The sequence below is a fragment of the Muntiacus reevesi genome, chromosome 3 (assembly GCF_963930625.1).
Source record: "Muntiacus reevesi chromosome 3, mMunRee1.1, whole genome shotgun sequence".
In the NCBI taxonomy this organism is placed as follows: Eukaryota; Metazoa; Chordata; class Mammalia; order Artiodactyla; family Cervidae; genus Muntiacus; species Muntiacus reevesi.
In genome coordinates this window covers 190,093,923-191,247,355 of record NC_089251.1, presented here as the reverse complement: position 1 = coordinate 191,247,355, position 1,153,433 = coordinate 190,093,923, and the positions used below count along the sequence as shown (strand labels likewise).

Sequence of the window (1,153,433 nt, the reverse complement as noted above, 5' to 3'; positions counted from 1 at the left end):
TCCTTTCTCTACTTCCTTTCTTTAAAAAAAATTCTGTATTTACTTTTGGTTACAGTGGGTCTGCATCGCTGCTTGGGCTTTTCTCTAGCTGCAGAGAAAGGGGCTGCTCTCTCGTGTTGCTGTGTGGGCTGCTCGTTGCAGTGGCCTGTCTTGTGGAGCACGGGCTTCAGGACTTGTGGCACATGGGCTTAGTTGCTCTGCAGCATGTGGGATCTTCCCAGACCAGGGATCGAACCTGTGTCCCTCGCATTGGCAGGCAGATTCTTATCCACTGTACCACCAGGGAAGTCCTTATTTTTACTTCCTTTAATTACCACTCCCCCCCCCCCACCCCCACCGCCCCACCACAACAGGCGCAAACCACCACGACTGCAGGGTTTAGTGAATGAAGTCTTAGTGTATAAATTGTACTTTCTGTTTGTGAGAACGGTTGTTCTCAGTTGTTATGCTATTTGGTCTTTAATTCATATACTCAACAATCTTTCATTTTTTTCTATTTCTTTAGACTTTGTTTTTATTTTCACAGCATTTGAAGCCATTCCCAGCATAGACTTTATTTTTGCTAAATTATCTCTGATGATCCACAATGTGGATTCCCTTATGCTTCTTGCTTGGGAGACACATGTTTTCCTTTATTTCTTTTGGAACACTTGATTTTGAGATTTTCTACAATACTTAAAGTTTTTCCTTTACAGGCTCTACCTACAGGTTTTTGAACCTGGATGCTTAGCCATCTTTGAAATGTTAAAAGAGTATCTTTTCGATGCTGTTCTCTCAGATCATCCCACCTTCGCCTTCTCCCATAGAGTCCAAAAGGCTGTTCTATATACTGTGTCTCTTTTTCTGTCTTGCATATAGGGTTATTGTTACCATCTTTCTAAATTCCATATATATGCATTAGTATACTGTATTGGTGTTTATCTTTCTGACTTACTTCACTCTGTATAATGGGCTCCAGTTTTATCCATCTCATTAGAACTGATTCAAATGTCTTCTTTTTAATGGCTGAGTAATATTCCATTGTGTATTATCAAGTGTGAAACAGATCGCCAGTCCAGGTTGGATGCATGAGACAAGTGCTCAGGCCTGGTGCACTGGGAAGACCCAGAGGAATGGGATGGAGAGGGAGCTGGGAGGGGGGAGCGGGATGGGGAACACATGTAAATCCATGGCTGATTCATGTCAATGGATGGCAAAAACCGCTACAATATTGTAAAGTAATTAGCCTCCAGCTAATAAAAATAAATGGAAAAAAAAAGAGTATTTTTTAATGTGGAGAAGTTCTTGATTCAAAAGAACAGAAAGTCAGAACCGTGCAGGGTAGCACATACTGTTGACTGAGGCGGCCGACACATGTCCCAGCTGTTAGCATGGTGCGTTTGCTGTTCGTCAGATGGCTTGTTCAGCCAGTACAGTAGTCTGCCTTTACTTAGGGTTTTTGAAAATATTTATGAATGATTCATAAGCAAACAAAATTTATTTATTTATTTGGCTGCTTCCAGGGTTCATGAGGCATGTGGGCTCTTCACTGTGGCACGTGGGCGTCTCTCTTTGCCGTGTGTGGGCTCTAGAGCGTACAGGCTCAGTAGTTGCAACATGAGGGTTTAGTAGCATAAAACCTATTTTATGTCCAAATTTTTCCCTAATATATCAGTCATGTTGGAACAAATTCCTGTTTTAAAATAAGCGCTGTCGCGGAACTGATGTAACATAGGAATGAAATGTTATATCTGTCATTACATTAAATGTTAATTGACTGAAATCTTCCTTTATGAAAAAAGAGATCATCAAATTGAAGTAAAAAAAGCACAGCCATGTACTAACATTATAGGAAACACATTATAGCAAATATATGAGCAGAGAGAAACAAGGTAAATTTAAATAAAATATAGCAGGAATAGCATTAATTATGTTAGAGACATTGCAATTCAAAGATAATGACTAGCCAGGATAAAGAGTGATTATATAATAACAAAATTTCTGTTATGAAGGAGATATACTGGTTATAAACTTCTGTGTACCAAGCATATAACTCAATATATAAGCTAAAATCTATTGGAAAATTAAATCTATTAGAATTTATATTTACAATGAAACTTTAGTATACCATTGGGAGAAGGCAATGGCACCTCACTCCAGTACTCTTGCCTGGAAAATCCCATGGATGGAGGAGCCTGGTGGGCTGCAGTCCATGGGGTCGCTAAGAGTTGGACACGACTGAGCGACTTTGCGTTCACTTTTCACTTTCATGCATTGGAGAAGGAAATGGCAACCACTCCAGTGTTCTTGCCTGGAGAATCCCAGGGACGGGAGCCTGGTGGGCTGCCGTCTATGGGGTGGCACAGAGTTGGACACGACTGATGTGACTTAGCAGCATCAGTAGTAGCAGTTAGTATACCATTTTCAATTTTGATTTGGTAGGGGAGAAAGTTGTTTTGAAAAAAACAATGTATGTATATGTACATATACACACAGAAATATACGTGTAAATGATCATAAGTGTTAACATTTTTATATTCCTTAGGTAGAGAAAATATTCTAGATCAATTTGAAATTTTAACATATATGTTAAAAAATGAATTCAATATTAGAAAAAGAATCTTACAATTAATCAAATAATTAATACACTATGATAAAGATTTTATTTTAGGAATGGATGATGATTCATTATCAGGAAATCTGCCACCAGAATTTAATACATGATTTATTATAAAACAAACTTAAAGAGAATAAATTTATGGATTTTTAACAAAACTTTTTAAACAAGCCAGAAAAGACTACATTAAGATTTAAAAGTTTATTTACCAAAAACACAGATGGAGTCTATTTCTTTTCTAAATAATGAAATACTAAATATCTCTAAAAAAAAGTCATTGAGGGTACATTTCTAATTGAAAAATTGGACAAAGGACATGAATAGGCAATTCATAGGACAGCAGATCTTAAAGGTCAAAAAAGAAAAATGAAATGATCAGACTCACTAAAGTCAGGGAAATGCAAACTAAATTAACAATAAGATGTCATTATAGCCTGATTATATCAGCCAAAATAAAAGAGACTGAAATCTTCCTACTGCTTGCAGTGATATAAAGAAAACTGTATTTTCAAAACTTGCTAGTAGATATATAAATTACTGATTTTTGGGAGTTAGGACAGTTATTATAATAAAAAAGGAAAACTTTTTTTACCCTTTGATCTATCAATCCCATTCTGGGTATTTAAACCAGAGAGGTAAAGTATGAATATATAAGGATGTTTAATTAAGCAAAAAACAATTGGGAGGAAAATGAATATCCATTATAATGGTTGAACTATGCTAGCTGCATATAATGCAGTTATAAAAATGTATTACAGTTATATCAAGATATTTTGCAGAATTTTCATGAGGTAGTTTTGGGTGAATAGGAAAAGCAGAAAAATGTATATACTATACTTTTTTGTTTTCCTTTCTCTTGCTTGGTTTTAGCAGAGTGGAAAGCATGGATGCTAGGAGAGAAACTGGGAAATTTTATTGAGTACCTTCTCTTTTAGACAAGAGTTAGCATTTCACTGTTGGAAGCTCGCAAATCTGTCAAGGAGGTATTATTAGCTCCATCCTACAGATGGAGGTATGGAGATTCGAAAAGTTTAAATAATTTGTTCAAGGTAAAAAAAGACCCACTTAGTTGCAAAGCTAAGATATGCACTGCAAAGTTCTGCTCCCCAAACTTTTGATTACAGTTTCAATAAAGTCAGAGGAGAGTTAAATTATGTGCCCTTTGGAAGTTGTATGCATAGGCATGTACTTGGGGAGCGTTTGGAAAGATAATTCTCTTGAAGTTTCTTCTTATATCTTAAAAAATTTTGTGTGAACTTTTATTTCACTCCTTACATGTTAATTAGAATATAAGAACTGGAGGTTTAAAACTTACAAAAATTTAAATACAAAGAAGAATATTAAAAGCAACAAATAACATACAAGGGGATACCCTTAAAGTTATCAGCTGATTATTCAGTAGAGATTCTGCAGGCTGGAAGGGCGTGGCATGATTAAAGTGATGAAAGTGAAAAGCTTACAACCAAGAATACGCTACTCAGCAAGGCTCTCATTCAGATTTGATAGAGAAATCAAAAGCTTTATAGACAAGCAAGTGCTAAGAGAATCTGGTACCACCAAGTCAGCTTTATAGTAAATATTGAAGGAACTTCTCTTAGGCATAATTAGGAAGCTCATAATACCAGGAATTGGAGTGGTGGCAAACTTGTGGTGTGTGTGCCTAGTAACCAGATACATGCATCCACTGTATTTCTTTATGACATTATTTCAAATGAATTTTTTATATATCACATGTCAAATTATGTAGTTTTATCACATATATATTTCATTTTTAGTGACACATGCCAGCTTTATATTATAATATCCTCACATTAATAGAGAAGATATTTCTTCCTTAAAAAATGAAAATAAAAGAAGAAAGCAACTGAGAATTTTGAGATTCAGTCTTGTCCAAGGTCACATGTGTGCGTGTGTGCTAAGTTGCTTCAGGTATGTCGGGCTCTCTGTGACCCTGTGAACTGTAACTACCAGTGTCCTCTGTCCGTGGACAGAGCTTCCTCTCTAGGCAAGAGTACTGGGGTGAATTGCCATGCCCTCCTCCAGGGCATCTTCCTGTTCCAGGGGTTGAACCTGCATCTCTTGCATCTCCTGCTTTGGCAGGAGGGTTCTTTACCACTTGCGCCGCCTGAGAAGCCCTGTCCAAGGTCACATAAGTCCACCCAGGACTTATGAAGCAGTCACAGATGTGCTCTTTGGTGCTCTCCACTCTGATTTCAAAGTAGAGGCTCTTTTTCACTTTCCCTGTTTTAATTTTAGAGTTCTGGCAGAATGGAAGAAGCAAAAAGAAAATGCTTCATTGCTTTATCTGGTATACAGTTTATCTTGTGAGGATTTATGGTGGTAGTACTTGAGAACAGCAGTATAGTGCCTGCATAGCAATTCTTGGAGCATCTCTACTGTCATATGTCATCCCATTTTCTTGTTTGCCACATTGTAAATCAGCTTTGCAAATAGCCACTCATGAAGGGAAGTAACACTTTACACTGGATAGTATAGTACTCTCCAGTTTTGAATGTGGTTTAGTAAGCTGTACCTGCTAAATATATTGCATTTTTATCATTGTCATCTCCAAACCACAATATTAACTCTCATATGGTGATCAAAGTAACAGTCTCAAAACTCTTTGAGCGAGCAAGTGATGCTATTGTGGTACCTACCACTGTGTTAAATAGGATGGATATAGGTAATTAATAATTTTTAGGATATCTAAATAGGTAGAAAACCTTCACCCGAGTTGGGAAATATAAATAAATAAAAGTGATGTAATGTGGTGAGATGCAGCAGAAAAGTATCCTTGGCAGAAAGAAGAACAAGTACAGAACACAAACTGGGAGCTCTTTCAGGAGAAGCTTTGAGCTGATCCAAACGAGTGTGAAGTGTGAATGCCTAGGGCAAGGCTCTGCAGAAAGCAGTGACTGCGTATGTGTTTATGGTTTTCAAAGCTGGAAGTAGCTTGTGCCCATGGCTGTGACATCTTCTGGTAGGTGAGGAGCCGCATGAGTCAGGAGGGAGCGTTGGATCAGCGCGCAGCGTCCCAGTTCTGGCGAACAAGCTGGTCAGGGCTGTTGCAGGCTCCTGGGAAGCTGCAGTCAGCCTCATCGAGGTCCTGGGGAGGGACTGAGCAGGCAGATCGATCTGTAGGCGGACCTACTTGACTCTTGGCTCAGAGTCAAGTAGGTCAGGCAGGGTTGGGCAGAGGCAGGCATGACAAGAGCTCCAAGAACTTGTGCCTCTTGAGAGGGGACGCCTGACCCCTAAGATCTTTCTGACTAAGGACTGCCCTATTTTTCTTTGCCTTTCCTACTTTCCTATGAAGTGGTATTCTCAAGTCTAAAATTTTTAAATAATTGGGAAAAGCCCTGTTCCCTGGAAGTAATATCATAATCTTTGGTCCCCCAGGAAAATTCTTTGTGTCCTGAATTAGAACATGTTATTGATCTTTGCCCTCAGTGTGGTAAAATCATTCACCAAGGTAAAATCATTCCTTGGTGCTAGGAAAGGTGGAGTGGAGTTTGTGTTAATGAAAGGGGGATCTTGAAGCCAAGGATGCATCTGTACTTAAGCAGTAAAACAAACCCTAACCTGAGAGATCTGTAAACTCTGCTGCATCCCTTCCTTTGCCCTTGACTTTGTCAGCTCCTTTATTTAAAAAAGATAATGTGGGGCAAACTGATAAGATAGGTTCCCCTGAGTATATCCATCCTCTCTTCAACCTGACTATGGTTGACAGTTTATGTAACACTAACTCTGAATAGGTGGAACTGAAAGTTGTCAAATTAATAGTTTTTGCAGAATTTGTTGCATATGCAAAACCAGTCAGGCTCAGGTTTTTAAACAGTGGACATTGATTTACAGTTTCTGATGCTTTAAATACCATCCTGGTATGGCTGAATCCTACCTTGGCATAGAAGTGTGATAGTGTGAGTGCTGGGCCATTTTTAATGCATAGTAATGAAGTGTCTCTCACAAGATAACTTATATTATTATCCTTTAGGATAGCCATGAGATTTTTTTAAAAACTATTTTTCTTTTCTCTCCTGTCAACTCTAATGGAAAGGACTGTTAGTTAATTTTCATATTTAGCTTAGTTTCTGGACAACTCCATCAAAACTTTGGCATTTGGAATAGGCCCAAAAGCTCCTATAAGGCCAGTCACTGACCAAAAGATCTCTTTCTTAAATTTACAAAATGGACAATAAGCTTATGATAATTATTACTCCAAGAAATTGCACAACCTGAAAATATATATGGATTTAAAGACATATACTTAAAATATTAAAAAAATCATTTAGCTATATCTGAGGAATATCACTGCCACTTGAAAATATTTCTCAAACATCTTCATGTTTCAGGTGTGAAACCTTTGGTCAGTGGACAGCTACTAGACAATTTCTGAGCAGAGAAGTAAGGAAGACTAAGAGGAGTTAAAAGAGATCCTTCTCTCACTTCTTCATAAGATATCTTCATTATCCTACATATTTTTTCCTTATGATGCTTGTTAAGAATTATCTGTATTTAAGTGAGTATTGCTTGGTTCCTCATATAGGGTATAAAATCTTACATTGGGCAGGAACCTTGCTTGTCTTCCTCGTCTTGACTCCTCCATGCACTGTGCATGAGACACAGAGCCTGTGCAAGGTGAGAACTTAATACCTTTTTTGTGAAAGAATAAGTGAATGGAAGAATAAATAATTCAAGTGGATAATTAGAGAGTTAGACCATGAAGGAAATAAGTCAAGGATACCACCAAAGGTTAGCAGAGTTGATCTTGAATGATACACTAAAGGTTCTATGCTCTGTGCTCTGATTTATAGCATATTGGGTACCAGTGGCCTGAATGTCCAGGTGTTGGCCGCGGCCAGGGAGCATTGTGAGACCTTGGAGATGACTCTTCTCTGATTGTGTTGGTGGCAGTAAAGCTGTTGTCTTATCCTGGCTTCTGATTACCCACTGTGTATACAGTAATTGTGTAACAGGCCAGGTGAGCTGTAAACAAAAGCTGTTTTCAGTTCTTCAGCTCCCTGTGCGATTCTTTAGCTTCAGATGATAAACAACTTTGGCAGGCAGGCAAACAGTTTAAACATATTTTCACAGTGGTCATGAATACATCATTATTGTGATTCCCCAAATTTCATGGTAGCTGTTAATTGTATGTTCAATTGGAACAAATCAGAGCTGACCTGTCTAACTATTAGGTTTGTTGCATAATAATTAATACACATAATAATAAAGACATTAATGGATCATTTTAGCTAATAATAGCAAGTTTATCTTCCTTAAATGGGCTACTTTTTTCCGAAAATGATTTGCAATACAATTTATTCAGGCAAGTTTGCAGTCACCAAATTTCCTTATGTTCTGTCTACGAGAAGCAATTTGTCTCCTTTTCTTAATAGGCTTATAAATTTGAGTTTTAAAGCCAATTAAAGAGAAAATCACCAAATGAACTAAACCTAATTTATTTGACTAACTGGCTAGCTTTTACTTTTTCAGAATTAAAAAATATGGAATTTTATGTCTTATTTTATCTTTAATGACTTTCACTGAGTACTTTAGACTTCAGTTTCTGTGTTACATAATATGTATAATGTGATTAGTCATTTAGTGATTATTCTCTTAATATTAAGTATTACATTATAAGCTAAAGGATTGTAAATATGAATTATTCAAAACAAATCTGTTAAGGTATTTGTTTACTGTTTCTTGTTTACCAGAACATTAAAAAAGTTTCAGTGGTTTCAGAAAACACTTATTAAATAGTAGGTTAGATATTGGGGATATAGGGATGAAAAATGTAATCTTTGTTCTCAAGAAGCTCACTGTGTAGAAGGCAATATAGATAAAGAAAGTAAGCATTTCATTCTAGTGTGATGAGTAATATAATAGGAATTCACACAATATTTAAAGATGAGAGCAGAGAGAGGCATTTTTTTTAATACTAGAAATAATTTATTTTGTTGTCAAAGATGTTCTAAAGGCAGTTCTACTTGATGGGTTTCTTGAAGAAAAGAAGGTACTAGCCAGAAGGAAATATGTGTGTATGTGTGTGTGCCTATAGGATGAGTGTTTCAAATAGAGAAAATATCATGTGCAAAATTACTAAGACATAAAATAGCCTTTTATCATCTGTAGCTCTGTGCAGTATTATGTTTAGTGATCATTGATGAGAAGCTGGGGGAGATCAACAGGAGCCAGATCATCAAGAGCCTTATAAAATATGCTAAACAAATGGCTCTTTATTCTAAAGATATTATGGACCCACTAAAGAATCTTCTGCAATATAGTTTCTTCCTTTCTTTCTTTTTAAAATACATGCTCTTTTTCAATATTCATAGAAATAATGTGGCTTTGTTTACAAGTTCTTAAGTTCAACATAAAAATTATTACTCTCCAATAAGATTTTCCAAATTACTTTATCAGTAATATGATTTGTTTGACTAAAGAAGAGTCTCTTCTTTCACCCTGCTCCTTCCCTAACATTTATATAGGCTTTTGGTTGCTCAGTTAAGAATAACAGCTTTGGATCAGTATGAAATGGGGATAGAAAAGTTTCACAATAAACTTGGGAGACTTGTTAAGAGGCTGTTGGGGATTGCAAGTAAGAGGTGACGAGTGTCTGAGCCAAAGTAGCAGTGGTGGGAACTGGGAGAATGGGGTTGGAGAAAGAGCTATTAAGGAGGTTAGATCATTAGGACAGAATGAAAAGTTAAATAGTGGATAGAAATGATAGAATGGTTAAAGTTCAGTGCTCAGTTTCTGGCTCATCCTAATAGTTAGGTAATGATCCACATCAGAGGGTTTTGACAGAATGTGTATGTAATGGGAAAATGGTGAGTTCAGTTGGGGATCTATTGCTTTAGAGATGAATGTTGTATAATAAACATATGGATATATGAGTTGGAGCTTAGGATGGAGATCTGAGAGACAAATATAGATTTGAAACTCATTGCTGAACAGATGGTAGTTGAAATCACAAGATTGGTTAAGATGTTTCATGACAAAGGGTTAATAGGAATCAGAAGTGTATAAATGAGGAAAATTTGGGGAAAAACTGTATTTACAGGGAAAAGGAGGATGATGAAACTTAAGGGAAGCTAAGAAAGAGTACCATAGAAGAATAAATCCAAGATAGAAGAATCTTGGAAGATGATGGAGGAAATAATTTCAAAGTAGAAGAAATAGTCACCATGTCAAAAGTGGCTGAGAGGTCAAGTAAGATCTACAAGTGTCCATTCAGCTGAAAAGTTGAAAAGTCAAGGGTGGTTGTTGTCTTGTTTGTGAAAATTCAGGTGACATTTTAAGGATTTTTCTTAAGCAAAAGGATTTCTCTTGGAAGGATAAAAACAAATCAAATCAATCAAAACCCACTCTGATACCATGAAAGTGATGACTTAGTTTTCTAAATGTTACAGACTCTTTGGTCATTTGGTTTAAAAAAAAAAAAAGGAGATGAGTTGTATTTGCTGCTTTGACATCCTTAATAATTCAGGAGAATTGTTGATTTTAGTAAATCTATATAATCAAAATGACAAAAGCCTCTCAGATTCTGTTTCTTTTCATGGTATTAGTTTGTCTTTCTTTTATTAATTTAAATAGTAATTCTGAATGTTATTTTCTAGACTAGCATTAATGGTTCTAAATTCATAATGTAGGTATAACGTGAAATTTTTTCTAGCTGTACTGAGAAATAATCGACGTATAACATTGTGTAAGTTTAAGATGTACAGCATGATAATTCATCTCACATAGTTACCTTTGTGTGTGTGTGTGATGAGAAGTTTTAAGATACTCTCTGAGGAACTTTCAAGAGTATAATATGTCATTATTAACTATGGTCACCATGCCGTACATTAGATCACCAGAACTTACTCACTGATAACTGGGAGTTTTTATCCTTTGTCTGTCTTCACTGTCACCTTTATTTACCCTACCCTCCTCAATGCTGGCAGCCACCAGTTTTTGTTTTGTTTTTTTAAGATTCCACAGGGAAGTGACCTCATACAATATTTGTCTTTCTCTGACTTCTAGAACTAAGCATAATGCCCATAGGTTCCGTCTGTGTTGTTGCAAATAGTGGGATTTTTCCTTTGACTGATTAATATTCACTTTGTATAAGTTGAGCCTTGGACAAACCAGGGGTTGAGGATGCTGACTCTTCAGGCACTTGGCACGGTGTGTCCCTAGCGCTGCATCTGTCAATTCAACCAGTTGTGGGTCGTGTAGTACTGTAGTATGTATTTATTGGGAAAAATGTGCATATTCATGGACCTGCACAGTTGAAGCCTGTATTGTTCAAGGGTCAACTGTAAATATTGCATTTTCTTTATCCATTCTTCCATCCATAGTTACTTAGGTTGTTTCCTTGACTATTGTAAATAATGCTTCAGTGAATATAGGAACACATATATCTCTTGGAGATAGTGGTTTCATTGTGTCTGGATACACCCAGAAGTGAAATTGCTGGATGATATGGTAGTTCTATTTTTAATTTTTTTTCTTTTTTTTTTCTATTTTTAATTTTTTGAGGCAACTGTATACCATTTTCCACAGTGGCTATACCAATTTACATTCCCATCAAAGGGGACAAGGATTTCTTTTTCCCTATGTCCTCACCAGTATTTATCTTCTATCTTTTTAATAATAGCCATTCTAAAAGATCATTATGTGTCTGTGTATATATATATATATATATATATATATATATATATAGTGTAAAATTTAACATTGACATTGGAAGAATTTAAGACAGTATTTAATAGCTTTTTTTCTTTGTTTTTTAATCCGTAGAATCTCTCAAGAAGAGAGACTTCCCCAGGTTAATAAGTAAAGTAAAAGCACCAAGGAAAATTTATGCCCCAAGCTGGATTGCTTTCTAGCTGATTCAGATTTTCCAGTTTAACCCTTAAATATGGGAAACACTGTGTATGAAGTTTTACTTGGTGACAATGAAGACTGGAGAGAGGAGAGAATACAAATACTTAATTGTATTACTTAACAGTACTATTGTAAACAGCAGGTCAGTTTCTATTTCAAAGAGAGTGATAAAAGCTCAATATAGCCTTGGGCAGTACAGGAGAGCCGAGAAAGTACTGAACTGGATGCCAAAGATGAAATGTTATGAGAGAGAACAGGTGAAAAATGGCAGCAGGAATAACATTTTGGGCCTAGGGAAGGCTAGAATATTTCTTTTTATTTTATTTCTCATTTTGCCTCTTCTAATTATGTTTCATTTAAATATCTCTCATGACATTTGAAATCAATGTCAAAAAGAGCATTGGTATACAGTTTATAATACGAATCTCAGTAAATATTAAAGAATATGGTTAATAATTTTTCCAAGTAGATAATTGATAAGAAATATTTTCCAGGAGGCTGGCTAAACTTCAGGTCCCCCAGGTATTGGGGAGAGCGCCTGAGGCCTGCTCAGGAGATGGTCACACTGCAGCCCACGTGTGTTTCACACTTGGTGACACACGTGGAAACTCACAGGACGAAGCAGTGCCACCAAGGCTGGCATGTTTCCAGAAGACCATTCACTCCCTGAAACAGGAGTGTGCGAAGTGTGTTTTCCCAGATATACAGGACCTGCAATATAGGTAGTTAAGAATTTCAGAGGTGTTAAATTGATTATTTCATTCAAAGTCAATGCAAATGTTTTTCAATAAATAGAAAATATCTGCAATTAAAAGAAAAGTTCCATAAAATAATACTTCCTAAGTCAAGGTCTCCTTCGTGAATATGTGGTTGTGTTACATCCACAGTTGTTCACAGCAAGGGACAAAGACAAGACTGATGAAGAGAATTCTATTCTCTTAATAAATTTAGCAGAGCTGGTTGGAACTCTTGGCCTTCAGAACATGCACAGAGCTGTCATGTCCTCTAATCCAGTTTGTGAGAAGAGGTCCTGACGGTAGTGTGATTCCTTTTTCATTCTTGCATTCCCTATCAGTGCTAACTCTGAGTCATTATTTTGACTTTTTAAAGTATGTCTTCATTTCTTAAGAACTAGAAAATAAAGAAAAACTGGAAGAATAAAATATAAATTGGTCTTGTGAGTTCCTTGGTAGCTCAGTTGGTGAAGAATCCGCCTACAATGCAGGAGACCCAGGTTTGATCCCTGGGTGGGGAAGATCCTCTGGAAAAGGAAATGGCAACCCACTCCAGTATTCTTGCCTGGAAAATCCATGGACAGGGGAACCTGGCAGGCTACAGTCCATGGTGTCTCAGAGTCGGACCCAACTTAGGGACTAAACTGCTACCCCTACTCAGGGCTTCCCAGGTGACGCTAGTGGTAAAGAACCCATCTGCCAGTGCAGGAGACATAAGAGATGTGGGTTGGATCCCTGGGTTGGGAAAATCCCCCGGAGAAGGGCATGGCAAGCCATTCCAGTATTCTTGGCTGGAGAATGCCATGGACAGAGGAGCTTGGTGGGCAGGAGTTTATAGGGCTGCACAGAGTCAGACACGGCTGAAGCAATTTAGCATGCACACAATTGACTAACTTCTCAGGTGGTCTCCTTGCCTCACTGCTGCCTTCACTCTTTTGTAATTTATCTGTCAGAATAATGCTACCTTTTTTTGAGCTGTGTGTCACTTTTCCAAAATCTTAAATTTGCTCTGAAGTCAAATATACTGAAGGTGGAATCACATATTGTTGTTGTTGTTCAGCTACTAAGTTGCGTCAAACTCTGTGACCCCATGGACTACAGCATGCCAGGCTCCCCTGTCCTTCACTATCTCCCGGAGTCAGCTCAAGTTAATGTCCATTAAGCCAGTGATGCTGTCTAATCATTTCATCCCCTGCCACCCTCTTCTCCTCTTGCCCTCAATCTTTCCCAGCCTCAGGGTCTCTTCCAGTGAGTCGGCTCTTCGTATCACGTGGCCAAAGTGTCAGAGCTTCAGCTTCAGCATCGGTCCTTCCAGTGAATATTCAGGGTTGATCTCCTCTAGGATTGACTGATTTGATCTCCTTGCTATCCAAAGAAGTCTCAAGAGCCTTCTCCAGCACAATTCAAAAGCATCAGTTCTTCCATACTCAGCCTTCTTTATTATGGTCCACCTCTCACATCTGTACGTGACTACTAGAAAAATCACAGCTTTGACTATACGGACCTTTGTCGGGAAAGGGATACCTCTGCTTTTTAATATGCTGTCTAGGTTTGTCATAGCTTTCCTCCCAAGAAGGAAGCGTCTTTATTTCTGCAGTGCCTGCAGTCACCATCCAAAGTGATTTTGGCACCCGAGAAAATAAAATGTCTCTGTTTTCACTTTTTCCCCATCTATTTGCCATGGAGTGATGGGACTGGATGCCATCATCTTAGTTTTTGAATATTGAGTTTTAAGTCAGCTTTTTCACTCTCCTCTTTCACCCTGATCAAGAGGCTCATTAGTTCCTCTTCGTTTTCTGCCGTTAGAGTAGTATCATCTGCATATCTGAGATTATTGATATTTCTTCTGGCAATCTCAATTCCAGCTTGTGGTACGTCCAGTCTGGCATTTCTCATGATGTACTCTGCATGGAAGTTAAATAAGCAAAGTGACAATATACAGTCTGATGTACTCCCTTCCCAATTTGGAACTAGTTGATTGTTCCAAGTCTGCTTCTAACTTGTTTCTTAACTTGTTTACAGGTTTCTCGGGAGCTAGGTAAGGTGGTCTGGCATTCTCATCTCTTTAAGAATTTTCCACAGTTTGTTGTAATTCACACAGTCAAAATCTTTAGAATAGTCAGTGAAGCAGAAGTAGATGTTTTCTGGAATTCCTTTGAAGTATTTTGACCCTCAAATTCCCTGATTTTATGTGCTTCTAAAGATATGGAGAAACTTGGGATTTGTGTCATAGCTCTTTGGAAATAAGAAATATGAATGAAAAAGTTTCAAAATAAATTAGAGGGTAAACTAGATAGTTAAAAAACTGTTAAATATGTAATAGGGAGAGAGAAAGAGAGAAATCAGAAAGTTTGAGTTTGTGCATTTGGTTGTCCTTCATGTTATATTATCTTCATGCTAATTATTCTTTGTGCATATCTAGAAGTTCTTCTTAAATTGTACATAAGAATACTTTTTGAGTTCTGTTAGTTGCTTACCACATAGTCATAAAGCTATTTCTAATTACTTTCAGGACTGCTAAAAATGGAGTTCTAAGCAAATCTCGGTATATTCTCTTGTGATAGCTGGACCAGTCAGGATTTTTGTGAGATTAATATTCAGCATAAGAAAATTTGGCTCTTCTTGCTTGAATAGCAAATTTAGCCAAGGTCCAGTTTAGAAAATTCCAAAACAAACCATTGATGCACAGAGAAGATCCTGGAACAACAAAATAAAGCGATCCATTTGAACAGCAGACCAGCTCAGTGATTGTGCCTGGAGTTCACAGTCCAACAAACAACTAGTGAGGTTGTATCACAGAGTCAAAATCAGCAATAAAGACTACGCCAAGGTCAGGTATGACAGTGGTCATAAGAAGCATAAATGATGGCACCAAAGTTTGAGGGCCGATTGGCCAGAAACATGTGAGTAGGGGACTTAAGTACAATAAGTTGCTACATATGGTATATTACTTCAATCCCCCTTCCTTCTTCCCTCCATCCCTTCCTTCCCTCCTTTTTCCTTAACTTCTTCTCTCCCTTTCTTTTACAAAAACCATCTCTACTATGATAAGCACTTATAGTGATGAATAGGATGTGGTTTTTTTTTTTTTTTGCCTCAAGAAAGTTCTCAGACCATGAGTGTTGGGATCATAGGTTAATATTTGTCTTTACTTAATTTATCTTGGGGCTTCCCTGGTGGCTCAGTGGTAGAGAATCCACCTGCCAATGCAGGAGACGTGGATTCGGTCCCTGGTCTGGGAAGATCCCCTGGAGAAGGAAATGACAACCCACTCCAGGACTCTTGCCTGGAGAACCCCATGGAGCCTGGCGTGATACAATCCATGGTATCTCAAAGAGTTGGACAGAACCTAGCAACTGAACAACAACAACAGAGACTCTATCTTGAGCACTCACCATTTGCAGTATTTCAGTTGTCACAAACTAAAACGTGAATCTGACGCTGAACTCTCAAGCTGTAGAGAATTATGTCCTAATGGGAAGAAACCCCACTCCTGACCTCAGAACTGAATTGACTATTCTAATCGATGTTATGTGTGTAGCTCATGGTGTTATACAGTAAAATTCGCTTGGAATGGTGGTGCTAAGAGACTTGGATACTAGCCATATATAGACTTAGTAATAAAGCAAGAGAAATTCATGATGAACCTTTAAGGGAGAGGGCATGATTTTTCTTGTAGTACAGCTGAATCATTGCTATTATTAAGAAACATTAGGGTGGAATTTTATAGAATTACACAAAGCATATTGAACTATTATAATAGTATGAAGTATGATACTGTACTCATACTTTGAGAGAATATATGCTTAGGCTTAAAATATATTGTATTTCAAGTTGAACTTCATGACAGCTGAATAAGGGATATGATACTGGTTTTAATGAGCTAATTCCTTCCCAATTTTAAGAGTGACAAAAGGTCAGCCCTTTGAGATTGCATAGCACACACTTGTAAGAAACCTTTATAAATCAGCCCTATGTTCAAGTGCAAGGCAACTATAATACAACTCTATGCACTAAACCAAAAGTTCCTTTCGAAATAGAGGAGAAAGAAGCAAATACTCACAGTAACAGTATGCTGAGTGCCTTATGGAATAGAAAAATAACATTGGTAATTTCTTATTGGCAAGGTTTGGATAAAGTAGAAATTTATTCATTGAAGGATACCAACCGCATAGAACATTTCTTATTTGGATGTGAACATACATGCCATCTGTTCAGTTCTGGGTATCAGGTCAGTTTACCTTATCTCCAAATTTCAGAAAATGTCAACTACACACAGCATGGCCCTCTGTGTGCGATGGGTTTCCCAGGTGGCTCAGACGGTACAATATCTGCCTGCAATGTGGGAGACCGCAGTTCTATCCCTGAATTGGGAAGATCCCCTGGAGAAGGGAACAGCAACCTCTTGCCTAGAGAATCCCATGGACAGAGGAGCCTGGAGGGCTACAGTCCATGGGATCCCGAAGAGTTGGACAAGACTGGGCGACTGAGAATTTCACTTTCACACACGGCATGGCACTAATGGATGTGGTTTAGAGAGGGGTTGCCTGAACTTTGGAACATTTCTGAATGTTCAGTGCAGAGAGATGAGAAATCGCATGTGCCCCACCTCAAACTATTACAGAACCCGGGTATGTAGGTACTTGGTGTTGTTGGGTGATCAGAACTTGGGCTCTACCCTCAAGTGTTAAAGGAGATTCAGAGATATTTTTTCAAATTTTAAACTTTTTATTTCATATTGGAGTGGAGCTGATTAACAATGTTATGGTAATTTCAGGTGAACGGTGAAGGGCCTCAGCCAGACATATGCATGTATCCATTCTCCCCTCAACCCCTCTCCCATCCAGGCTGGCATGTAACATTGAGTAGAGTTTCTTGTAAGGATATTTTTCTAACAAAATTCTAGTTAAAGGGGGATGACAATAAGAATATAAATATAAATATACTATTTTTTGAATGGCAAGTTATTAAAAATTAGTGAGCATTAATTAGTACTTTATGTCAGGGACTATACTAAATCATTGATATATATGGTTTTACTTGCTGTGTGTCAGGAGTCATAAAAGTGTTATTTTCTTGATGTAGCATTTCTACATCTAGGTTCTTGTACAATAGTAATAATCAATGATCTGTATAAAGAATTATGCACTAAGATATTTGTTGAAACATTTTTTAAAAGATAGCATAGAATCGAAAACAAATGTCCAACAATGAGGAGTACTTAGGTGAAGTTACGTGATAATGTATTATGCACTCATTGGAATAATGTTTGCAAAGAATACTCATAAAATTGGAAAATGATCTTCATGCAATATTAAGGGAAAAACCAAAATAAGAGGCAAAATAATATATATATATATAACTTTAATATTACAATAATTGTGTATTTTTATAAAAAGGAATTGCAGCAAAAAATTAATTATGGTTTTATCTGGGTGATGGGAATTATGAATAATTTTTATGTCTTTTAAAATGCGTATCTGCACTTTTCAGATTTTCCACGTGCTTACATTAAGTTTATAATTAGAAAAACAAGCTTAGAAAAGTTTCTGACCAATATAATTCCTGGTTTCTCTACAGGAAGATTCCTTTCATCTCGTTCCCTCCCCAGCTACCTTGTCAGTGGGATCTCCTACTCATTACAATTCCTTGGACTAACTTTTGGATCTCCGGGTATTTTCTTCTGACCTTTGAGTGCTTAGCTTTTCTCTCTTTTAAGAAACTACTTGCCATAGCAGGCTGTTGATTATGGCACCTCCCTTGAATGAAAGGATCTTCAGCTTGAAATGTTAAACTATACCATTCTACCTTTATTCACTGACCTGCTGGCAGGCTTCATGCCTTATTGAAGGTTCTCTGTTAGAACTTCTAGGGCATATATTGAATGTCTCAAAAAATACTTGAAATTTGGGAATGTTAGTGGGGACTATTTTACCGTCCACAGAGACTTGGCCATCCTTTTCTACACACCTGCTTGCCTAGTTTGAAGATTACTGGTAAGACAAGAATGTTTTCCTGAAAGTCTTTGGGATTCCTGGGTAAAACTAAGGAACTTTGGTATTAAAAGTCAGTGGCTGTCATAGACCTTAGAGCATTATGGGGAATAAAGAAATAAGTGATAAAAAGGAATACAGAGAGAGTTAAAGGTAACCTTTAATATAATAACTATTTTATTAAACATTATTTTTCAGAAAATAGATAAATATAGAGAAGACATTTGACAGAGGTAAAGAAATCAGTCTGACATAGTTTAGGGACATGTGCCCCATCTTGGAACAAATATTCAAGGTTTATAAGGAAAATTAAAAGAACAATATAGGTTGATATTTTATAAGTGAAGATTGAGATACTTGATATTAAGTCTTTAACAAGATAAATTGTGAATATTTCTTCCAATGATCCAAAGAAGTAAAATTACTTATGGCCCAGGCCCTCTGTGGCAGATATCATTGAAAAGTGTGAAATCCTAATCTCTCAGACTTATAGATGTTACTTTGGAAAGAAAAGTCTTTGCAGATGTGACTAAATTAAGGATAGTGAGAGAAGGAGATTACTTTGGTTTGTCCTCTGGGCTCTAAATACTATCACAAGTGTTCTTATAAGACAGAGACAGAGGGAGACTCCCCCTCAACTTGAAGTGGAAGAGAGGTAAGGTGACTGTGGAGGCAGAGATTGGAGTGATGTGTACACAACCCAAGAAAACGCTTGGAGCCGCAGTAGGTGGAAAAAGCAAGGAAGGGTACTCTCCTAGAACTTTCCAAGGGAATAAAGCTCTGCTGACACTTTGAGTTTGAACTTCTGGCCTTCAGAACTGGAAGAGAGTAAATTCCTATTGTTTTAGTCCACTGAATTTGTGGTAATTTCTTATTGCACAAGGGATTCCCTTGTGGCTGAGTTGGTAAAGAATCCGCCTGCAATGTGGAAGTCCTGGGTTCAGTCCCTGGGGTGGGAAGATCCCCGGGAGAAGGGAAAGGCTACCCACTCCGGAATTCTGGCCTAGAGAATTCCCTGGGCTATACAGTCCATAGATCACAAAGGGTCAGACACGACTGAGCAACTTTCACTTCACTTCACTTCGTTTCACTTGCTGCGACCCAAAAAATGAACGGTGGTGTAGGTTTAGTCACCAAGTCGTGTCCGACTCTTGTGACCCTGTGGACTGTAGCCCACCAGGCTCCTCTGTCCATGGATTTTCCAGGCAAGAAAATCCTGGAGTGGGTTGCCATTTCCATCTCCAGGAGACCTCAACTCAGGGATTGATCTCTGTCTTCTGCGTTGCAATTGGATTCTCTTTTTATCACTGAGCTGTCAGGGAAGCCCAAGAAATGAATACATTAACTAAAATAACTCATACCTTGGAGAACGTCCTCTTTGCAATTTGTTGGGGAGAAATGTGATTCTAAATGTGCTTTTAATATTGTGAAAGGTAGAATTTGAAAAGCAGGTGGGCAGTGTGGGAGTTGTCTAGCAGTACAGTGGCAGCAATCACATTTGTTGTAAGAGAACTGGAGTGTGAAACGAGGGGAGAATGAGGGAAAAGGTCTCTTTTCTGAGTGCCCCAGTCTCCCTTTTAGTTGAAGTTTTAAATCTAACCATTTAGATGGGATGAAGTTGTTTTAGTTATAATACTGGATGAGAATACTCATCCAGTACTGGGTGGTAACAGATACTCTGCATTTTAAAAAATCCAAGTCCTGGATTATCCTTCAAAAATTGCATGATGTAACCAGGATCTTTGCTATAGTTTATCAGTAAGCAAAGCAATAGAAGGAAAAATGCCCAAGTCATTTTTTCTGGACCTGAAGAACAGTTCCTTTCGGCTTAAATTACTGGTTAAAAGAAAAAAAGCAAAAACAACTGCTGCTTCAAAACTCAAATAGATCCAATCCAAAGCATTCTTTCCTCAGAATGACCTTGTGGATGCCAGACCTAGTAAATTTACATTTGACAGACAAAGGTTTTTCATGTCACACAAAGGCAACATTATAATCTAGCTGTCAAGCTTTAGCTCCATTGATGCACAGAGATGTGGGACAGATGAAGATAATTCAGGGAATCCAGCTGTAGCCCCAGTCTCAGGGAACGTTCCTTCAGTTAGTTGAAATCCCAAACGCTTATCACAAAAGCAAGAGAAATTTGATAACGACCTGGCAGTGGCAGCCAGACTTACTCTTGCTAGAACAAGAGAGTGATAGTCAGAGATTGACATACCCTTAAAGCCATCAAAAGAGAAATGCAAAGGTTTTCTTTTCAGAGTTCAAGTCACACTGAGTTTACTCAGATAGTGTGAGAGGCCCAGTCAAGTCACTTGTTAGAGTATGTAAAATAAAGTTGGGAAAGAAAGGAAAAAATTGAAGAGAACGGGTATTTAGTTACTGGGAGGACCAATGAAGCCAGTCTCCCCTGCATGTAAAGGAGAAAGAGAGGAGGATGCTCTGCTGGGTATTTAAAATGTGTGTACGAGGATTATTTCTAGAAGACATCTAGCGGATATTTGCCAAAGATAATGGAGTTAATTCTTTTATGTCAGTTATCGCAAAATATTGGATTAAAAAAATCTGTAGTAATGTTTGTTTACAAAAGTACTACATATTATTTAAAAAGGAAAGCAAACAAGAGCTGTAATAAAGGCAGACATTCCCATGGATGTCGTTTCCTCAGCCACAGCTAAAAGTTAACTTGTACGAAAACGTAGAATATAGATCTGGTAAATTTGTTAGATGTCATTGAGTTCAGTTGCCTTACTTTACAGCGGAGGGAAATGAGGCACAAACAAAGCTATGAGTTGATGTTTGCATGGCTAATATTAATAATTAGAGAAAAGTCTCGGTTTGCTCTCACATCATCACCTATAGATGATTTCATTCATCTAATTTTTCTGTTAAACTACTAGGGAGACACATCCTAGATCTTCTTAGTTTGCTATTAGGTTGATTCAAACAAAGTAAGGAAGGAAATTTTAAAAAATGGCTGAAGACAGCTAAAGAGAGGAAATTATATAGAGAAGGCAGCATATGACTAAATTATCAGTCTCAATAAATTGAAGAGGGCTGCATTCTTGTTTTTAAACTTGAGGTAAAAAACATGATAACAATATAGTATTTATCATCTCTGGAACTTTGTTTAATACAGGAGTATATATTTTTGGGTCTTTCTCTAGGAAATCAACCTCCAGTTTCTAAATCATTTTAGCCAATTTCTACATCCCCCTAATCTAGCCTTTGTAGCATCCCTAGATCTGCTTATTTTATGGCAAATAATATAAAAGAGTTTTTGAATTTTCTCTGAGATATCTGAAATTTCCCTGAATGCTAAGGTTTTTCCTCTGAAAGAATCATTATGAAAGCCTCTTCATTTGTATATCTTATAAAAAACATATTTAATCTTTAACCTTCTTTAAGAAGTTTCTTTTCAGAAAAGCCCAGTAAATTGACCAAAATAATTTAGCGTATTCTTAACCAGTAAGTACTAACCACCATTTCTTAAAGATCTCCATTTCCCCCATGATTTTGTGCTATTTTAGTCTTTCAGATAGTGAATAGGAGGAACAGGGAAATGGTCAACACACATTTTTTTCCTCCCTTTTAGCACCTAGTACAGTTATCAGTGTGTGTAAGATACGTGTATGATATACGTGTACACAAGAATATGTTCTTGTATATCAATATAGAAGAATATGTATATTCAAATTCTCTACATGTGTTTATATATGTATATCACATTGATAAATATGGTATTCACAATTTTTTGAATAGGAAAAGAGCTTGGAATTTGAGCCCCATAAATTTGGTATCAAATTTTGGCTTTTTCAGTTGCTGGCTGTGTGATGTTGGGCACGTTAACTTCAGAACCTTGCTTTCCTTGTATATATAAAAGGAAGATAATACTGACTATCTTAAAGTGTTATCACTGGGATTAAATAAGATAAAGAAATATAGGGTCTGGTACAATGCCTGGCATCTAGTAGGTATCAACAAATGGCAACTATTATCATTTTCACATAAATAACATTATGTTGTAAGAGGATTAAACAGTATTGCCTAAAAATAATCAACTCTTGTCTTTTCTGTACCAATTTCTGTCCTTTAGAAAATGCTGCTTCTTTGGAGATCATTTATAGATTGTGGCTTAATTCAGTCTGTCTTAAATTTACATTTCTCCTTTGCTCCACCTCTGACAGCCAGAGCTTCTCTGCTGTTACCACTTTCTGGCTCTTGTCCTGTTCACACATTGTTTCAGATTGGATTGTAACATGTTCTAGAACCATTTCAGGTATCCTACCCTCTGTGCAATTGCCTTAGAATCCACTTCTTTCACAACTGGTTGTCACTTGTTACACGTTTATCAGTTTACCATTTTGGTAAGCGTTGTTCTTAGTTGACTGTAGATTTGGTTGTCATGCTTCCAGAGTGCCTGAAGTTCAGAACTTTTTACTGGACACTTTCTCTTGTCACTTAATGCTAAGAGGAACATGTCAACAGTGAAACTTATCTAGGAGCTGAATATGATATTACTGATAGATTTAGGTGTCACATTATATAGTAGACAGTACTGTTGCTTGATAGAATGTTGTTTGACTTTGTGCCAGAAGCGCGTTGGGTTCACTGTAGCTGTCTAGCTCTTTGAATGTCAGTATGTCATTTGCTAGCATGCTAAAAATGTAGCAAGAGGCCAGGATTATTTTTAGTTGGAAAAGTTTTATTTAGTTCTTATAGGCTAAATAGATATTTAATGAATAACTTCTTTAATTTAGCCTTGTTCTTAACACACGAAAAAGGAATAAATATCCAGTGATTTGAGTGATGAGTTCTTTGTAACAATGAAATATTTAAATGCTCTTTACCAGCAGCATTAATCAACCATTATGTTTCTTTTGACAACCACAAGTATTTTCTATTAAGTGAGAGTAATCTTTTTTAAGCTAAACATAACAATCACAAACAGAGCTTTCAATTTGAACTTTTAATACTTAGAAGTGAGCCTTTGTTCAGATTAACTGCTGCATGCAAAAGAATCTCCTCTGAATCATCATTAGTTTTATGATTAATTTTGAAGCAAAACCCCCAATTTTAGTCACTGACATGAAATATTTCTTGGAGCAGGAAACTGGAATTTGTTTTCCTTGAGCACTTACTCATTCATCATTTGATGCCCTCTGGTACTAAATGCCATATTTTCAATGATCTAAAATGTATAATTTACAAAATATTTCAATTCTATTGTTATATTAAATGTGATATATTATATTGTATGTATAGTAGTATGAGCTCACCTCTAATAAATTTACTGAGATTAACTTAAATCTGGGTGAGAGATTTGCCTTGAAGGATTATCCTTCCTAGAGAGTAAGAATCAAAAAGATGGTTCATTCTTTTGACTAAAACTTTGTGTTCACAGTTATGCAGTGAACTACTTTTCCTCCTTTTCCTATCAAAAAATGCATAACTGCAAAAAAAAATTTACTATAAAAATTTTTTATAGTAAATGAGGATAACAATAGCCCTTCTAGTTCCCATACAAGTAGCCCTTCAGCTAGACTATTGTGTAGCAAAATCCTCTGATCTATGACTTCATCAGAACCGATATCATAATTTAAAAAAATATTTCTCAATTACTTTTTGGCCATCTCAAACTTGTGGTATTTTCCTGGATTGGAAGGTTTAAAAAGCAGAAACCTCTCTGATTATTCAATAGGAAGGGTTTTGACACAACAATTACTGGCAGAACCATAGTTATGGCAGGTAAGTGAGGGTAGTGAAGCCAAGTCTATGGCCAGTAGACCTAGAGAGGATTTGCAAGAGTTCGTCTGATCTCTGTGAATCTTAAGAACCTCTAAGCAATGGCTACTAGTGTTCCTGTTGCTTGAAGCACCCCAAGTGGGTGATGTTGAAGCCCTCATCATAGAATCTCATGCCTACCTATGCATATTTCTATAAGGGCTGCCAGTAAATAACACTTTTTTTCTTTACTATCTTCTGCATGTAATGCTTGTTTGCCCTTTGCAGACTAACTTGGATCCATCCAGTTAAAGGAGGTCTGGGAAATGGAGTTTCAAGTTCTTCTTCTTTAAGCAGTTAAAAGTTAAAATGATGTCTTAGTTGGGCTGCTATTGCAAAAATACCTTAGACTTGGTGACTTAAAATACTTATTTCTCACAGTTTTGGAGGCTGGGAAGTCCAGGAGGTGCCGGCAGATCCAGTGTCTGATGAGGGAGCTCTTCCTGGTTTTCAGATGGCCATCTGCATACTCTGTCCCCACATGGCAATGAGAGCGATCTCATGTCTCTTACTCTTTTTTATAAGGACTTTAGCCCCATGAGGGCAGGCCCTCATGACCTAATCTGACCCTGATTATTTCCCAAAGGACCCATCTCCAGACACCATCACATCGCTGATTAGGGCTTCAACACACAGATTTAAGGTGCACGTACTCAGTCCAGAGCAAGTGGGAATAGGAGTGATGCCAGGTTGAACACAGTCTGGCATAGTTTACACTTTGTCAACTCAAAGTCTACATATGCCTTTCTACTCATATTTTAATTTCAAAAGCAGCAACAATTCAACTTCATGCTTCTACATAATAATATAACTCTGCTTTATATAACCACATATACATCTGGCCTCATATAGCTCACCCTTTCTCCAAAAAGGTAATTCCTTTTGGGGGAAATAATTCCATGAATCACTATCTGTAGGTGATATACACCCCTTTTCTAACTGAATTTATTTCTCTTTTGATAGCTTATAACTTGTAGACTAAACTGTAAGGTTAATCTTTACTAATACACTTTATATTAAATAGAAGAAAATGTTGGTAAACAAACTGATATATGCAAATATGTATACCATAAATCACAAAAGGAAATGGGCTTAGCTTCTACCTGCCTCATTTTAGCAAGTAAATAAGAGGGCATAGTCAGTGTTTATAATTTCCTTCACTTACTATCTTTTCCATTTGCCCTCAGTTAGCACCTTAGCTGGTTATGGTTCTTTACCTGATGGGGTGATGTATAACTTCATTTTTATGTGTACATATGTGTACTAATTAAGATACAATCCAGAAAATCCCCGGAATCTTCTCTGCCTTACTAATGTGGCAGTAACTCTCAGGATCCATTACTCCGGTTAGTGTAGTAAGCCCTTCTTTGCCTGTTGGCTTTGTGACATGAAGAGTTCAAGGTTTAAACTTTAAGCTCAGTGGAATCATGGTTCGGCCTACTAGGGCAGGTGTTTATTCTTCAGGAATTAAGTTCGCTAAACCTGTAAAGCTAAAAGATGGGACATGGGAAGACAGCTTTCATGACTGGGAGAGGGAGCACTCCCACTCCCAGTTTTAGTTCCTTCATCAGTGTCTTCTGGGTCTAGCGCAGTGCTGTTTGCTGATTAAAAACATACACAAAATATTGTAAGATAGCATCTAGCTGAACAGGGTATTATTACTTGTCCTTAATAGGGTATTCCACTTGTGTCAGGCGAGGAAATGTGATGTGGCATATCATAAAACCAATAAATTCCATGGGTGTGAAGCTTTTCCTCATTTTTTGCTGGGATATGTTTTCTTTGACCAAAAGCAGTTTTGTGGCTATCGCGGTTGAGAGTCAGGAATTTCATTAACCTGTGAGTCCTGGTGCTTACAGAATAGTGCAGACAGGGAAGGTACAGCCATATCTATTGTGTTTATTCTCATGACATGTTGCTTCCTCCTCTATGATGGGGTGGTCATCCTGGCTAGCTAATCTCCTTGGGTACAGTGCCACAAAAGAGGATTAACATCAGATTCAGCTGATGGTATGTTAGGTATTTAGCAATAATAACAGTCAGAATTATTCTTGTTGAAGGGAAGACTGTGCTTTTTAACCCATGCATAGCCTCTATCATTGATGCCTTGAGTATTTTGTTCACAAGCCTGTTGGTCCAGTGGGGAGTGGCTGGGGAGAGGGTGGCTCATATCCACAGAAAGTGTTCTTTTCTCCCCTTTATTACTGGGGACATTCTTTGCAGTTGATGCCTGTTTGTGAGCATTTATTTGGGCACAAATAATTTAAAACTCTTACTCATTCCCTTACCAGTTCTTATTCAGATCTTATAATAAATGCTTTTTTTCAAAATCCTAGCAACAGGTAACCTATTATTCCTTTTTCATGGTGTAAGCCAACCATTTCTTTTAAGAAGAAGTAAACAATTGAATACATTAACTAACTTACACGAATGTATTAATTTCTGGATAATTTGATGTATAATTTGATTAATTTTGGAAATGGTGTATATATTGTAACCTCTATAAAACCACAAATATAGAACATTTCCTTCACCCCAAAAGTATTCTTGTGACTCTTTGCAGTCAAAACTTCCACTTAACCTCCCTTCCAAACAAGCACTGTAATTTGCCTGATTAGTTTGGGCTCTTCTAGAATTTCATTTAAGTAGAATCAAGCAGTATGTAGTCTTTCATGTCTGACTTCATTTAACTAATGTATTTTTTCTTTTTTTAATTGAAGTACAGTTGACATGAAATATTATATTAGTTTCAGGTATAAAATACAGTGATCTGACATTTATAATTTTTCTGTAATTTTTCTGAGATCTGTTAATGTTGCTGCATATTTCAATGGTTCATTCTTCTTCATAGTATTCATTGTGTGAATGTACCAGAATTTGTTTACCCATAACCAATTTGTTTACCCATCACCTGGGTCAAGATGGATATTCATGGGATTTTAGATTTGGCCCAAACTTAAAATTGAAAAGTAATGGAGCCACTTGAATAGATAAGGTGCAATCAGGATACTGTAGAATGGGCATCTTGGTTCACTGTATCTCAGTAACCTTCAGAGAGAGATGAACAGATGAAGTTAGTACTCAGCAGGAAGCAGTGGGGAAGAGAAAGTTTCCAGGTTTTTGATGTCTTCCACTTTTCTTGTCCCAGTGTTTCTCTAAAATCAGCCTACATTCCTGTCCTTAGGCAAATGAAATATATCTATATCCTTATAATAAATTCCTTTTTTGTCTTGTTTAATCAGGCTAAATTTAGTTTATAATACGTATAAGTCTGCAGTTCCAGCTCGTAACATATTCAACTTTTTTTTGTAATGTTTTGGTACAGACTATCAGATATGTTGTCCAACACCTACCCTAAACTGAATAAACTGTATACCATCTCCTGGGCAGCAGATGGAGGTAGTTTGCAGAAGAAGGATGCTAAAGTCAAGTCAGAGGCTGGTAACGCAGATTTATATCAAATTCTGTTTCCTTTCTTTTTTTTTTTTTATTAGTTGGAGGCTAATTACTTTACAATATTGTAGTGGTTTTTGTCATACATTGACATGAATCAGCCATGGATTTACATGTGTTCCCCATCCTGAACCCCCCTCCCACCTCCCTCCCCATCCCATCCCTCTGGGTCCTCCCAGTGCACCAGGCCTGAGCACTTGTGTCGTGCATCCTACCTGGGCTGGTGATCTGTTTCACCCTAGATAATATACATGTTTCAATGCTATTCTCTCAGATCATCCCAACCTCGTCTTCTCCCACAGAGTTCAAAAGTCTGTTCTGTACTTCTGTGTCTCTTTTTCTGTTTTGCATATAGGGTTATCATTACCATCTTTCTAAATTCCATATATATGTGTTAGTATGCTGTAATGTTCTTTATCTTTCTGGCTTACTTCACTCTGTATAATGGGCTCCAGTTTCGTCCATCTCATTAGAACTGATTCCAATGTATTCTTTTTAATGGCTGAGTAATATTCCATGGTGTATATGTACCACAGCTTTCTTATCCATTCGTCTGCTGATGGGCATCTAGGTTGCTTCCATGTCCTATTATAAACGGTGCTGCGATGAACATTGGGGTGCACGTGTCTCTTTCAGATCTGGTTTCCTTGGTGTGCATGCCCAGGAGTGGGATTGCTGGGTCATATGGCAGTTCTTCTGGGAAGCTGATCTCTGGCTGCGACCCTCCCGGCAGATGTCAGCCATCCAGAATCTCAGGAAGTCTTTGGTTAGAAGCTGGGTGCCTGTTTGCAGTTTGGTAGGGGTGTCGTCTCTGGGGCCGAGTTTGCCCCTTTCCCCTCCCCCCTGCCTCCTGCCTCCAGCGGGGAATGGGCCGGTCCGCCGCAGGCTAGCTCTTCTCTGGAATTCGCTCAGTCCTTTGTTCTGAGAATGGGCGGGTAGTGCCTAAATTTAGGGCTTTTCCCAGGTTAATTCTCTATCTCTTGCTATCCCACAGTTTAAGCTGCTATCTCACGTTGGCTCCCTCTGATTGCCCTCAGGGCATTCAGGCCTGGTCCTTACCCTAAGCAATGCTGCCCGCTCCTCTCTGTTCAGCCCCCACTTGCTGGTGGTGGGTGCGAGCGACTGGGTTACTTTTCTGCTGTGAGTTGCTTTTAAGCATGTAATCTGTGGGTTTTATTTATTTTTCCTCCCAGTTAGGTTGCCCTCCGAGATTCGAAAACTTCCCCCAGACCCGCTGGTGAGAGGGTTTCCAAGTGTTTGGAAACTTTCTCTATTATGACTCCCTTCCCGGGATGGATCTCTGTCCCTAACTCTTTTGTCTCTCTTTTTATCTTTTATATTTCGTCCTACCTCCTTTCAAAGACAATGGGCTGCTTTTCTGGGTGTCTGATGTCCTCTGCCAGCGATCAGAGGAGTTTTGTTTTGTGGAGTTTGCTCAGTGTTCAAATGATCTTTTGATGAGTTTGTAGGGAAGACAGTGGTCTCCCCGTCCTATTCCTCCACCATCTTAGCTCCCTCTCTCAAATTCCGTTTCTAAGATTAGACTTCATCTGGATTTAAAAAAATTCTTTGTGGGAAGTTTAAGTACCAGTATCCAGAGCTGGAGATGGGGCACATGCAGGATAGCAGGTAATAGGAGAAGGCCAGCAGAAATATTAGGACAGTGAGGTAATCCATGCAGAATTAATCTAAAATGAACCTCAAGGAAAAGGAGTTATTCATTAATTTTTTCACTGGACAGCTATAGCAGCAGAAGGCACTGGACACCTAGCAGAAACCAAGGTAGAGACCACCCTTTCCATATGGAACTTATATTCTTTGGGGAGGGAAGAAAAAACATTAAATAATTACACATTTACTTCATTATTACTATGAGTGCTATTCAAGAGAACCATTAAGAGAAGGGACTTGACCAAGTTGGGATACGTGAACTGATTCTTTAAGGAGCTGAAATAAACTGTTTCTGCATACATTTTCTAAGCCAGATGTTAAACTGGCAGACTTGTTCCAATAGGCCCATGGAATGAAGAAAAATCAGTTTATAATTACTTGTAATAAAAAAGTGGATAAATGTAAAAGTGCATGGGTTTAAATTTCCAAGTTCTTTTTTTATGCCTTTGACATTAATTTTCTTCCTGAAATAAGTGTTAGTCTTGCGACTTAAAATGCAGAGAATAATACGCATTGTCTAGCTTTGTCAGCGGGATGCAGTGAATGCAAAGAATTATCCTACCTAAGAAATCTACTGCTGTAAGTGGAAAGGCTTTAACTATCAAATCAACTTTACATTGGTTATATATATTTCCTTATTCTGTGTCAATGAGACTTATTTTCTTTCTTTTACCCAACTCACATTGCTCAGACCTTTCTCCAAACCTTCAGTCACTGGGAGGAGAAAGAAGGTAGGAAAATTTACTAGATTTTAGCATGAATTTTGTGCCAGATTGTGTAGGAGGTGCTTGGCCATTTCTGGCTGTTTCCTTTGTCCTTGAAAACCTATTCTTTTGCAGATCAGTCTAATCATATCTAATTCTCTAATAGAACAGACCTTTTTCACCAAGCCTATGGACACATTTGGTGTTTGTATATAGGCTTCAGAGGGTCAATGAAAGCTTAGACTTGTATTTCAGAGTCAGGGTTGGGCAAAAGAAGTGAGTCCATGATATTTACAAGCTTTAATTTACCAGCTTTAAGAGAAAACAATGAGTCAAAATTGTTAAGTAACTGATCAAAAATCCTGCTTTGTCCCTGACACCTAGTCCACATTGATCTCACTTTGGAAGTAGTCTTGAAAGACTTAACGTACTTAAATATAAACTGATTCACAAGCTACTTACTGGTTTGAGAAATGATGGCTCACCTTCCAGATCAGATAGACGATTTCAGGATGCATTATTCTTTTTTTTCTGGATCTTCGTCCCAGCATGCAGACTCTTCGTGGTGCCCAGGCTTCTCTAGCTGCAGTACGTGGCTTCTCTTTTTTGGACCGTAGCCTCATTAGTTTCCCTGTGGCGTGTGTGATCTCAGTTCCCTGACCAGGAATCAAACCTGCGTCCCCTGCATTGCAAGCAGAGAAGTCCTGACATAGTTCTTTTATGCCTCTTGTATCTCCTTTTCATTTCAAGCTCAAGGGTTTAACCTTAAATGTTAGTTAAAAGATTTTTTTCATGAATAACATATATTGTTGACTTCTTAAAATTATAAAAAATAAAATTTCCTGGTGAGAATTCATTTATCATCACATACTTCTACATTTGTATAGTTTAAAAGTGGATATGATTATTGTTGACAGAAATTTTTAATTTTTAAAAATAATCATAAAATATGTTTAGCTTAATGAACAATTCATTTACAGTGTGTTGACTTTGTTGTTATCTAATATCACTGTGTTATTTTGAAAAGGGATCTTATAAACATCAGTCTTTTCCTATTATGCCTAAGTTTAAAAAATGTTATGGCTAATAAATAACATTTAAATACCACTCAGTATGTGGTAAGCAGAAAAATTACCTCCCCCCACATGACAGTCACCTGCTAATCCTCAAATCTATGAATAAATTGTTGGCATAATTATTTCATGGCACGAGGGAAAGAGGTTGCAAATAGAATCAAGGCTGCAAATCAGCTGAGTTTAGAATAAGGAAATTATCCTGTATTTTCAGGATAGGTACAAAGTAACCATAAAGACCCTTAAATATGGAAGAGGAAAGCAGAAGGATTAGAGTCAGAGTGATTTGATGTGAGAAACTCGCCAGACTATTCCTGGCTCTGAAAGTGAAAGAGGGCCATGGGCCAAGGAATGCAGGCAGCCTTCAGAAGCTGGCAAAGCTAGAAAACAGATTCTCCCCTAAAGCCTCAGATGTAATGCAGCCTTGCTGACACCTAGATTTCAGTCTACTGAGATCCATTTCAAACTCCTGACCTCCAGAACTCTAAGATAATAAATCAGCATGACTTAAGTCACTAAATTTGTGGTAATTTGTTACAGTGATTGATAACAGTAAGCTTAATATACACTATCAGGTAGAAATAATAGCATTGGATTACATTATTTTTCACATACTGTGCACAAACTAATTGGTTAAATACTCTATATTATTCTTTTTTTTTAGTTCTCACACAACCTTATGAGTTAGACTTTTTTAGTAGAAGGCTAAGGGCAGTTTTGAATCAAGCTCTGTCTTACTCCAGAGCCTATAATCATAACCACTGTGCTATAGTCTCCTCTTTTATAAATCATTGAATGAATAATTGAGATATGCAACCCTAAGCTAGGTACACATGGAACATAAATGAAGTGCTCAGGAAATGCTTATGAACAATTCATATTAAAATTATAAATTGCATTTTCTATTAGAACCTAATTCTTAATTTTCTGAAGGGCAGCATTTTGGTCAATAGAAATATTCAGGAGGCTGGAGTTATTCTACCTCCCTAAATAGATGTATCAGTGGCTGGAGCAACTTAGAGCTTGGCTTTTTATATTTTAGCTGTTTATTACATCTATCTTTTGAGAGCTACTCAAGCCTTTGAGAGTTCATTTCTTAGAATTATGAGAATGAGAAGATATATGAACCTCCTAGCATACCCTGGTGAATTATCTTAATCTGGTGTTTCCCTCAAGGTGTTCCAAACAGACATTTTTTTATAGGATGAGAAAGTGAAAGCATACTGAACCTAAGGACAAGTTATAGATTCCCTAAAGAAAGGTAAGTATCATATGAAACAGGTGATACATTTTTTCTTCAACTTTCCAAACTTGCTTTTATCCATTTGCTTGAAATGTTTTCTTTCTTGCTGTATAAGTACATTAAGTATAGTGCCTGATTATCCCTATGGTATTTGCTTTCCATTAACTTTCTGTTGACTTTTGGTTATGTGTATACAGTACTACACCATCATAAACTGCACATAGCAGACTTAAAGAAGTTCTAAACTATGTTTTATCTTGGCTACAGAGCACGACAACATGAATATTATCTGTGACCTCTTAAAAATTGCGACAAACAGGGTCAAGTCTAACCAAGTGGTAATGTATATAAATTATAGTGGATAGAAATTTGGCTTCTGGGGATGAAGGATGTTCAAGTAGAAAGGACAGATTAGAATGGATAAAGATAAGTTTTTGAAAATATAGCATTACAGAAAGTGAAGCAAAGCATAAATCATTATGAAAAGAAAGGGAGGAATGTTAAGGAAGAAATATAGCTGCTGAGATGATGCCCAAAGGGGGATGCAGTTTTTGAGACAAGTGAAATTTTAGCAGTTATTTTAACAATATTATTAGAATAACCTCTCACACTTTAAAAGCATTCAAACTTTTTATTGTTTTGCTTTAGAATCTCAAGCACAGTAACAATACTTTGAAATCATAGAGGCTTGGATATATATTGGGTAAACTAATTTCTTTATTAGTCTCCATTATGTCATTTGTAAAATGGAGGTAATAAATATTAATGCACACAGTCATTGGATGACTCTTCCACTAGTAAAGAAACTAGTAAAGTATTTGTACAGCTTTCATATTTTTTGCATAATATAAATAACCCAGTTTGTTATTGTGCAGTTGCCAAGTTGTGTCCACCTCTTTGCTACCGCATGAGCTGCAACACACCAGGCTTCCCTGTGCTTTACTGTCTCCTGGAGTTTGCTCAAACGTGTGTCCATTGAGTCGATGAATAACCCAATACTGGGTCCGTATTTGTATTAAATCTGGTTGAAATGAAAAAGTAAATGTAACAGAAAAGATTAGCTACAAATCAAATGGGTTGAAATAATCAAGTAAAAAGCACTTATGCTTTAACTTCTTTCCATTAGTTAAGAAGTTTTGATTGACGTCCCCAGGGCTGATTACATGTTCATCTCTGTTAATAGGCATTAATAGGACAGAAGAAATAAAGAAGCTAAGGAGATGGATGGCAAAGATAGGATTTTTTTTTTTTTAAGCAGTTGGGTTGTGGAAGTGATCTCAAATTAAAAGATTGTAGTGAGATTCGTTCATATTATTATCTGAGCTGAAACTGAAATTGAGGGTTTTATTCCCTTCCTGTATCAAACTAGTAACAATTTATTCTCTTGAATTTTGAGATTGTATTCCACTTTCAAATGGTATTTTTAGACTGGAACCAAGTTAAATTTCTTGTAAGAAAAATTTTATCACATTTCCAAAAAAATGTTTACATAAAAGACCTGTATGGCATGAACAGCATTTAAGCAATATTTATCTAGATGAACACAATGTTTCCCCTAAAACTTCTTTCTTATGAGAAGAAGGGAATAAAGAAAGGTATATTTTGGAGGAAAGATAAACTGCCTGTTATATTTTAGCTTTATGCCTTCTTTTTATGTATCACTGTACAAATAAGAATTTTCTAATTATCTTTCACTAGTTCATTACTGGAAACATTGTTTTTTTCTTTGTACCATATTTTGTTAAAGTGTTCAAGATTCTAAAGCAAGGAGCTTACTTACAGAATCTTATATTTTGATTTTGGCTTTTGTTTTTTTCTTTCCATCAGAAAGTTCTTACAAATATATCGAGTGCAGGAAATAACATTCTGACATTTTTCTCCGTTGTTCTTGCTAAGCTGGGGTGAATGGGTTACTGGAATATAGTGACAAATGACTTTTTCTTGCAGAATGACTTCTTTGACCATTAACTAATTTGTAATTTGTAAATTTTCATAGCCCAACTACAAACTTCAGCCAAATTAAGCATTCCTTCCACAGTTATAAAAAGAAAGGAAAAAGAGTGCCTCCTGAGAGCCTATTTCTCTGTTCTCACCCTCTCCCAGAAATACTCTCCCGGTTGGGTGTCTGGGTAAATTAAGTAGCTGTGGTGTAGGCTCCTTCTGGAATGGTCCAGCCTGGCAGGTTGCCATCTTGGAAGAGAGTGGATGCACCAGCACCTATGGTAGTCCTGTTATGTAATCAAGGTTTAGATCTTTTAAAAGGAACTCCCTTTGATAATGCAGCCTCTCCTGATGACTGATTACATCAGAGAAGGCCATGGAGGAATTGGGGTGAATTTTGTGTCACTGAGAAATTTTAAGTTGGAAGATGAAAGAGAAAAGCAGAGAAGATTCAGAAAGAACAGGGAGAAAGTTAATTGCATCATCAATGTTCAGTAAATACTTGCAGTGTAAACAAGTGTTTACTGAAAAAGTTTCAAAAGTTAGACTCCATTTTCTTTTATGGTGAAAAGGAAATGACGCAGAGACTTGGTGTCAGAAGGATGTCCTGGCTGTTGGCCCAGAGGGCAGCACCGTTCATTACCGTAGCAGGTCTGCTCAGAACCATTTCAGGCAAGGACGTCTGATTCATCACACATCAAGAACAGACCAGTGCCAAGCAGTGAGCCCATGTTGAAACACAGTGAAAACACACGTAAAACACACGTCTTCAAGTACACAGGACATGTGTATAAAATTAGACTTCTCAAGGCGACGTCTGATCAGAATATTCACTGTTGAAACCTCTGGAAAGCGTAAGCACACCCTTAATTGTTTTTCCTCTTCTATCTGACACTGCAGACATCATTTAAAAAGTGGCTACATTTCCGAGCTAAGGATGTTCCTTCAGATACTCAGTTTTCAACTCTCCACCTGAATTTCTTTTTCAAACTGCTTCCTTTCCTCTACTTCTACTGTTTCCATGATATGCCTTTTTTCTTTTTTTTGTGCTAGATTTTTTTTTGATCACTTTATTTTTTTAACTGAAGAATAATTGCTTTACGGAATTTTGTGGTTTTCTGTCGTACATCAACAAGAATCACCCTTAGGTGCACCCATGTCCCCTCTCTCCTGAACCTCCCTCTCATCTCCCTCCCCACCCCACCCTTCTAAATTGTCACAGAGCTCCTGTTTGAGTTCCCTGAGTCATAAAGCAAATTCTCATTGGCTTTCTGTTTCACATATGGTATTGTAAATTTCCATGTTACTCTCTCCATACGTCTTACCCACTCCCTCTTCTCCTGTCCCCGTTTCTATAGGTCTGTTCTCTATGTCTGTTTCTCCATTCCTGCTCTGAAAACAAATTAATCACAGCCATCTTTCTAAATTCCATAAATATGCATCAGTATATAATATTTATATTTCTGTTTCTGACTTACTTCACTCTGTATAATAGGCTCTAGGTTCATCCACCTCATTAGAACTGACTCAAATGTGTTCCTTTTTATGACTGAGTGGTATTCCATTGTATACATCTACCACAGCTTCTTTATCCATTCCTCTGTCAATGGACATCTAGGTTGCTTCTATGTTATAGGTCTTGTAAATAGTGCTGGAGTGAATATTGGGGTACATGTATCTTTATCAGTTTTGGTTGTCTTAGGGTATGTGCCTAGTCGTGGGATTGCTGGGTCATATGGTTGTTTTATTCCTCATTTTTAAAGGAATCTTCATACCATCTTCCATAGTGGCTGTATCAATTTACATTCCCACCAGCAATACAAGAGTTTCCTTTTCTCCAAACCCTTTCCAGCATTTATTGTTTGTAGACTTTGATGATATCCATTCTGACTGGTGTGAGGTGGTATCTCGTTGTAGTTTTGATTTGTATTTCTCTAATAATGAGCAATATTGAGCATCTTTTCATGTGTTTGTTAGCCATCTGTATGTCTTCCTTGGAGAAATGTTTGTTTAGGTCTTTTTCCCACTTCTAGATTGGGCTGTTTTGCTTTTCTGGTATTTAGTGATATGACCTGCTTGTATATTTTGGACATTAATTCTTTGTCAGTTGTTTCCTTTGCTATTTTTTTCTCCTATTCTGAGAGTTATCTTTTTGCCTTGTTTGTAGTTTCCTTTGCTGTGCAAAAGCTTTTAAGTTTAATCAGGTCCCACTTGTTTATTTGTGTTTTTATTTCCATTACTCTAGGAGGTGGGTCATAGAGGATCTTGCTTTGATTTATGTCATCAGGTGTTCCGCCTGTTTTTCTCTAAGAGTTTTATAGTTTCTGGTCTTACATGTATGTCTGTAATCCATTTTGAGTTTATCTTTGTGTATGGTGTTAGGAAGTGCTCTAATTTCATTCTTTTGCACATAGCTGTCCAATTTCCCCAGCACCACTTACTGAAGAGGCTGTCTTTTCACCGTTGTATATTCTTGCCTCCTTTGTCAAGAATAAGGTACCCATAGGTCCGTGGGTTTATTTCTGGGGTTTCTATCTTGTTCCATTGGCCTATATTTCTGTTTTTGTGCCAGTGCCATACTGTCTTGATGACTGGAACTTTGTAGTATTGTTTAAAGTCAGGAAGGTTGATTCCCCCAGCTCCATTCTTCTTTCTCAAGGCTGCTTTTATGCCTCTTTTCTAATTCTTCCCTTTTGCTTGTGCTAAGTGGCTTCAGTCATGTCCAACTCTTTGTGACCCCAGGGATTGTAGCCCATCAGGCCTCTCTGTCCATGGGGATTCTCCAATCAAGAATACTGGAGTGGGTTGCCATGCCCTTCTCCAAGGGATCTTCTGATCCAGGGATCCATCCTGTTTCCTTAATCCCTTTAATTGACAGTTTACTCAGATGTCTGACTTGACATTCTTTTTACCTTTTCCCTGAAGTTTTTCCTCTCAAATGACTTATTTTTTTTTCAAAAACTGCAGTTCAATCCCCATATCCATCTTGGACCCTCTGGATACCATATCCTAGTGTGGTATGGGAAATTTAAGAACTTCCTTGACTTGGACAAGAGAGTGAGTTATGTAGTATGATATTTAATGGCATCTGACAAGGAGAATCTGATGCACCCATCTGCACAATAGGGATATTTGTACTTGAATTGGGCAGGTCACATCTTTGGGCCATCATTTTATTCCTAAACAATACCTAGATGAACACTCCAATATTTGTCTCTGAGACACTTCATTTTCTAGAATTACATTCCTAATTATCCTCACTTATGATGGCCCATCTTTTGATATATTAATACTTTGAATAAGAGAAGAAGAAGAGTTAGTCATTCAGTCATGTCCAACTCTTTGAGACCCCATGTACTGTAGCCTGCCAGGCTCCTCTGTCCATGGAATTCTCCAGGCAAGAATACTGAAGTGGGTTGCCATTTATTTCTCCAGGGGACCTTTTCCACCCAGGTGTCAAACCTGGGTCTCTTATGTCTCTTGCATTGCAGGCGGATTCTTTACCATCTGAGCCACCAGGGGAGTGGTATATTGAACAAGATGACTATCAAAACTGGCCAACTTTGGAGTTACTGTCCTTTTGGTTTCCTTTGTCCTTTGAATCAGTTATGTATTGGCTTATAGTTAGGTGGCATTTTTTCTTTTATTTTTAATTTCTGGATGAGACACCTCCCTATATCATTGCCCATATATGGGCCCATCATTTGCCTATATATCATCCACAATATTTATGTTACATACTGGTAATTGAATTGTTTTCCATATATAGAAAACACTTTCATTTGCTAAACAAATGATTGAGATTCTACTGTATGACAAACACTGAAATCATACATTAATGGATTCATTTATTTATTAATTTCTTTAAGGAAAACTGTATTCATTGAGCATATATACTACTGTATATATATTGGGAACTATGTCCAAAGCTCAGTATTCCACAGTGAACAAGTTGGACACGGTGTCTACCCTCAAAGTATTTACATAACAATTGGGAAGTCAAATGAATAGTAATCACAGTATTGCTCATTAGAAATAATGTAGAGGAAGTAATACGGTCTTATGGGAGCACTGATGCATATAGTAGCTTTTTATATTATAAAATTAAGGGGCAATATAATTTGAACAAAGCTTACAAAGTAGCCCGAGCAGATGAAGTAGGAAATTAAAATGTTAGCTAATAGTAAATAAAATAAATAATTTAAATCATCTGATGACAATTGCTGGGCTGGAAATTTTTACCAAGTTCTTTTGAATAAAAGGAGAGGAAAAACCCTTATTCTCAGTTTGTTTTCTAGGAAAATCAAAAATCCAACAGCAATCTGAGAAACAGAAAATTAGTTGGGAATAAGGCTAAAAATTATTTTTTAATATTGTTAAGTAAAAGTTAAAATTAACAGAAATTTGGCAGAAAGATGAATATAAAAATTATAGGGGAAAAAGGAAGTCTGGATCTTAATGAAACAGTTTTAAAGGGTTAGAAATCCACTTATTTTAGAAAACCATACAAAAGTCTAGAAACTTAGAATGTCTAGATCCCTAAAGAAATAAGGATACCATCATACAGATTTTATGGAGCATTTTATTTTTACCATAGTTGATAGTGAACATTATTTTTTTTCCTCAGAGTCTACAATATAACAACTAGTAAAATAGCAAGGACAACAGGTAAAATTGGATAAAACGCTCCATCTTCTAGCAGTCCAGGATTTTACCCTGTAATTTGTCTTTAAGTTTTTTTCTTAGCCTGTTCCTGAATGTCTTGTATAACAACTGGTTTGTAGGTATTCCCATGATTGAGTAGTTTGACTGTCAGTGAAACTGCCTGGGAAGCCGTATAGAGAGTCTGTTTTCCTGACTTCAGGCCCAGTAGCATTCAAACTAACCTAAAACATTTCTCTTAAAAATCTTCTGTGAAGGAGAGGCCATAACCTTTCCTTTGTAAGCTCTTGTAGAAAGCATCTGATTGGCAGGCTATTTTTAGATACATTTTCAAAGATTATGATTTTTCTAAGTCTCTCTTATATTGCTAGCATAGGATGTTAACAGCCCATGTTATTATCATGTCATTCTAGTGTTTTAACTAATAGACCCCGGGAGAAAGAGAATTAGTTTATTCTTTTGAACTGTTGTCTATATTTTCTTTCTTAATTTTATCTAAAGTATAGGCTTGTATACCCAGATCTGTATATTCTGCATAGCACTCCTTTTGGCTTTAGACGAAGCTTAGAAAAAATAAGGAGAATATTTTGAATGATAGTAGAATGAAAGTTGGATGAAAACTATGGGCTGAGTGAGAAAGGGTTTAAGTAGGAGTTTAATGGGTCTTTATCTTCAGAGAAGGCTTCTTACAGAGGCAGACTAGGGTCTTCTTTAGAGACAGTGTGAACTGGGAACCTTAGTTCAGGCTGGCATAAGACACTGAACAAAGCTGTAATTATTTTTTAAATTGACATATTGTGTTTTCTACTGTCCTTAGGATATTGACATTTTATTTTAAAATACTACTACTGAATGTACTTGCTACTGAATATCTATTTCTCTTGCTTACCTAGAACCCATTACCTTTCTAACTTTTTTTTTCACCCTTTGGACAACTCTCCCGCTTCCTGTTTTAGGGCTTATATTTTGAAAGAGATAACCACCTACCTAGATCCTTAAATAGTTGTGATCCAGGCCTAAACAGTGACTTTAGTTCCTGTGCCTATGGAGCTTAAACTTTGAGGGGTGAAGTGAGAACCATAGTTAGCAGAGCAATCCTAGAGTTGAACTTCTGAAAAGAAGGAGCTCTTTCTACTGTGGTTCTGAAAGTAGAAAGTGTAGCCTGGAGCTGCTAGGAGCTGTTTTGTTACTCCCTGGGATAAGCTTGATTAAATGAAGTCCATGCAAAGAAAAGCAGACCTGGGAGAACAGAGCAACTACTTATTGATATAGTTTGAGCCTCTGGATCTAGCATCTATTGAATGTTCAGTTTCTTAAGCCTATAGATTACTTACCCCTTTCTTTCCCACAAGCCAGCAGGACTTGCCTTTTTCTGTTACTCATAACTAAAGCAGTCCTAGGTAATGTGTTTTACTTCCATACCCATAGAGGAGCTTGGGTGCCTCTGTATTTCAAATGGCGAGTATCCTACCCAGAATCTACTTCCTTTTGTCTTTACCACCTGAGAAGAGGGCAGTGAAGGCAGGCATGAGTGGCCAGCCAGTCAGCCTGGCACACTACACAAACGGCTACCATGAGTCATTTCTCATTTTCTGATAGCATAATAATAAATATTTCCCTCCTTTGTTAGGGAACAAGGTGGACTTATCATAAACTAGAATTTCTTCTTTGGTGAATAGCAGTGAAAAACTGATGTTATTAAAGAGAGATCACTAATAACATCCTTTAGTAGAGCCCAGAAGGTTGCAAAAAGAAAGGAACAAAATGACACTTCTACTTTTTAGGCTGCCTAATTGGAATGCTAGTGTAGAAATTGCCGCCTTTTTACCTTCTTCTTTCCATGTAGCAGGGCTAATGTTGCAGGGCTGTTGGATGCTAATCACTCATTCTTGCTAAACTAAGAGGTGAATAAGAGAAAGATAGCCCCACTGGAAAGTCATGGTCTGTGATATTCAAAGTTGAGTCCTCTCCGTGGAGGGGAATCTTTTTATGAGATCCTGGGATATTATAATACTATTCTGGTAGTTTAAGGAAAAAGAAATAGATTCATAACTCTAGACATTAATTATATTAGATGATACATACTATTTGTAATACTAGGACAGAGAATATCTTATTTTCCTTATTAATTTTCAAGTTGTTGCATCATGTTTCTCTTCTCAGGATTTAGCGTGAAAGCCTTTTCTGTGTTGGCAAATAAAATGTCAAGGTGAGAAGACTCTTAAGTCATTTGACAATAGGAAAATTGTTGAGTTTTAACTTGGTAACAGATTTAATTTTATTATTTTTAGAAAGCTTAAAAATATATATATCACGTGAACTGCACAAATCACAAGTGAAAAGCTTGATGAATTCCTATGACGTGAACATGTTGGTGTAACAACCACCCAAATCAAGAAACACAGCATGACTGGTACCCCAGACTCCTTTGTTCAGTCACTACGCACCTTCTTTCTCACCAAAGGTAGCTGCCGTCCTGACTTTCACACATCCTGATTATAGATTAGTTGCTGGCAGAGATTTAAAACAACAGAATGGCCTCCTGAAATGCGAGAGAAGTTCCATAGATGGATTTAAACCTAAAACTGCATGGATATTTTTTTATAACAGTACCTGTGTTTCCTGCCATCCACACGGGAACCCACCCATACCTACTCTACATATCCTCTGGAGCATTTTCATATTAAATTTTCAGTCTTGCAGTTGGATGATGCAAGAGATTTTGTCATGAAAGCTAACAACATTGTGTAAAGTTGTCTCTGGGGAGTCTGGTCAAGTAAGCACTTGCAGCAGCCATTGAGAGAAAGGGCTAGGGTGGAGGTATTCTTTTCCTTTCCTCTTCCCTCTTGCCTCACTCATAACTTCTATGGATTCCTCTTTTAACAAAAGAAAAAGGGGAAAGAAATAAGTCTTTTAAAGGGTTTTATTCTTAAACTCTGCTTAATCTCTTCTAATTTTGACTTTAAGGGATATAGGTCTCCGTTGACACTCTCTCCTTGCCTTCTGAGGCTCAGATATGGGCACTGGTATGGGTGTGCATTGGAAGGACTGATGCTGAAGCTGAAACTCCAGTACTTTGGCCCCCTCGTGCGAAGAGTTGACTCATTGGAAAAGACCCTGATGCTGGGAGGGATTGGGGGCAGGAGGAGAAGGGGAGACAGAGGATGAGATGGCTGGATGGCATCACCTACTCGATGGGCATGAGTTTGAGTAAACTCCGGGAGTTTGTGATGGACAGGGAGGCCTGGCGTGCTGCGATTCATGGGGTCTCAAAGAGTCGGACACGACTGAGCGACTGAACTGAACTGAACTGAAGCAGATTAAGATATGGTTCAGGAGCACTGGCCAGTGGGTGCTCTGTACGGATGGGCTAAGTGAAGAGAAGTGACTTGCTTTGGAAAAATAATGGCCATTCCAATGTACTGCTGGGTTTCAGAATCTGATATTCTGTATCCAGATAAACTGATCTCTTGGTCATTTGCCAAAGAGAATACTGAATGTTTAACAGAGCCTACTATTATATATGCAGTTGTGCCCTTTCCAAACTAATAGATGTTACTCATCATGCTGGGATAGCAGAGAAATTTGATTTTTAGAAGTACAGAAAAATGATTTGGCCTAAAACTAGAGATGCTGGATTATATTCATAGCATGAAGTATGAGTATACTCATATAGTCATAGCATTAAGCAAATTTAGAATTTTTAAAATGTGCATTGAAGAGTATTTTACTCTTTTCAATGAAAAATAATCTCATGAACACAGACAGTGAAAAGCTATGGATTTTGCAATTTTTGGAGCAGTTACTTCAACTGCTATTTAGGTGATATTTATTGTTTCTTGGTCTTTTGGCTAAAATCAAGTATAGTATCTTCTCTTGTCAGTTTAACAAAAGGGGTATTATGTGGCATAAGCCCTCAAAATATTTTTATGTAGTAGTGCCATGGTCTATTATGTAGAAGAGCTCATTTAAAGATATCCATGCATCATATTAAATTAGCTTCTTATAATCTTATATATTGCAAGTATTTCTTCTTCCAATAAGTAATTACTGAGAAATAATGAGAACTATTGAGAGAGTGATTTTAAGAGTTTAACAAAGAAAGTCTCTACCCTTAGAAACTTGTGGTTTTCTTGAAGATAGGAATTCTGAGTCTGCGTGTTTTAGCTTAGTGTCATCCTTAGCTGAAATGGCGTGTGGAAAACAACAAACAACAGGAAGGAGCAGAGTGTATTTGAGGGAGTAGACAAGTCAGTCCAGTTGCGTGCTGTGTGTGTGTGTGTTTATGCATCTGGTGTAAAATAAAGTAGGAGTCATTAACATTGGATATTTTGTGGATAGTCTTGCATAGTAACAGACAATTCTGTGCAATGAATGTTGAATGAATGAATGAAAAAGAATCTTGAATACCTAATAGAAGATTTGAATCTTCTTCCTGTAGGTCCCAAGAAGAGATCATGAGTGTAAATTGTTTCCCATTCTATGATCAGAAATGCTAGAGTTATTTTGATATAGCAAAGTTGAAAGTTCTTGGATGAGAACTAAAACAACTTTTTGGCCTTAAAGAGAAAATCCTACTCGATATTGTACATATTTAAGTTTATGTGAAGTTGCTCACAGGTAGTGGAAAAATGAAAGTGAAAGTCGCTCAGTCATGTGAAACTGTTTGCAACTATACAGTCCATGGAATTCTCCAGGCCAGAGTATTGGTGTGGGTAGCCTTTCCCTTCTCCAGGGGATCTTTCCAACCCAGGGATCCAACCCAGGTCTCCCTCACTGCAGGCAGATTCTTTACCAGCTGAGCCACAAGGGAAGTCCAAGAACACTGGAGTGGGTAGCCTATCCCTTCTCCAGCAGATCTTCCCGACCGGGAATTGAAAAGGGGTCTCCTGCATTGCAGGCGAATTCTTTACCAACTGAGCTATCAGGGAAGCCCAGGCAGTGGAAGGAGTTAGTCAAATAAATGATAAAAAAACTTCAAAACATCTTGTACTTGGAAATAAACTTGGTAGTTCGGTATCCTATATACTGTAACCAATCCATCTTTCCCAAAGCCTAATAGCACTTTTTTTTTCTGTAACATTAAAGACTTCAAATTATACCAGCAAATGTTGTGACAACATTAACTTTCACTAGAGTGATAAACCCAAAATTCCATTTAAAAATATAAATGCAAATGCATACACCAAAATAATATATAGCTATGTATATTTAAATGCTATACATACACATGTATTAACTAGATTTTTAAAAATTCCATGAGGTGAAATTTTGAAAACTTAAAAATTACATCATTAGAGTTTTTTTCTTTTTTAAAAATTCAATTTACTTAAACTAAAAAAAATTTCAAAAATAGGTCACCCATTTCTTCTATCCCCAACAATCTGAGTTTCTGATAGGAATCCAGATTTTAAAAGTATTTCCTTGAAGTCAAATCTATGACTCTTAAAATATAAACCAATTTATTTTATTGAGTTTCTTTTTATTTTTATTTTACCTCTAGTAATGAGTTCTAACGGAATGATCCACTTGGTTGTGCTCATGGCATAGCTGATGTCAGCATACTCCTCACCTCCTGTAGATGACATATCTTGCTATCCAGTCCTGTCACTACATTTTTCTCATCAGCACTGGTACCAAACGTGAGATGGTCAATGTGAGTGATTTGTTTTCCAGTCATCATCACCTGCATAATTTAGTTACCCCCTAGATGTGATCTTTGTAAATACTGTAGGGGGCTACAGAGTAGTCAGATGCCGTATTGGGAAACATTCACTCGTCTTACTCAAGAACCTAATACAAGGGAATTTAGATATGTTTTGTGGCCAGCATGACATTTTGCTCACAAGTTTCCAACATAATTTAAAACTTAAAATAAGTGAGAAAAATAGAGCTTTCAGAATATTTTCAGCTTATTTTCAGTCATCACATGAAAGAGTCTAGTCATCATTTCATTTGGCATCTTTGGATTATTTGAATGGATTATGTCCCAGATGGGTATTAGCATATTGGTAGGGCATGGTCAAAATTTTTTTTTTTAAAAAAGCAACAGCTACTGGATTGGCTTGAACTGTTTCCTCAAAATGGCAGATTAGTTTTATGAGCGGTGTTTTTAATACAGCTTCACAGCAAAGCAGATTTGTGTAATTTGACCACCTGCTATAAACATCAATTTTAATCAATCACATATATCTTTGCCAATATAGTATATCAGTGGTAAAATGTTTGAAGATTTTGAAATAAATTTCATGATAAAATTAAGCAGCCATCTGGAATTATAATACAGTTTTTCTCTAAATGATATGCAAGGAATAAATTTGCAATGTTGTATGTAGAGAATATATACATGTAAGTGCATATCTATTTTGTCCTTGTTTATAATGCTGTTTGTGAGGACATTTTATTGTGAATAATATAGAAAATTTGCCTACTTAACGAGGCCTGTAAAGCTCCATGAACCGAAAGATGCTTGAGCTCTGCTGATCCAGCCTGTGTGCTTAGATAATGATCCATCTGCTCTGCCCAGGGTCTCAGTGATTATGATCCAATCTTCATAGCTTTTCAGTCACTGTAAAATTATTGCAAAACGCAGAATCTGCTTTCTGCTATTTATTTCAAGTGATGTTGCTTTAATTATGTACCCCCATCCAAATATAATTTATGGGAAATGTATGTATTTACCCTGCACATACAAGTTAGATTTGCCCACCCCCAGTTCGCTACAGTAGAAACTTCCTAAATTATTCAGGAAAGACATATTAAAAGAATTTGTGTAAAGATTATATTACTGTCTGGATCTGTAAAACCAAAAATATTGAATATTTAAATCAGTAGTAATTTTTCTGGAACACTTCAGTCCACTTTTTTCAGGGACATGGCTTATTTTGCATTTTCTTACCCTAGTCTTTTTTTATCTTAGTACTCCTTTTATTACTCAATTTAAAGTGTCACTTGTGGAATTTTTCCCTGGAATAACAAGTATTTCTTACACTAAGAACATATTTTATTAGTTTTATAGCTTTTCTTGCTTTTTATTCAAAATCATAGATTTTTAAAAAAGACTGAATTCAAAATTAAAAATGTAAAATCTAAGCAAAAGTATATTTAAAAAGAGACTTCAGATTGTCAATGAAAGACTCATTATTAACACTTAAACTTTTAAAAAGTCATTAGAGATGACATGTTATACTTTTAAATTCTGTGACATTACTGTCAATACATGGAATTTGAAAGCCCTTCTTTATAGAGATTAACATTGAACATGTAAAAACACCAAGGCATATAGTTGCTCTTGTGCTTTTTTTCATTTTGTTTAAAAATAAATTATTTTATATATTTGAAGAATAGCCATAGGTTATCACCTCATATAAAGAGAAGTGAAAGTTTTTATTACTTGTTCATTTAACAAAACACATGTAAAGGACTGAATACTTAACTACATAATCTAATGTAAAAACCCGGTAAGATAACTTAGGCTGACTCCAGATGCCAAATTGTTGTCAGTATACCATAATACCTCTCATGTAAGTAAATATTCATGGCCTAACTTCACACATGATATAATAATTATGAATAAATATCTGTTTGGAAAATAGAGGAGAAAGCAACCTCCTCTTCCTTCAATAGTAGGTAGTGATTTCACAGAGGAAATAACATTTATAGTGGGCATTGACAAATGCATAAGACTTTGTGAGATATGTAAATGGTATGAAAGAGTATAGTGAATTAAGAGAAGGCTGAGTGAGTGAGGCCCATAGAGTTGGGTAACAGAACAAGGTGGTAGAGAAGCAGGATAAAGGACTAGAACCTCTCTAAGGTCAAATTATTAAAAATATTTTTGGATTGATAAAGAATTATTCTGTAGGCATGGAGAGCACCATTTTAAAGCACAGGATTGACATTAATGGGTAGGTTTTGATAAAAAAAAAAAAAATTAAGAAGCGACTCTTGTGGAGGTAGTATTATACCAAACAGGAACAGATGCAGTGGAGCCAATTATGCAGAAATTATAGTGATACATGTTGCTAGAGAGGTCCATCAGACTGACAAATTAACCCCATTGTAGCCCTCAAAACTATTTTTTTAAACAATAGTATCTGTTTCGTTTATCAATATTTTTCAGTTATCCAAGAGTACAAGGTACTGATTTGTCTTTTGTCTCCTTTACTTGACTCTCCTCCAAAAACAGATATAATGTAAATTGTTAGGTAAATGTCTAATAGAGTTCTGGCTAATGAGAAGTAGAAAGTATATGAATAAGGAACATAACAAAAGATAATTCTTGTATAGTTGAAAATTGATAAGATGTCATGGGTTTTAAAAAGTAGAAACTCTTGCTGTGAAAATGATTATTGTTATTGCCATATATGTTAAAAAAAATTCTACTCTCTTTTTTATGCCGTTCAAAATCCCTGCTGTAATGGGTCATGAGATGGGATTCATCTGCCTGTGATTGTTTGTCCATATCAAGTAGTATTTCATGGCTTTGACTTGATTTGACAAGTCAGGTCAATCAAAACAAGCCTCTACATTTTATCTAGTGTAATTATGCTATCAACAATTAGATGTTTTATAATAGTAAAACATACTAATTGTTTGCTTGAAGTTTAGTGTCCTTAGCTGCCCCTCTAGCATATAAAATGTTGTTCACTTTAGCAAATATGTAAAGAAATAGATTAAATTTTGAGCAAAGCAATTTATTTCCTTACTTAGTGCAAGACTAGTACTAATGATTCTTCTAACAATTGTCATAAAGATGATTCATATTTTTCTTTGTGGCTTTATAAATGTACCATCTAGCATAAGATAGAAGATTCTACTTTAATTGCTAACATTTATCTTTTTGCGTCTCATTTTCCCCCTGGAATAACATTTTTAGAAATGATAAAAAATAATTCCTTACTTAAAAGATTGGGCTTTAAAAATGGAATCCAAGGTTATTAGATAAAGTCTTATGGGTGGGTCTGCGGGTACATATATTATCCTAGTTTATATTATCTTGGTCTGTTATGCCCTAGTTATAATTAAATAGTTAATTGTTATAATTCTCTTTTGGAAACTAAAGTTTAGATTAAAAAATGTAAAGGCACAAGAAATTTGCTTTAAAATTATGAGAGCTGGACCATAAATAAGGCTGAGTACCTGAAGGACTGATGCTGAAGCTGAAGCTCCAATACTTTGGCCACCTGACGTGAAGAGCTGACTGATTCATTAGAAAAGACCCTGATGCTGGGAAAGATTGAAGGCAGGAGGAGAAGGGGACCACAGAGGATTAGGTGGTTGGATGGCATCAGTGGACTCAATGGACATGAGTTTGAGCAAGCTCCGGGAGATGGTGATGGACAGGGAAGCCTGAAGTGCTGCAGTCCATGGGGTCGCAAAGAACTGGACATGACTGAGTGACTGAATACCCACCTTAGGGCTTCCCAGGTGGCGCTAGGTGGTAAAGAGCCCAGCTGCCAATGAAGGAGACATGAGAGAGATGGGTTCAGTCCCTGGGTTGGGAAGATCCTCTAGAGGAGGACATGGCAACCCGCTCCAGTATTCTTGTCTGAAGATTTCCACGGACAGAGGAGCCTGGTGCGCTACAGTCCATGTGGTTTCAGAGTCAGACACTACTGAAGCAACTTAGTGAAACAGTACCTTAAATAAGTAATTCTTGGGATTTGCCATTTCTTGCCCTCAGCCTACTCCCACTTCCATTATCACTTCTTCCTCCTAACTTCTTTTCTTTCCACAAATGTATATGGAGAGCTCACTGAGTGAGTATAGAGTGCGTTAGTGTAATGACAAAAATGTTGCCATACAAACAAATGCAGATATTTCTTAGATTAAAAGTTCAGTTCAGTTCAGTTGCTCAGTCGTGTCCAACTATATGTGACCCCATGGACTGCAGCACACCAGGCCTTCCTGTCCATCACCAACTCCCGGAGTTTACTCAAACTCATGTCCATTGAGTCAGTGATGCCATCCAACCATCTCATCCTCTGTTGTCCCCTTCTCCTCCCCCTTTCAATCTTTCCCAACATCAGGGTCTTTTCAAATGAGTCAGTTCTTTGCATCAGGTGGTCAAAGTATTAGAGTTTCAGCTTTAACATCAGTCCTTCCAATGAATATTCAGGACTGATTTCCTTTAGGATGGACTGGTTGGATCTCCTCGTTGTCCAAGGGACTCTCAAGAGTCTTCTCCAACACCACAGTTCAAAAGCATCAGTTCTTCGGTGCTTAGCTTTCTTTATAGTCCAGTTCTCACATCCATACATGACTACTGGAAAAACCTAGCTTTGACTAGATGGACCTTTGTTGACAAAGTAATATCTCTGCTTTTTAATATGCTGTCTAGGTTAAAAGTACTGTTATGATTAGTCTCAAGCAATATTTGAAGGAGGAAAGAGCCACACTTTTTGAAGGGATGATATCACGAGTGAGCAGTGACTATATCAGGGAAAAATTGGCTCTTTAGGATCAAGTCCAAAAGTCCAGTTATGTAGAAGAAGTCTATTGCCACTGTCCTCTAGTAGGCACGAGGTCATGGTCTGCCTAGCAGGGGGAGGTTCTGTTAGATGAAGAATCAGGTAAGGAAATTGCAAACAAATTACAGCTTCACAAGGTCATTTAGCAGAACCTGATGAGGGAAAGGTGCATGGTGCAGAAAAAGCAAGGACTGAAGGAGGAAGAGAAAGCAAATCCTTTGTTTTCATTGGTTAGCATTGGACCATGGTGGAGATGGGTGAAAAGAGTGGGCTCTTGTCAAGAGTATTCATTTAAATTGATTGGTCAGCTGTTTGTTTTTTTTTTTCCTCCTTTTTTCTCAAGGAAGGAATATGGCAAGTGTAGAATAAAAATGTTTGTATAAGGAGAATATTTCAGAGAACGTAATGATTAAGAGCATGCACTTTGAAGTCAGGCTGGTTGGATTCAAATTATGTGGCTTTGGGCAAATTATTTAACCTCTTTGTGCCTTATCTTTAAAATGACAAAAACAACAGTGCACACCTCATAGAACTGTAATAAGGATTAATTGAAATGATACTTGTAAAGTTTTAAGATAATAACTGGCCGAATTAAGTAGTTGTTAAGATATATTTTATTATGTTATTTTATGAAATTAAAATAAGTATATTAAATCTAATAAAGGCTGTGTGCATGAGTAGCTCATAACAAGTTATAAGTACTACCATGTTAGAGGAAAAAAGCCAAATATGAAGTAATTAGGGTTTGAACTAGAAGTGTGACCTATGGTATGTAAAGGAAGAAGTAGACCTAGAATTTGTTTCCTCTGTTTATAAGAACAATTCATTTGGATTGTTTACAAGATGGAACAATCTCATTTTGGATTATTTACAAGAACAATCCATTTCTTGCCCATACATTCCAAATTAGCCTGGATGTATTGTGAGCTTAGTCATGTAAGTATTAAAAACAACCTAAGATTTCAAATTCTTACTTGAAGAGACAAGAGCTGTTGAGACTCCCAAATCTACTTCTGAGTTAGCAAAATTTGGATCAAAATCCTGTCTCCGTGGGACTTAATTTTGTCTTCAGGTTTAGAAACTTCAGGGCTTCTGATAAAAATATCATACCACACAGTCTACATGGGTCTGCAGACTGAACAAACATGCCAAACACAAAGGCTGAAAGGATTTTAGAGCTGGTTAAGAGGCTGTTTATTATACCAGTCTTGTGCATTAATGAATAGCTGGTTTTTGTGATTTGCATGCTTTTTGTTTTTGTGGGTAGCACTGGGACTTTCTGACATTTGAAAGTCTCGTTCCATCTTTGAATTCATGTTATATCCACTTGGAGAGTCCTAAAAATGTGAAGATATTTTGCAGAAGCTGGCGAACAATGAGAATTAAGGCATGATTACTTGTACTTTTGAAAGGTTGACTCATATTTTCACTTATTCTAGAGGGAGAGTTTTATTGGATGAAAATAATGTGAATTTCTCTCTGTGTCACTTTGTTCTGTCTGTGGAGAGCAAAAGATTATTCTTTACAGTATGTTTTCTAATAATTTGTCCAAACTAATTTTGCATTCCAGAGTCATATATTGCTCTTGGGTGTTTTCCCTCCACATTTCCCCCTGGTGGATTATTTATACTTTTAACAAAATGATGAATGGTACTTTGTATATTCGAAATGTGTTTATTTCCTCTGGAGAATCTGAGTGAAACAAGTACATTCTTGCAGAAGAATCCTAATATGGTTACCTGTTCCTTTGAAATTGACTTTATCTTTGATTGTAAAAATTCTCTGTAAATTGAATGCTGTATATTAAAAAGCTACAGTATTTCATATTTTTAATAGGGATAAGATTGTAGAAACAAGTTATAATAGAGAAGGGATTTCAGTTTCTTCTAGAGAAGAGTATTTCATAACAGAAAATAACTCCTTTTAGAGATTTGAAAGTATATTTTCTCTGCATGTTTCTATGAAACTTTTAAAGACATGTAATTAGTTTTCTCTTTCCTGGAGATACTTTCTCTCCCTCTAACTCTCTTCTCTGTCCTCTATCACATTTTTGCACTTTGGCACTTAAACATTTGAATACACTTTTGACTTAAGGGAGGTATCCAATTGTTTTCACAGTATATTATGCATTATAAAATATATTATGAAATGTATATATGATGGTTGATTTTAGAATAGAAAGTATAAGGCAAAGTGAATGTATGGGGCAACAAAGGCACAGAATTCTATGGAAAATTGCTTTTTTTCCTTCCTATATAATCAAAGTGTGATAAAAATTATATTTAGATTATTGGAATTTCTCAAATTGGAATGTTATTAAATAATTTTGGAAATTCTTTAAACCTGTAGTTATGAGCACATGCATAAACAATTTTGCAATAGGCAGCTTGAGTAGAAAATTTATACAATCTTAGTTGTCATTAATTTTATTACAATTGTTTATAAAATGGACTGCAATAAAACAAAGATTTTTAAATTTAAAAAAATTTTTAGCTGTAATTAAGACACTGTGGAACTTATATAAGAATATATACACATTTACACCTTCATGGACCACAGCCTTGTCATGGTAAAGGGGGTCACATAACTCAATGAAGCTGTGAGCCATGCCACGCAGGGCCGCCTAAGACAGACGGGTCATAGTGAAGAGTTGTGACAAAAATGTGGTGTGCTGGAGGAGGGGATGGCAAACCAATCCAATATTCTTGCCTCAAGAACCCCATGAACAATATGAAAAGGCAAAAAGATATGAAACGGGAAGATGAGCCCACAGGTCAGAAGGTGTCCAATATGCTCCTGGGGAGGAGCAGAGGGCAGTTATTCACTAGCTCCAGAAAGAATGAAGCCACTGGGCCCAAGTGCAAATGATGCTCAGTCGTAGATGTGTCTGGTGATGAAAGTAAAGTCAGATGCCGTAGAAAACAATATTGCATTGTTATTCAGCCTTCCAGTCGTGTCTGACTATTTGCAGTCTCATGAATGGCAGCATACCAGGCTTCCTGGTCCTTCACTGTCTCCTGGAGTTTACTCAAACACATGTCTGTTGAGTTGGTGATACCATCCTACCATCTTGCCCCCTTCTCCTTCTGCCCTGAATCTTTCCCAGCATCAAGATCTTTTCCAGTGAGTTGGCTGTTCACATCAGGGAGCCAAAGTATTGGAGCTTCAGTTTCAGTATCAGTCCTTCCAATGAATATTCAGGGCTGATTTCCTTTAGAATTGACTGGTTTTATCCCCTTGCTTTCTGAGGGATTTTCAAGAGTCTTCTCCAGCACCACAGTTCGAAAGCATCAGTTTTTCAGCTCTCAGCCTTCTTTATGGTGCAGCTCTCACCTCTATACATGATTAGTGGAAAAGCCCATAACTTTGACTAGTTGGACTTTTGTTGGCAAAGTGGTGTCTCTGCTTTTTAATATGCCGTCTAGGTTTGTCATAGCTTTTCTTCCAAGGAGCAATCGTCTTTTAATTTCACGTCTTCAGTCACAACAGTGATTTTGGAGCCCAAGCAAATAGTCTGTCACTGTTTGCGTTTCTCCCCCATCTATTTGCCATGGTGTGATGGGATCAGATGCCATGATCTTAGTCTTTTGAAAGTGGTAAAAATATTGTGTAGGAAATTTGAGTGTTAGGTCTGTGAATCAAGGTAAATTCTACATATTCAAGCAGGAGATGGCAAGAGTGAACATCGACATCTTAGAAATCAGTGGACTAAAGTGGATAGGAATGGGAGAATTTAATTCAGATGACCATTATATCTACTACTGTGGGCAAAAATCCCTTACAAGAGTTGGAGTAGCCCTTATAGCCAACAAAAGTCTGAAATACAGTACTTGAGTGCAGTCTCAAAAATGACAGAATGATCTTGGTTTGTTTCTAAGGCAAACCATTCAGTATCTCAGTAATACAAGTCTATGCCCCAACCATGGATGCTGAAGAGGCTGAAGTTGACCGGTTCTATGAGAACCTACAAGACTTTCTATAACTAACACCAAAAAAAAAAAAAAAAAAGTCCTTTTCATCACAAGGGATTGGAATGTAAAAGTAGGAAGTCAAGAGATGCCTGGAGTAACAGGCAACTTTAGCCTTGGAGTACAAAACGAAGCAGGGCAAAGGCTAACAGAGTTCTGTCAGGAGAACACACTGATCATAGCAAACACCTTCTTCCAGCAACACAAGAGACGACTCTACACATGGACATCACCAGACAGTCATTACTGAAATCAGATTGATTACATTCTTTGTAGCCAAGATGGAGAAGCTCTATACAATCAGCAAAAACAAGACGTAGAACTGACTGTGGCTCAGATCATGAGCTCCTTAGTGCAAAATTCAGGTTTAAATTTAAGAAAGTAGGGAAAACCACTAGGTTACCCAGGTATGACCTAAATCAAATCCCTATGATTATACGGTGGTGGTGATAAATAGATTCAAGAGATTAGATCTGGCAGACAGAGTGCCTAAGGAACTATGGATGAAGATTTATAACACTGTAGAGGAAGCAGTGACCAAAACTATCCCAAAGAAAAAGAAATGCAGAAAGGCAAAGTGGTTGTCTGGGGAGGCTTTACAAATAGTTGAGAAGAGAAGCAAAAGGCAAAGGAGAAAGGGAAAGACATACCCAACTGAGAGCAGAGTTCCAGAGAAGAGCAAGGAGAGATAAGAAGACTTTCTTCAAAGAATGGTGTGATGAAACAGAGAAAAAATAGAATGGGGAAGACTAGAGATCTCTACAAGAAAATTGGAGATATGAAGAGAACATTTCATGCAAAGATGGGCATGATAAAGGACAAAAACGATAAGGACCTAACAGAAGCAGAAGAGATTTAGATTAAGTGGCAAGAACGCACAGAAGAACTGTACAAAAATGGTCTCAATGACCCGAAAAACCAGGATGGTGTGATCACTCATCTAGAGCCAGACATCTTGGAGTGTGAAGTCAAGTGGGCCTTAGGAAGCATTACTACAAACAAAGCTAGTGGAGGTGATGGAATTCCAGCTGACCTATTACAAATTCTGAAAAATGATGTAGTTAAAGTGCTGCACTCAATATGGTAGCAAATTTGGAAAACTCAGCAGTGACCACAGGATGGGAAAAGGTCAGTTTTCATTTCAGTCCCAAAGAAGGGCAATGCCGAAGAATGTTCAAACTAGTATACAATTGTGCTCATTTCACATCCTAGCAAGGTTATGCTCAAAATCCTTCAAACTAGGCTTCAACAGTACATGAACTGAGAACTTGCAGATGTACAAGCTGGGTTTTGAAAAGACAGAGATCAAATTGCCAACATTCGTGTATCACAGAGAAAGCATCACAGAAAAACATCTACTGTTTCATTAACTACGCTAAAGCCTTTGACTGTGTGGATTATAGCAAACTGGGAAATTTTTAAAGGGATGGGAATGCCATACCATCTCACCTGGCTCCTGAGAAACCTGTGTGTGGGTTGAGAAGCAACAGTTAGAACCGAACATGGAACAATGGACTGGTTCAGAATTGAGAAAGGAATACGTTAAGGCTGTATATGTCACTCTACTTATTTATCTTCTGCAGAGTAAATCATGCAGAATGCCAGGCTGCATGAATTACCAGTTGGAATTAAGATTTCCAGGAGAAATATCAATAACCTCAGATGTGCAGATGGCACTCTAATGGCAGAAACTAAAGAGGAACTGAAGAGTCTCTTGATGAGGGAGAAAGAGAGTAAAAATCCTGGCTTAAACTCAACATTCAAAAAGCTAAGACCATCACATCCGGTCCCATTGTTTCATAGCAAATAGAAGGAGAAAAAGTGGAAGCAGTGGCATATTTTCTTTTCTTGGGCTCTAAAATCACCATGGATGGTGACTGCAGTCAGGAAATTAAAAGACACTTGCTCCTTGGAGGGAAAGCTATGATGAACCTAGACATGGGAATAAAAAGCAGAGACGTCACTTTGCTGACAAAGGTCCATCAGGTCCAAGCTATGGTTTTTCTAGTCATCATGTATGGATGTGAGAGTTGGACCATAAAGAAGACTCAGCACCAAAAAATTGATGCTTTTGATTTGTGGTACTGGAGTAGACTCTTGAGAGTCCCTTGGACAACAAGGAGATCAAACCAGTCAACCCTACAGGAATTCAATCCTGAATATTCATTGAAAGGACTGATGCTGAAGCTGAAGCTCCAATACTTTGGCCACCTGATGTGAAGATCTGACTCACTGGAAAAGATCCTGATGCTGGGAATGACTGAAGGTAAAAGGAGAAGGAGTGGTAGAGGATGAGATGGTTAGATAGCGTTACCAACTCAATGGACATGAATCTGAGCAAACTCTGGGAGACAGTGAAGGACAAGGGACCCTGGCTTACTGTAGTCCATGAGATCACAGAGATCACATGACTTATTGATTGAACAACAACAACAAATACACATTTATAACATGGTTTATAGTCTTCAAGGAACTTCCCAGGTAGCTCAGTGGTAAAGAATCTGCCTGCCAATTCAGGATATACTGGAGATATGGGTTTGATCCCTGGGTTGGGAAGATCCCCTAGAATAAAAGAAATGGCAACCTGCTCCAGTATTTTTTGCCTGTAAAATTCCGTGGACAGAAGAGCCCATTGGTTTGCTGTCCATTGGGTCATGGAGAGTTGGACATGACTTAGTCACTGAACACACACACACATTCTCTTCAGGTTTTTATAACTTGGTTGGAGAGAAAAATATTGATACCTAAAGATATAAGCTAGCTTGTGAGTGGCGCAGGACCGCCAAAAGCATTTTTGATTCCTTAGGAGAGTATTGTGTGGATGTATATATTCATAGTTCTCTGAAGAAAGTATTTGTACATTCTATTAGTTTCTCCTCAAACTCTTAAAACCATAATTACTTTCATTGTTGGGGACTTGTTGGAATAATCAGGGATGGTGTCTTAGAGGAAGTAAGATAAACTTAGCACCTAAAATTTGTGTAAGATGTCTGTGGGTGGGGACACATGTATAAAAGGAGAGCATTCTATGAGAGATCAAAAGTACAAGTGATGATACAAGGCAGGAAAATGTAAAGTAAATTTATTCAGAAATGATAAGTAGGCAGCCACATTGAATTAGAGCTGAATTAAGTTAAGCCAAATTATAGAAGACTTTCGATTCCAACTAAGATACTATTGGTAGAGTGGGATCTTCAAATACTTTTGTAATTTAAAGTTGATTGTGGTGTATAAAACAGACTGGGAAGTGAAAATAGATGAAGTTAGTTTTAGTTTTTTTGCATATATTAGTTTATGTAAAATTTAATATGAACAAGAACAAGAAGAAGTTAGGATGATAGAAAATAAGAACAGACCTGGAAAGGTCTTTTAAGCTGTATGTGCGTGGATATAGGAGCTATAAATACATTCATTCACCCCAGCAGGAATGACTGAGTGCCTTGGAATGAGCCAGGCACTGTTCCAGGAATTTGAAACACATCCGTGAAAAAAGCAGTGTTACCGCTGCTGAGATGTTTACATTTTAGGGGATGATACAAAAATTCTAAGTGAATGGGACAGTTATGGCACCCAAACCTGCTAGTTGTGAAAGGGGAAATGTTACAAATCAGTGGAGGTATTTCTAAATTTTTGTGCTAAAATAGTACACAAGAAATTTGCTCCTTGGAATTTGAAAGAGACAATATTATATGTCATTACTATTCTATTTGAACTAAAGAATAAAGTAACTGAAGAATATTTAAATTAAACATTTCAGAACCATCTTATACTTTGCTGAAAGTTCTACAACGAGCTGACAGAAATGGAAAAAGAAAAGAAAAAAAAAAAAGAAGGAAAAAGAATTGGAAAAATCTGAAGTACTTTGGATAGCTGGAGAGAAGCATTGAATTGACTTCATATTAAACATACTATAAAACAAAAAATCTTCAACATATGGCAGTTTACATTCCTGTTTGTAATAGTGAGATTTAAGTCTGAGAGTGCATTTCCCTTGAGAGTATTTCTGTCAGTGAGACTGGCTACTTACAGTCTAAGAAAGGATTGACAGTAAGCTACACAATTCACACAGGACCTCAGCACTATAATGATAGTAGAAAATTTCCTTGGTTGTTTTATTTTTTTTTCCCATTTATTTTTATTAGTTGGAGGCTAACTACTTTACATTATTGTAGTGTTTTTGCGATACATTGACATGAATCAGCCATGGATTTATGTGAAATTCAAAATTTTAATTTTGCGAGTATTTAATAAGTACTTTCTATGTTCAAGGTACTGCAAAAGGCAATCTGAGTTTTAAAAAAAAGAATAAAATAGAGAATTTGTCTTCAAGACATTTGCCACCTAAATAGGGAAATGAGCATGTTAAAAGTTCAAACAAACCATAACAAAATTATAGCAAAACATGATTAAAGGCGCTTACAAAAAGGATGTCTAATTCTGCTTGAGGTTATCTGGCAAGCTATGCCTGAAGAGTGAATCTCAAGATGTCTCAAAGTTTGACCGAATGAGAAAGGATATTTTTCTGTCATAGGAGACTTTACAGGCAATTGCACTGAAGAGGTGTAAAGATGAGCATGCTAAAGAAATTGAAAACTGAATGGTAGACTCTTGGTGGAGTTGTCAGAAGGCATGACATGACCCTGGACTGTGGCAAAGGCTGGCTGCTGAAAGGCCTTGCCCACCAGCACATATTTGAGCATCCTGAAGTTGAGTCCTCTGAACCTGATAATGTGAGAAGAAATAGTGCTGTCATTATAATCCCTAAATATGCATTTATGTCAAGTAATGACACAAATATGTGAAGTGAAGTAGGATGGTGTAGTCTAATGTATAGCAAGTGGTCGTTTTTACAGGGTGAACCTAGATTCTCTGGGGTGAAGGAGAATCAGACCATAAAAAGATAGGGTAGGTTTAATGAACTTCTGAAAGGCAATCTTCATCTAGTCAGACCACAGAAGAGAGTCACAAAAAGAATAATCCTAATTTATTAATTTAGCTAATAAATATTAACTGCCTATAATATAACACTGTGGGAGGTGACAGACTTGGTCTTGAGGAGTTTGTGTTTCCACAAACATCATGATCTTTGAGTCTGAAGAACTAAAGTAATAGAACCTGATGAATGATGTTGTGGTTACTTCCTGCTGCTTAGCTATCTTGAGTGAATTGTATTGGTGATCTTCAAAGATTATGAAGGTTAATGGACAATTGCATTTCTTAATGTGTCTGTAAGTGCTGCTTTTGTGAACTGAATGTTAGCCTATTTATAAGACACACCACAAAGTGGTCTAGTGGAAACTCTTTAAATTGTTGCTACAAACCTGGGGTTGTGAAAAATAAAACAAGTAAGGCATCTTAAGCATGCAATAAAAGTAAAAGAAAAAGAAATGCATGAGCAGAACAAAGAGATAGCATTAGAAACCATGACAGATAGTGTCGGTTGGGGGCCTACATGCAAACATTCACTGATTTTGTTCATGTTCTGCCCAGGGGTGTTGAGTATCAAGAGAATTTGGCTTCCTCCCCAACTCCAAGGGTGAAGCTTGATTAGTCCAAGCCAATTATGGTAATTCCATACCCTGCCAAGTGATTCATTCTGGCCAGGGCATGTGACAGAATTTTGGCAAGTGATATGTAAAGGGAAATCAGTTGGACAGCTTTAGGGACACTTTTAGCCATTCCTATTTAGGGATGTGAAGAAGAAAATATGTCCTCTGTTCATTCTGGCTTTGGAATATTGTGTGAGGATGCAATGTTTGAAGCTACTGCAGCCATCACCCTATCAGAGGAGACAAGCTTAAGGACATATGTCTACATTCAGATGATGGCTGTAGGGAAGAGATGGAAAGAACCTGAGTTGTTCACTATATAATGAACTGACAAGATTAACCAACCAACCATTCCTACCCTGCCATATCTATGAACTCTCTATATGACATAACAAATGTCTTTACTGAAGCCAGTTTTGTTTTAGTGACTTTTCGCTTTCTTGCAGCCAAAAGCATTGCTGGGACAGAAAAACTTTTCCTCTTCCCTCTTAGAGTCAAAGTTTGAGGGTCTGCAAATTAAATTAACAAAAGACAGATCAATGGGAGAAAGACATGTATTTCTTTATTGATGTTAATATTTTATGTGTATGCAGCCCACATAGATGAAAAAAGGAAAGCATAAAGAGAAAGTTAGGTTCAGGGCATATATACCATTTTAACAAAGGAAAAGGGAGTTTGGACTACTTGGGGCAGTAAATTATGGGAAGATGACTAGAAAGTGTATAGTAGATAAGGGTTATTGAGTGTGGTTTGTTCTGCAAATAATTGTTTTCCTCTTTGTGGAGAGGGGAACACAGTTACAAATGGAAATTTATGCTTTGTTTTAGGAAAAGGGGGGAAGTGCAGAGAGTTCTCCTTATATATGCTGCTTCTCTATTACCTTCAGCTCAAAATAGTTCTTATGCCAAATGGCATATGTTGAAGTGGCATATTCTATTCCCCTTTGACATTCTACATGATATAGCAATATTTCATGTTATGACTGAATGTTGTGTTCCTCCAATATTCATGGGTTGAAACCCTACCCCCTAAATGATGTTTTAGGAGGTAGGGATTTGGGGAGATCTTTAGGAGTTGATGAGGTCATGAGGGTGGAGCTATCATGAGTGGAATTAGTTCCTTTATAAGAGTTGAAGGAGAGCTTGCTTTCCGGCTCTGTTCTCTGCTATGTGATGATACAAGAAGTTAACAATGTAAAACCAAGGAGGGGCCTCTCTGCAGAGCCTGTCATGCTGGCACCCTCATCTTGGACTTCCCATCTCCATAACTGTAAGAAATAAAGTTTTGTTTATAAGCCACTTAACTTATGGTCTCTTGTTATAGTGGCCTGAGCTAACTAAGACACCCATTCTTATGTTCCCAGAGTCTTTTGTTCAAGCTGATGTGTTCTCTAGAGGCTAAAGCACATTGGAAAGGGTTTGTTTTTGTGTTAGATGTATTTATAAATTATAATTTTTATGTCTATATAAAAACCAAATCTTAAGCATCATTAAGGCAAAACTGGAGATGATACATGTGTTGAGAAATAAAAAAAAAACAAAATTAAAATGATTTGCAAAAATTCTGCAGGCAGGTTTTCAACTGAGGCTTTCATAGTTTACAATTAAGACACTTTTCTTATTTTGGGGATTACTAAGAGCGAAAACAGAAAGACCAAAAGCAAGTGGTTAAGAACTGGAAATCGATCAGGCAGATAGCTATTTTTCAGGTATGAAAATAATTGCAATTCTGTAGGAAACTTAAGGAAATGGTTGACCTCTCTCCCGTTCTCTCTTGTGCTCACACATGTCTGACTCTTTGCAACCCCCATAGGCAGTAGCCTGCCAGGCTCCTTCTGTCCATGGAATTTTCCAGGCAAGAATACTGGAGTAGGTTGCCATTTCCTACTCCAGGGGATCTTTCCAACCTAGGGATCATACACACCCATGTCTCCTGCATCTCCTGCATTGGCAGGCTGATTCTTTACTACTGTGCCACCTGGGATGACCTTTAGCTGTCCGTTACAAAGGCATATAGGTGAAACAAAAATTAATCCTTAAATAAAGGTTAAGAGTAAGGAGGTTCATAGATTTGAATCATTATGATCAATAAATTGTCTCTGTGTCACTGTGGAAATCATTTGTGTAGGGATCTGAATGACATTTATTAATAAGAACCTCTTGGTTATATGAAGTTGAATTTCATTGAAACTAGGCTCTTATTTTGTGAAATATCTGACTTAGCATTTTTTCTTTAGGAAGATATCATTTTAATTAGTGTTTTTGAAGGTTGAGTGGATAGTTTCATCGTTTAAAAGTAGTGACTTTTTTTTCACAGACTTCAGCTCTATGTCATATATTACTGACCTTTAAAATGTCTCTGAATTATGGCTGTTTTCCTTTCTTAAATTGGGAGAACTTTATTCCTGATTGAGACACAAGAACTGAAAATGTCACTTCTCCCTTTAGGTGTGAGATATGCATAAAATCTTTTAGAAATGTTTAGTTTTCTAGTTTGGTGAAGTGCAGTTTCTAATTGTACAGAATGTTAGGTCAGTATTTTTTTTTTTTTTTAACCATTGGCATTTCTCACATTCGAGGGTAAGGGCTTGATGCTCATGTAAAAACAAGAAACAGAACCCACAAAAATTCACCACCTGTTTCAGGGAATTTGGTCCCCAACTGAGAACAGTTACTGGCGGTATTAACATATTAGCAAGAAATGTCAGAATTCAAATGGCCAGACTGAGTGTTCAGTTTTTACCTGTTCTCTGATACTGGCTTAAGAAGGTTGTCTTTTAAAGGAAAATGGTGATATTACATGGATTGTCAGGCAGCCATTCGTGGTTCCTATAATATGTGTCATGGCTCTGGACCAAGAAAGAATTATTTACTCACTTGGAAAATGTTGTATGTCCTGAAATTCATCAAGGGCTTACTGCATGGGCGGCTTGTCTCTAAGAAATGATCATGGCACTTGAAAAAATCATACTAGCAAACTTCCTAGACTGCATGGAGAAAAATTAAATTTTCTCAACCACTTATTGGATACCACAGCAGGACAGAGATCTGTACTAGGTCTTGATGGTCATAGATAATTAAGAATCCACAGTCTAGCTGAAGGAAATGCAGAGATAACCAAGTGTAACAGAGAGCTGCAAGTGATATAGTTGAAGTACAATTAAATGAAGGGACAAAGATTAGGTACCACTTAATGAAAAGAAAATCATCCATCCATTCCTGCAATAAGAATCTATTGAACATCTCGAATGTGTCAGGGACCATGATTTGTGTGAGACTTATGATGATGAACAAAAAGAGACTTATGGAGCTTATTCTTGGAATAAGATACTAATTAAAATATCTCACTAATGTTTAATGACAAATTAAGTTAAATATGTGTTGAAATGTACACCTCAGTGTGGGGTAGGGTAAATATAGGACAGAGATTTTACCATTTTTTCTCAATGAGCTGGGATTGTGAGGTATGTTTTACACTTAGATTTAGCTGTGTGATCTTTTGATACTTTGTTTTCCTCATCTTCAAAACCAGTAGAAGTTATATTTGTCTTATCTCACAGAACAAATCCCCACTTTGCCAACAAAGGTCTGTCTAGTCAAAGCTATGGTTATTCCAGTGGTTATGTATGGATGTGAGAGTTGGACTATAAAGAAAGCTGAGCACTGAAGAATTGATGCTTTTGAACTGTGGTGTTGGAGAAGACTCTTGAGAGTCCCTTGGACAGCTAGGGGATCAAACCAGTCAGTCCTAAAGGAAATCAGTCCTGAATATTCATTGGAAGGACTGATGCTGAAGCTGAAGCTCCAATACTTTGGCCACCTGATATGAAAAACTGACTGATTGGAAAAGACCCTGATGCTGGGAAAGATTGAAGGTGGGAGGAGAAGGGGGCAACAGAGGATGAGATGGTTGGATGGCATCACTAACTTGATGGACATGAGTTTGATTCAAGAGTTTGATTCACCTCCAAGATCAAAGATTTGGACATGACTGAGTGACTGAACTGAACTGAACAGAAGAAATCAATATAAATGAAATGGTATTTATTCCGTACCTACAGATCACTCTCTTCAGGTCAAAAGTCATTGTATTATAAACATCTAAATTGGTTCCTTAATATGTGTATATATTTTTTGTTAGCAGTAGCACATCTCCTGAGAAGCAACACTTAGAGTCTATGGATATAAGGGTAATTTTGCACTGACATCTGTCAGTCCATTTATCACTAAGGAAGATCTGGTGAATTAATTTCTTTTCTGGTTATCTGCTTTCTCCTCTGCTGCTCCTTTTTTCTTTACCAGACTGCGATTTTGGATAGTTTAAAGATACCTTCCAAGACAGAGAAGGGTTCACTACAAAGGAGACTATAAGCAGGGTGAAACGACAGCCCTCAGATTGGGAGAAAATAATAGCAAATGAAGAAACAGACAAAGGATTAATCTCAAAAATATACAAGCAACTCCTGAAGCTCAATTCCAGAGGAATAGATGACCCAATCAAAAAATGGGCCAAGGAGTTGGCAGACATTTCTCCAGAGAGGACATGCAGATGGCTGGCAGGCACATGAAGGGATGCTCAACATCGCTCATTATCAGAGAAATGCAGATCGAGACCACAATGAGGTACCATTACACGCCGGTCAGGATGGCTGCTATCCAAAAGTCTACAAGCAATAAATGCTGGAGAGGGTGTGGAGAAAAGGGAACCCTCTTACACTGTTGGTGGGAATGCAAACTAGTACAGCCACTATGGAAAACAGTGTGGAGATTTCTTGGAAAACTGGAAGTAGAACTGCCATATGACCCAGCAATACCACTTCTGGGCATGCACACCAAAAAACCAGATCTGAAAGAGACACGTGCACCCCAGTGTTCATTGCAGCGCTGTTTATGGTGGCCAGGACATGGCGGCAACCTAGATGTCCATCGGCAGATGGATGGATAGGGAAGCTGTGGTACATATACACCATGCAATGTTGCTCAGCCGTTAAAAAGAATTCATTTGAATCGGTTCTGATGAGATGGATGAAACTGGAGCCCATTATACAGAGTGAAGTAAGCCAGAAAGATAAAGAACATTACAACATACTAACGCATATATATGGAATTTAGAAAGATGGTAACGATAACCCTATATGCAAAACAAAAAAAGAGACACAGAAGTACAGAACAGACTTTTGAACTCTGTGGGAGAAGGTGAGGGTGGGATGTTTCGAGAGAACAGCATGTATATTATCTATGGTGAAACAGATCAACAGCCCAGGTGGGATGCATGAGACAAGTGCTCGGGCCTGGTGCACTCGGAGGACCCAGAGGAATCGGGTGGAGAGGGAGGTGGGAGGGGGGATCGGGATGGGGAATACGTGTAACTCTATGGCTGATTCATATCAATGTATGACAAACCCACTGAAATGTTGTGAAGTAATTAGCCTCCAACTAATAAAAAAAAATAAAATAAAAAAAATTAAAAAAAAAGAAAATGATCAGATACAAAAAAAAAGAAAGAATATGATCAGATACATATATATGCATAACTGAATCACTTTGCTATATACCTGAAACTAACACAACATTGTTAATCATTTATACTTCAACATAAAATAAAGAATTTTTAATAGTTAAAAAAAAAGAAAGAAAATTAAGTACATAAATGTAACATTAAGTTCTGTGCAGATTCCAACATATAAAACATCATTGGACATAATAATGCTTTTGTAATCTTCTGTAGAACAGCACTTTGAATTCATGAACATTTCGTCAGACATTTAATGACAGTTCATTCTGTGCCAGGCACTCTTTGTAAGGTGGGGGAGCTCTGCCTGGGGACTGGGGATGAGAACATGAAAATGAATACAAATGCAAACATTCACAAAAAAGGCACTTTGAATCCTTTTCAATTCCTTGTAATCTGACTCTATTTCTATTTAAGTATGAAAAAACTTTTAAAATCTTTTTGGGAGGTGGGGGCAAGTTTTCTGTTATCAAATAAGTCAGATTATTTTCTCCTTTGTACTTGCAACAGTCTTCTTCCGTAGTTGATTTCCTTGTACTCCACATGGTTTCCTGATGGTTTCCCGTCTGAGATAACCTGTCTCTTTTCTGTTGTCATGAGCATTTTTTCTTTCAGGGAAAATTGAAAGTAGCATAGGATAAACCATAATTTTTTTCTTTCTCTTTTCTGCACTACTTAAAAAACAAAAAACAAAAAACTTCAGTCCGTGATTCTCTTTTTCTTTTGAATACCTTTCCCCCTTTCTTCTCTTTTGTTTTGTCATAGTTAACAGTACCAGTTTTTACTGAAGTTTTTCTAAAATGACTTTCGAAGGGGTCCTATTATATTTATAAAAGTTTCTCTTCATTCCTCTCATCATACATCTTCCATATGACTTTAATATGACCTCTGCTCAAACAACTAGAATTAATATCATCATTATTTCTGCATAGACTACACAGCATGAAAAAGACTCTGTCCTTGTACTTTGTCATCTAAAAATATTTACATATATTGCAGTTCATGTTTTAAGTGTTCAGTAACTGTAGATGGAGCCTTACCTCAACCATGTTGCGTATTTACTCAAATTCTTTCTTATTTGGGTAGAGAATCTTTCTGGTGGCTTCTTTCAGGTGTGGAGGCATTGGAAGGCTAAATATTCACATGTCAGCAGAGAAAAAAACGAGTGTTGACTTTTGGATTTCAGAGGAGGACATTTTATTTTTAGTGAAAAGTGAGTGTGCCAATTAGGATTTAAATGTGTTGATTTATTTTCACAAATACATATATAGAAGAAAGCTCAAAGATGAAAACTTCTGTGAAAATGACCATATGATAAATCTTAGCACCAATTACAAGATGTAAGGCAACCAAATATTAAAGGGAAAAAATAAAAAAAAGAAAGCTGAATTTAGCACTATTGGAAATTCTGCACTAGGAATGGGAAATACTAAATGAAGAGGGAATAACTTTAACTATTCCATCTCCAAACTCACTATTTGAAAGTATTTCTATTCTAGTATTATATATATTGCTAGTCTTGATAAAATGACACCAATGTACAGTTTTTACTTCAACTTTATCAATGCTATCATTATCACCATCAGCTTCATTAACATCGGTGATAGTGAAAAATGGTTCAGTCATGTCCGACTCTGCAATCCCATGGACTCTATAGTCCATGGAATTCTCTGGGCCAGAATACTGGAGTGAGTAGCCTTTCCCTTCTCTAGGGGATCTTCCCAACCCAGGGATCCAGCCCAGGTCTCCCACATTGCAGGCGGATTCTTTTCCAGCTGAGCCACAAGGGAAGCCCAAGAATACTGGAGTGGGTAGCCTATCCCTTCTTTGGTGGATCTTCCCCACCTAGGAATCAAACCAGGGTCTCCTGCATTGCAGGTGGATTCTTTACCAACTGAGTTATCCTGGAAGCCCGATATTACTGAGGTTTTTCTAAAACTACTTTAGAATGAGTCCTATTATATTTGTAAAAGTTTCTCTTCATTCCTCTCATCATACATCTTCCATGTGACTTTAATTATTAACATTATCATCATTATAATGGAACACTTATTCTGTAGAAAGTAAGATGCTCTATGTTTGTGCTAAAACAGAGGTTAGACAACAACTGTGATCATAGAGACAATGAGTATACATAGCATTGAAAGAGTGCTAATCAAAATCATTATACTTATTTGAAGAGTTTCCAGAATTTGCCCTAATTGATTGTGATTTTTCTCCTTTATGCTATTATATATAATTCCTCTTTCATAATTTGATTAACCTTGGATTTTAATCTGTCTGGTTGATATCAAGAAAACCTATCATTTTAAACACAATTCCTCCACTTAACAGAGCTAATCTGGTATGGACTGTATTTGATTCACTAGAAAATATAATGAATCCTTAAAATTATTGATACCTGTTTGTGTTAATCAGTATAATTAATGCTTTATGGAAGAAATAATGGCAAATCTCATAATTTTAACAGGAAGTCTGATAGGAATTTGTGTAGTGATTTTTCCTGGATTGTTCATCTCTGAACAATGATTTACACCTGTAGACACATTCAGATCTTTAGCTCTGATAGATTCCATCACACATGTCTCAGATATTGGAGAAAGAGTGAACTATCAGAGGGGATCTTCTAAGAATATATCACTTCTTTCTGTATTCCATTGGCCTGAAGTTAGTCATATGGTTTTACTTTATAATAAAGGAGATTGGTAAATACAGCCTTCTTCTGTGCACCCCTTGCATGCCCCTGCAAAAAAATAGAATGGGGGTTTGGTGAGGTGAGTGCAGAGCAGTGTGTCTGTCACACTGTGGAAAGGTCAAGTAGAAATGACAGTTATTGTTTAGTCGCTAAGTCATGTCCAACTCTTTTGCAACCCCTTGGATTAGCCTGCTAGGTTTCTCTGTCCACGGGGTTTCCCAGGCAAGAATACTGGAGTGGGTTGCCATTTCCTTCTACAGGGGATCTTCCTAACTCAGGAATCAAACCCACGTCTCCTGCATTGGCAGATGGATCCTTTGCTACTGAGCCACCAGGGAAGTCCCCCAGAAAAGACAGTAGTCATTTGGAAATTAAGAAGTTTAGAGACAGAACTGAATTATAAATAAAACTTTGAAAACAATGAAAATTACATAGAGTTGATAAGTTAGGTATTAGATAATGAAAGCCAATACTCAAAGAAAAGAATATAGCAGATGATTTTAAAAGTATTTAAAGAATGCTTTTAAAAATGAGGGACAAAGAGGGAACAATGTTGTGTCATGGATTTTTAATTGCCTCCTAATGTCCATTTCTTCTTCTTTTACAACAAAATTCTGATTTTCTCACCAGCTAAAAGAGTGTTTCCTGTCTTATTGTTGGGTTTGATCATGTGAACGACTTCTTTCCATTCATGTAAGTGGAAATTTGTGTGGGATTTATGCAGTCTTCTTTAAAAAGAGGAAATATGCTCTTTGTCTTCCTCTCCTTTTTTCAAACCATGATTGACCTTTAGAATGGGAAGCACGAGTCTCTGAAATTTCTTGACTGCCTACCCCAAAATTATTTTATATGAGAGAGAATTATACTATGGTTTTGCTCAAGACATTAGTAATTTTTGTTTTCTGTCTTATGCAGCTGTTCAAATCCTAAATAGTATATGAAGGGATACCCACATTTAGCACAAATAACTCCAGAGCCCACTGAACCTAGATTTGATACTTTGTATTTCTCATTCTTTCCAGATGCTTTCATGATAGCAAAAACACCAAAAAAAAAAAAAAAAAATCAATAAAATTTGTAACCTCTGACTTTTTGTCATTCTCAAGCTACTCAAAATTATAATCTATTTTAGCAAGAAAAAAAGGCTAGAGCTTTTGGTTATTTTCCGTTCTGTAAAGCAAGTAACCTCTTTGTCTTTCTAAATGTTTAAGGAAACAATATTTTAGAAATAACCATGCAAGGAAACAGAAAGTACTCCAATTTTAGGTCTTTTATATCTATATGAAATATATAGATACTGTGGAAGGTGAAGTAGAAAGAGTATGTAATCATAAAGAAATTTTAATTGATTTTGACTTTTTTTCCTATAAGCTGATATATATATTTTCATCTTGGGAATTTTAGTGGGCACTGGAATCAGTGTCCAATAAGTAACATGGTTTTGCAAAGGATGAATTATGTTAAGATTGATAGCTTCCTGTCGAATTACAAACTTTCAGAATAGAATACAGTAGATTTAATATGTAGCTTGTGGAATTTAATAAACCATTAAAAGTATCTGAAGAAATATATGAAAAATTAATTTTAATTGGCCCTGTGTCATTGTGGCTGAGAAATGAGTGGCATTGAATGAATTGAAAGCTGTCTGATGATAAATACATGGTGAGATTGATGGCATTGCATTAATTTTTGGCAGAGCTATCCAGAAATAAGTCTGTGCTGTGATATTCTCTTTTTCTTTCTTCTCTCTCTCTCTCTTTTCTGTCTATCTCAACTCTTTCTCACTGTATTTTTATTAGTCTTCTGAAAGGGTCATATTATATAGTATTCTAGCCAATGAATAAATAAGTATATGTTATATATTAGACTGTTGTACTCCCTAAGAATTTAAAATTTTTATTTATTTATTCTCATTGGAGGATAATTACTTTACAATACTGTGATGGCCTCGGGTGTATATCGACATGAATTGGCCACAGACGTACATGTGTTCCCTCCCTCCTGAACCCCACTCTCACCCTCCTCCCCACCCCGTCACTCCAGGCTGTCTAAGAGCACCAGCTTTGGGTTCCCTGTGTTGTACATCAGGCTTCCCACGGGCTGTCTGTTTTATATACGGTAGTGCATATGTTTCAATGCTCTTCTCTCACATCATCTCACCCTCTACTTCTCCCACTGTGTCCAAAAGTCTTTTCTTTATGTCTGTGTCTTCTTAGCTGCCCTGCATGTAGGATTGTTGGTATTATCTTTCTAGATTCCATATATATGTGCTAATATATGATACTTATCTTTCTCTTTCTGACTTACTTCACTCTGTATAAAAGGCTCTAGGTCATCCACCTCACTTAATGCACTCAAATGTGTTCCTTTTTGTAGCTGGGTAATATTCCATTGTGTATATGTGCCACAACTTCCTTATCCATCCATCTGCTGATGGACATCCAGGTCTCTTCCATGTCCTGGCTGTTGTAAGTAGTGCTGCAGTGAACACTGGGATGCATGTGTCTTTTTCAGTTCTGGTTTCCTCAGGGTACATGCCCAGCAGTGCAATTGCTGGGTCATATGGTAGTTTTATTCCTAGTTTTCTAAGGGATTTCCACTCTTCTCTGTAGTAGTTGTATCAGTTTGCATTTCTACCAACAGTGTAAGAGGGTTCCCTTTTTCTCACACCCTCTCAGCATTTATTGTTTGTAGACTTTTTGATGATGGTCATCCTGATCTGTGTGGTATGAGGTGATACTTCATTGTAGTTTTGATTTGTGTTTTTCTAACAATGAGCCATGGTGATCATCTTTTCATGTACTTATTAGCCATCTATATGTATTCTTGGGATAAATGTCTGTTTATGTCTTTTCCCATTTTTTAATTGGGTTATTTGTTTTTCTGATATTGAGCTACATAAGTTGCTTGTATATTTTGGAGATTAATTCTTTGTCAGTTGTTTTGTTTGTTATTATTTTCCCCCATTCTGGAGGTTGTCTTTTCACCTTGCTTATAGTTTCCTTCATTTTGCTAAAACTTTTAAGTTTAAGTAATTCCCATTTATTTATTTTTGTTTTTATTTGCATCACTCTAAGAGGTGGCGCATAGAAGATCTTGCTGTGATTTATGTCAGAAAGTGTTCTGCCTATGTTTTTTCCTAAGTTTTATAGTTTCTGACCTACACAGTTTTTTTAAAGACCTATGTTTAGATCTTTAATCCATTTTGAGTTTATTTTTGTGTATAGTGTTAAGAAATGTTCTAATTTCATTCTTTTACATGTAGTTGACCAGTTTTCCCAACCCATACCACTTGTTGAAGAGACTGTCTTTTCTCCATTGTACATTTTTGTTTTCTTTGTCAAAGATAAAGTGTCCATAGTTGTGTGGATTTATCTCTGAGCTTTCTGTCTTGTTCCATTGGTCTATATTTCTGTTTTTGTACCAGTGCCATACTGTCTTGATGACTGTAGCTTTGTAATATAGTTTGAAGTCAGGAAGGATGATTCTTCCAATTCCATATTTCTTTCCCAAGATTGCTTTGGCTCTTTGGGGTCTTTAGTGTTTCCATACAAATTGTAAAATTGTTTGTTTTAGTTCTGTGAAAAATACCATTGGTTGTTAATAGGGACTGCATTGAATCTATAGATTGATTTAGGTAGTATAGCCTTTTTCACCACATTGACTCTTCCAATCCAAGAACATGGTATATCTCTCCATCTGTTTGTGTTGTCTTTGATTTCTTTCATCAGTATTTCAGTTTTCTGCATACAAGTCTTTTGTCTCTTTAGGTAAATTTATTCTTAAGTATTTTATTCATTTTGTTGCAATGGTGAATGGGATTGATTCCTTAATTTCTCTCTCTGATTTTTCATTATTAGTGTACATAGTAATGTAAGGTATTTCTGTGTATCAGTTTTATATCCTACAACTTTATTGTATTCATTGATTAGCTTTAGTAATTTTCTGGTGGCATCTTTAGGGTTTTCTATGTAGAGAATCATGTCACCTGCAAACAGTGAGCATTTTACTTCTTTTCCAATTTCGATTCCTTTGATTTCTATATCTTCTCTAATTTGTGTGGCTAGGACTTCCAAAACTATGTTGAATAATAGTGGTAAGAGTGGTAAGCATTCCTGATTTTAGAGGAAATGCTTTCAGTTTTTCACCATTGAGGATAATGTTTTCTGTGGGTTTATCATATATGGCCTTTATTACACTGAAATATGTTCCTTCTATGCCTACTTTATGGAAAGTTTTTAGTGTAAATGAGTGTTGAATTTTGTCAAAGGCTTTCTTTGCATCTATTAAAATGATCATATGGTTTTTATCTTTCAATTTGTTAATATGCTGTATCACATCAATTGATTTGTGTATATTGAAGAATCTTTGGATTGCTGGGATAAAACTGGCATGATCATAATATATAACCTTTTTAATATGTTGCTAGATTCTGTTTGCTAGAATTTTGTTGAGGATTTTTGCATTTATAGTCATCAGTGATATTGGCCTTTAATTTTCTTTTTTTGTGGCATCTTAACCTGGTTTTAATATCAGGGTGATGCTGGTCACATAGAATGGGTTTGGGAATTTTCCTTCCTCTGCACATTTCTGGAAGAGTTTGAACAGGATAACTGTTAGTTCTTTAAACTTTTGGTGGAATTCACCTCTGAAGCTATCTGCCCCCGGGCTCTTGTTGTTGGAAGATTTTTTTTTTTAATTTTAATTTTTAAAATCAAAAACATTTTGTATTGCGGTATAGCAGATTAGCAATGTTGTGATAGTTTCAGGTGAGCAGTGAAGGGACTCAGCCATACATATGCATATATCCATTCTCCCACAAACCCCCTTCCCATCCAGGCTGGCACATAAAATTGAGCAGAGTTCCATGTGCTATACCAGAGGTCTTTGTTGTTTATCCACTTTAAATATAGCAGTATAGCAGTGTGACATGACCTTCCCCAAATCCCTAACTATCCCTTCCCTCTGGCAACCGTAAGTTTGTTTTCTAAGTCTGTGAGTTTATTTCTATTTTGTTAGTAAGTTCATTTGTATCATTTCTTTTTAGATTCCACATATAAGGCGTATAATAGATATTTTCCTCCTTCTCTGTCTGACTTAATTCACTCAGTATGACACTCTCTAGCCCATCCATGTTGCTCCAAATGACATTATTTCATTATTTTTAATGGCTAAGTATTATTCCATTGTATATATGTACCAATCTTTTCTATCTATTCCTTGGGATAGAGGCATGGATAAATAAAATGGATAAAAACAATAGAAATGTTTTAATTTATAAAAATTAGTATATAAATCCATATGTTATAGGCATACTGTGAGAATTAAATATGATACATGTAAAAATGATTAACAGGTACATCTTACAGAGTAGCATGTAGTCAGTGAAGATATTCTTTCGGTCTTTTTTCTTATATTCATCCATCTTTCCATGGCTCCCTTTTTGCCTTCATTTCTTCAAAATAATGTTTGTCCTTTAATAAAGACAACCATAACCTAATCTAATGTTTAACTTTAATATACCTCTTAAGTCATATTTTGCCAATTTTTTATTCAATCACTGGAGGCTCAATAACTTCTGTAAGAAAACAAAGGAGCAAATGAAATATTTATGACTGTATTTTTAAAAATTTATTTATTTTAACTGGAGGCTAATTACTTTACAATATTGTGATTGTTTTTGTCATACATTCACCTGAATCAGCCATTGGTGTACATGTGTTCCCCATCCTGAACCCCCTCCCGCCTCCCTCCCCATCCCATCCCTCAGGGTCATCCCAGTGCACCAGCCCTGAGCACCTGTCTCATGCATCAAACCTGAACTGGCGATCTGTTTCATATATGGTAATATACATGTTTCAATGCTATTCTCTCAAATCATCACACCCTCGCCTTCTCCCGCAGAGTCCAAAAGTCTGTTCTTTACATCTGTGTCTCTCTCGCTGTCTGACTGTATTTTTATACTCACATATTCCATTTGAATTTAGGAGGAATGTTAGCATTGACTGCTTTCTCTTTCCTCTCAGGGGCATTTTCTTATTCTTTTGATTTCTCTCACCCACACATTCTGATTAATGTCATGGTGACAGGCATGTAGATACCAAAAAATGTATACACAGTAAGAAAAATGCTGTTTCAGGGCAACATTTTCAGTGGCTATTTTTTCAGGGATTAAATATCTCTGTCCTGCCGGAGTTCCAGACTTCCATGATATGAGTTGAGTCATTCTACTAGTGAAGACGTAATAGCACTGACAGTGATTGCTCCTAAAACCTGTCCTTTCTGCTGCTGTAGAAACTCCTAGTCCTTCTCTATCACGTTCCTTCTTCCCCCTCACTTCCTTTACTCCAAGCGGGCGACCTTTATTTGCAATGTTAAGCACTGACAAGTTTCCTCTCACCATCCACTCTCTTGGCTTCCTTCCTTTCTTAAATGCTTCCTGCATTGCAATCCTAAACTATTAAGCAGCTAATGGATACAACTGTAAAACTGATAAGTGTTTGTATTTTCTTAAGAAGTGAAATTATCAGTTGACCTATTCTGTAGAAATTAATCCTGCTCAGCAGAAGATAAGGTGTGATTGTAGAAAGTGGGTGTTTAGTGAGAAGTTGCTACTTAAGTGACCACGTTGGAAAAGAAGCACAAAAATGGTCAACAGTGTCAAGGAAAAGATCAATTTATATTGAGTGGGCAGATATAGATGTCATTTTGAATACCTGTATTATGAGTAACTGGTGCACATACAAAGACACATCCATACTCTATGGAATGAAGAGGACAAGCAGTTTGTTTCTGTAAATCTGTGAACATATCCTATAATTTATGTGAAACTGCAAATTCACAAACACAAAATTGACAGAAATATGCAAAACTTTCCAACAGTTTATTTCCAAGTATATTATAAAATATGACAACATAGTAAATTTCATGTCATTTATCTCCCAAGGGACGTGCTAGGTTTGTAAATCCTGGAATATGATCAGACTATGTTTTGAACTGTATTATCTGTTTGAGCTAGAATTTTTAAAAGACTACATATTTTCTTGAAGAAACTGTTCATCCAATTACTAATAGTGATGCTGAAGGAATGGAAATGTTATTTCTGGAAATCACTTACCACTTTTTAAAGTTTTATGGTTCAAACTGGAACACTGAAAATTGAAGTTTGATTTAATATTTAGTGGAAGAGGAGAGTTTATTATTTATATCTCTGATATTAAAAGTTACTTGAGATTTCTGTTACCAAACTTCATAAAATATATTTTGTAAAAGTCATTCTTAAATCACATTTTTAAAGTAAAAAATGATGTACTGAAAAGAGTTACATATTTAACACTGTACCTGACCTAAATAAGTTGGAGAAAGTTCTTAAACAATTTTGTATCATTTTCCCATCAATAAAGAGAGAGATAATAATACTTAATTATTTATTGCATAGGAGTCTTACTGTAATTAATGTCTTAAAGCACTTTGAAGATGAAAACAATTTTATAGGCCTCATTATTAAAAGTAAATTTTTATGGTAAATATCAGCCAATGAAAACCACACATTTGGTCTCCTCAATTTCTTTTTAAATGCTTAATATGGATCCCTATGTTAATTAGGAATCTTAAAAAAGAAACAACGCTTATAAAAAGCATCTGAAATTCTGCATTAAATTTTGATGTTTGAAATCATGGATAGTTAGTTTTTGTAAATTTTGTTTTTCTCATGGTCATAAGCCTCTTTCATACCCTAGAAAGTGAGTAAATACTGCTCCTAACTCCTTATTATGAAAAGAAATTTGCCATGTTAGACCCTCAAAGATTCACCTTTCTCTAAAGCCCTTTACTTAATTGCAAAGAGAAACTGACTATCTGATGCAACTCTGCATATAGAAAAAACAAAACCATTCATTTAAAAATATTTATTGAATGTATACTACAAAAGATAAATTGTATTGAAAAATTTAGAAATGTTCTCATTCTCATAGCAATTGCATTTAATAGAAGAGTTCAGGCAAACCAATTCAAGGTGGAAAGTGATAGGGTCTCTGGATGAGATTAAAAGTCATTATTACAATGGCTGAGGAAAGGGAGATACACAGTTTCAGGAAATATAAAATTTCTGTAAAGGTGGCATCTTAGAAGTGGCCTTATTGGGGAAAAAAAGGGAGGAGTGGTATTGTAAAACAGTGGTTCTCAGTGAGGGGCAGTCCTGCTTTCCTGCCCCCCCCCCCCCCCCCCCCAGCCCGGGGGGACGTGTAGGAATATCTGGAGGCATGTTTGATTTTTGGTTGTTACAACTTGGGAAGTGCTACTGACACCTAGTGGGATGCTGCTAGACATCCTACAGTGTACGGGACAGTCCCCTCCAAAATAATAATAGCAATCAGATCTTATTGTGAAGAATCAGGTTTGAGAAATTCTGTTCTTGAAAAGAACACAAGGTTATCAAAGTCACCACATGGAAAAAATACAGGGTACCTGGAATTAGTGTGACAAGAGTAGAGAAATAGAGGTAGGTGATAATGAGATTATTGGGCTTCTCCAGTGGTTCAGTTGATAAAGAATCTGCCAGCAATTCTGGGTTCAATCCCTGGTAGGGAAGATGCCCTGGAGAAGGAATTAGCAACCCAGTCCAGTACTCTTGCCTGGAGAATTCCATAGACAAAGGAGTTGGGCAGGATACAGTCCCTGGGATCTCAAAGAGTTGGACACGACTGAGCGATTAGCTTTCATTTTAGTTTCAATATTGAAATAGTTACTAATACGATAATAATTTTGTATGGTGATGGTTAGTAGACTTACTGTGATGATCATTTCATAATGTATTTGATTGTCAAATTACTATGTTGTACACCTGAAACTAACATAATATTGTATATCCACTGTACTTGAGTTAAATAAATTTAAAAAGAAAGTATTAGGCAAGCCTTGAGTATTAGGTTAAACTACAGAGTTGATTCATTCTTTACATTCACTTACTCATTCAATAAGTATATCTCAGGCAGTGGGGACAGAAAGATAAAAAAGTTTCTGCTCTCAAGTTTACAGGATAGCTGGAGAGAGTCAGTTATACTAATCATTGTATGTCTACTGAATCTTTGCATTTGATTTCTGTGAGACACCAATTCTGTTGTCTTTAAAATTTGTTCAGTTAAAAATAAAGTTTTGAAAAGAGTATACACTATATTCTTCCCATGCTTAGGATCTGACTTAATTTTTGCCAGCATACCTTTTCTTTGCTTTTGTTTAATTATTAGCAACCTGTGATATGTTGGAGAATATGCATTGTTGACCCTTCCAGATTCACTCTCCATTCTTCTTCACACTGCTCCATGGGTCCAGGATGCTCATGTTGATGGTACCATGCTTGAGAGCCCCTGTGTTTGCTTTCAGTTACATTTGGCCCATCTGGGACACATGTACTTTCAGAAGGTGAGAATGAGAGGAGAAAGTATTTAGGATGTTTATTCCTTTTCCAGGCAACCCGGTCACCACAGGTTAGCTGCTCCCTCAACTGAAGCCCCCAGCTCCTTTCAGATGGGCTTTCTCATAACCTTCTCTGAGTTCCTACAACTGCTCCCTTTCATAACCCTTTCATACCTGAGTCTGTTGCAAGCCTTTTGATTCTGCACTCTCTTTATGAGCCTATCTACACTTAATAAAAGTCCTTTGTAAGCTTTCCTCATATTACCCATCTAGGAGCTCATTTTTATTTATGAAACACATGACTTGGGTAATGGTCATTTGGTAGCTGCTGATGAAAAGACTTCCGCAAAGGAAAGAGTCCAGAAAAGCTTGGGAGTCCAAACTTTTGAGCCCAAAAGAATCTATTAAAGAATTTGCCTATTAACTTATTTACTATTTTGTTGATTTTTAAGCGTGTCATACCTCAAAGGTTCAGTTGTTTCACCATTTTGATATTATTTATGTGAACTAAAGAGCCTTTTGATGAGGTGGAAGGGGAGAGTGAAAAAGCTGATTGAAGCTCAACAATAAAAAAACTAAATTCATATCATCTGGTCCCATCATTTCATGGCAAATAGAAGGGGAAAAAGTGGAAGCAGTGACAGATTTTATTTTCTTGGACTCCAAAATCACCCTGGATGGTGAGTGCAGACATGAAATTAAAAGATGCTTGCTCCTTAGAAGGAAAGCTATGACCAACCTTGACAGTGTATTAAAAAGCAGGGACATTACTTTGCCAACAGAGGTCTGTATAGTCAAAGCTATAGTATTTCCAGGAGTCGTGTACAGATGTGAGAGTTGGATCATAAAGAAGACTGAGTGCCAAAGAATTGATGCTTTTGCACTGTGGTGTTGGAGAAGACTCTTGAGAGTTCCTTGGACTGCAAGGAGATCAAACTAGTCAATCCTAAAGGAACTCAATTCTGAATATTCATTAGAAGGATTGATACTGAAGCTGAAGCTCCTGTGCTTTGGTCACCTGATGCAAAGAGCTGACTCATTAGAAAAGACCCTGATGCTGGGAAAGATTGAAGGCAGGAGGAGAAGGGGACAGCAGAGGACAAGATGGTTGGATGGCATCACTGACTCAGTGGATAGGAGTTTGAGCAAACTCTGGGAGGTGATGAAGGACAGGGAAGCCTGGCGTGTTGCGGTCCATGGGATCACAGAGAGTTGGACACTACTGAGTAAATGACAACAACAACAACATCAAGTTTTTCTTTATTTTCTAATTGTCAAGATATGAAGACATACTTTAAGAGGTCAAAATAATATCTCAGAGTTAGCATTGACAGGGAATGCAAGAATGAAAAAGGAATTCTGTTAGTATAAATGATAATGCTTGGAAGCTTATTGGATATGATAGTGTGGAAGGCCAATGTGAGATATGCAGAGAAAGATGATAATGAAAGTTTGGAACATGATGCAAATAAACAAAATTCCACACCCCTGTTCCTTTATAGCTCTCATGCCTATCTCATGAATATTGAGATTAGAGTTTTTTTTGAGATGAAGATAAACAGAGACAGTTTAATTGGAAAAGTAACTGCTTGTGTCAGTTAACTGGAGAAAAAGTGATTCTTTTTACAGAGAATTTGAACTTCAAAGTCAGACCCTGGATAGAGTGAAGCAGGGAGTCTATCTCTTTCATTTGGTCTTTAAAGTATCTCTCCATTAAGAAGGATCTGTGGTGCATTTTGTGTACCACGTGGAGAGAAACCAGAGACCACAAGCAGACTTTGGTAAAATCTCAGCTTTGTCCTAGGTCCTACTTGGATAAAACAGGTCTACACTCCAGAGGAGGGGAAGAATGTATCTGATGCAAACCAGTTTAACTTGTATAAAGATACTCTTTGTATTTTCTTTTTTTGTTTAGTTAATTTGTACTTACTGGGCAACATACTTGCCAGTGGTTCTAAAAATATACAAATGATAAGATATGGCCCTTTCCTTCAAGGATTTTTAAAATAATCTTCTGTGAACTTTCCAACTATGTCTGAACTGTGCTGTGGGGAACCAAGGAATGTTCATCTATCCAACCTGATATAAAAAGAAAAAAAAAAAAAGATATTCCTTGGCTAGCATGGTGATTACAGCAACAATCTATAAGGAAAACCAAAAACCAATGTGCATCTCAGAACCGAATATGGTTAATGTGATCCAGTGATTCCCTCCCATCAGGAGATACTCTTATGTGGGCCAAACTAGGAAGGTGTTTATTATTTCTGCCATTCGCATTTCCTTTAAATTCATATTGAGATTGTCCCTCTGAGGGATTATAATGGGTTGTATGACAAAGTTACGGTCAGGCTAATGTCTATTTAAGTTACAGAATTGAAAAAAAATAACATTTTTAGCCCAAAATACACATTTCTGATTCTTGAAATGTCTGTTATTCACTTTGTTTTATTTTGAAAGTGAAAAGTATCAGAAAATTCTCATAGTGCCTAGTATCTGATGCACTCAGAGAAGTATTTGAAAAATTGATATTGTATAACATCTTTTGTGAAGATATAAATTTTATCATCAAGCCTTTTCTTTTTCAATTGCTGTTCCAACTGTTCTTTCCGTCAATTCAATAGCATCACCAAACACATTCCCTTTCCCCAGTATGTTACGTGTCTAATATTTTAACAACTTTATTGAAGGATAATTTAAATATAAAAATTCACTCATTTAAAGTATACAGTTCAGTGAAGCTTAGTAAATTTATATAATTATGCAAATCATCACCACAGTCTGGCTTTATAGGATTTAGTCACTAAAAACTTTCCTTGTACTTCTTTGCAGTTGACCCCTGTTCCCACTCTAGTCCCTGAAAAATCATCAATACTTTTTCTATCTCTATAATGTTGCCCTTTGTTCCTTTAGTTGCTGAGCAGTATTTCATGTTTGAATATATCATATTTTGTTTTTCCATTCACCAGTTTATGGACATATGGATTGTTTCTAGTTTTTAGCTATTGTGAATTATTCTAAGTAAGGGAATACAAATAATATTTATCTGCCTACAAGTATCTGTGTAAATATGTTTTCATTTCTCTTGGGTAGATACATAAGACTGGAATTTCTAGGTTATGTGATAAGTATACATTTTACTTTTTAACAAACTAAAAAACTACCTGTTTTCCAAAGTAGCTGTATCATTATATGTTGCTACCAGAAATGTAAGAAGATGTCCGTTTCACCACATTTTACCAAAACCTGAGATTGTCAGCTCTTTTCATTATAGCCACTCTAGTAGATATATAGTGGTATCACATTGTGGTTAAGTATCTGTTTTACTAATGGCTGCTTATTGAAGATCTTTTTGGGGGAGGTTAATTAGGTATTTGCATATCCTTTTATATAAAGACTTGTTATTGGATTGTAAGAATTCTTTTTATATTTTGGACACAGTACTTTTATCAGATATAACTTGCATATCTTTTCTCTGAGCCTGTATCTTGTCTTTTCATTTTCTTTCTGGTATCTCTTAAAGCCATGGATATATAACCATATGTATCCATACACATGTGCATACGTAGAGATTTTACTTTGTCTTTTGGTTTTATTAAATGAAATCTAACTCTGCATAACTTTTAGTACTTTGATTTTCTCACTCAACATTACCTCATGGAAATTTTTCTGTTTGCTCTAACGCGTTACTTGTAATGACTGCTCACTATTCCTTGGTGTTTATTTCCCCATTGATGAGTGTTCAGTTTGTTTCTACTTTCCCTGCATAGCAACAACCAACCACACCCATGTCCGTAACTATGTATTCTAAGTACTGGTGCCTTTCTTTCTTTTTTTTAATTGATTGATTTCTTCTTATTTTGGTTGCACTGTGTTCTTTGCTGCACGTGGGCTGTCTCTGGCTGTGGCGAGCAGGGCTGCTCTTCGTTGTGGTGTATGGGCTTATCGTGGTGGTTTCTTTTGTTGCGGAGCGCAGGCTCTAGGCACGAGGGCTTCAATAGCTGGGGTACAGAGGCTCAGTAGTGGCTTTGCTGCTCCAGGGCATGTGGAATCTTCCATGCAGGGATCAAACCTGTGTCCTCTGCATTGGCGGGAAGATTCTTATCCACTACCACCCAGGAAGTCCATGGTGCCTTTATATCTATAGTTTGAAGCCCAGTAATATGATATTTGGCTCAAAGGCTTTGTTTACATTTTATTTTGATAATTGTTGCTGGATTGCTTTCTGAAATAGATGTGATAATTCACTTTTCTAACAAAGGTCCGGGCATCTTTTCTTCCATATCCACAAGAGTCAGAGAGATATCCCTTTAAATAAGTGTGCCAGTGAGGAAGGTAAATTGTAACTGAGCATGTGCATTTCTATGATGACTAGCACATTTCGGCATTTTCTTAGGGCTTCGCTGGTGGCTCAGCAGTAAAGAATCCACCTGTAATGTGGAAGACTGTCCACAACGCAGGAGATAGAGGTTCAGTCCCTGAGTTGGGACAATCCCCTGGAGAAGGAAATGGCAACCCTCTCCAATATTCCTGCCTAGAGAATTCCATGGACAAAGGAGCCTGGCAAGCTACAGTCCATGGGGTTGCCAAGAGTCAGACACGACGGAGCAACTACGTATACATACTATAATTATAGTTGTTTGAACCTGTTCATCTATTAACTCCCATTTAAACTTTCATACATTTTTTTCCACAGTGATGAGTCATCACTGTGGAAAAGGATAAGGCTTCCCAGGTAGCACAGTGCTAAAGAATCTGCCTGCCAATGCAGGAGGATGCAAGAGATGCGAGTTTGATCCCTGGTTCGGGAAGATACTGTGGAGGAGGGCATGGCAACCCACTCCAGTATTCTTGCCTGGGAAATTCCATGGACAAAGGAGCCTGGTGGACCACAGTCCATGGGTCGCAGAGTTGGACACAACTGAAGCGAGTGCGCACACACAAGTCATCACTTCATAGGTTGCTTGCTGATTGCAAAAGGGAAAATATACCTTTAGTATGAAAAGATCTGCCTGTTACCACCCCAACCAAGTAGACAGTCTTAGTATTTGCTAAAATGGGATGATCTGACAATTTTTGTTCTCTGCTATGTAATATAACATATATAAATCATTGCCAATAAAGTGATTTTGCTTATTTATTATTTTTATTTTATTTTTTTTTATTAGTTGGAGGCTAATTACTTCACAACATTTCAGTGGGTTTTGTCATACATTGACATGAATTACCCATAGAGTTACATGTATTCCCCATCCCAATCCCCCCTGCCACCTCCCTCTCCACCCGATTCCTCTGGGTCTTCCCAGTGCACCAGGCCCGAGCTGTGAAACTAACACACACTGCAAATTAACTAGACTTCAGCCAAAAAAAGGGTTTAAAGAACAGTTGATAACCAAATATTAATGCAAAATATATATTTTTCTTTTTTCTCAATAAATTCTCACAAATTATTTTTTATTGAAAAAAAAAAAGTGATTTTGCCAAGAAAATGTCACATAGCCAGCCTCCCCAGCTGGATCTTCCTTGACTTTCATGGTGGAAGCTTTGTTTATGTAGAGACTACATATTTTATCTCATATACCTGACTGATAATAGAGGTAAAACAGGCCATGTGTTGTAGAGTATCTAATTTCTCCCTGGTTTTTTCCTTTGTTAATATTATTTATATTTGGAGAGAAAAGTTTGATGAGAGAAACAGTAGTATTAGCATATGTTACAATCCAGCTGCAATGTTTTTTCTGCAAAGATAATTCTGCTTTTGAAATATATTGCTTTAGGTGTGATCTGTTGTATCTATATGTCATTAATGGTATTCAAAAGTTTCTACATCTGACCATTTACTTGGACAAATGCAAAGAACAATGAGCACTGATTTCTAAGGACCTATTAAGTAGTCATTTAAATAACAAATTAGCTTAATCTTAGTTTACAGTAATTAAATTTTGGAAAAATTTATTTGCACATCAAAATGACATTTCTTAGCATAAATATCCTTATTTTCAGAGGCTTATGAGGATGCAATAGATATGATTCTGTTTAATATACATAACTGTGAATAGACTTAATGTTGAAAACTTTAAACACTTCCTTTTACAATTGGGATTTTTGTTTTCACTCTTCATTATGAGATAACTTTGAGATAGATATGTGTGAGAGTTGTAGCAAAATAGAATGCTAGAATGGGAAGGAAAAGTTGATAAAAGTATAACTGATTCAGAGATTTTTCTTGAACAAATGAAACCAAAGATTTTTTCCCCCAGCAACACAAAGTAATTGCTTTTCTTTTTTATTTTCTTGGAGACACATGTAGACTAAAATGTAATAAATACTGTACTTGTGTGTTTACTTACCAAAATGGTCTCCTCAGAAATAGTAATGATACCCTTTCATTGACATCATCCAAGTGATAATATACTTTTGTTTCTGTCATTGGAGTAATAATAACCTTTCAACCACATCACTGCACAGTACTTCTTTCTTATATTGAACATAATGCATAAAAATAAAAAAGGCTATATTATTTCTTAAGGAAAAGGGTTGTTATTTAAATAAATTCACAGACGTCTGAAAACTACAGTTCCTTGTTAATGTGTACTTAGAATTTCTACAGATCCTTGTAACTTTTTACAAAAATTTAATTTTCATATTCCATAAATTGTCACATTATACTTAACTCTACAGATCTCTGCTAGTTCATGTCTCAGAAATGTAGCTTCAAGTCAGTTCCAGTTGCTTATATCACAATAATTAAAAGTTTGATTTTTTTTGCCAAATACTTCTCAGACTGTTTCAAAGCCTAATTTGCTTAAAATATTGTTGATAGATAAACTGTAAGTTATTAAAGGGCAGATATGTCCAAAATAATGTTGATAAGTGATTTTTAATATAACTTAATAAGAGTTGACACTACTCAGAGTGAAAATTTTAACTTTTTCTTGCAAATTACTGTAGTCACTTAAATTAACTCACAGTTTTAATATAAAGCATTGATATGTATTTAATAGAGTCTGCTATGAATTGCTTCCTATCAAAATAATTGTGTACAGTGTGAAAAAAATTTGTGACATTAGTCTCCTTTAGTTAGCATTTAAGAACAAAGAGAATAGAAGTCCACTGTGTTTTTGTTTATTAAGTTTCCTTTACTTCATCATAAATTGTAAAATTGTGATTTTTGCTGGATGAAGGAAATCCAAACAGCATCACTCTATGTAATAAGAACAGTGAATGATATATTGAGTATTTAAAATAAAGAACTAATCGTAATAGTAGTAAACTAATCATGCAGACATGAATTCTGGAAAGTAGGGTAGGGGAATTTCATAACAATTATAAAATTTTATATCCTTTTAATATGTGTTTATTAAATAAATGTCTGTTTCTGGTCTTGTTCCATTTCCCAAACTACTTTATCAGAGATAACATTGGATAGTGTTGGTTTGAAGTCACACTTACCAATGCATGGCAGAAATGTTATTTATTTCTACTACTACAAGTAATCTCTAAGTTAAAGCCTAAATTGTCTATTGAACTTTATTGAAATGAGAGATGCCTAGTTAAAGCTTTTGTTAAAAAAAAAAAAATTCTTGTTTATCTAGCTGAGCAACTAAACAACTTCAGGACTCAATTTAAGTTGTTCTAAACATTATTTTTTGGTTTTCTTATTGGAAGTGGAGGGATTGTTCACCAAATTGGTAGTAATAAGAGTGAGGGATGACCCTGTTATTTAGTGTGTTTTCACTAGCCAGATCCCTTTCTCTGAATATTAAGTGATGTGTTATTCTCAACCATTATTGTTCTAATAATTTTTTTGTTACCAGTCTTACTGACATATAACTCACATACCTTATAGTTCACCCACTTGAAGTATACAATTCAGTGGTTTTTAATCTAGTCACAGAGTTATGCAACCATCAGCAGAATTAACTTTAGTACATTTTCATGATCCCCCAAAGAAACCCCATAGCTGTTTACAGTCACTCTGCGATTCCTCCCAACCAGCCTCCTACCACCCTCACTCTAGCTGTTGTTTGGTCACCAAGTCACGTCCGTCTCTTTGCATCCCCACGGACTGTAGTAGCCTGCCAGTCTCCTCTGTACATGGAATTTCCCAGGCAATAGTACTGTAGTGGGTTGCCATTCCCTTCTCCATGGGATCTTCTTGAGCCAGGGATTGAACCACGGCTTCTGAGTTGGCAGTCAAATTCTTTACCAATGAGCCACAAGGAAAGCCCCCCTAACCCTTGGCAACAGCTAATTTAACTTCTGTCTTTATATAGATTTCCCTTTTCTGGACATTTCGTGTAATTGGAATTATTGAATATGTCTTTTTTCATGACTAGTGTCTTTCACTCAGCATTATGTTTTCAAGGCTTATCCATGGTGTGTAGCATGCATCAGTATGTCATAGCATTTTAGGCCAAATAGTACTCTATTATATGGAATCTCTCGTTCTATTTGTCCATTCATTGAAGGACACTTGGGTTGTTTCTATTCTTTGGCTATTGCAATGTTGTTATGAACATTCCTGTACAAACTTTGAAGTGGATATGTATTCCAGTTCTCTTGTGTATATGCTTAGCAGTGGAATTGTTGGGTCATATTGTGATTCTGTGGATAGCCATTGGAGGAATTGCTGTATTGTGCCATTTTACATTCCTGCCAATGGCACATGAAGTTCTGATTTCTATACATCCTTGCCAGCATCTGTCTTATTTGTCTTTTTGATCATAGTCATCCTACTGAGAACAAAGTGATATCTCATTGTGATTTTGATTTTGATTTTTCTGATAATTTTGAATGTCTTTTCAGGGACTTGCCATTTGTATATCTTCTACAAAAAATGTATATTCAGATCCTTTGTTCATTTTAACAATTGTTATTTGTCTTTTATTACTATTATGAATTGTTTATATATTATTAGTTTTGTGTGGTTTACTAAAGATGAAAACCTTAATGTATGTGTGTATAATAAATTCGGATTAACAAAACATGAAATCAATCAAATATAATTTTTGGTCAGTCTAACATAGGGAAATTAATTTGATTTATTTTTCTTTTAATTTTTCTGAAGTCTATTTGACTACCAAACTGTGGATTTTAAGAAACTACTCAGGACATAGCTTATAAAATAATAGGATATATTGATTGGAAGTTAAGTTTAGAGAAATAAATTATTTATTGTGAGAGTTCAGAAAGAGTTCTGTTTTTAGAAAGATGTAATATGAAGAAAAAATTTTTCATTATAACCAGTGTTTTCATTATAATGCATTTATTTTTTTAAGTGTTTAAAAGCTTTTGACATTTGAACAGTCATTTTTCCTTGTTTCAAATTTTTTCATAATCCTTCCTTCATACATATTATTACTTTTAGGTTATAAATTATACCTTAAAGAACATAAATGTTTTTATATTTCAGTAAAAGCAATCATCTCCACTTCCCACTGCCTTATCTTCAGTTGAACAAATGAGGGAAAGAGTGAAAATCATTTTTGGTCCCTTGATGTTGGTGGTCTGGCCCACTGCCAAATATAGTGTGTCAGAGATATAAACCTAGGTTACATGGAAGAACATTTAAGAACAATCAAGGTTTGGCGAGGAGAACAGCTGCTACTAAAATGTCAAAGTATTAAGTATTTCTGTATATGTAATTGAAGGAAATGGAGAAGACAGCAGAGTGTTCAGGATGAGGCCCAGGTTCACTGTAAGAAATTTGAAAGAAGGTGTTAATGATCCTTCCTTTAAATCTCTTTCTTTGGGCCTGGGATGTTTTATGAAAGTCTCCTTATGTATACTGCATAGAAAAAATGTGTAGCTTAGCACATACATGACTTCTTTTTAATGACAGAAAGAAATGATGAGAATATAACTGAAAATTATCTTTCCAATTTGCAAACTCATTGGGCAATATTAATTTTTCTTAAGGTTCCTGGGCTTCCTTAGTGGCTCAAAGGGTAAAGAATCTACCTGCAATGTGGGAGACCAGGGTTCGATCCCTGGGTCATGAAGCTCCTCTGGAGAAGGAAATGGCAACTTGCACCAATATTCTTGCCTGGAAAATTCCATGGACCGAGGAGCCTGGTGGGCCCCAGTCCATGGGGTCACAGAGATTGGACACGGCTGAGTGTCTGACACTTTCACTTTCACTTTAATGCATTTTGATCAGACAGTAAGCCTTCACCATAAAATAAAAGTGAATGGACTAGAAAACTGAACAGACTAAACTTCATTATAAATTTGAATGTTTAAATATATACAGGGAGTTTAAACTTCAAATATAATTCTTATTTTAAGTGATCTTTGAAATAAAGCAGTGTATGAATGATGGTATAACTTTAAGATAAAATAAGTTTACATATATACAAATTTATCAATATATATAAATGTTTTAAAGTACATATAGTTCTCTCAAATAGATGAAATTTTAAATATCAACTTATTACTACTAGCAAGAATGTGCAGAATGTAAGTCACAATTCAAGACCTGGGCACAGTGATAAGACTGCTATCTCATTTGAGTAAGCTCCTCGTATCAGGTGTAAGCAACATCATCTTCTGAGATTCTCATTCTTATGTCTAGCCTTTATTTTAGCTCATAGATGTGCCACTGGAATTTTTCCATTTAACAGCCAAGCCCTGTGGCAGGATAATAAGTTCAATAATGTGATTGTAGAGAAGAGCTTGTTTTTGTCCAGGAGAGATGGAAATTGTCCCTACGAAAGAAAAAGAAAGTAAAGTGAAACGTTAAGAGAAATAGCACTTTAAGGGCGAGAATTTTGTTGATAGATATGCTTTCCTTCAGTGCTAGTTTTGCAAGTAAGTGCTTTATTTTGTGATCTTGGTAAATCATGGCTGCTTAGCTATGAGTTTAAAGCTGTTCAATTACCAACAATCCATCCCCTAAAACATATGCATGAAAAGATGTAAAATAAAGCAATAAAGAAAATTTCCTGTTTAAAATTTAATGCTGATATGATTAAAAACATATATCAACAGCTTAAAGGCAATCAGACTTCATAATCTAGGAGTAAGCTTGTTATAAAAGAAACAAGCTTCATTGTCATTTCTGGATGCCGGATTAATTTATTATCATTTTCCAAAAAGCTGAAAATGGTGAGAGTGATTCCTTTATTTGAATTGAGAACTACATCTGGGTCAGAGTTAATAGCCATCTGAAAGGAAAGTATCATTTGAGAAGGCTTGGGGGTATGCCTGAAGCTTTTTACTTTTATGTCATTTGCTAATAAGCTAGTTATCTGGAAGCTCTTAAATTAGAATATTTGATTTTTCTGAGATTAAAAAGTATTGGACTCATAGTTAATATTTTGTACATAAGGCTTCCATTACATTCTGCAACCTTTAAAAATCCAATGTTTGGGCATTTTTTTTTTTTTTCCTTCTTCCTGCCTTTGTTCTTCCCTCCCTCTCCCGATTCTTCTCTTCCCATGCATCCTTCCCTCCCTTCCTTCTTCTTACTTTAGGAAATGTTTCTTTATTTGTTGTAGTTACATAAGTTATTATAAGAATTGAATTAAGATAATGTTCAGAGCTTATGTTTTACAGACATTCAAACTTTAGAACTATGCCTGGTTTAAAGAACTTCATACTTACTATTTGTGCTGCGTAAGCTTGCTGGTTTATACCAGTATATGTGCTACTTAACTCATATGTGTTATTTGATATTATATATGTTATATATATTTATATATTTGTTATATATGTGTTTATATATGTGTTATTTAACTTATATGGAGAGTACATCATGAGAAACACTGGGCTGAAAGAAGCACGAGCTGGAATCAAGATTGCTGGGAGAAATATCAATCACCTCAGATATGCAGATGACACCACCCTTATGGCAGAAAGTGAAGAGGAACTAAAAAGCCTCTTGATGAAAGTGAAAGAGGAGAGTGAAAAAGTTGGCTTAGAGCTTAACATTCAGAAAACTAAGATCATGGCATCTGGTCCCATCACCTCATGGGAAATAGATGGGGAGACAGTGGAAACAGTGTCAGACTTTATTTTTTGGGCTCCAAAATCACTGCAGATGGTGACTGCAGCCATGAAATTAAAAGACACTTGCTCCTTGGAAGGAAAGTTATGACCAACCTAGACAGCATATTAAAAAGCAGAGACATTACTTTGCCAACAAAGGTCCGTCTGGTCAAAGCTGTGGTTTTTCCAGTGGTCATGTATGGATGTGAGAGTTGGACCATGAAGAAAGCTGAGCGCCGAAAAATTGATGCTTTTGAACTGTGGTGTAGGAGAAAACTCTTGAAAGTCCCTTGGACTGTGAAGAGATCTAACCAGTCCATCCTAAATGAGATGAGTCCTGGGTGTTCACTGGAAGGACTGATGCTGAAGCTGAAACTCCAGTTCTTTGGCCACCTGATGCGAAGAGCTGACTCATTGGAAAAGACCCTGATGCTGGGAGGGCTTGGGGGCAGGAGGAGAGGGGACGACAGAGGGTGAGATGGCTGGATGGCATCACCGACTCGATGGGCATGAGTTTGAGTAAACTCCGGGAGTTGGTGATGGACAGGGAGGCCTGGTGTGCTGCGATTCATGGGGTCGCAAAGAGTCGGACACGACTGAGCGACTGAACTGAACTGATGTGCTAAATTTTCAAAAGCCAATATCCATAGACTAACTAGTTTTACTGTTAACTATTTTCCCCTCCTGCCTTTACTGGGAAAATAAGTAAAGGGCAGGAAAATGTGGGAATGTTAGTGAACCACTTAGGAACAAACTAAACTTGAGGAAAAAATAGAAACGAAATAAATGTTATGACCAATATGGAACTTAGTGTGTATTTGACAAGTGTTACACATTTTTTAGACTATAATTTTTTATATTTGGTTTCCCTTTATTCATTTCCGTCCTCTTTTATTCTTTTCTCCTCTCCTTTATCATTACTTTATTTCTTTTCTCTCCTTTCTTTTTCCCACCAATTTTTTTTTCTTCCACAAATAAGGAACGTTTCCACTCTGAGCAGATCTTTAGAATGCCAATGTCCTTACATTTAGTTTTACGAGTGCAAGGTGTGTGTGTTTGTGTGTGTGGTGTGTCTGTGTGTTTTAGAAGTTTTTATTGTAAGAAAATTTAAAACAGAAATTTGAATATATTATCTTTCTCTTTTGCCTAACATTTTATACAAATTCTACATAGCTTCAGAAATAAACTACAGTAAACAGTTCAGAATTTCTGTGGCAAAGTCTTTCCTTAAAATTTCTTACTTACTAGAAAAGCCTATATTGACTTATTTTAACTTGAAATACAGCCACAAGTGTATCTTCCCATGGTGCTTTTTTCTCAGTGTTCCAGCTATGGAACTGCAAGTATGAAAACATTATGACCAATTTCTTCAACTGCTTATTAAACAGTCTTATGTTAAAAATTAACTTCTTTAGCACAGGCAATCAATGACTAATGAGATTTAAAATTTTTCATGTTTAATATCATTGTTCACAAATTTTGGAGGTAATTTTCCCACTGCAGCAACATTAAGGGAGTAGGATTTGGTCCAAGAACAATCTCCAAACTTGATTTATTTATCTCATAATGAAGCTGAAGTATAGAAATCTATAGTACAACTTCAATGCGTTGTTGTTTTGTTTGCAGGGAAAAAAAATGGGTTTAAGCACTCTTGAGTTTTTGATTTACCAGGGTTTTGCTTGGCCTGTGTAATCTGATTCTTATCCCTAGTTGCACAACTCTATAGGAGAGAAAAACACAAGAAATTTTTCAGCTCTTGCTCACTGCAATTTCATCCCAATTTTAACTGTGCCTGTACCACTGCCTTTTTTTAAATTTATCTCTTAATGTCTGTCTAACAAAATATTCAAAAGAATAACTGCTGTGGGTTTTTTGTTCTTTCCCTTTATCTTTCCAATTTCATAGTCTCTTCTCCCTCAAGTTCCATTCTTCGTCTTCATCAAATTATTATTCTTCCTGTTTATTTGGAAAGATTCAGGGCACTTTCCCTCTTTCTCTGTTGGTCAGTTTGTGATTCCTTTCAATTTAAGAGAAAGAGATGATTATACTATAAAGCCAAACTGTCTCTTTGTCCTTGACCCAGTTCTTTCAATTTCATAAGCAGTATTATTCTTACAGATACTCTTTTCCGACTAGAATCACACAGCCTTTCTAACATTCATAGTTGTTCCCACATCCCTCTCTAGCTACAGTCCTCTTTCCTTCTTTTCCTTCACTGCTGACTATCTTACAGGAACATCTTCAGTGTTCCTTTCAGGTCTATTCACATGACTTAAATTCATGTAATTGTCTTTTTCTTGTCTCTCATTCTGTTGGGATCACCATCTCAAGAGCGACTCATTGTCAACTCCAATAGCCATGTATTCACTCTCAATCTACTTAAATCTTTAATGCATTTCGCTCTTTGAAAAACTGCACTTCCCTGACTTCTGGGAAAGTGTATTACGTTGCTCTGCAATTCTCAAGCTCTTCTTCTCTTCTTATCCCATAAGTGCTCAATCTTTTTAAAATATTTCTTTTCACTCCTCTATATTGTAATAACATTAATATTGTTATATTAATACTTGTGCTCTCTGTTAAACAGTACACCTCAAAAATCTTATCTCCCCCAGAACTACAACTCTCTTTTCTCTGAAAAATTATTTTAAAAAAATGGCTTCCCAGTTTTAAAGGCTTTTTGTTTGTATGGTTATATTTAATTTTCAATATGAACTTGTGAGGTAGATATTATTATACTCATTTAATAGACTCCTGAATTTTTTAGTTTCCAACTATCTGGCCACTTTACAAAAGTCAACTGGACATGCATTGTGCTTAGGCATTCAATATAGTGCAGTAACATATTTAGGATTAAATTTATAATCTTTTCCTGTACCATCCAGTGTCTTCTCCCAAATTTCCTATTGGGGTTAATAATACAACTACTAGCCAAGTCTTTTAGTTCAAAATCTTGAGTTAAGTTCAATTTTAAAAAGATGGTAACGATAACCTTATATGCAGGACAGAAAAAGAGACACAGATGTATAGAATGGATTTTTGGACTCTGTGGGAGAAGGCGAGGGTGGGATGATCTGAGAGAATAGCATTGAAACATGTATATTATCAAGTGTGAAACAGATCACCAGTCCAGGTTGGATGCATGAGACAAGTACTTGGGGCTGGTGCACTGGGAAGACCCAGAGGGATGGGATGGGGAGGGAGATGAGAGGGGGATCAGGATGGGGAACACATGTACACCCATGGCTGATTCATGTCAATGTCATGAATGGCAATGTCATGAATGTCATGTCAAGGCAAAAACCACTACAATATTCTAAAGTAATTAGCCTCCAACTAATAAAAATAAATGAAAAAAAATAGAAAAAAAACAATTGAGACTTTTAGCCAGATTAACCTGGATTATCATCTCTTAGTAGCTACAATGGTCTATGTCTTCCCACAGCACTTCTGATATCAAATGTGTGGGTTTTGCACACTAAGAAATTCTTCAGTTCTTTGTGGACACCAACTGGCTTGCCTACAATATAGTTCAATTCTGACACAAAGTACCGTGAGCCACAGGTTAAGGACTCAGCCCTACAACACTGCCCGCATTTCAGACACCAGTCACATGTAGAGGACCCCCAAGTTATCTGCACTCTTGTCCAGTTTGGCTGTAAGTCCAGGGTTACCATGACCTCCTCCTTATGTTGCTACAGTGACCCACAGAACTCAGGGAAAATTTTCACTTACTATTACCAATTTATCATAAAAAATATTAATATAAAGGATACAAATGAACAGCCAGATGAAGAGGCATATGCAAAATGGTCTGGAAGGGTACTGAGCATAGGAGCTTCTGTCTCCATGGAGTTTGGTGAGTCTTACCTTTCCAACACAAGGATGCATTCACCGATCTGGAAGCTCTCCAAATACTTTCCTTTAAGGTTTTCATGAAGATTCCCATTATGTGTGTAGGAGTGATTGATAAATCATTGACCACTGGTGATTATTATCTTGCCCTCCAGACCCCCAACCCTCCTTAGTGGGAGATTAGAGTGTGAGATTGAAAGTCCCAACCCTCTGATCAGATGGTTTATTCCTCTGGCAACCATCACCAATCCTAAAGCTATCTAAGGGCCTATAAAGAATTGCTTTCTCAGATATGGCCTAAAGGGACTTCCTTTGAATAAAAAAGGACACTCTTCATCCCTATCACTGAGAAAGTTTCAGGATTTTTGGAACTCTGTGCCAGGAATTGGGGATGAAGACCAAATTTATGTTTCTTATTGTATCATGATATCACAGTTGTCTTCTTCATTACTTGTCATTACTTCATTACTTCTTCATTACATGTCAACTCATTCTTCAAAAGTGCACAGAAACGCCCTCTCACTTGCTTCCAAAGTTCTTAGGAACCTCTCACAAGTCTTTGTTCCCGTGGCACTCTTTTAGCGCCATCCTGACGCTGATGGATACTGTGCTTTTCAGAGCCCAGAGTCTTGAGTCAGACAAACCTGGACTTGGACGCTCATGCTGTCACTTTGTTACCTGGTCTGAGCTCACACTGCTTGCTTCACGGCAGGCCAGTTATTGAGAGATGAGTTGTTAAAGGCAAGGAATAATGCCTTCTTTTGGAAAGCCAGCTAACCAAGAAGATGATGGGCTTATGCCCCAAAGAACCATCTTGCCTGAGTTAAAATTCAGACTCCTTTTATATTAGAAGTGGAGGAAATAAAGTTAAACACTCTGTGGTTCCCATCAATCTCTCAAGGGGGTGTGTTAATTTCTTTCTCCCTGCAGTCATTCATAGGTGGACCTGGTCAGGATGTTCTCAGTGAACTAAACAAAGGTATTTTAACTTAATGCTCATTACTTGGGGAGCCAGTAATAACAGCCAGAGATGGGCTGTTATGTATAATTTAAGCTTATAAGAAGCATCCATTTAGTTACTAATTTGTAACAGAATACAAAAGCTTCTTCCCTATTACAACTTACAAGCTGGATGACTTGTTGTAAGCAACTTAACATTTCTGAAGCTTCATTTTTCCATAGTGGTAAACAATGTTAATAATGCCTAGTTTGTGGGATACTTAAAAAGATGAAATGAGATAATAATGCACATAGCTGGAACATAAAAAATACTCAAAAGATTACTAGTTTACTCACCTCCTAAAGCATAACATGAAAACATGCAGAGCCTGGGATTTGAAAATTTGGTTCCCAGTGTTGTGTCCCTTTGGCTTGGCAGTGCTGTTTCCTAGTCATAACATTTAAAGTCAGCACTTTTACTATCTTCCGTGTACATGGGATGGATTATAATTCAAATGAGTATTTGATGGGAAATTTTTCTGTGAAGATGTTCATAAAACTGTAAGATTTGGGATCAAATGTAAATAATGATTAAAATCAAGCACTTGAACAAAGGAGTCATATTTTGTGCATCTTTGCATGAACAAGCATGAATTACATAAACAAACATGAATAACAGTTTCTTATATATGAAAAGCCTGTGGTGTGGATTGAGTTTACTTTGGTATTTCTTCTGTAAGTCAAAGCCGTTCTCCTAATTAGGTCACAGTCTCCTTTGTGACTAACTTTAAGGGTCACCGTCTTGGACACCTTGCCTCCAGGTTTTAGCACTTTCATTACAATGATGTAAATAATCCTGTTTGAACGCGCCTATGACCACACCATTCCCTTTTTCAAGAACATTCAATGGCTTGCTTTTTCCTAGCACAACAAAGCTAACCTTCTCCCTTGAATTTTAAAATCCTCCATCTGTTCCTACTCTTCCTAGGCAATATTATTTTCCATTATTCCTTAACAAGCTTCCACCGCTTTACTGAGACAGGTATATTTTTTGTCTCTAGTAAACTAGGCCCTGAAGATACAAATTTGCATAAAATATTCAGTAGCATGTTCCTTCGTTTCTTCTCACCTTCTATGCTTTTACACATGCTGTTTAAGTCTTCTGGAATGCCTTCTTGTCTCCCATCTCCTTACATAAATCTACAGAAATTCTATGACCCAGCAAATGTTTTTTATTCCCCTATCAGTTTTTCCTTTTTTTCTCATTAATCCTCCCCTCTCTTAATGTCATCACATAATCTTTTAAAATAGATGATTGGTCACATAGTATAAGATTCAGAAGGTACATGGGGCTTACAGAGTGTTTGTTCCTTAGCAGCTTCCCATCTCCCTCCTCCCACAGATGTTCCATATGTAAACATATATATATATGTATGTATATGTACATATATGCATATATATGTCCTCCCGTCATCCCTTACCCCTGCCTTTTACTGCAAATAATGAAGCGAGTGATGAAGCTGTTCTCAAGAGGTCATGTTCGAGAGGAAGCCTTAATGAAGTAACGAGCATAACTAGTGAAGATCCAGGGAAAGAAAATCCCAGACAAAGTAAACACCAATTGCAAGGTCACGTGCAGCATGTGGCAACAAGCTTGCTGCGCTCCGGGAAAAGCAAACTGGCCAGTGTAGACGTGTTGGGAGAGTGAGGATGCCATCACAGCCGATGAGGGTGGTGCGGGATGGGGCCAAATAAAGTGATGTAAAACACAGGAAGACATTTGCAATTTATTCAAAACTTGATGGACATCTATGGTAGGATTTTGAGCAGAGCATGCCATAAACTGCTTATATTTAAAGATGAGCCTTATAGATATTCCATTGAAATCTGACAATAGGCAAGTATAGAACAGCAGGGAAAATATTATTATTTGGATATCTCAGCAAAAAAGGAAGCTATAAAAACACTTTCTTAAATGTGTCTTGACATTGCAAATCAACTGAAATTATAAATTACTTAGAAATTAATGACATGACTACATATTAATACCTAAAGGTGGAGAAGGCAATGGCGACCCACTCCAGTACTTTTGCCTGGAAAATCCCATGGACGGAGGAGCCTGGTAGGCTGTAGTCTATGGGGTTGCTGAGTCTGACATGACTGAGCAACTTCACTTTCACTTTTCACTTTCATGCATTGGGGAAGGAAATGGCAACCCACTCCAGTGTTCTTGCCTGGAGAATCCCAGGGACGGGGGAGCCTGGTGGGCTGCCGTCTATGGGGTCGCACAGGTCGCATCGCACATGACTGACGTGACTTAGCAGCAGCAGCAGCAGCAGCAATACATAGAGGATATGGGTAGACAATACTGGGGAGAAATTTATAACAGTAAAAGCATCTATTTAAATTGTTGAAAGTAAACAAACTAAAAATTTAGCTAAACAAAGGTAGAATTAAGAAAGTAACAAAATAATTTAAGGATGAAGAAAACTGTAAGTGGGAATTTACTTAATATTGAGTAGAAATCAGTAAGGACCTACTCTGCGGCACAGTGGTCAATTCTTAGTGGCTCTATCTATGGTATGTGATCCTCTTCCAGGAGCCATCATTCATTAAGTTGAAGAATTCACCCAAGATGGGCCAATTATGATTTTCTCCCTAAAATTTTGATATTAAAAATTGTGAGAAACGGAGCCCCAGAGTAGTCAGAGCCTAGAAAAGTGGTCTGCATCTGAGGTCCTCTGTTCTGCACATGTGCAGACTCTCCAAAAGTTACCTGGACTCATAGGTAGATTAAAGGAAGCAATTTCCACAACTTTATCATCTGTACAGACTCTAATTATACTTTTCTCATTTTAATTTTCTCCTTTACAAAAAAAGGCATACATCTCACTTAGACTTCTTGAATATTGCAATGGTAAATTGCACCAGTATGTATGAAGCACCAGGATATCAAAGAAGGAGCATTTGAAATACTGATGTCACTGTTGAAGAAGTGAAGGCATAATGAAAGGTAACAAATCCTCTTACAAGTCAGGAGATTTCTTATCATAGAACTGAATAAATTTAAGAACTTAAAAGGATTTTCACTGATTAATCATTAAAAACAATTTTAAAAGAAATAACACTAAGTAATTTTTGTCCTGTGACTGATAATGTGTTAAAAGAATCTAAAACATTGCTATATCAAAACTCCTTTTAGAACCAATTATTACTCTATATGGACAGATTTTCTTAGCACTTATATCTGTGAAAATGAAAACAGGAATAATATGAATTTTGAGCTCTATCTCATTTAGACAGTATTAATATTTGCCAGTAAGTATATGAATTAATAAGAAAAAATAAAACCAGGAAATCTTTAGTCCCATTCATTTCACTAAGAAATGCATTTTTAAAGTTTACACTTTATGATTAATAATTGTTAAAATTTGTGAACTTGCTAAATTATAGCAATTATAGTAATTACTAATAATTATATAATAATAATTTGACCCAAAAGAAAAAAAATAATTTAACACTTGGAAACTTATAATCAAAGGAAATTGTACATTAAATTAACATGCATTGTTTTCTTGAAGAAAAATCTCAAAAGATAATAAATAAAAGATGCTCAGGATAAAAATATGTATCACCCTGGTATAAAATGTTATGGGATCAAGTGAAACATAAAAAGGAAACAAGGAATGATGGAAAATTTTTACTTATTAAAGTTTTTTGAGAATGTTTTGTGGTGAGTGTCAAATCATTATGGTGTTTAGAGTCTACTGAATATATTTTAATGAGTTTAAATGAATATATTAAAATGTGTTTATTTTAGTCATATTTATAACATACAGAAAGTTATCTTTTTGTAACTACTTAAATTTGTAATATAAAATTTTAATTTTTGTATTATAAATATTATATATACAATTTAATTTTATAATACAAAAATGATTTTTATGGAGATACATAAGCAAAATGTTTTATGACTTGTTTCAAAGAGAAGACTCACTCCTGAAACTTGTGCTGCAGGGATCTGGTGAGAATTTCTTCATTTCACAAACCTAAGTTCAATTTGCAACAGAAAGAACCTAACAACTGCCAGATTTTTATGGTTTACACATTAAGAACATAGGTTTTGAGTTTGAATCCTTGATTGGCCACTTGCTCTCTGTATGATGTTGGAGAAGTAACATTGACTTATTCTTCAATTACTTCATCTGAGAAGTGAAGAAAAAAATATAGTACCTATCTCAAGAGTTATAAGAATTATGTTAATACAGTGATTTGAATTTATTAAGAATCTGAAATATTAGTTATTGTTGATATAATGAAGATTTGGATTCTGATTAAAGATACAGGAGGGAATATGAGAATATTTTAAACAGGTATTTGGTAAAATAACTGTGAAAAACTGGATTAATTGAATTTATCTCTAAGGAAATATAAATTGCTGAATTCTAATCATGTAAAGTAGGAAACCTGAACAGAGCAAGAGTTAATAGAAAAATCTGGCACCTGTAAAAGTAATAGGATTAGATGATTTTATTGACAAATTTTTCTAACTTATGAAAGATTTTTAGGTAGTTTAAAACCGCTTCCAAAAACAGGACAAAGTGAAAATCCCAATGTTTATAGTAGCATTATACTGTTAGTATATATAAATATGCCACTTATGCTGAGAATTGCAACCTATAGGATGTTCTTAGATAGGAAAACTCAGCATGGAATAATACCAATTGTCCTTGAATTAACCTATAAATAGAGTGTAATTCAAATGAAAATTTCAATAAAATCATGATTCTAAATTTTATCTTAGTTAAATTAATCAGTGTGTGAAAAAAAATGGGCATATTCATATATACTTGGTGGGAGTGTTATTTGCTACAATATTTTGGGGGCTTACATGACATTACATATCTAGATGAGGAAGGTGCATATTGTTGATCTAGCAATGAGGTGGATGTTGATTGATGAAGATGTTAGTAAGGGAAGAAAGAAAGTTGAAAAACTATGTTTAATATGATTTCATTTCACTGAAAATCCATATTTATACATTTAAATATATTGACTGTATAGAGGAAAACTCAAATGTATTTAAATGTATGAATATGGATTTTACCTGTCTCCTTAACAACTTGTATGCAGGTCAAGAAGAAGCAGTTAGAACTGGACATGGAACAGCTGGGAAAGGAATGTGACAAGGCTGTTTATTCCTCTGCTTATTTAACTTACATGCAGAGTACATCATGAGAAATGCAGGATGAATGAATCACAAGCTGGAATCAAAATTGCCAGGAGAAATATCAACAACCTCAGAGATGATACCACTCTAATGACAGAAGTGAAGAGGAACTAAGGAGCCTCTTGATGAAGGTGAAAGAGGAGAGAGAAAAATCTGGCTTAAAATTCAACATTACTACTTAGCTTTCAAATGCATTTGGGTTTGGAAGTGTGTATGTGTGCTTGAATAAGACCTTATTTTGTGCTTTTATTTGGCAAGGAAAGACTGTCTTCTCAACTTTTCTTTGGACCTGCTCTGCTTCCTGGTGGGATTTGTATATAAAAGAAAGGAAAATGTGTGCATAAACTCTTTTCTGAGATTCTATGCATTTTGAGAGCTGAATTTCACAGAAACCATTTCAGTGTCTTATTAAATTAGTCACTGGAAGAAATTGATGCAGCTTTTACAAGAAATGAAAGTTCCCAGACAGTGCTGAAGCTCTACAAGAATGAGCAGGTAAATGAGTCATACAAAATGAAATTATGTATGCACTTTTTAAGGGTTACCTTCTTACTAAGTAAATGAGAAGTTTTTATAAGAAATATTGCTTATAACTGAAAGTCCTTGGTTGTGGGACTATAATGACAACATTGTACCATAAGGAATGCTGAGCGCCGAAGAATTAATGCTTTTGAATTGTGGTACTGAGGAAGACTCTTGAGACCTTTGACCTGCAAGGAGATCAAGAGTGTCACTCCTAAAGGAAGTCAACCCTGAATATTCATTGGAAGGACTGAAGCTAAAGCTGAAGATACTTTGGCCACCAGGAGAAGTTGTGGCCAAAGCTGACTCGTTGGAAAAGACCCTGACGCTGGGAAAGATTGAAGGCTGGAGGAGAAGAGGGCCACAGAGGACGAGATGGTTCGATAGCATCACCGTCTCAGTGGACATGAGTTTGAGCAAACTCTGGGAGACAGTGAAGGTCAGGAAAGCCTGGCGTGCTGAAGTCCATCAGATCACAGAGTCAGACATGACCTAGCGACTGAACAACAGCAATGGAGAGCTCAAGACTATTTTCTGGCACAGTTTTCAATGTTGTTTATTGCAGGTAGACTCTGCTCTGAAGAGCCAGGTGAAAAGCTCTTGCATCTCTTTCCATCTCCCCTGCCCCACCTCCTATTTTTTTTTTTTCCTTTATGTGCTGTAAGCATAATTCCCTAGGGGCCCTCTGCTTTCCGTTACTCTTCCCTTTAAATTGACGTTTATATGAGTTTGAGCAAACTCCAGGAGATAATGAAGGACAGGGAAGCCTGGCATGCTGCAGTCCATAGGGTCGCAAAGAATTGGACATGACTTAGCAACTGAATAACAACATAAACTTGAGATCACCTGTTTGCCTGAATTCTTTTTACAAAATATGGAAAAATGCAGATTAAGAAAGGGTATTTTATTTTCTTCCAAATGTTTGAAATCAAAAACATTAAAGGAATAAAACAAATCTTTTAGTACGGAATCATCTTAGGGAGTAAAATATTGTTTTTTTGTTAATACAAATATAGTCTTTCAAAGCATTCTTTTAATTTAGCACATGCTATCTAAATAACTTATAGTTACAAGTTAGATAATAAATGTTTATTAAGAACCATTTATGTGAAGCATAAAGGTATTTTTTTCTTGATAAAGATGAAGGGGATCTGCAAGTAAAATCAGAGGCTATAGGAGAAAAATAAAAAGGAAAATGCACTTTGAACAAAATTTGGGGACTCCAGGAGGATTTGGATTTTTAATGACTAGTAGAAACTGTTTGCTGATAGAGCTTGCATTTGTAAAGCTCAAGGTCCCAGCTGTGAGGCTATCCCCAAGCCAAAGATTTTATTTTCGGGGGCTCATTAGAGCAAAGCAAGAAAGTGAGTCCATATCCAAGAACCAAATATATTGCAAAAGTGATGGGTGATGGGTCAGCAATCATTGTTAAGAGCAGAAGTTCTTTCTACTATCCTTTTAAATTCTACCTCCCATACTAAATCAGTTACTTCATCACCACTTTCAGTGTCCTTCGTATTCCTTATTTCCCACATCATTCTGTACTGTTCCTTGTTGAGTCCATACGAGTGAGAGGAGGCAGCAGTGATTTGTTTGTTCTCAACACAAACTTTGCCTAGTCGACTCTTAGGTCTTTTGGGCACCTGAAGCTAAAAAAATAAAAAGCATTAAATGTCTAATTTTTGTTTAGCTCTGCTGGTGTCAAGTTAGCTCCAGTCAAGAATCTTTGTAAATAATGGCAATAAAACTTAGTAGGAAAGAACTGCAGGAGTTTCCTACATACTGTATTCTTTTTCTTCAGGAAGAACTCCCCTCTACATGTAAGGTTTTCCTGTCCCAGCATGTCTTCTTTTTCCGAGAGCCTCTCCTGTTGACGTGACATTGAGTTCAAAGAACACAGTAAGTCACTTTTGTCCTCCCATTTCGTCACAAGTGACAGGTGTTTAAGCTGAACTGTTTTCCTTTCCCTGAAGGATTAGTAACTTTGAGTTTGTTGAAGGTGAGTCTTGATATGCAAAAACTAGTGAGGAAGAAATTTTCTCAAGACTTCATTACTAAATACTTCACACAAGTCTAATGTTGTGGCTTATATATAATTTGTCATCTACAGTCCAATGTGGAGTTAATGTTTAGGGTTATTTTTTTCCTTGGCTAATTTTCTCTTTGTTTATTCAGGCAAATTTTGTGCCTTTTTATTTTATTCTTCTTTAATTTGTACATTTGCTGTGAATGAAAGGAAGTTTATGTAGGAGACATTGTGTTGTGGTTCCAAAGATTTTCTTTAAGCATTTTAGTAGTATCTTAAATAATAATGATTTTTGTGTCAATAGCCAAAAAAGGCATGTAAATTGGGTATTTTGACTATTTTTATAACGCATGCTACTGAATTCTTCCCATGTTTTGGAACTATGTAGTTTTACATGAGTTTGGTTTCTGAAGGCCAACACTAGGGGTCACCCTTCCTTATTTTAAAGTTTTAGTCGTTGCCCAGATCCCACTGACAGAACATTAATCTCAGAAGGAAGCAAACAATTTTGTAAAGAAAAGCAAAAGACTTTTGGCACAAAGTGTTAGTAATTTTATTTCTTGTCCTTACCCTGTTGTAAAGATCAAATTTGTAACAGTTTTATGAATGAGGGAATGTTGTTGAGCTTTTTTGTGCAAAAACCATTTTGAGAATAAAAATCAACTCAGGTGGTTAGAGAAGGGTTTTTAAGAAGTAAACATTTTAGGGTATAATATATAGGGTGTTACTTAAAACCACTAAATTTTAAAAGGAGGTTTTCACTTAATAATTTACTTATAGATATGATAATGATGTTGCTTAATAAAATAGTATAAATATCTTTCTAATATGAAATGAGAGGGGTTAGGTAATTAATGATTATGCATATCATAACTATGGGTTTTTAAAAATTATCTAAGAACAAAATTGTAGATAAAGGATATGCTGAACTGTATCATGTTTTTCAGTCTCTAGTGTGTGTCTGTGTGTGTATCTGTTTGAAAGAATATTTCTATTTATCCTAATGCAAAGAAGTTGCAGAGTAGCAATCATTAACTCAAGATTTATTCCACAGTTCAACTTTGAAGATAGGGTTTACAGATTTATTAGGAAGCATGTTTCTCTCTGGGATATTTCAAAGACGATGTGGCACTAAAAGAGATACTTAGAATGCCAAAGAGTGCTCTTCTTCCAAGAATTCTGTTCAACAGTCTTTTTTTTTTTTCTTTCCTTTAGAAACTCTTACTTTTGGTCTCTTCATTTTTCCTTGTTTTGAATGGTTTTCTAGATAATAAAGACAGCACTACAATATTGTAAAGTAATTAGCCTCCAACTAATAAAAATAAATGAAAAAAAAAAGACAACTTTTTTAGTTAAAAATGCTTATCATGTGCGAGACATTAAGTCTTCATAACATCTTCATTTTGTGGATGAAGAAACCGAGGCATGGTGGTTTATACAGAGTACCAGAGGCCTGCTCTGAACAGAGGCTACCTGCCTGCAGGAATCCTGCTCCTAAGCCCTAGGCTGTGCTGAGTTTGCCAGCTGACTACACAATTGTGCACCAGTTACACAGTGTACATGGAGAAACACCCAAAGAGACATTCATACATTCCGTGACAAATGTATAATTATCTGTCCGTCTGAAGAGAGGGATGCAGTTTCAATGGAGCGATTCTAATCGTGGTCTTTTTGGACGATAGTGGGATTAGTAGGACAGCTATTTGGGAACACTGAGGATCACACAAGACCCTAAATTTTCCATACAAAGGGAGCCATTTTAACTTGGAAGGAAGAGTGTCATTCAGGTGATTAGCAGGGCCAGCAGTTTCCATGGCGATAACTAGGTGATTCACTCCTGTTGTTTGTTCATAGTGATGTTCCAGTGTGCTGAACGGGAAGACAGGAATGGTTAAACGGCTATTCAATTGCACTTAATTTGTTCCTTAGCTATTTCTTCCTGCATGTAGGTTTTCCTAAGTCCAGAGGAAGAACAAGTTTCTCCTTTCTCGGTGCTCCTACCGCAATTTGTATAATATATGTTTTACTACAATTTTCTCGTTTCCTCATAATTATGTCTTTAGTTTCCTCTTCTATACCTCATCTGCAAATTCACTGAAGCCGAGACAATGTCTTATTCTTTGCAGCATGCCCAATATGTATCACATTGTCAGACATACTAGAAACTAAAAAAAAAAAAAAAAAAAGGTTGGGAAGAAATGAACTCTCAATTTTGAAAGGATTCTGTCATAGTTTTCAAAATGAGGCTATCATATTTCTCAACACTAATAAGACAGAGGTTGGGACTGGGCTGTAGGAGGATGCTTCACTAGGCTGACACAGTGTGGAAGTGAAAGTGAAGTCGCTCAGTCGTGTCCAAGTCTTTGCAACCCCATGCACTGTAGCCTGCCAGGCTTCTCCGTCCATGGGATCTTCCAGGCAAGAACACTGGAATGGGTTACCATTTCCTTCTGCAGGAGATCTTCCTGACCCAGGGATCAAACCCAGGTCTCCTGCATTGTAGGCAGACACTTTACCGTCTGAGCCACCAGGGAAGTCCAGGAAGACCACCCAGAAGACGCAGATGTACACCTCTACAAAAATACAGGTGATCAGCGGGGAGAAGGGGAGAGAGCACAAGACCAAACTGTATTTCCAGAAAGGGAAGGAAAGTTCCAGAGCCAGACCAAGGTAGCTGTTCTGAGTCAATTCCTAGATGGCAATCTGTATAGTATACTTGAAAGGTTAAAATAATCTTTTGCAAAATTGAGTTAGATATATGAAATTAAATTTTCCTTACTTTATCTTCAGAGTTGACTGAAAACTCAATTTGGGGGCTAAGCAAACTTTCCCTTGCCACCGGGAAGCCCACTGAGGCATCTCTGTCTGCATCCCCACAGTCTGTTAACGTTTGCTCTGTGCCAGCCAGGATGTGAAATCTACCCGCCTCCCGTGTTCACCACAGCATTTTCACTCGCACGCAGTATTTTTTGAATATAGAAACTCTAAGGCTGATGAGACCAGAGGGAGCATTCACGCGCCCACCATTATGTTGACTTCTGTGTGTCCTTAGGCTTCCTCTTTCCTGTCTTCTCTGGGTGAATCCTTCTTCCTCTCTCCTGTGGTCTTGGACCTAGCCAGTGGAGAGAAAAGGAGAAACGGGCAGGAAAGTTCTTGACTGATGTTTTCATGAGCGCATTGAGCTCTGTGGGACTTGCTGTTGTTTAAAACTACGTGTTTCTCTTCAGGCTTTTCTGCAGTTTCCTCACAGACTCCTCTCCTTCCAGCTCACACTGCTGAGAGTCTCACACCAGTGGTTTGAGGAAAAGCTTCTTATCTCGCCTTCATATTTAGACATGCATCACTCTCTCTAAATGGTTTCTTCAAAGGCCTTGTCTTTGGTTCTGACATGAAGATAACTGAACCCCCGATTCCTTTTGCTTGGGGAGAAGCTAAGCACAACAATGGTCCAACAATTCTCTACCAGATTTCCCCAGCCGTTTTGTGTACTCGATGTGAGTGGGAGGTAAAGACCCACAAAATCAGTTCCTCTCACCATTGCTGCAAATCTCATTGGTGATCTTGTAGCTGACTTTGATATGTGGTCTCAGGGCTCTGAGCTTCCCAGGGGGCACTAGTAGTAAAGAACCTGCCTGCCAGTGAAGGAGACATGAGAGACAGGAGTCAATCCCTGGGCCGGGAACATCCCCTGGGGAGGGCATGGCAATCCACTCCAGTATTCTTGCCCGGAAAATCCCATGCACAGAGGAGCCTGGCAGGCTACAGTCCATGGGGTCACAAAGAGTCCGACACGACTGAGCATGCATGCATACGTGCATACATGCTCAGAATGTATAAAAATTCATATATAAAATGTTTTCTCTGGAGGCGAAATTGTGACAGACTGTACTTTCTTAGTGAATTCTAAGAATTCACTAAGAATGTGTGAATGTGAATTCTAAAGCGGCATTTATTTGTAAAAATTGAAATTTTAAAAATATATAACCTTCAGTTCAGTTCAGCTCATTTGCTCAGTCATCTCCAACTCTTTGTGACCCCATGGACTACAGCACGCCAGGCTTCCCTGTCCATCACAAACTCCCAGAGCTTACTCAAACTCATGTCCATCAGGTCAGTGATGCCATCCAACCATCTCATCCTTTGTCGTCCCCTTCTCTTCCCACCTTCAATCTTTCCCAGCATCAAGGTCTTTTCCAATGAGTAAGTTCTTCTCATCAAGTGGCCAAAGTATTGGAGTTTCAGCTTCAGCATCAGTCCTTCCAATGAATATTCAGGACTCATTTCCTTTAGGGTTGACCGATTTGATCTCCTTTCAGGCCAAGGGACTCTCAAGAGTCTTCTCCAACACCACAGTTCAAAAGCATCAATTCTGCAGTGCTCAGCTTTCTTTATAGTCCGACTCTCACATCCGTACATGACCACTGGAAAAATCATAGCTTTGACTAGATGGACCTTTGTTGGAAAAGTAATGTCTCTGCTTTTTAATATACTGTCTAGATTAGTCATAGCTTTTCTTCCAAGGAGCAAGTGTCTTTTAATTTCATGGCTGCAGTCACCATCTGCAGTGAATTTGGAGCCCAAAAGTTAAAGTCTCTCAGTTTCCATTGTTTTCACACCTATTTGCTGTGAAGTGGTAGGACCAGATGCCATGATCTTAGTTTTCGGAATGTTGAGCTTTAAGCCACCTTTTTCACTCTCCTCTGTCACTTTCATCAAGAGGCTCTTTAGTTCTCCTTCACTTTCTGCCTTAGAGTGATGTCATCTGCATATCTGAGGTTATTGATATTTCTCCCAGCAGTCTGATTCCACTTTGTGCTTCCTCCAACCTGGCATTTCTCATGATGTACTCTGCTTATAAGTTAAATAAGCAGGGTGACAATATACAGCCTTGACATACTCCTTTCCTGATTTGGAACCAGTCTGTTGTTCTGTGTCTAGTTCCAATGATTGCTTCTTGACCTGCATACAGATATCTCAAGAGGCAGGTTAGGTGGTCTGATATTCCCATCTGTTGAAGAATTTTCCACAGTTTGTTGTGATCCACACAGTCAAAGGGTTTGGTATAGTCAATAAGGCAGGAGTAGATGTTTTTCTGGAACTCTCTTGCCTTTTCTGTGATCCAAGGGATGTTGGCAATTTGATCTCTGGTTCTTCTGCCTTTTCTAAATCCAGCTTGAATATCTGGAAGTTCATGGTTCATGTACTGTTGAAGCCTGGCTTGGATGATTTTGAGCATTACTTTACTAGTGTGTGAGATGAGTGCAATTATGTGGTAGTATGAACATCCTTTGGCATTGCCTTTCTTTGGGACTGGAATGAAAACTGACCTTTTCCAGTCCTGTGACCACTGCTGAGTTTTCCAAATTTACTGGCATATTGAGTGCAGCACTTTCACAGCATCATCTTTTAGGGTTTGAAATAGCTCAACTGGAATTCCGTCACCTCCACTAGCTTTCTTCATAGTGATCCTTCCTAAGGCCCATTTGACTTCACATTACAGGATGTCTGGCTCTAGGTGAAACCTTACTAGTAATCAAAGAAGATCAAATTAAATGAACACAATACCATTATTGCCTTTCAAATTAGTTTAAGAAAAAGAGAAAATAACAGTGTTGGCAAACTTGTGGAGAAATAGACACTGTAATATGCAACTATTCTAGCAATACCATTTTTTCCAGAGGGCAGTATTTTGTCTGGGTCAGCTGTGATAGGCAGGCAACCTTGTGATTTTAGGCAACACTGCCCCCTTGAGGTTATCATTATTTGGTCATACAGATTTTCCTGCCTCCAGGGAACTGAGAAGTAGAAGCTCAGCTGCAGGTCTACGCCTAGGGTCCGTCCGTGCATGGGGCCTGCTTGACTATCCACTAACACAGAAATATATCCATCCCCAATCCTGCCCTTGTTAACTGGCAAAATGGCCAGGGATGTGAAAGGAAAGAGCCTTTCCTTTTTAACCTTCCTGTGAAAAAATTAGGGTCCCGTTGCTTATGGAAGAGCAAGGTCTTGAATAGGGGAGAGCTTTTTCATTGGCTGATAAGTAAAAGAAGCATCAGAATTCAGAAATCCAGAAAAATGAAGGACCACTGAACCCTGGCTATGGAAAAGAGCAGGAAGACTGCAGGGTCAGAGGGCAGCCACCAGGGGTGCCCTGACTGTGGGGATCACAACAAACTGCGGGAAATTCTTAAAGAGATGGAGATACCGGATCACCTTACCTATCTTCTGAGGGTCAAGAAGCAACAGTTAGAACCAGACATGGAACAATGGACTGGTTTAAAATTGGGGAAGAAGTATGATAGGGCTGCATATTACCACCCCGCTTGTTTAATTACTATGATGAGTACACCATACGAAATACTGGGTTGTATGAATCACAAGCTGGAATCAAGATTGCTGGGAGAAATATCAACAACCTCAGATATGTAGATGATAGCCACTCTAATGGCAGAAAGTGAAGAGGAACTAAAGAGCCTCTTTATCAGGGTGAAAGAGGAAAGTGAAAAAGCTGGCTTAAAACTCAACATTCAAAACACTAAGATCATGGCATCCAGTCCCATCATTTCATGGTTAATAGATGGGGAAAAAGTAAAGACAGTGACAGATTTTATTTTCTTGGGTTCCAAAATAATTATGGATGGTGACTACAGTCACAAAATTAAAATACACTTGCTTTTTGGAAGCAAAGCTATGACAAACCTAGACAGTATTTTAAAAACCAGAGACATCACTTTGTTGATAAAGGTCTCTATGGTCAAAGCTATGGTTTTTCCATTATAAGAGTTGGACAATACAGAAGGCTGAGTGCTGATGAATTGATGCTTTTGAACTTTGGTGCTGGAGATGACTCTTGAGAGTCCCTTGGACGGCAAGGAGATCAAACCAGTCCATCCTAAAGGAAATCAGTTCTGAATATTCATTGGAAGGATGGATGCTGGAGCTGAAGCTCCAATACTTTGGTCACCTGATGCAAAGAGCTGACTCATTGGAAAAGACTCATGCTGTGAAACATTGAAAGCAGAAGAATGGAGCGACAGAAGATGAGACGGTTGAAGGGCATCACTGACTCAATGGATATGAGTTTGAGCAAGCTCCAGAAGATGGTGAAGGACAGGGAAGCCTGACGTGCTGCAGTCCTTGGGGTTACAGAGTCAAGACACGACTGAACAAAGCCAGGGGCACTACAGAACTGTGATACCTCCCTCTATTCCTCTACCCCATCAATTAAAGGAGCAATAATTTTGAGGGTAAAGTGGAAAAACACCAAATGCCCTCATAATTTGTTTTAAGTAAGTAAGTGTTAGTCGCTCAGTTGTGCCCGACTCTCTGTGACCCCATGGACTGCAGCCCACCAGGCTTCTCTGTCCATGAGATTTTCCAGGCAAGGATACTGGAGTGGGTTGCCATTTCCTTCTCCAGAGGATCTTCCCGACCCAGAGGTCAAACCTGGGTCTCCTGCATTGCAGGCAGATTCTTTACCAACTGAGCTACAAGGGAATTCCATAATTTGTTTTATCACACTGCAATAGACATATTTGTATTTACTTTGAGGGAGCCAGTGAAAAAGATCCAAATATCAAAGACCTGTGTATCTATTCAGCTAAAAATTTCACTTCTAGTAATTTATCCTAACGAAAATTACATGGCGCCACCACAGATTTTATGTCCAAGAGTGGTTACTACAAATAGTAGATATAATCTCTGTTCAATAATAAGGAATTCCTGAATTATGTTTGTCATATAATTGCGTAATGACTAGCCCTAAGAATTGTTTTGAAGACTACTTTCTGTCAAGGGAAATATTGTAATATTTTCATTAAGTTAAAAGTGCAAAACAACACACATCCAATTTCCTAAAAACCTAAAAAGCATGTATATATTCATGTGATTGAAAGGATATATATAGCAAAATATTAACAGTCGTTAATCCTGGATAGGTGGGATTTTTTTTGTGATTGATATTTTCTTTTTTATACTTCTGTACATTTCCAATTTAAAAATAATATTATTTTTATAACTATAAAATATTCAAGAATGTATTTCCTCTTGAATTGTAGGTACCAAATTCTTTCTTTTATGCCACTGTTCTTATAATACTTTTTTATTGGCTTAATTCTAAGAGTCAGCGAGTTTAGATAGCCTAATATATGTCTTTAAAATTGTCCTCTTAAAATGACTGCTATTGGATTAAGTGGGTGACACTGGAATTGGGTGGCTTTCTTTTTCTTTCTCTCTTTTTTCTTTTTTTTGTTTTTTGCTCTAGATGAAGGGGCCAGAAGGTTAAGAAAAATGAGTAAAATGATCTGATCTACATTATTCAAAAAAATGATTGTTCTCATAATTTAGTCACAAGGAACAATAACATCTGTCATATGATTTTAAAAATTAATTTTTTTAAACTAAGGAAACTGATATGGTGTAGTTTGGGAAATATCTTCCTCTATAAATAGAGCTACTGTCACTAATTATCCCATTGACTCTTTGAGAAGTAAATGAAACTGATTCATGGAAAACACCTGGCTCATAGTAAATACTCTGTTACCTATCATCTTCTTCAACAGCAAGAAACAATAATATAATAGATATGATATTTTATATTCTACATGATGTTACAATATGTGTACTATATAGTGTTTTTTCCCTTGATTTCAGCACTGAACACTGGTCGCATATGCAGAGAGTTTTATTTATGTACTTAGCATACCTCCATGTGGTTGTTTGGATACCCATGAATAATATGTCCACTATTCAATTATTATTATTTCCCATCTTTCTGAGGAAAAACTCTTAAATCTTAAACAGTCAGATAAAATCTGTTACCAAAATGTATATGGATATGATGCTATTGAATCCTATTTGGCTCTTCATATGACTTCATTTGAATCTAGAGTCAAAGGATAATGCTATTATTTTGGCAGAAATTCTAAGATCTGTTGTTTTTGTTCTTTTATAAGCTTCCTTCTTGACCTGTCTAACTTTGCTCAAATTTATCAACTGACTAAACAAAGTAGAAAGCAATTCTGAACGCTTCTGCATTGTACTCAGATGCACACAGTGAATAGCAGTGGTGGACAGGTGAGTCACCATTATTAAGGCAGCAATGAACAAATGCAAAAGACACAGACAGCTATTTCACATTCACAATAAAGGTTTTTCATACCCACACTGATACTAAGGAAATTCAGAGAGGGGTTGAACTCTAACTGTTAATAATTTTTCATTATTTCAACATTGCTGTATTTCTAAATAAATGCCATGGTAAGATTCCTAGCAACTCCTTTATAATATTTTACTTCGTAGAAATTAATGGAATATAAAAAAGATCTTTAAAGACATTGGGTTTTTCTTTTTGTCTTTTTGGATAAGTGAATTGAGATTCAGTATCTTAGTTTGGAGGATGATTTTTTACATTTATTTTTTGCAACTCCTCTTCATAAGTGAAAACTATTGATTGGGCAAGTCAGACATTGCAATAGTACAAATGTGCAAAGTTAAGTGGATTTATTAAAATGTGAGCCACATACTCCTATATAATTACTAATCTAATAAACCACAGGTCAAAACACCTAATTTTAATGAAATAAATGACTAATTCTGAACATTTTGTTATGGTAATTATAATAACCCAATTTTCTGTGTATGAGTTATTAACAATAATTATTAAATGGTCTTTTGCTATTGTTATGTTCGTGGGGCCAGATATAAAAAGTAAGCATTATTGAAAGTGTAAAAAATAGCAGGCTCGATTTAAATTTGTTTTCACCCATGGTTTCTAATCTTGCAACTTTTAAACATCAAAAACAGGGAAATCTGGTCCTGGCTTGTGAGCTTCAAGCTTACTGAACTATTCAAGCAGGGTTAGTCCCTATATTGAAGCCATGTATTGAAACTTGCTTACTGGATTTTTAATGCACATTTAGACTGCTAAGTGGCACTGCTATAATTATTTCTAGAAATTTCACTTATTAAACTTCTAATTTATTTCAGACTCTGTTTTATAAAATTTAATGTGAACTTTTACTGGAAACTTAAAAAAATAAAAAGTAACAAATTGATCTCAGTTGTAGACCTATTTGCTTGACTTACATTTTTAAAAGAATAGTTATTATGGTTGAGACCTTGGATTATATATTCTCTTGTGGCTCAGCTGGTAAAGAATCCACCTGCAGTGTGGGACACCTGGATTTGATCCCTGAATTGGGAAGATCCCCTGGAGAAGGGAAAGGCTACCCACTCCAGTATTCTGGCCTGGGGAATCCCATGCACTATATAATCCATGGGGTTGCAAGGAGTCGACGGAATGACTTTCACTTTCAGACCTTGGATTGTAGAAATCAGTGGTAGCTGTGCCTGCTGCTTCTCTTTCTCCTCCTTTTGTGTGGTTTCTCCTCCTTTTGTGTGGTGATAAAAGGACTTCCCTGGTGGCTCAGATGGTAAAGAATCCACCTGCAGTGTAGGAGAGGCAGATTTGATCCCTAATTTGGGAAGATCCCCTGAAGAAGGAAATGGCAACCCACTCCAGTATTCTTGCCTGGGAAATCCCATGGACAGAGGAGCCTGGCAGGCTACAATCCATGGGGTCTCAAAAAAGTCAGACACAATTTAGCAACTAAACAGCAAGATAATTATTTAATGGGTCAAATGATAAATCTTTGTAAATGTATTCTGGATGCACAACTAACTTATAATGTTACACGTAGCAGAATCTTTCTTGTTTCCTCTATTGTTTTATAGTCTCTATTGTTTCCATTCTTCATCAGGGAAGTCATATTGATTTCAGCTATAGAAAGAACGCTAAAAACTGCCACAAACTCCCCTACAAGGCAATTTAATCTCAACAACCAGCTAGCTGAATGGATATCATTCAGGGGAAAAGACACCACCATACAAATTCAAGAGCATTCAAACCCAATTTATTTTTAATCTCTCCCCCGTTGACAATAGGCAAATTTCAGTACTGGGTACTAAAACCTGTAAAGCAAAAGAGAATGATTTTCATGGCTTTTGAAAAGAGTCACTGGAGTCACTTTGCCAGTTGTTGTTTCTTTTTATCTTGAATTGGCTTATTGTTTCAGGCAATGTCCCTCACTCAGAGGTTTTCTTTTGCATATTCTGTTGAAGAGTTTGAAGCATGTTTCCTTGGAAACTTGGGCTATCTGGAACAGTTTTTTACACAAGCAATGTTTTCATCAGAGATAATGTTTCCAAAGGAAGAGGAATATTAATAGTTTGCCCCAGATAAAGCATGAATTAAAACTACAATATTTTTATGCTCTTTCATGATGATTGTCAAAACTTGATTACTTTCATCAACAACATAAAATAATTAAACTTTTCAAAGAATGTATCAGGTTACATGTTCTATATGTTGTATAACAGTGTCCCTCAATTCAAGGCCGGTAGGTAGAAAGCTGACTGAAATAGTTGTTTTAAGTTTAATATAATAGAAAAAAAATTATAGATATGTATTTCAACATTCCAGTTTAATTGTAAAAGCCGGTTTGTATTTATTTACCAACCTGCTGATGGAGATCCAAAGCTTTTACTCTAATGGACTGGCTGAGAGAAGTTTTACTTCTCCCTTCTTATATGAACAGATCTATAATGCACTCTAATTTCTGATTTTGGTTTCCTTAAACTTAGAATGAGAATCCACGCCCTTGCAAAAAAAATTGAGTGCAAATTCCTTCTAGATTTGTCTCTTATCAACTTTTAACAGTTTTCTCATCTATGCTTCATACAACAGAGAATATGTTAGTGACTCACAATTATGAAGTCTTTCACAGCATTTAACTTAGTTTACATAGCAAGCCCATCATCAGACACATCTCATCACTTTGCATAAAATTTAATTTAATTACATAATTGTAGTAACAAGTTCAACTGGCATAAACAGTTAAGGAATTCAATTGGTAAGCATACAATTCTTCTAGTGGAAGGATATCTACTTAAAAAAATATTCACTGACTCGGAGAAGAAAGCTTATTTCTGTCCCCTTAAGTTCTGTAACTGGGCCTGAAAATTAAACAGATATAGATTAGCAGGAAAAAAAAAAACCAATATATACTTCATTTAATATTTTTACATGTACATGAGACTTTTTAAAAGAAAAATGAAGATTCAAACAAGCCATTAGGTCTAAAAATGTATCTTTTAAAATCTCTTAAAATAAAGAATAATAAATTGTGGGGATAGGACAAGACAAAGGGTTTAGGGCTAGGGTCAAGTAGGACAGTGGTGCAGTGATTAAAATGGAAGTAAAGGTTATTTTAGCAGATTTGTTTGGGCAGATCCATTTTGCTATTGATTCCTTGTCTCTGATGTGATAAGAATATTCTTCTCTCCCTGGTACAGGAAACACATCTTCTCATGGGTGATTTTATGACCTTCTTTTAGGTAGAAAGGGGGAGGTTAGAGACCCCTTCCTTGTATCTGCTGTTTCCCAAGTGCTTTCAGCTCAAAATAATCAATGTGTTAAGGTGGTATGTTCTGCACTCCTTCAGTATTTTAGTGTACCAGTAACTTTTGTTACTTAGTGTAACAAAGCCTGGTACACTATGCTTTGTTCTGGTGGTATGAGAGTGAATGAAACAGATGAGAATTCCTGCCAGTGTGAAAAGGTAGATTAGAAAATAAGTAAATGAATACTTACTAGTAAATAACTCTAACTTCTCTACACATCAGGGATGTTCTCTACTTGAACTCTTCCCCACATTCACAGCACATGTATGGTCCTTTCTCTGTCCCTGACATTCAAGTTAGAAGCTATTACTACAGACCTTCCCACATTCAGTGCATTCAGAGGATTTTTCACTAGTGTTGATTCTCAGAGGGTGGAAAAGATATGTGATCTGGCTATCTATGTGACCAGCATTTTCACCGACCCGGCCTTGTCATCCACCCACAATGGAGCAAGGTATGCATTCTGGCTGAAGATTTTCTCTAGCATGAGCTCTTCGAGCAGAAGTGTAAGGGCACTTGGATAATAGTTAGCAGTGTTCAGGATGCAGTGGACATTCGTCAGTATCTTTATAGTAGAAGTGGAGAGAATAGCTTACTCTGTTGAGTCAGTCAAATAGACTGAATATTCATATATATTTGTTATTACATCATGATTTGCGGCCATAACAATACAGTTAGGTATGTTTTTTTTTTCTGATTAGCATGATAAAAATGTTTTCTTCTGGAAAATACAAACACTTCTCTTTTTATAGTATTTTGATATGTCTGTTCAGTTCAGTTGTGTCTGACTCTTTGTGACCCCATGGACCACAGCATGCCAGGCTTCCCTGTCCATCACCAACTCTCGGAACTTGCTCAAACTCATGTCCATTGAGTTGGTGATGCCATCCAACCATCTCATCCTCTGCCATCCCCTTTTCCTCCGGCCTTCAGTCTTTCCCAGCATCAGGATCTTTTCCAATGAGTCAGTTCTTCATATCAGATGGCCAAAGTATTGGAGTTTTAGCTTCAATATCAGTCCTTCCAATGAATATTCAGGACTGATTTCCTTTAGGATGAACTGGTTGGATCTCCTTGCAGTCCAAAGGACTCTCTAGAGTTCTCCAACACCACAGTTCAAAAGTATCAATTCTTCAGCACTCAGCTTTCTTTATAGTTCAACTCTCACATCCATACATGACTACTGGAAAAACCATCACTTTGATTAGATGGACCTTTGTTGGCAAAGTAATGTCTCTGCTTTTTAATATGCTATCTAGGTTGGTCATAGCTTTTCTTCCAAAGAGAAAGCATCTTTTAATTTCATGGCTGCAATCACCAACTGCAGTGATTTTGGAGCCAAGTAAATAAGTCTATCACCGTTTCCATTGTTTCCCCAGTCATATTGATATGTCAGTAATTTGTTATTACTTTATCTAAAAAGCAATATTTGAATGATGAGAAATATGCTTATTAATAACTATTTTTGTTAGTAACACAAACTAACATTCCAAACCTTTTTCTTTTTCTTTTCAATGACTTTCTTCTTAAGTCTATTCGGTTCTTTTCTCTTATACCATATTATATTATGTTAGTATTTCAGCAGTATCATAAGGAAATTTATGTCAGAGGAAAGAGAAGACTACAGTTCTTTTTAAGTAAATATGCTAAATATATACAATGTGATAATGTGTCCATTAGAACACTCCTACTGTGTTAGTAAACAAAACCTTATTTTTTTCAACTTTGCCTCCTTCTTATTTCTTTACCAAAACAAACTCAATTGTAATTCTCTTTTTGTTGCTATTGTGATTTCTCATGGAACAGTTCTACACAAAGCAGAATCACTTGTATATATGGGAATTAAGGGATGAAATAAGTTTGGAATCCAAAAGAAACAGCTATCCACCTCCTGTGTGATGTTTTTTGATTTTTTGGGTGGAGGATGATAGATAATATAGAACAGTTTTAAATTTTCTTCTTTTTTGGAAATTAGTTTTGATAGTGTTTCCCTGTTGAAGCTGAAAGTTTTATTCATTCATTAATGAAGTGTTTACTATAAACACTAAGTGACAAGAATGATTTTAGGCATTTGAAATGTATCAGTGAATAAAACAGCCAAGGTTACTGCCCTTTCAGAGCTCACACTCTAGCAGGGAAGAAAAATGCCCAATGGAAAGGAAGCAGAGGTGGGTAGGCAGGTTGGGACTGTTATATGCATGGAGTTAGGGTAAGCTCCATTGGGAAGGTGCTCTTGGCAAAAACCTGAAAGAGAAAGAGAGTGTGTTTTGTTGATATGGTGACGAGAGGAACCTGAAGAATCTCTGAAAAGACGGTGCCTGTGGTGATGGAGATAGCAGCAGGGGCCAGGAGGTAAGAGTGGCTGAATGACCGAAGTAAATATTAGAAAGAGAAGTGAAAGCAGTAGAATCATATGATCTCAAGGCTCACTCTGGTTTCTGTGCTGAGAGTAAAGTATGTTTGACCAAAGGACAAAGTGGAAAAACTAGTTAGGAGGCTGTTAAAACAGACAAGAAATGATAGTGATCCAGACTCTAGAATTTGCATGATAGGATTCTGGATAAATTTTGAAGACAGAGCTTTAAACACACTGTGTTTTTCAAAAAAGTACTCTGCTTATTTTCATGGGCTGGAAATACATATTGGAAAGATTCTATTATTGCTTTGTAACATTTCTAGACATATTTCATTACTTTCCTTTACCATGAAAAAATTCTGAAAGCTTTTCTTCCTGTAGTTACACACAAAACCATCATGTTTTTAGTGGGAGTGATGGATGATTGCAGATACATTTCACAGATGGTCCATCAATTCGTTTTTAAAGTGAGCTTGCCTATGTCATGTCATTTCTCAGTGCCCTGAACATAAACATACCTACTAACTATAGAAATACTGTAATTCATTCTAAATTTTAAATTTATTTTCAAATAGGCACCATAATTTAGAAAAATGTTATACGTATATATATGTCACACATATATTTTGTCTTATAAAATTGGCCTTCTTCAACTGGTAATTACTTTATTTCTTTTCTTTTATAGCCAACTTATTTGAAATGAAGAGACTGACAGTCTGAAATGTTTGCAGATGAATCTCACATATTATTCCTTTTATCTAAATGCCAGTTCTGGTCAGAAATTGAAAATCAAATTAAGTATCACCAACCTATTTAACATTGTTGTCAAAATCATTCAGCTTCACATATAGCTGCTCTCTAGATCTTTGACTCCCAATTATAAGAAGGTATCTAATATTTTCTTTTTCAGTCTTTTACCCTAATCTCTATTATAACAGCTTATTTTCTTTCCAAATAATTTAAGATTGTGTCATAAGTAGTTTATTGCCTTCTACTGACATGATATATTGAAAATTTTTAGATTGTAAGAAGTGATATGTAATGAAAAAGACAGATGGAAATGATTAAAATGAATACAGAATAGAGAGTGAATGCACCATGGCAGTAAAATCCAGTCATCATCCTGGATAGAAATTTGAATGTTCTGAACATCTTTTATGTTAGGTTGAGTCTGGGCCTTACTGACGGTTGAAAAGTATGTGTTGAAAGTTTCAAATTGTCTTACATATGAGTACTGATAAAGTCACTTCTTCTGGCAAAACTATTCTTTTTATTGGAATTGAGGCAGTTATCTCAGCTCTTTCTGGACAACATGGCCTTAAAATGATGAAAAATGAAAAAAAAAACCTCACAAAAATATTCTACATTTTCAATTTGATTCCATGCATTTAGGTGTTCTTCATGTTTTATTTATATCAATTTCAGTGGTAAAATACCACTCACAAATTTCTTTCTCCGATCAGATCATTCCCTTGAATATCTGACTCTATATATACCTGCTTAACATTAAAAAATAAATAAATAAAATTAATGAATCCCAAAATGAATCCCCAAACTGGCTCCCTCTCCACTACCATGTTCTTTCCAAATTTCATAAAAGTCATCCGCATCTTGATTGGTATCACTAAATATTTCCAATTGTTCTGGCCCCAAAATTTTAATTCATTCCTGAATACTCTCTTTTTTCCTTATCCCACATTCTATCATCCAGAAATCTTTTTTGCAGTAAATTCAAAGTATACATAGCATCTAACTGCTACTGTTTGTCACGACAGGGAGACAATTTCACTAGACTTCTTCCTACCTCTTGTCTTGTTTCTTTAAAATTTATTCCCATTATAGGAACTGAGTGATCCATTAAAACACAATTTTCATGTCACTTCTTTGCTGAAAAACTGCATTGATTACCCATTTTAATGAATGGAAAACTCAAAGTTCATACAATGACATGTAAGTTCCTACATGGTGTGGTCTACTGTTAGCTCTCTTACACAAGAATGGTGTTCGAGATCCACCAGGGAAGGAGGCACTAGTAAACACACTGTATCTTAGCTGAAAACATTGAGGGCCTCACCTTAGCACTCAATAAACATCAGAGGAGTCTCAACATATCTGTAATCAGACTCTACTTGTCTTAGTCGCTGATTTGATTAAGATGGTAGCTACTCCATTCAACTCTATTTTCTAGACTGAGAGAACTTTAAAAAATACAAAACTCTTTAGAGGACATCAGTATTATCTGGAGTTACATTTTTTTAACACAAAATTTGTGCCATTTCATTAACACTGGGCACATTATGAGATAGAATCATAGGATCAGAATTAAAGAGAAAAGAATAAACAAAAGAAGCAAATTCACAGGTAATCTAGTAACCAGAGTTAGCAGATATGAATATTAACATAACTGTAATTAATATGTTCAAGGAAAATTTGTAAAAAGATTAAAAGTTAGAGAATGTTACTAAAGAATCTTTATTTTAGGCCAAAAGTAGGAATCCTTTGAAAGATTAGAAGCAACAGAAGACTGGATTCAATGGAAAATATCTAGTTTGAATCTGTGAAAGAGAAAGAACATCAGAGACACATGGAAATGTGTATATTATCCGAGTTCTAGAAGGAGAGAGAAAATGTGGCAGAGGCAATATTTGAATAAATAATGGCCAAGAATTACTAAAATTGATGAAAGATGCAGTAGAATGACTAGACGTGTGTGTGCTTCTGTGCTTGAAAACGTCTAGCAGAATATATTCAGAAAAATCATACCTGGGTTTATCATAGCAAAACTTTGGGAACCAAAGTCAAATAGAAAACTTTAACAAAAGGAAAAAAAAGATGCTTCATCTTCATTACCTGACAGCTACTTATTCAGTGGAAAGATAGAAATCAGAAATCAATAGAAGGATATCTTAAAAAATATTAGAGGAAAAATATGCCTACATTAATTTTATATCAAACAAAATATCCTCCAAAAATGTAGGCAAAATAATTATATTTTCAGACAAAAAAAGTGAGTAGTCAGCACTAGCAGATCTGAATGAACAGAAATATTTAGGGAATTCTTCAGGCAGGGTGACTTCCCTGGTGGCTTAGACGGTAAAAGCATCTGCCTACAATGCAGGAGACCCGGGTTCTATCCCTGGGTTGGGAAGATCCCCTCGAGAAGGAAATGGTAACCCACTCCAGTACTCTTGCCTGGAAAATGCCATTGACACAGGAGCCTGGTAGTCCATGGGGTTGCAAAGAGTCAGGCACGACTGAGCGACTTCACTTTCTTTCTTTTTTTTCAGGCAGAAGTGTAGTAATTTCATATAAAAATTTGGAAATTCAGGAGGTCAAATGAATATGTGAGTGAGTCCAAACTTAGATTATTCATAAAAACAACACTAATAAGTAATGACTTATGGTGCTTTAAGATATGTGAAGATTTAAAGTACATAAAAATACAAAATATGGTGCTTGCTTCGGCAGCACGTATACTAAAATTGGAACGATACAGAGAAGATTAGCATGGCCCCTGCGCAAGGATGACATGCAAATTTGTGAAGCGTTCCGTATTTTTAAGTAATTAGCCTCCAACTAATAAAAATAAATGGAAAAAAATACAAAATATGGAGGGGATAATAACTAATTTTAAGGGCTGATAACCAATCTTAAGGGAGATCAACCCTGAATATTCACTGAAAGAACTGATGCTAAAGTTGAAGCTCCAGTATTTTGGTCATCTGATGCCAACAGATGACTCATTGGAAAAGTCCCTGATGCTGGGAAGGATTGAGGGCAGAAGAAGAGGAGGGCATCAGAGGATGAGATGGCTGGATGGCATCACCGATGCAATGAACATGAACTTGGGCAAACTCTGGGAGATGATAAGGGCCAGGGAGGCCTGACATGCTGCAGTCCATGGGGTTGCAAAGAGTCAGACATGACTGGGCGACTGAATAACAGCAATAATAACCAATTATTAACATTCCAACTTTTCTAAGCTCTTTTCCAAGAGCTAAAAGCTGGCTAAATTTCAACCTGTTGATGTTTATAGTTTTACCAGATGTTTTGCCATGGATAATATAGTTATCCATGTTTTCCATTTCTAATATCAGTTTCCTTACTATTGCCTAATCACTAAGCTGATGCTACATTGCAAGTTATCTGGTAAATGAAGTATCCCATGTCAAATTACTTATGTCTTCATTAATTAAAATAATACCAAATGTTATGAGATTAACGAACAGCACAAAACAAAATTTTGGTTTAGGTGACTGAAGATTGTATTTTGCCAAGTAACACCCAGTACAACTATTTTTTGATAATTTGCCTCATTTTAAGTAGTTCAGGATTCTTGTGTTTCCACCATCCTTAGGACCCCACAGCCCTCTGCATTTAGTTGGTAAATAAAAAAAGACAGTGTAAACAAAGCGGGGGTGTTTCTCAGTCTGAGGTGACGTCACTTTGACTCACATTACATCAGTGTTGTTGCCTAATGGTGGCAGTTAAGGTTGGATAGGTAGGCTTCCAAGAAACTCTCATATCAGTGAAGAGAGGCCAGATTTTTTTTTTTTTTTTTTTTTTTTTTTTGGTACTGTTAATCAGTACTGTCACAGAAGCCTTTCTGAATGAATAAACTCAGTTCAGTTCAGTTCAGTCACTCAGTTGTATCCAACTCTTTGGGACCCCGTGGACTGCACCTCACCAGGCTTCCCTGTCCATCACCAACTCCCAGAGCTTGCTCCAACTCATGTCCACTGAGTCAGTGATGACATCCAGCCATCTCATCCTCTGTTGTCCCCTTCTCCTCCTGCCTTCAATCTTTCCCAGAATCAAGGTCTTTTCCAAAGAGTCAGTTCTTCACATCAGGTGGTCAAAGTATTGGAGTTTCAGCTTCAGCATCAGTCCTTCCAGTGAATATTCAGGACTGATTTTATTTAGGATGGACTGGTTGGATCTCTTTGCAGTCCAAGGGACTCTCAAAGATCTTGTCTTCTCCAACACCACAGATCAAAAGCATCAATTCTTCAGCATTCAGCTTTCTTTATAGTTCAACTCTCACATCCATACATGACCACTGGAAAAGCCATAGCTTTGACTAGATGGATCTTTGTTGGCAAAGTAATGTCTCTGCTTTTTAGTACGCTGTCTAGGTTGGTCATAGCTTTTCTTCCAAGGAACAAGCATCTTTTAATTTCATGAATTAATTTATTTAGTTAATGAAATTTAGTTTCATAAATAAACTGAATGGTTTTAAATTCATAAACAAAGCTTATGTCTCACCAGAATAACTATCAGTTCAGTTCAGTTGCTCAGTCATGTCCAACTCTTTGCGACCCCATGAACCACAGCACTCCAGGCCTCCCTGTCCATCACCAACTTCCAGAGCCCACCCAAACCCACATCCGTTGAATCGGTGATACCATCCAACCATCTCATCCTCTATTGTCCCCTTCTCCTCCTACCCTCAATCTTTCCCAACATCAGGGTCTTTTCAGATGAGTCAGCTCTTCACATCAGGTGGTCAAAGTATTGGAGTTTCAGCTTCAACATCTGTCCTTCCAATGAACACCCAGGACTGATCTCCTTTAGGATGGCCTGGTTGGATCTCCTTGCAGTCCAAGGAACTCTCAAAGATCTTGTCTTCTCCAACACCACAGTTCAAAAGCATCAATTCTTCAGCACTCAGCTTTCTTTATAGTCCAACTCTCACATCCTTACATGACTACTGGAAAAACCATAGCCTTGACTAGGCGGACCTTTGTTGACAAAGTAACGTCTCTGCTTTTTAATATGCTATGTAGGTTGGTCATAGCTTTCTTTCTAAGAAGTAAGCGTCTTTTAATTTCATGGTTGCAATCACCATCTGCAGTGATTTTGGAGCCCCCAAAATTAAAGTCAGCACTGTTTCCACTGTTTCCCCATTGATTTGCCATGAAGTGACGGGACGGGATGCCATGATCCTAGTTTTCTGAATTTTGAGTTTTCAGCCAACTTTTTCACTCTCCCCTTTTACTTTCATCAAGAGGCTCTTTAGTTCTTCTTCACTTTCTGCCATAAGGGTGGTGTCATCTGCATATCTGAGGTTACTGATATTTCTCCCGGCAATCTTGATGCCAGCTTGTGCTTCCCAAGAAAAAGAAATGCAAAAAATCAAAATGGCTGTCTGAGGAGGCCTTACAAATAGCTGTGAAAAGAAGAGAAATGAAAAGTAAAGGAGAAAAGGAAAGATATATCCATTTGAATACAGATTTCCAAAGAATAACAAGGAGAGATAAGAAGGCCTTCCTCAGCAATCAATGCAAAGAAATAGAGGAAAATAATAGAATGGGAAAAACTAAAGATATCTCGAGAAAATTAGAGATACCAAGGGAACATTTCATGCAAAGATGGGCTCAATAAAGAACAGAAATGGTATGGACCTAACAAGCAGAAGATATTAAGAGGAGGTGGCACAAATACATCAAAAAACTATACAAAAAATATCTTCACAACCCAGATAATCATGATGGTGTGATCACTCACACTCACTTAGAGCCAGACATCCTGGAATATGAAGTCAGGTGGGCCTTAGGAAGCATCACTATGAACAAAGCTAGTAGATGTAATGGAGTTCCAGTTGAGCTATTTCAAATCTTGAAAGATGATGCTGTGAAAGTGCTGCACTCAAAAGTCAGCAAGTTTGGAAAACTCAGCAGTGGCCACAGGACAGGAAAAGGTCAGTTTTCATTCCAATCCCAAAGAAAGGCAATGCCAAAGAATGCTCAAACTACTGTACAGTTGCACTCATCTCACACACTAGTAAAGTAATGTTCAAAATTCTCCAAGCCAGGCTTCAGCAATACATGAACTGTGAACTTCCAGATGTTCAAGCTGGTTTTAGAGAAGGCAGAGGAACCAGAGATCAAACTGCCAATATCCACTGGATCATTGAAAAAGCAAGATTCCAGAAAAACATCTATTTCTGCTTTATTGACTATGCCAAAGCCTTCAACCGTTGTGGATCACAATAAACTGTGGAAAATTCTGAAAGAGATGGGAATACCAGACCACCTGACCTGCCTCTTGAGAAACCTGTATGGAGGTCAGGAAGCAACAGTTAGAACTGGACATGGAATAACAGACTGGTTCCAAATAGGAAAAGGAGTGCATCAAGTCTGTATATTGTCACCCTGCTTATTTAACCTAAATGCAGAGTACATCATGAGAAACACTGGGCTGGAGGAAGCACAAGTTGGAATCAAGATTGCTGGGAGATTAACTTTATACCCACATTCAAATTTAATTAGACTTGATGAGGTATCCATTGTGTAAAAACTTTCAATTAAATTACTTGTCTAGGATAGTGTATCATTAAGTGATATGCAAAAGTTGAAAACATTCTTGCAAGCACTCTATTATGTGATACATATGTTAAAAAATACATTTTACTTGAGAGTTACTTGTTAATTGTAACCTGTTTACAGTAACTTTAGTTGCATTAGTTAAAGACACTAAAAATAAAAAGGGTGTTGATGAGAGTATTTTATATGTGAATCTTGTATAAATCTTCATTTAATTCTTCCTGCGATAGCTATAAAGTCCTAAAGTCATACAAGCTTTCAAGATTTAGATTAGCCTTTCAAAACTAGCTCCTCTCAACATGGGAGAGTATAAAGCAAATAGAAATGTGCATAATTAAAGATATTGTGCTGATGTGTTTGATTTCTCAAAATTACTCATACTTTAATAGTGGAAAAAATGAACGATAATTATGGTCTTCTCATTTGTGACCTCAGCCCATACCTCCAGAGAAGATAGATGACTTACTTTGACAGTATAAATTCAAACTCACAGGCTGTTTGCATATATTTGATACACACTGCAGTATTAAGTCCAATGAATTGAAGAACATATTTTGTGAGATGCAGTAACAACATAATATGTAAAAATATGTCTTATGATATTAAATCTAAATTAAATTTCTGCTCTTTATTATTTATGCCAATCATTTAACATGGATGCATTACTTTTTAGATTTTAATTTACAAATAACAACATTTAAAACAATTACTTTCATCCATGGATAATATATTTATTTGCATATCCGAATCAAATGAGATGGCTCTTTAGAAACTGCTCTATCTTATATACTGAGCTTATACCTCCTGTTAGTTTGCAGATCCCATTTAGGTTTAATGAAATCTGCTCACTGGTTATCCACTTTCAATATCCTTTTTAAATTAGTCCTGAAATATTGTGTGTATAAAGCACCGAGTTCTTTCACTGTAGTTGAGCTCCTGTTCAAAAGGCACCTTCCACTATGACACAATAAAGACACTATTAAAAAGTTTTAAACATCATATTAAATGCTAATTAGATCTGATCAAATACACATTAAATTTTTATTGTAGTTCATTTTGTCCTTGATTTATTATTGAGTAAGGTAGTTGCATTTTTTAAAAACTTGGTGGCATTCATCTGGTAGCAAATGAATTGATTTCAACTTCATGATAATCATTGACTGCAGCCAACCTGTTGATTTTTGTCTTGTATGATATAGTTTTTTTGTTGTTGTTTCACGCTGTGTTTTTTTTTACAATTTTTATTGAAGTATATTTGATTTACAATATTGTAATCTATATTCTTTTTCACATTCTTTTCCATTATGGTGTAGTTCAAGAAGTTGAATATAATTCCTTAAGTTACATAGTAGGACCTTGTTGTTTATCTGTTTCATATACAGTGTATATCATATGTCTCCTGATCCCAAACTCGTAATTTATCCTTTGCCCACCACCTTTTCTGGTTTGGGAAGTGTAAGTTTGTTTTCTTTGTCTGTGAGTCTGTTTATGTTTCATATATAAGTTCATTTGTGTAAGTGATAACACATGGTATTTGTTTTTTTCTTTCTGACTTACTTTACTTAATATGATCATCTCTAGGTCCACAATGGAGGTTTTAGACAAAGTAGATACAGACCTACCTGTGAGGAATTTATTTTGCCTTTGGGGCCAATACTGGAAAAATTAATATGTATGTTTCATTGCTAAAACCAGGGAAATTGTGGTCTTCTGGGAATATTATAAATTACTTGAGGGCAACAACTATGTCTTAGACATGGAGCCAAGTAGTTTTATAGCCTGCAGCTCTACTGAGGGAAGAGGGGGAGGGAGCAGGGAGCCGGAGACAGACTCTCTTACTCACCAGGACTGGAGAGATGGATGAGAAAGGCCTCGTGCGTGGCAGGCCGCCTCTCGCCAAATCAGTCTCCTTCAGGAGCAGAGAATATCCCTCTATTTGTTTTAATTTCTCTCCAAAGACTCTTGTAGTTTTCAGTGTATGGGACAGGTATATCTTATACTGTAAATTTCTTTCCAAATATTTTGTGTTTTAATGCTTAAACTATATTTTTCTTTTTCTTTTTAACTTTTTATTTTGAAGTATAGTCGATTAACAGCGTTGTGATAGTTTCAGGTGAATAGTGGGAGGGACTCCGTCGTATGTATACATGTATGCGTTCTCCCCCAAACACCTCTCTGCTCTAACCTACCACAGAAAATCAAGGAGAGCTCCACGTGCTATACTATAGGTCCTTGATGGTTATCCATGCTAAACATAGCAGTTTAAAAGGTATTTTTTAAAGATTCCTTTCACAGTAGTTTCTTGCTAATACAGAGAAAACAAATTTTTAAAAAAATACTGACTTTGTATCCTATGACCTTGCTGAACTCATTTATTCATTCTAGTCATTTGTTTTTATAAATTATTTAAGTCTACATACAATGATACAATCTGTGGATAAACACAGCTTTATCTCCTGCTTTCATATTGTTATTATTTTTTTCAAAAAAAATGCCTTTTTCTTGCCTTATCGTCCCTCTGAAGACTGCAGTGAAATTTTGGGTAAAAGTGTTGAGAGTGGGCATCTTTGTCTTTTCCTTATATATATGAAGTGGAAGCATTTGATGTTTTACTTAAGTACTTATAGATTTATTGTAGGTGTCCTTAATTTGTTGATATCTTCTATTTCTAGTAGGCATGGATCTCTATCATGAGTGTTAAGTTTTGTCAAATATTTTTTTCTGCATCTACTGAAGTGATTATGTGACTTATTTTGTTAATATTGTGGATTACACTGACAGATGTTCTGATATTAAACCAACTTTGCATTTCTGTGTTAAACTTCATTCAGTCAAGATATATTGTTTTTATATATTCCTAGATTAGGTTTACTTATATTTTAAGGGTTTTTGCATCTATATTCATGATAGATATTGTTCTGCAATTTTTTTCTGTTAATGCCTTTGTCGGGTATGACTCTAAGGATTTATTTTCAGAGAGACTCTGGAAACCTTGCTCCTCAGAAGGCATAGCACTGCACTCCGTTTTATTCTCTTCTCCTGTTGCCACTGTTCACCAATATTCAGGGAGTTTGGGGAGAAATTGTCAGGCACATTGATTTGTTTTTTACATCTGGGGCTCTTCCAGATTTTAATCCTCTCTGCCAGTGTGAAAGTTTAAAAAGCTAGGCTGGTTTCTCCTCATTTCTGCAAACCCTTTCCATGAAAAGCCCATTAACTGCCTGCTTGTACCCAGAAAAGACAAGTGCCCCAGGCATGGACGCTGTCTTGACTCACTGCTTTTCTGTGCATGATTTATTTCTTGCTGGATTTAGCTTCTAAAGTTCCCATGAATCCATCACCCTTTGATATTCCCATAGAATCTCCATAGAATTTGTTATTTGTCATTGTTTCTTGTGGCTACCATGAGAAATATGTATTTTTGCATTTTTCTATATTCTACTCAGAAGCAGAAACTCTTTCCACTGTCTTGTTCCTTCTGTTCTTAGATATACAGAATCATCCCTATTGTCTGTGTTTGCTGTCAGACCAGTTTTTTCCCCTTACTGAACCTTTTACCTGCATGGGTACAAAGTATAGTTCTGTCTAAGATCTTGTCTCTTACTTCTATCTGGACCTTAAAATGCAAGCCGTTAGTTTATGAAAATCAATAGATGTTTCATGAAGAATCATCCTGGAGTTTTAGCATGTTCTGCAAGATGTCGGTGCTTTCGCTTTTCTTTCTTCTTTCATTCATTCTTTCAGCAACAACTGGGAATTTCCTCGTCCTCAAATGAGATAAAATATGCTTATAAAAGCTTGTTTTCTATATTTTACCTAGCATTTCTAGGTGCTCTGTGGTTGGACAATAACTAGGGTGTCATATGACAGGAAACATAAGCCACTTCTTAGGCCTCAAACAATCTGGAAATACTTTTTTCTTCCTCTGAGATCTTACCAGTACTTTTCAGTTCTCTGTTTATATATCTATAACATGTTCTCTGATGTTACTAATTTGCATGCTTGTTCTTGCTGTACTACAAGAGTGTAAGTTCACTAAAGAAAAGATTTTTTTTACATTCTTTATATCATGGTGCATGCTTGGTGCAATTCAATGTACAAGCTATACATTCAATGGAGGAGTTGATGTTTGAAGAGTGTAATGATGTGGATGAATTTTGAAAAAGAAAAAGCAAAAACATTTCTGTGAGCAAGCTAAATTTTGCAGATCCCCCCCTTTATTTGTAGCTGCAAATAAGAATAAATCCAATGGCAAGAGGACAATGGAGAGTGATCCTTCACTCAAACTACCCAAAGTTGTGTCGCCTTCATACTGTGTGTTCTCAACTTACTAAACAATAGCAACAATGACAATAATGATGGTGATGGTGATAATAATCATCATCATCCAGTTAAATTTGAATTTTAAATAAACAAGGAATTATTTTAAAACAAAAGTATAATCCATATTGTAACATTTCCTCAAATTTACCTAGAGGTTTTGCATTGTATCTGGTAACCCTGTTCACATTACAACTAGGATGAATGCCCAGATCCCCACTGTTGAAGATTTTCCAAGTTTAGCTTCATTGCATTATATCCTATACCCAAGACTTTCTCTCTGAATTCCACTTCTCTCATGAGGATAATTTCCTCAGCATTCTTCTTCCTGTTTTCAAGATGACAGTTAGCAAATTGACAAAACTAGCTGTGTTGTGTGTGAATAATAATGGGTTAATTCTCCACTTTTCAATTCACATAATGTGCACAAGATAATAGTGGTCTTTTGACATGAGTGTCATAATACAAGATAAGTGATTCTATTAATGGAAATTTCAAACCAGAAACAAACATATTTCTAAGAAACAAGAAAGGAGTTTGTTGTCTTCAAAACAGCCCATTAATTGGCTGCTGATGCCAACTGTGTTGCAAGGAACTCTTCCAGCTTTTTAGGATCATCAGCTTATAGACTTCATGATTATTTAACTATAATTGGTGGTCTTAACTATGACTGAACATCTGTTTTGGTGTTGTTACTTAAAGAGCCTTTGATGAGGGTGAAAGAGGAGAGTGAAAAAGCTGGCTTAAAATTCAACATTCATAAAACAAAAATCTTGGCATCTAGTCCCATCACTTCATAGCAAATAGATGGAGAAAAAGTGGAAACAGTGACAGATTTTATTTTTTGGGGCCCCAAAAGCACTGCAGACAGTGACTGCAGCCATGAAATTAAAAGACACTTGCCTCTTGGAAGAACAGCTATGGTAGACCTAGACAGTGTGTTGAGAAGCAGAGATATCACTTTGCTGACAAAAGTCCATATAGTCAAAGCTATGGTTTTTCCAGTAGTCTTGTATGGGTGTGAGAGTTTGGGCCATACAGAAGGCTGAGCACCAAAGAATTGATGCTTTTGAATTGTGGTGCTGGAAAAGACTCTTGAGAGTCCCTGGGAGAGCAAGGAGATCAAACCAATCAGTCCTAAAGGAGATCAACCCTGAATATTCATTGGAAGGAGTGATGCTGAAGCTCCAATACTTTGGCCACCTGACACGAAGAGCTGACTCATTGGAAAAGACCCTGATGCTGGGAAAGATTGAGGGCAAGGGGAGAAGGAGGTGACAGGGGATGAGACGGTTGTTGGCATCACCGACTCAATCGACGTGAGTTTGAGCAAACTCAGGGAGACAGTGAAAGACAGAGAAGCCTTGCATCTTGCAGGCCATGAGATTTCAGAGTCGGACACAACCTACCGACTGAACAGCAAAAACTTAAAAATACTTTAAAGAATGATTTTTGAATTTGAAAAATTTCAAATGATCACTTACAGACTTGGTTTCTAAAAAAATTGGTGAAAAGTCGTAAAAATATAAAAAACAGATATTAAATTTAGCACAAAATTACTCACATCACCAGTACTTTTCCTCTTCAGATCACATATACTTATTGAATATCACAACTTTCCCATTATTAAATTAAGCAGAAAATCAGGAAATAAAATACAATGTAGAAAAAAAATAAGTAAATAAAAGACAATGTAATTGGAATTAAAAAGGAGTTAATTGCTACCTAAGGTATTCATTTAATCAGAAAAATTTTTACATTTAGAACTAATGGAAACTTTTAAATTTATAAATTTAGATTTAAGGTTGATTCTTCCAGAGAATATTGTTAGTAGAAGATAGAAAAAGGAACTATGAAATGATTTCAAATAAAATAAGAAAATTTTTTTTTAGTATTTTAAGTATGTATTTTGTTTCTATGGAATAATAAGAGAGTTTAAATTATAGCAGAACAATGTTTACATTGAATATAAGGAAATACTTGTACTTGGAGTGTGTAAACCAGGAAGATAGCTACCAACTTTGGACAATTTTTAAAGGTACCCTTATAATCATCCCTCTAGGATAAGTATCTTGATAATTTTATACATTCTAAAGACTTACCTGTGGTTTATTTCTGTATAACAAATGAGATTTTAGAGTTGAAAAGAATTATTTCCCCGTGGTCCTCAACCATTTTTCTCGCTACTCAACACACATGATGGAAACAGCCAGCTCCTACACATACCAGCTGGAAAGGGTGGAAGTTCAGCATCTTGATGAGGAACTGAGAAGCTACAGAAGGACATGGATAGTTTGATAAAAATCCTACAAACAATTCTGATATCCTTTCCCTTCGTTTAAAAACGTGTATCTAGTACATTATTTAACATGGCAACTGAGAGTCAGTTTTGTTCAACACCATCCAGAAGACTAGGTGAGGACTTCGAACCCGGATCTCCCATTCTTTTTAATACTTTGTGTTTTACTACATTCCTCTTAAACTCATCTTAGTAATGATTTATCAGTTTAATTCACAAATGCACATGGATTCTTTGACACTTATTTTTTTGTTTTAAACTGATTTCCCTTAAATACTGTAAAGCAGAGGTTCTGTCAGAGAAATATTCATACATGAATTGCCCGAGTTAGTTTGATGCTTCCTGATGAACTAAAAGCTATCAACACAATTTTACCAGTATTTAAGCAGATTTTGTCTTATTATTTTAGGCTTTAGAACATACTGTTAGAATCTTTAATCTAGGATAAAAAATGTCAGAGCTCTTGCCCTAGTGACTAATTTTGATTAACACATCCACACCAATCTGGTTTGCATTTCCATACTGTGGTTTCACTAATTTCATAAATTCATACAGTACTACAACTAGGAGATTAAAATTAGAGGACAGCAGACAGTGATGGTGAATATTCCTTTTCTGGTTCTAGGGAGAAGTGGATGAAAAGAGGCATCATTACACAGTTGGGATCTGTCAGCCCCTGCTTAAGTTACCTGGTTCTTGGGTGACTCTTCAGGAGCATAAATTCAGAAACAGACTAGTCAGATCAAAATAATTCATTGTGTTTTATTCACATACTCACTGTATAAATTCATTCATGTCCTTCAACTTAATGTTTGAACTTTGAAAGATACTCTTATTTTCTGTTGCATCTTGGACTTTCTTTTTAAATACATAGCTGGATTATATTCTTTTAGTAAAGATTCATTCATTTATTTTAAAAGTTCATTAAGTGGCTACTATGTTTCAGACCTTATCCTAGGTCTGATAAGTGCCTTATTGTGGGCACAGAGCAATCAATAAAATAAAGTCTTTGCTCTCATGGAATTTATAATCTTGGATCTTACAGTTTTATAGTTTGCTTGGTTAAGTTTTTGTGTATATATATACATGTTTCTACATACATACTTATACACATGTCTACATACACATGCATGCGTATATATGTGTGCATGTATGTGTGTTTGGCGATGCATGCTAATATGAGAAATAAAGAAAGGGACAGAAAAATTCACAGGGGTGCTGTTTTAGCTAGTCAGAAAATGCCTTTCTGATGTAGTAACACTTCAGTTACAGGCACAGGTTAAGTGGAAGAATGAGACAGGGCAATATCTGAGGAAAGAACAATTCAGGCCAAGGGAGGCGCTTGCTTTGCATGTTTGTGGAATTGCATAGAATGATGAAGCTGTAACACTGTCAGGAGACAGGTCATGAAGGGCTTTGTGGGCCTTAATAAGGACTTTGGAATTTTTTCTCTATAAAATGGACACACACTGGAGGGTTTGAGTTGAGGAAGGGGATAATCTGGTGTGTGTGTGTTTTTAAAAACATGCTATGTGTGTGGTGTAAAAATAGACTATAGTGGAACTAATGTAGAAGCAGATACAGTGGGAGCTATTCGAATAAAACAGGTGAGAAGTGGTGATTTTTGGATTGATGCCGGATCTGTAGAGGGGTGAGATTCTCACTTCATTTCGAAAGTAGAACCATAAGACTTTGCTGATGTTTGGGTGTGGTATGTGAGAAGAAGAAAAGCTAAGATGACTCCATGATTTGGGGAAAATAGACATTGCTATTTTTATGGAGAGGGAAGAATAATATTAAATATATAGTGATTTCCAAAGTCTTTCCTAGGACTGTAACAGTTCTCACAAGATATAAGTAAAAATTCCTCAAAAAGACTGAATTGGTCCAGTACCTCTTCATGTTACTTTGTGAGGATTTTTCACACTTGCTAATGAAATCTCAGGTTGGCAGCAGAGATAAAAATGATTGGTGGAGCTATTAGGGAAATATTCACAGAGGCTAACAACTATCTTGCTTGACAGACAGAAACAATGACTACTTAAGTGGCTCTAGGGACTGGGAGTGGCCTACAAAATCCACTAGCATAAAGAAATGTCAATCTTACTATAGAGCCTCTGACTTCACCATCTGTTTGCTGGTAAGAAAGAAATAGAGAAGTTTTCCTGCCATGGTTGGATTTTAAATCAGTACTAAATGTTTAAATGCTAAACATGAACTAGATTTCATTCTCCTTCATAATTAGCAGGAAAACATTTGTCTTTTTTTTTTTTTTTTTGGATCATGAGAGTAGAAAGGAAAACTCTTAGACTATTTAGTCTATTGATACTTTGAAAGTATGATTAGAAAAAAGATACTTAGTAGAAAATTTTTAAGTAGTATATAAAAATAAACCTTCAAATTTGTATAATGGACCAATTTTTTCTTGATATATGCTTTTTGATATTTATGTCTACATTTCATAAAATCCAGGATAACTTATTGCTAGAGGAAACTATTTTTAAGAAAAAGGTGACAGTTTTAAAGTACAATAAAAATATGCATCAGAATGCAAACATCTCTGATAATGACACATATTTTGTATATTATTTTTAATATACTGCATTCTGGGATTCTGTAAGAAAGTAAGAACAAAAACAAAACTTGCCCGGTTACAAAAAGTGGGAATGTTTCCAGATTTTTTTAAATCTTTATTTTATTTTTTATTTACTTTTTTGGCTGTATCATGTGGTTTGTGGGATCTTAGTTCCCCACGGCTATAGTCTCTTCTAGAAACTCTAGGTGAAATTCATTTCTTGGCCTTTTCTACCTACTTGCAATTCATGATCCATCTTCACAATTCCATCTTCAAAACTAACAATGGGGGCTGAGTCCTTCTTGTATCCCATCATGCTGACCTCTCCTTCCCTTTCTCTCTTCCATTTTTAAGGAACCTTGGGATTACATTGGACTCGCTGGAATAATTCAGGATAATCATCTCAATATCCTTAACTTAATCATACTTGAAAAATCTTTTGCCATCTTAGGTATCATATGCATAAGTTCTTGGGATTATAATGTAGAAAACACTGGTGGGCTGCTACTTGCCTACCCCACCCCTCAAGTACCCTTATTGCCAGTGGACTCATAACTGGTTATTACTCAGCATCCTTTAGAGTGCCAGGTGCAAAGTCTGAGCAGGGAAGAGATAGCTCATTTACCAAAAAATTGCAAAAATTTTCCCATGTATGTTGCAGATGCTTGAGGAACAGATGTGGGAGTGTCTTTTAAGAGTATTAGACCAAGGAGGACTGAATGTAACACTCAGTTCAGTTCTGTTCAGTTGCTCAGTCGTGTCCGACTCTTTGTGACCCCATGAACTGCAGCACATCAGGCCTCCCTGCCCATCACCAACTCCTGGAGTTTACCCAAACTCATGTCCATTGAGTCAGTGATGCCATCCAACCATGGACTGAATCAGTTTTTGAAATGAGTAAATTTATTAGATATTCTAGATTTTATATATTAACTTGAACAGCTGGAAGTAGCTTTAATTGTTGTTGATTGAAACTTAGACTGAAAGAGCTTGGTATCTGGAACTTCATTGGCATAATGTAAAGGAAAGAATCTAAAAGTCTGAGGAGGTATGAGTGTTGAAATATTTATCATGTATGATCTGTGCATTACCTCATCATATATTCTAAAGAGACCCAAAAGATTCTGATTTAACTAAGGCATCAGCCACCAGTGTCCTTAGAAAGTCTAGTAGTGACTATCTTCTAGTCACTCATTACTGATGACCACAGGAGATGCTGCCAGTGAGATGTATTAGGGGTGATGGGATCCAGAATGGCAGGAGCTAAGTGTCAGTGCTTAAATAGGTTAAGAGACAGCATAAGTACATTTACAGTAATGGGCAGCAGGAATGAGATGGTAATTTGAATGTTTTAACCAATAGGAATCTTTGGAGAAGGCTGTTTTTAAAGAATGATATATATGGAAAATGTGTTTAACTCATTATTAATGGAATCAACAAATGGTAAAGCTGATTTAAAAAAACCTATAAGGTAGATAGAATTATTTATAGCCATGGAAAGAAAGAATGCTAGATTAAGATTTATAAATTACATATAAGAATATAGGACATGTAAGTTTTTCTATGGCATGAAAATAATTTGCCTCTCTACAGGACAAAATTTATCTGCATTGCTATAGAAACAGAATCGTCTGCTTCACTGTCTGTCAGTTTTATACTCACCAACACCTGTCCTTACAGAATTGCAAAATACTATAATCAAATGTACATGCCCCTAGGGGTTAGGTAATCCTTATTAGACAAACCTGTTACAAAAGGATCTAGCAGGACATTGAAAGGACATGCAATCATACATTTGCCTGTTTCCAAGTTTGGAGTTTTTTTTCTTGTCAATCCCTCCTTTTAAACACAAATTCTCTTCTCCCTTGGCCAGAGGCAATCACTGATACTTCCTGTCATTGTAATAAGATTTGTCCTGCATAGAATCATACACAATGTATTCTTTGTGTCTGAATCTTTTGTTAGTATGAAATTATCTAGCTAAATATTTTTTAGTATCTATCAGTGGTTCATTGTTTTGTTGAGATGTATTTGCATTATATGGATATACCAAAATTTGTTTATGTGTTTATCTACTGGTGAACTTTTTGTATTCTTCCTGTTTTTAACTATTTTGAATGACATTGCTAAGAATCTTCACAAACAAGTTTTTATGTGAACATATGATATTTCAATTTCAACTGGGTAAATAGCTATGAATGGAATTAATAAGTTGAATGTAATGTGTATAGGGAGGCCTGGCGTGCTGCAGCCCATGGGGTTGCAAAGAGTCGGACATGGTTGAGTGACTGAACTGAACTGAAAGTGTACACCTTTATAAAAATGTTGCCACAAAGCTTTGAACTGGTGAAATTATTTTACATCCTTATTTCCAAATTCAGACTTTAATTCAAGAAAGTAGGGGAAACCAATAGGCCATTCAGGTAAGACCTAAATCATATTCCTTATGACTATTCAGTGGAAATGAGAAATAGATTTAAGGGACTAAATCTGATAGACAGAGAGCCTGATGAACTATGGACAGAGGTTCGTGACATCGTACAGGAAACAGGGATCAAGACCATCCCCATGGAAAAGAAATGCAAAAAGGCAAAATGGTTGTCTGAGGAGGCCTTACAAATAGCTGTGAAAAGAAGAGAAGTGAAAAGCAAAGGAGAAAAGGAAAGATATTCCCACTTGAATGCAGAGTTCCAAAGAATAGCCAGGAGATATAAGAAAGCCTTCCTCAGCGATCAATGCAAAGAAATAGAGGAAAACAACAGAATGGGAAAGACTAGAGATTGCTTCAAGAAAATTAGGGATACCAAGGGAACATTTCACACAAAGATGGGTTTGATAAAGGATAGAAATGCTATGGACCTAACAGAAGCAGAAGATATTAAGAAGAGGTGACAAGAATACACAGAAGAACTGTACAAAAAATATCTTCATGACCCAGATAATCAGAATGGTGTGATCACTCACCCAGAGCCAGACATCCTGGAATGTGAAGTCAAGTGGGCCTTAGAAAGCATCACTATGAACAAAGCTAGTGGAAGTGATGGAATTCCCGTCGAGCTATTTCAAATCCTGAAAGATGATGCTGTGAAAGTGCTGCACTCAATACGCCAGCAAATTCGGAAAACTCAGCAGTGGCCACAGGACTGGAAAAGTGAGTTTTCATTCCAATCCCTAAGAAAGGCAATGCCAAAGAATGCTCAAACTACCACACAATTGCACTCATCTCACATGCTAGTTAAGTAATGCTCAAAATTCTTCAAATCAGGCTTCAGCATTACGTGAATCATGAACTTCCAGATGTTCAAGCTGGTTTTAGAAAAGGCAGAGGAACTAGAGATCAAACTGCCAGTATCCGCTGGATCATTGAAAAAGCAAGAGAGTTTCTATTTCTGCTTTATTGACTACCAATAAGTACTACTTTATTGACTGCCAAAGTCTTCGACTGTGTGGATCACAATAAACTGTGGAAAATTCTGAAAGAGATGGGAATACCAGACCACCTGACCTGCCTCTTGAGAAACCTGTAGGTCAAGAAGCAACAGTTGGAACTGGACATGGAACAACACACTGGTTCCAAATAGGAAAAGGAGTGCATCAAGGCTGTATATTGTCACCCTGCCTATTTAACTTAAATGCAGAGTACATCATGAGAGATACTGGGCTGGAAGAAGTACAAGTTGGAATCAAGATTGCTGGGAGAAATATCAATAACCTCAGATATGCAGATGACACCAATCTTATGGCAGAAAGTGAAGAGGAACTAAAAAGCCTCTTGATGAAAGTGAAAGATGACAGTGAAAAAGTTGGCTTAAAGTTTAACATTCAGAAAACTAAAGTCATGGCATCTGGTCCCATCACCTCATGGGAAATAGGTGGGCAGACAGTGGAAACAGTGTCAGACTTTATTTTTTTGGGCTCCAAAATCACTGCAGATGGTGAGTGCAGCCATGAAATTAAAAGATGCTTACATCTTGGAAGGAAAGTTATGACCAACCTAGATAACATATTAAAAAGCAGAGACATTACTTTGCCAACAAAGGTCTGTCTGGTCAAGGCATTGGTTTTTCCAGTGGTCATGTATGGATGTGAAAGTTGGACTGTGAAGAAAGCTGAGCGCCGAAAAATTGATGCCAACCAGTCCATCCTAAGGAAGATCAGTCCTGGGTGTTCACTGGAAAGACTGATGCTGAAGCTGCAACTCCAGTACTTTGGCCACCTCATGCGAAGAGGAGACTCGTTGGAAACGACCTTGATGCTGGGAGGGGTTGGGGGCAGGAGGAGAAGGGGATGACAGAGGATGAGATGGCTGGATGGCATCACTGACTTGATGGGCATGAGTTTGGGTGAACGCTGGGAGTTGGTGATGGGCCTGGCGTGCTGCAATTCATGGGGTTGCAAAAAGTCGGACATGACTGAGCGACTGAACTGAACTGAAGTAAACTGGTAGGTTCCTTTGTTGTGCAAAAGCTTTTAAGTTTAATTAGGTCCTATTTGTTTATTTTTGCTTTTATTTCCGTTACACTGGAAGTTGGGTCATAGAAGATCTTGCTGTAATTTATGTCAGAGAGTGTTTTGCCTATGTTTCCTCTAGGAGTTTTATAGTTTCTGGTCTTACATTTAGATCTTCAATCCATTTTGAGTTTATTTTTGTGTATGGTGTTAGAAAGTTTTCTAGTTCATTCGTCTATGAATGAATGACCACCTGGTTGACCAGTTTTCCCAGCAGCACTTATTAAAGAGATTGTCTTTTCTCCTTGTATATTCTTGCCTCCTTTATCAAAGATAAGGTGTCCATAGGCATGTGGATTTATCTCTGGGCTTTCTATTTTGTTCCGTTGATCTATATTTCTGTCTTTCTGCCAGTACCATACTGTATTGATGACTGTAGCTTTGTAGTATAGTCTGAAATCAAGCAGGTTGATTCCTTCAGCTCCATTCTTCTTTCTCAACATTGCTTTGGCTATTCAAGGTTTTTTGTATTTCCATACAAATTGTGAAATTATTTGTTCTAGTTCCCTGAAAAATACCTTTGGTAGCTTGATAGGGATTGTATTGAGTCTATAGATTGCTTTGGATAGTATAAACATTTTCACTATATTGATTCTTCCAATTCATGAATATAGTATATTTTTCATATATTTGTGTGATCTTTGATTTCTTTCTTCAGTGTTTTATAGTTTTCTATATATAGGTCTTTTGTTTCTTTAGGTAGATTTATTCCTAATCTTTTATTCTTTTATTCTTTTTGTTGCAATGGTGAATGGTATTGTTTCCTTGATTTCTCTTTCTGTTTTCCCATTGTTAGTGTATAGGAATGCAAGGGATTTCTCTGTGTTAATTTTATATCATGCAACTTTAGTATATTCATTGATTAGCTCTAGTAATTTTTTGGTGGAGTCTTTAGGGTTTTCTATGTAGAGAATCATGTCATCTGCAAACAGTGAGAGATTTGTTTCTTCTTTTCCAATCTGGATTGCTTTTATTTCTTTTTCTTCTTTGATTGCTGTGGCTAAAACTTTCAAAACTATGTTAAATAGCAGTGGTGAGAGTGGGCACCCTTGTCTTGTTCCTGACTTTAAGCGAAATGCTTTCAATTTTTCACCATTGAAGATAATGTTTGCTGTGGGTTTCTCATATATAGATTTTATTATGTTGAGATATGTTCCTTCTATGCCTGCTTTCTGGAGGGTTTTGTTTTTTTTTTTTTAATCATAAATGGATGTTGGATTTTGTCAAAGGCTTTCTCTGCATCTATTGAGATAATCATATTGGTTTTATCTGTCAATTTGTTAATGTGGTGTATTACATTGGTTGATTTGCAGATATTAAATAATCCTTGCATTCCTGGGATAAAGCCCACTTGGTCATGATATAGGATCTTTTTAATATGTTGTTGGATTCTGTTTGCTAGAATTTTGTTAAGGATTTTTGCATCTATGTTTATCAGTGACATTTGCCTGTAGTTTTCTTTTTATGTGGCATCTTTGTCTGGTTTTGGTATTATGGTGATGGTGGCCTCATAGAATGAGTTTGGAAGTTTGCCTTCTGCAATTTTCTGGAAGAGTTTGAGTAAGATAGGTGTTAGCTCTTCTCTAAATTTTTGGTAGAATTCAGCTGTGAAGCTGTCTGGTCCTGGGCTTTTATTTACTGGAAGATTTCTGGTTACAGTTTTGATTTCTGTGCTTATAATGGGTCTGTTAAGTTTTCTATTTCTTCCTGGTTCGGAAAGTTGTACTTTTCTAAGAATTTGTCCATTTTTTCCAAGTTGTCCATTTTATTGGCATATAGTTGCTGATAGTAGTCTTTTATGATCCTTTGTATTTCTGTGTTGTCTGTTGTGATCTCTCCATTTCATTTCTAATTTTGTTGATTTAATTCTTCCTTTTTTTCCTTGATGAGTCTGGCTAATGATTTGTCAATTTTATTTATCTTCTCAAAAAACTAGTTTTAGCTTTATTGATTTTTGCTATGGTCTCCTTTGTTTCTTTTTCATTTATTTCTGTCCTAATTTTTATGTTTTCTTTCCTTCTACTAACCCTGGGATTCTTCATTTCTTCCTTTTCTAGTCGCTTTAGGTGTAGTGTTAGGTTACTTATTTGATTTCTGTCTTGTTTCTTGAGGTAAACTTGTATTGCTATGAACCTTCCCCTTAGCACTACTTTTACTGAGTCCCATAGGTTTTGGGTTGTTGTATTTTCATTTTCATTCGTTTCTATGCATATTTTGATTTCTTTTTTTGATTTCTTCTGTGAGTTGTTGGTTATTCAGAAATGTGTTGTTTAGCCTCCATATGTTGGAATTTTTAATAGTTTTTCTCCTGTGGTTGACATCTAATCTTACCGCACTGTGATCAGAAAAGATGCTTGGAATGATTTCTATTTTTTTGAATTTATCAAGGCTAGATTTTTGGCCCAAGAATGTGATCTATCCTGGAGAAGTTTCCGTGTGCACTTGAGAAAAAGGTGAAATTGATTGTTTTGGGGTGAAATGTCCTATAGATATCAATTAGGTCTAACTGGTTCGTTGTATCATTTAAAGTTTGTGTTTCCTTGCTAATTTTCTGTTTAGTTGATCTATGCATAGGTGTGAGTGGGGTATTAAAGTCTCCCATTATTATTGTGTTATTGTTAATTTCCCCTTTCATACTTGTTAGCATTTGTCTTACATATTGCGGTGCTTCTATGTTGGGTGCATATATATTTATAATTGTTATATCTTCTTCTTGGATTGATCCTTTGATCATTATGTAGTGTCCTTCTTTGTCTCTTTTCACAGCCTTTATTTGAAAGTCTATTTTATCTGATATGAGTATTGTGACTCCTGCTCTCTTTTGGTCTCCATTTGTGTGAAATATTTTTTTCCATCCCTCCACTTTCAGTCTGTATGTGTCCCTTCTTTTGAGGTGGGTCTTTTGTAGGCAGCATATAAAGGGGTCTTGTTTTTGTCCATTCAACCAGTCTTTGTCTTTTGGTTGGGGCATTCAACCCACTTACATTTTGGTAATTATTGATAAGTATGATCCCATTGCCATTTACTTTGTTGTTTTGGGTTTGAGTTTATACAACCTTTCTGTGTTTCCTGTCTAAAGAAGATCCTTTAGCATTTGTTGGAGAACTGGTTTGGTGCTGCTGAATTCTCTCAGCTTTTGCTTGTCCCTAAAGCTTTTGACTTCTCCTTCATATTTGAATGAGGTCTTTGCTGGCTGCAGTAATCTGGGTTGTAGGTTTTTCTCCTTCATCACTTTAAGTATTTTCAGCCATTCCCTTCTGGCCTGAAGAGTTTCTATTGAAAGATGAGCTGTTATCCTTATGGGAATCCCCTCGTGTGTTATTTGTTGTTTTTCCCTTGCTGCTTTTAATATTTATTCTTTGTGTTTGATCTTTGTTAATTTGATTAATATGTGTCTTGGGGTGTTTGGCCTTGGGTTTATCCTGTTTGGGACTCTCTGGGTTTCTTGGACTTGGGTGGCTATTTCCTTCCCCATTTTAGGCAAGTCTTCATCTATTATCTCCTCAAGTATTTTCACATGGCCTTTCTTTTTGTCTTCTTCTTCTGAGACTCCTATGATTTGAATGTTGGGGCATTTGACATTGTCCCAGAGGTCCCTGAGGTTGTCCTCATTTCTTCTAATTCTTTTTTCCTCTCTGCTTCACTTATTTCCACCATTCTATCTTCCACCTCACTTATCCTGTCTTCTGCCTCTGTTATTCTACTGTTGATTCCTTCCAGAGTGGGATTGATCTAAGTTATTGCATTATTCATTATTTATTGACTCTTTTTAATTTTTTCTAGGTCCTTATTAAACATTTCTTTCATCTTCTCAATCCTTGTCTTCAGAGTGTTTAGCTTCATTTATTTTAAAGATTTTGGATCATTTTTATTATCATTATTCTGAATTCTTTTTCAGGTAGATTCCCTATCTCCTCCTCTTTTGTTTGGTTTGATGGGCATTTATCTTGTTCGTTTACCTGCTGAATGTTTTTCTGCCTTTTCAGCTTGTTTAGATTGCTGTATTTGGGGTGACCTTTCTGTAGGCTGGAAGTTTGTGGTTTGTCTTTATTGTGGAGGTTCCTCCCTGTGGGTGGGGTTGGACAAGTGACTTGTCAAGGTTTCCTGGTTAGGGAAGCTTGCATCGGTGTTCTGGTGGGTGGAGCTAGATCTCTTCTCTCTGGAGTGCAATGAAGTGTTCAGTAGTGAGTTTTGAGGTGTCTGTGGGCTTGGTGTGACTTTGAGCTGCCTGTATATTAATGCTCAGGGCTGTGGTTTCAGTGTAGGTATGGAGACTTTTGGATGAGCTCTTGTCGATTAATGTTCCTTGGAATCAGGAGTTTTCTGGTGGTCTCAAATTTTGGATTTAAGCCTCCTGCCTCTCATTTTCAGTCTTATTCTTACAGTAACCTCAAGACTTCTCCATCCATACTGAACCAATGATAAAACATCTAGGTTAATGGAGAAAAGATTCTCCACAGTGAGGGACACCCACAGAGGTTCATAGAGTTACATGGAGAAGAGAAGAGGGAGGAGGGAGATAGAGGTGACCAGGAGGAGAGGAGGGGGAGTCAAAAGAGAGAGACAGATCTAGGCAGCAATTAGTTCCCTAAGTGTTCTCCACAGCCCTGAACAACCAGAGAGATTCACAGAGTTAAGTTTGCCCCCGCTCACGGCGTGTGTGCTTTCCCATCTACACTGCTCAGGGTCCAGGTTGCTCTGCAGGAGAACTCTCGAAAGTGGGCCCTGGGTTGCGTGCACTTCCCAGGTCTAAGCTGCTCAGATTCAGGTTCTCGAGTACTCCACAAAGGCACAGACTCGGTTGGGCCTGCGTTTTGTGCCCGTCCCAGGTCTGAGCAGCTCAGGAGACCAGGTGCTTGGCGCGCGCACTCTCCCCAGGTGGGACCATGCGTCCTATCACCTCCCCGTCCCAGCCGCTCGGTTTCCTGGGTGCGCAGCAGGAGCACCGTCTCAGGTGTGCTGTGTGTCTCCTCTGGGGAACTGATCTCTGGCTGTGACCCTCCTGGTGGTTGTCAACTGTCCAGGACCCCAGGAAGACTTGGTTAGTAACTGGGAGCCTGCTCGCAGTTTGGTAGAGGATGCCATCTCTGGGTCCAAGATTGCCCCTCGCTGGCTCTGGCTGCTGCCCGCCTGCCTCTCTGCCTCTGGTAAGGGATGGGCCAGTCCACAGCCCGCTAGCTCTCCTCTGGTATTCGCTCACTCCTTTGTTCTGTGAGCGGCCCGGCAGTGCCTTAGGTTAGAGCTTTTTGCAGGAAAGTTCTCTCTCTCTCTCTCTTTATTTTTTCTCTCTGGCTATCCCACAGTTTGGGTTGCTGTCTCACATTAGCTCCCTCAGATTGCCCTCAGGGCATTCAGGCCTGGTCCTTACCCTGAGCGATGCAACCCGCGCCTCCCTGTTCAGCCCCCGCTTGCTGATGGCAGACGTGAGCGTCTGGGCTACTTCTCCGCTGGGAGTTGTGGTTAGGCGTGTAATCTGTGGGTTTTATTTATTTATTTTTTCCTCCCAGTTATGTTGCCCTCTGAGATTCCAAAACTCCCCACAGACCCGACGGTGAGAGGGTCTTCTGGTGTTTGGAAACTTCTCCTCCTTCACAACTCCCTCCCCAGACAGGTCTCCATCCCTAACTCTTTCGCCTCTCTCTCTCTCTTTTTTTTTTTTTCTTTTGCCTCTCTTTTTATATTTTGTCTTACTTCCTTTTGAAGACAATGGGATGCCTTTCTGGTGCCTGGTGTCCTCCACCAACATTCAGAAGTTGTTTTGTGGAATTTGCTCAGTATTCAGATGATCTTTCGATGAGTTTCTTGGGGAGAAAGTGGTCTTCCCATCCTATTCCTCCGCCATCATAGAAATCAGTGAATCTTAAAGGAAATCAGTCATGAATATTCATTGGAAGGACTGATGCTGAAGTTGAAGCTCCAATACTTGGGTCACCTGATGTGAAGAACTGGCTCATTGGAAAAGACACTGATACTGGGAAAGAGTGAAGGTTGGAAGGGGATGACAGAGGATGAGATGGTTGGATGGCTCATTAACTTGATGGACATGAGTTTGAACAAGCTCCAGGAGTTGGTGATGGATAGGGAAGTCTGGCATGCTGCAGTCCATGGGATTGAAAAACAGTCAGATATGACTGAGCAACTGAACCGAACTGAGATGTTTTTCTGGAAATCTCTTGCTTTTTCTATGATCCAACGGATGTTTGCAATTTGTTCTCTGGTTTCTCTGCCTTTTCTAAATCCACCTTGAACCTCCGGAAGTTCTTGGTTCACATACTATTGAAGCTTCACTTGCAAAATTTTGAACATGATTTTGCTAGCGTGTGAGATAAGTGCAGTTGTGTGGTAGTTTGAACATTCTTTGAAGGAAATGGCAACCCACTCCGGTATTCTTGCCTGGAAAATCCCATGGACAGCGGAGCCTGGTGGGCTACAGTCCATGGGGTCACAAAGGGTTGGACATGACTGAGCGACTAACACACTCTTTGGGATTGGAATGAAAGCTGACCTTTTCCAGGCCTGTGACCACTGCTGAGTTTTCTAATTTTGCTGGCATATTTGTGCAGTGCTTCCCTCGTGGCTCAGCTGGTAAAGAATCTGCCTCCAATGTGGGAGACCTGGGTTTGATCCCTGGGTTGGGAAGATCCCCTGGAGAAGGGAAAGGCTACCCACTGCTGTATTCTGGCCTGGAGAATTCCCTGAACTGTATAGTCCATGGGGTCGCAAAGAGTCAGACACGACTGAGCAACTCTCACTTTCACTTCACTTTTACCGTATCATCTTTTAGGATTTGAAATAGCTCAGCTGGAATTCCATCACCTCCACTAGCTTTCTTCATAGTGATGCTTCCTGTGGCCCACTTGACTTTGCACTCCGGGATGTCTGATCAGTAATCACACTGAACATTTTTCACGTAGTAGTTGGTCATGAGTATGTCTTTTAAGATAGTTAATTAAGTCCTTTGCCTGTTTTGGTGGGGAGGTGCTTTTGTCTTCTAAATATTTAGTTATAAAAGTTCTTTATGTGTTGATCTTAGAATTGAGTTTTCAGGTATATATATTGAGGACATTTTTTCTCAGTCTCTGGATTGTTTTTTTTCTGTTTTCTTAAATGTGTCATTTATAGAGCAGAAGTTTTGAATTTTAATGAAATCCAAAATGCTGATTTTTCTAAGATGAATGATGCTCCCCCCCATCTTTGCCTAATCCAGAATCACAAACATTTTGTCCTATGCTTTTTAATAGTTGTCTTATATTTTTAGGTCTAATGGTTATATGTATAATCCTCTTTGAGCTAAATTTTTTGTGTGCTCTAGGTTTATGTTTTTCCATATTTATATCTAGTTGTTGTAACACCATTTGTTAAAAAATTTACATTTTTTTCCCCATTAAAATACCTTTGTCTGTTTAGAGATCAGGCATGGATCAAAGGAACAAAATAGACCTACACATGTATGGTTAATTGATTTTTGTCTTGATTTCTTCAGCTTGATTATATGTCTTGAAGTCAAGTAATGCATGTTCTTCAACTTTGTTCTTTTTAGAAACTATTCGTGGTCTTTTGTATTTCTATATAATTTTAGAATTAACTTACTAATTATTGCAAAACGCCTGCTTGTTTGTTGAAATTGTATTAAAACTTTATTTCATTTATGTAGGATTATCTCAACAGTTTGAAATCTGCAGAAACATCATCTTATATTTCCATTTCTTTAGATGTTTTAAAACTTTGTCCAACAGTGTTTCAAAGTCTTTAATATATAAAATAGTCACATACTCAGCCAAAGAATTAAATGTATCGCTGTGTATACTTCTGAAGCTCTTTTTCTGTATAGCTCTCTCATCTATAGACTATTACTTTGTAATTTCCAACCACCTCAATCCAGCTTTTCACTCTTTAACTCAGTGAAATCAATGTGTTTTCTTTGAAATCTTCCCCATGAACTTAGATGTGGACTGTGTTTTCAGACAGAAATCCAGGGCAATGTAAGTCTTACTGATTTGTTTCCTATCTCTCAATTGTTTAGTGTATTTTTGTCCAGTTTTCTCACTGGTGAAAGAGCTAGTTGTTTGTTACTCTACCTTGGTCTGAAGTAGAACTCCTAAAAATCATTGTATGTTATGAAATAAGAAAATGATTTAATTTAATTCTGATTAGTGAGTTCTCAATGCGTTGTTTAAAATTTTTTATTCATTCATTTGAACTTCATTTGAAGTATCAACTTTATCATAAATTATTTCTTAATTATACTTCTATCTCTATCTGGCTGTGCTATTATCTGTCATTCATATGTTTGTTTATACTTAAAAATGTGTCTAATAGTTTAATAATAGGAAGTTTAAAATATATTTTAGTATAGTACAGTACCTTCTAATGATCTTTCATTTCCTGTAATTGATTATGTGTGACATGCTATGCTGAAAATAGAAATATAAATTTTTGTATATTTGTCATTAATCCATAGAATTTTTTTCTTTTATTAAAAATCTAATTTAACTTTATTTTCTGGAGAAGGAAATGGCAACTCACTCCAGTATTCTTGCCTGAGGAATCCCATGGACAGAGGAACCTGGTGGGCTAGAGTCGCTGGGCTTGCAGGGCCAGGCATGCCTGAGTGAGCATGAGCACATGAGCCTTATTCTGGTAGATTATGTGTTATTCTGAATCTAGTTGTTTAACATATCTTATGAAGGACAGGAAGGATCAGTCTGAAGAGACGGCCCCTTGTTAAAGCAGTTTCACTTTCTGCATGCTGTGTTGTAGATGGGTGGTTGGACTCTGTCTGAGATGTTAGTTAAAAAAACTTTTACATATTCAAAGTAATGTTAATAATTTAAACTTATAAGTGTTAAATGTAATCTAAGGATTTAAGATGAGCAGTCTACATAAGGAGTTGAGAATTTGATTTGTTCAGTCTTATAGCAATAAAAGTATACTTTTGAAGACTGAAAGATACTGAACTGAACTAAGTAAACAAAATTCCAATAGAGTATGAACTTTTGAAAATGAATATATAGAGATATGAGAAATTCTCATATGAAAGCTACAGTTGAAATTAAGTTTTCAGAAAGAAACATAAATATTAAAAACCTTATGTCAATGTAGAAGATGTAAAAGAAAAAACTTGTTCATTTGACTCAAGAAGGCTTTAACTTTGATCATTCATTAATTTATTCAATCTACAAATATTTATTAAGCTTAGTTAGCATCTACAGTATAATGTATTGCTATTTGAGAGAATAATGTGATATAAGAGTTTGACTTCAGTGAAGTCACATGTTCATAAAGATCAATTTAATTTTTATACAGATATTAAAAGTGATAAAATATATATATTCTGTTAATGAATATATGATTTATTTTATAACATTAATGAAAACCATGCTAATATTAGGAATTATGTTAGCCTCATATCAGTATTTTCCAGCTTTAAAAATATTGTTTGGTTTTAGTTGCATATTTTATACCAACAAACAACCTAGCAGTCTTAACAAATGAAAAAAATTGTCACAAATGTTGCCACAATTTTGATCAATGAGAAAGAAGATCTATAGTTTGTCACTCTGAATTTGCTTTATTCCCTTGGGTTTCCCTTCAACATGAGAAAACAAAAACTTTACTGAGTTCAGTGATTGAGAGAAAGCATTTCCTGGAGGAGCAAGAGATCATGAAAAGGAAACTAAAGATAGTTAAACACAAGATTGTATTCTGAAACTATGCCTCTTGCGTGTATACCTCAAGAGTTCAAAATAGTGTTATTATTTTTTATACATTTTTATTGCAGTATGATTGACATATAGTATTATAGGTTTCAGGTGTACAATATCGTGATTCACAGATTATATTCCATTTTTAGCTATAAAATATTGGCTATATATCCTGTGCTATACAATATATCTTTGTAGCTTATTTATTTTATACACAGTAGTTTACAAGTATATTTTATTACATCAAAATTAGTTATCTGGGTATTCACGACTACAATGCAGTCTGGGAGGTGTACACCTCAGCTTTCTATTTAGTGCTTAATAATAGACTATAAAAGATGTCATTGACAAAATTTAGGAATAAGTGATATTTCATGGGAAGATCTATAGAATATTTAGGACTAAGAATTAATCTTATCTTTGACTTCCCTGGTGGCTCAGAGGTTAAAGCATCTGCCTATAATGCAGGAGGCCCAGGTTTGATCCCTGGTTTGGGAAGATCCCCTGGAGAAGGAAATGGCACCCCACTCCAGTACTCTTGCCTGGAAAATCCCATGGACGGAGGAGCATGGTAGGCTGCAGTCCATGGGGTCACAAAGAGTCAGACACAACTGGGCAACTTCACTTTCACTTTTTCTATTTTTAATAATAGGATAAATTCCCATAAGGAAACAAGAAAAAGAAAAGAAAAATGAAAAGGATTATGACTAAGAGATAATGTAATAGTTAAAAATATACAGAGATGAAATGTTAACCTCACAACAATCAACAAAATACAAATTAAAAGCCTGGGATACTGTCAAACTGATACTGTTGCTCACATGACCCCTTTATGGCCCCTTTACCTTTATCTTGTCCTAATCATTCACTTCCCTCTTTATGTTCATATTATCTGTGTTTCCTCCTCAGTTGAAATGAGACTTGGGTGTGCCATTCCAGAACCCTGAGAATGCAGAAGCACTGTGCCGAGGTTCTCCACTGCACTCCTTAAAGGTAACTATGAGAAATTCTGATTAATTCTCTGTGACAAATTCTAATTGAGGATTGCATGCAACAGAGATCACATTTACAAATTTACACTTCCATCCAGGTCTTCACTACAGTACATTTTATGCTTTTCATGAACTCATAAGCGTTGGCAGAAAAAACCAAGTAGGTATCTGTCCCACTGTCCTAAATTAGACAGTCACTAAGAGCTTGCTACACTGGGTATAAAAGTTTAAATTAATCTCACATTTCAATGTGTCACTCTGAAGGAACTTGACTCTCTCCATCTCTCTCCCAAAGCCCAGCATTGTTACCTTTGTCTTCTGGGATACAGATGTTACCCTTCCCTATGTTCTTTCTGGTGATGATAGAACTCATTCCAGTCCCACTGATCTTGGAACACTCTCTTTGATCAAATCACATAATCTTTGTCTCTGAAACAAACAAGTGAATAAACAATTAGACCTCCAATGGTAGCTTCCTGGAATTTTACCTCTTATTAGTTTCCATGTCACCTGACATAGGTATTCCTCGTGTGAAAGACATTGTAAAGGCCCAGTGCTGGTGCATGTATAAAATTTCTCCACCTTCAAATTTTAGCAATTTAATAGATAGGAATTGACTCTAGAGGGATAATGATTCTGATTTTTATGGAATGAGTGTTTATACCTTGAGCAGCATGTCCTAAAGCAAAACCATAGAATATCCTGTGAAATGATTTATGAAAATACAAAGATGGTCTAATACATGCAGAATAATAAATATAAACTATTTCTCATCTTATAGATTCAATAAATTTAAACGCAATGATTTCTCTCATATGTTCTAATGAAGAAATCTACTTGTCAGTCATTCCCAAATTTATTTGAAAGATGGCTTAGTGCATTGGTTATGAGCTCAACGTCTGCAGTTAGACAACTCAAGAGCATATTCTGACCCTGCCATTTGCCAGCTATGTGTACCAATAATTGGACCAATTATTTGATCTCTTTGTTTATCAGTTTCATCATCTACAAGGTGGTATTAATAATAATAATAACTGCTTTATAAGTTTCTTGTAAAGATTGAATGGGTTAATATATCTCAAGTGCTTTGAATTGTGTTGATATAAGTGCTCCCAAGAGGTCTATTTTTATGATTTAACTTTGGTGTCCTTTTAAAAAATGTAGCACATACTAGTAGCTTGTTGTTAACAACCCACTTATCATTCACTGCCTAATTCACAAATGCTGGTCATGTGTGAGCTGTTGTCTTAATATGGTTTACTCTAACAAAATACTGCAGACTGAATGGCTTAAACAAAAAACATTTACTTCTCACAGTTACAAATCATGGAACTGGCAGATCCCTCAGCGAGGGCCCAGTTACTGGCTTGTAGATGGCTATATTCTTCTTGTATTTTTACATGGTGCAGAGCAAAGAGTGAGGAAGCAAGATCTCAGTTCTCTTTTTATAAGAGCACTAACTGCATTCCTGAGGGCTTGACTCTCATGAACTAAATACTCTTCAAAGGTGTATCTCTTAACACTATCACATTAGGGATTAGAATTTCAACACAGGAACTTTATGGAAGACACAAACAAATATTCATGGCAAAATATATCAGGTCTATATTTTTATTTAAGAGGCACCCATAGGGTAAACTTTGGTTTGTCTGACTCGAAAGCCTTTGCCAGCAATGGATGGGCTTAACAGTCTTATTCTATTTATTGAAAATACTTGAGACATTGAACATGACCATCTACTACCAGGATTTCAATTGCAGAGGAATCTATTATGTTCTTGGAACATTTAAGTATGCTGTCTAAACGGTTTTTCTGTGGCTGATTGCATTAAGGGTAAGTTTCTGACCAAAGGATGAATGATCAGTTGCCTGATGAGTTCTGCCAAACAGGGATAATAGGTCATTAAATTAACAATTCCAGACTTTCCCTTATGACATTTGAATATCAGGCATACTGAGAGAGTCTTTCAGTTCACTTCAGTCGCTCAGTCGTGTCTGACTCTTTGTGACCCCATGGACTGCAGCACGCCAGGCCTCCCTGTCCATCACCAACTCCCAGAGTCTACCCAAACCCATTTCACTGAGTCGGTGATGCCATCCAGCCATCTCATCCTCTCTCTTCCCCTTCTCCTCCTGTCCCCAACCCCTCCCAGCATCAGGGTCTTTTCCAATGAGTCAGTTCTTTGCATGAGGTGGCCACAGTTTTGGAGTTTCAGCTTCAGCATCAGTCCTTCCCATGAACACCCAGGACTGATCTCCTTCAGGATGAACTTGGTTGGATCTTCTTGCAGTCCAAGTGACTCTCAAGAATCTTCTCCAACACCATAGTTTAAAAGCATCAGTTCTTCGGTGCTCAGCTTTCTTCACAGTCCAACTCTCACATCCATGCATGACCACTGGAAGAACCATAGCCTTGACTAGATGAAATTTTGTTTGCAAAGTAATTTGTCTGCTTTTTAATATGCTATCTAGGTTGGTCATAATTTTCCTTCCAAGGAGCAAGCGTCTTTTAATTTCATGGTTGCAGTCACCATCTGCAGTGATTTTGGATCCCCCCAAAAATAAAGTCTGACACTGTTTCCACTGTTTCCCCATCTATTTCCCATGAAGTGATGGGACCAGATGCCATGATCTTAGTTTTCTGAATGTTAAACTTTAAGCCAACTTTTTCACTCTCCTCTTTCACTTTCATCAAGAGGCTCTTTAGTTCCTCTTCACTTTCTGCCATAAGGGTGGTGTTATCTGCATATCTGAGGTTATTGATATTTCTCCCGGCAATCTTGATTCCAGCTTGTGCTTCCTCCAGTCCAGTGTTTCTCATGATGTACTCTGCATATAAGTTAAATAAGCAGGGTGACAGTATACAGAGAGTCTTTAATCTCATGAATACTGGATGGAGAGCCAGAATGCTGCTGACTCATAATAATGGTTAAGTCTTAGGCTCAAAATACTCACTTCTGATAAAACCATACGAGCCAAGTTTGCTGATAATTTTCTACCAGAACTATTAATACTGTATTTAATGTCTGGGAGATCTGGCTTGTTGCTGTTCACATTTTCCCTTTTTCCCATGTATCCTTTTGGTACAGGAAAATTTTTACTAGCTAAGATGGTATAAAGATGATGCTGACACTTTTCTCTAATGCTACTTACCACAAATATCAGTCCATATCTGTGAAGTATCTTCCTTTCCTAATTAGAAAAAGAGGGGAGTTTTAGTTAGGTTACAGACAGATGTCTTAAGAGCAAGAGGCTAGAGAAACTGGTTATTTAACATTTGAGCCCATTATCCTTTAAAAGAGAGTTAAACTCAACAACAGGGATTTTAAAGAGATTTAATTTCCTTCATTCCTTGAAGAACCTTGTGGTATTCAGACAAGAGATGATAACTGAATTTGACGGAACTATTTGTGTAGATACTGTGCCCCCAGGGGCCCTGGAGAGCAGGGTTTATTCTCATAGGCATTCCTACATCGTCATTGCATACAGCATCTTTCTAGTCCTTTAGAGTCCAACAGTGTGGGGCATTGGAGTTTTCATGCCTAGAAGCAGGAACTCTTTTCCAAGAACTTCTGCAATCAGGGAGTGTGAACTTACATAAACCCAAAAGGAGAGCTAAAGATGAGTATAAATGTGACATGGTGACTGCAGCTGACAGACTGGTTTTTAAGCACAATCAAAACATTTCTTTGAGCACTTCCAGAAAGAAAATCTTGGAGAAGAAGTTGAGGGGGGCTTATTTCCTGCTTAGGCAGGTAGGAGAGAGGTTGATGACTCATAATTAAATCTCTCTCCATTAAAAAATTCACAGTCTGTTAAGTCTCAGTAATACTGCTTATAATGAAAATAAATCCCTATCAACTGAAATATCATCATATCCTAAAATACTTCTTCCAATTTGAAAAAGCTTACCTATCACAATTGTATGGTGTACTTACTACCTACAAGAAGTGAGTACCGATAGCAGATTTTAGAGGTTTTTTCCTACTAAATTAAGGTCAGAGAAGACTGACTTATTTTGCTACTTTTATTTTTTTGCCATTTCAACCATAAAGGGATGCTATCAAAGAAATAAGCCACAAACTGAGAATCACATGGTAGAATTTCTTAGTAATAAATAGTTGAATTAATTTGTGCAATTTAACAAATTGTTAACAATTCTGCTTAAAAGTATATGTATTTCTTTTTATTCAACTTTTCACTTATTTCACTGTAAGTTGTGAAAATAATACAGATGGGGTCCATGTAGTCATCCTCCAGCTTCTGTCAGTAGTGGCATCTTACAAAGTACATTCTCCAAACCAGGATATAGGTATTGGCAAATGAGAGTTAACTAGACCAAGTCATCAAACACTGCCAATCCCCAAAACTCAAGATGAAATAGATAATCTGAATTCTTTGGTAAATATTAGAAAAATCGATCTTTTATTTGAAAGCTTCTGCAAAACACACTCCCCAGTGGTTTCTCTGGAGTATTCCACGAAATATTTAAAGAATAATTAAGATCAGTTTTACATAATTTCTTCCAGAAAACAAAAGAGAAGGAAACACTTACCAATACTTTGTTTTTGAGACTGGCATGACCCTACTACCAAAGCCAGATGCAGACTGTACAAAAAAGTGAACTACTTCCTCATGAACATAGGCACAAAAATCCTCAACAAAATAATAGCAAATACAGCAGTGTATTTAAAAAGCTATACCTAATGACCAAGTGGATTTTATTCCAACTATGCAAGGCTAGTTCTGCACTTGAAAATCCATTAACGTGTTTGTATGCTAAAAACTATAGAACTATGACAAAAGAAATATAGAAGATTTAAGTAACTCTAGAGGGAAGCAATGTCCATGGATGAGAAAGCTCAGCATAATAAAGATGTCAATTCTTCACAAACTGATATATAAATTAAACATAATTCTTATCAAATTGTCAAGAAGATCTTTTTTGTAGACTTAGATAGCTATATATATATATAATTTAAAGAATAATTAATATCAGTTTTACATAATTTCTTCCAGAAAACAAAAGGGATGGAAATACTTACCAATACTTTGTTTTTGAGGCTGGAATGACCCCAGGTAGATAGATAGATAGATAGCTGGCTGGCTGTTGGTGCAAACGGGACATAAATGTGAGGAAATTTACTAAGCTTAAAGGCCACAAACTTTTGGAGGGGAAGACTTATATACCAAGGGATACCTGTTTTCAACATAAAGGAATCACAGACCTGCCTAGTGGTGGTGGTGGTTTAACTGCTAAGCCGTGTCCAACTCTTGCGGCCCCAGGGACTGGAGCCCACCACGTTCCTTTGTCCTTGGGATTCTCCAGGCAGGAGTACTGGAGCGTGCTGCCATTTCCTTCTACAGGTGATCTTCCGACCCAGGGATGGAAACTGCGTCTCTCGCATCTCCTGCATTGGTAGGCAGGGTCCTTACCAGGTACGCCCCCAGGGAAGCCTACGAACAGGCCTTTCCTCCCCAAAGGACAGCAGAGTCTTACAAGGAGAGTCCTGGCACGACTCACCCGGTAGTATTTGCTGTCTGCGGCACAAAATGTTAGACAAATGTATTTTAAAGTAGATGTGGAAAGGGAAAGGAATAGAATAGAATAGTCCAAGCAGTTTTGAATAAAGAATAAAGCTAGAGGAATCACACTACGTAATTTTAATACACTGCAATATATATATTTTTATATGTCTCTACTTTTTAATTGGATTTCCCAGGTGACTCAGTGGTAAAGAATCCTCCTGCAAATGCAGGAGATGTGGGTTCAGTCCCTGGGTTGGGGAGATCCCCTGGAGTAGAAAATGGCAACCTGCTCCAGTATCCTTGCCTGGAAAACTCCATGGACAGAGGAGCCTTGCCGTCTGCAGTCCATGGGGTCTTGAAGAGTAGGACATGACTGAACACAGCACAACAACTTTTTAATTAATTAATTTTTTTCCAGTTTTATTGAGTTTTAATGGACATACAGTATTGTATAAACTTAAGGTAGATAACATAGTGATTTAACTTACATATGTCATGAAATGACTGTCACAATAAGCTTAGTGAATATCCATTATCTCATAGAGAAACCAAATTTAAAGACAAACAAAAAACTGTGTAATAAGAACTCAGGATTTATTATCTTAACAACTTTCACATACAACTTACAGAAATGTTAATTATATTTATCGCATCGTACATTACGTCCTTAGTACTTATTCATGTACCTGGCAGTTTGTAGTACTTTTTGACTGCCTTCATCCAACTCCCTATCACATCCCTGGCCTCCGGTAACCACAACTCTGATCTTCTCCCCAGTTTCTGAGTTTGTTTGAATGTTGGAAGTATAACTGACCTATAACACTTTGTTAGTTCTTTTTTGAACAACATAGAGAAGGGAATGGCTACCTACTCCAGTATTCTTGCCTGAAGAGTCCCATAAACAGAGTAGCCTGATGGGCTACAGTCCATGGTGTTGCAAGGAGTTGGATATGACTGAACGATCAATATTAACACTTTGAACAGCACAGTGATTTTTCCCATACATTTCAAAATGATCACCATGGTAAGTCTAGTTATGATATGTGACCAAAAATATTATTTAGTTACTGTGTTCTCCACACTGTACATTTCATACCTGTGACTTATCTATTTTTCAACTGGAAGTTTGTATCTCTTAATCTCTGTCTCCTATTTCTTCTCTTCCCCCAACCCCTCTTTGTAACCACCTGTTTGTTCTCTGTATCTATAACTCTGTTTTTGTTTTATTGGGTTTGTTCATTTGTTTGGTTTTTCTAAGATTCCACATGTAGGTGAAAACATACAGTATTTGTCTTTCTCTAACATGATTCTTAGCATAATACCCTCTAGGTCATCCATTTGCTTCACATGGCAAGATTTCACTCCTTTTTGTGGCTGAGTACTGATGCTGAAGCTGAAACTCCAATACTTTGGCCACCTCATACGAAGAGTTGACTCATTGGAAAAGACCCTGATGCTGGGAAGGATTGGGGGCAGGAGGAGAAGGGGACGACAGAGGATGAGATGGGTGGATGGCATCAGAGTTTGAGTAAACTCTGGGAGTTGGTGATGGACAGGGAGGCCTGGCGTGCTGCGATTCATGGGGTCGCAAAGAATCAGACGTGACTCAGTGACTGAACTGAACTGAATATTCCAGTATATGTGTGTGTGTTTGTGTGTGTGTGTGTGTGTAAGCACATCTTGTTTATTTATTCATCTATTGATGAGTACTTGGGTTGCTCCCATACTTTGGTTATTGTAAATAATGCTGCTATGAACATAGGGGTGCATACATCTTTCTAATTAGTGTTTTTGTTTACTCTGGATAAATACCCCAGAGTGTAATGGTTGCATCATATGATATTTGAATCTTTTTAATTTTTTGAGTAATCTCCATACTGTTTTCCATAGTGCCTGCAACAACTTACATTCCCACCAATAGTGCATGTTAGTCCTCTTTTCACCACATCCTGGCTAACATGTATTATTTGTGGTCCTTTGGATAATAGCCATTCTGACAGTTGTGAGATGATATCTCATTGTGGTTTTGATTTGCATTTCCCGGATGATTAATGACTTTTAGCATCTTTCTACATGCCTATTGTTTATCTGTATGTGTTCTTTGGAAAAATTTCTATTCAGATCCTCTGCCCATTTTTAAATCAGTTTGGTTGCTTTTTTCACACTGAATTATATGAACTCTTTGTATATTTTGGATATTAACTTTTTGTCAGTTATATTTTTTGCAAATATCTTCTCCTGTTCAGTACATGGTATTTTTTTTTTTTTTTTTGGTGATAGTTTCCTTCACTATGCAAAAAGCAGGTTTTCTGTTTAATGTAGTCCTGTTTATTTTTGCTTTTATATCTCTTGCCTGAGGTGACATATTAAAAAATGTTACTAAGACCAGTGTCAAAGAGAGTATGGCCTATGTTTTATTCTAGAAGTTTTATGCGTTCACGTCTTCCATGTGTCTTTAATCCATTTTGGATTTATTTTTGTGTATGGTGTGAGAGAGTAGTCCAGTTGCATTCTTTTGTGTATGACTGTTCAATTTTCCCCATACTATTGTAAAGCTTGTCTTTTCCCCATTGTATTTTCTTGCCTCTTTAGTCATAAATTAATTGCCTGTGTAAGTGTAGGCTCATTTCTGTGCCCTATTCTGTTCCACTGGTCTGTGTGTCTGTTTTCGTGCTAGTACCATACTGCTTTTATTAATGTAGTCTAGTTTGAAATCAGATAACATGATACCTCAAGCTTTATTCTTCTTTCTCAAAGTCGTTTTGACTATATTAAGGGTCTTTTGTGTTTTCATACAAATTTCAGAATTATTTTTTTCTAGTTCTGTGAAAAATGCCCTTGGTATTTTGATAGGGATTGCACTGAATACACAGATTGCCTTGGAATGTATGGTCATTTTAACAATATTTAGTTCTTCTAGTACGTGAACATGGTATGTCTTTCCATTTGTATTATCTTTAATTTCCTTCATCAGTGTCTTAAATTTTTCTGACTCTAGGTCTTTTACTTCCTTAAGCAGGTTTATTTGTAAGTATTTTATTTTTTTTGATGTGATGGTGAATGGGATGTTTCCTTAATTTCTTTTTCTGATAGTTCATTGTTATTATACAGAAATGCAATAGATTTCTACATATTTATTTGTATCCTTCAGTTTTGCCAAATTCATTGATAAGCTCTAGTAATTTTTTGAAAGTTTTTTTTTTCTGTGTATAGTATCATGTCATCTGCAAATTAACCATTGTACTTCTTTCTTTCCAGTTAAGATTCCTTTTATTCATTTTTCCAGTCTGATTGTTCTGACTTGGACTTCCAATACTATGTTCAAAAATGCTAAGAGTGTGGGCATCCTTGTCTTGTTTCTGATCTTAGAGGAAATGCTTTCAGGTTTTCACCGTTGAATATGTTAGCTATGGACTTATCAGATATAGCCTTTATTGTGTTGAAGTACATTCCCTCTATACCCACTTTGTTGAGAGGTTGTTGTGTTTTGTTTTTTTTTTTTTTTTAACCAAAAAATGGATGCTGAATTGGGTCAAAAGCTTTTTCTTTATCTGTTGAGGTGACCATAGGATTTTTATTCTTCAGTGTGTAAATGAGGTATATAACACTGATTGATTTCCAGGTATTAAACCGTCCTTGCCTCTCTGGATAAATTCCACTTGATCATGATGTATGATCTCTCGGTATCTTTTTATATTCTACTTAACATTTTCAATTTTTCTAGCTTTTGAATGTATAAAAATAATTATAACAATGAACATGTTTTCATGTTCTGTCTGCTCATCCTAACATCTGTTCCAACTGTGGGTCTCTGGGTCAGTTACAGTTGATTGATTGATTTTTCTCTTATTATAATTGTCTGCTTCTTTAGGGGTGCTTACTGATTGTTTTTTAATCAAATGACAAGAAATAAAAATTTTACTTCTTTGGTGCTATACACTTTTGTATTTCTAGAAATATTCTTGATCTTTATTCTCAATGCAAATAAGTTGTTAATACTTGGAAATAGTTTGATTTGTTCTGGTCCTGTTTTTAAAATTTGATTTTCAGGTCAAGTGCACCATTTAATTTAAGCCTAATTTTACTCCATTACTGACCCTTCTGAATACACAGTGCACCTTGAAATATGAAGTTTTTCTAGTCAAAATCTGGCTGGTGAGAGCAAGCACTGTTTCTGGTTTTGGGTGAGCACGAGATAACTTTTCCCTTTATTTACTCACATTAATGCACCAGAGAATGCTTGTCTACATCCTAGAGGGGAACCCTCCATATTTCTCTGGAGTTCAGACGCTGTGAAGCTGTATTTTAAGTGGTACTCTTTCCTTTGACTCTTGTTACCTCGCTTTTTCTGGATTTGCAGCTCTGTTTTCTCTGCCCAGAGACTTTGTTAGTTTCTTCCATTGTGACCACCCCACTGCAGTATAATGCAGGAAATTGTTTTAAGGCCGTAAGCTTGGATAGTTCAGTTCAGTTCAGTCCAGTCACTCAGGTCTGATAACAGCAGCTCTAACTCAGCTCTTTGGACTCCGTATCTCAGGAATCACTGTCCTTTGTGCAAGATGTTGGAAATGTTGTTTCATGTATTCCTTTCCATTCTTTAGTTGCTTCAAGTAGGAAGGTAAATTCAGTCCCTGCTACACTTTCTTGGTCAGAGGGAGTAGCACCATTCTATTTTACCTAGACATCTTTAATGTTTTCTATATCTCTCCCTGCCTTTACTTTCACTCTCTTCTAATAAATTCCTTTTGCTGTAGCCAAAATAATTCTTCTAAAACACATAGTTGATTAAGAACTTGACTAAAACACTTCATGAATTCTCATAGCATTTAGCATGAAAAATATAATCTAGTAAAAGCTTAATATTATTTACAGGCCTTGTGTCTAAATCTGGCCCAAATCATTTCAATCCAGTATCTTCCATTTCTTCTTCTTATACTCTATATTGCAGCCACACTTTACCCAGAGTTCTTCACATGTGTGAGATAGTCTTGCGTCTTTAGATGTTCACACCTCCTTATACCCTTCTCCTAGCTATACTCTGGTCATCCTCTATTTCTTCATTTGAAGTACACTTCCTCCAGGTTTAACTCAAGTACCTAGCACCTAACAGGCACATAATAAATATTTCCTTCAGCACGTTGTTTTTTGAATTTGCTGTGGGGAGGATATGTTGAAACTAGAGATTAATCCTGTATGTCTGTGATATTTTGGTTTTCAAATTAAATGAATTCTAAAAAAAGTTAAGTTACTAATATTTATATTCTCAAGATCTTTCCATTTCTACTGAATGGTTATGAGTTTGGCTGTTTTCAACACTTGAGTTTGCAGTGGAGTTTATCCACCTGCTCCTTTCTCATCTTTCCTACTAAGGTGTCTGACCTTTAACAAGGACTTTCTGATTAGTGCCCTGTTTCACCCAGTTCTAGGTTGGCATAATAATTGAATTTTATTCCAGGAAAGGCTCTTCCATTTCTCCCTCAGGCCAGCTGGCATCTTCTTAAAATCCTTTGCAATTTTCGTGGCCTATCTCGTTCCAGTTTCTTCTCGCCTTGGCTTTTTCTCATAACACACCAGATTCTCTAATGAGGCAAAGGCTATTTGTCTTGACTGCTGGTGGGCAGAATTCCTAATTTTATTACAAACCATCAAGCAGAAATTATTTGACTAGAAAGAAAAGATGGCATTTAAAATTGTAAAACAATAAAGGGTGAAAATAAAGGGAAAATTTTGTTTCTCTACTTTAGATAAAGATCTTCCAGATAATATTCTCATAAAAATATATTGTTAATTATTGTCATATAGTCTGGAATGTGTTTCAAGGTCTTTTTTCATGTAAGGGATTTTAAAGTGTGTGTACAATAATATTTTTTGGAAAATATTTTTCCCTTTTAATTTTCGGACCTTCTTGAATATAGACTGGGTTAGTATTTGAATCACATTTCATTTGTTATAAAATATTTATTAACTAGAGCTATGTGCAGAGCACTGTGCTTGATCTTGGGGGCACATAAGGATCAACAACAGACGTGTCGTCTCTGCCCTTATGTACCTATATGTGAATAGATCACTGGAAGGCGAATTATTGATTCAGAGATGAACTACAAAGTTTTAGAGCATCTGTAAAGCTCAACTATACTACATACCTATGATGTTTTCTGTACTTTGTAGAAACTTATGTATTAACTAACATTTGTTTTCCTTTGTATCCTAGTGTTTCTAAGCCTGTATTCCAGAAGCATAGACTTGGACTAATATTTGTCTTTACTTTAACATTCTCTCTCTTCATTAGCTCTTGCATATCTTATTTGTTAGTTTGTTTTTTATATTAGTTTAGTTTAAGAGAAGCAGTGTTACTAGTACCAATTAACCTAACAGTCAGTTCAGGAAATAAAATATCTAATGATGTGATTTTTACTATTTGTGCTCCCAACCTGAGTCTCACCACCTTCTAGTTGCTGTTATCTTGGATCATATATGGATATTCTGTTGCTTTTGAAGCTATGTCTTAGTCATTGCTAATATATAAGGAAGGCTGAGCACCAAAGATTTGATGCTTTTGAACTATGGTGTCGGAGAAGACTTTTGACAGTCCCTTGGACTGCTAGGAGATCCAACCAGTCCATCCTAAAGGAAATCAGTCCTGAATATTCATTGGAAGGACTGATGCTGAAGCTGAAACTCCAGTACTTTGGCCACCGATGTAAAGAACTGACTCATTTGTAAAGACCCTGATGCTGGGAAAGATTGAAGGCAGGAAGAAAAGGGGATGACAGAAGGTGAGATGGTTGGATGGCATCACTGACTCGATGGACATGAGTTTGAGCAAGCTCTGGGAGTTGGTGATGGACAGGGAAGCCTGGTGTCCTGGTGCCTGAAGTTCACAGGATCACAAAGATTCAGACATGACTGAGTGACTGAACTGAATTGGAGACATATTCAACAGGTGGATTGTTTTGTTTTCATCTTTTAGTTTTATAAAAATAAGTTATGCCACATTTTAACTTCTTGAACTTATTTTTCCCACTTATATTTACATTGTTTATGTTCATTAGTGTTGTTGCATGTAACATTTATACATTACTTGACATCATTGTGTTTTGTGAATATACAATAATTTAGTCATCCATTTGGTTGTTTACAAATTTTTGCTTTTACAAACACTGCATGCTAAGTCACTTCAGTCATGTCCAACTCTTTGTGACCCTATGGACTGTAGCCCTCCAGGCTTCTCTGTCCATGACATTCTCCAGGCAAGAATACTGACTTGAATTGCCATGCCCTTGTCCAGGGTATTTTCCTGACCCAGAGATCAAACCCTTGTCTCAGGCATATTCCGTATTGGCAGGTGGGTTCTTTACCAGTAGGACACCTGGGAAGCCCCTATTACAAGCAAGGACATGGCCACCCACTCCAACATTCTTGCCTGGAGAATCCCACAGACAGAGGAGCCTGGTGTGCTGTGGTCCATAGGGTCACAGAGAGTTGGACACAACTGAAGCAATTTAGCGCGCATGCACACACTGATGTAAATATTCTATATGTTGCTTAGTTTACCTTTGCAGAGTATCTTTTTAATATACAGTTACCTGAATTAACCACAAATCTCTTAGAAATTATCAGGAGAAATAGAAATGCTTTAGGCTATATTTTTCTATTATGTAAATTTACATATCCTAGACAAATTCTTTTCATTCTGATATCCATACATGTAGAAATGCAATATAATACATTTGCAGAAAGTTAATTTTTCAGAAATCTCAAACTTGCTGTCTAACCTGCAAGTGTTTTTCTTTATTGTGTTTTGTCTTTATTTTCAAAAGTAAATACAGTGCTCTTTTGCTTGTTTTTTTTTTTTAAAGGTAAAACCTCTGTTATATCTCACTTGGTGTATCAGTTGATGTGAACAAAACATCCATTTCTAAGACAGGACATTCTTGTGTTCAGCTAAAAAAAAAATGTAGATAAGAGTTGTGACTAGATTTGACAAATTGAAAAACCTAGAAAGCATTGTCCAAACAGTTTCTCATATGACAGAACACAGAAACCTGAACAAGCAGACTATAGTGAATGAATCCGCCGATACTGCTCAGTGTTGATATTATCCGACATTATTTTCCATGGCCTCTCTTACAAACTTGAGATAATCTTTTTGTCCTAAGCTTTCTTATTCAAGTCATTTATCTTGTGTTTCTTTTTCAAAAAACAAAACTTACACTAAACCTTCATTCCCCGACCCCAACTGCCAGATAGGACAATGGCTGGTGCTCTCTGAAAGTACCAAACAGAGGACTCACAGTTGCTTCTTTTACTCTGGCTTTATGCTCTGGAATTTTTAAGATTGCGTTTGTAACTCGTTATTTGACCACAAGGGTGCACTAAGAAGCCCTCATAAACACAAGAATCAGCTGTTTAATTTGCTGTAACTCATTTATCCAGAGCAGTAAAATGTTTCTGTTGGATTCAAGTGAAAGTGTTCCTACTCAAAGAACCTTCCTACAGTACTAGAGATTCTGTGCATAGGAGCAAAAAATGAATTCCCCTTCCAAATAAAATACTACAGACAAGAATTTATTTATAAGAAATAATTATTAAGTTTTACAAATTGTTTAGTAGATTGTTTCAGGCATGAAAGTGAATTTATTCTGTTTTTTTTTTTTTAAATTTCTTTGACACGTAAAAATAGTTTTACTCTCTAAAATGAATTTTAAATTATTTTGGAGAAATAGTGATGGAGTTTTAGCATATATTCTAATTATGAACTATAAAACTTTAATACATTTTGTTAGCTTATATCAATTTTTCTTCATTACTTATATTAAGTAAAACTGTATATTGGGTTTTTATGATTCTTACATAAATCAAGAAACACTTTATATGCCACTTATACCAACTTGAATTGTTGGAAATGAGTTTTGTCTCATTTCACAAAACAAAGAAAAGATCCACACTGACTATAGTGCTTCAAACCTATTTGTGTCTCTATTTCCCCTGGTGGCTCAGAGGTAAAGAATCTGCCTGCAATGTGGGAGACCTGGGTTTGATCCCTGGGTTGGGAAGACCCCGTGGAGTAGGAAATGGCTACCCACTTCAGTATTCTTGCCTGGAGAATTCCATGGCTAGAGGAGACTGCAAGTCCATAATCCACTGGATTGCAAAGAGTTGGACACGACTGAGCGACTAACATTCTCATTAGAAATATGAGACTTCCCATGTGACACTAGTGAGAAGCTCCCCTGGAGGAGGGCATGGCAACTCCTCCAGTATTCTTGCCTGGAGAATCCCATGGACAGAAGAGCCTGGTGGGCTACAGTCCACAGGATCACAAAGAATTGGACATGACTAAAGCGACTCAGCACACACGCATGCCTTAGAAATATATCACATCACTTCTCATCTTATTGACAAAAAGTGACAATCATTTTGCCTTCAGATGAAGCTTTGCAGTTGTTGACATGTAGATCTGCCACATCCTTTACTCTCCAGTGAGCATTTATTAACTACCTGTTGCAATAACATAGCAGGTACTGAGATAGATCTGGAGTAATTAAGGTTAATTGATTCCCAAGGTTGACAATATCAGATACAAAGGCTCCTTTAAGACATTCATTGTCTATTAGGGTAGCAGAGGAGATGGAGTTATTAAAAAGGTGTGTGAGAAAGCTTTCTTCAGTATTCATTGGAAAGTTTATATTAGCTACAATCAAGATGAATTTTTTTTTGAAAGGGACATTATCTTATGTTTTAGAGTGGGTAGTAGAAGAAGTACTGGGCTGGGAGGCAGAAGTTCTGGGTTTTAGTCTCAGCTGAGTCAATTATATTTGGGGAACTTCAAAAGATCCTGTTTCCTTATTTGTAAAATACAAGAGTTAGAGTAAATGATCTTTCGATTAAGTTTTAAATTGCTATAATTCTGCTTATGTGGTTGTATAATTAAAAGATTTATTCAATGAAGATGCAAAAGAAACTGGATTGCAATCTGAACATTCTGTAGTAATAGGACAATAAATATATTGTGGGCTCTTGATTTTGAATATAAAGACATTATTCTTTGTACAGTTTAGTTCAGCATTCGGCATCTTGCCAATGTGATAGGCACAAAACTACCCCTTACATACAAAATAATCCTTTGAATACCATAACATTCCAATCCACTGCCATTAGTCACTGTAAATTTCTTGGTAGGCTAATTAGCTTGGTGAAGAAAAAATATGTAATATCATTTCAGGAAATTATATTTCATAATGAAGGTTCAATACTGTGGTGGTTATCGAGGACTTCCTTATTTTCTTGTCTATGAAAGAGAAAGTGTTAGTCGCTCAGTCATGTCTGGCTCTTTGCTACCCCATGGACTGCAGCCCACCAAGCTCCTCTGTCCATGGAATTTTCCAGGCCGGAATACTGTAGTGGGAATCCATTCCCTCCTCTAGGGGATCTTCCTGACCCAGGGATTGAAGCCAGACAGATTCTTTTCCATCTGAGCCACCAGGGAAGCCCAATTTACTTCAAAAATGTTTATTATGGAAAATGTCAAACATAGATAATGAGAGTGATATAAGAAATTCCCACATATTCATCATACAGTTTTAACAATTATCAATCTACAGCCAGTCTTCATTACGCTATGCTGTCTGCTCCTGATTAGTTTCAGGGAAATTCCAGTATTGCATTATGTCATCCATAAATACAGTGGCAAAGCAATCTAAATCATTTAAACCAAGATCAGGCTGTTTCCCGTTGTTTCACTTGTTTGTATTGGATCTTCCTCCTTTCATATGACCATCAGTGTAAGTTGAGGGAGGAGCCCTAGTGCAAGAATGGTGGGGGATGCAGGATTTGGGATGCCTTCTCTAGTGTCTCATTCATGTGCTTTAGGTTTGTTGGAGTTAGATCCCAGATGCACCACTTCCATGCTACTATGATGGCTGCTGGGTCTGTCTGACTTGCTGATGGAGTGGACCTCATACGAATAGAGCAGAGCTCATGATAGGAGCTTCCTTAGATGCCTGCTTGGTGTTCTATTGTCAAGTGATTCATCTTTACCAGGGCTCAATAGTCCACCAGGAACTGTTTTTCAAAAAGTATATAATTCTTCACTGTAGATGGCCTGACTTTGTTCCATCGTCCCAGCTTCCTGCATTGAGATTCACCTGCTGGGACTTTCCATAAACCCGTCACTAGCTATCACTGAGACTTCTACTTTAATATAAGGTCTACTGATTTGTATAGCCTAAGCAGTAGGCTCCTTACACGATGCCTGAACCCATCTCACATCTTCCATCTGCTCCAGCTCTAGTCAAAGTTAGCAACATGTCATGGTACCCAGTATATGAACCATATCAGTATTCCTCAGTGAGAAATGTGTTGCCTCAATTTGTTTTCTATCCTGGGGAGGCAGAAATTTTCCTCTACTATTCTAGGTTCCTCTGGCTGGTCTAAGAATTAAATTGGCATAATATAAATTAATAGGAAAAAAACAAACAAAATTTAATAACAGGTATACATAGTAGAGACCAGGAAAACTGAGTAACTCATCAAAAAGGATGAAATCCTCATCTCAAGGGCCATTCTTAATTGAAGACAAAAGATGTTGGCGGTAGTGGTTTGGGGCTACAGAGGAGAGAAGACACTCCTATGGAGATGGGAAAGCAGATATTGCTGGGCCATGCAGAGACAAGAGGACTCTAGACCCTGCTGAGTTTCCCCCTTGACACTGTGAATATTCATGAATTTAGTATATTTGTTTCATAGGGTAACAAACTGCCACAAATTTGTTTCTACTGTAACACATTACCACAAACTTAGTGGTTTAAAGCAGTAAAATTTTATTGTCTCACCATTCTGGAGGCTAGAAGTCCAAACTCAAATTGTGAGCAGGGCCTAATCCCCTCCAGAGACTTCTACAGAAGATTTCATTCTTTGCCTTTTCAAGCTTGTGGTGGTGGTTAGCATTCCTTGGCATCACATCAATGTTGCATCACAACTTGCTGTATCACACCAATGTCTGGATCTATGGCCATGTTACTTCCTGGCTCTTCTGTATATTCTCCTCTGTCTGTCTCTATATATTCTCCTCTGTCTGTGTAGGGCACAGTTGGATAATCCAAGATGACCTCATCTCAAGATCCTCAATTACATCTGCAAAGATTCTTTTTCTCAGTAGGGTAACACTTAACAGGCTCCAGGGATTTGACATGGAAATCTTCTGGATTCCATTTTTTCACTAAAAAATTTTTTTTATTATGAAATGTGATCCATCACCCAATCATCAACAGTTTGCTCAGCTTGCTCCATCTACCCTCCAATTATTTTATACTAAAGTATTTCAATCCAAATCCCAGAATTCATGTCATTTCAACCTCTAAATACGTCAATGTGCATCGCCATAAAGGGGAGGCATTTTCTTACATAACCACAGTGCCATTATCACATCTTACATAATTATAATTTTTATTATGATCTAATTCCCTGATGTCTCAGAATCTGCTTGCAGTGCAGGAGACTGGGTTTGATCTCTGGGTTGGGAAGATCCCCTGGAGGAGGGCATGGCAACCCTCTCCAGTACTCTTGCCTGGAGAATCCCCATGGACAGAGGAGCCTGGCGGGCTGCAGTCCATGGGGTGACTAAGGATTGGACACGCTGAGCGACTAAGCACAGCACAGCAGTACCCTGTTCACAGGACTTCCCTGGTAGCTCAGCTGGTACAGAATCCACCTGCAGTGCAGGAGACCCTGGTTCGATCCCTGGGCCAGGAAGTTCCTCTGGAGAAGGGATAGGCTACCCACTGCAGGATTCTTTTGCTTCCCTGGTGGCTCAGATGGTAAAGAATCTGCCTGCAATGTGCAAGACCTGGGTTTGATCCCTGGGTTGGGAACATCCCCTGGAGAAGGTCATGGCAACCAACTCCAGTATCCTTGCCTGGAGAATTCCCATGGACAGCGGGGCCTGGCAGGCTACAATCCATGGGGTCGCAAAGACTCGGACACAACTGAGTGATGAAGCACACACATGCATCCTTTTCATATTCAAATGTTCCCAAATTAAAAAAAATATCTCTTTGCAGTTGAGTTTGAATTCGGATCCAAGCAAGGAATACTCACTATGTTTGGTTATTATGTTTTTTAGATTATTTCTAATGTGGAAATCCCATGGACAGAGGAGTCTGGTGGGCTACAGTCCATGAGGTCACAAAAGAGTCGGACACAGCTTTGTGACTAAACAACAATGTCGAATGGTTCTCCTATAGTTTTTCAGGCTGCTAACTTGTTGAAAAACCCGAGTCAAGTGTCCTGAGGAATTCTGGATTTGTTACGTTTCTTCCTGTGGTATCATGTAATTTGCTTCTCTATCTGCAGTACTACCTTTAGACTGGAATTTATATGCAGAAGCTTAGAGTTAGGTTCAAATTATTTTGAGGTGCCATCTGTTGGACTACCTCATTTAGTATCAGTTTTTACTCCCTAATTCAGTATAAAATAATTATAATGTATCTATACTTTTAGAGGATATAGTTATTGTGACTATACTATTTTCTTTATAACCATCATTTAGTTTTAGTTCTTCAGATAAATATATCCTTAAAACTTCTTCCAAAACATCTTGCTGATGGCTCCCAATTTACTTAGGTTGCCTGAAACTTTTATTTTAATTGATTCCTTCAGAATGCTCATGGAAGAAATTCTCTGGGTTCTTGATGCTCCTAATAGTTGGATGTTTTTCAGCTTGTATATATAGTATACTTGTATGTATGTGTGGCAATTTGCCTGAATATAAAAATTACTGGCTTACATTCCCTTTCATCGTGTTTTTCAAATTGGTTTCTTCAGTTATCTTCTTGCGTAAAGTACTGTTGTCAGAAAGTCTAACAGCTATCTAGTTTTCTCTGCCTTTTAGATATCTTGATGTTTTTGCCTAAATGTTCAAACTACCACCACCCACCTCAGTTTTTCCATTTTCTTAAAAATTCCTTTGTTTTCCCAATTGTGACTGAATAGATCCTGTTCTGGGTCATTTATCCAAATATACAATGTGCCTTGCAATATGTACTTTCAACCTTTCTTTCTTTTCAAAAAGTGTTTTGAATTGTGGTTTTAGTATTCTGTTTTATTGCCATAGTTTTCATATGTTGAATCTTGCCGACCTTCCAGTGATCTTTATCATTTTCTTTTGAATTCCCTTTTATTTCTATTTTATTTTGCCGTTTAAACATTAACTCCTTTATATGTTTTCTTTCTCGTTTTAAACCATTATTCATGCTGGGGTGTGTGTGTGTCCCTTCTATTTTAGTCATCATTTTTGGAGTGATTTTTTTCTTTTATTTAGAATTCTTTCTAAGTTTTTTCAGCAATCTATCAAATTGCATTTTCTGCTATTCACCACATTTATGAGTTTGTGTAATTCTTAATTAAACTATTAATATATAATTTGTAACAATTTCTTAACTTCTCTGGACTAATTATTATTGATCAGGTAACTTTTGTGGGACACTCTTGTGCACCTTCATTGTCTGTGGAGACATAAACTTTTTCCTTAATTTAAGTTTTGCTACAATAATTTCATTTACGATTTGACTGCAGTTCTTTTCATTGTGAATGCTTGAGGTTAGTTTTCTTAGGAGAGAGAAGTGGGTAAGATTGTACTTCCTAGCTTCACGGTTCTAGACCTCCTTCTGTGAGTGTAGTGGAGTGCTGGAAAAATGTCTTCCCATTCTCTTGAGATTTTACGTCGTTTTCCCCTCTCCGAGGTGAGATGACCTTTTTCTTTCTTTGCCTCTGCCCTATTTTCTGTTCTACTCTCTAGCAGATTTTGGAAGGAGCTTTGATTGTTTTGTTTCTTTTTTAGGGTTCAGAGGATTTGGGCTACTCCAATACCATAATGATCTTACCATGTTTTCCTACATTGTACACCCAAACTGCAACCTGTCAAATCCTTTCCCAAATCAGTTGATGTCCTCATATTTCCTTCCCAAGCTTTTCAGAACTTGACAATTTGTGGGTTCTCTGGGCCTTATGACTCTAAAAAACCCTGTGCTTTTCCTCTGCTTCCTCCTGCATGATCGCTGGAGGAGACTATTTGGGTCTTGTTCTCAGGGTATCATCACTTAGTAGCATTTTAAGCTTTGTGGGGATAACTTGCTACTTAGTATTGATGTAGAGATTTCCTTCAGTGTTTGATTTTGCAACTCTGAGTGTTTTATCTGCTCTTATGGGAACATTAACAAAGATTCAAAAATGACATATATAAGTTTGCTAAAATGTCCTAACAAAGTGCTACAGACTGGGTGGCTTACACAACGGAATGTGTTCTCTTATAGTTCTAGAGGCTAAAAACCCTAGAAATGAGTTCCATGGCCTAGAAAGGAGAGAATGTGCATGGCAGTTCAAATGTCCTGAGGAGGTTTAGGAATTACAGTAGACCTCAAGAAGTAATTGGGAAGTTATTGGGTCAGGATAATGTGAACAACTTTTGGTGACCTTGAAATTCAGGTGGGGGATCTAGACTACCTTAGAAAAAATAATGGAAACTTGATCAAGGTTTTGAGGCATATTGTGTATTAAAACAAATTTAAAGAGATTAGTCTATCTGCAATATGCTTGATGGACCCAAAACAAAATTAAAATTACTAGATTAATTTACAGTTTACAAAATATGTTTATATCATTTTCTCAGTGCCAGTGGAGGATAGGAAATAAAGGCTTATTTAGATGTGATAATTTCCCAGAAGACTTGCACAACTGTTATCTCATTTACTCCCTGCAAAAACACTTTGATACAGGCGTTAATGTTCATATATTACAAATGATAAACTTAAGACCAGAGAGTTGAAGTAACTTCTTCAAAAACATATATTTCATGAGTTGTTAATGTTAAGATTTGAATCTAAGTTTTTCTGCTTTCAGAGATCATGTTCTTAATACCATAACGCTCAGCCTCACAGAAACTTACTCCTAATATTTTAGAGGTATTATAAAGTGTGTACTAGAGACTCCACAGTGAGAATAGAGAGGCAGGGATAGGCATGAGATTTGGGAAGGGGGATGAGTTATTGAATGAACATGTATTTTATGAGGTAAAGGATTACATGCAGCTCATTCTTGCATCTCTTGTACTCAACATAATGTGGCAGCATATTAGTCTCATGAAAAATTTTTGTGGGAATACAAAACCTCATTCTTGGTATCATGGCAGTCAAAATAGCATTTTGCAATTTTGTGTTTCCTCCAAATGGGGAAAAGTTAATCATGTAGAATTAATCATTTACAGATTTAATTGTCCTATACATTAAAGGGAAACATTTCTTTGGTCATTTTTCTTGAGCTTGTGGTCAACTATGTCCTGTGTATTCTGGGTCTGAGGTAAGTCTATTTAACAGTTGAAAGTACCAATAGAAAATTGAGGGAAGGAAAAGGGGTCCCGTAGTCCAGTTAAGTGTCTCTTTGGGGGGAACAGAATTTAGCTTAATAGCAGCTCTTTTCACCTTCACCTTCTCCCAAGGCTGATTTCTAGTCTTTTGTGTCTCTACTTGCAGAATGATTTTTGGACCTCTCTTAACTACACCAAATTATGGTTACTGTGTTGTCTGTACAAAACAGGGAAAGAAAACTGGAGATGCTAATGAAAATAAAAACATGGACAGACTGAGGAGTTTCTTGCATATAATATTTTAAGTTATGCTTTGTATAATTTTAAGTCAAACTGTTATGTTTAAATTATGGAATTATATTGAAAAATAAGGTATTTTTATTTGAACCTCACTAATAGTTTTGAATCTTATTTTTAGAAATGCTTTTTGCTTATATTATAAAATTTAAAAGTTCATGAAATCAAACTTTAAACACTAAATTTGAATGAATTTATTATTATAATAAATAAAAATTAATATTTAGAAATCATGAAAGGGCTTGCACTATGGAAAAATTTTTTTAACCAATAGAACACTGATTAGAGTTCGCATTGCTGTAAGTGAGTAATGTTTATCAGACATTTCCTCCCGTTGATAACTGTTGTAACTCTGGATTTTAAAACAAGTGTTTAATGCTATTAAGACCAAGATAACTTTGGACCTAGATAGCATGCTCAATAAAAGCATTTATGAAGATCACAATGACTCTGACTGTAGGTCTCTTCCAGAAGAACTCCATGGCATTTCTCTTGGTTAGTCTGGCTTCTAATTTGAGACACAGAGTTACAGTTCTATGACTTTAACATTTCAAAAAAGAAAAAAGTCAAGAAATCATATTACAAAGAAATTCTATAAAAATTTGTGAAATCAACCTTTCTTTTGGCATGGCATTTATAGAATTCTGTCTATGTGATGGCTGAAACTAGTCTCTTCTAGTCTTATGACTTATCTTAAATGAAAATAAAAATTAGTCTATTTACTGATTTGCTAACATAGAAGACAAACTCCCTGGGCTCATTTCCCAGACCAACAACTGACTTACTTGTATAAAAAGTGCACAATTTTATTTGCAGCCCAGCTTCTCCCCATTTAAAATAGCAAACAACTATTTTCTCCATGATTCTTTAATATGGTTTTTGAGAGGATTGACATCCCTGAAATATTTTAAAATAAAAAATTAGGAAAGTGTTCAGGTTACATTGCAGAAATAAAAGCACCAGCATTACTTGGCTCGGTAAAGGAGAGGATATGAAATTATATTTATGTCAGGTAAAGGAGTACTTATTTGATATTCAAAGTAAATAAATGAAGTGAAGTTGCTTCAAAGTTAAAATGAAATTTAAAACTAGTGTGCAATGAAAACAACCATATGATAGTGACAAGTCAGATTGATTTGCCCAAGTTTTACTGGTGAAAATTACAAATGGAATCTGGAATGCAAATTATTACTTCAAATTGTTACCTCGTCTAATAATGGGAGAACTTAACCAGGACAGCTGCATTTTGACTGGTACAAGATGGTTCTAATACTAAATGTTTGATAGTTTGGATTAAATACTGTAGGAGCAATTGTGAGAAACTAGAATGTATAGTGAGATGTCTAAACAACGAGAGGATGCTCTTCTGAGAAGGAGATAAAGACTCATTATTGAGACCTTGGAAAGTAAAGAGGGTTTGAAGTTTCAATATGAATTTTTTTAACTTATGTTCATTAATTTTCTGGATATATATTTCTTCTCATAGTATTTTCATGTAGCTTCATAAAAGTTTTAATATTTGATAGAGCTGATTTTTATCAACCTGTACCCATTTTTCTTTTAAAAAATTCCATAGATATTGGGACAGTGTACAATAATGGAAATAATTTAATACTAGAGGGAAAATTACATCCAGACAAATCAATGGATATAAAGTCCATGAAAAGAATTTTCTTTTAATGATAAGTGTGGTTGGGAATGATTAATGATTAGTGATGGGAAAAGGGTGTCAATAAAGTTAAACATCTTGATAATTATTTGAAAAAAAAAAATCTGGAATTTCTCTTTTACTCCTTGCCCAAAATAGTTTAAATTAGCAAAAAATTTAAAGATTAAACTGTAAAGGTTTACAAGATAGATGAAATAAGTGTGTGGTTGAAAAGGACTTGCATAGAAGACCACAAAACTTAAAAGCCATAAATGAAAAATATTAAAAAATTTGAAAATACTGCATGAATATTTAAACATCTGTGTGTCATAATTCAAAGTTAAAAGACAAATAAAGTTGTGGGAAAATTGCAAAAAAAGAAAGTAAAAGAGATATTAGAGAGACAGTGCTTATTTTTAGTTAAGGAATTATGTCATAATCATGTACTGGAATATAAAAAATATTGAACATATATTGCAATATAAATTTAATAAATTGATGGGAAAGAATACAAAATGACATCAGTTGTGTTGTTCCAGAAAAATAATGTCCTGCAATCTATGTTTGAACAATACATTTGGCCCCGACCTGTATGAGAGAAAAGATGATGAGCAGAAGCTACTATCCTCCCCACAGAACATTTTTGACTTGGGAGCTGAAGTGACAGCTTAAATTACAGAAAACTGGTGGAGACAGAACTGGCTAAATACAAGTTACTTTTTTCTTTCAAAAGTTGAGTGTATAAGAAACAAAAGTTTCCAAAGCTTAAAGATCCAAACCTTAAAGAGAGGTAAACAGTAACTGTTGACTTACAGTGAAAAGTAAAAAAGATACAGAATGAACATGTGTTAGGATTACTGAGATTCTTTGTTCTCTCTCAGCCATTTCCCAGTTTCCAGAGAAAGAGGACAGATGTGTTAGATAGTGGGCAAAACAATGCAAAAGTGAAAAGCAAATGCCAACTACTCCCCTCTGGACAAAAGTTCAATGTGTTTATGAAGAACACTTGAGAAGGAGGGCAGAATTGAAGTTAATCAATCAATAAAAAATTAAGAAATCATTTATCAAAAGGTTTATGATCTATACAATCCTTGAAGATTTCCAGAGGAAATGTATGCTTTTCACATATCTTTGATATGTGAAAAGTTCAATTTATGAAACGTGATTCCACCAACATTGACTGATGGTGATGCTCGCCTGAGTGTTGAATAGCAAAACTGTGTGCTGGGTGCTTTGCTAGGCACCAGAGACGCCTAGGTAACAGTCCTGGTCCTTGCTATTAAACTGCTTATAATATAATGAGAAAGAGACCTGGAAACAAAAAAGTACATTGCCATGTAGTTTGAAGAGGTGTGCTTGGTATTTACATGAAGTATTGATGAAAAAGCTCTAATGTCTCAAATTCTCAGAATGGAGGCTCAATTTGTAAGAGCAGAGAGACCTTACCTGTTTTGTTTGACACTACATTTCCAGTTCCTGGAATAAACGTTGGTGTAAACAAGTACTCAGAATTTTTTTAAAAAATTAAAAAAACTAAATCTGCCTTGGGGAGTTAGCTTAAAATTTGTGATAGAGGTAATGATTCTTTAGAGATGACAGATAAACAACATAGCAATATCCCCAATGGTACAGAAGCAGCTTGATTGTCTTGATGGTCAACAGTCAGTAGTGGCTTCCAACCTTGTAGGAGGAGATGAAGTCTCTTCAGTTTGAAGAGCCTGGAATGGTAGACAGCAGTCATCACATTAGATAGATCAGAGTGTGGAGGAATTGGTACAGACATTTACTGAGATAATGGAAGATGATAATGAAGATGGAGAAAAATGGAAATAGTAAATGAAAAACAAATTTCCTTCCTGAAGAAAATAAGTTTCAACATTTCAGACAGGGTCTGAATGGTACCTCAATTATGGCAGAGAGAGTTCTGAGGCTTGGAGGTGCCAGGAGAGTTTTGAAGGAAGAACATGTGGAGGCAGGCCAGGGTAAACTACTCCTAGGGCTTGGACAACTCTGTATTGCAGTTTATAAGTTATTTATTGTTCAGGAATTCTCTTCTACTATCACTTAGTCTTTAGGGAGGGTCATGTCCAAAATTACAACCTGGTCTTGGTTGATTGTGCACCATTAAGACAACACTTAGGGATGCCATCAGGGATGTCTGGAGGATAATATAATAAAACCATTGATACCCAATATGGTTGTAGTTTAATAAGACAATTAGCACATTGTTTGGGCATAGAAATCATGCATAAATATTGGTTGTCTTTGTCTCCTCTGCCCTATATCACAGACTACCTCCATCATCACAAGTATTTTTTTGTCTCTCACTGTTTTGTACCAGTGAACCTCTCATTTAGTGTTTGATCTTTTTCTTTTTTGTAGACAATGTTTATTTCTCTTTTCCCTGTGTCCTAAAATGTTTACCCACATTCTCTCCAGGAACCATGTTAATCAACTCCATTAGAAATTTGAGGATTGTCTCTATTAGGATACCTAACATCAAGCTAACCCTCAGTCAGGGCAGATATATGTTTAGTTCCAGTGACTGGAATTATTTTCCCTTTAGTTTTGCAGCATCATGGCCAACATTTAAGCCCCATCACAGACCCTACCTAGTCCATGAAGATAATCCCAGCTCTACTGAGTTTATTTGGATTCAGTCTACTATTTCCTTCAGATGAGTACCACTCATTCAGTTCAGTTCAGTCGTGTCCGACTCTTTGTGAACCTATGAACCGCAGCATGCCAGGCTCCCTGTCCATCACCAACTGCCAGAGTCTACTCAAACCTATGTCCATAGAGTCGGTGATGCCATCCAGCCATCCCATCCTCTGTCGTCCCCTTCTCCTCTTGCCCTCAATCTTTCCCAACATCAGGGTCTTTTCAAATGAGTCAGCTCTTCGCATCAGGTGGCCAAAGTATTGGAGATTCAGCTTCAACATCAGTCCTACCAATGAACACCCAGGACTGATCTCCTTGAGGGTGGACTGGTTGGATCTCCTTGCAGTCCAAGGGACTCTCAAGAGTCTGCTCCAACACCACAGATCAAAAGCATCAATTCTTTGGTGCTCAGCTTTCTTTAGTCCAACTCTCACATTCACACATGACTACTGGAAAAAACATATCCTTGACTAGATGGACCTTTGTGGACAAAGTAATGTCTCTGCTTTTTAATATGCTGTCTAGGTTGGTCATAACTTTCCGTCCAAGGAGTAAGTATCTTTTAATTTCATGGCTGCAATCACCATCTGCAGTGAGTTTGGAGCCCAAAAAATAAAGTCAGTCACTGTTTCCACTGTTTCCCCATCTATTTGCCATGAAGTGACAAGATTGGATGCCATGATCTTAGTTTTCTGAATGTTGAGCTTTACACCAACTTTTTCACTCTCCTCCTTCACTTTCATCAAGAGGCTCTTTAGTTCTTCACTTTCTGCCATAAGGGTGGTGTCATCTACATATCTGAGGTTATTGATATTTCTCCCAGCAATCTTGATTCCAGCTTGTGCTTCATCTAGCCCAACATTTCTCATGATATACTCTGCATATAAGTTAAATAAGCAGGGTGACAATATACAGCCTTGACGTACTCCTTTTCCTATTTGGAACCAGTCTGTTGTTCCATGTCCAGTTCTAACTGTTGCTTCCTGACCTGCATACAGGTTTCTCAAGAGGCAGGTCAGATGGTCTGGTATTTCCATCTCTTTCAGAATTTTCCACAGTTTATTGTGATCTACACAGTCAAAGGCTTTGGCATAATCAATAAAGCAGAAATAGATGTTTTTCTGAAATTCTCTTTTTCGATGATCCAGGGGATGTTGGCAATTTGATCTCTGGTTCCTCTGCCTTCTCTAAAACCAGCTTGAACATCTGGAACTTCACAGTTCATGTATTGCTGAAGCCTGGCTTGGAGAATTTTGAGCATTACTTTACTAGCTTGTGAGATGAGTTCAAGTGTGTGGTAGTTTGAGCATTCTTTGGCATTGCCTTTCTTTGGGATTGGAATGAAAACTGACCTTTTCCAGTCCTGTGGCCACTGCTGCATTTTCCAAATTTGCTGGTATATTGAGCGCAGCACTTTCACAGCATCATCTTTTAGGATTTGAAATAGGTCAACTGGAATTCCATCACCTCACTAGCTTTGTTCATAGTGATGCTTCCTAAGGCCCACTTTGTTCATAGTGATGCTTGCTAAAGCCCATCCTGGACTTCACATTCCAGGATGTCTGACTCTAGGTGAGTGTGAGTGATCACACCATCATGATTATCTGGGTCATGAAGTGCCAGGAGCCAACACACGAGACCCTACCCATGACAAGGCCATGAGGGAGAAAACCTGATGAGCAAGGCAGATCAGGTTTTCAGGGGTTTCAAAAAGGCCAGTTCACAAGATCCCACCCATGACAAGGTCACGAGGAGAAAGCCTGACAGGCAAGGCAGATCAGGTTTTCAGGGATTTCGAAAAGCTGCCCCCGGCGCTCACCTTAAAGATGATATCTGTCTTTCTGATGCCTGCCTCAATAGACTACTCCCTAATTTCTGTGACACAGGCAGAAGGCCTTCCCTGATCTCTTTCCAAATAAGAATCAATTTAGAGCTTTAATCAATAAGTTTCCTGGGTGGTGGTATTTTATGAGATTATCCAGGGTGAAAGGAGTGTTTTAATTTAAACTCCTTTGCTGGTAGTTTGTTAGCCAAATGCATTTATGCCTTTGGTACTAATATGCATGATTGCTTATAATATCCTAATCATAAAATTGCATAAAGAACCTGATTATATAAAAGCCCTAATAGACATAGAGCATTTTTGAGGGGTGAAGGAATCCTATTAGAAAACATAAGAAAAATTATTCTATAGGTGGTTATTGGGTTGACATTTGCTTGCTGTGTTTTGCTTGCTGTGTTTTTGCTTTTAATGTGCTAAGGTTGTGTTATAGAAACCATTGTTAATATAGTTAAAGATCTAGAGAAATAAGAACTTAGCCCTAGTGTGGTAACAATGAAATGGTTGTTAATTGTCAGCCAGGAGTGCTAGGCAGAAGCTTCCTCACCGAAGCCGCAGAGTCAGTGTGGGTAAACTTCTTAGATAAACACAACTGACAACTTCTGCAGAAGGATTAATTTTTTTATTAACAAGGTTATACTTCTACTCTGTATTGTTGCCCTATGAGACTGCTACCTTTCAGTTAAGGTCACCATAGAAACAGAAAATAGGTTTACATTCACCTGACTTGCATAAAATGTTAATAGGCCCCAAGGCCAGAAGATAATGTACAAGACCCTCATAAACAAAGAAGTACGCAGAAAACACCCTGGTTTCGTGAAGAAGAAGCTGATGTAATGTTAAACTATCTTCCCCTTAGAAATGTACTAATTTAGGGTATAAAAGCCACGGTAAAAAATAAAGCATTGCCAGACTCTGCCAGCTGCACCCCCCGTCTGGTCACTCTCTCTGTCTCTCTTTCTCTCTCTCTCTCTCCCTCGCAGACTTGGCCCTATCAAGGCTGGTCTCACGTGTCTTCTCTCTCTCGCCGACGCTGTCCATCCTGAGGGTACCCCCTGGATCCTGCTGAGGCTGGACCCCGGCAATGAAGATCTTTTTTGTACAGTTCATCTGTGTATTCTTGCCACCTCTTCTTAATATCTTTTGCTTCTGTTAGGTCCATAGCATTTCTGTCCTTTATTGAGCTCATCTTTGCATGCAATGTTCCCTTGATATCTCTAATTTTCTTGAAGAGATCTCTAGTCTTTCCCATTCTATTGTTTTCCTCTATTTCTTTGCCTTGATCACTGAGGAAGGCTTTGTTGTCTCTCATTGCTATTCTTTGGAACTCTGTATTCAAATAGATGTATCTTTCCTTTTCTCCTTTTCTTTTCGCTTCCCTTCTTTTCACAGCTATTTGTAAGACCTCCTCAGACAGCCATTTTGCTTTTTCGCATTTCTTTTTCTTGGGTATGGTCTTGATCCCTGTCTCCTGTACAATGTCATGAAGCTCTGTGCATAGTTCACCAGGCACTCTGTCTATCAGATCTAGTCCCTTAAATCTATTTCTCTTTCCCACTGTATAGTCATAAGGGATTTGATTTAGGTCATACCTGAATGGTCTAGTGGTTTTCCCCACTTTCTTCAACTGAAGTCTGAATTTGGCAATAAAAAGTTCATAATCTGAGCGACAGTCAGCTCCTGGTCTTGTTTTTGCTGACTGTATAGATTTCTCCATCTTTGGCTGCAAAGAATATAATCAGTCTCATTTTGGCACCACTTAGAAGACCTTAATGATTTTTTGTATCTTACCTACAGCATCACAGATTGTAAGCTCCTTGCTGGTCAAGCCTTGTTGTGTATTTGAATCCCATATAGTGCAAGCTCCAAGGTGGGAACACAGCAGATGTTCTTTAAGTGCCTGTGCTTACTGACTTAAAAAGAGGCTTAATATGACTGGAGGAAGGATTCTTGAGTCTCTGGGCAATACAAACTGGAATCTTTCCTAATAGGGAATGGTTAGCAGATTATCCAGTGTCAGGAAGCACCTCTTCCACTCCTCTGTCCTGTCAGACATCCTTATGACCTTCCTTTTGTCATTCTACTATTTTCCTTCTGCCATCAAGGATTTGCTCAGCTCTGCATCTCTGGGATCTTTATGATTATAAAATGACATGAGGTAAGCATGGAAAAAATTTGTTGCATATCACTGAATAAGAGATATTGCACATCACAAAGTAAGGTGATATGGCAATCCCCTAATCACTGGAATGTTCTGGGTACATTATTAGACACAACAAAAATGGAAGAGTTACACCATGCACACATGACTTTACAAATTTATTCTCAGAATTGGTGAAGCAATAACCATGAATAGCTGTTGTGTTTTGCTCTGTTATATATAAATGAAACAACTAAGTATAGACATCTTCAGTGTCTCTGGGTTTGTCAACTGGTTATCAGATACCCATGGATTTTGCTGTTAAATAAATACAAGATGGAATAGTGTTTGGGTGAACATTTCTTCTTATGCTCTACAAAGATAAAAAAAAAATAACACGGGGACAGTTATGAAAAAGATCAATATTGCACAAAAAATCAGTATAGTAAATTTAAACTATATAAAATTGTTATCCTTCTCAATATTCTTATTACAGAACTTTCTGAACAATAAATTTCCAAGTTATTCTAAATAGCAAATGAGAATCATGTATACAGTTCATTGGCAATTTGATTAACTGAATTATGGTAGTATTTTCCTAATGAGTAACTGAGAAAATTAGGAAAGGCAAGATCATGTATTTTCTGCATTTGTTCTTCAGACAGAGTTGTATTTTTACTTCTACTGATCATAAGAGAAGTTTTCTCCCTGAGTTGTGACAGGGAACGAGAGACAGATTCTGTTTTTTTTTTTTTTTTTTTTTCCTTTAAGAATATCTGTGATTGTTATTCCCAAGAGAAGTTGCCTTAGGGTCCTCTTCTCCAGTTATAAGCTTTCTCAAAGATGAAAAAACAGTCTCTCAAAAACCATGGAGAGCTGTGAGTAAATGAAGCCTTTCCCATGGGCATTGCCACTGAGCTTAAGGTCTAATGTCTCAGCTGTGCTACCTCAGTACCTTTCAACTGATTCTTATCTTGAAATGGAAGAGGGTTAGAAATTAATACTAGAAAAACTGCTTGGAAATACTTGGTGAGATCAATTTAAGAGTGACCAATGTGCAGTTATACGCTTCCTAAGTGCTATTTAAAGTTGATTAAATATAATAAAGTGAAGCAGAACTCTAAAAGGACAAGTACTGAATATGATTGGCATATATTTTTTTCAGCTTTAAAATATTTATTTATTTATTTGGCTGCATTAAGTCTTTGAAGGCTTCCCTGGTGGCTCAGATGGTAAAGTCTGCCTGCAATGTGGGAGACCTGGGTTCAGTCCCTGGGTTGGGAAGACTCCTTGGAGGATGGCATGGCAACCCTCCAGGCAGTATTGCTGCCTAGAGAATCCCCATGGACAGAGGAGCCTGGCGGGCTTCAGTCCATGGGGTTTGCAAGAGTCAGACATGACTGAGCAGCTAAGCACATAAGGTCTTAGTTGTGGCCTGTGGAAACTTTTTTGTGGCATGTGGAGTCTTTTGTTGAGGCACCAGGGGCTGTCTGGTTGTGCTGCTCAGCCTTAGTTGCTCTGGGGCATGTGGCTCCCCAGCCAGGGATCTAACCCACATCCCCTGCTTTGCACGGTGGATTCCAAAGCACTGGACCAGCAGGGGTGTCCCTGTAGTGCTGGTTTTGATTGTTGGTTTTAATGACAAACATGATGATGTGAAGTTTTGCTGTTGTTTAAGTTGCTAAGTCGTGTCCAACTTTTTGCAACTCTGTGACCTATAACCCATCAGGATTCTCTGTCCATGGGAGTTCCCAGGCAAGAATACTGGAGTGGGCTGCCATTTTCTTCTTCAGGGAATCGTCCAGACCCAGGGGATTGAACCCACATCTCCTGCATTGGCAGGTGGGTTCTTCACCAGTGGGCCACCAGGGAAACACAGATGTGAAGTTTACGTCTAGACTCTTTTGTGTAGCACTTGCTACACTTACCTCTTCAATAGTGTGGATTGATCCTTCTTGTTAATGTACAATCACATCATCTTTCCAATAGCTGTTCAGTTCGTTCAGTCGCTCAGTCGTGTCCAACTCTTCACGACACCATGAACCACAGCACACCAGCCCTCTCTGTCCATCACCAACTCCTGGAGTCTACTCAAACTCATCTCCCTTGAGTCGGTGATGCCATCCAACTATCTCATCCTCTGTCATTCCCTTCTCCTCCTGCTCTCAATCTTTCTCAGCATCAGGGTCTTTTCAAATGAGTCAGCTCTTCGCATCAAGTGGTCAAAGTACTGGAGTTTCAGCTTCAACATCAGTCCTTCCAATGAACACCCAGGACTGATCTCCTTTAGGATGGACTGGTTGGATCTCCTTGCAGTCCAAGGGACTCTCAAGAGTCTTCTCCAACACCACAGTTCAAAAGCATCAATTCTTCAGCGCTCAGCTTTCTTTATAGTCCAACTCTCACATCCATACATGTCTACTGGAAAAACCATAGCCTTGAGGAGATGGACCTTTGTGGACAAAGTAATGTCTCTGCTTTTTAATATGCTGTCTTGGTTGGTCATGACTTTCCTTCCAAGGAGTAAGCATCTTTTAATTTCATGGCTGCAGTCACCAACCACAGTGATTTTGGAGTCCAAAAAAATAAAGTCAACCACTGTTTCCCCATCTATTTGCCATGAAGTGACAGAACTGGATGCCATGATCTTAGTTTTCTGAATGTTGAGCTTTAAGCCAACTTTTTGACCCTCCTCTTTAACTTTCATCAAGAGCTCTTTAGTTCTTCACTTTCTGCCATAAGGGTGGTGTCATCTGCATATCTGAAGTTATTGATATTTCTCCTGGCAATAGCTGACTTCCTGCTATGGATTCATAGAGGCCAGCAAAGAGACTTTTTGAAAGAAGGATCACATCCTGTGAGAAATACATTAGTGCTGACAATTTGTTGTTACTTTCTTTGCATTTCTTCGTCTGTCCTCAGAAATTGGATACCGGCCTCCAGGATAAGCTAAGTCTAGAGCAAGAGTAACAGAGATATCAGTCTGTAAGTCCTCACGTAACACTATCACAGAGGCCCTGGCACTCTGCTGGTTCATTTACTTATGTTTTCAGTTTCCCATTCTCTGAGAGCCCTTGTAATCTTTTACTGTGGTGATTGTTTCTGCTACCATTGAAAAGCTCCTGCAGGACTATTACAAGGAGTTACTAGATCTCCTCGCCCAGTCTTTTTCTTATAGCTTCCTCTTCTTTTCATAAGTGTCAGATTTTCATTATTGTCATCTCAAGTCTTTCTCTGCAAGATTCCACTTCATCCAGCTTTGTCTTTTATAGGTATTATAGTTCAGCAAAGCCCTTTACAGAGATGACTTCCCAGGGCACTCAATTGACAGAATATTTTAACTGGTTTGTTTAATGCTTAGAAAATTCACCATGATTTATAATCTAATTTCCCTTTTACACTCTTAAGTTCCCCATGAAGCAGAGCTTAAGATAAGAACTTATGTCCAACTAGCTTATTTTGCTAAATCATTCTAGGGAATAAGGATGGGGCAATGGACAAAGTGAAACAGATAATCCAAGGATAGTTAAGATGATCACTGTAAGCTACCAGGTCCCATTGAAAGAGGAGGCTGTAGAATTGTCTCCTGAAGGAATGGAAAAGGGGGTAACTTTGAACAGCCCCAGTCTCTCACTAGTCAAGGAGTGCCCTTTGGGGGTGTTAACTCTCTTATGCTGTCAGGTTTGCATGTGTCTCAGAATGGCTGAATGGATTCTTACTGACAACTGGGGGACAGCAGAGTATCATCCTTGTAATAGTACATGAGAGAGGTGAGGACCAGCTGAAGTAAAATGCAAGAGTGAACCTCTGCACCACTGGTGGCTGCAACCACAGCTACAGTAAAAAGGTGGGTCTAGTGGATGTGAGGTGTGGAAGGAGGTACCCTAGGTATCCTCTCTAAGAACTTAATTTCCTATCAACTTAGATCCAATTTCTTTCATCTTAAGGGCTTCTGGCAGTTTTTCAATTTTAGGCATCAATTTATTAAGGAAATTCTAAAATCCACAAAATTAAAGTTGGTAATGTGATAGAACCCCATGGATCCAGCTTTAAAAACCACCAATTTACTGCTACTCCTATTTCATCAATACTTTCTTTTTTTTTCTTTGTGTCTTTTAAAGCAATGCCAAGGTAACATATAATTTTCATCCACCATAGTTTCAGTATATATATATGAGATAAGAATTTTTAAACCTGATCACAATATCATTGTTATACTTGGCAAAATAAACTCAATCTAATACCCTGTCCATGTTCATTTTTACCTAACAGCTTCCAAATGCATTCTATAATTGGTGTATTTGAATTACAATCTTAACTTTATATTCGTTTCAATGTCCCTTAAGCTTAAAAAAATCTATTATATTTGTTTTTTTAAATTAAAAACAGAAGTAACTGAATCATGTACCCTGTGGAATTCCCCACATTTTGCATTTGACTGATGATAACTTCATAGTATTGTATACTATTCCTCCACACCAGAGTTTTTGATCTGTGGGTCCCACCCAGATCCATAGAATTCAAGGATTCTGTGACATGGCTTAAGAAAAAAGATGTCTTTATATTCCCTGATGTTTAACAGAATTTAGCATTTCATTCACATTGAATATAAGTATCAAGTCACAAAAGTATTACCTCTACTGTATAGATTTTTATTTCTACTTGTCATAAATAGAAATTTTAATGTTCATATTACATTGCAGTTGTTAAAGGGACCTTGGCACATTATTCTCCTTCATCATTACTTTAAAATTTTACTGTAGTTACCAAATACTCCACTAGACTCCCAAGTAATCACAGTCTTCTTGTTCACAAGCCTGGCTGGTTAACTAAGGGTCAAACCTGGGGCTAGTAATTACTCAGTGATAACAGTGACCTTGACAAGCCACGTGAAAATTCTCAATTTTCACTTTATGTTACAAAAATACAGTACCCTTTTGTAACATAAATGAGTAAAAATGCTATAATTTAAGAGCAAACAAGTTTAAAACATTTTACCATTTGGTAAAATGGTAATATGATATTTGGTAATGGTAATGGTAATGGTAAATATGATATTTGCCATTTAATGTAATTTATTATGACTATAAGCAGATTATACAGTGGATTTTCACTGGCTCTAAGTTCTGTGAGTAAGAGATTTTTCTTTTTCTGCTCCTTTTAAACATTAGATTATGAAATGAAAACTGGAGCCCATTATACAGAGTGAAGTAAGCCAGAAAGATAAACACCAATACAGTATACTAACGCATATATATGGAATTTAGAAAGATGGTAACAATAACCCTATATGCAAGACAGAAAAAGAGACACAGATGTATAGAACAGACTTTTAGACTCTATGGGAGAAGACGAGGGATCTCGTCTTCTCGTCTCTCTCGATCTGAGAGAACAGCATCGAAATATGTATTTTATCAAGTGTGAAACAGATCGCCAGTCCAGGTTGGATGCATGAGACAAGTGCTCGGGGCTGGTGCACTGGGATGACCCAGAGGGATGGGGTGGGGAGGGAGGTGGGAGGGGGGATCAGGATGGGGAACACATGTAAATCCATGGCTTATTCATGTCAATGTATGGCAAAAACCACTACAATATTGTAAAGTAATTAGCCTCCAACTAATAAAAATAAATGGAAAAAAAATTCTCAGTCTGAAAAGTTAATAGTGAAATTTAATTACAAGGAGGTTGTTTACATATGTGAAAGATTCTTAGAAGTGTTCGTGTGGAAGTGGATTTAATGTATTTCTTTTGACAAATCTAAGTTAGTTAAAAATCATTGCTCCTAACTTCTGCCATTTGGAGACAAAGAAAATAAAGAATATTGAAAAAAAGAAAACCTTTGTTACAGGTAATTCCTTTTTACTATTATATTTGAAGATTTATAAATGTTCTTTATTTATTGAAAACCATTCATCAAATTATAGGTGACATGAAAGTTAGGGACTCATTTTTAAAATTAATTAATTTATTTTAATTGGAGGATAATTGCCTTACAATATTGTGATAGTTGTTTAAGTCCCTCCTTTCATGTAATTAAGTGAGTAATACTGGATGAACTAGGACTACTACTAATGTTGACAAATGCTGCTAACGGTTCACTGTATAAGGGTGATGTATTTTGTGTATTTTTTGAAAGACCATCATAAATATTTTAAATATTACTTCAAACTTAGATGTTTAAGAACTTATAATTTATTAATATATTGTCAATATTTAATATTAATGAGTAGTTACAAGATTTGGAATTCACATAATTAATAAAACACTTCCCATTTTAATAAACATCAGTTGCTATTAAATAATATCTAGAAGAAATAATTCAATTTGTCTATGAGATAAGGAATGCTTTCTCCCCACACACATTTTCAAAATCATCCATTTATTGTTGAGACATTTGGATTTATGTGATGACAAGCAGTGGTTTTCAAACTTTCAGTTCAGTTCAGTTCAGTCGCTCAGTCGTGTCCGACTGTTTGCGACCCCATGAATCGCAGAACACCAGGCCTCCCTGTCCATCACCAACTCCCGGTTTTACTCAAACTCATGCCCGTCGAGTCGGTGATGCCATCCAGCCATCTCATCCTCTGTGGTCGTCTTCTCCTCCTGCCCCCAATCCCTTCAGGGTCTTTTCCAATGAGTCGACTCTTCGTGTCAGGTGGCCAAAATATTGCAGTTTCAGTTTCAGCATCAGTCCTTCCAATGAACACCCAGGACTGATCTCCTTTAGGATGGACTGGTTGGATCTCCTTGCAGTCCAAGGGACTCTCAAGAGTCTTTTCAAACACCACAGTTCAAAAGCATCAATTCTTCGGTGCTCAGCTTTCTTTATAGTCCAACTCTCACATCCATACATGACTACTGAAAAAACCATAGCCTTGGTTTTTTAGACAGACCTTTGTTGGCAAAGTAATGTCTCTGCTTTTTATTATGCTATCTAGGTTGGTCACAACTTTCCTTCCAAGGAGTAAGCATCTTTTAATTTCATGGCTGCACTCACCATCTGCAGTGATTTTGGAGACCAAAAAAATAAAGTCTGACACTGTTTCCACTGTCTCCCCATCTATTTCCCATGAGGTGATGGGACCAGATGCCATGATCTTAGTTTTCTGAGTGTTAAGCTTTAAGCCAACTTTAGTCTGTATCAAAATCACTTGAAGGCTTTTAAAACTCAGATCGCAGGGTCCCAGGAGTTTCTGATTCAGTAAATTTAGAGTTAGATTCAGGATTATGCCTTTGTAAGAAGTTCTTAGGTGACATTGAAGCTGATGGCCCAGGGACCACACTTTAAGAAATACTTCTCTGAACTATAATATGAATTTATTCAGTTATCAATTCAACCATTCTATAAAAATTTGAGTACGTACTATATGGTAAAATCTGGGAATAAAAAGTAGAGAAGCTACATTTTCTTTACTGGAAGGAATTATCCTGAGTGTCCCTGGCTTACTTTATGTTGGAAAGGAGTTGTCAGTGTTTAAATTCTACTTGCAGTTTCATGTATCCACATGGTTTTTGCTTCACTTAAATTTTTTTCATAGGGAATGAAATGGTATTTTCTTCAACAACTTATGATAATTGATTTAAGATAAAATTTGATGGATCAACCTAAAGCCACCTCAGTAAATCTGAAAAGTCAGTCAGCCTTTAAGAGAATATCATAGTAGACTAAGACACTAAATTCCTGAGGGCTGCCATAACCAAATATCAGAGCTTTAACACCAGAAAATTGTTTCTCACGGTGCTGGAGGCTAGAAGTCCAAGATTAAGGAGTTGCTGAGGTTGGTTGTTCTATGGGACCTCTCTTCTTGGCTTGCAGATGACCTTCCTGTCACTGTCTTCACATGGCCTCTTCTCGGTACCTGGGCATTCCTGGTATTTTTCGCTTCTTATAAAGATCATGTTGGATAAGGGTATCACCCTGTCAGCCTCATTTAATGAAACCATTTTTTTTTCAATGCCTGTCACATAATATGGTTGCATTCTGAGGTACTAGGGATTGGGAATTCAAAGTATGAATTTTAAGTGGACATATTTCATTTCATAAAAGATGCTCACAGTTGTTACAAGAAAACATACCTTTGATGATACAACTTTAAAATTGTATCTAAGACATTATCTTTTGTTTTCTCCACAATCAGCCCCTCTATAATGAAATATTAAGAGGCTATATTTCCAGGACTATGGTAGAGGCAAAAGGAATAAAGAAAGCTTATTTTGTCTTCAATTTCAAAAGTTGTTTTTACATGTTATGTTGTAAATTTGTCTTTTTGCAAATTGTGATGCCTAGTCTTTAAGAAACAATATTTTGGCTGAGGATGAGTTTCCTAGAAGAACTCAAAATGTCCATTTACTCTATAATGAAATTGAACTACTGTATAATTCAAACAGAAACTATCTAATTCTAATTTTCATTAAATGTAATTCAGGTTTTCTTCATGCAAGTGGTAAAATAAGGATAGTTTTAATCACAGAAGCAAATGTTTTATTTCTTGATCTTTAGTTGAAACTTCCATCCATTCTTCAACAAACATTTACTGGACTTTGTGCTCAGGTATATTCTAAGAGCTTAAAACATAGTGTTGAATAAGGACAGATATGGACCTCAATGGATCTGTGGTCTAGGAGGCAATTGAAAAGTTAAAAGTCCAACAGCAGAAGGAAATCAAGCTATCCGTAGCAATATTTGAGGAGAACTGTTTTGGTAACCAAATGGTTGTATCAGGAAACAATTTCACCCCAAATGATTAAAAATGAGGTTCATCTAAAAAGTTCTACTTAGCCAGGTGTGGGCAAGGTTGAAGAAGCAAACAAGTTATATTAAGATTATCAGAGCCTAGCCATTACCATCCCTAGATCTGAAGGGTGCAAGTAAGGAATTCCTGGTACTGGAGCCCAGCTGGAAGAGAAATCGCGAAGGAAGGGACAGGGAGGTATTGATGTGGGGGCAAGGGGGAGAGAAAGCTACTGACAGAAACAGGGCCCAAAGCAAGGAGGTAAAGAAGTGGTTAGAATAAAATATCTTAATTTGTCTCCTGCTCTCTATTTTGATGGTGCTTTCCTTTGTCCAAATGCTATAAGAAGTCAAACAGTGAGGGAACTTGAGTGATGTAGTCTGCTGGGTTTAGCAGAGAAAGAGAAGAAAAGATAGGAAGAGGAGAGGTCCGCGGAAAATAGCAAATCACAATCACAGAGGCTTCAGAAGACCTAAGATTATGGTTAGAAGAGCCATTCTGACACATTATCTATAAGCAAGAATATTTGTATGTCAAGCACTGTTGTTATGAAATAGAGTTTATATTTTGCATTTGAAATCAAATTATGGAGAAGACTAAGTGACATATACAAAGAATCAGAGAACTATAAAGAATAGTGAACAATCATGAGCTAAGGAATTTATCGAAAGTGGAGGCTCAGGCAGAGAGAAAGATCACTGGGTGTCACACACTTACATTTTATCAAAAATCAATTTTTATCAATTGGCCAGTTCATTTAATGGGGGCCTAATTATTTTTTCTAAGCTTGTATTCAGTCATGTTAATTCCATAGCCAATGTATGATATTTTTTTCAATCCATGCAGCAGATATGCCCTATTGAAATATCTTTCCTTGAGAATGCTCTGAAGGTTAGGTCTTGGCATTATCCCCAGGATGACAAAGTCTTTCTATCTTTGGAAATAGTTGTACAATTTCAGAAAATGCTAAGGTGACTGGGTGGTACTTGGATTCAACATAATTGGATAGTATTTTTAGGACACTATGTGAGCATGAAATGTATTAAGTGATAAGGTAGATGAATCTGTGAATATTGATAGAATGATAGGAAATCACCAAGTGTTTATGAACACAAAACTGCAAAAAGTATAAATAGTTTCAAAAATATTTTAATCATTTATGAAATCGCATCATTTATCAAAATAATTGGAACACTTATAAGTAATAAATCTACTATCTGATCACTTTATTCCCATCTCTGCATAGATTTCTGGCTTTCTGTAATGCAGTATATTATGATTAACAAGAAAATTCATCCCTTAAATAGTTTCTAAAATCTCATCCCTTCAGATGAATATCTCTAATTTCTGTGTGAACATACAGACCTTGTAACTCTTTTTTCCTTGTATATCATTTGTACAAAATGCATCTATACTGAATATAATTATCTTAAAAAATTTTTAGATTTAATTCTATTCTTTAATTGCCTATCATGTGTCTCTTATATATTTGTAGTAATTAAAAAATTATTTTATTTTTTCTTTATATATATAATTGAAGTATAGTTGACATAATTCTTCAGGTATAAGGCAAAATGATTCAATTATACATATACACATATATTATTTTTGAGATTATCTTCCATTATAGGTCGTTACAAGATATTGACTGTAGTTCACTGTGCTATATAGTAAACCTTTGTTGCTTGTTGAGTATCTATTTTTTTAAATTAGAAATCAGGCATTCTATTCATACTAGTCAAACAAGTGGAATAAAAATGTCATAAAATTTTTAGTTAGGCATAAATTCATAAGTTTTCTAAAATATATATATTATACATGGTGTTTATAATGTTGTTGTTCAGTCATTCAGTGGTGTTTGACTCTTTATGACCCCATGAACCACAGCACACCGGGCTTCCTGTCCTTCACCATCTCCCAGAGCTTGCTCAAACTCATGTCCATTAAGTCGGAGATGCCATCCAACCATCTCATCCTCTGTTGTTCCCCTCTCCTCCTGCCTTCAATCTTTCCCTGCATCAGGGTCTTTTCTAATGAGTCAGCTCTTTGCATCAGGTGGCCAAAGTGTTGGAGCTTCAGCTTCAGCACAGTCCTTCCAATGAATATTTGGGATTGATTTCCTTTAGGATTGACTGGTTTGATCTCCTTGCTGTTCAATGGACTCTCAAGAGTGTCCTCCAACACCACAGTTCAAAAGCATCAATTCTCTGGTGCTCAGCCTTCTTTATGGTCCAGCTCTCACATCCGTACATGACCACTGGAATAACCATAGCTTTGACTACATAGACCTTTATTGGCAACGTCTCTGCTTTTTAACACACTATCTGGGTTTGTCATAGCTTTTCTTCCAAGGAGCAAGCATCTTTTAATTTCATGGCTGCAGTCACCATCTGCAGTGATTTTGGAGCCCAAGGAAATAAAGTCTCTCACTGTTTCCATTGTTACCCATCTATTTGCCATGAAGTGATGGGACCAGATGACATGATCTTTGTTTTTTGAATGCTGAGTTTTAAGCCAGCTTTTTCACTCTCTTCTTTTGCTTTCATCAAGAGGCTCTTTAGTTTGTCTTCACTTTCTGCTGTAAAGGTGGTCTATGTATCTCAGGTTATTGATATTTCTCCTGGGAGTCTTGATCCCAGCTTGTGCTTCATCCAGCCTGGTGTTTCACATCATGTACTCTGCATATAAGTTAAATATATGTATTTATATATATATGTATACAAAAACTTTTCTACTCTGCTTGATAAAGGCTATAGAAAGAACATTAGAAAAAAATGAAGAAATGGAGAAGGTGGAAAACATAAACTCAATGAAATGGAAACACTGAATGTGAAATAGAAAAAGTGAAACAACCTAGATAAAAGTAAAAGATCATTGTCCAGTCATTTTTAAACATGGCTGCTCATTAGAAACATGTCCAGACCTTTGGGGGAAAAAACAATACTTTAGCATTTGTATTTTTCAAAAAACTGCAAGATAATTCTGATTTGTATCTGGATTTTAAAAAGTGATTATAGGTTTTCCCTGTAAATGGTAGTTTTGGTGATATAGAATTATACTATTTTTCTGTTGACCAGTCATGATGCAGTGGGATTAAGTGAGGAAAAATTGCATAATAACAATAGTGAAAGATGTTTATCAGTTATCACAATCCATACACAGGCAAAAATAAATGATAATTACAGTTGCAAGCCATAATGGGAATATGATTAACCTACAATATAAAATAATTACATAAAATCTGGGGAGTCAAGTAGAGAAAGTGGAAGTGCATACTTCCACTTTTTTCCTCCACCCAGCCAGTCTGTGTCTTTTGGCTGGTACATTTAATCCATTTACATTTAAGGTAATTGTTAATATGTATGATCATATTACCATTTTATTGTTTGGGGTTTATTTTCTGTAGTTCTTTCCTTGTGTTTGCTGCCTAGAGAAGTTCCTCTAGCATTTGTTGTAAAGCTGGTTTGGTGGTGCTGAATTCTCTTTACTTTTGCTTGTCCGGAAAGTTTTTTATTTCTCCATCAAACTGAATGAGAGTCTTTCTGGGTAGAGTATTTTTGGTTGTAAGTTCTTCCTTTCATCACTTTAAATATATCATGCCAGTCCCTTCTGACTTGTAGGGTTTCTGTTGAGAAATCAGCTGATAGCCTGATAGGAGTTCTTTTTCATGTTATGTGGTGTTTTCCCTTGTTACTTTTTATATTTTATCTTTGTCTTTAATTTTTGTCAGTTTTATTACTATGTGTCTTGGTGTGTTCCTCCTTGGGTTTATCTTGCCTAGGACTTTATGTGCTTTCTAGACTTGGTTGACTATTTCCTTTACCATATTAGGGAAGTTTTCAGATATTATGTCTTCAAATATTTTTCAGATCCTTTCTCTCTTTCTTCTCCTCTGGGACCCCTATAATGCGAATGTTGGTGCATTTAATGTCTGCTGTCCCAGAGGTCTCTTAGGCTCTCTTCATTTTTTTTTTTTTCATTCCTTTTTCTATATCCTGTTCTGTGGCAGTGATTTCCAGTATTCTGTCCTGTAGGTCATTTATCTATTCTGTTCTTCTGCCTCAGTTATTCTGCTACGGATTCTTTCTAGTGTACTATTTATCTCTGTTTATCCTTTAGTTCTTCTAGGTCTTTGGTAAACATTTCTTGGATCGTCTCCATTGTTTTCCCAAGAATCTGGATCATCTTCACTAATTCTGAATTCTTTTTCTGGATGGTTGCCTATCTCAACTTCATTTAGTTGTCACTCTGGAGTTTTATCTTGTCCATTCATGTGAGATATAACTTTCTGATTTTTCATCCTGATGAACTTTCTGTAATGTGGTTTTTGCTCTAGCCACTGTGGGATTGTGGTTCTTCTTGCTTCTTCTGTCTGTCTGCTGATGGAGAAGGCTAAGAGGCTTGTGTAAGCTTCCTGATAGGAGGGACTGGTGGTGGGGAAAAATCGGGTCTTGCTCTAGTGGGCAGGGCCTTGCTCAGTAAAGCTCTAATCCATCTGTCTGCTGATGAGTGGGGTTATGTTCCCGTCCTGCTAGTTGTTTGATCTGAGAGCATCCATCCCTGGGGCTTATTGGGCTCTATGATGGGGTTAATGGCAAACTCCAGGAGTGCTATGTCAAGGGGGCCCCTCCGGGAGTGCTTCTGCCAGTGCATCCATCCCACTGGTGAGCCCCTGCCAACCCACGCCTCCACAGGTGACTTTCCAACACTGGCAGGGAGCATTGGTTCAGTCTGCTGTGGGGTCACTGCTCCTTTCCTCTGGGTCTTGCATGCAGGATTTTGTTTGTGCCCTCAAGACTGGAGTCTCTGTTTCCCCCAGTCCTGTGAAAGTCCTATAATCAAATCCTGCTGGCCTCCAAGGTCATATTCCTACTGTATTGCTGCAGCTTCTTCTTGGTCTTTGGGGTATCTTATTTGGTGGGTTCCATCATTCTGCTGTCAATGATTGTTCAACAGCTAGTTTTGATTTTGGTGCTCTCACAGGAGATGAGCACATGTCTCCTATTCTGCAATCTTGAACTGGAAGCTTCTTATTTTGCTAAATTTTAAATTGAAAAAGTTCTGATATACGGGGGAGAAACATGTGGTGATTAATCCCATAGGCTTGAAGTTGGAATCCATGGATTTGAGCCTTGGCTCTCTATTTGTCAGCCATTTACCTTAATCAAGTTATTGAACTTCTATAACCCTTATCTTCTTAATTTGTAAATAAGGAATAATAACCTCCAAGAATTATTATGAGGACTACATGAGAATGTGTTCCTGATTAATCACCTATTTAAAAATTTAAGTTATTATTGTTTTTAGTCCAAACAGTTCAAATTATAAATATTTAAAATATCTAAATGTGTATATAAGTATCTAAGTGTATCTAAGTGTATATAAGTATCAAACCTCTTGATGTTTATATAATTTAATATTATCCCTCATGAGACAATATACAACATTCTCATAATTGAAAATATGACATTTACCTAATTTAAAATATGATATTCCTAAGGATAAGAGTAAATTAAATATTTTTAAAAGTTGATGTTTATCTCTGATAAACTGATGTTATCAGTAATTACTGATCTCTTAAAGTAATTCATTATTGATGAGTTTTGAGAAATAATGTTTTAATATTAAGAAGTTTCATCTTTTTATCAAAGGACACAGTAAGTTAGTAATTTGGGTGAGATTTTGGAGAAAAAAAAAATCCTTAGGAGTTGCCTCTAATCAAATTCTGAAAGTTTTTAACATATTAACATCTCCATCTGCTCTTTTCATCATTAGTGAAACAGGTGGTACATGTAATCTCCAAGGTAAAGGAAAACTCGTGTGAGCTTTCAACAGCTCTAATGTAAATTTAAAAGAAATTATTACTATTTCCATTTGCAGAAATATTTAAAAAGTGGAAATAAGTAGTTAAGGTAAATGATATTTTATCTTTTATCTATGAAAATGGCAGAGAAGTAAAGCTATTTGTGCCTAATGCCATATTTTAAAAATATAATCTTCCAGGGAAGGAAATCTCTAGAGCTCAGCAATTCATTTTCATAGCTAATATATCTCTTTTTGTCTGTCCTATGCTCTGTGTGTGTGTGTGTGTGTGTGTGTGTGAGAGTGTATGTGTGTGTGTTAGCTGCTCAATCATGTCAACTCTCTATATGGCTCCATGGACTGTAGCTCACCAGGCTTCTGTGTCCATGGAATTCTCCAGGCACAAATACTGAAGTGGGTAGCCATTCCCTTCTTCAGGAGATCTTCTTGACCCAGGAATCAAACCCAGGTCTCCTGCATATACAATAATGTATTTTTATGTTTCACATAACCAAAAAAAAAAAAAAACCCAGTGAATGTGACATAAATATTAAAGAGGATAAGTTGACTTTCATAAATATATAAATCTGGAAACAAGCTGAGTTTATTTTGATTCAGCAACTTAAAGATATCTTTAAAGACCTCAATTTTTTCCCCATTTTTCCTTGCATTGTCAAGTTTGTGATCAAGGTTTTCTCATATTAATAACATAGCTCCAATGATTCCAATCTTTGTAAACATCTGTTCTCCAGAAACAGAAGTGTTTCCTTGATAGGGTTCTAAGCCAGAGTCCTAAAATTTACTTTTAAAAATTTAGTTTCTAGTTGGATTGACTAAGGTCACATAGAGCTGAACCAATCAATGTGCAAGAAAACAGAAATCTGCTGATTGGCTTAGATAAATCAAATGCTGCCCTGTGAAATTTAACTTTCCCCCAGAACACATGAGCTGTATGGTGAAATGGTAGATACCCAAACCAAAATTAATAACACTTTTAGGAAGGATAAAGGAGCCAATAGAAGCTGACTAGGTAACCAGCAAGGGGATTCCTGGGTGGCTCAGACGGTAAAGAATCAGCCTGCATTGCAGAAGACAAGTGTTCAGTCCCTGGGTCGGGAAGATTCCCTGGAGAAGGGAATAGCAACCCACTCCAGTATTCTTGCCTGGAGAATTCCATGGTCAGAGGAGCCTGGCGGGCTACAGTCCATAGGGTTTCAAAGAGTCAGACACACCTGAAATACTAACACATTTAACAGTTCAGTTCAGTCACTCAGTCATGTCTGACTCTTTGCAACCGCATTGATTGCAGCACTCCAGGCCTCCCTGTCCATCACCAACTCCTAGAGTCTACTCAAATTCATCTCCATTGAGTCGGTGATGCCTTCCAACCATCTCATTCTCTGTCATCCCCTTCTCCTCCCACCTTCAACCTTTCCCAACATCAGGGTCTTTTCAAATGAGTCAGCTCTTTGCATCAGGTGGCCAAAGTATTACAGTTTCACTTTCAACATCAGTCCTTCCAATGAACACCCAGGACTGATCTCCTTTAGGATGGACTGGTTGGATCTCCTTGCAGTCCAAGGGACTCTCGAGAGTCTTATCCAACACCACAGTTCAAAAGCATCAATTCTTCAGAGCTCAGCTTTCTTTATAGTCCAACTCTCACATCCATCCATGACCACTGGAAAAACCATAGCCTTGACTAGACAGACCTTTGTTGGCAAAGTAATGTCTCTACTTTTTAATATGCTATCTAGGTTGGTCATAACTTTCCTTCCAAGGAGTAAGCATCTTTTAATTTCATGGCTGCACTCACCATCTGCAGTGATTTTGGAGCCCCCCAAAATTAAGTCTGTCAGTGTTTCCGCTGTTTCCCCATCTATTTGCCATGAAGTGATGGGACCAGATGCCATGATCTTAGTTTTCTGAATGTTGAGCTTTACACCAACTTTTTCACTCTCCTCTTTCACTTTCATCAAGAGGCTCTTTCGTTCTTTGCTTTCTTCCATAAGGGTGGTGCCATCTGCATATCTGAGGTTATTGATATTTCTCCCAGCAATCTTGATTCCAGGCTGTGCTTCATCCAGCCCAGCCTTTCTCATGATGTGCTCTGCATATAAGTTAAATAAGCAGAGTGACAATATACAGCCTTGACTTATTCCTTTCCCTATTTGGAACTAGTCTGTCTTTCCTTGTCCAGTTCTGACACTTGCTTCCTGACCTGCATACAGATTTCTCAAGAAGCAGGTCAGGTGGTCTGGTATTCCCATCTCTTTAAGAATTTTTACAGCTTGTGGTGATCCACATAGTCAAAGGCTCTGGCGTAGTCAATAACGCAGAAGTACTTTTTCTGGAACTCCCTTGTTTTTTTGATAATCCAAGGGATGTTGGCCATTTGATCTCTGGTTCCTCTGCCTTTTCTAAACAAGCTTGACCATCTGGAAGTTCTCAGTTCATGGACTGTTGAAGCCTGGCTTGGAGAATTTTGAGCAGTACTTTACTAGCGTGTGAGATGAGTGCAGTTGTGCCATAGTTTAAGCGTTCTTTGGCATTGCCTTTCTTTGGGATTGGAATGAATACTGAACTTTTCCAGTCCTGTGCATACTGCTGAATTTGCAAAATTTGCCGGCATATTGAGTGCAGCACTTTCACAACATCATCTTTTAGTATTTGAAATAGCTCAGCTGGAATTCCATCACCTCCACTAGCTTTGTTTGTAGTGATGCTTCCTAAGGCCCACTTGACTTTGCATTCCTGGTTGTCTGGCTCTAGGTGAGTGATCATACTATAGTGATTATCTGGGTTGTGAAGATCACTTTTGTATAGTTCTTTTGTGTATTCTTGCCACCTCTTTTGACAGGTGACCAGCAAATCTACTGCAGGCACTTTCATCAAAGTTATCAAAAAGAATGACAAAAATCATAAAAGCTATCTTGGAGATTTTGTAAATATAGCTACACATTTAAAATTACATGTAGAAATAAAAAGTACATATAAAGAAACTATCTACAGATATTATAGTAGTTCCTTAATTTTTTCTTAAATACAACCTCTATTCCCCAAAATTTTATTTATTCTTTTGTGTGGATTTTTTTGAAGTTTACGGATCTGGAGATTCCAAGAGCCTCATCTGTGCCTTTGAGTACTGAATAATATGTCCCTGCCAAGAGCATTGTCAGTTATGAGAACTGAACTCTTGTTTTGAAAATACACCTCCTGGTAACTTGCTCCCGGTGGTATCTGGATAATACTTGTTATGTGGTTTCATCATGTGCAGCTCAGACACTTTATCATGTGGAAGCATGAGAAATATTGCATTTATTTATTGTTGTTCAGTCACAGCCATTCAGTTGTATCCTACTCTGCAAATGACGTGGACTGCAGCACAGCAGGCATCCCTGTCTTTCACTATGTCCTGGAGTTTGCTCAAACTCATTTCCATGCCATCCAGCCATCTCATCCTTTGTTACCCGTTTCTCCTCCATAGAGCTGGTTAAATAGTGAATGATTTAAAAATGCTAGAGCGTAGTGCACACCAAAGTTGCAGATGATTTTCTTTCTGCCATTTCTCTGATGCCAACAATAGCCACACTGCCTTATTTCAAATTGACTTCCAGAATTGACAACTGTGTCTGAAAGTGGAAAAAAGAGTTAACGTTCTTTTTTATCATTTTGGTTTTAGCAAATTACTCTGGATGATCTGAGGCAAAGCTACAGTTAGAACAAGCTTGGGAACACTAGGTAAATATTGCAGTACAAGTTCAGTGTGGTTTCTGTTAAAAGTTGACAGATAGTTTAAGTTCTCTAGGGACTGAAAAGGCAATTCTGTTTATAGTTCAAATGAATAAGATACAAGGATTTTCTCCAGACCTTTTAAGGTTTTAGAGTCAAAATTCATCATTTTTTAAAAATACATTCTAAACCACATATAACAACTACACAGAACAAATAAACATAGGTTTGTATATGACTGTCTTGTAGGAAAGAATTAGAAGGATTAGGGATGTATGAAACAGTTTAGCAGGGAAAAGATTTCCAGGAAGGACAGCTCCGTAGTGTACTTATCTTCAGGCCAAAGCATGCTTAACATTTTCCAGAAAATTCTGGTTCTAATATTTCTTAAAATCCTTCACAAAAGCAGGCCAAACCAACAATAACACAGTCAAGATTCTGTGTACCATATATTAAAAGAGTCCCTTCTCAGTCAGTGCATTCATGAGTTTATTTACATGAAGGAGAAAGGACTTGGTGGAGGTTTGTACTTGGTTGGGGTGGAAGTGTGAAACAGTGCAGAGATAGACCTATGGACTCTTTATGAAACATTCTGTGAACCAAGGGAGGCAAAGCAGTTCAGTGCTTTGGTTTAAAACATGTCAAAAGAGGCATATTCCACTTGTTCATTTTTTTTGTTATTGTTCAGAGCAACACAGCTTGAAGCAGACACTGTGAAGATGGAAGTTAATGAAGTATCATTCTGTTCTCTAGTGGTTTTGTAGCTTTTTAAGCAGCAAGATAAGCTACACTTATCCTGAAATAATATTTTCATGAAGGGAAGACAGCAGAAGCAAAGTGAAGGGGACCACTCAGAGAGCCTTGATAGATAGCAAACTTCAGAGAAATGTTGGACTAACCTGAAAATTATTTGTGAGTATATATATCAGATGATATAGGAGGTTGGCAACTAGTGAGGATGTTGAGTGCTATTCATAGATAAAAGGAATCATAATCCAGTGATATTTAAAAGTATTGCTACTGCTGTTAAGATTATTTCAGACTAGTAAGGGGTGAATAGTAATTGTAGCCCATTTCTTAGCTCTGTGATCTTAGAAAACTAAAAAATCAAATGAACAAAGAAAGATGATTAATAAATCTCAAGGCAAAGAATGGCATGTTGTATTTACAATATGTATTTCAAGAGTTGTTTCCATCTTACTTTGTTTTCGTTGTAGTCACTTCCAACTTTAGTTGTGTAAATGATGATAGTCAGTTTATTATTTTAAGTTTAGAGATTAGTTTGGTCACTTGAAGTATGAAAAACTCAGTCCATAAAAGAATACTCAGAGGTCTTTTTTATAATGCGGGAAGCTGGTATTACATTTGGAAACCTTGAGAAAATAACTCCTCAGATTGCTTAAAGTCAATAAATTTCAGAAGTGTTTATTTATGAGAAAGACATGGAATGTCTTTGATGGATTGGCATAAATGACTTTTCTACCATTGTCACTGTTCTGATGTTTTTGGATGATTTTAACAGAATTTTTATGTTATATTTTAAAATTGATTTTTATTGGTGTATAGTTGATTTATAATGTTGTAGTAATTTCTTCTGTGCAGCAAAGTGAGTCAGTTATGCATGTACATATATCCACTCTTTTTTAGATTCTATTCCCATATAGGCCATTATAGAGTATTGAGGAGAGTTCTCTGTGCTATACAGTAGGTTCTTATTAATGTTACCTATTTTATATATAGTGTGTGTATATGTCAATCCAAGCCTCTCAACTTATGCCTCCCCTGCTTCCTCCCCCTTGGACACCATGTTTGCATTTACTCCTTATTGCAAAATTCAGACTTAAATTGAAGAAAGAAGGGAAAACCACTAGACCATTCAGGTATGACCTAAATCAAATCCCTAAAGATTATACATGGAAGTGACAAATAGATTCAAGGGATTAGATCTGATAGACAGAGTGCCTGAAGAACTGTGGACAGAGGTTCATGACATTGTATAGGAGGCAGGGATCAAGACCATCCCCAGAAAAAGAAGTGCAATAAGGCAAAATGTTTGTCTGAGGAGGCCTTAAAAATAGCTGTGAATAGAAGAGAAGCCAAAAGCAAAGCAAAAAAGGAAAGATACACCCATCTGAATGCAGAGTTCCAAAGAACAGCAAGGAGAGATAAGAAAGCCTTCCTTAGTGATCGATGAGAACAAATAGAGGAAAACAATAGAATGGGAAACACTAGAGATCTCTTCAAGAAAATTAGAGATACAACGGGAACATTTCATGAAAAGATGGGCATGATAAAGGACAGAAGTGGTATGGACCTAACACAAGCAGAAGATAATAAGAACAGGTGGCAAGAATAGACAGAACTATACTGGAAAGATCTTCATGATGCAGATAATCACAATGGTGTGATCACTCACCTAAAGCAAGACATCATGGAGTGCAAAGTCAAGTGGGCCTTAGGAAGCATCACTACAAACAAAGTTAGTGGAGGTGATGGAATCCCAGTTGATCTATTTCAAATTCTAAAAGATGATGCTGTAAAAGTGTTGCACTCAATATGTCAGCAAATTTGGAAAATGCAGCAGCGGCCACAGGACTGGAAAAGGTCAATTTTCATTCCAATTCCAAAGAAAGGCAATGCCAAAGAATGCTCAAATTACTGCACAATTGCACTCATCTCACATGCTAGTAAAGTAAACTGCTCAAAATTTTCCAAGCCAGGCTTCAACGTGAACTGAGAACTTCCAGATGTTCAACCTTGTTTTAGAAAAGGCAAGGGAACCAGAGATCAAATTGCCAAAATCTCCTGAATCATAGAAAAAGCAAGAGAGTTCCAGAAAAACATCTATTTCTGCTTTATTGACTATGCCAAAGCCTTTGACTGTGTGGATCACAACAAACTGTGGAAGATTCTCAAAAAGATGGGAATACCAGACCACCTGACCTACCTCTTGAGAAATCTGTATGCAGGTCAGGAAGCAACAGAGGGATGGGATGGGGAGGGAGGTGGGAGGGGTGTTCAGGATGGGGGAACACATGTAAATCCATGGCTGATTCATGTCAATGTAAGGCAAAAACCACTACAATATTGTAAAGTAATTAGCCTCCAACTTAAAAAAAAAAAAAAGAACCAGACATGGAACAGACTGGTTCCAAATAGGAAAAGGAGTATGTCAAGGCTGTATATTGTCACCCTGCTTATTTATCTTATATGAAATGTCCGTCATGCGAAATCCCAGGCTGGATGAAGCACAATCTGAAATCAAGATTGTGGGAGAAATATCAATAACCTCAGATATGCACATGACACCACCCTTATTGACACCACCCTTATGGCATAAAGCGAAGAAGAACTAAAGAGCCTCTTGATGATAGTGAAAGAAGAGAGTGAAAATGTTGGCTTAAAACTCAACATTCAAAAAACTAAGATCATGGCATCCAGTCCCATCACTTCATGGTGAATAGATGGGAAACAGTGACAAATTTTATTTCCTTGGACTCCAAAATAACTGCAGTTGGTGACTCCAGCCATGAAATTAAAAGATGCTTCCGCCTTGGAAGAAAAACTATGACCAACCTAGACAACGTATTAAAAAGAGATATTACTTTGCTGACAAAGGTCCGTCTAGTTAAGGCTATGATTTTTCCAGTAGTCATGTATGGATGTGAGAGTTGGACTATAAAGAAAGCTGAGCTCTGAAGAATTGATGCCTTTGAACTGTGTGTTGGAGAAGACTCTTTAGAGTCCCTTCGACTGAAAGAAGATCCAAACAGTCCAGCCTTAAGGAAATCGGTCCTCAGTATTCATTGGAAGGACTGATGCAGAAGCTGAAGCTCCTATACTCTGGCCACTCATTAGAAAAGACCCTGATGCTGGGAAAGTTTGAAGGCAGGAGGAGACACGGATGACAGAGGATGAGATGGCTGAATGGCATCACCGACTCAATGGACATGAGTTTGAGCAAGCTCTGGGAATTGGTGTTGGACAGGGAAGCCTGGTGTGCTGCAGCAGTCCATGGGGTTGCAAAGAGTCAGACATGACTTAGTGACTGAACTGAACTGAGCCATGTTTCTTTTCTACATCTGTAACTCATTTCTGTTTTGTAAATATGTTCATTTGTACCATTTTTTAAGACTCCACATGTAAGCAATATCATAAATTTGTCTTTGACTTACTTGACTCAGTATGATAGTCTCTTTGGCCATCCATGTCACTGCAGATGGCATATTTCATGCCTTTTAATTCTGTTGTGGGGCTTCCATGTGCTCAGACGTATGCTTGACAATGCACGAGACCCTGGGTTGGGAAGATCCCCTGGAGAAGAAAATGGCAACCCAATCCAGTATTCTTTCTGGAAAATCTCATGGACAGAGGAGCCTGGTGGGCTACAGATCATGGGGTTGGATCAGAGTTGAACATGATTTAGTGGTTAAAACAATAACAGAAAATATTCCATTGTATATATGTACTGCATCTTCCTAGAAGAAAAAAATCTATAGTGTAAATTTCAAGTATATAAAAGGCTATGCAATTGCCTCCAATATAATCTTTGTTTTTCTTATAATGTTAATTTCAGGCATTGAACCAAGAACTTGTCTGGAACAACAGACATTGACACAAAATGAATCCTGTTTTCTATGTAACTGCTAAAAGGCACATATATCTTTAATGATATTATTAGAGTATTAAACTGAATGTCAGGATTGGACTGATCTACAGGCTCTGCAGTTTTTCTTCTCTCACAGCAAGTGCCTCCATGAACTTAGTTCTAGAACTGGTTTAAGTATAAGGGAAGTAAAAGTAATGATCACTCATTCAGTAGATTGAAAGTCAGCATCATCGCCATGACCATTAGCCTCTCTCTCACCTTTTCATTTCTGAATGCTGGGATTCTGATTGCCACTGTTAGTAGGATGCGTAGATTAATTAAAATAACTCACTGTTTTTATATGGGTGCAAGCATATTTTTTCAAATTCAGTATCTCAGTAACACCTCTGACATGGATATCCATGTAAGAAAGTTTGGAATTTTTCTTAACTCTACCCTCTACCTCATATCTTTAATTTAGTTGTTTCTGAAGTTTATATCCTTTTTACCTCAAAAGTTGGTCTCAGCTATTCATCCCAACTCTTTTTCTTCTAGTCAAAGAATTGCATCATCTTCTGTCTGATATTTTCATTGCCTCTTTAGAGATCCATTGCTGTTGGGTTTCCACTTATAATTTATCTTTCAAACCATTCCCAGAAAAATTGGAGTTAATATGTGAAGTGGCAAAGATTCCTGACCCAGCTGTCAGGCCACTTGAGATAAAATTCTAGTTCTACCTTGGCAGCCTGACCTTGGCTAAGTTACTTATCCACCCTGTGCCTGTTTCTTATTCTATCAACTGGGGGAGGAGAAAGGAGGGAGGGGAAGGGACAATAAGAATAAGAACAAAAATAAGAAAAAGGTGAAAACCGAAATGGAGATGAATGCTGAGAGTTCATGTTAGATGCTCTTTCTTGCTTTAATAAACTATAAGAGGAAATTAGCTTTGAGATAAAGGGACAAGAAAACTTCAAGCTTGAGTGGAATGGAAAAGAGGCTTGGAAAACCAGGTAAGACTAGTTGTACATAGATAATTAGTGATAAGTCAAAGTATTAGCATTCTTCAATTAATAACAATTAAACCTATAACATTTCATATACTAGATTGAGCAGGATTGAGACCATTATATGTGACAAATAATACAAATCAATAAACTTATATCAGTCTTTTTATTCTAACCTTTTAATTAAGCTACCTCAAAATACATAATACTATCAACTTAAAATATAAAAATACTCATAAACAAAGAAAATATTACTTTGAAAAATTGTTGTGAAAGTGTTGCTTTATACCATAAAGCTATTATCAATGTCAGAATCTATTGTTTTGCTATTTAGTCATCCAGTAAAGAGAAAAGTACCTCTGGCAATATCACTTTCTTTATTATCTCTGCTGATGTTATCCAGAAAGCAGAATATTGAGTCATTGTCCTACAGCTGAAAAAAATGTCTGCTGAGGTCTGCTCAGAGGTTTACAATATATTCTAAAGTAAAGTCTAATTTTGCAACTAGGGACTTCTGACCCAGTTTCACAATCCTAGGAAATTTTAGGCCCATGGCAAAAGTCTTAATCTAATGAGTTGTGTTTTTATTTATTTTTTTTTGAGTTGGGTTTTAAATTCAATCACAATCTTATATTCTTCTTCTTTCATATGACATTTCTTTATCTCTTTATCAATTTTCTCCAAAAACTAAGCAAAATCATATGTCAAAATTACTATATATTTTTGGACCTTGTGAGAAGTTAATTATGCAGTTATAAACAGTGTCCATAACAGGTAAGAGGGTGAATTTAGTATTAGATAGACCTGAAATGGAATTTTTTTCCTGTTACTTATTAACTGTGACTTCAGAGAAACTATTTAAACTCATTGTACTTTAATTTCCTCTCCAAAATGGAGTAATGTAAGAACAAAATAAACATGCAGAAAGTTCATAAGAGCATATGGTGATGATAATAACTTGTTAAATATTAACAATTTCTATTGAATGTTTGCCTTTCTGCTTGTTTGTCTATGATACAATCTTCCTATGCATAGTGAATTACCCATGTAAAAACCCTTGAGAAGAGAGACAGTCTACTGTCTTATATGGCAAGTATTTATGAAGCTTGCATGTCTAGCCTCCTTTGCATTTAGGCTTGGAAACCAAATGCATGTAGCCAGTATTTTAAATTATGAGATAATGATGCAAAGAAATATCCACAGAAGTGAATCATTCTGCAGAAGACCAAGACAACTGTAGCAGCAACAACCATTGTCCAGGGCCGTGGCAGGGGTCCTGACAATGACCAAGAGTTGCCAGTGGTGTGTTTTCTGGGGCTTTGAATATTCAGCAGTGACAATGGCACCACAAGAAGTGGTCAGTTTCTAGGGTACGATTTGCCGGCTTCTCTGGATTTGTGGCCTCTGAATCTGGCTCTCCAGCCCCCTTGGCATTTCTTTCAAAACATTCTTTTATCTTGAATCAGCCAGTGTCAGTGTTTGCTGCTCTCAGTGAAGATCCCTGACTAATACAAAATTAGGACCAGAAATGTTTGCAATCAACAAGCTTAAGGGAAAATAGGAGATGGGGTGGGAAAAGAACTCCTGGACACATGCTTGTTGACAAGTTTGAGATTTGTTCACTGGCCTAAAGGCAGAAAAATTTTAGCAAATATTAAAGAGTAGAACTCTGATAGCCAATGGCATATGATACCTGAGCCACTAATTAAATTATCCCCTGGGGTCATTTGCTATAACTCAAAGCAAAGCTGTGAGGGACCAGTGGCTGCTATAGTCAAGTATGAAGGGCAATTCAGTGAGTATGAGAGATTTTTTCCCTAAATGCCTGGACATCTCAAAAATAAAAAAGAGAATGGTTTGCTCAGTTCCAAAATTCTTGACTTAAGGCACAGACTGTAAATAAGAGAATCTTTAGATCTGTGTTAAAAGAAAAAAGAAACTATCAACTTTTGTTATTGTTCATTGTTCAGTCACTAAGTCCTGTCTGACTCTGACCCAATGAACTGTACCACGCCACACTTCCCTGTCCTTCAGTATCTCCCAAAGTTTGCTCACAAGCATGCCCTTGAGGTGGTGATGCCAGCTAACCATCTCAAGCTCTGTTGTCCCCTTCTCCTCCTGCCCTAAATCTTTCCCAGCGTCAGGGTCTTTTCCAGCGAGTCAACTCTTCACATCAGGTGGCCAAACTATTGCAGTTTCAGCATCAGTCTTCTAATGAATATTCAGGGTTGATTTCCTTTAGGACTGACTAGTTTGATCTCCTTGCTGTCCCAGGGACTCTCAAGAGTCTTCTACAACACCACAGTTCATAAGCATATATTCTTTGGCACTCAGCTTTCTCTATGGTCCAATTCTCACATCTTTGCAGAGGCAAACAGGGCTGGTTACCATAAAAGGCAGTGGAACGAAGAAATCGGATCGTTCATAAACACAGGTGCTGTGATGGTGCTTTTCTTGTTGTTTTGAGGTGGCCAATTGACCATGGAATTTCTAGCACTGAAAAAGATAAACAGTTCTTTAAAGTCCTACTTGCTTTATATATACCAACAACTCTAGATCTAAAGAACAGAGGCCTGATTTGAACTCATAAGACCTGAGTCTATTTACAGGTTCTCAGTTCCTGGATTAAGGGAGGTGAGTTCTGCAGAAGGAGGACCTCTTAGTAACAGCACAGTACACAGGATACCATTAACCAGGATAACCGTGTCCTGTGGAAAGAGAAATTCCCACAGGAATCAGGAATGGATGATAGCCTGAATGAACACTGGCTTTAGGGGACTAAGTATGCTGATGAGCCACTGGGAAGTTAAGGAAGTTAATTGATAAATAGAGTTCTGACCCATGCATACCTCCCATTAGGCTGAGATAAATCCGTCTGTATTCATTAGGATTATGTATGCCTGCAGATAATAGAAAATCCAACTAGTGTGGCTTAAATAATCAAGCATTCATGTTGCAGTTATCCCAGGAGGTGTGGAGGTGACAGATGTCAGTGAGTGGGACAGTTCCATGATATCAGAGGCTATAGCTCTGTTTCCCTTTGACATTCCCTCATGTCAAAGGACAACCCCTGCCATTCCTGCCTCTGCATTCATGTTCAAGGCAAGGTCAAAGGAAGGAAAAAAGGCTAATCTTATGCCTATTGCCCTTTTAGGAAACAAACAATTTTCTAAGAAATAATATCAATCTAACACACTCTGTTAAGAGATAATTTCTAGGATTGTGTTGTGTGTGTCCACCCTGACAATAGAAAAGTATAGGAAAAACAGGGAAGGTTTGTCATGATGCATTCAGTTGGTCTGAGCACCTTGCTCCCCTGAGTTAAAGTTAGAGTGAGGCTGTTAGCAAGGATGATGTGGGGAATGGATGTTACCAACCGATAAACTGCCTCATCATCCCATGTTTATTTTACCACATCTTGAGTGTGTGATTGGAATACATATATTTCATAACGAGTAACACCTTCTATTTACCCATCTGAACCATGAACTATAAGTTACTATGGTAGGGAGGAGAGCCAAATGAAATGCCCTGGAGCTTTCCTTTCCTAGCAAGATGTTAACTTGAAACCAATATCTTCTCCCTGGTGGGTATCAGTACCATTGTCAAAGACTTGAAAGAACCACAGAAATCCCAGCAAGTACCATGCTCTGTTTTTAATGTTGGGAGGTGTAAGATACACCTTTCAAAAGGATCTACCTGCATGCCCCCCAAATTTCACTAACATAGTAGAACCCTGAATTTTTATAGTTCCTTCTCCCTTTTGGGGGCTCATTTGTGTTATCAAGGCTTTGATGTAGTTGGCTCCTATTGTTTATGTGGCCCTTTTAGAATGATGTCATTGATATATAGGAAAACAATATGCTGTTCTGTGGTTAGGCCAGATGTTCCAGGTCCCCTCTAGCTATATTGTGATTGAATGTGTGTGAGAGAATGAACACGGACTGGGGACAAGATTGCAAATGTTTACGCCGAGAATAGGATCCGTGTCCTTAATTTTTCTTTAGATTTGAAAGCCTGAGTAATCACAGTCGTGTGTGTGTGCATATGTGTGTGCGCACATGCTTGTGCGCGCGCACGTGTGCGTGTGCGTGTGTGTGCGTGCGCGCGCGTGTGCATGTGTGTGAGTGCGTGTGTGCGTGTGTGTGTGCATGTGCGTGTGTGTGCATGTGTGCGTGCGTGTGTGTGTGTGTGCGTGTGTGTGTGTGAATGTGTGTGTGTGTGCGTGTGCACTATGCTTAGTTGCCCAGTCATGTTCTACTCCTTGCAACTGCATGGACTCTAGCCCACCAGAGTCCTCTGTCCTTGGGGATTCTCTAAGCAAGAATACTGGAGTGGGTTGCCATGCCCTCCTCCAAGGGATCTTCCCAACCCAGGGATCGAACCCAGGTCTCCCACATTGCAGGCCGATTCTTTACCATCTGAGCCACCAGGGAAGCCCATGTGGGTGTGTGTGTGTGTGTGTGTGTGTGTGTGTGTGTGTGTGTGATGTACACAAAGAAAACCCCAATATATAAGTTGGCTCTTTGGACCTTGGATTATTCCTAAATAAAAGCATATTTTATTCTTAATCAGGTTGGTTACTAGGTCAGCCCACAAAAGCTAATTTAGTCCTATTAGACTGCAGAGTAGATATAGTATGATAGTATGATGTAGATTTTAGGTCCTATGAAAAGATAGCCATGAAATGCAGTAGAAGAAAGCGGAGATTTCTCCTTCCTTTAGGTCTAAAAACAAAACCAAGACAAAGCAAAATTTCCCGTCTTGATTATTGATCCTTTTGTACTTCTACTTCCTTGCCTGAACTTAGGTTGTTAACCTAGGTTTTAAAGTGTAGCACTGACCCAACCTTAATACATGATCTAAAGGGATCCATGTTTCAAAACTGTCAATTTAAAAATATCAATTTATATTAATATTTATGCCACTGTATTGGCATGCAAAAGTGGGAAAACATTCGATTCAGGTTGCTGAAACACTGTGTTGGTAGGCTGCTCCATCTGTATGTCTGCTCCCAAGGTTGGTTCCCCAAAGCTGTTCTGCTTTCTATGGGTCCTTCTTTTCTCCATTTCTAAATATATAGATCCCTTTAAAAAAAAAAACAATTTTTAAGTTCTTCTGGAGATTCCTTTTGTGGCACAAGATTGGCTTCTGAGTCTGGAGACAGGGAGTAAAGGTAGGTGGTTACATTTTGAGATTATTTGTAAATTGAGTTCTAGTAAAACCACGACCTGTAAAATAAACATTATCTTCTCATTAGGCAGATATCATCATTAGAGAGTTGATAGTTTTACTCAGGAATGGATGATGCCCTAGAGGTCTAAAAGAGGGGAAAAAAGGGAGAAAAATAGACAACTGCTGAGGGGCAGGGTTCCAAATCTCTTCCCCCTTCCCTCCAATGGTAACTCCTTCTGCCCCACTCCCGACTGTATTCAGGTACTTTGATCTGGTTTTACACATTAGATTAACTTTACTGGCTCTGTGTTTGATTTTCATTTCATACTTTATTTAAAGAAAGGATTCCATTGCACAGAGATTTTTGGGAAGCACTAGATAAGATGATGTTTCACGTCCATTCCAAATCTGAAATTCAGTGGTTTTTTTTTTTTAATTCAGTGGTTTGTTACTTAAAATTTCATCACTTATAACATCCTACCATATTTGAAATGTATGAAGTATTTTGTTTGTATTTTCTGATTAATTTGAGAGAAATTAAATAAAATGTTTTTAAGTTTGATTATAAAAACAAAAGTTAAATGTTAATAATAGTACATTAAATTTTAGAGCAAAAAAGTTTTTTATTTCTTGCAGGATTTGATATTTTAAAACAGCCTTGAAATTCTATTCTATCATTTCCTAGCACTGTGAACTGGATGATTGTCTTGAACTTCTTATTCTTCAATTTCCTTATCTGTAAAGTCTCCTTAGTAGTTAGACAAAATGGTAAGACATTTGAAAACTTCAGGAGGCTGATTGGAATATAGTATGACCACATAGTCATACTATACATAGTCATACATAGTATTACTACTAATAATTAGTAATTATTATTATTGCTTATGTTGAAAATCAACTCTGTGTTACTTGTTTGATCACTGAAAATTTGAGTGACTAATTTATAAAAGAAAGAAGGATGAAAGAAAGGAAAATTAGGACGTCTAGAATAGTTTGAAGTAGAAACACAAAAAAGGAGAACAGATGGGCAATATCCAGAAAGAAAATATTGCTCTGTACTGCCCATCTGCTGCTCTTTGCCTGCATGCTTTGCAAGTAATATAAATTTTCAAACAGCCAAGCAATATAATCCTCAATCTAGTTTAATTTGTGTTTGCACCTCATTGGCTGCTGGCAAGGAAATGGTTAGATTCAGATTTGATGGTAAAGCCAGATAGTCCTCGTGTTTATCCCATGAGAGGCAAAGCTGTAAAAAGATTAAAATCAGTAGGAAGCAATTATTCTCGTTATTAATCAATTCTAGACACATTTGGCAGCTTTTCTCTGGCAGCAGAGATACCATTCAAATAAAGGTGGTAGAAACTGTTTTAACAGTGTTATTTTAATTGAAAGTTTCAAGCTCTCTTTGGTAGCATAACCTTCTTTGCCCAAGAAAGTGTTAAGATTAGTGTTTCTCATTTGAAAATTACATAATTTTCTAAAAGCACCATTATTATTCATTCTCTTATTAATTTAAACTATGCTTATTCACAGTTAAGAATAAATAGATGCTTGTTTGATTCAGAAATTAGAGAATAATACAATTTCCTCCTAATGGGAAAAAAACTGGCATTATTTTGTCTTCTTTTCACTCCAGGTCAGTTATCAGATGACAGTTTTTTTAAGGTAGTATTAAATTTCTGTATTTAGTAGGAAGTTACAAGTTTTTATAGAAATAAAGATGGTAAGGGATTAAGTCTATAGTTTAGACCAAATGACCATTTTAGTCTAGACCAATATATATAATCAGTCAAGCACTTAAAGATGAATTTTAAAAAGAGTGATTTTTATTTACTTTTGATACTGAAGAGGAAAGTATACTGAAGGTGTTTTTTCTCCCTTCTCTTGGATGATTCTTGGTACCTATAGGGATAGGTATAGTCTAATGCAGTCAACAACAATTCCAAACTTTCAGGGTCTTACAACAGTAAATATTTATGTCTTACTTACACTGCATGTCACTCTAAAACCCAGGCTGATGGTCCTGGCTTACTTGGAGCATTGCTAGTCCTTATGACAGAGTCAGGGAGAAGCGTAATGAAGCACAGAATGACAAATATCACACTTTCCCACTTCACGGGCCAAAACAAGTCACACGGCACACCTGAGTCCCACACAGTGGGGAGCTGTAGTCTCCTCACTGGTAGCGTCGATATCTTCTTCAGGACTTGTCACAAATACAGCAAAAACAGGTCTTGACAAGTTTCTTGTAGGCCTGCACTAAAAATGTGTAAGAAGAGAAGAATTTTAATTGTAAGTTGGTCATCTCTCTAGAGTGGAAGGGGTAGGAACGATCAAATGAGAAGTGAGAAAGTTAAAATTGATCTTTTATCGTGAATATCTCTTCTGGGGCTGCTGTTGCTAAGTCGCTTCAGTCGTGTCCGACTCTGCACGACCCCATAGACGAATATCTCTTCTAGCCTTTTCCAAATTACTCTGATTGAGTGTTTTAAGACTATGTGTCCTGACAAGAACAGAGTGTTAGAATTTTGCAAGGGCATTTTGCTCACTGATTTAAAATTAAGAGAGTCTGTCAAATCATTTTCTTTCTGAATACCTCTCTTGATGTGTTCTTTTAGTGGAAAATTTCTGTAGTACTACACTAGTTATAATGAACTTGTGAGTACTTTTGTTATCCTTCATATGTTTCTTTTTATAATTTTTGCCTTCATGTAGATCATGGAAATATTTTGTTCTCAGTTAAACTATGATACAATGTGAGGCAAATAGGTTGGTAAGACATTGATCCTAAAGAACATTATTAGACATTAACATATAAATTTAAGCCCAATTTTTTCTCCTCAGAGGAGTGCTGATTCAAGGATCATTCTGTATTCTTAAAACTCTGTAAGTCAAGGTTAATGATGCATTTTATATTTCATTTAAGATTTTCAAGTCTATCTGCTAGAGAAGTTACATTAAAAAATCTGAAAGGAACAAATTCCCTCTGAAATAGTAGAAGCTGTTTTATAGTATGCTTTTTAATTTATATTCATAACTGTGAGGTAATTATTCTTTGAAATGTTTCATCTCTTCTCTTAAGAAGAGAGGTGGTAATTACACGTTTAAATCTCCGCTTTTTCTCCTAGTCTCTGTGAGAGGGGGTGGGCCTTCCTTTTGCTTGCCTTCTTCTCTGGTGAGAGATGTGGTTTGACATTCCTGTCCTCTGTCTCCTCATTCCCTCTTCTCCAAGGGAGGGTGGAGTGACCTATCTGGCTGATAAAGTGGTGAGTGGGAGTCAAGCATGTGATGCTTGGGCCTTCTGCTCTTGGTGTCTGCCTGCTCAGGTTCCCAGCCCCGTAACAAAGCTTTATTTGGGTGGGCTCCAAGGGGCTGCTTGCAGTTCCCCAGAGCTGACTGTCAGCAGGTGCATAAGTAACTGCCTCTGAGTTGGGGCTTGATAATTTGCAGCTACACAATTAAACGACATTCTCCAACAGTACTATCATGTTATGTGTTATACTGATTTCCCACTGCTCTGCCTGACTTCCGTGTATAACTTTGAATTGATTCTGAGTTTACGCAAGGAAATGCTTGCTGTTCTTTAAACCCTAACCATCTATGCCTCTTTTAACCACCCACACCTTGCTCACTTCTGTGGATTAATGGCTCTATAACACCATCATATTCTATCCAGCTTTTCTGTTCCTTTGCCAGATTGAACTGGAAGATCTGAGGATGCAGCTGGCATCTATATTTTCAGAAAAATACATATTTTTTGATGTGCTCCAGAGTTGAGGAGCTATTGACTTATATCAGCTGTTTCGGTTGTATATATTTTAAAATTTGTGCTTGTAGTCTCATTTTATTTATGATTTTTGAGATAAACATGAAATTTACTAAGAAAGATTATTTGTCCTTTTTCATCTTTTGTTCATTTCTATCTTCTTCTCTCCTAAGAGCTAAAAATTTTCTTGTAGATTTTTAGTATTTGAATTTAAAGTAGGTTATTTAATATCACCTTAGCAAAACAATACCAAAGCAAAAACAATACCCAGTTGTGGATGTGACTGGTGATAGAAGCAAGGTCTGATGCTGTAAAGAGCAGTATCGCATAGGAACCTGGAATGTTAGGTCCATGAATCAAGGCAACTTGGAAGTGGTCAAACAGGAGATGGCAAGAGTGAATGTCGACATTATAGGAATCAGTGAACTAAAATGGACTGGAATGGGTGAATTTAACTCAGATGACCATTATATCTACTACTGTGGACAGGAATCCCTTAGAAGAAATGGAGTAGCCATCATGGTCAACAAAAAAGTCAGAAATGCAGTACTTGGATGCAATATCAAAAACCACAGAATGATTTCTGTTCGTTTCCAAGGCAAGCCATTCAATGTCACGGTAACCCAAGCCTATGCCCCAACCAGTAACGCTGAAGAGGCTGAAGTTGAACAGTTCTATCAAGACCTACAAGACCTTTTAGAACTAACACCCAAAAAATATGTCCTTTTCATTATAGGGGACTGGAATGCAAAAGTAGGAAGTCAAGAAACACCTGGAGTAACAGGCAAATTTGGCCTTGGCGTACAGAATGAAGCAGGGCAAAGGCTAATAGAGTTTTGCCAAGAGAATGCACTGGTCATAGCAAACACCCTCTTCCAACAACACAAGAGAAGACTTTACACATGGACATCACCAGATGGTCAACAGCGAAATCAGATTGACTATATTCTTTGGAGCCAAAGATGGAGAAGCTCTATACAGTCAGCAAAAACAAGATTAGGCGCTGATGTGGCCCAGATCATGAACTCCTTATTGCCAAATTCAGACTTAAATTGAAGAAAGTAGGGAAAACCACTAGACCATTCAGGTATGACATAAATCAAATCCCTTATGACTATACAGTGGAAGTAAGAAATAGATTTAAGGGACTAGATCTGATAGAGTGCCTGATGAACTATGGATGGAGGTTCGTGACATTGTACAGGAGACAGGGATCAAAACCATCCCCATGGAAAAGAAATGCAAAAAGGCAAAATGATTGTCTGAGGATGCCTTACAAATAGCTGTGAAAAGAAGAGAAGTGAAAAGCAAAGGAGAAAAGAAAAGAAACACCTATTTGAATACAGAGTTCCAAAGAATAGCCAGGAGAGATAAGAAAGGCTTCCTCAGAGATCAGTGCAAAGAAATAGAGGGAAGCAACAGAATGGGAAAGACTAGAGATCTCTTCAAGAAAATTAGAGATACCAAGGGAAAATTTCATGCGAAGATGGGCTCAATAAAGGACAGAAATGGTATGGATCTAACAGAAGCAGAAGATATTAAGAAGAGGTGACAAGAATACACAGAAGAACGGTACAAAAAAGATCTTCATCACCGAGACAATCACGATGGTATGAGCACTCACCTAGAGCCAGACATCCTGGAATGTGAAGTCAAGTGGGCCTTAGAAAGCATCACTACAAACAAAGCTAGTGGAGGTGATGGAATTCCAGCTGAGCTGTTTCAAATCCTAAAGGATGATACTATAAAAGTGCTACATGCAATATGCCAGCAAATTTGGAAAACTCAGCAGTGGCCACAGGACTGGAAAAGGTCAATTTTCATTCCAATCCCTAAGAAAGGCAATACCAAAGAATGCTCAAACTACCACACAATTGCACTCATCTCACACGCTAGTAAAATAATGCTCAAAATTCTCCAAGCCAGGCTTCAGCAATACATGAACCGTGAACTTCCAGATGTTCAAGCTGGTTTTAGAAAAGGCAGAGGAACCAGAGATCAAATTGCCAACATTCGCTGGATCATCGAAAAAGCAAGAGTGTTCCAGAAAAACGTCTATTTCTGCTCTATTGACTATGCCAAAGCCTTCAACTGTGTGGATCACAGTAAACTGTGGAAAATTCTGAAAGAAATGGGCATACCAGATCATCTGACCTGCCTCTTGAGAAACCTATATGCAGGTCAGGAAGCAACAGTTAGAACTGGACATGGAACAACAGACTGGCTCCAAATAGAAAAAGGAGTACGTCAACGCTGTATGTTGTCACCCTGCTTATTTAACTTATATGCAGAGTACATCATGAGAAATGCTGGGCTAGATGAAGCACAAGGTGGAATCAAGATTGCTGGGAGAAATATCAATCACCTCAGATATGCAGATGACACCACCCTAATGGGAGAAAGTGAAGAGGAACTAAAAAGCCTCTTGATGAAAGCAAAAGAGGAGAGTGAAAAAATTAGCTTAAAGCTCAGCATTCAGAAAACTAAGATCATGGCATCTGGTCCCATCACTTCGTGGGAAATAGATGGGGAAACAGTGGAAACAGTGTCAGGCCTTATTTTTGGGGGCTCCAAAATCACTGCAGATGGTGAGTGCAGCCATGAAATTAAAAGACGCTTACTCCTTGGAAGGAAAGTTATGACCAACCTAGATAGCATATTAAAAAGCAGAGACATTACTTTGCCAACAAAGGTCTGTGTAGTCAAGGCTATGATTTTTCCAGTAGTCATGTATGGATGTGAGAGTTGGACTGTGAAGAAAGCTGAGCTCTGAACAATTGATGCTTTTGAACTGTGGTGTTGGAGAAGACTCTTGAGAGTCCCTTGGACTGCAAGGAGATCCAACCAGTCCATCCTAAAGGATATCAGTCCTGGGTGTTCACTGGAAGGACTGATGCTGAAGCTGAAACTCCAGTACTCTGGCCACCTCATGCGAAGAGCTGACTCATTGGAAAAGACCCTGATGCTGAGAGGGACTGGGGACAGGAGGAGAAGGGGATGACAGAGGATGAGATGGCTGGATTGCATCACTGACTAGATGGACATGAATTTGAGTAAACTCTGGGAGTTGGTGATGGACAGGGAGGCCTGGCATGCTGCAATTCCTGGGGTCACAAAGAGTCGGACACGACTGAGCGACTGAACTGAACGAGTTAAGATCACTACAAAATTATCCATGAATATATGCATATTGTTTTTTAACAAGCTTTAAATCATTTAGAAACATATTTACTAAAACTTGAAAATGCTCCACTAAAAATTTGCATCTTTGTATATAACCATTGAGAATAATCTGGTACTTGTAGATACAGTTTTATATTCCTTATTTTAATGTAAAAAATGCATGTTACTTAGAGACATTGTAAATGATATATCTTGGTGAAATTTCCTTGCCTCATTTTGTTAATGATATGGGATTCTATAGAAAAGACAGATCATAATTTATCTAACCATTCCCAAATGGATAGACTAGGTTTCTGATCATGTACCATTGCAATCACTTCTGCTCATTTGTGCAAGAATAGGCTTTCTTCTTAATGCTATGTATGAGAACCTAAAAAAAACCACATGTTCTTCAAAATAGTGCAATTAAAATACCAGAACATAACATAGAGTTGTGCAGACTATTCAGTACTTCTGCAAATTTGAAACTAGAGCACACAACCAAATTGATACTTCGGGAGATCATGGGGATGGTCTGGGCAAGAGAGCTTTTTGTGCCTGGTGGCTGCACAGTGAAGATTAAAAATGTGCAAAATCACTAAATAACAATATCGATAAGTGTAGGGCTGGTGGTGCTGAAAGCATACAGATTAAGTGGAGCTGAAACTGGGTGTATGCCAGGAAGGCAGCAGTACAAATTGCCAAAGATGAAAGTGACATGAGGCTGAGTGTGAGCCATCATGGGGGAGGCCTGGGCTCAGGCACTTACTTTATTTTCTAAAATAAAGCTGAATGGAGTCCTGATACTACTGCATCAGTCCAGCTAAAGGCTTTCCCCTTTTCTGCTTAAGGTTGTAATTTTCTCTTGCATTCTCTGCTTCTTTTGCCTGGAAAAATAATGTATAAATCTCCACAGTTTCTGTTTTGCATCTTCTCCCTTATGAATCTAATATGCGTAATTCACATTAGAAAAACAAGGGCTGAGGTCAAACAGACTGTGTTTGTGAAGCATACATTTCTGCAAGTGGAATAATTAGGCCAAAGGCAATGTATGTTTCACATGTGTGAATTCTGTCAAACTGTTTCTCAAAAGAATAATAAGATTCATGAACACAGAATATGAGAAAATCTGTTTTGCTATTATTATTTTTACCAGCACTAAGTTGAATTAACCTTTAAATTTTGTGATAAATTTATTTCACTTAGAGTGGAAAAATATTTTACTGTTTTCATTTAGATTTTCATTTAGATTTCTGAGATAACTGGTTGAACAATTTTTACATCTTTAAAAAACTGAATCTTCTTATGAGTTATTTGTTGATGTTCTTTGCCTACTTTTATATTGGATTGTTTACTTTCTTGTCAGTGGTTCATAGAAACTTAAAAAAAAATGTACATAAACCATGTACCCATAAATGATTTGAAAAAAATTTCTCACAGTCTTTGACCTATAATTTAAACTTTGCATGTGGTTTCTTACATTTTTATGAGTTCAGGTAATTTTTCTCTTGTAGTCCTGAGCTTTGTGATTTGTTTAGAAGGAACTTTCAGGCCCCATATTATCTACATAATCTCTGATATTTTTGTTTATACTTTTTAAGTGATTTTGTTTTGTTGTAATTTGAATTCATATGGTATTTATTTTTATGTAAGCTATGCAGTCATAACCTAATTTAATTTTTTTCTCAACTGATAATCAGTTCTGGGTGCTATCCTTTTGTTATCAGTTCATGTATATTTATAAATCTAAAAATAAACTTAAATTGACCTGTTTCCCTATTGCTAAAGTGTTCCCTGGTTCTTTTTTTCCCTCCAGTTTCCAAAGGTTTTATTGGTAAACTATCAATCCTACTGCATCTAAGCAAGAAGAGCTGTATCCAGGGCCACATCGAGTGGCGCCCAAGCAGGTTGCTCTCTTGTCCATCTCTTTTTCATGGATCCAGTCATAAGCACAAGACATGTCATCAACCAATTGTTCCAGCTGAAACCACAGGTTGGTTTCTTTTTCAGGACTTTTTACTGAATTACTACCACAAGTGATGTTCCTCCCAACCTGAGTGCAGAGGTCCCGAGAATGGTGCCCAGCTTAGAGTCTGCCGGGTTGCCTCCCCAAGCATCAGCCTCCCTGACTTAACTATATCCAGGCCCTTCCAGACCATGGCCACAACTGATCTTGAGTCCATGCACTTCTCCAGCCCTGGGAAGAATGAATGGTCTTTCAGGGCAACATATAGCTGCTCAAAATGTTCATCAGAGACCTGAAGGAACATCATGACCACAACATAGAATCCTTCTTGCTCAAAGACCTTGATGATCTTGCCCATAAGGCCTCCGTGCACATCATCTGATGGCAATGAAGGTTCTCTGGATGTCAGCTGAGGTCCAAGAAGCTAGTGGGATGTGGATGACTCCTGTTCTGCTATGCCAGAGCTGAAACTGGAGACTATCTTTAAATTAAAATTTTGTCTTGACTAATAGTTAACGTTTCTTTTTTCCGCTAAAAGAACTTCAGAGTGACAAAGACACTCTCCTTGACCAAACTGTAGTCAGGTGTTTCGGAGGTCTTTTCTAGACTGTGCCTCAATCTTGGGCTTTAGTCACCATCCTTGTAGTCAAATTTTAGCAAGAATCTTCCTGAGTCAGTTTAGAAACTTTTCCCTTACCTGTGCTATCTGATCACCCATGATATATGATCAAAATTCTCATCCCCCTTCACTCCCCACCCTCCATATCTCATCACTCTGACTTGCCTTCTGCAACATTAAATGCATATATAAGAAATGTAAATAAATAAGCTTTCAAATGAGTTTTTTTTGGGTGAATTTGTAAAGTTTATGCATCTGAAGTTATCAAAGTTTAAAGCAGCACCAAGATATTTGGGACACGTTATCTATTGATTGAATACAATTTGTACAAGATGTCATTCAATATAAATTCTTTAAAGAAAAAGGATATTTCATTGTAAATGGAGGGGAAAAGTTTTATTGGTATTTTATCTTGAAAATAAGATAAAAATTAAAGAATAAATATTTTTCTTAATTTTATCAAAATAAGGGATATAACTTTTTTTGATCATTAATTTTATTTTGTTTTTAAAACTAATTTAATTTTTAATTGAAGGATAATCACTTTATAGAATTTTGTTGTTTTCTGTAAAACCTCAAAATGAATAAATCTTAGGTATACAAATATCCCCTCCCTTTTGAAGCTCCCTCCCAACTCCCTCCCCACCTCACTCCTTTAGATTGATACAGAGCCCCTGTTTGAGTTTCTTAAGCCATACAGCAAATTTCCATTGGCTATCTATTTTACACATAGTAATATAAGTTTCCATGTTACTCTCCCATACATCTCACCCTCTCCTCCCCTCTCCCCATGTCCATATGTCCATTCTCTATGTCTGTTTCGCCATTGCTGCCCTGTAAATAAATTCTTCAGTACCATTTTTCTAGATTCTGTATATATGTATTAGAATACGACATTTATCTTTCTTTTTTCTGACTTATTTCACTCTTTATAATAGGCTCTAGGTTCATCCACCTCATTAGAACTGACTCAAATGTGGTTCCTTTTTATGGCTGAGTAATATTCCATTGTGTATATGTACCACAACTTCTTTATCCATTCATCTGTTGATGGACATATAGGTTGCTTCCATGTTCTAGCTATTGTAACAATATGCCTGTTTCAATTTTGGTTTCCTCAGGGTATATGCCTAGGAGTGGGATTCGTGGGTCATATGGTGGTTTTATTCCTAGTTTTTTAATGACTCTGTATACCATCTTCCATAGTGGCTGTATTAAATTTATGTTCCCACCAATGTGCAAGAGTGTTCCCTTTTCTCCACATCCTCTCCAGCATTTACTGTTTGTAGACTTTTTGATGATGGCCATTCTGACCAGTGTGAGGTGATAGCTCATTGTGGTTTTGATTTGCATTTTTCTAATAATGAGTGATGTTGAGCATCTTTTCATGTGTTTGTTAGCCATCTGTCTGTCTTCTTCTTCTTTTTTTTTTTTTTTTCTGTCTGTCTTCTTTGGAGAAATGTCTGTTTAGGTCTTTTCCCCACGTTTTGATTGGGTTGTTTGTTTTTCTGGTATTGAGTTGTATGAGCTGCTTGTATATTTTGGAAATGAATCCTTTGTCAGTTGTTTCATTTGCTATTATTTTCTCCCATTCTGAAGGTTGTCTTTTCACCTTGCTTATAGTTTCCTGTGCTGTGCAAAAGCTTTTAAGTTTAATCAGGCCTCACTTGTTTACTTTTGTTTTTATTTCCGTTACTCTAGGAGGTGGGTCATAGAGGATCCTGCTTTGATTTATGTCATCGAGTGTTCTGCCTATGTTTTCCTCTAAGAGTTTTATAGTCTCTGGTCTTATGTTTAGGTCTTTCATCCACTTTGAGTTTCTATTCCATTACTCCAGGAGGTGGGTGGGTCATAGAGTATCTTGCTTTGATTTATGTCATTGAGTATTCTGCCTATGCTATTCACTAAGAGTTTTATAGTTACTGGTCTCAAATTTAGGTCTTTAATCTATTTTGAGTTTATCTTTGTGTATGGTGTTATAAAGTGTTCTAATTTCATTCTTTTACATGTAGCTATCCAGTTTTTCCAGCACCACTTATTGAAGAGGCTATCTTTGCCCCATTGTACATTCTTGACTCCTTTGTCAAAAATAAGGTACCCATAGGTGCATGGGTTTATTTCTGGACTTTCTATCTTGTTCCACTGGTCTATATTTCTGTTTTTGTGCCAGTGCCATACCGTCCTGATGACTGTAGCTTTGTAGTGTAATCTGAAATCAGGAAGGTTGATTCCTCCAGCTCCATTCTTCTTTCTCAAGACTGCTTTGGCTATTTGGGATCTTTTTCATTTCTATATAAATTGTGAAACTTTTTGCTCTAGTTCTATGAAAAAGGTCATTGAAAATTTGATAGGGATCACATTGAATCTGTAGATTACTTTTGTTAGTATAGTCATTTTCACAATATTGATTCTTCCTACCCAGGAACATGGAATACCTCTCCATCTGTTTATGTAGTTTTTGATTTTTTCATCAGTGTCTTGTAATTTTCTATGTAAAGTTCTTTTGTCTCCAAGATATTTAATTCTTTTTGTTGCAATGGTGAATGGAATTGATTGCTTCATTTCTCTTTCTGATTTTTCATTGTTAGTATATAGAAATGCAAGTGATTTCTGTGTATTGATATTGTATCTTGCAACTTTGCTAAATTCACTGACTAGCTCTAGTAATTTTCTGATACTATCTTTGGGGTTTTCTATGTGCAGTATCATGTCATCTGCCAATGGTGAGAGTTTTACTTCTTTTTTTCCAATCTGGATTCCTTTTATTTCTTTTTCTTCTCTGACTGCTGTAGCTAGGACTTCCAGGACTATGTTGAATAATAGTCGGGAAAGTGGACACCCTTGTCTTATTCCTGATCTTAGGGGGAATGCTTTCAGTTTTTCCCCATTGAGAATAATGTTTGCTGTAGGCTTATCACAAACGGCCTTTACTATGTTGAAATAAATTGCATAGAAGGATGCATAGAAGCCCATTTTTTGAAGAGTTTTATTCATAAATGGGTGCTGAATTTTGTCAAAGGCTTTTTCTGCATCTATTGAGATTATCATATGATTTTTATCTTTCATCTTGTTAATATGGTGTATCACATTGATTGATCTGCATATATTAAAGAATCCTTGAATCCCTGGAATAAACCCAACTTGATCATGGTGTATGAGCTTTTTGTTGAGTTGCTGAATTCTGTTTGCTAAAATTTTGTTGAGGATTTTTGCATCTATGTTCATCAGTAATAATTGGCCTGTAGTTTTCTTTTTTTGTGTTGTTTTTGTCTGGTTTGGGTATCAGGGTGATGGTGGCCTTGTAGAATGAGTTTGGAAGTGTTCCTTCCTCTGAAAATTTTTGAAAAACTTTTAGAAGGATAGGCATTAGCCCTTCTCTAAATGTTTGATAGAATTCTCCTGAGAAGCCACCTGGTCCTGGGCTTTTGGTTTTTGAGAGATTTTTGATCACAGCTTCAATTTCAGTGCTTGTAATTGAGTTATTCATAATTTCTATTTCTTCCTGGTTCAGTCTTGGAAGATTGAACTTTTCTAAGAATCTGTCTATTTCTTCCATGTTATCCATGTTATTGCCATGGTTCAGTCTTGGAAGATTGAACTTTTCTAAGAATCCGTCTATTTCTTCCATGTTATCCATGTTATTGCCATATAGTTGTTCATAATAGACTCCTTTAATCCTTTGTATTGCTGCATTGTCTGTTGTAACCTCTCCTTTTCATTTCTAATTTTGTTGATTTGATTCTTCTTTTTTCCTTGGTGAGTCTGGCTAAAGGTTTGTCAATTTTGTTTATCTTCTCAAAGAACCAGCTTTTAGTTTTATTAATCTTTACTACTGTTTTTTTTATTTCTTTTTCATTTATTTCTGCTCTGATCTTTATGATTTCTTTCCTTCTACTAATTTTGGGGTGTTTTTGTTCTTCTTATTCCAGTTGTTTTAGGTGTAAAGTTAGGTTGTCTATTTAATGTTTTTCTTGTTTCTTGAGGTAGGATTTTATTGCTATAAACTTTCCTCTTAGAATTGCTTTTGCTGCACCCCATAGATTTAGAGTTGTGTTTTTGTTGTCATTTGTTTCTAGAAATTTTTTATTTCCCTTTTGATTTCTTCAGTAACCTGTTGTTTATTTAGAAATGTGTTCCTTAATCTCCATGTGTTTGTGTTTTTTACAGTTTTTTTCTTGTAATTGATATCTAGTCTCATAGCGTTGTGGTCAGAGAAGATCCTTGATGCGATTCCAATTTTCTTAAATTTACTGAGGCTTGATTTGTGACCCAAGATGTGGTCTATCCTGGAGAATGTTCCTTGTGCACTTGAGAAGAAGATGTGTTCTCCTGCATTTGGATGGAATGTCCTGAAGACATTAATGAGATCTATCTCATCTAATGTATCATTTAAGACTTGTATTTCCTTATTAATTTTCTCTTTTGATGATCTGTCCATTGGTGTGAGTGGGGTGTTAAAATCTTCTACTGCTACTGTGTTACTGTCATTTTCTCCTTTTATGTCTGTTAGTGTTTGTCTTATGTATTGAGGTGCTTCTTTATGTTGCGTGCATAGATATTTACAATTGTTCTGTCTTCCTCTTGGATGGATACCTTGATCATTATGTAGTCTTGTCTCTTGTAATATTCTTTAAGGTCTAGATTGTCTGATATGAGGATTGTGACGCCAGCTTTCTTTTGCATGGAATATATTTTTCCATCCTCTCACTTTCAGTCTATATGTGTCTTTAGGTCTGAAGTGGGTTTCATGTAGACAGCATATACATGGGTCTTGTTTTTGTATGCATTCAGTCAGTTTGTCTTTTGGTTGGAGCATTTAATCCATTTACAGTTAAAGTATTTATTGATATATATGTTCCTATTGCCGTTTTCTTAATTGTTTGGGGTTGATTTTGTAGGTCTTTTTTCTTCTCTGGTATTTCTTGACTATATAAGTCCCTTTAATGTTTGTTGTATAGCTGGTTTGGTGGTACTGAATTCTCTTAACTTTTGCTTGTCTGAAAAGCTTTTTGTTTCTCCATCAATTTTGAATGAGATCCTTTCTGAGTACAATAATCTTGATTGTAGATTTTTCCCTTTCAGTACTTTAAATATATCTTGCCTTTCCCTTCTGACCTGCAGAGTTTCTGCTGAAAGATCACCTGTTAAATGAATGGGGTTTCCCTTATATGTTACTTGTTGCTTTTCCCTTGCTGCTTTTTATATTCTTTCTTTGTGTTTACTCTTTGTCAGTTTGATTAGTAGGTGTCTTGGCATGTTTCTCCTTAGGTTTATCCTGTATGGGACTCTTTCTGCCTCTTGGACCTGATTGACTATTTCCTTTTCCATTTGGGGAAATTTTCAACTATAATCTCTTCAAAAATTATCTCATACCCTTTCTTTTTCTCTTATTCTTCTGGGACCCCTATAATTTGAATGTTGGTGCATTTGATATGGTCCCAGAAGTCTCTGAGACTATCCTCAGTTCTTTTCATTCTTTTTACTATATTCTGCTCTTTAGAAGTTATTTCCACCATTTTATATTTCAGCTCACTGATTCATTCTTCTGTTTCAGATATCCTACTATTGATTCCTTCTAGAATATTTTAATTTCAGTAATTGAGTTATTTGTCTCTGTATGCTTATTCTTTAATTCTTCTAGGTCTTTGTTAATTGATTCTTGCATTTTCTCCATTTTGTTTTCAAGATTTTTGATCATCTTTGCTATCATTATTCTGAATTTTTTTCAGGTAGATTGCCTATTTCCTCTTCATATTTTTGAACTTCTGTTTTTCTAGTTTGTTCCTTCATTTGTGTAGTATTTCTCTGCCTTTTCATTTTTTTTAAACTTATTGTGTCTGAGGTCTTCTTTTCCCAGGCTTCAGGGTTGAATTCTGTCTTTCTTTTGGTTTCTGCTCTCCTAAGGGTGGTCCAGTGGTTTGTATAAGCTTCATATAAGGTGAGATTTGAGCTGAGTTGTTTTTTTCCCTCCGTGGGCAAAGCTGAGTGAGGTGGTGATCCTGTGTGCTGATGATTGGGTTTGTATTTTTGTTTTGTTTGTCGTTTAGATGAGGCATCCTGCACAGGGTGCTACTGGTGGTTGGGTGATGCGGGTTTTGTATTCAAGTGGTTTCCTTTGTGTGAGTTCTCACTATTTGATACTCCCTACAGTTAGTTCTCTGGTAGTCTACCATCTTGGAGTCAGTGCTCCCACTCCAAAGGCTTGATCTCTTCATCTAGGACTGATGAGATGAAAATGACCTCTTTGTTTTACAGACCTCCTGTTGTAGTTATTTCCAAAATCTGGCCGACTACATCTCCATCCTGAGGCTTGTCTCGGGAGCCACAGTTCCTCTATTGGCAGGGATATCATTTTAATTGCTTTGATTTTTGGCATTCCCAAGGTATGAATCTAGAGTGTTTTGCTGTAATTTTTTTCTGAAAAAATTATATAAAAACACGATATGAAGTAATTTGCTTCATGTCTGACTTTTGCAACAGGGTTCTAAAGCAGGTCATTTTTGCTAAAGTATGCAAGCTCTGTTTGCTAAACATTTCAATTTTAAAACAATGTTGTTTAAAGCATTTTTCTTGTTCCCATGTTTCATTTTCTTGTCTTTAATTGCTAACTTTTCATTTTTACATTATAATTGACTTGCACTGTATTTTTTATTGTATTATTTGAAGTAACATCTGATAATAAGAGATGGACAAATAATGCAGTATGACATGTAGGAATATATAATTCACTTAGGTTTAGGAACTAATAATTAAGCTATTCAAACAGGCTATTTTAATACCATAATTAATAATTACTTTATTTTTCCGTATCTAGCCTCACAATTGTGTGGACTCAGAAAATTTCTATTCAGATAGTCTCCACATCCTTTTATCATGCAACTGTTATATGTTTTTTGGAAATTTCCTAATTTGGATAAGTTATATATTGGATATTTTTCCATGTCAGGACCTAGGGATATACTTTATTCTTTTACCTTGTATATATGCCTCATAGGTTTATCTAGTCTTCTGTTGGTGAAAATTTGTGAAACCTCTTATTTTTCAATAATATAATGAGTATCTTGCATACCCTTTTTTAGAGATATGAGAATATTTCTCTAGAATAGCTATTCAGTAGACTTGCTTGGTTGAGATGATAGGTATATTACATTTTCATGTATTTTATAAGTATGTGCTTTTCAATGCATTGGTCAATTACATGCTTCCCTGGACGGTATATGAACACCCGATTATCATGTTTGTCCAATCCGTGAATGTTTCAATGTTTCTTTTTTCTCAACCTGATGGATGAAAACTGACATTTCATATTTTGTTTTGTTTTTTCCTGCGAACCAACAAGGTTGAGTTCTTTTTTGTATACATATTGTTATTGTTTCATTTTTGTGAACATTCTTCATGTATATTTGCCCACTTTTCTGGTGAATTGTTTGCCTTTTTCCTGTTGAATTTATAAGGCTATTTAATATATTCTAAGTACTAAACTCTAATCTCTTATATATTACACCTATTTTCTACTTGACTATTGCTTGTCTGCTCATTTTATTTATTTTAATGTTGATCTGTTTATGAATTTTGAATTTTAAAAAGTTAGCTTTCCTATTTTTGACTGTATTTCCTTCTAATGCTTTTTTAAAATTTTATTTTTAACAGTTTTAAAAGCTAGCTTCTTAACCCACTAAAAATTTGAGTTTTTGAGAAGTGTGAAGCAAAGAAATCCTGTGGGCTCTATGTTTAAAATATATCCAAACCTGTTACTGCTCTCCACCAAGCTACTCCTCTGGTTCAAAACACCATCACGGGTTCTGGATTTCTGCTTCCCTGATTGTCTTATGTATACACGTGCTTCTGAGAGGCTATTTTCAACACAACCAGCAGGGACGTCTTTTCAAAAAGCAGTATAGCAATAGCTACCCTTTTTACTCAGGGTGGACCCGGTGTTCTTCAGGCTAAAATGATCTGGCCTTATCTCCTCCTATGTGTCAAAGAGGGTAGACCTCTTTGTCTACCCCTGCTTCTGCCCCTCGCCATCTTTCACCGTGCATCGGCTTCAGTTTATGCACCAGCCCAGGCCTGCTCACCTGCCCTGCTTTCTACTTAGAGTGGTGACTTGCTATGTCTCACTGACCTAGAGCCAGGTTGCAGCTGTGGTAGCTGCTTCTGCTTTAGATTGACATCCCTACTGTGCCTGCTGCTCCTGCTCTCCCTTTAATACCTGGATACAACTTCCTCTTACTTCCTGTTTCTATGTTCCATGTTGCCACTGATTTTTAAGATTTGGTTGCAGCTCTCCATTTCACTAAGCACCACACATGTGCAGCTTGGAAGTGTAAGGGGCTAATTCATAAAAGATGGAACTTTGACTGAAGGGGAATGGGAGTGAGTGGATAAATTCTCTCTTCTCCCTCCTTTTAAAGGCAGAGTAGCTTTATGTGATCTTTCTTAAGATGTCTTACATAACCCAGGCATCAGTTTACATGTGGCGGTGTCCCAATCCATACATAACACTCTGCCTTATTTTGTCCTATCTCATCCCCTACTAGAGCTTCACTGGTGGTTTAGATGGTAAAGAATCTGCCTCCAGTGTGGGAGACCCGGGTTTGATCCCTGGCATAGGAAGATCCCCTGGAGAAGGGCGTCTTCTGGAGAAGGGCAACCTGTTCCAGTATTCTTGCCTGGATAACCGCCATGGACAGAGGTGCCTGGTGGGTTACAGTCCATGGGATTGCAAAGAGTCAGACACAACTGAGTGACTAACACACTCACACACACACACACTCACACACACGCACTCACACACATGCGCACACACACTCACATGCACACACACACACACTCACACACTCACACAGACATCTATACTCTTTCATTTTCCCAGTGTTCATGCTTCCCTGGTATTGTATTTCCCAATAAAATGTTAACAAAAATGTGTTTCCTTCAGAGTCTGTTTTCTAGTGGAACACTGCAAGTATTTATTCTTAATTATTTTGTATGCTTATATTTGTTTCTAAGCTAGCTATGTCTTCTAGTTATTCCCTTCATACCCACTCCTCAACGTCATAGAGAAATCTGTTCCCTTGAATACATGAACTCTTCATGGGAGGACTGTGAAATATGATAAAAGAACTAAAAATAACCAACTGAGCATCTCCAATAGCAGTTACCTCACCAGTTCTAACTCACATCTGAAAGTCTTCCTGTATTTCCTATCTCAGTATTAACACTGCCAGATAGCCAGTTGCTTCAACCTGAAACTTTAGAATAATCCTTAAATCCCCGTATCCGGTTAGTTAACAAGTCTTTCTAACGCACTTGCTCAAACATCTCTCAAATATTTTCTCTTCTCGCTAATGACCTTGCATTCATCGGAGCTCTGTGCTCTGTCAGATGTCAGCTTCTGTCACCTGCTCAGAGTGGCTCTCCTCATACCCTATTTAAAGCGCCTTCACTTTATCGTTGTTGTACCCTGTTTATTTCCTTCATAGTGTTATAACAAATAGCGATGACTCATTTAAACCTTTTTAACTAATTTATCAGTTGTTTCTTCATTGGCATGTAAGTGCTATGTTTTCTGAGGTAGCCACAGTGGCTCATTTCTAGTCATAGCATGGTCTCCGTAAAGAATGGATGACTGAAGCACACCATACTTTCTTATTGGGGTCTTTTGCTTCCACCTTCCTTACTCAGCTGTTCTAATCAACCTTCCACACTGAGAATTGTTTATCAGAAACAGAGATCTGATCATGTTACTTCCCAATTTAAAACCTTAATTTTCATAAGTACAAGATAGACATCAATTTCTTCAGAGTATAAAAAGAAACAAAAATGGATTAAAGACCTAAATGTAAGATTGGATACTATAAAACAGAGGAAAACATACACAGAATACTCTTTGACATAAATCACAGCAGGTTTTTCAGATCCTTCTCCTAGAATAATGGAAATAAAAACAAAAATGAGCAAATGGGATTTAATTAAATGTAAAAGCTTTTGTACAGCAAAGGGAACCATCAGCAATACAAAAAGACAACATACTGAATGGGAGAAGATATTTGCAAATGCCATGACCAATCAGGTATTAATATCTAACATATATAAATACCTTGTAAAACTCAATGTAAAAAAACTGATTGAAAAATAGAAGAACTGACAATTTTTCCAAAGCCAAAATGTAGGTGACCGACAGGCATGGGGAAAAAAGATGCCCAACAGCACTAATCATCAGGGAGATGCAAATAAACCCAAATGAGATAGCACCACACCACCCATAAGAACGGCTATCACCAAAAAGACCACAAGGTACAAATATTCATAAGTATGTGCAGAGAAGGGAACCCCTGCACCCTGTTGCAGGCAATGTAAGTTGGTACAGCTATTGTGGAAAACAGTATGGAGGCTTCTCAAAAAACTAAAACTACATTAAAAAATTTATTTATTTATTTTTGCTGGGCACGGTCTTCACTGCAACACGGGTTTCTCTCTAGTCGCAGGGAGCTGGCGCTGCTCTTCGCTGCGGTGAGTGCGTCCCGTGGCGCTTCGCTCGTGGTGGGCAGGTTCTGGAGGGCGGGCTCAGTAGCTACATCCTGCGGGCCCAGTGGGTGCGCCTTGCGGGCTCAGTAGCTACATCCTGCGGGCTCAGTAGCTGCAGCCACCCGGCTCTCGGGCAGAGGCTCTGTAGTTGTGGGGCTTGGGCTTTTGCTCCAAAGCTTGTGGGATCTTCCTGACCCAGGGATCGAACCCGTGTCTCCTGCATTGGCAGGCAGATTCTTTACCACCGAACCACCAGGGAAGCCCTAGAACTACTTTCAATCTACTTTAAATGAGGTTTTAAGTAGAATTGAATGTACAGTACTAGGTCAAAATAGTATAATTCATATTTGGCCTCAAATTATTCATTGAAAAAACCTGATCCTCTATAGTTTTGGGATTTAAAAAGCCCATGAATTTGTCTAGATTATAGTTATCCTTTCTCCTTAGAATTTTTGACAATTTTTTTATAGATTAAAAAAATTATTTTTAATGTTTCATTTATTTTTAAATTTCAATTTTTTTCATATTTTAGAATCTTAACAATTAAACAGTGTCATTTTCTAGATAGAGCTATAGAAATTACACAGAAAATAATTGTATTTTGTGATTAGTCTATGGGGTTAATTTCTCTTATGCCATTCTTTCTTCTGCAGATTAGATGTTTATGTGTGGAAATTACTAAAAATTTACATTTCAATGTCTTTTTCTTCAAAAATAATTTAAGAAGCATACATAATTGACAGTAAGCTTTTGTATTGGCCGCATAACTGACTTTTGATAGTTTTCTGTATTGCATTGGTCCTATAATAGTTTGGAAACCTTTTTCTTACTACATTTATTTCCATGCAGGTTTAGAAAATTAATTTTATTTATTTATTCCTGGTTGTGTGGGGTCCCTGCTGCTGCACGGGCTTTTCTCCAACTGCAGAGAGAGGTGGCCACTCTCTAGTTGTGCACAGGCTCCCGGGCTCTCATTAAGGGGCCTTCTCACTGCGTAGCGCGGGCTCCAGGGCGCATGGGCTTCAGCAGTTGCTGCATGCGGTCTCAGCAGTTGTGGCTCCCAGGCTTTAGAGCATGGGGTCAGTAATTGCGCCACATGGGCCCAGATGCCCCGAGGTGAGTGTGATCTCCAGGATCAGGGACCGAACCGGTGGTCTCCTGTGTTGGCAGGTAGACTCGCTACCACTGAGTCAGCAGGGAAGCCCCTATTTCTGTACAGTTTAATGGTGTGATTTAATTAATTAGTACTTTGTTCCTTTCAGGTCTATGCTGTTCTAACATACATTTTTCTTTTTAAGTTAGTCTTTTAAATTACACTGACCTTTGAACAATGTGGGAGTGAGGGTTTCAACCCTCTCTATTCAGTTTAAAAAACCCATGTACACCTTATAACTAACCCTGCATGTTGATGTTCTTTATATACATGGTTCCTGCATATGAGCAGTCTGCATTCTCAGATTCTACCAGCCGTGGGTCATGCAGCACCAGAATATTTAGTATTTTAAAAAATCCATGCACAATTGGACCCACACTTGGGTCAGACTGGTGTTATTCAAGGATCAACTGCATATAGATAAAACACACTTAAAAAAAAAATTTCCTACCTTGTAAATCAACTCTTTAATTTTCTGACCTTTAATGCTACTTTGTAGGATAAAATGTTCCCACATTCATTGCCGATAAAATATTTAGTGATTAACAATTTAGAGAATACATTTTTAAAGTCCTTAGCATATTAATAAGTAGTGCTATGACTTTCCCATTATTTATAAAATGGATAAATTCAATAGTCACATAATTTTATAGATTTGTAAGAAATGTTAACATTGTTAGCTGAAATTATTTTCCCAATTATTTTCTTGATTTCCTGTTTTTTTTTTTTAAAGTAGAGTTTGTGAGAAGCTATTAAGTATAGTTTGAAAAAATTTTAAACTCTGTGAGCCATTTCAAAGATCATATTATCAAATATGATGAAGTAATAGACTACTCGGAGGCTGTGATCCTCAAAATTGTTCTGCTCATTGCATTTCTCAAGTCATTAGGATGGATTATTATTATTTGTATTGCATAGTCTTTTTAAAAAAAATTATTTAAAAACTGTAACTTTGAGACATTTACTCCTAGCCATGAGGGACTAATAGGTACTGAATTTCCTATATATGAACAACTAGGGAAAAATATGAACAACTGGGGAAACGTAAACATGCTATTTTAAGACACTAGATAATAGTGCCTTGAGAAAAAAGAACGTCTAGAGAAAGAAGAAACACCGTAGTTGGTGCCGGTGAGTGAACCAGCTTTCTGCTGGAAACAGCTGATGAGCTGGAGCGCAGGCAGAGAAAACCCAAGCGAAGCACAGTGGTCCCGCTAGATTGCAAGATAAATACCAGAGTTTGGGGAGGCAACTTAAATTTAAAGTGGAGTACTGGCGAAGAATGATTTTGAGGTATAAACCTCCAGGAATCTACTTGTGGGTCCACTTTTATTTTTGACTGAATATCAAGTTTCTCCAGGAAAAATTGAAATTCTATGAAACCACATGAAGAATTACATGGAACAATTCCAGATATGGAGGAACCGTGTATGTAAATTTGAAGTTGAACATACAAGATTGGAAGACTGTCAATCTACTGGCTGTAACTGTCATTTCCAGTCAGTTACAGTAGAGATGTATTACAGTTCTATAATCCTACACCTACCTTAGAGGAGTCATGCATTAATAGAAGAGCTAAACTAGACCTACAGTGAAGGCTACTGTATTTATACCCTTAAAAGAAATCTTAACAGCCAACACTGAAAGGATCAGGGTAATCCACAAAACACTTAATCTTAGCCAAAAGGCCAAGAAGTGATTAATATACAAAACAAAAAACATAATATTTGAAATGAAGAAATCAAAGTCCAGACACTCAACAACATAAAATTTACAATACTTCATCATTTTAGCAATCAGTCAGTAATTAATGGACACAGAAAGAAGTGTAAATATATGATCCATGGTAAAAAAAAAAAAAAAAAAAAGTACAGTAATAGAAACAGAACCAGAAACAGCAGCGATGTTTGAATAAGCAGACAAGAACTTCAAAATTTCCACTGTAAGCACTTTCAAAGCATTATAAGTTAAGTAAGAATACAAGAACAATAGAAAAGGAAATCATAAAATTAAAACTTACAGAATCTAACTAAAAATGCAAATGCAATATAAAACATAAAAAAATGTACTGTAAAAGGGCTTGAAAACAGATGCTACAAAGAAAAGATAAGGCATAGTGCTATAGACTGAATGTTTATGTCCTTCCAGAAATCATATGATGAAACCTAATCTCTAGTGTTATGAAATTTGGAGGTAGTGCCTTTGGGAGGTGACTAAGTCTTGAGAATAGAAACCTCATGGGTGACATTAATGCTTTTATAAGAGGGACCCCTGAGATTTCAGTTACCCATCTGTCATATGGTCTATGAACCAAGAAGTCAACTCTCACCTTACACAGAGTCTGACAACCTCTTGATCTTGGACTTTCTAGCCGCTAGAACTCCGAGAAATAAATTTCTGTTGTTTATAAGGCGCTAAATGTATGATAACTGGTTATAGCAGCCCAAACAAAGACACATAGATACAACAATAGACAGTAACCAAACTGAAGCACAAAGAGAAAAAATTTTTAAAAAAATGAACGGAATGAGAATTGATCTCAGAAGTAACGGCAGGCGGGAGGGATGTGAGGAAGGACATAAAAGATTATAGAAGAAATTGCTTAAATTTTCCAAAATTTTATGAAAACTCTGAGCTCACAGTTTCAGGAAGCTTAATGATTCCTAAGCAATATAAACATCAAAGAAATTTGTATTAAGGTATACTCCCAGTTGGCACAGTGGCAAAGAATCCACCTGCCAATGCAGGAGATGTAAGAGACATAGGTTTGATTCCTGGGTTGGGAAGATCCCCTGGAGAAGGAAATAACAATCCATCCCAGTATTCTTGCCTAGAAAATTCCAAGGACAGAGGAGCCTGGCAGGTTACAGTACCTGGGGTTGCAAAGAGTTGGACACAACTGAGCATGCATGCTTGCAATAATAAAATTTACCACACCAGGGGTTACATAATAATCTTAAAATCAACCAGAATATAGAAAAACAAAGAAAAGAATAATTTTGTAGACTTGTCATCAGCGTCTACATATGCAATTGTAGAGTTGCATATTGCACGCCATTTATATATAAATAGAATGTATGTACATATATGTAGACTATCATATATAATGTGTTATGATGTATAACTTATTTATATCAATGTATATATGTACAAGACATATGTTTATATGATGTATAATATATATGTACAGTAGTGCAGATGTAAATAGAATACTAAAAAATAAATAAATAATTCCAAAAGAAAGAAAAAGAGAAAAAAAGAATAAAGAATATATGGAGAAAATACAAAACACAAAAAGCTGGTTTAATTAACCCAATCATACCAATTATATTAAGTGTAAAATGTTTAAGAAAGAACTGCATGATAGAATTTTCAGTTATAAAAGAAGTGTTCCTTATCCACATGTCACCTATACTGTCCACACGTGGTTTTTGAACATTTGAACTATGGCTAGGTTGGCTGAAGATCTCAATTTTTTATGTTTTTATTGTAATTTATTTTAGTTTAAACAGCTATATGTGGTAAGTTGTCACTGCATTAGACAGTGGACATCTCAACACTTCAGTAAGAAGACAGGAGTTATCAGTCTAGATGAAAAAGCAAGATTCAGTTTAATATTGGCTGTAACAGACATACTCTATATATGAACATTCAGATTGAAAAGTATAGGATAGAAAAAATATGTCAAGCAAACATTAATTATCAGAAATATGGAGTAGATATATGAACAATCTGATGACCTGAATCAAGATTTCCAGGAGAAATATCAATAACCTCAGATATGCAGATGACACCACCCATATGGCAGAAAGTGAAGAACTAAAGATCCTTTTGATAAAAGTGAAAGAAGAGAGTGAAAAAGCTGGTTTAAAGTTCAACATTCAGAAAACTAAGATCATGGCATCTGGTCCCATCACTTCATGGCAAATAGATGGGGAAACAGTGGAAACAGTGGCAGCCTTCATTTTTTGGGCTCCAGAATCACTGTAGATGCAGCCATGAAATTAAAAGATGTTTGCTCTTGGAAGAAAAGTTATGACCAACCTAGATAGCATATTAAAAAGCAGAGACATTACTTTGCCAACAAAGGTCTAGTCAAAGCTATGGTTTTTCCAGTAGTCATGTGTGGATGTGAGAGTTGGACCATAAAGAAAGCTGAGCACCAAAGAATTGATGCTTTTGAACTGTGGTGTTGAAGACTCTTGAGAGTCCCTTGGACTGCAAGGAGATCCAGCCAGTCCATCCTAAAGAAATCAGTCCTGGGTGTTCATTGGAAGGACTGATGTTGAAGCTAAAACTCCAATACTTTGGCCAACTGATGCGAAGAGTTGACTCATTAGAAAAGACCCTGATGCTGGTAAAGATTGAAGGCAGAAGGAGAAGGGGATGACAGAAGATGAGGTGGTTGGATGGCATCACTGACTCAATGGACATGAGTTTGAGTAAACTTCGGGAATTGAAGATGGACAGGGAGATCAGGCATGCTGCAGTCTGTGGGGTTGCAAAGACATGACTGAGCAACTGAACTGACCTGAACTGATATGAACAATAGGAAAATGGATTATAGATGAAAAATACCAATAGAGATAGAGGCATTTCATAGTAATAAAATGTTAGATTTTGAAGAAGACATAATAATACTAATGTGTATACACTGATAATAGTGCTTCATATACCAAGCAGAATCTTATAGGATTGTGGTCATTTTAAAACATACCCACAGATTTTTAATATTCTTCCTTCAAAAGGTGGAGGTTAATTCTTTATTCCTTGAGTGTGATCTATACTTACTTATCCTACTTCTGATGATTAAAATTTGACACAAGAGATGGCATGTAACTTCTGGAACTAGATAATAAATAGTATTGTAGATTCCTCCTTCCTTTCTCCCTCTCAGATCACATGCTTGAGGGGAAGTAGATTACATCACATGAGGCAAGGAGCTAAAGCTTCCTGCCAAAAACCACTTTAGAAGTGGATCCTTCAGTCCCATTATAGCCTGCTAGTAACTGTGTGTGCATGCATGCTCAGCTGCTCAGTTGCAATTCCCTGGACTGTAGCCCTCCAGGTTCCTTTTGTCCATGGAATTTTTCCGACAAGAATACGGAGCAACTTGCCATTTCCTCCTCCAGGGGATCTTCCCAACCCAGGAATCATTCTGTGTCTCCTGCATTGGCAGGAGGATTCTTTACCACTGAGCCTATAGCCCTGACTAATCTCTTGACTGCAGTCCCATAAGAGACCTACCCAAGTGAAGAAAACACCCAAGTAATGGGTTCTGAATTACTGATCCACAAAAACTTTGAGATAATAAATGTTTATTTTTTATGCTTCTAAATGTGGGGGTAATTTGTTATGAAACAATAGATAACTAATTTAAGACTGGAAAGGTTAAATAGAAATACCATTAATTACAGTGGAGATTTAAATATTTATCTCTTAGTAGTTGATAGAACAAATAAACAACAAATGAATATGCATAAAAAACCACTCTATCAACCAATTTGATTTAATTAACCTTTACAGAACTCTCCAACTCAGAACAGCAGAACACCATTTTCTTCAATTGAATATGGAACATTCACTTAGACTGTGTGCTAGAATAAAGAACAAGTCTTAATAAATTTTAAAGTATTTAAATGTATTCTCTGACCATAAGAGACTGAAGCTAGAAATTAATGACAATAAAATATCCAAAAAGACATTAAAAAAATTGGATGTTAACAACTGTTTTAATCCATTTCCAGCTGCTGGAGCAAAATATCAGACTGGGTAGCTTATAAAGAACGGACATTTATCTTTCAGTTTTGGAGACTGAAAAGCAGAAGATTAAGTAAGATGTCAGAAAATTTGGTATCTGGTGAGGACCTGTGTCCAAGTCTACTTGTTGTGTTCTCATATGGTGGAAGGGGACAAGGAAACTTTCAAGTTTATTTTGTAAGAGTACTAACCCTATTCATGAATCACCATCCTCATGACCACATCATGTCCCAACGGCCTCACCTCCTAATACCATCATTGTAGGCTTTAGAATGTCAATGTATAACACATATGTCTGTATCTTGGGGAGATACAGACGTTGAGACCACAGGAACAACACACTTCAAAATAACATGTGTGTCAAAGAAGAAATCAGAAGATATTTTTAATAATATTTTGAATTGAACTTTTCAATGAAAAGAAAAGATTTGGAATTAAATTTTTTTTTAATTCCAAATTTGTTAGTTGTAGCTCAATTTGTTAGTTGTAACAAATTTGTTAGTTGGCTATGCTTAGAAAATATGCTAAACTTTAAAGTCTTTTAATAAATATTAACATAAGGTTATAATAGTGATTCATTATGTAAGAAGAGGAGGAGGGTACAGCAGCCCACTCCAGTGTTCTTGCCTGGAGAATCCCATGGACAGAGGAGCCTGGCTGGCTTCGTCCATAGGGTCACAAAGAGTTGGACAGACTGAAGTGGCTGAGGACACTTGTACACATTTAAGAGGGCTTCCCAGGTGGTGCCAGTAGAAAGAATCCACCTGCCAATGCAGGAGATGCAACAGACACAGGTTCAATCCCTGGGTCAGGAAGATCCCTTGGAGTAGGAAATAACAACCTATTTCAGTATTCTTGCCTGGAAAATTCCATGGACCGAGGATCCTAGTGGGCTACAGTCCCTGGGATTGCAGAGTCGGACATGATTGAGCATGCACACACACGTGTAAGAAGAAATGTCTATAATCAGAGATCTAAGCTTCTACTAGAAGATGCTAAAAAGAACAGTGAAATAAACTAAAATAAGTAGAAGGAAGGAAAATTTAAAGTTACAAGGGGAAACCAATGAAACAGAAAATTGAAAATAAATAAATGAATGAAACCAAAAGTTGATTCTTTGAAAAAATGAATGAAATTAACAATGCTCTAAAAGTGGCTGATTTTTTTAAAAAAATAGAGGAGACCTAAATTACCAATATTGGGGGGAAATATCATTTACTACAGATGCATAGACATTAAAAGGATAATAAAAATATTGAGAATAACTTTATGCCAATAAACTCGACAACTCAGCCAAAAAGATACTTTCCTTGAAAGATACAAATTATCAAAATTGATACAAGAAAGAAATTTGAGTCATACAAAAAAATTTGAGTCATTCTATATCTACTTAAAACATAAAATGTGTAACAAAAAAATTCCAAAAAAATCCCCACACTGTGGGCCCAGATGATTTTACTAGTATGCTCAATAAAACACTAAGGGAAGAAATTGTATAAATTCTATACAAATACATTCAGCAAGGACCATATTCCAACTAATTATATAAGGCCAGCATTACTCTGATACCAAAACTACATATAAATTCTACAAGAAAATTACAATAAACTAATAGCCCTCATGAACATAGACATAAAAATACTTACTGAAATATTTAGTAAATCAAAATCAGCAACATATAATAGGGATAATCTATAATTAGGGATAATAGAAATAATCTACCATGACAAATTGAGATTTTATGCCAGGACTGTGAGTTTGATTAACACTGAAAACTCAGTTACTGTAATTCACCAAGTAGAGAGATAATAACCAAATAGAGAAAATGTATGTTTATTTAAATAGATGAAGAAAAAACATTGTCACAATTTGATACAGTTTGTCACCCAAAATCTTCCAGCAGAAGAGTGGAACTTCCTCAATTTTAGAACAAGCACCTGTTGAAAACCAATAGAAAGTGAAAGTCACTCAGTCATGCCCGACTCTTAGTGACCCCATGGACTATAGAGTCCATGGAATTCTTCAGCCAGAATACTGGAGTGGGTAGCCTTTTCCTTCTGCAGGGGATCTTCTCAACCCAGGGATTGAACCTGGGTCTCCTGCATTGCAGGCAGATTCTTTACCAGCTGAGCCACAAGGGAAGACCTAAAAACCAATAACCATCACTATAATGGTGAATGAGTGACTGATTTTTCCTCTGATCAGAAATAAGGTGAAAATGCCCACTCTCACTACTTTATTCAACTTTTTTATTGGAGGTCACATATTTCCTGGAATATGGCAAGGGAAAAATATGAAAGTCATATAAACTGAAAAGGAAGAAGTCAAATACCTTTTATTTGTAGATGGCATGATCTTGTACGTGACGTATACTAACACATCCTACATATAAGCTACTTGAAGATATTTTAATAATTTTGCTAGATTCAATGTATATATAACCAAAATTACTTCTATTACTATTAGTATGAAAATTAAATTTTAAAATACTGTTTATGATACTATCCAATATCATGAAACATTAAGAGGTAAATTTTACAAAGTATGTTAAAACATATAAATTGAAAACTACAAGGGACTCCTTATAAATACTTATTATATTATATACTTATAATGAAGATGTGAATAAATGGAAACATATTTTTGTGGATTGGAAGGCATGGTACTGCTAAAATATCAGTTTCCTCCCATATTTATCTATATATTCAATCCAATTGCAATCAAACTCCCTACTACACTATTTTTGGGGGGTAGAAATTGAAAGGCTGATGTTAATATTAGGTTGGTGCAAAAGTAATTGTGGTTTTGCATTGTTGAACTTTGCCATTTGATATAGAAATAGATTAAATGGGCTTCCCCGGTAGCTCAGCTGGTAAAGAACCCGGCTGCAATGCCTGACACCCCAATTCTCTTCCTGGGTCAGCAAGTTCCCCTTCAGAAGGAATAGGCTACCTACTGCAGTATTCTTGGGCTTCCCTGGTGGCCGAGATGGTAAAGAATTCACCTGCAAAGTGGGAGACCTGGGTCTGATTCCTGGTTGGAAAGATCCCCTGGAGGAGGGCATGGCAACCTACTCCAGTGTTCTTGCCTGGAGAATCCCCATGGATGGAGGAGTCTGGTGGGCTAGAGTCCACGGGGTTGCAGACGGGGTCGCAAGGAGCTGGACACGGCTGAGTGAGCGCAGCTCAAACACAGTGTGCATTTTTTGCTTAATGATTTTTTGCTAATGCCTTATTACTTGCTGTGCATTTTATATTTATTTTAGACTATGGAAATGATGTTAGACAAAAAGAAAATACAAATGACTTTCTTATTAGAGTTCAAAATGGGTTGTAAAGCAGTGGAGACAACTTGGAACATCAACAACGCCTTTGGCCCAGGAACTGCTAACAAATGTACAGTGCAGTGGTGGTTGAAGAAATTTTGCAAAGAAGACAAGAGCCTTGAAATGATGAGTGTACTGGCCAGCCATCAGAAGGGGACAACAACCAACTGAGAGCTATCATCAAAGCTAATCCTCTTACAACTACGTTAGAAGAAGTGGCTGCACTGACCACTCTGTGGGGGTTAGGTATTTGGAGAAAATTGGAAAAGTGAAAAAGCTCAGTAAGTGGGTGCCTCGTGAGCTGACCAAAAAAAAAAAAAAAAAATCATCATTTTGAAGTATTTTTTATTCTACACAACAACAATGTGCCATTTCTTGATTGGACTGTGACATATGACAAAAAGTAGATTTTATGCAACTACTGGCAATGACCAGTTCAGTGGTTGAACTGAGAAGAAGCTCTAAAGTAGTTCCCAAACTTGTACCAAAAAAGGTCATGGTCACTGTTTTGTGGTCTGCTGCTGGTCTGATCCACTATGGCTTTCTGAATCCTGGCAAAATCATTACATCTAAGAAGTATGCTCAGCAAATTGATGAGAATGATGAGAAGCACCAAAAACTGCAACACCTCCAGCAAGCATTGGTCAACAGAAAGGGCCCAATTCTTCTCCACAATGACCGACTGCACAGTACAACCAGTGTTTCAGAGGTTGATTGAATTAGGCTATAAAAGTTTTGCCTCATTCACCATATTCACTTGACCTCTCGCCAACCAACTGCCACTTCTTCAAGCATCTCAACAACTTTTTGCAGGAAAAATGCTTCCACAACCAGCAGGAGGCAGAAAATGCTTTCCATGAGTTCACTGAATCCCAAGGCATGGATTTTTATGCTACAGAAATAAACATTTCTCGTTGGCAAAAATGTGTTGATTGTAATGGTTCCTACAATTAATAAAGATGTGTTTCAGCCTAGTGATAGTGATTTAAAATTAGAGTCCAAAGTTTCAGTTATATTTGCACCAACCCAATAATTGTATTGGAGGAGGCAATGGCACCCCACTCCAGTACTCTTGCCTGGAAAAACCCATGAATGGAGGAGCCTGGTAGGCTGCAGTCCATGGGGTCACTAAGAGTCGGACATGACTGAGTGACTTCACTTTCATTTTTCACTTTCCCACATTGGAGAAGGAAAGGGCAACCCACTCCAGAGTTCTTGCCTGGAGAATCCCAGGGACGGGGGAGCCTGGTGGGCTACCATCTATGGAGTCACACAGAGTCGGACACGACTGAAGTGACTTAGCAGCAGCAGCAGTAATTGTATGGAAATGCAAAAGACCTAGAATAGAAAAAAGAGTTTTGTCTGTAAAACAAAATTGTAGGATTCGCATTACTTAACTTTGAGGTTACTTATAAATCTATAGTAATACAGACTATGACATTGGCAAACTATCAAATTTATTTATATACATATATATGTATATACATATTTGTATACATGAAAACAGAGTCCAAAAGTAGACCCACATATTTTCAACTGACTTCTGGAAAAAGGGCCAAGGTAATCAGATGAGAAGATAATAATTCTCTCAACAAATGGTACTAAAATGAATGCATATCTGCATTAAAGAAAAAAAAATAAAAGCCCTTACCTAAGACCTTTACAGCAAACACCATTAAATCATAAACCCAAGGTTATAAAATTTCTAGGGAAAAACAGAAGAATAATCACAAATTTGGGGTAAGTGAAGATTTCTGAAATGAGATTTAAAAAACAATTAAGCAGAAAAGAAAAGGCTTAATAAACGGAATTTAGAATTAAGAATTGCTCCTAAGCAGTTGTAGCATCACAAACTTGTCTCAGTACATGAGGTAACACCCACTCAGTCAAATGGGTGTTTACATTTTTAAACATACCAAGTGGATGTATTTATTTTGTGTAAATTGTATCTCAATTAGATTTATCTGAAAAATATATAGCTCTGATAATACTTTTAAATCTTAATTTTGGTTAAATCATTTTGTATTTCTTTTATCCCTGTGTTGACAAACAAGTTGAGAGATGAGATCAGTCTTATTCTCAAGATCTGGGCCATTTTCCATTTTGCTTTTACCATAAAGAAAAAATGATTTTAAAGTTTCCTAGTACTAATATTAATAAAACTTGGAAACATGGGTAACAGTGAAGGATATCCATTCACTTCGTCACCATTTGGCCAATGAGTGCATAGTCGCTTCAGTCATGTCTGACTTTGTGGGACATGATGGACTGTAGCCTTCCAGGTTCCTCTTCCATGGGATTCTCCAGGCAGGAATACTAGAGTGGGCCGTCATGCCCTCCTTCAGGGGATCTTCCCAACCCAGGGATCAAACCCTCATCTCTTATGTCTCCTGCATTGGCAGGCTGGTTCTTTACCACTAGCGCCACCTGGAAAGCACATTTGGCCAAGGGGTCTCAATCAATCCTGTTAGGAACAATAACTCCTTTATTTTATCGACAGGAAATCCATAGATATTATCACTTAACTTCATAATATTTAAAAAATACCTATATAATCAAGTATAAAATAAAGAGGAAAAAGTTATCTGTATAAGACAACATGTAGTTCAATGTGTAAATGCTTGGGTAAAACTAGCAGGCAAAATGACACAGAAGCCTGAACCTACTCGGAATCATTGTCAATGTGACAGATGGGGTGTAGATATTGTACTGGTGTCAATACCACCAGCAGAGCTGTTTTCAGTTATGAGATTTTTCTGGAACAAACAAATCTTGATAAGGTTAAAAAACACAGATATATTCTTCCCTCAATTTATATAGTAGATACATCCAGGGGAGGGAAATGATGCAAAAACTTATGCTTGTGTGCAAAATAGACTTAAGTTAGGCTTCAAATATAATGCGAGGGTTGTTACCTAAATGAATGTCCAGTGGCCCTTACAGACCCGCGTGGGGAGGGCGGGGAGCAGTTTATGGAGTGGGGGTGACCCACCCCTGGCATCTGACCGCACTGCGTGGTGATGCCGGCAGCCCCCTCCGCACTGGGTCAGCCAAAGAACACCCTGGATGTCTCATAAAAATCCAGTAAGGAGCTGCTCCAAAACTTATGAGAGCCACAGACCATGGAAAACACACACACACACACAAACAAAAAAACTAGTAAGGAGCTGTCATCTGCACACGGGGTGGCAGAAACCCGTGCAGAAATTCTGCTGAGTTACAGGGAAGAAATGGGGACTCGAAGCAAGAGATTTTGAGTCTCAAGGGAAACGAAAAGACTTTTTATCCTCCTTGAATGCATGTTACCTGACTGAATGGAAAACCTTGCTTTTTACCTTCACATTTGTCATAAACATCGCAGTGGCTAAAAGGGGCTTGTTTTATTTTGCGATCCCCTGCCCGCTCCCCCCTTGTTGCCTGGCCAGCGGTAAGCCTCCTGGCCTGACCGCCTCACCGGCTGCCCCTCGGCCTCCTGGCAGCCCGGCGGTCCTCTGGCCTCTGGGCCAGCCTTGTCCAGCGTGGATCACCTGGATGCTCACTGCTCAGGCCCAGCTCTGCCAGGCCTTTCCCACGAGGTCCCACCTTCGGAGCGTCGCTAAAGATCCTAGCAGCGCTGATTTCCCGCAAAATCGAATGCTTTCCACGTGGAGGGATTTCACAGATCACAAAGTGGCCTCATATCAATGACTTCCTTTCCCTGGAAGTTCAGCTAACAGATGAAGCCCGTCTTTTCTCGCAGGGAAGGACCTCGGCTATAGGAAAAGGCCTCTGACCGAGGACCCTTTAAGGGCCTGGGGGACGTCGGTGGGGCGAGGGCCCGGGAAGGGGCGGGCCGGGGAGTGTCTTCTTTCTCCCCCACCCCCGGCGGCGCCCGAGCCCGGGTGGGTGGGGGCTGGCTCCTTCCTTTAGCCCGCAGCTGCTGCTCTCTCAGCTTACTAGCCCGGGCCAGGAGACCGGGCGGCAGCGACTCCGGCTCCCGAGAAGTGAATCCGCTCGGGGGCTACCGCGATGCGCCGAGCCTTCGGGGTGCTCCTGGCCCTGCTGCTCAGCGGAGGCCTCGGGGCCGGCCAGGCGCAGCGCCCGGAGCCGCCGCCGCAGCAGCATCGGCGGCAGCCACCCGCGCATCAGCAAAGAGGTACAGTCGAGGCAGCGGCTCCCGGTCACACGCTCCGCCGGGGCCCGCGGCCCTTCTCTGGTCCCTTCGCCCTACGCTTGCTGGAGAGGGACCGCTTTCCTGCTTTGCCTTGGGAGCGCGCTCTGGGGCGAGAGGGTCTAAGTTTGATGCAAGTTCACTTTTAGCTCCCCGAGTTCACCCACCGCCTGCCTCCCTCCCTCCAAAGAAAACGGAGCGTTTTCATCTTCCGTGCGTTTCTGGGTCGACTTGCTATCACTGAACATCCTGCAAATTAATTTCCTAAGTCTAAGAGGCAAACTTTCAACCAATTAAAAAACTTGAAAAAGTTTCCCCAAATCCGTTTCCATCCTCGCAGGGAAAGATTTCCCAAGCTGTGGTTCGTGTTGGAGCTTTATGGAGGGCAGCTGATACATCTTTATTTTTAGAGACTTTTTTCTAACTCTGTGAACAGGGCGTGTAAAGGCGTTTTTTGTTGTTCAGTCGCTAAGTCGTTAAGTATGTGGATTTTCTTCTTTCTTAGCAGTGGTGCCCCCAGACTCACCTTTTCTTTACCGACATCTTATTTTGGGTATGCTATTTTATTATAGTGAGATGCCTCCCTTTGCTTAAATATGGATGAAACCTCTATGTCATTTGTGTTTTAATTAAGACCACAGTGCCCAGATAATAACTCTTCACCTGACTTTGGAAAACAGTTATACTTAATGTAACGCAAATTACTCTCCTCCGAGCGCCTTAATGTTTATATGCATATGATTTCTGAAACTCTGGGGAGACTTTGAGGGTTAGTTTATGGTCATGAATTTTAAAAGAAGTGCACGTGCAGCATTTAATACAGTAATTTATAATACAGCCTTTGAGCAGACTTTTCTGTAAGTTGGAAAACATGTATCAAAGTAAAGAAAAAGTTTAAGAAATATTTAAAGTTTGGTTTCAAACATCAAAATGTTTACCCTAAGAGCACAAAATCTGGAGATTAGTAGCTTTTGAAAGTTTTGATGAGACCGAATCTGCCAGAATTTTAAAGAATACTTATCCCTCTTTTAGTTAACTGGAATAAGCTATGTCAACAGTTCTGATAGTTTTTCTGCTTGCAATCTAGCATTTCTAGCATTGCTACTTTATTTTAAAGGGAGAAAAAAAATGTACGCTAAGCTCCTAGCTATAATAATAACCCCTGATTAAACTTCCTAGAATAAAAATGACCTTACATTCACTATATAACATTTTTTTTCCTTCTATTTTGGCTTTTGCTTTTCTGAGAAGTCAAATGGGGTCAATGTGGCTTAATTAATAGAATTTATGAGAATGATTTTGAGAATATCTTTGGCAGCTGATTTAAAAAAGACTACTTTTAAATATTAACCTTACTCAGTTATGTGATGTTTTAACAAAATATAATACTTTAATGCTATTAGGCAGCTGGAAGTGAAGATACCAAGATCACCAACCCTCTGTTCACTTGAAGCTCAAAGCCTGCGGAGTAGGGATCAAGTGGGTTCCTGAGTTTTCCATGGCATGGCCCCCCTTTTTTCTCTTAATCTCTCTCCTGTCTCCTCCCTCCCCCCAGTTTTATTTGAGGTAAAATTAACTCTGATTTCTATGGTCCAGGCACAGGATGAAATGAATTCAGAATGGAGAATTTATACTGCCATTCTGTTGAGACATCATTTGAACATTATACACAATAAGGAATTCTGTGCAAAATAACTGTAATATAGAGTCCACTATACACTGCTATATTTTGTGTTCTAACATCAATTATTGTGTGTTTTATAGATTATTTGCAATATATTTAGAGACTGGCTCGTGGATAAATGGCTAAAGCTTGTTAATATTAAAGTCTACATAAAATATATTTCATAATGCCTTAAATTTGTATAGTGCTTTATATTTTTAAAATACCTTACATATGTGAGATTATTTTACCTTCAGTCATTATTTATTGTTGGACAAATTTAAAACCTGAGGCTTGAGTAACTGTGACTTAAGTTCATGCAACTGATAATAACTTAATTCTTAACCACCAAGAACACTTCTAGTATTGTTTATGCTCAAGTTCCCATTTTATGCTACAAAAGGTTTTTTTCCATTAAATTTTTTGAGGCCATGTTTCCTTTTCAATGCTGCCCTGTTAAAGCAGGTCTCAGTGAAGATTATTGGATATGAGTTTGATTGAAGAGGTGTTTTCTTGGCTATCATCAATTTTCTCTTTTCAGTTATACTAGCACTGACCTTCCTGGCCAAGAATTAATTGTTTAGAATGAGCTCTGTTTTCCCTTATAATATGGTACCAGTTTACTAAGAATGTTGACATGAAGAAACATTTTTAGATATTGTAACTAAGTTAGAAACTTAATCAGATTTTTTTGTTTTTTTCTTGGAAATCTTGTGTAGTTTCTAGAACACAGTGAATTGTGGTATGAATAGTATTGACTCAGCAGGGAAGATATTCTAAGGAAATTCCTTAACTAAATTTAAGATTGACAGAATAGGAAAATGATGCAAAGTGAGTCTGTATTTCAGCAAGGCAGTAGATAAAATCTTATCCTGATATTTGTGTGAATAATACGTGGAAATGGAAATGTAGGTAAATTGCAACTGAGTGAAAATAATTTTCAAAGACTATTGCATAGTAGATCAAGATTGAGCCAGGAAGAAGTCTTTAGGGCTGTGACAGAGGTTTCCTTATGTTCATTTGTCTTGGTAATGGCTTGATGGAAAATGTAATATCCAAGTTTATGACAACTGCCGGTGTTCCAAAATTGATTTAGATGGCTAAGCTGGTGAGTACCAGCTTCAGGAATCTATAGAGGTCTCTATAGGCTGATCCATGAGCAGAACCTACGTGGACTTGGTTTTGTTATTTGTATCCAGATGTTAAGTAATTTCATGTTGCCCTCTTCTAGACATTTGTAGTGTACTTTATATGTAAGGAATGAGGACAAAGACAGGATGAGAAAGGCAGTCTGAACTGCAGCCTGTTCAATATGAACACACAGTGTGATATGGTGACAGAATAGTTAACTCATAAAAATCTTAGAAGCTGGTTGGTTGGTTGGTTGGTTTAGTACACATTTGAATGCACCATTGACAAATGGATGCAAATCCAGAGGAGGAAGAGCAGAAAAGTTAGAAGTCTGAAAAGATTTTTAAAGGAGGATTATTCCAAGTAAAGACTGCTAATTTGGAGAAAGAAAGACTTAGGAAATCATAAGAGATATCCTTGAATTTTTCGAAGGGCTGTTATTTGGAAGAGAGACTAAAATTTTCTTTCTAAAGCCTGAATTTGAATGCATAGAAGAGTATGACAAAGAGGAAGGTTTAAGTTAAATAAAACGGGAGGAGACCTCTCCTCCCTCCTCTCCCTTCCCTATTCTGAGCTGTTCAGAAATAACTGGGCTGTGCTGGAACACCCAGCTTCTGGCAATGTCCGTGCAGTGATCAAATGTGCAACATGTCAGAGGAGATTTAGATGGAATGCCTCTGCAGAAAGGAAGTTAAGACTCAAGTCTCCAGTCCTTAACCAAGTCCAAGATTCTAGTATTACATTCTGTTGTTTTGAGAATGCATATGTGTATTTGAACTTCTGAATTCTTAAAAAATGTCAAGAAAATATTCAATGAACATAAATGTGTTTTTAGATGTCTTCTGAGATTTAAAATAAAAACATGTTTGAGATGATTGTCACTCATGTTTGGCAAGAATACTTAAAAATGTAATATGTAATTTCCACATCACCATAAATTGCACAGTTCTAAAACATCCTGTGCTATAAAATGTGAGAACACTTTATAAAATACCTGAGAACTTTTCAGGGGATTTATTGTGGCTATAAAGCTGTAATTGATTTTTTTTTTTTTTTTTGGTATTTCCTTTTGTTACATATGGAACTTGTTGGCTTGTTCACTACATATTGGCCTACTAGTTTGGTAAAAATGATTTATAATGTATAAAGTGTATGAGTAAGAATATGAACATATTTATAGTCATTGACTATTATGGATGTGTTAGAATTTATTTAAATAACATACTTTATTCTTAAAATCTCACATATTGGTGTATGCAAATTGCTGATATATCTTATTCCTAAAATTTTTTTATTCTGAGATTTCCTTCAAAGTAATGAACTGAATCTGTATCAAGAATTGCTTGGGATTATGAATACCTTGCACATGCTTTGCCAATACTGTCTCTTTCTTTGTTTTTTATATTTAACATTTTATTGTATAAACAAATAGGATATTATTCTATGAACACTGTAATATGCACATGAGAAAGATATAGGACCTTTCTTGCAAAAATTTGAATAAGGTTTGGTTATAATTCTAGTTAATATTTATTCATACACATCATACTCTTTTTATGATATATTAGCTGGGTCTCTTATTTTTTATTTTAACTTTTTTATTTGGAGTATTATTATGTACAGTGAAGTGAATCAGCTATATGTATACATACATCCCCCCTCCCTTGAACATCCCTCTCAGCCCCTACATCCCACCGCTTATCTCAGAGCACCGAGCTAAGCTCCCTCTGTATATAGCAGCTTCCTGCTGCTGCTGCTAAGTCGCTTCAGTCGTGTCCGACCCTGTGCGACCCCATAGACGGCAGCCCACCAGACTCCCCCGTCCCTGGGATTCTCCAGGCAAGAACACTGGAGTGGTTACCATTTCCTTCTCCAATGCAGGAAAGTGAAAAGTGAAAATGAAGTCACTCAGTCGTGTCCGACTCCTAGCGACCCCATGGATTGCAGCCCACCAGGCTCCTCCGTCCATGGGATTCTCCAGGCAAGAGCACTGGAGTGGGGTGCATTGCCTTCTCCACTAGCTATCTATTTTACACGTGGTAGTGTATATACCTCAGTCATACTCTCCTTATTGTCTCACCTTCTTCCCCTTCCCACCTGTGTCCACATATTTGTTCTCTATGTCTGTGTCTCTATTCCTGGCTTGCAAACAGGCTCATCTATACCATCTTTCTATATTCCATGCATACGAGTTAATAGACAATGTTTGTTTTTCTCTTTTGACTTATTTAACTCAGTTTGTCAGACTCTGCTTCTATGTCTGTGTCTCTATTCCTGGCTTGCAAACAGGCTCAACTATACCATCTTTCTATATTCCATGCATACGAGTTAATAGACAATGTTTGTTTTTCCCTTTTTGACTTATTTAACTCAGTTTGACAGACTCTGGGTCCATCCACATCACTATAAATGACTCAGTTTCTTTCCTTTTCATGGCTAAATAGTATTTCATTGTATATTTGTTTCACATCTTCTTTATCTGTTCATCCGTTGATGGACATTTAGGTTGCTTTTATATCCTGGCTTTTGTAAATAGTGCTGCAGTGAGCACTGGGGTGCGTGTGTTTTTTTGAATTATGGTTTTCTCAGAGTGTATGCCCAGTAGTGGGGATTGCTGGCTCATATGGTATTTTTATTGTTAGTGATTGAAGTAACCTCCATACTGCTCTCAATAGTATTTGTATTAATTTACATTCCCACTAACAGTGCAGGAGGGTTTCCCTTTTTCCACATCCTTTGCAGCATCTATAGTTTGTAGATGTTTTCATGATGACCAGTCTGGCAGATATGAGGTGATACATCATTGTAGTTTTGATTTGCATTTTTCTAACAATTAGTGATATTGAGCATTTTTTCATGGATTTGTTGGCATCTGTATATCTTCTTTGGAGAAATGTCTGTTTAGGTCTTCCACTCATTTTTGGATTGGGTTTTTTTTTTTTTTATATTTAGCTGCTTTTATATTTGGAGATTAATCCTTTTTCAGATGCTTGGTTGCAAATATTTTCTCCCATTCTGAGGGTTGTCTTTTTGTCTTATTTATGGTTTCCCTTTGCTGTGCAAAAGCTTTTAAATTTAATTAGGTCACATTTGTTTATTTTGTTCAATTGTTTCTTAATTCACTTCAGTTACTCTAGCTCGTGAAAGATGAGATGTCACCTCACTGTAATGACTACACTTCTCACCTTCTTTAGATATAATTATTTAACAACTCAAATAGATACCCCAAGAGTTCTACCCAGATATGATTTCTGTAAGAAAAACATGGATTTTTTCCCCCCATGGGTGGGTTTTAGTTAAATAAGAAGGATTTCTGAAGTAGTAGAATTTGGAATTTTTACACCTTTCAGTTATACTGTAATAGCTGCTACTCAAAAAAATTTCCTTTTTTGGTAGATTTCCCAGTATCTTCTCTAGCCCCATTTATCTCAAGTAGATCATTGCCACTCTTTTTCTATTCATATTTTTTAATAAATACTGATTATTAATGGAAATGACTAATGTGCTAGACTTTTCAATGTGGACCTCTGAGAATGAATCATTGTTTTTTCTTCTAGTCCATATAGATTTAGCAGTGACCTATAAAAAGAAATTCATTTAAGCTTTATATGGGGTCTGACATCTCCTTTCATAATCTGCTTTATAATTTTGGAATTGCAATGGTGAGCCACAATAGAACAGAAGAAATCGAGGCCTATTGGGTCCAGAACAGGGAATACTAATTTCAGTTTAGCCTGTGCATAACAAGGTTAGTGGCGTGGTTATCTGTCCTTATAGAGTCCAAAGGACTTATCAAACAAACACACACCTGAGTCCAGCCAGCATTGGCTGTCCAGTAGGATTTTATCCTGTGGGTAGAACATATCTGGAAGAGTTTCCAAGAGAGTACTTAAATAAAATAGGTGACTCCAAGTCATCTGTCTACTTTGCTTTGTGTCCTTATTTACCACCTGGAGATCCTGTGGAAAAGATGAGGAAGAAAACATCGTCAGTGGCCAAATTGTCCAGTTTCTAATCTGGAAGACTGGAGTTTAGAAGTCTTAGCCACAACTTTGAAAAGGGTGGCTAAGCAAGAACTAAGGCAGAAACCAACTGAGGTGAATGGGAAAAGAAGGTGGGGTTAGAGAAGGACAGCGTTAGATAGGCACATGATTCTCCAAGACTCAGGCCAGGCTCAGGTGTACCAGGCAGCCAGAAAGAAGATGGATTCTGGGCTGAGCCCATGGGTAACTCCGAATTCCAAGGCCAGAATTTGTGCCAGAAATTGGTGGGTTGGGCCTATGTGTATTGGAATATGGTTAAAGAATGATTGTATTCAGTGAGTAAAAGAGAGCTCCCCTCCAACAACAACAACAACAAAAAACTCAACATATCCCTGCTCTTATGGAGTTTATATTCTAGTTGAGACAAATATGATGAATATATAATGAATAAGTAATATCATGAATATCTATATTGTGTAGAATGTAGCCAGTGATGGATTTCTGGACAAATACAACAAAGAGGAGTCAGGAGTTCTAAGAGTGAAGGATGGTTTCTATTTTTAAATAGTGATAAAGGCTGACCTCACTGAGAAGGTCACCCTTGAGTGAACACTCGCCGGGTTGTGGGAATGATTAATACAGATATCAGCTGGAAGAGTTCTCTGAGCACAGGGAACAGGCTTACAAAGGTCTAAAGCACAATTTGAACGGCTAGAGAGTAATGGGGGCTTGATCACTGTAAAGATTTTGCTTTGTAGTCTAACTCAGGTGGGTGGTACTGAAGAGTTTTGAGCAGAATAAAATGAATGAATTGAATAAATTAATATTTTTCATCTCAAGCAAGCTCTAATCCATTGGGCTAGACCCACAGGATAAATGTAGGATTATTTTAAATTCATCTCCTGCCCCTAGCCTTTCATTTGTAGGGCATATTCAAGAGAATCCATTTCAGAGTATTCCACTTCAACAATCTTACCAGCAGGAGGCTCAGAGGCATCTTTGTAAAACTTTTTTTTTTTTTTGCTTTTGGCATCTCACTTCCATTCTACTATTAAAGAATATGAGTAGCTCAAAACTACTCTCAAGTTCGAGGAGCTTCTACATATCCTTTTATTTTGTCCCAGTGTTTCTAGAAATATGCCTTAGGTTTCTTGGAACATTTTTAGTTAATGTACTTGTTAAAACAAAAATTATCTATAACCCCACATAGATGTGTATGTACCTTGGAGTTCTCTTTTTTTATCATTCATTTCATATCAGAGCTAAAGTTTAGGTACTATTATTAGAAATGACACAGTGATGTATTGATCTGATGACTTCTTTTATGAAAGGAACTTTGAAATGTTATCAACTTTTTTACAGTTAGAAGCACTGATGCTCTGCTTCGATTTTTATAACTTCTTTAAGGAGCTCTATAAGTCTTGCAGTAATCTTTGGAATAAAGTAACTCAATTTTGGCCTGACCTAATTTTATCATTTAAAACAAACCATCTCTGTCTTCCTTCTTCGCTCCTCCCTCCCTTCCCTTTCTCACTATCTCTGCTTCTTTCCCTCCCTCAATCCCTTCCTCCCTCCCTTCCTTTTCCTTTAATATCCTGATCCTGAATACAATATGGTTTTCAAAGAGATGATTCTAACAAATTTAACTTTTTAGAAAGTATGAAAGGATAAACTTCACCTAAATATTTCTTATTAAAAGTCACAGATAATTATCATCTAAAGATAGTTTTGAGACATAATCTAAAATTACATTGTGAGTTAAAGCTATGGGATTGCCCGCCAAAGATGTTTAATATGAATTAAAAAATAGTATTTTTCCAGTCATCTTGAATGTGGATTTTAATATGGGAGCTTTATCTTGTTTGGCACATAACATTTAGAAGAAGATTGTAGAGGCTTGTCTATTAGTGGTTTATTACTCATAATGTTGGCTTTCTGTAGCAGGCCTAATCTAGTACAAATAGCAAGTTAATCTGTGTAAATTCTGAATGATGAACACCTGAGCAGCTATTTCGTGCCTGGCTCTTGGGAGAGGCACCTTGTGGGGAGTTAACGACATCTCTTCTCTTATGGTCCTCTCAAATGACTACTGAGCTGTGCGATTTCCCAAGGCTCCTTGTTCAACTAGGTCTGAGTGCCAGATGTTTAGATTGGTTTAATAGTATCTAGTGCATTGTAGGAGAAGGCAATGGCACCCCACTCCAGTACTCTCGCCTGGAAAATCCCATGGGCGGAGGAGCCTGGTAGGCTGCGGTCCATGGGGTTGCCAAGAGTCGACTGAGCAACTTCACTTTCACTTTTCCTTTCACGCATTGTAGAAGGAGATGGCAACCCACTCCAATATTCTTGCCTGGAGAATCCCAGGGACAGGGGAGCCTGGTGGGCTGCCATCTATGGGGTGGCACAGAGTCGGACACGACTGACGCGGCTTAGCAGCGGGGCATTGTGAGTGTTAACACATTCATTTACACAGCAAAAGTTTCCAACAGGTTAATGTAATGATCCTCATTTTAGAGAAGGAGAAATTTGTCAAGGACAAACACATGTTCCACTGTTAGTTTTAGAAATTAGAATATGTTCTTTTTCTTGGTTTTGTGGACCCTAAGTTGTCATCTCTTTTGGAGTGTTAGATCCTTTCTGATCTTTTATAAAATACCTTAAAAATCATATTATCATTTCTGAATTATGTTAGTAGTCTAGTCTTAAATTGAAGATTCACTAGGTCTTATGGAAGAACAAGAAAAATAAAACGTATAGTCTTCAAAACTCATTTTCATTTAAACACACACTACTTAAAACTATGTAGAAATACACATGCATAATACTCAAAGCTATGCATAAATTTCAAAGTATCTATCAAATTTTAGTCTTTAAATTTTTAGGATTTGGATTATTGGGTGCTAGACTATAACAAAGTATTAATTGATTATTTCTGTAAGCCACCTTATAGAAATTACTTCAGTAGGCTAGAAGCAATTGTCTTTATAACAGATTCTTTAAAAAATAGTTATTGTATATGTCTGTGAATGAAAAGAGCAAGAATCAACCGATATACATAAGAATAAGAGTAGAGTTAATCTCAAAATTCCTTCTGAAAAGTGCAGAACCCTGGCATCTTCATAAAGATATTTAAAGAGTTCTGTCTGAAGTCGAACCTCTCAGTTAAGACAGAAAATTGTGCAAACATCCTAGATTTTGAGAGGATTTGTATGTGTATCTATGTACTCTTTGCAGTTTAATATTCTCAGTGCGTAATATATTTAATATATTATTTGATTGTTTAATCATTAGCTTTTCAGTTTTATAAGCAAAAATATAGAATAAAGGAATCTAAAAATTTCCAGGATTCTGAATTTTCAAAAAGAAACATAGTTGCCTTGATAAGTGCTTATAGACCACAGAATAAGCTGTAAATGGGATCATTATAGTTTTCAGTCTGATAGCTATACTGTTAAAACTCTAAAGTAGGTTGCTTGTAACATATAAGGTCCTATGATAAAGAGGAACTAAGGTTAGTCGAGTTTGCCACATCAAATATATGTTTTCAAAAGCCTGTAGTAGTACCCCAATTTTCTGGCTTATTGCCTGCTATGCTTTTTCAATTACCAAATGAGGCTGAAAGTGTGAAGGCGAACGCAAGTAGTGCAATTGTCATTTCAGGAAGCTGCTTCCTCTCATTGGTTTATTGTGAGGAATATATAAAGCAATGAATATAAAGCATGGTGCATCTATTAGGGACTCAATAAATGTGAATTTTCAAAGTGCCTCAAGAAAAATGAATTAAGTCTAAAAGTTGTCTTGGTGTCTCTGGCTTGAAGCAGCCTTTTTTTTCCTCCAGCACTGTGACGTACCAAATTCAGCTGAGCCTGTTTATGAAAGTATTTGCTTATGTACTTGAAAATACAAACGTATGAATTCAATTTTAATTGGAATTTATGTTGTAGTATTTCACTATTGTGAACTTCATAGCTTAACTTACAAAAAAGACTCTTGTTAACATATACTTTTTTTTTTAAAGGTATAGTTGATTTACAGTATTGGGTTAATTTCTGCTGTACATCAAAGTGGTTCAGTTATATACACATGTATACATTCCTTTTATATTCTTTTCCATTATGGTTTATCACAGGCTATTGAATATAGTTCCCTGTGTTACACACTAAGACCTGGTTGTTTATCCATTCTATATATACTAGTTTGCATCTGCTGATCCCAAACTGCCACTCCATCCCTCTCAAACACTTCTGCCCACTGGCAACCACAGGTCTGTTCTTTACAACACATATTTCTTTATGTCTTCAAATTCCGTATATATTCCTCTGCTTTGGAGATAACTTGGGTTAGCAGAAAAAGTATAGACTTGGGAGATGGAAAGAAATGGATTCAGAGCCATGTTGACATTTTTCTTACTGAGACCAAAAACCTGAGTCAACAGAGTTTAAATTTTCCTTTAGTAAAATAGAATTATGCTAGATAATATTTGTGAAAACTGTTGTTGTTGTTCAGTCACTAATTCATGTCCAACTCTTTGTGACCCCATGGACTGAAGCATACCAGTCCTTCCCGTCCCTTACCATCTCCTGGAATTCACCCACATTTATGTCCATTGAATCGGTGATGCCATTCAACCATCTCATCCTCATTTGAGAAAATACTTGGCAGTTAATCAGTAAATGTTAGCCAGTTTCTTCTTTCTTTTATTACCTGATCACAAAACTCAAAATGATATTTTCAGTGCATATAACACCTCTTTTGCTTTGTGAAAGTCACTCAGTCATGTCCAACTCTTTGCAACCCTATAGACTGTAGCCTGCCAGGCTTCTCTGTCCATGGAATTCTCCAGGCGAGATACTGGAGTGGGTAGCCGTTCCCTTCTCTAGGGGATCTTCCCAACCCAGGGATCAAACCCAGTTCTCCCACACTGCAGATGGATTCTCTACCGTCTGGATTGTTCACCATCTGAGCCAATCAGGGAAGCCCCAAGAAACACACCTTCCCTGACCGGTGACTGGTGTTGGGGCCAGAGTGGTGAAAGGACCGAATCATGGCCACTAGACCACCAGGACCTTCTGCTTTGGAAGAGCAAAATATTCTACAAGTAGACCCTAAGAGTTTATAGATGACAAACTATTCATGTCACTGCAGAGCAATTGAAGAGTTCTATCAAGGTCACCCAAGTCAGTAGTAGAGATAGGAAGAAACACAAAGTCCTATAATTAGCTAATGATTATGCTAGTAGCCCAATCTGAGAACTTACTTAAGCAGGCAACAAAATGGAAATTTTAGTAGTACTTTGTGGCTATTTATATTTCAATTATAATATAATAAACTTTTAAAAGGAATTTCTCATTTTTTGACATGAATTTATTAGGGATTGATAAACTACTTTTTAAAGAATTCAATGTATGTATGACACATGACAAGTGCTTCATAATGATTAGTTATTATTTTCAACCTATGAAGCATCTGTCTTCATTAACATCTTCTTGGGTAGAGGTGACAATTCAGCATGTTTGCCACACAGTGGGAATTAATTTTAGGATGATCTTCAATGAAAAGTCTAATTGAATTGTTACAAAGCTCTCAGTATAGACTCTCTTTATTTGGAATCTCTCTATTCACTATGGTGAAAAACCAGTCTGAATAGGGAGAAGTTTTAGTTTGTCTACCTGTGCAGTAAGTCTAGTGGTAAATTTCTAAAACAAACAAAAACTACCTCAGGAAATCATGTAACCCAAACAGATCCCTAGGAAAACCTGCTTTTTTAAACTTGGGGACGTCAGATTTTGAAGAAAGAAAAAAAAAATCAGACAAAACACTTCCTAGGACTCTGCTGTTAAGAACCTGCCTGCAATGCAAGAGACCTGGGTTGGATCCCTGGGTCAGGAATATCCCTTGGAGAAAGAAATGGTAACCCATTCTGGTATTTTTGCCTGGGAAACCCCACGTACAGAGTAGCCTGGCAGTCTATGATTCAGGGGGCCGTAAAGAGTCGGACTCAACTTAGCGACTAAACAACAGACTTGCTATAGTCTCCTTCCCTATTTAAAAAGTTTCAATCATGTTTAACATGTAATTTACAACTAGTTAATTTTTCACCATGGTAAATTGGAAAAAAAAAAAATCATTGGATTTGTAATTGGAACTCCAGGATACAAGTTTTGCCTCTAGTCCTTGCTAAAACTGTGACCTTAAACAATAGTTTAGATTCATTTAACTATTCTGAAATTCAGTTGCCATCTATTAATAAAGAAAATTGAGAACATGATGCTCAACTCTTATCTCATGGGGTTGTTGTAAGGGTTACATAAAATATGCCATACAAATAGTATTGTTAATAATACTACTCTGTATTATGATAAATGATAGGTTTGTTCAAAGGCATTGTTGCCATATAAAGTTTTTCTTCACTCCTTTCCTTGATTTTTTTCCCTTAGTGACTCTTAATACACTTAGTTCTTCTTTATAGAAAACCTTGGCACATCCTCCTTTTATCTTTATTTCCTTACTTATTTTTTGCCACATACCTCCCAGTAACACAGAAAAAGTAAATTGGTGTGGAAAGGAAATATTTAAAATGCATATCCTATCTTCATTGATTTTCAAATAGTTACAGATACACTTTGTATGTAGACATGATATGTTGAAAAATTCTTTAAAATACTTTTTATTTCTCTTTACTATCTTTCTCAAGTTTATACAATATATTTTTCAGTCAACTTTCAAGGGCAGATTTTATCCACAGGCTTCCTAGTATGTGCTACCTAAGATGTTCTGAGAAAGCAAAACTGTCCTAAGTTTCCATGTTCATTCAGGAGTCCATAGATTAAGGTCAAAGTTGGCTCATGTATATAATGAGTCTAACCTGTTTATGATTTTCATTTATGTAATAAGTTGAATGACGAATCCAATCTTGTACAAACTTCAAGAGCTCTTTTTATTTCAGAAAGCTAGAAGGGCATATAATTAACCAGTTACTCTTTCAAGATCTTCAGCAGTGTAATGGTTAGAAATTAATATGGTAAGTTTCATAATAATGGGACTTTTAAAATTTACTGTTCTATTTCTTGTCTTTAGACTGGCATATGGTAGGCACACAATAAAAATTATAAAATGAAGCTACTGTTTTTGGGCAGACTAAAAGAATTGCCTTTAAAAATTGCTGTACATGTACTATATTTCCTAATGCGTTTATCGTTAGAATGAGTATTTTTATAAGATATACATTTCAAAAAATACTGGAACACAGTATGTGCAATTAAGAGGTGTTGTTATTGATGCCACTAATGTGATAAATAAAATATTTTATAATGCTTTTTATGTTTTTGAGGCATACTTTCTTTCTTAGGATATTCCAGTAAGAGCTGAGCAATTTTTAAGCTTTGGATGAGGAATGCATATTTCTTTGCTTAGTCAGAACTTTTCTGTGTGAAGTCTTTTTTGGATGAGGATTGTAATACATAAGATTAAAATGTTTACCAGCTATCATTTGAAATATATATTAGACACTAATATTTCAGATTCTCCAGCAGTTTTGTCCCTAACACTTCAACATTTTCTAAGCTTATCATTTGGAAATGATTTTCTTTTTTACCTTTTCCAAATTAATCTGTTTTTCACCCTTTTTTCCCTAAAAGGTAATCTTCACCCTCTATGTCTTTACTGAGCTCTTTGAGCCATCAAGAAATCTTTCCTTTTCTTCAGCACACCTTACTTTTCAACATGCTTCTTTTTCTTGTATTTTTAAGATGGAGTTAAAAGCACATTTCCTCCAAGTCCTCAGGTGTGAATACACCTCTGATCACTTCTGTAACTTTAGCCCCACTTATCATTTTGTATAGTGTGAAAATATTCATCCTATTATATATGTAAATTTTTCTTAGGTTTCTTGATTGATTTCTGTGTTTATGAGCTGAGAGGGTGGGAGGGAGGAGTAGGAACTTCTGTTGCAATTAGGTATGTTTTCTTCCTTTTAATACCAGATGAAGTCCTAGTCTATAAGAACTCATCAGGCCATGGCAATATTTTCAATTGAGAATTTACTTACAGGAAATAGAAAAGTGACATGCTACTCCAATCTTTATTCTCTTGGTGTATATTATTCATAGATGAAGAAAGAGTAAAGTGATTGAAATGACAATATAAATCAAATAATAAAAATAGTCTGCCCTCAACTATTTTTTTTCAACACTGTAGAATTATTAGCATACTGGAAAATTTCTTTCAAGTTAACTATTGCACTATAACTGGGAATGAATATTAAACACTTTAAAAATTCCTGTTCAGCAATTAGTATAAATTTAACAGAGCAGATCCTAAAAACTAAATTTAAGTAAGCACATACCATGGTTATCATGATGTCTATAGAGAGGTACAGGTGAGCGGTGGGCTGCCGCAGGGGCTCTGGGTGCAGCAGACCTGGGTATGGCGTAAACCCTCTTGGAGGAGGTCGCCATCAGCCCCACCATAGAACTGCCAGAACTTACACAGGACTGGGAAACAGACTCTGGGAGGCACAAACAGAACCTTGTGCACCAGGACCCAGGAGAAAGGAGCATTGATCACACAAGAGACTGACCCAGACTTGCCCGTGAGTGTCCAGGAGTCTCCTGCAGAGGCGTGGGTTGGCGGTGGCCTGCTGCAGGGCTGGGGTCCCTGGGTGCAGCAGTGCGTGCTTGGGGCCTTTTGAAGGAGGGCGCCATCATCTTCATTTCCTCCATCATAGTTTGTCCCCAGGTAAATAACAGGGAGGGAACACAGCCCTAGAACACATCAATAGAAAATTGGATTAAAATTTACTGAACACAGCCCCACCAATCAGAAGAAGACCCAATTTCCCCCTCAATCTCTAAACCTCTTACCCTTCTCCATCAGAGGGCAGACAGACTGAAAACCACAATCACAGGAAACTAACCAATCTGATCACATGGTCCACAGCATTGTCTAACTCAATGAAACTATGAGCCATACCCTGTAGGGCCATCTAAGACGGACAAGTCATGGAGGAGTGTTCTGACAAAACGTGATCCACTGGAGAAGGGAATAGCAAACCACTTCAGTATTCTTGCCTTGAGAACCCCATGAACAGTATGAAAGAGCAAAAAGATAGGACACTGAAAGATGAACTCCCCAGGTCAGTAGGTGCCCAATATGCTACTGGAGATCAGTGGAGAAATAAATCCAGACAGAATGAAGAGATGGAGCCAAAGCAAAAACAACACCCAGCTATGGATGAGACTGGTGATAGAAGTAAAGTCTGATGCTGTAAAGAGCAATATTGCATAGGAACCTGGAATGTTAGGTCCATGAATCAAGGCAAATTGGAAGTGTTCAAATAGGAGATGGCAAGAGTGAACATCAACATTTTAGGAATCAGTGAACTAAAATGGACTGGAATGGGTGAATTTAATTCAGATGACCATTATATCTACTACTGTGGGCAGGAATTCCTCAGAAGAAATGGAGTAGCTGTCATAGTCAACAAGAGTCTGAAATGCAGTAATTGGATGCAATCTCAAAAACAATAGAATGATCTCTGTTCGTTTTCAAGGCAAACCATTCAATATCATAGTAATCCAAGTCTATGCCCTGACCAGTAACTCTGAAGAAGCTAAAGTTGAATGGTTCTATGAAGACCTACAAGACCTTCTAGAACTAACACCCAAAAAAGATGTCCTTTTCATTATAGGGGACTGGAATGCAAAAGTAGAAAGTCAAGAAATACCTGGAGTAATAAGCAAATTTGGCCTTGGAGTACAGAATGAAGCAGGACAAAGGCTAATAAAGTTTTGCCAAGAGAATGCATGGGTCATAACAAACACCCTCTTCCAACAACACAAGAGAAGACTCTACACATGGACATCACCAGATGGTCAATACCGAAATCAGATTGGTTATATTCTTTGGAGCCAAAGATGGATAACCTCTATAGAGTCAGCAAAAACAAGACCGGGAGCTGACTGGCACAGACCATGAACTCCTTATTGCCAAATTCAGACTTAAATTGAAGAAAGTAGGGAAAACCACTAGACCATTCAGGTATGACCTATATCAAATCCCTTATAATTACACAATAGAAGTAACAAATAGATTCAAGGGATTAGGTATGGTAGAGTGCCTGAAGAACTATGGACGGAGGTTCCTGACATTGTATAGGAGGCAGGGTTCAAGATCATCCCCAATGAAAAGAAATACAAAAAGGCAAAATGGTTGTCTGAGGAGGCCTTACAAATAGCTGTGAAAAGAGGGAAGCAAAAAGCAAAGGAGAAAAGGAAAGATATACCCATTTGAATGCAGAGTTCCAAAGAATAGCAAGAAGAGATAAGAAAGCCTTCCTCAGTGATCAATGCAAAGAAATAGAGGAAAACAGTAGAATGGGAAGATTAGAGATCTCTTCAAGAACATTAGAGATACCAAGGGAACATTTCATGCAAAGATGGGTTCAATAAAGGACAGAAATGGTATGGACCTAACAGAAGCAGAAGATATTAAGAAGCGGTGGCAAGAATACACAGGAGAACTATACAAAAAATCTCTTTGTGACCCAGATAATCACAATGATGTGATCACCAACCTAGAGCAAGACATCCTGGAATGTGAAGTCAAGTGGACCTTAGTACGCATCACTATGAAGAAAGCTAGTGGAGGTGATGGAACTCCAGTTGAGCTATTTCAAATCCTAAAAGATGATGCTGTGAAAGTGTTGCACTCAATATGTTGACAAATTTGGAAAACTCAACAGTGGCCACAGGACTGGAAAAGGTCAGTTTCATTCCAATCCCCAAAAAAGGTAATGCCAAAGAATGCTCATACTACTGCCCAATTGCACTCGTCTCACAGGCTAGCAAAGTAATGCTCAAAATTTTCCAAGCCAGGCTTCAACAGTATGTGAGCTGTGAAATTCCAGACATTTAGCTGGTTTTAGAAAAGACAGAGGAACCAGAGAACAAATTGCCAACATCTGTTGGATTATAGAAAAAGCAAGAGAGTTCTGGAAAACATCTTCTTTATTGACTATGCCAAAGCCTTTGACTGGACCACAACAAATTCTGGAAAATTCTGAAAGAGATGGCAATATCGGACCACCTGATCTGCCTCCTGAGAAATCTGTATGCATGTCAAGAAACAACAGTTAGAACTGGACGTGGAAAAACAGACTGGTTCCAAATCGAGAATGGAGTACGTCACAGCTGTATATTGTCACCCTGCTTATTTAACTTATATGCAGAGTACATCCTGAGAAACGCTGGGCTGGATGAAGCACAAGCTGGAATCAAGCTTGCTGAGAGAAATATCAATAACCTCAGATATGCAGATGATACCAACCTTATGGCAGAAAGTAAAGATGAACTAAAGAGCCTCTTGATGAAAGTGTAAGTGGAGAGTGAAAAAGGTGGCTTAAAGCTCAACATTCAGAAAACTGAGATCATGGCATCTAGTTCTATCACTTCCTGGTGAATAGATGGGGAAACAGAGGAAACTCTGACAGACTTTATTTTTTGGGGCTCCAAAATCACTGCAGATGGTGACTGCAGCCATGAAATTTAAAGATGCCTGCTCCCTGGAAGAAAAGTTATGACCAACCTAGACAGCATATTAAAAAGCAGAGACATTACTCTGCCAACAAAGTTCAGTCTAGTCAAGGCTGTGGTTTTTCCAGTTGTCATGTATGGATGTGAAGTTGGAATATAAGGAAATTTGAGTGCCAAAGAACTAATGCTTGTGAACTGTGGTGTTGGAGAAGACTGTTGAGAGTGCCGTAGACTACAAGGAGACCCAGCCCGTCCATCCTAAACGAAGTCAGTCCTGAATATTCATTGGAAGGACTGATGCTGAAGCTAAAACTCCAATACTTTGGCCACCTGATGAGAAGAGCTGACTTATTTGAAAAGACCCTGATGCTGGTAAATATTGAAGGCAGGAGGAGAAGGGGACGACAGAGGATGTTGAGATGGTTGGATGGTATCACTGACTCAATGGACGTGAGTTTGAGTAAACTTGGAGTTGGCGTTGGACAGGGAGGCCTGGCGTGCTGCAGTTCATGGGGTCACAAAGAGTCAGACACAACTGAGCAACTGAACTGAACTGACTAAGAGAAAATCAAATTCTTTCTGGTGGACTTAATTACAGCCTCCTGTTTCACTGTGCTGCTCTCATATGCTTTATATTTGTGTAGCATCTGGTATCTAGGATGTTTTATTTTTTCACCACCATTTCTGTGCCTCCACACAAAGCTTTTGAGTCTTGTATGTAGCTGTGTACTCCTAGATTTGGAGTAACATGGGTGTCAGTACTTAAAATGAATGACTGAAGTTGATAAAAAGTAAGAATGAATAGAAATAGAATCCCAGAGTTTCTAAATCCCAGACATGCATTTCAGTTTTATATAAATCTTCTCTAATATAGAAAGTAGCAGTTTTTAAATGGAGAAAGCTAATGTAAAAACTGAAGCTTTGTAACAGTTTAGGGAGGGTAGGGTTAAACACTGACTCTATAGATAATCTATAAAACGTTTTTTTGATTCAGTCAAAAAAATGATGGTTTCTCATGTTTTCCAGAGAGAAGCATTCATCATTTTTCTGTGTGTTTAAGATAATTTTTACTTCTTCTGTCACTTAATTGTATCATTTAATTGATTTTTTAACATTCTGTTCATAAATATGATCAGATACAGCTTAGGATATATATGCCAAATTGTCTCATATTAATATACATGCCTTTTTATCTTTCTAGTAGACTTTTGTATAGTTTCATATATTAAGGAATTATAAACTGAATTTATTATAATTCACTGAGTAAAATGTTGATTTTAAAATCTAATGTTATTTTGAATATCCCCTTTGAGAGACATTGGAGACTTATAGTGAAGTCATCATTTCACTAAGATTTCTTTCTAATAAGACATTCACATTACTGGAATTATATTTTATGCATTGCATTCCATTGACATAATTTTAAATTTCCATTCTACTTCACTATAAATGGAATTTCATTATATGTAACCCACAATAAGTGGGTTACAGTATCGTTGACATTTAGTAGGATTACAGATCTTGGTGCCTTTGTACACTCTGCATTAAAATGCATTATGTGTGTTTTCAATTCTGTTTCAAAGAAACTACTATTGATTTACATAGTTGTACAGAAAAACTCTGTTAAACTCCATTGCTTAATTTCATGGTGGTGTTTTTTTTCTTTTTCCTTTCTAAAACCATTTGAAATATTTCTTAGTGTATTTTGCAACTATCGGATAAAAATAAGATAGAACTTACAGATTATAAATATATTTGTGGGAGTTTCCTCTAACAGTAGGTCTTTATAAAGTCTTTGTGGATCTTAAGCTGTAATTGTAGCTTTCTCTTGTTAACTGTCTTTTATTCTATATTTTATTATGAAAGTTCTTTTAGAAAATGAAGTATTTTACATAGTGCTGAGAAGGCCTTTCTCTTCTAAAGAGTGAAATTAAAATATTTCTTTTGTTTCAAGCTCAGGGGAGAGATCTTAGTGAGAATAGACTCTTTTATCTGGAGATCTGTTTCAGGGATTTGAAAGCAGAGCTACTGCTATGGAGGCAGCCGAATGGGTGGGCTAAGTTGAAGAAGGTGATAAAGACAGTGGACTTTGGTTCTAAGGGGCTTGGTGTTGAGACCTCCTTATCTGTTACCATAGATAATAATATCAGATGTAGGTAAGTTGCAGATAATCCTTTCTTTTTTTTTTTGGTAAGGAGTGTTAGACTCAAAGGGGAAATTGCCCTAGAACAGCCTAAAAGCCATTAATTCTAGAACTATTTCCTCAAAGATGTGGGACCCAGGGATGACCAAGGCCTGGGACACATCAACTCAGTTCAGTTTGAGGGGAGGAACATTTAAAATTCAACTAGGACTTCCCTGGTAACTCAGCTGGTAAAGAATCCACCTGCAATGCAGGAGACACTAGTTTGATTCCTGGATTGGGAATATCCCCTGAAGAGGAGATAAGCTGCCCACTCCAGTATTCTTGGGTTTCCCTGGTGGCTCAGACACTAAAGAATCTGCCTGCAATGCAGGAGACCTGGGTTCGATCTCTGGGTTGGGAAGATCCTCTGAAGGAGGGCATGAAAACCCACTGCAGTTTTGTTGCCTGGAGAATCCCCATGGAAGAGGAGCCTGGCAGGCTACAGTCCATGGGGTCGTAGAGTTGGACACAACTGAATGACTAAGCACATAGGTCAAGATCACCTGCTACAGCTGTTTTTAAACTTTCCCACACCTCTTTATACTCTTTCTGTGGGGAGTGTTATTAACCACCTTGAAAGAGAGCTTTATATTTAATCATTATGCCACCCCTAGTCTTAGTTTTCCAGCTTGGTTTGGATGTATCCGGTTTGTAACTTATGGTAACAGATTTGGAACAGAGATGCCAGTTGTAGTTGTTCAGTCACTAAGTCATGTCTGACTCTTTGCTACCCCATGAACTGCAACACACTAGGCTTTTCTGTCCTTCATCACCTTCCAGAGTTTGCTCAAACTCATGTCCATTGAGTCAGAGATGCCATCCAACCATCTCATCCTCTGCACCCCCATCTCCTCGTTCCTTTAATCTTTCTCAGAATTAGAGGTTTTTCCAATGGGTAGACTCTTCACATCAGGTGGCTAGATTATTGGAGCTTCAGCATCCATCCTTCAAAAGAATATTCAAGGTTGATTTTCTTTAGAATTGACTGGTTTGATCTCCTTGCAGTCCAAGGGACTCTCCAGTGTCTTCTCCAGCACCACAGTTCAAAAGCATCAATTCTTTGGTGCTCAGCCTTATTTATGGTTCAACTCTCACATCCGTACATGACTACTGGAAAAACCACATCTCTGACTATGCAGACCTTTGTCAGCAAAGTGATGTTTCTGCTTTGAATACACTATCTGTTTGTCATATCTTTCTTTCCAAGGAGCAAGTGTCTTCATTTCATGGCTGCAGTCGCTGTCTGCAGTGATTTTGGAGCTTAGGAAAATAAAATCTGTTCACTTTTCCCCATTTCCCCCCCACTGCTTCCACTTTTTCCCCTTCTATTTGCCATGAAGTCATGGGACCAGATGCCATGATCTCATTGTTTTGAATGTTGAGTTTTAAGCCAGCTTTTTCACTCTCCTCTTTCACCCTCATCAGGAGGCAAGATAGTTCCTCTCCACTTTCTCCCATTAGAGTGGTATCATCTGTATACCTGAGGTTGTTGTTATTTCTCCTGGCAAGCTTGATTCCAGCTTGTGCTTCATCTAGCCTGGCATTTCACATGATGTACTCTGCATGGGGGTGGTGGTGGTTTTAGTCACTGAGTCGTGTCCAACTCTTGCGACTCCATGGACTGTAGCCTGCTAGGTTCCTCTGTCTCTACAATTCTCCAGGCAAGAATGGAGTGGGTTGCCATTTCCTTCTCCAGGGGATCTTCCCAGCCCATGAATTGAACCCAGGTCTCCTGCATTGCAGGCAGATTCTTCACCACCTGAACTAGGAGGGAAGCCCCACATAAGTTAAATAAGTGGAGTGACAGTGTACAGCCTTGTCATACTCCTTGCCCAGTTTTGAACCAGTCTGTTGTTCATGTCTGGTTCTAACTCTTGTCTCTTGATCTGCATACAGGTCTTAAGAGACAGGAAAGGTAGTCTGGTATTCCCATCTCTTTAAGAATTTTCCACAGTTTGTGGTGATCCACACATTCAAAGCTTTAGCATAATCAATGAAAGAGAAGTAGATGTTTTCTGTAATCTCCTTGCTTTCTCTGTGATCCAGCAAATGTTGACAATTTGATATCTGGTTCCTCTGCCTTATCTAAACCCAGTTTGTACAACTGGAAGTCCTTAGTTCATGTACTGCTGAAACCTGGCTTGAAGGATTTTGGGCATATCCTTGCCAGCATGTGAAATGAGTGCAACTGTACAGTATTTTGAACATTCTTTGGCATTGCCCTTCTTTAGGAGTGGAATGAAAACAGTTTTCCAATCCTGGGGTCACTGCTGAGTTTTCCAAATTTGCTGACATGTTGAGTGCAGCACTTTTAACAGCATCATCTTTTAGGATTTTAATAGCTCAGCTGGAATTCCATCACCTCCACTAGCTTTGTCCATATTAACGCTTCCTAAGGCCCACTTGACTTTACACTCCAGGATGTCTGGTTCTAGGTGAGTGACCACACGATCATGGATCATGGTTATCTGGTTTATTAAGACCTTTTTGTACTGTTATTCTGTGTATTCTTGCCACCTCTTCTTAATTTCTTCTGCTTTTGCTAGGTCCTTCTAATTTCTGTCCTTTATCACACCCATCCTTGCATGAAATGTTCCCTTGATGTCTCCAACTTTCTTGTAGCAATTTCTAATCTTTCTCATACCGCTGTTTTCCTTTATTTCTTTGCACAGAAAGAGATGCCCTTGACAACATTTTAATGAGCACTTACAACTTCACCATAAAGTAATTCAAAGAATTGTATTCCTTTTGTCTCTATCTCCCAAAATAAGAGTGTCTGGAGGCCAGAATTCCAGCTGAGTTCCTTAGCATTATTGCCAGGTCAGAAACTAGGCCTATTAACATGGAACATGTTGTTCTGCATCTGGAAGCCAGAATATAATAAGCATTGTTAATTTAGTTAGAAAAAGACAGCTGTGTAAGTTTAGCCTTGTGTGTGTGTATGTGTGTGTGTGTGTGTGTGTGTGTGTGTGTGTGTGTGTGAGTTAATAGAATAACATCTCTTTCCCAAGATATGCATGTTTTTCTTTTGCTTGTATGCAGATTTAATTGATGAAGGAATTAATGAGCTAAATGAAATAATCAACTATTTTATAATGTTAATTGGAAATTGATTGACAGATACTCATCTGAATGGTGTTACATAGTTTTAGAAACCATATCACTCCCAGTGGTCATGTATTCTGGTCATGGCTTCCTACAGTACAACTATTAAGTCAGATAAAGAGGCTCTTTTTCTAGAAATAACCTTCATCGTAACCATTATTTAGAACCCTGGCCTAAATGACATCTGTCAGTTAAAACACTGCTGTTTTCTGGTGATGTAGTTTGATAATTATCTACATTAAACACATTTATGTAGATGTGTGTAATGAGATTTCTTTGGAAAATATAGTTTGTATGTTGAGTTTAAACCTGTTTCCATTTAACTTTCGTAAGCTTTAACTATTTTCCTGTTCTACAGAAGGGATAGTACCAGTTATATATCAGACATTTTATTCTCTTTGTTTCTACTATTTCTGAGATCCCTGAGGACTGGTATTATGGTTACCATTCTAGAATATGAGGCTGAGAAAATGAAGTTCATATGACTGTAAAATATTTACAGTATGATATAAAGCCACAACCTCTTTTTTTAGCAACTTTTTTTTTTGCAGTATACTCTACATAGAAAATAAAATTCACACATAACTATACCTCTTGGTGACAACTGACAAATGTACACACCTCTGTAACTGCCGTTCTAGTCAAGAAATGGAACATTCCACTTTCTCAGCAAGGTCCTGCTTGCTCTTCTGCATCTCCTCCCACTCCCTCAGCCTCTTACCTGCTTTGTTGTGTCTGTTCTAGAATTTCCTTTATCTGAACCACCAGCTATGTTCTTTTTTGTGTCTGCATTCCTTTGTTTAGCCCAATGTCTGTTAAAGTCATCCACATTTTTGTGTTCATCAATATTTGATCCTTTTAATTCCTAAGCACTTACAGTATCAGTATATATCAGTTTAAGATTTAAAACCTGTTGACAACTTTTAGATTTCAGTTTTTAGCTATTGTGAATAAATTTGCTATCTACGCATGCACACATGCTCAGTCATTTCAGGTGTGTCCGACTCTTTGTGACCCTTTGGACCATAGCCCACCAGGCTCCTCCGTCCATGGGATTCTCCAGGCAAGAGTATTGGAGTGGGTTGTCATGCCCTCCTCCAGGGGATCTTCCCAACCCAGGGATCCAGCCCGCGTCTCTTGTGTCTCTTCATTGGCAGGCGAGTTCTTTCCCACCAATACCTCCTGGGAAGCCCTTGCTATATGTGAGTCATGCACAAGTCTGTCTACAGACATATGTTTCCATTTCTCATATTTATCTAGGAGTAGAATTCCTGGGTTGCATGGTCAGTATACATTTAATCTTATAAGAAGTGGGAAAATTATTTTCCAGAGTGATTGTATTGCTTTACTTTTTCAAAACAAAGACATGGTCTTATTCTAGTAATGTTTACTTACATAAAGCAATGTAAATGTTTGGTAAGCTAAATTTTGAGATAAGGAATGACATGACAATTGATCATTTTTCTCTCTCTTTTTTAAAGAAAATTAGAAAAAATAAGGATTAAAATCTTGCCTTATTTGGGGGGTCTTATTCTTTAAGTCTTTCTGATAAATTTAAGATTTAAAATTTTATAGGTAGATACGGCAGAATAAATATTCTTTTTTGACTTTTAAAGTAGTTTATTGGGAGGCAGGAGTGGGGATCGGGATGGGGAACACATGTAAATCCATGGTTGATTCATGTCAATGTATGGCAAAAACCACTACAATATTGTAAAGTAACTAGCCTCCAACTAATAAAAATAAATGAAAAAAAAAAGAAAAAGAAGATAGTTTATTGTTCGTCTTATCTATTTTGCATGTACTATGATCAGGCGTAAAGCAATAATATTATGGAAGAAGAAAAATCCCAATTTATTCATTGAACAAGAGTGTATTGAACATTTACTATAAGTTTCCTATACTGTAAGATGAGAGAGACATAATCTTTTCCTCTAAGAATTGTCTAAGTAGAGAAAAAAAGTAAATGTATATATATAATGATATAAATACAGGCATTATGTATGTGGAAAGGCATTTACTAAAACGATTTAAAATGCTTAAAAATTCTAGGGGAAACAAAGATTTTCAGCTCATAGGAGTAGAGACAGTTTCACAGAGAAGATGGAATTTGGCTGAGCCTAACAGAAGAGAAGAATTTTAATGGGCAGATCAGGAAAAGGGCAGTTCAGGAGAGAAAAGGGTAGGTCATGGGTGTGACTGATCAGACAGGCAAGTAAGTTACAGCCTTGTGGAACTGAGAGAACAAAGGATGAAGTTTGGGTATCATCTTCTAAGGAAAGAGGTTAGTTTGTGATGAGAGAAAGAGAAGCTCAAAGTGAAATTTTGCAAATGCACTCACTTGGAGAGATTATAAAAATGAACAGTGAGGTCTCCTTCTGTGTTATTGAAATGAAATGCAGAGATTCCAGTTGTTGGCTTTGATAATATCTGGGAGGTGTGAGAAAGGTCATCATTATGTCAGCATTTCTAAGTGGCTGGAGACTTAAACTTTCAAATTTCACATTTTGAGTACCTTTTCAAATTTGATTACTCTAGCCAAAGAAAAAGCATGCCATTATTGATTTAACCACTTGTTACAATGCTTTATTTTACTGGTGTGCTTTTTCTTTAAATGACCCATTCTTATGAAGAAAAAAAAATATCAGTTTTACTGGACTCAGGCTTCTTTTCACACTGAATAAACAACCACAGGAACCTAAGCTGTTTCTTTATCCCAGTTGTTTAGATGCCTTTAATAATATGGTTTTTCACTTACTGCTATTAAGTAGAGGTATTTTAATGGAAAATTCCTTTAAAAATTGTGTACTTGTAGTTTATTGCAGCATACAGTGTATTTTAAAGCTGCAGTAATAAAGCAATCAACGTTAAGCTCTCATAGAAGATTAGACATGCTTATTAACAATAAAATATAGTCAGAATATACCAGGCATAAACATATTTTTATGTGGTGGAATTACCTCAGCACATAGTTAATCTAAATTAAATGAGTTTATAATTGAGATCTGTGTGCAGAAAAAGGGAAAAAATTATCTGTTCTGTAGACTATATATGTTTTTAATATCACAGCCAAAGTTTTAGGTATCCTTTGAGAGTAAATGTGGTGCTGTTAAATGCAGTTGTGCTCTTCGGCTGTTGGTATGGATACATGGCAAAACTGGAACAAAACTAGAAAAATTAAAAATGTATTGTGGGGAAATGGGAAACGAAATTAGAAGAGGAAAACTAGCTTCCTCATCCTTTCTTTTCTCAAGGTTGCTAGCCCAAATAATTTCCAACCGTAATAGTTATGGGAAAAATAGAAAAGAATAGACCTATTTTTATTTAGAAAATGGGTCTATATGGCTTGTTTTTTTTTCAGTTGTTTAACTGTCACAGTTCCCAAAAGCTACATGTTTTGGGCACATTATGTTAGATACTTCAAACCAATGGTTTATGCTCATTGCCTTCCTGGTGTAAATAGGGAGATAAATGCTATTTAAGGAGCCTTTAGGTTTTTTTGATTTTACACTTTAGAAACTATGTGTGTGTTTGTTAGAAAGGTAAATGTTGAACTTATCAAACATGTGAAGTGAGTGACAAAGAAGTACTACGATGATAAAAGCTGACCTTATTAATTTAGCTGTGTAATCCTCCATAACAGAAGTATCTGATGCTTGCTTCAATTCACCATAGCTTCTGGGCCCTGTACATCCTAGTCTGGTCTCGAGTGTGTCTAATTTTGAAATAGTTATGCTCACTTCAAAAGAAGAACTTGCTTTACTTTTATTTTATTTGTTTTAGCTTTAAAGATATACCACCTAGCTAGGTAACAAAGTCAGCTTTCATGGACACCTCTGTTTAGAAGCATCTAGTTGTTGTTCGGTTGCTAAGTCATGTCCGACTCTTTACAATTCCTTGGAGTCGTGATTGCGACCCCCAAGCATGCCAGGCTTCTCTATTCTTCACTGTTTTCCTCAGTTTGCTCAAATTCATGTCCATTGAATCGGTGATGCCATCCAACCATATGTGGCCCGCTTTTCCTCTTGCCCTCAGTCTTACCCATCATCAGGGTTTTTTCCAAGGAATTGGTTTTTTGTATCAAGTGGCCAAATATTGGAACTTCAGCTTTAGCATCAGTCCTTCCAATGAATATTCAGGACTGATATTCGTTAAGGATGGACTGGTTGGATCTCCTTGCAGTCCAAGGGACTCTCAAGAGTCTTCTCCAATACCACAGTTCAAAAGCATCAATTCTTCTGAGCTAAGCCTTCTTTATGGTTCAACTCTCACATCCATACATGACTACTGGGAAAAACCATAGCTTTGACTATATGTGCATTTGTCAGCAAAGTGATGTCTCTGCTTTTTAATATGCTATCTAAGTTAGTTATAGCTTTCCTTCCAAGGAGCAAGCATCTTTTAATTCCATCATAGTCACTGTCTGCAGTGATTTTGGAGCCCAAGAAAATGAAATCTGTCCCTGTTTACCGTTTTTTTCCTTCTATTAGCCACGAAGTGATGGGACTGGATGCCATAATCTTAGTATTTTGAATGTTGAGTTTTAAGTCAGCTTTTTCACTCTCCTCTTTCACCTTCATTAAGAGACTGTTTAGTTCCTTTTCACTTTCTGCCACTAAAGTGATATCATCTGCATATCTGAGGTTGTTGATATTTCTCCCAGCAATCTTGATTCCAGCTTGTGATTCATCCAGGATGGCATTTTATATGATGTACTCTGCATAGAAGTTAAATAAGCAGGGTGACAATATACAGCCTTGATGTAGTCTTTTCCCAATTTGGAACCAGTCTGTTGTTCCTTGTTTGGTTCTGACTGTTGCTTTTTGACCTGCTTTGCATCTGACTTTTCAGAACCCCATGGACCTTAGCCCACCAGGATCCTCTGTCTATGAGAATTCTCCAGGCAAGAATACTGGAGTGGATAGCCATTCCCTTCTCCAGGGGATCTTCCTGACCCAGGGATTGAACCTGGGTCTCCTGCAATGCAGGCAGATTCTTTACCATCTGAGGCACCAGGGAAGCCACAAAAGAGTCTTAAGAGAATTTCTTTATCCGAGCCTTAGGGTTAAGATAGCATAGTCCTTAAAACAGACTGATAATTGAACATGAGTTAGTCATTCTTGAGCCCATTACTATTGAATCTAAGTATGTTTTAACTTTTAGCATCTAAAATATGTTCTTAAATTTGGTAGATATTCTTATAGTTTACTATTTTACAAATTTCCAAATTCAACAGGATATTCATAATATATGGTACTTTTGAATTTGTTTCTTTTCTACTACAGTAATAAAAACATTTTCCCCAAATGTTTTTGTACTTCATATACATTGTTGATTTTATGTAATAGTAAAAATACTTAAGGGCTTCTCTGGTGGCTCAGTGGTAGAGAACTCACCTGCCAGTGCAAGAGTTGTGGGTTTGATCCCTGGGTTGAGAAGATCCCCCAGAGAAGGAATTGGCAACACACTCTAGTATTCTTGCCTGGGAAATCCCATGGACAGAGGAGCCTGGCGGACTACGGTCCACAGGGTCACAGAGTTGGACATGACTTAGCAACTGAGCATGTATACAAGAACACTCAAAACAAATGGCTAGATCCATTTGTGAATAGTTCTACTTGGAGCGCTTTGTTACTCGACCCTATTAGGTGATAGAGACAAGGTTGAGATGGGAAAAAGTTGATCTATTTCAAAATACTTTGCTTCACATAGAACTTTGCCTGAGTGCCATTGCTATATATTCAATATTTGGCCAACAGCTGAAAATCAACATATATTTTCCTCTGTCAAAACATAAGCATTCTACTTAGACACTCACATGAAAATGAAAGAAAGGATAATGGAAAAGTGTAGTTGCTTTCTTAGAAAAATGATTACACATGCATACATACTCACAGAAATATTTTCCCCCTTTAATTGCTAGTCTGTTTTTCAGAATAGTCTGTGGTTGACTTTGAAGAGTTACGGGAGCAAAGGGTAAGACATTTTACCAAAAGGGAGACATTTTACCAAAACCCTTTCTGTTCCCCTTAGGACTTTGTGGAACACCATAAAAAATCCTTTCCAATTGTGTAGGTTAAGTACAGCCCACTGAATACTTCTTAATAGCAGTTTACCACAAGCCAGTTATAATGTCAGAAACATCAGAACCTTTTCTTTTCTTCTGTATTTAAATAATGACAAATGCCTTCATGCTGTGTGAGAATTACTGAAGTGTGTTTGTCAGCAGGTAAACTTGGCGGTGTCTTATATAACTCCGCTCAATGGGAGTAGTACTTAAACAGTGTGAAATACATTGTCTGACGAGAATTGTCTCTCAATTTGGAGTGATGTTTATGCAAGCGGATAGTATGCCAGTTATTTGTGGTTTTAAAAACGGACCTCCGAGGTCACAATATAAAACCCAAGTCTTTATTTGTAGTGAAAACTATAATTGTTCCTTGTGGGTAAATATTGTAAACTCAATCATATAGCCATAGTCCATCAAGTAGGTGTGATGAGAGACAACTTCCCTGTTCTTTACTTCTAAAATAAGGTGTAGAATATAATTAATGTCACTGTTTTTTTTTTTCAAGTGTCTGAATATAATTTTGGTGAAATTGAAGCATTTAATTGCATGTGTCCCTAATACCTGATTATCTACTTTTTTCTGCTGTTATTTGTGATCTAACTGCTGTATCATTTTTTGCTGCTGGCTTGTCACCATCCATCTCCCTGGGTGATGCCAGTCCTGCTGCTTGTGGCAAATTTCAATAGTGATTTCATTGCCCTAGCTGGGCAGAATAATAGCCAGGTAGCTAAAAAGTGTGTTTGGCTAGTTGAGATATGAGAATGGAGGCCACAATTCTCAAAGTCCTTGACAAATTTTTTGAAAGACTTCAATTCTGTTAATTCATGTTCTATTCATTGAATCTGTAGGCACTCCAGAATAAATGCAATGATCAGAAAGAATGCTAAGTGTTGATACCAATTTTAGCAACTGAAATAGTTGGTATCTGAATCACTGAGTTTCTGATATACGAATAATTCGCTAGCTACATGACTACTTGTGAAATGGTGTATGCAATGCTCTTATAATTAGGCATGGCAATTGAGCAATATAGTCTGAAAAGTCTCACCACTGTGATCATGCTTCAGTAAAATAACTAGCACTTTAATTCTTCTTTGCTTGTGATTGCTTTGTCTTTATTCAGTGACTGCTTTTATGTTAGAATCTGGTTGCGTACAGCTCCAAGGTCCATCCTTTATAGGGTGGGGTTACTCCAATAGTGTGAACATTGAGAAGTTTAGAGGGCATCACACAACTCTGAGAAGCTGTTGTGTCCTGTCAACAGAGGCTGTGAGGCCAGCCCATGACTTAGGGTTGGAGGTGATGCAAAGTCTTCCCACCCAACTTCTTTCCCATCTGATCGATCAAGTAAAATTGGAAACGTGTTGGTTCTCAAGCTGGATCTTTCCTCTGTTTTAAAAGAAACAATTGTGATATCCAACAGCAAACCATTTTTTTTTCTAAAGAATGAGGAGATGAGTCACCAACTGACTTTGTGACCAAAAATCATAGAGGAAATTCAGAAACAGAAGCTGAATTGAGAGAACTGAAACAACCATCAAAGAAATAGAGAAATACATGTATATTTTTCATAAAAAAAAAAAAGAAATGATTTGAGTAAGTCGCTGTGTCAGTGATAAGTGGATCTGAAGGGGCGGAGATTTGGGAAGTAGAAAGTTTTAAGCATTAGGTTTAAGACAGGTGAGGAGTATTGAGCACTCCTCCCCTTATCCCATTATCTTTACATTTATGTCTATTATTCCCCCTTCTCTAGCTCAACCCACTTCATTCTTGTTCTCTCTTTCATTCCTGTGTTGGATTTCTTTCCATTTCCTCTGTATCTTGACATCTCATTGCCTCTCCTTGTCCTCCCCTTCCACAATAGAACATGAAACTGAATCTCCCTCTTAAAAATAAAAAGCCTGATAATAAAAGTCATGTATGCTTATTACTTACTAACTATAATTAGAAACTATAAGCAAAAAGGAGAAAACTTTTCATTTTTCCAAACTAGAAATTAATCAAAAGCTTTGAAGCATTGTAATTTTATGTAGAGAAGTATAATTTACCTTGTTTTCTTAGCTATTTAATGTTTTATTCTATGTTCACAATTTAAAACTTCATTTTGTCTTTTGCTTTCACCTTCCTCCTTTTCCATGCTGCAAAAGCTAAATTAAATTTTATTTGCTTTATATAGGCCTGTTAACCTCAGTGGTAAAAAGAAGCTCCTCTTGCTTGCTTCAGGATTTATGATTTTGATTTAGTTTTGGAGGTGAGGAAAATAAGAGGTTGACAACAGCACTAGTTTTTCCCCCTGGAATTTTAATTTCACTACAACGCATTTACTGAATGTGTACAATGGTGAATTTATCTCATTTTCTTACATCTATTTTTCTCTCTGTTTTAGACATCCTTAGATCTGTCTTCCTTTCATCTTAATATCCCGTATCTGTCCTCTTTATTCCCTTTCATTTAACCTCATTGTTATAGAGTGGTGTGAGTCAACCTAGTGTGACAGAAAGGTGAGTTTCGTTCTTTTCTTATGAATGAAAGGTTGGGAGCAAAAGTAATTTCCCAAGATTGATGATGTTTACCAAACTAGCATCATTACTGTATTTTGTCTCAACTTACAATTCAGTTTAGTGAAGTAGGAATTCTGTACCTGGTTTTAGAAATATTGGAAACATACACTTTAGGATCTAAATCAGCTTACTAGAATGAAGGTACATATATTTGCATTCCAATCTGATTGTGTCGGAAACTGTAAAAATCTACGTAATGCTGAGTTATCTGAAGAGAGGTAGGAGTTAATGAAAGGAAACAGAGGAATGGTGGAAGTTGAATTTGCATGCTGATCATCTCCTCCCCTTCCAGCTGTCCTCCACCAAGTACTAGAGATGCACCGTCGACCAAACTGTCGTCCAGCTGTGAACCTCGTGGTCTTCCTCATGTTCACGCTCTTCATCCCCTCTGGTATACCCAGCTTTTCCTTGTAACAGGAATAACCTTCATAGTGTTGTGCAAAAAATGTGTGAATACATTTCATGTTTACAGTATAGAATTTCTTTGTAACTCTGAGCTTTCAGGGTGCTTAGGCTAAGCAATTTAATTTAGGTGTTTTTAGGTAATTTCAATTACAAGCTAGTACTTTTGGGGGAGGTGTCACTTTTCAGTTCAAAACTGAGTCTTTACAAGAGTCAGCCTTCTGACATTTCTCCTGATATAAGATCTGAGTGACCATATATAGCATCCATGGTGTCAGAACAGGGTAGTGTGCATTTTGGATTCTGATTAAATGTATCAACATAGAGAGAGTATATTGTGATTGCCTCAACTTGTGGAGATTGGGAATGGCTTCTCTCTTTTTTTTTTCAAATTTATTTATTTTTTAATTGAAGGATGATTGCTTTACAGAATCTTATTGTTTTCTGTCAAACCTCAGCATGAACCAGGCATAGGTATACATATGTCCCTCCCTCTTGAACCTCTCTCCCATCTCCTTCCCCATCACACCCTCTAGGCTGATGCAAAGCCCCTGTTTGAGTTCCCTGAGGCATACATCACATTGTCATTGGGTATCTATTTTACATTTGGTGATGTAAGTTTCCATGTTACTCTCCCTGTGTCCGTACATCTGTTCTCTATGTCTGTTTCTCCATTGCTGCTCTGCAAATTCTTTGGTACCATCTTTCTAGATTCTGCACATATGTATTAGTGTATGATATATATCTTTCTCTTTCTGATTTACTTCACTCTGTATAAGAGGCTCTGGGTTCATCCATCTCATTAGAACTGATTCAAATGTGCTCCTTTCTATGGCTGAGTAATAAGGAATGCCTTCTCTAAGAGTAACTTCCCCATGTGCTTCACCCACACATCTCATCTGGCACATGGTTTTCTCCTAAGCTGGCTGCTTTGCATTGCACCCTGGCCATCTCTAGCAAATGGACTGACTTCCGTCTGTCTCCTCAGTGATGGGCCCATGAGAGTGTTGGAAGTTTTCTTCTCCCTCCTGCCTTGGGAACTGTGGAGCACTTGGGGATTGTTGTTTAGATTGCTTCCCTGCTTGTACCTGCGTCTGCAATCAACTGCTCTCCCATCACCTGAGTGTTGTCGCTATCATTGCTCCTAAGAGTACTGCTCATTCTGCCACTATTACTATTGCAATCATCTACAATTGTCTAGTGATTAAAATTTGCCATATACTATTGAAAGTGCTGAAAGTATATTAACTCATTTCATTCTCAAAACAGTGTAATGATGTAGATAGTATTCTTTTAATTTCGTAGAAGAGAAATTTGGGGCATAAGGTTAAATAACTTATTAAGTGACAGAAGAAGGTAATCTGACACCAGAGTCTGCCCTTTTAACTCCTAAATTCGATGCGGAACACCCATATGTTTGACTTTTTTTCTCACCTCTGCCAATTATTTTATCCTCAATGGTTCAGGGGCTGATCTAGCCCAAGGGATGGTGGTGGTGGGTTGTGGAGGAACTTGTTCAGGGAAGAGAAAATGTTATTTGCTTTCAACACTACTCTGCTAATAATTCTCACCTGAATTCTGACATTTTCCATTCAGAAATCAGATTTGAGATCTTTATTTGTTCTTTCCCTCCTCTTTCCACTAATCTCTGACTCCTCCCAATAAAAGGATGCCCTTATAGTCTAAGATTCAGCCAGTTTTGGTCACATGGGAGGAAAATCAGAGCATATTAATGTTTCAAATTGTTAATTTGTCTAGCTCACACTCACTGAAGAAGTCCAATCTATCTGATTTCCTGCAAATCTATTAGCTGAAACTTATGAAACTGCCACTTTTGTACATTAAAAATGGTGAGTGGCATCTATTTCATGTGCTTCAGCCTAATATTACTTCATCAGTTTCGTTACAGGACTCACAGTTATTACAATGATTCAGGCCACCGTCACCTCATAACTAGATGTATTAGAGCAATCTTTTAATGCATCTTCCTGCTTCTCATTTCACCCTCTCCCATTTGTTTGTTACACTTCAGCTGGAGTAAGATTTATCAAATATATTGAATATTGAGCCACTTCTCTGTATAAAATTCTGTAATGGCATCTGTTAGACCTTAGTATAAAATCCAAGCTCAGTTAATGTGGCTTATAAGTCATGTAGCCACACATCCCAGTTAGTATCTGACAGCCCTGGTCATCCTCCTGCCCCAGCTTAATTATTAAAGGTGCCCTTTTAGTCTCACACATGGTCTGGTTTGGAGGATGAATGATATGATCACCTTATTTATAAGGTACCTTATGGCCTCGGCACCTCTTTCCAGCCTCAACTCTCACTACTTTTTAGATTATAATTTGCGCTGTAGCCATCCTGAATTCCACTGGATTTATAGAACAAGTGATGCCCTCTCTCAGTTCTGAATGTGGGCCCATGATGGTATTGCTGCCTACAATACCCCTCTGTTAGCCTAATTCGTGCCAATTCGTTACAATTACATTTATATGCTTACACTAGAAGCACGTCCTGATCTCTAGACCTGCTTGAATTACCTGGTTTTCTGTACTCATATTTGCTCTGTGCTCCCAAGTCAAATCTTCTTCCCATTTCACCAGGTTTGTATCTGATTTCTGTGCTTCCTTTCAGAGTGTTAGTTCTGGCATGACAAAGCTCTGAGTTTATTCGCTACCCTAACTCCCAGGTTTAGTAAGTGCTGACTATTTCATGGTCGTGGTGTGGTGGTGGGTGGTAGATGCTACTAAAAATATATGTGTTTAATGAATTTATGAGACAAAAACAATTTTAGGGAGCGTATGTATTTTGACATTTGCTCCTGACTCTGTATGTTATGAGAGAGATTTGAGAGACCACACACTATATCTAGGAGAGGGACCAAGTCTTGAATATCAAGAGAAGAACAAATGGAAAAAAACGGAGAGGCTTTCAACTGAGTTTGGAGGGACACCTACATTCCATTTCTGATCATATCTTTGCCCTGCTGCTCCCACGTATCTTAGCAGGGGCACTTAAAAAGCCTGAAACCCGTGATATTTTGCCTGCAGTGTGCAGACTTATTAGAACATCATATATAGTAACACAATTTTCGGTAAGTGCAGAGAAGTAATTATGTTTGAATTTGAGGAAGTATGGAACTCTGATAATCTCTCCTTTTAAAAGTTGGTAACAGTTATGTCAAATAAAAACAAAACAATTTCTGAAATGGTGACTATAAGTAAGAGCTGTTTTTTTTTTTTTTTTTTTTTTTAATATTATTTTATTAGTTGGAGGCCAATCACTTTACAACATTTCAGTGGGTTTTGTCATACATTGACATGAATCAGCCATATAGTTACATGTATTCCCCATCCCGATCCCCCCTCCCACCTCCCTCCCCACCCGACTCCTCAGGGTCCTCCCAGTGCACCAGGCCCGAGCACCTGACTCATGTATCCCACCTGGGCTGGTGGTCCGTTTCACCATAGATAATATACATGCTGTTCTTTCAAAACATCCCACCCTCACGTTCTCCCCCAGAGTTCAAAAGTCTGTTCTGTATTTCTGTGTCTCTTTTTCTGTTTTGCATATAGGGTTATCGCCACCATCTATCTAAATTCCGTATATATGTGTTAGTATACTGTAATGTTCTTTATCTTTCTGACTTACTTCACTCTGTATAATGGGCTCCAGTTTCATCCATCTCATTAGAACTGATTCAAATGAATTCTTTTTAACGGCTGAGTAATATTCCATGGTGTATATGTACCACAGCTTCCTTATCCATTCATCTGCTGATGGGCATCTAGGTTGCTTCCATGTCCTAAGAGCTGTTTAAATCCAATTTATAGCATTCACTTCCAGAAAATGAAAGTGGGAAGCTGTTTGTAAGCTACCGTTGAAAGCTATGGTTTGCAAGCTATTCTTGTGGGTTGAATTGTATCTTCCAAAAAGAAATGTTGAAGCTTTAACCCCCAGTCCCTGGAAGTGTGACTGTATTTGGAGTTAGGAGCTTTGCAGATGTAATAAACAGATGAGATCATACTGGGTTAGGGCGAGCCCAAATCCTGTATGATTGGTGCCAAGATACCAGGAGAAGACCATGTGAAGATGGAGATGAGATTGGAGTTAGGCACCTACAAGACAACCAATGCTAAAGATTGTTAACCACCACCCATAGCTAGGAAAGAGGATGGAATAGATCCTTCTACCTTGATTTCAGATTTCTAGCCTCAAGAACTACAAGAGACACAATTTTTATTGTTTTAAGCCACCTAGTTTGTGGTAATTTGTTATGGCAGCACTAGGAAACTAATACAGCTATTTTAAAAAGAAAAGTATATCCAGTATATTTGACATGGAAAAGATGGAGAGAGAAATGGTAGAATGATCAGAGGAATACTTATTTAGGACTTAAATTAGGTTTTATGCTTTCTTATTGCTCTCAATCCCACTGCTAATTCTTTAAATAACCAGTTTCAGCATAGTAGTCTGATTAAGGTCAGGCCATGCTCTAGGAACAACCCCCAAATTGTAACAGCTGATCATGACAGAGGTTTAGTTCTCAGTCATGCAGTGTCCACCGCAGTTCCATCCAATGCCGCAGGGTCCCCATGCTCCTCCTCTTGTGATGCGTCTAACTCAGCCAGTGGTTCAGAGGGGAGGTTGGGGGACGGGGGAACCAGAATTCCAATTCTTCGGTGCTTCAGCTAAGAAGTCATACATATTTCTTTGATCCACATTTTATTATCAAGAAATAGTCATATGCCCTTCATAACTACAAGGGGCTGGAAAGTGTAGGGGTCACAAGGAATATTTGGTGAGAAAAGCTATTTCTGTTTAATCATAATGGCAAAGGAAAATAGTTTTCAACATCCATATATATCACACTATCTTTTCCAGTTACTCCCTAATTTTGGTTTCTTTTTATCGTAGTAAGAATCTTTTAAAAGCTTCTTTTCACAGACATACAACGATTACACATCCTTCCATTGCCATCAGCTTTATATTTGTCTATGCTAGGACTACTGACAACATTGATAAAAGTTCCTTTCCATCTAAAATCATTCCTCATTTAATATTCATGAAAGTTCAATTTTAATATGTTTGAAATGTTCATGATGGAGGAAGATGAGGAAGGGAGGAGGAGGAGATGAGAAGTGAAAATAAAGAACAAGGAAAAGAGGTGAGGAGGAAGGGGAGGCATCCCTTACAAGTTTTCAGGGGGAAAGAAACATCCGATATTTTCCTTGTATTATTTTGTCTATCAGTTGAATGATCAGTTATCAGAATTTCAGGAAAAAATTCCCTTATATAACAAACTGAAACTTTACCCAGCACTCTTCTTAGACTCACATAAATTTTACACTCCACTGTTGGATTACTATAAGAGTTCAATGCACAGAAGTCTAGGGTTCCCTTAACTCCCCCCTAGATTTGTAGGTGCAGTGTATTCCAATGGGTTATTATCCAGCATGTAGATGCTTTATCAACTCCACCATAAGCCAAACCACCCTTTCATATCAAGGTGGTTGCAGTTACTGTTTACAGGATTACATCTGTTTTAGGGAAGAAACTCATTCAATGAGCTAACGTTAAAAAACCTTTTACAGAATATATATGCTTATGTCTCTCAGCAAAATTAAGATATGTGCTTGCAAAAGTCAAATAGGAATATATGTTGCCTGTAAAAATTCAAATGTAACCTCACACATATTAGAATGGCTATCTTAAAAAAAGTGTTGGTGAGGATGTGGAGACAAGGACATTTGTACACTGTTGATAGGACTATAAAATGGTGCAGCCAGTTTGGGAAAAAAGTATGGCAGTTTCTCAAAAAACTAAAAATAGAACAGTGAGATGTTCCTTATCTAATCCTTTTTTGACTCTAATATTGTCTTGATTAATAAAATATATTACAGATAATATTTTGAATATTTATGCTCCTTTTAAAAATTGATAATCTTAAGTTTGGGAAATTTGACCTTTCTTCTGAACCTCTCACTCCTTCTGAAGTAGATAGACACTACTTTGGCAATTAACAATGTTTATTATAGTAGTAAATTTCAGGGTCAATAAGGGGCTTCAGTATTCAACAGAAATAGTGCAGTGTTATTGGTAAGATTGTGAAACAAATCCCAGTATACTTAAGCTCTGCTAACAAAGATGAAATGGAGAATGAAGTATATACATGCTGAATCTGATTAAGGTTGACATCCAGTTTGAATACATTCATTCTCTAAGGTATAGTTTTGGTTATAAATCATCAACCAAGCAGAAAATGATGAAGCTGAAAGCTGCAGAACACAAATACCTGGTGGATTTTAAAAAACTGAGAATTTTCTATGGCTGTTGAAGTGTTAGCCATAAGTGATATTTTCCTGTAACTAATAAGGTGACCAAAGCATTTCCTGATTAATGTAGCAGTCTTTCTCCTTTGTCCTCACTCCAGTAGAGCTGTGGTTTTCAAACTCTTTTCTGGTAAAAAAAAAAAAAAAAATTATGACCAATTCTCTCTAACAGATGCACACATACACACACACATTGAAAATGTGTCTTCAAGCAATACTTAGACTTATTAAATTCAGTACACTCTAGTATTTTAACTCTACGTTCTTTATTTTAATACTAGTTTTGGCCTACTAACTTGATTTAAATAATGCACTCACAGATCGTAAAGTCAATTTGAAAAATCTTCCCCAGAGTGTTTCATTGTATATATTTGACTTCACTATGAGGGTAATTGAATGTGTATTGACTGAGTAATGGATTGCTCCATATTTACCTGCACAGACAAGTAAAATATTGAACTGGAAGCTGTGTTCAGGTAATTTGCTTGAAATTCTTTATAAAGGATTTACCTTGTTACTTCTCTACTAAAAGCTTATGCCTGTACGTGCTAAGGAAAAAGGAAAGGGAAGCCTAATTTTACAAAGTGCAAAACTGTTACAGTGCCATCCAGAGGATTATCTTAAGTATGTGCTTATTAATTATCCCAGTGGAGATTAGCAGTCTTCATTTTTATTTGCATGATGACCTTCTAGGAATGAGATATAAAAGCTGTAAGATTATATTAAAGAAAGACTCCTGAAGGATTTGAAATTCATAACTCTTACCAATTTTATTACTTAAAATAGAAGTGTATCTTCCTCCAGAACACCTACAAATTTTTCCTGTCTGCATTATTTTTTTTTTTTTATCATTGGTAGTTTATTCTCTCTGGGACTATGAAGCCAGTAAAAGAAGATCAGCATTCTCTATTGGCTCAAGAATGTGGTAAGGTCAGTCTAACAAAGCAAAATTTATAGCCTCATCTGAGCCCATAGATTTAAACATTACACATTACTTCTATGTCACTGAATATAAAATCCTTATTTCCACATTTGAACTCTGCTTTGAACTTCAGTTCCTAATTTTCAACTGTCCTTTGGATATCCTTATTTACATATCCCTGGCAGAGCTTATAACTCCATGGAGTCTAAACTTAATAACCAAGTATTCTCTGTTTGAAGTTCCCCATCCTCTACACCACTCCCCACCCCTAAGATTGACTCTTCTTACTTCCTAATTTCTACTAAAGACACCATTAGTCTTCCAGGTTTAGACCCTTAGAGTCATTCTAGATCCCTTTCTTTCCTCCTGTATCACTTAGCAAGGCCTTGATTCTGGTTCTAGAGTATTTGTTTTACTCTTCTACTTCTTTCGATTCCCACTGCCTACATCCTTATTACCTTTTATCTGAACTGTTGCAGTCGCCGCCTGATACAGTCACTGGTACTGTTCATGGGTATTTCCTGTTCTTCTCCTGGATTCATAGTAGGATTGTACTTGTCCATCGCCTGAAGGTAGGCATAGCCATATGCAATGTGAACCGAAGGGGCATGTGTTACTCCTAGACTGAGTCCTTTCAAATCCACTGCACAGTTCACCATACTAGAGAGACAAATGATCTTACCAATGGATATGCGAGTGGAGAAGATATGGATGAATGCTACCCACCCACAACCCCGTGGGCCCTCACATCACATGGAGCAGGAGCAAGGAATAAGTCTCTGTTAATTTAACCCACTGAAATATGGGAACCTCTGGTTATACAATATCCTAACCTGTCCTGAGAGAGAGGATACCTTAACTGATTTTGCAGAGACTCTTCCCCTTCCACTTATTCTCTATCACTGTCAAATTAATCTTTCTAAAATATGTCTAATTATATAAATTCTTGCTAGAATCAGTATTTCAGTATTTCTTGTCTTCACGTCACATATATGTCTTAACTTCCTTTTAAACAGCCCTGCTGCTTTTCTACATGCCTCACACTGAACACTTTCTACATCAGTTGCTTTTCCGTTCCTCTGATCCAGGATGCCATTCCCTTCTAGGGCTGTCCAAGTGCTACTGATTCGTAAGTAACAATGCAGATACCATCACTGCTGTGAGGGCACTTCTGGACTCTTGTACAAAAAGAACAAGAGATAACTCCCTCGTTTCCCGAAGGACTTTGAATCTCCATTATAGCTATGGCACTTTGCACTTAGTAGGTTTCTAGTCTTTTTCAGGCTGGAAATGGTCTTCTATCACTTCCATATTATTTCAGATTCTCTTGCATGATACCAGTAAATATCTTAAAATTGAATAAATGAATAAATAAAGTTACATTTTAAAACTTCTAATTTGCTGTAAAGAAACTTTGTGGTATTGGCAAAAACGAGACAAGTGCTACAATGACTATTTCTTAAGTTAGAAAAATATAAATCCCATGCTAGTCATTGCCTTTCAAATGATCTTAAAAATTATTTTTTCCTAAGATCTGCTTTGACATTTACTCTTTTACCTGACTTATTTGACTTTTAAGCATTTTTTTTATGACTCTGGTTTTTAAACAATTTGAGCATGACAATTATTTCAGAGGACTGTTATTTTCAAGTTGTTGCTTTCTAAATAGTGCACTTGGATGGTTACTATAAAATCTGTTCTTATTCATTTTAGATCTATTACTTTGTTTTAAAAAAACAGTGGTTGCTCACTATTTTTTTTTTCCCTCAAGCTGCTTTTAAATGCACCAACATGTTTTTCTGAGTATTATAATAACTTATGCCAATGAATAGTCTTCTATTGATACATTGCCCTAATTGCAATTATTAAAATATAAAAATCTAAAAAAATTTATTCTATAAAATCATCCTTAAATATGCCTCTATATTAGACTATAAAAGTAATCTTCACAGTAATAGACAAAAGAACAAGATTAAGTCATTCTTCATCACAAATTACAAGAGCTTTGCCTCTTCTCTATGAATGCTTTGGCGATATTTTCACAAGTGGAACTCTGAGTCACTGACTGCATATTTGTTACTGTGAAGTCTTTGTATGAATGACCAGGCCTTATGCAAATCTCTTCACATGTTTCTTCCAGAAGTGATGCCTTGGAGCCTGACAATCAGTCACTCAACAATTATTCACTGAGGGCTTACTGATACTCAGACCTTAGACTATCAATAGAGAGAATACCAAGTATGGGATATAATCCCCGCCTTAAGGGCTTATGTTCAAGACAAGATTCACATATATTACAGAGAAATGTAGAAGTAAATGATTAAATTCTAAATTGTACTGTACAGCCTATAAGTGGAAAGAACTGAGAAAAATGAGAAATCAGTAGGGAGATGAATCATATAGGAGAGAAATCCTTCATAGAGGTCAGGTGTCTGTAGGTGAGCACTTGAGGAAACCTTACGGGAACAAGCAAGACTCCTTAGAACCTTGTGGGAAGTTTAGGGTCTCTTGGAGGTAATATTTCTGACTCCAAAGTATGTTCAAATGATGGCTTCAGCATCTGCAAACTGTGTAAGATCAATCCAGTCACTAGAAATCTGCCTCAATTCCTTTATCTGTTAAAATGGGGATGGTTGCAATATTCATGTTAATAGTAATATGAATACCTATCTCATTGAGTTGTTATGGGAATCAAATGAACTGGTAGGAAGAAAGTAGTTGGAACAACACACAATATATAGTGTTCATTATTATTCCTTACAACTAATGCTTTATCAGCCCCTTCCAGTGCTCGGCACTGTTTACACGGATTATTTCACTTGATCTCCACCACATTTACATGAAGAAGGTTTTGTTGTCCCATGTTTGTGTTGCAGAAACACTTGGAAAGGTTAAGTCAGTTAGCATAGGGAGGAGCTGGTATGCAAACCTCAGGTTTTTTTGTCTATCATAGGAATCTGAGCACTTTACCTCCTCATCTGCCTGCCCAGAGAAGCTTGAGTTTACTGCCTGAATTCCATGGAAATAAGAAGGGACTAAGGCACTGGGCATTAAAATTTACAACTCAAACTTGGCAGAATATGTGCTTTTCAGAAGTATTCCTCCTCCTGTTTATTTGTGTTTTGTTTGTTTCTTTGCTTGTAAGCATCTGTTGGTGCTTTATAAGATACCACAAGGAAGTCCCTGGGAGTCCCAACATTTGAGAGTAAGCAAGAGGAGAGCCAGCACAAAGACTAGAATTCTGTCAGCTTGGCTCCCGAAGCTTCCATGTCCGGTGATCTTACTCTCAGTTAATGACCCCTGGTGCCTGATTCAGAAACCTCAGAATGACTCCACTCTCTTCTCTCCATCTGCACAGCTTGTTTCATCTTTACAGTCCAGACTTAAGTATTTTCTCCTTGTACTTTCACTGCAGACTTTGAGTTCATCTTCCTGCTGTTAGCCTTTTTTTTTTTTTTTTAAAATTTTGAGCAATCCTCTACCCTACCCTGAGTCCACAGTTATTTATTTATTTTTTCTAAAAGCCAAAGTTTCTGCAACTTTTAACTTCTCATTTTCCACTCAGATCTTTCACATGCTCATTACCCAATCTAGAAAGGCCTTCCTCCACAGTTATCTTTGGGAAACTCTTTCCTCTTTTATGACTGAACAAAAGTGTTGCTTTTTCATGAAAACAGACACTCTTCTACCCTTTCGATATTTAACAGTTTTCTTTTTTTTTCCCGTCTCTATAACAGCCCTTATCACAATGTGTTACGATATATCTTCTTTATGGCAGGAAAGAAGCCCAAATCAGCTAATGTCTTGTTTTACTTCTGTATCCATATGCTTGGTACATGGTAGCTATTCAATAAATAGATGTTGAGTGAAAGCATGAATATAATTATAATACCTTCTCCCTTGACTTTGAGTTTTATAAGATTTACAACTGCTTCTAATTCATCTGATTCGAACAGTATCTGAGACACAGTACAAAACTTAAACATATTTAATAAACAAAGGTTAAATCCCCAATTATTCTGGAGGGAGGCAGAAAAGAAGATTTCAGTATTCACGAAGTCCACTCAGAGATGAAAGAGCAGATGGTTATCATGGTTACAGGTAGGAAAGTCCAAAGGGTAGGGTCATAATCCAAAGAAGAGAGGAGCAGAAAGGTCAAAAGAAAAAAATGATCTATCTGGTTGAGTAGAGACTCAAATATGCACCCCCTCCCTTATCTTAGTGACGAACTCCTACTTCTAAGATAATTAACTCAGGCACACCTCATCTGAGAAACAAGCGTCTTTCTTATGAAGTTGCAGCTGCCCTTCCCGCTTTTCTCTAAAGGCTCTGAGCAAGCCCCCATCATTTCCTTCTATAAGAAGATCCCCCATACTTGCCCCCTTCAATCTGTTCTCTTCACAGAGCCAGAGTTGTTGTCACTCTCTATTTTAAATTTATAGTGATCTACCTTTACTGCTGTCCGTTTAGTCCAATTCAGTCACTCAGTCATGTCCAGCTCTTTGCGACCCCATGAACCGCAGCATGCCAGGCCTCTCTGTCCATCACCAACTCCCAGAGTCTACCGAAACCCATGTCCATCGAGTCAGTGATGCCATCCAACCATCTCATCCTCTGTTGTCCCCTTCTCCTCCTGCCCACAATCCCTCCTAGCATCAGGGTCTCTTCAAATGAGTCAGCTCTTCGCATCAAGTGGCCAAAAAGTACTGGAGTCTCAGCTTCAGCATCAGTCCTTCCAATGAACACCCAGGACTGATCTTCTTCAGGATGGACTGGTTGGATCTCCTTGCAGTCCAAGGGACTCTCAAGAGTCTTCTCCAGCACCACAGTTCAAAAGCATCAATTCTTCAGCACTCAGCTTTCTTTGTAGTCCACCTCTAACATCCATACATGACCACTGGAAAAACCATAGCCTTGACTAGAAGGACCTTCGTTGGCAAAGTAATGTCTCTGCTTTTTAATATGCTGTCTGGGTTGGTCATAACTTTCCTTCCAAGGAGTAAGCATCTTTTAATTTCATTGCTGTAATCACCATCTTCAGTGATTTTGGAGCCCAGAAAAATACACACTAAAAAAGTCTACACCATTCTTGCCATAGTGGGTTTTGCCATTATTTTTCAAGCTATGCTTGTTCATACTAGACTCTTTTGATCTCTTAAATATGTTCTGTTCTCTTTGAGTTAAAAAGTCCTTATCTATGAGCCTTCTTACTGCTTTAGAAGATCACTCTCACCTAACTTACTTACTTTTCAGACTTCCTTGGAAAAGTCTCTTTAGATTGCCTCCTTCCTCCCAACTAGATTATATTCCCTTATTAGGGGTGCTGTTTGTTCCTATAATTTTCCTTCTTTGCACTTTTCAAAGATTTTAATTGTTGACTTTTATTTTTAAAATTTATTTATTTTGAATTGGAGGATAATTGCTTTACAATGTTTTGTTGGTTTCTGCCATACATCAACATGAATTAGCCATGGGTGAGTTTATCACTGTCCCTTCTTTCTCTATTATAGGTTTTAAGAGGGAAAGAACTATTTCTGTTTTCCTTACCATCTCTCTCTCTAGTGCTTAGCACATTGTTCGGCACTGGTAGTCACCCAACAAATCTTTGTTGGAATGAATCAACATTGAATGAGGTAAACAGATAATGCATTCATGAATGCATAAAGAATGTATCACAATTTTGTGCTAAATATTTTACCTCCATCGCTAAACCTAAAAGTGTGCCATATCATTAAATATGACCTAGAAGCCATGGAAAACACAGGGAGTATGTTAGATATGCAGAATGTTATTTTAAATCTTAGTGAGAGCTGTGTAGTAATTACCGAGTTGCAGAACCATATATTCCATAGAGGAAGACGTCAAGAGCAATGGCATGGAATTAAGACTGGGGCTCTTAAGATAAGTTGCCTGAAAGAAGGTTTTCTTTGGGGATGGTGGAAAATAAGGCTTGAAGTAAAGCACATAAGTGGAAAAATTTCAGTCAAGAAGAGAAAGTTAGATGGAATGAATTTATCGTAAACTTTCCACAAATACTGACTTAATGTCTACTCATTTCCAGCCATTTAATGTTAGATGCTAGGGAAATTGAGGAAAATAGAATGAGGTGGGAGAGATTTATTATAAGCTCTTGAAAAGTAAAGTACACAATCAAAATTTGTGTTAGGAGATTAATTTGAAAGCTTTTGAAACTCAGATCAGGAAGAGGGAGGAAGTTTGTTGAATGAATGAATCAATAAATCAAATTAAGTAAATGAGTCATGCTTTTCATGAGTATTGTCTGCATCCTCATTTACTTTGGTTCTCTTCACTGTAAAATTAGGTTTTGTATTTCAGTAATTCTTTGGGTCTCTTTGTTTTAAGCAATTTTCAAAATATGGTTTATAAGATCCAAAACAACAGCAAATAAATGACATTATGAACAAACAAATCAGCTCAGAACTACAAGAAAAGTAATCATATGATAAATATATAAGTGAGAAACACGATAATGAATTTCATTATCAAGGTACACCATTAAATGCAAACATGTTCTCATGTGGATAATAGTCTTATGCTCTGTGCTCACTATGCTGTAATCTACTGATGGTGATTTTTCAAATACACCGTGTAGCTAGGGGTCGTCACACAACCTGTATATACCTCTGTCACTGAGCAATTTGGAGGGAGAAGATAAAGGGGGACATTCTTGACCTCTGTTAATCTTAGCTTGAAAAGAGCATCCCTAGAGAACACTGTCCAAACTTAGCTGTGTTTAAAGTTCTCCACCACAAAAGAGCAGGAAAAAAACAATCTCATTAAAACGAGCTTGGAAAACAACTCCACGATGTATGGTTAAGAGCAAGCCAAACACCTGAAACACAGATAGTGTGATCTTCCCTTGGCTTCTATTTTCACAGCTCCATGCATTCAAGTTCCATTTTGGACGTTAAGCTTTGTTCATAGCCATAACTTTTGTCATTATTCACATCCCGTCCATTATGTTTCCCCTTTGATTTTTATAGAGTTCTTTGCAGAGAAACTTGAAAAAAAATTTTATCAACAAAGGTTTTCACTCAAGTGCTTTTAAAATAACATATGTCTACAGTATCATTTAAAAATGTCTATTCTATTGTCATTTAAGTTACTGTTTACTGAAACTTCTCTGAAGACCAAAGAAATGCTTTACTTTCAGCTCAGTTTAAAAGAAAAATAGTAATAAAAGATGAACACCGGCCAGAAACATTGAATAAATTATTCTCCTTTTTATTTAATTTTTAAAGCTATGCATTGACTCATTTAATGAGTTCTAAAAGTTTTAAATGAGTTCTAAAAGTTTTTCCCCCCCTGTGTGTGTATCTGAACACTGTTGTCATGGAGATTAAAATATTTATTTTTCAGTTGTATATACTGAGAATGGCAGACTTCTTCTATTTTTCCATCCAGTGATGGCAGTTTTCTTTTAGTTGATGCTTCTGTGGAATTAAAAACAAAATTGGTGTCTGTAGAATTCTGTAGGTTAAACCATCTAGTTGATCATTTAAAGAATTTTTAAAAAGCTTGGGCTTCCCATGTGGTGCAGTGGTAAAAAATCAACCTGTCAATGCAGGAGACATGGATTTGATCCTGGGTTAGAAAGATCACCTGTAGTAGGAAGTGGCTACCCACTCCTGTATTCTTGCCTGGGGAATCCCATGGACGGAAGAGCCTGGCAGGCTACAGTCCATGGGGTCATCTTAGTTAATAGAGATATGTCAATGGAATTGTTAACATGTAGTAGTATTTGGTGGAGAAGGCAATGGCAACACACTCCAGTGTTCTTGCCTGGAGAATCCCAGGGACGGGGGAGCCTGGTGGGCTGCCGTCTATGGGGTCGCACAGAGTCAGACACGACTGAAGTGACTTAGCAGCAATAGCAACAGTATTATTGGATAACATTTTTTTTTAAATCACATTTTTATACTGTGTATTATGGAACGTATTGAACAAATACCAGTTCCATTGGTAACTGCCTTGGTTGCAATTAAGCCCAAATACTTTTCAGAGGGGACCCACTTGGGGCGGCAGGACTGACTGCAAGGTTGGCTAAAAGACTTGTAGAGACCTGTATGCAATGTCCTTACTGGCTGGATTGTACACTTGATTAGGAAGAGTGCCATATGTGCAAGCTTCTCAGTTGGGCTCTCATTGCTCCGAATTTCTACATACTCTAGTATTTTTTTAAAGCACAAACTATTTTTAAGACATCCAGTTTTCATTTCAGGGTAATCAGAATGTGTCTTGAGCGATTTCTACTTCCTGGAAGTAACTATGGTTTTCACTGTGGGCTTGTACATAACACGTTTTCCATGTGACTAGGAAACAGCGAGGGTTTCATTAAGTTTTTGTTTACTCACTTTCTTGTCATTGAAAATTAGTGGAAATAACATTAAAAAGAAATCAGCAATACTTCTCATGAATAATGTAGAAGAAAACAGTTCTATGGTTTAGATAAAGAAGAGGAGAAGCATAGTTACCTGTGAGAGTACCATATGTCAAATGAGAGGCTCTTTGGGTAGGAGGCCTTTATGAAGAAAGAGGCACAATTTAATAAAGATTTAGAGAGGCCACTTATAAAATGTATTTATGAGACAAGTTCATTAGGTATATACGTAATATGATGAAATCAAGATCTCCGAAAATCATCAAAGGTTAGAGTGAGACATCTATTATGAGGCACTTCTGTAGTACTATGTCAAAGGCTTTGTGATTTGTCCCTCAAACTGATAGTTTCATATTGCCTGGTAACTCATATTTACAGTCTTAGGGGGTTGAGTGAACAGGAAGTTCATTAGGTGTCAGTCCTCTAATAGGATTATACAGTAGCTAATGGAATCTTACATGATTTCAAGAGAGAAATTTTCTCAAATAGTGGCTTATGGCTAACCTGAGTCAAAATTGCCAGTGGTTCAAAGATGCACATTCAGGGGACCCAACCCAGATTAAATAATCATCATCTCCAGTAATTTGCATGGTTACCAAAATCCTTACGGGTACCCCCCAAGTTTGGTTTAAAATAAGGAACATGATAGCTCTGATCTGTCTTTTGTTTGCTGAGTTAAATCTGGAGGACATAAACTTCAGATACCATACCTCTGAGGAGGCATGTAGATGTGGAAATGAAGGGTTGTTTGAGTAATGCCTGAGGAGATGGCCAATATTTATCATATATCTGATGAGACACAGGAAAGGTATACTAGTTGTCTTCAAACATTTGGGAGAACGTAGGAGTTTCCCCAGTGGATCAGATTGTAAGGAATCCACCTGCAGTGGTTAAGATCTCCTGGAGGAGGACATGACAACCCGCTAGAGTATTCTTGCCTGGAGAATCCCACGGACAGAGGAGCCTGGTGCGTTACAATCCATGGTGGCTCAAAGAATCAGACAGGACTGAGTGACTGAGCACACATGCGGTAAGAAGACGTGCATTTATAGGTCAGTTCAGTCCCTGAGTCGTGTCCGACTCTTTGCAACCGCATGAACCACATCATGCAGGCCTCCCTGTCCATCACCAACTCCCAGAGTTCACTCAAACCCATGTTCATTGAGACAGTGATGCCATCCAACCATCTCATCCTCTGTCACCCCATTCTCCTTCTGCCCCCAATCTTTCCCAGCATCAGGGTCTTTTCAAATGAGTCAGCTCTTCACATCAGGTGGCCAAAGCATTGGAGTTTCAGCTTCAACATCAGTCCTTCCAATGAACACCCAGGACTGATCTCCCTTAGGATGGACTGGTTAGATCTCCTTGCAGTCCAAGGGACTCTCAAGAGTCTTCTCCAACACCACAGTTTGAAAGCATCAATTCTTCAGTGCTCAGCTTTCTTTATGGTCCAACTCTCACATCCATACATGACCACTGGAAAAAATATAGCCTTGACTAGATGGACCTTTCTTGGTAAAGTAATGTCTCTGCTTTTTAATACGCTGTCTAGGTTGGTCATAACTTTCCTTCCAAGGAGTAAGTGTCTTTTAATTTCATGGCTGCAATCACCATCTGCAGTGATTTTGAAGTCCCCCAAAATAAAGTCAGCCACTGTTTCCCCATCTATTTGCCATGAAGTGATCCGATGCCATGATCTCAGTTTTCTGAATGCTGAGCTTTAAGCCAATTTTTTCACTCTCCTCTTTCACTTTCATCAAGAGGCTTTTTAGTTCCTCTTCACTTTCTCCCATAAGGGTGGTGTCATCTGCATATCTGAGGTTATTGATATTTTTCCTGGCAATCTTGATTCCAGGTTGGGCTTCATCCAGTCCAGCGTTTCTCATGATGTACTCTGCATATAAGTTAAATAAGCAGGGTGACAATAGACAGCTGTGACGTACTCCTTTTCCTATTTGGAACCAGTCTGTTCCATGTCCAGTTCTAACTGTTGCTTCCTGACCTGCATATAGGTTTCTCAAGAGGCAGGTCAGATGGTCCCATCTCTTTCAGAATTTTCCACAGTTTATTGTGATCCACACAGTTGAAGGCTTTGGCATAGTCAATAAAGCAGAAATAGATGTTTTTCTGGAACTCTCTTGCCTTTTCAATGATCCAGCGGATGTTGGCAATTTGACCTCTGGTTCCTCTGCCTTTTCTAAAACCAGCTTGTACATCTGGAAGTTCACAGTTCACGTATTGCTGAAGCCTGGCTTGGAGAATTTTGAGCATTACTTTACTAGTGTGTGAGATGAGTGCAACGGTTCAGTAGTTTGAACATTCTTTGGCATTGGCTTTCATTGGGATTGGAATGAAAACTGACCTTTCCCAGTCCTGTGGCCACTGCTGAGTTTTCCAAATTTTCTGACTTATTGAGTGTTGCACTTTCAGAGCATCATCTCTTAGGATTTGAAATAGCTCAACTGGAATTCCATCACCTCCACTAGCTTTGTTCGTAGTGATGCTTCCTAAGGCACACTTGACTTCACATTCCATGTTGTCTGGCTCTAGGTGACTGATCACATCACTGTGATTATCTGGGTCATGAAGGTCTGTTTTGTACAGTTCTGTGTATTTGTGCCACCTCCTCTTAATATCTTCTGCTTCTGTTAGGTCCATACCATTTCTGTCCTTTACTGAGCCCATTTTTGCATGAAATGTTCCCTTGGTATCTCTAATTTTCTTGAAGAGATCTCTAGTCTTTCCCATTCTATTGTTTTCCTCTATTTCTTTGCGTTGATCACTGAGGAAGCCTTTCTTATCTATCCTTGCTATTCTTTGGAACTCTGCATTCAAATGGGCATATCTTTCCTTTTTTCCTTTGCTTTTCGCTTCTCTTCTTTTCACAGCTATTTGTAAGGCCTCCTCAGACAGCCATTTTGGTTTTTGCATTTCTTTTTCTGGGGAAGGTCTTGATCCCTGTCTCCTGTACAATGCCACAAACCTCTGTCCATAGTTCATCAGGCACTCTGTCTATCAGATCTCATTTCTTAAATCTATTTCTCACTTCCACTGTATAATCATAAGGGATTTGATTTAGGTCATACCTGAATGGTCTAGTGGTTTTCCCTACTTTCTTCAATTGAAGTCTGAATTTGGCAATAAGGAGTTAATGATCTGAGCCACAGTCAGCTCCCATTCTTTTTTTACTGACTGTATGGAGCTTCTCCATCTTTAGCTGCAAGGAATATAATCAATCTGATTTCACTGTTGGCCATCTGGTGATGTCCATGTGTAGAGTCTTCTCTTGTGTTGTTGGAAGAGGGTTTTTGATATGACCAGTGCATTCTCTTGGAAAACTCTTACTAGCCTCTGGCCTGCTTCATTCTGTACTCCAAGGCCAAATTTGCCTGTTACTCCAGGTGTTTCCTGGCTTCCTACTTTTGCATTCCAGTCCCCTATAATGAAAAAGACATCTTTTGGGGGGGGTGTTATTTCTAGAAGGTCTTGTAGGTGTTCATAGAACTTGTCAACTTCAGCTTCTTCTGAGTTACTGGTAAGGGCATAGATTTAGATTGCTGTGATATTGAATGGTTTGCCTTAGAAACGAACAGAGATCATTCTGTCGTTTTTGAGATTGCATCCAAGTACTGCATTTCAGACTCTTGTTGAGTGTGATGGCTACTCCATTTCTTCTAAGAGATTTCTTCCCACAGTAGTAGATATAATGGTCATATGAGTTAAATTCACCCATTCCAGTATTTTTTAGTTCAGTGATTCCTAGAATGTCAACATTCACTCTTGCCATCTCCTGTCTGACCACTTCCAATTTGCCCTGATTCATTGACCTAACATTCCAGGTTCCTACAGCCTCGGACTTTACTTCCATCACCAGTCACATCCACAACTGGGTGTTGTTTTTGCTTTAGCTCTGTCTCTTCACTCTTCTGGAGTTATTTCTCCACTGATCTCCAGTAGCATATTGGGCACCTACTGACCTGGGGAGTTCCTCTTTCAGTATCCTATCTTTTTGCCTTTTCATACTGTTCATGGGGTTCTCAAGGCAAGAATACTGAAATGGTTTGCCGTTCCCTTCTCCAGTGGACCACATTCTGTCAGACCTCTCCACCATGACCCTGCTGTCTTGGGTGACTCCACACAGCATGGCTTAGTTTCACTGAGTTAGACAAGGCTGTGGTCCATGTGATCAGATTGGCTAGTTTTCTGTGATTGTGGTTTCAGTCTGTCTGCCTTCTGCTGCCCTCTCTTAGGACCTACTGTCTTACTTAAGATTCTCTTACCTTGGACGAGGGGTATCTCCTCACGGCCACTGCTCCTGACCTGGGACGTGGGGTAACTCCTGTCGGCCGCCCCTCCTGACCTGGGGCGTGGGGTATCTCCTTTCACCTGCTCCGCTTCTGACCTTGGGCGTGGGGTGTCTCCTCACAGCCGCCCCTCCTGACCTGAGGCATGGGGTATCTCCTCACAGCCGCCCCTCCTGACCTGAGGCATGGGGTATCTCCTCTCGGCCGCCCCTCCTGACCCTGGACATGGGGTATCTCCTCACAGACGCCCCTCCTGACCTGGGGCGTGGGGTATCTCCTCTCGGCCGCCCCTCCTGACCCTGGGCGTGGGGTATCTCCTCTCGCCCGCTCCACTTCTGCATCGCGCAGCTGCGTGCAGCCAGGTGTGCCTCATTTACTTGTAAATTTTTATTAACTGCAAGATGACTCAGAAACTTAAAAAATCCTTTTCAACTTGTATCTTTTCTTTGAAAACTTTAGGGGGGAGGTATGACTTTATAATGTTTACTCATTATAATGTATTTGTGGTGAAGCTAGGAATGCTCTCAACTAACACTCATGGGATTAAAAAAAATTATTAAAAGTGTTTTTTTAGTAGATGTAATGGTGCCTTTTTCCTGGAATGAACACCTGTTTGAACTTTAAATGCCTCAACCTATGAAAAACTTGATGTCAGTCAGATGCATTTGTTACAGCAAGGTTTTCACTTCTGAAATTTTTAATTAGCATCACTACCATCAGACTGACCAACCACCTTGCCTGCTAATCCATTTGATCCACGTCACACTAATTCAGCAGCAGGTGGAGAAGAGCTGCTGTTCTAATTTCATTTCTCAGTGATAGGCATGTTACCAAAGAGTTTTTACAATATCTGGAACTCAAACCCCAACTCATTTCCTACAGAAGAAAGGTAAAGGTAAAATGAAAGTGAAAGTCGCTCACTCGCCTCTCTGTGACCCCATGGACTGTACAGTCCATGGAATTCTCCAGGCCAGAATACTGGAGTGGGCAGCCTTTCCTTCCTCCAGGGGATCTTCCCAACCCAGGGATTGCACCGAGTTCTCCCACATTGCAGGTGGATTCTTTACCAGCTGAGCCACATGGGAAGCCCAAGAATACTGGAGTGGGTAACCTATTCCTTTTCCAGCAGATTTTCCTGACCCAGGAATTGAACCTGGGTTCCTGCATTGCAGGCGGAGTCTTTACAACTGAGCTATCAGGGAAGCCCCAAACTTGAGTGTCAGTCTCAATAGTGAAAAACAGATCTAATATTTGGAGTTGAAATTTAAATCTTTTAAATGACAGGTCTGGATGTCTGAGGATTCTGTTTGTACACAATCATATTTTGGGACAATTAGGTTATTTGGCATGATGAGCACCCAGAGGTTACATGTGCTATATAATTACTTCCTTTTGAGTGTGAGTGGCACCTGCGAATATGATGGGATATCAATTTCATGACCAAGTCCCATCTTATGACAAAGAAGAAAAGGAAATTTCAGACATAATTCAGATCTCTAATTAGATTACTTTGAATTAATCAAAGGAGGGATTATCCTTAAAGGACTTGACTTGATCAAATGAATGCTTAAAAGAGCACCTAGAGGTCAGAAAGATTCCAGTGCTGGCCTTGAAGAAGCAAATAGTCAGGCTGTAAGAGGGTCACATAATGGGGAACTTTGGAGGCTCTGGGAGCTAAGAACAGCCCCTGATTGACAAGCAGCAGGAAATCCAGCTGGGTCAAGACCTGGATTGCAGGTTTGTGAGATGCTGAGCAGAGGACCAAGCTAAGCAATATTGACTTCTGTCCCAGAGAAGTTGTGTGATGCTAGATGCATGATGTTTTAAGTCATGAGATTTTGGTAATTACTATATAGTAACAGAAACCAAATATATCAAGATTAAAAAAACAATACTACAATTCAACAATCCAGTACTCAAACACTGAATATTTTCTTTATAATATTGAATATATATAGGTTCTACTTATTTATTCTATGATTGTGAATTTTAGAGAATTCAGTGACAATAGAATGGAAAAGTTTGAATAATTATGTGTGTGTGTGTGTATATATATATATATTTATATATATATATTTATATATATATATATATACATATTTTTTTTTTTTTGCTTTACAAGTTACTACATTTTGACATTGCCTAGTTTTAATTCTCAGGTTGTAAACTGCTGAAAGTTGAGATTTTCCTATTGATAATTCTGTTAACATTTGATAAATATGTCTCATTTGGTACAAAATTAAACTATTTAAGAAGAATGAGAGATTTGCTGTTTAATCAAGGAAAAGCAAAGTAGCTCAGTCATGTCCAACTCTTTGCGACCCCATGGACTGTCGCCTGCCAGGCTCCTCTGTCCAGGGGATTTTACAGGCAAGAATACTGGAGTGGGTTGCCATTTCCTTCTTCAGCCAAGGAAAATAGAATTATAATTTGTATGACCCCTCTACTTCAAGAACATTAAATACTAATTTAATGGTGTTCACCTTCTATGGTTTGTTAAATTATTTGCTATTATATCGAGCTGGAAAATAAAACATTATACCACAGATAGCTTTTCCAAATGCAAACCCATCAACTTTGTTTATTCATTTGCTTATAAGCCTTTGGCTAGGTATCTATCCTGTGTTAGGGAGATGTTTATAGGTGTTGAATTTTATAATGCAAAGCCAGGGCACATCCTTTGTGAAAAAATTGCTTTATATTAATGTAATAATAGTATTTAACATACTCAGATACCTTCAGTTTACTGTCTTAGATTATTCACTGCTGGACTTATATAAGATTTATAATATAGGTAGTTTCTCTGATTAGTCTTCAGTTCCAGGAGGCAGAAATCACAATTTGGCCTCTGTTGACAACTCTTGGTATTTTGTCCAGAGAGAGCAGAGGAGACCTAATTTAACCGTGTGTTGACTAGGGTTTACAGTCACTTCATTGGGACTCTCCTCTCTCTCTTCTCAGCTTTCCTTTTTATTGTTTTTTATTTCATTCAGGCTCTCTTCACAGGGTGCCTAAGTTACAGGGGTAGGTGATCTTCAGCACTTTAAATGTTAGAAAGAGAAAGTCTTTCTGCTTCCGGGCTCTGATGGGCTTATATAGATTCTGTGTCCAACCATCTGTTCACAAGGGCCAAGATACTTGGCCAGCTTAGGTCATATTTCCCTGAGTATCAGATAGGTGAAAGTGCCTGATGTGTATTCCACAGCTGGTCAATATCAACTGGGATTGGAATCTTCCAAAAGATCACCCTGTTTCTTTAATTTTGTGTGAAAACCTTTTATTCTGAATTTTATGTAAAATCAGTAAAAAAGGCCCCATAATATTTTCTTCTGGCAAAGAAACTAGCTTTTACATAGGGTGGATTTCACTAGTAGAGCTTATATTTAAGGAAGAAAAACATAGTTTTTTTAAAATATGAGAACATCCTTTAATATTTAATGCCTCCTGGATTCTAACATAATTGACAGCCTATATGATTCATTTCCTAACCTCTAAATATGCCTCTTGTTAGGAAAAACAACAGTTTGTCTGTAGTATATATGCTCGTGTGTATGAATGTGTATGCATATGGATGTGTGTGTGTGTGTGTGTGTGAGTATATGTGTATACACTGTGTGTGTGAGGGTCAGGGGAAAGAGGGAAAGAGAGCATGATATTAGCTTATTGAGCTACTATGATCGTTTGTTGAATATTTCTTTATTCTCTTCCAAACTGATAAAAAGGCGATTTGGAGTGTGCTGTTTAAAGGAGATAAATTTGTTTCCACCCTTTTCTGAGGGCAATTTTAAAAGAAGTTCATTTCTTAGATGTTTCTAGTCAAAATGACAGACCTACATTTTCATTATTCTGGGTATATTTTTTGGCAATATCTTTTAAATGTTGAACCCCTGCTGATTATTCTTGATCTTTAAAAAGTTCAGGGACCAAATTATATCCTGCAGATTTTTTGTTATTGTTGTGCTAAATTCCATGTTTCATCTCTTCTGCTTTAGTTCTATGGAATGTTTAGATCAAGATACTTTGAAGGTAGACTTAACTCCTGAAGTTTGTCTCCTAGACAAGTGGATTATTTCCTAATTTCTAAAAATGTAGTCTGCATGTTAAAAAAGATGCTTATTTTGAGTATCAGTGTGTTGTCATTTTTAGGAGCAGAACACATTTTTCAAAGAAGAAAATATGGACCTCATAATGATAGCTTATAATATTACTCTTGAAGGTGGCTCTTATTTTAGCTGTTATAAACAGGAAGTAACATCATGGAACATTAAAATATAATATCTGTAGCCACAGTAGCATACCATTAAACAAAGTGAAGACATGAATATTTAAATTAGTCTGTGTTTTTTTATGCTATATTATTTCAGGAAGAAATTGCAAGCTCTGGAAATTCTTTGTGTCTGAGTGAAAGAAGATTCTGGTTTTTATAGCTCTTTTAAAGGACTATCTGTATCAGCAAAAGATTACTAACAGTCATCATATTTGATTTTATTTACTATTTCTTTAACACATATAGTTGTTTTTATGAAAGGGGGGTTTGTTTTCATTTTACATTACCCATTCCTAGATTTAATTTTTACTCTCAGCACTGACCTGTCATATGAGATACATCTACACAGCAAAGCTCTGTTGCTCTCAAGTACATTGCCAGATATAACACATTTGAAGGAACAAAATTATAAAATCATACAAGGGGGTCTATTTAAGAGCTTTTTCAAACAATCCTTTGGTTTAAAGCAGAGAAGTATTCTACCATCAAACACTAGATTGCATGAGATGAGTTTGTGCGTGTTCCAGCTTAATTTTCTTTATCGTTCTAAGTACTCTCCACATTAATTTAAATTTCAGCAGTGTTAATGAGCATTCTTGAGTGTGTCAGAAGAAGATTATGATTTATGAGCTAGATAAACCTGTAAAAAACAGATGGGAACAAGGAAAGTACTAAAAGTAAGAATTTCTCTTCACAGGGAAATAATAAATGATAATATTATTTAGTGAAACATAAATGAGGCATAATGCCAGTGGAAGGAAAATCCTAGTGGAAGTTATGGCAAACCCTCACAGCATATCAAAAAGCAAAGACAACACTTTGCCAACAAAGGTCCCTATAGTCAAAGCTGTGGTTTATCCGGGAGTCATGTGTGAATGTGAGAGTTGGACCATATAAAAAGGCTGAGTGCCAAAGAATGGATGCTTTCAAATTGTGGTGCTGGAGAAGATTCTTGAGAGTCCTTTGGACAGCCCAGAGATCAAACAAGTCAGTCCTAAAGAAAATCAACTCTGTATTCATTGGAAGAACTGATGCTGGAGCTGAAGCTCCAATACTTTGGCCAGCTAATTTGAAGAGCCAACGCATTGGAAAAGACCCTGATGCTGGGAAAGATTGAAGGCAAAAGGAGAAAAGGGCAACAGAGGAATGAGATGGTTAGATAGCATCACCAACTCAATGGACATGAATCTGAGCAAACTTCGGGCGATAGTGGACAGGGAAGCCTGGTGTGCTGCAGTCCATGGGGTCCCAAAAAGTCAGACACAGCTTGGTGACTGAACCCAGGCCTAGCGGGCAAGATTGGTAAAAGAGAACACTGCATTGGAAACAGGATCCTGAGTGCTGCCACAGCTAAGCACAGATTGCTGAGAAAACGACGTGGAGGATGACCAGGTGGGCATGGAGTGCAGAGAAAAGTCATGGTGAGGACCTTGCACAGAGTCACAGATCTCAGCGTTGACGGGGTCCATATTCTAACTCGAGCTGTGCTAGCTTCAAGGCATCTACTCTTGGTCACTAGCTGTGAATTTTAGACGGGAATATTTTCATTCATATTATAAGATCTGAAGAGGAGCTTAATTTGGATGTGTTTATACTTCAGTAATATGTGACTATTTTATAAAAGACCTTATTGAATCCCAATGCCCAAACTGCATTATGTTTCTAATATATATCTCAGTTCCTTTCCTGATAACAGTGCAGGAATATAGTGAGCATGTCTAAGTATGTATTTCTTTCAATTTTTTAATAGAAAATTTTACTTGGACAATTGTAGATTCATGTGTGATTCCTGGATCAGGAAGGTCCCCTGGAGAAGGGATGGGCTCCCCACTGTAGTATTCACTGTAGTATTCAGCTTCCTTGGTGGTTCAGATGGTAAAGAATCTGCCTGCAGTGCGGGAGACCTGGGTTTAGTCCCTGGGTGGCCACCTATTCCAGTATTCTTGCCTGGAGAATCCCCATGGACAGAGGAGCCTGGAGGGCTACAGTCCATGGGGTCACAAAGAGTTGGACACGAATGAGCGACTAAACACAGCACAGATTCACATGCAGTTGTAAGTAATAACACGTAGAGGGTCCACCTTAACCTCGTGTTCCACAAAGACCATTTTATAATACAGAGAATGGCGCCCAGCTCCAGTATTCTTGTCTGGAGAATTCTGTGGACAGAGGAGCCTGGCAGGCTATAGTTCATGGGGTCACAAAGAGTTGTACACAATTGAGCTATTAATACACACAGGCATGTATTACCAAAAAAAAAAATCAAGTTGTATGTTTTAAATATATGCCATTTTTATTTGTTGATTATACCTAATAGAGCTAAAAAAATTCCAAATTGATAAAGTTGTTTGAGTGTATTTTGATGTTTTATTTATTCCAAGGTTGCATTATAAAAGCAATATAAAAAGAAAAATTATTGAAAAGCTTCATACAATATGTTTTCCACACTTGCAGGAACTACTGTCTTTAGAAAGATAAAAAGTTCAATCTGATTATTAATGCAATTATTCTAAGGTAGTGATAAATCTTGTGTTTACAGATGATTTATTAATTTTCTCACTAACTGTGATAAGAAATGTTGTTATCCCTGTTACAGATGAAGTCATAGAGATAGAGGTTAAATAACTTGAGTGAGTCCACACAGCTATTAAGTGGCAGATCCAGGATTTGGGCACATATAAAAAGGTAGTGTAATCTTGGTTACTTAACCGCTAGACTATTTGACCACAATAACTGAGTTAGAGAGATGCCAAGTTTTAGCTTTATCAGAACTCAAAAAAAAAAAAAAAAAAAAAATGTGAAAGCACTCAAAATTGGAAATACATTAACAATAGAGTTAAAGGTGGCATAGAAAAAACCACCTTTAATAGCTTCATTCTTATGTTACTTTTGTTGTTCAGTTGCTAAGGTGAGTGCGGCTTTTTTCCCCCATGCACTGCAGCACTCCAGGCTCCTGTGTCCTCCGTCATCTCCCAGTGTGTGCTCAAATTCGTGTCTGTTGAATGCTACCCAACCATCTCGTCCTCTGTTGCCCTCTTCTCCTTTTACCTTCAGTCTTTCCCAGCATCAGGGTCTTTTCCGATGAGTTAGTTCTTTGTATCAGGTGGTCAAGGTATTGGAGCTTCAGCTCCAGCATCAGTCCTTCCAATGAATATTCAGGATTGATATCCTTTAAGATTGACTAATTCGATCTCCTTGCAGTCCAAGGGACTCCCAAGAGTCTTCTCTAGCACCGAAACTCAAAAGCACTGATTCTTCGCCGCTCAGCCTTCTTTACGAAATCCAACTCTCGTATCAGTACATGACTATTGGAGAAAGCATAGCTTTGACTAGACAGACCTTTGTTAGCAAAGTGATGTTTCCACTGAGTGTATGTGGAGGGAAGAGAAATTCAAACTAAAATGCTAAGACACACTCCTTGGAAAGAGCAAAACAGTGCACTTCTTCCGTAAATTAGAGGCTATACTTTCATTCAGAAGATAATATTTTGATGGAGACCTCTCTTCTGTTTTTGATTGTGACACCAAAAGACTTTGCAGGAAGAGAAATGATTTGCCTTCATACTGTCTATCTCATCAAATTAGGAATGTTTTCCCAAGCATTCATTCAAGTTATTGGGTGATTATTATTTTTTAATTTTGTTTTTGGCTGCACTGGGTCTTCACTGCTGCACGGGCTTTCTCCAGTTGTGGAGATCAGGAGGCTAGCCTGTGCTTGCGGTGTGTGGGCTTCTCACTGTGGGTTTCTCTTGTTGTGGAGCATGGGTGCCTGGTGTGGGGCTTTAGTAGTTGCTGCAGTTGCCTCAGTAGTTGTGGTACCTGGGCTTAGATGTGGAATCTTCCTGGATGAGGGCTAGAACTTGTGTCCCCTAAATTGGCAGGTGGATTTTTATCCACTGGACAACTGGGGAAATCCAGTAAGTGTCTCTTATGGACAATGCACCAAGCTAATTGCTGGTTAGATATAAAAATATTTGGATTCCAGTGCTATTTTCGAGCACATATTTTTTTCTTTGTTAAGTCATAATATTTTTTTAATTGAGTTATAGTTGACAAGTAAAATTATGTCAGTTTCAGGTTTATGATGTAAGGATTTGACATTTGTATACATTGTGAAATGATCACCACAGATAATATCTAGTTAACATCCTCCACATTACATAGTTATAAATTTTTTTTTCTTGTGATAAAATCCTTAGATCTAATCTGTTGGTGACTTTAAAATATTCCATGCAGTATTGTCAACAGTAGTCACCACGTTGTACATTACATCCCTAAGACTTATTTATTTTATAACTGGAAGCTCGTACTTTTTGACCTGTTCACCCATTTTTTGGCTTCCCAGGTGGTGCCAGTGGTAAAGAACCTGCCTGCCAATGAAGGAGACATAAGAGACATGGGTTCGATGATCCCTGGGTCAGGAAAATTCCCTGGAGAAGGAAATGGCAACCCACTCCAGTGTTCGTGCCTGGAAAATCCCATGGACAGAGGAGCCTGTTGGGCTAGAGTCCATGGGGTTGCAAAGAGTTGGACAAGACTGAAGTGATTTAGCCCTTAGCCCATCCATCTTTGTTACCACTCCCCCCATTGGCAACCATTTGAGGCAATTTTTAGTTAGTATCAATTTATAAACCACCAAATCCTAGAGATTTATACTTGGAGTTCCTTTTTTTTTTTTAGTTTACCTGCCCCACAGTTTAAAGGGTTATTTCAAGTACAACTTGGAGATATGGTGGGTTCAGTTCCAGACCATTTCAATAAAGCAAACATCACAATAAAGCAGGTCACAGTTTTCTGTTTCTCACTGCATATAAAAGTTACGCTTACACTGTAGTCTACTAAGTGTGCAATAGCATTATGCCTCAAAAACAGATCAGCATAATTTAAAATGCTTTATTGCTAAAAAATCTTAGCCATCACCTGAACCTTCAGTGAGTCGTTTTTTACACTAGTAGCATCAAAGATCTCTGATGACAATCACCATAACACATAAAGTAAGTAACAATGAAAAAGTGTGAAATATTACAAAAATTATGAAAATGTGGCACAAACATCAAGTGAGCAAATGCTGATGGAGAAGTGGCGGCAATAGACTTACTCTAAGCAGAGTTGCCACAAACCTTCCTTCAATTTGTTTTAAAAAAAAAAAAGCAAAACAACAAAAAACAGTATCTACAAAGTGAAAAAAATTGAAGCATGCTTGTACACAGCTGGAGTTTGATACACTGTTTGTGTCTTTTGTATTTACATCCTTAATTGTCTTCTAAAATCTGTTCTGTAGCAACCCCTGGATTGTAATAATTGCTTTTGTCTTTTTTCTGGACCTTCCATTAGGTCAATGTCCTCTCAAATTTGTGGTTACTTATAGATGTGTGAGGGTCACTTTTTGGGGCAACAAATGTAGAATAATAGTTTCCCTTTGGTTTGTAATATCTTCTTGAGGATGCCTGGTGTTTCATTGATCTTATTGGCTGTCTCAGTGGCTTAGACATGTTATCTTTGAGCGGCAGTTGCCACTGTGTGCATGAGGTCCCTGACAGCTCAGAGCTCAGTTTTTATTAAGTGGAGTTTGAAGTATTTTTCCTGGGGTGTACTATTTCATACCAATTTTCTGCCTATTTTATTGAGAGTTTTTCTTGAAATGTATTTTTCTCTTTGTATTTGGCTATCAAGAAAAGCTGTGTCATCTGCAAATATAAGGTTTCACTTGAAAATCCTCTTGGCTCATACAGATGATAATTCAGTTCATCTTGAGTTGGTTCTCTTTTTCCATTTTCTGTTTCCTATTGCTAATTTATTGCTTTTAAAAATTACCATGTTTTCCTTTTCCTGTTGGCAAAGTATTGCATATTTACATTAAAATTTGGAAAATTCATAAAAGCAGAAATAAGTAATCCCACCAGTCAAAAATAATGTCTGCTAACCTTTAGCATATGTTGTAACATTTATATTTGCAAATATACATTTTGCACATTTGTTATCACCTATACTTACCTGAAGGGCTTCCCTGGTATTTCAGCTGGTAAAGAATCCACCTGCAATGCAGGAGATCCCAATTTGATTCTTGGGTCAGGAAGATCCCCTGGAGAAGGGATAGGCTGCTCACTCTGGTATTCATAGGCTCCCTGGGTGGCTCAGACGAGAAAGAATCCTCCTGCAATGCAGACCCCAGTTTGATCCCTGGGTTGGGAAGATCCCCTGGGGGAGGACATGGCAACCCACTCTAGCATTCTTGCCTGGAGAATCCCCATGGACAGAGGACCCTGGAGGGCTACAGTTCATGGGGTCACAAAGAGTCAGACACAACTGAATGACTAAGATGTATTCCTGAATACCTGGCAACATATCTGGTGCATGTAGGAATGAAAAGGATATTTGTTGAATAACTGATTTTCTGGTTTTCCACATTGAAGCTGAGAACTTGCCAGTTTTCCCCATTCCATATTTGTGATCTTATTTTTCCTTCTGTAAGTCTTAAGATTATTTATGGATCCCATTGTTCTGCAATTTGATGGTGATAGGTATGAATTTTTTGACACTGGAAACTCATACCTTTTATTCTTGGATTTTAATTTTTATTATTAATTATTTAATGATGTGTTATCTATCTTATGGATCTCATAGTTGGATATTGGATTGGTCCTCTAAATTTCTATCTTTTCTCTAATATTTTTATTTCTTTTTCCTTTTTTTTAAAACTACTTGAGATACTTCCTCATCTTTCTCTTACAAGACAATTTTTGTAACTTTTATTTTTAATAAATCAATTGTACAAATTAATATATCATTCTGTTCTTGTTTCATGTGCAAAATGTTTTTTCCTAGTGTTCTGATGGTATTGAAGAGTTTTACAGTTTTTTTCTTACCTTTTGCTTTGTTTTCTGAGTTCCTTTCCTCGTCTCTGTTTTGTTTCTTGTCTTTGGTAGATGTAAAATGTCTGGGGAACTGTGACTGTCCAAAAATATTTGAGACACAAAATTGTTAGATCTGTGGGCATCAGAAAATCTTGTTAACTCACTAGAGTATGATCAAGATGTGTTTTAATTGAGAGGCTCCAAAATTCCTTGGGCTTCCCAGGTGGCCAAGTGGGTAAGGAATCTGTCTGCAGTGCAGGAGACACAGCTTTGACCCCTGGGATGGGAGGGTCCCCTGGAGGAAGGCATGGAAACCCACTCCAGTATTTTTGCCTGGAGTGTCCCATGGACAGAGGAGCCTGGTGGGCTACAGTCCATGGGGTCGCAAGGAGTCAGACACAGCTAAAGTGACTGAAGTGACTGAACACACTTAAAATTCCTCATCCGAAGGCTCTTTTGTTTTGCACAAATATTTTTTTTCCCACATTTGTCTGCTAGCATTCCTGTTGGGAATAGAGTAAGGACTAAGGATTAGGATGATCACAATCATACTATTCAGTGTGTTGATTCTTCTTCTTTTTTTTCTTTTTTTTAGCATACATTCTACCTTCATCCCTCTCCTCCACTATGTGGGGAATTGAGACTTTCTGTTTTAATTTCTCTGGGGACTAAATCCTCTATATCTTGCTGGGTCAGCAATGGGGTGGTAGCTAGACTTTATGGGGCTGGTGAGAGCACCTGGTGGCCTGGCTAATTTTTAAAGACAGATTTTGAAACCTCATTTCTTATTGTTGTCTTGTAAATTATTTGACGCTTCGCATTTCAGAGACTTTCGAGGGATCAAGCTATCCTTTCTGTCTCCCTGTCCTGGAGGACACATCCTCACCCAGCTGTCTCTGCTCTGAGTTAGGACCATCCACTCAATCCACTTACTTTTCATTCTCTCTGAATTTCTCCTCTGCTGTCTTCTTCTGTCTAGTTATCTTAAAGTGGCTGTATATCTTTTTTATTATTATTATTGCTTTACCTCTTACTTTAGAAGGTCTCGTAGGATGTGTGTTTGTGTGTGTTAGTCACTCAGCCGTGTCTGACTCTTTGTGACCCCATGGACTGCAGCCCACCAGGCTCCTCTGTCCATGGGATTTCCCAGGCAAGAGTACTGGAGTGGGTTGCCATCACCTTCTCCAGGGGATCTTCCTGACCCTGGGATCAAACCTGGGTCTCTTGCATTGCAGGCAGATTCCTTACGGTCTGAGCCACCAAGGAAGCCTCTTACTTTAGAAGGTTTTGTAGGTTATGTAGGATTTGAATGTGTTTGTGTTTGTGACCATTTTTAACCAAACTCCCAGGTATGGGTTTTTAATGTGAAGCACAGATAGAATATGTTTTTTTCTTTTTTTCTATCCTGTTACTTGTGAGAGTCTGTGATTCTGAACCCTATGTTTTCAGTCAAGTTATGTACAGATAGTGTTACACTGCTTAATTCTGTGTGCATTTCATTAGTGCAGAGAAGTATATGGTGACTTCACAGATTTTTCAGTTGTGTGACTGGTGAGAAGGATGTCGATGAGTTTTTTTTCATCTCCGTGGAGACAAGGGCAATGAAAATTTAGTATAGCTACATTAAAGTTTTCATTAGAAGTTAGGTAGTGGCTTTAAATTATTAAACAACAAAGTAAAATTTCTTTTTAGCCCATGTTTGTAAAGACAAAGAACCCTGAGTGACTTAGTCCAGGACTTCATCATCCATGTGATGTGGACCTCTTGGTCCTAAAGAGGTCTATAAATACAAACTATATCTAGATTTAACTTAAAGAATTCTGTATGTATGTATGTATTTAGCCAGTGGCAGAGAGAATCAGTTAACACTATGTCAAGTTTAATGGCTCCCTTTCTTTGACAACTGAATCTTCTGGAGTCGCAAAGAGAAGGTTTGTCATCTACCTTCCTTATTAATGAAAGAACAACAAATACCCATAGTTTTCTTCCTACCAAATAAAGCAAACTAATAATGAGAGGTTATGCTAATTATTTTAGTGTCTTTATGTATTTTTTAAGAAACATCATTCTGTTAGGGGAAAAATATTGGCCTGAGAAATAGCTGGCCATTTCAGGGATAGTTCTTTCACTAGCTGATGTATTCAGTCCCTGATGTGTGACCGCAGATAGCTGTAGGACCAGATGATCTATAAGGTCCCTTTCTTTCCATTTTCCCTCTTTCTGTGTTTTTGCTTCTCTTCTCTTTTTGATATTATGATATGACTCTTGCTGTCAACTGACTTGCATCCTAGGGATAAAACCGTTGGTACACGTTATTGAAAGTATACAAATAAATTATATCATATGACCACATTATTGCTATAAAAATGTATGTAGAAAATTTGGGAGTGATAAGTACTATTATTTTTTTTTAACAAAATCTTGTTTCTTACCCTAGAAGGCAGTTATTATTTCCAGTTATGGAAATGTAATTAAAATAGTGTCTCATATGACTGAAATCTTTCACATATGGCTATTTTTAGATCCTATGTTATATAAAATTCACTGGGTATTTTTCACCAAGTGTTTTGTTGACTTTTAAAAGATCTTAAAACATTACATCAAAGGAAAACTTTCATCAAAAGAACCTCAATGAAACCTGAAAACAACCAAATACTCTATTCGTCTGTTTAATGCTTTCGCAAAGATAGCCCTATTATCCCAGCTTATACGCTAACTAGACTCATCACTTTAGTCCTTTCATGTACGCTTTTCCCATGGCCAAAATTCTGCAAATTACTAATAAACACTGGCAAGGAAAGAGGTTAAAAACAGACAAACTATTTCATCTTAGCTGAGAAAATATTTATTGAAATGTTATCCATGTGAAGTACTGGGAAATTCATCATCTGAATAGTCTGAATCAAAGTCCCTGAAGAATACAAACTACTTGATGAGACATTTACTTTCAACATTCTCCTTCTAGGTTAATTTAAACCAACACATAGATGTTTTATATGCTGCTTGTGTGGTATCCCAGAAAGTTGTGGTTTTTCCCTTTGAGTTTTGAAAATGCTGATCACCTCTTACTAACAGTGCCATTCAATGCACTTAAAAAACCAGTCTTTGTCTTTTGGTGTAAGTAGTGGGAAGAACAGTCATTAAAGACTGGAGTGTAGAATTGCTGTTGACTGAAAGTGTATCAAGTGAGTTGAATGCCCTGTGTTTCTAAAATGGGAACAATCTCTCCTGTTATTCAAAGAATCTGCATTTATGTGATACCCAACATGGAAAAGGAATGCTTGATGAGTAGCCAATGATGTTGAACTTACTGTATTTTCCAACTGACTTGTTTTTCCTACGAAGGCGGCATTTTGTGAAATTGTGTTTGTTTTTCTTTCTGATAGGTTCTAATTGAAGTTTGAAGGTTCATTACACAGTGCCTGGGAATATGTTGTCAAATACAATTCACCTCTCCCATAGTGAATGTTGGCATAATTTTATAGGACAAGGGACTGCAGAGTACTCTGCTCTCATCATATTTAGCTCCAATTTTCTTCATCATGGGCAGAATTTCTACAGTATTTAGAATGTCTACTTTCAAATGTCAGTACACTGAAGCAAATATTAAAGAACAGATTTGAATCTGAGTAGATGAACATTGGCATTCAAACAACACTTTGTAGGATAAATCTTATGTCTCTTTCAATTATGTTGAAAAAATACAACTTTGAGTCACAGATGTATCACCTGAAATTCAAAAAACATGCTACTTCATCAAAGTCATCTTCATTTAAGTTTAATAAGAAAAATAAAAATTAACAAAATGTTTGCTCTTATTACACACACTTCTCATGTAGTAGAACATTTCTGATTTTATTTGGAAAATTGAATATTTGTTGAGTAGGCTTGGGTTGCTCGGTAAATGAGTCTGCTTTAGTGTGAGCACTATTTTTATCAACAGATTTTATAAACTGGCTTGGTAGTTTCCAGTTCTGTGGCAAGAACAATCTATCATAATAAACCTGTAACATAAATGTACAAGATACATTCTTGCTTCTAAAGTCTATAAGAGGAAGTCTCCTCATGAACAATTTATATGAGAGGATCATAAAGTGAGGTTCAGCAACAGCACAAGTAACTGCATTGACTAGTGCATTGTTAAGGTCCTTTAAATCATGAAAAAAATATATATACTTTCAAGGATTTATTAATCTTACTCCAAGTATATGCATATATATATAGTAAATAACAGTTGGAAAGAAGAGTTTATATATGTTTTTAGAAGTACTGAGTGGACCATATATTAGAAAAGTAAAGCAGACAGGGCAGTGATCTCTTGTTTTGAGTGAGATGCTTTGCTGTGTTTGACATTTGGATGTCATATGACTGTGCCAGTATCATTTTATTTTTCTCTTGTGCAAGTTTGATAAAATTAGTTTATATTTTGGAAAACACAAACTCTGTTATATTTCGAGAAAAATTTGCCTCAAGATATGAATCAGATTTAATAATGTGGTCATCAATCAAACTATTCTATTTAATTATTTGAAATATTAATAGGTAACACTATGAAAGAAAGTTGGGATATGTCAAATTTTATTTTACTCCTATCTTCATTCTTATTTATTTGAATCATTCATTTATTCTTTCAGCTCAGAGGGGCTGAGTTCTCTAAAGGAAATGAGAAGTAATTTAAAGTATATCGGTTTGTGAGTGTACATATTTGCATACAAACAAACAGTAGCAATGGCATTATTACTTATGGCAAGCACTTCACATTGGGTTCAACCTGGTGTCTGGAATACAAATGTTTTGATTTGCTCTTTTGCTAAATAATGATCAGAAATTGTTCATAGATTTTAAAATGTGACTGTCATTATGTTCTCTATCAGTACAGTTGACCCGTGAACAACATGGACTTGAACTGTATGGATTCACTTGTACATGGATTTTGTTTTCAATAACTATAGTACTTATATTTTCATTTTAAGTATCCTTAAGTGTAGTAAAATGTTTTCAATTTGAGATCACAATATGTAGAATCCAAAGAACTAGAGTTTGAGTCGTGATTCTATTCAAATTGTTTCAGCTTCCTGCCTCTGGGAGTCATTTATCAATTCTTTTGTTTCTGAGGCAGAGACAGCAGTAGGCAGATATTTTACTGTGTAGGGGTCAGCACCCCTTTGCTGTTTACCCCCAAATTATTCAAGGATCAGTTGTATAAGTTTAGACATTAGACACTTGTTTAAGAGCAACTGACTATCTGAGTTAAATTCTTTTTAGAAAATACAGGTCTCCTCTGTGATTTTTACCTTCTGCGGACAACTTCTGGAGGTCTCTCCTGTTGTTCCTGGTTAGCACGCAGGCCATTCAATTCAGATAAACTAAAACAATGCATGAGAACAAAGACTGAAAATAAAAGAAAACTAATTTGAACTCAAGGGATTTTCTTGGGCAAGCCCTCAGAGAATGTGCCAACTCTTTTTAAGAAAGGCATTGTATTTAAGGGCTGCAGTTAGCTGAATAGATTGAAAAATCCTTATTGTTTTGATTAATGGTTCAATTGTTGTCTCAATGCTAAATATTCATAAAAAGTATCTATTCACTCACATTTTAAAAAGGAGACAAATTAAGGAAAAAGTAGGTCAGTGTGCTGAGAAATGAGCTTTTTTTTTTTTATCAAATGGTTAGTTCTGTGCTCTTTCGAAAGAGCAAAGATCAGTTCGGCAAATAAGGTACTTGGGATAATGAAAGTACTGTACACAGTGAAACTGTCCTTTTGTTTTGAATCTAGAACTGATTAATTAAATTTCATTGTAGAAGCATTGCATAAAACACATTTCACGGGCAAAATTCTTCCTCATTACACAAGCTAGTGAAGATCCAAATTTCAATGACTAACTCAAGTGTAGGTGGGAAAATGTGCTCCCAAACTTTATGCGGATTGTTAGAGAAACCTACACAAGATCCCTGGACATGGGGACCAGGGATGTAGCTAGGAGTCCGCAGCCTCTGTTCACTCCTGATGCTGCGGAGCTTTGAGGGCCAGGCTCTTTGCACTGAGACAGCAGAGTGAGGATAGCTTCCTTATCTTGTGAGCCCAGCGGGTTTTTGTGACTATTGATCAGCGTAGAGTGAAGCTCTCTACCATTCCCCAGAACATATGACCAAACAGTAATAACAAGATAAATATTAACGAAATCAATCTTAAAAGGAAAAGAAAAGAATTTTTTTTCTTTTTTTTTATTGTAGTGGTTTTTGTCATACATTGACATGAAAAAGAATTGTTTTTAAAGTTATCAAATAACAACACAAAAAACAGTCAATATCTATTTTTTTATTCATTGATCGAGCCAGATATCTGTATGGGCACTAGTAGATTGACCTCCTGTCCTTTGCATGAATACCCACTTGCTATAAGTCAAACATGGAGACATACTGCTGACTAGTTTTCATGGTACATGTGACTCCTGTCTGATACTGTACTGAGGAGACCAGAGGAATCTATACTGGACAATACCTGATGAATTTATTTGCCAGGCATTTAAAAAATTCTCCCTCCTGCTCAAGAATGTAGGGGAATCCCTGCCAGTCAAGAGCACAAGGCTTGCAGAGGTTTCTAGGAAGAAGACTCGATTCTGTACCCAAGAAAGCAAAGATTACTGCTCAGGGGATGATGCAAATTTGAGGTTGAACTTTGCAGCTCAGGTTGTTTCTAAGTTACTCAGTCTCCAAAGAGCATTAATAGTCTCAGCCTCAGGTCTAGCATTGCTCAATGATAGGATTGCAGAGCTTGTTCCTGCAGTTTTCCTCCAGCCCAAATTGTAAAGATCAGTTTTGCTACTTAAGGATTTACATTAAAGAAATCATTCATTTTATTTTCTTTCTCCAGATGAAATGGGTTTATTCAATCAAAAAACAAACAAACAAACAAACAAACAAAAAAACCTATTAAGGAAGGGCTTTCTCTTCAGTCTGGTGAGGAGCTGCCTTGCTGACTACCCTGGGAGATCTTTACAATGACTGAAATGAAGTTATAACAGCCCTAATTCCTGGGTTTACCTGTCTACTCTGGGTAAATATGTATAAATAAGCACATTGGGATATAAAGCATATTCATTCATTCACTAGCTCATTCACTTTTGAGCTTATGTCCCAGCCACTGTTCTAAGCAGTGGGAAAAGAGGAATGGACAAGTCTTTGGTTTTGTGATGTTTTCATTTTTGAATGGATAGGGACTAGGGGACAAGTCAAAGAACAAGGACACAAATCAATCCACAAAATAATTTTGTAGTGATTGTTATGCCCGATGTCCGAATCCCCGAGCGGGAAGAGAGAAGGCTTCCAAGGCAATGCAACTCGCAAAAAAAGGGAAGTTTATTACTGACTCGAGCCAGGGCCTTCTGCCTCTGACATCACAGTGGTGCAGGGTCAGAAAAGCCCTGAGCCCAAGCTGTTACACAAATTTATAAGACATGCATAATCAATTAGTAGCTGGCTTAAGCGGATTGGTTACATGTTTACAAAGCAATTCTATTGGTACAGACTTTCGCGGGCTTTTCAGCTTTCCCTTTGTCCCTTACTGGGCGCATACTGATTGGCTGGCTTCAGGTTACCTGATGGGGGTAGGGAATCTTACCATTTCGGGGAAAGCTAAAACTTAGGTCCAGGCTGCCTGTCATGGAATTAACCCTGGCAGCCTCACATTCCCCCCTGTCTTCTTGTTCCTGTAGAGGAATCTTTCTCTTCATCCTGGGCTACCATCTGATATTGCTGCCTTAATACCATAATCTGAATTGTATTGAGACGTTCTTTAATAAATGACATTAGCCGGTTTAAAATACAAGGGCCAAATGTAAGTGTTAATAATAGCACTATAAGTGGCCCCAGGAGGGTGGAAACTAAGGTGGTCAGCCAGGGGGAGCGTTGAAACCAAGACTCAAACCATCCCTGTTGGGCCTCTCGTTCCCTCTTACTTTGCGCCAGCCCTTCTCTCACTTTTGCCATAGATTCTCTTATCACTCCTGTATGGTCTGCATAGAAACATTCTTCTCCCAGAGCCACGCAGACCCCACCCTGTTGGAGAAAAATTAAGTCTAATCCTCTCCTATTCTGCAAGACCACTTCAGACAATGAAGTCAGAGACTTCTCTAAGTGGCTGATTGATTTTTCTATGCGAGCTATATCTTCATCTATGGCGGCTCGTAGGGAGGAAAACCCTTGGCCTTGCAGAGACAGTGAAGCTATTCCTGTCCCTGCTCCTGCCAGCCCAAGACTGAACAAGGCTGCCATGGTAATCGCACTGATTGGCTCTCTCTTTTGTCTTAGCAATTCCCGGTCCCAATGTGAGTACATAACCTCTTCAGAGTGGTATAAGATTTTTGGCATTACAGCAACCAGGACACAGAATTCTTGATTCTGGTTAAAAACCTTCACATTTAAACATGGGGTTAGCCCAGTATGTGAACAAATCTACCAACCCCCAGCCTCTGGCACAATCCAATTTTTGCCATGTAAGCGTAGGTTACTGATAGTCTGGGCACAGAGGGGAGTTTTATCACGTGGCACTGTGCCCAAACAGAGTCCCTGTCCCCAAACTTCATTCATTGTGAGGCCAACCTTGCGTTCTTCCCATCGACATTGGGGCGGGTTTTGGCCTGAAGACAAGTGGTAAGAGACATTGAGGCCTATAGCCTCATAAAAGGGTGGGTGAAGATTATAACAAAGCCAACAGGACTGGGTCGCGTTAGGGTTGGTATGGTTTAAGACCGTAAAGGCTGCATTCACTAAGGCCCATAGGGGGTCCTGAATTGTTGAGCTAATGGTAACAGCCAGAGGGCCAGGGGTCTCCGTCAATTTGCCTCTAAGGCTCAGAGTAGAGGAGATGTTAAATGTTCCCGGCGAGCTTGGTCTGAAGGTAGTTGGCTTGGGGGTCGCCTTGTGCCCCTGTAACGTTTTGATCAGATTGGGACCTAAACTATGTACCTGCACTGGCTCAATAACCTGTTTAATGATCAAAAGCTCACCTGGGTAGGGGCCGGGCCAATTTACATGAAGCTGAAAACCCCAAGTCAGTCCTGAGGTCCAGCGGTTTTCTTTTTTCGCCCGTTCCTGGTTAAATTGTACTCGTATCTGAGGGCCATGGTGTCTACGGTCCTTGAAGGTGAAGCTAACTAGATCTCTGTTTCCGACATCCCACCTCTGGGGTCCATCACAAGAGGTCACACAACTCCAGCTCCTGCAATAATAGCTTTCTATGCCACCACAGGTTTTCCAGTTATTTTTTACATAGCCCGGGCAAGCCCAGAACCCCAACCTATGGTTTTTTATCCCATTCCTATAGTACTTATCATAGAGACCGTCCTGCTTTGCGAAGAGGCTTGAGAGGTCGAAGTTCAGGTCCGGCCACCAGGTGTTCGGAGGGTGGATTCCTGATGCCTCATTGAGCAGCTCATGAGTTTGCCCGTCGTTGAGTTTCCAGGTGATCTTAGCAGGTTGATGGGGGTTATGACTGGTCGCTCCTGGGTCGATGAGAGCTGCCATCAGCAGGAGAATTAGGAGGCCTCCCGGCGGGCGAGTTTCAGTTTCAAAGGATTTGACGGGTGAGGACTCGCCTTCCATTCTGCTCGTGCTTTTTCCTGTTCTTCCGGCGTGGCTTGCCGCACGTGATTGCAGTGAACCCAGGGTCTAATTCCGTCGACCTTGACAGCAGTAGGAGTGGTAAGGAGAACAACATAAGGGCCTTTCCATCTAGGTTCTAATACTCTAGATTGGTGTCGTTTTACCCAAACCCAATCACCTGGGCCAATATTATGTGAGGGAAGGGCCCTCTTGTTTTGTCCTTGGTGTATCTCTCGAATCAATTTCCAAACATGGTTATGCACCTTACTTAATGCCATCAGAGTTTGCTGGAATTGTCCCAAAGTAGGGGGTGGCAGGCATTTTCCTTTGAAAATAGGATACACAGGAGGGGGTCTTCCATATAAAATCTCAAAAGGAGTAAGATTCAGCTTATAAGGGGTGTTACGCGCCCGAAAGAGTGCAAAGGGAAGGAGGGTCACCCAGTCCCCGCCAGTCTCTATTGCCAACTTTGTCAAAGTTTCTTTTAGGGTCCGATTCATTCTCTCAACCTGTCCTGAGCTCTGGGGATTATATTCGCAATGTAACTTCCATTTCGTCCCCAGAGCTTGGGCCAGCCCTTGTACAATCTGGCTCACAAAGGCAGGTCCGTTATCAGAGCCCATAGTCACTGGCAGCCCATACCTAGGCACTATCTCCTCTAAGATCTTTTTAGCAACCACTATTGCTGTCTCTCCCTTAGTGGGGAAAGCTTTTACCCACCCCGAGAAGGTATCTACCAGAACCAACAGATAGCAATACCCGTACTTGCCTGGCCTTACCTCAGTGAAATCTATCTCCCAGTGTTGCCCTGGCTCCTCCCCCCGGTACCTCATTCCCGAGTGCTGCTTCTTCTCTGCCCTCATCAGCTGGCACGCTTCGCAGGCTTGAATTATCTCTCGTACAGCTGCATTTTGTCGAGGGAACCTCAGGCAGGCCGTCTGGAGAAGTGTTAGGGTCTTTTTTTCTCCCAAGTGTGTAGTTGTGTGCAGGTGTTCACACAGGTGACGACCCAGGGTGGCAGCCAATATCAGGTTGTTGTTTTGGTCCCGGTACCATCCATCTTGGTCATCCTTCTGGAGGGTGGCATCCTTGTTGATCCAAGCGAGATCAGGGAGGGAATAGTCGGGGACTGGCGGCAGAGTCCCCATACCAGGAGGTGGAAGTCCCACGGCTAATATGGGGGCGGCGTAGTCCCGGCTAGCCGCTTCTCGAGCGGCCGCATCAGCGGCACGATTGCCCCGCGCCTTAAGGTCTGCTCCTTTCTGGTGACCGGGGACATGTACTATTGCTACTGTCCGGGGCAGTTGGACAGCCTCCAGGAGCCTGCGAATCTCGGGCAGATTTTTGACCTCGTTTCCCTCAGCTGTCCGAAATCCCCTTTCTTGGTATATGGGACCTTGAATATGGGCAGTGCTGAAAGCATATCGGCTGTCAGTATAAATGGTGACTCTCTTCCCTTTGGCTTGCTCTAGAGCCTGTATTAGGGCAATCAATTCTGCTTTTTGCGCAGAAGTGTTTGGGGGAAGTGTCTCAGCCCATATCGTCTGCCCTGAATCATCAACTATGGCGGCTCCCGCCTTCCTTTGCCCATCTTTTACATAGCTGCTCCCATCGGTGAACCATACTAGCTCACTGTTGCTTAAGGGAACATCAGTTAAGTCTTTTCGTGCCGCCAGGGCCTCAGCCAGTATCTCATTGCAGTCATGGAGAGGGCGGTCCTTCTCTGGGTTAGGTAGGAGCGTGGCCGGATTTAAGAAGCAAGGGGTCTGAAAACGCACCCGTGGGGCATCGAGCAGCAAGGCCTGGTAGTGTGTCAAGCGGGCATTGGAGATCCACTTACCCGGTGGCTGCTTTAAAACCCCTTCGATGGCATGGGGGGTGTACACCAAGAGTTGCTGTCCATACGTCAACTTGTCAGCGTCGCGGACGAGGAGGGCTGTAGCTGCAATGATGCGAAGGCAAGGGGGCCACCCAGCGGCCACCGGGTCTAATCGCTTCGAAAGGTATGCTACCGGCCGCTTCCATGGTCCCCATTGTTGCGTCAAGACCCCCTTTCCTATTCCTTGCTTCTCATCTACAAACAGCTGGAATGGCTTATTTGGGTTAGGCAGGGCAAGGGCTGGGGCTTCTAGTAGGGCCTGTCTAAGCGTCTGGAAAGCCTTTTTCATTGGCTCAGTCCAAGTCCAGTTTGGGGTCTCTTTACTTCCCTCATACAAGGGCCGGGCCTTCTCAGCAAACCCCATGATCCACAGTCTGCAATATCCAACAGTCCCCAGAAACTCTCTCACCTGGCAGGGGGTCTTGGGCTCTGGTATCTGCAATATTGTTTCTTTCATGGCCTGAGTTAGCCACCTTTGTCCCTGCCTGATCTTATACCCCAAATAGGTGACCTCTTGCCGGGCTATTTGTGCCTTTTTTGCGCTAGCACGATACCCCAAGATGCCTAGGGTCTGTAAGAGATCCCCGGTGGCACGGCTGCATGCCTCCTCTGTGGTTCCAGCCAACATGAGGTCATCTACATATTGTAGCAGAATGACCTCTGGGTGGCAAGCCCGATATTCGCAGAGGTCCTCACTCAGAGCCTCATTAAACAAGGTAGGGGAGTTCTTGAACCCCTGTGGGAGACGGGTCCAAGTTAATTGTACTACCGGTTGGCCCTCCCCCTCAGTCCACTCAAAGGCAAATATCTCCTGGCTCTGGGCCGCCAGGGGTAGGCTGAAAAAGGCATCCTTCAAGTCCAACACAGTATACCAAGTGTACTCAGGCAGTAAACTGCTCAGGAGGGTATATGGGTTAGGGACAGTGGGGTGTATGTCACTCACCCGCTTGTTGACTTCTCGCAGGTCTTGGACAGGTCTGTAATCTGTCCCCCCTGGCTTCTTCACCGGCAGTAAGGGGGTGTTCCAAGGGGATTGGCATCGCCTGAGAATTCCGGCATCCATGAGACGTCGAATGTGGGGAGTGATCCCCCGCCGAGCTTCCTGGCTCATGGGGTACTGTTTTACCCTCACAGGAACTGCCTCTGCCTTTAGCTCGATGACGACCGGATGTCTCTGTTTGGCTAGTCCCATCCCTGCTGTTTCTGCCCAAGCCAATGGGTATTTATGGACCCACGGTTGTACATCTAGTGCTATGGTCTCTGAGGGCTTAGGCACAAAAAGTCTGTATTCATCTCTTAAGGCTAGGGACAAGACATGTATTGGTTGTCCAAGTCCATCCGTGACTGACATTCCCCCAGGGTCAAAATGGATCTGAGCATTAACTTTAGTCAACAAGTCCCGTCCAAGTAGAGGGGCTGGGCATTCTGGTATCACCAAAAACGAATGGGACACCTGGTGGGTCCCCAGATTTACCTTCCGTTCTGTGGTCCAACAATATCTTTTTGTCCCCGTGGCTCCTTGCACTAAGCTGGTTTTTTTAGACATTGGTCCCAGTTTTTTATTTAAAACAGAGTGTTGGGCGCCAGTATCTACCATGAAGCCAACGGGTTTCCCCTCCACATGTATGGTTACCCAGGACTCGGGGAGGGACACCGAGTCTTGACTCCCCTAGTCACTGTCTTCCCCCGCATATAGAACTCGAGTTCCAGGGGAAATTTTCTCTCTCTGGGTCATTCCTCTCTTTGAGTCCCTCTTAGGGCACTCGTTTTTCCAGTGCCCCTGTTCTTTGCAGTAGGCGCACTGATCCTTCTTTAGGGCCTGCCTTTTTGGTTTTTCTTTTTCTCCCATCCGGGGGTCTCGAGGTTCCCTCAATACTGTTCCGGCCTTTATCCCAGCAAAAAGGATCTGGGCTAGCTCCCTCTGGTTCTTCCGGTTTTCCCTCGCCCTATGTTCCCTATTTCTTTCCTGATCTTCTCAGCTAATTCCGTTTCCTCCCGTCGAATTCGTTCTTCCCTTTCTTCTGGGGTCTCCCTATTATTAAATACCTTTTCAGCTACTTTCAGTAAATCCTGTATTGTCTGTTCTCCCAATCCCTCTACCTTTTGTAATTTCTTCCTAATATCTGGGGCTGCCTGATTTACAAACGCTAACAGAACTGCAGCGCGTGACTCCTCAGCCTGGAGGTCCATAGGTGTATATTGCCTGAAAGCTTCCATCAGCCTCTCTAGGAAGGCTGCTGGGCTCTCAGTGGGCTCTTGCCTTACTAGATTTACCTTTGCCAGATTCGTCGGCTTTCTTGCTGCAGCCCGCAGGCCAGCCATTAGAGTCTGGCGGTACACTCGGAGATGCTCCCTACCCTCCACCCGCTCAAAATCCCAGTTAGGCCGCAACAGAGGAAACCCCTCGTCCACGAGATGAGGCTGGGCGGTTGGTCTCCCGTCAGCCCCCGGGACCCGTTTCCGTGCCTCTGCCAGGATTTGCTCCCGTTCTTCCGTGGTGAAGAGCACCTGCAACAGCTGCTGACAATCGTCCCAGGTGGGGTTATGAGTGAACAAAATGGAATCTAAGAGGTCAATGAGGCCTTGGGGTTTCTCTGAGAAAGGAGGGTTCTGGGTTCTCCAATTGTACAGGTCACTCGTGGAAAAGGGCCAGTACTGATAGGTTCGCTCTCCGTCCGGGTTAGCTGGTCCCACTCGGATGGGGAGCGCCTGAACAGTGGATGAAGGTAACTCTGGGTCCCCAGGGTCTTGCCCACCCCTATCTCCCCTAGTTCTCCCCCGGGTCCCCAGTGCCGGTCCCCCCTCATGGTCAGTTCCCGTTGGCCCTTTTAAACCTCTCGGTTCACCCGTGGGAGCTTCTCTCCTCGGAGGGGGTTGCGAGGAGGGCACATATGGCGGAGGCCTTATCTCTGTTTCTAGATCTATCAGGTTTGGATAAGATGATTCCTGAAGGACTGGTTTTGGGTCTTCTTTCTTTTTGGTTTCCTCTGGGGGGATCTCCATCACCAGGACCTGTGAATTGGAGGAACTAGGAAGTGTATAAACAAAAGGTTTTAACCATTTAGGTGGATTTTCCACTAAATCCTGCCAGACCATGACATAGGGGACCTGATTCGGATGGCCCCAGGGATCAGGAGCCATAATCTTCTCCTTCACAGCCTGTATGATGGACGGTTGAAAGGTGCCTTCCGGAGGCCATCCTACCCGAAAGGCGGGCCACTCTGCAGAACAAAAAGTTATTAATTTACTTTTCTTGACTAGCAAAGACAAGTTATGGGCCCTGGCCCTGACATCCAAAAAATGGTCAGTCATGAGAGAAAGTGGGGTAGATTCTCTCTGACCCATGGTTAAAATAAATGGTAAGGAAGAAAGAGAGAGAAAGTCACTGAGAACGACCACCAAAAATCCTACCGGGAGTGGTGGCGGCCAAGAGGTTGGGCTTATGGTATGCTTTTGGAACTGTTTATGTGCCTACGTCGTTGCACGGAAGTTTTCTTGCTGGGGGCGGTCACCCTAGGGGTTTCTAGCCCGTTCCGTGACCCCCCTTATCCTCTCACGGGAGTCTTCAAGTGGCAGGCGCCCTAATGGCCTTTAAGTGCCTGACCCGTGCCCACAAGAAGAATTTTAGGCCACGTCCTCAGTTAGGGATGTTAAAGCAGAGTTTCACCCGGTCGGGCTCTAGTTACTGAGGCTCACTTATTGTAGGGCCTTCAGAGTCCGCCAGAGTGTAGCCCTGGCCAGGATTCATCAATTGCCCCACAACCGTTCGCCTGTTCACTGAAACTCCCGAAAAGAAAAGGAGTGGAGGGGAGATCGGAGAAGAAGAGAAGGAGAATAAGTCAGAAGAGAAAAGAACGATGCCCCAGAAGAGAACGAGAATAGAGACAATGCCGGCACACACAAAAACACGGAGAGCCGAAGACAAACACACGGACAAACAAACGTCGGCCGACGACACAGCGCTGGATTTTCGGGCCCCCTGAATTTCACCTTACCGAATGGCGTCCGCTGTTCACCAGACTCGGGGTCGGGAGAGGAACCTTTTTCCCCGCGGAGTCGGCTGCCTCCCAGCGCGTCCGCTGGCCTTGGCCTTACGCCGGCTGGTCCCCCCTTTATAGAAAGCCTTCCCTGCAGAGTCGGCTGCCTCCCAGCGCGTCCGCTGGCCTTGGCCTTACGCCGGCTAGTCCCCCTTTACAGAAAGCCTTCCTTCTGTGCCAGATACGCACCCTCCTGCTCCCCAACAGGACCCTGAATTTACTGTGGTCTTTCCTGAGCACCGGTGTTATTATTTATCCTTCCCCTTTGTCCTGGAAGCGTTCTCTTCACCCGGTCAAGGGATCCCGGACGAGCCCCCAAATGTTATGCCCGATGTCCGAATCCCCGAACGGGAAGAGAGAAGGCTTCCAAGGCAATGCAACTCGCAAAAAAAGGGAAGTTTATTACTGACTCGAGCCAGGGCCTTCTGCCTCTGCCATCACAGTGGTGCAGGGTCAGAAAAGCCCTGAGCCCAAGCTGTTACACAAATTTATAAGACATGCATAATCAATTAGTAGCTGGCTTAAGCTGATTGGTTACATGTTTACAAAGCAATTCTATTGGTACAGACTTTCGCGGGCTTTTTCAAACCTGGGCTTTCGCGGGCTTTCTCAAACCTGGGCTTTCGCGGGCTTTTCAGCTTTCCCTTTGTCCCTTACTGGGCGCATACTGATTGGCTGGCTTCAGGTTACCTGATGGGGGTAGGGAATCTTACCATTTCGGGGAAAGCTAAAACTTAGGTCCTGGCTGCCTGTCATGAAATTAACCCTGGCAGCCTCACAGTGATAAGGAGTGGGAAGAAAATAACCCAGGTGTTGTGATAGTTCATGGGGTGGGAGTCAGTTTGGGTGGTCAAAAAAGGTTTTGCTAAAAGAGGCAATAGATTAACTGAAGCTCAATTAAAGTACTTTCCAGCTATGAGAAATCTAAGGTGCGGGTGGTTTTGCAAGAACAGAAGATTCAGAGATCCTAAGATGTGAGAGAATGTCTCCTGTGGGATGAACAGAAACAAAGCCGTAAAAGCCATAATACTGACTCAGGACAAGGCTGGTTAAGAGGTAGGATCATAAGGCATGCGGGGGTCAGGTCAATATTGTAGGGTTTTTTAAATGGTGGGGCTTCGAGTCTTGTTATGAGTACATGGGAAACCAGTAGAAGGTTTTGAATCTGTACTTGTTTAACACTGGGTTACTTTGCCTGCTCTCTGGAAGTCATGTGATAGGGAGACAAAAGAGTGAGAAGCAGCCAAGACTGCAGTCACAGACTCCATGGGAGACTTTGGCAAGTTCAGTTTCTGTTACTCCCGCTCTGAAGGAGACTCTGGGCTTCTTCCTTCATTGTGGTCATTTGTTACCGGCCAAGATAACCGGGCAGACAAACTCTGGGTGCGCCTAGGACTGTTCGCCCCGGCTCACAGCTTGGACAGTGGACAGTGCTATGTGCTTAGTCGCTCAGTCGTGTCCGACTCTTGTGACCCCATAGCCTGTAGCCTGCTAGGCCCCTCGGTCCATGGATTCTCCAGGCAAGAGTACTGGAGTGGGTTGCCATTTCCTTCTCCAGGGATCTTCCCGACCCAGGGATCAAACCCAGGTCTCCTGCGGTGTAGTCAGACTCTTTACCGACTGAGCTATGAGGGAAACCTAGTTGAACAGGGTTAACTGTTCAACTATAGGGAAATGACAACTATAGGAAAAATGACAAAGGGTGATCTCTTATTTATTTTTTAAAAAAACAACTTTGTCTTTGGTCTCTACAATATGCAATGACTTTTAAAAATAATCATGTTTGTGCAATTTAACAGAACTTTTGAAATCTTAGTTTATCACTGGTATTCCAATTTCTAAAACCGGTCCTTTGAGAACATATTTTAGTTACTACATTACAGCTTACTGTGTAGTTTTGAATACTTGGGTTACTATTTTTTATTTTAATGAAAAGTAACATTCTGCTTACAGAAGTCATTGCAACAATGTTATTATTTGTATAGACAAGGAAAATCACAAGTGCTTTGTAAGTGGAAGGTATCACATTAGTGTTCCCACAGAGGTGGGCTCAGGTCTAAAGCTGGATGAAGATCAACACCAAATACAATTATAATTGGTATGCAGTTATTTTGAGGTCCAGAAAGAGATAATAAACATTGAGAATCTGGATAGAGAATTAATAGAAATAATTTTTATTTCAGAATTAAATATCTTGAGTGAAACAAAGAATCTGTTTTTTGGGGGGAAAGTATGATGCCACTTTCTTTAAAATGTATAAGTTATAAGTTACAAATCCCTGATATTATTATGATTGCAAATTACCAAGTTTAATTCTTAGGAAAATTGAAATAATCTTCTAGTCACACATCATATTTTAGTCACAGGTCTTTTTGTTTTGTTTAATAGTCAGTTCTTGAAAGAAAGCAAACTTATGGTGACTTTCATTATGCTACAAGGTATTTTTAAAAATTTTCTCTGGATAGAATATCATAGAGTTTGAATTCAGGAAGTAAAGGTGGAAATTAAAGTGTGAATAGCCTTCAAATATACTGTCACTTTAAATAGTTCTCTTCTATATTGCATGACCTACCAGTGTTAAGAGTCTGTATGAGTTTTTGCAGCTGCATTTGATTTTACCAACCGCCTGTGGGTACAGTTAAGAAGATGGCTTATTTAGGGCTTATAACGGAAATTGGATAAGGTTCAAAGGTTCAACTGATATAAACACACCTTAATTAAGAAAAATAGTATATTAAAAATTGCTCAGCTTTTCTCTAAAATTCATTCCTGAACATTAACAAATAAACTTGCATTCATGATAGAAAATTCAGTTGTTAGAAATCATATTCTGTCTTATTCTGATAATTTATTTCTCTTTACTTGTTAGGATACTTGTTTTTTAAATATGATGGATGAGTAATGACAATTGTCATCACTAAGTTGATCATTCCATGTGATTTTATCTATACTAGCTAGCTATCATTTGGTGAAATGAATTAAGTTGTAATTTAGAATGACTGTAGACAGGTGGCTCAGTGGTAAAGAATTCACCTACCAAAGCAGGAGACACGGGAGATTTGGGTCTGATTCCTTGGTCAGAAAGATCCCCTGGGGGAGGAAATGGCAACCCACAGACGTATTCTTTCCTGGGAAAGTCCATGGACAGAGGAGCCTGGTAGCCTACAGTCAGTGGGGTCACAAAGAGTCAGATGTGATTGAGCGGCTGATCACACACAAGCCAGCAAATGTGAAAACAGGTAGCTAAAGTGTCTCTTGGGAGAGGTGCTAGCTTTCTTTTGCATGTCACTTGAAGCAGGATTCATTTGCTGGAGGGCTGGTTTTATTAATGACTGTGGGGAAGGTCTGAATAGGAGTCCAGATTACTCCTGTCATTTCCTAGCAGTGGTATCCCATCTTCTAGTCTTCCCACTGACTCCAGACAGTTTGGGTACCCGAGGCTTTTGCAGTCAGGAGGAGCTCATCTCCCTTGCCTTCCTTCACCTGGTACTGGAAAAGCATGGTGAAGACTAAAGGAAAAAATAGTTAACTTTCTTGCATGGAGAAAGCATTTTACAGCATTTTGTTTCCCATATATAAGATTTAACATGATACTTCTATTGTTAGCTTAAAATTCAACATATTGTATTTTAGCAGGCATTTATTAACATATTTTATGTACTTAGAGTTGCTGTAGGTTTAAATGAAGCAGGTTACCTATCCTTAAGAAAGTGTACAACATGGATTTGAGCTGTGCAGGTCCACTTATACTCCCATTTTTTTTTTTTTTTCAATAAGGACATGCTATTTTTGATCCTTGAACAATGAGTTGGTGTGGTTAGGGGTACAGATCTCCAAAACAGTTGAAAATCCACATATAACTTACAGTTAGCTCTCCTTATCTGAGGGTCCTCTGCATCATTGGATTCAGTCAACCCATGGGCTGTGTCACACTGAAGTATTTACTGCTGAAAAAAAAACCTCTCCTGTAAGTGGACCCGCCCTTCTCACACCCCTGTTTTCAAGGATCAGTCACATAGCAGTACTTGATCCTTGGCTGGCTGAATCCACAGGTGCAGCACTGAAGACACTAGGAACTGTGGCTATGGAGGACAACTATAAAGTTATGCATGGATTTTTTTAATTTTAATTTTTTACTTTTTTTATGCATGGATGTTTGATGCCCCTAACTGTGGTGTTGTTCAAAGATCAGCTGCATAATTATATTATGGATAGGAAAATAAATGAGTGTTCGCAGGTCACTCAGCCTCAGCCTGTCCCATGGTGTGGTCTGGAGAGAGAATTGCATCACAGAAAGGGTTTACTTATTAAGGAATGGGGTGTCAGGGTTTATTCTCCATGTCAGTCAGCCACTGGCTGCAAGCCAGGGGATGGGGTTAATGCAAGTGATGCACTTCTCTGGGTGTCACAGGCCAGGTGACTCTCGCCCACAGAGGGCGGGTCTCTGGGATGGGCACAGCCTCAAGCCACTAGCAGCCAACCCTGGCAGCAGCTAGGAGAGGAGTGCTCAGGCCTGGCTAAGTGTTTGCCCAATGGCATCAGCGGAATTTCCTATGCTGGGGAAATTCATGTTGGGAACATAGAGTATTAGGTGTAAGAGGTGAGTCCAGCCTGCTGGGCAGTATCCATTAATGAGGTTTGTCAAGGCTTCTAATTGATAATACTATAATACTATATTAAACATTAGTTACTGTTCCTTTATGCATTTTGAAGAAATGAGAGTTTTTTAAAAAAATTTACTTTGTAAAAGATCCATATCATTCCCTTCCTTATAGGTCAGATGGCTTATTGATTAAGAACATTTTACTTAGACCCTGGCTTATCTCTTACTGTATAAATGACTTTATGTGAGTTACTGAACTATGCTAAACCTCAGATTCCATCTGTAATGTGTGGGTTATTATGTCTGCCTCCAGTTTGTTGTATTAAAGCAGTAATCAATGTGAAGCATTTAAGAGAATGCCTGGGACATGGTAAATGTTCAATGAATGCCATTTATTACATTAAGTGAATAAAAACTTTATTCTTTCAGTACTGGGTATTTGGAGCCACTGTTGATTCTTTCTGGGGCTTTATTGGCCAAGACTGTGACCAAGGTGAGGTGGATGAGATGTCTCGGGCATCTGCCTTCTTAAATTTTGTGTCATAGGGCACTTCCCTCACCTCATCATTGAAAAGTAAATCTTTATGCTTGAATTAGAAAAAATTACATTGAAAAGGATGGTTTATTAATATGCTAGAACATCCACAAAATTCATTGCAAAGGTAAAAATCTTAATAATGAGGTGATTTTAGTGATACTTCAATAATAGCTCTGAGTCCAAATGATCTCTGTACCTCTTGTCTATGACTCTGTGTCTTTTGTAATGATCTCTTTAGTATTAATGTACTTTTATTGTTGAGATGGAAAATTTCAACTGGGTACAAGAGTTGAGAATACATAGAAAAATAATGGATACAATGTAATCAACTAGCTTATTAATTTAAAGGTGGTTACTATTAAGTTACTATATTGCAGTAGAAAGAAAAAATTAAGACTGGTGATTCAACAATTGCTGCCCTAATAGCTGAAGTCATTTTTATATGGGGCAATCCTAAATCAAAGTCCTTGTAAGACGTTACAGATCTCTTAATAGCTTGGCTCATGTGCTAATGAGCCCAGGACATTAGAACTCATTTGAGAGCAGGATTCATGATTTCTTTATTGTGCAGTGCTCCTACCTCTGGCTTTGGCTCAAAGACATAGCCGTACAGAGAAGGACACTGATAATAATAGAGCTTGACATTTTTATAATTTTTCTTCTCTCAGCAGCACTTTATAATTCTTGAGTCAAAAATAACAATGAAGTTATTGAAAAAAAATAGAAGCTAATTTGAAATACAGTATTTTGTGCCTTTTTCTTTCTTTCAGAACACCTTTAAAAACTATCCTGGTGATTACAAATATTGAAACTACAACAGTATTTATGGCATGATTTTAAAATCCTCCATCACACTATCTGCTTCTCTAGCTAAATGATTTAATATTTGCTTAATTGTCTCTAGATAGTATTAATTATAAGAGTTTGCTGGGTTGCTTCATGGGAATTAGAAGCTGAAGGAGGAAGAATGGAGGTTTGGATGGAGGAAGAATGGAAACTGCCTTTTTGACTCATGAAAAAGCTTCAAATGGCAAGAACTAAAAGGGTCTCTGAGACAAAAGACCCTTTAAGTATAGGGTTGGGGCTTCCCAGGTGCATTAGTGGGAAAGAACTCTCCTTCCAATGCAGGACACGTAAGAACTGTGAATTCTATCCCTGAGTGAGGAAGATCCCCTGGAGGAGGGCATGGCAACCCACTCCAGTATTCTTGCCTGGAGAAACCCATGGACAGAGGAGCCTGGAGGGCTACAGTCCATAAGGTTGCAAAGAGTCAAACATGACTGAAGCAAATTAGCATGCATGCATGGGGTAAGAAAAATATAAAAATTTTTATATTAGGCTGTGTTCAAACATATTATGGTATATAATTCTACACTCATATGCAATTTTCAGATAACCCTCCAACTTAATAAATTTTCTGAGGTACGAATTCAGACTCTTCTGCCAATAGTATTAATGCAGAAACATTTGAGAAGCATTGTGCTGGACATCATTGATTTTCAGAGAAATATTTGCAGAAGAAATCAGTTAGAGCTACTAGAAATGAACCTATGGATTCACTGATTCATTTATTCATCCATTGATCCATTCCATTCATCCATCCATCTATATATCCGTTCATTCACACAGTATATATTTATCAAGTCACTCTTATGGGCTAAATCTTTTTCTTATTAACTTAGAATATCAAAATTAATCAAATAGGAATTCTGTCTGCTCCATGATGCAATCTATTGAGAAACAATTTTTAAAGTAAACAGCATATGGTGAGCAAAGTACAGCCATAAATGAAACAATATGTTGTAGAAACATATGACAGGAAAATAATATGTTTTTAGAAGAGTTAGAGAAGATTTCCCAGAGGAAGTACAACTAATCTGAGATTTTTAAGGATGAACAGGAGAATTTCAAGTAAGCAGAATTTGCAGTGAGGTTGGGGATGGGCGGATGGGGCAGAACGTTTCAGGCAAATCATTTAGCACTTTATCTTGTGAAGAGGGCCCTTGGTGAGAAAGTGTCTAACTTTTCCCAGAACAGAGAGTAGTTTGGAATGGTTGAAATTTAAGTTTGGGGACAATGATGGGGAAGGAGGAGGAACAGGGATGAGAGGGAAGAAGTGGAATTATATGAAAGAATCTGATCATGAACTACTTTGTAAAACTCTTGATAAAGAGATTCAGGAAATCCCTCTGATGGTAGTGAGGAAAATGAGTCAGACGGGTCAGGATGGGACAATCCAGTAAGAGGTTATTGAGGTAATTGAAGCAACTGGTGATAGTGACCCGAACTATGATGGTGACGAAGGAGATGGGCAGGCAAGGATGGACTGGCAGATTGTTTTTTAATAGTTTGACTCAAAGAAACTTGGTAGCTGATTAGATGTAGAATATGAGAAAGAAGGGGTTAGGCCTGACACTCAAATGTCTAAATTGGTTAAAAGAAACTCAGAAAGATTTCAAGAGGAAACAAGAGTTTCCACTTGGGATTTTTTTCCTTTTTATTTCCAGTGTGTGATAGATACTCACAGGCAAGTATGTAAGTGTTGGTTGAACAAAGTCAAAGCTCGTGGAGAACTCTAACTGGTGATAATGATTTGGAAAATTTTAACATATAGTCGTTGGAGCCCAGGGGAATGGGAGATGTTGCCCAGGACAAATTTGTGGGGTGAAAGAAGGTGTGATAGGAGCACTATGAAAGATATCAACATGCAAGAGGAAGATACTTTGCTTGAGGATATAATCTGCATTTTGATTTTTCTCTTTGAGAGAAGCATCATAACAAAAGAAATTATTTTACTTCCATATTTCAGGCTATTTTACAGCAGTATCTCACTGATGAAGAATGTATAATGTGAATGCTATTACCATTCATGAGAAATGTGTTGTGGGGCCTTCAAATCTGTAAATGTCATTTTGGTACATATGAATCCCAAGAAATTCTAAGTTTTAGGTTCATGGTTGTATTGCAAGAGATTCTTCCAATATATAACTTATGAAACTAATCCATACAGTAGCCTGTGATCCAGTGCCAATATATGGACATAAGTTACTATTTCTATAACCCCAAACTGGGATTCCCAGTATAATAGATCAAAACTACTATGTGCTACCGAATAGAAGACATAATTTGGTTACTTCTCCTCTTTGGATATGTTCAGAGATGTATTTTATTCTGGTGATATCTGTGATGAATACCTTTTTTGGCCTATAACCTTTTCCTGTATGATCACCTTTGGTTAGAAAAAACTTCACAAGTCTACGTGATCACATTTCAGCCTCTCTCTTTTTTTTTTTTTTTTTTTCTTTTTTTGAGAGAGAAAGATCCTCAAACTATGTGAACTAAATTTTATTAATACTTACAATAGGCAATGGTTCATAGGCTTCAGGATTACTTTCAGCTTCTGTTGCTTCAGGGGAATGATTACGTATACTTTACATTTCACCTGATTTAGGTTTCCATTGAGACAATCATTTTCTGACTGTTTCCTCACTTCTCACAATTAATTTATTTTCAACCTCTCTCTAGTTTTACCACTATTTAGATAAATAGTCTTATAGCGGAGGAAAACATATTGAAACAATTTTAAGACTTTAAAAAATTTTTCTTGTTTGCCTCAGATAATATGTTTTATATACTCCCTCTCCAGACTGGAAATACTGTAAAATCAATGTTTTACTTTTACATAAATCCCAAATGTATCTATTCTAGTTAGGAACCTTTACCACTATCAGTTGACTTTCTTCTAAGGGGAACTTCTCTTTTAAAAAGAACCCATTAAAAATTATTTCCTGATTTACTGAGTGAGGGAAGATGAGTATGGAGTAGCAAGTCCGCAATAGAAAAAGTGTCCTGGGTACCAGCAGCTTCACTGACTATCGAATGAACTCACACATTAACCAAACAATTTTGAGATTCAAAGTAGGGCCTGAGAGGAACTGCCAGGGAATATTTGTAATAGATTATTGGAATTGCCTGTAGATAGTTGAAACTTCAAATATCAAGTCTGTGTATCCCAAAATCCAAGTATTCTTTCAGCAGTTACTTTTCAGAGCACCTTCTCTGGGTCTTAAGCACAGACATTGAGCTAAAACCAGACCTCTTCTTTCTTTAAAGACCTTTGCAGCCTATGGGAGAAACAGACTATACCCAAGTACTCAAACTAACAGAAGCATAATTCAACATGAGGTACAATGAGAATTGGGGTTCTCCAGAGTGTGTCACCAAAGAATATGATCTTCAGGACAGGCAGCGGTCATGAGTCACTTCTCTGAGAAAGTGACTTGAGTGCGAGTAGAAACTAGGGAAGCAAATTGGGACAGTGCGTTGGGGAAGGGACAGTGTTTAGAGACAGACGTTTTAGAGATTACGTTCAGGATTTCGTTCATTATCCTAATTAAATAATGTTGGCCATTTAGGTCGGGGTAGACAAGCTTACTTTGTGTATGGTCAGATAATAAACATTGTTGCAGTTATTCAGCTTTGTTCTTGTAAGGGAGAAGCAGTCATAGACAACAGGTGTGAGAGTCGATGTGGCTGTGTTTCAACAAAACTTCAAGGGTAGTATCTTGCATACTCCCTAACTGGGTAAAGTTCCTGCCTTATTTCCAAGTTTCTCCACTGGAACTGGCCCAGGGGTATTTGGGGGGACATTAATAGTGCATAGTCAGCAAGCATAAATGCACTTTATATGTGGAAAATTGGGTTAAGTAAAAAAAAATTGGACTCCTTTGATTTTCCTTTGAACTCATCTTGCAAGAACAAAGTGGCAACCTGATTCATCTGTCAAGAGAAAGAGCATAAGAGACAAAGTGAAATGCCAGAAACTGGATTACTAGTGGGAATGAATACTAAGAAAATGTTAAAAAGTTTTCTTGAAACGCAAATATCATTGGGAGGTGAACTTGTTCAGAGCATGCATTAACTTGCCTCTCACAAGACAAGCTATGTTAGGAGGCTGTGCCCCAGCTTGTCTGTTACACAGCAACTGTGGTCTGCATAGATAGCAGACTCTGTGCTTGAGAAGTGTTCAGTTTAGTGCTCATGCTGTAGAGAATGATGTAGTGTTCAGATGAAGTGGTAAAGCTAAAAACACTTTTAGTTTGAGATGCCCTTATGGTACTAACTTTTTAGAGTAATTTCACAAAACTTTTTGTGCTCAGATGTCCAGTTCATAAAATGTTTGTCAAAATCACATCGTATAATAAAGACATTTTGGAGTTATAACACTAGGCACAATGTAGGGAAGACATCTATTACTCAGGATGGCCTAGGTTTTGCTGCAAAAACAAACAGCCCTAAAATCTCGGTGGTTGTAAGCAACCACCCCTTTTTTTTTGTCCCTCACGATATATGTTCAGTGTAGTCAGCACGGGGCTCTGTTAACCTCAGTCACTAGTGAGCTGTCATCATCTCAGTGTTGCAGGTGGCCGCGGTCAAAGACAAGGCTGGCTCTGGAGCAATTAAACACTTAGCCAGTAAGTGACTCATATTGCTTCTCACAATGCATTGGCCAGAACTAGTTAAATGGCCCCTACCTACCCAAAGTGAGCCAGGATATACAGCCTTACTATCCATATGCCCAGAAAGTTGAAAGCTGGGAATATTTGGCAGACAAGACTCTAGGCCATGACACAGTTTTACAGTTGCCTGTACAACTGTTTTATTAATGCTTATCTCTTTAGCTTGATAGGGAAAAACATGAGCAGGGGCTGTAGTTGATTTTGCTCAGTTTCCTGCATGTGGTATGTTAAAACAGTGCCTGGCACAATAAGGGGCTCAAAAAACAGCCGTTAAGTGGATGAAACTATTTCTCTAGTTTAGCGCTTTGATAATAGATCATGCAAGATAATGTGCCCTTTCTTGTCACCAAAGTCTTCAGAAATAGGAGTTCTGTGTAATATTATCCTCAAAGTAAATATGATGTCACTATTGAAAATTATAGCCTTATAGCTTCTCTTCGAAACAAATGTTTTTTAGAAGGAATTGAGGTTAATTTTTCAAAATATCCACCTTTTTCCCATGATAGCAAGGGAAACAGTTGAGATGGTGGCACATTTGACCTTAGGGGGTTTGCTCTATTTGTTCATGCTAATCAAGATTATTCTACTATAATAAGCAATCCCTCAATTTTAGTTGCTGAGTACAGCAAGGGTTTTCTCTCTGTCTGTCATTACTGGTCCAACTTGGATTACTAGGGAGGTAGAGAGAGGAGCTTTGCACAGTATGGCCACATTAGAAGTGAAACTAATGACTGCTCCATTGAGCGGATACCCGCTGGGCACCTTGACTGATGCAGGGACACTTGCAGGGTCCCATGCATGTCCTCCTTTCTTGGCCAGGATGACAAGTATCACTTATACCTATTGGTCACTGGCCAGAATCCCATCACATGACCTCACCTAATTCAAGGTATTTGAGTGACATGGACGAGCAGATGGGAAGTTTGGAGAGCACCATTTTTTTTTACCACACAGATAATCTCTACAGAGATAGTTGAAAGGTCTAAATATTTACATGTAGATATGTGGAGGATTCCCTTTGGAACAGTGGGAGTTTTATTTTGGATATGGAAAGCCCTAGAAAGCAAACACATGTTCAGATCATAAGAGATAGAGTAGCTCAGTCATGGTTTGCAAAAACTATCAATGTAACTGATATGATAATAAAATGATAGGAAGAGTATCAAAGAGGAAATGAATTGGGTTTTTAGAGTCATGGCTGGTCCTAATAAATACAGGCTGTCGTTGCTGTTATGGAACAAACCAGTGAAAGTTCTGTCTGCTCCTAGGGGAAACGTTTTATGAATTGATATCAAATAGTCATTTTTTATATCATATATTAGAATAATGCAAGGGAAAAATGGTTATTTTTTTTTCATAGATTGGTGTCATACACAGTAACATTTGTTCCATGTTTTAAAATGTTTTGTTGTTTGACCTGTAGATCCACAGACTTCCTGCACTGTAGCGTACTTGAAATGGGAACACTTCACGTACATGAATGACATGCCAGGTTCTAGACTTTCATATTGATTAAAGAGGTTATCTCTGGTATTTCATTTTCTTTGTAACCAAAAAAGCCCATTCACTTTTTTTTTTTTGAGGGACATTTCTCATGGACTAATGGGTCATATTAGGTTAAGTTTAGGAAATTTGTGTTTATCAAGCTGTCCACATATCTGTTAAAAGAATTTCACATCTATAAATAAGTAAGCTTATTTTTCCATGGTGCCAGAGAGATAATGAAACTTTTATATAAAAATATTTCTACCAGCTGAAATATCATGATTGTTATTCTAATATTTCCTCTGCAAATAGTAAACTGTGTGTCTGTTTTAGAAAGTTGGAGTAGATTTTTTTTCTTCTTGCTTCTTGAGGACTTTCAACAACAACAAAACCAGATTTAATTTTAATGTGTTTATCTTAAGATTTCTTTGGACCAGGACTAATAATGTGAAAATAAATCTGGGATACCAATCTTTGAACAAATGTAGGATTGGACAAAAGATAGTATTCAGATAGTCTTAGTTCTTATTCTTCCACTTTACAGTTGTGATCAACACTTTCCCCAAACCAAGCTACACATTCCTTCCGATATTCCACGTTTGGTGAAGGAAATCTCATTCATTCAGATGCCTAAGCCAGAGCCTGGCATCATCTTTCCTTTCTTTCTGCCCCATCCAGTCACATGTAATTTAGCTCTGTGGTTTTCAGCTCCTGAATACTTCTTGATTCCCCTCCCTTTGCCCTGTGTTTCTCTGCCCGTGCAAGTCATGTTCAGACTCCCTGCAGTGATCTTTCTATCACCTACACCTAGCGTTATCATTCCTCTGATTAAAAGGCTTTGGCTGCTCTCCATTTGTCAGGGTACAGTTCAGAGTCCTGAGGGTTGGATATGTTTCCTTTCAGGATCTCATCCTTGTTTGCTTTTCTAGCCTCAACTCTCTTTACCTGTCCACACACTATCTGAACCTAAGACATTAAAGATGATTTCTGGTTCCTCCGAAATAGCCTGTTCTTTCTTGCAGCCTTTCCTTCGTAAATGCGGTTTGTACTGCTTCAGTGCAGAAACACAGCCCCCAGCTCCCAGGTCCTCAACTTCCATCCATCTTATATTTAAATGTCGGGAAGCTGTCCTGGAACTCTTGGTCAATTAGATCGCTGCCTTCCCGGCTCTCACAGCTCCGTCTAACCCTCTAGCCTGGCATTAGTCACACATTTTCATAACTGTGCTTTTCCTTGCATGTATTCTTCACTGCCTTGCTCTTTGAGCATATTAACTGTGTTTTCTTTGTTGATTCATTTTTTATACTGAGAAAATTTATTAATACAGAAGAAAGTAGTACATTCTTCTCAGAAATAAGAAGTCTTGACATTTCATGTTTCTTTTTTTCTTACAAAAGAATCAAAGCACAACTAATCTCTCTCTTTATCCTAAATCCAACTTCTTTTCTGGCTCCCTTACTGGAAAGCCCCATCGTGAGTTTGTGGAGATTTTCCATTGCACTGAAAATACCTTTACATATGTATTATGTAAACATAGTAAATACTGTACATTTATATTTTTACAGTTTTTAAAATGATTTTGTACATTCCACAAGATACCATTTGCAATTTTATTTCAATACTATGCACATATGTTGTTGCTGTTGTTCAGTCGTGTCCCACTCTTTGCGACCCCACGGACTGTAGCACTCCAGGCTTTCCTGACCTTCACTATCTCCTGGAGCTTGCTCAGACTCATGGCCATTGAGTCAGTGGCGCCATCCAACCATCTCAACCTCTGTCTTCCTCTTCTCCTCCTGCCCTCAGTCTTTCCAAACATCAGAGTCGTTTCCAGCGAGTCAGCTCTTTGAATCAGGGGGACAAAGAACTGAAGCTTCAGCTTCAGCATCAGTCCTTCCAATGGATAATCCAGCATTGATCTCCTTTAGGATTGATTGGATTGATCTTGCAGTCCACGGGACTCTCAAGAGTCTCCTCCAGCACTACAGTTTGAAAGCATCAATTCTTCGGCACTCAACTTTGTTTATGGTCCAACTCTCAGATCTGTACATGACTACTGGAAAACCAGTAGCTTTGACTATACAGACCTTTGTCGGCAAAGTAATGTCTGCTTTTTAATATGCTGTCTAGGTTTGTTATAACTTTTCTGCCAAAGAGCAAGAGGCTTAATTCATGCCTGCAGTCACCATCCGCAGTGATTTTGGAGACCAAGCAAATAAAGTCTGTCACTGTTTCCATTGTTTCCCCATCTATTTGCCATGAAGTGATGGGACTGGATGCTGTGTTCTTAGTTTTTGAATGTTGAGTTTTAAGCCACTTTTTCACTCTCCTCTTTCACTTTCATCAAGAGGCTCTTTAATTCCTCTATGCTTTCTTTGAGGGTGGTGTCAACTGCGTATCTGAGGTTATTGATATTTCTCCCGGCAATCTTGATTCCAGCTTGTGCTTCATCCAGTCGGGCTTTCACATGATGTACTCTGCATACAAGTTAAATAAGCAGGATGACAGTATACCTACTTGACGTACTCCTTTCTCAATTTTAAACTAGTCTGTTGTTCCATGTCTGGTTCTAACTGTTGCTTCCTGACCTGCATACAGCTTTCTCAGGAGGCAGGTCGGGTGGTCTGGTATTCCCATCTCTTTAAGAATTTTCCACAGTTTTTTGTGATCCACATGGTCAAAGGCTTTAGAGTAGTCAATGAAGCAGAAGTAGATATTTTCCTGGAATTCCCTTGCTTTTTCTGTGTTCCAGTGGTTGTTGGCAATTTGATCTCTGGTTCCTCTGCCTTTTCTAAATCCAGCTTGTGCCTCTAGAAGTTCTCGGTTCATGTACTATTGAAGCCTAACTTGAAGGATTTTGAGCATGACCTTGCTAGCTTGTGAAATGAGAGCAATTATTCAGTAGCTTGATCATGCTTTGGCATTGTCCTTCTTTAGGACTGAAATGAATCCTGGCCTTTCCCAGTCCTGTGGCCACTGCTGAGTTTTTCAAATGTGCTGGCACATTGAGTGCAGCTTTCACAGCATCATCTTTTAGGATTTTAAATAGCTCACCTGGAATCCATCACCCCACTAGCTTTGTCCATACTAATGCTTCCTAAGGCCCACTTGACTTCACATTTAGGATGTCTGGCTCTAGTTGAGTGATTACACCATCATGGTTATCTGGGTCTTGAAGACCTCTTTTATACATTCTGTGTATTCTTGCCACCTCTTCTTAATATCTTCTGCTTCTGTTATGTATCATTCTTAAGAGTATAATATTGAGTGAATATGTCAAGAAGTAGAATGTTGCATACAGTTTAATTTTTGTCAGTTTTATCAGTGAAAATGTTATATCGCTGCGGTCTTCATTTACCTTTTGGATTAGTAATGGATTGAACATGTTCCCATTGGTCTGTCAGATGCTGCTGACTCTGAGTTTCCTGCAAATTCATGTGCTTTTCCTAGAGAATGAAAAAGTGAATGTTTGTAGGTTTGAGGAAGTGGGAGTATTATAATATGCATAGGCAGGCAGTGTGGTCACTAATCACTTTATTGTGAAAGAATGATAAAAGGAGAGGATGGTGAGGAAGATGGAAGAGCATGATGCTAAGAAGCTTGGATTTTATTATCTGGTGATGGGGCTTTATTAATGGACTCTAACTTGGGGAGCAACAACTTCAGAGCTGAGTTTTTAAAAATGAGTTTTGAAGGATACTTTGAAGGTCAAGGCAATAGGGAAGCAAGAAAAGGGCTTAGGAAAATATTGCAGTGGACCAGACAAGAAATGATAATGCTCTGCAATGAGCAGAGAGAGTGGAGACAAATGGTTGCACTTGCCAATTATTTAAGAAATTGAATTTCAGAGATTTGGGTTGGGTCAAATACACAGGTAAGTATTTTGTGCACATAATACAAATATTAATTGTGACATTTATTTAATATGTACCACAGACCATTATTTTTCCTTCATTAAACTGAAAATTAGGGTAATCAGACCCTATTAAACATTGTCCTCTGTTAATCATTTTATATCCAGTGCTAATATAGAAAAAGTACAGAATGAATTAATATAATAGACACACGGCACACTTACTTGCTTTTTGTAAATTGCGGTTATCCTTGCAAGTTCCATCTTTTCACTTTTTCTCAGGCCTTCTCATTTCCCCATGCTCCAGATATGGTTCAACACACACATGGCTCTGATTTGTTTTCTTTCTTTCCTGCTGTGATGCTGGGACAATTCAGAACAACTAGCAGATTCTCATATTGAGTCTGACATGATCTTTTTCTGCTCATCAGCTGCTCAGCATCTTGCTGTGCTGTAGTTACTACGTATCGGTATAAGCTGTTTGACTGGTGCTTCCTCATTCCTGCGATGTTTAAAAAGTTACCTCTCTCCTTAAGGATGTATTCATATGCGTTTAAACATGGAGATCATTATAAACAGGTGTCTGGATGTGAACTCTCTCTTCTGCTTTCCTTTTCTCCAAGCTTCTCATTTTCTCTGTTCAAAACACAGCCATCTTTCAACTTTCTGGAAACCTCTAAAGGAAAAATGCTGTGCCTTACAAATTCTGCAGGATCAAATTACAAATTTCTCATGGTGAAAAGCAGTTTTCTATGGAAGAAACAAAGTACCTTTGTAGAGTAAAAAGTTAATGTAGAGAAAAAGTTAATGAAGTTTTCACAATAAGAAAGACATTTCTCATGAATCTTACTGGCTTCCCTCTGAATTTCTTGGTAATTTAATCTTCATAGTCACTTTAGATGAGGACAGGCATGGCTTAGTTACATTTTATTTGTTTTCTGGGGGAGTACAGGGGCTGTGTTTCTATTACAAAACAATTTAAGTTGCCTATGTACACCTTGGGCATTACTTGACTGCTTTGAATTGGGATGGAAAATAAAGATTCATGAATATTTCAAAACTTTACTAGAAACCATCATTTTCTTGCTCTTCTGTGTGGATCTTCTACAAATTAATTAGTAGGTCTGAAATTCATGATTTTTATTATGCATGCAAAGACTGTATCACTTTTTATTCATTTGATATAAATCATAATGTAGTGTCTTGTAAGTACAGCATTTAAAAAACTCTTGTTCGTAGCCTGCTTCATTCCTGCTAGATTTATATCCATGACGTGCATGGTCCTGAATGTGGAATGGGTCTCTCTGAAGAAAAGTGGGTCAGATGGTTGCCTGTGCAGATTGAGGAGAAACTGATAGCTTCCCGGGCTCTTTTGAAGGGCGCTGTTTTATAATGTGGATTAGTCAAGGCTTATAGTGCAGTTACCAGCCTGAACACTTCAAACCACTAAGCAATTTTAAACCATTCCATGCTTATGGTAAAATTCTGGCCTTTTGATGTTGGGGAAGGGGTAGACGTTGTATTGGAAAATGAGGCAAAAATAAAGACAAAAACACTGGGTGGTTTTGGGGAAGGGGATTGACTTTAATAAGAAATTTTGTCTCTTAAGATCTTGAAATATCAACAAATGGCACAGGAAAGCAAAGCAAAGCTTCACTTTGGAGCCGACTGGAGAAGCTGATTTAATCCTCCAATATGTAAGAAATGTTTTACCGTGGAAAATTTCAAACATTAAAAATAACGAATATATACACAGAGCTCCCCAAGTATACATTGCGTTAGTCACTTAGTCGTGCCCAACTCTCAGTGACCCCGTGGACTGTAGCCCACCAGGCTCCTCTGTCCATGGGATTCTCCAGGCGAGAATACTCGAGTGGGTAGCCATTCCCTTCTCCAGGGGATCTTCCTGACCCAGGGATTGAGCCCCGAGTCTCCTGCATTGTAGGTTGACTCATATTAGCAAACATTAGTCACTTAAATAAGTACTACTCATCACTTAGTTTTTTTTCAGTCTGAAACCTTACTGACTATCCTCTTTCCTTACTGGATTCTCTTGAAAGAAACCCCGAATAACATATTATATATAATCTATAATCTGCAAATATGTAAGAATGTCTATAATCTGTAAATATGTAAGAATCCTAAAAAACAAGGATTATTTTTAAAAATATAATCCCAATATCATTACACACTAAAAAAAGTAAACAATAATTATTTTGTATCATAAGTAGTCAGTGATAATCTAATGTTCCTTTTTAATGTATTTTCCTGGAATACTTATATTTAAAAAAAAAAGCTTTTCATCAGTAACAATTTTTTTAAACCCAGGTGGAGTTCACACAGGCAAACCGATTAAATACTTGCTATTTTCTCTTTATTTTCCAAGTTTCTGGAAAGATCAGTCAGTTGGTTCATTTAATAACCTTAAAAGGTGGGCAGCTTGTTTTATGTATTTTTTGAAAATTTTTGTTGGATCATAGTTGGTTTACAATGTGTTATTTATAGTTTTAGATGTACAGCAAAGTGAATCAGTTTTATGCATATGCATATGTATTCTCTTTCTCTCATATAGACCATTAGAGTACTGAGTTAGGGTTAGTTAGTACAGGGTTAGGGTTAGGGTTAGGGTTAGAGTACTGAGTGGTGTCCCCTGTGCATACATAGGTCCCTGCATGCACGTGTGCTAAGTCGCTTCAGTTGTGTCTGACTGTTTGCCACCCTGTGGATGGTAACCCCCAGGCTCCTCTGTCCATGGGATTCTCCAGGCAAGAATCCTGGAGTGGGTTGCCATGCCCTCCTCCAGGGGATCTTCTCGACCCGGGGATTGAACCTGTGTCTCTGATGTCTACCTGAACTGGCATATGGGTTCTTTGCGACCAGTGCCGCCCTACCGGTTATCCATCTTACATACAGCACTGAATCTATGTCAGTCCCCTGGTAGCCATAAGTTTGTTTTCTGTGTCTGTGACTCCATTTCTGTCTTGTAAATATGTTCATTTGCACCCCTTTCTGGATTCCACATATCTTTTTGAACTCATGGATTTTGAACATGTTTGATGTCTTTCAGTTTATTCTAATTTTCTTTTTCAGTGTTTAAATTGCCCCTCCCTTGTCTAGTGGGACTTCCCTGGTGGCTCAGATAGTAAAGCGTCTGCCTACAATGCAGGACACCTGGGTTCTATCCCTGGGTGGGAAAGATCCCCTGGAGAAGGAAATGGCAATCCACTCCAGTACTCTTGCCTGGAAAATCCCATGAATGGAGGAGCCTGGTGGGCTACAGTCCGTGGGGTCGCAAAGAGTCAGACTGGACTGAGTGGCTTCACTTCACTTCCTGTCTAGTAGGAGTGTCTTTGACTTAGCTTTTTGGTCTTTTCAGCTCAATTTCCTCTGCTTTTTTCTGTGCTTTCTGGGATCTGAAGATGTTGCAGAATTGTCTTGCTGATTTCCTGCCCTACTCTTGGAAAGGGTCATTTCACTGAAGGACTCTGACCCTTAGGGAATGATGTTGGGAGGCCACCTCTAGGCCTATGGGCCTCCCCACGGGGTGCAGTGGTAAAGAACCCACCGCCAGTGCAGCAGACACAGAAGATGGGGTTTGATCCCTGGGTCAGGAAGGTCCCCTGGAGTGGGAATGGCACCCACAGCAGTGCATTCTTGCCTGGAGAATTCCATGGGCAGAAGAGCCTTGTGGGCTGTAGTCCAGGGTGTTGCAGAGTTGGACACAACTGAGTGATGGGCATGCGTGCATACATGCTCTAGTCCTCAAGGGCAATTCACTGTTAATGCATTGGTAGATTTTAGGTCTTGCAGTGGGCCATGTGGGAAATATGCATTTTTTGATAGAGAAAATACATCATGAGTTCATGCTGGTATGTCCATTAAGCATTATGAAGATGTGTTTAACCTTTTATATTTTATATTGTATTTATTTTCTCATCTACTGAAAGTTTTCAATCCTAATAACTTATTTGCTTTGTCATGTTCTCTGTCTGTATATGTGGTTTCAGAATAAGAGGAATATTATCATATACAACATAGTTACTGAAATTATTTTTTAAAAATTCCTAGTCATTATTTTGTATTTTTTAAACATCTAACTAGGCATTTACAGTCAAAGTAAATGTTTTTAAAAGAATTCACTTGAAAAAATTCTTTTATAGCTAAGCTACCAACTCTATAATCACAGCTTCATTTATGTGATTTTTTTTTTTCTTTCAGGCATTACAATTTTTGAAGTTTTATTTCATAAGCATTTTAATAGTTCCAAAGTCAGAGAAATCTAGACTCCATCTCTCTCCATCCATCTTGTTTGTTCCCTCCCTGGTGTGTAACCATTTTCTTTAGTTTTAGATTATCTTTCCAGTTTGGGGGTTATCTCAAAATAGTTATGCAAAGAGTCCACTTAAAGTTTTCCAGCCTTTTTCTCCTCCAAGTAGACTGCAAGCAGTTGTTTAGTGTATGTCTCTCTCTGCAAGCAGTTGTTTAGTATAGAGACATATCTATTTCAGTATCTATTTAGGTAGATTCCTAAAAATGTGACTAGTCAAAGGATAAGTGTGGATATAAATTAGATACTGTCAATTCCTTTCTATGTGTGTAGGGCCATTTTCCATGGTCAAGATCAGTATGATAGTGTACTTTCTCCTGCAGATTATCTAACAAATCGTGTGTCTAAACTCTGTGTTCCAAAGATTCTGAGTATATCTGATGGTGAGGGAAGAGGAAAAAGGGAAAACTCAATGTGAAAGGAATATAACTTCAAGTTAAAAGACCCAGGTTCAATTCCTGGCCAGTCAATGACGTTTTCGACCTTAGACAGGTTAGTTATCTTTTTTTCATTTGTTCCATAGATATGTGGTAAAGATTGCGCTGACTGAAAAAAAAAAAGCATAATGTGAGAGCTGTGAGTTAAGTTTTGTTTGGGACAAATGAGGACTGTAGCCCAGGGGGTAGCATTTCAGCTGGCTCTGAGAAGCTGCTGCAGAGAGGCAGGTGGGAAGGTCAGTATATGTGGTTTTGGTGAATGGGGAGTACATGCAACGGGGAGTATGCACATTTTTTGCAGAAGGTTGCTGTTAGTCTCATGCAGAGTACTGCGGTCACAAGAAACAGACGTCACCATGAAGAATTTCAGTGCTTTTCTAGAGATGAGGAGGTACAAGCCAGAACTGGGCTTATAAAATCTCCTGAAAATATCTGACTCTCTGAAGACTTGTTCTACCAGTTTTCCGGAGCACAGAGGGCCTCCTTCTTGATCTCCACTGTGAACTCCTTTCAGAGGATATTGAAGGTCAGCAGCTGCAGCAGCTCATAATTTAATTCTTATAGAGGTAAATGTCAAGTGCCAATTTGTATGTGACAATTGAATGGGGTGATATTATCAAATATATGATAGAATAGCTTATCATAGTAGATATTCAGCATGCAGGTTTTAAAATGTAAAGCAATTGAGACTTTTTAACTATCCGGAATTTTCCAAAAGTCTTTGATGACAACAGGTAAGGTAATGTCTATTACTGACCAGTGATTTTAGGATCACCACTATACTGGATGTTATGATAATCTCTAGTGCCGCCTCAAAAGGCCAAAGTCCATGTTGAACAATAATTAAAATTAATATTTTAAATAAATAAAAAGTTTAATTATTACTTGTGTATTTAAAAAGTAATACATGTTTGATTAAAATAATAATAAATATGTACTACTTGTAAAACTTAAACGCCAAACACTTTTCCTGAATTAAAAATTATACAATTATAATTATCACAGAACTCTGTCATATAGAGGGTGTTATTAACCCCATTTGACAGATAGGTAAACTGGAATAAGAAAGGCTTAGAAATTGCACAGATTCATGTAACTGCCTTGGTTGAATCAGTTTTTGAAATTGACAGTCTGCAAATGTACGTACATGAGTGTGTGTGTGTGTGTGTGTGTGTGTGTGTTTGGGTTTAGGGGAAGAAAAAAGTTCATTTCAACAAACCAGAAACAATTTAGTGCCTTCTAAGTAGTATGACTGTTATGTTCTTGTTTGCCCAGGACCATGCTTGTGTAAGCTTGATAACCTGATACAACTGCTAGTAGCCCCAGCTCTCGTTTTTAGAAATGACCCCACTTATGAGTGAAAAGAGACTGCAACCCTGCAGACAGTTTGTGGAGTGGTTTAATGTTATAGTTGTTCCAAGTGTTTAGTGGAAGAATCTTCTCTCCTAAATTAGAGGAAGACCTTTGGATACAGCACCCTCCTGGTGGGTGGTTTGGTAACTTCTTTATAGTAGCTGGTGGTTAATTCAGCCTGCAGCTGTGATAAACACCCCCTAGAGTCTGGGTCCTGGTGGGGCTCAGTCTGAAGTAGAGAAGAAACTGCTCTGCATGCTGGTCAGTGATTCCTTGCGTTTTAACAGTTCATATATCCCCAGGGCTGGGATTAGCTAGCGCTTGGCGCAAACCGATCACTTAATGCTTTTTGAATGAATGAATTGGTCTCTTGCTGCTTTGATGAAGATAAAATTTTACTTAATCAGAATACACACTTAGGTTGAATACTCACCTAAATAGTTACATTCACATCAATTCACCTGCTTCTTTCAGAGAAAAGTGTCTCCATTTTTACATGTACATATCAGTTCAGTTCAGTCACTCAGTCATGCCTGACTCTTTGCGACCCCATGGACTGCAGCACGCCAGGCTTCCCTGTCTATCAACAACTTCCGGAGTTTACTCAAATTCATGTCCATTGAGTCGGTGATGCCATCCAATCATGTCATCCTCTGTCCCCTTCTCCTGCTTTAAATCTTTCCCAGCATCAGGGTCTTTTCAAATGAGTCAGCTCGTCACATCAGGTGGCCAAAGTATTGTAGTTTCAGCTTCAACATCAGTCCTTCCAATGAATATTCAGGGCTGATTTCCTTTAGGATGGACTAGTTGGATTTCCTTGCTATCCAAGGGGCTCTCAAGAGTCTTCTTCAACACCACAATTCAAAAGCATCAATTCTTCAGTGCTCAGCTTCCTTTATAGTCCAATTCTCACAATGATACATGATTCTCTATAGTCCAAGTCACACATCCATATATGACCACTGGAAAAACCATAGCCTTGACTAGACAGACCTTTGTTGGCGAAGTAATGTCTCTGCTTTTTAATATGCTGTCTATATATATAAATGTATATGTACACATACACACATACACATACTCTTTTTCATATTCTTTTCCATTGTGGTTGTTCATGGTCTGTTGAAAACAGTTCCCTGTGTTGCGACAGTAGGACCTTGTTGTTTAGTCATAGCTTCATTTTATTTTGTTACTTTTAATTTGTGCAATTTATGCTGAACATTTGCTCTGGTAATTAACACTTGAAAAGTTAGTCTATTTAGAGAGTGCACCTGAAAGGACACATGAATGAGTTTTAAGAGGGGGCATGCCCAATGCAAATTTAGTGGGGAAAAAATAAAATGTTCACTTGTGTAACACAATAGGCTTGCTAATGCCAAACCCATGCATGGGCTATGAAAATGTGATTAAGGGCAAGTAACATTTTATTTTCCCCATCAGATTCATTTTTCAATAAAAAATAAAACACATGAAGTAAAGATTACTCACAGACAAATGTTTTACTAAAGAAGTTTTAGTTATTAAATGAAACCTGCTAGGCCAGCCTAAGACTAAGGCACCAGAATAACATACATGACATCTGCTGCTGTGGGCTTGAGCGGCCTGAATACCTAAGCATTGAATACTGAGCCTAAGCCTGAATCCTGCCTAGGCATTGCCCGGGCAATTAAGTAGGATTGGTATTTTCACAAGTTATCAGAATTTAAACTCAATTAGAAATTTTTCTTTAAATCTCTGAAATCACAATGCTAAGAGAAATTTGCTTCTCCAAATTTATTTTTGATATTGATGGATAATAAAATTCATCTGAGATGAGCCAAATAAATGAAAACTGAAGCATTTGATTTAGAAAACTCAGAGATTTCTTTAGGCTAAATTTGTCTAAATATTGGCTAAATATTTGTGGCTAAATAATGGCTAAGAATGTCTAAATATTTGTCTAAATAATGTCTATTAAGTTCAATTCAAATTAATAGGATATGGAATTAAAATTAGATTATCCTTTCCTAGACAAATGAAAAAAATAAGGTAAAATTATTCTATAAAGTAATACATATTTAGTTTCTAGAGCAGAAAGTATTGTCTTCACACACAAAATAAAACATTTTATGGAGAATGGCGGTGGTAGTGATGTATGGATGAAGGCTGCTGAAGAATAATGATTATATAGAAGACACTGTGACTATGTTTGAGTCTGGCTTCTTGAATTCTGTAGTATTTAGTTAAACAGGTTTGTTGATACTTTATATGTGTTTTTGTTTATTTTAATGGCTGAAATAGGGTCCATCAAAATTCTAACAATTGAATGGTTCAGTTCAATTCAGTTGCTCAGTTGTGTCTGACTCTTTGTGACCCCGTGGACTGTAGTATGCAAGGCTTCCCTGTCCATCAACAACTCCCAGAGCTTGCTCAAAGTCATGTCCATTGAGTCAGTGATGCCATCCAACCATCTCATCCTCTATTGTCCCCTTCTTCTCCCACCCTCAATCTTTCCCAGGTCAGGGTCTTTTCCAATGAGTCAGTTCTTCACATCAGGTGGCCAAAATATTGGAGCTTCAACATCAGTCCTTCCAATGAATAGTCAGGACTGATTTCCTTTAGGATGGACTGGTTGGATCTCCTTGCTATCCAAGGGACTCTCAAGAGTCTTCTCCAATACCACAGTTCAAAAGCATCAATTCTTCTGTGCTTAGCTTTCTTTCCAACTCTCATATCCATACATGACTACTGGAAAAACCAAAGCTTTGACTAGACAGATGTTTGTTGGCAAAGTAATGTCTCTGCTTTTTAAAACACTGTCTAGGTTGGTCATAACTTGTCTTCCAAGGAGCAAGCTAATTTCATGGCTGCAGTCACCATCCGCAGTGATTTTTTAGCCCCCCAAAATAAAGTCTGTCACTTTAAAGTCTATCTGTTTCCACTGTTTCCCCATCTATTTGCCATAAAGTGATGGGACTGGATGCCATGATCTTAGTTTTCTGAATTTTGAGTTTTATGCCAACTTTTTCACTCTCCTCTTTCACTTTCATCAAGAGACTCTTTAGTTCTTCTTCACTTTCTGCCATAAAGGTGGTGTCATCTGCATATCTGAGGTTATTGATATTTCTCCCGGCAATCTTGATTCCAGCTTGTGCTTCATCTAGTCCAGCGTTTCTCATGATGTACTCTGCATATAAGTTAAATAAGCAGAGTGACAATATACAGCCTTGACATACTCCTTTCCTGATTTGGAACCAGTCTGTTGTTCCATGTCCAGTTTTTTTTTTTTTTTTTTTAACTTTTCTTTTTTTAATTTAGTTGGAGGCTACCATGTCCAGTTCTAACTGTTGCTTCCTGACCTGCATACAGATTTCTTAGGAGGCAGGTCAGGTGGTCTGGTATTCCCATCTCTTTAAGAATTTTCCACAGTTTGTTGTGATCCACACAGTCAAAGGCTTTGGCATAGTCAATAAAGCAGAAATAGATGTTTTTCTGGAACTTTTGCTTTTTTGATGATCTAGCGGATGTTGGCAATTTGATCTCTGGTTCCTCTGCCCTCTCTAAAACCATCTTGAACATCTGGAAGTTCACGGTTCACATTTTGTTGAAGCCTGGTTTGGAGAATTTTGAGCATTACTTTGTCATCTGAGTAAATTCACCCATTCCAGTCCATTTTAGTTTAGTCCAGTTGAATTGTAGTTAAGAATATACGTGTGAAACATTCGTTCTTAATTTAAGAATTGTGAAGATTAGATATAAATTATGAGAATGGAGTAATGCAGAGAAGGATCACGTGAATTTTAGTTTGTTTTTTTATTTTTAATGAATGAAAATCATGTATGATGCTCATATATGCTCAGGTTATAAATGTCAGTTTACAAAATAGCATTCAATTTGCCTGAATAGGCTATGTAGGCATAGATCTTTGAATTTGTGTTAAAATTTGTGATGTATCTTTGTTAGCTGGGCTACTAGAAAGCAATACACTTTCCTCTCATGCCTCAGGTTCTCTTTCTATGAAATCTCTGCCTCACAGTTCTGTCCTAAGGATTACAGATAGTACATACAAGGACCTGGCACATAGTAAGGGCATATACAGTATAACTCAATTATGTTTCACTTGTTTCCCTTGTGGCTCAACTGGTAAAGAAACTGCCTGCAATTCGGGAGACCTGGGTTCACTCCCAGGGTTGGGAAGATCCTCTGGAGAAGGGAAAGGCTACCCACTCCAGTATTCTGGCCTGGAGATTCCATGGACTGTATGGTCCATGGGGTCACAAAGAGTCAGGCACGACTGAGTGACTTTTATATTATTTTTATATATATATATGTTTCACCTCACATCAACTTCATTGATATTTATAAAAGCCAGCTTTCTTGATAATTTGCTGAATAGAATGCAAAGTTCTTATAAATATTTATTATTTTAAAATGGCTTCTATTTATTATGGTCCCTGCTAAAATATTACCAAGCTCAAAGTTGTAGCACTAGCCAGGATATCTTATAAAGCCATGTTTCTGAGGAGTTTTTTTTTATCAGATTTCCACTGTCTAAAATATGGAGGTAGCTTTTTTTAGTTTTCAGCTCCTCAACCTGTGCTGTCTTGGAAAAAAATATTCTCTTTTGTATTTCCTGTTGGTTCCCTGAAGGGTGCAATTATTGATTATTTATGGTTTAATGGGGGAACATTTTATTGTAACTCATAGGAATGAAACAACAACAAGTGAGATGCATGTGAAACATCTCAGAAATGTGTATCCAACAATGAAAACATACATCTTCAAATATGAATATGCATTTAGAGCCTGGCTGGCTGCCCAAGCTCCTAACAAGTTGTTCTGTGCTTCAACTTCCTATTATAATAGATTCTGCTAATGGAAGCTTTGGATCTACAGATAGAGGTAATAACACCCGATAGAGCTTTGTGTTTGGGAATAAGTGGACTTCTTTGTGGTGGAGGTATTAAATATTTATCAGTTTGCCTTAAGCCAAGTACATGGTAAAAGACTAGTTTGTTTTTGTTTTCAAGCAGGCCACTTTACTCTTATTTATCTTGCTTAATCAGAGAGTTCATTGTTGAATGCTTTAGACGAAAATACTTTCATTGTGTTGTATGTTTGCTACCTAAAACAGATAGCTAAAAATAGTTTTTAATTGAGCTGTAAGTGAAGACTTGTCAGTACATAAATCACAATATCATACACTGCTATATAAGCATACAGAGGATATTTTAATTAACATGTGTTCCAATATTTAAAGATGGAAAGAATTACTCTACAGAGCTAAGAATATAGGTGTTAAAAATGCTTTGCAATCATTATAAAAAGAACAGTTTCAATGTTGTTTCTTTATTATTGGGTAGAAGGTTGTGATTCAATCAGTTTAAACAAGTATAAATATAGAGATGATCATTTAGATTGAATTTTGATTCACAGAGTAAATTCTTGACATCTGGGCTATTGTACAGTCTGCCCCATACAAGGGGAAAATCAGCTTCTTGTGATTTTTGTTTATTTTTTTTCATGAGAGCATCATCCTGCTTGGAAGCTTATTTTACTCTCCTAGATTTGCTTCTTTCTGCTTACCCCCCCATTAAGGATTACTGGTTTGCAAATAGAAATTTGTATTAATTGACACAGTCCTTTTTCCTTCTGCTGTCCTGAAATGTGAAACAGCATTGCTATAGTATTCCCCAAAATATAAATGGATGAAAATGCTGCCATCTATTATGGAAGCAAAAACATCTTCATATTTGCTGTATAAATTTTTCAAAGTCAAATACAGTCATGTTTGTATTGTTACATAAAATTCATTTTAGAATTCTTCACAATAAATTGAAGAAGATAACACAATCTGTTTCTTATATTAGTGAAGCAAAAGGCATGATTTTAAAAAGCTCTTCTTGTGTGGTTCAGTACAAAGTCTGTGACAGTTGCTGACTTCTTTAAGAAGCCTTTCAGGAGAACCTTACGGTTCGCTATGAAATTTATTTTAGGACAAAATAAAATGATATTGGAATCACATTTCTAATTAAGTGGTGAAATATTTGAGCAAATTGACCACTTAAGTCTTAATTTTCATAAGTATTTCCTATGTACTCTTGATATCTCTACATGTGTTTAATTTCCAATGAATGCAAAATCCTGGAATTAGGTTTATTTGAGTATTAACTTGAGAAGTTCATTCATAGTCTGTAATATTCTTTTATGTCCATATTATTTTAATCACAGCATAAATTTGCCACTGTGTTTTATGTCCAGAGCACATTTATTTGTGAATTATTTAACCCTGTTTATGTTATAGCTTATAGTATAGAACAATCGACATAATTAACTTAGAAAATTTTAATGCAGTGATAGAGCCTTGGCATTTATAGATTTATACTTTATAGTTGTAAATCTTTTAGTTTCAGATATTTGTGAGAAATCTCCATGGTATGTAAAACAGTTTGAAATTTTCTAGGACAGTAATTTGCGCTCTGACTTTAGTCACTAAGAGCCTGGAAGTGAGACCAGCTGACTACCCAGTATCAATATTGCAGTGTGGTTGTGAAGTAATTGGCACCTTATATTAACTTCTAAAAAGTAATGAAAACTTTGTTTTATAGCAGGAAGTGATACTGAAAAAGAAGTTTAACTATTAGTTATTTAATGTTTTATGTGTTATGAGATTTGTGATCTCAAGATACACCCTCAAGAATGTTGCGGTTTTACTAAAGTTAGTGGTGGTGGTTTAGTTGCCAAGTTGTGTCTGCATCTGTCCATGGGATTCTCCAGGCAAGAATACTGGAGTGGGTTGCCATTACCTTCTCCAGGGTACCTTTCCCACCCAGGAATCGAACCCCAGTCTCCTGCATTGCAGGCAGATTCTTTACCCGCTGAGCTATTGGAGTTAGAGACATTTCTTATTCTATGATCAGATTATTTTAGTAGTTGGAATATAGCTCTCCATTAACTTAGAAAAACTGCAAACTAGAAATAGTTTGCAACTACAACGCATTCAAGTACTTAATCATCTTTGATCAAAATCGTAGGGTATCTGTATATGAGACCCAGGAAATGGCATTTAAGGAGAACCGCAGACGTACATGGGGTTCCCTCGGTGGCTCAGTAGTAAAGAATCCACTCGCAATGCAGGAGATGCAGGTTTGTGCCCTGGGTTGGGAAGATCCCCTGGAGAATCAAATGGCAACCTAATCCAGTATTCTTGCCTTAGAAATCCCACAGACAGAGGAGCCTGGCGGGCTACAGTCCAGGGAGTCACGAAGAGTCAGACACGACTGAGCAGCTACATGACAACAATAATATATGCAGACACACACACATCATGCTTCCCCATTTAAATGTAAATAAAATGGCTATATTCTACAGTATCCAGTTACATTTATGTTTAGTGAAGAGAATGATGAATATAATTCTTGCCTGGCTAGGTTAGGGTAGGAAGAAACCAACTGCATATTTTGTGCAGTAACATTTCAGGGTTTTCTCACGGCCTTTGTCCTTTTTGTCCTCACTTTTTATTGACAGTTTTGTTGTAGGTACTTCATGTACATCACCTCATTGAATCTACTGCTGGGAAGAAAAAACTGTAAAGTTGAGACAATGTTATAGTGAGGTCCAACTCTCAGTTATATATAGGGCTATCCAAAAGGAGAATGGATATTTCATTTAGGATAGCATAATGTTTTGTCTTAAGTAAAGATAGTTTGGGTTTCATATGCCAGATACATCACTGGTAGTGTTTAATTTCTCTACCTGTCAATGAGAATCATCCCTGAGATACATTGCAAAATCTTTCTGTGAATGAAATCACTTAACCCCAGCAGTGAGTGCCATGGATTATTTATTTTAAAAGACAACAGCAACATTTTTATGCACATATATCGATCATGCCAAAAACATCTTACCTGGAAAGCTGAAAAGAAAATGAAAAAACACTCTCTTTTCCATATGAAAACATTACTAGCAGCAGAAACTGAAAGACTATCCACAAAGAATTTAGATTTAATGTAGATAGGTCCTGACTTAACAATGAGTGAAATTGTTAATTCTCACAAATTTCAGTAACATTGTCTTGACAGTGTTTCTGCGTGCCTTCATGTTGCTAGGCAACTCAAAAGGGGATGGGAAATTTACACTCAAATTTACTTATATATGTTAGACTTTATATGTTAATATATTATACTGAGAATGTATTACATCATTACAGGCTAGCTGTACATTTCTATTCTGTTTTCTGTGGGTTTCTCAGGACTTGCATCCTGAGATGCACTCTTACTTGCATCCTTGCTCCCCTCTCTTTGTTTTTGAAAATTAACATAGGCCTAATATACACAGTGTTATGGTTGAGATCAGTCCTGGGTGTTCATTGGAAGGACTGATGCTGAAGCTGAAACTCCAGTACTTTGGCCACCTCATGTGAAGAGTTGACTCATTGGAAAAGACCCTGATGCTGGGAGGGATTGGGGGCAGGAGGAGAAGGGGATGACAGAGGATGAGATGGCTGGATGGCATCACCGACTCGATGGGCATGAGTTTGAGTAAACTCTGGGAGTTGGTGATGGACAGGGAAGCCTGGCATGCTGCAATTCATGGGGTCGCAAAGAGTCGGACACGACTGAGCGACTGGACTGAACTCAACTGAATGGTTGAGTCTCCTGGCTACATGAAAGAAAATATGTAGATTTTTTTGATGCAGAATAATAATTTAAAAAAAACATAAACTTTACAGCATGTCTTTGTGTGTGTGTAATGTGTCTGTGTCCGTGTGTGCACGAGAGAGAGATTCTCAAGAAGTCTATGAAAGGAGCCATCTCTTTATTCCACATGCTCTTTTCATTTAATTAATGCGATTTATAGACTCAGAAGAAAAATTAATAGAATGTTTAAATCCAGTGAAATATTAAAGGTCCAAATTGTGGATATTTGAATTAAATCCAAGACTAATCAACTCGGATTTTTTGAACAATATTCTTTGGCATTTAATAAACTGATAGCATAATTTCTAGCGGGAATATTATGCTTGAGAAATGCAGCAGTTTTGTTAATCAGATTTTAAGGGTTAGTGCTATGTCAATGCTATGAACCATAGAATTAGGTATTTATGACAGTACAACTTTAAGGAATGGTGCATAATTGATTGTGATCACTGAAACTGCTGAAAATTGATGGTCCTAATCAAAAAGATAGATTAGGAATCTTTGTGGTATGACTACATACCTATAACTCTGTGAGAAATACAGGTGAGAAAAGCAAGGAATATGAAAGATTTTACTTTGAAGAACTCCCAGGATTGGAATACTCGTTATTTTATTAGTGTAGTCAGTTTCCCACTGGTTGAATGGCCCAAATTTGTGAATGGAGATGTTTTTAGTTTATCACACCAAGGTTATGGAACCATTCTGGGACCGTAGGCCAGAGTTTGTAATGTGAATGCTAAAGGAATACTAAAGTGGTTGAATCTGAGCTATTTAGAGTCTCTGTACTTTGAGTTCCTTATGGTAGTTTGAATCAGTGTTTAGCTGAGTACTTTTGGTTTATTGATTTGTATTATTCCCATTTAATTGAACCTATGTATTTTTATCTTTGAAACTGAAGATTAAATTGAATGTAGGTTCTACTGTATATTTTGCCAAGGTTACTTTTATCAATAACACATGCAAATCCTGATCATGTATATAGTATAATCTTCCAATATGTAGAAATTTAAAAATAGTTAAAAATTATTATTATAGATATAGTTTTTTGGCAGAGAAAATAAAGAGCATATAAACATCATATTGAATCATATAGACAGCAAATAGAAATCATTTTTGTGAGTGAAAAGTCTCATAGATATTATATGTCAGATGACATATATATTTAACATACTTTTGTTATACTTAGCATAATATTGTATTTACCTGGGTAGTTGAAGAAGATTTCTGTAGGATAAGTTTGAGAGGCATTGGTAAGAACCAGTATTTAATAAAGAAATCCCATGATTCTTTAGATTTATGACACATAAATGATATATTCAGTTACTTAATATTTGTGAATCTCAGCATTTTATGAAAATATGATTTAGCATATCTTTGTTGTTTAATAATTTAAATCTGATTCTCTTACAGCTGAATTTGTGATTTCTATCTATATATTTTTCATACTACTTTGATTTCAGTTTTCAAAAATTAAATTTTTATATTGCTTTCTTATTATATGAAACAACCCCCATTTGACTTATTTTTCTCTTTTTTATTAGTGAAATTTTATGTCCATTATAGCCAGTTTTTGCATAAAAGTACATTTATATGACTTAATTTCTTCTTTATAGCAAGCAAAATAAAAGTGTAATTAGTAGACCTGGTGTGTATACTAATTTTGGGGGGGTATTGATGGATAAATAAATATTGAACTCTTTTTAAACTATTTTTAGTTATTCTTTCTAAATCAGTTTTTACTTATTCATTTATTTTTCTTCCAGTTATATTGAGATTTAATTGATATAAAGCACTGTATAAGTTTAAGGTGTACAGCATAATAATTTGACTCACATACATCATGAAATGATTATAATAACAAGTTTAGTGAATATCCATGAGATAAAAAGTTAAATAAAAAAATTTGTATGTGGAGAGAGCTAACAACTTTTATGTTTAATATACTGCCTTGTTAATTATGTTTTTCAAGTTGGTTACATTCCTAGTACTTAGCTTATAACCGGAAGTTTTTATTATGTTTTGATTGCCTTTATCCAGTTTCCTCCCCGCTCCCTTTTTTCTTTTTCTTTTTTACTAGTTTTAGATTTTTGAGAGGTGTATAATAAAACCTTACCCTCATTTTACTTCCCTTTTATTCATTCTGTTAATTGTATATGAATTTAATATCTGTTAATGTGTAGTGTTAAAGTAAACAAAATAAGGCCCTTGTGTTTATGGAATTTTTAAGTCAAGTGCAGGAGATAGCCAGTGAGTAATTAAACAATATAGCTATATAATCAGTATGTGCTATGAAGGAAATAAAGCAGTGTAATAGAAAGTCATCGTTAGATGAAATGGTTGGAGAAGACTATGTGTAGAGGTGACATTGCAACAGACAAAAAAGAATGAGAAAGAGGCTAGCAATTCAAGAGTTAGGGAGATAAGGTCAAAAGGCAGAATGATGAAGCAGTGGATAGGCATAATAGTAAGAAATGGTTTGATGGGTTCCAGAAATGGCCAGTGTGGCTAGAGTGAGGGGAAGAGTAATATGGGTCAAGATTGGAACTGTAGACACAAGCTGGCTATTCGAGAGTCCATACCTATAATAAGATATTCAGAATTTCCCATGAGTTTTAAGTAAATGAATAAAGTAGATTTCTTAGAAGGGACATAGAAGTGGGGAGGCTTGTAATGCAGTGATTTTAATGATGGATCTTGGAATCATTAAGCCACAGGAGGGAATGATGGCAGGAAGGAGGAGATGGAGAATAGAAAGGAATGACTTGTAATGGGATACGAGAGTGAGTGAACTGAAAGGATGAGGTGGTGTGGTGAACGCCAGGTCTAGGGAGGAGCCCTGAGAAACGGGTACCAGAGATGGATAATAGTAAAACAGTTCGAGGAAGTCAGGGACCTGGATACTGGGAGAGGCACATGTGTAGATTTTGCAGCAGAGGTGGAAGGAAGGTGAACTGAAAGCTATATCTTTGAAACGACTGAAAGGGTGGTTTTTTGAAAGCAAATGAGGGACGTACTAGGTGGGATAGCTTGATTATAGAAGATTCAAATAAACTGAGATTTGTGGAGGGAAAGAGAACATTGATTTGGTAGTAGCAGTAAAGCGGAACAAGGTGGACATGTAAACTACTGCTAGCTCTTGAAATATCTTTTAGAAAAATCAGTTTCCAAACCAGGGATCTGATGGAGATGGTCATTTTCAGTCAAATAAACTCCTGTCTCAGTACTCACTGATTTATACCCATATGTATTTCTGAACAATTTACCTGAGGCATTCTGTGAGAGCAAGGATCTGTTTTGTGGACTGTTGAATTCTTAGAACCTGACATACTGTCTTTTTAGTAAATACAGTTTGACCTAAATTAATTGACTAAATTATAGACTGAGTTTCTTGTTTTTCTTATTTTGATTTTAATTTGAAAATTAAGAACAATGTACTTTTCCTATTTTCTAGCTTTATTTCTAAATTTTTTTATATCCTATTACAGTATATGCTCATGTTTTGACACATTCTAATTATTGTCAAATTATAAATGCTATTAATATCTTTGATGGTTCATAATCTATTATTTGAAATTTAACACATTTCCCACTAAGTACATTCTGGAACATACTCATAATTAGTGCTTATTGACATAATTTCATCGTGTTTTCAGTTTATGTGATCCAAATTTTCAAGTAAAACCTTAGGGGATTATCAAATTCCTCAATAACATTAGAAACTTGTATAAAATATGCTGAATTTTCAGAAATTTTTTTTGGAAAGACAATATAATGGAAATAAAATTCTATTTAATGTGTCTTATTTTGGGTGAAAACTTCTGTAAGTTATGTATATATTGTTCTTTTTGTGTAAAAACACTAAAGTTCCTTTCCCAGAGTTTATTCACAGTGTAAATGTTGGCTACTGTGTTTGTGTTGATTAGATTTGTATAATGCAGTGAGTTTAAATTCTCCTTCATTTTTCTCTCCATACATCCTTCTTTCTTTGTTTTCTTCCTTCTTCATTAATTTTTAAAGATATACATGTCACACATTTTTCTTGGAGGAATGGATAGTGACTGCCTCATTCTTAGCCCACTCAAATAGCTCAGCCTTGAAATTTAAAAAAATGAGTTACTAACATTGTCTATTGTTTTTACATAATAGCAATATAATGAAAACTTGCTTTTTTCACATTTTAATACTGGTATTTTACCACATTTGGGGGTAATCGATATCTTGCTGATTTCTCATTACTTTAAAATATTTCCAGTAATAGTAACTATACAATTTTAATTCTAGCTCCTATGTGAAATACACAGGGACTAATAAATTGTGCTTGAAGGAATAGTTGCATTAGTTTCATTCTGGATAAGATTTCCAGTCATTCTAAAGTTTTACAGCTTGACCCAAAGATGCCTCAATGAAGGGAAAGAGTATATATAAACACATGTTTGCTCAGTCGCTCAGTTCTGTTCTGACTCTTTGCAGCCCCATGGACTATAGCCCACCAGGCTTCTCTGTCCATGGAGTTTTCCAGGCAAGAATACTTGAGCTTGTTGCCATTTCCTACTCTACGGGATCTTCCCAATTCAGGAATCGAACTCTTGTCTCTTGTCTCCTGCATTAGTAGGCAGATTCTTTACTACCATGCCACCTAGGTGTTGTGATTTCTTATTTCTTCTGTATTCCTGATCTAGGTGAATGGCCCCATTCACCCACTGTCCACACCACAAGCCTCACCATGACGCTGGTGTATACAGCTGCCATCCACTCAGCCACCAAATGCTGTGGGTATTGCCTCTAACTTCTTTCTAAAATCCATCTGCTGCTTTCCAGTCCTACAGTCAGTACCTTCATTTGGAATCTAAATATATTTCTTCCTTTGATCTCTGTACAGCCTCTTAAGTTAGTTATCTGCCACCCTCTCTTCTTTCTCCCATTATCATCTCTCTCTTGCTTAGTATTCTGTGGGTATCATGATCTTCAATATAAAATCTATATTTGGACTTTTAATAAGACATGCATCCCCTTTATAATCTGGTCCTTTGTTCATCAGCCCAAGCTAATCTTTGACATGCCTCCCATTGACACATTGAGCTCTTGTCATGCTGAGCCCTTTATAGTTATTGTACTGTCAACTTGCGTACACTTTCTTAAAGGCTGCCCCTCTGCCTGCCTTCTCCTAAACTTTCTCTTCTTTACATGGGTAATGTGTCCTCACCCTTTAAGAATTTCCTGAAATTAGCCCCTGATGTCCTAATCCCTTAGCAGTCATTACTCTGGGCTACAGTGATCTTTGTAGTTATGTCATTTATCCCATGATATTGCCACTGAAAGTTTATGTCTGTTTCCCATCATGGGCTTAAGTGGCTCTGCAGAGGGCTTAGGGGAAGTAATCTGGTAGAAGGGGGCCAAGGAGACTTGTCTCTAAGATACATTGGCAGAGCAGTGCTTTATTTAGATCATATTTATTTGAGGTGGTTTTAGGGAAGCTCAGAGAGAATACTGGGGAAAGGCAAAGTATGAGGATCCTAAGCAACTCTTGGTACCACTGCTGATGTTTCCTCTACTGTAGATGATCTCCTGGAAAACAGAGACTGCGCCTGCCATCTCTGTGTCCCCTGAGCATCGCATAATGTTGGGCAAATACATTGCATGCCTGGCACATAGTAGGTTCCTAACTGTTAAGTGAATTGGGGATTCTAGATGCTATACATGAAACTCAATTGCTTTCGAAACGTAATTTCCCTGTAGCTTTGGAATCTATTGAAAATACATCCTTTTTTCCTCATGAAATATCTGATCACTGCTATTTAAGATATGTGAACTCAAACAGGATTATCAAAGTGTTGCCATATATATGTAAATCACACATGAAAACTAGTCTAACATTCTGACCACTAATGGAGATTTAGTGAAAGGAATCTCTTTGACCAGTGCTTTTCTGGTGGAGGATTACATCAAAAATATTAACAGCCAGCTTTCTCCATTTTAAGCTGCCATTTTTCCCTAAGAGCTGCTACACATCAAGTATACCTAAATTGCCTTTCTGAAATACGGGAACACAAGAGTATTGTCAGTAAAATGGTCTGTGTTGATTAGTTTGTCTTTGGGGTGCAGTTGATTCATCAGATGATGGAGATACTGCTGGCGTTTCATGCGACCTGCCATGGTGCGCTGGCTTTATTGGCTTCCCAGCAGCATCGCTGACACAAATTGTCAGATTTTATGGGCAGTTTTAAACCTAATGAAATAGATCCTCTAGAAACTTCCCTTACTGTTTTAGTAGCTGTACTGTTTTAAAGAAAGGAACCAATGTATACAACACAAGATAGTTCAGGACTAAAATCATGGAAGATGGTGACAACATGCTTATTTTGTTCATGCACATACTGTCATTAACTGCGCGATGGGATGCTAGTGTTGCCTTAGAGGCTGGTGTTAATCTTTGTGGCAGAGCTTGCAGAAACCCTGCATGCCTTCACTGACGTAAGTATTGCTGTCCATCTTTTTGATCATAAGATTACTCCTTTAGGATATAGGGGAATATAAGGCTGCCAACCTTTAAAAAAAACATCCAAAGTTAGTAAAGGTAAAAGACGTTCGTTTTCTTCCAGTACTGAAAATCGAGTACAAAGTCACATAAGAATTGACATCCATCATCCGATTTCATCATAACTTTGGGAGAATGGAAATATTGTTAGTCCTATTATATCCATGAGAACTTTAAGTTTTGCTTGTATTTGATCCTAGGTCTATAAGAACCCTAAGATGTTGCTTTAATTTGTACTATATGGAGTCTCTTAACAAAGCAGTTGTTTATTAATTCTTGCTTTTTGTTAAACCTAGATACAAAAACAGAAAGTTCTATTTCCATAAGTAAAGGAATGCTGACAAAAATCTACATTCAAAGAGAGCTAATCTTTTCATTTTTTTCCCTAGCTTTAAAATGTTCCCTAAATAGTGATAGAATCAAGGTCTGTATATTGCCAGGATCTTTGTCAGGGAACGATTACATTTTGGATAGAATGACTTGTAGGAATTTTCCAAGTGATTCACACAGAATCAACTTAATCTTCTGGAAAACATTGTAGGGACTACAGATACACATTGTACCCAGGATGTAGAGAGCTTTCTGCAGTGTGGTCTGTGAGTTTTCCATTGGCATGCATAACCCAAAGACCTAGGTAGAAGTGGCTGATTTTATCACTTCTACTGTAAAACAACTTCCTATAGGAGAGTGGCTTCATTCTTATTAAACATGCCAGTATCTACCAACTACAATTAAGAAAGACATACCATTGAAATCTCACTTGGTGGTGTTGAGGAAACTATCTTCTCTCTTGGATGTCTTTGGAGAGTATAGATGTTAACTCTTTAGTAAAAGAAAGACTCACTTAATATAAAAATTGCTTATAAAATATTTGAGTCAGTGTAGAAGTAAGTTAACTATCTTCCTACCCAGACCAAAATCTCTGAAGTGTTAGGAATTCTCTCTTTTTGCTTCCAAGCACTTTGGAGATAGTGAAAGTTTTTAAACACTAAAAATGGAGTTTATTTTTAAAACTAGGGTATAAAATGATTCTTCACTTGTCAGAAGGATTCATCTTGAGGTTTTTTAATATTGATTTTCCTCCCTAATGTATTCAGAGCTTGTAATTTTATTTTTCAAATTTCAGTTCACACAAATTTTCAAGGGTACCACAATTGCAGAAGATAAAGCATGCTGGTGTTACTTCTGTGTCATCAATAGTAAAAACTGAGTCTCCAAGTCTTGCTGAGAATCACAAAAACTCAAGAATAGAGTCCCCCAAATTTTGACTAATATTCCATAATTTCCTCTAATTGGGATAATTATTTTAAAAAGTCACAATGTACTTACTCCAGAAACCCAGGCTGGAGATAGACATTAAAATGAGTCTTCAGAAAAATGAAGAAATTTTTTGAAAAGCAGAGTCATTAATTAAATATTTGACCTTTTGTGGCTTCTCAAATGTCCATTTTCAAAAAGGTAGAAGCAGTTAGAAGGAAAAGATATGAATGTAGATTCGGGGCCAGAGGACAAAAATAGTTTAAATTGCCTTAATATATGTTCACAGATTGCAAATGAGCACTTCTTAAAATTTAAACCCTTGAATATGATATCTCAGGCACTGAGTTTTTTATACATACAATGTGATTCTTACTGCCTTCCAGCTGCATTCTGATTTCAGAAAATGACCTTCCCTATAAGTTTTATATGTAACTCATAAAATGCATGACTCTGGAGAACAATTATCAATGACAGGGAGTATGCTTTCTTGATGATACGGTGGGGTCCTGTTTCCCACCTCTGTTTTTGAAGGGCATTAAGGTAAGATTAAAAATGCTCCAGTTGTTCTGCTTGCTCGACTGTAACAGTGAAGGAGACAAAACTGATTCTAGATTCTGGCGCAGCGTTTCAGGGTTATTCGGCTGCACCTGTGGGCCAGCAGCTGTTGGGGATTATTGCAAGTTTCTTTGTTAGGAACAATGTGGCAACAGCAATAAATCAGATTTAAACTGGTTACTGAATTGGTTTGTTTAAAAGGTTTAAACATCATTTTATAATCAAAGATGTTAATTCTAAATTGTGAACTCTAATGAACCTGCATATATCTTGGGGCCAAGTTATGTTTTCTAAATCTGGGTAATAACTGACCATACATGTACTAAAGCCAGGACAATTTTCTCCCAGAATTATAGCAACATTGAAAGTATCCCTATCAAACACTCCTGAAAAGATGGGAAAGTTACAATATTCCTTTAATTTTTTTTTCTTTTTAGTTCAGGTGAAATGGAGGATAGAGCTCTGATAATTAGAATTTTTGTATGGCAAATGCTCACATACATAGTGGATTTGAGGAAATCAATTTTCACTAATCTAGAAAATTCTCTCAAGAGAGAAGGGATTTAAAAACTTTCATGAACTATTTAAATTCAACATACCTTTCTCCTATTTCAAATAGGGAAAAGTGACTCTAAGGTCATAATGTGGAATTGACTTCTCCCTTCCTAGTATATTATGACTTTTCACATTAAGGCAAAATAGGAAAAACATTCACGGGTGAAGAAAGAGGAGACAAATGTAGTTTCTTTATTTTTCATGGTGACAGATATTTTATGCAATCCATCATTCCTGGTTCTCTAAATATGTGTTTTCCCTAACTTAGAGTCTCAAAACTTTTGGAAGATGTTTTAGTAGTTCTGCCGGGATGGTGAATGGTCTAGAGCTAAAGCAAGTGTCATATGACTTTTTATTTAATGTATTTGTTTCCTAGTCTATGACTTTATTTCTGCATACATGCACATCCATATGCCAAAAATTCATGTTTATTTTTTCATATGCAAATTTTATTTGTGAGAAAAGCAGATTTATTCCTGATTCCATTTATCTGTGTGGACAATAGCCCACCTCGCTCATTTTACTTTGCAAACCCACTTGCTTTTCTTCTTCTCTTTCTTTTCATTCTTCACTAATAGACCCTTCAGCTTCGAAGGCCAGACATCCAGGACTACTTTCCTAGGAGTAACTGAAATTAAACACATACATCATTTTGGTGGCAAACTTGGCGGTCACCAGTCATTTATAAAATCAGGTCCCTGCTCTTTTGGTAACTGGTGTTAAGAAATGCTCCCCCAGCTCCTCCTGTGGAGAAAAGAGCTCTGCTGTCTGTTCTCTTAGGAAGCCTTAACCCACCCCTATGTCTTTGCACATTTATGAAATTACTGTGAGTTGTCTTTTCAAGTATTTATGTAATTAAGTTAGGCTACACCTAACAGAGAGAAGTTGCTCTTATTCTGTGCCCAGGTAGTTCATCCATCTCTGTGTCTTTCCGAGCATCGCAGGTGGCAGTCACGTGCCTGGTATCAAGACTGAGCAGAGAAAAGACCTTCACGAAGATATACTCTTGAAATCTTTTCTGAGAACACCTGTTTTTCCTACCGTTGTTTACTTCAGGACTTTCGGGGTCAGGAGGAAAGCTTTTCAACAAATCTGGTTCATTTACAAAACTATTTTTGGTAGTTTTTTTTTTTTTTTTTTTAACATGTTCCTGGTAATTAATTTTAAATGGTAAAGGGAGGGGATAATGAGTAGATAGAATTCTAAATGCCCTGAGACTCTTTTATCCTTCTGTTTTTTTTTTTTTCCCTGTAAATTTTATCTAGCATGCAAAAGTTGTAAAAGTGAGTAGGTTTAAAGTTGAATACAGAAAATTTATTTAAGGAGGGCAGGACAGTACTGAGTTCCTAAATAGACTATGGCTTATGTTCTCCCTTTATTTCCTCCAAGCCAGGACCCTACTGTAGACTTTCAAGGCTAATTTTAGTCATTTCATGCAATACCATACTGTACCTTGTCTTTCTGCAAAGCAAAGATAATATTGTAGTTCAAAACTCGGCCATCCACAACCCTTAGATAATGTGTTTTTATTATTTCTCGGTAGGCGACATTTACAATTTCTTTACCTATATTTTGCTCTTATTTGAAATTCTCATACACAGAATATAAATGATAAATTTACTGATTTTTGTAACTCATTTACTATTAGTATAGTTATAGCTCTGATTTAAATACAATAACATTATGCACTGTTAATCTGTTTAAAACTATCTCTCTCAGCAAATAACTCCAGTCTCCAGTACTATTGCCCCCCTTAAATTGTTTCCTTAAAACTGCTATAATTTGGAATTAAAATGATTAAAATTGTTATAATTATTTATGAAGAAAAGAATTTATCCATTTTCCTATAGAAAAATGCATACTTATTTTGGATATTAATAATATTTTGTTCATTTTTGGCATGCTTCCTTCTTAGATATTCACTAGAAATAGTTATCATTTTTACATGTCTCTCAAAATCATTTCAATTTCATTAATGATAATGGGTTTTTGTCTTAGTGAAAGGATACTGTGAAATTGATGCTTGCTCACTGAAGGACAAGAATAATATTGTATTTCTTTTTCTTGTTCACCAAGGTGGTGGTTCATAAAGAATAAATAATGTTCCATTGACAATGCTAGTTATGTATTTTAGTTTATTAAATAAATTAAAGCACAATGGAAAGAAGATCATTTTCAAACCTGCTGTGCTTGGCTCAAAAACTGATTATGTTTTTGTCTGTGGGATATAGATTTTAAAGGCTTTATTTAGAGTCAGTTGCAAATGCACCACTCATGTGATAAAATATAAAATGTTTACCTTAAGTAGGAAGGTGAACATATAAAATATTTACCTTAAGTGTGCTGTAATGTCCCCTTCTCCTTCAACATAATCATATTATAAATTTCCATCTCTTCTTGAAGTATTATTTATAGCTATCAGACTATGGTATGAAACTCACTTTTAAAAATGAAGCTAAGTATGTCCAAATATCAGTAGTCTTTCAACCTTTTTGTATGTTCTTAGTTTTATTAAGTTTTTAAATATGTAGACTGATAGTATAACAAATGACCAAATAGTTTTTAAGGTGATCAGGGAAAACCTAGTAAAATAATCCAGAGTTGCAAGTTATAGGAACCAGTAGAAAGCTGGTATGACTGGAGCATTGAGGGTATGGGTTAGAGAAATAGAATGTTCCTATTCTAGAAAGAAATGTTCAGAGAAGTAAAGAGGGCTAGAGTATATAGGGCTTTGTAAGCCAAGAGAGACATTTGCATTTTATTCTAAATAGATTATAAGTAGAGATGTGTATTATTTCTGACATCTTTTAGAAATATTTCTGTTGCTGCCATATGGAGAACTTATCATTGGGATGCAGAGGCTGAAGTAGGGAGACCAGCTAGGATGCTGAAGGAACCCAGATGTGAGGGTGGCTTATATAGGGTGGATTTCATGGAAATGAGAAAAAGCAGATGTATATGGGATACTTTAGCAGGCAGAATGAACAGTACTTACTGCTGAATTGGATATAGGTGATAAGAGGAAAAGGATAAGGTTCAATTAAGGTAGTTAGGGAAGGGAAATCAAGGATAGATCCTGATTTTCATCTGGAGCAATTACACAGATAAGGATGCCATTGAAACTGCTGGAATAGATTGGGAGGAGAGTAAGATTTTAGGGAGGAAAGGCTGGGGAATAGAGAGTTGAATTTGAGACATCCTTTAGACATCAAAATAGAGCAAGATTTCCTTGAGAAAGTGGGAGAGGTTGTAATACAGACTTTACAGACCACATGTGGAGAGGTTGGTCTTTGAAAAGAACAGTATTGTTTCCTCTGTAGCAACAGTGGTATGAACATGGGAGGACTGTCTGATTGCTTCTTATTTCTTGAAGGGATGTGAGGCAAGACCAACATTGGAAACTGAGTCAGAGGAGAATGGAGTCTAGCGCACTTGAGGAGAAAGATGATATGGTTCCCTCAGCTATGCCTTTTCTCGTCCTCTTACTTTGTAACCAGTGCTTCCCTTGTGACTCAGCTGGTGAAGAATCAATCTGGAATGTGGGAGACCTGGGTTTGATCCCTGGGTTGGGAAGATCCCCTGGAGAAGGGAAAGGCTATCCACTCTAGTATTTTGGCCTGGAGAATTCCATGGACTGTATAGTCCTTGGGGTCGCAAAGAGTCAGACACTACTGAACGATTTTCAGTTTCACTTTACTTTGTATCCTATATACTTTTCACATTTGTCTGAACTATCTAGCAAAATCAGGAGCTTTTACCACTTCAGTGGGCAGGTCTGGTTTTAGGTGCAACATCTTTTGGTTCATTATTCATTCATGCACAAACATTCATTGTTTCAACTTATTGAGTACCAGACATCACATTTAATCATTCTAACTTCAAGTTTTTCATCATTACATCATCTAGATTTCAGCTGTATCAGAATTCATATAAAACCTGCCTTCAGATGGCTCTTTAGTGTTACTAAGATTCCCTGAAGTTATGTTTTCTGAGTACAAAGCAGAAGAAATACACCATTTATCCTGTGCACGCTTTCTAGATATTTGACTATGGCAGAATTATTTAACTTCCCATATTTAAAACAAAGAATATAAAATCTACCTAATAAGCAGATAACATAAATATGAACAAGTAAGGACATAAGGATACTATGAAATAGTGTGTGTGTGTGTGTGTGTGTGTGTGTGTGCTGAATCGTGTCCGACTCCTTGCGACTCCATGGACTGTAGCCCACCAGGCTCCTTTATCCATGGGATTCTCCAGGCAAGGATATTGGAGTGGGTTTCCCATTTCTTTCTCCAATATGCAATAATAAGCATTCAATGTTGTCATTAGACTCTAACCAATAATGAATATATCAGGTATTATACTCTGATTTTAGTATATGTGCTGCCCAAGCAGGCACACAGGTGTTACATTCTGTTAGGAGGGATTATCAAGCCTTAATGCTTTGAAGTGTAACTAAGGAATCTCTTCAAATGATAAATAAAATTTACCCCAAGGTAACTGATTAATGCTTTTCAAAATAGCTGAGAACACTCTTGTCTGAGATTGAACTCAGTATAGAACATTCATCATTAAAAATGTAAACATAGTCACTAAATGATACCAATTTAGAGGTTAAAAACTGAGTATAATCTTATTTGGAGACACATGTCAAGTACAGATATTAAGGAGAAGTTATCTGAATTAAGCATATCAAATCTCTGGAGATTCCACCCTTTCCCTTAAAAACACGTGCATAAGTGATCAGGATTGTTACTGTCTTTACTATGAGATCATGAATATCATGTGTAAATGTAAGAAGCGTTGGTGACAAATGAGAGGCAGAAAGGGGAGGAGGCTTGTGAACCCTTACGGAAAAGGAAACAGCGTTTCAGCCACTTTTGCTTCTCCCTAGTTTATTTTTATTATGGATTTGAAGATACTTTTTAAAAAATATTTTGTTTAGTGTAATATTGTTCACAAGTATTTCACCATGAAATGGCAACCCACTCCTGTATTCTTGCCTGGAAAATCCCATGGATGGAGAAGCCTGGTAGGTTACAGTCCATGGGGTGGCAAAGAGTTGGACACGACTGAGCGACTTCACTTTCATTTTCATTGCACCATGGAAAGTACTAAACATTTTAAATGTATATAAATGCACCATCTTTGATAATTAATTTTATTGACCATATTCTTGTCAACTCTAACTTTATTAAGAAATTTAATACCCTAACACTCCAGAATTTTAAACTTGTTCTAATTTTTTAAAATTTTTGTATCACTATGAAAGGAAGGCATTTCTTTAAATAAATATACTTTTCCTCATTGTTCCTAATCAAAAGATCTATTTTGTGTAGTCTGCATAAGAAAATGGAAATGATGCACAAAAATACAGCTTTTTATCTTGCAAGTTGTTTATGCATCTTGGGTTTGCTTATTTTTGCAACAGTATGCATTTTAAAAATCACCATTTGTATTTTGTATTCTAGCTTTTGACTGTAGTGGAAATTTGGACTGAAGACAATGGGAACTAGATGTACAATATATAAGCTTACTTCCAACTGAGAAAAACCACCACTCTTGTCTGTACTTCAATCAGCAGGAGATTTTCTTTGTTTAGAAGAACCAGGTCCTGTTATCTGCATAGAATACAATTTTGACAGAAAAATTTTCTTTTACCCTTTGTAGCTTAAATGCTGAATGCCACAGAAGCTTCTGTCTAGCTGAAGAACAGTTTAAACTATCATCTATGATGATGGATAATAATAAAACCAAGTAAAATTTTAAATTACTATGTATAATAGAACAAGAACCATTATCTGAATAACCAACAGAGCCAAAATTTCTCTAAGATTCAGATTAGACATAATAACATTTTAAAAACAGGTATGCAGGTATGTAGTATAAACCACTTTGGAAAACTCATTGGCATTATTTACTGAAGGTAATAACACTCTGTGAAGCTATAATTCAACTTGTAGGTAAATAATCAAGAGAAATGTGTACTCCAAACACATTCCAAAATGCTTGTAACAGGGCTATTAATAATATCTAACACTAGAACTAACCAATGACATAAATATTAGTGTGGATAAATATTTTTGGCATAATTATGTAAGGAATGCTTCCCTTGTGGCTCAGCTGGTAAAGAATCCGCCCACAATGTGGAAGACCTGGGTTTGATTCCTGGACTGGGAAGATCCCCTGGAGAAGGGAAAGGCTACCCACTCCAGTTATTCTGGCCTGGAGAATTCCATGGACTGTATAGTCCAAGGGGTGGCAAAGAGTTGGACACAATTGAACAACTTTCACTGACACACATCTAAGGAATACTACTCAGTTCGGTTTAGTCACTCAGTCATGCCCGGCTCTTTGGGACCCCATGGACTGCAGTACGCCAGGCCTCTCTGTCCATCACCAACTCCTGGAGTTTACTCAAACTCATGTCCATTGAGTCGGTGATGCCATCCAACCATCTCATCCTCTGTCGTCCCCTTCTCCTCCTGCCTTCAATCTTTTCCATGATCAGGGTCTTTTCAAATGAGTCAGCTCTGCATCACGTGACCAAAGTACTGGAGTTTCAGCTTCAAAATCAGTCCTTCCAATGAACACCCAGGACTGATCTCCTTCAGGATGGACTGGTTGGATCTCCTTGCAGTCCAAGGGACTCTCAAGAGTCTTCTCCAACACCACAGTTCAAAAGCATCAATTCTGTGCTCAACTTTCTTCACAGTCCAACTCTCACATCCATACATGACCACTGGAAAAAAATGACTAGATGGACCTTTGTTGACAAAGCAATCTCTCTGCTTTTTAATATGCTGTCTATGTTGGTCATAACTTTCCTTCCAAGGAGTAAGTGTCTTAATTTCATGGCTGCAGTCACCATCTGCAGTGATTTTGGAGCCCAGAAAAATAGTCTGCCACTGTTTCCACTGTTTCCCCATCTATTTGCCATGAAGTGATGGGACTGGATGCCATGATCTTAGTTTTCTGAATGTTGAGTTTTAAGCCAAAATTTTCACTCTCCTCTTTCACTGTCTTCAAGTTTATACATGTATAATGGGCTTCCCTGGTGGCTCAGACAGTAAAGGATCTGTCTGCAATGCAGGAGATACAGGTTCAATCCCTTGGTTGGGAAGATTCCCTGGAGAAGGAGACAGCTACCCACTCCATTATTCTTTTCTGGAGAATTACATGAACACCAGAGCCTGGCGAGCTATAGTCCATGGGGTTGCAAAGAGTCAGACATGACTGAGGATATATATAAATATATAAAATGCATAGCATTTGTAATATATAATATGTTGATATGTTGTTGTTGTTCAGTCATTAAGTCACGTTTGACTCTTTATGACCCTATGGATTGCAGCTCACCAAAGTTCTCTGTCCTTCATTATCTCCGGAGATTGCTCGTCCATTGAATTGGTGATGCCATCCAACCATCTCATCCTCTATCGTTCCCTTTTCTTCCTGTCCTCAATCTTTCCTAGCATCAGGGTCTTTTCCAATGAGTCGACTCTCATTGGAATGTTGAAATTAGCATGTACCAATTTTAACAATGCTTTAAAAAGAAAAAAAATCAGGATATAAAAAAAAATTTATTTTCTTTTCATTAGAGATAATTCAATTATGTACAAGTTGTGTGTATAGTGGGTATATATAGTAGGTATATAGTAGGTGTATATGTGTAAATAAGCAATTCAACAACCCCATTTAGATTTTCTGAAGGACCACAAAATAGAACTTAGTTACATTTTTTAGTCACTGAAAATTAAAGAAAAAATGTTTTTTTCTTAAGTCTTCAAGTACTTTAAACAAATTTAACATGATTTAAAATTAGTTTAAAAGTTTATAACTCAGAATCTGTTAAATTTATCTCAATTTTCAGTAAGTTCAACAAGTCACTTCAATTTTAAACAGAGCATTTTATTTTGCTCCTACTCCATGTGAGGCACTATGGTTTTTATATAATAAATGTTCCTATTATGGCATTCCAGTTAGAAAATTTTGTGCATAAGAGTACTGTTGATTTCAGCAAGTGAGTATATATATGTGCATCTATGGATTTGTCACCTGCTGATCAAAAAGTACACTATGAAAAGTAGAAGATCTGTGTAAACATGCTTGGCATCTTGCACCTGGACTTGGTAACATAAAGTCTAAGAAAATTTTATTATTCAAATGCATAATGTATTACTAAAAATACATTCATAATCCCTTGGGGTGCATTATGTAAGAGGATGATAAAGGTGGTACTGAGCTGCTGTTTTCTAGGCAGTCATGTGCCAGGAACTTAGTGCTGTGGTTGATACATGATACCTATATTTCCAGAAAGAGTTAATTTAAGCAAGAATTTTTTTTTTCTGTTTTCCAAATTTGTCAAGTGGTTTTCCTAAAACCATTATTTCCTTTATCTTTGAAAGAAAAAATTGTTCATTTTTAAAGAAGAATGCCATCCTTGGATAGTTATCATCCTGGATCTTTAAAAATTCTTTTAAAAAGTTAGCATTAAGGGAGGACAAAAGCATTAAGCGAGACAAAAAGTAGTATCTTACCTTAGACCTGATAGATCTAACACATGCACAGAAATATCTAATATCCTGAAACTAGCAGTTTTATTAACTGATAACATCTTTTTCCATTGCATAATTTGAAAATTTTAGAGGGATGTTCCTGTCTACTTTGTATGGAAAAAAATAGATTGAGAATATTTCTTTGTCAAATCTATTTGCCTTGGAGCAAGAATGAATGAGTGTGTTGGACACTGTAAAGTGTTTTTGTTATTTCAAGTTAGAGTTGATTGTGAAATAATAGTGTCACACTGAATAACAGATTTCTTTTCAGAAGCAATAATTATTTTAGAAAAGAACCTACTCAAAGCATGTGATGGATGATCTTTTATGTAGCTTTAAGAAGCATAATTGTTGTTATTATTGTTCAGTAGCTAAATCATGTCCTAATCTTAAAAATTTCTATTATTTTGTCCTATACTTTTTATAAACTTCTATTCATATTTTTCAGTTTGTCAACTTTATATCCTTTCAATTGATATTCTGTTTTTGTAAGTCACAACTTAGCTTTCTTACACACCATCTTTCTGGCCCATTTGTTGTTTAGTTGCTGAGTTGTTGCCGACTCTGCAATCCCACGGACTGTAACTAGCCAGGCTTCCTTGTCCTTCACTATCTCCTGGTGGTGGTTTAGTCGTTAAGTCATGTCCGACTCTTGTGATCCCACGGACTGTAGCCCTCCAGGGTCCTAGGCAAGAATACTGGAGTGTGCTGTCATGTCCTTCTCCAGGGAATCTTTCCCACCCAACGATCAAACTCAGGTCTCCTGCATTGCAGGCAGATTTTTACCCACTGAGCTACAAGGAAAGCTACTCTCTCCGAGTTGGCTCCAATTCATGTCCATTGAGTCAGTAATACTGTCTAACCATCTCATCCTCTGCTGCCCCCTTCTTTTGCCTTCAATCTTTCCCAGCATCAGGGTCTTTTCTAATGAGTTATCTCTTTACATCAGTTAGCCAAAGTATTGGAGCTTCAGCTTCAGTCTTTCCAATGAATATTCAGAGTTGATTTCCTTTAAGACTGACTGGTTTGATCTCCTTGCTCTCCGAGGGACTGTCAAGAGTCTTCCCCAGCACCACAATTCAAAAGCATCAATTCTTCAGCACTCAGCCTTCTTTATGGTCCAACTCTCCCATCCATACATAGCTTTGACTATACGAACCTTTGTTGGCAAAGTGATGACTCTCTTTTTAATGCACTATGTTTGTCATAGCTTTTCTCCCAAGGAGCAAGCATCTTTTAATTTCATGGCTGCAGTTACCATCCACAGTTACCTCATTATTTTATTTAATATCTTTTTATGATGTATCTTAAATAGCTTTTATGATGTAAATATGGCTCAGTTTTAAAATGGCAATAATTCTGTTTACATGCCTGATTTTGAGAGTTAGTTTTTATTTGTTTGTGTTTCCTGGGTTTCTAATTCTTCTACTTATAGTTATATTGTTATATCTATTATGATATATGCAGTTATATTGTTCTATCTCTCAAAAATGTGTAATACATTAGTTTGTTTCTACGTATTCCTACTTTTCTTTAGATATCTTTGCCCAGAGTCCTCTGTATTTTGCCTGAACTTGAATTCATTACTCCCTAGTGTGCTGTAATGTTTTCCTATATTAAATTCACTTTGTCTAGGAATTCACACCTTCCTCTTTCTTGGTTTATTTTCTCATTTTGCTGGAGTACATCTTCAAATTGTTTCTGAAGAAATGTTGCATGGACATTAAACTTTCTGAGTCCTTCTAATAAAGTTTAAATCATTATATTATATAAAATTTCATGTCTGGGTAATTTATCTGTTTTTTCTTAATAGAATTTCTTCCATCTAGTTTCTTCATTGTATCTTTTTGAAGTTCCTTTTCTTCAAACTTTACCTTCTTGTATTGATTTTCTATTTCATCTTTCTCCTATTTTTAATCTATTTTCTTTTGTTTTTCTTTTATAGGCAGTGCATTCATATCTGTCTTCAAAAGTTGTATTGAAACTTTATTTTAGAAATAATTTTAATATTCCTTTTTCACCTTATTCTTTTTCTCCTTTCAAATCTCTCCAATATTAATTAGATATTTCTTTAAAAAATAAAGTATTATCAATCCTTTGTTTAATCCATCTTCCAGTTTTTTTCCTGCTTAATCTTGGTTCTTCTTTTCTATGAAGTACTCTTTACTAAAAAATCTGCATATCTTTATTCCTTATTAATATTTTGCTGTAAGATGATCTGCTTGAGGAGCTGATTGAGAGAGCTGAGGCCCTGGGCTATAAGGGCAGGACATCAGGGTGATTAAACAGGGTATCAGGTTCTTCTGCAGGGGCCAGTGTCAAATGCAAGAATATGATTGCTTTCCTGTGGGATTGCATTTCCCCAGGAGGTAACCTTCATTTTTTTTCCTTGGGGAAAAGTAGCTACAGTTAATTGGAGCCACAGCTGTTCTTGGCTGCAAATAGAAGTGTTCACCTGTAGAGAAATGTATTCATTACTTTTGTCCAATTACACCTCTTAATAGAATCACATCTTATGAATAACTTTTATTTCACATAACTGATTCATCGAAGAACATTTCATAACTTGATTTCCCCAGTAACTCTTTTGAAGTTTCTCCCTTTTGGATTCAAGCTTCAGTGTGTAGTAGGCTTAACTCTTAGTGTTTGCAAAAAATCCCAGTTTTTGAACTATAGTCCACTTAATAATGTGGCGTCCTGGTTGCTAAATTATAGTATCTCATGCAATGAACAAAATATTGAGTTGTTTAGCACATTATATCACTTATTCCAAATATCTATAAGTTGATTGCTCTATCACGTTGAGTTTTCTTCATACAAAAATTAACAAAGGCAAATTATTCTGAAATTGCATTTTCATTGATTTCAAGTAAATTATAAATGGAGAATTAGATGCATGCTATATGTGACATAGCTTATTTCTTAAAATTATACAATAAGTGCACATAATTCTGGAAATAAAAATGTTCAAGTGCTACTTGGTATAAAGGGGTGAAATGGGAGTCCCACTGGAATACCAGCAGCTTTTAACATGGGGCCTGTGCTTCCCAACCTTCCTGTCACTGTCAGTGCTTATCTTTTGGCTAGCTTTCTGTGGTGTTTTTCTTTCTTGAGTTTATAAACTGGTTATTAAAGTTATTATTGCATTATAATATACTTTCAGAAAAGCACACGTGTTATAAGTGTATCTTTTGCAAACTGAACATATCCATGGAGCTTGTACTTGGACAAAGAAATAGAATATACTGCAGGGCAGCATTCCCCCTGTAGCCCCTCAGAATCAATGTTCAAGTGCTAAGATAGTCTATCCTGTTATTTTGTCATTTTTCTTCCATTTGCTACACACACAGACACACACATACATATAGTGTATTTACTTCTGTAGCCATAAGAATTAGCAGCAGTTTGGGAGAGAAAAGGGAAGAGAAAGAATGCCCTGAGCACCCTTTTGAATAGCTCAGACAAGAACAGGTGTTATTATCCCAGGAGGAAGCTGGAAGTGACTTTTTTTGTAATTGGAAGTGTGTCCTGCCCTGATAAGAACTTGTGGATCAGGAAACAGAGGCTGGTAAATAGCCAAAGGGAAGAAAGCCAGAAGAGCTTGCTGTGTTCCTCCACTTAAATATATGTCATTTCTTTAGAGACTGCAGGTTTTACAAAAAGATAGGGAGTAATTTGGGATGCTGCTTACCTCTGTTTCCAAAAGAAAAAGACTCCACTAAAATATGATTTTAAGTAGGCCATGGACCAAAAGTAGGCCATAAGGCTTGTCAGGCAGCTTTATGAACTTCATGGTTCCAGGAAATTTCCTCCATTGGAGAGTTCCCTCAGTGTTTTACATAATATTAGAAAGAAAAGCAGCAGTGAGAACTCAGCCACACTAGTAAACGCCTCCCAAGCAGGACATCACGGGCGGTAGCACCGAAGCAGTCTCACTGCTGCTCTGTTCTTGCTTAGTTGGTTAGATGGTTTGTTCTGGATATTTGCTTAATTCTTGGCTTGTTGATTTTCCATATTTAAATAAAACTTTGCAAGGCCAGGAAGCTTTAAGGTACCATACATTTTTGAGGATTTTAAAGCTGAGATCCTATTGATATTTTACTTCACCTAAAAGGAATGTTATAATGCTGCACGTTTTCACTTATTCTACATTTTTGCTTATTCTTGAAACTCAGAAGAAATTCTGCCTATTGACAAACTCTCACTGTGTATTAATCAGGACAAGAAACCCTCATTTACTCTCAAGTGTTCAGTGCTGTACATGTTATAAATTCACTCTCAGTGGCAAAATTTTCTTGGTGTTTAGGATATTGTATTATTATCACTTTTATCCAAAACATTTAGCAAAAATAGTACTTTGACATCAATGTCAGCATGTTCTTAGATTTTTATAAATGCAGACAAAATTGATAGATATAAGAAGAGTGTCCACAAAGAAGTATCATACTTCAAAAAGTTTTCCTAGGGTAACTCAACGGTTGTAGATTTTTCCCTTCAGTAATAAGAAAAAAGTGTTGATAACTAAAAAAACAAAAAAAGCCCCACTAACTTCAAACTACTCTTGTACTTAAAAGTATTGTGAGTTTTAAACAAATGGGACCTAATTAAACTTAAAAGCTTTTGCACAACAAAGGAAACTATAAGCAAGGTGAAAAGACAGCCCTCAGATTGGGAGAAAATAATAGCAAATGAAGCAACAGACAAAGGATTAATCTCAAAAATATACAAGCAACTCCTGCAGCTCAATTCCAGAAAAATAAATGACCCAATCAAAAAATGGGCCAAAGAACTAAACAGACATTTCTCCAAAGAAGACATACAGATGGCTAACAAACACACGAAAAGATGCTCAACATCACTCATTATTAGAGAAATGCAAATCAAAACCACAATGAGATACCATTACACTCCAGTCAGGATGGCTGCTATCCAAAAGTCTACAAGCAATAAATGCTGGAGAGGGTGTGGAGAAAAGGGAACCCTCTTACACTGTTGGGGGGAATGCAAACTAGTACAGCCACTATGGAAAACAGTGTGGAGATTTCTTAAAAAACTGGAATTAGAACTGCCATATGACCCAGCAATCCCACTTCTGGGCATACACACCGAGGAAACCAGATCTGAAAGAGACACATGCACCCCAATGTTCATTGCAGCACTGTTTATAATAGCTAGGACATGGAAGCAACCTAGATGCCCATCAGCAGATGAATGGATAAGGAAGCTATGGTACATATACACCATGGAATATTACTCAGCCATTAAAAAGAATTCACTTGAATCAGTTCTAATGAGATGGATGAAACTGAGCCCATCATACAGAGTGAAATAAGCCAGAAAGATAAAGACCAATACAGTATACTAACACATATATATGGAATTTAGAAAGATGGTAACGATAACCCTATATGCAAAACAGAAAAAGAGACACAGATGTACAGAACAGACTTTTGGACTCTGTGGGAGAAGGCGAGGGTGGATGTTTCGAGAGAACAGCATCGAAACATGTATATCATCTAGGGTGAAACAGATCACCAGCCCAGGTTGGGTGCATGAGACAAGTGCTCGGGCCTGGTGCACTGGGAAGACCCAGAGGGATTGGGATGGAGAGGGAGGTGGGAGGGGGGATCGGGATGGGGAATACATGTAAATCCATGGCTGATTCATGTCAATGTATGACAAAAACCACTACAATATTGTAAAGTAATTAGCCTCCAACTAATAAAAATAGATGGGGGAAAAAAAAGTATTGTGAGTTTTAAAAATCATTTAGTGTTTCCAATTTAGATATTTAAAACACTATTTGCATCTACATGCCAACATTGAATCACACCTTGGATTTGAATATTCCCCATAATCTGATCCCATTATTTTTTTTCTTCTCTCTTAGTTTCCCTTTTGGTATATTACTCTGCTATATCTTTTCCTTCAGCATTTCATTTGCTTAAATGTTTCCCTTTTAAAAGATAAACAAGTAAGCCAGAAATATAAAGACCAATACAGTATACTAATGCATATATATGGTATTTAGAAAGATGGTAACGATAGCCCTATATGCAAAACAGAAAAAGAGACACAGATGTACAGAACAGACTTTGGGACTCAATGGGAGAAGGTGAGGGTGGAATGTTTCGAGAGAACAGCATTGAAACGAGTATACTATCAAGGGTGAGACAGATCACCAGCCCAGGTTGGATGCATGAGATAAGTGCTCGGGGCTGGTGCACTGGGAAGACCCAGAGGGATGGGATGGAGAGGGAGGCAGGAGAGGGGATCGGGATGGGGAACACATGTAAATCCATGGCTGATTCATGTCAATGTATGGCAAAAACCACTACAATATTGTTAAGTAATTAGCCTTCAACTAATAAAAATAAAGGAGAAAAAAAAGTGAAAAAAACCCAAAAGCATTTAAATTAAAAAAAAAATAAAAGATAAACAAAAAATCATACACTATCCCCTGCATCTGTCTCCATACGTGCTCTCTCATATCCATCCACTCTTTGAATGATGTAGTCTACATTCTTTCCATCTCTCTATAAAGCAGCTCTCATTAAACTCACCAGTAAGGGCATTAGTACCTGAAGAGTGAAGTTTTTTACTTTCCCTGAATTCTTTGTGACATTTAATCTATCTAAGCACGCCCTCTTTCTTAGAGAACTCGCTTCCATTGACTTCAGAGATGACAGTTTCTTTCACCTCTGTAGGGTCTTCTGTGTAATCTTTACATACAACTGTTTTTCTGAATTCCATGTTTGTTTGTTTTTTTTCAGTTCCACAGAATTTCTCTGTAAATCTGCAAACATTTTCTTGGCTTCCATTCCAAGTGTATATTGGAGATTCTTAGGTCTAGACCCTCAACCTTATCTGTCATTCTTTCATGGATGCCAGCAAAGAAACTTGGGGGATCACCCTTGAGCCCCTTCTCAGGGGGAAGGGAAGGGGATCACTTCTCTTATACCCCTGTTTAAGCAATTACCCCTCTCATTCATGTTGCTTTCTTAATATCTCTTGAATTGTTGGTTTTTTTCTCAACATTCTATTGTCAGTATCCTTCAGACATGATTATATTCCTCCTGCGTTGCTAGAATGGCACTCCACTTTGCTTTCTTGTCCCCAGTCTTGCCAACCCCATTCAGTCTATTGCTTTCATCTCTATCTCTTTTAACATTTATCATATCACATATCAATTTTTAGTATATATTTGATTTTACTTATTCACTTATGAGTCATGCTGTTTGTTAGCTTACTAGGTATCAATTTTATATCAATATTATTTTTGTCTTTGTCATTCAATCCATATCATAGTACTTGCTATAAGTACTTAAAAATACATTTTTTGGTAAATAGGTGAATGGAGCTTCCGGGTGACACAGTAGTAAAGAATCTGCCTGCCAATGCAGGAATGCAGGAGACACTAGAGATGCGGGTCCGATCCCTGAGTCATGAAGATTGCATGGAGTAGAAAATGATAACCTGCTCCAGTATTCTTCCCTGGAAAATCCTATGTACAGAGGAGCCTGGTGGGCTACAGTTCATGGGGTCAAAAGAGTCAGACACAACTGAGTGACTGATCACACGCACACTGAGATAGTGAGTAAATACAGTCTCACTGCTCCAGAGCTAGTTGATAATGAACATGTAAGTAGTGGGGCATGGATACGAGCTAGTCACTGAAATGGGAAACGTCATTCAATAGCTGTTTTAGCAACAATCTGGGAGAAGTTCTTTATCTCTTCCTTGCATCTGTGAAAGCTGTGTTGAAAGCAGGGTTATTCATACATTTAATATAGAACTTAAATAGAATTCAATGGTGAATCTACTTAAGTATTTATTATATAGAGAATATATAAATGAAATCATGTGAAGAATTTAGGAAGTATGATTAACTTATTTTCTAATTTCTAGAATAGTATGCACAAGGAATGGGTTCAATCCAATTATTGTATAGATATAGATTTATTTAACTAAATTGACATTATGTCATGATGTTAGTGGTATGTCCAAATGTCTTTCCATTTCTTGATTAGGCAGAAGTGTGCTTAAAGTCAGTCAAAATAAAAGGTTTAAGTGCCACAAGAAATAATTTCTTTTAACTTTAGAAAATTTAAAAATTAATTTAGTACTACATATTTTGGGGATCACAGTGTATAGAAAATAATTTTGCAGTGAGAAAAATTACATGTAGTATGTCCATATCTGACTGAATCTATTAAATCTATTAGTTTGAGTCATTGGGAAAAGAGAGAATTGAGGTATTATAAAATGTAAAAAATTAGATGAAATGTATATATTACTACTATTTTTGCATAAATTAGACTTTCTGATGCCAATTAGGAACACCTCCCTGCCCCGGTAGCTTGTTATCTTTAGCAAGTACATTTCTGAGAAAAGTGCAAATATTCATATACATTGTTTTTACATTTAAAAGAATATATAGACAGACAGTGCTACCATTTAAAAACTTAAATGCTTAAATCATGAATTTTGTTTTATTAAAGTTTTTTTTAAAAGAATAGTGATCTGACAATAGTTATTGCTCTTTTATAAAGGTAGAAATCTCACATTTAGCTTTAATATAGCCACAGTTACTCTTCATCAGTAGCTTTGTTAGTAGGTCAAGGAGAAATCATACTTAAGAAGGGTCCATGGGGTAGAGATGAACCATATCAGAATTAAAATTAAATTGAAAAAATTTAAATCAAGGAAACCATTTTTGCTTCTTTCAATATGATGTGCAGATTCATGCATTTTCAATGGGAAATGGGGAAATTTCAAGCTACTGAGCAGCAATGATGTTAGAATGTGAGTCTGTGGTCAGGGTGGAGACAGGGTACAGTGTACCCGTCACAGCTTTTGCTCATTTAAGAAAATTACATTTGAAATGTTCTGACTACTTCATGGGGCCACAAGAAAATTTACAGTGATTTCTTTTTAGTGGAAGAAAGTACTTGCTCTTTGTCATCTCAGTATCATTTTCCATTCTTGCTACTCTTAAAGGGGAGTGCAGATTCAGTCATAGATACATTTACTATACACACACCTGAACACACAGTCACGTGTCAAAGTTTACCAGCTGTCTATATATTATTTGTGTGTGTGTCAAATTTAGCCATCAATTCAAACTTATGTTTTAATTTGAATATTAATTTACCTCATCAGCAAAATGCTCTTCACTTTCTTCCTTCTTATCTAAGATGTATTTCTGATTTTTATTTAATAAAATTTGGAATAGAATGTAAGGTTGTAGGAAATTAAAATCATAGTATTGATTATCTTTCTATCATGCAAAAGGAAATAAGTATTTTGACTAGATATAAAATGTACCTATGACAGTTAAATACATTTACACTATAGCAACCAAGTTTGTAGAATACTGCTTTCTCTGCTAAATTATATAACTTTTAACTGGGCTATTTGCAACTTGATAGTGCAAGTACAGCCAGTGGCAAAATTTGCATTAAGACAGTTGCATAAATGTGCACTAAAATTGAATCTAACAGCAAAGATGAATACAGTGTTGATGAATTTAAAAAGAAATCCAAAAATAAAGCTGTTTAGAAACAATTAGTATATATGTACTTTGTGAATAGGTATGTAGTAATTCTTTCAGATGTAAAAATTCTGTTTCCCGAGTAACTCCATTCCTGTAAGCAATACACTTCATGTGAGATAGGTTTCAGCTTCCAGCTGTTTTCTGATATTGGAAAGTAAAGTACTAGGACTTGAAATGGTCCTGGGGACACAGTCTCCTGTCAGGGATTCTGGCAGATGCTGATATAATTTAATATTCGTGGAAGACAGACCAAATATAGAATAGCATCAAATTGATTTTGCAGTTTTCAAGCCAGATGTCCCTTGGCATTTACATGGAAAAAGTCTACAGTGTACCAAGTTGCATATTTTTGTGTGCAAGTTCTCAGCCATGGTATGTAGACACTGTTGTTTTGACAGCCATCTGCTCAGTCCCTACTTTCTCTATTCAGCCATAGCTAAAATTGAACATTTTTCAAAGTGGAAAATTCCAGGTAGTTTTCATTATAAGACAACATAAAACTAGTATTCAATATTAAAAAATAAAAGCAATATGTATCTTGTGCCTGGCCCTAACCCTTATATTAAGGAGAATGTCATAAATAGCTGTGAAAAATAAACAAGCTCTTTAACAGAGCACTTATCCTCTTATTGATTGAGTAACACAATATATATCTTTTACCTGGCACTAACCTTTATATTGGCCACCTCATGTGAAGAGTTGACTCATTGGAAAAGACCCTGATGCTGGGAGGGATTAGGGGCAGGAGGAGAAGGGGATGACAGAGGATGAGATGGCTGGATAGCATCACCGACTTGATGGACGAGTTTGAGTAAACTCCGGGAGTTGGTGATGGACAGGGAGGCCTGGTGTGCTGCGATTCATGGGGTCGCAAAGAGTCAGACACGACCAAGCAACTGAACTGAACTGAGCTGAACCTTTATATTAAGGAAAATATCATAAATAGCTGTGAAAAATAAACAAGCTCTTTAACAGAGCGCTTATCTTCTTACTGATTGAGTTTGTTTTGATTGTGAGTAAGGCTCTAGAGAGACACTAAGTTATAGAAATGAATAATTCCACAATGATTTAGACCAAGACCAACCTTGTCTTGTATACAAGATCTCCATAAATATTTGCTGAGTGAGTGAATGAATGAACATGTTAGAAACCATATGTAGTAACCTGTTTATTTGTAGAAACTTTCACCCAGTAACTTACAGGTTTTAATATGTGGAGATGTATGCCTGCACACTCATACACATGTGTGTGTGTGTGATAAGTATGTTTGTATACTGTAAATGAATGAAGGAGAATTTGATAAGAACTTTTGAGCACTGTACCAATTTGCTAGGCATCCTGGTGATTTAAAACAAGTATGTAAAATTTTTTGTCCAATTTTGTAAGTGTATTTCCATAAAAAATGTAAAATAAAGAACATTTATTTAAAATGATAAATTGTATGGTAAAGATTAATTGATTTTTTTAATTCCAAAATATTGAGAAAGGATGGATATATTTTTTTATCAAGATTTTGAAGGAAATGTTAAATTTAGACCCATGGAGATTAAGTCAGGTAGGGAAATTAATACAACCTAGGCAAGGAGATAATGAGATAGTGTTTTTAGAGTAGGGTACAGAAATTACTTGAGCATGAAATTTTCATTGAGAATAATAGAAAATTTTAGAAAAATTTAGGTAGAGAAGGTGGATTAGAGCAAGATTATGGAATACTTGAGATACCTAGATGAAACAATTATATTTAATCTCAGAGTCAAGTGAGAGTTATTAGAGGATCCAAAGTTGAGCAAGAACTTGAATAAAGTGGACTTCTGTGAAGGTTATTTTCACAATAATGTACAGGAATCTAACACATTATTATAGTCTCTGCTTTTAACAAAAATTGGATTTAGGTGGCATCAGTGCAGGTAGAGGATAATGTAAATTTTGCTTATATTTTGAAAAATAAGTATAAGACCTGATGATTTAAAGATAGAAGACTTTGTCTTAGATCACTCTAAAACAATGTCAATACAGACACACAGTTAAAATTAAATTGTAAGCTTATTCTCTCAGATGTGAGTTTATCTAATTCATATTGGAAACCAGCCTTTTAGGCTGAATTCATACATTACTTGATTTATTTATTGACTGTGTTTTTTGAATATTTTCTTGGGTCCTGCATTACATTAAGCACTTATGTTATTAAACAAGTTTTCAGTTTAGTTCAGAAGGATGGAGACGATAAGCAACTATTATTATAAATGTCTAGATATCTTAAATCCCTAAATCCATCTATCAGTTTCATGAACATGATTTACAAGCCTACTTCATTCCTCACAAGGTTGACAAATTATACATCTCAAAAGAATAACATTTTACTGGACATGTTTGTATAGCCAAGCAAATATATAGTATTCTGAAAGTGTTGTTTAAATCTCTTGTTTCAACATGCTTGGGACCAGTTAGTGTTTACAGTTTTGTGAGTGAATAAATCTATATACTGAAAACATTTCATTCAACAAGTTAACCTTCTTGAGTTTTTAATAAATTTTGAAGTCTTAAGTTTAATCTTTTATATATGTCTGCATTTAAACTTTTTGTATTGCTAACTCTTTATAATTAATATTTTAAGTAAAATAATTACCTTTTGGAATATTTTATTCTGACCAGTAACTTCTGGCCATAAGCCAGACTGGTAGCAATGATGAGATTCAGTATGAACAAGAAAAAATAACCAAAAACGACCAACCCTTGGCTGTCTTGACATGACTGAATCCAGTGATACATATACATACATATAGGTATATATGTATGTATCACTTCTAAAATGATTTAATACATTATCTAGATATGATTTTAGATGATGTAGTGTATTATTAATCAATAGTGCAAAACAGGTTAAAGATATTAAAGATACAAGGAGAGAAGTTAGAGAAATGGGAAGACAGAAATCATAAGTTACTTATATAAAACTGAAGAGCAATTTACTTTGGAAGCAAAAATCTCATGACACTAAAACAAGATGAGGGAGAAATTACTGTGTGTGCAAGTGTGGAGAAAAAAATAGCTTGTGATACCATAGTGATGTGAGAGCTCATTATCCATCAGCAATGAAGAGCTCTAACTACCACGCAATTAAAATACTAGAAAGTATAAATAAGAGTGCATCATGTGTGGTGGCATATAAAAATTCAGAAGTGGATGGAACTTTAGTAGAATGATACTCTTGAAAAGCAAGACTGATTAGGAATATTTAATTAGAGAACGGTTACACAGACAACTTCTGTAATATCTTTGAAGCAAGAATGTCTCATTTTGGATATCATACTTATAGTAAGAATGATCTGCCAAAGATGCATCATCCCTGGATGCTGAAAGCGATGTTCTGGTTCATGTCCAGTAGTGTATATCCTAGACTCCATTAACATCTCTCAGTCACTTGACTACCAAACAAGATTCAGAACTGAGTACGTTTCAATGTGGATAACTGCAAACTCTACAGAATCCTATTCCTCTCTTCTCTGTGACCCAAACTCATGGATTCTAGTGACAATAAAACACTTTTTAAAGGTCTTTGACATATGTATAATGGTATTTATTTAGAGGCAGGGGCAGACTCTAAAGAAAATTAAAACAGTTGCAGTTGACTGAAGTTTGGAGAAGGAAATGGCAACCCACTCCAGTACTCTTGCCTGGAAAATCCCATGGATGGAGGAGCCTGGTAGACTATAGTACATGGGGTCATAAAGAGTCGGACATGACTGAGCGACTTCACTTCACTTCAAAGTTATTAAAGAACATAAAGTTTGTGAGGATGATGTCTTAATGCTGCTGCTAAGTCGCTTCAGTCGTATCCGACTCTCTGCGACCCCATGGACTGCAGCCCACCAGGCTCCCCCATCCCTGGGATTCTCCAGGCAAGAACACTGGAGTGGGTTGCCATTTCCTTCTCCAATGCATGAAAGTGAGAAGTGAAAGTAAAGTCGCTCAGTCGTGTCCGACTCTTCGCGACCCCATGGACTGCAGCCTACCAAGCTCCTCCGTCCATGGGATTTTCCAGGCAAGAGCACTGGAGTGGGTTGCCACTGCCTTCTCTGATGTCTTAATGTCTACTAATAATTGAAGAAAAAAGACATGCTTCCACATAATTGTGAGAAAAACTGGGGAAAAGCCCCCGTAAGACCAAAGACAAGTTTTGAAAATGTTTATAACCTGCCAGACTAAGCTATTTTGGATCATATTTTGACAGTAGCTTTTCAGAAATTTTCAAAGTTTGAAAAAGGTAAGTGTATTTTTAGGAATGGGATAGTTACTTTTTCCTCAGATTTCTAGAGCAACTAATTGTAGAGCTATTTTGCCTTTACTCATTGCAAAGGCTCCCTCTAGAGCAAAAAATACAGTTTTTCCCTTTGAAAGTAGCTGACTCAGAATCAGATGGGCTTCTCTAAGATCCGTAGCTTTAATAGCTTCATCGCCAAACTCAGATTTCAGGTCCTTGCCCGCGTGTCTAAGGTGAAGGTAACTGACCCTGGTTTCTCTGGGCTTGTATCCACATTTACCTTGGGACACCCTCTAGGCTTGACCGCTTGACCTTTGGCCACACTTATTTTGAGTATCTCTGAAATTCTCTCCTTGCTACCTGTCTCAGCCCTTCCTCCAGTCCTTCATTTATTGTTTCCAAGGTGAAAATTTTTCTAATATAACTTATACAAAAATTCTATTATAGAATTCTCTTGTACTAGTCTGAAGCTCTGTGAAGGTGAGAGGGCTGCCTTGGGGTTCATTCTTAAATTTGCTGCCTCGCTGAGTGCCTGGACAGTTGGAGAAATTCAATGAATATGTTCACTGAAATATGATTTCAAAGAGAAATCGGGATTGGATTTGAAAAATACAAGCTCTATATTTAGGAAATGGTCTAACATTACTGATGTTCTGTTATTTTATCTATACATTCAAGCAAATAATACCTATTCTATCTATTTTATAGTTTTGTTGTCAGAGTTAAGAGATAATATATTTTATAAAATTCAGTGCTACACTTTTTAAAAAATTATTTATTTTTGTTGTTCATGGGAATGTAAATTGACACAGCCACTGTGGAGAACAGTATGGCGATTCCTTAGAAACCTAGGAATAGAACTACCATATTACTCAACAATCCACTACTGGGCACATACCCTGAGAAAATCATAATTGAAAGAGACCCATGAAAAAAAAAAAAAAAAAAGAAAGAAAGAGACCCATGTACCCCAATGTCCACTGCATCTACATTTTTATTATGATCAATGAATTGCATTACTCAAACAAACATTAACAGTACATACTATGCAACAAAGGAAAGTTTATGGTTCTTAGTTTTGTTTTTGTTTTAGATCAAACTAGAACAAATATACTTCAGAATTTTAAAAAGAAAATTAGAACTGATATGATGAAAGCAATATACAAATGTCATTCATTAATGAGATTCATTAATATTTGAATCTTAACTGAGCATTTGTTTGATGTCACTTTCACTGGTTGTCTCTGACAATAAGAAGTTTTGTGAATTATGCTCTCAGCCCTCAAGGAACTTAGAGTTTAGTGGTCAAAGAATGATGGTAAAAAGGCAAAAGCAAAATTGAAAAAAACCTCGTTATATCTGAGTTTATATGTGCTTGGTAAATGAAAAGTATTATTAGCAACACTATGCTAAATGACTGTAAAATGCTGATTTTTTCACTTCAAGTATTTACAAGAGCAAACAGAATATTTGCGAGTTTTCTTGCATATTTATGTGTGTGTTCAAACAGCTGTTGGAGAACAAAGTGTTTTGCTATAAACACTGTCAAATCTCACTTTGAAAAAAATTTGTCTATAAAACAAGTATTTCCATAGATGTACTGAAGCTGTGTAGAATTTGCTTTTAAAGCATAAAACTGAATTAGATGCTTGAGTCAGCTGTGAAGTGTTTTTTCATGCAACTCGCATTCTAAATCTTCACCCTATGGATCAGGCTAAGAGCCTGTACAATTTGGAAGGGAGGAGACAGCATAAAGTTCCAGCAAAGGGCTTAACTTTGTACTTATTAGAACATTTATGTTCTTCTAAAGAGTTTATTTTTGTAGGGAGACTTTTGGAGGAGGACGGACATGGACTAGGATATTGGGAAATATATCATTCAATAAATCTAACTTCTGGTTTATCAACCAAACCAATCAAATTCCAGAGAGAATTCACAGTGGCTCACACAAAACACAAAAGACAGTTTGTTTATTTTCAAGACAGAAAATAAGAACCTACCCAGACCAAAGGACGTGGATTTAAGAAGACAGTTAACTCAATGAACTTTATGAAAATAATGGTTTTAGCCCTGGATGCTAACATTATTTATCTTGTGAAGTCACTAAAACAATAAGAGAGGTATCCATTTTTTGTATGTTGTTCTGTTGTGTTTTGCTTTTTCCATGTTTTATTCTTTTGTATTTTGACAAAAGGAAGTTCTCCACTTCTTCAGAATGTGACTATACCCTAAATTCTGAGATGAGTCTCCTTTGAGGGTATTTTGAGCACTTCTGTGAGCCCAGCCATGGCTGGGCTCAAGGAACACAGGGGTACTGAGTAAGCGAAGGAACGTGTTTCTTCCATCATGGAGCTTCAGCTCCAGCAAGGGAGATAGACCTTGGGCAAATAATCATTATGTAAAATTACACATGGGAAAAACATAGCATAATTAGGAATTATAATGGAGAGGTGTTAAGAAACTGTTAGGAAAGATATCAGAAACTTTAAGGTATAAGAAAGAAAGAATTGTGAAAGATAGGAAGGTATGAAGAGTGGAGGAAAATTAAGGGACAGGGATTTCTAGGCAAAATCCTGAGGAAAGAAAAAGCAGAGCCTTGTTTTAGAAGCTGACTGAAGGCAATTTATTTGAATATGATGAAAGAATATTATATAAAATAGGATAATTTAAAATTTTAACCTAAGTGAGATGGTATTCCCATGAAAGATTTTAATAGGAGTGACTTGATCAGATTTGCATTGTAGGAAAATCCATCTCATTGAAAATGGATTGAAGAAAGGCAAAGGGTAATCAGGAGCTATTTAAGAAGCCATTTAAGAAGCTATTGCAAAAGTCCAGATGTTAAAAATGCCTGTGGCTTGGTATTGGCACTAGGGAGAAACATACGGATCTGAGATTAATCTTGGAGTTAGAATGGTGTTTGGTGAGGGAATGCATCAACAATGACTCCTAGGTTTCTGTATGAGACACTGAGTGAGTAAAATAAAATGTGTTGAGCTAGAGAGAACTCAGGAGTGGCTAACTCAGGATGGCTATTAGGGGGATGGTGGTGGTGCTTTGACCCTGGAAATCACAAGCTCTTCTTTGGGTGAATTAAATTTGGGATGCTAGTGAGAGACATCTAAGTGGAGGTGTCATGATGGTATTTGGATAATTAAACCTGGAACTCCAAAAAGTATCTGGCCTGGACTTCGGTGTTGTTGACTATGCAGATGGTATGTAAATATCTTAGAAGTAGATGAGATTACTGGGGATTATTTGGAGAATATTTGAGGATGAGAATGAAGTAAGAACAGGATTTAAGATCAAGCCCTGAGGAATTCTGATACTTACTGATAAAAAAACAAATCAAAAAAGGGCAAAGTAAATGAATGTGACTTTTTCTTTTGACTAGATCTTCTAAGCCAAAGGAAGCACAGTGTAGGACAGTATTCTTTTTTTTTTTAAACTATCTGTTTCATCATTAGAAATAAGAAATTGTGTAGCAGTTCTTAAAGAGCTCGACCCATGGGGAACAGCATCTTTCGCACTGTTATTATGTGCATCAAAGCTTACATGAGCCCCTTCTGATATTTTTGTTTGAGGGCCATAAATACAAGCTCATGCTCTTTGCATAGCAATTAATTTAGAGATTTGTTATACTTTTATACTTTGGATTGTCAACAGCAGACACAGAGGTTTTTAAATTTGTTTTCTATATTATAAACACCTCTGTTTGGGGGTAATTGCCAATTTAAGGTTCTAAATTTAATTTTCAGTGACTTAAAAGTGTTTTGCATTTCCTCTCCTTTGCCTTTCTTACTTCTCATTTTGAATTTGCAGCCAAGCCTGCCAAAGAGACATCTAGTTTGTAGGCTTGGTTTTGGAAGCCAGGCAGGAGAGACGAGAGGAGATAATGAACATATGCTCTGCTGATATTGCTGAAGTGAGGTTGGAAGAAGGAGGAAAACAGTCTATTTCTCCCCAGCTGCCACCCCCTCAGTGAATATTTTGGGTACCCTTATGTTAGTATATACTAAATAAATGCCCTAGCTATAATAATTACTTTTATCATGTGATTTTGAAAACCTCTAGGATGATTCCAGATTTTTCTACAAGTGGAGCATAAAAAAAAATTAAAGCAGTTTGTGGATATTGATTTTAAATGGATATTGAGTAAGATTTCTATGCAGATTGAAAGGACTAGAAATTCTGTGACCAGAGCAGTGTCCACCAGGTCCTCAAAAAATAATTGAAATGCCAATAGTGGGAACCTGTATTTTGAGGATATAAATTTAAAAGTTAGATAAAAAATCTATTCAATCTACCCTACAGATGATATTTTGCTGAACAAAGATCATCTAGTCAAAGCTATGGTTTTTCCAGTAGTCATGTATGGATGTGAGAGTTGGGCCATAAAGAAATCTGACTGCCCAAGAATTGATGCTTTTGAACTGTGGTGTTGGAGAAGACTCTTTAGAGTCCCTTGGTCTGCAAGGAGATGCAACCAGTCCATCTTAAAGGAAATCAGTCCTGAATATTCATTGGAAGGACTGATGCTGAAGCTGAAAATTCAATGTTTGGCCACCTGATGTGAAGAATGGACTCATTGGAAAAGACCCTGATGCTATGAGTGATTGAAGGCAGGAAGAAAAGGGATAACAGAGGATAAGGTGGTTGGATGGTATCACTGACTCAATGGACATGTGTTTGGGTAAACTCCGGGAGTTGGTGATGGACAGGGAGGCCTGGCGTGCTGCCATCCATGGGGTCGTAAAGAGTTGGACATGACTGAGCAACTGAACTGAACTGATTGAATGAATTTATCCATGTCAAGAAGTCTTTATTGATCAGATACAGTGTGGTCAACTTCAATCTGCATATAGTAGTTAGAGATTTGGTTTAAAAAATATATTTGGAGGCATTTGAGAAACTTTGAGTGCATACAAATGCCTTACTTTGAGTCATTGTGTTAGAAATGTCATGTCCTCCCTGATGTGTCTGTTAGTGTTCTTAACAGAAATCCATGTCATAGTGGCAGTTATTTTCTTATGTATATTGTTTTAGATTATTGAGAATTGATGATGTAATCTTACCTTACTAAGGTCAATGTTTATCCTTTGTCTGAAAATCAATAAAATCGTATAGCTGCTTGGTTGAGTAAAGAGGCTAAGATGGCACTTGATCTCACCATGACTTGTGGAGTCCTTATTTTAGCCAGAATATCTGTACACAGAGTTGATATTCTAAAAGCATATCTTGCTAAAGACCCATTGGAGTATGTGAATTTGCATCTGGTTTGTTTTGTTTCCTGTGATATTCAAAATACTTAAATGTTCATCTTAGTCTGTTTAGAATGAAAAAAGTAAACAATTTTTAACATGAGCTAAGTAGAAAATGTACTTTTTCTGATTAAAAAAGTAGAAAGGAGACTAAACCAACCCTTAAGCCTCCAAAAATATCCATTTATTTTTGGAGAACCAAGCTGAAAAGGGGAGAACTAAACAACAGTATAAGACACATTTGAAAGGCTGGGTAGGACTAGAATAAGTGCCCTTTTTTTAAATTTTTCTGAACAACTGGATTTAGCATTCTTTTTTCCCCCAGCTTACAAACATTGTTTTGTCTAGATGGCTATTAATTCACATTGGACTCATTTTCCAGTTCTATAAAACTCTTCATCTGCATCATGGATCAAGAGCATTAAGTTGCTTCTTACAGTGCACAGCTGGAAATCATTCTCTTCAGCAACATTTTGTTTTGTCCCATTTTTGTTTTATACCAATGTGTTCCTACACACCCACATAGCTAAGGATTTCCGTCAAGTATCTTCCTTTCTTCCTTGACAAGTCTTAGAACATTTTAAATTGGCAGGTTCTCTTTTGTCTTTCAAATGCTGAATTACTTGCAAACATCTCTGTTTGCCGCATGAAATTTTTAAAAAATGCTCCACAGACCTAGAGACTGAAATGGAAAGTTAGAAACATTCAAACAGACAGTTTTTTCTTATTCTTTTGAGAGGATAGAGATGCTCAGCATAACCAAGCAAGAGAAATATTGTGAACCAAGACTAAGATGACAGAGGAGGAGAGAGAAGGAGAAATGTGTATTGTGTTGCTGTAAAAAATATGTGATGATTTTTAAAAGTTATTTATAAATTGAATATATCGGAGAGAATTCATAGATTGGATGACTTTCCCATAACAAACTCTAGGTACTGTCTGTAATCAATTACATTAATGATGGCTGTTGTGAGCTGGACCATAGATGTTAACAAGAAACATTTGAGAAATTAAAATACATATATCAATATACAAATATGTTTATCAATATTTCTGAATGTTAATTTAAAAGTAGTGTAATATGCTAGGCAGAGGCAGTGAAGACAGCTACTCGACAATATTCATTTAGTCTAAACTGATGAAGATAAGAAAATATATTTAGGATATCTTTTAGCCAAACTACATTAGGAAGATTTTAAGATATGAATTAGATCACTGTCATTTTAAAATGCTGGTTTATCAAACTTCACACAAAGGTAACCAAAATAAAGTGCATTTTGGAGACAAAACCACCTGGAAGGAAATTTTCACCAGGAAATATTTAAAGTGATGCTGTGGCCAGTTTTGGACGTGACCATTAATCAGCCCTGGGTCTGTGTGTAAAAGCTGATTGTTTCCACTACTATTGTTTCACACTTTATCCTAAAGATGTTTAGATGAAGTAGCTATATATATAATATATTTATCCATACTGTTACTTTTAATAAAGTTGTTTTCTCAGTCTTCCTATCTTCACTGTATGTGTGTGTGTGTGTGCGCGCACGCGTGTGTGTGTGTGTGTGTGTGCATGTGGAGACATAATATGTGATCTCTATATCCCTCTGAGCTCTTGATCACAAGCAACAGAAATCACCAAAACTGTTTAACTTAAGCAGAAGTATATTTGAAATCTATCACAGAGCTGGCATAATTGCTGGAAAGATTTGAAAACCAGGCTTAGGAGATGATGAACCTCAAGGTGATTCCTATGTGTCACTGCTTGATAAATCTAGTCAGGGTCCCTTTGTAGACATTCTTGTCATCACTTCCTTCCCTTCTCATCCTGGTTCTATTTTCTCTTGCACTATTATGATCTTATTTTCCTTTTCTCCCCAACTCTATGCGTCAGGTGCTCCAGAGTTAGAGCCCAAGGCCAGAATCACGTGCACAAATGGCCCAAACTGCTAGAGGGAGGGAAAAGAAAGACCTCCCTGACTTCCATATTCTTGGCAAACGGTGGGGTGCTTCATGCCCTTTGTACTGAATACAAAGCCAGTTAGCTAAGAACAGACATGGAGGCTGGGTGTTGGACAAATAAGCAGTGATAGAGGTCTACTGCATTTTTAAAATAGCTTGGGTTTCTTTAATTATTTTAGTGAGCTAGGGTACCAAAACAGAATTCTGTATTTTTGCTAAATCAAGGATCTGATTAGTTTAATAGTTTTATTTGCCAGATTTCTCTCTAGAAAGATTGTTCAAGTGTACAAGTGCATGAGTTTATTCTCATTGAATAAATTTAAATTTGAGTGCTATTATGTGCTAAATGTTATAGACCAGAGATCCACTGTAAAATGTATGAAAAGTTTCAGTGTGATAAGGGTTAGAATAAAATATAAACTAAGTACTATGTAGACACCAGGAAGGAAATAACAAATTCTGTCTTGCAAAGTCAGGAAATACTTTCACAGAAAAACGGATATTTGAGCAGGGTCATGCAAGATGGGTAGATGACCATGTACGCAAAAAGGGAAAACACTGTATGTAGGAGGGACAACATAATGTCATGACAAAGAATTTTCAAAACATCTGATATGTCTGTAAGCAGTAAGATGCCAGTTCTCTGGACATGTAGGAAGATATTAGAGAGGATGGAAACAGTTGAGTTTAGAGCGGTAGATAGTGGCCTGATTACAAACATTCGGATTATCAAGAAATTTGACTGCTTATCTTATTAGGTAACCAGCAACTCACAGAGGTTTAAACAAGAAAATGATGTGAGTAGATTTAATTTTAGGAACATAATTTCCCTAGCAGTTTTGTAGATGAGAGGAAGTGGACTCATGAAGGAAGACTAGTGTGAGTGATGTTGTATTGGGATGTATGGCAAGGTAGTATTAATATATGCTTATCTGAGAGTAAGGATAAATAGATAACATTAAGCCAGAGACAAAATAATTCATTGGAAGCAGAAATCTTAGAATTATGATTAGAAGTAAGACATATTTATCCTTAAACTACCATATTAATATTTTCTGGTTTCTATGCAATAACTTTTTATTATTTTATGTTCACTTATTTAGTAAGAATGACAGATTTGGAGGATAAAGATTATTGTGAATCAGTTATCAATGTCTTTGTTGATGGTCTTCATGAAATCAGTTAACAGGGATGAGCACTTAGAAAACTTAGATGATTTGACTTTTTAATAAGTTTTGAATGACAGTGAGAGGAACCAATTCATAAGTAGCATTTAGAAGCTAGAAGGAGGCTGTTTTTCCTCTCCCAGTGATTCTAGGGATCCACTGGGGAGATCTACGGAAGTGTGATTGTCAGAGGGAATCAAGACTTCAATTACGATAAGAAGCTTGAAGGAGTGCTTTCTTAAAATGGAAACTTTGAAATAGATTATGGACTTGTAAAATTGCGAAGTTGTCTTGTGGTGTGCATATAGAAGAGAAAGGGAGAACTAGATGATGCAAATCTCAGGAATGACATAGGAGGAGAAAAGGATTTTCATTTAGATCAGGAAGGGGAATGAGGGTGGATCTTTAATGCTGAAATTAGTTCTAACTTATTTGGGTTTGCAATAATTGTGTTTGAAAACCAGCTGTGCCACTTAGGTTCTGGGAATTATTTTCCTCATTTGTAAAATTCATATTTGAAATAGACTTCTTTTTCCTACTGGATAAGAGCATTCTAGATCATCACCTAAAGAAACATTGCCTAAATCCTCAGGAATGAACCTGAGTCTGCCACACAATAGATCACTTACTGATATGTTAAATGCATTTCTCTCTGACTCACTTGTAGTTCTTCAAAAGACAACACTTACATATTAAATATGGTGCTAAGTCAAAGTTCTTCATTTTTATGAAATAAAAACTGGAAGGACTGGAATGCTGTATAAGGAAAATAAATTAACCTGCTAATTGCCAGCAAGTGTCTTGGAGAGGCATTCTACTGTTTGGCTAATCCATTGCTTTCTTTTGCTCAGTTTTTCTGATTCTAAACAAAACTGAAAAGACTATTTCCCTTTATACTGTCTAAACAGATTTTCCACATTTGATTTGAGAAATGTCAGGTTTAAATTTTATTGTTACTGGTATTGAAAACTTATAAAACCCAAATAATGACATAAATCATTTATACAGAAGTGTATATATATATATGTGTGTATGTGTATATATGGTTATACACAGATATACACTTATGTGTGTGTATATATAGTATTTTTATATATTGCCAAAATTTAAGAAAAATTTTCCCCATGTAGAAAAGTTGTAAGAATCATACAATAAATATCCATATACTTAGCCTCTAGATTCTAAAATTAGTATCTCTCTGTATAAGCTTTATCATACTTTTGTCAATTCATATATAAGTATCCATCTTTATACTTTGATCTGTTGCACACTTTGTGCCAAGCACTTCATCATGAATATCATAAATTAAGTTTAATATCAGTTCACTTTTTTATGGTAGATTTTATACACAGTAAAATGCACAAGTGAGTGCAACATTTATTCATCAGTTTTAACACTGAGTTTTAAAAAACATATGTATCTGTATAATACAAACTTAAGAATATTACCATAAGCCCAGAGATTTCTTTTATGCCTCTTCCCAGCCTCTCCCCTTAAAGTCAGCCATTTAAAAAATTCTGTTTTATTCTCACAATATGTTTGCCTGTTCTAAAAGATCACATAAATGAATAACAACATGTGAACTGTTTTGTAAACTGTTTTGTCTTTTATTTGGCATAATGCTTTTGGGATTCATCTTGTTGTGGCATATATCAATAGTTTGATCCTTTTTAATGCTGAATAATATTCCATTGTATACCACAGTTTCTGTATGAAGTCTCCCATGGATGGAAACCTGAGCTGTTTCTTTATTTGGCTATTATGATGAAAGCTTTTATGGACATTCTTGTATAGGCCTTTTCATGGTCATTATTTCCCCTGCGTATTTTCTTAGGAGTGAGATTTGGGGTTGTGAGGAAGATCTAGGTTTAGATTTACTTAAAAATGCCTGTTTTCTAAAATGGGTGTGCTAATTTACACTCCTAACAACAATGAAGTGGAATTCCAGTTGAACCCCAAAACATCTAAACATTTGGTACTGTCAGTCATTTAAATAATGTCTGCCTAATGCAAAGCGTAAGAGCCGCACTGACTTGTGTGTCCATTCACTGTGATCCCTTCATCCACCGTAGCTTTGCTTTAATTGTCGTGTCTTATGTTGTGCCTCCCATGGGGTCGCAAAGAGTCATACACAACCGCGCAACTGAGCATGCACATATGCAACATTACAATTCTTCTTAACATTGATACATATTTAAACAACTTGGGGAAAATCTGTTAAATTATATTCAAGTTTAGTTATGTGATACTGACCTTTTTCTGCTGATCTCATGTAATGATTTTTTTTTATCCTAGATATTGCATTTTCCAGTTTTAGAATGTATATTTGGCATTTTTGTAGTTTCTATGGACTTTATTTTTTATTATAAGCATTTGTGCGTGTGTATGTCTGTGATCATAGTTATGAAAGCTGCTTAAAATTGTTTGGATACTAATATCAAAATCTGGTTGATATCAGTGTTGTTTTCCATTCACTGCTTTTCTTCTAAGTATGGGTGGCATTTTTTTGTTTCATTGTATGTCTATCTAATATCTCTTTTACACAATTGCATTCTGAATGTTATAAACAGTCCATGGTAGAAAACTCAGTATTCTGTTATGTTCTTTTGAAGAATAGTCATCAGTCTTTTAGTTTTTTGTTATATTAGTTACTTATCTGGACTCCAACTCCAAACTTTTTGCACGCTTATGGAATGCAGCAACTATGATCACTTGTTCTGATCATTTGTTCATTTATTCCCAACCAGTGAACTTGGAGCCTGCCTAGGGCATATATGTATATCTGGTATTGATAAGAGACTTGGGAAGAATTTATATGCATATTTTGAGGTTCCCGTAGCTTTCTTTTTTTGTAGCATTTCTTCCTCACTTTATAGCAGCTGTAATTGTTCTTAGTTCTGTTTCTGGTTCTTTAAGACAGTAAAGTTAAAATAAGACAGTGAAATGTGGGTTTGAGTTTTAGTCACCTTACATGTGCGGTCTAAGACATCCATTATCTTCCTTCTAAGCATATACATCCCTCCTGGTTTACTTACCTGTTTTGGGTTGCTCTTCAATGTCTTCAAGTATGAAATTTTAAAACATGTATTTTGTTTAGAATTCATTGCTGTTATCTGTGAACAGTTTAATAGTAGCTACTCCACGATTGGGCTTCCCTGGGGGCTCAGCAGTAAAGAATCCGCCTGTAATGCAAGAGACGCAGGTTTCATCTGGAAGATCCCCTGGAGAAGGATACGGCAACCCACTCCAGAATTCTTGCCTGGAAAATCCCATGGACAGTGGAGCCTGGTGGGCTACTGTCTGAGGGGTTGCAAAAGAGTCAGACAGTGAGTGATAAAACAACAACTCCACATTAATAAAGTAAAATCTCCATATGCAGGTTTTTAAAGATGTCTCTGCCATTGCAAACCAAAATGTGGGATTTTAAGTCAGATCATCAAGATCATGCAAAATTGCATGAATATAGCACAGTGTTTGAGCAAGCAAATATAGTGTAAAAACATTCAAATAAAAACAGTGAAAATTTGGCGCATTTCTAAATGTTTACCATATGATAGCAGAATTTCTATTTTTCACATTACATAAACTTAGCCTTTTTCTAGATTATTTACTAAATATATATATTACAGAATAGTATGCTTTTTATTCTCTAGTGTACATATTTTAATCTCTAATGAAATATACAGTATAGTGAAAATAAATATTACTTGTTTTTTGTTTAGACTTGGTTTTTTAAGCTACAAATCCATATAAATTTACTTAGTCTGGATACTATTCAGAAGAAAAATGTCAGCCATAATTGTGTGGGTAATGATGACTGGCTTTTATGTCATTAACATTACATGACCTCAATTTGAATTGAGGTTGTAAGTCGATACACTATAAAGGTTCACCATCTACTTGTAGTTCATTTACACTTGCAATGTTTATATAATCTTTAAGTAACCCATATTGCATATAGCAATAAATATTACTCTGCTGCTTTTGTGTGGAAATAAATAGGTACAGTCTAACAGATTTAACTTATAATGAAGTGGGCTGCATTCTAGAATACAACCTGCTGAAGATTCAATAAAAGCTCAGATATTGACTGACTCTTCAAATTGGTCATTAGCAACTAATTGGGGACTTTCCTTGACCAGTACACTTTACTGACTTTTAAAAATAAACAACAAAGTAGCTAATAAAATTTCAAAAGGCCACTATTCCTTGACCACAAAGCAAGGCAAGTAAATTATGAACAGGTTAATTTTGAGCACATGATCAATAAAAGTAACAGAAACAAATCAATGGAAAGAACTGAAAGATTGTAAATGTAAATTTTATTGACGTCTTTAGTTTATGATTGGAAAACTCTATGAAACAATGAAGGAGTGGAGGCTAGATAAGTTATTTCTTTTATTAAGTATGTAAATTGATAAGCTCTGCTGAGAGCCAGGTTTTGGCTCTTCTTTAAGCCCCAATGAGAATTAGCCTTCTGAGTTAAAGAGCTAAGTTCAAATCTTAGTTATTTGTCTTGCTAATTTATAACGTGGTGCATGTTGTTTGTCTTCTTTGAGCTGCATTTTCTTCACTTATAAAGTGGGACTAATAAAAAATACACAATGGGATTAGTGGGGATTAAATCATATTACTTATTGAATATGAAATAGCTTTTTAATCAATGTTACCTCTATACCCATAATCCTTTCATAACCATGTTATTTTGCTCACATTTTATATATTTAATATGTGAGAAATTTAGGATATAATTCAATTCTATATTTTGGAACATAACACTATACAGAAAAATAATTTTCACCAGTCACCTTCTCCTTTTAGTTTCCTCCCATGATTACTCAGATCTGAAAAACTCCAGGTCTAACCAACTCCAATTAAGTCCCACACTTCAGTTCAGTCACTCAGTCATGTCTGACTCTGAGACCCCATGAATCGCAGCACGCCAGGCCTCCCTGTCCATCACCAACTCCCGGAGTTTACTCAAACCCATGTCCATTGAGTTGGTGATGCCATCCAGCCATCTCATCCTCTGCCGTCCCCTTCTCCTCCTGCCCTCAATCTTTCCCAGCATCAGGGTCTTTTCAGATGAGTCAGCTCTTCGCATCCGGTGGCCAAAGTACTGGAGCTTCAGCTTCAGCATCCGTCCCACAGGGCTGCATCACAGCAGGGCGCGGGGAGTCTCACCCACACCTTCAAAGTGGAATCCAAAGTCAGGGTCAGGTCAGGACTAGTCAGAGGGGAGGGAGACAAAAATCACAGAGTAAAACTGACAGTGTCCTGGGGCAATTTTAGAGGTATTGGCTCCTGTCTGAGATGAATTGTTTGTAGATGAAGTTGTTTTGTTTGTAGAAGCTTGTTGTTCAGTTGCTCAGTTGTGTCCAACTCTTTGGGACCCCATGGACTGCAACACACCAGGCTTCCCTTTTCTTCAGTATCTCCTGGAGTTTGCTCAAACGCATGTGCATTGAGCTGGGGATGCCATCCAACCATCTTGTTGTCTGTCCTCCCCTTCTCCTCCCGCCTTCAATCTTTTCCAGATCAGGGTCTTTTCCAATGACTCGGTTCTTTGCATCAGGTGGCCAAAGTATGTGGAGCTTCAGTCTCAGCATAAGTCCCTCCAAGGAATATTCAGGATTTATTTCCTTTAGGCTTGACTGGTTTGATCTCCTTACTGTCCGAGTTACTCTCAAGAGTCTCCTCCAACACCTCAGTTTGAAAGCATCAGTTCTTTGGTGCTCAGCCTTCTTTATGGTCCAACTCTCACATCCATACACATGACTACTGGAAGAACCATAGCTTTGACTATACAGATCTCTGTTGGCAAAGTAATGTCTGCTTTTTAATATGCTGTCTAGGTTTTTCATAACTTATATGTGTACCTATATCTATATATGATCACATAATCTAATAGATTAGAACAGTTACAAACTCAGTCCTCTGGCAGTCACTCAGCATCCACATAAGCTTTCAGAATAAAGTCCATGCTCATATCATATTCCCTCTGCCTGGCATGTTTGCTTTATTCCCTTCATTGTCTATACCAAATACATTTCTATTTTTCCTCCAAGATACAGTTCAGGATCCCTTCCCACAGTAAGCCCCACTTAATGGTATTTTCATTCTCAAATCTTTTATGGTATCTGGTGTAGTGTGTGCTCAACATATATTTTATAAAATAATAATTGTACTGCTAGATGCAAAACTGGAGTAGGAAATGGCAACCCTCTCTAATATTCTTGCCTGGGGAATCCCATGGACAGAGGACCCTGGCAGGCTACAGTCCATGCAGTCGCAAATGAGTCAGACACGACTGAGCGACTAAAGCAGAATAAACAGATGCAAGATAGTGATGAAAGACAGAAGAGAAACCTTGTTTATTTAATCACATATTATTTACTAGCATAGAGAATTTAGTGTATAAAGGTAGATAGAGTATGTTCTGGGATGAGCTAATTATTTTAGAAATTGTAACCTGACAAATTTCACAGAACAGCTGAAATGCAGGATGGAAATTTCGGTAAGACTTGTGCCAATAACATGAGCAGACTTTTTAAAAGTGTATTTGAGAGACAGGACTTTCTAATTAAGTGGTAGAGGTTAAAAATTAAGAAGATAGCTTTAGAATTCATATTTAAGACCCAGCAAAAAAAAAAAAAAAGGAAATGCTAGTTTGATAACACATGTTATTTATGTAGTATACTTAATTAAGTCAGATATTTAATTATCACTGGTTATTCTATTTTCATTGAATGCTCTGGAAAGCATCCTATCTTAATTTCATTTTAAAGTGCAATACAATCATCCCACACACCTTCATTTGTTCATCTTTTTCAGGTTTATTCCCTGCTGTCCTGAATCTTGCTTCCAATGCCCTCATCACCACAAATGCAACATGTGGAGAGAAAGGGCCTGAAATGTATTGCAAGTTGGTAGAGCATGTCCCTGGGCAGCCGGTGAGGAACCCTCAGTGTCGGATCTGCAACCAAAACAGCAGCAATCCATACCGTATGTATTTAGGATTACCTTGTGTGGAATTGGGTGGAAGCTACCACTGAGAATGTTGAGGCCAAAGTGCATTAGTCAAGGGCTTGTCTTCTCAATTTCTAGACCTTTTCTTCCACTGTGAGCTTTACAGTCCTTCTCTGTCACTGACAAATATTAAAATTCCCTATGTGTAGCGGGTATGGTGCTTGAGGATATTTTTCTAGCTGAAGACCTGTGGCAGTCATTGATTTTACTGCCTGCAGAAAAGTATCTGAAGGTGTGGTTATGAATAAAGGCTTTAGTAGGTCAGTGGTCACTGTGTCCAGGTACTGTACTAGGAACACAGCAGGAATAAGATGTGGTCTCTGGCTCAGTTGAAGTAGTGGCAAGAAGCAGATTATTGCTGTAGAGGGTGGTAGGTATCAAGGGAAGAATGAGCAGAGGGGCTTCAGGGAGAAGGAGAAGAGTCCTGGATTCAGTCCCGGTATAGCTGGAGGCTTGCCAGAAGGGCATCTGAACTGAGATCCAAGGGCAAATATGAGCTGAAAATGTAAAGAGGAGACAGAGGGACGAGAAGGAACGCCAGGAAGAGGGGTTTAGAATTAGATAGAAAACATACTTACTGGGAGAACTACAAATAGTTAGAAATGGCTGCAAATGAAAGTGTCAGAGGGCTGGGACCAGTCTGTATGCTTAAATACCATAGGAATAGTGTTTTAAGGAGAAGTGTCATACAAAGCTCTCTTGTTTGGCTTCTAGAAACCACACTTATATCTCAGACTCATTCATGCATTTATTCAGCAAGCATTTTAAGACAGACTCTTGGTAATGCATTGTTCTGAAGCTATAGCCCTTGACGTAAAGGCTTAGGAAGGGAAATAGGGGAGACAGAAAAGTAAATTGAGTGCTAAGGGAACACCTAGGGACTCCTGGGGAAAAAAATGACGTATATGCTTAGAAAATAAGGGTTGTAAGACAAAAAGGGGAAAATTAATGTATATAAAAAGCATACAGAAATTTGAAGACAGGAAGCAGCATGATATATTCAGAGAACTATAAGAAATTAGGTTCAGTCAGTAAAGAATTTATATGGATAAGGGGAAAATGGTGTGAGATAATTCTAGACATGGGAGTTGATTTGTAGACATACATTAAGAAATCATCAAATATTGGAGATATTAATGCAATGAATACTTACTATCAGTGAGGTGAATTACAATAGAGATACAGTTTCACAATTATATTATTTTAAAAATTAGTTTTTCCTCTCTTTTGGTTCAAAGTTGAGATGCTTATAAATATAGTGAAAAATCTTTTTCTCAGAATTTATATATTTTATCTTGAAAGAAAGCTGGAAAGTACCCTGCATTCTTTCTTGGAGCTGGTTAAAGGGAAGATTGCATAGTCCTATCTCTATTATACAGTTTAGAGATGCTGAAAACTTTAATATTGTTATGTTTGAAGAACTGGGACTTTGTGAATATGGTTGCTGGTCTTATATATCACAGAATGTTTTTAAGGAAAAAGTTAAGAAACCAAAGATGCCAAACTTATGAAATCTTTCTTACCTTTTAAATAACTCTCATTTTCTAAGATGTAGATTGTTATTGGTGTAGGAGGGGGAACATTAGAACATATCCTATCTATTTGCTATTCTTGTATAGAATAGTGTGGGCAAAAGCTGAGGTCAGAGCAAGGGGAAACATCAGGACAAGAAAATTGAGGTAAAGGCTAGAAAATAAATGAATTGATGGATTATGAGCTGTAGGTTCATTAGGGAAGAAGATGAAGCTTCGTGGGAAGAAAATTGCCTTTGGTGCAAGAATCAGTGGCCTTGATTTCACTGAATGTGAGAAAGCCTGGAGACATGAAATGATTGGGAGGGGATTATAGGGGTGGTTGAGGGTGTTTTGAAGATGGTTTGGGCAGAGAGAGAGTTAGATAAAGTTTGCAAAATCATATATATGTGTATTTGTGTGTGTGTATATATACATGCATGTGTATATATGTAGGGCTATCTATACATGTATGTATATAAATATAAATATTTATAGTTCCTGTCTACAAGTACAGTGTTAGGATAAACAGCATTTGGGTATAAAAGGCAATTTAACAAATATTCAAGGGAGTAAACTCAGGTCTATACCTTAGGGTACGTGTCATCGATGATGTCGAATTGAAGAAAGAAAACATCAGTGGGACCTGTGGTAGCAAAAGAGTTCCAAGAAGGTTGTCAGACTCAGGTTTAAAAACCTGAATTACCTGTGATAAGAGGGAAAGGCATTCCAGAAAAGGAGAAACTGAAGGAAATGTACATATAGATACAGATGGAAGGAAGCTACAAAGATTCAGGTAGACGATAATTGAGTAGACATATTGTTGGGAAAATGAGATGTATTCACCAAGTTAAGTCCTTGAGTGAATGTCACTCTGCTCTTCAGAGTTCCATATTCAGGGTCTCTTATGTCTCAATGGAAGACATCTATATTTTGGCAAGACAAAAAATGAATAATTGTTTTAGCAAAGCAAGACAAATAGGAGTTATATTTTGCATTTCCCATTTTATTTACTTGTGGTAAGTTTTTAAAACTTATCACAGCCTAAATTTACTTCATGTGATTAATTTTGTATGAAATGTAATGCTTCATTACAATTCAAAATAATGTTTTTGGAATCAGAAATTTAGGAAGACTAATACCCTACAAGAATAAAAAAAAATTTAGCAGTAATCCACATGGATATAGTTTAGTAAAAGTTGGAGCAACAGATGATAAAATTCCACAAATTGACTGAACAGCTAGAATGAATCTGGACGGTCTGTACTTAATTATCACACAAATAAAGGGAAATTTGAACTTCCTGGCTATTAATGGATTGTGCTTTCCAATTAAAATAGCAGTTTGAAAGTTTTACTTCATCAATGATTCCCATGCCAATTTTCAGTTGCAGTTAGCCTTTGGATTGACTTGAGTAACTATGAGAATGTTTTAAGTTTCTATCTCTTTTTAAATAAGGGAAATATGCCAAAATTAATCAGTATTTGCAAATTAATTATGATTAAAACTTTCATAATAGGGATTATGGTTAATTGTTGATTCATCTCCCAGTCTTCCTTTTCATGATTAATTTTCATATCAATTTAACCTGAGGTGGTAGATTTCAAAATTTCCAATTAGATAGCTCCTCTCACAATTGCCTACAAGCCACAAGTGTGATTTGGAAATGTGATTGTGTGTGTATTTTTCTATCACGTGTTAAACCCACAACTGGAAAGAAGGTTCTGGAGGATGTTTAAGGAACATATGCTGTGATATGTATTTTCCTTCAGAAGCAATGCGAGTAATATTTTATTTATGGTTCTGATTTCTAACGTGCTGATTTCAGCATGAACCACCAAGGGCATTTATTTGATATTTGGTTATCTTCAGGTATTTGTTGTTATTATAAAGACCGAACACTTTCCCTGTCTTCAGCAAAATAAGTTAACTAGTGCTAAATTATTACACTTATTCAGCAATCTTGCTTTTCATTAATGAGATAAGGTTTCTCATCTAAATGGACTGCTACTATAATAAGATGTGGTAGAAAACAAAGTCCATCAAACTGTTCATTTGAATTAAATAATTTACCAATATACATTATTTTTGTCTTGTCCTGTAAACTCATATTACCATAAGTAAATCTAAGATAAAAAAACCTTTATATTTTCAGTTAAAGAAGTTATAGCAGACTGTGTTAATAAAATTAATATGTAATAAAAGTATTCACAATCTGAAAATGGCAAATTTAATAAATATTCTGTTTTTATAAATTTTTTGAAAGATGATTTTATTTTGCCCTCAGATTTCTTTTGCATTGAGGCCTGCTTGGTTTTTATTTTAAAAGTTTTTATTAAATATATTTTATCCCCAGTAAAGATTCAGAATTCTGCATATTTTGAACAGATACATAATTCATTCTATGTATATGCTCCAGTATTCTTTCCTGGAGAATTCAATGGACAAAGGAGCCTGGTAGGCCACAGTCCTTGGGGTTACAAAGAGTCAAATACAGCTAAGTGACATTCACTTTTCACATATACATAATAATGGTTAGAATATTAATGACTATAATGTTCTTCTGGTAGCTCTGTGAGTTGAGAGTTCCCATCCAAAATATTTTTATTTGTCCATGGCAAAATGAGAAAATGAGAATAAAATTCCAATTTTTTATGAGGATAAAATAAATACCTGTTGAAGAATTTTCTTTCATTTTATTATTATGATTTTTTAAAACTTTTGTTGTTTTTAAGCATCCTCCATTTTATGAAACAAGTGATGATATCTTAAATAGTAGTTGTAGCAAGACTAGACTGGACGCTACTATTACTTGGAGAAATAAAGAGCTGTAACTCTGATTTGAGTTATATCACAAATTGTGATATAACTCCACAATTGGTATATATTTTGGAGTCATATCAATTCCACAAATCTCTTTCACATACATTTTTTTAAACTTTTTCTGAAAGTTAAGATTTTGGGAACTTGTACCATGAATAGAGTTTTATTATCCTCACTTCAATAATGACACAGAATTTAAGTGACTTGTCCATGGGCAGTTAAATGCTAAATGATGGATCCAGGTGAACTGTGCAGCTTCTCATTCTCCAGAGCTTCATGGCTCAAACCTTACGTGCTTTTATCACCAATATCTTTAAATACCTGACTGTGTTACTGCATTATGTCCACAGACTGAGTCCATGATTGTTCCTCATAGTGATACGGTTTGCTCATTATTTGAAATATTCCTTCAGTCTGCAAATAAGATGATGTTCTAATAAAAGAATATTCTTAAGCCATTCATTTGAGAGAGTCTTCCAAAGGATTAATGTTATAAAAGTTCTTAGGACTGATGCTCCAAATAATTAATCCACATTTACCAGAGAGTAGCAGGGACGGAGGAGCCTGGTGGGCTGCAGTCCATGGGGTCTCGAAGAGTCGGACACGACTGAGCGACTTCGATCTCACTTTTCCTTTCATGCATTGGAGAAGGAAATGGCAACCCACTCCATTGTTCTTGCCTGGAGAATCCCAGGGATGGGGGAGCCTGGTGGGCTGCCGTCTATGGGGTCGCACAGAGTCGGACACGATTGATGCGACTTAGCAGCAGCAGCAGCAGGGAAGCCAACCTCTTCCCTGTTTACATTTCCGCACGCAAATAGGCTGACTTCCAAGTGGGATGTTGGGAAGTTAAGAACTCTTATTGCAGCCCTGGGAATAGAAATAGGAACATCCTCAACAGCCTTTCACTCTTGCCATCCTCACTCATTCCTGAGCTGGGCTGGATTAGGAGCAGAACTTGTATTACTTGGGAAATAAAAAGCACAGATACAGACAAGAACGAATGACTGTAAACCAAAAAGGAACAAGAATTCTGGCATTCATTCCAGAGGTGGTTGCTGTTGCGAGATGCATGGAACTAAGCAGGAGCAGACAAGGAGTCCATGAGTTTTGAGGATTGTAAGAAGGAAGGAAGTGTAAAAAAGGACTGTCAGGGATGTGGCAACAGTTATCCACACCTCCTCTTTTCTGTTCCAGCCTTGCTTTAATTCTCACAATAGGTCCTGTTCTCATCTATTTGGAGTAAAGGTAAGGGAAGACCCATGCTTTATTGGTAGGATGGAGGTTCATTGCCGTCCTATCCCTGTCCTTATTGTCCAGAACCCCACTGTTAGTGATTATGGGAATGAATGGGTATCATCCTGATTGGGAGATTTGGCGTATCTTTCATTTTATTTTTAAATAATGATTTAAATACAAAGTTGGCAGATTGAGGACTGACTGCAAAAAGCCTCATAGGATGGATTTGACAGCATTTTATATTAAAACCAGATACATATTGAATTGCCCAAGTCTTGGTAATAATGCATGTGTCAGAAGGGCAAATCTTCAAGTACCTTTCAACCACAATTCAGGATTTTATGTTTCTGTTCACAAAGTTGATGGCATTCTAGAGCTAGCTCAAACAGTAGAGTTTTTGCTTCTGTGAGTGACTGACACATCAATTAGATTTCAATATTATTTTTTCACACTTAATTTCTGTAGTTCTCTTTAAAGTTGCCCATTTTAGTTGATAGCCAGAGTGCTGAGCCGCATCTTCTCATGTAGTTTAAGTATTTAACCATTTCGTACTACCTTGCAGAATGCTGTGAAAAAGTCTACATTAAACCAGTTCTTTTAGAGGTACAGATTGCTCTCTGTTTCAATTATTTTAATGTTTGACATTCACATGGTGATGGTTTTAACTTCGTTTTGCTTTTTGCTTGTAAAAACAGCTATAAATTCTGTATGTGATCTTTTCTTCTTTCATATGTTGCCGCTGATGCAACAGAGAGGCACCCGATTACAAATGCTATTGATGGCAAGAACAGTTGGTGGCAGAGTCCCAGTATTAAGAATGGAATTGAATACCACTATGTTACAATTACGCTGGATTTGCAGCAGGTATAGTACCTCTTTTTACTTATTGATTTTATCATTGTCTTCTTTGAAATTGTATTTGCATTTACTATTTGTATACTTACTAGTTCTTGGGTGAAAGGATACTCTTTTATTATCTTCCATTATTTTCTTGACTCAGTGACAAAAGGACTTATTCATTTAGTATATTGTTATTTAAAAATATTTGGCATTTATTTCTAAAGCACAATTAAAATGAATTCACATGAGGAATTTAAAACTGAATTAGGAACTGACTCTTAACTAATGAGGGTTAATGATAAGAATATTGGTCAACAAAATTTCACATAAAATGTAACAGTACCATTTAAATTTTATTTTTGTTGGTCACACCACATGTCTTGTAGAATCTTAGTTCCCCAACCAGGGATGAAACCTGCACCCTCAGCAATGAAAGTGTGGAGTCCTCACCACTGGACCACCAGGGAATTCTCATGTTTTAACTTTTAAAACAGTAGAGTGCTGCCACACTGTTCATGGTGTGTATAGTAAAAGGTTGTTCGATAACCAGGCTCTTGAGTTAATTGCCTCTCATTACTGAGAGTTAAACAAGCTGTGGCAGTTGACTCTTAACTTACAGTTGGGCCAGCAAATGAGGTAACAAGCGTTGTAGCTGTATAAAAGTTGATGTTGGAGTTGGTTAGTGTTTGTGATTCACAGGTCTTCTAGGTACCTTCTATGCTTAATTTCTTTCTCCTTTCTGTTGTTCACCGTATTCAGCTCAGGTTGAAATGTTTAGTCAAGAATAACCATCACCCCAAATTATTTAGGGTTGCAAATAGGATGGAATCTGGAAGCATGTTCCTATATTTTACTGTTATTCCAAATACAAATTGTCTTTGATTGTCTGAAGGCTGAGACTGGAAATACTGAGCCTGGATGACTTCTTTAGCTCGGCCTCTTCCTCCCTCACTCTCTGCGATCGGCTCAGAAAGACTCGGCCAGTCCTCCCTGCACTGTGGGCGCAGAGCGGCAGAGGAGTGTGGGGTTCGTGGAGAAGATGTAGCTAAAGTAGCCAATGACAGACACTGTGTGTGGGAGGGGTTGTGTTCTCACGTGTGGTCACAGCGGAGGAAAGCACCGGCCAGTGGGAGTTAGTTACGCTCTCAGGAGGCCACGTGGGCTCCAGGCATCTCCCTAATGGGTGCTGTTTGTCATTAACAGGAGTACAGACTGTCCCCCTTAGCTTCAGGTGCCCAATTCAGGAATTGCACAGAGCTGGTTGGTGGGCCTCAAGGCAGACTCTCTTTCCACCTATCTGGAACTCATTTTGACCTGAGCAGCAGGGTAGTGGCAGGGACTCAGTACTATAGTAATTGCCCACAGATGTGAATTTATATCTACTCATCACACTAAGTTGCTTCAGTCGTATCAGACTCTGTGACCCCATGGACTGTAGCCCGCTAGGCTTCTCTATCTTTGGGATTCTCCAGGCAAGAATAAGGGAGTAGGTTGCCATGCCCTCCTCGAGGGGATCTTCTTGCATTGCAGGTGGGTTCTTTACCTCTAGCACCATCGGGGAAGCCCTTACTCATTTTCTCCTTATGTGGGCAACTGAATAACAGCTTCGAGTTAAAAGTATTTGTCAGGAAGTCTCAGAGTACAATCAGGGAAGGCAGGCAAACCACTACACTGACGAATTATGCTTTAGTGAAATCTTGTACATGAATTCCCTTAACATCCTAGCCTCAAAACGGACTTCATCCCCCTCTGGATAAACACAGCTTCGTCCTTTGCCAGGCACAGCGGCCGTCCCCTGTCACATGGTCACTAAAAGTTGCAGTCTAACTTTCCAGTCAGGAATGAGTCTGCTGCCTATTGTCTTGGGTCATCTCCTGGGATAGAGAAGCAACAAATAGTGACATTTCATTGCTCAGGTTTACTCTTAACCTATGCTTTTAGATCACACATGGAGAAAGACACTCAACTATTAACATAATTGGCTCAAATCATGTATACTATTCTTTGAGCTCAACCACAGTAATGTTAACAGGCAGAGCTCATTTCATTGTGATTCATTTTGTCTTTCACAGATATTGCATTTTTTTTTTCTTTTTTTACAAATTGGAGGATTGTGACAACTGTGTGGCCAACAAGTCTCTTGGCACCATTTTTCCAACTGTCTCTGCTCACTTCATGTCTCTGTGTCATATTTTGGTAATTCTTACTGTATGTCAAGCTTTTTCATTATTATTATATTTGATATGTAATCTGTGATTAGTGAGCTTTGATGTTGCTATTACAACCTTTTTTTTTAACTATAGCTCATCTGCAGTGAGCTTGTTTAGATGAGGCGTCCTGCACAGGGTGGTTGGGTGATGCTAGGTCTTGTATTCAGGTGGTTTCCCTTGTGTGAGTTCTCACTGTTTGATACTCCACGGCACCCCACTCCAGTACTCTTGCCTGGAGAATCCCATGGACAGAGGAGCCTGGTAGGCTGCAGTCCATGGGGTCGCTAAGAGTCGGACACGACTAAGTGACTTCACGTTCACTTTTCACTTTCATGCTTTGGAGAAGGAAATGGCAACCCACTCCAGTGTTCTTGCCTGGAGAATCCCAGGGACGGGGGAGCCTGGTGGACTGCCGTCTATGGGGTCACACAGAGTCGGACATGACTGAAGTGACTTAGCAGCAGCAACAGCAGTGTTACTTCTCTGGTAGTCTAGGGTCTTGGAGTCAGTGCTCCTACTCCAAAGGCTCAGGGCTTGATCTCCAAAGGATTTTTTCTCACTCTTGCAACATGATTATAAGAGTCAGCTGTGGTTTTCCCCTGCATCATCTTCATTCTGTGACCCAAGTGGAAGAAGCAATACCCTTGCGACCCTGGCTTGTGCCAAGTTAAGACTGCAGCCCAGATGATGAGACTTCTCATTCAGTCTCCTTTCCTCCTTTCCATTTCCCCAAACGTGGCTGCTTGTAAAGATGCTTACGAGGAGGCTGGCACTCTGCCTGAGCCAAACGTGGAGGCCTGGGCTCTGGTACCCTATGGCAGGGGATATGAAGGCGAAGGAAGCCGGCAGCCTTCCTTGCGTGGAACTTGCCCTCGGTAATGTGGCAACAGCAGGGATGCTCGCTACCCCAGAGGCAGAGGGTACGGCAGAGCACACGACACAGTGGCAGGAGGCCTTGTGTTCCAGGTGCCAAAGCCACAGAGCCCCAAAGATGCCAACCCGGTGCTGCAAGTAGCGGGGAGAAACCTCTTCACCCAGACCTCGTGAGAGGAGCTGGGTCAGGTGGGAGGGGGTGGACCAGCAAGCTCTATTATGACTTTTTGGGGTCCATGAACCATGGAGCTATATAAGAAGATGAACTTAGTAACTTGCGTGTGTTCTGACTGCTCACTAATCGGTCATTTTCTCATCTCTCTTCCTCTCTTTGGGCCTTTCTATTGCCTGAGACATGCAACACTGAAATTCCTAACCCTGCAGTTAATAACCTTGCAATAGCTTCTGAGTGTTCAAATGAAAGGAAGAGTTGCATAACTCTCACTTTATAATCAAAAACTAGAATTAAATAAGCTTAGTGAGAAAGGCATGTCAAAAGCCAAGATAGGCGGAAGACTAGTCCTCTTGCAACAGGTAGTCAAGTTTTGAATGCAATGGAAAAGTTCTTAAAGGAAACTAAACATCCACTGCACCGAACACACAGATGAATAGGAACCAAGGTAGCATTATTGCTGACCTGAGGACATTTTATTGATCTTGAGAGGAGATCAGACTAGCTAGAGCCTTCCCTTCAGCCAGAGCCTAATCCAGAGCTAGGCCCTAACTCTGTTCAATTGTGCAGAGGCTGAGAGAGGTGAGGAAGCTGCAGAAGAAAACTGTGAAGCCAGTAGAGAATGATTTATGAGGTTTAAAGAAAGAAGCCATCTCCATAACATATAAGCGTCAGGTAAAGCAGCAAATGCTGATGTAGATGAGATGCAAGCTGCAGCAAGTTATCCAGAGGATAATCATGAAAATGGGGACAACAGATTTTCAATAGTCTCCTATTGGAAGAAGATACCATCTAGGGCTTTTATAGCTAGAGACAAGAAGTCAATACATGGATTTAAAATCTTTAAAGGACAGGCTGACTTTCTCTTAGCCTGGAAGGGCTAATGTAGCCAGTGACTTGGAGGTAAGGCCAATGAAAAGGAAAGGCCATTTACCATTCCCGAAATCCCAGGGCCCGAGTGAATCTTGCATAATCTATTAATACTATGCCTGTGCTCTATAAATGGAACAACAAAGCCTAGATGATTGCAAGCTGTTTTCAAGGTGGTTTACTGAATATTTTAAGCCTACTGTTGAGAACTATTGCTCAAAAAAAAAAAATTCTTTCATAATATTACTGCTCATTGGCAACACATCTAGTCACTCAAGAGCACTGATAGAGATGTACAATAAGATTTATGTGGTTTTCATGGTCGTTAACACAAGATCCATTATGCAGTCCATGGATCAAGGAATAATTTCAACTTCTATGTATTATTATTTAAGAAATATATTTTGTAAGACTACAGCTGTCATAGATAGTGATTCTTCTGATGGATCAGGGCAAAATAAATTGAAAATTTTTGGAAAGGATTCAACATGCTAGATGGCATTAAGAAATTAGTGATGCCTAGGAAGAGCTCAAAATATCAACATTGATAGGAGTTTGAAAGAAGTTGGCTTTAACCCTGATGGATGACTTGGAGCAGTTCAAGACTTTAGTAGAGAAAGTAGCTACAGATGAGGTGGAAATAGCAAGAGAACTGGAATTAGAACTGGATCTTGAGATATGACTGAATTCCTGCAACCTCATGATTAACCGATGGGGAGTTGCTTCTTATGGATGACCAAGGAAACTGACTCCCTGACATGGAATCTACTCCTGGTGACAATGTTGTAAGGAGTGTTGACATGACAAAAAAAGGAATTAGAATATTACATATCTTAGTTGACAAAGTAGCAGCAATGTTTGAAAGAATTGACTCCAATTTTGAAAGCCTATGGGTGAAATGTTATCAAATAGCATTGCATGCTACAGAGAAATTGTTCATGAAAGGAAGAGTAAATCAATGCAACAGTATTGTCTTATTTTAAGAAATTGCCACAACCACCCAACCTTTAGCAACCTCTACCTTGATATTCAACAGCCATTAACTTCCAATCGAGACTCAATACCAACAAAAAGATGGTGACTCGCTGAAGGATCAGACATATTTAGCATTTTTAGCAATAAAGTATTTTAAAATTGAGATATGGTGTGGTATTTTGGTTTTTTTTTTTTAGACACAGTATCATTGCTCACTTAATAGGCTTCAGTATAGTGTAAACTTTTATATGCACTGGGAAACCAAAAAAATTCATGTGACTCACTTTATTGAGATATTCACATTATTGCAATGGTCTGGAATTGAACCTGCAGCATCTCCAAAGAATGTCTGTATTTGTTATTAAAAATAGCCACATTTTTTCCTTCTAATTCATCACTGAATGATGCAGTCACAAGTTTTTACTAAATCATTTTTATTCAACATACCGATCATTATTAATTCCACAGGTCAAAGTGTGCATCTGAGAACCCATTTTTCAAAAAAGTTATTTATATTTTCCTATTTTCTTTGCATCTCCCCTCATACATTCCCACATGGTATCTCAAGAGGTATTGTGGACTTGTTTTCCTGTTCTCTCATTTACCTCTTTCATTTAATGGCCTTAAAATGAGTGAATACTCAGACATCTTTTTTGGTTCAGTCTTCATAACAAGTGGCAGAAATATGTTTACAACATCGATTTGCCTGTCTCTAAAGTCTGAAATACATCTAGTGGAAGTGGTATAGAGATGTGTCCTCATACATAACCCAAGGTGGCACCCACCCATGTCCTTATTCAGCCCTTCTTACCACCTGTAAATCAACTCATCCTGTGTTCAAGAGAAGGGGAAAGCAATCTACAAAATAAAATAAATCCTTATTTCTGCTTGTCTCAAGATTTTAATTTAGTCAATGATTTAATGACATAAAAAGTTAAACAGGTTTTGTTACCAGGTTTTATATGGGAATTCCACAGACAGGAAAGGACTTTAGACCTCTTGTTTGGCTTCAGGCTTTGGAGTAACAGACTGTGAATAGGTTCTCAGAACCTATTCAATTAAGGAGCAAAGCTGCAGGAAGGCATATTATAATGCACTGGCAACATAGAAGATGTGGACATCTTTGTTACTTCATTTATTTCTCACAATTAGCCTGTAAGGTAGCTAGCATTATTATCTCTTTTAATAACTGAAGGACACCGACACTTTAAAAAGTTAAGTGATGGCCTTTTATAAAGTCCGTACAGGCAGGACTGGAATGTCGTCCTGAGTTTGTCTGAATTCAGACTCCAAACTAGGCCAGTGTTTACTAAGCTGGTCTCTGAAGACATAATTTAGGGAAAATTTTTGGTATATAGTTTCAAGGGGTCCATACATTGTTTGGGTTCAAGAAATACCAGATTATCCTCTCACTTATATGGAAGAGTATAGCCAACATCTCTTTTGTCATAAAACAGGTCTCATTTTCTACTACACTTCAGCATGTCTCCAAAACAGCATAACTTCAGTCTTTTTCACCTACAGCGTGAAGGATTAAGGGGTTATTCATCATTATATGGCTATTATTCAGCTGGGAGACAAGGGCATCAGTTTTATAATGAATAGGTAAATATCACTAAATGTTTATTTGCCATTGATTCAGCAAGAGGTTTGACCAGTTATTAGTTCTCCTTTTTATTTTGAAATGCATGAATTTCAACAAGTGCCCTTTTTCTTTTCTTTTTTTTTTTTTTTTTGGTCATTGATATATAGTTGGCTTCTATGTGAAATACTTTTGATAAATTACTATTTTTAATAGCAGTCACCATTACGTCTCCTTGATTGCATCATTACAGATTACACTGGAGAATTTCCCTGGTATTTTAACATTCAAGGTAAGTACTAGAAAAATATAATACTTACTGAGAAGAAAGTAGGTACTTATTTTACAAATTGTTTTACGTTTTTATTACTATGGAATTATTAATTTTTCCCAATTCTACTATTTACTCACATCATATATTGAGCAAATAATTTAATCATGCTGGTACCCTGAGTTCTAGATTAACAAAATAAATATTATAACATCATGGCAAGAAATTGAAATAAGGATAATAGCAACGTAATGACTAAATTCCATCTGATAATTACAGTTATTGTAAACAACCTAGTATCAGCATAAATCTGAAAAAAAAACAAATCCCCAGTGTAATGGCAAAGAAAAATATGCATCAATTTAAATGATAATAATAAGGAAGTGAAGATTAATAAGATGTCTATCCAACCAGATTTTCACTATAATATGTGTTATAATATCTGATCTCATTTTGTAACTTTTAAAAATCTGACCAATTTCTTAGACCTGCCTTTTGGTTTGTTTAGGAAGAGAGTTGATTGGCAAGTAGGTTAAAACAGAGAGGGGTAGCTTTTAAAAAGACCTTTAAAAAACATATTCATATTCATTCCTGTATAATCCAGGTACACTGAAGAATTAGTTACGTGGGAATCTCCATTATTTCAATAAGTAATTCCCTTCTCTTCCTGGTTTATCCCCCAAAACTAAAAATATGTTTGTTAAGAAAGATTGTCTTCCAACTGCAGAGGTCAACTCTGTATCTTATTAACCTGAATATTTTATTCATTGACCTTGCAGAACCATATCTAGTGAGACTGGTTAACAGTGTAAAAAGACAGCTATGTTTTAGAGGAGATTGAATTAGTATTTCTATATAAATATAACTGTAATTTGGAAATCTGTGTGAATAGTCTGCTGTTGTTGTTTAATCGCTCAGTCATGTCTGACTCTTTTGCAGCCCCATGGACTGTGGCCTACAAGTCTTCACTGTCCACGGGATTGCTCAGACAGTAATACTGGAGTGGGTTGCCATTTCCTTCTCCAGGGGATCTTCCTGATCAGGGATTGAACCCATGTCTCCTTCATTGGCATTCAGATTCTTTACCACAGAACCATCAGGGACTCTTGTGAATTACATGGAATCATTTTTTCTTAAACTGTTAATGTAATTATTCCCTTATGTAATAATAAAGCATGAAAAGCATAGGATAGGTACAATTAACAGGTAGAAAGGGGTTGTAAATGATATTCTTGCATTTAATATCCCATTATATAAATAAAAGGGCTTCTTAGATGGCTCAGTGGTAAAGAATCTTCCTACCAATGCAGGAGATGGAGGAGAAGCATGTTCAATCCCTGGGCCGAGAAGATCTCCTGAAGTAGGAAATGGCAACCCACTCCAGTATTCTTGCCTGGAAAATTCCATGGACAGAGGAACCTGTCAGGCTACAGTCCATGGGATCTCAAAGAGGAAGACGCAAGTGAGCACACACACATCTATAAATGAGGAAGACACACATGTGATATATTAAAAAGTCAAGCAAGATTTACGTAGTCCTGTTTGAATACGATTCTCTTCAACAAAGTCTATTTGATCTGTCTCTTGGAGACCTGCTAGATTGCACATTCTTGAAGACAGAGTTCACAGACTGTTTCTATCCCTCATGGCACTCAGCATCTGTCAGGAACTCAGCAGATGTGAAGAAAGTATGGTTCATGATTGCTCTTCAAATCACTGAATTTTTTCTTGGTATTATTTGTGTCACTGCTAAATGGATGAATATAGAACTATAGTGGAGATTATAATCTACACATTCAAAATGTCCTATATGACATGTCTTTTTTAGTATAGCAGAATATCATTAAATTCACAGTTCCTTTAGCTTTTTTTTTTTTTTTTTTTTTAAAGATCATTGCTTCAGTGTCACAAGCAGGATATGTGGTTAATTAGAAAGCATATTCTCTCTCTCAATGAATTTGTGCTGACTTGTTAATCACTGCTTTCCTGTGTAGCTCAGTTGGTAAAGCATCTGCCTGCAATGCGGGAGACCTGGGTTCAATTCCTTGGTTGGGAAGTTCCCCTGGAGAGGAAATGGCAACCCACTCCAGTATTCTTGCCTGGAGAATCCCATGGACAGAGGAGCCTAGCAGGCTACAGTAGGTCATGGGATCGCAGGAGTCGGACACGACTTAGTGCTATATTTCTTTTCTTTCTTTTTAATCACTAACAAAGGTGACTACCAGCTTTAGTGTCTATATTGTGCAGAACATTAGTTCTGGTTGTTTCCCCTTCACTTTACTTTCAACACCGCACTCACATTGATCTTAGCACAAAATCAGATCAGATCTTAAAAATCAGATCAGATCACTCCTTCCACGAAAGCTTTAATGGCACTTGATGGAAAAAGTACAATTACCCACCAGCATTTACAGGCGCTTTACCTCACCTGCTTTCATCTCTGGTCTCAATCTCCCCTCTTCAGTTACTCCACTGGCTACTTTATTGGTCTTGAAATCCTTTGCACTTGCTGTTTCTTCTATCTGGAATCATTTTCCTCTGTTTTCATATAGTCTGTTTCCCTATTTCTTTTGGATTTTTACTCAAATATCCTGTTCTTTGTGGGAATTTCCTTGATAATCCCATTTAAACTTGCAAACCCCTCCCTACTTCCTAGCCCATTTCCCTGCTTTATTTTTCTGCATAAAATTCATGGCTGTCTTGTTCATTTGCTCAGTCATGTCCAGCTCTTTGTGACCTCATGGACTACAGCATGCCAGGCTTCCCTGTCCTTCACTATCTCCCAGAGTTTGCTCAAACCCATGTCCATTGAGTCTGTGATGCCATCCAACCATCTCATCCTCTGTTGCCCCCTTCTCCTCTTGCCCTCAGTCTTTCCCAGCATCAGGGTCTTTTCCAATTGGTCAGTTCTTCACATCAAGTGGTCAAAGTATTGGAGCCTCAGCTTCCGATGAACATCCAGCATTGATTTCCTTTAGGATTGACTGGTTTGATCTCCTTGCTGTCCAAGGAACTCTCAAGAGTCTTCTCCAACACCACAGTTCATAAGCATCAATTCCTTGGCAGTCAGCCTTCTTTGTGGTCCTACACTTACATCTGTACATGACTACTAGGAAAACCATAGCTTTGACTATATGGACCTTTGTTGGCGAAGTGCTGGCTCAGCTTTTTAACACAATTGTTTTGTTATAGCTTTTGTTCCAAGGAGCAAGCGTCTTTTAGTTTTGTGGCTGCAGTCACCACCCACAGTGATTTTGGAGCCCAGGAAAAGAAAATATGCCACTGTTTCTACTTTTTCCCCATCTATTTGCCATGGAATGATGGCTGTCTAACTTACTAACGTGGCTGCCTAACTTACTGCATATATTTTTTTATAGCTCTTCCTCAACTTATGATGGGATCACATTCTAATAAACCAATAACAAATTGAAAATATTATAGGCTGAAAATACATTTAACACACCTAACTTACCAAACATCATAGCTCAGCTGAGGCTACCTTAAACATGCTCAGAACACACACTGGAAAAATCACCTAGCACAGGCATTCCTTATAACAAAGTGTTAAATATTTCTCCAGTAATTTATTGAATACTATACTGAAAATGAAAAATAGAATGGTTGTATATGTACAGAGTGTGGTTATAAGTGTATCAGCTTCTTACTCTCCTGATCCCGTGACTTACATGGGACTTGTACTCACGGCCCTGTTCAGCATCATAAGAGAGCATCATTCCACTTATCTCAAGGCTGGAAAAGTTCCAAATTCAAAGTCTGAAGTGAAGCATAAAGTCCAGGACCATCTGTATTTATGTTGAATGTTGTTTATCTCACCTTTTAAAATTTTCATGAGAGTGGAGATACTTTTTTGTTTTTGAATTGCCACATTCTAAACACTTGGAATAGTACGCAACATATAAGAGATAGTCTATAGATTTATATTATATTTTTATAGATTTATATTAAGTGAATAAATGATTGAATGAATAAACAGTTAAAACATCAATTCATAGTATAAGAATTTTATTAAAGTTGAAACTTAAAGGAAGAAATATTCTTTCCATGTTTCTTATGATAAAACATGCTATGTATTTTTAAATATATGCTTTTTCCTTTAAGTCTCAGGTTAAACAGCATGAAGTAAGTTTTCTTACTAATCCTTTTACTAAACATATTCTAAATTTTAGTCATATTTGTCATAATCTATGTGGCTTTACCACATTTATAACTTTATGGGGGAAAGCAGATTTTAATAAATTTTAAGTCTTCCTTTGTAACAGAGAAGTCTAGAACTGTAACTTTTTAACTGACATTTTAAATTTTTCTAGTGGAAAAATGTATATAAGGGGGAAAATGCCATCAGAGTGTTGTTTAAACAAGATCCTAAACAAAGGATATTTTGTGTTTTGATGTAAATAGCTAATAAACTAAATTCTTGCAACGTCATGAAAATGTAAATTTTTTGGAGATGCAGGTCCTCCTTCAAATAGTGTCAAGATGATTGCCCTGGGAAGTGATTCTTGAAACCAGGGAGTAACTTAGAGAATTGTTTATTTAAAAATAGAGATAATAATACATGATGAAAAGATCTGTTAAATATCTGTGGGACAATATCTGTTAAAAATTTTAAATCACACTGATTCTGTTATGGAAAGTCTGAACAGGACTGCCTAAAATGGACTGAATGTGGGCAATATTTCACAACTGTCTGATGACTTCCACACATGAAATACAACTATTTCCTCATGTTGGTGGAATATTGTGTATTCTCCCACTATATTCTTGGAGTCTAGTTTTCATTTACTATAATAATTGTATGTAGTTATACATTATATGCTGTGCTTAGTCATTCAGTCATGTCCGATTCTTTGCGATCCCATGGACTGTAGCCCACCAGGCTCCTCTGTCCATGGGATTCTCCAGGCAAGAATACTGGAGTGGGTTGCCATGCCCTTCTCCAGGGAATCTTCCCAACCCAGGACTGAACCCAGGTCTCTGCATTGCAGGTGGATTCCTTGCTATCTGGACCACTAGGGAAGCCCAGTTATACACCATATGCACATATAAATTAGAGATTTTTCCCTAGAAGTTGACTATATATTTAAGTTACGTGATAACATGTGTGTTTTAATTTGTAGATAATACCTGTTTTCAGTATGATCCTGAGTCTTAAAAATACAAAAACAGCAAGAAGGATGAGTATGAGGCTAAGAAAAAGGAGTAGATATATTTCCATTTCCTGATCTATCATTTGTCAGTTCATCTATATTTGGTAAATTGTCCTACTTTTATACTCCTCAATTTGGTCATATGGAAAACAGAATTAATAGCACCACGTCTTTCCGAAGAAGACTGTTATAAGAATGAAATGACGTAATATAGGCAAGTAGCCAGTACGCTGCCACACAGTAGTTGATAGTTAAGTAATACTTCCTGGCCTTCTACACTGGTAATAATGCTGAGCAGAGAACAAATGGACTTCCCTGGTAACTCAGCTGGTAAAGAATCCACCTATAATGCAGGAGACCCCGGTTCAATTCCTGGGTCTGGAAGATCCTGTGGGAAAGGGATAGGCTACCCCCTTCAGTAAACATGGGCTTCCGTGGTGGCTCAGATGGTAAAGAGTCCTCCCGCAATGGAGGAGACCTGGGTTCGATCCCTGGGTTGGGAAGATCCCCTGGAGGGGGGAATGGCAACACACTCCAGTGTTCTAGTCTGGAGAATCCCCATGGACAGAGGAGCCTGGCGGATTACAGTCCATGGGGTCACAAAGAGCTGGACAGGACTAAGTGACTGAGAACAGCACAGAGAACAAATGGGCTAGGATTGTAATGAGCGTGACTTAAAAAAGCAAAAGAAAAACTGGTTTAGCAGTTCAAAAACAGCTTAATTGTTGGGATATTTGAAGGCTACCTCTAAATTTCATTTGGCATGCAACTTGAAGAAATTATTGATTCTATATACTTAGTATTATATGAAAATTAATATTTATATAGAGGAAGCCCCAAAAGGGGTCACTTGAGTGTTGAAACTTTTACAATAACTTCTGTACTATTTTGTTGTTATTATATTCTCCTGAAGACTTGAATTTTTAATCGTTGAGAAGTAACCTTATTCATTACCAGTGTGTCCTGCCCTTAAAAGCTGTCTGTCTGGTGTTATTTCACTTGGACCTCCCAGGCTGGCAGCAGCGGTGAAGAATCTGCCTGCCAATGCAGGACACGCAGAAGATGCGAGTTCCAGTCCTGGGTTGTTAAGATCCCCTGGAGGAGGAAATGGCAACCCAGTCCAGTATTCTTACCTGGAAAGTTCCATGGACGGAGGAGCCTGGCGGGCTACCGTCCATGAGATCAGAAAGAGAAGGACACAACTGAGCGCAGTCTCCATTATAATTTCCCACAATACGTGATTTATTTGGAAGCAACATACTCCATTCCCAAACTATTAAGTGTTTTTCTCATCTCTTTTTGTGATTTTTTTCTCACTCAACTCCACTGTGGTCATTATATTTTAAATTCTTTGAAATTCAATTTTTAGAGACATTTTCATTTATAATTTGGTCCATGAAATTTGTGCACTTAGAAAGAATATGGATTCTGTAATCACTGGTTGCAGTTTTATAAATATATCCGTAAATTTTTGTTTATATATATTAAAACTATTTTAGGGTCATAAAAATTTAGGATTTGAGTTGTAGCAACCCTTTTCAATACTATTGCTAGTTATAATTCTACCTTTAAGATTTACATTTTGAAAAATGTGTTTTTAACTGGAGGATAATTGCTTTACAGCATTCTGCGGGCTTTTGCATGCAGCATCCTGAGTGAGCCATAAGTAGCATGCGTCCCTCCCTCTTAAGCCGCCCTTTACCCCACCCTTGCCACCCCTCTAGCTGGTCACAGTGCGCTGGGCTGGCCTCCCTGTGTTATATAGCAACCTCCCTGAATAAATAAGCAATTCAACTACAGACTACTCACAACATGTACTCCTTCAGTATAAAGACCACAGAATAAACCAAAAAAACTATTATGTAAACACTAACCAAAAGGAAGCTAGTGAAGCTACAGAAGTAAGTCTTCCATATGAGAGCATAGGATTGAAACACACACATTACCGTATGTAAGGTTTACTTCTGTAGCTTCCTTTGCCAGTGTTTACACAACATAGATTTTTTTTGCTTACTCTGGGGTCTTTATATTTAAGAAGTGTCTGCTGTGAGCAGTATGTAGTTGAATTGTTTATTTAACCAGTCTACTGGCCACTGCCTTTAAATTGGATATTTAATTATTTGCATTTAATATCAATCACTATTAATATTTGGGTTCAAAATGCCATATTCCCATTTGTTTTCTATTTGTCTTATTTTTGTTATATTTTTCTATGTGACTTTAGTTTTTTTGGATATTAAAGATTTTTTCCCATTTACTCTGTTTCTCCTGTCATTAATATGTGTCCTATGCAATCTTTTGTGACTTGCATTAATTACCATAAATAGTACAGCATGCATTTTTGATTTCAGAATTTGCTATAAATTGATACTTTTACCACTTTCCAGACAAGGCAAGAGACCTTATGACATTTTAACTCTATACTCTCCATTCAGCCCCCATTCTCCCTCACTCCAGTTATATTTTGACCTACAGTTCTGGTGTGTTTAATCCTATCTATATATTAAGCTCCAGAAATAGTCATTATTACTATCATAAACAGGCCATCGGAGAAGGCAATGGCACCCCACTCCAGTACTCTTGCCTGGAAAATCCCAGGGATGGAGGAGCCTGGTAGGCTGGGGTTGATGGGGTCGCTAAGAGTTGGACTGAGTGACTTCACTTTCACTTTTCACTTTCATGCATTGGAAAAGGAAATGGCAACCCACTCCAGTGTTCTTGCCTGGAGAATCCCAGGGATGGGGGAGCCTGGTGGGCTGCCGTCTATGGGGTCGCACAGGGTCAGACACAACTGAAGTGACTTAGCAGCAGCAGCAAACAGGCCATATTCATTTAATTTTAAACACATGTTTAACTTTTTCTGTTGCTCTTTGTTAATTCTTTTGTTAGTATACTTTGGTATAAGGTCATTTTCCTCTTTTTATTTTTTAATGATTTGCTGGTGACAGATTCTCTCAATTTTTTCCCAAAAATGTTTATTTTCCCTTTAATTTTGATTTATATATTTCATTAGTAATAAAATTATAATTTATAAGTTTTTCCCAACACTTTTACAGTTTTATATCATCATTGCCTGACTTTGATAATTTATGTGGTGAAGTTAGTAAGTGTCTCATTGCTTCTTTGAAAGGAAGGTGTCTTTTTCTGACTTTGAAGGTTTTATTTCTTTGTCTTCGATTTTCCAAGTTTTACTACAGTGTGTTTAGGAGTGATTTCATTTGTATAAATAAACTGGTTGGGATTCAAAACCTTCTAGATTCCATGGTTGATGTATTTCTCTGGTTTGGAAATCTCCCAGCCAGTATTTCCTCAAGTGGTGTTCCTGTCCAGTTTTTCTTTTCTATTTCTGGGACTTCAGATACACATATGTTAAATTTTTCCTAAAAATTTAGGAATGTTCATTTTATATTTTACACTTGTCTCAATTTTCTTCTTTTCTCTCTCTCAGGCTTTCTTTATACATTTTCTGGTGCCTTATTTTTTCAGTATATTAATGCTTTCTTTTGTTTGATCTACTCTTGTATTAAATGCATTTACTGAATTCTTAATTTCAATAAATCTATTTTCCAGTTCTAGAGTTTCCATTTGACACTTTAAAAATAGATTCCAGACTACTTTTTTATTTAGTCATCTGGAACACATTTATTATAGTTATTTTTAATTACATGTCTGATAACTAACACTTGAAACATCTGTGAGTGTGTTTCTATTTTCTTTTTCTCTCTTCTTGGTTTACTGATTCATGGAAAACTTGGTAGTTTTTTTTTTTTTTAGTTAAGTAATATATATTGTGTCTGAAAATTTCTAAAAATTCTCATAAATGACTTTATTTTCATTCTGGCAAGAGTTAGAGTAGGATCAGATTGCCTTGATTGAATCAGCTATTTAGATTTTTGTGGCCTGATCAGGAATTCTGATGGCTGTTTCTGATTTTCCCTTATTTTTAGGGGTAGAACTTCAGGGTTCATAATTGGAAGATTTTTGGCAGAGTCTGAGCTTTAACTTTTGTTTTCTAAGCTCTGTGAAACTTACCAAAGATCTGCTTAGGTCTTCACTGCTTGTGAGTTAATTTTTGCATGGTGTTTATCTTCTGGCTCCTTTACCACTCAACTTGTCAAATCTCTTGAAGACAAAAGCTACGGAGAATGTGAGGTTTATGTCTCTATGGCTCATGGCTCTTCACATTCTAGCTGACTTCATAACCTTGACCTTCGGTGTTGATCTTTTCATACTGGGGGGAGCTCAGGATGTAACTTTGCGGAGCTTTGTGGATGTGGAGGAACATGCCCCACTCATCTTGGTCTGTGTCTCTTTAATCAAATCTGGCTGCTCTGTTTGCTCTGTGATGCCTTAAACCAGCTGTTTTTAGTGCTTTATTCAGCGTTTAACAATTTTTCTATTAGAAAGAAAATATGTATTTGTTTTATTTATAGTTAAAAACCAGAGGATATTATCTGATAATAATTTTTCAGGGTTTTTGGGTGAATTTAAGGGGCAGCTTCAATTATTGCTTCAATATTTAAATACACTAATTATTGGAACATTGTGATGGATTATGAAAAAGGCAAGAAAACATATTTAAAACAGGGAGCATCCTGAAATCTTAGAGGCATAAAATTATCATCTGAAGCAATCCTAATCAAAGTAGAGTTGTGATCCTAGGTAGGAAGCACCATGCCCTAAATAATACATAAAGAAAATAATTTAATAGTAATACACTTGAAAAATATTTATTGAGTACTACATGACGGGCACTTTCTAAGCCTGAAAGTCTGATTATGAAGGAGACAGAGGTTCTTGTTTTCCAAGATATTAAATTCCAATTGTAGGGGTTGTTAGGAAGAGGGAAGGGATGTGGAAAATTAAGTAAATAGTTTACAGTAGTGAAAATGGCATGGAAAAAAACAAAAGAGGACAATGTGATAGTAATACAAGTGGCTGATTTATCTGTATGGTTTATCTATGTATTATTTTACAAAGTGATATTTGAGGTAAGAATTACCTAACAGAAAGTGTCAATCATGAAAAATACCAAGTAAAGTTTATACCATACAGGAATAAACTTGATAGGCTGAGGAATGAAAAGAAAATCAGTGTGGCTAGAGCATGGTGATGAATAGCAGAAGTTATATGAAATGATATCTGGGAAGTGTCCAGGTCTACTTACAGTAGGAAAGAGTTGTCCATCACTATAAGGAGGTAGATTTGATTCTAAGTGTAATGAGAGAACCACAGTGGGATTTAAGAAAGAGGTGCTATGATTTCATTGATTTTGTTAGAGATATTATTATGCCTGCTAAATGGAATATGTTTATAGTGAAATAGCAGTGAAAACTCAGTGACAGGAAACCATTGAAATGTTCTAGCCAAGAGGTGATGGTGAATTGGACTGTAGTGGTAGGATCACAAATGGACGGAAGTGGTAGGTTGGGATTTACTGTGGAGGATGATGTGACTAGATCTAATGTTGCAGTGGAGAAAGGAGTGGGGCAAAGATGTAGACTCCTAGGACATTAGCCTGAAGAAATATAACTTACTGAGATAGTCATAGACTCAAAGAGTAACAGGATAGGGATAGTAGGTAGTAAATAAGGGCTCTGTTTTAATGTGTTATGTTTGAAAAGCATATTAACCATCCAAGTAGAAACATTAAAGGCATGATTGAAATTATTAACACTGTATTTAACACTAAGGCCCTATTTAAGATCACCTAGAAAGAAAGTACAGAGTTAAAAGGAGGAACTGGAAATGAATCCGAGGCACTTCAAATTCAGTGGTGAGTGGAGTAGGGAGGACAGAAAGGTGAAGTCAGAGAAGCCAAGATAAAGTCTATCAAGAATAAGGCAATGGTCAGCTATAGCAATGTAGCTGCTAAGAGGGATGAGTTCAACCACTCAGGCATTGGAAATATCGGAATATAGGGGGAAAAAAGCCCCATATTAAATTTCAGTGAGTGACAGCATTTTTTATTAGATTTAATAAAAGTTGAATGGCTCCAAACACCAAGATTTAATTTGAAAACTTTTACCACAGCACCTATCAATGTTCAGTTTATTTAAACATACATGTGTTGATTATGTAATTTTCAAATTAAGGTGATAGCTAATAAGACAGTACAGAAAAAATAGATTACAGCATCCTTTACTTATTAGTCAGCTTGTATCTAAATATTAAAAGTAATATGTGTCCTGTCAGAATACTTCAGTTTTCTTTGTTTTTACAAATATTTTAATGTGATATTTCAGCCAAGTTTGCTATTGGAAGGTCATGGTAGACTAGTCTCAAATTTGCTGAAACAATGAACTCAACTGAAAGAAAAATCAGAACCGTAATGTAGTATAACCAAGGAAATCAGTCCCAAACCCTAATGAGCAGTTGCCTCTCTGCATTGGGTCGTTATGATTATTTTAATTTAACAAGCCAGGTGGGGAAGTGCAGATGAATCATCTTCCAAATGCACAGTAAATGCTTAATTTATAGCAATCTGCCCTCATAGTGTTGACTGTTTCTGTGATAAAATCTTGTATTCGAGGGATGGAATATGTCATCTTCTCAGTAATAATACATAAATACAGTTTCCATGATTGCTTCGTCATCATCACCACTGCCACTTTCCTCAGTTAATTCATTTCAGATGATAAGCTTGAATGATTTATTTAATGATTCTGGAAGTATAGCACTGTTTATAAAATAAATTAGGAAATGGAGTAAGACATTAAAAAGGTATTTTCCACTGCTTTTAGAATATACTCAGGAAACTTGGTACACATTACATAGTAACACTGCCAGTTGCAGCCCTGCCAGCCACTCTTGTACTTTCTGTCTTGATAAATTTAACTATTCATACAATTGGAATTATACAGTATTTGTCTTTTGGGCTAGTTTATTTCCTGGCAACCACTGTTCTACTTTCTGTTTCAATGAATGTGACTATTCTAAGTACATCTTATAAGTGGAAATATACAATATTTGCCTTTTGAACTGGTTTATTTCCTATAGCATAATGTCTTCGAGGGCCATCCATGTCAGAATGTTGTAGCATGTCAGAATTTTCATTCTTTTAAGGCTGGAACAGGTCCATTGTATGTATAGACCACAATTTGCTTGTCTGTCCATCCATCCGTTCAGGAAGACTTTGGTTGCTTCCTTCTTTGGGCTATTGCTAATAAGGCTGATATAACATATGTACAAAAATCTTTTTGAATCCATGCATTTGTTTCTTTTTTGAGTGTATACCCAGAAGTGGAATTACTAGATCTTGTGCTAATTCTGTTTTTAACTTTTTGAGGAGCCATCCTAGTTTTCCATAGCAGCTACACCAATTTATATTCCCAACAGTGCATGAAGTTTCTCATTTTGCATACCCTTGCCAACCCTTGTTATTTTCTGCATTTTTCTTGAGAGTTGCCATCCCAATGCTGTGAAGTGATAATGGTTCAGATTTTCTTTCACAGTTTTTAATCTTTCTTGTGATAATTCAGAGAGAGAGACAACTTTTAGACCATATGCTGTTGGAAAGAATAGCTGTAAAGAGTGCCCATGTGAAATTTGAGACTCTTGAAAAATGACAGATAAAAGAATTACATGAAAGGAGTTAATTCTGGACAATTTTGTTCATCTTGCTAAAATGTGTCATCAATAAGAGGCCTATGATAAATCTGAGTCAGTTAGGAAATAAACTGTTTTGCTTATAATTTATTTGTATAAATTATGTTTTTTTATAATATAAATAATGTTATAATATAATATATAGAGTACCTGTGTTTAGAAATGCAGCAGAGGCATTTTTATCTAGGGAGTTACTAGTGGTGCGTTTTACAAACTTGTTTTGTCCAAGACATGGGGCAAAATGCTTTACATGGGTCATCTTCAACTTTATAAGACACTGCTACAGATGAGAGATTTAGTAGCTTGATCAGAAGTTCACAATTGGCAAGAATAGAGCCAGAGTCCAAGCCCAGTTTTCTCTGCTTTCAGACCTGCCCTCTTTACTCCCAATAGACATTCATGTAACTTAATTCCTTACCTGAATCTTAGAGTAATTAAGAGCATAGAACTTCTCTGTATATCATATACATTTGCATGTCAAATGGCATGTATATGGCAGTTATCGCATTATTTAATGCTACTCATTGCTCAATTTAAATATGTTTCATTTACAGAATCATGCAGAATTCATGGACCTCTATATGTTCTTCGGGCAGTTAAAACTGTAGTAGACTAAATGCTGTGCTAGAAGATTTTAAAAAGGTTATCATTGATTCAGTTTGGTTAAAATGACTTCCAGAAGTTTACATCCCCATTTCTTCATTTTTAGTGTTATTCATTGATTTTCCTAAGGAAGGCCTTTTAAACTTCTCTCCTGTAATCACAGTGAAAGCCTGCCTGAATATTTGCATATCAGCATAGCTTTCCAAGTTCTTGTTGCTTACTTATACCAGGGCTTCCCTGGTGGCTCAGAAAGTAAAATAATCTGCCTGCAATGCCTGGAGACCTGGGTTCAATCCCTAGGGTGGGAAGATCTCCTGGAGGAGGGCATGGCAACCCATTCCAGTATTCTTGCCTGGAAATCCCTGCGGACAGAGGTGGACTTCAGTCCATGGGGTCGCAAAGAGTTGGACACGACTAAGCGACTAAGCACATAGCACATTAAATACATTAAATAGAATTCCATACTCTGAATTTATAGAAGTATCTGAAGGTACATAAGGTACATAAAGTAAGTATAATTTTTTAAACAGAAAAAATGATGTGCTTTATTGTATCATTGTTAAATATAGAAAGTGAAGGTTAATGTGCTAAAACAACTTGCTAGGAAACAATGATCTATTATAAACTTTTTTTAACCTGTATATAAAAGAGCTGGGGTTTTTAAAAGTCATGCATACCAATCAAAATATTTCCAGAAACATGGTGATACCTTTGACATATCCCAACAATCTGTGGAAAATGCTTAAAGAGACAGTGCTTAATACCAGACCATCTTACCTGCCTCCTGTGACACCTGTGTGCAGGTCAAGAAGCAACACTTAGAACCAGACATGGAACAATGGACCGGTTCCAAATTGGGAAAGGAGTACTTCAAGGTTGCATATTGTCACTTTGATTATTTACTTATATGCAGTGTACATCATGAGAAACGCTGGGCTGGATGAAGCACAAGCTGGAATCAAGATTGCCTGGAGAAATATCAGTAACTTCAGATATGCAGATAACACCACCCTTATGGCAGAAAATGAAGACAAACCTCTTGATTAAATTGAAAGAGGAGAGTGAAAAAGCTGACTTAGAACTCAAATTCAAAAAATGAAGATCATGGCATCTGTTTCCCATCACTTCATGGCAAATAGATGGGGAAACAATGGAAAGAGTGACAGACTATTTTCTTGGGCTCCAAAATCACTGCAGGTGATGGCTGCACCCATGAAATTAAAAGATGCTTGCTCCTTGGTAGAAAAGCTATGACAAACATAGAGAGCATATTAAAAAGCAAAGACATTACTTTGCCAACAGAGGTCCATGTAGTCAAAGCTATGGTTATTGCAGTGGTCATGTATGGATGTGAGAGTTGGACCATAAAGAAGATTGGGTGCTGAAGAATTGATGCTTTTGAACTGTGGTGTTTGAGAAGACTCTTGAGAGTTCCTTGGACTGCAAGGAGATCCAACCAGTCTATCCTAAAGGAAATCACTCCTGAATATTAATTGGAAGGACTGATGCTGAAGTTCCCATACTTTGGCCACCTGATGCGAAGAGCTGACTCATTGGAAAAGACCCTCATGCTGGAAAAGATTGAGGGCAGAAGGAGAAGGGAGCAACAGAGGATGAGATGGTTGGATGGTATTACGGATTCAATGGCCATGAGTTTGAGCAAGCCCAGGGAGTTGATGAAGGGCAGGAAGCCTGGTGTGCTGCAGCCCATGGGATTGCAAAGAATTGGATATGACTGAGTGAACAACAACAACAACATTTACAAAATAATATTTTATACTTGAAATAAAATGTATACTGAATGATTGGGTTAAAAGTCATAATTGCATATGATACTATTTAAATATAGAAATATTTAAGAGTTTTTGGTAATTCTTTTGCAAATTTTCATTACTCTAGGATCTGTGAATATTGGTGACTGACAATAATAGTTGTCTAGTAAATAGCTGATGAGTGAACTGATACTTTGCTGAATCCTTCTGTTTCTCTGATAACTCAGTTGCTAAAGAATCTGCCTGCAATGCAGGAGACCCCAGTTCAATTCCTGGGTTGAGAAGCTCTGCTGGAGAAGGGATAGGCTATCCACTCCAGTATTCTTGGGCTTCCCTCGTGGCTCAGCTGGTAAAAAATCCACCTGCAACGCAGGAGACCTAGGTTCGATTTCTTGGTTGGGAAAATCCCCTGGAGAAGAGAAAGGCTAGCCACTCCAGTATTCTGGCCTGGAAAATCCCATGAACTATACATACACAGTCCATGGGTCACAAAGAGCTGGACACGACTGAGCGACTTTCACTTTCTGTCTCTGAGCTTTCTTCTTTGTGTTGCTATGTCATTATCTTCTATCACTCCTTTATAATAAGGTTATATAAATTATTCCTTGCTCGGGAATAACATAAATTGCTAATCCAGCTTCTTAGACATACACTGGTTTTCAATAGTCTCTTAAACGCCCAATAAAGTTAGGATATCACGTGTGACTTCTGTAGTGGGTACCTACTTTCAAGTTTCCAAAAGAAGTTCAATTTCAACAAGAAATAGTTAAACATCCTTATCTATTGATTATATAATGTCAGAATTCTGTTTTGGGAACACAAAGTAGATGATATTTTAAATTTTAAAAAATAGGACTCATACAATCCTTTCTAATTGAGTCTGTTTTTAGTTTCCTAGGAATAGCTTTTTTTAATTCCTTATCTGAATACTGACTGTATTGACTATCTTTAATTCTTTTGATTTTCATTAAAACTCTGCACTCTGGATTAATTTGTAAACTATATGACAACATAAAAGTATACTTCATCAAACACCTTTTTCTTTATCTCTTCAAAATCATTTCATTTTACTATTTCCAGTATGGTTTAAATGAGCAATTTAAAATTTTATTCTTGAAGCATTTTCTTTTTTCCACCGCTACTTTCCTGTTGATTGTTTCTCTCTTTTACATATCAGGATTTTTTACCTAGATTTCATAGCAAGCTTGGCTATACTTACAGATTCTTTTTGTCATGAACTAACTTCTTGATATATATATTCTACTTTATTAATAAGAAAAGTTAATAGCAATAACATTCAGTTTTATTTTCTTTCATTTCTCTTCTACACACATGTACATACACATATACCAACCCATGTGCACACACAAGTACATATACATTGTAAATTGGTAGCCTGCTGTAGGCAATTTTATCTTCTTTTCAAGTATTTTTTTTTTTTCAACTGGATATTATGAGCATCTTCCTCAATTATATATTCTTGGAAATCTGGTAATTTAAAAATTAAATAGCAAATATATAATCTCATAGACTACCTTTTTCCAGACTTCCTGGAAGCTGTGGACTCAGTGACATACAGGGGTAATATTAGTGTGACAGAAGCCCTAGCCAGATCACAGGAAAACCATAGATATGATACCTTCAGTATCATGGGAGCAAAGAATATGAGCTTTCAAAACAGGTAATAAATCTCAATAGTAAATAGTTGTAAAGTGTTTTCTACCTTTGCATTATTTACAATCTCTTTTCTTCATTTTTTATTTCTTATAATGGTAAAACAAAAAATTGAAAATGTTAGTCACTCAGTTATGTCTGACTCTGTGATCGCATGGACTGTAGCCTGCCAGGTTCCTCTGTCCAGGTAAGAATAACTGGAGTGGGTAGCCAGTTCCTTCTCTAGGGAATCTTCCTGAACCGAGCATCCAACCTGGGTCTCCTGCTTTGCAGGCAGATTCTTTACCATCTGAGCCACCAGGGAAGCCCCTGAATACATACATATTCTATGTATTGGCTAGGAGATGGGTGAAAGTATGGCTACCTAATATTTAATGAGTATGTACTATGGGCTGGACACTGCTGTAAAATTTTATGTGTATTGAACTTTGTGATTTTCACAATTTTGTGATGGAAATGTGCTATTATTTCCATTGTCCATATGAAAAAAATGTGGCACAAGAAGGATGTGAAATTTTCCAGGTGGCAGTAACCCCTTTAACACTGCTCTTTCTTGGCCTCTCAACCAGCAGCTCCACTTGAATCTCTAGTGGAGCACCACATATTTTACAGTTCAAAACAGAGATCTTGATAATTTACTTTCTCCAAACAGATACCTTCTCAGGAATAACACCCATTTTAATCCTGTTTTTCAGGCAAATAAATAAATACAAACAAAAACAGTTGGAATTATTTTTGATTATCCCTTTTCCTTCATCCCCCTTATCCATGTTCTGGAAACTCAATCAGTATTATTCACAATAATCAATATATGGAAAATATTGCAAAATATATCCTGAATTTGGCCACTTCTTATCTGTACCACTATCACCCTAACCTAAGCCACCATGATCTCTCGCTTGGACTGCTAGACCAGTCCCCTGACAAGTCTGCCTGCTTTCTCATTCCCTATTTATAACCTCCTCACCAAGCGACAGTCACAGTAATCTTTTAAAGATATATGTTGGATGTTATCGTCTCGTTGCTCAAAATTCTACAATGATTTTCTGACATACAGAAAACATAATTTACACTTCTTTCCATATCCTGTAGAACCTGCAAGACCAGGCTCTTGTGTACTTCTCCAACATCACAGCTGACAAGAATCTGTTGCTGCTATTTTAGTCTAGCCGCATTGGCCTTCTTGAGATGAATCAAGTTCATTTCTGCATCAGCCTCTTTATATGTGCTATTTCCTTTGCCTTATATGCTCTTTCCCCAGATCTTGACATGGCTTCATCTGTCATGTCCCTGATTTCTACTCAATTCAAACTTCTTCTCTGATCATCATCTATTATAGAAATCCCTACCTAAAATTGCATTGTTGATTCACTTATCTTGTCTGTTTCAGTGGAGTCCTGGCAGATGTTGAACAGTTGATTCTCTGGGAGTACAAAAGAGCCTTGATTTGTAGTGTTGGCCAATGTTCGTGATGTAAATATTCACATTGGTACTGATTTCAAGCTACTAACATGATTTCACTAAACAAGGAATTAGGAAGAGATAAACACAAATGTCTTCTTAAAAAATTGAAATATATCTCACAGACAACATTGTGTAAATCTGATATGTACATGTTAATTTTATACATGTATATATAATGATATGAGTGCCATTATGGCAATAATTAATATCTCTATCATGCTATATGACTATCATTTATTTTGAGTGGTTGTAATAATTCTAGTTCTTTGTAAGTTTGTTGATTTTAATGCTATATTGTCTGCATTCACCTTACTGTACATTAGATCTGTGGGACTTAGTTTGCCACACAATGGAAGTTTGAACCTTAGACCACATCTGTCCTATTCCCTTCCGCCCCACCCCGTAGTAACCACCATTTTACTTTCTGTTTTTACTAGTTTGGCTCTTTTAGATTCTATATATGAGTGATATCACATACTACTTGTCTTTCTCTGTATGGCTTTTCTAACTTAGCATAATTTATGTACTCAAGGTCATCCATGTTGTTGCAGATGGCAGGACGTCCTTCCTTCTTACGGAGAAATAATAGTCCATTGTGTGTATGTGTGTGTGTGTATATATATATATATAAAATCTCTTCTTTATGTATTTATCCATCAGTGGGCACTCAGGATGTTTACACGTATTGATTATAGTGAATAATTCTGCAGTAAAGACAGGAGGGCATATATCTCTTCGTTACTCTGTTTTCAGTTTCTTTGGGTATTAACTCAGACATGGAATTGCTAGATCACATGCTAGATGTGTTTTTAATTTTTGAGGAATCTCCATGTTGTTTATCCAATTTATGTTTCCACCAACAGAGTTTCCACCAAAAGAGTTCCCTTTTCTCCACATCCTTACCAAAATTGGCTTTTGAAAGTCAGTGCAGGCTGGCTCCAGCAGACTACTGGTGTGTTGTCTGTTTTTCTGAGCCACCAGAGAATCCCCATGTAATCCCCATGAGAGAACAATGTTGCTATCCTCATTGCTGTATTTCAACTCTTAGGTTAAGGGCTGGCATAACAAATAATGTTTGTGTTAATGCTATTTGTAGAATAAATGAACCATGAACTAATTTATATATCATTATGTGAGCCTTTAAAATATGTATGGAAGTACAGAATTTTAGAATCCATACTAGAAATCTTGGAACAAAAAGGTAAGAGTAACACTAGTGCAAGTGAATTTGACTGTAGGTATAACTGTCTTTCCCATCTTTCTTAATCAAGTCATCCCAGTTCCCATTTGAATATATTTTAAGCCCCTCTAAGTAGATTACTGAGAATGTGGACATCGAAATGTATTCTGTTTATATTTAAATAATTTCATTTATGTTTAGTCTGCAAAAATTTACCTGAAGTTATTCCAGTATGTTGTGTTCTTTAAGCACTTGATGTATTTTTTAGGTGTTGTCCATGTCGATAATATATACAATTCAAATCATGACCTTCTTTTGGTTTGTACTAATATTTTAAAGTGACCTAGACACCCAAAGGACTAGATTAAAAACTGTTAGTAGTCATGTAGCTATTCTTCATTTCTTTCACTTCTTGATACTTGATAGTGTGCTGTGCTGAAAAGGCAAAAAATGGAAAAAGGGTCTCCTTCACCCACAATATGGTAAAATCTGCTTTCAATAAGTAACTGTCTTTACTACCTACTGTTCATGGTCACTATTTGTGATGCCATATTTATACTCACTGCAGATATGCAGCCTGGAAAAGAAAAAGCTCCTCAGTCTTCATACCTCTTATAATGCTTTGCTAATAGCGGCAGTTAATTTGCAATAATCCACAGTAGAGTGTGATAGTTGCTCAGTGGTGTCTGACTCTGCGACCCCATGGACTGTGGCCTGCCAGTCTCCTCTGTCCATGGAATTCTCCAGGAAGGAATACTGGAGTGGGTTGCCATTTCCTTCTCCAAATCCACAGTATGTTTAGGTTTAATGGAATCTGGGCTTAGTAATGAAGCACTTCATTAAAATGTTGTTTATATGTTTCTATTCAAAGTGTTTCTATTCCATATATGCTTATGGTAGAATTGTATGGATGTTCTGCTGTCATCCATTCTCTGCTGTTTAGACAGATTCAGTTTATAGTGTCGGATTTTACTCTTGATGATTTTGCAGCTTTATCATTTGACATTGAATAATTGTAGTCAGTCAAACTATGTAAGAAGCCATATGGATTCTGTTTTATGCCTTGGGTATCATAAATGAGATAGAGTTTGATTCCATACTGATGAAATACTACTTCTCTTTCTCCAAGATATATTGTTCTTTACAATTTGTTTCTAGACATTGTGATTAAATGTTCTATTGGATAGCAATTTCAGTATCAGAGTACAATGACATTTTGTCGTGCTTTAAATGGAAATGTGTGTAGTCTTTTTCTAGTGAAGGCTTTTATATAAATTAATCATGTTCAGGGCTGATAGAATGTTCACAGCAGGACGTGTAGTATTACAGAAAATGTCCAAAGCCATTTGCTCTTTTTCAGGACAACTACAACCATGACTTTTTGTGACATTCATAATCTGCTTAATTGGATGAATTTCAGTGTCAGAAAATTGTTCTATGTCACTTTTTAAACTTTTTTCCCTCCCTCCTGTGCTGAGTCCTAATCTGATTAGGCTTGATTTTCCTCTAGGGGGTGAGAGTTTAACAGGAAGCAAAAACTTTTTACTTTGGTGCAGCCAATTAATTACTCCTGCATGGGGAAGTTTGGAAAAATCAATGAGCAGTCAGAGTTGCTGACAGGGTAAAACACACGTTTGTGAAGGCAGCACAGAGAAGGCAGTGGGATTCCCCAAGTGTTAACTGGGCCCATGGATCCTTTCGGAGCTTTGGAAATCCAGCTCAGCACTTCATAAATCATTTCTGCCTTGACATCACCAAAGTTCTATGATGATTTGGTGCATATCTAATTCATAAAAAATCAAGAGCTATCTAGGCAGGATTAAAAGAGCAAAGAACTTGCAGGGTGGGTTTTGTAAGAACTTTGTGTCCTCCTGGAATGGTACCCTTTCATACATATTTGTCATAACTGTTGGCCTTCAGTCTTTAGAAAATGTCCATACAGTTAAATGAGTGGCATCTTCTATCTTTATTTTAAAATCTTAGGCAAAAGGATACCAGGCTCTGCAGATCTCTCATTTTTCATTTCATTTACACTCTTCATACTTCACTGGCAAGTAAAGTCACCTGTTTAAAATATGGGGTAAAGGCCGCTTAACAAACTCAACAGAATTCTTTTTTTTTGCAGATTTTCATTTCAGAGGGAAAATATGTGAGATAGACATATATAAAATTTTTATCTTGGTAGCAGTTCCCAAGGAAATTGGGAATGATGAAGGATATATCATCTGTACTTATTAATATTGAATGGTGCTAGATACATTCACTCTTGAGGTACTTGTAGAAATCACTCTTGAGCTTCCTTAAATTATTTCAGAGGTGGCATTCCATTTTTGATCATCTGTTCTGTTGAATTTTAAAAATAATTGATAATCTATTATGTGTAAGGCATTAAAGATATCTGTAGACTATTCTAAGGTTTCTACTGTTAGCAGCCTGTGTCTTAGTTTTGATTAAACTTGTCTTAGTTTAAAACAAGGGCAAAATTAATTTTTTACAAAGCAAAATTAAATTGTTATCAAAGATGTTCAGTTGTTTGAAATGTAAAATGGGACATGAGAATGTGGCTAGGTTAGAAATTGATAAATGGGAAATATCTGTGTGAAGGAGTTACTTGAAATAGTCATTGACATGGAACGTATTATTGTACAAAGGCAAAATTTGACAAAACCAGATCTCTAAAATTCATCCATAATTTACTAGTCATGTGAAATGGAACAAGTTACCTAGTGTACTGGTTTTCCATTGCTATCATAACAGATTGCCACAGATTTAGTGGCTTAACACAAATTTATTATCTTACATTATAATAGGTTAGAAGTCTGAGAGCCTCACTGTCCTAAGGCCAGGTATGGGCAAAGTCATATTCCCTTTTGAAGGTTCTAGAAGGAAATTCATTTCCTTGATTTTTCCAACTTATGAAGATTGCCTGCATTCCTTGGCTTGTGTCCTCTTCCTTCAGCTTCAAAACCAGAAATGGGCTGGAGGATTATCATGTTCCATCACTCTGCCCACCTCTTTCACTTCCATCATTTATTTTTAAGGATGCTTGTGATTATTTTGGACTCACTCATACAACTCAGAATTATCATTACATCTCAAGGTCTTTAACTAGATCATATCTACAAAAGTCCCTTTGATGTATAAGATAACGCATACAAAGGTTCCAAGAATTAAGATATAGACATTGTTGAGGGGTCACAGGAGAAATATTAATAACCTCAGATACGCAGATGACACCACCCTTATGTCAGAAAGTGAAGATGAACTAAAAAGCCTCTTGATGAAAGTGAAAGATGAGAGTGAAAAAGTTGGCTTAAAGCTTAACATTCAGAAAACTACGATCATGGCATCTGTTCCCATCACTTCATGGGAAATAGATGGGGAAACAGTGGAAACAGGGTCAGACTTTATTTTTTGGGGCTCCAAAATCACTGCAGATGGTGATTGCAGCCATGAATTTAAAAGATGCTTACTCCTTGAAAGGAAAGTTATAACCAACCTAAATAGCATATTAAAAAGCAGAGACATTACTTTGCCAACAAAGGTCCATCTGGTCAAGGCTATAGTTTTTCCAGTGGTCATGCATGGATGTGAGAGTTGGACTGTGAAGAAAGCTGAGGCGCCGAAGAATTGATGCTTTTGAACTGTGGTGTTGGAGAAGACTCTTGAGAGTCCCTTGGACTGCAAGGAGATCCAACCAGTCCATCCTAAAGGAGATCAGTCCTGGGTATTCATTGGAAGGACTGATGCTGAAGCTGAAACTCCAGTACTTTGGCCACTTCATGCGAACAGTTGACTCATTGGAAAAGACCCTGATGCTGGGAGGGATTGGGGTCAGGAGGAGAAGGGGACGACAGAGGATGAGATGGTTGGATGGCATCACCGACTCAATGGACATGAGTTTGGGTAAACTCTGGGAGTTGGTGATGGACAGGGAGGCCTGGTGTGCTGCGATTCATGGGGTTGCAGAGTCAGACACGACTGAGCAACTGAACTGAACTGAACTGACGGGTCATTATTCTTTGTACCGCACAAATTAGCGTTAACTCTCTCATTTCAGTTTCTAGACAAACTTCTGCAGGCCGAAGTGCTTGGCAAAAACTAGGTGCTAAATAAAATGCTACTTTCCCCAAGAAAAGATTGTTAGGATATAGAATACTGTGATACAACTTAATGAAATAAATTCAGATGAGAAGAACCACAGCAGGCACACCCCCCCACAGTGCTCTCTTCTGAATATTCATTTTATCTTCTCTCTCTTCTCTCCTATTCTTTACTTTCCAGTTTAAGAATAATGTCATCTTAGGAAAACATGTTTTTCTTTTTTTAAAAAAAAACCCTGAATTACAAATAAATATCATTTTCCAAAGATAAAGGGAATTTCAGATGGGGGAGAGCAGTATAGGCAAAGGCTACAGAGATTTCAAAGAAGATGAGGATGGAGAAACAAAACATGTATTTTCTGACCAGGTAACTCTTGAAAATAATTCAAGTAGGGTAGTGAGTGGTGCATGCACTGTAGAGGGTTAAATAGAGAAGAGGTGCTAAGGTGATAAAGTGTGGAAGTTACAGACTACTCTTAAGAAAGTCCCTAGAGAAAGGACAAGGAAGCTGGGCAGTATATAAGCATGAAAATAGCTGATGCTATTTCATTTGTAATAGCTAAAACTGAATAAGTGTTAAGTGACTCTGATCTGTTGAAAGAATTCATGAGCCAAGATCAGAAAGTTTCATCTGTCTTTGATTTGTTATTCTCTGCTGTTAACATTATATTTCCAACTCTTCTCATTACTACAAATCTTTGCTATTATTCCCCAAATGCTTTGAACTAGAGTGATTCATTCATGTCTGCAATGTCATAAATTGAAGAAGGCTAGGTTCTTCTTACCCTGGTAACTATAGAAGCACAAAAACAAAGGCAATGCTGGGTATTTCTCCAGGGTGAATAACTTTTAGAAGGGAGGCTTTAAACTGTCACATTTCTGATTGTCTGTGATTCACACCAATATTGTGCTCTGTGATGGCTTCATTGAAAGGACTGTCGTGTCCTAGAGGGGACTCAGCATACCTGCTCTTTTACCAGTGGCTGGTGTGAAAGCCATGCTGTGCCAATGGCCTGTTCACAGGAGGCAGGTCAATCTTTTGAAACCATGGATTGTTTCAGATGAGAGAGAAATATGTGAGGAGAGAATAGATGTCAAGGGCAGTGCTGAAGAGAAGGAAAATGCTTGTCTGAGTTCTACTTGCAGCTGACATTGTTAAAAATGATAGCAACTTAATGAAGCATAGAGCACTAAATGCATTAATAAGGTGAGGGAGGACCTTGCTCATTGCAATTTGGATTCTGTTTATTCGTGTTCCTAGTTTTTTAAGACAGGACTAAAATTTGGGGCCAGCAATGCCCTTTAGAGTTGATAATTAATTGGAAAGAATTAAGATACATTTCTTAAGCTCTGAATGCAATGTACTTGCAGTATGAATCAGAATTAATCATTTATCAAGACAGTAAGCACATTAAATATTTGCTTTTTAAGAGTGAGCACTGAATTGCCAATAGTGTAAAATCATTATGTAAGATAGTCATTTGTTTATTAAAATAAAATGTATTAGTAACCTTTTTAAAAGCTCTGATTATGATAATTTCCTAATACACAGAAGTATAGAGAAGAATACTCTAGACCCACATAACCAATGCCCACCTGTAAAAATTAACTCATGGCCCTTCCTGCTTCAATTCTACATTTAACAATACCCCATCCCACTCACCAGATTATTTGGAAGCAAATTCCATACATATTGCATCCTTTACATCCTATAGAATTATAGGAATTCAGTATATATTATAGAATTCAGTATATATCACTGAACTTTACAGCTCTTTTGTAAACAAAATCATTGTCATACCTAAAAATACTATTATTCTTCTTTAATACTAATAAATATTCATTCAGTATTAAAATACACCACATTTGCCTCCAAGCTTTAAACAGTTGGTTGAATCAGGATGTACCTGAAGTCACATACTGCATTTATTTGATGTATCTCTTAAGGTCTTTTAATCTATAACCTCATTATTTTTTTATTGTCTTGCAATTTATTTTTTGAAGAAGCCATACTGTTTGGGTAGTAAAGTTTCTCACATCCTGAATTTTGCTAATTGTACCCCTGTGGTGCTGTTTTCATGGTCCTTAGATACCTTATTTCCTGTAAACTGATAGTTAAATGTAGAGACTCGCTCTGATTAGGGTTCACATTTTTGGCAAATTACTTTATAGATGGTGCTGTATCCTTCCACTACATTGCGGAAAATATCCAGGTGTCTCTCTTTTGGGGACATTAGTGGCCATTTTGACCGTTAGTGGTCACCACAGATTCATCATTTCAAAAAATGTCCTCTTAGTAAACCAAAGCATCCTGTATATTGTAATTGAATTTTCTCCTGGTTGATTTGTTTCATTTAGTAATGTATTCCTGCATCCACTGCTCTTTCTTCTCAGGTTCTCTTGGCTATTCTTGCTTGTTAATTTTTTCAAATCAGCTTTGCAATAAACTTATCCAGTTCTAGGGACTAATAATGAAAATTATATTCATTTAGATTTGTATATTAACTTAGAGCTGAAAAGAACCTCATGTTATTTTTCAGAACGGGAGGTTGAGATTTTCTTTATTACATAATGAAGTGGAACAGTCCTTCAAATACTTTCCCATGGATAGTTAGGTATTGATTAAAACTCTTTTCAAAAAACAAATTCAGCAGATGAACATTTTATTTTCAGAAGCTTATCTTTAGTCATCCAGTTAGATCATTATTTCTTAGAAATTAGATAATGATAGAGTAATTCATTTTCAAATGTATAAACTTTATATGAGCTTAATGTGAGTATAAAAAAATCTGTTTTGATTGAGGACAGAGTGTTTCTGTTTCTCTGAAAGCAGAGGAGCCACTTACCCCGAGGTGAAATGGCATATTTGCTTACCTGCAGCTCATTAAATTCACACTCAGCAATTGTAGTGTACACCAAGGGGAGGGAATAAATGCCTTGTACATTATACCAAAGTGACAGGTACAAATCATTTCAGTCTGTGAAATTATTGTCGGTAAATTTGTGTGAAGGGACAGGCAGAAAGGGGGTTGTCCATATGGACTCCCCACCAGTCCTAGGTTTATTGAAATAAGTGTTAATTTGCAAGGGAGATAAAACTTATCCAAAAAGTAATAATTGAAGTCATTTGTAGGTTAATTGCTTTAAGTTTTAAATTTAAAGCATCACTTAAAAGCTTCTGTTGTTTAGTTCAGTTTATTCGTTCAGTCATGTCCAACTCTTTGCAACCCCATGGACTGCAGCATGCCAGGCCTCCCTGTCCATTACCAACTCCCGAAGCCTACTCAAACTCAGGTCCACTGAATTGGTGATGTCATCCAACCATCTCATCCTCTGTTATCCCCTTCTCCTTCTGCCTTCAATCTTTCCCAGCATCAGGGTCTTTTCAAATGAGTCAGTTTTTCACATCAGGTGGCTATAGTGTTGGACTTTCAGCTTCAGTATCAGTCCTTCCAATGAATATTCAGGACTGATTTCCTTTAGGATGGACTTGTTGGATCTCCTTGCAGTCTAAGGGACTCTCAAGATTCTTCTCCAACACCACAGTTCAAAAGCATCAATTCTTCGGTGCTCAACTTTCTTTAGAGTTTAGCTCTCACATCTATTGTTTAACCTTGATCCAATAGGTCCAGTAATAGTATTTTCAAAATCTGTCTAGAGATCTCTTCAGGTAATTTTTAAGGTTATAGTGAGCCACTTGTTTCCTGTGATTGCTTAGAAATTTTTGCTGGAAAGTAATTTGGTTAAGCTTCCCAGGTGGCACAATGGTAAAGAATGTGCCTGCCAATGCAAAATATATAGGAGGCAGGGGTTCAATCCCTGGGTTGGGAAGATCCCTTGGAGTAGGAAATACTAACTCACTCCAATTTTCTTGCCTTGAACATGCACGCGCACACACACACACACACACGAATTTGGTTAGGGCTTCCCCAGTTGCTCTTCCAATGCAGGAGACACAGGATCGATCCCTGGAGAAGGAAATGGCACCCCCTTACAGTATTCTTGCCTGAGAAACACCATGGACAGAGGAGTCTGGCAGGCTACAGTTCATGGGGTTGCAAAGAGTTGGACAGGACTTAGCGGCTAAACAACAGCAAAAGAATTTGGTTACATGTGTTTTGGTGGGGTGGGTCTTTGAGTGAAGCCTCTGTTAAACTCAGACTTTAGATGAATTTCCTGCATTCAGCCCCGCTTCTCACCCCTGCTCTGGTCAGACCTGCTTTTGTGAGTTTCTGCTGGTCTTGACCGAGGGAAACAGCCACTCTGAGTACTTTAGGCCGTGACCGCTGCTCTTCCTCTGCAGCTGACTCTCATGGACCTTCCAGAAAAAATAATGAACCCGCCTCATCTTCTTCGTTGTTATTTTTTTTAAATTTATTTATCCTTCTTTTAGGTCTCAGGTGAAAGATCAGCTAATTATATGAACTATCAACTCAAACACAGAGACATATGTGTGTTTCTATAAGGCTTTCCAGATTACTCTAGTGGGTACAAAGCTTGAAACTCTTGATTCCGAGGATCCTTTTTGGTTCTGATATTGTATAGTTCTCATTGCTTTCTGAATGCCAGCATACCTGTATAAATGAATGAGTATCTGACACATATACTGCTAGAACTAATAATACACAGAAGTGTCCAAAACATATTAGAGATGGCATCAAAGTCTGTGGAAATGTTTAAATTCATGACATTGGCAAGAGCAGGCATTAGAGTATTGCAAAGCCTCTTTCACAATTAAGCAGTTTTGTTATGTGGACAGCTATTTGCTATGGGCAGTTCACAGACAGATAGCAATAGAGGGATAAAGGCAGAGCTTATCAGTGGCAGAAGTTAGATGGCCATGTGTCTATCTCTTGACAAATTAGGAAACAGAAATGGAAGAGAGTAATTCAGGTTACGTTCTATGAGAAAGATGAAGTACCATCTTCCTCAGAGAGTGAAAGTGAAAGTGAAAAAGTCGCTTACTCACGTCCCGACTCTGTGCAATCCCCTGGCCTGCACAGTCAAGGGAATTCTCCAGGCCAGAATACTGGAGTGGGTAGCCCTTCCCTTCTCCAGGGGATCTTCCCAACCCAGGGATCAAACCCAGGTGTCCCTCATTGCAGGCGGATTCTTCACCAGGTTAGCCACACGGGAAGTCCTGTTTATAATTAATTAAACACACACACACACACACACACACACACACACACGGGAAGTCCTGTTTATAATTAAACACACACGAATGACATGAAGCTTGTTTTTCATGTTTAAAAAATGTGGCCGTTTCATTCATCAACACAGACCATTTTAAAGTTTCCCCTCTCTGCGGCTGGTGACAGAGGTTGCAAATAGTGCTGGTCATATGTGCCCAGTTGTTTGATTGCTTTTAGTCTCAGAGATGTGACCTAGTCTGCTGTCCCATGGACTGTAGCCAGCCAGACTCCTCTATCCATGGGTTTCTCTAGGCAAGAATACTGGAGTGGGTTGCCATTTCCTCCTCCAGGGAGTGGTTTTCATTTCCTCAGAGAGAGTGGTTTTCATTAGTAGTTTTATGGCTTCCATGGGGGTTCAGACTATAGGAAACGGAGGCCCTCCGTCCTTTGTACATCTTTGAGGAGTCTTCCTGTGGCCTGGCTCTTTTAACTGTGTTCCAGTGACACTCAGGAGTATCAGTAAAATCTCCAAAACGCAATACTATTTGGTAGCATTTTTCTAGATCCATGATTCTTCCCAGGACAAAGGAACTGGGATAAAGTAGGTTCCTGAGAGTCATAACAGAGGTTATTTTTAAAAAAATGCAGACCCAGCAATGTATGTGCTAGAAATTGATCTTGGAGATCAGACTTACCCAAATGGGTTATGAGTGAGCCAATGTATATTCTGCCCTAGGACAGTGTGTAGAGTGGTCAAAGTTTCCTAGGCTGTGCATTCCAGGCTGTGAGGTCTCCTTCAAAGATGTGAAAAATATGGGAAAACATCACCATATATGATGGTCATTGAAGGTTGCTTGTTATTTTGGGACTGAAGGATTCTTCAGAAAGATTATTCTCCATTTCCACCTTAAATGAGTTCAAATTCTTAAACACTCTAGGAACATCTAATTTAATGCTACATTAGTGACATAGGATTGTGATTACATGATATTTTATTTATTTATTACATGATATTTATTTATTACATGATATTTATTGTGCATTGTGATGCACAAATGGAATATGAAATAGAAAGTTCTTTATGTTACTGTAAAATGTCAAGCATTTGGCCTTATTTCAAAAGTTATTTGGAATTTTTTAGCCACCAATATGTAAAAAGTACCCTCCTACAACAAAAAATTAGAAATAGTGTATTGAGATCTATGATTCATAGAAGCCTAGCCGTCTTAGTATTTTTATGCTTATCATAAGCTATTTGCTTGCTTTGTTGCATCCCATACAGATTTTTTTTTTCCACCTGGAAATAAGATTTTATAACTAGTGATTTTGAAGGGTCTTTATGCTGAAAACACAAGACAGAATTAATTAAAGTAACATAGGTACACTAGAGAATTATTCTGTTGGAATCATTAAAAATTTGGCATACTTAGAAATTCAGTTAGAATTTTTACAATCTTTTTCTGACACCTTCAAAGAATACTTCTTCTATTCATTGTGTTTTTCAATAATGCTGTCTACCACATTTTAAAAAGTTTATTCAAAATACTACATGCCAACTAATTTAATTAATTTTGCATGAAATGTGAAAGAATCCATAGAAAATAAGTGAAAGAAGGATATTGTTTTGAAATGAGGTGACTTTAATATTCTTGAAGGCAATGACTGCTTTTCCATGTCACTTAATGCTGGCTGTTATATTGAATTATAGAAAGAGTCTGCACAGTTTCTAGTACAACTTCTTTTTCAGAGCCAACCAGAAGCTCTGAAGTCATAAATCCATGTTGTAGCTCCAAGACAATTTGGCCTTTTCCTATATTTGCTTGCTGAGTTGTTTCTAAACCAAGTTCTTTATCCATACATCAGTGTATCTTTATTTTTCTTATTTGTACCTGTGATCTGTAATTATGCTTTGATATTTCTCTTTTGGTTTTCCACTAAAAAAAAGTCTCTGTGCAGTTTTTCTTTCTGGATGGATATTTGCTAATTTAAAACATTTATAGAGATTCTTTTTTCCAAAGAGCACATAGTACTTTATTATCTTTTCCATGGTTCTTACTTTGAAAAAGATACCCTATGAAACAGAGGGTAAAAGAGTTTAAGACATTTTCTCAACTCATGGAGATATTAACTGAATGAACATGCAAGAAATGTATGTCTTAGTTCCTGCAAGTGACAAAATATGCTGATTGACTGGAATTCAAGTTCTAAGAACAGAAAGAATAGTATTAATCTAGTAAGAAGTAATATGGAAGCATGTACACTGGTTTTTATTATTCAGTTAAAACTATTAAATGTTAAATATACATTATTTCAAAAAGAATTTTACTAAAGATTATAGCACCTCTGCCCTTTAGGAGCTCACAATTTAGTTATTTATATTCTTTACCAATTTAAAGATTTTTGTCATGAATAATTTAGAATTACTAGAAACTAGGAGCAAAGTGTTTCAGATTTTCATAGAAACAACTTTCTGTGTTCTATCAGATTACTCAGGAGGGTTTGTCTTTTAGTGAATTCATTTTTAAAGAGGTTCCATGTGTATGTATTGAATACAGAGTGTCTAAGAGAGATAATCCCTAATGAATAGCACCTAAAAATGCAGAAATAGCAAATACTCTAGATTATGTTTGGTTGGCTTCTCTGCATCTTTTTTCTGCCCACATAACCTGTATTGGGAGTTTCCCGAGTGGTACAGTGGCAAAGAATCTGCCTGCAATGCAGGAGACAGGAGTTCCATACCTGGGTCTGAGTCGGGAAGATTCCCTGGATAAGAAAGTGACAACCTGCTTCAGTATTCTTGCCTGGGAAATCCCATGGACAGAGGAGCCTGACAGGTTACAGTCCATGGGGTTGCAAAGAGTCAGACATGACTGAGTGACTGAGCATGCATGCGGGCACATGATTGATAGAGTATGTTCCATCTTACTCCCACTCGTCCTTTCTTTGATGCTTATTTTAAAAAATATTTCCTTACTTTAAGAATAATTTTATTAAAAACTGAGACATTTATGTTAATGCAATTAGGATAGCAGGATAGTAGAAGAATTTAAAAGCTCTTTTTCTCTCCTTGACTCCTTATCCCCAAACCCCATAGGTCACATCTTAAATATGTCCATGTCTGCCCTTCCCCACAATGTCTAAGTGTATTTCAATAATTACAAATTCATACATATATATACATGTCTGTCTACACTTATCTGTATACCTTTGTAAAGAAAAATTCATAATATTTCCCATATGGAGTGATAACACATAAAATAGAATGGTCAAAGCCCAGACTAATCAGAGTAGGTGTCTTGGCTATTCCTTGCACTCCCTAGGTTACCCAGATGTTCTCCAGAAAGAGAAGGCATTTGGGAGGCTTGGACAGCAGTGATTTACCAAGTACAAAAGTATTTCAGTATTTTAACTACCAGTATTTACTTACCTGTGCCTAAGAGGCAAATGGTATCCCTACTTTTGCTCATTAAATGACTCATGATTTTCCGCTCAGTGCACACAGATAGAAATGCTCACGTTTCAGTAAGGATCTCAACAGACCAGCATCTGAGTCACCTCTTTCATCTTAAATACCAACTTTTCATATTTTTAAATTCAGTCCCTTAGAGTTTGTCATAGACCGTGTACATGAATTCCTGAAACCCTCTTGTCAAAACTGTGAAGCAGAGAAGGTATATTTTCAGAACACTACTTTCAAGCTCCCTCTAAACAGAACCATTAATCATCTTTTAACAGGTTTGTCCTCCAATTGTATCTTTTCAGTGACCCCAGTCACCCAGAATTTAGGGTTGGCAAACTCTCCGTGTCTCACTGAATGTACTAAAAAGACCATATACTATTGCTTCTTACTAGCATACTTTTAATGTATCTCATTATTGCAATTTATTATCAACTCATAGATGGTGGAACTATACCTTGAAGGAAAGTTGCTCAGCTGTGTCTGACTCTTTGTGATTCCATGGAATGTAACCTGCCGGGCTCCTCTGTCCATGGAATTCTCCAGGCAAGAATCCTGGAGTGGGTTGCCATTTCCTTCTCCAGGGGATCTTCCAAACCCAGGAAAGACATATACTATTGCTTTATTACTAGTGTACCTTTCATATATTTCATTATTGCAATATATTATTAACTCATAGATGGTGGGACTATATTAACTACCTTATATTTACCTTTCTACCCAGGACATCGCAAAAAATGTCAGTCTGTAATGTTTATGTATTGTTTTTTTTGGACTTTTGGATTGGATTGGTAAAGATGCATATATGGACCATTACAAAACATCTAGAATATTTATTTTGTATATGTTCAGATATTATGTAGATTTGAAAGCAGAGGATTGCCATATTCCCCTCAGTGATCGCTCTGTTGACTTATAGTAACCTGATGCCTTTATTTTCTTTTCTTTAACATATGTTTACCTCTTATACAGAAAGTACAGAAATGCTTCATTTACTATATTCCAGTTTCAAACAACTGCTGTGTGTACTAGAATTTCTTCTCCACTATTTTCTATTTGGGAATGTGGAGGGATTGACACTGAGTATTTACAGCCAAGCCCTTTGTAGGTGCTTTTGCAGACATTGTTGCATTTGGTCTATACTGTCTCTCAGTTGTGTACTTAGTATTCTTATTATTGACCCTAATTAACAGAAATGGGAGTGAGTGTTGACAAAGTGAAATAATCTGTCTGAGGTCACATGAATGTTAGGGTCACAATTTAAATACAGGACTCTGCCTTCAAAGTGCTATATTTTGTTTTGTTTTGTTTTCCTGGGCCACAGTAATGCCATCTAAATGGTACTTGTCTGAGGATTAGGTGATACGATAACTGTTTTCTAAACTATCAAGCACTATTCACATATGGAATTTCTAACTCGTAATCTCCAACAGAGTAATGTGAGTAAATTGGTATGTATCAGATACTGTAAGTGATTGTGATTACAGTGGAATTTCAAAAATTAGATGAAATGATGTTAATGAGTTGTTGGAGAACTAAAATTCAATTTTAACCTGTTTCTTTTAAAGTCATGGGTGTCAAAATGGAACATATCGTTTTAGTAAAAAGGTATTAAACATGGACCTGTAACTGTAAAAATATTTTCAGAGAATACAATTTTGTTGTGTAGTTGGTAAGTAGTTTCTGACTCTTTGCAACGTGTGGACTGCAGCCCGCCAGGCTGCTCTATCAGTGGGGCTTCCCAGGTAAGAGTACTGGAGGGAGGTGCCATTTCCTTCTCCAGGGAGTCTTCCTGACCCAGGGATCAAACTGTGTCTTCTGCATTGACAGGTGGATTCTTTACCACTGAGCCACCTGGGAAGTCCAGAGAATATAATAGGGTTATGGAATAATACCCGAAGTAAAAGTATTGTAGCCTTAGGCCTATATTTGATACGCAGCAGTGAGAAACTTTGGAATTCTGAGTTACATGTTGTTGTCACACTTCTCCAGGTGTTCCAGATCGCGTATGTGATTGTGAAAGCAGCCAATTCCCCTCGGCCTGGAAACTGGATTTTGGAACGCTCCCTGGACGATGTTGATTACAAGCCCTGGCAGTATCATGCTGTGACGGACGCAGAGTGCCTAACCCTCTACAATATTTATCCCCGCACTGGGCCACCGTCATATGCCAAAGATGATGAGGTCATCTGCACTTCGTTTTATTCCAAGATACACCCCTTAGAAAATGGAGAGGTAAGATGAGAAAATTCACCCTCAATACATTTGAGATGGCAAAATAGGCCTGTCAGAAAGACTTGAATATATCAGTCACTGATGTCAGGGAGATTTTAAAATGGGATTTAGCAGAAGTACATTTAAAATAAGTTATTAAATAAAAAGGAAAAACTGGAGGGTATTAGAATTTTAACTGCCTTCATCTAGTATGTATCTTCTGTGTCCAATAAATATCAGAGAAGAGGAAATGGGCTTAAGTTGGAAAGTCAGTGATTAATTTTAAAGAAATTTTTCTGACAGTGAGGCTTGCTAGTTATTGAAGGATTGAGACCTTAAAAGAAACCTTAAATCTGTGTGTGCTCTAGTCTGAAGATGGGGCAAAAGAGATAAATTCTGGAAGACATAATTCACATGAGGGACCTAAAGAGAATGAAATTGTATCAGTTTTTATGTTTTTCTACTCTTGCCGCATAGGGCTGCAGTGGGCTTTCTTTCCTTTGTTCAAGTTTTGCTTATTATATGCTTAATTCAAATCTGTTCAACTTCTCCAAGGCATCTTTCTTCCTGTGGTTAAGATTTTGAATTGATCCATTGTTTTTCAGCCACGTTTCTTCATTGTTTCAGCCATGTTTTTCATGGTTTTCCAAACCATGACTTCACCTATACCAACTGGGCGATCTTGAATCAGTGCCTTAAGTGGCCTGTGCCTCTGTTTCATCTCCCAGAAACTAGAAACAATAGCAGTAGTTCTTATTTCTTATGATTGTCAAGATTAAATGAAAATATTTAAAACATTATAATAGTACCGACAAACACATGTACGTTGCTTTGTTAAGCATTAACTATACGCATTAACTATTTTTGTTTCTGTTGTGTAACAATCGTCATTGAGATCGGTGGTGGTGTTGGTAGGAGTAGCCACCTCTCAATTACACAAACCTAGACCTCGTGCCTCTTGGATCTCTAGTTTTATTTCCCTAATCAGTCTCCCTTCGGTATATAAGGCCTAGCTCTTTTTGTCCTCCTTTCTTATGTCCATTTCTGTCTATACTCATGGCTAATATTCTCTCCGCACCAGTTCACATGCTTGAAGCTAGTATCATTTTTCACACCTGTATTTTCAGAAAACCCATATTCATACACTATCATGCCCCCCTCAAGCAATCTGAGATTATTTCTTTAAACACTTCCGGGAGTAAGTTAGATTTTTGACATATATTGATCACACTCTCTTTTGGCACTATTATTCTACGAATGTATCCCAGTGCCTCACTGTATTTCAATTTCATGTTCAAAAATATTAGTTTTGGGTGAAGAAAATTCCAAATGGTGCTCTCTGCAGAGATCTCAATCTGCCAAACAATGAGTCAAAAGCAGTGAGTCAAACAGCTATGCAACTTGTTTTGTGCCCAGAGGCATCCAAGTCCTGGCCAGACTGGCCTGAGGATATGGGAGTAGGGAGGGAGGGCAAGGAGAATATATTTGAGTTAATTGGTATAATTTTTTTCTTGGATCCAGTGTTGACCCAGGACTAATAATTATGTAATATTTATAAAGCTATTCTTTATCTTTAAAAAAATAAGCCAATTCAGAAAAGTGTTTAACAATATAAAATGTACCCAGATATGTAACACACAAGTTGCATACACACCCCAAAGCATGCTAACACTACATAGATGGCGGTTCTCCTTTCTTTAGACTTTGTCAACTTACAAACGTGGAACAGATATTCTATTTGTTTGTGTTTAACTGGCTGCACTGTTTTAGACACTCACTATAAACTAATCATTACTGTTGACTTTTAAGAACAACTTGTTCAACTATCGCTGTGACATGCTTTTTAAAGTCTGTTTCTCTCTCATTGGAAAGTGAATGAGGTGAGGAATGGAAAGTAATTCAAAGTATTTGAAGTAAATTGATAGTATTTAAAAATATGAATGAAATCCATACCTCTCCTGGAATATCTGTTTTATTTTATGTCTTAGTCTGTGAAACATGGTACTTTTTGGAATGGACAGGTTCAGCGAAGGTAGGGGATGGTCTCCCAAGACTGCCAGATCAACTGGTGACAAAGTTGAGATAAGAATCCAGAAAGATAAAGAACATTACAGTATACTAACACATATATACGGAATTTAGATAGATGGTGGCGATAACCCTATATGCAAAACAGAAAAAGAGACACAGAAGTACAGAACAGACTTTTGAACTCTGGGGGAGAACGTGAGGGTGGGATGTTTTGAAAGAACAGCATGTATATTATCTATGGTGAAACAGACCACCAGCCCAGGTGGGATGCATGAGTCAGGTGCTCGGGCCTGGTGCACTGGGAGGACCCTGAGGAGTCGGGTGGGGAGGGAGGGTGGGAGGGGGGATCGGGATGGGGAATACGTGTAACTCTATGGCTGATTCATGTCAATGTATGACAAAACCCACTGAAATGTTGTGAAGTGATTGGCCTCCAACTAATAAAATAATATTTAAAAAAAAAAAAAAAAAAGAATCCAGATCCCCTGAGTCTTCCATTAGTGTTTCCTTCATACTCTAGTAAAGACTGAAAGTTACTTTTTTAAAAATCTTGGTAATTGCTAAACTCAAAACTGATTTAGAAGAGATATTGACCTGCTGGATCCATTAAAGTAGAAAGATTTCTAATCCTGAGATATGGTGATATAGAAGAATGGGATTAGAAAATTGGGTTCTGCTTCTGCTACTAGTTTTTATGGGACATTGAACAGGTCAGTTAATCTCTGAGTTTGAATTTCTTTAATATATGAATTAGTTTCATATATAAATTATCCTAAGGCATCTTTCGGTTCTAAAGTAGTACAGTTTCAGATATCACCTACAATATAACATTGGGAATATTTTACGTTTTTTGGATGCTTGTCTCCAATATTTCCCAGACAAGTGATTGTGAAATAAATCTTAGGATCATTAACTTTTAGTTTTAAAAGCATTCACTTTTAAGTACCATCTGAAATCTAACTATTAGGTGCTTAATTTCAAAACTTCCCAGAGAAGTGACATGCAAGTAACAAAAATAAACATATAAACGAGTAAATGCAAAATGATAGTATAAAAGCCACCACAGAATTGTTTACAGAAAGTGGTAAAGTTCTTCTGGGTGAGTCAAAGGAACCATGCTGAGAAAATGAATTCTCAGAGTACAGAGAAACATACAAAATTTCTTAGTATCTCCAAAGTTTTGAAGACAATTGCAAATTTATTGCCAATATGCTTTGGACATATAACAGAATTCACTCCATTATTGAAGGATATTTTTATTTGGTTTGAATTGTAGGCTTGTTATTATTTTAAATGTACATAAATATAAGAAAGGACAGAGAATCCCTGTGTCCCTTTTACCCAGCTCCCACTAAGGATAGTATCTTTCATAGTCTATATGCATTTGTCAAACTAAGAAATTATTATTATTATTTATAAATTATAAGTTACAATTGTTATTGATACTCTATTACCTACAGATTTATTCAGATTTCATTCAAATTATCATTAATGATTTTTTTTCTCTTCTGGGATCCAGTTTGGAATAGGACGTTGCATTTATTGCATCATTGTGTCTCTTAGTCTCCTCTAATGCATGACAGTCTTAATCTTTTTTTGTTTCTCTTGACCTTGATCACTTTTTAAAATTGCTCTTTGTTGTAATGTTTTTGTTTATTTGACTGCACTGTGTCTTTGCTGTAGCCTGTGGGATCTTTAGGTACGGCATGCAAACTCTAAACTGTGGACTGTGGTGTCTAGTTCCCTGACTAGGGATCAAAACCAGGTCCCCTGCATTAGGAACATGGAGTCGTAGCCACTGGACTCCCAGAGAGTCCCAAGCCTGATCAGTTTTAAGAGTACTGGTCAGATTTTTTGGTAGCATATTACTCATTTTGAGTTTGCCTGCTGCTTGTTAATGACTAGACTGGGCTTCTGGGTTTGGGGGAAAAATACCACAGAGGTGAAACAACTTCCTCATTTCATCATTCCTATTTATTTTTATATCCACATCTCCTGTCTATTTCCTTTTTATTGGTTTATTAGTCTTACTCTTTTCTAGATAGGATTTTATTTTAGACAATTCTATCTAGATATTTACCATGATTTGAAATGTATATTCTTGACTAAGCATCAAATGATCATTTGCTTCCAGATCTTCAAAATACTCTTGAAATATGAATTTAAGTCAGAGAATAAGAGAAATAACAGTGGAGTATTTTTAAGACTTTGGAGACTTGGGTTGGGAAGATCTCCTGGAGAAGGGAAAGGCTACCCACTCCAGTATTCTGGCCTGGAGAATTCCATGAACTGTATAGTCCTTGGAGTTGCAAAGAGTCAGACATGACTGAGCGACTTTCACTTCATTTCACTTCACTGTGAATAAAGCATTAAGAAATAAACATACATCAATTATAACACAACTAAGCAATAATGTTTGTGTTATAGGTACAGAAAATTAATAGAAAATAGTCTTCTGTGACTGACATCACATCTGTTGAGTCTAAGATTTATTACATTGTCACTTGTCTGCAGAATTTTGGAGACATGTGCCAAAACGTTTAGAACATTCCCGTATATCATGTTTCAGGTGAAAAGGGCATCATTTTAGAGCCGAACAACACTTTGGGTGGGTTCCTCGTCAATATATTAAAGGATATCATAGCCTTGACGTCAGCGTCTGTATCCAAACTTCATTACTATCCTCTGTCCATATTATCATTGAAGGCTCTTTAGCCTTTCCTTACGGACTCTTGAGTCTTAGCAGCAGCATCTCTGCCTGTTTCTTCAGTATTGTTCGTTGCTCCAGCCACCCCCACTCTCCTGCCCCCACCCTCTAGCTTGGTCCATTCTCTGCCCTCTGCCTCACTTTGCCTGCAAGAGGTCAACAAATGTTGATCATGTGATTCACTGGAAAAGTAGTACAGGGCACACACCCAGCCTTCTGGATGACTAGGTTCGCCTGCATCCAAGGAAAAGCGTAGCCCTTCAGGTACCATCCTGGGCTTGCACCCAAAGGGAAAAAAGGAATTCACTGAGCTGTGAGATCATCACATCCCAGGGCTGGCAGAGAAAAAATAATACAAGGCAATGAAGACAATGGTAGACCCAGTATGTTGTTATGCAGACTGTAAACAGAAAGAGACTTTGAACAAAAGCCTTCCCAGAGCTTCATTTGAGAAAGGCAATTTGGTGTCTATCAGCGCCAAGAGAGAGCTGGGCAGGAACCCTGCTTGCCTTGCTTTGTGAGAATGGTCCTGAGCTCCAGAGTAGGAGTTGTGTGGTGTAAAGTAGCAGATGGCAGCGGGCCTCCATCACTTTGAGGCCAGCCAAAGAGAAAAACTGTGGTGGGCACAGCTGCATGGACATCCATCACCAGCAGTGCCATAGGATGTCAGCTTCATCCAGAGCTGCTGTCTGCCTAAGTGCGGCCTCTGCTGAAAGCGTTTGCCCGGGGTGCTATTAAGAACTGCTAACAGGAACCTCCACTTGAAGGCGCCACTGTGTGAAATATGATTGCACCCCTGCGTGTGTGCTAAGTTGCTTCAGTCATGTCTGCGTGTTTGTTACCCTATGGACCGTAGCCCACCTGGCTCCTCTGTCCACCGAATTCTCCAGGCAAGAATGCTGCTGCTGCGGTAGCTGCTAAGTCGCTTCAGTCGTGTCCAATACAGTGGGACCCCATAGACGGCAGCCCACCAGGCTCCTCTGTCCCTAGGATTCTCCAGGCAAGAATACTGGGGTGGGTTGCCATTTCCTTCTCCAATGCATGCATGCATGCTAAGTCGCTTCAGTTGTGTCCGACTCTGTGCGACCCTATGGACAGCAGCCCACCAGGCTCCTCTGTCCACAGGATTCTCTAGGCAAGACTGGAGTGGGTTGCCATTTCCTTCTCCACCAGGCAAGAATACTGGAGTGGATTGCTATGCCCTCCTCTAGGGGATCTCCCCGACCCAGGGATAGAGCCTGTGTCTCTGATGCATCCTGAATCATTGGGGCCATTTGAAAGAGCTATTTCTGGGACCAGGGTTTTTAATTCAGTAGTTTGGGAAAGGCTCAGGAAGCTCTATGTATATGTTAAATAAGTACTCCTGGAGACTTTGATGCTCCTTGCCTTAGCTCATTGTTCAGATATTTCTAGCTTTCCCAAACCCTGGAGATAATAGATCATTAATATTTAGAGAAAGAGTATCGGACATGCTAACTCCTCCTAACTGAGGAAAGAGACTGATATTTTCCATCAGGAAACATCATTGGCTTTGGTGGACTGAATCTGTCGGTGGGTTTGAGTTGAGTAAATCAGCATTGAGCTGTCCCTAAGTTATAGATGACCGAAGGAGCAGCTGGGACAGGATAATCACATTGATAATACTGACAAGAATGGGGCTGAAGAGATGGCACCACTTTAGGGTTCCTAGAATTAAAATCGTAGTGAATGTGTTTCTGTTATATGAGGCTCCTCTTTCTATGACTGGGATTATTACTTTTAATTTATTTGGATTGTCACTAGACTGATAACTAAATATTCATGGTTACCATAGTAATTTTTGCTTCAGCTTCCTCACACAGACACCTTTAAGTTATTTACATATGATTTCCTCTCATTTTTACCGCAACCCTTCCCAGCTCTTGGGACTGCAACTCAATTGGAACTTAGATTCGCTTTGATTCTGCTTTTGAAAGATGGCAGGCTTGTATAGAAATTCCCTAGAGAAACCATCATTAATTCTTGAAGATACCTTTTTTCCCTGTAAACTGTGTGTAGAGCTTTGATATTATTTTGATTTCATATGTGACAGGGTTTTATATATACAGACAGAATATTTTTTCCCCTCTTTTCATCACCTGACATTATGGTGATCCTTAGAATTGCAAATACTGGAGAATGAAGAAACAAGTCCAACACTGTGTAAAAAAACCTTTTGTGAGATTCTTCTTTGATGTGATATTGTTCAGGGTATGGCATGATTGCATGGGTGAGTTTTTGTGGAACTGCAGGAATGGAAGTTAGGAATCAACCTTTCTCAATTACCCTTGGAGTTGCTTCCTTACGGAGAAGCAGCAGGGTGTCACTAATTTATATTGGTTATGAATAGAGATTTGGGGAAATAATGATTGGGGGTTTCAGACTTCCTTCCTCTAAAAATAGTTCTTGCATTAACCAACATGGAGTCAATTAGTACCTGGAGCAGCAATGTGAAAGTGCCTCATTACAATGAGTTTACATGGCTTCCTTCAAAACCCCGCTGCATATTGCAACTGCAGTTGAAATATACAGAACACTTGAAATGTTTTGGAATTACAAACACAACTCATTTTAGGTAAATGTATTATATTTCCAAAACATGCCTTTGACATTAAGATGAAATTAAAAGATTGTATTCCTCCTTTCTATTAGTCAGTTTATAGACTCCTGCCAACAATTCAGTGCCTAGAAAATATCAGTAAATCCTTGTTAAATTAATACAGTGTTGCTGAAAAATCAAAGCCCAGAGAAATCAAACAAGAATGGAATCTTGAGGATATAACACCAATTTTTAAAAAACTCTTTATTTTGTATTGGGGTTTATAGCCTATTAGCAATGTTGTTAGTTTCCGGTGAACATTGAAGGGACTCAACCATGCTAATACATGTATCCATTTATCCCCCAAATCTTGAGGAGATAACACCAATTTTTAAGACCTGATTATCTCAGTGTTGTAAAATAGGATCTTCCATGCTTCACTAAAATGGAACAGAATAGGCTCATGTTAGGCTGGGTAGGAAAGTTCAGGGTTATGATAGAAGACACACAGAAACTCTCAGATATAGCTCTGCCACTGATTAACCAGGGGGCTTGGACAGATGAATCAACAATCCAGTGTGTGCCCCAGCTAGTTCACATGACTATAAAGTGTTAGTCCTCGCTCAGTTGTGTCTGCCTCTTTGTGACTCCATGGACTGTAGCCCGCCAGGCTCCTCTGACCATGGGATTCTCCCAGGCAAGAATGCTGGAGTAGGTAGCCATTCCCTTCTTTAGGGGATCTTCCTGATCCAGGGATCGAACCTGGGCCTCCTTCACTGCAGGCAGATACTGGAGTAGGTAGCCATTCCATTCTCCGTGGGATCTTCCTGACTCAGGGATCTAACCTGGGTCTCCTTCACTGCAGGCAGGTACTGGAGTAGGTAGCCATTCCCTTCTTTAGGGGATCTTCCTGATCCAGGGATCCAACCTGGGCCTCCTTCACTGCAGGCAGATACTGGAGTAGGTAGCCATTCCCTTCTCCATGGAATCTTCCTGACTCAGGGATCTAACCTAGATCTCCTGCCTTGCAGGTAGATTCTTTACTATTTGAGCCACCAGGGAAGCCTTCATTATGACTATAGTGAAGATCAAGTTAAGTCACTTATGGTAACGCCTCTATATAGTAGGACAGTAAATGCTCTTGCTCAGTAGCTAACATTGGCCTAAGCCCCCCACCCCCCCAGTGGTGAAATGTCTGGTCAGTCAGTGCGAATGTCACTGTTATATAAGGAAATCTGCAAAGGGCAAAATAAAATTTAATTCCCTGATGGATCAGGACTTCCCCAATGGCTCAGCGGGTAAAGAATCTGCCTGCAATGCAGGAGACACAAGTTTGATCCCTGGGTCAAGAAGATCCTGTGGAGGAGGAAATGGCAACATGCTCCAGTATTCTTGCCTGGAAAACCCCAGGGACAGAGAAGCCTAGCGGGCTACAGTCCAAAGGATTGCTAAGAGTTGGACACGACCAAGCACACTGGCCCCTTGATGCAGCTTATACATTTAATCATTTTTTTCCCACATAAATATTGTAGACACATGTGCACAAGTTTCAAGTTTTGTGAGCACCTTGTAGAGGAATTTCAAGGAAGCTGGGTAACCCAAATCCCACTTGTACTCATTGCAACTTGTCATAGTGAAACCTATGTTAAAGTTCTCTATACTGGAAATTATATTGTTAGTATTTTGAACTCTAATTCTAAAGCACATTGAAATTATAAAATTATGAAACAGGAATTTGTTTTATTGTGTACATAGACAGGAAAAAGAGCTATTAAATGTACAGGATGTTATAAGAAGCATTTGAAACTTATCTTGGGGCTTTTAAAATCAAGTCTGAAGTCTTGAGCAAACATTCCATGATAGAATGGCAGGTCATACTAGACTTAATGTTGTCATCATTTTTTTTCCCCCACATTTCCAAGGTAGGGAGTCTTTCAGTTAAAATGTAAATCCCACGGGAAGGAAGAGGATTTGTGGGTACTGTTGTTATCAATAATGTTGGCAATAACCATTTTGGGTATGGTGCTTCATCAGTTACAAAGTGCTTGTCATGCATTCTTCCATTTGGACTTTACAAAAGCCTTGAAGACACTCGAAGTCAAAATATTTATCATTCTCATTTTATTGATGGAAGTTAAATAACTTGTGTGCTCACATGATGATAAAAGTTCAACGTTAATCTCTGATCTAGGTCTGGCTCAAATTTTCTGATGGCAAATCTCATAATCTTTCTACTTCATAAACTGAACCCTTTGGTCCCAATCAGCCATCTTCTAAATGTGTGTTTATTTACCATTTGTCACCAGGGCTGTGTGACATTGTGTGGTATTTAAGTGCCATGCACTATCTCTACTGGGAAAAACCTGAAGACCTGAGTTGGTTAGTTAATTGGTTTCACATAGTAAAGATAATATACTGTTATCTTTATTGCAGAAGTATACTTGAAAATACAATAAAGGATCTTGAAACTATTAAAATAAACTTCTGGTCCTTAGGGAAACTATTTCAATGCTAGAGCTATCATCAGAAGTCCTTGAGACAGGTAACCCAGGAGTGGAATAGTTATGATAATACTTTACAAGCAAACCTAAAAAGGTATCAGGAGCTGCTTTACCAGGTTCCCTACTATGAAATGAAACTGGAGAAAGATCTACTGCAAAGCATTTTGGCCTGAGGATGTGTACTGTTTTGCACTGTGGTGGGCTGATGGCAGTCAAATATTTTCATTGGAAATACCTAAATGAGTAACTGCTGAATTCTACTACTGTGTGAATCACATTAGACATACAATTTAAGCTCTAATCATGGGTAGCAAAAATCTTATGATATTCATTTTACAACGGAGAGTGGCAACCCTGGCAAGATTACAAGTTAGAAAATTATATTCCTCTTGTATAAATTTGTTCTTCAGGTTCATTCAATAATAATTATTTATTTTCTTATTCAGCAGATAAGTGCCTTATCAAAGCAAGCTTACTTTTAGGTTGAGCCATATGAAATTGCCAATATTTGACTGGTTTTAGACAATAAATATGCAGTTTCATATGGTTTTAACTAATGTACACTAAAGCATGAATGGAAATATTTGAAGAGATTTAAATTGTCCTCAACATAACCTCAGTTGAACACATTATTTTAGCAAAAGCATTAAAAGGAAATAAAGTCCCTTCACTGAAACAATAATTTATAGTAATTTATATTAGTTATTTTGTGAAGTTTTTTTTTTTAAAGTGTGTTAGTTATATGGTAAGTAGTAAGCTAAAATGAACCATACTGCATTTGTTTCTTGATTTTGAGTGAGGAGGAGAACAGCAAATAGCACTTTGATATGAATAATGAAGTGTTACATGCAGGAGTTGAAGATATATTGGTTACTAGGAATAGGTTTGGGAGCTGAGTAGTTTTGGCTCATAGGATATAAAACATGGTTGTGTATATCTGTGTTTCTACACAAACACATTCCAGTGGCCATATATGTGCAGCATAATCATGCCAGTCACTGTCAGTTGGGTCAGGAGTGAGAGCTACCACCTTCTCAGAGGCATTGCAGATATTTTTAACCCTGACAGTCTTATAGCAGCTATCCACTATTCTCTTCAGGGCTTCCACGAAGGCTAAGTTGGTAAAGAAACTGCCTGCAGTGCAGGAGATAAGAGTTCAATGCCTGGATCAGAAAGATACCCAAAGAAGGAAATGGCAACCCACTCCAGTATTCTTGCCTGGGAAATCCCATGGACGCAGGGGGGCCTGGTGGGCTAACAGTCCATGGGGTCACAGGAGTCGGGCATTACTTAGCCCCTAAACCACCACTATTCTCTTCAGTATGAATTACCCTTGTCATAAGATTATTGGTGACAGTTCTTTTTTTTTTCATTTATTTTTATTAGTTGGAGGCTAATTAGTTTACAATATTGTAGTGGGTTTTGTCATACATTGACATGAATCAGCCATGGATTTACATGTATTCCCCATCCCGATCCCCCCTCCCACCTCCCTCTCTACCCGATCCCTCTGGGTCTTCCCAGTGCACCAGGCCTGAGCACTTGTCTCATGCATCCCACCTGGGCTGGTGATCTGTTTCACCCTAGATAATATACATGTTTCGATGCTGTTCTCTCGAAACATTCCAATTCTTAAAGATTATGTTATGGGGGGGAGTCATAGCAATGATTCCATTTTACTTTCTTATCTCTACATTTGTTCTTTTTGTCAGTGGATGAAAAAACATTTTGTTCTTCCTCCTTATGATTTGTTATGTTGCATCCATTTATCTCATAAAGATAAAATTTAGTATTGAATTAGCTGCAGTAGAGCAGGTTACACATAAATCACTACAAAGCCACTGCATTACCAAAAAAGATAGGACATAAAAAATATGGCCAGGATACAGTTTCAACCACCAAATGATTTGATATTATGAATAAATGTTGCAGGTATATATAGCCTGTGACTAGTCCTTAACATTTAGCTATTGTTTTTTTCAATTGACAAATACTGATCACCAAATATGTTGCAATAAGTCTCTTAGGTTTGGGGGATAAAAGACATATGTGAGGGGGTAAGATAAGAGATTCAGTAAATCAGGGTGGTAAAGGCATGCGTAGCACAGATAAAATCTTGGTTACGGAGGGAATGGGGGGAGAAGAATGAGAATGAATGGCAGTAACCTGTCACTCTAGGGAATGAATGCTGCCACATAGAAAGCGTGGGGGAGGGGGTGATGGAGACAGGGTTTTGCTCGTAGCAATTGCTTTGACTCACCATGATTACTTCAGCTACTGAATATCTGAATAAATTGAGTAGAGAGACTGTCTATATTGAACTGAAAAACAGTTTCAGAATGAGAAAATTCAATTTTAAAGTTAAACCCAGAAAAAAACCCAAACACCTGCCTTGCAGAAACATATCACAGAAACAGATTTTAGGGCAGCAGAATTCTTTCCTGTATAATAATTATGGCTAAGTGCTTGTAAAAATAAAAAGAAAAGGATGCTTATCAGCCTAAGGAATGAAAGCACTTTACTTTTATAAAATGTATGCTGTTTTGTAATTCTTTTCCAATAAGACTCATGTACTGTGGGGTTTACCCTTTAGCATGAGGGACCTTTTACTCCAGTTGTGGTGTCTGAGTCCATTTTTTTCTCTGTTCTAATCAACCTTTTTCATCAGGAGGTAATGTTTTTATAACTTCCCTAAACAAGTACAGAGTATTAACCTCCAAGTTATTGCCAGAAATGAAGCAGTCCACTTGGTAAAATGTCCATGTACCCCTTATTAGCAGGGCTCTACACTAAGGAAGCATCTACATTTTTCTTGAGACAATAGCTAACTGAAAGCATCAGAGAACTGAGAAAGATAGAACTAACACAACTGTAGGAAGAAAAGCCAAAATCAAAGTACTACCCTTGGCGTTCCATATACATGGGTTCTGACTATCCTGCGTTATTTTATAAGGGACTTAAGTATCTGCTAAGATGCTAAGATCATGGCCTCCTGTCCCCCCATCACTCTATGGCAAATAAATGGAGAAACAATGGAAACAGTGACAGACTTTATTTTCTTGGGCTCGAAAATCACTGAAGATGGTGATTTGCAGCCATGAAATTAAAAGACCCTTGCTCTTTGGAAGAAAAGCTATGATCAGCCTAGACAACTTATTAAAAAGCAGAGATGTTACTTTGCTGACCAAGGTCCGTCTAGTCAAAGCTATGGTTTTTCCAGTAGTCATGTATGGATGTGAGAGCTGGACTATAAAGAATGCTAAATGCCAAAGAATTGATGCCTTTGAATTGTGATGTTGGAGAAGACTCTTGAGAGTCCCTTGGACTGCAAGGAGATCAAACCAGTTCATCGTAAAGGAAATCAGTCCTGAGTATTCAGTGGAAGGACTGATGCTGAAGCTGAAGCTCTTATATGTTGGCCACCTGATGCGAAGAACTAACTCATTGGAAAAAACTCTTGATACTGCGAAAGATTGAAGGCGGGAGGAGAAGGGGATGACAGAGGATGAGATGGTTGGATGGCATCACTGACTCGATGGACATGAGGTTGAGCTAGCTCTGGGAGTTGGTGATGGACAGGGAAGCCTGGCATGCTGCAGTCCATGGGGTCTCAAAGAGTCAGACACGACTGAGCGACTGAACTGAACTGGCAGAACATCTGCAGATTTGGTAGGTAGTCCTGGAACCAGTGCCTCGTAGATTTCAGGGACCATTGTAACTCATTTGTCCGCACTTATATTGTGTTGTCTAGGTGCTATGACAAAGTCTCTTCTAGTTATTTCCAGGCATCTGATGTGTACAGAACTACTAACACGGATGACGTTAAATACAGGGAAACAGACAAATGAAAGCACCTCTCTGTGACCGCCTTACGAATATCTAAACTTGGACTGAGGATCATGAGCAGTTTTTTCAGGAAGCCAGATCATTGAGGCAATAGCAAAATAAGGGGACATGGTATCCAGGGAATGCAGTGCTTTATACCATCTTCTTACCCACAGAGCCATTCTGCTGAAGTTGGCTGAGGCTCACTAGTGTCTTCATGGTCCTGAGGGGAGGGGAGCCCAGCATGTCAGGCACCCTCAGCCTGGCCCTGATGAAGGCTCTGCGTTGGTGCTGTGAGGAGAGATGTTTCAGGGCGTTTTATCTGTATCGGTGGAGAAACAGCACAGTTGGTGCCTCACTTTCATTTCTGAAAATAGCACAGGTGATTTTTCAGCCAAATGAATTTTTATCAAAAGAGGAAACAAAGGCAGAATGTGGAAAGAGGCTGATATCAGCTTAAAATATGCAAAAAGTTGTTTTAAAATAATAAGAGAAACAGTATCCCCAGGCACTTTAGAGTCTAAAATTGGAGGTAGATCTCATAATGACAAATAGGATATTCATCCTTAAAAAGAGGAGATGCATAAAGCATAAGGTAAATGCAAATCAGTTGAAAAGATATAAAATAATTAGGTCAAGAGCAATCAGTAAAATGTACGCCAAACCAAACAATACTTTGATATTCTGGTCTGGAATGAGGATTTGGGGTTATTTTGAAAAATAACATCACTATGACTCTGTCCAGAACTTAACAGCTGCAGAAACAGAAGTAAACAAGTCATCCTATTAGAAGATGGGAAGGTTAACAAACAACTGAAGACTCAAAACTCAATGAAATTCTTTTTGGTGCTCAGTGGTATGATTACCATGTATACAAGTCCCTATAGGAAAACTAAAAAAGAATGTTTCTAGAGATAGGAATTCAAATACCATTTGTTCATCTGTTTGTTTTTAAATCAGATAACAAGAATGAAGATGAGGTAAAAGATGTTTTCTGTATTTGCATTTAAAAAGTATCTCCATATTTTATATTCCATCATTTAACATAAAATCTTTTCCCACTGTCATAGATCATTAAGTAAATGACGGATACTGCTGTTGTCCAAGCATTGCTAAAAGCTATTGAATTCCATGAGGGAGGGAAATATGACTTATTCTTTTTTGCATTTTCCCGTTCCATAGTTTATATCATGTAGACATATGTGTAAAGTCTTCCGTGCCAGCAGCCAAATTGATTTATTCGTGCCTGGGAGTAGAATGTGGAACTTAACTTAATCTAGTTTGACTATCTTGACCAATAAACCCGATAACTTTCAAATGTGTAACAGGAAAGTAACACTTTAGAATTTTTTAGTATTTGCATGTGTCATTCATTTATGTGCTAAACTGACACTGAACTCCCAGGAAAATAAAGAACACATTCTTAATTTGAATTTAAACATTTACATAGGAATATTAATGTTGGTCACTCAGTTATGTCCGACTCTTTGTGATCTCATGGACGGTTGCCTGCCAGGCTCCTCTGTTCATGGAATTCTTCAAGCTAGAATTCTGGGTTGTGTAGCCGTTCCCTTCTCCAGGGGATCTTCGCAACCCAAGGATTGAACCCAGGTCTTCTGCATTGCAGGCGTATTCTTTACTGTATAAGCCACCAGAATAGATAAAATATATTTTTATGATATTTGTATGATAGTTTTTGTGTCTCATATCTCTTGGGGGTACCTCAGAGACCTATACTTTTTCTATCTGAAAATAACACATAAGCAAAATGCTACAGAGACCCCAGAATATTATCTGGAAGACTGTGCATTAATTACTCATCAGGAAACTTAATTTTGCAACCCAGTTCTGTCATTTAAGAGAATTATTTCTAAAAAGTAGAGAAATACCCAGTCTCCTGTAACTTAGCAAAAAATAAAATTGGTATCTTCACTTTGATTTCTCTTTTGAAATTAATTTCCACTTTGGTTTTCTTTTGCCTCTAGTGCTCTGGATGATCATTTTGTAGCATCTGGATAATTTTATGTTAACATCTGGAATTGAGAGGTTTTTTTTCCCACTTATCTGCTGCATATAGAATACTTCTGTAAGAAATGTTATTTTCCCAGCTGCTGTTTATTCATTTCAAAAAGACATGGTTAAGTGAGTGTAACAGCCTCTAAAATTCCCGAGGAAACACAAAGCATGTTTAATACAAAGTCCTGCCAGTTGACTGTCTGTCCTACCAGCTTTTCCCATGGCAGACATGGTTGAGAACTGTATAGGAGGAGAGTTTTGAAAGGTAACAGGTGGTGTCCTTGAACACATGGCCTTTGAAATCAGGCTTGGTTTGGTGGCCAAGAGCTCTGTAACCTTGGGCAATTCTTTGAAGTTCAGTTTCCTTATCTCAAAATGGAGAAGTATAAATGCATGTCTTCTAATGTTGGTCATGTTAAATTAGACAATTTATATAAATTATTTGGATCAAGGTGGGGACTTAATAGGTGGCAACTGTTATTAACATTACCATTTAGTTGTGTGCATCATGGAGTGCAACTTAGAATTTCTTCTTTTTCTGACCTCCTAGGGCTTTTATGTATCTAATCAGCAGTTTGGCAATTTGTACAGGTTTTTTTAAAAAAAATTTCTCTTTGAATGGAAAGAAAAGGAAGGAATCAAGCTAGATAAAAGCATTATTGAGGAAATCAGAGAACACTTCTTTCTGAGCTTCTGTAGCACAGGCTATGATGTGTGCTTAGAACGGAACTTGAATTTTTAAGCAATTCTTTGGGATTCATATACCAAAATAAAATCTATTAATTTACTATCTATTGTAATGTGAGGTATGAAAGAGTTTTACATTCACAATCATGAGTGAAATGTTGTTTAAAATGTTTTAGAACTCTTATTGGAGTCTATTATTTTTATATTGACGACTTCATTATCCACTCTTCACTCTAAATGATATTTCTTCATTGCCCTACCCCTAAATATTCACTTTCAAAGATGAAATTTTGTAATCTTGACTTAGTTAAAGGAATGTAGTGATGGTTCTGAACATAGCCCTAAGGAGTTAAAAAGTCTCTTGAGTGCTGTTGGGATACATGTAGAACCAAGGCAATTAATGTAAAATCTTTTTCATTCATTTCGTTGTAAGATTTTTTGATCTCTTTGTTAAAAAATTAGCAGCTTCATTTTACATTCACAGAAGGCAGTTTTTAAAGGAACATAAGTTAACAGAGGTTCAGAGAAATGATTTTAATAACATGGGCTTCACACATTGATCTGAAAAACCTATGCTTTTCCTCAATATTTCTTCCCTTATGCTCCTATGCTATGGGTTTACAGACTTAATTTTTCATTGTTTCCCTGATACTTAGCAGGGTTGGTGCTCAGTAATACTAGGTAATAAAGATGAGGGAATGAATGAAGAGATGATGAAATAAATGAATATATTACCATAAATTAATATTATGAATATTATTTAAAAATAAGTGAATTATTTTTAAAGCCGTATCCCTTCTAATACCACCACTTATTTCCAGGAAAAGTTTGTTGTGTTTTGGTGTACATAACCCACCACTTTAAACTGACAAAAAGAGAAAGTTTAACTGAAAAACAAAAATTTCAAGTGTATGTTTACTTCATCTGGAATGAGTTAGTTGTTGCAGTTGAACTCTTAATTCAGAATTTTCAGATAATTAGGGCAAAAAAAGAGAAAAATTTTAAATTGTATAGTTTCCTTGTCTGACAAAGGACAACTTCCAAATTTTCAAGATGAACATTTTCCTGGCGATGAATTCTCAGAGAACATTTTAATGCAATCCTTATGTAAAGACTTCAGATAACAGAAAGTGCAAGATCTTCAAGCGTAACTAGTACTCTTACTTATTTATTTCTTCTGCATAAGAAAGGTAAGAATATAGTCTTAAATTTTTTACTCAATAATGATATACGTGTCTTTGAAGAATTAAATTAATATGATTCAATTTCATAACTTCCTGACACGTGTGCTGTGGTCAGTTGTGTCCTCCTATGTGTGACCCCATGGACTCCAACCCACCAGGCTCCTCTGTCCCCGGGATCTCCTGGGAAATCCCATGGGTTGACATTTCCCTGGAGTGGCTTTTGGCATTTCCTTCTCCAGGGGATCTTCCCAACCCAGGAATCAAGCCCACATCTCCTGTGTCTCCTCCACTGCAGGCAGATTCTTTACCTGCTGCACCACTGGTGAAGCCCTTCTAACTTTCTGACAGTCTAACTTAACCCAGGAAGGAATTCTGGGGATGGATGGGTGCTGTGTTCATCTTGATGTCACTCTGTGTTCATCTTGATGACATTTGAATGTCAAATGCATAAGCAAAGCTTCAGGGTTGAATTACTTGACAGAGACTTAAGCATCCATGTTCTTAATGAATGTTGTTCTGGGCAGTCTTCTCGGTGGTTAACATAAAGAAGGAACTCCTAGCCAAGTGGAGAGCCAGCCTCCTACTTCCCAGAAGTGCATTGTCAGGTGGGCTGTGGTTAGAACCAATATATTTCCCCAAGCATTATATTTTGAGTGAGAGTTGCTAATGTTTACTGATTACTTGGCACATGCCAGATACCATTTTAAGTGCTTTGCATCTCTTGACTCATAAAGCTTCCATAGTAACCTCATGCCAATGCCATGGACGTTGTCATCATTCCCACTTTATGAATGAGGAGATTGATGGACAGCATCACCTTCTCCAAGCCTATACTGCTAATAAAGGACAGAGACAGGATTTGAACCCAGGATGATGTGACAGGCTGGGTGCTTAATCATAGTCATGAACTTAACCTAACTGTCTGTGAATTTGTATTAGTATGTAGGCTGGACAAAAGAGAGACTTTAGATTCTTGTAGTATATAGTATGGACATGATCAGTGGCTGATAAAGGGAGTAATAGCTAAACTTTTCTTGCCTTAACCGTGAAAGAACATCACTGTGACTCCCTGGTTAGTATCTGTTTATGAAGAGAATTATATTATCAGCAGGTTGAGATGAAGAAAGCAAGAAATGCATCCTGAAATAGCCAAATGCATGGATCAACTTATTGCATGGCCTCAGGCTCAAAAAGAGTGCTCATCTTATGAAAATGGTTGTGGTCTAATTGACAGTGCATTGGATTTGAAGTAGAAGCTAAATATAAACACTTTAATTTCCAGTTCTACCACTCATGGTCTCTTTAATCTCCTACTCTTTACTTTTTCTGAAGCCTTTGATGTGCCTTCTTAAAAGCTCAATTTTCTTATCCGTAAATTGGATAAAGATTCCTGCTCTTGCTACTCTCAAACTTTGTTGTGGTACCAAGCAAAATACTGTATATGCATACCTTTGTGGATTCTAAAGCAATCTACAAGTGCACAGCATTCAAACATTGTTATAGTAGGTGAAAGGCATGCATCCAAGTAATCTACAAGCTGTACTAGAATGGCAACCCATTCCAGTATTTTTGCTTGGAGAATTCATTGCCATGGACAGAGCAGCCTGACAGAGCTACAGTCCATGGGGTCGCAAAGAGTTGGACACAACTGGGCAACTCACACACACAAAGCAATCTAAAGTGTACAACATTCAAAATGCTTATCCTGGGTGAAAGGCATGCATCCAAGTGATGTACAAGCTGTACCAAGTTATTTTAATTCAGTTGAAAAGATGAGCAACTTATCTATAGGCCAATTTCATGGTATTTAAAGTTGGAATTTCATCATTGTAAATTTGTTCTTTACTCTGATTCTATCTTTAAGGAAGCTTTAATAGACTGGAATATATGCTGAGAGAGTATAGAGTCAGAATCTCTCTAAGAGTTGAAAGCTGATGAAAAACTTTGCAAAGCTGTGGAAAGCATGTTATCATTTTGAACTACTTCCCCCAAGAATGGAAGAGAAGCTGGACTAGTAGAGCCGCTGATCTGCTCCTTATGGGTAATGCTCAGGCGTGAGGGATCCAGTCTAAAAATTTCTTTAAAGAGGCAAAAAGTTTTCTAGCATGCATCAAGTTTTGTTTTAATGCTTTTTAAATGCCAATTTAAAAACGAACAGTACAAAATTATAGAACGTGATTATGTGAGGAGAACTGCACTACGATCAATAGGCCAAGACGAGAGGGAGAATCTTCACTTCTTCCCCTGCTCTTTCTGCTACTAACAACTGGTAACAGCTGGGTGTGTGTCCTCCTGGACCTCGCTTGTAATGCATGTATGAAAATGTGTAGAAAATGCATTGCTGGGTTTAGTCGCTCGGTCGTGTCCAGCTCTTTGCCACCCCATGGATTGTGGCCCACCAGGCTCCTCTGTCCATGGGATTCACAGGCAAGAATACTGGAGTCGGTTGCCATGTCCTCCTCCAGGGGACATTCTCAACCCACAGATTGAACCCAGGTCTCCAACATTGCAAGCGGATTCTTTACTGTCTGAACCATATGTATTCTTTTTTTTTTTTTCACAAATGGAATTATCCTCTACATGTTATTTATATTTGCTTTTTCACTCATGATGCTATAGATAGGTTTGTTTTTTTTTTTTCCCATTTCAGCATTGGTAAATTTATATTGTTTATTTTCATTGTGATACAGTACTTCATTGGAAAATAGAAGCCCTACCATTTATTTAATTATATCCTCATTAATGGTTCTTTATTTCCAACTTTTAATGATTATAAACAATGTGGTAATGGACATCTTTTACAAGTATGGTTATATTTGTCCCTAAATATATCTGTAAATAAAACTGATAAGATGAATCACTAGACAAAGGATATACACATTTTTATTTTTATATGCACTGGCTCAGAATTGAGTGAATAATCAATAAAAAGATATTTCTAGGGGAAAAAGAAGTTATAAATTATTATAAATTATCACTTATATTAATTCTAATTATATCTATGATGCGATCAACTTAAAAAACTTTATGACATTAGTATACAAGTATTGGAAATTGTATTTTAAAGGTGTTCTATTTATAACCAGAAACTTCCAGATCCACAGGAAAATCAAATATGTCAAAAGTCTTTTTAAAGTTGTTGGAGCAGATTTCAGGATGTACTAGCCTGAGTGCTTCAGATACATATTTTTGTACATTCAAAATAGTCAAAAGAATTTCTTTAAATACCCCAAATTTCATTCTCTCCCTTTTCTCCTTTCTTCTCAAGAGTCTCTTTATAAGTGAGACATTATTGACATGGTAATGTAAAGCTCAAAATTAAGTTTTAATGTTTTGGGATTTCTGAACCCAATTAGTGAAAATCTGTAAGTGGGTTAGCATTTTTTAAGTTTTAAAAGTTTATTTTCCAAAAAATGAAAAAAGTCAAAATCAAATAAAACAATAGACTTTGTTCTGTGAAACAGCATCACACATAAAAATTGGTATTAGACTAATAAAATTTTGAGCTGACAAGATTTTATGAGAATCATACTGAGTAAAAAATGTGTATTATTTTGTAAATAATAGTGTTAATGATATTTCAGATTAAATCAATAAAAGTAAAAGAGTTTATTGAAAGATAACGATTACTATACCATGGATTTTAGATTTGAGTTATGTGACATTACAAGTCAGACCTTTCTCCACAGGTTACTTTTGTCTTCTAGTGTTGTTTTGTTTAAAGACTTATTTATCCTCCATCAAGTGGTCTTTCTAAGGCTTTTCAGCATGTCTTTTCCGATTGACTGAGAAATCTTCTTCAAGTAAATTAGTATCCTCAGCAGTCTCCATTGTCTTTGGCTATTGTATTTGCTGTGACTTAGAACAAAGGCAGAATATCATATACAGGGAAATGTGGACATGAACACTCTAGAAGAATCCAAATGTACCTAATGTCTTCTCATGCTGCTGCCTTATTGCCTTTAATAAAAAAATAGCTTTGAACTGCAAGGATATTTTTAAGCCACATGAATCAGTATGCTCCTTTAGCTGGACTTTTCAAGGAGACTTTTTGAATGCTGAAATGATTAACAGTATCTGAAGTGAAATTGCGCAAACTGTGGTGTAGTAATAGTGGGTGGGAATACATATGAGCCTAGAGGCCCCTGCTGAGCGCAAGACAAAAACCTCCTTCCCCATTGTCCCTCACCGATGGTGGGCCTGGGATTTCAGAAATAATTACTTACAGAGCACTTATAAAAACAAATGACTCAGCCTCTTCACGGTGCTTGTTGTGTTTGGGGAAGTTTGTCAACTAGGCTGTTAAATTGGGAGATTTACCAGTTTAATAAAAATATTTGGTATCTTTTTGAAGACCTCAGAGTCTTCTGCAAATACAATTTCAGTTTTTTATTACAAACCTCCTTGATACTGTTGTTTTCCATATATTTTTACTTACTCTGGATATTTTAATTTAGCATGAGTCATTCCTGTAATGACTTTTCATCCTAGCTCTGTCTAGCATTATCTTCTATGTGTTTTCAGCAGTGTGTCTGCTATTCCAAAGTTCTACCTAAACTTTTCACATTAGACCTTCAGAGCCTCATGACACCTGGAGTAAAAGCTGAGAACTCTGGAAGGAGGTGCTCACAAATAACCTGAATTCTGGAAAATGCTTTAGAAAAATGAAATCATCTTGTTAGTGAAGTCCTTGATTAAATCTTCTAAAAACCAATGTAAATCAATTTTAAGAAAATTGTATCTGGAGCCTCTAAAAACTATGGAAAAGGCTGTGGAGCAAAGAAATTAGAAAGTAGTAGCAAATTGTAAATAATATATTTTGAAATTGTAATTAAAATTTACCAGGGTTAATTTTCTGAGGCATTGAGCTATTAAAGATTTATAAGTTACCTAAATCTCAAATCTCTCTGAGGTAATCGCTTCAGTTGAGATAAAGGGAAGTTATCTTATTTGCTGCTTCACTGCTTAAAGCAGTATGAAAAAAATCAAATTTATGATTATCACCAATTACTATGTTTATTTGAAAATTATGGTTAACTGTTAATATGAAAAAAAGGTTACTAAATGTTGTTTTGGTCTTTCGTTAAAACTTATAAACAGAACTTAAAAAGTTTCCTATTCCAATTAATCTCTACTTGAATATCCTGCTCAATGTCCTATGAAAATTTCAGATTTAACTCTATGTAATACTTTCATCATATCAGATGAAAATTTTAAATGGTATTGAAGGAAATGTATTTTTTTTCTCCTCATCACATTTATGCAGTCACCATTTATAATGTGATATTGAAAAAAATCTTGTCTCAGAATTGCTTCCCTGTTTGTCAAATGTTCCTTCCTGAGATTGCACTGATACAGACAATGGAATTTTATTCTGGGGCACTTTACTGGGAAAATGTGGTCATTACTGGAAACACAGCCTTATTAATACTTGTGGCCCAAAGTGACAATTCAACGAAATGGGCTCAGAATGCCTTCATGCTATTCTTTGTGTCCTGCCCTCGGAAATCTTTGGGAGGCCTAATAGCACTGGACAGAACATTGGAAAGCAGGATGATATATGGAGTTTACAACCTGATTTTTGTAAATGGTGCTTATGTGAACATTTTGCACCTTGTGTTTTTGTGGGGACTGAACAATGTCTGGGTTTGTGGGACAGGAGTTGTGCAGAGGAGTTGTCTGTGGCAGGCGCATTCCACTCGGGTCGCCTGCCCCAGCTCGGCGGCACAGCTCCACCGCACACACTCACAGTTGGGCTGTCCTGATTCTGCCACTTCCAACTGGTTTGCTCTTGGGCAGGTCATTTACCCCTCTGAGCCCGCTTCCTCATCAGCAAAGATGAGGAACATAGCGAAAGTGAAAATGTTTGTTGATCAGTTCATGTCTGACTCTTTGTGAGCCCATGGACTGGAGGCCACCAGGCTCCTCAGTCCATAGAATTCTCCAGGCAAGAATACTGGAGTGGATTGCCATTTCCTTCTCTGGGGGATCTTCCTGACCCGTGGATGGAACCTGGGTCTCCCTCCTTGCAGGCAGATTCTTTACTGTCTGAGCCACAGGGGAAGCCCTCTGAGGTAAAATTAAATGGTGAAATTAGTATATCAATACCCATTTTAAAATTATTACAACTTGAAATCTAATTCATGTGATGTTTTCTTGAAATAATGGTTATATTTTGGTTAATAGTTGAGATTAGAAGCTTACACCTAAATTCAGATGACACACCTTGACAAATTGGTTATAAATTTTGATACCAGAAGCATTGATCTTTGTTTTGGACTATCTTTTCAAGATTATGTATAGAGTGAACATTCCTAGAAAATAGTGATGGTGTCCCCCTGTGACGTCACAGGCAGGTTTGCTTACAGCCTTGGAAGATGTAAGTGGTATCTCCCTCCAGAGTAAAAGATTTGGGTTCCTTCTGCTCAGAATTCTTCATCTGTAATAGAACCTGCTGGAGCGCCAGTATCAGCTGGTTCTCACTATATCTCTCTGTGTGGCAAAGTGAGGCTCAGGGACTGGCCTCAAAAATGCTGATGCTCATAATACCTCCCGTTCTCGGAGTGATAAAGACCCTTTTCCTGTTGTTGGAGTCTGATAGGTTCTGCCAGCAGCCAGGAAGCTGTGCCAGTCTAACTTGTTATCTTACAGGTAAGGTAAAATTGGAAAATCTTACCTTAACAGTTTATTTAGATGTAATTCACATATCACAAAATTCAGAAATTGAAAGTGTACATGTCAGTTATATTTAGTATCTTCACCAAATTGTGCCACCGTCATCACAATCTATTTGTAAAACATTCTTAACACCTCAGAAAAGAAACCCAATACACTTCAACAGTCCTTCCTCTTCCTGGGCTTCTCACCCTCTCTCTGGCTGTCTTGGGTTGGTTAGCACATAGGTGGGGAGGGTAGAAGCAGGAGAGCAGTTAAAAAGACATTTGCAGTACTTCAGGGGTTAATGATAGTGATTTAGAGCATGGTGGCAGGAGCCAAAGGTGCTAAGAATTGTCTGAATAGAGGATGTATTTTTAAAGTAGTGCCAATAGGATTTCCTGACCAATTGCATCTGCCAGGAGGATTTGCAAATGAGTTTTCCATTAGGTGTGTGAGAATGAGATGAGTAAAGAATGAGTCTACAGTTTTTGGCTGGAGTGACTGGAAGGATTGAGTTGCATTAAGCTTGTTGGGGAGGACTGTGAGTATATTAAGTTTTGATGGGCAAGAACAGGGGTTCAGTTTTGGATATGTTAAACTTGAAGTGTCTATTAGATATTATGGTGAGGTTGAATAAGTGGCATATAGTATTCTAGAGTTCAGTTGATAAATACTGCTGCATTATCAAGGGTGGAACAGATCACCAGTCCAGGTTGGATGCATGAGACAAGTGCTCGGGGCTGGTGCACTGGGAAGACCCAGAGGGATGTGATGGGGAGGGAGGTGGGAGGGGGGATCGGGAAGGGGAACACATGTAAATCCATGGCTGATTCATGTCAATGTATGGCAAAAACCACTACAATATTGTAAAGTAATTAGCCTCCAACTAATAAAAATAAATGAAACAAAAATACTGCTGAAATATATGAATTCGAGAATTTAAAGCTGTCAGACTGCATGAGATCACCCAGGAAGTACATGAAAACCAAGAAGAGAAACAACCCTAGGACTGAGCCCTGAGGCATTTCCACCTTTAGAGGTCAAAGAGATGAGGTAGAACTAGCAAAATCAAAGAGCAAACACACAGATTTGGACAGAGACATTTCTCACAAGAGCATTGCAAGCATTACATATTCTCTTTGTTGCAGGATGTGAAAGTAATCTTTTGGGAAATGTGCACTCAGACCTTGGTGTGATTTATATAATAAGCAATGGACTATTTGATAATTCCATTTGATTCTTAAGAAAACTAAAATGTTATTTGTTATTTAAAAAAATCAGGGAGAGGGGCTCCAGGCTCATAAAGGAGAACTTGATTAGGGTTTTCCAGAAAGGTGTAGAAAGCCCAAATGTTGTTATATATTAAACAAAAGCAAACTAGCATATACTGATTTTATGTCCTTCAATCTCCACATTCCAAGTTGTTATATCAAATCTTATATATCATATATTCAAAGCTGTACCACAATGGTACATTCTTGAAATAAGATCTAAAGGATGAACTCTGAATTTAGAGACTTGCTTTGAGAGAGACACAGATGTATTGAACAGTCTTTTGGACTCTGTAGGAGAGGGCGAGGGTGGGATGATTTGGGAGAATGGCCTTGAAACATGCAAACTATCATATGTGAAATGAATCGCCAGTCTAGGTTCAATGCATGATACAGGGTGCCCGGGGCTGGTGCACTGGGATGACCCAGAGATATGGGATGGGGAGGGAGGTGGGAGGGGGGTTCAGGATGGGGAACACATGTACACCCATGGAGGATTCAAGTCAATGTATGGCAAAACCAATACAATGTTGTAAAGTAAAATAAATGAATTAATTAAGAAAAAAGAGAGACTTACTTTAAAAAACTGTTATGATATAAATAATTTAAGTAATTTTGGTCTAGCTCTTGGCTGTGTTGATAAAACTTTGAAAGACATTTATTTTTTAGTGCAGTTTCATTTCTCTATCTTCAAAGCCTTGCCAGTCAAGTTTTACACATGAAGAAAAAAATAAAGCACCCATCACATCATTCATATTAGTTTCTCCTCTACCATAAAGTGCCAAAAAAAAAAAAAAAAAAACAATTTGGTAAAACTAAGTTGGTATCTTCTGTGATGCCAAACATCTGAGTGAAACAGAAAAATATAGTCATCAGTGTTTATTACAATCTTGATATTTTGTGTCATGGACATGATATATCATAATTAGTTTCTCAATTTGTCAAACAGATGTTCACTGAAATACAAACACAACCTATTCCACAAGCTGGAAGGACATTTTAGATGACCCATAATTGTTCTTCTGTTTCTCAAAGTTAAAGAGAAAAATCTTAACATCATTCATCCAATGATGTGCAAAGATAGGGGAAGTTAATTTATAAAATGAGAATATACTAAAATGATAATGTGTTGAAATTAATTTGACTCATTGGGTTTTAATGACATTAATGACTGAAAACAGCGGACAGAATGATATATTACATTTAAGATTCAAGCATAGTGTATATTTTTGTCAGGTTTTCTTCTTATAACTGTCTGTTTTTAAATAAGTGACATTAACAGAGTAAACCCCTTTCCATCATAAATGATTATTTGTTTTCAATGGGCTAACAAGTATTTGATTTGAAAAGTGAAAAGATTTCTCAAGTAAATTCTCTTTGCCCGTTTCTTCCTTAAATGTTTAATATTTCCCAAAGGCGTTCTGTTGCTGGTTCTTTAAGAATACTAAAGCTGTAAGGAATTCTGTAATTCTGGGTAGTGGAGGGAAAATGTAGGCAGACTTTGCTGGCTGTATCTTTCTCTATTTCCAATTTGAATTTTATATTTCTATCCTGACCTTTAATTTTTGTGATTCAGTTTTCTTTTCCCCAATAACCTTTGTTTTTGAAGTAGTTGTCCTTCTACCACTTAAAGAAAAACTTCAGCAATAGAGAAAAATGCAAGGAGTGTTAAAATGATTAAGGAAAAGATACTATTGTTATAAATAGAACACTGAAAATTATTCTAGAAGAGCAACGTTCATTTGGGTGTATAAACTCTGTAATGCTTTTTTAAAAATTTTTTTCAAATTGTTGTATTTTTATTTAAAGGAGGAATGGCATTGCTGGTGGTATATGTGCACTTCTGTAGAGGTTATAAACTGATGATTTATATAATTCATGATGGTGTTTATAAGAGAATATTTTCTCTTTGTCAATGCCATTTTTCCTAAATGGAATACAGGAAGGAAATAGGAATATACAATTGTGAAGGAAGAGATTCTGGTAAAAACAAGGTGGTAATTTAAAATTGAGGGCAATTTTTATTTAAAATATGACATACTTTTGAGTCCCAGTTAAAGGGACTTTAAAGAAGCTGAGGTATAGATGTAGCAGTTGAGAGAAAAGGCTATTTCTGCTGCAGTGAATTACTGGAAGATGGAAAGGTCATGAGATAAACCAGTGAAAGTGCTCAATTATGATAGAGAAGAAAAGAAGGGGAAGAGAAGCTGGATTGTTAGGAAAGAAGGAATGAATATTGATCAGATTTTCAGAAAAATCTGTAAATAAACAACAGCCCATACTAATGCCAGTCATAGGCCTGACATTTTTGAAAACTAGTTCTGTTTCATTGTGAATAAAGGTGTTCTTTGAAGCATGGCCTTTGTGGTCTCTGGGCCTGGGCTATGGAGTGTGATGCCTGGATAAGAGAAGTCTATATGTCATCTTTCCATATAGGTAATCTACCTAACGGGGATGCCTATAGATAAGAGTTCAGAAATTCTCCTTTGTGTCTCTCAAAAGGCTGCCATAACTAGTCATGTAATAAGGAATGACATCTCCTATTAATGAGTCTATGTTTTAATAAGCACCTCATCAGACTTAGAAATATTGAAGATGGCAGGGATGCTGATAGTGGTGGGACACAGAAAACCTAGAGAAAAGATACAGAGAAGTCTGTGATGAGAGAGAAAAGGTAATTTTGGAATGGAGAGATTGGAAATCTCTTGTGAATATTCACCAGACTTACAATGTTCTTTTATTTCAAGGAACCAAGTTCACAGCTGTTAGAACTACAAAAGCAACATAATCACAACATGACTCTTTTTAATATGCAGATATCATTAGTTATCTTAGGTATCATTATTATAAGCTAGCTCAAAAAAGATTTAATGTTAACTTTTTATTTTGGAAATATACATAATAAGAGGAAAGAAGAAATGAAATAATCTGGTTGCCATTTCTCATTGGAGCCAGTTTAGAAAGAAAACAAACCAAAAAAATTCTTAAGCCCAACAGCGACATTTATAACAATTTTCCTAATTTAACTGCTTTTCTCTTTTGCTAAGGAGGAACAGTTGTATTTTTGTCATTAACAGAAAAGGGAACAGCGCCTAAACAGCCTATTATAAATTCTTCTGGGAAAGCATATTACAAATAATTGAAAACAAACCTGATTCTGTGAACTTGGCAGCGAATGTGTAACAGAAAGCAGTTCAGCCCTGGCCCCTCGATGATTGATTAAATGTTTTATTCCCTTTACCTTTCATTCATGCTGTGTTTGTCAGAGGAAAAAGAAAAGGGAGTGTTGCAAAACAAAATCCACTTTAAACAAATAACCTAGGATAATGATCAATGACCTCCAATTTTTTTAATTTTTATTTTTCTCAAGTTTTAATGTCTCTGACATTAAAACTTGCGTGGGTTCCTGCAGAAACTGAGTCCCTGAATTTGAGCACCCTTCCCTTCACCCCCACCTCCCCCAGCTAACCAACAGCACAAGCTGTATTTGAACTTCTTTGAGGGTAAGGCCCTGCAGCTTCCTGTGGTCAGTTATTAGTGTGAGTCCAGAGGAACAAGAACACCGTGTACTCCTAAATCTGCAGAAAACCTCCTCTTCCGGTTGTGTGGGCGGAGAGGTCCCTTGGTGAATTCTGTTTCTTTGAAGGGACTAGAGATCTGCTGGTGCTATGCAGATGTCAGGGGTGCAAGAGCCAACATCTTACAAACCTAGTAAATAAATGATCATGATCCAGTTCTGTACAGAGAAATGGTAAGAACCTGAACTTAAGCTACTGCTGACATGGATCACATTTGTTGTTCAATAAAGAGTGTAAAATTAATACCAAACCCCTTCAATGAAACATTCCCTTAACATCTTGATATTTTCAATGATATCTAGTCTTCTGTGTACATCACAGTACTGTGTTTCAAACCTGGTGACTCCCAACAAAATTTTAAGTATGATGGCACATTTATAGAGTCTCTTCCTATTCAGATCCTCTTCCTTTTCATCCTGCTCGTCTCAAAAACGACTGCTCAGATGTTGGTAATTCTGCAGCCTCCTCTTCCCATAGCCTTTGTGTTGGCACTTGGTTACCTGCTCTGTCCTCAGCCCCCAAAACTGTCACATCAGGGGATGGACTGTATGCCATCCCCAAAGCGGCAGTCCCAGCACTGAGCTGGAGGGGTAGGAACCAGAAAGTCCTGTGATCACTCTTTCTCTTAATTGCTTATCTGGAATTGGTGATGAACTAGGAGGCAAAACACAGGCAGAGGTCCTGGTCTTTCTTCTTGACGCATAGTTTCCCACTGAAGTTCAATATTCTCAGCACTTCCAGAATCACCTCTCCATTTCTGAGTGGGGACTTTGTCACTACTACCTCCTTTGTCTGAGACTATTCCCAGGTGGCGCTAGTGGTAAAGAAACTGCCTGCCAATGCAGGAGACATAAGACATGCTGGTTCGATATCCCTGAGTAGAGAAGATCCCCTGGAGGAGGGCATGGCAACCCACTCCAGTATTCTTGCCTGGAGAATCCCATGGGCAGAGGAGCCTGGCGGGCTACATGCAGTCCATGGGATTGCAAAGAGTCAGACATGACTGAAGCGACTTAGCCCGCATGCAGATTGTTGATAGGTAACTACTGCAAAGGGGGCAGCACATCCTGCTTAGCAGAGACACAACCAGTTGTGTTATTTTCCTTACTCTTTTGAAAGTAACAACAACTAACAGTTTTCCTGTGTGCCAGGCATTTTCCATTTAGGTTGCATGAATTATCTTCTTTAATCTAGCAAATAAATAGTAGATATTATTAATTATATCTTGTAATTAATAAGTAGATATTATTATTATTACATGCCTTTTACAGGGGAAACCGAGGCATAGAGCAATTAAGTCAATTGCCTAAATTCACATAAGTAGTAAGTGACAGAGCCAGACTTTGAACCCGGCAGTCTGCCTCAACATATATGGTCTTCAACTGTGATTAACTGAACACACGCAACACATGTCCACACATTCATTCATACAAAGCACCAGAAATGTCATTAGCCCAAATTAAAAAAGCATATATATACAACATCTTTGTAGTCTTATAGGCAGACTCACTGATACTCAGATTTACACTTACACTGAAATAAAAATCCTTCTGCAGGTATAAAGTTTTGCTTTGTAAGAAAAAACAACTTATTTTGTTAATTATTTTACTCTTTGTATAATGAAAAATCTTAGGATTGGAGAGGTGAAATCTGTAGTTTCTTCTCATAAAGCTAAGGCTACAGGCCATATTTAAAATAACAGAGCATGTGATTTCACTTACGCATAGAAATGTGCTCAACTGTAGATGGACAGTTTGTAAAGATGAAATAAAATGAAGCAGAGCAAGAAGCAGCATGGAAGGTGAGCAGAGAATAGGCAAAGCTATGAAGAAGACATCAAAAAATTAATGATGTGAAGGCAAAAAGAAATAAAGAGAGAGAAAGGTGGCAAAAGAAAAGAGCATTCAAAGAATGAGCCTGTCTTTGCACTGGTGAGAGGGTGGTGTGTGTAGGCAGTCACCCTAGAGTAGGAGGCTAGTTTGCATACACAAGGGCTAGGGGTGTTAGACACAGGGCTAACCCAGGAGGCGTGCTCTATCTTGAAGACCTTGTGCTATATTTGGTCCATCTCTAAGTATTAGTGTATGCTTTTGTCCTTTAAAGTCTCTGACATCTTGTGGTTTGACATCGAAACTTTCTGAACATTAAATTAGTTGAAATTGCCAATGACCATCCCCACGTGCTCTTCTATGTAAGTGGGAAAAAAAATGAAGTAATGTATCTTCACATACTTCATTTATATACTTGCAACATACACACACATACTTCTCTGAGGAACCCTTGAGCCAGAGAAAGAAAGAATGAGAGGCTGCATTTCTTTTTCAAGTACACATCTAGGTTTTGTTCCAATCTGATGACGCAGGATCTGGCTTTGTATCTAGACCTCTTGCTCCAAGATTTTATTTTAATTTTAAGCAAGTGTTCCCACACAGGGACTGAAAACAAAACAGGAAAATGTTGCTTAAGCTTTCCTTTGTGCTGTTATTATATGTCTTTCAAGTGTACTGATTGTTCTGTCCCACTAATGTAGGTCATTGTACTCTCAGATGCTTTTTTTGCTATTTGGAACTGTCTCTAACAGTCCTCCACAGTAAGGAAGAGCATGTTATTTTCACAGATACTAAGTCTTGATATTAACATATTATTTTCCCCATCTCTCTATAACTTGAAATTTTAGTACTCCCTACTTAGTTGAAATTGCCATAAAGTATAAATTAATTTATTTTGCATACCAATGTGTGGTTTTTATTTACAAAGATGCTTAAGTACGAAACCTGTCATAATCAATTTCATTTATTATGATGCTAATAAGACCTTAGGTGTTGGTTCTTTGAAGAACAATGAACACTTTGGCCTTCAATTCCTGACAGGCTTTGATTCTGGTTTTATTAATGTAGAGCTTTGCTTCCATTTACCAGAAGGTTCTCTACTGCTGGGGATCAGGGCCAGGAGACCTGGTCTGGATTGCAGGTCTGGGACTGTCCCTCTGTTTAGTGATCCTCTGTGCTTTACTATATTTCATTCCTGCCCCTTTGCATTAGCCTCGACATCATCTGACCTGGGGATGGGTCCTGAGTGGTGTGACCTGGGGCATGGTAAACCATTTACCCAAAGAACTCTAAAATGGATAAAACTAGTAGGATAAACCTGGTGCAACTTTGTGAAATAAAATCAAGAGCTGGGGAAAGTGAACAAGCTAGATAATCCCAGAGGAGGAGGAGCAGATAATAGAGAGGAAATGAGGTTAAAATACCAGTGTCAGTTACAGACAGGTTTGGAATGGAAGTGAGACAAGTAAATAATGGAGGGAGTGCATGGAGAAGATCGTGTCACCAGTGGTAAGCTTAATGTTGTTGCAAGTCTTCAAATAGTGCCTGGATAACCAGCTGTTATTCATTCAACAAACGCTTATTAAACTCTTACTCTGTGAGATAGTGAAATGGTGAGCTGAGGAACTCAGCCAATGAGGTTGGACTAGAATCAGAACACATCTTGGCTATGTGAGCTTAGCCGTGCTTGTTAACATTTCAATGTCAGTTTTCTCTTAAAAATAGAGATCATAATAACACCAATCTCATGAGATTGTTGTGCTTACAAAAATTGAGTTAATACTTTATGAGTTAGTATACACAGATCACCTGCAAGAGTCTCTGTGTGTTAAATCTCTTCAGTTGTATCCAACTCTTTGCAACCCCATGGACTGTAGCCCACCCGGCCCCTCTGTCCATGGGATTCTCAAGGCAAAAATCCTGGAGTGGGTGGCCATGCCCTCCTCCAGGGGATCTTCTGACCCAGGGATTGAACCCATGTCTCTTTTATCTCCTCCATTGGCAGGCGGGTTCTTTACAGTTAGCACCATCTGGGAAACCCACTAGAGTGTCTGGTATCCAGTAAATACACAATATAACCACTATTCCTTTCATACGAAAGCTCCTGGATATTGCAGAGCAATTTCTTAAATAACTATGAGGTGGGAATAGATGCCTAATGATTTATTCTCTTCGTCTATCTTTGGTTGAGGCACACCCAGAACAAAATTTGGAGCAATGCAAATGTTTGAGGAGAGTCAAAGAATTTTTCTTCTGGTAGTTTTCCCCTCATGCTCTTCTCCCAAGCTACTCCTCTTAGATTCTTTCCTTGCTGTGAATTTCAGATGATGTCTCTATCCCTGTATAGTGTTAGTTTGACGGCACAAAGATTTAGTAATGACATCTGCATTTGATACAGTTTAAATGAGATATTCCCAAAACAGACTGAGGAAACTCATTTTGACAATTTTTCTTTTATCCATGCAAATATTGTATACTTTAACTGGAGGAAGAAAAACACAAATGGTAAATGAAAAGTTCGCAATTTGGAGTATTTACATAAGTTGTTACTTGAAAATATTTATTAATTTTAAAATGAATGTAAAATGAGCTCATGTGAGTCAAGGTTCTTTTAGAGGGAAAAAAAGGTGATATTTACATTTAGTAATTATTTCCTTTTTTGAAAACTTCAGGGTCTTAATTGTCATTGTTTCTTTTATACATCATGGCCAGTGGGGTATTTTATTCAATTATGATGGATTACATGTCACCCATCTGGACATGTTTCAGATGTAACTAATTAAAGATCAAAGTACTTAGAATTAAATGCTTTGCTGGATTGTTTTGACTTTAACAAAGGAAGAAGACCATCAGAAGCTTTTTGAAGGAAGGACCATACCAATTTTGAAACTGAGAAAATTGAAACTCCAAAACTAACTAAGAATTTGCTTTTATCTTTGATCTTTCCAAACCACTTAGCCCTTCTATATGTTAAATCCATAGGAGTTAGAAACTACTACCACATGAAATCTGGTACTGGTATAAAAACAAATAACTCTAAATATCTCTTGATACAGAGAGAGATATAGAGAGAGACAGAGAGGCTGAGAGACAGAGAGAGGTGCTTTTCTTTGACCAAGAGAGAAGCTATACAACCTTTAGAGCACAATGTTTTAACTAGTTTCACTAGGATAGGAGAAAAATAAAAACAAGATGACCGATACATTGAAGAAAACTGATTTTCTTAATCTACTGCAGTTTGTTAACAACCATTACTTTGGCAATGATGAATCTGCATAAATATTTCTTGGATGGAAAGGAAAAGCTTTCATCCAGAAATAACAATTTCAAGAATTATAATTCCAAAGAAGAGAAGGAAAGCAATTTAAGTCTCAGGAGCAACTGGAACCAGTTCAGTTCAGTTCAGTCACTCAGTCATGTACAACTCTTTGCAACCCCATGGACTGCAGCACGCCAGGCTTACCTGTCCATCTCCAACTCCCAGAGCTTACTCAAACTCATGTCCATTGAGTTGGTGATGCCATCTATCTCATCCTCTGTTGTCCCCTTCTCCTCCCACCTTCAGTCTTGCCCAGCATCAGGGTCTTTTCAAATGAGTCAGTTTTTTTAATCAGGTGGCCAAAGTATCAGAGTTTCAGCTTCAACATCATCCTTCCAATGAACACCCAGGACTGATCTCCTTTAGGACGGACTGGTTGGATCTCCTTGCAGTCCAAGGGACTCTCAAGAGTCTTCACCAACACCACAGTTCAAAAGCATCAATACTTTGGTGCTCAGCTTTCTTTGTAGTCCAGCTCTCACATCCATATATGACCACTGGAAAAAGCATAGCCTTGATTAGATGGACCTTTGTTTGCAAAGTAATGTCTCTGCTTTTTAATATGCTATGTTGGTCATAATTTTCCTTCCAAGGAGTAAGTGTCTTTTAATTTCATGACTGCAGTCACCATCTGTAGTGATTTGGGATCCCCCCAAAAATAAAGTCTGACATTGTTTCCACTGTTTCCCCACGCATTTGCCATGAAGTGATGGGACCGGATGCCATGATCTTAGTTTTCTGAATGTTGAGCTTTAAGCCAACTTTTTCACTCTCCTCTTCCACTTTCATCAAGAGGCTCTTCTTCTTCACTTTCTGCCATAAGGGTGGTGTCATCTGCATATCTGAGGTTATTGATATTTCTCCTGGCTTTCAGCACAAGCTGGAATTGCAACCAAGTAGGTGTCAAAAGGCAAATATCTTATGGGAGAGTGAAAGACTATTAAGACTTAGCTCAGGGTACATTTATCAGGGATACAGTCATATTTCTTAAATAGTTCATTAAACTGACATTTCCTTGTATTCTTGGAATAAGTTAGTTAAGGGAGTTAATATCATGCACAGTCTTCAGTATTTTATATATTAAGCTATTACTTTTCTGACATCATAGTAGTCATCAACCTTGGAAGTGTAGTTATTTTTGTTGGGCTTATAAACATCTAACGATAGTATGATATTTATTAAGGACTTTTCAAAATAATTCAATACATTGTGCATGAAAAGAAAATCTTTCCAATTCTGATAAATAGGAATATTGAGGCACCTAAGGATATACAGGCATATTACATTATTATTAGATTAAAAAATGTCTCTATAAGTGACTTAAATAATATTTTTGATGATTCATCCAAATGTTGGGACTACAGGAATCCCTATATATTGTTTTTTAGGTATTTGAATTATTATACCCATAGTGAAGATTTATCGAAGTATGGCAAATAAAATATGTACTAAAATTCTTGATGTAAATCCAATAAATCCAGTTAAAAAGATCTGTGAAATATATACAAAGTCAAAATTTAAATAATATACACAATGCAACAGTTGTGAATGTTTGAAGAATTAATTCATTGGAAATTCTATCACAACCTATAATATTTAAGCACTGATGATTACTCATTCAAATTATTGAATCTATTATGCACTATTCATTAGTTTAATCAGTAAAACTGTACTGTAAATAAGACAAAGTTCCCACTCTTGGCAGACAGAATAAAGTAAATGGGCAGTGATAATAATGGAGCTTGGAGAATTCATAGCAAAAGTCCTAGACAGCCATGGAACTATGCATGGAAAAAAGAGAATTGACATCTCAGTTGAGACCAGAAGGATGTGTAAAGTACATCTATGCTAATGGGAGCAGTAGGGAGACATAAAACATGTTTGACAAAAGCTCAGAAATGAGAGAGATTTATGACACAGAAGGGAAAGTGAAAATAATTCAGTGACCTGGAATGTATTAATAGTAAGCATCTAATAAATATTTCTGAGTGAATGAGAGACTGACTGACTAAATGAATGAGTGAGAAATATTGAAGTATGAAGAGGTAGACCAGAGATAAAGTTTTGTAAGCATGTGTGTTAGGCCTTCAGAGAATTTCATTTTCTGGATATACAAATGAACAGTATTTGAGTGAATAAAAATAACCATAAAACAACAACCATTAGTTGGAGGAAATAAAATATAGGGAAAAGAAAATGAAAAAAGGACTTCAGTAAACTGTGCCTGATAAAACGGGAAATAATGGCCTGAAAACTGGTTATAATACCCCATTTTCTCACTAAGATTCTAAAGATTCTTTCACAATGTTACTTCTTTACTTTGGCTGTCCTGAGTCTTCGCTGCTGCAAGGGCTTTTTCTCTAGTTGTGAACAGGGGAGGCTCTCCAACTACAGCGTGCAGACTTCTCTCTGGGTGGCTTCTCTTGTTGCAGAGCATAGGCTTGAAGGCTCTTGGGCTTCAGTAGCTGCAGCAATGGGCTCAGTAATTGCGGTTCTCGAGCTCTAGAGCACAGGCTCAGTAGTTGGGGTCCACAGGCTGAGGGGCTCCATGGCATGTAGGATCTTCCTGGATGAGGGCTCCGACCCATGTCTCTGGCATTGGCAGGTGCATTCTTTACCGCTGAACCACCGGGAAGCCCAAGAACCTAAAGGTTCTTGATAGGAAAATCTCTAGTCTGAAATGTTTAAATATTTTATTAACTGGTTTTATACATGACATTTTGTAAGTTGTATTATTTATCCAGTGTGTTTTATTACCCATGCATTAATTTTCATATATTCATATATTTGCATATTTTTAAGACTTTAAAAGTATTGCATTGATTTGGAAGAGTTTTAAAAACAAACTGCACTGCAACTTTTCTGATGAAATAAGAGAGGTTATTTTTCAATAACTATTTAGTTGCATATAGTAAAAATAATGAAAACCCATAAAGATAATACATTTACTAATAAAATATCCTTCTAGAGGCAAGTAGTATGTAACTGTTAATTAACTTTATTGATAGCTATTGCATGTTCATAGGGCTTAAATAATCTATAGTTTAAATATGCTGGTGTGTTTTCATGGACTCTAGTGTAACTAACAGCACATTGATTTATAGTTTGGACTATGAAATAGAATATCAATGGATAGATTTACTTATCTTGTGTTAAAATTAAGTTGAATAGTCCTTAAGTTGAAATACAATGTCTTATCACATTTGTGTGTCTTTCTCAGCTAAAAATAGCCTGTTGAAATAAAGCTTAAAGTTAACTAATGTTTAACTAATATTAGCAAATATAGTAGACCTTGAGGTAAGTAAATTGCAGATCAAAGCTGTTAATTCCTAGCTATCTCTAAATCAACTTAAAATGCTTTGACAGAAAATGATATGAAGGATGACTGACTTTAATTTCATACTATGGAAATACCATACTCAAAGATTTACTCATATAAAAACAAAAAATTGATTAATTATTCTATGAAATTGATCTTCAAGTAGGAGGCTAGTTAAATATTTAGAATTTATGTTTCTTTATCCAAATGTTTTTACTTAGCACTTATTTTTTTAAGGTGCTGTACTTTTTTCTGGGGATATATCAGTTAACAAAGTAGATTAAAAATCTCGAAATGCTTGGGACTTGTGCTCTAAAGAGTGGAGAGAAATAATCAACAAAGTAAAGAGGTAAATCATATTCATGGTATGTTGAGGAAGCGTACTGTGGAGAAAAATGAAGCAGGTAGAGGAAAATAGTGAGTGCCAGGATGAAATTTGCACTGTAATTAGATAGTCTTGGGAGGACTCACTGAAAAGGCCTAATCTAAGCAAGATTTGAAAGAGAAATTAAGCATTGCAATATCTGGGAGAATAACATTCCAGGCAAGGGACCCAAGTTTAAAAGCCCTGAGGTAAGAGCCTATCTGGCATACCCAAACAAAATTGGCGGCCTGGTGGGAGCAGTGTGGACGAGGGAGAAAGTAGGAAAAGAGCTCCAGAAAGTCACTGTTTTCTTCTTTGGCAGTTTTAGTGGGTGGGGATGGGGAGCTGACATTGCAGATAGTATAGGATCTCTCCGTTCATTGTAAAAGTCTGGCTTTTTTTGACAGTAAAATAGAGCAGCACTGAAAAGTCTTACAGAAAAGTATAACATGACCAGAGTTATATTTTATAAGGAATATTTAGAGAGCTCCCTGAAATAGATGCTGACCTCAACACAATTTGAAAGCCCATATTTGAGGTACCAAATGATGAGGAAAGAATAAAAGCTTTTGCTTTCATTCAGGAAATAATGACTTTCGGGCAGTTTGATGGTGATGAATGTGGTTATGGCATGAGGCTTGAGATGAGAATGGACCTCTTTTGCTATGGTTTATACCATTTTCATAAAGTTGATGACCAGCTTTTAGCTCTTGCATGAACCTATTGAAGAGGAATTTATTTGCAAAAGTTATTGAAGATCATCTGGCAAACAGAAGGAAAGAAATCATAAACCAACTTTCAGTGTGACTAAGAGCTGGATTTGTTTGGTCTACAATACTTTAAATTATTAATGGTAAACTTGTGGTTTTTGTTTTTAAGAAATATAGAGAATAAATTGATGGAAACATTTACCAAAAACTTAGGGGAAAAAAAAAGCAAACAAAAATATATCTGCTATGTTGCCAAAAAACTCCTAAGGAGCTAAGAGCAGTAGCAGGGTGACTTGTTCAGATCATTATTATAGTACACGAGTTCAAGATGATGAAAGCCTGGACCACGGTGGCTTTAGGGGAGGTGGTGAGAAGTGCTTGAATGCTGGATGTGTTTTGAAGGTAAAGTCAACAAGGTTTGAAGAAAAACTGGTTGTAGGAAAAAGGAAAACAAAAGCAGGCAAGCATGACTCCAAGTTGAGAGTCCTGCGTAGTTGAAAGGATAAAATTATTTAATGAGATTGGAAACACTGGGAGATGAAGAATAGAGCACAGTTTGAGATACAAGTTTGAGGCACCCATTAGACAGTCACATAAAGGGATTAAGAAGGCAGTTGGATTCTGTATCTGGACCTCAAGAGGAGAAATCAAGCCTAGAGATGTTAAGTGCAGGAGGCATCAGTATAGGTGACATTTAAATCTGCAAGCTTTGGTGAGATCGCTATGTGAGTGAGTGTGGATCAAACAGAAGACAAGGCCAAGGACTGGACACTGTTGTATTCCAATTTTAGAAAGTTAAGGAGGATAAAATGTAGGAAGCCTTGAGCGTAATTGAGGAGAGCTAGTTGGGGATGTAAGAGGAAAAACAAAGACAGTGTGGCATCTTGGAAATCAGTGGAACAATCAATTGTTTCAAATGCTGCTATTAGATCAAGTATGTGGAGACCGAAAGTTGATCATTTGGGAGTTTCTGTGGACCACCTAGAGCCCGAGTCAGAACCTTTGTTTGCTCTGCGCTGGAAACAGTGACACGCCGTCACCTTTTCTTAACCTTCATATCACTCACTCCCTTTCTCCAAAGATATGCTTGCTTTCTTTTTTCCCTCCCATTGGATAAAATACAAGTGATTAGGTTCATTTTTCAGAGTTTTTAATTGTGATCTTATTCTCCTTCTCTGAACTAATATATTAATTATGATTAGATCTAAGAGTTTCCTCAAGTTTTAAACACTCATTTACATACACATTCTTTGACCACACCTATAGATAGTTGATCTCATCCTACGCGTATGAAAATTATTGTTATATCTCCTGGTGTCACCTTACTCTCAAACTGTTGTACCAGTTTCTTTGGCACACCTAGAAATTGATAAATCAAAGGGGATTTCAAAATGTTCATCAGGTTGTCAGTTTCATCTACTTCCATTTCTCATTTTGAAGATTCTTATCATTATTAATGATCCTTAAGTAGCCTTCATTCTTTCACCTATCCATTTACTCAGCAAACTTGTATCATTGGGAGGGGTATCAGGAGTGTTGCTCTTCCAGTAATTTAAAGCAGATGTAGTAATATAATAGAAAAACATAATAATAATAATATGAACATAATTACCTAGACTAAAAATTGGATGGCTTACTTCATAAATCATTTTTAGTTATATTCTAATGATTAAGGTAAAAATACCCATAGAGCCCCCCAAATCTTATCCATCTGCAAGTAAATGTGATTTATATGGTATCCTTATACTAAAAAAAGATAATGGTTTCGATGGGTAGAGCATAATATTAATTTGGTCATTTGGTCATAAAAAGAGATACCTCTCATAAGTTTTTTTTTCTTTTTATCTACAAAAACTAATTTCTGAGAAGAGTGATTTTTAAATCTAAAAACCAGTTGTTTCATCAGGCTGATATTTTCAGTTGGAATGGATTCCTTTGACAGCTTGAACATGTATTCACCGACATGTCTGTAATGGAAATCATTTCAGAAGATGCTAGACTGACACAGACTTCCTACAGCCTCGCAGCAAGACAGTGGTAGTCTTGAGGAATGATACTTTTCATCTTTTTGAAGATAGACACTCTCCAGTTGTCACCCCACAGGAAATCAGGAAGCATGCTAAACTCCAGTGGACTTGGGATTACACAGTCAAGTGCCAGTGGAAATAGCCTATCCAATATTATGATTTATTTTGAAGGAGAGTTTAAAAAAAACAGAAAAGGGAAAAAATGGAAGTAAGCTGCACGCAACATGGCCAAACATCTGTCTGGTTTTCTGTCTCAGAAATAGCTTGGAACTAACTATTCTCACAAGATCTCTTGCCAGAGTAGCTTGATGAAAATACCAAAGCTGTGAGGAGAAGTGTTCTTTTGCTGAATCCTTTCTGTAGCTATCATATGGTGTATTAACCTAAATGAGAACATGTGCACCTTTTTAAAAAAATTCCTTTACGTTTAAATGGGGCACTTACTAATTCCATGAACAGCACAAGTGCAGTTCACTTAGCATTAACACCAAATAAGCCTTAATAGTTTTTAGAAACATTAATCCTAGATGTGTTCTGATTTCCTTTTTTCAAATGGCTTTTTTAGAAGCAGTCAAGGAAGAGCTTGATAAGACAGAAATTTAAGTGTGAATTCAAGGACACGTGATTTTTTGGGTGCCAAAATTAATCTCTAAGGGGAACTCATTTTAGCTGCTGTATACATCTATTTATTCATTTTTTAATGTTTAATGGGTACCGTCTTAAGTAATAGAGACAACTTGATTTTAAACACATTTCTGGCTCACCTGTTAGATGCCAGAACTGTGAAATATACAAGATCTATGTTGCTCTTCAAATGTTCAGTGTCAGAGGGAGGACATTCAGCATTTCGAGATTCATTATTTTGGAAGACCTTGAATTTTATCATCCTCAAATGTTGATTAAGTGAATTTATTTTTTATTAAGTAGTCTAGGTAGACTCAATTAGCTGGGACATTTCATATTTTTATCACGAGGCATTTTGAGTCTATCCTTTGTGACATCAGAATTAGTTTCTCATCTCAGAGTTTGCTATGTTTATTCCTCTAGTGACTCAGATGTTTATTGGCAGTCAGTTTGTAAAATGCTCCCGGGGATTATCTAAATGCAGAATGTTAGGAATGGAAACACATATTGCCTCTCCTGTCAAAAAAATGTAATTAACACACATGATGTATCATCTTGCAAAAGTGGATGAAAATTCCAGTGGGTGACCTCAAGTCACAGTTCCCAGCGCACTTACAGACCGTCATGTTTCTGAATAGCTCCCAGCCGAGCACAGGTCTCCTTTCTTCTTGTAATTCTGTCTCTTCAGCCTCCTGTGTGTACATACACACAGTATGTGCATGTGTTCAGCCCAAAACCCACCACTCAATTTCAATTTCTTCATCAATTTTAATTTGATTTGGTTTATTGCCTAGGTAAGAATGCATTTACAAAGTACAAAAAATTAAATGTACTTTTTCCTATCTTTATTTTGAGAGTTGCCTCATTCTTTTGTGTGGTACACTTAATTCACTGTATGGATGCATAATTTATTTAACCTGTCTCTTATTGATGGATATTAGGTTCTTTCCAGTCTTTTGCTATTATTAAAAAATATTAGAGAAATTCAGTGCATTTTTACATATCATTAATTACATGTTAATTGTATACACACACACATATATATATTAATAAAACATCTGTGTAGTGTAATTTCCCAGAAGTGGAATTTCTAAGTAAAAAATTCTGTGCATTTGTAATTTTGACAGCTATTGCTAAATTCACCTTTATAAGGATTTATGCCATTTTACATTCAACCTTTAAATGTGTAACAATTGCTGTACCCCCTTTAGTCTTGTCATCAGGGAGTATTATTAATATTTTAGGATTCGACAACTTGAAAAAATGGAGAAAGCTTTTAGACTGGATTTAATTAGCAGTTCTGTTATAAATGAGGTTCACTCTCTTATCAGAAGTTTAATAACCATTTATATTTCTGTTTCTTTAAATAGTTATCTTATATCTTTTGTCTATTTTTGTGTTATGTCATTGGTATTTTTTCTTGTTGGTTTATAGAAGTTCTTTAGGCATTAGAAAAATAGTTTCTTTATCTGTGACAAGAGTACTTCTTATTTTATACAATGGTTTACCTCCCCTCAACTCCCATTAGAATTCTCTGCTCTCATGAAATCCCTGTGAGAGCATGTGGGCCTCAATGCACCTTTGAAGGGTAATCATTTTTCTGATTTTTCATGGGAAATGGTATGGTTAGATTTGATTTCTTCTGGTGTCAATTTTGCAAAATTATTTTCCTAAAAAAATTCCATTCTACTCAAGTTTTAATATATTATCAAAGAGCATATTTTTCATAGAATGTGTTATAGCCTTGGTAAATTTTGCCTTCTTAAGCTATCAATTACTAAAAAAGAAATAACAAAAGCCACCTTATTGAAATGTCTGTGATTGGAGATTTGTATAATTTTTATGGTAATGCGTCGATTTTTACTCTCTTTATATATTTTAAGACAATATAATTAGGTACTTTCAAGCTCAGAATAAAAAGAAATTTGAGTTCCTGATGGTTTCTTGTTTTTGTCTGATATTTTGTTTTCTGGTTTCCCACCAAAAAATATATGGGAATATATGCCAGAATCTTAAATAATTTTTGGCTGCAATAATTTTCAGAAAAAGAATGACTGATTTAAGAATTTTTGGAAATCCTAGAAAGTTCAAGTAGATGCACTGACTTGAAACATAAAAATATAAGTAATTGCAGTATAGAGAAAACACCTGACATATAAACAAATAAATTGCAGATACATGTACTAAAACATTCATATTCCTCAATTACTTCACTGCGTTCTAGTAAATAAGGGGAGCTTAACTGTTTGTCTAAGAAAAGTTAAATGAAACCAGATATAAGTCTTGGTAACCTTAATTGTTAAATTATTTCCCAAATTGTGTAGATTCATATCTCTTTGATCAATGGGAGGCCAAGTGCTGATGATCCGTCTCCTGAACTGCTGGAATTTACCTCTGCTCGCTACATTCGCCTGAGGTTTCAGAGGATCCGCACCTTGAATGCCGATTTGATGATGTTCGCTCACAAAGACCCGAGAGAAATTGACCCCATCGTCACACGAAGAGTAAGTTATGATGAATCATATTGGCATCTGTCAATAATATTGGGCCTGTTGTTTTAATTGTCTGTTAAATTTTATTTTTAATGATTGTATTCATTCACGGCTGTGCAGGGCCTTCATGCTGCGAGGGCTTTTCTCTAGTTGGGCGAGCAGGGCTCCTCTCCAGCGGTGGGGCGCAGGCTTCTCACCGCGCTGGCGCCTCTTGCTCCGGAGCACGCGCTCTGGTGCCCACGGACCTCAGTTGCGGCTCCCGGGTCTAGAGCACCAGCCCATGGTGTGATGCATGGGCTCAGCTGCTCTGCCACGTGGGGTCTTCCCAGCCCGGGCATTCTTTACCACTGAGACGCCAGGAAAGCCCTCAGGCATGTTTCAGATTCTAGTTTTCCCCGCTCCTATCTGGCGAGAGAGGCCCGGGAGCTGGGAGTCCTCAGCCACAGTCCTGGCTCTGCCATCCAAAGCTCTGCGGCCTTTGGGGCGCGCCTGCTCCTCCCTCAGTCGTGTCTGACTCTGCACCCTGCGGACTGCAGTCCACCAGGCTCCTCTGTCCATGGGATTTCCCAGGCAAGAATACTGGAGTCAGTTGCCATTGCCTTCTCCATAATTGTCTGTTAAATACTTAAAAAAATTAGTTTTCGGTGGAGGAATGAAAGACTAAAATTTCATGGACCTTCCTTTGTTTAAATCCAAGCTCTGGGCCACTTATTAGATGTGTAAGAAATATCAAACTTTTTAACATTTCTAAAATTTAGTTTCCTCTTCGTACAGTGGAGCTCATACTGCCTAGTTTATTCTCTTGATTTTGAGGACAAAGTTAGTTTTTCCACACTTTGGGTGATCTGTACTACTATTATAATTGGCCTTGTGGGCTTGTAACCCACGCTAAGAAATGCATTTTATGTCATGACTTAGTACATACACACACACACACACACACACAGGCAGACACTCACACCACATCACATCCTGATAAACTTTAATATGCACGGAATCAACTGGTGATGTTGTGGAAATGCAGATTTGAATTCAGTAGATCTAGGACAGAACTGAGAAACTGCAATTCTAACAATTTTGCAGGTGATACGGATGCCACTGGTCCATGGACCATTTTATCTAAATAAATAATTTAGTTTCATGCTTCTTTAATGAATCACAATCCACTTCTAGTTCAAAAGAATACAGATATTAGAGAAAAAACTGATTGTATACACTTTCATTTTCCTTTATGAATTGACTATCAGGAGAGAAATGGTTATAGCATCCTTTCAACATATCAGTGGAAACAGAAGCTAGTAGAGGTGTTGTTTACAAACAGGAATTTGAGAGATTATGACATAGATGATCTGCTCAGGTTCAGTCAGTTCAGTTCAGTTGCTCAGTCATGTCTGACTGTTTGTGACCTCATGGACTGCAGCACGCCAGGCCTCCCTGTCCATCACCAACTCTCAGAGTTTCCTCAAACTCATGTCCATTGAGTCGGTGATGCCATCCAACCATCTCATCCTCTGTCGTCCCCTTCTCCTCCTGCCTTCAATCTTTCCCAGCATCAGGATCTTTTCAAATGAGTCAGTTCTCATCAGGTGGCCAAAGTATTGGAGTTTCAGCTTCAGCATCAGTCCTTCCAATGAATATTCAGGACGTATTTCCTTTAGGATGGACTGGTTGGATTTCCTTGCAGTCCAAAGGACTTTCAAGAGTTTTCACCAACGCCACAGTTCAAAAGCATCAATTCTTTGGCGCTCAGCTTTCTTTATAGCCCAGATTGCTATGAGTCATAACTATGCTTCCTCCTATCCATGACCCACCAGTTTCTCTGGTTTATATCATCTTCCTTATATGCATGTATACAACCAAGACAGTATTAGCTAGAGACTCAGTTCAGTGGTAAATCCGTAAATCAAATACAGGCAAACAGAATATCTACAGTGTGACTAGACGCAAAGGAGAAAGGCGGATTGTAGGGAGAAACTGAGATTGTTCTACAGAGACCCTACTGGGCTTCAGCTGTTGCCACCAGTTAGCAAAGTCCTGAGCCTGCAGACTGAATATTGAAGGGCTGTGCTTTTCACAAATATGTGAGGACTCCTCATACATTTTCTCATTGCTTAACTTCCTCACACCTAACTTCTCCATCATTAAAAAATAACTTTTAAAGTCTTATTGTCCTCATACAACACATGTTGGATGTTTTAGTGCCCTTTCCAAACTTGAAATAATTTTGCCTTGCGTTATATTTCAGTCTATTGTAAATTGTCTTCTGCAAAAGTAATCATTATTTTACAGCAACGTTTAGATTCTTCACTTATTAAAAAATCACTTTTAATTATAATTTTGGCATGACTTAAAAATATACACCAAGGAAGACTGAATAATTTTGAAGTGAAATTTAATCTTTCCTGACAGTATATCTATCAAAGAAAAAATCAATGGAAGAAAACATGTTCCTTTTATCATCTTTTGCTGAAGGCAGAGAGAATGTTGGGGTGCACATTTAATATTTATAACTTCATTGTATATGAACCTTTAAAATAGTGCAGTAAAATTCAACATATAAATATGGTTTTGAAAGTACTCAAGTTCTGTAAACACTACATTAAATTTAAATATATAAAAATAGGATATTGAATTTTAACTCCTCTTCATGACTTAGAAATGAAGCATTACACATATATATTTAAAGCAAATGTTGCAGTTTTAAAAACATCTACAAAACTTCTGTATCAGCTTTCTGAGCAACTATGCCTAGTTGTATCTGTATTATTAGGTGATGAAGTTAGTGAAAAGCAGAGTTTAACATCTAAATTAAATCTAAACTTCCTTGCAAATTACAACAGTGTGAGGTATAAGTTTATCAAGTCAGATAAAGTAACAAAAATATTATAAAAGATACTGTATATAAACAGCAAAAACAGAAAGAAAAAATATTTTGAAAAGAAGTAAATTAGAAAAGGGAATTTGTAGTCAGGGAACTCAGACTTGTATCCATCTATTTATTCTCACTAAATATGTGTTTGTGTGTGTTTAGTGTAAATAATTGGAATAATAGAACTATCTACAACTGTGATGGCTATTTGGATTCCACAAGATAATATGAAGTACTTTCACAACTATAACTTGTGATATACAAATTTGTGAAAATTTTTAAATTGTCCTGTTGTATAAATTGTGAATAACCTTTCAAAAATAGCTAGGTAGATGAAGATAATTTGAGGCAGTCCTATGTTAACCCAAACAGGAAGGTAATTGCATAGACATTGTAACAGAATAATGAAGAAATAGTGTTCTGCACATCCAGTTTACTCCTTGCATTATATTAAACCAAACTTGTAGTTAATTACTTTTCATGTGCTTCTTGATGTGCTTAAGAAATGTGTCATCATGAGCACCATTTCCCTTACATTGGTTGATTCTTTTCAAATTCATTAAGTAGAACAGTCTACATATGATTCGTGAACACTGGCATTCCTAAAATGATGATAAAAGAAGTTTTCTGTCTTTGAACTTTTATGGAGAATTATTCTCCTTGCTTCCCCTCACCCCACAACAATTTGCTTTCAGTAATAAATGCTCCAGCATGGAGTTTGTGTACTGTGCAGCACTCTGTGCTGTTATGGGAAATAAATTTCTGAAATGTCCACCTAACATAAGCTATAGAGGCATTCTGCCCCTGGGTTTCAGTGTGAGGAGCTACTGGATATTCTTGTGAGCCTTCAGTTGTTCTCTAGAGCTTCCAACTAAGGGTAGAAGCATAAAGCCAAGTTTTTAACTGAATGCTCCTTTCACCTTGCAGTAGTCTTAACAGGATTTCTCTCTGGATTGCTTTTTGCAGTATTACTACTCGGTCAAGGATATTTCGGTTGGAGGGATGTGCATCTGCTACGGTCATGCCAGGGCTTGTCCACTTGATCCAGTGACAAATGTATGTATATTTTTAGGCTGCTTAGGTAAAATGAAGCTCTGAACTGTAAAATGCTTCATGAGAAGCTTTGCTGGCAGGGATGCTATAAATGGGTGTCAGGTCCCCACTTAGACGGTGTAACAGAAAACCATGCCAGGGTGAAATAAAGCTGGCAGTTAGGATGATAGACTTTGAAGGGAGCCATTACAGTATCAGAAAACAGATTAGTTTTTTCCCAAAAAGGCTCCAAACCAGTCCATCTATTTTGAAACCTCTCTAGCTATGACAGCCTGCTATATGATTTAGCTTTAGAGAATGCCTGTCATCAATCAACCTGTTTCTTTTATGAATTTTCATAAAAAAAAAATTAATGCAAACAAATGAAAAATGTACCTGGAAGTAAATATAAATGACCATGGAACCAGAGACCGAGGTTAGATGGGGCAGTGAGGAGTAGAGTGAAAGAAAGTTTTCAAGAGGGCTTGAAATCGCCAGGTCAGAAAGCGCTGGAATGGTTTTGGGTTGCATTTTTCATTAATGACAATGTATTAAGTGAACATAACCTAAGCAAAGAAGATGAATGAGCGTCCATTTTTCTCAGGCATAAACAATCTGATGAAATACAGAATCATCCACTTTATGTATGGAAGAACTATTTTGGATAGTGAGATCACTAGGTAAACACTTTTTCCTACTGCAACTGTAATACAAATGATACTTCTTTCAAAGCTAGTTTTCTGAGTAATGCATCATAGTATTACCTCCTAGGGAAGATTCAAATCCCTGGCATAGTTTTCTTCGCAAGGTTGTGGTCCTGCTTTCTGCAGGGTGTGGGGACTGTCTATCAGATGTACTGATGAGCAGTATTTCCCAAGATTTGAGAACCTGCACAGCAGCCTTGGAAGGACGGTTCCATGCAGTGAAAAAGACTGTACTCAAAACCCTTGTGGACAGGCGATGCAGGCTTGGAGTATTAGATTCCTGCTCTATCCCCGCCTCTCCACGCCTAGCCATCTACTCTCTCCCCTCTTCCTATGCTAATTGCTGACAGTCAGTTCACTTCAGTCACTCAGTTGTGCTCGACTCTTTGCAACCCCATGGACTGCAGCACACCAGGCTTCCCTGTCCATCAACAACTCCCAGAGCTTGCTCAAGCTCATGTTCATTGAGTCAGTGATGCCATCCAACCAACTCATCCTCTGTCACCCCCTTCTCCTCCTGCCCTCAATCTTCCCCAGTGTCAGGGTCTTTACCAATGAGTCAGCTCTTCAGATCAGGTGGCCAAACTATTGGAGCTTCCACTTCAGCATCAGTCCTTCCAGTGTTAATAGTACTTTGATGGAAACCTTAAAATGGATACATCCAACCCAGAAAACCTATGGATCTCAGGAATTAGAGAAATGATTCTAATCTTCAAGACCACTCCTGATTGGACCTTCATTCTCTGCTCATCTGAGCCCAGTGATTCCAGTACCAGCCTGAACCTCCCTCCCAAAGCTGGTATTGATCAAATATATTCACTCCCGCTGCTGGCACCTCTTCCTTCCCAGACTGACAGGAGTTTTAGATTTTGGTACAGAGGCTCCATGTTTTCTCTTGTCTTCATTCTACCTTTCAGGAGAAACCCCTCATTTATGGTTCCAAAGAATGCTGAAAGTATGCTTCCCCACCCTGCCCCCCGCTTTTTTTTTTACTAGAAATCCCGCTGTGAATGTGAGCATAACACGTGTGGTGATAGCTGTGACCAGTGCTGTCCTGGATTCCATCAGAAACCTTGGAGGGCAGGCACTTTTCTGACCAAAACTGAATGTGAAGGTATGTTCCAGACAGGCCAACAGCATTTGTTAAATCTTCCTTTCCTGGGGCGCAGGTGATGTAAACACACGCTGACTTCAGGTGAACTCATATGTCAAATTCGTATGCATTTTATCCAAGACAGTAGCGGTAAGCTCTTTAACTCTCCTGGTTTAGAGTTTTCAAGATTTTATTTTTTTGACAAATATTTACAAAACACTCATGAATTTACCACTGTGTGAAAATTATGAGAAGTAGATAAAGCCATAATGTACAGTTACTGTTATCAGGGGTGAATCTGAAGCTTATAGCATAACATATATAAACTTCTGAAAGTGTTCGTCACTCAGTCATGTCCAACTCTTTTGTGACCCCATGGACTGTAGCCCACCAGACCACTCTGTCCATTGGATTTCCCAGGCAAGAATACTGGAGTGGGTTGCCATTTTCCTTTCCTGGTGATCTTTCTAACCCAGGGATTGAACCCAGGTCTCCTGAATTGCAGGTGGATTCTTTACTGTCTAAGCCACCAGGGAAGCCCCCATATGAACTTCTGCTGAACTATAAATCCAAACTAGCCAGAAATCCCAATTTAACTGAATTCAAATATTGCCATTTTAGTGAATCACGTTTAATGAATCACACTTTTTTTTCAGTTCAGGAGGTGTATATGGCTTCCAGCACAGGCTTGGCTGACATTTTAAACTAATAGTAATAAACTATTACTATTTTAGTAATAGTACACACACACACACACACACGCAGAGGGAGAGAGAAATGTAAATAAACATACAGTAAAACCTACTGGATATAGAGATTACCCTTCTAAATAGGTATGTTTATAAAATGGTTCTCAAACCAGTATAGCTGCAGATTTTCTGCCTGTTCCCCTCTTATATAGTTCCTCCCCTACTAAATAGCTTTTGAATACCTGTCATCTAATAAATGGAAAAAACCAGAGGGGAGTGATCATACCCTAAAGCTTAGACTCATTTTATTATCTAGGAAGAAGGAGGCCCCTGATTCATTAGTTATACTTATTAAAGGGTAGTGTTTGGGGACAGTAGTTGTGAAGAATAGTAGAGAAGGTAACAGAAATGGGGAGAAATCACACGTGTGGAGAAAGAATATTTATTTTAGTAATATCCATTAATATTTTCAATGTGTGGTTTCACATTAATAGTAATATAAAATGCTAATATTAGAAATAGTATCAGGGACAATCATTGGCATAAACTGTGCTATAGTAATTATTGGACAGTGACAACCAAGAGCGCGCCAGTAATGAGAAAAAGCATAAAAACAACTGGTTATTTAAGCATGTGCCAACAAGCCCTCGTTTATACTTTGATATTGGATGTTATCATTTCTGAAAACAACCCATATGCCCAGTTTTTCCTGAAGGGAAATACCCAAGAAACATAACAGATGACTTACATTGTCATCTGTAGCCTAGTCTTGCCAACTGTCCCATCTTGGTGACAGGGATGCTAAAGAAAGCTGTGTTTCTGGAGATCTATTCAAGCCAAGGTGGGATCTAAAAACAAAAAATTCTGCTGAACTATAAATCCTAACTAGCCAGAAAGCCCGATTCAATTGAATTCAAATATTAGTGTTTTAGTGAATCAGTCCCAATCACATTTTTTCAAAGTGTCTATGGCCTTCAGAACAGGCAGAGATTTTAAATAATGGCAACTTTATATATGAATTGAATAAAGTGTATCTATCGTGTATCATGTATCAGACATGATTGGTCCTTAAAATTATTGAATCATAACAGGCTTTAATCATAAAATATTTCCTAACTATACATTATCTTTTCAGCCTAAGATTCTGCATATACTATCAATGTCTTGAGTCTCTGTTTTCTGCCCTTAGCTCTTTTGCTTTTTGATTTGTGTCTGGGTGCTTGTGAAGATATTTTGGGTTAGAAATCAGTCATTGTTCTGAGAGGTACCTGGAGAAAGGGGGCCCCACTATGCAGTGGTGTAAAGGGGTAAACCTTGACAGCATTGGAAGTCCAGCCTTTGTTTTTATTCCTCTACTCCCAGCTCCATTCCTGATGATCCCTCAGGATCTCCACAACTTCTCCCAGTTGAGAGTAGACTTTCATTCCTAAAGCTGAGTTTAAGTTGAATGACACCATGAATATCTCTTCTCAAATTTCCTTACATTTAATAAATTTCTCTTCTGCTTGTGGAATATCAACAGTTACAGGGGGGAGTATCATTTGAGGGTAGGGATTCCTCCTGTTGTCTCTGACCTTCTATCACACAGTTATCATAATGCTATGTTAAGTGGATCTGCAAAACTCTTTACCACTCTCCACTAATATGTATCTGTTTAAACAAAGAAATGGAAAGGATAGATCAAACTTATTAGCCATAGGGATAGACAAAGCAACACAGAAGGAAATTTCCACTTGCCGCTGTATACATTTTTAAAAATACTGTTATTATAAAACAATTTTATCTTTCTTTGTGGGAGAGATGGGAGGTTGGATTTCCAAACTGAAAAAAAAAAATAATTTAAAAAATCTACAAAATAAAGATAGGGTTTTTAACCATAAAACCTTGTATATATAGTGCTTTTTGTGATATATATATTTGTAAGAGTTTATATGAAAATTTTAGCTTCCAAGCTGAGTAGTGTTCCAGTCACTTCTGAAGATTTAGAAACACTTTCTGCAACACGGCAAATCCCTCTTTAAATGAATCACTGTTGTTTAGTCACAACTTACAACGATTGTATTAAGTTGTGTCTAACTCATTAGAAAAGACCCTGATGCTGGGAAAGATTGAGGGCAGGAGGAGCAGGGGACGACAGAGGATGAGATGGTTGGATGGCATCACCAACTCAATGGACATGGGTTTGGGTGAACTCCGGGAGCTGGTGATGGACAGGGAGGCCTGGCGTGCTGCTGTTCATGGGGTCACAAAGAGTCGGACACGACTGAGCGACTGAACTGAACTGGACTCTTTGTGACCTCATGGGCTGTAGCCTGCTAGGTTCTTCTAACCATGGGATTTTCCAGGCAAGAATGCTGGAGTGGGTTACCATTTCCTGCTCCAGGGGATCTTCCCAGTCCAAGGATTGAACCTCTGTCTTCTTCATTGGCAGGGAAATTCTTTACCACTGAGCCACCAGGACAGCCCAACCTCCCATCTCTCCCGCAAAGAAAGATAAAATGAATAATTTCCTTCTAATTCACTTGAAATTTGGATTTTATCAATCTAGCTTATTTGAGGCAGGGTCTATCTATAAAGTGCAAAGAATATGTATTCCATTGCTAAGCCTATACTATCAGACAGTTTCTATCATGTGTCATGAACATTCAATGAAATAACAAACTGCTGATGGCCGGGTGTAAAATGGTTGTTTGTGAGTAGGTACTCTCTGGGTCCTCTGAGGGTTTAGATGGAAGATATGCAGGTCCAGGACCTTTAAACAGCAACCAGAGCTGTAGGCAGAGGGCCCTCATATGTGGAGTGTACACTTCTCAAGCATCAGTCTTTACCTGCCTTAGCTCATGGTTATAAGTACAATCAGCAATACAAGTTCTAAATAATGTGAGAATAAATTTGTATTCCTCTGCATTTCTCTGTAGTTACACTGGTAGCAGAAATCTTGACAGTTTCTTGCAATATACTTTTACAAGAAGATTTTTAAAAATTCTTGTGCGTTGTCCTAAAGATATAAAACTGCATATCATGCCTAGTGATTTATGTTTGTGATTATATACTTCCCTAGAATAAAATTTGAAAACTCTCCATTAATACAGCAACAGTGCTATATCCTAAATCAAAAGTCAACAAACTGAAGAAGCTATTTGCAACAAACTGGACAAGGGGGAAAATATCTACTGTATTAAGAGATCCTCCATAGCAATAAGAAAACTTTTTTAAAAAACTGTTAAAAATGAGCAAAAATTGAGACAGGCATTTCTCAGGGAAAAACTTTGACATAACCATATAAAGAAATTGTCACACTTTTTATGATTAAAAAAGTATCCATTAAAACAATAAAAGTACTTTTTAAAAACTTACCAAGATGTTCTTTCATTCACTCAACATATGTTTGAATGCTTACTATGTCTAGGAGCTGAATTAAAAATGTTGATAATACACAGTGTAGGTGAGGCTGTGGGGAATCAGTTTTAACATGTCTGTTGGAGGGAAAGTAATCTGATATAGCATTTTTAGAGAGAAAATTTTCAAGTTAGTTAAAATTAAAATTCTAGTCCCTGGCTAGAAATTGCGCTTGCAGGAATTTAATCTGTAGATGTACTCGGATTCTCTATAGAGCCTCTTATAATCCTTGTCATTAGCTGTTTAGTCATTAAGTGGTGTCCAACTCTTTTTGTGACCTGCTACTGATATTTACGGGCTTTCCAGGTGACACTAGTGGTCAGGAATCCATCTGCCAGTGAAGGGGCCATTTAGAGACACAGGTCCACTCTCTGGGTCGGGAAGATCCCCTGGAGGAGGACACGGCAACCCACTCCAGTATTCTTGCCTGAAGAATCCCATGGACAGAGGAGCCTGGCGGGCTATGGTCCATAGGGTCACAAAGAGTTGGACACGAATGAAAAGAGGATACCCAAATCCAAGACTGGCACAAAATAGCATGATCTCATAACTGAACAAATCAGCTCTCCTCTTGACCTGATTACTTTGCACTAATTACACATCTTTTTTCTCTTATTAGATAACTTTTGAAGGGATTGTGGTAGAGGCTGACCCTAAGACTCTGGAGCCTAACTTCAGAGTCTGGCTTACAATTCTGATTTGGGGACTTTTTTTTACAAGTGATGGGTTAGTTGGTAAGTCGTATCCAACTCTTGCAACCCCATGGACTGTAGCCTGCCAGGCCTCTCTGTCCATGGGATTTTCCAGGCAAGAATCCTGGAGAGGGTTGCCATTTCCTTCTCCAGGGGATCTTCCCGACATAGGGATTGAACCCGGGTCTCCTGCGTTGCAGGCAGATTCTTTACTGACTGTACTATATCTAAGCCTGCTTTACAAGTTATAGGTGGTTTTCTTTTTTTTTCTGCTAAATGCAGATGACAGAGCTGCAGTTCTACACAATCCTCAGTTGGTCAAACTGAGGGATGAGAAACCAAGGACAGGAAGGGCTGACTGCAAAGTTACACTCCAGTTTTGAATTGTGCAAAGGGTTGACATCCCTGTGATATTCAAAGATCAAATGTATATACACTAAACATCCTTCTTTACCCATAGGGTCTAATACAGAGATTCACATATAGTAATTATTCATCACAGATTACACAAATGTTAATTATTCAGTGTCATACTTCGATAATAATCTGTTTGTTGTAATAGGAAGCTATAGGTTGAATTATATGAAATATCAGTTTTGTAAGATAAAATCCGTCAAATATTGGCAATTTCATACTATTCAGTTTAAATTATTTGTCTTAAGTTCCATTAATGTATATTTATTAATTTGTCTAATAGATTCATGCACTTTCTAGGCATATTTGTATTGGCTTTGTATGTATATACATATCATATAATTTGCTGTATGGTATACAAATCTCTTATGTAACAAGAATTATTTTTATATATATCTGAAGTCTGAAAGTTTATGAATTTATTTTTCCCTAATGCAGCCTGCAATTGTCATGGGAAAGCTGAAGAATGCTATTATGATGAGAATGTTGCCAGAAGAAATCTGAGTTTAAATATCCATGGAAAGTACATTGGAGGGGGTGTGTGCATTAATTGTACTCGAAACACTGCTGGTATAAACTGTGAGACATGCATTGATGGTTTCTTCAGGCCCAAAGGGGTAAAGTATGCTTTTTCTTTCATGAAGTATTATTTTGGATTTTTCAGACTGAGATGTATTACAGGGAAAAATAATTTTGATTGCTTCTTTAAATACTTGAACTTCAAACTTCAAAGGTGACTAGAAATATTTCATAATAGAAGCTGATATAAATCATTGAGGATGTGATATAAAATATTACCATCCCTCCGCAAAGTCCCATGGTGACTCAATCCAGTCAATCCTTACCCCTAGGCAAACTTTGTTCTGATTTTTAAAGCATAAATTAGTTTCCCTTTTAGTGAATTTTCTAAAACTGAAATCGTAAGTTCACAAAATTTTTGCTCTTCCTTTCACTCAATGTAACAAGTTTAGATTTACCCATGTTGTACACACTGATAGTTATTTCTTTTTTAAAAAATTTTACGGAGTACTCCTCTGCATGAATGTATCTTACCTTTTAATCCATTCTCCTATGTATTTGGGTCATTTCCAGTTTTTGGTTAGTTCCTTCAAATCAATGTTACATGAGTCTTTTTGTGGTCATGTGTTATTAACCTTGTGTGTGTCTAGAGGTATAATAGTTGTTTCATAGAATTAGATGTATGTTTGACTTTATAAGATACTGCCAATGTTTCATCAAGTTAATGATACTGTTTTACCTGTTCACCAAAAATATATGTGAGTTCTACTTCTTCCATCTCTCTCTAACATTTGGTCTTAACTGACTTTTTGAAATAATCATCCTAGTGGATGTGGGTGTAATGGGTCTGGCAAGTCGGTACTAGGCTGTCACTAAGTCAGTCCTATCAATGTTGAGTGCTACAGCACATCTTCTGTATTTTATGTAAATTATGTAAATTTTGAATTTACAGCAGTTTTTTTGTACTAAATTTATTTTAAGTACCTGCTGGCTATTCCTGTATCCTCTCTTGTGAAGTGTTTCTTCAAATTTCTTCTTTTTGATTCTAGAAAAGTCGTAATTTTAAGTTTTAGGGCTGTGGCCCATCTCAAGTAAATCTTTGTGTGGAGTGTGAAGTAATGATTGAGATCTACATATTTCACCTGTTGTTCCAGCATCATGTTTTGAAAAATACTTTTTTTTTCTCTTTCAAATTGTTTTGATCCATTTTTTGAGGATAAGTTGATCATTTGGGTTAATATATGGAGCCCCAGTTCTGTTCTGTGGATTTATTTTTCCATCCTTGTGCTCACAGCACACTGTCTTCATTACTAGCTGGTTCCCATGACTTCAGAAACACTTTATGTACATCATTATAATTTATTTAAAATAAATTTTAAATCTACACTGTGATTTGTTCTCTATTGTTTAGTTTCTAAGTATTTGGGCTTTATTAAGTCAGTCCAGTGTTAGTCACTCAGCTGTGTCCAACTCTTTGCAAGCCCATGGACTATATCCCTCTAGGCTCCTCTGTCCATGAAATTCTCCAGGCAAGCATACTGGAGTGGGTTGCCATTCTCTTTTCCAGGGGAGCCTCCTGACACAGGGATCAAAGCCAGGTCTCCCGCATTGCAGGCAGATTCTTTACCATCCGAGCCACCAGGAAAGTCCCATGTATTAATATTACTTACTATTAAAATGGAAAATTTATATTTTGTTTTCATTTTTTATAGATGTAATCACTAAGAAACACAGTGTAGCTAAATAAGTAGACAGAACTGGGAGGGAATTTGTTATAGCCCTGTACCCAATGTATTATGGTCTTTTTTGGATTTCATTTATTCTTATGAGAAGGCAGCCATCATTTGTACTTCTGTTCTTCTGTATATAAGGTGTCTATCTTCTCTAAATGATTTCAAGATATACTCTTTTTTTCTCTTTTTTTCATTTATTTTTATTAGTTGGAGGCTAATTACTTTACAGTATTGTAGTGGTTTTTGTCATACATTGACATGAATCAGCCATGGATTTACACGTATTCCCCATCCTGATCCCACCTCCCACCTCCCTCTCTCCACCCCATCCCTCTGGGTCTTCCCAGTGCACCAGCCCCGAGCACTTGTCTCATGCATCCAACCTGGGCTGGTGATCTGTTTCACCCTAGATAATACACATGTTTCGATGCTGTTCTCTCAAAACATCCCACCCTCGCCTTCTCCCACAGAGTCCAAAATTCTGTTCTGTACATCTGTGTCTCTTTTTCTGTTCTGCATATAGGGTTATCGTTACCATCTTTCTAAATTCCATATATATGTGTTAGTATACTGTATTGGTCTTTATCTTTCTGGCTTACCTCACTCTGTATAATGGGCTCCAGTTTCATCCATCTCATTAGAACTGATTCAAATGAATTCTTTTTAACGGCTGAGTAATATTCCATGGTGTATATGTACCACAGCTTCCTTATCCACAAGATATACTCTTTATATTTATCTTTTAGCAACCAAACCATGTATTGGCTATGGCCCCTAGATAAAATTTGACCCATGGCCTATACTTGTATGGCCTGCAAACAAACAAAAAAAATGTTTTTCTTTATATTTGTAAAAACTTATTTTAAAAAGAGGGGGAGGAGGAAATGAAGGGAAAGGGAAAGGAGATGGGGCGAGAAGACAAAGAACAATCCAATTAAGAAAAAGAGCAAGAAAAAGATGGGACAAAAGCTAGGAGGAAGAGGAGGAGGTGAGGAGGGGAGAAAAAGAATAAACAGACCTTAGATGACTTACAAAACCTACAATGTTGCTGTCTAATTTTACAGAAAAAGTTTTCCAATCTTGGTTAGACCATGTTTGTCTAAATGTGGCTTTCTCTGTACGTATATTCTTGGTTACTAAACTTCTTGTAATTATAAATTGAGATTGCTGCATTTTGGAAATTTTAGGCCATTATTTCTTGACATATTTTTTTTGAACTGTGCTCTCATCCTTTTATGACTCCAGCTACATACAGGCCAAGTTGCTGGACTGTGCCTATAGGTTACTGAGGCTGTGATAATTTTTTTTTTCTCTTTCTTTGTGCTTCAGATTGGATCATTTCTATTTATCTGTAATTAGCTATACTACTTTTCTGCATGCCATCAGTTATCTGTTGCTAAGCATATGCAGTTAATTTTTCAACTTTATAGAGTGCTTATATTTTTTTATAGTTTCCTCCACTCTGCTGAAAAAAATCCATGTATTCACTCATTATAAAACTTATTACCTTTATGCTCTCTTCAGCCTATCTAGAGACCTATACAAGTCCTTGTCTATTAATATTGGGGCACCTCACTGTTTTTGTTGACCTGTTTTTTTCTTGAACAAGTACCATGCCTTAGTTTTTCTCCTCATGTCTAGTAATTCATGATTAACACAGGAAATTTTGGTTGATACATTATAGTGACAAAAGATTCTGTTATCTTCTTCTGAAGATTTTTGGATTTTGTTTCAATTTGTAGTCAGCTTACTGACTAATTACTATGAAACTGGAAGCTTGGTTTTATACTTCTCTAGAGCAGATTAATAGAAAACTAAAGGTATGTATCTAAGCTTACTTGGTTGATAAACAAATTTCTATTTAGGTCATATCATGTGAACTAGAAAGTCTATTCAGGTCATTCAGTTTTCCTGATATTGCTTTCCAGTGGGCCCCTTGGAGTCCCCAGAATTAATGTGCAATTAAGGAATCAGTTAAGAATGGAGGGATATATATATATGTAGATTTTGTTGTTACCCTTATATGAACATGAATCTCATCTAGTGTGTTTTTTCTTTCAAATCTCAAATCCTTCTAATTTCTGCATGCTTTTGATTATTCTCCCAAGCCCTCAAATATTTGACTTTTTATATTTCCAGAATTCATCATTGTCATTTTAGGATGTGTTGGACCTATTAAAGACACTCTGCCATTATTAAAACTGGAAACTTGATCAAGTTTTTAATACGACTTATGAAGTGAATCTGAATCTAGAATTTTATATTTTAGCACATAAAAATATGTATGCTATATTTTGTGCTAAAAATTCAAGTACTTCAAGTGTTTAGTATTTGAGTGAAAATTCCTTATGTTTTTATGAAGATATAGAAATAAAATTTTTGTACACTGTAAATTTTGTATCTTAAAAACATATATCTGCATTATTAAAAATTATTACCCTAAAATCTAATTTTAGATATATCTACTAAGTACATATATTTAAAAATTAAAACATATATGTATATATATGCTTATGGCCATGCTTACTTTGAGAATTAATTAGTAATCTTATTTTAGTAAAATTAAAAATAAAGTATAAAGTAGATATATTTATAGGATATCTTATGTTAGAAGGTTTCCTTTGCGTCATTTCTTTTTAGATCCCACATATAAGGGATGTCATACAATGTTTCCTATTCCTCTGTCTGACTCGCTTCACTCAGTATGACTCTCTAGGTCCATCCATGTTGCTGCGAATGGCATTATTTCAATCTTTTTAATGATTGAGTAATATTCCACTGTATATATGTACCACATTTTCTTTTTCCATTCCTCTGTTGATGGAAATTTAGGTTGCTTCCATGTCTTGGCTCTTGTTAGCGGTCCTGCAATAAACATTCGGGTGCATGTATCCTTTCAGATCATGTTTTTCTCTGGATGTATGCCCAGGAGTGGGATTTCAGGGTCATATGGTAGCTCTAATTTTAGTTTTTTAAGGAACCTCCATACTGTTCTCCATAGTGGCTGTACCAATTTACATTCCCACCAACAGTGTAGGAGGGTTCGCTGGAAGTTCTCCTGATCAGCAATCTGATTCAAGCAGATTTTCCCAATTACTGTAAGGAAGGATAATAAATTAAGAGGCTTTGGTTTACTCAAGCTCATCATTGTAATCATAAATTATATTCATAAAAGCTAAGAATTTATCCTAAAGAAATTTATTGCTATATATCCCCATCGAGGTGTTTTTTTGTTTTGTTTTTGTTTTTGGTGTTGCGGTTCTCTCTTGGTTAGAAGGTCCTCCCAATTCTGCCCTCAAATTGCTACTCACATCAAGCTCAAGTCTAAATGTCACTCTTTCTGTGAAAGTTGCTTGTCTTCATTGTGTTCATACTCCCTCCTCTTTTGCTCCAGAACTCTCTTCTCTGTGTCTGTCTTATCACTTGGCACATTCTACTTAATCAATATCTTTCAAGTCTGCTTTTCCAGTAAGCTTCTTTAACGCAGAAAGCAGGCCTTACCTATCTGGGCTTTGCACAATCCTTTCTTCACAATAGAAAGTAAATGAATGAGTATTAAATAATGATTTTGAACCTGATCTATGGACTTAGAAGATTGAGTTCTATCAGATGTGTGAATATTTTTCTGCTTATGACACTTTGACCTATTAACAATCAAGTTTTCATTATAAATTAAATCTGGATATATATACATGTAAACTATATTTGGGGACTTCCCTGGTTGTTCAGTGGGTAAGACTTTGCTGCCTGGCCTTGCAGGGGTTGCAAGTTCAATCCCTGATCAGGGAGCTAGGATTCCACATGGCTTCTGGCCAAAAAAGCAAAACATGAAACAGAAGTAATACTATAACAAATTTTAAAAAGACTTTAAAGACGGTCTATATCAAAAAATAAAAAGCAATATTTTATGGGAAATAGATTATATACATAATTATATGTATATTCAGCAGTATTTTAGTATTTCCTAGGCAAAGAATTTAGTTGCTTTTTTATTCTTATCCTATTGCATCTAGAAAATAAATCTTTATATATGGTATATTGGCACAGTCTAGGTTTGTTTAATTAAAATATTCTAACGTTAAAAGCTGCTTGTTGTATTGAGTATTTGATATACGTGAGAAATCTTATTAGATAGTTTCTGTTCTTCCTCTTAATGTTAATTTAATAACATCACTATGATTGCTATTATTAATCTCATATTACCAGAAGGTAAAGTGCAGGAGATTGTGTAGTCAGTAAGTGACTGCAGTGGAATGTGAGCTTAAGGCTTCCTAATTATAGAACCTACATTCCTCTCCCCAGATTATGCTCCCTCCTGAGAAAATCAAAATTTTAATGTAAATATTTAAGACTATGTTTTCTCAAGCACCAAATTTAATTAGTTGTATTGTGATCAATGTGAAAAATGTTTTGAAAATTAAAAATTTTGGGGAAATTACTAATTTTGAACTACATTGCGATAAAACAAAATAGTAAGGAAGATTTTATCATGGAATGTGTATTTCTCTTACATTTTCTATATAAGCAAACATTGCTATTTTGTTTCTTATGATGATAATTGTGATTATAAAAGAAAGAGGTACATTCTAAAATATGTACAGATTAAAAGACTATTTGGAATTTTCTTTAAAAACTTTGGCAAAGAATAAAGCATGGTGAAAGTTATATGGTGAAATTCTGATAATCATTGAATCTAGGTAACAGTTACATAGGAGTTTATTATATTATTGTCTTTACTTCTGTATGTCTACTTAGGAGAAATGGATTCTGGCAATTTTGAAAATATAGCAAAGAAATTTTCTTATGGATTATTTTCCAATATAGTTTCTTATTGCATATCATGAAGTTGTGAAAATAGAGTAAAGAATTTTCTTATATTGTCATTTTCTCAATATAACATCTTACTATATATCATTAAAATGATCTCTAAAGCTTACTGGATCAAAAAATATTAGTGTTTTTATTACAGTTGACCTAAAGCAATTTAATATTTTTGTTAGGTATCTCCAAATTATCCAAGACCATGCCAGCCATGCCATTGTGATCCAGTTGGTTCCTTAAATGAAGTCTGTGTTAAGGATGAAAAACATGCTCGACGAGGTGAGAATTTGGTAGAGGGCCATTGTTCTGATTAAAAATTAAAGTGTTTGTTGCTCAGTCATATCCAATTCTTACATCTCAATAATTACGTTTATGTTTATACTTTAAAAGCAAAAGAGTTGAATTGTTTTACATTAGTTATACATGTATATGCATATATATTTGCATATCTATGTGTGTATGTATACATATATACATACACCTTCTAGTCAATTGTAGATCTGTGGTGTATGCACCTTTTGATGTTTTGTTATTTATTAGATTACTTTGTAGCTGGTATGGTTTTTGGGGTGAAATGACTGCTCCTTGAGGGATGTGTGTACTACAAAGGAAGAGCAATAGATGACATCGCAGACTGAGCTGTAGTTAATAATAAACTAATAAATAATAAACTAAAATAATAAGCTAATAATAAATAATAAAATAATTTTAAAAATAAATAAATAAAGCAAGAAGTGTGCATAAAGGACTATATAAGCCATTTCAATTCAGTTCAGTCACTCAGTCATATCTGACTCTTTGTGACCCCATGAACCGCAGCACGCCAGGCCTCCCTGTCCATCACCAACTCCCGGAGTCCATCGAAACCCATGTCCATCAAGTTTGTGATGCCATCCAAACATCTCATCCTCTGTCATCCCCTTCTCCTCCTGCCCTCAATCTTTCCCAGCATCAAGGTCTTTTCAAATGAGTCAGCTCTTGGCATCAGGTGGCCAAAGTATTGTAGTTTCAGCTTCAACATCAGTCCTTCCAATGAACACCCAGGACTGATCTTCTTTAGGATGGAAAAGGCAGTAGGAATGAGTTAATGAAGGAAAAGAGGCTGACATTAATTTAAGCTAATACCTGCTTTGAGGATTGAAATTCATGGTGAATTCCAAATGTTAGGGAATCAAATGCCAAAATAACTTCTGGATGTAAAAATGTTTACAAGCTACTTCCAGGAAAGTTGCTTGCCAAGGTTAAGTAGAAAATTCGTAGAATATATCTGGAACTGTTTCTTTATATTTCCAAGACTGGATTCTTCTCTCCTGTGCAAAGACTAACATAAATCATGGTTATGATATAGGCTTTTCCCCCAAAGACTTTTGAGTTAAAAGACTGGCAACATTTCTTTGGCAGTTTAACTTGCCTGCTTTCCTTACAAAGCTATGTGATTATGTATTTAGGCCTTAGAACCTTAAATCTTAAAAGATTAAAAAATTATTATTTAAAAACTCTAATGGTGAATTGTTGGTATCATTTTTGACTTTATGGTTCCTTATCTTTTTATGATAATAACTAAATCACATTATTTTTATGGTAATTTAATTTTATTCTCTGAGTTTAAACAATAAGTATTTTGCTGTTGAAAAAGTGATTTAAAAAAAGTAGAAAAGTAGAAAAATTTGTATTCAATGCAGTGGTAACTCAAATACTATTATTAACATTTGTGTGTTAACTTTAGATCGTGACTTTTTCCCCACATCTGTTCATATGTCTCTTAAATCTGATTTTAGCTCCTAAATAACAGTCCTCAACTCTGAAAGATATTGTTTCCAAATTTTGTATATTTTAACCAATCTGTAATAAAAATCTTTGTATATAAAATATTTTTCAATTATTTTTTCCCTCTGAGATCTAAATTCTTTTTTTTTTTCAAATTGAGATATAGTTGATGTACAATATTATATATGTTACAGTTGTACAATACAGTGATTTTTCAGTTACAAGGAAAACAACACATGGTCAACTAAAATTTTAACAGTACAAACGGAATCAAATAGATAGCAAATACTGTCCACTTTAACCTTTTCAACCCTAGTCTCATTTCCAAATGTAATCGCAATTTAAAATTTTTTATATAGTAATGTACCAAAATTCAGAAAACTCACTTTAGCTATAATAATGACATTATGTTAAAATCATTATACATATTAATTTTTGTATTGGATTTCTTATGTGCCTTTATAATCTTCAAATTCTTATCTACTCCAAGATAAGCAGATTATTTATTTCTTTAGCTCTTGTTTCTTTCTATTCTTCCAGTTTTATTGCAATATAATTGACCTACAGCACTGTGTAAGCTTGGGCTTCCTTTCTGGCTCAGCTGGTTAAGAATCCACCTGCAGTGGGAGACCTGGGTTTCATCCCTGGGTTGGGAAGTTCCCCTGGAGAAGGGAAAAGCTACCCACTCCATTATTCTGGCCTGGAGAATTCCATGGACTATATAGTCCATGGGGTCACAAAGAGTTGGACACAACTGAGCGACTTTCACTTTCACTGTATAAGTTTAAAGTATTCAACATGATGATTGGACTTTCATGCTTCATGAAATTATTACCACAATAAGTTTAGTGAACATCCATCATCTCAAGGATTACTTGAACAGAAGCACTGCAATACCTTGACAGTCAATCTGAGAAACAAGATGGCTTTCTAAGTGATCAGTGGGATGGGATCTACTGGAAAAAGCAATGACTCATGTCCTGGCAGGACACAGTGGGATGATGCAAGATTTCATCACTTACTCAGGATGCAAAAATAATGAATTGTTTTTTTCTGGAATTTTCCATTTGATATTTTTCAACTGTGGTTGACCACAGGTTAACTGAAACCGTGAAAAGTGAAACCACAGATAAGAGAGGAAAGATATATGTTTATTTTATAATTTGTATATTTTAGTAGTACTCTCTGCTCTCTATTTGATTCTGCAGTTTGATTTTTTTGGTAAGTGTTTATCTGGGCCTTGTTTTCTTGTGTTTTTCCTAACTGTGGGTGTGTGTGTGTGTGCATGCACATACATGTGTATTTCCTAGTTTACCCTTTCGGGAGTCCTCAGTTTATATGTAAAGTTCTCTGATATGTCATCCTACCTTGAATAGTACCTAGAATTTGTCTTTCGTTCAATAAGACCATGCTCCACACTCTAGACTAGTTAATCACAGTTAATTGACTTTAGGAAAGACACTGGTTTAAGAAATGACTTACTACTCTAGAAAATAATTATAGTTTCTGATCTCCAAGGGATTTCTCTGCTTCATAACAGCACAATCATTTTATATATATCTCTCTCTGCCAATTTCAACCGGCACAGTCAAGTGTTCTGAACAAGACATTTAGTTTGTAGTACTTTCAGAAACAAATATTGAAATAGACATTTTTTATTGCATAGAGTATTTCTCTGTTTAGTCTTGAGGTCTGGAGATTTTAATATCAGAAATAAATATGAATTAAGGGGAGTGTTTCTGTGGCCTTTATTAAAGTGGACAGTTTTCTTTTTCATTTTACTTCTACAAATGATTAAGAAAATAAATTTATTAATGTTCAACAATGCAGACATAGCTCAGAGATATTACAAGTTCAGTTCCAGACCACTGTAATAAAGCAAGTTCCACTAATTTTTAGTTCCCCAGTGCATATTAAAGTTATATTTACATTATATTGTAATCTACTAAGTGTGTAATAGCATTATGTCTAAAAATACAATACCTTAATTCAAAAGACTTTCTTGCTAAAAAATGCTACCCATTATCTGATCCTGTAGTGAGTTGCAATTTTTGTGCTGACAGAGGATTTTGCCTTTAGGTCAATGGCTACAGGGTGGTGGTTGCTGAAGGTTGGGATGGCTGGGGCAATTTCTTACTGTAACTAAAAAATGATGTTTGCTACATTGGCTGACTTTTCCTTTCATAAACAATTTCTCTGTAGCATGTAATGCTGTTTGGTAGCATTTTGTCCACAGTAAGACATCTTTCAAAATTGGAGTCAGTCTTCTCAAACCCTGCGGCTGCTTTATCAACTCAGTTTAGTCAGTTCAGTCGCTCAGTCGTGTCTGACTCTTTGCAACCCCATGGACTGCAGCACGCCAGGCCTCCTTGTCCATCACCAACTCCCGGAGTTTACTCAAATTCATGTCCATTGAATTGGTGATGCCATCCAACCATCTCATCCTCTGTTGTCCCCTTCTCCTCCTATCCCCAATCCCTCCCAGCATGAGGGTCTTTTCAAATGAGTCAGCTCTTCCCATGAAGTGGCCAAAGTATTGGAGTTTCAGCTTCAGCATCAGTCCTTCCAATGAACACCCAGCACTGATCTCCTTCAGGATGGACTGTTTGGATCTCCTTGCTGTCCAAGGGACTCTCAAGAGTCTTCTACAAGACAGTTCAAAAGCATCAATTCTTCGGCAGTCAGATTTCTTTATAGTCCAACTCGCACATCCATACATGACTACTGGAAAAACCATAGCTTTGACTAGATGGACTTTTGTTGGCAAAGTAATGTGTCTGCTTTCTAATATGCTGTCTAGGTTAGCCATAAAATTTCTTCCAAGGAGTAAACATCTTTTTATTTCATGTAGTGAAATAAAAAGTGATTTTGGAGTGATTTTGGAGCTGCAGTGATTTTGGAGCCCCCCAAAACAAAGTTTGTCATTGTTTCCACTGTTTCTCTATTTGCCATGAAGTGATGGACCAGATGCCATGATCTTAGTTTTCTGAATGTTGAGGTTTAAGCCAACTTTTTCACTCTCCTCTTTCACTTTCATCAAGAGACTCTTTAGTTCTTTTTCACTTTCTGCCATAAGGGTGGTGTCATCTGTATATCTGAGGTTATTGATATTTCTCCCGGCAATCTTGATTCCAGCTTGTGCTTCTTCCAGCCCAGCATTTCTCATGATGTACTCTGCATATAAGTTAAATAAGCAGGGTGACAATATACAGCCTTGACATACTCTTTTTCCTATTTGGAACCAGTCTATTGTTCCATGTACAGTTCCAGCTGTTGCTTCCTGACCTGCATAGAGCTTTCTCAAGAGGCAGGTCAGGTGGTCTGGTATTCCCATCTTTTTCAGAATTTTCCACAGTTTATTGTTATCTATACAGTCAAAGTCCTTGACATAGTCAATAAATAGAAATAGATGTTTTGGCCAAAACTTCCAAGACTATGTTGAATAGTAGTGGTGAGAGTGGGCACCCCTGTCTTGTTCCTGATTTCAGGGGAAATGCTTTCAATTTTTCACCATTGAGGGTGATGCTTGCTGTGGGTTTGTCATATATAGCTTTTATTATGTTGAGGTATGTTCCCTCTATTCCTGCTTTCTGGAGAGTTTTAATCATAAATGGGTGTTGAATTTTGTCAAAGGCTTTCTCTGCATCTATTGGGATAATCATATGGTTTTTATCTTTCAATTTGTTAATGTGGTGTATTACATTGATTGACTTGCGGATATTAAAGAATCCTTGCATTCCTGGGATAAAGCCCACTTGGTCATGGTGTATGATTTTTTTAATATGTTGTTGGATTCTGTTTGCTAGAATTTTGTTAAGGATTTTTGCATCTATGTTCATCAGTGATATTGGCCTGTAGTTTTCTTTTTTTGTGGCATCTTTGTCTGGTTTTGGAATTAGGGTGATGGTGGCCTCATAGAATGAGTTTGGAAGCTTACCTTCTTCTGCAATTTTCTGGAAGAGTTTGAGTAAGATAGGTGTTAGCTCTTCTCTAAATTTTTGGTAGAATTCAGCTGTGAAGCCATCTGGTCCTGGGCTTTTGTTTGCTGGAAGATTTTTGATTATAGTTTCGATTTCCTTGCTTGTGATGGTTCTGTTAAGATCTTCTATTTCTTCCTGGTTCAGTTTTGGAAAGTTATACTTTTCTAAGAATTTGTCCATTTCATCCAAGTTGTCCATTTTATTGGCATAGAGCTGCTGGTAGTAGTCTCTTATGATCCTTTGTATTTCAGTGTTGTCTGTTGTGATCTCACCCTTTTCATTTCTTATTTTGTTAATTTGGTTCTTCTCTCTTTGTTTCTTAATGAGTCTTGCTAATGGTTTGTCAATTTTGTTTATTTTTTCAAAAAACCAGCTTTTAGCTTTGTTGATTTTTGCTATGGTCTCTTTAGTTTCTTTTGCATTTATTTCTGCCCTAATTTTTAATATTTCTTTCCTTCTGCTGACCCTGGGATTCTTCATTTCTTCCTTCTCTAACTGCTTTAGGTGTAGAGTTAGGTTATTTATTTGGCTTTTTTCTTGTTTCTTGATGTAAGCCTGTAATGCTATGAACCTTCCCCTTAGCACTGCTTTTACAGTGTCCCATAGGTTTTGGGTTGTTGTGTTTTCATTTTCATTCATTTCTATACATATTTTGATTTCTTTTTTGATTTCTTCTGTGATTTGTTGGTTATTCAGAAGCGTGTTATTTAGCCTCCATATGTTTGAATTTTTAACAATTTTTTTCCTGGAATTGAGATCTAATCTTACTGCACTGTGATCAGAAAAGATGACTGGAATGATTTCAATTTTTCTGAATTTTCCAAGACCAGATTTATGGCCCAGGATGTGATCTATTCTGGAGAAGGTTCCGTGTGCACTTGAGAAAAAGGTGAAATTGATTGTTTTGGGGTGAAATGTCCTATAGATATCAATTAGGTCTAGCTGGTCCATTGTATCATTTAAGGTTTGTGTTTCCTTGTTGATTTTCTGTTTAGTTGATCTATCCATAGTTGTGAGTGGGGTGTTAAAGTCTCCCACTATTATTGTGTTGCTATTAATTTCCTCTTTCATACTCATTAGCATTTGGAAGTTTTGGCCACAGCAATCAGAGCAGAAAAAGAAGTAAAAGGAATCCAGATAGGAAAAGAAGAAGTGAAACTCTCGCTGTTTGCAGATGACATGATCCTCTACATAGCAAACCCTAAAGACTCTACCAGAAAATTACTAGAGCTAATCAACGAATATAGTAAAGTTGCAGGATATAAAATTAATACACAGAAATCCCTTGCATTTCTATACACTAACAATGAGAAAACAGAAAGAGAAATTAAGGAAACAATACCATTCACCATTGCAACAAAAAGAATAAAATACTTAGGAGTATATCTACCTAAAGAAACAAAAGACCTGTACATAGAAAACTATAAAACACTGATGAAAGAAATCAAAGAGGACACAAACAGATGGAGAAATATACCGTGTTCATGGATTGGAAGAATCAATATTGTCAAAATGGCTATTCTACCCAAGGCAATCTATAGATTCAATGCAATCCCTATCAAGCTACCAACGGTATTTTTCACAGAACTAGAACAAATAATTTCAAAATTTGTATGGAAATACAGAAAACCACGAATAGCCAAAGTAATCTTGAGAAAGAAGAATGGAACTGGAGGAATCACCCTCCCTGACTTCAGACTCTACTACAAAGCCACAGTCATCAAGACAGTATGGTACTGGCACAAAGACAGAAATATAGATCAATGGAACAGAATAGAAAGCCCAGAGATAAATCCACGAACCTATGGACACCTTATCTTTGACAAAGGAGGCAAGGATATACAATGGAAAAAAGACAACCTCTTTAACAAGTGGTGCTGGGAAAACTGGTCAGCCACTTGTAAAAGAATGAAACTAGAACACTTTCTAACACCATACACAAAAATAAACTCAAAATGGATTAAAGATCTAAATGTAAGACCAGAAACTATAAAACTCCTAGAGGAGAACATAGGCAAAACACTCTCTGACATAAATCTCAGCAGGATCCTCTATGACCCACCTCCCAGAATATTGGAAATAAAAGCAAAACTAAACAAATGGGACCTAATGAAACTTAAAAGCTTTTGCACTACAAAGGAAACTATAAGTAAGGTGAAAAGACAGCCCTCAGATTGGGAGAAAATAATAGCAAATGAAGAAACAGACAAAGGATTAATCTCAAAAATATACAAGCAACTCCTGAAGCTCAATTCCAGAAAAATAAATGACCCAATCAAAAAATGGGCCAAAGAACTAAACAGACATTTCTCCAAAGAAGACATACAGATGGCTAACAAACACACGAAAAGATGCTCAACATCACTCATTATTAGAGAAATGCAAATCAAAACCACAATGAGATACCATTACACGCCAGTCAGGATGGCTGCTATCCAAAAGTCTACAAGCAATAAATGCTGGAGAGGGTGTGGAGAAAAGGGAACCCTCTTACACTGTTGGTGGGAATGCAAACTAGTACAGCCACTATGGAAAACAGTGTGGAGATTTCTTAAAAAACTGGAAATAGAACTGCCATATGACCCAGCAATACCACTTCTGGGCATACACACCGAGGAAACCAGATCTGAAAGAGACACGTGCACCCCAGTGTTCATCGCAGCACTGTTTATAATAGCCAGGACATGGAAGCAGCCTAGATGCCCATCAGCAGATGAATGGATAAGGAAGCTGTGGTACATATACACCATGGAATATTACTCAGCCGTTAAAAAGAATTCATTTGAATCAGTTCTAATGAGATGGACGAAACTGGAGCCCATTATACAGAGTGAAGTAAGCCAGAAAGATTAAGAACATTACAGCATACTAACACATATATACGGAATTTAGAAACATGGTAACGATAACCCTATATGCAAAACAGAAAAAGAAACACAGAAGTACAGAACAGACTTTTGAACTCCGTGGGAGAAGGTGAGGGTGGGATGTTTCAAAAGAACAGCATGTATATTATCTATGGTGAATCAGATCACTAGCCCAGGTGGGATGCATGAGACGAGTGCTCGGGCCTGGTGCACTGGGAGGACCCAGAGGAGTCGGGTGGAGAGGGAGGTGGGAGGGGGGATCGGGATGGGAAATACGTGTAACTCAATGGCTGATTCGTGTCAATGTACAAAACCCACTGAAATGTTGTGAAGTAATTGGCCTCCAACTAATAAAATAAAATTAAAAAAAAAAAAGAAATAGATGTTTTTCTGGAACTCTCTTTCTTTTTTGATGATCCAGCATTTTGATGTTGGCATTTTAATCTCCTGTTCCACTGCCCTTTCTAAAACCAGCTTGAACATCTGGAAGTTCACAGTTCACGTATTGTTGAAGCCTGGCTTGGAGAATTTTTATCATTACTTTTCTAGTATATGAGATGAGTGCAATTGTGTAGTAGTTTGAGCATTCTTTGGCATTGCCTTTCTTAGGGATTGGAATGAAAACTGATGTTTTCCAGTCCTGTGGCCACTGCTGAGTTTTCCCAATTTGCTGGCATATTGAGTACAGCACTTTCACAGCATCATCTTTTAGGATTTGAAATAGCTCAGCTGGAATTCCATCACCTCCATTAGTTTTGTTCATAGTGATGCTGCCTAAGGCCCACTTGACTTCACATTCCAGGATGTCTGACTCTAGGTGAGTGATCACACCATCATGGTTATCTGGGTCGTGAAGATCTTTTTTTGTATAGTTCTTCTGTGTATTCTTGCCACCTCTTCTTAATATCAACTAAGTTTATCAACTAAGTTTATGTAATATTTGTTGTCAGTTCAATAGTCATAGCACCTTCACCAGGAGTAGAATCTATAACAAGGAATCCATTTCTTTCCTTACCCCGGAGGGGCAACTCTGCACTTCTTAAAATTTATCATCATATTGTGGCAATTAAGTCCCATTTTCAGGCTCTACTTCATTTGCTGTTTCCACCACACCTGCAATGACTTTCTGCACAGAAGTTGAATACTCCATAGTTCTCCATAAAGGCTGGAATCAACTTCTTCTCAACTTCTGTTAATGTTGATACTTTTGACCTCTTCCCATCATCAGGGAGTTTGTAGTTTCCTCAATTCTGTCTTGTTGCAATAAAAATTTGAAGCGAGGGATGGACCAGCATTACAGCTCTCGGACAGACCAGTGTTGCAGCTCTTGGATGGACCACTGTTACAGCTCCATGTTACAGCTCAGTTTTATTTAGAAAGTAAAGGAAAATACATCCTTGAGGTGTGAGGGCATGCTGACCCAAAAGACAGGAAGAGAAGAGAGGCCCCCAAGCCCAATTTTGGCTCCTCTTTTTATGTTTTTTTCTCCCCCCCCTGGGCCTGCCCTATATAAATTGGGCTAGCCAGGAATGCTGTTTGTTTTACCTGAGGTCCTCAGTCCTGTGCTCGGACCTTCCTTTGTTCTAATTTTGCAGGCTTTTTCCTTACTTGTCTTTTAGCCACCGGCATTCTGGACTCCTTTTACTGAACAGCATTAACCTCTGATGTTCTTAATTGCGTTTAGAATAGTGACTCCTTCTAGAAGGTTTTCAATTGACTTTGCCCAGATCCATCAGTGGAATCACTATCTAAGGCAGCTGTAGCCTTAGAATATGTATATATATGTATATATATTAATAATAGGACTTGAAAATCAGAATTACTTTTTGATCCATGGGCTGCAGAATAGATGTGTTAATAGGCTTGGAAGCAATGTGACTCTCACTGTACATCTCCATTGGAGCTCTTGGATGACCAGGTTCATCATCAAAATGTTCAGTAATATTTTGAAACTTTTTTTTTCTGAGTAGTAGATCTCAACACTGGGCTTAAAATATTCAGTAAACTGTGTTTTAAAGAGATGTACTATCATCCAGGCAGAGTTGATTTAGTAGAGGGCCCTGGGATTTCTGGAATGGTAAACGAGCCTCGGCTTCAACTTCAAGTCATCAGCTGCATTAACTCCTAGTATGAGAGTCAGCCTGTCCTTTGAAGATTTGAAGCCAGGCCTCAACCTCCCCTCTCTAGCTATGGAAGTCCTACATGTCATCCTTTCCCAATAGAAGCCTGTTAAATCTACATTGAAAATCTGTTGCTGAGTGTCCTCACCTTCATCTTAGTTACATCTTCTGGATAACTTGCTGCAGCTTTCATCTGATCTGCATCAGCATTTTTTGCCTCATCTGGCGCATTTATGTTACAGAAATGGCTTCTTTCCTTAAACCTCATGAACCAATCTCTGCTAGCTTCAGACTTTTCTTCTGTGACTTACTCATGTCTCTCAACCTTTATAGAATTGAAGAGAGTTAGGGCTACCTCGGGATTCGGTTTTGGCTTAAGTAAATATTGAGACTGGTTTGCTCTTCTATCCAGACCAATAAAACTTTCTCCATATCAGCCATAAGGCTGTTTCACTTTATTAACATTTATGTGTTCACTGGAGGAGCACTTCTAATTTCCTTCAAGAAATTTTCCTTTGCATTCACAACTTGACTAACTGGTTAAAGAAGACTAGCTTTAGGCCTTATTTCAGCTTTCAAAATTCTTTTCTCTCTCAATTTAATTACTTCTTGCTTTTGATTTAAAGGGCTTCCCTAGTGGTTCGGTAGTAAAGAATCCATGTGCAGAAGACCTGAGTTTGATCCCTGGGTTGGGAAGGTCCCCTGGAGTAGAAAATGGCAACTAACTGCAGTGTACTTGCCTGAGCTATAGTTTGTGGGGTTGCAAAAGAGTTGGCCATGTTTATTTTGGTTTATCTCTGTTAGATTTTGATGTCATATATTCATGAGCTTTATAAACTGAATTACATACCTGTCTGTTTTTTTATATGTTCCATACGAGTTTCAGACATTGAGAATACAGTAAAAATTAACCAGTACTGAAATATTTTGTGGGAATTCTTTCATCATTTGCTTTCCTTTGATATCCTTAATTAGCCTTGTCTAAGGTTCCTTTTTATTTGCTTCCTTTTCATTTTTTTTAATGTTTCAAATATCCCTTGCTTCCTATGGTATTTATTTTGTTTTACATTTTCTATAATTACATGAATTAAGTTTTAATTTGTTTACATTTTTTAATAATGAAAGTATTTAAGCCTAAAAGTTTGGCTTCAATTTTTCTACATCCAATTGAATATAGTTCTCTGTGCTATACAATAGGACCTTGTTGTTTATCTATTCTCTATTTAAATAGCTTGTATCTGCTAATTCCTAACTCCCAATTCATCCTTCCCACAATCCTGTCTTATTTGGCAGTCACAAATCCATTCTCTATGTCTGTGAGTCTATTTCTGCTTGGTAGATAAGTTCGTTTGTGTCGTATTTTTAGAACTTACATGTGAGTGATACCATATGGTGTCTGTCTCTTTCTGACTTATTACTTCACTTAGTATTATAATCTCTAGGTCCATCCATGTTGGTACAAATGGTATTATTTCATTCTTTGTTATGGCTGAGTATTATTCCATTGTATGTATGTACCATATCTTCTTTATCCATTCATTTGTTGATGGACATTTAGTTTGAATACCCTTAGTATTTTTCTTTGTTTACTTAGATGATTGACATTAGGTTTTTATTTTAAAGTAGTATATTTTTACCCCCAAGCCACTTTTCCATCTTGTAATAGTCTCAGAAGGTTTATGAGTTAATTTGAAGATACTGATATGTGTTTCATCTCTTATTAGGTCTGGCACCTGGGTCCTGTCACTGTAAGCCTGGCTTCAGAGGCGTGAGCTGTGATCGCTGTGCCAGAGGTTACGCTGGCTACCCAGACTGCAAGCCCTGCAACTGCAGTGGCGCCGGGAGCACCAATGAGGACCCCTGTTTTGGACCCTGTAGCTGCAAGGTACCTCGCTTACTCAAATAATGTCCCATTGTTTAGAGCAGAGGTTATTTTCCGTAGTTTCTCTCTTATGTTTTACACATCAAGCGATTGGAGTTTCTGTAAATATCCAGTCTCTATTCCATGGCAGCACTCCTGTAAGTGTCTTTAGAATCAGGTTTGGTTCAGCAAGACACATGCCTTTTGTCTAAAAACTTACAAATACAGAAGAGAAGTCATCTTAAGAATGTGTTATTTTATCATAAACATTTGCCCCCTTATCTATCTAGTGTGTTAATTTTAAAATATACAACACTAAAGCTAGCAACCCTTTAAAACTACTGTACACTCAAATCTACTTAAGCTTCATGTCTTATCTAATTCTGAAAAGAATTCTCTCAAAGATTTCATTCTAGATTTTTAAATGATCTTCTGAAGTTTGAACCCAGACAGGTCTGAAAATACCATGTTCAAAATCGTCTATTTAATTACCAGAAAATGTGAGACACCCTAGTGGATCTGATTACATGCTCAGTAATTCCTCACAAGAGTACTTTCAGAAATGCAACTTTGTTTATTGTACACACTCAGATAATAGGACATCATGCTGTCACCACGGACACACTGTGCCTGCAGCTTACACATAGAGGAAACATAGAAGCAGGTACAAATTTGAAAATTATAAAACTGGTTTGCATGCATGCATCGCTTCAGTCGTGTCCGACTCTGTGCGACCCCATGGACAGCAGCCCACAGGCTCCCCTGTCCACGGATTCTCCAGGCAAGAATACTGAAGTGGGTTGCCATCTCCTTCTCTATAAAACTGGTTTACTTTACAGTAATCAGTTCCAAAACATTCAGATCAGACAATGTTAGCTATATTAGCTGAGAGAATAAACACTCCATTGAAAAAGTTAGAATCCCATAGAAATATAAAAATAAATGTTACTTTTTTAAAGAAAAAGCATAGATGAAACTTTATTAAGAGTATTTCCTTTATTAATTCATTAGCCTTATCTGCTGCTGCCGCTTAGTCACTTCACTTGTGTCTAATTCTTTGCAACCCCATAGACTCTCGCCCGCCAGGCTCCTCTGTCCATGGGGATTCTCCAGACAGGAATACTGGAGTGGGTTGCCATGCCCTCCTCCAGGCTCCAGGGGAATCTTCCCATCCCAGGGATCGAACCCAGGTCTTTTGCATTGCAGGTGGATTCTTCACCATCTGAACTTCTAGTGAAGCAGTCTTATCTAGACAACTATAAACTATTTACTGATAGTTTGTGTTTACGTGTGCATATGTATACAAACATTAAACCATAAAATAAGTAAATATCCATGTTGAGAATACGTTTGTTGAGACAAGAAGCTAAATATTGTAATAGTTATATAATTAAATATATGTTATATCCAGGGCTATTTAGATACCTATCTAGGAACACTGAAACAATAAAACTGCTGTCTACATAAACATGCAGAAAGTCTACAGTCCATGGTAAAGAGTTGCCATGTGTTGAAAAATAGTAAATTAACTACATCTAGTACCTTTTAGTCTAATATTATCTAAGATGAAGACTTACGTGTAGATCAATACCAGAGTGGTCTGTGAGTGATCACTTGCTAACGGACACCACCTGTCTTGTGGTGTATATCTTTTGCAGTAATCCTAGAAGCATCTCTAATATTTATGAAATATAGTTCCTGTATGTGCTTTATTCCTTTCCCAAAACTCCACAGAAATCTCTTAGCTTTACTTACTCAAGTAAAGGACAGGCACAGCTGAGCTTAAAATGAAAGAGAAACCTTCTGAGTCTCTAGAGTATAGGAAGTAAAACTGGAAAAAAAGGGAATGTTGTCATACACATATTATTCATAGAGAGGAGATGCCTGGTATTTGCAAAGAAAGAGTAACAGCTGAAGGAGGCAGGCCCCATTCATTTTCTTTGATGCATATATCAGAAAGGCTAGAATAGGAGAGTTGTCATCATTAGCAGAGCTCCAAGGGAGAATTGCTCCAGCCACTGGCTGGTCTCTGCCTGCCTCAGAGAGTGATTCCAATCCTAATAAGAAAAATGCCTCTTACAAAGTCACTTGAAGCTCTACATAGACAATTAGAACACAACAATAAATAGTAATTAAGAAATAAAAGAGAATGAAAAACTAAGTAGCATCATTAAAAGAGTTCTCTTCAACTATGTGATATTTTAAATAGATGACTATAAGCTCTTATAAACTAGAATGCTTTATAGGATAAAAACTTGCAGAAAGCAAATCTCATTAGATATCTAAATAATTTTAGAAGTGTTGAATTTTATGTATGTTTCACAAAAACATCATTTGACATAGGATTGTCAGCTGATTACTCAAAACAACATGGATCAGAATGCTGTTTAACAGATGAAATGTTATTTGGAAGCTAAGTAGAGACTTAAATTCAAATATGATGATACCTATAAAGGCATTCATCTTCAAAATGTGTATTAACCAGTAAACATTTGCACATTTATTCTTTTTCACTGTAATATATATTAATTTTCCAAAGTTTTCGTTAAAAAAATACCTTAAGTTTGTGAACATTTTAAGAAATCACCTTGTTGTAAAGTCTTGGGCCTAAATTTATTTCTAGTGTAAATTATAAATGACTAATGTTCTATTTAAATGCAGTCCTGAGAAAAGTGGACACCTTATTCCCATTTCTTCCATTTCGCATACAGGTATTTTGGATAAAATGGAGCAAAAAAATTGCAATCAGGTAGATTCAGGAAAGAAAGGGAATTTCCTAGATATCAGACCAAAGAAGGGAATCTGAGTTAAGCGTGGTGCCGTTTAGTCGCTAAGTTGTGTTTGATTTTTTGTGACCCCATGGACCGTAGCCCGTCAGCCTCCTCTGTCAGTGGGATTTGCCATGGCAAATACTGGAGCAGGTTGCCATTTCCTTCACTTAAAGCATGTGAAGTGAAGAGAAAGTGTTAGTCACTCAGCGGTGTTTGACTCTTAGTGGCTATGGCAGCCAGGCTTCTCTGTCCATGGGGAATTCTCCAGCCAAGAATACTGGAGTGGGTAGCCGTTTCCTTATCCAGGGGGTCTTCCTTACCCAGCCATTGCACCCAGGTCTCTTGCATTTCAGGCAGATTCTTTACCATCTGAGCCACCAGGGAAGCCCATAAACTCAAACAAAACTATGCAACTAAGGTCATGGCATTGGAGACAGGAGGCTGGTCTTAATGCTGAAATAGGGGTTCAAGTTTAGAGTTTTAATGGCTTATCTGAACCTTGACACTAAGATTTGAACCCGAGGGAAACAGGAACTGAATTCATTTAAACTTGGACTCTAGAAAGGCTCCCTAGCAGTCAGCAAGCAGGCACTAAAAAATTACACCCAGAGGCGAGGCATGTCAACCAGAAAACATTCTCTTTCCTTTGGGGCTCTAGGTAGGTGAAAATTAGGGCACTGTCAAAACCCCAAATCTGAGTGCCACATGGAATGGGGTCGGTTTTAATCTCCTTTAGGTGCTGGAATTCTTCAACATGTCAAGCAAGCAGTATTTCCACAGGAAGAAAGTGCAGCCTTAACTGACAGTGAACTCACCGTAAAGTAGTATACTGCACAATAGGAAAATAACTGCAAGAGGAAATTGGAAGTCAGAGAAGTCAGAATGTTCATAAACTAAAAACAAGAAAGAATCAGACACCCTGAAAAAATTGCACACACATAAAAATATTTAAACAATTTAATAATATGTATCACAGAAATAAAATATGTAGAAAATGAATAGTCATAAAAATGAGTAGAAGATAAAAGCACAAAGAAAGAAAAACAGGGGAAAAAACAAAAAATAGGGTACTATATTAAAAGAATAAGCAGGTTTGGGAAAAAGCTAATGTAATTTATTTCTAGAAATGAACAAAAAAATCAGATGTAGTCATTGAAATTTAAAATTCAGTGAGTGGGTTGAACAAGATGTTAGAAAACTGTTGGATAGAGGATCAGAAATACAGAATGGAGTAAAATACTTATACATTGTCATAGGGAGGTAAAGAAATGAAAACATGAGATGCCAAGTGGCATGGTTGGTAGAACGATAAAATTCAATATAAGTTTAGCAGAAGTGGCCAAAGAAGATATTAGATGAAACTGGGGAGATACAGTGTTCAAGAAATAATTGAGTAAAGAATTATGAAGAATTAAAGAAGATTCTATATGCTCAGTTTGAAGAAGATAAAAAAAAGTCCACCACCAGGGTTTAGTAGAATCTCTGCTCACCAGTCAAGGAAAAATATTAAAACCAGAGACAAATATCAGTTTATTGTGAATGTTCACCATCAGTAGTTCAACTTCACTGAAAAAGCTTCTCAGTGACATATGTACTTTAGTCAAAGAATATTGAACCCAGAAAAGTTTCAGTGGGTTGAAGACTATAAGAATCAGTCTATGGAAAGCAGTAGCATTTCTGTACACCAGCGATAGCCAATTAGGAAATGTAATAATATTTAGAATGCAACAAGACGATGTGGTACTCAGGAATAAATGTTCTCAAGTAGAGGTATTTTTAAAAAGATTATTGTAGATCACAGGTAATACTTAAAATGGGGAGATAGCTGCTAATTTTAAGTGCTGGTAAAAATCTGGGGAAATGGAACTGTTCACCTTTGCTCTTATTAGAATGAATTAGGGACTTCCCTGGTGGGCCAGTGGCTAAGACTCTGCAACCCCAATGCAGGGGGCCCAGATTTAGTCCATGAGGAGGGCATGGCAACCCACTCCAGTACTCTTGCCTAGACAATCCCTGTGGGCAGAGCAGCCTTGCGGCCAGCAGTCCTTGGGGTCACAAGGAGTCGGACATCACTGGGCAACCAAGCATAGCACAGGAAGGAACTAGGTCCCACCTGCTGCAGTGAAGATGATGGAGATCCCACATGGCACAACTTAGACCGGGACAGCCAAATAAATAAATACATATTTTAAAAAGTCAGGATGAAGTAGTATCAAAACTCAGAGAAGGCAATGGCACCCCACTCCAGTACTCTTGCCTGGAAAATCCCATGGACGGAGGAGCCTGGTGGGCTGCAGTCCATGGGGTCGCTAAGAATCGGACACAACTGAGCGACTTCACTTTCCCTTTTCACTTTCATGCATTGGAGAAGGAAATGGCAACCCACTCCAGTGTTTTGCCTGGAGAATCCCAGGGACGGAGGAGCCTTGGTGGGCTGCCGTCTATGGGGTCGCACAGAGTCGGACACGACTGAAGCGACTTAGCAGCAGCAGTATTGTCATTAAAGGTATTTAAAACCTGTCAGCCAGCAACTCAGTACCTAGACATTTACCCTAAAGAATCTTATGCCACAGGTACAAAGAAGAATATGAAAGATGTTCAGCACACTCCTGCTTGTTATTATGAAAATTAGGAAAAATCTAAATATCCATAGATAAGAAAAATAGTGATATATTCATATAATCTGATACAAGAAGCAAGTGAGCGAAATAGGTCTTACATGTAAAAACATTGATAAATTTCAGGTGAAGTGAAGAAAACAAATGCCGTTATCATTAATGTAAAGATGTAAAACATAAAAAAAAATCTATGAGTACACAAATAGAAATTTTAAAATTTTAAATACACTGATATGATGTATACTAATTTCAGCAAGACAAGGCTCAAAGCTTTTCCTTCTGCCCTCTTACTGTATCCTCCTCCTCTCCTAGTGTCTTCCCCTCCCAAAATTTGCTTCATCTCTCATATCCTAGCCTGTCTCTTATTCTTTCAGAAGTATATTACTTAACTTGGGCTCTTGTTGGATTTGATTTGCTGTTTAGTTGACTATATTTACATCCACATTTCTCAGAGAAAGTGATCTGTAATTTTCTTTTTTTGTAGTGTCTTTGTCTGGTTTTGGTGTCAGGGTGATGGTGGCTTCATAGAATAAATTTGGAAGTGTTTACTCCTCTTCAACTTTTTGGAACAGTTTGAGAAGGATAAATTCTTTATTGTACATTTGGTAGGATTTCTCAGTGAGGCTGTCCAATTCTGAACTCTTGTTTGGAGAGATGCGTCTTGTTTTGTTTTGTTTTTACAGATTCTGTTCCACTTCTAGTGATGATCTGTTCAAGTTAACTATTTCTTCTTGACTCAATTTTGACAAGCTGTATGTTTCAAAAACTTGTCCATTTCTGCAATTTGTTAGCATAAAACTGTTCAAACTGCAGAAGGAAATGACAACCCACTCCAGTATTCTTGCCTGGAGAATTCCATAGACAGAGGAGCCTGGTGGGTTACAGTCCTTGGAACTGCAAAGACTCAGACATGACTGACTGACTAATTTCACAACTGTTCATAGCATTCTCTTATGATTTTTTGTTGAGCATTTTTCGTGTCTATGTTCATCAGTGATACTTGCCTGTAACTTTCTTTTTGTGGTATCTTTACCTTGGTTTGGTATTGGGGTGATTGTGGGGCTGGGGCTGGGGAACTGTAGCTGCAGGAAATGAGGTAACTGTGCTGCTGCCTAGAATCTGGGCTGCCTCTTTGATAGACTTCTTCTGGGACCTGTCTACTCCAGATCTAGTTCTCCGCTGTGGTGTGGAGTGAGCAGAGCGCATGTGTTCTTGCTGGAAAACCAGTCACTGAATCCTCCTGCGCAGAGCCTCTCTGCCCAGATTTGGCACGTGTCCACTGTGTGTTCCTGTGGCACTAGCTGGTGGATGCGTTGACAATGATCGTCTCAGCTCTGCCCAGATCACACCCCAGCTGCCCTGGTCTGTCTCTGCATAAGTAGACTGAATCGTTGCCTTGTTCTTGCAGCAGGCTCTAGTGTGGCGTTGAGTGGAGCTGGGGCATTCACCCCTTCAGATTGGGAAGTGCAGCAAAGCGGCAGCAGCCATTGCAAGGCTCTCTCTGCTCGGACTGTTAGCAAGGCAGCACTCCTCACCAGTAGAGTCAAGGTTTCCACAGCCCATCTGTCTTAGCAGATTTTCCAGCAGGCAAGGGGGTGCATCCTCCATGCAGAACCCCAGGACTGAGATGCACAGAGTGAATTAATCTGCTCTGTCCCCAAGGTGAGAGCCACCACCAGTGTGGCCCTTCTCTTTCTTCCAGATCTCTCCAAGGGCAGTGGGTTCTGACCTGATGCCTCATTTTCCCACTCTAACCTGGTGACGTGGAGGTCTCTCTTACAGTTTTGGTTGTATAGGAGATCTTCTGCCAGTGTCCCATTGGTTTCTCTGAGAATTGTTCTGCATGTAGATGTATTTTTGATGAGTTTGTGGTGAGCTCACTGCCCACCTGCTCTACTACTTTGATCCCATTTCAGACCTAGATATTCAACTTGCCGGATTTTGCGGGGTGGATGGGGCATTCATCTATACTTTTTTTTCCCCTAGTTTTCAACTATTCTAGAGTTCCTAGAATAAGTAGTAGCTGGTCTTATGCTTGGGGGAAAAAAAAAAAACTTAACTTGCTCTCTTTAACTACCAGTAATAGTCATTAGTACAGTCTTGCCTGGAAAATCTCATGGACAGAGGAGCCTGGCAGGCTGCAGTCCATGGGGTCACAAAGAGTTGGACACAACAGAGCGACTGAACAGAGCTGAAACACACATGGGAAAATATGCATATTTTTAACTTCTAGATTGTGGATAATGGATAGTTAGCATATGTACTTTTCTAATGCTTTGAAGTAATTCTAGATTTAAAGTTTCTCTAACTGAAGGGAAAAAAAAGGATTTCCTAATTTAAAAAGATATAAAAGCAATTTTTAGCTTACTACAATATCAACTACTGTAATGTCTACACATAAGATTTTCTGTTATATCCTTGTTTAGATAATGATATTACTGAGCACCATCCTAATTATATTTCAAAATATGAAAGCAGTGCAACTCAAGACACAAAAATATTTACTAATTTTATGTATTATTAAAATGTTTAAAATGTCTCTCCTGGTAAATTACAAGAGACAAGCTAATTTCAGATATATGACAAGTCAATTAAATTTAAATGCTCTTCTGACTCTTGGCATTTATTTTAAGTACTACATGCTAAAATTTGGCTCTTTTGAAGTTTAGTGTCATATTCTCTATTCAAAGTGAATTGAATTGCAGGCTCGGATAAATAATATAAATGGACCTTGATCTAGGTATAAACATGCTTTTATTTTTATCAAAGTCATAATAGACAAATAGTGAAGTAAAAACTGGAAATCAAAGTCTATATTTTTATCTTGTTTTGCTTTTTTTTTTTTTACTGCACTTTTCATTAACTTCTTACTGGCACACAGAATGATGTGATCTGACCTTGATTTACCTCTCCAGAATATTCTTGAGCTTCAGCCTCTGTCTTCTAGCCTTACTTAAATTTCTTGAGTCACCAAGCTCTTTTTAACTCTGGAATTTTACAGATTCTATTCAGACTGCTTGGAAAACCTAACTCTGACCTTTTCCCTTTGCTTACCTAGGCAGTTTTCAAGGTTCAGTTCCATTTCTCAGTAAATTATCCATTATCCCCAAGAGAAAATTATTCTTCTGCCATAGTCACTTGTCTTCTTTTTCCTTGATTATCTTTTCACAATTTGCAATCCATTTAACATCTATTAAACCTCTGTGATGACATCAATTCTATGTATTTTCTTCATCATTAAAAACTAAGATAACACAGTGGCTCATACATAAAAAAGAAGGAAAGGAGAAAACTAAAAAGAAGTATGAAACTTTGACAGTTGCTTAAACTGATTCATATTTCTTAATCCATAAAATGATATTGAATCTTTCTTGCCTAATTCTCTATAGTTGTAACATTGAAACAAAATATAAAGTATAATCATAGATGCCTGCTGGTTCATCTCTTCTTTATATATTTTTATAAGTAGAGATAAATTTCCATTCTTTTCCCCAATGGGATTTTTAAAGTGTATGCTAATATTTTTATTAGTCTGGATTTCCCACCTCTTTTCCATTGATGTACAGGGATGTTTATCTTACTTTCTTGTTAGGTTCAAACCCAGGGCATTTTTACAAAAGGCATTCAATTTATATATTTGATCCCAAATCTAAATTACAAATGTAAAATTTTTAGCATAAAAAGTCTATGCCATAATTTGTCTTCTGTGACAGTTACAGTTCAAAACTATTATGTTGATTGTCTTTTTATATTGAAAGTTAAGGTTGTAAAAAATTGAGAACTAATTTTCATTGCTTTTCTTCTCTTTTTCTAACCCACGAAGTATTATTTAGCCTTAGAACAGTGTATTTAAAGAGTAAACACTCAACAAATACAGCTAATTATCTAATTAGCCTTCTTTTGTTAACTTCTTTTAATACTAGGATGCATTAGAATGAAGGCCATAATAGAGGGAAGCTTTAATTGACTACAAACACCCCAACCAACAGTCATGGCTGCAAATTTTTCTGAAGAAATTATCACAAAAAAATAACTTAAATGTCAGTGGAGATATTCCTGGTAACTTCGTCAGTAGAATTCCCAGTTGGCTAACAATCACAGATAAACATGTACTGTTGAAGTTGTCCCTAATTTGTAAGAAGGTAATTTCATGAGAAAGAATACAGGGAAACTATTATGACTCTATTTCTCTAGAGAGAAACTGTGCTGAGGAGAAACTATAGCAAAAAGAAAACTGATGTTAAAAAAAAAAAAAAGAAAACTAATGTCAACCCAACAGTCTCTAACTTCAAAAAAAAGGATCTAGTCATATTTTTCTAATTCAACTTTATTTTTAGGAAAAATAAAGAGTACTAAATAAAAAGGGACAGTTATTACATACTTTGTGTAGGGTAGATAAAAAAAATATCTAATTAGATACTCAGCTAAATATGTTCAACAGAAATATGTATATAAAGCACATATTTCTCCCTAAGGAGATGAAAATTTGTTCTTGAGGGGCAAAAATATATCCATTTTATGTATAAGGCAAGCATATTCATGCAGTGTGTTAACACATACAGTATATCTGTAGAATTAAAATTTCATTTTGGTGATGATTAGGAAAAAATGACTAAGAGGTTCCTTAGGGACAAGATAATGAAAACTAGGTTGAGAACCATGGGTCTGAAGTGACACTTTTTATTATCAAAATATGTAAGAGAATAAAAATATATGCTATGTGGATTAATTTTTGACAATGAAAAAATAGTTGACTATTATTAGTTCCTGTCTAATTTTTGTTAATATAACCAACTGGAATAATGCTTTAGAAATGAAAGAGCTAGAATATTTGCTTTCAGGAAAATAAGATGATATATGGAAATGTTAATCTCTAGAGTGAAAGTCTGGAGCACTCTGAAAATTAAATGTGGAGCATTTGGGAAATTACCTAGTTCATAGGCCTATCTGTAAAAAAATTACCATTAAATTTTGAAATTAGAAAGAATACTATTGAACTCTAAATAAATATTAAATTACTGGATTGATGAGAGCTGCACACTTGAAATGCCAAGAGACTAGATTTGACCCCATTTTGTTTAGATAAACAGTTAAAAAGACTTTTTTTTTAACATTTTTATTAAATTACATGCTAACAACTCTTTTTAAAGTTGATCAGTATAGAGAGCTAAAAGAGAGAACTCTCATAATGACTAAATTAGTATCTGGGCTAAGTCATAGACTGTTACCATCATTATCAGGTATTTGGGATCAGTTATTTTCACAGCCATGCTTTAGACACTGAGTTGCAGGTGACACATAAGAAGATAAGGTGCTTGTCCTCGAATATCTCAGTAATATAAGTGGCAAAAAGAGAACGTAAATGATGGTTTTATTGTTTGGATTGATTGACTGACTTAAAAAAAAAACTACGTAGGCATTCTTACATCTGTAAACATTCTAATTAAAGAGGACAGTGCTGCAGTGGCCCATTTAAATCTGATGCTGCAAACCTTAGGATATATTACATTTTTTTCTTTCAACCTTGTGGCCTTTCTATCTTATTTTTCCTTCAGTAGGTTGGAAAACTTTGGTCATAAATCTACTGTCAGATCCAGAGCATGTACTCAATACCCCTCTTAAGACAGTAATTCCCTTGTGCTTTGTATTATACTTACTGGTCCACGTTCTTACTTCCTTTGCTGTAATTCTCTTGAGGACATTTTTTATATTCTCTTTGGCATTTCATATAATGCCTTGTATGTAGTATGTCAGCTATGATTTGATGAATGGGTGAGTAATAACAGAGAATAAAGGAACAGTGAGAAGTGATATACAGATCATTTATTAATAATTTAATATTGATAGCAAAGGAAATTAAAATACTCAAAGAACCTACCCATAAAGCAGATAGTTCATTCTCAAGTTGAAAATGAATTAGGAATACAATCAGGGGTTGCTTCATGGGTGATAGTTGTTGATGACTACTAGAGAAAGTTTGAAAAACCAATTATGTACCTGGGAACACATAAAAAGAACTGAGACCCAAGCTTCCAAGATCAGGTGTATTAGAAAACTACTAAGAAGTGGAGAACCTCTGTCTCTGTGAGGTGTAATAAAGGCCCTGGAGCGCCATGCTTCTGTGTTTGAATTGAGCCACTCTGAAGTGTATTAAATATCAGACTGTGATGTTCTCTAGTAAGCACTGTTTTAAAACTAGTATCTATTTAAAGAAAATTCTGGAGTCCTTAAATAAGAAATTACTTAGGCATGCACTCTCTTAAGGGAGATTAGAAAGCTAAAAAGAAAGTAGAATCTGATGTAATAATTAAGTCTATGCATATCAGAAAGCAGAGTGAGGAGCTAAAAAGATGTTCTCCCTGATTCATTATTTTCTTAGCAGCATCAATAGGCTCTTTAACCAGTCCATAAGAACACACATAGAAGAATTATTATTTCCACCAATGGATCAAACTGCCAACATTCACTGGATCATAGAAAAAGCAAGATATTTCCAGAAAAGCATTTACTTCTGCTTTATTGATTATGCCAAAGCCTTGACTGTGTGGATCACAACAAACTGTGAAAAATTCTTAAAGAGATGGGAATACCAGACCACCTGACCTGCCTCCTGAGAAACCTGTATGCAGGTCAAGAAGCAACAGTTAGAACCAGACATGGAACAATGTCCTGGTTCCAAATAGGAAAAGGAGTACCTCAAGGCTGTATATTGTCACCCTGTTTATTTAACTTATATGCAGAGTACATCATGAGAAATGCCAGACTAGATGAAGCACAAGCTGGAATCAAGATTGCCGGGAGAAATATCATTAACCTCAGATATGTAGATGACACCACCCATATGGCAGAAAGTCAAGAGGAACTAAAGAGCCTCTTGATGAAAGTGAAAAAGGAGTGTGAAAAAGTTGGCATAAAACTCAACATTCAGAAAACTAAGATCATGGCATCCAGTCCTATCACTTCATGGCAAATAGATGGGGAAACAATGGAAACAGTGAAAGATTTTATTTTCTTGGGCTCCAAAATCACTGCAGATGGTGACTGCCACCATGAAATTAAAAGACGCTTGCTCCTTGAAAGAAAAGCTATGACCAGCCTAGACAGCAATATTAAAAAGCAGAGACATTACTTTGCTGACAAAAGTCCTTCTAGTCAAAGCTATGGTTTTTTCCCAGTAGTCATGTATGGATGTGAAAGTTGGGCCATAAAGAAAGCTGACTGCTGAAGAATTGATGATTTTGAACTGTGGTGTTGGAGAAGACTCTTGAGAGTCCCTTCAAATGCAAGGAGATCCAACCAGTCAATCCCAAAGGAAATCAGTCCTGAGTATTCATTGGAAGGACTGATGCTGAAGCTGAAACTCCAATACTTTGGCCATGTGATGCAGAGAACTGACTCACTGGAAAAGATCCTGATGCTGGGAGAGATTGAAGGCAGGAGGAGACGGAGATGACAGAGAATGAGATGTTTGGATGGCATCACGGAGTCAATGGACATGATTTTGAACAAGCTCTGGGGGTTGGTAAAGGACAGGGATACCTGGTGTGCTGCAGTGCATGGGGTCGCAAAGAGTCTGACATGACTGAGCGACTCAACTGAGCTGCTATTTACCATATTTAGTATTGACTTAATATTCAACAGTAGTAGAGGTTGAGAAAAATCAGAACCAATGACTTTTCTGTTGACTGATTCTAACTCAATCGATTAGGAACTACACTCAATAAAGAAACAGTATGGTATAGACTCAGGACTAAAAATGAAGAATTCTAGAAACTTAAAGCTGTGGTTTCAAGCTGGGGTACTATGCAATATTATATAAGGTACATGCAGACTTAGAGCTGAGAATTGTTTTGAAGTGAGTTGAAGTGAATTGAATGTAGGATTCACTGAAGTGAATTAGTGTACAGATTTAGAAACTATAGCAGGATCTAAAATATTTTGCCTCATGATTTGTCACAATAAACAAAGTAAAACTAACAGTTGGTTAACCTGTTTTTATAAGTATAGATATCCTACTATTCTTACCATGTTGTGTTGGTAAAGACCACACTCATTTTGAATGATTCACTAGAATCATAACTTTGAAAAGCTGTTATAGTCATGGTTTATTAAAGTAAAAAAAGGGGTTAGTGGTCCAGTGGTTAAGACTCCATACTTTCAATTCAGGGGGCACAGGTTCAATGCCTGGTTGGGAAACTAAGATCCCAGCTGTGCAGAGTGCAGACAAAAAAATAAAAAAGATAAAGTGAGAAGGACACAGGTCAAAATCCTGTATCCGTTTGTATGCAACAAATTTTGTATGCAGCAAAAGGTGCATAGGAGAGAATCAAGGAGAGACCACACAAACTTCCAGTCATCCTCTCCCAGTGGAATCACACAGAGAGTGGTTATTTCTCCTAACAACACTGTTTTGCCACACATATGAGTTATTATCAACCAGGAAAACTCACTGAAGTCTGTGTTCAAGGTTTGTATTGGGGGTCAAATTAAGTAGATATGGAGTACTCATATGACTGACTTTGTCTATTCAGTCTCAACTACTCCCCAGGTCAAATTGATACATAATGGCAAGGACCCCAGGTAAACAAAACTCGGCATTTACCATAAATCATATCATTAGCATAAAATATCTCATATGACTCCTGGTTTCAGTTATACAAAGACATTCTTATCAGGCAAGATATTCTAAGGGTTTAGTGGTTATGTCCCAGGAGCTGGTCAAAGGACAGTCTTTTCACTTTAGAATGTGCAAGGTTTGAATAAGACCATTGAATTAATCCTTTACTGTACCTTATGATATTGAAAATTTTCTTTGTTCTAGTGTCTCATCTTATGGATACTTTACTTACTATTGCCAGGTTTAACACCTCAAGTATAGTTGTGTTGCTTTATTTCCTACTGTATACCTTTTAATGACCTTTCATCAACTCCTATGGGATAAGATTCGATCTCTTAAAGGTTTATTACATGAAGTTAGGGGCCCTGAAACCCAAGCACCAAATTAAGATCCTTGGAGAAGGAAATGGCAGCCCACCCCAGTACTCTTGCCTGGAAAATTCCATGGATGGAGGAGCCTGGTAGGCTACAGCCCATGGGGTCACAAAGAGTCGGACATGACTGAGCGACTTTTCTCTAAATTAAGATCCTAGCATAAGGAAATAGTCAATATAGTTTTTTTTCCCCAATTATTTTTATTTGTTGGAGGCTAATTACTTTACAATATTGTAGTGGTTTTTGCCATACACTGACATGAATCAGCCATGGATTTACATGTGCTCCCCATCCTGATCCCCCCTCCCGCCTCCCTCTCTATCCCATCCCTCTGGGTCTTCCCAGTGCCCCAGCCCCGAGCACTTGTCTCATGCATCCAACCTGGACTGGCGATCTGTTTCACACTCGATAATATACATGTTTTGATGCTGTTCTCTCAGATCATCCCACCCTTACCTTCTCTCATAGAGTCCAAAAGTCTGTTCTATACATGTGTCTCTTTTTCTGTCTTGCATATAAGTTATCCTTACCATCTTTCTAAATTCCATATATATGCATAGTATACTGTATTGGTGTTTATCTTTCCGGCTTATTCACTCTGTATAATGGGCTCCAGTTTTATCCATCTCATTAGAACTGATTCAAATGTATTCTTTTTAATGTCTGAGTAATATTCCATTGTGTATATGTACCACAGCTTTCTCTGAATGAAACTTCTAAGCTTTGAATTATTTCTTATTCCTATTATCTTTGCTAACGAGATCTCTCTTCTATCCCCTCCATCAGGATGAACTTTTAAACCATGCTTGAAGGCTTAGGTCAAATTCCACTCTTGTCATAAAGCCTCCTCAAGCCTTCATAGCAGAAACCAACCCTTTATCCTCTGTGCTCTTATAATTTATTTCTGATATCTTCTTTTCATGTTCCACCTTGCATTATGTTGATTGTAAATGTATCTTTTTACTCAACTCTAGATGTTGGCTTTTAAAAACAGAGATCTTGACTCACTCATCTTTAGAGTACCTAGAATTTCTACCATAATGTGATGCTTTGGTTTATTAAATTGAATATTGCAATTACTTAATCATTACTTTTCAAGGTCATATTGCCAGGCTAAAATGTAGCTAAGAAAAATGTAACTAATGTCTGAAAGTTTCTAATTGTTAGGCTCAGTATGAATCTCAGAAAAGTGGTATTACAAGCTTTCAAATCAGAGTAAATGAAAGTGAATTAGACCAAGCACGGAAGAACACAGTGTGCAGACAGCTGTACTGTGTCCTTAATGGGATAAGCGAAATTATCACTATTGAATGTTTCATCTTTCCTGCCTGTGTCCTCTTCTGAAGGTGCTCTCAGGTTCAGGATTTGGGGGATATATTTGCCATCGTAGGTCTGAAATTAGTTCAATTAGTTTTGTTGACATCTATCGTCTCAAAATACCTGAAATTTATCTTAAAAATAGCGAGAATACTAGCAGGAATATTAGTGCAATAATTACGTTTGTGTGCATATTGGGAGGCTGAAGTTTGACATGTGAAACATGTCTAGAGACATTCTTTTGTTTAGGCTCCTGGCAGTGTAGAAATGGTTGAGGTGGTAAGTAACACATAGAAATCAAGCCCAAAACTTAATTTCAAATATATCATTCTCTTGGATATCAGGAGAATATCTTTATTTGTTTATTTTTATAAATGTCTCTATTTTTCATGCTGTTGTTCTTCTTTGATCTTCCCCCCTATATTCTCGCATCTTTATGGCCCCATCTGCCCAGTCTTTATTCAAATATGTTTTTATGAAACACCTGCTAGGTGCACAGCAGTTCACTGTGCATGAAAAATATGACCACCACGAGATTTATTCAAAATTAATAAAGCTTTATTAAGCTAGTGTTCAATGTTGTGCCAGAAACACTTCCATGTTTGGGTATAATAAAGGCAGGTAAGACAGGGTTCTCCGTCTGAATAGATTATGGTATGGCTGGAATGAATGATCTTAGGAGATAAGCAGTACTTTTCTGTGGTTATAATAGAAGAATGACAGAAGGCTGCCGCTGCTGCTGCTAAGTCACTTCAGTTGTGTCTGACCCTGTGCGACCCCATAGACGGCAGCCCACCAGGCTCCCCTGTCCCTGGGATTCTCCAGGCAAGAACACTGGAGTGGGTTGCCATTTCCTTCTCCAATGCATGAAAGTGAAAAGTGAAAGTGAAGTCACTCAGTCGTGTCTGACTCTTAGTGACCTCAGGGACTGCAGCCCACCAGGCTCCTCCTTCCATGGGATTTTCCAGGCAAGAGTACTGGAGTGGGGTGCCATTGCCTTCTCCGTGACAGAAGGCTATGGGAACACATTTGAGAAAGAAGTTAGTTTTCTAAGGAAAAGGAAAATTTCAGAATTGAAGTAATAAGAGAATTCAAGGAAGAGGGAAAATGTGGGGCAAATTCATATGTGGGGACTACTTTGAATCTATCTCCTGAGAAGCAGGGAACTTTCATAATAAAGACATTAGTCGAGATTAACCATTCTTTAACTAAGAGATTATAGCCTTCCCAGTTTTTCATCATATAGTCAGCTTTCTTTGGCTTGAGTCCCATGTATAAACAAACAATCTTTCAGTATACTGGGTCTAGGATTAATGAAGCCAATCTAGAGAGCAGTCACCGAATGAGAATTATTTTTTCCCCATAATGTTACTCTATGATTAACTGACTATACCAGTATGTTAAAGGAAACACTGTGAAAATTAACTAGGGAAAACTTTCTTTCTTTCCTACTTTATCTCATCAGGGAAATAGTGTGACTATTTGCCCAGTTTCTCTACCTGTCTCATTCTTAGGCTTGCTTCAAAGATTTGTATTTTTCATATGTGGTGTGAAAAATATTTTATCATCTGTATAATATCAATGTTCTATTCTACACTTATGTATCAGCTTAATATCTTTTATTTTATCATGTATCGTGTGTTCTAAGAGGAAGCAGTTCAGCAACATAGAATGGTAAACCCTGAACCAAATGTCTAAGTTATTGCTGGATTTATCATGACAGTTGCTGCCCTCTGGACAAAGATGAAGATCAAATTGTAACTTGGTGCAGTAGATTAGAATCAAACATTATTTCCTATTAGTGTGGTTAGGACAGCATCTAGTTAATAAGACATTTTTGAGAAGGTTTTTAAAAATATGATTATACATTAAATAAAGTTGAGAGGTAACATGAAGAATATACAACTTATATTTTTCTTGAACAGAAATAGAGACAGTGTTCTATTTTGAAGGGCGCCTGTGTTAATAACCTACTTCTCTGTTTATAGGAAAATGTTGAAGGAGGAGACTGTAGTCGCTGCAAATTTGGGTTCTTCAATTTGCAAGAGGATAATCATAAAGGTTGTGATGAGTGCTTCTGTTCAGGAGTTTCAAACAGATGTCAAAGCTCCTACTGGACCTATGGCAACGTAAGCAATAAATAGCCTTTGAATTCTGTGTTCTGCTCCATTGGGCTTCTTGCTATTGTCCTCTGTAAGAAATTAACTTTTTTTTCTTGTAGTGAGCTTCTACTTAAACTTATCTTGGAGAAGTGATGGAATTTTTTTTTTTCATTTATTTTTATTACTTGGAGGCTAATTACTTCACAACATTGCAGTGGGTTTTGTCATACATTGACACGAATCAGCCATGGAGTTACATGTATTCCCCATCCCGATTCCCCCTCCCACCTCCCTCTCCACCCAATTCCTCTGGGTCTTCCCAGTGTACCAGGCCTGAGCGCTTGTCTCATACATCCCACCTGGGCTGGTGATCTGTTTCACTATAGATAATATACATGCTGTTCTCTCGAAACATCCCACCCTCGCTGTGTCTCTTTGACCAAAGCCTTTAAGGTTTTGTACCAGTGTGTAAACTGGAACCTCTTATAATAAGTCAGAACTAGCCTTTTCAGTCTCCATAATTAGTATGTGAAGCAATGATGGAATTAATGCTGCCTTTGCCTCAAAGGCAGAGAAGACATCTAATTGTGATAGGAAGGATTATAAATTGCATTCACCAGTATTTTTGGTATACACATTAAGAGAAACTCCTTTAACAGCTATGTATATAATACCTATTACCCACCAGTCTTTAGCTGTGATTTTATGTTGCCATAGCTCTTTCTTTGTTAAGAGGAGAAACTAAATTTGAATATCTTCATTCTTAATTGATTTGAAAAAGTTCAAATTATTACATGTTTAGTGGTGGTGATGGTGGTTTAGTTCAACTTTTGTTACTCCGTGGACTGTCGCCTGCCAGGGTCCTCTGTCCTTGGGAAGAATAGTGGAGTGGATTGCCATTTCATTTCCCAGAGGATCTTCCCGACCAGGGGTTAAACCTAGGTCTCCTGCTTTGCAGGCAGATTCTTTACCATTGAGCCCCGGGAAGCCCTGGGGTGTTCTTCCTCTATCATAAACATGAACCTGTTTTCCTCCTACCTCCTTTGCCTGTCATACACTCATTGATTTTTCATCCCTTCACAGACAGCAGTTTGTCTCCTTATGAAAGAGGACCTTCAGGAAATTTCAAATAGTTTATGTGGCAGCACTTAGGAGTACAAAATACCAGGAAACAGGCTGGAGAAAGGAGGAGAAACCTACAGAGGGAATGAGAAACTAGATACACATGGTTGAGTTTACTAAGAAGTTGAGCTCTTATCCTTGGAGAGTAACTGAAGGATTTTAGCAGGGGGGTGTTGGGATTAGAGTTGGATTTTTACAAAGATCACTATTTTAATAAAACTGAATTCCAAACACTACTGCCTTTCAGCTTTAATGAGCTAACTAATCCTTAATACAGCTATGAAAATTTTGTCTACCTGTGTTGCTTTTAAGTCTGAAATATTATGGGTAGTTTCTGATTGTACTCTTCATACCTAAATGAACCTGTGCATACTTTATCAAGTATTGCTTATGGAACAGATTGTGTAGAACCAACAGCAAATGAACAGTTAGTCTGACTTCACCCTCTAGACTGTTCCATTAATGTACAAAAGTTTTATGGTTAGCAGAGGAGCAGAAGTAGCATTCAGCCTTGTACTTCAGAAACTAGGTTCACTGATATTTGCATTTCAGGCATTTTTCTGGAAAGAACTTTCTCTGAATCTCGCTGGGCTGTCCTTGGAGGTCTGATGAATGATTTTGGAAAGGGAAGAGTAGCAGTATGTATCTTGCTGCTTTTCTGTCCAATAAACCTTCACTGAATCTCGCTCTTTTGACACGGGCAGTCCCAGCAGTTCCACAGCTTTAGGAGATACAGAATCAAATGACCTCTTCATGAAGAAATTTTAAAAATATTTCACCCATGTGTGATCACCATTACCATTCTGCTGCCCATTACCCACAACGCCAAGCAGCTCACACATGACTTGTTGGGCCCCTGGTAGCCGTAAGCCTCAGTATCCAGTCTTATGTCCTGACTAGGTAGGACGGTTTAAATTTAGAATTGTAGCCATGTGCCACGCATAGCTGGAGAATAAACGTGTAAAAGCAAGTCATCTTTCCCTAATTCCTCCTTAAACGTTCCTTCCTTGTCTGGGCCAAGGATCAAGACTAGGAGTTCTCATAGCACTTCTGACCCCATGGGAAGGAATAGGAACAGTATTGTGAGCTGGTGTTTTCAACTATCCTGGAGCCTCAAATTGAAATTTAAATATATGAAAAGGAAGGAACTAGTAAATGAAAATCTACCTTTCATATCTTATCTTTTTTCTTCCTCTTTACAAATGCATATGTAATACCTTTTGGAATAATTGTTTCCATAAGAAACTGGAGAGCACTAGTGGAGTGAAAAATGGGAAATTCAAACTTCAACTATTTGATAATTTATACAAAGTTATGTGTTATTTTAAATGACTTTTTAAGAAAGTAGTATTTGAAATCATCATTTTTAAAAATCACACGGGATTAATAAAAACAGATTACACTATAATATCATCCAAACTGTTAGAAACATCAAGAAAAAAAATAATGGTGAGAACATATGAGATGTTTAATGATATACACAACTTTTATATTTTCCTAAACATTCATAGTTTTTGTGTTATTAATTTTCAAAATATGAACACTACAGAAATAGGAAAGAGAAGTGTCTGGGTTCTTTTCTTAAGTGACAATGATTGTGTGTTTTCTTTAAGATACAAGACATGAGTGGCTGGTATCTGACTGACCTTTCTGGCCGTATTCGAGTGACCCCCCAGCTGGAGGACTTAGATTCACCGCAGCAGATCAGCATTAGCAGCGTGGAGGCCCGCCGAGCCCTGCCCCAGAGCTACTACTGGAGTGCGCCAGCGCCTTACCTGGGGAACAAGGTGAGTCCATTCAGTGCTCGCTTCTTGCTACTTTGCTTCAGTTGATCAATAAGGAGAATGGGTTTTATATAGTCTTTTTTAAAGGAAGATGAGATCAAATATATACTGATTGGATTGCTGGAACCAGTTGAATCAGATTAAGTTGGACTTTTCCACCCTGCCCCATGGGTGCTTGCATCCCCACATCACAATTCTATATAGTTGCTATACTGTGTCAAACATTTTGATAGAGCAAATAAAGCAATGAAGCCATTAGGTATTTTTTTTTTTTTTTTTTTGCAAAAGATATGGTAGATACTGGAAGACACTGTGTCATGTTTACTTGAAATAGCTGTTTTTCTAGAATTGTCTGTGGTGGAATACTTACTTATTTCTCATCTGTTTCTATTTCATTTCAAAACTGGTATTCAAGAGAGCTACTTTCTCTACCTTGTCAGAATGTTAATTGGAAATGAAATTTATTACATAACTAATTTAATACTTGCCATGAAGCTTATAATAAGTACCATATTTCCTGGAACTCAGGAAGAGAACTACCATAAAAGAAGAGCCAGATTGAAAGCACATGTTTGTTTTCAAGCCCACTGACACACATGTAAAAACACACTCACAGATAAACAAATGTAGCGCTTTCAGAGATGAAGGTGCTTCTTTCTTCCCCTCTCTTGTGAATTAACTCTAACTAGATAGCTTCCTTGGCTTTTATCATTTTATTTTATTTTGCTTAACAATTCATTGGAAACAAAATTAAATGAGAGTACTTGCTTGGTCTGTGGAACTTAATACCTTGTCAGCTCATAATTAAATGACCCGATCACACCAGAAATTGTCAGTCCCAGAAAAATCCTTTAGCAAATTGAAACTATTTAAGACTAGTTTTCAACTGTAAGCATATAGCTTACTTTGGAGAAAATCTTCATGATTAAATAAAAATATTTTAATAATTAGTGATGTGTGAGCATTAAGACAGAAAACCTTGCTAGTTCATATCAATGGAAACTAGTGGTTTTATTTGTTTGAAAACATTGTAACTTTTCCTGTTTCTTATTTTTACAGGCCTCTAAATACCATTATTAAAAATGTGTAAATGAGTAAAACACATTTTTCAATGAATATTTATTTTTAAAGAGACAATGTATGTTGCATAAAATTTTCCAGCTGTAATAAAAATCTAATTAAGCTGTTACTTCAAAGCCCTTTCCAACAAGAGGTCTTTCTATTCTATTCTATTTAGGAATTTCCTGAATACCCAACAAGAATAAAATAGCACATAGGACTCAAATGTCTAAGGCTTAAAACTGCCAAGAGACAAACAAATAAACAAAACCAGAAGCTGTCTTTTTTTCCAACTTCTCTGAGGACTTTAGAGAAGAACCATGGATCAAAATTGGATGAGTTTCAGAGGTCTTACTTTTCTTACCACAGTGAAGTTTACTTATATAGGTAGTTTTTTTAAATAGAATATTCTTTGCCTTATTTTCCATCATTTTTTCTTTGCCCATATGCTTTTTCTTTCTGTTGGCTGAGAATCAAACTGACAGAAGGAAGGCAAGCAAATAGGACATGAAATAGCATCAGAGCAAAGCGTCTGGACATCCTGTCCGTAGTATTGGTTCCCAGAGATAACTTCCCTTATCCTGTCTGGACTGCTGCTTGTTAACCACCCACAATGAAGTACTTCACATCCCGCACAGACCATGTTCACATCAAAAAGCTGTGCTTGACTGGGCTTCAGTTTCTGTTCAGTGAACAAAGTACTGGTAGCAGGGTGTGCAAATTGTTTGAATATGGAAGACATTTCTTAATGTAATGTGGAAGCCCTCGGTGGTTTACTGTCAGACATCTCAGTATGAATGAAACAATTTGCTTTAATAACTGAGCCATATAAATTTTTGATACTGCAATAATACTGCAAGCTCTCACAAATTACCACAGTACATCTTAACTGTCATGTCACATCACGTAAATTACAGTCATGATGACATGCTTAGCTTGGTTGATATAATATCTTGCTGAGGAAATGGAAGATTGTAGGGCCTTGTTTGTAAATCTGGTAAAGTCACTTTTCTAAATAGTTGAGGCTAAATTCTTTCCCAGTAATTGCTGTTGGAATCAGAACCATTGCCAGACTCTGACAGAAATAGTATGTCAAGGAACTAGTATATCTGCTTAGATACTGAATTGATTTACATCCATGACCAGGAAGCTCTGGATATATAGTCCTTCCTTTGCCTTTTTAGTGTTAATTTCTAAGTTGAAAAAGTATTTATGAGATGCTATTAGCTTTTCCTAAATACTTGTATAACCGATTTTCAAACATTTTCCAAGTTCCTTGGTGGTAAATTCACTTGTAACAGATGGGAGATGTGTTGTACATATTTCATTTTAATGAAGGTGCCACATGCCAGTCTTCCTGTGTTTTGGTAACCTAACCCCAAATAATAAAACTGCTCTAACTTGAGATCCACTTTGCTAACACAGAAACCTTCCTGGGCATAATTAAACTCAAGAGCACTAGCCAGTTTAGCAAAGGAATACTTTTCATATTAAGAAACATTTTTATTGACGACAGTCCCTCTTTGGAATATTGAGGAATACATAGGTGGATATAGTTGTGTATGTGGATAGTAGATGAGGCCTGGAAAAGTTAGTGCGTTTTTATACTGCTCTTTAAAAAATTTCCATAATCTTGTTGTCTATGGCAAGTTTGTGTGCTGAACCCACAGTGAGGCCAAACAAACTGAAACATAAGAGTTTCGAGCTGAAAAGGGTTTATTGCAGGGCCGAACGAAGAGAGTGAGGCAGCCCATGATGCTCAAAAGACCCAAACTCCTCAAAGCATTTTTAGAGGCAAAGTGATGGGGGTAGGGGGGTGGTATGTCACATGGAGTGTGATCAGCTTATGACAGTTCTCTGATTGGTTGATGGTGAGATAACAGGGCAGTGTTACTGGGGTTATCACTATCAGTCCTCAGGTTTCAGCAGGGGGCTATGTGCTCATGGTCATCAAGTAGTTAGCTTCTTCGATTTGATGGAGGGTTTAGCATCTGTAAAACAACTCAGGGAATGTGCATTAGTTTACTGTTATCTAGGTGCTTTAGGGAGGAACTAAATATTCTATGGCTGTCATATGTAAGGTTTATTGTTTAAATTCTTGCCAGTTCTCCTGGACCAACTGCTATTTTTGTCACTACATGTTCAATTCCTTCAATCATTACTTTCTTTTTTGTTTTTTCTTTTTGTTGTTGTTGCTCTGGACTTTATTATTAATTCTTGAGCCAGGCTTTTATGACTCAGGAGGCCTGGGAGACTACAGATTTCCTAGAAATAAAAGACCAGCAGTTGACATGAGGAAGGACTCTATCCTGAGAAGGTCCCATGGAGTCCCACTGGGTTACAATCTCAACTAAGAGTTAATCCCTCAACAGCAACCTTGAAAATATTTTTTTCTCATATATGTGTGGGCATTCAGCACAGTGGTCACAATCAAGTGTTAATTCCCTGCCCCTTTCATTGTAGACATTCAAAGAAAATTAAGTCAGGCACCCACAGGGCTCTACTTGGCAGCATCTTATTTTCTTGAAATACTTGACAGAGGTTAATGCTTGGTTTTAGGGCATTTGTGTAAGCCTGGAACCAGGCATGAATGTAAAGTGCTAGAGCACAGAGTCCTGCTGATTTGCTACAGGCCACAGCTATTGAAAAACAGTTAGGGTATTTCAGAGTTGGAATAATTCACTGCTTTAGTAAACTAAGTGCTATTGGAACATTGAAATAGTTATTTCTTTACGGTTACCCTAGTGGTCTGAAATAGTTTCAGCCCCCAAAACCAGTTCTCTTCCTGTTTGTAAAGAGCCCTGAGAATTTGACTTGGCCTATCGACTGTTCCCCCATCACCAGTAAGATTTGCAAATCAGTTTCTGAGTGCTAAATTAATTTTGTGTGATTTGGTCTTTATAAACAGTGCTTATTTCCTACAACATGTATACTATCTTTTTCTGTTTCTAGCTTAGAGGAGCTTTTAAATTGTTTCATTGTAGTTGCCAAGAATATCTATAGTTTAGCATAAGCCTCTTATTATGAGTCAGCTGACAAAATAGCATCTGTTCTAAAAGTAATCTCTGGTATTTCTTTGCTGTCTTGCTTGACTTACAGTTCTACCTCTAACATCCCTAATTAAAGCTGTGGATTTGAAGGAGATTGATATTTGAGATTTATATGACAGGATAGTTCTTGTCAGATGAAAGGAACTTCACAAATATTTTGTGATCAATGCTACATTTTTAACAACAACAGAATAGTTTTGATAAGATTTCTCAGAAATGACTCTTGAGTTGAGATTTAAGTTAGAATTGAAAGATGATTTCCATCTTAGTTAAAAAATTAAAACTTCACTAATAAGCATGAGTTGCTCTCTTTTTAGCAACATAATTTATATTTCTGACTTCTTTGCTCTATATGCTGCAGAATTATTCAAAGTAAAGGTCAGACTCTCTCCCTCATCCTTAATGTCCTCTGAATTAAGTCTCAGATTAAATGGATTAAGAATGTATTATATATGTGAAGAATGGCATGGCTATAAAGGTAAATAAGATAAATTTTGATTAAATTTTTATTCCATAAGTCAGATCATATAAAAATTATTTGGCAATAGAATAATACCAGAAGAATATCTGTTGTCAAGAATAAACCAAATATATTGTTAGGGGCAAAAGTTTATGAAAAAACAAACAAAAATCGTTAAGAACTCATTATTACATGTAGTTCTGGTAATGTCTACTCTGCAAAGTTAGCCCAACTGTGAGGACTCAGAGTCAGATTTCTAGAATAATAAAAATTAATAAAACTGACCGAGGGGGAAGATGTTAAAAGTCATATGAACATTAAAGCAATTGAATCAGTAGCCAAAAAAGTATTCCCATAAGGTAAACAATGGTTTTATTTATTTCTATTCAATTTGTAAATCAATTTTTGAACCTTAAAAACGTTTTTCAATCTTACACAGCTTTACAGAGAACAAAATAATAAGGACTGCTCCTCAAGTAATTTTATGTGGCTTAATATGCTTGATATCAAGGAGGCATGAAAAAAGGAAATTTCTGCCCAAACTCACTCATGAAAATCGATGCAAATATCCTAACCAAAGCATGAATAATCAGAATCCATAATCTATAAAAATGATAAAATTAGCATTTATCATAGGAGTTCAGTGTTGATTTAATATAAAAAAACAGTGTAATTGACAGTATTGATTAAATAAAGGAGAGAAACTGTTTCAATAGATGCAGAAAAAATAGATAAAATTTGATGATGATTCATGATGTTTTAAAAAATGTGTAAACTGATGAAGAATATATAGAAATGAATAACATATCTATTTTATTATAAAATATGGAAAGAATTATTTAAGATCACAAACAATTTTCACTCTGACCACTTTTATTTAACATGGTACTAGCAGATTTGGACAGTGCATTAAGATTTTAATACAAGAAGTTAAAAGATATAGAAGTTAAAAAGGAAGAAATAAAATTGCATTTATAGGTGATATGATTATCTGCTTGCTATGATTATGAACTCAGAAGATAAATTACTAATGGGTGAATCAAGAAGGGAACTGTATACAAAGTTAATATGTAAAGCCTATTGACTAAAAAATTAGTCACAACCAGAAAGTAAAGAGTCATTTTATTTGGTGGGAATGTTAACGACTCTGAGCCCCGGAGGCAGCATCTCAGTTGTTCAGTCGCTAAGTCATGTTCTGCTCTTAGCAACACTATGAACTGCAGCACGCCAGGTTTCTCTGTTCACCATTTCTCTGAGTTAGCTCAACTCATGTCCACTGAGTGGGTGATGCCATTCAATCATCTCATCCTCTGTTGCCCTGTTTTCCTACTACCCTCAGCCTTTTCCAGCTCAGAGTCTTTTCCAATGAGTTGGCTCTTTGTATCAGGTGGCAAAATTATTGGAGCTTCAGCTTTAGCATCAGTCCTTCCAGTGAATATTCAGGGTTGATTTCCTTTAGAATTGACTGGTTTGATTTCCTTGCAGTCCAAGGGGCCCTTGAGTCTTCTCCAGCACCACAGTTCAAATGTATCAATTCTTTGGCACTCTGCCTGACTTATGGTCCAACTCTCACATCCATGCATGACTACTGGAAAAACCATAGTTTTGACTCTACAGACATTTGTTGGCAAAGTGATGTCTCTGCTTTTCAACACAGTGTCTAGGTTTGTCATAGCTTTTCTTCCAAGGAGCAAGCATCTTTTAATCTCAGCTGCAGTCATCATTCGCAGTGATTTTGGAGCCCAAGAAAATAAAATCTGACACTGTTTCTACTTTTCCCCCGAACTATTTGGCATGAAATGATAGGACTGGATGCCATAATCTTCACTTTTTGAATGTTGAATTTTAAGCCAGCCTTTTCACTTTCCTCTTTCACCTTCATTAAGAGGCTCTTTAGTCTCTCTTCACTTTCTGTCATTAGAGTGGAATCATCTGAATATCTGAGGTAGTTGACTAATCTCCCTGCAGTCTTGATTCCAGCTTGTGATTCATCCAGCCTGGTATTCCACATGATGTAATAATCTGCACATAAATTAAGTAAACAGGGTGACAATACACAGCCTTGTCTTACTCCTTTCCCAATTTGGAACCGGTCTGTTATCCCATGTCCAATTCAAACTATTGCTTCTTGAAATGCATACAGGTTTCTCAGGAGACAGCTAAGGTGGTTTAGTACTCCCATCTCTTGAAGAATTTTCCAGTTTGTTGTGATCCACACAGTCAAAGGCTTTAGCATTGTCAATGAAGCAGAAGTAGATATTTTTCTGGAATTCTCTTGCTTTTTCTATGATCCAATGGATGTTTGCAATTTGATCTCTGGTTCCTCTGCCTTTTCTAAATCTAGCTTGAACATCTGGAAGTTCTCAGTTCATGTACTGTTGAAGCCTAGCTTGAAGGATTTTGAGCATTACCTTGCTAACGTGAAATGAGCACAGTTGTGTGGTAGTTTGAACATTCTTTGCCATTTTCCTTCTTTGGGATTGGAATGAAAACTGATATTTTCCAGTCCTTTGGTCACTGCTGAGTTTTCCAAATTTTCTGGCCTATTGCGTGCTGCACTTTCACAGTGTCATATCTTTCAGGATTTGAAATAGCTCAGCTGGAATTCCATGACCTCCACTAGGTTTGTTCATAGTAATGTTTCCTATGGCCCACTTGACTTCACACCCCAGAATGTCTGGCTCTAGGTGAGTGACCACACCATTGTGGTTATCCAGGTCATTAAGATCTTTTTTGTATAATTCTCCTGTGTATTCTTGCCACCTCTTCTTAAACTGCTGTGGAAGGCCAGAGAGAGGGAGTCAAGCTATATACAACTTTGCGACAGTGAGGGCAGACAGTCTGGACATCAAAGATTATTGTTAAGTAAGGAAAACCAGACATCAAGCTAAGGAACTTTAGCATTCTTCTATGGGAATTTGCAAGCCTCTGGGCTCACTGAATTCTTTCCATTCATATGTACTGCACCTATCTGGGACCACTTCCTGCTTCTTGATTGTTTACATCAGTAATTCCTTGTTCAGCATAAAGAGTGGCGGAGGATAGTTGTTTCTTGCATTCCTCTGAGCTCCTTTGCAATCATTGCAGGGGTGGCCTGCTGGGTCACATGTATTGTGTTCCCTTTCGGGAGCCCTCATTCACATTTGGAGCCCCAAGTCACTGATTGCTGTGACATTTCTTGCCCACTGGTGTGGCAGGAAATATTTCATTTCACAAGTCAATTGTATTTCTTTACATCAGCAAAAACCAATTAAAACAGCATTTTAAAAATAAGTCCTGGGCTTTCTTGGTAGTCCAGTGGTTAAGGATCCATCTCACAATGTAGGGGACACTGGTCTCATCCCTGGTCCAGGAAGATCCCACATTCCGCAGGGCAACGAAGCCCCTGAACCACAACTATTGAGTCTACGTGCAGCAACTACTAAAGCTGGTTACCCTAGAGCCCAGGGCTACACAGCAAGACAAGTCACAACAGTGAGAAGCCTGAACACCACAACCAGAAAGAAGCCCCTGCTTTCTGCAAGTGAAGAAGGCCTGCTCACAGTAAGGAAGACCTAGTGCAGCCAAAAATAAATAAATATTTAAAAATAAGTCCTTTACAATAGCAACAAGTCACAAAATACTAAGGATAGAACCTATATAGAAAAGCAAAGAGCTTTTCAAATAATAAAAGGAAATCCTACAGAAAGAAAGAGATGGAGTTTTAATCAAAACTTACCTGATAAAAAGACTTAGGACTCATTTTAAAAAAAGAAATAATGATTGAGACAAAGTGCTGTTGGTGTGAAAAAAGATATAGAAATGATCAATGGAGTTGAAAAAATAGCCCAGAAATATCCCATGCATATGTGGATACTTGATTATTAAGAAAATAGAAATTACAGATCAAAGACAGTAGAATAGACCATCTTATAAATGCTATCAGTACCATTGAGTATCTGAAAAGACAAAAAATGACCATCCTGCATCCCTACCTCATTTTATACATAAAAATAAACTCTAGTTGAAACAAAGATTACTGGTTTCAAAAATCATATTATAAAGCATGGAATTTTTACTTCTGGCCATGACTGAGCAAATCTTTCCTAGACAACAAGATAATTTGAGAAAAAATGTGAAACAAGTTTTTAGACACTTTACAGCAGATGTTGTAGAACTTTGATCCCTGAGAGAAAAAACAGCTCCAGATGAATTGAGGCTTTGCAGCTGTCAAGGCTGATGCCTGGGTATCGTTTCCAAGGTACAGGGCATTGAGGGAAAACCCCAAAGAGCAGTGTTTGAAAGTCTGAGAGATGGAGATGGGAGTTCAGGGAAGCCCAGGAAACTAGAATTTGTGGGACAGAATATTAAGGAAGAGGGATCTGGAGAAAAAATTAACGAAAGAGAAAGAGAATCAATCCAGGTATCTATAAAGATGTAAAGGAAACTTCCATCCTGGCTGTGTTGGATGGGAAAACTTGCCTATCTAAGGATGGTGGAAGAATTACCAAAAAGTAGCGAGAGTTAACAACTCCTAGCTCATTTCCTACCACCTAACTGAAACTCCAATACTTTGGCCACCTCATGAGAAGAGTTGACTCATTGGGAAAGATCCTGATGCTGGGAGGGATTTGGGGGCAGGAGGAGAAGGGGACGACAGAGGATGAGATGACTGGATGGCATCACCGACTCGATGAACTTGAGTTTGAAGTAAACTCCGGGAGTTGGTGATGGACAGGGAGGCCTGGTGTGCTGCGGTTCATGGGGTCGCAGAGTCGGACACGACTGAGCGACTGAACTGAACTGAACTGAACTGAATAATAGGACCATAAAAGAGAGGACTTCTGGCAAAGTTTATTTAGTATTGTTAGCAAAGGAGCTAAATTAGCCCCAGAGTACAGGCTGTTCTATGTTCACCTTAACAAATCTTAAAAGCAAACCTTAAAAAAATTATTCCAAAACTGCATGCCAGAACAAAATCCAGTACTAATTAATTATAACAAAATTGAGCACCCAACAATGTGACATCTACCATGTCTGGCATCTACACAAAATGAGAAACCAGCAGGCGCATATGAACCATAACCAGGAGGAAAAGTAGTCAGTGCAAACAGACCAAAAATGACAAGGAAATAATGCAAAGTATGTCAGAATCAATTTACTATTAAAAAAAAAAAAAAAACAGTGGTAGAGATAAAGAAATCTTAAAAGCATCCAGAGGATAAAAGACACAACATGCAAAGAGGAATAAAGATAGAAGATTCTTGTTAGACATCGCAAGGACCAGAATACAGTACAGAGATATGTTAAAGTATTGGGGGGAAAAGAATCAACAACAAACAAAAAAAATAGTTAATCTAGAATTTTTACAAGGCCAAAGTATCTTTGAAAAAGGAAGGCAAGACAAAGAGACATTCCAGAAAAAAGGCTGAGATACTTTTTCACCAACACATCTGTAGGAGAAAAAAAGTGTAGAAACTTCTCATAAAAGTAATATAATAGTAGATGGAAATTTGTCCCTACAAAAAGAAATTAGGAATAAATAAATAGTAAAAACAAGTAAATAATAAAACTTTTTCCATGGATTGCCACCTACCACAGGACCTCAAGCTGGTCACCCTTTACCTTAAGGAGCATAATGGTTATTGAATAAACAACGAAACACATAGTGAAAATAGAAATTTGGGTACTCTGTATAATTTTTTATTTGAAATCATAAAATGGAAGACCATGCAACCCCCATTCCTTATCACAAGTAAAGAAAGCAAAACTACCATCAATTTGATAAGGTTTCAATCAAATCTTAGATTTTTGTGATATCCTTTTCAATAACACTTTTACACTCTTGTTTCTTGTGCAACTCAGTGGAGAATTATAGGGAACCAGTGGAGTGCTGGTTCTGATGTTCTAGCCCAAGTCCAAGTCCTTGTGAGATGAATCCCCAGTGTGCTGGCCTCTGCCACTTGTAATAGATCAGACCCATCAATTGTTGTTATAGTTTAGTGGAACAGTATTATGCTCTTTCTGAGCCTATCATGGCCAGAGAGTGTTTTATGTACAGAGTTTTCGTATTTAACCCAGTGTATATATAGTGTTTAATTGTTGATGGTAGTGGGAGAAGCACAAGATGGTGGGAATGTTTGGGACACAGATTTGGATAAAGGAAGAAGGTCTTCTGTAAGCCAAGGAGAGAGGCCTGGAGCAGTTCCTTCTCTCATAGTCCTCAGAGAAGATCAGTCCTGCTGACATCTTGATTATGAAATAGCAAAGGAATATGTTGGGCATCCCAGGCGGTGCTAGTGGTAAAGAACCTGCCTTCTAATGCAGGAAACATAAGAGACTTGGGTTCAATCCCAGAATTGGGAAGATCACCTGGAGGAGGGCATGGCAACCCACTCCAGTATTCTTGCCTGGAGAATCCCATGGACAGAGGAACCTGGTGGGTTACAGTCCATAAATTCACAGAGTTGGACACGACTGAAGTAACTTAGCATGCATGCAAAGGAATACTTTATTTCTTCCGTTAATTTTCTATGCATCTGTGTCCCATCCTTCCCCCCATTCTACTCTTGACTCAAAGCTATTATTTATGCAAGGGGAACTCTGGTCAGTTATTTCAGTGTTTTGATCCTTATGCTTTTCACAGATCTGATTCAAATGCTGCATCTCTTCCTTATTATTTCTGTAATCTTGGACACATCCCGCTATTTAGTTGACACTTACTTTCAATATCTGCAAATTGAGAGTTCTAGCACCTCCTCAGAGTTGTGCAAAGCCCTCAAAAATGCCTTTAGCACACAGAAGCTCTTCAATAAATACTAATTACTTTGAGAACTTCTGTAGATGTATGGTGCAGCAGTTTATATCAGAGGTAAATCTTTATATCAATAAAGCACATTTGTTAGAGAACGCTTTGTCCCTTGCTTGTTATTTCTATCTAACTGAGCATCTGGTGGTGGTAAAGACAAGATAGCAATAAAAATAAAAATGGACAATCACAGAGAGTTAACTTTAGAAAGTAAGTCAATTATGTGACGTAAACAGCAGCTTGTGAAAATGTGAAAAAATTAAGGCCGTTATCTAGCTTTTGGAGAAGCCTGCAGAGTGTTTTGTACTTTATCTTGAAGATACCAAAGTAAAGCAAATGAGCATCATGTCACGTCTTTCTAAGCAAATGATGTGGTAAGTAAGTATTTCTGCCTTACAGAAGTATTTAAAGGGATTTAAGATTTCTGCCCATCAATAACTGATTAGGGAAGTAAATTTTATCGGCATTATAAGCAGCATCAATACCTTGCGGTTATAGTGTAGCAAGTTAAATAAGGGCATTAAAGTAGACGCAAGCTCAGTATGACTGTTGTTTAGGTGCTACGTCGTGTACCACCCTTTTGTGACCTCATGGACTGCGGCCCCCCAGGCTCTCCTGTCCATGGGACTTCCTGCTGGAATGGGTTGTCATTTCCTTCTCCAGGGGATCTTCCTGACCCAGGGGTCAAACCCGTGTCCCCTGTTTTGGCAGGCAGATTCTTTACCACTCAGCCACCAGGGAAGCCCCAATATAATTTATATCCTTATAAAAAGGGAAAACTTGGAGACAGACACTTATACAAGGAGAATGCCATATGAATATGAAGACAGCCATCGGCAAGCCAAAGAGAGAGATCTGAAACAGATCCTTTTCCCACAGCCTTCAGGAGGAGCCAACTCTGCTCCTTTGGTTTTGAACTTGTATCCTTTAGAGCTGTGAGACAATGAATTCTGTTTTTTTGAGACATGTAGGTTATGGTTTTATTGTGGCAGTCTTAGTAAACAAATCAAGTAAAATATCAATTATTTAAAAAATTCAAAGGTTCTCATTTTGCTTTAATTTGTTGCAAACAAAAGCCTAATCTAATAGCAAAAGAAATTATAGAAATTGATAACAAAGACCAACAGTTCAACAAAGAAATGGGCAACACATATGAATGAACAGTTTGTAGAAAAGGAATACAAATGGCCCTTAGGTATAAGAAACAGCATACAACCTGCCTCATAATACAGCTATACTGAGAAACTGCCATTTATCTTAGAAGAGACAACAAAATGGTAAATGGATAGCATGCTATTTTAAAAATTATTTATTTATTTGGCTGTGCTGAGTCCTCATTGCTGCGCAGGCTTTCTCTAGTTGTGGCAAGCAGCGGCTACCCTCTAGTGACCGTGTGCGGACTTCTCGTTGTCTTGGCCTCTCCTGTTGCAGCAAATAGACTCTAGGGCACAGGGGTTCAGCAGTTGCATCACGTGGTGGAGTAGTTGCAATTCCCAGACTCTAGAGCACAGGCTTAACAACTGCAGTGTGTGGGCTGAACTGCTCCGTGGCATCTTTCCCAACCAGGGAGTGAACTTGTGTGTCTCCTGCACTGGCAAGGCAGATTCTTGGCTGTTGATCCACCAGGGAAGCCTGGATAATGTGCTATTACTGAGATGTTAAAAGGACAAAGATCCTTATAATATTGGTAGTGGGGATATGCATTAATGCAATCTAAGAAAACTAACTTAGAAATTTTTACCAAAGTTACAAATACACATGTGTTCATATATTTCTCTCCTGGAAATTTTACCTATAGGTAGATGTAAAGTGTGAAATACAAAGTGATTCATTCACAAATGTTTGTGATAAACACAAAAATGCTACTGATAGACTGATTAAATGCATTTTGGTACATACACACAAACACTATAATAATGTGGAATGCTCTCAGTTATATGGTTAAGTAGTTAAATCTAGAAATAGAACAGTGTATATGACCACCATTTGTGTAAAAAAAAGTAGTGGAAAAAAAGAATCTGCATATAATTATAAGGTAGCCTAGCTGTTTAAAGTCACAGCCAGCATTTGATTGGAGGTGAACTTGTCTGAGACTGTCTGCTGGCCCACTCAAGAACATAATATTGTTAAAGTTATAAAATAAGTTAAGTATATGGCAAAAACCAACCCGACATTGTGAAGCAGTTATCCTCCACTTAAAAATAAGTTTTAAAAAGATATTTTATATAGAACAATATTTTCATTTTGCTCTATTATAAACTATTAATTTTCTAGTCTAGACTTCATTGTGAAGATTATTGTTTTGATGAGATCATTTAATATGAGCCTCAATTCTATAAACTAAAAGTTGGTTGTCATGCTTAATTAATCACAAGGATTCCAGTAACACTCTTATCTTTCCAGATAGTTTCAGCAAATTCTGTTAATATCAGTAGGGCCTGTTGGGGAAGCATAAAGCTTACATTTCTAGGACTGTGGTCTTCCCATGACTTCCAACAGTAGTAGTTGAGTAGACACCCTTTTACCTTACTTTTTCTGAAGTTCTCCCTCTATAACTTGGGTCTCAGATTCCAAGTAGTTAAAATTCAACATTTGCCACATGGAAAAAGGAGCTATGTGATAAGACCCCGATCTGAAATGTGATGAATTATTAAACAGGTAGTTTGTTGGGTGATTGAAAATTACCTGTGAAAGAGTGCTTATCTCCTTGAGGCACGTCGAACACTGACGGAATTGAGCCAATTAGACTGACTGTCTCTTCAATGAGTTGTGACCTCTCGATGGTAATAGCTTATTATGATGATAAATGAACCCATCTCTTCAACTGAAGCCTGAGTACACACTTCAGCAGTTTCCTTGAATCATGAGGCCATTACCTCTCAACTTCAGATCGACAGCAGTGACAGCCCTGGGAGCAGACGGCATGCATGACTAGACACGGATGATTGTTTTACGCCTGTGAATATATTTACAGCTGTCTCCAAAGAAACGGCACCTCCTCGTGCAGTGTGTGTTCACACCTGAAATAGTTGCCATATGACGTCTCCTTTAACAGGAAGAAGGCTGCATCAGTTTTGAGATAACTAGGTGTTTTTTTATTTTTAGTTTTTGTTTGTTGTTTTCAGTGTTTAAATTGCCCAGTCTTGGTCTCTAGATGGAATAAAATTTCAGAATAAAAAAATACATTTTTTGCAATAAACATGTTTGTAGTATACAGACAGGTTTTTTAAATTAATTAATTTAATGTTACTAAATCTCACAATTTGTATTTGGTGTGAATTAGGGAAATTACTCAGAGATGACTTTTATTTGTAGAGAACTTTTGTAAGGATCTTTGTTTTTAAGAATCACACAAGCATAAATACTTTAGTTTTTGTATTCCCATATTAAGGAAATGTCAGAAGTTCTTTTTTTTAAGTAGTTACTGAAACTTCATAATCAGTTTCCTTATTCTGCTATAGTAATACCTCTGGATTGAGGAGAATTAGAGGACAACAGGTTATTTGTTATTTTTTATAACAAAATACAGTCTTCTAATTCCTGTTATTAGACAGATGTAAGTTGCCAACTTCTCAAATATAGGCCTGAAAAAAGCCCTATTAACCAAGCAAAACTAAGTTTATGAAGTTACTGCAATAAGGGAAAACATAAACCACCTTGACAAAGTCCTAGTAGTGTCTCAGAAGAGGAGAGATCAGAGGAGGATTGTTGCTGTTGTTTAGTCGCTAAGTCATGGCCAACTCTTTGTGACCCCAAAAACTGCAGCATGCCAGGCTCCTCTGTCCTCTGCTATCTCCCAGAGTTTGCTCAAACGCATGTCCATTGAGTCAGTAATGCTATCCAACCACGTCATCCTCTGTCACCCCCCTTTCCTCCTGCTCTCAGTCTTTGCCAGCATCAGGGTCTTATCCAGCAACTTGGCTCTTTGCATCAGGTGGCCAAAGTACTGGAGCTTCAGCATCGGTCTTTCCATTGAATATTCAAGGTTGATTTCCTTTGGGACTGACTGGTTAGATCTACTCACAATTCAAGGGAGGAGGATACTCATGGGCTTTAGAGGAAAGGTTGGATGATTTCAAAGCTAATCTTGCATTACAGGTAACTGGGCAGAATTTGTACCATAGCTTTGAATTTGTCACATGAGTCTTGAAGTGTTGAAGAGCTTGTTGATAGTATATAAGTAAACTAGTTGAGACAGGTAAGGTTTTCTCAGAGCTTGTTTGCAGAATTTTTTAAAATAAGAATTGGAAATTATACTTGTTCCCTGCCTCACCATAGGAATAGGGAATTATGTTGACCTTAGTTCTTATAGACAACAGCTGTGGGATCACAGTAAAGTCACTTAGTTTTCCTGTGCCACTGTTTCCTCATGTTTAAAGTGGAGATGATACTAATGCCCATTTCAGCAGAATCATTTTGGGGATTTAATACATATACAACACTTAAGATAGTGCTTGATAAAAAAATAAGCACTCAGTGTTAGCTATTAGTTCTTTTTAATTGAAGGATGATTGCCTTACGATATTGTGTTGGTTTCTGCCATACATCAACATGAATCAGTCATAACTATTATTTTTAATTCCATCTTGGCCTATTTTGAGGAGAGACATAATTCCATTGAAATTTTAGAAAGGCTATCCATGAAGAAAGGGAAGGAAAGAAAGAAGAGAGGGAAGAACGAAGGAACAGAGCAGAAAAGAAGACTCTGTTCATATATATTTGATTTTTAGGGTATTTTATAGGTTAGAAAATAACTACCTATTGGGACCTACTTCTTTTAGCCCAACTCTATCAAGAAGTGGTTTGGTCTTTGAGTAAAATACCTTTTTGTTTTCCAGTTTTCTTCTGGGGCTGAGTTTGACATGGTTATCAGTCTCAGTGTTCCTGAAATAAGTCCTTTATAATGAAATGGAACTGGAACTGAAAGAAGTTTTGGCAGGCCATTGAAGGTCTTTAAGACTGTTTACTGCATTAAGCTTACTTTTGCTTATCATCACAGGAAAAAAAATGAGTAGAGGCATTGTTCTTATAGCAAACAGTTTTAAGTTAAGATGTGATTTTTAAAATAAGAGTCACAATGCTTTATTTTGCTTTTTCTTTCAAAACAAGTATAGAGATAAAATTTGATTATGTTAATATCTAATCTTAATTCTGCTTTTGGGAAACTTGAAACTTTACACAGGAAACAACATAGCAATTTAATGGATCTCGCTGTCTAGCAAATTTTTGGAGGATGAAGGATAGAATAAGTGTTTGGAAAAAGAAATAACTTTCTATTGTGCCAAACACATGAACTTTGTGCTTGGTCAAAGATGTTTAGACTAAAGAAAATATAAACTATGCTGGGAATGAACCCCATGACCACTTGATCCTGTAAGATTTAGCAGGGATTGGGTTTGTTTGCATATCCCTGACTTATGTGGTGAAATAATTTTTCTTAAAAGAGACAAGCCAGGTTAAGCAGTTCAGCAAAACCATTTAGATCAGCCTTTCTTTTAAAATCTGGTTAGATAGAGTTACAGCAGTCTCTCAAATGTGGCACTCAGACCCACATCAGAGTCATTTGGAGTCTTTATTGAAAATGGATATTTTGGCCTCTATCTTCGATTCACTCAGTCAGGAGACCTGGGGGAAATATGTGGAAATCTACATTTTTAAGCAACCTCCCCCAAATGATTGTATACTTGTAAAATTTTGAGTCACTCTTATGTGATTATTTTTTAAAATTACCAATGATCAAACAGGTATTCTTAGATGGTTCCTGAGACTAAAACTTCCCAAAGCTTAAAAAAATTTTACCTGTAATTGAGTTCTAGTCTTACTGCATTGTGGTCAGAAAAGATGACTGGAATGATTTCAATTTTTTTGAATTTATCAAGGCTAGATTTATGGCCCAGGATGTGATCTATTCTGGAGAAGGTTCTGTGTGCACTTGAGAAAAAGGTGAAATTGATTGTTTTGGGGTGAGATGTCTAATAGATATCAATTAGGTCTAACTGGTCCATTGTGTCATTTAAAGTTTGCGTTTCCTTGTTAATTTTCTGTATAGTTGATCTATCCATAGGTGTTAGAGGGGTATTAAAGTCTCCCACAATTATTGTGTTATTGTTAATTTCCCCTTTCATACTCATTAGCATTTGCCTTACATATTGTGGTGCTCCTATGTTGGTTGCATATATATTTATAATTGTTATATCTTCTTCTTGGATTGATCCTTTGATCATTATGTAGTGTCCTTCTTTGTCTCTTTTCACAGCCTTTATTTTAAAGTCTATTTTATCTGATATGAGTATTGTGACTCCTGCTTTCTTTTGGTCTCTGTTTGTGTGAAATATTTTTTTCCATCCCTCCACTTTCAGTCTGTATGTGTCCCTTGTTTTGAGGTGGGTCTCTTGTACACAGCACTTATAGGGATCTTGTTTTTGTATCCATTCAGCCAGTCTTTGTCTTTTGGTTGGGGCATTCAACCCATTTACATTTAAGGTAATTATTGATAGGTATGGTACCGTTGCCATTTACTTTGTTGTTCTGGGTTCGAGTTTATACAACCTTTCTGTGTTTCCTGTCTAGAGAAGATACTTTAGCATTTGTTGAAGAGCCGGTTTGGTGGTGCTGAATTCTCTCAGTTTTTGCTTGTCTGTAAAGCTTTTGAATTCTCCTTCATATCGGAATGTGATACTTGCTGGGTACAGTAATCTGGGTCGTAGTTTATTCTCTTTCATTACTTTAAGTGTGTCCTGCCATTCCCTTCTGGCCTGAAGAGTTTCTATTGATAGATCAGCTGTTATCCTTATGGGAATCCCCTTGTGTGTTATTTGTTGTTTCTCCCTTGCTGCTTTTAATATTTGTTCTTTGTGTTTGATCTTTGTTAATTTGATTAATATGTGTCTTGGGGTGTTTCACCTTGGGTTTATCCTGTTTGGGACTCTCTGGGTTTCTTAGACTTGTGTAACTCTTTCCTTCCCCATTTTAGGGAAGTTTTCAGCTATTATCTCCTCGAGTATTTTCTCATGGCCTTTCTTTTTGTCTTCTTCTCTGGGACTCCTGTGATTCGAATGTTGGGGTATTTCACATTGTCCCAGAGGTCCCTGAGGTTGTCCTCATTTCTTTTTATTCTTTTTTCTTTTTTCCTCTCTGCTTCATTTATTTCCACCATTTTATCTTCTACCTCACTTATCCTATCTTCTGCCTCCGTTATTCTACTGTTGTTTTCCCTCCAGAGTGTTTTTGATCTCATGTATTGCATTATTCATTTCTAATTGACTCTTTTTTATTTCTTCTAGGTCCTTGTAAACATTTCTTGCATCTTCTCAATCCTTGTCTCCAGGCTTTTTATCTATAACTCCATTTTGTTTTCAAGATTTTGGATCATTTTTATTATCATTATTCTAAATTCTTTTTCAGGTAGATTCCCTATCTCCTCCTCTTTTGTTTGGCTTGGTGGGTATTTTTCATGTTTCTTTACCTGCTGGGTATTTCTCTGCCTTTTCCTCTTGTTTAGATTGCTGTGTTTGGAGTGGACTTTCTGATTCTGGTGGTCTGTGGTTCCTTTTTATTGTGGAGGTTTCTCCCATTGGTTGGGGTTGGACGATTGGCTTGTCAAGGTTTTTTGGTTAGGGAAACTTGCGTCGGTGTTCTGGTGCGTGGAACTAGATTTCTTCTCTCTGGAGTGCAATGGAGTGTCCAGTAGTGTGTTTTGAGATGGATCTATGGGTTTGGTGTGACTTTGGGCAGCCTGTTTGTTGACGCTCAGGGCTATGTTCCTGCATTGCTGGAGAATTTGTGTGGTATGTCTTGCTCTGGAACTTATTGGCTCTTGGGTGGTGGTTGGTTTCAGTGTAGGTATGGGGGCTTTTGGATGATCTCTTATTACTTAATGTTCCCTGTAGTCAGGAGTTCTCTGGTGTTCTCAGGTTTTAGGCTTAAGTCTCCTGACTCTGGATTTCAGTCTTATTCTTCCAGTAGCCTCAAGGTTTCTCCAACTATACAACACTGATAACAAAACTTCTAGGTTAATGGTGAAAAGAGTCTCCACAGTGAGGGACACCCAGAGAGGTTCACAGAGTTACATGAAGAAGAGGAGAGGGAGGAAGGAGATAGAGATGATAAGCAGTAGAAAAAGGGGGACTCAAGAGGAGAGAGACAGATCTACGCAGTACTCTGTTCCCTAAGTGTTCTCTGTCACCCATAACACCCACAGAGATTCACAGAATTGGATTAAGAATAGAATGGGGAGGGAGGAAATAGAGGTGATCTGGGGGAGAAAAAGGCAAGTCAAAAGGGGGAGCAAGTAATCCTCACACTCCTGAGAAAAAATGGGTACTGAATATTGGATTCTTAAATGTCCAAAATTTATATCACATACTGAAAAACAAAGATTAAAAATCTAGAGTAGAGGTTAGACTCTTAAAAATACAATATTAAAAACAAAAACACAAAAAATTTAAGAAATATATATATGAAGTTTGCTTTAAAAATATGGTCTCTTTTCTTTTGCAAGGTTATAGTGAAATGAAAATTAAAATTAAGGAGTAATAGAGGACTTTAAAAGAAAATAAAAGAAAAAAAAGGAAAAAAAATTTTTAATTAAAAAAATAGTAGATATATATGAAAATGAAAATTAAGGAGTAATAGAGGAGTAATAGGGAATTTTAAAAGAAAATTAAAAAAAATTTTTTTTAAAGAAAAAAAAAATAGTAAAAATCTATCTAGGAATTTCCCTGGAGCTGTTGCCGTCAGTGTGGGTTTGGTTCAGTTTCAGACAGCTCCTTGTTCCAGCTTACACTTCTCGATATCTACAGACCCCTGCCGGTGTAGTCGTGTTACCTACAGGGGTTTTAGTCTGTTGCACCGGTCCCTTCTGAAGCGCTTCCCTTTGTTTACTCGGCTTCTGTTTCCGGTCTCTTCAGTGTCTAATTTCCGCCCTGACACAGGCAGGTGGAGGTGGTCTCTGGTTCAGGTTCTCTGGTTCAGTCGCTGCGGGGAGGGAGGGGCGCTGAGACAAATATCACCGGCCTGTGTGGGGAGCACTCGCGGTGTTCCGGCCACACTGGGTTTGCCCCGCTCACGGTGTGTGCTTTCCCCTTCTACACTGCTCAGGCTCCCGGCTGCTCTATAGGGAGCGGGCCCTGCTGGGAGTGCGGTTCCAGTTTTCCGGTCCTCCACCAAAGCGCGGGCTCGGTTGGGCCTGCGTTCTGTGCCTTCCCCCCCGCAGCAGCTCAGGCCGCCAGGAGCCTGACGGGCGCGCTCTCCCCGGGTGCGGTGCGCCTCATCCCCTCCGCGGGCCCAGCCTCAGCTTACCGGTCAGGTGCGCCTTGGGTCTGTTCTGGGGAGCTGGCCTCTAGGTGCGACCCTCCCGGCAGGTGTAGACCATCCAGAGTCTCAGGAAGTCTTTGGTTAGAAACTGGAGGCCTGTTTGCAGTGTGGTAGGGGTGCCATCTCTGGGGCCGAGTTTGCCCCTTTCCCCTCCCCGCTGCCTCCTGCCTCCGACGGGGGATGGGCCAGTCCACCGGCCAGCTCTTCTCTGGAATTGCTCAGTCCTTCCTTTGTTCCTAAGCAATGCCGCCCGCCCCTCTCCATTCCGCCCCCACTTGCTGGTGGCAGATGTGAGCGTCTGGGGTACTTTTCTGCTGGGAGTTGCTTTTAGGCACGTAATCTGTGGGTTTTATTTATTTTTCCTCCCAGTTAGGTTGCCTTCGGAAATTCGAAAACTTCCCCCAGACCGGCCAGTGAGGGGGTTTCCTGGTGTTTGGAAACTTCCTCTATTACGACTCCCTTCCCGGGACGGGTCTCCGTCCCTAGCTCTTTTGTCTCTCTTTTTATCTTTTATATTTTGTCCTACCTCCTTTCGAAGACAATGGGCTGCTTTTCTGGGTGCCTGATGTCCTCTGCTAGAGATCAGAAGCTGTTTTGTGGAGTTTGCTCAGCGTTCAAATATTCTTTCGATGAATTTGTAGGGGAGAAAGTGGTCTCCCCGTCCTATTCCTCCGCCATCTCAGCTCCTCCCTTAAAAAATTTTTAAAAATTAAAAAGTTCCACAGCATGTTTTATCTGATTTTCAAAGTTGACTTTTTTTACCCAATGATAATAGTTTTGCCTTTGCCAGGGAACCCTCAAATAATATGTTGTTAGCTACCACAAAGTGTATAAATCCAAATCTATATATCTATCTCATTACAAACAGATACACACACACACACATACACAACGCACACAAAAACACATATTAACATGAGAAGAAAATGAATCTTAGAAAGAAGCTGATTTCTAATGGAAAGTCTAAAATGCACTGCCATTGCTATCTGGAATGAGGAAATTCAGCAAGATGAGCATATAACTTGGGGATGAGGGACAGTTCAGATTCTAGTAAAGTTTCCAACTCTTCCTGAATGTGTATGAGCAGTTTTGCTATTTGAGCTCACTGAGTCAATGGACTGGAGTTTGAGTAAACTCCAGGAGTTGGCGATGGACAAGGAGGCCTGGCATGCTGCAGTCCATGGGGTTGCAAAGAGTTGAACACGACTGAGCGACTGAACTGAACTGAACTGAAACACAAGCAAGATCCTCAACTTCATTGTGTTTAAAATTTATATTAATGAAGTTAGGAGGAGGTTATAGTTTTAGTAGCAGAACCTGTTCTACAAGCAAAGTCTTTGTTAGAACACACAAAATCAAGAAGAATCATTCAAGTGGATGACAGGGCTGGTGCTGGTTACTGGGGAGACGGGAATGGTGCTGGTTACGATGACTGACAGGGTGGGTTCTGGTTTTACTGGGTGACAAGGACAGGAGCTCTGTGTGCATTTGTTCCCATAGCCTTTGTAGTTTCCCCAAGAAACACCAAGGTTTTGGAAAAGACCTAGCATGAATACAAACAGACCAAATGAATGAGGAAGTCTCGTACAGATTTTAAAATTTTATGATTTAACACCAAACAGAATCATCCACTCAGCTGACTACTAACAATGAAATAATAACTGTGCAAAGCATGGTAAAGAGGCTACTTGATACCAATTGAAAAAATAAATGTTTCTCAGCCGAGCTATTGTCCATATCCAGATACCTTGATGATACATACTCCCAGTCATAGAAAACGTGGGACGTTATCACAGCAAAGCAACCAAAATGATTAAAGACACTGAATAGTCAGTGTTGAGCCCACATCATTTCTTACCTAAATTACAGAAAAAGTCATTTAACGTTCTGCCGCCAGCCTTTGCATGCTAATGCTTTATTCACATGCCTGATGAAAGAAGATCTTTATAAAACTCAAATTATATTGCCTTGGCACCCCATTGCAAAGCCCTCTGTCTTAAGAATACGAGAGGTCTCTGAGACCATTCTGGGCTTGTACTCAGGAAGGAACTCCGTGGACATTCAAATGTCCATATGTATCCCATGTTCTCTCAGACTTTCGCATCTCAGTCTGAGATTCTCTTGTACCAGTTTCCTGAGTGACTAACTTGTGTTTATCCTTCAAAATGCAGTTCAGATATTGACTTCTATAGGAAACTTTTCTGACCCCATCTCCCAGAACAGGCTGAGTTAGGCCTTCCTCTATGCACTTCCGCTGATACTTCCCACCACCCAGAATTCAGAAATCTTCCCCCCTAAACTGTGAGTTCCTGGATGCAACTGGATTCTGTTCACCTTTGTACTTCTAGGACATGGCTTAAAGTTGTTTAGGAGCTTAATAACCCCCTGTCAAATAAATAAACAGATGCTCTGTGTGAATTATTATTTCTGTTTCTACAGAAGATGAACGAGAGTAAATATATGTGGAATTGTCCTAAGTTAAAAAAAAATTTTTTTTGAAACCATAGAAAAAAGAACTTGGTTGGAGCTTCTTTGGAAGTTCCTGTCTGGATGTTATAAATATTTTAAAAAAATACTTCTGGGATCATTTAAGGCCACATCCATTCAGAGCCAGGCAGATGACCCAAATCATCTGCCAAATTCTTTTCTAGCCTTCATATTTTATGAGCCTGAGCAGCATTGTTTGAGTAAAGGTCTTGTTCTCTGTGGATCAGGAGGAAGTTATGATGTTGTGAATGTTTACAGAGAAACAAAGAATTTCAGAACTGGAAATCATCTGAGCCACATTCTATCAAGCTTTTTGCACAGTCTTCTGTGTGGTCTTCCTCTGCTGGGACAGGAGGCAGGATGGAGCAGGCAGGGAGCCCCCTTCCCCCTTTGACCAGGGTGTCTTTGTCTGTTTTGCATGCTGAGAGTAGGTGGAATGGGATGGGGAAGACAAGACTGAGAGTTTAAGTCACTTGAACAAAGATATACAGCTTTTCCAGAGACCAGGCTGACATTAGCGTTATGATTCCCTGACTTTCCCTGCAGATCTCTTTCCATTTTTCTATGTAGCACATGGTTAAATAAGAGCAGGTTATTTACTTCATGGTCAAGGTGAGTTAAAATCATGACATTGTTTTGAAACATCAGTGTAGAGTTCATGCCATCAAATTAAGTTTGTTAACTAAGTTTAATTTGCTTTCACTTACAAAGCAGCTGTCTTTCAAGATAAAAAAAATTAACAGATACAAGAATATTTGGTCAGCTGCAGCTTTTAATTTAAATGTTTGACTCAGTACTGTTTAGTCTGCTGGATTCCAGAACTTTTGGAGAGAGGTTATGCATTTAAAAGCATTTTAAATGTTTCTTATGATGTTCTAGGTCTGGCTGTCTTTCTGTTGTTCTTCTTTGCTTAAGCAGACTTGGTGTTGCTTTGGAAGCACATATTCTACAATGTACATGTTATTTTCATCATCTGTATATTTTAAGGAGAAGTAACAAATATGAAACAGGCCATTTTCTTCTTTACTGTCTCCATAGTTTTCTCTTTCAGAGTGTTATGTAGTTGGAATCATAAGTATATAGTTTTCCCTGGTGGGTTTATTTCAATTAATAGAATACATTTAAGGTTTATTCATGTCTTTTGATAAATCGGTGGTTCGTTGCTTTTAGCACTGAGAAATATTCCATTTGGTGAGTACACTGCAGTTCAGTGATCCATTCGCCTGTATCTTTGTTGTTTCTATGCATGTTCGGTTGCTCAGTTGTGTCCCACTTTTGCAACCCCATAGACTGTAGCCCACCAGCCTCCTCTGTCCATGGAGTTTTCCAGGCAAGAGTACTGGAGTGGATTGCTATTCCTACTCCCTGGTTGTTTCTGAGTTTAGGCAAACATGAATAAAGCTGCTACAGACATTCATAGGTAGGTCTTCCTGTGGGCAGAGAATGTTTTATGGGCTTCAGTTTTCAACCTCTTTAGGTTATGGTAAGAGAAGGTTTAGTTTTATAAGTAACTGCCAGTGTCCTTCCAATGTAGTTGAATCATTTTGCATTCTCACCAACAACGAGTGAGTGTTCCTGTTACTCGACATCGTTGGGAGTATTTGGTGTTGTCAGGTTGTGAATATTAGGTGTCCTGACAGATATGCTGTTTAGTTACGAAGTCGTGTCCAGCTCTTTTGAAACCCCGTGGACTGTGGCCCACCTGGCTCCGCTGTTAATGGGATTTCTCAGGCAAGAACACTGGAGTGTAATAGGTGTATAGTGGCATCTCATTTTTAAAATTCATGATTCTCTAACGATGTATGATGCTGAGCATCATTTTATGTTTCTTTGCTATCAGTATAAAATCTCTGGTGAGTAGTCTGTTTATTTTTGACCATTTTTTAAGCTGGATTGTTGATTTTTTATTGCTAAGGTTTAAATATTCTTTGTGTGTTTTGTAGATAAGTTCTCTATCGGATTCATCTTTTGAAAATATTTTGTCTCAAACTGTGACTGTCCTCTCATTCTCTTGACAGTGTCTTTTGCAGAGCAGATCATTTTTCATTTTAATAAGTCCAGCTTATTAGTTTTTCTTCCATACTTTTGATACTATATCTAAAAACTCATTACCAAACTTCAGATTATCTAGATTTTCTCATATGTTATCTTCCAGGAATTAAAGGCTGAATAAAGCCCCAAGGGATTATTCAAATTAGAGATTTTTATTCCCAATAGAGTCATAAAGAATTGTGTACAGTATGCTAGCTGGAAATATAACCCAATATCAAAGCTTCTGATTTAGACCACTCCCCCATAACCATAAGTCTTTTTCTTTTTGTCAGTAAGAAGTAACTAGAAATACTGCTTGCCACAACTCCATGCCACAATGCTGTAATTCTGGAGAATTCTAGGATACCCAGCTCGTACATACTTCTCAAGGCTATGTAGCATTGGATTGGCTAGAGAAGTTTGCTCAGGGTTTTTCCTGTACGACGGTATGGGAAAACATGAACAAACTTTTGGCCAACCCAATATAAAATCAAAAACAATGGAGGCAAACAGACGTGATTTTGTTTTTAAACATAAGATTTACTAGCTGTGAGATTTTAGAAAAAATTCTTTCACTTCATGTGCTTCATTACTTTAGTTATAAAATGGAGATTGCAAATGCTGCCTCATAGAATTAAGATGATTTCATTTAATAATACATAAAATATCTGGTATGTAATAGGAACTGGATTACTGTTTACCCCTTTGGTTTTCCTTGATAGGTCCATAAAAAATAACTTGATTCAATATGCAAACTTATATGATAGATTCTAGTTGAGTAACTGAATCTGGGGGAAGAATTTTACCACTTATTTTTCTCTTTGGGTTTTAAAAAGTATCTGTAGAAGAAACAGAATCAGTGACTACTAAAAAATCGCTGCCTACTGATTCAATATGAACAGGGACAGTACTGGTTGTCTGTGCCCTAATGTGCAGGCAAAAATGAGCTTACTAAATGACAGAAATCATGGGTGAGAAAGCAAATTCTGTTTTACAAATGATGGATAACTCCAAATCACCTAGGAAATGCAGTCTCTGGTTATACAACTATGGTAACCTGCAGCTACAGTCTAGAAATAAACACCAGTGTAGAGATGGAAACTTTATTCTTTATATTTTATGAAAATGGTTCTTCTTTGTTATCATGTGGATTTGAGGATAGGAAAATATCCTTTAGGGCAATACATACCTTTCATATTTTAGGGCTGCCTAGAGCACATTCCGGCACATTATATAAATATTAAATAATTCCTATAATTAAAATGATGTTCCTTGAAATGAGGAGGGAGACACATGATCACCTAAATAGCCTTGAGGTACCTCTGCAATAAGTAGTCTTTTGCTTTTCTAGAATGTGTAATGAATAATGCTATGTTACAAGTAGGTATTAATTGATGGTTGAAATACAAAAGACATTTTCTTGGGATTATATAATTATATTACAACTACAGGTATTTATCATGATAAATGCCAGTTAATATTGAATCATGGAGGGATATAAGAGATCCATTTTCCTTCTTAATGGAAATTATTATTGTATTTTATTAATATAATATTAATAAAACTTAAAATTGTTAAGCTTTATCAACTTAATAAATAATAAAAGAACATTAATATAAAGTACCATCCTTAATATTATAGTTATTATGCCTGATTTTTGTTGCAAAATTATAAAAACTTTAAAGTTATTGAGAATACTTGAGATAAATTGCAATTAATGGAAACACACACTGTATCCTAAACATGGGTTAAGGCCTTTGTTTTGAAGTTAGATTTTGAATCAGGAAAATCAGCTGTATAATTATGCTTAAAATGCAGATAAAAACGAAGGGTGTGTTTTGAATACAAAATACATGTTTTTAGAGTCTTAAATCAGTAAGTTACTTCTTTTCATATGTAAGTCCCAGTATTTGGCTTTTGTACTCAGTTTATGTCTATTAGTCTTGTATTGATGTTAGTTATGTGAATGCATGTGAATATCAAATCATTGGATCAGTTTTAGAAATCTTTTCAGCAATCTAATCTTGGGATTGAATTCAGCCTTCCCTTTAAACTAGAGCATAGAGTGTTAACAGACTACCTTCAACAAGACCACCATAGTAATATGGAGAACTACACCTTAGTTTGCCTAAACAATTTTTCTCCTATAAATGTTTCCATTGGATTTTCCATGGAGTTCATCAGTTACTAACTTGTAAATTAATTCAAATCTTTCCTCTTTTAAAATACTTTGTTCATATTAAAACATGAAATGTTTCTTACTTTGAAGTAAGATTGTTAAAAGATCTGGTTGATATCCTTTTGAATATTTTTCATAGAGAAAAAAATGAAGACAAGTTTAAACAAATGTCAGAGTTTCTGAAAACTCGAGGATGTAATCTATTCTAGACTGTCATTCACAAACAAAGACAGCTTCCTATTTATGGACTTTGGGCAGTTCAGCCTCTATAACTTGAAAAATTAGTTCCAAGCTCAGATATAAAGAAATCTTGTCACATTTTGCAAAATGTTTCTAAAAGTCCCTTGAGAAAAATAAATTTGGGCCAGTAACCAGTAGTCTGTGTTCCAGAAAATTCTGTGTAAACCTAATAAAGTCAAAAAGTGTCTTTCTCTCTTCTTAGAAATATACAGAGCAGAAGATAATTGTCAATTATATGCCAACCACAAGTCTAGTGCCAAAAGCTCTTGGGTCACATCACCAAAATTCACCAGAATTCATACTTTTTATTCCCAAATATTAGAAACATCAAATTTTTTTGCCATAGAGTTCACAACATAGTTTCATGAAATGCAATACCTATGAGTGATGAATCAAGGCTTAAACTGCTGAAGTGTACAGTGTAAACTACATTAAGACAGATAATATCCCCAAATTCATTACTGCAGATGACATTAAAAACAGTCTTGCTATTACCACAGATGGCATGGCAATGAACCCCTAATATATCAAAAATACAAGTGCACTCATATAATCGGTAGTATGATTATGACAAGCCAATTGAAATGTCTTACTGTATCATGAAAAAGTATCATTTGTATGATGTTTTCCCTCCTCTCAACTTTAAATTTCTTCAGGGAAGGAGCAGTATTTTATTCATCTTAAAGTGACTCTTTTCAGGCTGCCTTAAAGCTAAAGCCGTTCCACCCTAGTGTGTGTGTGTGTGTGTGTGTGTGTGTGTGTGTGTGTGTGTGTGTGTGTGTGTGTGTGTGTGTTCAGTCACTTCAGTCATGTCCAACTCTTTCTGACCCCACTGACTGTAGCCCACCAGGCTCCTCTGTCCATGGGATTCTCCAGGCAAGAATGCTGGAGTGGGTTGCCATTTCCTACTCCAGTTCAACAGTGTTAACTGTATTCAATTGAATTGAATAAATCTGAGTTAAAGTTGCTTGATATACATTCAACCTACTAGTGCAAATTTTAAAGCATTTCTTAGAAACAGGCTAAAGGATATTGAGTTGTTAAAATTCTAGGGGAAAAAAACTGATTAGATGTGAACTGCCTTCACATTATAAAATAGCAATAGACTGCGAGTTAAAATAATGATTTTTCAATCTTTCAGTAACATTTATTAAAAGCCTATTACAATTCTGTACTTTTTGAAAATTTATCATGATGAAGAGATCCTGGCCATTATAAAATTGTTATCTAGCCACAGATAAAATAAAGAGAGAATTATAGTGATTTAACTGCAGAACCATTTAAACTGAAGAAAAGATGAATTTATACTTTTAAATATCTTAGTTTTCATTTTTGAATTTTATGTTGAATAAAATAATATGGAAATATGTTTTCATTTATAGATGCTTAAATTTAGATACATATTTAAAATTAATCATTTTAATTAACCAGCAGTGTCATTTATTATTAAATATTTCCATATAAGGTCTTAAATTGATATACACTTTAATGGTGGCATTGTCATTAAAGTACTTGTGTATAGTAGAGATTTGCCAATTATTCCTTCAAGCATTTTTGGCAGTTTGCTAGTTTTCATGAGTTAGGTTAAAAAGAATGCCCTAAATGTAATGGCTTAAAGCTTGTCAAAATATATGGGTGAAAAATTTACTCTAAATCAGTAGCCTTCAAGAACTTAGGAGGTGTTCAATCTATATATGTATATGTAAGAGGAATATTAGGACCTATACATTCATATTTTTTTAATAATTAAGAAAAAATAAAGGCTTTTCTAACGTTTGGTGTATGAATTGACACTAACCCGTGCACTTGGCTGGGTACCATGCTCAAGATGTTCTGAGAGAAAAATTAGCATTTAAAGTCAGAGGATTTGTAGTGGTTCAACTTGTTCATTCACTGATATATTCTTGTGCTGTGCTGAGTTGCTCAGTTCTGTTGACTCTGCATCCCCATGGACTGGAGGCCACCAAGCTCCCCTGTTTGTGGGGATCCTCGAGGCAAGAATACTGGGTGAGTTGCCATGCCCTCCTCTAGGGGATCCTCCTAGCCCAGGGATCAAATCCAGGTCTCACACACTGCAGGCAGATTCTTTACCATCTGATCCAAAAGGGAAGCTCAAGAATACTGGAGTGGGTAGCCTATCCCTTCTCCAGGGGATCTTCCTGACCCAGGAATTGAACCAGGGTCTCCTATTGCCGGAGGAGTCTATCAACTGAGCTACCAGGGAAGCCCAACTGATGTGAAATATTACACTTTAATTTTGTTGAGCTAAGCTGTTTTATGAATTATATCACCTAGTTTTTTTTTAACTAATATAAACTGACCAAAAAAATGCATGAGTGTACTATATCCCTTAAAAGAGTTACAGTGAAGATAGTATTGACAATGCACACAGAAGAGAAGAATAAGAAAATATTAATGTTTACTATTACTTTATGTAAGAGCTTTTCACAATCATTAAATAAAGTGGAAGTAAAGACAACATCAAATATGAAAAAAGTTGATCAATGAGTAAGAAATTTTTTTTTTCAAAATCAGCTGTTATTATAGAGAAAGAGTTTTGAAAACAATTGTCCAGAAATTTTGTCTTTTTGTGGCTCAAATTAATGATACCCTACAATGATAGCCTAAATATTTTAAAGTAGTATTTATTTTTTTCTCATATTTTTAAATCCTTATCTTTGTTCTTATATAAATATACATGTCATAGTATATTATTTAAAATATAAATAAATAAATATAATAAATATAGATACATGTGAGCATGTATGTACACGTGTCTCTGTATATTTGTTGTTGTTCAGTCACTAAGTCATGTCAGACTATTTGCGATCCCATGGAAAGCATCACGCCAGGCTTCCATGTCCTTCACAGTCTCCCAGAGTTTGCTCAAATTCATGTCCATTGAGTCAGTGATGCCATCCAACCACTTCATCTACTATCATCCTATTCTCCTTTTGCCTTCAATCTTTCTCAGCATCAGGGTCTTTTCCAGTGAGTCAGCTCTTCACATCAGGTGGCCAAAGTATTGGAGCTTCACCTTCAGCATCAGTCCTTCCAATGAATATTCACGGTTAATTTCCTTTAGGATTGACTGGTTCAGCAAACTGATGTCTCTTCTTTTTAATATGCTGTCTAGGTTTGTCATAGCTTTTCTTCCTAGGAGCAAGTGTCTTTTAATTTCATGATTGCAGTCACCATCAGCAGTGATTTTGTAGCCCATGAAAGTAAAATCTGTCACTGTTGACACTTTCCCCCCAGCTATTTGCCATGAAGTGATGGGACTATAACACTTCTTGGTGATGATCACTTCTTTCCGTGATCTTGGTTTTTTGAATGTTGAGTTTTAAGCCAGCTCTTTCACTCTCCTCTTTCACCTTCATCAAGTGGCTCCTTAGTTTCTCTTCACTTTCTGCCATAAGGGTGGTGTCATCTGCATATCTGAGGTTATTGATATTTCTCCCAGCAATCTTGATTCCAACTTGTGCTTCATCCAGCCCAGCATTTCAAATGATGTACTCTGCATATAAGTTAAATAAGCAGGGTTATATTATACAGCCTTGACACACTCCTTTCCCATTTTGGAACCAGTCCATTGTCCTATGTCCAGTTCCAACTGTTGCTTCTTGACCTGCATAGAGATTTCTCAGGAGGCAGGTCAGGTGATCTGGTATTCCCATCTCTTGAAGAATTTTCCACAGTTTGTTGTGATCCACACAAAGGTTTTAGTGTAGTCAGTGAAGCAGAAGTAGATATTTTTCTGGAATTCCTTGCTTTTTCTATGATCCAACGGATATGGGCAGTTTAATCATTATTCCTCTGCCTTTAGTAAATCCAGCATTTACATCTGGAATTTCTTAGTTCATGTACTATTGAAGCCTAGCTTGAAGTATTTTAGCATAAACTTGCTAGCATGTGAAATGAGCTCAATTGTTCAGTAGTGAATATTATTGGCACTGTCTTCCTTTGGAACTGGAATGAAAACTTTTTCTAGTCCCATAGCCATTGTTGAGTTTTCCAAATTTGCTGGCATTTTGAGTGCAGCACTTTAACAGCATTATATTTTAGGATTTGAAATAGCTCAGCCGGAATTCCATCACCTCCACTAACTTTGTATTAATGCTTCCTAAGGAAGGCCCACTTGACTTCACACTCAAGGATGTCTGGTTCTGGATTAGTGACCACACCATTATCTGGGTCATTAAGACCTTTTTTGTATAGTTCTCCTATGTATACTTGCCACCTCTTCTTAATCTCTTCTGCTTCCGTTAAGTCCTTGCCCTTTCTGTCCTTTATTGTGCCCATCTCTGCATGAAATGTTCCTTACATATCTTCAATTTTCTTAAAGAGATCTCTAATCTTTCCCATTCTGTTGTTTTTCTCTATTTCTTTGCATTGTTCACTTAAGAAGGTTTTCTTATTTCTCCTTGCTATTCTCTGGAACTCTGAATTCAGTTGGGTCTATCATTCCCTTTCTCCTTTGGCTTTTCATGTCTCTTATTTTCTCAACTATTTGTGGGGCCTCCTCAGACAACCATTTGTCTTCTTGCACTTCTTTTTCTTAGTGAATGTGGTTTTTGTTCTGGAGGCTATGGACAAAAACCACAATCACAGAATGCTAACCAAAATGATCACATGGATCATAGCCTTGTGTAACTCAGTGAAGCTATGAGCCACATTTTGTCAGATCTCTCCACCATGACCTGTCCATCTTGGGTGTCCCTGAACATCAGAGCTGTGTGTATTTATGTACTCTCATATATAGGTGTATGTGTGATGTGCTCAGTTGTGTCCAACTCTGAGACCCTATGGACTGTAGCCCACCAGGCTACTCTGTCCATGGAGTTTTCCAGGCAAGAATATTGGAGTGAGTTGCCATTTCCTCTTCCAGGGAGCTTTCCCGTTCAAGTCTGTGTCTCTTGAGTCTCCTGCATTGTCATGCAGATTCTTTACCACTATGCCTGGGAAGCCCCTATATGTGTATATAAATGCTAAAAAAGCATTTTTGTTGATAAAATTGTAAAGCCAGTTCTGGCCACCCGCTACTGTAGGTAAGGGCATAGTGCAGTAAATCCAGCCCTAAGAAAAATCTATGGAATAGATGAAGCATATCTTCCATGTACAATTAACACCCTTCCATCTGTGGCCTTCATTCTCCAGATGATTATTTTGGATTCTTCTATCCATCTTTCTGTTGATGAGTGGGGCTGTGTTCCTTCCCTTTTATTTGACCTGAGGCCAAACTATGGTGGAGGAAATGAAGATAATAGCGACCTCCTTCCAAAGGTCCCAGGCATGAACTTCTGTACTCAGTGCCTGCAACCCTGCGGCAGGCCCCCGCCAACTCACAACCAAGACCCAGCTTCCCCCTCAGTCAGCCTTTCCCATCAGGAAGCTTCCATAAGCCTCTTATCCTTCTCCATCAGAAGGCAGACAGAATGAAAAACACAATCACAGAAAACTGACCAATCTGATCACATGGACCACAGCCTTGTCTAACTCCATGAAACTATGAGCCATGCCATGTGGGGCCACCCAAGATGAACAGGTCATGGTGGAGAGTTCTGACAAAACATGATCCACTGGAGAAGGGAATGGCAGATGACTTAAGTATTCTTGCCTTGAGAAACCCATTAACAGTATGAAAAGGCAAAAAAGATTAGGACACTGAAAGATGAACTCCTTAGGTCATTAGATACCCAGTATGCTACTGGAGATCAGTGGAGAAATAACTCCAGAAAGAATGAAGAGGTGAATCCAAAGCAATAACAACATCCAGTTGTGGATGTGACTGGTGATGGAAGTAAAGTCCGATGCTGTAAAGAGCAATATTGCATAGGAACCTGGAATGCTAGGTCCATTGAATCAAGGTAAATTGGAAGTGGTCAAACAGGAGATGGCAAGAGAGAACATCAACATTTTAGGAATCAGTGAACTAAAATAGACTGGAAAAAAAATAAAATAAAATGGACTGGAATGGGTGAATTTAACTCAGATGACCATTATATCTACTACTGTGGGCAGGAATCCCTTAGAAGGAATGGAGTAGCCCACATAGTCAACAAAAGAGTCTGAAATGCAGCACTTGGATGCAATCTCAAAAACAACACAATGATCTCTGTTCATTTCCAAGGCAAACCATTCAATATCACAGTAATTTAAGTCTATGCCCCGACCAGTAATGCTGAAGAAGCTGAAGCTGAACAGTTCTATGAAGAGACCTACAAGACCTTCTAGAACTAACATCCCAAAAAGATGTACTTTTCATTATAGGGGACTGGAATGCAAAGGTAGGAAATCAAGAAACACCTGGAGTAACAGGCAAATTTGGCCTTGCGGTACAGAATGAAGCAGGGCAAAGGCTAATAGAGTTTTGCTGAGAGAACGCACTGGTCATAGCAAACACCCTCTTCCAACAACACAAGAGAAGACTCTACATATGGACATAACCAGATGATCAATACCGAAATCAGATTGATTATATTCTTTGCAGCCAAAGATGGAGAAGCTCTATACAGTCAGCAAAAACAAGACTGGGAGCTGACTGTGGCTCAGATCATGAACCCCTTATTGCCAAATTCAGACTTAAATTGAAGAAAGTAGGGAAAACCACTAGATCATTAAGGTATGACCTAAATCAAATCCCTTATAATTACACAGTGGAAGTGACAAATAGATTCAAGGAATTAGGTATGATAGACTGCCTGATGAACTATGGACGGAGGTTCGTGACATTGTACAGGAGGCAGTGATCAAGACATTCCCCAAGAGAAAGAAATGCAAAAGAGCAAAATACTTGTCTGAGGAAGCCTTACAAATAGCTGTGAAAAGAATAGAAGCTAAAGGCATAGGAGAAAAGGAAAGATATACTCATTTGAATGCAGAGTTCCAAAGAATAGCAAGGAGAGACAACAAAGCCTTCCTCAGTGATCAATGCAAAGAAATAGAGGAAACAATAGAATGGGAAAGACTAGAAATCTCTTCAAGAACATTAGAGATACCAAGGGAACATTTCATGCAAACATGGACACAATAAAGGGCAGATATGGTATGGACCTAACAGAGGCAGAAGATAAGAAGAGTTAGCTAGAATACTCAGAAGAATTGTACAAAAAAGATCTTCATGATCCTGATAATCATGATGGTGTGATCACTCACCTAGAATCAGACATCCACTTGACATTAAAAGACAATTGCTCCTTGAAAGAAAAGTTATGACCAACCTAGACAGCATATTGAAAAGCAGAGACATTATTTTGCCAACAAATGTGCATCTAGTCAAAGCTATGGTTTTTTCCAATAGTCATGCATGGATATGAGAGTTGGACTATGTAGAAATCTGAACACCGAAGAATTGATGCTTTTGAACTGTGGTGTTGGAAAAGACTCTTGAGCATCCCTTAGACAGCAAGGAGATCCAACCAGTCCATCCTAAAGGAAATCAGTTCTGAATATTCATTGGAAGGACTGATACTGAAGCTCAAACTCCAATACTTTGGTCACCTCATGCGAAGAGCTGACTCATTTGAAAAGACCCTGATGCTGGGAAAGATTGAAGGCGGGAGGAAAAGGGGATGACAGAGGATGAGATGGTTGATTGGCATCACAGACTGAATGGACATGAATTTGGTAAGATCCTGGACTTGGTGATGGACAGGGAAACCTGCTGAGCTGTAGTCCATGGGGTCGCAAAGAGTAGGACACAACTGAGCCACCAAACTGATTCATGTTAATTATACTATTAAGTGTTCAAGATCTAGGTGTTCAAGATAGACGTTTAAGAGCATTATCATTGCAGATTGCCATCTTATGGCCAATGTATGTATTCATTAATCAGGAACTTTCTAATCTCTCAGCTGTGAATGCAACAGACAAAACTCTGCCATCCTATAGCTTGAAAGTGAAAGTCGCTCAGTTGTGTCCAACTCTTTGTGACCCCATGCACCATAAAATCCATGGAATTCTCCAGGCCAGAATACTGGAGTGGGTAGCTTTTCCCTTCTCCAGGGATCTTCCAAACCCAGGGATGGAACCCAGGTCTCCCACATTGAAGGCAGATTCTTTACTAGAAAGCACCCCTCCCAAAAAAGACAAAATTGATTAAGTACATAAACAATATGTTAGGAAATTATAAATGCCGAGGAGAAAAATAGAGTGAGGAAGGGGTAGGAAGAGCAATGGTAGATATAGATGGTAGTACAATTTTAGATAGAATATTTAGTCAAAGAGCTGAAGATGATACAGGAGCAAGCTATGTGGATATCTTGGAAAAGATGGTCTTAGGAAGAGAGAAAAACAATTGCAAATGGTCTAAAACACGACTAAGTCTGGAATGTTAAAACATATTCAGAATGGGGTGAGTGAGAGTGAATTAAAAGTAGATGGGGATAAGGATACTCTTGCAGGACTTTTTGTCATTATAATGTCTTTGAATTTTTCTCACAATGAAGTGGGAAGCCGTTGGAGTGCTTTGAATACTGAAGTGTAATTATCTGATGTATCTTTCAATGTGATTGTTGAAGGGTCAATGTGGTTGTTACATTGAAAACAGAATGAAAAGGACAAGGACAGAAATAGGGAGACCAGAGGCTTTGCAATCCGTGTGTCAGTCGATTTGGCGGCCTGGACCCAAGTGGTAGCAGTGGAATAATGAAGAGTAATTTGATTCATTTGATTATGGATATCTTTTGAAGGTAAAGCCAAGAAGATATGCTGGCAGTTTATTTGTGGAACATTTTAGAAAAAGGGAATCGAGAATGACTTCAAAGTTATGAGTCTGAACAGATGAAGGAATAAAGTTACCATTTACTTCAGTGAGGAAGATTAGTAGCTCAGTCTAGCTGGTCCTTTTAAGTTAGAAAAGCCTTTTAGATATCCAAGGAGAAATGTTAAGGTGGTAATTGTCATACATGTCAGAAGTCCAGTGTGTGTGTTTGTATGTCTGTAGGGAAGGGAGGGCATTTAGACTTAATTTTTAAAATGTTTTCATCTTCTGTATGGATGTTATTTAAGCCCAGAAACTAGATATGATAACCAAGAAAATGAAAAAAAGGTAAGAGAGAAGGGCTGAGGACTGAGCCTTGGGCACCCTAAAACTTAAATGTTAGTAAAGTGAAGTGAAGTGTTGTTCAGTCATGTCTGACCCTTTGTGACCCCATGGACTGGGGCTTGCCAGGCTCTTCTGTCCATGGGATGCTCCAAGAAAGAACACTGGAGCAGGTTGTCATTTCATTCTGCAGGAGATATTCCCAACCCAGGGACCGAACCCAGGTCCTGCATTGCAGGCAGACTCTTTACCATCTGAACCACCAGGGAAGCTCTAGTAAAGTGAGGAGAAACCCAAAAAATTGAGTAAGAAGGATTGGCCTTAAAGATAGAAAGAAAACTAGGAGGGAGGAGTACTGAAAGTCAATTGAGTTAATTAAGAATGCACAACTCTATCAAATACTACTGATGGGTCAAATAAGGTGCAGAATGAGAATTAACCATTGGATTTAGCACTGGGTGCTACTGGTGACCTTGGAAATGAACTTTCTATAGAGCGATAGGTATGAAAAATTGACTGGGATGGATTTATGAGAGAATGATGAGAAAGGATTTAGAGACAGCAGGCATAGACTTCTCTTTCTAGGAAGAAAATAAAGACATACATATATGCTTGGATACGAATTGAAGTGGTTCTGGAAGGATTGAAGTTTTCTTCCGTTGGCCTTCATGTTCTTAGAAAAATAGAAAATATTTGAGCATGAAGATATGGGAGGAGGAGTTTGGAGTTTTGAGAAGAAAGGAGAAAATATGAAATAGCAACCAAGGAAAATGGACCAGGCAGTACCTAAGAGTCACATGAGTTTAGTGATCACGAATTTGAGGCACGTTCAGTCAACAAGATGGTATGTGTTTCTTAAGATAAGTCCTGCTCAACAGTTGCAGATACAAAGAAGATGGAGAGATGGATTTAACTAAGGTGGAATTAGCCAAGAGAATACAGTGAAACTAGGGAAAGGCAAGGGAGTTGAGATTGTATGCAATGGAGAGATTAAAATTTTTGGCCATAGAGTTCAAGATGGTGATAGAGAAGTCTCAGGCCATACACTTCCTCATTTTCCCCTCCTTCTAAAGTATTATTGGTGTTTTAGGTAAGACAAAACCTAAAATAAATAAACCTTAGTTTTATGGGACTATATAAGGCAATATAAAATATTTAGTATCCTTTATCCCCCCCAGATGCTAAATACCAGGATCTCTTCACCAAAATCAAAGGAAAAGTAATTGTGAACAGTTTTTTAACCTCATTTACTTTTCTTCTTTTTTGAAATGGATTTTTTTTTTTTCCCTACATGCCCCCTCAAAACAAAGCTACTTTGGAGTAAGTGAAAAGAAACTGTCAGTCACTCAGTTGTGTCTGACTCTTTGTGACCCCATGAACTGTAGCCCACCCAGGTTCCTCTATCCATGGAATTCTCCAGGCAAGAATACTGGAGTGGGTTGCCATACAGAAACCAAGCCAATCATCTATTGGTTGTATCCAATACAAAATATGACATCAAGGAAAATACAGGTGAATGTTTTGAAATTATACACGCCAGAATATTTACCAAATATTTCAGCAATTGTCTTATTCAATACATATACTAATAATAGTAATAACTGGGATTTAATAAGTAGTCATATCTGAAATTCATTGTGTTCACATGTGTATATTGCATAGTGCCAATTGTTTTACCTACGTTATCTTATATTATCTTCACATAATCCTCTGAATTATGTATTATCATTATTCTTATTATATAGCAAATGATTTTAAAATGTGCTTATTACTTGGGGGATGGAGGAATGGTTTGCAAAGTTATGTACAGCTGCTCACTTTTCATTCATATATGTTGACACTGAATAATTTCAGGCTGATAAAGCAGCATTGGAGAGTACACTCTTTTTTCCAGGAATAAACACACTTTATCCTTTGTCTTTTTTTCCTCAAACTGCTCATGTACTTCCTTCCTCTTTCCTCTTTACAATGGTGATTAAAATGGAGAGCTTAAGCTTTTTTAACAAAAAGCCAGCCTATGGGAACCTATGCCCTCCAGAGTGTTTAGAGCATTTTAAACATAAAATGATTCAACTACTTAAAGAAAATGTTCGATCGCTGGAGTAGCATTCCATTAGATATTAGTGACGTTTACTTGTAAATGAATACATGTGTTCTGCCTCACTGTAATTGCTGTCAGTATATCAGCAGTATATATATATTATATATAATATATATATATAGACTTCCAAATACATTGCAGAAAAATGATATAAAAATAATAGTGGTTACTAAGGTACCCTTGATTGAAATGCATTCTACAATGTTCTTTCTTTTTAAGCTCAATAACATGAAAAATATAGCTGTCTATTTAAAAAAGACATTTCCTCGTTTGGCAGAATATTGTCATCACACAATTTATGTATAGTATAGTCCTAATTTGTGTCTATATGTGCTAGGCTTAGAAAAGTCACTTTAAGTTTTACTAAATTTATTTTGGAGTTTAAGTCTTACTTTTGACATGATTTATATTTGAAGGAGATCTCAGCTTATTCCTGCTTGAAACTCAGCAGAATGTCATTAGATACATAGGGAAAGTATATGTATCTCATTATAGCTGTGTCTGCTAGGTCTGCTGTCCTATGTTAGAAACCTGTCAGAATTTCCAGTGTAAGCCTTCCTTTTCTGGGTGTTATGATTTAATCTGTTAGTTCCTATTGCTTCCTGAAAATTGTGCAGCCATTCTGTATCTTAGAATGAAATCTATAATTGCAAGTTCCCGTTTTCTTTCTCCATATCTCCCCTCCCCCATGTTTTATTTTTATTATTTCAATACTACAGTGCTTGATTCCAAATTGGAATTCTCAGTCTGTTTGCAGAGCTGGTGACCAGTGACCCCTGAGGAATTTCTTTATATTGAATGATATGTGTAATAGGCCAAAAATGACCCCTTCAAATATGTCCTCATTCTAATCCCCAGAACCTATGAAATTTACTTCATGTGGCAAAAAGTTCTTTGCAAATGTGATTAAATTTAAGGACTTTGAGATGAGGAGATTATCCTGAATTATCTAGGTGGGCCCAGTCTAATCACATGAGGCCTCAGAAATAGAAGAGGAAGGCAAAAAAGGAGGTCAGATTGATGTGACAATAGAGGAAGAGGAAAGAGATATTCTAAACATGAACAAGATCCTGTCCCTTATTGCTGGCTTTGAAGAAGGATGGGTGCTTGGGCCAAGGAATGGAGATAATGTCTAGAAACTGAGAATGGGTTTTGTTAACCTCTAGTAAAGAAATGGGGACCTTAGTTCTATAACCACAAGAACTGAATTCTGCCAATACTGATGAGTAAGGATGTAGATTCTACCCAAGGACCTCCAGAAATGAATACAGTCTGGCTGACACCATGATTTAGCCATTTTAGCTCAGTGAGGCCCATATTGGATTTCTCACCTAGAGAACTGTGAGATGATAATTTTGTGTTGCTTCCAGCCAAGTTTGTTATGACAACAATTGGAAACTAACATAATATATATGTTTGTTTGTATTTTTAGACAGGAGGGGGTAGAAGTAATTTTGTGCAAAAAACGAGGAAGAAATAATGGGATGAAAAAATCAATAGCAAAGATGTCACAGTTTTTGTCCCTTTTTTTCCTCTCACCTTCTTCGAGGGTCATGAGAAACTGGTGTTTGAATCCTCATTACAATAGAGAAAAAGGTGGAGGACTGAAAATAAGGAAGATACTTTCTTGTGAAAAGTGTTGTGAGGCAAATTGTGAAACAGGGCAGAGGAAAAGCCCATTTTCTCCAAATCTGACCAAGAGCAGGTTTGATATCCAGAGACTAACAGCAGTTTTGCAGGAATCTGGGTTTCTGCTATGGGCACCAGCAGTCACATAAAGAAGAGATGTCATAATGAGGGTCTAGAACAGATTTTCTTTGAAAAGGAAAGAGGCCTAAGATTATCTTTATTGACCAATGTCAGTGAGACCTCATTTCTATCCATAGGTTCGTGAGGCCTGGGAATATGAAGGTTATGTAAAAAAGGCTATCTTTGCCATTAGAAAAGCCTGAAGTAATTACTGTCCAAATATTCAGCCACTTTAGATGTTGTATACACATATATAGGTGAAAACCCCAAAGATGAAGCATTCATCATCATAATTCTACCAATCTGTTTGTTTTTATGTAGAAACCTCTCAGAGGTCACCTCCTGCTGACTTTTGTGTTTTCACTTTTATCACAGAGTAAGGATATTCAAAGTGTAACAAAAATGGGAGATAAATTGAAAAAATAATGCAGTAATGGTATTTCTGCTGTATACACATGTTATATTGGAGCTATTTTTGTGATTAGAAATCCATTAATGTGAATATAGTTTGAATTGAATAAGTACGTTTTATTAAAGCAGCAAAATGTTTATTTGGGAGGGTACATTTATGAACAGTTGAGAAATCACTGCATTTTTAAAAATTAAACCATATTGATATGAAAAAGTCAGTTAATCTGCTCATTACTAACTATGTATATACTTTCATGCTATATAGAAAATCAGTTACATGGAATGTGTTTTAAGCATTCAAGTGTTAAGTCACCTGGACATTTATTAGGAGGCATAAAACTGATCATTGACTCTATGTCTTTATGAAATTCTATAAATAAAAGAAAAACCGGTCAATGTACTCAAGTGAGTTCATCTCTAAATTTACCTACTGCAAATTGTGTCCTGTGTGTTTGAGTGAATGAAATGCAGTAAACTAAATTAATCTTAACTTATTCTAGTTTATTTTAGATAAAATATATGATTTAAAAGCTCAAAGTAAAATTTTAAACACATCTCTGAAATGTTAAAAAAAAAAATTTCATAATTCCAGGCTTTACAAGAATGTACTGACTCAGCTGAGTATGTTTTATATTCACAATTGAATGCTCACATTGACATGGTTGACAAGCAAGAATATTCCATTGTCTGGGAAACTTAGAACCAATTGAACTGGAAGAAGATAAGCATTAGGTATTTCAGTATACCTAATATAATGAACAGAGCTTGTGGACAAAAAAAAAAAAAAAAATAATGGATTCTTCTGAATTACTATGCTCCTAGAGTATCCAGAGTTTGGGACTGTTTTGTTTTACTTTTAGCAAGTCATGGTGAGGGACCAGTGGGCTTTCAGAGGATGACTCAAGGAGCCTTGGTGCTCTTCTGTTTTCTTCATGTGCTGTGTGTGTGCATAATGAGCACCCCTCCAAAGCAGCAAGCTTTGCTTCACGCTGCCTTGTTCATCCTTGACAAAGATATCAGGCTTTTCTATCCTCCTACCTTGATGTTAAAAAAGATTCTCATTTTATAAATTGCACCAAAATAGAAATACATGATTCTTTTTTGCTATATCCTTAGAGTTACACATACTTTTGCATAGGGCCAAGCCATATGTAAAAATGGATTTATTGAATTACCCAATAATAACTAAAGTTGTAATGTAATTTTATTTATTTCAGAAAAATGATCAAATTTTCTTGAATGTCAGATGTATAAAATAAGATAGAAAAAGTTAATGAAATGATGAATGTGCTGTCCTGATGATTATGATACACATTAACATTTCTTCAATTCTCATTAACTAAATGTAATGTAATTCTAAAAATGTCTATTATGGCATTAATTTGTAAAAAAATTATTATGTAAATTACCTTGCATAAGAAATATTTTGCCTGGATGTTCTTTTTCCTCTCATTTATGAACTTAATGTGTTTAAAGTATACTGTCAGATTTGATAATATTTTTAGAAATAGTGAAATTTCTTGTTTTATGCTTAATTATTTGATTTTTAAAATTATAATTTTAAATAAATGGTTAGTATAATTTCTTATAATTACTTGATTGTTATAAATGCTCTAAATGTTGTCTTATAGGTATGAAACCATACATACTATTAGTTTACCCTAGGCTTGCTTTGTTATAATTAAAACTATGCCATTAGTTTTAGGAATTTCTTCTTGTGTTTGAGGAAGACTCACCGTGTGCTCCTTGATACTTTTTAGTTGATATGTGAGCAAACAATTGTAGTAATAATAGACTTTAATACATGACAATTTTTGAAAGATGAGGAGAGAAAATGTAAACATTTAGCAAATAAATGTTATTAAAGATTTAAAAATAAGTGATAGTATCTCTGAACACCTGTGGAGACACAGAACTGAAACCAGAAGCCAGCATCTCTGCCATTACTTACACTGTGGTCTCGGGCAGATCACATATCTTTCCTGGCCCATTTTTATGATAAAATAAGTGTTTGAGGGCTAAAAGACATATCAAGTCTTTTTGTTGGTGAGGAATAAATGAGGTCAGTAAGATTTTCCATCAACTTCTTCATATGTGACTTCTTTCAGAAATACTGCTGTAGATTTAAGTGATGGGAGGTTCTTCGTTTTATCTGCTTACTCATAATTGGATAAATGAGTGCTGACGATCAGACAGTGATGCATATAGCTTTTCTTTTTACCTACTTTTAGTAAATTTCTAAAAAACATATAATATTTAAAATTAAACCTGTCACTTTCAAGAATTACATGAGTGGCCTAAATAATCTGATTTAGGAGAGAAAGGTCCGCATTTTTATGTCTCAGCAGTTCAGGGATAGATTAATTCAAAGAGGTGTTTTTCTTCTTCTCCTTCAGGGGGAATAGAAGCTGTTAAATGGACCAGAAAGCTTATGAAGTTTTGCTGTTGCCATTTACAAAGTATATGGGGTACTATACATTTAATTGGAAATGTTTTATATTAGTCATTAGTAGCTGGAGATAGCCTTCTGTTTTAACTGATAATACAAGTCCCATGTTTTTCTGCATACCATGATATAAATGGTAGCTCGCTGAGAAAAACTGATGAGGAGCCTAAAAATTAATGAGACATAAAAGCTTTTGACTCTGACCTTGAGATGCAATTTGGTATTTATGATGTTAAATCACTTGTCTTCTTCAGAGTAGAGAAACAACTGGTCTGTGTGGGAGGGATGTTCAGTTATGATTGAGAAGAAAGAACAGAGATGTTGAAACCTTTAGAAATAGTATATATAAAACAAAGTAAGTGTTACAAAATTCAATGCAGTATGCAAAAGTTCAAAGACTGTATAAATATTGCCCCTCACCCAAAAAAGTATGCAGTTGCTGTGCTGATGTGAATTTGTGTAAGGAAAATGAGTGTCCAAAGCTGCATAAATATTTGCACCCCTGTGAGAGTGTGAGAAAGTGTGCGTTTCATGTTGTGATTGATGTGACTGCTTTTATGCCCCTCTTTGAACTCTGAGCAGAAATTTTGGAGTGTCCTGAGGGTCTGTCTGCCTTTGTATGGCAGGAACTCTGTTTTCTTAGAAAATAGTAAGGAACACTGTTTGTACTCCCTTTGTTATCAAAGGGTACCTACAGTTTATTGGAATTGGGGAACTTGTAGAAAAATCACAAACTTTCTTTAATATCTTACAAGGAATACTAGGCTTTATTTTGAAATTTTGGCTATTGTGTTTCCCTGTCTTCTGGAATTTTTTTAGTTTTGTTTTGAGTTAAGGATTCCATAGTTTGACATACTTTTGATATATGTGTGATGAAATTTGTGGATTCAGGTGGTGGGTAGTTTAAACTAGTGATTTATCTATTACAAACAAAAAGCAATGAGGGCAAGGCAGATCTAAAATATTGTGTGATATATTTACTTGAACGTAATCATTTCTGCATGTTAGAGGCTTTCACTACTGAAGCAAGAAGTCTGATATATCAGATTTCTGTGGTCATTTAAGTCAGAATTTTAGAACTGAAAGTATGAAATAATAAAAGTGTTACATATATGTAGTCTCCAAAATATACTATATAACTATTACTTCATAGAAATCTCAAAACAATATGGTAAAATAGGAAAACCATTTAAATTTGCACAGGAAAAATGATGATTCTAAAGCTCTTTCAGATAAATATTTGTGAAGTCATACTTCTGTGAAATACTCATGAGCTGACACATTATGTCAACTCTTCTTGCTTCCATATTCAGAGTGTGGTTTTGTTCCTCAGAAACAAATGTTTTTAAATTGTACATCTGGTTGCAGCGGGGCTAGCCAACTCTCAAGTATCCTGACTTCTTTCTTTTGCATTTTCTCAGTGTTACTCTTCTAGAAACCCCTCTAAGTATATTTTCAAAGTAGTCTTAATAAAACACACTTTCTACTTGGTTACCACAGCCATTTTGCAGGTACTTAAATCATAAATATTTGACCTCTGTCAGATATTTCAGCTAGTGATGATGAGACTGTTAGTTACGTCATCTGATAAGTTAAGAATAAGTAGTATCAAAATAGTAACTATCATGTATTTTGGGGTAACAGCTATCTTCCCTATTTCTACATTTCTTCTCATGTATATATGTTATAAATGCATAGATACATAATTTTTCTCATTTTATACAAGTGGTAGTATGACAAACCTATTAAAAAAGATTATAGTTTTATTTAATATAATAAAGATAATTCTATATTAATGAATAAAGATTTTTTCCTCCCTTTATAGAAATATATATATGTACATACTTGTATACATACAATTTTTAGTTAGTTTTATTTTGTTGAACAGATGCACACAAATTTGCTCAGCAATCATAAGAGGTTAAATTTTGACTCTAGCGCCAGATCGTGAGGTTCAAATCCTGGTTTTACCACCTGCCAACTTTATAACCTTGAGGAATCTATGTAATCACTCCGTGCTTCAGTTTTCTCATCTTCAAAATAAATGTACCAGTGATCACAATATGCCTATCTCATATGGCTGTATGAATATTATTTTGAGAATTAAATTAGTTAATATACATAAAGCCACATTGCAGACTATTTGCCATCTGCATTATTTTCATTATTACTATGTCTATTAATGATCACTTATTAATGATCACATGAGTCCATTTTCAATATTTTTCTAGTCAAACATTGTTGCAATGAATAATCATATGCTTAGCTGTATCTTACATGTGCAAGTATCACTGTTGGATTAATTTCCAGAGGTAAAATTGCATAGTTGTGTGTGCCTTTGTACTTTTGCTGTTACAAGTTGACCCCATAGACTGTAGACATACACCACCAATGCGGGTAAGCTCTTCACTAATAGATTGTGTTATTAAACATCTGGATATTCAATGAGTGAAAAATGCTATTTTAGAAAAAGTTTTGCTTTATTTTCTTCTCATTATTAATGAAGGTAATATATGTTCATCTTTAAGAAAAATAATCTTTTCTTTCCTACACAAGCATTTAGACTCCAATTAACAAACTTATTTTAAACTTGCTTAATTTCCAGAATAACTATTAGAGAAAATGAGACTCTGTTTGAATAAATTCAATATGCCTGATATAGAGTACTGAGAATAGGATTTACATAGTTTCTCATGTGAATTCTTTATAAAAACCCTTCAAGGTAGGTAGTTTCGTTCTCTTTGAGACATAGCACTATGTCTGCTACAGAATTAATCTGTCCAAAGTCACACAGTAAAGGTATGGACTTAGATTGCAGAGTGGATCAGTTTTATTCTGGAGCAAAAGATCTTTGTGTTATACATCCCATGCTCACTGAGTGTGTCTGTGTGTGTGAGTGTGTGTGTGTGTGAGTGAGCGAGAGAGAGGTGGGAGAGGTAGAGTCTTGAATTGAAAAGATAAGCATAAATCATGGCTGAATCTTAGTATCACTAGAGTATGACTTTGAATAGGTTAACCTCTTGAAGCCTTAATCTCCTGCTGTATATCATACAATAGCAACAATATACAATATTTGTTTTTCTCTCTCTGACTTCACTCTGGGTGGGGGTGTGGAAAGAGTAGGATGAATGGACAAATAAACACTACTATGTGTAACATAGAGAGCTGGTGAGCAGCTGCTATAACCCAGGGAACCCAGCTTAATTATGGTTGATTGTTGTACAGCAGAAACCAGTGCAATATTGTAAAGCAACTTTCCTCCAATTAAAAAGTTATTTTAAAATGAGATAAATAACAACAACAATAATACAAGATTTTTCTAGAGTAAACAAAATGGTGCCAGAAGTGTTACTGAAATTCTAAAGTTTCATATAAATATTTGCTTGATTACATAAGGCTTAGTAATTGAGCCCCTTGATTGTTTAGACCTACCATAGTTTTATGTTCTGTATATCTTCCTCAGGGCTTCCGAGGTAGCTGAGTGGTAAAGAATTTGCCTTCCAATACAGGAGACATGGGTTCGATCCCTGGGTGGGGAAGATCCTCTGGAGAAGGAAATGGCCACTCCTGTATTCTTGCCTGGGAAATCCCATGGACAGAGGAGCCTAGTGAATTACATACCATGCGGTTGCAAAAGAGTAGTACATAACTTAGCGTCTAAATGGCAACGTAGGATCTTACTTAAAAATGTGGCAAATGTTTGTTTTCAAACTTAAAAATATCCAGATCATACTGATTTGTTGCAGTGTTGTGGTAGTCAGAGAATATTGCTGTCAGTTCATTTTAGTTCAGTTGCTCAGTCATGTCCAATGCTTTGGAACCCATGGACCACATTACACCAGGCCTTTCTGTCTATCACCAACTCCCGGAATCTACTCAAACTCATCTCCATTGAGTCAGTGATGCCATCCAACCATCTCATCCTCTGTTGCCCCCTTCTCCTCCTGCCTTCAATCTTTTCCAGCATCAGGGTCTCTTCAAGTGAGTCAGCTCTTCACAACAGGTGGCCAAAGTATTGGAGTTTCTTCTTCAGCATCAGTCCTTCCAAAGAACACCCAGGACTGATCTCCTTTTGGATGGACTGCTTGGATCTCCTTGCAGTCCAAGGGACTCTCAAGAGTCTTCTCCAACACCACAGTTCAAAAGCATCAATTCTTCAGTGCTCAGCTTTCTTTATAGTCCATCACTCACATCCATACATGACTACTGGAAAAATCATAGCCTTGACTAGATGGACCTTTGTTGACAAAGTAATGTCTCTGTTTTTTAATATGCTGTCTAGGTTGGTCATAACTTTCCTTCCAAGGAGTAAGCATCTTTTAATTTCATAATTGCAGTCTCCATCTACAGTGATTTTGGAGCCCCCCAAAATAAAGTCAGCCACTGTTTCCACTGTTTCCCCATCTATTTTCCATGGAGTGATGGGACCGGATGCCATGATCTTAGTTTTCTGAATGTTGAGCTTTAAGCCAACTTTTTCACTCTCCTCTTTCACTTTCATCAAGAGGCTTTTTAATTCTTCATTTTCTGCCATAAAGGTAGTGTCATCTGCATATCTGTGGTTAGTGATATTTCTCCTAGCAATCTTGATTCCAGACTGTGCTTCATCCAGCGTTTCTCATGATGTACTCTGCATGTAAGTTAAATAAGCAGGGTGACAATATACAGCCTTGACATATTCCTTTCCCGATTTGGAACCAGTCTGTTGTTCCATGTCCAGTTCTAACTGTTGCTTCCTGACCTGCATACAGGTTTCTCAAGAGGCAGGTCAGGTGGTCTGGTATTTCCATCTCTTTCAGAATTTCCCACAGTTTATTGTGATCCACACAGTCAAAGGCTTTGACATAGTCAATAAAGCATAAATAGATATTTTTCTGGAATTCTCTTGCTTTTTCGATGATCCAGCGGATGTTGGCAATTTGATCTCTCGTTCCTCTGCCTTTTCTAAAGCCAGCTTGAACATCTGGAAGTTCACGGTTCATGTATTGCTGAAGCCTGGCTTGGAGAATTTTGAGCATTACTTTACTAGTGTGTGAGATGAGTGCAGTTGTGTGGTAATTTGAGCATTCTTTGGCGTTGCCTTTCTTTGGGATTGGAATGAAAACAGACCTTCTCCAGTCCTGTGGCCACTGCTGAGTTTTCCAAATTTGTTGGCATAATGAGTACAGCACTTTCACAGGATCATCTTTTAGGATTTGAAATAGCTCAACTGGAATTCCATCACCTTCACTAGTTTTGTTCATAGTGAGGTTTCCCAAGGCCCTCTTGACTTCACATTCCAGGATGTCTGACTCTAGGTGAGTGCTCACACCATCGTGATTATCTGGGTCGTGAAGATCTTTTTTGTACAGTTCTTCTGTGTATTCTTGCCACCTCCTCTTAATATCTTCTGCTTCTGTTAGTTCCCTACAATTTCTGTCCTTTATTGAGCCCATCTTTGCATGAAATGTTCCCTTGGTATCTCTGATTTTCTTGAAGAGCTCTGTAGTCTTTCCCATTCTGTTGTTTTCCTCTATTTCTTTGCACTGATCACTGAGGAAGGCTTTCTTATCTCTCCTTGCTATTGTTTGGAACTCTGCATTCAAATGAGTATATCTTTCTATTTCCCTTTTGTGCTTTTTACTTCTCTTCTTGTCACAGTTCTTTGTAAGGCTTCCTCAGACAGCCATTTTTCTTTTTTACATTTCTTTTTCTTGGGAAATGTCTTGATCACTGCCTCCTGTACAATGTCATGAACCTCCATCCATAGTTCATCAGGCAGTCTATCAGATCTAGTCCCTTAAATCTATTTCTCACTTCCACTGTATAATCATAAGGGATTTGATTTAGGTCTTACCTGAATGATCTAGTGGTTTTCCCCACTTTCTTCACTTTAAGTCTTAATTTGCCAGTAAGGAGTTCATGATCTGAGCCACAGTCAGCTCTCGGTCTTGTTTTTGCTGACTGTATAGAGCTTCTCCATCTTTGGCTGCAAAGAATATAATCAATCTGATTTCGGTGTTGGCCATCTGGTGATGTCCATGTGTTGCTCTGAATGGTTACAAACTTTTGGGTATTGTTTACATAATAGCAACAAGAACAAGAACAGCAGGTAACCTTTATTCAACACTTGTGAAATGTCATGCACTGTCCTGGACTATTCAGTTGAATTCTTACACAGTTCTGTGAGGCATTTACTGTTGTATCATGTCCATGTTTCAGATGAAGGTTTGAGACAGAGAGATTAAGTAGTTAACTCTAGTCATACTCAGTTAACTGGAGAAGGAAATGGCAACCTACTCCAGTATCTTGCCTGAAGAATCCAATGGACAGAGGGGCCTGGTGAATGACAGTCCATGGGGTTACAGGTTCGGATGTGATTTAGCGACCAAACCACCACCACCATACTCAGTTAGTAAGTGGCAGGGCTATTTCTCCCTCAGAAGTTTAGCTCCAGATCATGATCTTTTCCCCCACTATTCCGTTCTCTCTCTCTGATACTTATGTATACAAGCAGTTTTCTCTTAACAAAATGTGCTGCTCTCCTGTTAATTCTGTATCTCTAAAATCAGAGAGCGTGAAGCAGATATAAATAAAGCTAGTAGTATTCTGGTGTTCTACAATAGAAATTGCAAAGGCTTACTTATCCTGGTATTTAATCAACCCAAATATTATTAGTAATAAAGTAGCTGTAAAACGGCATGGTAGAATTGCAAGTTGCCTAATGATTTCAGATCTAAGCTAACCTTTCAGAAGTGGAGGCATTTCTCCTCCATCTTCCCCAACAGATGGACCTCTATTCACATATCTTCAGGGTTGTGAATATCCTACAAGGTAGTTTTCAATAAAGTAGTTCATTTCATTTTCTAGGTATTATAAGCTAACTTTTACAATTTCAGTAAAGTAGTTCATTTCATTTTCTAGGTATTATGTTGCTTTTTACACATAACCAAGCAGTACTCCTTCCCCTCACTTCCTTATATAGGCTCAAGTTCCGTGCTACAAACAGAGCAAGTTTTCTACCTGTTGTACACACTAGACTTTCAACCATTTGTGAAAACAATCGTGTTTTCCCTAGTATTTTCTTATAAGGTCAAACATTCCCATTACCTTTCTAAACCTTTTGCTCAGCTTTTAGAGCCATCACCATCCCAGTCATTCCCCTTTGAATGAATTCTAATTTGTCAACTACTCTCTTAAACAGTGATGTCAAGAATGTGCTCTGACTGCCTATGATCGCAGTTGGATCATTAATCTGTATGCTTTAATCTGTATGCTAGGTATCTTCTTAATACAGAGAGTAGGTTGGTTCCAATTTATCAGAGCATATTGAAAACGTGTTTGTGGCTTATAAAATATGTATTTGTGGGCACTGGAAATTGCACTATTATCCTAGCACATAGAAGCTAATGAGAAGTAATGGCATATAGTTGCTTCCTGTGTGTAAATGTCTAAATGACTTAAATATTGATTTTTCCCTTCAACTGCAGATCAAACTTCCCAATGCTAAAGGTTCCTTATTTTAAACAAATGCACATATTATTTGCCAGTCAGCAGTACAGTAAGTTCCTGTGGTAAGCTCAAATCATTAAAAAGCTCAAATAGGAATATCTAGTTTGGTTTGTTTTTTAGGACTGATTGAGATAATAGAGAGACCACTGAAGACCTACTTTAATAAGAACTGAAAGTTATCTCATGGAGTAGTACAAATTTTCCAAGTTTTTTTTATAACTTCTCCATCTATAAAATATTGAAATGATATATGACATAGAATTTGATTAAAATTCACAGATATTTATGTACTATCTACTGTCTGTGAGATACTTATGCAGAATACTGGAGGGAAACATTAAAACATGAATAAGACCTGAATCCTGCCATCATTGTGACACTCCAAAAATCCTCAGATTTTAAAGTGCATGTAAAATCGTGAAATGAATATTATTAAGAAAATCCTCAAATTTTAAAGTGAATGTAAAATCATGAAATAAATATTATTAGGTCTTTTAGTGTGAAGTTTGTATAGATTTAATTTTGAAAAGATACTAAAGCAGTATAACATGTAACATTTATTAAAATATATTATGTGCTAAGTACTAGATGAGGAATTTAGTGTGAATTTTCTCATTTCATCCTCAGAACAAAATTCTGAGGTAGGTGTAATTCGGCTCATTTATGTGAAAATTAACTGAGACTCTGAAGGCATAAATAACTTTCCCAAAGGCCACACAGCAATTTAAACGCAGAACCAGAATCCAAAATAAGATATGGAAAATCTCCAGGAATGGGTTTGATCTTTTGTGTGATTCAGAACTGACTCCTATATTAATAGACATGTCAGATAACTAACACAGCCCTTTATCTGTTCTTTCTGGAAGAAGATACTTAAAGGTGTTTTATTAGCCTGTTGATTCTTCTCTGGGGTGTGACTTAGTTTCCACTGCACGTTTGGGAATCATTTCTTCTAAAATTGATAATCAGTTTCTGCTCGTAATAAAGAATCACCTGCAGAGATCACGAATAAAGAAGAAAGAAAAGAAGATAGTGGTAGATCAATTTAGCCTCAAATCAAAATAATATTCCAAGATGTGTTCTGGCTTCTGCTTTTGGGGAAGTAAATTGACGACTATCTCAAAATAACCTTTTTTTAAGTAATATAACCTAAAATTAATTGAACTTATTTAAACACACAGCACTTACAACCATAGTGTTGCTAAACATACAAACTGTTAGAATTGTCTATGAGCAAAAGGAAGGCTATGTTTATTACAATTGTTGCTATTTTTGCAATAAGAAGGGAAAAGATTATACAATAGTCATACTATCCAAAGTAATGAATATACTTAAAAGACAAAATACTTAAGCAGTAAGAGAAAGATTAACTAAAATTCTCATTCACATAGGAAATAGCAATGTTGATAACTCCTTTTTACAGTGTTTTCATAGATTTTCCACAAGGATTGTATGTTTTGTTTTCATTCATTTGTCATTTATGTGAAAAGAGTAAGTATGTTTCTCTTTAACTTAATGGAACTTGGATTAAAATGGGTTCTGTTATTTTAATCACATTAATGCTGTATATCATGAGGAAACAGTTTCTGTTTCCTTGGCAGAGAACTTTAAAGAAAAAAATTAAGCCCTAGTCAATAAGAAACTTATGTTTATATAAAACCATAATTTATGGTTTATTTGATTAGATCAATGTTTAACTATGTATTACATGTATTTTTTGTACTGAATATTTACTCATAAATTAATCCAACCCACAGCAGGAGTACTAATAGAAGCTTCCATCCAAACATAATAAGTAAACAGAAGACAAACAGCTGTTGCAAACATCCTATTTTTGAGACTGGGCCTAACAAAAAATAGCAAAAAATAGTTCGGAGAATTGGCTGCTACCATACGTGCACATCTGTTGAAACTGTGCTATTTCAACTCAGTACTTGATCACTGCATGTCACAAGGTAGCAAGTAGTTCTCTTAAGTCAGAGAACTTAGAGAAAACACTAAATGCTAATTTATGTTTGGGATGTTGTGCTTCTAAGCTCTTCATCTTCTATGTAATGTTTAGTGAATTTATTCATGAGATGTTTATATTTTTAAGTGTCCTCAATGGATCTAGGTGTTTGTCAAAATATATTAAGTAGAAAAAATTTAACCCATTTAATTGTAGTAGTTAGTAATTTGACCTGGGGAACTTCCCTGGTGACCCAGTAGTTAAGACTCTGCGTTTCCACTGCAGGCAGCACCGATTCTATCCCTGGTCATATAAGATCCTGCATGCCACACAGTGCAGGCAAAAATCTTTTTTTTTTTGATCCTTCAACTTTTGGTGTTCTTGTTCTAGGAAAATCACTAAGTGTCTGCTTTTCAGTTGCAACCAGAAATGCTCTTACCTGATCAAACTCTTATAATTCCTTTTGCTTTGAATCATAACTGAATATAGGGAAAATATAACTGGGCCTTGTTTTGTTACACAGGAGACAGAAAGCTTATGCTGAAGATAGGTAGGCATTATTCAAGTGAGTAAATAATTAAACAAAAGTTCATATGGGAATCTCATATTGACTTCTTAATTCCTTGGGATGTATCTCTCACAATTACTCTGTCTTTCCTCTGCCAATGAGAACACTGTAAAAATATCTCTCGACAGTATTGATGGGAAACACTGTATATGAATACTGGCTAGGAGGTAGGTTGTGAGAATTTGGAAGGCATGGTGAGAATTAGGAAGAATAAATGAGTTTAGGTAGTTCCATACGGAGTTGAAGGACTGTGCCGCGGGGACATAATCGGTCAATGAGTGAGTGTTACACTGAGGGATGGGCTTCCTTGGTGGCTCAGATGGTAAAGAATCTACCTGCAATGTGGGAGACCTGGATTCGATCCCTGAGTCAGGAAGATCCCCGGAGAAGGGATAGGCTACCCACTCTTGTATCCTTGCCTGTGAATCCTCTGGGCAGAGGAGCCTCGCAGGCTGCAGTCACCGGGGTCATAAAGAGCTGGATGTGACTGAGTGACTTAGCATCACGCACGATCTCTTGCTGCCACCACAGAGCTCTGTCCTCGGCCCCGTCGCATCATGATTTTTGTCACTGCTTTGAACTTACGTATGAGCTTTATTTTTTAATTTATTATATTTTTGAATTAATTTTTATTGGCATGTAGTTGATTTATAATTCTGGGCTAGTTTCTGCTGTAATCTGTCATACACACACATATATCCACTCTTTTTTAGGTTCTGTTCCCGTACAGGTCATTACAGAGTATTGAGTAGAGCTCTCTGTGCTATATAGTAGGTTCTTATTATCTATTTTAGATGTAGTAGCATGTATATGTCAATCCCATCTCACAATTTACACCTCCCCTTACTCCCATATAAACATAAGTTTGTTTTCTACATCTGTGACCCCATTTCTGTCTTGTAAATAAATCATTTGTACCATTTTTTCTTAGATTCCACATACAAGCAATATCACATGATGTTAATCTTTCTCTGCCTTACTTCCTGTATGAACTTTAGATGATACCAAGTACAAAGGAATGCAAAATTATCTTATCAGGTTGAAAGTGACCAAGTCTAAAAGGAAAAAGTTCAGAAGCAAGGTGAGAGGGAGATGGGCAGGGGGAGATATAAAATGAGGAAAGAGGGCAGGAAAAGCAAGCAGAGAGGGGGAAAAGGAAAAAAAGAAAGGGAGAAATAAGGCAGGCAGAAAGTAAAATTCCTCAAGAGTTTTTTTTTTTTTTTTCCCCTTCCTATGTTTCTCCTGGCATACATAAAGAAGGTTCTTCCCTTCCAAAGCAGCATTTCTAGAATGCATTATCTCCATCTGACACCCACCACTCCAAGTCCACGCTCTATTATTAAAGGTGATGTAACTTTATGATCTCCCATGTAAATTTTGTCTGTTTTCTAATTTAGCATCCTCTTGCATCTGGTCTATTCTAGTAATTATTGTACTATAAAATTAAAAGACATTTACTCCTTGGAAGGAAAGTTATGACCAACCTAGATAGCATATTAAAAAGCAGAGACATTACTTTGCCAACAAAGGTTTGTCTAGTCAAGGCTATGGTTTTTCCAGTGGTCATGTATGGATGTGAGAGTTGGACTATAAAGAAAGTTGAGCGCCAAAGAATTGATGCTTTTGAACTGTGGTGTTGGAGAAGACTCTTGAGAGTCCCTTGGACTGCAAGGAGATCCAACCAGTCCATCCTAAAGGAGATCAATCCTGGGTGTTCATTGGAAGGACTGATGTTGAAGCTGCAACTCCAGTACTTTGGCCACCTGATGCGAAGAGCTGACTCATTTGAAAAAACCCTGATGCTGGCAAAGATTGAGGGCAGGAGGAGAAAGGGGTGACAGAGGATGAGATGTTTGGATGGCATCACCGACTCAATGGACATGGGTTTGGGTAAACTCCGAGAGTTGGTGATGGACAGGGAGGCCTGGTGTGCTGTGGTTCATGGGGTCGCGAAGAGTCGGACACGACTGAGCGACTGACCTGAACTGAAAGGAGAGAGTGCACTCTCATTGCATGTTCTAAATATATGGAAGAACAGAACAAGTTCTGAAGTAGGACACTTCTGTTTTGAAAGAGATCTCCGTGAATGAATGAAGTAGTAAACACTTAAACAGGAAGTCCCTTTTCTGAGTTTAAAGCTCTGGGGCTTGGAATCTAGAAAGATAAATCACCTGCCCACTTTGTGATACTAAACTGAAATTGACAGGTATGTTTCATTTATCTTGCTCAATATTACAAAGCCTTTCCCTCCTTTGATTTTAGTATATCCCTCCTGAAATATTTGCTCTGGTAAGAAAAGCAAATATATGGTTTTACGCCCCATTTCATGAAGTAAGAATGATGATATTCTAACATCAGAGAACCAAATATTCCAGGCTTATTTTTCTGAGAAAAAATTTCCTTGCAGATAGATTGTCCTCCATAGATCATCCATTCTTCACCCCTCAATTCATTCATATGTCTTGAATTGGGGGAAAAAGAGAACACACAAAACTTAATACAAAATACTTTCATAAAGCTTAGCTTTATGAATTAACTTCAGCCTTTTCCAGTCATGAGGGAAAACTTTCCTGCTTCATTAAATCTTTAATGCAATGTGCTGCCTGCACACTACATTATTATGTGTGACATTAGGTTATATATTGCATAGTAGCTATAATGTTACTTGCAATCAAGCTGTTTCTTTCCCCTGAAGGTAGAATTAAAACAGGTACTCGTGGGAAACAGCTACTTGTGTTGCTCTCTTCTTAATGGGGTGAAATTGAGGATCAGGAGAGTGAAGGGCTTAGCACTGAACCATCTCCAGGAAGGGATGGGTGCTGCTCCTTGGTCTTGCAGTACCTTCGCAACTTGGTATCTGAATCTCTGCAGAGAGAATTTTACTTCATAGATAAGTGAAAAAGTGAAAATACACTAGTTGCTCAGTCATGTCCGACACTCGGCGACCCATGAACTGTGGTCCACCAGACTCCTCTGTCCACAGAATTTTCCAGGTAAGTATAATGAAGTGGGTAGCCATTCCCTTCTCCAGGGATCTTCCCCACCTAGGAAGAGATTGAACTGGGATCTCCTGCATTGCAAGCATATTCTTTACCCTCTAAGCCACCAGGGAAACATAATGAAGGGGAAAAGTAAAAGGCTAGGTCTCTGGGGACTCCTATGGAATGAAATATCTTCATTAAATTCACTTTCTGTTTGTATTTAAAAGAGATACAGTTTTCATCTCTGGTAAATATAGTCTAATCCATCCAGTACATATAACAATTGCCCTAAAGTAAACTGGAATTGCACTTATTTCTACCTGTGGAAAAGCAAATATTTCTAGCTAATAGATGATGACAACTTGGTTTTTAATAGCCAGAGAAAATGAAATCTATTCTCCATGAAGTACATGGAGTGCTTCATAAAGTTAGAGAAATCAATGTTGTCCCCAAGATGAACTAATGTGAAAATGTCAAATATAAAACTGATAATTAAGTCTACAAAGTCCAAAATTGTGGAAAGCTTAAGTTATGCATGGCACACATAACTTCACAATGTTGTGTGATGTATTGTTAGGATTCTTTATTGCTGTGGGATGAGTTGGTTCATACAGAGTTCTGTGTGGTTTTGTTTTTTGAATCCTTTAGCTCTTTTACCACCTGTGACTGCTGCTGACGTCTCAGTAGATTTTAAGAACGTCACTGAAGGAGCTTCTTTTTCCTAGTCTTCTGTACAGTGGGACATCATCGAGGCAAAGAAAGAAAAGCAGCATTTCAATGGTTAGAAGGCTGTAAGAATGAGAATTTCAGCAGAAAAATTACCTTAAGCAAATATCAGCAGCAGAATGGATACAAAAAAAGGCTAGATTGGGAATTCCAAAACTTTTTCAACTTGTGGTTCTCTTCAGTTCGGTCGCCCAGTCGTGCCCGAGTCTTTGCGACCCCATGAACCACAACACGCCCGGCCTCCCTGTCCATCAACTCCCGGAGCTTACTCAAACTCATGTCCATTGAGTCGGTGATGCCATCCAACCATCTCATCCTCTGTCATCCCCTTCTCCCTCTGCCTTCAATCTTTCCCAGCAGCAGGGTCTTTTCCAGTGAGTCAGTTCACTTAGCATCTCCATATTTTTTTCACATTGCCTTCTAGATCAACTGAAATGTGCCACAGTAGTTAGGGCTGAACAACAATAAATATTTGTAATTAAGCAACTTAGCAGTCATTAAAAAATAATGCACATAAGCTTAAACAATATGATAATTTCTTTTCTTCATAAATTACTGCAGTTACTTACTAATGGGATTTTTCTTGATGAGTAATATTCAAATTCTCAAAACCTAGAATCAGATGAGACCCTGTTGCCCTTATTTTCTGTTACACATTAATTTTTGTACAGCACTTGGTTTATATTCACTGGCAACATTCACTGAAAACTTGCCTTAACAAAGATATGACATGACTGAAAATGCAAGTAAACAAAAACATAGCTCAAGATTTTGAGAATATCCCCTAGAGGAATACGGTATTATCTGTTAACATTGTGAACTATCCAGAGCTAGTTGCTTGTGTGGTGTCCAATAGCTACATGGCATTTCTCTGTTTCCTTCAAGCATTTGTAGCATCCCCCTGTGCCTTTGTGAGTTTACTGCAGCGCTCTGGGGCATCTGTGTGCGGAGCTGGTGAACAGGGCGCTAGATAGATCCTACAGTGTATTGAAACTGCACAGAAACGTCAATGATACTACATATCTCAGGGCCACGGCGGGTTCTTTATTAAGGAAGTACAACAGCAGAAGTAATTGTTGATAAAACTTTCCCCAACAAGAGTCAGAGAATTGAATTTGAATGCTTGATGAGAACCTAGTAAGTGTGATATAGCAATGGGAACAGAAAGTTAGACAAGAAGCATCTCAAGGAATAGGATTGAGGCACTAATCTGATACAAATAATAGAGTGAAAAAAGTATTATGTAATATCTATAGTTTCTACTTTACAACAGAAAAATGAAGCAATGGCTTGACTCATGTGACTCATGGAGGTTGGCAAAATAGTTGTTTGTTTCCTGGGAAGAGTCAGATAATAAACTTTGGGTATTCTGAGTATTTGATATGTTATCAAACAATCATTTAGTACAGAACTGTTAGAGGCTGAACTGTCCCCCTGAAAGGCACATGCTGAAGTCCTAATTTGAAGAAAGGATCCTTTATTCTGATTAAGCTAAAACAGAGCACTTAACGTGGTCCCTGATACACTATGAATTTTCCTTATAAGACGGGGAAATGAGGACATAGACAGACACAGAAGGAAGACCGTGGGAGAACACAGCAGAAAGAGGACCATCTACAAGCCAAGGTGAGGGGCCTAAAAGGAAACCAGCCTTGCTGACATCTTTCCTTTTTTCTGATAGGCAAGAAGTAGGTTTATTAATATGGAATGCTAGTGATCAGTGCAAGTGGGCAGGTGAGGGCGGTTCTCCCAGCTGACACCTTGAGCTCGGGTTTCTGTTGTTTTCCCAGTTTGGGGACCTTTGTTATGGCACCATGACCATATTCATGCAGGAACGTGGGTCAGGATGGGAGATACAGACTGAGAAACCAGGGCTGAACATGGTTCAATCCATGAGAGGAATGGAAAGTCAGTAAAAAAGGATAACCAAAAAAGGGAGGGAATCTTAGAAACAACCATATACTGAGTACATATATAATAAAAGAAAAATGTATTTATAGTGGAGACAAAGGTACCTCTGTCATACTCCAGAGAAAGAAGTATCAGAAAAGTTTAGTGCAGTAGAAGACCAAGGAGTCAAGGCTCTCAAGAATTATTACACATCACATGGAACTGAACAAAAGCCCGTCCGTGGTTGCTAGATAGAGCTGGTAAATGACCTTTCAAGACATACTGTTAGTGAAGTTCTAAGTGTGGAAAGCAGGCTGCAGTAGATCAAATAAGTAAGGTTGGATGAGTAAAAGTAAAGAAAATGAAGCAATACCCCATACTTGAGAGTTTGACAGCAAAACTAACAAATGCCCAGAGATAATAGCTAGCAGAGACAATAAAGTCAATTGATGACTTGCAGCTCTGGGCACATTTGATTTGATGGAGATAGTGAAGACTGGGACATTCAAGGAATTATTGGAGGGTGGAGAAGCAAGCAGGTGAAAGAACCAAGTCAATATGGCATTTGGAGTATGGAGCAGAATATAGATGGAGAAGACAGAGAAGCCTTCATCCAAAGCTATATTTGAAAGGACAGCTTATAGCTTTTCCCCCAGAAAACAAACATTCCATAGGAAAGAAGTTTTTATAACTTTATTTAATTGGGCTCCAAAATCACTGCAGATGGTGACTGCAGCCATGAAATTAAAAGACACTTGCTCCTTGGAAGAAAAACTATGACAAGCATAGACAGCCTATTAAAAAGCAGAGACATTACTTTGCCAACCAAGATCCATCTAATCAAAACTATGGTTTTTTTTAGTAGTTATGTATGGATGTGAGAGTTGGACCATAAAGAAATCTGAGCACCAAAGAATTGATGCTTTTGAATTGTGGTGTTGGAGAAGACTCCTGAGAGTCCTAGGACTGCAAGGAGATCAAACTGGTCGATCCTAAATGAAATCAAGCTTGAATATTCATGGGAGGAACTGATGCTAAGCCTGAAACTCCTATACTTTGGCCACCTGATGCAATGAGCTGACTCATTGGAAAAGATCCTGATTCTGTGAAAGATTGAAGGCAGAAGGAGAAGGGGACAACAGAGGACGAGGTGGTTGGATGGCATCATGGACTCGATGGACATGAATTTGAGCAATACTTCAGCATATGGTGAAGGACAGGGAAGCCTTGTGTGCTGCAGTCCATGGGGTCGCAGAGAGTCAGACACGACTGAGCGACTGAACAACAAATAACTGACTTGTTACAAAGACTGTCTCCAGTGATATGTACCCTTTGGGGAAGATGCATTAGCTGGAAACAATACCAAGAAATTCTTGGTTTCATTTCTTATAAAGAAATTATTATCCAGTTGATGGATAAATAGAAGCAAAGTTTTGTTGTGATTCAGTCTCTCAGTTATAGCCAACTGTTTGCAACCTGTGGACTGCAGCATGCAAGCCTTCCCTGTCCTTCACCATCTCCCAGAGCTTGCTCAAACTCTTGTCCATTGAGTTAGTGCTGCCATCCAACCGTCTCATCCTCTGTCGTCCCCTTCTCTTCCTGCCTTCAATCTTTCCCAGCATCAGAGTCTTTTCTAATGAGATGGCTCTTCGCATCAGGTGGCCAAAGTATTGGAGCTTCACCTTCTGCAGAGAATAAATAATTAACCCTAGGAGGTGTGCTAAGTCATTCAATATGTCGGACTCTTTGCCACCCCCATGGACTGTAGCCCACCAGGCTTCTCTGTCGATGGGATTTTCCCAGCAAGGATACTGAAGTGGGTTGCCATTTCCTCCTGCAGGGTATCTTCCTGACCCAGTGATCAATACGTCTCCTGTATTGCAGGCAGGCTCTTTGCCACTAAGCTACCCAGGAAGCCCTATTCCTAGGAGATGCAGTTTTTCAATTAAAGGATGATAGTAAAAGAAGTTTTTTAAAAAATTACTTAAATAAGTACTTGACTAAGTAGTTATATAGAGATATATCATCAGTATATACCTTAGGGTGAATGAAATAGACAATGATTTTAATATTATGGAAATGAACACTTGTAGCTTGGGGAAAAAACATCTGGTAACAATATCATGCATCTATTTTAAATTGCCTATTATTTCACAACCTAGGTGGAAGCAAAAAAGATTCACTCATGAAAACTGTTAGATGATTAAAAAACCAGTTCTAATGATGCCTAAGCATGAATATCAGAGATGCATGAAAGAGTATAGAAAAAAGTTGTTTTATGAAATATGAATGAGAAAGCAATCTCTCATTAGTATTACTACTGTTACTATAAGCCCTCAGGTGAACAGGTTGAACAAATTCTGCTCCATTGTTTGTGTTGTATATTATTGACCTGTAAAAGGCCTCTCTCTTTTTCTATGTAGTTATTTGTTGTTTCCCCCCCATTTCTACCCTCATTACTTTCTCAATATTATATTACTTCATATATGATATGACTTTGTTATAAAAGTAGGTATGGAAAATACACTGACAAATCAAATATTGTAACAAATCAAACATTTTTCTTTTCATGTTGAGTCTCAACATCTGGGATATTCAGATTACATTTTGGCTCTTTTCTTTGGCAAAATGGGAGTTACCTTTAAGTTTCTTAAATTGATTTAAGGAAATTAAGAATTAATTTACCTTGATCTTTTTCTTTTTTTAAGGAAAACTGTTCTGGAAGGATAATAGCATGTAATCTAAATTTTAATAATCAAAATACATTTAGAAGCTCAAAAGTTTGCAACATTATAGATCTGTCCCAATGTCTTTTCCAAACTCATCCCTACCTCCTATTAAATATTTTTATTAATTTAGGAAATTCTGAATGATTAAGTCCTCTTTGAAATATATGAAACATTCTTTGCTGATGCCTTTCTGGACTCCCATCATTAAGAAAATGTCTGGTTGATTTTTGAACAAGCATGTTTTGTGTAATTTTGGAAGCTTATCTTAATAGAACCAAAAACCTTTTACATAGATTCACACCTCATTACTCACAGTAATGCCAAGTGCTATAGTCCAGGCAGATATTTATTATTTTAGATATGAAAAGACATTAGAATAGGGCTGTTTTTCAGTGGAACAGGAAATAAAAGTTTTCTGAGTTTTTGTTCCTTATAGAGCTCTCTGTAATGAGCTCTTAGAAGACATTGAGAAGCTGTGATTTAAAAACCTTGTTTAATCAGCCATGGCGAGCTGTGTTCTATTCCCAATGGAACAACTCTGAAAGGAATCTGGGTTCCTCCTCCTTCGCCCGGAGCATCACCAGGAGTGGCTTTGTGGTCAGGGTCTGCCGTGAGAAGTCGCAGAGAGCCCAGGGCTGCGAAGCTCGGCCTCTGCTTGTCAGTAAGGAGGAAACAGCAGAATACAAATCATCAGCTTTGTTTTGAGTGTCTATTTACAATGCTGGGGTGGAACTTTTTAGAAAAGCACCGCAGCATTTGCATTGTCTGTCATTCAAGTTCCAGTGTTGATTTCGGTCCTGTAAATGATCTTGCTTTCCTATTTTTTTTTTAATCCTTTGTACAAGGTTACTGTCAATGTCAGCAAATATAAACCTCAAGCATACATTGTATGGGGTTCAGCATGCATGTTGGGAGGAAAGAATTTTGTGTAATGAAAAAGGATAACAGCATTCATTCACACTAAGCATATTTGATTGCACAAGGGAAAGTGTGTCTTCTTTGGGAATTTTGACTAAATTTTATCATGATATAAAATTTGCTGCTTTATTTCTTTTTCTTTGACCAACAAAATTCTCCAGTGTAGCTTATAGTTTAGGTAAAGTGCCTGAGAATTGGAGTGATGTCTTTGTTGAAAGCATTCAGACCCACAGAAAGTGAGTGACCCTCGGCTATGAGTAGAAATCTCCCAATTTTAACAAAGATCCTTCTCTGTTTGAGAATTGTAAAGCTCAAGCTACACACTAGGAGAAATGACAGGAGGGGCTGTGTTTGGTTCCCTGGAAATTAACCTATTTCAGCAAGCCTGTAATACCAGGAAAAAGAATACATGAATTTACATGTCTGTCAGGCTTGCCATTGATAGGTAAGGTTCGTATAAAGGTTACTCCTAAAGAAATATCTATCATTCTCAGTCCGCACGCCCATGATTTCTGTTTCTTCCAAATCCTGCCCTCTAGAACAATAAAATAATTTAAAAATAATAAGCACAGCATGGTTTAATAGCCCATCTCCTGTCCCGTAATGATGACACATCTTCTCTCTTGTAGCTCACAGCAGCTGGAGGACAGTTGATGTTTACCATATCATATGACCTTGAAGAAGCAAACGAAGATGCAGAACACACACTCCAGCTTATGGTTATCTTAGAGGTAGAGTATGGGAAGTGTTATTTATGTTTAACTGCTTTACACTCATGTAATCTGAGGTTATTCTTACCTAACTAGTTTAACATTCATTTATACACTACTAGAGAAAAATATTGTATCTTGGGAATTTTTTTCTGCCATTCACTCTGAGACATATCTAGAAGACTGCACATAGGTCTTGGGTTCCGATGGTAAAGGGGATTTTTAGAGCAGACTTGAAATTTAAGTTTAAAACCTAATGACCATGTTCCCCAGAATATAAGGATACTAAAAGTGTTTGAGCAAATGGCTGATTTATGTAGTTGTAGTTTTTCCATCTCTCCTTGCTTCCAGGTAGATTTGATTGTTTATCCCTTTGTTTATATTATGTAGAAGTCAATGGAAAAAGGGAAGCTTATCTATTTAGGTACAGTTGAATCTTGACTTCAAAACTCTCTTAACTAAGAAAAATATAGGAGAAACTGCTTTGAGCATTTGGAGGGACACAGGCGGTTCCCAAAGGCTAGAAGCCTAAAGTTATCACATAAAAGCCTCCTTCCTTTCTCATATTCTTCCTTTCTTCTCCTCTGCTCACACAAAGGCACACACTTCATGCATATTTATGGGTCCAAAGGGAGCTATGTTGATTTAGCATGGGGCTCTGTTGTTGTTTTGGTCTTGAAATGTTCATGCATGAGAATCAATATTAAAAAAAGTCTTTCCCCAAAATGAATGTTTCCAGTATTAGGTGAAGTGATCTGAGTGATATATATCATTACATATGTGTGTGTGTATGAAAATAGAAATATGTCATGGAATTAATTCCTTTGAGATAAAAGAGGTTCTCTAAATGTAAAATATTGAGAAGCTATATATTATTAATATGAATGAACTAAGATAAAAGGTTAACCCAAATGATAATAATGCCATTATCTGATTGTAATCATGAAACGGTAGGATTTTTTTCCTGTTTCTTTTTTCCCCAGATTGAAGAGTCCTTTAAAACAATAGCTTCATACACTGTTTTAACTTTTCTTCCCCATTTTCCTATATAATCCACATTCACCATAAAATAGTATATCTGAAATATTAGGTTTTGTGCACTTCTATAATACTGATGTATTTGTAATCATATATATCTAGACTTACCAAGTATTAATTATTTTAGTTAATAGGGGAAGCAGAGTCATGCATAACCAAGAAGCTTATACTTCGTGGTACGTTGAGTTAAGGCTACTATTTAAATTGTTTTCTCTGCCTTTTATACCTACTAGAAATATGCTGACAGGGAAAGCTAACCTGAAATAAACCTACTGAGGATAACCTACAAGGAGGAGAATCCCTTTTTTCACAGTTTTACCCTTTTATGCTCTCTTTTCCCCTTTAGGGAAATGACTTGAGAATCAGCTCAGCCCAAGATGAGGTGTATCTGCAACCATCTGAAGAACATATTAATGTGTTGTCACTTAAAGAAGAATCATTTACCACACATGGCACAAATTTCCCAGTCAGTAGAAAGGAGTTTATGACGGTGCTTGTGAATTTGCAGAGAGTCCTCATACAGATCACATACAACTTTGGGATGGATGCCATCTTCAGGTAAACTCAGGAATTGCATCTCCCAGCTCTTAACACATTTGCCTTGGGGCGGACATGCAAGTGCTAAGTGACTGAAGATCCCTAAGGTTTGCCATCTTCAAATAATAGTTAATGATGTTCTTTATCTTTCTGACTTACTTCACTCTGTATAATGGGCTCCAGTTTCATCCATCTCATTAGAACTGATTCAAATGAATTCTTTTTAACGGCTGAGTAATATTCCATGGTGTATATGTACCACAGCTTCCTTATCCATTCATCTGCTGATGGGCATCTAGGTTGCTTCCATGTCCTGGCTATTATAAACAGTGCTGCGATGAACATTGGGTTACAGTATACTAACACATATATACGGAATTTAGATAGATGGTGGCGATAACCCTATATGCAAAACAGAAAAAGAGACACAGAAATACAGAACAGACTTTTGAACTCTGGGGGAGAACGTGAGGGTGGGATGTTTTGAAAGAACAGCATGTATATTATCTATGGTGAAACGGACCACCAGCCCAGGTGGGATACATGAGTCAGGTGCTCGGGCCTGGTGCACTGGGAGGACCCTGAGGAGTCGGGTGGGGAGGGAGGTGGGAGGGGGGATCGGGATGGGGAATACATGTAACTATATGGCTGATTCATGTCAATGTATGACAAAACCCACTGAAATGTTGTAAAGTGATTGGCCTCCAACTAATAAAATAATATTTAAAAAAAAAAAAAAAAATAGTTAATGATGGAGCACTGGTTTTCTGAAAAGTGTTTCTATTGATCTTTAAAATTTTACCTACCCACGATGAATTTGTCTTAGTCCTTTTTCAGTATTGATGATTCTCAGTTCTGCCAGACCATGCAATAAAAATGATCCCTATACTGAGAAATGTGATACTGGAAAGCACAGTCTCCTTTATGATGACTCAAATAGTGGAAAAGTAAAGTGATATAATTCCAGGATACCCATATTCAGAAAGTGGTTTGCAAAATGTTTTCTTCCATTAATTCCTTCAGTAAATTGTGACAATAGTATATGGTTGATAATGAGAGATATAAGTACCTTCATTTGAATAACCACAAGTTTTTTTGTGAAACACTGTAATACTATAATGGCTGCATGATATCAAGGAAAGTAAGACTAAGAATTCAGTTAGCTCTATTGCTTATTGTATGTGTGACCTTTGGCAAGTGGTTGGTCCTTATGGAAACTGGATTTCTTCAAATGTGAAGTGGAGATAATAGTGCCTACCTTTCAGGGTAATTGTGAAAAGTATATGTGATAATTATGTAAAGTGCTCATTACCTCGAACACTTTCAAGGGATTATCCCTTTCTACTCTCTGTTTTGTTTCCCTAAAGAGAGAACTCCCCAACGTGAGCTAAACATGTCCATAAGAGGCACCCTAAAGGCTGCTTTCCATTAAAAAAAAGAATGACTTACAAACTTCATGGCAATATTCTCCGCATGTGTGCATTCTCAGTCACTTCAGTTGTGTCTGACTTTGGCAGCCCTGTGGACTGTAGCCCTCCAGGCTCCTGTGTCCATGGGATTCTCAAGCAAGGATACTGGAGTGGGTTGCCATGCCCGCCCCCAGGGGATCTTCCAGACCCAGGGATCAAACCCAGCATCTCTTAGGTTTCCTGCATTGGCAGGCAAGTTCTTTACCACCAATGCCACCTGGCAAGTCCAATTTTGTCCTGAAGCAGCTTAAATTAGATGATCAAATATGACCCCAAACCGACAGCTTGGCATACCCATCGGCATAGCAATGTCTCCAGTGCTGGTTTATCTGCAAGAGGGTTTTTTAATTGCTGTTGCTCCACACCCCCTTCATCTGCCTGTGCTGTCTAGTTTGTCTTTCACTTGTAGTATTTCAACTAAGTGTAATCATCATTACCATCTCCCTAAGGAGAGAATCACAGATTCAGAAACAGAACCACTGCCAAACAATGTGCCTCTTTTGCATAGTCAATGCTGCTAGAAGCTGGGTTAAAATGCCGTGAAGATGAGAAGCAGCACTTCGGAATTAATTATGTTTTTTCACATTAAGTAAATAGAGACTGTCATGATGTTTAAAGAGTACAAAGAGATGAGTCCTCTGGATTTCAAAATAAATGACAAGCAAATTGACAAAAAGTGGCTGAGGGGTTTGTTTATTTTTGCCAGCCTTGCTTCTCAGACTAGTTAATCCAAAGCCTTTCTCCCTGATTCATGTGAGATAATTTTAGTGTCTACTCATCTTAAAATCACTGGCTTTGTTTGAGCCTTCTGAGCTTTAACCATACATGAGCAACATGTTCACAGAGCATGGCTGTGGGATCCGACGCGGGAACTCATCCATGTAAGTGATGCTGTTCTCCGCAGTCTACATCACTCAGGGCACTATCGTTCAGGCGTCAAAGCCATGTTGTGTGTGAAACTCCTATCCACTCAGGTGAGCCACCAGCCAGCATGAATCTAGAGTCAGTAAGCTTGTTATATTTTATTTATCTCTGATCTATGAGTGGATTGAGTCCTATTTGTAAAACATCAGTTGAATTGATTTCAACTTGTCTTGCACAGTAGGCTTCCAACTTGGTATACGGCTTGTGTGTAAGCGCAAGTAAATTGAAGCTATCACAACAGAAATTCATGTTTAGAATTATTTAAGGAGGATTTACTTCCATGGTAGTTCTCTCAGCAAATGGGCTTATGTTCCTCCCGATACAGAGGAACTGGAATTGAATAGTGGAAGGAGAATGGGGCGGCAGGTTAGAATCTTGACTTCTGTTTTCAAGTTAGCTGTTTAATAGTTGTGAACATAAGTGCTGTTTTAGATCTCTTTGGATTTCAGTCATCTCATCTGTAAAATGAGGAGGACAATTGCTTGTCAGTGTCAAAAAGTCACTATGAGAATGGAATTAAAGCAAAAGTGCTTTGCTCATGGCCAGTCAGCACACAAATCTGAAGCATTTCCATCTGACCTGCACATTCTAGGAAGTACCATTTTCTCCAACTACCCTTAAGACTTGAAGATATCTAGAATAAAGAATGGACTGGTATTTCAAAATTGAGACCATTTTTGCTGTTATTCTTTTCCACAGTACTGAGGAGCCCATGTGATAAAATGAATTGATTTCCTTCTCATTGAACTCATTAATAAATGAAGATAAAAATGGAAAACTTTTCATTCTTTCTTTAAGAATGTAAGAGAAATCAACTTAACTGTGAATCTTTCTCCTTTAAATTCTCCAAACCTTAGTTTCAGTAGCAATCCTTGATATTTAACTTGATATTTTTCTTATCGCCTGTGAAAGTGAAAGTGTTAGTCACTCGGTGGTGTCCGACTCTTTGTGACCCCGTGGACTGTAAAGTGCTTGGTTCCTCTGTCCATGAAATTCTCCAATCAAGAATACTGGGGTGGGTAGCCATTTCCTTCTCCGGGAGATCTTCCCGACGCAGAGATTGAACTGGGTCTCTTGCATTGCAGGCAGATTCCTTATCATCTGAGCCACCAGGGAAGACCTTATACCCTATAGTAGACTTTAGTACAATTCATCAAATTTTTAATCTCCTTCTTTTGAAATATTGCATTTCCTTTGAGGGTAGATGTTATCATAGGTCTTGGTTTGGCCAATGAAATGTAGCTGAAGTGATGTATTATTTCTGTGCTACTGTCCCCACTCCCAACCCTAGAAAAGCATTGAATTACCTGTAGGAGACTCTATGGAGCTTACACAGTTACCGCAACATAAAAACAGTCTGAAATATTGACAGCACGTGGAGGTCAGCTGCCCTGAAAGGTTACCCAGAACCATAGAGGATTTTCCATGAGTAAACTTTTGTTTTTTGATAAGCCACTGAGAATTCAGTTGTTTGTTAGCCCAGCGTAACTGAGCCCATTGTGACTTTATTGTGATACAACCCATATATCTTTATTGTTTGAAAATAAATTTCTCCAAGGCTAGACATTTTCATATGACTTTTAAGAGTGTTCCCCCCCCAGTATCAAAAACATTACACAGAATTTATCTAATAAATTATCCAATAAATAATCTAGAAAAATCCATATAAACAAAGGAGTGTTTTGATGATTATAGAAATAGTGCAGATAGTATACTTTTTTTTTTTTGATAGTATACTTCTACCTTATGAAAGTAATAATCCAGATAATCACATTTGAAGAAATTATTGCAATGAAGGCTCTAATGATCTTAAAAAGATTTCTATAACTTGCTTTGGGGAAGAGGTTCAGCCAGGTTTTATACCAACATGTGTTTTTTTTTCCCCCATTGCCTTTCACTGCCTCCCAAATCTATTCTGTAATATTGGACTTATTCAGTCTGCCAGCATTTACTGAGTGCCTTCCCTGTGTATTTGAATCTCAGCTTCCTCTTTTGTAAAATGGCAGCAGCACACCTAAGTTTCAAGATTGAATGCTCAGTGAGCAAACGGTGTATCTGAGACATCTGAGCTTCGCCTGCTGTACAGTGGGAGACAATGATGGTCAACAAGCTACCCGCTGGTTTTTGGTTTCAGCCTGTGCTGCACGATATTTGCAGACAGTATTATATAGACAAAGCCCTTTACTTCTCTGAGCTTCGGGTTCTTCCTTTGTAAATGTGGGCAGAAACATGATCACTGCATTGGTTTCACTGAGTTTTTAAAATGTAATTTTATTTATTTCTTTATTTGGCTGTGCTGGGCCTCCGTTGCTGCGCTGGCTTTTCCCCAGGTGCAGAGAGCTGGGTCACTCTCTAGCTGTGCGTGGGCTTCTCATTGCGGTGGCTTCTCTCGTGGAGCACAGGCTCTCGGGAGCACTGATTCGGTAGTTGCGGCGTGTGCTCGGTACTAGTGGCTCTTGGCCTTTAGAGGACAGGCTCAGTAGTTGTGTCACACGGGCCTAGTTGCGCCACAGAATGTGGCATCTACCCAGACCAAGAGATCGTACCTGTGTCTCTGTATTGGCAGACATATTCTTCCCCACTAAACCTCCCTATTTCATTGATACTTAAGGGAGATATGTCTCAAGTTCCCATTATAATGCACAGAAGTGATAATTATTATAATGCACACTCAGTACACAGCAATTATTATGATGGGATAGTTCTAGGCTAAGGAAAGAGGATTCAAAGATGGGTAAATGATCAGTGAATTCAAACAAGATATAGTCCATTATCAAAGTCAGATGTATGTTTGTGGTATATGTTAAGAGTACAGTGGAAGTGAGCACAATGCATATGGGTAGGACTAAGGAGAAAGAAATATGAATTCCCATATTAGCATTTAGTATATATTTGATGAATGGTTTGCAACAGTAGTAGATTCTGTTTGTTATTTCCCTTAGTTGGCATAGGACTGACAATGTTTGGGGGAAATGTCTAGCTCATACCAAGATAGCTCACTCAGACACTGACTGAGTTTGTAAATGATTCTGTTGCCTTTTTAGGTATGAGATAAAAATTATTAGATTTCATTAACTGAGTGGTACTTTGTGGAACTTTCACAAGACAGAGGCTAAAGGAAATTCTAAGTCATCATCTTGTGTTGCATCAAAAATGAAATAGAACAAAGCCCCTGAACAACAATAAAATCTTTACCTATAAAAGTAAGATCATGTGATCTGGTCCCATCACTTCAGGCAAATAGATGGGGAAACAGTGGAAACAGTGTCAGGCTTTATTTTTGGGGGCTCCAAAATCACTGCAGATGGTTATTGCAGCCATGAAATTAAAAAATGCTTACTCCAAAAATAAATAAATAAATAAATAAAATAAAATAAAAGATGCTTACTCCTTGGAAGGAAAGTTATTACCAACCTAAACAGCATATTAAAAAGCAGAGACATTACTTTGCCAGCAAAGGTCCGTCTAGTCAAGGCTATGGTTTTTCCAGTGGTCATGCATGGATATGAGAGTTGGACTGTGAAGAAGGCTGAGCGCCGAAGAATTGATGCTTTTGAACTGTGGTGTTGGAGAAGACTCTTGAGAGTCCCTTGGACTGCAAGGAGATCCAACCAGTCCATCCTAAAGGAGATCAGTCCTGCGTGTTCATTGGAAGGACCGATGCTGAAGTTGAAACTCCAATACTTTGGCCACCTCATGCGAAAGTTGACTCTTTTGAAAAGACCCTGATGCTGGGAGGGATTGGGGGCAGGAGGAGAAGGGGACGACAGAGGATGAGATGGCTGGATGGCATCACTGACTCGATGGGCATGAGTTTGGGTAGATTCCGGGAATTTTGATGGACAGGGAGGCCTGGCGTGCTGCAGTTCATGGGGTCGCAAAGAGTTGGACACAACTGAGCGGCTAAACTGAACTGAACTGAACAAACCCAAAGTAACATTTATTTAGTAGAATTAAATGGAGGTCTTTCTATATTTAAAAAAAAAAAGTGAATTAAAAAAATAATTATTTAAAAGGGTTTTAAGATCAAATGTCCTGTTATTTAAAGAATAATTTGATTTTTTTTTTCCCCTTTTTTGTGAAGCATGATATATCTAACTCTGGTTGAAAATATAGTAAAAAAATATACAGAGCACTCTCTAAGTTGGTACCGGGGCAATGTTTCCTATATGATTCCAATATTTTCAATAATAGCTTATATAATCATGCCTTTGCTCTTCATCCATCATCTTATCTGTATTTCCCTTTCATAATGATTAGAAAGAAATGGCTAGAACATTTGACAAATCTTTGACAGTTCGTGCATCTCCAGCAATACTTTATTACTACCAGCATTATGTATTTTAATGAATACAGCCTGTATCAAGAAAAGAAAATGACCATATTGAAAGGGGAAAAAGAATAAACTGCAGACGTCTTCAAGAGTAACACTAGAAACTATTAAACACATTAAAATCCCATTTAACAAATATCAGAACCTAATGAACATTGGGACTGCTCGGTGAATACTAATGTGGAATATTGCTAGGAAAGATGTTTGAGTGCTGAAATTTCTCATAGCTCAAAATGGTTACATAGATTAAGAAGAGGAACATCTGTTGTTTCAAAGACAAATGAAAGTTGGTAGTTCACTGAAAATGTTTTTGTTTTGTTCCATTTTAAATTGTTTCTTAATGTAGTCATTTGCTTTCTTTCTATTCTAAAATGTTGCTTTAGCACAGTCCACGCTTGGTTGCTTTGACTGAAGTGTCCAACTCTGCGACCCCATTTACTGTCGTCCACCAGACTTCTCTGTCCATGAGATTTCCCAGGCAAAAATACTGGCATGGGTTGCCTTTTCCTTCTCCTTGGATACTATAGTCCATAGGCTCGCAAAGAGTCAGACATGACTGAAGCAACTTCAGTTCATTCATTTCAGTTGTGTCTGACTCTTTGCAACCCCATGGACTGCAGCACGCCAGGCTTACCTGTCCATCACCAACTCCCAGAGATTACTCAAACTCACATCCGTTGAGTCAGTGATGCCATCCAACCATCTCATCCTCTGTCATCCCGTTCTCCTGCCACATTCAATCTTTCCCAGCATCAGGGTCTTTTCAGATGAATCAGTTCTTCACATCAGGTGGTCAAAGTATCGGAGTTTCAGCTTCAGCATCAGTCCTTCCACTCAATATTCAGGACTGATTTCCTTCAGATGGATTGCTTGGATCTCCTTGCTCTCCAAGGGACTCTCAAGAGTCTCTTCCAAAACCACAGTCAAAAGCATCAATTCTTTGGTACTCACCTTTCTTTATAGTCCAACTCTCACATCCATACATGACCATTGGAAAAACCAATGCTTTGACCAGACAGTTGGCACCACTTTATTGGTAAAGTGATGTCTCTGCTTCTTAATATGCTATCTAATTTGGTCATAACTTTTCTTCCAGGGAGCAAGCGTCTTTTAATTTCAAGGCTGCAGTCACCATCTGCAGTGATTTTGGAGCCCCCCAAAATAAGGTCTGTCACTGTTTCCATTGTTTCACCATCTATTTGCCATGAAGTGATGGGACCAGATGCCATCATCTTAGTTTTCTGAATGCTGAGTTTTAAGCCAACATTTTCACTCTCTTCTTTCACTTTCATCAAGAGGCTCTTTAGTTCTTCGTCGCTTTCTGCCATAAGTGTGGTATCATCTGCATATCTGAGGTTATTGATATTCCTCCAAGCAATCTTGATTCCAGCTTGTGCTTCTTCCAGCCCAGTGTTTCTCATGATGTACTCTGCATATAAGTTAAATAAGCAGGGTGACAATATACAGCCTTGATATGTTTCTTTTCCTATTTCGAACCAGTCTGTTGTTCCATGTCCAGTTCTAACTGTTGCTTCCTGACCTGCATATAGATTTCTCAGGAGACAGGTCAGGTAGTCTGGTATTCCCATCTCTTGAAGAATTTTCCAGTTTGTTTTGATCCAAAGGCTTTGGCATAGTTAATAAAGTGGAAGTAGATGTTTTTCTGGAATTCTCTCACTTTTTCGATGATCCAATGGATCTTGGCAATTTTGATCTCTGGTTCCTCTACCATTTCTAAATCAAGTTTGAACATCTGGAAGTTCACGATTCACGTACTGTTGAAGCCTGACTTAGAGAATTTTGAGCATTACTTTGCTAGTGTGTGAGATGAGTGCAATTGTGCATTATTTGAGCATTCTTTGGCATTGCCTTTCTTTGGGATTGAAATGAAAACTGACCTTTTCTAGTCCTGTGGCCACTGCTGAGTTTTCCAAATTTGCTGGCATATTGACTGCAGCACTTTCACAGCATCATCTTTTAGGATTCAAAATAGTTCAATTTAGCATGTGTGAATACTCTTTCTTATTTTTTGTTTATTAATCTTATGTTGATTGTCCTGGGACTATATCTATATGTAGTTGACCAGGCTCCTGGATAGTAAGCATACAGTCTTTTATATGATAATCAACTAGTATGCTTGCATGCTAAGTCTCTTCCATTGTGTCCTCTTTGAGACCCCATGGACTGTAGCCCACCAGGCTCCTCTGTCCATGGGATTCTCCAGGCAAGAGACTGGAGTGCTTTGGCAAGCCCTCCTCCAGGGGATCATCTGTTTGTCTCTGGCATTGGCAGGCGGGTTCTTTGCACCACCTGGAAAGTCCAATGAACTAGTATTGTTGTTCAACCACTAAGTCGTGTCTGACTGTGTGACTCCATGAACTACAGCACACCAGGTTTCCCTGTCCTTTCACTATCAACTAATATAGTAATCATGAAATCATCTATTTCTGAAATTAAAGTGATCAGAAATGCAACTTTGTCATGTGACAGTCCATTAGTTGCAGGCAATTAGATGTCACAATAAATTCAGATGAGTTCTGGCCTTTGACCTCAAGGCCTAATGCTAACAGCTTTCAATTTATCTTTTTTGTTAGATCAAATAAGTAATTTTTCTTTCATTTGTCTGATTTTATTCATCTAAATATGGATGTTAAACCTCAGTGTATTATTTTGGAGTATGTTACTCACTATTCGTAATATAATTTCATTCCATTCCTCTATCCATTTATTTATTCATTTATGGTGTGTTTTTAGTCTTGTTTCCATCCATTTATCCATCTATCTCTTTGTCTGCCCACTATTCGTCTGTCCTTCTATCCATCCATAGATTCAAACATCCAATAAAAATGTGTTGAGTGTGTATTGAGGTGATCAGGCTAGGTTTAGAGATGACACATCAGACTCTCTTTTCTTAAGAACTAGCTTATAAACTCATTTTAACATAAGCAAGTAGTATCTTTATTTTAGTAACTCTTGCAAGCCTTACGTTGTATTAAGAATCACCACATTTAGAGATTCCACTCCTAGTTATATACCCCAAAGAATTAAAAATGAGAACTCCAAAAGATGTATACACAAATGTTTATAGCAGTATATTTACAATAGCCAAAGAGTAAAAATAACCAAACATCCATCAACAGATGAATGGGTAAAGAAAATGTGGTATATTCATACCACCATAATAGAATATTGGGCTTACCTGGTGGTTCAGACTGTAAAGTGTCTGCCTGCAATGCGGGAGACATGGGTTCAACCCCTGGGTTGGGAAAATCCCCTGGAGAAGGAAATGTCAGCCCACTCCAGTACTCTTGCCTGGAAAATCCCATGGACAGAGAAGCCTGGTAGGCTACAGTTCATGGGGTCACAAAGAGTCGGACACAACTGAGCGACTTTAGAATATTACTACCATAAAAATAAATGAAATATTGATATGTGCTACAACATAGATGAACCTTGAAAACACTATGCTAACAGAGAGAAGTCAGACACAAAGAGTCTTATATTATATATGCCCATTTGTATGAAATATCCAGAATAGGTAAATCCATGGAGACAGAAGCAGATTCACGGTTGACAGGAACTGAGGAAATGGTGGAATAGAGTGTGACTGCTTGATAGACACAGGGTTTTATTGTGGAGGGGGAAGGGGGGGCTAGTGAAAATGTCTGGAACCAGAGATGGTGGTTGTACCACCCTGTGAATGTATTAAATGCCACCTTAAAGTGATGTTATGTGAAATTCATCTCAATTAAAAATAGTGCCAGTGACACTTTATATACAAGTTTATTTGGTGGGAGAAAAAGCCTGAAAATTTGTTTAAATCTCTATGTAACCTGAATGCTGTAAAACAGTGAATTTTAATGCTTGCCAGTTTAGAACCTTCTGCCAAGCTGTCTTAACTGTGACCCCCAGAGAAGAAAGCATCCAAAAAATGGTGTCAAATGAGTCAATCTGTAGGTAAATATAATTCAGTTGTCTTTAGAGAATGCCAGGTAGCACCCAGTACCTATAGCATTTCCCATCAAAATGTTTGTTTTCTATGATTTCAAGATGATTTTTCCTTTTCAGCTTCTCAATTATGTATGAACTTACACATGTTCCAAGGTATTATCAAGTCTTGCTGTTGTTAGCGGCTCAGTCATGTTCAGTTCTTTACAATTCCATGGACTGTATCCCACCGTGCTCCTCTGTCCATGGAATTCTCCAGGCAAGAATACTGGAAGTGGGTTGTCATTTTCTTTTCCAGGGGATCTTCCTGTAGATTATTCGTGTAGTCATTTTGATTTGATTTTAACAGTCAATGTATGTTAATAAAATGCCTAGCATTTTATGACCACATACATGAGTTAGGTACTACATCAAGAACTTTGCATTCATTCTTTCATTTAATCCTTTAATCAATTAATTATGTATGGACTCTTGTATTATCTCTGATACATAGTTGACATTTGAGACCTAGAGATTTTAAGTCATTTCTGCTAGGTTATAGGACTGGTAAATGTCAGATACAGCATGTGAATCTTGATCTCTCTGGCTCTTGAGCTTGTGTTCTTAACTGTGAAGATTTTGTATTTTCTTTAAAAAAAGAAAAAGTGAATAGCCAATAAGACATTGATGACATTTATTTAAGTTGTGAATGTATATTGGTTGCATATTTTGGAAGAAATACATACACACACCATACATATATACCATTTTATGTAATGGCAGTTTCAATTTGGCCAAATCAGCGTTTTCTCAAAATACCAAGTGATACCAAATCTCTCTGCTAAAATCACCAGATCTGTACAGAAGTACCAATAAAATGAAACTCATAAATATAGAAATCAGTGAATTTAATTTAGGCCTAAAACAATTTAGGAAAATAGATCTAACTAATATAACTGAACATTTGATAAAGTTTCACTTTTACCTATTAATATGCAGATTTATTTCTGAGAAAAGGCATTTTTGTTTGAATTTAAAAGATTGGACTGAATATTGTGTCCCTCTGTTTTTCTAGTTTAATTATTAAAAATAAATCAGTCATATGACTATTTCCTGTTTTAAAAATTCCTTCGACTATGATTTTAAGCTATCTAAAAAAAAAAAAATAGGGAAAACATATAGCCAAAAACCAAGAAATGAGTAAGAATGGTCTTATATCTTTTCAGCATTTGATTGTGGTTATGAGCACTTTTAACTGGGCTGACTTTGCCTGCTATGATGAATGGCCAGAACTTCAAGTAATATTCATTTGCCTTCTTTCTCATCATAAACATGTGCTTATATTTGCATCATTGTTCCTGTACTATTCCTCAAGAGATGTAACACCTAGGAGCTTGTTTGCTTATTTACCGTCTCTTTTTCCTTCTGCTCAGGCTGAGTTCTGTTGACCTTGAATCTGCAGTCCCCTATCCTACTGACGGAAGCTTTGCAACAGCTGTGGAAGTTTGTCAATGTCCACCCGGGTATACTGGCTCCTCCTGTGAAGTAAGTTTGCAAGAATATAGCTTCAATGCATTCTAAGTTCTTTCTAAAATGAATTTAGTTTTCTCATCAAGGATTGCACAAGTGATAGTGTCTTATTACTTGAAGAACTTCAATGTCTGCCAAAAGTCATGACTTTCATATAGAGTGTTACTCATATGATGTCATCTTGAAATCATATTTTTCCTTATGACATAATAGCTAAAAATCTGATGCTTTTGTTAGTTTTTGTTTTCTCGTTAATCTGTTGATAAAATGGGATGAATGGTGTTGGAATACTATTTCAATATATTTCTCCTTCATTTCCACCTGAGTACTTGAGAGGAATTAAACACTATTTCTTTTCTTTTTCACTTTCTCCATTTTTTTAATCCTATGTACCACATTCTTTCTCTACTTTATTCCTAAGAATACAACCAAGTCACAGTCATCTGAAGGACTCAATCTTTAAAATGTCAAGAACATAATATACGGAAGAAATACCTTGATTCGGAAAATTTTCTACCGGTCTTTGATTTGTTTAGCGCCTAAAGTTTGAGATATTTATTGTTGTCTCAGTATTCTAGATTCATGGTCCTTACTTAATATTGCAATGTGTCCTTCTAAGGTAATAATTTTTATTTACTTTTATGTATGTTTTAGGTAGTTTGAAAATTGATTTTACTTGAAATCTGCTCAAAAAATATTAGCACCCTTTCCTTGATAGAGGGCATGACTTGCATATAAATAGGAGCTTAAATTCTTTAAAAATGGTGCCTTTAAGGAATCATCTGAGTGTACCAAGATGTTCCACTTCAGCACACTACCCCATTAAGCCATTTACAGAAATACCCTAGGCCCTGCTTTTCAGTTTTCTTGTATTTTAAAATAATACTTGCTTCCAGAGGATACACAGGGCTTAGAGTCATACTCATGTCAGACGTGTTTTCTTTAACTGAGCTTGGATTCACCTATCTAAAAATAAAACTAAATGTAATTTGCCATCACTTTTTAAAAATTCATATAGAGAATACAAAAATAATAATGGAAATGAATTGGCTCTGTCAACCCAAATTTGATTTCACATATAAAATATATGCTGTATTTGATGAAACATATTCTTTGATTAAGAACCTAGCAGTTTTTATTTCAAACCAGAAAGCTCTCTTTGAACCTCTAAGCTCTTATTTCAACTGAAATAAACCACTCTTATTATATTCTGGCTTTCACACTTGGTCCCACGTTGGTGATTCTCAGTGCTCTTCATCTTCTGTACAAATTTCAAATGCCCATTGAATCTAAAATTGTCTATATTAGAACTGCTTCATTGGCTATGCATTTTGTTTCTTCTTTTCCTTCACCAAAATATTTCTTGAGAATCTTTGGTAAATTCCGCCCTAGGGGGGCAGAGGGGATTATCAAGATTACATCACAGTTCTTACTCTTAAGGAGCTAACAGTCTGTTTAGGAAAACAGAACACATACCTATGATAAATTGGATCACAGCCCTATAGAATTAAGGCACCAATAAGTGGTACAGAACATGAGTGCAGTAATCTTTCAAAGATGTGATCAGTTCCAGTAGTGAGAGAGGTCACAGAAAATGTCCTGGGGTGGAAAATTCTCAACTTGGAAACTAAATAATGGTAACAATTAGGTAGGAAGAGAGAAGCAAGTGGGTGTGGAAAAGTCAGAACAAAGAAGCAGAAGGATAAGAAAAGCTTCCTGTGCTTCTCACACAATAATGGATAAATAAAGTTACCTTGGAATCCATAAAAGAAACTAATCAAATCAGAATCCAAGGAACTCAAACTCTGGAGTTTCTCTCAGGCCTCTTCATTTCTTCTACTCTTTAATAATCCTTTCTTTTCTTTATCGAAGCTTCCTGTCGCTTAGCTTACTCTTATCTGTCTATATCTTTTCCTGATTTCATTTGCTTTTTTACTGAGTTTGAAAGCACAGACATTCTAGTTTTGTTACCACTGATATTCCCAGATCCTTTAAGAGCTGAGTAAACTCCAAACACCATTGTTATTGTTGTTCAGTCCTAGGTTATATCTGACTCTTTCGACCCCATGGACTGCAGCACACCAGGCTTCCCCTCACTGTCTCCTGGAGTTTGCTCAGATTCACGTCTGTTGAGTCCGTGATGCCATCCAACCATCTCAGCCTCTGTCACCCCCTTCTTCTTTTGCCCTCAATTTTTCCCAGCATCAGGGTCTTTTCCAGTGAGTTGGCTCTTCACATCAGGTGGCCTAAGTATTAACATCTTAATTGTAGCTTGCCTAAAACAGATTATATGATTCCATGATAAATCATTCTTTTCTGTTTTCCTTGGGGCCATAAATGTTGATTCAGAATTTTTTAATCATTTCTACCTTTTATAAATCCCTACACATTTTATTTTTCAAATATTTTCATACTTTCCTAGAATTGTCATAGTTCATTTCACTTAAGAAGTGAGACAGATGAGGAAGTGAAAGCAAAGTTAGGTACTAAAAAATTTTTTTAATTAAAATCTCAGTTTCCTCTTCTACATGATGGAAATATTAACTACTTCATAGAAGCTTTCATACTGTCATTTTAGCTAACAGGTATTGAGGACAATGTACTTTGAGATGATTAAAACTCTTGATATGGATGGTAATATGTTGAACAACACACATACAGTCTGTGACCTCAAGGACATTGCATTTGATGGTAGACTAGACAATATGCCAGAAAGAAAATATAAATAAATGTGATAAATTCCATGAAGACAACAAGCAGGGGGACTTGATAGAGGTTCTGAGAACAGGTGTAGGAAGATTAGATGGAAGGGACTACATTATGAAAGATTGTTGGGAAGACTGTCTAAGGTGGTAGCATTTCAACTGAGCTCTAGGGTCTTCTTGGGTAAAGGGAACCAATGAGGAGGTGAAACACAGTTTGGAATCTGCAAGGACCTGAAAGAAGGCATGTATGGCTGGAACTTAATAAGCAAGGAGAGCATAGCACAAGACATGCCTGGAGGAGCCAAACCATTCAGAGCTTTGCATGCATGATTAAAAATTTGTAGTAGTATTCTAAATGCAATGGAAAGAAAACTGCCGTTCCTGCTGCCCAGTCATGTCTGACTCTCTGCAACCCCATGAACTAGGCCAACAGGCTCCTCTATCCATGAAGTTTTCCAGACGAGAAGACTGGAGTGGGTTGCCATTTGATATGATACCATGATCTGAGCGAAATTTTTTGAAAAAAGTCATTATAACTACAGTGTGTAGAACATACTGTATATGGCAGGGATGGCAGGAAGTAAAATGGTTAATGTGCTATTTTGTTAGAATGTAATGATGATAAAGGTTTGTTAGGATAATGGCAGAGGATGTGAAAAGACATGTTGTTTATTTTAAACAGATTTTGATAGTAGAACCAATCAGTCTTACTGATAGACATGCCACGGGAACATTGAAAGTAATAATGATTTTGAGAATGAGTCAGATGTCGAGTCTGAGCAGTTGAATGTGGTGCCATTTACTTAGCTGAGGAAAACTGAGGGAAGGTACACCTATGGTGGGGATGATAAAATCAACAACCCATTTTAGAAGTATTGGGTTTGGAAGAGCTATGAAGTATATTGTCAACGTCCAGTTAGAATATGTAGGTCTTGACCTCAGAATGTCTGTGTGGTCTAGAGATATGTATTTGGAAGAAATCATCAACTAGACGGCTGAATAAAATTATCTGGGAGCAAGTGTGGAGGAAAAAAGAGGAAATGACTAAGCCCCCAAGAGCTCCTGGCCATGAGAAGTGATTTGAAGCAGAGGAGATAGCAAAGAGATGGGCAGGAACCCGGGACATCATGAAAACTGTGAGAAGAGGGCTTTTGAGGGAGATAGGAATCAACTAAACCATAGCTTGATGAGAGATCAAATAAAATGTTAATTGTAGAATTGTTCATTTGATTTGATTCCCTGGAACTCGGTGGCATGGACAAGAGCAGTTTTAATCCAGTGACTATGGCACAAGACAGATGAGGATGGAGTGAACCATTGAAGGGAAATGAGAAAGAAAAGATATTTTAGAGCCATCTTACCTAAAAGCAAAAATAGGTAGGCAATTGAAAGTTATGGGATATTAAGAGAGTATTTCTGTCTTTTTTTCTGTTGGCTAATTTTTTACAGAAATACAAGTCATATTTTTGAGCTGATAGTAATGATCTAACAGAAAGGAAAGCTATTATTGATGCAGCACAGAGTAGGTATATTGGGAAAAGAATTACAAGTGGAGTGATAATCCTTTGAGAGTATGAGGAATTCTGCATGCCTCATCCCCGTTTTTCCAGAGGGAAATATGACTAATGGAACTATGGGCTTATGCTTGTGTATTTGATAGTAGAAAGATAGTTTCCACTGCCTTCAATATTCTCTGTGACTAATGAGATGAAATCACTGGCTAAGAGAGAGGTATAAAGAGTTGGGAAATTTAAAGAGGATGTAGGATAAGTAATATATTTGCAGATATATATGTGTGTGTATATATATATATATATATATATATATATATATATATACCTTGCTATATATATGTGTGTGTGTGTATATATATATCTTATATATTATATATATATACCTGTATATAATATATATATCTCGTTAATGACAATCCTATGCATATTTTTCCTCAAAACAGTAAACCAGTTCTCTCCCTATTATCAGCACCCTTAATTTCTACTCCCTTTTGAATATATAGCTTCACCAGTTTTTAGAAATATATATTATATTATAAAATCTATTCTATAATGAGTCTAGGGTGACAACATTTTTAATGAGGAAAAATTATTAGAAAGGGTTAGAAAATTGGCACCTTCTTTTCTATACTGCCCAAATTAAGAAGAAAGTTGCTTTTGTTTTCCTTTAGGATATGAAGTATCAGATCATCCTTTTTTTATGTCTTTGCTATTGATGTTCAAATTTAAGAATCCTCATATCCTGAGGCAGAAGGAACATTTCCAACAATACACAGCACAATTCTATATTCTTTATTACCTCAGTGGTTTCTCTCTTGTTTCTACTCTCAGCTAGGAAAAAAAAAGGCCTTTTCATGATATACTGTGTTGTAGTTAACCACCCAGAAATATAGTAAATAACCCACAAGATGCAGTTTTAACTTGAGGGAGATCATGAGCTCCTGCAGAGTTGCAGTGTTTGCCCCCTTTATTTTGTACCCTGTCCAGCTGATAATGACCCCCGCAGAAGGGATACTTAAACACGACAGTGAGCTGAAACCCATCAATGACACACAGATGCTCTGTGACCCACATACCCCTTTTTTAATCAGAAGTCTATTTTTGTATAAGTGTTTTGCACTTTAAAAAGGAATGATGGATATAACTAGAGTTCTAGGAGAATCAAATCATAAAATAAAATATCTAAGGAATGTATGGTAAATAAATCATAAACTATTTTGTGTAAATTTGAGAAAGTATAATAGGATGGAAGAAGTTGAGAATGAGAACTATAAATTATATATGTGTAGAAGTCAGCCATGTAGGTGATCAAATGTAAGAGTGAGTGCTACCTTTTTTCCAGATGATTGCAAAGATTTTCTGAAAGTGACAGAGTTAAGGGCAGTTTGCATGTGAGAATCTACAATTCTTGGACAGGACATTAAATGCTCTAGGAGGCTAAGGTTCTGAAGAGTCCATTTATGTTGGCTGCTTCTTTTCAATACTTTTTCTTCCGTTTTCTTGTCTGTGCTTTTTACTTTGAGACTGTCATGGTTCAATTCTTTATATCTCTGCTTTATTTTGCTATTTCAGAAGAGTCATCAAGTTAATGCTTCCTCTAATCCCATACCTGCCAGTAACACTAAGGTCAGTACGAAGCCCCAGGTCAGGAGGAATAGCTCTGTAGCCATGTCTCCATAATGGCAACGCTTTGACATGCACATTTGCTGGGTTTGCTACCGAAATATGTTTCTTTATCTGCTAAAGACGAAAGTAACCTTTAAAAATAAAAATCCCTGAGACTAACTTGAGACCATGTTTTCCTTTCAGTCTTGTTGGCCCAGGCACAGACGAGTTAATGGCACTATTTTTGGTGGCATCTGTGAGCCCTGTCAATGCTTCGGCCACGCGGAATCCTGTGATGATGCCACGGGAGAGTGCCTGGTGAGTGCTTACTCCGCGGGGGATGCTGACGGGCAGGGCTGGCATCAGCTCATATAAGCCCCACAACTCGCTACTACCTTTGGGACCTTAAGCACTTGATTCAAGAAGGGATTTGACGGCGATCTTTGTATTGAACTGAGTTGGAAGCTGAGAAGGTTCTTTCATATGTGGTCACCCTAACTAAGAAGCATTAGGAAGTGTTTACTCACGTTATTCTAAGGATTGATTTAAGATCAGATATATCGTAATAAAACATAACTAATGACAAGGATACATATCTGCCACAATATATATGGTTTCAGTCCCTTACATAATTCTACCCCAAAATTGACTGCATTTCTGTAACAGGAAATGATTTGTAATCCCATAATATGAAAAGTATAAAATATAACCTCTGTAATAGACATAATTGCACTTCTTTTTTCACTTTGAAAATGAGGGCATACTACATTCTTTTTTATTGGAAAATTTCAGCATTTAACTAAATTCAAAACATTGTGTGTAGATTAAAAATAATAAATGTGTGCAATACATATTCACCAGAGCTGCTTACTCCTTCTACTATTAAGTCAATACTGTAACCAGAAAAAAAACCCTGCATAGGGTGAAGCGCTTTCCATCCTGCTGAGAAGCTTTTGGATTGGAGATTACGCTGAATAGACCATTCTGATTAACTCAAGGGCATGTTAGTTTTATATTGTCTGACATGACATGAAGCTTGAAACAACACTTCTCATTTCATTAATCTTGTAGAAACACAATTTGAAATGGTGCCAATTTAGGAGGATATCATATTCTCATTTCCCTGCAGAATTTAAGGCAGTCTCTGTTATCAGGATTTCTTAATGTTCTCTCTTTCTCTTACTCATTCTTCCCCCTCCCCTACCCTTTTTCTTCCATTTAAAAGCTTCTGGGAAAAATCCAAAATGAAAATTCAGGGCTTTTGTTTCAATTTGATTTGACATTTAGTTTTATTGATGCTCTTTCTGTTTTCTCTATAGAAGACTTTGTTTAATTGCATTTCAGGGTAAAGCATGATAGCCTTAATTTGTGGATCAGTAGATTTTTCAAATGGCATTGTTATGAACAGAAAGACTAAGTGATTTTCATTTTAATTATACAATAAGTCTTTTAAAATGTACCTTGGGAAAAATATTGAGTTACCTTTAAACCTTTCACTAAAGTACAAGAGGAAATAGTCAACCCAAAACATATATAGATTTGTTTTACTTAAACCTAAAAAGACAAAAGTTAGTATTTCATGATAGCAGACTCATAATGCTTCTAATAGCAAATATTTCATGCTGCATTCATTAAGATTAAGTCTAAAATCATGCTGTTAGTCCATTTGCTTATAAGATATTTCTAAGGATGAAAGCCCATTGTTTTAGAGTAAGATAGTTTCATCCAGCATAATTTTGGGGGGGAAGAAGTGAGGGGAATCAATGATTATCTGAGGTCTTCTACTAATGAACTCTAGTTTATTGACTTTGTTTCATGGACAAGGAGATAGGAGGCTACTTCAAATAAGCAAGGAATCTTAGGGAAGCAACAGAGACCTTAATGATTGACCTTAATGACCTTAATCTGGCATGTTTTCTGAATTTTCCATTGTAGCTGATAAATAGATAATCATGTAAGATATATTCTGAAGACTTCCAAATGCTCTTTATCAGTTGTGCCCGACTCTTAGCGACCCCATGGACTTCAGGCTCCTCCATCCATGGGATTTTCCAGGCAAGAGTACTGGAGTGGGTTGCCATTGCCTTCTCCGATCTGAAATGATACTGATAACTAAATGCCGCTGTCCCAATTTGAGCATATTAATTCTAACATGAAACACAAAGATAAAAATATTTAAGTGCTGCACATCCCCAAGAAAAAGTGGAAATTGTCCAAGGAGGAGCCACTCAGCAGTGGACCTGAAGAGGCTGCTGCCAGCAAGAGCAGTGGCTCAAAGAAAAAGAAAAAGCTCCGAAAGCTATCCCAGGAAAGTTAGAATGGACATCTTCCTAGGACATAACTTACAGAGGTATTCCCCATCCCATCCCCTAGAGCCCAATACAAATAAAAACAAATTAAAAAAAAAAAGCAATCTTACAGTTCAGTTGCTCTGCATTTTAACTTCTTTTTAAAAAAATTATGCTTTCCGTCCTAGCATTAAACAGAAAAATTTTGAAATTTTTCCAGATAAGCTACATTTTAGTTAGTTTGGCTTTGAAATCTAATTAGAAATAAATGGAAATGTATTTTGATATCAGACCAAAATCCAGATCTCTTTTATAGTGTAGACCTATATTGAAAGGTTAGTTTGACTCGCAGTACTTTTGAAGTGACCTAAGAAACAGTCAAGTCACATGGGAAGATTGCATACTTGCTCCTTGTCACTGTTCTTGTGATAAGTGATGTGAACAGACATTTGGAGAGCACTTTGGAACAGGATACATATAAGAATCATCAGCCCATCAGAGTGAAACTTTCATCTTTTTTTCAGTTTGAGTTTCCATTGTCTTGTTGTCTATTACTGTTTTATGGTTTCAATTACAAAAACAGTGGAGTTTTAAGATTAATTTTATTATTTCCATTCACTGACATATGACATTAGGAAATGCAAGAATTATGTTACTTTTCTTCCAAATTAGTAAAGCAAAGCAGGGTCTCTGGGTTGTACAAGATCTTCAGCTGAGTTTTAGAAAAACCATTTTCAACATGGTTAAAACATAATCAGTTTTATGATCTTGTTTTTTTAAAGCCCCTAAATCTTTGAAGATATAATTTTGATTGTGGCAGTATAACAATATACAAAGAATATTGCAATAAACATAGTATTTTTTTTAGTAAGAGCCAACTTTAGTTAAACTTGAAAACTGAAAGGAACTAATATGAAGATGAAATCAAAGAGAAAAGCCTTTCATCAGATTGATCCATGTCTGGCAACTTCCAACCAGATATGCTGTTATTTAGACAAGTGTTGATAATAAAGTTAACATCTTTGCTACTTTGATAGAAGGTTGATAAACAAATTTGAGAATATAAGTACCTTAAGGAAAAACCTATTTTCAAGTATTAACAGATACTAAAGAATCACCTATTCACTTGTAGTTTAAACTGTCATAAGATTTCAGAACTTGAAAGCTTCATACATTATGGGCTTCAGCTCTCACATTTTACAGAATGTAAGCAATTGATTCAGAGTTAAATTATTGGATTTTCGTTTCATATCTTCTATTCAGTAAAGAATCTGTCCCTCTCCCCAAGGAATTTGACCAACTGTTTTCTGAAATGTTATTTATGTGGTTTTAAATTAAATATATTTATTAAATGTAATTAAAATAGAACTTAAAATATACTGGAATAAATAATAACTCAGAACTTTCATTAAGTCAAACTGGCTCTCCCATTGGTCATCAAGGTTAGTAAATTTCTACTTTATGCTTAAAATGAATTCATATTTTGGCTGTTAGCTATTTCCTCTACATATTTGGCTATTGATGATAAAACTAAAGGTTTTACACTCCAAACTCTGATGAACTCTTTTGAAATGAGAAAAAATGGAATTTTTTATGCTTGTAAAATTAAAAATATATTTCAGTCACAATAAATCTATGTTGTGTGATATTTAATAGGCATTAAATACATTTTATTGTATTATGGAAGTTTGAAGAAGTTATGTCTACACAATGCCAAAACATCATATAAATTGATCAGATTGTGCTATTGAAAACTTTATAGACATTTTCATTCATTAACTGATTGTTCACCTTTACCAGTCTTGATGAATTTCGTGAGCACTAAGTTGATAAATCTACTTTAGTTAATATGAAGAAATCAAGATATGTTACTTTATTTTGATTTTTTTATTTTTAAAAAGTACATGGTTCCAGAAAATACTAATTGATGGAAAATACTCTTTTATTTTAAAAACCAATGTCTGAGGGAAATTGTTATATGCCTTGTGGTTTTATTGTTTATTAGTATACATTTAAAAGTTTCTCAGTCTTCCCATCTTTTAATCATGAGTCAAGCAAGGCCCTCACAACTGTAATACATCAGTGCATTGTCCACATCATCAGAGCATACTGAGGTCCAAATTAATCTCAGATGTAGGAGGGCTGTAGTCGCAGAGGATTTGTATGATTAGCCACAGTTCCCATTAAATCAGCAGTTTTAAGTTGAACAATTAATTTTTACCTAAATCAGGTGCAATTTCCATTAAACATATGTCATTTAGACTCTGTATAGAGTCTAAACGTATGTTATTACACATACTCACACATATTTCTTTAAGAAAAAATGAAAAACCAAAAGAAAAGATACATAATGAAAAAACTTTATAGTGAATTTCAGTCATCTTTTTGTTAAGTATGCATATGCTGAAAGTAGCCTGTAGTTTATAAGCTAGATATTAAATTAACTTTCAATGCTATTTCGCAGCTGTAAAATTGACCATTTTATGTGGGAAATTACTCTTCCTGGCGGGGAACAGACTAATGATGCTGTAGACCTATTTTTGGTAATGTGTTGATGCTAGAGACTGGAATAATAAACTCTGATGTGCACTTCTTCCTCAGAATTGTCAGGATCACACTGCTGGCCCATATTGCGATAAATGTCTCCCTGGTTTCTACGGTGACCCTACTAAAGGAACCTCTGACGACTGTCAGCCCTGCGCCTGTCCACTCAATAGCCCGTCCAATAAGTGAGTAACAGACTTACCTCTCTCCAGAGTTGGGAATCTGGTTCTGCAAATGTACTTTTGATACAGAATTTACCCTTTCTCTTGTCATACATAAATAAATAATAAAGATGTGCATAAATTTCTCAGGAAGATAATATGAATTTTTCTAAATATAAAATATTTAAAGTCATGGCCGTTTATTCCATGAAATTTTTAATGTTTTTAGCTCTAGTTTTGGGGATTTAGTATCTAAGAGACAGAACTCAAATAGAATTTCTAAACCAACTCCGAAGAACAGACATATATTATACAAACTTAGACACGTGCCCACAGACACAGACACACACACACACACACACACACACACACACACACACACACCTTCATACTGTATTAAAAAATACTACTAATAAAATGCTGCTTATTTGGGTCCCCATCATACACTATTTGTAAATCTTAGGCAAGCCATAAATCCCTCAAAAAGGTAAAATAAATAAATCTAGTTGACCTTTAAGCAAGAGTTTTATCCCTTAGTTACCGCATGGTTTATCATATTGTCATATTGTCATATAATATCATATTGTATATATATGTTTATCTTATTGAAATAGTTTAATGGTATTATAAATTATAAAATATTGAAATATGGGTGACCACATCATTAAAAGTTTAATGCAAACTTCATACGATTTTTCTATTCATCCAGTTATATTTGTTTTTTAAAAAATTTTTGCTTGTTCATCTGAAACTAACTTTGTGTAGCAGAGTTTTTAAAGTATATATTTTGTCTGATCTTCCCTTCACCTTTTAGGGGAACACATTATTTCAGATGCTGTAACTCACTTTCCCCTCAGGGGCAACCATCCCATAAGCAAATATATAAGCAAGACCCTGAAACCAAAAATCTCTTTTTATTTTAATTAAGCATATTAATTATAATAATAATCAATACCTTTTATTAATAAAAATTGTAAGTAACTGTAGTTTTAAATCAAATTTTTAAACATTTTCTTAAAGGTTAGCTTAGTGCTTAATAAAATTCATATTTTTGTGTGTAATTTTCATCTATTTCTGAATGCTGTAGTAATCCTTGAAGAGCAAAAGTTTATCATGATGATTACATGTTACATGTTAAAAAGTTACAGCTTTTAATGTGAAAGTGTTCCCAAGTTGGTCATATTTTGCAGTCTTATCCAAGATATTCCTAATAAAAATGATCTTTTATTGCTAGAGTCCATGAATACTACAAGTTAAAGATTTTGAGATTAATTCTGTCATTGAATTTAAAAGTTATCTTAGGAACTATGCTTCCTGTACTTCAGCCCATGTGAATCCTTTTCCTCTTCCCTGACAACATCCCTCCATCAGAATTTCCATCTTAGTTATTGGAAAAGAAAAGAAGAACTAAGATTTAATGAAAGCAGACTACTACATTCTAGGCATAGAGTCAGGCATTATACTTGGCATTATCTTACACCCACTTATTAAACTGTTTCTGACGGTTAAATAATGCCAAATATAATACCTGACCCTATACCTAGAATGTAGTAGTCTGCTTTCATTAAATATTAAGAAAGCCATCTGTATGTCTTCTTTGGAGAAATGTCTGTTTAGTTCTTTGGCCCATTTTTTGATTGGGTCGTTTATTTTTCTGGAATTGAGCTTCAGGAGTTGCTTGTATATTTTTGAGATTAATCCTTTGTCTGTTTCCTCATTTGTTATTATTTTCTCCCAATCTGAGGGCTGTCTTTTCACCTTACTTATAGTTTCCTTTGTTGTGCAAAAGCTTTTAATTTTCATTAAGTCCCATTTGTTTATTTTTGCTTTTATTTCCAATATTCTGGGAGGTGGGTCATAGAAGATCTTGCTGTGATTTATGTCGGAGAGTGTTTTGCCTATGTTCTCCTCTAGGAGTTTTATAGTTTCTGGTCTTACATTTAGATCTTTAATCCATTTTGAGTTTATTTTTGTGTATGGTGTTAGGAAGTGTTCTAGTTTCATTCTTTTACAAGTGGTTAACCAGTTTTCCCAGCACCACTTGTTAAAGAGATTGTCTTTTTTCCATTGTATATCCTTGCCTCCTTTGTCAAAGATAAGCTGTCCATAGGTTCGTGGATTTATCTCTGGGCTTTCTATTCTGTTCCATTGATCACTGTTTATAATAGCCAGGACATGGAAGCAACCTAGATGCCCATCAGCAGATGAATGGATAAGGAAGCTGTGGTACATATACACCATGGAATATTACTCAGCCGTTAAAAAGAATTCATTTGAATCAGTTCTAATGAGATGGATGAAACTGGAGCCCATTATACAGAGTGAAGTAAGTCAGAAAGATAAAGAACATTACAGTATACTAACACATATATACGGAATTTAGATAGATGGTGGCGATAACCCTATATGCAAAACAGAAAAAGAGACACAGAAGTACAGAACAGACTTTTGAACTCTGGGGGAGAACGTGAGGGTGGGATGTTTTGAAAGAACAGCATGTATATTATCTATGGTGAAACGGACCACCAGCCCAGGTGGGATACATGAGTCAGGTGCTCGGGCCTGGTGCACTGGGAGGACCCTGAGGAGTCGGGTGGGGAGGGAGGTGGGAGGGGGGATCGGGATGGGGAATACATGTAACTATATGGCTGATTCATGTCAATGTATGACAAAACCCACTGAAATGTTGTAAAGTGATTGGCCTCCAACTAATAAAATAATATTAAAAAAAAAAAAAAAAAAAAAAAAAAAAAAAAAAAAAAAATAAAATGCCCCCAAATAAAAAAAAAAAAAAAAAAATATTAAGAAAGGAGTTTTCAAGTGGGAAAAGAGCATTATAGTGCCAGTTTCTGGAACTGGAATTCCTTGATTTAAATGCTGAATTTCATTCTTCCTAGTCATATGACTCTGGGAAACTTACTTACACTCTCTATGCCTCAATTCTCTTGTCATAATTAGGACCCTCTCAGAGGGTTGTGAGAATTACATAAATTGAAATGCACCAAGCACCTAAAACCATGATTGAACATGGTAAGCTTAATACTAAGACTGATCATTTATTAAGTAATTTACTGTTCTAAGATATTAAAGTATCAGAGTTGAAATTTTAAGTTTAAAGTCATGTGCTTTCCATTCCCCTACAGTCTTACATTAAGAGTTTCTTTAAAAAAAAAAACACTATTATAAGCAATAGCATTAAGAGGCATAAATGGGAAATGGGGTAATGTATATTAGTGATCAGAATATTTTCAGAATTTAGGGCGTGTGCCTGGATGGTTACCAAACTGAAGATCTTTTGGCAACCAGGGATGTCAGAGAAGAAAGCTAAAAGGAAATCTGGAAAATAATGAGTACGTTAGACATCCATGACACAAATCTTGCTCTCTAGTGTACTTGTGAAGGGTTAGATCAAGCAATGGAGAACGTACTCACTCACTTCAGTGGAATTTTCCAGAACCATCCAATTTACACAAAACTTTGAGGAAAACAAAGGGATTGCATCTGGTTACTCATCTGCATTGCACTTCTTCTCAACCAAAATATCAGTGGCGTTAGCATTGCTGTCAGTCCAGCAGAGCTGGCCATTCATAGTACCACATGAATCCTAGCCTAAAACATTTGCAGAAATATATAATCGAGTGAATATAAAGACCATACGAATTTATCCTCAAATTGGACTGGTATTATTATAAATATGGATGAGCCATGAGGGAGAGAACTTTGCTTGGGTAATTATAGGCATTCATGACCCATCCTTCTCTGTTCACTGTGCTTCTACTTTAAAATGGATTCTAATTGTGCTCCTGAAAGAAGAAAGTCAGCAAGCATTAAAACACCATCCATCATCTGTCAGTGATAAAAAGAATTGAGGTTCCAGTATCCAGTGATAAAATGTTCCTAAGTATGGTATTCCAGTTTGGTATATTGTGCAGATCTTGATTCTTTAAGGGAAAGCTCAGTAATAACAGTAACAAAATATTTAAGGATCCTTTCATTTAAGATGCTTTCATTTACATTACATAATTGTTAAATTATTAGGTTATAATTTTATCCTTACAAGTAGAATTGGCAGGAGAGTGCAAAAACCTATTTAAATGCCAGCTTTAAATGTAGCATTTTTAGAGGGAATTATACCCAATACTTGTAATAACCTAGAGTGGGATATAGTCTGCAAAAATCCTGAATCACTTTTCTGTACACCCGGAACTAAGAACAATATTGAAAATCAACTACAATAGAAAGGTGGCACTTTTTTAAGTAAAAGAAGGAGCAGTGACAATTTACTTTGTTTAAAAATTAAATTTAGAGGTATTAGGTTTTTTAAGTTTACCACAATTTTACCACAATGCAGAATTCAGCTGCACAACTGTGATGAGACAAAATTTATTTTAATCTAATAACCTGAATTTGTATTCCCTAAATAATGGGATATTTAATGACTTAGAGAAACTCTCCTTTTAAAAATGTTTTTGAAAAGTCATTATTCTTATAATCTGAGTTAGAAACTCTGAGGAATAAATTGACTAGTCACATATTATCCAGGAGATGTGATTTGAATGTTCACAGACTATTTAGGAAGAAAAAAAATCAACTAAAGGTTGCTGCAACCTTCATCTAGAAGTGTAAGGCTTAGTGATAGTTTTGCCTTGTGATTTATCTATTTAATCCCCAGTCATAAATCTTATAGATCACAAGCATTTTGGCTCCAAATTTCTTAGATAATATTGCAAAATAAATCAAATGTGTAGGGAGATAAAGATAGATTGGTATAATTATTATGATGTATGAATACAGACAAGCATATAATATTTAAATTATACATATATATCACTTTATCAACTATTTACAGTGTCCACTGTTTGCTTAGCCATCTCATCTTGGTGATGTATATATTCCAGATATAGATTTTAACTAGGTAGTGAAATTTATCTCGAGAGAAGCAAATAAAATTGTAAACATTTCAAATGTTTATATTCTTTTAATTCTGGCATCACATAACTTACAGATTAAATATTATATGAAAGAGACGCATGACTATCCTTGAACACTTAGAATATGTGTGTTATTCAATAAAATTAGAGATATTCTTGGCACAGAGCTGAACAGAGAGTAGACTCTTAATAAGTTCTGTGTACTTATCATTGTGAATACTACTTCTTTGTGTGCATCAGAAGTACTAAACTTTAAATTTTTGAAAGAATTGACCACTTTTAGAGTTGACCTTGGGGCTCATCCTAGAGGCCACATTGAATTATAGTTGTTAAGTTCAGTTCTCTTCAGGCGCTCTGTTGTGTCCGACTCTTTGCAACACCATGAACTGCAGCATGCCAGGCCTCCCTGTCCATCAAAACTCCTGGAGTTTACCCAGAGTCATGTCCATCGAGTCAGTGATGCCATCCAACCATCTTATCCTCTGTTGTCCCCTTCTTCTCCTGCCCTCAATCTTTCACAGCATCAGGGTCTTTTCAAATGAGTCAGCTCTTCGCATGAGGTGGCCAGAGTACTGGAGTTTCAGCTTCAGCATCAGTCTTTCCAGTGAACACCCAGGACTGATCTCCTTCAGGATGGACTGGTTGGATCTCCTTGTAGTCCAAGGGACTCTCAAGAGTCTTCTCCAACACCACAGTTCAAAAGCATCAATTCTTCGGTGCTCAGCTTTCTTCATAGTCCAACAATCACATCCATACATGACTGCTGGAAAAACCATAGCCTTGATTAGACAGACCTTTGTTGACAAAATAATATCTCTGCTTTTCAATATGATGTCTAGGTTGGTCATAACTTTCCTTTTGAGGAGTAAGCATCTTAAAATTTCATGGCTGCAGTCATCATCTGCACTGATTTTGGAGCCCAAAAAAATAAAGTCTGCCACTGTTTCCCCTGTTTCCCCATCTATTTGCCATGAAGTGACAAGACCAGATGCCATGATCTTAGTTTTCTGAATGTTGAGCTTTAAGCCAACTTTTTCAAAACTCTCCTCCTTTACTTTCATCAAGAGGCTCATTACTTCTTCTTCACTTTCTGCCATAAGGGTGGTGCCATCTGCATATCTGAGGTTATTGATATTTCTCCCGGCAATCTTGATTCCAGCTGTGCTTCATCCAGCCCAACATTTCTCATGATATACTCTGCATATAAGTTAAATAAGCAGGGTGACAATATACAGCCTTGACATACTCCTTTTCCTATTTGGAACCAGTGTGTTGTTCCATGTCCAGTTCTAACTGTTGCTTCCTGACCTGCATACAGGTTTCTCAGAGGCAGGTCAGGTGGTCTGGTATGCCCATCTCTTTCAGGATTTTCCGCGGTTTATTGTGATCCACACAATCGAAGGCTTTGGCATAGTCAATAAAGCAGAAATAGATGTTTTTCTGGAACTCTCTTGCTTTTTTGATGATCCAGCGGATGTTGGCAATTTGATCTCTGGTTCCTATGCCTTTTCTAAAACCAGTTTGAACATCTGAAGTTCACGGCTCACGTATTGTTGAAGCCTGGTGTGGAGAATTTTAAGCATTACTTTACTAGCATGTGGGATGAGTGCAACTGTGTGATAGTTTGAGCATTCTTTGGGATTGCCTTTCTTTGGGATTGGAATGAAAACTGACCTTTTCCAGTCCCGTGGCCACTGCTGAGTTTTCCAAATTTGCTGACATATTGAGTACAGCATTTTCACAGCATCATCTTTTAGGATTTGAAATAGTTCCACTGGAATTCCATCACCTCCACTAACTTTGTTCATAGTGATGCTTCATAAGGCCCACTTCACTTCACATTCCAGGAGTCTGGCTCTAGTTGAGTGATCACACCATCGTGATTATCTGGGTGGTGAAGATCTTTTTTGTACAGTTATTCTGTGTGTTCTTGCCAGCTCTTCTTAATATCTTCTGCTTCTGTTAGGTCTATACCATTTCTGTCCTTTATCAAACCCATCTTTGCATGAAATGTTCCCTTGGTATCTCTAATTTTTTTGAAGAGAGCTGTAGTCTTTCCCATTCTATTGTTTTCCTCTATTTCTTTGCATTGATCGCTGAGGAAGGCTTTCTTATCTATCCTTGCTATTCTTTGGAACTCTGCATTCAAGTGGGTATATCTTTCCTTGTCTCCTTTTCACTTCTCTTCTTTTCACAGCTATTTGTAAGGCCTCCTCAGACAGCCATTTTGCTTTTTTGCATTTCTTTTTCTTGGGGATGGTCTTGATCCCTGTCTCCTGTACAATGTCACGAACCTCTGTCCATAGTTCATCAGGCACTCTGTCTATCAGATCTAGTCCCTTAAATCCATTTCTCACTTCCACTCTATAATCAGAAGAGATTTGATTTAGGTCATACCTGAATGGTCTGGTGGTTCTCCCCAATAGTTGTTAAAGATAGTACTTATTCCAAGATGAAAGGAAAGTTAAGGAAATGTTCAATTCTGCAACATTATTCAGAAATTTTAGAACATTAGGCATTTTAGACAATTTGCCACATATTATTTTGTGTCCACATACGAGATTATCATGTATCTTACTGATCCCATCTATCAGAAGGAAAAAGTAAACTCCAAAGAAATTAAATGATCATGATCATATAGCTTGCTTATGGCAGAACAGATATTAGAACCCATATATTCCGATTCACCTCTCTGTGCTTCTTCCAATGGGGCTATAGTAATAGAAACAATTATAGAGACATTGAGGAGAGGAAACAAATTTAATAGAACTCAATGTCAGAAAAACTGTGAATGTCCATTGTAAAAAATGACTGCTGTTTGGTGATAGCTATGCTAACTCAAACTTAAGAGACTGAAGCCAGATGAAAAACTGCAGGTTTAGTTAATACCTAATAAGTAACTAGGACTTCCTTTTTGGCTCAGACAGTAAAGAATTGGCCTACAATGCAGGAAACCTGGGTCTTATCCCTCACTCAAACACACCCCCTGTAGAAGGGAATTGCAACCCACTCCAGTATTCTTGTCTGGAGAATTCCATGGACAGAGGAGCCTGGTGGTGTCTGTGGTGTTGCAAAGAGCTGGACATGACTTAGCGGCTAACACTTCCCACTGAAATGAGTAACCAAATGCCTTCAATATTAAACAAACCAACATCTATTGGCAAAATTTTTTAACTGTCCTTAAATTATAACTATAACTTATTTTGGCACTATGCTAAGTATTTGCTTTCATACTTTATATTAGCATGTGGACTTTACTCAGATCATGTTCTGCTTTTGCTGAGTGGGAAGCTCATATTTAGAGAGACACAGAAAATATGCAATTCTAATTACAAAATCCAATTATGGATATTCCATCACATTTCACACTATTTGAAGACAATTAAAGAAATATGTTTGCTTAATGAGTCATGAGAATAAGTAGAGCAGAGGCCATTGAACTGAAATAAAGAAAAGCCTATGGACAAATTTCAAAAATTCATGTGGCCCAAACCATAGTCATAAAGTAAGACGAGTTTTCCCTTCATTTTTCTGCTCTTCCTCTCAGTCTTCCACTCCTTCAGCAGTTACGCATGGACAGTCTCACCCAATTAACCCTAGTTTCCTCACTCACTGACACATGGCAGCATCTTATCCCATTTTATCTTTCTTCCCCCATGCAAGAGTTCCAGGTAACAATTAGTTAAAAGGAGTATTGCTCCACTATTGTACATGCAAACATAGAATCTGTCCTGATTGTCTAACTTTCAATGTTGAAAACTTTGTGCTAGTGATGAAAAAATTCATTATTTCCTATCACATCACAGGAACCAAGAGGTTTCAGGGTTCCCTCTTGCATTGGCTGGGACAAAGTTCAAAGCCACATGTTGATCTGTCACTATGCAATGAATATATTGTATAATATATATATGCCTATATAAATGCATTTTTATAATATGAATTCTGTACTCTAAATATACCCTTAATTTTTATGTTAATTTTTAGTTTTGTTCTCTTTTATTGCATCATTTTATATTAATGTACATATTTTGGCACTTAGGATTAAATACTTTCTGGAACAGTGTGGATTGTATCTGTGTTTTTACCTTGATATATGTAAATACACACATATGCTCATATACATATTCATTTATATGTACATATATACACTTACTTATAAATGGATCAATATAAATATAAAAATCTATATTCAGTCATTTAAAAAGATCTTTTCTTTATGTAGATACTTAACTATTTTTTCTGGCAATAGCTTCTTTTGCTCCCTGTTTGTGAAAAATGCCTGCTATTCTTGATCTTGTGTCTACTGTGGAGCAACTAAGCCAGGAAGCAAAACAGTGCCTCTGCTGATATGGAGCCGGCCAATTAGAGTTAGGTGACATAATCTTGGAATCTCTTGAAGTTAGCAAAGATCTTCCAGTTCCCTCTTTCTTTCATAGAACAGTTAGCTTCATATATTTGCCAAAATCAGTGTCAAGTTGCTGCATTTGCCAATCCAAATTCCTGATGTATATGTTTATTTCTCATTCTAATTTTATTTTGGCTGAATACCATCTTCTCCATAGTTACAACCACAGTTACAGCAGTAAGGGAATGAATGCTGTTTAAATTGTTTAAAGGATATTGAAGCACAAATACAAACATATTTTTAAGAGGAGCTTTTTAGACTCATTGTGTCAAGTAGTTACACCGCTAGAAGTCTGTGTGCTAAGTCACTTCAGTCAAAGTTTAAATTTACTTAATTCTGAATTAAGACGATGTGAAGGACAGAGAAGCCTGGCATGCTGCAGTCCATGGGGTCACAAAGAGTCGGACGGACATGGCCTTGTCACTAAACAGCAACAAATAGGGAAAAGAGAACATCAAGTTAGAAACAAGGTTCTGGATTCCGTGCTAAATTCTTCTGGAAATTAGCATATGACTTTGGACAAGAAAAATTATGCCCACCCCAACCAGCTCATAGGATTTTGTGAAAATTTGGTAGAATTATTTGTAAAAACTCACTAAAATTGTAAAGATTAGTCAAATCTGGTATATTGTTATTGTTTAATTTTTTCTGAAAAAGCATTGTTTTTTGTCAATGAGTGCATTTTACATTACTTCTGTCATTCTAATTGAGGCAGGAGTATAACAATTTGAAATCTATTTTATGAATAGTTTTAAGTCTCAGAAGCCTTGTGGAGCACTTTTGACATGAATTATAGTAAACTAATTTAGGGTTAAAAAATAATCGATGTGGTTTCCTTGCTTTTTTATTTATTTATTTTAATAATTGGAGGCTAATTACTTTACAGTATTGTGGTGGGTTTTGACATACATTGAAACAAATCAGCTACGGGGGTGTATGTGTCCCCCATTCCGAAGCCCCTCCCCCCCTCACTTCCCATCCCATCCCTCTGGATCATCCCAGTGCACCAGCTTTCATGCATTGAACTTGGACTGGTCATCTATTTCACATATGGTAATATACATGTTTCAGTGCTATTCTCACAAATCATCCCACCCTCACCTTCTCCCACAGAGTCCAAAATTCTGTTCTTTATATCTGTGTCTCTTTTGCTGTCTCATATATAGGGTCGTCGTTATCATCTTTTTAAATTCCATATATATGCCTTAATATACTGTATTGGTGTTTTTCTTTTTGACTTACTTCACTCTGTATAATAGGCTCCAGTTTAATCCACCTCATTAGAACTGATTCAAATGCGTTCTTTTTAATAGCTGAGTAATATTCCATTGCGTGTATGTACCACAACTTTCTTACCTGTTTCTCTGCTGATGGACAGCTAGGTTGCTTCCATGTCCTAGCTATTGTAAACAGTGTTGTGATGAGCTTTGGAATACACGTGTCTCTTTCATTTCTGGTTTCCTCAGTGTGTGATTGCTGGGTTGTATGGCAGTTCTGTTTCCAGTTTTTTAAGGAATATCTACACTGTTCACCATACTGGCTGTCCTAGTTTTCATTCCCATCAACAGTGTAAGAGGGTTCCCTTTTTTCCACACCCTCTTCAGCGTTTATTGTTTCTAGACTTTTTGACCCATGTGAAATGGTACCTCATTGTGGTTTTAATTTGCATTTCTCTGATAATAAGTGATGTGGGGATCTTTTCATGTGTTTGTTAGTCATCTGTATGTCTTCTTTGGAGAAATGTCTGTTTAGTCCTTTGGCCTATTTTTTTGATTTGGTCATTTATTTTTCTGGTATTGAACTGCAGTAGCTGCTTGTATATTTTTGAGATTAATTCTTTTAATTAAGGCCATCTGTTTATTTTTGCTTTTATTTCCATTACTTTGGGAGGTGGGTCATAGAGGATCATGCTGTGATTTATGTCAGAGAGTGTTCTGCCTATGTTTTCCTCTAGGAGTTTTATAGTTTCTGGTCTTCTATTTAGATTTTTAATCCATTTTGAGTTTATTTTTCTGTATGGTGTTAGTGTTCTAGTTTCATTCTTTTACAGGTGGTTGATCATTTTCCCAGCACCACTTGTTAAAGAGATCGTCTTTTCTCCATTGTATATTTTTGCCTCCTTTATCAAAGATAACTGTCCGTAGGTGCATGGATTTATCTCTGGGCTTTCTATTTTGATCCATTGATCTGCATTTCTGTCTTTGTGCCAGTCCCATACTGTCTTGATGACTGTGGCTTTGCAGTATTCTCTGAGGTCAGGCAGGTTGACTCCTCTAATTCCATCCTTCTTTCTCAAGATTGCTTGGCCTTTCAAGATTTTTTTTAGTTCCATACATTACCATTGTAGCTTGATAAGGATTGTGTTGAATCTATAGATTGACTTGGTTACTATACTCATTTTCACTATATTGATTGTTCCAGTCCATGAACGTGGTATATTTCTCCATCAATTTGTGTTATTTTTTTATTTCTTTCATCAATGTTTTCTAGTTTTCTATATATAGGTCTTTTGTTTCATTAGGTAGATTTATTCCTAGTATTTTATTCTTTTCGTCACAATGGCGAATGGGATTGTTTCCTTAAATTCTCTTTCTGTTTTCTCAGTCTTATTGTATAGAAATGCCTGGGATTTCTGTGTATTAATTTTATATCCTACAACTTTACTATATTCATTGATCAGCTCTAGTAATTTTCTGCTGTTGTCTTTAGGGTTTTCTATGTAGAGGATACTGTCATCTGCAAACAGTGAGAATTTTACTTCTTTTACAATTTGGATTTGATTTCTTTTTTTTTTTTTTTTCCTGATTGCTGTAGCTAAAACTTCCAAAACTATGTGAATAGTAGTGGTGAGAGTGGGCATCCTTTCTTGTTCCTGAGTTTAGGGGAAATGCTTTCAATTTTTTGCCATTGAGAATAATGTTTGCTATGGGTTTATCATATATGACTTTTATTATCTTGAGGTATGTTCCTTCTATGCCTGCTTTCTGGAGAGTTTTTATCATAATTTTGTCAAAGACTTTCTCTGCATCTATTGAGATAATCATATGGTTTTTCTCTTTCAATTTGTTAATGTGGTATAAAACATGGATTAATTTGTGAATATTAAAGAATCCTTGCATCCCTGGGATAAAGCCCACTTGCTCATGATGTATGATCTTTTTAATATGTTGTTGGATTCTGTTCATTAGAATTTTGTTGAGGAGTTTTGCATCTATTTTCATCAGTGATATTGGCCTGTAGTTTTCTTTTTCTGTGGCATCTTTGACTGGTTTTGGTATTAGGATGATGTTGGCCTCATAGAATGAGTTTGGGAGTTTACCTTCCTCTGCAATTTTCTGGAAGAGTTTGAGAAGGATTGGTGTTAGCTCTTCTCTGAATTTTTGATAGAATTCACCTGTGAAGCCATCTGGTCCTGGGCTGTGTTTGTTAGAAGATTTTTGATTACAGTTTCGATTTCCACGCTTGTGATGGGTCTGTTAAAATTTTCAATTTCTTCCTGGTTCCATTATGGAAGACTATACTTTTCTAAGAATTTGTTAATTTCTTACAAGTTGTCCATTTTATTGGCATATAGTTGCTGATACTAGTCTCTTATGATCCTTTGTATTTCTGTGTTGTCTTTTGTGATTTCTCCATTTTGATATCTAATTTTGTTGATTTGATTCTTCTCCCTTTATTTCATTATGAGACTGGCTAATGGTTTGTCTGTTTTATTTATCTTCTCAAATAACCAGCTTTTAATTTTCTCAATTTTTGCTATAGTCTCCTTTGTTTCCTTTTCATTTATTTCTGCTCTAATTTTCATTATTTCTTTCCTTGTACTAACCCTGGGTTTCTCTATTTCTTCTTTTTCTAGTTGCTTTAGGTGTAAAATTAGGTCATTTATTTTATTTTTCTCTTGTTTCTTGAGGTAAGCTTGTATTGCTATTAACCTTCCTCTTAGCTTTTACTGAACCGCATAGGTTTTGGGTTGTTGTGATTTCATTTTCATTTATTTCTATGCATATTTTGATTTACTTTTTGATTTCTTTTGTGATTTGTCAGTTATTCAGAAGCATGTTGCTTAGCCTCTATTTGTATTTTTAAGTTTTTTTCCTTTAGTTGACATCTAATCTTACTGCATTGTGACCAGAAAAAACATACTTGAAAAGATTTCAACCTTTTTGAATTTACCAAGGCCAGATTTATGGTCCAGGATGTGATCTGTCCTGGAGAATGTTCCGTGTGCACTTGAGAAAAAGGTAAAATTTGTTGTTTTGGGGTGAAATGTCCTATAGACATCAATTAGGTCTAACTGGTCCATTGTATCATTTAAAGCTTGTGTACCCTTGCTAAGATTCTGTTTTGTTGAGCTATTCATAGGTGTGAGTGGGATATTAAAGTCTCCCACCATTATTGTGTTACTGTTAATTTCCCCTTTCCACTTTTTATTGTATGCCTTACATATTGAAGTGGTCTTATGTTGGGTGCATATATATTTATAATTGTTATGTCTTCTTCTTGGATTGATCCTTTGAGCATTATGTAATGTCCTTCATTGTCTCTTTTCATGGTCTTTATTTCAAAGTCTATTTTATCTGATATGAGTATTGCTACTCCTGCTTTCTTTTGGTCTCCATTTGCATGAAATATGTTTTTCCAGCCCTTCACTTTCACTCTGTATGTGTCCCTAGGTTTGAGGTGGGTCTCCTGTAGACAGCATATATAGGGGTCTTGCTTTTGTTTCCATTCAGCCAGTCTTTGTCTTTTGGTTGGGGCATTCAACCAATTTACATTTAAGGTAATTACTGGTAAGTATGATCACACTGCCATATGCTTTGTTGTTTTGGTTTTGAGTTTATAAACCTTTTCTGTGTTTCCTGTCTAGAGAAGATCTGTGTTGAAGAGCTGGTTTGGTGGTGCTGAATTCTCTCAGCTTTTGCTTGTCTATAAAGCTTTTGATTGCTCCTTAATATCTGAATGAGATCTTTGTTGGGTATAGTAATCTAGGTTGTAGGTTTTTCTCTTTTATCAGTTTAGGTATGTCCTGCCATTCCCTTCTGGCCTGAAGAGTTTCTATTGAAAGATTAGCTGTTATCCTTAAGGGGATCCCCTTATGTGCAATTTGTTGTTTTTCCCTTGCTGCTTTTGATATTTGCTCTTTGTGTTTGATCTTCATTAGTTTGATTAATATGTGTCTTGGGGTGTTTTGACTTGGGTTTACCCTGTTTGGGACTCTCTGAGTTTCTTGGACTTGGGTGGCTATTTCATTCCCCATTTTAGGGAAGTATTCAACTATTATCTCCTCAAATATTTTCTCATAGCCTTTCTTTTTGTCTTCTTCTTCTGGAACTCCTATTATTGAATGTTAGGGCATTTAACATTGTCCCAGAGGTCTCTGACCTTGTTTTCATTTCTTTTAATTCTTTTTTCTTTTTTTCCCTCTGCTTCATTTGTTTCTACCTTTCTATCTTCTACCTTACTTATCCTCTCTTCTGCCTCAGTTATTCTACTGTTATTCCCTCCAGGGTGCTTTTGATCTCAATTATTACATTATTCATTATTCATTATTGATTGACTCTTCTTTATGTCCTCTAGGTCCTTGTTGAACATTTCTTGCATCTTCTCAATCTATTTATCTGTAATTCCATTTTGTTTTCAAGATTTTAGATCATCTGTACTGTCATTATTTTGAATTCTTTTTCAGGTAGACTCCCTGTCTCCTCCTCTTTTGTTTGGTTTACTGGGCATTTATCATGTTCCTCTACCTGCTGAACATTTCTCTGCCTTTTCCTTTTGTTTAGATTGCTGTATTTGGGGTGCCCTCTTCTAGGCTGGAAGTTCCTGGTTCCTCTTTATTGTGGAACCTGATCCCTTTTGGGGGTGGGGCGCTAGTGGTTGTCAAGGTTTCCTAGTTAGGGGAGCTTGCGTTTGTGTTCTGGTGGGTGGAGCTGGATCTCTTCTTTCAGGAGTGCAAGGAAGTGTCCTGTAATGAGTTTTGAGGTGTCTAGGGTTTGGCATGGTTTTGGAAAGCCTGCTCAGGGCTGTGTTTAATGCTCAGGGCTGTGATCCTGCGTTGCTGGAGAATCAGCCTGGTGGTCTTGCTCTGGATCTTGTTGGCTCTTGGGTGGAGTTTGGTTTCAGTGTAGGTATGGAGGCTTTTGATGAGCTCTTGTCTATTAATGTTCCCTGGAATCAGGAGTTCTCTGATGTTCTCAAGTTCTGGAGTTAAGCCTCCTGCCTCTGGCTTTCAGTCTTATTCTTACAGTAGCCTCAGGACTCCTCTGTCCATACAGCTCAGATCATAAAACATCTAGGTTAAGGGTGATACAGTTCTCCACAGCAAGGGACACCCAGAGATGTTCACAGAGTTACATGGAGAAGAGACAAGGGAGGAGGGAGATAGAGGTGATCAGGAGGAGCAGAGGGGAAGTCGAAACTAGAGAGACTAATATAGCCAGTAATCAGTTTCCTAAGTGCTCCCCACAGCCCAGAGCACCCAGAGAGATTCACAGAGTTACGTAGAGAAGAGATGGGGAGGGAGGAGATAGAGGTGACCTGGGAGAGAAAAGGAAGAGTCAAAAGGGGAGAGAGCAGTCAAACCAGTGATCACACCCCTAAGTGAAAATGGGTACTGAAGATTAGATTCTTAAAGGTACAAAACTGATAACAAATACCAAAAACAAAGATTAAAAATCTAGAGTAGAGGTGAGACTGTCAAAAAAGCAGTATTAAAAATACAAAACAAAATCGATCACAAAAATTATGAAATATATATATATGAGATTTGCTTTAAAATGGGGTCTTTTTTTGCAAGGTAATAGTTGATTATAAAAATAAAAATTAAAGGAGTAATAAATTATAAGAAAAATTTTAAAGTGATAATAGTAAAAATATATCTAGGAATTTCTCCGGAGCTGTTGTGGGCAGCGTGGGGTCAGTTCAGTTTCAGATCGCTCCTCTCCCAGCTCTTACTCATTCCGTGTCTGCAGGCCCGCTCCAGTGCTTAGTCAGGACTGACTACAGGGCTTTAATCTGTCACTCCTCTCACTTCCAGAGCGAAGTGTGGCTTCCTCACTTCCAGTGGCTTCCTCTGTTTGCGGGTCTCTTCAGTGTCTCACTTCCGCCCTGACACGAGGGGCGAAGGTGGTCACTTATTCAGGCTCACTTGTTCAGTTGTGTTGTGTTGTGGGGAGGGACCCTGCACACAAGCGTCGTTGGCGTGTGTGGGGCGCGCGCAGTGTGCGGACCACACGGGGTTTGCCGCAGCTCGCGGTGTGTGCCTTCCGGGTCTACGCTGCTCAGGCTCCAGGGTGCCCTGCAGGGGCGCCATCCGAAGCGGGGTCAGCGGCTCGTGCCTTCCCAGGTCTAAGCGCTCAGGTTCCCGGTTCTGCACAGGACACAGACCCGGCTGGGCGTGTGTTCCTGCCCTTCCCAGGTCTAAGCGCTCAGGTTCCCGGGTCTGCACAGGACACAGACCCGGCTGGGCGTGTGTTCCTGCCCTTCCCGGGTCCGAGCTGCTCAGGTTCCCGGGTCTGCACAGGGCACAGACCCGGCGGGGCGTGTGTTCCTGCCCTTCCCAGGTCTAAGCGCTCAGGTTCCTGGGTCTGCACAGGGCACAGACCCGGCGGGGCGTGTGTTGGTGCCCTTCCCAGGTCTAAGCGCTCAGGTTCCCGGGTCTGCACAGGGCACAGACCCGGCGGGGCGTGTGTTCCTGCCCTTCCCAGGTCTAAGCGCTCAGGTTCCCGGGTCTGCACAGGGCACAGACCCGGCGGGGCGTGTGTTCCTGCCCTTCCCAGGTCTAAGCGCTCAGGTTCCTGGGTCTGCACAGGGCACAGACCCGGCGGGGCGTGTGTTCCTGCCCTTCCCAGGTCCTAGCTGCTCAGGTTCCCGGGTCTGCACAGGGCACAGACCCAGCGGGGCGTGTGTTGTTTCCCTTCCCAGGTCTAAGCGCTCAGGTTCCCGGGTCTGCACAGGGCACAGACCCGGCGGGGCGTGTGTTCCTGCCCTTCCCAGGTCCGAGCTGCTCAGGTGAGGAGGTGCTTCGCGAGCGCGCTGTCGCAGGTGGGCCGTGCATCTGACTCACCTCCCGTCCCAGCCGCTCGGTTTCCGGGTGCGCCGTGAGAGCGCAGTCTCAGGTGTCCCGTGTGTCTCCTCTGGGGAGCTGATCTCAGGCTGCGACCCTCCTTGGAAATGTCAACCGTCCAGGAGCCCAGGGAGACATGGTTAGCAGCTGGGCGCCTGCTCACAGTTCGGTGGAGGACGCCTGTCCCTGGGGCTGAGATTGAGCCTTGCCTTCTGGCTCTGGCTGTCGCATGCCTGCCTCTCTGCCTCCGGTGGGGTGGAGGGGCCTGTCCACAGCCGGCTAGCTCTCCTTTGGTGTTCATGCACTCTGCTCTGTGAGCATGCCAGGCTGCACCTTAGAGCCTTTTGCGGGAAAGTTCTCTTTTTTTTTCTCTCTGGTGATCCCACAATTTGGGTTGCTGTCTCACATTAGTTCCCTCGGATTGTCCTCAGGGCATTCAGGCCCAGTCCTTACCCTAAGCATTGATTATGCAGGCTGCCCCTCCTTGTCCAGCCCCCTCTTGCTGGTGGCAGACAGGAGCGTCTGAGCTACTTCTCTGGCAGTTGTAGTTGGGCACATATTCTGTGCTTTTTTTTTTTTTCCTCTTGGTTATGTTGCCCTCTGAAGATTCCAAAATCCCCCCTCAGACCCACCTGCAAGAGGGTTTCCTACTGTTTGGAAACTTCTCTTCCTTCATTACTCCCTCCCCAGGACGGGTCTCCGTCTGTAACTCTTTTGTCTCTCTTTTTGTCTTTATATTTTGTCCCACCTCCTTTCAAAGAGAATGGATTCCTTTCTGGTGCCTGGTGTCCTTCCCCAGCATTCAGGAGTTGTTCTGTGGAAGTTGCTCAGCATTCAAATGATCTTTTGGTGAATTTGTGGGGGAGAAAGTGGTCTCCCCGTCCTATTCCTTCACCATGTTTGGACAGGAGAGCATGGTTTCCTTTCCATCCTCGTAGTCCCACATGGGTGGGAAACCTAGGGGTTTTTTTTGGTTAAGAATTACTTTCTCTGTAGAAGATAAGGCAATTAAATAATGCCAATTTTAAAAGAAGGCTTACATGCATTCTAGACGTTTGTCAAAATCCAGTCCTCCTTTTATGTCTGACTACTGCTACTGCTAAGTAACTTCAGTCGTGTCCGACTCTGTGCGACCCCATCCCTGGGATTCTCCAGGCAAGAACACTGGAGTGGGTTGCCATTTTCTTCTCCAATGCATAAAAGTGAAAAGTGAAAGTGAAGTCGCTCAGCCATGTCTGACTCTTTGCGACCCCATGGACTGCAGCCTACCAGGCTCCTCTGTCCATGGGATTCTCCAGGCAAGAACACTGGAGTGGGTTGCCATTTCCTTCTCCAATGCATAAAAGTGAAAAGTGAAAGTGAAGTCGCTCAGCCATGTCTGACTCTTTGCGACCCCATGGACTGCAGCCTACCAGGCTCCTCTGTCCATGGGATTCTCCAGACAAGAGTACTGGAGTGGGGTGCCATTGCCTTCTCCAAAGACAGTAGTAGATCACAGGACAAGGAGTTAAAATAATGTTTCTTTCCATTCTTAGGTGTGCCTCTTCTCTTCAATGCAGCCATCCTCTTGCCAAGAAAATCCTCCTTGCTGTGTTCCCTTTGCATCACAGGTCACAGGCCACAGGCTGCATCTGAAAGATGGGTCTCCTCTCATAGGTCACAGGCTGAGGATGACTTGTTCTTCTGCTTGTAGCAGCCACCTTAATGTGAAATCTTTAATTTGAGTAAGATTTGTATACTCAAGATGTATCAGACCAGATTTTTCCCCACTTACCTCAACAGATGCATGTAAAATGCTTCACTGAATTGAAAAAAATAATATTAATTTTTGTTGGGGTGTAGTTGATTCACACTGTTGTGTTAGTTTTGGGTCTGCAGCAAAGTGAATCAGTTATGCATATTAATGTCTCCACCCTTTTTTTTAAGATTTCTTTCCCATGAAGGCCTTTACAGAGAACTGAATAGAGTTCCCTGTGCTATACAGTAGGTTATTATTCCCAGCTGGCTCTAGTGGTCAGGAATCCACCTGCTGATGCAAGGGATGCAGGAGATATGGGTTCTGTCCCTGGTTCGGGAAGATCCTCTGGAGGAGGGCATGGCAATCCATTTCAGTAGTCTTGCCTGGAAAATTCCATGGACAGAGGAGCCTGGCTGGCCGTAGTTCATGGGCCCACAAAGAGTCAGACACAACTGAGCACACGCAGATCCATGTTGTAGAATTTACATACAGTCGTGTGTATGATGTGACCCTAATCTTGCAATTCATCCCTCCCCCTTACACCCTGGTAACCAGAAGTTTATTTTCTACATCTGTGACTGTACTTCTGTGGGTTTTTTTTTTTAATGATAAAACTACTTGGTTCTAATAGCTTGCAACTCTCAACAGATAAGAATTATTAAATCTTTCAAAATAACCCAATCAAAAAATGAGCAGATCTAAACAGACATTTCTCTGAAGAAGACATACAGGTGACCAGTAGGCGCCTGAGAAGATGTTCATTGCTAATTATTGGAGAAATGAAACACAGAACCACAGTGGGTTACTGCTGCACACTGGTTGGAGTGACTGTCGTCAAAAAGTCTACAAATAATAGATGCTGGAGAAGATATAGAGAAAAGGGGGAATCTTCTCACACCACTGGTGGGAATCTATAAATTGGTGCATCCACTACCGAAAATAACATGGAGGTTCCTTAAAAAACTGAAAATATAAGGTGTCCATAGGTTCGTGGATTTATCTCTGGGCTTTCTATTCTGTTCCATTGATCTATATTTCTGTCTTTGTGCCAGTACCATACTGTCTTGATGACTGTGGCTTTGTAGTAGAGCCTGAAGTCAGGCAGGTTGATTCCTCCAGTTCCATTCTTCTTTCTTAAGATTACTTTGGCTATTTGAGGTTTTTTGTATTTCCATACAAATTGTGAAATTATTTGTTCTAGTTCTGTGAAAAATACCATTGGTAGCTTGATAGGGATTGCATCGAATCTATAGATTGCTTTGGGTAGAATAGCCATTTTGACAATATTGATTCTTCCAATCCATGAACACGGTATGTTTCTCCATCTGTTTGTGTCCTCTTTGATTTCTTTCACCAGTATTTTGTAGTTTTCTATGTACAGGTCTTTTGTTGCTTTAGGTAGATATACTCCTAAGTATTTTATTCTTTTTGTTGCAATGGTGAATGGTATTGTTTCCTTAATTTCTCTTTCTGTTTTTTTCATTGTTAGTATATAGGAATGCGAGGGATTTCTGTGTGTTAATTTTATATCCTGCAACTTTACTATATTCATTGATTAGCTCTAGTAATTTTCTGGAAGAGTCTTTAGGGTTTTCTATGTAGAGGATCATGTCATCTGCAAACAGCGAGAGTTTCACTTCTTCTTTTCCTATCTGGATTCCCTTTACTTCTTTTTCTGCTCTGACTGCTGTGGCCAAAACTTCCAAGACTATGTTGAATAGTAGTGGTGAGAGTGGGCACCCTTGTCTTGTTCCTGATTTCAGGGGAAATGCTTTCAATTTTTCACCATTGAGGGTGATGCTTGCTGTGGGTTTGTCATATATAGCTTTTATTATGTTGAGGTATGTTCCCTCTATTCCTGCTTTCTGGAGAGTTTTAATCATAAATGAGTCTTGAATTTTGTCAAAGGCTTTCTCTGCATCTATTGAGATAATCATATGGTTTTTATCTTTCAATTTGTTAATGTGGTGTATTACATTGATTGACTTGCAGATATTAAATAATCCTTGCATTCCTGGGATAAAGCCCACTTGGTCATGGTGTATGATTTTTTTAATATGTTGTTGGATTCTGTTTGCTAGAATTTTGTTAAGGATTTTTGCATCTATGTTCATCAGTGATATTGGCCTGTAGTTTTCTTTTTTTGTGGCATCTTTGTCTGGTTTTGGAATTAGGGTGATGGTGGCCTCATAGAATGAGTTTGGAAGTTTACCTTCTTCTGCAATTTTCTGGAAGAGTTTGAGTAAGATAGGTGTTAGCTCTTCTCTAAATTTTTGGTAGAATTCAGCTGTGAAGCCATCTGGTCCTGGGCTTTTGTTTGCTGGAAGATTTTTGATTACAGTTTCGATTTCCTTGCTTGTGATGGTTCTGTTAAGATCTTCTATTTCTTCCTGGTTCAGTTTTGGAAAGTTATACTTTTCTAAGAATTTGTCCATTTCATCCAAGTTGTCCATTTTATTGGCATAGAGCTGCTGGTAGTAGTCTCTTATGATCCTTTGTATTTCAGTGTTGTCTGTTGTGATCTCACCCTTTTCATTTCTTATTTTGTTAATTTGGTTCTTCTCTCTTTGTTTCTTAATGAGTCTTGCTAATGGTTTGTCAATTTTGTTTATTTTTTCAAAAAACCAGCTTTTAGCAAGGATATACAATGGAAAAAAGACAACCTCTTTAACAAGTGGTGCTGGAAAAACTGGTCAACCACTTGTAAAAGAATGAAACTAGAACACTTTCTAACACCATACACAAAAATAAACTCAAAATGGATTAAAGATCTAAATGTAAGACCAGAAACTATAAAACTCCTAGAGGAGAACATAGGCAAAACACTCTCCGACATAAATCTCAGCAGGGTCCTCTATGACCCACCTCCCAGAATATTGGAAATAAAAGCAAAACTAAACAAATGGGACCTAATGCAACTTAAAAGCTTCTGCACTACAAAGGAAACTATAAGTAAGGTGAAAAGACAGCCCTCAGATTGGGAGAAAATAATAGCAAATGAAGCAACAGACAAAGAATTAATCTCAAAAATATACAAGCAACTCCTGAAGCTCAATTCCAGAAAAATAAATGACCCAATCAAAAAATGGGCCAAAGAACTAAACAGACATTTCTCCAAAGAAGACATACAGATGGCTAACAAACACATGAAAAGATGCTCAACATCACTCATTATTAGAGAAATGCAAATCAAAACCACAATGAGGTACCATTACACACCAGTCAGGATGGCTGCTATCAAAAGTCTACAAGCAATAAATGCTGGAGAGGGTGTGGAGAAAAGGGAACCCTCTCACACTGTTGGTGGGAATGCAAACTAGTACAGCCACTATGGAGAACAGTGTGGAGATTTCTTAAAAAACTGGAAATAGAACTACCATATGACCCAGCAATACCACTTCTGGGCATACACACTGAGGAAACCAGATCTGAAAGAGACACGTGCACCCCAATGTTCATCGCAGCACTGTTTATAATAGCCAGGACATGGAAGCAGCCTAGATGCCCATCAACAGATGAATGGATAAGGAAGCTGTGGTACATATACACCATGGAATATTACTCAGCCATTAAAAATAATTCATTTGAATCAGTTCTAATGAGATGGATGAAACTGGAGCCCATTATACAGAGTGAAGTAAGCCAGAAAGATAAAGAACATCACAGCATACTAACACATATATATGGAATTTAGAAAGATGGTAATGATAACCCTATATGCAAAACAGAAAAAGAGACACAGGAGTACAGAACAGACTTTTGAATGCTGTGGGAGAAGGTGAGGGTGGGATGTTTCAAAAGGACAGCATGTATATTATCTATGGTGAAACAGATCACTAGCCCGGGTGAGATGCATGAGACGAGTGCTCGGGCCTGGTGCACTGGGAGGACCCAGAGGAGTCGGGTGGAGAGGGAAGTGGGAGGGGGGATCGGGATGGGGAATACGTGTAACTCTATGGCTGATTCGTGTCAATGTATGACAAAACCCACTGAAATGTTGTGAAGTAATTGGCCTCCAACTAATGAAATAAAATAAAATAAAATAAAATTAAATTAAAAAAAAAAAAACTGAAAATAGAGCTACCATGTGATCCAGCAATCCTACTCTTGGACATATATCCAGAAAAAAACAAAAACTCTTAATTTGAAAAGATACATGTACCCCCATGTTATAGCAACATTATTTGCAATAGCCAAGACACAGAAACAACCCAAGTGCACATCAACAGACAGTTGGTTTAAGAAGATGTGGGGGCTTCCCAGGGGGCTCAGTGGTAAAGAATACTCCTGCCAGTGCAGGAGACATGGGTTCAGTCTCTGGGTTGGGAAGATCCCCTGGAGTAGGAAACAGCAACCCTTTCAGTATTCTTGCCTGGAAAATTCCATAAACAGAGAAGCCTGACAGACTACAGTCCTTAGGGTTGCAAAGAGTCTAACACAACTGAGCGTGCATATGCACACACACGGTGTGTATGTGTATATATATATATATTTCTCAGCTACAAAGAGAACGAAATATTGCCATTTTCAACACCATAGATAGACCTAGAGAATATTATACTAAATGAAGTAAGTAAGACAGAGAAAGACAAGTATTATATCACTTATATGTGGAGTCCAAAAATATAACACAAGTGAATGTATATATAGAATAAAAATAGACTCACAGATATAAAAAAACAAATTTATGGTTACCAAAAGGGAAAGTGAGTCGGGGAGGGATAAATTAGTAATATGGGATTAACAGACACAAACTGCTCTGCATAAAATAGATAGTAACAGGGACTTACTGTGTAACACAGGGAACTCCTCAATATCTTGGTATAACCTATAATAGAAAATAATCTGAAAGATACACACATATAACTGAATCATTTTGCTGTATACCCAAAATTAAAACAGTATTTTAAATCAAGTATAGTTCAATTAAAAAAGACCAATACAGTATACTAATGCATATATATGGAATTTAGAAATAAAGAAATTATTATTAAATCTTTACAGGACTACCATGAGTTAAGCCACAGGGATAATATTCAAAAATAGTACCCATGATCTGATCTGCACAAAAGTTAAGAAAGTATTTCAAAGTCATCCAAGTGTCAAGAATAAAATGAACTCAAGACTTGCAGTTAAATTTGTTGTTCTTTCTTTAGTTCATTTAACCATCAAGCAAGATTGTACTGAATTGTCCTGTCATATATAATAGAAAATAAATCTACTTAGGGAAAGCATGATGGGAGAAAGATTAATTGGGGGCATATCCTTTTAAAATGGTTAAGTAGCAGAACTCACAGAATTCAAAACAGTCGATGGCTCTTCAGAGAGCCATTGTGTCACTCTTGGGGTAAGGGTCTATGCATGAAAGGTGTCTCTCACAAGACAAAGAAGTATGGCCAGAGTTGAGCATGTTGGTGAAGGCTAAAGCTAGTACATAGTCACTCTGCTGATTCCTGACTTGGTATTCAACTCCTTTATTTCAGACCCCGAATAGAAATACATGCAGAGAGGCAAACTTTGGAACATAGCAGAAATATGAAATGGCAACATGGTTTTGGTTTGTTTGGATTTGTTAGAAATTTAGGCAGAATATGCTTGATCTTATCTGAAAGCATTTCCAAGAGTTCCATCTGTGTAAACAGCTGACCCATGAATGGGCAGTGGCCTGAACACACACACGCGCACATGCACACACACATACACACACATGTGCGTGCACACACACGCACATGCACACGTGCACACACATGCACGTGCACAGACACGCACGCGCATGCATACACACGCATACACACATGCACACACACACGCACGCATGCACACATGCACCCAGCCACCCATGCCAGCAGTACTGGGCAGAGGAACCCCATCACCACCACCGCTACCACCACCACTGCTTCCATGACTACATTCTGAGTTTTCCAAAATCTATAACAGGTTCCTTTGGGTTGCTTCAAATTCATCAGGATTTGGCTGGAGAGAAAACATGTAAGAATATGTTTTGCCAGGCCTGAGGAATCCCTCAAGAGCAGCTGTAGGATCCCATTTGTTCCTGATGTCTGGGGACACAGAACAGTCAAATATTAATTACTAACATGTTACAGGGACACTTTTCCACTGGACTGTATTCACATCTGCAGAAATAGGAGTATCATTTCATCCTTGACGTCCCAGACCCTAATGGCCGTCTGTGAGATGAGAGTGACTACCCTGTACCCTTTTGTCACAGCAATATTGAAAGAAGAGAAATGAAAATATTCTACTAATGACTTTGTATTTGTACTTCTTCCTTGTCCCTGCGGTTCTCCATGACAACAACATAGCTTTAGCCCGACGTGCCATTTGGACCGGAGTCTTGGCTTGATCTGTGATGAATGCCCTGTCGGGTACTCAGGACAGCGCTGTGAGAGGTAAGCAGATACTCAGCTGTCTGTCACTGTGATTTCCACCTTGGGAGTTATAAAACTTCAGGCATCATCATCTTTTGCACTGCCCCAGAAAAGCCACCATACTTGGTGAGTTGAAGTAAAGTTTCTTACCACACTTGTCAAACAAATGCATTATATTCTTTTAGTTTATTTATTCTCTAGAAATTGCGCCATAAATCTCCATTCACTCAGAGAATGTTTGATTAATGTTTTAATCTTAAAGGTTAAGCATTAACCTGCAATCTTTCTAGAAAGTATTGCTCAAGTGGAAAGTCATGCACTTTAAGATTTATCTTGCTGTCTACATTGGTAACATTTGTTTTTCATAATTAGCTTTTTGTCCTTAAAATGCAGCTTAAGTGTGTAGTTCATAGTTCAGCAAGTAGTCCATAATTCACCTTAAATATATTTGAAAATTGAAACCAAATGTAATTTATTATCATGATTTATATGCCCATCTAATTGTTTCTAAGTCAGTATTTTAATTCCTGTTGATTTTACTTGGTTGTTTTGCATTGGAGCCAGGATATTATTTGATGTAACTTGTGTGATTATTTTTTTCTCCTAAAATCTTTCCGAGGAAAAGATTCTTCCGTATCTCAGGCTCACTGAAAGTGGAACAAAGTTCTCCCATGATATCGCTGACAACTCTGATTGTAGCATTGAACAGTTCCTTCTGCTCCCGTTACCAGAGAGTAGGCCCGGGTGGGAGTAGATGGGGGCAGAGGAAATGACAGGCTCTCACCCAGCATCACCACGGTGAACGCCGCAAAAGGCTGTTCCTGCCTGCCCTTTCCTGTCCTCTTGGCAGCCAGCAGGCCTGTTTCAACCAGATTGCATAAAGTTAATGAAGCTAGGACCAATCACTCAGAGAGAATTTAGCCAGCAGCTAGCAGTCTGTGGACAAGGTGCCCATGACAGCTCTGAGCAGCAGCAAGTCCTGTTTGTGAGTATTTGTAAATTCGTAATGGAGGAACAGGGCTGAAGTAAAGAGGACTCAATTCTCATCGAGAAACTGGAAGTCTTTGATTGTGCTTATTTTTTTAAAAGGAGGGGACGTGCTTGTTACTTACTGTGATAGCAGAGCGTACCCTTGCCTGGACAGGTCTACGTCCAGTGCCTGACCCCTCTGGCTCACTACGGCCAACCTTCTTCTTTCTTTTAGCAACTGGAAAATGACAGCTCTGCTGTCATACAAGGCCATTTGATCCACTCATCTAGGTGACCTTAGTCTCTGATGTATTTGTACTGCTGTGCTCCATAATGTGTACTTTCTACACGTTAGACACTGGTTTCTGAGCCACCTACAATTTAAACCCCTACATTTTATTTAATAAACATTTGTTCATCGGCTATTATATGCTGAGCACAGGGCTAAACTAAACATTGGCTATAAGCAGATGTATCCTATCATCCTTACCCTTAAGCAGCTCACATTTTTAATGTGAGTGAGAATAGTTGAATGTATTCGGGAGAACATTCTAGTCTGAATAATAAAATTCACCTAGGAAAGAGATGCTTGAAAGAAAGGATGATTTCCTTTTTAAAGTCTATTAGTTTGATTCAAAAGAAGGTAGAAACATGCATAGGCTGCTCATCATATGGCATATCTTGCCTCTAACTCAAGTGTTTCAAATATAATCTTAAGCTATTATTATATGAACTATGTGATGTTATATTTTTCTAGCCAAAATTTGGATTAGGGCTTCCCAGGAATATTTAGCCTATCATTTCTCTGTATGAGCCAAAAAGTACATTTGTGTGCATTGCGTGCTCAGTCGTATCCGGCTCTTTGTGACCCATGGACTGTAGCCCACCAGGCTCCTCTGTCCATGGGATTTTTCTGGCAAGAATACTAGAGTGTGTTGCCAATTCCTACTCCAGGGGATCTTCCTGACCCAGGGGACTTAGGGATCAAACCTGTGTGTCCTGTATTGACGGGTGGATTCTTTTTACCTCTGAGCCACTGGGGGATCCAAAATATTAGAAACATTTTGGCAGATGTGCCGGCTGAAGTAGATGTGAGAGAGAATAAGGGTCAGGGAACGAAAGAGATGTGAGTTGCACTGAAAATTTTGTAATCAAAACTATTCTGGGAGTGATTAGAGTAATCAGTTATGCACATCATTTACACGAAATCAGCGTTGAAAAACTGTGTTTCACAAGCTATAGATGTTCTTGGAATAGAGTCCTATGATCATGGAAGTCTGGGAAGCATCTATTAACTTGTCAAAAGTTCTGACCAGTCCTAGAGTGAAAAACATCTCTTCAGTTTGTTTAACTCAGCATTTTCTAATCTTAGGGGACCATAAATCCCCTAGTTTTATTATATAGCTAGAATGCATCTCAGACTATAGCTCAGATAGATGGAAATTATAACTTTATATTTTTATCTCAGTTTAATTTCTACTTTGAGACCAAATTCTTTATATGTAAGAGCTTTGAGAACTTGGACATATAATCTTAGTCAAGTATCCTTTAAACTTAAACCCAATGTTATATGTCACATGTTCAAATTTCAAAAATTTGTTTTAATGTTTTCTTCTCTTCTGTCCTACTTTCCACCTCTAGATTTGGTTAGAACCAAAGTCTAATAAGCTTACTTAGTACCAAGAGGCTTGAATGCTTGAGTGTGTGTGTGTGTGTGTGTGTGTGTGAGAGAGAGAGAGAGAGAGAGAGAGAGAGAGAAGGGCTGGCTTTTGGGCAACGGACACATAGTAGAGTCAGTCTGTCCTGAGTAATTCATCTAAGTGCATTTCTGCTGACCTCTTTCTGTTTACTGTCCACCTGATCACCTCTTCCCCCAGGTCCAGTAACTCTCTCCACTACTTTCCTCTCACTTGTGGGAGCACAGGACACATACTGCTGTTTACTCTCTACACTGGGACCTACCAACATTTCTGCTCTCATCATTTCTCCTCCATTTGCCTTTCTAACTCCATCCCTTTCCTGTTTGGGTGTGCACTGCATAAAGAGTTGCCACATTCATAGAAATGGTGATTTTTAAAGCCAAAGTCCAGAAGGTTCCAGTATTTCTGCTTTCCTTTCCATCAGATCTCTTTACTTGGTCTTGCAGCCCAAGCGGCCTTGCTGCTTGAATTGAGGGAATGGAGAAAAATCGAGACCAAGAGCATGGCAAAACAAAATAAGACAAAATGTGAACCGATGGTCTGTCACATGTAAGGCACTAGTTACAGTTTTCAGAAACTTCTGCTTGGGGCCAGAGCACTGGTATTTTGAGAGATTACTGCCTTCCTCTGACTAGAGAATGTTTCAAACAAAAGTAAAAGAAGAGAATCAGGGGTGAAGGAACTGGGCATTCATCATGGCACTTTGCTGAGATTCTAGGCTTTTATTGTCTGGACAAGAGGAGAAAATATAGAAAATCAAGGAGACAGTGTTTTGTTGGTCATGAAAGGATGACTGTCAGAGCATCAAGAGGAATTAAAAAGAACATGGAGGGAAAAAAAAAATGAGCTAAATGCTGATGACCCTGGCTCTACTTTATAATTTCTACTGAAACATTTCTGTAAATCTCTTAAGAATACTCGTCTCTGTATAAAAATGCACACACACACACACGCGCGCGCGTAATAAAATCTGAATGCTCACTTTTAGTGAAGTGGCATATGAAATGATGTATCATGTATATTCAGTAAGTCTCCTTACATGTCCTACAACAAAAAGATGGATGTTTCTTCAGTGATTCTATTTAATTGTAGTTATTTTCTTGTGAATTGAGTTGGTTTTTTAAATTATTGTTGTGTGACAATTTTAGACTGATTAATTGGTGTCTATTTAAAAAAATTTCCAGATCTTGTTATATAATGCCATCTCTCCTGAGGGCAGCAAGTCAGAAAAGTGAGCTGAAAATAATGGGGTTTTGTTGTCTGTGATAATGATCATTGTATATTGCTATTCTAGTGGAGCAAAGTCACTCTCTTAATGGTAAACAAAATGAGATGTGAATATATGTGGATGTGATCATGAGCTCTGAATATCAAGTAAGGCAAGAAGAATTGGGTTAAAATTTAAAAGGATTTTCTTGTTATCTTTACTGAATACCACTCCTTAAGGGATTGGGAGGGAGTGGATTTTATGCACTGAAATATTAGTTCATATTTTACAATAGAGAATTAATAAGCAATTGTATTTGGAGGTGGCAGTATTCTTCCAAGCAATATTTATATCATGACTTTCACAATTCATAAAGTATTTTGTTAAAACTCGTAATCTTATTAAAAATTATGATAAATGTTTAATTGTACAAGCTTATTATGGCACCTGTAAATTTTCTAGAAAACTTTGAATAATCAATGTATCTTACTTACAAAATTAATAACTTTCCCCCATAATCATATTATTAAAGTGTCCTTATATGATGTACTGGATTTAAACCATTTGTTTCTATAGTAGAGAGCATTTTTCTCTACACAGTGACTTTTATATCTGTAAGTAAGTGAGCATAAACACAGTGTATTATTGAAATATATTCTCCCACATTGTTTTTATTCCCCTTCAATTTTGACCCTCGCTGTAAAGGACTTTCTGTTTTGCTAAGACGGCACAGATAACAGAGCTAGCTTGACCACAAAAGGTCAGATGCATTGTTTCATGTCTCCTTTGGCAAGTAAAGCTTAATATGCAGCATGAGCAAATGTAACTGAAAGAGAAGACAGAGTAGATTACAAATAAGTGCTTTCTATAAAAGGTGTTGGGCTGCCGTCTATGGAGTCACACAGAGTGGGACAGGACTGAAGTGACTTAGCAGCCGCAGCAGCATAAAAGGTGCATCTGTAACGTTAAGTAACATTTTAAAACAGAACACGTGGTTAAAGGGAAATCTGATACAAAATTTAAAACAATCTCTCCCATGCCTCCTAAATAATATGAATTTTTATTTTTCCAATAATATATAAAGTAGTATTTAGTCCTTTAAAAAAAAAAGAACTAGAGTCTGCTAATGGGAGATGTGGGCACAATTAAGCCTCACGTTATGGCATTTTACCGTGATATGCAGCATGCCTGCTTCTCCTTGGTAAAGACTCTTCAGTGGAAATCTGCTTCTGTATGGATATGCAAATATATAAAAGCCTATGCAGAGACACAGCCCCCATACAAATAATGAGACTCTTTCAATTTTCTACTTAATACATTCTGAATTCTCACTACTGTACTTCCTTGTGAGCCTATTTCCTCATAACAAGCTCTTGCTGCAACAACAACAAAAAAAATGTGAACCATACATATTTGTACAGAAAACAACCAATTGGAGTAGATACATATGATGTGTTGTACTACAAAGGCTCTCCACCGTGGGCCTGGCTCCCTCCGGAGTGCCAGCAGCAGATTTCTTATCTTGCTTTGGTCTCATCTTCAGTGCCAGTGACAGGTTTTTTTTTTCCCCCCTCTGGCTGAAATCTAATTACTAGTGAAACTGGCAGGATTTCATCTTGTATCTACACTGCAGTAACAGAGAAAGCATTCTTTTAATCACCTTGCATTTGAGAAAAGGAGCACTTAAAGGGAAAACATATCCTGGGAGAGAAATAGAATAAAAAAATACATAAACATTGCCCCCAGTGGGTTTCATGGGTTCCTCCCAAATACTCACTGATGAAATTTTTCGCCTTAGGTGTGCGGAAGGCTATTTTGGACAACCTTCTGTACCTGGAGGATCGTGTCAGCCATGCCAATGCAATGACAACCTTGACTTCTCCATTCCTGGCAGCTGTGACAGCTTGTCTGGCTCCTGTCTGATATGTAAGCCGGGTACAACAGGCCGGTACTGTGAGCTCTGCGCTGATGGATATTTTGGAGATGCGGTTAATGCAAAGAACTGTCAGCGTAAGTCGTGAACTATTGATGCCCTTGACAGAATTGATGCATTGCACCTCAAAGTAGCTGATGAGTTCTTGAGTGGGGATTGGAGAGTAGGAAATTACCTGTAATACATGTAAGATAGATTTCCAGCCTATACACAGAGTCTGAATATTCTAATACATTTCCTTTGTACCAATAGATTAAATCCTCTCAAAGTTGCTGCGTTGTTGAAGTATCATTGTTTTTCAAATGATACACATATTTCTGTCTACACATGGAATAAAGATTGTTAAGTAAATTTTTGTCTATGACAGGAAAGAAGAATTTGAAAATTAGGCCCTATTTATCCTTATTGTTTATCTCAATTCTAATCATTTTCTTGAAATACATTGATTTGCCCATATTATTTCATTAGTATCTGTCAGTACGTTTTAATCTGTTATGCTTTCGTGTGTAAACTTTACATTCTTGTGTTTCACAATAGGTGAAATATTCTGCCAGTATTCTTACACACCAGCATTTGTAATTGTTGAGTGATTAACCATCAGCTTAAGACTACTCATAGAATGCCATTTCTGTATTTTACTTCCACAAAATTAGCTATTGTAGGACTTTATTCATATTAGTCAGTACATTCCTACCCTCGTCTTGAATTTCTCAACTATATTCTTTGGTATTGCATAGAATATTAGTGGTAACATGCAAGAGAGATCTCATTGTGGAGAGTCAAACGGAAGGAGCACCCTTGTTAGAGCAGCTTAGTGCTGGACCCTACCATAATCAACTTCACGTACTGTGGTAATCCTCAGGAAGAGCAAGTTATGATACCAGCTTAACAATTCTCTTCTGCTGACTTCATTATATAAGAAGGGATCCTTCTAGCCCTTCAGTTGGGTCCCAGGACCTGCAACTTTACAGAAGCCACTGGCAATGCTGTGCCTGTTAGCATCTCTGCTATAAATACCAATGACCTGCTAGGGTCCCCCACTTCAAGAAGAAACGTGTCTTTCTCCTCACAGGTTTGGAAGATGAGTGCCACCATTTTATCATTTAAACACGACAGTTTGTTGAATCAAAAACAAACCACTTTCTGGAATAGTCAACAGCTATTAATATCACCCGTAAATTGTCAAGTTTTTTCAGCAAAACTTCCAACAGGCTCAGAAGCACCTTTAAACACTGGGTTTGTGGCATCTGTGTAAAATAAGGAGCTCAAGAAAGTCTCCAGTTGAAGCATAGTGTCTAGGATCTATACTTTCTACCAGTATGACTCTGCGCAAGACGTTTGAGCGCGCTGAGATTCAGTTTCCTCATTTACATAAAGCACTCTAAGTTTCTATAGAAATTAAAGGATCTAACACATGAAACTGTCTAGTGAGCTGCCTGGGGTATCTCACCTGTTGGCTCCTTTGTAGAGATGCTGACAGTAGTTGTGAATATTTATGGCTCACCAATTCTAGAGCTGTGTTCTTCACTGAATGACCTCATTTTCTATCTTCCAATAACCCCTTCTATAAAGTTGAAGAGACAGTTCCACTCTTTATTGTGGTGAATTCAGAATCTGCAGCATGAAGTCTTAAGAACATGTAGAATAATATAGTATAAAGCCATTTTTGAATCATAACCAATTTTTTTATCACTTGCCATGAAGTATAGACATGATTGTGTTTTTAATGCTCTTTAGCATATAAAAATATCAGAAACTTATTTATTATCTATTTTATGACTTTTCATAGAAATAATAGCTCCTCTATGCATAATTAGCAAATCTTTACAAAAAGAAAATTCATAATAAACTATTATTTTAGTTGCCTCTGCATCTGTTTATAGAAAGTACACCTCTACGAATTTGCCCTTTAAATTTACATGCATTGTTTGTGTCATACCTTTTATTTAAAAATTGCACTAAAATTCTTCATTGTTTTTTTTTTAATTATTTTAATTGGAGGATAATTACTTTACAGTATTGTGGGTTTTGCCATTCATCAGCCTGAATTGGCCATAGGTATGCATGTATCCCCCTCCATCCTGAACCTCCCCACCCTATGCCCCTAGGTTGTCCCAGAGCACCGGCTTTATTGCTTTATTTTTAAAATGACTTTATAGTAAATTTAATCATTAAGTGTTCCCCACTCTAATAAAAAAGTGACTTTTAAATTATAAGGTATTTGATTTTTAAAATTTATATGTATATATATATATATATATGAAACATGTAAAGAAATTAGAAGTATATATAATAATTCTCGGAATTACCCTGGTAGCTCAGACAGTAAACAATCTGCCTGCAATACAGGAGACCGGAGTTTGATCCCTGGGTCGGGAAGATCCCCTGGAGGAGGGCTTGGCAACCCACTCCAGTGTTCTTGCCTGGAGAATCCCCATGGGCGGAGGAGCCTGGGGGGCTACAATCCATGGAGTCACAGAGTTGGACACAACTGAGCAACTTCATCTTTCTTTCTTTGTATAATAATTCTAGTAGTCAAATGACATGGATCTTTAAAGAAAACATATCCTTCAGGCTCTTCTCACATGCCGCTATACACTGTACTGTCGTGTCCGACTCTTTGTGACCCCGTGGACTGTAGCCCGCCTGGCTCTTCGGCCCATGGGGATTCTCCAGGCAAGAACACTGGAGTGGGTTGCCATGGCCTCCTCCAGGGGATCTTCCAAGCCCAGGGATTGAACCAAGGTCTCCTGCATTTCAGGCCGATTCTGTACCATCTGAGCCACCAGGGAAGCCATAGACTATCCTGAGGCTACTGCCTGAGGAAGATAACTGGCTGGAGACAGTTTTTAATGGCCACCCAGCTAGAATCAGGTTTGCAGACCCTGACGGCCAAGCTACTGGAAGAATAATCAAGCAATTTTTAAGAAAGAAGTAAAACTAAGTAGCACCTCCAGTCAGAGCAATAGAAAAATAGCATAGGCTGATAGAGTAGCTATTTATAATGTATTTATAAATTGTACTCAAATTGAAGTATTCAGAGATAAGAAATATTGTACAAAGTTTACCAAAACTATCTATGAATAATCTATATGCCTGTGTCATCTCCCACTCACATTTTTATTCTGGGATCAGTGCAATTATATGTACTGATAAAAATACACTTGCAGAGTACAGAGTGAACCATTAATTGCCATTCTATTTGTGAAAAAGCCTCTTAATTTTTAGACTGATTTATTATATGTTTCAGAATAATGTCAGACAACTCCATGACAGAAAATGATAAAAGATTACTGAAATCAAATACATTTTCTATTGTTGGAGATAGTATATAAGTTATAAAACAAATATGATTTTTAAAAATTGTAATGCTGTACTGCTAATACTTTTGGAAAAACTTGGTCTTCTATACATTTTATTCAATGTGTTTTTATAAATTTAAGGTGTACAACCTTTTTGATAAATTTATACATTGTAATGTGGTTGCCATTGTGGCAATATTTACCCTGTTGCATAATTATAGTACAATATTTTTGTCTATGTTCATTATAGCTGTGCATTAGATCACTATGTCTTATTTACTACTTGTTGCAAGTTTGTAGCCCTAACATCAATTTTACCCCTCTACCCAACCCCCATGCAATGGTAACCATCATTTCATGCTGTTTTTTATGAGTTTGACTTATTTAGGTTCCACATATAAGTGATATCATGTAATACTTATCTTTCTCTTTCTGACTTATCTCACTTAGACTAATATGCTCAAGGCTTATCCAAATAGCAGGATAGCCTCCTTTTTCATGGCTGAATAATATTCCTCTGTGTGTGTGTGTGTGTGTGTGTGTGTGTGTGTGTGTGTGTGTGTACATGCACACATGGGTGTGCATGCACATGCTTTGTCATTCTGTCACATCTGACTCTTGTGATTCTTTGAACTATAGCCTGCCAGGCTCCTCTGTCCATGAGATTTCTTCCAGGCTAGACTACTAAAGTGGGTTGCCTTTTCCTTCTCCAGGATATCTTCCCAACTCAGGGATTGTACCTATGTCTCCTGAATTGGCTGGTGGATTCTTTACCACTGAGCCACCTGGGAATCCCTCCATTGTGTATACACCACATCCTTTTATCCACTTATCTATTCATGAGCCTTTAGGTTGTTTCCATTTCTTGGCTATGGTGAATAATGCTGCAATAAACATGAAAGTGCATGTGTCTGTTCAAGATGCCGTTTCCATTTCCTTTATGTATATTTCCTGAAAGGATGTCACTGGAATGTGTATAGGAGTTCTATTTTTAATTTTCTGAAGGACATCTGTATTGTCTTCCATAGTGGTTGGACCCATTTACGTTCCCACCAGTGGTGTATAAGGGCTCCCTTTTTCACCACACTCTCACCAACCCTCACTGTCTCTTGTCTTCCTGATGGCAGCCGTTTTAGCAGATGTAGGCAGCTCACTGTGGTTTTGATTTATAATTCCCTAGTGATTAGTGATGTTGAGCATCTTTTCATGGCCTGTCTGTCACTTTGGTGTCCTCTTTGGAGACATGTCTACTTAATTCTTCTGCCTTATATACTTTTCTAATCTTAAATGTTTTTCAGATTTATATATTTATTTTATATTTCATCTTAAGCTCATTTATTTTTAAATTAACACAAAAACTGGCATATAGTAAATAATCATTTGGAAATAATAATGTTGTTCATTAATGGTAGCATTAATATTATTCCATGGGTGCTATTAATTTTGATAATTTCTCAAAATTATTTCAGCTCTAGAATCAGTATGCTCTAGAGTCAGTGTTACTTATATGGAGATTATAGTATTTTCTGTGTTACCCCAATGCATCTATGAAGAGGCAAGACAGCTGAAGGAGTGATGGAAAGAACATTTTACCTGAAATCTGCTAGATCACCTACTAATCATGTGGTCTTGTCCGACTTTTAATTTCAGTGTCTTAATTCTTACAACTGGAATAATAAAGGTGACAATAATATTTATACAACATATGGTGTGCCAGGAACTGTGCTGTTTTACATAATTCATCTCTAGAGCTTATAGAGTTGTTGTAAAGATCAGATGATATAATGCCTAACCGAACACTTAGCAATCAGAAAGCATTCTATTCTAAAACTTTGTGACCATTATTTAATAAACCTATGAAGACTATTAGAATACATTTCCCAAGCACAGATCTCTCCTCTCTTTGCAGCTTGTCACTGTAATGCCAACGGCTCCTTCTCTGAGATCTGCCATCCTCAGACGGGACAGTGTGAATGCAAACCTAATGTGCAGGGGCGGCGGTGTGATGAATGTAAGGTAAGAAGTCGGAGCTGACCAGTGAATTACTTCTTCCATCAGGCTTTTCATTGGCTTTCAGAAATGACCTATACCTGAGTATATTAAAAGACAAATTCAGGAATAACTCACTCTACATGTAAAATTACTGTGATCACCGAAATTAAAAAAAAAAATAGAACAACATTTGCCATACCGTAGCATTTGACCCTCAACCTATTGACACATTTCCTTGGTAGTGAATTTATGTAGTATTTACTCTAATTTAGACGTTTCTGAAAACACATACAAACTTAATCCCTGTCTATGGTGAGTCACATACCTTTTCCTTTGCCTTTATGTTTTTGGCAGGAGAAAAAAATGTCATACCTTTTGCTTTTATCAAGCACTTTGTTCTAGTTCCATCATTTAAAGTTCCAGTGAGCATTCTACTCAACAAAATTTTTCTGTATAGAAGCAAATCAAAGGATTTTTTGGATACCATTTTGCTAAAATGAAACAAAAATCAAAATTTGCTGCTTTCTTTTCCTGGATACATTACCCTGCCTTCAGTATGCCGAGCACCTTGAGATTCCTCCATGAGAGTACATGGATTTGCACTATTTTTTTCACATAAATAGGTAATTTCTCATGATGAACACTGTTAAGCAGAACCAAGCACTTCTCAGATGCCAAATTGGCCATTCTGTAGGAGGTTTAAAAATATTATTTGCTTCTATCTCTTGAATAACATGTATGCTCTCTTCTTTGTTTTTATTTTTCCGCTGGCTTTTAAAGCCCACTATGTGGTGGGACCCAAAGAAGCGATTCTGTGTGTCCTGTGGATGCAGTCCCACGGGCTCTGTGACCCCGCGGTGTGATATCGCAGGAAGATGTGTCTGTAAATCAGGCTTCGTAGGGAAACGATGCAACCTCAGCAGGCAGGTGCAGCGACAGGAGGAACAGCCACAGAGAGCGCAGTGGGTGCTGGGGTCTCCCCAGAGGTGGGGCGCCAGCAGCTCCAGCGGATGCCCTCGGGGAGCCTACCGGCCTGCGGCTCCGGTAATTCGAGAGGCACTGCATGGCTCTTGCCTCAGCATGCTGTGTTCCATTGCTGCTGCTGATCTGTCCTGGTGCCGTTTTACCAAAGAGTGGTTGCTAAGTGTGTGAACTGCAGATGTGAAAACTTGGCAATTCCTGATTGAAGGCTTGCCTTTAAAAAATAGCTACTGATAACGTTTTTTAAATCCTGTTCAAGTTCATAGGTTCATAAAAGTTTCAAGTGATCATTGGTATGTAGAAAACAAAGAAAGTGACTTGCCTAAGAAAGTCCAGGCCACTGATCTGCCCTTTGACTGACCTTTCATCATAATTAGTGACTGTTACATTACCACATTATAATTTTGTCCATGCATACAGCAAACACAAGCACACATTTTCACACACTGGAAGTCTACAACATGTACAAAAGAAGATAGCATATCTTCTACTATAAAAGTTTGATCCCCCTTCTCACGGGGCAAGACAAAGCAGATGGTGGAAGGAAGGAATTTGGGAAGAGAGAGAGAGGAAGAGAGGAGTAGGAAGAGAGGAATAGGAGCGAGGCCAAGATGCTGAGTACCAGGAGACAGGACCTGTCAGTGGAGAATCAGAGCTTATGTGAGAACTGAGGGTAGGGAATAGGAGGAGATGGAGAAGGAGTAGGAAAAGAAGAGGTAAAAGAAGGAGGAAGGGGGATGGGAAAGGGGGGAAGATGAGGGAGGAAGGTAGAACAAATTTATAGTTTTATTTCTTGCCTCTTTATTGACATTTTAAAATAACTAGTTTTGATATCAGACTGCCTGAGGTCAAATCCCAACTCCAACACTTCTGGTCCACCGTAAAACTGTTTCTTAGATCTTTTTGTAATTCAGCTTCTTCATCTGTAGTAGGACCTACATCATAGAGTTTGTATGTTGGCTCAGATCCTTCAAGGAGCAAATGCCAAGAGATTTACTGGAGGAGGCTCCAGTGAAGGGTGATGGGGATGGAGCATCATGTGCAGGGAGACTTCTGCTGAAATGTGGGTCTGCCCATGCAGAAGGAGAGAGGGAAAAAAAATATGGATAGAAAAGATTCACTGAATGCATTCTGCCCAAATCTCAAATTCTTGGCCAGGCCAGTTGGAAGTGCCCAAGCAAAATTTACCCATTGGAGGAATCTTGGATGGGGCAGGAAGATTCTAGTACTTCAGTGTACCAGTCAGTGACTAGGAGAAGCATGACTTGGTATGAGCTCCTTCACTAGATTCAAGAGAATGGAAGCTGAGGCTTGTCAATGAGTGACATTCCCACTGCACGCTCTCTTGCAGGAAGGTCTGCCCAGGCACATCTATGGCTGTCTCCAGGTTGTTGTGAGAGGAGTGTATAAAACACACATCTGAAGAGTTTTTAGTAATGATAGGTAGTGTTACTGTTATTATTACTATTGTTATTAAGTGGAGAAATCTTTAAAAGAGATTATGTTTTTTCAGAAATAAATGCATACATTTAAAGCAAAAGAAAGGGACAATAACTGATCACTATGTCTGCAAAATGGGCTTTCCCATGTGACTCAAGTGGTAAAGAATCTTCCTGCCAATGCAGGAGACTCAGGAGATGTGGGTTCAGCCCCCGAGTCAGGAAGATTCCCTGGAGGAGGAGCTCACAACTGACTCCGGTATTTTTGCCTGAAAAGTTCCGTGGACAGAGGAGCCTAGTGGGCTACAGTCCATGGGGCTGCAAAGAGTCAGACCTGACTGAGCATGAGCATGCAAAAATGTCTCCAGAACATATATTTAGCAGAATTATGAGCCCTTATCCATGCCCTCTTCCTACATATCCTACAGCACTGATGTATAGAGTGGTGTCTTGTCCTGAGACCACTTTTCCTCTGAGAGAGTATATGTGACAGCTAAGAGCACAGACTCTGAAGCCAGCCTGGCTTATTTGGAATCCTGACCCCACAACTGGCGAGCTGCTGACCAAATTACTTGACCCTTGTGTGCCTCAGTTTCACCACTCCAAGAAGTTTATGATAATAGCTATCTTTCAGGATTGTCTTGAGAATTTAAATGAGTTCATATTTGTAAAGGGCTTTAGAAATGTTGCTTGGCACATGGCAAGAACAATATGTAAGTGCTAGTTTTTATTATTATCCAAATGAGAATAAATTATATGAGCTCATCAAACTTACCACTGAGACTAGGCAGGCACTCGCTTCTCTGTATGTTTTACCTCATTAATCTCAATTACTAAGAATGTTCTTTAAAATTTGTTTACTACAGCATTTTCCCTGGACTGTGAAATAAATTTTTGAACAATTTATTAAAATTTTATTACTGAAATTTGGTAATATTTGTTTGGTATACCTGTAACTCAGCTGGTAAAGAATCCGCCTGCAATGCAGGAGACCCCAGTTTGATTCCTGGGTCAGGAAGATCCCCTGGAGAAGGGATAGGCTACCCACCCCAGTTTTCTTGGGCTTCCCTTGTGGCTCAGCTGGTAAAGAATCCACCTGCAATGCAGGAGACCTGGGTTTGATCCCTGGGTTGGGAAGATCCCCTGGAGAAGGGAACAACTCCCCACTCCAGTATGCTGGTCTGGAGAATTCCTTGGGCTGTATAGTCCATGGGGCCACAAAGAGTCTGACATGACTGAGCCACTTTGACTTTCAGGTTTTAAAACTATACTAGGTAAATATTAGAAAAGTATGATAAAGACATTACTTCTCATATATTTCTTTACATAATCAACTTTGGAATTTTTTAAATATGTAATAATTTGAAAGTTTACTATTTTATTGGTCTATCCATTAAAGATATTTGTGTAGCTATAGATAGATATGCTAAGTAAAGCAAACTTAGGAGGTAAAGATGAAGGTAAAGTACTATCTCTGCAATGCACATTCTAAGTCAAGAAAATTTAGGAAATAAAAACAAATGCAAACTATTACTTTTTAAAAAAAGTTTTACTATGTAATGCTCTAGTCTTTTTTTCTATGTATATAAGTTTCTATTTGTTTGTGTCTGAGTGGTATGTGTGCCTTTGTGGGTATGTAATTAAAATCATAGTGTATATGTAGTTTTGTATTCTGCTTTTTGAAGTTTTACTTAATGCTATATTCTACCCATATTCATATCATTAAAACTGCTTCAAAACAGGATTTTAAATGATTTTATATATTTCATAACATGAATGCCTCAATTTAATTTATTCAGCTTTTTCTCTAACACTGAACATTTAAGTACCTCTACAGTTGCTCATTATTATAATCAATAATACTGTAATAAGCATGCATGCATTTTTCTCAATTTCTGACTATTTCTCTAGGCCTGGTATTTAGAATTGTACACTGAATTGCTTTTTATTAATAAAAATATTATATGTTTTCTTTTCTTTCTTATAATTAATTTCAGAATCAAGTATTAGGTCATTTGTTACAAGTGTCACACAATTTCTTTAATTATACAATGAATCTGAATTAGAACTAAAAATAAAATCAAGAACTAAAATAAAATAAAGAACTATTTATTTTATGAAAACAAAGAACTAAAAATAAAGACAAGAACAAAAGTAAAGATTAAAATGATTATCAACCATGATCAACCCATTTTAGATTTAAAAAGAAAACTATTCTTAGCAACAGTCATTTTAAGAGACTTTCAGTATGATTTTGTTTTATAGGACTTATTATTAATATTGTTAACAATAATGGCAAAAATACATAATGAGGCTTAATCATGTCTCTTTGGGTGGCTCACATTAAATAGCTAGATTTATTTTCCAAAAAGTAATTATTAAGTCTAATTTTCCAAAATAAGAGTTAGTTTTACAAAGAAGTAATTACTGAGACTAATTTTCCAGATTAAAATATCATAATAATGTGACAAACTTCTACTTAAAAGACAGCCCTGACATACTTTAAGTAGGATATGTGCTTTTTCACTTTTCTGGTAGGAATGATTTTTAATCCATCAGCATTTTCTAATGTAGTCATTCTAGGTCTGATAACATGCATTTCCAGAAAGTCAGCCAAAGCTAGTAATGCTGGACCATGGAAGGTCATTTGTTACAAATAGATAAGAGATATGCATATGAATAACTCATCAGAGATGAAAGTTTCCCTTCATCTACCTAATTTGGTGCTTTGATATGTGTTCTCACAAATCAACTTTGATTGTTAGGATGAAACCCAAGCAACTAGATGTTAGTTACACCAATTTTTTTGTCAGTATAGGCATAACCTAAGAGTTACATTTATAATGTAATGATGATTAGAAGTATTCATGGATATACGACAAAAATTAGACCCAATATAAGAGGAAAAAGATTTATTTTAACTTTAGGTGACTGTCCAATAATATTGAAAGCATTTTTACCAAGTAAAAGGACTTAAAAATATCTGAAAATAACCAATTCTGATTATTAGAAATGAAACCAAATTTTTCTTTAAATAGAATTGCCATCCTCACTTTTTTCCACATTGCCATTAGAATCTTGAGACACATAGGAAAAGGCTGGTGAAAATATCATAGGCTGAATGAGAGCACCCTAGTTCCACCAATAATCTCAATGAAATTTCAGAGTAATTGCACTTTTCTCTTGGACATCATAGAAAAAGTCCACTAGGTTAAATGACAGTCCAATTCTCATAACATCACTGGAGAACCTTTATAGCCAACAGGCTCCTCTTTTCCCACCTGATCTTACAGTGCATCTACTGTCGTTGTGTATTAATTGATTTAAATTGAATTTTTCTCATTCCACTTCTATGCCAGCCTGAGACCTTTGGCCTCCAATCGGCAAGAGGGTGCGTCCCCTGCAACTGCAACTCCTTTGGGTCCAAATCATTTGACTGTGAAGAGAATGGTCAATGTTGGTGCCAGCCGGGAGTAACAGGAAAGAAATGTGATCACTGTGCCCATGGCTACTTCAACTTCCAAGAAGGCGGATGCACAGGTCTGTAAATGAGACCAAGCTCAATGCATTCACTACCTGGTTTTGGTATTTAGCCGTCTGTAGCAGTTTGTTCTACAAGATTCCCGGAGATTAAAGGAAATACACCTTGACAGCAGGCAAACATATAATACAAAAAAATGCTTAACCTAATGCTTTGCATATGTTTTTAGTAAGTTAAAGGAAATACATTGTAATTTGAAACACTGCCCTATAAATAGCTGTGCCTGCAATAAAAATCCATCAGTAGATCCCAGTTCTGCTGTCTCCCTCCCTAACTGTGACCTCTGTTCAGCCAGTCACTCAAAGGCTACTGCAGCTTGAAAGTCAGATGCTCAATTTTTCTGGTGCCAGTATTATCTTAGTTTAAACTTTACTCCCAAGCTAATACAGTTCAACTTTCCCTTTTCCTGTTGCAAAATTGGTACAATGATCAGAGAAGTTAGTATCTTTTTCTGGTATTGTAAAAAAAAAAAAAAATGTTTTCATCCACTTTCAGGTGCCTTGAAAACTGTGATGTTCTGAGAGAGAAATAGATTGGCTATAGATGTTTGTTAGCTCCAGAGAAAATGAAAGCTGGGGTTGCTAACTGTGGCTCCCTCAAGCAGGGTCCTCATATGTCCAGCCACAGCCTTCCTACAGATCCTGAGTTAAGAAAATAGGAATTGACACTACAGATGAAAGTAAAGTTTGAGCATTTGCCTTGATTTTATACTATTAAGCTGGAATCGACCTCTGTTCCAACAGTCACTTGGTTGAGTATTAGTCTTGTTTACTAAACTCAGTAGTACAACATTGATGATACTCATACACTTTCAGAACACGGTAAATACATGGCAAGATTTTAAGACATGATTATTGACTACTGAAGCAAATTGTGTTGGGGTGGGAAGAATATTAAAAACCAGTACCTTTAAGATATTCTCAACCACTTCTGATGAACAGTTTTTATCATAAATTAAGCCATTATAAGTTACTCTGAATAATATTATTGTAGATCTTCTCAGAATTTATGTATAATCTCTAAGAAAATATATGTATTTACTAAAAAGTGTATAAGGCTGCATTTTAAAATATACTCTATTCTTTATAAATACAACTCTCACTAGCATTTTTACTTAATATTAATTGAAGAAAAAGTGCTACAAATTCAAATATATCCACTACCAGAAATTATAAATATCAAAAGCATTATTTTAAAATGATGAAATGGTGATAACATTTTAGAAATGCAAACTTAGTAGCATTCTAAGCCAGAGAAGCAGAACAGAAAAAAATTTTTAAAAAGCATAAAACAGGCAGGGTAGCATTATGTTTGAAAACATGACTCTCACCAAACAGCCTGGATTTGTTTAGTGGCTCTCCCACTTTAGAGATGTAGGTTCAATCCCTGGATCAGGAAGATCCCCTAAAGGAGGGCACGGCAACCCACTCCAGTATTCTTGCAAAGAGAATCCCATGGACAGAAGAATCTGATGGGTTATGGTCCATGGGGTCTCAAAGAGTCAGACAAGACTGAGTCAACTTACCACTGCACACCACCAACAGTTAGTTATATGACTTTGACTGAGTGACCTCACCTCACTGTACCCTGCAAACTTCATCTATTAAATTAGGAAAATAATAGTATCTGCCTCACTTGGGTTTTAAAAGAATTAGGTGAGTTAATGGCCATCTACTACTGTGGGCAAGAATCTCTTAGAAGAAATGGAGTATCCCTCAGACTCAACAAAAGAGTCTGAAATGCAGCACTTGGATGCAATCTCAAAAATGACAGAATGATCTCTGTCCATTTCCAAGGCAAACCATTCAGTATCACAGTAATCCAAGTCTATGCCCCAACCAGTAACGCTGAAGAAGCTGAAGCTGAACAGTTCTATGAAGACCTACAAGACCTCCTAGAACTAACACCCAAAAAAGATGTCCTTTTCATTATAGGGGACTGGAATGAAAAAGTATGAAGTCAAGAGATACCTGGAGTAACAGGCAAATTTGACCTTGGAATACAAAATGAAGCAGGTCAAAGGTTAACGGAGTTTTTCCAAGAGAACTCATTGGTCATAGCAAACACCCTCTTCCAACAACACAAGAGAAGACTCTAACACATGGACTTTACCTGATGGTCAATACTGAAATCAGATAGATCATATACTTTGCAGCTGAAAATGGAGAAGCTCTATATGGTTAGTAAAAACAAGATGGGGAGCTGACTGTGGCTCAGATCATGAACACCTTATTGCCAAATTCAGACTTAAATTGAAGGAAGTAGGGAAAACCACTAGACCATTCAGGTAAGACTAAAATCAAATCCCTTACAATTACACAAAAGAAGTGACAAATAGATTCAAGGAGTTAGATGTGATAGAGTGGCTGAAGAACTATGGATGGAGGTTCGTGACATTGTACATGAGGCAGTAATCAAGACCATCCCCAAGAAAGATAAATGCAAAAAGGCAAAATGCTTGTCTGAGGAGGCCTTAAAAATAGCTGAGAAAAGAAGAGAAGCTAAAGGCATAGGAGAAAAGGAAAGATATACCCATTTGAATGCAGGGTTCCAAAGAATAGCAACAATAGATAAGAAAGTCTTCCTCAGTGAGCAAAGCAAAGAAATAGAGGAAAATAATAGAATGGGAAAGACTAGAGATCTCTTCAAGAAAATTAGAGTTACCAAGGGAACATTTCATGCAAAGATGGGCACAATAAAGGACAGAAATGGTATGGACCTAACAGAAGCAGAAGATATTAAGAAGAGGTGGCAAGAATATACAGAAAAACAATACAAAAAAGATCTTCATGACTGAGATAACCACAATGGTGTGATCACTCACCTAGAGCCAGACATCCTGGAATGTGAAGTCAAGTGGGCCTTATGAAGCATCACTACGAACAAAACTAGTGGAGGTGATGGAATTCCAGTGAAGCTATTTCACATCCTAAAAGATGATGCTGTGAAAATGCTGCACTCAGTATGTCAGCAAATTTGGAAAACTCAGCAGTGGCCACAGGACTGGAAAAGGTCAGTTTTCATTCCAACCCCAAGGAAAGGCAATGCCACGGAATGCTCAAACTATCACACAATTGCACTCGTCTCACACGCTAGCAAACTAATGCCTAAAATTCTCCACGTCAGGCTTCAACAGTGTGTGAACCGTGAACTTCCAGATGTTCAAGCTGGGTTTAGAAAAGGCAGAGGAACTAGAGATCAAATTGCCAACTTCCATTGGATCGTCGAAAAAGCAAGAGAGTTTCAGAAAAACATCTACCTCTGCTTTATGGCTACCTCTGCTTTGGCTGTGTTGATCACAACAAATTGTGGAAAATTCTGAAAGAGATGGGAATACCAGACCATCTGATTTGCTTCCTAAGAAGTCTATATGCAGGTTAGGGAGCAACAGTTAGAACTGGACATGAAACCACAGACTGGTTCCAAATTGGACAAGGAGTATGTCAAAGCTGTATATTGTCACCCTGCTTATTTAACTTTTATACAGTGTATATCATGTGATATGCTGGACTGGATGAAGCACAAGCTGGAATCAAGCTTGCCAGGAGAAATATCAATAACCTCAGATATGCAGATGACGCCACACTTATGGCAGAAAGCGAAAAAGAACTAAAGAGCCTCTTGATGAAAATGAAAGAGGAGAGTGAAAAGGTTGGCTTAAAACACAACATTCAGAAAACTAAGGTCCTAGCATCCAGTTTCATCACTTCATGGCAAATAGATGGGGAGAGAATGGAAAGAGACAGACTTTATTTGGGGGGCTCCAAAGTCCTGCAAATGGTGACTGCGGCCATGAAATTTAAGATGCTTGCTCTTTGGAAGATAAGCTATGTCCAACCTAGAGAGTGTATTAAAAAGCAGAGATATTACATTGCCAACAAGGTCTATCTAGTCAAAGCTATGGATTTTTCAGTAGTCCTGTATGGATGTGAGAGTTGGACTATAAATAAAAAATGCTGAGTGCCAGAGAACTGATGCTTGTGAACTGTGGTGTTGGACAAAACTCTTGAGAGTCTCTTGGACTGTAAGGAGATCCAACCAGTCCATCCTAAAGGAGATCAGTCCTGAGTATTTATTGGAAGGACTGATGCTGAAGCTGAAACTCCAGTACTTTGACCACCTGATGGAAAGAACTGATTCATTGGAAAAGACCCTGATGCTGGGAAGGATTGAAGGCGGGAGGAGAAGGGGACAACAGAGAATGATAGGGTTGGATGGCATCCCTGACTCGATGGACATGTGCCTGAGTAAGCTTTGGGAGTTGGTGATGGACAAGAAGCTTGGCTTGCTGCAGTCCATGCGGTCACAAAGAGTCAAACGTGACTGAGCAACTGAACTGAACTGAATGGCCATAAAGTATCGTTTCAAATATACCAGTGTGTATACATGTCCATCTCAAACTCCCTAATTGAATGGTTAATTTCTATTTGCAAGTAATGATTCAAACTGCCCCAATTGTTTTGCACATAAATTTAAGCATATTGTGAAAAATTTTTTTCTTAGTAAGTGGTACATATAAAGTAAATTCATTGACTTAAAATCAGTAACAACAACAACAATAATAATAAAAATAATGGTTAACATTTATGTCAAGTTTTGTGCTAAATATTTTTCACAGCTAGGGTAAATCCTGTGAGCAATGATAAGTGTCATCCCTTGAGAAGTGAACTTAAATATCCTAAATGTATTTTAAAAGGATTTAATCATCATGTAACTAACTAAAAGATTTCTTATAACATTAGTCTTCTATTTGAATCTGAGTATTTGATGGCATTTTTCTTTGTTTCACTTCTCTGATTTGAAGTGGTGCAGTAAAAATTACTCAGCAACTGAGTCAACTATAGCTAATAATGTCATGCCTTCCTTGTCTTGGATGGCTTTGAAGATCTTCTCAAATATTTTTGTTTTTCTTCAGATCTTAGTTTTGCATTCTTTGAGAATGTGTAATGGACAAGGATGTTTGCCCTCTTCACAGGAAGGAAATATTAATCTATAGATCATGGAAAAATTAGTTATAAACTTGGTGCTGGTTTAATCGCTAAGTTGTATGCGACTCTTGTGACTCTATGGACTCCTCTGTCCATGGAATTCTCCAGGCCAAAATACTGGAGTGGGTCACCATTTCCTTCTCCAGGGAATCTTCCTGACTCAGGAATTGAACCCTGATCTCCTGCAATGCAGGCAGATTCTTTACCAACTGAGCTGTGAGGGAAGCCCATAGTTATGTTTAGTTATGAACTTAAATATTAAAAAATTTAACCTTGATAGTAATTAGATATAAGGGAATACAGTTAACAGGAAACATCAGTTCTTTTTATCCTTAATCAAAAAGCTAAAAGTGTTTGACATTTTTAGACTATTAATGAAACTCAGTATATGTTTACTGGACAACCACTCTGATGCATGCGGTGCTCGTGTGCATGTGTGCTTAGCCGTTCAGCCATGTCTGACTCCTTGCGACCCTGTAGACCATGGCCCAGGCTCCTCTGTCCATGGGATTCTCCAGGCCAAAGTACTGGAGTGGGTTGCTGTGCCCGCCTCCTGGGGAATTATACTGTACTATGATTTGAAAAATGACCGAGGTGAGTTGTCATTTTCGAGGATCTTTAACTATAGTATGGAAAATAAAGCAGCATAAATCACAGAGAAACCCACAAACATAACACTCAACATTTTATATCTTTTTTTTTCTTTTTTAATCCTTTCACGTGTGAAGCTTGTGACTGTTCCCATCTGGGTAATAACTGTGACCCAAAGACTGGTCGGTGCATTTGCCCACCCAATACCATTGGAGAGAAGTGTTCTAAATGCGCACCTCACAGCTGGGGCCACAGCATCACCACTGGTTGCAAGGTGAGTGAACCGCTTTATTTCATCTCATAATGTCATTTAAGGATTTCTATTTTGGTAGAACTCTGTAGTTGGGCATTTCAAGAGTCAATATTACAAAACGATACAGATCTATTGCTATAGCATGATTGTAGGAATCGATCACTATCTTACATTTTACTTGTAGGAAAGATGATTAAAGTAAGTACACATTTATACAGCTTCATCCATGATACTTTCCAAAAAGGAGGACAAAGAGCCAAAAATTCTAAAATAAAACTAGAAACATCTCTAACTTCATACCTATACACAATGCAATGTTAATGTATCTTCAAAGTACAAGGAAATTAAGAATGAATTTTTTAAAAATCCACAAGAGTTTCCCCAAAATTTTACCTGGATATCAGTTTTCAGGAGCTAATTGAGAGGATTCTGAAGTCATTTAAACAACCTTTCCTTACAAAATTCCCCATTTTTTTCCATGAGTGAACCATAGTAAGTGATATGACCAGACTCACATTTAGAGAAATCTATACAGCTTCAGGCTAGAAGGTTGCTTATAAGGCTGTTGTGAAAGTGTTGGTGAGCATTGATAGAAGCTTGTGTGTGTGTGCTAAGTCATTTCAGTCGTGTCCTACTCTTTGCGACCCCATGAACTGTAGCCTGCGAGGCCCCTCTGTCCATGGGATTCTCCAGGCAAGAACATTGGAGTGGGTTGCCATGCCCTCCTCCAGGATATCTTCCCAACCCAGGGATGGAACCTGTGTATCCTGTGACTCCTGCATTGCAGGCAGATTCTTTACCACTGAGCTAGCAGGGAAGCCCTGTAGCAGCTTGGCCTCAATTATCCACTAGTGTTTACAGGGCAAGTTAAGTTACAACTCTTATGACTGAATAAGATATGGCTGAATTCATTTATTTAAGGAATAAGAAAGCAAAGGCTTAGGGGTGACTGCCAGGTTTTGCTTTGCAACAGATGATGGATGAATGCAGACCAAATAAGGTTTTTTCAATAATTTTATTTATTTATGTTCTTTTAGCTGTTTTTGGCTGTGCTGGGTCTTCATTGCTGTGGGCGGGCTTTCTCTAGTTGCAGCAAGTGAGGGCTGCTCACTCATTGCGGTATGCGGGTTAGTGGCTTCTCCTGTGGAACACGGGCTCTAGGGTGTACAGGCTTCAGCAGCCGCTGTACCTGAGCTAAGTCATTGCCACTCGAGGGCTCTAGAATTCATGCTCAGCAGTTGTGGTGCACAGGCTTAGTCACTCCACGGCATGTGGGATCTCCCTGGGCCAGGGAATCTGACCTGGGTCCCATGCATTGCAAAGCAGACTCTCAAACACGGGGCTACCAGCGAAGACCCTAGGCCAAGTTTTTTAAAACTATTTATATGTTTTGTATCTTTACATTTAGTGATCATTGAGTAAATACTATGTTGACTGAAGTTGAAATTTTTTAATTACTTTGACCCACTGTTACAAATCTAAATTTCTGAATAGCTAGACACTTCATCATTATGAACAATTACAAACAATTTCTAGAGCCCTCACAATTATTTATGAGGATGTATTCTACTATTTAAAATCTTGTATGACTATAATCTAAATGAACAGTGATTTTTGAGATTTATAGCTTTCCTTTCTTTGTGTCATGGATAATTTCTCTGTGCTGAGGTGTGAGCACACACATCATTTGAGCCTTTATATAAAGCCTGCCATCTTTATATAAAGAATATAAAGCCTGCCATCTTTCACTAGCAGGGGAACAGTGCGTAAATCCTCTATTGCTAAACAAACATTACAGCTAATTATGATTTAAGTTTCATGTTGGCTATAGTGTCATCTAAACATATGGTTAATGGTCTCATTTATTGTCTACTATAACTTCCTGAATAAACTTCCCAATTTGAAAAGGTCCCAATTTTTTGACTAGTTTTTAAGAATTAATGCTTTCATTTTATATAATAAATTGAGAAATAGATATTTCACATTTTAAAGTCTAAAGAAAGTTATTTTAGTTAATAAAGTCTAATACATTTATTTTAGTTAAATATATCATAAGACAATTTTAAAATTTATTGTGTGATTATAGCTTCCATAACATATCATAGATTTATATTTCTGATTATGACCAATTTTGTTTAAATAAGTAAGGAAAGATTACTTAAGTGGATAAGTCAATCATCCTTATTTTGAATTCTCATTCTACATCTGATGTTCTATCAGAACAAATTACTTGGCTTGATGACAGTGCTTTGTTCTATGCTTTTGAAGCTATGGCAATGTTTATAGTGTAATAAATAATCACTTTTAGTCCTTTGAGTTTAAAATAACTTTTAGAAGCATTCCATACTGCAGGTCTTTTTACTGGAGAACAGTGAATACAGAAAAATACTGAATCATAAAGATACCAAAAATAAGGCCAGGTGATATTTTAATATCAGAATCTGAGAAGATATTTTACCAAACATTTGGACAGGAAAGAGATAATAGATGGGACGCTGGTGATTGTGCATCACATCCTGGAAAGAGGTGTCCCATAACTCAGCTGTTGGCAGGAGCAGAAGCACGAATTGCTTTAGTAGCGGTGGATGTAAGAATTGAGCTGAGCAATGAAAGTGTGAGAAATGCCAAGTGAGATCCAGCCAGACTTGGATCTGGAAATCTGGCAAGTCACTATGTGTATGAGTCTTCCATAGAGCTGTATTTCTGAGGAGAAAGATTAATAGGAAAGTCCCAAAAAGAGTCAGGTCATAGACTTAAGTACAAACCCTGATGGCGGTAAACTCAGACACAGAGAGAGGTGATACCCTCTAGGGAGTCAGAAGCCACACCAGGGAAACTTAAACAGGGAAAGAAAGAAAGAAAGTGAAATCATTCAGTCGTGTCTAACTCTTTGCGACCCCGTGGACCGTAGCTTACCAGGCTCCTCCATCCATGGGATTTCCCAGGCAAGAGTACTGGAGTGCGTTGCCATTTCCTTCTCCAGGGGATCTTCCCAACCCAGGGATTGGACCCAAGTCTCCTGCATTATATGTAGACGCTTTACCATCTGAGCCACCAGGGAAGTCCAATATTAACAGGAAAAGTAGAATATAAAGAATTGTTAACTGGTAAAAGTTAGTTACAAAAAGGATAAAAGAGGGATATAAAAGATCTTGAAGTGGTAGGTACAAAAGAGTAGCTACTACTTCCAGGGTGAGGGGAAAGTGAAAGTGTTAGTCACTCAGTTGTGTCGTACTCTTTGTGACCCCTTGAATGCTCCAGGATCCTCTGTCCATAGGATTCTCCAGGCAAGAATCCTGGAGTGAGTAGCCATTCCCTTCAGAGGAATCTTCCCGACCCGAGGATCAAACCCGAGTCTCCTGCATTGCAAGCAGGTGGTTTACCTGAGCTGTCAGGGAAGCCCCAAGAGTAAGGGGGTGGACCGGAAAGGAAGCAAGGTCTTCCCCCATTCCCCACTCCCAACAATACTCGGGTTCAGACATCTCTGGAGAGAGTGTGGCAACCACAGAGATACACAGCCTGCTGGTGGTACAATGACAGCAACAACAACAATAGCAAATAACTTGCCAGAGTTTATGGGCAAGTGCTGGCCTGTAGATACTGCCCATCGTCACTGGAAGATGCAGACTTGCTGGAGCTACTGAGAAGCAGCCTGTCATGCTCAGAGCTTGAGTGCAGACCTAAACAGCAGGGGAGAGAGTGGCCTGATGGCTCAGCTTGGAATTCCTTGTGGACCTCTGGGGTCCCATGCTAAATAAGTCAATAATAGTGATGACGATAGTAACGAACAGCCACAACCCAGAAGAGAAATGTCTTTCTATCACCATGACCTTATTTGAGTCTCTCCTGGACCCTCTAATGACTAATTTTAACATTCTGTTACTGGCCAGGGGGAAATGCCCATAGGGGACTAACTATAATGTCATAAGACAAGGCAAAGAGAAGTGAGTTTAGAGCTCAGAGACAGCAGAGAGATCCTTGGCACAGCTCATCTCTGAAAATGATGTATTCCAAGATCTTAAATAACATTTTAGTAATTCACTTAAATTTTCATTTAAATTCAAGGAGCTTTGAGCTCTAAATCAGAAGCAGAAAGCCTTAAGGAATAGAAGACAGGACACGTGGATGAGCAGCAAATTGAAAATTGCTGCTGAGATGAAACAAAAAAATTATTGAAAAAAAAGAAAAAAATTATTGAAAAGAAGCTAAAAATGCAAATTAAAATTAGCATTGATGGTATGTACATACAGCAGAGTTTTCACTGTGTAGGAGAGCAAGAGCAAAAAAACAAATTTGAGAGGCAAACAGGGAGGTGACTGCAGAAGACATTAGTATACATTATAGATTTGACAAGTAGACAGAAACTATGTACTTTCAGAATTACAGGTGATCCTGAAGAAGAAAATTGATAAATTAGAACAGGAGTAAAAATCAATAACGAAGTTGAAGAAATAGTACTGAATTAAAAAACAATTGTATTCTCAAAAAAAGAGCTCACCATGTTCCAGTAAATTAATTTTTTAAAAGACTCAAACTTGTATAAATTCTAGCAAGATATCATATTACATAAATTAAGAGAAGATCCTATGTATATCTAGGAAGAAGAAAAAAAGGTTACCAGCAAGACACCTCAAATTGGGCTTGTTTGCAAAACTTAACTCTAAAAAAAAAATCCTAATATCATTTTTCCTCTAAATTCTCCGTGGCTTCCCCACATCTGGTTTGGTACTTTTTATATACTTTGATAGGATTTTGCACTTCGCCTATTATATCATGCTTATTCCATTGTGTTATATTTATATATTCTCTGCCTTGACGAAACTGTAATATGTCTCTAAACAATAAATGCTGTAAAAATGAAATGATAAGTTAAAATGGCTTTGTCAGAAGTTTACTCTGAAACAAGAGGTGTTTGAAGAAAATCTATACCTAACTTCTCCTCACCACAAAGAGAGAAAATGCAGTTTCTTTCTTATTCAATAGCTTTATGGCTTCTGGACACTCATATATTTTAGTAAGTGCAGGAAGCAATTTTAGCATTATGTTCACCAATGTTTCCCAAGCGACTCAACTAGAACAGTACAAAGCATATAACAGACACATGATTAATATGTACTTAATGGAAGCATAGAAGCATTAGAATTAAAATTTAAAGATACTGCCTGTGAAATGGTGTTAATTGTTGCTGTTTTTATCTCCTCTATAGGCTTGTAACTGCAGCTCAGTAGGCTCCCTGGATTTCCAGTGCAATATAAACACGGGCCAATGCAAGTGTCATCCAAAATTCTCTGGTGCAAAATGTACAGAGTGCACTCGAGGTCACTGGAACTACCCTCACTGCAGTCCCTGTGACTGCTTCCTGCCAGGGACTGATGACTCAACCTGTGACTTAGAGACTAAAAGATGCTCCTGCATCGATCAGACTGGGCAGTGTACTTGTAAGGTATGTGCTGCTGAAATTCAGGAAGGAAAAAAAAACAAACACCTTGCTCAGTTCTATTTGCATTGCTGTTTTAACTTCAGTTATTTATTCCTACATCATTTAGCCAAAAAGAATGGCATGTGAAAATTCATTGCCAGACACAGAGACTTTTCCTGACATACAGATAAGCACTGCTTTTTAAGAACTTATTTTCAACCAGAACCCATTTTTTTTCCCCTAGCTCAAATGAATGATATATTTTCGAAAGTAAAGTTTAGTTTCTCTTTACATATTCACTTTTCTTAAAAATAATCTGGAAGAGAAAAGAAGTCAGTTCTCTTAAGCATCACTAGAGAAAACCACAGCTAAATGATAGTTTATTTTTTTAAAAAGTTACTCTTCAAATTAATCTGCAATCACTGTACACTGAAAAATATATTTACTGCTGTGGAAGTTCAGTAAAATTTCATCAAATATAAACACTGACATTACAAACAATGACTCTATGCAAATTTCAGCCCTCATTAATATTGTTAAGTGATGTAGAAAAACAGTTGATTAAAAATGATAAGAAGGATTTTTCCCCCTAAGATATTTCTGGAAAATCAATCCCAGGATAAATGCAGTAAAGACTGGGTCAGAAATATTAGTATATTTTCAAGAAAAGTCTATGCAAAGAGGGTCCAAGGAAAGAGGAAGGTGAAATCTGGAGAGGTTGTGAAGAGTCTTGAAAATTTAGGAAAATGAAAGCTTCTGCCATTAAAAGTCCTTGACAAAACAAAAAGTATGATGGTGCATTATTACATATTATGGTTATATGTTACATTTAATACATGCTATATGTGTGTATATTCAGTATTCCAGATTAACTATATGAATCTATATTTTAGCATCTTTCTTGCTTTTCACAACTTTGCATCACATCACTGTCTAGGAATCAGTGAAATTTCATTTCACTTTCAAAATTCTAATGACTTTCATAATCCTCACTGTGGAATAGTAGGAAATGTGCTGCTTAAATATAAAAGTAAATAATATTGCAATATTCTTAATAACGTATGTAGTTATAAATAAAATGTTTTTTAGACCAATGACATGCTAACAAAGAGATGACCTACTCTGCTATTTGAGATGTTGAGTCTAATATTCAGTGTTCTTTTATTTATTTATTTTTGTTTCATTTTCTTTAAACATTCTCCTGTTGTTTATTCCTGAGTTTATTCCTCTCCCAACTTGCCCGTACGGACTCTGAAGAAGTCTCCTCTTTCTCCAGGTGAATGTGGAAGGGATCCGCTGTGACAGGTGCCGGCCTGGCAAGTTCGGGCTTGAGGCCAAGAACCCGCTTGGCTGCAGCAGCTGCTATTGCTTTGGCGCCACCACCCAATGCTCTGAAGCCAAAGGACTGATCCGTGCGTGGGTGAGTGAGGCCCTGCTGGCCCTGTGATGGTGTAACGTTGGCTCCTGCTGGCCTCTTTTAGCCAGGCACCAAGGGGCAGGAAGAAACGGCAAAACATTTGAGTAGCCTTTCCCTGTGCACGTTTAGAACTGGTAGAGGGGCCGTGTGCCATTAGATGATGGGAGTAGATATCTTTTTTATTCTTTCTTTAAAAGTATTCATTTGCTGTGGATAAGGAAATAGATGCCAAGTGAGCAAGATAAACATTACAAGGGAAATGTTATGTCTGGGGATGGGAAGAGGCTGCCTTCTGCAGAGCGAGAGCATTAGAGCAAGAAAGTAGATGTGTGCTCATGTAGTAATGAAAATCTGAACTGGTCGCTCATTTATTCCAACCAGCCTTAGAGAATTGTTGCTCTTTAGGGTGGAAAAATGTTCATCTTTAACCTTAATTTTCCTTTAATCCTTCCTACTTTCCAACTCTACTTTTTGTTAGTATGAAAGACCAGTTTCACAGATGTTGTAGATTTCACTAGGCAAACAAGTCCAAAGGGTTTATCACCTCTCCTGTCTTCGTTGCCTGTGAGTTATGTTTCTCACGAGAACACTTCGTCATAAGGGGACGGGGCCGCAGATAAACACTCAGTCCTTTTACAGCCTGAGCTACCAGGGAAGTCTCCACGCAGTCCTTTTAGAGGAGACCTCCAAAGACTTACACTCAACCCCCTGCTGTGTTTTGATTCCCACACAGGTGACGCTGAAGGCTGAGCAGACCATCCTGCCGCTGGTGGATGAGGCCCTGCAGCACACGACTACAAAAGGCATCATTTTTCAACATCCGGAGATCGTTGCACACATGGACCTGGTGAGACAAGAGCTCCATTTGGAACCTTTTTATTGGAAACTTCCAGAACAATTTGAAGGAAAGAAGGTAAGGACAAGAATGTTGAAGTCACATGAGAGCAAAATAAAACATGCTTTTAGAATAATGCTATTCGGAGATTTGTCTAATTGATCATTTCTCATTTTATTTCATCAGTTGATGGCCTATGGCGGTAAACTCAAATACACCATCTATTTCGAGGCTAGGGAAGAAACAGGCTTCTCTACATACAACCCACAAGTTATCATTCGAGGTGGAACGCCTGCTCATGCAAGGATTATCATCAGGCATGTGGCTGCTCCTCTGATTGGCCAGTTGACAAGGCATGAAATTGAAATGACAGAGGTAAGGTGGTTAGGTGTTGGGTCCCATGTGGCCAATGGATTTGCCCTGAGTTTCTTCACAGTGGTTTCTTTTCTTGTTAACAGAAAGAATGGAAGTATTATGGTGATGATCCTCGAATCAGCAGAACTGTGACCCGTGAAGACTTCTTGGATGTACTATATGATATCCATTATATTCTTATCAAGGCTACATATGGAAATATCATGAGACAAAGCAGGTAAACTATAATAGATATCCAAGTTAGTTTCTTCTTCTCGAGTCTATAAGAAAGAACAGTGAGATATGAGACAAGAAAGATTTATAAGTTGGGTTGCTAGTGTGATGACAGAAGACTAGTCAAGAATGACATCTGGGTCACCTGGTGTGAGTTATCACTGCCATTTCCCCAACAAGAGAAACAGAACCAGAAGCAAGATTAAGGGGGCAAATATTGAACTGATCCTCAACATGGTGAATTTCAGATGCTAAGCAGAAATTCAGGAGACGATGTCCTGCAGGGTAGAGAGAGTTTGCTGCTGGGCTATAAATACGTTGTGAGATTGCTGAGAAAGTGTCCTCCTTCATCCCTCAGCGGAGCTGGGCAGGGCCAAGTCGGTCCTGTCTCTTCCAACCATATGCATTTGCACCGGCTCACTCCAGTGTATCACACGATATAGCCATCTTCCCTCTGACTTATGATGTGAAAGATTGGGGATCACATTGGATAAGAAAGTACACAGAAGAAGAGCAAAAATGGATGTCATGAAAGCCAAAGGATGAGAGTACTGTAAACATGTGGGTATGGTTTTTTAATGACCCAAAGAGGACAATTAAAATGAGGCTCTTTGAAAGTTAGAATCACCAGTAACAATTACCATGCCAGTTTTAGTGAAGTTCTAGGGCAGAAAGAGCCTCAAAGTTTTGAGGAATGAATGGGACACAATGAATCTAATATTATGAGTGTAGATATTGTTTTCTGTGAATAAAGTTGTAAAAGAGAAAAAAAAGGTCATGTCAAAGGTCAAGGGATGATTGTTTAATCTGAGAGACAAGTAAGCATGCTTATGTACCATGGGACCAGGGAGGGGGAAGAATTAGCAGCAAGATATACATAACAATGATAGAATAAAGAGAAAATAAATAATGAAGAAGTTGTGATACTTCAACATCATGAGTACACATGTTTACTTGAGGTCATGTGCCTCAAGTGTAATGAAAACTTTATCTAATGAGATACAGTGAGGAACTGTACAGATGTAGCTAAATGTTTACCATGGAGGCAGAAAGTTGAGTTTTTACAGATAGTCTGTTTCTCTGGCATGTTAGTGTCTCCATTATATCTGTAAGAATATGTCAATAGATGTTTAAAAATAATCTTATGTAACAAAATAGTAGATCAGTGCAGGAAAGCAAAAGAAAATAAAATTATGAACCCTCTCATTGACAAATCAATGAATCTAAAAATACCATGTTTCAAATGTTTCCATTATTAAGCGTGTGGCAGAAAATCCTTTCTTTATTGTAGAAGATCCATATTGCTCTCGTGATTATACCAGAAGTAGAGACAAAATCAAGGACCAAAATTCACTTTCAAGTCTGTATTGCTTTGATTTGTTTTTCATATTTCTTATTTCTGACAGGAGATTATTTTTTTTAATTGTAGGGTCTTGTTGGATATCTATTGATATTTTAAATATAAAAATGTGTATATGTCAATCCCAAGCAGGAGATTCTTTCCATGAAGTAATTTTAAAAAGCGTGAACTAAAATATCCTATGAATTATATTGTTAATTATTTTAGAATATCAAATATAAATTAGGTGACAGAAGCCAAACAGGTTCACATATTGTAGAAGACAGCAAGTAACCTTGTGAGTGTGCAAATATGTTATTTTGAAAATTGTTCCCTGCTTTAGTAAAAAAGTTTGCTAGTACACAGAACATTTTGTTAGTAGATCTGATAGAAACGATGGTTCCTGCATTTTTCATCATGCTTTCTTCACCTCTCACAGTGATCCCACCTTTCTGCACCTTAAGTCTGCTTTTTCCCATAAGTCCCTTTCTCTTATCACTTTATTTCATATACCTCACTAAATAATATCCTTTGGCTTAGGATTTCCTTTTTAAAAACATTAAAATAAGTAAATACTTCACTTTTTCTAGAGTCAATAAAAACTAGAGTGAACACCTAGTAACGATAAAAACAAAGAAACCAGTGGATCAGCACTTGATTTTGTAAGACAAGGAATTTTGACAAAGATCAGAAGTATGTTTGAGTCTTCCTCTCAACATAGTTAAGACAGAACCCCACTTCTTTATTCAGTTATAAATTTAGACAGTCTCAGAAGCAAAGAGTTTTTTATACATGTGGTTTGAGATTCCAACTTCGTACATGTTAACGCTGAAATTTCCTTTTTTCTTTGCTTTTGTACTCTCTTACAAAAATCTATTTGAAGATCTTAACAACTTTGTTTTTTGGAGTTTGGCTAAATCCTTGATTCAGGCAAAACAGTCTCTCATTCCCCAGGGGAAAAAAAAGATAATGTGTTACAGAAATGTCTATTGATAACACCATTCAGGTTCCATTTGATTTTTAAATACTCACTAGTCTGTTGTGTATGTGTATGTTCCAGAGGAGGGAAGATGATGCTAGTAACTCCTCGGGTTATAGAATACCATGAAATACCAGCTGAGATGATTTCTCAACAACCACCAGGTTACCTTCTTTTTCCTTCAGAGAATGCAGAGTCCTCCTTAAAGGAGGGGAGTTTATTTACATATCACAAATGCTATGTATCTACAAGAAGAGGAGAATGAAATCTGAATTTTAACTGAACATGTGTTTCATAAAGGCTGGCTGGTCTTCAGATCGCAGATTACAATAGGAGCCAAATCAGAATGTGCATTCATAATTCAGTACCAATAAAACCTACCTATGCCTGTTATAAAGTTTATGATTCAAGCTCCTTAAGCTTTTAGAGGTGCCTTTTATTGAAGCAAAACTATTCATTGTCTCATTTAAAAGTTTATTTGCAGAACATTTCATGTTACCGGTTAGTCAGTCATGAAATAGTCTGAGTTTATGGACTGCATATATTTTTAATGTATAATTTCAAATTACTGCAAAAAGTATCAGTATTTTCACTGTGAATAATTTTTTTCAATTACAAGGACCTTTCCACCAATAGGAAAGGTGGGTTAAGTTAGTTGAAGGAAAGACTAATTTGAGAGGTTCTTTATCTTCAGAAAGAGATCAATATTACTATATTATGCTCAAACATTGTTTTCTAGGTGGTTTTCTAAAGTTCTTGAAAGAATGTTCAGAGATTCAAGAGCAAGAAATTGGGACCAGTTGCAAAGTAAAAGCAATTTCACTAGTAATGACAGGAGATTTGCCAACAGAGAATGACCTTGGGTTGTCTGTTTGAAAGAATGAAAATATCTAATTAACTGGCCATGTCTACCTGAAGCTACTCACATTTTTAGAAGCGGAGGGAAAACTCTTTATAATAACTTCTCAACAGGACATCAGACATCTAATTTCCTAAACACTTTATGATTTATGTGAATATTTTGCTAATGTGGAATCTCACACTTTGAAGAAGCCAAAATGCAGGGGTAAGATGTGGAACATAGCGCCCCTAGAATTTAGCAGCTTCAAAACAGTAGAATGAGTTTGTGGTTGTTAACAAAACCTTGGGAAGACCCCTCTTGCAGGATTGAGTGTTTGCTAGGTGAGCTTAATTTACTGGTACTGCCATCTAAGTATTTGCTCGCTATTTCCAGGATTTCTGAAATCTCAATGGAGGTAGCTGAACAAGGACGCATCACAGCAGTGACTCCTCCAGCTCACTTGATAGAAAAATGTGATTGTCCCCCAGGCTATTCTGGCTTTTCCTGTGAGGTAAGCTGGCTCCGACTAACATGCTTAAGCCCGACTTACTTAACCAGCTGAGTGGAAGTACTCCCAGGGCCACCTTTAGTGCAATTGGTTTTACTTTCAGGCATACCCTCAACCTATTTTATTTGATCACAGTATGTGATTTCAGTAAGAAGATGATGTTATTGTTCCCTAGAAGTAGGAATCACAACTCAAGGGAAATGTTTAATAAAAATTAAAAGATTTGTAAAAATATGAAACAGGAAATAATATTTTCTTAAGGCCCATTTACTGCATCTGATCTGTTTGCTTGGCACTTCTTTATGAACAGTTAGAGACATTGAAACTTCAGTGATTATGAGATAAGATTATATTGGGATTTGAGAGAATTTGAGAGATTGTTTTTAAATACAGTATGTCAGAACTTAGGCAATAAATATCAGACTGTTCCCTTTAACATAGGCTTCTCAGAAGGACATATATTGTTCCAACAGTGCCATTCTGCTTCGGTCATTATATTTTTAAAACTGCATTTGTTACTTTCTGAGATATTCATTTGATTATCTTCAGAACTGGTGAATTTTCTAGATTTTTACTGTGTGGTGGTGGTTTAGCTGCTAAGTCATGTTCAGCTCTGGCAATGGACTGTAGCCCACCAGGCTCCTCTGTCCATGGGATTTCCCAGGCAAGAATACTGGAGTGGGCTGCCACGTCCTCTCCAGAGGATCTTCCTGACTCAGAGGTGGAACCTGGGTCTCCTGCATTGCAGGCCAATTCTTTACCAACCGAACCAATTTAACTTTTACAAATATTAAATCTTAATTGTGCTGTACTAAGTCACTTCCATGAAATTAAAAGACTCTTGCTCCTTGGAAGAAAAGCTATGACCAACCTAGACAGCATTTTAAGAAGCAGAGACATTACTTTGCCAACAAAGGCCCATCTAGTCAAAGCTACGGTTTTCTCAGTGGTCATGTATGGATGCGAGAATTGGAGTACAAAGAAAGCTGAGTGCTGAAGAATTGATGCTTTTGAACTGTGGTGTTGGAGAAGACTCTTGAGAGTCCCTTGGACTGCAAGGAGATCCAACCAGTCCATCCTAAAGGAGATCAGTCCTGAATGTTCATTGGAAGGACTGATGCTGAAGCTGAAACTCCACCTGATGTGGAAGTTGACTGCCTGATGTGAAGACCTGACTCCTTGGAAAAGACCCTGATGCTTGGAAAGATTGAAGGCAGGAGGAGAAGGGGATGACAGAGGATGAGATGGTTGGACGGTATCGCCAACTCGATGGACATGGGTTTGAGCAAGCTCTGGGAGTTGGTGAAGGACAGGGAAGCCTGGTGTGCTGTGACTGAACTGAAGTTGCTTCAGTCATGTCCAGCTGTTTGCGACCCTATGCACTGTAGCCTGCCAGGCTCCTCTGTTCATGGAATTCTCCAGGCAAGAACACTGTAGTAGGTTGCCATCTCCTTTTCCAGGGTGATCTTCCCAACCCAGGCATCAAACCCAGGTCTCCTGGGTACTCCTATATTGCAGGCAGATTCGGGGTATGATCTAGGGAAAGGTGGAATTGCTGACAACCTGACCTGGGTTTGAATCTCTACTTCATTATATGCTAAGGCTGAGACCTTGTGCAGCTTATAAACTTGCTTTGGCTTCAGCTGGTAAATACCCAAGACCCTGAGTAAGTTCCCCCACACCCGGTTCCTCCCCTTCAGACCCCTCAATGCAGCAACTGGCTGGCCTGGGAGGGGCCTCCAGGGCTTGCTCCAGTTCTGCAGCAACTGGCTGGCCTGGGAGGGGCCTCCAGGGCTTGCTCCAGTTCTACAGCACAAATTCTTTCCTCTTAGATTGGTTGGTGGCCACCACATACACCAGTTAGATATTTTAACATCTCTCCCTTCTACTGCCCCAAAATCACAGAAAGACTAAATGAACTAGAACTTAAGCACTTATCACAGTGCCTGGTGGAGTCACTATTAGTTAATGTGGTTAATAGTATTATTACTGGAATAAATAGTTATACATCTGTGTATTTATTTTTAAATATAGTGGACCCTTGAACAACTTTGAACTGCCTGGATCCACTTATGTGTGAATTTTTTCAGTAAATATACAATGGGTCCTCCACCCGTTTCCATTCCATGGATCCAACCAACTGCAGTCAAAAATTCCATCCGTGGTTGGTTAAATCCACTAATGCTGAATCCATAGATATGAGAGAGCCGAGTCAGATTTAAGGATCAACAGAGACTCCTGGAACTAATCTCCTGGCAGATAATGAAGAAGGACTCTAATTTTGTATAGCTTTTGTAAATAGGATTTGAGAAGTTCTATTAAGTATGGCTTTCAAGGCAGGTGAAATACAAATTTAAAACAAAGACTATGACTCTCCTGAGAGGTGACATGGTATGATGAAAAGAGAAAGGCATTTTGTTTGGGTGAATCCTCGCTAACTTCTCCAGCTGAACAGGGCATTTGCTTTTTGTTACTGGACTTTGCGGTTTTTTTAACCTGTACAATCATCATGCATATTAATGTAAATGAAAATATACACATAAAATCTCCTTTGTAAATTGAAATGCCATTTCAACTTAGCGATCATCATATGAATTTCACATAGTCAGAAAACCATTTCATAAGAATAACTGTAAATATCTGTGAAATATTTTTGGAATAGATTTTTAGCTCTGTGACTGCCCTGATCTGCAGTATTTATTTGAATGAGCAAATAATCCATCTCCTTATTGTCATAACTCCTTCATACACGTATATACTTTTGCACACACACCAGTAACTATATCCCTGGAATAGGAAATGGCAACCTGCTCCAGTATTCTTGCCTTGAAAATTCCATGGACAGAGGAGCCTGCTGGGCTGCAGACCATAGGGTCACAAACAGTTAGGCGCAACTGAGTGACCGAGCACAATAAGTATGTATATTGTTCTTGAAATCACAGCCCAATACGTGTGAAATATACATACGTACACACAGTGGAGATGTGAAAAAATGACAGAGTGAAAAAGGCACATACAGAATATGCTACCTTTTCAATGAACATGATAAAAGATAAAAGATGGAGAGAATTTGAGATTTTTCTAGACTAAAGGTGGAATTTTATTTATCCCAAGGAATGTTGGCTGCACTGCTGTCTCACTGTGTGACCTTGGTCAATCCCTTGATTGCTATCAGCCTTAGTTATTATATAGTTATCCAATCTGTAAAATTACAGGTTGGGTTTTGTAGTTCCAACATTCTCTGGTTCTACGATTTTATTTTTCTATAAAAGATATTGAGTAAGTAATCAAGATTGACCTTTAGATATCTTGAAGAGAAACTTACTACAGCTATATTTTCTGCATTTATTAAAAGTATACTCTTCCCTTATGAAGAAAATATTAGCAAAGAAGCAAATGATTTTAATGTAATCCACTTTCACTCACACACACACACCCACACCCACATACCCCTTCCATTCCAGATTTTAAATGTTAAAACTCATCTGGTTATAATCAACAGGCTTATTTAAAAGTGTATTCTAAATATAGTATATTATTAATAGTATATTCTAAATATAGTATATTATTATCTAAATATAGTATATTATTAATAGTATATTCTAAATATAGTATATTATTATCTAAATATAGTATATTATTAATAGTATATTCTAAAATGTACTTTCCCATTAATTTTAGGAACTTTCCATCATTATATGAAAATATAAATTAGCTCAAATAAAGCAAATGTTATATGAAAAAAATCAAGAAAAACTAGACATACATACAAACTATGATCTGCATTGGTGACTTACCTATGTCCTGTGAATTTCACTTAAGCTCCTATGAACAGACAATAACTACAGTAATATCTTTAGTGGCAAGATTAGGGGATAAAGACCAATCTCTTATAATAAGGTACCTGAGGTTTTCTCCACAACACATTGCCTCTAATCCATTATGCATCTTGTTTATAATTCATCTTGATTTAAAAGTATAATTACTCAGGCATAAAATCTCATCATCAAAGCAAGAACCAAGGACAAGTTTAAAATAATACATTCCATTCTAGTAACATATGCTTTGGGTCATAAATACACAAAGCAATTCCTTTACAATATTTTCACCAAATGTAAGGTATTCTAGAGACATCTGCATTTGCAAGCTACTCAGTTCATGTTTTTATACAGAAATGTGGTTGCAAGTAAACAAAATTAAGTGTTAGTTACCATGGTAAATACAGCCAGTTGTGAGGACCTAGCATTGTCTATTACCTGTAGGATTATAATACTATAGCTCTGTTCATTGAAAATGTCAGTTCTAGAAATGATTACTTTTTATAATTTATCATTAGAAGTAGAGACTGGATTACCTTTAGATATCAAATAAAAGACACAATTTCCTCATCACATTTGCTGTTGTGGGAGCCATTTAGATTACCATACTTTACCTAAGCTGCTCCTCACTATTATCTCAGTTAGCATTGTTTTCTCACCTGACCTAATCTCAGGTTAGGGTCTATGCAGAAACTGAAACTATTCAGCATTGAATATGTGGTTCTCTGCAATGAGATCATGGAAATCAGATATTCACAGATGATCTCTTGATGATGCTTTGTTCATTTCCTCTTCTTTCCCCTTCCATCATGTTTTAATAGTGCTTCTGACTCATGGTTGAATGGTTAGTATATACTGGATCATCTCCCAGAAACTGTCAGGTGACTGCCAAAAATAATTTTTTAATTCCTCAATGTATACCTATTACCAGCTCATAAAACTCAAAAGACAAAATAGTAAGGCTAGACTGTTCTTCTTATACATGCATACTTCTGGGGATGTCCTTTACCACTTTAATTGTACATGGAAGACCCAAAGACTCTTTTCATGGTCATTAAATATTAAGGAACATGGTATGGGTAAGTGGCATACATTGTGTGTTTCCCAATGCAGCAAAGAACAATTACCGTTGCCTTTTTTTTTTTTTTTTTTGGTATATTCTCGATGACTGTATCTAAAAAGTTACCTGGAATAGAAAAAACTCATATTGATTTATTAAATTTCAAGTGCTACGCACACACATCATCTCATTTAATCCTCACAGCAACCCTGTTAAAAGACACACACACAGCTGACTGTTTATTGCGTGCTTACTATACCCTTCACAGTGTTAATGCATTCCCTAATATACTTACACCAACATTGAGTGTATTGTGATTCTCATTTTATGGGTGAGGAAATGAAAGCCCAGGCAGGTTAGGAAACATGCCCTTTATCATACAGTGAGAAGACAGTGAACAGCTATTTGAACCTGGCTCAAAAAACCTAGATATATGAATATGTGTGTGCATTCTAAAGTCACTTCAGTCATGTCCAACTTTTTGTGACCCTATGGACTATAGCCTGCCAGGCTTCTCTGTCCATTGGATTCTCCAGACAAGAATACTGGAGGGGGTTGTCATGTCCTCCTCCAGGGGATCTTCCCAATCCAAGGATCGAACCCACATCTCTTATGTCTCCTGCATTGGCAGGCAGGTTCTTAGCACTAGCATCACCTGGGATGCCCCAGATACATTAATACTCAGCCACTAAGTTCTGCAACATCCTTACATTCCAGGTGAGGAAACTTCAGTCGACAGTGTTCAAAATCTGTACAAGTCATCTGTAGTTAAGTGGTGGAACAGGAAGTAAACCCAGGGTTGTCTGACTGTAAAACCTGCAAAGATACAAGAGAGTGTTTTTACTAGCAACAGCACAAGTGTCTATTTTTATTATTAAACTCTGAGGAGGATGGAGGGGTGTTGTGTAACCTCACACCTGGAGCGTGTTGGCTTTCTGCTCCCTTTGTATCACGTTCCCTTTTTTCCTCCCTCCCACATTTTTGTACAGTTCAGTTCTAACATTTTGGTGGGATACCATATTATGAAGACAGACATGGAAGAAGAGCAGGAGAAAATTGAGCTCTGAATAATTTCTGCACAACAGAAGAAGAGAACTTGGGGAAAATTTGAGTTAGGAAAAAAATAAGGGGGGGGGGTAGTATTAGGACCATGTTTATTTACTTGCCTTTCAATAATTCTTTATTTTGTTCCAGAAAGGATTTTTAAACAGGACTTTAAAAAGTAGCTGTTATCTTTCCTCTTTTATTCCCAACTCAAACATAATGATTCTCATGAATTTTGCCCTAGTTGACTGAGAAGAAAAACATCTGATTTTAAAAAACATCCTCAGCAATGTGAAAAACAGAAAAAAATAAATACAAATAAGATCCACAAGAGTAGGAGATTAAAGAGGAATAAATGCATTTACATTCCTTTACAAAGTGTTTTAAATTTCCCTTGTATTGTGAAGTAGTCTTTTTTTGTTGTTGTTAACTCTTAGAAATTTGATCTATAAAGACACACAATTAATCTGGAGTGTTAGAACTATAGAAACTTAAGATATCAACTGAGTTAATAAATATGCTCATTTGTGGGATGAGGAAACCACATCTCAATGACACCAAGTGATTTGCCTGTATCCCTCAGGCAAAACAAACTTGGAAAATCAAGGCTTCTATATTCAATGATGTCACACTGCCAGAGTCTGTATGCCCTTCAAAGACACACACTTACAGCAGAGAGTGAGGAGTGTGCCAGTGATTCTCAATCCTGGCTGCTTATTAGACCCTCCTGTGAGTTTTACAACTGACGCTGGCCCAGCTTTCCACCAATTATATGAGAATCTCTGGGGGCAGAGCCAGGTATCAGTAAAAAGCTAAAGTTAAAGCTCCTCAGACGATCCTGTGTGCAGCCAGGGTTGAGAATCACAGAGACAGGCCTAGAAGCTTCCACACCGAGCTTGAGTTGAAGCCCAGACTTGTACTCCCCCTGGGGTGCTTTTCTACTTTGTTCTGCTCTTTCTAGAGAAGAGTCACAGCAATAGAGAAATTGGGTGGATTACAGTAAATGTCACCTGCCAGGGCTGCTTTAGATTTCAGTCCATAACATTGAGTTGCATATGATTCCTCAATGAAAATGACCATCTCTTAATGTTATTCTTCTTGCAAGACTTGTTTTAAACTTCTGTTTGATTTAAAAAATAGAGCTAGGAACTCTCAATTTGTGTGTTTTTTAAAGACACCCCCCCCAAGAAAATATACCCGTAAAATAACAGTAATTATGTAGGTATCCAAGGATGAAATCTATACAAAGAAAATCCAATTTTATTCTACAGTCAGCATGCACCAGAGTTGGAACAACCTACACTGTGTAACATTTTTAAATACACCTTAGATTGTTACCTCAATTGTGCTTAAATGAATTCCTGAGTCATAATTTCCAGACCTTACTTGGTAACAATAGCAAAAATGAACCTTGATTTTGAATAGTATGAATAAACTTATTCAAGTATCTGATTTTTCCACCGTAAGAAAAATAGAACTCCAAATATTTTGAATACTATTCCTGGTTTTATCAGCTTGCTCAAATTCAGGACATTATTATATCTCATTAGAATTTCCTACAGGCCGAGATAAAAGCAGAGAGAATCTTAAGTGCTTAATTGAAGTACTCTCAAATTATCCAAATCAAAACAAACAAGAGAATGCAGATTATTGACCTATTGATCATTTTCTTTTTCTAAGGAACCTCTACCTACTCCACCCTGGTTTGGTTCTTTTGGTCCAGAACCAAAAGAATGCAAAGGCATTAAGAAGTTCTTCCTATGGAAAAAAGTTGACATGGATAACATCCCTTCATAATCTTTAGTGGAATCTGAAAAACTAGCTCCTACCTCTTACTCATAAATCAACAATGGCTGATAAATGCAGCAGCTTTGCATACTAAGAGATCTGAGCCCAGAACACAGGACTGTTCTCATTTCCTCTTCAGAGCGATGGGCTTTCTTCCAAAAAGCCAGTGATGTTTCTTGATAAATTTACATAATAAACCCGAATGAAGATGGAAGCCTTGATTTTGCGTATGTCAGCTTTGTTAGCAGTTTCCTGTTTGCTCTCAGATTTTTATTGCAAGATGAAAAAAACTACATCAAGAAAAGATACATTTTATCGGTGGCCTAATATTCCCAAGACATGTAAAGCTCTCATTATTTTGAATTTCTTACTTTTATAGTCTTTAAATTATACCTATATAAATAATGCAACCGCAATACTTTTTATTTATTTAATTTTTTGCTGAGTCTCATTGAACTCATCAAGCTACCCATCAAGCACAGTGGAGACAACTTTTAGGCTGTCAAGGACATTGGGATTCTCTCTTTAGTCCATATGACAATTTTATTTAAAAACAAACTTCTTCCTCAAGAAAAAAGACTATGTGAAGTTTGTTCAGGCTGAGTGGTATTTGCAAATGACAACTTTCCTTTGCTAACATCTGATAGCACAGATGCTGCCTGTATACTTGATGGACCAGGCAGAAATACACATTAGGAATCAAAAGTGACATTCACTGTTTGTAAGTGGTGTTGCCTTTACCACTGATGGGACGAAAAATATCTTTCTTTTTAACTGCTGAAGAACCCAAGTTTTGCTAAAGAAAGCTTTCTAAGTTGGCTCTCCTAATTGGCTCCGTTTTCTTTCAGACATGCATGCCAGGATTTTATCGGCTGCGTTCTGAGCCAGGTGGCCGTACCCCTGGACCAAGCCTGGGAACCTGTGTACCCTGTCAGTGTCATGGACATAGCAACCTGTGTGACCCTGAAACCTCCATATGCCAGGTACTCACCTGAGCCTTTCTTGAATAAAGCCCATGTTCTTGTTTCTCCTTACACATATTCATAAACTGAGTGCAGAGATCAGCTAACCTGCAGGGAACTTAATTGTATACGTATGTGTGTGAGTGTGTGTGTGTAAGAAACATTTGAAGAAAAGACAACATACTATGCATTTTTAAAAATAATTTAAAAATTATAACTGGAAAAATCACTGCTCATGTCAAGAAATAGTGCATTAGTACCAACAGCATCTTAGACAAGTACCAGAATCACAAGGGGTTTTTTTTTCTGATTATAATTAAAAATAAACTCTTTGTAAGAAATTCAGAAATTATAGAAAAGTATTAAGGAAAAGAAGTCATCTAAAATTTAAGATAGACATTTAATATTTTATGTGTTTCCCACCAATTTTATGTATTTGCTTATAAAGAAGATTTATATGATACCATAGGTGTAATTTTAGGTCCTGTGTTTTTTTAAAATGTACATTTCACGAGCATATTATGTTGCTAGTCTTTATAATCTTTACACTCTTTGATTTGATATCCCATAATTTAACTATTTTTAAAGAATTTTTAACTGCTCTTTTTTTTTTTTTTTAATTGTTGTGATATTCCTGCTAAACCCCATTTTCTCATCCGTGGAACAGTCAGAGCTATGGAGAAATTCAAGTTTTCTGTGTCACTTGGGGCCCCCAAAATCTAATCCCCACACAGCTCTGGGTGTCTCAGCCGAACTCCTTCACCACCTCTCCTAGCCTTCTGAAACCCCCATGGAGCCTTGTGGAACTCATGACCAGAAATAAGCAAAATCCCTAAAAGTCTCCCTCTTCCCTTGATTTCCTCTTCATTTGCTCAAAGTGAGATGTGGTTTTCCAGCACACTGCTCCCCCAGCTGCGCTCTCCAGTGAAAGCCACTGTTTTTTCTCACAGTCTTCATTCCCCTGACCCTGAAGGTGGGGCCACTTTCATATCACCCTGTCTCCTCTGTAATAGCCCCCAGCTTTGATTCTCACATCTCCACTGATTTGCCCACTCTACCTGCTTGTTGAAACCATCTTCTAACCCTCGAGTCACCCACCACATTCCTAGAAGATTTTTCATTTGCATCATTGCCATTCACTGTAGCACCACTTCTGGCATAATTCCTGCTGATTCCGACGTCCATAAAATGAACTCTTCCACGCCCTTAACTTTAGTGTCTTGTCCTCACTCCACGAGCCTTTCCAAGGACTTGTCATTATCAGGAACTGAGAGCCTCTATAGTCTCAAGGTAAACTATCCTCTCCTTTGACTGGGGATGGCTCCCCACTCCATTATTCTGCCCTGGAGAATTCCATGGACTATATAGTCCATGGAGTCGCAAAGAGTTGAACATGACTGAGCGACTTCACTTTTCATTTCTTAATACTTCAGTGTCAACATTTTTAGTCTCATCATTGACATTCACATCTTTTATCATTCCTTTTGTCTCCCATGCCATCACTTTCTTAACCAACTTAATATCCATGACCCTTCTTTATTATCGCTGCTTTGTAATGTTCATTTCTCTTATTACTACTCATTTACTAGCATTTACTCAGTGAATTCTAATTCTGGCTAAATCCTACTCCTCGAATGCCTGTGCATTCTAAGCTGAATGTGGCTATTGAAAAACACATGATTATGCTGACTAGTCTCACCATAATTTCACCATCACTGACTTCAAATGGAACCTCTCTGCTGCAATTCCACCATGCCATATCTCTCCAGTCCAGCATCTTGATCACTTTCCTGGATGATAATTTGATACCTTCTCTTCCCTCTTCAAGCTTCAAACCCTTCCCAGACCCATTTCCGTCTTTACTTTCGGTTGATGGCCTTGCTTCTTCTTATTTCACTGGAAATTAGAAGCAATCAGAAGAGAACTAACCCAAGCTCCCACTAACACATGCACCTATTTTTTCTGCATCTGTATGCAATTACTGTGATTCTTCCATGAGTTTGGATAAACTGTTCTTGTTTCTAGAAAAAACCGAGTGTGCCACGTATGCCCTCTCCCCCACTCTGTCCACCGTTATTCTCCTCTCCCTTCTGAATCACATTTTGATTCTTCTATCTAGAAAATCAATCAATCAATCAATCTCTCTTGATTCCACTTTCCCTCTTGACTTGTACTACTTCATTCATCTCCTTTAACATGGAAAAGAGTTTATACTCCATCTACAATTTCTCTCCTACCATTCCCCCTTGAACTACTAACATCAGGCTTTCCCTCTACCACTTACCAACAATTAGTGTTCAGGCCTTCATTGTACTTGATTTATCAGCAGTGTTTGCTATGCTGAATCACCCATTCCTCTTGAAGCTTTTCTTCAGTTTAATTTTCTGGACATGATTATTCTCGGTAAAGTCTGCTCTTTGATAGTTTTCTTTGCTGTTTTCTCCTCATTACCTGAAATCAATATATTGATATTCCTAGGACTGAATCCTTGGAGCAGTTTGCTTCTCTAACAATATTCATTCTCATGGTTATCTCCCCCAGGCAATGACTTTAAACATCTATACTGAGATTGCATAGTATTTACCATTATTTCTATGATTGCATTTTAGATTCAACTTTTTAATCTTTCCAGAATTTATTACAATGTGGGGAGATAATTTTTCTTCAAATATGTTTAAAGAAACATTTACTTAATAATATTTCCTTTTCTCCCTGACACATCATGGTGTCTGAATATACACGTATTTCTTTTGCTCATGTTAAGATATGTTTTAAAGAGCATCTTTTCTTTTCTCCTTACATTTTAGTTCTTATTATAATGCCCTGATTACCTTCATTTTATGGTAAATTATAAATTCTAGTAAAGCAAGGCCCTTTGCTACACTTCTTTTTCTAATTTTCTTAGCTTGTTGTACTTATAAATTCTTTCAAATGACAGTTTGATTTACTATTTCCTCTCTTCCCCAAAAAATAGTACTAGAATTTTTATTTGAATTGTGTTAAGCTATTCATAAACAATCATCATCTTTACACTATTGAATTATCCTCCCTAAACCGAAGAATATGATACTCTTCACTTTCAAACATTTTATGTCTCATAGTTTTTTTTAGTATTACCTATATGGACTATGCATTTCTTATGTTAAAATTATTGCCATGTATCTTACATTTTCTTCTTAATGGTAAGCATTACATTTTTTTGTTTCAATGTATTTATTAACTGGACATTACTGGTAAATATTGACAAAATAGATTTTTTGCATGTTTTTTATTTTTTTTTATTTTTTTTTTGCATGTTTTTTAATATCCAACCACTTTCTTTCTAGCTCTAGACATTTCTTAGTTGATTCAGTTATTTTTATATTTACAATATTTTCAAAAACCTATATATGTGTCTTCCTTGCCAGAGCTATCTCTCATATAATAATTTCATAGTTCTGCTTTGATTAAGTCTCAAAAAAATGTTATATAGGAGGGTGGTCAGCTTCCTATCTTGTTAATGATTTTAATAAGAATGACTCATCTTTTATCACAAAGTACAATTCTGGTGATTAGTTTAAGGTAAAAGTTTTCATCCTATTAAGACAACGTTTTATTCCTAACTTCTTAAAGGTTATCTTCTTTCAACCAAGGCAGAATATGGAAATTTATAACATGCTTATTTGTGAGGACTAGAGTGGAGGTGAAGATACTAACCATCCTTGAATTCTTGAAATAATTGTCATTTGGTTTAAGGGTAATATTTTTTTCCAACCTCTGGCTTGTAAAATTCAATAGATAATTTCAGAGGAGGTGGTTAACATAACATACATTCTTAAGTGAAAATTAAATGCATTTTTCTTTCTTATGCTATCTTCACTGGAAATTATAATAGTAATGTCACTCCATGTGATGCTGGGAAAGATTGAGGGCAGGAGGAGAAGGCGGGCAACAGAGGATAAGGTAGTTGGCTAGCTTCACTGACTCAATGGGCATGAGTGTGAGCAAACTCCAGAAGACAGTCAAGGACAGAGAAGCCTGGTGTCTTGCAGTTCATAGGGTCGCAAAGAATCAGACACAACTTAGCGACTGAACAACAATGAATAATTTAGAAATCCTCATAAAAATTATGGTTTAATTTCATTTTTATTTCAGATAAAAATTGTTGTATTTATACTGTCTGTACTCTTTTGACCAACTGGTTACTATAACTATTTTTGTGCCAACAATTCTTACTATAGCTCGATTTTCTGAGATATCCCTATGTGAAATAAAAATAAATGCATAGGTGCATCAGACATGCACAGCTAGTATAAATTATTGTGCTCTGAATTTTTATATTTTCCTTCAGGGAGCTTACAGCTTTTGGGTTTAGGCAACTTTGTTCATTTTTGAAACAGCTTCATGAGGCAAGTAGGAAATAACTATGATTACTCCAATGCTATAACTGAAGCAACTGAAGCATACTTATTTCTTTATTATTTTTACTGTGTTTCCCAGTTAAATATCATATCCACTACACAGTGCAATGTCCTCTATGTTGGCATGGTGGTTATAAACATGACTCTGTGGTCAGACTGCCTTGATTCAAATTATGGCTTTATCCATTATGGTCTGTGTAAGCTTAGTCAACTTATTTAAACTCAATGGTGTCTTAATTTCCTCATTTATAAAATGAAGATAATAATAGTACTGAATCATAGAGTTTTTCTATGGATTCAATGAAATGCTAGATAAAAGGCTTAGAACATGTTGGCACATGATAAGCTCTATAGTAGAAGTGATAGCTATAATGATTAATGATAATAAAGATGATAATTACCATACATATTATCCACCATTTATAGTTGAAGAACCGATCAGATGATAATTAATCAAAAATTACTGTAAAAAGCAATGCTATATCTAGTGCTATGCTAGATTTTCTCTTATCTTGTTTTTTCTTTTCCTTTATTCCTTTCTTCAAAAATAAAGAGTAGAAAAAAGTATAGAAATTTTCACAAGCTAAGTATTTGAACTGTAAAATAAAACTCACATCACTTTGTAATTACTCTTAATAATTCTTAATGACACAAGAGAACTGTTGCTTCTTCGTAGATGCTAATAAATCCTACACATAGGCATAGTATTACCAATATCGAAGTTACAATTGCTTCTTAAGGAAAATTTTCTTCAAAATGAAGTAGTAAAAACTACAAGATATTGAACCTCATGCCAGAAGGGGGAGAAGAGGTAGGTGAATTAATACTAATCCACACACACACACACAATCATAAAAATAGATGAGATAGAGTTTTAAGAGTTTATATAACACACATCTATAGCTTTGTCTCTTTATACACAATATATTCTCATTTAATAGTCACTACACCTATAGTCGATATTGGGCTTCCCAGGTGCCACTAGTGGTAAAGAACCCACCTGCCGGTGCAGGAAACATAAGAAACAGTGGTTTGATCCCTGGGTTGGGAAGATCCCCTGGAGGAGGAAATGGCAACCCACTCCAGTATTCTTGCCTGGGAAATCCACAGAGAGCCTGGCGGGCTACAGTCCATAGGGTCTCAAAGAGTAGGACATGACTGAGTGACTTACGTAGTCAGTATTATTTCTCCTATATTTTGCATGGGAATATTGAAACCTCAGCTGGCACAAGTAACTTTCTAAACAATTTGTGAAAATATTATTTCTATCACAATTCTTATTTTAAAATGAAAGGATAAAATAAATATTGATCTGCTCTGTTGTCTGTAACACTGTCAGTCTCCGTGGTTAAGCAATTAGCTCCATCTTCAGTAAACTCATAACTGGAATCTTCTATGTTTAAGGTCTTTTAAAAATAAACCTTATCTTATTTAATCTATTTACCAAGATAGAAATTATTAGTATTGTATTACAACTCTGAAAATTAATCCTAAACAATATTAAGTAACTTATAAACCCTTGGGTAAAAAATATTAGAATCCCGTTTCAAATCCAGTATGAAATAATACTTGCTGATTGTAATCATACTTTTAGCTGATGGAATGACTGTGATTTTGAAGGTCCAGGTGAATTTTACCCCAGTATATTAATAGAATCTGCCATGTGATTAAGAACCATATATGAAAAAAATTTGCAAAATCATGAAAATATGAAATTCGTCACAGGATGGAAAACAGTAAAGTATCATACCAGGTTTTAAAAAAGAAAGTAGAATGTAAGAGATGGATTGAGTTTGATCTCCAGTGAAACATAAATAATGTTTATTACCAATCAGAATAGGTTCCCTTAAAATAAGACATATCAGGCTAATTGCTTGAGTTACTATGTATATAACATCTGAGACTGTAGTTCCATGATTCTCAGTATAATTTCAAACTCATCAGAGAATGTGATAAGTTATGTGTCAAATCTAGCAAAAAAGATTAACGGCTACCATGTGTCCAACCTTATGTATGTACCAGAACCAGGACTTGCCACTGGAGATAATCTTTTCTCATTTGTTCTTACCATAGATTGATGAGAAAGGATTATTCCTTCTAATACAGCTGATAAAATGATGCTGAGAGAAATTAAATAATTTGCTTAAGTCATAACCTAAGAGATCTATGGCTCAGACTCTGGTTTATTCAAATAGGCGTTTGATAGAACATTTCATTATATGCTCACAAACAGGGCTGAAAATATAAGCCAAACAGTAACCAGTTCCCAGGTTCAGTGGGTGTAGAAGCCGCTAAACAGCATACCCTACAGTAAGGTCTATCAGTGTCTCCACTGATGAGGCACAGGGTTTGTGTTTGACCCCGTCATGTTCAAAATCTCTATTAGTGATTTGGTTGAAATCTATCAAATATTCAGATGATGTAAAGCTGGAAGTGTTACCTACAGTGTTGGATGCTGTCAATAATCAAGAAGAGCCTGGCGGGCAGAATTATAAGCCACAATTAACAAGCTTAAATTAATAGAGTAGATTTTGAACTTAGACTCACTTGTTTATTCATTGTTGAGGCATTTGTTAATAAGTATTACCATGTTCAAGCATCGTCGTGGGTTCTGGGAATATAAAGATGAGGAATGAGTGGGCATTGCCTTCTAGGAATTTATATACTAGTGTTTAAGGGAAAAAACAGAGGGAATGACACATAATAGCAATTTCTATGAAATAGGAGTTCTTACTTTACTATAGATTCACTTGTATAAGATCAAGATCAGGGATGGAAGTATGTTAAATATATTTGTGAGACTTATAATCTCTATTTTAAGAGAAATTCTGACTAATCAGGGTTGTTAACTGTTTAGCTTGAAAAAAAAAAGATTTAGGAAGTAATAATGTTATTAAGATATTTGAAGACTTTCCCTGGGAAATGGAAATTAGACTTAATCTGTATAGCTTCAGGAGGCAGAGCTTGGGTCGCTAATTGAAATTAGAGTGAAACAAGTTTCCAAGCAGCATAAGGAAAAGCTTTGTGAAAGTAAAAGTGTAGCCGCTCAGTCCTGTCCGACTCTGTGACCCCATGGTCTGTAGCCCTCCAGGCTCCTCTGTCCATGGGACTCTCCAGGCAAGAATACTGGAGTGGGTTGCCATGCCCTTCTCCAGGGAATCTTCCCCACCCAGGGGTCAAACCCAGGTCTCCTGCACTGCAGGCTGAGCCTTTACCTTCTTAGCCACCAGGGAGGATTTAATCTGCAAAGCTTCAGAAGGCAGAACTTGGTTTTCCCATATTCAAAAAACAAAAACGAACGCTATATATTGTAATCTACTATTGAAATGATACTGGCATATATTAATCTCCAGATCATTAAACTTCTCTTTAGGCCTCTAACACATAAAATTTTTTTCTGAAGACTAATTTCTGTACAAGAGAAATATTATGTCCTCGATTTCAAAGCAAACAAGAAAGTTATATGAAAGATTGATGTCAAAAGTTTCAAAAACAGCATCATGATTTGTGTGCTGTGTTTGTGGGGCTAAGTGGGACATTTGATTCAGTTAACCAAGTTTAGTATGTCAGCAACCCTGTGAAAGATTGACTGTCCAGATAAAGTTCAAATATTTGCTATCTCTTTGTAGAAATTATACAGAGTTGTAGGTATAAAAGAAGCAAACCATATTTTTTAATATCTGTGTTTTTAGTAATGATCAGCATTATTTTTTGTGTTGACTCACTTATCAGTATTACGTAAGTTACATAAATAATTTATTGTGCAGGTTTTCTTTCTTTTTTTTTTACAAAGGCAAATGTTAACAATTGTTGCTTAAGATCCCATGTATTTTGGGACATCTGCTCATTTCTATAACTATAAAGTATATTCTTAAAGCACTCCCCAGTTAACACCCTTTCATCGTTTGGCAACTTGCTGAATGATTTGAGACTGGAATTCACAGATAATTATTTTATCTTGGAATCATTATCTCTCACCATGCTACTGTTAAATATGAAATGGCTATTTTCTTGCTGAAATACAGTGGTTCCTTTGGATGATTGAATAAGAGAGGATTATGGTACTTAAATCAGTATCCAAATATGACAGATCCTCTCTCCCTGCTAGCCACCTTACTGCAAATTCTTTAGACTTGAAACTGACCTTTTTCATCTTAAGAAGCCTAACCAGTTTTTATCTATAATACCTAGAAAGTACATTCATTTATGCAGTCATTCAAAATAATCATTGAACGTCAACATATTTCAGTCACTGTGTTGAGCGAGAAGAAGAATTTAGCCCAGACTTCAGGCATCAGGGAATGTTTATCAGAGAAAGTGACAGTGAAAATGAGAGCTGAATGAATATGTGTTAGCCAAGTTAAGAGGAGGAAAAACATCCCAGAACAAGATATTTGCATATGAAAACTCCCAGAGGTAAGGGGAAGCACTGCATAATTTGAGAATTTCAGATAGTCCCATATAGCTTTAGCATACAGTGTGAAGGTTACAGGAACTAGACAGAAGACTGGAGGAGTAAGCAGAGGCTAAATTATAAAGGTCTTTCTTGCTTTGCCAGGGAGATGATAGTGACCCCAAATTAAATGGGAGATACAGGAGCATTAGGAGGTTTTGAAAGAGATGAACTTAATTTTTGAGATTTCTCATTCAAATACTTTTATGTTATACAAGAAGATCTATCTAAGAAGCAATTAGAAACTTAAGTATGGAACTCATTAGAGATAGATATTAGGCAGAATATATAAAATTTAGAGTTTGGGACAGACAGATGATAGCTATGTGCTGTCACATCAGTCGTGTCTGACTCTTCGTGACCCCACGGACTGTAGCCCACCAGACTCCTCTGTCCATGGGATTCTCCAGGCAAGAGTACTGGAGCGAGTTGCCATTTCCTCTTCCAGGGGATCTTTCTGACCCAGGGATCGAACTTGCATCTCTTATGTCTCCTGAATTGGCAGGCAGGTTCTTTACCACCGGCACCACCTGGGAAGCCCTGATAGCTGAATTGATCAAGGTAGAAAATGTAGGAAAGAGAAAGAGAAGAAATGAGAGCCGAAGTTAGAAAGGGCCAATCTTACTCAACAGAAAGGGGGAACAAATCCATGAAGGAAAATAAGAAAGAGTAGCCATAGAGAAAGATAATCAGTCAGTACACTGTACTATTAGAGAAACTGTATTGTTGTTCAGTCCCTGAATCATGTCCAAACCTGTGACCCCATGCACTGAAGCACACCAGACTTCCTATCCTTCACTGTTTCCCAGAGTTTGCTCAGACTCACGTCCGTTGAGTCGGTGGTGCCATCCAACCATCTCATCCTCTGTCATCCCTTTTTCCTCTTGCCCTTAATCTTTCCCAGCATTAGGGCCTTTTCCAATGAGTGAGCTCTTCACATCAAGTGGTCAAAGTATTGGAGCTTCAGCATCAGTCCTTCCAATGAATATTCAGGGTTGATTTCCTTTAGGAATGCCTGTTTTGATCTCTTTGCAGTCCAAGGAACTCTCAAGAGTCCTCTCTACCCCCCCCCCCCAAAAAAAAGAGTCCTCTCCAAAACCACAGTTTGAAAGCATCAGTTCTTTGGCATTCAGCCTTCTTTATGGTTCACCTTTCAAAGCTGTACATGACTACTGGAAAAACCATGGCTTTGCCGATGTGGACCTTTGTCAGCAAAGTGATGTCTCTACTTTTTAAATATGCTCTTGAGATTTGTCATAGCTTTTTTCCCAGGAGCAAGCATCTTTTAATTTCATTGCTGCAGGCGCCATTCACAGTGATTTTGCAGCCCAAGAAAATAAAATCTGTCACTATCTTCACTTTTTTCCCCATCTATTTGCCATGAGGTGATGGAACTGGATGCCATAATCTTAGCTTTTTGAATGTTGAGTTTTAAGCCAGCTTTCTCATTCACCTTCATCGATAGGCTCCTTAGTTCCTCTTCACTGGTTCCTCTGCCTCTTCTAAATCCAGGTTGTACATTCGGAAGTTCTTGGTTCATGTACTGTTGTAGAAAGAGAAAATTTCAACCTAAGGATGGCCAGGAATATCAGCTGCTGCAGATGGTTCATGTATCATGAAGGCAGATTTTTGTCAGTAAATTTTGATTTAGCAAGAAAAATCATATTCATGAGCCTGGATGTATCTTTCAGTGGTGAAATCAGAAGCCTGTTTGGGGTCAGAGGGGAAGTAAATTAGGAGTTTAGGGTTAATATATACACACTACTATATATAAAATTAAATAAACAACATGTACATACTATATAGCACAGGAAACTATACTCAATATCTTGTAATATCCTATAATGGAAAAGAATCTAAAAAAGAATATATATATATATATATGTGTGTGTGTGTGTGTGTGTGTATGTGTGTGTGTGTTTCATGCCTGTTTAAAGAATGAAGAGGTGAAAAAGAGATAAGGAAGTAGAGACTAGCAATGTAAATAATGTTTTTTAATAAACCTATCAAAGATAAGATGGAAGTTGTCCAGAAACATGAGATCCCAGAGATTTTTTTTTTTTTTTTTAAGATATGAAAGGCTTAACCAACCTCAACTGTCAGTGGAAGTAAGCCATCAAGAAGGAGAAAATGCAGATGCTGGAGTTAATAGACAAAGAAGGCCTTTTTTCTAAACCAGAGTTTAAGAGGAGAGCAGCTTTAGACAAAGAACAATGCACCACTTCTTGTGGACGGAACTAAACATTGAAAGGAAGGAAAGTGAGGCAGAAAAGATAGTCTGTTGTTTGGCAGGAAGATGAGAGAACACCAAATGGGGACTTCCTTTTCCCTGAAAATAAGAAGCTAACATCTGCTGAGAGAGAGGTGGAGAATTAGAAGATTTGTTATTTGTATCCTGTTAGAAAAGTAGATCAATTTAACAGTGAATTATAAAATCTTATTTGTAACACAATGTATTTTCAACATAACACCAAAAAATGAAACAATAGACAGGGTTCCAAAATTCATTGTGATAATGCCATGGTTTCACCCCAGAGAATAGCATAAACTCTCAAAAAGAGTCAGAGGAAGTGACTTAAGTTATTGTTTGTGGTGAAACTATATTCCAAAACTGTTCTCATTCTCTTTTGGAAATGTCTTAAAGCATATTACTCAAATACCTCTTATGCAAACATAAAAAGAAAATACTGACTTGAGATCCCTGGTTTCAGATTGGGTTCTCTCTTTCTATAGAGAACAATCAACACTTGGCAAGAATTAGATGAGTAATATTCTTAATCTGGAAACAAGACTGACCTTTCTTTCTTTCTTTTTTTATAACTGTTTTCTCTTAAGATACTTATGCTTTCCACCTTGGTTTGGTTTCAAAAAGCCCACTGATGGTCAGGCACCAAGACCTTAGGATTTTTAGTGCTTTTTTAGCACTTTTAGAGAAGAAACATAAACAGCCAGATGATACAATACATTTTAGAAATTTGTGAAGTCTATTCTCCAGATTAGAATAAGAGGAAAATCAAAGAGACTGATGTAAGGAAAAGAGAACAGAAACTCTTGCCATTATAGCTACAACAGCCCAGTATTAACTTCTCAAATGAAAGAACTTCTTTAAAAAATGTGTACATATACACAATGAAATATTACTCAGCCATAAAAAGGAACACATTTCAGTCAGTTCTAATGAGGTGGATGAACCTAGAGCCTATTATACAGAGTGAAGTAAGTCAGAGAGAGAAAGATAAATATCGTATACTAACACATATATGTGGAATCTAGAAAAATGGTTCTGATGAATTTGTTTGCAAGGCAGCAGTGGACAAACAGACATACAGAACAAAGTTATGGACATAGGGAGAGGGGAGGAGAGGATGAGATGTATAGAGAGAGTAACATGGAAACTTACGTTATCATATGTAAGATTGATAGCCAACGGGAATTTGCCGTATGTCTCAGGGAATGCAAACAGGGGCTCTGTAACAATCTAGAGGGGAAGGAGATGGGAGGGAGGCTCAAGACGGAGGGGACATATGTACACCTCTGACTGACTCATGTTGAGGTTTGACGGAAAACAACAGAATTCTGGAAAGCAATTATCCTTCAATTAAAAAACAAATTTTAAAATATATGTGGGGCTAATAACTGAGTTCTGTCAATGGGGTGTGTGTGTGTGTTCACAGGAGCACACAGACTCTGAGGCGGGGAGCTCTGTGATAAATCACCTTCTGTCATTACTTTAAAAACAAACTCCCCTTCCTTTACAGAACTGTCAACATCACACTGCTGGTGACTTCTGTGAACGATGTGCTCTTGGTTATTATGGCATCGTCAAGGGATTGCCAAATGACTGTCAGCAATGTGCCTGCCCTCTAATTTCTTCCAGCAACAAGTAAGGCTGAGAAATATTACCATATTTCCCAATCAGTAACACCATCTGTGTAGCACATGGACTTTTCTGTGATTTAGCTATTTTTTTCATGTAGACAAAAATCTCAATTTAAGATAGATTTTTTTAAACATTATAAAAACAGGACAAAAGTGAACACTTAATACTCTATGACTCCTTTTTCCTTTAAAACTCTGTCCCAAGTAAATAATGCTTATTAAAATGTAAATACCAATGTTAACGTATATTTATGAAATAAGTGATTTATGTCCAAATGTGTATTATCTTATAAGTTTTTAGAAAGACCTAGTGTTTTCATATATTCTGCAATAACTTCGGCTATGAGGGATTGTTTGATGCATATTATATAAATTTTATAGCTGTTTCCATTCATTTTCTGTGTTTAATTCATGACTGATAAAGAATTATCAGGCAGATAATTGAAAAATAATGTGGTTACAGCAACATGACTTATTGTTATGCTCCAAAATAAGTCAGTATCTCCCAGAATCACAGCCCCTTTCTGTTAAGATAATCCAAGCTTGATACCATGGAAACACAGCCATAAGGGGAAACAAATGCAGGCGTATTTTATTTCAGTGCTATCAGAACGTTCTGCATTGGTTTATGTATTGATGGAAACCCCTAGGTGTTTTCACTTACCTTTTTCCTAAGACTATCTGTACTTTCTTCTAAATGATTTATAGAATTCAATCTCTACACGGTAGGGTAATTTTTTCTCTAAGAATCTGCTTTTGAAGGAATGTAGGGCACTTTGTTCAGAATTAGAATCCTAGACACCTTATCTTTAGTATATAAGAACCATAAAGCAACTCAAATGAAGAGATAGTTCTACCTGTTCCAAGTTTGGTTTTTTTTTCCCATCTTTGGCTTCGTTTACATTTTGAAAACATTTTCGTGTGATTATCTCCCTTTCCTCTGCAAACATCCGTTTTTGGTTGAACAGAACATAAGTCTTGCATAGGATATCAAATGTGAATTTTTAGATAAATGGGATATTGATGAGGATAAAATACATGATCCTGTCATTCATTGAGCAAAAGTGGTTGGTGTGTGAAAGATATTATTTTCATCCTCCTTTCCCTAATCTACCTCTGATGAACTGATCTGAACAAGAGAAGGGTACTTATTTTATGGTTTATTAAAATGGGAATTAATAATTAATTGATAATTTTCTGTAGGGTGAGCTATAACAAAAGCTACAGGATATATAAAAAAGAAGCAGAACACCTCTTGGAGAGGTTCACAGTTAAATGGCCGTCTGCAGAGAGGTCACCTCTTGGAGAGGCTGACAGTTACACAGGTGTCTGCAGAGAGGTCAGCTCCTGGAGAGGCTCACAGTCACATGGGTGTCTGCAGAGAGGTCAGCTCTTGGAGAGGCTCACAGTTACACAGGTGTCTGCAGAGAGGTCAGCTCTTGGAGAGGCTCACAGTTACACGGGTGTCTGCAGAGAGGTCACCTCCTGGAGAGGCTCACAGTTACACGGGTGTCTGCAGAGAGGTCAGCTCTTGGAGAGGCTCACAGTTACACGGGTGTCTGCAGAGAGGTCACCTCCTGGAGAGGCTCACAGTTACACGGGTGTCTGCAGAGAGGTCACCTCCTGGAGAGGCTCACAGTTACACGGGTGTCTGCAGAGAGGTCAGCTCCTGGTGAGCCTCACAGTTACACCAGTGTCTGCAGAGAGGTCAGTTTAGATCTAAAGGAGACTTGAAGGCACAAAGTACCACACTTGAGTTTGGAAACTTAAAGAACATATTAGAAACTTAATAATACTCATAATAAATTTTTGGCTTCCTAGGTGGTTCACTGGTAAAGAATCCACCTGCCAATGAAGGAGCCACAGGAGGTGCAGGTTCGATCCCTGGGTTGGGAAGATTCCCTGGAGGAGGAAATGGCAACCCACTCCAGCATTCTTGCCTGGAGAATCCCCTGGACAGAGGAGCCTGGCGGGCTACAGTTCATGGGGTCACAAAAAGACGCAACTGAGCATGCATAATAAATTTTAAATTTATTTTAATTATTAAATTATAATAGATTGGAGAGTTTTTACTGGCAGAGATAGTAGAAAATTTACAGAGTAAAAGCTTAGAAGCAGGAAACACAAATTATGTATAAAAACCAGTAAGAGTCTGGAGCATGGGTTGAAATAGAATTTTATAATTACAGATGAATGAATAAGAGAATGGAGGGCATACTGTAGAAATCCTTGAATACCAATCTAAGAAATTGCTATTTAATTTTCTTTGTAATGAGGAAACACTACTTTAAAATAAACACTATTTAAAATAAAAGATTGATGTGATCAGAGCCACACTTTAGGAGACTATTATGATGGAATTGAGTATAATGAACTGAAACAGGAAAATAAGAAAAGCAAAGAGACTAATTAAAAAGCTACTGCACTAGCTTAGGCAAAAGATAATTAGAACCTGAAAAGAGGTAATAGCAACAAAAAGAGAGACAAGGGGATGGATGTGAGGAAAACACAAGAAGGTAGATTGTTGAATGTGACCCTGTAGAACTGATAACTCATTAGATATGACAGGTTTAGGCAAGGCAGAAGTTGAAGCCAGGGTTTTGTAGCAAAATTGACCTACAATGGTAGTCATTAAAAGAAATGGGGAAACCAGAGAGAGCTGCTGTAGAAGAAAGACAATTTATGTTTCAAATAAGTTAAATTTATATGAAAGGTCTGTCTGAATGGAAATATGCAAATAGCCACAAGAAATCAAAATCTGAAAATCGCAAGGGCAGATGAAGAAGTGCATACGTGCTCTATTGTGTACAACCCTTTGTGACCATGTGGTCTGCAGCCCACCGGGCTCCTCTGTCCATGGGATTTCCCAGGCAGGAATACTGGAGGCTGTTGCCATTTACTACTCTAGGGGGTCTTTCCAACCCAGGGATTGAACCCGTGTCTCCTGTGTCTCCTGCATTGCAGGCAGAGTCTTTATTGCTTGAAGCTACTGGAGAAGCCTAGATGAAGATAGACTAATTTCCCAGGGTCGTGTTATTCAAAGGGAGCACATGAGAGGAAAATAGGAATGCATACATTAGAGAAGTCAGAAGAGAAAGAAAAACCAAGAAAAGAGCTGTCCGGGAGGCAAGGACAGTGAGGCCAAGCCACTGTCAACATAGTGAGAGAAAAGAGCAGCAGAGGAGGAGCATGGATGCTGCTCTCCCAGGAGAGACCAACTACAGACCATGGCATTAGCTGTGTGGGTCCCCATGGATTTGGACAGTCAACAGTGGAAGCAGACATTAGGTTACAAGGGTGTGAGTAAACAGCTCTAAGAAATTTCAAGAAGGGAAGGAGAGAGTACTACTTTGATGATCAGCAAGATCAGTAAAAAAAGTTTTCTATTTGTTTCATTTTTGCTTTATATGATTTATGCAACATATTTTTTATGCAAAGGACACTGTAAGAATCAAATATGAAATCACGGCAGCTAGTTTAATGGCTTTCCAACTTTATTGATTGCAACCACTCTAAGAAAATCTTTTTTTTTACCTCATAAGCTAGGACACAAAAAAATGTGTGGATATCTGTCTATCTATACATGTGCACGTATGTGTGTGTGTATGTGTGTGTGTGTTAGTCATGTCCGACTCTTTGTGACCCCATGGACTGTAGCCCAACAGGCTTCTCTGTCAATGGGGATTCTCCAGGCAAGAATACTGGGAGTGGGTTGCCATGCTTTCCTCCAAGAGATCTTCCCAACGAGGGATGGACACAAGGTCTCCCACCTTGCAGGCGGATTCTTTACTGTTTGAGCCACCAAGAATACTGGAGTGGGTAGCCTCTCCCTTCTCCAGGGGAACTTCCCATCGTAGGAATCATACTGGGGTCTCCTGCATCGCAGGCGGATTCTTTACCAGCTGAGCTACTCGGGAAGCCCATCTATATTATGTAGCAAAATTTTTATTCAATTTTACTTTCTTGCATTACTAGAAGAAATTTTAGTCAAAACCCATGAACGTGATTTCATAACTCACTAAGGTCATCACATAAAGTTTGGAACATTAATTAACATAGCAAAGACTTTCATATGATGAGAAGAGAGGTGCTTCTCCCCGAGATAAGAAAAACAGATTCTAAAATATACATAGAGGAGGCTGAGATATCTCTCTGCAGAGACTTTGGCCAGTGATTACTAGCTCACCCATGTATTAGTTCAAGTATTCAATATCTCTTATCAGGACAAATAAACTTTTAATCATTGTGAAAATATGACACCTGCTCACATACCCTCAAGAGTTTCCCCTGCCTACCCAGGGAAAAGTCAGATGTTTTCTCAGAATGTTAGAAACCCTCTGCAATCCAACCCCTTTTTCCAGGCTCAATGCCATCTTCTATCTCTACAGTTAGGCCAGGTTTGAGTTTCTTGATATTCTCCAAACATGTTCAGCAATTTTTGCCAGACAGAGAATGAAAAAACTGCATGGTTTCACTTGGGGTGGAATCTAAAACAAACTCATAGAAACAGTGTGCAATGGTTGTTACCCTGGACTGGGGAATGGGAGAAGGTGATGAAAGGGTGCAAAGTTCAAGTCATGAAGTGAATAAGATCTAAGGATATAATATATAGTGTAATTACCATGGTTGATAATACATTATTGTATAATGGAAACTTCCAAGGCTTCCCTGGTAGCCCAGATGGTAAAGAATGTGCTTGAAATGTAGGAGACCCAGGTTGAGTCACTGGGTCTCCAGTCATTCCCTGGAGAAGGGAATGGCTACCTACTCCAGTTTTCTGCCTGGGCAATCCCATGGGCAAAGGGTCCTGTTGGGCTACAGTTCATGGGTTGCAAAGAGTCAGACACAACTGAGCAACTTAGCACTAGGAGAGTAGAACCTAGAGTGCTACTAGAGTAGCACCAGTAGGAGGTAAATATATGAAGTAATAGATGTGTTAATTATCTAGATGGTGGGAATCCTTTCACACCATACACATGTATCAAATCATCACATGTACACTTTAAATATAATACAATTTTGTTTGCAGTCATACTTTAATAAAGCTGAAAAAAATCCACAAATTTATTATGTAAAATCAGTTAGTGAAAGTGCCAGGAAAAAACTGAGTGGCCTCAGTGAATTTGGAGAGAATGGGGTGCTCTTTTCATTAGCATGTTCGATGGAGATCTTCACAAACAGATGAGGCTTGTCCAGAGCCTTGAATAAGTCATGGAGAGAGTCACATGACCATCTAAAGGAAGAGCCACCCAGCCAGAGGAAAAAGTAAGCACAATGACCTGGAGATAGCCCACACTGGGCAGAGGGCAAGTGTCCAGGGCAGCTAGAGCAGAGTGCATGGGGATGGGGAAGGGTGACAGGAGGTGGAAGCAGGGGAGCTCCAGTGAGTTAGTAAATGTCATGAAGGCTAAAAATCTTCCAATCGCAAGAGGTGGCTTAGAATAGGATAATGAAATGAATTAGTGATGGTAACACCAGCAGCATTTGCAGATAGAATACCTGTGGAATCTGAGAGAAGAAAAAGGTGATTCTGTGGTTTATGGCAGAGCAGATAGAAGCCACGTATGGCCATTGATTGAGATGGGAAAATGACAGAAAGATCAGTGGTAATTTTGGGAGGACAGGAGCTCAGTTTTAGATCTATATTTAGATACAATATTTAGAGCCTTTAAGACTAGCTGACTTTATTTTGGGGGGCTCTAAGATCACTGTAGATGGTGACTGCAGCCATGAAATTAAAAGACACTTACTCCTTGGAAGGAAAGTTATCACCAACCTAGACAGCATATTAAAAAGCAGAGACAGTACTTTGCCAACAAAGGTCCATCTAGTCAAGGCTATGGTTTTTCCAGTAGTCATGTATGGATGTGAGAGTTGGACTATAAAGAAAGCTGAGCACCATAGAATTGATGCTTTGGAACTGTGGTGTTGGAGAAGACTCTTGAGAGTCCCTTGGACCTCAAGGAGATCCAATCAGTCCATCTTAAAGGAGATCAGTCCTGGGTGTTCATTGGAAGGACTGATGTTGAAGCTGAAACTCCAATACTTTGGCCACCTGATGTGAAGAGTTGACTTATTTGAAAAGACTCTGATGCTGGTAAAGATTGAGGGCAGGAGGAGAAGGGGATGACAGAGGATGAGATGGTTGGATGGCATCACTGACTCAATGGATATGGGTTTGGGTGGATTCTGGGAGTTGGTGATGGACAGGGAGGCCTGGTGTGCTGCGGTTCATGGGGTCGCAAACAGTCGGACACGACTGAGCAACTGAACCGAATTGAACTGAAGACTGAGTGAGGGCATCTAGGGGAAAGAGGACAGGACAAGATAGGATAGAAAACACCTGAAGACTGAAACTTGAAGCATATTCAGAAGTCAAGGACATGACATAGATCCAGCAAAGCAGACTGGAAAGGAACAGTCAATGAACTGGGATAAGGGAGTGGAACCCAGGAAGTCACTTCATTTCAGTAGACTCCACAGGAGATGACAGAGGGTAGCAGACTGTAAGTCCTAGAAGTTCTGTTGAGTAACTTAGGAATTAACAGGCCTAAGGTAACATAAAATGGCCACAGAGAAGAGAAGCTATAGGATTTCTAAGTGGCCCTGCAGACAATATAAAAATTAAGAGGAGATAAGGGATTCGGGACCATAAAAAAAAAAAACCCAAACCTCAAGTAAGATGTAATTCCTACATCCTCTTTCTTAAGTCCATATATATGATGTAAGGAAAAGTTTGAGTCCACCATAATATCATAATTCAAAACAGTTTACATCAACTATCCAAGGAAAGTTATGACATTCCAGCATCATAATTGAGACAGATCCATTACTATAAAGAAATACAATTTAATCATGTTGGCTGTATAGAATTTCACTTGAATGTATAAAAATCTGTTTCCCAAGTGCCTATATATGTATATGACTTTGTATGTATGTGTTTGTGTGTGTGTATGTACAGATGAACTCAGCATCCAGCTTTAAAGAGCCAGAAGCTTAATAGAATGTGTCACTTAAGTGTCTGTGGGTCTATTTTGGTGAAGGCAAAAAAAAAAAAAAAAATGGCTGGATAATGAGTTGTGAGTAGTAGATCCCATATTATGCAAAGGTTAAAATTTATTACTCATTCATGTTCTACTTATTTAATGTGCTAGCTGTTGTTCAGTCATTCAGTCGTGTCTGACTCTTTGCAACCCCGTGGACTGCACACACCAGGCTTCCCTGCTCTTCACCCTCTCCCAGAACTTGCTCAATCTCATATCCTTTGAGTCTGTGATGCCATCCAACAATCTTGTCTTGTGTCATCCCCTTCTCCTCCTGCCTTCAATATTTACCAGCATAAGGGTCTTAGAATCTAATGTGTTGGCTCTTCTAATCAGGTGGCCAAAGCATTGGAGCTTCAGCTTCAGCATCAGTCCTTCCAGTGAATATGCAGGATTGATTTCCTTTAGGATTGACTGGTTTGATCTCCTTGCTGTCCAGGGACACTCAAGAGTCTTCTCCAACATCACAGTTCAAAACAATCAATTCTTCAGCCCTCAGCCTTCTTTATGGTCCAACTCTCACATCCATACATGACTACTGGAAAAGCCATAGCTTTGACTAGATGGACCTTTGTCAGCAAAGTAATGTCTGTGCTTTTTAATATGCTGTCTAGGTTTGTCATAGCTTTTCTTCCAAAGAGCAAGCATCTTTTAATTTCATGGCTGCAATCACCATCTGCAGTGATTTTGGAGCCCAAGAAAAGAAAGTCTCTTACTGTTTCCATTGTTTCCCCATCTATATGCTATGAAATGATGGGACTGGATGCCATGCTATTAGTTTTTCTTAGTTTTTTGTATGTTGAGTTTTAAGCAGACTTTTTCACTCTCCTTTTTCACCTTCAAGAGACTCTTTAGTTCCTCTCCTCTTTCTGCCATAAGGATGATTTAATCTGCATATCTGAGTTAATTGATATTTCTCCCAGCAATCTTAATTCCATCTCATGCTTCATCCAGTCCAGCATTTTGCTGATGTACTCTGCATATAAGTTAAATAAGCAGGGCAACAATATACAGCCTTGACGTACTCCTTTCCCCATTTGGAACTAGTTCATTGTTTCATGTCCAGTTCTAATTGTTGCTTTTTGACCTGCATGGAGGACAATTAAAATAGGGTCCAAATGGCACCTGAGCAATAGGAGTTGCAACTCTGGTCTACATACCTTATTGCTTTTTCAGCATCAACTGGCTTAGCAGACCAACAAAACACAAAACAATGTTTGTAGCATTGCTGTTTTGCAACATTACCATTGTTTTTTCTTTCTAAATTTCCAGAGCACCATGCATTTTGTCCAGTGTAAATGAAGCAGTATTTGTATTTGAAAGAAATTTGTTACAACCCAAAACTACATTTTAGCATAGTTTCATTTTCAAATCTTCTCTAGTTTTTCCTTTGTGGGGTAAGGTGATCAAGAATCCGGGAGCAAGGCTCACTGGCCACAGTCTATCAGTGTTGTCAAAACCAGGCATGTTATACGAGACTTACTTATTAGAAGGGTTTCCCTGGTGGCTCAGTGGTAAAGAATCCCCTGCCAATGCAGGAGATGTGGGTTTGATCCCTGGGTTTGCAAGATCCCCTGGATAAGGAAATGGCAGTTCACTCTATTATTCTTGCCTGGGAAATCCCATAGACAGAGAAGCCTGGTGGACTACAGTCCATGGAATCACAAACTTGGACATTACTTAGCAACTAAAGAACAGCAACAACTTCTTAGAAGAGATTATAAAATTGTTAGAAAATCACACTAATTTTCATGCAGAAAGATTTCCTGTCTTATTTCCTTACACTAGATCACATTATTTTGTATTTAAAGTAAAATGTAGTTTGAAATCCATATGTAAAATACAAAAGACAGTCTTTATTTTAAGTGAAACATCTATTCACACTTAATGCATTGATATCCAGTGGCAATTTGGGCTAAGTTTTAAAAAATTAAGTTCCTTTTATGTCCCCATTTTCTTTTAACCTGCAAGATACTCAGTAATACTTATTCTACTGTCTGACAAATATGCAGGAATTCTCATCATGGTTTTATTTTAATTCATGAAAAATAGCACCCTTTTTCTGGATGTTTGATATTTTCGTGACTGTCATATAATTATTAAAACTTCACAGTTTTAACATGGTCAGTGTCATGCATTGTTAATTCACCAAAAAGCAACCATCTTTACTTGCTAACTATTATTAGTAATATTTAGTTGTGATATCCTACCCTTGAATGTTGTTGTTCAATCATTAAGTCATGTCTGACTCATTGAAACCCCATAGACTATAGCCTGCCAAGCCCCTCTGTTCAAGGGATTTTTCCAGACAAGAATACTGGAGTGCCATTTCCTTTTCTAAGGGATCTTCCTGACCGAGGGATCAAACTCACATCTTTTTGCAGGCAGAATCTTTACCACAGAGCCACCAGGGAAGCCCATTACCCTTAGATAGGAATTTATAATTACAAATATGACATTTGTAACCATCAAAAACCAGTTCCAATCATCTAGATGTTAGATAGACTTGCTTAAATTTATAAAAATAAATAAGTCAAATGATTTTTTCAGTCTATTTTTTTTTCTGATTCAGTTTCAGCCCGTCTTGTGTCATGGAAGGCCTGGGTGATTACCGCTGCACGGCTTGCCCACGGGGATATGAAGGGCAGTACTGCGAAAGGTACGGACGGTCGTGAGACAGAGAGAGCAGTGATGCATAGAGATCCTATAGCAAAGGATCATAGGAGAAAAGTATCTGTTATTTTCACAAGGTCATTTTCATGTTCTGTCATAGTTTATAAGCTTTCAGAAGTATTTTTGTATCTTTAGAGTGTATCCAAAGAAACTTTATATTTTAGCACATATATGTGTACATACACACCCTAGTATAGATTAGAAGGGAGAAAAAGAGCATTTTACAAGAACAAATGAATCAATTTCAAAATGTTATGTGTAGTTAATGATAATAAAAGGCTGGTGACACGTAATTCTAATTTTAGTTCTTTGGGAAATATTGGTGAGCACTTGCTGCTTGCACGTTACTATCCTGAGAACTCTGTCACTACATCAGCAAGTATTTGCATAATTCACAATATAAATGGTATCAAGCATTCTTAATTGGTACAATCCAAATATTAAAGTGTTAACTGGTTCTCCTTTTCAACATACATACAAAAAATATTATTTAAAGTCTTCCTCTCACCATATTTTTTACAAATTCTAATCATGCGTGTATGTGGTTGTCAGTTGAGCTATTTCAAATCCTAAAGATTGATGCTGTGAAAGTGCTGCACTCAATATGCCAGCAAATATGGAAAACTCAGCAGCGGCAACAAGACTGGAAAAGGTCAGTTTTCATTCCAATCGCAAAGAAAGGCAATGCCAAAGAATGCTCAAACTATTGCACTATTGCACTCATCTCACAAGCTAATAAAGTAATGCTCAAAATTCTCCAAACTAGGCTTCAACAATACTTGAACTGTGAACTTCCAGATGTCCAAGCTGATTTTAGATAAGGCAGAGGAACCAGAGATCAAATTGACAACATCCACTGGGCCATCGAAAAAGCAAGAGAGTTCCAGAAAAACATCTATCTCTGCTTTATTGACTATGCCAAAGCCTTTGACTGTGTGGATCACAATAAACTGGAAAATTCTGAAAGAGATGGGAATACCAGACCACCTGACCTGCCCCTTGAGAAACCTGTATGCAAGTCAGGAAGCAACAGTTAGAACTGAACATGGAACAACAGACTGGTTCCAAATAGGAAAAGGAGTATGTCAAGGCTGTATATTGTCACCCCGCCTATTTAACTTATATGAAGAGTACATCATGAGAAATGCTGACCTGGATGAAGCACAAGCTGGAATCAAGATTGCCGGGAGAAATGTCAATAACCTCAGATATGCAGATGGCACCACCCTTATGGCAGAAGGTGAAGAGAAACTAAAGAACCTCCTGATGAAAGTGAAAGAGGAGTGTGGAAAACTTTGCTTAAACATCGACATTCAGAAAACAAAGATCATGGCCTCTGATCCCATCACTTCATGTTAAATAGATAGGGAAACAATGAAAACTAGCAGACTTTATATTTTTTGGCTCCAAATCACTGCAGATAATGATTGCAGCTTTAAATTAAAAGATGCTTACTCCTTGGAAAAAAATTTATGATCAACCTAGACACCATATTAAAAAGCAGAGACATTATTTTGCAAACAAAGGTCCATCTAATCAAAGCTGTGTGTTTTCCACTAGTCATGTATGGATATGAGAGTTGGACTATGTGAGCGCTGAAGAATTGATGTTTTTGAACTGTGGTGTTGGAGAAGATCTTGAGAGTCCCTTGGACTGCAAGGAGATCCAACCAGTTCATCCTAAAGGAGATCAGACCTGGATATTCATTGGAAGGACTGATGCTGAAGTTGAGACTCCAATACTTTGGCCACATGATGCGAAGAACTGACTCATTGGAAAAGACTCTGATGCTAGGAAAGATTGAAGGCGGGAGGAGAAGGGAATGACAGAGGATGAGATGGCTGGATGGTATCACTGACTCAATGGACATGAGTTTGAGTAAATTCTGGAAGTTGGTGATGGACAGGAAGGCCTGGCATGCTGCGGTCCATGGGAAAGAGTCGGCCACGATGGAGTGACTGAACTAAACTGTAGTTATTAAGTGGAATGCTAACTGTAATACAAATGGCAAGTTAAGAAACACAGTTCTACATCAAAGAACTCCTGATTCCAGGGAACATTATAGAAAAGAGTTCACCCAAAAATCTCGATACCTACACTGAAACCAAGCTCCTCCCAAGAGCCAACAAGTTCCAGTGCAAGACATAACCACAATAATTCTCCAGCAAAGCAGAAACACAGCCCTGAGCATTAAAAGACAGGCTTCCCACAGCCATGCCAAACCCTAGACAGCCCAAAACTCACTACTGGACACTTCATTGCATTCCAGAGAGAAGGGCTCCACCCACCAGAACAAAGACACAAGATCCCCTGACCAGGAAACATTGACAAGCCACTAGTCCAACCCCACCCACAGGGATCAGGCTCCACAATAAAGAGAAGCCACGAACTTCCAGGCTACAAAAGGGCACCCCAAACACAGCAACCGAAACAAAATGAAAAGGCAGAGAAATATTCAGCAGGTAAAGGAATATGAAAAATGCCCACCAAATCAAACAAAAGAAGAGAAGATAGGGAGTCTTCCTGAAAAAGAATTCAGAATAATGATAGTACAGATGATCCAAAATGTTGAAAACAAAATGGAGTTACAGATAAACTAGAGACAAGAATTGAGAAGATGGAAGAAATGTTTAGCAAGGACCTAGAAGAAATAAAGAAGAGTCAATCAATAATGAATAATGTAATAACTGAGATCAGAAGCTCTCTGGAAGGAAGCAACAGTAGAATAAATGAGGCAGAAAAGAGGATAAGTGAGGTGAAAGATAGAATGGTGGAAATAATTGAAGAAGAGACAAAAAAAGAAAAAATCTTTAAAAGAAATGATGACAACCTCAGAGACCTCTGGGACAATGTTAAACGCCCCAATAAATGAATCTTAGGTGTCCCAGAAGAAGAAGACAAAAAGAAAGAGCATGAGAAAATCCTTGAGGAGATAATAGTTGAAACCTTCCCTAAAATGGGGTAGGAAATAGCCACCCAAGTCCAAGAAACCCAGACAGTTCCAAAAAGGATAAACCCAAGGCAAAACACTCGAACTCACATCTTAATCAAACTAACAAATATCAAACACAAAGAGCAATTATAAAAAGCAACTTGGGAAAAGCAACACGTTATACACAAGTGGATCCCCATAAGGATAACAGCTGATCTTTCAATAGAAACTCTTCAGGCCAGAAGGGAATGGCAGGACATACTTAAAGTGATAAAAGAGGAAAACTTACAACCCAGATTGCTGTGCTTAGTAAGGATCTTATTCAGATATGAAGGAGAAATCAAAAGCTTTATAGACAAGCAAAAGCTGAAAGAATTCAGCACCACCAAACCAGCTCTTCAACACATGCTAAAGGATCTTCTGTAGACAGGAAGCACTGAAAAGATTTATAAACTCAAACCTGAAACAACAAAATAGATGGCAATGGGATCGTACTTACTCATAATTACCTTAAATGTAAATGGGTTTAATGCCCCAACCAAAAGACAAAGACTGGCTGAATGGATACAAAAACAAGACCCCTATACAACAGACCACCTCAAACCACGGGACACATACAGATGGAAAATGATGGGCAGGAAAGTGATATTTCATGCAAATAGAGACCAAAAGAAAGCAGGAGTAGAAATACTCATTTCAGATAAAATAGATTTGAAAAATCTATTGGAAAAAAGATTTTGAAAAAGATCTTTGAAAAGATTTTTGACTTTGAAAAAAAAGCCGTGAAAAGAGACAAAGAAGGACACTACATAATGATCAAAGGATCAATCCAAGAAGAAGATCTAAAAATTATAAATATATATGCACCCAACATAGGAGTACCTCAATACATAAGGCAAATGTTAGCAAATGTGAAAGAGGAAATTAACAGTAACACAATTATAGTGGCAAACTTTAAAACCCCACTCACACCTATGGATAGATCAACCAAACAGAAAATTAGCAAGGAAACACAAGCTTTAAATGATACGATGGACCAGTTAGACCTACTTGATTTCTATAGGACATATCACCCCAAAACAATGAATTTCACCTTTTTCTCAAGTGCACACGGAACATTCTCCAGGACAGATCACATCCTGGGACATAAATCTAGCCTTGGTAAATTCAAAAAAATTGAAATCATTTCAAGTTTCTTTTCTGATCACAATGCAGTAAGATTAGATGTCAACTACAGGAAACAATACTATTAATAATACAAACAGATGGAGGCTTCTGAATAACCTACAAATCACAGAAGAAATAAAAAAAGAAATCAAAATATGCATAGAAACAAATGAAAATGAAAACATGACAACCCAAAACCTATGGGATTCAGTAAAAGCAGTGCTAAGAGGAAGGTTCATAGCAATACAAGCTTACCTCAATAAGTAAGGGAAAAATCAAATAAATAACCTAACTTTACACCTAAAGCAACTAGAAAAAGAAGAAATGAAGAAACCCAGGGTTAGTAGAAGGAAAGAAATCATATAAATCCGAGCAGAAATAAATGAAAAAGAAACAAAGGAGACTATGGCAAGAATCAACAAAACCAAAAGCTGGTTCTTTGAGAAGATGTAAAGAATAGACAAACCATTAGCCAGATTCATCAAGAAAAAAAAAAAGGGAGAAGAATCAAATCAACAAAATTAGAAATCAAAATGGAGAAATCACAAAAGACAGCACAGAAATACAAAGGATCTTGAGACTACTATCAGCAACGATGTGCCAATAAAATGGACAACTTGGAAGAAATGGATGAATTCTTAGAAAAGTATAACCTTCTAAAACTGAACCAGGAAGAAATAGAAAATCTTAACAGATCCATCACAAGCATGGAAATTGAAACTATAATCAAAAACCTTCCAACAAACAAAAGCTCAGGACCAGATGACTTTACGGGTGAATTCTACCAAAAATTTAGAGAAGAGCTAACACCAATCCTCCTCAAACTCTTCCAGAAAATTGCAGAGGAGGGTAAACTCCCAAACTCATTTTATAAGGTCATCATTACCCTAATACCAAAATCAGACAAAGATGCTACAGAAAAAGAAAACTACAGGCCAATATCACTGATGAACATAGATGCAAAAATCCTCAACAAAATTCTAGCAAACAGAATCCAACAACATATTAAAAAGATCATACACCATGACCAAGTGGGCTTAATCCCAGAGATGCAAGGATTCTTCGACATTTTCAAATCAATCAATGTATACATACAAATTGAAAGATAAAAACTATATGATTATCTCAATAGATGTAGCCTTTGACAAAATTCAACACCCATTTATGATAAAAACTCTCCAGAAAGCAAGCATAGAAGGAACAAACCTCAATATAGTAAAAGCCATACATGATAAACACACACCAAAAATTATCCTTAATGGCAAAAAATTGAAAACATTTCCCCTAAAGTCAGGAACAAGACAAGGATGCCCACTGTCACCACTACTATTCAACATAGCTTTGGAAGTTTTAGCCACAGCAATCAGAAGAAAAAGAAATAAAAGGAAACCCGATTGGAAAAGAAATAAAACTCTCACTGTTTGCAGATGACATGATCCTCTACACAGAAAACCCTAAATACACCACCAGAAAATTACTAGAGCTAATCAATGAATATAGTAAATTTACAGGATAGAAAATGAATACACAGAAATCCCATATATTTCCATACACTAACAATGAGAAAGCAGAAAGAGAATATAAGGAAACAATCTAATTCACCATTGCAATGAAAAGAATAAAATATTTAGGAATAAATTTACCTAAAGAAACAAAAGACCTATATATAGAAAACTATAAAACACTGATGTAAGAAATCAAAGATGACACAGATAGATGGAGAAATATGCCATATTCATGGATCAGAAGAATCAATATAGTGAAAATGAGTATACTACCCAAAACAATCTGTACATTCAGTGGAATCTCTATCAAACTACCAATGGTATTTTTCAAAGAACTAGAACAAATAATTTCACAATTTGTATGGAAATACAGAAAACCTAGAATCACCAAAGCAACCTTGAGAAAGAAGAATGGAACTGGAGGAACCAACCTGCCTGACTTCAGACTCTACTACAAAGCTGCAGTCCTCCAAACAGTATGGTGCTGGCACAAAGACAGAAATATAGGCCAATGGAAGAAAATAGAAAGACCAGAGATAAATCCACACACCTGTGGACACCTTGTCTTTGAAAAAGGGGGCAAAAATATACAATGGAGAAAAGACAATCCCTTTAACTAATGGTGCTGGGAAAACTGGTCAACCACCTGTAAATGAATGAAACTAGAATACTTTCTAACACTGCACACAAAAATAAACTCAAAATGGATTAAAAATCTAAAAAGTATAAGACTAGAAACTATAAAACTCCTGGGTAAAACATAGGCAGAACACTCTCTGACATAAATTATAACAAGATCCTCTATGACTCACCTCCCAGAGTAATGGAAATAAAAGCAAAAATAAACAAATGGGACCTTATTAAACTTAAAAACTTTTGCACAGTGAAGGAAACTATAAGCAAGGTGAAAAGACAGCTTTCAGAATGGGAGAAAATAATAGCAAATGAAGCAACTGACAAAGAATTAATCTCAAAAATATACAAGCAGCTCATGCAGCTCAATACCAGGAAAATAAATGACCCAAGCAAAAATTGGGTCAAAGGACTAAAGAGACATTTCTCCAAAGAAGACATACAGTTGGCTAACAAACACATGAAAAGATGCTCAACATCACTCATTATCAGAGAAATGCAAATCAAAACCACAATGAGGTACTATCCCACACCAGTCAGAATGGCCATCATCAAAAAGTCTACAAACAATAAATGCTGGAGAGGGTGTGGAGAAAAGGGAACCCTCTTACACTGTTGGTGGGAATGCAAACTAGGACAGCCTACAGAGAACAGTGTGGAAATTCCTTGAAAAAACTGGAAATAGAACTGCCATACGACCCAGCAATCCCACTGCTGGGCATACACACTGAGGAAACCAGAATTGAAAGAGACACATGTACCCCAATGTTCTTCGCTGCACTGTTTATAATAGCTAGGACATGGACGCAACCTGAATGTCCATCTACAGACGAATGGATAAGAAAGCTGTGGTACACATACACAATGGAATATTACTCAGCTATTAAAAAGAACTCATTTGAGTCATTTCTAATGATGTGGATGAAACTGGAGCCTATTATACAGAGTGAAGTAAATCATAAAGAAAAACATCAATACAGGATATTAACACATTTATATGGAATTTAGAAAGATGATAACGATGACCCTATATGTGAGACAGCAGAAAAGACACAGATATAAAGAACAGACTTTTGGGCTCTGTGGAAGAAGGCGTGGATGGGATGATTTGAGAGAAAGCATTGAAACATGTATATTACCATATGTGAAATAGATCAGTTCAAGTTTGATGCATGAAACAGGGCACTCAAAGCCAGTGTACTGGGACAACCCAGAGGAATGGGATGGGGAGGGAAGTGGGAGGGAGTTTTGGGACTGGGGATACATGTATACCTGTGGCTGATTCATGAAAATGTATGCCAAAAACCACCACAATATTGTAAAGTAATTAGCTTGCAATTAAAATAAATTAATTTTTTAAAAAGAGAAGAAATAAAGGTTAAGTGGGGAAAAAAAAGGAAACAGTTCTAGACTGACTGTCTAGGAAGAGTGTAATTTATATTTTCTGGATCCATTATTTTCTATAAGGTCAGTACTATCTTGGATACTCAAACTTATCACCATCATTTTAGTAGGCTTTATTATTCACAAAGTAACAGAGAGCAACTAATATTAGCTATGAACTTTAAACACATCACAATTATAGCATAACTGATAGCAATATAAAGTTTTATAAAGAATCGTGGACATAACTGAGCTCCACAGACTTTTCTGGGTCCCACTTTTCTAGTGTATAATATCAGAATAGTTCATGTTGTACCTGCTTTACAATGAATGACATTGTGAAGATCAAGTATGTAGAGGATACCCTGTCTGAGTACCTACATAATCTCCTCTCCCATAGGAGAGGCAAAAAGGCCTGAGATTTACCCCTAACCCCTTGCTCTAGTGGTCCAGTAACTCACTAGTGTGTGAGTACAAATGTCCAGCTCCTTTTCCTCAAAGCTGAACAAATCTTGAGATGTTATTTATGCTCCAGAGCTTTCCCTGGAATGGCCTGAGACTGGAACTTACCTGGAATCACATCATTGCTTGAATCCTTTCTTCTCCATGTCTTGCTTTACCCACTCCTTTGCTGAATTCTTCTATGAGCTTTCTTAAATTATGAATCTCTTTGCAAATATAAACCAATATTAATTTTATCATCACCCATTTAAGAATCTTCTTTTAATATAACCAGCAATGATATGTTAATAATGGAAATAAATGCGCTTAGTAGCTCAGTTGTGTCTGACTCTTTACCACCCCATGGACTGTAGCCCGCCAGCCTCCTCTGTCCATGGGAATTCTCCAGGCAAGAACACTGGAGAGGGTTGCTGTGCCCTCCTTCAGGGGGTCTTCCCAACCCAGGAATCGAATCCAAGTCTCCCACACTGCAGATGGTTTCTTTACCATCTGAGCCACCAGGGAAGCCCAAGAAAACTAGAGTGTGTAGTCTATCCCTTCTCTAGAGGAACTTCCCAACCCAGGAATCGAAGCGGGGTCTCCTGCATTGCAGAAGAATTCTTTACCAGCTGAGCTACCTGGGAAGCCCATGGAAATAAATAGATAACTAAATCATTAAACATATGTTTATAAAGTCCAGTGCAGTTTCTATAAGTTTGCAAAATAAATTTCTCAATAATTCTCTATGTGGTAACTCTAAACACAAAAAAAATATTCACTACTTGCATATATATATATATATATATTGTATATATAGAAAACATTCACAATTTTCATGCCAATAGAAATTAGTAACAATGAAATAACTAAAAGCAGGCAAAATCCAAAATATTGCTATTTGTTGTGGAGATATATACACCGTTTGAATATATATGTATTTTTTCATGTCCACAAATGTGCTGTAGCATTCATGCTTAGCCTAATATTCATTTCATGCCCTTGTAAACACCAGTAGGAGGACAACTAAAAGCATCCCTGGACACCAGCAGGATTATCTGGCATAATTTATGAAAAATGTTTGATACTATAGCTACATTTATAAATTGGAGTTTCCAATATCTATAAAAGCACATATATAGAAGAGATTGGAAGGGTACACGGAAATGACAATTATTGTTCTGAGCTAGAGTAATTATAGAAAATTTATATTTTTATTATCCATAAATGTTTAATCAATAAGAGTTGACAGTTTGTATAGCATAGAGATGAGCAGGGTCTTATGCTATCAAATGGGAATGGCTTGAATAGTTTTTGCAGCTCGCAAATGTTGTTATAGCTCTACATTCATCATTTCTAACATATAAATGATCAGGCTATATTTCCCTGAAAAAATACTTTTATTCAGCTAAATTAAACTAAAGGTCTTGCTTAAATTTTTATTGTAACCTTCCAAATAAATTTGTTTCACTTCTGAGAGCATCTTAAATCATTTAAATCACCTTATGACCTGCCCAAACTCATCAGGTCTAAAGCTGCTTAAATGTCTTGAGTGTCCCTATATCATAGAAACCGCTACCCATGCTTTATCTCTGTTACTCTTATAATAAACTCTGAACATTTAATCAATCTGAACCTGTTTGGAATTGAATTCTTTCACCAGCAAATGTTAAGAAACAATTTAAATGGGCTTATTTAATGATACTTTATTGAGCATTTGTAAAAGTACATTGGAAATAAAATATTAAAATGATAAATGTATAAAAACCTAATGTTACAGATAATTTTCTTCTTGCTTTGCTTTTTCTAACCAGCACAGGAAGAATTAACATTCAGAGTCAGCTGTGCAAATTCCTACAGTCCTAGGCCACTAAAGATGGTCCAGAATTATTTGGCTAGTGTTTACAACTTTTGGATTAAATCTCCTGCTGTCTCTCATCTTTTTCCTCTGTTTGCCTGTTGAACAAACATCTTTCAGTTCAGTTCAGCCACTCAGTTGTATTTGACTCTTTGTAACCTCATGGACTGCAGCAAGCCAGGCCTCCCTGTCCAACATCAACTCCCGGAGTTTACATAAACTCATGCCCGAGTCGGTGATGCCATTCAGCCACCTCATCCTCTGTCATCCCCTTCTCCTCCCGCCTTCGATTTTTCCCAGCATCAGGGTCTTTTCCAGTGAGTCAGATCTTTGTATCAGGTGGCCAAAATATTGGAGTTTCAGCTTCAGCATCAATCCTTCCAGTGAATATTCAGGACTTATTTCCTTTAGGATGAACTACTTGGATCTCCTCGCAGTCCAAGGGACTCTCAAGAGTCTTCTCCAACACCACAGTTCAAAAGCATCAATACTTCAGCACTCAGCTTTCTTTATAGTCCAACTCTCACATCCATACTTGACTACTGGAAAAACCATAGCTTTAACTAGACTGACCTTTGTTGACAAAGTGATTTCTCTGCTTTTAATATGCTTGTCTAGGTTTGTCTTAACTTTTCTTCCAAGGAGCAAGCGTCTTTTAATTTCATGACTGCAGTCACCATCTGCAGTGATTTTGGAGCCAAAAAAATTAAAGTCTGTCACTGTTTCTACTGTTTCCTCGTCTATTTTACATGAAGTGATGGGACCAGATGCCATGATCTTAGCTTTCTGAATGTTGAGTTTTCAGCCAGCTGTTTCACTCTCCTCTTTCACTTTCACCAAGAGGCTCTTTGGTTCTTCTTTGCTTTCTGCTGTAAGGGAGATGTCATCTGCATATCTGAGATTATTGAAATTTCTCTCAGCAATCTTGATTCCAGCTTGTGATTCATCCAGTGCAACATTTCCCATGATGTACTCTTCATATAAGGTAAATAAGCAGGGTAACAATATACAGCCTTGACATACTCCCTTCCCGATTTGGAACCAGTTTGTTGTTCCATATCCATTTCTAACTGTTGCTTCTTGACCAGGATACAGATTTCTCAGGAGGCAAGTCAAGTGGTCTGGTATTCCCATCTCATGAAGAATTTTCCAGTTTGTGGTGATCCACACAGTCAAAGGCCTTGGCATTTTCATGAAGCAGAAGTAGATGTTTTTCTGGAACTCTCTTGCTTTTTTGGTGATCCAATGGATGGGAATTTGATCTCTGGTTCCTCTGCCTTTTCTAAATCCGGCTTGAACATCTGAAAGTTCACAGTTCATATACTATTGAAGCCTAGCTTGGAGAATTTTGAGCATTACTTTGCTAGCTGTTGATTATATTTAGGCTGAACTACTTATATATAATTGATTGTGCTATCCAGAAAACTGAGACACTCTGTGTTTTTAATACTTAAGCCAGGACAACAGGCAATCTGGGACCATCCTGGGTAAATCAGAGCATATAGTCTTGTCAGCATCTTTTACAAGTTACCCAGCTTACTTGGGCTTCCCAGGTGGTGCTAGTGGTAAAGACCCTCCCTGCCAGGGCAGGAGCCTTAAGAGATATGGATTTGATCTCTGAGTCAGGAAGATCCCCTGGAGAAGAGCATGGCAACCCACTCCTGTATTCTTGCCTGGAGAATCCCATGGACAGAGGAATCTAGTGGGCTACAGTCCATGGGGTCTCAAACAGTCGGACACAACTGAAGCAGCTTAGCACAAAAACGTACAGTAATGTAACCAACATATACTTAAGTGAATTGTTTCACTGAAGGGTGGAAGATCGATGAACAGTTGGCATTTGGAGTTCATTCAGTTGGATTTCCTATAGAGTTTCTCAAGTTGGTGTTACATATTTTATTTACATCAAATAATCCCCTTCCAGAGAGACACAATAAAAAAATCTATCTTGAGAAAGATGTGATTGAAAGGAAAGAATTAAATAGAAAATGTAGCCATTTATTGCCACTTGCTTCCTTTTTCTCATTAGTAAAATTAATAAGTTGAATTATTTGGTCATTTTGGTCCCTAAAATGAATGCATCTAGGTAAGCCCAGGAGTCAATGTAAATTTTTATTCATTTCTAATTTAAAAATGAAGACTTCAAAAAAACTTTTTGTAGTCTAGAGCAGTGGTGGGCAAACTGGACCACACAATTTGGCCCATTGCCTATTTCTGTATGGCACCCAAGCTGCAAATGCTTGTTATAGGCAGACTTAGCCAATAGAGAACTCTAAATATTTAGCCCCAGTTATGTAAATATGTGGAGAAGGAAACAGCAACCCACTCCAGTATTCTTGCCTGAAGAATTCCATGGACAGAGGAGCCTGGTGGTTTACAGTCCATGGGGTCATACAGAGTTGGACATGACTGAAGTGACTTTGCACCCATGCTTGTAAATTTGATACCTTGACAAGAATCCCATTCTTCTCATTATTATATCAGTTTTCCATTAGTAGATTATTATAAAACAATTTATACTTGATTCATATTCTGATTTGAATCCCTTCAGCCAAAAATGTTTGAAAATTTCTTTCTCTTTCACTGCACGAGTTTGATTTTGCCTCTTGACCTACAAAGCCTGCAGTGTTTACTCTCTAGCTCTTTGCAGGAAAAATTTGTGAACCCCTGATCTATTGATTTTTGCTATCAATTTTGTTTCATTCACAACAACAGACACACAACAACAATAATTTCGAGACATGACTTATTATTAATCTCATTTGCATTGTCACTGTTTAAATTCAGGTGTGCCCCCGGCTATACCGGCAGCCCGAGCAGCCCTGGAGGCTCCTGCCAAGAATGTGAGTGTGATCCCCATGGCTCACTGCCTGTCCCCTGTGACTCTGTCACGGGGATCTGCACGTGCCGACCCGGAGCCACGGGACCCAAGTGTGACGGCTGTGAACAGGGGCATGCGCGTGAGGGCATGGAGTGTGTTTGTACGTATACTAACTTGATTATTGGTTCTGGGGGCTTGGTTCCATTTCTATCTCATTTCCAGTGAGAAAGACTGGCTTTTTTTTTTTCTCCTTATTTTTCAACATTTAGTGTTTCCCTTGTTTTTCAATAGCTACTGCTACTCTTCCTTCTCCCTGCCTGTCCACCTTCTGCCGTTTGCCTGCTGTTTTTGTCTCCATCCCGCTGAGCCAAGAACGGCTGAGAAAATCCTCAGCATGCTTTAGTCAGTTCCTTGAAGACCTACAGCAAAGTTCCCAGAGGCAGATTCTATTTTATTTTGCCCATCTAAGAGTTTGCAGTTTTACCTAAAGCTGACATTGCCTTTGTGACAGATTAAAGGTCTGGGTTTGTTAAATTTTTTTTAGAATCCTCTTGAATTTGTAATCAAATGGACAGGCACTGTAAGCCTTGAAGTACAACTGGCTTTTCTGAGTTTACAGAAATCCATGGGCATCCTTCTTCTTAACTTTCTCTTCCACTACAGAACCTGGAAGCAGTGACAATGAACTCAAGGGTTTCTACTCACGTGTTTCCCTTTGTTTTAATAACTGCTTCTGGATTCAGTAATGACATCCTGAGTTTACATAGACTGTCAGAATTAAATAGAATTCTTAGATCTTATATAATCTAAAAAGGTTATTTATAAATATAGGGAGGACCATTATACTGTGGTATTCTTTTCCTTGAGGAAATTTACAATAGTGGTCTTAATTCTTTATAACAAATATAAGTATAAATTAGTACTTTTTATTTCAGTATTTACATATTTTAGTGTATCTACATATGCTTGTATTTCTGGTTTTAACATCTTGTGTGTGTCTAAAGCTTAATAACATTTTCACTAGAATTTTTGTTTGTGCTCTAGTTTTATGAGTTACTCCCAAATCTAAGCCTGGCTTTTTAGATCTGCCAAAAGGTAAAGACTGGGTATATTTGGGAATATAATTTTTAAACTTCTTTTCTGTGTATTTCAACAACCTTTGATAAAAATTTTTTGCATTTAAAATAAAAATAAATGTCAAGTTTGATGGGGGAGAGAGATGAAGTGTAATATGTAATATACATTTACATTATCATATTCAGTTATTGGTATATACATATTCACTCTCCTCAAACGAAATAGCATATTTTAATGATAATTGTATAGACTTTCAGTATAGTACAACTAGTTTTAATATTGTTATTGAAGCTAAGCTATTAACATGGAAATACTCAATTAAATAATATATATTCATAACCTAAATGCTAATCTAACAGACCTTGAATTTTAAATTAATTAATTTTCTAGGGGTGAGATCAGAAAAATCTGATCTCTTTTTCCAAGATTTCATGGTTCGTTTGCTGTCTATCTTGTTCCATTGATTTATATGTATGTTTTTGTACCAGTACCATATTCTTTTGGTAAATGTAGCTCTGTAGTATAGTCTAAAGTCAGGGAGCATGATCCCTCCAGCTCTGTTCTTTCACGAAATTGTATTGGCCCTTTGAAGTCTTTTGTTTTTCCATACAAATTTTAGAATTATTTGTTCTAATTCTGTGGAAAATACCATTGTATTTTGACAGGGATTGTGTTGAATCTGTAGATTGCCTTGGGTAGTATGGTCATTTAAGCAATATTTATTCTTCCAACCCATAAGCACAGTATATCTTTACATTTGTGTGTGTGTTTTCTTCCATTTTTTTTTAATCAGTGTCTTATAGTTTTACAAATAGAATCCTTTTATATCTTTAGACTTATTCTTTTTGGTGCATTTGTAAGTGGGATTGTTTTCTTAATGTCTCTTCTCATAGTTTGTCTTTAGTGTACAGAAACAGAACAGATTTCTGTATATTAAGTTTGCATCCTGCCACTTTACTGAATTCACTGATGAGTTCAAGTAGTTTTTTGGCAGTACCTTTAGGATTTTCTATATAAAGCATCATGTCATCTGCAAATAGTGACAGTTTTACTTCTTCCTTTCCTTCTTTCTAAATCTTTAAGCTAACTTAGAGCAAGAAACCAAAGAATGGATTCACCTAGTACATTGATCTGCTGGTCCTGTTTTGTCACATGTGACTATAGTAGAATTTTATAATGCCCATGAGTGGGAGTGGATGAAGTAGCTTGATTCTGGCAAAAGAATATTTATGTAGTAAGAAAAGCATCCTCTGATACAAATAAAACCTTCTTCAGAGCCTGGAGTCCATGTTATTTCACTGAAGAAAAGAGATGAAATAGTGCTCTTAATCTGTGCTGACTATAAAAACAAGATGTTTGTCACATTTGATAGAAATAAATTAAAACGCAAATCATTAGAAGCATGTATCATGTAGTTAGTTCTTCTCTCTTTGGCTGATTCTTTAGAAAACACAGTTTAATTTGGCCCACATCATGGCTGTGTATATTTTTTTAAAAAAATGCACTGGGGAATGATCATTGCAGTATCTCAGGTGAGCCACATATTAGTAGAAAGAATTTATGTACTCCCTGTAGAGTTTATGCTCTTCAGTCAGTCAGTGAGTTCAGTCACTCAGTTGTGTCTGACTGTGTGTCCCCATGGACTGCAGCATGCCAGGATTCCCTGTCCTTCACCAACTCCAAGAGTTTCCTCAAACTCATGTCCATTGAGTCAGTGATGCCATCCAACCACTTTATCCTCTGTCATCCCCTTCTCCTCCCACCTGCAGTCTTTCACAGCATCAGGGTCTTTTCCAGTGAGTCAGATCTTCACATCAGGTGGCCAAAGTATTGGAATCTCAGCTTTAGCTTCAGTCCTTCCAATGAATATTCATGATTGATTTCCTTTAGGATAGACTGGTTGGATCTCCTTGCAGTCCAAGGGACTCTCGGGAGTCTTCTCCAACACCAGAGTTTGAAAGCATCAGTCCTTTGGCACCCAGTCTTCTTTATGGTCCAGCTCTCACATCCATACATGACTATTAGAAAAACCATAGCTTTGACTAGACAGACCTTTGTTGCCAAAGTGATGTCTTTATATAGATTATTGTCTTTATTTTATTTATTTTATTGAAGTGTTGTTGATTTACAATGTCAAATTAGTTTCAGGTGTATAGCACAGTGCTTCAGTTTGTTGTTGTTGTTTAGACACTGAGTCATGTCCAACTCTTTTGAGCCCACCAGGCCTCTCTGTCCATGGGATTTCCCAGGCAAAAATACTAGAGTGGGTTGCCATTTCCTTCTCCAAGGGATCTTCCCAACCCAGGGATTGAACCTGCATCTCCTGCTTTGCAGGCAGATTCTTTACTACTGAGCCACCATGGAAGCCCATGATTCAGTTTATATATATGTATAAAATATATATAAAAAATATGAATCTTTTTCATTCTTTTCCCTTAAAGGTTATTGTTGAGTATAATTCCCTGTGCTATACAGTAGGTCTTTGTGTTAGTTATTTTATTTAGACTAGAACTTTTAATAGCCAGTTGTTAGCAAGAATCTATCACAATAATGCAGAGGCCTTTATATATTATCACTAGAGCACTGCAGTACTCTTATAATCAAAGATGATTACTAATATCAGTTAGTATATATGTTCCCTATATATGAGAGCAGGAACAAAATAGTGGAAGTGGTTGATCACTGTAAAGAAAATGAGACTTTCTGTAATGAAAGATGATGAAAAACCATCATTTGACCTTTATTTGCTATTTAATGAATGAGGTTTTGTTTGTTAGACTTGTGATCACCCTCCATCCTAACCTTTTAAATGCCATCCTCCCTCTGTCTCTATTTAATCCCCAAGTCCTAGTTCCTATTCAAAGGTCAGTATGGCACAGTGGCAAAGAATCTGCCTGCCAATGCAGGAAACACAAGAGACATGGATTTGATTCCTGGGTTGTGAAGGTCCCCTAGAGTAGAAAATGGCAATTCACTCCATTATTCTTGTCTGGGAAATTCCATGGACAGAGGAGCCTGGTGGGCTACAGTCCATGGGGTTGCAAAGAGTGGAACATGACTGATCACATACATACATGTCTGCTATAGTTTTCTGTCATTCTAAACCAGGGCATGTTATTCAAATCCAGGCATCAGAGTAGCTATAAAAGTAATTTCTGTTCACCCTCCTTTCACCTTTTTCACACCTATTTTGTTTGAGAAACATGTTTTGAGTTTCTTGTTGCCAGTGTCCTTGACCTACATTCAGGTTAAAAATATAGAACAGCAACTATCACTGATTCCAGATGATTTTCTTACTGGCTGTCAAGTCCTAGGAGTTTGTGTATCACACTGAGAAAGCCATTCCATTAATAGATTAAGAACTTGTGCTGTTGAACTGTCATACAGAAGAGGTGGATCACTATTTAATCTTCAGTCAGGCTTTGTGAGTAAATGCTATTTGATTACAGTTTTCACTCTGCAAGATCCAGGAAGTTTATTAACCTTGAAGAAAAATTGATCACATTATCTTAAATTTAGAAGTCTTATAAATGAGGTAGTCTAGTCATGTTCTCCTATGTTATGGTGTCTCTGAAACAAAGAATCCCCTAATGCAAGGAAGCATGCTCTTATGAAGTGCTTATAGAGGCTTTGAATTCTGACTGGCCCCATGAAAGTTGTGTGACATCTGATTTGTTAACTTTTCTAAGCCTCATTTTACTACCCATAAAATCATTGTGAATTAGGTGACAAGTCTAAGCATAATAGATGTTCAGCAAATTCTAGCCATTCTTATCATCATGGTTATCATTTGACCATTTTTTTCAAAAGCATGATGTTTTGTGCAGCTCCTCCATTTCTGATGAGATATGCTAAATTCTGGGTTTTTAAATAATTAATTCTAGTCTCTTCAAGTCACAGAAAATCCCTTTTTAGTCACCTTATATTTGCTCTTCTCTTTAAGTCCTTCAAGTACATTATTTATGGATTTGTAAATGCTGTGACTGTAACTATTTTTCTCATCTTTAAAAATAGGGCATTAAAGGTACTCACTTCATAGGATTTCTGTGAACATTGGATGAGATAATGAAGTCAAGACACAACATATTGTCTGCTATATAATGGATGTTGTGTAGATAAAAGTTATTGTCCCATTATTACTTGTAGTAGTTTCAAAGCTTCCCTTTTTTTATTTAATAGTATTTATTGACATGAATCAGCCATGGATTTACATGTGTTCCCTTTCTCGATCCCCCCTCCTGCCTCCCTCTCCATCCCATCCCTCTGGGTCTTCCCAGTGCACCAGCCCTGAGCACCTGTCTCATGCATCCAACATAGGCTGGTGATCTGTTTCACCCTTGATAGTATACTTGTTTCAATGCTATTCTCTCAGAACATCACACCCTCGCCTTCTCCTACAGAGTCTAAAAGTCTGTTCTGTACATCTGTGTCTCTTTTTCTGTTTTACATATAGGGTTATTGTTACCATCTTTTTAAATTTCATATGTATGCATTAGTGTACTGTATTGGTCTTTATCTTTCTGGCTTACTTCACTCTGTATAATGGGCTCCAGTTTCATCCATCTCATTAGAACTGATTCAAATGAATTCTTTTTAATGGCTGAGTAATATTCCATGGTGTATATGTACCACAGCTTCCTTATCCATTCGTCTGCTGATGGGCATCTAGGTTGCTTCCATGTCCTGGCTATTATAAACAGTGTGCGGTGAACATTGGGGTGCACGTGTGTCTTTCAGATCTGGTTTCCTCAGTGTGTATGCCCAGAAGTGGGATTGCTGGGTCATATGGCAGTTCTATTTCCAGTTTTTTAAGGAATCTCCACACTGTTCTCCATAGTGGCTGTACTAGTTTGCACTCCCACCAACGGTGCAAGAGGGTTCCCTTTTCTCCACACCCTCTCCAACATTTATTGCTTGTAGATTTTTGGATAGCAGCCATCCTGACTGGCGTGTAATGGTACCTCACTGAGGTTTTGATTTGCATTTCTCTGATAATGAGTGATGTTGAGCTTCTTTTCATGTGTTTGTTAGCCATTTGTATGTCTTCTTTGGAGAAATGTCTGTTTAGATCTTTGGGAATGGAACTGGAGGAATCAACCTGCCTGACTTCAGGCTCTACTACAAAGCCACAGTCATCAAGACAGTATGGTACTGGCACAAAGACAGAAATATAGATCAATGGAACAGAATAGAAAGCCCAGAGATAAATCCATGAACCTATGGACACCTTATCTTCGACAAAGGAGGCAAGAATATACAGTGGAAGAAAGAACCTCTTTAACAAGTGGTGCTGGGAAAACTGGTCAACCACATGTAAAAGAATGAAACTAGAACACTTTTTAACACCATACACAAAAATAAACTCAAAATGGATTAAAGATCTAAATGTAAGACCAGAAACTATAAAACTCCTAGAGGAGAATGTTGGCAAAACACTCTCCAACATACATCACAGCAAGATCCTCTATGACCCACCTCCCAGAATATTGGAAATAAAAGCAAAAATAAATAAATGGGACCTAATGAAACTTAAAAGCTTTTGCACAACAAAGGAAACTATAAGCAAGGTGAAAAGACAGCCTTCAGAATGGGAGAAAATAATAGCAAATGAAGAAACAGACAAAGGATTAATCTCAAAAATATACAAGCAACTCCTGCAGCTCAATTCCAGAAAAATAAATGACCTAATCAAGAAATGGACCAAAGATCTAAACAGACATTTCTCCCTTTGTTTTTTTGAAGAACTGCACCATACTTGAACCATATTGAAAGTGAAAGTCACTCAGTCATGTCTGACTCTTTGCGACCCCATGGACTATACAGATCATGGAATTCTCCAAGCCAGAATACTGGAGTGGGTATCTGTTGCCTTCTCCAGGGGATCTTCCCAAACCAGGGATCAAACCCAAGTCTCCTGCATTGCAGGTGGATTCTTTACCAGCTGAGCTACAAGGAAAACCCAAGAATACTAGAGCGGGCAGCCTATCCCTTCTCCAGCAGATCTTACAGACCCAGGAATTGAACTGTGGTCCCCTGCATCACAGGCAGATTCTTTGCCAACTGAACTACCAGGGAAGCCGGAGAACCATATTGAACTTATTTTAAATATACATTTATGTACATAAGTTTATTTAATATTTATATACCTCACAACTTGTAACATGAATAAATTATCAGCCTCATCCAAAATCTACAGGAAAATCTTTCCCTCTATTCAAAGAACTAACAGGCAAAAGAAAAAGCCTTTTTAATGGATTTGAAGCCACATTTTTATTTTAGAAGATATTTATCTGTAAATAATATAGAATAACTGAATTTGTTTAATAAGTCTTAAATAAATGCTAATCTAAAACTTTCTTCTTGAAGAGGAAAGAGAGAAACATAAAATCCATACCCAGAAAACTTCCTCGTGGTCCAGTGTCTAAGACTCCTTGCTTCCAAGTCAGGGGGCCTGAGTTCGGTCCCTGGTCAGGGAACTAGTTCCCACATGCACGAAGCTACATGCTACAACTGAAAGATCCCATGTGCTGCAACTAAGACCCAGCACAGCCAAATAAATAAATTTAAAAAAAAATTTAAATCCATATACAAGAAACAATCAATGGCCTTAATGTAGAAGAATTAAATTGAAATGCACGTTAACACACAGCTTTTTTCTTTTGTTAGAAATGTGTACTTACTCATTTTATCCCCATTTGCTTAGAGTGGGCAATCTGTATATCTTTATCTAAAATTGGTTAATAGGTTTGGCCTTTTTAAAACTATGCAGTGCTCTCATTTCAGCTTCAGATTATTTGGTTTGGATGTGGTGGGTGAATTTTTTGTGACAGTAAGCCGGTGCTTATTATGCGTGGGGGACTCTAGTAGAAATGCAATATTTTGTGCTAATTGCTAACGGAACGATCTGTAATTTCAGCTGCATGATTTGCCCCTTACATGTGCCCAGCTATAACAATCTGAATTTAGTACTGCATTTGTTAATATTAGACACAAATTTATCCTGACACTTTCATAGGCAAAGCCTTAGAAACATTTAGTCATGTAAAATATAATCATAGTCTTAAAATATTTGCTTTTTGCTCCCATGCATTTCAGGCAGAATTTCACTTTATAACCTTATCTCTATTGCTGAATGGGAGAATGGTTTGGAGAGGTTCCTTGGGGATCTTGATTATATGATAGGTGTTATGAGTAGTTACTGCATCCTTATCAAAGAACAATGTTTATGTAATGTGCATATTCCTTGTCTCTATACACACTTCAGACATTCCCTATCGTACTGAATTAAATGTGGTTTTAATTTGCATCCCATTTCCAGTGTTTGTTGCCAGACATTTCAGACTTTTTGAGGACAAATGAAAGTAGCTTGTGGTGTAAGTTAAATATTTTGTGTCAGGATAAAATTAGCAAACCATTATGTAAAGGGCACATTTCCCCATGTGTTTATCTTATAACTGCATGAACTAGACTTGTACAGAAGCTTTGAAAAAACCCCATAGCTGTCACATTCATAAGTCTTTCTGACCCATTTGGATGTGTGTTAGTATATTACTTGGAGCATGCTGTAAAACTTAGCCTTCACTTATGGAAATGTGCTTGTACTTTCTTCCCCCAAAAGCAAATACAGAGACCATAAGACATAGTATAATAATAGACCTTTGGACGCAGAGACATAAAATGGAATTATGAGTCCTTGAAAGAGCAATTAAATACATTTTCATTTCAACAACTGAAGATGAGGAACCAAAACAGATGGACAGGGGGTAGAATAAATGAGAGAAAAATCCGTATTCATCATGCCTCTTGGCATTCTAGCTCACCAATTTACTCTGCAGTGTTTTACAGTAAATCAGATCTAGTTCTGCATTCCAGCCCCTGATTTATGCTTGTATGAAGTAAAAACTGAAATTACTGAGAAAACTTTTCCCTGGAAGTTTCTGGAACCATCAGTGAGGAGCCTCAAGCTCCTCAAAACAATTATCAATGAACTGACTCAATTCCTCCTAGAAATGGGTAGGCTATAAATTCTAAATACGTTAGAGAAAGAACTAGCAATGTATTCTGAAGAACACCCTACCCTGAAAAGCATAGTGAGATGTCATATTATCAAGTATCTTTCAAGATCTTGAAAATGAAAAAGAGCACACTGCTTGCTTCTATCCTGAGAACATCTGCCCAAAATACATGTTCACTAGAGGTTGAATGGAACTTTTAAAATGGTGATAACTCTGTGATCTTCTCCAAAATATTTTTTGCTCTCCTTTCACAAAGATAGTAGTAAACAAATATTTGTTGACTACTTACTATGTGCAAGACACTTTCTTAGGCACCGTGACCAAAGCTGACTAAGGTCCCTTCTCTGGTGATAGAGAAACAATATATAAATGCCTAAAATGAAAAGGTAGCTTATACATGCATGCGTGTTAAGATAACAAGATAAAGGGAATACAGTAGTGATGTGTGAGGACAGTAATTTCAGTCATCAGGGCCGACTCCTCCAAGGAAGTAACATTTGAGCCCTGGACCTGACTCTCCAGGAGTCGCACAGCTGAAGATGAAGGAAGAAGTGTTCTTGGCAGAGGAGACAGCAAGTCAAATGACCTCTTTCTTCCAAACCCTATCTCCCTTAAGGATAGAGAATCTGTAAAGTTTGTCGTCTGGCCCAGTGGTTCTAAACTCTGCTATCTGATAGAATCATCTGGTGTCTTTTAAATGTACTGATGCCTGGGCCTTACCTCAAGCCCATCAAATCAGAGTCTCTGGAGGTGGCTAGAGGAAACACCAGACATCTGTATTTTTGTAAACGGCCATGATTCCAATATGCAGCTAGATGCAAAGCCGCTGACCCACAGCAGTGCATCTCAAACATTAACATGCAGAGATCACTTTCTGAAATGCAGATTCTGATTCACTGGATCTGGGATGGGGCCCAATATCCTAATAAGCTCCCAGGTGATGTGATTGCTGCTGATATTGTAGTTATCCAAAGTGTGGTGCCCAGACCAAAGAATTAATATTTACCTGGGAACTTGTTAGAAAAGCACATGCTCAATCAGAGAATCAGAAACCAGACCATTCAATCACCTCTCAAATCAGAAATGCTAAGGGTATGGCCCAGCCTTCTGTGGTTTAAGAAAGCCCATCAGATGCCTCTGAAACCCATTCAAGTTGGAGGACTAAATTGGGTCTTGGTGTTTAGACAGAGTCAATTTGGTGCCTAACTGTGTTCCAGGTTGTGTGTTCCATGACTGTTTCAAGTTGACAGGTCCGTTGAAACTTCTCGAGCACTTAACATTGAGCCGGGGGTTTGAGGCCACAGCCTTCTCTTCCTTTTACTTAGTTTCCATTTTTAAATGCAAACTGTCTCTCATTCTGGATAGAAGAGAAAGAGATCCAGCTCTAGTTTATCAGACCTCACTTCTTGCTTCCAAAGCCTCTTTGTTCACTCAGCTTGCAAGGCTCCAGGAGCTGAGAGCACCCCTGCAGGTGACGCTCCCCACTTAGCGGTGTCACCTGCAAGGAGCTGATACATGATAGCCCTGCTGGGGCAGTTTCGTCCCTGTGAAGGGAATATTACTCATGTCTAACTGCCATCCTATCAAAAAATCACTCTCTGTACTACTTCTTTGTCTACAAGCATCAGTTAATGGTTTTCTCTCCATTGGGTGGCTCAAGGGAGTTTAGTTTAGAGAACTAATTGAATCCTTGCCAGTTTGGGGCATGAGGCAAAGCTGCTCCAGATCTCAGTATTTTTCATGGTATGTATTGTCCTCTCCTTTGACTTGTATGTAGTTTTGATACCTCCATATGCAGAATGTAAGCTAGAAATTGTATCTATATGCTGATCACTTATGGTGAACAATGTCAGATTCATGATCTCAGAAGAAGATTTAGTTTCAGGATCAGGCACCAGGCTTGATCACTCAAGATCTTTTGTGTAGACAGAGTTTTATTAAAGTATAAAAAGGGACAGAGAAAGCTTCTGACATAGACATCAGAAGGGGGCCGGAGAATGCCCCACTTACTAGTCTTAGCAAGAGAGCTATATGCTTTTTCAGTTGGTTATTACAGTAAATCAAAAGAATGTCTCAGGATTGTAAGGGTCTTACCAGACCCACTCCAACAATATACATTTAAAGATAACAGGATTAGAACTAACAATAGAAAGATCTTCCCAATTTACATTTTAATAGATGACAGGATTAGTCAGAAGCTTCTGGAGGAGGAAAAACTTGTCCTCAAGCAGGCTACATTCTTATTAGATAATCACTGGTACAAAGTTCAAGGAAAAACAGATCCTTGAGCTAGATGAGTTGTTTTGTTGTATAATCATCAGCTCTGGACTTAAAGCAAAAAACATTTGTCATTTTCTCCTCAAGATCCCCAGACCCCTTTCTCCTCAGAGACCCTGGACTTCTTATCAACCTACCCAAGAATTGACTCTCTCAATACATAGATGCATGTCATAAATATGGTAGCACATGCTTCTTGGCATGGAGAAGCTATACCTCATTTCTGGGATGGGCAAAGAGTGAAAAAAAATTTTTGAACTAAAAATCCAAACTGAATAGGTATATAAAGTCTCCAAAACAATCAACATATTTTAATTTTAGAAATTGTACTATTTATGAGTTAGTGTGATAGTGGTGAAGAAACCTTTTTTTTCTCTCTGCTACGATCCAGACCCCTTCCATCCCACCAACTTTGAATAGTCCCTCTTTCTAATCATTGAAAAAATATATACGTAGAACACTAGCACTCTTTGCTACTTCAAGAATAAAGTTTTCCTGACAGTTATTTTTCCATAAGACAGGGTTAGGTTAATCATCAAAGTAGAAATGTGGGACTCCATCTAATCGTGAGTGATAATGCGGTGAGTGACTAAAGAGGAAGAGTTGGCAAATACATAAGTGAGTAAGTGAATCAGTAAGTAAATAAATAAATTCATCAGGAGGGGAAAAAAACACAAATTGTCAGGAGAAGAGTTCTTTTGACTTGTTAAAAAAAAAACTATCAATAGAAGTTAAGCTAAAGAGTCATACGGTTTTTGCATATTTAATACATGAAGCATGTAGAGACCCAATAGCTCTATCTAAGGGACCGATGTATGCATTTTTAGATTCCAAAGTATATTTTATTCCCAGTTATGGATTTTCTGTACACTGCTCAGGTGGCATTTCTGGGGTATTTATAAATGCTGTATTCCAGGTCTTACATCTTTAATACTTAGGCAATGCACTCATTTCCTCTCAAAATCCACTGGCTCCTCTTCTCTGGTTCCTCAGTTTATATCATCATCCACATCTCAGGTTCTGGGTGACACGCATGTCTGCTCTTTTGTTGTTAGTTTCATCTTTTTTGTACTGTCATCCATTCAAAAGTGTTAATTATTTGAGATGAGAAACATCATCTTTCTCAGAAGAATACTTAGCCCATAAAATATTTCATAGCTGAAATCTTTGCACGTCTGTCTGGGATGCTTAGCAGAAGTCAATATTCTTTGCCATTTGCCTTTCACAGTTTGTGGAGATGAATGCACCGGCCTTCTTCTCGGTGACTTGGCTCGTCTGGAGCAGATGGCTACGAGCGTCAACCTCACCGGTCCACTGCCTGCTCCATATAAAATTCTGTATGGTCTTGAAAATATGACTCAGGAACTCAAGGTAGGTTGGAATAGTAACAGCAAAAGTTGGGATAAAAGATGACAGAAGCTTCCCCAGGGGGAATTGCCCTAATTGGTAAATGCACTTCCCATTGTCCCAAATTAAGGCAGGCCTCTGTTAGGGTAATTCAGAGGCTTTCTAAACCAGTGTTTTTCAAACTTGAGAACTACAATTTACTGATTGCTCTTAAGGGAAAAGAGGCTCATGTACCCCCAATGTTTGGCCTAAATCAATTTTATTAAGTTTGCTAAATATGTGCAAACATAAAATCAGATATGAACTCCTTATACTTAATAGCTCTATAAAATCAAAACAAATTAATTCTTACAAAAGTCTTAAAAACCAATAAAATTCAAATTAAAAGCATTAATATAAAGTAACATGATTTTTGCTGAGTGCAAATTGCTACTTACAACAAGAGTATGATACTGACTACTTCCACGCAAGTTCTTTCATCAGCATGTGACATGTGGTAATTCAATTCTGCCTTTCCACAATGTGAACCACAGAACTCCTTGTGAGTAAGCCAGAAAGATAAAGAACATCACAGCATACTAACACATATATATGGAATTTAGAAAAATGGTAATGATAACCCCATATGCAAAACAGAAAAAGAGACACAGAAGTACAGAACAGACTTTTGAACTCTGTGGGAGAAGGTGAGGGTGGGATGTTTCAAAAGAACAGCATGTATATTATCTATGGTGAATCAGATCACTAGCCCAAGTGGGATGCATGAGACGAGTGCTCGGGCCTGGTGCATTGGGGGGACCCAGAGGAGTCGGGTGGAGAGGGAGGTGGGAGGGGGGATCGGGATGGGGAATACGTGTAACTCTATGGCTGATTCGTGTCAATGTATGTCAAAACCCACTGAAATGTTGTGAAGTAATTGGCCTCCAACTAATAAAATAAAATTAAAAGAAAAAAAAAGAAAAAAAAAAAAAAGAACTCCTTGTGAGAGGATCTGAGTTGACATTGGCATCATCTGACAAATTCGCATGATTTCTATGCCCAGCCTGCCCTGTGATCAAATAGGCATGCAGATCTAGGCGCTGGGATCAGATGGCTGTGTGAATCTCTCAGGTTCCCAGCCTGGGTTCCAGAAATGCTTGCATTAACATTTAAGTTTCCTATCAAAATGAAAACACAAGGTGAAAATTTTGTACTGGAGAATGAGGAGACATTTGAAAGTACTTCAACAAGAACTATTTTTGTTGCAGGGGAAACCCCATTCTAAGACACTGTTACAGCTTTCAGTAATTAATGGGATAAGGCAGAAATGTTAAGGAAATTGAGGTTGTTTCATCTAATTAAAAAAAAAAAGATGAAAAGTGACAACTTATATACTATCAGTCAATTACTGAATATTTATTGAGAAAGTCTGAATGCCCAGTATTGTACTTGGTTCTCTGAGGGTTTCACAACCCCTAATGCATGCAATCACTACCTTTAGGAAGGTTAGGGTCTATATGGTTTAAAAAAATAATTAAACAATTAGCAAAACTATATAATTACCACAAACTTTATAGGCATTTGACATACAGTAGCATTCAAGATCAGAGAAATAGATAAGATCCAGAGTAGCAGGGAATACATCATTAATGAAAGTGTAATTTGTGTTAGAACTTGAAAGACAAACAATTTCAACAGGCAGAGAATTATTGGTAAGACTGGAGGAGAAAGTCTAAGATGTATTCATTAGGCACTGGCAGACACTCTTCTAGGAAATACATTCTTTAATTCAGACCACAGCTTTTAAAGTAAGTATTATTATACCTATTTATGTGTATTGATATAGCATGTGTTGATAGTATAGGTATCATGTATTGATGAGTAGCATATATTGATGAGTATATCTGTGCCTGGCAATTGACTAAAGTCTTACATGAATTATCACACATAGACTGCTAAAAATCCGAGAAGTAGGAAAGGAGTAATGTTGATGACGTCATCTACATTTTTCTCACATAGGCAGGGACACTACGTCATAGAGAAGTTTCAAGTGTGACGAAAGGTCACGTGGTTGCTAGGTACAGAGCTGAGATTTGAAGAGTCAGTGTATCTGTGGGGCCTGAGACAATGACAGCACCTTCACACAGCTCAGAGGGGAAACGGCTCAGTCGTGAGATCTCTTTGAGCCCCGGCCCATCCGTTCATACTCTTGCCCCTGACTCTGTGAGGGCCCTGTGCGCAGAGGCAGAGGTATGAATGAGCACGGCCTGTCTTGGAGACGTTAGAAGTCAGGTCTGCTGGTGAGAGATAAGGCTGGAGGCTTCGGTGGGGCTGGGTGGTATGAAGGACAGTCTGGAAAGCCAGGCAGAGGAATCTGAGTTTACTTTAGAGGTCTAGCATTCAGGAATGCAGAGAGTCCTAATAAAGAAAATGCTGACCAGTTATTATATACGGCAAGAACACAAACACATAAAATTGAGCTAGAGAAGCAAATGCTTCAGCGGGACATAAAAAATTTAAAGTAATAACTTATGCAATGAGTGAATTTCTGAAGGGCCCTCTGAAAGACATTCCAATCTGTGGACCTCAACCAAGCCAGAAGATTCAATTTCCTGTTTCCTTATGGCTGGGTGTTGGTCAGAATGATCTGATTTTCCTTAAATTCCAGTCTTTCTCGATTCTGTTTGTGTTCCTCTTCCATTGTTTAGTATCTGGAATCCCATTGTAATGTTGTAAATCATTAAGCAAGTTAGATATGCCCTGTGTTCGTTTCCTTTAACTGGAACCATCAGTGCTCCCTGGGTTCCAGTCCCAGACGACCTGGAACATACATGTGATAGAACAAAGCTGGATTCACTAACTTGATGCCACAAAGGCCACTGCACAGCTTGTGGGGTTTGGGCGTGTCTCAGTAACAGGGCATTAAGACTCACTTAGAGTATCGGGGTTTATGCTAAGGAATTGGGGAGCAGTTTCAAGGAAGCAGAGGTTTGTATTGCATTGGGTGCTCTTCTTAGGAAGTGGAAATAATTCTGTAATTAAGTATTCTAATGAATCTTACCTAGAAGGAAGGAAGAAAAAGAGAAGTTAAAGCTACACTTAGGAGGCAGTGGTCACTCATAGTAGCCAGAAAGTGGGATTCAGGGTATTTTTGTGATCTGCACGGAGACCGTGATTTTATCTGCGTTTAGACAAGATTATGGAGTGGTCTCAATTTTTGTTTCATTCATCACTGTCACAGAGTGATCCCATCTACTGTTAGTGTTGTGAGATTGATAATGTTCAGTAGGAGGGGAAAATGTACCAGCTGTGAGTACCAGGCCAGCTCCTACAACGCTGACACCATGCAGTTAGTTAGCGCCCAGCCAGGCCCTCTGTCAGGGGTCCTGTCCTCAAAGAAAGAAGTGATAAACCTGTAAACTGTATCTCTGGTGGCTAATGTAGGGGCCTTGAAGATTCAGACACGGTTCGTCTCGATTCTACTTCTTACTGGCTATGCGATCTTGTATACACGGTTAGGTCTCTTCAAGCCACAGTTTTCTATCTACAAAATGAAGTAACATTTTTATCTCATAGAGCATTCTAAGAACTAAATTGAAACAAAACAAAACAAAAAGCCCTGGCACGCAGCGGTGTCTTAATAAACTGCAGCAGTTTGCGTTGTTTGCCAGCTTACTCTGCACAGTGAGTTGTGTGTAAGTGTCCAGTTGAAATAGTTCCTCCCTTCTTTGAAGGTGAGAAGGCTAAGTTCTTTGTATTTAAAGGAAAAATGTGTTCTGTTAAATGTTCAACCTATGATCGCTGCAAGACCATTTACTCAAAGACATGTGGAATGAAATCTCTTTCAGCATTTGCTCTCACCTCAGCGGGCCCCAGAGAGGCTCATTCAGTTGGCAGAAGGCAATCTGAACACACTGGTGACAGAAATGAACGAACTTCTGACCAGGGTAAGTTGGCAAAATCATGCTTCTTCTTAAAGCAGACAGATTATATATAATTAAGGAAAATTACTTCAAATTTCTGAAATGCAAATCTTGTTCTTCCTAAATCCAAATTTGGTGCATGAAATCGATGTATTTTTGACTTGCTACTTCTGCCTCAGATAAAATCTGAGAACCCAGTACCACAAGAAAAGATTGGGATACAGACTTGGGAAGTATCAAGGCCATTGGTTAGAAATACCAGAATGAAAATATATTTTGAGAACTCTATCCACTAGCTTCCATAGATTCTGGATTCCCAAATCCCTGTCTCTGACTACATAAGGAAAAAGATAAACAAATGAAAATACTTGTAGTCTCTTTGATTTTATCATGGGATATTTGCATTTGTATATTAATAGAAATACAATCTAAATCTGTATTGCCCCACAAAAGAGGAAATCTTCTTTATCAAGAAAATCCAAAGCACTTAAGACACTTTTTAGAGTCAGAATGTAAATCCATGTTGTGTTTATCAGACTCTTTAAGATATTGGTAGTTTTAAATTTTCAAAACTGCAAGAGGGTTAAGGTTCTTTTCCCTTGTAGAGAATGAAGAAAACAGCATAAAGTTCGCCATCTTGTGGCCAGAAAAATGCATGAACTGGAAAACTGGCCTTGTATTTAGGGGTCCAGTTTGATTCTCAAAGAACTTTAAATGACAAAAAATATTGGCGCTAGAAGGTTCTTGCAGATTATCTAGTACGTTTTTTAAAGAAGAAATCCCTCAAGCCATAATACCGAAATGACTTAGGAATGGCCGTATAATTCATCAAATTCAAGGACCTCAGGAGGACCTAGTTTACAGATTCCCACGGTTGCAATCCTGTTTTTCACCTAACCTGCTGCTGGCTTATTAGAATTTCCACAGGGAAATCAAATAGAATTCTCAGCACATGATGCTAAACAGTGGCCCTCAGGTTACAAATAGCCTACTAAACACTTTTTCAGGACTTCTCCCCAGTGATGTGGAATGTACAAATACAAAATTTCTTGCCAAATGTAGTTAGGTATTAGATTAGTGAGTCCATTTATCTCGTATCAGTTTAATATTTTGAAATTTTATGTTTGTTCTGTGAATACACTAAATAAGAACTTTTAAGCGGATCACGCGAAAGTGATCTCAGTTCAACAGGCACACACGAATGTTCCCCACATACAAAGCCCGAGCTAAGTGTTGACAGGTGACAGATAAAAACGAGGCCCAGTCTGTCTTCAAGCAGCTTGTAGTCTCGTGTGCGCGTGTGTGTGTGTGTACATAAGCATTTAAGTGTGTGGAGACAAATGCAAGTAAATACATAATACAGCATGAAATAAAAGAATGTAACTGAGAAGTACAAATAAATAGATTAATTTAATCTTGTTAAGGGTTATTACGGAAAAATTCCATGGAACAGTGGCCTTTCATTCACTGATTGATTTAATTGATCCTTCCTAAGCATTGAATATGTTCTAGATACTATAACAGTTGTACAATCTATAGATTTTGACAAATGTTTTTGACTTGTCTCCACCTTTATGGTATCGTTTAGAGTACTTTGACAGCTCTAAAAGTCCTCCATGCTCTGCCTTTCACCTCTCCCTCCTCCTAACCCCTGGCAACCACTGATCTTTTTACTATCTCTGTGTATCATATATCATATAATTAGAATTATACAGTATGTGACCTTTCCAGATTGGCTTCTTTCACTTAGTAATGTACATTGAAGTTTCATTCATGTCTTTTGGTGTCTTGATGGCTCATTTCTTTTTAGCGGTGAGTAGTGTTCCATTTTCTGGATGTACCAAGTTTATTGATCCATTCACCTACTGAAGGACACTTCGGTTGCTTCTAAGCTTTGGCAGTATTTGAGTAAAGCTGCTATTAGCATCCAAATATATGTTTTCAATTTATTTGTGTAAAAACCAAAGAATGCAATTGCTCTATCATATGGTAAGAGTATGTTTAGTTTTGCAAGAAATCACCGAACTGTCTTCCAGAGTGGCTGTACCATTTTGCATTTCCCAGCAGCACTGAGTAAGAGTTCCTATTGCCCCACATCCTCAGCAGCATTGGTGTTACCAGTGTTTTGAATTTTGGCCACTCTAATAGGTATATGCTGGGAAAGTCTGAGGGCAGGAGAGATGTGGTTGACAAAGGATGGTTGGATAGCATCACCAACGCAAAGGACATGAGTTAGAGCATATTCCCAGAAACAGTGAGACAGGGAAGCCTGGCGAGCCACAGTCCGCCAAAGAGTCGGACACTACTTCACAACTAAACAACAGTAGGTGTGTAGTATCTCAGTCTTATATTAATTCACAATTCCCTAAGGACAGACGGTGTTGAGCACTTTTATATGCTTGCTTGTCACCTGTATAGCTTCTTTGGTGTGATGTCTATTCAGATCTTGCTGTGGATTGAATGCATGTATCCTCTCCAAAATTCCTATGTTGAAATCGTAACTGCCCCCTCCCACCCCAAGGTAATGAATTAGGAAGTGAAGCTTTTAGAAGGTAATTAGGTCATTAAGGCAGAGCCCTCATGAAGGGACTTAGTCCCATATAGAAAGGGCCCCAAAGAGACCCTTTACCCTTCCTGACCATGTAAGCACAAAGCAAAAAGACCCTGCCTATGAACCAGGAAGCGGACCCTCAGCAGACACCGAACTGGCCTGAGATGTTATTTTGCACCTCTTGATCTCTAGAACTGTGAGAAAACACTCCTGTCATTTACAAGCCACCTAATGTGAGGTGTTTTGTCATAGCAGCAGACTCTACCGTCTGGGCTTCCCTGGAGGTTTAGATGGCAACCAGTCTGGTTGCAATGTGGGAGACCCAGGTTCGATCCCTGGGTTGGGAAGATCCCCTAGAGAAGAGAATAGCTACCCACTCCAGTATTCCTGCCTGGAGAATTCCATGGACAGAGGAGCCTGGTGGGCTACAGTCCATGGAGTCGCAAAGAGCTGGACACGACTAAGCGACTAACTCTTCACTTAAATGACTAAGACAAGATTTTTCTAATTTTTTAATCAAGGCTTGTTATCATCGTTAAGTGTCCTTTGTGTATTTTGAACAACAGTCTTTTATAAGATAACAGTCTGTGACTCGCTTTCTCATTCTCTAGACAATCTTCATCACAGTGAAAAGTTTTTAATTTTAATGAAGCCCAGGTTATCAGTTATTTCTTTGACTGATTGCTTTGGTATTATCTAAAATGTCATCACTATACCTAAAGTTATCTAAATTTTATACTATATTATCTTGGAGTTTTATAATTTGCATTTTATATTTAGATCTATTATCCAATTTGAGTTAATTCTAATACTATTTTAAAACAAACTTTTTATTTTAAAATAGTTTTAGATTTATAGAAAAGTTATTGCAAAGATAGTACAGAGATTTCCCATATACTCCATACCCAGTTTCCTCTACTGTTAATATCTTAGTATGATGTATCTTTCACAACCAATGAACTAATATTGATTGATTATTATTATTAGCTAAAGACTCTATTTTATTCAGATTTCTTCATGTTTACTTAATGTCTTTGTACATTTCAGGATCCTATCCAGGATACTACATTACATTTAGTCATCATGTCATTTTAGACTGTGTCCTCTAGACTGTGACAGTTTCGTAGACCTTTCTGGTTTGTTGATAATTTTGACAGTTTTGACAAGTTCATTTATTTTGTATGATGTCCCTCCATTGAGGTTTGCCTTACATTTTTCTCATGATTAGAATAGAGATATGGGTCTGTGTGGGAAAGACCACAGAGATAATGTATCATTTTATCATGTCATATTAAGAACGCATATAATCAGTATGTCTTATTATTATTGATATTTATCTTGATCACCTGGCTGAGGTCGTGTTTGCCAGATTTCCCCACTGGAAAGTATTCTTTTTCCCCATTTCCATACTTCAATACCATTTTTATCCACCCATTCTTCAAATTTTATAACTTGAAAAGCCTAGAAATAAGACTTCTGTAAGTAAATGTCTCCATGATGAAGTGAGGATGGGGAAGAAATAAAAGGAAATCCTCACTTATTAATTAACCTTGTCCCCACCAGAAAATCATGCAGAGCTTCAATATTCAAGTCAAAATGATCAATTCTTTCTTTTCCTGTGGTCAAGCTGCACGATAATTAGAAGTTGTATTGCTACCCATGGAATCATAACTAGAGGATTAAATGATGTAAATGTCCAATGTGTATGCTGTGTTGTACTTAACCACTCAGTCGTGTCCAACTCTTTGTGACCCCATGGACTGTAGCCCACCAGGCTCCTCAGCCCATGGGGATTCTCCAGGCAAGAATACTGGAGTGGATTGCCATGCCCTCTTCCAGGGGATCTTCCCAACGGCTGAATCCACCAATACCTTTATCTCACAGCTGTGAATGATTCAGCAGTTGAGATCAGAATAGGAGAAGTACAGGGGCCATGACTTCCTAGTATCTGTGGCTATGTTAGAGGAGACAGTGCCTTAAACTAAAACTGCATCTTGGAGTTGCCTGATGCCCAGTCTCACCCCCAAATGTGAGGTAATCAGTCTGGTGCACAATATAAAGGTGTCTCAGCAGTAAAAGGATCCACCTGCGATGCAGGAGAGGCATGTTCGGTTCCTGGGTTGGGAAGAGACCCTGGAGAAGGAAAGGGCAGCCACTCTAGTATTCCCACCTGGGAAACCCCATAGACGGAGGAGCCTGGTGGGTTACTGTCCATGTGATTTCAGAGTCGGATACGACTTAGTGACTGAACAACAATAGTATGAACACCGGGACGTTCATGAGCTTCCAGATGACTCTGATGCCAGTCAAGGTTGAAAACTATTGTCAGCCTAGAGTTGTGTGGCGCTTACAGCTCCCTGTCCTATGGAAAGTGCTTCCACTGGTATAGCCAATCTTTTTGACAATCCTCTCTGCTTTGTTATCTGACGAGTCAGTTTATGATTAATACACTTTAATTGTTAAAATATCTGGCGAGTCTGATCCTGCATAGCTGGTATGAGATGCGCTCTCTCCCTCAGGTGCTTATATATTTTGTGCTTATCTTTTTATGATGCAATTAAGTTCTCTAATGGGGGGTGGGGGGGTAGTCACTAAGTCGTGTCAGACTCTTGTGACCTCCCATGGACTGTAGCCTGCTGGGCTCCTCTGTCCATGGGATGCTTCAGGCAAGAATACCGGAGTGGGTTGCCATTTCCTTCTCCAGGGGGTCTTCCTAACCCAGGAATTGAACCCAGGTCTCCTGCCTTTCAGGCAGATTCTTTACCCACTGAGCTACGGGGGAAGACATTGCTAAAGAAAATAATGTTCCTCCCCAAAATTAATATGTTAAACACTTATTGTATATAATGTGCAAATATTATATAAGCAAAATGTTGTATAATTATATATCTTTTAAATGTATTTTAATTTATTATCATTTTATTTTCCATGTGGAATGTAAGTTGCTTGAATATGGGAATCATATGTAACACATTCATAACATCAGACACTATGATCAGTATGGAATATTGAGGTGCTTTTTGATGATAACGCTGTATGTGCCTCTGTAGCTACTGTCCTGACCTCCATCTTTCATTTCACAGCCAAGTTTTTTGAAAGACTTGGAGGAGCTCTGCTTTATTTCCTCACTTCCTAGTCTAGAGTTCCACTTCCTGCTTGCTCCCAAAACTGTTTTGACAAGGTAATCGATGGAAAGCTGCTCGCTAAATCCAGTGGAAGCTTTATTTTACTTGAACTTCCTATAGCAATTGCCACTTTTGACCCTATATTCCTTCTTAACACACCTCTCTCTGCCTTTATCTTAATTCTCAGACATTTCATTCTACCACAGAGCTTTTCTGCACGGGTTTTCTTTTGTTGTTGTTTAGTCCTTAAGTCATGTTCAACTCTGAGACCCCATGGACTGTAGCCTGCCAGGTTCCTCTGTCCAAGCGATTTCCCAGGCGAGAATACTTGGAGTGGGTTGCCGTTTCCTTCTGCAGGGGATCTACCCGACCCAGGGATCGAACCTGCTTCTCCTGCTTTGGCAGGCAGGTTCTTTACCTCCAAGCCACCAGGGAAGCTGTTTTCTTTAACCCTGAACTAAACCTCAGCTCATCAAAGTCTACAGTAAGCCTTCTGTGATATTCCAGGTGTGATGGGATTCCTCTTATAATTGTGTTATACCACTGTGCTTTTTCTTCAGTTCATGATTATAAATTTATTTCATGATCATTAAACAAATAACTCTCTACCCCACCAGCTCCAAAAGGTTTAAGTTCCCAACATTTTTTTATTTCTACTATTATATTTAAAAGAGAGAGAGATAATGTATAACAAATCATACTTATTTGGAACTTTCAAAACTGACACCTGAAATATTTAAGGAGAAATTTCACATAGAACTGATTTATTTTTCCCCAGGGTCAGTTGACCGTCTCTGTTCTTGGGCACTGTCTGTCCTAGTAGCTTATCCTAGCACTTCACTGACCCTTGGATATACAGAACCAGTAGTATCTGAAGATGACCTTTGAGAATATCATGTAAATGATTAGATCTGAAATTTAATTTCAGCAGGAAACTGTGTAAGTCTGCAAATGCAAAGGAGGATGACAACTAAGCAATATTGTCTATTCAGTAGTTAGATTTGCTCCATTAAATTCTAGTTTTAACATAAAGAAGGCAAAAAATGAAAGACACTAGTAATATCCAACCAAGAAAATTATGTGCAGGTTTCAAGAGGCACAGTGAGAACTGCTTGAGCTAAAGCAAGAAAGTAACAGCTACATTGTTCAGAAGTAAATGAACTTGTGTCTAATCGTAATGCATGCTGCCTGGATATAAATACTCTAAAAAAAAAAATACACGAAACAACCACAAAGAAAATAGAAGAAAAATAAAGGGAAAAAATACCTAGTTGAGTGAACTTGAATATAAAAAGATAATCAAAGGAAAGAGAAATACTTGCAAAGTTGTGTATAAGGCATCATTTACAAAGGAATACTGGAAAAATTGTAGAACAGAGGTAAGAGAATGTAAAAATAAGAAAGTCTAATGTAGAGAATGAAAGGAAGATTGTACATATTAGGGTAAATGAGAAGACATTTGTCAGATACTCAGGAACAAGATAATAGTGAGTAAGGAGGAAGCTGACTAAGGGATGGGGACGATAATTTAATAAAATGCAAGAAGAGCCAAATGGAATCAGACAGATAGCTCCTATCATGTGGTAGTTAGCATTCATCTGTCACATTATCAATGGCCTGTCCTGGGTGAAACTGATTTTTGTGAATTTCACTTTTATAGTCTAGCACCCCTACCCATAGATGGTAATATATTTGTCATTGGCTTCCTTTATGGAGTCTCTCCTGGGTGGGTTTTGACAAGGTGACTCTTCAACTTAACTACTGGGTAATGAAACATGATTTTGAAAAGTGTATCCACATGGTGTCCTGATATGGATTTTCAAATATGTTAATTTACTAAAGCCTAAAGCTTCCCAGGTGGCGCTAGTGGTAAAGAGCACGCCAGCCAGTGCAGGAGACACAAGAGACACGGGTTCAATCCCTGGGTGGGGAAGGGCCCCTGGAGAAGGAAATGGCAACCCACTCCAGTACTCTTGCCTGGAGAATCCATGGACGGAGAAGCCTGGTGGGCTACAGTCCGTGGGGTTGCAGAGTCGGACACGACATAGCTTGTGCACTTAGAGTACCGCCAAAGCTGGACCACATCCCCCCTCCCACCCAGAGGGTCTTCCCCATCCTCCTGGGTGTTAGCCAAACAGAAGTTAATATTTGACGCTGACAGAATACACGGCTATGCAGCAGAAAATGTATGTCTCATCCCCAGTTCCCTACGTATGTGTGCGTTCAGATAAGTCACTTAACCTCTTCATAGCCTTCCTCCTCACCAGTGTGAAAATAGGGATCATGCCCTCTAGGGGGAGGCTTCCCAGGTGGTGCTAGTGGTAAAGAATCTGCCTGCCAACGCAGGAGACACAAGAGATGTGGGTTCGATCCCTGGGTCAGGAAGATCCCCTGAAGGAGGGCAAGGCAACCCACTCCCACATTCTTGCCTGGAGAATCCCAGGGACAGAGGAGCCTGGCGGGCTTCAGTCCACAGAGTCGCACAGTCAGACTTGACTAAAGCGACCTAGTACGTGCACCCTCTATGCATCTCTAAAGGCAGGAAGAGTAAACGACATGCAAGAGAGGACCGTCAGCCCTTCTGAACATGCGTATCCACATGGGGGACAGCTGAGCCTGGCTGTGGAACCCACCTCTTAGATGCCATAAGTTGGTACCTTTTGGTGCCAGGAATCTCAAATCCCCTCCTTTCCAGGAACACAGCCAAGAGGGAAGCATGTCTTCTTCCTCACAAGCACTGTGCTGGCCGTAAAGATTTCTGCCCTCCAAGCTCTGCCTTCACTAGCATGGTATTTGGTGTGCAGTCACCTAATTGCTGTAATTTTGAAACACCGGGAGGCCAGTGACTAGAAGGTAGTGTCGTGACCACAGGCTCCAGGCTTGGGTCTCCTCCTAAGCTCTCAGCAGCAGCTCTTCAGCATCTGCCTCCTATAGGGCTCTGAAAAATGGCCAGAAAAAAGCGCCCAGCCATCCATATTCACTGGCAGGCATGACACCAGGCATACGGCCAGTTTGAATGGTATCAGGAAGGTATATGGAAAGTTTTTTTTTTTTTTTCCTCCAATAGGCTTTAGAACTTCAAAGGGATCATTTGTTTGATTATCATTACATCAGTCTATCACCCAACATCTTTGACCCCCTACAATTTACCAGGCACTGTGCCTGGCTCTCGGAGGAATAAAAGGAAATAAGACATAGCCCTCGCCTCCAAGGATTGAAATTCAACAGATATGACAAAATACCTAACAAAATAATTACCTACAGCAGTCATGAATAGTACTAATGATGGCTGTTTTTGAAAATCTAAGAAAGGAGGATATGGGTCAAAATCATCAAGGATGTCTTCACAGGGAAGATGAGGTTAGAACAGAATCATCTTGGGGTCTTGAATTTATTTTGAGAGGGGAATTAGCAATTGTATGAACAAAGCTTTTTCTGGGAATGTTCCTAGAAAAGTGGGCAATAAGAATGGCAATAAGATCGGCAAGATTAGTTAGGAAATTGTTGCTTAGTCATATATTTGACAGGATTCACTTTTATTTGCTATCAGTGAGGTATCATACTGGAAACTGAATATCAAGCAATGAACAAACAGACCAAGTTTTTGTCCTCTTAGAGCTTACCCTTTAGAGAGGAAGCCAATGCATAGAGATGTCAATGCATAAGGAGTAATTCTAAAATGCATGGTGCTATGAAGGCAATATTCTTCTATAGGAAGTTGAGGAACCTAACCTAGGTGCCTGCAGATGACCACACCAAGAAGAAATACTTATTAAACAGAAAGCTGATGGAAGACAAGGATGCAACCCCTAAAAATGTTGAGCAGAAGTTCAATCCAAGTAAAGACAATAGAATACAAGGCCAGAGGAAGGCAAGAGTATGGCATATTAAACATAAAAGGAGGCCAGTGAAGCTGATTGCATGGGGTCTTAGTGATAACACTTTTTACTTACTTCTTATCATGGGTTATGTAGAATTCTTGACATCTTAATATCGGAGTGTTCATGTAATTGGTAATTAGTTTGTCAATGATGATTCTTACATATTTTTATAAATTAATTTGATAAGAAGTCGAGGCAATGAATACTGTCTTGATCATCCAGAATTTTAAAAAGAGTATTATCAGTATACATTTATTTTCAAAAAATTAGATGCTTTGGACATAGAAGAGCTGGAAACTTGATGGTATCAATATTTATGGGAATTATTACCTTTGGGTAATGTAAATAAGATATTGATGAAGCAAAAAATAAGTTTTAGTTCAAATTATAATGTACACTTTCTGTGTAATAAGAGATACTAAGGCTAGTGATGTATTAATTCTTAAGATATTGAAAGATGATCATAATGTAGGTCAAATCTGTTATTATAATAGTGTTCTAATATGATATGATATGTGAAAATAGTAGTGACTATTACAGAATGCAGTAAAATCCAGACTAGGCAAACATCTAAAGCAGTTTAGATGGCCAAGATCTTAAGCAGCTGACCTTAGGAATACAAAAGCAACATTTTAAAAATTGTGTGAGTGTACATTGGTGTGGTGTGTATGTGTAAAGAGTTTCTTGACTCAACCTCAAATCTAAAAGTTAAAATAATGTCAATATTAATGTTTTGGAAGAATTAATCCAGAGCATTCTAATATACTAACACTCTCCAAATCATTTTGTATATATACTAAAGCTATTATTATAATGAAGAATTTTTAAAACTTTCAATGGATTCTTACCCTTTCATTCTTTTTTTGTGATGATAATGCTTGGAGGTTAAGAAGTTATATGATAATAGTTGGACTTTATAGTCTGCCTTTTATTTAAAATGCTGAAAACTTCCATGAATTAAACCTCTTACTGCCCCCGGGAAATCACAAAATGCATTCTAATTCCTGCAGCACCTCCTGCCATGTTCTATGTTGGCCAGACATTTAGTTCTATTTTAAGTCCTATTTAAAATCCATTTATGTATAAAACAATTTAGATTCTCTGGGCATGTCTAAAATGCAGGCACTCTGGTACAAGATTGTGGAGTTTTAATACCCTGCCAACTTGGGTCTTATTCAGATTATATTGAATCAGTTTGTGATTCTTTGATTCATTATCTATAGTTAGATTATCCCTATTTTTTAAAAATAGGAAGTCATATTTATTAGCATATGCATACACATGGAAAAACGAAGTGTAAACCTATGATAAGGTGCTCTAAATCTTGTAGTATCTGAAACATTTAATGTTATACTTGCCATTTTTATTTGACTCCATATGGTTTATGTTCATGGTTAACCATGAACACATTAAATGAACTCCATTGTGTCAAATGGTATTTTCAGTGTGGATAGGGGTGGAACTGTATGAGGACATTCTTTGGGAGGTGGGGCTGTTGTAGGGTTCTGTTTTATTTTGTTGACAGTAACATATGGTCCTGTGATTACCAGAATCTTTTTTGGTGATGTCATATGGGAAAGTTAGCATTTATTCTTCTTTAACATTTTACTAGATCTTTAGAGTGTTATAAAACAAGCATTTACTACTTAGTAGTTAAGCATTTCCTCTCTTTGTTTAATTAATGTATTGATCGGAACCAAATCTATAGGATCAAGCTTATTGAGACAGACTATCTGTGCCTCTTTCAAGAGATCGTTGCTACGCTCCACACTTTTCCGTAAATAAAATATGGACAAAACTGCAACATATGGAGACTGAAGCATCCATTAAAGAGTTTTGGCAATAGTACTTTAAAGATATTTCAAAAATAATTCTGCTTTATTACTTCTTCTGTGCCATTGCCTATAACGAGGGTTTTAAAAAGACCAAATACAGCTCTCTGATTTCCATTTAATGGAAGAAGTAATAAAGTTTAATTGTATACTTGAGCACGGGGCGTCATTTCCAGTACATCTGATCAATAATTCATCGATTGCCTTTGGCTCAAAGCAATATTTGAAAGAAAATGCAACCAGTGGGAGTTTATCTAGCTGTAGCTTCATCATGCCTATTAATTATGCTTTTCCCGAATTTGGATCATTAGGCTACCAAAGTGACAGCAGACGGCGAGCAAACTGGACAGGATGCTGAGAGGACCAACACGCGGGCAGACTCCTTGGGGGACTTCATCAAGGACCTGGCCCGGGATGCAGCAGGTATTAGCGAAGGCATAGTTTAATCATTGTTTCTCCCAGTAGGAAAAGAGGAAAAGAAGGATCAATGAAGACTGGAATTTCTCTAGCAAGAGCTGGCCTTTCTAAATTTGAGGGTTGGGTTTTTAAAAAGTATTTTAATCAAGACATTCTAGGGCATTATCAGTTAAGAAGCTATGGCTTTCAGTGTTCAATTTGTAACAGCAGTCAGTGAATTAGGAATTATGAGTGCAAACCAGCGATACATTGAATGCATTCCTTTGGGAACGCTCTGATTCTTGAGGAATATTGTGATCAAATGTGATTAAATCAGTTAACGGGCAACTTCTCTGCTCTTGTGCTGTTTTTGTATTCAAAACTATTTAAAAGGTTCTTGATTTTTTAAAAAATCAATTTAATAATTCTGCTCAATACCTTACAGCAGTACTTTAATTTCTCAAAATGACTTTTAAATGCTTGGTTCTGGTTTTTAATGAACATCTGTTGCTTGGAATTTGGATGCGCCGCCTCACCAGAAGCTGCACTGCGTGGAGTTCACGATTCTCTAGGAGTTAGCTGTTGGCATCCACCAATCTGATTTGAGAGTCAAAGTGGAAGCCATTGTGGGGCAAAGCCCAAATTAAGAAACTCAAACAGACCACCAGCCCAGGTGGGAGGCATGAGTCAAGTGCTCGGGCCTGTTGGGCTGGGGGGATCCCGGGGAGTCGGGTGGAGAGGGAGGTGGGATGGGAGACCGGGATGGGGAATTCGTGTAACTCTATGGCTGATTCATATCAATGTATGACAAAACCCACTGAAAAATTAAAAAAAAAAAAAAAAGCAAAAAATAAAAAAAAGTAAACACCAAAAAATAAATAAATTAATTAATTAAAAAAAAAATTAAATTAAAACTATAGAAAAAAAAAAAAGAGATAATACCAAAAAAAAAAGCCCTCAAAAAAAAAAACACAACAGTTCTTAAATATCTATTAGTACATCATAAACATCCATGCATGTTGAGAAAAATAGGTAAAAATGTTTTTTTCTTTAAAAAATAAAACAATTTAGTTCCTCCACAATGTTAAACATTTTAGACGTTTTGCTTTCTAATACAGCCAAATAAATCAGGACATGAGAACCTTCAAGGCTTTCAAGATCCTGACAAGTCTTTCTTAGGAGTCACAGCCAGGAAGAGGCAGGAACTTCCAATGATCCCCCACAGTAAGAAACTGCAGAGTTTCCATCTGAGGCGCCATCTCAGGGCAAATATGTCAGGATCTGGAACAGAAATTACTCCTACCAAAACGAGTTAACTCGTTAACGTGGTTTCTCCTCAGCTAGATGAAGTTGTTGTGGTCTCCTTGATTTCATTTTCCATCAACGTTGTTTTTATTTGCATGTGTTCCCCCCCACCCCCCGCAAAAAAAAAAAAAGAAAAGAAAAGAAAAACCGTTGCAGACAGAGCCGGTTCACTGTATCTGAATACCTGAAGATGTTAGTGCTCTAGGAGCGTTCCTTTAGCTTCCATCTTATCTCAAACATTAAGCAGCTTATTCTGGGATCTCAGCTTCATTGTTTCAATCAAACATTGCTACGTAAGAATGAATCCTAACGATACACGTTTTCAGTATACTCCAGTATCAGCGCTGCCTGCCTCTCCAGGCTGCGCCCTCCACCTCCCCGTGTGTGCGTACCACAGACACACCAGCAGGGGGCAGAGTGGAGACAGTATTTAACCCCGGCTCGGCTCACCGTCCCGTCTGGCAAAGAAAAGGGTTATGTGTCATGGAAGATGTCTCCCGGTCCCTAAATTTGTCCATCAGTCAGGTGATCTTATTGTGTCTGTCCAAACGGGACACCTTTTCCTAATTCCTGTAACGTGCCATGTGGACGGCTGTGATCCTGTACCTGAGGACAATGTGACCGTTACTCTTCTTCCAACAGGTCCTAATGAAGATGATAACAAAAATGACAATCACAGCTCTTTATAAAACAGAATCCAGCTGTTCAACTTTCATGAAAATTCAAATTTGTATATGTCAGAGTTAAGCTAAATCATTTCTGTTATATATGTAACAGGCTTGGACATTTAGGAGATTTAAAAAAGAAGAAAACTCACTAAAAACTTTAAGTGAGTTATATACAACATACCTATACCTTCTTCCTCTCTTGAGACCATAATAACAGTGGATGATCATCAGTATTTTTAGTTTTTATTAGTGGTAATAAATTGCTGTGGGAAACGTGAATACTTCAGCCTGGCATTTGTCTATTTCAGTTTTCTTTTTAGATAGATGAAATACTTTACTCATCCTATATTCCATTTTAAGTCTATATAGAAATCAACTTCTATTAATCTAAGGCATTCTTATCTCACACAGTTTTATAAAGTCTGCTTTGTGCTGACTTCTGAGTCAATAAAATGAAAAAACTACACACACTATTAGAATTAATGAGTGAGGGTATATAAAACCATTATCACATGCCCTGATATATAATAGGACTAAAGAAATGCTGGACAGCCTTCTTTCCTGTTCCTCAGGTCACAATAGTATTAGCCGTTCATGATAAATTTACCCGTTACAGGTTATTTTTCTCAGGTTCAGCATGAAAAATAGCTTTATTTCTCCTGAGGAATTAATTTATTCAGTTTGTATGTTACGGGTACTGTATACCTCTTAAATGCTCCTCTTTATCCTGATGCTTTGGCTACTAAGATGCTTAACACCAGATTCAGGACCCACTACACTGGATATTACAGTATGCCTTATGCCTTTCTGTCTAGTCACTCTTTGTCTGGTTTACATTAACATTTTTATCTTTGCCCCATCTCCTTTTATATTTATCTTGTTTTAAAGATATTTTAACCTAAATTCCCTTTGTAATAAGGTAGAAAAGATAATGAAATTAAAAGATGTGTTTCTATTGCAAGTATTTTTAATACCATTGAAAATATACTGAAGCGATAGTGAATATCTTGGGATAATAGACTACATAACACATTTATCTTAAACGTAAAAGTACTCATAAAAGTTCCAAATTCCATATATTGAAGTAATGGAGCAATGAGACATCTATAAAAATAATACTTGCTTTCTTAACATAGCTGCATTTTGCTAAAGCAGTATTTGTGTACCCTAATGATTTCTTCTGGTTGCTTGCTCATTGCTTTAATTTAAAAGAAATTATACAATCCATATTTTCCTTTTCCCCATCATTCTTTGTGCACCACATTCTTCTCTGTAGAAATTTAACTTTGAGATTAGACTACAAGAGAAATAGTGTGATTATATTTCACATTCTGTGCTTCCTTGATAACACCTAGGACCAGGACCTAAATTCAATCAGGTTTCCAAAAACATCTTTAAGCAAAACTCATTTATATGTTCATTTAATAATGAAAAAAACATACAGCCTTGTCAGGTTTAGAAAGGGGGAATTATCCATTTCACTTAAGGAAATAATGTGAATGCAAAGGATGTCAGTGGTTACTTACATGCTACAAGTGATTAAAATCAACTGTACATATAGGTGTGCACTCAGACCATATGATGGGGCTCTTTTATTGGTAGAGTGAAGTCTACTACCATCTTTCTTGAAATCTAAAAATAGGAACCTTCTAACATTTAATCACCCAACATTTTGGCATGACTCCCACATAGTCTGCTGGTCCAAAGTGCATTCTAATCAATAGTCCGTGGTCACCATGATTCCTTAAAAATTACATGTCCAAGGTGATGTCTTACTAATCACAAAGGTAGAATCTTGAGAAGGTTCTTTGTCATATATCAAGGGATGACTATAAAGCAGACAGCCAGAAAGAGGCACCCTCATTAACTCTAGGAATAGCTCTGGAGCAATAATTTCTACCACAGGGCTAAGAATGGCCATATTTGTTCTTTAAGACACCTGATTCAGATTGTTCCATAGATTTTAAACTATGACTATCAGAAATGGCAGGTTGATTGCAGCAACTTTTTAACCAAAGACATTTATCATTAAAAAAGAATTAGAAAGATGCATTCTGGAAAGGGTAGAAGTAGAGACTGAAACTGTTTCTTCCACCAACCCCAGATACTCAGACTCTAGGTGCATCAAAATCCTGGAGGGCTGGTTAAAACAGTCAGTGTCGGACCACACCCTAGAACTTTTGACTCAGTAGATCTGTGATGGGACCTGAGAATCTGCATTTCCAATGATCCCAGGTGATGGATCTGATGTTGTTCACTTGAGGACCACATTTGAGAACCACAGTACTAACCCACATCCACTTCTGCTGCTGGTCTGTGTGGCCTAAGTATGTGCAGCTGTTTCAGGTCTGTCCATCCCATCTTGGAACAACTCTGACCAGTGTTAATCAGAAAAGTTTCTCCAAGAATAGAAAAGAGATTTGAAAATTCTTTAGATCTTAAAGAGGTTTTAGGATACAGTCTTGAATGGTAGAAAATGGTCTCTTGGTCAACCCATAGTCTTTATTCTGGGGATTGTCTTTGGGACTATTATAGACAAAAGGACTCAGCAGACCAAAGAGTTAAAAAAAAAAATCTGTCTTCAATTTGCTAAATTAATGCTCCATAGAACACACTTAGAACACACTTCAGAAAAAGTTGGTCTAAAACTAAGGTAGTACTGTGTACATGTTTCAATGCACCAATTTTTCAAACTTTTATTTGACAGAGACTTCTTTCTTCAAATGAAATCTTGCCCAGAACATCAACCTATAAAATAGGTTCTTGGCAGAATAGACATCATTTGTAGAATACCTGAAGTGCCTGGAGAATCCTAAGATTCCAAAGAGCACAGTTTGAAACCCCTTTTAGTGCATAATAAACACAGATTCACAGGAAGGCTGTTACTGCTGAAAGGTATCTTTGAGCCCTGATGTAGAATACCTGTCCCAAGGCTGGGGCTCCTTCCCTTATTCCTTTGCAGGAATCAACACAGAACTGTGTGGAAGTGCAAGGGCAGTTTCATTTTCAGAGATCTTATCACAGATAGTGTTTCTCTACTTAGGGTTTTAAAATTGCAACTGATTGTGTCTTAGCAATGCAGACTTTGTATTTTCAGCTTCCAAGAATTAATGCTACATGTCTCATTTTTCACTCTTACCTGAAGAGAGTTTGAGCCACTTAAAAAGTAGAAACACTGTTTTAATTGCCGTGTCCCCCTAAAAGCAACATAATATAGAGAAATATGCCACATTTCCTTGTTTCTTATGGATTGGTGTAGCAACTGCCTCTCTTTCTCAGCAGGAACACCCATGACAAACAGCGGTTCTCTTGGAGATGGTTGAGAAGAGCAGATGCTGGCTGCCACTTTTACATGCAGCATTTTGTTTGCTAATTTGCAAAATTTGTTTTACCCCCTGCAGCTGTAAATGAAAAAGCTGTAAAACTAAATGAAACTCTAGGAACTGAAGACGAGGCCTTTGAGAGAAATTTGCAAGAGCTTCAGAATGAGGTTGATCAGATGATGACAGAACTGAGGAGGAAAAATCTAGACACACAGAAGGAAGTTGCTGAAGATGAGTTGGTGTGAGTGGAAACGCTATTATTTTTTCATTTGATAAACTGAACTTTCCAAATTGTTGGTTCGAGTTTTCTAAATTTTCCATCACACGTATCAGTAGGAGATACTTTGTATGCTCTTTGTTTTTCATCTACTTAGTTATAATTTATCTTGCTCTAAAATGGACCAAAGGCATGTTTATTCCTATATATAGATAATTAAGTAAATTATCTATTTTTTTGGTGCTGTCCCTTCTGCAATTGGGCTTTCCAGGTGGCGCTAGTGGTAAGGAACCCGCCTGCCAGTGCAGGAGACATAAGAAATGTGGGTTTGATCCCTATGTCGAAAAGGTCCACTGGAGAAGGGAATGGCCACACACTCCAGTATTTTACCCGGAGATCCCATGAACATGTAGCCTGGTGGGCTACCGTAGTCCGTAGGGTCACAGAATCAGACACCGCTGCAGTGACTGAGGACGCACACTTCTTCAATTAGGCTCCTGGGCTTGCTTTATTAATTTCCTGTATTAGGGGCTTTAAAACTGTTGTTTTTGTTTTAATGAAAATATTTTTGGATAAATAAAGTTATGAATTTAGCAAGTCATCCTGTACATTTTGTCATCTTGGGAAATATTGAATAGAAGAACTGTCAAATAATACATACTAATACTATGAAATAAAGGTTGGGGATTTGAGGTTATGAATAATGATAGTGATTTTACTAATGCTGATGAATGCCAATGGTTGTATACTCATTAAAAAGTACATTTTTACATTTACAGTCAACTACAAAGTGATGGTATTATTAATAATCAAATAATATCTACTAAACTAGCAACATTAGCAACACCTGAAAACTTGTTAGAAAAACAAATTATCCAACCCCATCCTCAGTTCAGTTCAGTTCAGTCGCTCAGTCATGTCCGACTCTTTGCGACCTCATGAATCGCAGCACTCCAGGCCTCCCTGTCCATCACCAACTCCCGGAGTTTACTCAAACTTCTGCCCATCGAGTCGGTGATGCCATCCAGCTGTCTCATCCTCTGTCGTTCCCTTCCACTCCTAACCTCATGGTAGACCTACTCAATTAGAAACTTTTGGGATGGGGTCCAGCAATCTGCTTGACAAGTGCTTCAGGGGATTATCATGCCTGCTAGTTTGAGAACTACTGTTTTTCAAGTAGTTAGCCTTTCTTAAAGGGCTCAAACAGTATCACTTTAGAAAAACCATTAAGTTGAATCCAGGATACTCCTAGAACTCAGGTCAAAGGAAAAGAAAAGTAGATCAAAATTACACTAGCATGTCAACAGCATGGCATTATATTGTTTCTAACCAAACGTATCAGTGTTCACATCTTGTATTCAAAGTAACAGAGAAAATATGGTTAATCATATTTTATTTTTGGTATATAATATACACGACAAAACTGATTTCATCAGCCAGATTTTGAGAATAGCTTGAGTTCCTTTCCAAAAATGTTATGTTATTAATAAATGTACAACGTGTGATTTTTTTGTGCTTTAATTCTAAATGTTTTCTCCACTTTTCAGCTCTCAGTTTTCAGCTTGGTTTAGCACACAGTCTGCTTTAAATATTGTCATGTTTTCCATACTTCTAATGTTAGTATCTCTTTGTAACACTGTTTAATACCAACCAACTCTGAGGCAGTGAGGGCTTATTGTCTCTTGTTGGGATGGGGTCTTTATAGAGCTGCAGAAAGCCTTCTGAAGAAAGTGAAGAAGCTGTTTGGAGAGCCCCGGGGGAAAAACGAAGAGATGGAGAAGGATCTCCGGGAGAAACTGGCAGACTATAAAAGCAAGGTTGATGATGCTTGGGACCTACTAAGAGAAGCCACAGATAAAATCAGAGAAGCTAATCTCTTATCTGCAGAAAACCAGAAAAACATGACTGCTTTGGAGGTGAGTCCTGGAGTTCTTTCATCTGAATCTGGGAATGTGACCATGGCCAGGTAAGTCAAGTGGATGCAAGTTGATATATGTTTATGGGATCAAGTTTGACAACTCTGAAAGAGGACTTCTAAGAAGCAGGACAGAGAATAACCCTTCTTTTGTTCTTTAAATTAATCATCACTGCCCATATAATCAAGTAAAATTTAGATAACTTAAACTATTTAAAAATTTTAAGAACAGTGTGACACAGTGGAATGAGATCTTTGTTGGAAGTCAGGGGTACTTGGTCTTAATGATAACTGTGCCACTAACTAGAATACAAGCCTGAGTAAGTCAAAGTCCCAAAGCACCAGTCTCTCAACCAGAGAGTGAGTGCATTATGCTAGAGTATATCTAGGGTTTCTTCAAATATTACTACCTTGATTTTACAACCCACCCAACCTAATGCATGAGCCATGGTTCAGACATGGGCTGCCATAAATCACAAGAGTGTCAAGAATTTTCTAATGGAAAGTGTAGTGAAAGTAAAGGTGTTAGTCATTCAGTTGTGTCTGAGTGACACAACTTTGTGACCCCCATGGACTGTAGCCCACCAGGCTCCTCTGTCCAAGGAATTCTCCAGGCAAGAATACTGGGGTGGGTAGCCATTCCTTTCTCCAGGGGATCTTCCTGACCCAGAGATCGAACCCAGGTCTCTGGCATTGCAGGAACATTTTTTATCCTGTGAGCCACAAGGAAATCTGAGCATAAAAGAAACAGCTAAGAGACCAGAACTTGGGAACATTTAGGTTCCTTTCTTCTTTGCAACATGTTCTATGAAAATGATACTTTACAATCAGTTCAAGTCTGAGTTCTTTTCTCTCCTTTCCCTCAGCCAAGAGATAGTTCTCTCCTCATGTCGATGTATGGCAAGAACCATCACAACATTGTCCAATTAAAATAAATTAATTTTAAAAAAAGAAATGACAGGCAGTTTCTGCCTTTTTTAGAGCACTAATGAAGCTGGATTCATTCCAGCTTCAGATCCTTCCAGTCATTCCTTCCTCTCTCCCTCCCTTCCTTCTTTCCTCCCTGTTTTTGCTCATTCCTCTCCTTCTTTCTCTATCACTTCGCAAGAGTGAATTCAGTACTTATGCTGACACAAACCTCTGTGTGTGTGTGTGTGTGTGTGTGTGTGTGTGTGTGTGTGTGTGTGTGCGCGCGCGCACGATCCTATGGACTGTAGCCCGCCAGGCTCCTCTGTCCATGGGATTCTCCAGGTAAGAATACTGGAGTGGGTTGCCATTTCCTATTCCAGGGGATCTTCCTGACCCAGGGGTCGAACCCACGTCTCTTATGTCTCCTGCATTGGCAGGAGGGTTCTTTACCACTCGCACCACCTGGGAATCGCAGACCTGTACTTGGCATTTAAAAAAATAACTTCTTCGCCAGAAACAAACTTACAGTTGTTCTTTTCAAAATATTTGACCCTAATAGATCTGAAGACAGCGGCAGACCATTTTCTCTTCTAACATAAAATTTTACCTTCAACTCTGAGTACTCTGTGGCATTTGTTATGCTCTCAAAACTGTTTGTGAAATGACAGTTGAATAAAGAAAGAAGTCTGCATTTTTTATCTATTCATTTTTCTCCATTTTCCTTTGGATTAAGAAGTAACAGGATGAATTAATTTTTAAAAGAATTTTTTTTTTCTGGGTCCCTCTCCTGGGACTTAGGCTTGTCATTTTGATGGAGGATTGAGAAGACTCACTGATGTATCTAATCTTAACCAATTTGGAGTCTACTGACATGCTGGCAGTATTCAAGAAAAAGCACCGTCTTGTTAGGCAGGTTGCGGGGCCGCCTTTCTATCACAGGCTCCTGCATGCTTCATCTTCCACAGTGACACACCAGTGATGTAACTTCCTCAGAGGTACACTGCTCCGTTTTATGGCAACAGTTTAAGAAATTAAAATTACCTGTGTGGAAAGTATAATAAGCATTTGGGAAGTATTTCAAGAAGAGTTATAGTGGCACAGTAAATGGTGCTTTGAGCTATTCCTTCATTTTAGTGATGTCTAAAACCAAGAGCCATCATTCTTGGGTACCTCTGGAGATGCCTGGAGCTTATGTAGTCAGTATTTAAGTGTAAGTGGTCCTTTTTGTATTTTCATTTTACATGCCATGCTTAACTAAAGGCTTGTTTAAAACTTACTAGAGTAAATAAAGTGACTAAATTAATATGAGTAAGACACAGCTTATTTAAAGTTGCTTGCCAAGGCTGATTAAGGTTGATTGCCAAGGTTGATTCTAGACTGGCCAATAAAGAATCACCTGGATATTTTACTAAAGAGATGGGTGCCCTGAGCATCCACCCAGAATCTGAGTTAGCTAGTCTAGGGTGTGGTCCATATTCTAGAACATTCCCTGTGTTAATCCAATTTGCAATAGGTTTAAGAAGAGTTGATAGGTTGTATCCATTTGAGTGAGTAGTTAGTTGTAATTTAAATAAATGAATGAAATAAATGACTTCATTGAGACTGTGCCCACAAAAAAGGTGATGCAATTAAGACCCAAGGCATTTTTTTTTATTATAAGAAAGTAAGCATTTAATTTTTACTATGTAAAAACATTTATCAAGCCCCTACTAAGTTCAAGGAATATACTAAACAAAAACTGAGTATATCAAACACTGCTACGCTCATGGTGTGGTCCTTGGAGCAGCAGCATTGGCATCACCTAGGCACTTAATAATGCAGGTTCTCAGGTCCCCCCAAACCTGTCAACTCAGAAACTGGGAGTTGGAGCCCAGCACCTGTGTTTCTTAAATCCTACCAGTGATACAGATGCAGCCTTAAGCTTGAAAGTCACTGATGTTTATATGATGAATGAAACACCATCTCTGATAACTTCCAGTACTTAGTGCGAGATCCACCGAATTAGTCTGGGCCCTACAGAAGTTCTGTTGGAGGTTTGTGAAGGAAGGGCATCGAAATCACACCTGGATTTAGGAAGGGCTTCATGGATCTGACACATGTGCTATGTCCTGAGGCATATGCTCTAATTGGCCAAAGTAAATGAGGAAGAACATTCCAGAGAATTCCAGAGAAGGAAATGGCAGCTACTCCAGTATTCTTGCCTGGAGAACCCCATGGACAGTGGAAACTGGGTTACAGTACGTGGGGTCTCAAAGAGTCAGACAAGGCACAGTGTGACTAGTACACGCTGAAAGAATCAAACACTAAGAGGAGGGCATCAGAGAAGCTGATAGAAACGATGGTACGGCATGAGCAGAAACACGGAGCCCAAAACGTCAAATAGAGCAGTAACAGGCATTTGTAAGCCTCATAAAAGTCTGCAGCAGCAGATGGCTCTGAAAATGGCCTTTGGAGCCAGTTCATAGAAGACTTTGAATGCAACCTTCTAGAACAGCACAGGGTTAGAAGGCCATTTCCAGCTATGGAAAAAAGGTGAGAAGGCTGTGGGCTAAGGGGCAAAGAGAAGATGAGCAATTCAGTTCAGCAAAGTAACATGTATTGAGCATTCTGTCCCCAAATGTACCATTATAACCTGGAACAGGAAGGATTTTGAGGGAAGTAAAAAATGAGTTGCTAGATAAAAATAGACAAGGAGATAGCTTTTGTAGCTTCTTAATCCACCCCTCAAAAAACCCCAGCAAAAACAAACAGTTTTAAACTTAAAAGCTCTGGAATGAATTAAGATCTAATTAGAAGTTAAAAGTAGAAATATAACAGCTTTGTTGTCTAATGAGAGTCACTTAACAATATACTTTGGTATATACTGGGAGAATTTGCTTGTGAAGTTGCTCTGTTGTGTCCAACTCTTTGCAACCCCATAGACTGTATGTAGACTGCCAGGATCCTCCGTGCATGGGATTCTCTAGGCAAGAATTCTGGAGTAGGTTGCCATTTCCTTCTCCAGGGGATCTTCCTGACCCAGGGATCGAACCCAGGTCTCCCACACTGCCATCTGAGCCACCAAGGAAGCCTGGGAGAATAATGCTGTCTAATCACAAGCCCTGTTTTGCTTCTCAAATGCTCAAAGCTTCCTATCTTAAGTATTTTATATCCTACATCCTTTTGTATCTATCCCTCTCTTTGTTTATTTTTATAGCACTCATCATTAAAAATATATTATACATTAACTTATTCATTTTTACCCTCCAGCCAGGCCATGAGCAACGTGTTTTCTGGCCTGCTGTATCTCCAGGGCTGAAAACAGTGTCAGGCACAAAGACAGAATAGAAATGCTCTCTCTCAATGAATAAAGTATCATAAAGCAAACACACTAAATGTTATATCAATACTTTTATCAATATTTAGGCACTCCAGATGGATCCATCTTTCCTTGATACAAAACTAGCTTTCATTAGTGTCTAATCTGAAATTAGCCACCACTGAAATTGCCTTAATCCCTAGATCATTCCTGCTTCAGTGTGATTAAAAACCCATTGTGATCTTTGCAGAACAATGGGTTCCCTAAAGTAATTCAAATAGAGCTTTTATAATGGATTCTTTACCAGCTGAGCTACCAGGGAAGCCCAGAAAGATTCTAACTCACTGTTTAATTGAAAACAAGATGAATGTAGTTCTTCACCTCACATATGGGTGGAAATATTTTAAGTTACCTTGATTCATAAATGCAAACAGACCATGCTGAAGAAAGATTCCTGAGTGTCTGCCCGTGGTCAACTTTAAATCAGTTTATATAAAAGCTAAGGGCTATAATTGATAGTCGTGGAAAAGAATGTCAGAACTTGAAAAATAAGGTATGACTTATAACAGGAGCCTCAACACTACCTCTGTATTTGTTGTTCATGAAGGGGGATTGAAATTTCTCTAACTTAACTGGGATGGGGAGTAGTTGAATGAAACAGGAGTCACAAGTGCAAACAGAACTATTTATTGAGGAAACTCTTCTAGGTACTGGAGATAGAGTGATGCAAAGACTGTTGAAAGAAATCTACATTATTGTGAGAAAGTCACTAAACCAGTAAATTAGTATATAATATGATCATAAACCGGAGCATGGGCTAATATACATAGTAAGTGACATGTTCTCAGCATATTGCTTGATGAATTCAATGTTACCCTTCATCCACTAGGTACAGCTCAGGAGACTATACATTTCATCCGATACTTAATGCACGCATGTTGTGGTGAATTGGTATTAATGATCATCATTAAATAACTTGTACTTTTAGCAGCTCTTAGAAGAAGCAATCAAGATGGTTCAAGCTATATAAAAAATAAAATATGGTTATGTTTCTATCATTTATGGCCACTCTATAAATACAATTCAGATAAATGTGTGCTAGGAAAAAGAAAATAAGGTAATTATAATAGTTAACAATTCTGTAGTGTTTACTGTGTGCTAGGCTGTATTCCAAGTCAATTTCTCTCAAGTTTTATCATGTATATCAATCACCTGGGGTTCTTGTTAAATACAGATTCCAAGTTGGTAGTTCCCAAAAAGGCACTAAGATTATGCATTTCTAAGAAGCTCCCAGGTGATGCCGATTCTGCTGGTCAGTGGGCCGTATTTTGAGTACTGAGGGAATATACATTTTACATGAGGCTAAATGAGGGAGGTTTCCTCCAAGGTAGGGAACTGGGGAAGGGCAAATGGTGAAGGAAACAGCAACCGAAAAGGCACAGAGGCAGAAATAAGATGTGTGTCCCAGCAGCAAAGTGAAGTGATGGGTGAAGAGGTAGAGAAAGCAGGGTGTGAAATTAGCCCTGTCCCAGTGCAAATAAATGTGGTTTCCACAACTGGAAAGTCAGTGCTGTCACAGCTGAAGACCCAGGCTCTGTCCCTAGGTCGTTGTTGCTGTTTAGCTGCTACATCCCGTCTGACTCTTTTGCGACCCCGTGGACTAGAGCCTGCCAGGTCCCTCTGTCCATGGGATTTCCCAGGCAAGAATACTGGAGTAAACCGTTTGCTACTCCAGGGCATCTTACCCCACCACCGATCGAACCCATGTCTCCTGAGTTGGTAGGCAGATTCTTTACCACGGAGTGACCAGGGACTGGGATTCACATCTTAACTATACTATGTGACCTTGGTAAATCACTTCACTTGGAGAATTTTCTATTCAGTTAAAAGATGATAAACACAGAACCTGTAGAGCTAATGTAGAATTAAGTGAGAAAGCTTATAAACTACCTGGCCCATATTGAAATTTAAATAAATATATAAACTAGCATGATTATTTATCTCAAAAGGCATAAATGGCAAAGGCTTAAATTTATAATTGCTGCAGTTAAATCCACAGGTAGGAAAAGGTGATTGAAAGAATGAGTCATAAAGAAAAAGAAGGCAAAATTATACTCCAAATGGAGAAATAGCACCATTTCTTTCCTGCTGATTTTACTCGTCTAGACTAGGAATGAGTTTCATGTGGTTTCAAGACAAGCTATCAGTTTCAAAGAAAAATTACAGTCTGCTCTCTTTTTATGGAACAGTCCATTAAGTTTATTCTTCCATGTGAGAATTTCTCTTTTTTTTTTTTGAAAAGTACATCCCTTCAGTTCCTTTTAAAATCCCACTTCTCCCAGTTTTTACAGAGCTCCCATAGAATAAATCTGCTCACATTTATGCTCACGAAATATTCATTTGGACACAGATTCTGGAATTTAATGTCTAGTTCCAATGTAATTCAGCATACTTCCACATGCTCAGTAATGTATATTCAGCACTTGCATTTCAGTTAAAATAGATGTCCATCTTGCTTTAAAAATCTTTTTTCATTCCTCAACTACCATCACATCAGCCACCATTCTCTTGGATGACTTTCTCACAATAGGTGAAAGAAAGTACCTGTACAGATATTTAAAATAAAGTAACACTCGAAGGGTTGTCTGGGTAGTTTTTATCATTCTCATGTAATCTCATAGTCAACATGACATATCTGGATTGCAAAGTCCTGATCAGACAGCTCAGGGAAGCCAGGAATACAGGGCTAGATGGGGTTTTTCCAAAAGGGCATTTTGATGTTTTGTTTATACTGTCTTACAGAAAAAGAAGGAGGCTATAGAAAGTGGCAAACGACAGGCTGAGAATACTTTAAAAGAAGGCAATGACATACTTGATGAAGCCAGTCGTCTTGCAGATGAAATCAACTCAGTCATAGTGGTGAGTATTTTATGAAGCCCAAGGTTAAACGATGATAATGATCCAAGGGCTCTTGAATGGGAACCAGTGAGAAATTCAGTAGTGTACCCAAACACTGTTACTTTTGAATGTAAAGATGTTTTTGTCTCACTCTATTGTGACCATGCCCACTCATTGGTAACAATTAGAACTTCACATTATCCTCTCAGTATCCTCTCAGTAATGAGGGTACGCGCACACTCAGACCAACCTGTATTTTTTTTCACAGTGATGAAGGGCATTTGTTTGTCATTCCTAGTATAGAACTTAAAATGTGCTTCAATATTCATATAACATTAGTTAAACGAGAAATGTAAAGCTACAAACAGACTTTCAACATGCTGTCTCATTCAGTAAATGCGGATATATGATGACATATGATAATAGGAGTGCAAATAGTCTAAAAGATCCTAATGACTATCATTTATGCATTTAGACCTATGAAGTAGCATTTTTTTAAAAAAGATTGTTAGGTTCTTCTTGGTATAAATTCCCTTTGCATATTTTCTGATCTCTTTCATTAAATAATAGCTTTTATTCTCTATTCTTTTTCTTGCTAGATTAGTAAATTTTAAGTGTTCTAAAAACCTAAGCATGTGTAATTATATCTCCAAGAGACACTAATAAATGAGAGGAAGCTGGATTCACTTATTTAAAAGCCTTCTTTTCTCTACGTATCAGTACGTCGAAGACATTCAAATTAAATTGCCACCCATGTCCAAGGATCTGAAAGATAAAATAGATGACCTCTCCCAAGAAATAAAGGACAGGAAGCTGGCTGAGAAGGTGTCCCAGGCTGAGAGCCATGCAGCTCAGTTAAATGATTCGTCTGCTGTCCTTGATGGGTATGTCATTTGTGGCTGGAAATGTCTATTTATCTTGACACTTGTCCAAAAGTTTTGACTAGCAGAAATCGTTGCGAGTTGCTTTCAAATCTTGATTTTTTGTAACTATTAACATACAAACTGCATGGCCTTTCTGTGGAAAAGCCTAATTAGAAGGGTCTGGACAAAGCTCTACTGGAGCACCATCAAAAGTCTGAGTTAAAAGTGAATTCAAATATTGCATGGTGGGGAGCAAACATTGCCTTAGGCTACACTTAGATAAAATATTTTGTTCTTTATTAGAGAGCACAGCAGTTGCCTTATTAGCATTTTAAATAGTAATGTATAAACACACATTCTGCTAAAAATTTCAGTTTTATAATTTAAAGAAATCAAAACTATTTATTGTTAAAGGGCTGGCTTTTGAAAATGTGGTTCCATCGGTTCAGTTCAGTTCAGTCACTCAGTCGTGTCTGACTCTCTGCGACCCCATGGACTGCAACACGCCAGGCCTCCCTGTCCATTACCAACTGCCAGAGTTTACTCAAATTCCTGTCCATTGAGTCAGTGATGCCATCCAACCATCTCATCCTCTGTTGTCCCCTCTCCTCCCGCCTTCAATTTTTCCCAGAATCAAGGTCTTGTCAAATGAGCCAGTTCTTCACATCAGGTGGCCAAAGTATTGGAGTTTCAGCTTCAGCATCAGTCCTTCCTATGAACATTCAATCCATCCTTTAGGATGGACTGGCTGGATCTCCTTGCAGTCCAAGGGACTCTCAAGAGTCTTCTCCAACACCTAGTTCAAAAGTATCATTTCTTCGGTGCTCAGCTTTATTTATAGTCCAACTCTCACATCCATACTTGACCACTGGAAAAACCATAGATGGACCTTTGTTGGCAAAGTAATGTCTCTTCTTTTTAATATGCTATCTAGGTTGGTCATAACTTTCCTTCCAAGGAGTAAGAATCTTTTAATTTCATGGCTGCAGTCACCATCTGCATTGATTTTGAAGCCCAAAAAAGTAAAGTTTGTCACTGTTTCCACTGTTTCCCCATCTATTTCCCATGAAGTGATGGGACCAAATGCCATGATCTTAGTTTTCTGAATGTTGAGGTTTAAGCCAACTTTTTCACTCTCCTCTTTCTCTTTCATCAAGAGGCTCTTTAGTTCTTCACTTTCTGCCGTAAGTGTGGTGTCATCTGTACATCTGAGGTTATTGACATTTCTCCCAGCAATCTTGATTCTAGCCTGTACTTCATCCAGCCCAGAATTTCTCATGATGTACCCTGCATATAAGTTAAATAAACAGGGTGACGATATACAGCCTTGATGTACTCCTTTTCCTATTTGGAACCAATCTGTTGTTCCATGTCCAGTTCGAACTGTTGCTTCCTGACCTGCATACAGATTTCTCAGAAGGCAGATCAGGTGGTCTGGTATTCCCAACTCTTTAAGAATTTTCCACAGTTTGTTGTGATCCACACAGTCAAAGGCTTTGGCACAGTCAATAAAGCAGAGGTAGATGTTTTTCTGGAACTCTTGTGCTTTTTCGATGATCCAACAGATGTTGGCAATTTGATCTCTGGTTCCTCTGCCTTTTCTAAAACCAGCTTGAACATCTGGAAGTTCACAGTTCACATATTGCTGAAGCCTGACTTGGAGAATTTTGAGCATTACTTTGCTAGCGTGTGAGATGAGTGCAACTGTGCGGTATTTTGAGCATTCTTTGGCATTGCCTTTCTTTTGGATTGGAATGAAAACTGGTGATTCCATACATGGCCGTTAGGTCTTTTTTTTTTTTCCCTTTCAAACTCCATGAAGACACTACTATTCTCAGTACTGCCCTGTGAAATAATAGCTCATTATAACTGGTATTCTTATATGGGTCAGTGGGGGAGGGGCCACTAGTGAGATGTGTTTGACTAGTAAACAGCCTTCTCAATATAACTGGTTTGCTTCCCCTACAATTTGGGGATTGTCATAATAAAATAGGTATATTAACCCCAAGAATAATTTTCATAAATAAATCTGGATTTAATATACTCCATGTGAAAGGTTCTGTTTCAAAACTTAATACTCTTGATACAAAGGAAAATATTAATGTTCGAAGACCCTGGGAAAAATTTATATATAATTCATTTTATTATAATGGTTCTAGCTTGGTTATTTAGGAATATGAGTTTAAACTGAAAGCTACAATATAATACAATTAGTAGGTACCTCACTATGATTTGGGATTATCATTATTATATTGGCCATGATCATTTGGAAGCCTTATTTGTTATAAGTAAGTTCTTCAAATATTCTTCATTTGAGTACCAACTGCTCTGATATTCTCTTTTTGGGTAATCCCTACAGAATCCTTGATGAGGCTAAAAACATCTCCTTCAATGCCACTGCAGCCTTCAAAGCTTACAGCAATATTAAGGACTATATTGATGAAGCTGAGAAAATTGCCAAAGAAGCCAAAGTTGTTGCCCATGAAGCCACAGAACTGGTAAGAAAAAAATAGTGATGTGTACTGAGGTCAGTCTTTTCAAATAAGTATCTAAACTACATTTCTCCAATTTAAATAAGCTCTGGAATATCCTGGCAAATTAGAACATTAATTTTAAATTATTTTCACAGGCTCCTTTTAAATTTTATCCAAAATAAATTCTCAATGTGCTGTAACCATCGCAGAACTCTTCTCAGTTACATGCTACTTTCCACCACTAATAAGAGTTGTATTATTATCCCAGGTAACAAATAGGTTTGTGCCACCAACTCATAAAGGAAAATAGCCAAACATAAGACTCTGAAGAGGGAAATTTATCACAATTATTCCATATGTCTTCAATAAGAAAGTGCTTTGAATATTAACACCATTGCTTATAGTCACATATAAGTTGATTCTATATAAAGTTTAATAATAAGGTGCTCATTTTACAAAACATGCCAAATCGTATACTTCTAAACTATTATACTATTTTTATCCATTGAAATATTTACCTTCAAAGCTACTTTTGGCTTCTGTCATTGTTCAAAATAGATTTTCAATTAATATTTTAGGGTTTGGGGGTTCTAGGTATAGCACGTTATCTGAGTATCTTCAACAGTGACAAATTTTTTTCCTTTACATGTAGAGCAACATTTTGTAAACAAGCTAAGTTTGGTAAACCTTGGCAATACTTTTTAGGTCAACTTTCATTTCATAGGAATCACACGGTTAGTTAAAATGTTCAGATCCATCACTTATTCCTTTGGCTTCACACAGAATCCTCCAAATACATCAGAATTTCAGGAGAAAAAAAACTTGCCTGGACATTTGACTGTTAATGAAATATGCAGAATTAGTGGGTGTTGAAGAAACAAATCAGTATTTGCTTTGGTATTTAGCCCAATTGCTTTCTTGAATTTCAGAGATAGAAGAGGTATTTGCCGCATACTTAGATGGTTTATTTTATAGTCATAGTGAAAACATCATATTCCATCAGCAATGACTACTGTTTGGTTTCTCTGGAATGACTTTACTAATACTGTGTGTTCTGTTTATTTCTTATTCAAAGTCATGACACAATTATTACAAAAATTTACCTATGTTCAGTTATCCTTTCAAAAGAAACATTTTTCATATCAATTTGAAGATCCTAATCTTTGATTTCACCATTTTCATCTGACCTAAGTCTTACTGATGGCCGTTTTCAGCATCTAGGACAGTGCCTGACAAATCATAGGCCTGCATGAGTAAATGCCCGTCATTCTAATTGACATTTTTCATGCCTGTTTACAAAATTTTGTACAAATAAAAATCTCAATATTATCATTGTTTCGGTTTTAGAAACTTCTTGCATTTTATGTTAAAGAGCTGTTTATTTTCACCCAAATTTACTACCATCACTTCTGATAGCTTATGGCGAAAGGTATCGGATTCTTGATCTCTGAAGAAGATTTAGCTTCCAGGGACCAGGGACCAGGCTTGATCACTCAGAAGCTTTTGTGTAGCAGAGTTTTATTAAAGTCTGAAAAGAGACAGAGAAAGCTTCTGACACGGACATCAGAAGGGGGACGGAGAGTGCCCCCCTCACGAATGTTAGCAAGGGAGTTATGTACTTTTTAAATTAGTTATTACAGTAAATCAAAAGAATGCCTCAAGTTTGTAAAAATTTTACCAGACCCACTCCCACAATTTACATTTTAGGATAGCATGATTAGAACTTAACAATAGAAAGATCCTATCAGACAATATCATGATTAGTCAGAGGTGTTACATTGTCGTTATATTGTTATAGCCACGCTTTCCGGGAAACAAACTCACTCAGAAGGACAATGCAGATAGTGGAGTGCAGTTTATTACACCGGCGGGCCCAAGGCAGAGTCTCCTCTTAGCCAACGACCCCGACCAGCATTTGTGAACATCTTTTATACCCCATGTGTACGTGTCCAAACCCACCACCCCAAATCCCTTGAGGCTTACAAAGGAAGGGTAAATACAATCACAATAACCCCATCATTCACGTGTTATGTGTTCAAACAGTTAATAATCAATAAGCCCGAGGTTACATTCCAACCAGTTAATAACCGATAAGCCTGTGGTTACATTCCGATAGATACTGTCCAGAGGCAGGGGTGATTAGTGTCTGTTTTCTCTTAGGTGATGAGTAACCTGGATACGATCTTCAAGGTTCCCCTGTCTGGAGGGGGTCTTATCCTTCCATTGTCATTCCCACAGGCACTAAGCAGAGAGTTCAGAGTCCACTGGAGAGGTGGCCGAGCACGATCAGCACGGACGGGCCTGAGATGGAGTCAAGGCCCTATGAATTCCTTCTTCAATATAATCCTTAGTACAGAGTTTAAACTGAGTTGTTTGTTGTGTGATCATCAGTTCTTAAAGAAACTTATGTGATGTAACAAAACAAACAAAAAAAAAGATGTTTGTTCTTTCCTCCTCCTTGAGAATTCCAGACCCCAGAGAAGGTAGTGGCACCCCACTCCAGTCCTCTTGCCTGGAGAATCTCAGGGATGGAGGAGCCTGGTGGGCTGCAGTCCATGGAGTCGCTACCAGTCGGACCCGACTGAGCGACTTCACTTTCACTTTTTACTTTCATGCATTGGAGAAGGAAATGGCAACCCACTCCAGTGTTCTTGCTTGGAGAATTCCCAGGAACAGGGGAGCCTGGTGGGCTGCCGTCTATGAGGTCGCACAGAGTCAGACACAACCGAAGTGACTTAGCAGCAGCAGCAGCATCTCCACTTCGGGAGCCCCAGACCTCTTTCTCCTCCTCAGAGACCCCGGACTTCTTACCAGCCTGCCTAGGAATTGACTCTCTCATTCCCCCCTTTTCTTTTAGGAGAATGATGCTCCCAAGGGAAAGGGGTGTCGTTTTCATTCCATAACTACTTCCTGCTGTTGAGGGGTGTGGTCCCTAAATTGCTGGGGCAACGTATTCTCCTGACCCTCATATTGAGGGTCTCTGATCCAAGGGCCCCAAGTAATCCTTGGAGGAGGTTGTGGCTCTTGTAGAAGCCTGGACAACCACTTGTAACTTAGAAGCTTTCAAACGGTTAGAAACAAATCCGGTTACACAGTTACAGATGAAGGGAGCAAGCAGTAGAAACGTAACAATTAGAGTTATTATGATTAAGGTAGTTTTCCACCACGCGGAGCTAGTTAACATTTCCCAAAGTGGGGTGACTGAGGCTTCAGGGGAATCCATAGCCTGAATCACCTTGTTCATGTGTTTAGTAAAATGAGTAACATTAGTGCTCATATCTGGTATATACGTACAACATTGGGTATGAATAATGGCGCAAGTTCCTCCTCGTGCAGCTGTTAGAATATCTAAGGCCAATCTGTTTTGTAAAACCACCTTTCTAATTTGTATTTGTTCAGCATTAATGGCTGAAAGTTAGTCAGAGCATCAGCTCATAGCATAACATCTAATCTGTAGTTCCCAGAGAGGGAATGAATACTTTGGCCAGACAATCACACCAGTGAAATACAGATCTTGCCCAATGAGTTTTAAGGTGTGGCAGATTAGGCTTCTCTGGAAGCTCTGATAATATGAAGCCGTGAGTAAAAGAGTGCATTAGACCTAGGGTGCATCTTCCTACCAGCCAGGGGACGCCACGCCCATGGGTAAGAGCCACATATCCAGGAGATCCCGTTTGGAGCAAACCTGCATGACTGAGGGATTGAGTCCCAATCAGTTCCTGGCCAGGCAAGAGGGGGACCTGAACTGGGATTGGAAAGCACAGGAATGATTGCATTGTATATTTCTTGAGGCAAAAATCCCAGTTGTTTCCAATCATTATAACTAAGTTGTTGGCTAACTTCTGGGGAAGGCTCTATTTTTTTCCCAGCATATGGGAGCATTAGATAGTAGGCATCCCTTTTTAGGAGTTAGCCGTATGACCTCATCCCATATTTGATAAACATCAGGTAGAAAACCACCAGATCTAGACCCATTTACCTTCTTATGTGCAGCAAAATATTCATTAAACCAAGTTAAAACATCATCAAAAGTTACATTATGTTCATAGTTACATCACTCCATCTTTAGGATTGTTAGATGTCATTAGATTGAAAAGAAGTGTCACATATGATTATTGTTGGTGACAGTATTCTCAGAGTTGAAGAAAGTCCCTTCCATGAAGTGGAGAAACTCACCATGGAATGTCTTCAATTGATGAGGAGAAGAGTGCTCTGCAGATCCAGCAATTAGACCAATTTGGACTGCAGTGTGGGAATGAGTCCAGGATAGGAAGGCGCTGTCTTGAGGCTCAAACGGCAGACTCAGGACTTCTGGAGTCAGCAGAAGCAAGCCCACCTAGATTATCAGTCCCATCTTGGTTACTGGCTCAAACAGAGGCTAGTTTGACTCAAAGTCTTGGTCAGGAGTTAACCTCCCGGAAATGTCTGTTGAAAAGCTAAAAGCTGAGTTACATAGTAAATTTTAAGGCTCTATGGCAGTATCCGTGTGAAAAAACAGTCTATCATAGAGAAAGACCCTTCTTCTTAGGGGTGGTTTGAGCCCTCATTAAAGCTATGGGTAGAACTTTAAACCAACTGTCTTATGTTTCCTGAGTTAGCTTACACAGGTGTCTTTAGCCTGTTCAACTTTTTCTGAAGATTGGGGTCTCTAGGAGGAGTGTAAGTGATGCTCTTTTCCTAGAGCTTTTGACACCCGTTGAGTTACAGCAACTTTAAATATGGATCATTGTTGCTCTGAACTTTATAGAGTGTAAGATCCCTCTCACATCATGAGAAGTCAGTACAGTAAGATTTTATCCATTAATTAACCTCGGACTTTAGTTAATACTGCTTTTGATGTGAAAATAGGTGAGGGTCTTTGAGCTTGATAACAACAGGAAAAGCATTTTGTGCTCGACTCATAGTTTTTCCATCAGCCCACACTCTAGGATTTATATTTTGTTTCATTAGAAAGAGCTGGTCCCATATTCATGAAAACAGAGGCCTGGGCCTTGCTCAGTATATCCCTCCCCAGAAAGGGTAAGGGAGACTCTTGCACGATTAGAAACTCCTGAGAAAACAGCACAGAGTCCCAGGTTCCACTGAAGGATGATTGACGTAATGATGTTTGACTGGTCCAGACAGTCCCATTACGGTAGTGGACTGGGAGGAAAGTGGGCCAGGGGCTTCAAGGAGCACGGAGAAAGTTGCCCCGGTGTCCAAAAGAAATTGACTGATTGGCCCTCCACAGTTATTAATACCTGGGTTTCCTCAGGTGTAATTAGGATGGGAGCTTGTGTGGGGACCCCCGGGCACCTTCAGTCCAGGTTGTCTTGAGAGTCTGACTCTGGGGCCTACACCTCGGAGGGCAGTCTCTTCTCCATTCTGGTCCTTTAGGGACCGGACATGGAGCTGGGGACAGCTTAGAAGCCTGAGGGTAATCCCGCTTGAGATGCCCCTCCTTTCCACAGTAATAGCAAGGCCATCCCTTTTTACCTGGGTCCCTCTGGGCATTTTTCTCAGGCTGTTTCAGAGCAGGTCTAACAGCCATTGTTGGGGCATCAGTATTTTGCCTGGTTCTTTTTTTGCCTCTTATTTTCCTCCTCATATTCTCTACCGTAATATACCATCTGAGCCAGCTGCAACAGTTTTTTAAAGACTGATTTGGTCCAAACACCATTTTCATAACTTAACAGCAGATATCTGGAGCTGACTGAGTGAGAAATCTATCTTTTAAGACCATTTCTCCCTCTGTAATTTCAAGATCAGCGTCAGTAAACTTGTAGAGAGCCTCCCATAATCTATCTAGGAATTTATGAGGAGTTTCCTTCTCTCCCTATTCTATGTCAGCCAACTTAGCATAGTTTAAAGTCTTAGTTTGCGCTTGCTTGAGTCCTTTAAGAATACATCCGGCAAAGTGGCTCTGCTATGGGAACCATTTGGCTCCCAGTAGGAAGGAGGGCTATTTCGTGTTCCCCCTTTCCCCTTGTCTCATGTTCAAGCCATTCATCTCCAAAAGTAGTTAGCTTCCCCCAAAACTCAAGCTCTCAAGTCAGGATTAGCGTCTGTCCCAAGACAAGCATTACATCTCTCCAAGTAAGGTCATAAAGTTAGTCCCGTAAAGGAGTCTGTGTACCTTTTGGATCCTCTAGATAGTCTCAACTGCAGTTACTGTTTGAATTTCTACCGAGACTGAGGCAGCCCCTCCTGGAAGGGTGCCCTAACTCTCAGCCTGTTCAGTTGGGAGCCCCAGATAAAGGGATAAAGGGGCAAAGTAAGAGAAGAGGAGGCAGCTGAAGCTTTCATACCCAAATCTGCACCCTTAGGATGTAAGTCTGGCATGTCTCGCAGAGAGATAAAGAGCAACACATAAGTCACTTCTACCTATTTTCCTTATTTTCTATGGAACTGCTCTAGTTGTAAAACCGTATCATAATTGAGAGACCTTTAACAGGCCAGAGTTCCCCATCTTCCAAAGGCTACCGTGGTCATTCAGGATCACAGAAGATCAGGCATGTCTTTTAAATTCTGGGGACCAAACTTGTCCCAGCTTTTTAAAAAATACATTCTAAAGAAGTGGTTCTGGAACTGCTAGCTCCCATCTGTAAGAGAGAAAAATGCAGCATCCACAGCCTTGGCTTTTTTCTGCCAGAAGCATCCTTCCCTGCTCTAGACGGCGGTGTAGCAGACTCTCCACCAAAGCTTTCTTTCCGTAGTCAGACTTAGTCTGTCCCTTACCGACGCAGGCGTCTTACTCGTCCCTCCCAGTTCTACCACCGAGGCGGGTAGAGATGCACCAGGGGTAGACCTGATGGCATCCCTGATTGATTTACTTCCATACCACCGAGACCTTTGTTTGATTTGCCAGAGTAATTTCCAGGAATGTTTCCCAAGCTACGACTACTAGGAAGAGCATCCGTCTTACGTGTGTCTGCACACATTCCTGAGTGTAGTCCTGACCTCATTAGAAAGGGTGAGTCAGAAAGAGACAAATAACAACCAAGATGTCCCTCCTGAGTGTCACCAAACCAGTATATGTGATAGCTAAAGAGGTGGTGGAGGGTTGGCCCGCAAGGAAAAAGTGACTTTTGTTCTCAAGCTATTAGGGTCAATCCTTCCAGCTCATTTCTACAGATTCCACAAAAGGAATATCTAAGGAGTTGAGACAAAAGCCATCACAGAGCCTCCTCTGGTCCACTAAGACCTTGCGCTACCAAAGGAAGAAGCGCCTTGCATTTCCAATCTGACCAGATTCCACAATTCCCGCCCTGTGTCCTCAAAAACCTCATGGTCACCAGCAGTGCTTCTGTCCATACAGACAGGAGGCACAGCCGTGACAGACGCACTTTCAGGTTGCTGGCCCCTGAGACAGGCAGCCAAGAGAGTAACTTCTAGCCTGAGAGGTATTCCTAGCATTCCACCTCTCTCCATATGTGCTTCTAGTACCTTTCAGCTCCTAGCAAGGCTAGGCGCTTCTGTACTTGGGGTCTAAGTAAAAGTACATAGTAACAGCATGGATCACTACTCCCTCGAAAGTCTATGATCCAGAAGATTAGGTTAGTAGTTCTAATTTCTCATGCAATTATGAAATGGTCAAAGAGACCAGGAAAAGCTGACCAAGAAAGCAAAGTTCTGTCCACACACTTTGCTCATTTCTGGTCACTCCCCTTGCAGGGACCTTGGGTGTCTCTTGGCATTGGCAGAGACAAGGCTCCCCTTTTTGGGGCTGCCTTCAGTCATTATTCTTGCCACCTCTTCTTAATATCTTCTGCTTCTCTTAGGTCCATACCATTTCTGTCCTTTATCAAACCCATCTTTGCATGAAATGTTCCCTTGGTATCTCCAATTTTCTTGAAGAGATCTCTAGCCTTTCCCATTCTATTTCTTTCCTCTATTTCTTTGCATTGATTGCTGAGGAAGGCTTTCTTATCTCTCCTTGCTATTCTTTGGAACTCTGCATTCAAATGGGGATATCTTTCCTTTTCTCCTTTGTTTTTGCTTCTCTTCTTTTCACAGCTTTTTGTAAGGCCTCCTCAGACAACCATTTTGCCTTTTTACATTTCTTTCCCATGGGGATGGTCTTGATCCCTGTCTCTTGTACAATGTCACGAACCTCTGTCCATAGTTCATCAGGCACTCTGTCTATCAGATTTAGTCCCTTAAATCTATTTCTCACTTCCACTGTATAGTCATAAGGGATTTGATTTAGGTCATACCTGAATAGTCTAGTGGTTTTTCCTACTTTCTTCAATTTAAGTCTGAATTTGGCAATAAGGGGTTCATGATCTGAGCCACAGTCAGCTCCCCATCTTGTTTTTGCTGACTGTATAGAGCTTCTCCATTTTTGGCTGCAAAGAATATAATCAATCTGATTTCAGTGTTGACCATCTGGTGATGTCCATGTGTAGAGTCTTCTCTTGTGTTGTTGGAAGAGGGTGTTTGCTATGACCAGTGCGATCTCTTGGCAAAACTCTATTAGCCTTTGCCCTGCTTCATTCCGTACTCCAAGGCCAAATTTGCCTGTTACTCCAGGTGTTTCTTGACTTCCTACTTTTGCATTCCAGTCCCCTATAATGAAAAGGACATCTTTTTTGGGTGTTAGTTCTAAAAGGTCTTGTAGGTCTTCATAGAACCGTTCAACTTCAGCTTCTTCAGCGTTACTGGTTGGGGCATAGGCTTGGATTACTGTGATATTGAATGGTTTGCCTTGGAAATGAACAGTGACCATTCCTTCATTTTTGAGATTGCATCCAAGTACTGCATTTCGGACTCTTTTGTTGACCATGATGGCTACTCCATTTCTTCTAAGGGATTCCTGCCCACAGTAGTATATATAATGGTCATCTGTGTTAAATTCACCCATTCCAGTCCATATTAGTTCACTGATTCCTAGAATGTCGGCATTCACTCTTGCCATCTCCTGTTTGACCACTTCCAATTTCCCTTGATTCATGGACCTAACATTCCAGGTTCCTATGCAATATTACTCCTTACAGCATTGGACCTTGCTTCTATCACCAGTCACATCCACAACAGGGTATTGTTTTTGCGTTGGCTCCATCCCTTCATTCTTTCTGGAGTTACTTCTCCACTGATCTCCAGTAGCATATTGGGCACCTACCGACCTGAGGAGTTCCTCTTTCAGTATCCTATCATTTTGCCTTTTCATACTGTTCATGGTGTTCTCAAGGCAAGAACAGTGATGTGGTTTGCCATTCCCTTCTCCAGTGGACCAATTTCTGTCAGACAAGAATACATAGAAGAACTGTATGTAAAAAAGATGTTCATGACCCAGATAATCACGATGGTGTGATCACTCACCTAGAGCCAGACATCCTGGAATGTGATGTTAAGTGGGCCTTGGGAAGCATCACTACAAACAAAGCTAGTGGAGGTGATGGAATTCCAGTTGAGCTATTTCAAATCCTGAAAGATGATGCTGTCAAAGTGCTGCACTCAATATGCCAGCAAATTTGGAAAACTCAGCAGTGGCCACAGGACTGGAAAAGGTCAGTTTTCATTCCAATCCCAAAGAAAGGCAATGCCAAAGAATGCTCAAACTACCGCACATTTGCACTCATCTCACAAGCTTGTAAAATAATGCTCAAAATTCTCCAAGCCAGGCTTCAGCAATATGTGAACCGTGAACTTCCAGATGTTCAAGCTGGTTTTAGAAGAGGCAGAAGAACCAGAGATCAAATTGCCAACATCTGCTGGATCATCAAAAAAGCAAGAGAGTTCCAGAAAAATATTTATTTCTGCTTTATTGACTATGCCAAAGCCCTTTGACTGTGTGGATCACAACAAACTGTGGAAAATTCTGAAAGAGATGGAAATACCAGACCACCTGACTTGCCTCTTGAGAAACCTATATGCAGGTCAGGAAGCAACAGTTAGAACTGGACATGGAACAACAGACTGGTTCCAAATAGGAAAAGGAGTAGGTCAAGGCTGTATATTGTCACCCTGCTTATTTAACTTATATGCAGAGTACATCGTGAGAAACGCTGGGCTGGAAGAGGCACAAGCTGGAATCAAGATGGCCGAGAGAAATATCAATAAACTCAGATATGCAGATGATACCAACCTTATGGCAGAAAGTGAAGAGGAACTAAAAAGCCTCTTGAAAGTGAAAGAGGAGAGTGAAAAAGTTGGCTTAAAGTTCAACATTCAGAAAACTAAGATCATGTCATCTGGTCCCATCACTTCATGGGAAATAGATGGGGAAACGGTGGAAACAGTGTCAGACTTTATTTTTTTGGGCTCCAGAATCACTGCAGATGGTGAGTGCAGCCATGAAATTAAAAGATGCTTACTCCTTGGAAGGAGTAATCATATTAAAATAGCTTTTAAAATAGCATATTAAAACCTAGATAGCATATTAAAAAGCAGAGACATTGCTTTGCCAACAAAGGTCCATCTAGTCAAGGCTATGGTTTTTCCAGTGGTCATGTATGGATGTGAGAGTTGGACTGTGAAGTAAGCTGAGCACTGAAAAAAACTGATGCTTTTGAACTATGGTATTGGAGAAGACTCTTGAGAGTCCCTTGGTCTGCAATGAGATCCAACCAGTCCATCCTAAAGGAGATCAGTCCTGAATATTCATTGGAAGGACTGATGCTGAAGCTGAAACTCCAATACTTTGGCCACCTCATGCGAAGAGTTGACTCACTGGAAAAGACCCTGATGCTGGGAGGGATTGGGAGCAGGAGAAGGGGATAACAGAGGATGAGATGGCTGGACAGCATCACCGACTCGATGGGCATGAGTTTGAGTAAACTCTGGGAGCTGGTGATGGACAGGGAGGCCTGGCGTGCTGCGGTTCATGGGGTCACAAAGAGTCGGACACGACTGAATGACTGAACTGAACTGAACTGAACTGAACAGAACTCAGTCCTTATGAGGCACCGCAAAACCACAGAGCTGGGCTCTGCTTGCCTTGTGCACGGCATGTAATTCATTCGCACAAGGGCACCGCAGAGCTAGTAAAGTTAAGCAGAAAACTTGTGTACAGAGAAAGCAGAGAGCCTAGAGCTCTGAATGTTCTTGCCTTGTCCTGAAGATGCCAGACGAGCCCCCAGGATGATAGCTTATGGTGAACAGTGTCCGATTCTTGATTTCCAAAGAAGATTTAGCTTCGGGACCAGGGACCAGGCTTGATCCCGCAAGAGCTTTTTTGCAGCAGAGTTTTATTAAAGTCTGAAGAGAGACAGAGACAGCTTCTGACACAGACATCAGGAGAGGGACAGAGGTGCCCCCCTCACTAGTGTTATCAAGGGAGTTATATGCTTCTTTAATTAGTTATTACAGTAAATCAAAAGAATGTCTCAAGGCTGTAAAAATTTTACCAGACCCACTCCCACAATTTACATTTTAGGATGACAGGATTAGAACTTAACAATAGAAAGATCCTACCAGACCCATTCCCATAATAAACATTCTAAGGATATCAGGATTAGTCAGAAGGTTTTCAGGGAGGAGAAACTGTCCTCAAGTTTATTGTTATATAATCCTTAGTACAGAGTTTAAACTGAGTTGTTTGTTGTGTAGTCATCAGTTCCAGGCTTAAAGAAAAAAATGTTTTATGTGACTAAGGAATGTACAGCGGGAAAAAGGTGTTTGTCCTTTCCTCCTCCTTGAGAATTCCAGACCTCTATCTCTGATTTGAGAACCCCAGGCCCTTTTTGACACCTCAAGGACCCCAGCCTTCTTATCAACATACCTAGGAACTGACTCTATCACTTCACACTTAGGAGACTCATTTTCACGCCAACATGAAATATTCACTTTTCCTCAGCACTGATGCTTATACATGATAGGCTAGCCAAACTCAAACATGGAGCTAGGAGAAGTTTTAATGCATACAGCATATCCACTTATTATTGTTATTCAGTCCCCATAAGCCGTGTAAAAATAATTAAATATCTGAAAAATTGCTAAGTAAAGGCTAAAGAGAATCATTGATTTATTAAATGGCTATCAGCAAACACACAGAAGACTGATTTGGTCAGAAAGATTGGTAGACTGTGTTTCGGGAACAGAATAAATAAAGTTTTAATTTTAATAATTCATTATAAATGTAGTTCTATTGTGCTAGAAAAGAAATATATTTGCCATTAAATTGAGCAATTACCTAGATAGAACTAGCATTTCATAAATGTAAGAGCTGGTATTATTGCTACAGCTATAGATAAACATAGAAGAGTAAGATTAAGTTTATTATTTATGTATGAAAGAGTCATTTGAATCTAGGCCTACAAAGAAGGAAAAATGTCTTTAATGAATTAGAAACAAAGTACAAAGAAGCAAAAGAGGAATTTATACAAGCAGGAAAAAAGACCTGTTAGACAAGCAATAAAACAACCAATTATTACTGTGAAGAAAATGGATGTGAGATAATATGAGAAGGAAAAAAAGCGTTGAAAATAACGTAGGGAAAAAAATCCCCAAATGAATGGTGGAATAATCTTAAAGCATAATTGACATTTTTAAAGCCACTTCACTTTTAAAAATCTGCTTAAGTTTACCTATTTGTAATGCACACATAATCAACAACGTAATTGAAAAGAAAATATGAGTGAGAAGAAAGTTGATCCTTTATTTTAATTAAATAGTGAGCAGGTGGAGTCCATAAACAACTAAATATTGTAGTATAGTTGCTATGTAAACAGCAGCAACCTCTTATCTTGCATATTTAATTTATTTAAATCTCAAAATGAAATATTATTTTAGGAGCGTGTTGTTGTTCAGTCACCCAGTCATGTCTGACTCTTTGCAACCCCATGGACCGCAGGACGCCAGACCTCCCTGTCCCTCACCATCTTCCGAATTTTGCCCAAGTTCATGTTCGTTACATCAGTGTTGCCATCCAGCCATCTCATCCTCTGATGCCCTCTTCTTCTGCCTTCAATCTTTCCCAGCATCAGGAGCTTTCCTAGTGAGTCAACTGTTCACATCAGGTGATCAAAATACTGGAACTTGAGCTTCAGCATCTATCCTTCCAATGAGTATTCAGGGTTGATTTCCCTTAAGATTGACTGGTTGATCTCCTTGCTGTCAAGGACCTCTCAGGAGTCTTCTCCAGCACCACAGTTTGAAGGCATCAGTTCTTTGACACTCTGCCTTCTTTACAGTCCACCTCTCACAGCCGTGCTGGGAAGACCATAGCCTTGACTATACAGACCTTTTAGGCAGAGTGGTGTCTCTGCTTTTCAACACACTGTCTAGCTTAGTCATAGGAGCATAAACTTTATGAAAAAACAAACACTACCACTTTTCTAATGGGCTTCCCTTATGACTCAGATGGTAAAGAATCTGCCTACAGTCAAGAGACCCAGATCCATTCCTGGGACAGGAAGATCCCCTGGAGAAGGGAATGGCAACTCACAATATTCTTGCCTGGAGAATCCCATGAACAGAGGAGCCTGATTGGCTACAGTCTATGGGATCGCAGAGTCAGACACAACTGAGTGACTAACACTTTCATACTTCCAGTTTTCTATTAGTGTTGGGTGGGAAAATTACTATTATTGTATTATTGGTATAAAATTATTGTTTCCCCTATATACAGTCTCAAAGATAACATCTCATTTCGTACTTCTCATTGGTGGGCACAAGGAAAAAGGGAAGGGAAATATATCACTCTTTCAAAAATAGAATATGAAGGTCCAGTAATTTCTTTCTAATCTCAATTGCTTTGATGCTATAAAAAGTCCTCAGACTCTAAAATGACATAGAATCTTGAGAATCTTGAAAAACATTTCCAGATCATAGGTGAACTTAAAACCTGTATTATCAACCAGATCTGATTTTAGAAGTGGATGAAGAATAGGTTTTATATGCTGCTGGAGCCTTGGGATGACAGTAGTCATGGTTTCAGGGCATTGGGAGATGAGACCCTCTGCCCTTTTCCACTGGGAAGTTCTTAGGTGACGTATACTTGAATCTGGTATATCCAAACAGCAAGCAACAACGACAAAATGGAAGGCTAATGTAGAATGGATTCTACTGTTCTTGTTCGTTAAGATCATGAAGAGTCATCACATAATAACCACACAGTCTGCATCAACCCTGAAACGTTGCCCTATTTCCTTCCTCCCTCTCTCTTTTTCTCAGAGTGAATGAAACGTGTTCTGTAATGTACACTTCAGTGTAGAAATCATAAGCAGTCCAACCTTCCCTAGGTATCTTGCATAAAAAGAATCACTTCTTCATATCCCATGGTAGCTGAAGATTTCTTTTTTTTCTTCTGTACCCTCTTCTTTACACTACAATCTCTGTTACCGTCTAAAGCTCTCTCCTTCTCTCTCTCACATACACACTCTCTAATCCAGAACCCTCTTTCTCAGTTATTAATAGTCTCAGGCTCAGTGTTTAGTCTGATCTTCTCTAAGAATCAGCATTAGAAATTGAGAATTTATACTGACTTTCAACTCCAGTGCTCAATGTGGTCTTCCTCTTTATTCTCCAAATCCATGTTCTGTCAGTTGATGCAATTATGCATCTTTCCTGGAAGCTGTGAGTCTAAATATCTGCAGCATGATCTTTCCCAAACAAAAATAATGTAAAATACAGAAGATGGTGAGGGTAATTTGTAAGGAATTCTTTTTCTCACAAAAAAAATAATAGTGGGACAGTTAGTAAAGAACAGTGCTGTGTAAGTGTTATGTAGACTTTATAGGAATTACAGAGAGGGGGAGAAATCTGGAAAAATTATCCAACAGAAAAATATACCTAAAATTAAGTAGGTTTAAAGCCTTAGACCGGAGAAGGCAATGGCAGCCCACTCCAGTGCTCTTGCCTGGAGAATTCCAAGGACGGAGGAGCCTGGTAGGTTGCAGTCCATGGGGTTGCGAAGAGTCAGACATGACTGAGTGACTTCACGTTCACTTTTCACTTTCATGCATTGGAGAAGGAAATGGCAACCCACTCCAGCGTTCTTGCCTGGAGAATCCCAGGGACGGGGGAGCCTGGTGGGCTGCCGTCTATGGGGTCGCACAGGGTCGGACAAGACTGAAGTGACAGCAGCAGCAGCAAAGCCTTAGTCACCTGTTCCAAATAAATACGTGAACTGCTGTTGCAAAGTGACTTCCCACTGTTAATTCCTTAATGTAAGGAGAGTAAAAATCCATAGAAACTTCAAAAGGAGTTTTTTCTTGCTTTTGGGTTAAGAGTCTAGAGAATAAATTGGATTTTTGTAAATTTACTCTTATGTAGCAGGTTGATAGAGAGAAAAACCCTGTTAGAAAATAAAGATACTAGAAAGAAATTGTCAGGGAGCTCTGATAACATAGCAGCCTGAATTAATTCAGATCCCTCCTAATGTGAGAAATTCACAGAAATGTTAGATAAAGCTCTAACTTCCAAAATTTAACACATACTTTATTTTGGAAAGAGGAAACAAAAGGGTAATCTGAAAATAAAAACAAGAGAAGCATAATAGCACATCCTAAAGCTGGCACCTTAGTGACTCACTGAATTTGGAACATAAATATAGATCATATGTCTAGAGACTGGATTTTAAAAGCCCGAGCAGGGAGAGAAAACATCACAAACATCATCCTAAACCTATAAACGAAGGAGTCTTTTTTGACTATTTGAAAGTATGCCAAATTGTGAGACTTCCAAACAATTTTCTCATCAATGAGCACTCCCTCTAGACCAGAGCATGCCAAGGAATCTTGTTTCTTTTCATGCCCCAGTTGTGAAAAACCACAAGCCTATGGATTGAAGTCCAAATTATACCATATATTTTTACATATGGATTGAAGTTCGCATGGTACAAGACTTTCCAAGCTAAAATTTTAACAGAGAAGAGAGGAATTGGTTCTTGCAACCCTTAGAATATCTAGAAAGGCACAGAAAAGTGGTCTCTTTAGGTACACCATAAATAATCAACTAGGAAAGAGGGTAGGCAGGCAATGTATATAACATGATCCTGAAGTTTTTCAAAAACCTGAAAGGATATACAATAAAAGTGTTTTAAATTATTGCAATGTTAAAAAATAGAAAAGAGTGATAAAAAGAAAAACTACAGAAGATTATGGAAATGTATAATAGAAGCAAATTAAATTTCTAAAAATAAAAAGTATATAGTAAGTATAACTAAAAATTGAATGAGAAAGCTAAGCAAAGGAGAAAGAGAATGAATTAATTGAAAGAGTTGAATACATTACCCAGAATGCAACAAGCATGGTAAAATATAAAAGAAGTGTAAAAGACAAGGAATATACCTTCTAAAAATGCAGTGTAAATCTATTAGGGGTTCAGAAGTTGAAAAAGTGAGAACAGGGAAGTAGTAATAGTCAAAGAGAGGCTGAAAATTTTCAAGGGCTGGTGAAAGATAGCTTCTCAAAGAAAGGTCTTCACGATAAATGAGTTTCCCTGGTGGCTCAGACAGTAAAGAATCGGCCTGCAATGCCAGAGACCTGGGTTTGATCCCTGGGTGGGGAAGATCCCCTAGAGGAGGGCATGGCAACCCACTCCAGTGTTCTTGCCTGGAGAATCCCCATGGACAGAGGAGCCTGGGGGGCTACAGACTACGGGGTCACAAAGAGTCAGACATGACTGAGTGACTCGCACTTCATGAGAAGTAAAATTTAATCTATGCCTGGAAAGATCGTTGTTAGACTATGGAAGTCAAAGAGAAAGAGAAAACAGCATCTTAAAATAATCTAGAGAAAAAGACTTTGGGTCAGACCCTGAGTGCACAGCTGCAGTGTCAGGAGTTTTAGAAGATGCTGATTCTCTGCTTGCTTTCTGCTCTGTGACTTCAGGTTCTGGTGCCCATGGCGTTCTGTTTAACTCCTACCTCCTTTTCTCAGAAAAGAATGTCTGCAGAATTAAAAGTTAAGCTAAAAATAGCCCTCATGAGAACAGAAACACTAGTAACTCTGTGAGAATTTCACTTTCACTAGATTCTGTGATTTTCATATAGGTAATACTTGGTGTTCAGTAGCTGATCACTAAATGTCAGTTGCTCCCTCCCATCTCCAAACACTGATGCTAGGAATCTAGAAAGGCTAGGATGCTCCAGATTTTCAGAATAGATGAGATATTTATACTGCCACAAGGGACTCCTTGAATAGAGAAGAAAATTTCAAAGGAAATATAAAATTTATTTCCCTATTTAGATTGAAATCATCTATGAATATTTATTTAAATGTAGTTTAATTTAATAGTAGTTTAAATATAGTCTTATAAGGTTTTTTGGGGTTTTTTTTTAGTGATTAGAATTAAGTTCAAGGGGTGTGCTGAAATTTACTAATCAGGATGTGGAAAGAAGATAGATGATCAGAATTTGAGGATTAGAAGATCTGCCTACAAGTTGGACACATATTGTCCATGTACTGAGCCGTGTCAGTTGAAGTATAACTTTTTAAGAAAATGCACATTCTCTTCTGATCTCTCTCTTGGCTTAATGCCAATAGTTAATAATCCCCAAAGCGTAAAATTTATTTTTGGGTTTGATATTCAGTCTCCAATTATCCTTCTTTGATGTAGTTGTGGTGCTTGTAATAGGTAACTTCTGAACTGTTTATTAACATGAGGTGTTAATCATGTCCACATTTTCAAAGTTTTCTTTGTTTTACAACCTTTTTTAAAGCCACATATTTATTGTACTTCATATATAGAGACATTATGAAACACATAGGAGTGAAGATAAATAGAATTCTGGCCTGTCCTCAAACCATAAATTATCATTTAAGTTTTTTTTATTTGTCATGTTAGTAAAAATAACACTTTCCAACTTTTACTACATTATTTATTCTTTTCCTTTATTATATTTTTTTATTTTCTTATTATTTTTATTATTCTTTCTTTTAATATTAGTAGTGTTATTCCTAATAATCTCTTCTTTTTTAATTAGTTTTTGAATCCTTACGTAGCTAGATTCTTTTAACACCACTGCTACTGGTCAATAAATCATATAGTCAAACACTGTGAATTTTGCAATAGTATGATTAAGCATTAAGGTATTTCTAATGAGTATTTGTTTAGAAATGTGGTCATATCTTCTCTTCAGTCTGTCTTATTTAATATTTGCTTTGTGTAATTGGATGAACCAAAATACATAAAGAATACTTGCAAGGGCATTTTTGAGTTTTTATTTCCTACATAAAGAACTGCAAATATTAGCAAAATACACATTGCAATCAAAGGCCTGATAAAATATAGTGTCAGTCAAGTTTTAAACTTTAACTCACATATACCTTGTATTTTATTCTGTCAGCCATTACTTAGAAGTTATTCAAACAGTAATTTTGACCTCTTATTAATATCTATAATCATTGAAATTTAAATTCTATACCAGTGTAGTGTTAATGGAAAAAGTAGTATAATCTGTAATAGGTTTGACAATTGAATCTGTCAATAAAACTGGTGAGCATTTTTTCTCCATCAGCAATTCAGCAACATATCTAAGAACTGACTGATTTGTGCAAGAGCAAATATGAAAAAGTCAGTGAGGGTCTAAGTTACACAGAAAAATATTGAATCTGTGTTTGAAAATGGTATTCCTTAAACCAGCTAACATGATATACTCCTTTGAGTAAGTAACTTTTAAAAATCTATTGGAAGCAGAGAAACAAGTTTCTGTTTTATTACCCAGAATTTGATGTATTTAAAAATTCAGGGCATAAAGTGTTAGAAATGAAATCAAAGAGTTTGATTAGTCAGCAACACAGAAACTCTTTGGGGTGATGCTATAATGCAATGTAAATTTAAACTAATTTTATTCAAGACAGCAGCGCTCTCAGGCCTGCTACTTGAGATTTCCACCAACAGGAATAAATATAGGACTAATCAGGAAGTGAAATTGCCATGTTGAGTTTGATTCTGGACATTAAATGGAAAAAAAGGCATAAGCCCTCTAAGGATGGTCTCTAAATCAGTAGACATTTCTCCATTGTCTTTACTCAGAATCAAGACTCATTGGTACCCACCAATGCCACCCTCAATAGCTTGTCTAGTCCCACTCCATGGCAACAGTCAGCGGCGTCCAGAGGCGCTGGAGCGATGGCGCTCAGGCTGTCATTGGTGAAACCTGTTTCACTCAGTTACTATACCTGTTGTTGTTTTCCAGTCTCTAAGTCACGTCTGACTCTTGGCAACCCCGTGGACTGCAGCACGCCAGGCTTCCCTGTTCTTCACTATCCCCCAGAATTTGCTCAAACCCGTGTCCATCGAGTCAGTGATGCCATCCAACCATCTCATCCTCTGTCACCCCCTTCTCCTCCTGCCCTCAGTCTTTCCCAGCATCGGGGTCTTTTCCAATGAGTTGGCTAAGGTGTTGGAGCTTCAGCTTCAGCATTAGTCCTTCCAGTGAATATTCAAGGTTGAATTCCTTTAGGATTGACTGGTTTGAACTCCTTGCAGTTTAAGGGACTCTCAAGAGTCTTCTCCAACACCATGGTTCAAAAGCATCAATTCTTCAGTGCTCAGCCTTCTTATGGTAACTCTCACATCCATACATGACTACTGGAAAAACCGTACCTTTGACTATATGGATCTTCGTAGGCAAAGTCATGCATCTGCCTTTTCATGCTCTGTCTAGGTTGGTCATAGCTTTTCTTCCAAGGAGTAACCGTCTTTTAATTTCATTGCTGCAGTCACTGTCTGCAGTGATTTTGGAGTCCAGGAAAATAAAATTTGTCACTGTTTCCACTTTTTCCCCATTTCTTTACCATGAAGTGAAGGGACCGGATGCCGTGATCTTAGTTTTTTGAATGTTGAATTTTAAGCCAGGTTTACTCTATATACTATTTTTTTTTAAAAGATTTATTTATTTAGTTTTGACTGTGCTGGATCTTTATTGCTGCGGCCTTTCTCTAGTTACCGGGAACAGGGGACTCTTCTTCACCGCTGCAGAGCCGGGGCTCTAGGCATGCTCTAGGCATATGGGCTTCAGGAGTTGTGGCCCACAGACTTAATTGCCCCCTGCATGTGGGATCTTCCCAGACAAGGGATATAACTCATGTCCCCTGCATTGGCGGTTGGATTCTTAACCACTAGATGACCAGAGAAGCCTAAATATACTTTTAAATTCTCTCTTGATTGTCTTTCTTGGTGTTATCGAGCTGCAAATTCACAGTTGTGAATTCTAAATTCTCATGAGTAATTTCTGGAGGCTTTCTATTCCATCATTTGGTCTCCTTTCTCAGTTGCCTTCAGTCCTCCAGCGGCTCATTTAACCCCTGTTCCATCTTAGGATATTATGTGATGCCAGGATCTACAGCCTTTCACCAGATTTTTGACCAGAGTCATTCCTTTGGGTTGTTTCTGAACTCATTTTTGATTTAGTGTTTCATTTTAGTATCCTGCAGATTTTTGAAATATAGGTTATTTAAAAACACATTTAAAATCAATACACGGTGATTTTCTTATTTTAAAATTGAAAGTGATCTTTTATGACAAAAGCAGTTCATATCCATTATACAAAAATAGGAAATACAGACAAGCAAAAGGAAGAAAATCTAAAATGTGTATAATCTCACTAACCACGATCACTTTTATAATATTGTTTATCTGTCCATATCATTTCCTGTACAGATGGTTTTTGTACAAATGGATAACTTTTGCATAACTGTTTTTATAGCTTAATATATCTAATTAGCATCACATACATTTTTTCAATATTCTCAAAAGTTGTATCTTTTAAAATGTATACAAGACTAGACCCACCATTTTTTCTAAGAATTTGTTTTCTTATAGTAAGAAATTTCTCCCTAATTTTTAACAACAATCTAACATGCCCAAATATAAATTTTTTCTGACATATATTTTACATAAACACATTGCGGCTAATTACCAGTCCTTACATATACCTCTGCACATTTTGGACAGCTTTCTTTATTAAAAAGATTTTAAGTTTATAGTCATCTAAGTCACATATTATCTTGACAAATTATCCCCTTTGGAAATGTACAAGACTTGTCTTCTAAAATAAATTATTTCATAACAAAATAAGTTATATACAATGCTGATGAATCTTCAGCTAGTATTTTCTATAGAAAACAAAAACAAACAACAATTATACGTCTCTCCTTAGTGCCAACTTTTTCAATGAATTCAGGAAATTTCTCTCTAATAAAGAAGGCCACTTAGAAAAATAATAAGAATATAGAAACACATACAAGCAATAACTTTAAAATTTGCTTATTTAAATAATAAATCAGTCACTTGTGGGTTTCCCATCCTGATAAATTTAACTTCAGGTCTCACCTTCACATCTTCTTCCCTAAGAGCGCCTCCTCTGACAGCACACACCTAGATATTCCCATGCTCCATTGTGGCAGTAATCATTTTCTGTATAAGGAATTTTGCCACTGCACTGCACCACTCCACTGCACTTCTGTTAGAGAAGGCAGTCATTCTGTCTGTGAATATCAGAGCTTACTCCAGTGCTTGAAAGAGCTGCTGCTGCTGCTGCTGCTGCCGCTAAATCGCTTCAGTCGTGTCTAACTCTGTGTGACCCCATAGACGGAAGCCCACCAGGCCCCTCTGTCCCTGGATTCTCCAGGCAAGAACACTGGAGTGAGTTGCCATTTCCTTCTCCAATGCATGAAAGTGAAAAGTGAAAGTGAAGTCGCTCAATCATGTCGTACTCTTAGCGACCTCATGGACTGCAGTCTACCAGGCTCCTCTGTCCATGGGATTCTCCAGGCAAGAGTACTGGGGTGGGTTGCCATTTCCTTCTCCTTGAACGAGCTATAAATTTTTATTGGGTAAACCAATCGATTCGTTCATCTATTAATCAATGACATGGTGCCTTAGCAAGTCACTATGAATATTTAACAAATAGTAGAAAGAAGAAAACTAACATGTATTAAAAGCCAATTAAGTGCCAAGCCTCTGTTAAATCTTTGTAGACTTTATCAGGTTTTTTCTTGTATTTTTCCTTCTCTAATGATTTAAATTATCTCACATTTTCCATAAATGATTTATTAGCTAACAAAACATGTAGCAACCTACATATATTACTAGATCCTATTTTGTGTGATGTAATAAAAGATTTTAGGTAATTTATATTTATATATATATATATATATATGTATATATACATAGAGAATAACTTATTTATAAAAATACAATCTCTAAAAGGCAGGAAACAAAATATCTTGCAACTCTAAGAACCTCATTTATATTTCACATATGCTGTAGACAACGGCTCAGAAACTCAGATGCGGTGCTTATAAATATGTATGAAGTATAATTAGCTTGGAAAATGCTGCTTCATCAACAGCCCTGATATTGTTGATGTGCTTCAGTGACTTACTAAGCAGTGTTGGAAAAGGAAATCTCCAGATTCCAACACACTGAAGCAGTTCTCTTCACCCATATCATGTTAGTCTTTTCCATTCTGTCATCACATGAAAGACTTGTCTTTTAAACCTGCACTGTTGGTATGTCGCTGTATGCCATCAGCTCTTTACTATTTTGGAGTGCTTCTTTGCCCTATACTTATTAAAGAATTAAATTTGTATTTTAAAACCCTTACATACATCCACACATGCACGTGCGCGCACACACACACACACAAACACCACACACAATTCAGTTCCAAATGATTTCACTGGTGAATCTATCAAGCATTTAATAAAGAAGTAATTAATTCTTCAGAGTATTGAAGAGGAGGAAATATGTCCGAGTCATTCCATAATGCCAGTATTACTATGATACAAACCAAAGACATTATGAAAAAAAAAAAGAAAATTATAGACCAATATCCCTCATAAACCTAGATAGAAAAATTCTGACAATGTTAAAACATAGAACCATTTATTAAGATAATCTACAAATTAGAAGAATGTATTTGCAAATTACATGTCTGATGAAGGGTTTGTATCCATATGATACATAAATATCTTTCAAAACTCACTAAGAACAAATAACCCAATAAAAACTTGTACAAAAAATTTTAACAGACAGAGCCAAAGAAGATGGTGAAAAGAACATGAAAAGACACTCAGCATAATTAGTTGCAAGGAAAATGCAAATTAAAACCCAAATGTTGTACACACCATTAGAATGTCTAAAATCTTAAAAGACCGACTATATCAAGTAGTGACAAGGATATAGTTACATTTGTAACTCTTACCCACTTCTAGTGAGGATTAAAAATAGTACAAATAATTTGAAAAGCATGTTGATTGTTTCTTAAAAGCGTAAACATATATCCACCAAATAGTCTAGCCACGCCACTTAGAGGTCTTTCATTCCAAGAGAAATCATCATATGTTCATACAAAGATTTGTATACAAATGTTAATAGCGACTCTGTTTAGAATAGCCAAAGCTGATATAATCCAAATGTCCATCAAGAAGTGAATGAATAAAGAGACTGGGGCATCTCCATGTGGGACTTCCCAGGTGGTACAGTAATAAAGAATCCACCTACCAGTGTGGGAAACGCAAGATATTGCAGCTCGAACCCTGGGTCAGGAAGAGCCCCTGGAGTGGGAGATGGCAACCCACTCCAGTACTCTTGCCTGGAAAAACTTCCATGGACAGAGGAACCTGGCAAGCTATAGTCATGGGGCCACAAAGAGTTGGACATGACTGAGCAATGGAACACACACATGTATCTATGTAAATTAAAAAAAGATCACATCTTGATACACACACAACATGGATAAATGTCAAAATAATTACCCTGAATGAAAGAAGCCAAACAAGCAAAAAGAGTACTACATACTGGATGATTCAATTATATAAAAGTCCATAAAATACAAACTAAAAGTTTTGGAAACCAGAGCAGTGCTTATGTGGAGATAAGAAAGGATGAGGAGTGGGAGGGAGGGTATGAAAAGAAATGATGAGTATGTTCTCTACCTCAATTGTTTGACGGTTTCATGGGTGTGTCAAAGCTTATCAAATTGCAAAATTTAAATATGGTAAGATTATTTATACCTCACTGAAACTGTTGAAAAGTGTAATAAAGTAGAAAACAGTGATTATTGCCCATCACTCTTCCTAGTCCCTCTGAATTTCCACAGCTCAGACTTTAGCCTTTTTTCATGTTGTCCGGCCCTTCTTTTCTCTCTCATGTCATTTCATTAATTTTCTTATGCATAGCAAGTCAACTCTCTCTCCCTCCTTTATCCCTTTGCCTCCTTTGCATATTCAAGATCAGCTGTAAAATATTAGTTGTTAGATTCTCACCAGACCATGTTCCTGTAGAAAGGAATTCATACCTTAAGACTCTGGGGAAAGCTTGCTCCCTTGCTTGATTGCTTTGTCTAGCTCCATCTAGTATTATGAATGAGCCGTGTTATCCTGATGGCTCAGGATCATCATTGTCAATATTGGCATCTACTGAAGCCTGTTTCATCCTTATCCAAATAGATTTGGATTGCTGAGATTTAAACAGTCTCCAAGTTGGTGTAATTTCCTCATTGTCACTTTGTCATCTGTCACTTCGGCTGCTTTCATGTGCTTATTTAGAGAATTTTCATTCTTCTTTCTTTGTAATTTCCTTTCTGTAATCTGTTTTGATTCAGGAAACCTGTAACCAAGGGAGTAAGAATGGCATATAAATTTGGAACAATTCTATATGAAGCTTCTATATGAGCTGAGTGGGTAATGGAGGTCTATTTTTTTGAGTAGGGTACATTGGATTTGTGCCATTGATATTGACACTCTTACCTTTTTTTCAAAATAAATGACACTTAAATGACGTTACTGTATCTAATTCCCCACAGACACCATAGGACCAAGAATTTCTGTATTCTCAATTGAAGAGAGTGTCCACTTCCCACAGCATAATTTGTCAGAGTTATCAGGCAGCTCTTTTTGCAAAGGCTAGATATAAATGCACAGATTCTTTTTGTTTATGTAGATGTTTCCAATGTGGCCTTTTGTAGATATCATAGTATTATTTAATCAATCTATTTTATAAGCAATAGATTATTTTTTTTTTTTTTTTTAAATATTATTTTATTAGTTGGAGGCCAATCACTTTACAACATTTCAGTGGGTTTTGTCATACATTGATATGGATCAGCCATATAGTTACACGTATTCCCCATCCCGATCCCCCCTCCCACCTCCCTCCCCGCCCGACTCCTCAGGGTCCTCCCAGTGCACCAGGCCCGAGCACCTGACTCATGTATCCCACCTGGGCTGGTGGTCCGTTTCACCATAGATAGTATACATGCTGTTCTTTCAAAACATCCCACCCTCACGTTCTCCCCCAGAGTTCAAAAGTCTGTTCTGTACTTCTGTGTCTCTTTTTCTGTTTTGCATATAGGGTTATCGCCACCATCTATCTAAATTCCGTATATATGTGTTAGTATACTGTAATGTTCTTTATCTTTCTGGCTTACTTCACTCTGTATAATGGGCTCCAGTTTCATCCATCTCATTAGAACTGATTCAAATGAATTCTTTTTAACGGCTGAGTAATATTCCATGGTGTATATGTACCACAGCTTCCTTATCCATTCATCTGCTGATGGGCATCTGGGTTGCTTCCATGTCCTGGCTATTATAAACAGTGCTGCAATGAACATTGGGGTGCACGTGTCTCTTTCAGATCTGGATTCCTCAGTGTGTATGCCCAGAAGTGGTATTGCTGGGTCATATGGCAGTTCTATTTCCAGTTTTTTAAGAAATCTCCACACTGTTTTCCATAGTGGCTGTACTAGTTTGCATTCCCACCAACAGTGTAAGAGGGTTCCCTTTTCTCCACACCCTCTCCAGCATTTATTGCTTGTAGACTTTTGGATAGCAGCCATCCTGACTGGCGTGTAATGGTACCTCATTGTGGTTTTGATTTGCATTTCTCTGATGATGAGTGATGTTGAGCATCTTTTCATGTGTTTGTTAGCCATCTGTATGTCTTCTTTGGAGAAATGTCTGTTTAGTTCTTTGGCCCATTTTTTGATTGGGTCGTTTATTTTTCTGGAATTGAGCTTCAGGAGTTGCTTGTATATTTTTGAGATTAATCCTTTGTCTGTTTCCTCATTTGTTATTATTTTCTCCCAATCTGAGGGCTGTCTTTTCACCTTACTTACAGTTTCCTTTGTTGTGCAAAAGCTTTTAATTTTCATTAGGTCCCATTTGTTTATTTTTGCTTTTATTTCCAATATTCTGGGAGGTGGGTCATAGAAGATCTTGCTGTGATTTATGTCGGAGAGTGTTTTGCCTATGTTCTCCTCTAGGAGTTTTATAGTTTCTGGTCTTACATTTAGATCTTTAATCCATTTTGAGTTTATTTTTGTGTATGGTGTTAGAAAGTGTTCTAGTTTCATTCTTTTACAAGTGGTTGACCAGTTTTCCCAGCACCACTTGTTAAAGAGATTGTCTTTTTTCCATTGTATATCCTTGCCTCCTTTGTCAAAGATGAGGTGTCCATATGTTCGTGGATTTATCTCTGGGCTTTCTATTCTATTCCATTGATCTATATTTCTGTCTTTGTGCCAGTACCATACTGTCTTGATGACTGTGGCTTTGTAGTAGAGTCTGAAGTCAGGCAGGTTGATTCCTCCAGTTCCATTCTTCTTTCTCAAGATTACTTTGGCTATTCGAGGTTTTTTGTATTTCCATACAAATTGTGAAATTATTTGTTCTAGTTCTGTGAAAAATACCGTTGGTAACTTGATAGGGATTGCATTGAATCTATAGATTGCTTTGGGTAGAATAGCCATTTTGATAATATTGATTCTTCCAATCCATGAGCACGGTATGTTTCTCCATCTGTTTGTGTCCTCTTTGATTTCTTTCATCAGTGTTTTATAGTTTTCTATGTATAGGTCTTTTGTTTCTTTAGGTAGATATACTCCTAAGTATTTTATTCTTTTTGTTGCAATGGTGAATGGTATTGTTTCCTTAATTCCTCTTTCTGTTTTTTCATTGTTAGTGTATAGGAATGCAAGGGATTTCTGTGTGTTAATTTTATATCCTGCAACTTTACTATATTCATTGATTAGCTCTAATAATTTTCTGGAAGAGTCTTTAGGGTTTTCTATGTAGAGGATCATGTCATCTGCAAACAGCGAGAGTTTCACTTCTTCTTTTCCTATATGGATTCCTTTTATGTCTTTTTCTGCTCTGATTGCTGTGGCCAAAACTTCCAACACTATGTTGAATAGTAGTGGTGAGAGTGGGCATCCTTGTCTTGTTCCTGATTTCAGAGGAAATGCTTTCAATTTTTCACCATTGAGGGTGATGCTTGCTGTGGGTTTGTCATATATAGCTTTTATTATGTTGAGGTATGTTCCTTCTATTCCTGCTTTCTGGAGAGTTTTAATCATAAATGAGTGTTGAATTTTGTCAAAGGCTTTCTCTGCATCTATTGAGATAATCATATGGTTTTTATCTTTCAATTTGTTAATGTGGTGTATTACGTTGATTGATTTGCGGATATTAAAGAATCCTTGCATTCCTGGGATAAAGCCCACTTGGTCATGGTGTATGATTTTTTTAATATGTTGTTGGATTCTGTTTGCTAGGATTTTGTTAAGGATTTTTACATCTATGTTCATCAGTGATATTGGCCTGTAGTTTTCTTTTTTTGTGGCATCTTTGTCTGGTTTTGGAATTAGGGTGATGGTGGCCTCATAGAATGAGTTTGGAAGTTTACCTTCTTCTGCAATTTTCTGGAAGAGTTTGAGTAAGATAGGTGTTAGCTCTTCTCTAAATTTTTGGTAGAATTCAGCTGTGAAGCCATCTGGTCCTGGGCTTTTGTTTGCTGGAAGATTTCTGATTACAGTTTCGATTTCCTTGCTTGTGATGACTCTGTTAAGATCTTCTATTTCTTCCTGGTTCAGTTTTGGAAAGTTATACTTTTCTAAGAATTTGTCCATTTCATCCAAGTTGTCCATTTTATTGGCATAGAGCTGCTGGTAGTAGTCTCTTATGATCCTTTGGATTTCAGTGTTGTCTGTTGTGATCTCACCCTTTTCATTTCTTATTTTGTTAATTTGGTTCTTCTCTCTTTGTTTCTTAATGAGTCTTGCTAATGGTTTGTCAATTTTGTTTATTTTTTCAAAAAACCAGCTTTTAGCTTTGTTGATTTTTGCTATGGTCTCTTTAGTTTCTTTTGCATTTATTTCTGCCCTGATTTTTAAGATTTCTTTCCTTCTGCTAACCCTGGGGTTCTTCATTTCTTCCTTCTCTAATTGCTTTAGGTGTAGAGTTAGGTTATTTATTTGGCTTTTTTCTTGTTTCTTGATGTGTGCCTGTAATGCTATGAACCTTCCCCTTAGCACTGCTTTTACAGTGTCCCATAGGTTTTGGGTTGTTGTGTTTTCATTTTCATTTATTTCTATACATACTTTGATTTCTTTTTTGATTTCTTCTATGATTTGTTGGTTATTCAGAAGCGTGTTATTTAGCCTCCATATGTTGGAATTTTTAACAATTTTTTTCCTGTAATTGAGATCTAATCTTACTGCACTGTGGTCAGAAAAGATGACTGGAATGATGTCAATTTTTTTGAATTTTCCAAGACCAGATTTATGGCCCAGGATGTGATCTATTCTGGAGAAGGTTCCGTGTGCACTTGAGAAAAAGGTGAAGTTGATTGTTTTGGGGTGAAATGTCCTATAGATATCAATTAGGTCTAGCTGGTCCATTGTATCATTTAAGGTTTGTGTTTCCTTGTTGATTTTCTGTTTAGTTGATCTATCCATGGTTGTGAGTGGGGTATTAAAGTCTCCCACTATTATTGTGTTACTATTAATTTCCTCTTTCATACTCGTTAGTGTTTGCCGTACATATTGCGGTGCTCCTATGTTGGGTGCATATATATTTATAATTGTTATATCTTCTTCTTGGATTGATCCTTTGATCATTATGTAGTGTCCTTCTTTGTCTCTTTTCACATCCTTTATTTGGAAGTCTATTTTATCTGATATGAGTATTGCGACTCCTGCTTTCTTTTGGTCTCCGTTTGCGTGAAATATTTTTTTCCAGCCCTTCACTTTCAGTCTGTATGTGTCCCTTGTTTTGAGGTGGGTCTCTTGTAGACAGCATATATAGGGGTCTTGTTTTTGTATCCATTCAGCCAATCTTTGTCTTTTGGTTGGGGCATTCAACCCATTTACGTTTAAGGTAATTATTGATAGGTGTGGTCCCATTGTCATTTACTTTGTTGTTTTGGGTTCACGTTTATACAACCTTTCTGCATTTCCTGTCTAGAGAAGATCCTTTAGCATTTGTTGAAGAGCTGGTTTGGTGGTGCTGAATTCTCTCAGCTTTTGCTTGTCTGTAAAGCTTTTGAATTCTCCTTCATATCTGAATGAGATCCTTGCTGGGTACAGTAATCTAGGTTGTAGGTTATTCTCTTTCATTACTTTCAGTATGTCCTGCCATTCCCTTCTGGCCTGGAGGGTTTCTATTGATAGATCAGCTGTTATCCTTATAGGAATCCCTTTGTGTGTTATTTGTTGTTTCTCCCTTGCTGCTTTTAGTATTTGTTCTTTGTGTTTGATCTTTGTTAATTTGATTAATATGTGTCTTGGAGTGTTTCGCCTTGGGTTTATCTTGTTTGGGACTCTCTGGGTTTCTTGGACTTGGGTGGCTATTTCCTTCCCCATTTTAGGGAAGTTCTCAGCTATTATCTCCTCGAGTATTTTCTCATGGCCTTTCTTTTTGTCTTCTTCTTCTGGGACTCCTATGATTCGAATGTTGGGGCGTTTCACATTGTCCCAGAGGTCCCTGAGGTTGTCCTCATTTCTTTTGATCCTTTTTTCTTTTTTCCTCTCTGCTTCATTTATTTCCACCATTTTATCTTCTACCTCACTTATCCTATCTTCTGTCTCCGTTATTCTACTCTTGGTTCCCTCCAGAGTGTTTTTGATCTCATTCATTGCATTATTCATTTTTAATTGACTCTTTTTTATTTCTTCTAGATCTTTATTAAACATTTCTTGCATCTTTTCAATCTTTGTCTCCAGGCTATTTATCTGTACCTCCATTTTGCTTTCAAGATTTTGGATCATTTTTATTATCATTATTCTAAATTCTTTTTCAGGTAGATTCCCTATCTCCTCCTCTTTTGTTTGACTTGGTGGGCTTTTTTCATGTTCCTTTACCTGTTGGGTATTTCTCTGCCTTTTCATCTTGTTTAGATTGCTGTGTCTGGAGTGGGCTTTCTGTATTCTGCAGGTCTGTGGTTCCTTTTTATTGTGGAGGTTTTACCCAGTGGGTGGGGTTAGACGATTGGCTTGTCAAGGTTTCCTGATTAGCGAAGCTTGCGTCAGTGTTCTGGTATGCGGATCTTGATTTCTTCTCTTTGGATAGCAATGGAGTGCCCAGTAATGAGTTTTGAGATGGGTCTATGTGTTAGGTGTGACCTTGGGCTGTCTGTATATTGACGTTCAGGGCAATGTTCCTGCGTTGCTGGAGAATTTGCGTGGTATGTCGTGCTCTAAAACTTATTGGCTCTTGGGTGGTGGTTGGTTTCGGTGCAGGTATGGAGGCTTTTGTACGGTCACTTATTACTTAAAGATCCATGTAGTCAGGAGTTTTCTGGTGTTCTCAGGTTTTGGGCTTAAGTCTCCTGCTTCTGGATTTCAGTTTTATTCTTCCTGTAGTCTCAGGACTTCTCCAACTATACAGCACTGATAATAAAACTTCTATGTTAATGGTGGAAAGTTTCTCCCCCGTTAGGGATACCCAGAGTGGTTCACCGAGTTACATGGAGAAGAGGAGAGGGAGGAGGGAGATAGAGATGGGCAGGAGGAGAAAGAGGGGGACTCAAGAGGAGAGAGACAGATCTACGAAGTTGTCTGATCCCAGAGTGTTCTCCGTAGCCCAGACACCCACAAAGATTCACAGAATTGGATTGGGAAGAGAAGGGGAAAGGAGGAAATAGAGGTGTTCTGAGGTAGAAAACAGAGTCAAGATTGGGAGAGAATAATCAACACACTCGTGAATAAAAATGGGAGCTGAATATTGGATTCTTAAATGTTCACAATTTATATCATATACTGAAAAACAAAAATTAAAAATCTAGAGTAGAGGTTAGACTCTTAAAAATACTATATTAAAAACAAAAACCAAAACACACAAAAGAAATTTTAGAAATATATATGAAGTTTGGTATAAAAATAGGGCTTCTCTTCTTCTTCTTTTTTTTTTTTTTTCCCTTTCTTCTGTAAGGTTATAGTGGATTGAAAATGAAAATTAAGGCGTCGTAAAAGGAGTGCTAGAGGGCTTTAAAAGAAATAAGAGAAAAAGAAAAAGAAAATAGAAGAGAAGAAGAAAAAAGAACAGAAAAAAAAGAAGAAAAAGAAGAAAAAGAAAAAAAAGAAAAAAGAAAGAGAAAAAAAATTGTTTTGCCTAATTAAAAAAAATTGTAAAAATCTATGAAAGTTAAGGAGTAATGGGGGAGTAATAAGGAATTTTTAAAGGAAAATAAAAGAGAACCAAGAAAAAAGAAAAAAAAAATTTTTTTTTTTTTCCTTACTTAAAAAAAAAAAAAAAGAAAAAGAAAAGAAAAAGAAAAAATATATCTAGGAATTTCTCTGGAGCTGTTGCGGTCAGTGTGGGTTCGGCTCAGCTTCAGATAGCTCCTCGTTCCAGCTTACACTTCTCGATATCTACAGGCCCTTCCAGTGTAGTCAGTCGGTGGTTTCTTCAGGGATTTTAATCTGTTGCACCGGTCCCTTCTGAAGCGGTTCCCTTTGTTTATTTGGGTTCTGTTGCCGGTCTCTTCCGCGTCTAATTTCCGCCCTGACACAGGGGGCGGAGGTGGATTCTTATTCAGGTAGCTAGTTCCGTCGCGCTGCGGGGAGGGGCTGTGTGGGGAGGGGCCGTGCGGGGAGGGGCCGGCGCTCCCGGGAGAGCCTTGCGCTTTTTTCTCGGTCTGCGCTGCTCAGGCTCCGGGCTGTTCTGTCTGAAGCGCGCGGCCACACTGCGCGCGGCTCCAGCCCTCGGGCGATTCACAAAAGCGCCGCACACAAAGCTGGGCCCGCGCTCCGTCCCCTCGCCGCCCGAGCGGCCCAGGCAGCCAGGCGCTTGACGGGCGCTCTCTCCCCGGGTGCGGCGCGTCTTCTGCCCTGCGCGGTCCGAGTCTCAGTCCCCGCCGGCGCCAGTCGGGCGTGCGCGCCCTCTGCCCTCCGCGTCCCCAGCCCCAGTTCCCGCCCGCGCCGGTCGGGCGCCCGCGCCCTCCGTCTCGCCGCGACCCTCCCGGCGGACTTTGGCCGCCCAGAATCTCGGTCCCTTTGTTCTGCAAACGGCCGGCAGTGTGTTCGGGCCGGTTAATTTTCTCTCTCTCTTGCTGTCCCACAGTTCAAGCTGGCAACTCACAAAAGCTCCCTCTGATTGTCCTCAGGGCGCTCAGGCCCGGACCCTGCCCCAAGTAATGCCACCCGCTCCTCTCCGATCCGCCCCCACTTGCTGGTTGCGGATGCGGGCGTCTGGGGTACTTTTCTGCTGGGAGTTGCTTTTAGGCTCGTAATCTGTGGGTTTTATTTATTCTATCCCTCCCAGTCAGATTCAAACTCTTGAGATTCCAACACTTCCCCCAGGCCCGCCAGTGCGAGGGTTTCCTGGTGTCTGGGAACGTCCTCTATTAAGTCCCTTCCCGGGACGGATCTCCGTCCTTAGCTCTTTTGTTTCGCTTTTTATCTTTTATATTTTGTCCTACCTCCTTTCGAAGACAATGGGCTGCTTTTCTGGGTGCCTGATGACCTCAGCTAGCGATCAGAAGTTGTTTTGTGAAGTTTGCTCTGCGTTCAGTTATTTTTTTGATGAATTTCTAGGAGAGAAAGTGGTCTCTCCGTCCTACTCCTCCGCCATCTTGGCTCCTCCCCCCCAGCAATAGATTATTTAAGTGAAAGCTGTTGAAATAACACCTTAAAATAAATTTTACCACAACAGTAGCAATCTGTAATCTCTCCTAGTTTAGTGTTCAAATAGTATGATAAAAAATGTTATTAAACCACTGGAAATGTAGGTAAAGAGTATTATATCTGGGCTAACCTGAGTTCAGATTTATAACTTCAACAGTAAGTATTTAGCATTCGCTAGCTTTTCTTACACTCTGAAATACTCTTCCAATTTAGAATTTATAAGATCTAAATTTGTAAGACCCTATTTGGTTTATCTTTTGGTATGTAATGACTCTTGAAGTGCAAACATTGTTAAAATAGATAACTAAACATTTACTTTAAGCAATCCTTTCCCATCTCACTCTATTATCTTTGTGACACCTCTCTTAGTTCAAGCCTCAACAAATCCATCTTTGCTAGGAGATGATTGTGGCTCAGAGACTGTCATTTAGAAGGTTTTATTTTGCCCAATTCTTGGAGATACCTTCAGAAGAGGAACACTGTTCTTCCTCATTTCAACACCTCGGGGACAGGAGATGCTTCCTCCACTTATCTCACAGCTGGAATGAGACGTGCTTAGGGATCAAGCCAAGGATGCGCTTAGTTCTCAGTCTGCTTGGCCGTTTGACAGCGCTGGACAGTCCTGACCAGTTACGGCCATGCAGCGCTGCCAGTCACCGCGCTCTGAGCCACTTCTGTGTCTCTCAATTTCTGATATCATGCTCTCCTGGGTTCTCTTTGTCCTTTCTGGAATCTCAACCACCTTGCCAGCCCCACTTTCTGTACCTGCCTTTAAATAAATGTTGGGATTCCCAAGGTTCTCTTCTAGACTTTCTTCTCATCTCCTCACTTTAATCACAAATACATGCTGATAATGTATTATTCTGCATACGTAGTTCAGAATGCTTTCCTAAGGGTAAGCGGTGTACCAACTCCCTGCAGGGTAGCTCGACTCCTTCATGCTTTGGCTTTAGAAATGTGACTCTTCTTTTTCTGCCCACAGGCAACAGGTCCTCAGGGTTCATTAAAGGAAAGTGCTAAAGGTTCTCTTCAGAAAAGCTTCGGGATTCTTAATGAAGCCAAGAAGTTAGCAAATGATGTGAAAGGTTAGTGTGATCTCTTTTTATTATTATTTTCAGTGTAATTGTAGTTGTAATTGGTAGGATATTTTATCAGATTACTGGAAAAATGTAATTGTTGCACCGTGGTTGTTATGATTATTTTTACTATCTAGATTTAGTGCAAGTAAACTATCTTATCAGTTTTACTGTATTTTGCCTTCACATGTCATTTTGTACTGGGCATGACTTCAGAATTTTTAAACCTAATTTCTGTAACATCATTTCATCTGTGTCTTAAGTAGAGGAACTTTTAATTTTTAAAGTATGGCAACTTTTAAAGAACATCAAATGCCACCTTTTTTGACTTTAGAAATTATAGTCACAATTGAGTGAATAAGGCAGATGTAGTATAAATATCTTTGTGCAGCTTTTGATTTAGTGGGGCACATCTCTCAAAAGGTTTTTGCCTCCTAAATACATTTTTGTGTATTTTATCCCTAATTCAAAGATCAAAGTGCATAAAATATCTGCCTTGATATGGCATGGGTTTTGCATTAAAAATTCAATACAGCCCACATTCTAGATAAGTTATTATATTTATTATTTCATTCAAATATCTCCTGTTCTCATGTAATTGCCTGCTGTTTCTGTCTTTGGTCTCATTCCTTCCCCTTTTCTGGCTTGCATCCAGCTCCCCAACCTTACTGAGATATTCATGTTCTCTGAAAACTTGCTGCCATTTCAAACCTCCACGTTCTGCAGTGTTCACTCTTCTCTTTGGAACTCCTCACCATCCCTTTTTTCCTACCAACTACCTTCTACCAGACCTTCAAGATTTAGTCCGAGTGTTATCATCTCCAGGAGGCCTGGCACCCCATCTGAATTACATGCCTCCTCTGTGCACCCCTTTCTCACAGAATTGTCAGATCATCACAGCCATGAGCTTAGCATCCATCTTTTTAAGGACAGTAGCAGGATCTTCTTTTTAGCTTTGTATTTTGGTGTACAGTATCACAGTGACTATCTCAATTCAGGAAATAAGCATATTTTTTAAATAAAAGAATAATGTTTGTCTTTACTAACCTTAGAAAGAAAAGGTATTTTTATCATTTATATTTGCCAAAGCTCTCAATGAATAGTCTTTGATTTCCCATAGAGGCTGGTATGGAATTACACGTTTTGTCTCCATTATAGATAGCACTCTGACAGTAAATGCTTTGGATTGCGTGTCATAGGTGAAATATGACCCCTTATATGTATAATCCTATGCAGGAAACTGCATTCACCACAGCCTGAACAATAGCTGTAGAGTCAGTCCTGCTCTCCTCACCTGGCGAGTCGGGTCACCTCGTTACTGGTCATCATGCCTTTCTCCCCAGAGCTGAGATCAGGGTGAGGGGAGAGGTCCGGCCACACAAGTGCAGGGTTAGATTCTGCTTCTATTGAAAATGTTTAATATTTTGCTCATATTGATCTTTTTTGAATTAAATGTGATTTAAAAAAATACTGCATGAAAACATTTTATCTTGAACAGTGAGTTTTGAATTTCACACCTGAGGTGAATGCCTGAGTCTCCTCACCCTGCTCCCAGCCCTGCCTTAATCTATTTCCCCACAAACACTGGTGTTATAAAAATGGAAAAAGAATCTTATGTTTTAAGAGTTTTTTCTCCAAGGGAAAAAGAAATCTAAGGACAGGTGTGGCAGCCAGTGTTAGGTGACAGAAAGGTTCATTAGTTTAAATGTCCTTTTTTGTACTTCAGGTAGTACATTATTTAAAGTAATGAAAACCCACAAACTACTCAAGTAATAATTCCTCCAGAAATCCAAGCCAAGGCTCTGACGGAGATGGGAATGTTTTCCTGCTACATTATGACATTCCCCTGATTTGTGGCCAATTACACAAGTTATAAAATGGCTCTTAATCAGGGAAATGCCGTATTTTGCCGCCAGGAACTGCTGAAATAGGCCCTACAGGGCAAAATACTTGACAGCAGCTATTAAAATAGAGATTTAGTCATTTCTCTCTCCATGGAGCCTGGAGTCAGAAGGAATAAAGATGGTGAGGCAGCATACCCTCCATGTTTCTAATGTGTTACTTGGTTCTAGTCAGTACAGCCCAGTTAGTTCATGAACTTTAGTCATGAATAACTTAGAGCTGCTCCCTGCCATCTTTATGCTGTTCTTGCCTTCAGAGAACCTGAACTTGCCTGGAGCAGTTTGTTTTGCCTTTTAAGTTTTGAGTATACATTTATTAAATTTGCCCTTGTGCACATTTGCCATTTGAGACCAGTCTGTATCAAATTGATTGAATGTCCATGGAGATAAAAATTGTTTTGTTGATGGATATGGGGCTTGATACAAATTGATGACCAAAAAAGCTAGAAGACAAATTGATGCCACTGGGTGAATTAATACTACTTTGCAGATTGACAAAGGATTTTGTCAAAAAAAAAAAAATAGCCAGGTGAGGCTCTCTTGGAATGTGTACAGGGCAAAGATTGAAGTTGAGGATGCCATATTAGAAGTCTGAAAATACTAAAATTCTATCATTATATACCTTATCTTATATAGAGTAACTTTTTAACTTTATTTGCCTCTTAATTTAACCCTACTTTTCAACTTTGCTCAAAATAAGTGAAATTATTTAATTACTTAGGAACAAATAGATAACATCTCTATAAAATGAATGACATGCACATTGAATAAAAAGATCTATTCTCAAGCCCAAGGATATGGAATCAATGAACTGTATGACTTATGATGTTGTCCAAAACACAGAACAGTGCCAGAATTACCCAAAACATTAATCAAATTAATCCATATTTTCTTCTGTACCATGAGCCTCCAGACACTGAGTCATTCAGACCAGACAAATGTATCAAAATGGTTTTGCGATCATGAATATAACACACTTGCAATTACTAACCTGCTAAGAGTCTGTATTATTATTTCAGATTAGATACAAACAGAATAAACAGGAATATTATAGTAATATTAAACTGAAGTATGATTTAGGAGTTAAAATTTGCAGGGCACTAATCTTCTCAGTCTGCTGGCTTTCTGAATAAAGTAGCTATTCCTCTCTCCCAATAATAAATAAAAATATTTTTATATTATTAAAACTAGACTCCTCTTGGGAATTCCCTGGCAGTCCAGTGGTGAGGACTCCATGCTTTCATTGCCAAGGGTTGGGGTTCAATCCCTGGTCAGGCAACCAAATCCCACAAGCCGCATAGGACAGCCAAAGTGTTATACATATACATATACGTATACATATAGTGGTTTAGTTACTAAACCACTCTTGCAACCCATGGACTGTAGCCTGCCAGGCTCTTCTGACCATGAGATTCTTCAGGCAAGAATACTAGAGTGGGCTGCCATTTCCTTCTCCAAGGGATCTTCCCAACCTAGGGATTGAATTGGGGTCTCCTGCACTGCAGACAGATTCTTTGCCAACTGAGCTACCAGAGAAGTCCCAGTGTGTGTGTGTGTGTGTGTGTGTGTGTGTATATGTGTGTGTATTTATGTATATAATGCATATATAATATATAATATATTAATATACATACATTAATATATAATTATTATATAATCATTAATATAATGTATAATATACATATATAATATATATTATATATTTATATTGTATGTATATATATCGGTTTTAACTCCTTGCATTAGACATCTTTTTTTGCCTTAGAAAAAATACTTCTTGGGCTTCCAATAAGTTCTCAGTTCAGTTCAGTTCAGTCACTCAGTCATGTCTGACTCTTTGCGATCCCATGAATTCAGCACGCCAGGCCTCCCTGTCCATCATCAATTCCCGGAGTCCACCCAAACCCACATCCATTGAATTGGTGATGCCATCCAGTCTTCTCATCCTCTGTTGTCCCCTTCTCCTCCTGCCCTCAATCTTTCCCGGCATCAGGGTCTGTTCAAATGAGTCAGCTCTTCACTCAAGTGGCCAACGTATTGGAGTTTCAGCTTCAACATCAATCCTTCCAATGAACACCCAGGACTGATTTTGTTTTCTTTTTTTTTAATTTGCATACTACCATTTGCCAGAATCTGCCTTCCCAAAAGTATGCAAGTGAAAGACAAACAAACCATTCCATTGACAAAAAAATAATTTTGGATTAAATGGATAAAACCAACCCTGGATCCCCTAGCCTATTGTAGTCCAGAGAACAAGCTAATCTTTTCCTGTATAAATTGCTGATTCCTCATGCAGAGTTTTAGTTCCTCCTTAGGTGTGTGAATAGAGAAAATTGAGAAATGAAAATAAAGTTGGACTCGGTTTCAGAGTTTAAATGAGAAGTGGCAAAATAAGGGCCCAACACAGAACGACAGAAGCTAATAGAACCAGAGAGTACTTGTCTCACTTAAAGATATTTAAATTACATTTGTTTTAGAATACCTTGCTGGCCAAAACAAAAGGAGCCTGCAAACCCACACTCAGGCTTTGGAGCTTGTCCTAGAAAAACCACATGGAGTTTTTGATGTCTAGATATTTTGGTTTCTCATTCAACTGGCTGAAGAAAAGACTGTCCTCTATCCTGATGTCTTAAGACTTTGGAGATGATAGTGAAAGTGAAGTCGCTCAGTTGTGTCTGACTCTTTGCAACTGTATGGACTCTAGCCTACCAGGCTCCTCCATCCATGGGATTTTCTAGGCAAGAGTACTGGGGTGGGTTGCCATTTCCTTCTGCAGGGGATCTTCCCTACCCAGAGACTGAACCCAATTCTTCCACATTTCAGGCAGAAACTTTAGTGTCTGAGCCACCAGACAAACCCCCTTCTCTCCTCTCTTCAGGCTTCAACTGTAATCTGGTGGTGGGAGGGAGAACATGTTCAGTTCCAGCAAACAGCTATTGAGGGCCTAGTGAGCACTGTGGCCAAGGCAGACAAGAACAGATTTGTCACTTTTCAATCAGGACAAAGTTTCCCAGTAACGTGCCTTCCTATAAACACAGGCCCTATTTACTGATCTTAGAGGTTCCCTTGCATGGTGCATGTAAGGGGCATGTCTGGGCAAAAGTGGAAATCAGAGATAGGACACATCCCAAACTTGTGACAGCAACTGGGAAAAGGTAAGCATAGGAAAAATGTGATGGAAGCAGGCTAGGTGTGCCCCAGCATGGAAAGACTGGGTGGAGCAACCTCATCAAATCAACTGAAAGGAGGCCAGTGACAAGAATGGGATTTTGGATTTCACCCAAAATCCTTCTTCCTTACTCACCTGCTCTTCCTTCACTACGAATGTTGGGATCATGCACTCAATGGTGGGGTTGACTTGGGGGCAGGTTCATGTAAGTGGATGAAAAATTACAGTAACGTGGCTTGAGATAAATTTTACCTCTTATGTTCTCAAAACATTCAAAGGTAAAAACATAATATACTAAAATTAATAAATTGTATAGAGTAATCAAGAGCTTCCCAGGTGACTCAATGGAAAAGACTCCAACTGCCAATGCAGGAGACATAGGAGACGCAGGTTTGATCTCTGGGTCAGGAAGGAAATGGCAGCCCACTCCAGTATTCTTGCCTGGGAAATTCTATGAACAGAGGACCCTGGAGGGCTACAGTCCATGGGGTCACAAAGAGTTGAACATGACTAAGCGGCTGAGCTCGCATGCGTAGAGTAATCACATATTATAAAATGTAGTCATTTCCATTTCTGTATGTAAGTGAAAGTGTTAGTTGCTCAGTCCAACTCTTTAGGACCCCATGGGCTGTAGCCCGCCAGGGTCCTCTGTCCATGGGATTATCTAGACAAGAATACTGGGGTGGGCAGCCATTCCCTTCTCCAGGGGAATCTTCTTGACCCAGATATCGAAGCCAGGTCTCCTGCATTGCCAGCAGATTCTTTACCATCAGAGCCACCAGGGAAGCTGCAACAGAATCATTTAAGTCAAAGAAATTCTGTTTGAATACACTGCATACATAATAGTAGAGCCAACACTTTAACTAGCCCAAGTTAATGTGGTTCCAAAGATGATGTTTTTAAGCACTGCTGGATACAAACACTGGCTTTATGCCATGGTGTAGAGGTGACACATTAACATTCATGGCCCTAACAAAGGTTTGATACATGAGTGAATGGATGAGCATTGCAGGAATCTCTCATTACCATAAAGGTCAAAATCAAGGTGTTCACGTGACCTCATACAGATCCCTTACCTCTCCCAAACTCTGCTTCAGAACTGTGGATAAAAGCACTGCAGAAGTTAACCTGCTCTCTAATTCAGAAGGAATGCCGAGCTGAACAAGTTATAAGCTGGAATCAAGATAGGCAGGAGAAACATCAACAACTTTAGATATGCAAATGATACCACTCTAATGGCAGAAAGCAAAGAGGAACTAAAGAGTCTCTCGATGAGGGTAAAGGAGGAGAGTGAAAGAGCCAGCTAAAAACTAAATATTAAAAAAAATAAAGATCATGACATCTGGCCCCATTACTTCATGGCAAATAGAGGGGAAAAGATGGAAGTAGTGACAAATTTCCTCTTCTTAGGCTCTAAAATCACTGTGGATGGTGACTGCAACCATGAAATCAAAGACATTTGCTTCTTGGCAGGAAAGTTATGACAAGCCTAGACAGTGTGTTGAAAAGCAGAGACACTACTCTGCCGACAGAGGTCCATAGAGTCAAGGCTATGGTCTTCCTAGTGGTCATTTACTGTGGTGAGAGCTGGACCGTAGAGAAGGCAGAGTGCCGAAGCACAGGTGCCTTCGAATTGTGATGCTGGAGAAGATTCCTGAGAGTCCCTTGTACAGCAAGGGGATCAAATCAGTCAATCTTAAGGGTAACCAACCCTGAATAATCGTTGGAAGAACTGATGCTGAAGCTGAAACTCCAGTATTTTGGTCATCTGATGTGGACAGCTGACTCATTGGAAAAGTCTCTGATGCTGGGAAAGATTGAAGGCAGAAGGAGAAGAGGGCATCAGAGGATGAGATGGCTGGATGCACCGATGCAATGGACATGAATTTGGACAAACTTCGGGAGATGGTGAGGGACAGAGAGGTCTGGTGTGCTGCAGTTCATGGAGTTGCAAAGGATCAGACACAACTGGGTGACTAAACAGCAACAATTCAGAAGGAGCCTCTACAACAAAAGATGAAAAATATTTGCTACTTTGTAAAATATTTGTACAAAAATTCTTAAAAGAGAAGCCATTCCTCCATTTTTTGATAAAGAAGCAAATCAAAAGTGATACTGAGTTTAAGTAGTAGCTCATAAGACAAATTTCATGGTAATGAAAATTTTGTTTGCAAAATGTTATCTATATGATAATTTGCAGTAGTTCCATTTAACTAGACCCCTTCAATATTGAAAACAATTCTACAAACTTCACCCTTATGAATGAGAGATTCTCTCAAAGTATTTATTTGTGCTTTGTTATCTACTCCAGTATTCTGGCCTGGAGAATTCCAGGGACTGTATAGTCCATGGGGTCACAAAGAGTCAGACACAACTGAGTGACTTTCACTTTCATGAGTAAAAAGTTAAAAATTGCATTTGAGGAACTTAATTAGATGTGTTTGAATAGTCAAAATAGAACATTCCCATTAAAATATATAAAATCATTCTTATATTTAGTTGATAATGGGGGCTATATGTTAAGAACATATAGAAGGAAAATAAACAAGTTTAGATTCTAGATGATGCACTTTAAACACAGAAGAAAGTAAATCAGAAATAACATTACTGAAAGCTGGCAAAAATAACAAAGCAGTTCTCGACCCAGTGTGAATTACCAAACCAATGTAAATTATTTTGTTACCTTTTAATAGCTGTGTAATAAATCCAATACTTCCTCATACATCCTTCAACTGATTTCTCATAACAGTCATATGAAATTATCTTCATTTTAGACTTGTAAAAATGGATAGAAATGACATTTGAACCCACATCTTCCAACTTTAAGTCCTATAATTATTTCATTGCACTATACTACTTTCTCTAATGGCTAGATTATGTAAAAGAATGCATCATCAATGACCAAAGAAATACCTGTAGTAGCTTTATTTTGAATTATTACATAGTTCAATGTTACCAGTTCCAAGTTAGCTAAATGCTAATACATTTAGCACAGTAACAGGAATATGGTCAACATGAGTGAATTAGTATTATTATTAATGGAAGTAACTTGCAACTCTGTCTAGTGATTTTCATTCTGAATACGTCTACCTCATTCGATGTTACACAACAAGGGGAAATGATGTTGTCAGGCGTGTCCACAGTCCAGCCTGGCTGCTCTGCCTGTTTTCTCTCTGTATGAGCTCTGTCTTTGCCAAACTCACTCCTGGACACTTGTCTTCTAGTGTGTGGGAGTGGATGAGAAAGGGAGCGCCAAAATTAGAGCCTGTGTATGTAGCCGTTGCGGTTCAGTGGATGTTGTATCTGGAGAGAGCCTAGGTGACTTGGCTATAGCTACTGGGTATGATAAGTGAGGAAATAAGGAGAGGAAGGTGTGCAAGTAGCCCTGTGGACTGTAATTTGGCTCCTTTTCTTGTTCATCAAACATTGTAAGAGTTGGATTGGATTTATCTTAACTACCAATAATTCTCTCTTTGTCCATGTTACCATTCAAACTGCAACACATGAGTTCTTCCTTTCATTTTGATTATAGAAACCTCTGCCTCAGGTATCTTCATTTAAAGGCAGCCTTGGATCATTTATTTTTCTAATTTTGCATGGCTAACATTTTGTAAGTTTTACACTTTGAAATCAGCAATTATTTTTTGCACACAACTTCTGTTTATCTGAAGAATTAGACTGACAAAGTGATAAAGTGTTTAGACTTGGTTTGAGAAATTCTAAAAGGTACTTCAGAGAAAAATGATCAGGGTATAAGAAAGGATAAACTAAGAAGAAAAGAGCCAAATCCTGAAACAAAGAAATCAGAACAGGCTCAGAATATTCCCATTTTTACTTTCTAGTACAGAAAGCAGAGGAACAAAATTACTGCTTTGAAACTTGAGGAATGGCAGTAACAATGTTCCTCAAATCAGTCTTTGTTCTGAATAATTGGCCTGATTGTTCAGCCAGTATTTGTTATCAGACTTCATAAAATAGTATAAACCGAGTGATGCCCTTTAAATTAATGGTTTTCTCAGTTGTACATGAATATCTTGCTTGCCAGCACATTTTAAATGTTTCATTGTTTAAAAAGTCAAATCCAATCAAGAAACTAAGAAATGAAATTTGTACTGTTCCATTTCCTTAATTGATGAAGGCTTCTAAATTAATATCAAAAGAACAGCCTGTAACTATTCTCAGGGAATTTGTATAGATATCACAGTCATAGTGAGATTGTCTTTATTTCAAAAAGTATTCTTTCCATAACCTATTCAAAGATTTTATTTTAGTACAGTGAAAATAGCAGAAGTATTAAAGATAAATTGTGATTGACAGAGGAGAAAATCTAATTACTTGGAAAGTATATCTTGAAGGACTAGCATTGAAAATAATATCTTAGTGACTGTAATGGACATATTGATGTTTTAGAGCCATGTTTTTCTGGAATATTTTATACTTTATTTTTCTATGATGTTAGGTCTTTGGCTTGGAACCTAAAAGCAGATGCCTCCAACAATATTGTGTGCTTATATTACTGTGGTATGACAGTGGTGTAATTCGTCTGCCTATAAAACCCTGATATGAAATGGAATGGATCATTAATTAATATGTTCAGTACTCTTTATCACATCCAGAACACTGATAGTTAAGAATCTTCCATCTATCTTCCCTTCGCTAGTCTTCCCAGATGAAAGCCAATAAAAGCAAAGATTGTTCCCTAAGCTGCCAGCGGCTTGTTTCGTTCCTCCAAGAAGCCAGACGCACCACCTCTGCATAAGGTGGACACACAATCCAATCAAAACTGCTCTGCTCTGTTCATTGAGGTGTAGTCTCCTGGTCTGCCCACTCTGGGTACCAGAAAAGTGAAGAGAGCAACAGTCGGTGTTTGTAGATAATGGTCTTCAGCGTTTCAAGTTACTTTTTTTCCTTAACTTCTTTAAATGAAAAAACAAAAATATTTGCACAGAGAAAACAAATTAACCAGCACAACCAGGTGTAAAATGCAAGTACATCATTTAGTGCGTCACCCTTCATACCATCGTTATCTGTCTTTCTTGTGTCATTCCTGGTTTTTATCTGCTATAAAATACAATGTTATATACAAACTAACTTAACATTTGAACATGTTAAAAAATTAGTGGAGAGAAGCTGGGCAATTTATACTAGTAATATTACATTATCTGACTTCCCCTGTGAATGAGAGGGTAAAGAATCTGCCTACAATACATGAGACCCAAGTTCAATCCCTGGGTCAGGAAGATCCCCTGGAGTACAGAATAGCTACTCACTCCAGTATTCTTGCCTGGAGAATTCCAGGGACAGAGAAGTCTGGCAGGCTACAGTCCATCAGGTTGCAAAGAATCAGACACAACTGAGCAATTGACCCTTCCTCTTCCACAGTAAATGATACATTTTAATGTTAAAGAAAGCGTGCTAAAGTAGCAAGAAAATACCTATATAAACCCTACTTAAAGTATTTTGTAAAATGTTATTTTCTCTATAAAAAAACAAAAATGTGCCAGAGGCTGTTTTTTCATTCCTTTGATTTTTATTTTTTTCAAATACTACTAAGTGATGTTTAGTAAAGTTGGGAGATTCTGCTTAACAGTCATATCTATTTGAGATTTTTAAAAACTAATTCAGTGATCCATTTTGATAATAAAGTTTTAAAAATAATGACATTAATTTGAGTGATATCAAGAGGGTATCATTATAAATGCAATAAAAGACCAAATCTTTCAAAGTTTTTCTCCACAGAAAACCATCAAATGAAGTCAAATAAGTTACCAGAAAAAATATAATTGTTGAATATATTTGTGTGTCACACAGTCATATACATACATATTTTATAATCTGATCTGAAATATATTTGTATACAGATGCCAATAAGTTAAGATAAATTAATTTTCTTCTTATTAAATAATTTTATATTAAAATAACCTGAAATTGTATAATACTGCTTTTATGTGGAATCTATAAAAATGATGCACTCACTTTATTTATTTATTTATTTTTTTTATGTTTTATTTGTTTATTTTTTTAATTTTATTTTATTAGTTGGAGGCCAATCACTTCACAACATTTCAGTGGGTTTTGTCATACATTGACACGAATCAGCCATAGAGTTACACATATTCCCCATCCCGATCCCCCCTCCCACCTCCCTCTCCACCCGACTCCTCTGGGTCCTCCCAGTGCACCAGGCCCGAGCACTTGTCTCATGCATCCCACCTGGGCTGGTGATCTGTTTCACCATAGATAATATACATGCTGTTCTTTTGAAACATCCCACCCTCACCTTCTCCCACAGAGTTCAAAAGCCTGTTCTGTACTTCTGTGTCTCTTTTTCTGTTTTGTGATGCACTCACTTTAGATGAATGCACGAAATGAACTCATTTGCAAGGCAAAAAATAGAGACACAAGCAAGAGTAACAGATGTATGGATACCAAGAGAGGAAGCAGGAGTGGGATGAATTGGGAGATCGGGATTGACATATACACTCTACTATGGATAAGATAGATAACTAGTGAGAATCTACTGTATAGCGCAGTGACCTTACTCAGCGCTCTGCAGTGACCTAGATGGGAAGGAGACCCAAACACTAGGGGTGTATGTGAACATATAATTGACTCACTTTGCTGTACTACAGAAACGAATGCGACGTCGTTAAGAAACTGTGCCCCAATAACAATGAATTTTATAAAATAATCTGAAATTGTATATCCATCTGTAAGTTCAGAGAGGATTTAAATTGTTTCATCCTTTTTTGTTTTCTGTTCACAGAAAATGATGACCAGCTGAATGGCTTGACAGCCAGATTAGACGATGCCAATATCAGAAACGGGGATCTCCTGAGAGCTTTGAATGACACTTTGGACAAGCTAGCAGCCATTCCAAATGGTAAGAATTCCAGACACTGCAAACTATCCCATCCTAATGGAAATGAACTTTAAAAAAATGTTCCACCTTCTGCCTGTATTTCTTAGCACTATCTTTGTACCATTGTCAGGCTATTAGATAATGGTTTTTCCTACTTATGAATTCTTTGTAAGAATGAGAAGCTAAGAAACACTTTTCACCAGGATGTTTATCATTTGTTAACTGACATTTGTAGGAATAAATTACAAAAAAAAGAAAATAATAGACATCTTGTCATTGTATTGCTCTTCCACATTTCAGCCCAGGAATTCTACATTGGTGTGAAGGAATATCATACAGACACTATCCTCTAAAATATTTGTTTACTACCACAAAATTGCAGTTTATTACAGTACCTACAGGGCTTTCCACTTGGCCTAGTGGTAAAGAACCCACCTGCCAATGCGGGAGACGTAAAAGATTCAGGTTTGATCCCTGGGTCGGGAAGATCCCCTGGAGGAGGGCATGGCAGCCCACTCCACTATTCTTGCTTGGAGAATCCCATGGACAGAGGAGCCTGACGGGCTATAGTCCGTGGGGCCACAAAGAGTTGGGTGCATCTGAAGCAATTTAGCACACACACGGTACCTACAGTAATAGGTAAGAACCAGCTGCCTTTCAGCACACTTTTCTTGGCAAACACATTAAGACGTTAAGATTGAACCATGTCTATAATATCCTTTTACGCATTACCTGTTATTTGGAGTTAATGTTTGTTATTAGTTACTGAAAGCACTGTTTTGGAGATACTATTTTTATATTTTAATAGCATGATACAAAAGTAGCAAGAGTTGCTAACATTCATTAAGCAAGGCTTATTCAGCATGTTTACATTAAGTGTATGTTACCCTAATGCTAATCCTACAAGGTGAACAGCATTATTATCTCCACTTTACAACCGACCAACTTAGATGGGACACTGAGGGCCGTTGTTAAAAGAGACATAAGATTCCAGCCTCACAGTTTAACTTCAGGGGCTGTGATCTTAACACTAATCTACAAGATATTAGTAGGCACATAAATATATGTACAATGTACATTTTTTGTAAAAATTATGGTGAAGGAAACTCGTCTATACCAAACAGGAACTATTAAAACCTTAATGATTTTTTTACTTTTTTAGCATTAAAAAGCCTAAGTAACTTTACTGATTTTCATGTCACTTCCTCAGTAGTAAATATTTTCATAGAAAATATCCAATGCTGATAACAAATATATAAATTGTTTACACAAACACATGGTCTAATATACCTGAAAAAGTCTCTCTCTACCAAAATTGAAAGACATTCGTTTCCTCCCCCCAACCCTGGAAGTGCAGATTAAATGTTAAAACTCCTTTCGATGAGGCTATATGATTCAGATGGATAAACTTCTCTCTTTAATATGTTCAGCAGCAAATCACAATATCGCCTTCCACAATGAACTTTTAGAATAATCACGTTGCTATTTTGAGGGCTAATCAGGTATTCATAACGAAGGTCCCTGAGAAAATTCAATTTCACTGAAAATGTGCTTCATTTGCTGGAGCTGACTGAGGCAGAGTTCAGCCTTCCCCTCATGCCCGAGTCCCTGAGGTCAGCCAGGCGCAGCCTCTCTCTGACAGGCGTGGGTTAAGCCACTGACTTCAGAGCCTTTGTTTTGTTTCTCATCTTCTGCTTACAGACACAGCCACTAAACTGCAAGCCGTTAAAGACAAAGCGAGACAAGCCAACGACACAGCTAAAGATGTACTGGCGCAGATTAAAGATCTTCACCAGAACCTTGATGGCCTGAAGAAAAATTACAATCAACTGGCAGACAGCGTGGCCAAAACAAATGCTGAGGTGAAAGACCCTTCGAAGAACAGTAAGATCTCCTTTTTCACTCTGATTATTGCACTTGTTTCTTCACACTCTGTAAGCATCCCAGACTCATCCCTGCTAGAGCAGGAAGGGGCCCTCATAGTGGTGCAGTCTGCCCTCCTCCCTTCGTAGACTGGCCCCAGCAATTGAATGCCTGCGGCTCCAGAACTGGAATATAAGACTCCCAGCTCCTCACTCGAGCTTACCTTATTCAAATTTCATCCGATAAGAGGAAATTAAGAATTCTCAGAGCATGCATGGTATTTGGCATAGGGACGCCAAATACTTTTTAATCCTTCAGTGTAATTGAAAATGCAGTTATACTTGGGAAACTATATCCTCAGAGCTGTTGAAATCCCATGGAACCAAGAGGTCAAGGAGCACTCTCTAATTAGCAGGCCTGTTAGAAGAGAATACTAAATGGGGTCAACTTGAATGCATTCAAATTTGGAAAATACTGGTCTTTTATTACTTAAGATTCTAGTTAAGTAACATTATCAGGAAATTAAAATATTTATCTAGTTTATCAAGAATATTTCTTCATGTCTTTTGTATATTGCATTAAACTATATTGAGTTAAATATGGATTTACTGAGAAAATGTGGGAGAACTAAATATAGTAATTTAAACTATTAAGTAATAAGCATTATAATTTTTAATATTGTTTTATTCTTTCAAGTGATAAAATGCTATCTTCATATGTGCTTGTACCAAAGGAGATGCTTGATTCTTTGTACTTCACAGTCTCAAGAGATTAACCTTCTTTATACAGAACCAGTGTAGTTATTGGGAATTAAAACATTTGTAGAGCGTAATAACAAAAACACACTTATTGACATTATACATTGTATAATCCTGATTACAAACACTGTTTGGGGAGTGGAGTCTGGTTTTTCAGCATCTTTGACTCAGATCAAAGGTTCATGATACTTTGAAATAATAGCTACTGCTAACCTAACTCCTTCCTGGGCAAGGGGTGCAGACATAGCTAAGTGCCCTTCAGAGTTAGGGAAAAGGGTTTCACTCCTCGTCATTTCTTCAGGGGAGGGACAGAGAAGACATACAGTTTTTCAGCTTTTATTGTGTTAACCCAGAGCTAGGCTCCCCGGGTGGTTCACATTCCATCTGAATAACTGGTTCACAGGCATGCCAAATCACAATATCCAACCCCCCCCCCCAAAAAAAAGAATGAAAAGATGTTTTAAAGTAAATAATACTCTTTTATGTTATCATTTCATTCATTTTCAGACTGATTCCAAATGAGAATGGCCTTATATAATATTTATCTCCCTTTTGTGATTCTATCAACTATGAAAAGAAATAATATCTATAAACACTAATTACACTGGGTCTGTTTCTATCTTATTAGAACATGATAATAAAACTCCTTTTAATATGAACAGTGGCCTGCTAAGTGACATGTTTTGTGGATTTTTATTTGATAACTCTTGTTTGATTTAAAATGGAGTGAATTTGTAATTAGCACCTGTTGTGAAAAGTACTATTTTTCTTGACAGTCACTATGTTATAATATCTATGAAAAATATTTTCTCATGAATTTTCTATTTTTTTCTGTTTTACTTCCATATGAAATTACCTGCAGAAATCAGTATGTATATATTTACTTGCATACCCTTTAGTAACTTTTATGCTTGATTGCTTATTACAAAAAGCTTCAGCTTTGCATGTTTCCATGTTTTAGTATGGCTTTAAATATTGGATACTCTTCTTTCCAGTGTCACAGTAAGAATGCTAGATATAGAAAAGGAATTAGTGTGTGAATGTGTGTTTGAAAAATTAGTGAAATATGTTATCCATGTAAAAGTAGAACATTGAATTCTTCCATAGATTTAATTGAATTATGATGCTTCTGATAATACAAATGCAGTCACTGAAGTCCAAATGACTTCGTTCTAGCAGAATTAAAGTAGATCAGATCTACACTGTTGTTGTTGCTTTTCACCCGAAGCTCACTCCCCACTCCTTACAAGCAATTATTCTCAACTTCAAGAGAATTATACTTGGAGAAGCATAAAATAGAATTAATAAAATTAGATCTTACCAAATGAGCAACCGCTGAGATATAAAAATTATATGTCTTAAACACCTCATAGTTTAAATTCCAAGTCAAAAATAAAACTACAGAGTAGAAAATAATAAAAATAAAACTGAACATATCTAAACCTGAGAAATATGACCAAGTCTATCCTCAGTGGAAAATGAGTGCAATTATATTACTAAAAAGCTTTCAAATAAATAAGTTAGGCAATCAACTCTAAGGGTCAGACAGAATAACTAAAAGAAAGAAGATGAAAAAGAGTTAATAAATTAGAAGATAGAAAATAATAGATGTGATAAATTCAAGAGATGTATCTTTAGAAATATAAAGATAAAATATTTTAAATGCTTGACCTGCTTAAATCAAGGAAAATGAAGAACAAATAAGCAAAGTTCTACAGGAGATACAACTAGATAAGGGAAGAAATTTAGCACATAGGAGAGGACTTGGCAAAACTCTAGGCTAATATATTTTAAACTCTAAAAGAGAGAGTTTTCTAATAAAACACTGTTATCAAAATCTATCTTCAGAAGTAATTTTAAAATCTACACAAATAATCATAGGAAAAAGTGAGAAGTTTCCAAATACTACAGCATAAGAGAACATCAGACTCAAAATCACAGGTGATTTATTTTTAAAAACCTTCAAGAAGATAATTTCTATATTACTTTGACTGTTCCAGAAGATAGAGGGGGGAAAATAGCAAGGGATAAGGGGACTTCCAGGTTCCATTAGGTAAAAACTTCTGAGAGCTTTAAAAGAAAGGGATCTATTACTTGTCTAAGCCTAAGTAGTCCCTGCATAACAATTTTTTCATTTCCATGAATCTAAGTCTAAATCCCTTTTTCTCACTTCTAGAATGATTTGAAGAATATCAGAGTAATATTAGGGAATTAAAGGAAGGGAAAAAATGGACAAATGGTTTATTTAAAGTGTAAAACTGAAGGGGTAGCTATGCTGACTCCCTATACAATTTTGTAACAAGAGTTTTGAACTCAATAACCCTCTTTTCAGGAGAAAATAGTTCTTGATCTAGCAGCTCTATTATTAAGGTTAATAGTAGACCTATGTTCTTTTTAGACATCATGAACAATATAACTCATATTTGTGAGCATGAGTTCAAAATGCTTTAAAATATTACTTACTTCCTTTTGCACTCATTTGATTTATTCCTAAAGATTCAGTCTCAGATCACTCCTGTTCATCAGGGCCAGTAACCTTGGACCTTAAGCAGTTTCGCTTCTTCATCAGAGTCACAGTGACAGAAAACAGAACAGTATATGCTCGGTCAGATAATAAATGACATAGTTTGGATAAGGCTGCCAGCATCCTAGGGACAGAATAATTGATTTTCCATGTGTCATGTGCCCCCCTATGAAAAATACAAGCTGGAAGTCTAAGGATCAGTAATAACCTTCAATTGTTTTAGGGCTAAACCCCTTTCTAATTTATCAATATTCAACCTCCTTTAAATTTTAGCTTCAAAAGTGACAGTTTAATGTGATTCAACCTAATGTAGAGAGCAGGAGAATCAACTATTTTTCAAAACAAAAATGAACTGCAGCATGAAAGATTTAAAGTATAACGTAGGCCTTCAGTCTGAGGGTTGCTCAACATTGAAATGTTTTTCAGAAGACGTTTTAATCCCTTTTCTCTTTAAGATGTACAAAGACAGACAGTGAGAAAAAGAAAAAAAAACTTATTTTGTGTGAAAACCCTGATTTAAGTACAGTTCTGGCTTGGACAGACTCAGTGACATTTTAAAGATGCTTCCAATTCCTTGATTCTTTGACTCAATTTCTGTGCTATAAAGGTTAGTTTGGGGACTGAAGCTAAAAATTAATCATTGAATTAAGCTGATCATATTCTCCATCTTTAATGCTGACTTGCACATTAATCCCAAAGCCAAAGTTGTCAGCCCTCTTTCTCTAACATCATCTCCTCTGGCCTACTTGGGTCCCAACTAAAATGTTTCCATTTGCTACCACAAACTGCTTCAACTGCCATGGCCTTGCCTTTGCCTTGTGGATAAGATGCAATCCTTTCAATTGTTTAGTTAAGCATACTGCTATGTTCATTTCTGTGTGAGTGTGTCTGTGTGTGCAGCATGTGTGTGTGTTTGTACATATGCATGTGTCTGGGTGTGTGTATATGTATGCATGTTTGTGCATGTGTGTGTGTCTGGTGCGTATATACGTGTGTGTGTGTGTATGTGTGCCTGGGTGTGTATATACACATGTTTGTGCATGTGTCTGGGTATGTGTATACGTGTGTGTGTGTGTGCCTGGGTGTGTATATACACGTGTTTGTGCATGTGTCTGGGTATGTGTATACGTGTGTGTGTGTGTATGTGCCTGGGTGTGTATATACACATGTTTGTGCATGTGTCTGGGTATGTGTATACGTGTGTGTGTGTGTGAGATATGCACTCATGTTGTTCTGTGCAGTCGCAGATGCAGGTGCCACTGTGAAAAATCTAGAACAAGAAGCCGATAGACTGATAGACAAGCTTAAACCCATCAAGGAGCTTGAGGATAACCTGAAGAAAAATATCTCTGAGATAAAAGAACTGATAAACCAAGCCCGAAAACAGGCTAATTCTGTAAGTTCCTTCTGTTTTCAGTATTAGTAAATGATTGTAATGTTTGTATTATTCCCAGAAAAAATACTTTCCCCAATGTATCTTGTTGAATGAGCTTTGGTCCTTTTCCTTTAATTTGAAGCTATTTGTGGGGGAGGTGGGAAATGGAAGATTAGATTTTTTCCCATATATTTCAAAAGATATTTCTTGAGAAGAATAATCACCACCTACTGTTTTGGAAATGAAAGTTCTGATATATTTTATTATAGTTTGAATAGAGTTAATACAGATTGCAAGAATGGAAGCCTTATTTTTGTATACTAAACAGGCATGGATGAGAACTCCTTACTCTTGATGAAAGCAAAAAAGGCCAACCAATGGGGTTGAAGAAAGAATGAACAGACAAGGTTGTAAGAAATAATAGCAAAGATGAACCCTTTTTTTCTATATATTTTTTGATTTGAGTCCAAGCAACCAAAAATTAATTTGGTTACAATTTCTATACTTTTTTGGAATAAGAGTGGGAAGCACCTTATGTGTCTCAAAATTTTGCTCTTTATTAACCCAGTTATAAGACTATAAAGATAGAGGCAAAACTTTCTGAAAGATAACAGTTTAATGAGTCAGACAGAATTGTAAATGCCAATCTGAAATTTTGGTGAAGTCATCTTGTGATTCTTCTAGAAATAGACTGAATATCAGTTTTCATGTTATCGTGCTTAAACTGAAATCTGAAATCTTTGTAGGTAACCAAACCTTCCATCTCCAAATTAAACTTCCTCTAGGTTTAGTTTGATCTCCTTTCAGTCCAAGGTACTCTCAAGAGTCTTCTCCATCACTGCAGTTCAAAAGCATCAATTCTTCACATGCTGAGTCTTCTTTATGCAACTCTTAGGTCCATACGTGACTACTGGAAAAGCCATAGATAGCTTTGACTGTATGGATCTTTGTCAGCAAAGTGATGTCTCTGTTTTTTAATATGCTCTCTAGGTTTGTCGTAGTTTTCCTTCCAAGGAGCAAGAGTTTTTTAATTTTATGGCTGCAGTCACTGTCCACGGTGATTTTGGAGCCCAAGAAAGTAAAATATGTCACTGCTTCCACTTTTTCCCCTTCTATTTTCCGTGAGGTGATGGGACTGGATGCCATAATCTTATGTTTGAATGTTGAGTTTTAAGCGAGTTTTTTAACTCTCCCCTTTCACCCTTATCAGGAAGCTATTTAGTTCCTCTTCACTTTCTTCCATAAGAGTGGTATTATCTGCATATCTGAGGTTGTTGGTATTTTTCCAGACAATCTTGATTCCAACTTGTGAATCACATTTTTAGCCACAGTTTTTGACTTAGTTACCAAGTGGAAAGATATGGGCATTTTTATTATTTCTTCATTGTGAAGGAATTTTAAAATATGCCCATATATTCATCAATTATGTGTGCTTCCTCATCCCATCCCCACCCACTGGAAAGAAAGATAAAATTCTGGCATATAAATATATAAAACCTGTCCCCACATACAAAATTACTTACTTCACTAAGTATGATATCTCCAGGTCCATCCATATTGCTTCAAATGACATGATTTCATTCTTTTTAATGGCTGAGTAATATTCCAGTGTATATGGGTACCACTTCTTTATCCATTCCTGTGTCAACGGACATTTAGGTTGCTTCCACGTCTTGGCTGTTGTAAACAGTGCTGCAGTGAAGTTTGGGTGCATGTCTCCTTTTGAACCATGGTTTTCTCTGGATATATGCCCAAGAGTGAGATTGCTGGATCATATGGTAGTTGTATGTTTAGGTGATTTTTTTTTTAATTGGAGGATAATTGCTTTACAATGCTGTGTTGGTTTCTGCCTTACATCTACATGGATCACTCATAGGCATGCCTACGTCCCCTCCCTCTTGAACCTCTCTCCACCCTTCCACCCCTTTAGGTAATCCATCCTCCCTCTCTAGGTAGTCACAGAGCACCAGGTTTGGGCTCCCTGCGTCATTAATGGAATATCACTCAGCCATAAAAAGGACCACATTTGAGTTTCTAATCAAGTGGATGAACCTATTCTTAGTTTTTTAAGGAACCTCTCTACTAATCTCCAAAGTGGCAGTACCAATTTACATTTCCAGCCGTGCAAGAGGATCCCCTTTCTTCTCACCCTTTACAGCATTAAAAAAAATGAAAGAAAGGTATAAAAGTAATGCTTGAAAAACATCCATTTTCCATGCCTTTTAAGGAAACTTTCAACTACTTTTTGAAACTGAAGTTAACAACAAAGAGCCTTATTTTTTTAAGATGTTAGAAATTTGTAAGCAACCAACTTTTTTTCCAGTGGGTTTTATAACTCATTGAAGAATACATTTTCCTAGTTTAGAAATATATTTGTAATCTGGCACGAGTGTCTGGATGTGGCCCTAACACATTCTCAGTATGACCAAGAAATTAAAGATATTTATTTTTAAGTAGATTTCTTTTGGTTTGTTGGCTCTGAAACTGAGCGGCTGACATTCTTTTTAAATGAATGGCCTGGTTAACTGGATGAAAGAATGCAGTGAAAATTCAATAGATATAATAATGGAATTCTCAATAAGGTTTAATTGAGTTCATGATGATGAATTGGTAAACAGTGTTGGATGAGAAATGCCTTAGAGATATCTACTTCTTACTGATTTTTGTTTAGAAGTCTTATTTAGGGCCGACTTTAGAAATAATAATTGATACAGGGCTTTCCTGGAGGTCCAGTGGTTAAGACTGCACTTCCAATGCAGGGCACTTGGGTTCAACCCCTGGTCAGGAAACTAGGATCCTATATGCTCCCTGATGCAGCCAAAAAAAAAAGAAGAAGAAGAAAAGAAAAGAAATAATAATTGATAGAAAAAAGTAACTTGAGGATATTTGTGTTTCAAAAGTCTCTCCCCTCTTATGAGAGGGATTATATGTCAGCGATTTCTTTTAGAGAAATGTATAGATACTGCCCTTTGATTTACTTGTTTTAAGATAGATAAAAGAAACATTTATAATTGGAAAATAAAACACAAAGTATTTAAATGGAGAAATCAGTAGCTACCAATGGGTTACCAATATTTCTGAGCAGATACTGAGGGTATATTCAACATTGTAAGCCAGAGAACAGAAAGTCCAGAGAGTTTCTGTAAAAATGTGTAAGAGTTGAGCAATAAATAACTTTGCAAGATTAAGTCCTGGTGTATTGTGTATAACAACACCATTTTGTTCAGAGAACCATATATTTTCAATAAGTAAAGCTGCCATAAAGCAGATGAATCGTAACTCCTAGAGACATTAAACAGCCTTAGTTCTAAAATGGCTGCTCTCTCAGACTTTCAGTCCTCAGATGAAGTTTCACCAGTTGAATTAGGCTTCTGTACTGGGCTCTGTCTAATACACTCTGAGAACCCCCTTTTCAATATTCCAGTCGTGTAATACCCCTGTCATTTTTACCAAGTAACCCCATGCAAGGACAGAAACTCATCGTAAGCAGTCATGCATTTCACTCATATCCAGTCCTTTCTTCTCCAAGCGGTAACTGAGGAATATTACTATTAATATGTTGTGTTCTTTATAACACACATGCATGCATGCGTGCGTGCCCAGCTCCTCAGTCATGTCCAACTCTTCACAACCCTGTGGACTTCCAGGCTCCTTTGTCCATGGGATTTTTCAGGCAAGAATACTGGAGTGGGTTGCCATTTCCTTCTCCAGGGGATCTTCCCAACCCAGGGATCGAACCTGCCTGCATCTCCTGCATTGCAGGTTGGTTCTTTATCACTGAACCACCAGGGAAGCCTTGTATAATCTCTATGGCCAACACTATAAGTCATTATGAAATAGAGATAAAACAAATTACACACATAGTTACTTTTGATGCCTAATCCAGCCCCATCAGGAATTTGGATATGATTTCCTGCCAGAGATAGTTCAATCTGTTACTCAGTTTGATTCATGAGTTCCCGTCAGATCTTGATTTCTTCCCTTTGATCTTTTTATGATGTCGGTGGCACTTACAGCCCACTTCAGATATTAAATTTGCTCAGTGACAAGATCTCTGCTGATGGTTTTGGTTCAGTTGCTGCAAATTCCTAAAAACTCACTGTATCCTATATCTCTTCCTGAACATCAAAAACATCTGAGAACTGCATTTTCCCTACCTGCCCTTCACTCAATTACCTTTCTCTTGCTTCACTTTATCCCTTTTTTAATCTCTAAGCCCCTGGATAACGCTTTGTATAGCTGCTACTTATCATGTAACACCCTTTGCCAACCTCTACTGCACATCTGCTTTATAGTATTAACTTCAGAGTAAAAGTTATCCATTTTCTTGGTTCTATTTCTCTGTAACTTATTTTGATTCATGTACTCTTAGCATTTTATGTAGAAGGGAAATCCTGTCATTTGTGAAGCAAAGAACTAACCTCTTAACTGAAAACCATGTAAGCAGGAAGACAAAATCTGCAGCACTTTAAGGAAAATACTCTGGTGACCGAGTGGCCCTCAGTACTGGGCTCAGTTAGCAGTCTGGGTCCCATCCTTAGGGGAAAGGTAAGGGCAGGCAGAGCCGTCTAAGCAGCAGGCTTCCTAGGTGATTCCAGCCCAGGCCTCACACAGAGTCCCTGTTTCTTCTCAGCACTCTTTTCTTTACTTGGGGGTGCAGTTTGGAAAGCAGATTAGGTGAAGAAACAGTACAAATATATGACTTACACTGGATCTGTAGGAGATTCAAGAGATCTGCTATATCCCCAAGAGTTCTCATATTTTGGGGGACCAAAAATCTCTCCTTAGCTTTCTCTTTTGAATCTAACCAATTTTGAATCCAGCGCATCCTCTGTGTGGTCTGCACCACCCTTGCGAGGGGTCTTGGTGCTGTCTTACACCATCCCTTCTTAGACTCTTCAGGACACCTCCTTGTCTCACCAGAAGAAGACTGGTTTGGTGTCCTAGGCTATCTCCTTTGGAGTCTGCACAGCCCTTTTATGGAGGTAACAGTGATACATACCCCTTGGATTTCTCCCATATGTGAAAAGTGCTGTAAGGAATGAAAAAATGAAAATTCACCCCCGGTGAGGACTAAGAGGCTTCTGGAAGCCAGGAATTTGAATCAGTGGTGTAGAGAGGTATTATGTGTCTCTACCTCACTAAGAAATTAACAGAATCTCTCTCTGAGTCCAAGCAACTGCATTGCTGTCCTAAAAACACCCCTTTGATGGTACACAGGAATGAAAGAAAATTAAATGGAATAATCAATTAGTGTTATTTGTGATTGAAGAAAGGCTCCCTAAATGTAAGTAAAAACTGGTATGAACAGTGTCAGCTCTATTCACATAGGAATTTCTTTCTTAGCAATTTATAGTAATTTTTGAAGTACCAGTCAAAAGAAAAGGAGCTGTTAAATACATTAGTGATGATAGCCACTGGAAATTATTTCTATCCCATTTCCTGGCAGCTTAATAAAAAGGTATAATTTATTCTGAAATGTATGTTCAGAGTGGAATGATTAGATCCTTCTTATTGCTAGAACATCTAGAACAAAATCTAGTTGGCCTCTTTCAACTGTAAGAATATGGGAAGGTCGGTAATTTCCTCTCGAAAATTAAAAGAAAAATGATTTCCTATTTTAAGTGATACCACAGTCACTGAAATTTGAATTATAAAATTTCATTAAACTGCCCGAATGAAGATCTGTACCATTAGCTTCATGTAAAATCATCTTTTGAGAATGTTCTGCTATTCATAAAGGAGTAAGGTATGAAGATAAGAATTTGTTAGTTGTATGCTTCCAAAAATAGTGATGGGCTAGCAAACCATGGGACTGTGAACAGCTCATTGTCAAGATGCTGGTGGAAAGGTGCTTTTCTGGGTCATCATTAATGAGTATAATGGTGTCTGCATATGGGCATTTAGTGATACTATTAGATGATAGAAAATAACTTCAAAGAAGAGATGATGACGGCTCTGTGGTTGTTTGGAGCTACTTGCTACTTCAAACTTTCTGAGAGATTTAGCCTTGGTTCTTTGTACATTGTTTTTCTTGAAGATCAAAGTATCTGTGTCTTCGGGAGGTGACTGCATTCGAACATACAAGCCAGAAATCAAGAAAGGAAGCTACAATAATATCATTGTCAACGTAAAGACGGCTGTTGCAGACAACCTCCTTTTTTATCTTGGAAGTGCCAAATTTGTAAGTCTAACATTCAACTCTTCTTTGGCCCACTGTGTATGTGTATAGTCAGGTTAATCCCGGTAGTCTGGGAAATGTATAGACTCTAATGACATTGCCCCAAAATTGAATAAGGTAGCCTTGCAGATTTGAAAACCTCAGAATCTTACCTCACAAAGTTCTGACGTGTCATTAGAAAGCAATTGGAATGAAAACTTTTTACAGTGCTTAGGCACATCTGCTTTCATGTGTAAGTACACCAACATTTATTTTTGAACTAAATTTTCAGATCCAACTATTCAAGAAAAAAGATTAATAGGGATAAAACTTTTTTTAAAAAAACTTTTAAGAAATTACAATGAACGTTCATGTGAAATGAAATGGAAAATTGTGTACTGATTTCCTATCAGTGAAAACTCTTCTGATTTGTGTTGAATTTATGACTCAAATTGAAATAACAGGAATTATATCTAGACAAGCTCACCCCAAGCTTCTAGTTCCTTTCAACTGACCCATGTGACTTTGTATTCATGGAGACCTTCCAAAATGAATGACTTTTCAGCAGAACACTGATCATATAAATCAATACTTGGAATTTAGGTGAGAAATTCTGGATCACCTTTGAAAAATCATATCTGGCCCCTCAAAAATGTCAGCACCCATGGTGAAAATGATGAATTCTGAACCCAAATATTTGCTTTTATCTCCAGGATCAGTGTGAGAAAAGGCATTTGTCCCAGTGTTAGACCTAACTGGAATTGGTTGAATTAACACATTTGCCTCAGCACTGCATCATACATGTGTATGGACATTGTATTATTAAGATACAGTAGTAAAGTTATTTATTGTTTAATAAATAATCGTAAATCATCTTATTTGGGGATTTTTATTGTGGTGCTTCTAATTATTTCACAAATCTGTAAATGGCACCCGTTGAAAAGACTCTGCTGGCCTCCTTTTTTGTGGTGCCTTATATCTGATACCTATTGTTTTGTTTTTGTGCACTAGGTTGACTTTCTAGCTATAGAAATGCGTAAAGGCAAAGTAAGCTTCCTCTGGGATGTTGGATCTGGAGTTGGGCGTGTCGAGTACCCAGATTTAACTATTGATGACTCATACTGGTACCGTATTGAGGCATCGAGGTAACTATCTCAATAGAGATTAAGATCATTGACGGAATTTTGAAGTAATTTCCTAGATCATATGAAAATTTTTATTTCTGTTTCAAGAGGATAGTTGTGTAGGTATGTAACAGATATTTTACATTGTATACAGATATTTTATATTGTATACGTGTGTAAGTGTGGGTGATGGTATCTTTGTAGAACGTGTTAGGAGCTAACAAACTTTCAAGGTACTGAACAGAATGACCAGTCTTTTCTGACCCCCTCATTTGATTGTTCCGTAGAAACATTCAGGCTAAGCTGTTTTCTGTCACCTGAAGAAGTACTGAGACTTGCCCTTATTCAATACAATCCAGAGCATAAGAGCTGCCTTTTTTTATTTTGAGCTGAATGGGCTGTTTGTGTAGTTGGGAGAGTAATCCCTTGTCTGATGTTTTAACATATATACTCTGCTATGTATAAAATAGGTAATTAGTGAGAATCTACTGGACTGCACAGGAAAGTCTACTCAGCGCTTTGTGCTGACCTAAACGGGAAGGAGATCTGACAAAGAGGGAGATATGTAAATGCATAACTGATTCACTTTGGTGGATCAGCCTATCTTTGGTGCAAAGCTCCTCCTCTAGTCTCCGTAGCGGCCTTGGCTTACTGTGTAGTTATCTACATGCTGGCATGAGTATATAATATCAGGCCCACACTATTTAACATGAAAGGAATAGGAAATTGATTAATTCTGTCTTTGATGCTTTAATTAATTAATTAACTTCTAACAGTGTGCAGATTACTTGTAGAATCCATTCTTCTCCTTGATACTTGCTCTTCATTTCTCATCTTCTTTTTCTAATTTTCAACTGCCTACTATATACAAAACAGAGAGGTTTTGTTAAAGGCCAAGGGAAGTTGATCAAAGTTGGGTACAGAGGACTTAAAGATCTGGTGATTATTGAATCTAGATTATGGATACATAGAATTTCATCCTATGTGTGAATATGTTTAATTTTTCATAATTAAAAGTTTCTTGAAGAAACTTAATACGAAGAAATATCTTTAATTCCTTTTAAGATCTTAAATAAAACTGTGTGAGAGAGAGACAGAGAGAGACAAAGACAGGGAGGAGAGAGCAATAGATAAAATGCTTGCATTTGTGATGGTAGGGGGGATTAAGTACTTTACAGGACTTAAGAATGCTTATATTTGCAAAGTACAGTTCTTCTATTAGATGAGATATATTCTGTTAAACAAGAACCTTTTTTGATAAATTCATTCTATTTTTCCATGTATTTCAGTTAATGCTGCACCCTCAAAGATAAAAAGCTTACCAAAATGAGACGGCAGGGAGAGAAAAATGACAAAGTTTTGTTATAACTGCTTGTCTCAGAAAAGAGTTCAGATTTTCATGTTTAACAACTCATGGGAACCAATCAATTTTAAAAAAGAATAAAATACAATAATAATAGCTTCTGAAATTCCGTTAATTGAATCTAAATGTGAAGTTCTTCTATGCAATTTGTATGCACAACTCTGAAGCCTGGATGTTACAGTGTACACATTAAGATGGTTTGCCAAACAGTAAATGATGCACAATTCCAGGAACAGCTACAGCAAATTTGAATCCAAGATATAGTCAGGGATTTTTAGAAGAAATTATGCAGCTTATAATGCAGAAGGGTGGCTTATTCAGAGTTCACTTGCTGAATTAAATTAGGCAAAATGCTAAATGAAGTAGTATAGCATTATTTAAACAGTCCATGTAGGTAAATAGCACATTGTTTTGTAAAGCAAAAGGGAAAAGACTGTCCATCTAACCAGCAGCCATTCCATCAGCTAGTTGCTACTGTGTCATTTCCTATTAATGGACTCAGTCAGAATCAGGGTATATTGCTCAGTGGTCCTGGTTGAATTTGATGGTAAACATACAGCAGAGATCAGACTCTGGGTTTTGATTTGCAGTTTAATGAATCTGGAATATTTGAAGCTAAATTCCAAAACAAGTCTCTACATTTTATATCTTTTAAATCTGAAGTGATCAGAAATGTGATACATACTTCATTTTTCTCTATTTTCTTTCATTTCATTCCAACACGTACCCTGGAAGAACTGGGAGAAATGGAACTATTTCCGTGAGAGCTCTGGATGGACCCAAAGCCAGCATTATGCCCAGTACATACCATTCAGCATCACCTCCCGGGTACACTATTCTCGATGTGGATGCAAATGCAATGCTATTTGTTGGTGGCTTGACTGGGAAATTGAAGGTAATGTGCTTCTCCCCATCCATCTCTGTAGACAGTTCCTGGCATGGTGACTTTGGGCAAAGACAGGACACAACACTGCAAAACTTGACAGCTTTTTACTTAATTTGTTTTTATGAAAACATGGATATATTTTGAGTAAGAATTTTCTTCCTCAAATATCCAATCTGAAAACATAATCTTTTTAAACCTGTGTGTATTTACTTACACAGTTATTGTTTTGCCCTAATCTGTGGCTTCAATTTTTTGATATTCTTATTTTAGTTACCTCAAGAGCAAAGTATTTTTTAACGATACCTCATTTTCTGAATCAATTTATGATTTATTGATATGAAGTGCTGTAAAGTTCAAACTCATATCTAATTAAAAGATTTATGAATACCTTGGGAAATATCACAGGAGCCATAAGCCTTCAAATCATGACCCGATTTTTAAAGTTTTCAAGTTGCTCTTCTCATTCTTATTGAGTAGTGCACTTAATATTCATAATTGCTTCGTGACAGGTCCTTGTGCATTTCAAATTGTAAAGTGCCTGCATTTTAAAGATGCTCATGTTGATTAGATGGAATTAGGTGTTGGAAAACGACCTGTGGGTGAAATGTAAGAGCACAACCAAATATAATGGGTAATCCTGAGCTTGTCAGAATCATCCTGGGATAAGATTAGTCAGAAAGTGTGAAAAGCCAGGGTGACCCCAAATTTATGAGAAGTCAGCTTCATATGAAGTGAGGCTGTTTTGTTTGCTTTGTGTATGAGATGTGATTCTAAAGTATTGGAATGGGTTCCATACCTGCACACTAAAATCACCCTCTTTTCTTAGAGCTGCATATGAATGTATATGGTACATAGTAATATACCATCATATTGCCAATTTCTCTCCTCCTCAGAAAGATAAATACAGGGGTAGCACCGAGTTATATTTGCCTGCAATGTAGGAGACACAGGAGATATGCATTCCATCCCTGGGTTGGAAAGATCTCCTGAAGGAGGAAATTGCAACCCACTCCAGTATTCTTGCCAGGAAAAGCCCATGGATAGAGGAGCCTGGTGGGCTACAGTCCATGGGGTCGCAAGGAGTCAGACACAGCTTAGCAACTGAGCATGCACACACACACACACACACACACACACACACACACACACACACACACACACACACACACAAAACCAGAAAGGAAAAAAGAAAGAAAATTTGAAATTAAATCCAGGCTGAGTTCCCTGATGTATCACTTGCTAAAATATGATCTTAGGCAAGTCACTTAACCCCTTGGGCTTCAGTTTCCTCAACTAGAATAGTAAGATAAAAATATCTACACTGCTTGCATATTGTAGGATAATACACAGTAATAAACTCATATCATTTATATAATCCTTACTATGTGCTAAGTAATGTTCTAAGTAATTTACATGAATTAACAATTTTTATAAGAACCTGAAAATGTAGATAGAAGCTTCATTTTATACTTAAGAAATCTATGTAAGAAATAAATTAAATGATTCACCCAAGATCACATGACAGTCAGTGGTGGAACTGGAACCTGAACACTTGTTGCCACGCACAAGAATCTCTATTCTTAACCACCATCCCTTCCTACCACAATGAATAGTGAGATTATATGCATAAAATTTATAACAAATGCCTAAGATATGGTGCTATGTGCTGTCGCTTCAGTCATGTCTGACTCTTTGCAACCCTATGGGCTGTAGCCCACCAAACTCCTCTGTCCATGGGATTCTCCAGGCAAGAATACTGGAGTGGGTTGCCATGCCCTCCTCCAGGGAATCTTCTCAACCCAGGGATCAAACCCAGGTGTCCCACATTGTAGGAAGATTCTTTACCATCTGGTAGTCACACCTTAAATTGCACCTTAAATAATTCTTATTATTTAGATGTCACTAGGCATAAAGAAGGAGAAGGAAATGGCAACCCACTCCAGTGTTCTTGCCTTGAGAATCCCAGGGATGGAGGAGCCTGGTGGGCTGCCATCTATGGGGTCTTACAGGGTCAGACACGACTGAAGTGACTTAGCAGCAGCAGGCATAAAGAAACTGATTTATGCCAGAATATGGGGGGAAAAGTAAAGGCAAATGCAATCTATAGAAAATCTTAATCATTTTCACCAAGAGTTTCAAGGTTCCTGCCATACCATTACATGAACCAAAAACTGAAACAAGTAACTAAATCGACATGCTAATGAAAATTCACAGCAGCAGGAAAATATCCCAGGTATAGTTTTTATAATGCAAGAGGAAAAACAAAAAGCAAATAGAATTCACAAGTAGGATAATCAGCTTTCAGAAAATTAAGGGAAGCTTCCACAGATAACAAAGAATCCCAAGGACTGTCCTTGACTTGTAAATGTGTGTCTGACCAACATTTCTTCTCCATGGCAATGCCCCATTTGATTATAGCAGTAGCAAGATGTATATGTTCATGAGTTTAATCTAAATTATAACTACAAATGTTTAACTACTCCATGACTATCTTCTTATATTTGTTCTAAAACCCAAATATATCAATTCACTTTTTCCTTCCAGGTTACTCAGATAAATGTGGATTCACTTTGGCAGAGTGTTTTGGAATTGTAACATTATCAATACCAAAACAAACAGTTGTTTAAAAAACACCAAGTCTCTCTAGAGAGAACTGAATCATCCTCCTCCTTCTTGAGTGTTATATACCAAGAATTGACATGTACACACTGCTGTATTTAGAACAGATAACCAACAAGGACCCATTGTGTAGCACAGGGAACTCAGATGAATATTTTGCAGTAACCTAAATGGGAAAAGCATTTGAAAAGGAATAGATGTATATGTATAACTGAATCACCTTGTTGTACATCTGAAACTAACACAACATGGTTAATCAATTATAGTGTACGTGCTCAGTCATGTCTGGCTCTTTGGGATCCATGGACTGTAGTCTGCCAGGCTCCTCTCTCCATAAAATTCTCCAGGCAATAATACTGGAGTGGGTTGCCATTCCCTTCTCCAGAGTATGTTCCCAACCTAGGAATCGAACCCACATCTCTTGCTTCTCCTGCATTGGCAGACAGGTATGCTCCAATATAAAATAAAAATTTTAAAAAGACCTTTCCCTGTAAGAATGACACTAAGGTTGTCATTCAACAAATATTTATTCTGCCCTTATTAGATGTCAGGCTCTGTGCTGTGTATGCCCCCAAGCAACAACCACAGGGTCCCTTCTCTTACAAATTGACTCTGTCCCTTCACTCTCCCGCACTAGAAACCTACTTGAATGTAAAAGGAAATGAAAAACGGAACAGCAGTTTCATAGCATAATCTCTATGCAAGCATTTTTCCCCCTTTGTCAGTATCTACCATTTCCCCTATGGAGAAGGAAGTGGCAACCCACTCCAGCATGCTTGCCTGAGAAATCCCACGGACGAAAGAGTCAGACACAAGTTAGCAACTCAACAACAACCCTTTCTCGTAATCTCTGGGGAGAAATCTTTTTAGTGGTGTAGGAGCACTAGCAATTATTAAACACCCATCTCTGTGCCAGGCATTGAATGTGGAACCATAAATAAACTCTCTTATATAATTATCCCAATAATCCTATGTTATAGACCAAGAAGAAAACAGAATCTCAAAGAGAATAAGCAGTTCATTTAGTCAGAAACATGAAGAGTTTTTTTACTAATGGTGATAAACTGGTATAGCACAGAATAACCAGGATCTGAGGATATATTATTATACGGTTAAAAAATGAATATGTACACAACCAAGATTTTTACAAAGAGTGTATAATAACTACTCAAGATTCTTCTGCTCAGATAACAACTCTCATGAATACTATAGGACTTCCCTGGGAGCTCAGTGGTAAAGAGTCCGCCTGCCAATGCAGAAGATACAGATTCGATCCCTGGGTTGGGAACATCCCCTGGAGAAGAAAATGGCAACCCACTCCAGTATTCTTGCCTGGAAAATCTCATAGAGGAACTTGGTGGGCTCCAGTCCATGGACTCTCAAAGAGTTGCACGCAACTAAATGACTAAACCCCAGGTTTAATCCTTGGGTCGGGAAGGTCCCCTGGAGAAGGGAATGGCAACCCACTCCAGTATTCTTGCCTGGAGGATCCCATGAACAGAGGAGCCTGGCGGCCTATACAGTCCATGGGACCGCAAAGGGTCGGACACGACTGAGCGACTAACGCTTCCTCACTTACTTAAGCACCCAAACAACACCAGCATGGATTCTCTTAAGATTTTTTTGTGAAATTCTAACAAATATGTTTCTCTCCACAGAAGGCTGATGCTGTGCGTGTGATCACATTCACTGGCTGTATGGGAGAAGCATACTTTGACAGTAAACCTATAGGACTGTGGAATTTCCGAGAAATAGAAGGTGACTGCAAAGGATGTACCGTCAGGTTAGTTAAGAGGAGGACTGTCCCAACGTCTGTCTGGCCTGTGCATCACAAAAGCTTTAATTTTATTGTGCAGTGTTCCATTATCATGTGGATGATAAGCAACAAGTTTGAAGTGATTGTGTCCAAAGGTGGATTTACCAGGAAGCAAAGTGACCTCAAGTCCTCTCCCCAGTTTGCGTAGGCACTGTTCAAGGCCTTGGGGAGTACCCTAGTACTTGGACACAGTCGTGTGTTTTTGTAAAATTTGCAAAGGTGAGATATTTCAGGGCTTCCCAGGTGGCTCAGTGGTGAAGAACCCACCTGCCAAGCATGAGATGAGGATTCGACCCCTGGGATGGGAAGATTCCCTGCAGAAGAAAATGGCAACCCTCACCATTATTCTTGTCTGGGAAATCCCATGGACTAGGGAGCCTGGCAAGCTATAGTCCATGAAGCCGCAAAGAGTTGGACGTGACTTAGTGACTAAATAACAACAACAAGGTATTTTAGCCTCAATCAGTTAAAACTACTATCTCTTTCCACTCCAACTCACCTTTGTGTCCAGGAAGTGTTGGGTGTCTGTGGCTCTTTTATAGTCATATTTCAGTTTTACTTAAAGAAAGCCCTCCTTAACTGATTAAACTGCAGGCCCCTTAAAGCCTAGATTCACTCTGTTTATGTTTACAAGTAAAGAGAGAACCATACTGCAGGTTTTGTCTCCTACTGGGTTTATGAAATGACATATAGCATCCGGTAAGTGTTTCAAGTGGAAACCCATGTGGCTTGAAGATTTTAAGTGGGAAAGGAAAAACAGAGGTCAAGATAGGCCAGGAGAAAGTTTCATAATAACCATCATTAAGTATAAGATAAAGGTTAGAATGTTGAAGTTCAAAAATATTTATCAAGTATATAAAGCATATATAAATATTCTTATATAAACCTGAATAGAGTACGTAAAAAATTAAGTAGAAGTACAGGATTTCTCTGCATAAAAACTTAAAGGCCACTGATCAACTGAGCCTACACCAATTTTAATTATATTTAGTTAAAGCTATAAAATGTAAATTAAAACCTGGAAGCTTAATCAACACACATAGTAACTCTAAAATAATTAGGTGCTAAGGAGTTTATAGTTTTTATTTCTAATATAAAGAGAACATGTACATTGCTGGGACTTAAATTCTCCATTAATGTAGCAGATAGTACTTCACATTTTCTCCTCAATGTCTCTAGAGTTTTATAGAAGAAAGTAGCCTCAAAATATACTCTCCCCCAAAGTTTTAACTTTCTATTTTTTTTGTCATCATGAACTTTTCTACCTAGCATTGAAGACAATTTGAAAGTCTGATTCATTCATGGTTTATAGTGGTTTTGTTCATAATCTTTGATAAAATCTAATATAGAATGTTGTCTGTAAAATTATTTCAGTACAAGGACAGTGAGGTCTACATTATCATTCTGCTACTCACAAATCAACACCAACTTTTCCCTAAACATTTCTTCAGTAAATTTATAAGTAGAATTTTCAAAAGTTTATTGTCAACCAAACATCTAAAGCATTTAAATGTCCTTTCAGCCATGCATATTATGTAAGACTATAGCATCGCTAATTATCAATTCTGCAAAGATCTCAGGCCTTCATGTCCTCCTTTCCCAATTTTGAACCAGTCTTGTTCCATGTCCAGTTCTAACTATTGCTTCTTGACCTGCATACAGGTTTCTCAAGAGGTAGGTAAGGTGGTCTGGTATTCCTATCTCTTTAAGAATTTTCTACAGTTTGTTGTAATCCACACAGTCAAAGGCTTTAGCATAGTCAATAAAGCAGAATGAGATGTTTTTCTGGAATTCTCTTGCTTTTTCTATGATTCAACAGATTTGATCTCTGGTTCATCTGCCTTTTCTAAATCTAGCTTGAACATCTGGAAGTTCTCAGTTCAAGTACTGTTGAAGCCTAGCTTGAAGGATTTTGAGAATTACCTTGCTAGCATGTGAAATCAGTGCAACTGTGTGGTAGTTTGAACATTCTTTGGTGCTGCCTTTTTTGGGGTTGGAAGGAAAGCTGACCTTTTCCAATCCTATGGCCACTGCTGAGTTTTCCAATTTGCTGATATACTGAGTGCAGCACTTCAACAGCATCATTTTTTTAGGATTTTCAGTGGCTCAGCTGGAATTACATCACCTCTAGTAGCTTTGTTCGTAGTAATTCTTCCTATGGCCCACTTGACTTCACACTCCAGGATGTCTGGTTCTAGGTGAGTGATCATATCATCATGGTTATCTGGTTCATGAAGATCTTTTTTGTATAGTTCTTCTGTGTATTCTAGGAACCTCTTCTTAATATCTTCTGCTTCTGTTAAGTCCACACCATTTCTGTCCTTTATTGTGCCCATCTTTGCATGAAATGCTTCCTTGGTATCTCTTGAAGAGATCTAGTCTTCACCATTCTATTTTTTTCCTCTGTTTCTTTGCATTGCTCACTGAGGAAGGCTTTCTTATCTCTCCTTGCTATTCTTAGAACTCTAAATTCAAATGAGTATATCTTTCCTTTTCTCCTTTGCCTATAGCTTCTCTTTTCTCAGCTATTTGTAAGGCTTCCTCAGACAACAGTTTCGCCTTTTTGTATTTCTTTTTCTTGGGGATGGTCTTGATCCCTGCTTCCTATACAATGTTACAAACCTCTGTCCATAGTTCATCAGGCACTCTGTCTATCAGATCTAATCCCTTGAATCTATTGTCACTTCCACTGTATAATCATAAGGAATTTGACTTAGGTCATACATGAATGACTTAATGGTTTTCCCTACTTTCTTCAGTTTAAGCCTGAATTTTGCCATAAGGAGCTGATGATGTGAGCCACAGTCAGCTCCAGGCCTTTCTACTGACTGTATAGAGCTTCTCCATCTTTGGTTGCAAAAAATATCATCAGTCTGAGTTTGGTATTGACTATCTGGAGATGTCCGTGTATACAGTCATCTCTTGTGTTGTTGGAAGAGGGTATTTGCTGTGACCAGTGTGTTCTTTTGGCAAAAATCTGCTAGCCTTTGCCCTGTGTCATTTTGTACTCCAAGGCCAAACTTTCCTGTTACTCCAGGTATTTCTTGACTTCCTAGTTTTGCATTCCAATCCCCTATGATGAATAGGACTTTTTTTTTTTTTTTTTTTTTTTTGGTGTTAGTTCTAGAAGGTCTTATAGGTCTTCATAGAACCACTCAACTTCAACTTCTTTGACATTAGTGGTTGGGGCTTAGACTTGGATTACTGTGATGTTGAATGGTTTTCCTTGGAAATGAACTGAGATCATTCTGTCGTTTTTGATATTGCACCTGAGTACTGTATTTCCAACTCTTTTGTTGATTATGAGGGCTACTCCATTACTTCTAAGGGATTCTTGCCAATGGTAGTAATCTGAAATAAATTCTCCCATTCCTGTCCATTTTAGTTCACTGATACCTAAAATGCCAATGTCCACTCTTGCCATCTCCTGTTTGACCACTTCCAGTTTACCTTGATTCATGGACCTAACATTCCAGGTTCCTATGCAATACTGTTCTTTACAACTTTGGACCCTATTTTCACCACCAGATACATCCACAACTGGGCATTGTTTCTACTTTGGCTCAGCTTCTTCATTCATCCTAAAGCTATTTCTCTGCTCTTCCTCAGTAGCATATTGGATACCTACCAACCCGGGAGGCTCATCTTCCAGTTTCATATCTCTTTGCCTTTTCATACTGTTCATGGAGTTCTCGAGGCAAGAATACTGAAGTGACTTGCCATTCCCATCTCAAGCATACCATGTTTTTCAGAACTCTCCACCATGACCTGTCCATTTTGGGTGGCCCTGCACAACATGGCTCCTAGCTTCACTGAGTTGTACAAGGCTGTGATCCATGTGATCATTTTGGTTAGCTTTCTGTGGTTGTGGTTTTCTTTCTGGAGGCTGTGAGATTATCATTTATTAATTAAAAAAGAATAGTCACTCTTCCTAGTAAATCTATTGAAAATGAATAGGAAAACTCTAGCTGTTGAAAACGTTAGCTGTTGAAATTTTATGGACTGTGATTGGAAAGATTCATTTTTCCCCAACCTCAAAGTCACCGATTTGAAGCCAGGTTTACCTGGAGCTTCCCTGGTGGCTCAGATGGTAAAGCGTCTGCCTGCAATGTGGGAGACCCAGGTTCGATCCCCGGGTTGGGAAGATCTCCTGGAGAAGGAAATGGTAACCCACTCCAGTATTCTTGCCTGGAGAATCCCACGGTCGGAGGAGCCTGATAGGCTACACTCCATGGGATCTCAGAGTTGGACACGAAAGACTGAGCGACTTCACTCACTTCACTTACCTGGTTTTTGGTTAATGAATTAAACAAAATAGCCTGATCTGCAACCATATGTTTTGCTGCTCTTATGCAAAACTCCTGCTTGCAGATTTGCCTGTTGCTTGAACAGAAGAGTCTCTTACAGGGTTGAAGTGGGAATGGGCTTTAGAAATCGTCCACTGATCTAAACCTCTCATCTCAGAGTGGAGACAGAGACCTGAGATGTTGCGTGACTCTGAGATTCCGCATCAGACCCCAGGTTACCTGCCATCTACGCTGCTGTTCTTCCCATTATGTGCTGAGGAAATTAATAGATTAAGGCCATAGGAACATCAGGATACAATGTGACATGTTTTTTATTCCAGTGCTTATTCTGACATTATGTAGTGAAGTTTTATGTTTTCTTCTTTTTGAGTTGTAAGTAACTTTGCTTTGGGCCAAAGTATTTGGGAAACTGTCAGTGGTGATCCCCACACTCTTTCTGGGGTTGTTGTTGATAGCATGGTGGTACATAATGCAAAATCCAAGTATTTGATACCCTCACGGACCTTCTACTTGGTACTGTAGCCTACCAGGCTCTTCTGTCCATGGGTTTTTCCAGGCAAGAGTACTGGAGTGGGTTGCCATTTCCTTCTCCAGGGGATCTTCCCGACCCAGGGATCGAACCCAGGTCTCCAGCATTACAGATAGACGCTTTACCATCTGAGCCACCAGGGAAGCCCAGAGTCTACATTACATTTTCTTATCTCTAACATCATGATATTCCAGATTTTAATGGATTTTTAATAATGATGAAAGGCGACCAAATTCATCATTTATTCACTCTAAATTATATTGTTAATAGGCTGATTTCATCCCTCAAACCTTTCAGTTAACACTTTTCATGAATATTGAAAAAGCATTTTTTAAGCTTTAAGCTGCATTATGCAAAACTATATCAATCTGATTTTATACCAGTTTAGATATAACTTACAATTACATGATTGTGAAGAACACAGATAAGACTCTTCCCTGCCTTTTGTCATCAGAGTTTTATTTCTCTTTTCCAGAAACAGAGAGGAAGCCAACTTGCCTAAAATGCAAAACAGTTATTCCTCCACAAGCCCATTAATGTTTGTACACTATTATTTTTCTCATTAGCCAAGATTTCATACAAATAATAGTCTCAGTTATTGTTATTTTGCATTGCTGTATTTCTCAATAGCTCTTCTCTACTCTCAAGTTAATACAACAGTCCAGTTTCACAGATTCAAATATAAACTAAGATGCAGATATTTAAAGTTTAAAAATATCTCCACAATCAAAACTTATGCTGTTAACATCAGTTAGGTAAGATAGATGATAACTTTTCTTTTGAAAAAGAAATCTTTTTAAACGCTGTATTTACAAGAGCTGTCTTAGATATTCATTAATTATTCAACCAGTGTTGATTGAACATGTATTTTCTGTGAGGCAATTTGATTTACTAATACCCCCCTCATTCCACAAATATTTACCAGCTTCTACTATGAGCCAAGTATTGCACTGGATGCTGAGGTTGTGCCTGACATGAAGCCTGACCCATAAGCACTTTATAGAGCTTACATACTGGAGAAGAAGACCGATCAACAAACATACACAGTTAGAGGAGCTGTTCATTGTCTGCATCTAATATGTTCCAGAAAATCCAGCTGGAGAATTCAGAGAATAGGAGTCTATATTCCATCATGGCTTTTCTTCTTACAGCTTTTAAGTTAGCACCTTTAGACCACCTTTACCCTTTTCATCCAACCCCTACTCCCTGTTTATGTATTTGGTAAATGTAATAACGCCTTCTCAGCATGTCCCAAAATCCCTCTGGTTCACACCACTAAGATACACTTAAGCACCGACATAACCATCCATTAGGCACCTCAGCAAAAGGATTTAAAACATCATTGACCTGGTTATTGAACACCTAATGAAGTCCAGGTGAGAGATGGTGGTTACCTGGCCTGATGGTGGCCCTGGAGAGAAGGGGAAGGATGGAAGATGTGTCTGGGCTTGTCCCTGCCCTACAGCAGCCCACAGCCCAGTCTCACAAGATAGAGTGCGATGTATTGAAAATGCATGGGCCATATAGACATCGTCTGATTCACATGAAATGCCTCTCTTCAGTCCACAGGTGGAAGATAGTGAGGGGACCATTCAGTTTGATGGAGAAGGCTATGCATTGGTCAGTCGCCCCATCCGCTGGTACCCCAACATCTCCACTGTCCTGTTCAAGTTCAGGACATTTTCTTCAAGCGCTCTCCTGATGTACCTTGCCACACGAGACCTGGTAAAGATTTGCACAGTTGATCTTTCACAGTTGAAGATATGGTTTGTCTCTTTTTTTGTAGGATTCCAATGCAGTTATCAGTTATTGTTGAATTATCATTATTGTTCAGAAGAGTCTGGGATGAGTGTGCATAGCAAAGAATGGTGCATAGTATTTATGTATTCCCATCAATAACTTTAATTACATATATAATTTAATTATCATTTATTTTCAGAATAACTGCCTTATAATTCTTTAAAAGTAACACCCAGTAAAGATTCTCTCTATAAGGAAACTTGCAGTAGAAAAACACCCTTCCTTAGCCTTCTTCTAAACACCTTAGTGAGAAGATAGTTCTAAATATCCTTATTATTTTTTCCAGGTCAGTGTTTCCTAGTAACTTCTTTCTGGGAACATCCTGTTTAGTTTGCTTAATACATTTTCAAAGGAACCCACTTTTTACTCCTGTCATAAAAGAATGCATCCTAGTAATTCATCTTTGACCATTTGCACCATACCATCACACCCACAAACATTCATAAAATACTGATACTGATTCTATTTCCAAAAATGGATTTCACTTACAGATCAACACATTCAGTAATTTAACCATGAAGGCCTATTACAAACCCCACAAAGGAAATACCCATATATTTCTCTGTGTGTCTAATCACTGGTGTATTTTTCCTCTATTCATAGAGGGATTTCATGAGTGTGGAGCTGACTGATGGGCGCATAAAAGTCAGCTATGATCTGGGTTCAGGAGTGGCTTCCGTGGTCAGCAACCAAAACCATAATGACGGGAAATGGAAATCATTCACCTTGTCAAGAATTCAAAAACAAGGTGAGCTTTTATAGTAGTAATACACTCTGAGCCTTAATCATGCTATCTAAAGCTCCCACGTACCTAATCATGAAGAAGACCCTGTCTGTCATTTTAGGTACTCACAAATTCTGTGAAAAATTGATACAGTCATTTCTTTGGCTTAGATTACAGGTGGTTTGGGTTAGACATGACTGATTGAAGAGCCAAATGGTACTCTGTCATTTTCTTTTGAAAGTGAGACCTTAATTTGAAACCATAAAACTCTTACAACTTGTAAAATTATATCCTGTAGTAGATTTGAAAAGCTTGCATGCTTTCCTTTTCTTCCCGTTTCGCCGAGACGTTTCCTTTCGCATGGCCCACAGGTAGAGATCGTACAGGCAACAGAGCACAACTACCAATTCTTAGCTTTTTGAAAGTGCCAAAAATGTGTATGTGGGCAAGCTAATAATTGGTTAATAATAATGTGACATTTTTATGGTTCTGGGACATCTTCAAAACACTTCCCAAACATTACTTCATTTGCTCATGTATTTTGTTCTGGTTTAGCGAAAAGAAAATGTAGACTGAAGCTTTTATGTGGTCCCAAACATTTATACATAAAGTCTTACAACCAAGACAGAAATCCAAGACTATTAGGTGCCAGTGTGCTGTTATTGTTATCTTAGTATAACCCCCCTAATTCTGGGTACTATGGCCTTGCTCGTATCTACAAATGAAACTTTGATTCTTCTGTTTATATAATTGGACTTAATTCATTTTGAATATGCCTGTGTGATGTTTCACAAAAGTTTAGATATAACCTTGCACCATCTTTCGTTCCTATGTTTAAAGCGTATCTGCCAAACACCCAGTAAGTACCGTGCTATGCTTACCAGGTGTTTGGCAGATACCGCTACAGTCATGTCATGGACTGTAGCCTGTCAGGCTCCTCTGTCCATAAGGATTCTCCAGGCAAGAATACTGGGGGGATAGCCATTCCCTTCTCCAGGGGATCTTCCCAACCCAGGTCTCCCTCATTGCAGGCAGATTCTTTACCATCTGAGCCACCAGGGAAGACCAAGCATATTGGAGTGGGGAGCCTATCCCTTCCCCAGGGGAGCTTCCCAACCCAGGAATCAAACCAGTCTCCTGTTTTGCAGGGGGGATTCTTTACCAGCTGAGCTACTAGGGAAGCCCAGTAAATATTAAAGAAAAAAAGTGAAAGTGAAGTCGCTCAGTCGTGTCTGACTCTTTGCGACCCCATGAACTGTAGCCTACCGGGACCCTCTGTCCATGGGATTTTCCAGGCAATAGTACTGGAGTGGGATGCCATTATTAGGCAAGAACAAAGTGAAGTCTGTGATAAGCCCGTGTCTTTAAGGAAATTGCAGTCTAAAGGGGAAGACAGACAAGTCAATCAGCAGGTAGAGAGTAAAACTAATTACCATATGGAGACATGTACAGCAGGCTAGAAATCTCAGAAGAGAGAAACACTCAGGTCAGATCCAGAGGTCAGCCCTCAGGGGAGTGCCCTGATGCACGGGCAGGAGCTAGGAGTTCTGTGGGTAAAAAACTCCTTTGGACAATTCAGAAAATTGAACGTTGTGTGAAAGCCTGGAGGTCTCGGGGAGCACAATATTAATACAACATCATACATCATTCTCTAACTCCTTTTCCTTGGAAGAGGAGACCCTGGAAAAACTCCTCAGTTTGGACAAAAACTGGTTTTACATTTGTATAACTAATTGGAATAGCTGTCTGTATACATTTTTTTCCAAGCAAGAGAAGCACAAGGCACATTTACAGACTCTGGACAGGAGCTCAGAAAAATGTTTGACTCTAATCTGGCGTTTCTGCAACTTCTCTGATCACCAAAATCCTTCCATACACTTCAGCTCTACCATTTCCCACCTCTTTCCCCTCCAGTCAGTAAATTTTTGTGCCTGCTCACTTGATGCCAGCCCCTGTATGCCAGCTGTTGGACTGTACCACTGTACTTTTCAAGGTTCTGTACTGTCAGGTTAAAAATATTTTACTTTTGTGTGTGTGTTTTGTATGTACTCTTTGTGTGAAAAGTAACATAAACTACTTACAGTACAACACTACACAGCCAGTTGTGTTGGCTGGGTGTCTAGGCTAACTTTTTTGGATTTACAAACACACTGGTCTTACAAATGTGCTCTTGGAAGAGAACTTGTTTGTATGCAGGAGAATTACTATAGTTCAGCTCAGGCCAGTGCCAGGTCACCTCCATCATGTCCTGCTCTTTGCGACCCTATGGGCCATAATATGCCAGCTGTCTCTGTCCATGGGACTCCCCAGAAAGAATACTAGAGTGGAGAGAACAAGACGGCGGAGGAGTAGGTGGACATGGAGTACATCTCTCTCCAAGGATACGCCAGGAATACACCTTCAGACACAAAAGTGCATGAAGAACCCCAGCTGAGAGTGGACAAGAGTACCTGACCAGGGGAAAAGGATATATTGAAGCATGCAAAACTTGAGATCAAGCCCTGAGCCTTTGGAGTGGGAGCCCTGGCTCCTAGACCCTAGACTACTGGAGAACTAAGCCTATGGAGTATCAAATCGTGAGAAATCACACAAATGAAACCACTTGAATACAAGACCCAGCATCACCCAACTACCAACAGCACCCTGTGAAGGAGCCTCATCTAAACAACAAATAAAAATAAAATACAAATCCAATCATCAGCAGACAGGATTACCAACTCACTCAGCCCTGCCCATTAGAGGAAAAACAAACAAAAACTCAGCACAAATCTTACCCTATACAAAGCTTACACAAACCAGTGGACCAAGCTTAGGAGAGCAGAAACCAAAAGGATGAAAGAATTCAACCTTGAAGTCTGGGAAAAGGAAACCTCAAACACAATAAGTTAAAAACAAAGTAATGAAAAGGCAGAGGAATACTCCACAAATGAAGGAACAAACTAGAAACACAGAAGTTCAAGTAAATGAAGAGGAAATAGGCAAACTACCTGAAAAAGAATTCAGAATAATAATAGTAAAGATGATCAAAAACTTTGAAAACAAATTTGAGAAAATGCAAGAATCAATTAACAAACACCTAGAAGAATTAAAGAATGAACATACAGAGACAAACAACACAATCACTGAAATTAAAAATAGAAGGACTCAATAGCAGAATATCTGAAGCAGAAGAATGAATCAGTGAGCTGAAAGATAAAATGGTGGAAATAACTTCTGATGAGCAGAATAAAGTAAAAAGAATGAGAAGAACTGAGGGTAGTCTCAGAGACCTCTGGGACAGTATCAAATGCACCAACATTTGAATTATAGGGGTCCCAGAAGAAGAAGAGAAAAATAAAGGGTATGAGAAAACTTTTGAAGAGATTATAGTTGAAAATTTCTCCAACATGGAAAAGGAAATAGTCGATCAAGTCCAAGAGGCACGAAGAGTTCCATACAGGATAAACCTAAGGAGAAACACACCAAGACACATACTAATCAAACTAACAAAGACTAAACACAAAGAAAGAATATTAAAAGCAGCAAGGGAGAAGCAACAAGTAACATACAAGGGAAATCCCATATGCTGAACAGCTGATCTTTCAGGAAAAACTCTGCAGGCAAGAAGTGAATGGCAGTAAATATTTAAAGTACTGAAAGCAAAAAATCTACAACCAATATTATAGTACCCAGCAAGGATCTCATTTAAATTGATGGATAAATAAAAAGCTATTCAGAAAAGCAAAAGTCAAGAGAATTCAGTACCACCAAATCAGTTTTACAACAAATATTAAAGAGACTTATATAGTCAAGACATACAAGAGAAGAAAAAAGATCTACAAAATCAACCCAAAACAGTAAAGAAAATGGCAGTAGAAACATATATATCAATAATTACTTCACGTGTAAATGGATTAAATGCTCCAACCAAAAGACACAGTCTGACTGAATGGATACAGAAACAAGATCCATATATATGCTGTCTACAAGAAACCCAATTCAGACCTAAAGACACATATGGACTGAAAGTGAGAGGATGGAAAAATATATTCCATGCAAATGGGAAGCAAAAGAAAGCTGGAGTAGCAGTCCTCATACCAGACAAAATAGACCTTAAAATAAAATAAGTATTTTATTTATTAAATAAAAATATCTCTTGTAATCTTAAAAAATCTTAAAAAAATCTTAAAAAAATATCTCTTGTAATCACAAGAGATAAGGAAAGACACTACATAATGATCAAGGGATCAATCCAAGAGGAAGATGTAACAATTGTAAATATCTATGCACCCAACATAGGAGCAGCTCAATACATAAGACAAACACTAACAGACATAAAAGGAGAAACTGATAATAACACAACAATGGTAGGAGACTTTAACACCCCACTCACACCAATGGAAATATCAGTAAAACAGAAAATTAATGAGGAAACAGAAGTCTTAAATGATACATTATATGAGATGGATCTCATTGATATCTTCAGGACATTTCATCCAAATGCAGAAGAATACACCTTCTTCTCAAGGACACATGGAACATTCTCCAGGATAGACCACATTTGGGTCACCTATCAAATCCCAGTAAATTTAAGAAAATTGAAATCATATCAAGCATATTCTCCAACTACAACACTATGAGACTGGATATCAATTACAAGAAAACAACTGTAAGAAACACAATTACATGGAGATTAAACAACACATTTCTGAATAACCAACAGGTTACTGAAGAAATCAAAAGGGAAATCAAAAAACTTTTAGAAATAAATGACAATGAAAACATGACATCTCAAAAGCTGTGGAATGCAGCAAAAGCAGTTCTAAGAGGGAAGTTTATAGCAATACAATCCTACCTCATGAAACAAGAAAAACATCATATAGACAATCTAACTTCACACCTAAAACATCTGGAAAAAGAAGAACAAAAACACCCCAAAATTACTAGAAGGAAAGAAATCATAAAGATCTGAGCAGAAATAAATGAAAAAGAAATTAAGGAAACAATAGTAAAGATTAATAAAACTAAAAGTTGTTTCCTTGAGAAGATAAAAAAATTGACAAACCTTTAGCCAGACTCATCAAGAAAAAAAAGAGAGAAGAGTTAAATCAACAAAATTAGAAATGAAAAAGGAGTGGTTACAATAGATGATGTAGAAATGCAAAGGATTATAAGAGACTATTATGAACAACTATCTGGCAATAAAATGGATAACCTGGAAGAAATGGACAGATTCTTAGGAAAGTTCAATCTTTCAAGACTGAATCAGGAAGAGATAGAAATTAAGAACAACCCAATTACAAGCACTGAATTGAAGCTGTGATCAAAAAATCTCCCAAAAAACATAACCCCAGGATCAGATAGCTTCATAGGAGAATTCTATCAAACATTTAGAGAAGAACTAATGCCTAAAAAAATTGCAGAGGAAGGAACACTTCCAAACTCATTCTACGAGGCCACCATCACCTTGATACCAAAACCAGGCAAAGAGAACACAAAAAAAAGAAAACTGGAGGCCAATATCACTGAAGAACATAAATGCAAAAATCCTCAACAAAATTTTAGCAAACAGAATTCAGCAACACATCAAAAAGCTCATACACCATGATCAAGTTGGGTTTATTTCAGGAATGCAAGGATTCTTCAATACACACAAATCAATCAATGTGATACACCATATTAACAAATTGAAAGATAAAAATCATATGGTCATCTCAATAGATGCAGAAAAAACCTTTGACAAAATTCAGCACCCGTTTATGATTAAAACTCTTCAAAACATGGGCATAGAAGGAACCTACCTCAACATAGTAAAGGCCATATATGTTAAGCCTACAGCAATCATTATTCTCAATGGTGAAAATTGATAGCATTCCCCCTAAGATCAGGAACAAGACAAGGGTGTCCACTTTCTCTACTATTATTCAACATAGTTTTGGAAGGCCTAGCTACAGCAATCAAAGAAGAAAAAGAATTAAAAGAATACAGATCAGAAAATAAATAAAGCTCTCACTGTTTGCAGATGACACGATACTCTACATAGAAAACCTTAAAGATAGTACCAGAAAATTGCTAGAGCTAATCAGTGAATTTAGCAAAGTTGCAGGATACAATATCAATACAGAGATATCACTTGCATTTCCATATACTAACAATGAAAAATCAGAAAGAGATATTAAGGAATCAATACCATTCACCACTGCAACAAAAAGAATTAAATATATAGGAATAAACTTACCTAAGAAGAAGACAAAAGAACTGTAAACAGAAAATTATAAGACACTAATGAAAGAAATCAAAGATGACATAAATAGATGGAGAGATATTCCATGTTCCTGGGTAGGAAGAATCAATATTGTGAAAATGACTATACTACCAAATGCAATGTGCAAATTCAATGTGACCCCTATCAAATTACCAATGGCATTTTTCTCAGCGTTAGAACAAAAAATTTCACAATTCATATGGAAACACGAGACCCTGAATAGCCAAAGCAATCTTGAGAAAGAAGAATGGAGCTGGAGGAATCAACCTTCCTGACTTCAGATTATTCTACAAAGCTACAGTTTGGTACTGGCACAAAAACAGAAATATAGGCCAGTGGAACAAGATAGAAAGTCCAGAAATAAACCCAAGCACCTTAGGGTACCTTATTTTTGACAAAGAGGCAAGGATATACAACTTCTTCAATAAACCTCTTCAATAAATAGTGCTGGGAAAACTGAACAGCTACATGAAAAGAAAGCAATTAGAACAGTTGCTAACACCACACACAAAGATAAACTCAAAATGGATTAAAGACCTAAATGTAAGACCAGAAATTATAAAACTCTTAGAGGAAAACACAGGCAGAACACTCGACACAAACCAAAGAAAGATCCTCTATGACCCACCTCCTAGAGTAATGGAAAGTGGGACCTGATTAAACTTAACAGCTTTGCACAGCAAAGGAAACTATAAGCAAGGTGAAAAGACAACCCTCAGAATAGGAGAAAATAATAGCAAGTGAAACAACTGACAAAGGATCCATTTCCAAAATATACAAGCAGCTCATACCACTCAATACCAGAAAAACAAACAACCCAATCAAAAAGTGGGGAAAAGACCTGAACAGACATTTCTCCAAAGAAGACAGACAGATAGCTAACAAACTCATGAAAAGATGCTCAACATCACTCATTATTAGAAAAATGCAAATCAAAACTACAATGAGATATCACCTCACACCAGTCAGAATCAGTTCAGTCACTCAGTCAGTCACTCAATCAGTCACTCAGTCATGTCCGACTCTTTGCGACCCCATGAGCCACAGCACGCCAGGCCTCCCTGTCCATCACCAACCCCTGGAGTCCACCCAAACCCATGTCCATTGAGTTGGTGATGCCATCCAACCATCTCATCCTCTGTCATCCCCTTCTCTTCCTGCCCTCAGTCTTTCCCAGCATCGGGGTCTTTTCCATTGAGTCAGCTCTTTGCATCAGGTGGCCAAAGTATTGAAGTTTCAGCTTCAATATCAGTCCTTCCAATGAACACCCAGGACTGGTCTCCTTTAGGATGGACTGGTTGGATCTCCTTGCAGTCCAAGGGACTCTCAAGAGTCTTCTCCAACACCACAGTTCAAGAGCATCAATTCTTCAGTGCTCAGCCTTCTTTATAGTCCAACTCTCACATCCATACATGACTACTTGAAAAACCATAGCCTTGACTAGACAGACCTTTGTTGGCAAAATAATGTCTCTGCTTTTTAATATGCTGTCTAGGTTGGTTATAACTTTCCTTCCAAGGAGTAAGCGTCTTTTAATTTCATGGCTGCAATCACCACCTGCAGTGATTTTGGAGCCCCACAAAAATAGTCAGCCACTGGGGCCATCATGAAAAAGTCTACAAACAGTAAATGCTGGAGAGGATGTGGAGAAAAGGGAATGCTCTTGCACTGTTGGTAGGAATGTAAACTGGTACAGCTACTATGGAAGAGGGTATGGAGATCCCCTAAAAAACTAAGAATAAAACCATCGTATGACCCAGCAATCCCACTCCTAGGCATATAACCTGAGGAAAACAAAATTGAAAAAGACACATGTATCCCATTGTTCACTGCATCACTATTTACAATAGCTAGAACACGAAAGCAACCTAGATGTCCATTGGCAGATGAATGGATAAAGAAATTGTGGTAAATAAACACAATGGAATACTCAGCCATAAAAGGGAATGCATTTGAGTTAGTTCTGATGAGGTGGATGAACCTAGAACCTATTATACAGAGTGAAGTGAGTCAGAAAAAGAAAGAGAAATATTGTATTCTAACACATACATACAGAATCTAGAAGAATGGTACTGAAGAATTTATTTACAGGGCAGCAATGGAGAAACAGACATAGAGAATAGACTTATGGACATGGGGAGAGGGGAGGAGAGGGTGAGGTGTATGGAAAGAGTAACATGGAAACTTACATCACCATATGTAAAATAGATAGCCAACGGGGATTTGCTGTCTGGCTCAGGAAACTCAAACAGGGGCACTGTATCAACCTAGAGGAGTGGGATGAGGAGGGAGATGGGAGGGTGATGGAAGGGAGGCTCAAAAGGGAGGGGATATGTGTATACTTATGGCTGATTCATGTTGAGATTTGACAGAAAACAGCAAAATTCTGTAAAGCAATTATCCTTCAATACAAAAATCAAAAAAAAGAATACTAGAGTGAATTGCCATGCCCTCCTCCAGGGGATCTTCCCGACCCAGGGATGGAACCCACGTGTCTTAAGGTCTCCTGCATTGGCAGGCGGGTTCTTTACCACAAGCCCCACCTGGGAAGCCCAGTTTAGCTCATAAGGCCTTTTATAAACTGCCTTTGTTATGGTACAACCATACAATCGGAGACAGAGGAGAGGGCAAGCTGCAATTTCATTCACACCTGACGCTGATGGCACATGTTCGGAGCTTGAAATAAAGATATTGCACTACTGTACTCTATACAGTGGTGTACAGTAAAGTACACAAGACCGCAACTACATGTAGTGGATGCACACGCATGGCAGTGTACTCTATACACATGAATTAGCTTACGTGATTGAACACACAAACACACGTTTGCATCTTCGAAAGCTCACAACTTGAAGGTTTGTATGTAGGGGACTTACTGTAAGGAGTTTCAACTTCCTGAAAGCTATAGGGAAAGAACTACTAAGAGTTTTAAAGAAGAGTGTGATACTACCAGATTTGTATTTTAGTGAAGTTTCTTTAGCAGCAACTTGGAGGGTAGATTGGTGACAATTTCAGATCCTGTTGCAGTCTGCAGGAAACCAGTGGAAGAGCAAGGAGAATGAAACTGTAAGAATGAGTAGGAAAAAATTGAGTTGAAAGATATTAAGCATTTTTATTTTTTTATTTTTTATTTTTTTTTAAATATTATTTTATTAGTTGGAGGCCAATCACTTTACAACATTTCAGTGGGTTTTGTCATACAATGACATGAATCAGCCATATAGTTACACGTATTCCCCATCCCGATCCCCCCTCCCACCTCCCTCTCCCCCCGACTCCTCTGGGTCTTCCCAGTGCACCAGGCCCGAGCACCTGACTCATGCATCCCACCTGGGCTGGTGGTCCGTTTCACCATAGATAATATACATGCTGTTCTTTCAAAACATCCCACCCTCACATTCTCCCCCAGAGTTCAAAAGTCTGTTCTGTACTTTTGTGTCTCTTTTTCTGTTTTGCATATAGGGTTATCGCCACCATCTATCTAAATTCCGTATATATGTGTTAGTATACTGTAATGTTCTTTATCTTTCTGGCTTACTTCACTCTGTATAATGGGCTCCAGTTTCATCCATCTCATTAGAACTGATTCAAATGAATTCTTTTTAACAGCTGAGTAATATTCCATGGTGTATATGTACCACAGCTTCCTTATCCATTCATCTGCTGATGGGCATCTAGGTTGCTTCCATGTCCTGGCTATTATAAACAGTGCTGCGATGAACATTGGGGTGCACGTGTCTCTTTCAGATCTGGATTCCTCAGTGTGTATGCCCAGAATTTGTATTGCTGGGTCATATGGCAGTTCTATTTCCAGTTTTTTAAGAAATCTCCACACTGTTTTCCATAGTGGCTGTACTAGTTTGCATTCCCACCAACAGTGTAAGAGGGTTCCCTTTTCTCCACACCCTCTCCAGCATTTATTGATTAAGCATTTTTAAATTGAGGAGCTTTATGAACTATTCAATGTGAAGAGTAGGTTTTTTTTTTTTAATAATTCCTTTATTTTTCTTAAAATAACAAAAAAAATATATCAGTGCCATTTACCAAGCAATGGGACGCAAGAAGAAACATAGTTTTTAGAAAAGAAGCTGAGCTTTATTTTCGACATGTTGTATTAAGCTCTTAGTATCTTTAGCAACCTAAGGAAGCCATGTAATTGACGGGCAATTCATTATGCGCATATGAGGATTAACAGAGTTCTAGGGGAGAGATGGATGGCTGCAAAGCATTATGTTTTAAATAGTTGTAGCTTAATAGAGATGAGAAAAGCCAGTCATATCTAGAATAAGATTATCCAAAGCCCTGGAGCAAACAGCAATATCGAAGCAGTATAGTAAAGGAAGACCCCACAAAGGGAGCTATAAGGAAATAATCAAAGAGAGGAGAAATAAGAAAAGTAAATTTTCAGAAGATTAAACTGGAGGCAGAGTGACCAATTAAGAATAATAATAGTTCAGACAGGAGATAAATGATGGCTTGAAATAAGAGTTGCAGTGGGATTTGACAGCAGAGAAGTGCAAAATGAATCCACAATGTGATACCACTATACGGTTACTAGAATGTCTATAATTAAAAAGACTGAACATACCCAGGGCTGGCAAGGATGTCAAGCAAGTGGAATTCTTATGCACTGCTGACAAGGATATAAAAATGGTGCAGCCACATTGGAAAACAGGTTGGCAGTTTCTTAAAAGGTTTAATATAGACATGTCATATGAAGCAACCATTCCACTCCTAAGTATTCACCCAAGATTTGTGAAAGTATATATCCATAGAGAGACTTGGACCAGAAAATTTATAGCACCTTTATTTGTGATACTCAAAAAAACAAAAAACAGTGCAAACACTCATCAGCAGTTGAATGGATATACAAGTTGTTTTATATCTATACAATGGAATATTGTTTAGTGGTAAAAGAAAATAATGAACTATTAATATGCACACAAAATAGATTAATAGCAAAATAATTTTTCTGAGTAAAAAAAGTCAGACAAAAAAGTACATTTATGTAAAAATTACATAGAAAACACAGACTAACATATAGTTACAGTAAGCAGCTAGAGGATATTTGTGGATAGGGTTTCATAGGGAGGGACAGTGGAAGGAAGGATGACAAAGAGTCTTAAGGAAACTATTGGAGTGATTGACATGCTCAAGTTTTTGACTGTGATCATTTCATGGATGTATAGAGATCTCAAAACTTGTCAAATTGTACATTTTAAACATGGACAAATTATACTGTGTCAGTTTGACGTTGATAAAAGTATTTTAAAACAGGACAGAGTGAGTTCCCTGGGGGCCTGATAGTTAGGGTTCCAGACTTTCGCTGCTATGGCTGGGCTCAGCCCCAGGTCAGGGAGCTGAGTTCCCACAGGCATGTCTGCTCAGCCACTCAGTCGTGTTTGACACTTTGCTGCCCCCGGACTATAGACCCCAGGCTCCTCTGTCCTTGGGATTTTCTAGGCAAGAATGGTAGAGTGGGTTTCCATTTCCTTCTCCAGGGCATCTTCCTGACCCAGGGATTGAATCCACATCTCCTGTTTCTCCTTCATTGGCAGGTGGATTCTTTACTACTGAGCCACCAGGGAAGCTCATAAAGCCATGCAACACATTGAAAAATAAAGTAACTAATTGTTTAAAGAGCACAGATAATAGAGTTATTTAGGAGATGAAATTAGTAGGGCTGTTGATTGGTAATATACAGAATGGTGAGAAGAAAAAATGACTGTCTGATTAGGAGATTGGGTAGGGGTCTTAGTGCTACCAGATAAAATAAATAATACAGATCTGGGAGGAAAAAGATTACCATTTTAATTCAGAATATCAGTTGGGGAGGTATATAATGAATCACCTGCTGAATGTGGATTTTTTTAGGCAGAAATAAGGTCCAGGCATGTATATTTCTGAGTGGTCAACATATAGTAAGTAGATATAAACTTGAGGCTACCCAGATAGCTGAAACCTGACAAATAGCCAAATGAAAGCACTCTGGTGACCATCAACATTTCAGAAGTGTTCAGAAAAATAGGGTCCCAGGGAAGGAGACTGAGAATGAGGTTGGAAAGGCAAGAGAAGCTGGAGAGGTTGGTATTATGGAAGTCAAAGGAGGAAACTTCTAGAAGGATGGAAATTTTAACCTCACATACTGCACAGATTTGGATTAAGGTAAGGACCAAAGGATATAAAGATGACACCACCCTTATGGCAGAAAGTGAAGAGGAACTAAAAAGCCTCTTGGTGAAAGTTAAAGAGTAGAGTGAAAAAGTTGGCTTAAAGCTTAACATTCAGAAAACTAAGATCATGGCATCTGGTTCCATCACTTCATGGGAAATAGATGGGGAAACAGTGGAAACAGTGGCAGACTTTATTTTGGGGGCTCCAAAATCACTGCAGATGGTGATTGCAGCCATGAAATTAAAAGATTCTTACTCCTTGGAAGGAAAGTTATGACCAACCTAGATAGCATATTAAAAAGCAGAGACATTACTTTGCCAACAAAGGTCCGTCTAGTTAAGGCTGTAGTTTTTCCAGTGGTCATGTATGGATGTGAGAGTTGGACTGTGAAGAAAGCTGAGCACCGAAGAATTGATGCTTTTGAACTGTGGTGTTGGAGAAGACTCTTGAGAGTCCCTTGGACTGCAAGGAGATCCAACCAGTTCTTCCTAAAGGAGATCAGTCCTGGGTGTTCATTGGAAGGACTGATGCTGAAGCTGAAACTCCAATATTTTGGCCACCTCATGCAAAGAGTTGACTCACTGGAAAAGACCCTGATATGTGAGGGATTGGGGGCAGGAGGAGAAGTGGATGACAGAGGATGAGATGGTTGGATGGCATCATCGACTCTATGGACATGAGTTTGAGTAAACTCCAGGAGTTGGTGATGGACAGGGAGGCCTGCCGTGCTGCGATTCATGGGGTTGCAAAGAGTCGGACACGACTGAGCAACTGAACTGAACTGAACTGAAAGACCAAAGGACCCTGTAGGGTTTGTATGTAGAGAGGACACTGTGGGTTTTAGCAAGGTCAGAATCCATGGAGTAGTGAGATAGGAATTCAAGTAAGGCTATTGCTCCTTTTCAGATACTTGATTACTTGTTTTACGCAAGTTATTCTCAGCTAGTTTGTAAAAGCACTCTCCCTTGAAGTTCAAACTGTCTTTTTCAGGAAGCATTCCCACCTTCTGAGTCAGTTAGTAGAACCACAGTCACTAATAGAGGTGCCCCATGTCCCCCCCAAGTGCATTGATATGGACGCAAAATTGATCACTTATTTTTTCAGTGGACTAAGAGAAGAAAAGCCCTGCCAAAGTGGAAACGATTCCTTTATAATGACTGAGTATTGATTAGAAAATACTTGTTAAGCTCCTATTCTGTGTCTAGTATTGAATAAAACCCTTAATTCCCTGTTTACCCATAAATGATGTCTGAACTCATCAACTCTAAAATTTTATGTTAATTGCTGTTCTGTAAGGGAAAGAAATAGGGCAAGGAATAAAAGCAAGTGTTAGCATGCCATAATAGAACCCGCTCCATATCTGCCACTCATGAAGGACAGAGAAGAACCCTTTCCTTAAATCAGTAAAAATATGCCATCCTTCATCTCACTACTGAAGCTAATACTTCAGTGGGTCAGTGAGTTTCACTTCAATTGTGTTTCTACTTTTTAATCAGTTTTTCTTAGAATGATTTCTAAAAATGCATATATTCACTCAGGGATAAGGAGGAAAACTACCTCCAGTCACTGGCTTGCCTGTGATAGAGAGACAACATCTCATTTTCACAGACATTATTAAAATGTATACCAGGTCTATAGAAAAAAGCCTATTTTCACATTCCAGTCAACAGCCCTATGTGAAAACTTATTTCCTGATCTGGATTAAAAAAAAAAAATACATATGAAAAAGTTTTGAAAACATTTTTATAAATCTTTTTTATTTTAGCTGCCAGTCTGGTCAAAAAGATATGTGAGTATGAAATTGATATGTGCTGGAAAGTAATTAACTTTTTTAAATCTTAACTTACTTAATAGTTTTTAATTAGGCAGTTATATTTGAAGTAATTTTTTTTGTTTATCTTTGTAAAATTCTTCTTTGAGGATCTGAGGCGTTAATAGGTTTGGGTATTTTATATTGGATATTTTTTAAGGTAGTTATGTTTAGTTTTACTGAGGATACTTCCTTTTGAAATGAAAGAGCTACAGATTACAATGGAATTTTGGAGTTTGATATTTCTCTTTATTTTTCAAAGAACACTCTTCTAAAAAATGGTGAGTTGGGAGAAAATAATAATATTTCAAGATCAAACAAACTTGAGAAATACTGCTTGTTCTATGTCCCTTTTTGAAGCATTACTTTTCATATTAGTGTGTTGCAAGATCTGAGCAACCATAAAATTAAGATCTGTGTTTAAAACCTAGTGTTTGTCGTATTTATTTGATCCAGCAATATCCAAGAAACTAATGTGCCAAAAATAAACACTTCGAAATGCCCTTAAAACCCATTGGTTCGAGTGGCCATTTTTAGACCCTTGCTAATTCAGATGTTATATCCAGCAAAGATTTAGAGGCCAAATTTGTCTTGTTAATGAACCGATGCTTCAATATGCATCAAGGATCCAAAATATATGAAGCAGTTAAACGTTGGGCCCAGGCAAATATTATGGTGCGATAGCACATAATTCAGAGAGAACCTAGCCTGACTCTTAAGAATGAAGAGGCTAAGAATCAGTGAGATAAAGTGTTCTCATCTGCTCTCTGAGCAAAGCAGTTTAAACAGAGAAGAGTCTCTCTTTTTTCCTTTTTCCTTTCTATTTCTAAATGCTTATCCTCATCATATTGGGAATATATTTAGAGACCTGAGAGAAAAGCAGTAAGCAATGAAAACTGTACCTCTCTTGAAACACTCAGCATCCTCCATCTAAAATATAACTTAACAATGAATGTGGATCCTATTATCTTGCAAAATCAAACATTCCCATCTCTCCACTTCCAGGCACAACCACGTTATCCTCATTCCTCTAGGGATGAGCCTCAGCTCCAGTACTTCTGTGGATACTGAAATGTACAGACAGAATCACAAATTTTGTTTATTTCTAATTCATAGTCTGATTTCTAGTTAGATATTTATCTTATCATTAATTAATTATTTTTATTTTCTAACTACTTGTATTATGGAAAGCTGTGTCAATGAGTTCTCTGTTGTCCATCTAAACATTTTTATTTTATCTTGACTGGTTTGTGTTCAGGATGCTATTTTCATGCGTTCTTTGTGGATCGTATAACAATGTATTTTATTGACGTTGTAGTTTCAGCAATTATTAAATAGCTGTATATAGTTACACTGTTAATTTGAGAATTAAAGTAAAAGTATATTGAAGAAACAGAAATGATATAGATGTGGTTGGTATTGCTCAAATAAAATGTGAAACTTTCTCCTTCCTTTGCAGCCAACATATCAATTGTAGATATTGATACTAACCAGGAGGAGAACATAGCAACTTCATCTCCTGGAAACAACTTTGGTCTTGACTTGAAAGCAGATGACAAAATATATTTTGGTGGTCTGCCAACACTGAGAAACCTGAGGTAATTTGATGTATATTTAAGGCTAAGGATTAAGTTTTAATGAAATGGTCACTATGCTCACTAGAGTTCTGAAGTTTAATTATAACAGGAATATCATATAACCTTTAGTTGTAGAAAAGGCCTAATCTAAAAAATTGTACTACATGTTAAAATAATACCAGGATTTTAAAAACCAGAGATTAATTGGGTATCTTTATTGAAGAGGTGGAGGGGAATCACTGTTACCTTTACAGTCCAGATAAAAAGAATTATAAAGTTATTAAAGGTGGAAACTGGAGTTGAATGTATTTGCCTTTATGCTGTACATTCAGAGATAATGGTGCACTGACCCTGCCGAGTGTTCTGAAAATTAGTCAGTGTTCCAGGACACTGTGAGTGTAACCTACTTCATGGCCAAGCACGAGCATGATAATAGTGTAATGGGACGTTCCCATGTACTTGATGCTAAGTAGTGTTAGTTGTTCTTGCCCATGTCAATATTTTTCAGAACTTCACATTTATTTTTTAGATAGTAGGATGGGGGGATGTATTTAGTTTAATAGTTTAATTAATTCCAAAATAAAAGTAATTTAAATGTGTCAGAAAATATTTCATGTGATATTTCATTGATCTCCTGCTTGTTACAAAACAGCCTATAAGAAATAAAAGTTATAGAGTACTTGGTGCTCAATAAAAGTTAATTGAATCTGATTTGGATGGGATGAATTGATTTGGCCAAACCATAACAGTTTACTATAACTGTAGACCGCCATATTTTTAAGTTTTATTTTGTTTAGTTTGCTAGTTTTCATGATTACAAAAGTCCTGCCTAGGTGTTTCTGTACTAAAAAGACACATTACGATTGGAATGGTCTCAGAATAACTGAAAAGGTTGATGGTCAGTTCTCACATTTCTCAAACGAGCAGTGGAACTTCAGTCTCATTTATGATATTGAGCATGCAAACTGAGGTTTGTGTTTCTTTCTGTATCTAAATTCATAAACCAGACACCTGTTCAGTTTATCAGGTGTATAATTTGATAAGTTTAATGCAGATAAACTGGCTCTGCATTCATCCACATGATATTGTACTTGTGTTAGGAATATATATTTTAAATGTCTGGTCAGAAAAATTATTGCAGATCAAATGTATTTGAATAGTGGCATAGTTATTACTCCAGAATCCATTTATTCATTCAACAGGTGTTTGATAACCATCTACTATGTTCCAGATACTATTTAAATACTGGGGATCTAGCAAATTGTTCAAGTCTAAGATTTTCTTTGGCAGATTACTAACTAAATTCTCTATGAGTGAATTAAATGTAGCCAAAATCAGGCTATCCAAAGGTGGCTTCATCTATTCTGGTGGTAATGTAGTTTTAATTACCATAAAGTGATTTTTAGGAATTATCCACAAAAGTGTATATGTTAATTTAACTGAGATGGGTTTATGTATTATTAAATAGTTTGCAGACTATATACCTAGTGAGTCTTTCTTGCCACAATTTTTTTTTTACTTCCACAGTATAGCATTTCATAATTATAATATTACTATGGTATGACACATTATTTCAAAACAATCTTGAAACATATATTTGTGACTACTCAAGGAGCCACGCATTTGTAGCTGTAATTTGCCCACAGGCAAGATCTTCATATGATAAAGTGCAAAAGATGTGATGGACATGAATTATTTTATATATATTAAGTTCAAGCTAAGTTCAAAGAGGCAATAAGCTCTCCTTATAAGCTACTCATGAATATTACAGCACGGGAACATTTGTTCATTTTCCATTCATAAAAATGATGAACATGAGTGCTTTAAATTCAATTCCAAAATAAAAATTTTCTAAGAGAATGGTGTGGGAGATGGTCACCACTGGATTCTATTTTCGTTGCAGTCGAGGGTATAAGCCTGTTTTCCTTTCTTGTGGTATTTTACTTTCCTTTGTAGATCTCTGTGAAATGCTTTTTGTTTTAAAAGATTTATGATTATAGTTTATTGTTTTACTAAATGAAAATGCAATTATAAGTAAATCATTTTTTTCTCTTCCCTTTGACCTAGTATGAAAGCAAGGTAAAATTTAAATTTATGCATGCCTTTTCCAAGTTGCATGGGTTGGGTCAGTGTGGCTTCTTAGATAAAGCGGTGATGCAGAAGCAGAGTGACTCCTATCCAGCTTTATTCATAGTACATTTCACCAGCAAGTGATGCATTCTGAGATGATTCTCATGCGGCCCTTTGCTTACAAAAATGCTGCTGCTTACCCACCATCACAGAGCTGCAGTTTGACGTGTTTCACCAGCCGTGATGCTGAATTTGCTCTGCTTATTTATTCAACAGTCCACGCACAGTGCCCTCTAGCGCACACTTGCAGCAGCGCAGGCCAAGGGCAGCTGGTCAGGTTTATGGGCACAAATCTAGTTCTGGGGAACAAAGTGATCTGGGCTGAACCTCAGACTCTGGTCTCCCAGGTACTGTACTATCTGCTGAACAAGCAACTGTGCCCCCAAATGCTTAGATTGCTTTTTGCAAGCCTGCAAAGATGCACATGTTTACATGGCCCTTGCACCTCTTGGCAAAGCTGCTGCTTTATTGCCTTGTTTATTTAGAATTTATGGAGTCAGATAAAAGGAACCTCTAGAAATACTGTATGTAAAACAAATGTTTGCATTAACGATGAGAAAGTTTGCAGACAGTCATCCTAGCTACTCAGGAGCATCTCAATTCCGATTTGCAGGCGGGCGGTATTAGCCTGGAAGTTTTAAGCATCAGGCCCCTTGTAAGTAGCTGATCAAACCCCAGAGATGTGTGCAAGGCTGGTGCAGTCTGGCTAGAGTTACAGCTGACTGTTTTGGTATTTCAAAACCTAACAGTGCCAAATTCCCCAAAAGGACATAGTGAAGCTGAGCTGATCAAAGAAATTTTTAAAGCAAAGGCTAGATTTTTAATACCAGAAACTAGACTATGTAGAACTGAAAGTGTGGAAAAAAATAACCTAAGTTGTTTCATCACGGACCAGTCAAGTGCTGTTTGCTGAGATGGCTAAAAGGCAAAGGCTGGCTTTCAATGAAAGTGTATGCTAATAAGGCTCTGGAATGACACTGTGTAGCTTTGTAATTTTGCCTCTGAGGCAAGCAGAGGAAACAGAGGCCTGTGGTTACCATTAAGAGTCTGATCACCATATGTGATTACTTATCCCCTGTGATTTTCATAATGTCGAGCTTGCTGAATCATTGTGTTTTGAAATGGTTCTTTGTATTTCCCTGAAACAATGAAGTGTGTGACCTGTAGGAGTGATTTATTTTATTGATAAGACCTCTGAGAAACTTGTGATAAATCAGACCTCCTCTCAACAAACATGGAAGCAAATGAATGCTGAGAATGAAGTTCACTGGCTTCCTTCACTTTACACAGGAAGGATATATAAGCAAGATTCTCACTGTCCAGCTGGCATGGTTTTGTAATAACCAGCTGACCGAACCGAAGGGAAAACCTTGGGAACAAGTGAAATGATCAAAGAAAATAAAACAGTCCCAGAGAGAAAGAAACAGAACAAATACCCGGTATAAGATAAATCCCCAGATGCATACTGCCAGGCGTCTGACTGCTGGCCTCGCTGTTTGTCCTAATGCCATGTGTTTTTTATTAAGGCAAAAAAGGAATCCTGCCCCCATGGGACAGTGAGGAGAGAGTTAATCATTATCCAACCAAGTATAATACCTTGGTATTGATTGGACACATTTTAGAGTTGCTTGCTTGCGTGCGCGCTAAGTCACTTCAGTCGTGTCCAACTCTTTATGACCCTGTGGACTGTAGCCCACCAGGCTCCTTGTCCATGGATTCTCCAGGCAAGAATACTGGAGTGGGTTGTCATGCCCTCCTCCACGGGATCTTCCCCACCCAGGGATCAAACCTGCGTCTCCTGCAACTTCTGCATTGCAGGTGGATTCTTTACCACTGAGCCACTGGGAAGGCCCTTAGAGTTGCTTATTAACATTAAAATATATATATATATATATATTACTTTTTCTATTTCTGTTGACCTGCATCATTCAATATGGTAGCCACTAGCCACAGTGGCTGTTTAGCTTTAAATTAAAGAAATTTCTTTTTAAAAACTGGTATTTCCCTGGATGTCCAGTGTTTAAGGTTATACACTCCCACCTCAGGGGGCGTGAGTTTGATCCCTAGTTGGGGAACTAAGATCCTATATGCCATGCAGTGTCACCAAAAAAAGAAAAGAAAATTAAATAGCAATAAAAATCCAGTTTCTCATTGGCACAAGCTACTTTTCAAGTGTCATCAGCCATATATGGCTACTCATTACTGATTTGGACAGTGCAGGAAAGAATATTTCTATCGTCACAGAAAGTTCTACTGGACAGTGCTGCTATGGGTGAAAAAAGTGTCACCGTTAACATCCTGTTAGCTTGTGCTTATCAAGCACTTACTGCATGCTAGCATGTTTATACTTTTTTAAGAAGTAGTAAGCAAAAAGTAAATATTCAAGTGTCTTTTGGATGTTGAAGTCATTTTCAACTTTATTGGAAAAATTAAATGTATGTTTTGTCCTTTGGTTGCTTTATTTTGTTACTGCTCCAATACAGAATAAGTACTTTAGGGTCAATTTGTAAACTTAAAGTATCTTTTTTGAAACGGTAATCCAAAAGAATGTTTCTCAGGTTTTATTTGACTTAAAATTTTTAAAGAGAAATATGACATTATCTTATTCTCAGCTAACCCCTCAAAAAAAAATCTCAATGGCAGAAATATTGTCTTTTCAAAATAAATGTTTCCAGATTTTTAAATTTTGAGCAAGATTTTATTTAATGTTTTTTGTTATATAGTGTGATTATGCTGTCCAGTACAAGTATCTGCTCTTGGGTGGAAAAAAAACAAATACCTTTCATTATGCATATGAAGCACTTCCAAAGAAGTCAGTTAATTTCTATACCTTGTATTGAGATGCAATAGTTGAGATTATTTTTTAAAAGGAGAGAAAGAAGAGCTACATAAAGACTCCTTGTGCAAGTTGGTGCTAATATCCACTTATCCAACCAGTAGCTAATGGAAGCACAGTTTTCTGGGTCCAAGTGTGCCCCTGTGCAGTTTGAGAGACACGCCTGCCTGTGCATCCGTTTGCTCCGTATGGCTTGCATCTGGTAGTCACAGACACTTTACTGCCACTGTCCTAACGATATTGCTTTTGTTTTCCATTTAACTTTTCAATAGGCCAGAAGTAAACGTGAAGAAATATTCTGGTTGCCTCAAAGATATTGAAATTTCAAGAACTCCGTATAATATACTTAGCAGCCCTGATTATGTTGGTGTTACCAAAGGATGTTCACTGGAGGTTGGTCTCTTCTTAATGGCTTCCTAAATACCTTCATATCAGATTTCGCTTATTTAGTTTGGGTCTATTATAGGGACCAGTCCTTGTTAATTGTTTTAAATTCCTACTGACCCTGGTCTTGCTGTTCTTTAGTCACTAAGCTCTGTCCAATTCTTTTGCGACCCCTTGAACTGTAACCCAACAGGGTCCTCTGTCATGGAATTTCCCAGGCAAGAATACTGGAGTGGGCTGCCATTTCTTACTCCAGGGGATCTTCCTGACCCTAGAATTGAACCCATATGCATCTCCTGCACTGGCAGGCAGATTCTTTTTTTTTAATTTATTTATCTTAATTGGAAGCTAATTACTTTACAATACTGTGGTGGCTTTTTCCCATACATTGACATGAATCAGCCATGGATTTACATGTGTTCCCCATCCCGATCCCCCCTCCCACCTCCCTCCCCATCCCATCCCTCTGGGTCTTCCCAGTGCACCAGCCCCGAGCACTTGTCTCATGCATCCAGCCTGGGCTGGTGATCTGTTTCACACTTGATAATACACATGTTTCAATGCTATTCTCTCAGATCATCCCACCCTCGCCTTCTCCCATAGAGTCTAAATGTCTGTTCTTTACATCTCTGTCTCTTTTGCTGTCTCGCATATAGGGTCATCATTACCATCTTTCTAAATTCCATATATATGTGTTAATATACTGTTGGTGTTTTTCTTTCTGATTTACTTCACTCTGTATAATAGGCTCCAGTTTCATCCACCTCATTAGAACTGATTCAAATGGATTCTTTTTAATAGCTGAGTAATATTCCATTGTGTATATGTACCACAGCTCTCTTATCTGTTCTGCCGATGGACATCTAGGTCATTTCCATGTCCTGGCTATTGTAAACAGTGCTGGCAGGCAGATTATTTACCACTGAGCCACCAGGAAGCCCCAACCCTAGCCTTGAAAGTGAAAGTGAAGCCGCTCAGTCATGTCCGCCTCTTTGCAACCCCATGGACTGTAGCCCACCAGGCTCCTCTGTCCATGGGATTTCCCAGGCAAGAATACTGGAGTGGATTGCCATTTCCTTCTCCAGGGGATCTTCCTGACCCAGGGATTGAACCCAGGTCTCCTGCATTGTAGGCAGACGCTTTACTGTCTGAGCCACCAGGGAACCCTAGCCTTAGCTCTGCATAAATGATAAAGCAAGATTAAAGTACTTCTAAAAATTATCATGATCAACTAAACTTAGGAAAACAGTATTATAAAAGATTCCAAACTCCTTTCCACATGCACAGCACTTCACAATATGTACTTTTTAATATTAATCTCTTTTCTGGTCCTTTCTTCCTTTCCAACACTACTTTTGTCTTTTCCTCGTTATCATGTCATCTATATTAGATTTAGTTTATCTTCCTATCTGTATATAGCTTTATTATCAATCTTAATTTTTTTTTTGGAATCTGTTAGTTTACTCAAATAAGAAGTAATAATTTATACCATGATCATTAGTATTTAACATCTTGTCCACAGCTTAGAAGTCAAGCCACCTTTTCTTTGAAAATAGCATGTAGCGGGAACCGTCTGCAAAGACTTGGCTTTGATGGGACTGCAAAGTCCCCTGTTATCAATATCTTCAGTATCTTTTCTTTATTGCTGCAGCAGCCTAGCAGCCCCTGATTCCTCTTGACTATTCTGCATCGACTTTTCAATAGGCGCTAACCCACAAGAGAGAGAAACACAAATTACAGCTTTTCTCTCATATTGGTTGGCCAGAAATTTTGTTTAGGTTTTTCCATAAAGTGAAAGTGAAGTCGTGTCCAACTCTCTGCAACCCCATGGACTGTAGCCTACCAGGCTCCTCCATCCTTGGGATTTTCCAGGCAAGAATACTGGAGTGGGTTACCATTTCCTTCTCCAGGAGATCTTCCCGATCCAGGGATTGAACCTGGGTCTCCCGCATTGTAGGCAGACGCTTTACCATCTGAGTCACCAGGGAAGTCCACCTTTTCCATAAGGTGTTACAGAAAAACCTGAGCAAACTTATTGATCAACCCAATAAAATCTGATAATAATCATCATCGAATATTAGTAAATTTTTCAATTCAGTTCAGTCATTCAGTCATGTCTGATTCTTTGCAACCCCATGGACTGCAGCACACCAGGCTTCCCTGTCCATCACCGACTCTCAGAGCTTGCTCAAATTCATGTCCATCGAGTTGGTGATGCCATCCAACCATCTCATCTGTCATCCCCTTCTTCTCCTGCCTTCAATCTTTCCCAGCACCAGGGTCTTTTCAAAAGAGTCATTTTTTCGCATCAGGTGACCAAAGTATTGGAGTTTCAGCTTCAGCATCAGTCCTTCCAATGAATATTCAGGACTGATTTCCTTTAGGATGGACTGGTTGGATCTTCTTGCAGTCCAAGCGACTCTCAAGAGTCTTCCCCAACACCACAGTTTAAAAGCATCAATTCTTCTGCGCTCAGCTTTCTGTATACTCCAATTCTCACATCCATACATGACTACTGGAAAAACCATAGCTTTGACTAGTGAGACCTTTGTTGGCAAAGTAATGTCTCTGCTTCTTAATAATGCTGTCTAGTTTGGTCATAGCTTTTCCTCCAAGGAGCAAGCATCTTTTAATTTCATCGCTGCAATCACCATCTGGAATTTTAAAAGTAATGAGTTTGTTTTTAAAAAGAAAATGCCAGACTTCCATGGTGGTTCAGTGTTTAAGAATCCGCCTGCCAGTGCAGGGAACATAGGTTCCATCCCTGGTCCAGGAAGGCCCCACATGCTTCAGAGCATAAGCCCATGCAACACAACTGCTGAAGCTGTTCCGTAGAGCACATGCTCCACAACAAGAGGAGCCACTACGATGAGAAGCCCACACACGGCAACTCGAGCGTAGCCGCAGCTCACTGCAACTAGAGAAAGTGTGCACGCAGCAACAAAGACCCAGAGCAGCCAAAAATAAATAAACAAATAGGTAATTTTTTAAACACGAATAAAAATAAAATGGTAATCATACTCACAAATCGTTAATTATCCTGATATGACCCAACTATTCATTTTAGCTGCTTCCTCCAGTTAAAATTATTTTAAAGCATTGTGATGGGAGACAAAGGGATTTGGGAAAAAAGAGAAAATCACCACTGAGCTATGAGGTTTAAAGACTGGAACAGAACTTTTGGGGTCTTCATTGTGCCTAGTTACAGTTTCTGACCTGCAAATAGCCATAGACACCCACCCTGAGAAGCTTGGGGACAGGAAAAAGGAAAGTATGTACAGAATTTAATCCCTAAGAGTCCATATTGACGTCTTTTTGCTCAGAGTTTTAATCTGCCAAAGCCTGACTCTCATCCACATGCAAAAGGTATATACATGAGAATGGAAAACTGTCCAGAAAATGAATAGCCTGTATACGTGGAAATGATGGTTCTGTAAAGGTACTTTTCAGTAACCAGGAATTATTTGCAACTAAAATATGAAGCAGAAATTGAAATATTTGATAAATATTAAAAAGTCTGCACAGTAGTTTTATTTGAACTATCCGAGACTCTATGATTTGAAAATTGGAATCAAAAACAGATTATACATTTTACAACATTTATGTCACTTAACTTGGCCTGGAACACTGCTGGGGAAAATAGCCTGCATTAAAAGATTCCTTGTTTTCACTCCAGCAAAATCCAGGACTTTTCAAATGAACATTTTAAGCACTAAATGCCCAACTACAGGGGGTTGCTTAAATAAATCCTTGCACATTCCTACAATGGAATGACCTGCTACTAAAAGTGAGATTGAAATCTAAATTTACTGACAGAGATATCCCCCACATATAAAGTGAGAAAAAGAAGTTACAAATGAACGTAGCTGTCATGATTCAGTATGAATATAGAGAGGAGGAGAGAGGAAAGGGGCAAGGTTGTAAAAAATAAAACAAGTGAATGACTGCATGGCTGCATGAATACATGAATGAATGGATTATATAGATAGAAAGTTATACTTCTACACAGCTTTGGGATGGGAGCGATTTTTACACTCTTAGCTTTTGTACTTTGTTGCTGTCTCCAATGTTACTGCTTCAATTTTATCAGCAAAGACTGATACTGTTTTCGTTTTAAGAAAATTAAACTATGAAATATTTGGTTTATTTTTAAAATTTAAATTGTATCTGATTTTTTAAAAATTCCTCCAGAGTGTCTTTATACATTTAGTAGCAATGAGCATCTTTACCCTCGACTCATCACTGAGAAAGAATGCAGACAGAGACTATGGTCAGACTCAGCTATAAAACATAAGCAATTAGTTGGTAAAAGGATTCAAGGGATCAATGAGAGTGTTTTCAAGGAAGATTTAGCAAGATAGAGTTAAATCAGAAGAAAATGTTACCTATTAGTGATAATCAGTAATAGCCTTTTATATTTCAAATCAAAAGTTTTAGAATAAAAGCAGAACCCCAAAGTTTTATTTTAATATAAACTAACTGTTCAAGAAATTCAATATTACAGTTTGGAATAATATTTCTTCAGTTCCTCTTAAGCGTAACTGAGTTTTCATGCATTCTGAGTTGTCGTGCATGACAATATGTTTCATAATAACTTTGAGTGCATTGAGAGGGTGAGTGAGATGGAGAAACTAAGTGTTCATTCATTTCTAATCTTTCTTCCCTTCTTTCCTTTTACTGAAGAACGTTTACACGGTTAGCTTCCCCAAGCCTGGTTTTGTAGAGCTGTCTCCTGTGCCTATTGATGTTGGAACAGAAATCAATCTGTCCTTCAGCACCAAGAATGAGTCTGGGATCATTCTCTTGGGAAGTGGAGGGACACCCATTCCACCTAGGAGAAAACGACGGCAAACCGGACAGGTAATTACAACACCTAATTAATACAATAAAAATAATAATTAATAAAAAATATAATAACTAATTAATAATGCATTTTCCCTAATGCTTACATAAACAATTATTTTACAAAGAGACTCAGGAGGGGCATTTAGGATTTATAAATTGTCTTTGTATTTTTTTAATTTGTATCATTTATTTCTATTATCATCTTCTTAGGACAATTATCTCCCCAAGGATTTTTCTGTTGGTCAATTCTAGGTGTAGGCACACTTGTATTTACATCCATATATCATATGAATTTGAACATACAAAGAGAAAGCTTAAAATATATTCAAATTGTATTAGTATTCTCTCGTAAGTCCAGTTTCCTACTAACTCTGTAGATATCCAAGGGGACCCCTAAATTTAAATTCCCTTTGGATCAGTTTCACTAGCTAACGATGCAGTCTGTTGGCGCCTAACTGCTCCACCTTCTCTGGACACCAAGAAAGCAAAGAATGGACCTGGGTAGGAAAAGACAAAAAGAATGCAACCAGCGCAGGCGTGAACAATAGTGACATCAAAATAAAGCCTACACAGAGTCTGCTTTGTGGACGTCTGTTTTCATACCCTCTAGCCATTCAGCTCTATTAAAGTCATCTCTTAGGTGTCCACATCTAGGCACCATAAGTCTTTACTGCATGGATATTCCTCCAATACTTTCAATCATACTTTCAAAGATAACACATTTTTTTCCATTTAGTCTAGTTCTCAGTGAAAGGATTCCTAGGAATTACCTAGTCTGCCATGGCCAAAGCATAGAGTACGTTATAAATATGTCCTTTATAAATATGCATGCATCCTTGTAAATCAGGTTGCACTGTTTGTGATTATAGGATTTTTAAAATCACTTTTAGCATTTAAAGTTTAATAATTTAAACCACTATTTAATAATAGTATATAATAATATTATTTTCTCCCCACCACCAAAAAAAGAAAATAACAAAATACAATTGACCCTTGAAAATATGAGTTTGATCACACAGGTCCACTTGTGTGTGAAGTTTTTCTTCAATAGTAAATGCAACAGTATTAAAGGTCCAAGGTTGGTTGAAACTGAGGATACAGAATATCTGATATGGAGGAACTGAGTAAATGGAGGGCCAACTGTAAGTTATGCTCTGATTTTTGACTGTGTGGAGGGCCAGTGCCTCATGTCATTCACCTGTACTGACAAATAAAATCCAAAAATGTACAACCATGAGTAACTTGCATTATCTGCAGAGCACAAAGGTGGTTTTATGTTAAAATGTCTGAAAATAATATAATCATCTTGATAGACGTAGTGAACACCTGTAGCTAAACTAAACACCCATTCCTGATCAAAAATAACAATAATGAAAGACTTAGTAAATTAAAAAGAGGATGATAGGAAAACATAAACATTTCCTATAAAATCAAGTCCAAGAAAAGATAAATATTATTGCTATACTGGTCTTAGCTAATGCAATAAGAAAAGAATTAGTAAATATAGTACAAGAAGAAATATATAATTTAACAAGAAATATAACAAAAAAACATAAGACCTATACTGGAAAAATTATAAAATTTATTGAAAATGTATAACAGACTACTTAATAAGTCATTATGTTAATGGAAAGGCTCCGTGTTAAAAATATTTCAATTCTCCATAAAATGATATGTAGGTTTGCCTTCAATGAAAATACCACCTTATCTTTTTGTAAATCAGAACAAATTAATTCTAAAATTTATATCAAAAGCCCAAGAAAGTTATGAAATAGAATAAGTTAGAGGACTGTTCTAGCAGTTTTGAATCATGGTTGTGGTATTAATAGATGGATAACTGTGTCAGTGGAACATAAGAGAGAGCCAAGTATAGATGGAAATGACATTTGGCAGTAGGTGGCATTGTACATAATCAGGGAAGAAAGTGAACCTTTAAGTGAATGATTCTGGGGCAATTCGCTCTCCATTTAGGAAAACCAAAAAATGAAGTAATTTCTATTTCATGTTAAACAGAAAAATTAATTCCCAATGAATTAAAGTCTTAAGTATGAAAGGAAAAAGCTTTAAAATGTTTAGAAGAAAATGTAAAAGGATAACCTATGACCTTAAGGAAGAAAAGAATTTCTTTGGGAAGAAAAAAACAGAAAACATTTTTTTTTGAAGATTAGAGGGAGAAGTGGTGTTTTATCTCACTTTATATTGTGCATAACAAGTACAGAATAAGTATAATAAAAATAAATGTTCTCTTAACGTCTTTGCCTTTTAATCCAAAAAAAAAAATTTATTTTCTCACTGCTACAAATAAGCCAGTTATTATAATAAAAGGACCAGATCAAACATTCTGAGATAGATTTTCACTAAAGGATATCTGTGCCCTGGATCACAGTCAAGTAATTAAATACTACCTTTCAGTTTCAGATTTCTCCTCATCAGAACCAAATAAATAGGCTTGAATCATCAGTTGTCAGGATAGTTCTTAAAACTTTTTCATGAAAACAATTAAAATGAGAAAATATTAAGTGCTATAGTACAAATTAGAAATAACATGCTAATGCTTCAACATTTTAATGAATATCTGTTTTAAAATCTCACTGTTTTGCTGTCTGAAAGAGGAAACAATGTTAAATAATTCATTTCTTTTATAGAATCAAACTGGTTAAATGACATACTTTATTTTTCAAAGCTACCAGTTTTGATACCCACAGGGTCATTTGTGATTATGTTCTGCTAACGGGGTTTGAGACCTCAATCAGCTAAAAAAAAACCTTTAATTGAGTGCAAAGATGGCAGTTGCCCCTTTCTGATGGATGGCGACACTAATCCAGGTCCTCGGGCCATTTTGCATTGGACGTGCAACAGCACTGCCGATTTTGTAAACTATTAGAGACCTTATGATGTTTGAGTGAAACCATCTCCACCTCCTTGTGGTCACTGGTGAAGGACCAAGTGATGGAGGGTAGCAGGTGGCCCCGTGCTCCACTAGAAAAGGAGCTCACAGTGGTGTCAGCTTTGGGGATGAGGACTGCATTCAAGCTCCCTGGGGTTCATCAACGGATCTCAGAAACCACGCTGTTGCTATAGTAACAGTGGCAAGAATGAAGCAGACGTGTTTGTGGATGAAAAATTGTCTGCCTTCTTTCTAAATGTGGGGGGCAAGTTACGTGTTGGTGATGGCAATCCATTCCACCAGCCTGGAGAAGGAATTGAAATCTAACACTCCAAATGCCCTGAGGTTGGGAGTGAGACCTGATTTCCAGAAGCTAGTTGTCCATCTGTGAATGCAAGAGAGAGGGGTTTTATTAACCCCCTTTGTTTCCTGATGGGTTTTGTGAATTAGAAGCCCAATGCGAGCACAGCTGTTCCTTTCAGCATCGCAGATCTGCTTTGCAGAGATGGCTCTCTTACTATCTCCCTTTCCACATCACCTAACAAGCAAAAATGGTAAGTGATTGTAAAGCTATTTCCAGCTGCTTTAAATACTCTGTAAGAAAATATTGAGTCTTAACTCAAGCTCTCAGAGCAGATGAATCTGCCGTTCTTTCAGGTAACAAAGCTAAGTCGTAGATGAGACTGCTTTCGTCTTCAATAACCATTCGCTGTTGCAGGTCTATTATGCGATCTTCCTGAACAAGGGCCGTCTGGAAGTGCATCTCTCCACAGGCGCGCGCACAATGAGGAAAATTGTCGTCAAACCGGAGCCGAGTCTGTTTCACGACGGGAGAGAGCATTCTGTTCATGTAGAGAGAACTAGAGGGTAACGATAGTTCTGGCAACTGACTGTCCTGTCGTAACTAACACGAACGTCTTTGCTCACCTTAACTGGACCTTTGTGTGTATGGACAGACGACGCATTGCTGAAGTGTCAAGTAGCTCAATTTTATCTCCTTTGTATTTCATACTTTGGGAACTTCATTTACCTTGACCCTTAGGAGTTTTATTCTTAACGTTTTTTCTGCTGAGCAGCTGTCCTCTCCACCTCTGGAACACCAAATGCATCTTCTGAAGCCATAGCTAAGAAAAATCTCTCCCTCCGCACCTCTCAAATACTCTCTTCTCCAATAAAGCATATGTGGGTGGTGAAAGGCGCAGAGCAGCTCAGCTGGGGCCCGCAGCCTTTGGCAGCTGCCATTTCATTCGGGTTCCAATGCAGTTATGGCAGCTGCTTAGAAATCTGTCCCAAATCAGAGCAGGGCAGCTGCTGCAGGAGCCCCGGAGCGCGGGCTGCGCGGCCTCGCGCCTGGCCCCTGCCAGGTCGCGGGGGTCCCTGCCGCAGCGCCGCGAGGGGCCGGGGCTGCTGGCTTGCCACGGGTGCGCAGAGGATGCCTCTCCGCTGATCCCCCAGAGTACTTGCTTCCCAGCCCTGACTCAGGGAATTGGCTGTTAGTGTTATGAACTGATGTCTTACGTTTTCAGAATGCCGAAGTACTTTATACTTACTTTATTGAGAAAGTCATTTGTTGTTATTTGATTTTTTTTTTCCAATCAAAGTGTACGACAGCTCAGGTAAGGGGCTTCCCTGATGGTTCAGCAGGTAAAGAATCCCCCTGCAATGCAGGAGACACAGGAGATGCACATTCTGTCGCTGGGTGGATAAGATCCCCTGGAGAAGGAAATGGCAACCCACTCCAATATTCTTGCCTGAAAAATCCCATGGACAGAGGAGCCTGGTGGGCTGCAGTTCATGGGTCACAAAGAGTCAGACACGACTGAGAGAGGAAGCACACAAGCCCAGTGAGATTGGAAAGACAATTGGAGAAAAACAGACGCCCAGAGACTCCAGACCTCCAAGCCAACGACCCATTTATTAGACTGAAAACATAGAAAAGAACTGGAAATCAAACTTGATGAAACCTCAAAACATAGAGAATACTTTTAAATATAACAGTATGAATGTGTAGCAAAAGTTCAAGCAAGCAGATGTTATTCTGTACGTAAAGACCACCATTTTCTAATCATCCCCTTGTGTGGACAATAGTTTAAATAAGTAATAAGAATGTCTTGTAAGTAAAGAAACTTTCCAAGCTTTGCATTTTTCTGTTATATAGAGCATTATCTTCTGGACTGAATTGATGCTCAGTCAATTACTGAGTATCTACTAACTGAAATGTTTAGAAACCATGATTAAGACAAATGAGGGATCAATATTTGGACAAACTAAGAACATTTACTAATTTTCTAGGCACATATTGCAATCAGAGTCTCTGAAGAGAAATGCAAACTGAATTTTCTCATTTGAACCTTAAGGAATGCTCTAGAATACTGATTTTGAAGTCTTCTAGACTTTACTTCAGGTCCTCTGCCAAATGTTAGTCCTTCTCATTGTAGGAAAAACTTTTAAAGTTTTTAAATAATTTCAAGAAGCAAATGCAGATCTGAGAAATATAGTTGGCCAAAAAAATCATCCAAAATATGTTATTTTGTAGAGAAAGGATTCTGACATTCCCAAGTGCATTTTGATATTATGCTAAGGTGTCCTTTTAACAGGTGTCTCTTCAAGAAGGATATTTTAGCATGCCAGCGTCACAGCTGTTGGCCATCAATCCAACCTTTATTTGATTAAGCTCGGTGTAGTACATCCCTGAAAACTGGTCATTCAGTTAATTGGCCATATAAACAAACTGTTGTGCCATTCGCTATTAATTAAAGGATAATGTATTGGACATATTAGTGTGTTGTCACTACACTCTATGGCAAAACAGGAGCTCATTTGCCACCATAATGTCTCATTCAGCACTCTGAGGTCAAAAAACAATTATCACCTATCCTTTAAGCAAGTGCTTCAATTAACTGATTAACCAGAGATCACTAATGACCCTAAGAGCATCACCTAGAAACATATTTTAATGCTTCATATCAATTTTATGACATGCCCTGTGTCAAATACTACAAAAATTATGTCCTTTAGTTATTCTAAATATATATGAGATATGTATTCATATCCTTTCATCACAGATGAGGAAATATTAACTAATTTACCCCAAATCACATAGCTAGTAAATAACAGGCAGGATTTAAGCTCAGGTATATTTGACTTTAACACCTCTATCTGTGCTTGCTAGGTATTTATTCTTACCCTGTTTGTGACCTCAGAGGTTTGTATTACTTGATGGTGATGATGATACTCTTGTTAACTTGGAAATACTCGCTTTATTCCAACACTATTTAGACTGTAAATGTCAAATGTTTCCTTTCTTTGAACTTTGGATAAGATAGTAATTTTAATAACTAAATCTACTAAATCTACTAAAATTAGTAGATTTTTACCAAACTGAGAGGCAAGCTTTTCAGTATTTACTCTCCTTATGCTTCCTTTCTCATCTTCTTTCCTTCTCTACTCCTTCCCTTGCAAAAATTTCACCTCCTTTATTTGGTGTCTAATTCCCTAGTACTCCAGTGACCCTCTGCCTTTTATAACTGCTTGGCCTTCTGATCTTCCCCCTGGAGTCCACCTAAATGGCCAGTAGTTCTAACTGAATAAAAACAGTAAACCCCAAGAGCCTGGAGGAGAAGCTTAGTCAAATAGGTATTCTCCAGGAAAGCATTCTTCACACAGGTACAGAATTAGGCTAACGACCACAAAGTTGGAGCAAAATATTTCAGGAGTAATTTGAGGTTTCCAGAATTGGACCAAGATTTGAATACTGCAACCCAATTATTTCTTTCTAACCATCCAAAATATGTTCAATTTAAAAATTTCAGGTTTTGTTTCTCATGTAAATTGTAAATTTCAGGGCACTCCTCTTAATATCTTTACCATGTATGCAGTTCATTTGATGGTGATTTGAAAAAAAAAATCTTAGATCAATATTTCATACAAATAAATTGAATATAAGTAATAAAATATTATAAAACTTCAAGATTCAACTATTGAAATTTTAAGGAAATATAGCTGACATATGACAATACTAATAGTATTGTAATGATTCTTATAATGCTATTTGGTAGGTCCACAGTAAAGAATTTTTGAATAAATATTTTTTTAAAAACACACCAGAATCATAAAGGACATGTAATATCCCTCTTTACAAAGTGCTAAATAAATGACCTAGATTTGATGCTCCTAGGATGTAAAATACAAATTGGATTCAACTATAGTCTTTTAACAGTGTCCTTATTAAGTAATACAACCTCAGTGCAATGCCTTAGTTAATGTTCTCCATGGTTCAGAATCGGGGTTCTTATCCTCCTTTTATAAAAGAATCAAATGAGGCTGAGCAAGATTAATTAACTAACCCAAGGTCACACAGCTACTAAGCTTTCATGCATGCTGAGTCTCTTCAGTTGTGTCCGACTCTATGACTCCATGGACTGTAGCCTGCCAGACTCCTCTGTTCATGAGGACTCTCTAGGCAAGAGTACTGGAGTGGGTTGCCATTTCCTCCTCCAGGAGATCTTCCCGGGGATGGAACCTGTGTCTCTATGTCTCCTGCATTGGCAGGTAGTTCATACTAGTGCTTAAGTCCAGCCTGTTTCTTCTGAACTTTCATGCTCACTCTACATCTCCACCCTGTGACCCAGGAAGAAAGGGCCATTGTTGTGCTCTCGAGGGGCAGAACCAGACTAGAGAGGGTCCATATGAGAAAGACAAGAGACTCTGGATCTTTAAAAATTCTAATCAAAAGCAGAGATTTGCTCTCCTCGGACAGTATTTAATAGTGGCTTAAACCCTTCATTCCAACCCTGAGGAACACTGGCACATAGGAGATTACTTTTAGCAAATGGGAAAAAAAAAAAAAAAGAGGGAGTCTGAGGGGTACTTCTCAATGAGTCACACATATCCAGAAGTGAGTGGTTTTCTAAAAGTCTCATAAAACCACCCACATTCTTAGCAATAAGGTTAAACTCTTGTATTTTGCCAACATAATCTTCTGGAGTCTGGCAAAACATCAATATATCGTTCCCCCTATTTTGCCTTTGAAACTAAAGCCAGTCTGCTCCCTCCGTACCTCCTGAGCAGTGACATTTTAAGCCACAGCAATATCTGTTCTTTCTTCTATTCTCTTATATTTGAATTGTCTCAACGTGGGCCCGTTGTTCAGTGCCATTTCAGAGCATCTTAACCCCGATTTATTGTTTCTAACTCTATGTGTGGTTTTTCTTCTTTATAAAATCAAGTAACATAACATTTTAGAACTGAGTTTGCTGCCTAAATATTTCAGATTTTCTCTCCAGATGTGAATTAGTTTGTAGAAATCCCCATTCATGATCCTCGAGCTATTGACTGACACTTATGACTAACAGCCCCATGCTGACTGTTGGGACTGAAGTTTAAAACCTGCTTCTAGAACAAAAGAGAAAATGCCTTTGGTCATTTTCATCAGCAGAATTCTTTGCCTCCTGATTTTCTTCCCCAGGATCCACAGAGTGAATAAGTAGCGTGAGGTTCTCAATTAGTAATGTGTAAGTTATCTCTCATAGGCAAATTAAGGACAGTAATGAAACAGCCACTAAAGAAAATCATTGCAGAGAACAATTAGCCTGGTGTTCTAGCCTGCCTCTTCCATTCGAAAGCCAGCAGCTACATTCTTTATAAAACATCCTCTAAGCGTTTGCTGTTGATTCCTACAATCTAAGCTCTCAGGAGTACAGTTTGTCCCCTAGCAAGAAGATAATAGCTGGCACAAACCAAGAAATAAAGAGCCAAACAAAATGTGCCCCCATGCTGTGCTAAACCGACTGAGCCTCATACGATTAGACGTTACAACCCCACACGGAAGCCTCCACTCCACCGGCTCATGTGTGGGACCACCTTTGTCAACACCACCAGAGGCTAACGCTGCAGCTACACCACTGCCTTATTTCAAGAAACTCTAGGAGAGCTAACAAGGAAGGCAGAGGGACAATATCCTGAGAAACAATATCATTTGCTAAGTGTCAAAATCCTAATCATCAGATTTGGCTCTCTTAAAAGCTACTGGAAGAAGGGGTGTGGGGTGGCGGGAGAGAGTTTGAGTTCTGGTTGTATAGGACATTGTGTGTTTTACACTTGTTTACTTTCAATATTTTATCAGCATGTTTACTGTTCAAGTGGATGAAGACAGAAGGCATATGCAAAATCTGACAGTAGAACAGGCAATAGAAGTTAAAAAGCTTTTCATTGGGGGTGCTCCACCTGAATTTCAACCTTCCCCACTCAGAAATATTCCTCCCTTTGAAGGCTGTATATGGAACCTTGTTATAAACTCTGTGTAAGTGAATCTCCTTGTTACTATTTTTTTTTCATAGGAGGATCACTATGGCATCTACATTATCCAAAACCATGGGGTGAGGGAGAGGGGAAACAATGAAGATCTTCAAGTCAAATTTTTGTTTAATTGTACTGATGACCTTTGAGGGGGAAAGGGGAAATGTGATGTAACAGTAGGGAAGCAGGACAATGAAAAATAAGAGAAAGCATTGAATTTTTATTATGTTCCCTTAGCCCGATGGACTTTGCACAGCCTGTATCCTTCAAAAACGCAGACATTGGTCGTTGTGCTCATCAGGAACCCCCTGAGGAGGAGGTTGGAGCAGTTACGGCTGAAACGGTTCTCCAGCCAGAGCCGATTCCCACCCCGGCGGTTCCCGCACCCACCCCGTTTCTGACTCACGTAAGTGTTTATGTCCCATTGCTTTCTCATTTTACCCCTGTGTTTGTAGTCACTTTCTGAAGGAAGGTTACTGAGGCCATCTAGTACACTCTACTGCAAGAACTAGAGGAAGGGTCACCTGTCTATGAAAAGCTATTCTCCTTATGTCTTCCTTGAATTACTTTCATTTATATTTCCGGTCTCCTTTAATCTTCTTCTTTATAAAGTGGCACATGTTTCCAGTTGAAAAGTTAGCACAGAAATGTCTGCGGAATCAAGAATAAAATTCACCTATACTAGCACCACCCAGAGGTAATCATATCAATTTTCAGCCCCTTTTATTTGCATTTTACACAGTAGATCTTCTATCATGTATACAACTTGGTATTCTGTTTTTAAAAACCAGTTGTACATAGGTAAAACTGTTTCTAAACATCTTGCCAATGTGTGTGTCTAATATGATGTATATGTATGTGTATGTTTGTGTGAGAGAGACATAAAAAATACTTCATAGGATGGAAGGTAGTAAGTATATCCTTGATTAGAACATGGGTCCAGAGTCAGATTGCCTGGGTTCAAATCCCAGCACATCTGTATGAATTGGGAAAGCTACTTAGCCAAGCTGTTCCCCTCAGTTACCTCATCTGTACAGTGAGTATAGAGTTTTTTAAAAGAAGTTTGTTAAACACCTAGCATTATACTAAACATTTAATAAATGGCATAATAAAAAAATAAATAAATAAATGGCATAATTACCATATAGTAATGATCATAGTGACAGCTTTTAAACAATTTCTATTCAATATTATAAGTAATTTTCCTAACAGCTGTCTAAAATGTATACATATATATCATCACCCCATTTTTAGCTGAGTGAATTAAGAATTAGTTAGCCTAAATAATAAACCCAGACACTGTCCATCAGTGGCAGGACAGGAATTTTAATCCAGTGGGTCTGATTATACAACCTGATTCCTTATTGTGGCGACACTTCATCTTTACAGCTCGTTCTATATCTTCCTCATTGAGCGGCTACCATTTAGAGCGTTTCCAGTTTTTCGCTACTAGAAACTATTGTAATCAGCACTTCTGTACGTGAGACTTTCTCATTGTTGCTAATGATGTTCTTAAAATAGATTCTTCGATGGGTAATCATGAGGCTAAGTGAAGAATATACCCAAGATTCTCAACAGATATACAGGAATTGCTTTTTCCAAAGGTTATACAAATTTTCATTCTCACCGCCAAAGATCTCACACTGCTCTTGATATACCTACATTGCCTAATGATGGGATTATTATAAGAATCAAATGACATAATACATGTGGAAGTTCTTTGGAAAGTGGAAAAGGTATGCACGCATAGCTACTGTAGGAAGGTTCTTTCTTGTGGGCTTCTCTCTAGCTGCAGGGAGAGGGGGCTACCCTCCAGTTGTGGTTCATGAGTTTCTTACTGCGGTGGCATCTCTAGTTGTGGAGCGGGGGCCCCATGGCATTCGGGCTTCAGCTGTTGCAGCCCATGGGCTCAGTAGTTCTGATTCCTGGGCTCTAGAGCGCAAGCTCAGTGATTGTGACTCACGGGCTTAATTGTCCTGCCGCACGTGGGATCTTACCAGACCAGGGATTGAGCCTTGTCTTCTCCATTGACAAGGTGGATTCTTTACCACTGAGCCTCCAGGGAAGCCCCAGATACTGTGAGAAATCTCTGTGTTTACTAAGTAACTAGTATGTGTCCAGTACTCTGCCAGGCATAGTATATCCATTATTTCATTTGATTTCCACAAGTTGTTAATCATTTCTTGTTTATTTATATTGTTGGAAGTATTATTAGCCCCATTTCACAGAAGAAAATACCTCTAATCACACAGCACAGCTAGCAAGTGACAGTCTATCAGTCATTTGGGGAATAGTTCGAGGAGTTGCTTTTCTCCTAAGACGTGGCTGAGCCCTGCCACATGGATTTTAGAATATTTCCTTAATGCTTCCATAATATGGCTTTATGCTAGACTTCTCCCAGCAAAGGGAAGGTGAATGATCCCTACCCCTTCTCCCTCATATACCACTCTCTGAACTGTTATCCTTCATATCTGTCCCTTGGTCTCAAGTCAATTAAAGAATTAAAAACACTGTGGGTAAAATTAGCTTTTTAGACATTGGATACAAATATCCATTTAGATTCTAAAGGAAAGTAGATCCTAAATTCTGAACAACTAACTTAAAATTATAACAAACAGAAGCCCTAGAGACCAGCTGGTCCAATTGCCATCTTAATGCATGAATCTTTTTATGTGATACTTGATGTGGACTTACAGATTTTGCTTGAACATTCCATTGACAAAGCTCTTCCAGTGTTACAACAGGGCAGGTCTAGTTGTTAGAAAGCCATTGGTTATGATGAAGTAAAACCGCATCCCTATAACCTCCATGTAATGATTGTGTTTCTGTAGCCAGACAAATTAAGTTTTTATCTTCTCTAACATCCCTTCAAGCATTTGAAAACAGCTGTGCTCTCCTTTCCCAGGCTAAATATTCCATTATCTCAAGCATTTTTCTTAATTTCTAATTTTGTTATTCCCACTGATGGTATTCTTATATTTGAAATATCTCTTTCAAAATATGGCACCTAGAATAGACCATACCACTCAAAATGGAGTACACAGTTCAGAGGACAGCAGAGCTCCTCCTTCCACTGGTCTGTCATCATATTCTACTAATACACCTGAGAACATCTTAATGTTTTAAACAGATGTCCCATGCCATTAATTCCTCATTAGGTACTGTATTCGGTCAACCAAAACCTTGAGGGCCTTTGAACTTCTCTTGAGTCGGGTATCTCAGCCAGTACACATTGAACTGGTCTGGTTTATTCATGAATAACCCTGCTGGACCTTCTTTTTCTCTTTTTAGTGATTACCTTTCTTAGTTGTGTTTCTAAAACACAACCTTTTAGGAGATCTCAAGCATATCCTAGAGATCACATTGGTTTCTAGAGATCACATTTTCCTCCTTTTTATGAGAACAAAGATCCTTTCGCATCTGGACTAGAGATTTTTAACTCATTTAAGTTTTCTTATAACTTTCTGTTTTAATTCCAGTTTCCATTTTCTCTCAGCAGTGTATGTTTAACTTCTACAAAAAAGAACAATTCACTTAATAGACAAGACAAAACCAAAAGAGAGGTTGATAACAGTCCTGTGGGTTGGTGTAGAAAGACCCATAGGACAGCAGACTTGCACATTTTAATACTTATGACTATGCGGCCAAATTTGTGTATTTTAGAATCTTTCATCTCTGTTGCATTGTACCATATTTTCGGAGTTTCAGGTCATGGAACCATACATATTTCCTCTTTTAATTTGATTTCTTTCATTTTCATTCATTATTATTTTGTGTGTGGAGAGAAATATCTACTTTTTAAAGGCTATTTAAAGGTTTGATAATGTTTTATAACAAATATTTGCTAAGAGCCTACAAAATGCAAAGATGAATAAAATGTCATCATTTATTTTATGACATTTATTTCAAATATGTATTAAGAGCATACTAGAGAAACAGAAACGGAGAGACATATCTGAGAATGTAGATATTAACATAAATAGCACAGCAACCAAATATGCAAGGAGGTCAGTCAGGATAAATGCCAAGTATGGACTGCAAACACAACTGGCTAGCTTCCAAGATAAAAACTAGAAGCATGTCTGGGGACACCGTTAACCTCCATCTAGGTTAGTGGTACCTAGACATGTGAAAACAGATCCATAAAATGCAAGTTTTAGTATGTCACCATACTCTCGTACTTGAAATCTTTCAATCGAAGCAATATAAAATGACATACTTATGACATTATGTTAAGTGGGGAAAACAGGATATAAGGCTCCGTATTCTGCATCATCATATCTATATCAATAGTTAGAAAAACATGTAAGGAAAAAAACTTTTCAAAAAATGCATCAGATGCTAACAACAGATGATGGATATGGTCCAGAGATGATTTTCATCATTTCAAAAAATATTCTTAAATGTGTTTTGCTTTCATAAATGTTTTTAAAGATAAACTGGAAAGCAATGGTTTTTCAGCATTTATTTCTCCACAGCCACCAGTTATGCAGCTGATTTCCTCCCTGGGGAAGAAAAACGTGCTGCGTGAGCCCCTCTCAGCTCAAACACATTGAGAGTCACCGAGGAAACAAACTAGGTCCTTAACCCAAGTGATCCGTGATAGAGGTCTGCCTGCCCACCTGCCGTGGCCCACCTACCCTTACTCAGTGAACTCAGGGGGCTCGCTGAATAACTGCCTCGTCCTCTCCAAAAGGAGGAAACCCTGCTGAAAAAGAGGAGAATGTTTACTCTGAGGATTGTTGCTATTGTTCAGTTGCCAGGTTGTGTCTGACTATTCATGACCCCATGCACTGCAGCACACCAGCCTTCCCTATCTGTCACCCTCTCCCAGAGCCTGCCCAACTTCATGTCCACCGAATAGGTGATGCCATCCAACCATCTCATCCTCTGTTGCCTGCTTCTCCTTCTGCCTTCGGTCTTTCCCAGCAGCAGGGCATTTTCCAATGAGTTTTTGTGTCAAGTGGCCAAAGTATTGGAGCTTCAGCTTCAGCATCAGCCCTTCCAATGAGTATTCAGGGTGGATTTCCTTTAAGATTGACTGATTTGATCTCCTTGCAGTCCAAGGGACTCTCAAGAGTCTTCTCCAACTCCACAGTTCAAAAGCATCAATCTTCAGTGCTCAGTTTTCCTTATGGTCCAACTCTCACATCCATACATGACTACTGGAAAAACCATAGCTTTGACTGGACAGACCTTTGTAGGTAATGTCTCTGCTTTTTACTATGCTGGCTAGGTTTGTCATAACTTTTCTTCCAAGGAGCAAATGTGTTTTGATTTCATGGCTGCAGTCACCATCTGCAGTGATTTTAGAGCCCCAAAAGAGGAAATTTGTCACTGCTTCCAACTTTCCCCCTTCTATTTGCCATGAAGTGATGTGACCAGATGCCATGATCTTAGTTTCTTTAATATTTAGTTTTAAGCTGGATTTTTCACTCTCCTCCTTTACTCTCATCAAGAGATTCTTTAGTTCCTCTTCACTGTCTGCCGTTAGAGTGATATCATCCGTGTATCTGAGGTTGTTGATATTTCTCCAGGCAATCTTGATTCCAGGTTGTAACTCATCCAACCCTGCATTTCTCATGACATGCTTTGCGTATAAGTTAAATAGATCAGTGACAAAAACAGTCTTGTCATACTCCTGTCTCAATCCTGAACCAGTCAGTTGTTCCATACAAGGTTCTAACCATTGCTTCTTGATCAGCATACAGGTTTCTCAGGGGGCAGGTAAGATGGTCTGGTATTCCCATCTCTTTAAGAGTTTTCCAGTTTGTTGATCAACAAGGTCAAAAGCTTTAGCGTAAAAAGCTTTAGCGTAGTCAGTGAATCAGAGGTAGATGTTTTCCTGGAATTCCCTTGCTTTCTCTATGATCAAGCAAATGTTGGCAATTTGATCTCTGGTTCCTCTGCCTTTTCTAAACCCAGATTAGACATAAGGAAGTTCTTGGTTCATGTAATACTGAAGCCTAGCATGCAGAATTTTGAGCATAACCTTGCTGGCATGGGAGATGAGTGCAATTGTCCAGTGGTTTGAACATTCTTTAGTACTGCCCTTCTTGGGAAGTAGGATAAGGATTGACCTTTTCCAGTCCTGTGGCCACTGCTGGATTTTCCAAATTTGCTGATATAATTGACATAAGTGCAGTGCTTGGATAGCATCATTTTTTAGGATTTTAAATGGTTCTGCTGGAATTCCATCACCTCCACTAGCTTTATTGACAGCAGTGCTTTCTAAGGCCCATTTGACTTCACAGTCCAGAATTCCTGGCTCAGGGTGAGTGACCCACCATCGTGGTTATACGGGTCATTAAGATCTTTTTTGTTCAGATCTTCTGTGTATTCTTTCTATCTGTTCTTGATCTCTTCTAGATCTCTTCTACTTCTGTTAGGTTTTTACCATTTCTGTCCTTTATTGTGCCCATCTTGGGATGAAAGTTTCCTTTGATATTTCTAATTTTCTTGAAGAGATTTCTAATCTTTTCCCCTTCTGTTTTCCTCCATATCTTTGCACTGTTCATAGAAGAAGGCCTTCTGGTCTTCCTTGCTGTCCTCTGGAGTTCTGTGTTTGGTTGACTGTACCTTTCCCGTTCTCCTTTGCTTTTTGCTTCTTAAGTTACTTGTGAAACCTCCTCAGACAACCACTTTGCCTTCTTGCTTTTCTTTTTCTTTGGGATGGTTTTGTTCGCTGCCTCCTGTACAATATTAAAGACCCCTGTCCATAGTTGTTCAGGCACCCTGTTTATTAGATCTAACCATTAAATCTATTCGTCACCTCCACTGTGTGTATCCATGGGATTTTAATCATACGTGGCTGGCCTGGTGGTTTTTCCCCACTTTCCTTAATGTAAGCCTGAATTTTGCTATAAGAAGCTGATGGTTGGCCCACATTCAGCTCCTGGTCTTGTTTTTGCTGACTGTATACAGCGTCTTCAACTTCAGCTACAAAGAATGTAATCAATCTGATTTCGGTATTGGCCATTTGATGACTGATGTCCATGTATAAAGTTGTCTGTTGTGTTGTTGAAAAAGAGTGTTTGCTATGACCAGTGCATTCTCCTGGCATAACAAGGATTATTATGGCCTAAATTATACACTGTGTACAAAGGAGCTGCTCACAGCTACACTCCACCCTTCTTCTAAGAGAACTAGTGACTTTAACCTTTCACAATTCTAAGGTGAGAGCAAGGGTTAGGGAAAGGAGGTGAGCATTCTGGGTTTAAACGAACTCCAGCGTGATATGGTTATTATCTCTCGAGTCTCCTATCAGTTTCAATTCTCACCATTTTCTCTTTTTAAATCAAAATTCAGAATTTTAGGGATTCATTTAAGGATTAAGATTTACGTGTTAATTCCAGAAGTGGCAACTACCTGTCCACGTGTCCCTTGTTGGCTCCAGCACAGTTGACAGCATCCTCTCCTATTCTGTTTCCTTCATTTCCGTCTTTACGACGTCATACCTGTCCCCACCAGCAACTTAGAGCACAAGGACAGTGTTCACTCTCTTCCAGGGCAATTTAGGAGTATTTTGAGAAAGCCCTGCCCTGTGAAATGGATTATGCCAATCCTATTACTAATACATGCCAGAACATCATAGATCAGGGCGCATGTTTTCCGCATATTATCTCATTTGATAGTGTGGTAGCTATCTTCTCTTCATATTGCTCTCATTCTTTAGCCTGTTTAGCGCTGGATAAAAAAACATTTCTGCATATTCTATTTGTGCATATTTCTCATGGAGGACAGCAGGGATAAGAGTAGATAAGACTGTGGACTTCTAGTACTACAGAAAATTATCAAAATGTGACAAATTCTCTGCAGGTATATATGCCATTTATACCAAGTCTTTCCAACCAATGTGGCCTGTGTGGATTTGTATACAATGCGCTGGCTGAATGGTTGTTCTTTTTTGTTTGCTTAAACTTGAATATTGGAATGTTGAACTTTGAATTTCAAAGTCTAAAATGTGAATACTAAGAGGAGTGAATAAATAGCCATGAGGGGTCCCTGCAGTTCAGGGCTCTAGGGGGAGTTGTGAAAAAGAAGTAGAAGAGAATAGAGCAAAGGAAAACTATTCCTCCTGCAGATTTAATGCTATGACTTTAAAAGCTAAGTACAGTCCTGGCCAATAAATTGATTGGCTACTGCTATGTATTTAAAGGGGAAACATACATTTTCCATACCACAAAGAATTACTCTTCAGACATTGGTGTGTAGATGGAACTGCAAATGCCCACTGTTTACCAAAAGAGCTAATATTCAGAGAGTTAACATAACTCAGTTTCTCAGTAAACAACTTGAACAGTGGTTTTGTATTTCAGAATATTAAAGTCTGTTCTGTAAAAATTATCTTCTGCTTAGTATTCATGCCAAAAGAAGAGCATCACAAAGACGCATCCGACTTTGAAGAAGTCATTTTAGCCCTCATTTGTTTAGAATTTTTGACTCATGAAATAAGAAAATGATGCTACTTTTTGAATTAATTTTTATTAAAGTATAGTTAATTTACAATATTACATCATTTTCAGGTATACAGCATAGTGAATCAGTATTTTTCCAGATTATACTTCAATTATACAAGTTTTAAATCATTCATCATTTGGTGCTTTGAAGAACAGAGATGCCAGTTTTGGTCAATACAATTAAAGTCTCTACTCTGCACCAATCTAAAGTCAAGCAATGCTTCTCCACCAATCCTATGTCATTCTGAATCCAATAACTCATTTCCAAATGTCACCCAACAGTCAGCAGTTGGAAGTGACCCCTGCTTTATTCTGGTCTGAAATTAATTGAGTGACAGGATGAAGGTGAAAATGTGAAGTCCATTGCCAATCCGAGGCGCTATCCAGTTGCCTAAACGTGGCTATGGGAAGCACAGCTTCCTTCAGAGTCATCTCCAGCCGCATCGCTGCTCCCACCAACAGGTGCGTGGCCATGGTTAGACTCCCCACCCAAGTCCTGTCTGCCTACATCTTGTCACCTGCCACGCAGAGATGTACATGGAGCAAGCACATCCTGTCCCTTCACATTTTCCCCATATGTACTTTAAAGAGTCCCCACAAGGTGGCAGGATTGTAACATGCTGAGATTGATGATCCCCTGATATTTGTATTATTAACACATTTCAGAGATCAGTGTTTCCAAAATAACACAAGTCACGTCCATAAAGATGATGCCTCCCCTCGAGTTCCCACTGGCTTGAAGGAAGACAATTCATCTTACAACAACTCTTCTTTAAAGGTTACTTAAAATTTTCTCACTAGAAGACCCTTAGCTTAAATTTCTTTGGGAAGCAGGGTTGAAAATGTCTTCTATGACAAAATCATTTTACTCTTGTGCAAACCTCGGGGCACTTTCTATTCCATCTCACATGGCCCCTCTTCAAAATGTGATTAGAAAGAAAAGAGCCGCTCGAGTGGCCAAGAGAGCACTGTACCCTCCAAGGGGTTTGAGGGAGGAGGAAGAGGAGATACGACAGGTAACCTTCTGGGAATATCAGGCCTGGGTTCAGATCTTCCCACAGGAAAGCAGTTTGGACACAGTCCATCCCCTCTCCCTTTAACCAAGAGATAGGAGGCGTTGAGGCTTGCAGCAGAAACGTTACCAGACTAGAGACTGTTGGAGAATTGTCTTCTCGTTTAAATCCTGAAGCAGAGACACAGAGAATTCTCTTATACTGCCACTTCTCTGTCCTCTTTCAACTGCCAATTTTATAAAAGAACGTGATAGTTTGTTTAAGCTGTTTCCATATCCATCCCATTGCAAATTGATGATAGTAAACATCAACTGGGCTATCCTTAAAGAAAAATGAACTTATATACTGGCTTTCTACTTTGAGTTTACCAAACAAAGTGATGGACTGCCCCGGTGGCTCAGGGGTAAAGAACCCACCTTCCAGTGCAGAAATGCAGGTTCAGTCCCTGGGCTGAGAAGATGCCCTGGAGAAGGAAGTGGCTACCCACTCCAGTATTCTTGCCTGGGAAATCCCATGGACAGAGGCGCCTAGAGGGGTCACAAAAGAGACAGACACAACTTCGCGATGGAACAACAACAGCAAGCGAGTAATGCATTTGCTATCAATGTCTTCTATAAAACTTACCAGTCAAGAACACTGTTTTAATAGCCACTGTTTCCACCTGCTTCTCAGGGTCCACCTGTTGCAAAAGTGAAGCAGGAGCCTCTTCAAGTAATACTGTTCTTTCTAATTTTCAAGTGGGTGTATCATGTAACCCTTCTTAACAGGACTCTTACAAAGTCAAAGGTTTTTCTATAAAAACAAAAAAACAAAGTCAAAGGTAAAATAATGTAAGCAAAGCCTTTTTCATCTGGAAAATCTGGTAACGTGTAGCAGAGCTGTTCTGCTCAAGACCAGTGTCAAAATCACGTCCCGTCTAGCAGTCAACAAGGTTACATGATTCCAGCCATGGTGCTCAGAACATGTCAAGGCAAAAGCTCTTGACCACACATAGCTGCCACCAATAAAAGACCTAATCTTTACAGTTGCCACTTTGATCATTTAAAAAACTGCATTAGAAAAGTCATTTTATATTAACATATACATGCAGCCACTAGTTGATGTTAACAGTAAGGGAAATTACCTGCTGGCGGTTCCCTTTTAAGGCTACGCGTTGGAAGTTGAAAGTGAAAGCCGCTCAGTCCTGTCTGACTCTTTGTGACCCCATGAACTATACAGTCCATGGGATTCTTCAGGCCAGAATACTGGAGTGGGGAGCTGTTCCCTTCTCCAGGGGATCTTCCCAACCCAGGGATCAAACCCAGGTCTCCCACATTGCAGGCGGTTTCTTTGCCAGCGAGCCACAAGGGGAGCCTGAGAATACTGGAGTGGGTAGCCTATCCCTTCTCTAGGGGACCTTCCCGACCCAGGGATCGAACCAGGGTCTCCTCATTGCGGGGTGGATTCTTTACCAACTGAGCTATGAGGGAAGCCCTTAGGCCTACACGTTATAGTTCCCTAATTCCTCCACATAAAGTGACCTTTTCAAGACCTCAGTTTTCAGAGCTGAGGGTTTAGAGATGTTTTAGCTAAATTCTGCCCTTTGATGGGCTCCCAGCAGGTCAGATTCTCTTCAAGGTTTCTGAGGAGGACTGCAGGCTACTTACGTGTGTGGTGATGGTCATCTCTACAGAAAATATTGAGAGGCTGATAAATGATCCAGTTCTATTAAGAGCATCACTGAAGGCTGAGACAGTAAGCTTCCCAGATCTTTCCATGTGGTCTCTTTTTTGCAGGCAGTGTAATAAGAAAGGTACCATGTGTTGATTCCAAGAGAGGCCCAGTCAGAGCTGCATGAATAGACAGCATTTTTCTGTCCTACCCGCTGAGTTTTTGCATATCTGTGTGAATTTGAGCCACAGTCTGTTCTTTGTGACTGACCATCTCCTGGGAAGCTAGGTCAGGGAAATACTTCCATAAAGGCCAATTTTACAGCATTTCAAAACACTTAAAGCCTTTTACCTGCTGTAGCAGAGTGCTGCATTTGACTAAGCTCTAGAGAAAAGAGGGCAAGGCTTTTCCTCATCAAGGAAAAATTTCCTGTGCACTGATGAGTCATCTCCAAGGTACAGTCTCTGGGGAGAGCTTTCTGTTTCCAGAGCCCACCTTGGGCTCAGCACACACTGGGGCAGTGGCCGGTCCAGTGCTTTTAAGTGCAGATCTCTAAAAACAGATGTACTGTTGGGAGCATGCGGGTTATTTATTTTCTCGTGTACTTCGTGTTCTAAAAGACTTCTTAAGCAGCTTGTACTTGGAATTATTTTGTCAAAGTAGAGACCAGGGAAAGATGGTTTTGGTAACTTGAGAAGCCTTGATTATCTACTGAGCTGAGGGCTATTGTAGCCAAGTAAGGTCCACCCAGCCAGGTCCAGTTATATAGTTGGCAGAGCCCAGAGCCCAGCGAAAATGCTAGGCACCTTGTTCAAAAATTATTAAGAATTTCAAAATGGTGAGAGCAGGGCATTAAGCTCAGTGACTGCACAGGTAGCCTGCCTCTGAAGCTAGCCCTGCAGCGAGATCTCCCTTGTAAGCACCCTAGGAAGCTGATCTTTGAAGAGTGGCAGTTGAAATGGTATATGGTGGGTTACATTAAAAACGGTGCTGTGTTGCCTAGCAACAGGCTAAGGGCCTGAATGGCTGACTTGCAAGTTGAGAAACACCAACTTGAAAGTCTAAATTCACAGAAATCTTCTAGCACTGATAATTTTCAAGAAAAAGTAAGACAGTGGGAGACAGAAACGGGGAGGGGAAGAAAGAACATATTTTTCCACTCATAACCTGGCAGCGGCTAGCTTGTCACTTTCCCTGTTCAATCTTCTAAGCAGATAACTCCTCATCAGTGAAGTAGAAGTGAGAAGGAAATTCCAGTTTTCTTAGAAGTATAAATAATAGTTTTCCTTAAAGCAGAAAGAAATGGCAACCCACTCCAATATTCTTGCCTGGATAATTCCATGAATTCCATGGACAGATTAGCCTGCCAGGCTACAGTCCATGGGGTCACAGAGAGTTGGACACAACTGAGCGACCAACACTTTAAAGGATGGTGGAAACATGAATTAATCAATGCATATTTTTGAGCACATTCCTTCGGCAACTCAAGGATACAGTATAAGAAAATGGATTCACAGTTATGGAACATTTAATAGTAAGTACCTCCTATGCAGTAGATTCCAGAGTTGAATCAGAAACCACTTTTATTTCTAAGAAACTTAAACGAGATTATGTGAGAACATGAAACTGAAATATAAGAAACCATTAGACAGCAACATTACATTTTAAAGAGTATAGTCCATAATCTCTGCTTCTTCTCTCCTTGATATTTTACAGGGTCCTTGTGCAGCAGAAGCAGAACCAGCTCTCCTGATAGGGAGCAAACAGTTTGGGCTTTCGAGAAATAGTCACATTGCAATTGCATTTGATGACACCAAAGTTAAAAACCGGTATGATTTATTCTGAGATATTAAATAAGAACTGATAAATGGAAGTACTAAGCATGTGTTTATTCAAGTTTAATTAACTAGATTTATTAATATATGAGGTGAGATTTTTTAATTCACTGAGTACAGTAAAGAATAGAAATATATTTATCTGAGCCCAAGAAGCCCAGTTTAGAAACTCAGCAGACCTGGAAAGTCCTCACCTCTGAAAAGGTTTTGCTATGTTTTATGAAATGACTTCCCTGGTGACTCAGCTGGTAAAGAATCTGCCTGCAATGCAGGAGACTAGGGTTTGATCCCTGAATTGGAAAAATTCCCTGGAGAAGGGAATGGCTACCCACTCCACTATTCTTGCCTGGAGAATTCCATGGACAGAGGAGCCTCGTGGACTACAGTCCTTGGAGTTGCAAAGAGTCGGACATGACTGAGCGACTAAGCATGTGTGCATCCCTTATGAAAAGGCACCATGATCCGATGACACCCTATGCTAGAGTAAGAACGCTCTTATTCCTGTTTTATTTTGCTTACTTTTATTTCACAGTCTCACCATTGAATTCGAAGTGCGAACTGAAGCTGAATCAGGCTTGCTCTTCTACATGGCTCGGATCAACCACGCTGATTTTGCTACAGTTCAGCTGAGAAATGGATTGCCCTACTTCAGCTATGACTTGGGCAGTGGCAACACCAGCACTATGATCCCCACCAAAATCAATGATGGCCGGTGGCACAAGGTAATGGTCCCAGGATGCCAGCAGTGCCCGACAGCGGGGCTACCGGGGGCAGCCATCAGCGTTCCCCCCGTCCCACTACTGTTTCGCCAGTGCAGACCCTGACTCTGGTGCTACTGAAATGTGGCAGGGGCTAAAAATAAAGCAAGTGCCATATACAACTGCCCAACCTAGGAAAATGGGGTCAGGCCTGGATAGGTTTATAGTGGAACACTTACATGCCTCATCATGGTACCACAAGATTCCATCATTGCTATATAGCTGTGGTTCCCAAACATCTGTCCACAAACGAGGGCCAGGCAATTGAAGACATCCCCAATACGCTAAGGTTTAGCACTTAGAGAAGGAAATGGCAACCCAGTCCAGTATTCTTGCCTGGAAAATTCTATGGACAGAGGAGCCCGGCGGCTATAGTCCATGGGGTCACAAAGAGTCAGACAGGACTGAGCAGGCATGCATGCACGTATTATTATGGGACAATGGAATGTGTTGATCATGAAGCTCTATGTATTCAATGTAAAGGAATAATATTTATTCTGAAATTGTATTTTCCCATTTTTAAGAGGCTAAAGTGGCCTCTCTCTTATGAAATAATATTTGACCAGCTCAAAAGCTGGCAATGCTAAAATGAGCCTTAAAGCTCCCTTCTCCCGCTCCCACCCCGGCAGGTCTGGGCGCACTGAGAGTTGAGAATCCGCCACACTGCGTTTAAAGTCCTCTAGGGCACCATTTCCACCAACAGTCATTTGGAACAACTTTTTAAATGTTGGCCTTACACCCAGAAGCTGGTACTGTTATGGGCACAGAAGGCTCATTTGCCAGCTTACTGTCCTCTTTGGCATGACTGCAAGTAGATAATATACTGCCTGATTAAAACAAAATTCACTCAGAATTTGTCTCTGCACCTGTTGTAGCCTATTAAGTGAAGCTTCCCTAGGTGGACCAATTAAAATTTTAGAGTAAGATATTATTAGCTATTGGATTTTACATATTAACATACTTGAACTTGTCATATCATATAGAAAGCCAAGTAACCTGAAAAAAAAATGATATAAACTCAAAGTCAACTAATGTGTTATCTAGAAATAAGAAATTTTCTAGGGAGCTTATGACTAGCAAATATTTTATGCACGAGCTCTATTACAATTTATTCTAATCTCTGGCTAATAGAATAATAAATATGATACTTGAGAAAGAGACATATTGTCAGGCCACAATGAGGCTGGGATTAAGAAAGATAGTTTAAATGCTCTAAGTACCCAAATGAAGGAGGGGTTTTATCCTAGAGGGTTTTTTAAAAATCACTTCCGAAGCCAGCATAGATAAGTGTAAAATAAGGTCTTCAATTACTCTAATCCTGATGTAGATTTGTTTTTAAACCATTGTTGTCCTCCAGCATTTCACAGGGTTACATACTCCTTTTCCTAAATTCAGACTCAGGGATTTTATGCTCAAGCTAGTCTTCACACCATTCGCTTCACTCTGCCCCAGAAGATAAGTCACTCCACTGCTGTAATTTCAGCCCCAGTCAGCTTTCCATCTTTCTCCCGACTTTGTACTAATCAGCGGCTGCAGAAACATCAGTGCAGCGTGGACACAGCGCCCATCCTCCAATTCTGCACAAGAAGTGCCTGTTAAGCAGAGGGATGTAGCATATCTGAAATTGTGCTGGGGAGACCAGGCTTTGCTCAATCAAACTAATGCACTTTTGAAATTGGACATGAATTTTGCAGCCCACTTAATTCTTGACAGGACTCTCCAGGGGCAAGTTTCCTTACAACAAGCATACCTCCGGATGCCCATGCTCACCCAGCAACTGTGGAAGGGTCTGCAATCCAGAACGCACCCAGAAAGACTGTGTACTCTTTTGGAGATGGTACTAATGGAAAACACAGACTTTGAGATATTCTTAATTTCACTTATTATTATGGGTTTAGCACATATTAGGCACTCAGTAAATTACTTCATTTTCTCCTAAGGAATACCCTGAAAGTTCTTATGTCTTATACTCTGCATATCTGAAATTATCTGTGAGTGAAATTAATGACTCCTCTTCTTTTGGTAGATTAAGATTATGCGAGTTAAGCAAGAAGGAACTATTTATGTAGATGATGCCTCCAACAGAACCATCAGTCCTAAGAAAGCTGATATTCTGGATGTTGTGGGAATGCTGTATGTTGGTGGGTTACCCATTAACTATACTACTCGAAGAATTGGTCCAGTAAGTGTCTAATTTGTTTCCTTTGTTGCCTAAATAGATGGATGGGTCATGAATGAATTTTGAATTATTAGATAACATTGACTCAAATAGATGAATAGAAAGTCATCTTTCCTGAAAAGTGGCAATTTTTCTAGATAGATCTATGAGAGACAGTATTAAAAAACAGTGTGGACCCTGAGCCAGACTCCCTCGGTTTGATTACATGCTTAACTGTTAAGTAGCTGTGTGCTCTTGAGCAAGTTACTTAATTTTTCTTTGACAAAGTCCCCTTTTATGTAAAATAGTATAATAATAATACCAAACAAACAAGGTCACTGGAAAGATTAAATGAGATAGTATATTAAAAGTGCTCAGAAGAATACCAAGTGTCTAGAAGGTACTAAGACAACAAAAGAGATGATAATGATGATATTGATGGTACTCTTTCAGGAATAGAGATTTAGCAAATACTGAGAGATGCTGTATCTCTCTTGTTCAATACTGGGTTCAGAATTTAAAGTTCTCAATTTTGTAAATCAATATTCACAATAATTTTTTGCCAGACCACATATCCTGGTTTGCTTTGGAAAGCATTATTTTCTTTAAAAAAGGGATTAGTGTTTTTTAAAAATGTGCTACACACACGTGTGGTTCATTTCTTTGCTCAGATTAGAACATGTGATGATGTGTGATTGTTCTTCATGATGGTTACAATTCTCAGTGTTTAACTCTTCTTGTGGATGATCAGTATTCCTTTCCTTTCATAGCTACTGGCTATGATACCCAGGCTAATCAAAATGAGATTTTCTGAACACTCTCTTCTGAATGAGAGTGGCAAGAGTAATTAACTTGCCTCCCTTAACCCAAATAAACTATAATGAAGCAGAGGATGACTGATTTATTTCTAAAGTCCCTAAACTTTGAACATTTCATGCAAGCTTTCAAGTTTCATGTATATGTGCGTTTTCTTAGGAAAGTGTCCACTGTTTTCATTAGATTTCACAAGGAAGAAGCACTGATCCAAACCTAATTATCTTTTCAAGTAGAATTTGAACACAGATTATGAAAAAAAAATTTACCTAGTAAGGTTAATAAACTGTCACTGGAAACATGAAATAGAAACATACTAATTACAAGTTACAATATCCACAGGGGGCCCAGAGCTTTATCAAACCAGGGGTCCCACTAGAGATATAGTGTGCAGTATTTTAGAATATCAAAGCAGTCATGTTCCCCAGCTAGATGCAGCCTGGTGGAGAAGCAGGATATGGGATTCCTGTAGCCCTGCCCTGAAGCCTTGGGGGACAGGGCTGATCCAGGGAGTCTGGGGATGCCTCAGGCCAATCAGCTGAAGATTGCTAACACAGAGCACCCTACCAGTGATTGCATTCCACATAAAGGCAGACTTCTGCTAAAACCTGACATGTGTCTCTTCTGACCTGAATGTTTAGGTGACCTACAGCATTGATGGCTGCATTAGAAATCTTCACATGGTGGAAGCGCCTGTGGATCTTGAACAGCCAACCTCCAGCTACCAAGTCGGGACGTGTTTTGCAAATGCTCAGAAAGGAACATATTTTGATGGAACAGGTTTTGCCAAAGCAGGTGAGGTGCTTCCATCTCCTTCCTGTTGAATATTAACTAAGTGCAAATATTGACTTCTGGTTTGTGTGGGAAGATAAAAGTCCCTGGGTTCCTAAACTAGCATCCTTTATTTAAACCAGAAATAAAAACTTGTAGGAGTAATTTTTTAAAATGCCTCCTAAAGATTAATGCATCAGATTCTAACAAAAACTAACAGAAGAAATAAAGTAAAAGGCTATTTGGAGAGTTTATTCTGTCTCTTTCCCTGGAAATCAATAATAGCAAAAAAAAAAAATGTAATTTTACAAGAAGGGTCATATGTTTCTATTGTATAATGTATCTACTTTTCAGTTTTCCCCATTTGCCTTTCTTTCTGGAGATAAGATAGTATTTTTCTTTCTTTCTCTCTTCAATTCCTTGCATGGTTCCGTTTCTTGTTCTCTCCTTACACATAGGGAAAGAAATCTTTCCCTTTCTTTTAGTATCTCCCTCTTTCCAGTGAGCATTTCTAGTCCAGATTTGGATCACTGACAGTGAATATACAATTTGGAAAGAAAAATATGAAATAACTTTTACATAATAACAAAAAAATCTGATATTAACATACTTTGAGATACATTCAGTCCTATAGTTACCATAGGAACATGCATTTGTTTGTTAGAAAAAAAATTGAGTACATAATATGTAGCAGTTACATGGGAACAGAAATAATTAAGATGTCATTTCTTCTTTCAAGAATATATGATTAAGATTCTTCATGCTCAGAAATAAGAAAACAAGTAAAAAAAAAAACTAGAAACTATAGAAAGGTTCTGGGGATATTTTAAAAAATGATTAAGTTAGGTTGAGAAAATCAGGAAAGGTTTTATGGAGGAATTGACATTTGAGGTTGGGTTTAAAAGATGAGTTGAAGATACATGCAAAGGTTGGAGATAGACGAGCAGAGCTCTCTAATAAGTGGGAAACGTCCCCTCTGCAGAGCAGAAAACAGAGAAACACAGAATGAGTTAAATATTGAAATGTTGGGGGTTATGTTAAACCCCAAGTTCCATGTTCTGTGAAAGCCCAAAGCTTTTCTCAAGTTTTCTACAAATTCAGATATCTGGCATTAGCTTGGTCAGATTAGATTCAGCTTCAGCCTCTGCAGTTAATATCCACAGATTGACTTGCCATCTTGTGTGGGCTCTTTGGGTTCCAGATCAGACTGGACTGGAAAATGTGCGACATCCCTAGTTTCTAATAACTCCTGCCATCACCTCAACATGTAGTGTAATACAAGCTATATAAGACTTGGGTGGTCAGAGGAGGTTACGTCACTGGAAAACATACAAGTTTAATTAAACCCTTGACATCTTTGTCCTTAGAAGCTCTCCAGTTGCCAGTGTCTGGGGGTTCCATGGTTTCCTCACTCCCTCTGTCCTCTGCTGACCTGCTTCACGTCACTCTTCTCTTTTCCTTATTTCTTCTTTTCTGGAACAGAAACACAATTGTTCTCTTTTTCAGGACAGTTCAGCTTCTTCTACCTTTCATTCTCAAAATCTGTTCTAAATCCACTTTTATTCATCCAAATCCATCAAGTTTCTCAGTAGGAAAAAAAAAAGTATTTCATATAACAGGTGCCTCCCTTCGTTGAAGAAAACTGTGATTACACATAGCCTTTATTTTTTGCTTAATAAATATGAGACCTGGAAAAAAATTTCATGAGTTTCTCCCTAATATTTCATGCAGGTGATATAGTCTAGCCTGATCTTAATGAATCACTTTGTTTCTAAGAAGCATGTCTTAAGTACTTGCTAAAAGATGAAATAAACCAATGAATTAAATATGGAATATTACAGAGAAAAGGCTTAACTTGATAAACTAGAAAAGCCTATTTATGTCCCAGAATCTTCTCCTTCAAAATTGCAATTGCTTTCTTTATAAATAAAATGTTTGGGGATATTTGAGCCTTTTCAGATTGTTGTGGAACCATTTAGAGTGCTGTAGCAAAACTTTCGGAGAAGGCAATGGCACCCACTCCAGTACTCTTGCCTGGAGAATCCCATGGACGGAGGAGCCTGGTAGGCTGCAGTCCATGAGGTCGCTAAGAGTCGGACATGACTGAGCGACTTCACTTTCACTTTTCACTTTCATGCATTGGAGAAGGAAATGGCAACCCACTCCAGTGTTCTTGCCTGGAGAATCCCAGGGATGGGGGAGCCTGGTGGGCTGCCATCTATGGGGTCGCACAGAGTCAGACACGACTGAAGTGACTTAACAGTAGCAGTCAAACTTTAGTGAAAAATCATTGAAATGCTTTATTTCATCCAATAGCAAGACTTCTATCAGTCACACCTGGCTCTGAGATCTTTGGAGTCAATCTGAGTGTACATTCATTCCCTGATTCAACAAATGCATATTAAACCTCCACTCTGTGCCAGATACTATAAGCTTAGGAATAAAATGGTAAGCATTATAGACAAAGTCCTTGCCCTCACAGAATTTATAGTCTAGGAAGGAAGGCAGCCAAGAAAACAAATATGAGGTGTCAGCCATGTGAAAGTCTAGAACTTATAATTGTCTAACACATGAATTGAAAGCTAGTAAAACCAATGCACTGTATGAATTTGAATCAACAATTCCTAAACTTGAATACACATTTCTTTTAATCTTCATTTTACAGTTGATGGATTCAAAGTGGGATTGGACCTTCTTGTAGAATTTGAATTCCGCACAGCTAGAACCACTGAAGTTCTTCTGGGAATCAGCAGCCAAAAAATGGATGGAGTGGGTATTGAAATGATTGATGAAAAGGTGAGCATCACGTCTGCATATTCCTGCCTCTTCATGGTATTGTTGTTTCCAAGTAGAAAGCTCTGTTTTGAAGCATTGCTCTGTTCTTTGTTGAGAGAAGGCTAATTTTATTCTTTTCATCCTTCTGGAGTATCTCAAGTGTTCTGTGTTTTCAACATACTTATTCTGTGTTGTGGTTGTTCAGTCACAAAGTTGTGTCTTCACGACCCCATGGACTGCAACACACCGGGATTCCTTGTCCCTCACAATCTCTCAGAGTTTGCTCAAGTTCATGTCCATTGCATTGGTGATGCTACCACAACCATCTCATCCTCTGTCACCCTCCTCTCCTTCTGCCTGCAGTCTTTCCCGGCATCAGGGTCTTTTCCTGAGCTACTCGCGTCAGGTGGCCAAAGTATTGGAGCTTCAGCATCAGTCCTTCCAGTGAATATTCAGGGTTGATTTCCTGTAAGATTGACTGGTTGGATCTCCTTGCAGTCCAAGGGACTCTCAGGAGTCTTCTCCAACACCACAGTTCAAAAGCATCAATTGGTGCTCCGCCTTTATGGTCCAGCTCTCACATTCATACATGACAACTGGAAAGAACATAGCCTTGACTATACAGACCTTTGTCAGCAAAGTGATGTCTTGGCTTTTTAACACACTGTCTAGGTTTGTCATAGCTTTCCTGCCAAGAAGAGGAAATCTGCTACTGCTTCTACCTTTTCCTCTTCTATTTGCTATGAAGTGATGGAACCAGATGCCATGATCTTAGTTGGTTTTGTTTTTTTTATTTTAATATCTAGTTTTAAGCTGGCTTTTCCACTCTTCTTCACCATCAAGAGGCTCTTTAATTCCTCTTCCCTTTCTGCCATTAGCATGGTATCATCTGCATATCTGGGTTTGTTGAGATTTCTCCTGGCAATCTTGACTCCAGCTTGTAACTCACCCAGCCTGGCATTCCTCATGATGTGTTCTGTGTATAAGTTAAATAGGGTGACAATAAACAGCCTTGTCATACCCCTTTCTCAATCTAGAACCAGTCAGTTGTTCCATACAAGTTTCTAACTGATTCTTGACCTGCATACAGGTTTCTCCAGAGACAGGTAAGATGGTCTGATATTCCCATCTCTTTAACAGTTTTCCACAATTTCTTATGATCCACATAGTCAAAGGTTTTAACGTAGTCACTGAAAGACTCAGGAGGCAGGTAAGATGGAATGGTATTCCTGTCTTTTAAGAGTTTTTCACAGTTTGTGTCAGTTTGCTCACCGTGGATAATCTAATGCTAAACACCTTTTCTTTCCCTGCCTGCCCGTGACCAGCAACCCGCAGTGAGCCGACAAGTTTACATGTACTTTGTGCCATGGTGCGTAGGTGAAAAGAGGGCGGCAAAGTGAGAAATTTCACGACTTTCCTATTTGATTCCTCAGCAGGAATCCTACTTCATCTATGTTCACATTGCCACTCGTAGGGTGCCATCCCTTCCCAAGAAGAAAAAACATATTTCTCTGAAACATGCTTTTCTTTGCCTCTTCCCTCCTTCCTCTGTCTTGAAACCATCCTCAAGGCAGTAAAGCAAAAAGATGCAGGGCACAGAGACAAAAGGTGGGGAAAATAAGCAACACGTAATAGCTTGGCCAGATTTTCAAAGCACAGTTTCACTGCATCTTGTTGGAGTAAGTCTTACTTCTTCACCTGCTTATTATAGAACCATGGTTCCCTTCAGCTCACCAGAGTATCAGGTTCCATCACGATCCACATGGATTTCTCACCAAGCTCTTTTTGTATGCAGAATTCCATTATTACACATTCCACCAAATATAGTAAAATCTTAACTGATATCTACATCACTGTATAGTTGACAAACTTTTTACCTATTTACTTGCACTTTTAATCTTGTTTTTAAAGCCCTTGTTTCTTTTTTTTAACCTTGTCAAATGTTTTGCCAAATTGGCTGTATTTAATGTTTCAGTATGTTTCTTTTCCACATCAGCTTCAAAAGAATTCTGTCCTCTCAAGTTTCAGGGACCATTCCATGTTACCAAAAACAGATTTTTCTCATTTAGACAAGAACTCCAGTCTAAATTCTTAATTGTTAGGAATTTAACTGGCCTTCTGACTCAAAGTCTTGTTGTAGTGATACCTACAACATGGATCTTGCCCCAAAATGTAATTTATGTAACTCTCAATCCTGTATATAAAATAGATTCTGTGAAGGAAAAAATATACAATTAAAATATGAAAATTTTTTTTTTAAAAATCCCCTCAAATTAATTTATAAATCATCTTCCTAAGAACTCCCACCCTCTAAACAGATCTGTGGTAGGATTTTCCCCTATGTATACCATGTCTTTTTTGTTACCTGCCCTCAAATTGTATTTCACATTTTCAGAAAGCTGAGTTATTATCTGCTTCACACATCTTTCCTATTGCTCCCAACAATATCCACAAGCAAACAGCATAATTTGTGACTCCTGGTCATTAAATCTGTATTTTAATTTCTGTCAAGTTTTTTTTGTTTTAATTTAATATGCCTGAGTTACATTGATGTCAAACTATTGCATCTAATGACTCTCCTAGAGATCGTTTCTACGTTGTGAATCACCATGATACCCTTCTGATGACACCCTCTGTGACTGCCCAATGTCCTACTTTCTAGCTCATGTTTCACGTGGACAATGGTGCCGGTCGATTCACAGCCATCTATGATGCCGGGGTCCCTGGGCGTTTGTGTGATGGACAGTGGCATAAAGTCACAGCCAACAAGATCAAACACCGCATCCAGCTGACAGTCGATGGGAACCAGGTGGAAGCCCAGAGCCCAAATCAAGCATCTACATCTGCTGATACAAATGACCCTGTGTTTGTTGGCGGGTTCCCCGGTAAGTGTTGCCTACCCCAGCAAGAATTTCTTTGCTCTATTTCGTTAGTGGTTTTGAACACATTTATATTCTATAAGTATGTCTAAGAATGTGTGCTTAAGTCTACTTGCATCCCAACTTTAGAATCTGCTCCAATAAATAACACCTTATCTGACATTTCCAGCATGTAAAATGAGCATTTTCCTTATATAAACCACATGGGACTGGACTTCTCATGATAGCCTCCAAACTTTCATTTCTGGGAAGTGGAGGCTAGAGGAAATGAATTTGGCTTATGAAAAATATGAGCCATTTAACAGCAATCAGGGCCAGAAACGGTGTTCTGATTTTTTAAAAATTAATATACCAGAGGAATCATAAAATGTTATGGAACTTATTTCCTTAAGTTCTGGAAATCATTGGGTTAAACATAACTAATTTGCCCCTTAGGCTATTATAGAATTTATATTACAGAGAAACCCAAGCAATAAATCTGCATTCAAAACTACCTCTCCAGCACATTAAATATAACATTTGAACCAGAGTTACCTAAAGTGCCCATAAACAAGAGTGCTCAACTTGATGAGAAATAAGCCAAGAGCCTCTTAATAAAATACTGTAATAACACAGACTCCTGGAATGGTCTTTCAGTATTTTGGCAAGAGGAAACTTTGTCTACAGTTATATAGAGCTCCTCTCCTTAACAAACCAGCCAAAATGTATATATAGCAGCAGTTGATGAATGAAAGATACAAAAGTGATGGGGACCGATTCTGAGCTCCTCTTTTCAAAGTTGCTCCTGGCTTTTTGAAGATATCACCTTCTGGGACTTCTCTGACATTTCAGTGGTTAGGACTCCATACTTGCATTACAGAGGGCACAGGTTTGGTCCCTGCCCAGTTGGGGAACTAAGATCCCATATGTCATGTGGTACAGCCAAAAATAATAATTTTTTTTTGGAGGGGAAGAAAGTAAATATCTCCTTCTGATTCAGTAAGGATAAACTCCACAGTATTATGAAAGAGATAATATACTTCTCCATTTACAGTCTACAAAATGGGATTTTAGTTAGCACCTAGAAGCCCTACTAAAAGAAGGGACTGTCTCCTTAATAAGAGAAAGATTTTGTGTGCACTCATAACCAACTTAACCTTTGGGGATTTATTTTTATAATAGAAATAATAAAGTCACTATTAAAAGTTCAAGTCCTAATTCAATATTTAAACTATTTCATCAGTTACGTTAGTTCATTAAATAAAATTTAATAATTTTAAATCACTCCTGTCAACTTATTCCTTCAAAACCAAATTTTTTGTTTGATGTCTTCAAATGCATCATTAATTGTAGATGTCCCCATATTTCAAGGGCTTACCAGGTGGCGCTAGTGGTAAAGAACCCACCTGCCATGAGTTCTATCCCTAGATTGGGAATATCCCCTGGAGGAGGAAACGGCAACCCACTCTAGTGTTCTGGAAAAATTCCACGGACAGAGGAGCCTGACGGGCTAGACAAGACTGAGCAAACACACTATATTTCATAATACATAGCTATAAAAAAGTTAATGTTTCTCTACCAGTTCAACTGTTGGTGAAGCTAAGAACAAAAGCACATAACATTCTCATTGCACCTTAAGCTAACAGCTGACTGGTATATGCTCTTAATATATGCTAAGTCACTTTAGTTTTGTCCTGCTCTTTGTGACCCCATGGACTGTAGCCCACCAGGCTCCTCTCTCCACGGACTTCTCCAGGTAAGAATACTGGAGTGGGTTGTCATGCCCTCTTCCAGGGAATCTTCCTGACCCAGGGATTGAACCCAAGCCTTTTATGTCTCCTGCATTGACAGGCAGGATCTTTACCACTAATGCTACCTGGGGAACTCCACTCTTATCATAGTAGCTGCATTTCAAAATTGAGCTCTTTCTGCTTTGTTTTTCAGATGGCCTCAACCAGTTTGGCCTGACAACAAACATTCCTTTCCGAGGTTGCATCCGATCCCTGAAGCTTACCAAAGGCACGGGAAAGCCACTGGAGGTGAATTTTGCTAAGGCCCTGGAACTAAGGGGTGTTCAACCTGTATCATGCCCAGTCAACTAATACAGATAAGTTCAACTCCAAGGAGGGTCCTCCAAAACAACCTTTATCAAGTAAAACAAATACATTTTATTTACGTATGCTATCAAAACTAATTTGTGCATGCATGTTGAATGCTTTCTATATTCCAACGGTGCTAATTCAGATCCCAGACTGAATTTTAATTCAAGTTCTTTCTCAAGTCCATAACTATTAAACCATTTATTGCATTCTAAATAATTGCTTGTTTTGTGTGATTTTGAAGATAAAAGGCAACTGATCATAACTTGCTGTATTTGTAACATGCTCTGGAGTCATCTCAAGAAGAGCTCAGATGTAATTTGTGAAGGCAACAATTTTTTTTTTAGTTCTATTTTGAACATCTCCGGTGGCTCAGTAGTAAAGAATCCACCTGCCAGTGCAGGAAACCTGGATTCAATCCTTGTGTTGGGAGGATCCCCTGGAGAAGAAAATGGCAACCCACTCCAGTATTCTTGCCTGGGAAATCCATGGACAGAGGAGCCTGGTGGGCTACAGTCCATGGGGTTGCAAAGAGTTGGACATGACTGAGCAACTGAACAGCAACAAGTTAATACCTTTATCATCCTTTTCCCAGTGTCAGCTTTAGCTTTCTGTAGAAGTCACTAAAAGCAGCAGTGGATTTGGCGTGTGTGATTGGGAGGGGATCAGCTCCCTACTACCTATGTTTGTAAAAGCATTAGCAAATAATTTCCCTGATCCAGGTTCATTATTAGAAAGTTTAACTAGCCATATGAATGAATATCTTTTTATGCTGAAGGTAGAGAGTAGAGATCAGATTCAGGCCAGAGAACTTAATTACTTGATTTTCATGTTTGATGATGATTTATAGGCTTTGGGGACACACCAGAACCAAGCTCCAGAATGACAATTAAGCACACATTTGATCCTACAGTATTGACGCTCTTGGCTCTTTATGTTTCCCGTGATTATCACCATCTATACAATCACAGAGGAATAATGGGAAAATGCATTTTACTTATGAGGAAACAATAAATCAGACACTTAAAAGCATACACCTTTGAGTCTTTTTTGAGTTGCAATTTAACCTCACAAATTCATTTCCTACAAAAATTTCTGTGTTCTGTCTTATTTTTTACTATTTCAATCATCTTCAAAGGGATCTATGAGAAGACAGGCCTAGATTTTACTCCTCAACTTAAGGAAATGTTTCATTTGCCATCTTCAATAGAAACAGAGATGAAATTGCTCAGTCGTGTCTGACTCTTTGCAACCCCATGGACTGTAGTCTGCCAGGCTCATCTGTCCATGGGATTTTCCAGGCAAGAATACTGGAGTGGGTTGCCATTTCCTTCTCCAGGGTATCTTCCTGACCCAGGGATTGATTGAACTCAGATCTCCAGCAATGCAGGCAGACTCTTTACCCTCTGAGCCACCAGGGAAAATAGTTGTAGTCTGATAATGCTGAACATTTAAAAGAAGAGGTTTTTCGCACAGTGGTAATTTTAGCAAAGGAAAAATAATCCTCTTTGACAATGTTATCCGCAGGGGAAAGGGAGGTGCTGTTTCTAATCAAGGAGATGGCTAATACACTCAGCATTTCATCACTTGCTGGCTGCTTGACACAATTTGTCCACACAACTTCATTCTAGAACAATTCTCAGCCCTGGCTCTATTTTGGAATTACCAGTCAAACTTTCAGAGAATTAGTACCTAGTCCAGAGATTCTGATAGCCTTGAGCATGAGGAGTTTTCAGAACCTTCTCAGGCAATTCTGAAGTGCCATCAGGATTGAAAACCACTGTTCTAAAGAGAAAAGCTATTAACTATGCCAACAAAGAGTTGTGGAGTCATTTGAGAAACCTGCTGTTAACTTTGTGTTGGCCATTTTCACACACACATAAAAATATATAATACTGAATGTAGAGACTACTCTCGTGGTCCAATGGTTGAGAATCAACCTGCCAATTCAGGAGAGATGGGTTTGATCCCTGGTTCAGCAACTAAAATCCGGAAACTAAGCCTGAGCATCTCGAGCCCACGCGCTGCAACAGGAAAAGCCACCACAATGAGAAGCCAGAGCACCACAGCTAGAGGTGGTCGTCCCCTCTGCTGCAAGTAGGGGGAAGCCTGCACATGTCAGCAAAGAACTTATACACATCAAAGACCCAGCAGAGCCATGAAAAAATAATTTTAAAAAATGCCAACTCTACTTAATGCCTTTGATCAACCTCTAAGCAATAAAATTATTTGAAAACCAATGTGTCTTGAAAGTGAAGATATTACTTCTATACAGAACACTGACATGACTGTAGGCTGATTCTGGATTATCAATGGATAAACAGGAACAAAAATGCTAGGCTACGGTATTAACAGCTAATGCCTTTCTTGAATCTTGAAACAAAAGATACATCAATTTGAAAGCAAAGGTACTTAATTGGCACTTCTATTGGAGTCAAGCCCGGCTGGAGTCAACTTGTAGGTAAGTGCCTTAGAAACGGGAGTTGGAAGGATCCTTTGAGATCAATAAATATAGTGATTCTTAACTCTAAACATGAAAACTGCGGTGGGTACTTGAACTTCCTTGATGGTACAGTGGGTAAGAATCTGCCTGCCAATGCAGGGGACACGGGTTCTATTCCTAGTACTGGAAGATTCCACATGCCACAGAGCAATTAAGCTTGTGTACCACAACTATTGAGCCCGCATGCTACAACTACTGAAACCCATGTGCGCTGCCACAAAAGAAGCCACTGCAATGAGAAGCCTGTGCATTGCAACAAAGAGTAGCCCCCACTCATTGCAACTAGAAAAAACTCACTCCCAGCAATGAAGACCCAGTGCAACCAAAAAACTAAACTGGAAAGAAAAGTCTGTTTAAAACAAAACTGACATCTAAGTATCACCTAGATCTCAAATGATAATCTCTGGGTAAGACCCTAGCACTGGCAGTTTTGAAACATCTCCACTTGTTTCTGTAATGTGATTCTAAGGCTGAGAACTCCTAGTCTTCTACTGCCTCCATATTTTATGGGGAGGGCCTGGAAGGAACCCTGGGAGACTTAATGGTGTGCTCAGAATCCCACATTAGTTAAGTTTCCCAAAGTAGTCCCAAGAAAATCCATCAGGACCCAAAGAGCTTACACTGAATCAAGTGAAAAAGTGAAAGTGTTAGTCACTTGGCTGTGTTCGACTCTTTGTGACCCATGAACTGTAGGCCACCAGGCTCTCCTGTCCATGGAATCCTTCAGGCAAGAATACTGCAGTGGGCAGCCACTCCCTTCTCCAAGGAATCTTCCCCACCCAGGGATCGAACCTGGGTCTCCTGCAATGCCAGGGATCAGGTAATGGATAAATTTGTCCACACAAAATCCACATTCCAAAGTGGCTCATGAATTTGTGTATACAAAGCTAATCCAAATACTAAGATGAGAAATAAGGAAATGTTATGAAAGGGACAAGTTTCTCTACCATATTTTAAACTAATTTTCTACCTCAAAAAACAATTTTTATTCCAAAACAAGGTAAAATATATTTTTCACCCAACTTTATACCCTTAAAAATTTCCTCACCTCCTGCCACCTCCAGCAATCATGAAGAAAGCAGAATACTTTTCATTTGATTTCTTTTCCAAACACCCATTCCTACCAGGTTGTCAACCTTCTTTAAAAAGGTGCTTTGCACTTTAGAAGAAAAACATTTGTGAGGGGAGTTTTATTGAAGTTGCCATGGTGAACACCACTGACAAAGGAAAGTAAGGAACAGAGCCGATTTCAGCCCCAAATCACCAGAACACTGGAAGACGCTTAAAGCTTCAATTAGTGGTTTTAAAAATCATAACTATTTTCTTCTTTTTTGATTTAGCCTATTGTCTCCAGCTAGAGAACTCTTCTAGCTTTTCCACTTAACAACAGAGAAAAAGACTACTTTCACAAATTGAAAAGTCTCTTGATTTTATGTGCATTATTTACTGAATTATTTTGTATAGAAAATTGGTATCTACAATTAATGTGAAAACAAAACACAATAGTCAGTCTTGGCAAGTACAAGTCTTTTCCACTATCACTTACAAAGGACAGGACTTGCAACTTTTTTATCTGTTTTTCAATCTTTTCATCTGTGTTGAGTCGAGAGAAAGATGCGAACCTGGGCACTGTACTCGCTTGCTGGGCTGGCACCGGTAGATGCCTCAGACAAGGGCAAGCGAAGGTAAGGGGTGCCCCAGGCTGGGCCCTGAATTCCATTATTTTGAAGTTTTTCACACACAAGGTGGTGACTCAGATCACTATTTGGCACTCCTGCCGTTTTCTAAGTGAAGGTGACATTTGTGCCACTACTGAAGTGAAAGTGTGGCAAGAACGATCTCCCTTCAAAACTCATGTGTTGAAGTTCTAACCCCCAGCACCTCAGAATATGACTGTATTTGGAAATAGGTTCTTTTAAGAGGGAATTAAGGTAAAATGAAGTCAAATGAGTGGGCCATGATCTAACGTGACTGCCCTGCTTAAGAAGAAGAAAATAGGACCCAGATGGGAATGGGGGAAGACGTGTGAACACAGAGAGAAGAGGGCCATCTACAAGCCCAGGGCAGAGACCGCCAGGGAGAAGACAGCACTGCTGACATCTCAACGCAGACTTCTGGGTTCTCAGATTGTGAGAAAATTAGTATCTGTTTAAGCCAGCCAGTCTGAGGTACTTTGCTATGGTAGTCCTAGCAAGCTATCACAGAACCTTTCTACACACGCACATACATACACACATAGCTAAAGCATCAGTACATTTCAGGTTCCCTGAAGAATGGCATGTGCATCAGAAAAATCAATTATTTTGAACAGTGACTATTATCACTTGTGTAAGCGAACAGAAAAAAAAAATAAAAGACTGAACAAAATAAAAGAATATTCACAGATTTCTCTGGTGGTACAGTGGATAAGAATTTGCTGCCAGTGCAGGGGACATGGGTTTGATCCCTGGTCCTGGAAGATTCCACATGCCACGGAGCAGCTAAGCGCGTGCACCACAATTACTGAAGCCTGCACGCTCCAGGGCCCGTGAGCTACAGCTGATGGCCCCTGCATCACAGCTACTGAAGCTCATGCTCCTAGAGCCTGCGCTCCACAGCAGAAGAAGCAACGAGAAGCCCTGTACCCCCAGGACAAAGTAGCCTCTGCTCGCCAGATCCAGAGAAAGCCCGTGCACAGCAATGGAGACCCAGCACAACAAAAATAAAAAATTCTGAAAACTCGTATCTAAAAAACAAAATATCCACAACATACTTCAATAGAGGAAGTTGGGTTATACATTCTTGGGGAATATTAGGATTAGCTACCTAGTAATTCTATAGCTATGTAGCTAATTTAGAATTATATAAATCAAAGAAATAATGTCCTCCTCAATAAATTACTGAACTTTTCAGGAGAATAGGTTTTCTGGAGAGGCAGTTTATCTATTCAGATTTAGAGAACTGTTCCTTTACCCTTGAACAAATCAAAGCTCTGCTTTACTTGGGAAAGTTATCTCCCTGAAGCTCACTCCTTCTGCCCTGGCATACCTAATGATGAAAAAGGTGGTGGCAGTGGGGAGGATAAGGAGATTCTGATATATGGACGTCATCAAAATGTTTATATAATTTATAACTGCAAAACCGACTAAAATCACTAAGGGAGTGAATACAGAGGATTATGGACAGTACAACATTAAAAATAGTAATATATGTCAGAAAAATTATTCAGAACTTGAAAATAGGCAAAAGAAATTGTGAAGTGTTCTTTCAGTGCAAAACGGGTTGGTTTTCTTTTCACTGGGCTATTTTACAGCTTTATCGGATCAAAGATTTCTTGTAGATTTTTGTCTAATAGAGATGTAAATAATTTCTTTTGGTGGAAGAGATAACCCCAAAGGTAACAATTTTGCATCTAACTGAAAAATCTTATCCTTATATTGCTTTGTGTATGTGGGTGTTTGTGGATTCTCAAATGTTCTTTAGACCCGTTTTAGTATCTTACTGGTGTCCTCATTAATTAATGAGTTAAATGAAATTTTTGACATGGGTTCACATTATACTTGCCAGAGGGTCATAAACATCTAACCTTTTGAAAACTATACTGTAACAGGGCAGAATGAGGAACCAGCTAAACTGCCCAGCTTAATTAAAAAATAAAATCCAGGTTACACAATTTGTTTCTGTATGATTGAATTTTCTTAATTCTGTAACTCTGTCTCCATTGCTACATTTCTTGTGAAGTAACAAATGGTGGCAAGGATGTGGAGAAAAGGAAACCCTTGCACACTGCTGGTAGGAATAGCGCAGCCACTGTGGAAAACAGCATGGAATTTTCTCAAAAAACCAAAAACAGAACTACATATGACCCAGTAATTCCACTCCTGGGTGTATATGTGAAAAAAAAAACAAAAAACATTAATTCAAAAAGATACAAACACCCCAACATTCATAGCAGCTTGATTTACAGTTGCCAAGATATGGAAGCAACCTAAATGTCCATCAATAGATGAATGGATAAAGATGTAGTGTATGTGTGTCCACACATGCACAATGGACTATTGCTCAGCCACAAAAAAGAATGAAGTTTTGTCATTGGTGACAACATGGATGCACTTGGATGGTATTTTGCTAAGTGAAATAAGTCAGACAAAGAAAGAAAAATGCTATATGATATATATGTAGAATCTAAAAATATATAACCCAGTGAACAGAAAATAAATATATAAGTAACAGAAAATCTGTTGATAAGTACCTTCTGTTTGGTCTCAGTATATAGAATGTACACTAATACTTTGAGATTTTAGTGTTATCGCATCAAAAATGGGTCACAACTGTGATCTGATATCTGCAGTTCTTATATTTTTGTGGTTTATATTTTGTGGTTTAAAATATGGTTCAGTTTGATATTTTTTATTGTTTCTCAATGACAATTCCAAAGAGGAATTTTACACTACTACACATAGGCACTTCTCAAAAATAATTCATTGCTCCTGAGAATAGGTTAGTCCCAGTAAATAAAAAGTAAATGATATAATTTAACAATTTATTTTCACTTATAAATTGGTTTCTAATGTATTAGAGATAATTATGCATCATATAAAAATTTTTATCAGATGGATATAAATTATACATCTCATGATGCAGATTTGCAGAAATTAATTGCATAACAGTCAAAACATCAAGGCACCCAGAGTTGCTCTGTCGGGTCGTAAACCACTGAACAGCTGAATCAGGATAATATTTATCTGGTTTTATTCACTGCCATGTACTGCCACTAGATGTGCTCCAATGGGCTTTCAACTGTGTAGTTAAGGGAAATGTTTTAACAATCATTTTATTTTGTGTAATGTCCTTTTAAGTGGAAACAGAAATATTTGCTACTTTGCTTTAGTGAAGACAAAACCCTTTTTAGTTCAATCATAAAACCCTGGGGCTAAAAACTCCTAGTATGTAAGTACCACTTTAGCAATAATTTTCAAGTTATATTATTGAGACACATCAGTGGACCATGAGGTCAAATTACAGGGTTATAAAGGAGCAACTTATATAATAAAGTTGAGTGGAATAGAACAAAACAGAACTGACAACATCCAGTTGAATTGTACAGGTAAGTTGTTTTGTAAAACTTGTTTTATATATGTGTGTATGTGTATATGCTGGGTCGTAATGTATATTGTATTGTGCTTAATCGCGCAGTCATGTCCAACTCTTTGTGACCCCATGAACTGTATAGCCCGCCAGGCTCCTCTGTCCATGGGGATTCTCCAGGCAGGAATACTGGAGTGGGTTGCCATGCCCTCCTCCAGGGGGTCGTCCCGACCTAGTGATGGAAGCCAGGTCTCCCGCCTTGCAGGCGGATTCTTGACCATCTGAGCCACGAGAGAAGCCTGTATATGGTATTAACATATATAAAATGTAACTATTTCTGTAGGTTACAAGTTTAAAAATTTTAAGTGATTATCAGAAATAATAAAATGAGAGAATAAAATGAGGACAGAGGAATGGGGATAATTAAGGAATTGTTTTCAGGAAGATTAGAATAACAAATCTGTAGAAATTGCTAATCTAAAAATAGTGGTTTGAGCCAATGTAATGTATACTATTAAACTGAATTCGTAAACTGCATTAGAACATATTTAAAAGTGAGGATTAATAAATAGCTTCCCAGATGTGATTCTCTGCTTCTACCAGATGCCAAGAGATTCAATTGTATCCATAAGCTCATCTCTGAAAAGATGTGGTAACAAAAAGTAAGGGTCATGGGAGAACAAAGTTCTTAAAGGAATAATTGAACAGGAAAATTTTACAGGGACCAAAGACATTAGGATCCATCACATTAAGATGAAGAGTTATTTTTTTGAATTAAAATTTTGCGAAAGTTCCATTTCTTTAGAAGATCTGAAAAGTAAAAACCTAATAAAATTTTTTAAAAAGGCCAAATAATAAGTTGTTCAGATCAACCTTTCAATTAAGAATATTGCTTAGTATCCATTTCTAAACAACTACATTGAGGTACAAACTAATGAAAGTTATACAACTGTGAGAGCTCATATGTAATAAAATATTGGGGAAGATAGTATAGTCTATTGTATAGGCTTTTTAAATTCTTCTGAAGGTACGTTTGCTGAATTTATTGGGTTGAAGAAGACATCTGTATCCAATCTATCCCCTTCACTTTTGGGGACCTATCCTTTCTACAATCCCTACAGAAGAAATGAGTGCTGGTTTGGGGCAATTCATTAGTTAATCCCATCCCATTCTCCTCCCTATGTTGACTGGGGTAATAAGGAAATCCAGTGAGAATGAAATGGCCCATTTGAAAACACACACCTCTCTCCTGGGCTGAGGCATAAGGCTGTGACAGCTGGGACTGTTGCATCCAATTTGCCACCACGCAGGGAGAACCCAGATCTGCCGAGAGAGCACAGGGCAGAATTTAGGGATGAGGCTAACATTGAGAAGAGCAGAATGGAGAAACCACATCGTCAGTGAGTAAAACCTCATCTGAAGGCTGTCATAACTCTGGTCTTTTCAGCTACATGTAGCAGGATGGTTTTCTGTTGTTCAGCCAACTATCAGAGTTTTCTCTCACTTGCAACCATCGATTCTAACAGACATGCCAACTACGTGCTGGGCAAAACACAATCTCCAAATTAATTTTCTCAACAGCCCCTCATGGCAGTGCTGTCATCAGCCCCATTTTAGATATTTAAAAAAAAAAAAAAAAAAAAAGAGGCTTAAAATAATTAAGTGACTTGTCCGAAGTCACCCAGCCAGGAAGTCTTGGAGCTATCAATTTTAAATTGAAAATATTCACATTAGGTTTAATACTGTCTGAAAGCAAAGTCCTAGATTATTATTTTTCTTATATTACTTTTTTAAAAAAGTAGAACTTGCAGAATTAAATTTGATTTGAAATGTAGTTATTGTGAGCCTGGGGGTGTTCTCACTGAGAAGAGAGATAAAAGTTATCATTCTTGATTTTTCCACAAATATTTTCAACTCCTAAAATATGCAGGCACTGTTGAGATGAGAAGCATATATCTTATCCAAGTTTCTGCAGTGCATAAGTATATCCGTCAAACCAGCCAAATCAACACAAGGGTGTATGTTATCAGAATATAAGGGGGCTTTGTTGAACCCAGGAAAGGAATAGAGACCTGGCCCCTCATAAGTATGTGCAATCAAGGACTAAAAACCCCCAGGTTCCGCATCAGCTATTCTGCCCTCATCTCTACTCCCCACTATGTGGTCACCTCTCTCCAGATGGGATACCTTGCAGTGGCTGCCTATGAAAAGACAACTTCTGATTGCAGAAGTCATTTTCAAGGACTCCCACAGGAAACACTAGCTGCTCTTGATCCAAGTTTTAAATTTCCTAAACAGGAAGTATGATTGGCTGAGCATGAATCCAGTGTTGAATACTTACGATCAAATCAGTGTGGTTGTGGAAAGAATCAGATAGAACAAATATACCTGTATAACCCTCCCTAGTGGCAGAGAGGTGGGGGTGGTCCCAGAGAAAAGGAATGTTGACTCATAGAAACACAAAAGACTGGCTAGAGCATCGCAGCAAGACAAAACAAGCCCAAGTCAGTGCTGACTCTAGAGTACATAGCAATTCAGGGGAGAAGGGGTGCGGTGGGGCCACTATGAGAGGTTTTGAGACCCTGGTGAAATTCTGACTCTGATCCAACTTCTGATCAACAACTCCGCACCCAGTTCCAGGGTATAGGGTTTTCCCCCATATCACCAGCAGGGTGTCTTACAACTGAATCAGTTCTAACACTATCTACCTGGAGATAGTGTCAGATCCCACAGGTTAAAGGCTCAGCCACACAAGACTACTCCTACCCCCTAAAAATGCCAGCCGCCAAGTCCAGGCCCTCACCTGTGACTCAGAGGTTCCAACCACCTTCTCCTTGGGTTCAATTAATTTGCTAGAGCAACCCACAGAACTCAGACAAATACTTTACTTACTAGATTATCAGTTTATTATAAGAGGATACAGTTCAGGGACAGATGGAACAGATGCATAGGACATGGATGGGATAAGACTTATGAAGCCTCCGTGTTCTCTGAATATGCCACACTCCCCAAATCTCCTATGCTTCACCAACCTTGAAGCTCTGAATCCCCCATGAACCCCATCATTTTACATTTTTAATAGAGGCTTCATTACATAGTCATGATTGATTAAATCACTGGCTATTGGCTAGTGACTCAGTCTCAGGCAAGGATGGTGGATATGAGACTGAAGTTTCATCTACGGTTATACCACCCTGAACATGCCCTATCTCGTCTGATCTCGGAAGCTAAGCAGGGTTGAGTGGTTAGTACTTAGATGGGAGACTGGAGTTTCTCCAGGCGACCTGCTCCAATCTCTATCCCAAGCTGCTCTCCACCCTCAACCCCCTCCAAAGTCATCTCATTAACAAAAGACCCTTTTTTATTGCTCTCACAACTGAGAGATTCCAAGGGTTTTAGGAGCTCTGTGCCAGAAATGGACAAAGACCAAATGTGTATTATATTTCTTACCATAAATCACTGTATCCCAGACTTGAATTTGGCCTTAAGGGACTTCCAGAAAAGAAAAGGTAATCCAAACAGGGAGATCTGAAACCTGGACTCCTATAGAAAGTGATCTGATGAATGACAGTATCATATTTTGATAAAGTATGTAACAACAGACATTGAAAAAAAAAATGAATTGGCATGCTGAAACTACAGCATTTTTTATATTCCCAAAGAGGATTTTACAATGTCTCTTAGAATCTGTCAAAAAGTCAGATGATAAATGAATTTCTCAACCAAGTACTTGCTTTGAAAGTTTTATTGTCACAACCAAAAACTATTTAGTCATTGATTAAATGTTTTTAAAATTCTTCCTTTTCTCCCTGCCTTTAAAGAACTTCACCTGCCTAATAAATCTAAATGACTCTGTAATTTAAAGGTTTACTCAAAATGTTTGGTTTATGTTTATTGCAGTCTACATAGTGCAAATATGAAAAAAATCTAATTATCTTAATGGAAGATCTATAATTGATTCAATCTAATGTATTTCTGAAAGATTAATAAAGTGCTTTTCTCATGGCAATAAGTTCAGTGTCTGACTCTTTGTGACCCCATGGACAGCAGCACGCCAGGCTTCCCTGTCCATCACCAACTCCCAGAGCACGAGACAGATATTAAAAACCTGTCTCAAGGATGGATAGTAATCCCATGACCTCTTTCTCATTATGAGCAAATGCTTGATGAACACATACAAGTGGTTATGGTCACTGGACCCATAGCCATCTCTACCGAATTAAAGTAGATTGTTTTCCCAGTCAAATGGAATAAAAATGGTCAAACTTGTATATTGACCTTCATTTATGATTTCTAGATCAAACATTCTAAAAATGAGGTGGTTAGATTCATAGGGTGACAAATTATTAAATGGCTTTTCCACCCTTTCCCTTTTCTCTTACTCTGATTACTTTCCATTTCTCTGCCTTTCCACTATGTCACCCTTTCTTTTACAAAAACTAATCTTGGTGAATGCCAGTTTAAGATCAATAGACATAACTATTAAAAATAAGAAAAAGAAAAGCTTATCACTCTTCTCATCCAGAACCTGTTACTGAGTGCCTCCTCTGTGGAACACATTGGCTAGGTGCTGGAGACCCTATGTTGAATAAAATGGATGGAATCCCCCATTTCTTCCAATCTTTCTGTGAACCTGAAGTTGCTCTAAAAATTGTCCATTAAAATAAAATTTGGGTTCTGCCAGTAAGAAACATGAGACAGAGATGTATAAGTGGCTAATAGTATCTTTAATTAATGAGGGACATAACCATGCTCCTTTTTGGACAAACTGAATTTGAGATATGAAGAAGCACATGAATATGTCAGGCTGGCAGTTAGAGGTGTGAATCTGACCCTTAAAAAAAAATAGTAAAATCTCCTAAGGAGAGAGGAGAGAAAGAAAGAGAAACAGAGAGACTCAGGCCCAGGCTTGAACCACCACATTTATAGGTTGGACATGGAGGAGGTGATGTCAACAAGGCAGAATGAGAAGGAGCAGAAAAAGATTTCAGGAAAATGTGATGTCAGAGGAAAGTGTCCGGCAGGCCAGCGGTTAGGATGCTGTGATCTCACTGCCGAGGCCCTGGGCTCAGCTCCTGCTTGGGGAACTGAAATCCCACAAGCTGCATGGAGCAGCCAATGTGATGTCAAAAAGAGAAGAGAATGTTTCAAGATGCAGCTACTGTTGAATGTGTTTTTTGAAAGATAGAAGATAGTCTTTAGGTAGACAACGTGGGCTTCCCTGATAACTCAGATGGTAAAGAGCCTGCCTGCAGTGTGGGAGACCCGGGTTCAATCCCTGGGTCAGGAAGATCCCCTGGAGAAGGAAATGGCAACCCACTCTAGTATCCTTGCCTGGAAAATCCCATGGATGGAGGAGCCTGGCAGGCTACAGTCCATGGGGTTGCAAAGAGTCAGACACAACTGATTGGCTTCACTTTCACATTTAGACAACATGATAACCTCAATAAGAGCTGTTTCTGTAGATTGGTGAAGGAAGAAGTGGTTTGAACAGTGAATGGAAAACAAGAATTAAAGAGAGCTTTTAGGGACATTAAATATTTCTTATTTTTCTGTAAAGTGATTATTTTGTGTCAGCCCAATGATTTGCATATAATTTTGCCTCTCACCAAAGAAGTAAAAGAACATTAAACTATTTTAACACATGTGTGCCAACACAATTCTGATAAAAGATACTGGTTCACTAACCAAGCTTTTATGACTCCAAAAAAGGCATTGTATCTCAGAGAGATAGGTTTCTCAGGTGGCACAGTGGTAAAGAATCTGCCTGTCAATGCAGAAGACTCAGATTCGATCCCTGGGGAGATCCCCTGGAGAAGGAAATGGTAAACCCACTCCAGTATTCTTGCTGGGAAAATCCTATGGACAGAGGAGCCTGGTGGGCTACAGTCCACAGAAATGCAGAGTCAGACACGACTCAGCACGCACACACAGAATGCTTCCAAGTTGCTGGAGCTTAAGTAATTCAGTTAAATCACTCTCCAGCCGCTCTCTTATATATGTAACCGAGTAGAATAAAAGCAAACAAGATAAAACATCAAAATACAAGATAAAAATGTAGGTAATGTAATAGAATCCAGCAGACACAAGGATTGAGTTGAATAAACTGCAAGCGCAGCTAACCGCAACCTCCTCGCCATCTCCCCCCTCCCCACACACACACAGTTAGGCAGGGCCATTTAAGATGAGGCTGCTGCAAAAAGCGGAAAGGCCACTGACACCACTTTGCAAGCTGAGCTTCTACAGGCAAGAACACTTGGCAGTTAACTTCTAAACTCTGAGAGGAACACAAAATCCAACAAAAATTTCTTTGGATAAATCCAGAAACCATAAATAAAATGGACTTTATAAGCAAAGACCTTACCTGACATCATTTCCATTCCTTCTTGTTTCACTTCAATAGTAAGGTAATTTCCCAGGGAAGGAGATGAGAGTGGATGCAGGGGACAGCTTAGGGTACAGGGACAAGTGGCAAAGTTCCTGCTTCGTGGGCAGCATTCAGAAGGCTGTGCCAACCAAAACCAGCAAGAGTGAGATGAGAAGACAGAGTGGAAAGGAAATATTTGATGCCAACATTTACTCTGAGGGCTATTTTGGAAGTATTCAAATATAACTAATATGTGTCAGATATTACAGACTCAGAAGCGAAGGAGAGACATTAAAAAAGAACCATAACTTACCTAAAAGGCAGAAGATGAGAGTTTGGTTCCTACCACTTAGGTGTCTGATTTTAGATAAATCATTTAAACAATTTGAGCCTCATTTGTCTCAATTGTAAATAAAAATAATAATACTTACCGGACCCTCGGGCTTTGGTTTTGTGTCTCTGCCTCCTTTTGTCCTGCATTATGTTGAATAAATAATTCTCTTATTTCCTCCTGGCTATGCAGTAATACTTTTTAATCTATCTTAATTTTTAAAATGTAAGGTTAATTCTTTAACCTCAAAATATTCAACTCAAACTCTAAAGCTGATTTAGCAAAAAGAATAGCCTGAAAGAACTTGGAATGTTCCATCTTCATCCTTTCCACTTTTTCAGTTACTTTTGTATAGTGTTTTATTTCTACCTTGCTTTTAAGTTCACCAAAATAGGTTGCTGCTGTTTTTCTGTTGTTGTTTTGTTTTCTTAAATAGATATTTCAGTTTAAAAACTTTTGTTTACACTTCTTCGTGGCTTTCACCTCTTCCTTCTGGATTCTTTTGTCTGGTTTTCTTGCTGAGGAATATTATTTAAGCACTTCAGTGAAACTCGACTTCTTAATTTTTAAATATCTGGAAATGTTTTTGTTTCTTAATCCTGAATGACAGCTTGGGGTATAGAATTCTATGTTAACATTTTCGCTCAGCACTTTGAGGACACAACTTCACCGTCCTCCTGTATCAGTTATCACTGACGGGAAGTCTGTTTTTATTCTTATTGGCATCTTTCTAAGTTTTCTGTTTTCTCTAATAGTTTTTAAACTGTTCTGTAGTTTCACTGTAATGTACTTAGGTGAAGATTTGGTTTCTTTGTGCTGTTCAGAACTTCATGTACTTTTTAATCTAAAACTAGTTTTCTTGCAATTGAAGCAAATTCTCTAACATATCTCTTTTTTTTTCTCCTTTATTTTTATTAGTTGGAGGCTAATTACTTTACAATATTGTAGTGGTTTTTGCCATACATTGACATGAATCAGCCATGGATTTACATGTGTTCCCCATCCCGATCCCCCCTCCCGCCTCCCTCTCCATCCCATCCCTCTGGGTCTTCCCAGTGCACCAGGCCCGAGCACTTGTCTCATGCATCCAACCTGGGCTGGCGATCTGTTTCATATATGATAATATACATGTTTCGATGCTGTTCTCTTGAAGCATCCCACCCTCGCCTTCTCCCATAGAGTCCAAAAGTCTGTTCTGTACATCTGCGTCTCTGTCTTACATTTAGGGTTATCATTACCATCTTTCTAAATTCCATATATATGCACTAGTATACTGTATTGGTGTTTATCTTTCTGGCTTACTTCACTCTGTATAATGAGCTCCAGTTTCATCCATCTCATTAGAACTGATTCAAATGAATTCTTTTTAATGGCTGAGTAATATTCCATGGTGTATATGTACCACAGCTTTCTTATCCATTCGTCTGCTGATGGGCATCTAGGTTGCTTCCATGTCCTGGCTATTATAAACAGTGCTGCGATGAACACTGGGGTGCACGTGTCTCTTTCAGATCTGGTTTCCTCAGTGTGTATGCCCAGGAGTGGGATTGCTGGGTAACATATATCTTTAAATACCGCCTATTCCAAATTCTCCTATTCTCTCCACTTGAATCCTACTTAAATTGGAATTTCTCTTTTTATCTTCCACAGCTCAACCCATCTTTCATACTTCCAGGTTTTGGGAACCTGCAATTTGCACAATCTGGGAGTTTTTAAGAAAAAAAAATGCAAAGTATGAATAGAAAATTAAACACAAATTGAATATTTATAATGAAAAAAAGTCACACAAAGTCTAAATCAAAACAAATACTACAAACCCAATAAGCTCTGGGAAAATATAATTTGTATGTGAACTGCTAGAATATCTCTGTAATAATTATCCTTCATTTTTGGCTGCACATTGTTTTATGACAATAATTATGTAATATCTTTTTCAGGTGAAGGAATAGAAGGATATTTTGGTTTGTTGTTCTCTAGTTTGTTTCTTATTTGTTTTTAAAAAGGTTGCTTTTGGGGCCACAACTCATCATTAGTAATATCTGTGTTTAGGATTGTTGTCATATATGGGGAAAATGGCTAGCACATTTCCTTCATGTGTAAACTGGAAGACCGCCGTCTGACTCTACATATAGAAGTCTTGTTTCTTCTTCATCATCCTTACTGTTTTAGTGCCATGGGCTAGAGGATATTTTTCTATCATAAAATCATCTCTGGTTCTGTTTTTCAGTGACAGGATGCTAGATACTTTGTCCCACTGGGGGTAGAAGTAGTCCTGGACTGAGGGACGCCTGCAGTAACTCAGCTAAAGGAGAGGTTACTGCAAACTATACAAACGCATCCCATCAAACACAAGCCAAATATTCCCAAGTCGACTTTCTCAAAAATGTATGTAACTACCCAATAGGAGGAAAGTGTGACAGAGGTCTGATTGGAATGGAAAGACACAGCAGTATTAACCAGCTGCAGTTTAAAATCATACTTTTTTGGACTTCCCCAGTGATACAGTGGATAAGAATCTGCCTGCCAATGCAAGGGACACGGGTTTGATCCCTGGTCCAGGACAGTTCCCCACGCTACGGAGCAACTAAGTCTGGGCACCGCATCTACTGAGCCAACTCCAGAAGCCTGAGCCCCGAGAGACTGCTCTGTAGCGAGACAATCCGAGCCACCCTGCAGCGAGAGCGGCCCCCGCTCACCACGGCTAGCGGAAGGCCCTGGGCAGCTTCGAAGACCCAGCACAACCTAAACAAATTGTTTTTTTCAAATCTCACTTTTTAAAATTTTACTGAAACATATAATAAAATGAACACATTACTGAGGAGAGGCATATTTCTGGAAGGGGCAAGAGAAGGGCCTAGACATAAGCATCATTATTTCATTTATAATGAATTTTCATTTCATTGTAAATCCACTAAATCTGTCTCTATACTTTCCCCATTTCTTTATCTCTTTCCCACTGTATTCTGGCTCCTTCAGGTTCTATTTTGCATTTCATGAATTTCCTTTTCAATGAAGTTAGTCTACCATGTATCCCATCTGCTCGTTTTTCATTTCAATGGCTTATTTCTGAAATTTTTATTTTGTTGTTCATTTCACCTTCCTGTAATTAAAATAATATCCAATTCTGGTCTTATGTATTCAATTTCTTCTTCTCAATCTGTAAGCCTGTTAAAGATACTTATATTTTTATTTTAAATATATATAATTCCTTGAGAGGAACACTCCCAATTTATGTTCCAGAAAGCATTGGGAATGCTCCCAATTTATGATTAATGCTCCCAATAATCTCAGGGTGGTAGAGTGCCTTGTGTGTTTTTTAGTTTCTGATTGATTGCTTATCATGATGAGAGTCTTAGGTTTAGGAAGTCATCCCTATGGGGCAGTTTCCCATTTCCCTTTATGACTAGAGCCCAAGTCTGGCACTCTGCCATGTAGGAGGCCGACAACCTCAACACCGTATCTGCTACTGGTATTAAAACCACATCCCATTGTTGCAAAAAGATGTGAGTCAATTTGCTCATTCAGCAAACGGCAGATTTGGGAGGTAAATGCTATCTTCCTGTAGCTTGAAGTAGGTAGCAGCTACACAAACATACATATGCCACACAGGTATAACCTCGATAACAGACGGTGTATCACAAAGCAAGCAAGTCATGAGCCAAATGCTGCTCCCCAGCCTCCTGAAAAAGAGAAGGCACACATTTCTAAGCACCAAGTAAAAAAATAATTACATGCTGTGGTCTTTGCCTTACTGCACCTTGCATGAGAACCTTGCTCCAATACAGAAATAATCTTCTCATGGAAGAACTACCTAGACTTATAGTCAGTTCAGGGGTGGATCCCCCAGGAACTGGAGGAACACAGGGCCAATGATGCTATAGACCTCAAGCGCTACAGTAACTGTAGAAGTCTTCGGAGATACCTGGATTTTTACACCTTGAACTTATACAATGTTTCTAACCAAACATCTATCTTGAACATGACTCATTTCACCAAGAAATGCTTCTAATGTCCCTTAAACTAATAACAAACTCTCTGATGAAGATTTTGAGAATAATTGAAGTGCTAAGCAACCAGCTTTAACAGTGTGGATTCCTGGTGAATGTACTTAGACTAACCATATCTATCTCTGTATTTATCAGCTTCAGTCTTTCATGTTGCAGAAAAGTTATCTTCATAAACTGGAAAGATAGCTCCCAGCAGCTCCCAGTATCACATCCCAACAAATTTCTGCCTGATTTCAGTTTGAGAATTCCAGTGTACAATGCCCCTCTTAAATATGATTTTTCAGAACCAAATGACCTAATGTAAATCAAACATCATGGGGGAAAACATGACTCCAACCACTTTCCACGTGGCATTAGTGGTAAAGAATCGGCTTGCCAAAGCAGAAGACAGACGCGGGTTTGATCCCTGACTGGTTTGATCTCCTTGCAGCCCAAGGAACTCTCAACAGTCTTCTCCAGCACCACAATTCAAAAGCATCAATTCTTCAGTGCTCAGTCTTTTTTATGGCTCACCTCTCACATCTGTACCTTACTACTGGCAAAAACATAGCTTTGACTATATAGACCTTTGTTGGTGAAGTGATGTCTTTGCTTTTTAATATGCTTTGCAGGTTTTTCATAGCTTCCCTCCAAGAAGAGTTTTCCAGGCAAGACTACTAGAATGGGTAGCCATCCCCTTCTCTTTGGGATCTTCCCCACCCAGGGATCAAACTCAGGTCTCCTGCATCGTAGGCAGGCAGATTCTTCACCATCTGAGCCACCATAGAAGCTGTCTGTCTATATGTGTGTGCGTGTGTGTGTGTGTGTGTCCCTTTTTACATTTAATCTTACAACTTTCCCTCCACAATGTCCAAGGTTTTTTTTAGACTATTTATTCTGCCATCTGGGTGAACAGATGGATGGATGGATAAAAGATCCAACATTACTCCACTCAGTAGACCATATTTTACAGTCAGCAAACTATGCTGTCCTAAAACTATTTCAAGCTCTGGATCCTGCTTCTATTATTTCCCTATCATTGCCCCACTTTCTCTCTTTTTTGGATACTGCAAGCAGTCACCACTAGCAGCCCCGGAAATTGCAACCAAAAGAAAAGCTCACCATGAAGAAATAGTAATTTATGAAGTAGTACTCTGGTGGCCTGGACTATTACAGGTTCCCAATGAGTCTAACTCCCTTTGGGGGAGCAGTTTGTGCAGTAGTGGAAGCTGATTCAACACATTTCTGATTCTGCCTCCTCTCCTGGTACTGAGCATGCTATAACCAACTCTGCTAAGTGATTAAGTTTCATGGCACATGTAATGATAGCACAGCAGGACTCTAGCAAAACAACAAAAATTAGAGGTAGCTAGGGAAAGCAAACTATTATGGAAAAGTTTAAGGATCAGAGAGAGGCACTTCCTAAGGCAGAAAATTCTTCCTGTTTTAGGCTGGAGTCTAGGGGAAAAAAACATGATGGCCTATTGTACTAATGTCCAATTTTTTTTGTTTTTTAAAGTTTTTTTTAAACTTTTTATTTTGTATTGCAGTATAATCAACTAACAATGTTGTGATCAGTTGTCTAATACAATGGGCTTTGGTCAATACCAGCCTGGGAAAGTTGTACCAGGCAACTAATTAGTTATTAATCTTTAAACAGTCCTGTCATTCTCTGCCAAATGATCATAGCAATAATAATTATTATTATGAAAGTCTTATAGCAATGAGCTTTTAAATATCAGCACGCTTTAATTCCTAGCAAAATAAGACATGATAAGAGATATAATAACAGATTACTTATCTCTCAAGATTTCTTGAAGGATACTGTTATCCAGTTGGATATCTGAGATGATAGTATCTATTAAATGAATTATCTCCCTAGAGAGGAGTTTAATGGATGCTTAAGACTTGATTCTTTTATTCAACTTTTTTCTCCAAACGTTATACACAGGTTTCCCGTGTGTATATTTAAATTCTAGAATTTGTTATATTCACCTTTATATAATTGCCCCAAACCAAAAATGGATATAAAACCTACCAGACTTCTCTTTTGATTGTCTTCACTCTTGTTTACGTCCCTTCAATGTCTCTGAAACCTCCGTCATTCCAAACTTTCATTTTATTTTCATTTATTCGTATAAGGAAGATCTGTTTCTTGGTTTCCTGGTGGTGTTTAATCCATACTTTCTCTTAATAAAATGAATATTTAGAATAGAAACCATTGCAGAGTGAAAATTGCTGACAAGACCACAAACATCACTAAGTCCAGAAAAATAACCATTATGAACTGCCTGGAAATCATCACGATCCCTTTTTTTTTTTAAGCTGTCTACATTCTGATCACTTTCTTGGTAAAATACATATAGCATCTAATTTACCATGTTGTTAGATGCAAAAGACTACCATTTGTCCAATGCCATGCACTGATAATTTTGAACAGCTCCCTTATAGGTCCATTTTCATGTTTGAAAGGTGCTAGCCAAATGAATCACTAAACAAAGAAGAAATTGCTTCTTCTGCTTTCATTGTGGATTATCTTCTTTATGACTCTCCAGGAGTCATGAAAGCAAGGAGGGTGGACAAGTCGATCATTGTGGGTAGATCAGAGAATGCCAGTTCACGTGGAACTATCATCTCCAGCTCTGATTGCCTCCTTGTTATCCTTTCTGAGCACTGAAGTATGCAGTTTGCTTGTGCAAATGTCTTATTGGGGGAGTTACTACTCGGGGTTTCCCTGATAGCTCAGTTGGAAAAGAATCTGCCTGGAATGCAGGAGGCCCCAGTTCGATTCCTGGGTTGGGAAGCCCCACTGCAGAAGGGATAGGATCTACTGTATTGCTTTGTGAGCATGTGAGTCCGTTGGAGCCGGATGCATAGAGGGGGAACGTTTAGCTCAGAAAATAACAAACCAGCAAATCTACTCAAATCTGCTGAAGAAGTAATCTCTTCCCCAAGTAGGTGAAGAAGTATAGGTTCTGATTTGATTTCAATTGCTGAGAATCCTATTAAAAAGACCAGATTTCAGCTTTTCTGTGTTAAGACAAAGTGCCTTTTCTTTTGTGTTAAGAAATATACACAGAAAATAAATACAAAAACTATGTTGACCTAAATAACTTATTTGCCTTGTGGTCTATAGATGTGATTTGAAGGAGCTGATAAAGAAACTAGAGCTCCTTAGAGACTTCCATGTAATTACAAAGGAAACACTCCAGAAAACTAAAACGGCAAATATATTTAAGGTAATTCCCTGTAAATAGACTTTGGCCGCCACCATCCATTTTATTATTGCTTTTCTAAATTGCTTTCTTGCTGTTCTCTACCAGAGCCTCAGATCAATCTCTACGTATTGTTGTGAAGACTTGTCCAAAGTAATGACACCTGGCACAGAGCTGGAATTATTTTATGTGCGAGGCATGTTATGCCGTGTACCAAGTCTTTTTCTTCATTGAGAGACTTTGAATCTCATACTGTGGGCTTTAAGCACAAGAGAGGGCACCTTGCAGCAAATGTTTTAGTTTAAATAGAATTCCCCCAGAAAGCAAAGGGCACAGGGTCACCCTCATTCAGGGAATGAGAGGTGGTGGGGAGACATCTAGAGTGAGGTATATTATCGATTTATTACCTCTTGGCTCCAAACTCACTCTTCTTTCCATTCTGCAACAGTGGAACTGAATTCTATGCACCTCTCTCCACTGGTAGCTAGCTATCCCACTGTTCAACACTATCGGGGCAGGGATGCTGGAAGAAGAAGAGGTTTCTCAGCCTGGTCCACTATGTTCAGCTTTGTTAGGCTCCTGCAGGGTGAGTGATTTTTTTTCACCAAGGCCTAGCAGCCAGCAGCATGTGGCCTCTATCTACAGCAGCTTCCCCAGCATACTCTGTCTGGGAGATATCATAGCCGAGGGTCCAATATGGTGCATCTCAGAGACTGGCTTCTCAACACACTAAGCCCTGACCTCCAGGAGTTTCCTAGCAGACAGCCACTATCCAGCACCTTTTTGTGAACTGTTGATGGGCCTGGCATCTTCCTTGAACAGCATCCCCAGTCCCCCACAGCCTGCAGAGTTCTGAGGCCCTGCATCTCCTGAGGAGGCCCATCTCAGCGCCTGGGCTGACAGCATCTCCTATATTCACTATTCTTGCATTTGTTAGCATTCTTGTGGTTTGAATTAGCCAATGGCTCATTCCTGGCAATTCTTTATGTTAACTTCCTCAATTTTTTGGTGTATTTTCTGTCTCCTGTTGGATGAATCCCTGACACAGCCTCTCAGTGGGAAGAAAGAGAAAGAGTTTGGCAGTGCTGCACATACAGAAGAGTTGCTTCATCCCTAACTTTTCTCCCACCTTCCTAACAACATCCTCGCCCCGCCCCCCCCACCCCCCCACCCCCCGGGTGCTCTCTACATATGGTGATATTGGCTTAAATCTACCAAACGCTGGCCCTCTAAAGGCTCCCCCTCCCTCACTACCAGAGTTGCCCCAAATCTCTGCCCATCTTAGACACCTCTAAGGGATGTGAATAAGAAGAAATCGTTTTAATTTCTACACAAATTGTACTGTGGTAATAGCCGTAACCTGACCTTTAAAAAAAATTCACAAGTTGATATTTTGCAGCAAATACTTGAATAAAACTCTGACTTGATCAATACTGCAAACTGCCACGTTAGTGAAAGTCTTGGAAAATCATGATGAGAAACAGCAAGAATTTGTTCATCATGTGAAGGTCAATCAGGAATTTCTGAATGCACTGGACAGTATCACAACCACAGTGGCTTGATTTTGACACTATAATCCATCTCCACTATGGCACACAGAAAATCAGTGTTCATTAAATAATTTTCCAGTGCATGGCCAGAGCAGTGACAAATTGACTTCCCACGATGACTGTAAATAAAGGAAATGCACTCTAACACTCTAGTCTAGCGTACTGTAGTTGGCTATAGGTAAGTTAGACATTAAAGTTAGAGGATCTGAAAGAAGCACTAGCTATTTCTTTGATCTGATTTTTCTACTGACCTTATTCTCTTGGATCCAATAGAAACAGGCTCCAAGTATTCCTCTAGTTGTAGGTTACTTTAATCTCAGCAAGTGATTCATCTGAAAAATTAAAATCTGAGCATAAAATATGAAAGAAATTACGGATTCATGGCCAGATTCTATTCCACAAGTATTCTGCAAAAGGTGCAAAGTCGCATTTTTATATTCAAGATGCTTTCACTTCATAAGAGTATGGCATAAAACCCAGTTCCTGAAGTCAGTACTGATATTATGCTGAGGCTCAGTTTTGATAGCACACAGGCCAAAAGTGCAGGGTCCAACCTGACATAATTGCAAAGCACACCATTCACAGAGGACACACACAAGAGCCCGTGGAGTTGCAGGAGGAGTATGATAGTCCCGCAGAGGGGCTGATGGTAACTGAACCAAAAGGTACAGGCCAGGGCTGAGAGGGGGGAGGTGCTGTGGCCTGAACCAGGGACACAGAACAGGAGGACGCAGCTGCAGCTGAGAAAGGTTAGGACACAGGAGGTTCTGCCTTGGCTCCTCATGTCAATTCACTTAAAAAATGAAGACTGGTTATTCCCCAGTTTTTTGGCCCTCTGAATAATCTCATTCATGCTTAGATTACCAGTGGACGCGTATATGGTCCTCCTTCCATGAATCTACCCCCAAGACTCCATTTCCACAAGAGCCTCTGGACAGATTTGTTCAGTTAGCTTGTCTAATCCCACCCCCTTTCTGGGAGAGTTGCACAAAACAGCCACTCAATGTCCTCTCAGCAAATGACCTTTCTCCAGCATGGAGAACGGAACGTGGTAGGAACAGATATAACAGCTCACCAGAATCACAGCCTCTGATCAAAGAGGCACTTCTTCCCAAGGTCTGGTTGATTCTTGCCCTGTCTTCTCAAAAATCCACTCTCTCCTATCACAACTTCCCAGTCTTTCATTCAGCTGACCTAATATCTGTTCCCATTAAATAATAATTCCCAATTTTTCCCTTTTCCCCAGCCCCTGCAATCACCATTCTATTTTCTGATCATACTGTAAATCCCAGTCCATTCACTCTCTACTCCCCTAAATGACTTTTTTCATACCTACTCACCTCTTAAACCCCCAATACATCCTCATTCTCAACTGATAATTTGATTTCTACTTTCCCCTGGGAAAATGGAAGCATCCAGGAAGGAACTTCTCAGTGTCCTACCACCACCACCTACAGTTGCCAGTGTCAGTACTCAACATCCTTTGAGGTCTCTCCTAGTACTACAAAGGAACCCCCACATGCACAGCCATATGCCAGCCCCTTGTTTTGTGAACTGCATCTTTTTCCTTCTGCAAAACGAAAAGAAAAACAACCTTCCCTTGACCCCACATCTCCTGTCAGCCATTAACCCATGTCTCTGCTCTTCTTTATAAGCAAAACTCTCTGAAAGTATTTTCATATTTTTTCCCCAATTCTCTTCCCCATCTCTCTTAAACCTTCTTCAATCCTACTTTTCCCCTGCCATTCTATCAAATCCACTTTCCCTGATCACCAAGGATAGCCATGTTGGTAAATTCAACGATCAACTATCAGTTGTCCTCTTCCTTGTTAACATTTGCTAGGTTCTATCTGAAATTCAACATTCAAAAAATGAAGACCATGGCATCTTGTCCTATCACTTCATGGCAAATAGATGAGGAAAACGTGGACACAGATTCACATTTCATTTTCTTGGGTTCCAAAATCAGTACAGATGGTGACTTCAGTCATGAAATTAAAAGATGCTTGCTCCTTGGAAGAATACCTATAACAAACCTAGACAGTGTATTAAAAAGCAGAGACATCACTTTGCTAGCAAAGGTTCATATAGTCAAAACTATGGTTTTCTCCAGTAGTCATGTATGGATGTGAGAGTTGGACCATAAAGAAGGCTGAGTGCCGAAGAATTGAAGCTTTTGAACTGTGGTGCTGGAGAAGGCTCTTTAGAGTCCCTTGGACTGCAAGGATATCAAACCAGTCAATCCTAAAGGAAATCTACCCTGAATATTCATTGAAAGGACTGGTGCTGAAGCTGAAGCCCCATACTTTGGCCTCCTATGCAAAGAGCTGACTCATTGGAAAAGATCCTCATGCTGGGAAAAATTGAGGTCAAGAGGAGGAGTGGGCAACAGATGACAAAATTGTTGGATGGCATCACTGACTCAATGGACATGAGTCTGAGCAAACTGAAGGAGATGGTGATGGACAGGGAAGCCTGGTGTGCTGCAGTCCATGGTGTTGCAAAGAGTCAGACATGACTTAGCAACTGAACAACAACAATAAAACCTGACACAGTGATATAACTGGTGATTCCCTCCAACCTAATACAATTTTTTCACTTAGCTGGTTTGTTTTTATTTTTTCACTTCGCTTTTGGATGCCACACTCTCTGAGTTTCCCTGCTATCTCTTAGCTCCATTTTCCTTGACTTCTTAAAAGCTGAAGTGCACTGGCTGTGTTTCTGGCTCTCATCTCTTTTAAATATGAATTTTATGCTCATACTTTCTATGATCATATGCAATCTCCTCCCTCTAAAGATGGTGATGACTCTCAAGTTTACCCTCCAACCCAGACCTCTCTCCTGAACTTCAGGTGCACTTTTCTTAACTGCCTAACTAATATCTCCCCTTGGAAGCCAATAGATATCGCAAATGTAACATAACCCAGAGTAAAACATACAATATCTGCTACTCTCTATTCCCAGCCTTCTCTTCCTGAAGTCTTCCCCATCTTAAATGATGGCAAACATGTCCATCTACATTCTCAAGCCAAAATCTTTGGAACCATTAGTGAATCTTGTAATTTCTGCATACTTCACAGCCAAGCCATCAGAAAATCCTATTTGTTCTACCTTCAAAATAAACTCAGAGTTGCGTTTTGTCTGTGAATCTCTGCCACTGCATATGTGACAGCTGCGATGCTTACCTAGAGCTTCCTCCTGACAGCTTCTCCCCTTCAACCTTGGTATTTTCAAAATAATAGAAAAAGAGAGAGAGAGCTAATGAATAAAAGGGCACGGTGTGGGTGTGAAACTATAATTGCTTTTCAGAAAGTCTTTGTTTTCAAGGAAGTCATGCTTAGAAACACAAACACTTAAGAGAAATTAGAAACAAAGATCACATATAAAGGTTTAGCATTATGTTCTGAACATGATCTATCACATTCAGTGCTTAATGAAGGTTAATTGACACAAATACTACTATCTTATAATACTAAAATAGTAATACTACTATTTACTCTAGGGCTTCTCTGGCGGCTTAGACGGTAAAGTGTGTCTGCCTACAGTGTGGGAGACCGGGGTTTGATCCCTGGGTTGGGAAGATCCCCTGGGGAAGGAAACGGCAACCCACTCCAGTACTCTTGCCTGGAAAATCCTATGGAGGGAGGAGCCTGGTAGGCTTCAGTCCATGAGGTCGCAAAGAGTCAGACACGACTGAGCGACTTCACTTTCACTTTCTATTTACTCTTTACAACAATCCTATCATTCAATCCATCTTGACGTCCTTGTAGGCGGAGACTGCTCTGCATCCCCAAAGGCTAGCACACACTGCTTGCCTAGCAGATGACATAGGCTTATTATCCTCATTTTATAGATAACAAAAGTAAGACTCAATGACTTGGTCAATATCGTCAAATCAACAATTGGGAGTAGGTTGTTTTCTAATGTCTAAGTTAGTGTTCTCCCAAATATTAGATCTAAGGCTTAAGATTAGGTTTCTTGTTTCTTACAATAGAACAAATTTTTATGGAAATTTTGATTGCTACTGTTAGGTAGTTAGAATAGGAAACAAGAGTCCAGAATGGCAGTGGCTAAAAGACAAGGAAGGGAAAAAGCCCACAAAAATAGAGCGAAGGAAGGTCAAACGAAGGTCCGAGGATCAGAGTGAGGATCTTAGGTAGAACAAACAGCACTCCTGGCTAGCCAAATTTACATAGGGCAGGCCCAGGGTGGAGGAAAAAACATGTAAAAACAGGAGCCAAAGGGCCGGGCTCTCTTCTCTTCACATCTTTGGGTTGGCATGCCCTCACACCTTGAGGATGTATTTTCCTGCTATTTTCTAAATAAAACTGAGCTGTAACATGGAGCTGCAACACTGATCTGTCTAAGAGCTATAACACGGTCTGTCCAAGAGCTGTGACATGCCTAGGGCTTTAATGTCTGTCGCTTCAAATTTTTGTTGAGATGAGACAGAACCAAGGAGATTACACTCGCCTGACACTACCATTATCTTCTTCCACTGTCTTTCAACTTAACCCAAGAAACATTAGCTTTCCATTATTTTCAGTTGGAGATAAACCTAGGAAATACAGTAAAATAGGTGTAGACTTCTTGGTGACTGTAAGTGCCATGAAATGCCCACTTCATTATTTTAGGAATATTCTACTTAAATAGAATAAATAGTAGCTTGCTATTGAGCCTCAGTTTCTTCTCTGTAATATGAAGTTCATATTATCAGCCTCATCTGACTATTGCATTGAATCACTGAGAATACACATATAGTACTGTGTTGAGCATATAAACTGTGCTGGCTACTGGCATTGTAATTCTGAATTGGATTTTAGCTATCCAGTGCTAACACAAAATTACAAAAATGCTTCTTAAAAGGAAATAGGGTTTCGATTACATCTAATACAAGGTGTTTAAAAAACCAATGAAACATTGACATAAACATTGACATAATCACACTGGGACAAGGACCTGGCCTCTGCACTGTCAGGTTAGGTAAAGAAAACATGTCTGTAAATACCTCCTGGTAAAGGAAGTAAGAGATGACCATGAGCTCAGAGAGAACTTGGATCTCAGATTTCAATAATAGCGAAACAAGGAGAAACCAGATCACCACTGGGAATTTTGGCTGCCAAAGACTAAATATTATGAAAATGAACAATGTTGAAGGTTCTCAGAAATGCTTTCTTTGCATCACCAAGCAATGAGTTTTAATAATATTGTGTATAGAAGCACAGACTTAGGCCAGACTAGTGGGTTCAAGTCCTGGCTGTGTCACTTAGTAGGTTTACAATTGGGAAGGTTATTTTAACTCTGAGTCTAGGTTACTCTTTCTGAAAGTCGAGATAATTATAGAAATATCTGACACACGAGTCTTAAGAATTTAATGAGAAAAGGTTTACAAAGTGCTAACACAGTGCATGGCACAAATTAAGTACCCAAATGTTTGTTGTTGTTATTATGAATTGCTGTAGCTTTTTTTTTTTTTTTCTTATATGTTTATTAGTCTAATATATTTCAAGGAATTGCAAGTAGCATCCTGAAAGGTGAGGGAAAAAGGAAAGAGGCCAGCAGGGAAACAGCACAGGGAATGTGAGGGTCAATACCAAGTCATCTATACCAAAGACATATTTGCCTATGACTCAAGCAAGGATTGACCTGGGTGAGCAATGAGCAGGCTAAGAGCAGGACAAGGAAGAAGTAGGCAGGAGCCAAGGGGAGAGAAAATGACAGTTTTGCTGCACCAGGAGAAGCTCGTCTGGAATGCCAGGCTCACTATCAGCAGGAATAAATGAGAACACTACTCTCTGAGCTGCAGCTGCCCTCTAAGCAAACACACAGGCACATTAACCCTCTTTACATGAAAGGTGGGAAAAAGCTGTTTGCAGCCTTCTCCAGAAGGCATTGTCAGAGTATGAAAAAACCACTTAAAAATCACAAGACTGCTGTTGTCAATAAACACAACTCTGAAGACAATCTCAGATATTACCAAGACAGCCCATGTTGCTGAGCCCTCCCAGTGGATTTGGACAGCCAGAGTTTGTAAGTTGCATATGACCAAGAAAAAAAAAATAGATAATACAATTTTCCAAAAGCCAAAGGGTAAGCTCAGATCCAGGATAGGCAAATGAAGAGGTTGGGGGAGGCACTGAAAGTTCCCAATCACTAATTACAATTGCTTCTCCTGGCAACCAGCTCCGTCCCTTGCTGAGTTCCAAATCGCCTCATTAACATAACAAAAGATACCTTTATTGCTCTCATTATTAGGGAATTCCAAGGTTTTCAGGAGCTCTGTACCAGAAATGGAAATGAAGACAAAATTCATATTTTCTTACCATAAATCACAATATCACAATGATATTGCTGAATTAAGAGTTGACAAAGCAATTAAGCCTCATGCATGTTGTCACAGAAAGGCAAATAGTCAGAAGTGATCACTTTCTTGTGAGCTACAGGGCCTCCAGGTAGTAAGCATGATTTGCATGGCTGCCTGCTGACCCCATTCGGGGCCTTCTCACGAGATCTCCTTTAAGACACGGCCAACCGGAAGCATTTAGGAAAGGTCAAAGGGAGACACCATGCGTCTGACCACCTCCCCGGATCCTCTTGCTGGCATCCATCTTGGGTGAGCAATGTGTGTACCACCAGGAAGGACCTCGAGTCAGAATGACTGGCCAAAGACGACCCGGAAACTATTCCCATCACCATAAAACCCACGGCTGCAAGCCACAAGACAGAGCAGTTCTCCCGGGGTCCCTTCCCCTCCCGCTCTCTGCCCAGGCGCTCTTTCCCAATAAAATCTCTTGCTTTGCCCGCACATGTCTCCTCGGACAATTCTGTCCTGTGTTAGACAAGAGCCCACTCCTGGGTCCCTGGGAGGGGTCCTCCATCCTACCTCATTCTTGCCTGGAGAACCCCAGGGACAGAGGAGCCTGGCAGGCTACAGTCCACAAGGTCACAAATGGTTGGACATGACTGAAGCGACATGGCATGCACACACACTAGGCCACCAGAAGGGGGAGCTCTCACGCCTGAGGACAACAGCAGAGCCCAACAAGAAGACGTCCTTTTCTTGCTGCCAAGAGCTCAGCTAATGAGAAACCGTCAAAACGTAGCCAAAAATAAAAAAGCCACTGTGCTTCCAAATCTCGGTTCCTCAATGGACTCTTTGCTGTAACCCTCTCAACTTATTCTTTCCCCACTTTAAAAGAGTTCTCCACTCCATTTTCATTGGGAACTCGTTTGGGGTTCACCAGGATTAAAAATCCTGAATTACATTTTTAAAAAAATATTCATTTATTTATTTGGCTATGACCGGTCCTAGATACCTTATGCGGAGTCTTTGATATTTTTATCTTTGTTGCAGCACACAGGAGCTTTAGTTGCAATATATGGGACCTGAATTATAATGCTTCGTTGATCCCTAATAAAATCCATTTTTGCTGGAGAAACAACTGGCAGTCTATTGGGTTTCTTTAGGTCAACAATAACCAACATTCAGTGGGCACCTACCGTATGTGAATTACCATATTAAACACTGCAGATACCAGATGAAAAAAAGACTATTCTCAATGTAGAGACGATCTCATTCTTAGACACATTACCTGCTGTAACAGTTTGATGCTCACTTCACGTTCAGATCTATGACTTATGATTTCGCCTCTCAGTCTTCACATTCACATTGAAGCATCATAAACTTTTCCAGCTGATAGCATCCCACAGGCCATCGTGGCAAGTCTTACTCTGGACTTGCTCTGGTTCCATTAAAACACCATGATCACCAATGCCATCATCATAACTAATGTTCATAAAATGATGGGTACACCTTGAAAAGTTTATTCACATAACATACCTCACTTACTTCTCATGCGGGTTTGTTTACCAAAGCTCCACAGGGTGCCGTCTCTGTGGTTTTTTAGTATCTCTTTTGGTAAGTCTAAATGCTTAGTACATTTTACTCACAACAGGTCACAGGGTCTTTGTCTCCATGGAAAAACGTACAAAATGTCTAACCAAGCTTCTAATATAGGTTCATCTTAGTAATATATTTTACGTCTTAAATTTGAATTTAATGCTTCCCTCAAATCCTTGACTTTGTACTTATCATCCTTAAAAAGCACCTGCTGCCTTTGCACCCATTTGGAGATTTGCAAGTTTGTCTTACAGTCTGAGCTCAGATGCCAAAAGATCCTTCTAGGCTGAGTGTATGTTGTCCTGGGACTGAAAGGTGCTTTTTTTCCTTTAATTTTTCTTCACCAACCATAAGATCTCTGGAATCTTAATCACTCAATTTCTCTATCTATATAGGTTTATTTTTCTTACTTTTTATTATTGCCTTCACATGTAGTTTCCTAGCCAAATGACTAACAGTTACATCAAAATTATACTTATAAGAATCTTGTACTTATGTATATTTGGTATAGAAGTTTGAGAAACCACTTTTACATCTCAAATACATATATAAGTTTACCTCTACCCAAATACCTCTTCATCTTAACTTTGACAATACATGCAACAAAAGCTTTAAATATTCTTACACTCTTTGAGTCAGTAATAATTTTTCTGGCATACTTCTTAGAAACTGACAAAATGAATTACCAAAAGACTTGGGTGACAAATCCATATACAAGTCAGATTGTTTCAAATTGTTTGCTTTCAGTAAATGTAAGAAGGACCTATTAATTGGTAGATCATTACAAATAATCTGTTAATAGACCATTATTATTTTTGGCATGCGATACCCCTGGGAAAGGGAGTGGCTACCCACTCCAGTATTCTTGCTTAGAGAATTCCATGGACAGAGGAACATGCGGGGCTACAGTCTATGGTGTTGCAAAGAGTTGAATTAAGCAACTAACATTTTTCAACAAACTTTTAAGGGAGTTAAAAAACTATCACTATTATAACTAATTTTTTTAAATTCCAATTTTATATTTGTATGTAAACAAGCTTCTCTGTTCATATATATATTTTTTTGAAAAATAGAAGATGCTAAATTTATTAGGGATAAGCAATACATAGATAATTAAGCTGAGAAAAAGCTAAAACTCCTTTTCTCATTAAGAGCCCCACTTTCAATAAAACAAACTTTGTATTTATCATCAAGTTTTATGATATATTTTTGTTGTTGGATCAGCTATAACTTCAGTATATATAATTTTTTGTTGCAGAGAAATGGATTAATCTGTACCATTGACTAGATTACTTTAGGATAAATTTGTAAGGAGAAAGTACAATGGAAATAGAGGTTCAAAGAAAAAACATAACACTTTAAAGTATTTTACCATTAATGTAGACATTTTAAGCAGTTCTTAAAATAGATAACAGGGTATTAAGTCACTATGCTATTAAAATTCCTCTTGAAACATTTTAAAGTATTATAATGTCCTTTGCAGTTATTTACACTTATGAAAGATTTTGTATTTTAATTAAAAATATGCAAGATATTTTTAATTCTACAGCATTTCAAACAAATACACAGTTTGTGAAAATTATTTTAGAAGGTGTGTGAATAAAAAAATTTGGAAAATTACAAGCACTTCAGTATATGCTGTTTTCCTCTCCATAATCCGAATTTGGAAACAAATCTTATAACACTTGTCCTAAATCTTGTCTTACATAGCATCATATTTTCCACTTTATCTAATATATATTCCTCAGCTTTTGCTAGATACATTACAGTGGGGAGAGCAATGACTCTTATTATACATGGTAATGCAGAAAGGCAGGAAGAGACTCCGAACCAAGGGTATTTTTGACAGAGCTGCTAATGCGGAACAAGCTTTACTGTACCAGTGTTATCAGCCCCTTTAAGACGACCTTCCACACACACTTACTTTAACACCATTTGATTTTAAACTTGGGAAAGAATCTTAAAATTAAAAATCATCAAAATTAAACAAAATTAATAATCTCTCTCAAGGACTGGGAATGTTTCATCTTTCATTCAGTTTTCTTTTTTCTTTTTACTTAACTTTTTGAACATATAGTGTTTTAAAGTTTTTAACTACTAATTCTATTCATCTGTAGTATTTCTTTTCCTTTTAAAATTTTTTTATTGAAGGATAATTGCTTTACGGAATTTTGTTGTTTTCTGTTAAACCTCAACATGAACCTCATACATGTATCCCTTCCCTTTTGAACCTCCCTCCCATCTCCTGGCCCATCCCACCCCTCTAAATTGATAGAACGCATTTGAGTTTCCTGGGCCATATAGTAAATTTCCATTGGCTATCTATTTTACATACGGTAATGTAAGTTTCCGTGTCACTCTTTTCATACATCTCACCCTCTCCTCCCCTCTCCCCATGTCCATAAGTCTGTTCTCTATGTCTGTTTCTCCACTGCTGCCCGGTAAATAAATTCTTCAGTACCATTCTTCTAGATTCCATATGTTTGTGTTAGAATACAATATTTATCTTTCTGACTCACGTCACTCTGTATGATAGGTTCTAGGTTCATCCACCTCATCTGAACTGACTCAAATGTGTTCTATTTTATGACTTTGAATGGACTACTATGGAGTAATATTCCATTGTGTATATGTACCACAACTTCTTTATCCATTCATCTGTCGATGGACATTCAGGTTGCTTCCATGTTCTAGCTATTGTAAATAGTGCTGCAGTAAACATGTTTCTTTTTCAGTTTTGGTTTCCTCGGGTATATGCCTAGGAGTGGGATTGCTGGGTCATATGGTGGTTTTATTCCTACTTTTCTAAGGAATCTCCATACCATCTTGCACAGTGGCTGTATCAATTTACATTCCCACCAACAGTGTAAGAGTGTTCCCTTTTCTCCACATCCTCTCCAGCATTTACTGTTTGTAGACTTTTTGATGATGGCCATTCTGACTGGTGTGAGGTGTATTCTGACTGGTCTCATTGTAGTTTTGATTTGCATTTCTCTATTAATGAGCAATGTTGAGCATCTTTTCATGTATTTGTTAGCCATCTATATGTCTTCTTTGGAGAAATGTCTGTTTAAGTCTTTTTCCCACTTTTTGATTGGGTTGTTTGTTTTTCTGGCATTGAGTTATATGACCTGCTTGTTTTTGGAAATGAATTGTTTCATTTGCTATTATTTTCTCCCATTCTGAGGGATGTCCTTTCGCCTTGCTTATAGTTTCCTTTGCTGTGCAAAAGCTTTTAAGTTTAATCAGGTCCCACTTATTTACTTTTGTTTTTATTTCTGTTACTCTAGGAGGTGGGTCATAGAGGATCCTGCTTTGATTTATGTCATCAAGTGTTCTGCCTATGTTTTCCTCTAAGAGTTACAGTTTCTGGTCTTACATTTAGGTCTTTAATCCATTTTGAACTTATCTTTGTGTGTGGTATTAGGAAGTGTTCTAATTTCATCTTTTTCATGTAGATGTCCAGTTTTCCCAGCACCATTTATTGAAGGGGCTGTCTTTGCCTCCTTGTATATTTCTGCCTCCTTTGTCAAAAATAAGGTACCCATAGGTGCATGGGTTTATTTCTGGACTTTCTATCTTGTTCCATTGGTCTGTATTTTTGTTTTTGTGCCACTACCATACTGTCTTGATGACTGTAGCTTTGTAGTATAATCTGAAGTCAGGAAGGTTGATTCCTCCAGCTCCATTCTTCTTTCTCAAGACTGCTTTAGCTATTTGGGGTCTTTTGTGTTTCCATATGAATTGTGAAATTTTTTGTTCTAGTTCTGTGAAAAATGCCATTGGTAATTTGAGAGAGGTCACATTGAATCTGTAGATTACATTTGTTAGTATAGTCATTTTCACAATGTTGATTCTTCCTATCCAGGAACATGGAATATCTCTCCATCTGTTTATGTCATCTTTGATTTCTTTCATTAGTGTCTTATAATTTTCTGTGTACAGTTCTTTAGTCTCATTCAGCTAAGTCACTCAGTCGTGTGCAACTCTTTGCGACCCCATGAACTGCAGCACGCCAGTCCTCCCTGTCCATCACCAACTCCTGGAGTCTACCCAAACCCATGTCCATCAAGTCAGTGATGCCATCCAACCATCTCATCCTCTGTCATCCCCTTCTCCTCCTGCCTTCAGTCTTTCCCAGCATCAGGGGCTTTTCAAATGAGTCAGCTCATCACATCAGGTGGCCAAAGTACTGGAGTCTCAGCTTCAACATCAGTCCTGACAATGAACACCCAGGACTGATCTCTTTTAGGATGGACTAGTTGGATCTCCTTGCAGTCCAAGGGACTCTCAAGTCTTCTCCAACACCACAGTTCAAAAGCATCAATTCTTCAGCGCTCAGCTTTCTTGATAGTCCAACTCTCACATCCATACATGACCACTAGAAAAACCATAGCCTTGACTAGACAGACCTTTGTTGAGAAAGTAATGTCTCTGCTTTTTAATATGCTGTCTAGGTTGGTCATAACCTTTCTTCCAAGAAGTAAGCATCTTTTAATTTCATGGCTGCAATCACCATCTGCAGTGATTTTGGAACCCAGAAAAATAAAGTCTGCCACTGTTTCCACTGTTTTCCCATCTATTTGCCATGAAGTGATGGGACTGGATGCCATGATCTTAGTTTTCTGAATGTTGAGCTTTAAACCAACTTTTTCACTTTCCTCTTTCATTTAGTCTCATTCAGTTTTCTTCAAAAGTCATTCAATTATTTTTGAGTAATATTTTAGATAAGAAGGATCAAGAAGCTCTTGAACTAAGTATAGAAATATAGATAATATCAGAATTAGAAAATTATATGTGAAAACTATTTTATGATCAAGTTTTCTCTGTAAAATATGAAAGAAAAAGGAAACTTTGATAAAATGTCTTCCTTTTCTCCCTTGCCTTAACTATCCCAACTAAATTCAGCAGCTTCCAAGTGCTGGCGATAGTGGTGATCTACTTGTTAAGTCATGTCTGACTCTTGTGACCCCACAGACTGTAGCCCGCCGGGCTCCTCTGTCCATGGGATTCCCCAGGCAAGAACACTGTAATAGGCTGCCATTTCCTTCTCCACGGGATCTTTCCTGACCCAGGGGTCGAACTGGTGTCTCCTGCATTGCAGGTGGATTCTTTACTGACTCAGCCACCAGGGGAGACAGCTTCCAAGTCCTATTTACATCCAATCTTGCTCTCAGGGTTGCCCTGGTGGCTCAGTGGTAAAGAATCTACCACCTGCAATGTGAGAGGTGCCAGTTCGATCCCTGGGTCAGGAAAGATCCCCTGGAGAAGGAAATGGCAACCCACTCCAGCATTCTTGCCTGGGAAATCCCATGGAGGGAGGAGCCCGGTGAGCTGTAGTCCATGGGGTCACAAAAGAATCAGACAGGACTAAGCAATTAAACAACAACAATTTGGTCTCTATGAATCCATCTGGTTTACTTCTCTCAATTATTCAACATAGTTGACCATTCCCTCCTTACTAGACCAGCTGCATTCCCTGACGTCAATGACTTTCCCCCTCTGACACTACTACTGTGGTTTGAATGCTCTTCCTTAAGACCCTTTAAGTGGGAGATATATCCCAAAGCAGCCTCTCTTGTCCATATACCCTCAGGGGCTGTATATTCCTATGGTTTTACTATCACCTTCATGCACACTTTCTAAATATACACCTTCTAAATGTGTTTAGATTCTTCACACACCTCAGCATTTCCTCATTTTCTCTCCTTTCCACACCCATAATACATACCTCTCTCTTGTCCCAACCCCTTCATCCCAAATTGGTACTTACCTTGTTCTAGGACTCAATATAAAGCACCACCATCTCCTCCTAAGGATCTTTTGGAGACCTCTCTCCTCCCCATACAATGGAATCAACAAATCCTTTTGACCCAAACTCTGCAACATCCGTATAATCCATTCTCATCCACTGTCATTGCCATAGGGCTAACTCTGAATCTTATCCTTTCGAGCTTGGATCAATCTGTGGTATCCTAACTGAGCTTTCAGCTTAGATACCCTTTTCTCTATGCCCCCCCAGTACATTTTATCTACAAATAAAGTATTTAGTAGCATCCATTTCTGCCTCCCTCAAATCAGAGAGTCACTTTCTGAGACTACCTCCCCTAACACCAGCTATATTAACACTACCCACAAATCTAATTTCCTATGGAAATGCACCATACCCTATGACTGGTTTTTACATCACCACAATAAAAACCACGGTGGCGTGGTTTTTTAGCAAGCGCTAAAATGCTCAGAAAGCAAAGGAAAGAAGAAACAGTAACAAATAGTTACATTTCTTACTTAAGCTTTAAATTATTCCTTATCATAATAACATCTTCACTGAATTCGTAGTATGCTTTAAGGCATTATCTACTAATGTCTAATAATTTCTTAATGATGAAGGATATGAATTCCTTCCCTCTCAATATGAAGACAAGAATGAGGATGAATGAAGCATGTTCATATAATGTGTCTCAAGATTCCCGGACAAAAGTGATACACAATCTCTCAATAGTTAATTCTTCTCTTTCTCAGTAGAGTTCTTAGAAGAAATGCTGAATACAAACTGTGTGACACAAGCAATCAAAGGCAAGATGCACCGAGACTTTGCCCACAGAAAGGAGGATTTTAAAGCCACAAGTAATGATGAAATCACTTCCCTCAAAAAAAAAAAAAAAAAAAAAAAAAAACACCAAACTTGTAACAAGGCTGCTGTCAGATGAAAAAAGAACATTTTAACTGATTGTTCAGAATTGTGCCATTCTTCATAACTTTCCTTAGGAAATTCCCTTCCTGGGAAATTCCTTGTTCACTTTGGCCCTGGCCAGAGGGGATCATGACTTAGGCAGAGATGACATGAAAACTGTCATTCTGTGAAGGAGCTGCAACAGAAGACAGAACTGAGCTGCCTCGGGGCAATGAGGGGTGAACATCAAGAGCAGTAAGAACAGCGGAGGGGGACTGCTTCTCCTGAAAGCTTACCTGAGTGCCTTCGGTTAGGAAATCAAGACTTGAAATCTCAAGGTAAAAAGTTAGCTTGTGTCAAAGCCAGAGTGTCTTGGCTTTAGCGGGAAAGACCACAGAAGCAGCTTTTCTTGCAACCAACCTGGTCCTCTTACACAGTATGCAGGTATGTGTGAAAAAGCCAGTGGAACCTCTCAAAGACGTCTTAAGTCTTAAGGAGTTTTAAAAAATAATTACATGGAGGGAAGTGCGTTCTAGTATTTCACACGAAACCCTTTCTAGCAGATCCAAGTTATCCCAGGCAGTACTTTAGGTCAGAAGAGGAGAAAACCAACCAAACAAAAAAGCAACAACAAAACCACCCCCTCCCTCCAAAAAAACTCTAAATGCCAAATCCAGATTTTAAGATATGAGACTAACTGGAATGGGAGGAAAATTCTTATTGCTATATTTATTAAATATGAAATTTGAGAAGCCACAGACTCAGGTAAGTAAAGGCAATGTAGTGGGACCTCTGTCTGCTAGACCAGGGATTGCCAATTGAAGACGCCCATGACCATCCCAGGAGTGAAAAGGAACCAAGTATGGAAAATACATCGAATAAGAGTTTGCCTTCTTCCTGGGCCCCCTGGCCTGAGATGCAGGGAGAGAACTCTGTCCCTTATGTCAGCTTGTTTTTAAAGTTAAGCTGACCTCACCTGAAGCAAGGAAAAGAAGTTCGGGAATTATTTCTGTGCTCTTTACAGTGCTCCATATGCCCTGAGGAACAGTTGCTACTGATTTTTTTTTTTTTTTTGCCACACCACGCCGCTTGCAAAGATCTTAGTTCCCAGACCAGAGATTGAAAGCACTGAGTCCTGTGCTGAGTTGCTCAGTCATGTCCAACTGTTTGTGAGCCCCTGGACTGTAGCCGGCCAGGCTCCCCTCTCCATGAGGATTCTCCAGGCAAGGATACTGGAGTGGGTTGTAGTGCGCTCCTCCAGGGGGTCTTCCCAAACCAGGAAGACCAACCACTAGGAATTCCCTAACCACTGAGAACCATCAGGGAATTCCCTTCTGCTCTCTTTTCAGTTTTCAGTTCAGGGCTCAGTTGTCTCCGACTCTGAGACCCCATGGACTGCAGCACGCCAGGCTTCCCTGTCCATCACCAACTCCCAGAGCTTACTCAAACTCATGTCCATCCAGTCAGGGACGTCATCCAACCATCTCAACCTCTGTCGTCCCCTTCTTTTCCCGCCTTCAATCTTTCCTAGCATCAGGGTCTTTTCAAAGGAGTCCATTCTTCACATCAGGTGGCCAAAGTATTAGAGTTTCAGCTTCAGCATCAGTCCTTCCAAAGAATATTCAGGACTGATCTCCTTTAGGATGGACTGGTTGGATGTCCTTGCAGTCCAAAGGACTCTCAAGAGTCTTCTCCAACACCACAGCTCAAAAACATCAATTCTTCAGTGCTCAGCTTTCTTTATACTCCAACTCTCACATCCATACATGACCATTGGAAAAACCATCGCTTTGACTAGATGGACTTTGTTGGCAAAGTTGTCTCTGATTTTTAATATGCTGTCTAGGTGGGTCATCACTTTTCTTCCAAGGAGCAAGTGTCTTTTAATTTCATGGCTGCAATCACCATCTGCAGTGATTTTGGAGCCCAAGAAAATAAAGTCTCTCACTGTTCCCATTGTTTCCCCATCTATTTGCCATGAAATGATGGGACCAGAGGCCATGATCTTAGTTTTCTGAATGTTGAGCTTTAAGCCAACTTTTTCACTTTCCTCTTTCATCAAAAGGCTCTTTAGTTCTTCTTCACTTTCTGCCATAAGGCTTGTGTCATCTGCATATCTGAGGTTATTACTTCTCCCAGCAATCGTGATTCCAGCTTGTGCTTCATCAAGCCCAGCATTTCGCATGATGTACTCTGCATGTAAGTTAAATAATAGGGTGACAATATACAGCCTTGATGTACTCCTTTCCTGATTTGGAACCAGTCTGTTGTTCCATGTCCAGTTCTAACTGCTGCTTCCTGACCTGCATACAGATTTCTCAGGAGGCAGGTCAGGTGGTCTGGTATTGCCATCTCTTGAATTTTGCACAGTTTGTTGTGATCCACGTAGTCAAATGCTTTGGCATAGTCAATAAAGCAGAAGTAGATGTTTTTCTGGAACTCTTGTGCTTTTTTGATGATCCAACAGATGTTGGCAATTTGATCTCTGGTTCCTCTGCCTTTTCTAAATCCAGCTTGAACATCTGGAATTTCACGGTTCACCTACTGCTGAAGCCTGGCTTGGAGAATTTTGAGCATTACTTCGCTAGTGTGTGAGATGAGTAAAATTGTGTGGTAGCTTGAACATCCTTTGGCATTGCCTTTCTTTGGGATTGGAATGAAAAGTGACCTTTTCCAATCCTGTGGCCACTGCTGGCATATTGGGTGCAGCACTTTCACAGCATCATCTTTTAGTATTTGAAATAGCTCAAGCGGAATTCCATCACCTGTGCTAGCTTTTGTTAATGTTCGCTCTTGCCATCTCCTGTTTGACCACTTCCAATTTGCCTTGATTCATGGACCCAACATTCCAGGTTCCTATGCAATATTGTTCTTTAGAGCACTAGGCTTTACTTCCATCACCGCTAACATCCACAACTAGGTGTTGTTTTTGCCTTGGCTCCTTCTCTTCATTCTTTCTGGAGTTATTTCTCCACTGATCTTCAGTAGCATACTGGGCCTACTGACCTGGGGAGTTCATCTTTCAGTGTCCTATCTTTTTGCCTTTTCATACTGTTCATGGGGTTCTCAAGGCAAGAATACTGAAGTGGTTTGCCATTCCCTTCTCAAGTGGACCACATTTTGTCCAAACTCTCCACCATGACCTGTCCGTCTTGGGTGGCCGTACACAGCATGGCTCATAGTATCATTGAGTTAGACAAGGCTGTGGTCCATGTGATCAGGCACATCATAATCTCTTGATAATTCAATGGTTCCTTCTTTTCAGTCTTTTTCCTGGTTCCCTCTCCTTTTTCTCACCTCTAATACTGGGAATCTCCAAGGCTCACCTCTGGGTGATTTTGTCTACTACATGCACACTCATGGACTTGGCAATCCCATGCAAGTTCATGGTTCAATCCCATTTACAAGCCAGTAACTCCAACCCAGACCTCTCTCCTGAACCTCAGCACAGGTAACTGCCTACTTGACACTGCCACTTGGATGTCCAAAAGGCACCTCACATTCAACACACCCACAATGGACTCCTGAATCCTTCCTCCCTCGAAATGCCTGACTTCACCTTCCCTATTGATGTTGTTGGAAAGTGCGTTCTTCCTACTGCTCACATCAGAACCCTTGTGCTTATGCTTGATTGAAAATGCACTCTCTCTCATACTAGAAATCCTTTAGGCTCTACCTTCACAAGTTTATGCAGAACCTGATCACTTCTTCCCACTCCGCAGCTACTGCCCTCACCAACAGTGCCTTGATTCACTCTCAAAAATGTTTTGATTTGAATGAATTATGGTCACCCTAACATAAGGCCCTCCAAGGTCTCACTCTGCAGCCTCCCCCAGTGCTCCCTCCATTACTTTCAGGGGCTCTCATTACATTCCAGCCATGACGGCCTCCCTGCTAATCTTTGGTGAATTAGGCACATTTCTGCCTTTGGACCTTTGTCCTCGGTATTCCCTGTCTGGACTGCTTTCTTCCAGATATCTGTGTAGCAAGTTCCTCACATCTTTTCAGTCTCTGCTCAGTTTTTAAATGTTCAGTGAGACCCCCAGTTTACTACTGGAACAAGCCTATTCCTCCATTAATTGTCATATTTACCCTGCTCTTCATTTTTCTCTCTATTGTACTTACAACCTTTCAACATACTATATAATTTTACTTATAATTGTCCCTTTGATCAGCAGAGGACAGGTTCCAGGACTCTGGAAGATAGAAAAATCATAAATGCTCAAGTATTATACATTATATAAAACGGTGCAGCATTTGCATATAACCTATGTATAGTCTCCCATATATTGAGCTGTCTCTACAACACATAATACCTTCTACAGTGTAAATGCGATGTAATTATCAATAGCTGCCAGAGCTTGGCAAATTTTCAAGTTTTGCTTTTTGAAACTTTCTGGATTCTTTTTTTCCCAAATATTTTTGACCCACAGAACCTCTAGATTTGGAGGGCTGACTGTATTTATTAATTCATTTGTCTCCTTTCATTGGAATGGAAGCACCTTGACAGCAGAGCTCATCTCCTCACTGATGTGCCTCAAGGGTAGACTCTGCCTGCCACATATATGTAAGTACTCAGTAAATGAAGAAACAAACACGTATATACTAAAGACACTGGTGATTATGTCCCTCTTTATAATTTCCCGGTTCGTTGTCTTCTCTTATTGTGATCCTTCCGCTTGAAACAGACATTGACAAAACATTTAACTGTGGCTCAGAAACCACCCCACCCCTCCACTCAACAAGGATAAAAGCAGACTAACAGACTGAACATGAAAACCCTGGCGTTAATCACTATTTACAATTTTCACAGTGATCCAAGAGATCCATGCTGTTCTTACCTAATTGTCTTGCAGATACCTGGCACTGAGTCTTCACCTCCTATCAAGAACTCAGGTTCACTTTCAAAACTTCTCATAGTTGAGCTGCAAAGGAATTCCTGACCAAGAGTGCCACCTACTGATCAATAGGTGAGAAATCAGGACAACGAGGTAAAAAGTACAATGGAGTGCGCAGTCTAACCTGAAAAGTAGGAAAAGACAGGAACGAAAAATCCCATCAAGCCAGTAAAATAAATTGCTTTTCCTAAAGAGTGTTAGCCAGGAGTTAGCTCTGAATTCTACAGCAGGAGTAAGTAAATATTGTTCAGTTGTAAAGAATCATAATAACCAGAGAAGAGGAAACATCTCCAAAATATTAACAGGACAACTAGTTTTCTACAAATAACAGCAAATTTTCACCAGTAACTTAAGAGTTACAATATTTGAGATGCAAAGCAAATACATCTGTTGTTTTAATTCCCCCTCACATACAAATAAAAGCTAATCTAAGGAATTTTCTGTGGTGCAGTAAGAGTCTGCCTTCCAATGTAGGGGGTGTGGGTTCAACCCCTGGTTGGGCAGCTAAGATCCCACATGCCTTGGGGCCAAAAAACCAACACATAAAACAGAAGATATTGTAACAAATTCAAGAAAGACTTAAAAAGAAAAAAGAAAATCTAATCTAACTTGAGATTTAAAATTCACTAGAAAAAAATTACAGAAATAGCATTTGAGATAATGCCAGAGCAGTTATATTGGAGGCTATACACTATACTTATTTTTTGGAGGGGGGAGGTCTTATTTCCCTAGCCAGGGATTGAAACTGTGACCTCTGCACCGGAAGTGCAAAGTCTTGACCACGAGGAAAGTCCCCGAGGCTATACATTATAAAGTTTCTCCTCTTTAAAAGTGTAGATAGACATTTTCTTGGTTATTTAAATGCAATATTGTTCAGGGTCAATGAACACAGGTCATGAATTCTAAGAAGGGCTCAAAAAATAAAGTGGCATTTTCATGTTTATTTGCCAATATCTGGTACTTCTTCATTATCAAAAGCCTCTGTCTCCCGGTTTCCTGCCACGAGTACTATTTGTGATGACGATTGACTGACATACGCTCAAGGAAGCCATTTATTTAAATCATTTATTCACTCCTAACTTACATTCTAAGCACTTGATTTTGCTTTTATACTGTCTTCATTAAACAAAAACGTTAATAAAACATTTCACTGAAAAATTAATATTAGTTGTTGCTGTTCAGTCGCTAAGTCATATATGACTCTTTGCGACCCCGCAGACTGCATCACACCAGGCTCCGCCCCCTCGTCCTCCACTATCTCCTGTGGCTTGCTCAAATTCATGTCCACTGAGTCAGTGAAGCTATCTAACCATCTCATTCTCTGCCACTCACTTCTCTTCCTGCCCTCAATCTTTCCCAGCATCAGGGTCTTTTCCAATGAATCAGCTCTTTGCATCAAGAAGTCAAAGTGTTGGAGTTTCAGCTTCAGCATCAGTCCTTCCAATGAATATTCAGGCTTGATTTCTTTTAGGACTGACTGGTTTGATCTTGCAGTACAATGGACTCTCAAGAGTGTTCTCCAACACCATAGTTCGAGAGCATCAATTCTTTGACACTCAGTCTTCTTATGGACCAGCTCCCACATCCATACATGATTACTGGAAAAACCATAGCTTTGACTATAAGAATCTCTGTCAACAAAGTGATGTCTTTGCTTTTTAATATGCTGTATAGGTTTACATTGTCAAAAATCAGAAAGAGAATAATACAATGTATTTTTAAAATCCCTAAAGAATAGAAATTTCATAAGGAAAAACCTAAGGAATGAAACAAGTTTACACCTCCCATGTGTCTTCCCACTTTAAAAATTACACAAGAGCAGTAAATAGGAGAAATAAAAGAGCAGAAGTGGCTTTTAACCAAAACAAAAATAGCCCATTATTATACTCATGAACAGATCAGGTTAAACATAATAAATTCCAAGAGAAGATAATTTAGAAAAATGCATTTAATTATAAAAAAAATTTTTAAATAAAAAAGCAATGGCACAAATCATCACAAAGGTATTTAAGTGATCATATCCACAGGCTGCTCTTAATTAAAAATTAAAAATTTGACTGTTCTCATTAGCAGTATTTTCCCCTCCTAATTAGAGTGACATCAAGAGCTTCTGAGAATGCCCAATGTTTCCTAAAGTCCTACTAAAAAGTATCATAAACACAGTTTGTGCAACATTCATGTACATCACTTTTATTCGCTACACTCTAAACTCATAAAATATGGAATATTTCTCTCTCACTTCATTCCTCTTATTTACAGTATGGAGGCTCATCTCTTATCATAATATGGTTTGTGCATTAAAATCTCTGGGAATGGTCTTCCCACAGCATTTTAATAAATTTGCTCTGATTAAAATAAGTACACCAAAAAAAGCTTGTTCATATGATGGTGTCATACTCAGAAGAATAATTCTTCCTGCAACTCATTTATGAGTAAAAAGAAAAAAAAAAGATTCCTCTTTCAGCAGAACACATTCTCAACAATGACGGGATCACACTACTGCACGCATTTGTGCTGCTAATACGACAATAGGGAAAGCCAGCCACGACTTTTTAAATTTCATTTAGGAGACTACAGCATACACGAAATGATCTTCCACTCTCTCGTTATCCATAATCCAGTTATTCCACATGGATATATTTTATTTATTCTGAGTACGTAAGTCTCAAACAGTGCAGTAATAATTGGCAGTTTCTGACAGTTCTATTTTCTTGATATTGGATACAGTCCTGAGCACATATGTCAGCTGAACCGAAAAAAAATGCAAGTCTCTTCATGTGATACAGCAGTAAGAAGTGGGATGCCGCTGTCTGAACAAATGACTCAAAGAGATGAATATTAATGTACGATAGAGACAGAAATATTGCTGAAAAAAAAAAAAAAGAAATATTGCTGAACTCAGTCTGTTTCCAGAGGTACTATCTTCACATCTTGCCATACCTGATCCCGGTTACCTTTCCGGTTGAAAAACAAACCCATCTGGGGAAAGGCAGGCGTCAGGAGGAGAGAAGGGTGAAAATCCACATTATCACTGTATACATCGTTTCAGAACAGAAAGAGAGGGGGAAGAGAGTATATTTTCATATTAAAAAAGGATGTCGCATCTGGACACATTCCATGGAGTGGATGAAAATAGCCTGCAAGCTAATTAAGCGCCTTTCTTCTCACTCCAGAGATTTTTCCTAATATGAATAATAATAACTAACATAATCTGGCAGCAGCACAAATCTAGAACTTTTTAAGGCTCAGTGTGTGACTATTCAAGAGTAGGGTATATCTGAATAATAAGAGTCCCACCATTTATTTTGTTTACACTCTTGACCCAGCAAGTATGATTAAGGGAGTCCTTATGTCTATCTTCAGCTTAAATCTTCTATGACGGCTTTGACTTTATAACCCACTCAGCACTGGGGTTGAGTTGATATAAGTCCTTCATGTAAGTGTCGTCATCGAGGCAGCGTTCCCCTGGGAAAGAGATGTTACATCAGTTTAATACAGTGAGTGGGGAGATGGAGAGGCAATTTTAAATTTAAGCCTCATGGTTTAACTCTGGAGTCTTACACTTTAAAATAGTTATCATTTTTCCCACCTCCCATAATATTAGCTCCCATAATAAGGCTTGGGCCAATAATGGAAAAATTAATTGAGTAATCCTTCTCCAAATGCGGCTCAGAGGTTAAAGCATCTGCCTGCAATGTGGGAGACCTGGGTTCGATCCCTGGGTCAGGAAGATTCCCTGGAGAATGAAATGGCACCCCACTCCAGTATTCTTGCCTGGAAAATCCCACGGACAGAGGAGCCTGGTGGGCTACAGTCCATGGGGTTGCAAAGAGTCGAACACGACTGAGCGACTTCACTTTCACTTTCTCCAAATGCATAGGGTTCAAATGAAGTTAGGAAGTTGAAAATACTGTCTGTGATGGGCTTTTAAATGGTTCCTTAAAAGTTCATTCACCTTTATTAAGTAAGAAACCATGCTTAATTCCCAATATCTAATAGCAAAATGCTCAACTATACTAATACTTGATTAACAGAGTTAACAATCCAGATTTCTAGTAGAATTGTGATTTATTTAAATTTTTGAAGGAAACTTCATATTCTTGTATTCAAGTTTCAATATTTACTAAAATTTTTTAAGTCCTAGAAAAGAATTCTACAAAACTTATCTTAAGGTATTCTCAATGACTACTTTGAATTTATTTGTTGACAATTTCACTCTTAACCATTTGAAGGATCAAAAAAAGAAGGCAGTTTTACTTTAAATTTTAATAAGATAGGTACAACCTATTGATAGCTATAAGTGGGCAAATAAAATATGAGACATGGTCAAAACTAATCCATTTATCCTATTTCTATTTAATAAGGTACCAATGTGTGTAGGTATACACATGTGTATTAAGCAGTAGGCAATCGATAGTGGCAAAATAACTTCTGCTTTCACTAAACAATACCCAATACTATACCATAGAAAAGTATCATCTCGGTCTTAAATAAGCTCACTACCTTTATTAAGATGTGTTCTCAGCACACACACACACAAAAGAGGTCTTGAAAAAATTCATTGACCATTTCAGCAGCTATTCCTATTTTAGGGAACTTGCCTTCGGCTCAGGGTCCACACAGAAGGAGCTCTAAAGAGCCAGAACAGAAAGGCCACACCATTAAAAAAAAAAAATGCCATCAACTATAATACTCATCAACTGTCTACAGAGTGTTATATTCTACTTCAAATTCCCTTTTCTCTCCCGAAGATATAAAAAACAACCACTGGCAATGTCAAATAAGCATATGGAACAAAAGATTTTTTTAAAAATCTGCTTACCAATATTTCCTCCGATTTCATACAAAAAAACTTCCCCATTCTTGAGAGTCTGGGCAACTCCACTAGTAGGGACGAAACAAACTCATTAGTTGCATCATCAGACAGCTTGCGAGTAAATCACTTTAATGTGCTTTGGGAATTCTAGCCTGTATGGGAAATTCATAACTTAGACATACTGTAATTATCTACACGTTTGTATTTTCCCATCTGTTAAATGTGTTGAACAGTAATAAAAATGTCACACCTGTAAATTAAAATAAACAAATGGAATCGTACATCCAAAGGTGAAATAATAAATCAGTACCTAAATTTGTAAAGTTAAAAAGAAAAGTAACATTTTAGCTGTCTGTAAAATTATTAATATGGTCATCTATTTTGCATAGGGGCCAAAAAGGTCCTCATGAAACTCTAAGAAGAAATGTTTGCACATTGCATTTATTCAATAGCATTTCTCACAGGTGTGCTGTGCTGACCACTCTAATCGTGTACAAGATGAATATAAAGAACACAGCATAGTTCATAAGCCTCCTTGTGCTAACTGTTCCAAATAAGGGAGGTAAATACTCTCAAAATAGAACCAAATACTCATTATGATGACTTTACAAGTAGAATGCATCTACAGGTTTACACTCTTCAAAGAATAAAGTCTCCAGAACATTAGGTTTAAAAAGTGGCAAAATTAAGTGCTTTACAAAAATCTCTATTATCTAGAAAACTTGCCAAAACCAGATTCAGAGCTCTAGAAAATCTGATTTAATATGCCTAGATCAAGCCCTAGAATCTGGTTTTCAAACACTCTCTGGTAGACTCTGATGCACAGCAGGGTTTGTGAACCACTCACAGAGACACTGAGGACAGACTCCCTGGAACTGACAAGAGAAAACCAGGGCTGACTTTCCCCAAACCATTAGAAAGATGTGATGCAGCAGAAGCTTTCCTAATCAGCCATTCATGGCTCCTCTCGTCACCCAGCTCCATCTTCTCTGCTGTCCACAGCACCCTGACCACTCAGGGCTACGGGAGTTCTCAAGCTTACGATACTCCCTGTTGAGCCATATCCTGACCAACAGACAACTCACTTTGCTTCCAAACTGGTGTATGCTTATTTTTGAAATTAAACAATTTAATAATTACAGTTTCATTTTTAATATAGCATATAATCTGATAAACTATAATGAGTCATTATTTTTATGAAAACCAAATGGAATGTTTTGGGAGACTAGGAGAAAAATCTAGTCAGGTTATTGTTCTAAGATTGCTTCTCCAATATTTATACTCTTATTTTATTTTAAAGAAACCTAAACTAGATTTCCTGGTATACATTAGCTTTCACTTAATACTAATCAACAAATCCATAATTAAAGAAAAGGCAACAGCTATTACCAAAGACTGGTGAATGAATGTGTAATTTATTGCACGTTTACTTTATGTCATTTGTGTGTTCTTGGCTTCAGTAGAGAAAGCAGGGGAGGAAAAGGATGGAGGGAAGTGGGGTTTCCCATTGTCCCTATACACGTGGAAGGCAAAGAAGGAGGGCACAGTCATGGAAGAAAAGATACATGTAAGTATTTATTGAAAACATCACTTATTAGATGGCCCAGACAGATAATGCTGTGTGCTTCACGGTCATTTTCCTACTTAATTATCACATGACTTTAAGTAGGTCCACTTCTACAATGAGGACCTGAGACTTACAGAGATGATAAAAAATAGCCTAACATAAACAGGAAAATCTGGTATTTGGATCTGTATTATCTGGTCCCAGCATCCCCAAGCATAAAAGAAAGGGCTGAGGACTGGAAGGAGAAAAGGCAAATGGACCAAGAAGTTTGTTAGACTTCCCTTTGGGTGGAGCAGGATGGGGAAAGGAGAGGGGGTAGAAGAAAGGATTCGGCTTTAGTGGGTAGCAAGTGTTTGCTTAATAAAAGCACCACAAGCAGTAAATCCAAATAGACAAAGGGCAGTTGTCACAAAACTAGTACTTTCTTATAAGAATATGTCTACCATTATCCTCCATTACCAAAAACTCTGGGAGTTGGTGATGGACAGGAAGGCCTGGCGTGCTGTGATTCATGGGGTCGCAAAGAGTCGGACATGACTGAGCAACCGAACTGAACTGAACCAGTATCTTACTCTACCCTAACTATAAAAGTCACAGTGGAGTGCATCATACAACTTTAGAGTCACACCTCGTATTACCTACAAGTAGAGAGGCACAACTGCAGACTAAATTGAGCATCTGGGTCCTGCAAGTAAACACTGCATAAATTAAACTATGTCCAGCCTGGAAGAGCCACTTATATCTGAAGTCTGGCCAGACCTTCAGGTACACACTTTGGGAGAGGATGGGAAGCCATTCCCGGTGGGGAGAATGGCATCTACTTGATCAGTTCAGGGAACAGAGAGGAAGTGGATTGATTTCCTCGAGGCAGAGAGACCTTTTAGGGAGCAAAGACATCCAAGAAACCCCAACTGCTCCCAGGACCTAATCCCACCCCCCCAAATTCCAACTGGTCCAGGAATTAATCCCCCCAAAGTCCATCTACTCCCAGACTCTACATCAGTAGTCCCCAGACCCATGATGACCTCTTGGTCCCCAAGCCAGTAAAGAGAGGAATTAAAGAACTTCCTTTGGGAACAAACCCCAGATTTAGAATTCAGCTCCAACACCCAGGTGACATGTGACCGTGAAAGTCTCAAGTTTTCTTATCAGTAAAATGGAGGTAATGATAGTACTTCCCTCAGAGTGTGGTTGAGAGGGGAGTTTAAGCCCAGAATTACCAATAAGCCTCTTTTTATTTCATCACCATCTGTTAACTACACAGGCTCATGTTTTCTTCCAATTTACAAACCGCAAGGGAAGACACTTTAAAATATTTTTTATACCCTTTTCAACATCTAGCAGAGGGCCATAGACAGAGCAGAGACATATTAAATACATGCAGTTCTGTATTAAAACTGGAGAAGTTTTGACAGAAAACTTGAATGAAAGAATGAAGAGATTAAATTCTATGGGAGATGAAATCAGTATAAAGAAGCTAAACAGCTAATGCCTCTGAGGTCTCTGTCTTTAAAGAAAAAAGTTAGATTTGTTTATTTCAATAAGTGGAAATGAGAAAGGAGAGCATTAAAATATAATTTTAGCTAAAAATAAGAACTTGAACACTGAAATAGCCATACCCTGTTCGAACCTCCAAAATTCAAGAAAAGATATCTCAAACATGTCTCAAAAAGTGTGTATCGGGGAGGTGGGAGAGAGGTACTGATAGCTGACTCACACTGTTTGTTGTACGGTAGAAACCAATACAACACTGGAAAGCAATTATCCTCCAGCTTAAAAGGGATGCCAAAGTCTTCCCTTTGGACTCCTCCTGCCTCATCAGCCCCTAACAGAGGGGAAGACTTGGTGCTCTCTACTGAGGATGGGGTGCCTGGTCCTGTGACTTCAGAACTCCACAGGCCAGCTGTCCCCTCTGAATTCTTTATACCTTCTGCCTTAAAATTTAAGCATTTCTTTATATTCATTATATTTCATTGAAAAAGTTATATCTTTTGTTTTAATCCTGCTGTATCCCAATGAGTGGTTTTCCTAACAGACTACACATAGTAATTAACCTCCAATCACCATATTCTGGAAAGAAAACTGAGTAATGTCATGCGCCAAGTCCATTGCAGACACAGTGAAGGAATGCTCAGACCTCCCGCCTGCAACAGGCTCAACATGAACACAAACTACACACAATGAACTCGACTCATTCCAAGAGTATTATTTTTAAGTTTCCTTTTTCCTTCTGCTAACATTTTAAGACCTTCACACCAGCCATCATTTAAAAAAAAAAAAAAGGGAAGAAAAAAAAGAAAAAAAGAAGGGAGGGAGAGAGAGCAAGTGAGTGATACCATGGAATAATTAAAACAAAACAGGCCTCTACCTTTCTTGGCTGAGAAACCTGGCAAGTACATCACTGGCTTTGAGTTCTTCAGTTAGCTGTATTGCCATGGAAACTTTCGAGAGATGGGGAGCTTGTACTCGAATCACTCCCTGAGGAACGTCAGCCTGCAAAGCAATAATGACACTGGAACAAAGCTGGCAGCAGCTGGAACGTGTAACTCTGTACAATGCATTATACGGTAAGTGTGCTTAACTACTATGCATTTTACTTCACTACATAAAAACCTTAACTACTGTATAATGTCATTTACTAAATTACATCAAACCTCAAATATCCTCTTAATGGTGATAGGGGAACTTTATAATGCCTGTGCAGTAATGCTTAATTATTTTTAAAGATGTAAAGAATGACAGCAATAACCATTACTGCCATATTAAGCGCTGATTTCTGAATATTATCTACTGGAGGGTGCTTCTTCATGTAGCAATTTATGAAATTGAATCAGAATGAAGTTACTTTGTGGGCTATTGCAATGTATGCATTAAAAAAAAAAAAAACTCCCTGCACAATCACAAAACTTCACAAAAACTCTGTCCCTGAGAGTATCAAAATAAATGAAACATACTTTCCCAATACCCTTGTATTGTGTCAGCTCCTCACTCAGTTGATAAGGACTCACTGTGACTGCACACTTTGAACCCGAGAAGACTCATTCTAAATCCTGTGCCCACAGATGTTAAGAACATTTTATGTATTTGGGAGGCTATCAAAGAAAGATTTTGAGGATCATAATATCAAAATATCAACTATGGCATTCAAAAATATTAGGCTTAATTAAGTCCTAATGGTTCTGCTAAAATAAATATTAACATTATTTATAACCATATGTTCTTGAACAAACCTTAGACCAAACAGCATGCACAAATTATGTTTAAACATAATGCTTTAAACACTACAAATACCCTGTTTAATTCAACCGGAATTTACTAAGTATCTACTGAGTACGCATTGTGCTACTGGTGCTTAGCAAATTTATTTACTTAGCCGGTAAATAAATAAGACACAAGTCCTTTGGTGTACAATATAATTTTTGTGCTCACAGCATCATTTTTTAATGTATATGGTCTTGAATTTTTTTAACAAAGTATAAATATACCATAGGTGGAATTAATGTGATACTTTCAACATGTAACAAAAATAAGATGATTTTTAGATCAGGTTGCATAAAAACATAGGTGTCCTCAAAAGACATAAGATTGCTTCTCAGCAACATCTGAGATGCAGTATGAGAATAGCAAAGAAAAGTGACACGGCACAGGACTGTCAAAGGAGCAAAGGACCGGGTATGATGACAATGGTATTGCACCCCCAAATGAACCCCAAACACCCGTTTCACCTAGAGAGACAGCCTGCGCCCTCATCTGACCACTCGGTGAGGCCCTAAAGGGTGCAGGCCCCTCCAAGCCACACAAAGACAAATCGCGTGGGGTTGCCCACTGGCCATCCAGCTGGGGATGGACTGCATTCCTAGAACGCTGGCCTGAGTCCTCTCCCTGGGGATGGACTGCATTGCTAGCACCCTGGTCTGAGTCCTCGCCCTGGGGCTGGACTGCATTGCTAGCACCCTGGCCTGAGTCCTCTCCCTAGGGATGGACTGCATTCCTAGCACCCTGGCCTGAGTCCTCTCCCTGGGGCTGGACTGCATTCCTAGCACCCTGGCCTGAGTCCTCTCCCTGGGGATGGACTGCATTGCTAGCACCCTGGCCTGAGTCCTCTCCCTGGGGATGGACTGCATTCCTAGCACCCTGGCCTGAGTCCTCTCCCTGGGGCTGGACTGCATTGCTAGCACCCTGGCCTGAGTCCTCGCCCTGGGGCTGGACTGCATTGCTAGCACCCTGGCCTGAGTCCTCGCCCTGGGGCTGGACTGCATTCCTAGCACCCTGGCCTGAGTCCTCTCTCTGGGGATGATCTGCATTGCTAGCACCCTGGCCTGAGTCCTCTCCCTGGGGCTGGACTGCATTCCTAGCACCCTGGCCTGAGTCCTCTCCCTGGGGATGGACTGCATTCCTAGCACCCTGGCCTGAGTCCTCTCCCTGGGGATGGACTGCATTCCTAGCACCCTGGCCTGAGTCCTCTCCCTGGGGATGGACTGCATTCCTAGAACGCTGGCCTGAGTCCTCTCCCTGGGGATGGACTGCATTGCTAGCACCCTGGTCTGAGTCCTCGCCCTGGGGCTGGACTGCATTCCTAGCACCCTGGCCTGAGTCCTCTCCCTGGGGATGGACTGCATTCCTAGCACCCTGGCCTGAGTCCTCTCCCTGGGGCTGGACTGCATTCCTAGCACCCTGGCCTGAGTCCTCTCCCTGGGGCTGGACTGCATTGCTAGCACCCTGGCCTGAGTCCTCTCCCTGGGGCTGGACTGCATTGCTAGCACCCTGGCCTGAGTCCTCTCCCTGGGGCTGGACTGCATTCCTAGCACCCTGGTCTCAGTCCTCTCCCTGGGGCTGAACTGCATTGCTAGCACCCTGGCCTGAGTCCTCTCCCCGGGGCTGGACTGCATTCCTAGCACCCTGGCCTGAGTCCTTTCCCTGGGGATGCTGTGTCAGTCCATCCCTGATCCCAGCCTGTGTCCGGAGGCTATCAAAGAAAGCCTTCACCTAGAGAGACAGCCTGCGCCCTCATCTGACCACTTGGTGAGGCCCTAAAGGGTGCAGGCCCCTCCAAGCCACACAAAGACAAATCGCGTGGGGTTGCCCACTGGCCATCCAGCTGGGGATGGACTGCATTCCTAGAACGCTGCTCAATTTCTCCCATCCATCCTGGACCCCTGCCTTGATTTGCTGACTTCCAGCTTCTGGGGCTTGTAGTTTAGCCTGATTTCTTACCAAGTCTCTGACCTCCACCTCACCTCTCATTTACAAGGCTAATTTGCCATTTTCCTTGATTCTACGACACATTTTATTTTCATCTGTAGTATTTTGGAAAATGAGCAGATTCTTACAATGACGGGGGCATTTCATGTGGTACTGTTGCCATCCTTTTCCAAAGCAGTTATTCAATCAATGAAGCATCTTATAACTCAAGGATTATGCTATACGCACTTCTCCCTTGGGGTTCACCTCTAGCCTCTAGCCTCCTATGGTGACTTTGCCTGCTGGCCTGGCCTCAATTCCTGGCCTCACCTCCTCATAGGAGGTGAGAAACAATAAGCTAGGCCTGATAACTTGAATGTTGGAGTGATAACTCTAAGAGCAACAGCCGGAAGCACTGAGTCTGCATTCATAAAATCCAACCAACCGTGCCTACTCAGTGAAAAAAAAATATTGGTATTTTGGTTTCTGTTAGTTTATTATTACCGTACTATAGGAGGGTCCTAAATAGCAGGTTAGGGTTTGTAGATCAGCATCTACTTTATGCTGATTTAAAAGTTAGGAAATTCCGCTCAAGTCATAGTGCCAACTATCCTGACAAAGAGGGTTTCTTTGGTGAAAGTCATAGTCGCAGAAATTATTTCCATAATTACATCTTCTAAAACCCTAGACTATCAAAAACGGCAGGAAAACCTATACTGACATTTAAAGTGAAGTAAGATGATATGATTAAGTTTTTAAATAGAGAAGGTCCTACAATAAATGAGTTATAAAATCAAAATGACCCAGAAAAATAATAAATTTGCCACGGAGAGTTCAGGAATATAGCAACCTTCCTCTGCTCCCTGCCTCTCCCCACTATTCCTTGTGGCACATTCCATTCTTTGGATAAAAAAATGAGTCAAAATTTGCTGAAAATACCCATGCTTTCCTGTATTTATGTACATTCTCCTTCCCTTCTGAAATATCCCCTGGCATTTTTCAAGGTCAAGCTCACATACCTCAAACCCTGTGGAACACTCCACAGATGGTTTCTGACTCCACAGAATCAAAAGGAATTTCCTCTTTCCATCGAAATTCCCACTGAATCTCTTTTATAATGGAGATCCTAATTTATGACACTTGTATTCTGGTTACATGCCACATATCTGAGTTACATCTGTAGCCATCTATCAATGTTTATTGATTAAATGAGTCACTCAAAAATATTTTTCACTAGGGACTTCCCTTGGGGGGGCCAGTGGTTAAAACTCTATGCTCCCAATTCAGGGGGCAAGGGTTTGATCCAACGTCAGGGAATTAAGATCCTGCATGCACATAGTGCAGAAAAAGAAAAAGTCTCACTCAAAATCACATGCTAATAAAAGTAAAATTTCTCCAGAATAAAACAATAGCAATGAGCACTTTCCTTAATAGCAAAAAATAGTCTTAAGAATATTGTCTAAAAGAAAAAAGTTAAGTTGCCTCTGTCTACCACATGATACTACTATTCCCCTCCCTACTGAGAAAAGACGGAGGGAAAGAGAACAGAAGAAAGGAGTTAAAGATGCTACAAGGGATAACTCAGTTATCTGGTCCTGCAGACAGCAGCCAACATTAGCATGAGCCTGGCTGGGAATGCAGTCACTTTCCCCGCAAGGCATCCCAGGAACAGCTGAAGACCCCTAATAATAGGACCACGGCTACACTTCCCAAATGAGTTCAGGGATCATACTGTGGAGAGTATGGCCAGGTTTTCTTGCAAAACACAACAGTGTGATTAGGATGGTGTGAGAAGTTGTACCCGACAGACAGCACCTATCTCTCACGGGCATCCAGGCTCTCTTTGACTGTTAGTTTAGAAGGAAGAGGCCCAGGTACCAGCATCTGCAGGCACTTGAGAGTTCTCAACTGTATGTGAAAAGTCAGGTAATTGCTGTATTTTGGTTTTGCCAGTATATGGGAGTAGCTTGTGTATAGCTTGCTTACGGCTATGAAATTAAACATTTCCTACACTTTCCCTCAAGTGTGTGTGTGTGTGTATGTGTGTGTGTTCATGGGAGGGAGGGAGAGACGGAATTCTCAAGAGTGTTTATTTCCATGGTAATACATCTCATCCAAATTCTCACTACACTACAATAAAAAGATTGTGAGCCTCACTCAATTTGAATCTATTCTGCTCTTTATTGTTGCAAGAGAAATAAGCTTAACTGATACATGTAATAGTTAAAAATGAAGCGTTTAAAAGTTGTTTCTGGGAAGTTTTCCCTGGTATCTTGACAAGGATAGAAAAATCGTATTTACTAAAGATGACAAACAGTAAATGATGTCAAAGTTCTCATTTAAATAGTGCACAACAATTACTATCAAGCTCCAGAATCATGGTGTATCAAATACTAATGATGTTAGTATACTAATTACACTGAGCTGCCAGGCTTTGAATAGACACAACATGCCTGATCCTTGGAGAAGGAAACGGCAGCCCACTCCAGTGTTCTTGCCTGGAGAATCCCAGGGACAGAGGAGCCTGGAGGGCTGCCGTCTATGGGGTTGCAAAGAGTCGGACACAACTGAAGCTACTTAGCAGCAGCAGTAGCCTGATCATTAAGCCAAACTGTTTGTTCTTAGCTCCAGCCATAATAATAACTAAACCTGTGAGCAGTAGAATCTTTGTAACCTTCCTAGTTCACATTTTGTTTGTCCAGGCAGCTGATTCTGTCCCTTACTTCTTAGAATTCTTTTGGTGTGCTTGTGAGGTGAAGTTTTATAATGGACAAAAAGACTGGAAAAGAGCATTATTTGACTAACGTGTGATTAAAAATTAGTCACAAAGGATTTTACAACTTACGAAACGTTAATTTCTTATGTATGCAAAGGCTGTTAAAATAGAGAAAATAATCTCATATGGTCCTCACATGTTCTACATATTGAAGTCGAGTATATTTTTAAAAACGGGATTTTATTTCTTACTATTTGATAAAATAAACAATGATTTTAGCATTTTTTTCAAAAGGTCTAGACAAATACTGTGTTGCTCATATTTTTATACCCTAGAGATTAGAAATTTAATGCCAGACCCTTAGAAGAGACATTGATTTCCTTCTTTAAATTAAAAGATAATTTAAATGTAAAGATGACATCTTTTAATACTACCCCCCCCCAAAAAAAATACACAAGACCCCTCTGTCTTCAAAAGGGCAAATTGGAAATACAACTTTCTCAAAACAAGGCCAGATATAATATGTATTTTGGAAAATTTAACAAGGACATTTTAGCAGGATATCTTCAACTAAAATGACATATTCATCACTTTAGTCTGATTGGAGGTGGAGACACAAAAATCATTCTCTGTTATCTTAAACTGTCTAATTTTAATTGGGCTTTTGTAACCCAAATGCTTAAACTTTTATCCACCTTACAGACACAGAGAATTTTAAAGAAAGGTCTGAAATAAGTTCTATCATTAATAAGCACTTAATTGGCAATGAAATAAATTCTGATATTTTTCACTTTTAATATGGTATTTTTTAGGCACTATAAAAAATCAGAGAACATCTGAAAGAAATACGATTTTATGCTTGATATTGTGATTTGATTTTTCATCTGGGTCCCCCCAAGTAGAGCCGGACACCATTTCTAGACCCAAAGCAGACGCTTGAAACAATACCTGTGACAATGCTCTGGGTCTGAGCTGTTACATGAAACCACGAATGGGATTCTGAACAGAGTTGTGATTAGACACACAACCTCGGCCACGAATGACCCAGAGTTGACATCACACTGCTGCCAACTCCAGGATTCTTCTGAAATGGCAGAAGATGAGAGTAACAGATTTCTTTGTGTCCAAAACCCCAGAAATGTCACAACATCATTTTGGAACTTGTAGCAAGTCATGTAAACTCTAGAGCTCAAGTTCCTCAACTGTTAATTAAGGGTGTGACCAGCAGATCATCCTGAATTAACACTGAAACTCAACCTCAGGGAAGAAAATTTTTGTTTCCTCTATAATGATGTCAGATGGAATGAGCAGCTTGCCTTATTTCACAGAATCTCACAGAGCCCTGCTCTGTGCTCATGCTCTCTCATAAACGCAGAGTTTCCTTTTACTTTTAGAGGTATACTTGTCTGATAGAAGAAAAATCACACAGATCTAAGTCCACAGTGGACTTGAAGCCTGTGTGATTCAGCAATTCATAACCAGAAACTCATCAAAGTTGCCCAAGATCCTTTTTAAACAGAGATGCAAAATAAGGTAATTACAGGTGAAATGATGAAAGGTCTATGATTTCTCTAAAAATACTAAAAGGAAAAACGGTGTGGAAGACAAGATGGAACAAGATATAAAAATGTGTTTGATGGTTGGTGATAGGTTGATGGAAGTTCACATACTATTCTATTTTTGTGTATGTTAGAAAAATCCCATAATAAAATTAAATATATATGCACACAAACACATGTACACCAAATGGGGGGAAATTACCCTGACAGTTTTTTTTTTTTTAACCCTGACAGTTTTTAATACAAGACACATGTGCATGCCCAGTGCTGAGAGATTCTGAGTCATAGGGTCCAGGAAGTGGCCTAGTCAGGATTTTTTGCTATTTACTTTTTAAAAAAAATAATCCTACAGAGGCCCCTACTGCATACTTCTGGCTAAGCACCATTAAGCTGTTCTTACTCTCATTTTATAGAAGAAATTGAGACCCAGAGAGAAAGTGATTTGCCATTAACGTCTCATTAATGGCAAAGCTAGGGCTATATCAAGCCATATGACTTCTGGTGTTTGATGCAGTGTGTTTATATATATATATATATATATGCACACGTGTGTGTGTGTGTGTGTGTGTGTGTGTGTGTGTATGGTATCAATCCTAACTCAAGTTGAAGGTAATCAGAAAATGGTTCTTTTCAAGTGGTCGATAATTATGTTATTTTTCACCAAGTGTTTCCTCCTGTTGTAATTAATAGATAAGTCTCATTAGTACTTGAAAATTCACATTTGTACCAAACAATTAATATGCTGCAGCCATTATAAACATTGGTCTTTCTAAGTAGATTGAGTGCGTCCTTTACAATCTGATTCAAACTATTAATCCACGTAGCCCAGCATATTTTAACAACAGGAATACCTTGTTATATACAGTTAGCATTAACAGCATACAGAGGGCTTAAAAAAAAACTATTATCTTGATAAATTCTCATTGTCTACAATCTCTCATCTTTCGCTTTCCAGTCCCTAGCAATCATGGATTCTTCTACCAACAGTCACTTACAATGCTTTGGGGAAAGTCACAACTAACCTTTCAAATGCAAAATCCAGATGATCTCTTATGCAAGGCTAACCTTATTCAACCACCCTGTAGCATCTGATACTATGCCCCAGGGCAGCTACAACACAACCTTCAACTTTTTCTTACTTCCTATTACTTCCTGGCCTCTTCTACCAGTTCCTTTTCCATGGCCCACTATTTGAATATTTGCATTTTTGCTTTTTTATTTTCTTTTTCATTTCTTACCCCATGTACCCACTTGTGTAACAAGAATCACTCTGTGGCTTCAAGTACAGTCTCTACATTGGTCCCAAGTGCATATCTCCAGTTTTGTCCATCCCCCTGAGCTTCAGGCCCTTGTAGGCAACTTTTACATAGGCATGTCAACCCCAAATGCCAAAAACTGACTACCCCAGAGTCTGTTCCTTTTGTTGGATGACAAAGTCTCCCAAGGTAAAATCAGCAAGTCATTCTAGATTCCTTCTTCTTCCACATTCCTCATATCCAATCAGTTTTACCATCTCACTGATAAGGGTCTTATAGGCTCACAGTCAACACTCTTTCCATTCCCATAGCTGGGACTTAGCTCAGCCCAAGCCTGTTTTTAAAGCTATATATTAAACATATGTAATAATGGCAGTAAAACATGTTCATTTTATTACTACACCTAAGCCCAGGATTTGGGATACCTACATATATATATGGCTGTGTGTGTGTGTATCCTTCTCAGAATTTTTCTGTGCTCTGTGGGTAAGGGAGGCTAACAGTAAAGAGACCTGGATTTAAAGTCCTATAGACTTGGTTTCAAATTCCAGCTCCACAACTTCCTATCTAGATAACCTTAAGTAAATTATTTACACTTGCTAAGCCTCACTTTCCTGATCTGTTAAAAAAATGAGACTATTTTAAGAGTAGACTCCAACTAAACCGCAGCAGCAAACTGCAAGGAATACTAAACAGAATGTGGGTAAAATGTTTAGCAGCATACCCGACCTCTGATAAGCATTCGAAATGATGATAATTATTATCCCTTACAAATATAGCAATAAACGATTCACTGGTTTGTAATTTCTTCCTTCAACATATTGCAAATATCTTCCAATGTCATATACACACTTTTCCACTTTCATGTGTTTCATTAAATAGATACATCATAACATATTTAACTGATCACCTCTCTCCTTTTGGATTATTTCTAATTTTGACCCATACAAAGAAAATGGCAATGAACTTAGCACAATTATTTGCATGTTTTTGAAGATTTTGCCACATGCTCTCCAGAGAGATTCAACCAATTTATTTATATCTACTCCAGTTAACAATGAACTTAGCTGGCATCTCCTACCTAACCTTCTCTCACATTCTTACCACATATCCTTCACCTGCCAAGCATAACAACTGCTCTAAAACACAAATGCAATCATGTTACCTCCTGAGGGGGTCACAACTTTCAGCAGTCCCCCACCATATACACAATAGAAGCCCGGCTCACCTGGAGCCCCATTCCTACCTTCTTTCTATCCCTGCCCCTCCATGCACCTCACTGGGCAGGATGACTTAATTTTCCCTCCAAACACCCCCAGTCATCCTCACTTGGATATCTAACACACATCTTCCACTCAACAGACCCTACACTGGAATTGTGATCTTCCCTAAGTGTCAATCCCATTCTTCCAATTTCTTAGGCCAAAAACTTCTAAATTATTCTTGATTTTTTTTCTTTTTCTTTTTTTGTTTCACAACTCATCATTTCCGCATCAAGATATCCCAGTGGCAGAACCCCCTGGCAGTCAGTGGTGAGGACTCTGCGCGTCTACGACAAGGGGTACAGGTTTGATCTTTGGTTGGGGAACCAAGGCCCCGCATGATGGGTGGTGTGGCCAAAAAAAGAAAAAAAAAAAAAATTAAATAAAAATCCCAGTGGTCTAACTTCAAAAAATATCCAGCATTTTACCACCTCTCAACCTCCTGGTCTGTCACTCAGATTATGACATGAACCTCTTAGAAGGTCTCCCTAGTCTACCTTCACTCTCCTAGAGTCTGTTTTCAAAACAACAGACCAAGGGATCATTTTAAAATAGATTTTCAAGCCTTTCTTCAAAAGCCTGAAATGATCGTGCTTCACCTGGGGCAAATCCAGATTCCTAACAATGGCCTATGAGGCCCTGCATAACCTGGTCCCACTGACTGCATTTCATACACTGTCCCCCTTGCGTGCTCCACTCCACTCCAATCACTCCCTGCCAGTCCTCAAGTGCCTTCAGGCTTTCATGAAGTCTATGCCTCCAAGTGGAAAATGCTGCCTAAAGTACAGACCCAGCTTATTGCCCTGCCCTCCTGCACATCATCCCCTGAATGCACAATACCCAGCCCACCCAACTTAACACTGCAAGACTCTCCCCCCTCCCGATTCCTCTTTTTCTGCCCTATTCTTTTTATTATTTTAGGTGCACTTAACCACATACTAACATACGATATAATTTATTTATTATATTTTAATTTTAAAATTTAAGCTGCATAAGAGCAGCGAGCTTCATCTGTTTTGTTCATATAATGTATTTTGAGTGCCTAGAACAGAGTCTGGTGCATAACAGGCACACATCCAAGAACTGTTTAACAAATAAAACATCCCAGGTAGTTTCATTCAAATGATTTGGGTGGAGAGCCAAGACACACAAACCAACATGAAAAATCTGGAGTGGGCAAGGGAGGGTAGTTTATGGAAACATAGATGGCCCGTGCTCCTGGTGTTTCATATGGTAAAGAGTCTGCCTGCAATACAAGTTCGGCCCCTGGGTTGGGAAGGCCCCCTGGAGAAGAGAATGGCTACTCACTCCAGTATTCTTGCCTGGAGAATTCCATGGACAGAGGAGCCTGACAGGCTACAGTCCATGGGGTTGTAAAGAGTTGGACATGACTGGGTGACCAACACACACATGTTCCACCCAAATGAATAGCTGCTGCTCAGATCCAAGCAATTGCTACTCTGCAGGAAACAGATTCCCCTGGGGCCAGGAAACATGAGGATGCTCCCACTTCTAATATGTCCAGTTAAGATGGATGTCCAGACTTTCAGGTTAAAATGTTTTAAAATGCAGGCAACCGATGGGACTTAGATAGAAAATGGACTAATTGGTAACTCGTCACATAACCATAGTACTTGACATTATCTTGTACTCTGTTGTTCTGTAATTGTTTCCCAATATTTTTTCTCCTTAATAACATGACAGTAGCTTGAAAAAAAAATTCTGGCAATTGATGAAATTGTTTCAACCAAAATGACAAGCTAAATGACCTCCACTGTGGGCCATGATCACCTGTGGACGACCACTCTGCCCCTTGATGTCCACTTCCTGCTTGTAGCCCAGGGTCTTTTGGTCAGGCTCCATCACACACTTCTAGCATCTCTGAGCTCCACCCTCCTGCATCCTTCTCTTGCTCTCTGTGGGAGAGCACCAACCCCATCTCCCTCTGAACACCTAACAGGGAGTGGGGGCTTGGCACCAAGGAGGCATTTACTAGTATTTTGTCAGCAGAATCGCTGAATTTCTCAGAAAAGAAAATCAAAACTCAAAGATTAAGTGACAGCTAATGCATGATGAAACAGAGTTAAATCCCACGCCTTAAACTGACAATATAGCTTTTAACTAGTACAGACATAATTCCCAAGCCAGCTCTTTATCTGTTTAACCCAAAGGTGTTCCCTGGAGGCTCAGCCAGGAAAGTGCCTACAACGCAGGAGACCCAGGCTCGATCCCTGGGCTGGGAAGATCTCCTGGAGAAGGGAATGGTTACCCACTCCAGTATTCTTGCCTGGAGAATTCCATGAACAGAGGAGCCTGGCAGGCTATAATCCATGGGGTCTCAAAGAGTTGGACATGACAGAGCGACTAACACTTTCACACTTCACACAACTAAAAGAAATCCAAGTTAATGCTATTTTTCTTTAAATGGCCAAATCATTTAAACATGTCATCTCCAAAAAATTAACATTTTAATTTCTGTCTAAAAGAATTATTAAAAAGGTACAGCACCAAGTCTGTTTTCTTAAACTGTTCCTCAGAGTATGACATTATAACTCTCATTAAATATTAGAAAGACAAGAGTATAAAGTCACCTAAATTAATGTGAATAAGCAGGACTACAAAAAAAAAAGATGTTTGCGTATTCATGATGTCCTTAGAAGTAACAAAACATTCTAAGTTAAATAAGAATGATATCTTAAAAATCCTTTCTAACCTGTATCATTTCTCAAAAAACACCACAGTATGTACAATTCCCATTTATTAAATTTTATGTTTTTAAGATACTACAAATTGACCCAAAAAAGTTTAATGTCAAGAAAATGCTGTTTTTTAAGAATGAGACCTATAAATCAATAAAGGAAAAAAAACATTTTTTTGTGTGATTACTGGATCCCTAAGTAGGCCAAAGCAGGAAAATCAGACAAAGGCTGGTAAGTGCATTTCCATATTATTCCACAAGATGTCAGCATGTAACTGAGGAACCTCAATGGTGGGGCTGGTGGTGGAAGGGTGTCTTCACCATAAATAGAACAATAGAAACCCTCGCATTTCATGTTCTTAAGTTAGAGCTTTCATAACTCACTTCTAAATGTGTTTTCATGTACATTTCATTATTTTAGCCCAGTTCTTGATATTCTTACAGAAGTTTATGATTAGTAATATTTAAATATCCCTTTTAAAAATATTTTAATTTTCTGTGTTTCAACATAACTCTTTCCAGATTTTTATGACCCCATTAAGACTCTTTGAAGACTTACTGAAGTCCAGGGAGGATCTTAGGTACAACACCAATACTGACCTATTTGTTTTTGAGGGTTAGTTATTTTTTCCCATTTTACAGATGAGAAATGTGAAGAAAAGGTCAGTGGTTCACACAAGGGGCTCTTTAGCCATTAAACATTACAGCTTGTGGACAACTGCTATCTCCAGGGTCCTCTGTGTGTGTACACGTGGGTGGGTGAGGGTGAGCGTGTGATGAGGCATTCCTTTCTTGTTATCTTCCTTTGTTCTTTATCAACAAACTCACATGCTGAGTCACCAAGACCTGTGCAACTATCCCTACTTATTAGTACTAATGAGCATAGTTACCCTTATTAATGCTTTTAACTTATAAACAGTACCAGAGCTTAGCAAGTGTGTAGAAAGTCATCCTATAAAACATTGAAAACTCTCTGTTGTATATATGATATTAAAAGCAGTTCTGCAATCTGCATAAATACATATATCTTCAAATTGTTTCTTACATCATTTGCATTCTTATCTTGTTTTTCATATTTTTCTCGATCATAAGCCATTTTCTTCAGCAATTTCTTCATGGCTTTTTTATCTTTTCTATGATTTTCCGTATTTTGCTTCCTCACTTGGTTGACAATAAACTTGGGAATCTACGGAGAAATGAAATTAAGTTTGGGGAGGAAAAAGAAGTAGCAACATTGTCAACTATTGAAATAATTATATTTCTCATCTTTGGAGAGAAGCAGAGGTTTTATCCATGTGATAAGACTATGCGATCCATTAAATCTATGGGGAGAAAAATGGATCGTACTACTCACCACGTGTTCAAGCCTCCAAGTGATGCAGGTCACCACCCACTGTCTGAGGTTCAGAGAGGCATTTCCTATGCCAAGACTGGAGGCTGCCTGGGGTGACTGACCTCAACAGTGATTCTCTTGTGTGGGCTTCCCTGCTGGCTCGGGGGAACAGATCTGCCTGCAGATCTATAACCTTACCTCTTTAACCTATAGACCTCTTCTAAAAGCTAACCAGCTAGCCTCTCCTGTCAGAAGGGAAAGAAAAACTCACCAAGAGCTGACGGATGCCTAACAAAAATCCAGGAAAAAGTAATCCTCAGAAATTCCATTAGCAAAAAGAATATATTTTAGAAGTTACCAAATTGAAACCATAAAATCATGTTGGCATTTTAAGAAATGAGATTTAAAACGTTAGTTTTTTTTTTAAACTGCATTTGAAATCACCTATATTGGTCATTTTGCAGAGACTATAACAATATAAAAATAATAAAGACTTCAAGATCTAGATACTATCACTCATTAACAGAGCTTGAAAATATATACTTACTGTCCACAGAAGTTTTTGATACTTAATCAGTAAGTGCATGATATTAGCTATCCCGGCTGCCATTACAAATTCTCTCTGTTCGCCGGACTTCAAACCCAATGTGTGATACATGAAGAGATTTGGGGCCATGACCATTGCTACATTCATGACTGTCATCTTATTTTTCTCTTTATTGTCTACGACTCTTTGGAGAAATTCAAGCAGGGCCTGAAACAGAAATGACTCTTTGAGATCTGTGTCATACGTGAAGATAAGTGATTAAAGCACTGTAGCACATGAGATTTTTATTTACTTAAAAAAAAAATAACTAAGTTGAACATAACCACAGTCAGCTGGCCACATCCAGTGGGCCTTGTCCTCAAAGCTGCTGCATGGGTTAACACACCCTGAGATGGTGCTCTGTGTCTGCTAAGGACTGTGGTCCCTGGGAATGATGCAAGAGATACATATCTGAGCTGCCGGTGGGGAGAGCAATGAAGCATCAGACTGCATGCCTACCAAGCCATGGAGCACTGAAAAATAGTTAAAATATCAAACAAATATTCACTCGCTGCAGGCAGTGCTGTACTTTATCCCTAGGAATTAAAATTTTAAAAAAGAAAAGAAAAACCTTTAAAGGATTCATTCAATCTCAGTTGCATTTGTTTTTAAGGGATTCAGTAGCTGGTTGACATGAAATCCAAAAAGACTGGAGACTCTGAGGGGGAGAAGGAGGAATAGCTAAAGACAAAAAGAAGAGAATTAAAAAAAAAAAAAAAAAATGAAAAGAAGCTTTTCAGCAGACCAAGCTAGTTTATGCTCCGTTTGATACCACACACTTCCCACCTCTATCACCAATACTTAAGTCTCCTCCGAGCTCCTCCTCCACAACCACCACAGGCAGCTATGACCACCCTTCTGCCAGGACAGAAAGCTTCCAGTTCTTCTGCGAGTCAGTTTTGGTCTAAACCATTAACAACAATAACTGCATAGATAGTCAATGATATCTATGAACAAGGTATTGTTTTAAGACCTTCACAGGCATCATTTCACTTAATCCTGGTTGAAAATCAAAGCTATAATGATTTCCATCATACAGATGAGAAAACATGTAACATGTAAGAGAATGGATGTAACTTACCTGATGTCATAGAGTGAGCAAATGGGGGAGAAGTAACTCAATTGCCTATCTATCTGGCTTTGTTTCTGAACTCTTAACTATTAAAAGAAGCATGTTTTCATATTTAGCGTAAAATTCCTACATAAAAAAGGCCAAATAAACTATGCCAAAATGGAAAAATAACAACAACAAAAAACTGTTCTTCTCTCACAAGATTTTTAGTGAAAAAAATTTCTATAAGCACTAAAAGCTTGATCTTGAATCCAGTTTAGCTCTTATATAGACTGTCAAGTTTGAAACAAACTAAAGGCATAGCCTTACTATCTAACAATGAGATTCATGTATCTAATTTTTGATCCAGTGCTCAGAAAGTTAAACTGTAATACAAGAATAAGGTTATGTAGAAACAATACCATCTCAAATGAGGACAAAAGATTAATTGGTAGGGTTTGGAAAAAATATTTAATTTTGTTCCAGAGACCAGAATAATTATTCAGGGAACACTGTCTTTCTTTACAAGCATAAATTACAGAGTTTAGGTAATAAACCACTTAAAGGTAGTATGCATAATGCAATAAAGTTAATCAAAATTCTACTATCAGGATATTAGAATGTTATGTGTGTAGATATAAAACTAATAAAATGTTAGCCTAGGCTTTGCTGAAAGAACTTCATCTTTGGATGTATTGTCTCTACATCTGATCTATAAGAGCTGCCTTTTCTCAAAAGTATCTATCACCAGGACTTCCCTGGGTCCAGTGGTTAAGACTCCATGCTTCCAATGCAGGGGGTACAGGTTCGATCCCTAGTCAGAGAACTAAGATCCCACATGTGGCATAGTACAGCCAAAAAAAAAAAAAGTATCTATCACCAGTCTGGTGTTATATAAATGTTACTGGGCCCATTCTCTGAAAACTCAGTTTGAGTCTCAGTACAGTTGGTTACTAATTAGCTAATTAGTAAATTAGCTCTGTGCAATCTTAGGGTAAACCTTTTGGCATCCCATTCCTTAAATTCTTCTCATTCATAAAATGGGAATACTAATTTCCTAGCCTGCCAAGATTAAGCAACAAATTATATACAATGAATTTGTTGAAACTACAAAAAAGATAAATGCTTGTCAATAATAATATTAACATGGATTCCCCACTGTTAGCATTAGTCTTTGTTATTCCTCCAAGTCAAAGGTAGGTTTGATCACTAGTCCAAATGCACAGAATCCAAGGTTAAAAAAAAAAAAAATCCTGATCAACAAATTGCCTAAAGACATCTGTTGCCTTAAACTAGGGTATAGGGTTTAATATGGTCCATCCAAACCCTTAGATGTGTAGTAGAAATAGTCTATACAAGTCATGTACATGATCCTATCCCTCCAACTGGCAATAGAAAGAGTGGCAAAATTGGAAAAATTGAGGAAGTTTGCATTCAGCTTCCTGAAATCACCTTGTGATCAAGTTTCCCTTCTCTTTTAGAGAACTAAATTTAAATGGTTTATTCTCTTTTATGTACGCTATACTTGTTTCAGCATTACTGTTATTAGAAATGTTGTTGAAACCTTTATCAGATCTGGCTAATTAAACTATTAAAGCTTAAGTAAATTAGTAAAATTGTTTGGCAATTTCCAATTTTTTACCCCAAGAAAGTATTTTCCACTTACTTATACAATTGTGCTCCAGTAACTTCGTGTCCTAAAAGTAAAACTAAACCTTTAAAAAAAAAATACACTCTTAAACAGATTTTGTCTTAAAAGAATGTGTCTGGGGTTTAAAGGCAAAATCCAAGAATGAGTTCTGGGCCAACCTTGCCCCAATAGTAACCATATTGGAATAAGTGTTTCCTCCACTACTAGTTGAACTCTTTTGAAAGTAGGCATATTTTAAGTAACTCATGTGTCTTTCGATTTCCATTTTATATTGGCCATTCACAGGGCCATCACACAGATAAGCACCTTTATGTGAATCAGAAAAAAGACGGACTAAATTCCTCTTTCTGGGTAGTTGATGTCCTGTGGCAAGGGCATGGCTGACAAGCAGGGAACAGACTGAAAAATCAGTCCCCACTTCGTCCTGGGCCCGATGTCCCTGTTTCAGCCACAGTCTACCCACCCAAACACAGCAACCCCCACACGTGGTGCTTCAAAACACCCCTTCCTGGAGCTGGCCTCTGTCTCCAAAACCAAACCAAACCTAACCTAACCGGCCTTCTCAGCTACTCACAGAGTTAATCAGTGAAGTGGAAGATTATTTTCTGACTTAGTAAAGGGAACGACTCATTGGAAGCTCTCTTGCAGAGATGCAATGTTTTATTCCAGCAATCCTCATCAACTGCTTCGGCCAGAAAAGTTGAGTATTGACATTTATTCCAAGGGCATGGGATTTGCTCACCTGGTTTCAGTTCAAGGAGCCTTAATGAGGTTCAGAAAAACATTTCCAAGGTTTACCAACTGGTGGTTTTGTTTTCTCAACAGGAAATTTTTTGACATGGTTCTTTTTCATTTTAAATATAAGGAACTATAGGGACAAATGGGCAAGGGTTGCACCCTTGTATAAAAAACTTTTTTAAGGTAACAGTAAAACATAAGGTAGATGTGCTTTCTAAATTACATTAAAATTTTTTTTTCTAAGAGCTTATAATTAAATCTTTTCTAACTACTCTAAAATTTTTTTGCCATTAAGGAAAACTAATCAATGTAGAACAATCCACTGATTATTATGAAAGGCTCTGATGATACATATTAAAGGGTATTTCATCATATGACTCTCAGACCAAATCACTGTGAAATGATGATACAGATTAGAAACTCAGGGTAAGCCCTTAGAGAAATGACTAGAATTTGAGTTGGTTTATCTTTTGGCTAATCAAACATTTCAAGTTCATCATTAAGACTTATTTCAAACTCTACTGCTTGGAACTACAAACACATGGAACATCTTTAGGCAGTAATGGGCTATATTTGGTGAGCTTTAGGAGTTCCTTTTTAAACATTCAATTTTTACCTTACTAGTACATGCTCACTAAATAAAACTGGAAAAAACAGGAATAATAGAAAGAAGAAAAAACTAAAATACATTCATGTTTTTATTAACAAATGAACCTCAATCACCAGAAGAAATGTTATAGTTGAAAAAAAGACAAAAAAAAAAAAAAAAAAACAACCCAACTTAATGATACTGTTAACATGACTAACCTGGGTAATAAATTAATTTATTTATTTAAAATAAATTAAATAAAAAATTAATTAAGTTAAAGACTTTCATCATCTCTCCTTAAAAAAGGTCTTCACTTTATAGACAACTACTAACATTTTCACAATAACATTATTTTGTTTTGCCACAAATAATGAAAAATCACTCTTAGTTCTGAGGGCTATTTAGCGTAAATGAAACCAGCTGACCTTGAGTGTGTCTCTGTTTGCATCAGGCAGGAGGATGACAAGAAGGTTCAAAGCCTGTAGTTGTTGCTTCCTGGTTGGAAGATCTGCAGACAGATTAAATACATCTGAATTGTTGTCTTATATTTCTCTTTACTTTCTTTTTCTGTTTTGCAAGAAAAAAGTTATTTGGCATAAACGTCACTGTGAAATGTGAGATACAACGAGTGAGCAGTAAGCCTTGTTGAGAGAGAGTGGGGGGGACCAGGAGAAGCAGCCGGTAAAGCAGGGCTTCCTCTCTCGGAATGCTCACTTCCAACTGTGAGCGTGTGACGGAGCCTTGTGTTTGCAGACACACAACAGAACTTTGGAAATGATTTTAACTTCCGCATGATAATTACTCCCCAATGAAAAGGCAGAGGAGATTGACCTTTTATAATACAGTGTCAGAGTGCACCTATAACAGTGAAGCTTCTCATGGTGAGTGAACAAGTTATGTGGTGTACATAGTTAAAAGCCTATCAATTCCAACAGGAATGTGTAAAACAGCCTGGAACACAATGAGTGTTTGATAAATGTTTGTGGAATGAATAAGAAAACCAATCAGCAATGAGTGAGTTGAAGAGATACATTATTATTATTGATATTTCCAATTTTCAGTACCCCCATCCCAATAAGTAATACTTGTGGATATCTGGAATCAGATAAATTTGGTCCTTTAATCCATATCTAAGGACTATATATGCAAAATAGCACAACTTAACCATTAAAAAAATATTTAAAATGACAATTTCAGTCATATTTCCCTAAAAATTTCAAATAAATGTTATGATATGGGATAAGCCATGGGAAACATCTCAATATGACATGCTTTAAGAATAGCTTGGAACATAATGGAATAATATTCAGTCATTAAAAAAAAATCTGGCCATTTTCAACAACATGGATGAACCTTGAGTGCATTATGCTAAGTGAAATAAGATGGAGAAAGACAAATAACTTATGATCTCACTTATATATTGAATCTAAAGCAAAAACAAAATAGCTCACATATTTACAGAGAACAGATTGGTGAAACAATCTGGACCACCATAGGTATCGGGGTCAGGCGGGGAAATGGCTAAAGGCAGACAAAAGGTACAAACTTCCAATTACAAAATAAGTAAGCCTCAGGGAAATAATGTAAGCATAGCAACTATGGCTTTCCAGATAGCTCAGTGGTAAAGAATTCACCTGCCAATGCAGGACCGCAGGAGACACGGGTCTGTTCCCCGGGTCAGGAAGAGCCCCCGGAGGAGGGCATGGCAATCCACTCCTTGTATTCTTGCCTGCAGAATCCCTTGGACAGAGGGGTCTGGAGGACCACAGTCCATAGCGTAGCAAAGAGTAAGACACAACTGACAGACTATGCATCAGACTATGCGTGGCAACTAGAGTTAATAATACTATACTTCATAAAGTTACTAAGAGTAGATCTTTAAAGTTCTCATTACAAGAAAACATGTTTCTACAATTATGAATGGTTATAGATGTTAAGTAGACATTATGATGATCACTTTGCAATGCATGCAAATAACAAATATTGTACATGTGAAACTACTATAATATTATATGTCAATATACTTCAATTAAAAAAAAAGAATAGCCTGGAAAAGGTCTGGTCAACACTGCAATTCAGCGTAATCATCAGCAGTGCTTCTCTTTTCACTCTCAAAAGTGCCCCAATCTGGAATTTAAAGTATGGGTTGGTCACTAAAATGTGGTGACAGCATTTTTGCTTTTTTGATGGTCTCTGTGACTAAAAGGGATAATTATGCCAGTGCATGAGCCTCATCAGATCTCTCTGTTCACTGGAAAGGAATTGAGAACTATTCAAGACGTTAATTTGGAGCCTGCCCAAGACCACAAAATGGAAAGACATTAGAAATCTGCTGCCCCCCGACCAATGAAGCAGTCAAATGATTTGTTGCATGTTTCTGCATGACAATTTCAGAAGTTAATTTTTCAGGAAATAATCACAGACTCTGTCACATCTCCTTGTGCTTTTATGATAACTGTTAATCCACAGCTTCTCCAGTAAGTGTTGCTTTTAACACTTGGCAAGAAAAATGTATCAGAGAGCTTACGTGATTCATTCTATTAAAAAAGAAGTATGACGTTTCCAGCGTTTAATATGAAAATACGTACACTGTATTGCTTAAAAGGCATGCAATTAGTCCGTACCTGAAGAGATACGGATAGATCTGCTATCTATTTACTCCTAGATGTACATTTATAAAGGAAAAGAAAACATCGAGTGGCATTTTATTATTCACACCAAATGAGTCAGTGTGTCTACCAAAATACATCTGGTTATGTTCTTCACAAAAAGCAAAAGGCCATTAAAGCAATTAATATGGATGGCGCTGACACAGGGATTGCTTCAAAGAGGGGTGGCACTTACTCTGGACAGCCTGGAAAGCTTTGAGATATTCTACACTGAGCAGCGGCTGGGGCAGCTCCCGGATGAAGAGCTTCAGCAGGCTGGCGGCATCATGCTGCTTGACACTTTCCCAATTAAAAGTCCCTTCATAGAACTTAGCTTCTAGTTCTTGGCAAAGATTCTGAAAGGCAGAAGAGAGGAAGGGGGGAAAAAAAAAAAAGCTACCAGTAAGTTGATTTTTTTTTTTCCCTTGCTGAGACTGATATACTTCCCACTTCAGAAGAGGTTCTACCCTTTTGTGGCTTTTATTATTTGCTTTTTTAATATTTATTTATTAATTTGGCTGCATGAGGTCTTTCGTTGCGGTGTGCAGGCTCTCTAGCTGTGGCTGGCAAGCTTAGTTGCCCACAACATGGGGGATCTTACTTCCCCAACCTGTGTCCTCTGCATTTGCAAGGCTGGTTCTTAACGACCAGGCTACCAGGGAAATCCCAAGATGGTACTTTTTTGAAAAGACATCTGAAACTACTGAGAGCCAGTACTTCTCTATTACTCAGAAAAATATTCCTTCTCCTACCCCAAGTATAATTCATCAATGAAAATGATACCTAAGATCTAGAATTCCAAAACTTAACACATTTTCCAGGATAGGCAACAACATTAAGCAGTAGAGACTGAAATAAGAGAACAGTTAAAACAGACTTTACACTTGGGGGCTTTACTTAGATACTATAGTTTTTCACCAACTTTTAAAAATTTATTTAAAGAAAAAGTCTGTGCTTTATTTAGAAGTACATTATATAACAAAATACTTAATCAATCCATCTATGGACCTAAAGCAAAAGGCCACCTCTGATTAGTCACCTCTGGGAAATGGAAAACCAAATTCCACATCGAATGAGGTACGAAAATATACCCCATCCTAAACACGTACACTGTCAGTGACCCAGCCATCCTGCTGCCAGCTGCAAAAAACAGCTGGAGTCCTTGTGGAATTAGAAGTACCTAATTCATTTACCTCAAGGACTCCACAAAATCTGCCAGACAAATTATTAATAATAAATCAATTTTGCTTCATAATTACTATTTTCTATATGCTTTTTCACTGTGGCATAAATCCTATTATGTTAGAAACCCTTCCAAGTTTCTGTCACTCCCCTCTAATATTTGAAACTGTTCTACCAAGAAACGTTCTTTGTTTTTCCTGTAAGGTGAATTTATTACACTTTCTCTTCCCAACACAATTCCATCCTCTACCCTAATTATTTTTTGCAATTGGTGAAATACACAAAGGTAAACCTAGAAATGGGGGGAGAGGAAGGTGGAAGGAGAGAGGGATGAAAGAAGGGAGGCGGGAAGGAGGTGGGGAGGGAGGGAGGGAAGGAAAGAAGGCCTGCGGAAGAGGGAGAAAGGGGGCGAGAGAACGTAGAAGAGGGAAAGGAGAGGAAAGAGAAGAGGAGCAGAAGAAGACGGAGGGGGAGGGAGAGTCCAAGAAATTTGGTGGGGAAGGGAGAAGAATGACCACTCTAAATTTTGCAAGTCATCTTTACATTATGCACAAACCAGAGAACAGCTGCCGTATCATTCAGTCTGTGATAACAGGCTGTGTTGAGCCAGTTGAATCTACTTTATTGACCTTCTAAGAAGTTACATATAGTTGAATTCACTCCTCTGCCAGCAATCTGGTCAAAATGTGAAATCCACATTACATCCATCCTTGTGTACTAAAGTAAACATGTTTATGACTCTGCTGAGTTGGCCATCACATTCTGCTAATGCGGGACATGAACAGTGACCTGGGAACCTGTGTTCTTGCTCAGATGGGTAGAATGGAGTCATGTAGCTGGCTTCTGTAGGCCTCTTCCTCTGTTAGAGAATGTATTTCTCCACAGGACTCATCTCCCAATCACACACACTGTCCCTGATTGACTGGTGGTGAAACCGCCACAGGTGTCAGCAAATGAAGTGAGACAGTGGACATGTATCAAAATTACAAGAGCACCTGAACAGTTTGGGGGACCTCTGTGCATCAGACATCAGATGCAGGGGATGCAAGGTGAATGACATTTGTGAGCAGGGTATATATCAGTTCAGTTCAGTTGCTCAGTAGTGTCTGACTCTTTGGGACCCCATGAACCACAGCATGCCAGGCCTCCCTGTACATCACCAACTCCTGGAGTTTACCCAAACCCATGTCCATCGAGTCGGTGATGCCATCCAACCATCTCATCCTCTGTCATCCCCTTCTCCTGCCCTCAATCTTTCCCAGCATCAGGGTCTTTTCAAATGAGTCAGCTCTTCACATCAGGTGACCAAAGTATTGGAGTTTCAGCTTCAGCATCAGTCCTTCCAATGACACTCAGGACTGATCTCCTTTAGGATGGACTGGCTGGATCTCCTTGCAGTCCAAGGGACTCTCAAGAGTCTTCTCCAACACCACAGTTCAAAAGCATCAATTCTTCGGTGCTCAGCTTTCTTTATAGTCTAACTCTCACATCCATGCATGACTACTGGAAAAACCACAGCCTTGACTAGACGGACCTTTGTTGGCAAAGTAATGTCTCTGCTTTTTAACATGCTGTCTAGGTTGGTCATAACTTGCCTGCTAAGGAGTAAGCGTCTTTTAATTTCATGGTTACAGTCATCATTGGCAGTGATTTTGGAGCCCCCCAAAGTAAAGTCTGACATTGTTTCCACCGTTTTCCCATCTATTTGCCATGAAATGATGGGACCAGCGGCCAAGATCTTAGTTTTCTGAATGCTGAGCTTTAAGCCAACTTTTTCACTCTCCTCTTTCACTTTCATCAAGAGGCTCTTCAGTTCTTCACTTTCTGTCATAAGGGTGGTGTCATCTGTATATCTGAGGTTATTGATATTTCTCCTGGCAATCTTGATTCCAGATTGTGCTTCATCCAGCCCAGCATTTCTCATGATTTATCAGGTTACTCAAATCCAATTAAACTGAGATCACAATGTGGTAAGAGCCATGTAAGCCAAAACTAGTGCCTTAAATTGAAGAAGCTTATCAAAATCAGCAAGTGATGCAAACGGTGGAATCTTTGCACACATCTGGCACTGTCACGGCCAGAGTGTACACCCACCAAGAGTCATTTCTTCCCGATCTAGCTCAAAAGAGCTCATACAGAATACATCTTTCGGAGATGAACAGGGAATATCTCTTCCCTTTATCCTATTTTTTCTTGGATTTACAAATTCAAATATTGGATGTGGCCAGTGACTTGTGTTATCTTTTTAGAGCCAGAGCTGAATTTGGAGGATAAGGGTTAAGGAGGTTGTTAATGACTGATAACCAAAAAATTCCCTAGATAAGTTTTCCAGATAGAGCTACAATTCCAAGTATGAAGTCCCCATAAAATGCAAATCACTGGAGAGGCACATTCCATCTACATCATCTGTAGGGTAATTCTACTTAGACCAAGCATTCATTGAATACTGGATTCCCCAGAGCAGGAGTCAGGAACAGAGAAAGGAGGACACACAGTATCCTAGGAAAGTGGGAAGGAAATGTCATTTTGAGAAAAAAGCAAGAAGGGGAGTGAGAAAGGGGGTTCCAACTGGAAAGCCTGGGGATCCCCTTGACTCTTTCACAAGCTGGACTCAGGGTACCCTTGGATCCAGTGAGCCAAGGAACTGGGACAGCCAGGAGCGGTTAAGACAATCTCATTTTGCCAGCTCGCTAAGACTGATCATGTACGGAGACTAATGTCAAGTCCCCGACTCTGCCCACCTGGTGGAGTTTACCATCCTGCCCTTTAAAAAAGAAAAGGAAATAAATCTCACACTGTTACTCATGCAGACCCCTCTTAGCGTTTTGACCCATCATGTTCTCTTTCCATCAGCAGGACAGAGCTGCTCTTGTCTTCTGCTTGTTTACTTTTGTCCCTATTTTATACCTGCACAATCGGAGAGTAAAATCACTTGCCTCTTTATTTATCACAGTATTGTTACTGGTAATAGGGTGATTTTGGGAAAAAAAGTAAAATTTTACAATCAGAAGAGACTGTGGAAAAGCTAATACAAACTGAATGTTAGGATGTTTTTGTGTTTTTTCATCTTCTAAAATGGGAAGAAAGAGTAGAGAGGACAATTGAGCTTTGCAGATGCAAAAAGTTTAATTAAACAAAGTTATTTCCATGAGTAGAACCAAAAAATCACCTTGATTCGAATAGCAGCTCCAGGGATTCTTAAGAGACCTTCGGTTTCCAAACCTCCCTCTTCAATGCGAGAAATCAACTGTGTATAAACAGAAGGACATTCTGATTTTGGCATTCTTAACAGGTACAGTCTCAAATTTAACATCTCCTTCATACATAAATAAATAAAAACTGAATACAGTGACATGTTAACTGGATTTCACTAAATTTTGAATGTTATGGCACAATCACTACTCATCTTTAAGCCAATATATCCCCAAACTTCAGTTGCAATTTGGAAAAAGTTGGGTCCTTTGGAACAAAAGTATATAACTTCACACAACACCTGCAATATCCTAGATAGAGACTGACCCAAGTTCATGGTTTCAAAGTAACTAAGACAATCCATTTCTTCTGCTTTTTCAGAAACATACATTCTGCAATCAAATAGATCTTATGAAATTACAGTATTTGCATATGTACACCTCCTTTTCAGTTTGTTCAAAGAAAAATTTGTTTATGATATGAAGGAAAAAAAAACTGCTTGCAAATATTCATTTTTAGGCTTTAAGCTTTTGGTGGTAAACTTAAATAAAAAAACAGTTCTGGTACGGGTCTAAATCATACCTGATGAATACATACAGATCTTTAAGTTTCTTTTTTGTTTGTTTTAATAAGGCAGAAACCCACAAGAAGAAGAAAATGGAGAAATTTCAATGACATAATACTGGAAGCTAGGAAGTGGTTAGTTTCTTAGCAGAGATTTTCAATTGGAATATGCATACCCTGGGCAATACACAAAAGCTTTTTAGGGGGTACTTGACTATTTTAGCTTCCCTTGTGGCTCAGCTGGTAAAGAATCTGCCTGCAATGTGGGAGACCTGGATTCAATCCCTGGGTTGGGAAGATATCCTGGAGAAGGAAAAGGCTACCCACTCCAGTATTCTGGCCTGGAGAATTCCATGGACTGGTCGCAAAGAGTCAGACACAACTGAGCAACTTTCACTTGACTATTTTAAGGGCTTCCCTGGTGGCTCAGATGGTAAAAAATCCAACTGCAATGTGGGAGACCTGGGTTTGATCCCTGGATTGGGAAGATCCCCTGGAAAAGGGAATGGCTACCCACTCCAGTATTCTTGCCTGGAAAATTCCATGGACCACGAAGCCTGGCAGACTACAGTCCATGGGGTTGCATGATTGAGTGACTTTCACTTTTCACTGACTATTTTAAAGAAATAGTGAAAACTGAAAGTAGTACCATATAGGCTTTCCTTACCATCCATTCCCCTCCTTACACAATAGCCTTCTTCTAAAAGACAAACCTACTTTTCTCTCAGCCCCAAACTTACTATAATACCCTCTGCATACCCTGAGGCACAACATCTTCCAGAGTATCCAAACAGTATAAAATTTTAATTTTTTTTCCCAGAGAAATCTCCTTAATGACTTAACCAAGGCTTTATAAATAACATAAAGCTTACTATTTTCCCCATGCTTATAAAAATGTCTATTAGGAGCAAAGCATGGCATCATGAATGAAGCCTTTGACCTTTATCTAGATGCCCTGAAATAAGATTTATTGTAGCACATAGATACTGGAAGAGGAGACAATTGTTCCTCCATGACCCCACCTCTTAGATCCCTGGATTATGGCCAAAGTCTGTACTAATTCTGAGTTTGTCAGGTAAGAACAAAGCAAAGAGTAGTCTCCCAAGTATTTATTAGTGACTGAAAACAGAAGCGCTAAATTTCAAAAATTCAACTGGAATGATTTTCAAGACATTTTTCAAGTTACACTGGATAAAAACTCATGGGAAAAAAATCTTTAAATGAATTATTTTAGATTAAATGAACATTATTCAATAAAGTATTTAAAACTAAATATATCAAATAATACCTATGCAACATTTATTCAATATACAAGCAATTTGTTGTATTTCATCTTATAAAATGTTTAAAATATTCTATTAACAAAAAATAAAATTGCATGCCAGTAGCTGGATCAAATTAGTTTTTAGCAGTAAGACAAATTTTGCTTTTATTAAATACAGAGGCAAAACTGATGATTTCTAAATAACTGAACGAGAATAATTTTTACATTTTTATATTTTAATGCTTTTTATTATTCTCTAATGCTGAATACTAGCATTCAACAGAGAATGTATATATACACTGTCATTTTTCTCATTATTTCTCACTTTGTATATTTACAAATATTTACATATTTTAGCTACATTCTATTGTCATTGTTAAAACACAAATAATAGTTTATTATGAAAATATGATTTACTAAATTGCCAGAATTTTGCCATAGATAAAAGTTAAGAATATTTCTATTTCTCCAGTGCTTTTGGGAATAGGGTTTAAACAGTGTGTTTCTAAGGCGTGGGGTGGGGGGAGCGGGTGGAGTGGCATGGGGAACCAGATACAATTTATAGATATTAGATAAGCTTTGTTAAAGCCTCTTTGAGTATATTTCTCAATAACTGAGAAAATATAATCTGTTAAGACCGATAATAAAAATTTTTTGCAAATCAGTGGTTTTCAATTATTTCCTTTCAATAAAATTAAGGGAATACCCAATTGCATTGTCAGCTGATAAAATAAAAAAAGACTTTTTGGGATAGATGACAGTGATTTTTTTTGCTTATCATTCAGAGGGGATACAACTAGATGAGTGTTATCTAATAGAAAACTCTGTATATTCTCTTTTATTTTTTATATGAACCCAAAATCTTTAAGGCTCTTATCCAAAGACTTCAAACTGGTGGGCAGTCTGAGTCTCTGAAAAGTCTGAAGAGACCAAAACTGTAAACTAACTAAATACGAAAACAATGTCAAGAGAAAAAGATAGGGGGCTGGATGCAATCCTGAGCCTGACCAGCAGGCGACACTGACTTCCGCTGATGTGACAGTGAATCTGATGTGTCACCTGGGCCGGGCCGCAGCACCCAGCTGTCTCATCAAACACCAGTCTAGGTGCTGCTGTGAAGGCGTCTTTCAGATGCGATGAACATTTCACCTGTAGACTCTGAAGAAAGCAGTACGTTCCGTACAGTGGGTGGGCCTCATCCAGACAGCTGAAGGCTGAATCCAGACTGAGTTCCCCAAAGCCGCGTAACTCTGCCTCAGGACAGCAGCACTGAAACCCCACGGGAGTGTCCGCCTGCAGAGCTTGGACTCGACCCTGAAATGTTAACCCTCGCCTGTGTTTCCAGCTTGCTGTACATAATTCAGACTTGACAGGCCCCACAATTGCAGAAGCTAATTCTTTCACATATAATAAATCTCTCTCTCTCCCCCCACTTCTGGCCCCAAAAGAGAGACAGATGCTCAATAAATATTACTGAATAAGAGAATGAAGGAAAGCACGTGTGTGTGTGCATGTGGTTGCATGTGTCTCTTTCTCTCTCCCCCTCCCCAACACACACTCATTCCTTCATTCACTTAATAATATTTATTGAGCATCTCTCTCCGAGACAGAGAGAAAGAGAACTCTCCTACTGGTGCTGTTTCCCTGAATAGCCCCAATACACTGGGAAAGGGTTCTACTGAGATCCATGCCTTGTCCATCTGCATAAGTAACTCGCACCATTTACTGCCATTAAAACAACTTGAATCTATGGTCTCCATTTATAAGCATCTCTCTGGGTATCACAGACACCATGAACAACTATCCACATAGACACAGGTTCTGTAGGCAATGACTAGAGGAACCTGGTGAGTAGAACAAGCTGTCTACAACAAAGTCCAGCAGGAGAAACATTGAGACACAGGTTTGGATGTAATGGTGACTGTGAGGAATGAAGAAATCAGAGCTTAGTATTAATAAGTAAGATAGTAAATGACTGGCTTAGAAAAATGGAAGAATTGGTGCCAAGTAGATTAAACTTAAGTATTAAATGGCTTTGTTGAGCCAAACAACTGAGAACATTACTACTGCCATTCTTGCTACCCATGAATTTTCAGAAGCTGAGATGCCTGAGCTGTTGCAAAATCTGCATCTTGGGTAGCCCACAACTGATGCGACTAGCCTTCCTCAGGGGTATTCCCTGTCTTTTATCCAATGTCATCTGTGTTTCTGAACAATGATGGCTCAGAGGTTAGACTGAAATTTTTATATTGTCATAGATAATCTCCTTATGAATAATTGAGTGTTGACTACACAAGTGACTTTATAGTTTAGCAATCATTTTCTAATTCTACTTTATGGTTTCTTTGCCTACTTTGGAAGAAGGCACTAGTAAATTAAATTGGACATCCTCACTGTAAATAGGAAAGCTTGGGAAATACAAACAGGCATAAAATATTCATGAGGATTCAATTCCCTAGAAATTTACCAGCAGTCCCCACTCCTATGTATTATAGAATTGAAATCTCAATTATACAAAGCCAGCTAATATAAGACAGGAAAATGATGCCAGGTAATCACAGTTACAAGAAATAACACTGAAAGCATCACCATGAAATAAAAATTATGAGCCCTTGAAACAAATCTGTTTTCTGAATAGAAAAACCAAAGCATAAAATAAGAGCATATCAATTGGAAAACTATATTATAATAGTATGAATGCAAAAACAAAAACAAAACGCCATTATCTCAAGTATCCTGTCTCTGTGCTGACCCATTTGGGCCTACTTACTTTTTGAAATATCAAGGGTATTCGAGTTCCTGGTACTTTCTTCTGATCTTGTTCTAACAATACCGTCAGTGGGACACAAAAAAGGCCAGAATCTGCAAAAACAACAACAAAATCTCTTCACTTTCATTAACCTATGAAATATTAATGCAAAAATGTTAAGGCACCAGATTCCTGATACTGTCATTCAATCAGAAAACTATATTGAGCACCTAAGCGGGTGACATTGTCTATCAATCAGGTAAACACAACTTAACTGGAAAATTTTGGTTTCACCTTATAGAGCAATCTAGCAAGCAAAGACAACTAAACTAATGATTATAGATCATCACCAAAATAATTAGAAAAGTATAAACTGTTACAAAAGAGAAATAGAGGGCTGTGGGAATAGGCAAAATATGCAAATAATTTACTAAATGTAATCAAATTAAAAGTTCTTGCTTAAAGTAAATATCACTCATCTCTTCCATACCTGACATTCAACATTCTATAATACAGCAAAGTATAAATATTTGCTTTTTGGAAAATCAGCCAAGATTATGAGCTTGCTCTATAAATGTTCTTCTTTAGAGAACATAGTAGATACTTGGTCTTTGTGAATTTAAATTTGTTGTTTTATATATTTGGGAATAACTCCAGAAGACATGACAGGCAATAACTTATAATTTTTCTAAATTAAAATTATATGCTTTCAGTCTGATGTGAGCATAGCTTCTACCCAGCACCTCCTACCCTACACTCATCAATGAGTGAACAGTTACAACAAAAAAGTGCAACATACATCATCGGGGAGATAGAAATCATTTGTGGGGGAAAAAAGGGGGATTATCCCATGATATGAAAACAGACATTGGAAATTGTGACATTCAGAAGAAATGTCAGTAACTTAGTAAATAACTTTTAGTTTAGGAATTAAGAAAAGCATAATCGTTAAGCATGTCAAATTCCAGTTTATAACATAAATATCTTAGATAAGATACAAAAATATAAAAAAGGTGGAAAGAAAATCTATTATATTAATAGTGATACTTTAAATGAGAATGGCTTAATATTTCTCTGTCTGGTAGGAGGCAATTCTGAGATAAAATTAAAAGGCCTCTCTAAGTCACTCTGAAAGTCTTGAACATTGAGTCACAACAATTTTTTTCCCACAATTATTTAAATTAAATTTTAATTTTGTATCTGGAGAAGACTCTGTGATGAGCTTTTGAAAAAGCATCTGCAGTCTTTATCCATAATGGACTTGTGGAAAACCAGAACTATTTGACTCAGAAATTCACCATCACAAGCCTTAAGCTAAAATACTCACTCAAAGGAACTAAACACAGAATGGGGTCTTCTGGGGCCCAGCATGGCAGAGAGGACTTGAGGGAAGGTACACTTCAGTCCTACAGAGAAATTGCCTCTAAAACTTACATCTTGTCTTTGCTAACGTTACCATAGCAACTCAATAATCCCCATTCTTGGTTTTTCTTTAAGAGATATCTTTAAAGTTAAATGAGATGTCAGAGATTCCTAAATAGTAAAGCTTTAACAACAGAAAATTATCTCGATTTTCAGATGAATAACATCTTGGGAAAAAAACAAGAACTGAGGAGGTGTTTGTTTTCTATTATATTATTAAAAAAACAGTCTATTTATATAATGGGGAAAGCAAGCTGATTACAAAGAAAAAAAAAACTATGCATACCCAAGAGATGCACAATTTAGGGATATTATATGCCAAACTCATGTTATTGTCTTCAAAGAGGGAAGAATATTTTTTGCAAAAGAGTTAAAAGTAGATTGTAAATGAACAAACTGACATACTACTGCCTGTTCATTTGCTATCAAATAAATAAAGCAAAAATAATTGATCAGGATTAACCATATTAAAGTCAGTTGTCAGGATCCAGTCTTAGAAATAAGTATATGTACCAAATGTTTTTAAATACAGCTTTCAAAGGAGAGAGCATGTAAGAATCCTTGATCAGAAGTCCCTTTTCTTTCCATGGTAATTAAATATTTGATTATGCCTTTATCGTCTATAATCTAGGAGACAGATTTATCAAATTACAAAAATTTTGGAAAGAATGTTTTGGAATCCGAACTTTAGATGTATTCATGTGCGGATTACAGGCAATTTGTTATGTGTGCATTTCCCACACCCCAGAAAGGATACTTCTAAAAAGCCAAGCTCATTCTTACTAGCTCAGGAGTAAATCCAACTGGTTTTTGTTTCCAAATTACCTTTTGTTTTGATTTTCACAGCTTTCTGTTGTTTCAGTTCAATACCCAAGACATCATAGAGGGCAGTCAGCTCAATTAGGGCTAAATGGCAAACTTTCTTCATGTCCTGGGGTGCCAGGTCACCAATCCTGGTGGTGCCTGTTTTGTCCTTTGGCACTCTGTAAGTCTAAAATAAACACCATTAATACAGTAAAGGTCTATAGAACCTAACCCCTTTTTAATGAAAGATGACAAAATTATAACTATGAAAAGAATTCATTCTCAAAGTGGTGACAATGAAACCCATGGAAGAATTTCTCCAGCCAGAATGAAGAGCAATCCTGTCATAATGATGATTCCAAACCTGCAGAGAGTCAATATGTGAAGTATGACAGACCGCAGAAGCAGACCATGTACTAGGAGTGTGACTATCAGTGGCCAAGAGGACAAGAGAGACAGTAAAACCAAAGGAGAGAACAAACAAGTTAACTGACCTTTAAGAGCCAAGAAAAATGACAAGTCAAGACAAGCTGTGAGGAGGAAGACAGAGGAGGTGAGGGAAGAGTGGGAGGAACCACGAGTGCGCCCGGTACGGTTCATCTGCACTGCTATTAACTGTCTCATGTATATATGTGGCCTTGTGTTGATATAATATTGTATATTCAGATATATGATACCCAAATAAGGCAGGTACAAAAGGACCGTGCATCACTGGGGGGAAGAGGAGAGCAGAAGGGAAACCAAAAGCAGGGACTTTAGAGCCTCCATCTACCAGTCATCTAACTGCCAACTCGCTGTGTGTGACTTCTGGCAATTCTATAACCGCTCCTTTTTGTAAAATGTACATGCAAAAGCCATATCCTAAAGCAGCAGTTTTCAAAGTGTGGTCCAGGGAGTCATGTAGGTACCCAATACTCTTTAAGGAATCTAAAGAGGTCAACTTCCACTTCCAGATGTTCAAGCTGGATTTAGAAAAGGCAGAGGAACCAGAGATCAAATTGCCAATATCCGTTGGATCATTGAAAAAGCAAGAGAATACCAGAAAAACATCTACTTTTGCTTCATTGATTATGTCAAGCCCTTTGACTGTGTAGATCACAACAAACTGTGGAAAATTCTTCAAGAGATGGGAATACCAGACCACCTGACCTGCCTCCTGAGAAATCCGTATGCAGGTCAAGAAGCAACAGTTAGAACTGGACATGGAACAACACACTGGTTCCAAATAAGGAAACGAGTACGTCAAGGCTGTATATTGTCACCCTGCTTATTTAACTTTTATGCAGAGTACATCATGTGAAATGCAGGGCTGGATGAAGCACAAGCTGGAATCAAGATGGCTGGGAGAAATATCAATACCTCAGATACATAGATGACAGTACCCTTATGTCAGAAAGCAAAGGCTAGAGCCTCTTGATGAAAGTGGAAGAGAGGGTGAAAAAGTTGACTTAAAACTCAAATTCAGAAAACAAAGATCATGGCATCCAATCCCATCCCTTCATGGCAAATAGATGGGGAAACAATGGAAACAGTGAGAGACTTTATTTTTATGGGCTCCAAAATCACTGCAGATGGTGACTGCAGCCGTGAAATTAAGACGCTTGCTCCTTGGAAGAAAAGCTATCACCAACCTAGACAGCATATTAAAAAGCAGAGACGTTACTTTGCCAACAAAGGCCTGTCTAGTCAAAGTTATGGTTTTTCCAGTAGTCATGTATAGATTTGAGAGTTCGACTATAAAGAAAGCTGAGCACTGAAGAATTGATGCCTTTGAACTGTGATGTTGCAGAAGACTCTTGAGAGTCCCTTGGACTGCAAGGAGATCAAACCGGTCAATCCTAAAGGAAATCAGCCCTTAACATTCACTGGAAGGACTGATGCTGAAGCTGAAACTCCAATACTTTGGCCACCTGATGTGAAGAACTGACTCACTGGAAAAGTGCCTGATGCTGGAAAACACTGAAGCCGGGAGGAGATGAGATGGCTGGATGGCATCACCAACTCGATGGACATGTGTTTGAGTAAACTCCAGGCGTTGGTGATGGACAGGGAGGCCTGGTGTGCTGCAGTCCATGGGGTTGCAAAGAGTTGGACAGGACTGAGCTACTGAATTGACTGAAGAGGTCAACACTATTTTAATAACACTAAGACATTACCTGCCTTTTTCACTCTTATTCTCTTACGGTATATAGAGGAGTTTTTCAGAGTTTTTACAAGAAATGTGGTATTGCCAACAGACTGAACACAGAAGCAAATATGAGAATCCAAACGACATCAACTCAAGCCAGACATTAGAGAGTTGCTAAAATGTAAAATGCCAGTAGAGTATATTAATGCATATATATGAAATTTAGAAAGACGGTAACGATGACCCTATATGCGAGACAGCAAAAGTGACAGAGATATAAAGAACAGACTTTTGGACTCTGTGGGAGAAGCGAGGCTGGGATGATCTGAGAGAATAGCATTGAAACATGTATATTGCTGCTGCTGCTAAGTCGCTTCAGTCGTGTCCGACTCTGTGCGACCCCACAGACGACAGCCCACCAGGCTCCCCCGTCCCTGGGATTCTCCAGGCAAGAACACGGGAGTGGGTTGCCATTTCCTTCTCCAATGCCTCAAAGTGAAAAGTGGAAGTAAAGTCGCTCAGTTGTGTCCGACTCACAGCGACCCCACAGACTGCAGTCCACCAGGCTCCTCCGTCCATGGGATTTTCCAGGCAAGAGTACTGGAGTGGGGTCCCATTGCCTTCTCCGAACATGTATATTACCATATGTGAAATAGATCACCAGTCCAAGTTCGAGGCATGAAACACAGCACTCAAAGCCAGTGCGCTGGGACAACTCTTGAGGGATGGGATGGGAAGGAAGCTGGGAGGGGGGTTCAGGATGAGGGACACATGTACACCCATGGCTGGTTCATGTCAATGTCTGGCAAAAACCACTATAATATTGTAAAGTAGTTAGCCTCCAATTAAAATAAAAAAAAATTTTTTAATTAAAAAAATAAAATAAACAAATTAATTAAAAACAAACAAAAATTTGCTTTGGAAAAATGACTATTTTTAATAAAGATATTATTTATGTTCCCCATAATATTATATTTTAAATGGATTAATAGTTTAAATTTTTTTCAATTTTCATTTCTAATATGGGCTTCCTTGGTGGCTCAGATGGTAAAGAAACTGACTGCTGTTTGTTTTGGAAAATACAACTTTTTCATAAAAATGTTATTTATGTTTACCATAATAATAACTTTTAAATGGATTAATAGTTTAAATTTTTCTATTTTAATTTATATCATGGTAAATATCCATAGATATAACTGACATAAAGAAAAGCACCCCCTGTTCCTCCCCACTACACAGACAGTATTTTTAATTATTCATCAAGAGAAACTATTCCCTAGTCTACATATTTATATTTCAGAGCTCAAGAGCGCAGTCAGTGACCAACTTCCACAGAATTCAATCCAAAGAAATTCTTTACATTCCAAAATCACTTTGTACCAGCCTTCTTCATCTCCTTAGAGTCTTTCAAGGAATCGCAGCTTCTGTAGAAATCTGTTTATGCCTTCTTTCTTAGGCCAGCCAGGGCAAACACAGAGAGCTGCAGCCTATAGGGAGACAGTGAATGCTCCCACAATACGGAATCACAGATTCCTGGCCAGAAGGCCATGCCTCTGAGGTTTCACCAAAGCAGTGCAAAGGTGCGGCAGTTATTCTCCTCAACACCAACATCTGTCCTGACTGATTAGATAAAATCTTTTTGAGGTCCTCAATAATTTTTTTAAGAGTCTAAAGGGGTTATAGGACCAAAATGTTTGAGAGTTACCATCCTAGAACATTTCCTAAAACCTACAACTTTTGGCAATTAAGCAGCTAATTCCTTTCAAGCAAATTCAACTCTAAGAGAATCTTCTATAGTTTGCTGTGGAACCTTTGACAGAACTTTCTTTAGAATCTGCTATATTCTCAAGAGAGTCCACTATAGGAGAAAAGAGATAATTCTTCTATTTTTGTGATACATTTTCCCCATAAAAACATTAAAAGAACAACAGTAGATATTATTCATATTCAGCCTTAGTGAATGTTCAGCATAATTTCCAAGGTCAATAGTACAGTGCATAGGAGTTGAGGACATGCAGACAGGTATCACGGTTTTTCTTTTAACTATTACTGCAAGGTAAGACAAAAATGGTAATACTCATTTTGATAAATAGTTTTTCATTTTATCCTGCAAAAGTTCCAATAAGATAAGTATTATTACAGCATATTCTACATGGGGAAACTGAGGCTCATTAAGAGTCTAAAGTGAAGTGAAAGTGTTGGTGCTTAGTTGTTCCGATTCTGTGAAACCCCAGGGACTGCAGCCCTCCAGGATCCTCTGTCCATGGGATTTCCCAGGTAAGAATACTGGAGTGGGTTGCTATTCCCTTCTCCAGGAGACCTTCCTGAACCAGGGATCAAACCCAGGTCTCCAGCATTGCAGGCAGATTCTTCACTGTCTGAGCCAACGTCCACACAGCCAGTGACATAAGGAGGCAAATTCAGATCTTTTAAATCCTAAATTCAGTAGTCATTCTGTCCTGCTCCACTTTCCTCATACCCGCAATAGGCAGGAGGAATCGAGGCTGACCAGTATTGATGCAGGACAAGAAACCCTCAAGGACAGGAACCCTGTCTTAACCACCTCTGTATGCCCACTGTCCCACAGCCCTGATACATTGCAGGAGTTCTGTCTCCGTGTATTCATTGAATGAAGATAAACACCCAACAGGGAGAAAAGCAGAGAATCAAGCTCAGGGAGGGGTGGGGTCACTGGCTTGATGCTCCCCCAATTTCCTGTGATTTATACTGAGCTTCATTTTCAAATCACACAAAACTCTCCCCATTTTCTTCTTGCCTGGTCCAGAGTTCTGCTAATTGCTCTGTTTTCTGAAGGACTGAACCAATACTATTTACCAACCATTTATTTTAGAAAAGAAAAAAAAGTCCTATGTGCTTCATTAAAATCAGTTGCATCTGGTCTAATAAGCCAAATACATGTAATATAATTATTTAAAGCATTACCCAAGGTAAATGTTTAAAGAAACCTGAAATATTATTCGTTCAAACATTCGATTTACCTAGCAATATGTCATGAGCTTTATTTATTTATTTATTTAACAATGTACTTAATGAAAGGACTTAGTTCTTTATCCCAATGTTTAATTCATAGCAGGAGTTTTAAATATTTATGAAGTTTCATGTCATTTTTGTTTAGTTAATAGACTGGATGGTTCAGTTCATTGGCTAAGAGAAGGCAGTGCAATTTCAGCAAAAGGAAAGCTCTTTACCTTTTGAAAAATGTGCTTTTAAAAGGGGAGTGAAATAAAATTTTTCAAAACACATAAGGTCTTGGCTCCCATGTGTCACCATAAATTAATCAGGCAGCTCTCCCTGGGTGCACCCCTCTTCTGTAAGCTTTGAAATATGAGGGGCCTGTTAGAAACCTTACCAGTAATGACATACTTGACTTTTTCACTCATCAAGTCACTCTAGCCTCAACTCGGAAAGCAAGAGAATCTACTCTTACTTGGTCAATTTCCACAGATGACTTCTTATTACCTGCTAGGAAATTCATTTCTTACCTAAGATTTTTCCATGTGTAAAATGTGATTTTATTATAGTATTTCACTTACTATCAACCTAGAGAACCTAGAACTTTTCTAGATAAATGAAATTTTAGGAAACTTTCATATTTACAGTTTTTAAAAAGAATTTTTAATGGCAAGGAATAATCATAATTTAAACTTTTCTTGAAAATTCAGGATCATGATCCTACAGCCATCTCACACATTTGTGCACAAATGTGTGTCTGTCTTAGGTTCTCATTCTCCTTACTCTATCCCAAATCAACATTTCTTTTACTGTCCTTCTGCTTCCTCCAGAGACGTTTCATTTTCTAGCAAACTCCCAACTTGGGCCTCCATGCAAGCCTTCGGCCTTCAGTATTCAAAGAGCTTTGTTACAAGACAAGCAAAGTCACCATAAAACGTGAATTTACTTGAATTAAACATAATTCAGTAAGAATCCAGAATACACTGAATAAAGACAAGAACTAGTACAGCTCTCAGCACAGTTATCATTTCAATACTATGATCTTAACAATTCCTAAATAAACTCTTATTGATTTTAGTCTGCCAAGATAGGATAAAGGAGTGCTATTAAATTTCTACTGTATAGATGGATTTGGCATACCAGAATCTTATTCATGTAACCTCCCACGCTATCCTGAAGTTGTCAGTAGCACCAAAACAAGGACACTTAAACTCACTTCTAAGTTAAATGAGCATACACCTTTAGGGCACATGTCATCAGGATCTTCCAGAAAAATTCCAGCTTCAAAAGATTAGGCAGTTAAGCCAAGATTTACCATGCACCTCCTAATCTCTCTAACTCGCAACTTTGTATGAAAGGAGAATCATAATATCTATCTCATAGAGATCACTTGATAAATGAGCAAAGTAATTACACAGCATACTTTCTAAGATATTATGGGTACATGAAACACAATATATAATAGCTAATTTTCATCCTAACACACATTAAAGTTATAAAACCTGATCTCCAAATTTAAGAGGAGAAATTTGAATCTGCTGTGAGAGATCATAAAGAATTAACAAAGACTGCTCAATGCCGATAAAAAAAAAAAAGAAGCAAATACAAAATGAGGTCAACAAAGAACAATGTATTACATAAAACCCACTGCTTATTCACAGAAGCTGGAAACCATGGAGTAGAAATGGAAACTAAGGTTTTATCTGCTTAGACTCTCACCTCAGAGTGAGGAATATAAATATTTACCTCACCAACCATGTTTATGACTTGTAGAAAACTTACAGCATACACACGCTTTCCAGAAGATATACAAATACGTAAATGGTTGTATAGATAAACTGATGCATATATACATAAATAAGTGCATAGATACATTGACAATAATTATCAAAAGTGTTGAAAATTCTGAAAGAGATGGGAATACCAGACCACCTGACCTGCCTCTTGAGAAACCTGTATGCAGGTCAGGAAGCAACAGTTAGAATGGACATGGAACAACAGACTGGTTCCAAATAGGAAAAGGAGTACATCAAGACTGTATATTGTCACCCTGGATATTTAACTTATACGCAGAGTACATCATGAGAAACGCTGGGCTGGAAGCACAAGCTGGAATCAAGATTGCCGGGAGAAATATCAATAACCTCAGATATGCAGATGACACCACCCTTATGGCAGAAAGTGAAGAATTAAAGAGCTTCTTGATGAAAGTGAAAGAGGAGTGTGAAAAAGTTGGTGTAAAGCTCAACATTCAGAAAACTAAGATCATGGCATCCAGTCCCATCACTTCATGGCAAATAGATGGGGAAATAGTGGCTGACTTTATTTTTCTGGGCTCCAAAATAACTGCGGATGGTGACTACAGACATGAAATTAAAAGATGCAAAAAAAAATAAATAAATAAAAAATAAAAATAAAAGATGCTTACTCCTTGGAAGGGAAGTTATGACCAACCTAGACAGCATATTAAAAAGCAGATACATTACTTTGCCAACAAAGGTCCATCATCAAGGCTATGGTTTTTCCAGTAGTCATGTATGGATGTGAGAGTTGGACTATAAAGAAAGCTGAGCACCCGGAGAATTGATGCTTTTGAGCTGTGGTGTTAGAGAAGACTCTTGAGAGTCCCTTGGACAGCAAGGAGATTCAACCAGTCCATCCTAAAGGAGATCAGTCCTGGGTGTTCGAAGGACTGATGTTGAAACTGAAACTCCAATACTTTGGTCACCTGATGCAAAGAGCTGACTCATTGGAAAAGAACCTGATGCTGGGAAAGATTGAGGGCAGGAGGAGAAGGAGATGATGGAGGATGAGATGGCTGGATGGCATCACCGACTCAATGCATGTGAGTTTGAGTAAACTCCGGGAGTTGGTGATGGACAGGGAGGCCTGGCATGCTACAGTCCATGGGGTCGCAAAGAGTCGGACACGACTGAGCGACTGAACTGAATGGCATCTTAACAGTTTAAAAAACGATTTTATATATTTTATTAATGTAAGTTTGAAAACAGGAAAGTGCTAACAGTAAAGCTAGATATTGAGTTAGACCCCAAAGGATGGGTTAAGGATGATAAACACAGAACAACAGAGGGGTAGAAATGGGAAGGTCACTTTAAGCTTGAGGCAAAACATGAATAAAATCTAGAAAGTAGGTGAGCAAAAATCAGTTTGCTAGCAATGAATAAAGTGAGAGAGGAAGTTTTGTCTTTAACTTTCTGAAGTAGAAATGAATTCCTTTTATATTCCACTGTTTGAATCAACAACTTAAAAGTCAACAGTGTCTTGATCTTGTTTAATTAGACTACTTTCACTTAAACTCCCTTCCATCTGTTGAGAAGACCATCACTGTCATTTACTTATCTGTCACATAGTGTGGCATGTGGGATCTTAGTTCCCAGATCAGTGATCAAACCTGCAGTGGAGAAGACTATCACTTGTAAAAGATACTTTTGCTAAGGATGGTCTGGGAGCCTGATTTATCTCTTTAGGTCACATGACGCAAATGCCTTTACTTTTCCCACTAAGCATGAAAATAGATCCTTAAAAATTTTTGATAAAGCCTGAAAACAATCTAGAAACCCATTGTCAGATGACTGGTTGAATAAATTGTGACAGAGTTTCATAACATGGTACAACGTAAAAATTAAAAAGAATGAAAGATATTTCTCTATACTACTGTGGAGTGATCTCCAGGACATGCTGCTAAATCATAAGTAAATAATCAAGGGTGTATCTATCTAAGAATGGAAGGACAAACCATCAAATTAAAATAAAAAGGAACTGACCTGTAGGGTAAATTAACCTATAAAGGGGAGGGAGAGAAGAAGGTGATGGCTCAAGAATGGAAGTAAGACTTCTAATACACCTTGGTTTTAATTATGACCTTGGACCACTTAGATAATTCACATGTTTACAAAACACAATTAAGTTTCAACAAAGCAATCCCTAAACATTCAATATAAAATGAAATTAACCAACTGGGTATACAGTGAGTGGCATAACCATATGGAGAATAACTATCCTAAACAATCTGAAGCAGACTAATTTGATTATTACAGTCCTTTTGGAATAAAACCCTAAGGATACAACCAACTGATAAAAAGAAAACAAGTTTAAACTATTTTTTGGTTATCATATTGTTGATAGCAGTGTTAGCATTTCTATTCTGAGAATGCTGTGCAATAATAAAGGATAAAACACACAAGCAATTATGTGATATTCTAATTATATTATCTGCTGTATCCTCAGAACCACTATTCTCAGCATGGAAGAAAGAAGATACAGATGTACTTCTGTCTTCTGTAAAGGCTTTAAGCAATAACCAACTCAGAGAAGGGAACGTTCCTAGTGTTCTGAACACAGTAACAAAAGTATATTTCTACTAAGTAGAAACAGTGTTTCTTGAGGAAATAGATAATTCTAGGTTTGGATCTATGAAGTGATGGGACTAGATGCCATGATCTTAGTTTTTTGAATGTTGAGTTTCAAGCAAGCTTTTTCTCTCTCCTCTTTTCACTCCCATCAAGAGGCTCATTAGTTCCTCTTCACTTTCTGCCACTAGAGTGGTATCATCTGCATATCTGAGGTTGTTGATCTTCCTCCCAGCAATCTTGACGCTACCTTTTTATTCATCCAGCCTGGCATTTAGCATGTTGAACTCTGCATAGATGCTAAATAAGGAAGATGACAATATACAGCCTTGTCATCCTCTTCTCCCAATTTGGAACCAGTCCATTGTTCCGTGTTCAATTCTAATTGTTGCTTCTTGACCTGCATACAGGTTTCTCAGGAGACAGGTAAGGTGTTCTGATATTCCCATCTCTTAGTCAATGAAATAGAAGTAGATGCTTTTCTAGAATTTTCTTGCTTTTTCCATGATCCAACAAGTGTTGGCAATTTGATCTCTGATTCCTCTACCTGTTCAAAACCCAGCTTGTATATCTGGGAGTCTCAGTTCACATGCTGCTGAAGCCAAGCTAGAAGGATTTTGAACATTACTTTGCTATCATGTGAAATGAGTGCAATTGTGTGATAGTTAGAACATTCTTTGGCATTGCCCTTCTTTGGGATTGGAATGAAAACTGCCTTTTTCCAGGACTGTGTCCACTTGTGACATTTGTTAACATATTGAGTACAGCACTTTAACAGCATCATCTTTTAAAATTTTAAATAGCTCAGCTGGAATTCTGCCACCTCCACTAATTTTGTCCATAGTAATGCTTCCTAAGGCCCACCTGACTTCAACTCTAGGATGTCTGGATCTAGGTACGTGATGGCATCATCATGGTTATCGAGGTCATTAAGACCTTTCTTATGTAGTTCCTCTGTGTATTCTTCTCTTCTGCTAGGCCCTTACCATTTCTGTTCTTTATCATGCCTATCCTTGCATGAAATGTTCCCTTTATATCTTCAATTTTCTTGAAGAGATCTCTAGTCTTATCCATTCTACTGTTTTCCTCTATTTCTTTGCAATGTTCATTTAAGAAGGCCTTCTTACTTCTCCTTGCTATTCTCTGGAACTCTGCATTCAGCTGGGTAGATCTTTCCCTTTTTCCTGTGCCTTTTGCTTGTTTTCTTTCCTCAGCTATTTGTTAAAGCCTGCTCAGACAACCACATTAAAAACAAGACAAAACTAAGATCATGGCATTCAGTCCCACCACTTCATGGCAAAATAGATGGGGAAAAAGTGGAAGCAATAACAAATTTTCTTTTCTTGGCTCCAAAATCACTGTGGACAGTGACTGCAGCCATGAAATTAAAAGGCAATTGCTCCTTGGAAGGAAAGCTAGGACAAGCCCTACATAGCATATTAAAAAGCAGAGATAACACTTTGCCAACAAAGATCCATATAGTCAAAGCTATGGTTTTTCCAGTAGTCATGTACAGATGTGAGAACTGGACCATAAAGAAGGCTGAGCACTGAAGAGTTCGTGCTTTTGAACTGTGGTGCTAGAGAAGATTCCTGAGTCCCCTGGACAACAAGGAGATCAAACCAGTCAGTCTTAAAAGAAATCGACCCTGGATATTCATTGGAAGGACTGATGCTGAAGCTTCAATACTTTGACCACCTGATGTGAAGAGCTGACTCACTGGAAAAGACCCTGACATGCCAGTAAAGATTGAAGACGAAAGAAGAAGGGGCAGCAGAGGAGGAGATGGTTAGATGGTACCACCAACTCAGTGCACATGAATCTGAGCTAACAGCGGAGGACAGAGGAGCCTGGTTTGCTACAGTCCCTGAGGTCACAAAGAGCTGGACACAATTCTGTGACTGAACAAGAACGACAGCATGTCTCGAGCAAAAAATATGCTGAAACACATGAGAAATTATCTCTAGGGTCATGTCACACATGTATAAACGTGAGTTAAGATACTATTTTTACAAAGAAAATTAAAACGACACCAGTTGGTCATTAATGAAAGGTACTAGGGAATCTAAGAAAAGAAGAAAAAAAGAAAACTGGTAAATGAAAGTTAGAAGTAACCCCTGAGAAAGTGAAGTTTTTCTTAAGAGAGATATTCAAATTAATAAATGAAAAAAGAAATTAGAACATGATTTTATAACCATTAATAAATGGAGATAAGTACTGATCAGCAGCCGCTGCTAATTTCACAAACGAGAAAGACAGAGATTTTGTATCTCTTGCTACATGATCACAAGAAGTAATCTTGACTAAAAAAAAAAAAAGCATGAATCTGATAGATCTAGAGTCAACCAATCTACAAGAAAGAGAAGAACATGGGAACAGAATTAGAAACTTAATAAGCAGGTTTCTTCAACAAATTCTCAGAGGAGGAGAATGGGAGGAAAGAAGTGAAAAAGGATAGGGGAAAAGATCTTAATGAAGAGATAGAGGGAGCCAGAGACAGAGATACACTGACAGGAGGAGGAAGGAAGGGAGGGAGTAAAAGCTTCTTGAAAGGCACTTTCAGCCAACTCAACCAACTGCAATGCATGAACTTTATTTGGATTCTGATTCAAACACACTGCAAAAAAAAAAATATGAAATTTGCAATACAATATGAAATTTAATAATTAGATATTTGAAATTAAGAATTGCTAGCATTTTAAATAGGTACAATAGTAGCAATATGAATTAAAAAGTAACCCTTTATCTTATAGGGAACTGCTTGGGGGTGTGCACAGGACAGAACTAGTCATGGGCTAGTGAACGGTTGGGGCTTGGTGGAGGGTTCATTATACTATGCCTATAGCTTTTATGTATGTGAAATCTTATAAAATAAGTAAGTGTATTTTTAAAAAAATATAAGACATTCGGTATCAATGAGAACACTCAGTACACAGAGGTTGGTTAAATACAATATGCTTCTGAAAAAACAAAGGTTCCTTGAAGAAATAGATTTTTCCTAATCTGAGGGGACAAAAGTACAAGGTGAGCCTAGAACATCTTGTACCAGAAAGCAGAGGAGTAAACGAGGAGTACATGTTAAAATGGCAAAGGAACCAGCTTGAAGGGCTGCCTTTGGTCAAACTTGGGTAAATTTAAATGTCAAAGAAAAACAGTAATGATTTATTAAACACTGAATGAAAAAAGGAAGCTTCTGCACAGTGACATTCAAAAAACAAAAAGAGAAAAGGGAGGAAAAGCAACTATCACAGAAGACTGCCAGCCAGTCAATACAGAGGGAATAATACAATGAGAAAAATCACTGTTTCTCTAACACTAGTCTATTTTTTCAGGTAGGGATTACAAATGCATGGTAAAACCACTGGATAATAGGTTATTACTGGCAGATAGGCTATCCATTCTGTTTCAAGGATCACAAATTAGCATTAGTTACCAACAGGAAAAGGTATTTTTACAATGAGGACAGAAGGTGATACTTCCCAATAAGAGGGCTATCTGACATCACACACCTCCTTCTGATGATGCGATGGGAGGCATAAACAATCTAGGCATCTAGGTTTGCCAAAACTGTTGAACTTGAATTCAGTCATCAAAAACAGACAAAATCAGAAATTTGATTTGGACTCTTTAAAATATACAGAAAAACCAGAGGATCTAATCTAAATTTAAGAAACCAAAAAAGATATGACATCAAACACAACCCATAACCCTTGTTTGAATCCCAGGTAGAGTGAGGGAGAACCCATTAGGACAATATTGTGACAACTGGGAAATTTTTAATATGGTCATATATTAAAATATAATTGTTTTAATGACCAAGTTCTTAAGCATTACAACTGCTTTGTTTAGTATGGCCTTGTTAGGCTTAAAAAAAAAAGTGTATATGGCATGACCTATACATAGGTAGATACAGAAAGTAGTGAAAAGTGAAGGTGGTAGCTGCTTAGCTGTGTCTGGCTCTTTGCAACCCCATGGACTGGAGCCCGCCAGGCTCCTCTGTCCATGGAATTCTCCAGGCGAGAATACTGGAGTGGGTTGCCATGCCCTTCTCCAGGGAATCTTCCTGACCCAGGGATCAAACCCAGGTCTCCCGCATTGCAGGTAGACTCTTTAGCCACTTGAGCTACCCGGGAAGCCCAAGAGTAAAAGTTGTACAATGTTATAATAAATGGTGAATGGGATCTACAGGGAGGCTGTAGGGGTGTATTCTATACTATTCTTTCAACTTTTCTAGGGACTTAAATTTTTCAAAATAAACAGCTTATGAAAAATGTAATCTGATAGTGACATCTGAATAGTGCACTACATACCAGTAACATGGCATCGTCACCTTTGCTCCTCTGGATCTTCTCTCTGGAGCTCTCTTTCTGACTGACAGCTTGTTCTGCAAATGATACCTCCAGGTTGATGTCTGTTTCAGAGGCAGGTGCCTCTTTGGGCACCCGTGGGGTTAGGTCCTTTCCACCAACACCTAGGTGAGATGCCTGGTCTGGGAACAAAATAAAAGACTTCATTCTTGTGTTTTGGTTACTTCTTTAAAAAAAAAACAAACAAACTTCTAACACATCAACTGTATAAACCTTTAGGAAAAGTACTACTTACTGTAAGCAATAATTAACCCTTCTTTCCATAGTAAAACATATACTCAAGGAATCCTAACAATGGCACATGGGGGATGGAGGAGGCAAGGTGGGGACCAGAAAGCCGGAATCGTGGAATCTCTCTCTGAGGTCACAGTTCTTAGATTGAGTTCAATTCTAAAACATTCCTGGATGATCCCAAGCTCTGAATGAAAAACTCATAACAACTTACTAAATTAACTGTTGTTTTATATTATACTGGGAGATAAAAATTTAGTAAACTTCATCATTGTTTTACTTTATACTCAGAAATAAGAAGAGAAGGTGGTTAGTTTTACTCTCTTAAAACCCTGGTGGCTCAGACAGTAAAGAATCCACCTGAAATGCAGGAGACCTAGGTTTGCTCCCTGGGTCGGGAAGATCTCCTGGAGAAGGGGATGGCAACTCCCTCCAGTATTCTTGCCTGGAGAATCCCATGGACAGAGGAGCCTGGCAGGGTAGCGTCCACAGGGTCACAAAGAGTTGGACATGACTGAACAAAGGTTTTTAAAACTATGATATACCATTTAATTTCCTCACAGCGGAACAGATTTCTGAATAAGATTTCCTTCACGCCCTGCATGTCCTTTCTGGAATGCTATCTATCTATCATAGCAAAAATTCCAGGCACCAAGAATATTCACAGTGGGAGTCAGTTCTGGAGGTACCTGGATCAGGAATCAGATTATTATAGGGATTATAACAGTTCTTACAACTATAAATCTAGTCAAATGAGTTCCAGGTATTTACATCAACACTTTAAAAAAAATTTAACATTTTTTTTTTCTTGCTTTATTTGCTGTTAATCCTCTTGGGGGGTGGGGAATAATACTTGAAAACTTCTTTGCTGAAAACATCAGGTTTAAGCTCGGAAGAAAATACTTCTAAATTTGGCTATTTGATAAGTTTTTGGTTTTAACACAACTCACACTAGAAAAACACCAGGCATCAATGACAGGATTACTGTCATTTTCTCACTGTGACCTTTAATTCATGGTGAGCGGCTCTAGATTACATCAGTAAGCTTATGCGCAACATTCAAATGCTTATATACTAACACAACAAGGTGATAGAAGGTAAGTTAATTTTTAAATTTAATAGATGTTATATATACGCATTTACTATTAAAAGTCAGATGCCTTCAGAAAATATATTTTTATTACCTTCTATATATTTTCTATATTTATAGTCATTTAAATAAAAAACACAAAAGTTATTTTACTCAAAAGAAAATAAGAATAAATCTAAATCTAGCCTTTTTCACTCCCACTTAATAAGCAGGGTGGGCTGCATGCGTGTAGGACTTTCCAAGTGATTGGTACGGGCCCCGCGGGTTTAATGCTCTGCTGTTGCCTTCTTGAAGTTTGAATGAGAAGCTCTACATTTTCAGTTTGCACTAAGCCTTGCAAATTATATAGTTGGCCTGGGTCACATCTCAGAGTTAAGAAAGTAAGAAAGAACTGACCTATGTCAAGTCCAAAAATAAGAGTAAATCTGGAGCTCTGATTCTATTTATCTGTTCCTAACTATGCTACATTATGCTTTTTCAACAGCCTCTGACAATTTTATTTAAAACTAAGGATAACTAGACCTCTCTCTGATTAATTTTTAAAGTATTAACTTAAATGTCAAAGCACAATTTGAGTTTTATTTTCCCACTGGTTTATACTACTTTATGTTTTACTGTGAATATGTATGTTGGTTTCCTAGGAAACCATTTTGAGAGGAAAAAACTGATTAGCCATTTTCTTAAATTAGAAGCTACCTTTCCAAAACCTGAGTGTTTATGAACAAGCATGTTAAATGGACTCCCTGTTCTTAACAGCCCCACATCAGACCTACAATAAACACTACCTCCCCCACCACACACAAATAAATGTTCTGTGCCGAATTCAAAACTGAGGAGAAAAATTATAATTAAGTTAGAATACGTTTAAAACATATGAATTTCCTCCAAATATTAGCAAAAACAAAAAGCACAAAATAGAGAAGGATTAAGGATTAAATGATAACTCCAGTTAAGGCAGATAGCAGGAAAAAGAGTTTCAGGATGATATAAGAAATGGATGGTTAATTCGCTAATAAAAGTATTTATGAATTAATCATTTACTCTCCCTGGTGGCTCAGGGTAAAGCGTCTGCCTGCAATGTGGGAGACCTGGGTTCGATCCCTGGGTCAGGAAGTTCCCTTGGAGAAGGAAATGGCAACCTACTCCAGTAATCTTGCGGGGAGAATCCCATGGACGGAGGAGCCTGGTAGGCTACAGTCCACGGGGTTGCAAAGAGTTGATACGACTGAGCGACTTCACTTTCACTTTCTCAAGGAGAAATGTTAATAGAGAATGCTGAGATAAACCTTTTGGCTCTTCAAGCCCTGAAGTGTAAATAATACAGTTTTAATCTATTTTCTCCTTTGGTTTTTAAAGTGGACAATAGCACCAAGTTACAACTATTTTAAAAAACTCAAAGTTTTTCAACTGTCCAAAATAATCCCATGTCTTTATTAAAAAAAATAATTTGCTTCCTCCATGGAACTCAAAAAAAGAAAATATATATTACATGAAAGTTTTAAAAATTATTTGGGCATTATTAACACTTCTAAATGTATGTATTGGCTGATTCATGTCAATGTATGACAAAACCCACTGAAATGTTGTGAAGTAATTAGCCTCCAACTAATAAAAAAAAAATTAAAAAAAAAAAGAAAAGAAATTCTCAAATAAATAAATAAATAAATAAATGTATGTATTAAACATTGGTCTTTCAAATACATAATGTTGTGCAATTTGGTGAGAAGATTGATATGTAGCAGTAGATAAATGAATTTGAAATGCAACAACCCTGGCATATAACGTTAAAATGTTATAATTTTCATTTAGAATAAGTAACTTTCATAGAACATGCATAAAAGCCCAAGTGTAGAGAAAACATTTAAAATAGACTATGTAGTTCAGGTTTTCATATTTCTAGTGGAAAGAGCTCCACTTTTGAACTTCAGACAATATTTTCCATGCATTTCATTCAGAATCTTTCAACGTTTGCATAACGCTGGGGAATGCACTGGCTAGCAAAAGAGCTCGGCATTGCCCAGAACAGGTGCGGCAGTAAATCCTCAGTGACTCGGATGGCGTCATACACATTATCTTATTATTCTCACTGGAGGCTCTCTGCCCACATCATAGGATTCCAGCAAAAGCAGATGTAAATCAGGCAGCAAGCTTGTCACATTCCAGCCGGCTGCCGCAAGCTCGGCTGGAAAAAGCTGCTACAATGAGCCCGTCTTCCAGAACGTCTGTTTACATAGGCTATATCGCATCTCTGGCAAAGGAGGAAAACACCAAGAAAGGACAATGTTTCCTCAGTATTCATTCAGCAACTGCCAGTCGTTCTTTCCCAAAGCCCAAAACATACTGACACTGGCACAAAAGGTTCATCTGTCTCTCTTGACAACCCAGCTCTCTGCCCAGCCAGCAAGGGCTATTCCAGCCTGCCTGCCGTTCCAGGGTCAGCAGGCACACAGGCCTGGGGAAACACCCAGTCGTTTTAATCTGATATACTTATGTAACTGAAGAAATTTCCACAGAATAATAAAAAGCAGGGGCTTTTATGAATACAAATATAAATATATAGACTCGTGTCAATATATGCACATATATGTGTCTACATATGCATATATATATACATATACACACACATATACATATACACACACATATTATGTGTGTGTATCTATTTGAAGGCAGGGGTACAGGAGAGAAGTTCTGAGATAAAAGCATGGAAGGAAAGATAAAGATATTAGATGCTTCAAGACTCCCAAATGTCCCAAAGTGTCAAATTTTCTTTTCTAGGCCTCCAAAGTCACTGCAAATGGTGACTTTGTAGCCATGAAATTAAAAGACGCTTGCTCTTTGGAAGGAGAGCTATGACAAACCTAGACAGTGTATTAAAAAGCAGAGACATCACTTTGCTAACAAAGGTCCATCTAGTCAAAGCTGTGGTTTTTCTGGTAGTCATGTATGGAAGTGAGAGCTGGATCTTAAGGCAGGCTGAGTGCCGAAGAATTGATGCTTTCGAACTGTGGTGCTGGAGAAGACTTTTGAGAGTCCCTTGGACTGCAAGGAGATCCAACCAGTCCATCCTAAAGAAAATCAACCCTGAATATTCTTTGGAAGAACTGAAGCTGAAGCTCCAATACTTTGGCAACCTGATGTAAAGGGCCAACTTGTTGGAAAAGACCCTGATGCTGGGAAAGATTGAAGGCAGGAGGAGAAGGAGGCAACAGAGGACAACCATGGGCAAAAATCTGAGCTAACTCTGGGAGATAATGAAGGAAAAAGGAGCCTGGGGTGCTGCAGTCTATGGGGTCACGAAGAGTTGGACATGACTTAGCAAATGAACAACAACAGTAATTTTGGACAAACTTTTGATTTTTATAGGAAGGTTGGGAACACTTCCTAGGCCTCCGCAGTCTTCCTGACACTCTTCCTTCACTACTTCCAATCCAAACATGACACTACTAATGCCATGAACACCCCAGGTGCTGGGTATTAAGAAAATAAACAAAAGCAAAGTCCCAATCGGGACTCAGGCAGCCATTAACCATCTTTGTTATATTATTTAAGTAGCAACACATTAAGGATTAATCTATGACCTTAATTTAGAACATTTTTCCTTTTTGTAAATCCATTAAATAGCTTTAAATTCTTTCTTGTTAAGTACTAATAAATCCTTACTATTTATTTTCAACCATGCCTTGAATTTCTAATCCATTTCTGAAATAACAGATACAGAAAAAGAAATGAAATGGAGAATTATAATCAACTTCCTCCCTCTCCCACCCTCAGATCTTAATTTAAAATCCTTCTAAACTGTCTTAAAAGCAATCCATTTATGAGCTAAGAACTTAAGATTTGAAAACGAAGTTCCAAATTCACTGGCTCCCCTTACTAGCTGTATTGCCTTGGGGAAGTGACTTTATATCTCAAAACCTTACTTCTCTCATCTGTCTAATGGGTTAAGAATAATATTTACTACAGAGCATTCTTGAGTATATTAAATTAGGCAAATGTCTCTGCATAGCACCTGGCACATGGTAAACATTCAAGAAAACTGACTATGTATAGAAACGTTAAAATAGATATAGACAAGTATTTTTAAAAACTCAAAAGCCAACTATAAGCTCAGTTTTATGTAATTATCTACTTGGGTACTTGATATTTCAATTGAATTTGCTTACTAGAATTGAAGACGAATGTTTCTAACGGTCTTATCTATTTGTTATACTAATAAATGAGAAAATACAAGAGAATGGGTCCAACTCACCATCTTTTCCTCGGTATTTGTTTTCATCTGTTCCGACTGATTGTGATTCTGTGCCATCTGGAGCCTAAAGATAGAAAATGGGCCATTTATTCATTTCCCACTCACAATCAGAGAAATGGTATGGTAAATAACTCTATTACCAACCTGTAGAGCACAAAATATGTATTCAGGCTTATACCACATAAATAAAAGGACCACGGTTACAATGAACAAGCAACCAGCCAACAAATATGTGATCACCCACAACATACAAGGCATACTATTAAGCTCTGTGGAAATACAGGCAATATCAAGTGTCCCCACCATCAGGAACACCATTGAGACATCTCAAAAAGTTAATATCCATTAACAAATGAGTAGATAAATAAAATGCGAGCCACCCACACAATGGAATGTTATTTGACAATCAAACAAAAGTGAAGGAAGCACGGATGCATGGGACAACGTGGATGAGCCGTGAAAACGTGACGTGATGTGAAAGTCACAAGGACCACGTTCGGTGTGGTTCCACTTCTACGAAACCTTCAGAACAGCCAAGTCACAGAGACAAAGATTAGTGGTTGCCTAGGCGTAAGGAGGGGAAAACAAGGAATGACTGCTACGGGTATGGGGTTTCTTTTGGAGATGATGAACATGTGCCAAAATGACTGTGGTGATGGTTGCATATATATGACCACACTAAAAACCTCTGCATTGTCAACTTTAAATGAGTGAACCGGATGGTATGTGACTTCTCTCTCAATGACATGGCTATAAAATAAAATTATAAACTGACACATAGGTAAAAAATAGAATACTTCACTTTTTAAAAAATAAAAGCTAGTAATAAATGTGAGAGAAATTAAAACTAATTTGCCAAGCAGGTAATAAGAGCTTAGATAGTCAAAAGAACTCCTCTTTCGAGGGGTTGGGACAGTGACACCCAAAGAAATGAAGCTTTCCAAGGGTTTATGGACACAGTAAGATGCAGCTGGTGCCTCTCACCAGTGTGGCCAGGCAGCACTTCCTCCTCGCCAATAAGGCTCTAGGAGGAAGCAGGAAGGGGAGCCCAGGTCAATCATACACAGAGGTCTATCGGAACGAATTGTTTTAAAAATACTCATTCTAGCGGATTGTCACTTCAATACAAAAGGAGGGCGCCTCTGTAGTCCCCTCCCCACACATCGCAGCTCAAGTGTTAGCAGAGAAGGACTCCCCTCTCCACCTGCAATCTCTATTACCAACCTGTAGAGCACAAAATATGTATTCCGGCTTATACCACATAAATAAAAGGACCACGGTTACAATGAACAAGCAACCAGCCAACAAATATGTGATCACCCACAACATACAAGGCAGAGGGGCCAGAAGAGCATCAGGGCAGGCACGTGCAGGCGCTCTCCTTAGACTATGCAGGACAGAACCCAGCGGCTACAGTCACAGAGGGACACGGCTTCAGTCCCCCTCAGGCAGAGCAAGGCCACCTTCCTCCCTCTCCCACGAGCCTGCAGAAGGCTGGCCCTCCACGGCACAGTGAGTAACTCTAATCTCACATATGAACACGCATTTCAGAGCATGTGGTTGAAATTGTTTTCCTGAGCAATTGAAGATGACAGTGCAGATGGTATTCATTTCTGCATTTTATTTCCTAGAGTCAGCAAGGGCTTCGTGAGGAAGCATTTAACATGGAAGAGCTGAATATGGACAGTCATCGCTCAGTATCTGTGGGAGATCGGTTAAAGGACACCGCCACCCCATGAATGCCAACACTGGAGGATGCTCTAGTCCCTGATAAAGAATGGCGGAGCACAGTCAGCCCTCCCTATCCACAGGTGCAGAAGCCAGGGATATGGAGGACATACTACGTTTACTTGAGAATAGAAGAAATGCAAGTAAAGATGGCTGGCCCATGTTTACTTGAGGTTTGGAGGACATATTTCTAACAGGTGGTCATATTTCAATTAAAGGCAAAAAGAGTAAGTTAACATTATTTTAATTCACTTGTGCTGTTTCTCACTTATTGACTCCATCAGCTGATACAATCCACCAATCACCTTGAATTCAAACTATGTGATTCAGACATTAGCAAGCATTTACTAAAAAATGTTGCTTCTAACCCTGAGAAGCAACATCCTCTTCAAGACTGGCAGGAATCCCACAGAGTATGGTTTGCTGAGGCTCAGTTCTCTGTCCTCTCCCGCTTTTGGCTTCCTCTTAACTCCCTCAGGGAGGGCTCTTTAATTGGGAAGGAAATGCCAATAACACTAGATTTCCTTATTATTCATTTTTTTTCTGCTGTAAAAAAGCAGTCTAGTCCTTCAACCCCAGTGGATGTTCCAAATAACAAATGGGTGGCACGCAAGTGTCTGACTGCCTCACAGCAGCAACAGATCTATCTGGAGCAATCCTGTGACCCCAAAACTCCCATAAAATGGACTGGATTTGATCTACAATTGACCATGCAAACAGAGTAGCAATCTGCAACTATGCAGGATTTCTTAGAAGAATGAAATGTTTACAAAAAGCCAAAAAACCCTCTGTATGACAGAAAGATACCTTAAATGTGTCTTCTTATTCCCAAATTTTTAAAAAAGACTTTTGTTACCCTTTCTTTATAGTGTAAGTACAATGTCATGTATTCACTGGGACTACTTAATATCAGAATTATATATGTAAACCCAAATGCAGTAGGATGTATAGTGGTTAAAAGCACATATTTAGAGTCTGACAAAATTGGGTTTACTATCTATGGGACCATTCAGCAAGTTACTTGAAGTCTATGAGCCTCGGCAGTAGTATAGAAGTGAAACCTCACTCACAGGACAGCTCTAAGAATGAAAAGAAATAAGGCATGGAAAGCAGGAAGTGTTCAGTGGTGGTAGCTACTGCTCTAACGATTGCTATGATCATCACTACAACCCTCACTTAAGATCCCTTCTGATTGTTCTTACTCCATCCACCCCACTGGGTCTTCTGGACCAGAGCTATGCTAACTGTCATCTGAGAAGAGTTCAACGTGTAAACCAACTTTGACCCTAAAACACCATTAAGTTCAGGTGACCTTTTTTTCTCTTTGTAGCATGACTGTTTCTTGCTGGAGCAGATACTAATTTTCATTTTGGGAAGCTCTTTAGGTCCTCATGGGCACTCCATAAACAACCTACCAAATGGCTACCCTGAGTAACACTGTTGTAGGCCATTCAGGTCTCCGACTGGTACCACTCTTTCTCAGAGAGCCATCAGCCCCAGATCTGCACCAGACTCCAGCAGCTTCCACTAATAAATTCATCAACGTGGCAAATATCTATTCCAATCCTCTACATGCTAGGCACTAGACACAAAGGGGAAGTTATTTCACGTTCAGGGTTCCTGTTTTATAATTCAGCTGCAATTAGATTCCTTGCATTCCACTTCCATTCATCCCCATGTGAGTCTTTAAAAAAAGCAAATTTTCCTACAAGAGTAATGTGGAAGAAAGAACCTCCTGCCTCTGACTTTCTCTAAGTAACAACTAGCAGTCACACTGTCCAGGGGGTTGGGGCACTCCCAAAGCTCCAAGGACACTGAATGCAGGGACTGTCACAGAGAATTTTAACTTGTTTCATTTTTTGCCCCATCAGCAGGTAACTCGGAGAAGGCAATGGCAACCCACTCCAGTACTCTTGCCTGGAAAATCCCAGGGACGGAGGAGCCTGGTAGGCTGCAGTTCATGGGGTCACGAAGAGTAAGACACGACTGAGTGACTTCCCTTTCACTTTTCACTTTCATGCATTGGAGAAAGAAATGGCAACCCACTCCAGTGTTCCTGCCTGGAGAATCCCAGGGATGGGGGAGCCTCGTGGGCTGCCATCTATGGGTTGCACAGAGTTGGACATGACCAAAGTGACTTAGCAGCAGCAGCAGCAGGTAACTTCTAGAAGAACAGAGATCGAATCCCTCTTGATCACGGCCAGCATGGAGCTTCTGTGCCTTACATATGAAAAGTGAAAGTGAAAGTCGCTTAGTCATGTCCAACTCTGTGCAACCTCCATCGACTATACAGTCCATGGAATTCTCTGGGCCAGAATACTGGAGTGGGTAGCCTTTCCCTTATCCAGGGGATCTTCCCAACCCAGGGATCAAACCCAGGTCCTCAGCATTGAAGGCAGATTCTTTTCCAGCTGAGTCATCAGGGAAGCCCAAGAATACTGGAGTGGGTATCTTATCCTTCCTCCAGCGGATCTTCCCGACCCAGGAATTGAACCAGGATCTCCTGCATTGCAGGCGGATTCTTTACCAGCTAAGCTACGGTGGCTTTACATAAACATGCCCATTAAGTTTATAACGATACGAATTTAACTGGATGGGTTCAATGGAGTCTAAGCCATTATTCCTCTACGTTACTGCAAAAGAAAACCTACCTCCTTTTCTTTTGACCCTGTCTGTTGAGCAAATATGTCTCTGACGTCAGGGACCTGGTACTGTTTGTTTTTTTTCCTCAAGGTCTGGGAGACTGTCTCTACTCGTTTCTGAACAGCTGCCGCCTGTGTCCGGGTCAGTGTTGATAAAAACACCATGCTCTCTTGGGGATCTCCAGCAGCCTCTCCAAAGAGATTGGACAAACCGGCCTCCTTAAGCCACTCTTCTTCCAATTCTCCCTCTGAGGAAGCAGAGAAAAAATGGCATTTAAATCACAAAATAGAACTTCTACATTTTTAAAAACTGTTTTAAAAACTCTTACTGAAACTCTTGTACCATAACCCAACCACAGTGCTAAGAATCATTATCTGAAACTTGGACCATTGCCATAAACTCTAGCCATAAAGATATCAAGTTTTAGATCCATTTCATATATACTCAATTAAAATTTTTAAATGACTTCACATGTGATTAACCTCTATAACTTCCCTGCAGATTAACTAGGGGAAGATAATACTGTTCCCTTTCCAGAGATGAGCAAGCAATGAAAAGATAACTTACTTCCATCAAGTTACAGAAGGAAGTCGATGCTGGGGATGGCCATTAAAGCCCTGTTTCTTGGCTTACATTCAGCACCATCCCAGAGTTCGACCCTAATTGATGGAAAGGCTTATTTTCTCTGCTCTCTGTAGCTGACAGTGTGGCAAAGAAGTAAAAAGCATCTGGACATCAGGAACTAATCAATTTCAAATTAATTTTTTAACCGCCTAGTCAGCATACCAGAGTCCTGCTTTCCTTTCTTAACAATTTTTTTTAAAAAAGCAAACTATTTTCAGGGAAAAAAAAAAAGTAGATTATAGGAAACTAATTAAACAACTGAATCAATTCAAAACACTGAAAGGGAGTAACCAGTACTGCAAGTATCGTGTAAGATCTATTGGCAATTCAAAACTTTCCCGATGGTCTAGGCTCCTACTGCAGAGGGCGAGGGTTCAGTCCCTGGTCAGGGAACTAAGATCCCACTTGCTGTGAGGCATGGCCAAAAAAAAATTTATTGATGACTGTAGAAAAACTGAAGGACAACTAGAATGGATTTACTCCAAGCTCCACATTTAGAGAACATCGAAAAGCCAGGGACTTGGGACACAAAAGGTCTGTCCATACTCCACTCCTGCACCCGATGGCCACGTCACTTTGGTCAAGTCACTTAGCCTCAAGCTGACGCTGTTTTCTCATCTTTTACAGATGAGATAACCAAATGTGAGCATATCACATGGAGAGGACTTTGCAGAGCTCCATTACAGCCCGCAGCACAAGATGGAGCACTGACCAGCGTGTCTGTCTACAGCTTCTCTACTATCGAGACTCCATGAGGGAAATCAAGTATCAATAACCGTGATGTCAAGAAACATAAGGCAGTGCAGGGCATTCTGCCTGCCAGGCAACAAAAACTGCTCACTGACATAAAAACTCACCATGATTGCTAAAGATATTCAAGTAGAACTCAGTATAAATAAATGGTCAGAAAAAGCTGATACGGCCATAAGGGAAGTAACAAGATTACAACACAGAGTGGCTTGTTCCATTAAAAAGTAGAGGGAAAATTCAATTTAAAGTCAGAGAAAAGGCATGGGTGTGTATAAACACTCCCAATTCTTGATAATCACATCATGAACAACATTTTATGAATCCACGTTATCCTTGGAGAGTTATGACGTAGCTGACACACGGCTATGAATCAGGATTGAGGGCTTCTTCCCGCAGAATGTTTTCTCCTTACTAACCACGCCACCGGTATGCTGCTGCCATCTTGAAATATTGATCAGAAAGGTTGAAAGATACTATTATTACAAATAAGCTTAACTGGATTGGTAAAGTGAGAAAGAATGAGAGTAAAATGAAAGAGAACCCAAATGTGAAAGAATGAGCTGGCTATCATTTTCTTTTACAAAATCAATGGGTTAAATTAAAGAAAATCTCCAACTTTTCTCTTTCAGGTATTAATGGTTGCTTTTTTTTCCCCCAAGCAATGTTATAGCAAAGGAGAAAAACCTATGCAGATTTTAGTACTAAACAACTTGATGCTAAGTTATTTAGCATCATTAAGAAGTCTTCTGTTGAAAAACAGGTCACTGCTAGCTGTGGGTCCCAAGGTACTGACCGTGGCTCTTTTTTGGAATCTATCAGCCTGTATACCAAAGATACACTTACAAACTTATGGTCGGCACAAGGCATGGAAAGAAAGCTAATATAATAGGTACCAGAGTTAGACATGATAAACCTAGTGTCTACTTGAATTTAACGCTGATTTTTTTTTTTTTTTAAAGCATGAAATTTAAGAGGGGGATAAAAAGTAAATTTTTCCATGCTTCTTTCAGAATATCAAGTACAATAGTGGAGACTGTGGGAAATGCAGATAGAGATGACAGCAATTATGAATGAAATATGAGAAGTAAATAGGGAGGCTAAAAATGCTATTACCATCTTCCACTTTCACTGTCGAAATCTCTACCCTAAGCTTAGCTGGCTAAACTGTGGCACTGTTGCCAGTCTAGAAGACAACAGTTTGAAAGATAAGATGACCAAGACTAGGATAGATTTGCAATCCACCACCAAGGACTGATTTATGTAAATCTTTTTCCTTCTAGAAAAAAGTTATTTGTCTAGTAACTATAACCATCCTCAATCATTTGAAAAGCTGTCATGCAAACAACAGAGCAGATTTGTTCTGCTCTTCCAGAAGGTAGATTGACAATAAATGAGTCAAAGGTAGTATGAAGCAGATTATAAATCAATAAAATAAAGAATATCAAAACAGCTCAAGCTGACTGAACAATGGAAAAACATCAACATCATCAGCATCTCTACTCACTTGAGGCCAAACAACCGTGGGGCTAGGATCCCACAAATGGAACTTAAAGAGACGTTAGATGATTTCAAAGATCAAGTCCAGCCCTAAGAGTCTATGATACAGTAAGCTCAGTCAGTAAGAGTCTAGCCATATCCAAGACTCAGTGAATTTACTTATATCATTTATATTTGGCAGCTGCATCTATAATCTGCCACAATTAAGTCATTTTTAAGTTGAAAGGCAACTACCATTTTTTTTTCTGGTTTTCCTCATTTTAATTTCTTTCTTCCTATGTATTCATTTCCCATCAATACATACAAAATAAGAAAAAGGTTTATTAATTTCATTATTACCATCAGGCTCTTTGACAACCACCACCTCTTGATCATCTTGTCTGTTCTCATGAGATTTCTTGATATTTTCTAATTCAGTCCAATAAGCTTCCATACAGAGTTCATCCAAAGAATCCTGGGAACCTGATCGATCAAATGGAGGTCTTTCTGTAACTTTGGTGACTTCCTGGTTCATAGTATACTGGCCATATCTTCTACTGTAAAGTCAAAAGAAAACATGGTTCATTTTAGAACATGAGGAAGTAGTACTGTTTCTACAATATCATAATACTAAGCTGGAGAACTTGGAAACTCAAGTTCTCCTTAACAAAACCAAAGAGATGTTTGCTTTGAAACTGTTTACCTTGAGAGGCTACTGATTATAACATGCCTGTAGAATGAAAAGTTTTATTCTCTACATAAAACTTTGGCAATGAACAAACAGCTATGTTATAAATATTTTTCCATTTTCCTTTCACTTAAATTATTTTAAGGCTCTTTTAAACCTGAAAATTTGTTCTTAGAAAGCAACAGGCTAAATCTTGATTAAAGGTTAATAAAATTGGGATTGAATTTTACACTGTATTTCATATTTATCATTGATAATTATAAATCAAACTCAGTCAACCTTTAGACAGTAAATATCTGCAAACAATGAATGAGGTACCATTTGAATTTTCCTTTTATTTTTTGGGACCAAAACAAAAAAAGGATAGTATATTAAGTTTACTGTTACACCCTATTTTAGAAAGCAACATTTAATCTTTACACTTATAAATGTACCTATTACTTACATATATTTTAAAAAGTGGTAAAATGCACCTATTGGCAATTCTGAATAAGTTGAGAATTACCTCTTAAACATTTAGCTTATAAATATAATCTATGAAAAAAGGATACGTGAATATGGTGGTTTTTTTAATAACTTCAACTATATTTTTTCTTTATAAATCATATCCTACCTACTACCAAAATTGAATTAAAAGGCCTAATAATAAAAACCCATATAGAAGAGAAATACTGAATTGTTTCATGATTGTTTATATTGAGATAGAAGAGGAAAAGCCTTATTACTTGAAGGGGGAAATTTTTCACTATGCTTTCCCCCTTTATATTCAATAATTTTTTAGAAATATAATTTGAGTAGAGATAATAATTGGTGAACAAGTATTTTGTTATTCTAATTTCAAATCACTTTTTTACTCTCCCAAGAGGACATTAGGAAGTGATACACTCTTTCTAGACTGGTTTTACTAACTGCACATACAGAAAATAAAAAGAAATGCAATAAAATGAAATTCTTTAATAGTGCGTGAATATTTTCACATTGAAACTGGCCTCTCCCATAATTATTTAAAATAGTAGGATTTAATATGGCATAAGGAAGAAGGTCACTAAACTCTAGTGCAATCTACCCAGTAGTTTAGTTCCAACTGACTTCTCAGAAAAAGTCAAAGAAGCTAATTACTTATTGCTGCAAATAAATGCAATATAACTGACTTAACTGTCATATGCTAATTGGCCAGTTTTAGCCCTGTAAAAATGGTTCTCTCTGCCTTGATTACACATTTTATTACTGGAACAACTCCTGTCATCTCGCCCCAGTAGCAGTTCTGGGGTGGTGAGGAGGGGGGTGGTGTTAGATGAGGGCCAACAGGAGGAAGTCTAGACGTGTTTGTGTGAATCTCTTTCCTCTGGCCTCCATTGTGCATTGTTTGCCTCCCCATCCCTTAATTCAGAGACACTTCCTCCCTCCCTGCCCCAACTCCTGTTTACATCCTTATACCCCACTCTGGTCCCTTCTCTCACCCCGTGGCCATGAAACCATCAGCATTCTCCATTTAGGGTTTACACTTCTGATTCTTAAATGAAAATGCAAATAAAAATGCTCTCTTTCTCTTAGAAATGAAAAGTAAACTATATTTCTTATTTCTGTGATCACCAGCTCAACTGATCTTTGGTTCATAATCCTTAATCCTGCTTTATCAGGACTAGCTCAAACTAATTTTATACAGTATCTGCCAAATTCACTTTTGATTTCATGTCAGATATATGGATGCCCTTCCTTGCTTTGGTTTTACCTCTCATTTTAAGATTGTCTACTATATTCCTATTTTCTACAACCTTAGCCCCATGATGAGAACTGCGGAATGTATGAAGTATAATGACTAATGCCAAATAATGTGTTTTATCTGCTCACAGGAAAGAGGTGCCGTTGAACGAAAAGTACATTAAGCCTTTCGCTCCTGAAGGAATGTGTTTATTCTGGCAGGAATTTTCCAGTAAATTTCCATTAAGATAGCATGTGCAGAAAAATGCAAGGGCATTGAGCAATAGCACTGTTACGTAAATAAACCTTCTATATCAAGGCCTGCTTTCAAAACATGCATAAAGCAAAAATCTAATCATTTAGTGCTGGTGAACCGACTCAACATTTTGACTCTGCTAAGATTCAAAAGCTGAAAAGGTTTGTTGTAATAACCTGAAGATACTGAGTCATGGAAAGGGAAGATTTTATTTATTTATTTTTGGATCACTGGCAAATTTTGCAAGAAAACAATTTCTTTTTTAAATATTAGGGGATGAAGTATAGGAAGGAGGCAAGCATCCTGTGAGAGTTCCCTCCTTAATCAGCTGCTGAATATTTTACATGTTTTCTAAAAATGTGACTGAACATTATTTACAGTTTACATCAATAAACATGCCATGTCACTGGTTTTCTTCTTAGATTATTCTCACTTTTGTAGTTCAGACAGGCCACAGCTAAAAGCCTGTCCCTTCTTAAAACTGTCCTGGTGACAGGCCAGTTAACTGATTTCCTCTCTTCTGTTTTTAGGAGTATGCTTTTACGACACCATGTTCATTCTGCAAACTGAACTCAAACACATAAAAGCAACATCTGCTAGACATAATGAAGTATGGAGTAGAGATATTCTGTATTTCCAAAAGATCCCAACCAACACATGGTGCTCAAATCAGAGAAACACACAGTTTGCCCCATCACAGGCAACTACCAATTATTTCCACCTGACCCACTGCCAGTGCTAATTCTCTTTTCATCCTTCCTCACTCCCACCCAGAATCCCATGTGCTAAATATCCCATGAACACTCTTCTCCAACTCCCCCACTTCTCATCTTTTTACAGCTAGAACTACAGGACTAGACACTCCTCTAAAAGAAGCTGCTTCTTAGCCTGCTGGACAAGGCATTATATCACAGTGTTATCACTTGGGCTCTTTTTCCCTGGGAACTAACATACCAGCAAATCCTCAACTTTACAGGCCCCCACTGTCCCCTGGGCCTTCATGGTGTGTTATCCTCTCACAGGATGTCCTCATGCTGTGTTGATAAAAAATTGGGGATCTGTTTCCTTGTATTTTCCCCAGGTGTATTTTCTCCCATTTTTCTGTAAATTTTTTTTTTCTACTTGGTGAGTGAATTTCAAATGTACTGACATCATTCAGGGTATTAGCGATACCTGTCACTTATTTTGTCATAGAAATCTTAAACTGATCTGACAGAAGTTGTCCTCCAGAAGGAGGCAGACTTTACCATGCACTTCGCTGTGGTCCACTAGAAGAACACTCATGATCCATCCTAGCACCACTGCAGTCAGTGAAATGATGGGGAAACATACAGGACTGGGAGTCTGAAGCACTAAATGATTCCAGCTTTACTTAACTTTCTTTCATGATCCCTGGAGGAAATCACTCCTCTGAATCTAACTTGCTGCTATCTATAAAATGGAAAGAATGCCAAGAGCCTTGAAAACTTTGTTGTAAGTCATCAAATAAGAGCTTCCCTGGTGTCTCAGCAGTAAAGAATCCGCCCGCCAATGCAGGTGATGTGGGTTCGCTTCCTGGGTGGGAAAGATCCCCTGGAGAAGGAAATGGCAACCCACTCCAGCTTTCCTGCCCGGAAAATCCCATGGACAGAGGAGCGTGGCAGGCTACAGTCCATGGGGTCACAAATGCATTGGATACGACCTAGCAACTAAACAAAACAACATCAAATAAGAATTCCTACTGAGGAACGACCTTAGAGGTAACCAAGGAGAAGGCACTCAAGTTAGTATCATTGCTAACTTCTGTGTAACTGCTAACTACAGATAACTGCCTCTCCCACAGTTCGATAAAGTCACCTTTGCCCTCTGCTAAGGGTCAGATAAATTGCTTATCCTCTAAGGACGGTCATTCTTAAACCATTGGTCTCAGGACTCCTTTACACACTTCCTAATTTTCAAGGGTTTCCAAAGAGTTTTTGAGATAGATTATATTCATTGATATGTACACTATTAGATCTCAAAACTTAAAAAAAACTTTAAATACTAATTCATTTAATAAGAAGAAATAATCTTATATTTAAGATGTTATTTAAGAAAACATCATAAATAACATTGGGGGGAGAGTTGGGGAGAAGCCCTATATTTAAAAAAAAAATAGATAAGTAGCACTGTTTTACATTTTTGAAACTATTTTTAAGGTTTAGTTTAATAGAAGACATATGGATTCTCCCATCTCCCTCTGCATTTACTCTTCTGTGATATTCTAAGTCATGTAGTTTCTGGGAAACACCACCGTATTCTCAGGAAAGCATCATAATGAACAAGGTCAGTTAACAGCGAGGGTTATTATGAAAACCCTTATGAAGGGTCTCGAGAGCTTCAGGGGTTCCATGGCCACACTTTGAAAACCACTGCTCCAGGATTTCTCAAAAACACCTAATGGATCTGAGAAAGCACTTTTCAATCCTGTGGGCAATGTTCCAGAAAGCCCTACTGAAAGAAACAGAGATGCTTTCCCAGTGACTCTTGACCTACTTCTTTGTTTATTTTAGTTTAGTTTTACGGCCTTTCATCAAAACTGGGACTTACTCCAATGATATATTCATATTTAATTCATACTACAATGACAGAGAATAAAAGCATATTTAAAAACCCCTGCCTCTCCAATGTCTTCCATCATCCACTTTTATCCATTAGGCACAATGGGCAGAAATTCTAAGCTTCCCCTTTTGGCCAGTGTATTTGAAAATAGGTATTTTCTTTAACGCTCCTTTGCCATCTGTACCTCTTCCTATAATCATCTCAAGGCATTTATTTAGAACTAGGACACTTCTTTGCACTCATTTAAATACATGATCCAATCTCCACTTTGTGCACTCCACCCCATCAACAGTCATACTGCTAAACGTCACATCCAATCTGTGTCTCAGTTCTGCTCCTTCTAGAAACATTTTTATGGTTCAAAGTCTGCTTTCTTGAAGTCCTTTGATGCTAGAATTTGGTTTTATATTCTTACAAGATCCTTTCTAAAAGAAGTATACTCTTGTTCATGCTTCTTATTCTACTTTCACTTCCAACACAGGAAAAGAAGGGACCGGGTTGAGAGATATGAGGATAAGGCTATTTTTGTTTTGTTTTGGTTTGGGTTTTTCTTTTTGCTTTTTTTTTTGTTGTTGTTGTTGTTCTGTTTTTAAGGCGCCAAAAAAAAAGTTCTTACTGAGATCACGACTTATTAACCATGATGACCAAGTATATTTTAGATAAAGCCATATTTATTGAAGTATAAGCTTTAGAATGTTATTGAACATTAGAGATTTAAACCTATCCCATCATTTTCTAGATGAGGTAATGAGTTGCCAGGGCTAAATCTTCTTCAAAATCTCAGCAAAGTGATGGTGGAACCAAAATTGGTATTCTCATTTCTTCTTCTGCAGTCATTATACCAAACAGATTGGAAAGGGTAGAATTTACTTTTTTTCACATCCAACGTTCCAGTCTTTGTGAGTTTGTATTGTACATAGCAAAACCAAAAGTGATCTTGTTGACACAGCCTATAATTAATGTTTTTAAATGACCACTATACATATCTAGAGAAGAATACATTTAACAATCAAATCATACCTCTTTAAAATGCATGAGAAACCTTTTCCAATGCATTTTCTAAAATGTGATTTGTGTGTACGACTTCAAATATACTTTTTGTTTTTTTTTTTAAAAAAGCTTTGTTTCAAAGATGTTTAAAATGTTTTAAACATTCACTCTGGATCTACATTACCTCTAGGCTGGGGTGGGGAGGAGTGCTTCTGATGTGTAGATTTTTCTCTTTCATTTTATCAGTGATATTAAAGAAGTAATCACTGCCATCTGAGACGGTGAAGCTATTAATACTCCGTAATGGCCTTGTCCATCAGACTATATTGAATTTGAGTGACTAGGAAGAACTGCAGCCTATGAATGACCCATGTCATTTCTTTTTCCCTGTGAACTGAATGCCTACTATTGTTTAGTTGAAAGCAGTAATTATTAGAAGTGGCTCTGACACCGGGAAGAAAGAACACTGACAATGCTTCAAGGCGGGAGGAAGTTGATTAGGAAGCAATCCCTCTCTGGCCTTTCTTTCCCCACTCCCAGACAGCCTTCAGAGCCCAAGAGAGAAGTTCCTCACATCTTCTTCCTGACCCAACTGCTACAGCTTTAGAAACACACTAATTTTCACAATCCAAGTAAGCTTACTTTTCTCCTTTGCACATTTTAACCCTTTCATTTGGGGGAGTAGGGTGGGGGGAGCCGTAGTAGTTGTATTAATCCTAGTGTTAATCACTCAGTTGAGTCTAGCTCTTTGCGGCCCCATGGACTGTAGCACCCACTCTGTCCATGGGGTTCTCCAGGCAAGAATACTGGAGTGGGTTGCCATTCCCTTCTCCAGGGGATCTTCCTGACCCAGGGATTGAATCCAGGACTTTTGCACTGCAGGCAGATTTTTAACCATCAGGGAAGCCCATGGGGTGGAGGGGTAGAGATAAAATGTACTCATTATTTCTTTCAGCTTTTTCTTTAAAAGTAAAAATCACTTAACATCTGCATAGCACACTGCTCTAGTCATCACAGAGCATCCACCCAACTTTGACACATAGCAAAACAATGAACAAATGAACTGATGATGAACCATTTACCCAACACTGCCCAACTCAAGCTGGGAAGAGAAGCACATTAGTAAGGTTGCTGAGAGAAGGCTTGGAAAACTTGGCTTTATCACTTTTACCAAAAAACTATGGTAGAACCAACCCATATGTGAATATCACTAACAGAATAAGGCTATAGGCGGCAGCCAGAACCACCAGGTCTAGTAGAAAGAGAAAAGGTACGAGACAGAAAGGCACGTGGAAGCATCATGAGGCAACCAGAGTAAGCTGGAAAAACTCCCTTCCCTTTTAAGTAGAGACACAGGTTATGTAAAAGGGAAATCATGGGCAAACACCAACCACCAGACATAGGACTCTCCTATTTTCGAGGGCTTCTTCTCAGTAGATGTGAGATCCTCTTTGTCTGAGCTCCCCCAATCTCTCTCAAGAGGCAGTTTTTCCTTCCTCCACTAGAGACACGACTCAACAAGTAGCCAAATGGGAGCCAGGGAGGGATCTTTCAAGACGAGGCTGGAGAGACCTGAAGTGGGACTTTAACTTGATCTTGGAAGACTGGTTCAAAGCACATGGGACTGAGTTTGCATATGCACGCCGCTCAATCTCAATTCTCCATCACCAGGACGTGTGTCTACCTGACACTGGGATGCAATGACACAGCTCAAGTCCAGAACTCTGGCCTCTCCGCGTTCTGGTTAGTTGTGAAACATCTGGAGGTACAACACCACTCATTTGGTGGCTCTCCAGTTGGATCTGCTCTCCAGCTCTCATATCTTGGCACCTTTCTCCACGGGGGTTGGAATAAAGAAAGACATTTCCTTGCTCCTTCAGTCTCCCCCCAGCCCTGACCACAATTCAGACTGTGTTACCCACACTTGTATTTCTACCACTACACTGTGTGTTCCTTGGGGCAAGTATCTACAAAGTTCTTTCTGGTTTTTTTTTTTTTTACTGTTGTTGGTTTTTCATCTGGGTGTCCCTGGGTTTAGCCAACCATTTACCATAGCAGATGCTTGGGAACTGTTTGATTACTAATTACTGAATTATCGCTGCCTCTGAAACAACAACCTCCTTTTCATTTCTAAGGTGTTTCTTATTTAATTGCACAAAACTACAAAGGAATAAAACAGGGACATGAAAAGTAGACAATAAAGAAATTAGTCATCAGGAAACCCTAAGAGGTAATTAATAGGTAATTGTTCTATGCCGCTGTAACTCTTGAGTGTTTAATTTGAAAGTGTGCTTCCTTATATGAAACATATAAAACAGCCAGTTTCCTATCAGACTGTACCTAATATTAAGTCACAAATAAGCACCGGTATACAGTTTCTTAAGCACACATTCCCTGGTTCCATCCTGTCAACTTAATCGTTAAAACAAATAAAATATTTTTTGAATGCCTGCAGAGTGTTGGGCACCTTATCAGAGATACCTGTTCAACCAACCTGCTCAAGTCTGTGCTGTCAGAGGTTAGAAACGATACTGACACTAGGCAAAGGTGGAATTTTCCAGTTCCTCACCGAACCAGCAGCCCAGACAACCCTCAAAAAGGGCCTCTGGTTCCTGACCTCTGCTTCAGCACTGTCCCTAACACGCTTCAGGCCCTGCTGTGGTTCACCTTTCCTTCCTCAGGATTTCACTTCCTCTCTAACTGCCACTATCCACGCACCTCCACTTCAACCTCTGCCCAAATAACCACTTCTGTAAATTCAGACCAATAATTTAGGTTACCTCCACAGCCCATCCTGGGGCCCCTCCCTCTCCCCAGACTGTTTGCCCACTCACACGGGTCCCTAGGCTCCACAGGCTACTCTTTCCTGAGCCGGAGTCTGGTTTTCTCACAACTGTCTAATGCCTGATTCTTTTCTCACAAAAGTTGTGAGGCTTCAAAGGTAGTTATTAGCACCCAAAACTGTCACCAAGCTTATACCTATTTATTTTTCATTGCTCTTGAAAAATCAAATTTTTGCCTTTTGGGTTTCAAAGACGTGCTTTTTTCTTTCTGAGGAGTCTATCAAGTTCTCAACATGTTCTCCGAGGTAAAAGACCAAAGTCTTCCCATCTTCTCTAATATGCTTGAACTCCTCATTCAAAAGTCTCCTATCATGCCCTCCATTAGCTTAGAATCGCAACATTACAGTTAACCACATGCCTTAAAAATACATTAATGCAAACGGATAAATTTTCACCAATGTGCAACTCTCTCACATACAAAACTTAACAATATACTTCAAGATCTAGGATCCAGGATAGATGTTTAACTGTTGGCCAGGACACTCATTCTGGGCATTGACTGACTACAGACTGACAAATTACAATTTTCTGATAAATTTTCTGATAAATTTTCCAATTCATAAAGTAAGCTGCTACTGATTCATAAAGCTTACCATCATACATTGCTGCTGTTTTAGTCACCCAGTCATGTCTGACTCTTTTGTGACCGCCAGGCTCTTCTGCCCATGGTATTTTCCAAGAATACTGGAGTGGGTTGCTATTTCCTTCTCCAGGGGGTCTTCCTGACCCAGGGATCAAACCTGCATCTCCTTCACTGGCAGATGGATTCTTCACCATGAGCCACCTGAGAAGCCCGCACCATCACATAGGTACTAACAAAATATTTCTTGCTGTAACACAAAACTGTGAACACTAATATTTTAGAATACTGTTGGATAATGGTCTCACTTATTTCTATGGGCCACTCTCTTGCCTTTCTATAAAACTTTATATACATATTAACATCAATTTTCCTATGCCAATAAAAACATGGACATAAGGCAAGACTGGATTTAAAAAAACACCTTTTGATAATAACTGAAGCTAAATGCATGGGCATATATTGTGGAAAAGATGGGGGCACTGTTATTAAAGTCTTTTCAGTCCTTTGTGATTGTCTGTTACAATAAGGTTGGGAAATCATTTATCTCAGTGGGGCCCCAGTGGCATAAAACCAAGCTCCACCAATCAGCATAAGGACCGCTATAGACAAACACTGAAAAAAGTGTTCAAAGTGGAAGGATGCCTGTGTTTATGCTACACAATAAAGAGGGAGAAGACACGTATTTCTACATCATTTCCAAGTCACGCCGGTGAACAGTAGCAGTAGGACAATTTAAAACAGCAGTAACTGCATGGCAAATGCCTGGGTAGGAGAAAGAAAGCTGCTTCACTAAGGATGCAAAGTGTGATTTTACGGATAGCTCCAAACGACCTTCAAAGGCTATAATGTCAACCGGTGAGTTCTGAAGGCCAGGAAGTATTTTCATAAGCCAGGTACTAAAAGTCAGCTGTACCAAGAAGATGGAAGGGGGTGGTGAAGAAATAATTTCCAGCTCTTGAAATAATTTAGCCAAGCTTAGAAATAATTCATCTGTAACATTTTCCACTAAATGTTTTCAGAAGTCAGTTACAAAGTAGACTATGTGAATATTACAGGATATTTTTTTTCCCTTTTTCAATGAGATTATCTGAGACCACTTTTTTCTTAGTATGCTTTAGAATCTAAGCTGACTCAACATAAGAGAGATATGAACACAAGTAGCCTCAAAAAGACATGAAATATAAAATAAAATATGGAAACTAAAGGCAATTTCTAATAGTAAAATGCTGCCTGAGGGGTGGGGGCTTTAAAACTAATTTTTGAAGGAAAAAACAGAACAGACCAAAAATCTCACAAAAACAAACGTTTTTAGTCAAAGTCGCTGAGCTCTGTTTAGAGGACAGGAACAAGGTCCAGAAGACAGAGAGACCTAAGATGACCGTGAGGAATGGGGAAGGGCTTTATGGGAAAAATTACGGGGACCTGCAAAAAGGAAAGAAAAAATACAAATAAGAAAATATAACTAGGACTTCCCTGGTGGTCCAGAGGTTAAGAATCCATCCACCTGCCAGTGCAGAGGATGTGGATTCGATCCCTGATCAGGGAGATTCCACATGGCGCTGGGTCACGAAGCCCGTGTTCCACAACTACCGAGCCCACGCCCTAGAGCCTGGGTCTGCAACAAGAGAAACCACAGCCTGAGAGGCCCATGCACCGCAACCAGAGAGCAGCCCCTGCTCACTGCAACTAGGGAAAACCCACGCGCAGCAGCAAAGACCCAGCACAGCCAAAAATAAAGGAATAAATTAAAAAAAGAAAAAGAAAACCTAACTAACGTGATTCCCACATCATCCAGTACAGTTATAGGCACACAGAGCTCTGGTAAATCAAGTTCTGGGAGGATTAAATCCTCCAAGCTGGATTTACATTTATGCACCTATTCTGGTTGAATTCCTCTCCTGGTCCTCTTAGGAAGTCTGAGAATCTCCAGCTCATCATCAGGCTTATGCAAGCCTACTGTCAACCTGTTTTTTTACTTACATGGGGCAGCAATATCCCCACTTCACCAAAAGTAACATGGCATCTGGTTCCAAAATGCCATTCCTTGTGGGAATTTGAAACCAGCTAAGAAATTCACAGGAGTTCCCTCCCTAGCCATGGCCAAGGCTGCTGGCGTTCTATAAAAAGCTGACGATAAATCATGGTCCAGTTCAAGGACTCCAACCTCCCACTGCTCTCTACTGTTGACCCCACTACTCCATACATGGATTCTCCTTTCTGCCAAGTCCCTACAAAGAAACAATCCAGACTGAGTGGTCATCTGCTGAGCTGCCCTCTCGAATGAATCCCATACACTGCACAGGCCACGGTTCCCAGGAATTCACATCCTGGCCACATGTGTCACCCATGCCCCTTCTTGCCAGGACAGAGAGGTGGAAGAAAGAACTGTCATTTTAGGAAGCTAACACTGCAGAAGAGATCAGCAAGAGGGTCACTGACTAGAGAATGAGCCTCTTGAGACAGAACAGAATCTGAGTAAGTTCTACAAGGAGAAGAATAAAGGGATGTAGTGCCCCTAAGGCAGAAGGTGGTATTTATGAAGGGCACCTAGGGCCTGGTAGCTAGGGAGGATGATGGGATCAAAGATAGCCTTCCTTTACCATCTTGTCCCAGTAGGTTAGAAAGATCTAGGCCATCAGACACTGCACAGTAACCATCCAAGACTCAGAATTTTTCTGGGTTTTTTTTCAACTTAGATGTTTGAGGGCCAACTATTAAGTGTCCTCACCTCATAAAGGACTTTAGTTATTTGCTGAAGATGGTTCTATAAAGTAAATACACAGCTCTTACTAGAAATATTTGTCAAACTCAAAGCATATGCCAACCAATTCTAATACAGAAATGTAAATTTCTTAATCCAATAGCTTTGTGAATAGAAAGTTTCACTGAAGAATACCTACATTCAATCTTTGGTCTTCATTACGCTATTGCCTACCTGCTAAATTACTTTAGCTGGGTCCAACTCCATGCAACCCCATGAATTGTAGACTGCCATGCTCCTCTACCCCATGGAATTTTCCAGGCAAGAATACTGGAGTGGTTTGCCACTTCCTCCTCCAGGGGATCTTCCCCATCCAGGGATTGAACCCAAGTCTCTAATGCCTTCTGCATTGGCAGGTGGGTTCTTTAACACTGTGGCACCAGGGAAGCCTACTTAATCTACATAATTAACTATATTTTCCATTCAAGTAATGAAGTGAACACTGGAAAGAACAGTGGAATTGGAATTAGGTCAACACTTCAATGTTTTGGTGGAATGACGCCATAGAACTTGAGTTCTCAGTTGATAATAAACAGATAACCAAGTTGTGATTCATACATTCATTCAACAAATACTGGCTCCTCATTAGCTGCAAGGTATTACGCAAGTTGAGGGTTTCCCAGGTGGTGCTAGTGGTAAAGAACCCACCAACAATGTAGGAGACATAAGAGACATGGGCTCAACCCCTGGGTCGGGAAGATCCCCGGAGGAGGACATGGCAACCCACTCCACTATTCTTGCATGGAGAAGCCCACGAGAACCCCTCCTCCACAGAGGAACCTGGGGGCTATAGTCCATAGGGTCACAAAGAGTTGGACACAACTGAAGCGATTTGGCATGCACATATACAAGTTGAAGTCCAAAGCAGTACAAGGCCTCACCTCTGATCCCTAAGAGTTTACATGGAATTAGAATAGATAAAACACATAGGAAAATAATAGTCCAGGGAACACTGACTCCATGCAAATGAGCAGTGCAGACAGCAGGTGTTGCAGAGCTCAGCCCAGTTGGAGGCAGACAAAGATGCAGGGAAGTACACAGAACGCGTGTATCACAACAAGAGGCAAGAAGAAGGGAGATTCCAGGCTCTCGCTCTCCCTCATTCTAATTTTATAAAGCTCTCCCCAGAGCCAACAGTGTCTTCCTGTTATTTGATTCAACTTTACTTCCCTTCAATTTAAGCCCATTTCCTCCAAGCAAATAAAGAATTAATCAGTGTCCTCTTTATATTAACCCCTTTGCTGGGAAGTTTTAAGTCAGTCTTCTACTATACCTTGAATTGCCCAATGAATAACGTTCATTTACCTTTTCCTCCAAAATTTTAAAAAGCAATGTCTTAGAAATATACACTATAGTACACAGTCTTGGTGGTATCTGAATCATGATACAGGTACCTGTATATAACCTTTGTACCCACATATAACCTTTGGGCCTTTTCCAGATTGATTCTTGATCTGCAAGTGAAACCAAGCAAGTACCAAAAAAGGCCCAGTTAGGTGGTCCCTGGCACAGATACCTAAGTAAGAAATGTAGTCATAAATGTTTCTCCTTCCTAACTGAGGACATAAACACTGCTTTGAATTGCTTCCCATGGATGGTTCTGCTTTCCTTCTTAAAAAGCCTTTGCTAATGATTTGCATTAATATTATGCTAATAAAAGTAAGGGGATGCTAACTAATTCAGTCTCTTCAGTAGTAACTAAAGATCAGAAAAAGATGTAATTTGCATATCTTCATGAACTGGCATTTAACTACTTGTCGCCATTTCTGAAGAAAAATAATAACGTTGGGCCAGCCGGGGCAGAAGTAATTCCTCCAGTAGAACCATCTCAAACCCAAGCATTTCAAGAGATGTTTGGCTTGAATCTCAGATGACATGGATGAGCGTTCAAACACAGGGCAACCATCTGCATATAAATACATTTCAGTTCCTCTCTGCAGAAGGAACTCATTTACTGTTGAAGGCCATTCACTTCCACTTCTGAGTGCTTATTCCTCAAAAAGCTTCCAAGTGTTGTGGGAACAATGATTAAAAGAGGATCTTTCCATCTGTGCATTAGGCTGCAAGACAGCTCCTGCTGCAGAAATAGCTTTTGCATAATTCATTGTGCCATTTTCAACCCTAATCAGTGAATTGCAAGAAGCTATGGAGTGAGTACAGAGGGAAGAGAGACTGACATTTTATTGACTACCTCCCTAAGCGGTCACCCCATCCTCACTTTGGGCTACTACTCTATGAGTCATGGTATAAATGCCCTCACTTTATCTCCAACAGCTTAATACCCCATCCTCCCATTTCAAGTGCTGTCATCATTGTTTGTCCATACTAATGTCCTAGGAAAGAGTATTTTTTAGGCTATTATTACAGTAAAGTGTATGGGAAAAAAGATTCTACTGGAAGTCAGAAGAAATCAGCCTTTCTCCAGCCCTACCGTTTACTGTGTAAGCAAGCATGACATAAAATTCACCCTACAACAAGACCACCTCAGTTCTATCCTTCAATTAACAATAAATATATTTTAAAAAAGAAAAATAAAGAATACCTCAAGTGTTTTCTAAATCTAAAAATTATATAAGTCTAATCTGTTCACATTGATGTTTTTTTCATGCAGAAAGTCTGAATTTAACCAGTCACTTTGACTTAGAGTTGCTCCCCTAACCCCACAACCCACCTAACCACACTGAGCAATTTGTGAGATCTCAATTCCCTGACCAGGGATTGAACCTAACTGAAGCACCAAATCCTAACCACTAGACCACCAGAGAACTCCCAGAGTTGCATTTTTTAAGGAAGGAGAAAATAAGGTCATGAAAATGAACCTCTCTGTGTTCTCCACTTATCCCTTCCCCTCAACTATAGAAACTCTGATAAATAAGTTACCTGGCAATCCATTTAAGAATGTACTGGAAAAGGGATCCTATGGTTACAGAAAATTAGAAAAACAAGTGCTTTAGACATCTCAAGTTAAAAAGAAAAAAAAAGCTTTCATAGAATCCTTAAGCTTTAAACACTGAATAATGAAGCAGAAGATTTTTATTATGGTAAGGAATGTATGTGATTTTAAATCAGCAAAATTTTCAAGAAACCATGCCTGGTGATGATAGGGTTAAAGATGTGGATTTTATAGCACAAATTTTAGAGTAAACTTTCTCATTTTCTATTTCTTACTACTCCATATATCGTGGTAAATAAAGAAAAACATTCTGAGAGTTTTTATTGATAGCTGACGTATACTAAAGTTACTGAGATTTAGTTTGGTAGTTCAGTAAGAATTGAAAGAATCATCTCAAAAGACACTACAAATTGAAAAACTGAATTCAGTGGTAGTATTTTCATATACATGATTTTATTTTTTTAAATCAACAACTCATAATTGAAAACTTAACCCTAAACCTTAAATATTTGACAGAATATTAAAAAGCATAATTAGAGGGAGGGAGGGGCGGGAAACCTGAGTTGTTCTGAATGTGACAATAAATTGTTATTTTATAGTAGTGCTGTCTAATTGAAATAAAAGGCAAGCCATAGTAGTAATTTAAAATTTTCTAGCAGTCACATTAAAAAACAAAAAACAAACAGGTAAAATTAATTTTGATGGTGTACTTTAGCCCAATATACCCAAAGTATTATTGCAATGTGTCATTAACATAAAAATTGTTAATGAAATCTTTTGTCTTTTTTTTTTTCCATTTTGAATCTTCAAAATCCTGTAACTTATGCCAGTATCCCAGCACAGTTTGGACCAACCACATTTCAAGTGCTCAGTCACCACAGACAGCTGGTGGCTAGCGTGCGGACAGCGCTACTGCAGAAAGGATGAGGCGGTGGGCAGGTTTTCCTCATACACCCAAATAGATACAAGTGAAGTAACTCTCTCCTACTCCCAACACACAAAATTTCACGTCTGTCTGACTACAGAATATTTGCTTTTTCAGTGACTCAGCAAACACTTAGGGAAAACCTACTTTATTCCACACTATGCTAAATAATGGGATGTAGGTGTATTTCAGACAAGGCAAGCCTAGGATTTGGTAGACAACAAAGACCCATGCAATGAACTCCAAAACAATTGTGCAAGTGGTGACTGCCATGGGAGCAGAGATCAGAAGAAGTCACAAGCTTAAGGAAGAGACTTGGCCAAGGAGTTCAGAGAAGAGCAATATGAGCTGGAGTGTGCAGCCTGAGCAGTATTCTGTAGGTAGAATGTGATGAGAAAGGCATTCAAGGCAGTGACCACCATAAAAGCAAAGACATACTGTGAGCTTGGGGAACTGTGACTGGACTGATATAGACAGACTATACTGGCTTCCAGGGAAGTGAAACCAGTTGGGAGGCGAGGGGATGGTGTTAGGCATTGGGGGCAAGAAAGGGCCACAGCCAAACTGTATACTGAGACACTTGGAATGTGACAGGGGAAGGTCTTTCAACAAGCAAATGTCACTCCAAATTAATGTTTAAGAAACATACTTTTAAGAAAAATAAACAGTGAGACAGCCTGGAGCTGTGATGCCCTGGAATAAGGGGATTTCCGAGAGATAAGGATCTGAACCCAGAGGCACTGCTAAAAACAAAAGTGAAAGGACAAATTCAGGAAGCTTTTTTCAGGTATACGCAAATGACCTTGGTGACCAGTTAGATGAAGAGGATGGAGGACACAGAAGAAAGCAAAATGATTCCAGTGTGTTCTTGGCCAGGCAAACAGATAACATCATTAACTGGGAGCGAGAATGTAGAACACAGAACAGGTTGGACAAAGACTGTGATGGGTTCACTTTGGACCTGCTAAATTTGAGTTAGAGACCCTTGGGTGACATCATATACCTACAGCTCATACCCATCTTATCCAAGATCCATTTGTCTTTACCTCTGTGCCTTAATTAATGACCCTTTGGGTATGAAGCATGTTTCCAGGACTAGCAGCATTAGCATCAAGTTTGTCGGAAAAGCACAATCTCAAACCGTACCCCAGTGTGAATCCCAATGTGCATTTTACCAAGATTCCCAGGTGACTTTTACAGACATTCAAATTAGAAGAGAAGTGCTGCAAGGATTTGAAAATCTAGATTAGGAGCTCCTAAAAGAGGTACTAACTGAAGGTAGGATAATTTAAGAAGTCATCAGCATATAGATGAGAGTTAAAACCACAGGAGGGGAAGAGAGCTTATTCCCTGAAAACAAAGAACTTTAAACAGGATAGACAAGTCCGTGTGTTGAGGAGAGTGCTGTATGTTTCTAATTAAAGAATCAGCATGAAGGTACACAGCGATTCTCTCTTGCTAAGTACATCAAATAAAAACTAAACCAGAAGAAGAGGAAGAAGAGAAAAAGGAAACAAAACCTTTAAAACAGTGAAAGAACCACAGAGGTGAATCTGCATTAAAGCTATAAAGAACTTCTATTTATGATTAAGATACACACACATTAATGTTCCTTAATATTCAGGGATGTTTGTTGAGCAACAAATTGGTTGAAAAACAAATGTGATGAGTGGAGGCAGAATTCACTGGAGCTTTTGGGGCCACTGCTTGCCGGAGAAGGACCGAGAGCCTGGGGCAGAATCAGAAGGCCTGGATGCTAGGCTGGCTTCACCTCAGGCTGGCATCTGCCCTCTCTGCGCCACTCGGCTATGTAATGCAGGGGCTTAAGAACAAGACACTCTCTTCCAAGATTTCCAGCCATGACTGGCTATGTGGGGAGGTGAGGTTCATTTGTCGCCTCCAAAGACTCCCTGACAACAGCATGGAGAATGTTCTGTTTCCCACCCTCGGCCCATCCCCGCCACCTCATCCCATCGGCTCACCCAGCAAACGACTTTGCTGAAGTTTTGTTCAGAATCAAACAGCTGTTTAGAGCTGGTTTCAAGTCCACCAAGCGGATCGTCTGTGTATTCTGTTTCCCAGGCAACGCTGACGTCGCTGCCCGCTGTTGCCACAGAAGGGATCAGCACACCCAGGCCTGCAAGCAGGAAGTCCCTCTCAAGACCCATGCAGACTGCTGCTCCCTGAGGCAGAAGACCCTCTGGAGGCTTCTTGCTAGATGCCAAGCCATTGACAATCAGTGTGCATAATTACCATGCCATGTAAAAGCCTTACTATTTATACTTTTAAAATTTGGTTTTACGGCAGGTCACAGAAGCAAAGGTGGGAATACAAGCTGGGCTTGCATGTGGGGGACTGTGCATCTGAATACAAATACGGCAGAAGACGAAAGTGCAGAAGATAAGGACGGGATGCTCTTTCAGTAGCCAGTGCAGCCAAGTATGAAGGGCCACAGGGCATGATGCCTGCTTCTTGGCTCCCTGAACAAATACTCGGTGTGAACCCGCACTCTCCTCTTCAAGTGGAGGCAATTTGTCTATTGTCATCCTCCTGCCTTAATTAGACTCCAGCATGGATCTGGAGAGACATCTTTGTTCTCCCAGTGCAGAGGCCCTTCACAGTAACCTATAAAAGCTACTGAAACATCATCTTCCATAATAAACTCTTCCCTTCACTGCAAAGTGGCATCGGATGATCTCTGAGATGGATACCAAGTCCACATGTGCAAGTGGTCTTTCCGTGTCACTGTGTAAGGGCTTCCAGGCATGTCTACCCAGCCACATGGCCAAAAGTGAGCTCTGCTGTTAACATCGGGTCCTACAGCTCACACCCATCTCACACAAGATTCATCCATCTTCACCTCTGTGCTGTAATCAGCTGGTACTAATCAAACACTGAGAGTTCACACCCACACTGTCCCTCACATCAAGGTTCAAATAACCTTGCCAGTTTTAATTCCAACACATCTCAGTTCCTACTAAGAAATTTAAAAGTCCTAAATCTGCTGGGAAAGGGGGGAAATTCACATGCTGTGTTTCAAATGTAAATGTTAATAAAATTTGATTTTCATTATCTATGCCACATGGTTGCTACAGGACAAGAATAAAAGGAGAAAAAGAATAGAAGGAGTAATTAATAATTTGCCAGAATAACGATCACAACAGCAAGACTATGAGACAGTCGCCATTATTATCCCCATTTTAAGGATGAGGAAACTGAGGATTGAAGAAATAAATCAAAATGAGAAGGAAAGCCAGCATGCAATCTATGCCACTGGCCCCAGAATCCATGCTCTACATGGCAGAAGCCTTTGAAACCTGTCCTCAGAAACAGCGATTCAAGTTACGATGGAGTCTGGCGCAGAAATGACCCTACAGATCATTAAGCAAATCATTCTCAACCTGCCTCAGCTTCCCAGCTGGCACGTGAGCGGGACCACAGCAAATCCCCGGCTATTATCAACACGTTTAAAGACGCAGGTGACAAACACAAACCATCCAAGTCTTCTCTGCCTCTCTTCTTTCTGACAGCACTGGTTTTTTGTCATCACTGTTGATTTGTTTTAGAAGCAAAGATAAAGAGCTGGGTTTAAGTCCTGCATGAAACCCTCAGAATTCTTTGTTTCCCTAGGCCTTATAGAATCCAGCCCTTAATTATGCAAACATGAATACAGCAGAGTAGAAAACCAGGTGATTCGCCCAGTGACACAGAGGTACAGTAACTACAGATACACAGTCCTGCCAAATCGCCAAGAAGATTTCCCGATCCTCAGTCAGTAAGCAGCATAACCAAGTACTCTGCATAAGGACAGATGGTATTATGACAGAGAAAACACATTACTCTTCAACTTTATCAGCAGGGTAATAAAGATGGGCAATAAATACTCCTTTTATTGATAATTATTTTCCCTCTGTGAACTTTGACAGCCCAACCCACTGATCCTTGGGCTAGTCTAAAGAACAATTAACCACAGAGACACCACTTTGAATATTTTCCTACACAGCCCCACTTACTGAAACTCACTCCTTTGGAAAGACAAGAGCTATTAACACTAAAACTTTAGCAGTCACAAACTGGGAGCCTGCAGGCAAGATCTGGCTGACAGAAATGTTTTGTTTGGCCAGCAGGGTATTTCCAACATTTTTAGATTGGTTTACCACCTTTTTCTCTTGTAACATGTTTCCCTGGGCAGGCAGCTTGCCAGAGTTCCCACCGGCAGCTTGACTGTTATGCTATCTGCTGGTCCCTGTGGGCATCTGGTTTGCAGTCTTTGCTTTACCGCATTAATATTATGGCATTAAAAGAACAGGACCCACTATTTCACACCCGTCACCTATGACCGATAGCTGAATGCTGCAAGAAAATCGGGCTCACTTTATAAAGAAAAAAGTGAATGCAGAAGGATACCGAGGGCTAGGACTGAACTGGGAGACTGGGCATCCTGATTCTGGTCCTTTCTCCATCAGTAAATAGTGGAATTACTTTGATCGTGTCACCTATTCTCAATGGATCAGAGTCATTTCCTCATTCGTAAAACAGGGAAGTTGGCTGACTACTTAAGATTTTTTTTTGCTAACTCAAAAAACCTGTGCGCTATCTCTTTCCTCAATCACATACAAATACAGGAATCTTCCCAGATTAGCAAAGGTCTTTAGCAAAGGGGGGATTTTAGGAGTCACATAGACTAGAATTTATATGTGGTTCCATCAATTGCCATGAGATTTTAGGCCAGTTATAAAACTCTGAGAGTCTCAGTGTGAGGACTTTCTATGTACTTACACTCAGGTACCTTCTAAATTCTGAAGATCCATGAGTGAGCAAAAAAAAAAAAGAGCCTGTTCTCATGAAGTCTACATTCTAATGGCGGGGAGAGAGAAAATAAAAATTTGTATAATCTGTCAGGTGATAAGAAGGACTATGAAAATAAATTAAGTGGGTTAGGAGGATGAGGGAGGAGAGGTCAAATGATTAGAGATGGGAGGAGACGATCTGACAAGACACTTGGACAGTGACCTGAAAGAAGTGGGGACAGGGATGGTCTAGCCATGTAGACGCCTGGGTATAGGCTGCTCCAGGCAGAATACCCAGGAGTTGTAAAAATTAAATGATGTGACAAGCAGAACTTCTGACAGAAGCTTTGTGATAATCATCTTTCCTCCCTACCCTCTCCCTCACCATGTTCCTCCTAAAAAACATGTGTATGGTCTTCAGGATCTCCTGTCTGCCTTGATATCAGTCCCAAATATCTCAAAGCAAAGCAGACCAGGGGTAAGAAAAACCTTACCTCTAACCAACATTCTAACCAATGACAACCCATATCTGTCAAATTCTACTTTTGATACTCAGGTAAGACAGGCAAACCTTTCCTCAACTGTGCTTTCAGGAAAATCTTTTCATAACAAAGTACTCCAAAATATGTTGTTTTTGTTCAGTCGCTAAATCGTGTCTGACTCATTGTGACCCCACGGACTGCAGCACACCAGGCTTCCCTGCCCTTCACTAACTCCCCAAGTTTGCTCCAACCCGTGTCAGTTGAGTTGGTGATGCCATCCAGCCATCTGCACAGGAAGCTGACGGTAATGACCTGCATTCCTCAGAAGGTGAGAAGGAGCGCACAGATGCTAAGACCACAGTCTCCGGGTAGGAAAGCCTGGATCACGCTCCAGCTCTCTGCTTACTGCCCCTGTGATCCTGGTCAAGTTACTTAGCGGCTCTGAATCTCAAGTGTTTCAGCTGTAATTGGGGACCAACATTATCTCCATCCTGAGTTGTGCGAAACCCGAATGTCCATAACACCTGAAATTCTCCTGGCACAAAGAAAGGTGCCCGATGATACATGTGTATTTCTATCAGGGCTTCAGATAGCAAGTTATAAGACACCGGCTCTGACTACACAGAAGAGAATGGTATTAAACATCAGGCAGTGGGTGGCTCCCGAAGTGTCCACAGCCAAGTGTAACACCCCTAGTCATGCTACGGGCTGGCCCAGGGACATGTGCAGGAGCAGACCACACAGCTCCCGGCGCCCAGCCCGGCACACCAGGCCCTGCGTCCCCCAGCACAGCTCAGACAGTGAGGAGCTTCCCAAAACAGACAGGAGCTCAGACGCCTGCAGCCGAAAGAGGGACAGGGCTTTACCGCAGACCACCATCACTACAGCAGGGGTGAGGGCTGCCGAGGCCCCGACCCTTGTGCAACCAAAGATCTGCATCTAACTTACAGTCAGCCCTCCACATCTGTGCTTCCTCCGCATCCATGGTTCTGTTTCCTCGGGTTCAACCACCTGCAGACCAGGCAGTATTCAGCATTGAAAAAAATGTGAAGTGGACCCAACTCAAACCCAGGCTGTCTGAGGGCTGCCTGTACAAATATCCTCTGGGGCATCTACCAGTTTCCTCATGCTTATTCCCTCCTGGAGGCTCCCTGCCCTGGGAAACTTTCTCCCCAGCTCCAAAGCCTGCTTCCTCCCTTCTCCCGCTAATTCTCATTACAAGGCACCTCATTACAGATTGATTTACACACCCTAACTATACACACTCATATACAAACAGACAGAAATCCTTTGGAGCATACACAAGGTAGAGATTAAAAACAAATGCATATATGGTTATAAATAACCCTGCTTGGTTCACTAATCATTTTATGTGTTTATCTCAACCCACAAATGAGGTTATAATTCCTTCTTGACAGGGAGCACCATCCTTTTCTCTCCTGTTAGAAGCCTGTTTCCTGTTCTATGCCAATGCTTAATACCTCTTCCTTTAAAGCTGGGATGATGCATAGTTTTTATACTAGGGGTCAAATATCTAATTCATCTACAAATATTCCTTTCTTAAGAAAAATAAATACAAACTCTCATATAAACTGGGGACAGTTACCAGTGTCAACAAATTTCACAAAATATTGAAACATGTACAAGTCAGTTATTTTATGAAATCATTTTTACTCATTTTCAGATTAAAAAAGAAACACTATCTTCCTACTTAAAAAACTGGGGAATCCAACACTGTCCCAATTTTACCCCAAAAAAAGTAGGTTCCCCCCTCCCTTTGAATAACATCCCCATCTTAAGAGCATTATTGCTCAATGTTGTCAAAAACCATGCTGACATTTTCAGAACTGTGATATCTCTTAATACTGCTCAGGGAGAGATAGACTTGAACTACAACTCTTATACAGTCCATAAGCCAAAAGTCTTAATATGTCTTTAATAAATGCTTTCTATACAGAGTACTTGTAAATTTAAAATAATTATAAACTTACAATATTGAGTCAGGAATCTATCAAATCTACAGAAAAAGAAATATATATATATATGTATATATATATATGTATCTGGAGAAGGAAATGGCGACCCACTCTGGTATTCTTGCCCAAAGAATCCCATGGACAGATGAGCCTCGTGGGCTACAGCCATGGGGCCGCAGAGAGTCAGACATGACTAAGAGACATATATATATATTTCAGGCATATAATATATACATTAGATACCTAAAGAGCAAGTTCTCCCATGAAGAGTTCTCTTCTCCCAATGAGTAATGAACACCTTCAGGAAACATTTACTGAGATCCAAAGTGTCTATTATGCCCTGGTCAGAATCCGCCAAGCCAGAAGGCGATACACACGTGAAGGGCAAAGAGAAACTGATAAGAACCTCAGTGGCTCCCAGCAGGCTCCTGGCGAAGCGGGGCAGCTGATGATGCTACCTGGGCTCTCAGCCAAGAGGAGGAAGGTAACAGGCAGTCAGAAAAGCGCGTGTGTGGAAGAGTTGGAAACAAGAAGGGAGAGGAGCGTGGTGAGACGCTGGAACAATGGAGAAGTCAGAGGAGGAAACACTGGAGGTATCTTTTTCATCAAGAAGAAGGAAGGGCATGTACATCTATCAAAAGGAAGTAAAAACAAACTACGAGAAAAGAGGCTTGGAATAGTGCCCATCTCTCTTCTCCAATGTGCTTCAAACACACCCTGGGTATACAAGCAAGTCTGCAACTTGCAGACACCACATATATTTAAAGTTCCCTCGTCACTACCTTCCTTCCTTATGGAATTGTCATCACGTGACAAGCTTATTTGGTCTTGCTTCTATTCATTTTCCCACATGCAAAGTCTCTTCCTAGAAACAGAGAGAACCATGCTTCCCAAGCCAGGACATGATGTCAAGCCCACTGTTTTCAGTGCTCATTTATTTCAGAATCACCTTTTCTGTTGAAGACGGTTATCACTGCAATGCAGATCGCGCATGCCGTGTAAATGTAGCATCATCTTTAACCATTAGTTCCCAACCATCAGTTTATCCAAACACTCACCAATAAATATGCAAAATGCTCTGTGACTCCAGCAGGTTTCATCATCTCCAAACGCTCTCTTCATCTCTTTGTCAACCATAAAGTCAGTCAGTACCGGAGTGGCCTGGTTCACTAGGTCCCCAGGACCTTCAGTCTGCATTCAAGGCACTTGGAGCTTGGCCGCAGCTACTTTCCCCATCAGGCCTCAGGTCCATTTCCCACTTCTGTCATCAAGGACCCAACCTATGCAATCAGTACTGACTTGCCAAGCCCAGCTCTACCCAGGTCCCTTTCCTGCCCCAAGAACCTCTTCTGCATAGTCCTCCCCAACTTGACGCCCTCCTGACCCTCCCCAATGCCCACCAGCAAATGATGCAATCCTTGCTTCTGATGAGATCCCTGTCCTGAGAGCCCAGAGCTTCAGGGACAAAGGAAGGCTTTGGAGTCTAAACCCTGCCACTCACTGCACATGGCGCCTTGGCCGAACCACCTAACCTTTCCATATCTGTAAAATGAAATAACAACACCTACCTTGCAGGGCTATTATGAGGACTGGAAACAATTTATAGAAAGGGCCAAATACTATTCATCCATAGTAGATACTCAAGAAAGGAGGATTATGAGTCCATCAAGAGCAACAAGAACAACACTGTGGATGTCTCAAGTCCAGAGAAATAAACCACTCACACACAGGGCTGCAGCATCAGCTGTTGCTTCCTGGAAAGCAGGGCCCAGTCCTACCCTCTCCAGAAATTCAGTGCTCCATCCACTCATCTTTCTGTTTAACGGGCATTTTATAAACAGCAACAGGGGGAAAAAAGTAAAATAATATGTACCCAGCGTTAACGTAACTATCTTCAGGCACTGGTTTTATAGGAGATTTATGAGACTTTTTAATGTGTGCCTTTTGATATTGACTACCTTTTCTAGAGGGAACAGATATTATAAAAGTATTGCCAAATGTATTCAACATCTCATCAAAATTTTAGGGTCTCAATCCCCATTATGAACCCCAAATAGAAGTTACATTAACAACTTGATTTTTACTTGGTTTAACCTCTATCTTTCAAACTTGTCTAATTTTTCTCCTGAAGCAATAATCAAGTGAGGAAGTGTCTCAGTCATGTCTGACTCTTTGCGACCCCATGAACTGCAGCCTGCCAGGCTCCTCTGCCAATGGAATTTTCCAGGCAAGAATACTGGAATGGGTTTCCATTCCCTTCTCCAAGGGATCTTCCCGACCCAGGGATAGAACCCAGTTCTCCTGCATTGGCAGGCAGATTCTTTACCATCTGAGCCACCAGGGAAGCTCAAGCAATAATGCCTCCAAAAAAGCACCATTTTCTAGACTGAAACAAAGACAGTTTTTATGACAAGTCCTCTTTGATTTAACTCCAAAATATGACCTCAGAATTTCATGTGTGAACATAGTGAGTATTAATATTGGAAGTCAAGTTCAAACTATTTCTGGTCTAAAAACCAACTTAACAACATCAAAACAGGAAGTAAGCCTAAAAATGGAGAAGGAGACAGCAGCCCACTCCAGGGTTCTTGTCTGGGATTCCATGGACAGAGGAGCCTGGCAGGCTGCAGTCCCTGGGGTCTCAACGAGTCAGACATGACTTAGCAACTACACCACCACTACCACATCTAACAAATTTCACATTCTAGTTTAAAAGGATGTCCTATTATTGTGACATTCACACATTTTCATATGGCAGGTGGCTGTAATCGCTTCAGTTTTCATATTTTCAATATGAACTTTGCTATATTAGATAAGCTAACAAGTAGAAGATAGAGCTACTCTCCAATTAGAAGCTGAAGAGGCAACAGCATGCCTATTGAAATATAAAGAAAGGTCACATATCATGGGTCACTTTTTCCTCGTACTCTGAGACAGGACTTTTGCACAAATGATAGATGATGGCATTGCATCATAATGTAAAAACAAAATTAGCTTCCAGAAGAGAGGGACACATGGATGGGTAGCTAAATCATTTGAAAAGCCTCTTCTACCACCTACTTTCCATCAAAAAGAGGATCACCCAGATGCAGCTTCAAAAAATCAGTGGTAATTCCCCCTGCCCTCCTCTGCGGGCCGCGTGGACAGCACACCCTCCCATCTGCCTGCACCCACGCTCCCCGGCAAGGACCCATCATGGGCCTTTCCCTCAGACAGATTTCAGCTTCTCAGGCTTTCATGAACTCACAAGAAGTGGCTGATTTCCACCGATTCCCAACCCAATGCTGTCAGTTTTTAACACTTCCCAGTACAGAAAACCTGCCTCTTCAAGTGGAGCTGTAGTATTTTAGAGATGTCAGAAGTGAAAAACCTGGGGAATCATTTAGGGAAGCGGTGCTTGACCTTAACAGACTTGCCCTTAACATAATACTTTGTCATCTCCACCGCTAACCACCCTGAAGTGAAATTCTGATCATTCATCTCTACACCATTTTAAGATATGTGTGTCTGCCTACGACCTTTATCATAATATTGAGGAACAAAGGAAAATCATTTTCAAAATTATGCATTTCAATAAGCGGATGAATGCTCAGACACTATAAGACACAAGGAAGTGGTCAACTGCTTCCTTCTACTTATTACTTCTGATGAGTGACTTTAGATTTGGAGAAAAACAAGATCAGAAAACATGGCTTATAAGAAAAACAGAAAACAAGAGAAAAAGAAATGGGTGGTAGATGGAATTAAAAGCTTGAGTTAAGATAAGCAGAGATGAGACGTTTATAAGACACCCTCCAGGAATGCCCACTGGGTCATTCAAAGACATGAAGGACACCACATCATTCTCTGTTTGGCAGGCCTGTCCTAAAACTACAGGACGTCTGACACAACTGGAACCTACCTGGCAAACAATGAAACAACATAACACACTCCCACGAATTTCCAAAACCCTCTGGAGAGCAATCCTGCCCCCACTGAGAAGTCCTGACAAAGTTCAACTGCTCTCCCATTCTGGCTTTGAGAACACAGAGGCCCTGAGAGGTGAAGTGATTACACTCCCAGCAGGCTACTGACAGGGACACAGCTGGTTTCAGAATGAGACTTATAATCCACACACCCATACCCCATCCCTGCTCCTAAATCAGATTTTTCACTCCCGCCCTCTGCAATCATCATCACCCCTAAAATTGAAACACCTGAGTCATGCTGATCCCACACCTCCTGTATTCTTCCCTAATCATGTATACCTCCTGTATTCTTCCCTAATCATGTATACCTCCTGTATTCTTCCCTAATCATGTATGCTGACTTGTTCCCACTGCACACAGAGTCCCGTTAGCATGGTCTGAGCCTCATTAACTCACATCACAAGAAACACGCATTGTGTTCCCCTTCTGGAACCATAACCAACATCCTGACTGTCTCTGGGACCTACCAGTTCCCAACCAGCCATTATATCAGTCCCTCCCTCCCCGCACCTCATTCTTTCAGCATTCAGAATGCTTCCCACACTGCTCCCTTGGCGCTGCCCATCATAAGTCTGCTAAATCTTGGTTTAATGCCCCACTGTCAGCTTTTTCCTTAATCCTAGCTGCACAGATGTGTAGGTGTGTTAAATTTCATATCTAAGCAAACCTGTGTTATTTCATATTCATCACCTACAATATAATTCTATTCAACGTAGTTTCTTCCAACTACTTAAGAAGTTATCTTTCAATGGCTGTTCCAAATCTGCTGAGTCAATCCCTGATTCAATCCACATATTCTGCTTTTATAATGATTGGGCAATAAATTATGAGGATGCCCCCTTCCAATGACATCTCAGCTCATGCTATAGGTCCAAGCAGACTGTCCTCGTTTTGAAAAAGTAATTTTTATCCTTCCTCCAAAATCTGGCTCCTGTTAAAATCCTCAACAAAGCTTTCAAGCTCCTGGCCCATATTGATCTCTGAATTCTCAAATTATTAAACAGAAATGAAAGTAATTTTTAGATGACCTAGCCAAATCATTTTACTTTATACATGAAGAAACTGAGATTCAGAGAAGCAAAGAAATAGTCTCTGGGCATATAACTGGTCACAAACAAGCCTACAACTCAGGTCTCCCCCTTCCTGCCCTGTCAGTTAATTTGCTAATATTTACAGACGTTTCCAAAAAATCAGTTAAAAAAAAAAAAAAAAAGAGAGAGTGAGAGAAAAGAAAAAAAGAAAAAACCTCCTCTTAAAAAACACACTTTTGTGTTTTCATTAGGATAATTCTACATTCCTTCATATTGTCATTCATTATGTAAAAACGTAAATGTTTTATTTGCAATGTATTTTCACACTAAATGGAAATTTAATGCAAATATTCAGTTCCTATTTTGCTTGTTCATTTCAGGTTTATTTCAGTTAATAACCATCTCCAGTTTGCTTTCTAGGCAACACAACCTTGCCAAAAATTCCTAAATGGGGCCACAAAATAATCATCTCAAATGAAGCTTTTTAACTTTTATAGCCTATTTCCGTTTCAAGCCAGGTTTACTTCACAAGTGGTTTTCGTTTTTATTTTACGACTATATAAAAGGACAAAGTAAAATTACAATATTTAGTCTGAAATCATTTCCTAAACTTCTGAAGAGTGCCTTCTATGCCTCAACTATTGTTAATTAGTCAGCAATGATTCACACACTCTTTAAGCACATGCTGTCTTCTTGCAATTTCTCAGTCCTCAATCATTTAGGTGGTGAATCCACTGTGAGGTGACTAATGTATTAAATCATCAGATTAGATTATTTCTATTCTTTTCATAAACTTATTTTTACTACCGGCTTCTTTTACATTGATATACCATCAGTTGACTCTTTAATGTTATCTCTCTTTTTAATGGTATCGGAAGAGACCAAAGTCAATATCCAAAAGACCAACTCCTTTCACACCCGCAGGTACACATTACTATACTGAATGCACTTCACCAGCCTTGAAAAGCTGATGTTTCTATCCTTTGAAGAAACTCTCTCCTTTGAAGTTATTTTATGCTCTATTTTAAACACACTCAAAATGTGGAAAAGAAAAGTGGATATTTTTCCAAAGTCACTCAACTGAATGACAAAATAGGGAAAGGTTTCCAAAATACTGGCTCATATTTCATTTTCTTAATCTCTAGACCCATAGAGTAACTTACACACACACACAGCTTCCTCTTTGAGAAAGCTGTTAGTCACCAATCTGTTTTTAGCTAGTTCCCAACTCTGCCTCAAGCTTTTAATCTTGCCTTCATCATTAAGGAGATACACCCTAAGTATTTTATAAACTGTCTAAAAATTTCAATTAGCTATTTTTATCTCCATGAAAATTGTTCAGTAAAATTCTCATTAATACAACCATTCAACATTGAAGGAAAAAAGTGTAAGATGTTAGCTAGGCAGCTGGCACACAAGAGGATCTATAACACATGTCTGTAACTTAAAAGAGAGGGGGCAGACTGCCTGTCTGCCTGCATAACTAACTAAACTTGAAGATGGCACTTCTATCTCTGGCCTACTTTCTTCCCTGTGAATCAGGGAGTAAAGAATGCAAACACAGAATCTGTTTAAGTTTTTACTATTTATGATCCTAGGAAATTACAAAAAATATATCGACATCTTTCTATAACATGACTAAATGAAGAAAATATGCTTCCTTAAACATATGTATTTATCCTGTTTATTTAACTTAGAAGCAGAGTACATCATGTGAAATGCTGGGCTGGATGAAGCACAAGCTGGAATCAAGATCGTCTACAGAAACAGCAACAACCTCAGATATGCAGACGATACGACCCTTAGGGCAGAAAGTGAAGAGGAACTGAAGAGCCTCTTGATGAGGGTGAAAGAGGAGAATGAAAAAGTTGGCTTGAAACTCAACATTCAAAAACAAAAATCATGGCATCCAGTCCCATCACATCATGGAAAGTGGAGGGGAAAAAGTGGAAGCAGTGACAGATTTTATTTTCTTGGGCTCCAAAATCACTGCAGGCAGTGACTCAGCCATGAAATTAAAAGACACCTGCTCCTTGGAGGGAAGGCTATGATAAACCTAGACAGAGTATTAGAAAGCAAAGACGTCACTTTGCCAACAAAGGTCTGTATAGCTAAAGCCATGGTTTTTCCAGTGGTCATGTATGGATGTGAGAGTTGGACCATAAAGAAGGTTTACTGCCAAAGAATTGATGGTTTTGAACTGTGGTGCTGGAAAGGGCTCTTGAGAGTCCCTTGGACTGCAAGGAGATCAAACCAGTCAATCCTAAAGGAAATCAACCTTAAATATTCATTGGAAGAACTGACGCTGAAGCTCCAATACGTGACCACTTGATGCAAATAGCTGACTCATTGGAAAAGACCCTGATGCTGGGAGAGATTGAAGGAAAAAAAAGAAGAGGGCAACAGAGGATGAGATGGTTGGATGGCATCATCAACACCATGGACAAGAATTTGAGCAAACTCTGGGAGATAGTGAAGGACAGAGGAGCCTGGTGTGCTGCAGTCCATGGGGTTGCAAAGAGTAGAACACGACTTAGTGAATGAACAACAGCAACAATATATACATTGCCTAAGAGCCAATGGCAACCCATTCCAGTATTCTTGCCTGGAAAATCCCATGGATGGAGGAACCTGGTAGGCTACAGTCCATGGGCCCACAAAGAGTCAGACACAACTGAGTGACTTCACTAAGAGCCAAACTATGAATTCCTTTTGTTTATAACATCAGCTCACTATCACATATTTTTTGGCCAACTGAATCTATAAATAATTTATGTTTTATTTTAATAAGGTGTTGCTTCTACTTTTCATTTTTAAAATGTTGACAAAATGCAGTGAGAGAGTAAAACAGCCAAAAAAGAGTAACAATCACAATGATACCAGTAGCTTGTACTCACTGAGCCATCACCATCAGTCAGGAACTCATTTAAAACATCTGCACAGGTGCTTTTGCATTTACTCCTTATAACAACTTTATCTACTGATTTGTCAGTTGAGAAACAGAGGGACAGAGTGGTTAAGTAACTTGACAAGGTTACATCATAGGTTGGAGAGCTGGATCTGGATGCCGGACAAGGCAACTTTGGCTTAATTGGGAGGTTAACGCCTTCACTTTACTACCTCTTGATAAGAGGCTGAGTGACAAAATGAAGGTTAGTTCAGTTCAACATTAACCAGATACATTCCGCTGGAACTCACTTTCCAGATCTATTGATACTAGGAGAATACTATTCATAGTATGAGATTTGGCATTCCCATATTTGGTGCTTGGGCTTCCCTTGTGGCTCAGCTGGTAAAGAATCTGCCTGCAATGCGAGAGACCTGGGTTCGATCCCTGGGTTGGGAAGATCCCCAGGAGAAGGGAACAGCTACCCACTCCAGTATTCTTGCCTGGAGAATTCCATGGGGTCGCAAAGACTCGGACGTGACTGAGGGACTTTCACAATCTGGTGCTATAATCTAGCAAATCCATGTAAGTATTTACACAGACATCTAAAAAGATTCTTGGTATTTCTCTCTGGAGCATCTCTTATAGCATAGTCACCTGTCTTCTGCCCTACTTCTCAGGAATCAATCTATGACCAAGCAAATAGCCTTGGTTCCCAGCCATAAGAGATATGAGAAGGTATTTCAGAAAGAAAAGAAATAGAGGCTTAATTGCTCTTCCCCACCCCTTGCTCCTTGGACGAGGTGTGTCATCAATTCTCCTCCCTCTGTCCCCTGCCCACCTGAGCTGCCAATCAAACAGCCCTCAATTCCAGACCAACACCCACTCTAACTTCAACCAAGAGCCACCTCACCCCGCCCAACTCCACCCCACTCTGACAACTGAAGGCGCAACTGTGTCTTGTGGAAGGACTGACTAATAAGTGGCCAGGGATCATTTTAAATGCCAGCTCTTATTTCTGCAGAAAGTGTAAAGCCGATGCACTGAAAAAAGCCTGCTTAGAGTCACTGGGTTCGGGCTCTTGACCTAGCACATCAAGTGCTCGACCCTGATTCTTGTCTGGCTGTCTTCTAGGAGAGGCTGCAGATGGCTGAGAAAAGTAGGAGAGAACGGGGAGAGCAGGTGCGGCCAGGCTTCTTCACAGCCGATGCAGTTGGTCAGTGTTCCGGGTTAGAAGGGAGAGCAATAAATCTATGCAAACACAGTCGATGTCTTCTTCCAAGTGGTAAGGACTGCTGCTTTTGTTTTCTGATCACTCCTAAAGGTTAAATGCCCCCCAGGAGCTGCAGAGGGTGCAGCAGGTCAAACTCCACCACTAGCACCTTCATCACTCAGTAATCCTTTAAATACAGCTAAAGGTACTAATCACTGAATCTTCACAGCTACCTGAAACCACCACACTCCAAAACCAACCACTCACTGTCTAAGAAAGGTGTGAGGTGCCATGCACACCGCAAGGTTTATGAGCTTCCATGTCCTTAGCATCGCTACAGTTAGAACTCAGGCGAAAAACATCCCTTTTCCATCCCTGTTCATGAAGATGGAATGAAAACATTCTACTCAGTCATATATAAGTACTACACTTTGTAGAACTTCAACATTAGATTGCTGCAATAATAGTCTTGCGGCAGGCACTTAAAGCTCATCAGGGATTACAGGCTCTGGTCCTCCCACCACCAGCGGGATGTGAGAAACCTTCAATAGCCACTAAACACCCTCAGTGACTCTGTTCTTGGGTCCATCACCAGCTAGCTGTGAGTTTACCTCCCCTGACTTCCATCTCCTCACACTGTAAAAAAGAGTTCAGACCAAATGACACTTGGATTCCCTTAACCACAAAAATCTGTGATTACAAGGGGAAAGTATTATCCTTGACAGTGACCTAAGAATCAGTGATTTAATCTGGAAAAAAAAAAAAAAAATGAAGAGCTGCTTATACATTTTTCAAAAAAAAAAGAGGAAAAAAGGATATTTGGGGATAACACCACTGAATTTTTATATCGTTGAACCTAAGAAAGCAAATCATAAAAAAAAAAAAAAAAAGAAAAGAAAGCAAATCACAGACCTGACCTAAAACTGCAAATTAGTGTCAGGAACCTAGCACCAAAGGTCAAATTTAAATCAAAAATTACTACTGTTGACATATAGTCTTCACAGACTTTTGCTGCTGTTGTTCATAAAGACCATAGTTGATGATTATGAGTAGCTAGCTTTAAGCAGCTTGAGAACTCTTACTTTCACGAAGCATGAAAACAGAATTCTGGCTCTGAAAGAAATAAGGCACCATATTCAAGCCAGTTAGATTCTACCTCTTGGTTAGATTAGACTTCTGTGTGCTATCTGTTAAACTCCTGGAGCTATCCTAATATTGAATGTTGATGCTTGGGGAATATTCAACGGCAGACATAAAATAACTCTGACTGATTAAAATATTTCTCAGAATTTTACCACTGATTCCCTTGTTCTTGCAAAAACCTAGGCTCTCAAATATTACCATTCTTACATCAGCCAGAATTTAAACTTCCCACACAGTAATACTAATACCATCAAAGCTATAAGTAATATTAATATGTGAAAGGAAAGGGGGATGCAAGACAGAATAGCTGAAATGTCAAAAATATAACTTATGCAAATGGCACAATTTCATTCTTTTATTTTTACAGCTGAGTAATATTTCATTGTATATATTGTAGAAAAAACTTTTGACACAATTAGGCATACAATCACAATTTTTTTTAATATTCAGCAAGAAATGAACTTCTAGAATCTGCCTGCAATGCATGAGACTCAGGTTCAATCCCTAGGTCAGGAAAATCCCCTGGAGAAAGGAATGGCAACCCACTCCAGTATTCTTGCCTAGAGAATTCCATGGACAGAGGAGACTGGTGGGCTACACAGTTCACGGAGTCGCAAAGAGTTGGTCACGACTGAGCAACTAACACACACACACACCAAAAAAATAAAAACGTGATTTTTCATGGTGAAATATTAAAAAGTTTTTTCTGAGAAAAAATTGAAAATCAATAAATAAATGAAACTTATGCATTGAGTGCCATTCATGTTTTCTTTACTGTGCTTGCTTCAGGCTTTCACAAAGTATAATTAAACCCATTGGTACAAAAAAAAAAAAAGGTGATCATGTGCCTATATGAGTATGAACTCACCCTGAGGGCTGCCTTCAAACTGGGGTTTTTTCCAACTGTGTCCCACTGTAGCCCAGGGACCCAGACAGGTAAACCCCTTTGGGTCTCTGAGCAACGTGTACACAAATCACATAATGAAATTTTACTTTACATCTCTGCACATGTTAGCTGCTGCTGCTGCTAAGTCGCTTCAGTTGTGTCCGACCCTGTGCGACCCCACAGATGGCAGCCCACCAGGCTTCCCTGTCCCTGGGATTCTCCAGCAAGAACACTGGAGTGGGTTGCCATTTCCTTCTCCAATGCATGAAAGTGAAAAGTGAAAGGGAAGTCGCTCAGTCGTGTCTGACGCTTAGCGATCCCACGGACTGCAGCCTACCAGGCTCCTCCATCCATGGGATTTTCCAGGCAAGAGTACTGGAGTGGGTTGCCATTGCCTTCTCTCTGCACATATTTGAACCTAAATGTACCATTGATGAGGAAGGTGTAGTTCTCCATTCATCTTTTCCTAAATCCAGGGTGACACATTTTTGCTCAAGTAAAGCCACACAGATAAAGACATCGGTCAGTCATGTCCAACACACCTGGCCCCACCAAGCGCAGGAGCCATGGATTAAGTTCATGCAACCTACAAATATTTCTCAATGACCTACTCGGCTCAGCCTCTCTCCTAAACACTGGGGATATAGTGAACAGAACAGGCATAAATCCCTGTCCTTGCAGAGACATTACAACCAAATAAATACATAGTTTAGAAACAAAAACAGATATAAAAGGTAGCCAGGGAAACTGTGAAAACCTTAGTATGGATCATATACTAGACTATAATTATCTTTGGTGTGATAATAGTATATTACAGTGGTTTTCAAACTTGTCTGCACACTGGAATCACCTGGGAACTTAAAAAAAAAAAAACACTGATGCCTATGACCCATCCAGGAATTGAGATTTAATTAGTCTGGTGTATAATCTGACCTTTGGAATTTTAACTTTTTTTAAATTAAAACTTTGAATCCAGATGTAAGATTTATGTGTCTCCATTATCCATTTTAAAACAGTCCTAAGTACTTAACTTTTTTTGTAATAAAAGCTGAGGAAACAAAATCAATCATCTAGTTCACTTGATTATCTTAGGATGTTGTCCTGAGTATGAAATTCAACAATTTACAAGCAGAAAACTACTTTCAGATAATGGGCAATGTTTCAGAATTCACCAAGTGAATTTTTAATTTTAGCTTGATATAATTGCTTTACTACAAACTTTTTGTTTCAGTGATTTAAAACATCCTATCTCTAAATGAGCAGTGCCTGACAGTGTTTTGAATATCCACTGCTTCTAAAGAATGCTACAGGCATAGGATAAGTTAGGGTTTTATCTATACTGATCCGAAAAACATGAAGTACATTTTAAAAATAAATCCTTAATATAATTTAATTTGTCCCAATTTGCCTCTCTTTCCTAAAGATGTAACAAAACGTTTCAATTAATATTATACAGTCTATTCCAATGCCATCTGTCATCTGGACAGTTATTATTAAAAGGGAAACTATAGTTACTATTCATTATTTGTATCTCCCCAACTTTGGGTGTTTTTTTTTTTTTTTTTTCTGCCTAACAAGAATACACATACATACACAAACAGAGATAATATGAAAGAGAAGGCAGGAGGGGCAGGGGGGCAGCGGATATAGTTGGGAAAGCAGACTGAAGCGCTAATTAGAAAGATACCCACACTTAAGCATGTACTCATCTGGAAAATACTTACTAAGAACCTACTATGTGCCAAGCAATGTGGAAACAATTATAAACAAGCCAAACAGAATTCCAAAGTGATAGTCACGTTGGGAATACGGACAAGCAAACATGACACGATCAGAGCACTGCTTTTGCAAAGTTAATCTGATGATGAGGATTAAAACCAACTAGACCAGGTTTGCTTTCAAAATGGATATTATACGTAAGTAATAAAAGGGGATTCTTTCTCAAAATTAAATCTGACGGTATAGTCCTGACCGAGTTGCTTTCCACTTGTATTTCTTCTCTTTCACGTGGTTGCTAATTGCTACAAACTTGGTGGCTTAAAGTAACAGCAATTTACTCTCTCATAATTCTGCAGACTAGACACTCAAAATCAGGATTGCTGAGGTCAAGGTGTCAATGGAGACAAACTCTCACCAGAGCCTCTGGGGGATCCATTCCCTGCTCTTCCAGCTTGGGACAAGCTTCTTTTGCTCAAGACCCCATTGACTCCAATCTCTGCCTCCATTTTCACCTGGGTATGCGGGTGTGTGGGAGTGCGTGATCTTCCTCTTTCATAAGGACCATTATGATTGCATGTGGGGCCCAGCTGAATAATCTGGGATAAAATCCCATCCCAAGATCCTTCACTTAACTGCATCTCCAAAGACCCTTTTTCTAAATAGGATTCACATATTAAGATTCACGGATTCCAGCGATTAAGACATAAACCTCTGGAAGTCATCACCAAAGCCATCACCTACCAAGAAACCCTAAGAGGAGCAACGCACAACAGGAAAAACGACTAAACCAGAGCATTAACAGAGCTGCTCCCAGCACGGCTGTCTGACAAAGCGACCTGCTTCTGTACAGACTCCTAAGGCAAGGCGCTTTACTCAGCTACATTTATGTTTATGGTGAGAATTTAATTAAATGAGATTACAAAGCACCATGCAGATTGAAAGTAATATCAGCTTTTTCCCTCTCTTCTGCCTCCTCAGCTATAACCTCAAATACCCTTACGAAACAACTCCTGTGATTTTCACTCACCCATTTTGGAACCCTGACTTGACTTCTCCACATACTGAATCTGCAAAGAAAGAGCTCAAAAAAGTTCAGTAAGCCAGACCAACATGGCACCAGTTCTCAGGAGTCTTCAGGACCAGGGGCAAACCTGGGCAAAGCTGAAGCCTGGTCTGGTGGAACTCTGGAGCTGGAACCTCTCTGATCGCTAGAAGGGGAAGGGTGACATGACATGTACCCTGGGGTCACTCTGCGTGTGTGAGCACATGCACGCTCAGTCATTCAGTTGTGTTTGACCTTTTGTGACCCCATGGACTGTAGCCTGCCAGACTCCTCTGTCCACGGGATTTCCCAGGCAGGAACACTGCAGGGGGTTGCCCTTTCCTCCTCCAGGGGATCTTCCCCATCTGAGAATGAACCCGTGTCTCCTGCTTGGCAGGCAGATTCTTTACCACTCAGCCAGCAGGGAAGCCCTGGGGTCACTCTACTCGCTCATTTTTCCCTAGTTACAAAAGTAAGTCTTGATCAGAGACGCTAAGAAATCCAAGACCAAAACTGCATGGATAAGAAGGATGGTACAGAGAAGCTGAAAAATTCCAGTCAAATCGCTGAGGAGCCATTCTGCCTTCTAAGCTTCAGCAATTGCTATAACTGAGGCTCGGCCAAGTCACTGCCTTCTGGACCAAGCTAGTTGAGTAGAATCAAAATCCTGACTTGTCTCAACCTCTAGTGACCCTGATATGGAGAATGTCTACTTTCCCATAATCCACTAAGCAGTGATCCTTAGCTGAAATTCTTACTCGGAAGTATTTTTTTTTAATGTATTTTCTGTTTCGTTTTGTTTGGGTTGTTTTCTTCAGATGTATTTCTTAATACTGTTAATATACAGGGGTATTCTCTAAAAATGAAAACATCCTAATGTAGAAAATTTAAATAAACCAACAACTGCTTATATACAAGCTCCATCTACTTTCTTCTCACCCCAGGCCTGAAACTAGTGTATAAATACAATCCTCAACCTCTTGAGGAAGAATGAAAATAGCACCTCATAAGCTATGACGCCATTATATTTCCATTTTATTTGAGCTATTAACATTGTTTGCTTTTATAAACAGAATAAATAAAACAATTCAGGATTAACCTGGCAGCTTAGTGGTAAAGAATCCCCCTGCCAATCTAGGAGACACGGGTTTGATCCCTGATTCAAGAACATCCCACATGCCACAGAGCAACTAAGCCTGTACACCACAACTATTGACCCTGTGCTCTAGAACCTGGGGGCCACAATTACGGAGCCCATGTGCTGTAATGACTGAAGCCCTCTTCCCCTAGAGCTCATGCTTTGCAATGAGAAGCTGCCACAACGAGAAGCCCCACACACGACAACCACAGAGTGGCCCCCACTCGACCCAGCTAGAGAAAAGCCCACAAACCAATGAAGAGCTAGCATAGCCAAATATAAATAAAATTAGTTTAAAATATATAATATATATATAATAAAACAATTCATTTCATTATTGCATTGGCTTAAAATACAACATGAAGGCAAATGTCAAATGAATAACAAACTAAAATCTACAGGATATTAGTCAAAGGCTGTCTGATGCAGGACAAGCACTGTGGCACAATCCAAAAAGATAAAACACTGAATTTCACCTTCTTGTTTTCCAAGAGCATGGTAAGCAAGCCCACAGGAAGGCAATCTATTATCTCCTCTTCCTCATTCATGGCTTGCCTTTGGTAGCAAATGTTCCAGACAGCTACATAATACACCTATTGCTTCTTCTCCACTGTCTTATCATTCAATCTCCTTCCACTTTAGTGAAAAACCTGCATTCGCCTGTAGAAATGATTTTAACCGACTCAATGTAAAATCCAACAATTGCACCAACAGAATGCATCATAATTATACAATCATAGAATATTTTAAAGATTCGGTATTTGAAAGCAGACACTGCCTCAGCCCTATCATACTTTCTGAACAAAAGTCCTATCACCCCTCTCCCTCAGTTCAGTTCAGTCACTCAGTCGTATGTGACTCTTTGTGACCCCACGGACTGCAGCATGCCAGGCTTCCCTGTCCATCTCAGGGAGCCTACTCAAACTCATGTGCATTGAGTCGGTAATGTCATCCAACCATCTCATCCTCTGTCATCCCCTTCTCCTCCTGCTTCAATCTTTCCCAGCATCAGGATATTTTCCAATGAGTCAGTTCTTTGCATCAGGTGGCCAAAGTATTGGAGTTTTCAGTTTCAGCATCAGTCCTTCCAATGAATATTCAGGACTGATTTCCTTTAGGATGGACTGGTTGGATCTCCCTGCAATCCAAGGGACTCTCAAGAGTCTTCTCCAACACAACAGTTCAAAAGCATCAATTCTTCTGCGCTCAGCTTTCTTAATAGTCCAACTCTCACATCCACACATGACCACAGGAAAAATCATAGCTATCACTAGATGGACTTCTGTTGGCAAAGTAATGTCTCTGCTTTTAAATATGCTATCTAGGTTGGTCATAACTTTTCCTCCAAGGAGCAAGTATCTTTTAATTTCATGGCTGCAGTCACCATCTACAGTGATTTTGGAGCCCAAAAAAATAAAGTCTCTCACTGTTTCCATTGTTTCCCCATCTCTTTGCCATGAAGTGATGGGACCAGATGCCATGGTCTTAGTTTTTTGAATGTTGAGTTTTAAGCCAACTTTTTCACTCTTTCACTTTTACCAAGAGGCTCTTTAGTTCTTCTTTGCTTTCTGCCATAAGGGTGGTGTCATCTGCCTATCTGAGGTTATTGATATTTCTCCCAGCAACCTTGATTCCAGCTTGTGCTTCATGCAGTCCAGCATTTCACATGATGTACTCTGCATATAAGTTAAATAAGCAGGGTGACAATATACAGCCTTGACGTACTCCTTTCCCAATTTGGAACCAGTTTGTTGTTTCATGTCCAGTTCTAACTGTTGCTTCTTGACCTACATACAGATTTCTCAGGAGGCAGGTAAGGTGGTCTGGTATTTCCATCTCTTTAAGAATTTTCCACAGCTTGTAGTGATCGACACAGTCAAAGGCTTTGGCGTAGTCAATAAAGCAGAAGTAGATGTCTCTCTGGAACTCTCTTGCTTTTTCAATGATTCAGCAGATGTTGGCAAATTGATCTCTGGTTCCTCTGCCCTTTCTAAAACCAGCTTGAACATCTGGAAGTTCACAGTTCATGTACTGTTGACGCCTGGCTTGGAGAATTTTGAGCATTACTTTACTAGCATGTGAGATGAGTGCAATTGTGCAGTAGTTTGAGCATTCTTTGGCATTGCCTTTCTTTGAAACTGGAATGAAAACTGACATTTTCCAGTCCCATGGCCACTGCTGAGTTTTCCAAATTTGCTGGCCTACTGAGTGTAGCACTTGCACAGCACCATCTTTTAGGATTTGAAATAGCTCAGCTGGAATTCCATCACCTCCACTAGCTTTGTTCATACTGATGCTTTCTAAGGCCCACTTGACTTTGTATTCCTGGATGTCTGGCTCTAGGTGAGTGATCACACCATCATGGTTATCTGGGTCATGAAGATCTTTTTTGTATAGTTCTTCTTTGTAGTCTTGCCACCTCTTCCTAATGTCTTCTGCTTCTGTTAGGTCCATACCATTTCTGTCCTTTCTTGTGCCCATCTTGGCATGAAATGTTCCCTTGGTATCTCTAATTTTCTTGAAGAGATCTCTAGTCTCTCTACAACCCCAATGTTGGCTGAAGCCAGAAGAGGATGAGATTAGTGTCTGTGAGTGTGACGTCACACTAGGACACAGAAGAGAGAGCTCCACCTTAGAATATAAGGGCTTCCCTTGTGGCTCAGATGGTAAAGAATCTGCCTGCAATGCAGGAGACCAGGTTTGATCCGTAGGTTGGGAACATACCCTGGAGAAGCAAACGGCAACCCAACTCCACTATTCTTGCCTGGGAAAGCAAACGGACAGAGGAGCTTGGTGGGCTACAGTCCATGGGGTCGCAATGAGTTGGGCATGAATGAGCGACTAACACACATCTTGGAATATAAAACCACCCAGGCAAGCTCTCTTTGCCAGGCCAGCACACTGACATGACCACAGAAGCACATTTCATGTGGTCTCAGGCTAGCTCTCTTTTTAGCTCAGTCCCCAAAGCAAAAGAAGAGGTCTTTAAAGCCAAGTATCAACCCGAGAGGAATCTACTCCACAGGTTGCCAATGAGATATCCTTGTGAACAACTGGATGCCATTTTCTATAGTTGTTGAAACATGGATTTCTGATACTGGTGTTACAGAATCAAATTCTTCATTCTGTTGGGTAAAAATAAACCAAAACCCTGGAAATACAAAAAGACCATTCTGTTCCTAAACACTGTCATATAATCAGCAATTATTTGTTGACTATGCACAGTATGCCAGGCACTAACTAGATGTTGAGATTCAAGGATAAAGAAAATAACAGGCTCAATGCTTTCATGTTTATTATTCTAAGATGGATACAATACCATAGAATATTACGGTTAATATTCTTCTCATCTGTAGCTAAGAAGAAGGGCTACACAATAAAACACAAATAGAAAGTATTTTTCCCTAAATTAGCACACATTTTTATCAAAGAAAAACATACTCATAATAATGCACTCTTATCAAAGGACACAGCTTGCTAATATTACTATCTCTTACTGGCTGTCCTATTCTTTCTCTCTCCTCCTTCTGCTACTTTTTCTCTTTTTCACTGCTACAGCTTTAAGTAGTTATTCCCAGACTTACATATTAGGGGAAAAATAATTTTTTTTAATTTGGGGTGGAGAGTATCAATACAGAGTTGCAACTTTTTATAAGCCAACTAAGAGCAATTTTTAAAAAATAGAAACTATATCTACTTGCACTAACTTTATTTCATTAAAGACATTTGATCACATAAAACAATATGCGATCCTTTCACATCCTTTCACTTCTGACTGGAAGTGTAAATTATAGAGCAAGAACTCCAAATGACAAACAGGAGGAAAGAAGAGCCCTTGTGGTTAAAAAAATATAGTGGAGGATAGAGGATGGAAATGGAAAAGACTTTGCTTACTTCACAATTTTCACTAGGGCCAGTCCAGTTTACTTTGAACAAGGCAATAAGAAAGGATCAAGGTGTGTCTTTGCCTGGCATGAGGTGCCAGGCAAAGTGGATGAGGTGAAAGGATGCATGGAGAATCTGAAACCACGGCAGAGAGTAACCAGGAAGTAATAGAGAGTTGGCATCGTCATGGGGGGAGTCCTGCTAAGGTTAGGATGTGGAGAAAACACTTAAGAGAAAATTTCTTTTTAAAGTGTGGATTGAACACAGAAGCAGCTCAAGGTCCAGAAACAGACACTGGACTGCAGGAGATGGCTGATGGAGGGGAGGGCAGCAGTTGAAAAAGTACAAGAGAAACTTCAAGGAGAAGAAAAAAAAAACTTGAGAAACTTTAAGGAGAAGAAAAATAACCAAGCTCAGTAACAGGCTCCGTGAGGAAGCCTGGGGACAGCGATGTCAGCGATGACTCAGATGTCACGAGTGGAGAGCAGACAGGCCAGTAGGAACACTGCCAGTGACACTGAGGAAGTAAGGGAGGAAATGATGCATGAGATCGCTAAGAAACACTATAAATAGTTACATAGCTGTGGTTTCTCCAGCAAAAAATGCATGTGCAAAATACCCTGTGTTCCACACCTTGGTTAAATTCTAACTCAGAGAATAATGACACATTAATGACCCACACGTCTGTAAGAGAGCATGTCTAGGAATGTGTGTGTAAGGAAAAAAAAAAATAGAGGGAAACTAAATTTCAACAGTGGCTGGCTCTGGAGCAGTAGTAGACGTGACCTTTATTTCCTTCTTTGCACTCTTAATTTATTTTTCCAGATTTTGTCTCAGGAGAATGCTATTTTTGTTGGTAAAATTTGGGTGATTTCATAATTGAGCATGTCAGCACGTTGTGTTAGTTTGTAGGCTTCATGGAGCCACAGGCAACACACACAAAACATGTCCACCTACTTTAAGAATTATGGAGACTTTAGCACACCAAGGGAACTCCAAATCAGGGTTCACATACCCACTGAAGTCAACATGAATCGTCCTGGGCTGCCATCTGGGGACTTTTCACATTTAACATGTATCAGAAGCACAGGGCTTTCCTGGTAGCTCAGAGGTTAAAGCATCTGCCTGCAATGTGGGAGACCTGGGTTCGATCCCTGGGTCAGGAAGATCCCCTGGAGAAGATCCCCTGGATCTCGATCCCCTGGAGAAGAAAATAGCAACCCACTCCAGTGTTCTTGCCTGGAGAATCCCATGGACAGAGGAGCCTGGTGGGCTACAGTCCACGGGGTTGCAAAGAGTCGGACACGACTGTTCTCACTTCAGCTAAAGTTAATCATGAAAGCCAAGAAATGTCAGCCCATTATGCAACCAAAAGCCTCCCAATGCCAAGAACTACTTTTGCAAGGAATTTTTCACTAAGGCCTGTAAAAAGTACTTCTTAGAAGTGTAGAGGATATATGCATGAAGATTTTCTAGTGTTAAATAAGGTACTTTACTGTTTTAGAGAAGTGGAATGGGCACTTTCAAAGTAAACTGGGCAAATCCAACATGCAAGGAACTAAAGAGCAGTCACCATTCCTGCCTCTAACTCAGGCTGTGGACAGTGGACACAGGGCAGCCATTAAGAGAACAAACTCTGGAAAGCAGGCTGCCAGGATTTTGAACCCAGCTCTGTTCTAGTGCCTTCCTAGCATGTCATCTTGAGCATGTTTCTGAGTCTCAATTTCTTCCATCATAAAAGAGAGACAAAATTATACCTATCCTCACAGTATTGTTAAGTATAGAGGAGTTAAAATTCACATATAGGATATTGTAAAGCAGTAGAACAGCACTAGGTAAATACAGAGTACTATTATTTTTTTTTATTTATAATAAATACTATTGAAAAAGCTCAGCCGTCTCAAACACCATAATTAAACGCAACCATAAACTGTGCTAATCATGCTGGTGATCATTGGATACCGTTCTGCCATATTCAAAAATACAAAGCTGCTTTTTTCCTTCTCACTTCCTCTTATTCCCTCCTGACCTACATTCAAAGATTAACAGAGCAGATACTAGAGTTCCTCAAAAATAATAACACCCCAAAATTGAGAAGCCTGGATGTCTCCTGTGTCATGCTCCGCCCTGCTCAATCCCTCTCCTAGGAAACCAAGGAAACATCTTTACTCAACAATCCTGTGTGTTGGCAACAACTTTCAAAATCAAAAAACAAGTTGGTTCACTATTAAAAAAAAAAAAAAGTCTGTGCTAAAGAAAAATTAAGTAAATATATTTTTGCAAAAAGCTCTAATAACTAACTCTCCTGTGGAGCAATGCAGCCTCTGAGAATGCAACTCTTCAGTACTTCTCTAAGTCACCTCTCGAGAGAATGAATCTTCCCCAGCAGGACTGTCCATTTGTGTACCAAGTACAAGCACAAACTGAAATACTAACTCCCACTAGAGCCAACCCCACGACTAGTGGTTGGCTCTGTCATTTACACTTGCCCTCTGCAGGCTGGCCTGTTCATGTCCTAGAGAGCTCATCTCTTCTCAGCCATTCACATGAGGCCCCCTGAGCACTCCATGCATGATTATTAGGGGGCCCTAGAAAGCCCACCCCATCTCCAAATGTGGCCAATGACAGTAGCTTTTCTGCCAATCAGATGCCAGGCCACAGGTTCCCTGTTAGGTAAGTTGACAAGTACCAAAGGCTTGCCCAGAGTTCCCTTGGCTCTTCACAGTGAGCTGAGTGTCTTCCAAGCTGGTCTCTTTCCTGGGAGATTAAGAAAACCAAACACCTAACGGGCTGAGAGCCTCCACAATCCTCAGAATTGCAACGACAGAAGTATTTACACAGACTTGTGGTTTTCTCTAGATTTACATTTCTTTCAGAAGTCAAGGCAGTCACCAAGTCAACTTTCACTAAATTGTCTCCCTAAAAATCTATTCTTTATAAGCACAGACTCATCACTTCAAGACTATCAGCTGCAGGCACTGGGCAGATATTCCCTGCTCTTGTCAGAGCCTGGCTTCTACACATTGTATCTTCAGGACTTGCAATTCTGGTTCATGGGTCTCAGAAATTGTAAACCACCACAGTTTCCAACTGTCCAAGTTACTGCAAACGATAGACAATACAAATGTTAGTTCTGAAAATACTAGGGGTCTGAAGACCTACTGACAGAGCTTGTTGCTATTGTTTAGTCTCATGACTTAATGTTGTTAAGTCATGTCTGACTCTTTGTGACCACATGGACTGAAGCCCACCAGGTTCCTCTGACCATAAGATTTCCCAGGCAGGAATACTGGACTGAGTAGCCATTTCCAACTCCAAGAGATCTTTCCGACCAAAGGATCAAACATGTGTCTCCTGCATTGTAGGTGAATTCTTTACCGCTGAGCCACCGGAGAAGATAATTATCTGAACCTTATCCCACAAAGTGTTTTTTTGACTGCCTGGGGCTGAAAAGCCGTTACTTCTTTCCTCTCCTCAGGGACCAAGTAGGACTTAAGGGGACACTCAAGCTCAGGCTCAAAGCCTAGCAAAGCAGCTAGAGCCTGAGACTGCTTCTTTCCTTCTCTTTTCTGAATACGGGAAAGAGATGGGCCAGAACCTTTGTTCGAGGAAGTCAGACTTCACTATAGGAAATAAACCTACAGGTAATTACTCCTATTTCACACAAAAGGCCATACTTTCTCCTTCCCTACATCTTACCTCTGTTGCTCATCTCCTCATCTCTTCATTGCACTTTGTCTATCTCTGGATTCATTCACGGGCCTCCCTGGTGGCCCAGTGGTAAAGAATCCACCTGCAATGCGGGAGACCTGGGTTCGATCCCTGGGTTGGGAAGATCCCCTAGAGGAGGGCATGGCAACCCACTCCAGTGTTCGTGCCTGGAGAATCCCATGGACAAAGGAGCCTGGCGATCTACAGTCCATGGGGTCACAAAGAGTCAGAGCTAAGCTCCTAATGGGATAGAAAGGGGAGGAGACTGTCTAAGATGGCATAAGAGGTTCAGCAGCAACCAAACTTTTTTTTTTTCTTCCGGTTATTTGCAATGCTCTTGTGTGCTTCACGTGGTTTACCACATTTAATCCTCATACCACCAGTGAGACACAGAAAGGTTTAGTAACTTGCCCAAGGTCACATAACTACTAAGCCTTGGGTCCAACGTATGAAACCACGCTGCGTCCTAAGTCAGAGCTCCCTCTTTTCCCCACAGCACTATTCCATCACCCCAGTCCCAGTTCAAGGACCCAGGGGTCTATGACGGGGTCTCAGCTATTCTGAAAAGGGAGCAGATTACATGCAGCTGAAAGAACTCCCAACTCCTCAGTCAAGGCTGACCTTTAAAGCTTGCCACAGAGTGACCTCAACCTCCCCTTCTTGCTTTTCTTTCTGCCTCTTCTCAAGCGGCCTGTCCTCTAACGAAATGAGAATCCTCATAAAATCAACTCCCATCTGAACCTCCCTCTCCTCAAAATGCATCTCCCTTCTTCCCCTAAAGCCGAATCCTACCCAATCACTCCAACAAGATGAAACCATGTTAGGGAAGTTGACAGGTGCCAGAGGCTCACCTAGAGTTCCCCTGGCTCCTCTCAGGGCCTGAGGAATGCTCCCCTCACTAAGCTGTGACTAAGAAGTGCTCTCCCATCCTTAGTCAAAAAGAGGATGTCCTTCCTCTGCAGACATTCAGAGCGGGGTTATTGGTTCCTTTGTTTGTTTTAACCTCTGTTAAAGTGACTGTAACTTTCTCTAGTGATTACAACATGTGACACAGCTCGGCATCCTCAGCAGAAACTTGAAAACCCCTTAGAGGGGTTTATCTCGGAAGAGTACAGTGTACCCAGCAGAGGAGAGAACCCAGTTTCTGTTCGACAAACTTCACAGCAGAGTTAACATAGTACAATTTTTTGGTGTTTGTTTTTAAAGATGTCTCAATACTGGCAGCTGCTACACTGGGTAATAAAAACAAATGGAGCTGCTACTAGTGACAATAATTCCATCTTCTGGAGATTCAGTAAACTGATTCTAAGTGTGCTCCATCTGAGTACTATCTAATATAAAAATCTCTGTTTTCTTCCTATCTCCTAAGGCTCTCAATGTCACAAGGTCAAGAAGAGGAAGATTCTAAGTTAATTCTTCAACATCCAAAAATGTTTTTGCTGTTACTCTTCTTTGTCTGGAATTTATTAACCAAACACAACCAAGGGGGCTAATTTTAAATTTCTAGAGGAATTAATAGTTTGTTATCACTAATGATGGCTCCTCAGCCTGGCCTCTGAGGCCTCCTCAGCAGCTTAATGACAAATTTATCAGTCTCTAGCACTAGGACAAACCTGACAGTGAAGAGCAATAATTCTCCTCTCAGATGTAGATGGGAACTCCCCACCCCATCCCGCCTCTGGCCCCCTTCCCTTCCCCCCAGGAAGGACAGAGGTGCGGCTATTGTTTTTGCATTTGAAAACATCACCAGAGTATCTTTCCATGAAAGATATAGGAATGATAATCCACTTACATATTATTTTGCATTAAGATGTCCTTTTGGATTAACTTCAGAAATCATTGCAAGTATGAATGTACATAAATCTTTTTCTATTTCTCTTTCTCATCGCTTGGAAAAATCATACATTTTTCCATTTGCTTTTCATGAGGACCTGAGAAAACAGCATTGTTGGAAAAACAGGTATTTCTCTACCTTCCTCACTCCTGTCATCCCGGCCTTCAAATTTTCATTCTGAATTCTGAAACTCCACAGGTCTGACCATTTAAGTCAACTTGCCATTCAATTTTAAAAGGGAGCTAGATAATTTGTTTTTAAAAGAATTACATAAATTTAAATTATTACTCTAATGCTAATAACAAGCAAACATACCAGATTGCTTTGGCTAAAGAGTTAAATTAACAACATTTTATTAATCACAAAACCAATACAAATTTCCTGCCCATGGAAACTCATATGTGTATATGGAATTATTTATATGGACATTATAAGTAAAAATTAACCAAATGGCTAATTCACATAGTACTAAAATTACCTTCCTATTTATGCAATGTAAAAATGCATAAAATCACAGCCGAACTGAACACATGCTTATCAGATATATTACTGTAAATGCTATACTTAAAATGGAAAACTCTTAAATATATGACATGGATTTAGCAAAAGTGGTAGATTTTAACCTCAGCTCAAATCATGTCATTACATACAACATATAAAGTTGTCTGAGTATAAAACTATTTATGTTCTAAATATAATAAGATGACAATTCAGATAGTAAAGAAATAGTTGATTGCTTACATTACAAGTATAATTCTGGAGTCTATAGATCACCATTTATGCAATACAAACTACTTGAGTGATTAAAAAAAGATGCTAATGGTACATGAAAACACAGTGTAACAGTGCATTATATCTTGGTCATTTATAGATGGGGGCTCAATTTAAGCTGTTCTTTGATAAGCAGCATAAGGCATGTTATAGCAGTGCACAAAATCCTTGCAATTTAACAGGTTGTTCAGTTCTTAACTTAGTTCATTAATAACAAGGAGATGGGGGAAGCAGCAGGAAGTTTGTGAGGCAGGGAGGAAAGAGTGACTAACCCAGAAATGGTCACCTGCAATACAAACACACCAAAACTTTCCCTAACTCAGTCCTCAATAAAGGATGACAGGCTTCCAGCGCACCTTTTCAACATGGGGCCCTTAGAACCCTGAGGAACTCCTCTCAAAGAGCAAGATGGCAAGGATGGGATGGGGAGAGGCAGGAGAAGACACCGAGTCAGGCAGACCCTTTGCCTCAGCCGTCTCCATGGAAGATCGATCTAACCTGCGATGAATTTTGTCCACTTGCACATTTTGCTTAGGAAGCTAGTTCTTCCTAATGAAATTCACTCTTTTGAGCATGTCTTCAAAATACTTGAACGATCAGCAATTCAGGTGGAAATCTAAAGGCCAATTCTCCCCCAAGCTTTAAAATCAGGGGCCAAGTTTTCACAGAACACATTTTTCTAGAGATATTTTAAAATTTCAGTACTATTAGTTAAAAAATAAAAGGTATGCCTGAAGAGGTGCTTCCCTGGCCACCTCCCCAGGAAGCGGAATTGAGGGGATGTGAACTACCCCATCACAACGGTGCAAAGAAATGGTCTCTGGTTCCCAAAAGGCTGCTGCGAGGCTGCATACACACCTCCCCACGTCCAAGAGCTCTAGTGACCACGCTCCACTCCTGGGTCAGCCCACAGCGCCTTCTGGGCTCTTGACTCACTGGAAAAGACCCCGATGCTGGGGAAAATTGAGGGCAAGAGGAAAAGGGGGTGACAGAGGATGAAATGGTTGGATGGCATCACTGACTCAACAGACATGAGTTTGAGCAAACTCCGGGAGATGGTGAAGGACAGGGAAGCCTGGCGTGCTGCAGTTAATGGGGTCACAAAGAGTCAGACCTGACTTAGCAACTGAACAACAGGCCACCTTGCCTCCCTAGGCTGCCTCCATACTGACCCTGCCAACACCGCTGTAAGGTGACTGCAGCAGTCGTCCAATCATCCCTTGCTTCCATCACTGCTCTCCTCCTCCTCCAGGCCCAGGTCCATTTTTCTGTTCTTGATCCTGAAGCTCAGGGACCACATCGTTCCTTTGACTGAGACCTCTGGAACCACTGGCCTGAGACCACGATTGGGCAGCCTGGGCCTTCTTTGTTAAATGTTTACATTGTAAAACATTAAATTTTCTGCAAAACATGTCCTCCCATCCTTCCTTCTCCCCAAAGAGGCTGACTGCCCATGGAGCTAAGCCTGCATGAGCAGGCTCCTTCATCGAGACCGCCCCATCACCCGTGGGTGACCCAGCAGCACAGGGTTCATCTTTTCCTTCCCCGCTCCTGGTCCTTCCTGCACTGGGACTGCAGACTTGGCTGCTTGGGAAGATCGCTCCATGCAAACCACGTGCCTGGGTCCAGAGAAGGGATACCAAGTCAAGTAGCTTAAAAAGCCAGAGGCTCTTGGGAGACGAGCGGATTTCTCTGGGTGACGTCTGCACGCCTTCTTGTGTGGCAAAGCAGTCCAGGGATGGCATCCTAGGAAAGCAGGGCAGCTCTGGGCGGACAGAGAATTCTATTTTGGCCAAGATTGGCAGTTTGTGGCAGCAGGACATTTACGGGAACATGTCATACAGGGACAGCCTGGCCTGCAATTCAACTATTTATAAGACAGGTCTAGGTTTAGGACCAAGAATAAGGTACTCTCCAATGTCTGGCTTTTGGACCAGTTTCTAATTACTTTGCCTAAAAGCAAGGAAGCTCCAGAAAGAGCTGTGGTGGAGTTGATCACTTGGTAAGTAGTTATAAACTAAGAAAATCTATTGACAGTTGCTGTGAAAAATCTCCATGGCTAGAAGATAATTCTACGTATATGCTGTTCAGTCAGTCACTCACCACCTTCTGAAATATTTTCAGTAATTTAATCAAAAGCGCTTTTGACACACCAAATAGGTCATTTTATTTTGAGACTTTCGGGTCTGTGGTAGGGCAAGATTTTAATGGCCCTGCATCCCCGTCAAGTGTTTGGATGACTAATAAGTGAAAAGGAGATGCTCGGTAGCAACTGCGACATGCCCAGACTTTCAGAGCTGAAGAGAACAGCTCATTTGGATTTCAGAGGACAGTTCTCAGGCAACAGAAAGGGTATTGAGACCACCTAGATGGCTGGGGAAGATAGAGATGATATAGCTTCACAGTTGTCTTACTGTCCTGTTTTTCTAGGACTAAGGAAAATCTGATTATCGGAGCTTTATTGAAAAATACAACCACATAATGGCAAGGACAGTTGGTGATGATGGCAGTATTTTAAATACACATCGTGTTAGTGTTTCATGATGGTTAGGGAGATCTTCAATGCCTTTGAAGACAGTTTCCAGTTTACAAAGCCCCACTGATGGAGAGAGAAGAGAGGCCCCAGCCTGGGGTTTTTCTACGTTACCTACAGGAACCCCCACCTCCCCCCGACTCCCACAGCCCCCACCACAGCACCGCCGGCTCCGGCTGCTGCTCTGGAAGACCCAGCTCTGGATCTGCCCCAGAAGGCAGCTTGCCGTTTCAACTGGGTCTCAAGTGTCATCCAGACACAAGTGCTTGGAAGAGAGAAAAACAATGGCCCTTCCTTACTCTACAGCAGTTAGCAATGAAAATGACCAAGGTTCCAACCAGGACTGATGTGCACACACGGTGTTCGATCTCCAGCCAGCCATCTCATGTATTTATGTGAACTTTCTCTGTCTCAGGATGTGGATGGTTATTCTCACTTTATGAAGATTAAACAAGTCCATTTTAAAGGGCTCTGAACACAGAGTGTACTCAGTAAATATTTCTTTTCCTCTGTGATACAATTGGCCCCAGTTACGTGAAGAGCTGACCACAAGAGGCCAGAAGACACCTCAAGGAAGGCCACACAAAATTACTTGCTTAAATGGTAGAATTTACTAAAACTACTTACGACTTCATTGCAGTAAATGGTATCACGGGGTTTTGAAAGTAGCTAAGGTTATCTTCCAAAGTGCCTATTTTACTACCAAGTGAATTGCTGAAAATTCAGATTCACATAAGCTTCTCTTAACACCAAAGAGAACAAGAGTTTTACTATAAACACACAAATCACCAAACAAAACGTTCTGTTGTAATTTAACTTGCTTTGCATATACTTCCAGAAGCCATATTGGGTTTACAGAAGTTGGAAACTAATCATTTTAATGAACAGCACAGTGAAGACCCTGACAGCAGATTGCTTGGGTTCAAATCCTAGTCCTGCCAAACTTAGCTCTAGGCCCTCAAGTGAGGTTTGCTGCTCCCTGCCTCTATTTCTCCTTGTATAAATTAGGAGTGATATCACCTGCATGCTTGGGTTGTTAACCTGTCTATATAGTGGCAGTAATCCTTACCTTAAAAAAAAAAAAAGAAAAAAAAACAAACACTGACATTGTCCTCTTCTTTCAAATAGAGAAAACGTGTAACACATCTACCCCAGACCCTCAACCTGTTTTTGAAAACAAAACACACAGCAAAACTCCCATACGTAACTAACAGACTATCATGTTGAATGTAAAATGCTGAAAATGCTGCTTACTGAGACCAACCATTAGTAAGACCAAGTGCTGTGTCTTGCTGGCGACATGGCATATGACCTCTTGGCTGACAATGAGTGTGGTTTTCAAGATGTCCATGTCATACTAAAAATGTAACTCAAGCTATTTCCCCCACATATGGTTTAATATGTCATTATTGGGTTTGGAGGCATACATATAAATTTTCCCTATAAAAACATGAGCTAAAAATATTGTATTAAAAGATGTGCACGCTATAAAGCTTGGGTATTAAAAAAGCCATAAACATTCTTACTGTGGAAATATGTTCACCAAGAGGAGCTTTAAAAGGGCATACTCTTATTGATAAAACAGTGCCCACAGAAGGGTAATTTTTAAAAATCCATTATACTACTACCAATACCAATACTACCACCACAACAAATAAAGCCCAAAATATGTTCCTAACTCTAAACTACACAATTTTTCAACAAGTTTCCACTTATAAAGAAACAATAATATTTGGGGATTTTACAAATTGTGTTCCCTGGAACATTGGTAACAAGTGGCTTTTTTATTTATTTATTTTTTTTGAAGTCTCCTTGGTGCAATCAATTTAAAGTATGATTCCTGCTACCAGTTTTTTTTTTTTTTTTTAAGAAATTCATGATACTAACTGAAATATATGCTATAAGGCATCTTGCATAAACTTGACTTACACCTAAGTATTAGACCACGAAATACTTTCTTCTTTCTTAATGGAACATCTAGTAATAATATTCCACACAATATGGGAAAAGGAAATCTATCACTTTGACTTATTTACGGAAGGAATTTTGTTTTAAGCAAATTAACAAAGTATTGGTTTTTTTTCCTGAAATGTGTAAAAAAACCTATTAGAATGACCCTTTAATTTCAATGACACAGCCTGGCCTTGGCTCCCAAGATAAGGCTACCAACTAAGCTCAAAAGGGGTCAGTCTCTTTTCTTTGCCTGCAAAACAGAGATGATATGATTCCAATCTATAGTATGCATGCGTGCTTAGGCACTAAGTCGTATCTGATTCTTTGCAACCCCATCGACTTTAGCCTAAGGACTCCTGACTATAGCCAGGCTCCGCTGTCTATGGCATTTCCCAGGCAAGATTACTGGAGTGGGTTGCCATTTCCATCTCCAGGCATTGGGACAGGAAAAATGTATTTCTCCAATGACCCTAAAATCTTAGGAACTAAGTGAGCCGATAAAACATTACCATCATTGCTATAGATAAATAACTAAAATTTACACAGCAAGTTCTCACAAAACAGTGGCAGCTCTAAGCTGGGGATACAAAGTATTTTTAAAGAAATGCTTCCTTGGTCGCTCAGACGGTAGAGAATCTGACTGCAATGCAGGAGACTCGGGTTCAATCCCTGGAGAAGGATCCCACTCCAGTATTCTTGCCTACAGAATTTCATAGACAGAGGAGCCTGGTGGCTATAGTCCATGAGGTCGCAAAGAATCGGACATGACTGAGCAAATGTTTCAGTTTAGTTTCATACATATTCTAATCTTTAAGCACGGTTTTAAAAAATTTCCCCTATATAAAGAAAAAACACCCTCTGCTCTCCAGATTTCAGAGGGTGTTCTAGCCACTTATTTTCCTCTTTGCTTTGAAGGACACCTTGGAGAAGGAAGTGGCAACCCACTCCAATATTCTTGCCTGGAGAATCCCATGGACAGAGAAGCCTAGAGTGCTACAGTCTGTGGGATCGCAGAGTCGGACACGACTGAGCGACTAACACTCTGAAGAAGCGTGGTGAGAGGCAAATACGGTGTAATAATTGGAATAGTAAAGCAACGTTTCTGAACAAGAAAGGAAGGAAGTTCTACAGTGATGCTATTTAGGCATGCTGACAAGCAGTGATAAGAATTACTGGACGATGCTAAATTTAACTAATGTTCTGGGAGGAGAAAAAGCAAGCAACTCAAATACCGGCAATTAATTTTTATACAGCCTCTGGGATGTTTTCCATATGTACTATGTGATCTCAAAAATATTATGTACTCCAAAATACTACATCTGTATCCAACAGTCCCTTAGAGTAAATATCACTGGATATAAACAAACAAGGGCCTTTGGCAACTCTGCTGCTATCAAATAGAGGGAACATGTTTTTCACAAGGAAGATCTCATTTCTTAGGACTATTCTTTCCAAATTCAAATCCACTTGTGCCTAAAATCAAACTTAGAACCTTTTGTGAAAAACGTTTTTTGGTGGAAAGGAGAAAAGTCTCTATATTAAATTTTTTGCAAACATAAAACTCAGCCTTTCCAAAATATAAAATATCAATCAATGCACAAATACAGTTGAATTCCTAGGATATACAGGGTACTGAATCCATCTAGTACTTAGGATAAAGAAAAATTAGGCCTAAGCTTAAGGCATTTATGCTCTTGATGAGTAAAAAAAGTTTTCCAACATAAATTTACCTAATAAAGCAAGGCAGAACAGCAAGTGTACATACGATGTGTACGTACTAGTAGAAAATTTTAAAGTCAAGCTCCAGGGAAGAGGTTTCTGTCTACAAGAGCAGTTGGCCAAAGGCCAGAAAAAGCAGGTAGGAGATGCAGAGAGACTGGAATGATAACTGAGTAGCTTATTGCCAAAGATGACCTTGTTACCCAGCTGAGTAAGCCTCTCCTTCACCGAGAGGAGGTGAAGCCTGTACCTCCATGCTCTTAAATTTGAGATGGGCTATGATTCATCAGCCCACAGAATATGGGCAAGCGGAACTGAGTAACTTCTGAGGCTAGGCCCTAAGAAGCCAATGCTCACTCTGGGGAGGCCAACAAGAGTGTAGGAAGTTTGTCTCCTCTGATTCTACTGTGCTGTGAGGAAGCCCAAGCCATTCATTCAGAGAAGCTGCAAAAGGAGAAAGAAGACCCAGCAGCGCAGATGTCAAAGCTATGGACAAAGAAGCCTCTGATGACCCCCATGCCTTAGCCCACGTTGCTTGATGGATCCCAAGAAAGAACTTGATTGTGATCCTCCAGAATCGAGAGAAAACTCATAAGCACTAAGTTTTGGGTAGTATATTACACAGCAACAGACAATTGAAACAACCACCTTGACCTGCAGGGTAGGGGTCACATACAGGGGTACCTGGGTCAGATCCAAACGGCAGATCAGATTTTGAGGGGGTTTACTCTGTATTTTTAAAATTCTAGCTAACACTTTCTAATTAAATCTACATTTTTCTGCCTGTATTTTCCAATCATCTGCTTCACCTGTTATACAATCTGCCAGGCCACTATTGATTTTTAAGTATATAAACCTTTTTTCTAGAAAATAGGAAGCAAAGGATTAATAGGGCTTCCCTGATGGTTCAGACAATAAAGAATCTGCCTGCAATGCAGGAGACCCAGGTTCAATCCCTGGGTCAGGAAGATCCCCTGGATAAGGGAATGACTGGCTACCGACTCCTGCCTGGAAAATTCCATGGACAGAGAAGCCTGACAGGCTACAGTCTACGGGGTTGCAAAGAGTCAGACATGACTGAGCAACTAACAATGAAGGATTAATATACTTATACATTTACCTAAATATATCCAGTCTGATGACATTATGTAATTACACTATATTCCAGAAAGATTAAAAAATGCTATAATTAAAAGCATTTTAGCCTGGAGATATTAGAGCATATATATTCCCATTTTAACAATCAATGATTTACTTAAAAAAAAAAAAAAAAAAGACATCATACAAACTTACTTCTACTTTGACCTAAATAACTTCTATCACATGATGGACAATAGCTTTGACAGCATTATTTGGACCAGAAAGAAATGAAAAGACACTCACTTAGTAACTCTAGTCTAAACATTAATTATAGAATAAGTTGATCGAGTTACATGTTTCTATACCACCTATAAATAGACAAAGTTCCTTTCAACTTTCAGTTCCCAACTCACCTTGTCCTACTCAAACCAAATCTTAATTACTCAATAACAAATTTCTGTGAAGTCCTATAGCTCAAAAAAGAGAACCACAGCATGGCTTCCTAAATATGATACTGAAAACGTTGTTTCAGAATCCATCTGAACTATATTGCAAGCTCCCTCAGAGTAGGAATTCTTACATTCATTTTATTCTAGGCTTATCATATATACTCAGCAAAGATCTTCAGTCTTTTATTAAAATACATATTAAGATTTTTTGAATAATTTAAATTTTAAGACATTCTACATTTACATATTTTTAAAGCCTTTCTGAATTAACCAAATCTTGTTCTAGGTAGGATTTCAATTTTATGCTGCTCATCAAGAATAAATAATTCTTGCTATTTTTTTTCAAAATATATAGATGATATCTGAGAGACATTAGCATTCAGAGATAAACCAGATCTCTACAGCCAAACCACCTGAACTTCAAAAATTCTTGCTAGTGTGGATTCCATTAATTTTCTACACAGCTTCCCTTTTACAGCAGCATGCTATTGAAGCATTTCTCATTTTAAGTTAATTACATTTTATAGTTCTAATCTGATTCAACTAGAGACAGAACAACATATATCAATTTCCACGTTTCTAAACCTTCCAAAGAAATGACAAATCTCGGTTAGAGCCTGCTCCGTAATGGAGGACAGGCACATGTTCAGGGTATGCAGCACTCCCGTGTACCTTGAGAAGTGCTCTGTACTACAGCAAGACAAACTAAAGGCAGCAGAAAAAACATCTCTTTCACGTCTCAACGAACAGAGATCCTAAAAGGCAGCAAAGAACATCATCCCCAACTTACGCGAAGATTTTACTTAGGTTGGAAACATGTTATTGGGAACTCAGGACACATTCTCCCATAGCAACAATGCTGCAAATATATGGTGTTTTGAGTTTTCCAACTGGTGAAAAGAACTCTATGAATCCAGAAAACGGCACAACTGGAGCTCTATGGGATTTGATTACCATCTATGATGCTACTTTTCTGCCTATGGAAGATGGCTTCTGCATAACTCCGTGGATTGCACCTCCCTCCTCTCTCCAGCTCACCATCTCTTTCCTTCCTCCAGGTTCTCCCCACCACTGAAGTCCCCAGCCTCTTAGAGGTGGAAGCAGAACAGCCTACTCTATGAGCCACTCATAAGCAGGAGGTTCCGAGTTAACAGCCACTTGAAAGGCAGGTGTGAGACGGATTTGAGAAGAACTGGCTGAGGGGACAGAGTTTCCTAGGCTAGGCCCAGTGCACAGTCAGCATTTAAAGTAATGTATTATGTATGATCCAGAAGAAGAGAAAAATCAGTAGTCTTTAAATGTGTGTGCTATCTGGGAAACGGGATGTAGCTCAGTGGTAACTGGGTGAGCATCTGGGCTGCGGGTATCACACCCTCAGCTCAGCTCTGCTCCATGAAATATCACTGCTTGGTTATAAGATCAAGAGTTGTTCAGAAAGTACACAGGTACATTTTAAGGGGGAAAAGTGTAAACATTACCCTGTCTTCAAATATTTTAGCTATGGTGATATATTGGGGCTTTTACCTACAAGTATTCAAATAACCTAAAGTCAATTTGGTCTTTGAGGAACATTAGCAAATAACTGTTTCTTGCTCTGCATGAGATGATTTTCCACATTATTAAGAGTAACAAATGATTTAGAAATGTATATCCACCCAAACTACAAAAAAGCTGTTTAAAACAGTCACCTGGGCCTAACAAGGGTTCAGTACCCTTTAAGCCCTTTTTTAAAGATAGGTATTCTTAGTATTTCTTAAAATTAATATAATCAGAGATATCTTTATAAATATCTTAAACTTATTCCAAAATACAACTTCTCAAATTAAGAAATTATACTGCATATGTATTAAAGCAAACATTCTTTTCCCAAACCACTTACAACTCAGTTTCAAAGATGCTTTCTAGCAGTATTTCCAGATTAATTCACCAACATCTGCGACTGAAAGTCAAAGTGTTAGTCCCTCAGTCATGTCCAACTCCTTGCGACCCCATGGACTGTAGCTGCCAGGCTCCTCTGTCCCCTGCATCATCATAGACGATCACTGTGCTTTAGAACACTCTTAAGAATGTTACACATACTAACACATTCAAACTGCATTAACTCTTGAATTATGTATTAATATGCCCAGCTTGCAGAAGGAAAAGAAAAAACTGAGGCTCTATGACATTAAACAACTTGCCCAAGATCACACAGCTATTAAATGACAGAACCAGGACTCTGACCAAGACAGTCTAGTTCCAAAGTCTATGCATGTAATCACTACACCCTACCCTCTCTTACACTCATTCAAATTTTTATTACCTGCCTAGAGTAGGTCAAGCCCTTTGCTAAACCCAAGTAAAGAGACGAAATGAGCAAGGAACTTACATTTTAATCTAATACACAGCAAAAAAGGAAAGTGCAAATTAAAGCAAAAAGTTCAGTATGACAATTCTGGTTAAGTGAACTGTCCTGGGAAAAGTTTTGAAAATGATTCAGCAATAATATTCCTGATGTGTACATTTTTTTTAATGCTTTCAAAAGCTACACAGTTGATCTTTATAATTAACATTGTGAAGCAGAACATTATCACACTCATTTCATAGATGAGGAATCAAATCAAATTCTAAACAGCTTAGCAAAGATGCCAAGTTACCTTTGGAGGGAAGCTGCCCCATTGACAGAATCTGCGTCTCTAAAAAGACCCCAGATGGTCAAATCATAGGCTTCCAGGGACAGCTGAAAAAAAATGAACTGGGCAAAACTGATCCCCGTTCAAAAATTTGAAATTAGTTCATACACAATGAGATGTAAGATCTGAGAGGGCTACACACATGGGGCATCCATTAAAAGAGGCAAGCTCAAGCTCGAAATATGATTATAAAGCCAGTGGACGGAAAAGAATAGAGTCCCCAAAAGACAGCAACTTATCATGTGACCAGTCCTGAGGGAAGAAGACATGGTCTTTTCCTTATGACCCAGATGTCTGCAATAAACCTCATTTTCCCTAGAGACACAAGTGTTCTTTGCACAAGCGACTACCGAAAGAGCATACGTCAAAGGAATGACATGTCACCATTTTTTTTCCAACACAAAAATTCAGATGTTTCGTGGACTTGAGTAACAACTCCAGATGTAGTAACTGACCATGCAGATCTCTATGGTTTCTGTTTATTTCTTTCAAAAAAGGGGATAAACTTGGCCAGTTCCCAGCAACAAATGCAGAAGTCAAAAGAATGTGTCTTCAGAATTATGCACACATCATCCCATCTGCTCCCTCTGCCCTAATCCACCCAACACCTTGACTTGTCCCTATCTGTGCTTTGTGTTCAGACTCTCTTGTGACCCCATGGACTACAGCCTGCTAGGCTCCTCTACTTATGGGATTTCTCAAGCAAGAAGACAGTGAGTTGCCATTTCCTCCTCCAGGGCATCTTCCCCACCCAGGGATCTAACTAGTGTCTCCTGCATCTCCTGCATTGAAGGTGGGTTCTTCACTGAAAAGAATGGGAAAGCCCAGTCCCCTCCTGTAAGAAAATTTCTTACTTTCTATCTCCTCTTATCAAAAGTATAACAAAGTCATTAAATATCAGTATGGACTAAAACTTTGACAACAAGCCATTTTATCTCGGAGTATTTGAATGAAATGAAAGGTTTAGGTCAGGAAAGAAATTACCCAGAGGGGTGAGTTCAGGAAGGGACTGGCATCACACCTGGTCTAGGACACCTTCTTCCCCAAACCAAGCTTGGAGACCATGCTGCTAACCCTTCCCACGCCCACCCTCCACCGCACCACCACCGAACCCACAGCCTAGAGGCCTCAAGTTTCTGCTGTTGCAAGCTTTCTCACAGGCCACCACTAGGGAACAAGTAGAGAGGCTTCTCCGGACCTCTGGGTAGGGTTCAAACAAGATCTCGGAGAGCAGAGGCTGCCAGGGTGAGACCTTACAGATCCACAGCCAGAGAACATCCACTCGGAACAAGTGTAGCCTCGGCCTCTAGGACGCCCAGTCCTTTTTCTAACCTGTAAATGATACTCAGGTGTACAAACAATGAGGAATTTTAAAACAAGAGAAAAAGGTAATTCATTTTGGTGGGCCAATTATTACTAAAAACTCTTTAGGTCTAATTGCCAGGCAATCCAGAAGCCATCATGAGCACTGTTAAATGCATCAGTCTTTGTGAGTTCGTTTTGCTGCAACACTCTCAAAAACATGAGAAATACTAAGAATTTAAAAGAGCAACCATAAACCTTGAAAAGCACTAGCCTCACTCAGAAAAGAGAGATGAGGGTAAACGGTGAAAAACGTGTGTGTCATTGAAGTCGAGCAAAGTTTTCAGCAGGTTCCTTTCGTTGTTTTTTTTTTTTTTTTTTAAAAGGTGGGGTTCTTGAGATTTATAAATCCTTATACTTGAAAGACATACACCTAGTATAACTTCCATGAAGATACTTTAAAGAGGCCCACAAAAATCAGAGACCTCACAGACGAGGGCGGTCAGAAGGCAAATACCACACAATTCTAGATGAAGGCAAGACCTGTCTAGTTACAATACTAGGTGTATCTTTTAACAACTTAAGAGAAAATTACGAGTAGGACTTTTAAATGACACAGTAAAGAAAATTAGTTTTTAGAAAGCACTCTTACACCAGGAAATGGAGGACTAGACTGATCTAGAAAACAATTATCCATATGGGCAGGTTAAAAATGTATTTGGTCACTAACTCCTGCAAAATCAGAATGACAAATCACCCTTATACGCTAAAGTTGAGGAAAATAGTCCACATATTACATAATTTCATTATAAAAACTCTTCACCATTCCTTCTGTCACCAAAAATATATAATTTCAAATAATACATAAATTCAAAAGGAAAGAACTCTATCTGTGGTATCATACATTTTTTTTTAATGTTATAAATTCAACTTGAAAGACAAGAAGGTGGCAGCCCTCTTTAATTTGGCACACTGGAAGCAGTAATTCTTTTTTTTTTTTTTTTTGGAAGCAGTAATTCTTAAAGGAGGAGGACAGAAGCATGGAGGCAGCAATTAGTCCCGCTGCCAAAAGAGGACCCACCCACATTCCAGCCTGCCATAAAAGTCAATGTTTGCAGACCTCAGCATGGCCCATCAATGCCCCAAGGCAGGCCTGTTACAAGTGGCTGTCACTAGTTCAAATTGTAAATGTTGCTTTGGATCAAAAGGACATCTCCAAGGTCTTTTAAACTTCCAACGCCTGAACTTTTACATCATTAATTGCTGGTTATCTCATTTTTAGTGAAGCACATGGATCATGCCCATGTTTCTTGACACGTGACAAAATATTATTTGTAAAAATACTTATAAAGTGAAAAAGAATATATTCTACACCACAAAGCTCAATACGTTCCTTTTCTGTATCTACTGTGAAAAAAAGCAAAGGCTAGCCATAAACTCTTCCCTGTTCTATGGGCTTTACACAGATCTTCCCACTTAATCCTCCCTGTGAAGTGAGTACTAACATGAAGTTCAATTTACAAGACAGTTAAATAATCTTTCTAAGCCCAGGCTGCTAATGAGTGGCAGAATTGGGATTCAACTCCATGCAGCCTGGCCCCCACACCCAGAGTTTCAGGGTTTATGTCACTGTGACCTAGGGCCTCTTGGTTCTGCCTGCCCCACACCAATGGCAAATGGCTTCAACAAAACAAAATCTTTCATGACGAACACCATACATGTACTCATGGAAGACATAAAAATATCTCATATGATAACTAGAGTCAGAGGTTCAGTAAGAAGAAAAATACGACTGACGTTAATATTTATCAAATACCAGCAAAAACTGATAAGAAGCAAACAGAACAAACAGCTCTTCTTAAAATGACAGGAATGTCAAGGGAGAAGAGTAAGGATAGGCAGCCAAAATGCAGTATTTTTTGAAAAAGTGCTTTGCAAAAGTAAACATTAAAAAACCTACTTGAAAATTAACAAGTAAATAAAGTCTCATAAATATAGCTACTCATAAAAAGTAGTTTCCTCTGGAAACATTTGACTATGTACAACTCGGTCAGAGCAACTAGCAGTAGCATATTTCTTCAAATCCTAATGTTTTCAAGAAGAAACATAACCCCAAAAATTGAAAGCAGGATTCTGTAACTATTTGAAAGACTCTTAATGAGGATGGGCTTCTCAGGTGGCACAGTGGTAAAGAATCACCTGCCAATGCAGGAGACGCAAGAGATGTGGGTTCGATCCCTGGGTCGGGAAGATCCTCTGGAGGAGGAAATGGCAACCCGCTCCAGTACTCTTGCCTGGAAAATTCCACGGACAGAGGAGCCTGGAGGACTACAGCTCAGGGGGTTGCAAAGAGTCGGACATGACTGAGCACACACACATAGCAAAAACAAGAGTAGCAATAATTCCTTAATCAAATAAACAATGACTATGTCCTGATAAAGAGGGATAGTGGAATGGAGGCAATTTTAGACTAACAGATAACTTACAAAATTAGCTCCTTACTATCTCAGCTTTCCCAAAGACCAAAAGAACATTTAAAAAAAAAAAAAAAAAGGATTTGGTAACATAGGTCTAAAATTCACTTTCTATAAATATCCTAAATCATATACATAATCCTTTATACTTATCAAATGGCATATAATGAGTTCATCTAATTGAACTTTTGAATAAGTAGCCCATCAAAGTGCATATTATTTAGAGACCAAGTCTTACAAAAAGCCAAATTAGACTTCTGTGCTGCCTTCAACAACTGTTAAATAGGTGGACGGGAACATAGAGTCTACTGTCTCTTTTTCAGAGGTTTTGTTTTATTTTGGTTTGGTTTGATTTTTGAAGTGCTTTTCAAAGTAGGCATTACCTTGCACCTTGGGGCAACCTGCCAGAGCTTAAAGTACAAGCTGAGCACCCCAGCCAGAGCCAAAGCCCTATGTACTGCCTCTCCTTCAACATCATCTTCAACGGATCGCTCCTGACACCATTCCTCTCTCAAATCCCTCCTCCCTCCACCTACCCCAACTGCAATATCTCAACCCTTCCGAACTAAAGAAGATGCCTCCCAGAGAAACACTGAGCTTATCTGATAAATTAGTTCATGTGCTTAAGGGTAAAAGCAAAAAAGGACTGTCCCTTTTCTCGCCTTTCCTCCCAGCCCTAAAACAAAGGCTCCCATCTTCTGCAGCAGAGGACTCTGATTCAGTGGTGGGAACTGGCGCCAGTATGGGCAAGAAAAATGGCAGGTGGTGGCGGGGGAGGGGGGGACCCGCAAAACAGATCTGGTGCTGCCACCCCATGGACAGCACTCACTCTCAGCAGCCGCCCACCCTGCAGCCTCTTGACTTCGCTCTAACCTAAGCTGAAATTGGGGGATTCCCTGGTGGCGGGGTGGTAAAGAATCCAGCTGCCAAAGCAGGAGCTGCAGGTTCCATCCTTGCGTCAGGAAGATGCTCTGGAGAAGGAAATGGCAACCCACTCCAGTATTCTTACCTGGAGAATCCCACGGGGTCTCAGAATTCGGACACAACTGAGGGACAAGAAGGCTGAGAATGACCCATCCGTTCCTCTCTTCTGTTCCCTCAATCCACGCAAGTATAGGTCACTTAAGTATAGGTCACCCACAACAGGCAGCTAAGCTCCAAACACAGGATAAAGCCTTTGTATCTCAATAGGCAAAGCCCTAGAAAAGATGTTGCAAAAAACCCTAATTCTTGGAGTTTGAGTTAAGGTAAAAATGAGAGGTCAGGTCTCAGTGTCCCTAAGGTTCTTTTCACTCAAGATCCAAAATTCAACTCACATCCTCAGGCCATCCCAGAGTAAAGTCTCTGGAGAATGTGCTAAGTCTGCACAATTCTGGCAATTTGGACTGTCAAGTGGAGTCCAAGTTACAGACAATGAGGGGTTGGCATTGCTGTCTGCTTACTGCTGAAAGGTTACTATCCCCTTAGTGCACTACAAAAAAAAAAAAAAAAAAAAGGTTGAAAACACATTATGAGCTCTCAGACAAAATACTTTAAAAGACAGAAAATAAAATAACACACCCAAAGCACAAGTAGCAGATCCCTTTTATCTTTGGAAATGAATTAATTCAACAGAATACATATGGTGGTTGCTATGTAAGGAATAATTCTGGTCAGCCTGGGAATCTAAGGCAGAGTGTTACAGCCATTCCTTTGATTTTTATTCCCCTCCCCCATATCAGGGGATTTTAAAACAAATGAAAGAAGGCATTATTCCAGCTTAAGGCCTAAGCATAAGTCACAAAAGAACAAAGAAGGTTTTATTATCACATTAAACATCAAGGAGGAAATGTGCTTACTGATAATTAGTGTCCTACCCTATTAGGTTACCATTTGCTGTTTGCAAGCTACTGGGCCAATATTTACAATTTATATCTAATACGGAGGCAAAAATGTTCAGCTAGTGAGAAGGTCATTAAGGAAAGGTAAGGGGAAAAAAAACTTGAAAAAACAAAGTACACACAGAGAAAGGTACTCTTTGGGCGTCAGTGGTCTATGGAATATTCTCCCCCTTTACCTATAAAGTGAGTTAACATTAACCACAGGTCACTCTGGTAGCAGAGAACTACTCCCTGACAAAACCTTCCTGGAAGCTCCCCCCAATAACAACAACAGATCTACATACACCAAAGAATGTGAAACATACTGCCACAGGCCAGTGTCTGGGGCTTTCTGCCTAAGAAGTTTGCTTTCAGCCAGAAGAGAGGGGAAAAAAAAAACATACTGTAACAACAGATTGTACAATGAACAGCCCTCCTGCTTGTTGGCACTGGTCCCAAGCAGCAGTTTCAGTGGCTGGGCCTTGGGCCCATTCAAGAATTCCATCTCACAGGAAGTGTTTCAAATATAGTTATTTGATCTTTCAGCATTTGCAAATGCACCTGCTGAGCGAGGAGCCTGACAGCCATCGCCCCAGTTCCTTCCTATCCGTCTTCACCAGTCATTGTAGAGGCGGTTCCGGACTCGAACTAGGTGAGATGTAAAGTCCAGAAAGCCCCAGTCAAACACTTCTGCTGCCGCACGAGGTTAGGCGCGACCTGCAGCTATCGCTGGCTTTCTCCCCACACCAACTTCCCTGTCACCTTCTTCCCGGAGGAGCAGGTAGGGGCGTTTTGTTTTGTTCTCTGGCTTACCTCGAGGCGGCTTCCTCCCCGCCCTTGCCATGGCTCCCCCCCAGGGCCTGGTCCTTGCCGCTGGGGTGGTAGGCAGTGAGCACAACTGCCTGGGAATTGGAGAGCCAGCTCATGGTGAGAGAAGGGACATAATTTCTGCGATCCTGACACAGAGCAGGGAATGAAGTTCGTGGCTCGCCGGGCCACTCGGCTCATTAGCATGCGCCGGCTCCGCCCACCGAGGCCGGCGATTCACACGGGAGGGGCGGGGCCTCGGGCGCGGGGCCGCGCCTGTCCAATGGGGAGACGGTGACTCGGCCCGGGCCCCGCCCCGGGCCCCGCCCGGTCCGAGAGAGGCCGGATTAGAGGGGGGAGTAGGGGCTCCTGGCTGCCGCCTCCCCCAAGTTACTCTCACCTGATGAAACTGCCAGGTTGCAGCCGCCTCTCATCCTTGTAAGCACAAGTCGTCTTGGCTAGGAAACAATGAATTGCCGCAGAGCCTTTTTTTTTTCTTTCCCTTTCTTAATTCCTGTTTCCATCTGATAAGTTCTGCTACTTCATGTAACACGAAGTGAAGTGAAGTCGCTCAGTCGTGTCCGACCCTTTGCGACCCCATGGAGCTCCTCCGTCCATGGGATTTTTCAGGCAAGAGCACTGGAGTGCCGGTTGCCATTTCCTCCTCCAGGGGACCTTCCCGACCCAGGGATCGAACCCCGGTCTCCCGCATTGTAGGCGGAGGCATTTACTGTCTCAGCCACCAGGGAAGAGCCCATGTCACACGAGTAAGGGCCTTTATTAACCCCTTCACGTCAGCGTTAAAATTAACCACAGCAAAACCCAATGAACCTGCCCTGCTAAACAATGCCATACGCGAGACGAGAGAGCCTACCTCTTGTGTCCGGTTAAAAATGCCCTCATTAAAAAGACGGGGACCTGGAATGTCACCTTCTTTCACATAAAAAGCCAATGCCAAGTTTACCTTTTGCTTTTAATAAAATACCCTTCAGTTCCAAAAAGAGATGCATCTACCAGAAGTGTTAAATGGCACTGTTGAGGATTTTTTTAAAAAGTACTTACTATTTGTTGAGCATCTACTATATGCAAGGCCCTGTGACAGGTGTTGTACATGCACTATCTCATTCAATTCAGTTAAATTCTCTCCCTCCCTCCTGAACCTCTTTCTCTCAGACCCATACACATCTGATAACACTGGTATCATCCGCAGGAAAGGGAGGCTGAAGGGCTGATTAAGTGCCTTGTCTCTCCACCAGTGGGCCGCTGCTCCCCTGGTGGCTCAGTGGTAAAAAATCTGCCTGCCGGTGCAGCAGACGCAAGGACAATCGCTAGGTCAGGAGCATCCCCCAGAGAAGGAAATGGCACCCACTCCAGTGTTCTTGCCTGGGAAATCCCATGGACAGAGAGGAGCCTGGGGCCCAGGGGGCCGCAAAGAGTTGGACACGACTGAGCGAGTGTACAACTGACATAACAGTTGTTCTACGCCAGAGCTAGATTTGCACAGAATTCAAGGCTGAAATCCATTCTTTTTAACCACTATCCTGTTCTTTGCCCTGTAGATAAGGAAACAAATGCAAAAGTTATGAAAAATGTAAGATTTTTCTGTCCTTTCTACTCTAAAAAAAAAATTCTGTTTTCTTCTATATATCTAGTAGCCTGAATTGAAGTGGGTTTTGTTGCTCATTTTCATGTCTATTAGTCTTTGTATTCAAACTTTCTTATAAATAAGTTGTCAGCTTCATCATTCCATAAAAATACTGTTTATACTTGTTATTATTTAAAATGATCATGAGAAATAAGTACTTTATTCATACTTACACATCTTAAAGTACCAAAACATTTTCTATTATTTTTTTAAATCCTCTTTGGTAACTACTGTGAACTTCCATTTATAAGTCTTCCTTAAAAAGTTTATTATAGCTCCCTCCCTCCCCTCTCTCCATAACTACTTGGTCAATGTTTGCACAAATGCCTCCATCAGGCTCTACCTATTGTCTTGCTCCCGCCTCGAAATTACCTGGCACATTATTATCACACCCAAGCACAAGCCCTAATAATGTTGCTCCACACTTAAAGACTTCCATTGGTTCCTCACTGTTAACAGAACCAGTTCCAAACGTTTGAGAAGAGTACTATACGTTCTTGCTCCCTTACTCACACAGGTCTTGCCATGGCCTCTGCCAGACGCCACTTTGTCTGGTCCCACTGTCACCCCTTTCTGTCCCTTCTATATCTAACTTAATCCTTCCACACAGTGGGCCTTCAGTGACTGCTGACCGGTAAAGAACTGAATGAATTTAGTATGTCCTTAGAAAGTACACTAGTTTTTGCTGCTGTTGTTAAAATTGGTAAATTAGACAAACGATCCTCATGCTTATAGCAGTATAAACCTATGATGTGATGTTTACTAGCTCAGGCAAGAAAAACACAGGAAGGCAAAAGGGAAATTGATTGTATGAGTTCCTTTTAATTCTTTATGTGGAAAAATGAGTAATGTTCCCACATTCACCCTTCTTTCTTATGTAGCTCCTCTGAGATGCAAGAAAAATCCAGGAATCCCTACCTTCTGCATTATTGGTAGGCCATATATTCTAGAGGCTTCCCAGATGGTGCTAGTGGTTAAAAAAAAAAAAAACCAAAACCTCCTGTCAATGCAGGAGACATAAAAGATGTGGGTTCAATTCCTGGGTCTAGAAGATCCCCTGGAGGAGGACACAGCAACCTACTCCAGAGTTCCTGCCTGGAGAATCCCATGGACAGAGGAGCCTGGTAGGCTGCAGTCCATGGGGTCTCAAAGAGTCAGACACGACTGAAGAGGCTTATCACACATGCGTTGTTGATCGGTCTCTCCGTCATGTTCGGCTCTTTGTGACCCCAGCATAGATTGAGGCACACTAGGCTTGCCTGTCCTTCGCCATCTCCCAGAGCTTGCTCAAACTCATGTCCATTGAGTCAGTGATGCCAACCAACCATTTCATCTTCTGTTACCCACTTCTCCTCCCACCTTCAATCTTTCCCAGCATCAGGGTCTTTTCCAATGAGTTGGCTCTTGCCATCAGGTGGCCAGAGTATTGGAGCTTCAGCATCAGTCCTTCTAATGAATATTCACAGTTGATTTCCTTTAGGATTGACTGGTTTGATTCCTTGCTGTTTAAGGGTCTCTCAAGAGTCTTCTCCAGTGCCATAGTTTGAAAGTTTGCTTCTCTATTTTCCTCTCCATCACTCCATCCTTTCTTTCCCTGGACTTTTTTTTTTTTTAACATATTTTTCTATTTTTCCTTCTTCTTTCACTGTCTCCTTAGTCTGTCAGTGTAACACACGCCCATCGAGTGCCCTGAACACTACCAACTCTCATGAGACCATTTGTGATAAAGGGACCTTTTGCCTGGTTTTAACCAAAATGATGATTAAGTTATATCTTTACCTAATCATAGGCTCTCCGTTTGCTTAATAACAACTAAATCACAGTGTGTAAATCAAATTGTAACTACTAGCTCAAAATAATACTTGGGTTCATAGCGTATGTGTGTGCTCAGTCATCCAGTCCAGTCTGACTCTTTGTGACCCCATGGACTGTACCCCGCCAGCCTCCTCTGTCCATGGGATTCCAGGCAAGAATGCTGGAGTGGGCTGCCATTTCCTCATCCAGGCAATCTTTCCAACTCAGGGATTGAACTCTCATCTCCTCATCTCTGCTTGGAGACAGATTCTTTGCCACTGAGCAAGCCGAAATAACAGTAGCCAAGTTTCTTAACTTTGTGAGGCATAAAATAAAACGTGGTACAAATTGATATACATAGTTTGGGTACATAAAATTTGAATCCTCTTAACTTTCAGGTACAAGGAATCTTCTTGACTCCTCCTCCTCTCCTCCTAATAAGCCCTGCTGTTACTGATCTGAGAATGTTTCCTGTAACAGGGAGACAGCTTGTGCCTTGGTGTATAGGCTCAAGTAGATGAAGAACAGTTTTCAGAATTTTCTTATGACCATCACAGAAGTAAATCTCACTACCAAGATGCTCTCTTGAAAGGCTTTTTGTTTTACACCTAAAAGCCTACCAAGAATTAGCTAGTCTGTCCCTCATACCCTTCCTCACAGAGACACATTTTATGGAAAAAATAAATAAATAAAAGTATTATTTTACTCTCTTCTTTAACCACTTTTAAATACATGCTAAGAACCTAACATTCTTGAAGATGTTACTATTCCAAGTTATTGATTGCATGCCAAAGTCCTTCCTGTTATGAAACATCTCACAAAGTAATTAACAACAACAAGATGGTTGCAACATTCATTTCATTCATTCCCTTCAAATGGGATGTACTAGATGATTTAGGGAGGAAAAAGGAAGCTGTAATTTATGTACCCTAATCGGTTGTGAAAAATAGGGTGGGATAGTACTGCAGCCTGAGATAATTTGACAGTTATGTTAAAAAATAATGAATAAAATTCTTAGCTTCAATGATAGTAGTATCAAGAAATTTATTAACAGGTTTTCATATTCTAATTTAGGAGCCTCGTTAGTAGTATGGAGTTATATTTGCAGGGTACCAAAACTGCAACAGATCAACATATTTATATAATTTTTCCTTAATTGGTTTCTGTCATTTTAAATGGAATTAACCAAGGAGAATGTTTATATTCAAACAAACACTGTAAGATAATTGGAAGCCTTCTTTATGGTCCAACTCTCATATCCGTACATGATTATCAGAAAAACCATAGCTTTGACTATTCGGACCTTTGTTAGCAAAGTGATGTCTCTGTTTTTTAATACATTGTCTAGGTTTGTCGTGGCTCTTCTGCCAAGGAGCAAGCAAGTCTTAATTAAAATTAAGTCTTAATTAAAAGCAAGTCTTTTAATTTCATGGCTGCAGCACCATCAGCAGTGATTTTGAAGCCCCCCAAAATAGAGTTTACTACTAATAAATAACAATAAAATAACATATAGTGATGTGAAAACTGACCTTTCAACAGGTAAAGCTAAACTCAATTTCCAATAATATAACAAGAACTTGGATAACTTAATCATCAACTGAAGTTAAAGTTTTACATAGGTGATAAAACCTAGATTCCTACAACAGAATTAACTAATGAAGAGGGAGTGTTCAAATACCTCCCGCCTTATGTCTTATCAAGCTTTTGTATGAATAATTCTGTAAGCTTGCAAGTGAGCCAGTTCTTATTGAGGAGCTATGACTGAAAATTATTCCATACACAGAATCAAAACCTACTCCCTTGGAAACAGCCTTCATTATTACTAATTCTGTCGCTGGAGTAACAAGGAAGAAGTCTTCTCTCTCTCTCTCTGGACAGCTCTAAAAAGTTCTCATTATTCTCAAAGGTATTTTCTTAAGGATTCCTCCAGGGAAAAAATACTAGTCATGCCTGGGACGATTTCTAACTGCTTTTGCCAGAGGCTACTTTAGGTTTCCTGGCAAACACCTGGAAAAAAATCCTACAGCTAAAACCTTACTACCAATAAATGATGATGTTGTTCAGTCACTCAGTCATATCTGACTCTCTGCGACCCCATGGCTTCCCTGTCCTTTACTATCTCCCGGAGTTTGCTCAAAATCATGTCCATCGAGTTGGTGATGCCATCCAGCCAACTCATCCTCTGTCACCTCCCCCTCCTCCTGCCCTCAGTCTCTCCCAGCATCAGGGTCTTTCCCAATGAGTCAGCTCTTCGCATCGGGTGGTCAAAGTATTGGAGCTTCAGCATCAGTCCTTCCAATGAATATTCAGGGTTGATTTCCTTTAGGATTGACTGGCTTGATCTTTCAGTCCAAGGGACTCTCAAGAGTCTTCTCCAGCACCACAGTTGAAAAGCATCAATTCTTTGGCTCTCAACCTTCTTTATGGTCCAACTCGCACATCCATACATGACTACTGGAAAAACCATAGCTTTGACTATACAGATCTTTGTTAGCAAAGTGATGTCTCTGCTTGTTAATAAGCTGTCTAGGTTTGTCATAGCTTTTCTTCCAAGAAGCAAGCGTCTTTCAATTTCATAGCTGCAGTCACCATCCCCAGTGATTCTGGAGACCAAGAAGATAAAAAGCTTACTGCCAATAAATAATACCTCATGTTTGAGCACTTACTTTTTGCTAGACATGGTACACATACTCTCTCATTTAATTGGCACAAGTCTGAGAAATCAACATTAGAATTCTTTCCACTTTGAGAGGAAGAATGTGAGGTCACTCCATTAGTAGGTGGCAGAACCAGGACATGTAAGACTGAGTTTATAGGACCATCAAACCTGAGCTCTGAAACATTATAAAGGTCACAGCTGTTCTGCAACTAACTGTTTTGTTTATGAAAAAGTCTACGTGGATAATCAATGAGGTAGAATAATCTACAGCACATCTGAAGTGTTAAAGCAAATGGAACACTGATGTAAAGGAAGTGCTTTGGAGAGGAACATTATATTAGCCTTAAACACATTAGTTTTGTTTCCTGTGGTTTTTTTTTTTTTCCTGGAATTTCTATTTTTATGTCAAATTACTAGGGGAGTGTGGCATAGTATACATCCTACTGTACAAGGTCATTATTATTATGTCATTATATCTAAAATTGTTTCTGCTCATAGCACTGAAGGGAAAGTCCTCTGGCCATTATGATTATAAACATCCTTTTTTTTTAATTTAAAAAAAAGGTTTTTAAACACCAGGTAAAGACAGTTCATAAACTTAGGTTTATGAACCCTAAGTTCAGTTCAGTTGCTCAGTCGTGTCCGGCTCTTTGCGACCCCACGGACTGCAGCACGCCAGGCCTCCCTGTCCATCGCTAACTCCCGGAGCTTACTCAAACTCATGTCCATTGAGTTAGTGATGCCATCCAACCATCTCATACTCTGTCGTCCCCTTCTCCTCCCGCCTTCAAATCTTTCCCAGCATCAGGGTCTTTTCCAATGAGTCAGTTCTTCGCATCAGGTGGCCAAAGTACTGGAGTTTCAGCTTCGGCATGAGTCCTTCCAATGAAAATTTAGGACCGATTTCCTTTAGGATGGACTGGTTGGATCTCCTTGCAGTCCAAGGGACTCTAAAGCATATAGAATTTCTTAGATATGGGGCTTTGGAAGGGGCTTGGCAAGAGCAAGACTAGAGGGTTAACTTCATTTAGCTTCATGGTAAATCCACCTCCAGGGCTTCCCAGGTGGCTCAGTGGTAAAGAATCCTTCTGCCAATGTAGCAGATGTGGGTTTGATCCCTGATTTGGGAAGAGTCCCTGAAGAAGGAAATGGCAACCCACTCTAGTATCCTTGCCTGGGAAATTGCATGGACAGAGGAGCCTGGCAGGCTACAGTCCCTGGGGTGCAAAGAGTTGGACATAATTTAGCAACAAAGAAACAAACTCCACCTCCTGCCAAAACTAGTCTAAATTGGAAACTACCTGCTATAAGTAAAAGCACTGATCTTCAACTTTCCTTTGGTTTTCTCTTCATTGCTAAATACATTGGGACCTGTGTTGCAAAACACTTGCATTTAAAAGCACCAAGTCAGGGAGACTGAAGTGTATTTTGGAGGTAGATACATTCTAGAAGGGTAGCATTTTGCTTATGCACAAAGATTCACCTTGAAATATCTAAAAGTAGAGCAGTGCTTAGGTTTGCCCTAGTACAAAAGCCTCATTCTGAAGTAGATTGCAAAGAATGCTTATCTCCTTGTTGAGTAAAAGAAGTCATGAAGATTGGGAAAGATTTGGGAAGTTGAATATTGAAGGAAAGCACTATAGTTTTATTAAAGTTTAGTTTTTATTTTAAGTAAAATAAGTTTTCATTTTATTTATCAAAGTTTTAGAGAGGTCCTAGAGTAGTGATACTATTTTTACTGAACAAAATACTTGCTAAAACTGTGACGATACTATCAAAGATGAATTTCTATTTTATAAGCACTTTGGGAAATCTCTAAGGTTAGAAATGTCTCCAAAGAAAAGGGAACCTCCTGCAGTGTTGGTGGGAATGTAAATTGGTGCGACCACTATGGAGAACAGTATAGAGGTTCCTTAAAAAAATAAAAACAGAGCTACCTTATGACCCTGCAATCCCATTCCTGGGCACATATCTGGAGAAAAACATGATCCAAAAGGATACAGACAGGCCAATGTTCATTGAAGCACTGTTTACAGTAGCCAAGACATGGGAACAACCTAAATGTCCATCAACAGAGGAAGGGATAAAGAAGATGTGGTACATTTCTACAATGGAATATTACACAGTCGTTCAAAAGAATGAAATAAGGCCATCTGCAGTAACACGGATGGATCTAGAGATTGTCATACTGAGTGAAGTACATCACACAGATAAGGAGAAATATTGTATGGCACCCCTTTCATGTGGAATCTAAAAAGAAATGACACAAATGAACTTACTTACAAAGCAGAAAGAGACTCACAGACTTGGAAACTGAACTAAGTGGGGAAGGGATAGTTAGGGAATTTGAGAGGCCATGTGCTCACTGCTGTATTTAAGACGGATAACCAGCAAGGACATACTGCATACCACATGGAACTCTGCTCCATGTTATGTGGCAGCCTGGATGGCAGGAGGGTTTGGGGATAGTGGATATGTATATGTATGACTGAGTCCCTTCAATGTTCACCTGGAACTATAACAACATTGTTAACTGGCTATACTGCAGTACAAAATAAAAAGTTCAAAAAAAAAAAAAAAAAAGAAAGAAAGAAATGTCTCCAAAATGGTATAAAATAATTTTACTGGGGGAAAATAAGTCTTATTAATCAGCTTATAGAAGGAGCACCTAGAATGTAGGGCCATACCTCTGGTTTTGCTTTCTGGTATGAAGAAATTAGACTCATGTAACCATGGATCAGTGCTCTCTCCACATGCACACACTGGCAACAAAAACTATTCTAGAACCATGCAAATTGTCAACATCATCAGACCATGGACTCTGACCACTAACTTTTCAAAAGGGGGGTGTCAGTAAATAATAGAAAAATATCAGCTTCCCTTTGATACACAGGGCTTCAGTAGTTTTCTAAAGAATGTCCAGCTATGTTTCGACTATTTCATGGAAAAGATTTTGTTTTGTTTTGTTTTCTATTTTTAAAGAGAAAAGGGAAACCTTCAAGATAATCTCACAGAGGAATTTAATCAGGGAGTTGGCTCATTTAAAAGTAATTATTTCTGGCCAGTTGAATGAGTAAATCTTTTCAAGTTGTAGAACAAGCAGAGTTGCTTTGGCCCAGCAGCCATCATGCTCACAGAGGTCAGAAACTGAAATACTAGACAAATTTCTGGATGCCATAATTGAATGCTAACATAGAGAAAGACAACTACCTCTCAATTTCTCGGCAAGCAAACATCTCAAGAGAACTCTTTCTCAAGTTTGCTTCTACTCAGGTGAATGAGGGAGTAAGAGTTCTTGACTTCCTAACAGGACTTCAACTCAGGGTCTCCTGGGATTCTTGATGGGCCAGTCTTGCCTTAAGCCTGTGTCTAGCAGAGCAAGTCATATGAATTTTAATTTTCTACACTTCTACTACAAGGCTTTGATAACTAGTGTTTTCAGGAATTGTTATCAAAATAAAATCAAAGGAATTATATATAAAAAATATAAGTGCATTACTTGGTAGAGAAGCAGTCTTTGTATTAAAATTTATTTGGGGAAGAATTTGCTTTGTTTCTTGTTTGACCAGTTGGAATTTTGTTTTTGCTTTTAGGAAATTTTTTTTTTTTTTTTTCAAATAAGTGAGCCATAGTTCTTGGTTTAAAAATAGTTTATACCATATTCCCTCAATTTTAAGAAACAGATTTTAACATTTTTAAAGCTACCTTAAAATAAGTTTTTTATGGTGACAATACTTTTATTTTAAAAAATCTACTAACTTGATTTATTTTACATTTAATATAATCTATAATCATTGAAATATTGTCTTTGCAAAATATGGTATAATATACAGTCATCATTGGATATTATGACTTTTCTTCATTGGTTATAATTTACTTATTTCACTAGAAATTTATTTCACTGTGAAAGAATACATCTCCAGTGAAATAAATTATTTTTAAAAATTTAAGCATAATTGTTTATAATAATTTTGTTTTAAACCAGCACCCATCTGCTTTTAGAATTCTCAATAAGCTTCCAAAAAGGATGAAGGACCATTACTCTACACATTACTAAAAAGGATTTCCACCCAAATGATAATTGAGAAACTTTTCCTCACATAATATCCTAGCCCTAAAATTGTCTGTGCTCCTGAAATATTGCTCTGAAAATATCTTAAAAAGCTATTTGCCTTCATTCTGTTTAATTATTTGGCTAGCTGGCTTGTTACAAAGGCTCAAAGAACATAGCTATAATCATGAGGATTTTGGCTTTGCAAAATTTTAAAGCAGACTCAAAATGAGTCTGTTTTGAGGTTGGCCAGAGGTTAAGTATATCTACTCCAAACTACTTCTGTTACAGAAGCAGCTACTAAGGAATAAAAGGTTAGAAAAAAGCTGGTTACAGTCAGGACTTTTAACAGTTGAGAAAAACACCATATCCGGCCTCCAGAATATGTACTTCCTTGCAGTGTGAGCTGCTCAGGTTCAAGGATTGCCTCAACACACAGTTCCTGGATCAGTCAAAATGTCAATTATAAGAACGGACATCTGGTTCTTGTGAATCACTCCTAAACTGTGTCTTTAAAATTTCTATTCCCCCTCCATACTCTCCCCCAAATCCATAAGGTTCTCTACAATTCAAAGGGAGAAAGAATTTGAATTACACTACATAAAGGAAAAAGTACATTATTTTCCATTATCAACCTATCTTCCTGCTATTATTCAGTTTTGCATTTTTCTTTAAAAGTCTGTAAGATACATATTTTTTCTTTCCCAATAATGAAATTATGTGTTTAATATTAGATATGTCACATTCCTGCAGGTAAAGATTAATAAGTAACAATAAACATAATAAAATTTCTTCCAGTCATCATCCTTCCAAGCATGTCACAATACATTTTATATATACATCCAATATCCACAAACACTGTAAACTAGATATATTCATAAAAAACAGCTTTTATCACAAAGTGGCATGACAAAAGAAAAGCAGGAATGACAGAAGAAAAGCAGGAAGAGAGCGTGTCAAAGGTAGATTATTCTTTCAGTTTCCAAACACACTTTATATCACATTGCCTCTTCCTCTGAATTTTTAAATTTTTTTTCCAGAAAGTGAATATAACCTTCAAAGACTTGAATTTAAATCACACTCTCTGATGTTCTGGGAAATTTATACCACTGTAGTTATCAAGTATTCAAATCAAGGCAGCAGAGCCACATTTTTTATAACATTTACAAGATTTTTTATTTTTTGTAACAAAACTGAGACATGTATCAGAATTCTCCTTCCTGCCAGTCTGCCCCTCTCAAAAGTAATACTTGCAACAATCATCAAAATAAAGCTGTGATGAACAAGTGAATACATCACTTACAGAAAACAAAGTGAAATGGGCAGAACACTCTAGGGCTTTTCCTTCCAGAGAGACAGCCACACTATTATAAACATTCATATATTAGAAGGTAATCAAAAGAAACCAGAGGCATCATCAAACACGTTAGAAGACTTTTTCAAAGGTGTCAGTCCAGAGCAGATGTTCTACCACCTCCATGGGAACTAGAGGCACAAAACGAGCACCCAGAGACTCCTCACATATCCCAAGAACAGTTACCAGACACCAGCAATGGCCAGTGAGAGCACTTTGAGGAAGACTAGCAGGACTGCCTCTAAATAGTTTTCCACCAGCCTGTGGTTTCACCACTGAAGTCACATGCAGGGTTATATTGCACAGCCACTGGCCCTCTTCAGACAGATAAGTTAAGGGAGTCAGACACAACTCAGTTCCAGTTCACTTTTAGGTCGGGAGGACAAATGCGTATGTATTTACAATATCAAGCACTGTACAGTAAATAAAAAAATAAACAAAGGCATACCCAAATGCTAAGAGAACAACTCATAGGAGGTAAATAATTCCAAGACCTATTAAGGTGGTGAGGAAGAAGGCACCATTACGGAGCACTTGTACTTTTCCCCCAGGCTTTCTGCCTTAAACGTTGATTATTTTACAATCAAAGAAAATGCTGTTAACATACATCAAGTCCTAACAGCTCACTAGGGCTCCAGTGAGGGTGGGCAAAGCATGGCTTCTTACAAGGAAAGAGAACAAAAGAGGCAAAGGTTCTGGATGACTGCTTATACAAAGTCAAGGAGTGTTCACAGCAAATCACTGTAAAGAATGCAAACCGGGAAAGGGAGACAGGAGAGGAAGATTAAACAGAAAAGTATGGAAATGCCTACCAGATGTTTGGGGACTTCCAGTACCTTGCAAATAGTCCACATTCCATAGGCAATGGGGAATAATCAAAGGTTACTGAAAGAATGACGTAATCACCTGTCCTAGAAGGAAGGACATTATGATAGCTGTAAATAGCATGGATGAGAGGGAAAAGATGGAAGGAGATCCAGTGGGTCATCACAGTAGAGCTTCTCAGTTAGGAGAGTGCAGTAATGTTACAACAAGGCAGATCTGCCTCCTCTTCAGGTCTGTTCTCAAACCATGCCACCTTCAGCAGTGGTGATGCACAGGCAGACTCGTTTAGGAACCAGTAGATATGGGGAAATGGGAATAGACGAGAAAGGGGTTCTAACCTAGATGAATGGAGGTCAGATTTTAGACACAGATGGTTAAACACAAAGTTGTTTCTGAGGACAGCTGACATTTCCCCACAGCTAGAAGGCCTCAGGAAGCACATGGTTATGAAATACTTGGTGACAGCTAGTAGGTGAGGAAAAGCTTTGGGTCTCAACCCAGCTCTCCCACAAGAGAACTGGTCACCCAAAGAGTTTATTCTTGCACCTGCCTCATTGGTGAGGAGCAGCATTTACCCATTTCTTAGAGATGCTTCATTTCTGCACTGGAAGTCCACTTAGATCCGTTAAACTTCAAAACTGCTTCAATGAGAGTCTTTCATTTTAATTTCTTTAGTTTATTTGAGGCTGCACCAGGTCTTTCTGGCTGCATGTGGCCTTGCTCACTGCGGTGGCTTCTCTTGTTGTAGAGCATGGGCCCTAGGTGCATGGACTTCAGTGGCTGTGCTGCACAGACTTTGCCCCTCGGCGTGTGGAATCTTCCTGGAACAGGGATCAAACCAGTGTTCCCTGCATTGGCAGGCAGATTCTTATCCACTGGGCCACCAGAGAGGTCCCCAGACAATGAAAGCTTTCAATCAAGAGTGAGGGATTAAAAAGGGAGAGAAAGGACTTCCCTGGCGGTCCACAGATTAAGACTCCCAGCTTCAGATACAGGAGACTCAGGTTTGATCCCTAGGCAGGGAACTAAGATCTCACATGCTCTGTAGTGCAGCAAAAAAATAAAATGAATTTTTTTTAAAAGGAGTCTTGCTTGCATTGCAGCCTAACTTAAAAAAAAAAAGGAAGAAAGATGGGAAAGGTGAATTTTCTGAGCAACTATCAAGTTTCAGGCACTTGCTAGGCCCTTTCAAATATTTTTCTCTTAATCTGCCATCTATAGGGGCACTAAAGCTTTAATATGCATCAGTGTTTTGTCCCTAATCATAGAGCTTGCTGAAGTGGGTTAGGCTCACTCAGAAACCTGCTTGCCATTTCAAATGAAAAGTACATCATTTTCATTTAATTTTCGTAAAGCTTTATTATTAAACCAAGTTAATTTCCTTGTTATTTGATTCATTTGCAGCTTAATTTTAAAAATGTGATTACCAAATAGAAAAAAAGGCTGAGGCTACATTAAAAAAAAAAAAAAACCTTAAAATTGAAAAATTTCAGGCCGAACTGAGAAAACACAAAAGCAATTTCCACAGCATCTACCAGTGATTCCACCCTGGATCTTTGAGGCCTGAAGGTCTAATATCCATTGGCTATTAGTCTACTGGTCTATCACAGTAGAATCCTGATAACTTGTTTTGGGTTTTGCAGTAAGCTCCAAGGTCCTAGTGCTGATCTTTAATTTTAGTCTAACCTCATAGGTTTGCTCTATCCAAATAAAGGAAGAGTGTGAATTGCTTTATGAATCACAGTATTTTTAAACATGTGGTTTATACCATCTTGAACCAGTTTTCTGGTGAACAATGAGATGAGGAAAACATCTGGCTCAGAAATTTCGAGGCCAGGTGATACCACATCCTTTTCCCTCTTCCTTTTCCTCCTCTTTAAATAGAGGCCCATCCTTGTTTACAGGATGAGGGCAAGAGCTAAAATCCTTTCCAGAAAGGATACAGTGTGTGATATTGTTATTAAGGTATTGTGTAAAACTGTTACACAGGCTGCCTAAGGAAATTTATCAACAAAAAACTAGCTAAGCTCTCCCGGAAGTCGATGGTTACCTGTGAGAAGTCGAATGGAGCGCTGGGGGATGGGAAAGACAGAAACTCCAGGGAGGGCTCTCTCCTAGCTCACCTGTGCTGCTAAGCCTGTCTCTCTGAACCAGGAAAGTGGAAGTTACATGTTCCTACCTAGCAGGGCTGGTCTAAAGCACATGTAAGCTGGTGAAGGGGGATGAGAGAAAAAAGGAGGAACTCGCTGAATTTGCTCATTAAATTATTAATTTATTATTAATAAATTTAAAAATGAGCAAAATAAACTATTATTTTGCTCATTAAATTATCTATTAATAACAGATCCCTAATATGAATGCTTTATTCCCATCACATAGATGAGAGCACTGTGGCTCAAAGACTAATGACAGGGCAAGCTCTTTGCTCAGATTTTCAAAAAATGGCAGGACCAGGATTCACAATAAAATCCCTCTGATATAAAATCCATGCTCTTTCCATTATTCCATTACTCTATCCTATACACATGGCAGCACATGCATTATCAAGGTAAGCTTATATATTATTTTTATAGCTTACCGAATCTAAGAAACATATCCCTTTTTAGACTTGCTATTCATTATCTGCAAACCAGTAGCAAAGAAAAACACTGCTGATATTATGAAAAGCACCAACTGTAAGCTGCATCAGAATTTCAGTGATATTCAAATGTGAATGAAACAAATACACATCTTAGAGAAAATACAGAAATAGAATGACCAAGTAGAACCAATTTTTTAATTTCACCAAAAAGTCAGAAATTTGATTCTTGTAAGATTTGCCAAGTATTTCAAAACTTCAATACATGATTGCTGTTTAATCACTAAGTCGTGTTCGACTCCATAGCCCTTCAGGCTCTTGTGTCCATGGGATTTCCCAGGCAAGAACACTGGAGTGGGCTGCCATTTCCTTCTCCAGGGGATACTCCTGATCCGGGGATCGAACCCGGGTCTCCTGCAGTGGCAAATGGATTCTTTACCACTGAGCCGTCAGGGTAGCCCTCAATACATGATAACTGATACATTTATTCAGTCAATAAATTACACATTCATTTAACTACTGTGTACTTAGCACTGCCTCAACCCTCAAGACCATGTTATCAAAAAACAAGAATCAAGTTGCCAAACATGTTACTGGAAAACAATAATGTTAACAACAACATCAATCAAGTGCGTGCTCTAGGCATGACAGAAGCCTGCAAAGAGGGTGCGCAAAGCACTACCAGTCCCTGCTTCCCACAGTTACTCTCCATCTTAGAGATGACTGCCTTCAAATGCAAAGCTCCCGTCGTTAAGATGAAAACCCCTATTCTAGATGCCTTCATTTGGTTATCTGTTTATCCTACTTCGTCTTTAAAAAGAAGGCTGTGGCCTTTCAGAGTAGCACAGAAGTCCTTACAAGCGGGCACAGTTTAACTGGGACCTGCCCCCGCCTGGCCTAGAGTGGTCCAGACTTTGCATGTCACCTCCTGGTGACATGTCAACCCATCACATTCCCCGCTTGGTTTCTGGGCTCCTGGAATCATCTCTTGGTTAACCCACACACCCCAGCAACGTCATGAGCCAGTCCTGTTGGAATGAGATTCCATGTTCTCTAGGAGTACACATGAGTATACACTTCCTACCCAGGGAAGCCCTAGAAACCATCTGATGTGCCCTGGGTAACTCGGCAAAGACATAGGCTTATGCTTTTTTTTTTTTTTTTGGCCACATCATGCAGCTTGCAAATCTTAGTTCCCAGACCAGGGGTGGAACCTGGGCCACCAAAGAAAAAGCACTGAGTCCTAACCACTGGGCCACCTGTGAACTTCTGGACACGGTTTACTTCCTCTCAGATTTCTGTTCTTTGCACAAACCAGGGAACAATGACAGATTTCAGGTAGAAATACAGTCATTCCTTGGAGAAGGAAATGGCAACCCACTCCAGTATTCTTGCCTAGAGAATTCTGTGGACAGAGGAGCCTGGTGGGCTGCTGTCCATAGGGTCTCGTAGAGTCAGACATGACTGGAGCGACTTAGCATGCATGCTTGCATTGGAGAAGGAAATGGCAACCCACTCCAGGGCTCTTGCCTGGAGAATCCCAGGGACGGGGGAGCCTGGTGGGCTGCCGTCTATGGGGTCACACGGGGTCAGACACGACTGAAGCAACGTAACAGCAGTAGCACAGTCATTCCTTTCTTAACACCAAAGCAAATTACCTGTTCTATTAATTGATATAGCAAGTGTTAAATTAATTAACACAAGAAAATTCCTACCTACCTTTTTTTAACTGAAGTATAGCTGACTTACAATATTATATTAGTTTCAGGTATACACCATAGTGATCCAACATTTTGATAAATTACACAGTTATGATAAAATATTGGCTATATTTCCTATGCTGTACATTAGTCTTGTGATTCACTTATTTTATAACTAGCAGTTTTTTCCTCTTAATCCCCTTCACCTATTTCACCCTTCCCTCCACACCCACTCTCCTCTGGCTCCACTATTTTTGTTCTCTGTATCTGTAGCCTATTTCTGTTTCACTGTAATTAGCTTTTTTTAGATTTCACATATAAATGATAACTCACAGTATTTCTCTTTTTCTGTCTGACTTATTTCACTAAGCATAATACTTTCCAGGTCCATCCATGCTGTTGCAAATGGCAAGATTTGTTTTCTTTTTAATCTAACTAAATGCCTTTTGATAGTTGTGGAATTCTTAACTATTCATTTCCTGAATTAATGTGAAGGTCACTGGATTGGCCTGAAAATATCATTCATGGCATAATTATTGTGAGTTCGTTGGTTTATTTTTCTATGAGAATACGTTCCTTGGCCATTTATCAATTTATTCATTTGGCAAATACTTTTGCCTTGCACTTACTAGTGCCAGGCACTATATTAGCTGATGGTAATAAATTGATATATAAGAATGAAATAAAGAACTTACTAAAAGCTACTGGGCCCAAATTCTTAGATTTCCCCCCATTAAAAATAAGTGAATTTAGTAGATGCCAATTACATGCTACTCTGTGCTATTTTACTTCTTCTCAATCAATCCTCATTTCTTTGTCTCTGACAAATGAGGAACTGAAAGATTAGTTAGAAAGAGTAAGTAATTTACAAGAAAGAGGATCACCAGGGCTCACATTTGAACTCACATCTCCTGACTTTAAATCAATCATACAGTCTTTTTACTAAGGCATACTGCTTATGCCATTTGCCAAAAGGAATACTATGGTGCAGTTGGAAGTTCCAATCTCAAGCAGATTTGTGTTCAGTTTGAGCTCTGTTGTTTTCTTAATGGAAACTTGGAGCAAAAATTACTAGCAGCTGAGCACAGAACCAGAGCTCTAGTCCTCTGAACACTATTATGTTTTATGATTAAACATACAATTTCACGTTTATTTTCATTTGACAGAGAAATACCATGTTCCCATAAATTAACCATATAAATGCTCTGCACACTTCTGTGGTGAGCATGTCTTATTCTTTCAAGGGAAAAGGTAAGCTACTAATATTTCTCAGCCCTTGTATGTGTTCAAGTCATAACACACTCACTGGAATCTCATTATAACAAATTCTAGGTTCATAAAGGATTGTTCCAAAGGTGACTTAATCTTCCACCAAGATAATACTTAGTGCCAACAAGTAAATCTCCTTGACCAGAGTCAGCTGTGTAGCAAAGCATATGCCCTACTTGCTCACTTTCTTCTCTCTCTGTATCCTGTCCCACGATAAGAGGGATTTGAGGCTGTTTCCCGCCCCACCCCCCAGGCATTTTAGTTAAAAGTATACTGCTAAGACATGTACTTTGCCTAGCATTTTAAAGAGTGAGAGCCTTTATGTCTCACAATGATATTCTAGGCATTAACTTAGATCTCCCTTGGACATTCATTCTAAAGAAAGGCTGAATTACTGAAGTATGAACAACATGCCAATGTGTGATCACTCCACCAACAACATGTTCCCACAGTATATGAAAAAGTGAAAAACGAAAGTGTCAGTTGCTCAGTTGTATCTGACTCTTTGCGACCCCATGGACTGTAGCCCACCAGGCTCTTCTGTACATGGGGATTCTCTAGGCAAGCATACTGGATTGGGTTGCCATGGCCTCCTCCAGGAGATCTTCCCAACCCAGGGATCGAACCCAGGTCTACTGCATTGCAGGCATATTCTTTACCATCTGAGCCATCAGGAAAGCCCAGGCCTGGTCCTCTATTCTACGTCTCAACTTCTTATACCGAAGTTATTTCTGATAACTCAACCCCCAACACACACACACACACACACACACACACACACACGAAGACTCTGTAGGATTATATGGTCCTCTATTCTACATCTCAACTTCTTATACCAAAGTTATTTCTGATAACTCAACCCCCAACACACACACACACACACACACACGAAGACTCTGTAGGATTATATGGTCCTTAAGTCTCTATGCTCTGAATATAATGTCTGGACATAGTCACTTTTCAGTATTTATTGACTGAATATGCTGAAGTATCCATGTTAAAGCCACTGGGTCTGGACAAGGACACAAGAGAAAGCTTCAAGAGTCCTTCCCCATAGGTGAGGGTGGGTAGATCAGTGAACACCCTAAGAACAGCATAATCAAAAACTGCAGTAGATTTGAATCTCTGCTAGAATAGTTTCTTGGCTGATAAGATAAACGTTGTGGTAAGAATAAGCTACTCCACTGAATCAGTCATTGTTAATACAGCCCTATATCACCGGAGAAGCAATGTCAACTATGCATTCTGAAATAGGAAGGAAAAATATCGTTTTCACTCTATTCTTCTACCTCCCCTTTCCTAAAGAAACCAGAATCACTATCACACTAGAATTGACCAATTTTTCAACCTGCCTTTATTTTATGGAGCATCAGGATATGCATGAGAAAAATGCACCAAGAGAAGAGCACAAAGTCTGTAATTCTCCCCACAGCACAGCATTAAACTACCACTGGCATCACTAATCAACAACTATAATTAAGCCTAATTATAAATTACAAGTATCTAATTTTAGAAGACCTTTGCTTTATAAAGCCTAGACATTAGAGATGTTATTAACTTAGCTACTTCAAATTATTCCAGAGCCAGAAACATCCTTTATTCATTGGTACCTCATGAATCTGGCCTGAAAACATTCCAATGGTCAGGATCCTCTCCTCAGGTCTATAAGGACCAGGGGCAGCAGTCCACTTGCTGTTGTAAGTTGAGCATCTCTGAGAAGGCAGCTGCATGCTACCCACTCAAATCTCTCTTCTACTTACCCCTGTAACATCCCTGCAGTTTTCTGATTTTCTTTTACTTGCTCCCCTGTAATCCTATTGTGATTTTTGATGTGAATAATCTTAGGACAATTTAGCAAAGACATGAGTGAGGGAGAGCCCTAAAATGGGAAAAGTGTCTGAAAAGAAAGAAATAAGTCAAGCATAGGATACATAAAGATTCAGGTGGTGCTAGTGGTAAAGAACCAGCCTGCCAATGCAGGAGACATAAGAGAATGTGGGTTCAATCCCTGGGTTGGGAAGATCCCCTGGAGTAGAAAGTGGCAACCTATTCCAGAATTTTTTTGTTTTTTCTTTTGTATTGGGGTATAGCCAATTTAGGGCTTCCCTGGTAGCTCAGATGGTAAAGTGTCTGCCTACAATGCGGGAGACCCAGGTTCAATCCCTGGGTCGGGAAGATCCCCTGAAGAAGGAAATGGCAACCCACTGCAGTGTTCTTGCCTGGAAAATCCCATGGACTGAGGAGCCTGGTAGGCTACAGCCCGTGGGGTCAGAGTCGGACATGACTGAGCGACTTCAAAGGAAAGGATAGCCAATTTACAACGTTGTGATAGTTTCAGGTGAACAATGAAGGGATTCAGCCACACACACACATGTACCCACTTGAGCGACTTCAAAGGAAAGGATAGCCAATTTACAACGTTGTGATAGTTTCAGGTGAACAATGAAGGGATTCAGCCACACACACACATGTACCCACTTCAGTATTCTTGCCTAGAGAATTCCATGGACAGGGGAGCCTGGTGGGCTACAGTCCATAGGGTCGCAAAGAGTTGGATGCAACTGAGGAACCTAATACTTTCACTTTTCATAGAATACATACTAGCTCATGGCAAAGTACTTAAGTCCCTTGCGGCCAGCCTTAAAGCACCATCATTTACGTTTTGGTTGGGCTTTGAATATTTCCAAGTAGAATTGAGATGACCAAAGTATTCTCTTTGCCAGGTATGAGGACTGGCACAAAAGAAAGTCACTGCAGTCATGAGGGGTGCCGGGCCCAGTGAAGTTCTGCTGGGTTTTCTGATTCGTAAAATGATGGGCTGCACAGCGCATGGGAACTCATGCTCCCTCTAGCCGCAACGTGATCTGTCAATGGCACATCACGTTGTGAATGTCCCTGACGGTGTGACGGACCACACCTCCCACATTGGCAGGTTAGATGGATATGATGATAACAGCTCCCACCTGATTCAAGGCCCAGTGTCCCCAAATCCCTGACCTCTTGTGATACTAGAGGACTAAGAGTGGCAAGCAGTAAGCCAAATAAGGGCAGGGGATGTTTTCCCCTCTGTCTAGCACTTCAAAAGCCTTTCATAGGAAGCTGAAGACCATTAAGGGGAGCTACAGATCAGCAGCTTTAGCCATGAGGGTTGCAAATTCTTTCTCTTGGAACACAGCTGGTGGTGGTGACATTGAGCCATTCCTGACAATCCCAGGATGCTGAACATGGATCAAGGACAATGGCCAGTAGGTTTGGTCTTCCTGTTGAGAGAAAGGGGACACAGCAGGAACTTGCTTTGGAAAAGGAAGCTGGTAGGAGGGGGTTATCTTACTGCTTAGACTTTATCTCAAAGGATAGCAGAGGCATGTATCGCATGACAGTGCTTTGATCTTGACCTGCCTCTTGAAGACAGTCGTCAGACCACCTGCCATGCCCACTCCCCTGCCCACAGGCCCGAGAAAAAGAACAGCTGTCCCTGACCATGGACAGCCGTGCCCTCCAGCATCCACGTCCAGGTGGAGCGAGCTAATGACCCACCCCAGTATCTGTGTTAGAAAAGAACCCTGGCTTCGGGAGAGCTGGCTTCCAGAACAGATGCTGACACTTAATTAACTGTGCCTTTGTGCACAGTACCTTTTCTATGGCTCAGTTTCCTCACCGTATAAAGAAATGCAGGAGACTTGGGTTCAATTCCTGGGTCTGGAAGATCCCTTAGAGGAGGAAATGACAACCTCCTTCAGTATTCTTTCCTGACAAATTCCATGGACAGAGGAGCCTGGCAGACTACAGTCCATGGGGTCACAGAGTCGGACACAACTGAGGGACTAAACCGCCACCACCAAAGGAAAGGTTAGTGAGATCACAGAGATCTCTTACTTTTGGGGATTCTGTGATAATGATATAAATCATCTATGTATTATAATTTTTTTTTTTTGGTCATGTGGCTTGCAGGATCTTAGTTCCCTGACCAGGAATCAAACCAGGGCCCCTAAGTCCTAACAACTGAACTGCCAAGGAATTCCTGATAGTAGGGTGGTGGCATAATAAATGGTACTAAGTGTTTTTCCTACATCCTCTACTTCAATTCTTCCAACAATATGTGATGACAGTTTTACTCACGCTTTATAGGTAAAACGTAACAAAACAAGCTAAGGTGCAAGGATAGGATTTACCAATGGTTCTATCCTGCTTATACCTTTTTATGTCTTTTTAGTAAAAATTTGTGCTTTGTTTAAAAAAATATATATCACACAAATTTGCAATGGGCAAATCCTCCAAAATTCACATAAAACCAGATTAGAAATAAAAGGAAATAGAATTTTTATAGCTGTTCTATTTTATAATTGATAACTTTGCTTTATACTCTTGTTTCTTAAACTGCCAAATCAAGTGAATAGATTCATTATTTTCAACACAATATTGCATAAATCTGAATGATTTCTCTGACAAGTCTCTGGGAAGATGGATGACCGTCGTCCTCAAATCAAAAGCAGCCTTAAGAGAATGGTTCTTCTGGGTCTGGGGCCTCGTGTTAAAAATGCCTTCACCAGGAGTGACTCCAGACCCAAATGTTTTCCATCCACAAGTCACTTCCATCAAGCATTAATACAGAGAGGCAATATTCTTACCATTTGTCAGAATGAGGTGAACTTTTAGCTTTAATTTTGTTGCCACCTGCTGGCTACAAAGACAAAAATCTCTCTGCAGCAGAGGCAGCCTGGGAACCCAGGACAAATGGAAACAAATGAATTCTCTACTATGACTAAAGCAAGTCTGGATGACATCAGATTATCTTCTAAACCAGAAGAGGTGAGTATCTAATGTCTCTTTCTTTTCCCGGTACTGTTAGGTCTTCAGATACACTATTACATGTAATCAGCTCCAAATGACTGACTGACCTAAGTATGAATAACACCATTTTAAGTGGCTTCAGGCTCCACAACCAAAAAGCAGCCATGAATTCAAAACCAGTTCTCACCCAGACATTGCTTTTCTTCATCAATGTATACCCTTTCCATTAACCATGGTTCTTCTCAACCGTGTCTGAACAACCTTTATTTGTGCTAAGTTGCTTCAGTAGTGTCTGACTCGTTAAAATGAGAAAATAGGTATCTTAATTTAACGGCTCTCCTGTTTTCTTTCATCTTCCTATTGCTGTTCAATCGCTCTCAGTCATATCCGACTCTGTGTGGCCCCATGGACTGTAGGCTCCAGGCTCCACGATGGGATTCTCCAGACAAGAATACTGGAGTGGGCTGCCGTTTCCTTCTCCAGAGGATCTTCCCGGCCCAGGAATCGCGGTCCCTCTCTTATGTCTCCTGCATTGGCAGGTGGGTTCTTTACCACTGCCACCCTCTGGGAAGCTCTCGATCTTTATTATTTAATTTTGGTTACTCAGGTCTCCCCTGCCGCACACGGGCTTTCTTGAACCGCGGCGAGTGGGGGCTGCTCTTCACCGGGGTGCCCAGGCTCCCCACCGTGGCGGCATCTCCCCGCGGAGCAGAGGCTCCGCAGTGCGGTGCGCAGGCTTAGCTGCTCTGCGGCCTGTGGAGTCTTCCCTGGCCAGGGACGACCCGTGTGTCCTGCATTCCCAGGCAGAGCCTTATCCACCGTTCTACCCGGGAAGTCCTTTCCAAGTAATCTTACCCTGCAGAGAAGAGGCTTAGGAGCCGAGCTACAACTCACCACGGGCAGTCTCAAAGCTTCCGTGACAGTTCACAGGTTAAGCAGAGACAAGTCAGATACATACTTCATGCATTTGGCAGGAAGGGCACCAATGATGAGCAAGAATGAGAATACTGGGAGAGTCATCAATAAAAGCAATTTCAGGTGATCAGAGAAACTAATGCATTTTACAGTAAAATTTCAGGGCTTCTCTGGTGACTCAGTGGCAAAGAAGCCACCTGCCAATGGAGGAGACATGGGGTCAATCCCTGATCTCGGCAGATCCCACATGCCGCAGAGCAACCAAGCCTGTACGCCGCAACCACTGAGCCTGTGCTCTAGAAGCCCATGCTTCCTGGGGTCCATGCTCTGCAACAAGGGAAGCCACCACACGAGGCCTAGGCGCCAGGAGGAAGAGTAGCCCTGCTCACCGCAACTAGGGAAAGCCCACTCGCAACAACAAAGACCCAGCACAACCGAATTTCAAACCTTCAGGAAACACTCACCAGCACACCATCTCTTCATGGTGGACCACATGCCCACGTGGCGCCGCACGCCCACGCGGTACTGCACGCCCACGCGGCGCCGCACGCCCACGCGGTACTGCACGCCCACGTGGCACAGACACAGCCCAGACCCTGGTATCAAGAAGCTCACAGTCTAGTTGGCCAGACACCAATATAAAAGCAAGCTTCAATACTCAGAGCCCCTTTCTCTCCTCTCTTAAGATGCACTACCATTGAAAAGAACAAAGGCTGGTGTTTGAGTTATAACTCTGTACTAGACACTGTTCTAACTTAGTTAATATATGTAAAGTGCTTAATCTTCATATAATGGTATGCGATAACTACCATCTGTTATCCATCACACAAGGGTAAACTATTTGCCTAAAACCACACTGATCTCTTCAGTGATTAAACTGGTGGTGTTCAAACCCACAAACTTGGCTCCACAGCTCAGATATATAGAGACCAGGCCATACAGCCTGTAAGTGAAGAAGCATCACCGACTCAATGGACATGATTATGAGCAAACTCTAGGAGATAGTAAAGGCCAGGGAAGCCTCGCAGGCTACAGTTCACCGGGTTGCAAAGAGTCAGACATGACTGAACGACAAGAGAAGCTGAGTGCCCTGGTGTCAAAGAGGAGGAAGAGGAAGGTCAGGTAACTTAGCAGATGTTGCACATCAAGTAGCCAGAAGTGGAACCTTTTCTCCCACCATTAGTCCAGTTCTTAACTACCACCATCATGTTGCTTCTGAAAATAACAAAAATCATACAACAAGCATGAAAAATACTCATCTATATTACTTAAGAAAGTTGAAGTTCAGGTTATTGGGGACAGAACCTTTAGCAGTGATGACTACAGACAGAGTAGGCTTATTCCCACTGAGGCTGCTTGGAGGCTCTGAGTTACTTCTAGACCCATCCACCTGTGAACTAACTCCTCTTTTACCTTGGATGTTCAGCTTCCAAAAGAGGCCTGGCACAAAACACCAATTCTGCAGGTGAGGAGAGTGACTAACTTGACCTCTCAGCCCCTATGCCCTGAGGAGCCATGTCAACTTCCATCTATAGGATGCACACAGTTCATCAAGTTAGAATGATCATCAGTTTCTGAGGCAAATTCGAAGGGCAGATTTACATTCTGTAGCCAACTGGAAAGAAATGAGAATTAGAATCCACTCTGTACATCCTGTGGAATTAACACCGACACAAAATCATTATCCTCAGATGAAGTTTTACCTAGAAGTTTTAGGAGGAATCACATTATTTAATAACCACATCTCACATTCATCTAGAACAGTTATAATTGGAAGATACAACTACTATTTACCACAAATCAAACAAAATATTGACACTAAGTAGTGTGTGAATAATGAGATAAACAGACCTGGAAATCAGCCTGTCCAGAATGAGAAAGACACAAAATCACGGCTAATAGTCACCCATGAGTAGATCTAAAAATTTGACAGAATTTTTTTTTCTTTCTTTTTATTCCATTTATCAGGACATTAATGCCTATATAGCTCAATGCTTTTCTTTTTTTCACCATAGAATGATATGTCTGTTTTCCTTTAAGAGGGCTCTGAAAAGAAGAAAAAGAAAAATGTAAGTGGAGAAAGGAGAAGCATACACTGTGAAATACAGGTGAACCCACAGAGAATTTTCCACGTGAGTTATAATTTTCATTGTCCTAAAATACTTCATAATCATTGCCAGTAGCTTAAAGATAGATACATCATGCTGTGTCCCTGAGCTAAATAAACTATTTGTTTTAAGCTCTAATATCACATTTCAAGAAAAATGTGCATCTAGAGAGATTCAGGATGGTATGAAACTCCCAAAATATATCATATGCGAAAAAAATAGAAGGAAATAGGGATGCTTGTCCTCAGAAGGACAAAAACACTCAGAAATAGTAATAGCAGTCATTATGCTGTAACCTTAAGTTGACACAATGCTATATGTCAATTTTATCCCAATAAAACTAAAAAATGATAATGGCATTCACTGAATCTGTATTATACACCAGGCATTGTGCTAAATAATTTATGTGCACTATCTCATTTAATCTTTACCTACCATCATATGAGGTAAGTAATACCTTTTATAGACAAAGAAACAAAGATTAGAAATACTCCCTGAAGATCACTAGTTGACAAATGGGGTAGGTAAAAGCATTCTGAAGGTCTGCCTTACATCCAAGCCTAACATCTTACTCAATCTGCTACAGTGGCCTCCACTTAAGAGACAGTGAGCATCCCAGCCTCGCTGTATAGACCACGGTTCTGAGACCAACTGCTGCTGCCACCAGGGAACATGACTTTAATAAAATGTCATCTCAGTACATCATTCTTCGGTCACGTACAAAAAGAATTGGGAGAACCACTAAATATGCTTATAGCTCAAATTACATAATTTCAAATATCTGAAAGTTTACTTAACAGAGAATGAATGTTGCATTGCTCTAGATGACAGAACTAGAATGAATGTGATTACTCGGAGACTGATTGTCTATAATATATGGGTTATTTTGGCACTGCTCAAGAATAAGATGGAGATTTGAAGAAACAGAGAATATGTGAATGAAAATATAGATCTCAAAATTATGGTCTATGATACATGAATTTTTCTGGCATTGCTCAAGAATAAGATGGAGATTTGCAGAGGAAAAGAAAATGTGAATGAAAATATAGATCTCAAATTCATTCATTCATTGTTGACTACATATACATTTTAGCAGTATTTTGACATAATCCTAACAGTGGAATAGGGCCAAAAGTAGACTCAGAATCAAACTTTTATAATAAAACTCTAAAATTATACTCTGTGTACCTTTGGTTATTTTCCCACCTATATTCAGGGTAGTGTCTTTCAAAAGAAAACTAGTCAAATTCTGAGTCCTCTAAACACTAAAATAATTTTAGTGATGTGAAATGCTTTAGACTATAATTTGACAGTGCTAATGAACAGTGTTTTGAAACATCTGCAGACAACAAAAATTTTCATGGTAACATTGTCAGAACAAGTTTTAGATGGCAAATTTAATTATTTTCCCACAAAACTCAGGTTGTGATTTTACAAAGTTATAGACATTGATAGAAAACCCATGTTGCAGCCATTCTAGCCTAGAAACTAAATCATCACATCTATAGAGATGAGCACAGACTGGATTTCTAGTCTCAGCTCCTCTCCATCTTTAATATGTCAGCCTCGCCTTTCTGGCTACCTGTTGGATATCTGTCTTTACTGGGCATTCCTTCAGCATCTTAACTCCATGTGCCCATGCGTTAGTCTGTGGAGATTACAGAAAAGTCCCTCAAAGGACTTTTTAAAATGACGACAACAAGCAGCCTTCAGTCTGCTGATCCACACGAACCGAAAGGGTAGATCAGCTCTCAAGACAGCAGGACCCTGCCAGTGGGACAAGTTTATAATTCTATTAACATATCTAGAGAATCATCAAAGGAGTGAGGGAAGAGAGGCTGGAACAGAGCAGGTGGCGCAGACAGATGCAGAAGAAACAGCAGTTTCTACCCAAATGATATTCAGGAGGCCAAGAGCCTCACCATGTGGGGTCATGGAGGCTGACTAGTCCTTTTCCATGCAAGAGACATCCCAAACCTAATGCATCTTCCAGCACCCCTTATTTTTGTTGACAAGTCTTTTGGCCTAGTTTGCCATGCTGGCCTGCCCAGGAGATATTGTATTAATCAGACAAACTTTTAAGAACTTTCTATTTCTGTGTCACTGGTCCCTAAAAATGTGCCAGTAAAACAGTTTCAGTTGACTTTATAGAGTATGAACTGATCATATCTACTAAATACTCCAGTTCCTGTGACAAGTCAAATACAACACACACAAGGAAAAATATACAAAAACAAAACTCCATACCTCTATGATTTAGGGCTTCCCTGGGTCCTGGGTAACTCAGCTGGTAAAGAATCGCCTGCAATGCAGGAGACCCTCGTTTGATCCCTGGGCTGGCAAGATCCCTTGGAGGAGGGCATGACAACTCACTCCAGTATTCTCTCCTGGAGAACCCCCATGGACAGAAGAGCCCGGTGGGCTACAGTCCACGGGGTTGCACAGAGTCAGAGGTGACTGAGAGGCTAAGCACAGCATGGGTGGCTCTCGTGATGAGGAAGCCGCCTGCCGATGCAGGAGACATAGGGACTCAGGTTCGATCCCCGGATCAGGAAGATCCCCTGGAGAAGGAGATGGCAACCCACTCCAGTATTCTTGCCTGGGGAATCCCACGGATAGGAAGCCTGGCAGGCTACAGTCCATGGGGTCACAAAGAATCACATGCGACTGAAGTAACTTAGCATGCACATGATTTATCACAATGCAAACATTCAAGTAAACAGTTAAGAAACAGGATGTTCCTAGCCCTCAGAAATCTTGCACCCTTTCTTTTTCAATCACCAATCCCTACTTCTTGAATCTATATGATGACCAATTCATTGCATTTTTGGGTAGAATGACCACCTAAATACATATTCTTAAAACCGTGGCTCAGCTTTACCTTATTTCTGAATTTTATGTGAATATAAAGTCACATAATACATATATTCTCTACTGCCTGGCATTCTTTCCTTATAATTTACGCTCACAAGGTTCATCCACATTGTTCAGATAAGTGTAATTTATTCATTTTTATTGATGGGTAGTGTTCCATTTTATGGAGAAACATAATTTATCCACTCTATAAATAAAAGTTAGGGCTGTTTTCAATTTTTATCCATACAAATAAGGCCTACAAATATTCTTGCATGTCTCCTGTTTCACTTGTGAACACATTTCGATTGAGGTTACACCCGACAGTGGAAAGCTAGCTGGGACTTAAACTTTGCACCCTTGTACCTCTTTGTCAGTCTGTCTGTCTAGAGTCTAAAATCTCTAGACACTGTATCAGGATAACATTTTAAAATATACATAAAATAAGCGGGATAACAAAGGAAATCAACCTCTTCAAAATATAGTTATCAAAATGCTACAAACAATTATGATGTTTTAACAATTGTTTCTTTACCAGTACATTCAATAGCAATATCTAATGATGGTTCCTACAACCTCCATAATTTAAAAGCAATGATATGCACACAAAGAGCTTTCCAAAGTATTTTCAACAATGGTTATATGATATGAAAATATCTTCCATATCTACTGGTGACAAAGTAACAGGTTTTCTAACATTATTGTAATTTATTGCCTACATTCTTAATTAAAAGAATCATTCAATTTCAGTGAGACATTAATGAAAATAAGTTTGTCATTTTTTTCTGTCCAAGTTCAAAGACATACTGAACTCCACCCATTAAAGTATTCATGTTTCTGGACCATCTACTAAGAACCTCTGCTTCAGATTGTCAAATTAGAGATGATCCTGAATTCCAGAAAGTGCTAGGATGCTGTTCTCACTTCAAGCTTCCTGCCTCCTGCTTACTTCTCATGTGTTCTCCCCTTCTTGTTACTTCTGCTCTTCTCATTCTTTTGTTATTGTTTAGTCACTAAGTTGTGTCCAGCTCTTTGTGACCCCACGGACTGTAGCCCACCAGGCTCCTGTGTCCATAGGATTTCACAGGCAAGAGCACTGGAGTGGGTTGCCATTTTCTCCTTCATGGAATCTTCCAACCCAGGGATTCAACCTATGCTTCGTGCATTGGCAGGCAGATTCTTTACCACTGAGCCATGAAGGAGGCCCCTTTCTCACTCTATTTCATAACAAATTAATAATCATCTCGCTATTCCCCAAGTGCTTTTTCACCGAACTTTACAATCTTAGTAAATGATATAACCATTTTGTTAAGAAATATGACTGTTTCCTTCTCTAAATCCTTAATGGAATATGTTTCTCTTATGCATTTATCATGCCTTTTACATTATGGATGTTTGGAATACTAGCCTTATCTACATTACTAGACATAAATTTGTATGAAGCTTTCATGCAGTATGAAAATAATTTCTCAAAAAATATTTGTTGAGATTATATAATTCACTTTGTATCTGAAAAACTTTATCCTCTAAAACTATATTTGCCCTTGAGAAAGCAGCAGAGTGAAAGAAAAAAGTTTTGCCTCTGATATTTCCTTTCTATTACCTTCCTCTGTCTTGAATAATCTAAACCCAGGTGAGACCCTTCATTTTATTTATATCAGCCAAAACCTGGAAACCATCAAATGCCCATTTACAGAAAAATGGACAAAGTGTGGTATTTCCATAATCAACCATTTAAAAAAAAAAGAAAAGAAAAATTAGCTTCTGATAGAAGAACCAACACAGGTGAATCTCAAAAGAAACACGTTATGAAAAAAGTCACATACAAAAAATCAGCCCAACACAAAAGCACACATGTATTTCATTTTAAACAGACAAGAATAACGTATGGTGATAGAAGTCAAAATAGTGGGAGTATGGGAGCAGGATCTAAAAAGAGCACAGGAGAACTTTCCAGGATGATGGGTATATAGTTTATCTTAATCCAGACTGATGGGTACACAGGTGTATACATGAGTATCCATTCCAACTGTGGACTTAACAAGTTTACATTTTGCCATAGGTCAATTATGCCTCAAAAAGTTAAGGAAAAAAAGCAGCATTTTAGTTAAACAGTCTACTGCCATGTACTGAAGATAAAGCAGTAAATGAAACATTGAGATAAAGAGCAAAGTAAATGACATATTGCAACTGCAATCTTCTTTTGACTAGAGTAGAATATATGACTAAGTGACATAATCTGAATGGCAACCTTACAGAAACACTACTTGCTGACTTTCAGTTTTTATTACCTAGTTTCACGTCTAGTGGCACTAGTGGTAAAGAACCCGCTTGCCAGTGCAGGAGACTGAGACACGGGTTTGATCCCTGAGACAGGAAGATCCACTGGAGTAGGAAATGACAACCCACCCCAGTATTCTTGCCTGGGAAATCCCATGGACCACAGAGCCTGGCGAGTTCCATCAGACACGACTGAAGTGACTTAACAGATGTCTTTATTAATACACATGCAGTAAGCGTTCATTACAGAAGACAGAAACTCCAATAAGCACAAAAAATAATGATCTATATAATCCAATCACAGAGGATATTTTCTTTTTATATTGGCCAAATAAATTATTTGTTCTGTTATTGAGCTGTGTCCAAGTTTTAACAAGGAGTTTCTAAACATAAATTCCAGGATCCCCTTAACATTGAAAATATTCCATTCTAATCAATTCATCTTTCATTTGTAAAACAAAATGAACAACAAAACAAGAAACTCAACTGAGATATGTTTTATTGATGATTCAAAAAATAAAAGGAATATGGATCTATGCAATAATCACAAACTACATTTCACTCACATTAAAAAATATAACTAAGTCTTCTGGGGCTCTTCAGCCTTGAGGTTCCCTTATTTTGCTACTCATTCAGTCTTGTCAGACTCTTTGTGATCCCATGGACTGCAGCACACCAGGCTTCCCGGAGTTTGCTCAAACTCATGTCCACTGAGTCAGGGATGCCATCCAACCATCTCATCCTCTGTTGCAAGCTTCTTCTCCTGCCCTCAATCTTTCCCAGCATCAGGGTTTTTTCCAATGAGTCAACTCTTCATATCAGATAGCCAAAGTATTGAAGCTTCAGCTTCAGCACCAGTCCCTGATTTTAGTCTGGTTTTAGAAATGGTCATACATAAAGGATCCATAGACTTACAGAGAAAATGAGGTGGAAACAGATTCAGTCTAAATAACAAAGTATTCTAATGGGTTCCTAAGGATTATAGCAACATCTCCCACTGAAGGGTGGGGGAGAGGTCAGTTGTTCTATGATCAGTACATGTAGGAAACAGGCCGGGCCATTTCTTACCCTAGGGAAATAAGAATTTGCACAGTAACGTAACGCTCTCAGAAGTCCTCCCACAGAAAACACAAGACCTTGTTTTTTACTGAACATTTCCCTTTCCTCCCACTCTCTGCTCAAGGAACACCTGAGAAAAACTCAAACGAAGACCAGTCTTTGGAAACACCAGCAGACAGCTGATCAGGGCCCTTCAGGAGGGTCTCCATCAGCCCGATAGCCCACCTCTACGTTCTTCCGCAGACACACCTGTCTGCCACCACAGCAAGCGCGCCGCCATCCCCACAGACACCTGTGGGGTCACACACTCCACACCTCGGCACATGCTGTCTCCTCAGCAGAAATGCCCCGCTGACCTCTGACCTCCCTACTTATCCTTTATGCTCAGTAAAACACGCTCTGCTGAAGAAACTTGAGCAAACCTGCCTCCAGGGCTTCCATTTGCATTCCAGTCTTCTTTATTCTAGACATTTCCTCAATATATTATAATTGTCTTCTTCTGTGGCTCCCTACACACAGGTCTAAGTGAGATCTCTAGAGGGTTTTTCCTGTGGGTCTTTTACCAAGGTAGACTGGCAGATGGGAGAGTCTTAACAAATAATGATTAAATGAATGAATAAGGTTGCTCGATGGTAAAGAAACCGCCGCAACGCGGGAGACCCAGGTTCAATTCCTTGGTGGGCAAGATGCCCTAGAGAAGGGAATGGCACCCCATCCAGTATTCTTACCTGAGAAATCCCATGGACAGAGGACCTGGTGGGCTACAGTTCACAGGTCACAAAGAGTGGGATGCTACTGAGCGACTAAACACCACCAAGATGAACCAAAACAGAAGAGCCGTTAAATTAAGACACCATTTCTTATTTTAATCCACAAATCTGTGGTGTTAGAATTCTTACTAAAAGTGTATTTCTGAATGACTCCAGATTTCTCCATTTGTTACCAGGTGAAAAAGCAAACGAACTTAATGTCACTCTATTGTATACTTAAATATGACTAAAATGATAAATTTTACAGTCCATGGGGTCGCAAAGAGTCAGACATGACTAAGCGACTGAACTGAACTGATGTATATTTTGCCACAATTTAAAAAAGCCAATGAAAACAAATATTTAGAAGATTTTTTCTTTCTTTTCTGGGGGGTTGGGGGCCATAGTAGAATAATACCTATAATCTTTTTTAACCAATTTCCTTGAATAAACCAGCAATTTTAAAATGTGCTGAGCTGAAACTGAAAACTGACGGTAATAAAAAAGTAAACAAGTGAAAAAAGTTATAAAGGATATATGTTTTTATTATGAAATTAACACACAAAGAGCCCCTTAATTAGGGAAAATAGAGAAGCATTGCTGCAAATGACACCCCAATTACTACCACTTAAATTGCAAGGGACAGCTTATAGCTCACAAGTGACTATAAAGTTAGTTAACTGGTTTTACAATAAAACATATCCAAATACCACATAAGAACTGTCTGTGAGAGAGATTTTTATGTGACCCATAAGCCTATTCCAAAAGATATCCCAGTAGAGGGGTTCCTGGAGGACTTTGATCCATGAGAGATGCTTGTAATAACAGATCCCCAAGGCGTTTACTCCCCATAAATTTTCTTCAAAGGGGACAACATCTCTGGTTTGTTTTAGAATAATCTGTAGTTGTAACTTTATAGGCAAGCAGCTTCTTTTTTCTAGATCCTCAATCAAAAGCTCTAGTATTTATAAGATATGCAGAAAAATCAACTACATTTAAACTTGATCCATCATTCACATGACTCACAAATACACAGACCAGTACATCCTGGTACTTTTATTTTGTTAGCCTTTAAAAAAAAAAGCATTTTTAAAATGAACTTAACTAAGGTTTTCCAGGTTTCCTTTATAAGTAAAGAGATATGTAACTAGGATGAAAAATAATCAATGAAGAAAATATTGATATCTAAAACAGAAAAGGGCTTCCCTCATGGCTCAAGAGGTAAAGAATCTGCCTGCAATGTGGGAGATCCCAGTTTGATCCCGGGGTATGGACGATCCCCTGGAGAAGGGAATGGCACTCCAGTATCCTTGCCTGGAGAATTCTATGGACAGAGGAGCCTGGCAGGCTACAGTCCACGGGGTTACAAAGAGTTGGACATGATTGAGCACTAACACTTTCATTTAAAATAGAAAAGACATTTTTCTAGAAACAGTTACAGCATAGCAGGTAAACAGCATTAATAACTTTCTAAAACAAACACAAAACATTATCCTGTATTTTTTTCCCTGTTCATATCTTATAGCTGCTGTTTTTGTTAATAAAATGTGAAAATATAAAGAAAAAAGTATTATTCATTTACTGGCAAGAGTATGATTTGGCAAGAGTCAATAAATTTAGTACTTTCTATCACTTTGCTTTTATCGAAACTAAGGCCAGGAATTTTTCTACTTTTAATCTTTACACCACAATCTGTTATAGGCTGCATTGAGTCAATGGACCTTTTTTTTTTTCCCCTGTATTTTTTGTAGACTGTTAATCCAGGATGATAAATTAGAAGAAACCAGCTCATCTAGAGTGAGTGAGCACAGCCAAGCAGCCATCAGCTGCTGCTTCTGCACCCCGCTGAGCAATTACTAAATAGCTGAGGTGCACAGACATTAACTGAACATCAATACACCTCTCACTTCCGTTTCTTGCTTCCTACTCCTTTAAAGATTTGAACCAAATAGATAAATTTTGCTGGTAACTAAATGACTAAGGAGAGGAGTACAAAGTAAAATCTATTTAAACAATTCTGCATGACTTGCCATGTCCTGTCATTGATTATGAAGGCATAATTTCCCCCAAATGAACAAAGCACAAAATGTCATTCTTTCACTGCAACCTGATCTACTACTAAGGTTGAGTGTTTAAATTCTGACACATGGACTCATTAAAATCATCTTCCAACCTTCTCACTGGACAGTTTTCTCTGCTTTGGCCCATGACTACCTTCTATAGGATACTAAACTCGAATTTCTGACTCACTGCTCTGTTGATTTCTTAGAGTTGACAGTGTCCCAGCTTCTCCCCAGACCAATTCCTCCAAACTTGACTTCTGACACGCCAGATTTAGATACCAACCAGTCTACCTTCTAGCTGACCTAAATTTGGACATTGACACTTCAAGCCTGCCACTCTGATTGCAATTTCTAGACTGGATAATCCACAAAATATGAAGTTACTCTACAGTAATGCTTCAAGGTAATTTGGGAGGTAGGAGAAGAGATCCATTTGCCACATCCAAAGACACAGACTAGATCAGAAGGACTCTGATTCAGAAAGTGACATAAACCAAGGGAAAGATTGGATCTTGTTAGCAAATTATAAAACACGTAAGAGATTAAACAGAGCTATAATATATGATCCACTGAATAAGGTTTATCATCAAAACATAAGTGAGGAGAAACTGGTTCCTGGTATCAGATTATTATATGTTATTTAAAGAACATTCTATATTATTTAAAGTCTGCAAAGTAAGTGTGTTTGGTTGTTCTCAAAAAACCTTGCTCATATAATCACAAATTTAAAACAATCTCTGGATAATATCACAGGGTGGATCCAGAGGAATCGGGTGGAGAGGGAGGTGGGATGGGAGACCGGGATGGGGAATTCGTGTAACTCTATGGCTGATTCATATCAATGTATGACAAAACCCACTGAAAAATAAAAAAAAAATAAAAAGAAAAAGAAAAAAATAAAAAGAAAAAAAAAATCACAGGGTGATGAAGGGAGACACAACAGCATGTATGGTCTCTATAAGTGAAAGTGAAAGTGGAGTCGCTCAATCGTGTCCGACTCTTTGCTACCCCGTGGACTGTGGCTTACCAGGCTCCTCCGTCCATCGGATTCTCCAGGCAAGGATACTGGAGTGGGTTGCCATTTCCTTCTCCAGGGATCGTACCCAGGTCTCCTGCATTGCAGGCAGACGCTTTACCGTCTGAGTCACCAGGGAAGCAATTTCAGCAAAAATCAAAACTTGTTGGGAGAATAGTTCTCCCAGCCCTGCATATAATCCACTGGTAAAAACAGAGTGTTTGAAATCTGTAGGCTTCTGTCTGGGCTACGGGAGCTCTTCCCTCACCATTTGAATTATATATGTTTACTAAGAATTAGGAAGCTATTCAGGCTAATTGGTCCTATTATCTTCATTAAGTAATTTAATTACATATCATTCAAACTAATAAAATATGAGTTCAAAAAGAATTGTGTCTATGAAAATTAAATGGAATGCCTTGGGAATATTTTTTAAATGCAACCTGCCAAGAAAAATGCTGTTGAACTGGGTGCAAGTAGGAAATATACAAAAATCTAGCATTTTATGCTCATCTCCACAGAGGTTTCTAGCTCTAGGGTTACAAGATTTTTATCTTTTATAAAAGAATACACCTCAAAATACTTTATGCCCATATGTTTTTATATGATTATATGAGCACAAAGACAGACATGGAAAGGTACACAGGTTATAAATATGGGTTTCCTGTTTTCATATCATTTTGTTTCGAAAGTAGTTATGGCCTGGGGGAGAGGTGAGGGAAGAAATGACTGTACATGAGAGAAAAAGTTACACAGCAAATAACATCATGGATAAAGAAAATCATGAAAGGATACTCAGTGAAACAACAGTGGTGGTGATTTTGAAGCAATTTTAGTTATCATACATTTCTTTTATATTTGAGTATTTTACAGGAAGCAGCATTTTACATAACCACAAGAAAAATGCAACTTTTTTTTCATTTTGGTTTTTTTTTTAACTATTAAAAAGAGACCATGGGACTAATTTTAAAGAAAAATCAATGATTAGACATTGTAGGTAAATGACTTCTGATCCTTGATGATCTGGTCTCAACCAGAGAGGAGAGACTGCAATGAACCACCCATGTCCCACCCAATGTCTATAATCAAAAGTTTAATTCTTCAAGGAGCCAAATGATCTGCTGATTTCAAACCTCTTAAACTCTCATTTGGCAATACTTGACCTTAACTCTACATTTTCTTCTCCATATTTGTTTGCATAATTTTAATAGAAAGTTAGAATTACTTTTTATATATCAACAGCCCATAGGCCTACTTATAATTCCAAGTCAGTCTGCCTACTGGAGGATTTTCAATACTAATCTCTGGGCCAGTGCTGCATTCAAGCAGTATTTGTCACAGGTTATAGTTTATTTGTATGTGCAATGAATTAGCCTTTGGCTTCGCAACAGATAGGGAGCATCAGATCAGAAGGTGTTAATTGCAAGGGTTAGGAGACTTTAAATTCCAATGATATAGTCTCAACTGTACAAGGGAAAAAGTCCTAAAGAAATCTTGATTGTTTTTTTTTAGTCTGCTTAACAGGAAGAACTTCATGGGGAACAAATTCTTTAAAAAGAAATAATGACCCTGCTATATTGCAAACTAATAATTCAACAAGATCTGGAACCTGAGACTTCCGTGATGGCTCAGTAGGCAAGGAATCTGCCTGCAATGCAGGAGAAACAGGAGACTCAGGTTCGATCCCTGAGTCGGAATGATCCCCTGGAGGAGGAAATGATCACCCACTCCAGTATTCTTGCCTGGAGAATCTGATGGACAGAGGAGCCTGGCAGGTTGCAGACCCATGGGGTCACAAAGAGTCAGACACAACTGAGTGACTAAGCATGAAACCAGAGATCAAACTGCTGACATACACCGGATCAGAAAAAAAGGAAGAGAATAGCAGAGAAACATCCACTTCTGCTTCATCGTCTATGCTAAAGCCTTTGACGGTGTGCAAAATTCAAGAGGATGGAATAACAGACCACCTTACCTGCTTCCTGAGACACCTGTATGCAGGTCAAGGAGCAGCAGTTAAAACCAGACGTGGAACAACAGACTGGTTTCAAATTGGGAAAGGAGTACTGTCAGTGCAGTTCAGTTGCTCAGTCATGTCCGACTCTTTGCGACCCCATGGACTGCAGCACACCAGGCCTCCCTGTCCATCACCTACTCCCGGAGTGTACTCAAACTCATGTCCATCGAGTTGGTGATGCCACCAAACCATCTTATCCCCTGAGTCCCCTTCTCCTCCTGCCTTCGATCTTTCCCAGCATCAGAGTCTTTTCAAATGAGTCAGTTCTTCACATCAGGTGGCCAAAGTATTAGAGTTTCAGATTCAACATCAGTCCTTCCAATGAATATTCAGCACTGATCTCCTTTAGGATGGACTGGTTGCATCTCCCTGCAGTCCAAGCGACTCTCAAGAGTCTTCTCCAACACCACAGTTCAAAAGCATCAATTCGTCAGTGCTCAACTTTCTTTTCAGTCCAACTCTTACATTCATACATGTCTACTGGGAAAACCAGTTTTGACAAGACGGACTTCTGTTGGCCAAGTAATGTCTCCGCTTTTTAACATGCTGTCTAGGTTGGTCATAACTTTTCTTCCAAGGAGCAAGTGTCTTTCAATTTCATGGCTGCAGTCACCATCTGCAGGGATTTTGGAGCCCAAAAAAATAAAGTCCCAAATCCCCAAAAAATAAAGTTTGTCACTGTTTCCACTGTTTCCCCATCTATTTGCCATGAAGTGATGGGACTGGATGCCATGATCTTAGTTTTCTCAATGTTGAGCTTTAAGCCAACTTTTTCACTCTCTTCTTTCACTTTTATCAAGAGGTTCTTTAGTTCTTCACCTTTTGCCATAAGGGTGGTGTCATCTGCATATCTGAGGTTATTGATATTTCTCCAGGCCATCTTGATTCCAGCTTGTGCTTCTTCCAGCCCAGCATTTCACATGATGTCCTCTGCATATAAGTTAAATAAGCAGGGTGACAATATACAGCCTTGACATACTCCTTTTCCTATTTGGAACCAGTCTGTCGTTCCATGTCCAGTTCTAACTGTTGCTTCTTGACCTACATACAGATTTCTTAGGAGGCATGTGAGGTGGTCTGATATTCCCAACTCTTTAAGAATTTTCCACAGTTTGTTGTGATCCACACAACAGTTTTGGCATAGTCAATAAAGCAGAAGTAGATGTTTTTCTGGAACACTCTTGCTTTTTTGATGATCCAACGGATGTTGGCAATTTGATCTCTGGTTTCTCTGCTTTTTTAAATCCACCTTGAACATCTGGAAGTTCACGGTTCATGTACTGTTGAAGCCTGGCCTGGAGAATTTGGGTCATTACTTTGCTAGTGTGGGAGGTGAGTGCAATTGTGCAGTAGTTTGAGCATCCTTTGGGATTGCCTTTCTTTGGATGGAATGAAAACTGACCTTTTCCAGTCCTGTGGCCACTGCTGAGTTTTCCAAATTTGCTGACATATTGAGTGCAACACTTGCACAGCATCATCTTTTAGGATTTGAAATAGTTCAACTAGAATTCCATCACCTCCACTAGCTTTGTTCATAGTGATGCTTCCTGAGGCCCACTTGACTCTGCATTCCAGGATGTCTGGATCTAGGTGAGTGATCACACCATTGTGATTATCTGGGTTGTGAAGATCTTTTTTGTATAAGTTTTCTGTTTATTCTTGCCACCTCTTCTTAATATCTTCTGCTTCTGTTAGGTCCCTACCATTTCTGTCCTTTATTGAGCCCATCTTTGCATGAAATGTTCCCTTGGTATCTCTAATTCTCTTGAAGAGATCTCTAGTCTTCCCCCATTCTGTTGTTTTCCTCTTGTTCTTTGGATTGATCACTGAGGAAAGCTTTCTTATCTCTACTTGCTGTTCTTTGGAACTCTGCATTCCTCTTCTCCTTTGCCTTTCACTTCCCTTCTTTTCACAGCTATTTATAAGGCCTCCTCAGACAACTCTTTTGCCTTTTGGCATTTCTGTTTCTTGGGGATGGTCTTGATCCCTGCCTCCTGTACAATGTCATGAACCTCTGCCCATAATTCTTTGGGCACTCTATCAGATTTAATCCCTTGAATCTATTTCTCACTTCCACTGTATAATCATGAGGGATTTGATTTAGGTCATACCTGAATGGTCTAGTGGTTTTCCCTACTTTATTCGGTTTAAGTCTGAATTTGGCAATAAGGAGTTCATGATCTGGGCCACAGTCAGCTCCCAGCCTTGTTTTTACTGACTGTATAGAGCTTCTCCATCTTTAGCTGCAGAGAATATAATCAATCTGATTTTGGTGTCGACCATCTGGTGATGTCCATGTGTGATTCTTCTCTTGTGTTGTTGGAAGAGGGTTTTTGCTATGACAAGTAAATTTACTTGGCAAAATTCTGTTAGCCTTTGCCCTGCTTCATTCTGTACTCCAAGGCCAAATTTGCCTGTTACTCCAGGTACTTCTTGACTGCCTATGTTTGCATTACAGTCCCCTATGATGAAAAGGACATCTTTTTTGGGTGTCAGTTCTAGAACATCTTGTAGGTCTTCATAGAACCATTCAACTTCAGTTTCTTCAGCATTACTGGTCAGAGCATAGACTTGGATTACTGTGATATTGAATGGTTTGCCTTGGAAACAACAGATCATTCTATCATTTTTGAGATTGCATGCAAGTACTGCATTTCGGACTCTTTTGTGGACTCTGAGGGCTACTCCATTTCTTCTAAGGGATTCCTGCCCACAGTAGTAGATATAATGGTCATCTGAGTTAAATTCACCCATTTCAGTCCATCTTAGTTCGCTGATTCCTAGAATGTTGACATTCACTCTTGCCATCTCCTGTTTGACCACTTCCAATTTGCCTTGATTCACAGACTTAACACTCCAGGTTTCTATGCAATATTGCTCAGACTTTACTTCCATCACCATTAGCCTTTGCCCTGCTTCATTCTGTACTCAAAGGCCAAATTTGCCTGTTACACCAGTCACATCCACCGCTGGGTGTTGTTATTGCTTTGGCTCCGTCTCTTCATTCTTTCTGGAGTTATTTCTCCACCGATCTTGATCTCTAGTTGTATACTGGGCACCTCCTCACCTGGGGAGTTCATCTTTCAGTGTCCTATCTTTCTGTCTTTTCATACTGTTCATGGGGTTCTCAAGGCAAGAATACTGAAGTGGTTTGCCATTTCCTTCTCCACTGTGTATTGTCACCTGCTTATTTAACTTCTATGTAGAGTACATCATGCAAAATGTTGGGCTGGATTGAAGAACAAGCTGGAATCAAGACTGTTGGGAGAAATTCCAATAACCTCAGATATGCAGATGATACCACCCTTATGGCAGAAAGTGAAGAGCCTCTTGATGAAGGTGAAGATGAGAGTGCAAAAACTGGCTTAAAACTCAACATTCAAAAAAACGAAGATCATGGCATCTGGTCCAATCACTTCATGGAAAATAGATGGGGAAACAATGAAACAGTGACAGACTTTATTTTCTTGGGTGCCAAAATCACTGCAGATGGTGACTGCAGCCATGAAATTAAAAGACTCCTGCTCCTTGGAAGAAAAGCTATGACCAACCTACATAGCATATTTAAAAGCAGAGATGTTACTTTGCATCTAGTCAAAGCTATAGTTTTCCTAGTGGTCATGTATGGCTGTGAGAGTTGGACCATAAAGAAAGCTGAGCACTGAAGAATTGATGCTTTTGAACTGTGGTGTTAGAGAAGACTCTTAAGAGTCCCTTGGACTGCAAGGAGATCCAACCAGTCCATCCTAAAGGAAATCAACCCTGAATATTCATTGGAAGAGCTGGTGCTGAGCTCCAATAATTGGCCACCTGATGCGAAGGGCTGACTCATGGGAAATGGCTCTGATGTTGGGAAAGATTGAAAGCAGAAGGAGGAAGGGACGACAGAGGACAAGATGGTTGGATGGCATCACTGACTCAACATACTTGAGTAAGCTCTGGGAGATGGTGAATGACAGAGAAGCCTGGTGTGCTGCAGTCTATGGGGTCACAAGGAGTCAGACAAGAGTGAACAGCTGAAGAACAAGTGAAGAACCCAGCTCTTCTTACTATGTTCCAGCAAATTCTCTGAAGATCTTGAGAAGTGAACAGTCACACATTCTTGAATACTTTGTTCTAGTCTCTTCCCTTTTCCAATCAATCTCATTCCTTAGGTTCCAGTACTGCTAAAAAAAAAAAAAAAAAAAAAAAAAAAGGCCACCCTCTACACAGTCTATGCTTTCTTCTCTACTAATTGAATTATTTATGAGATGGGTTTACATTTACGATGTGCCTCAAGTACTTGACCTAATATCTAACTCGTGTGTGTGTGCGTGTGTTAGTCACTCAGTCATGTCTGACTCTTGACCCCATTGGCTGTAGCCCACCAGGCTCCTCTGTCCATGAAATTCTCCAGGCAAGAATATTGGCATGGGTTGCAAGTTCCTGCTCCAAGGGAGGAGCAATTCAGTCCTAAAGAAGTTACTGAACTTGTCTGTGTTTCTATATGGAGAGTAAGTGGTAAAACTGGAATTCAGACACATCTAAAGCCCCCTGGATTCCAGGTGAGAGCAGGTACAACATGTCCAAGACAACGACATGAATTTTCCAACCCTCCATTTTTGCTAATAGCTCAGTTAATGAGAATCTATCTTTAGAGTAGATTCCATAAAATTAGGTGTACCTTGCAGTGGTTCCATCACCTTGGTTGGGATCTAGAACTGTCTATTAATGTCCCCAGGATTTGAAAATTAAAAACAGAGTATTCTTACGCTATTGTAGACTGACACCAACTTAGAGGTCCACTACAAAAACTCATTCCATCTACTCAAGTTATAAGAATGGTGACCAAGAAGAAACCTTGCTCATGAAGTCCTATAGTTCATACCAGACTATAATGAAGCCACTTCCCATTTTATTAAAAGTCACCTGGAGTTAGAAATCAGGAGTGCCTCTCAGCCCTGCTGCCTTTGGCTTATGCAAGAGTCCTGACACTGATCCAGCCTGTCTCACTTCATGGCTGTCCTCATCCTGTCTTGTTCACTTGGTTTTACTTTCACTTATACACAAACATACATACACCACACAAATATATCACTAGAAGTTATTACTGTATTTAATATTAGTGTTAAGATCAAGTATTCTAAATCCAACCAGAAACACAATTATTTTTCACAAGGAAGAAAATATGGTTAATTCCATACATCTTTTCTCTTAAAAGCAATAATTAGATTATTCAGATGCTATACACACCGTAATGCACAAAACCAGATCTTTAAGTCTCATGGTTTTGAAAGCAGTAATCAAACATGATATCATCTAGTTTGCAAATGATCTGCTTTCCAGTTTTCTTCTCTCTATCTAGTTACTGCAAAGACAGACACCATGGTGTGGAAGTGGACTTAACTTGTGCGTCATGAATCCCAGGTTCTTGTTCTGGTTCAAACACTAACCTGTCATGTGACCATAAACAAATGCCTAACTTCTCTGGTCTTAATCTCCTTATACATAAAAAGAAATAAGGATGAACAAATAACTTCTAAGACCTCTTCCAGTCTAACTAACCCCTCTCATTCTAGTTTCCACTTTGGACCCACTGGCCCAGCCTGTGACGATGCCTCTCTAAAGTTTTACTGGCACTAAGAAGTTGGTCATTGTCCAGAACCATTCCATTAGAAAGAGACGATCACATTGTTATAAGACTGAGCAAACATCTGCGCTAATTCTTCCCCAGTTTTATTGAGATGGAACTGACATATGTTGTATTAGAGGAACACAACAAAATTATTTGATATATATATATATATATATATATATATATATACACACACACACATAGTAAATGATCACCACAATTAGTTAAGAATAGCATCCACTGCCTCACATCATTATAGTTTTTTTTTTTCTTAAGATGAGAACCTTTAAGACCTCCTCTGTTGGCAACTTAAAGATATACAATACAGTATTAAGGATCAGGCTGCACGCTACAGCTCTAGGACTTTTTAATCTTATACCCGGAAATTTGTACCTTTTGACCCCCCCCCCCCCCATTTCCTTCGCCTCTAGCAACCACCAATATGGTCTGTTTCTATGAGTTCCATCTTTTTTAGATTCCACATAAAAGTGAGATCATACAGACGCAATAAATAAAGAACTGAGGAAGTAGGAGAGATGGAGTACTACCAAATTCTCTGTGAAATGAAATTTGTGGTTATTTGACACTGTTGACAAAGGATGTTATTAGACTGTTCAGAATTACAAATGCGGTTAGAAGGACTGTTAGATATTAAGCAGATTCTATTTCACAATAATTAACAAGGATAGAAGACTGCGCAAGCTAAATCACATCAGAAATTTCCTTTGGCTCTTTTCGGCATGCCAGGAAGAATTTGAGTCACTTTTATTGCTTATCCTATTCCTGTGCCCCTGAAGGGCGAAGAAGAGCGTTAGTCATCTGCAATTAATTACTCATTGAATTTGTTAAGCCATGATCGTCTTTCCTTTTGAGCTTTCATCTAAGGATCTCTAAGAACTTTTGAATATTAATTATAACAACACTGTCCTGAAATAATTTTTGGCTTTGATTAAAATTGCATGCCCTACTTTTGATTACTCTCTTCAGGTGTGGAGCCTAAAAAAAAATTCTAGACAGTTAAAGCTTAGCAAGAGAGTAAGCACATCAAGCCCCCCACCTCACCTCTTACAGATGAGGTTCTGAGACTACAGAGGTTAAGAGACTTGCTCGATTTCACCTAGCTCATCACAAAGCAGATTTAGCATACAATGAACCACATCCTGTTCTCTGAGGCTCCTTTGAGCTTGTGCCAAAACAGCATATTTCATTATAATCTTCCACTCGTTCAGCCCCTAAATTACTAAAAAACTTTAATTTTATGGATGACTTTCTTAGACACAAGTCTAGCATGTTGGTGGGCGTGCCTCTGCTTCTGTATCATGGGTGATCTGGGAGCCTAAGCAAATATATTTTCCTTCCTGAGATTTATTTTTTTATATTTCTGTCATCGTCTCAAAATTAATCAAGATTAGGTTAATCACCAATACATGAGAGTTGCATACAACTAGGGAGCTGAATAAAATGAACTGTGTTCAAATCTAAGAAAGCAGCCCCTAAATAAAAATTTTTTTTTCGCTCTATCTGGCTTAGTAGCAATAGAATCTGAATTCAAGCATCATGTTACCTGCAAGGTATCACAATCACTCGTGAAACTTTTTTTTTTTTTAAAGTATCCTATGGCTTCCCTAGTGGTTCAGATGGTAAAGAATCTGCCTGCAATGCTGGAGACTTGGGTTCAATTCCTGGGTCAGGAAGATTCCCTGAAGAGGGGAATAGCAACCCACTCCACTGTTCTTGCCTGGAAAATTCCATGGACAGAGGAGCCTGGCAGGCTACAGTCCATTGGATGGCAGAGTCACACACCTCTGAGTGACTTACACTTTCACTTCACTTTGACGGTAACTTCCCAGGTGGCATGGGTATAAAGACCCTGCTGGCCAAAGCAGGAGACATAAGAGACGCAGGTTTGATCCCTGGGCAGAAAGCTTCATGGGATGCGGGCATGGCAACCCACTCCAGTATTCTTGCTGGAGAATCCCATGGACAGAGGAGCCTGGTGGGCTGCAGCCCGTAGGGTTGCAAAGAGTCAGACAGGACTGAAGCGACTTAGCTCACACACAGGCAGGCGTGATGCTTCGGCCTCTCTGGGAAAGAGGTGGGAGGTGAGGAAGAGCGGCAAGCAGGGGAGGACCCTGGAGTGTGACTGAGAAAGAAGAGAACATTGAGAAGGTATCTAAAGAATATTTCAATTAATTCACCGTATGCCACAGGTCTGGCTTTCATGCCACACTTTTCTCAAGGGAAGACCATCCTATCACGGTTCAAAGGATTAGACCAGGCTCCTCCCAGCAGTAGTCACGAGACCCTAAGCTTATTACTTTACTCCCTTAAGTGTCATTTTTCCATCCATAAAATAAGGGTAATAAATGAACCCCTTCCCTGACAAACTGTTGGGAAAATTAAGAGAGATAACTCAAATAAGCGACTGTTGAGCACGCCGTAAGCAGACAATAGACTAACTCTTTGACTTGTTTCAAAACAAGTGACCTGTCTTTACATCAACTGGTGAGCGCCGAGTAGTTTATCTAGTTGTGAAGAGCAAAGAGACTCAAGAGGCATTTCCTTAAGAATGCTATTTTTCTTCTCTCCTGAAAAGCTGTTTTTAAAAATTAACATAGGCTAGCATGGCCCTTTTACTTTTGGTTTTAATTTGAAAGTACAGGGCTTAAACAAATCTACCCACCGTCATTTTTTACTTTTCAGAAACACTCAGAAAATGATATTTTGCCCTGGGTTGCATTAGAGCTTCTCATCTGAATGCTTCATCCTTTATCTCCACCCTTCTAATTTCTTTCCTTTGTTTTCTACCTTTTGCTTTACTCTGTCTCATGAGGCTCTGTAATTCCTCAAAGCACAGATGATCAAAAAAGAAAAAAAAAAAATTGAAGTAATAGTTGAAGATACAAACAAACAGAATTAATAGAGCCCAAAACTATGGAAGTTTCATGACCTAAACACAAATACTTCTAGAGAATAAATGTGCACCCTTTTTGGCTATTTTGTGTGTGTGTGTGTGTGTGTGTGTGCATTGAATAACGTCACAAACACACATTCCTGAAAACACATATTGCGATGTCCAAGAAAGCATAGAAATTCATTTTATATAGCTCCTAGGAATATTCCATGGCTATATCATCTCTTTCAGATATTCAGTTTAATTTTGCTGTGGTAGGGCCAGAATTACTTTATAGAAATGATGCCAGGACATCTGTTTGGTTAATGTTCTGCTGAAAATAAAGAATTGGCTTTGGGCTTAGATTTATCCTGGTTCTACTCCAAATTGGTGACAAGGTAGAGTTTTATATCGGCAGAATATCAAGTCCGGTGTTCCTCAGGTTAGGTATTGGTTGCCTGAAATCAATGATTCACGTCAGAAAATAAATTCTATTCTAATTCAAAGTAAGGCTTGCATGCATCCTATAAATGGCTCCCAACTCTTTTGTTCTCATGCGCCATCTAGTGTTGCTTCAGGGAATATTTAGCTAAATTCGCATCCTGGCTGGAAAGATGAAAGGCTTATTCTGGAAAGAGAGCGTCCAGTCAAGGCCTGGCCTCATTTTTCACATGAAGCAGAATCACTGCTTTCTGAAGGTAAAGCACAGATAATTAATATATTTCCTTATATATGGGATTATATATTATTCTGGATTAGTGGGGGGGACATTCTCCATAACACCCTGTTGACTTTATTTACTGCTCACATGTGTGTGTGAAAGCTGCTCAGTCATGTCCCACTCTTTGTGACCCCATGGACTATACAGTTCATGAAATTCTCCAGGACAGAATACTGGAGTGGGTGGCCTTTCCCTTCTCCAGGGGATCTTCCTAACCCAGGAATTGAACCCAGGTCTCCCACATTGCAGGTGGATTCTTTACCAGCTGAGCCAGAAGAGAAGCCCCTTACTGCTAATAATCACCGTTATTTACTAACAGTATTAAGGGCAGAGAACTAAGGTATGGACAACATTCATTACAGAAACTTAAGGATACAGTGGCTTTGGAGTCAGACAAATAGCTGTGATCTGGAGGAAGTTACACACTTCACTCAGGGCTTCCCCGGTGGCTCAGATGGTAAAGCATCTGCCCGCAATGGGGGAGACCTGGGTTTGATTCCTGGGTCAGGGAGATCCCCTGGAGAAGGAAATGGCCATCCACTCAAGTACTTTTGCCTGAAAAATTCCATGGATGGAGGAGCCTGGTGGGCTACAGTCCATGGGGTCGCAAATAGTCAGACGCAACTGAACGACTTCACTTTCCTTCTTTCTTTCTACATACTTCACTCAGACTCTGTTCCATCATCTACAAAATGGGCATCATAGTATGTATCACCATCACTGTATCTCAGATGGATGTTATGGTCTTTTTTAAGAGAAGAAATAGGTAAGGTCCCTATTATTCGAGTTTATGATGCATGTAAACAGTCAATTAATGGCAGCCACTTTTAATACTGTGTTGAACATTCCTATACAATAGAATTCCAAGGAGCCAATACTTGGGTGACTGCAAGGAGATCCAACCAGTCCATCCTAAAGGAAATCAGTCCTGAATATTCACTGGAAGGACTGATGCTGAAACCGAAGCTCCAATACTTTGGCCACCTGATGTGAAGAACTGACTCATTGGAAAAGACCCTGATGCTAGATTTACCCTACATTTACCAACAAGATTCATGAAGTGAAAATATTTAAGTTCTAGGGTTTTCAGTATTTTAGACCACCTGATCTGATCACTCTCATTTTTTAAAACTTTTTATTTTGTACTGGAGTATAGCCAATCAACAATGTTATGATAGTTTCAGGTAGACAAAAAGGGACTCAGCCATACACATCATTGGAAAAGATCCTGATGCTGGGAAAGACTGAAGGCAGAAGAGAAGGGGGAAACAGAGGATGAGATGGTTGGATGGCATTACTGACTCAATGCACGTGACTTTGAGCAAGCTCTGGGAGATGGTGAAGGACAGGGAAGCCTGGCATGCTGCAGTCCATGGGGTCACATCGAGTCAGACACAACTTAGCTACTGAATGACGACAATTCTTGGTTGGATCAGCACCAATTCGGGCCAAACAAATGCAGATTTGTACAGTAACTGGAGTACCCTCGCTTTCTACTTACTAGCAACTCTCCTGTGATGCGTGTACCGTGTGAAGGGTGGGAGTACTGACTCCAGTCCCAGTGGGTGGGGCTCAACCCCCAGCTTCTCCACACAGAGCCCCGGGACCTCAGACTTCCCACTCGACCTCTCTGAGGTGAAGTTTCAACATCTGTCATGGAGGGATCATGATAAAATCTATCTCACTGGGGTTTTTCTTTTGTGGGGATTAAATGTGTTGATATATGTACTTGGCACATAGCAAATACTATATAATTTATCTGTTTAAGTATTAGCTGCAGTTTAAAGCAAAATAAAAGTCATCTATTTGGCCTAAGTATTAACAACACTTATAGAACTACTAATTGATATTTAAATAAATCTAAATTTTCAAGAAAGATTGCTACAATATAACAGTTGATTTTTGTAATAAGAAAGAACTAGGAAAGAGTCTATATTTTAAGTGTTTCTAATACATGTTGTCTAAAAATGCCAACTTTTGGAAAGATCCTTTTTCATAGAAGTATTTTAGTTTAAACAATAAAAACAATTCCACCTGATTTCTTTCCCTATGCTCCATACGTTATAAAACTCACTTGTTTAATTCTACACATTCTTCTCCTAGCTTATTATAATGAAATATTTAACATTAAAAATGTCATCACTTTAACCATTTACTCATTAGCCAGTCGTGATTTCTGTATTTCAGTAAATATAAAATAAGGGGGAAGTCTGCCAAAAGTCAACATAAATGTTAGCAGACAAAAAACATCACCTGCTTAGTATTTTGTTTTTATCTTCCTCAAGCCAGCCAGACACATTTATTAGGAAAACAAAGACAATAATGTTAGTTTAACCTCTCACTGTTAGCATTCAATTAACACATCCAACAACCGGAAAGGAGCTACTTGCTATTATAGGACTGACATAATAGCACTAAAGTCAGCCTAAACCCTCCAAAATCGTCCTGTACAACCAAACTGTTCAATGGCCTGGCCAAGAAGGCAAATTCCACCTTGGCTCCTTAGGCTAAGGGAACTGAGTTCTTGACAAGTTAACACATCAGTGTAGCAACTACATTTGGTATGGAAGGAAGAGAAGTTCACATCCCCGCTCACCCACTGAGAGGTCCATAACCTTTCACACACACTATCACATTCTTGTCACAGAACTCATAACTCTGACATGTTTAGCAAAGGTCTCTCTTACCCTATCAGAATTCAGGTTCCATGACATCAAGAATTAACCCTTTCTGTCACCTCTGTAGCCTACTGCCTGACATAGTGTCTGACACATAATAGATGCTGGGAAAATATATTTACTAAGTAATAAGGTCAATGCAAAGAAATAGAGGAGAACAATAGAATGGGGAAAACTGAGACATCTCTTCAAGAAAACTAGAGATACCAAGGAACATTTCATGCAAAGATGGGCTCAAAAAAGGACAAAAATGGTGTGGACCTGACAAAAGCAGAAGATATTAAGAGGTGGCAAGAATACACAGAAGAACTGTACAAAAAAAGATCATCACGACCCAGTTAATCACGATGGTGTGATCACTCACCAAGAGCCAGACATCCTGGAATGTGAAGTCAAGTGGGCCTTAGGAAGTATCACTATGAACAAAGCTAGTGGAGGTGATGGAATCCCAGTTGAGCTATTTCAAATCCTAAAAGATGATGCTGTGAAAGTGTTGCACTCAATATGTCAGCAAATTTGGAAAACTCAATAGTGGCCACAGGACTGGAAAAGGTCAGTTTTCATTCCAATCCCAAAGAAAGGCAATGCCAAAGAATGCTCAAACTGCCACACAATTGCACTCATCTCACACGCTAGGAAAATAATGCTCAAAATTCTCCAAGCCAGGCTTCAGCAATACGTGAACTGTGAACTTCCAGATGTTCAAGCTGGTTTTAGAAAAGGCAGAGGAAGAGAGATCAAATTGTCAACATCCGCTGGATCATCGAAAAAGCAAGAGAGTTCCAGAAAAACATCTATTTCTGCTTTATTAACTGTGCCAAAGCCTTTGACTGCATGGATCACAATGAACTGTGGAAAATTCTAAGAGAGACAGGAATACCAGACCATCTGACCTGCCTCTTGAGAAACCTGTATGCAGGTCAGGAAGCAAGAGTTAGAACTGGACATGGAACAACAGACTGGTTCCAAACAGGAAAAGGAGTACGTCAAGGCTGTATATTGTCACCCTGCTTATTTAACTTATATGCAGAGTACATCATGAGAAACGCTGGGCTAGATGATGCACAAGCTGGAATCAAGGTGGCCAGGAGAAATATCAATAACCTCAGATATGCAGATGACACCACGCTTATGACAGAAAGTGAAGAAGAACTAAAGAGCCTCTTGATGAAAGTGAAAGAAGAGAGTGAAAAAGTTGGCTTAAAGCTCAACATTGAGAAAACTAAGATGATGGCATTTGGTCCCATCACTTCATGGCAAATAGATGGGGAAACAGTGGAAAGAGTGTCAGACTTTATTTTTTGGGGCTCCAAAATCACTGCAGATGGTGACTGCAGCCATGAAATTAAAAGACTCTTACTGTGCTTGCTTCGGCAACACATATACTAAAATTGGAACGATACAGAGAAGATTAGCATGGCCCCTGCGCAAGGATAACCCACAAATTCGTGAAGCGTTCCATATTTTTGACATGATCCTCTACATGAAAGACTCTTACTCCTTGGAAGGAAAGTTATGATCAATCTAGATAGTATGTTAAGAAGCAGAGACATTACTTTGCCAACAAAGGTCCATCTAGTCAAAGTTATGGTTTTTCCAGTAGTCATGTATGGATGTGAGAGCTGGAGCATAAAGAAAGCTGAGCACTGAAGAATTAATGCTTTTGAACTGTGGTGTTGGAGAAGACTCTTGAGAGTCCCTTGGACTGCAAGGAAATCCAACCAGTCCATCCTAAAGGATATCAGTCCTGGGTGTTCATTGGAAGGACTGATGTTGAAGCTGAAACTCCAATACTTTGGCCACCTGATGCAAAGAACTGACTCATTGGAAAAGATCCTGATGCTGGGAGGGATTGGGGGCAGGAGGAGAAGGGGATGACAGAGGATGAGATGGTTGGATGGCATCACTGACTCGATGGACATGAGTTTGAGTAAACTCCGGGAGTTGGTGATGGACAGGGAGGCCTGGCGTGCTGTGGTTCATGGGGTCACAAAAAGTCAGACACGACTGAAAGACTGAACTGAACTGACATAATAAAAATAAATCATGCAGGTAGTTGAAAAATTACTTTCTATTTCTGGATAATTTTTATCCCTTCCTGTTAGTTGTCATCTCTACCTCTCCGCCCACTACTTAGTGGATCTCAACTTTCCAGCAGGCTGTGGCAGGCTGGTGCTTTTTGCTACCGCATGGTTTGTAATGCCAACCTTCACCTCATGCTTTGGGAGCATAAACCTCACAGACTCTCATACTCCTTCCAATGGGTGTAGAAGTGATGGGAAAAATGGTAGCCCCATAGCTATCACATAGGATCATCTTGGGCTTTTGGGAGTGTTGTGCTAATTCTTAGCCTGGTTATACCCCACTCTCCTCTAAATTATACTTGATGTCCTTGAAAAAGGCCTTTTTCTAGACAGCCTTGACAAGCCAGAAACCCACATCCACAGTTGGACACAGACCTACAGGCCTTGCAGAGTTCCCTGGGAAAAGATCGCAGTCCTTGCCATGTACGAGAGGACCAGAGGAGTTTTTTAAAGGCATAGATTCCTGGCCTTTATTCTCACGGAATTTTGATCCAGGAAGATGAAGAGAATCTGTGTTCATTAAAAGTTTAAAGAATTTTACTCACTGCCACTTCTACCCACCACTCAACCATCCACCTCACCATATCTGTAGTAGATTCACTTTGGGAACCCATTCATCTAAACCATAGTCCTATCAGCAATGCAGCAAGCAACAAAAACTACTTTGTTTTCTTCTCGTAATAAAGGGGGCACTCATTCATTCATTCACTCATCTGTGCATCCAGCACAATGCTGAAAATTTGCAGGGAAACAAAAGATGAATAAGATACCATCCTGTTGCCAGGACTGACTGTGTTAGTTATGGGATCCAGCGCAGAATAAAAACACGGGGCCCCTTGTTCAGAAAATATTTATTAAGCGCTTCAAGACAGTGAGGGCAGAGCATTAAACCAGCACATGTCCCATCTGAGCGTGGGCAAAGCATGTTCATTTTGGGAACCCACTGACCTAAACAACATTCCTATGAGCAAGACAAAAAGCAACAAGAAGTACTTTGTTTTGCTCTCAAAACAAGGAGAGCCCCCAGCAATGCTGACAACACTGGCCCTGTTTATGTATAAAAGAGAAATCTAGAACATTCCCTCTTGAGAAATGAAATCCAAAAAATTAAGGAAGAGTCTTTATTTCACTCAATTTTTCCAGTTGAATAACTAGCCCTGACTCTTCCAATGATTGCACTCAAATAAGAACAACATAGAGCAATGAATTAACATCTTTTATTACTTTGGGTTTTTCCTGGGTGCTACTGCCTTCTAGAAGCTGTAACTATGAGTCCTTACAAATAAAAGCCCCCTTTGTAGAGCTGACTTGGGCGTAACCAAGTGACTTCCATGCCTTCATGAAAAGGAAAGAATAAAAGTTCTTCATTTCTATGTAACTCATAATAGCTCCTAAGTACTTCCTCATCTCCTAATGAAATGCAAAAAAAAAGTGAGAATTTTCACTCAAGACAGCTGACTTCAAACTTGAGTTAATTCAAATTCCTTGAACAAATGAGTTCTTCCATACGTTAGTACATGATTTTTATAAAGCTATTTGTCAAACTCATATTCTGACACTTCATGTTAGTAATCATCATGATTCCATATGCAGAATTATGTACTTGAAGTTGATGGCTATTTTGCTGTATGGATTTGGGGATCCATAAACTCAAATCTTTGCATTTATTCCTACCCTTTTAAGGTCAAAGAAAATTTTTTTAAGTGCAGACCAAAAACATGACCACACTGCTCCCCCTTCCTAAACACAGGGCTTAGGAGTTCTTTGTGTGGCTCCCGATTGTTGAGGCAACTACATTAGCAGCCAAAGTGCCGAAGAATTGTTTCTTAGACATTTACTATTTCATGGTTGTTTTGCCTTATTTGTATTCTGACATAATACTCAGCTTCAGAACATTACAAATAGCAATCAACGAAATTAAAATGAATACAGCGATATAGCATGCGGAAAAGGCAGTAGAGGGGAAACAAAATCTCTAAACAAAAGCACATACAGAGCAACAGGATCTTATTCAGTTTAAAAAAATACCTACCCAGATGGTAAGGGATGCTTTCTCCCTGAAAATGGAGGAGGAAAAGCCAGGAAAGAAGACCTCTTGGGCTATTTCTAGCCATTTTTAGAAGGCACTTGAACATTGAAACTTGCTGCAGTGAAACCATGGAAGGATGGCAGAATGTGAGCTGTCCATGACCCCCCACCCAGTGCTGAAGGATAGCTGATTTACAATGTTGTGTTGCTCCCAGGTATGCAGCAAAATGATTCAGAGAGACAGACAGATAGATAGTAGCTACACAGATATACCCTTTCAGACTCTTATCTGTGTAGGCTATTACAAAATACTGAGAATAGTTCCCTGTGCTACATTGGGTCCTTGTTGGTTATCCTCACTCACTTTAAGGGAAATTATCAGGTATAGAATCACAACTAATTTTACACAGTGAAAAAACCAAATTTACAAATACTTCCCAAAGTTAGTAAGAAAAAAGGAACTCTGCTGAATTGAGTGCACTTTTTAGACTATAATTTTTCTGTAGTCCACTGACAAATATAATATACATACAATATTCCAGTTTAGTTTTACTTAAAACTAAGAAAGGAATGATATCTGGATGTAATTTTTTAGAACTTACTGTAAACAAAGTTTGTTGTCATCAAAACAGCTCATGTACACCTTAGATAGCAAAGCCCACATGACAGTTCTAAAAGCAAGATGATTATTCTTCAGAATTACTCTTTTTAAAATACAAACTCTGGGGATTGATTTGTAAGTTTGGGGTGAGGCAGAGTATGTTTTATTTTTAAAATAAAAAATGTTAAACTCCCTAGATGGTTCTGAGATGCAACTGAGGCTCAGAATCACAGCTCTGAACTAATGGTTCTGAAAGTATGGTCCCCAGACCAGCAGCATCAGCAACATATAAGAACCTGTCTCAATGCAACTTCTGGAGCATCACCCAAGGCTACTGAATTAGGAGTTCACTCAGGGGAGGCAAAACACTCTGCAGTCCAACAAACCCTCCAGGTGATTCTGATTCGTGTTAAAGTTTTAAAATTGGCTTGGGTCAAAAGCATCTGTCTTGTTGTTAGTAAAACAAAGTTACCAGATCTTTCACCAGATTTGTTTTTATAGTTTCTACCTGCAACACTAATCAAAATAAATCTCAGAAACATATTACTCCATATAAGGATCTAACATGGTCCCATCACTTCATGGCAAATAGATGGGGAAACAGTGGAAGACTTTATTTTTGGGGGGCTCCAGAATCACTGCAGATGGTGATTCCAGCCATGAAATTAAAAGATGCTTACTCCTTGGGAAAAAAGTTATGACCAACCTAGACAACATATTAAAAGCAGAGATATTACTTTGACAACAAAGGTCTGTCTAGTCAAAGCTATGGTTTTTCCAGTGGTCATGTATGGATGTGAGAGTTGGACTATAAAGAAAGCTGAGCGCCAAAGAATTGATGCTTTTGAACTGTGGTGTTGGGGAAGACTCTTGAGAGTCCCTTCAACTGCAAGGAGATCCAACCAGTCCATCCTAAAGGAAATCAGTCCTGAATATTCATTGGAAGGACTGATGTTGAAGCTGAAACTCCAATACTTTGGGCACCTGATGTGAAGAATTGACTCATTTGAAAAGACCCTGATGCTGGGAAAGATTGACAGCAGGAGGAGAAAGGGATGACAGAGGATGAGATGATTGGATGGCATCACAGACTCAATGGACATGAGTTTGGGTAGGCTCCAGGAGCTGGTGATGGACAGGGAGGCCTGGCATGCTGCAGTCAATGGGGTCACAAAGAGTTGGATACGGCTTAGCAACTGAACTGAACTGAAGGATCTAACAGCTGATACTTTGGAAAAGTCCCCTCAAGCAATGACTTCTGCCACCCTGATCTCAGACTCTAGCTTCTTTCCCACTTACAGCAGGGGTCAGAAATCCTCTGCTGTAAAGGCCAAGCAAATATTTAGCACAATAGGTCACATGGTCTCTCTCTCTCAATCACTCAAGTCTGCCAGTCACGTTACACAAATAAATGGGCATGGTTGTGCACCATTAAAACTTTATTTATGAAAATGAGTATCAGGACAGATTTGGCTCAAGAGCTGTACTTTACTGACCACTGGCTTTAAGAAGTGATGGCAGGCTAATGGAGAAAAAGCAAAATAAAAGGCACATTCTCCCATAAGCACAAACTTATCCAGTCTGGAAGCTGCTTCCAGGTGAAGGACAGCACAAGAAAAAGAAAAATTATTTATCTCATATATTCACCTATGCCTTATTCCCACAACAACCATTAATTAGGCGCATACTATAATATGTGCCTGGAACCAAACAAAGCCTTGACCCCCTAAAGACCCAAGTCCGACAGAAGAAAAAAACAAAAATAATTAGAAAGAATGCACTGCGGTATAGCCACAGACAATGGAATATTATTCATCACTAAAAAGAATGAGCTAGTAGGTCATGAAAAGACAATGGGAAAATAAATGCATATTACTAAATGAAGCCAATCTGAATAGACTACATACTGCATGATTCCAACCATATGACATTCTGCAAAAGGTAAAACTCTGCAAACAATAAAAACAGTGGTTCCCAGGGGCTGGTGGTAGGGAAGCGAAGAAATGAATGAACAAGCAGAGCACAGAGTGCTTTCAGGGCCGTGAAAATACTCTGTATGGCATCAATGATAGATACATGTCATCATGTGTAGTGTGTGCTCAGCCACTGAGTCACGTCCAACTCTGTGACCCCATGAATTGTGGCCCACCAGGCTCCTCTGTCCATGGAATTCTCCAGGTAAGGATACTTCAGTGGGTTGTCATTTCCTTCTCCCGGGGAGCTTCTCGACTCAGGGATCGAACCATGTCTCCTGAATTGACAGGCAGATTCTTTACCAACAAGCCACATGGGAAGCCTGTGTCATCATACATTTATCCAAACCAATACAGTATAACACCAAGAGTGAACCTTGTTGTAAAGTATGAACTCTGGGTGATTATGAGGCATCACTGTGGGTTCATCAGTTGTAAGAAATGTTATCATTCTGGTGGGAGATGTTGATAATGGGGAAGGCTAGGTATGTAATAAATGGCTGTATCATCATCTCAATTTTGCTATGAACCTAGCAGTACTCTAAAAGAAAGTCTATCTAAAACAAATAAAATAAAAGTATACGCAGGGAATGAGAAAAGAATATCTATGAGGACTATTGGTTGAGCAACCTTAAAAAGTGAAAATGCCAGTTAGACATCTGATACTCTATTTTTGTTCCAATCATGATGGTTCTATTCCAATAAGTCACACTCTCTGGCCCTTTAATTCGCAGACCTAGGCCCACGGTTTCAGGATTAAGTAGACTAGTTGCCTAAGTGAACCCACAGGGCTGAAGAAAAAAGCCTAGTCTAAAGAAGGACCAAACTCTGTAGTAACAATAGTAATAATGACCCCAAACAGCATCCCGCTTTCACCCTCTCGAATCTCTCACTTTGGAGGTGTCTCACCACTAGACATTCATGGAGAGAGCAAGTCCGCATATTTTCATTCCTGTATCTTCAGGAACTAAATGCAGTATCTGGCAAGCAAAAGGCACACAATCAATATTAAGTATTAACATGAAGTGGAAAACTACCAATAATTTTAGTGATCACAGAAAAAAAGAAAAATTGAAAATGTTAGTCGCTCAGTCATGTCTGACTCTGCAACCCCGTGGACTATAGCCCACCAGGGAAGCAACTGCTTTAATATTAATCAGGTTGTTTCAGGAGAAGCTAAGAAACAGACAAATTAGGTCTGGATCTCCAGGAATGAATAAAATACACCACTTGGAGAACATGGAGAAAGATATTACAGTAGAAGACACAGGAGATAAAGGCACAAGATTAAAACATTAAAGAAACAAAAGATCAACACAGCTAGATCATGGGATAAAACAGTGAGAAAAGGAAGGAGGTAAATTTAGAAAGTGAAGGCAAATTGAGATGTACCTTGTACATATGAGAAATTCACAGATGATCTGGATGTGTGGCATTGTATCATGTAATCTGGAAACCGTCATGGTCAGGCACCTAAATTTTTTGAAAGCCCAAACAGACCACTCTGGCTATAGCACAAACAGAAGACCAAAGAGTGGAGTACAACAGAATGCTCAACAGAGCCGGTGAAAGATGGAAGGAGCTGATTGAATCAAAATAGTAACCAGCAGAACAGATGGGAAGGAAAGAGCTGAGAGGCTTTTCCAAACTTGCACAGACATTATTTCCTATCAGATGGAGAAGAAAGAGCTCAAAGAGATTCTCCCCTTTCCTACCTGGGAGACTTTAAAACAGATAGCGTTAGGAGTGACAGCCAGAGAAGCAAGCGTGGAACACAAAGATAAACCGCAGTCTCTTGGGTCTATGTTGAATTTCAGGCATTTGGGGAAAGATAGGGAAGTGTAGGTCTCAAATGTTTATTTAATAGAGTAACCTACATGAAAACACTCAGTGTAAAAATACAATGCAAACAAGTACTAATATTTTTAACAAGTTTATGACGTGCTTGAGGAAGTGATTAAGATTGTGCATTTTCCTTCTCGGCATGCCCTGCCATCATCACTGCCCATCTGTGTGATAAATGGTAGAAGAAGCAGAGAATGGGCATTTAGTTTGGACTCTTTTTTTTAATGCTTTTACCAGGTGACTTCTTAGAATTGAAGGTTTCTAAGAGATTCATCAGGTTAACTCTGTAATGGCTTACAACTCTTTTAAAATTGATATAAGCAAGATATTCAAACATAATAATATAAGCAACTTAAAGATGTAGAAAGAGGTGGGCTTCCCTGGTGGCCCAAAGGTTAAGAATCTGCCTTGCAATGCAAGGGACAGCAGTTCAGTCCCTGGTCCGGGAAGATTCCACATGCAGAGCAACTAAGCTACTAAAGCTACTAAAGCCCACGGGCCCTAAAGCCACAGCAAGACAAGCCCCTGCAATGAGAAGCCCAGGCACCACAACGAGACAAAGCCTGTGCACAAGAAGGACCCAGCACAGCCAAAAATAAGCAAATTTTTAAATGGTTTTTAAAAAAACATGTAGAAGGAGGGAGTGAAAAATTGATGATTTGTCCCGAGAAATGCAGATATTCAGATGCCAACTAGGCTTGCACCTTCAAAAAGACATCAGGGTGACCTCCACTTCCCCATTCCCCACTCCCCACCTCCCCCACCCACATTGCTGAACTATTCCACAGAAAAGAATGTCACCGAGAATCAATACTATCCTAAAGCCTTAGGATGTAGCTATATTCCCAGGTTGAATTTCTAGAAATGACAACGTGAAAATTGCTGGCTGGGCTAAAAACTAACTATGCCCTTGAAGATGACAGACTCCCTGGGTTTTTTGGACACAAATATATCAACTCTAGAACTAGTTTGATATTACTGGCTTCTTGCCCAGACTCCAGTTAATGTTTGAGTGTTTCTAATCCTGTATAGGTACAATGTTCCTTTCCTTAAGTTGCTAAAACCAAAGCTAAGAGTCAGCCTAATTAATGGAAAATTCATGTATTAAATCAAAAGCAACCAGGGACAAGGATGAACATCTTTCAGGCTATACAAGATAGTAATTAGCTCTTTTCAGATTGCTACAAAAAAAAAAAAAAAATTGATGAAGGGTAGATGAAAATGTTCTATATTATTAAAATACATGTAATCCCTATATAAAAAAAATACTTGGGGGTGTATACTGATCTAGGTTTTAAGAATGAACAAAACAAGAGCTGTGTGCATGCTCAGTCTTGTCTGACTCTGAGACTCCACCGACTGCAGCCTGCCAGAGTCCTCTGTCCACGGGATCTCCCCAGGCGAGAATACTGGAGTGGGTTGCCATTTCCTCCTCCACTGCATCTTCCCGACCCAGGGATCAAACTCCCATCTCCTGCGGCTCCTGCATTGGCAGCATTCTTTACTACTGAGCCCCTTGGGAAACACAAACAGCAGCTGAGCCTTGTTCCAATCCTAAATAGTAGTTGCTGCTACTGCTATTTATTCACGGAGTTGTGTCTGACATTTCGTGACCCTGTGGACTGGGGCCCACCAGGCTCCTCTGTCCATTGGATTTCCCAGGCAATAATACTGGAGTGGGGCCATTTCCTTCTCCGGGGGATCTTCCCAATCCAGGGATTGAACCCAAGTCTCCTGCTTGGCAGGCAGATTCTTTACCACTGAGCTACCTGGGAAGCCCCAAACACTAGTTGAGTCTACCTCAAAATTCGTGGTAGAAACAAAGGGGCAGATATAAGTTCTTCCTCAATAAAGGAAAAGACAAGGAAAACATACACACTGGGACTGATGGTCTAGTACTATTCACTGTTGAAAGGGAAAATGAAATTTATATTCCGAGCATTGACTTCAACCACTGTAAGGCAGTCCAAAAATCACATTTTCCTTTTTTCTGTCTCACAGGGAAGAGACACCAGCAGTGGCCAGTGGGGCTGGGACAGCAGCAGAGGCCGCAGCACCGCCCTCACTTTGCACCTGAAGAGTTTTACTCCTTTGTAATTGGACAAGAGGAGAAAGAAGCAGAGAAAGAAACAGAACTGTCTGTCTCTCAAAACCCAAATGATGGAATGACCTTTTTTTTCCTGTTTTCTTCTTCAGATTGATTGATCGTTAAGGTATCATTCTAGGCCACTGCTGATTGGAGTTCTTAGCATTAGAACAAATTAATACCTAACTAGAACCAGAATGATCATTGCTGATAACCGGTGGTTGGGGGAACCGCCCAGAAACTATTCCAGTGATAGAGACCAAGAACAGAGGCAGGGCTTAGGAGACAGTTTTTCCCCAGTAAAACCACAGGTCCTTGGGAGCTATAAGAATGATGCTTAAGTTAATTCCGCTGAGGATCTCCTGGGCTGGGGATCTGGGAACTCAGCTGACATGAACAGCTAAAGATAAGAGATCAGACTATTACCATCAGCGCTCCCAGGCAGTTTTCGTCTTGGTACAGGTCAGCTGAGAGCTCACAACTCAGGCAGCTAAAGATGCATGGAGTTGGGATATTTACACCAAAAGAGGAGGAAGGAATGGATTTCCCTCAGCTTCCAAGCTAATAATGAGCCTTTAAAAGAACTCTGTTCCTTCTGTAGAACCAAGTCTTTTGAGTGAATGCAGCTGGCTTTCAATCCCTCCAGAATAAGATAGAAATAAACATTTAGGGCCTCCCAGGTGGAGCTGGGATAATGAATCCGCCTTTCAAAGCAGGAGATGTAAGAAATGAGGGTTTGATCCCTGGGTCAGGAATACCTGCAGTATGCGTGCCTGGAAAATTCCATGGACAAAGGAGCCTGGTGGGAGTCCATGGGGGCAGCAAAGAGTTAGGACTGAGCACAACATTTTAGCTCTGCACAAGCTTGAATCCTCACCCTTTCTTCCTAGAGTTTACTTGTTCATAGTTCAATGGGTCCACAGGAGAATGCATCACACTGAACTATATTTAAAAAGACTTTATAAGCAACAATCTATCCAGAGACTAGCTTTTTTTTTTTCAGTCAAGCACTTACCACTCAATATCAAGTATTTACTGGTCTCTTCCGCTTTATCACTGCAAGATTTATAATTTGAGGGTTTTAGTTTTGATAAGAAGACATCAAGGGATATCTCAGAGAAACAGCACATAGTTACTGTTTTAAATGACCCATTATCAATAGGGATTATTAAAAAGGATAAGATTAGGCAGGAAACAAAGAAATCTAATATTAGACTATAAAGAAAACATTTTTCTATCCCATTTGATTATAATTGCTATGTGTTAAGCAATACTTGTAGACCTACTACTAACTTATTAATTTGGGATTTACTTGGAAAAATGATGCTTTCTCGCAAAACCTCCAACCAAATTAACGGTAACTGAAACTGTAGTTAATATTACATGGCATGTTGGTTTTTCTTTGGTAGCACAGAGTTAAATACAGTTATCTGAATGCCCTTGGTTTATATTTGAAAACCTCTATTTTTTTCTTTATATGAAGAGTCAGCTAAAGATGTTGACTCCACAGTTTTCATCAACAATGTTAATTTGCAACCACAAAAGTACACTTTGACAGTGTTTCTTTCCTTTTGAACTGACAATGCTGTGGAGACGCTCTCTCGATCAACACCCAAAGGACAGAACGAGTGCTAATTTTTTGTTTTTCTTTAAATTTGTGGGCTCCTATTTCTCAACAGTAACCCCCGACCACTTGTTTTGGTATAACCAGGTAACTACACACCGTATGCACATGTCCTCCAGGCAACTTAAGTTCAATGCTGCTGAAGACTGATGTTCAACTTTAATATTATTATCTTCTTAGCTGTAATTGAAATCATAACCGGGAAGACTACCAATGAAAATATCCGTTTGCCTATATAGAAAGTAGCTCCCCTAGAATATCCCAGAAATCTTTAAAAAGGGGGAAAAAAAAAAAAGTACCTTAACCTCATAGTGCAAACTGAGGCTGAAATTTTACCAAGCAGGTCAGGGACAGGGTCAAGAATAACAGAGGTCAAGAAAGAACACTAAAGCTTACTCAACCCCAAAGGGTTTTTATTTTTTCCAAAGGATTTTTAAAATCACACAAAAGCTCATTTTTCTCAGTCTTCGTTAGAAAACAAACTTTAGCAGTTAAAAGACCTTTCCCGGTGTGGGTTTCGGACCTAACACGTGCACAAAAACAGAGAAAAGCACGCCAAGCCGCCTGCTTACCCGAGATGAAAGCAATGCACCAGCTTTGTCACGATTATAACCATCTTCCCGGCCAAGGGCGCGGAACGCCCGGGGGACGAGAAGTGAAGAGACAGCGACGAGGGGGAGCCGCCGCGGCGAGAGCCTTCCCGGGCGCTGCTTCCCCGACACACCGCCTCTCCAGCTCGGAAGAGCAGCGGCGCGCACCCTCCTTTCACCGGGAACCGCGGCTTGTCATTTCCGCTGGATCACCCGGCAGCTGCTGCGGGCCGCGCGTGGAAGCGCGGGCGGGAGGACCAGGACCACGAGACTGCGCTGCGGGGCGGGCGGAGCGGCTGCCGCTGAGGCTCCGGCAGCCTCACGGTGCGGGGCACGGGAGGTCAGCTTTCCAGGAACCGGGATCAGCTGCCGCACGAGCCCCTCGCCTCTCCGAGCTCCCTGCGAGCCAGAGCCGCTGCCAGGGCGGAGCGGCCCCAGCTGTGGAGCGTGGGTCTTGCACGCGGTGACTTTTTTGCCTGATCTGAGAACCAAGAGGTGGGCCAAAGGTGAGGTTTAGTGGAGGTAATTTCTCGAATAGGGAGATGAACTCCTCCCCATCCTCCTTGAAAGAAAGAAAGAAGGGAGGCCTCCTAAGATGTTCTTTGCCAAGACGAGTCAAATCCAGAGTGAGGGGGGTGGGGGGAAGGGAGGTGGGTTGGGGTATGGGAGGTAGGAGGGAGGGGGTTGGGGGGGGGGGCAGATGAACACACTGCCCTGCACTTGGCACAGATTTTTGATGGGTAGGTTGATGGAGATGTTTGGATGGTATCAGTGATGTTTAGTCTTTATCGCTCTTCCTGCACCATTAGGTTGCCTCTGGGGTCAAGTACGTGGTCTAGGGAGTGAAGGGGTTTTAATCCTAGCAAATCACTGATTATCTCAAGGATTAGGTGTGGAATTGCCTATGTTAGAAAATCTAGACAGCTGTGCTATGAATTAATTGATCTCTACACAAGTGAAATCTGCCTACAGATAATTACTTTAAAAACAAGCGTCTTATAAATGTGCAATTTTAAAATTTAAATGTTAACTCGTATTAGAATAACATTTTGAAATTTCAGTCTTTCAGATGGCAAGCTCAGTGAAAGCAGGGAATGTTGCTTATTGGTGAATCCTTTTACCTGGGCTTGGTGAATGGCAAATGCTCATAAATGCATGTGTGTGACAATGAACCGTGGGTTTGTTAGTTAACCTGGCAATGGCACCTTCATGAAGGCTGAAGTTCTTGAATTTGGTGTGAATTTTATTCTAACTCGACCTCAGCTTTGCTTTTTTGGCCCAATGACATTAATTTTTGTCATAAGTGTCCAAATGCATAAGCAAATTGGCTTTTAACTAGGATTTTCCTTTTGTGTTGCTGGGTGTTCTATTTTTCCTCTCTTTCAGGTCAAGAGGAGTCAAATCCAGAGCATATTCTCTCTGCTACTATTGGTATCAGGGACATTGACTCTCCACATTTGCAGATCACACCATTATTTAGTTTTGAAAAACTACTAGCCAGTCAGTTCTGGCTAGTAGACTAGCCAGTGGAGGGCGGAGGGTGAACCCCAGAGGATTTCATGGCTGAAGTGGAGCTATAACCTGAAAGTCTGGGCAGGAAATAGGGCTGAGCTGGGAGTCAGATGTTTCTTGAATCCTTGGTGCAGCCTTGACCTATTGATTCAATCCCTTAGGTCAGGAAAATTCTTTCTCCCCCCTCCCACCTCCATATCTGTCTCTCTCTTCTCCCTCTCTCTCTCTCCTCTTTCCCTAGTCCTCCATTCTCTGACTACTTTCCACACTCCCTTTAAGAATCAGGTGCTGTTGGACTCTAGAGCCCTACCCCCTCACCCCAAACCTCCAATTCCCTCACCCCTCCAACCCCTGACACCACACTCAGCCCCCTCATGCCCCACCCTCAACTTCCCCCACTCCCACTTCTCCAAAGCATATTTTTATCTCACACTTTCTGGATTGCCTTTAACTGAATCAGGCCCTACCAGCTGTGAATTCCTTAAGATTAGGGACAACACTGGCTGTTTCCATCTATACAGTCATATACATCTCCACAATTACTGGTCTTCACTTGTTTTCAGTTTAGATTAAGGCACAGGTGGGAGTCCTAATTGTGGTGACCAATTAGAAAATTGGTGGAGTTAATTTAGGTACATTTTCTAGGAGAAGTGATTCTAGTTGGATAAACTAAAATTTCAGTATAATATAACCAAATCAAATATTTCATACCTGGGAGGGAAGACATAGAACTTTTTGTGCAGACCTGATACATACAAATAATCAGGGTAGGGCTGTTTATTTAA

The 1,153,433-nt window shown here is 38.1% G+C and overlaps 2 protein-coding genes, 3 non-coding genes and 1 pseudogene across 6 annotated transcripts; 4 read left to right on the top strand and 2 right to left on the bottom strand.

Annotated features, from left to right (window-relative positions):
- The first annotated feature begins 119,164 nt into the window (after positions 1–119,164).
- Positions 119,165–119,271, top strand: LOC136165632 (U6 spliceosomal RNA). Its single transcript, XR_010662637.1, has one exon. It is a non-coding gene; the product is annotated as a U6 spliceosomal RNA (small nuclear RNA).
- Positions 119,272–146,870: 27,599 nt separating this feature from the next.
- On the top strand, positions 146,871–146,942 carry TRNAY-AUA (transfer RNA tyrosine (anticodon AUA)). Its single transcript has one exon. It is a non-coding gene; the product is annotated as a tRNA-Tyr (tRNA).
- A 62,131-nt stretch (positions 146,943–209,073) lies between these two features.
- Positions 209,074–217,660, bottom strand: LOC136164188 (nucleoside diphosphate kinase B pseudogene; annotated as a pseudogene).
- Positions 217,661–241,145: 23,485 nt separating this feature from the next.
- Positions 241,146–914,182, top strand: LAMA2 (laminin subunit alpha 2). Its single transcript, XM_065931349.1, has 65 exons — positions 241,146–241,356; positions 397,897–398,067; positions 404,416–404,528; positions 445,614–445,856; positions 489,366–489,545; positions 493,369–493,458; positions 495,135–495,252; positions 500,864–501,042; positions 507,678–507,777; positions 519,957–520,117; positions 537,779–537,919; positions 540,628–540,801; positions 604,037–604,138; positions 605,502–605,713; positions 617,779–617,890; positions 623,904–624,017; positions 628,589–628,716; positions 654,155–654,241; positions 659,895–660,106; positions 665,241–665,347; positions 671,103–671,283; positions 677,001–677,137; positions 682,323–682,559; positions 683,812–683,955; positions 684,686–684,865; positions 684,974–685,162; positions 685,246–685,379; positions 688,928–689,045; positions 697,601–697,735; positions 710,326–710,450; positions 720,062–720,148; positions 732,866–733,059; positions 745,497–745,639; positions 749,443–749,541; positions 761,218–761,329; positions 766,677–766,839; positions 768,521–768,731; positions 775,740–775,856; positions 776,556–776,719; positions 779,058–779,196; positions 812,934–813,036; positions 824,864–824,980; positions 826,661–826,843; positions 828,443–828,448; positions 831,346–831,500; positions 837,520–837,663; positions 838,651–838,784; positions 840,862–841,021; positions 845,290–845,414; positions 851,846–852,008; positions 852,687–852,831; positions 868,495–868,633; positions 870,680–870,691; positions 873,851–873,971; positions 878,646–878,822; positions 882,413–882,561; positions 887,819–887,995; positions 888,229–888,397; positions 900,830–900,942; positions 901,481–901,670; positions 903,733–903,888; positions 905,319–905,472; positions 908,114–908,244; positions 910,886–911,108; positions 913,026–914,182. The coding sequence occupies exons 1-65, from the start codon at positions 241,230–241,232 to the stop codon at positions 913,181–913,183; spliced, it is 9,384 nt and encodes a 3,127-aa protein (XP_065787421.1). The 5' UTR covers positions 241,146–241,229; the 3' UTR covers positions 913,184–914,182.
- A 43,418-nt stretch (positions 914,183–957,600) lies between these two features.
- ARHGAP18 (Rho GTPase activating protein 18) lies at positions 957,601–1,151,293 on the bottom strand. Of its 2 annotated transcripts, none has more exons than XM_065931348.1 (15): positions 1,151,119–1,151,293; positions 1,023,491–1,023,687; positions 1,020,289–1,020,527; positions 1,015,910–1,015,973; positions 1,010,280–1,010,458; positions 996,520–996,685; positions 994,294–994,385; positions 989,673–989,750; positions 985,518–985,677; positions 983,099–983,181; positions 978,606–978,812; positions 977,771–977,911; positions 964,422–964,546; positions 960,493–960,554; positions 957,601–959,135 (listed from the first exon to the last, which is right to left on the bottom strand). In XM_065931348.1, exons 1-15 carry the CDS (start codon positions 1,151,160–1,151,162, stop codon positions 959,044–959,046), a joined length of 1,929 nt encoding a protein of 642 aa, XP_065787420.1. In that variant the 5' UTR covers positions 1,151,163–1,151,293; the 3' UTR covers positions 957,601–959,043. The 2 variants fall into 2 exon arrangements, with proteins under 2 accessions (XP_065787420.1, XP_065787419.1); XM_065931347.1 differs by lacking the exon at positions 1,151,119–1,151,293 and adding an exon at positions 1,088,681–1,088,862.
- LOC136165648 (U6 spliceosomal RNA) lies at positions 1,139,667–1,139,773 on the top strand. The gene has a single exon (XR_010662652.1). It is a non-coding gene; the product is annotated as a U6 spliceosomal RNA (small nuclear RNA).
- Positions 1,151,294–1,153,433: the final 2,140 nt, after the last annotated feature.

Excerpts from the sequence above, each read along its gene's own strand:
- ARHGAP18 (XM_065931347.1), bottom strand. The coding sequence starts at position 1,088,793 with ATGAGCTGGCTCTCCAATTCCCAGGCAGTTGTGCTCACTGCCTACCAC. Across the intron at positions 977,912-978,605 it reads ATCAAAAACTTCTGTGGACA|ATTCCCAAGTTTATTGTCAA; the intron begins GTAAGTATATAT and ends ATTTCTCCGTAG. Across the intron at positions 964,547-977,770 it reads AAGATAAGAATGCAAATGAT|GCTGACGTTCCTCAGGGAGT; the intron begins GTAAGAAACAAT and ends ATTGCTTTGCAG.
- LAMA2 (XM_065931349.1), top strand. The coding sequence starts at position 241,230 with ATGCGCCGAGCCTTCGGGGTGCTCCTGGCCCTGCTGCTCAGCGGAGGC. Across the intron at positions 605,714-617,778 it reads GGGATGGATGCCATCTTCAG|GCTGAGTTCTGTTGACCTTG; the intron begins GTAAACTCAGGA and ends CCTTCTGCTCAG. Across the intron at positions 733,060-745,496 it reads TGAGGGCATGGAGTGTGTTT|TTTGTGGAGATGAATGCACC; the intron begins GTACGTATACTA and ends TGCCTTTCACAG.